Source organism: Ambystoma mexicanum, chromosome 5q (genome assembly GCF_040938575.1).
Source record: "Ambystoma mexicanum isolate Mex_15411 chromosome 5q, UKY_AmexF1_1, whole genome shotgun sequence".
Lineage (NCBI taxonomy): Eukaryota > Metazoa > Chordata > Amphibia > Caudata > Ambystomatidae > Ambystoma > Ambystoma mexicanum.
This window is the reverse complement of record NC_090933.1, coordinates 590339567-591492999: the sequence shown is the minus strand read 5'-3', so window position 1 is coordinate 591492999 and position 1153433 is coordinate 590339567. Positions and strand designations below refer to the sequence as shown.

The window sequence follows — 1153433 nt, the reverse complement described above, 5'->3', positions numbered from 1 at the left end:
GACTGTGTCCAAAGGGCCCCAGTTTGGGCACGCTGGCACTCCCCTGGGGGAAATGATGCCTGCCTCTGGGGTTGCTGGGTCGGACCTGGCTCCTTGGAGGTAGGCATCATGACAGTTTATAAGATTTTCTGGTAATCTTTGCTTTAGAGTAATGGTACTATCATTACATTCGAACCATCCGCAATTCTTTTTTATATATGCAGTGTAGTGACCTGCATTGGTTGTGGCTCCTGCATGGTAGATTATACTTATTGCTGTGAAGGTTTTCTTACCAAGTGATACTTGACCATGTGTGAATCCAGTCAGCTTGCAGTTGTTTTTGGTACCATCTGCATTTAACGTAAAAGCATTAGTACTATGTATTTACTATGTGTTTGTATTTGTAAGGTGGAGCGATTATCTGAATTGCAGGTAGTGCATAATCTGCCATGATTTGCATTTTGTACAAGTTGCTGAAATGGAACAGATACACAGTTAGGTATGGATACATACACAAAACGTTCATTAGGGATTTGTTCCTGTGCCATATTGTTGCACAGAGTGCATGTACGTTTCCAAATGTATGAAATCTGGAAGATTTCATTTATAGGTATGTTTCTGTTTTCCAGTACTTGTAGTAAGTACATTAGACATTTTTGTGGATCTTCATGTGAGTTTATAGTGAATTTCACCATTCGAGCACAGTAGTCCAATTCTTGTCTTATTCCATGAAGACTATGTTGTCAGGATTGTTGCTTGCATTTCTATGAAGGACTTACATTTGCAAACACAATTGGTCTGTATTGTAAATGTTGTCAACAATTGTTGGCAATTGAAATAGAATATTTATTGCTACATTTGCTTAGCAATTTACACCAGTTATATTAGAAAATTTGAATGGACCAGATAGTTCTGTGTCCAAGTCATTTCTTCCGAGTGTGTGTTGCTTCTTTGAAGAAGTACCTGAGTTACTTTGAGTGATGGGTTCTTCTTTGGTTGTGGTAATTGATGAAGTATTAGCTTCTTTTATTCTCTTTGGAGGATTTGCAGTGAGATCCTGTTGCATTTCTGTTTGAAGTAGTTTTCTTTTACAACGTTTTGCTCTTTGTGGAACAGGATAGGTTTATAGATGGGGGTGTATAGTGAACGTAGTCTATTGTATTCTAAAATGCAAGGAATATCAGCGTTTACTTTACTTGCATCAAAGTTGATTAGCAATAGACCGTCAAGTGTACGTAAGTGTGATAGTGCTACGTAGCTCATGCCTTCTTTAGAGACTGTGTTCCCAATACCTAACAAAGATTTATCTAGGATAAGACCATGTGATTTGAACTTGTTCTCTGCGTACATACATGTCTTTGAAAAGAAGGAATCGAGCTGTTGAGCATCCTATTATTTTTACTTCTGATAGTTTGTCAAAGAGAATATTGACAAACTGAATGTTGTTGTTACGTGGGTATGTTTCAAAGCCAACAACTGTACCAAGTTCTCCATTAACTAGTCCTTGCACCACATCAAGGTTTCGTTTAAGCATTACTCTACAGTTTAAAGATAATTTTAATATTTTCTCCAAACCAGCTGTGTTGGAGATAGAGTTTTCTAAGGTATTTAGGCTTTTTGTGGCTTGTTGACACATGGGTAGTGTCATACCATGTATGTCCAGTGTGTCTGTGGAGCAAATTTCAATTATTGGTTGCATTTCTTTTTTCAACATTGTTTCTTGAATTTGGAACAGCAAGAGTTGGCATCAAGGACATAGAATTAACATTTTTGTGTGCTAATTGTTCCATGACATCGGTAGCACATGAGTTATGGCCATAAAGTGCATGAATGTGCTGGGTTTTTAATATTGCTTGTGCTTCTTGAGATACACCAACTCTAATACTTTTTAAAATGTTGGCGTAGGTGAGATCTGCGACTGGTACATGTTTTCTGTTAATTCTCTGTATTGGAAATGTTGCCAAAGGTTAACATTTCCTATGCTGCCAACAGTTTTACGGCAGAGTTTGTGTCCTAAAGTTTTAAAAATAGGTTCACCTTTCACTGGTGTTAATTGAAGAAGATCTCTGAAAACAATAATGTGTTTTCCTCCAAAGAGCTCTTCGTAGTTTGCTTTGAGTACTTCTTGTAATCTGAGGTGAATCAAAGCCGACATTAGGTTGGAAACCATGCTCGCTTCATCTGTTAGTAGCATTTTCATTTGTTTTAGCACGCTGCATAGTTCCATTGCAGCTTCTGTAGAAAGTTTGTAATATTCTAATTTGGTGTTCTACTGGCAGGCGTAGTAATCAGTGTAAAGTGACACCGCCTATGTTGTAGGCAGCGCTAAACCTGTGGGGGAAGTTACAACAGCTGACAGTTTGTTGTTGGTCAATTGTTGAAGTAACTTGCTGATGATTTTGATTAAGAATGTTTTGCCTGAACCAGCTTCCCCACTGACGTATAGTAGTATAGGGTTGTAATTTTGGCAGGTACATTCTTTATTTTCATGGTATACGCCATGTACAATTTCTTTTTGTTACTTCTTGAAAAATGGTACGCTGCGGTTTGTTCAGTTTTGATTGTAGTACAGTTAAGTCTTCTGTATCTTCTTCATAGTTATGTATAAATGGGTGATCCCTATTTTTTGTTTACGGGGGGTCAAAACTGTAAGAAGGGATTCTCTATGACGGAAAAGTTTATGAAAAAACAGATCGACTACCCCTCTCTTTAAGTCCTGTATGGGTTACAGGTGAAGATAAAGGTTAACCTGTACACTTTGTTAGTAAGGTAATCGCCTTTTTGGGAAAAATTACAAAGAGATGCAACTAAGTACCAAAAAATTCTATCTTTTTAATGGTCATAAGAATACCTAAAAAACATTACAAACTTGACCAAACGTAGCAAACTTAATACATTTTCAATCAAAACATTTAGTCATCATTCATCTATTCTAACAGGGGAATACTACAACTTAAACAGCTTTGTGCATAACAGTAAATCAAGATATGCATGAGTGACAGGGGAAAAAACCTTTAGCAGTGCTAAAGGGAAAATCTAATGGTTTTTTCCCCTGTCACTCATGCATATCTTGATTTACTGTTATGCACAAAGCTGTTTAAGTTGTAGTATTCCCCTGTTAGAATAGATGAATGATGACTAAATGTTTTGATTGAAAATGTATTAAGTTTGCTACGTTTGGTCAAGTTTGTAATGTTTTTTAGGTATTCTTATGACCATTAAAAAGATAGAATTTTTTGGTACTTAGTTGCATCTCTTTGTAATTTTTCCCAAAAAGGCGATTACCTTACTAACAAAGTGTACAGGTTAACCTTTATCTTCACCTGTGACCCATACAGGACTTAAAGAGAGGGGTAGTCGATCTTCTTCATAGTGACACATGGTGTTTTCTACTTCTGTCATAACTAATTCTGCCTCATTTGCTATTAGTGATTGTCCCAGTGGTTCTTGGCTTCCTGTTACAGAAGGTTGACTACTGTCGGGAGTGTCCTTATCTAGTTGGGCCTGGAGTTCTTCTTCGTGTTGCTGTTTATTGTGCAACATTGTTTTGTACTGTATAAAGTTTAAAATCAATTATAGTGCTTTCATTTGCTTTGAAAGCGTCTTCATAGGAGTCATAGATATCTAGTATATCTTCTTCTTTTCTCCATGGTTTAAAAAGTTGTAGCAGGGACATGTTATATAGTTCTTTATGTTGAGGAGTTTTTAATGACAATTTGATATGATTAATTAAGCATCGTTTGGTAAGTTTCACTAAGCTACCTTCACAATGTGTCACTCTGTTTCTACCTTTATTTTCATCGGGTTTTATATTTGTTTTTGTATGTGAAGTTTTGGGCTATGTGGTATAGACACATGGCTTCCAAAGTGGTACTCCTGTTTGGGTAGTATGTATCTAGTAAATTGTATTTCAAAATGTCTTGGCTGTTGAGATCATTTTTGGCTATTGTTTCTATGTCATCGTATGATTTGAGAACTGTTTTGCTAGATTTAGCAGGACCAAGACTTAGTCATACTATATTTTCAGATTTTCCATACAAAGCAGTACCGGTTAAACAATCTACAGCTTCATGGCAGCCACATTCTCTATGTTAGAGCATTTCTATGCCTAAGCTGTACAATTTCTGAGACAGTGTTTTGTCCGATGATAGGGCATTCCAGAGGTCTTGAAGCTCTGTTTTTTCTGCTTTGGTTAAGTAGGCTGTAACATATCGTGCAACTGCAGTGGAATTGTCTACAATGTACTGCACATCTACCTGTTTCTGTAACTGGTCTAGGGAAACCAAATCGGCATTTAGTGTAGTATTTCCCTTTGTTTTTCTATTTGCGACGACAATATTTCCCACATTTGTGTCTTTGAAATTGTACAATTTGTGCATGAAGATCATTATTTGTTGCTTCTGATGGAATTTCACAAGTGACATATTTTTCGATAAACTGTAAAACAGTGGCATCACTGTTTTGATCAAATTTAGGAGCATCTTTAATCCATAAAAGCATGTGGATATGTGGTGCTCCTCTGGCTTGGTATTCTTTTCTCCAAAAGAAGCTTTGCACTTCTCTGAGGGGAGGAACAATTTTATTACAAATAAAGTGTAGCACAGCAATGAAGCGATGATGGAAATATCTTGAAACATTAACAGGATCTAGAGAGCAAAGTTCTCCAGGTGTTAGTATATCTATGTTTGTATTGTTTTTGTTTGATATGCGTAGGAAATTATGTCAATTTTCCCATGCATATTCTGCACAACTTAATGTAACAAACCAAGTGGGTGGGCCAAAGGTTTCTTATCATACAACGTACATCTACGTGACGTCGGAACCAGTACTCTTTAGTACCATGCATGTTTGCTAACAGATTTGTAATGTTTGATTGTAAAACCTCATCTTTTTCTTGCACTTTTTGTAGTAATTGCGTAGCTGACATATTTTGAAAGTGGGTACCTGATTTCAATGTGTGTGCAACTTCGTAACATAGAATTGCTAGTTCACTTTCAAAGAGTAGGTTGAATATGTATTCTACATTTTGTCTAAATCTGGGATCTTCAGAATACATTTGTAACAAGCAGTATTCTGATGCTGTTATCTGAATGGGTCTATCATCGTACCTTCCTCCTTTCCCAGTAGGAAAGAGTAGAGAAAAAGCATGTGCTTTTATACTTTTTTCCCATATGCTGATTGGTGATCCTTTGGTTTGTCGCATTTGGTACGTTTCTAGTGCATCATCTATGGTGTCATTAGAGTGTAATGGATGAATTGTGTAATAGTCTAAAATATTGGATACTGTAGCAGGATCTAGATGTTGAAATTGACCAGTTTCTGGTGACTCTTGAATTATTTCAGTGGTTTCCCTCAAGTTTTCTTCAATATTCATTTCTTTGTAGTATTCATTATTGTCTTTTAGATATTTCAAGGCTTGTCTAACTTTACGTAAGTCTACGAGTTGTTGTCAATTTTTTTGTCTTTTGTAGGTACACCATTTGCTAAGACAATTAAAGATTGCTCTGTTGGACGTTGCACTCCCAGAGTGTGCACATTTTCTTTCAGATCTAATGGTAAATAAACTACTTTGCCACAAATGCCTTTCACTAATTCAGAGGGAGGTAATTTTGCTGTTTTTGGTTGAAGGTGTATTATTGCTTGAAATGAGTGCACTGTTTGAATTAAGATGCTCTCATATGAATTGAGTTGTTGCAGGGGTTTTGGTAGTGGGAATAATTTCAAGTTATTTGTGATAGTACGTGAAGGAGTTTGGTTGTTGTCAAGTTTTGTAGTGCAGTAACTGCAAAGTATTAATGGGTCAGTTATTTCCTATTTGTTTTCTGCTATAAGGTAGAGAGCTAATTCAAACCATTTGGAATCTTCATTGTCTTCTATTTTGTATGTTACATCTACAGTTTTTGTGTTACTCTTATAAAAAGTTCTGCGGCAACACACACACACATGGTTTGTTACTTCAGCGGATGTACTTTTAAATTTTAGTTTATCTTTTTTGTATGTGTGTAGTAGAAGGTTGCCATCTGTACAATTGTTGCTGGTCTGTTATAAAGCTATTGCATTTTGTAAGTGGCTTTCACTTCCAAAATATTTTCTCTGGATATGCTCTATTTTTTTGAGTAGGTCTTTAGCTGTACCATGTAGAAGATTGTTATTTAAATTGGCTAGTGCTAAAGCAGGACTTTTAGTATCATACAGTTTATAGACTAGATTTCTTATTGTTGAATGATGTGTTGATATCATTTTGATATGATGGAAGGTGCTTTTGCAAATAGGTCCTGAAATGCAGGCTAATGAATGTCCTTGTAGTCCTGTGTATTTGCGCACTGGACAGGTATCCATATTTTGTAGTGGTTTCATTTTGATTTTGTCTTTGCCTTTCACATACTGATTGAGGAACTGGTGTAAAGATTTGAAAGATTTTTTGGCAATGTTACACATTGACGTGCATGGCCATTTGTATACTGGACGTTCTGCTTCAGTCGAATGGGGAGGTGATACTAAATTTTCTTGGGATATTTTTTTAAGCAGTATTTCTTGTTGCATTATGGTATTATTACGTTTTTCATACCCTTCTCCACTGCTATGTATGGCAATTGTGTTTGTTTGCTTTTGTTTGTATGCTTCTTCTGTGACTCCATTCACCTCCACAGATATTTAAGAAGTTATTTTTGTTGACATTCTGTTTATTGAGAAGTCTTTTTTGTAATTTAGTAGTCAGTTTTGTTAGTGGTTTCATTCTGTTTAACACTAAAATAAATAAATTCCTTTTGAGAAGGATTGCACTGTCTATCAAAGCTTCTAAGATTAATTTTCTACGGTAGGTTTTAAGGGTTGTGCATGATTTGTCTCCTGCTTTTATAAGATTCTGAAGGACTCTGTGGCGGAACATTTTTGCTAAAATACTTTTTTGGTATGGTTACTTGCCATTACATCAAGATTCATAGGAGCAGTGTTAGCAATTCTTGTTAATCACTTTCTGTTTCGTTTTACATTTTGATAGAGTAGGCAAAGTTTCTGTACTGGAAGCTTGTTTTGTTTCGCTTAATGACTGTATTAGCTGTTTTGTTTGAACTTTTTGCACACATTCTGCTAGAGATGGATGCTTATTCTGGGCACTTTTATTTTCATTTGCTCTACTTCTGCATTGCTTTCTACGGACTTGCTTTTTGGTAGGCATTCTTTGGGGTTTGTTGAAAAAAAGGAAGGTTTGGGTTGGGCTGTTCTGCAATATATGTGTGCCCTGTGCATGAGTGTCTGAGTAGGATGGTAAGGATGTATGTAGTGGTGTGTGATTGTCTATTGGGCAGCTACTACTAGTTGGGAAGGCTATTCTTGTATTTGTGTGTTACTATACTGTGGTTCAGATGACAGTAGACAGTGAGCTAGTGGTGAGGAGAAGCACTAATACTAAATCTAATGGTATAGAATTAAAACAGTTCTTTGTTCTGCAATACTAACATTCTAGGGGCTGATGTATGGAATTTGTGCGCTGAAAAACAGGGATTTGTGTGCCAATCTGCCTATAAATCCCTGTTTAACAAATGGGGATTTGTGGGCAGAATGGTGCACAAATCCCCATTTTTCGGTGCACAAATTCCATGAATCAACCCCACAGCGTGTTTCAGTAACAGTAAGAAATGTATGGTAGTATTGTACTTACTTTTTTTGTTTGGAATGAGCAGGTTTCTTCTGAGTTGTTGTTTGTACTTCAGATGCTGCTGCTTTTCAGGAGAGTGGTCTTCACTGCAATTGTAAAAGTAAGAAGTTAGAAATTTTGTGTGTTTATAGCACTGATGTTAATTTAGACGTTGATTTTTATGTTTTTGTTGTAGTATTGTTGTTTGATAACTGAACATAGTGTGTGCATGCAGTTTCCTTTGACTATGTGCAGCCTTTATATTTTACTTACAATATGTTAGTTCAACATGCTTTGCAAATGAGTAGACTACTAAGTGTATGAAACTCACTTGGTTTCTTAAGGCTGTGTTATTGCATGCTAGGAGATACTAACATTCTAGGGGCTGAGTTATGTCATTTGTGTGCCGAAAAATTGGGTTTTGTGCACCATTCTGCCTACTAGTCCCTGTTTAACAAATGTGGATTTGTGGGCAGAATGGTGCACAAACCTCTGTTTTTTGGTGCACAAATTCCATGAATCAACCCCACAGTGTGTTTGAGTAACAGTAAGAATATTACGGTAGTATTGTACTTACTCTTTTTGTGTGGAATGAGCAGGTTTTTTCTGAGTTGTTTGTACTTCAGATGCTGCTGCTTTTCAGGAGAGTGGTCTTCACTGCAATTGTAAAAGTAAGAAGTTAGTAATGTAATTTTGTGTGTTTATAGCACTGATGTTAATTTAGATGTTGATTTTTATGTTTTTGTCGTAGTATCGCTGTTTGATAACTGAACATAGTGTGTGCATGCAGTTTCCTTTGACTATGTGCAGCCTTTATATTTTACTTACAATATGTTAGTTCAACATGCTTTGCAAATGAGTAGAATACTAAGTGTATGAAACATACTTGGTTTCTTAATGCTGTGTTATTGCATGCTAGGAGATAGAAGAAATAATGAGATGCTTGTTTTGCAATATTTATAAGGTAAATGGCAGAAACTGTACAGAAAAGCATAGAATGTACGCGTTTGTGAAGGTGTGGTTAATAAAGCAGAAGGATGTGATGTACAGGCAGTGGTGTTATTTCAGCTGGGAGCTTTTCAATGATAGTGCCTATCTGTGTGAGTGCATAAAGATGCCTGAACTTATCCTGGCTGTGTGTAATTTTATAATACACTACTAAGTTTTTTTCTACAATTATACTGTTATTTCTCCCATCTTTTAATATTATAATTTTTTAGATAGTTGTGTGTGTAAAAAAAGAATTTAGATAGCAGACAGGTTTGGAAGTGACAGTTGATTATAGCAGATGGGAAAAATAATAGTAAGTTCATTTTATAGGTTATACAGGTTAAGTGGCAGTTACTCTGTTTATATGCATTTATAAGAGTTGTACATATACTCTGCATAAAATATGCATACCTGTACTTTGTATTCATGCATGTGGATATGCATGCAGCTGCAAGTAAAAATCTTGGAGACGTGTGCAGTACTGTTTGTAGTAGGTGCTTTCCAATGATATGAGACTTGTACTCAAAATGATCAACAGTACATTTGAAGTGCTGAACTCTGATGATGGAGTTAGATTAGAGGTCTTGGATGTGATTGGTGGATGGTTGTGTGACTGCTTAGCTGTATCCAATGAGGGAATGACACGGAGAGTGAAGTGGAAAGGGTAGAAGGGCTGTCTAAGGGTTACGTGCTCCGCGGACACCGTGGCTCCCTGTGGACAGGGCGTGCCACATCCGAGGTTTTCCAGCAAATCCAGCATGGAAAGGGGATTGTAGGGATTAGTCAATCAGGTGTTCAGGTTGTGGATTTGTGTTGAAAGAGGCTGTGCGTAGTGAAGATGGCAGAGGTGGAGAAAGTCAGGGTATTGGTGCTTGGAGAGATATGTTTGTGTATGGTTTACAGCAGGATGCTCAATGCAGGCATGTGACAAACAATTTTGATGTTAAAAGAGTGGAGGTGGTGTGGAGCACTGTGCCAGATTGCAATGTACAGGGAATTGTACAAGTTTGTGAAGATATGGGCAGGATGAACAGTCCCCATGTGGTAGTTTTGCACTGTGGGGCTTTCCATTTGGGCTATGTCAGTGCCCCTACTTTGTTGGCAGATTTGGAACACTTGGTTAAAGCAGTAATGAACATCCTGCCAAAGTAATTCATTCGTGATTAGTACCTAAAGCAATATGGGACAATAGTTCTGTTTTTTGATCTCACCAAAACATTGCTAGGTGTGCTTTCATGCTTAGAGTTGGTATGTTCTTCTGTAATAATGAGAATATTGATTCCATTAATGCTGTTTATTTTAAAGAAGATAGCATTTCTTTATCTTTTATGGGAAATGCCATGCTGTCTTGGAATGTAAGGGTTGCTTTGGAGAAGGTTATGTGAAGATTTTAGGAGTAAAGTAAGAAAAATAAAAACCAAAAAACAAATACAAAATAACAGGTTTCCGTCAAGCATATGCAAAACCCCCCCCAAAAAACAGCTCTTTTCAGAGCCAACCTCAAATGGGAAATGGGGTACACTATTTAAATTTACATACACTACGCTCAGATTTTCGATATGTCCATGGACATGGCTGTCGTCCGCGGATAGCACGTATTACATATGTGGATTTTGGGGTGGAGAGGCATGCAAATGAGAATGAGTCGAGTAAGGGATTGGTCAGTAAAATTTACTGGGCGTGTTGTGTAAGGAGAGAGTTTGTCAGAAAGTCTTTTTCCTGAGAGAAGAACAGATAGCTATGGTTGTGTGGTTCAGAAAACAGATTATCTGGATTTTGGGAGACTCATGGATACATTAGTTGGAGGTGCATGCAGAACGCTGTGGAGTAGCTGCAGATCTTGGATTCCCTCATGTGGAAGTGCACTGGCATGGAGTGCGTGGAATGAAGTGGCTTGACTTGGTACCTCTCTGTGCTACTTTGGAGACACTGCATCCTCCAGAGATAATTATAATTCATTGTGGAGGGAACAGTTTAGGACATGTGTCTGGAATTGCTTTGCAATTTGCAATGAAAGAAGGACTTGGGAAGGTCATGGACAAGTTTCCAAATTCCCAAGTAATTTTTTCTCGTATTGCGCAGAGACAAATGTGGCTTCGTTCTTCTTCATTTGGTCCACAAATGGAGAAAGCGAGGCGCAATGTCAATAAGGCTGTTTGTGCTTTTCTAAGAGATGTTGGCATGTCCTCTTTTCACAATGAAAATATTATGTTTCGTAGCACATACATTTTTCGCAGAGATGGAGTCTCTTACTTATGCTGGCAATCAGATTTTTCAGATAAATGTACAAAATGCATTGCAACCTTTTTTGGAATTACAGCTATCCATTTTGCAGTAGATGTTGACCATTTCAAGTTTTTCAAACACAAAAAACACCACCAAAAGGCTCTTTTCAGAGCCACCACTTCCTCCCAGAGAAAAGTGCAATGGTTTTTCTAGGGCAGCACCCCAACATTTTAGATGTCCATGGACTGTCCATGGACTTCTAAAAACTGCATAGGGCCCTGCACCATTTATTTGCCACTTCTATTTTTAAACTGTGAAAGGCGGCTCTGAAAAGAGCCTTTTTTTCTTGGTTTTTATTGTTTTATTTTTTTTGTTTTTTGCACACAACACACAAGGAAAGGAGGGGAAAGGAGGGTAAGGAAGGGACACCAACCACGGGGATAAGAAAGGGCAGGTGGAGAGAGGAATATGTAGGGTGGGCCTTACTTAGGTAGGTAGCAGGTCTTCCGGTGCTCCGTGACCGCAGACTCGAAAGCACTTCGAAGATTCTCCCCCTGCAGAGTACTGCATCGCAGTACATACACAACATTGTGACCCTCAAAAGGTAAGGGTCAACAGCATCATGGATGGCCTGTGAGGCAGCTGGAGGGATGCGCTGTCCCACAGGAGTGTCTCTTGTGGTGACAGGAGTGGAAACTGAGGATGTTGTAGAGAAACTCAACCTACTACGTTTATCACAAGGTACAACCTTGCGAATAGCCCCACCGTGGAACGACCTTAGGTGTCGCTTCATGGATGTCGTACCAAAGCTGTACGAACCAGGCCTCCCACGACTCAGCACCATTTTGCACTGGTTGCAGGTGACATTGTTCGCATGTGCATTTGGTACATCACCATGAATGGTAAACAACCACCACACCCAAGACTCACGGCGAGTGCTGGTAGTAGGGACTTCCACTACCTCATCCTCTTCATCCTCCTCCTCTACATCCTCATGCCTCTTCCCCTCTGCAGGCCCTTGGGGAGGTGGTGTGGTGGTGGAGGGGTTAGGGGTGGTGCTGAGGCAGAATTAGCACCAACTGGAGCAGCAGCAACCATAGATGCCATAAGGTTTGATGATGGAAAGCAGCAAGAGCAGCAAGAACAGCAAAAGCCGAAATAGACAATGCTCTGTCAGGTAGCCAGAAGCACAATGAGGATTAGCTCTGGGGTGTGGCCTTTTATAGGGGTGCTGGTGTGCGCTCCGCGGATAGCCACACTGTCCACGGACAGATCGAACACTCCAAAAAGGCTCAAAAAGTTCTAAAAAGTATGTAGAATGGCAGGATCATTATCTGGGACATGTGCACTGGTAAATTTCTACTTTAAAATACTTTGGATTGCCCAAAAAAGTACTTTTAAAATGTTCAGGGACCCGGACTGTGTCCGCAAATCAGGACACACATTCAACGTGGGTGCGGTTACATGATGACATCACGAACACGTCCGCAAATGGGACAGGTGTCCTCAGGACACCAAATGCACAGGAACGTTCATGCGCATGTGCGCGGGTGGACGGTGTTCGGGTCCTCAAGCTAATTAAAAGTGCGACACACATGAGACGGACAGTTACGGACAGGCGCGATGTTCGTAGGACTTATGGGTGTGGTGCGCATGTGTGTAGATGTTCTACGGACAGTATGGACAGTTATAGAGTCCTTAGGACACCTCCATTTTGGTTAATTGCGGACATTCCGGACACCAAGTGTGTTCTAAGATCAGTTCCATCTTACTTGCGGATAGTACGGACAGGTATAGTGTCCTTAGGACACCTACATTTTGGTTTATTGCGGACATTCCAGACACTGATTGTGTTCTGAGAATAGTTCCATCTTGCTTGCGAATAGTACAGACAGGTATAGTGTCCTTAGGACACCTCCATTTTGGTTAATTACAGACATTCCGGACACCGATTGTGTTCTAAGAACAGTTCCATCTTGCTTGCGGACAGTACGGGCAGGTATAGTGTCCTTAGGACACCTCCATTTTGGGTAATTGCGGACATTCCGGACACCAAGTGTGTGCTAAGAACAGTTCCATCTTGCTTGCGGATAATATGGACAGTTATAATGTCCTTAGGACACCTCCATTTTGGTTATTTGCAGACATTCAGGACACCGAGTGTGTTCTAAGGACAGTTCCATCTTGCTTGCGAATAGTACGGACAGATATAATGTCCTTAGGACACCACCAGTTTGGTTAATTGCAGACATCCCAACACCTGAGCTGTCCGCAGACGCCCTAAATGCCTTTTTAAACAAAATAAGACACAAAGGACTGAATTAAAACACACTGGGCCTCATTAAGACCCAGGCGGTAAGGGGTTTACGGCGGCGTAAACAGCGCCAACCCTTACCGCCTGATTCCGAGGTCCCTTAGCGCCATGGAGGATTTAACACCTGCTTTTAGCAGGTGTTAAAATCCATGGCGCTAAGGGACCTTGTTGTTAATTACGCCACCGTAATTTACGGTGGCGTAATTAACGCCTTCCCCACTCCCATTATGCCCTATGGGGCAAAAATGGGAATGGGGAAGGGTAAATGGGGATTGGGGATTTACCGCCCCGCCAACCTCGGAATGGGGCGGTAAGTCCGCCAACCACCATGGCGTAAACGTAGTTTACGCCATGGTGGTAAAGGTACGACCCAGGCGGTAACTTACCGCCTGGGTCGTAATGAGGCCCACTGTTACGCTCACCTGGCTCCCACAGGGGCGTCGATCTGAACTGGACAGCTGCGGCCTCCACCAATGTGACGCGTAGTGCCGAGATGACGGACTGGACTGGCCCACCTAGCTTCATTTGCTTGGTCCATAGGAATATTCTTCTGCAAATGGAGAAAGGGAATTAACCACCCGTGGAGTTGAGCGTTAACCCTCCCCCACTCCCGCTGTTCTCCCCACTGATCACCTTTGATGTCCCCTCTTATAGTCTCACCTGATGGTTTGGAAAGATGAGCTCTCCATCCTGCATGAGCGCAGGGGCACGTTGATGACCAGTTGCTTCACTGGCTCGAAGGAATTGGTGAGTTCTAGAACAACATTGACTCTGAGATTCCCGCAAGACGCCGTAAGTATGTAGTTTGTAAGAGTTCAAATGTCTGACTTTCACTCTTTTCCGATTCCTTGCAGGTTGCAGCTTGACCCTAGCGAAGAGTTCCTCATGGCAACCGGTAATATTCAGGTAAGGATTTGTAGTATTAGATATTGTTGTATTATCCAACACAGTTCGTTAAAATAATGTCAATATGTAACCTGTTGCTTTCTCCCTTATTCAGGCGCTGAGAGAAAATATGAAGTCTCGGGGAATAATGCCTCCGGCGGTAAAATCAGGTAAGTCTATGGTGGTGAGGAGGTTTCCCCTTGTTTGTCCCTTTGTTTCACCTTGCTGTCCTTCCCATTAGGGGCCGGGGTTCGGCGAGGATGCAGTGGAAGCTGCGCCGACCCGTGAAGAGGAATAGTACCCCCGGTGGTAAAATCAGGTAAGTCTATGCGGGATAGCTAAGATTGCCTCTGTGTATTACCTTGGCTCACCTTGCTGTTCTTGTCTTCCCCTTAGGTGCCGGAGTGCGGCGGGAGCATGCAGAAGGATGCGGTGGAATGTGAAGATGCTGCGACCGCCGGTGAGTTCAGCGCTGCGCTGCTACAGGCGAGGTGACGCGCATAAAATAAAAAGGCACGATGGATCAGGAATTCAGGTAAGGATCAAAGGTATTGCTCTTGTTCTAACCTTTTCTCCTTCTCTCCCCTTTTTCTAGGGGCTCCGGACTCGAGGCAGGTGTGGCAGAAGACTGGATGCCGACTTGCAGGCACGGTGAACGCTACGCTGCTGGATGCAGAATAACGCAAAGCGTATGCTGCTCTTCGGGTGTGGTTTAAATAGCCTCCAAAGTAGTCCCAGGTAAGTATTCCTCCCCAGCCCCACCCGAGTAAAAAAATAGTCCCTTAGGTAAAGTAGTCCCTTCTAAGCCTCCTTTGGCTTGGAGCTCTTGCAGCATGGTCTGCATCAGTTGAGTTTGCAGCATGGTCTGCATCAGGTAAGTTTAAATCTATGAGCCTGGCGCCATAGGCGCCAGGACTGACTCTCCATATGAGCCTGGCGCCATAGGCGCCAGGACTGCACCCAAATAGCCCCTAGCTGGGGTTGTTGGGTTTGCTTAGTATAACTTGATGCCTGCTTCCAGGGTTGCTGGATTTGGTCTGGGTCCCCGGGGGTAGGCATCATGACACACACATAATATTTTTTCTTATTATATACAGATATAACATTTAGGAAAGAGATGGGGAAGCAGAAATTGACACAAATACATGGGAATTAGGGGTTTGGAGAGGATGGATGGGAGGGGATGAAGGGATGGAAGTCTCATCATAACGTTTTTCTTGGTGGTGAGGGTTTGGGGATAGTTGACTGGGACATGGAGAGGGGGAGCAGGTGCATGTGGGACAATGATATTTAATTTTTTCTTTTATGTGGTCCTCCACACAATGTTTTAAAAGATTGAAATTTTCCATAAGCATATCCATTTTTTTGTTCCATGCGCTGCAGAGTATTTTGTAATGTCTCTTTTGGTATATTATTTTCAATGTTTGTATGGTCTGTTAAAAAATATATATATGTTAAGTACACATAAAGTAATGATTATTAATTTGCTTATATAGAGAAGTGTCTACCATTAGTATCACTGGGCCTCATTACGACCCAGGCGGTAAGGGGTTTACGGCAGCGTAAACAGCGCCGACCCTTACCGCCTGAGTACGAGGTCCCTTAGCGCCATGGAGCTTTTAACACCTGCTTTTAGCAGGTGTTAAAATCCATGGCGCTAAGGGACCATGGAGTTAATTACGCCACCGTAATTTACGGTGGCGTAATTAACGCCTTCCCCACTCCCATTATGCCCTATGGGGCAAAAATGGGAATGGGGAAGGGTAAATGGGGATTGGGGACTTACCGCCCCGCCAAGGTCGGAATGGGGCGGTAAGTCCGCCAACCACCATGGCGTAAACTTACCGCCTGGGTCGTAATGAGGCCCACTGTCTCAGTCATTTCCTCACGTGGGAAATTTTCTTCAACTCATTCCAAAGTACTGGACATTTTAGTGTACCTAATATAGAAAGTTTAGAAATATATAAGAAAAATGAAGTGTACTTACTAGTTTCTAGTAAGTTTTGTTGTTACTGTTGTGTAGATCTGCTGTTACTTCTTGCTGTGAGGTAATTATGTTGGAGGCATATCTTTTTGTTTTGGTATATTCCATTTTAGTACATATGCTATTTAAATGGATGGTTGATGTTTTACATATATAGGTTCCACTTCTTATTTATTATTACATATAATGTGTTTATGTGCTGCTTTTTGAACTTGTTCAGTGTTTATATGGCATGGTAGAACAATTTAAGATACCCCCTGGGTTTTTGGATAGTGTTGATGTTGTCCACGTCCGTCTGCGGACACATGCACAGTCCGCGGACATCAAAATCACTAGCTGGGGGTTCAGTAGGTTCTATGTTACATGTATATAAAGTAAGGGAATCTTAGTAAACATGTATCAAATTCACACTATGAATATGTATATTCAGTAAAAAAAACTTTCATAAAGGGAGGTTATGGTTAAGTTGCGCTATTAAAAACCTATGAAATTCAGTTAAAAAAACTTTGTTAAAGGGACGTTATGGTTAAGTTGTGCTACTAAAAACCTATGAAATTCAGTAAAAAAATGTTTACTGTAAGAACATATTTGAAGTATACGTCTACAAATATAGTACTTTTTGATTTCTTTATTCCTAAGTAATACTGGCTAAGATATATCACTAAAGGAAAAAAGAGGGAGCCAGACATGTGATGTCATCAATGATGTCATCAATGACATTTGTGATGTCATCTTTGATGTCGTGGGTGTTAGTCTTAGCAATGCACGTTGGTGGCGCGAGTTATGGTTGCTTAGCTTACCATGACTAGCGAATTTCAGGGGTTTTTCGGTTTTACTTTGAACCATAACGTCCCTTTAACAAAGTTTTTTACTGAATTTCATAGGTTTTTAGTAGCGCAACTTAACCATAAGGTCCCTTTAACAAAGTTTTTTTACTGAATATATATATATATATATATATAAATTTCTGAGGCTTGTGGAATCTGCTTAGATCACATGCTGTGCATAGGCCGACATCTAGTGGAAGCTGCGAAGTATTACAGTTGTTTTCGAAACTCAAAAAGGGACGTTGAATAGGGCGTAGCAGTAATACTATCCCTAGTGTGACGTCCCCTGTACCCATGATCCCTCATGCGTGTAGGTTCCGCTGATTGTTTTTTTCCGCCATACTAGTTGGACGCATGTGTGTGAAGTTCCTTTCGGCATAAAGCCTTATCTATATTTCAATTACTGTTAGAACTCTTCCTATCCTTTGTTCACTGAACTCCGAATAACGACACTGGTGACAATTGGAGAGACTTCCGTCGAAGATTGCTGTGACGGACCCCAGGCCTTGGAAGGCCACCTCAGGTCTCGGCCCAGTCAGTAGGGAGAGTGGGGTGCGGTCATACATATATATATATTTACCATTTCCTACATATATTCGCCCTGCTGCCATACCTTGATCTTATGGAGAGTACTATGTTTACATTTTGCCCCAAATGTAACAAGAAGTTTCCCTGGGTAGATAGACATACTGTTTGCAATTTGTTTCTCCCTCGGGACCACTTTGAGGCATCTTGTAAGGCCTGTAGGCTCTTCAAGCCTAAAACCCTAAAGGAACGCTCCACAAAGTGCTGGGCCCACTATGCCAGGCAGCTCGAGGCCATGGACGTAGAGGGCGCTTTCAACGATGGCAGCAATACCACCGAATCGGATGGTGAGGGCGACAGGGCGGCTTCAGCTACCCAGACGCAGACCCCAGACCCGGTAGGACTGGGTGGCGGCCATGTTGTGGGACAACACCCGGCTGGCAAAAGCGCAACACAAACATCCACCACCAAGCACATTAGCCCCAGCCGAGACTCGACATGCCTGTCGAGCAATCAGCAACAGTCGGCACCTAGAGAGCGGTCCACCGAATCCTTGTCCTCTGGGCATTTCCGATCATGGTCACCTCACGACACGGTGCACCCGTCCTCGGATGGAAAAGGTGACGTCCATCAAACTGCCACCGAGAGCCGGTCGTCCGACGACAACACTATGTCTCGACCCTCTACCAAAACTAGACGCTCCGCGTCTAACCCTACACCAGAAATTCAACGCTCCTCATCAAATCACACCGCCGAAAGTCGATGCAATGCATCGGACCAATCGGTAGGCCCCAAAAAGTCTAGTAAGACCACTTCTAGCCATGGGGGAGGGGGTAAAAACCTTAAAAAGTCATCTAAAGATACCCACACATCTAAAGAGAAGCATAGGGAGGACAAGGCTGCTAAAAAATCAAAAGAACCTCAGTCAGCCCCCAAGACCAAAGTTCTACCTCCCACAGATGAGGACATGGGCCTTACCCCTCAGTCTGTGATTATACCAAGCTCCAAGGAATGGATCTCTCAGGACATAGACAGGGTAATGAAAAGGATGACCTTTATGGCAAATTTTTATGGAAAAGATCCTAACTATTTTCAGAGTCATAGGAACACCCCTCCCACCTCAGCTCCTTCTGGTTCCAGGGTCACTCCTGTGCCTCCTCAACCCCCTCCTAAGAGGGCTCGTTCTGACACTCCCTTTCAGGACTTAGTAATAGACCCCTTTGTAGTGGAGCCTTATGATCCAACTTCTTACCATGAAGAACCTGACCCTCAATTCGAGGAGGGACAGGCTGCAGACCCTTACTACGACAGGGATGTTGAGGACCAGGAGGCTGAAGATGAGGCTGAAGCTTACACTTTAGACTCCCCAATTCCTAAGGGCCCTCCTGTTAATGATTCTCCAGTCGATAACCAGCCTCTCCTTAATGAGGTGTTGGCTAAGGCTGCTGAACACTTCATGATAGATACACAGGAAGTTCAGGAGGACGGAGATTTTGCAGAGCAAATCCTGGGAGACAAAAGGGCAGTAACTCAGTCCATCCCTTTACTAAAATCAGTCCAGCGCAGAATTCTGCCTTCCTTTCAGACACCTAACCTCACACGTGCAGTAAATCCACGTGATGAAAAGTTATTTTGCGCTGCTCCCTCTGACCCTTTATATATCAGGGGACAACTAAAGCCAGGTTACCTGGTCGTTACCACCACTAGAAAGAGAGCGGGAACCCCACTTGCTTCCTGGGAGGCACCTCTAGATAAGGAAAGCAAAAGAATCTATGGTCTAGGGAGGAAAGTCGCTTCATCTGCGACTTATCAGGCTAGGATAGCCAACAGTGCCACCCTCTTAGCAAGTTATAATTGCCATAAGTGGGAGGAAGTATCTGCTTTGCTTTCCTCAGCACCTGAACCCTTAAAGTCCCAGTTAGCGCAAGTAGTAGCTGAAGGGAGGGCAGTGTCGGGCTGTCTTCTGAAGAGCAACTTCAACGCAACTGATAATGCCGGTAGAATAATCACTGAAGGTACGATCATTAAGAGGCATGCATGGTTAAGACAGTCAGGATTCTAGACGGAAACTCAGGTGACCCTGACAGACATGCCGGTCGAGCTTAATGTATTGTTCAGCAAAGCCGTCGAAGATGCACTCAAAACGGCAAAAGAGTACGACACATTAAGATCCCTTGGTCAACTCACCAACAAACCCTTTGGACAGAGGGGAAATGGTAATTTTCGCCGCTTTTGAGACCAAAATTCCCAAAGAGGGTCAAACTATAGCCAAAACCAGGGCTCATTGTGGGGGAATTACCAGTCACAATCTTCCCAGGGCTACCCAAGAGGGCAGCGCAAAGATTGTGGGCTGGGAAGAGGCAGCCCCGCTAGAGGTGGTACGCCACCTACCAAACAGTGACGTTCCGCTCCAGGTCCCTTCCCATGAATCCCCAGTAGGGGGGCGCATTACCAACTTCACCCACACATGGGAGGGGATCTCCTCGGACAGATGGGTGATGTCCACAGTGTCCGGAGGCTACTGCATCGAGTTGCTACAGCGCCCCCGCGACCATCCTCCACGACAGAAAGTACACTCGCAGGAACATCAGAAAATCCTCCTTGAAGAGATTGCAACTCTGCTATCAAAGGACGCCATAGAGGTTGGCCTGGCATATCAGGTAAATGAGGGTATTTATTCAACCTGCTTCCTTGTGTCAAAGAAAGATCTCACAATGCGCCCAGTATTAGATTTGTGCCCTGCAAACAAGTATGTCAAGCCACAAAAGTTCTGCATGACTACACTACAAGAGGTAATCCACCTACTAAAAAAGGGGGATTACATGGCAACACTGGATATGAAAGGTGCCTATTTTCATATTTCAATGTTCCCAGCGCACAGAAGATTCTTGCATTTCAAGATAGCGAACCAACACTACCAATTCAAGGTGCTGCCCTTTGGAATAGCCTTGGCTCCAAGTGTGTTCACCAATATACTGGCGGTGGTGGTAGTGCACCTGCGCAGGGAGGCCATCCCAGTGTACCCTTACCTGGATGACTGGCTCATTACAGGGGAGTCCCCCCTAATTTGCAGACAAAACATCCAAAGAACCATCAATCTCCTCTTTCAATTGGGTTTCTCCATCAACAAGAAAAAGTCAAAGTCAAGCCTTGTGCCAAGCATCTGTTCCTATGAGCTGTCTTAAATACTCAAGAGGACCAAATATGAGGTCAGACTTCAGCCGGGCATAGGAGACCAATTCCTAACGTCTCCTCCATTTGCATTTGCATTCTGTGTTTTCAATATTCATTGGCATGGAACATTTTTTCTTACAAACAAAATTGCGAGTCAAAATGTACAAATGAATGTTTGAATTACCATGCCTTTGGTCTTTGCACTTTTGTCATAGTGAATGTTTAACTATGTTTGTGTATTCCACAATGGACATTATAAATTGTCAGATACAAAAATTTACTAAAATGTTTTGCACAAAGAAAATAAGCATCAGCTAACTAATTAAAATTGTAATTTTGTCCAAAAGAAATTGAAATTATGTACATGAATTCTGTATGAGAGATATCTGTTTGACAGCAGCAAGTATGCTGTTCCTTTCAACGGTTGCCCAAATTACATTTGCACCCGTGAGGGTCTAAAATCAGTGCGCACTGAATCTTCCCTGCACACCCCCGAGATCCATAGAGGGTAGGACAACCCCCCTTGTTACAGCTTAAATACTCAAGAGGGCTTGGCCTTTCCATCAGAGGAAAGAATTTGAAATTTGCTGCTGCAAATTCCTCAATACCAAGCCGGTCGCCAAATAGATGTGCGCAAAGCTATGTGTTTGCTAGACATGATGGCGTCTTGCATTTACCTGGTTCCCCACGCACGCCTGCCTGCACATGCGACCCATGCAGGAGTGGTTGGCGAAACAGTGGTCTCAGGCAAGTGGTCAGTGGGACGATCTAGTGGTCGTTTCGCCAACACTAGTTCAGAATCTTCGCTGGTGGACAAGAGAGAATCTAATGAGAGGAAAACCCTTCAACGACCCAGAGGTTCAGGCCGTCGTCACAACAAACGCCTCCTTAATAGGGTGGGGAGCTCACTACCTCCACCACACAGCTCACAACCCCTCTTGTCTTGTCGAACCAGTCAGTGCAGGTCCTTACAGACAGCACAACTGCCATGTTTTACATAAACAAACAGGGGGGCACTCATTCTCAAAATCTGTCCAAGCTTGCCCAACAAACTGGGAAATGGGTGCTCAAACAGAAGATTTACCTGTCAGCCCAACATGTTCCAGAGGAACTCAACTCGCAAGCAGACTCTCTGAGCAGAGATCCCCCTCCAGAACAACACGAATGGTGACTACACGTAGACGTTGTAGAACACCTCTTCTCTCAGTGGGGTTTCCCCACAAAAGACCTATTCGCCACAAGCAAAAATAGTCAATGCCCAGACTTCACCTCCAGCTTCCCCCAGCCAGGCTTCAAGGGGAACGCCCTATGGATGAACTGGTCAGGGATATTTGGCTATGCTTTTCCACCAACCCCTCTAATGAGGAAGGTGGTGAACAAGATACACAAGGAACCAATGACGCTTATCCTACTTGCTCTTATGTGGGCGAGACAACCATGGTATCCACATCTGGGCAGACTGGCGATGTGCGATCCCATCAAACTCCCGTGCCAGTAGAACCTACTCACCCAGCACTGGGGGCTAACAGTGTTCCCACAGCCGCACTCAATGAACTTGGCAGCATGGCTCCTGAGGTCATAGAGTTCGGACATCTCAACCTGCCACAGAGATGTATGGATATCTTGAAAGAATCAAGAAAACTAAACACTAGGCACTGTTACTTTGACAAATGGAGAAGATTTGTAATTTTGTGACAGACTAAACAAATCAACCCTATAGAATGTACTCCATCACACATTCTAACTTATATGCTCCATTTTGTAGATGCAGGGTTAGTATTAAACTCCCTGAAGGTCCACCTGGAGGCTTTGTCAGCCTGCACGACCTCTCACAATAAGGTCTCATGGTGGAAAGTACCAGTCATCAAAGCTTTTATGGATGGGGTAAAGAAACTCCACCCTCCAATTTCTAAAACACTGCCAGGGTGGGACCTCAATGTGGTACTCGCTAAGTTAATGGGACCTCCTTTTGAGCCTATGCACAAGTCTAGTCTCAAACACCTGACTTATAAAACTGCCTTCTTAGTGGCTATCACTTCCATAAGAAGGGTCAGTGAAATTCAAGCTTTGTCAGTGTAGTTTCCTTTCTCTGTTGTACACAAAGACAAGCTGGTTTTACGTACTCACCCTAGGTTCTCACCTAAATTCCTTTCCAAATTTCATGTAAATCAGTCAATTGAGCTACCGCTTTCTTCCAGGAATCCAAAAGCTCAGCTGAGGTAAAACTCCACACACTAGATCTGAGGAGAGCGGTCCTCTACTACGTAGACAAGACCAGACCGCTAAGAACTGTTTGTCTCCATAGCGCCAGGCAGAGAAGGTGACCGCATCTCTAAGAATGCCATCTCTAGGTGGATAGTCAGATGTATCCAACTGTGCTATTCCCTATCAGAAAAAAACACTGCCTTTTACACCCAGGGCTCACTCCACAAGAGGTACTGGAGCCACTCTGGCTTTCATTGCAAATTTCTCTTTAGACAGTATTTGCAAGGCAGCTATATGGAGCTCTATACATACTTTCACTCAGCACTACTGCATTGACACCCATTCCAAGACAGATACACAAGTGGGACAAGCGGTTCTAAGACATTTATTCGCTCATGAACCTTCTCAGTTCCCACCTCCTTCTTCTTCCACTGCTCGCTAATCTATGCACAGCATGTGATCTAAGCAGATTCCACAAGCCTCAGAAGGGATACATTACTCACCGTAATCGTATTTCTGATGCTTGTATCTGCTTAGATTCACATGCGACCCACCCTTCCTCCCCTCGGAGAGAAGGCGCATTGATGCTTATGAGCTTGTCTGATACGTATCTGCTTGAACACAACTGTACTCACGCTACGCCTCATGCTACCCAATGGCAGAAAAATACAATCTGAGGGACCTACACACGTGAGGGATCAGGGGTAAAGGGGACGTCATACTAGGGATAGTATTACTGGCACGCCCTATTTGATGTCCCTTTTCGAGTTTCGAGAACAACAACTGTAATACTCTGCAGCTTCTACTAGATGTCGGTCTATGCATAGCATGTGAATCTAAGCAGATACAAGCATCATAAATACATTTACAGTGAGTAATGTATACCATATATATATTAAACGGCCCGGGGTAGCGGGCGTGTAGTTATGCTTAAGTTGCTAAAGTCATAGGAAGAGCACTTTTTCGTCGGCTTATAACTTTGCTCCCCATGGATGAATCCGCATCAAACTTTGCAAAAAAAGTATATGGGCGGCTTTGAATTTTTTTCTCCAAGTTTGCTGAGGTGTGGGGGGAGAGGCAACGTTATAGGGGGTCCCACATTTTTTTTCCCATAGAGTGAATGGGGAAAAACTTTGCGCACAGCTACAGGCCGAACGGCTGGATGGATTTTCAGCAGATTTGCGACAGGAGCGGGGGCTAGGGTCAGAAAGCGTGCTTTTGTGTGTTTGGTGGAAATCCGACCAGTACTTTTTGGGGAAATTACAGAAATGTACATCCCAAAAAATTAGTGAAATATGGGTCCGCTCCGCGGTCCCATTTCCCTGTTCGCTCCACGGACCGTATTGTCATTGGCCTGCGGTACTCCATGATGTCAGCGAAAGTTGGCCGGTGGTTGGCTGGAGGGAAACGTGCTCTGCGTCAAAGTTTTTGGGAAACGCCACCATGTGTATCGGAGGACAGTGCGGTGGCGGAAGGGTGTGGAAAATGGACTGCACGGAACAGGTGGGGGAGTGAAAAGTGGGTTTTGTGAAATATGTGTATAGGTGGAAGAAGACGGAGGAGTGCCTGTACTGTTGGCGCATACTGCATGAACTAACGGGTACCTACGTAGGCGAGTACTTGGTGTGGTGATTGGAGGTAGGTGGCACAACAGCCCCATACATTGTGCCACCACTTGATGGTGCCCATTTATTTCTGATGCGGATGGAATGCGGCAGTTGGCCACATGGTGGTATGCATGGGTTGAGGAAATTGCGTTGGGTTAGTGGAAGGATTACAATATTGGCTGCATGGAGTAAAGACGTAGACCGTAGGGCATGGGGTGAAGAGCATAGGCCTTTACCATATGAAACGCAGTAGCGCGGCAAGTGTGGGTGTACATCCGGTGCAGGGTTTTGTTTGCATCGTGCGGTGTGTGTTAATTCATTAGAGTAGGATAGTGTTGCAAACAGAATGTGGGTACTTTGGCGGTGGCACTATAGTTTAGGAATGGAAGTGGGGACGGGCATAGTATGTGAAGGAAAGTGCACAGGGGTGAAGGAGAGTGTGTTTTTTTTGTAAATTGTGCTAAGTGGTGCAATTTGTTGCTGTGTAGCTAAATGCTAGTGCGCAGGTTGGGTAGTAGTGTTGGTGGTAGTGCTGTGTATGTGGATAGGTGAAGTTGGTCACATGGTCAAAAGTATGGTGCAATTATGTAGCAGTCATAGTGTTGAATGTGTACACTCTTGGCTGCATGGCCGAAGGCCGTAGGCCATAGGTCATGCACTACAGAGGCTAGGACTGAAGGACACACACGCCACTAATACATTTCGGAATGTGCAGCACTTACAGGCTGGTGAATGGATGGTTCCATTATGTACAAGTGAGACTGTTGAAGGCCTAGACTGTTGGGTGCATGGCCGAAGGCCGTAGGCTAGGACTTTAGGACAGACCTGGTACTAATACATCTTGGAATTTGCAGTACGTAGAGGCTGGTGACCTGTTAGAAAAAAGGGTGTGGAGCACATTTGAAACGCAATAGAGCAGAACAAGTGATCTGCCATGCCTGTATGTTTGGTTTTGCTGGTGAGGACACTGGTACAACATGGTAAAGTATTTGAATGTACTTGGAGATGGTGATGTGAAAAGTGATGTAGTGTGCAAACTGGGTGCTGGGTTTGGATACTGTTATGGCAGTGGCACTACAGTTTAGGAATGGAAGTGGGGACGGCTATAGTATGTGAATGGAAGTGCGCAGGGGTGCAGGAAAGAGTGTTTTCTTTCTACAATATGGTAAGTGGTGCTATTTGCTGCTGTATAGGTACATGGCGGTGGGCAGGTTGGGTAGTAGTGCTGGTGGTAGTGCTGTGTATGTGGATAGGCCATGCACTCAAGAGGCTAGGACTTTAGGACAGACACGGTACTAATGCATTTTGAAATTTGCAGCACGTAGAGGGTGGTGACCTGTAAATAAAGAGTCTGGAGCACATTTGAAAGGCAATAGAGCAGAACAAGTGAGCTGCCAAATATTTCATGTGTACTTGGAGATGGTGATATGAAAGTGATGCAGTGTGGGAACTGGGTGCTGGGTTTGCATACTGTTACTATGGTAGAGGATATGGTAGAAGTGCACCTTAATTGTGATTGGTAACTATGCTGAGTGATGAATTGTGGCAATAGGGCCAATGTTGTACAACAGTTGTGGTTAGGTTGGTAGTGATACCATACTTTGCTATTGGGTCTGGGTAGGGTTGGTGGAGGCTGTGGTATGTTTGTGCATTTTGGTTATAGTGACCTGTTTTAGTGAATGGGTGGAATGCAGTGGTTCTGTATGTGATTGGCGGATGCGTGTGCAGGTGACCTGTTTGCAGCCACCTCTTTCTGTGCTAAGTGGTGGCAGGTACAGTGTAGAATGGTAATGAATTGCACATGAAATAGGTTGGGTGGGAGCGCGGGTGGCTGTGTCGTGCGGATGGAATGCGTTACTTGGGCACATGGTGGCATTCATGGGTTAAGGAGCTGCGTTGGGTTTGTGGAAGGATTATAATATTGGCTGCATGGACGAAGGCCGTAGACCATAGGGCATGCAGTGAAGAGCGTAGGCCTTTACCATATCTACCGTAGTAATGCAAGTGTGGGTGCACATGTGGTGCAGGATGGTGCTTGCATAGTGCGATGTGTGCAGTGCGATGTGTGCACATGTATTGCAGTAGGCTACTGTTGTGAACTGAATGTGGCTATTTAGGCAGTGGCACTATAGTTTGGGAATGGGAATGGGGACAGCCATAGTATGTGAATGAAAGTGCACAGGGGTGTAGGAGAGAGTGTTTTCTTTCTACATTATGGTAAGTGGTGCACATTGTTGCTCTATAGGTCCATGGCGGTGCACAGGTTGGGTAGTAGTGCTGGTGGTACTGCTGTGTATGTGGATAGGCGAAGTTGGTGAAATGGATGATCCTATTACGTAGCAGTGACAGTCTTGAAGGCCCAGACTGTTGGGTCCATGGCTGAAGGCCGTAGACCATGCACTGAAGAGGCTAGGACTTTAGGACGCACACAGTAGTAAGGCATTTCAGATTCAGCAGCAGGCAGAGGGTTGTGACCTGTAAATAATGGGTGTGGAGCACATTAGAGCAGTACAAATGAGCTGCCATGACTGATTGTGTGGTTTTGCTGGTGAGGACACTATTACAACATGGTACAGTTTTTTATGTGTACTTGGAGATGGTGCTGTGAAAAGTGATGCAGTGTATCCACTGGGGGCTGGGCTTGCATAATGTCACTATGGAGCTGCGGTGCCTGTGTTGAAGGTGTAGCCTATTGGGTGTATGGCCAAAGGTGGTAGGTTGGAGGCCATAGATTGAGGAGCCTAGGACTTGGGGACACCCACGCCACTAATGCAATGTTGACTGTGCATCTGGTAGACGGTAATGACCTGCAAAGAATGGGTGTGCAGTACGTTGCAGATAACATAGAGCAGTACAAATGAGCTGGCAGGTGTGTATGTTTGGTTCTGCAGGTGAGGTGGATGGTAGAATATGGGAAGTATGGCACAGGGTATGGTTGAAGTGCGGCTTATATGGGTTCTTTCCTATGATGTATGCTGAATTGTTGAGGTAGGGGAAATGTTGTGACAAAGTTGTGGCTAGGTTGCTAGTGAAACAATACTTTCTTCATGGTAGTGGGTAGGGGCGATGGAGGCTATGGTATGTTTGCAGATCGTGGTAATTACGATCTGTTTTCGACAATGGGTGCTTTATGGAGTTAGGGAGTTGGGTTGAAGTGCCGCTATGTATATACGTGTGTGTACTATGTTAGCTGCGTACATGATCGTATGCATGCATTCATAGTGTTGTTGTGGGTGTGCGCAAGGGTAGAGTGTTGTGTGCATGGGAAAAGGTGTGCTGGGTGCGCCGGCAGATTGTTGTGTTTTCAGAAATAGGGCATTCTGTAGGAAAAGTTTCTGGTGGAGGGGCTTAGGAAGCAAAGGGAACGTGTTCTCAGACTGTTAAAGGGGTCATATGGAGTTGTGTATAGAAATGAAAGTGTGCAATGCAGAGTTTAAGTATGTGATTGGTGCAGGCATTTTGGAAAATGTGATAGTTGTTACTAGGCGGCACTAAGGGACTGTTGGAGAAATCGAGTACAAAGGGAAGAAGTATTGTGTCTGCTTTATTGGGTGGTGGCCTTAGCTGTAGCTGGGAAAGTTCACATGCCACATCATGGCTTTATGAGCATGGCGCCTTAGCAAATGGAATTGTGGGGATTCTCCAATGAGGATTGGAGGGTGTGGTTTAACAGAAGGGGCAGTGACATATTTACTGATAGGTAGATGTATTGAGGTTGGCGGACATGGGAGACGGCGAGTGCTTGTTACCGGTGATAGCTTTGTGCACGATCTGTACACGTATGCCGTGGAAAGAGGCTCTGATACTGATTTTCAGTTAGAAGGAGTGCAGGCTTTTTGGGCCACCGTTTATGAGGGGGGTTTTGGCTGCATGGATCTTCTTTGCAAATATGTGGCCTCTATTGGTGCTGTATTTTAGAGGACTACATTTGGGGCACATGTGATTATGTTTGCTCGTTTATTTAAAGAGGTTGATGAGAGCTGTGATGCAGATATTTCCTACTGCAAAGGTGATTTTCTCATCGATGACACCAAGTGGAAAATGGGAGCATGCCGGTGTCAGTTGTCCACAGATAGAGGTTGAGAGACGTTGGATAAACCGAAGCATGTGCGACTGTATGCCCAGTGTTGGGATGTTGTGCACGGTCTATGACAGTATTAATAACCAGCGAGAGTTCCAGTGGTTCCAGGGAAATGGCATTTTTTGACTTACATTGGCAATGCTGTTGTGTTTGCCACTGTGCACGAAGCTCTGCAGTCAATCCTGTAGAAATGTAAGATAGCGGTTAATCTTCAGTGGAGACAAATGTCAGGTGGAGAAGAAAACAGACAGTGAGCAAAAGACCGAAGAAGAAGAAAATAAAATGTATGAATGCATGTATGGAATAAAAACATGACAAAAAGTACAAAAAAATATGTTTTTGTGGGGATTCCTCCTTGCGTGATCTAGCGAGAATTAAGGAGCGTGAAGAGCGCAAAGAGAACAGAACGCCAGACCTCAGTGGGAAGATGACCAAGGCAGTCAGCCCCGGCCCTCCTCCTGAGAAGGAGCTTCATAAGTGACAGGGCTCATCTGACAGAGGCCCAGCCAGCAGAGCGTACTACCAAGGCTGAGGACAGCTTACTGGGAGCTCTTGCTGGCTAAGTGTGTCTCATTCCATGACACCTTGGATGTAGTGAAGTTAACTGCATCATTAGACAGCGCAACAGCCCTGCTCTGGACCATACCCAACCCCCCGACATTGTTATTGTGCTGGTGTCTAAATAAACATCCACTGATACAGCGTCCTGTCATCCTTCTAGGCCACTACAGTGGTCTTACACACCATCCTAAAGACACAATCCCACCCCTTTAGTTCGCACCCCACCACCCCTAACACCCTCTCAACCCCCCTTCTAGTGTATAGCACGGTAATGCCGCGCAATCCACAGTACTGTGAGGATTCCATGTGGCACATCCGGTTGTTTTTAGGATGGCAGCTATAGCATTGCCACTGAGGAGGCAAAGCAATTGGGCAATGTGCTTACTGGTTGTGGTGTGTACACAAAGACTGTGAGAGAAGGTTTGTTTGTACACATGAATATAGGAGGCTATGGTGAAAGTGTGCAAGGTTAGGGACATACATCATGTTTGCATGCATGGACTGAACGCACTTGCGTAACGTTGCTTCTGTACATTCCCTGCTGCTTTTGTGGGATCACTTTTCCGACATTTGTAGTACATGCATTACAATGAAATACCATATTGTGAAGTGTATAAAGTACGTGCCAGTCATGATGTTGTTATGCATGCAGTGTGTGCATTATATATGATCACCTTGCCAACGACTTTAAGAAAGTCATCACCCAGGCTGTCGACCTGGTGGCACCTCTCACCCTCAAAAAAGTTAAGAAATCCAAACACTCCAATGCCTGGTTCACATAGGACCTCCTAAAATTGTGTGGCGAAAAAAGGACTGCTCTCACTACCTAGATCAACAACCCCACCAAAGACACCAGAATCGCCTTCACATCCATCTGGAAACAATATAAAACTGCCACCACCAACACTAAAGCCTCATCATACAATACCAGGATAGCTAATGCTAAATTTGGAAGTAGAGAAATATTTGCCATTTTCCGAGAACTAGAGACTCTCACCTCTCCCCCTTCACCCATTGAGAAGGACGAAGCCTGGTGTAACTCCATTCAGTCTGCCATACTAAACAAACTGGAAACGCTGCATGCCAAAATCCTCTCACACCAACATGAGCTCACTAAATTGATCTCCAGCACTAAAAGTGACCTCACGCCAGGAGATAAGCCCACCCTCTCCCCGTGTTCGACTTCAAGGATATGAGTGAGAAGGAGGTCACCTCACTTCTCCAATCCATCAATCCTCCAATTGCAAGGGTGACGCCTGCCCCGCACAAGTCAACAAGGACTGTGCCCCCTCCCTAGCCCCCATAATTACAGCATTCACCAATGCTTCTTTCCGCTCTGGCTACGTCCCAATGGGACTTAAGGAAGCGTGGGTTCGTCCGCTCCTAAAAAAGCCCTCCATTGACTCCTCCAACCCAGGGAACTACAGGCCAATCACCACCATTCCCTTCCTATTGAAAATTATGGATAAAGCAGCCTACCTGCAAATTCAGAAATTCCTAGAAGACAACCACCTCCTAGGACTCAGGCAATCAGGATTCAGACCTCGTCATGGGACTGAAACAGCTCCCCTTGACCTCAAAAACCAAATCGACGATCTCAGTGACATAGGCAAACCTGCACTCCTCCTACAGCTGGACCTTTCAGCAGCATTCGATCTGGTCGACCACAAAACCCTTTGCCAGCACCTCTTGTCAGTAGCCAATTTCTCTGACAGGACTTGCAAATGGATCGACTCATTTCTAAAGGACAGGGCAATGAAAGTCTTCTCGGACTCATCATGCGCGAACCCCAGCACCATCAAATGCGGGGTCCCGCAAGGCTCCTGCAAGGCCCCCACCCTATACAACCTCTTCACAAAGCCACTGTTCATAATCCTGGACTCCCTGGGCATCTCATACACAAACTATGCAGATGACACCCAGGTACTCATCCCCCTCTCGGGTGATTACCAGGCCGACCAGAACACCCTAAACTCCATCGACACAACAATCCAATCCTGGATGGCAGACAACTGGCTATGTCTCAACAGTGAGAAAACCAAACTCCTGCTAGTTGGTTCCCCCTCCACCTTGAGCAAACTGCATAACCAATATTCCACCATATCTATTGACAACATCCCCATCACCATGTCACTTTCCATCAAAACACTAGGTGTCTACATCGAACCTAAATTGACTATGGACAGGCAGGTCAACGCCGTAGCCTCCTCATCTGCCTATCATTCTAAACTCATCAACGCAGTCAGACCGTTCCTGCCCCAGCAAAACTGCCTCACCATTGCCAGGGCCATAATTGGCTCCAGACTTGAGTACTGTAATGCACTACTCATCAGCACTTCTGCCAAGAATGTCGCCAAACTTCAAATCATTCAAAATAACGCGCTCAGAGCCGCCACCGGCCTCGCACATAGAGAACACATCTCGGAACTCAAGACAGGTCCACTGGCTCCCAGTCAAGGAGAGGATCACATTCAAAGCCCTCGCCTTGACTCACAAGTGCCTCCACAACCTGGCCCCCCACCCCCATACTTGGCATGCAGAATCATCAAACCCGCCACCCTCAGACCTTCCAGATCCCCTTACTCCAACCTCCTATCTGTTCCTAGAACCCGTAAGGTCCAGGTGGGCGGCTCCAGCTTCCTCACTGTCGCCCTCCTACTCTGGAACTCCTTACCACCTCACATCAGGATCATTGAATCCCACTCAGCCTTTCGCAAAGCCATCAAAACTAACCTCTTTGACTGTTTCCACATGGATTTTATGACAACATGCACTAGCATGTATTCTGTGATACTATGTAAACACTTTTTCTGAACTGTAAACAAGTACTCTTGGGCGGCTTCCTTGTAACCCCTGATCAAGCCTTCTTAAGCTCTGATATAGCGCATCGATGCCTGCGGGCTGTAGTGCGCTCTACAAATCTGAATAAATAAATATCATATGATGTGCAAGGGTACTTTCTGCTGTTTATATTGCACATAGATACAAGTGTGTGAAGGAGCGCTGAGGAAAGGGACGCAGAACGGAGGCCATACAGAGATATTGATTCCTCTAGGCCAGCTGACATTGACATGCGCAAGTGAATGGGAAGGGGGAGGGCAAAGTGCAGTATATGGGAACAATAAGAAACAGAAATACATGCAACTATGTCCGGTGCTGGCAAGTGGAAGGATAAGTGTTGACATAAAGTGATGTGAGCACTGTTAGGGTTCAAGAAAGCAGTACGCATGTGCGGGGGTTGGCTGAAAGCTAGTGCAGGGGTGGAAGTGTAGGGAGGGAAGTGGAATGGGACACTGATAGGTTGGGTAAGAAACGAGTGCACAATACTTTTTAGACAGGAAGTCAGCAGGGGACAGGAGGAGAAAAAGAAGTACATGGAAAGGTTTTCAGGTGCTTTGAGAGCCTACCATTATTCTCCTCAAGGTGCAGGGAGACAGAGAGTGTGTTGCACGGGAGGCTGCAGCAGAAGAAAGACATGTACCATCATCTGATAGCGTGTATAAGCAACTGACCTGGACTGAGTAGGAGGTTGATGACGGTAAAGGTGGAGCAAGCAAATATGTAGGAAGTGAGAGTGGAAGGTATTGAGGTCCCAGGGACCAGATGTCATTCTGCATAATGCACAGGGCTTTTATTTTATTGTTCGCAGTTAGTGGGAAGTAGTGCACACATTTTACTAAAGCAGAGGTAGGATACCTGCCGTGCAGGCGAAGGACATGTTGCGCACTCTTTCATGCATGAGTTGGTGAGGACAGAAAGAGGAGGTGGGCAAATTTAAAAAGAGCCTGGGGCAACAATGTAGCGTACAAAGCACCACACTCGTACAGACACTGACCTTTTGGAAAGTGATTTAGGTTCCTAAAATGCATTCAGTGGTGCATTTAGTGCCTTATGTAGTAGGTGGGTTAGTGGGGAACACATTTGGTATCAATGTGGGAAGACAAGAACAGAGTTACCTATTAGCTAATATAGTGTATGATATGGGTAAATAAAAATGTTGGAGGCATATACCAACAAATTGCCACTTCATGGTGGCAGATGGGTGGAACATTAGTATGTTTAGTGGATGCTTATAAGCAGATTTTGTGTGCACAGGTACTTCTAACAGAGTTGTGCACCAACTGCTAAAAAATGTCCATCACTTTCTTTTGTGGTGATGGGTACTTATGTGCATGCATAATCACTGCAATGTTTCACTGAAGTTTTAACTTGAAGTGCTTCCCAATAACAGCACACGTGCAGCCTAAAGTTGTAACGGTACATATGAACTGTTGTGGAGAAGTGACATTGTAGGATGCTGAAGTCTTGAAGGCCATTGGTGGATGCGTGTGTCAGTACTTACAAATACCTAATCAGGGCATGGTGGGAAGAGGATAGTGGGAAGGTAAGAAGGACTGTAAATGAATTGTTGGGGTGCGGCTCCAATGGTACGTTGGGAGGAGCACGTGCTATATTCTGTGCCTTTGAACATGCTCGCCAATGGAAATGCGATTGTTGCAATTGTCCAATGAGGTGCTTAGATTGTGCATCGCAGGAGAAGGCGGCCATATTTTGTTTAATTCCTGTGTGTAGTGAGACGGGCAGAGATGGCAAAACACAAAGTTTTGATAGCGGGTGATCGCTTCAGTATGCCGTTGAAAGAGGCCTTAATAGCAATTTGAATTTGGACAAAGTGGAGACTTTGTGGTGCGATGTCCCTGTCCGTAGTTTCCACTATTTGGTTGAAGAATGTCGACGAGTGGCCACTTTAGGTACTGTACACGTAGTGATAGTCCATTATGGAGCATTGCTTTTGGGTTCAATAAAACATGATGAAAGAAGTGAAGCGCATTTTTGCCATTGCGAAGGTGATATTCTCATGTATACCACCAAGTCCAGTGTATAACTATTAAAATAAATGTTGTCGGCAGCCAGAGGTGGGAAGGCGTCTTATCAACAGAAGTATGTGCAACTTTTTGTTGCTGCCGGGATGTATTCCTGTAAGAATGAGAACATTGGTCATCAATATCTGCACCTTCTCAATGGAAATGGCATTTCATTGTCGCAGAGTGACAATGATATTTGGTTTTCGAATCTACAGGCTGCAGTGAAGACGCTATTGTAAGAATGTGAGGCACAGAGCAACAAATAAAAAGCATTATCAAACCCAGACAAAGGAGTTGTAACTGTGGAAGATGTTTTTTGTTTGTTTAAAAACTTATTTTTTTAAAAGTCACCACTACAAAGCACATCCCCTACCTTGGTTGACATTTATTCCCCTACTCCTGCACGTCTACATCTGCAAAAAATCACAGACATCGCCACGTGGCAGGGTTGTAAGTGTAACATATGGCGATTTTGCAAATGCACATATTCTGTTTGGGATTGTAGAGGAGACAGGATTACGCAATGAGCTTTGTGGGTGTGCAATGCACCCACAGAATTTGCTATATGATATATTTGTTCACCTTAATGCAGAGGGTGAGCTTATAGCTGTGTGTTGTATGTGCCACAGCATATGCTCTGTGGGTTATTTGCACATACATTTCTTGAATGAAAAAGTGCATCGGATGGGAGTTGTGTGCAGTGTATCATGTGGGTTTGTACGCGTATGGAGCACCTACACTGAAGTGATTCCTTTCGATTTCTTTGTGTCAGACTTTGGTGATGCTAGATCCAGAGGACATTATTGTTGTTGCTTGTATAGGGAGAAAGGCACACCATGTAACACAATGTTTAGTGGCGTTTGTGCTGAGGTAGGTAGTAGGGCAGGCAATGATTCTTTTTCCAATCTCCTGCATAATTCTGTTTTCCAATATGCAGCCACCCATGTAGGGACATTATTTTTCATTTGGTCCGGAAATGGAGATAGCGCGGTATATTTTGAAGAAGTGTATTTGTGTCTTTTTACAACTTGTGCCATTGTCCTACTATACAAATGGGAATCTATCTTTTGCCAGCACGAGCATTTTTTCCCCCCACAAATAGCGTTCTTTTTCCTATTACTGCATTTTCCTTTTGTGCTCGCTGTACACTCATTGCTTTGGTGCGCTTTTTGGAAGTACACGAAAAATGTTTCTCTTTGCTGTTGTGCACTTGCGCCCTTGAAAATGCACTGTAACACACACAACTATCTCTTTCATCAGGTTCCCATTTCTACCTGTTTTCAACACTACCACTGTTCCTTCCATTTAGCAAACGATTGTGTGGCGGGTATACGATGCGCGTCGCACTTACTCCCTTCATTGCCACTTAATTTTTGACACTGTAAAAGGAGCTTTTTGTGATAATCACATACAGAAACCATTCCTAAAGGGATGCTAAGATACAGGTGCGCTATTACAAACATAGCATCATTTCCAAATACAGTATGCTAAAGCAAAATTATGTTTACAGTGCTGTAATAAAAACCTATGAAATTCACTAAGAAAAAACGTTGTTGAAAGACCGTTATGGTTAAGTTGTACTACTACAAATCTTTTGCCTTTCCTGCAAAAACCGACCCTAAAGCAACATTCTATGACAAGAAGGAGGCAAGCATTATGCTTTAACTTCTTTAATTACTGCTCCCACAGCAATTCAACAAAATAACATTTTTTTTTTTTTAACTTGATAACACTGTTGTACACTTCCAGACTCTCTGGAAGCTTCCCATAAACATAGGGGTATCACAGTTAGAAAAAACAAACCACAGTCCTTCTGAACTACCAAATACCCACAATCCTGTGTGTCTAAGTAGTCCTGTAAGCCTCTCCTTTGTCCAATCAGGACCAAGCCAGGGCTATAAGAGGAGACCCAAACTGTCCCCAAATCCTCTTTCTTTGTTGCTGCTCCCATGAGATAATTACACATCATGATGCAGCGTTCTTTGTTATTTCTATAAGTTTATAATACTTTATACCTTAAGCGCGTTTAGCCTGCTTATATGTTTAGTTACATGTGGTAACTTAATGGTGCCGAGGGCGCGAGAAAGGCTGCCCGCCGTGTAAGCTTTGCGTGAGAACGTTCGGTTCTCACAACATCACCGCCGCAGCCCGAGAATTTCCTTTTTTCTCGTTGTTACATTGGAGGAGCCGGGGCCGGAGTCGGGAACGAACGCGCTCGCACAAGGCCCCCGGCCCCGCCTCCTCATAGGCAGCATATACGGGCGCTCGTCGAGCGTCCCGTCCCGCGGTCTCTAGGACCCAGCGGGAGCTTTCGAGCGGGCAGGCACGCTCCCCAGCAGCCTCCGCGAGTGGCGCGAAGCTTCGTATTACGGGTAGAAGCTCAGGAGGAGTATGCACATTCACAGTGGACAGAGTTTCTTAAGAGTTGCTTAAGGAAACTGAAATTTAGAATGGAAAGTTCCAGGGGAGTCGTTTGGGCATATTGGAGTGTCGTTTTTGCTGGACATTGAAGAAGAAAAAAAAGAATTTTGTTAAACAGGCTCATTCAACAAAAAAAAAATCGATACAGGGAGTATAGAGGCCTTGAGGTCCCATTGGCATTATTAAGGCACACTTTAAGGAGCCCAGATCCAGATCTACATCACCACAGTGGTCCTCAGAGGAATGGGTGAAGGAGAACATTCAAAAGGATCAGGACCTTAGTCTGAGTTTTAAAAGGGTTCTAGGGGATTTGTTATCCCAGGCGGTCTCGGAGGGGGTTCTCCCTCTCTCTCAGAGACTTGATCAATTGGAGGCTATGCTGAACAAGCAAAGAGCCGAGCAAGACCAGTCCAGGAAGAGAAGGGCTCTGAGCCCTGGCGAGGGGACCTCAAGGAGACACCCCAGTCCTGGGGTTGATCAGAAGGGCTGTAAGAAGGCTCGGCAGAGCAGAGACTCTGTGACGCCCCCGAGCAGACCAGAAGAGGTAGGCTTGATACCTCAAGAGCCAGTTGACCCAGTCAGTAGACTGAATGAGGCTTTTCTTAAAAGGTCAACAGTGCCAGGCTCTCGACCCCCAGCCCCAGGGGTGTACACTCTAGGGGACAAGGAGGATGCCGGATGCACTCCAGACGACGAGAGCGGGGATGAGGAGATCACCCCTTGTCAGCCCGGACCTCAGGATCAGCTCCCAGAAGAGGAACCCTTGGGGGACATGTTCGATCCAGAAGCGATAAGGCATCCTAGGTCTACAGACTGGGTTCCATCACCCAGAGTCGCCCAGTATATGACTCTCTACATCAGAAAACCTCTTGACCGAGAGGTAAGATCAAAAGTGTGGGCAGAGTGTCGCAGACCAGAATTGCCAGGCAAAGTCACTGATACACCGGAAACTCGACCCAAAAATGGTTACTTTCGTAACAAAAACTGCAAAGGATGTCAGAAAAGGGGTGGACAGAGCATGGCGAGGTTGCCAGGATAAGTTGCTGGACCTCTCCGGGCCCCTCGCAAAGATCATGTACTTGGACGAAAAAGCCATGGACACAGGCACTCCGGTGGATCCCCAGATCCTAGCCAGCTGGGCTCAATGCGCGGTCTGTTTGCTAGGTAACGCAAACTGCGCTCTCTCTTCAGAGAGGAGGCGCGGAGTTCTATTAAAAATCAACAGTAAGTTGAGTGACCTGGCTTCTAACGAAGCAGGAGAAGGGGCGAAGGGTATGTTGTTTGGGGACACGTTAGCGAAAAAAATGAACCAATTCGTAGGTACATACTCAGCCCTTGAGAAGGTGCAAAACTCCATCAAGAGGATCTTTCCTCGGCGTGTTTTTGCCGGGACCGGGCGCCAGAGAGGTCGAGCGTCCGGTCGTTTCCCCTCCAACAGAAGACCTCAGAACCAAAGGTTGCAGTACTGGGAATCGCGGTAGCAAGACAGTTTCTTCCCAGCGAGGAGTCGCTTCCCGAGAAGCAGGAGAGGGAGAGGAGCATACAGACAGCAGGGAGCCCCGAGTGGTGAGTTTTACATCAGTTTCCGTCAGAATAAGGGGCAGGACAGCCGAGTTTTGGCAAGCGTGGCGCGCGCTATCCAGCGATGCGTGGGTTCTCCAGACAGTATTGGGCATGCACCTAGAGTTTGTAGGAACTCCCTCTCAAGTGCAAGCTCCAATTCCTATGTTCAAGTCCCAGAGCGAAGAGGCTCAGCTCTTCAGCGAATTGCACATCCTAGCGGCCAAAGGGGCTATAGAAAGAGAGCTACAGGTAGGAGGGGGCTTTGTCAGCAACATGTTTCTCGTGCGCAGAGGAGAAAAGGTCAGGCCTGTGATAAATTTGAAAAGTCTAAACGAATGGGTTTTATACAGACATTTCAAGATGGAGGGTATTCATCTCCTTTGAGATCTTCTCAGAGCGGGAGATTGGCTCGTTCGGCTAGATCTCAAAGACGCCTACCTGACAGTGCCGATTGCAGAGCATCATCGGTGCTATCTACGCTTTCGGTGGGGAGCCGAAGTGTGGAAATTCACCTGCCTACCATTCGGTCTTGCGTCCGCCCCGTGGGCCTTCACCAAGCTTATGCGCCCGGTAGCAGCAGCCACCCGCGAAAGGGGCATAAGAATTATTATCTACCTAGACGAAATAGTGATTCTGGGTCAGAGTGCCGCACAACTACAAGTCCAAGCAGAGTGGGTATGCACCCTAGTGACATCCCTCGGCTTCATCGTCAATTCCGAGAAGTCAGATCTCCGCCCCGCTCAGAGAATAGAATTCCTGGGTTTCGTGATAGATACCAAGAAAGCAGTCCTGGAATTACCATTGCAAAAAGTGCGAGCGATCCGGAAGGAACTGAAAGGGGTTATAGCGAAGAAAATTATTTCGCTTCGCAATCTAGCTCGCATGGTGGGTCTGCTAGCAGCCTGGATCCAAGCCATATTTCCAGGTCCCTTACACTACAGGGCCCTTCAACATCTAAAAATCAGGCACCTTAGGGGAGGGTTAGGCTATCATCAGCTAGTGTCACTAGACCAAGAAGCCATGACAGAACTCCAGTGGTGGTTGCAGAACGTGGAAGCCTGGAACGGCAGAGCGATCTTCGGAGATACCCCAGATTTAGTAGTAGAGTCAGACGCCAGCAGAGCAGGCTGGGGAGCCCGCTGCGGAGACCTCCAGACGGGAGGGAAATGGTCTCAAGAAGAGCTGAAGCTCCACATCAACTGTCTGGAACTTTTGGCAGGTTCGTTTGCAGTGAAAGCGTTTACCAGAGACTGAGTCAACTGCTGTGTCCTTCTCAAGATGGACAACATTTCGGCGGTTCGGTATATAAACAAGTTGGGCGGAACATCTTCCAGAGTGTTAGCGGAGTTAGCAAAGGATTTTTGGCATCACTGCTTACTCCAGCAGATATCGATATCAGCAGAATACTTACCAGTGGCTCAGAACATTGTAGCGGACTGGAATTCACGATATCTGGTAGACTCCAGCGATTGGAGGTTACTCCCATCCATCTTCGACAGGCTTCAGCGCCTGTGGTGTCCGCTGAGCCTAGACCTGTTTGCATCCAGGCTCAACACGCAATTACCCAAGTTCTACAGCTGGAGGATAGAACCGGAAGCAGTAGGAACGGACGCCTTCCTCCAGCAATGGACGGGAGGAGTCCTTTACGCCTTTCCCCCATTTATCATGCTGACGAGAGTGTTAGCGAAGGTGAGGAGAGATCAAGCAGAGCTGGTTCTAGTAGTCCCAATGTGGAAATCTCAGCTGTGGTTTCCAGCAGTGATGGAACTTTCTACGGATTTTCCGAGAGTGATTCCACACAGTGCGAACCTACTGCAGAGCCCCGACGATCAGTCTGACCCGCTCGTAGCGGACGGTACACTGACGCTACTGGCGTGCAGAGTTTGAGGCGACGTTGGGAGTTGCCAAGCATTTCGCAGTGTACTGCAGATTGTATCAGGAGCTCATGGGCGCCTTCTACCATTAGGAGCTATGGTTCCGCTTGGGATCGATGGTCGGCGTACTGCTCATGCTGAACTTTCTAGCTCAGAAGTTCAGCGAGGGCTGTGCTTACAGGACATTAGGAGTGCTCAGGTCCGCCATATCAGCGGGTCATGATAAGGTTGAAGGACACCCGATAGGGGAACACCCCGCAGCGATTAGGCTCTTGAAGGTAGTGAGGCTAAAGAAGCCACCAGAACCTAAATACTCAGTTTTATGGGATGTATGTGCTGTATTTCTATTATTTACGTCCTGGCCAGATAATAGGGATCTGTCTCGTTCTCAATTGTCAGGGAAGCTAGCCATGCTTCTATGTCTCATAGCGTGTAGACGAGTTTCAGGCGTGAAAGCCTTGGAGATAGATAGAAAGATCTTCTACCCCGACGGAGTGGCTTTCAGCATAGCAAATAGAACGAAGTCAGTCTCTTCCATTATTTCATATGCCTATTTTCCTAATAATGCTAAGCTTTGCGTAGCGCAGTGCATCAAAGACTATGAATCAGCTACAGCAGCTCTGAGGCCTAGAGGAGTGACGCAGTTACTGATTGCGCGTAGAAAGCCTTTCCACTCAGTAGCGACAGCCACAATTGCGAGATGGGTTAGAGAAGTTATGCAATGGGCCGGAATAGATTTGTCGCAGTTTGGCGCGCATTCAGCGAGAGACGCTATGGCATCCAACGCATTTGCAGCAGGTGTATCCTTGCAGGACATTATGAAGTCAGCCGATTGGTCTAATGAACACACTTTTAAGCCCGTATCAGAGATTGCTAATAGAGTAATGAACGACTTTGAACAAGCATAATGCTCGCCTCCGTCTTGTCATAGAATGAAGATTTTCCAGGCTTAACAGCTCAGGCAGTCTTGATTCTATTAAAGACAAGGAGGTGAGCATTATATCCCACCCCGTGGGTCATGACAGGGCATGAACTGTTATATGATCTTGTGTTGAGTAAGAACCTCCCCTTTATGATCTCGTCTCCTATTGATTGCAGGGGAAAACCAGAAGCAGACATGAATACAGTTTGTGGTTCGAGAAGAATAAAGTTTGTGAGTGAAAATTGTGCAGCATCGTCTCTGCGCCAGAGGTTCGGCGAGAGGAAGGATTGCAGCCGCACTATTTGTTGAGTTCGCATTGACAGTGAAGTTTGGACTAAAAGACTGGTTGCCAGCCAAAGAAAGAGGATTTGGGGACAGTCTGGGTCTCCTCTTATAGCCCTGGGTTAGTCCTGATTGGACAAAGGAGAGGCTTACAGGACTACTTAGACACACAGGATTGTGGGTATTTGGTAGTTCAGAAGGACTGTGTTTTTTTTTCTAACTGTGATGCCCCTACGTTTATGGGAAGCTTCCAGAGAGTCTGGAAGTGTACAACAGTGTTATCAAGTTAACAAAAAAAAATGTTATTTTGTTGAATTGCTGTGGGAGCAGTAATTAAAGAAGTTAAAGCATAATGCTCGCCTCCGAGTCTTTAATAGAATGAAGACTGCCTGAGCTGTTAAGCCTGGACAAACTTCATTCTCCTTACAGTGCCCTACTGAAAACCTATGAAATTCACTAACATTGCTCTACTAAATACCTTCTGCCTTTACTGCAAAGAATGACCCTAAAGCAACATTATGGTTAAAGTGCTGCACTAAAAACCTATGAAATTCACTAACATAAAACATGTTAAAGAGACGTTGTGGTTAAGTTGTGCTACTACAACCATTTGTGCTTTATTTACAAAACTAGCCTAAAGCATTGTTATGGTTACAGTGCACTATTAAAAACATATGCAATTGACTCACAAACAGCGTTGTTAAAGTTACGTTATGGTTAAGTTGCGCTACTAAAACCATTTCCACTTTATTGCAAAAAACTTCCCTAGAGCATTGTTATGGTTACAGTGCACTATTAAACACCTATGAAATTCACTAACAAAAAACCTTGTTAAAGGTACGTTAAGTTAAGTTGCACCACTACAAAACCTATGAAATTCAATGGGAAAATGTTGCTACAGGGACGTTATGGTTACAGGTAAAACCTAAAAACCCCAGAAATTTGCAAGTTATGATACGCTGCGCAACCATAACTCACACCACCACTGTGCACTGCAAGGACTAACAACCATGAGATCAAAGATGACATCACAAATGTCATTGATGACATCACTGATGACATTGCATGTATATGTAGTTGTCATGCAAAGCCTCCAGAAGGGATTGTCTTTGTTATATTGCCATAAAACTATTAGAGATCATGGGGAGAACTATCAGTGCATAAGTAGGTAATTACACAAGGCATTGCTATGAACAGTATTTCATTACACATTTCTGACCACTCCCCTTCCAGCACCTCTATTCCATACAGCACCAGCCAGGGGTGCAGACGCCTCACTATCCCATCAAGGGACTTTATCCACCCCAGGATCTCTTTCCAGTAACTTTTCACCTCTGCACATTTCCACCACATATGCCAGAAGTCTGCCCTCTGGCCACAACACCTCCAACAGTTAGGGTCCACTCCGGCATACATCTTGGACAATCAAACTGTGTACCATTGCCACCTATACAACAACTTGCTACCATGTAGCTTAGGGATGCAAGGGATGTTCTATGAGTGTTTTTACACAGCATTGTCCACTGCTCTGCAGTCATATCTTCCCTCATATCTTTTTCCCACCTCGTACATTTCTATGTCGCCAACCTGGACCATTAACAGGGCCCGGTATAACTTGGAAATCAAGCCTTTTGTGGAAACATCAGTGCTCAAAATCACCTCAGTGGCCGTCAACTCTCTTTGTGGGGAATTCTTCCATTCCAGCGACATTAGGGCACCCTTAAGTTGGTGATACTTAAATACCTGTAATGATCCCATCTCCAATCCCTCTACCAGCTCGGCATGTCCACAAACCTTTCGACCTTCACCACCTGTCCCACCCTTTTCAGCCCTGTCTCATACCAATCTTGAAGCTGGGCATGTTCTGGGATATTATCGCTGATCGGGGGAGCCCATGTGTGGCTTAGAGGGGATGACCATGTTGTGAATCCTGTCATTTCTTTTCCCCAGAACTTCCACAGTGGTCCCAAGACACAGTGCACCCAAACTATCCTCAGTATCGCCTTTTGGGGCACCCATAGCCACTCTCCAATTGTCACTGGCCTGAGCAAGTGGTTCCCCCTCTGCACCCATTGTTTCTGCCTATCTACTCTTAGGTGCGGCATCAGGGCCCTAAATTGTGCAGCCCAGTAATATAAGCGCATGTCAGGAAGCCCACCCCTCCTCTCTCAGATGGGTTGAATTAACACCCTGTAAGGTACCCTCTGTTTCTGTCCTTGCTACATAAATGTGGTGAGTAAGCGCTTTATCTCTATAAAGTGTGCATCTGGCATCTCAACTGGCAGGGCCTGATAAATAATATAGCAACTTTGGCAGGAAGGTCATTTTGACTGCATTCAGCCTGCCCATCCAGGGCAGGGTGAGTCTAAACCATCTTACCAAATCATCAAAAAGCGTGTTCAGCAGAGGGGGGTAGTTGTCTACATACAAGTCGCTCAAATCTTTTGATATCCGTATTTCCAAGTACTTTATATTGTTTTTCTCAATCAGGATGCCAAACTCACTCCAGCTTTCCTCCTCTCCCTGTGCCCCCCACCCCAGGGGAAAAAGGACTGACTCATCCAAATTGACTTTAAAACCCGACACCTGGCCAACTCGTGTAGCAGATGGTTTACCCCTCTAATTGACATCCCCACGTTGGATAAATGAAGGAGGATGTTATCTGCATAAAGACTGAGCCTATACTCCACTGCCTCTACTTTGATCCCAGACACCTGCCCATTTCGCCTCAGTTTTATACTGAGTGGCTCTATGTAGAGTGCGAAGAGCAGGGGGGACAAGGGGCATCCCTGCCTAATGCCCCTACTGAGACGAAAGGGACGGGACGTCTTTCCATTGACCACCTCCCATGCATTTGGCGCCATATACATTGCGCCTATTGCTTGCTGCATTTGTGCCCTAAACCCCAACTTGCCTAGTACCGCAATAAGGAATAGGCACTCCATGCAATTAAATGCCCTTTCTGCATCAAGGCTGAGTAATGCGTAACCCTCAAAGTTTGCGGAGATGGGTTCCATAGGATCTATTGTTTTCCTAACAGCATCTGTTCCCTGTATACCTGCAATAAAGCCCGCCTGGTCAGAGTGTGTCAGCCAGGGCATCAAACCCTCCAACCGTAAGGCCAATATGCATGTGAATATTTTTTCAAAAACATTTTGTAATGATATGGGTCGATATGAGGGGCATCTTGTCGGGTCCCTCCCTTCCCTGGGTATTAATGTTACAAGGGCATTACTAAAGGATGCCGGGGTGGTCTCTGTCTCGATTATATTGTTATACATCCTGGTCATATGCTTCAGAAGGACCCCCTCAAATTGTTTATTCAAGCCTGTTATATATCCATCCTTGCTCCAGGGTCTTTCCGTTGGGGAGTCGCCAAATCGCTACCCCCACTTCCTCCTCCGTTATAGGGTTCTGAGTTTTGCCATTTCCACATCTCAGAGGTAATGCTCTGAGGAGGTTCATGACCCCGGACACTCTGTTGCATTTAGGCCTTCATAGTACAGTGCAAACCTTTTAGCAATCTCTGCAAGTGCCTCCACCCATTGTCCTCCAAATACTTCCTTTCTAATCTTCATTTCTTTTCTATACATTTAATTATTAGTAACTAATTTGTTCTGTATTTTAACCAAATTCTGAATACATAGATTCTCTGCTATTAGAATACACACAGTCCCGTACTTTCTTTTATATGAGATTCTTTTTTTTATAAAACTACTCATCTACAAAAAAATGGGTTCATGTAATGTTATTATGGTAAGGAGAGTTGTGCCTAAGTTGTTTCTTGTTTGGTCCAAATCTGCACACCAGTATTTGCTCTTCGGCTTTCCCGAAATTTGACTTGTTTGCTATGGGAAAAAGAAAGGGAGTAGGCTAAAAATAGTGTTTTTTTGCTTTCTTAATACCATTTTCATTTTTAAGGAATCAACCCCAAAATGCCCAGCTTGGGGATGTGGTGGGGTGGGCATGACAAACGCGTTGTTTGGAAAATTTCATCCAAGTCCATCCATTAAGTCAAAGGTTATTAGCATTAGAATTTTCAGATACCCTATGGCTCATACGTATCACCTTAACTATAGGGTGGCGACTGCCACTGATAATATATCCCAGTCTTTTTGAATCTTAGAAGTAAACACATGGCCAGAATTGACTCACAGAAAAACAAGTGGGAGTTACTAAATGCCTCAAGTGCAAGGCATGTCAGTATGGTATGAATGTTAAAGAATATAAGAACCCACGCACTGGCTCCATTGTAAAAATTAAAATACGATTAATATGTGAAAGTAAATTTGTCATATATGTACTCTGCTGTGATTGTAAAGTATGATACATAGTAAGTAATAAGCATGAATCCAAGACTCGGGTCTTACAACATATCAGGGTCATTAAAAATAAAGATTGTATCCGCTGGCCAAACATTTTGAGGAAATCCATCATGGTGATATGTCGTCCCTCAAATATTTTGTCATTGAATCCATCAAAGCCAAAATTTGAGGGGGGAACAAAGAAGAAAGATTGAGGCAAGCTGAAGCATGATATATTATTGAATATGATACCAACACTCCAAATGGACATAATAAAGATGAAGAACTGTTTAGGGGTTATTAGGAGTATGGCGGGGCAGGAAAAGTGCTGGTAAAAGTGGCAATTCCTTTACCACCACTTTTCCCGCATTGCTGCCAGTTTACAAGTGCCTGAGTGATGGTGTTCTTGCCTATTCATGGAGTCCAATAGGACTCCATGAAGGGATTTGCCATCATAGCTGGCACCTGCAATACTGGTGCTGATAATGGCGGCTTATTTTGCCAGTAGGGTGCCTGCCTTACCTCCAGCTCTAAGCTGGAGGTAACACAGATGCACCACCGGTAAACTTGTGGACTGGCCGACTTATAATCAGGTTGTATATGGTCAAAATGTGGACTATGTAATTGAATATGTGAATTCTATCTTGGATGTATATGTAATTTACTAACTCATTTGCCTTTTCACTGGTGTTTTTGATAGTTTCACTTAGTATCAGTACCCCGATAGGGATTTCTTGGCCATGGTTTTTAGATCTACATATCCTTCTGAAATTTCAATATTTTAGTACTCATCTCCTGGAATTTTTTAGATATCGATGCACCTGGGTGTTTGTAATCAGGACGTTTTCTAGATAGAAACACAGGTGCATTATGTGAGCTTTGTAGATTTGTGTTTTTTTTCTTCTACTTATGGTTATTGTCACGATGCCTGCCCCCGGAAAGCCAGACCAGGCCCAGCAACCCCAGAAGCAGGCATCATGCCACTTGAATCATGCCCAAAACCCCCAGTTAGGGGCTCTTTGGCTACAGTCCTGGCGCCTATGGCGCCAGGCTCATAAAAATAAAGTCAGTCTCATTACAGAAATCTTACCTGTTGCAGACCATGCTGCATACCTACCTGATGCAGACCATGCTGCACGAAGCCACAAGCCAAATGAGGCTTAAAGGGACTACTTTACCACAGGGACTCCTTTCATCTCGGGTGGGGCTGTGGAAGAATACTTACCTGGGACTTCTTGCAAGGCTATTTAAGCCACACCCGGACAGCCACACGTGCTTCGCGTTATTCTGCTTGCTGCAGCGTAACGCTCACCGTGTCTTCAGCAGCTCCAGTCTTCAGCCACGCCCGCTTCAGCCCTGGAACACCTGAAACAAGAAAAGGAGAAGGAGAAGAGGTCAGAACAAAACCCTTACCTGAATCCTTGATCCAGCACATCGTCGATCTGGAAGAGAGAGGCCTTCGCAGGTGCATTGCCACGCACCTCGCAGAGCCGCGCTGAACTCACCAACCGAGGCTGCATTCCTTTACTCCATCGCGAATCCAGCATCTCCAGGCCATTCTTCAACACCTGGGGGAGACAAGAACAGATAGGTGAGCAAGGGCAATACAAACCACCCCCAAAGACTTACCTGATTTACCATAGGGGGGTACTCACCTCATCTCGGGTCGGCGTAGTCAATTCTGCATCACTGCTGCACCCCGGCCCCTAAGGGGAAAAAACAAGGACAATACAACCTAACCCCAAAGACTTACCTGATTTACCACAGGGGGGTACTCACCTCATTTCGGGTCGGCGCAGTTAATTCTGCATCATCGCTGTACCCCGGCCCCAAAGGGGAGAACCACAATAGACTTACCAGGATCTTACCAATTGCCACTTGGAACTCTTCTGGTGGTTTAAATCCGCAACCTGCAAGGAATCTGGCAGAGTGAAGATCAGACTTTTGAACTCTTACGAACAATTGGACTTAGAGTCAATACTGGAACTCACCAATTCCTCCACGCCAGTGAAGTAACTGGTCGTCTACGCGCCCCTGCGCTCGACGCAGGATGGAGAGCTCATCTTTCCAAATCTTCAGGTGAGGTTAAGAGGGAACTTCAGGAGTGTTCTGTGGGCAGACAAGGGGAGTGGGAAGGCGGGTTAATGCTCAGATTACGGGAGGTTAATTCCCTTTCTCCATTGCAGAAAGATATTCGTACAAGTCCAACAAACGAAGCTAAGTGGGTCTGTCCAGTCTGTCATCTCGGCTCTACGTGTTACTCTGGTGGAAGCAACAGCGGGCCAGTCCAGATCGACGCCCACGTGGGAATCAGGTGAGCGTAACAGTTATCAAAAGTAACATTTTTAGACTGACCATGCATCGCAAGGTTATTCTATCCGCTATACCATAATGATGTCAACCTGTGGATCTCATTGTAATGTAAATATTTGCACAATAGTGTATCCCATAGATTTGTATGTCTATGTATCTATTCGGGATATTGATGCTCCTGTGGTTTTTGCATATAAAATGATGAGCCTGTGATGATTATCGAAGTTATGGCAACAGCATGTGTACCTTCCTAGCCATTAGCTGCAGACTTGATGGTGGGGCACGCAGAAACATGCACATTGTACTAAGTGGAACGTATTTTAGAAAATGGAATTATGTACAAGCACTTGCACTTTAGTTTCCCATTTCTAAATGCTGAATGATGTATATCTGGGTGCCAACATAATGGACACTAGTGTGTGGTCCAGTGCTACATGCAGTAGTCTACAAGTTTTTGAGTATGGATATGTATTGCACATAAGCATTTGCAATTTGTTGTGTTTATCTGAATACACGAGCACTTGCACTTTAGTACTTAATGGTTGCACATCAATATGTATGATGGTGCTAATTAATGCGTTATTCCGTCATGAATTTGTGTATATTTAATCCATGGCCGAGTTTAATATTGACATGTTCCCTTAGATAGATTTATATACATCTATACCTAATTATGTGTTTTTCTCAGGGGATATATGTTCATTAGTCTACTACTACTGAAAGCAGCGAGATAATTTCATGGTCTGTTGTCAATTAAAACTAAATCTAATTTTACATATGTACGCTTTAGTAGTTTACAGATATAGTATCATCAGATTTGCTACATGTATCAGCATTATGTCATTTATATTATGCACTATCACTTGATTGTTCTATACTATGATTAAGAAATATGAGTTATTTATATTGTTGAATAATTTTGAGTATTTTACTAAAACACTGTATTAAGACACCAAACATGAGGTCCCATTTGCCTCTAGCCCTAAGGAGGGTATTGCAGAGCGGGCTCACCTCCCTAGACCCCAGGGCTCCGCCTTGGGGAGAAGGGACGAATGCCTTTGATTCGTCAAAACACATACATTTGTAACTGGTCGCAAAGGCAGGCCAAACAAGTATTGGCCTGCATGTGCACATCTTAGTAAGAAACAATGCACACGTGCAGTGACACAATAGATCAATCAATTGGATTTCTGAGTCTAATTCCAATAGGACAATGTAAATTCTCTACAACACAGTCTAGGGCCATAATTACAACACCACTTACCAGCCAATGTACTCAACATCTTCACATACCAATGTAAAACACTTTGGGCCTCATTACGAGTTTTGTGGTAATTTGGTGGTAAATCTTTTGAATTACTGCTAAACTCAATTACCATTACTGCACTTGGGCCCATGGATTTATCGTGGGATTATACAAGTGGTAGTAGGGAGGTGTTAATCCCCATTTTTGGAGGATCTAGGACTCCATGGGGATTTCCGAGAAACTACCACTGGCAGTAATTCCGGCAGTAATTCTGCTGATTTTGCCAATTTAGGGTGGAAAGGGCAAGGATTTACCTCCATCATGTTGCTGGAGGTAAATCCTCTACCTTACCACCAACCAATGGTTGCATAGAAAACCAACATTAATGTAAAATACATCGAAATTAATTCCCTGTTTGTGTAGATGTGGTGCTGTGTATTTCAAGCATATGCATGGAAGTTGAATGCAAGCTGTGTTGAGTTGCATCAGACTCTCTGGGCATGTGTTTAGAGACACTGTTCTGTCAATTTAGAATGCACAGTGTAGGATTTCATCCACTCAACAGTAGAATATTGTTTTATGATTTTCTGATAAAGGAATAATTGCCCCTCCCATAGATCGGGTCCAACTAGGGCAGAGTCCTCCCCCCACTGTCTAATGTTATGAGCGAGAGATTAATGTGATTTACTATGGCATTATTGTTTTGGGAAATTGAAGTGACTCAGCTAAGCAATCTTTCCTCCCAATCTGCCTTTTTAAATATCTATGGCTTTCAGAGGTCCCAAATTATTAATCAATCATGGAGATGTAGAAATGTATACATTTCCACATATCTGGTGTCAAACTGCACCTGTGAAAGCCCACAGGGTTTCATTTGATTGGCTCTGGATTTACAAAGAGCTGCACTTCATCATCACAGAAATGCTATCTTTTCCCATGTAAATCAAATCTGTCTAATTTCATTGGGGAATTTATTTCCATACTCACTTTTGAATAACTATTTATGGCATAGAACCAGCAATGACCCTCAAATGTTTCCAGGGAATTTCCAGCTGCCTCCTATATAAGACCTCTTTAATTGCTAGATATTATTCAAGATCAGCACTCATCTATTTGGAGCAGGGGTTCCCCTTCTTGCCAGTTTTCACAGTCCCAGCTCTTTCATATTCCCTGTGTGTTTCTACTTTATACAATGGGGAATTATTCCCAGACTATTGTGACCTCACACATTGTGATTGGTTACATTTTTAAATTGGCTTGTGTGACCCGCCACTTGTCCCCAAAGGGAAGCCCTTCCCTGTGGGGCTAGGAAGGTGAGCTCACTACGCAACATTACTCCTAGGGGTTGTGGTAAGTGGGACCTCACAGGGAGAGGGACAAGGACTCCTGTTCCGTCAAGGAACTCCCTAAATACCTCTATGAAGAACCATTGAAACCATCAAGGCTTCAGGAGAAACATCCTCCACAAGTCAATGTTTTTTTTGTAATGTCACGCCAACTTACCATCAGACAAACATACATACTGAGAAGAAGAAAAGTATACCAGAAATAAAAATTAACCAGTGGTTGACAGCCAACCATACAGTGACTAAGAAGATTGAGTGAGTGAAAAAGAGTGCTCATGAGAGAGGGAGAGAGAGAGACAAAGGGCTATGGTTTTATTCTGGGGAGGGACCAGGACTTTCCCTTAAAACAGAAGACTGGCCAGCATATGTTGTTGGTGGAACCCAGGAGGTTCAAAGCAGGTGACAGTGAGAGATCAAATGGCCATGCGAGGTCCTCACCCGAGAGGACACCATCAGCCATGAGGCATAAGAAGCACATAGAGGGCAGAGAACCAAACTGTGTATGCCCAAGAACGAGAATAGAGGCAATGGCATGACCCTGAAGAGGTGGACCGACTGGTCCTCAAACAATACAGAGACTGCAACTAGAAAGACTCTGCAGAGCCACATACTGGAGCTGGATGAGAGAAGATGTGCTAGAAGCTCATGAGATAAGAGAGGCAGCCCAACCCCACGGGAAGATACAGTGATGCCAATCTATCAGAATAGAGCTAACAGGAGCGGTGGGAAAGCCGGGACAGGAATACGTCAGGAAGAGTCTCGGGAGATTAATCATACTCATCCAAGTGGTTGTGAATGCCTTACAGAAAGTAAAGCGCACACAGGGACTCCTCATACTAGTACATATGTAAATACCTTAGAGAAAGTAAAGAATATAAAGGAACTCAGTCTACTCATCCCAGTGGTTGTGAATACCTCAATGAAAGGGAAGCATGCTCTGGTTAAGCCCTTTAACCCCAATGGCAGGCAAATGGTGCTGCGACACAGAGCATGAGTATTGCAGATTGTTGTCAGCTCACTTTAGGCCTTGTGATATTTGGGATCTTGTCTGTGTGCTTTTACTGGTCAGAGAGAGGGATGGTAATGGTGCGTCCGGGGTGGGGAACACAGATGGGACTGAGTTGAACTAACAAGACATCATTAATGTAGACTTACCTGGACCAAAGACTCTGGGCATAATTGCAAGACCTGGCCATGGTGTGTTTTTGCTATAATCGGCTGGGCAGAAGTGTATGTAGTAGTTGTCCCGCAAAACCGGGATGACCCGTGAATTATTCTTCTTATGTCTACTCTGGAGCACGTGGCCTGATCTGTTTATTTGTTTTTATGTGTTTTCATTTATGGCCCTGTGTGCTCTTCACTGATAATCTGTAATGTGAACCAGCTCATAAATAAAGTTTTAAAAAAAAGAAAGTAAAGAATATAAGGGGACTCATAGTATTTACCCCTGTGGTTGTGAATACCTTAAAGAAAGTAAAGAGTATAAAAGGACTCATCATATTTGTCCCAGTGGGTGCGAATACCTTAAAGAAGGTGAAGGACAGTTAATTGACTCCACAGAGTGTTTGAAGTGTAATCCAAAGATAGAAAGACATCTAGAGACAATGCAAGAACCTGAAAGGGATAATGGTCAAAACCCTAATGTGAGAAACCAAGAAACTGTAGTGGATGTCTTAAAGGGGAAGCAGAAAAGGTGGAAACATCCCCTATAAGAATTAACTAATTTGAATCACATGGTTACCAAGAACTCCTTGGAAACAGACTATTAAGGTTGGAAGAAGCCTGTTCAGGAGAAGGGAGTCATTCTCCTGAACCCTTTCTTTTCCTTTGATATTTAACTGGTGATAGGGTTAGAACAGGATAGCTGTTGGATGGAGGATGGATCTTTACTTTGGACTGCCATACTGATGACAAGCCCCATAATTTGTTTGTGTTAGGTAGGGCAAAGCTTTGTGATAGGGACAGAAAGGCCTTTTTCTTATTATTTTAATAAAGAGATAATTGTAAGAACACCATTTGGTCTGCCTCCTTCTTCTGACCTAGCTCACTTACTTAACAAGCAGACACTTCCAGAGAATACAACCCCTAATTTTCATAGTTTGATCACGTTTATAAACATGTGACATGGATGGGGCTGCACACTCTGGACAATTTGAAGCTCAAAATCCCATGTGTTCTATATCACAATATAGAAACATGACAAATGAATGAGATATACATTTGTGGTTTCCCATGGTTCCCACGAACATAGGGAAATGTGACAAGAATGTGTGTGATTATATTTAATGTAATTATTAATATTTAAATTGTGATCAATTATTAATAATTAGCAGTATGTCATATTTGGTCTCATGTTGTAAAGGAGAATCCTATGGTTGTGGAATGTTTTTTTAATTCTAAGTCATACAGTTGTGGAGTTATGTCGAAAATTATTTCTGATGCTAATTCAAAATGAGTTTCATTCCCTTTAACTATAATACATTGTGCTAGCATCATGAGTCATGTACACAGCTCTCTGAGGCCCCTTGTATGGATATTCCATTGACTATGCAGCTGGTGAACTTTATTATATAGCAGATGTCAAGAGGTGACACTCTAAGTACATTTCGCCCCTTTGAAGCTGGGTCTGGTGTTCACAGGCCAGGCTACCATGTAAACAGTTCAGATGGTATCATACCATTGCAAGGCCTATGATTTTGAATTTCATTTCACCTATTCTACTGCATTTGGGTGATGCTTTGAACAGATGGTGTTATTGGTATAGGAACTTTGAAGAGTTTCTTTGATGACTTTTAATTATATAGGTCTGTTTTCTCCTGATCTCTAAATAGCTGCCGCAAATTTCTTTTTCTAAAGAATGATCATGCTCATCCATATTCAATGATTGTTCCTGTACATGCCCAGTTTATTCCTAATATAAATAAACCCATTGGATACCGGAACATCTACGTCACACGTGCATGCGCGTGATGACGTCACACTCGAGCATCAACGTCAGACGCGCATGCGCGTGATGACGTCATGACCCAATTACACGTAAATTCCGATTGTTCAAACAACATGGAGTCCAGCTATCCCGAGGGATCCTGACTCCATGGGACTGAACTACGGATTGAAGGTAAGAGTACAGCCATTAGATTAAGGTAGAACCACCCTCTTGTGGAATCAATCCCCATGATTTCCACATTAGATTAACTACAGCCCTTATTATTGTTTTTATTGTCTTTTACCTCAGACCGGGTCGGCACTCACGGAGACCTTACAGCCTGACCCCCTTGATTTATCCGCTGCCTCTTCTCAAGGAGTGAACACCCGGACTTCTATGTAAGTCCTTTTAATGTACTTAATAGAAGGTATCCCATTTAGTCCATGGATTAATGACCAAGTCCTTATTTGGCCTTATTTAACAGATATCACTGGGAAGTAGAAGCCCTAATAAAACCCCCTGCCGTTCTTAGCGGACTAAATTTGTAATTTCCAATCCTGAGGACTCTCTCATCCCGAAATCAGCTTACTGACAACGCTCTTTAAAGAATATAAAAACACAAGGTCAGAATCTTGTTCTATATTTTCCTCCAGTTGAGTTATTTTCACACTTTAAAGTTCGTGTCATTAGTCACTTGACTATCACAGTTAGGAATATTTATTCACCTATTATTATTTTTTTGTAAATATTATATTTCAGATCTGCCTTCAGAAAACTTGTACAAAATTAATAGCAGTGAGATTTCTACCACTAATATATCTAAATGGTCACAGTGAATGTTCAAAGATGTGAATAGTGGTAACTAGAAATACCAAGATGATGCTAAGGCACTTATATGAAACAAATATATTCAACAGATATTGTCAAAATTGTTTACAATATTATGTCAAAACATTAATGTAAGCACAATTGTAATTTCTCTTTAGAAATCACTTATTGCCCCTGATGAAGAGTGTGATGCACTCGAAACGCGTTGGGCCCCTCCTGACTTCGACATCATGAATAAAAGGAAGATGGTTTCTTGTGACCCAAAATTGTTTGTTTGAGAAATTTTGTTTTAAGAATATTCTGTTTCCAATTTTATATAAATTGATTTAATGTCATGTTTGAATACTCTTAATTATTGGTCTGACTTACCAGACAAAATATAGTGTGCAGGGGACGTAAGTTCCTGACTAGGGAACTTTGTTGTATTTTTTGTATATCACGCAACCTAGGTGTCAAGGTTGCATCCTTCTCCTCTGCACCTTTAATCACATCCTTAGATACACTTATTTTCTAATTACATATCAATCATACCGAATTCATCTCGACATAGGGTGTACTTGTGGTGTCAGTTGTTCTTCTCCTGATGTACCCAGGGCCTTAGGACCAGCCCCTTCAATCAGTTCAGCTTGTGACCAGGCTAACTGAGAAATCCACATAAATTTAACAATAGCAAAATCACATAAGAATACCATATCTTACCATACCGATTTAGATAATAGTGTATTCCATGTCTTCAGTCTATAATGTAATATGATGCTTCATTTGTAATTACATGGCAACACTTTATTAAATTAAAGGGTTGTGCACTATGATGCTTCATCTAAAACACACACCAACATTTTGGTTTATAAAATTGCAGGTGAATACATTAAGCTCTATTGAAAATGTAACAACATTTTCCAGGTAATATAGGAACTGGTGCCATGTTTTCTTTTGTGCTTGGTTGCATTTCTGACACAATATATAGAAACCGGCATTGGTCCTTACCTTTCGCTCATTTCTGCTCTCCATTTTTTGTATGAAATGGCATTATTATTGATAGGATGCAGTGTGGATTTGCACTTCATGCTCTCCACGTTTCTTCATGTGTTGAGTTCTGTAGAGTACCTTATCTCAGTGCACCAAATTACCATTTCTGGGATGAAAGTTGGACATTTTATTTTACACATTGGGCTCTCAGCATTTCTTGATGTGAGTTTAAAGTTGGTTAGAAGCCAGTCCTTGGTCCTTAAGTACATTTTAGCCTATGCAGTTTGTAGGAAGGTTCAGTTTGTGGTGAAATCCACGCCGTATGTTGGGTGCTATCCCTCAGTTGAGCAGGTAAGTGCCTGAATCTCACTGGTGCAACCTTTTCACGATAGTTGAAGAAAAAAATTACAGGTGAATGAAGCAAGGGTGTATTATGCTGTCTCCCACATTTGATACATCCAATCCTCATTTTCCTTGTCAGTTCTAGTGTTAATAGTATACACACTTGCAATTAAAGCATGCTGACTTCATAACAATGATGAGCCCCAAAAAAGGGCAAAAACATACCCGAGATTGCCAAACATCTTTGATCGTTGTATGCCTTTAAGTGAAACAGTCCCAATCAAAGTGACACGCGTTTGATTGTGACATTGTTCTACACTTTTGCTTGGCATAAGTGAAGTGGCTGTTGCCCAGTAAAAATGTACATACACACATTATTTACTTTGTATAGAGGCTTAAATTTCATCAACTGTGTTACAGGGTGAAACGCTTTGCATGCACAGCCCAGGCCACTCAAAAACAGATTACCTCTGCCTCATCTGTCTCATTCGTTCAATCATGCTTCTGTTTCCTGCTCCCCTTCCTTAGGTGTCCATGCTGACAACTGCATGGGTGGCCTTTAAATATTTATTCATTTTCATTCTCCCTTATTATCCCTCTCCATCCCCCCCTTCCTATCCACCTATCCCTTCCCTACATCTCTTCTTACCCATCCCTCTTTCACTCTCTAAATATATATCCCCCCTCTGCCTCTCTTTTTTCCTACATCACTAAGCCAAGATTCAGAGCATAAATAATGAGATGAAGTATTCTAAAATGATGTGACCACCAGTAAAAATAATCCTACTCCAAAAGGTTACATTGGTAATGTTTATTGCCCAGACCTTTGTAACTGATATACTGCAGGTCTACAGTCTGTTGCTACACATCGTTTTCTCAACGAGAATTAACTGATTAACTAAAATGTGTTGAGGTCTAACCCGAGGGGAGTGACCAATCTTATTCAATTGCCAATATGTCTTCCTTGGATTATACAGTGCTCTGCAAACCGGATATACTATAAAATGCAATAAAATATGATGAATGACCCCTTGCCTCCATCACCTCAGATGACAACGTATTACAGATGAATGCATCATGCAACTGTATGCATTACGCAACTCAGAATGCATTTGGATCCTTGATCCTTCTTGAGCAAACAGATAGGTATTTAAAATGGATTGTTTTCCTGCTGATTAAATGTATAACAAGTTTTGTTTAAACATAGCTTTTGGCACAAAAAAAAGTATTTCTTTACCTGCAGCTAACAAGGAATTTGCTGGATTTTCTTACATGAGGCCGGTATTTATTTGATCTTTATTGTAAGAGACTGATGTTCGGGCTGGATATAACATAGTCCTAGTGTTTGTCTTACCTACACATGCATTTTGATAAAACAATGCAAAAATCTGGAGATGCTAATTTAATGTGATCATGTAAATGTGTGTATTTATTTATGTCTTGCTTGGTGTCTACTGTGTGCAGAGCCACTTTGTGGCACCTTCACAGCAAGGAGAAAGGTTCGGTCAACTGATCTTTCATAGGTTTACAAAGTATGTAGGCCAGTAAAGTGTGAGGGTGCAATATTAAGAATTAGAGTGCAAGAAATAATAGAAAGCGGAATGGGCCTGGACAATAAAGTGCACCAATGCAGTGATGTTGAAATTGGATTTAGATCAATACATGACTATCCACTATCGATACTGGTCCCCATAGAGGATGTGGAAAAGTAAGCTTCTACCTCTGGATGAATCCTGATCTTGCAAGGAAGCTGGGGAATCAACAGTGCATACGTTTTGGGGCCGTGGGAAGGTATAGCCATTCTTTGAAGAGGTCATTGTGTGGATGGAGCTAGTTGTGGGCAGATTGTTGGAAGAATCACCAGGGTTCTGCAGTTCGGTTACCAGCCAGACTCTTCTTATTCAGTGCCCTTTAAAATGAACCTTCTGGGCCCCGATTATTGAGAGCAAACTAGTTTTGAAGCAATGGAAAAGCATGGACAGCTAAAACCTGACTTGACACGGGGCCTGGTTTCCTTATCAGCTGGTGACGAGATCTTATTGAAGAAAGATGGGTGATTACGATCTAGTGTTGGGGTTGATTGACACATCACATGTATAGTGTGGGCTCATTCCCTTCCACGCTTTATCCTCACTGCCTCCCCGTCAGTGTTTTTTTCATGTTTGTGGTTGCATTTATACATATGATATGCTAAGCATTGGGTGATAATTGTCTTTCACAACTAGGGCTGATACTTGTACTGGTTCATATTAGCATAAATTATTTGTAGTGTACTTCATATTTATAGTTGGTCATGTATTTTCAATCCAATTATGTACTTCTAGATAACTATTCACTAAACTATTGAAAAAGCATACAGTAAACAGTAAATCCATAAAAGAGCATGAGAAGTTCTTATATACCTAATGCAAAATGTTTGCAGAAGCGGGAAGGTGGGAAAATGGAAGAGATGTGGAGCGGGATGCAGTCAGATCTACATATAAATCCAAATTTGGTAGAAAATGGCAGCAGATACTATAGACCGATGTATTTCTTTACAGCTGTACAGAAACAGACTGAGCAACTGGCAGAGTATCCCCGTCCTCAATAACTGCCCCCAAGCCCAGATATATCTACGGTTTTATAGTGTTTTACGCAATGAAACTAATATGTTAGACACTAAGGTACATTTAGGGGCCGATTCATGGAACAAATGTGTGCCAAAATTTGTGGCGCAACCTGGCGCAAGTGTAAAAAAGCATGCACATGCGTGCGATTCATGGAAGGCCCTGCACGTGTTTTCCCCGGGATGTGTGTCAAATCCGCGGGTGGCGCACACGGGCGCACACGTCACTGCAACATCCCAAATGCTGTGCGCGACACGCACAGCGAAAGCGCACGACGTGTAGCGCACACACCACAAAGGGGGCAGAACACGCGGAATGGGGAACAACGCGTGAAAAAGAAGGCGTAACTGGGGAAGTACTACTGGGAAATACACAGAACGCCCACACGCACGTGAACAACACGTATTCATGGAATCGAATACGGGAAACCCACGCACGCCAGAAGACACACACAGGTGTAAACACGTCTGCCACACGAAGGCAGGCGGAAGTGTTCCCGCGCAGTATAAAAGTGCACGCAAACAACAAACACGTATATATAGCTACGATGAATGTCCCATTTCTCGCAGCACTGATCGTGGGACACCGCAGGAGGAGGAGAATAGCAGGACCCTGCAGATTTTTGCAAAGGACCAGCCTTTTTGGGATGCCTGATGACGAGGTCTATGGCAGGTATAGGTTTCCACCTCGTATCATCCTAGACCTGGTCACTGAGTGGGAGGATGACCTCACATCACCCACCTTGTGCTCCCAAGCACTGAGCCCCTTGGAAAAGGTGCTCAATGTCCTGCATTTTTTGGCCACTGGGTCATTTCAGCGGACAACTGCCATAGTGGGGGGTGTCTCACAGGCCATGCAGTCACGCTGCCTACACCAGGTGTTGGCAATCATGACTGCGCACCCCTCAGTCCGCAGGCACATATACATGCCCAGAACACCCGCAGAAAGGCAGGCCATGGTCCAGGACTTTTACAGGGTGGCACACTTCCCCAAAGTGCTTGGTGCCATAGATTACACCCATGTGGCCCTACGTCCACCTAGGGCCACTGAGCACATCTATCGAAACCGCAAGCACTGGCATTCCATCAACGTACAGGTTGTATGCGATGCCCATGGAATCATCACCTCTGTCTATGCAAACTATCCTTGGTCTACCCATGACAGTTTCATATACAGAATGTCCGCCCTGAGCTGGGACCTGGAAGCTGGGAAGCATGGCGACACATGGCTCATTGGTGAGTACAAATGTCTGTGCACATGCATGCATGTCACACACAAACAAATACACAAACCCAACAAATGACAACCATCCTCACCTCCCCAGGGGACAGTGCCTACCCTCTGAGCAACCACATGATGATGCCAATACGGAACCCCACCACACCACCCCAGGTAAGATTCAACGATGCCCATATTGCAACCAGGGGCATAGTGGAGTGCACATTCAGAGTGCTCAAGTCACACTTCCGTTCCCTTGACCGCTCTGGCGGGCAGCTACTATATGCACCCCAAGTAGTGTGCAGGATCATTGTGGCAGCATGTGTCCTGCACAATGCTGCAACACGGTGGTGCGTACCGGTGGACATGGTGGTGCCCCCACATCTCCAACCACACGCACAGGCGCTGCTCATGAGAGGGGAAAGAGCAAGTGGTGAAGCAGCCCGGACTCAGCTTGTGGCCACATTTTTCACCTAAACTCCTACCCCTGCGGAGTGCACACAGGCCTGGCACATACCAGGTGACAATCGATGATGACAAAGAACCTTACCCCCCTGAGAATGTTGCCACTGAAGTGCTACATTGTGTGCATCCCTAGCTACTTAAACATAACCAATCCTGTGTGACCAAAAGGAACACATGCAAGGTGTATATCACACCATCCCCTCCAAAACAGGCCATGACAATCAGTCGTATGTCACCCAAACTCTCCCAACCCACATCACCCTTGTTGGCCACAACATGACATGGCATGCAACACATGACCAATTAGATATAAAGAGACACGTGATAAATGGAAAGAGGCCTGAGACAATCACACCTGACATGGAATCAGATGAAATGACTGACCAACAAACTCCCACATATGCAAAGTCATACACAAATGCATGCCACCAGCGGTACCATCAAAAAAAGACAGAATGCCTGTTGGCATGCACATTGGCCAATCCAAATCCGCAAATCACAAACCCGCGTGCTGTGTGTGTCTCCTGCAATACACCACTCAGCACACAGCACAGTGAGCGGCCATTGTGTTGGTGATACACCTTGAGCATTATATAAAAAGGACAAGTAACAAAAATAACCTACTGACGCATGTAAACAATGCCCAAATGGTAAGTAATCATGCGCTGCAGGGACATAGCATGCCAGAGAAGGCAATCTGTGTGCACGTGTGGGCATGGAAGGGTGGTTGTATGTGTGGTGGAGCATTGTATAAGTGTGTGTGTCAGTAGGGACATGCAATCAATACATGCATGTGAAATCAAGTGACCCTCAGTGTCCTGTACACATCACATGTGAACATTGGCCATGTGTACACCCCAGTATGTCAAACCACAACAATCCCTTGACACCTGAAAAGTAAACCCAACACAGGAACAGCCATTGACCAGCAGAACACATCATGTACATAGTACCCCACAATAAGAATATCAGATAGTGCCCAAACACTGTAGCCCAAGCGTACTGTCCGACAACAAAAGACCCTTCCTCATTTACTCATCACCATGACCTTCAGAAGAACTGTGTCTGGGGTCCGTTGGCTTTTTCCTTCTAGTCTACCTGACTTCAGGATCCCCCTACCCCTTGCTTTCGTTGTTCTACCTTTCGTGTCGAGGTGGAAAAGAGAGGTGGAAGTCCCCAGACAGCAGATGAGGTGGTCACAGAGCAGAACAGGCAATGGGGGAACAGTAGGCAATCCAAGGCAGTGCTGGTGGGCAGCAGACACTCACAAACACCAGGCAGCAGCAGATGTGGAATATGGAGGCAATACAGGGCAGGAGGAGGCAAAATAATGGCATGGAGGCAGGTGGAAAAAACCTGTGTCATTGACTTACGAGGCAGCGTAGAGATGAGAGTAAAGGGCCCCAGTGCATGGGTTACATGCTAGGTACTGCACGCAGCACACCTCTGCGGTCTGCAGCAGTGACGGTGAGATTTATGAGGTGCAACGCGTATTCCCAGTTATGTGCAAGAAGTTATGGAGGTGGAGGATTTGCTATAGTTGACATGCATTGTGGGTGCTTTGCAAGCCATTGCTTTCTCAAGCCATTGCTGCATTGTTTTAGTTGGGGGTGCCTATACGACATCGCGTATGCATTTGTTTGGTTGGGGATGAAGATACGCATCGCATACCACATTTTCTTTTTTTTCTGGGTGCCTCGCGGAGCCCCCTACACATCACGTACCGCATTTTCTTCTTCTGATTGCCTTGTGGTGCCCCCATTGCATTGTATACCGCATTTACTTTTTTCTGGGTGCCTTACGGAGCCCCCTATATATTGCGTACCACATTTTCTTTTTCTGGGTGCCTTGCAGAGCCCCATTTCATCACATACGCATGTGTTTGTGGGTGCTTTTATGTTTGCTTGCACCATGAGTGGGAAGGCTCCAAAAGGGAGATGACAAGGATGTGGTGAGGACACAAGTGCCCCAGCAGGATGTGGTGGGCCTCACCCTACAGGTAACCCTGCACCAGGACGAGGACATGGTCAGAGGCCCACAGGTGGCCTGACAACACCAAGGGCCTCTAGTTCAAGTGGGGACACCCTGCAGTGCATGAAGAGGGACTGGAAATCGTCATGGAGTAAGCACTGGAACACCATGGGGACCTCTATCCCTACTCCCACTAAGCGACAGAGGATGTGGCTGGAGCTCACAGACCTCATTAATGCTTGTTGTGTTGAGAGGCACACTGCTAAACAGGTCCACAAGCGGATGGATGACCTCATTCGAAGGACAAAGGAGAAGCTCAGTAACAACCTGGCCTCTGTTCAGGCCACTGGAGGGTATCCACCAAAGGAGGAGGAGGTGACTCCGTTTGAAGAGGGCTGATCAGCAGTGACCAGTTGCTTGGTGTGGGAGGCATGGATGCCTATTTCGACAAATCGGGTGAGTGACATTCGTGCATATCTTATATTTTGTTAATTTGATATATGTGTTGGAGTACAGTTGGCTGCATAAATACTACTGTGTACACTTCTATCACATGACCTGCATTCAGGCAGGTGGTTGCATGGTGTCTGTGTTTGGTACGTGTTGTTGTCACAGTACACATCACTATCTGCTGGGATGCACTGCTGTGCCAGTACTCGTATGTGTGGCAATGGCATGGAACACACATGTCATTGGACACATTTACAGTGTCATGCATGCATATAGTATATTGTGAATGCTAATCATATCTCACTGTATATCACAGCAATGTGTGCATGATGTCACAGTCATCCATTTCGTGGGCCTGGCTGCCAGTGAACAGGGATGAGCAACAATGTCTGTACAAAGACGTATGAGGGTGTCTTCCAGATGATACAAAGTGTGGATGGGTCATAGATATTTCACTGTAGTACATTCCATATTTGGAGTGTCAATGGAGCAGTGGCCCTGTGAGCACGCCTTGGTAATTTCCATGTCGCACTCTCCTCACACATGGTTGAGATGCATGTGATCTGGACCAAACACATATCTTGTGGGATGCCATGTTGCAATGGTGGTTGGGGAGATCATTGCAATACATATGCCTGCATGCAATTTTGGATCAGACGATGCACAGGTCAGACATCCACATGTTATCAATAAGAAATGGTCGAAGTAGAGTATGGGCTCACTGATGATGCACAGACCTCCATTCTTCCACTCATGGGAATCACTCTCAATGATGTCTGTGTGTATGTATGTACTCTTGATCCCACAAATCAGCCTGATGTGCCCTGCCATGATTGCACAGGCCACTGAATGCCATTTGTCTGTGCCATACAGTTACAATGTGTGATGTATGTGTGGCTGGCCATTTCGTGTCAGTATGCATTGTTATGCATCCATGCATGTTCTGCCAGGTATTCATACCTCGGAATGCTATTGTCTGTCTTTGTGCAGGTGATGATGCAGCAGATGCAGGGGTGGAGGAGGAAGAGGAGGGGGACACAGGATAGACTACCAGTTGCGGCCGGGGTGTTGTGTTCCAAGAGAATCCCCAGGTGCTGCAGGCACTCCTTGGTAGGGTTGCAGACTCTTCTGACTCTTCATACTCTTGACATGAAGCTGCTGAATCAGTTGTGGAGGACACACTGAGGGACATGGAGGGTGCCCCAATGGGCAGTCTGGATGGGGCAGTTTAGTCCAAGGAGGTAAGCCAGGAGGCTTGGATCCGGTCAGTGGGAAGCCTTATGTCTGCGGTGGTTACAGCTGCAAGATCCCCTTCACCTGTGTTGGAAACAGCAGCAGGGGCTGTTGGCCAATGGAGGGTTGCAGACCTGCAGCCAATGATAGAGGTCCCACTGCGACGGACCTGGACCCTGGCATCCAACTGCATTGTTCCCACACACGTGGTGAATGCGTGCATGATTGACAGTTGGAGTGGGAGCAGCAGATGCGTGCGACCATCGACATGGCGAGGCCCTGCAGGAATAGGCCAGGGACATCCATCACCTGTATGCGAACATCTCCTCACAAGCTGCACGGGATGCACAGCTCTTGGCCTCTCAAGACCATCAGCAGCGCCAATGGGTCGCCTGACGAGGACACTACATACTAAGATGCAGTCCTCAAGGCTCTCACACAGACTCAGCATTGAGGCCAACATCAAAAGCCAGCAGGCTGATCTGGCATCACTGTAGGATTCCCTGTATCATGATGCAGTGGCACAGAAAAAAAGCCTGCTTCTGGAAATGTTGGTGTCTTGAACCTTCCATCGCCATAACACAGAGATTTTGAGGTTTCACTGCATGATGAGCTTTTGGCTACAAGGTCCCATCTCCACCTGGAGATGGACATCTTGAGGCAGATGTTCTCTGAGCACTCTGATGCAACAGGAGTGAGCGAACATGCAGACTCTGTGGCCACTCAGGAGGAAATTTATTGTGACCTCTCTGCTATTGGGTTACTCATCCATGCATCTATATCATGGGTGGCCCTAACCAATGAAGACCAGGCTTTGGAACAGAGTGGACAGGATGCACCACCAGCTGAGGATCCACCACAGGATGTCAGTCCCAGACCACCCACGCCATCTCTCCCACCTGTGCTACGATGTCCATGAGCACATGGAGGAGTTATGATTTTGTTGTTTTTCTGTTTACTTTTTGTGTTCACTTGAGTGGATACCCTCTTGCCCTCGCCAGGGTGGACATATTTATTTTCACCCCGTCCAAGATGGACACTTTTTCTTCGATCTTTTTTTCACCTTGAGTGATGTGCCATTGCCCTCTAGAGGCCTTCCTGAGTGTACTACTGGACATGCAGCCATGCTCATTGGAGTCCACTGCCATGGTTAGGTGGACTGCAACAGCCTCACACATACAGGTGCAGATTGTAATCTATATTGATGTATGCATGTGCAGTCCACATGATTGACTCTTTTAGCTGGCCAATCCATGTCCTATGTTGTTACAGGTATATTGTCTCATCTAGTACCTGCACTCCCTGAGAGGTCCACCCAGCACCCTTTTTCCACCTTAGTGTGAATACCCTCTGAAGGACACCCTTCCCTCAGTTCCACTCAAATTGTAGGTACCTCTTTCTCTGTCAAGGCTCCCACACTCTGAAACTTCCTCCCACTCAGCATCCGCCAAGTGAAGGATCACCTTTCTTTATGGAAGGCACTCATAGGCTGTCTCTTTCCTTCCCCAAGCTGGACAAAGGCCACACTCTAGGCAATGTCCCAACACAGATTACCCTGCTGGCGGTACCCTTATGGCACATGGCAATGTTGGACTGCAAGTCATGCCTGTGTTGGTTTTCAGGAGTCCAGCATTTTTTGGCCAGCAGGGTGCCTGGCAAAAGGCGTACATCAGCTGACTTGCACACCGATGGCAGGGCAGCCTGCCCATATGTCTCCCTGTATGCCACAGAACTGATTTAGTGCACTTGGACCATCTAGATTTGGATTGTTTGGCACATGTGGTGCCATGACAGCCTTTACCTGTGTTCCACATACAAGCCACTTGTTGTTTAATGTTGGTTTTCTGTATATTTTCTCATCTTCAATGTATTACATGACTTTTCTTTTCAAAATGGTTGTTCAAATCTTGCACTGTGAGTGAATGCACTGTATGTGACTGTATACTATCCCCCCACAGCATTTGTTTATCTGTTGTTCCTGCAAGTGTTTGCACTATAACCTATGATTCCGACCCCCTTCCTGGGAACAGTGTGGGATCTGTTTGAGGGGGAAGCGACTGCTGGGGAATGATAACCTCCATGGACTATTGTATCCAAAAGGGTGGGTAGGTGGGTGGGGTGGAGTCTGGAGTGGGGTGCTAAATCCTTATATGCGTGGGGATTGAGGAGCTTGGTCTCTTTCTGGGTTGCCTCCCATGCCGTGGTGACCATGTGGGTTGGGGACTAAGAATCTGAGGAGTCCCCTTTAGCAGGTGCCCTTTTCCCCTGTCTGCATTCACCCTCTCCCCCTATTATACTTCTTTACCCCCAAGCTGCACTATTTTTCTATCAATTTGCTTCCTGGTCTCTTTGCTCCTGCTTCCTTCTTTTCCTCTCCTTCTATCTCTGTCTTCCACTCTTCCCCCCTTCTCTCATCCCTCACCCACTCTAACCACCCTGTCTCTCCCCTCATCTCCCCACCAGCAAATATCCTCCTTGCTCGTACTCCTACTCTGTCTTTCTGCTCTCCATCTGCCCATTTTTCTCTCTGTCTCCTCCCAGTCCCTCTTGCCTTCTTTCCTCCTTGAACCTTCACTCTCCAGCCCTTCCCCTCCTCCCTTGGTGTCCCTTTCCCTCCCCTTCATCTAGGGGTACCCCATAAGTCCCCAGGCAACCTGACAGTGGGTGTGCCAGACATGTATGCCTACCATCAATGCCCGCCTTGTGCCCGCTGCCCAGGGAAAACTAACCCCTGTGTCCAGAGTGCCTAATGTACTCTGGTGGCAAAGTGTTTACTTCACTGCCAGTGATTACTCTGTTCCTGAGTTCTGATTTTGGTGTATTATTTGGTGTTCACACTCTTTCATGTTACCTGCCTATTGTTGCCAGAAGTGGGATCCAGTCCATCTGTGCATGCAAAGCAGCCTCATCAGGTTTGTTGATCACTCGTTCTGAACTGTGACTCTGCCTGGGGTCACCCACACAGCCTTCCCCATTCTGGCGTGCCTCCCACATTCATCGGCAAAGTTTTAGAAAATGGATTCCACCCGCCTTGGGACTGTGTCAGGAGTATGCCCCCTCGGGCGGGCCCCCTTAAATAGGTATGTTCCCCAGTACAGGCAGAGCAGATGCTGAGCATCCTGGAAACTCACTAGTGGCCAGTTCAGAGTGAACAGGGTTGGGTAATGTTCACCCCAGTGTGGGACCTCTTTGCCATGCTGATCAGCATTCACCACCAAGCACAATGTGCTGCAGTTCAGAAGAAGCGTTCTATGGGGCGCCAACCCCCACTGTCACCACACTGGTGGTGGCACATGGAGTGACCCCTCCCACTTTCAGTTGTGCCTGAGGCTAGTCTCTCCCCTTGCACCACCACCCCCAGTGCAGGCTGGACTGCTGGTGCATGTGAGGTTGGCCTGTCAAACCCCCAGGGGCTAGGGCTTTGCATGCTCTATTGCTTCTATCACGCAGATGTCCCCTAGGGTGTGCAGATCAGCCCGAGGTGGGATCAAGACACCCCATTGCTATGCTCAGGCAGGATGGGCCTTTAATCACCTTAACCCAAACAGGCCCACCACGTAAGAAGTGAGTACATGGTTTTACATAAAGCAGGTTTATTGTACAATTCTCTGTGAGCAGTTAGATGGTGTTGGAGGACCAAACTAACCGAAGCCTCAACAAAACACATCAGTTCAAATCTTTTATACAGTTTTGCAACAGTTAAACCACTCCCAAATACTTTATTGCAATCCAACCTCCAAGCATGATTGGACAAACCCCCTTCAAAGATATCCCATCTTTTCCCAATTCCTCCATTTTCATTGGCCAGTTGTATCTTAATAGTCATCTTCAGATCACCTCTTCTTAGGATTTGTCTGTAGTAGTTCATGATGTCAGCAAATGCTTAAGCATTGGTATTGAAGCACTTAATTACTAGTAATAACTGGGCTCAGCCGTTTAGATCCTAACTCTTGATTTGCACATGGCTCGCATTAATATTCCCTGCAATATGAGGAAGGCTGGGTGAATGATTTCTCTTTGAGTTTAGTGAATTTATCTTATTCCCCAGGTCACTGTTCCATTGAAACTTTCCAATCTACAAAACTCCCACTTCATCCCACATTTGAAACTCTTGAATAGCCTTAGGGACTGCCTTACCCCACATTTTCCACTGACCAAAATAAATAACAAAACTCATTCTGTCACGCTCTTGGACATCAGGAGATTACATCTACCATCTTCAATACTTATCAGACCATAAAAACTCATGGCTATTTTCTACAGCTGTACTGACCCCGAATGTTGAAGTAATTCATTTCCTGTCTTGTGAAAACCTGGCAAAGTCAGTTTAAAAGTCAAAGTACATTTTGCAAGAAGGGTCACAACTACTGTGTTTCTGATTTATTCGTGAGATTCATGAAATCCCCTTGTATTTTTATTATTGTATATGTATGTTTTTACATTTGGTGGGTTTAATAATGCTAATATGTATCAATTTCTAGACCAACAGGAATACTAAAGTAACATACCCCATCCATAATTAACTACACTTTGATACCTATGATATTGCAAAATGGCGCCCAGCTCCCCGCCACCCCCAGTTGGCAATACGGTGTGCGCAACATGAACCCCTCATAATGACAGAGACCTTTCCTGACCACTCCAACAACAGTGACAGAGCAAAGTGCTCATTGAGTTAGTGATTTACCATTGGCTGGCTCTTTTGCGTTGATTTCCGTGGTGGATGTACAGCTAATACATGGCAGCAATAGTTGACCTACTGGGATACAAGCATTAACAATATGGCCTATCATGGCTGCTTTGGTGACTGTAGCTACACTTGGTCAGTTTGTACCTACCCACGATGACAAACATACATAGTGATGTCTGGCCTGTCAACATACTGTGCCTACCATGGTTCTGACAGGTAAGGGTGAATCATGTTTCAATTCCAGTGAGTGAACTTGACAAATAGCCACCACATCCAAGGAAAGCAGCAAGCATGCTAATTGGCCACATCCAGTTTAGGTAGGTGGTGACTTGAATCGATGTTACATGATTATTTTGAGTCCCTGTGAATGGAATGTGTTCATTTCACATCCTTCAACTGAGAATAATTGGAGGGCAAGTCTGGTGGCAGCAGCCATAGTCAGTCCAGGTCCTCATGTGTATGTTACAGTTACTGCACTTATAATTGCCCCTAGTTGGTTCTTGTGATCGGGCTGGTAGTCTTGCACAAGGCACACATATGCCTGTCCCAGCCCTGGCCACTGTCACCATGTGAAGAGCCGCCATGCTGCCACAATGGACAGCAAACCAAAATAGAGAGCAGAGCACTGGGAACACATTTGTTGTGTTCCACATGGTCTTGTTGGACTCCCAAGTGCGGATGCTGAAAGAGCATGGGTCTGTCTCGCCATACGTGCAGGACGGCTGGTGCTGCCTCCCCGTCCTCTCTTGCACCAGCAGGATCTGTTCAACATCTGGATGGATGAAAGTTTTCTGTGACTCTTGTTCGTGGATCACTCAGCTCACACATCAATGAAGAATGCAGCTAGCTGCAATTTGAATGTGTGATCTGTAGGACATTAATCATTGCCACCTCAATCTGACCTAGCAGCTCCATGTTCTTCCTGACGCTCTGCCTGTCTGAGGGTCACTTTTACGTTGATTGCCACAGGGCCCTCCCCGATGGCCAACTGTGGCTGTCACAGGGTCCCCGTTAACATTATGCCCATAAGCTCAGACCCAGATCAGCACCCTCACTCGATCCATGGACCTGGTTCAGTTACTTGTGAATGGGACTTCCTGGCCTCCCAATTTAATACCTGGTGGGGTCAGGTGAGGCACACCCAGAGCATGCACTTGGTATTGGTGGTGGTGGGCTGAACCCCAACACTCATTCCCCTACCAAAAGGCAGCTGGTTGTGCCACATGCGGCTGTCTGTGGTGTTCCACAGCTGCCAGCATGGCATGGGTGTGGGGAACATCCACATCCATCAGGTAAGCACTCCCCAGGTGGTGTTTGTTGCAGATCAGGACAGCACACACTTGACAATGCAAGAGGTACCATGCTGGGGCAACACCCCAACAGGGGCGGATGCAAGCCCAGCCACCCAGGTTTCTGCTCACCCATTATGGCCTCAGAACAGATGTGGGGAGACACTGAATGTGACCATCTCGCTAAGCAGAGATGAAGTTACTGACCAGAATTCCCTCAGTAACAGCACATTGGGAGGAAGAGGCCAGCACTGTATAAATGTCTCACGGTGTGTGCAGGAAATGTGCTGTACAGAAGATCAACTCCACAGTATCACTCAGGAGACCCAAGTCCTTCTGTTCAGGGCACACCACCTGGATGGTCTTAGGCTAGTAGCATCCACCGGTACAGTGGTTTCACCACAAAGCACAGGTGGATCAGCGAGAACCAAGTGGGGCACAGACAGGTCCCTTACACACTGTGTACAGTAATACATAGGAAGGTGACTGAGCTTTCTTGTATTATCTGTAACCTGGGTGACAGAGGGGGAGTTCTGGACATAAGTGTCCTGCCTCCTTCTGGACTCAACTGCAAATTGTATTTTTAAATTGACATCCATCCGGACTTCCAGAGGAGGCCGGCTATCTGGTGGCTATTTGGTAGTGCTATGCACTCCAATTCTGGCCAAAGCATAGCAGGACCCGCTGGTCAGGGGCCATAGCAGACCCATATGCGATCCAGGCTCGCAAGGGTTAGGGGTGAGGCGGGGCGGTAGTGGTGGTCTGACCAGGGTGCATTTGTGCTTTTCCCTCCAGGGAGGGACAGGGACCCCAGCAGGATGATCGAGTCCACTGCTGGCCAGGAAAACAGTCTACCCATGTTCGAGACAGGTGCTAATGGGAGGAGGAAGCACTCCCAGGCATCATGGAGCTCAGACCAGGGCACGAGATAACTCTTCCAATGGGCCTGATAAGCAGGCACAGCCTCTGGCCTCCTGGTCCAGAACAACCCCCTCTGCATGGCCCCAAGAGTGAAAGCCCAGGTGATTTTATGTTGCAAGGGTGGTGGCTTTGGGTACCTTGGGAGGGCAGGCAGCTGCTAAATGAATTGGAGCTTTGCAGGGACAGAGGCCCACCCCAAGCACACGGAGGGCACTGCTCAGTAAACCATGGTTGTCAAGTTTCACAGTTTGTTTGTTTGTTTTGTTTGTTTATTTGTTTTGTTTAGTTGCATGCAGGATTCATTGACTACGTTCTTATTTTATTCCACAATGCATTCATAGGCAAGCCAGCAAGGAGGCTTGACAAGCCCTGCCCAGACCTCCCCAGAGGAGATGGCTCAGAGGTGTCCCAGCCAGTGCCCTTACCATCCAGGAATGTTAAAATAGCCATTGTGCACCTGCCTCTGATACAGCGTGCCAGCCATGTTACTCTGCAGAGTTCCTCAAAGGGGACCCAGCCCACTCTGGAGGGCAAAGCTCAAAGGCATCGCCGGCAGGTCCCTGGATGGACAGGGGTGCTAACCAACCCTTTTGTGCCACTGAGTAGACCATAGCTGGCAAGTTATCTTGTTCAATACGGGACACCCTAAGACTGTCCTGTTGGTTTTCTTTCATGCACTGCATGCATGCAAGCTGAGAAGGTGATTTGTGGTGAAATGCTATGGATGGGAGCCAGGTGTGTACTTTATGCAGGTTGGTTCATGGCACTCAGGGGAGCACAGGGTATGGTGACATTGGTGGCAGGGATGTGTTCACTGTGTGGGATGTTTTTCACTGCATTGGCCTGAGGTGAGCCGGTCCACCTGCATGGGTGCAGAGGGAGACATGGAGATGGGAGGCTGGCAAGTCATTGATTGCAGTTGTTGCATGGCATTCAGGGGGGCACGCAGTGGTGCTGTTGTGGGCGGGGATGCTGTCACTGTGTGTGGTGTTTTTAAGTGCGTTGGCCTGAGGTGAGCAGATCCAGCTGCATGGGTGCAGAGGGAGACATAGAGATGGGAGGCTCCCGAGTCATTGATTGCAGATCTTGTCTGGCACTCAGGGGGGCACACAGTGGTGCTGTTGTGGGCGGGGATGCTGTCACTATGTGGGGTGCTTTTCAGTGCATTCGCCTGAGTTGAGTAGGTCTAGCTGCATGGGTGCAGAGGGAGACATGGAGATGGGAGACTGGTGAGTCAGTGATTGCCGTTGTTGCATTGCACTAATGTGGGCACAGGGTAGTGTCATTGGATGCAGGGACGTGATACCTTCTTTGACCTTTTGTTTTCCTTTCTTCTGTGACATTCTGCTAGGGGAGACTGTTGCTGATATGCAAGGATACAGGGCAGTGGAATGCCTACATGCCACACCTCAGAAGTCTAGGCAGGTTTTGGTACCTACAGATAAGTGCATTGTTACAAGACAGGACAGCTGGAGCAGACTCTCAAGGGAAAAGATGACATGAGATGAACATCTTTCTTGAACTGAACTTGTGCTATTCTCAGTCTGTATGGCTATTTATATGGAGATGTGTTTTATGAGCTGTATTGTTGGTAGGGAATGGAGTAGCTACTCCACCTGTATATTAGGGCGAGACACGCCTAGTATTTCCCGTACAGTCCTCACAAGTGTTTGTTCCTGCTTAGATTATATGCTGTGCTTTTCAACTTGTGGTCTCCTGTGTGTTGTTGGGTGTCTGACTGCACAATATTTGGTGGTGAGCATGTGAAAGGGTAGCAGATTTCATTGATTGTGTTGTGTGCTTTTGTGTGAGGGACAAGGATACTGTTGTTTGCAGTTGCTATGACTGCGTCAGTGGTTTGTGCACTTGATTTGATGAATATGGACACACACAGTTTGCCTCTCCCAGACACAAATGTGCAGGGTGTTGTTATGGGCAAGGTGGATTAGCCCAAATTCATCAATGAAGGGCACCAGGTTTGTATGCCACACCATGTAGCAATATTGTGCAGGACAGAAAATGCCATGATGATCTTGCACACTGCTTGTGGGGCATGTAGCAATGGTTGTTGTTAGCATTGATTGTCACGTGCTGTTATTCTGTGTGTCGTGTGACAGCTTGCATGTGTGTGATAGTTGATAGCCACAGATGAGACAGGTGTTGCCAAAGGTTACCGATGCCAGGGCTTGGTATAATGGAGAACGGCGGTAAATTACGTTATCATGTGTGCTTTTGGGGAAATTTGCATTCACATGCATGATAACTCCCTTTGCATCGCAGATGATCTGTGTATTGATTGAATACCAATTCTTCTGGTTTCGGTACATGTGCTCGCTCTCTCAGGTGGGCTCTAGTGAAGCACGCGTACTATCAATGGCGCACAGTACCCATGGGAAGTGTTATATGGCGTAAAACTCCTGGCAAACTCTCTGCCTTGACTACAGTGTGCGTGGCATGCATTTCTGTCTACGCACATGTGATGTTATGCAGTGCAGTACCTGGTCTAGCCACCAGGAATCTGTGACCTGCGAAATGCCCCCAACACTGGCAGATGTGTGCTAGAATGAGCCTGTAGCCAAATATTGTAGGGCTGGCAGCCCCTTCTCCAGTGGTTTGTGAGTGCATGGAAGCAGATGGTGGGGGATGCAAGGTCCTCCTCTCACACCCTGACCAGGTCTAGGATGACATGGGAAGGGAATCTGTACCTTGAATACACCTCATCATCTGGCATGCCAAAAGCATTGTGTGAGGATGAAAATTCTGTCCCTCACCAACCTACTCCTCCTCCTTCTTCCATGAACATATAATTTTGTAACGGTGTTCATTGCATGCTTTTATACATGGCCTTTGCGCTTTGTACGTTGTGTTGCATATCATGTGGTGGTCAGATCAGGAGGTTTGAGTCTGCCTTTCCACTCTGCAAAGATGCGGTTAGGAATCCATGAATTGGGTTATGCTTGTGCTTGACTTGGCGTGTTCCTTTTTTACGTGGCGCATCCCACACCATGCCCAAGTTATTCCTCGTTCCTCCTCATTTTGCACAAAGAATGGGGAATATGCATGTTCCTCCCCCCTATTTGTTTCTTTGCTCTGACCTTTCTGCACGTTGCATTGTGTGTCATGCAAAGCATTAAGCAACACGCAAGGTAGGTAAGGGCCCACACAAAGTGAGTGCAGACCCATGCAAAGTCCGATCTATGAATCAGCAACATGAGTTTTGCATTCCACAAAGTGCGCTTTTTTAGTGCAAAGTGCCTTTGCTGCGCACAAAACATTCTATGAATCGGGCCCTAAATCTCCATATTGCAGCTGAAAACCCCAGAGAAGAGATGTTAACACATACCAGTACCGGCTAGAGCTGGGAAGATGTGCAAATCTGCAAGTGCCTAAATTGCAAACTGGGCTGGAATTGTCTCCTCCCAATTTAACAAAAAGATGTGATACTAATGTATTCCTGGACCTTTGCTACCAAAATAGGGTGTCTCTTAGAAGTTTTTCAAGTCCCAGTATGCATTATTAACAAAAAGCCTGAATTATAGTTTACTGCAGCACAGTTATTGACAAAGGCACAAATTGAATCTGGAAAGTCAAAATGCTTTCTTTGCTGCCAAAAAGTCAGCATACAAATCAACATTGAAACCCCTGTGTATGAGCGCGATATAAATAATCTATCATATCATATCATTTGTTGCTTCCAAGTGTGTGGGTCTCCCCGAAGATTTTGGTTATAAGTGCTGCTTCTGATTGCTAAGAGGAATTTCAGTAAACTAAATCCTATTAAAAAGTATTCACAGTCTTTAATTGCTGAAGAGGAGTTACTGGCAGTAGTTGTACATTCAATTGCGAGCAAAATCAGCAAAATAATAGATTATGCAACAGCAATAAGGAGATTTGCAGCAGCAAAATTTAGATTGTGTATTAGACAATGAACGTGCAAAAGTGATCATGAAAGTGAATTCTTTTTTTGCAATATTATGTACTTTGCAGTGCCTTCCTATTACTTTTAATTGATTCAATTACACGTTAATAAATATCCCCCTCCTCAATTTTCTGAATTCTGTACAGTCCTGGTCACAGCCGTTGTCTGCATTGCTCTGTTTATGGGCCATTGCTGTGATGAAATATATAACTGTTGAAGTGAAAGTACTGCACTGATTGATACTGCCATGTTTTTTACCCCTTGTTGTAATGTCAAACACTCAATTAAGAAAGTAAAAAAAAAAATGAGTCTTTGTTTAAATTGCAATATATGTGGAGTCCGCCTTTCAGGGGACCCCCCTGAGGGAGACCGTAGCCTGCACGGCACCTGGAAGAAAGACACGAACACCAGCACACCGAGAGGCACACCTTTACTTCACAGTTGCCTTCTCCACTCTGTCTTCCTTTTCCCCCAGGTCACTTCCTTTCCCACCCCGCTCCCCAGGCCCGCCCATGCACTCAACAGTAAGCAGTTCATACCAATGCCACAATTCCCCCAAATTAAACAACATGTTTGTCACTTTAACCCATTTCTTCAATAAGTCTCCTCTGGCTCATCCTGGCCCTTTGGGGTCTTTCGTATCTGATCCTTGGTTGTTCAGATCTGTCCATTGGCTCAGATTCAGCCCTCTCAGCCCAGTCTAACTCCTCTCCATCTCTTTGAAAGGACTCATCAGATGTATAGGGATCCTCCTCCCCTCTTCTGTCCCTTCTCTGCTTCCAGCCTGCAATTGGCAATTTCCTGAAGGGAGAAGAGTTCAGTCATATGTCTCTGATCCCATTCTGCGGTTATCTTGGAACCCTTCCACCACGTTATTATTAATGGATACTCATAAAACGTGGCAGTGTGCTTGCTGGTTCGAGGTTGCTTCACTACCACCACGTTTCCTAGGTCTAGTTGACATTCCTATGCACCCCGCTTGAAGTCAATGTTCCGTTTCATCTTGTCTTTTGCAGCTTCATCATGGGCTTTCATGGTGCCATCCTCCGTGTGCTTCTCAGAGTCACTAGGCAGATGTGGTATCCGAGTGTGGATGTTTCTGCCAAACATTACTTCCGTTGGACATTTTCCGGTGGAGCTGTGGGGCGTGCTCCGATAGTCCTGTAACAGCTGATGTAGCACCTGCCCATAGGGTTGTCCTGTCAGATGAGATACCTGGAGTGCCCTTTTCAGATTATCCATGAATCGTTTGATGGTCCCAATGGCCTGAGGCCATAGCTGGCTCACTTTTCTGTGCAGGAATCCCATATATTCTGCAAATGTCCTGAAGTCTTGGCTTGTAAAGGGAGGCCCATTGTCTGACTTCACCTTCTTGGGAATGCCATAAGCAGTGAATATTCTGTCCAGGACTGGTATCACATGATGTCCTGCCCTGGACGTCACAATCTGAGCTTCCAGGAACCGTGAATACTCGTCATTCATGGCCACTACATATTTTCCCCCTTCAGAGGGCCCAAAGAAGAAGTCAATGCCACTTCCTCCCACAACCTTGCCAGTGGCTCTGTCATTTGGAGCAGTGTAGGGTGTCTCGCTAGAGTCATAAACCAGCATGTGGGGCATTCCTTGAATAGCTTCTCAACCAATGCATCCAGTCTCAGAAACCAGACCTGTTGCTGCAGTATTCTCTTAGTTGACACAATCTCTCTGTGTCCCTCATGAGCCAATTCTACAACTTGTCTCCTCAATGACGTAGGCACTACTAACTTGTTGTCCTTCAGTAGGAGTCTCTCATCCGCTACAGCCAATTCACCCTTCACTAGAAAAATGTTGCCCACTTTGGACTTTACCTCCTCTGATTCTTGCAACCCCTCCCCTTTGGCATTTTCGCTTGAGGGTTTCATTATAGAAACAGCATTGCCTGGTGGTCTATGACAATGGTAAAAGGCTTCCCATACAGAAACAAGTGAAAGTGCTCACAGGCCCAGACTACCGCCAGACTCTCTTTCTCAGCCTGGGAGTATGCTTGTTCTGTTTCTGACAGGCTTTTACTGGCATGGGAGAAGATGTCTCGTTGCTGAGTGTAGTCATCCGCTGTTTGTGCTAGGATGGCACTGAGTCCCACTGGACTTGCATCCACAGTTAGTTCCATGTCTCTTGTGACATCAAAGAAGGCCATGTTCTCTGCCTCCGATATGCGATCACGTATGGTGGTGAACGCCCTCTGATATGAAATGGCACATGTTGCTTCGTGAGTGCCCTCAATGGTTCACTAATCATGGCACAATCATTGAATGTCATGTGCAGTAACTTGCAAGCCCTAAGAAAGATCAGAGCGCTGACACATTTATTGGCGGGGGTGTCTCGTTTAGGGCCGCTACCTTCTCAGGATCTGGTGTCATTCCTTTTTCTGAAAAGATGTGTCCCAAGAATCGTAGGGTGCTTTCCTGAATTCACACTTGTCTTTGTTGAGGGTGAGGTTTGCTGCCTCTAATGCCATGCATAGAGTGTCGTCATGTTTCTCCATGCTGGCGCCAAAGACTAAAATGTCATCGCTATAATTAATGCAATTCGGAATATGCTTGATGATGTTATGTATTTCAGTTTGAACTATTTGCACTGCTGAAGAGACGCCAAAACTCAAACGCTTGTACCTAAAGAGACCATGGTGAGTCACAAAGGTTGTGAGATAGCAGCTTTCCGGGCTTAGGACCAGCTGATGATAGCCCTTGTTGAGGTCGAGTTTGGAAAATACAGTGGCACCATTTAATAAGTGTATCATATCAGTGATACTGGGGGCCAAATAGCGTTCCGTCTTTATGGCCTAGTTTGGTTACCTCATATCTGCACATAATCGTATAGCGTCCAATCCCTTTTTTGGCACTGGCACGATGGGTGACACCCATGGAATGGGTCCTCTCTCTGTCGCTGTATATTGACGGGAATGCCTTGGTAATGCTGGGCTACTGGTGGGACCTTTTCATCGATGTGCAGTCTGATCTGTTTGTTTTTATGTTTCCCTATTGCTTTAAATAAGGCCAGGAACAGCCGGTCTGTTTTTTTCTGTGTGTGCATATACTTATTGAGCATCAACCTGTATAAGATATGTATCTGTCCAATGTCAATGGCGGTTTTAAAACTTAGAATGCACCCACACTCAAAGTATGCTATACAGGGTAGCAGGGACTAAGACTCATAAATGTCAATGTCTGACGGGCTAAGCCTGGGAATTTGTGGGAGAGTTCGGTATACATGCTCAGTGATGACATTAACCATGGCCACCAGGTCTACTTAAGCAATAGAACCCGAGCGTTGGGGGCATTAACGTCTCAGGTAATGCCCCGGGGCCCATAGGTAAGGACCTGAGCGAAGTGAGGGCCTTACTGAAGGCCCCGGGGCATTACCTGAGACAGTAATGCCCCCGACGCGAGGGTTCTATTGCTATTAGTACCCCGGCCTGCAAAAATTGCGTGACTGGGGCACTAAAAGCTTTTTTTTTTGTCCTGAAACGCTGCGGCCTTTCGGCGCTGCAGCGTTTCAGGAGAAAAAAAAATGACCAAGAAAATGGCCGCCGCCATGGAAAGGGAAAACGGAGTCCGTTTTCCCTTTCCATGGCGGGCATCGGGAGGGGACGCGCTGGGAACACAATTGTTCCCAGCGCGTCCGCTCCCGAAAAAGGATCACCAATAAGGTAAGTGGGGTTGGGAGGGCGGGCGGGGGAGAAAAAAAAAAAAATGTACCTGCGTCCCCGGCGGGGGATGAGGGAAGCCTCCAGCCGTGTGGAGGCGCGGAGCGGGAATGGCCCCGCTCCGAGTCTCCACACGGCTGTAGGCTTTCCTCGTCCCCCGCCGGGGACGCAGGAACAAGAAGGTAACGGGGGGGTTTACAAAAAAAAAATCCTTACCCGAGTCCCCGGCGGGGGGCGAAGGCAGTCTCTCAGCCGCGGGGAGGCTCGGAGCGGGGATGGCCCTGCTTTGAGCCTCCTCATTGGCTGAGGGGCTGCCACGCCCCCCGCCGGGAACATAGGCTGTGGAATCCCGATGAAGGGATTCCCGGCCGGGTAGGGACCTGGCGAGAGCCAATCAGAATGGCTCTTGCCTTCTGATTGTCTCTCGCCGGGTTACTAATAAGAATTCCATCTGCCTCTCATTAAGGTGGTCTACTAAGAATTCCATCTGCCTCTCATTTAGGTGCATGATCAATGTGGGACTGTGTTCAGTGTCATGTTTGTTTCCCAACGCATATACTCTCTACTCTTCTCCCATCTAAGTTCAATTGTACCAATGACTGCCCCCCAAAAGTCCTTCCAACCTTGTTCACTAACATCCGCCCGATGAAACAAGTGCCTGCCGCTACCTTTTCCTCCACCTTCAACCTCCTTCTCATCCCCCCACCTCTGAATGTTCGTCTGACTCTGCCCCAGCAACCTCCATCTTTCTATCACCAACACTCTTGACATGCTTGCCCCAGTAATGAAGATCTGTCTAAAACCTGCCTCAAAGCATAACACTTGGTACAACACCAAACTTGTGGCCCTGAAACAAAAGTGCAGGGCAACAGAAGGGAAGTGGCTGACCTCAGGCTCATCCTCTGACAAACTGGCCTGCTGCCTGCTCCAAAGGCAATACAGACTCACCATCCATGCAAAGAAAAGAGCCCATATTCAGGCACGTGTCTCTGGCACATCCAATAACACGGCAGAACTTTTATAAATGTGCAGCGAACTACCCAACCCCTCTACAGTCTCCTCCCCCCCTTCTCCTTCCCAGGCCCTCTGTAATGCACTGGCCTCACACATTGCCACACAAACTCAGGACATTCTGACCACCCTGTCTACACTCCCTTACAACCCATCCCACATCCCACCTTCTCCTTCCTCCTTCTCCTCCTTCTCTCCTCTCACACCTGAAGAAGTTACCATAGTTGTCCACACCATGAAGGTCTCTTCTAGACAGGTCTCCCCTATCTCATCCAGGACTATCAAGGATAACATTGTATCTCTTGCCCCTGCTCTCGCTGATTTCTGCAATCACTCTTTTGTCACTGGATCTTTCCCCTCCCCCCTTCAGCACTCCCTTGTGTCCCCACTCCTGAAGAAAACACCCTCTGACCCTACCTGCCCTGCCATCTATCACCCTATCTGCATCACCCCCTTCCTGGGAAGCTGCTTGAGAATCTGGCCTTGCCCCAACTCAACTCTCACACTGAACTTGTTGATGGCCTCCGTGACCATCAAACTGGATTCCAAGTATCCAGAGGCACGGAAACTGCTCTTCTGAACACCTGTGAAGAACTGCTTGAATCTCTGGACTCCAACTCCCCAGCTGTCCTTATCCTTCTCAATCTCTCATCTGCATTTGACACAGTTACCCATTCCATCCTCATACAAAGGCTCCATGATACACTTGGTATCTTGGATGGGGCACTGTATTGGTTGTCATCTTTCCTCACTAACCGCTCTTCCCAAGTCACCGTGTGCCCTTTCTCCTCTTCTACTTCCATCTCCACCTGTGTTGTCCCACAGGGCTCTATACTCTCTCCCTGGCTCTTTAACATCTACCTTGCTCGACTCATTTCCTCTTTCTTCTCCAATTTACAGTGTTACACAGACAACACACAGCTCTTCTTCAGACTCCCTGCTGACCCCCTTGCACCCTCCATCAATCCTGACTACCTATCTGCCATCCAGTCCCGGTGCGCCTCCAATGATCTCTGCCTCAACATCTGTAAAACCGAGATTCCTACATATTGGGACTCCTTATCCCTCCTTCTTCCCCTCACTATGGCCTTCCTCCTCGGGCTCTCCTCCTGCACCTTCAATTGAAGCCAGAAACCTTGGGGTCATCTTCGACTCCTCTCTCTCCTTCCTCCATCACACTCAGGACATTGACAAGAAGTCCAACTATCAGCTCTTCCTTCTCAAAGGAATTTTACCTTTTCTCACTTTCCCTCAGAGGCTCAATGTGACTCAAGCCCAGGTTCTTTCCAGACTTGACTACTGTAATAGCCTACTCCTGAATCTTCCTTCTTCCACTCTGCGACCCCTCCAGCTTAGCCAGATTAGGGACGCAAGACTTATCTTTGGCCTTAAATCCAGCGACCGCATCTCTTCTGCACTAAAAAGTCTTCACTGGCTGCCGGTTGCTGCACGCAGGGGTGGACTGGGAACTAAAAGAGGCCCTGGAAATAATTACTGGGGACCAAAAGAGGCCCTGGATATAATGTTCAAAGTGGCCCTCTGCATCAACTACAATGCTGTCTGGGCCCGGGGACCACACTACCTTCAACTTTATCTCATGAAATACTCTCCCTCTAGACCACTTTGTTCCTCTGGCTACCAACTCTTTGTGTCAAAAGCGTTTTGCTAAACAGAAGGCAGGGGGTCGCTCACTTTCCTCAGCGGGCTCCCTCCTTTGGAATAGCCTCCCCCTCCCCCTGTGCCTTGAGCAGGATCTTCTCAAATTCGGGAAAACTCCTTAAGACTTTCCTCTTTTCCTCCTCCTTCCCTCCTACTCTCCTCTGCTAATCCCACAGTTGCTTAATTGGTGTCCTTGGCCCTTATGCATCCTCAGGGCCTTGATCTCCCACACCAATTCTTCCCAGCTGCTGTCTATCCACAGCACTTTGAATTTCGACACCCTCCACCATGGAGGCTTGCACTTACACCTCCCGCAGCCCAGTCTGTGTACCATTCTACATTCCTAGCACTTCGTCTATGGCTCACCCATGAGCTTGGACTCCCCAGCACTTACTCCCTCTTCCCTCTTCCGTTCTGCATTTGCACGTTCTCAATACTCACAAGGTATAGTAGGTTTGCCCCCCCCCCGCTCTGTGCTTAAATATTTGTGTTGTAATGTATTTCCCACCTTCGCTCTCTCCCTGCCCTGTGGGCACTTTGAAACAGTGTTGTCTTATTGTATAAGCGCCTGACAAGCAAACAATAAATACAAATAAATAAATAAGGTACCCTTTTCGTCTTTTCTCTCCTTCCGATGAGCTTAGTTCAGTTTCCAACAGGGACTGCTCCACCTGATACCTGATATTGTGCCTGGATCTTCTTATTGGTCGTGCTGTCAAGGTGCGATATCGCCTGCGGTCCTTCATCCTCCTCTCTTCCCCCGAATCGTCCTCCCGTCGTTCACCTTCTCTGTATTTGCCATATGTCTGTGCTGCCATTTGCACCACCTTTGATGCTGTGGTTGTTTTGCGCTATTTGCTTCTTCCTGATCCACTGCTGTCAGTTTCGCCCTTTGCTGGGTTTCTGGACATCCTGCATACCGACTTGAAGTGGTTCTCACTCAACACAAACAGAGCAGCACTGCCCTAGTGCTGAGTAGGTGCCTTCATGTGGGATCCATACCCAGCCATGGAGCATAATGTCTCTCAATGAGTCTTGGATGGCGCGGCCACCCTTTTGTATATCATCTCAGAGGTTGGTGTAGAGACTTTTGCATTGTCCATGACTTCCACCTTCGACTCTACTGCCATTTCTGCTCTTGCCAGGATCAGGATTTCCTCCAGAGTTCTTGGTTTCTGAAGCAGTTTCCTCTGAAATTTCTGCGACTCACACCCTGTAATTACCTGGGAGCATAGTGCTTGAGTGTTTGAATAGTTGTTGAAATCACAATGTTTGAGCTTGATTCTCAGTCTCATCACAAAAGCGTCCATGGTGTCACCCTTTTGCTGTATGGTGGAATGAAGCACATGCCGCTCATAGTCCACATTTGTGTGTGGCGTGAAATCATTGGTGAGGGCTGCTTTCAGCCCTTGGATCATGTCTTAGGAGTCGCTTGGCAATTCATCAAATATGTCTCTGGTGGCTAGCCCTACCATCAGCTTCAACAGGCATTGTTGCCAGTGATCATCCATGGGCCCCATGTCTCCCACTTAGAAGTCAAAATCTCTAGCCCATCTGGCCCATCTGTGTCCCATGTTGCTGGTGTCAGCAACATCAAAATCCCCAGGTTATTGTAACGCCAAGGACTCCAGGGCTCTCTGCTCTGCCTGTACAGGCAGTGTGACTGGTACCGTGGAAGGGATGTCGTGATCCGACAGGATGTTTTACGTGTCCAATTGGCCCTGCGGTGTGTGGTAAGCCTGCGTGGCACTGTGTTCCTGAATGTGCAGGGTGGACAGTACCTGTGCTATGTGCAGGGTGTACAGTATCCGTGTTAGATCCAGGACTCTAGCACGGCTCCTGAATGCCCTCTGCTCTCATGGCCTTCACCAGGAATACGCCTTGCCGCCTGTGGATTCTTGTGCACTTCAAAATTGAAACTGCATTGTCGGCACATGCACTGCCCTGTTCCTCACTGCTGCTGCAGCCACTTGCCTTTTGTTTGTTGATTGTTGGCTTTCTCGTGCCTCCCTTGTCGACACAGGGAGTATTTCAGGCTCCCGCCTCACTGCCATAGGCCGCTGCCTGCACCTTTACTGTTGCAGTCTGGCAGTGCAAAGTCACTGCCTCACCAGCGGTGCGTAATCACTTTCCCGGCAGCCCTGCAGGGGTTCCGCCGGGTCCACACAATGCACGGGCTTGCCTGCTCCATCACCAATGTGGAATCTGCCCTCCACTCTGAGGAAGACCGTGAGGCCTGCACCGCCCCTGGAAGAAAGACGCAGACACTAGCTCATCCAGAGGCACACCTGTACTAAACAGTTGCCTTCTCCACTCTGGCTTCCGTTTCCCCCACTTCACTTCCCTTCCCAACCCCCAATCCTGCCCCCAACACTAGACACTTCACACCCAATGCCACAGTATGTTTTATAATGCTGTGGATAGGTTGCATTCTCTGGTTCCAAGTATCGTGTTGCATTCAACTGTTCTCTCCCTGGGTGCCATGTTGTCTAGAAACTGCCCTACAGACACTCCTCCCAGTTAAAAGATTCCCCAGTGGTGGCACTTGAACTGCTAAATCCATGAAAAGTCCCTGAAAACAAGGAAAAGGGTACCTTTTTGAAGTGTAAAACACAGAGGTCTGTCTCCGTGAAATGCTAACAAATGTTTTTTTTTCTATAAGCATACTGGCGCCTTTCAAGGGCTGATGCTGAAGTCATAGCGGGCTTCACGGGCCATTCACCAGGTCTGTTTCTTTCAAGACTTTCCTTTTATTGCTGGAATGGGCAGACACAAGTGTTAAAGGAGAGTGCCAATGCCCCCTTCTCTATGAGGCCACATCTCACAGGGAACGGGCTAGTGGAATCCCAAAGCCCCGCATCCTGTTTATACTCCACAGTGAATACCTTCCCCATATAAACACTTTTTTTTAAAACTTACAAATGCTGACTAGTCTGTGATGTGTCTAATTTGTTGGCATGTAAACCGTTAAAAATCTATGGTCGCCGGTCAAGTGGCACAGCGATTAGAGCGCTCGCTTTGACATCCGTGCAGAGCCTGTTAACGTAGGTTCGAAACTCATCCTTCAGAGGTCGATAAATGAGTACCACACACCGTGGGTAATAATAAGCAGCGCTCAGATACCTGAGGGTTCGTAGCGCTATATAAATGCCTAATTATTATTATTTTTATATTGCATACTTTTGTATTTTACTCACAAGTGAAACATGACTTTTGTGTTGTGACTACAAAAAGGCAGTATACAGAGATGTCTGGTTGTTTCTTGGAAAGTAAGACACTGGCGTCTGGGTTCTGTATGGGTTTTACTGACTCCTTGATTGTGGGAATAAGGGGTGTTTAAAATGAATGTTGAAAACAAACAAAGGGGGTGTTTTATAAACATGGAGGCGAGCATTGGTACACTTTTAGACTGAGAGTGCCACCACCTGGAAGATTCCCTACTTGGATGGCATATTTCACTGAAAACCTAAAAGGACTTATTCTTAGAGAGGAAATATGCATTGCAGAGACAGGCTTTCTTATCAATGGTGCTTTTGAGATTGTGACGAAAGAGTTACTGGACGGCAACCAGATAGGTTTGCATGAAGACAGAGCGTGATGGATGTTGCAAGCAAAGAGACATTTTAAGTTTACTGTCTGTACAAAAGGGAAATAGCTGTCCCGTTACATAATTCTATTGGCCCTTTCAGATTTGAGATGTATGGCATTTTCGCTTCCTCTTTTGTCCTTCCTTTTAAACTTAAATGGAAAATAATTCTATATGCAGCATAGTTGTGTGCCACAGAGAATGACAGTAGACTTTTTAGTTAGTCTAAGGAAAGATATGTAATGAATTGAACGCGACTTCAATGGCAGAAAATGGCACAGGCATGTCTCAAACAAAATTGTGACTGCAAGTAAAAAATAAAAAGCAAAGCAGTGAAATGCTTTTTTTTCCAGGAGGACCTTCTATGGTAATGGGGCCGAGGGGTGGTGCAAATTAATCTTTTGCTCCATGGTTTATCTGGCACGTGTTCCTTGTTAATTATCAGCACTATATCCCACCCCGCGACATTTTGCCCATGCAGTTTGCAAAATGTCCATTAAAAGGCACTTGTGCACCGTATTTTTTCAAAATATGGTATGAGAGGAAGCCCTGCTTTAATTGTGTTTGGTGACACCACTGGCAAACACCCCCACTCTGCACAGCTTAAAACTACAGCAAACTCCAGTGCCACATTTTCTGTTTCGGCCACTAGTGAGTTAAACTTCATCTGAGTTCTGCGGGTGACTTGGGAACATGGGAGTTCAACCTGAGTGGATTGTGTCAGTGAACTGAAACTAATTGCAAATGAAAGCGCGGCAGGCTCCCCACTAATGGACTTCCCAGCACCGTTTTGCCCTTTTCGGGTCTTCGGCCAGTCAATTTAAATACCAGCGAACATTGATTTAAATTAATGCTTGCTTTTCCCTTACTGGGGAGGAGGGCTATTGTAGCAGGGCCCGTATCTAATTAATCACAGGCAGGTTACATGCAGTAGAAATACAGAATTGGTGGAAATTGCCATATTATTTAGCTTTCTATTGCTAAGAAATAGCCACTATGCCACGGCCTCTTTGTCCTCATCCATCTGTGGGGCTGCACATTCTCCACTCCCTCATCACTGAGAGGGTGGGATTCTCTGGCATGTCATGAATTGGTTTAGCTACTACCTCTCAAGCAGACACCATGCACAGCGCTCCGGGCTAGGTCCACGCTTTAAAAAATAAAATAAATAAAAAGCTGTTTTGATGTTGCCAAGACTTTGGAAAGAAAAGAGCCAAAGAAATGCAGTGCCCAAGAAAAGACAATTGCTATTAGCAGAGGCAATAAAACAGATATGCTAGAGGGGTGTGTCCAATGAGACTGAATTAAGGATTTGAATACCTGGGCAAGGGTGTATCTCTGGAGTGACAGTGGAGGAGCCTGAGAACACTGGAGCCCACTCCCCGACACATTTTAGACTCCAATGCACCCGTCACCAACAAAATACTCGATTTTATTGTCCCGTGCCCCATGAGGAGCCCTTCACCTATCTAGTGCCAAAATCTGCCTCTGCCACTGGTAAGGTGCGATCGGCACATGGGAGACCCCAAGAAACAGTAGCCCTGTTCCCAGCAGCATTTCTTTTCTCCCCACCTGTATTGATATCTCATTTTTGCCTCACACCTCCATTCCTCTTTCTACTCTCCCCATTCTTTATTTTCCCTCCTTTTTCATTCTTCCCACTATATCATTAGTTGTAGCTTCCGTTATAGCTCCTTCTTTTCTACTCCCCATCTTTTCATCAATTGTACTTTTTATATTCAGTTCTATTGTGAAGCCTTCTCCTTTTCGACCTTACCTGTTTTCCTACTTTTTCCTTCCCAATCTCATCCATCCTTCCAGTCTCTTATTTCTACCCTACCACTCTCTTTCCCTGTCCCTCCGATACCCATCTATTTTGCCAACTTGTACTGTGGAATTAGAAAATACAATATTAAGGCTTTTACACCATGCAAAGAGAAATACACCAACACAGGCTTGTAAAGATTCCCAGAATCTTTATTGCATCACTGAACAGTTTACAAAACAAAGTACACAAATAGCTATTTGGCCGTCAGTACTTCACAGAGACCACCAGCAGGTTCAATGTGAGCAGTGAACAGGAATTGCTAGCTGGACATCAGCATATTTATACAGTTTCTTTGTAACAATGTCCAGCCTCTTACGAGTTAATCATGTACTGGGCTTGGGTTCGCGCCAGGTTCATTCCTAATTTACATATCTCGTGCATGTTGTTTACTTCTTAATACATTTACTAACAAGTACTATTATTCTCTGGATATGACTTTACACTCTTTACACATTTGCTTCAATGCAGGTCAAACAGATGTTTTGCATATCATGTTTAAATGGCATTATTGTTCTTGTATACATGTTGGTTAACATCACCGATTCAAGTAATCCCCTGATCCCTAGGTCAAGAAAGGACAAGGTCTACATGACCCTTACATATAGCCTGCAGGCAGATTGGACATTAACTCGCCTACAGAGGTTGAAGAGGTTAAAGTGAAAACAAGAGGACACAGGTCGGCCATTTTAGGCCACAGGGTGACTTTGCACGATAAACCAAAATGGCGGTCTAACCTAAAATGGAGGCTTGATTAACTTAAGGTCACGACCTTGAAATACGGATTTCCTCGCAAAGTGACTGGGCATAGGCCAACATATACAATGAAGACGAAACAATATTATATCAGTTTCGACAAACCCTCCTTTTGGCCTATGCCAAGCTCTAAATTTCCTTCGGTCACTTTACGACTAACTCCACATTTCAACGTCTATACACCCCGAATCATTATCAGACATATCTATTGCCATTAGATCAGACACTAGATTTCTTTCAACATGTACTCCTTGGAAACCTTATCTGGGGCGTATATGTTATGTCCTAATACACTTGTTGCTTGCGCGCAACATCCCCCTAATACCTAACATATACCAGGGAGACACTGTATACAACAACAAAGGAACAGTAAAATACCCAAGATAATCAGCAGGGCCGAAAGCAACTTCCATCCCCACGACCGTAGGAGATCCCAAAACCATGCGCTAAGTTACCAGTTTCCCTCAGGAACATGCACTTCCGAACTAAGAACATGCAGATTTTGGATTGCCCTAAAGATCGTTGGAGAGGAGTCTGGTACGTAAACGCAGCAAGCGGATCCCACTAATTTACATACTCCTCCACGCTCAGCCAGAATGACATCTAATGCCATCCGGTTCTGAAGAGCTACTAATCTTATCGCTTTCTGTTCTAACGTCATATTATAGAGTATGTCAGTGGTCCGGTTGATGGTTCCCTCCAGTACTCTTGCTAGTCCCCTGATATCTTCTGAATTCATAATTTGCCCAAAAAATGGCACAAAGGATTTCATTATGTCCCCTAGAATTTGTGCTGGAGTATCCCCCTTCACATCTCGCCGTGGACGGGTCTTCGAGATTTCTGCAGTACTGGCAATAAAAACCCCAGGTAATAGGATCCCTAAATAGCAAGTTCCTTGCCACTCCCTAGGCAACCATGGAAATGCCACATTACCACAAACAAAATAGACAGGTTCACCTACATACAGAGGTCTGTTCTCACTAGTCAAGTTCGCAACGTTCGCGCAATTTCTAAAATCGCCCATTGACCGTGTTCCATTCCTCTGTATGCAGAAGGAAACTGAGTTGGGGCTATGGTTAATAGAATAAGATGGAGGCATGGCATCCTTATTGCCTATAGGAGCAATTTTGTAAGAGATCAAAGATTGAAAGGGACAAGACAATCTATCAGAGGGTCTAACAGAAGCAACGTTTGGCTTACTCCTATTTGCAAAAAGCGAGCATCCCAGGGGCATCAAAATACGTTTTTCAAAACTATTGAAATTTGTACCATCAAAGTTCCCTGAGATGCTGTCATTCCAACGCTCAAAGAATAGTGCTCTAAGAAAAGCGTAACAAGCAGTTGTCAAAGGTAAAGGATGAATGTACCAACCTAGCCCCTTATCCCCATGTTGCGGCAAATGCGAGCAGATCCAGCAGTTGGTCTTATTGAAAATTGCATGAGTGGCATTCATTATTAACAAAAGAGTATTATTCTGATAGTTCCATCTATGCGAAGAATCTCTAGGCGACAAGGTATGCAATTGCACGGAAGGAGTGGGTATAACAGATACATTTTCAACAGGTAAAAAGTCCTCTAGCGGATATGCTTCCTCCAGGTACCACAACCCAAAACCAGTAGTTACTAAAAACCCAGTTATTATTACAAAAAGACAACAATACGTTTTCGGGGTCCCCTTAGATGTTTGCTCAATGTCTCTGCTAGTCACATATTTATCTAAAGGTTCGGTATGAGCGGTAGCGGGTGCAGGCATCGTAGTCTTCAATCGAAAAAACACCAATTGCTCGTTTGCTGGTGACTCCAGTCGTGCGTCTTCTTAATGTCTTTCCCACAACCCTTAGCCAACAGAATCCTTTCGTACAGTCGGGCCAAAAGGCAAGCCCTCAAATGATTTCTCCAATCGCACAGAAAAACCGTGCCGTACGTCTATTTTCTAGGACGTAAACTATATTTCACAATTTCCGGTGCTGAAGGATCAGAAAGCAAGATGTCGTCACTTCCCACTGGAGGTGGCGAGTGAACGGAAATGGGATCAGAAAATGGATGATCCGGAAGTACCACTGTTGGAGAGTGCAGAGACAAGATGGCCGTTTTGTCTGGCCTTAAGAATTCTGGAACGGTCTCCGATACTCTCTTGTTGGTTGTTGCTGTTTTGGGCACGTTGGTTACAGCATTGGAAAGGGATTCTGTGTCTTCTGTATCGTATGGCATAGGCTGCGGGATCCGTTTGGTGTGCGTTGCATGTATCCAATTCTTCCACCCGCTACCCGCACCGCAGTCTGGGTGACTAGCAGGACCTGGTAGGGACCCCTCCACCGAGGTGCAAGGCAAGACGACCTTTCAAAAACTTTTGTGAGGATCCAGTCTCCTGGTCGTAGACTGTGACCGGGACCCTCGTATCGTACAGGTAATGCCTCTTGCTGGTGATACATTGAAAATAGATTTTTAGTCAACTGGTTACAGTAGTCTGAAAGAAGCACATTCTCGACATCCCGCAATGAGCAACTCTTTGGCATACCCCAAATATTAGCAGGCCTCCCCATCACCACCTCAAAGGGAGAGAGCCCAGTCTTAGTTTGAGGGGTTGTTCTCATCGACAGCAACACGATCGGTAAGGCGTCCGGCCATTTTAACTTGGTACCACGTCTTAGCGAGCTTGTTCTTTATAATGCCGTTATGTCTTTCCACTAATCCGGCACTTTGGGCATGCCTGGCCGAATTGAACCGTTTGTCAATCTGCAATCCTTCACATATTTGTAGGATTACAGCAGCGATAAAGTGTGGCCCGTTATCCGACCAGATGACTCTCGGCAGCCCGAACCTAGGAAAGAACTCTTTCAACAGAGTCTTTGCCGTGGTTATGGCCGGCACATCTCTAACAGGGAAGGCCTCAACCCACTTGCTAAATGCAAAAATGACGACCAACACGTATTTAAGATTGTTGCAACATTCCATCTCAATAAAATCAAAGTGGATGACCTCAAATGGAACAGGAGGTGGAGCGAAACTTCCTCTAGGAGTCGAGGTACCTTTTCCTACATTGTGCTGCAAGCAAACCATGCACCCTTGGACAAAGCGCTCCGCAATTTTGAAAATGTTATCATTGGCCCATACACTGTGTAACATTTTAGTCAATTTACACGCACAGACATGGGTCGGACCATGAGCCATAATGACCATCATTGTAATATAGGCGTCAGGGAGTAACCATTTTCCTTCAACATTGTCCACCCAACACCCATCACCATCCAATCTCCCTGCATCCTCGACCCATTTCTTGGTCTCCTCTACAGTAGCATCTGCTTGAATGTCTTTTTCAGAATCAGTACTTTCACCAAAAGTGCAAACATTTACAGTTTCCCTTACAGCATACATTTCTGAACTAAAATCAGTTGCAGTTTGTTTAGCTATCTGATCAGCGAAAGCATTCCCTTTTCCTATATCATCTGTAACCTTCTGATGTGCTGTACATTTTACAATGGCTAACTGAACAGGGAGTGCGAGCGCTGAAAGTAATCGCAATATTAAAGTGCCATGCTGTATTTTTGTGCCATGTGAGGTCAAGAAACCTCGTTCTTTCCAGAGTCTACCGAAGTTGTGAACCACCCCAAAGGCATACTGGCTGTCGGTATATATATTTACTGTAAGCCCTTCAGAAAGTTCACAAGCTCGAGTTAATGCTATAATTTCTGCAGCCTGCGGAATTATGCATGATTCTTTTGGTTTCCACAATCGTGCTCAAGGTAGTGACGGCATAAGCAGCCGTGGATGTACCATTCGGAAGTTTTAAACAAGAGCCATCACAAAATAGCTCTCCTTGTGGGCTATTCAAAGGCGTATCTTTCAAATCGATTCTACCTTTAGTCTCTTGTTCTGTAGTGTAAAGGCAATCGTGTGACGTTTCGTCACCATCAACAGTATCTTGCGGGACAGGTAAAAGTTCAGCCGGATTTAATACACAACACCTCTGAATTTGAATGTGGGGAGCAAACAAGATCAATTTGTATCTTGTGTCATGATCTCTGCTTCCAAAAGGTCAGGGTTTTCCCAACTCCCTTGGAAGCAGATCCATAACCCAGGTTCCGAGTGCCAACCAGTCCCAATTGGGACCTTTTGGACCCAGTCCTGGCGCCAGTGGCACCAGGCTCATAAATATGCCCAGTCCCAGCGCTGGAAGCGCCGGGCTCATAATGCTTGGGTGGACTTACCTGCAGCAGACCATGCTGCTTACTTGCCTGCCAGTTGAGCCTCTGATCCTCTTCTGTTTGGAACTACTTTTCCTGTTGGGTGGGGCAGGAACCACTCCCTAGATTCAGAACACTGGAACTCTTCTGGAAAGCAGGAACTCTTTTCTTACCTAGGCGTGGCTGTGGAAGGAGACACCTAAGCACTACAGGAGGCTATTTAAACTACACCCGATGGATGAATCTTGCTTTGCGTTATTCTGCATCCTCTGCAGCAGAACGCTCATCGTGTCTTCTGCATCTGATCCTCGGCCTAAGGAAAAAGGCTTACCATCCTGAATCCAGTCTTCAGCAACACCTATAAAGACAAGAAAGAACAGGTTAGCATTACGGTCTTCAGTGACAGCTCTTCACTTACCTGGTCCATCGGCTGTCACCAACGCCTCGCGCTGCATTCCGGCATCTGAAAGACAAAGGCTTACCTACTCTTCGTGCGCTCCGGAGGTCTTCACACTGCATTCCGGCATCTGAAAGACAAAAGCTTACCAACTCTTCGCACGCTCCGGAGGCCTTCGGCGCTGCATCCCGCATCTGAAAGACAAAACAAGGTGCGTTTAAAGACATTGGGGAACTTTAATACTCACGTGCCATTACTCCTTTCCACATCTAACCCAGTGGGTATTCCGGCACCCTGCAGCCGCTCCGAACTTGTACCTGCAAAATAAAAAGACAGTTAGAGCGCATCGTGAAGCAGGCAAAAAGCGCTTACTTACGTGCTTCCAGGCGCTTCTATTCATCACACGGGCTCCATCTTCAACTCACTTCAGCCCGTCATCCGCCATCGCCGGAACCCTGCAAAACAAGAAACATCATTACTAAAGACTTTAAAGACATTAGAATTACTCGAAACTTACCGTTCGTGCAGTAAACGACGGACAGCAGTCCTCTGAAGTCAAGAGGCCTGCTCCCCTTATCCAGTGAAGAAACTGGTTACAGCACCCTGCCCCGAGGCAGATGGAGAGCACGGCGTTCACTTACCTAAGGTGAGAGCGTTACCCTTTGGGGTTCTACAGGAGAAGAGAAAGGGAAGAAGAGAGAGACATTCAATAACCCAGTTCCTTAATCCCATATTTTCTATCTGCAGACATCTTACCCTTCGAGTCAGACATACAGTGCACAGAGGTCCAGCCCAAAGAGCCAGCCGTGTGTTACACATCACCTTTGAAGATACGGTATACGCCCAGTCAAGACCGGCGCCTCTACGGGAATCAGGTGAGCGTTACATCTTGTCAATCGTGCAGAAGTAAGGTGTTGCGTTTGAGTTTTATTTAATAGATCATCTACAGAGTGAGGTACCATTAGGGTTAACACATGACCCAGGACCATTCCCTCACTCTGTTTTACAGACGCAGCAGCAGCAGAGACAGCTCTCAAACATCTTGGCAAAGCGCATGCAACAGGATCAGGGATGGATGAGAAATAGCCACATGGCCTATTCTTCCCTCCATGTTCCTGCGTTAACACAGCCAAAGCACATCCATCACGTTCATGCACATACAACACAAAGGCCTTTTCATAATTTGGAGTTCCTAAAACCGGTGCCGAACACAGCGCGGTTTTGAGTAAATCAAATGCTTTCTGGTGTTCCAAAGTCCATGGCAATGGCAAAGAAATGCCCTTCTTTGTCAAAGCCAGCATTGGTTTAATCGTTAACGAAAAGTTAGGGAGCCACAATCTACAGTAAGAAGCCATACCTATCAGGGCTCTAACTTCCTTCTGCGTATTTGGGACAGATATGCCAGAAATAGTTTTTATTCGTTCAGGTGTCAATCTTCTTCCCTCCTTTGACAGGCGATAGCCTAAATAGGCGACCTCCTGGCAACAATATTGGAATTTTTGAGTGAAGCTTTATGGCCATGTTTTGCTAGATGACAAAGCAACAACATGGTGCCTTCTTTACAGGCACTCTCAGAATCAGCAGCCAAGAGGAGATCATCTACATACTGTAGTAACGTACAAGTAGTAGGCAACTCGAGAGTATCGAGTTGCTCTTTCAATGCTCTACTATAAATGCTTGGACTCTCAGTGTACCCTTGTGGTGCACGAGTGAATGTGAACGAGTGTCCACCTAGGGTAAACGCAAACAAATACCTACTATCCTTGTGTATAGGAGTAATGAAAAACGCATTTTTGAGGTCCACAGCACTAAAGTGAGTGGCAGAAGCCGGAATCATAGTTAGTATCGTTGTTACATCAGTTACAATGGGAAACTGAGGAGCCACAATTTTGTTAATAGCACGCAAATCAATTATAAACCGAAAAGGAATCGCATTATCACCTTTTTTGTACACCGGCAAAATCGGGCTGTTACACAAACTACTTGTAATTTCCTCAATTACTCCACAATGTACAAAATCAGAAACTATACATTTCAAAGCCTGTTCGCCTTCCACTGAGATCTTATATTGTGCAATGCGAGGCAGTTTTACTCCATGTTTCAGAATAATTTTAACAGGTTCAATTTGAAGAATGCCCACATCATTATCATCAATTGCCCATAAGCATCCCGGAATGTTTACTGAATTCTGGCGGTAAAGGTCGAGTCAAAAACTGAGAGGTGAGTGATTGCTGAGGTGAAATTGTTAACCGAACCGCGTCTGAGGAGCAATGTATTACTGCATTCAATTCCTTCAACAAATTTAACCCCAGCAAATTCTTCCCACAGTTTGTAGTAAGTAGAAATGGCCACTGCTCCTTGAAGGGACCCACTGTTATCGGTACCGGCAAAGAGACTGGACAAACTACAGGTGTGCCTGAAAACCCTACGGAAACGTTGGATTGCCCTGACAGGGGAATGTTTGGAACCCGTGAATGGTCAATGGAACACTTTTGTGCTCCCATATCTACTAAAAATAGATGCTTCCTATTTCCCACCACCATCTCAACGTAGGGACCTTTCTGATGAACGGGAATAGGCGTTGGTTCCAAATCCTGCTTCGGGCAATCCTAACGAAACAGAATGCCATCAAAAAGAAGTTCCTCAGAGAGGTATGCAGCAGAAGGATGATCAAAAATGTTTCTATTATCCACACTCAATACTCGTTTATCCTGTGAAAACGGTTGCTGTGATTCTGGCGTAAACTGACCTGTAACAGGGCCCCCTACACCTGGGCGACCTCTGGATCGTCTACCCATGTTCTCAAATGACCTTTGCTGCAAGGTCGGGCATTGTACGCGCCAGTGACCTTCCTGTCGACAATAGGCACACTGGTTAATGGTTACCGGAGCCAGGGGCATACTTCCCTTTGGAACGTATTGACCTCTAAATTGCGTACTACCCCCTCTAGGGCTCTTAACAATCTGTTGTAATAGTACTTTTGTTTTCAGGTCACCCTTTCTTTTTTCAAGTTTTTCTTTTTCATTATTCACACGATTTTCATAGTACTGAGCCGTGTGCAGTACTTCTGATTGAAACTTCGCCTGCCAAGCGCTTTCGGAGGACATAATCTGCAACTGGATGTCAGGCAGCAATCTACGTACAAATTTGTTGACTTTTCCCTGACTCTGCCTAAATCTTGTCTACTGAAATCCGAAAACACTTGTTCGAACCGATTAAAGAACTCGGTAGCACCTTCGGACTTTCCTTGGACACAGGCCGTAAGCTTGTCCCAAATGATTCTTTTTTCAAGAATTATGGTTTTTAATTTTACAATAATCCTATCAGGCAAAGTTAATATCACTTGAGGCGGTCTCTCGCCAGCTGGTCTTTCTCTGTCGAGCCTAACCATATTATCCCATGTATCTCCTAACCCAGGTACATCATCTACAGTCCTAATCTGTTTTCACAAATCAACTGGCAGGAGTACGGGAAATAATAAATCAATATCACTTATGGTGAATACCGATGATTGTAAGACTGACTCTATTTCTTTATAGAACCCAGTTGGATTCTTTCTTATATCAGGAATAGATTGCTTTATGGTGTTCACTTCCTGTCTCGAGAACGGGATGTGAACAAACTGCTATACATAATGTGCAGGAATGTCCACAGCGACTATACCTCGTGCAGCATAGGCCGCAATCTCAACCTTTGGGACAAATGTCGGAGGGACCTCTCGCATAGGCAACTGAGAAGTAGGTAGCTCCGAATGCTTACTGAGCAACAGAGCCAAATCAAGTGCTAAGGCAGTCAAAGAGGTATCAATCGAAAAGGCTCTCTTATAAACACCCAACAATTATACGGGACAGCAAATCTTTCTTTTTACACACTCATCCTGCAGGTATTCTACCATAACCTGTATCACTTTCTTTTGCATTTCTAACGTATACTGACTATACGTGTCATATACTTCGGCTGGAGTTATCGACATATCCGAAATCCATCTTATCGCATCCTTTGTACAAATTCGCACTTCCTCACCTATCAATTCACGGTGAGGAGAAAACCGTTTCTGTAAGAATACAGTGCCTAAACTATCACGATCTGCTTCTCCATTCTGTAACTCTTCCAACTCCTTCCTATACACAAAAATCCTCTTGACATGCTCATATACTTTCTCCGCAGTATCTCTGGACAACGATAAGGTGTTCAAATCCCGTAACCCTTGTGGGAGATCTACACCATTTAATCTATTCCACAGTATGCTCAAATGAATTCCTAGTCCTTCAATAAAAACATTTTTCTCAGTGATACTTTTTAGATTTTCGAGTGTGGAAAAAACATCAGCTTGTTCACCCCTCTCCATAAAATGTTTAGCCCAAGCAATCAATTCATTCTTTTTATCTGGGGACACAGTATTACGAGTCACAACCCTTGATCCCGTTCCCTGGTCTACTACAAACAATACGGAATCACTTGGAAGAGGGAGAGTAGGCACATTCTGAATATCAATAAGTGGAGGCAAGGGAGCAGGCAAAGGAGCGACGGCTGGAGGAACAACAGGAAGAACAATAGGAAGGACCGGGGGAACTATAGGAGGAGGAATAGCGACAGAAAGTGGCAAAGCACCGGGAGGAGGAATATCCGGGGTGGCGCAGAGGCATCAGGCCTTCGTTCATGCAAAAGTTTGTTAATCAATTCATCAGACGTATGAAAATCTTTTGAAGAGTACATTTTCTGAATGCCTAATTGAAATGCTCTATCCGTGTTCCTAACTGATTCCAATTCTTTATTTCGATCTTATAACAGTGCCTTTTCGGCATTCGTCATATGTCGACGCATATGTTTTTCTCTACTCTTTTGTAGTTGCAAAGCTTTAGTTTTCCAACTGTGCAATGCGTCAAATGCTGCAGGTCTATCCTGTTTATTTATCAATACAGACTCTAAATATTCTAACCGAGGGATTTCAAAGCTACCATTGGTTGGCCACCGAAGATTAGAGTTATGTCTGGTCTGTCTGTGCCAAATATCATTAAATGCTATACTACCAAAGCCTTTCTTACAGTACATAGTACATGCCGACAACCCCTCCTGTGATGCGGGACGGCTAACTTCCAAAGATTTATCTGTCACTGCAGAATAATGCCCTGAAGCAGGCAGACAATTTCCCAGGCATATCAGAATTCTGGTGTTACCTAGTAAAATAATTGTGCTCGCGAGTACAATGCGCCAAATTCAAATTGTCAGGGTTAAATTAAGAATCAGGTCAAGATTCACCTGACCAAAGGACTGGGAGGCCCGATTGGGTTACTAAGGACAATCTAAGGACCCACGTGTCAGGTGATTTCGGCAAATTTACCCACCTCGATATATGGACCCTCGTCAAGACGTCGTCTCGGGCTACAGCTCACCGTTCAGGGATCGGATCGTGCTGTTCTGTCGTGGAATTCGCTTCTCGTCCAGAGGGGCCTTTTTGTTGACACTGTCCGATCCCGGTCCGATAGCTGAGCCAACCTTCAACGAAACAAAGTCAATCTTGAGGTTCCCTATTCGGGCGCCATCTGTGGAATCAGAAAATACAATATTAAGGCTTTTACACCATGCAAAGAGAAATACACCAACACGGGCTTGTAAAGATTCCCAGACTCTTTATTGCAACACTGATCAGTTTACAAAACAAAGTACACAAATAGCTATTTAGCCGTCAATACTTCACAGAGACCACCAGCAGGTTCAATGTGAGCAGTGAACAGGAATTGCTAGCTGGACATCAGCATATTTATACAGTTTTTTCGTAACGATGTCCAGCCTCTTACGAGTTAATCATGTACTGGGCTAGGGTTCGCGCCAGGTTCATTCCTAATTTACATATCTCGTGCATGTGGTTTACTTCTTAATACATTTACTAACAAGTATTATTATTCTCTGGATATGACTTTACACTCTTTACACTTTTGCTTCAATGCAGGTCAAATAGATGTTTCACATATCATGTTTAAATGGCATTATTGTTCTTGTATACTTGTAGGTTAACATCACCGATTCAAGTAATCCCCTGATCCCTAGGTCAAGAAAGGACAAGGTCTACATGACCCTAACATATAGCCTGCAGGCAGATTGAACATTAACTCACCTACAGAGGTTGAAGAGGTTAAAGTGAAAACAAGAGGACACAGGTCGGCCATTTTAGGCCACAGAGTGACTTTGCACGATAAACCAAAATGGCGGTCTAACCTAAAATGGAGGCTTGATTAACTTAAGTTCACAACCGTGCAATACGGATTTCCTCGTAAAGCGACTGGGCATAGGCCAACATATACAATGAAGACGAAACAATATTATATCAGTTTCGACAGTACTTTACATGTATTTTTCGGCATCATGTTCATATTTCTTGATTTGCTCCCACAATTTTGCCACTAATCCCAAAACCCAGTACGCAGTGACAATTGTCTTTTATATAACACACTCGCTCACATGTCCATAATGCAGTGCAATTTGTCCGCTACTAATTCCTGCAAAACATTCTGCACATGTTTGACAATCTGCTACTACAGGCAAGGTATTGCAGTTCTTAAAAATAATGAAATCTTGATATCTTTCAATCTGGTGCCACATATGCCATCAACGCCACTATACACTAGTTTGCATAATGAAAATTGTAATAGTACATAGCAAGAATCTTTGCTATCTTAGCCTCCACTTGGTAAGCATGTGTAAGCATCTGTTCATATGTGGTTTGGTTTTCATGGCCTCAATCGGGGTGGCCTGCCACACAGTGGCGTATTTAGGCGTTTGGCTGCCTTAGGCCCAAATAAGTGCATGCGCCCCCCAAACTTTACTCCACCTCTGCCAGACTCTGCACCTTTACCAGATTCCACCCCTTCAACAAGCTCTATCCGTGTTGTCCAAACTATGCCCCTTTAGCCCCCATTTTTTCCTCATTTTGGCTCCATTACATTATAAGGACGTTTTAAAGGTTGCAGGGTTTAGCAAGTTATTGCTTCCTCTCTATTAATTCAAACCTGTCATCTTCTATGTTATGTTAGTTGAAAGAGGGTTTTCAGATCTCTGCTACCCAAGATTTGGAGAAAGCAGTGTGTTCTACAGTTGATTGCACTACAGGTAATTGCTACGGCTGATTGTATACTTTCGGTTAAGTCTGAAAACAATCTTTTAGAGGAAGTGATAAGATCATAAGTGATAACCAGAGGTTAAATGCCAAATAGCCCGCTAACTGGTAAGAAAAAGACAACACAGAGTGATTGTGGTATGCCAAATGCAATGTAACCTAGTTTTAATTGCAATATAAACTGGGGGAAAAGCAAGATTAACAGCCAAGCTCTCACTCAAGTATTTCTCCACAACTCAAAAGGAAACAAATGGTTTTATAGCCATTATGATGCCACAGTTATGAAAACCTATTGCTCCTGGTCATTGGCTCCCTTTACTAAGCTACATATATAATTCTATATGTTCAATAAAAATGATTGGACAATTCTTATCTAAGATCCCACCCATAAACCATCCCATAAAAATGTGCTACCTCCCATGCTTAAATATTATTAGTATGTCCTAAATTACTTCTGTGGTGAAAAAAGACATGTGGTCATCGGTTAGCATACGGTCACACACTCCATTAACTGGCTGCACGATGACATGTTTTTATGTAGATGGGAGGAGAAGACAAGAGTATCGCCTTTGTTCTTTATTTAAATAAAACAGCTCATATTATTATGAATCATTCTGCTTTCACCAAATGTGCAGTAATTCCTTGTCTTTTTAGTTGCATCACGTTTCTCTGTTACACCTAGCTGATCGCAGAGACATTAATCTGCCAACTACTTATGATCTTCCTGCAATGTACCGTCCATCCCATAGACTTGAAATGGTCTGCCGTGTTATCATAACTTAATTTACCTTGACAGCTGGATGCACACAATTGTATCTTGTTCCGCCATGTAACCCTCCCCTATGAAGCCTTGGATTTTCACATTCCTTGGAAGCAGCTATGTCCAGCTACTACAGCATTTCCCTGAATTAAATGTATTTGTTCAAGCATGCTTACCTGGGGCCTTTTCTTAAACCTGCAAAGCTCAATTCTCTGCTGTGCTGGTGCAATTTAAAATGGCAGCTGCCTGTCACTGTATTTTCCTCTGCAGGACACATTTGCTTGCTATCTACCGAGTACCTGGCACATGATATCTCTGCCTATTGTTAGCAGCAACTGTATCTGCCTACAGGCATTCTGCCCTACTTGTATAGTGAGTCCCTATCTTGGGGACACACCTTCCTGACACCTAATCTATTCTATTTTAAAACACACTAATTGTGTAAGCTAATGCCTTATCTGTCCCCTACTTGTGTAGAGAAACTAACTATTCTTTGTGCAAGCTGCTTTTCCAGGAGAATTAAAAGTGCAATTTCAAATGTGTCGTTTCTTATCTTAACATTTTGTTTCTTCTGAGGGATGCAGGGCCAGAGCCTGATCATGCTCTCTAGTCAATAATTGCCACACTACATTCCCTCCTCTGGTCGAGTCATCAACCACTCCTTCAATTTGTCTTATCATATTATAGCCATCCTTGGGCAGCCACACTCTGGTGACCCCCCTCCCCCTCAAGTTACCTCCTTGTGCTATGTTTTCTGCTGGACTGCATGTCATATGCCAGCACTCCCCATTGTTGTCACATTTCATACCATGCTCATTGTAGTTATGGGCATGTAAACAATGCTCCAGGGTGTCCAGCTGGCTGACCCAATGGGTACATGGGACAGTAAACGTCATCCTCAGTTTGAGTGCGCTGATGTACGTGTCAGCCACATTAACCATTACAGTCATTTGGAGTGCCTTCTTGCCAGTCTTTTTACATTGGCGTATTGCTATTCTCAAGATGCAAAAAGCCATTAGGACCAGTAACAGAATTGCAAACAGGAATTTGAATGCATCTGTCTGCCAGGTAGGCATCCAGAGGAATAGATAACTGAACTAGCTATCATCCTCAAAGTCACCCACTTCCTCCTCCATTTATCATGCAACTCTTTCAGGGTGTATATGGCCTCTGTCAAAGTCCCATTCTCCTCATCATGTGCAGGTATTAATGTGTAGCAACTTGGCACTATAATTGCACACACTCCTCCCTCCATGGCTGTGAGGAGGTCCAGAACATACCTGTTCTGTAGGGTCATCAATCTGACCGCCCTTAACTCCTTCTTGATGGCATTAAAGCCTTGTATTGTGGCATTAATAGTTTGTATCAGTTCCCACCTACTTATCTGGGTCCAATGTGCATTTGCTGCTGCTTGCAGGCCAGGCATTAGAAAGGATGTGAAGAAAGTTGTTGTTTTACCAAACAACATATGACTTTCTGGATTTCACTGAATGCAGCATTGACTTCTTTGAAAAAATAGTTAGTTCTTTTTGTGCGTTTTAGCCTTAGGGATATTGTCATCCAGTTTTGTGTCATTGAAGGAAAAGTCCCAATGTCAACCTCACTTTGTGGTATTACTAATGCTGATGCATTTAGTAGCATGATTGTACATATGCCACCCCAATTGGGTGGAAGCTGCATATAAGCTCTTGTACTGCAGGCCCAGTAATGGTCCATTGGTACAGCTGTGCCAACGTTCATAACTGGTAAATCCATAATGTGTTTGGACCCCTCATTGTCAACAAGCATTACTAAACCATTATTTCACATGGCACACTCTGTGTGTATTTTCTATCACTTCTATTGGTGCAGTTCATATTGCCTCTGATTTGCATCCCATTATTTCATCCCATTATTCCATCAACCTATCCTCCTAAGGAATATACTTTCCCCTTTATTTGCAATTGTGGTCTGTCAGCACAATGAGGTATTACATTAAACTGGGCATCTGTACACCTTAACATTTGGTGATCCACTACTTCAACATCTCCTCTTTTTGGACCTGATAGTATGTACTTGAGTACCTTACTTGTCATTCTTATATTCTCCATCATGTATGCCTCTTTTACATAGTTGTCTATGTATGGGGATTCTGATCCTGTGAGATACTTCATCATGGCCGATTGTCCCTGAAATTGTCCTCTGGTCTGGCATACTTCGAGATGTACCATGTGTGCTCTGTACCTACGTACTTCTTGAGTTATAAATACTCAAGAGGCTGTCTTGGCATAGGGGACAAGTGAGCAAACAAAGCTGTTTTCCCTTGATCTCCCTCTTCCCACCTTCTCCATTGACCTATACTATGGGGGTCATTACAACCTGGGCACAAAGGGATACCGGGCACCGGTCATGACACCGGTGCCGCTAATCCCTTTGCGCCCTATTCCGAGGTCCCTTTGCGGGTCCTCCCTTAACACCTGGTTTTACCAGGCATTATGGACGGGACCCGCAAAGGGATACCGGGGTCAATAACGGTACTGCAATTTGCGGTACCATTATTGCCGCCTTCCCCCTTGCCATTGAGCCCTATGGGGGCTCAAATGGGAATGGAAAATGGCTCTGGTGAATGGGGAATTACCGGTCCCGCTGACCTCGAACTGGACTGGTAATTACTCCCTTCACCAGACCGGAGTCGGACCGATTTCGGAGGCAGCCATGGCGCTAATAGCGCCATAGCTACCTCTAAACTCGGAATGAGGGCCTATGAGTTTCGTTCAATATTTATCTAATTATTAAAATACCTGCCCATGTAATATTCATCATCTGCAGTACTTCTCCTAGTCCTTACTGTCTCCACAACTGAGCGCAAAACCATTTCCTGCTCTAACTGGAAATCTACTTGTTTTTTAACTTTTTCACTAACATTATGCCATAGGGACACATATATCTTATCATAATCAGTTAAATGCAGTTTGTGACAAAATAAGAAATAAAAACAACAAAAGAGAAAGGAAAACAGAAGGGTCGCAGTAGCCATAATGTCTGTGGTGTGTAAATGTGTCCTCCAGAGTATTGATCAGGGTATTATGAAGATATCAGGAACCTAAGGATCTAAAAACATTCATACAATTTAGTTAGTACCGGGCAATAGTAGGTTCTTATTTTTCAATGGTGAGTGAGGTGAGCTGTATATAACTTTTTCAAAACATTTTACAGCCACATATAATGACAACCATAAAATATTTGATTGATGATTTTCAAACCACTACCACTATTATGTGGTTCATTGAAAAATATAAAAATATAAAAATGGTGCTGATAAAAAAAATAAAAATATGAAAATGTGGAAGATAGATATAGTCCCAATAAAAATGTAAAGATGGAAAAGTAGAAAAATAATCTGTTATAGATGTATGCTCTTGTGAAAAATAGTATAAAAAATAGTTCCAATAAAATGTAAAGATAAAAAAGTAGAAAAATAGTCTGTTATAGATGTATGTTCTTGTAAAAAATAGTATACAAAATAGTCCCAATAAAATGTAAAGATAAAAAAGTAGAAAAATAGTCTGTTGTAGATGTATGTTCTTGTGAAAAATAGTACTCAACATCAACAGAAATACTGTGCTGATGATGTATTTAAAAAGTCCTCAGCATCAACTCCTTTCTTACTGTTCCAGTGATAGTTAAGCATCAGTGTTCCTCAAGTGGTGCAATGTGATTTATATCTTCTTTATTCTCAAATTCCTTATTCTTTTTATCTTCTTTCTCAGCATGCACTTGGGCACTTGTCCTGGGTCTGTTTTCATTTTATCTTCCTTGGGATTCTGGTAGTTGGGCAGGGAGGAGGCACTCTTGTATGGTTTTACATCGGTAAGGTGGACCCACACCTTCTTGTCCTGCAATTTTACTGATGTATGGGGTACAATAGGTCACAATATGGGGACCGTGAACCTTGGGTGGTGCCACTTTCATAAATTGCTATGGCACAGAACGAGGACCACAGGTAACAGTTGGAGAGGTGGAATAACCCTGGTAGTGTCCAATTCTGTCTCGTCTTTTTCTGTGCCTTTTGCGATACCTCCCTTCCTTCCCGTTACCTGTCGAGAAATGAAAGAGAGAGATTTAGTCATGGACATCAAATAGTCATGTAACTCATTTCCTAATACAGTCACAGTGTTTTGGGCATCTGTCTGCGCATGTGTGGGTGGGGTAATGGGCACATGCATCCTGTGACCTGTCACCAACTCATGAGGCGTCAGGTGATGATCTGAGCTTGGCTGATTGCGTAGGGTAAAGAGAGCCAGCGGAAGGCAATACATCTAGTTATTATGCAGTATGTCACGCAATCTTACTATGCAGTCTTTCAGGAGGCCATTTAGGTGCTCCACAATGCCATTCGCTTGTGGGTGGTAGTCCGAACAGAGTTAAAGCCTAATGCCTAATAGTGATGTGTTTTTTGCCAAAAGCTCATTTGCAAAATGACGTCCATTATCGGATCTCAGCACCTCACGCACTCCCCATCGGTGGAACACTTTGCGTGCAAGGCATTTCACTGCTGACATAGCATCTGGGTGGGTACATTGTCCTGCTTCTATCCATTTTGAGAAGGGGCACACCACCACTATTACATATTTGTATCTTCTGCATGTTTGGGCCATATCAATATAATCCACATGCAGGTGTATGAATGGGCCAGTTGAGTGGGGTATTGTTCCTCTCAGGGTCCTAAGTGTATGGCCTACTGTATACTTCTGACAAGTTGTACAATTGATGATAAAGTTTGTCACGTGTTCATGCAGGTTGGGCACAAACCACTCACTGGAAATCTGCACTGCAATACACTATTTGGGAATATGTGCTGTGTAGTATAACTGTTCGAATGCTACTGTGAGTATTTCTAGTGGCATTACAGGCTTTCCTGTGCTTCCCTGTCACCACAGAAGGTCTGTGGGGCACAATGAACAGCCTCTTTTTTCCCGCAACTTCTGCTCTTCTGGTAATGCCCACCCTTGTATCTCTATTAACTGTGGTATTGGCAGTACATTGTAACTTTCAGTCACTGCCATCATTTTTGCATGTGATTACATGGACATTAGTACCTCCACTCTGTCTGTCAAATATGCTGCTTGTTTGGCCTCGGTATCTGCTGCTGCATTTCCACAGGAAATTAAATCTGAGCCTCTGGTATGTGCTAAGTATTTCACCACGGCAATCTCTCATGGTTTGGATAATACAGAAATCTGTTTTTATTATAGTGCAGCATGCTGTACGGGTTTGCCGTCAGCACGCTGGAAACCCCTCCTTGTCCGCCGTGACAGTCCAGAATGCACTGTGGATGTCACATAGGCGGAATCAGAGTACACCGTAACTTCCTCATCTTAATGTCTCTCTAGTGTCATAATCATTGCCCCTAATGCTGCTGTTTGTGCTGAAGAGTTTGCAGGTAGTCTTATGCTTTCAACAGTCTCAAACTCTCCATTTTCTTTTGCTTGTACTACTGCAGTTCCCTTCATTCTTGTCCTTGAATATGTGTATATTGTTGAACTGCCATCAACAAACACTTTTACTCCTGTCTCTAAGGCCATCTCCTTGGCGTGGGGTATCTCATCATAATAATCTGTGTTTGTTGTGCAGTCATGGACATAATCATCTTCCTGCACTGGATCTGGTATGTATTTTGCTGGATTTATCACACATGACATCTAAAAATGTTAATAGATGGATTTGTTACAACAACCTCATATCCTGAGGCCCTCTGTGTAGTCAATGTGCTTTTAGACTTCTTAATTATTGAAAAAAGTGCATGTTCCACATATAATGTTAACGAGCATCCCATCAGCTTAGTGGAATATTTCTCAACTGCGGATACTGCTGCAGCCAAAGCTTGTTCACATGGGCAATGCCCTTTCATTACTGGGACTAACAACCTGCTGTAATATGTCAAAGGTTTATGTCCCATTGAAGTCTTCTGGGTGAGGACAGTCATCATCACTACTCTATTCCAATGGAAGAAATTAAAGAATTCTGCTTTGTAATCTGGGATTCCTAACACAGGTTCTATACTTATGGCCTTTTTTAGTTCATTAAATGCGCTGTCATTACTCTTGTCCATTGTATGTGATCCTTGTTTTTCTGTGCTCCCTTTAACCTTTTTAACTGTGGTCGGATCTATGACCAGTAGTGAAATATCCATAATCTACAATAATTGCATAATACCAAGAACTGTTGCAACTCCTTCACTGTGTTTGGACGAGGTGAATTACTGATTATCTCTGCTCTTTCAGGTGTCATCCTCCTCCCTTCTTTCGAGGTTATTTGGCCCAAATAAAGTGACAATATTGAATTTTTGGTTTGTCAACTTTGTACCCTTTCTCAGTTCGCAATGTTAGTAGCTGCACTGAGTCATTACTGCACTGTTCCGGATAGTCGCTGCATACAAGCAAGTCATCTGCATATTGTATGCTGGCACTGGAAGTTTGTATGCTTCCCAAATCCAACTGCAACACCCTGGGGGATTCACAGTACCCCTGTGGGCGATGACAATGTTCCAGTCTTACTCCTCTGTAGGTGAATGTTGTTAAATACCCTCAATCTTCATGAAGGGGTATACTGAAATATACATTTTTCAGATCAATCACTGTGAAATGTGTGGCCATGGGAGATATATTACACAATACCGTGGCAGGATTAGGTACCACTGGAAATTCAGGCTCAACAATGTTATTCAAGGGGCATACATTTTGTATGAATCTCCAGGACCCACTCTAAGAATTTTTCACTGGGTATACAGCAGTGTTGCAAGGAGACTCTGATGGCACTTTCACTACCTGCTTCACAAGTGCATTTATTGTTTCATAAATGCCCTCATCTGCTTCTTTGGACATTGGATACAATTTTAATTGAGGTAAAATTGTTCTTTTCTTTAATTTTATTTTAACTGCTGCAACTCCACATCACATGAACTTGTTGTCCATAGTGTACCGGGTACCCCTGCCAAAACATCTTGCACAAATGATGGTACTTTTGTAGCTAGCATTATTTGTTGTGGAACCTCTGTATACCCTATTCTCAATTGAAATCTATATTTATCTCAAACAATACCTCATCATCAGAGTCACTGTAGTCAAACAACTCATCATCTGTCAACTGGGTCAGTCTGTGTGATGGGTCAAGTGCTATTAGTGTTCGCCAACTCACCCCTTGCTCATCAGTGCCATGTAAAATCACTCTATCCGCCCTCACTGCAGCCATCTCTAGCTCAATTGTAACCAGATCCTCTTCATTTACATCTGTAGGTATCTGTGTTCTGAATGAAAGGTCTGTGGGTAGTCTCAATAACTGTCTCTCAATGTGGGGAAGCCATGCTAACATTAATTGTACTCCATAGAAAAATATTTCGGCATCCACTGGTACTCCACCATGTACTTTCTGCCCATGAAAGGCTTCTATTTAGTCTTTTGCTGTCTGGAAATATATGCCTGCTATGGAGCATATTATGCCGTCCTCTGTGAATGATATTGATATATTGAGTTTGGCCATAAGATCTCTTCCCAATATGTTAACAGGTGTCTTGCTTTAATACAGGAATGGAATAGCTACTGTCTGATCTCCTACTGTCACAGGATGTTGCTGTCCCAGTGTCAACTAAGAAAGAAAGAGTCTGGTCACTTATAGATACCTCCACCCTCGGTTCCTGTTCAGGGTCTGTGGGCACATGAAGCTATTCTGTGGGCTGTCCTATTGGGGGTACCTGTTCAGTCCTGTCCCTGTAAAAGGTTTCCCCCCAACCACTGTCACTCCTCCTATCCATGGTGTTTGTGTCTGTGGCAGAATATTGGTATCCCACGGTGCCACTGCTTGTGATTGCACTGCACTCTGTGGCTGATGTGTCAATGTCTGCTGTGATTGTTGTGGTGTTATCTGTGGTTGTATCTGTGGCCCTTGGGGTTGCTGCACCTGCTGTGCTTGTGTCTGATGTGGTGAATATTGTGTATAGTCATAATACCCATAGTTTTGCTTTGGTGCACCATATGGTGCTAGATGTGCCATCTACCCTCTTGGCCCATACTGCATTGCACATTGCTCCTCTTCTTCTACACACTCATGAAATGTGTCCTACTTTCGCACATGTCCAACATACTGCTCCAGTGCCCCCAGGTCCTCCAAAGCGAGGCTGTCCCCCACCAAACCCACATCCTCTCCCTCTGTGAACAGATCCTCTTCCTCCTCTGGGGTAAAAACTACTCTCCCCTCTTCCTGCAAAATACCCACCCATGCCCTGCTGTGGCATGACAACTCCCTGTCCATTATTCCTATCTCCTGTATTTATCAATACTGCGCCTTCTACCGCCATTTTGGATAATTTATTCTGTACCAATTTTGCCTCTTCCTTTTGCCTTTCCTCTATTTTCTTTTGATCTTTCTCCTGCTTAAATTTACAGTAATGTACGATAGTTCATTGTATCTCTGGCTATGATTAAAGACTGGTATATTTTTATCCCAATGGTCTTTAGTTTCCAAATGCCAACGTTCCTTAATGTTTTGAATATAGGCAATGGGGTCATCTGTAGGCCCCATCTTCCTCGTCATTATGGCGCTCATGTAAGACTGATCTGGGAATAGCACCCTCAGTGCCTTCCAAACATTAGCTGTACAATTATTAAATGGCGACACGTCATATTTAGTGTTGTTATGTTCTGTCACTGCAAAATAGCCTGCTTGCTTCCACATCTCCTCTGCCTGGTCACCCAATATGGATGTAATTTGGATTTTCATGTCACCTATAGCTAATGCTATCCCAGCTGTCTCTCGCTCTAGCTTTTAGATTCACCAGCCTGCCCCTGCTGTCAGTGATGGCACCTTATCCATCAGGTTACTTTTGTCTGTCTGATTCCATGGAGTCTAGTGTGGTTGCCCTAATCCCTCGTGGAGCAGTGGGAATTGTGTTACCCCTTTCTTGAGCAAAGGTGATGCTGTGAGAGTTTTCCTTTTCAATGTCTCAGCTACACAGTGTTGCTGATGTTCTGGCAAGTTTCTTAAGAAATATGGTCAGTTATGGTCTTGATTTATGGCCAGTACTGATGTGAGGGGTGGAAATAGGCTTATGCTTGACCCCAGCAAATCTATCTCTCCTATGACTGGTCCTATGGTATTAATTTGTGGGGCTTGCGCTGCCTCCTCTCCCCCTCTTCATCACCAATGTCTACCCAATCTGTCTCTCTGTCACTTTCTCCACTGTTGTCATCCTCAAGTATGAGATCAAAACTCACTCCCTTAACAGGCTCCCTCAGATATGTTCCACTCATTATCTCTGGCAACACATCTCTGCCCCTGATCTCTGGGGTTATTGTCCCACTCCCTTCTCCCCACATCTCTGGTATCATATTTCTCCTTCTTAATTTTTTTAATTTCTTCCTTTTCTCTTACCAATCACCTGTTCTCATTTAGCCACTTTACATACTCATCCCTTTCTCCTACCTGCCTTTTCCTTCTTTGTCTTTCCTGTTCCTCACTCTGCACCTTCTCTGCTGCTTCTCTCTGTTTCTTCTCTTTCTCCCTTTGTGCATTTTTCTCTATCCCTGTGTCTCCCTCCTGACTTCCTCGCTGGCCGCTTCCTTCATTTCTGCCTACTCAACTACCTTCACATCATTATTTTCTGCGCCGTTCCCATCGAATTTAAACAATATGTGTCCTCCTACCCATTTCTCTGGTTCCATCATAGTCTCTCCACTCTCTCCATTACCTATGGGCACGCTTCTTGTCCTGTGACCATCTATCAGCATACCTCACACCCTCCAGAGCTCTTCCTTAGCTGCTTTTCTAAGCTGTATTGCCATCTATACTCTTCCTCATCTCTTAACTGTGTCTCTGAGTCGCGCCATGCTTCATTCTCCATTTGCACTAATGGGGCCTTTCCTTTTACCAATTTCGCCCTCCTACTATCATCACTTTCCTCATCAAGGGATTCATACCTGTGATTACTATACCCTACATCTGCTGCTTGTTCTGGATATATTCCTGGGATAGTCGAGGCTGGTGCTCTCCTCATACGGAGGCGCTACTGTGTACTGTGAATTGTGTTTGGATGTCTGCCTCAGCTGGTGATGGCGGAGCTGTTGGCTGTGTGTAAGCAATTTCCTCAGAGGGTGCAGGCAGCGGCGCTGCGGGCTGGTCACGCTCCCCTGACACATATTAAACATACATTCCTCCTTAGGCCCCTCTGTTTCTTCCTCAAAGGCCATCCAAAGTTCTAAATCACCTAGCTTGTTCTTGAGCTTCCTGCCCTTGTGTGTGGCGTGTGTGTACATGTGTTGGAGTACATTTTTACAGTGAGTGCCCTCTTGTGGCCACGACAGGTACATCTTGCCAGCAGTTCCTTTCAACTACTCAGCATGATACTTAATGATTTTGGCACTATATCTAGGGAATGCTTTGCATGGGGGAATTATTGGGGTATCTGACATGGTGACAACATTTAAGCAGCGCGCATCTTGGCACTTACACAGAATAAACAATGCAAAATAGTGGTAAGCTTACCAATAATTAGAACATAAATAGTTTTTGCAATTCTCTCACACATTTCCCTTACTCACACCGCCTCCCTACTTCAAATATACACCACCAATTAAATTGGTCTTTATTGTCTACGGCCACGCCCCAATATCCAAATCCTACCTCTGGGTCACAACAACACAATCTGCTCCCAAGCTGAACTTTCACACTTACCCCATCAACCTCTATCAAACAATAGTATCTGCTACTCTCACAACACATATGGAAAAACCACCTCTACAAGACCTGTCTCACAACACAATGCCGGCAATAAACAATTTAATCAAAATGCCACACAACACAATAAAATACACCTGTCTTCTGGTTTCTTTCTTTTGCCCCAGGGTATCCTTGTCTCCCTGTCTCTATAATACTACCCTCAAAAGAAGGTTGGGCCCTCAGGGGCTCAACTGTGCAGTCTTCCAATAGCTTGTCTAGGGTTATCCTTAATGAACTTCAGTTTCTTACATATCATTCAATACATTTCCCACCCCCCAGTTGTTACCATGCATGTAGCATACTCACTTTTCCATGGACCTGTAAGGGTTGTGGGTCCTGGGGTACCCTCAGTTTGCCAGCTCCTCCTATTGCTTCCAGTGGGCGGTGGGAGATGAGCCAGGGTTCCACTCCAAAGCAGGCCCCTGCTATCCTTTCTGTTAAGGTGTGCACAACCAAAAAAGAAAATCTGCTCTGCTGACTGACCCGCAGTCCAAAAAGGAGGGTGGCAGGGCACCCCAATGTCCACAAACTCCAACCATCCTCTGCTACCAGATGATAAGCAAAGGTCAAAAGCCAAATAGCCCTATAACTGGTATTTGCCAAAAAAGAGCCCCTGAAAGGCTGCCCCCCCATGCTGGCAGTTGGGCCCAAAGTAAGTGAAAAGCTCTACCCACAGGATGCAGAAACTTTTCAGCTACGTAGGGTGCCACTGGAGCGCAAGCATGGGGGAGCTGTTTATTTTACAAAGGGTGCCGCGGCCACGCCAGCACAAAGGATCTTTTTAAAGGCTTCTCCATGCTGGTTTGACAGAGGCTATGGTACCCCACGTAAATGGTGTTAGTTTGGCGGCCTGGGCGACCGCCCATGTCGCCCACGCCTAAGGTAGGCCCTGACATGTAGGCCAGTCTAGCCAAATCATGTTTCCTTTATCCTTAATGAGCAGTAACTGTGCATCATGGGTAAAGCAAATGTAAGTGTTATTAAATGGAGAGACTGGCCTATATTCAATGCAGGCCAGCCTATCCACATAGTAACACTTCACCCAACATTGTTGCTTTACCCTGGATAAAGCCCCCACCCCTTAATTTAGAGGCCCCGCTCATACAACTGAAATACTTTGGCCTGCACATTTATACACCATTCACACAGAACAAACACCAAAATACATACATGTATGCATATAATGCATACATACACCTTCAATTAAAATAAATGCACTCACCTTACCTATATGCATCCACACATTCCCGCGCAGCCACATGGGGGAATGGATGGTCCTCCCCTCCTCTGGGGACGTAGATATGCTGTCTGACAAGAGAGGATGCCTCTCCTGTCAGTCAGCATGTTCACATTACGGGTCTCCACAATGTGAACATGCTGATTGACAGGAGAGGCATCATCCCCTGTCAGGCAACGTGTCTATGCTGCCTGCATAATAATGAGGGCTGGTGGGGCGTGTTTTCTGACATCCCGCTGGCTCCCATTATTTGCAATACATTTGTCGCAGAGCCAAAAGTATCTGCAACAAACAAACACAACAATTGTGTAAAGAGGGGCAGAGAGGCAGGCAGTACAGTCCACGTGAGAGGAAAAAGGAAACGCAGGTGAGGTGGCAGCCTGCTGCCCGCAGTGGCGGCTGCCACTGGTCCCAGGGTTTGCAGTTATTGGTAGTGCACAGGCCTGAACGTATCTTCAAAAGCTGCCATGCACAGTCTCAGTACCAGCCAGGGCTGTAGGCTGGCTCCCAGCCACTGGCAACAGTATACTGCTAATGCTAGTGTTCGTATCCACACCAAGAGCTTGCTATGCTTTCTCGACACCGAACTTGTCCTCTGTAGCAGTGAAGAAGATCAGATGTCCCTCTAGTAGCGAAGAGGGAAAACATTTTCAAAGAGAACAAGTTAGCTGTTTTTCCATAAGGCTTTCCTGGCTGGATTCGGGGGTCTGTGGGAGTATTTCTGTTTGCCATGTGCTGTTGTCTTCTTCCATGGTTCATGCGCCACTGGCAGAGAAAATGTTGGATAAAACAAAAGGCAGCAGGCGCTCTGTACATGCTGGCATAATGCACGGTGATGCTCTGCTACAGCTCCAGGCCAGTGTCAAAGGAATCCACAAAAAAGGTTACGTAATCAAGTTGATGACCTGAGGCACGGATATTGAAAAATAACATGTAAAATAAACATATTTAAATGTGCAGCATAAGCGCATTTCTGTTTGGGTTTTGCCAGTGTGGTGCCTGACTTACCCCCAGCTTATGCCTGGAGGTAAATCAGGTCCCCCACCGGCAAACTTGTAGTTTGCCGGTGTGATGAAATGTGCCGGTAAACATTGCTAACGGCACATTATTTCCGTGCTGGTAAACATGTAATGACGCCTCTATTTAAGCACAAATACAGAGAGCAAAGAAATCCCTTTAAAGAGTTCTTCGCATTCCTAGAAAATGATGAGTGAGTAGGATATGATCTAGTTGGTGGCACGTGAGGATACAGGCGAGACTCTTGATCCAACTCGATCATCATTATTTGGAGATCTAAAAGATCTAAAAGTAGTTCTAGCTCATAATTTCAATAAACCGCCATTGACTTGATTTTGCAGAAGTCTGTGATAATATTCTGGTTTATATTCAGTCTGACAAAGCAAAGTTACATGACCCAGGGAAAGCATGTTCCAGGGAAAGCATATAAGAAATTGAAGTTGGTAAAATTGTGTAGGGATCATGATAGGTTAGCAAAATACAAATTGTGTGTGGAAATAGCTAGACATCATAGACAATATAATAGTATGCTAGAATTTGTCTATGGATTTCCTAATCCAAAATACTGGCATTTTCATAGGCGTTTTCGGCTTCATTTGTTAGGCGCACTACAAAGGTGGGGGCCTATTAGAAGCCTAGAGAGTAATGAAAGAACTTCCCGTCTTTGTAAAACCAGCATAGACGCAGAGACGTTGAAGCATTGGTTAATTTGCTATCCAGAGACATTTAAACTTAGGAAATCAAAATTTGAGTAGTGTGTATCAAAGGAGGAGAGCCTGGTCAGTGATTGGTTCTGGGACAGACTGATGAGTGATCAGTCTCCTTCACTTTCTATTGCATTGGTGCAGGGTTTAATAACAATGTATCATTGTTTAGGGGAAAATGTGTGTATGGAGTGATTGTGTTTTATGTAAAACGATCGAATTTTATGAAAATACTGATATGCACATGTTTGATATTTTAAGAATGACTTCAATATTTTGTAGATGAATAGTTGTGTTGACTTTTTCATGAACTGGAAACACACAAAAAGATACAGGTGAAAATACAGACTGGGGAAATCAGGGGACAGATTACAGAAACGTTGCACCATTGCAAGGGCAATTCTGCAAGTATTAGCACCAGGCTAAAGTTTGCCCTAGTGCAAAAAACATTTGGGTTATATTAGAAAAACTTTGTACTATTACCAGGGCAATTTTTTATGGGCAAAAACCTCTTCTTTCAATGCCTTTTTGCACCAGGGCAAAGTTTGACCTGGTGCTAATAAGCAATGCTATTAGCTCTAGCGCAAAGTTTGATCTGGTGAAAAAAATGCATTGAAAGGCAGCTTTTGTCCTAGTGCTAATACCATGCAAAATTGCACTTGCCTTGTTGCAAAGATTTTCTAATATGGTCCCACTGTTTTTTGCACTAGGGCAGGGCAAACTTTGCCCTTGTGCTAATACTGTGTAAAATTGCACTTGCACCTGCGCAAAGTCTCTGCAATCTTGTCCCAGAATGGCAATTTGCTATATTTATGCTCAATTGATCCATCTATTCACACTCATGAACCCAGGATAATGAGGTTGGAGATGCAGGGGGGGGCACAATGCCACTGTAGGCCTCAAGGTTCTCTTTTCTGGATAGGAGATACTTTTTGAGAGATGTCTTGAAGGATAAAAATTGTTTGTGTTCTTACTATCTGGGTTAGGGAGTTTTAGTGGTAGAGAGCAGGAAGCGTGAAGGAGCATAAGCCAGAGTGAGCACACGGGGTATGGTGCATTGACAGATTGATCAGGGTTTGGCATTGTAGGGTGCAAGTTGGGGAGTAAAGGGAAACAGATTTAGCTTGTTGGGGGAGGGGGCAGACTTTCAATCGATTTGAACATAAGAGGGGGAATTTCTTAAATGGTGACCAACCCATGTGAAGCAGGGGGAGAGGCTATAAAGAATAAAGTAGCATCTTCCAGAGGGTGGGGGGGAAAGAGTAGGCATGAATGCCAGGGATGAGTCAAGAGCAGTTGCCAATCCAGCTTCAGATAAGAGTGAAAATCCAGATTTTCCCAGAAAGTTAGGTGAGGAATGAACATATTTTGCTTATTTTCGGGTTGTGTTAGTACACTTTCAAAGGTTGTGAGCTATGGGACATGGGGTGTGATGGTCAGAGGGAAAGGCTAATGGGAGGGGAGAATAGGTGGGGTTTTGGAATCTAGGAGGAAGTTCATTTTCATTATTAATAGGGTTATCAGATGTCCTGGTTTTGCTGGGACCGCCCTGGAATTATGCCCTTTTGTCCCCATCCCAACAGTTTATTTATTTTAAAATGCTGTCCTCATTTTGCGGGGAGGGAAGGATAGCATCTAGAAGAATCGTAGCTGTGACTGCAAGCAGAGTATAAATCAAATATCTCCATGCGCAACGCTATCGTATTTTACATTAACATTTGAGAATTTGGGCCACATTATGGGTCCGGCGGTAACCCTGATGGTCCCACTGGCAGGTTGCCGCCAGACCTTTAAAAATGTACCGCTGCCTGACTTCCAAGTGCCACCGGCTCATTATGAGTCTGGTGGCCTGGGAAGTCTGGTGCCAGTAAATTGTAAGTCCCCATTCCCATAAAGTCCTATGGGACTCTATGGGAGTGGGGACACAGAAGCACGTGCACCGTTGCTAATAGTGCCGGTGCTTCCGTGAAGGGTTTGTCTACTGTGACCGATGTGCCCAGCAGGGTCAGACCTGTCGGGCACATTGGCCACGGCAGGCAAACACATAGTTTGCTGGTCCAGAAACAAGGGTGCCAGTGAGCTTACCGGCACCCTTGTTTCCAGACCGGAAAACTTAGAATGAGGCCCTTAGTGTTTGCCGTGGGTGGGCTCGAACCCCCAATATTTCATTTATTAAACACATGCATTATCTGACTGTGCCACAGAAACTGTTTGGGAATCAGTTTCATAGCAGGCCAGCAATAGCAATCAGAGCAAAAGCTTCTTTGTTTTTAACTTGCTTAGAGTCACAGCCAAAACACTCAATTTATATCCATGGGAAGGGATGGGATCGCCCCCTCCTCTGTTTTCACAGTACTGTAGTGTATTTATTATAGTCACTGTCAAACAGACTTTTAATTTGGTGGCCTGTCCTGTTTTTTTTATTTAGAAAATCTGGTCATCCTAATTATTAAAGCAGTTGAACATTAGGTAATGAAGTAAGGCGGCCATCTTGAAGCACTTTTCCGCCCACAGAAACCCCCAGGAGGCTTGCAAAGTGGCCTACAATCTGCAGTGCAGAGACGATCAGGCCCCAGGAGAATTTGTACAGGAGCTAAAATGTGCCTTTTCGCGAACCACTAGGGAATTTATAACCACCTATTTTCGTGCGCTCCCAAAATATATAATGACACAGCTGGTAAGGGATTTTCATGACAACAGGACCCTGGACTGGGTAATAGATCAGGCTACCCGGAACTACGAGGTCCAAAAACCTGCAGAAAGCAAAAACCAAACAAAAAACCCCAAACCAACCAACACCCCCGCTGCTGCTAAGGTGGCAGAGGTGAAGGTTGCCCCCATTTTGGACCTAGAAATGGGGGGGCTTAAAAACACATCTTCCCAAAACCAGCCAAATCAGATACAAAGAAGGTCTTCTGATCAGTCAGCAGCAGGTGGTAGTCAGGTAGGTAATCCCACCAATGTGACCGCTAACTCTGCTTATTATATTAGCCCCAGGTATAAGGGCAACAGATCTATCTTGGGGTATGTATGGACTCCCCCGGCTCAAGGGGGGATCGAACCAGGTGAGTACTGCCCTAGGAAACTTCCCTCCCAACTTCCCTCGGGAGGGCAGTAATCGTCCAAATCCTGGTCTACGTTTCTTCCCCAGGTACCTTCCAAATCCCAACCTGCAAGATAACCTTCCTTTCTCTCCCCGCTTTCAGGAGTCCAGACCACCCAATCTGGGAGAGGGGAGGCCAAGGGTGGAGGGTTACCAAGGGAATCCTCAGTACCCTGGGTACTCCGGGAGAAGGGATAGTTACCCTTCCCGAGAACAACCTAGGTTTGACCAAAGACCACCGTACCAGCCAAAGCGGGTGTCCCAATTGGAGCACCAGGTCCAGAACCTCAGGATCTGAGTCGCATGTTGAGGGCTCAGCAGAATCCTTAGATGAACACAGCGGCTCAGAACCCCTCCAACCAAGTGTCTGGCCCCCCGGAACAATGACGGGGAGAGAACCCCGACAATCCACCGGTTACAGAGGAGGAGGCATGGGAGGAAGGGGGGTGCAAAGCCCTAGAGGAAGTTTCCTTCCTCACCTGTGAAAAGCCCCTGGACACCCCGGAACTGGAACTTAAATCTCTTACCGCCGAAAATCTGCAACCCAGGGAACAGAGGGTGGGTAGGAGAAACCAAGAAACAAAAAGACCCATTTTATGGAGGTGGTCAGGGTCCTCCACTTTGAAGGGGAAGAACCCTTGGAGGATTCTTGGAAGAAAATCTCCTTCAGGGATAGGGGAAATCCTCCCAAAGAAAAATGGGTCCCAAGAGACCAGAACTTAGACTGGGTAGGTGTGGGGACTGATTCCGAATCGCCCATCCCTGAACCCCGGAATGGTCATCCAGAGAACAAAATATTGATGGCTGGATCCTCCCCACAAACTGTTTCTAGTGGCTGTCACCAGGTAAAAGGGGGCAGCACAGAGCTAAGGGAAAAGGGGGATTCCGAAATCCCACCTATTTTAGGATGCCACATTTTTGTTACAGATTCCCAGACTCCGGCACAGAAAACTTTCCAAAACTCCACAGTGTCGGAGTCCAAAATAAAGAAATTGACCGCCCATCTTTCCCAAAATGCCCATTACCTTTTCCCATTGGAGGAGAAAGAAGGTAGATTCTATGCCCCCGTCCGAGTGCAAGGGCAATGTGCATTTTTAGCACTGGTGGACACTGGATCCCAAGCCACTCTTCTGTTCAAAATGGCCTTTGAGCAGCTAAATTCAGGAAGGGGGGAGAGATACTAGATCCCTCTCACCCCTCTTCCTGCACAACTCCAGAACTTCGACGGGAATGAAATTCCCATCAAGGGGACTGCGGAACCGGAAATTTAAATTGGGTGATATAAGGTATTGCACCCGGTCATAGTCGTGACTCCAAAGGGAACCCCATGTCTATTAGGTAATGACCTCCTTCGCAGGTTGTCTCCCCCTGATAGACTGCATAAATCAGGTCCTCTGGACTCAGACTAACTAGCCAATAAAATTAAAACAAAGTGTCAACCATGCCAGTTTAAATGGCACATGTCACATGGTTGAACAGAAATCTGATCAAATTGAGTTTCATTTCCAAAATAATCAAATAACTGACATTACAATAATTGTTGTGGGACAACAAACTGGTGATGGGAACTCCTCTCCATTCTTGAAAATCAACCTTCCTTCCAGTATTAAGTGGCATTACACACTGGAAGGAAATACTTTGAAATGTTATATACCAACTCCCTATCTGATAATCCAAAATCCTATGGTCAAAAGTGATGAAAAACCAGCTCAAAGTTTAGCTGACATTCAGCAATTTAGAGAACAGCTGTTCCTCCCTATTCAGTTAAATGAGGGGAAGGAGCCTGTTCTCCCCAGAGTGTGCCTGAACAACGGAAAGAGCTTCATCAGTGAAGCCATGTTCAGGAAACTCCCAAAAGATCCAACCATTCCCACATTTAAATTGATTGATAAATGGGAAATGGGTCTGGAAACGCCCAACTCTAAACATCTCCTGCCCAGCAGGTGTATTCTCAAAATGTCCATAGGTGACAAATGCATAGAGAATAATTGTTGGGTTGTGCGAGATGTCCCTGCTGCGTTCTATTTAGGCAGTCACATTCTCAATCGGTTTGCAATTAATTTGGACTTCATAAATTACAAGGCCTGGTCCCTACTGGGGGGCAATCCCATGGCCTTTGATGATTCTGAAAAAGCATTTCGGTCAGTCCAATTGCTGCCGTATGTGGTTGAAATTCCAATTTGAGAGGAGGTCACCACCCCAGGATGGACCCAACAATTCCCACTTGACTTAAAGATTAAAAGAGGACAGAAACTACATAATCCAGGCAGCTCAATGCCCATCTCCAACAGCAAGGGTTGGGGTTAAACCCAACACCATTAGTCAATGTTGAACACAACACCATTCCAATAGTGGTGTATAACAGCGACCTTAGGAGTATCACTCTGGGCGCAGGCACCATTATTGGAATGGTGGTTGATGACCAGCATTTTTCCATGGACTTAGTAAATGAACTGATAGGACCAATCCCCAATGATTGCTATGACAATGATAATGACGATGACATACTGCCAGAAAGGATCTTCACCCGGCAAGGGGGTAATTTCCTGGTGTACTCTTCCTGCCCTTACCGGGGGGAAGAGGTGACCTGTGACATCAGGAAGGATGAGGTGATCTTCCAGGTCCACAATGACTGCCTCTCCTACCTCAAACCTCCTCTTCAGGTCAACACCCTAACCAGAGACCTCTCAACACAGCTGGAGGGGGCCACTGAGATTGCAAAATCCGAAGCCTTTCCAGGCTTCACGCAGATGGTGGAAGAGCGGGTCAACCTCACTGATGCCTGTGAGACTGAGGAACAAAAGCAAAAGTTGAAACAGGTGTTCTTAGATTTTCAAGATTTCTTTGCTGTGGACGTCGTATGACTGTGGTCGCACTGTGATACATACTACCTCAATTGCCATGGACCTTGGAATGACTCCTGTATTCGTGAAGCAAAATTGCTTGCCACTCGCATCTATGGAGTCCCTGACAGAAATAATGAAAAACCTAGAGTCCTGTGGGATAATTCGTCCAGTCCACAGCACCCTTAATAATCTGGTGCTGGGGATTTTAAAACCAAATGGCCAATGGAGAATTTGCGCAGACCTTAGGGAGCTGAACAAATGGGTCCACATGTCCCGATGGCCTCTTCCCTACATTGACCAAGGGCTGGCACAGATCCAGTGGTCAAATGTGTACACCGCCATTGACCTGACACATGGATACAGGACCATGCCCGTTAGTAGGGAGGACCAGTACAAGCTGGCCTTTACCTTCGGGGGCAGCAGTACACATCTTCCTACACAAGGCTGTGCCCGATTTGGGTGAAAGGGGTAACCTGGCCTATGTGGATGATGTCCTGATTAAAAGCTCAACTGTCAAGGAAAACATAGTGGAAATCCGCTATGTTCTGACCCAGTTGAAGGTTGCCAGAGCAAAACTGTCCTTCCAGAAGGCACAGTGGTGCAGGACCCATGTCAACTTCTTGGGACATGAAATAGCCCCTGAGGGTCCCTGTTCCCAGGCGAAGAAAGTGGAAGCACTACTAAAACTGAAAGACCCCACAACTCTGCATGAGCTAAGAATCCCTCTTGGACTGACTAATTACAGTAGGAAGTTAATTGAGGATTACACAGAGGTCACAAGACCCCTGGTCCATCTGTTGAAGGGGGGGTCAAGTGGGAGTGGGGTCCAGAATAAGCCGAGGCAGTAAAACAACTCAAAAGAAGTCTCTCACAAGCGCCTTGTCTAGATTACCCTGTCAAAAACCAGGAGTTCTTCTTAGAGATGGTTTCTCGAATACATGCTTGACAGCAGTATTATACCAAAAGCATGACAAGGTCAATAAAGTCATCTCCTATGCCAGCAAGACTATATCCTCTGTGGAGGAAAAATTCAAAGATTGTGAGAAGGCACTCCTGGCAATGGCGTGGGCATTGAAAAATTACCACCTGTTCATCCAAGGGGAGCACATCATAGTGGAGACTCCACACCAGCCTTTGCAACACCTCCAAAGTGTCATAATACGGGCCGAAAATGTGAGTAATTCCAGAATTACTTCCTGGATTCTGTCCATGCAAGGCTTTCCTGTGGAGGTCAGATATGGCCAAAACAAGAAGAGTCCCCTCGCGCAAGGTCTGGTTGACTTGCACGATTGTGCCAGAGAAAACTGTCTCGAGGAGGAAAGTTTCAAAACCCAGGACAACATGGAGGCATACCTGAATTCCCCGCACAAAGTCTATGAAGAAGACAAGTGCGAGGGGATGCCCACAGTTTATGTGGACGGGTGCGCCTACCATGTTGATAACAACAGGGAAAAGGAATTGGCGGCTGGCGTTGGGAATACCTAGGTGAATGATGCCCCGGAACCCTTCGCTGGGTAAAAAATCGGTCCCTGAAGTAGTCAGGTGGCGGAGTTGATGGCAGTTCACCAGGCCATCCTCACTGCCATGCAACACCGACTCCACAAACTGGTCATAATCACTGATTAAGATTATGTCCGGAACGGGTTCGTGGAGCACCTGATCAATTGGAGAACCAGAGCCATTCTGTGTGCAAATAACAAACCACTTAAGCATGGCAAGCTCATACAAAATATTGATGATCTGGTCACCTCTAATGGGATGACCATCTATTGAAAAAAGATTAAGGGTCATTCCAGTATAGAGGGGCCAGACAAATCTGGAAATGACCTGGCTGATCAGTTGGCCAAAACCGGGGACAACCAGGGGGATCTCCTTGAGATCGAGTCCCTGTTGGGGGAAATACAGGTCACTGCTGTTACCAGGTCCCAGACAAAAGCTCACAATGAACTCTCAACTGCCCAGTGGAATAAGGAGACCCCAGATGCTGATTTAAACACGACACAAAAAGGGGTTATGATTATTGGGAAATGTTACCAACACTTTGAGGACCCTGTAAACTTTCCTCTGACGGAAACCGATTACACTGGGAAAGAGCACCTCAGGGTGTTGATGAAGTGTCCCAAAATGTTCAGAATCCAAGACGGTTTGTTGGTAAGGAGATCCATCTCTGGATGTGACCAGCAGGTGGTCCCTACCTCATTCTGAAGCCTGATGCTAAGTCACGGTCATCAGGGGGTTTCATACTACTCTAGAAATCTTGCGGGAGGTTGCATACTGGCCATACATGGGGCAGGATCTCGACCAATATTTGAAGGGGTGTCTTGTGTGTGCACAATTTCAGCCAAGTTCACTCACACACCGAGCTCCCCTCCTGAAGAGGGGGATGACACTACCTTGGTCAGATTTACAAGTAGATTTCATCAGGCCAGTGATTCTTTCCTTTAGGGGGAACAGGTACATGTTAACAGTAACATGCTTGTTTACCAAATGGGTGGAATGTCTCTCGGTCCAAATTACAAGGCAGAAACAGCAGCTGCCCTGATGATCAACCACATCTTCTCGTGTTTTGGCCTTCCCCAAAGGATTGAGTCAGACTGAGGCAGTCACTTCACCAGCAAAGTGATGACAAACATGTGGGAGATACTTGGGGTAAAAAGGAAACTTCATATTGCATACCGGAGATCCTCTAGTGGGTGAGTTGAGAGGTACAATAAAACCATTGTGAGCATTCTAAAAAGTTTGTGGCAGATTCTGGGCCAAGTTGGGACATCCGATTACCGCTTGTCCTTATGGCCATCAGATCTACACCATCTTCTGTGACCAAAATATCTTCATTTGAGATAATGACTGGACAAAGTATGGTGCTACCTCAGCATCTGCTCTATAGAACACAAGAGCAGACACTGATAAACGCCTCCACAACACATGAATATGTTGAGAATCTAAGAAATCACCTTCAGCATGCTTTTGCGTATGCTCAGCGGAATCTGGAGAAATAGGCACAGGGAATGAAAACTCAATATGATTTAAAAACAACCAAAAAGGAATACCAAGTAGGAGACAGGATCCACTTGTACAATTTTCAGAGGAACCAGACTAAGGAGTAGAAATGTCTCCCCTCCTGGCACGGTCCCTTTGAAATTGTAGACAGAATTTCACCTGTCGCCTACAGAATCCGCATCCCCAAAGGAGAGCTATCAGATGAGAAATGGGTCCACATTAATCAGTTAAAAGGTTATCACCCCAGACACACTTTGCAGCTGATTGAGGAGCCAAGGGAAAATCAAGTAGAGGAGACACTCAGAGAATGAGAAGCAAGAAAAAGAAAAAGTAGAAGGGAATAGGTAGGTCCCTAGGTATATGTATGTAACAGGGAGTACTTTTCATTATTGTTATTGCAAATATGTAATGAAACTATGGTGTAAAAGTTCAATCATGTCTTTGCATTGTTGGGTAATTTGTTTGCTGATATTGTTCAAGTACCGTGATAAATGTAAATCTATGCCTTGTTCCACTGATGTCAACCTTCTGGGAAGACTGTCAGTGTAGGATTCTAAAACCTGTCTTTATCTATCTCCTATTAAAGTACTAATTCCATTCCCACCTAGACCGATGAGGACCTCCTCGGGGACTTGGAAAGGGAAGGAAGGAAATGGGGTGTATCTCCATACTCTCCAACGAAAGACAGAAGGATGATCTTGGCGTGCCGCTCCCAGATGAAAGAAGAACTCCACTAGATGAACCCCACTTTGCCCTACTCTCCCTCAACAAGAGGTCGTGGCAGAGTTGGGGGGACATGTGGGGAACATTTGCCAGCCCCCAAAGAAACCCCCTACAGCAAAAAACACATTTCCCATTTCACCCAAAAGCAGCTGCGATTTCTTTCCCTGGCGCATGAGTGGCAGGCTTTCAGCCATACCACCACAAAGAATGGCTGCATTTGCTTCTGTTATCTAAAATCAAGCTGAAAATGACCTCTGCTCAGAATGCCATCACTTTTTTCTGTTCTGTCCTGTTGAAATTCTAAAACTGCACACATGACACCCAAGACGGCTTTGAAATGTGCTCTTGATTCATTTCCACAAAGATTGTGCCCTTCAAGGAAACCTCTCCTGGCAAGTTTCATTTCTGCTGAGTAGCAAGGGATGAGGCAAAAGCATTCCCAGAGCAGCTGATGTGCTGGGAAACCACTTCAAAGGCCAAGAATTCAGATTTCTACTGAAACACGACTGGAAGTGACTTTTGGAAACGAAAAGAAGCTCTCTCTCTCACTTGTCATGTGTCAGTCTCAAAGAACCCATTTGCTAAGCATATCGGTGTGTACAGAAACTGACCAGAGCTATAAAAAGCTTTCAGAACCACTAGTGCCAAAGAAAATGCGTGCTACAGAAACCGCATTGGGAATCTCAAAATGAACTGAAATAAACACACGTGTAAAAACCTGCTCTTGCAAAAGCAAGAAAACTACTCTTTTTAAAAGCTAAAATGTTAATTCATCCCAATATTCATTTTGTGTGGGGCTGGGGTTTGGTTTAAATGTATAATATAGTTATTTACAAAAAGATTGGCTTTTGTGAAAGAAAGACATTTTTTGTTTTTAAAGCTGTTTGAAAGCAGCAGATCCAGTTGCCTGGGCAGGCACTTCAAAGATATCCATCCCCTTGGGAAAGAAAGTCCCTTTACAACATGAAAGGCCCAGGGGAGTGGGAAGTGGCAACTTCGTCAGACTGACCGGCATTGCTACAGCATGGGACAATGGACAGCCCTGTCACTGAAGTGTGAATTCCTTTGACACCTCTCCTCAGCTTCAACTGCCTAGGATCAAAGGGGAGCCATAGCAATGTCTGGACAAAGCTGACCAGAGCAAGACATTTGGCTGGGGGGCTGGAAAGACTGGCCACTTTTGGGAACAAAGCTGGCCCATGTGAATCAAAAGACTTTTTGCATTAAAACATTTATTTCAGTGACATGAATAAGCAGTAATGTGAAATTATGATGGGTTAAATGTGATTTTGGTAGCAGCAAGATAAGGCCATGCAGGGCTTCCTGACATGTAGTGGGCACAAATGGCACGACAGAGGCATTTCTGAAGAAAGTGTACATGATATAGTTATGAAACTTGATGGAAATATGGCCGACATTGTTAGGTTCATGTGTATCCATTTGTAGAATTCTAGGTGAAATGTTGTCCATAGAAAAGGCAAAAGATTGCCAGAAGGACAAAACAGCATCACACAAACTTGGGAGTAGGAACGGCATATTCCTTGTAAAATATGGGGTCTGCCCATCCGATTTTCAGGAGGCGAGCAATTTTAAATGTAAGTTTTGTTTCATAACTGATTTTGGCAAAAGTAACTGTGGTTGAACAAAGCACCTCACAAAAACACCCACACTAAAACTGATGTCACTTCCCTGGGTCCAATCTACTTACAGGGTGGCAGCGACATCCTCAGCCTGACCTATCCGATCTTAGCGGTATGTCTAGCTTAGTTCTGCCCACAGAGTAAACATTCCTCTGATGTCATCCGGTTTCATAAAAGGAGAAAGCTTAGGGAGAATCAGGATTTCAAGAATCAGACCTTCAAGAATCATTCATTCACAAATCAACATCCAGAGATTCAGGCATCCCACATTCACCCTGCAAGATTCCAGACTCCAGTGCCAGGCCAGGTGTAGCTGATCCAGATCTTTGCAGTACCTCCTACCCAGGCTGAACCACCTCCAGAACTAAACCCTAAGAAAATACCAGTAATTCAGGGGGAAAGGCTGCTGACCCAGTGGAAAAATCCGTGACCAGACTTGTCCTTGCCCAGCTGATGCACCCCTCTGTCCACTGACACCAGACCCCGGTTGCCTCACTGTGTCTCTAGAAGAGAGCCGCTGCTGCACAGTGACCAGACTCTTGACCTGCTGTCCAGAGTGCCAGCTGGCTGTCCAAAATACTCAATTCCAGTGCTTCTTGTAACTATCACCCCTCCCCAATATCAAAAAGCTGCATCCTTTGCTCTGTTACCTTGCCATTTGTCAAACCCTATAAGAAACCCTATAAGAAATCCTATAAGTATCCAAGTAACTTCTTAAAAAATTGTTAGAATCCTCTGTGCATCCTGTCTTTAGAAATATCTGAGTTAGTCTTCATGTGTTAGCACAATTCTTTCTAGTCATTTCAGTCCTTGTGTAAGTCTGTAGTACTGTTTTGAATAATGTAATTAATTTCCCATAGAAAGGAATGCTGCGTGGATAGGTTAACCTTGCAAGTAACCTCCTTGCGTACCATATCTTTCTTTAAATACCTAGCCACTAAAATATGGTAGCAGTAGAATAAATCCTTTTTTTAACAAAACCGAGTTGCCTGTGAAAGAGTTTCCCGTGTAAAAATCCAATTTTTCCTTTCCTTAAAGAATCCCATTCTCTCACGCATCCAGAGTCATCCTTCCACTTTAGTATTTTACCTGTTATGCACCTTTGTACCTTAGCATTAAAACGGACTTCCGATTTTGATTGTTTACCCCAATTCCTAAGTTGTTAGCTATTTTTATACCTGTGAAAACTAAGCTATTGCAATTTTGCCACATGTGATACCGGCTGCACTGTTTTTCCTCCCGAAGTCGATTTTCTAAACTGTATGCCCTGCCTTGTAGCTTCTGACTTTTCTTGCTTCTTTGATACAGCCACACACAGTCTTGCCTTATCTGTTCAACCGCACATGTAAAATCACCATTCAGTAATTTGAAGTACCATTTTGCTCATTTTTCAAGGGAGCACAAACCGATTTTGGCCCCTCATTCCAGGGTGTTAGGTCGGATTTTCATTCTGATTTTTGCCTAGTATGCCTGTCTCTTTGCTACTCCTCTTCACCCACAGAAAACCTGGTTAACAGTGGTTTGGGGGAGTGTTTCAGGGGGAATGCCTAACTGTGGTGCTATTTGAAAATACTACCCGAAAATTAATCTGGCTTTCATTCATTTGTGCATTGTGTATTTGATGTTAGAATGTTAAACTAAGTGTATCCTATCATTTTACTGTAATTATCACCACACTGGTGATTGCTGCCCTATATTGAACGTGTTTGATTTATATTAAAAATTAAAAATAAATAAATATTTCATTGATTAGACACCGGCCTGTTTCATGGTCCATTATGACATGGGGTGTACGTTCAAGGGGGTGTGAGACGTGTTGGCTGCCTTCTCAAAAACTGAATCTAAATGTAATAAACTTAAAAGGGTTTTATTTTGCGCCACATCCCTGGACAGTAGAAAGAGACCTGGTCTGGAGTGTGCCGCATTTTTAAAATCGCTAACAAGGGGAAATCTTTCAAGGGAAGCAGGACACTGGTGCATGTGATCCCGAGGGGAGAAGTGTTCCTAGACAGACAAAGAAGTGGGACGGTCGTACCTAGACCTACCTAAACCAAGGACACCAGAGCCTCTGGTGTGGTCAAGACCGACCTAAAAAGGCAACCTTTTAGTAAAGAGGGGGGACAGCACACCCCCTAGTATATAGCTCACAGGTCATGGAAGGGTTTTCTGTCCAGGATCAGATATTATATTAGACATGGGCGCTGAGAAATGCAAACAGGCACGGCAACCAGGAAAGGTGCACAACCGATTTACTGCAAAGGGCAATTGTAGTGAACCCCATGCAGATTCGATAAATATGTAAACACAAGATAAATATTGACACCCATGATAGAAGTTATCATTATGAAAGGAAGGAATCCTTTTATAGGAACAGGTGTATGCGTGCACCCACAGTAGGGCAGCTCACAAGGCAATTTGATATATTCAGAATTATTAGTGGCACTAGGCCTCAAGGAGTGCCGAGAATTAATATGGCAAAGGGAGAACAAGTTTTGTTCTAGTGGTAGATATTGGGACTGTATGTTCATGCAGTGAAGACAGAAAAGGCATTTAATGATTATTAGAAGATTGAGGTTTTTTGCAACTATAAATGGATTGTCTTTGTTGATGAGTTATCAGTCTCTGAAGGAGAGTGTGTTATGGCTGATCTTTGTTATATTAGTGGCAGGTATTTGTCAAAGATTTAAGAAGGGAGTGGATAACAAGGTTTAACATGATGATTTTTTCATGAGGATGTGTTCCACTTTTTAGAATGCAGCATATGAATGTGGGTGAATTCATAGTGACATGCACAGGGCAAGAGGCCCTACGAGATGTTTCTGGTAGAACCAAAGGTTTTTATTGTTGTAATCAAAGCACAGTGCTTCAGATGGCTATGTGACCTAGTGGAAAAGTGTTGAGAATATATGATGGATTTTAGTCTCAGACCACAGATATTTATGAACAAAGAAGGGGACAGATGACCCCCATAAAATTAGAAACAGCCATAGATTAAGAAGAAATGGCTAATTATCAAGGAAATGGACAAAAAAGGATGGACCATGGAGGACAGTAATGGTGCTCATGAAATAATCTAGTTTGATTGATGTCACTGATGACAACATATATAGATAAGGCTTAATAAAGGATGAAGTGGTGTTTCTTTAGGAACATCACACAATAAAAAAGAGGAAAGAGAAAGATCTTATTGCATGTGGCAATAATGGGGCAGTATTCAGTATAATTTCAGGGAGGCTTAGAGAGAGAAAAATGTTTGGTGAACTACAGGCCTTTTGGCATGGGTCCAGAAAAATGAATTAGGAGAAGATGAAAAATAAATAATGAACTTTACACAGTATAGGAATAAGAAGCTCAGTTTAAAAAAAATTACGTAATTTGGGTGAAATAAATAAACAAAAAATGAAGGAATGGAAAAATGAATGAAGACATAATTGGATTAATGAATTAATGGCTATTAAAATAATAAAAGCATAAAATAAGTAAAAAGTCCAAATTTGAAAGAAATAAATAGCACAGGTTAAGGTTGCTGGCCATAAATGAAAAACTTGGTGTACTATGACTAAAAAAGCTAACTGGAATTATGAAGGGCCACAGGAGTATGATGGGCCAAGGTCATTTTGATTATAGGGAAAATAACTATAGTAGAACTGCACAAAATAACATAGAAGGGTAAGTAAATTAATGTTATTTGAATGTATTTGAGGGTGTTGGTTTATATTTTCTAGCCGGAGATTGTTGATCTTTCTTGAACACAGGAGGAATGTCTACATGGCTTTAATAGGGGAAGAGACAGTATACCACGACAAAGGTAAGTGCTAGTGAATAGTGAGAGAAGAAAAGAGGTGAGTACTGGTTTACGCCTCAGTGCGAGAACAAGTGTGGATCCTTATTAAAAGTAACAAGACCCAGGTGAGTACAGAAAGAAAAAAGGGAGTTAGGGATACAGTGTTTCAATTATGTAGCCTACTTTCCCGAGATAGGTGCAAACAGGTATAAGCATAGAGTAGCATATAGATGCAAGCATGGCCACCTCAGACAACGTAGGACAAAGAAGACGTCAAATAAAAGGTGGGTAACCTTTTTTAATTTTTTGATAGTGGCAGGATGCCAAAAAGGGAAGATTTGGCAGACGTATAGGAAATGTTTAGAATAGTCAAACAATGAGTGTCTTTTGTCAAAAGTTTGAAGGCATGTAGTAAGGATCAGTGCCAGATTCTAGAAAAAGAAGGGTACTGTCATGACTACTGTGAGGGCGCACAAGTTGTGCCACAAGCAGGCTCCCACCAGAACCTTGAGGGCCTTAAAACCACTGCAAAAGGGCTCCTGGAGCCAGTCCTGGTGCCTTTGGCACCATGCTCATATGTAGGAAGGAAGGGCTGTTCAAACTAGCTCCCATATTTTATTAGTTGCACGTGGAGGTATGACATGGGTACTTGGTGAATGACAGTTCAGTCAACCAACCCTAGAAGGGGAAAGGGCTTGTCTTTTAGTGTCTAAACCAATAAGAGTTAACTGCATCATGAAATAGAAAATGGTGCCAACTGCAACTGAATATAATGGGGCAGAATTCAGAGCTTATTTAATAACTCTTGCAGTTCCTGCTCTTTGCTGCCTGCCTTGCTGTACCCTGAAGAATAAAGATGCCTTTTAAATTCAGCCTGAGGCTTTGTCTGCCTCCCTGTTTGGTGTCCAGCATGCCTTCCCTGGTCCAGAGATGTCAAGGCCTTAGTGAGGGCATTGGGCTCTCCTGTACAATTTTCTCTGGCCTTGACCTGAATAAGGGCTACCACCAGATAGAACTCAGCAAGGAATCACCATACATCACAACTTTCACCACCCACCTGGGATTATTCCACTCCAAACATCTATGTTTTGGTATATCTTCAGCGGCAGAGGTATTCCAAGAAGAGATCCATAAGATCTGCTGAAAGTTTGTGCAGCCCTCAACAATGCGACCCTAACATTGAATAAGGACAAGTGTGCCTTCAACAAGACCACACTCACATTTTTTGGTCACATATTCGCAGAAAAGGATATTCAACCAGATGCAGACAAGATCAGAGCACTAACGGAAGCCCCTCGCCCCACCTCCACAAGTGCTCATTTGCGGTCCTTGATGAAACAAGACCAACCTTTGAGTGGGGTACTGCACAGCAGAAGGCCTTTGAGAGGATTAGAAAGGGCATAGCGGTGGCCATTTACATGTTGTATTTTGACCACCATGCACACAGAGGTGATAGAGGATGCAAGCCCTGTGGGTCTCGGTGCAATTCTCACTCAATACTCAGGCAATGCACATTCACAGAGGAGAATTGTTTCCTACGCCACCAAGAGCCTCTCAAAGACAAAACAACACTACTCACAGGCAGAGAAGGAGGCCCTGGCAGTTGTTTCGGCGTGTAAACATTTCCATCTATTTTTGTATGGCAAGCCGTTCAACATCTTCACGGTCCCCCAGGTTCTCAACACCATTTATGGAAAACCAACAGCGCAGATGCCGCCGAAGATAGCAAGATGGGACTCTGTTTCCAAGAATACAAATTCATCATCACGCACAAACCTGGAAAAGAGGTGAAACCGGCTGATTTTCCTTCACGGCATCCCCTTGACGGACCCAGAAGCGATGAACAACAGGTACATCTACTACGTCGTCCATCACGTGGTGCCACAATCCATTGTAATGGCTGAACTTACGAGGGCAACAGCGGAGGATGCGACATTGGCTCTCGCGACCTTTGCATCCTCAATGGAGGGTGGAACTCCGCAGAGGCATCGGTAGGGAGCAACCAAGCACTGGATAGGGCACACTTTAAAGCTCTTGCGAGGTCAAAGGATGAACTGTTACTGTCTCCCTCATCGCTTGAAACTCAAAGGGGAATGGATCATGATACCCTCTCCCCTCCACCAATGGGTAATAGAAATAGCACAGAAAAACCACAGGGGCATTGTGTCCACAAAACGTATGCTGCGGAGGAAGGTCTGGTTCCCCTACATGGACAAAATAGTTGAGTTAATGTTGAAATCATGTTGTATATGCCTCAGTCTGCAATTGTAACGCTTACCTGGACTCCTCGGGAGCGCAATGCCTTCCCAGCCTGTTGACCTGGTACCTTGGCACTAGGATTCTCCTTCTGTTAAACAACAATGACAACAATTAAAATGCTATAACATCTACTAATGGAGATTGTACTGCATGAGATGTATATTCCTTAAATCCCACCCTTCTCACCTGTGTTTTTTTATTGTGGAGCCCTCCATCCTGCTTTTCTACAGGGGCTTGTTCGGATGAAGAAACAATGGTAACGTGGGTAGCTGATTTATTCTATGGCTTCTTGCCTTGAAATGTCTCTATTTTTCAAGAATGAATCTTTGGGTAAGTAAGTTGGTGAAAATGTTTTAATCCTTAAGGGCTCGAATAATTTCCTACGTTGGAGAGATCTCTCTTTCTAATAATTTGCTCTTTCTTTATCTTTTTTCAGGTTCTCAGGAGTTGGGATAAGAATTATGACTGCAGATGGCCACGGGGTTACTCAGGATGTGAAAACGTTTTAAAACGTAAGTTCGTCTATACGGAGTAACTGCAGCCTTCAAGAAAGAGCATGGAAATAACTTTGAGGTGAAAACGTGAAGAACCTTCAATACCTTTTGTGTTGTTTGCAGATTTTCAGAAAGCTGGCAAAAATACCTTTGGTGAATGCTGTGGCTGTGGAAGAAACTTCTAACTGAAGATGTTGCAGTTTCGAACAAAATCTGCTGAATGAAGATGCTGCGGCTGTGTATGAACTTTCTGATGGAGCATGCTGCGGCTGTGAGTGAAACTTCTGCTGAAAATGCTGCGGCTAAGAATGACAACTGCTGACGGAAGATGCTGTGGCTGTGAGTGAAAGTTACTGTTAAACATTACTAGAGTCTAAGGAAGCATATGCTGAGAATGGTGTAAATGCCATATGTGCCAAGCTAACACACACCCTTGGCCTGCTGTCTGATATAAGGTTCGGTGTCTGGCCTGAATGCCTGACTGGTGGCTATGCTCACTGACTGGGATCATGACAGCAATCCCCCTTGTTCCCAAACCACTGCAAGTGATGTCACTCCCAGAGGAAGTATGGGAAGAGGTTGCTATTGCCTTTTATGGCCCACTGAGATCTGGTGAATATGTACTAGTAGTACTTGACGAGCACTCAAGTTACCCAGAAATAGAAAAAGTGCCTTCCACAGCCACGACAACCGTGATCCAGGCACTCAACAGAATATTCTCAGCATACGGGGTGCCAAAAGTGGTGAAGTCTGACAATGGGCCTCCATTCACTGCTCCCCTGGTTACAAGGGGTTCTACCACAGGAAGGTTATGCCACTACGGCCCCAGGCGAATGGGGCGGTGGAACGATTTATGGCAAATATTAAAAGGGCCATCAGGATAGTAAACATCACTCACCTGCCCATTGAAAAATCATTGTACCAGCTACTGCGCGACTACAGGAATACACCCCACGACTCCACAGGAGCATGCCTGACATAGTTAATGTTTTGGCAGGACCCTACGCTCAAGGTTACCTCACGAGAACCAGCAGAAAGAGATGAGTACACAAGAGCAGAGCATAAGGAGCAAGGACTACAGGTCCAAAGGTAAGATGAAGGAATACGCTGACTGCAAGAAGCTAGCTCGGGAAGCAAACTTAAGTATAGGGAATCATGTCCTCATACAGCAGACACAATCCCACAAGGACACCCCGTCATTTGACCCCATACCATTGACAATCAGAGACATGAAGGGATTGATGGTCACTGCCGAAAGAGCAGGTTGGACAGTGACAAGAAACAGTTAATTCTGCGGGAGAGTGGCTTATGGGGCACCTTAGGTTGATCAAGTTGGAAGTGAATACGAATTGCGATTGCGAGATACAGCTGAATACTCAGGTGATGAAGAGGAGTCTGTAGAGGAGGAGTCAAATACCCCCACCAAAAGCTCCGCCCCATGTTGCCTATATGTTGGGAACTGAAAATTGCAACACGTGCAGTACCAGTGAGAATGCTTCAAGCGCAAAGAACCTTGAAACAAGGTATCCATTGAGAAAATGGATATGCATGCACCAAGAAATAACGTTCTTCTGGAAGACATCCGGGAAGAAAGAAGTGTGCAAATGAGTGAGGAGGATGACTGGTGACATCACGCAAAGCAGGACTGACGCACCCGGACAAGATATGTAAAACGAAAGAACATAAAATTCTCTCAAATCTGAAGAGGAGGTGGCGAAGATGAGCAACATTTCGGGCTCGAGATGAAGATGCTCATGCAAAGAAATGCTGAAGAAAATGTAAAAGATGCACTTTGCAAGGCTTAAAGCCCCGTGATTGAAAAGGGTTGTTAGTGTGACGCAGTTGGAAAACAGCTAATGGCGAAGGAGAAATTCAAGCAAGGCTTGACTGGCCCAGCACCAAGAATTGAGGCCACCGTGAGCCTGGTTGTCTGTCAAGTAGGTACATGAACGTGAGAAAGAAAAAACTTCTGTTTGAGGTGCAAAGAGCTCGAAAACGTGGTCTCCAATCACATGGGCAGGTGAAATAGACAATGGGTTGAGCTATGTCGAATCCAGAAGTTAAGACCATGCCATACTCCCTTTAACTCTCCTGCACATAGAGCCTCTGCAAGGCCAAGTTCAAAGCCTTAATTGAATGGCAACCGGCAAGAGTGATGAGAGATGTTGGGCTAATTGGGTGGGAAGGCATGACCACGTCGATCCTCCCTGCACCTGGAGTGGTAGCCTGCGTACTGTTAACGTGTGGCATATACAAGCGTGTCAACCAACTGTAGAGGGCCACGTATTAAGAGAGCCCTATAGTTTGTGTAACCAATGAATCATCATGTATTTTATGACGATGAAGATGACTTGTATTAGAGGAGGGCTTAGTTGTCCACCTGATGTTAGAGACCCAATCACTACCCGCGTTAGTATGGAGCGTATAATTAGATTTTCCCTGAAAGTCTATCACACCCCCAAGTAGGTTTTTGTAGTTTGCTACTTAGTGTGATGTCGTTAATGACATATTTTGACTATAAAAGTTATGTTTTTAATGAAATGTATTGAGAGCGCGAGCAATTGTCGGATGATGGCCATTGTAACTTCCCTGTTTTAGACAATTGCAAATAAAACAGACAAAGTTTTGCCAACATCCTGAGTCGGTTTTGATTATTGATGTTTGAGTAAATTATGCATCCCCATCCCTCTTTAAGCAATGCTTCCTCATCTTAAAGGGCCCTAGGTCTATGGGTTCACGTGGTAGCAGAGAGAGGATTGTTCAATATCCGTCGACCCAGTAAGCTTTTAAGGGTCTCGGAAATATCGGATGTCCTCTGCCATTTAGCTGGAGGACCGTGAGGCTTCCTCTGGAAAGCGGCTGAAACAAGATCTTGCAAGACAACGAGACAGGTGGGACTGCTCCCTCTTTCATGGAATTCCCCTCCCTGTTTCTACAGGCTTTTGAGCGGACCAAAGGCTAAGGTGGCCGATTGAGGAGGAGACGATCCAGAAGGTCAGGAGCTGAAAAGCGAATGGTGAGTAGCAAAAATAATTGTATGTTAAATGGGGAAAATGATAATAAGAAGAAAGTAATGGAGGGTTGGTGGGGTATTTGAGTTAATGACGAAGAGCGTCAAGTAAATATATATGGACGAGGAGCGATCCATAAAATAAGCCCAGAATCCTACGTTTAGGAATGTCTAGAAGGAGTTGTTTCAGAATCGAAGTGGATATTTAGGCTACAGACAGATAGATCTGTTAAAGGAAATAATTCACACTCCCCATCAGGAGTCATTTTAGGGGCGAGAGTAGCCACGAGGAGCGTTGGCAGAGAGATATATGTGGGGCCAGCCAGTCTATCTATTTGTGTATGGAATATGTGGTATGTATTAAGGAAATTATGAGATGTCGAAGAGCGACACATTATAGATTATGGCAAAAAGGCTGAAAGTAAATTTATTTATGTATTTAGTCATTGAGAGTATTGATTGAATAGATAGATTGAAGTAAAGTGAGATATAGAGGTTTGGAGCGGCGACAATCGGTTCACGCTCATATTGTATTGTTTTTCTGAAAAGTATTTTTTGTGTAAAATAACGGTTAGAATTGACAGTTGATTGTGACTTGTCAGAATGGAGGATGTTACTCCGCTCATGCACCTGTGCAAACAGCTGCCGAAACACGTACCGAAGCTTAAACACTATAGTGCAGAATCGGTTAAGGGTACGGTAGATAAGATGTTCATGCCGTGGCTAGAAGGGGGATCGTTTTCAAAAGCAGTTTTGCAACACCTGACTACGTATTTGCACGCTGCGTACACGGGAAAAAAAATTGGAAAAAGAGGTAGCTAGTTCAGAGCATTGGAAGATGTAACAGGAAGAACGGGAAGACCCGCCTCCTGAAGACTGGATGCTTAACGAGTGTAAAGAGGGAGGTGCTGAGCATTCTGGTCCCACCACAGCGCCTGAAGTAAATGGCAATAGTATGAAAGACGAAGGAGTGTATCCATTAAGGGAGCTTAAAGCAGCAGCAGGATACAGTAATCCGACGCATGAGCCGCCTGTGTATAGCAGTGACGATAGTCCGGAAAAAACTCCAGAAAGGGATGTGATCTCGAAACTCTTATGGGACAAAGAGAGAAGTGAACAACCGAGTATGACTCTAGATATAGAACGAGAAATTAAGAGATATAAGGGAGAAAAGGATAAAGCTGACAAGATAGCGCTCATACAGAATCAATGGATAGGCGGTCAGATAGTGCTGAAACTTGATGGGAAGAGCATCAAGGAATTACGGCAAGGGGAAGATCAAGAAGAGCAAGAAAAAAAGGCAGGGAACGAGAGAAGCAATTGAAAGAAGACAAGTCTAAAAGAAAGAGTAGACAAAGACGAGCGCAAATGTATCAGGAAGAGCAGTTAAGAAAGGAAGATAGAGTGGAAGATCAAGGAAAATATGACAATAGGCAGAGAGCAATCGAAGAACGAGACAGGTTGGAAAAGAAAAGAGAAGAAGAGGAAGAACAGAAATTAAGAGATAAAAGAATACAAAGATGTAGAGATGACAAGGTGCATAGGGCGAATGAGAGAAGAGTAGCGAAAAGACAGGAAGAGGAAAGGATTAGGGAGGAAGCGATAAACAAAGAGAATTAGATGAGGAACTGGAACGAAAGAGAAGGCAGAGGGCACGCAACATTGATGGCATCGAGAAAGAGCTAATGGAACCAAATCCAGAAGCGGCATGGAAGGACATACAGGAGTTGCTCCCATCACAAGAACCTATGCCAGGACCCTCTCGAGTACATCTAGAAAAGGATTTTGAGATAGGAAGAATTGGAGACAGAATCAAAAAAGCCTATCAGGCGATGAGAAAAAAAAGTGAATCAAGAAATAAAGGAAAAGAAGATCGATATGAAAGTGCCCAGTCATGAGGCAAGGAGGGAGGCCTGTTTAGCCTCGAGCATAGAGTCCTGTCTTTGGACAGGCTAACTTTAAAGAGAGGTGGGAATGAGGACAGTCATATAAGTTGGGGGCAAGATATGTCAGATGAAGACAGAGAAACCTTCCGTGGGCAGGAGAGAGCTAGTGCATGCAGTCCAGAGAGATGCTTTCAGACAGACAAGGAAGTGAGATGGTCAGATTTGGACCTGCACAAAGAAAGGACGCCAAAGTCCATGGTGCGCCCAGAACGATCTAAAAGACGACCTCCTAGTGAGATGGGGGAATCGCCAGCATATGTAAACAGACTGAGGTAATTACCAGAAGAAGACGATCAGGAACCATTGTCCCCACTATGGATAGGCAGATGATCGAAGCTGATTACGATTTTGGGATTTCAGAGTCTCCCTTGTTAGAAAAAGGAGGGGCCAGACCACAGTATATCCAGTGGCCCTAGATGGATAAGGATAATTTAAGATGTAAGCTCCTGAGGTTAACTTTGGGTGCTGTGAAATGGATCTATGAATTGGAGAAAATGACAGTAGGAAACATGTTAGCTATAGGGGACATTAAGGGTCTTCTAGCAGCTATCCTTGGGGAAAGGGCTGACGACATTTGGATGAGAGCAGGATACGCAGGTGTCGCAGCACAGAATGCAGCGCGTGATGGCGCGACGTTTAATAATTGCAGAGCCGCAGTCTGGAAAGCGCTTACAGTACAATATCCTGATACATCAGATATGGGTGCAATAATGGAATGAAAGATGCAGGAAGGAGAAGATATGCTTGCTTACATTCCGAATTTTCAAGAGCAGTGGTCTTTGGAAACTCGATAGCTGTGGGAGAAACGGATAACTGTATTTTATCATATTTTGTGTCAGAGTTTGCCAGAACAGGTACAGAGACAGCTCAGGAAGCTGGTGGGTATGGAGGCAAGGCCATGGCCAAAAATACAGTTGACCATTGCTTACCCTTGCCAATTGTTGCAAGAGAATAATCGAAAGAGAGACAATGATAGGAAGCTTGAGGAAGCTAAACTAGTGTAGAAGAAACTGTCAAGATATGCTATATAAAGTGCAATGTTGACCATTGGGGAAGGGCTAGGATCTCAGCAGATAACAAGTATGCCACAGGTGAATAACCAACGGCAGTCGGATCAAGGAGGGAACAGATTTATGCCGAGAGGCAGAGGAGGCTTCTGCGGAGGAAGTGGAGGCTTTCAGAGTAATCAGGGAAACTTTCAGAATAACCAAGGCGGCTTTCAGAACAACCAAGATGGTAATCCAGACATGCAGAAAGGGCAGGTTAGGAGATTGCCTCCTGTATGTTGGACATGTGGAATGACAGGACATATTGCACGAACATGTGGAAGCCAAGGGTATGTGCAAAATGGGCAAGTCTCAAGAAGGGGGACATCTTATCCTCCAGCGCATAGCCCACAGAGTAGGGATGGGATCGCCCAAGATCAGACAGTGTATCAAGCACAAGCACTGCAAACGAACAGGCTTTACAACCACAGCAAGTACCATTGAATCCACCACAAGGGCAGTCACAGCACGCATTCCCTGCAGATACAGCAGAGTCCAAACACCGGACAGTTACTGACTCCTAGAGTAGGGGGTGTCACTGTTGCGGAAGGGAATCCTGTTAGAGGTACGGGAATAAGTATGTACCCACAATAGAACAGCTCACAGGGTGACTTGATGTGTTCAGTACTATCAGTGATGCCCAAACCTCAAGAGGAAATGAGGGTTGATGTTAGCATAGGAGGCAAATCCTTTTCTTTTTTAGTAGACACAGGGGCAACTCGCTCAAGTATACGAGAGGGAACATTTTCGTTATCGGGAAAATTCCATGAATTCTCAGGGGTTCTCTGGAGCTACAAGTAGAGTTCCTTTTACTGAAAAATTGCCAGTCTCTATAGGAGAATGCAATATGTCTGTCCCATTGTATTCAAGACAGACACCAGTTAATATACTGGGCTGAGAGTTCATGACAAAGTTAAATATGATGATTTCTTTCACTGATGAAAGCATAGAGTGTTCAACGTCAGGAATACATTATTTAAACGTGGGTGAATTTATTATGGCATTTACAGTGCAAATATCTCTGCAGGGAACACTGTTGGAGGCCAAAGTATAGCTACCCGGTTTAGTGGGCAAGATTATGAGAATACCTAATGAATTTCTGTACATGGCACAGATACCCATGGACGAAGAAGTAGGAGGATTTTCCCCTTGGAGTTACAGGCAGCCATAATACGAGTGGAATTGGCCGTGCTTGAAGGATGGGATAAGGGCAGGACATGGAGAACAGTGATTACTATTGGGGAAGGATGTAGATTGACTGATGTCACTGACAAGGATAAGTTTAGAGATGACCCGTTTGATGTTGAAGTAGTTTTCAAAATGAGCATTACATATTGGATCAGGACAGAAAGACGAGATGTCCCACAGAAAATGATGATAATACAGCAGCGTCCTGCATTTTTTGATGAAGACATGGAGAAAGTGCCAGTTTCTCTATGGACTACGGGCCCCTATGACATAGGTCTGTTAGAAGAAGTGGGAGAAGTTAAGATTAATCTGAAACCAGGAGAAATTTTACCTTGAGCAAGACACTATCCCATGTCTCAAGAGGCAGACAAAGGTATTTTCAAGACTATGGGCCTCATCACGACTTCGGCGGTAACGCTTAAATCTGGCGGTAGGGCTATTACCGCCGGATTTAAGGGTCCGGCGAATCAGGGCTTCGGTGGATTTCGCCCCAGCTCTGAGCTGGGGGGAATCTGCTGAAAATTCAGGCTATTACCGCCGGCGGGAAATCCGCCGGCGGTATTAGCGTGAAAATTCCCCATTGAGCCCAATGGGGAAAGGGGCATTCCAAATGGGCTCAGTGGGGAATGGGCCTTACATTACCGCCGAACTCGTGATCCAGCGCTATTAGCGCCTGGGAGTTCGGCGGTAGGGCTAATACCGCCCGCGCTAATAGCGTTACCGTTACCGCCCAAGTCGTGATGAGGCCCTATATCAGCCATGATGAATCAAGATATCTTAGTGACATCAGACTCACCATGTAATACCGTAGTGTATCCTATCAAGAAATCAAAGGGTGGGTCGAGGTGTTTAATTCAAGACATGCGGCCGATTAACCAGATTGTAGAGGCAGAGTTTCCTCTAGTTCTGAATCCTGTTGAGGTGCAATATTTCACAGTGATTGACTTGAAAAATGCATTTTTCTCAATCCCGTTGCATAAAGATTCCCAAGATCTTAAGTCATTTACATTTCGTCAGACTAAGCTGAAAAGTACACGTTTGCCCCAGGGGTACTCTGAGTCCTCTTCGATTTTCAATAGGGTCATGCAGACAGACCTGAGCAATATTGATTTGCCCAGTGATGTGCTGCAATACGTAAATGATATTTTGGTCTGCAGCACATCAGAAGAAGATTGCAGACGAAACTCGATTCAGCTAATGATTATTTTAGTAGACAAAGGATATAAAGGAGATAAAGAGAAACTGCAGTATTGTCAGGAAGAGGTGTTCTACATAGATCAGCTAATTTTGCATGAAGGAAAGAAGGTTACATCTGAAAGGGCTGAGGCAATCGTGAAAATGTCAAAACCACACACGATGAACCAAATGCAACAGTTTTTAGGACTATGGGCCTCATTACGAGGTGGGCGCAAAGGGATACCGGGCACCGTTAGAGACATCGGTGCCGGTAATCCCTTTGCGCCCTATTCCGAGGTCCCTTAGCGGGTCCCTTCCTTAACGCCTGGTTTTACCAGGCATTATGGACGGGGCCCATTAAGGGACTTCAGACCTAATAACGGCACCGCAATTTGTGGTACCATTATTAGCACCTTCCCATTGAGCCCTATGAGGGCTGAAATGGGAATGGGGAATGGCTTTTTCAATGGGGACTTACCGGTCCGACAAAGGTCGTAATAGACCGGTAAGTCCCCATTGAATGAGGGCGGACTCGGTACCGGTATTGGAGGTAGTCATGGCGCTAATAGCGCCATGACTACCTCCAACCTCGGAATGAGGCCCTATGTAATTATGTTAGAGCATGGGTATTTGATTATAGTTCATACACAAGATCCTTGTGGCAGGCCCTGAAAAAGGCACAGGTGAAACAGGAAAAAATGGACTGAGGAAAGTGCTTTTTATTTTTGAACATGAATGGAACAGTCATGACAGCAGTGCTCACACAGAGAACTACATTGGGATATAAGCCCTTAGCATATTACAGTGGGATTTTGGATCCAGTAATGAGGGGTCACTACCCTTGTGAACAATCATTGGCAGCGGCCACGTTCGCTATAGAGAAATCTGCAAGCATAGTGATGGGGTGTTCCCTGACTTTATTTGTCGAGCATGCTTTGTTTGCTCTTTTGGAGAAACCTAAGGGTACGCTGAAGCCTCAAAGAGCTTCCGCTTATGAGGTGGTCATATTGAATCCAGTGATCAAAATAGTCATGTGTAAAATGATGAACCCTGCAATGTTCGTAGCTGAACCACTGGCAGAGGATGAGCAAGTACACGATTGCTCAAACTATGAGGAATTCTATGACGAGATCCGAAGAGTGAAGGAAAATGCTCTAGCAGCTGGGGAGGTTCTCTTTATTGATGGTTCTTCAAGGATCAATCAAGCTGATGGAGAAAGGCATTCAGGCTCAGCTGTGGCAAAACACAGAGCCAATGGGGAATTTGAAGTAGTAGCAAGTGCAAGACTACCGTCTCGTTTTTCAGCACAGGCTGCAGAATTGGTTACGCTTATTGTCACGCTTGAGAATCACGCAGACCAGGAAGTAAGAGTGTACAGTGACTCCACCTATATGATGTCAACCGTGCATGCAAGATTAGCATGTTGGAAAAGGATGGGCTACCTGCGAGCGGACGGCACTGCAGTGCAACACACCGCATTATTGAATAGGCTTATTAAAGCACTACAACTCCCATAAGCCCTTGCCATAGTTAAATGCGCAACTGACTTTATTTCACAAAGAAACGAAGCCACAGATGAAAAGGCAAATAGGGTTGCATGTTCACCTGATATAATGGGCCTCATTATGACCCTGCGCTAATGGGTTAACGGCGCCATAAAAGGCTGTGGCGCCGTTAACCTATTAGCGCCTAATTACGAGGTCCCTTTGCGGGACCCGACCTTAACGGCTGGTGTAGACCAGCCGTTAAAGTATGGACCCGTAAAGGGACCTTGGTGCTAATTACGGTGCCGCAATTTGCGGCACCGTACTTAGCGACTTCCCCATTCCCATTGAGCCCTATGGGGGAAAAAGGGGAATGGGGAAGGGCCATGGAGGAAGGGGGAATTACCATGCCGCCAACCTTGTAATGGGGTGGTAATTCCCCCTTTCTCCATGGCGCAGTCGGTAACTTACCAGCATGGACCATGGTGCTAGTAGCACCATGGTCTTCCGCCAGGGTCGTAATGAGGCCCATTGAGTTTTGATGTTCCTGATGTGAAAGAGAAAATGGTTGTGAATGAAAGCTTTAATCACTTATCACAAAGACAGCTAATGGAAATTCAAGGTGGAGCTCCACAGGAAGAGAAAGAACTGTGGACACGGAGGGGGTGTTCTTTATCCCCTTCCGAAACATTGTGGTGACAAGACAGCACTGGTAAACCGCAGATGCCTGTAGCCTTATTAAGGGTGGTGTTAGAACAGCTACACTACCCTGTGCATGTCACTAGAGAGAGCCGCATCACTAGGGAGAGCCTCGCAGCAACCATTGCGGAGGACTGGTTTGTACCGAACCTGTTAGAACACGTTGATTTTTATGTAGTAAATTGCATCATATGTCAAATGTTTACTGCTGGGCACATGCTGCAAACAGTCAGAAGAGTAATTCCTCAACCAAATGGTCCTTTTCAACATTTTCATACCGATTATCTTGATATGCTGTAGGTCTGGAATGGATAAAGGTATATGATAGTGGTAGTGTACCCCTTCTCAAGGGTGACTGAAGCTGGTCCATGCACACCCCCTGATGCCACTTGCACTGCAATGTTTTTAGTCTGAGAAGTATTTCCTATATGGGGAGTAGGTGAGATGTTGAGATCAGATAATGGCCCCCATTTAGTGAATGAAGTATTTGAACAGATTAGCGTATTGCCTAGCGTTAAACACAAGTTTTCTTCTGCTTATCACCCGCAAGTGAACAGGATATGTGAGAGACACAATGGTCTGCTCAAGGAGAGAATAGCTGAGTTGAAACTGACATCGAAACAGGGGTGGCTGCATTGCCTGCCCCTTGCATTATATGCATTTAGAAATCAGCCCGGCTCTGACCACCACCTAACACCCCACAAACTGGTTACAGGTATGCAAATGAGAACGCCTCTGACTCCTCCATTGAGGACTAGAAGTGATCCCCAGACAACTTCAGAATTGTTAGGAGATGACCTATGTGCATACTTAACATGCATGACGGCTTATATCTCTGTCATTTCAGATCAAGTCAAGCAGACGGGAGGATGCTGTGTCAGTCTCAGAACACAGATGAGGACCATACAGCAACCAGAGCTAAAGAACTATGTTTACCAAAATTATTTGCTGGAGATAAGGTTTTAATCAGGAATTTCACAAGAAAGTGGCTCGAGCCCCGTTTCAGCAGCCCTTTCATTGTGGAGGATATAACTCCGTCAGCAGCCAAAGTTGTAGGGAGACGAGCTAACAATGAGCCAAGAACTAGGCCCGGTGTATGGGAAATACTTTGGTATTTATTTAAATTATCGGTAATAGAAATTAGCACAAATATATTGAAAACAACCCTTTATTGATGGCACAACACAATCAACTTTTCTCAGCATAAATAAATCAGAAAGGTGAGTTAAAAGGAACACCAACACAATTCTTACTTTCTGCAAATTTCACTTCACAAAATAATTACACTGATCAATAACAAAGGCAATTATGTAATGTTGTGCGATTTTTATTTTCCTGCAGGTTTAAAAGGGTAGAAGTAGGATTTAAAGATTTGTAAAAAATGTACATATGGCAATTACAATTTCACCCACACTTTAGGTTTAAAATAAACAGAGGGTGATTTATCGGTTCGTTTTTCACCCCGCCCCTTGCTTGGTCTATGTTGGGAAGTCAGACAGAAGAATTGGAATACTTTGGGGAATTATGGATTTCAGACCCCCTTTACTGAAAGGCCTGTGTGGGGGACGCTGGATAAAAAGGTTGGACTGATTTAAGAACAAAGACACCCCTCTTCCTTAAAGAAATCAGCTGGACAACAAGGATTACCCAATTAAATTATAGGCTAGAGTTTTCAGCGTACACTGGGAAATGAGCTTCGTTAATTTTTAATTTTAACAAAATTCACTGCGTTGTGTTCTGCTCAATGGGAAATTAATTAGTTGCATAGGCTAAGGATCTAAACTGTTTTGCACCCCTGACCCCCAATATAAAGGGAAAGGATTCAAAGCAAGCAGACTCTCCCGTGTTTTGGTTTCCCAGGCCTCAGTTCTACTTACATAGCAAGCCTCTGTTTAAGGTTCAGGAAAACCAGCTGCATCTCAGGACATTCTGGAAAGATAGGTCACTCCACTCGCAAAGATGGCCCCCCGCTCTCCATCGTAGGACCCAGTCAGCTTTTAGGCCTTCCTAGAAATAGACATCTCCTCACAGATGCACTCTCACCAATCTCCTCCGGTGTCTGCTTACAGCTATCAGATGGTACGTTTCAGCAGCCTTCCTGATGGTCTGTCTTTCTCTTTTTTCTCTGGCTCTCTGTCCTAGTGCAGTCCCCCTTATATAGCAGCGATGACACCACCAATTTTACAATCTTGGGGAATACCCTGCAATAATCCCTGCCACTAGGATTGGACAGTTAACCTTCTCTCTCCACCCAAATCCAGCCTCCAAGTCAGGATTGGTTTAGGGGTCTGGAGCAACCTCTGCCAATTCCCATATGCCACCATCCTTTGTTCTCCTTTCAACTTTTTGGCTAACTAGTTATGTATCACAACTTCATAATTTTACTAGCAACTGCCAAACTAAACATATTTTCTGTTTCAGCTAATCACACGGAATTAGATAAGCTGACCACCAAATCTGTATCATGTAGCACGGCCATGTGGTGCCTTTCTGCTGTGTCCATAAAAAGCACAACAGTTATGAATATGTAAGTTATTAAGCATATCCCTAACTTCAGTTTCCACCCGCTCACCAACCCTCACATTTGGAACAGGTTCAGATCATCCAGAAACCTAGTTTATCTGGCCATTCAAGTTTCCCAGAGTCAGAGGAAGATGAATTTTATATCCCCAAAATCGCCTGGAAATTACATAGAAAATGGTACATAGATAAAAATCCATCTGCCTTATAATGGCTGAGAAAAAGGCTTAAATGATAAGAGTCCTTTTAAATTAGAGTTTTCCGTCAGTTTATTCTTGATTATATTCCTGTCCGCCTTGTCTACGGATCCCACTGGTTTCCACAGCAGTTTTAGTGGACAATTACGCAAATGATGACCGGCTGATCCACAATAGAGGCATAAATTCTGTTGTCTTCTTTTATCTCTTTCTTCTTTAGAAATGGGAGCCGAACACCTCCTAACTCCATTTGCTCAGAGTGACTTTCAGTCACTTGATGAGTTCCACTATCTCTTGAACAAACATAGAGTGATCTAGTCTCTGATCTGGCCCGATCAGAACGCCGGTCCTGCAGTCGATGATACAATTGTATAGTTAGGTCAATGAATTCAGCACAACCTGTAGGAGGGTTCACTACTTGTGCCAATATTTCTTTGAGTTCCCCTCGTATCCTCGATAGAAAAGTGTTGTTCTCTTCTCCTCAGGCCAATTAGTCTCTGCTACTAGTCGACTAAAGGACGCTATGTAAGTTAACAATTCTTAGTTACCCTGTGTAAAGAGAGCAGCTCATTATCTAAGGCCTGTCCCTGAGGATGATGAGCAAAGAGTTTCTCTAACTCCTGCCGAAAACCAGGGAAGTTTCTTAATAGTGGGTCATCTCAATTGACTAAGGGTATGGACCAGTCAGCAGCATGTCCACCCAGATATGATAACACAAATTCCACCTTAGCCTGATATGAAGGAAAGAGAGAAAGTGCAAATTACATTGGTTCATAAAAACTGCAAAGTGCCTTGGATCCCCCGTAAACCTTTCTGGGGCTGCTAATGGAATGTTCCCCGGTAGAAACCACCTGTAGAGGAGGATTGGGAGCGGATGTTTGGCCCTGTGAGACAACACTTGGAAGTGGTGCTTGTCCTGCTTGGGACTGTAGTAATTACGACCCAATTCCACGGTGTGTTCTCTGTTAACCACCAACTCTCTCTTAAGAGAATTGGTTTCCGACATAGCTGCATGGACTTCTGCCCTTAACTCTCCCAAAATCTGGAATAAATTGTCTATTTCTGTGTTTTCCATTACGCTCAGGTGGAGTATGTTAAGTACGGCTTCGCGTCCTTTAAGGCTTACCTGGACTCCTCGGGAGCATAATGCCTTCCCAGCCTATTGACCTGGTACCTTGGCACTAGGATTCTCCTTTTGTTAAACAACAATGACAACAATTGAAATGCTATAACATCTACTAATGGAGATTGTACTGCATGAGATGTATATTCCTTAAATCCCTCCCTTCTCACCTGTGTTTTTGTATTGTGGAGCTCTACATCCTGCTTTTCTATAGGGGCTTGTTCGGATGAAGAAACAATGGTGACGTGGGTAGCTGATTTATTCTATTGCTTCTTGCCTTGAAATGTCTCTATTTTTCAAGAATGCGTCTTTGGGTAAGTAAGTTGGTGAAAATGTTTTAATCCTTAAGGGCTCGAATAATTTCCTACGTTGGAGAGATCTCTCTTTCTAATAATTTGCTCTTTCTTTATCTTTTTGCAGGTTCTCAGGAGTTGGGACAAGAATTATGACTGCAGATGGCCACGGGGTTACTCAGGATGTGAAAACGTTTTAAAATGTAAGTTCGTCTATACGGAGTAACTGCAGCCTTCAAGGAAGAGCACGGAAATAACTTTGAGGTGAAAACGTGAAGAACCTTAAATACCTTTTGTGTTGTTTGCAGGTTTTCGGAAAGCTGGGGAAAATACCTTTGGTGAATGCTGTGGCTGTGGAATAAACTTCTAACTGAAGATGTTGCGGCTTCGAACGAAATCTGCTGAATGAAGATGCTGCGGCTGTCTATGAACTTTCTGATGGAGCATGCTGCGGCTGTGAGTGAAACTTCTGCTGAAAATGCTGCAGCTAAGAATGACAACTGCTGACGGAAGATGCTGTGGCTGTGAGTGAAAGTTACTGTTAAACATTACTAGAGTCTAAGGAAGCATGTGCTGAGAATGGTGTAAATGCCATATGTGCCAGGCTAACGCACAACCCTTGGCCTGCTGTCTGATATAAGGGTCCCTGTCTGGCCTGAATGCCTGACTGATTGCTATGCTCACTGACTGGGATCATGACTGCAATCCCCATTGTTCCCAAACCACTGCAAGTGATGTTACTCCCAGAGGAAGTATGGAAAGAGGTTGCTATTGACTTTTATGGCCCACTGAGATCTGGTGAATACGTACTAGTAGTACTTGACGAGCACTCAAGTTACCCAGAAATAGAAAAAGTGCCTTCCACAGCCACGACAACCGTGATCCCGGTACTCAACAGAATATTCTCAGCATACGGGGTGCCGAAAGTGGTGACGTCTGACAATGGGCCTCCATTCACTGGAAAAGACTTTCTCAGCTCCCCTGGTTACATGGGTTCCACCACAGGAAGGTTATGCCACTACGGCCCCAGGCGAATGGGGCGGTGGAACAATTCATGGCAAATATTAAAAGGGCCATCAGGATAGTAAACATCACTCACCTGCCCATTGAAAAACCATTGTACCAGCTACTGCGCGACTACAGGAATACACCCCATGACTCCACAGGAGCATGCCCGACATAGTTAATGTTTTGGTAGGACCCTACGCTCAAGGTTACCTCACGAGAACCAGCAGAAAGAGATGAGTACACAAGAGCAGGGCATAAGGAGCAAGGACTACAGGTCCAAAGGCAAGATGAAGGAATACGCTGACTGCAAGAACCTAGCTCGGGAAGCAAACTTAAGTATAGGGAATCAAGTCCTCGTACAGCTGACACAGTCCCACAAGGACACCGTGTCATTTGACCCCATACCATTGACAATCAGAGACATGAAGGGATTGATGGTCACTGCCGAAAGAGCAGGTTGGACAGTGACAAGAAACAGTTAATTCTTCGGGAGAGTGGCTTATGGGACACCTTAGGTTGATCAAGTTGGAAGTGAATACGAATTGCGATTGCGAGATACAGCTGGATACTCAGGTGATGAAGAGGAGTCTGTAGAGGAGGAGTCAAATACCCCCACCAGAAGCTCCGCCCCATGTTGCCTATATGTAGGGAACCAAAAATTGCAGCACGTGCAGTACCAGTGAGAATGCTTCAAGCGCAAAGAATCTTGAAACAAGTTATCCATTGAGAAAATCCGATATGCATGCACCAAGAAATAAGGTTCTTCTGGAAGACGTCCGGGAAGAAAGAAGTATGAAAATGAGTGAGGAAGACGACTGGTGACATCACGCGAAGCAGGACTGACGCACCCTGACAAGATATGTAAAACAAAAGAACATAAAATTCTCTAAAATCTGAAGAGGAGGTGGCGAAGATGTGCAACATTTCGGGCTTGAGATGAAGATGCTCATGCAAAGAAATGCTGAAAAAAATGCAAAATCAGTTTACACTTGTACAGATGCAGTAACGCAAGTAGACAAAGTGATCTTAAGGCTGGCTAGGTAGTGAATCATTTGCAGTGATGCGCCAATGTATATTCATAGGAATGTATAGAACTTGGATGTTCCACGATGCACTTTGGCAAGGCTTGAAGCCCTGTGATTGAAAAGGGTTTTTAGTGTGGCGCAGTTGGAAAACAGCTAATGGTGAAGGAGAAATTCAAGCAAGGCTTGACCACCCTCAGCACCAAGAATTGAGGCCACCGTGAGCCTGGTTGCCTGTCAAGTAGTTACATGAACGTGAGAAAGAAACAAACTTCTGTTTGAGGTGCAAAGAGCTCGAAAACGTGGTCTCCAATCACATGGTCAGATGAAATAGACATTGGGTTGAGCTACGTCGAATCCAGAAGTTAAGACCATGCCATACTCCCTTTAACTCTCAGGCACATAGAGCCTCTGCAAGGCCAAGTTCAAAGCCTTAATTGAATGGCAACCGGTAAGAGTGATGAGAGATGTTGGGCTAATTGGGTGGGAAGGCATGACCACGTCGATCCTCCCTGCACCTGGAGTGGTAGCCTGCGTGCTGTTAGCGTGTGGCATATACAAGCGTGCCAACCAATTGAAGAGGGCCACGTATTAAGAGAGCCCTATAGTTTGTGTAACCAATGAATCGTCATGTATTTTATGACGATGAAGATGACTTGTATTAGAGGAGGGCTTAGTTGTCCACCTGATGTTAGAGACCCAATCACTACCCGCGTTAGTATGGAGCGTATACTTAGATTTTCCCTGAAAGCCTATCACACCACAAGTAGGTTTTTGTAGTTTGCCACTTAGTGTGTTGTCATTAATGACATATTTTTACTATAATTTTATGTTTTTTATGAAATGTATTGAGAGCTCGAGCTCGAGCTCATGTCGGATGATGGCCATTGTAACTTCCCTGTTTTAGACAATTGCAAATAAAACAGACAAAGTTTTGCCAACTTCCTGAGTCGGTTTTGATTATTGATGTTTGAGTAAATTCTGCATCCCCATCCCTCTCTAAGCAATGCTCCCTCATCTTAAAGGGCCCTAGATCTATGGGTTCACGTGGTAGCAGAGAGAGGATGGTTCAATATCCGTCGACCCAGTAAGCGTTTAAGGGTCTCGGAAATATCGGATGTCCTCTGCCATTTAGCTGGAGGACCGTGAGGCTTCCTCTGGATAGCGGCTGAAACAAGATCTTGCAAGACAACGAGACAGGTGGGACAGCTCCCTCTTTCATGGAATTCCCCTCCCTGTTTCTACAGGCTTCTGAGTGGACCGAAGACTAAGGTGGCCGGTTGAGGAGGAGACGATCCCGAGGGTCAGGGGCTGAAAAGTGAATGGTGAGTAGCAAAAATAATTGTATATTAAATGGGGAAAATGATAATAAGAAGAAAGTAATGGAGGGTTGGTGGGGTATTTGAGTTAATGACAAAGAGCGTCAAGTAAAGATATATGGACGAGGAGCAATCCATAAAAAAAGCCCAGAATCCTACATCCAGGAATGTCTAGAAGGATTTGTTTCAGAATTGAAGTGGATATTTAGGCTACAGACAGATAGATCTGTTAAAGGAAATAATTCACACTCCCCATCAGGAGTCATTTTAGGGGCGAGAGTAGCCAAGAGTAGCGTTGGCAGAGAGATATATGTGGGGCCAGCCAGTCTCTCTATTTGTGTATTGAATATGTTGTCTGTATTAAGGAAATTATGAGATGTTGAAGAGCGACACATTATAGATTATGGCAAAAAGGCTGAAAGTAAATTTATTTATGTATTTAGTCATTGAGAGTATTGATTGAATAGATAGATTGAAGTAAAGTGAGATATAGAGGTTTGGAGCGTCGACAATCGGTTCATGCTCATATTGTATTGTTTTTCTGAAAAGTATTTTTTGTGTAAAATAACGGTTAGTATTGACAGTTGATTGTGACTTGTCAGAATGGAGGATGTTACTCCACTCATGCACCTGTGCAAACAGCTGCCAAAACATGTACCGAAGCTTAAACAATATAGTGCAGAATCGGTTAAGGGTACAGTAGATAAGATGTTCATGCCGTGGCTAAAAGGGGGATCGCTGTCAAAAGCAGTTTTGCAACACATGACTACGTATTTGCACGCTGCGTACACGGGAAAAAAATTGAAAAAAAGGTAGCTAGTTTAGAGCATTGGAAGATGTACCAGGAAGAACGCGAAGACCCGCCTCCTGAAGACTGGATGCTTAACCAGTGTAAAGAGGGGGGTGCTGAGAATTCTGGTCCCACCAGAGCACCTGAAGTAAATGGCAATAGTATGAAAGACGAAGGAGTGTATCCATTAAGGGAGCTTAAAGCAGCAGCAGGATACAGTAATCCGACGCATGAGCCGCCTGCGTATAGCAGTGACGATAGTCCGGAAAAAACTCCAGAAAGGGATGTGATCTCGAAACTCTTATGGGACAAAGAGAGAAGTGAACAACCGAGTATGACTCTAGATATAGAACGAGAAATTAAGAGATATAAGGGAGAAAAGGATAAAGCTGACAAGATAGCGCTCATACAGTATGAATGGATGGGCGGTCAGATAGTGCTCAAATTTGATGGGAAGAGCATCGAGGAAGTACGGCAAGGGGAAGATCAAGAAGAGCAAGAAAAAAAGGCAGGGAACGAGAGAAGCAATTGAAAGAAGACGAGTCTAAAAGAAAGAGTAGACAAAGATGAGTGCAAATGTATCAGGAAGAGCAGTTAAGAAAGGAAGACAGAGCGGAAGAGCAAAGAAAATATGACAATAGGCAGAGAGCAATTGAAGAACGAGACAGGTTAGAAAAGAAAAGAGAAGAAGAGGAAGAACAGAAATTAAGAGATAAAAGAATACAAAGACGTAGAGATGACGAGGTGCGTAGGGCGAATGAGAGAAGAGAAGCGAAAAGACAGGAAGAGGAAAGGATTAGGGAGGAAGTGATAAACAAAGAGAATTAGATGAGGAACTGGAACGAAAGAGAAGGCAGAGGGCACGCAACATTGATGGCATCGAGAAAGAGCTATTGGAACAAAATCCAGAAGTGGCATGGAAGGACTTACAGGAGTTACTCCCATCACAAGAACCTATGCCAGGACCCTCTCGAGTACATCTAGAGAAGGATTTTGAGATAGGAAGAATTGGAGACAGAATCAAAAAAGCCTATCAAGCGATGAGAAAAAAAGTGAATCAAGAAATAAAGGGAAAGAAGATCGATTTGAAAGTGCCCAGTCATGAGGCAAGGAGGGAGGCCTGTTTAGCCTCGAGCATAGAGTCCTGCCTTTGGACAGGCTAACTTTAAACAGAGGTGGGAATGAGAACAGCCATATAAATTGGGGGAAAGATATGTCAGATGTAGACAGAGAAACCTTCAGTGGGGCGGAGAGAGCTAGTGCATGCAGTCCCGAGATATGCTTTCAGACAGACACGGAAGTGAGATGGTCAGATTTGCACCTGCACAAAGAAAGGACGCCAAAGTCCATGGTGCGCTCAGAATGATCTAAAAGGCAACCTCTTAGTGAGAGGGAGGAATCACCAGCATATGTAAACAGACTGAGGTAATTACCAGAAGAAGACGATCAGGAACCATTGTCCCCACTATGGATAGGCAGACGATGGAAGCTGATTACGGTTTTGGGATTTCAGAGTCACTCTTGTTAGAAAAAGGAGGGGCCAGACCACAGTATATGCAGTGGTCCTAGATGGATAAGGATAATTTAAGATGTAAGCTCTTGAGGTTAACTTTGGGCGCTGTGAAATGGATCTATGAATTGGAGAAAATGACAGGAGGAAACACGTTAGCTATAGGGGAAATTAAGGGTCTTCTAGCAGCTATCCTTGGGGAAAGGGCTGACGACATTTGGACGAGAGCAGGATACGCAAGTATCACAGCACAGAATGCAGCGCATGATGGCGCGACGTTTAATAATTGCAGAGCCGCAGTCTGGAAAGCGCTTACATACAATATCCTGATACGTCAGATATGGGTGCAATAATGGCACGAAAGATGCAGGAAGGAGAAGATCTGCTTGCTTACATTCCGAATTTTCAAGAGCAGTGGTCTTTGGAAACTCGATAGCTGTGGGGGAAACAGATAACTGTATTTTATCATATTTTATGTCAGAGTTTGCCAGAACAGGTACAGAGACAATTCAGGAAGCTGGTGGGTATGGAGGCAAGGCCATGGCCAAAAATACAGTTGACCATTGCTTACCCTTGCCAATTGTTGCAAGAGAATAATCGAAAGAGAGACGATGATAGGAAGCTTGAGGAAGCTAAACTAGTGTAGAAGAAACTGTCAAGATATGCTATATAAAGTGCAATGTTGACCATTGGGGAAGGGCTAGGATCTCAGCAGATAACAAGTATGCCACAGGTGAATAACCAACGGCAGTCGGATCAAGGAGGGAACAGATTTATGCCGAGAGGCAGAGGAGGCTTCTGCGGAGGAAGTGGAGGCTTTCAGAGTAATCAGGGAAACTTTCAGAATAACCAAGGCGGCTTTCAGAACAACCAAGATGGTAATCCAGACATGCAGAAAGGGCAGGTTAGGAGATTGCCTCCTGTATGTTGGACATGTGGAATGACAGGACATATTGCACGAACATGTGGAAGCCAAGGGTATGTGCAAAATGGGCAAGTCTCAAGAAGGGGGACATCTTATCCTCCAGCGCATAGCCCACAGAGTAGGGATGGGATCGCCCAAGATCAGACAGTGTATCAAGCACAAGCACTGCAAACGAACAGGCTTTACAACCACAGCAAGTACCATTGAATCCACCACAAGGGCAGTCACAGCACGCATTCCCTGCAGATACAGCAGAGTCCAAACACCGGACAGTTACTGACTCCTAGAGTAGGGGGTGTCACTGTTGCGGAAGGGAATCCTGTTAGAGGTACGGGAATAAGTATGTACCCACAATAGAACAGCTCACAGGGTGACTTGATGTGTTCAGTACTATCAGTGATGCCCAAACCTCAAGAGGAAATGAGGGTTGATGTTAGCATAGGAGGCAAATCCTTTTCTTTTTTAGTAGACACAGGGGCAACTCGCTCAAGTATACGAGAGGGAACATTTTCGTTATCGGGAAAATTCCATGAATTCTCAGGGGTTCTCTGGAGCTACAAGTAGAGTTCCTTTTACTGAAAAATTGCCAGTCTCTATAGGAGAATGCAATATGTCTGTCCCATTGTATTCAAGACAGACACCAGTTAATATACTGGGCTGAGAGTTCATGACAAAGTTAAATATGATGATTTCTTTCACTGATGAAAGCATAGAGTGTTCAACGTCAGGAATACATTATTTAAACGTGGGTGAATTTATTATGGCATTTTCAGGGCAAATATATCTGCAGGGAACACTGTTGGAGCCCAACGTTTTTCACTATGTGGTATGCATTTTGTTGATATAGCTACCCGGTTTAGTGGGCAAGATTATGAGAATACCTAATGAATTTCTGTACATGGCGCAGATACCCATGGACGAAGAAGGGGGACGGATTTTCCCCTTGGAGTTAGAGGCAGCCATAATACGAGTGTAATTGGCCGTACTAAAAGGTTGGGATAAGGGCGGGACATGGAGAACAGTGATTACTATTGGGGTAGGATGTAGATTGACTGATGTCACTGACAAGGATATGTTTAGAGATGACCCGTTTGATGATGAAGTAGTTTTCAAAATGAGCATTACATATTGGATCAGGACAGAAAGACGAGAGGTCCCACAGAAAATGATGATAGTACGGCAGCGTCCCGCATTTTTTGATGTAGAAAAAGTGCCAATTTCTCTATGGACTCGGGCCCCTATGACATAGACCTGTTAGAAGAAGTGGGAGAAGTTAAGATTAATCTGAAACCAGGAGCAATTTTACCTTGAGCAAGACACTATCCCATGTCTCAAGAGGCAGACAAAGGTATTTTCAAGACTGTATCAGCTATGATGAATCAAGACATCTTAGGGACGTCAGAGTCACCATGTAATACCGTAGTGTATCCTATCAAGAAATCAAAGGGTGGGTCGAGGTGTTTAATTCAAGACATGGGGCCGATTAACCAGATTGTAGAGGCAGAGTTTCCTCTAGTTCAGAATCCTGTTGAGGTGCAATATTTCACAGTGATTGACTTGAAAAATGCATTTTTCTCAATCCCATTGCATAAAGATTCCCAAGATCTTAAGTCATTTACGTTTCGTCAGACTAAGCTGAAAAGTACACGTTTGCCCCAGGGGTACTCTGAGTCCACTTCGATTTTCAATAGGGTCATGCAGACAGACCTGAGCAATATTGATTTGCCCAGTGTTGTGCTGCAATACGTAAATAATATTTTGGTCTGCAGCACATCAGAAGAAGAGTGCAGACGAAACTCAATTCAGCTAATGATTATTTTAGTAAACAAAGGATATGAAGGAGATAAAGAGAAACTGCAGTATTTTCAGGAAGAGGTGTTCTACATAGGTCAGCTAATCTCGCATGAAGTAAGAATTGTTACATCTGAAAGGGCTGAGGCAATCGTGAAAATGTCAAAACCACACACGATGAACCAAATGCAACAGTTTTTAGGACTATGGGCCTCATTACGAGGTGGACACAAAGGGATACCGGGCACCGTTAAGGACATTGGTGCCGGTAATCCCTTTGCGCCCTATTCCAAGATCCCTTAGTGGGTCCCTTCCTTAGCGGCTGGTTTTACCAGGCATTATGGACGAGGCCCGTTAAGGGACTTCAGAGTTAATAACGGTACCGCAATTTGCGGTACCGTTATTAGCGCCTTCCCATTGAGCCCTATGGGGGCTGAAATGGGAATGGGGAATGACTTTTTTCAATGGGGACTTACCGGTCCCGCAAACGTCGGAATAGACCGGTAAGTCCCCATTGAACGAGGGCAGACTCGTTACCGGTATTGGAGGTAGTCATGGCGCTAATAGTGCCATGACTATCTCCAACCTCGGAATGAGGCCCTATGTAATTATGTTAGAGCATGGGTATTTGATTATAGTTCATACACAAGACCCTTGTTGCAGGCCCAGAAAAAGGCACAGGTGAAACAGGAACAAATGGACTGAGGAAAGTCCTTTTTATTTTTTAACACGAATGGAACAGTCATGACAGCAGTGCTCACACATTGAACTACATTGGGATAGAAGCCCTTAGCATATTACAGTGGGATTTTGGATCCAGTAATGAGGGGTCACTACCCTTGTGAACAATCATTGGCAGCGGCCGCGTTCGCTATAGAGAAATCTGCAAGCATAGTGATGGGGTGTTCCCTGACTTTATTTGTCGAGCATGCTTTGTTTGCTCTTTTGGAGAAACCTAAGGGTACGCTGATGTCTCAAAGAGCTTCCGCTTATGAGGTGGCCATATCGAATCCAGCGATCAAAATATTCAGGTGTAAAATGATGAACCCTCCAATGTTTGTAGCTGAACCACTGGCAGAGGATGAGCAAGTACACGATTGCTCAAACTATGAGGAATTCTATGACGAGATCCCAAGAGTGAAGAAAAATGCTCTAGCAGCTGGGGAGGTTCTCTTTATTGATGGTTCTTCAAGGATCGATCAAGCTATTGGAGAAAGGCATTCAGGCTCAGCTGTGGTAAAACACAGAGCCAATGGGGAATTTGAAGTAGTAGCTAGTGCAAGACTACTGTCTCATTTTTCAGCACAGGCTGCAGAATGGGTGATGCTTATTGTCACACTCGAGAATCACGCGGACCAGGAAGTAACAGTGTACAGTGACTCCACCTATATGATGTCAACCGTGCACGCAAGATTAGCATGTTGGAAAAGGATGGGCTACCTGCGAGCGGACGACATTCCAGTGCAACACACCGCATTATTCAATAGGCTTATTAAAGCACTACAACTCCCAGTAGCCCTCGCCATAGATAAATGCGCTGCACATACTAAGAGAACTGACTTTATTTCACAAAGAAACCAAGCCACAGACGAAAAGGCAAATAGGGTTGCATGTTCACCTGATATAATGAGTTTTGATGTTCCTGATGTGAAAGAGAAAATGGTTGTGAATGAAAGCTTTAATCACTTATCACAAACACAGCTAATGGAAATTCAAGGTGGAGCTCCACAGGAAGGGAAAGAACTGTGGACACGGAGGGGGTGTTCTTTATCCCCTTCCGAAACATTGTGGCGACTGGCCAGCACTGGTAAACCGCCGATGCCTGTAGCCTTATTAAGGGTGGTGTTAGAACAGCTACACTACCCTGCGCATGTCACTAGAGAGAGCCGCGTCACTAGGGAGAGCCTTGCAGCAACCATTGCGGAGGACTGGTTTGTACCGAACCTGTTAGAACACGTTGATTTTTATGTAGTAAATTGCATTGTATGTCAAACGTTTACTGCTGGGAACACACTGCGAACAGTCAGAAGAGTAATTCCTCGACCAAATGGTCCTTTTCAACATTTTCATATCAATTATGTTGATATGCTGTAGGTCTGCAATGCATAAAGGTATATGATAATGGTAGTGTACCCCTTCTCAAGGTGGATTGAAGCTGGTCCATGCACACACCCTGATGCCACTTGCACTGCAATGTTTTTAGTCTGAGAAGTATTTCCTATATGGGGAGTAGGTGAGGTGTTGAGATCAGATAATGGCCCCCATTTTGTGAATGAGGTATTTGAACAGATTAGCATATTGCTAAACACAAGTTTTCTTCTGCTTATCACCCACAAGTGAACAGGGTATGTGAGAGACACAATGGTCTGCTCAAGGAGAGAATAGCTGAGTTGAAACTGACATCGAAACAGGGGTGGCTGCATTGCCTGCCCCTTGCATTGTATCATATTAAATCAGCCCGGCTCTGACCACCACCTAACACCCCACAAACTGGTTACAGGGAGGCAAATGAGAACGCCTCTGACTCCTCCATTGAGGACTAGAAGTGATGCCCAGACAACTGCAGAATTGTTAGGAGATGGCCTATGTGCATACTTAACATGTATGCCAGCTAGTATCTCTGTCATTTCAGATCAAGTCAAGCGGACGGGAGGACGTTGTGTCAGTCTCAGAACACAGATGAAGACCATACAGCAACCAGAGCTAAAGAACTATGTTTACCAATATTATTTGCTGGAGATAAGGTTTTAATCAGGAATTTCACAAGAAAGTGGCTCGAGCTCCGTGTCAGCAGCCCTTTCATTGTGGAGGATATAACTCAGTCAGCAGCCAAAGTCCTAGGGAGACGAGCTAACAATGAGCCAAGAACTAGGCCCGGTGTATGGGAAATACTTTGGTATTTATTTAAATTAACAGTAATAGAAATTAGCACAAAAATATCAAAAACAACCCTTTATCGATGGCACAACACAATCAACTTTTCTCAGCATAAATAAATCAGAAAGGTGAGTTAAAAAGAACACCAACACAATTCTTACTTTCTGCAAATTTCACTTCACAAAATAATTACACTGATCAATAACAAAGGCAATTATGTAATGTTGTGCGATTTTTATTTTTCTGCAGGTTTAAAAGGGTAGAAGTAGGATTTAAAGATTTGTAAAGAAATGTACATATGGCAATTCCAATTTCACCCACACTTTAGGTTTAAAATAAACAGAGGGTGATGTATCGGTTTGTTTTTCACCCCACCCCTTGCTTTGGTCTATGATGGGAGGTCAGACAGAAGAATTGGAATACTTTGGGGAATTCTGGATTTCAGACCCCCTTTACTGAAAGGCCTGTGTGGGGGACGCTGGATAAAAAGGTTGGTCTGATTTAAGAACAAAGACACCCCTCTTCCTTAAAGAAGTCAGCTGGACAACAAGGATTACCCAATTAAATTATAGGCTATAGTTTTCAGCATACATTGGGAAATGAGCTTTGTTAATTTTTAATTTTAACAAAATTCACTGCGTAGTGTTCTGCTCAATGGGGAATTAATTAAATTAATAGTTGCATAGGCTAAGGATCTAAACTGTTTTGCACCCCCCGACCCCCAATATAAAGGGAAAGGATTCAAGGCAAGCAGACTCTCCCGTGTTTTGGTTTCCCAGGCCTCAGTTCTACTTACAAAGCAAGCCTCTGTTTAAGGTTCAGGGAAGCCAGCTGCATCTCAGGACATTCTGGAAAGATAGGGTAGGGGTCTGGTCACTCCACTCGCAAAGATGGCCCCCCGCTCTCCATCATAGGACCCAGTCAGCTTTTAGGCCTTCTTAGAAATAGACATCTCCTCCCAGATGCACTCTCAGCAATCTCCTCTGGTGTCTGCTTACAGCTGTCAGATGGTACGTTTCAGCAGCCTTCCTGATGGTCTGTCTTTCTCTTTTTTCTCTGGCTCTCTCTCCTAGTACAGTCCCCCTTATATGGCATCGATGACACCACCAATTTTACAATCTTGGGGAATACCTTGCAATAATCCCTGCCACTAGGATTGGACAGTTACCCTTCTCTCTCCGCCCAAATCCAGCCTCCAAGTCAGGATTGGTTTAGGGGTCTGGAGCAACATCTGCCAATTCCCATATGTCACCATCATTTGTTCTCCTTTCAACTTTTTGGCAAACTAGTTATGTATCACAACTTCATAATTTTACTAGCAACTGCCAAACTAAACATATTTTCTGTTTCAGCTAATCACATGGAATTAGATAAGCTGAGCACCAAATCTGTATCATGTAGCACGGCCATGTGGTGCCTTTCTGCCGTTTCCATAAAAAGCACAACAGTTATGAATATGTAAGTTATTAAGCATATCCCTAACTTCATTTTCCACCCGCTCACTAACCCTCACATTTGGAATAGGTTCAGATCAGCCAGAAACCTAGTTTAACTGGCCATTCAAGTTTCCCAGAATCAGAGGAAGATAAACTTTATATCCCCAAAATCACCTGGAAAGTACATAGCAAATGGTACATAGATAAAATCCATCTACCTTATAATGGCTGAGAAAAAGGCTTAACTGATAAGAGTCCTTTTAAATTAATTGTGAATCTTAATGTGGGACAAATGGTCCTGCCTCCTGCCTTCAAGCCATTTGTTTGCCTTGGGTCAGCCTGTGCCTTTATCAGTCTCCTTTGTGTTGAAAGCTTGCTCTTTGAAGTGGGTGCCCCCAATTTCACACATATTAGTCGTGGTCCAGCCAAGGATGACTTTCCTTGAAGTCCTTGCTTTCAGAGCCAACAGGTCTGGAGAACACTGAATTTTGATGCCTTTGGCAGGGAATATTTATTGCAGTTGGTCATTAGATGGGAGATGTGAATTCCAGGCTGGAAGTGGGAGATGTCCTTGTGATGTTTTGCCCACAGCCAGTGAAAGGGTCTGCCTTGGGCTGACATTTTTTCATGAAGGAAATGTGGCTCTACAAATATCACTGGAGTTTTGTTGGTGAAACATAACATACATTGATCTTTGTCTACCCACATATTATGTTTTGTTTTCCTGTTATTTTTCGGTGAGCCGTGATATTTCTTTCACTTTTACTTTTTATTTGCACACACATGTGCAGGCCATTTTTGTTTTCAATGTTTAAAAATCCGGTTTTCCATGTGACAGTGATCTTTGATTCCTCCTTATTTTGTAAATTAAAATGCTGCTTGTCCATTGGTAAGGGCAGGTAGGCCCCTTTCCACATGGCTCTTTAATTTTACTTGAAAAACAAAAACAAATGCCAGGCCGTTTTGGTTTCAGTGTTTAAAATCTTGCTATTCATGTGAAAGGGACTTCTGTTTGGGGCCATTAAATGCACCCCACAAGTAGGCGTAATCAGGAGGCATGGAGAGAGCAGATGGCCGAGCCTTGCAGTGTCTGAAAGCCCTGAGGGAAGGAGGTCTGAGTGAGAAATGGTGTGACCTATGGGAGATGCAATGCTGAGACTGCTGTAGTGTCAGCTTGGCAGAGCTGCGAGGAAGAACCAAGAAGATTTGGAGTGAATGCAGGAGCTGTTCTCACTCCGAGTGTGACCCCAATCCTGGAGAAAGACCCAGTGAGGCTAGCCTGTGCGAAAGGAAGTAATGGGCGAGGTGGGAGACCCGGGAGGGATCTGGGAGATCAATAGCACACTCAGCCTACTTGTCCCACTGAATGGACAAGTATCCAGAAGAGTGAGAATAACTACAGGACTGAGTCTACTCGTCCGAATGCATGGACAAATACCCATAAGAGTAAGAGTACCTACAGGATTCAGTCTACTCGTCCCAGTGAATGGACACATGTCAATAAGAGTGAGAATAATTTCCGTACTCTGCCTACTCATCCCAGTTAATGGACAAGTATCCACCTGAGTGAGAATAACTTTGGGACTCAGTTTACTCATCTCAGTGAATACCCATAAGAAGGGGAATCCTCAGTGGAACATGTATTACTCATTACAACAAGACAGGAACTGAGCAATGGAACAAGCACCATTGGTTGGGCTGCTATTATCATCCCAAACAGAAAGTCAGTTTATTAAATCAAGAAAACTTTTATATGAAACATGTTGTTCAAGAGGAAGTAAGGAACCAGAGGAATACAGAGAACCAAGGTCAAGTATAGAGGAATTTCATTTTCCAGAAAGTATTGGAGAAAGGGAACTTTAAAGAGACACTTCAAGAAATCAAAGTATGAACGGATCAAAACCCAAACACAGCGTGGAGACGAAGTTTCTCTACAGAAGGAAAAGGGGTGGCAGAAAGGTGGAAATGTCCCTGAGAGGAACTGAACAAGTTAATCCAAGATATAGCCAAGAACTATTTAAAACTCATCTACTAGGGCTGAAAAAGCCTATCCAGGAGAAGGGAGTCATACTCCCATGTTTCTTGTTGTTTTCTCGTAGTGGTAGGTCCAGTATAGATTTGTTTTGAGATGGAGGACAAACTGTTTCTTTTTTTAACTTCACTACTGATGACAAGCCCCCTAGTTAGTTTTGTTAGGTAGGGAAAGCCATAGAATAGGGACACAAAGGCTATTTTCTCATACTTCAATTAATCACATGACAAAAACTGGTCCTTCTCTTTCTTCTGATCTACCACAAAAGCCAAATAGTGTATTCTACTTCTAATTCAGAGTTTCAGAGCATCTTCGGTTTGCATACTTCTTTGTGTTTGTTTGGACAACTTGCAAACTCTCCATAGTTTGGCTTTGATTTTTTTGTAGCTCTTCCAAAGATGATACTGCACTACTGAAGGGATATGGAAGTCTGGAGACTGGAATCCATATGAACAGTGAAATGCACTCGTATCAGTAGGGGAGTGTTTGGAAAAGAGATGCTCACTTGTTCCATGCTGCAGTGATAAAGCATCAAAGAAATTGTTTGGGTATCTGGTTGATGCACTATGTATGTTCATTGCTCTCTGGGTGATATTCAGACAATAGAGCAGTAGAGTTACCTAAGACCTTACAGCGTGCTACATAGAATTGTGAGGTTTACTGGGTTCCTCTATCAGATATAATAGTCTCTGGAATGCCATATAAAGAACTATTTGCAGATGTTATCTTTTATAGAGGGTAAAGTGGGCCATCTTAATTAACATGTCCACAGTGACTATTGTTGAGTTTTATCCTTCTGAACTAGGTAGATCCACTATGTGATCAGTGGAAATAACTTGCCAGGGTCTAATAGGTAGTGCAGGCTGTATAATCATTTGCAAATCGGATGATGGCAAGGAGTTTTGCTTGCATGCAAACAGAACATGAGGTGACATAATCTGTCATTTGATCATGTATGGTTTTCCACTAGATGTGCCTCATAATGGAATCTTTAGTTGTCACAATTCCATGATGATCTTTCAGTGGGGAGACATGGAATATTAGCAAAACCTTTTGTTGAAGAGATTCTTTCGGCATTACCAGTCTCTTGGCGTTGGAATTCAGTCCATCCTGACAGGACCAATAGCCTCCATTCTTCCTCCGATGGAGTAGAGGCTTCCCGTGCTCCTTGCACCTGCTTCAAGAAGAACTCAACCACCAATACGAAGGCTTTAGCAGTGAACATCTTCTCTGGATTGGTGAGGTTTTTGTAGGTCTCCTGACCCTGGTGGGACAAGACTCTACCACAATGTTACAGGAGCTTGGTATTTAAGTGAGACAGAAGTTGTATTACTAGAAGAAATTTGCCCATTAGTCCTGTCTGCTGTTTCAGCAGTCAAAATTCTGGAGGAGTTGTAAATTCCAATGGTCTGTGTGGATTTCTGTGGGAACACGTATGCCCAATAAGAAATGCCTCCTTTCTTGACATGCTAATTTAACCACCAACAGTTCTTTCTCCAGAACCAGATAGATGTTCTTGATCTGCGATAAGCCATATGATGTTCCTCTTGGTCGTCTTGAATTTGCTCCAACGCCACTACTTCTGCTACATCCAATGCACCTGCTTACGAAATAAGGGCTTTGGGGACATTAGGTTACATTTTAGGATTCTTTGGAGGATATCACTCAAAGAACAGTATTTGTAGGGTGAGTGCTCAAGAGCTTCCTAATCTTACAGCCTATCCTCTGGTGGGTGTGCCTCCATGGAACCTGACCTTACAACCCACCCCTTTTAACCATTGAAGTCCACTGAGTAAAAACCCTCAACTCTAAAAACTGTTTTTTTTGTCCCAATTACATTGGCTTGTAGGCCATGGCAAATATGGCGCTTGATAGCTAACCCCCTTTCCCTCGCGGATCTTCCAGAATCAAAAATATTTTTAGAAAGTGACCCTTCCTTTCTCCCAAAGGTGTTATCTAGGTTTCTCCCAAAATTGTTATCTAGGTTTTGCCAGTCTCAATATATAATCCTTTCAACGTTTTTAAGATGCCTTCATCACTAGGGAAAGAATTATGGATCACTTGGATATTCAGTGAACAGTTCTAACTTATTTGGAAAGAAACTCAACTGTACGATATTCTGACATTCTCCTTGAAAAGAAACGGGAACTGCTCTGCAGGCTTATAAGAATAAACCACCTACTCTGGCCCATACTTCTATTAAACTAGCACTGATACCAATTATAAAAGTAAAACAGGCAAAGCCTGAAAGGTATTCCTACGTTGCCTCTTCTGGTAACATGGGCTGCGGGCATGCTACATCTTCACGAGGGGTATGCGCTGATAATAGTGGCAACCCAAACAATTTAGGAACAATAGTTCCAAAATAAAGAATGTCCAGTGAAGGTTCTGTAAGAAATATAGACAATTAAAAAATAATCAACTAACTAGAAAACACTAGAAAACCCCATCCCTGCAAAAAAAACACAGGGAATGCAGACTTTTGTGAAAGGGCAATCTGGGTAGATGAGCAGAGGCGTTTAGGCAATCAGATTGGGCAAAAGAAAATCAATATTCAAAGTTATGTTCTTGAAGAAAAAGGTATAGGTGGGGCTTAAATGTCACTATGGTCCTTAAAGTGGACCTGGAGACAGGACCTCTTGTATTACTTATATTATGGTCTTCGGGACCTCGACAGCATTGAGCTGAGCTTCTAGATGATTTTGCCACTGGTCGAGCTGGTGTCGATACATTCGAGTCAATGCGATCACACTGGGGCTTGGCGTCGAGTCGGGAGCCAGCACCTCTGAACTGATTTGCTGATGCAGTTTTCAAGAGGATGGCTTCCAATCAGTTTGGGGCAGTGGTCGAGTCGGTGGCAGGATCAGGGCTCTGCTGGGTCAAGTCTGCGTTTGACACGGATGAGTTTGATGGCTTCCAGCAGCCGAGTCGATGCTCAAGTCAGTTGCTCCCACAATGTCGAGTGTGTGATTGGGTAGAGATGAGTCAGTTCATTTCGTTCGGTTAAGCCAGTGTCTGGATGGCTTGGGATGCAGCCTGAGGTTTGAAGTACACTTATGGTGCCAAAAGCAGCACCACATGTCATGTGGTGACTTGAAGGCAGTGAGCATGGTTGATCCAGCTTGAAGAAGTCTCCAGGCAGCGAAACAGGATTCCAGTTGCATCTGGGCTTCTGGGAGTCCCAATCCAGGGGTTCTAGGACAAGGTGAGTATTTCTGTTCTATACCCCCACTCCAGGGAGCTTGGCTGGCATTAACAGGGAATACATCACCTCCAGTGAACAGGAGCCTGGTTCAAGTGCGGCCAGCAGAGAGGTCTTGGTCCAGCAACAATTCACCTCATTGTTCCTCGGGCATGATTAGGGGACAGAGATTTCCTCTGCCTTGGAGGCCTTCTATCTTCACCTCGCTGGTGGAGGATTTTGGAATGGACTTCCCTCCCAACAGAGGTCCAAAAGTGTATCCTTCTTGGTGGTCCAAAGATTGATCCAAGAATGAGGGAGTGCCCTCTCCTTAAAAAGGCAAAATTACACTCTGGATCTCTCCAAAGCAAGCCTGCTTTAAGATGTCCACTCCTGGTTCTCTTAACAAGTGCTCATTGCATTTTGACATTATAACCAGAGTACCTTGACGGTAGGAATTGGAGGGGGAAAGGACAAGGGACAGGGCCCTAACAGACACCAAGGAGTGGGACAGTTCTCTTAGCCCACCTCTCCTCTCTGGCTATTGTAACTGCACCCCTTCCAATGCCTGCAGACATCAAAGGTACTGCAGTGGTCAGCATCCTGGTCTGAGAGTGGTTTTGTACCAATGCTGTCTTTGAAGCAACGGTTCCCAGGAGACCTCCTGAGGGAAGTTTCTGTGCCCTGAGCAAAGGTGTTGCTCTTCCTGCACTGGGTTTAAAGAGGCATCATCTTGGACATAGCTCCACATAGCAGCTGTGGGGAAAGTCAAGACAGGCACCAATATATATCAGTCTTTTCATAGCTGAACTTTCCTCATGGTGATACCAAACTGCTTTGGCTGTACAATTATATGCTCTGTTACCATGCAACAACCAGGCATGGCTTAAATATACAGATTTGTGTGCCACCAGACTGACTAAAGAATGCAATTATTATTTATTTAAGAGATGCAGAAAATTAAAAAGTAACCTCTACGTGCAAAAAAATGTGTGTTATGGCAGTTGTCAGTAAGGCACATCAGACCTTTAAACCTGCCATATGTCACTGCAGAGATGGGCCTGAGCGTCTCTTTAGGTTATCTCAACAAAAGCACACATTTGCACTTTAAGTTTAGCATGGCGCATTTGTGAAAGGAGGGTCTGTTTGGCAGACCTGCCTTTCAGAAATAGAATTACCTGCAATTTAAAAAAACATGCTTGGGCTATTTCACTCTCACCAGATGACATTCTTGTAGTATTCTGTATTCTGTGTAGAATGTTGGCTCCCCGCCTGCCTCGTCTGAGAATGTTTGTGTATGAAATGGGCGGTTGAGGACAGAGTGAGCCATGGTTGCAGACGGTCACAGGACGGGGCGCCGGTGCTGTAGAAACTTAATAAAAGCTTTCTTACACGTACTGATTGACTTCTGTGAATACCTCATTTGGCGACGAGGATCCGGCGTCCCACGAATCCACGCTGGACTTTACAGGAGAGAGCTGGAGCTTCGAACGAACGCGGCCCCGTATTTGTTTGTGCGGATCATACGAAACTGATTGGGCCCTTGTCTAAGGCGAGCGGGTTCATTACACACATCCATTGATCGCGCTGGTGAGTGACTTCTCATAACTTCCCGGCATCCAAGCATAACAGCGTAGCATCGCGCATTATTAGAATAAAGGACTCTCCAGCGCTCACGTGATCGCGCACTTTGTGGGACCAGGAAGTCTGGGGAGGATGAGGATTAGGCATATTCATCCTCGTCCCAGTACTTCAAAAAATAAATAAAAAATTAAAAAAAGGAAAAGGAAAATATTTTTTTCTTCCCTCTTCACCCTACATGAAGATTGACTTTTGACATGCCTGGATGCCCACATAAAGATTATTATGGAATTTAAGTCCAGTTATGATCAGATGCCATTTGTGTTCTGAATTACTCAACGACTTCAGGACAGTGTCATAGTAACTCTAAATCTCCACACTTGCACAACAGTGGAGAGGCCTTTTGGGTTACAAGAATGCAGGGCATAAGTATTCAGCCTCCAGCAAGTTTTTTGCCCACTCCAGGACAACCATCAGTTGTCTGGTCAGAGTGGAAGGAGTTTTGGTTAAACTATATTCAAGCTGTGGAACATGAAGAACTCACATCCCGGAAGAAGAAGCTGCTTTTGTTGCATGTCCTTGGATTAGAGGGTCAGAGGAAGTTTAGAGAACTTCCAGAATTGACGAGAGATGAAGCTGGAGATGCTGACGAACATGACAGGGCCATAAAACAATTGGACAAGTAATATGCTCCGGAAACTAATGTGGCTATAAATAGATATACATTTTACACCAGAGTGCAAAAAGAAAACGAGAGCATTGAGGAACATGTTTCAGCATTGAGGGTCTTAACGCGGACCTGTCAGTTAGGCAATGGCATCACCCTTGATGAATTAATACGAGATCAGATAATTATTCACTCAAAAGATAATATAGTTCAAGACAGACTGTGGATGGTTGGCAATCCATCACTACCGGAGACTATAGCCATTGCTAAGCGGGTGGAGCATAGTCAATTATGCTCCAAGGAGATGAAAGACAAGAAAGAAGAAGCTGTACAGAGCATGCAACGTCACACTACCAAGGTAGTACGGGAACAAGAGGAACAAGGCCAGGTTAATGCACCGCGATCCAAAGACAAGACTGAAGCCACTCCAGGAAAGAGCAATAAAGCAAAAAATCCAGAGTACAGAGGAAGTTCAAATAAAGTTCAAGGAAGAAATTGGACAAAGAATGAACCTCGTACACAATATGATCAAAGATTTCAGAATGCCCAACCAAGAGATGGAACCAGGTGTTATAACTGTGGCAGAATTGGTCATTATGCGAATGCAAAACAGTGTCCGACACTGGGACAGAAATGTGGAAATTGTGGCATAAAAGGTCATTTTGCAGTTGTATGTAGAAAGAAGAAGAAAGTTTCTGTCATCATGGATGAAGAGGAAGAGTCAGAGGAAGAAAGGGTGTTCTTCATACATGAACCTCCGGAAGGAGAATTTAAGTGCCCGAGTTGCGAGGTGGTTCTAGATAATTGGAAGCTTAGAATGAAGGTGGCTAGTTGTTCACCATGGACAATTATTACTAAGAAAACATGGCAGAACCTTATGACATGTGGTCTCAAAAGTGAGTTGATTTCACCAGACATTAGAAATCCGGGTGTATTTGAACGGTCAAAGATCAAAATGATTGGGTGGTTTTCTTGTATCATTCAATTTAAAGACAGACGAGCCCAGGTTAAAGTTTATGTGGCAGAAAAAGGTGTGAACATCATAGGATGGAGAGACCAAGCTGGTTTGAGAATCAGGTTAGATCCATGTACGGAAGAACAGATTCTGCTCGTTAATAGTAGTCAACAACGAAGAAAGGAAGTGTCAGCGGAGAAAAATGAAGTTAAGTCAGAGTTGGGCTTATTAAAGGATTTTGCGCACAGAATTCGCCTCAAGAAAGGAGCTGTACCTGTTAGACACATGAAATCTATACCGGTTCCATTTGCCATTGCTGACAAAGTTGAGCAGGAGTTGATATCATTGGAATCTGAAGGTGTTATAGAAAAAATTGAGTCTTCTGAATGGGTGAGCCCCATTGTTGTGGCACTAAAGAAAAATGGCAAACTCAGGATTTCAACAAGAACATAATAACTGATATTTTCCCTCTTCCCATTATTTCTGAAATGTTGAATTGTATTGGAAATGCGGATGTGTTTTCTACGTTAGATCTCTCAAAAGCCTATCATCAAATTTCAGTTACTGATGGTCTGTATAGCTATAAACGCATGCCGTTTGGTTTAGCGTCCGTGGCAGCTGTATTTCAAAGGGTTATGATGCATGTTCTTAAAGGTTTAAGTGGGATCTTTGTGTATCAAGATGATATTATTGTGTTTGGAAAAGGAATTGAGGAACATGATAACAGGTTGAAAGATGTGTTGAAAAGATTAGAAGATGTTGGTTTGAAAATTGAACAAAGCAAGTGTAAAATTGGAGTTGATGAAGTAGAATATTCAGGACATACTGTAAATGGCAAAGGGTACAAACCAAAAAGGGATGCCATGGAAGCAATTGAGGAGTCTCCTAATCATAAGAACAAAGATGAGTTGAGATCATTTTTGGGGTTATGTGAGTATTATAATAGGTTTGTTAAAAACTTTGCGAGTGTCACAGAGCCTTTGAGAAAATTGTTGAAACAGGATGCTAAATTTGTATGGAGTGATGATTGCGATAAGGCGGTAGGTTGCATAAAAACAGAAATATGTAACTCTTTGGAGTTGGGAGGGTTTGAGTTTGGTAGAATGACTAGGATCACAGTGGATGCCAGTGGGAATGGTTTGGGAGCAGTTTTATCACAGATAGATGAAGATGTCAATGAGAGAATAATCAGTCATGCCTCAAGAGCCATTTCAGATGCAGAGAGTAGATATTCAGTAATTGAAAAGGAATTACTGGCTTGTTCTTGGCTGGTGAATTATTTCAGGAAATATTTGTGGGGAACAAAATTTGTGATTCAGACGGACCATAAGCCATTGATTGAAGTCCTTACAGTCAAAGGAATGTGCAAAGCCTCGCCGAGATTAGCAAGACTTAGTCTTAAACTGCAAGATTATAATTTTGTAGTGAAGTACGTGCCTGGAAAAAGGAATGTTGTTGCTGATTTTCTATCTAGATTACTGTTGGGAAGTAGGCAGACACATGGTGGAGATGGATGATGAGATGGTGGCTGTTGTGTTTGAGGTTACGTCCAGGGATACCTGAATTGAGGAGTTGGGAAAAGATATTGAACTGTTACAAATCAATGAATACACGAAATCTGGATGGCCTGAAAAGAAGGCAAGTTAGCGAAGCATGTTTGAGATTCTGGGAGGTGAGGGGTGAATTGTCAATAGAGGATGGATTTCTAGTGAGGGGGACAAACTGATTCCCCCACGTAAGTTATATGATGAACTTATTGAAAAAGCACACCATGGTCATCCTGGCATTACGGGCACAAAGAACAATGTGAGATTGAAATACTGGTGGCCAGGTATGGATCTGAAAAGTTGATTGGTGAGAAGAAATTCTTAATAGTTTTGGTTGATTACTATTCAGGGTGGCTTGAAGTAAAAGCAGTGAGTAGAATTGATAGTCACAAGATTATGAAATTCATAATGCAGATTTGCAGAAGGGAAGGATTTCCCAAAATAATAATGAGTGACAATGGAGTTCAATTCAAAAGTAAAGAGATGAGAGAGTTTGCTAAGAGATCGGGAATTGAGTGGAGTTTTTCAGCTTTATATCATCCCCAAACTAATGGATTAGTGGAGAGGTGCAACCGCGTAATAGTAGAAGCTGTGGAGTTGGCCTTAAGTAACAATTTGTCTGTGGATGAGGTTCTCAAGGAGAGGGTGTGGTGTAGTGGGATGTCTGCTAAGAGAGGAATGGATATTTCTCCTTTTGAATTAATAAGGGGAAGAGCTCCCAATACTTTGCTTAATCCAGAATGGGTTACTAGTAGGAGAGTTGTACATGATGAAGGACAAAGTATAGATAAACATAAAATTGAGAATAGTGTGTTTATTAGAGAGCCCAAATTGAGAATTGTACCAGGAGATTATGTGCGGATTAAGATTAGACGCAATGTGAGGAAAGGTGACTCTAAATATAGTAGTCCAGTTAAGGTCATACAAGTGTTCAGGAGAGCAGTTAGAGTCACTGGTGGAGCGATATGGAATTTGGATAGGGTCAGTAAATGGAGATGGGAAGGTAAACCTGAGAGAAGTAGACGATTTGTTAAAGAAAGAAGAGTGACTGATTTGTTTGGAGATAATGAATTGTTTGGAGATGGTTATGGTGTGGAGAATGTTAATAGGGATTTAGTCAAACAAGGTGCGGAAGTAAACATGAGACAAAGTAATGATGATTCTGGACGCACATTTGTGCGCAGTTCAAGAGAAAGAATATTGCCATGTTGGTCCAGGGATTATGTCATGCAAAATTAGTTTTATGTGTTATTTTCATGGGGTTTTTTTAGATTCAGAATTGTCATTTATATATGCTTCAAGATCCTTATAATATGTGTATTTTTCATGTTTATATCTTACCAATTTTTGGAATGTATTTACATAATATTGCATAATATTGAAAGGGGGGGGATGGTGTAGTATTCTGTATTCTGTGTAGAATGTTGGCTCCCTGCATGTGTCGTCTGAGAATGTTTGTGTATGAAATGGGCGGTTGAGGACAGAGTGAGCCGTGGTTGCAGGCGGTCACAGGACAGGGCGCCGGTGCTGTAGAAACTTAATAAAAGCTTTCTTACACGTACTGATTGACTTCCGTGAATACCTCAATTCTGTCACACTCTTTTTCATGTTTGGGACAGCTGGTGCAGATAAAAATGCATTGTCAATATCACACAGCAGATGTATCTCATCGACCACTGCTCTGGCTATCAAAGTAGCCGGGCTTCTTCTCCCGGCAAGTATACAGTGCCGCGATACGTGGGGAATGACGGCTTCTTGGATGGATGCACATGAGGGTTCATCTATTCGATATTTGCAGAGTGGCCACCTAGTTGAATTTGAACACATGTATTAGGTATTACAGAGGGGGGCCTCAGTCACAAAGCTGTTTTCAATGGGATTGCGCCATTGTAAAAGGCTTTTGTAATTCAGGCCCTAAATATAGTCTGTCAGGCATCCTGTCTATTTAAAATGAGCGCCTGGAGAATAGACTCCCTCTGAGGCAGAGGCGTTGCTGGGAGGGGGCTGAGGGGGCTATTGCCCCGGGTCTTTGGGTTGTAGCCCCGGATAGAATCTCAGGTGCTACAACCAAAATGCTAGCTAGCCTGAGTCCCGCCAGTCCCGATATTAGCTTAGCCCCTGATCTTTTCCAGACCTAGCAACACCCCTGCTCTGAGGAAATGCGGAGCTCAGTCATGGATTCGAATAAATTGTGTTGGCGGGTGCAGCAGCCTTCAAGGAAGTCTGGATTAATTATAGGCCTCTTCCATCACTAACTTTGGTATGTCTCATGTGTAGGTACTGGGCCGAGGAAGAGGGACATGGAAATAATGCATCAATTACTCACTGATAATCTTTATTACCCCTGGTCCTACTTTTTCTGAGCACTGGCATCCCAACTCTCCCCATCCTCGGGCAGGCAAATATCCACAGTTGGAATCTGGGGGTTTACACTTCATGTAAGAAGGAAGGGCAGGGCTAAAGAAATTAACAAGTGGTCACGGGAGTGTTGGGACTCGCCGCAAAGGTAAGCACTGTGACGAAGATGAATAGGAGTGATTAGAATCACCGGTAAGTGAGCAACGTCGAAATTCACAAAGACCTTTACGAAAAGTTAACACATGTCCTCATTTGATCGAAAAGGAACAGCAATACAAAGCTTAGAATGTGTGTTTCCTTTGTAGCTTACCAGATTTCATGGGTGCCGGGTGTTTAGTATATGCCTGGGACTTTAGTGGGAGGAGTTGTTTTTCCAGATCAGTCTCGAATCGGGACTAGAGCCGGAGCTAGCCAAGGCCTGCCAGCTATGCCACATTCTGTTACAACAGTAAGAATGATGGTCGTATAAACAGCAGGAAACTGTATTACCGCCATCTGAAGGGGTCTGCTCAAATAGCACATTACAAGTCCCTGCTGCCTTTTACTTTAATGCAGGGTATTTTCCAGCTTGCTCAGACCTTGTAGACTGATTTTTCTTCTGATTCTGTCAATGGCAAAATGACTTCCAAAATAAAAACTCAAGAAGACGGGTGAAATGGCCACAGCGTACTTTATTTAATGATTTTGGTACCTTGTGTTGCAATGAAATAAAATAAAAAATGTACAAAATCTAATTATATAAAAAATGTCAAGTTTTCCTGGACGCTTTACAAGAAAAATCAAGTTAATAAACCGAGGAAAGTTGTCATGAATTACGACTTCCAATTCATTTCATCACAAATTGCAACACACTTTAACAGACCAAAATAACCATGGTACTGCAGTACATCAAATACTTCACGCACACGCACGGGTGTTCTTTGCTACTGCACATGTAGCCGCCACCCTCACGGGGGCAGCAGAGCCTAGCCAATAAAGACACGCTTCACAATCTGCACTCTAAAGGAATGTATTACATGGCATATGAATATATATTTACAGGGAGGGGATTTGTTTTTCCCTCAGTTACTATAGTTCTCTTTTTGTCCTATAATCATTTGAAATAAAATATCAAATACATTCTCTGTACAATGTTTACAATTCAAAACACAATAACTGCCAAGATAATATTCCAGTGTGCTTGAATGCTCTGTAATGTCACGAGGGGAGTTGGGTGCGGGAGGGAGGTGAATGGCAGTCCGGGAGCAGGTGGTGCAAGGGGGTAGCTGGTGACAGGGGAAGGGTTAAAAGTACATGTATGTTTTCAATAGCACAGCCAGTGGTACACTGCGATAACTGATCGATCTCCCGTGGCTGCAGTTGGTGCCATCCACTTTGAGCCAATCAATGCCAGTTCCATGCTGTGACTTACATGGCAACATTCGAAATAAAGTCGCGATTTTAAATTACAAAGGTGAATTTTTGTCCCCTTTATTTTGTATTCGACTTTTTAGGGATACATTGAAAAAAGACAAAAACAGCAACATTTTAGAACAACAAATCGGTAGCCTCGGACCTAACTAGGGAGGGTTGGCGCGTTCGGTTTTTGTGAAACCATATACGTCCCACGCTGCAAAGTGCTGCAGTCACGCATGACGCGAGGCCACTGACAGACTATACGCTCATTTCAGGTGTCTGCGTGTGAGAGTGGAAATCGTTTAAGCTGCTAGAATAACAAGGTGAATTTTGAAGGCAAAAATGGAACCCGATTCGAGTACTGGGTGCTAAGACGTCTCGCGCGTCCACCCGCTTAGGACCAGCTACTGTGGGTAAACCGTTCAACCGCTCCGTAAATGCGCCCCAGACTAGACCCGACAGATGCGGCGGTTACAAAGGAAAACAACGAAAAGGTGGCCAAAACAACGTGAAGCATCTGAGGTAGTTCAATGATAGGTGCACTTTGGGGCATGATGAAAATATGTATCTTCCTAGCCGCCCCAATGCACCATGTGACAAGGGTTGCCTTTTTTTTGTTTGTTTACAGTATTGGTATTTTAGACACACTTTGAATTATGGGACTTGCGGTTAGGCATGTTACCATTATAAACATTGGCTTATAGGCCAATATTGCAAGGTGATGCAAACCCAGGTGCCATGGGGCAAGTTCGCGTTTATCACTCCTAAAATTATGTGGCAGTGCTTACTGGACACATGTTGTGTTCTGTCCTCTGTTCAAAATATCGAGAGGACGCGTCTACGCCTGGCCCACAAAAATCCCCCTCAGTCCTGCCCAAACTCAGCAAGCAGATTTTGAACTCGCATCCATTTTCTCTCGATTACTGGGCAGCCTTTTTAGAGGTGTATGTTGTTATTTAAACGCATCAGGTTGGTTATTGGAAATATGCAAACACGTGGCTTTGTTCCATTTCTGTAAAGAATGCTGGCTTTGCAGTTTCCCTACCTTTCAAATGGGAAATTAAAAACTACAAGTCCCAGAATACAAAGTGTGAAAAAAGAGAAGTTGATGGCCTTCTAGCGCATGGCCACGGGAAACTTGAGAGCTCTAAAAATTAGCACCAAGTCGAAAGCGCATAGGATGTCTAGAAGCCAGGACATTCATTAATTTACACCATCTCTCCTTTCAATCTGCTTTAATGATGATGGATTATCAATCATTCAATCCTGTGAAGTGATTCTTTTCAGTTTATTTTTCCATTTTCATCAAAGACTGCGGGCGAGGCACTAATTTGGCCGGCTTTAGCACTATCTGTTAATCAGACCTCCACTTTTGTAGATTTGTAAGAAATGCGTATTTAGAATCCAAAGCATTCAATGTCCATATGTCTGCAGGCCCAGAACTATTTTCACAATACCCACATTTGCTCTGGCATCAATTTTTGCGGGTCTCTCCTATAGGGCAAGAGCTGGCACCTCTGGCACATTTAATGGCACCTGATGCCCCAAAATGGTTCAAGAGGTTAAACACATGCAAGGAGTCACAGGCTTGAATGGTGCACAACACACTCGTTCTCCCTTCGGAGATTGCTAAAGAGTAGCTCTCAGCTGGGAAATCATAGTTTAGATACTATTTTTGCCCAAAGAGACACCTTTATTTGTGATGGGTGTTAATGATAATCCACAATGTGTAGCCAGATGTGAGGCAAGCTGCTTTGGCTCTATCCTGGACATCATGCCACTCAATCCTGCTTCTGCGGTGTCACTTTGACTTATGGGTGGGCGTTCCAAATACACGTCAACAAATCCCATTAATCGAATGCGGTTTCCTGAAGAAAACGGCTCCTAAAAAGAAACTCTACAAGTCCCTTTTGAATTGAAGCACTGCTGATAGCCACAAGCTCAGATCTGCAAAGGATGGTGTGAGGGGTTTCAACATTTCGCCTAGTCCTGGGCCTTCCAAGGAAGCAGAGCAAAGGCCCTCTCCAGATAGGTGGGCATGGGGATAGACTGGTCCATTAGCATGGTGGACAGAAAAAAGTCTGCAATTCAAGGGTGCTGATCAGTATTTGTGCCTTCCAATGAAAGATCTCAGATGCCTTCAGTTTCGGCCATTTCCGTCCACAAGTCTTCATCGGGAAGGCAGGCACAGATCTGCTGGATTTTGAAGATGCAAGTGTCATAATTTGGCAAATCGCACGTGATGGTTGGGTCAAGGCTGGGTATTTTCTTTCTTATCCTGTGGACCAAAAACTTATTTAAAGCCAGACCAGTTGAGGCCTTTAGAAGAATGTCTGAACTCCAGAAGCATTTAACATGGCCCTGTCGCACACGGCTGCAATGTTGATCAGTTAGCACAGCTTTTTCCCTGGTGAGAAGGTGGAGGCCGGTGGTTATCAATTTGTTCAATTTTGCAACCCTTCACCTAGTCCGAGTGTTTCATCGAGCTTCGTTAAACAAATGCTGACTAAGAGAGTTAGTCTAGGTACACATAAAACGCAAACATTTGATTGGTTGTTCTTTAGAAACGTTTGCTCCCTTTATCCTCTTCTCCCTCGAATATTAAAGAAGGCTTGCGTTTTTTCTTCGAGTCAGGAAAGGAACTTTTTTCCAGGAAAAATATTTTCTTTCCATCTCATTGCCATCAAACGTAGAACTTGGGAAAAGCAGACAGGACAAGAATCTTCAAATTCAAGTAAAAAATGTGTTTGTTTTTCACGAAATTGGAAAATTTTGTTAGATTGACCAGGGGCCGGTTTGCAATACAACTAGGACAACAAACCAATTGTAAATGGCCTCCAAAGCAACTGTTCATCATATACACTTCTGGGGAAATGGATGCATTGTGTCAGTTAATTTGGCCGAATAGTTTCTGGCACAACGTATGATGAGCCCCCAACCGCGACTCGTAGCAGCGCCCAGTAACCGTTGAGAGTTTGTTTGGACGGCACTGCTAAGAAAGCAAGCCCCCTGTGATATTGCGTTATCTACCGAAAGACGTTAGTCTAAAGTGGCCACGGACATAACAAAAAAAAGACTTGCAGCTCTTTCCAAGGTCTGTTTCTGAATTAAGAGCACCTTGCAAATGGCGGAAAAGCGAGCACTGAGGGGCTTCCCACTTTCATGTCCATGATGTTTGCCAAATCCCTTCTGGGTTCATTTCCGGAATCACAAGTGATGTCAATGCTGCAGTTTCTAGAGCTGAGAACAGTACTGTTGTGTTATGTCACTAACCGTGGTCAAGGTCCTCTCTTGCCAAAAGCTGCGTTAAATTCTGTGGCAATAATAGAGAAGGAATTATGGTTCCATTACGCTTGTCTCTGGGCCCACTAACAACTCATTTTGTAGAGTCTGGGATGATTAGTGATCCGGGTGGGAGGAAAGGTCTAAGGCTACATGACAAGAACATTCATGAAAACGGAGGGGAGATGCATGGTAGTGAAGAGGACGCCATTTTAGTGACGTCAGTCATAGGAGGCAGGATTAGCAAAATGGAGCTGAAGGAAAAAAACAGTAGTATTAGGAACTCCCTAGAAAAAGTGAGATTTAAGGACCAGGAGGAGCAACAAAACGGGCGAGTGGTTAATACAATGAAAATAATTGGGAGGATCATTTGAAAGTTTAGAGACAAAAATGATGGGGCGGGACATGCTTGGTTCACCACAGATGACCCAACTGATGATGGCAAAAGGCTGACGTGTGAGTTGAACAGAATGTCAGGATTAGGAGCTGTGCCGTTTGCACATAAATACTGTTCTTACACACGGGCATTCAAATGGACCTCTTTCTTTCTTAACGTGGTTGAATTCAACGTGAGATGGACGGGGTTTTCCATGTTGCACAGTTTAGAGACATTCACTTCATTCTCAGGATTGGACGCAGGTCTATCTGTTGCTCACAATGTACCCGCCAGGTTGCTAGGCAACTGTGAGCGCTCCTTTCAGTTTCCAGCATGCAGTGTTGGTGGGTCTCTTACTGCACAGTGTTGAATGTTTGCTACTGTGTTCTTTTGCTATAGTTGTGCTTCTGGCGTTCACTCCATGTTCCAAAATGCAATGCAGGCGCTTCTTTCTTCTGCCTACTGTTTCGGATGTTTGTTCACTTACAAACCCTCCCTCTGGGTTCCAGGATGCGCTGCAAGTTTGTATATTTCCCGCTTCAGGTGAACCCCCCCCCGCCCCCTGCCAGAATATAGAGGCTCTTGCTCGCTCTTCTGCTCATGCGCATTTGCTAGCATTGGGCGCGTGTACACCTGTCCTCTTGGTTCCATGGTGAAAAGGGGTTCTGCCGCTTTGGCCCTTACTGTGAACCCCTCTCCACGTTTCTGCACGCAGAGTCACTTACTCTGCTGTCTCAGAGTGTTCCGTTTGCTACTGTCCCTCCCTGTTACCAAAGAAGTGAGAGAGGGTCTCGTTCTCTGTACACACTCCAAGTTGAGGAATGCAGAGGGTCTTGCCCCCTTTTCTGACAACCTTCATTTGCTAGCCTTGTGCCCTTGTTACCCCTCTGTCTCCCCAGCCCCCCAATTTCCTTTCATTGTTGCACACGTGGAAACTTTTATTGCAAGTTCTGGGATGTAGCAAGTTTGGTTTCTTCTCGCATTTCTTACTGTTGTTGTCATGTGCTTGGGCACTTGTTGTGCGTTCCAGAAAGCAGCAGGTTTGATCCCTTTTCCTCACAATCCCGACTAAGTGTTGCGATTCGATTGGGGACTTCTCAACAACTTAAAGAAAGCAGGCTGTGGTATCTTCTCCATACGATTCCCACTGGTTCTTGTCATGCAGTTTCGCTTCCCCTTTGTACTCGGTGTACACTATGGCCGGACATATATCACTCAACTGAAGTTGTTCTCTCTGAGAGAAAAGGCGCCAGAAAGAAAGAGCCACAGAGAGAGTGAAAATGCTTCCTTCTTTCATCTCTGTGCCAGCGAACTGCCAAGGCCTGTACAAACACACTGCACATGTGTGAGTCCGCCCATTTCCTTATTGGTCCAATTTGCATGTGACGAGGTCATCATCAAACCCTTTATCTGGGATTCAGCCAAGTGATTGGGATCAAGTTTGGAGTCCGATTTCCTCCATTGCCTGGGGCAAACGAGAACTTGTTTGCAACATTGATGGTTTTGCATTTTGTCTCCCATGGGCGTATTTCTTCATGTCTTGTTTTCTCGGAAGCCTCTGTACACTTCAGATTCGTGGTATTGTTTCCTTGAGAGTCCCTACTGTGGGGGAAGTCTTGTTTTCACCTTCCTTCCGAACACTCTGAATGACATCTCTCTGTTGTTAGATGTGATGAGTTTCTGTAGTCCCTGAGCATGTCACATACGGCCAGGGGAGTTGCTAGGTCTGGAAAAGACCCGGGGCTAAACTGATCTCGGAACTGTTGGGACTGGGGGCTAGCTAGTCTTTTGGCTGTAGCTCCTGAGATTCTATCCCGGGCTACAACCAAAAGATCAGGGGCTATAGCCCCCTTAGCCGCCCCCTAGCAACGCCCCTGTATACGGCTTCATTCAATGACATTGGGCTCAGTTCGTTTTCTTGGCGCACTTTCTTGAGAATCCCCATAAACTTCCCTATTATGCGAATTACTTGAGGCCATAAGGGTCTGATCGTTCTGTGATGTATGCACATGTAACTCATAAACCGGGCGAATTCCAGACTGCTGAAGGGCGGCCCATTATCTGATTTTAATTCCTGTGGAATGCCACATGCTGAGAACATGCTATCCAATTCCGGGATGACGGTGCTAGCTGCCGTAGTGGAAATCATCTGTACGAGAGTGAACCGCGAATATTCATCCGTTACAACCATCTAAAATTTACCACCACCAAATGGTCTGAAGAAATCGATGGCTACATGCGTCCAGGGTGCTTTTGGCATGGCTGACATCCTGAGTGTTTCTGGGTTGTTGGGTTTGGATGTGCACTGACACAAGAGACACAGGTGTACTGAGTTTTCCATCATCAAATCAATTCCTGGAACCACATGGTGTCCCTTATTTTAAATTTGCAACTTCAGTGGGTAAAACTATGCTGCCACCTCGCATGACAAGCCCTTCTGCCGTTATTGACAGTTCATCCTTTACCTGCTTAAATGCGTGTTTTTTTTGCTTGAATACTCCTTGAGTGTCTCACGTCTGTCTCATCTAGCCCTACTTCTCTCCACATTCAGGATGCTCTTACTTTCCTTAGTATACTGTCTTTCAGGCTATGTGCTTGGACTATGTACGTCGTGAGTGGTTTCAGGGGTCCCCGCTGCGTGAGAAAGTTAATGTATTGTTCTGCTATTGATGGTTGTGTTACGTGATCCGGAAGTGGGTGCCAAGACATTGGGCGTCATTACACGGTAGGCGGTGGACCAAGGTGCTATTTGCACCTTGGTCCATGCCGGTAAAATACCAGCACCGCCTTGGAGGAAAGGGGAAATACCGCCCTATTCCAAGGTTGGCGGGGCGGTAATTCCCCCTTCCCCCATTGCCCTTCCCCATTCCCATTTTTGCCCCATAGGGCATAATGGGAATGGGGAAGGTGCTAATTACTGTACCGCAAATTGCGGTACCGTAATTAGCACCCTGGTCCCTTTGCGGGTTGGTTTTTAACGCCTGCTAAAAAGTAGGCGTTAAAAAAGTACCAACCCGCAAAAGGGACCTCGTAGTAAGGCGGTAAGGGTTAATGGTCACCGGTACCATTACCAGTGACCGTTAACCCTTACCGCCTTCCGTGCAATGAGGCCCATTAAGTTTGCTGGGTGGTACATTTTTCCTGGCTTGTGATATTATTGTGAAATTAAAGTCTTGCAGCCTCAGCCCCCAGCTCTCAAATCTGGGCAGCATTTTGCACAGAGGGTTTCCGTATATGGTGACTAGAGCCTGATGGTCCGTCACAATGGTGAATGGTTTTCTCAGCAGAAACATTTGAAAATGCTTGCAGGCCCACACTACAGCCAGACCATCCTTTTCCGGCTGGGAGTATCTTCTTTCTACGTCTGATTGGCTTAGAGAAGCATATGCAACAATGGTTCTTGGAGTTTCTCTCCCTGGTCGTGGTTGAGCCAAAATGGCACCCAGACCCAGGGGGCTGGCATCCACATCATTCATCATGTATGCATAGTCAGGTTGACTTTGTGATGGGGATCATCCTGTGATGTGCCTGACATGGTTCACAAAATCGCTTCTAGCAGTGGGGTCTCTTCTTGGAATTGAGGTGCGTGCGTTGTTCTCTGGCCTGGCGACAGTCCCGCTGTTTTCTAATGTTTGATTCAGCGGCGCATTGCATACTCTCACCCGCCACTGGACTCTCGTGCAGGGATCACATCTTTGAGCTTAGAAGACAAGTCCACTGGCTACCAGTCAAAGAAAGGATCATCTTTAAAACCCTTGCCCTTAGGCACAAGTGTCTTCACAGCCAGGCCATCCCTACCTGGTCCAAAGGATCTCAAAACCTCTTGCCTCCAGTCCTACTAGAACTCCCTACTCCAACATGATTATTGTTCCTAGGGCACGCAAAGCCCGTGCTCGCAGCGCCAGTTTCCCAACACTGGCAGCCACCCACTGGAACGCCCTCCCCCCTCATATTAGGACAATTGACTCCCATGCGGCCTTCCGCAAGGCCATCAAAACTAGTCTCTTTGAATGAACTAGCATAGTCCTAAATACCCCTGCTGTACCTGTTACCTATCAACTGGTTGTTCCCCCTTCTCTGTATTCTGCAACCGCGTGCCATGCAATGTACCATGCTCTAAGTCTGTGTGTAACCTTGTACTATGCACTGTACCTTTCTCTAAGTTTATCTACCTGGGCGGCTTCACTGTAACCCTTAATCAAGCCTTCTTAAGCACTGTTATAGCGCCTCGATGCCTGTGGGCTGTAGTGCACTCTACAAATACAAATAAATAAAAATGTGATTTTCTCTCCCACAATTGTTGCACACTTGTATCCGATTTTCGGGCATCTTACTCCTTCCCTGCGTGGAAATGGTAGGACTCACTGGAAGTAGCTTCCTGTCGAAGCGTACCTTCTTGAGGGAGTGCTGATTTTTTTTCTCTTCCGCCTTTAGTAATTTGGTATGCTTGCTCCCTCATGGGCCCCTTGTGTGTTTCCATCTTTGATGATTGCGAGACTGCTCTGGCTTCTATCCTGGCCATCTGCAGGATGGTGGTGAGAGGGAGAGGCTCACGGAACAATTGTTTTCTGAATGCAGACGACAAACAGCCTCTAATAATTCTTAGTCTGATGGTCTCCATGTTTGTCAACTTGCAACTCGCAGTGGGCTACTGTTTTGCATAGAAGTCGCAGAAGCATCCATGGACTCTCCCATCATCTGACATGCTGTATTGAAGGTATGTCTCTTGTGATGCACATTGCGCGTTGGTCAAAATAGGTACTCAGTGCTTCTTTGAGCCCCTCATATGTCTGTACCTTATCACGGAAGGTAGGGAGGAGGTCCTCGACTTCTCCTCCTACTAGATTTATTAACAGCTAACTGGTAAATGTATCTGGATCACGTTCATCATATGCTGACATGGAATTCTCAAATCAGCAGAGCCACCGTTCCCATCGCTGGCCAAAAGCCTGCTGATCTCCTGGGTCAAATGGAGGTGGTCAGCGGTACACAGCTACACTGGGGACTTCCCCCTCTGGTCCCTCACTTCTAGACATCTCAGAGGCAGAGTAGTATCAGGAAAAAGGACAGTACTGAGTGAAATACCGCCAAATGGATGTGCTGTGTGGTTGCTGTGAGGAGCAAGGGTTGTTCATCCCATCCTCATTGCCATTTTGTGTCCCTTTTGTACTCAGTCAGTATATATTATGGCCAGACATATATCACTGAACTAAATTTGATCTCTCTGAGAGAAAAGGTGCCAGAAAGAAAGAGACATGAAGACAGTGGAAATGCTTCCTTAGTTAATTTCAGTGCTGGCAAATTGCAGAGCGCGGTAAAAACATACTGCGGATGCGTGAGTCTGTGCATTTCCATATTGGTCCAATTTGCATGTGACAAGGTCTTTTCATCACCCATGATTAACTGTGTCCTTCCCGGACACGACATGTACTCTGGAACTTCAATACATATTAGTCCTTTGTTCCTCAGTGGCTGTGGGGGATGTGGTCCTCACCTCCTCTCCTGGACAGTCACATAAAAGTGGCCTTCTCACCCTTTGACTGCATGGTGACACATGTCCACACTTCTTCCTTGCCAGTGTCTACTCACTACTCGCTTTAGGTTCTCATTTGAGGCCACTGCTGACAGCCTCAGTTTTAGACATCCACTGATGGTTTGGTGGCATCAATACTGGATTCTTCTGTCTGAGTTCACATTCACAAACTATCCCTTGGTAGCTTGGATGGGATTTTGCCTCCACATCTCTCTCCTCCTCTGCAGTGGCTGTGAGGAATTAGATCATCCGCACGGCAGGTGTGCGCTCGCCTGGGCTTTTTAAAAAACATTATAGGAAATTTTAAATGAAATTAAATGATGGTAGATCAACCTCTGGAAAATGTGTGGGGCTAATGCGCACACATTTTTCTATGCTCACCGCACGACATACACATAGAACTGTGTACTCTTGGTCTGGTAGTCACCCCCTGTCATATTTAGTTGGGATTTGACAGGTGGAGTACACTATCCATCTCCAGAAGGGGGAGAGCCAAACCTTCCCCCTGCTATGGCCAGCCTAATTAACTAAAAAAGGCTCCACTGATCCGTCCTTTAATTGAGCCATGTAGCTGATGGCAGCATTCACATACTAATCAGAGTTAATTCAAAGAGGCTCACATGGGGCCTGGCTGCAAAGGCTAACAAAGGAGACAGGAAACCCCAACATCCTTTCATATGCACTGTGTCAACCTGAAGCCAACTCCCACCCTCATTATTGATTAACAGTGAAATGTCATGTCTGGGACTGTGTGTATTACAGTAGCCATCCCTGCAGGGGGACCACATTCAGAAGGTACAGGAATGTGGTTTGGGGGAGGCAGAGAGCCTGGTATCGCCACAGCTTCAAGGGAGACCTGCTACTTTAATCAGGAACCACAGAGACCCTTTGATCCACAACAAACTGGAAGATGGGTGGAACTTAGTAGTACATGTTTTCACCCCTTTTACCTTTTCTCTTGCAAAGCACCCTGGTTATGACCTCATGCATGCAGGAGATTGTAGGTGGAGATCCAGGATTGGTTCATTAAGGTAGGCTTGGCCTACACCAATCACGGTGGTCCATTTGGCCTTAAAGAGGGTCAGGACCCTCTTTTGGCAGATCATCTGAAGAAGAACTCATCATTGGATCCTGGCTGAAGGTATAGTCTGCCTCAGATCTTCTGTCAGTGAAGGAAGGCCAGGACCTCCAAGTAGGAAGCAAGATCCCTCCCTAAACATCTCCCGGGGAAGAGAGGGAGATACTGAATCCAGAGGACCCTCCAGCAGCACCAGAACTGGTTCCCAGCCAGCACACACCGTGCCCTGTTAAACTCTGCAGCAAGTTTCCTAGGTGGGAAGTGCCAGAGAGTCTCTGAACCAAACTAAGGACATGACGGCTGCCTGCAACACTCTTCTTCGCTTTGGGCCATCCGCCTTAAAGAATGACAAAAGCCCAGTGAAGAAGCTAGGAGGAGTGCATCGAAAAGCATATACCGACATCCACCTTAAAGGATATTTTCAAGCCATTCGAGCCCCTCGACCTGCAAGTCCAAGACACCTAGACCTGTGCTTCCGAACCACTGACAAGCACTGAGATGATTCCTGACTCCGCGCCACTGTGTCGGCTTCCTGCAGCCGTCCGTCCAGCCTCACATGCCGAATTGCCTGCCACCTGATATCTGCAGCTGTCTTCCTTCTTGAACTCTGTCGCAGAAGCTGCAAAGCGCCCTGAAACCAACTTGACCCTGTCGAGCATCAGGAACTCCTACAGCACAAGGTACATTGTGGTTCTGTCCCCCTGGTCCTTTTCCAAAGGCCCCAAGAGACATTCTAAAACCCATTGCTCCCTTTGTGCTGAAACCAAGTATCCTTGAACTGTTGCAATTGTTTACTATACTGACTACCTTCCTGTCAGTATCCAGAGTGCATCCCTTTTCCTTCTTTGAAACTGTCTGCCCTTTGCATTCCTTTACAAGGTGGGTTGTATTTTGTAGTGTGCTAGAACTGTCTGTTGTGGTAATAATAAAGTAGATCATTTTATACAATCTTGACTGGACAGTCCTTTTTATCATTGGGAAACAATTGTATTTTTGCTGTGTTGCAACTAATCAACAATCAATGACCTTTTGCCGTTCAATCCACATTACCAAAATTGGACAAGTAGGTTTATAATTTGCTTGTTTTTCCAATCTATGCAGATCCCTTCTGGTGTACTAGAGGTGTGGCACTGATTGATGGTTTAGAAACCAACATTAATGCCTGGACCACTGGTGCCTCGGAAGATGATTCACCACAGTGGTTTTGGCTCTGATCACTTTTCCTTCAATGCTGATTGTCAGTCATTCACCTAAGCTTCTGCGAGGGGATGGCTCATATCATTCAGCATTGCTTCTGAAGCCTTCTCCTCAGCTCCTGGTGGGTCATGTCACTGGTCGGCCAGCACTGCTTCTCTGGCCTTCCGCTCAGCTTCAGCATGGTCACGTCACCAGTTGGGTTGCACTGCTCATCAGGTTTCCTGCTGATCTCTCTCAGGGACTCTCGCAGTGGCTCTACAGTGTTCGTTAGCATGGGCTACTACAACCATAGGTTCCGAATCATATTGTCCTTCTTTTGTTCTACTTTCAGTACTACTGGTCCGCCCAGTGATCTTAAACTCGGTGAACAGATTTAGAGTACTCGCTGCTTCGATCAACAAGAAAGCTACATCGCCACTGTGTAGAAGATGTAAGCTGCTGGTATATGGTTTGGTAGGACACCTGGAACGGTAGCAGGGAGGGCAGTAGAATTTTTTCATGCAAAGAAATTTTAATTGCATCCCCGCATTTCGAAGTATTCTTCATGTGCAGTTAGCTACATGGAGGAGAGGTAAACACTGATTCATTTAAATCAAATTGCCACAGCGTCGGGACCTGACATGTGTACTTAATCAAATACTTGCTTTTGAAGGGATGATCTATGGAACACATCTTCTATAGATCATGTATTTCCTAGAACAGAGATGTGGAAGACCGTATCTGTAGACCATATCTTCTGTGATACACATTCTCATAGAACTAAATATTCACCAGATTGCTTTACCTAGATCAGAGCTTCTATGTATCATGTCCTTACCAGACCATATCCGATGTTGATAAAATGCCAAAAACTATTCTACAGCCTGTCTTACCTAGAGAATAACTTCTTGAGAACATAATTAGTCTCGACTACATATTCTCTAGAAAATATCTTCTCTATACCTTTTTTTGCATAGCAACACAATTTCACAGGACCATGGGCCTCATCATGAGGAAGGCGGTAGGGGGTTAACAGGGCTGGTAGAGCTGCCGGCCCTGTTAACCCCCTACCGCCTCATTACGAGGTCCGCTCACGGGACCCGCTAAGGACGCCTGGTCATTAACGGGCCCGTTTTTAGCATTCTCCCCATTCCCATTGAGCCCTATTGGGCTCCAATGGGAATGGGGATGGACTGGGTCCGGGTTCCCTGAATGGGGAAATACCGGGCCCTCCAAGGTCGGAATGGCCCAGTATTTCCCCATTCAAGGAACCCAGACCCGGTACCCGGAATGGGGGTAGCCATGCCACAAAAAGCGGCATGGTTACCTCCTTCCTCGTAATGAGGCCCCATGTCTTCTTTTGAATAAATCTCCCCTTAGCCATATTTTCTCTAAACATATCTTCTCCAGCCTGCATAGTTTCAAGAGCATATCTTTTAGAGACTATGCAATTTCGACACTGTATTTCTGAAGACAATATCTTGTTTTGGTTCCTGAAAAGAACTTTTCTTTTCAAGAACAAATGTTTTGTAGACCAAATTTTCTCTAGAACGTAACCTTCCTGGACCACAGATCTTCACGTAGAACATAGACTCTCTACACAATACCATCTTGAGAATGTATTTGATCTGGATCCTGCATTTTCAAAAATGTCTATTTTCGAACATACATTCGCTAGAACATATGTTTTGTATACACCTCTTTCCTAGAGCACATCTTTTTTTAGATGGTTTCATCTCTAGAGTATCTGTTAATTGAACTATATATTTCTGGAACACATATTTTGTGGAGCATAAATTTGGCAGAACGTATCTTCCGGAGAGCATATCCTCTATGGACCGCACCTTCTCTAGAATAGTTCTTCTCTGGATGATAACATCCCTAGGCTATGTCTTTGTTAAGCCACCAATTCTCGAAACAGTATATTGTACAAACATATCTTCTTTAGACTGCATAATTCACAGATGTTATCCTTAAAATACTATTTTTATTCTGCAGAGCAACTCTGCAAAAGAGCCATACCTTCTTAAAATGTTGATGACAAGACAAGCAAAGATTGGAATTTATGCCATTTACAGTCATACTAGGTACATTCTGAACTGAGTCATGTGACAAAAGATCACAGACTGTCAGATTTTCACCAAAGCCACCATTTTATTGTTCACTTCTTGCCTGCCTGCTAAGAAAAAAAGAACAAGACCACAATTAGGGGAACATAACAGTCCCTGCGAAACCTCTTTCTGAAAAGAGACATACTTTAGTCTTCAGAACAGTGTTGTTTATCCCCCGGCAACACACAGTTGCACTCTTTCCCAGGCGGAGCTATGGTTATGCTTGTGAATTGTCTTGCTCGACTGACTTGCACTTTTGCGAAACATCTTTTGCGGTCTTCTACATTATTGATAAGACCAACGGCATTTTGATGCACAACTTCTGCAAACATGATTCACCAAAGAGGCGTTATCAAGTCGTCCGTCTTCCATCTTTACTGGTGTAAGGATTCAGTCAGTGTAGCAATGACTATCTGTTGCATTTTTAGGTCGTTTTTGCAAATGTTTTCGTGTTAAGTTATACTTCTTATATCGCAGGTGGTGTAGGCAGGGCTCAAGTCGAGGCTACACGCGGGGGGACGGAGTCCCCCCCCTTTTTAAGAGGGTGGACTCAGTCCCCCCCAGCTAAAATGCAGAACATTGAAAGTCTTCGGGGATCAAATTGAAGTCGTCAGGTTTGCAGGCCAGACACTTCACCACTGCACTATCCCACCATCAGTAACCTGCTGAAAAATAGCAAACAACTAAAGGTGAAATGTCGCATTTTGGTTCTGCATGTATCAGGAAAAACATTTGTATTGGTTTGTGGAGTTCCTCATCACTTGCACACCTTTTTAACGGTTTCAGAAACACTTTTAGAAGTAATATTCTCTCTTAGTTTTGTCTGTGTGTTGATTTTATGAAAGGCAAATGCCATTCGCCCTGTGCAATTTGGGTGGTTATGCAAAGCCAATTTACTTAAATGTGCGTATTTCACCGCTAATTTCTGACGAGGACACATCCCATTGCATTTTTTGATGAGTCCCCCACTTATATTTTTAGGACTTGACCCCTGGGTGTAGTGACGTTATGCATCACATATAACTGAGGTTAATGTGTGCATTCTCAATCTCCAAAGTGCAGCACTTAAACGTCTTTGACCTGGTCAATCACGACATTCTAGGCACGCAACTTTAAAACGAAGCATACTTCTCGCCAGAAGCCATCTCCTGGGTCAAATCATTCCTCGAGGGTCGACTTATGAAAGTCTTTTCTGACTCTGCGAGCGCTACCCCTACCACTATCTACTGCGGCATCCCTCAAGGGTCCTGCACTGCCCCCACCTATGAACTAGACGCGGCAGCTTTAACCAAGATCTATACAACCATCTAAACCTGGATGGCAGCCAAAGGCCTCTGCTTAAACGGGGACAAAACAGATCCTACTAGTTGGCACCAAAGAAACACTAAACAAACTCCCACCGCGGTACACATCCTTTAACATAGATAACTCCACCATCACAGTCTCCACTGCAGTAAAAACGCAAGGAGTATACCTTGACTCCACTCTTTCCATGACACGGCAAGTAAATGCCATAGCCTCCTCTGCTGCACTTACCACTAAGGTAATCAACGCCGTTAAACCCTTCCTATCCACTAAAAACTGCCTGGCCGTAGCCAGAGCCACAGTAGGCACCAAACTGGACTACTGCAATGCTCTCTTCTTGGGCACGTCGACACAAAACCTAAAAAAAATGCAAGTCACACAGAACAATGCTCTAAGAGCAGCACTAAGCATCCCTAAAAGGGAGCACGTCTCCCAAGCCAGAAAAGAAGCCCACTGGCTACCAATAAAAGAACGTATACTATTCAAATCCATGGCCATCACCCACAGATGCCTCTCCGCCAAGGCTCTGCCCTATCTCTCTGAAAGAATCACCCTCAATACATCCACTAGACCCACTAGGTCACACATGACTAACTAGGCCTATGTACCCACATTCAATAGAAGCAAAGCCGGAGGGTCTAGCTTTCAACACTTAGCACCCAAAAACTGGAACGCACTCCCCACCGCTTTAAGGAACGAAAATTCTTACCATGCCTTTCGCAGATTACTCAAAACCACATTGTTTAACTAACCTCTCCTCCCCACCCCTCCTATCCTACTGTATTGCCACAAATGTATGTAAATTAGCACAACTGTATGCAAATATGCAATTATGATCTGCATTGTATCTATATATACACCATGTTTGCCTGTAACAAGTAAGATTGCTTTCAGCGCCACGATGCCCCAGGGCAGATGTGCGCTATACAAATTCAAATAAATAAATAAAATAAACGCACTTACATTTTCAACTTAGTCATTTTTCTTGCTTTAACAGGTGTGTTTATTCTCAAATCAGACAGTGGCCAGCATTGATCTGTGCGCGTGCGCAGTTGACTGTGCATACTCCTTGCAGGAAGGCGTCGTTATCTGATCTGTGCGTTTGCACTCGCAGCAGGGAACTGTTCGTTTGTATGCACTCAACCAATGCTGATTCATAGAATTATTTGCACTGAAAAACGGGGATTTGTGTGCCATTCTGCCCGCAAATCCATGTTTAACAAATGGGGATTTGCGGGCAGAATGGCGCACAAATCCCCGTTTTTTGGCGCAAATAATTCTATGAATCAGCAAAGTTGTGTATGTGTGACGCAGTTGCTATGGGGAAGGACAGATGAGATCTGGGATGAGGCTGAGTCCAGGCCTGTGCTCCAGCCATAGTGCAGAAAAGAAGTCTTCTTAGAAGGAACAACGTTCCCCACAATGATCTTTTTAGCCGTGCAGTTAACCACATGTTTTCTTGGCTGTTTTAAGTGAGCAATATATTACTTCAATAATATGGTTTATTTATTTATTTTGGCATTTTTATAGTGCACACACAGCCCAAGGGCATCGCGGCGCTGTTACTTGTGGCAGGCTTAGTTGCATAATTACAGGGAATGCAGTACATAGGCATAGCATACTTGAACATAGCACGAGACAGGGTACATGAAGTCTGACATCCTTCATATATGTATAGGGATTAGTGCAATTGTTTAATTGTTTAATTCATGCAGCGATTCACTGGTTGATTGCACAGATCAGTGCATTTCGGCCAATGTTTGTATTAATGTATATAAGGTTAGCAACCTCGCCTTCATTAACCTGTGCCCCTTTTTTCCCCAACCTAAGTGTGGGGATATCACTCGATCGCTGGAGCGTGTTCTTGCGATATCGCACTTAACGAGATCTCGCGAGGCCACGCTCTGCGGGAAAACGTTTCCCGCTTGAGAGCTGGCAGCCCGCCAGATGAAGCGGTCGCACCAGAGCGCTGCTCCTGATGAGGAGCCGAGAAGGCAAGAACTTCCAGCAGCCGTACAGCCCAGCTTCTAGGGTGTAACACCACAGCCACGGGCGGTTACCTGGGGGCCCTAGAAACTTACAGCGTGCCACCCTAGTGCACCCACTTCCCTCAGTGACTCAACTGAGGAAGTCCTGAACTTAACTGAACTGTAAGTACGTGCTTGGTGAGAACTTGGACATATACCAGTCCACCCCAGTTGTTATTTAATAAAGTAGAGTAGATTCACTACAGCGTCCTGTCGTCCTTCAAGGCCACAACATAATTGGCGACGAGGATACCAAGACCCCACGGCCTCACCATGCAAGGCACCACGCCGCCCCCTGCCTTTCTCCCATCACCGGGGACACCAGCAATTCCATGGATGCAGTGGGAGCCCCTGTTCTCCACCTATCTGGAAGCGATAGGCGGCACGCGGTATGCCCCCGTGAGGAAGAAGGCAATGCTGTTAAATGCGTTGGGGGTTGAAGGACAGCGCATTTTTGCTGGGTTGAAGGAGATACCTGTGGCCGATGATGACGACAACGACGACGTCTACAAGGAAGCAACCCGTCGCATTGTCAAGAGGTTCACCAATATGGAGAACGTTGTACTGCACAGACTGAGGTTCTACACCCGCAAACAAGAAGGGAGCGAACCCGTGGACGACTACATCACCAGGATGAGGGAGCTGGCCTCTCTTTGCGCCTTTGGCGAAAACGCAGAACAGGTCATCTGCGACATGCTCGTCGTTCACACCAACTCTAGGAAAGTGCAGGACAAGTTCATACAAGAAAAGGAGGTCACCCTTGACAAGGCCATCCAAATTGCTAGGGCGTAAGAGGAAACCTCCAGCAGACGCAAAGAGGCGGGAAGTCACCTGCCCGCGCCCGAACTTGCGGCACTACAATGGAGAGGGCGCAGAGACAAGCAGTCCCGCGACGGCCCCAGAGACAAAGGTCCCAGGCAAAAGGAGGCACCCAAATGCTATAGATGCGCCAGCACCAAGAACATGGCGAATGATCGCGACTGCCCCGCCAGGAATAAGGAGTGCTCTAAGTGCGGACGCATCGGCCACGTGGCTCAGGCATACACGTGGCGGGAGAAGACGGTTTCCCGTGTCGATGGTGACTGCGTTTCAAGCGACGATGACGACCAGCAGGACAGACCCATGGTGGTCATGGTCAACGCCCCCCAGGCCAGGAGGGAAAAGCCCCACTGCACCATTAAAGTTGACGGAATGGAAACGCGCGTCATGGCAGACTCGGGATCCGACCTCACAATCCTCCCCATCAACACGTACAAGGAGATGATGGGTCGAGCGCAAGTAGAGATCAGAACGACCAGGCAAAAGCCGACGGTGTTCGGTGATGCAACTGTCAACCTTTTAGGCTACATCAAAGCCCGGATCGAATTCAAAGGGAGGTCCACCACCACCAAAGTGTATTTTTCACCCAAAGGCCCAGCTGTACTGGGATGGGACGATCAACACAAACTCAGCATGAAACTGGATCCCAGCACTCCGGAACAGGTTCTCATGGTCTCCTCAGGAGCAGCGCTAAACTTCAAGGAGATGTTCCCGGACCTGATCTCCGAGAACCCAGGGAAGGTGAGAAACTATGTCCACAGGATTCACCTAAAACCCAACGCCATACCGGTGAAACACAAAGTCAGGGCAGTTCCTGCCACAGCGAGGCCCGCATTGGAGGCCCACCTTCGGAAGATGGTCGAAGAAGGAACCATCGAGACCGTGGAATCCTCACAGTGGTTGAGTCCAGTAGTTTTGATCAAAAAGAAATCCAGCAATGACCTTAGGATCTGCATCGACCTAAGAAGCCTCAAACTAGAGGTGATCACAGATGGCTTTCCACTCCCCAGTATCAATGAGATCGTCCTCATGATGAAAGAGGCGGCAATCTTCACTAAGCTGGACATGCGTGATGCCTATCACCAGATTCCCCTGCACAAAGCCTCTCGCCCCCTTACAGCGTTCATCATGCCCTTCGGCACCTTTCAATATACCCGCATGCCATTCGGGTTGTCATCGGCGGCATCCGCATTTCAGAGAATGATGAACTCCTTACTCAAGAGACTCACAAATGTTTCCTTCTTTCAAGATGATATCCTTGTGTATGCCAGAGACAACGAGACCCATGAAAAGGCACTCAAGGCTGTCTTGAGCAGGCTTCAAGAGGAGGGCATTCACCTATGCCATGAAAAGTGCGTCTTTGGAGTGAACAAGGTAGAATACCTTGGGTACTGCATTTCAAGTGACGGCGTTAGTCCCAAGAAGGACCTCATGCAGGCCATAACAGAAGCCCCGGCTCCGGTGTCCAAAGAGGAGCTACGCTCATTCCTGGGCCTAGCGGAATACTATGCCAAATTCGTCCCCAGATTCTCCGAGACCACGTCTCCCATGAGGGAGCTCCTGAAGAAGGGGGCAGCCTACTTGTGGGGTCCGGAACAGAACGAGGCGTTCCGGGAAATCAAAAAGAGAATCCTACACGCGCCGTGCCTGAAACCATACAACCCTGAATGGGACACCTGCATTACCACAGACGCCAGCGCGTATGGCCTGGGGGCCACCCTGACCCAGAAGAAGGGAGACGCTGAGAACATTGTGGCATTTGCATCCAACGCTTTATCCGCATCGGAGAAGAATTACTCCACGGTCGAGAAGGAAATGTTGGCATGTGCATGGGCCGTCGACTACTTCAGATCGTACGTATGGGAGACGAGATTCAAGCTGGTCACCGACCACAAACCCCTCATCCACATGCTGAGCCCGGGCGGCACCAAGACGGCCACCCCGAGGCTGGCCAGGATCGCCGCAAAGCTTCAAGAATACACGTACGAAATAGCACACATTGCGGGGTGGAAAAATGCACAAGCGGACTGCATGTCCAGACTCCTGAGCCAAAGAGCCCCCGACACCACCTTCCTGGAGGATGAGTGTGTCGTAGCCTCCATCAGTGACTTGAGGAACGGCGAATACATGGACCTGAGTGAGCGCCACTGGCGGGAGGAGTTCGAACAGGACGAGGCCCTACGGCACGTCAGCACCTGGGTTCGCGAGGGATGGCCCAACGAGAGAGCGATCCCCGAAGGCCTCCGTCCCTACTGGAAAGTGAACGAGGAAATCTCCACCATGAACGGTCTCATCCTCAGAGGCGATCAAATCATCCCGCCCAGCGGCATCCGCAAAGTGATAATGTGCAGGGCACATTCAGGCCACCTGGGGTGCAACATGACCAGACGCAGGATACGCGATGCCTACTGGTGGCCAGGCATGGACCAGGACATAAGACAAATGGTCGAAAGGTGCCACGAGTGCACCAACAGTGACAAGCGCCTAACCGTGAGGCAAGCCCCCATGCTGCCCACCGAAGTGCCCAAAGGGGTGTGGCGAAAGCTAGGTTTGGATTTCATTGGGCCCCTGGACAACATGCCCCCAGAGCACAGATATATGGATAGTCATGGTTGATTACTTCTCCAAATGGGTAGAAGCTGACTTCACGTCAGACATCACCACAAGCACAGTCATTGAAACACTCACCGCCGTATTCCAGCGGGAAGGTCTACCAGAAGAACAGACAACGGAGTCCAGTTAGTCTCCCGAGAAATGGAGAAGTTTCTCAAGCTCAACAACATTCGTCAACGGAGAGCAAGCCTGTACCACCCACAGGCCAATGGCCTGGTTGAGCGAGCAAGCCGCTTCATCAAAGGGGCACTACAACTGGCTCATGCCTCGGGCTCTGACCCGTACAAGACGGTCAAGGAAGCAGTAGCGGCACACCGCCTCACCCCCAACGCCGTCACTGGCTTCTCCCCATTCCATCTGCTGAGGGGGAGAAGGGCCGCATCTTCACTGGTACCACCCTGGCTCCATCAAGTGAGGGCTGACGAAGACGTGAACATGGACGACGTAGCGTTTCGCATGCGGCGCAACAAAGAAGCCATGAAGGCCCAAGGGGACTTGCGTCGAGCCGCTCGACACACAGCAATTAACAGAGGTGACCTGGTGAAAATACGCCTTCCCCACAAAGACAATGAGACCGGCTCCAAGTACAGCAGTCCCATAGAAGTCATGCAGAGAGGGTCAAACCACATCTGCACCAGCGATGGAAGGAAATGGAATCTGGAGAGGGTGGACATGTACCGCAGGAGGGAAGATGTGGAACAACCACACTGGGACACCGGAGAAGATCAAGACCGCCAAGGGACATCCGAAAACCCTCGCCGCTCAGAAAGAGGTGTCTTGGAGCCACAATAGGGCAACGAGTTCTCAAGCCCCGACTCTCCAACTACACCCAGGGAGTCACAGCGAAGAGCAAGGGAAGAAGAACTTGAATCACCCGCATCTTCTCAAGGGCACTCCAGCAATCCTGCCCCATATACAGATCTAAGCAGACCTCAGAGAGAGAGAAGAAAACCCAGCAAGTTTGCAGACTTTGTCATGGAATGACCATGCATCCTTTTTCTCAGCAAAGGAGGTGTGTGGGGATATCACTCGATCGCTGGAGCGTGTTCTCACGAGATCGCACTTAACGAGATCCCGCGAGCCCATGCTCCGCGGGAAAACGTTTCCCGCTTGAGAGCTGGCAGCCCGTCAGATGAAGCGGTCGCACCAGAGCGCTGCTCCTGATGAGGAGCCGAGAAGGCAAGAACTTCCAGCAGCCGTACAGCCCAGCTTCTAGGGTGTAACACCACAGCCACAGGAGGTTACCTGGGGGCCCTAGAAGCTTACAGCGTGCCACCCTAGTGCACCCACTTCCCTCAGTGACTCAACTGAGGAAGTCCTGAACTTAACTGAACTGTAAGTACGTGCTTGGTGAGAACTTGGACATATACCAGTCCACCCCAGTTGTTATTTAATAAAGTAGAGTAGATTCACTACAGCGTCCTGTCATCCTTCAAGGCCACAACACTAAGCTTTATGGCCGGGGGTCATCCAGCTCCCCTAAATGGTGCACTCCATATCACCTTTCTCGGCACCCCGTCATTTTCTTTTTTTGGGGCGAATTCAGTTTTCGTGGACGGAAGAATACAGCATCCCGATCACAGTGCTTAGCTGCCCCAAGGTCTATGCGCTTGGAGCCTATCAAGCAACCCTACTTGTGTGCTAATGCTTATACAACCTTGACACATATTAAAGGCGCAGCGGTGGCGATGGAGCGTGCACGCCACATTCCGTCGCCTAAGGGCTCGGTAGCCGACCAAAAGCACACCTTTGTGTTGCATGCTCCGCTTTCTTGCTACGTTCTGTTAGGGTTCCTGGATTTTGCACGCAACATAAGGAATTCTCCCTTGTGAAGACCCTAAATAGTCCTAAGTAATAAGCTTTAGGGCGGGGAACAATACCGTTCTCTAAGGCTCACCCTCAAGGTCAGCTCATGAAAGCGAGACCTTACGGCAGGTATGAGGAGAAATGAGACCGCGCAGGCCTGGCCTCTCTGCAGCCCCAGGGCCAATTGTGACATTAAGCTGAATCCGCTGTCCTACATGCCTGCTTGATTAATGTTTGCCTGCAGTTCCCGATTGCAACATTGTATGTCACACATTTTGAGTTCATTATCAGCAAATCTCCTCTGCTTGTGGATGGGTGGTATTCAATGGTAGCCACAAATGCATCGCTTGGTGGCAAGCAAGTTTGAGGGTGCGTGCCCGGTGCTGGAGAACGCTTTCTTGCCTCTTGCTTTTGCAACTGTGTCGCCTTTGCTCACACACTAACGTTTCCTTTTTGGAAACCGACACAACTTTTGGTTGAAATCCACACCTTTGAGCTCACAGATGCAGAGCCTTTCTCAAAGCCATTGGTCTCTGACTTTCTTGTGTGGCATTTGCTGCATTGGGGGTCATGCTTAGGGTGGGGCTAGCGGCTGGTGTGATCTATTGGCTGTCTACTCTAATGGCTAGATATTTGGAAAATGGTTACATTGTGCCTCCTTTTTGCTAATCTCCAGCCATGGGATATACTGGCATGCCAATTCAAAAAATGTGTAGGTTAATGAGGCAAATGCCCGGAATGCCCACCGCAGCAGCCGTTGTGTTGCTTTTGAGATATTTCATCCATTTGGCTTCTTTGAGTCTCATTTTCACTTTTGTAAAATGCTTATCTGCCCTCTTATGCGACCCTCGATTTGGAGTGCGGGGTGCTCTGCCTTTCATGTGGCCACTCACCCTTGAGTGGATCACCGTTCATGTTTTTCTCAACTGTGGCCTTTCTTCAGAAGTAGCTCTGAAGGGAAGAAAGCAGAGCTCTCTTGAGAGACAGCACAGCTGCACTGATATTTGACTGTTGACAATGGGAGCGCCCTGTGATCCGATACTTTTATGTTTTAACAATGTTTTGTGTGCTGGTTCAGGGTAAATGATCTAATGGACATGGATTTCGGATGTAGAAATATCACTTGCGCCTTTAAATTCTCCTTACCTTAGGATATTGACCATATTGAGTACAGTTGATGATATGGGCATGGTAATGGCATTTGGTCCTTTCGCCAATCAGAATATGAGACTGTCGTTTCACTGTCAAAGTTGGTACAGGTTTACATTGAACTGTTAAGGCTTGGATGGAAAAAGAGACGTGTATAGAAGCTATGGGTGTATGCTCGGTCTGTTACAGGATGTTAATTGTCTTTACTCTTTGGACTTTTACTTGTGTTTGTGTTCTATTTCCAATGTAGCATGCATAGATCTTACATTTTGACTTTCAATCGTTTCACGTACATTGTTTTACAATTCTGAATTATCATTTCAATATTTTCATAGATTTATTTAGGACTGCCATTTCAAATGTGACTGTTCAGTCTTTATGTAAGAATCCTTTATTTGGCATTTCATCTCCTGAAACTGCTCTTGACTGACCCCAACCCCACTCACTGCCCTGTTGTGTGCAGTGACTTTTACTAAGTCTCTGAGTATTCTTATTTAGCTGATCTGATTGGCTGGATGCGCGCCTGGGGCAGCTCAATTCCTGTGCCAAGTACATTGGCGTCAAAGCCGTGCCACTGCTGCAGAAGCCTGCAGCCAGTCCTGGTCCACAGCACCTCAGCCGCCCGTATATGGAGTTAGAGTTTCCCAGCATCAATACATACACGCGGGGTGGAGGCAGTGTAGCTGATTTCTCTGTCCAATGAGCAGAATGTCCCCCTTTCAGTGCTCAGCCTTTCAACAAGGCCACCTCAGTATGCGATGTAAATGAACGCATGCCAGTTTAGAAGGAATGGAAATCTCTGCCTGTGCTTTCATTCTTCAAAGTGCACTCTACAGCTATAGAGCGTTTCGATAATTGTATTACAATATGTATTTCATGTATGCAAAGCGGATTTCCCATTTAAAAATAAAATGCAGGCGCCTGCCCCCGCACGTGCCATCCGTGGGTCCTTCTGGTTCGCTGCTTTAGTTCCCGGGGTTGAAGAAATGTACCTGGTCTGTGAACAGCCTAATCCCAGTCTCAGGAGAGTCCCCAATGCTTAATGCTGTGCCAAGCAAGGTGGGCGTAGAGGGGGGCACAGTCTCCTCTTCCCCACATACATCGCTCCATCAGCAACTGTTCACTACCAACCGCAAAGTTAAGTACTGGACTTCTATTTCATTGCATTGCAAGTTCCCCTTTACAGCATAACTGAGTGTGTCTATTTCATTGTTGGAAGTTCCCTTACTGCATAAGTCAGTGTGTCTATTTAATTGTTGGAAGTTCCCTTACCGCATAACTCAATGTGTCAATGTGTCTATTTCATTGTTGGAAGTTTCCCTTTACTGCATAACACAGTGTGTCTATTTCATTGTTGGAAGTTCCCTTATGGCATAACTCGGTGTGTCTATTTCATTGTTGGAAGTTCCCTTACTGGATAACAAAGTGTGTCTATTTCATTGTTGGAAGTTCCCTTACTGCATAACACAGTGTGTCTGTTTCATTGTTGGAAGATTTCTTGCTGCATAACTCAGTGTGTCTATTTCATTTTAGTGGAAGTTACCATTTACTGCACAAGTCAGTGTGTCAGCTTCATTGTGTTAGGGAGAATTCTCTCTTTAGGCTGAATTTCCTAACCTAGTGAGTCCCCCAGCAGCTTTGCTGGATTTCTGGAGTTTGTTTTTTTCTCCTGGCAAGAGTGAGACTCTTTTTCTCCCACTCTTGGAAATGATTTATGGTGTTCCTTTGACTGTTAATGTGTTTTATGGGCTATGGGGTCCTTTACTCCATAGGGTCTCATATGTTTTTACTATGTGTGTTACACAGCACCCTCCGTGCAGTAACACATGGGTGTCATAGTGACCCCCCACCATAGACTCCATACCCTGGGACTGACTACTGTCTCCAAGGGCATGTAAAGTCACCATTGGCTTTACTAGTCCCAAATTATTAACAGAAACCAGTACAAACCATCATATTGTGGACGTACTGGTCGGGGCAATTCGATTGCCCCGAGGTCTGTTAGTCGAGGGGGCACGTCTCCGTCCCCCCTGATCGAGTTTTGGCTGGTGGCAGTGGATACTACTTTTTATATTCGACCGCAAATATTTCCCTATGGGATTTTCCCATTGTTCGAGGCTATCAACTTTAATTATTTAATTCTCATAGCCTCGGACATACCGCCGGTTTATCTAATTAATATTAATTCGCCGGTTGGTATTTTTTACCAGGACTCGATTCTAAAATGGCGTTTGTATTCTCTTCTGTGACTCCAACCCAAGTCGAGCACTTTGTTCCACTTTTTGGCGGGCTTCTCCACAGAAGCCTCCAAAAGTGGTGCCACTCTGTCTGGGTACCACAGGGGGTGTGGGAGGGGGTTTAGGCACCCTGGACTGAGTTACCTTGGTAACTCAAGTCACACTCTTGTGTGATTGGCCCAAGTGGTGAGCCGGCCGGCTCACCACTTAGCATGTTTGATTGACAGCTAGGCTGAGTGAATGGGGGTATGCTGCATAAAAGCAGGGCTTTGGGGACTGGAACTTCAGAAGTCGCCACAGGACCTGAGAATCCGACGAGGGAGAAGCGGAGCCGACCTACCACGACAACACCACCGGTGGAGCCCTTCGGAACCGACTCACCACTTCCCGACGACAGAGAAGATCTCCCGGCTGGAGAGGCTTCTTCCCCTGACTAGTGGGCACAACCAGTTTACCTTCTTCTCTTCGCAACCCAGACTGGTCTGTGGTCGAATTGCCCGTGCCAAGCACCCCAGCAGCCGGATAGCCACTTACCACTGGACCGCGAACCAACGGACCGCTCCTTGTACCTGAGAAACTCTGCGGCTGGTTTCTTCCCTGGCAGTGCAACGGACTCCTGTCTTCCTCCCCGATGAGATCCTCTCTTCCCCCAGACGAAGCACCGACTTGCATCCGCTGCCAGGAACAACTGCCCCTGCTGGAGTATTCTCACCACTTTAAGGTACCGTGTCCGCCAGGCCTCCCTTTCTAAAGATTGCTACAAGGTAATAATAACCCCTTAACCTTCTGGACTGGGCTGGCCGTCTTGACCCTCTAACTGGTCCCTTTCTTTGGTCCAACTCCTTTTTGCACCGTTACAAGACTTTTGTGCACTGCAACCGTGTGACCTTGGACACATTTTGCTTTGATCCTCTTAAAGCGGGTCTGGCCTACTGACTCTGAATTCACGGTGTTACTTTGCCTTCCTCTCTTGTTGTGTTCATGAAAAAGTGTTGGTATCTGTTTCATTTTGATTCTCTGCTTTTCTCTCCCTTTTTAAAACAAATTATTAGAGTGCCATCTACGTTAAGCGCTCACCGCTGTCTGAAAATAAGTGGGGCTTTACTTAAGACTTGTCTAATATTCTTTTAAGGGAGTGTATATCTTTTAGTGACCGTGTTTTTGAATTGCTTACTATTAGTGCCTGTTGTTTTTCTAGATGTGGTTTTAAATAAATAATTATATCACTTTTACACCAAGCTCTGGTCAGTGTTTACTTGTTCTACTGTGTTCTTTTGACCTATTGTGAATACTCTGTATACTGCCTAACTCTTCTTGAGGGAAGTCTGACTGCTCAGCCACAGCTACCAAGTGAATCTGTGTGGTACAGACTGATACCAAGTGGGTTTACTGCCAAACACCTGTAGTCCTAAATCTTCTGCAGTGGTCCCAGAGGGAACTGCACAGGTTTCTGCCTAACACGTTGATACCTTGATTTGATCAATAATTTGTTATTCTATGCTTGCCGTACTGTTGCTTACTTGTCTCTGCTTTGTATGACCCCATGCAGCTTCTAAACTAAGAATTGTTTTGTGCTTGCATTGTTTTGAATCCCTTGGCCTGTACTGTATAGCATATGTTTCAAATGTTTAACTACCTCTTTCCCCTGCCCACTATTCACAGGTGCATAGCAATATCACAGAGCTTCTGAAACACGTGAGTGCGGACCAGGTTGCAGGTAAGGCTGTGCTTGGGTCTGCAATCCTTGGCTTTACAGATTTATTTTACTACAGCTCCCATGATGCTTCACCATTAAATGTGCTGAAGAGGTCCACTGGGAGTTGTAGTCCAAAACATCTGGCGAGACAAATGTTGCAGATTTCTGAATCAATTCTAAGGTGTAACTTAATTTAGTAATAGTAACACTGGAAATAACAGGGTGACACATTATCACTGACGAAAGACGATGTCATATCAATGGAGAGTTTGGTTAAACCTGCCTTAAGATCATTTCCTGAACAGAAAAGCCTACAGTTCTCTAAAACATGCCTCCATTGCTTTGAGGAACACGACCTTCTAATGCCCACATCCATATTCAAATACTGTGCTTCTTGGCAGACATATGCGCTCAGCATCTTGCAAAGCTCCATCTGTCGATCTGCTCATATTGTTACAAATGCATTTGAACGCTCAGGCTTCTGGGATTGGTACATTTAAAGGTGAGCATTTATAACATTCCAATAAATCAAGACTGACCACAGAATAAAAGGCTGTGCTCAGAACGGCAGACATTTCCCCTCTGCGATGGTGGGCGGAGAATGGCTGGGGATAAGTTTGCTTTCACTTTGTTCCTAAAAAGTGTGAAGCTGGTAGAAATAATATCAATCTTACCTGGAAAAAGGAAAACATGAAATGGGAAGCAATTAAAATATTCCTTTTGAGGAATGTTTGATTCTAGATCAGACTTCATACCGCACTGAGTGTCATTGTCATGAAGTATCCCCAAATTACTTAGAAGAAGCCTATGGGAAATCCAGTGGGAGATCTGTGACACTGTGATCTTGTAGGATCCGCTAGGATACTTCTAAAGAGAACAACCTTCACCCCAACAGGGTATCTTGGCCCTGGGTCTACTGAACTGGGCCCATCAGCCAGGGGAGTTGATAGGGTTAGAACTAGCGTGGGCAGAGGACATTGTGTAATTATTTTGAAAAGAAATGTGTCTGATCTTTAGAGGTAGCGGGTTCCAGAGTTAAGAGGCATGCGCGGAAAAGATCTGCCATCCCTAGAGGATAACGAAACTCAGGGACTGAAAGCTCCCTCCCGAGAGAGATCTCAAGGATCAGCCTGGTAAATAAAATGCGAATTTATCTTGAGGACATCGCGGGCCACGTGTGTGCAAGGCCTTATGGACTGGGCAAAAGTCGCTTAACCATTACTCTTCCCTTCCTTGGCAGCCAGTGCAGGGAGCAGAGGGCCAGATAAATGTATTCTCTGCGACCCACTTTCAACAGAAGGAGGGCAGTCAGATTGGGAATATTCCGCAGTTTATGCAGAGTAGATGTTGAGTGGCAAGGCAGATGGAATTGCAGGAATCCAAATACACCGCGAGGGGGGGGGGCATTTACCAAATGCACTTTGTGGAGATAAGAAAAACATCAAGAAACTGGCAAATAGTTCGTTCATGAAAAAACAGGAGCGGGAGAACTCACTAACATGTTGGTGAAAGGTTAAACCAGAGTCAATGAAAACCTCGAAGTCACGCACCTGATAAACTGCCAACGGGCAGGCACCCAGAGACGGGGCTCAGGAGTGAGCAAACGAGATAGGCACGCAGTGAGTTGGGAAAGATTTGGCTTGGGGTTGCCACGCAGGAACACCTCGAATTTGTGAGGATTTCCTTTGAAGTGATGTCAGCTCATCCAGACCCCCAGCCTCCCGTGCAGAGAATAGCCCATAGGCTCGCGCCCATCAGCATACTTTAGGTGGTGAGGGGAGCGCATCAGATCGACCACGGGTCTTAGGTGGACATTAGAATGCCGAGAGCTAAGAAACGAGCCCTGGGGAATGGCACAGTGGACAGACATACACTTAGATGCCAAAGAGGGAATAGCCACAGTTTGAATGTGGGCAAATAAGAAGGAGTGCATTCATGACAATGCGTTCTCCGTAATGCCAAGTCTGAATAGATAACCCAGAAGCCTTGCTCTTCTATTGGAGAACTCCATGACAACCGGCCAGATCTTTAGTGGTGGGGGCAATTTATTCCCTGTAATACACACTGTTCTAAACGTTGTCTTGGATCCGTGTCCTGCTCTGGGTGTGCATGAACTGCCCCGAGTTTTGAGCTTGATTACCTCTGAAGTGTTAAACATTGAAGCTATGCCTGATGGTTCAGGGATCCATCCCCTCAATACAAATACTTTATGTAGTTCTATTGCTGCAGGGACACTACTATGTACAATAATGGTATTTTATATGTTTCCTGTTGAAATTGCAACCCCACTCTCTTTTGCATTGTGTGTGTGTGAGTATACGTTTGTTGTGACTACGTGATTACAGTTACTTCGACCTCTGGTAAAATCCTTCTGACTGCACAAAATTTGTTTTTTGAAAAAGGGGAAAGGGTGGGATCCCTGTACCCCAATTCACACATAAATATGGGAATTGAGGTACGGTTATGATTTGTATACAAACCAACAATGTATTTGTGGATTTCACACTGGACCAGGAAGACGGCATAAGCTATGTGTAGGTGTGGCGTAAATATACACTGCATAGTGTCTGTACTGGTTAATCTCTGGTGTTGCGAGGAGCGGACAGTAATGGCACCTACCCCCAACTGCTACCATGACGTTCATGCTGCACCTCACGGAATAATGCACCCTTTCACGTCTATCTTACATTCACAGTTCTAGCGGATTCTTGTTCTTAAACTTAGCCATGGCATAGCATGGTGTCGTCTTTCTCTGAAGCTAGGGTGGGTGGGCTGTCGTCTATGTTTAAGCAGCGTGGCCATTAACACACAGCCCCATGGTCTAAAATGGTCTAAAATGGACTACGCAAAGTTGGCGCAGTGGCCGCGAGGGCCAATATGGCATTCTCTGTGCATCTGGAAAACTAATGGGACGAGGATTGTATACGTGTCATTTTTTGGTCTACGCAAGAACACTTCCTCCACGAGGCAACAAGCTCAAGGCGGAAGTGAGTCGGGGTTTTTAAATAGTGCCTTGACCGGAAAAAGCCTGATATTTCGCAGGGCTTACCCCATTCTGAGCCCGTGCAAGGAAACATCCTTAGGGTTCCATGGCAGCTGTTCTTTTACCTGCTGCCTGTGCATGAGCTGCCCGGAGTTTTGAGGCTTACTTCTTATGGGCCGAACACTGGGATTGTGAAACAGGCATGGATACAATATTTCCTAACACATTCTGATGCATAGAAAGAGGTGTTGCGTTTGGGAAGCACACCTTTGTCAAATATGGTTTGATAGTGTGCTTTGAGCACTGATTCATTTACTCTTATGCACGCTAATTGATTCCTACTGTTTATGAACACTGATTCTGTTACTATTTATGAACACAGATTGAATGTTACTGTTTATGAGCGCTGATTTGCATTCTGATTCATTATATTGTTGACTGTCCCATGTAAAGCGCTTTGGACAAAGGCGCGATATAAAACACAATAAATACAAACACACATATTTATATGCATTCCTAAAACTACTGTGCAAGCAAAATTAAGCGAGCACTCATTTTAAAATTGTGGCGATGTTTGCTTGCGTTCACATTTGTTGAAATCACAGCCTTGGACCCTCTGGAGTGTGTCTGCCACTTAGTTTGCATCTTATTTTTGGGTAAATGTGTTTGCAAGTCAATGTTTAACTTGATATTGCGTTAATCTGGCATCGTTGTATAGGTAAGAACACACATTTTAACAGCCAATAGACATGGCGGATTTCCTGCCTCATTCACATCTTTAAGTCTAAGACCCAGCAGGGGGGAGGGTATTGGGATGCCTGGAGGGAATGAATCACAAGCAGTCTGTAAATGTGACTTCCTGTAACTACGTCAGTGGTGGGCAAGCTGCTGCTTTGCAGACGTTTGGCCTACAACTCCCATCATCCCTATCCAGCATACTCCACGGTCCGAGAACATGGGATTTGTAGGCCAACACACCTGGAAGGTTGCAGCTTGCCCAGCGCTTAACTAGGCCATCCGACACACCGACCGTGGCAACATACGATTTGCATGAACTTTTGTCGTAGATAAAATTATGTTGTTAAGGTGCACTGGTAGTTTATTTGTCTGATAAGTTGATAATGGAAGTGTGGTCTCTCAGACCCAGCGCTGGTGTGGACTTCGATCAGATCTGAAGTCACCTTGCACCACACTCATTTGTTTTTACTGAGCTGCACAAAAAGCCAACGTAGCAGACTGGTGTTATGGACTGTGTCGTCACATTCAAAATACCGAATGTGTTACAATGGCCGCGTTAAAAGCTGTAAGTAAAAAAAACGATGGACTGTAAAACGTGTAAGCTATAGCGCTCCTGTGTTTTAGGCGCTCGGAGACCGAACACGCCTGGCAGAGTAAAGGAGGAGGGGGGGGGCGTAACGGAGCGGGGACACAATGCCGTTCCCGAACAAGCAATTGAGGGTGGAGGTTGAAAGATGGCGCTCCTGGTGTCTGAAGAGCTGCCTGGCACACACTCCACTTCAGTCTCTGCTGAGAGTGGGCTTTGTCTGAGCTAGCTTAATTGCTCCAATTAGCAAAATTAACTGCTTCATTGTCTTTTTTCTTTTTACAGTTCCGCCCACATTCTGTGCAGTTGCGCCGTTGAATTGGTAATTACAGCTCGGTGCCCTCTAAATGATGGTCTTTCAACTCGGATCATTAAAGGCAGGCTTTCCCTTGCTTTACACCAAGGACGCCATTTTAGATGATGCCTGCTTCCATGTGTAGCTAAGCGGCAAAGCACACCAACCTTCCTTGGGTTTGGCGGTCAGTGCCCGAGACTGAAGAAGCTTCACCTTGGATGGAACTGAGGATTGTGGGTGGCATCCCAGGAGAATTCCTTCAAAAAGAGCAGAGGAAAATGGCATGCATTAAAGCATCAGTGAACTTTAATTTGCCTTTTGATTCACATAATCCACCTGCCTGAGTTTCGTTCACCGCGTTGGTTTTGAGTTTCTAGGACATGTCTGAGCACATTGGTTGCTCCCTGCATCCTTCAATGCCACCTTTCCCATTATGCTATCAATCCTGCCGCAGTCTCTACATCAATCCCAGTGGTTGGCCATTATTTATGATGGAGTCTTGCGACACTACAAGCTGATTGGCAAGAGTATCTGGCTGCCCACATGGGTGCACATCTTTAATTTCTGAAATGGGAAGCACCATTTAATATTGGCTGAGATCTTCAGACGTTTGGAAATCCAACCATGTTAATGAGCTCGGAAATAAAGTTTACAAATAAGGACGAGGAAAGAACGTATCCCTGGACCTACTTGTCGATTCAGCTGTGCAGTCATCAGAGAACGGGGACTATACAGGAACGGTTGGACCACTTTATGGTGAAACACAGAATATACAATTTAGGAACAATAGATCTCCAAAAACATGAAATAAAAATATCAGTTTCCAATGAAACCATGGTCAGAATCTGCATGCACTGACAATGGAGCCATTTGGGGGTGCAGAATGTCTTAAGCTGCTGTCTTTCTGTATAGACATTTAATGTCCGTAAAGCTATGAAAACCATCCTCTTCACATAAGGTCCCTCGTATCAGCATGAATACTATACATATGACCCATTCATAAGCTGTAATGATAGAATTATGTCTGTAGTATTTATAATGTATCAACGACTGCTACCATTCCTGTACCTCTATACTAAGCTCTTACGAGTAACAGTGCCTCAATGCCCCTGGGCTGTCTGCACGCTATATAAATAAATACATAAATAAATAAATAAATGTTTCTTTGTTTCCACAAGTGAGCTGGCTGTTCCACATTTCTATTTGTCTGTTCCATCTATTCTAGCTTTGGTCTCCCTTAATTGCTTTTTCTGTCTTTGTATTAATCCATTCATCCATTTGTCCTCCCTCTCTCACTCTGTTATTACAGGGATGGGAATGAAACTCTTTTGTTATTATTGGTGTATGTTGTATTTTTGGATGTGTTGAATTCTAGGGGTGCCATTTCTACCAAAAATGACCAACAGAGGATAAAAAAACAGATGACTGTGGCAGTCCCTGTGTAGGGTGCCTCTACTGTAGGGGTAGATGTCTGACTGAGAATAAACCAGTTGACGAAGCTGTAGTATTACGAGACACAGACTAGGGGCAGATGTAAATAAGACATATATTTAAGGGCTAGAGCCAGAGGGGATAAACAGTTGACATATTTACAGACACGCAGAGCATCCGTGAAGTGACTTTATACAGCACACCTCACCAAATCTTTGACTCCAATGAGGGGGACGGCTGGCTATAGCATTATCCATATCATATCATGCTTTTTTCAAAGGAAAGCTCCAACCTACTTATTGATAAACTATAGAAAAAACCCATTTGGGTAATGCAGAGAGATACCCATTTCACAATAAACTGGAATACCAAGCAGTTGAACACTTTGGGACACTTTGTATCTGGACAATTATTGTGAACGTTACTGACCAAGCTCGGAGCGCAAGTGTTTTTTTCACCTTTGACTATTTACATTATGTGTCTGCGGATTTGACATTTTCCGGAGGGGTAGTCTAGGATCATCCAGTGAGCCTAGTGAGGTTGTGGGCGAAATCCCTTACCTAGCTAACTTGAAGAACTTAAGTCTGGTGTTCGGCAATTCCATTCATGGATTAGTGTTAAGGTCGGGGTGAGGAGATTCCATTGGAGAAGGGCAAGTTGTGACAAGGTGTGGTAACAGGAAGAGGCAATAGCGGGACAGGGGGCGGAAAGGTTGAGGGAAGAGGAGGATCACAGAATTTGAGGGGGAGGATAGAGCGAAAGGCAGTGGGGTTCAAGATCATGGTGGGCTTGGTGATAAGGAGTAGGGACTTGTAGAGAGAAATTTTGCATGAAGAGCCATCCAGCATGGTGTTAGTGTGTGGAGATGGGGAGGGTCTAGTTAGGGTGTAGATTGTGTGTTTAGTGAAGTTGGGGGAGAGAATCAGTAGATGGGAGAGCAAGAAATGGGCTTGAAAGTAGTCCAATTTGTGGTGCACAAGTGAGGAGATCAGAGTTTTGGCAGAGTGGTGGTTGAGATGAGGGTGGATTTTCCTTGTATTGAGAAGGTTAATTCTGGAAGTAGTGGCAGTTACCATGATGAACTGCAGATGACTTAGGTTACTGCCAAAGATGACCCGTGGCTGCGAGCCTTGCTTAATGGATTAAGGTGGTTAGGAGACAAGGAGATAGTAGATGGGACAGTTGGGTTAGCATTAGAGGCAGGGGGAAAGATGATCTCTACCTAGGAGAAGTTTAACATCAAGCAGTGCAAGACCACCCAGTTATGAATGGCTGTGAGGCATTCAGCAGTGGTAGTGATGGGAGGGGGAGAAAGGAAGAAAATATGTGGGTTTAATTGGCGAAGAAGTAATCATGAATATCAAAGGATGAGGTGAGTTTGCCCGGGCGGAGATATAGAGAGTAAAGAGGAGTGGCCGATGTCTGAACCTTGGGGGACAACCACAGGAAGGGTTGTGAGAGAATCTGTGTTAGAGTTCCAAGAGATGGAGAAGGAGCTTTTGGAGAGGTAAGAGGCCTACAAATTAAGCGCTGTATCCATTACTTAAAGGGAGGAGAGTGTTTGTAGGAGGATGGGATGTTTTGCTACATTAAAGGCTGTAGAGAGATCAAGTAGGATGAGCCCGAGGAGAGGTGAGAGTGGGGAGCAGTGGTTGAAATGTTGGAGATGCGGGTGAGAGTGTTTTCTCTGTAAACACCTGATTTGAGGGGGTGCAGAGTTAAACACTTTCAAGGTAGTTGGCAACACACTTAAATTGTGGTCCTCTTTAAAGACTCAATTTGGTGGCTACTGCCTCTGGGGAAATCTGTGGCTCTAATAGTCACAGCTACCCTGTGTGAGTGACGCCCCAAGACCTTTGTAGAGCTTGGGCTCCTGGACAAAGCTTGCTACTCCTGCTTCACTAAAACCATGGTTCAGAGAATTGGAGAACCAATATTGGCCTTCCAAAGCGGGGGATGCATCCACTCACCTACTTGGGCCTACACCCAGAGTTACACAGAAACAACATTTGAATGATTCCCAAGTAGCAACAATTATCTCAGTAATCCAAAGAGGTTGTGTAGTAAGTGGCCTTGCTGTCAAATTAGTGTGAGCGGGAATGCCAATTAATTCAGAAGCATAATGCAAGCATAAGCATTGAGGAGAGTTTTTTCTTCTGAGGCGATTTAGTTTTCTTAAGAACAACAGACCAGAAATACTGGGGATTTAGACTGGTGGTGGTCCCATTGGGGGCACTGTACAAAGGCAAACCGTGTGATCAAAGTAATCAACTCAGAGCTTTCGAAACCAAACTAAATACCAACTCCAAATAGAGAGCAACAACTTGATTTCTAGATGGGATCAAACGGTCTCCCATGTAGAAAGACTTTTATTTTGCAATGAGTATATCAGGTTTTTTTAGACGTGTAGATGCATTCAAATGTGGCTTGTTGACCACATGGTATCGGGCGTTTGTGTACCGGAGCCAAAGTTAGAAGGAGGGAACCTTAGCAAATGTGATTGGGAATAGAGAATAGGAAAAATACAACACGTGAAAAGAGAAAGTCACAGCCTATGTTGCTTTCCGTAAATTCCTGACTTTCCCAGAAAGCTCCGAAGGATGTATGTGATTGTATTAAAGATGCAGAGGCTTAGAACCCTCCACCACCCTGACCCCCTGTCTAACGAATATCATATTTTCAGCCCATTTCTTTCAAACTACATAGCGGGCTAATTCCAGCGACCACCCAACGCTCCGAGATACAGCATGGATGCTTGTGTTTTGGACATGATTCCACCTTATTCAAGAGTTATGTAGAAGAATTCCACGCGCCCGATTTTTCAGTAGCTCGTACGTTCTCCCTTTCAATCTCTTTGGTTCTCAAGTCATTGGGAAATTAGAATGTCAGTCATGGCTCAGAGAAAGAGGAAGGTCCTATCAAGTCAAAACAATGACATTCTGCATCCTTATTGGTTGCAGTATGAAAGGCAGGTTGTTTAACCATTTAGGTCAAAGTAAATCTATATTTTAAACCTGTTTTCTCTGTTCTATAATTGAAGGCATGGCGCTAGCTGTAAATAAAGAATGGTAAATGCAGTATCATATTTTGATGATCATTTCGAGGGAGCTCTTTTTTGCTTTGCTTCTGGATTGAAATCCATTTTACTTGAGCGGGATTGTCCTGAAAATGCAACCACTCCTGCGCCACATTGGAACACCACTTGAACATGTTGGTGCGCATGCAGTGTTTGCTCCAGGTGTTTTTCACCCAGTGGTGGGAAGCAACTATACCTTCATCCAATCTTTCTTTCATTTTCTTTTTTTTGGATTTGGATTTTGTGGAGATCCTTTTTTCATTTTGAAGCAAGATTGGAAGGACATTCAGTAAGACTATATATCAGGCAGTGTGAATGGGACCTGTTATAATTTAAAGGCACCCCTTGCCAAATGGCCCTTTACATTTGTATAGAGACTAGATTATCCAACACTTTGGTATCTAGTTTTGGCTGCTAAAAAGCTTTCTCCAGAACGGATCCCAATCGGTAGTGGTGGACTCCTGTGAATTACCATCTTCAAAGATTGCATGTGGCGTCCCTCAAGGAACCACAATCTCTCTTCTTAATTGGTAACTTCAACTTCTGACAAAACTCTTTCACAACTTTGTGATGCACTTTTACTTGTATGCAGACGACACCCGGATGCTGTTGCATTTAGGTGGGTGTGCAGTCTTCCGATTAAGGCTTTTTTTGTGTCTGTCTGCTGTAAGAGCCTGGATGGACAGAAATTGCTTACAATTCTATGGAAGTTAAGCAGAATTTCTCATATGTGGTCCTATTCAGTGGCCTGGAACCCAACCTTTGGCCAGCTGCACTTTGAACTGCATCACATCTGGTATCTAAAGTTCAAAACCAAGGTATTGCCACCGATAGCCAAGTTCCCACTCCACCCAGGTCAACAGGATACCTAGCATTTGTTTAAGCCAAATATGCCAAATAAAGAAGCCCCCCATTCTCTTTCATCAAGTCCAACTGATGATCACTTTTGTAACGTTCTGACTTGATTATTGTATCTCAGTTTACTAAGGTCTTCCAATACACTCACATCTGCAACTCAAAAGAATTCGAAATATGCTGCCAGAAGCTGGCGCACACTTCCTACAAAGTTACTTGTATCAGCTGCAATTGCTGAAAGAATGCAGTTTAAACCCCTATTGCATAACTCCCTCCATCATACAGGTCCTGTCGTCCTTAAAAGAAAATAAAAAATAAATTAAATTTCATTCTCTCTGATTTACGAATGCAAATCTATTATTTCCCCGTAAGTGTCGGATAATGAAACTGGGATGATGATCTTTCTCGACTGTCGGTCCTCCTGTGGAACTCACTATCTGACTCCCTCTGGAAGGAAGACAATCGCTTCTTTTGGAAAGAAGCTTAAAAAATTCCTTTTCCAGAAATAAGCATACATTTCTCTGTATTGATAACATCTCACCACTACCTTTCTTGATTAGAGCTGTATCCTGTTAAAATCGCGTCAAGATCCAAGGTGACCCATCAGGCTTAAGCTGCACTATATATGTACATGTACAACTAAAACTAAACTTCAATTTTGAAGGATTGGGGAAATGTTTCCACTTCACCAGTAATGGGAATGGAGCCTGCGCTTTAGTCACCTTCCTTGTTATTGCTTCACAGGCTGTAAAGTGATGACAACAAGAAACATCTGTAAAGACTAGTGATAATGTCATAGCATGACTATTTACAATGTACATAAAACCAAAATCGCCATAAAGTCACCACTGGTGCCCCTCCACCCCAGTAGTAATCCTTTACTTCCCTGGAGGGTATTCATTGTATTATAGTATCTTGTGACCCCATGTAAGTGTTCACACTATGAAGCTACTTCCCACACCACTCAATGGCTGTGGTTCTAATTTCAGCTACCACAATCATTGCCTCAGTTTACCCTGTGGGTAACAGCCCGCTGCCCAAGTTAAGTGTCTGAGCAAAGCGAGGATCCCTTAACAAGGGGTATAGGCCGTTACCCACAAGGTGGACCCAACCACCGAGGGGCATATCACCATTAGCACCCGTGTAGCACAGGTGCTAATGTTTTTTTCACAGAGAAAAAATGCTGTACCAACATGGCGGCCAGATCGGGGACAGTAGAAGCACCAGCTGCGGCGGTGGGACTCGCTGCCACAGCTAACAGGTAAGTGAAATTGGTGGAGGGATTAAAAAAAGGGTCGGTGGGCGGAAGATGGCGGGTGGGGGAGTTGGCCATCAGGCAGACAGAATGCAGGATTTCACTGGTAGTGTCAGCCTGCATTCTTAGCCACCTGATTGGCAGGCTCCCCTGCCCAGGGTGCTAATTAATCACATCAACTCCGGTTCATGCCCATAAAAGCTTGTATATGAGTACGTAAGAGCAAATATTAAAACATAAAAGAATTGAACTATCTGCCTGCTAGTTACCTGAGTAAATCGCACACAAGGGAAAGAAACAACAATCACTGCTTGCATGTGTCATATCTAGTCTTCCTTTCCCCTCATTTCTCCTGATATGCAAAGTCTCCTTTCTATGACCATGGATGAGGAACAGTGCAGCACAAGCAACCAGTGATTAAAGAAGGAAAGAAAACATTAATAAGTTCACACAGGAGAGGGAATAGGGCAACCTGGGCGTTGGAGTGGCACTGGGGAGGGGGGGGGGGGATAGACAGAGAGCCATAAAGAGCAGGCCAGTAATGTGAGCAAGAAGAAGAAATTTAGGGTACGGCTCAGGTGCAGTGGGGTACTTACAGCCACATCTGGCACTGGGGAGGTGATCACCCTAAGCGTCATCACATGGGACTTATAGCCCCATTCCAAGGAAGCTGATTGGCTACTTTGCACTCCCATAGCACCCGCAGCTTTCTCAGATTAGAGTTTTAGCCCCCATTTCAAGGAAGATGATTGGCTGCCGTGTATCCAGAGTTCCATCGCAGTGCTAATATCTCTGGTATTGCTATAAAAGACAGTGTACACAGAAACCTTGAACATACAGTAGCACTGACATTTCTGCAGGAACACGTAATCCGTATTTCATTATGAATGATAGTGTTGTCTTTTAGGTAAAACCCATGAATTTCCATGGCTGCAACAGAACAAGTGAATCCACCTATCCTGTGTGTATGAACACTGTGGCCAGCAGGGGCTCAGAAAAATGGAATGGACCCTTCCATTTTCAGTTCATAATTGGCCTTACCTCTACAATGACAGTACTTACACATTGTTGTGTATTTTTGGACCGTTTTGTCATTTTTGTTCAAATGAAACATGGAACGACAATTCATTTTGTCCACCTTTTTTTGTTACTTCTTTCAGAGGTGTTCTTTTGACTCCCCCTGTGCTGCAATTTAGTCCTTCTATCTTGAACATCCTCCTGATATGATATAAGTCATTTATAACATGCCTGTACACAAGTGTTTCTAGGCGCGACAAGACAAGGTAGGGAGACATAGGGAGGACAAGACAAACGATCTTACTAGGCCTTGTCTCACTGAAATTGCGCAAGTGCGAGCAGTTTCCTCTGCATCTTCCTGTCCCATCTGAAGGATCTTGCGTGCCCTGGTGCAAGGAAGCATAAGCACATTCAGTGTTTAGGCTTTCGCAGCCTAGCCCTCTCATACTTTTACTTACTCCCTTACCCACTAACTTACTTATTTAAAAGTGCGTGCTGTCATTCGGATGTTAGTGAAGGCTCTTAGCATGACTTATATTGTATCACGCTTATCCTTCCTTCTGCCTTTTCCTTCTTATAGTTTATTCCTTAACATTCCCTTTTCCGAGTGCTATATTGCTTTAATTTTTTGCATCATGTTAGTTTCTTATTCTCTTACCAGGTGCAAAGTCTTTGGCCGAAAAGGATTCAATAAAGCATTGAATCTATCTGTGCCTTGCTTAGTCATTTGGTAGTCCCTCAAAAAGCCACGGACTGGTATGCCATATCTGCAAGAAGATATCAATGGTGTGTTTGGATGGTGGGAAGGGGCGTGCTATCCAGCATCGCTTGGTAAACCCTTAAGAGTCTGCATGATTTGCACTAGCAGTTTTTCGGATCACGGCCTACAGACCACCGCACCCCAACGCCAAAGACATCTGCTGAGTTGGTCACTAGCTTGGCGCCAGATGAAGCAGCTCCAATCGAAGTTGCTTCCTTGCCTATTGATATGGTGGGCAGGTTATTTTGTGTGTGTTAGGGATTGTATGATTTTTTTGGGTTAGTCTGATTTTTGGATCGGTATGATTTTTGGATCAGTAGGGGGCGCATGAGCGGATGAAGGTGAATGGTCTTCAGGTACCTGAGACCGCTGTGTTCTCAGATTAAACATACTCCGTTAGCAAATTCTGAAAGGTGCTTTCTCAACATAATCCACTCCTATGATAAGGTAACTTTCATTGGCGTGCCAAGCAGTCATTCCAAATGAACATCTGCAAACAGAAAGGTAGCAAAATGAAGATCAAGGGAACATTTCAATTCTTCCTCTCCCCAACACCCCGGTTGGATCCCATGCAGTGTCTGTGTAAGCTTTCTCGCAGGGCAGCCCCATCCTCGGCCTTTCTTCAGGGGTAGTCAGCTAGCTCCAGTTGTGATTGTGGAGTCATAGAGCCAGCCGACATGCCCAGACAGCGGCCAATGTGTCGAGGGCACCCGGCTGATTTCACTTGCATTAGGCCGGAATTCCACGGCTACTCAACAATGACTTGGTTCCACTGGGAACCGCAGAATGTGGATTTGCGGGCCGATTCCAAATAAAAACACTCTGGAGAGAAAGTCCAACATAGCCACTAATGTTTACTGCCACATTTACCAACCACTTAAAAAGACATAAATGATCCAGGTGAATTTCTGCCACCTGCAATGTCCCCGCTACCGCACAAATCAGCTGTGTCCAAAACAATATACATTCTAGAGACATCCGGCATTGCAAGCTGAGCATACGTAACACAAGGAGAGGAGACATGTCTTAAAACGCTCACTGTTTAAAAACATCACTTGGAGAACAATATTTCCAGCTAACCTCTGGTATTGTACATTATTACACTTTGTGACATAAATGACCAGGTTCACTAGCAGCATATAGTAACCCACGTTACTTTGAGTACCTGACAGTAAAGGTCAAAATGGCACATCACAAAATCTTGCCCGACTTGACATGGAAAGATTACAAGCAACCATGGCTGATTGTGGCCCGTATTGTTCAACTCTTCTGCATCAGACATCTCTTTCGCTGAGATTTTTGGTGTGTTTCTTTTGCAATTTGTCCAAATGGCCCAGATGAGGTTGTTGGATTTGTTTTGCAACAGGAAATGATAAAAAAACAGTTCTTTTGTCTGCCTAGATTTTATAAATATCTCTTCATTAGATGTTTACTCCAAACATGTCTACCATTAATGGGAGCAAGAAAAAGCTATCATTTCTTAAAACAGATGGAAGCAGCGTTCATTTGCTGTGAAGGAGGACGCACGCGAGCGCCTAGGTGTAGGTGAGCTCAGGCTAGCACAGTGGGCCTGATCAATGCTGAGCTGACGTCTGCAAAAGTTATAGCAAGGCAAGATAAACCAACAACACTGATGCCTAGAAGGCCAGCATTGCTGTACTTTGCAGTTAGCAGAAGCCCCCCACCCCAGCATTAACATTTCCTGGGACCTTTCCAGCTGTGTTGCAGTGATGAAGCTTTCTTCACTAAAAAAGCAAACATTTAACATGGTAGGTAGACATTGTACACACCCATTTCAGGTGTATTCGCGGACAAATCAATTGCGGATGCAACGTTTGAAATTATTTCTGTTCTTTCTCGATGTATAGTACTTGTATCCCAAAATGCCACTACAATTGTTTTATAGTGACAAGCTCCAATTATAATTGTTTATCTTGTGATAGTGGGTTCAGTTGTGTTGGTACAGTAGGGCTGGTAGAAATAGTGGACTTATTTATGCTAGAGGTGCTTACACATTTAAATGGCAGACATGTTGGTTCTTTACATACCAATCACGAATTAACCCCTGCAGTGTACGTGTACAAGCTATGTGTGGTCTCTGTCTCCCTGACACACACCCCTAAACCCAAACACACACACCGCTTTTAAAATCAGAAGCTTGGAATTGGACATCATGTTGAAATTGTGCTCACAAAAGATTCTGAACCGAACCAGCCATTTTAAAACAGTGTTTTTTTCAGATCTACTGCGTAGCTCGGAGAGCCCCTTAACAGACTTTGTTGGAAGGGCAAAGGAGAGCAGGGCCTTTATAGATTTCCTGCGATCGGCACTTGCAGTCGCAGTGCCCTCGGCTCGTTACAATTACTTTTGAATCTTCTGCTTCATGTACAAAAATCTGGACCCGTCTGCCATGTTGGCCAAGAATTGGGAGAAGGAAGAGCACTGTCCAGGGCAGATTCCCCTAGATTCAGAGGTGAATTGGGGCGAGCAAGCCACTCGTATAACCACAGGATAACGTATTATCTGGAAACCACATTTAAAATTGGCAACTGTCTTGATATTAATGTTTAAGTGGCCCATGGATGTGTCCACAAAGACGCAAACGGCAACATAAATGTGTTTCGTGTGAGGTGTGTGTCCTCGGCCATTAGCAGGGTGTTTTGCTCGTATAATAAACTTGGAGACGCCTATTACAATGTACCCAAGAGAATGAGCGGAGGTGTAAGGTATAATGTCTATAAAAAGTAATACCTTTGTAAACCATATTTTACTTTACAAAAATATTAAAATGACCCATGAGTTCATTCCACTCTGTATCGGCTTAAAAAAAATTCTATCGACTGTGAACTTGCACCATTAATGCAAATGAAAGCACCGTCAGGAGATACTTTTAACATATACCGGGATAACATTAACTAGATCTAGTCAGGTACATTTTAAACCCAGAACGTTTGTCAAAAATGACAACTGTTGTACGCCTGGTTATTCGTTGCTCTCCAGAGCACTGGGAATAAAGTTTTGTTCATAGTCGATGGATGCTATTCCGCATACATTGCCGCTCCTGTTGTGTTCGAAAGGCTGATAAGATGGCGGCCGACCTCCCAAGAAGCATGCTGCTTGGCTTTGCATTAGGGCCACAGCGACCCCTGTCTGTCCGTATTGAGAGCTCAGCGGGTCTACCCTTCTGGCAACAGGAGCGCTCCTTTGCGCTACTCAATGTTTGGCACTGGAAAGGTACAGCATCTTGCGTTTGCAATCCTCGCCGTCGCGCATGGTCATGTGGAGTCAATGCATTCCAAGTCCTGCCACAGACCCCAAGCGTCCATCCCCAGGCATGCCCCCCGTAAACTGCAGCCTGGATATTTTCTTTGCTGCCTTTTTTTCAACTGAATTTTTCATCATGATTATCATTTCATTCGGATCCCTTGCTTTTTCAGAAGGTCTGGGTAATTTGGGAAGTTGTGTCGTCTAATCGTTTCTTTTACTACAAATGTAGTCACCTGCATAGTAAAATGTATCTCATGCATTGTATGTGTGCATCTATTAACTTGTCCCTGCCGGGAACAGTTGTGAAAGAGGACAGTTCCCGCATACTACCACATCCGAACAGAGGCAGATACAGAGCCATTTTCTCAGTACCCATCCTAAATTGCACGTGAACATGGATAGCTTTGTCTAATGCAAACACGCTGACAAAGATGATCTTTTGTTTTATGGCTCCAACATCTGTTTTTTTTTTTAAATCAGTTCCGAGAGTGCGTCTATCGCCATTTTATAGACCAGCCACTTGTCCAAAAGGGCAGCAATTTCGAAAGAAACTTACGAGTTTCCATAACAGTATCATTGCCAGGTGTGAGAAAATAAATATTAGGACATGTACGCGTGTGTACTTATTGACAGACCCGCCCGCCAAAATGCCCACCATTCCTGTGAATATACTTAAAGATGTGATTACTGAAAATTAAGATGTGTGTCGGATAGGTAACGGCTAGCTAGCCGCAGCCATATTGTGGTAATGGTGTCATTTTCTATATTGCAATTCGTACTTCCCTGGTAGGGATTCATTTAGGCAGCTACCTTTTCTGCTGTAAAATGACCTTGATGTATGGATCAAATGATAATCATGATTACGAGTCAGGTAAAACACGTGGACAAGGCTTGGTGACCCCCTATTGGCTACGAACGCCAGCACTTGATGTCCCAATCTTGAATGAAGCATAGTTATTGCCACAGTCTTGCTGAAAACCCCCATTTCAGATGGTTGCCTAACGTGGCTGAGCCCTGACACTTGTAATGCTTGAGCTGTTTGCTATTGTTTTACAATGTGGTTTCATATTCTAAGCGCTCCTGAATGAGGGCATCGTCTTTGTACTGTAGCCGAGGAGGAGCAGGCGAACATTCAAAGGCTAGAATGGCCTTCCGTAGGCTTCTGTCCAACACGTGTCTCTCCCAGGCCGGGTACCTGTTCCTAAACAGGTCAATTTTAATGACAGACTCTTCAATCCGAGGGGGCCGGGAAGATGGGGTTGAGGGAGCAGTCGGTCTCACTTGAAAGACCGGTGCACAGCCATCCCGTTCAGTATACTTCTGATCGCGGTCACCGGCCATGCTGCGGTTGTTTGACATTGACCTCAAAGTGTTTGAGGCCACTTCTGGGGGCAAAGGGAAGGCAGAGATTGGGTCCTCACAAGCACAGCTTGGCGATTGCCCAAACCTTGGTCCATTGGGATGAAAGAAGGCATAGTACATCAGCATGAAAACAATGCCGGTTAAAAAGCTGCTGAATACCACGCACAGTGCCGAGATGGCAAACGCGTCTGCAATTTGCGGGTTCTTGTAAAGGTACCACAGGGCACTCAAGGCAGTGTTTTCCAAAAGGATGACTAAATAGTAGATGAAGAGTCTGCACCGTGTCCTTCCTTCCTTTACATTGAACCAGCTGAAGATATAGATGATCCCAACCACCATGTCGAAAACAATCTCCTCCCACTTGGTGATGCAGAATTCCGTCTCGCAATGAACGATACAGAAGGTCATGATGCACCAGTGGAGGACGATGAAGACTCCAAAGTAGAGCTGGAAAACGGAGGCAAAGAGAGCAAAGGTGATCACCCTGGCCGCAATGGTGAAGAAATGCCAGCAAAATTGGATGATCACTGCCATGTAACTGATGGGCTTCTTGTCATCTCGGGAGTCACGGAGGGCTTTCTGGTACGATGCTAAAGCCCATGCCAAGGACACCAGAGAGGCCGCAGCTGTGAGACCTGAAACAAGTAGAGAGGGCTACAGTCAAACGATGGAAAAGATCATTCAGAACAGTTAACACACGATCAATGTGGCTGCAGAGTACACAACAAGCAATTTGCCAAGATGAAAAGATAAGACAAGACTTTTAGCAGTCGTTAAATATTAAATGCCTAAAGACACACCTAAATCTCCTACCCCATGCAAGAGGCAACCACAAACCTATCACCTGATTCAACATTATTTTTAAAGACATGTAATAGCTTAAAGACCTGTGTTGCTAAGGATTTGGATCCTGAGATTTCTTAAAGGGGAATGCAAAGAGGCTCATCTTTTCATCCTGAATTTATTATGTTTTTAGGACACCCACCAACATGACCATGGTTTAAAGAACATTAACAAGACATTGGGAAACTCTGTAACATCAATACTTTGAAACATCTAAAAGTTCCTTTCCTGTTATGCAGCATCTCATTTGATGTGGTTTCTTTTTACAGACTCATGTCTTGCAAAACAGCACAACCTCTATTCATTGGCTGAATTCACAGAAAGTGTCAGATGGCAACCAGAAGAAATCATTGCGCGCTCTTGTAGGCAACCCATTGCAGAAATTATCATAAAGTATTGCCATCAACTTGCATTTCCTCTCCATCTTGAGAATTATTGATTCTCTTCACAGAAACACTTGGTGACCTTTGCGTAATTAGATGTATTTTCTCCAGCAATGTACAAAGTTATCGGAGACCTGGTATACCGTCTACTGAGGGTAGGCTGTGGTATGTAACAATGCCATTGACTAATTCTGATTTAAGTGCTTAAGTGTTCGTCAAGCAAAGGTGGTCCATAGTTGCCACCTGTGCCAGCCATATGCCTTCCTCTAAGCTGCAAGTCTAGGCCAGGAAATGTATTTCCACCACTGAAAAGACCTTGCATCATCTGCTTTTTGGACAATATTTGTAAGTCCTTTTTCTCTGAATGATCTCTTTCCCATATGATATGATATGATAGCTTATTTATAACACGCTTAACACCGAGAGGTTTCTAAATGCGGACTTGGGGATCGAACCTGTGGTGCTCCGTGTTGTCTTACATTCAAGGCGAGCATGTTGCCCCTGAGCTATCCTCCCGAGACAGTATATTCCCCTTTAGGGATCTGCAAACGTGAGTAAAGCTAAATATGCATGCTTTATTGAGAAGTGGACCTCTTATGAACAAAGGGGTTTTGACATTTTAATTCAGTGATTTTTTAGGCACCACATGACACTCAAAGGCCATTTTAGGGCACCACGTGGTGATGGGTGGAGCACAGAAGGAAGTGGAGCAGTGCTGCAGAATGAATACAGTGCTTCTTGTGAGTGCAGGTGCCGATGTCCTGTGGTACTTGGCTTTTAGGGCATACATAGATGACAGAAGACAATGTTTGGGATGCTTTCAACCTCCCCGCTGACCCTCAGAGGGCTCAGTACAAGCTGCTGTGCCGGGATCAGTTTGCTCCACATCTTGGGGCAATTCAGCCATAGCTAGGCTTTCTAAGGGCATTGACTGCAGCAAAAGATCAAAGAGGGTTTGCAGTAGTTTGGGATTCCCTAACATCTGTCAGTGCAAACATCTGGAAAAAGGGGATTCCTGCAGGTAGTTAACCAGTTGCCACATAGCTAAAAGGAGAAGTGATAATGGCGGGGGAAATTATGCGACACTGGATTGCTGCATGTCTTGTGGGAGAGAAACAAGATAAACTGATCAACGAGGCACTGTGCTGTGTTACGAAGAGGGGATCCAATGGGCAACCAGACGCACAGGCAGTGGGGACATGGCTACACTTTGAGGAACCTTCATGAAGAATTAGACCATAGATAGTGCCCTGCCCTGTCATTAATGGGACGAACATGATCACAGAAGGGATACCACCATCTCCGACGGGAACTGGAGGATAACTACGACAAACACAGAGGGATGATCCCATCCGGAATTATTTCCGGCCAATGTTGCTTACTTGCTCGAATGGGCCGAAACATCATACATCACAGTAATAGCAGCTCTGCTGATTAAGAAATAATGAATACTTCTTCATGCACGTATGAGAGAAGCCACTTCATTTAGTGCTTGATTCGACATGCATTTCTACTTAATACCTGATTTGAAATGTGTTTACACAAATACAAAAAACATCATTAAATAACGCATTCGAAGCAGTTAAGCACGCAAAATAAGGGAAAACACAATGAATGTACGTATTTACAATGATAAAAAAAAACAGAAATGCAAAGAAAGACATCCAGGTACTCAATGTCATGAAGCTACACCGGGCTTCCATAGCCCCCCTTGTCACTAATTTCTTTCCCTTGAAAATAAACAAAGGGCGAGGGCAACTATTCTGTATCTATTCTAGGGGGTAGGGACACATCAAGGGACGAAGACGGTGTATGTATATGATGCAAAGAGATGACTTCACATGCAGGAAGTACACCTTTTCATTGCAAGGTGGGGACAGTATCTGAGGGGTTTGGGGGTTACAGTCTGGAAGAAACCTATGAATGTGGCTTTAAGCTCCTGTTCCAAGGGCTGGTACGGGGGGACAGCCTGGTAGCACAAATTAATGCCCCAAGCGAAGCGAGGGCCATGAACGAGAGCTCCCGCCAATTGGCCCCAAATCAAACACTTGGAACTGGGTCTTAAGGCAATTAGCACCCAGGGGCTACCAGAGCGGTAACCAGGGGGGCTAAAAAAAAAAGTATTTCAGTCATTGAATGGGACGCCTGGCGCATCCCAATTAATGACTGAAAATACTGTCCAAAGATGGCCACCATGGAAAGGCAAGGTGGGGCTCCGTACGGAGCCCCTCTTCCCTTTCCATAATGGCCGTCAGGAGCAGAGTGGACGGTGCCAGTGCAGTCTCAGCCAAAATAAGGTAGGGGGGAGGGGAAATATAAACAAATTATAATAAGGGGGCGGAGGGTGGGGGAAAAATGGAGCCGGCTGGCAGGTGGGTTGGAATCCAGGCTTTCACCGGTGGTTCAAGGACCCGTACCTAGCCACCTGAGTGGCTGGCTGCCTTCACCAGGGTGCTAATTGTGACTATTTATGTGGCACACATCTCAAACTGAAATGTCACTTGCCACTTAAGAAATTAAAATGGGAATACTCAAATGGTACTCATTCTCTAAATCTTAGAGTAATGACATTTGTCTGATCGGCTGGGATGGGAATCTGTGACCCCAAAGATAACTGTTCCTGCAGCAGACTCTCAACTCATGGAACTATCTGACCAGAGGAATGCAAATTCTGTTTTTACGATTCACCTTGAATTCAGCAACCACACCAAAAGAAGGCGAGGCTGGTGATTTAACCTTAATCTTCTGCCTGATCTCGTTGTATGGGACATTCTATGTCCCTAACATATTATGATGTGTAAGTACGGCATCCTTATCAATATTTAGCGAATATTTCACATGCAGGCAGTATGGGCCCATTAAACCTACAAGCCAAAGGAGTAAACCACAGACTACTCACATATGGAGGTACCCTCTGTAATTTACCCCAGAACACGTATAAATTATGAAGTTTTTGGAATGGAAATAATGATTTTATTCAAACATACATCATAACATTTACAATATTACACTAATCCTGGACTGCAATATGTTAGAACATATATCGATTTTGCATAACCTGGATTGCAAACAGCCTGCAGTACAGGCGAATCCCTTGTTATGTCACATGCTATGCTACAGAATGTGTTATGGGGTATTGGAACATGATGGAGTTTTACATGGAGGTGAGAGTGTGAGGTGTGTTTTGAAGCCAGTTTCTCGAAGCACTCAAGTGTGCATTTTGTTTGCTTGCCATCCTTTCTAGGGCACTTGTAGCAGCACTCTTCTATTTTTTTACTCTTGTGCCAGGCGCTGGTCGACAGCCCAGACTCGACAGATTTTTCTGAATCACCCGGGCATTCACTGTCCTTCATGTGATACAGCGATCAATCAATTCCTCTGCCCATGTTAGTACTGCAAATCCAGTTTCCCCGTCCCCTGCTGACCAGGCCTCAATTCTGGGCTCTACAGGGCTCTTTCCCAGCTGCAGTCTTTCTCCTTCCATCCCTAAACTGCAGACCTCCCTCCTCCAAAAGTTTCATTTTTAGACACCCTTCCTCCAAACTCCCTTCTTTCACCTGTTGGACGTCATCCTTTTAAGTGCAGAACCCAGCTGCGATTTGAATGCACGAGTGCCTTGTTTGTGAACCTCAGAATGTAACTGCTCGGCTATTATACATTTCTATCAAATAAGACGAACATAGTCGTCCTCAGTGCATAACAGGTGCACAACAACCTCTTTCAAGTGTTGAAGCACTAAAAACGCCCCCTATCGTCCATTAATTAGTAAATGTCAGGTTCAGCGTAGCATTGAAAGGAGAGGGACTGGGAGTAAGTGTACATTCCATCTCCATCTCCTCCCCACAACACTAAATAACTCATTTTCCATTGCTACTGTGAGTTCCTCTGTCATACCCAGCACCTAGAACCCTAATTCCCTCAATGCGCTGCTACGGCATCTAATACTGCAGTGACCAGATGATTCTATGTCACTGTTCAACAAATCATTAGTATTGGTTACTTATTTCTTTATTGGAAGTTTACAAAGACTACAATTTCCTGAATGCCCTCGTTTGTTAAATGAAAGTTCCGGACTGACAAAGTGCTTTATCAGTGACATGGAGCTATACGGCCATCCTACTTACGGTGAACTGTGGGAGAAGTGCTGTTTCCTTGGGTCCATGAAAGGTTACGCTGATTACATTTTAGTACGTGGCCGGGGGTGGGGGGGAGGTGTGAGACGGCCTCCCAGCAAATGAGCAGGCTCAGAACAGGGTCTTTACCACATGGAAAATACTCTGTTCTGAGCCTCCACAGAACGGGAGGCCACTATCTTCCCTCGCCGAGAATCAGGTAAAAGTGCACCTTCGTGTCCACTACCCCTTCCTCCTTTTCAACATCTCCAAGCCCCCCCAAACCCACTTACTTTGGACTGCTATGTCCCTCATAGGCACTGAGAACACTAGTGTTCCCAGGGCAGCCCTAAAATGGCCGCCAAGGAAAGCAAGAAGGGACCACATGTAGTTTGCTTCGTCCCTATCTATGGCAGACATCTTGATTTGTAGTTTTTATCTCGAGCTGAGAAATGGCAAACACGCTGTTTCTCAACTTGAGATAAAAACACTATTAGCACCGGGGTACAACGTGCTGGGGTACAAATAGCAATCTAACGCTGGCAATGGGGCACTGAAGGCTAGGTAATGCCCCAAGGTGTACGTTAAAGTCCTCGCTTTGCTCAGGCTTCTAACTGATGCCCCGTTGCTCAGGTTATATTGCTTTAATAGATCATCGGGGGTGGAATGATCTGACCGACTGGTGTTGGGAAAGATATTGGAATTCCCGAGAACCAACATAAAAAAGCTAAATACATGCTTTTATTGATAGCTTCATGCAAATAGATGTATAGTTTAACAAACACATATATCTATCGTTTGAATCCTTTAGCCCTAGCGTGAATACGAAAAGGCCCTTTTCCCCCTTGAGCGTGCTTCATGCCTAATCGGCCCTTTTGTAGAATCATCAGGAACAGGATGCATTCCTGGAAGCAAGAGGGGACGCTAGCTGCCAGTGCTTGCTTTCTCCTTGATGTAAGGCACTTGTGTCAATTTAACTTAAGTAATGAGCATCTCAGAAAAATGCTGCAGCACACAGGTTTCCAGACAAGCTACTTAGTACTGCCAAGAGATATTTACATCCAGGCTGGCTGACTGAAATGCTGCATACAAACATTAGCAGCCCATGCTTTAGCAGCAGAGCTCTCCAACTCTCTGCTTCGGGACCTGAGCCATGTATTTGTTGTGTAGCTTTTAACTCTTGCAATTCGGGTTTGTGTACACTACATGAAGTATGAGAAAGTCACTTGGTGTAGTGACTACTGTACTCCTAGTCCATAATCTCATTTCCCCCATATACCCTCCCACCATCCCTTCAGAATATAGCCACGTGAGAGAAACAGCTAGGCAAATGGAAAGTGAATGACAGGATAAGCTGATGGATTGGGCCAGGGTGGGCTCGACCTGTGTTGCAGTTGCACCCTGACCCTCCCTCCCCTCTATCCTGGTAGCATGAAGTACAGTTTCCCCAAAATTGATGTTTATTAATCTGGAACGGATCCAGTCCTTTCCCCATAGAGAAACATCCCAAAGGTATGGAAGAAATGGGATGGGGCATAGGAGTGCTTATTTTAACATTCATAGAAGTCACCCTTCTTCCACTTTCAAGTCCATTCATTGTTAGATTTCATGGATGCAGCTGATACCAAATCCTATCCCAAACCTTTCCATGGCAGTCGAAGATTACATTGTAGATTGTGCTTTCGTAATTTACTCCTGGAGGAGATAATGGGTTAAATACAGAATGATGTGCCAATCATCAGTGTCGGTCACCACCACTGGTTGGTAACTGCACATCGGACCTGCCTTCCAAGCACATGTCCAAGATGCAGTATGCATGCCTCCGCTGCAGCAATACCCCTCTTCCACACCCTCCGCTCCTCCGAATCCTATGGTACTCATAGCTACATGAGCGATTCCTGACGTCACTGTTCTTGTTACCACTGCCTCCTTTTACCTGCATTGTCCTGTTCTCGTTTGGCTCATTTCCATTGTACTTGGCATGTCGGTAATCAAATTGGTCACCAAGCCTTTTTCTTTTTCGCACATCTGCGGTACCCCCATCTTTTTCCTTCTCTTTAAAACCTGCAAGTCCTCACGTGCTATGGATTCTGCTGTAAAGCTCCCCACTGAACACCTAAACTCTTTGCATGCATTCTCCTATTCACAAATATGTTGCTTGCATGCATCATTTTGTCCCTCATTACGAGTTGGCCGGTAACTGGGAAAACAGTTGGTAGTGGAATTGGTGCCTATTTTCTTAATGCACCTGATTTTGAGTTGGGAACTCATTTGAGGAAATACCTCCATCACTTGCATGGAGGTAGTCTCTCCAGAAAAAGGGTGGAATTACTCCCGGCAGAATTACCACTGCCGATAATTCCTCCAATGCCCAATGAAGCCCATCAAGTCCTGAGGGATTCTGAATGTTAAGGTATCCTGCGTTTGTATAACACCTACTGCCGAAGATGACGGTGTGAATGTGCTTTGCATGTCTGAGAGGCTAAAAGAGGAGTAATATAAAGCATTCAAAGTAGTAGGGAGCAGCAAAATCTGTGCATATACTTGATTACACTTGATTGGAAGGTTCGATGTGAGTGTCTGGGATGTGTGAGATGGAAATGCTTTGCGTACAGTTGGACTGAATGTATTGTGGGACGCAGCTGTATTCTATTGGGCACAGTGCATGAAAGGAGAGATGCTAGGAGAGCAGTTTAGCTGTTCTTCAGGAATCTGTCTGGATATGTTCACTCCGTAAAGCATCCATGTGGCGAGCGCCCAGGGGCTGTGAGCTAGCGGTGAGGTAGCTCAACTGAAATTATGAGGGGCCCTTTCGCGAGTCAAGAATGGAGCGTGGGATGGGTAAGCTCGAAGGGAGTTTGAATCCTGGATCCTCACATGCACAGTAAGGCTGTGCATTGCCCCTCATGTAGCATGCCAGCGTAACGGAACTTAAGCATGCGCGTGTGGAATAATGGGGTGAATCCAGATGACTGTGTAGAGCCCATACTGCGGCATACATGTGCAAAGAGACAAGTGGATGCGCCTGCGGGTTAATGCATGTGGACATGAATCACTGTGGAGTTGTTACTGGAAACACCTGCACAGAGCACGGCACATGCAGGGTCCCAAGAAGGGAGACTCATACAATGGCCCTCATTAGGACTCCGGCGGTAAACCATGGTGTTATTAGCACCATGGTCGATGCCGGAGTCCGCCATGGCGGAATGGGGAATTACCACCCCATTCCAAGGTTGGCGGGGCGGTAATTCCCCATGCCGCCATGGCCCTTCCCCATTCCCATTTTTGCCCCATAGGGCTCAATGGGAATGGGGAAGGCGCTAATTACGGTACCGCAATTGCGGTACCGTAATTAGCATCAAGGTCCCTTTGCGGGTCCCTACTTTAACGGCTGGTAAAACCAGCCGTTAAGGTCGGATCCTGCAAAGGGACCTCGTAATTAGGCGCTAGGTGTTTAACGGCACCACAGCCTTTTACGGCGCCGTTAAACACTTAGCGCTTGGGTAATAATGAGGTCCAATATAGCATGGAGTAATAATAATAATTGTTCTTTTATAATGCACTTAATACCGGAGACCGGTTTCTAAGTGCGAGACCGGGATTAAAACCTGTGTTGCTATGCATTGTCTTGCTTCCAAGACAAACGCGCTGCCCCTGACCTGTCCTCCCGGCCTCCAGTATAGCATAGAATTATTGGAAGAGAGCACTAGAATGAAATGGATGAAGTGGAATTGAATTGTCTTACCTGTATTTCAATGGGCCTCATTATAAGTTTGGCGGGGCAGGACAAAAGTGCAGTAGGAACAAGTTACTTACCTGTAACTGTTGTTCTCCAGCATGGGTCTGGCATGGATTCACATGCTCATGAATATTCCCGGTCATCAGACTGGGAATCCTCGGTACAGAAAAAATCAGTATCAGTTTCGTTTCTGATCTGTCTTTCCTAGTAGTAACCAATCACTGATCTCTGGGTCATACTGCCCACACCCAATGATTGCCCTCTCCATAAGCCCCGCCTCCGGCAGCCATCCTCAGATTTGGTAGCACGTAAAGTGGCAGTATGACCAAGTGAAGAGTCGCAGAGGGGTAGGCGGGAGGGTTCGCATGTGAATCCATGCCAGTCCCATGCTGGAGAACAACAGTTACAGGTAAGTAACTTGTTCCTTCTCCAGCATGGGGTCTGGCATGGAGTCACATGCTCATGAATATAAGATTACATAGCAGTACACACATGCACAACCACGGGAGGTGGCAAAAGGCTCAACATTAAGCAATACATAAACTCAACATTAAGCAACTCTTACCTCCTCACCAGGCCCTTCAGGGGAACAGGTTGCACAGCACTGCTTGGCCGACCCTGGACTCCTCCCTGGAATCCCGATCGACGCAGTAGAATTTCGTGAAGGTGTGCGTCGACCTCCACGTAGCAGCCCTGCAGATGTCCAGCAGGGGCACACCAGACAAGAACGCCATGGTAGCAGCGATCGGTCTGGTCAAATGGGCTCTCGGACGGCCGGGCAGTGGCCGGTTTGCCAACCGGTGACAGTGCATGATACAGCCGGAGAGCCATCTGGAAATGGAAGCCTTCGAGAGAGCCTTCCCTTGATTCACAGGTCCAAAGTTCACAAAAAGCTGTGACGTCTTCCGAAAACTCTTTGTGCGGTCCACGTAGAACTTCAGCGCTCTAGCTACATCCAGCGAGTGCAAAAACCTCTCGGCCGGCGACAAAGGTGACGGGAAGAAAACTGGTAACACCAAGGGCTCGTTGAGGTGGAAGTCCGGCGGCACCTTGGGTATGGAGGCTTGCAAGATAGGGCCTGAATCTCTCCCACGCGCCGTGCAGAGGTGATGGCCACAAGAAAAGCTGTTTTCCACGATAGGAACTTCAACGGTGCCGTATGCATAGGCTCGAAAGGGGCCCCCATGAGCCTAGTCAGCACCACGTTGAGCTCCCACGCCGGGGCTGGGGCCTTCACCGGCGGGAACGAGCGGAATAGTCCCTTCATAAATTCCTTCACCAGGCGATGAGACCACAAGGACACCCGTCCTGTTGTCCTGGTGTATTTGGAGATGGCAGCCAGATGTATCTTGATGGAGGCGTGAGCTAGACCAGCCTTGGCCAACGACAGTGGGTACGGCAGTACTTGAGGGGCCGTAATCCGTAGAGGGTTAATCTTCTGTGCCCGGCACTAGACAGAGAACCTCTTCTATTTGTGTCTGTAACACTTGAGGGTTGAGGACGCCCTGGCCTTTGCAAGAACCTCTCTGCAGTCTGCCGGTATATCGTATCCTCCAAACTCTAGTGCTGCAAGAGCCAGGCCTGCAAGTTCAGCGACTTCGGTTCGTGATGAAGAATGGCGCCTCCTTCTCTGGAGAGAAGATCCGCGTCCACGGGCAGTTTGACTGGTGGGGACACCGATAAGTCCAGAAGGTCTGGGAACCAGATCTGTCTCGGCCAAGCCGGTGCAACGAGGATCATCCTGCACCGGGACCCCTTGAGCTGGTTGACGAGCCGGAGTAGCAGTGGCAACAGCGGGAAAGCATAGAGGAACAGGTTGTCCCAGGGGAACGAGAAAGCATCGCCCATGCTCCTCGGTTGGGGGAACCTGCTGGCGAACCTCTGGCACTTGGAGTTTGTCGCCGTCGCGAAGAGATCGACCTGGGGGTCTGCCCCACAGCCTGAAGAGTCGTTTCACTTGATCCTGTCGTAGCTCCCACTCGTGGCACGAGCGCAGCTCCCTGCTGAATGAGTCGGCGATGGTGTTCTTTATCCCTGCCAGATGAAAAGGTACCAGAAACATCCCCTGGTCGACGGCCCAGTGCCACAGATCCTGGGCTTCCTTGGACAGGGCTGGGGATCTGGTTCCACCCTGCTTCCTGATGTAGAACATTGTGGTGGTTTTATCGGTGAAGATCCTCACCACCTTGCCCTTAAGGGATGGAAGAAAGGACCTGAGGACCCAAACCACTGCGCGGAGCTCCATAATGTTGATATGAAGCTGTTTTTCCTCCGTGAGCCAAAGGCCTCTCACGTGGAGATCTCCGGTATGCGCTCCCCACCCTTCCAGGGAGGCATCCGTCGTCACTGTTACCTGGTGAGCTGGGGTCTGAGAGTCTGCGCCCGCCATCAGATGAGTGTGGGTGCCCCACCACCGATCGCTCGTCGGAAGGTCTCGTTGAGCGGTATCCTGTCCTCGAAGCTGCCTGTCGCCTGGATCCAGCGTGCGTCGAGGAACTCTTGCAGTGGACGCATTCGAAGTCTGCACAGGCGTACCAGATTGATGCAGGAGGACATCATCCCGAGAAGGGATTTGATGGATCTTACCCATGCTACGTCTGTGGCTAACAGGCGTTGCACCTTGCCCTGGATGGCTTTCGTCCTTTCGTCGGACGGCGAGGCCAGCCGTGCCACTGTGTCGAGCTTGGCTCCCAGAAACAGGGCGACCTGCGAAAGGACCAGGTGGGATTCGGGGAAGTTGATGGAGAACCCCAGGTCCGTGTGTAGCTGGACGGTCTTTGCTGTGTGTTCTACGGCGAGCTCCCTTGTCCTTGCTCGGATGAGCCAGTCGTCCAGGTAGGGATGGACGTGGATCCCTTGTAGGCATAGCCACACCGCCACCAGTGCTAGGCACTTGGTGAATACCCTCAGTGCTGACTTTAATCCGAACTGGTAGTGCCATCCTTGGACCACGAACCGGAGGAACTTCCGGTGTCCTTTTAGAATGGGGATGTGGAAGTAGGCATGCTCCAAGTCCAATGATGACAGGAAATCATCCTCCTCCAGCTGTCCCAGCACGTGCTGGAGAGTGACCATCCAGAACTTCTGAGCCTTGATGTACTTGATGTACTTGTTCAGTCGCCGCAGGTCCAGGATGGGACGCCAACCTCCTGTCTTCTTCTTTACGAGAAAGTATCTTGAGTAGACCCCGGAGCCCCGAAGTCTCTTTGGGACGAGCTTGATGGCACCCTTCTTGAGCATCGCCCTTACCTCCAGGAGAAGCTGGGGTACGTGGTTTTCCTTCCTGGCCACGGGTGGCACGTGAGGGCACTTCTTTAGAAACTCAAGGGCATGCCCCTGGGCCAGGGTTTCCAGCACCCAACGGTCAGTGGAGATGGATTCCCACACGCTGATGAACTTCGCCAGTCGGCCTCCCACCGGGGTGCTTCGGTGGGGGCCCGACGCCACGGTCGGTTCATTCCTGTTTCGAGGACGCCTTGCCGCCTTGACCTCCCTGGCGACGATGGCGGAAACCTCCAGACTTGCACCGCCCTCTATAGGCCTCCTGCTATGAGGAACGCTTGACGGTAGGTAGAGGAGCCGCTGCCGGAAACTTTGAGGCCCCTTGCTTGCCTCCGGGGTTCCGAAAGGACGGCCGTCGTTGCTGGAGAACTCCCAGGGCCCGGGCTGTCTCTGTGTCCGTTTTGATGGCTTGTAGGGACTCATCGACTGTCTTCCCAAACAGGTTGTTCCCGTCGAAGGGCATGTCCAATGCTTTGGCTTGTACGTCCTGGCGGAAATCTGTCGCCTTAAGCCATCTGCGCCGTCTGAGGCAAACACCGTTGCCCAACTTGCAGAAACCGGTGTCAGTAATGTCCGTCGCCACCGTTATGGCGTGGTCCGACGCCACCTCGCCTTCTTGCAAAATTTCCAGGGCTTCTGCCCTCTTGTCGTCCGGCAGGAATTCCAACAAGGGAGCGATTTCATACCAAAGTTCCCTGTCGTAACGGGCAACGATAGCCAGGGCGTTGGCCGCCTTAATCGTCGTCGCCGCCGACATGATGACTCGTCGTCCCATCGCGTCGAGCTTCTTTCCCTCGCCGTCCGGCGGTGAAGTCGATGTTGATGCCGATGCCCCCCCGCCTCCTTCCTGGCCGCCGCTGAGACGACTGAATCCAGGGTCGGCTGTGCTCTAAGGCATATAGGGGCCGCGTCGGGGACCCGGTACTTCTTTTCGTATCGGTCTCTTTTTGCCGGCGTCATGGATGGGTTCTTGATTAGGGAGAGCCCCTCATCCCTGATGTCATCCAGTAGAGGTACCGCGAGGACCGACTTCCTCTTGGTCTCTCAACATTGATAGAGGAACCCCTCCTTCTTCTTTTCTTTGGGGCAGAGCTGGAAAAGCTCGGATGCCCTGGAGATCATCGCATGGAAGGATCCAATCTCATTGGGCGGGGAAGCCCGGGGAGGGGGGGACGACGGGAGGGCCACCCCGTCGTCGCCGCCCTCGTCGTCCGTGCCCTTCGTGGTCGTGTCCGTGCCCGTGTCATCCCCGCGGACCGTGGACGGGGAGGAGGGTTGAGCAGGCCTCGAGGGCTGGAAGGGTGTAGGAGGATGTGTTCTTCTCCTCTTGGGTGGTGGACTTCCCGACGGGCCTGCCCCTGGCTCCTCCATCCGGGCCTGGCTCCAGCTCCTCCGTCGGGGGTAATGGCAATCTAGTCCTTATTTCAGAGCATAAGGATTGAATTGCCATCAAAATGGCCGCCGAGTTGTCCAGTGGCACTGGCTGCGACAGGCGTGACGGTTGGTCTGGGGTCCCGTCGGCGCCGCCATCGTTTCCATCGTCCCCCTCGTCGGGATGCCTCTCGACGGGCTGGTGCTCCTCCATGCCCGTATCGTGGCTCTCAGGGACTTCGCATACAACAATAAGACTTCAAGTTCATCTTCCAGGCCAACAAACTGTGTATTTCATCAATGATAACATACAATTAGCCGCAGAAGAGGCCCAAGACAGGAACACCACTTTACAGGATACTTCAAGTTGCATACACTAAGAAAATATATACATTTAAAAAAACATACAAACAGAAATTCATTTGCTTCAGCACCATTTCTCTAACAAAAGAAATTACTTTTTTTCAATGGACTTATGTATTACGTAATTGATCATTGTAATATTTCTTGCTATGCATTATTACATCTATATTCTTCATGTACGTTTTAAACTTTATCTGACTTCATATGTATTTACTTACACCTTGAAAATGTCTTCCTTTACGCACATTAGTCCATGTACACTGGTGTTTCTACTAGTATCAAATAAAAATACACTAAGATACACTCAGATGAAGGATTGTCCTGTGTCCAATTCAGTTCCAGTGTCCCGCCCCATGCAATGTCTGTGTAACAGACTATGGTCTTTGTGCCCTCAACAATAGGCAGGGTGAGGGTGGAGGCTCTTAGAAATTTGGCAGAACAACGTCAATGTGAACAATTCTGCTAGTGAAAATGATGCATAATCAAGGAAGGCATCTTTGTGCAGAGAATGTAGAGGTATGCTGTAGAAGGAAATCCTTTATAGATGTGTTAATTAAGGTTTTAAAACGAATAACATGTTCATACATAGTAGTGACACATTTGAAGCGTGATTGCCATGGTCGATATTTGAGCATCAATAAATTGGGCATTCAAAATACCCATTATTGTAGCACTTGGAAGTGGTAGGTATCTACTGTGAGGCACTGCATACAAATGCGACATTATCAGAAGTATTATTATTTTTACTGCCACGTGGTACTAGTGATAATAAATACAATAAACTCTACAATATGCAGTCATTCACATCCCTTAAAATATAAGATGATTCCGAATTTAAAACGAGTGAAGACATTGGAAAAAATATAGGATATAAGGACCGAACTTTGTGGTAAATTCAGCAGCCAGTCAGGGACATAGTCCCCGCGAGCTCACTGAATACCCATTGTAAAGCAGAATTACATGCTGTAACTGGTACAGTAGAAGCAGAAGCAGCGTCAGACATTGCAAGCTGATGCAAAGTGTGCTGACATGTCAATGGTGTAGCTATGCATTAAGCCCTGGGTGGCTAGCTGCACACAGGACGTAACAAGAGAGTAGCAATAATGAGGTAGTTGCACACCCATGCACTATGCACAGCAAACTCTCAATCGTGCGTTTCACACCTTCAAAAAGATTAAATGAAATGTATAAACTTGCGGACATGGAAAGAACTATCTTCAGGAGATTTGCAAAGCTGCTGATTTTTGATAAAATCTGAGGGAAATTTTTGGATTTATACTAGTTCCATGAACTTTCGACTTGTTTTGTGCGGGAGGGGCTAGGAGGAGGAGGGAGTTTGAAAATGATGTGTACTGGTGCTGTGTTTCTTCACTTTTGTTGACAGATACCCTTGTTTCAGTTCTTTACTATCGATAATATGCTGTATGTTGTATATTTGGAATATAAATAAAGAATACAAAAAAAGAGGCCTCCAGAAACTAAAGAACTCACCTCGTCCAAAGAAACTAAACCAAAATAGGGCCAAACATTATGCTGAAACTCCTCTTGCACAATGCATTCACTCAGTTACCCAGATTCACCATCCAGGGCAGTAATCGAGGGCATCCCAGGGAATCCGAAACATAATAATCAAACTCTTGCCAACCTTTTTTTAACTACTATTTGTATTTTATCACCATCTTATCACCATTACAATTGTACAACAAGCAAAGGAAAGTCGGATGAGCAGTACGGCTTCTGCACGTGCTTCATCGTGATTTAGGCACATTTGCACATAAATCACTGGATAGACTTCATAGGAAAGGGGTAGGGCAACCGGGTACGGCCATAAAGATCCAGGTGGCACAGCCCTCCTGGAGACGATATCACTGCTTATTATATAATGATGTCCAGTACATTATTGCTTCTATTGTTGTACACCGCCACATCAAGTGGAAGCTTCTGTAGCAAAATATTCCCTCAGACTACCCATATGTCTTTGGTCTACCAGCTGGTGGTGGAGTGTTGCATGCGTTTTAGACTGTTCATGACAACACATTCAATCTTTCATCCAGGTTGGTAGGTTTTGGCACCGTTTGACCACCCCAGTGCATGGTCACACAGCACCGAGCCACAACTATTGCTAAGTTCCTAACCCTCAGCTCTTTAATAGACTGACTAGGCCTCGTAGCTAGAGCTTGGGATCAAATCTAGACCCATATTTGTACACATTTTATCTCTGATCTCTCTCTACACAAGGACTGTGTAGGTGCACAGCCCCATCCAGGTGGATGAAGTCGGCTTGGCCGTGGCCGCATCTGGCGCATTTATGTCTGCTATTTCTGGGATATGAGTGTGGAGCTCATGTGCTGAGTAATACGATTGATGTAAGTACTTAGCTCAACCTGTGCTTCTGGTTTTGTGATATTTCACATGTCTGTTGACATGGCCATTCCTATCCTTTATCCGTTAGGGGATGCCCGAATACTGTGTCCCATCTCGCTCTGGCTGGTAGGGAAGGAGGGCCTGATTCCTGGGAAAGCCACTTTCTGCTGCACAAATGCACGTTGCACCGCTCTGCGAATCATGGTGTTTGTTGGCAGTGCAAAGTGACTGCACCAGTGCAAAGTCGCCATGCACTGCGCTACACATTCCAAGAATAAGGCCCAAATAATGTTTTCCATGTTTGCATCCTGCGCTAAAGGTTCCAAATGAGAGGCGTGCCGATTGATCTGGTCGCGAGAGAGTGTGTAATCACTGAGCTTTTCATCTCAGTAGAGAAGCTTGCAAAATGTGCTTTTTAGGGCAGGCTTCATTTTGTAGTATTGGAACATAGTTAAGCTACTCACTACACCTTTCTCTCAGAGCTGGTCGAGTTTCATGAACCTACCTTCCAGAAGAAGACCCCCGTCGTTCTGATGCCCAGATTCTCAAACTGCAGTTGTACCTTCCTCTCAAAAGCGATGGGGACCCTTGGGCTGTTGACACGTGGGCGTGTCGTTGTATAAGGTGCACTGTTACTGACTGTCCATTCCAACTGCCGAAATGCTCTTAACTGTCCCAAGAATCAGGGCAGCTAACGAGGATGGCTTGCATGAGTCCTGCACAGTCAGCAACTGTGGTATTTCGGTGTGCACCGCTGGCCTCCATAATGCAAATTGTGCCTGTGCTGTTGGGTAATGCAATTCTGTATACATTGTGCATAGTAAAATGTGGTGGATCTTACTTGCGTACGTCTGTTTAAGGATCATGTGGGTGGAGGTACAGGCACGTTCTGGTGTATGTACAGGAGCTTTGGCACGATCACCATTTTAATAAGAGAGTCTGTACTCATGAGGGAGATGGGGAGTTGCAGCCACCTCTTAATTTTACACTAGAGGTTTGCTAGTGATTTTGCAGTCTTGTCAAATGAACCCTAGCATCTCCTCGATTCTCAACACGCTGGGAGTCCGGGGTAGCAATTCCGATTTCCTCCAGTTTCATTTTAGTCCTGATGGTTTGACAAACGCGTCAATTTCTTCAATAACTAGTACCAGGTTTTCTTTTGGGTGCATTCTATAAAGCAGCATGTCATCTGCGTACAATGAGAGAATTGTAGTTACATCATGAAATTGAATACCTCTTTGGCAAAGAGTCTGGTGTAGAGGACAAGCCAACCGCTCAATTTGCCAGTGCAAAAAGGAACGGGGATAGTGGCCAGCCCTGGCACATGCCCCTCTGTAAGATAAATGGTGGAGATGGGGTGTTGTTTGAGTGGATCATGGCCTTGGGGTGCAGTTAAGTAGCTTGATCATATTTGCATATCCCGTACCCAGTCCCATTTGGTGCAATACCTCAAAGAACGGCCACTTGAAGTGGCAAGGACTGATGGAACCCTACGGTCAATATTATAGGACAGAGCTGCAAATAGCCTGCTCGGGCTGTTCGTTGTGGATCGCCAAGGAGTGAATCCTGCTTGGTTGGGCCTAACGAGATGGGAAATATGAAGTATAATCTGATTGGTGAGCATTTCCGTCAATATTTTGTTCTCTGAGTTAAGTGCTAAGTGGTCTGTAAGATGAGCATTGGTAATTAGGCTTACCAGGCTATAGTATTAGGATGATTAGATCTGGCCTGGCAGTTTCTGGCAATAGCCCGGATTACAAGGAGGTCTGATAGACTTTTAAAAAAAAATAAGGAGCAAGTTTTCTGTGTAGGCCTTGTACATCTCTGTCATAAGGCCATAAGTGCGTGGGGCTTTCCCATCAGGAAGATTCTTGACTGTTTCTATGAGTTCACCAACCATGATTTCTGCGTTCAGATTTTCCGCAAGGTCTTGTTCCCGGTGCCACAGATTCACCCTGTTTAAGAATTCAGTTATTTCACCTTGGGAAGATTGTGCCTTCGAAGTGTATATGTTCTTCCAATATTCTGAAAACGCATTGTTAATACCGCTCTCATTAAGACACCTGCCCCAGTCTGATTTGTGACTGCTGTAATGGCGTGTTACTCCTTCTCTTGTGGTATAAGCCACGCTAGCATGTGACCTGGCCAATATCCCACTCCCCATATCTCCCGGCCTGCATATTACCATCCAGGTATCCTCCTTCCCTAGCTACTATTTCATCAAACATTGGGGGCTGTGATTTCATTTCCCCAAGCGTTTCCTTCTTCTGAGTCTAGCCTTTTAATTTTTCCCTCGCATTCATCAAGTTCCATGTAATTTTCCCAAAGTGCCTGCCTCCCACAAAATACACGTGTCCCTAATGAATCATTCGAATGCTTCCCATAACGTAGACTCTTTAATTTGATGGGGTAACCCCAAATACAAAAAGGTGTGGTGACAATGCCTACTTTCAGGGTAATTACCCCATAACGTAGAAACATAGCACATGGACGTTGCATTGTTCTCAAAATATGTAATTGCTTATGCAACCCCTTGCTTACATCCTTCCTCGAGTAACGCATCTCTCTTCAACCTCCAGGGCCTTGAGTGTGCAGGCCAAGTGTGTAAACTGTATTCCATAACTAGTGGGGCAGGACCAGTGTTCTTGAGAGGACCTCACAGGAGGCTAGTGCACTAGGTTCCTGTGTGGAAATCCTAATATTATCTCTGCGTGTGATCGCATTGAGAATGGTGGAATAATATGTATATTAACTTTTTAAAAGACTGCAGTGTCTCCATGCATGACTAAAACTGCACAATGTCTATCCAGGTGTGTGCAGCTCACGCCAGAGGCCTAGTTTTTATCGGGGATAGGTCTAATACTAATGATCATGTTGAAATCTCCCATCCACATGTCTAGACCACCATTGTACTCATGTAGTCTGTGGCTGCATCCTCAAAAAAAGGCAGGTCGTCCATGTTAGGTGTATATACATTCAGGATGACTATCTGGCTCCAGTTTACTTCACCCATTAGCAAGGCAACCTGTCTACTGTGTCAGATGCAGTTGCCTGTAGTCTTTAGAAAGTGGCCCACAGTTGCAAATGGTAATTCATGCCTTTTGTGACAGGCTGTTTGAGTAGTAACCAAAGGGGAGGAGTTTTTTTGTTAAGACGTGATGCAAATTGTGCATTAAAAAAAATATTTATTCAGTAGCAATTGTCAAAACGACTAACCTTCTGGTGAAGTAAATCATCAAACTGGCCCACATTCGCCAAAAAAAAATTGCCCACTTTGACCCAAAAAACTGGTCCACACTAGCATTTTGCGTGTTTGGTTCTGGCATTGCACTATTGCGTCATAGGCCAGTCCGAGCCGGTCTGACATATTGCCCCTCATTATGAGTTTGGCAGTGTTGGCATTACTAAGAACGCCAAACGGATTTACTGTTACCGCCGTAGGTAACGACAGCAAATCTACCATATTAGGAGTTTCGGCTACTCTCCGCTTTGAAGTCCCATCAGACTTCAGCAGGGTTTGGAGGAATTGCCACTGATGGCAATTACACTAGTGGTAATTCTGCAGTTTTTCTGGAGGAAATGCCTCCTTGCCAGTGCTGAGGTATTTCCTCCTGGTGGGATACTCACTCATAGTGTGGCGGGCTGAAAAAAGACCAGGCATGAATTTAGTTACCACTTGTTACTCCAGTGCCCAGATGCCCCCGGGTTCGGTGCGCTTAACAAATGCCTCAATAAATAAATAACTACTTACCGCCAAATTCGTAATGAGGGCCAATAGACTCCACATAGGGTACTTTGAGGACATTATTGAGGAGTGAATGACAATAAACTTTTTGGTATTCTGTGGGCGCCATTTAAAAACAAGGTCATAAATCGCACCTTCACTTCATTAAAATTCATTCTGCGCTGTGAAATATATTATGTATGCAAGGCAAATTGCATGACAAAGAGATTATGCGTAATTTGTACTTTGCATTAATGCACATAAACATATTTGTTATTTCTGTACCTTATCATTTCAGTGAAAGGGCACTTTGTTTTGATTTCAGCAGCAGAGCGGGCTGGAAAGGAGGGGGGCGGGGGAGGGATGTTCCTGTGAATGTTTCAGCCCTTGCTTTGCTGAGTATCTTTATCGGGGGAGGTGGAGAGGGGGAGGGTGGTCTTCAGGTGGAAGGAGGTGCCACCTTCTATACCATCTTAACAAACTATATAGTGGCCTATCCCTGCTGCTGGGTTATTGCAAACCTGTCTCGGGGGGATAGCTCTGTGGCAACGTGCTCGCCTTGGAAGCAAGACAACGCAGAGCCGCACAGGTTCGATCCCCGGGTCTGCGCCTAGAAACCTCTGGGTATTAAGTGCGTTATAAATAACCTATCATATCATTTCATATCATATCATATCATATCATAACCTAAGGGAACCCGCAGAAGGGTCTGTTGTGTAAAGGGGGCTACTAGAGAGGGGGTGGGGGGTGCTGCATTGAGCACGGTATTACAAAGCTCTTGGTTCGGGAACTGATATTTGGACGATTGTTTGTGGCTTGGCTGCTCTCGGTTCAATATAACCATACCTGGTATGTGCAAAACAGTTATAAAGGTAAATATAAAGGCAGTGGTTATCAGCTAGTGTCGTGGGGCACCAAGGTGGAGCCAGATACCCCGTTGAATGGGTTCCAATAAATATGGAGTAAGAAAACCAAGGCCAAGATCTACAACAAGAGGAGAACAGGCAGGGACGTCATTGCACCAAAATGCCAGGGGGAGAGCAAGTGACATCACACAACCCTTGACCTCTGATGACATCACAGGACGCAATGCCATTTGACCCCACCCCAAAATGACATAACGGGAAGCGATGGAACACGACCTTTCACCCCTTGACAAAACAGGAAGTGGTATCATATAGCATTGTTGCTAAGTACACTACGAAAATTACAGTTACAATATCAATGTAAAGTGATATACATTTCATACAAGAATGGATCACCATATGTATCGTTAATATCATTGCGTATAGGCCCATATTACCAAACTACTGTGAATGCACGCAGACGTCCAAGACCAAATGTTAATGATGTGTTATTATATAACACGTACACTTAATCGCTTTATATAGAACAAATATACATATGATATCACCCAACGAGTGTTGGTACTCATTTATTGATCTCAGAAGGATGAAAGGCTGAGTTGAGGTGTTTAAGAACAGAAAAAATCAGTAACTCAACCCCCCAAAGTGTGTCTGAAATAAACCTTTAATGAGTCTAGCAATTATTGTATAGAATTCCAGAAAGACAACACTGCTCAAAGTGTTACACTTGTGGAAACCCCACTTTTTTAAAGAGACCTGAGCAAGAAAGCCAGCCACTCCAGAAACAAAGAGCTGCATGGCGCTTCCCCCAGACCAGGAGCTTACATTTAAAAATAAAACCCAAAGCACTGTTTTTTTAGGGCTAGTAAGAGAGACCACAGTGGTAGCAAGGGAGTCCTCTGAGACCCCTGGCGACCCACAAATGACATCCCTGAGAACAGGTTAAAAGAATATAAAATAACCAGCCAAACCAACATAAAGGAGAACAAATGCAAATGTTGAGTGAAACATTTTTGCCTAGATTTGGTGCTGCATGCAAAAGTGCTGGTGTCTCCGATGCACACATGAAATATGTTCTGTCAGATGGCACCTGAATATCCTGTGTCAAAGCCTGGTTTTGGAAATGGCGGTCATCTGAACTGTTGGCAAACACGTTATTTGGTTGTTGTATGTGGTTTCTGTCTACTTGACTGTCCACGTCTTTACCTGGCACATAGAAAGATATCCTCAGTGCCCCAGTGAAAGCAATGTCTCATAACAGGCGAAACCGATTCTTTTTAAACCTAACATAGAATAACTGCTTACACACATACAGGAAACAGACCAATTACCAGAGTCCTTATTGAATGAAGGGCTCTACCCTTAGCCAATTTCAAATGCCTCATCCCTTTCCATTATGATGTATACCTCTCCTCTCTCCTTGCCTACTTCCTGTTTTTTCTGCTGTGCACCAAGAAGCAATAGGTGTTGCAGCGGTTTTGCAGGTAGCGTGAGAAAGCCAGGCTCCTGGGGTGATGCCATTGTGGTCATCAGTGAGTACGGATCCTCGGAACAGGGGGGTCTCATGGGTAGTGGCATCGCAAGGGGAGGGCCCTGTGTCCCCCTCTGAAATCCTATCCCCGTTTGTGCCCCCCTACCTAAGGCGAGCAGTGACCGTGTTCCCTGTTCACTGTGTTATTTGTGACACTCACTAAGGCAAATGTCTGCATATCACATGGCAAACACTCTCTGTTTGTCTCAAAGCTAGCTGTGATCTTGATATGTATTCTCGCATTGGAATGAACATGAGCACGAGCCACTTCTCAGGTGCTCCTGCCCGGCTTCTGCACAGCGACCTCCATAGTGTGCAGAACAGCTTGCAGCCCCTCCCACCAGAATGTAACACACAAAACTGCTAATGATGGGCCATTAGTCACTGAATAGTTTTGTGCCTGCATTCTGATGTGAGGGGAAGTGCAGTGGGATATGTGTAATTGGTGTGCACAAAAACCTCTCTGCAGGAGTGCTTGTGTCGTCACCCATTACCTTTCATAGGCAGCCCCCCACTTTTGTCTGTGCCCCCCCCTACTTTTGTCTTTGGCACCCTCTGTGCCCCTTCTAAATTTGATTCCTGGCAATGCCACTGCTCATGGGTGGTGGCGCTGTTGCAGGCTAGAAGGTGCCATGGACTCTGCAACAGCCAATTGTGGGTGCTGTTGTGGCCCGGCCACGTCCGCAGGCTACTCTGATGGTCAGGCAGTTGCGGGCGGATCCACATGGATGCCGCTTACTCTCACCCATGTGGTGACAATCGAGCAGTTGCATATTGAAAGGAGAGCTGGGGCAACCAGTGTCAAAGAGGCCCTGTGGCACTGTTGCAGAAAAGTCTCCTAGGGGGAACCTAGAGGGTGCATGCTTGCAGCGTGTTGCATTCTAACATTGCGATAGTAATCGGTATGGGCTAGATCCGTCTGGTCCATCCTGAATTGGGTATATCAAGGCAGCAGGGAGAACTCGTACAACTAGTTGTTGGGAAGGAAGGCAGAGCGTGTTCATACAAGTGCAAGCACACAGAGTCTTCCTCCTCGTCCCACTCCACTAGGAAGGAAAAGGGACACACTCAGCAGCACACCAGAAGACACATGTGCGAAGAAGGGATGGTGTCATTAGTGCAAATGTCAGTGTCTGATGCCATTAAGGCCATGCTCCCTTGTACCAGCCCAGGGCTCAGGCACTGGGTATACTCTCTACCTCACGGGTAACCTTAGTTGGCGATCAAGAGGGAGATGCTGGGACTGATTCCCAGGGAGAAGAATAGCACATCCCTGTTGATGTATCTATCGAGGCGGTGGCTATTTTCTCAGGAAATGGTGGCTCATATGAGGGCAAATTTGGAGTTTCCAGCCCCATCAGTGGCAACTGAGTAGAAGTGGTTCAACAATCTAAAGGGGCGCCTAGTGCTGCTTTTCCCCTTCATGAGGACATTGGATAACTGTTACTGAAGAAGTGGGAGAATACTGAGACACCCTCTTTTGCATTATAGATGATATCCTTGGATGTCCCTGGAAAGGGTTTGATGACACATTTCTAGGGAATGTGAAAGCTGACCCACAGTTGGGGAGCTGGTCAGTCAAAATAATGCTTCCCCCGAAGTGCCAATGCCAGTGCCATTGGAAAAGGTGGACAAGTGTTTCCAGTTCCACATGACAAGATGGAGGCGGGGGAACAAAGAAGGAAAGTAGATCAACAAAAAACAGTTATATTGGCGTCGTGACAATACTACAGTGCAAGTGCAAAACAAGTTGGTAAGTACAGAGGGGTAGCGGGAGAAGTGCAAGAGTGGGGCACCCAAAGGGACGGGGTGGGCAAGTGCTGGGAGGGCCAGGAGACCAAGTGCCAGTGCAGAGAGAGGGGGAAGGGAGGATGAGTGCGATGGACAGGGTGGCCAGGTTTAGGGCTAGTCCAGTGAAGGAAGCCCCGAGGCAAGTGCTGGCGAGGAATGCTAGAGGGACTGTTAGAGGGGTGGTCTGGTCTCTATGTGACTCTGAAGGGACCAGGCCCCAGTCACAGCAGCAGAGAGAAAGATTAGCAAGGAAAGTAGAGAGGGAAGGAAGAGGAGAAAAGGAAAGTCTTGCGAAGTTTCCAGAACTTAAGAAGATCTGGTTTAGAGCAGGGCATATTCTACCAATGCTGATCAGTCGCTTATTATTGATTTTCAGAGCCGACAATCAGCATACCAAGAGGGTGAGGATTTTAGAGAGGTTATGCACATGACTGACATCACGGCCAATATTTGTTTGACATAAATAATGACATACTAATGGCCGCAGCCTCATCAGGGAGTTCCGCAGTGGCATGCAGGCAGGCATCAGCCACGGTTACTGTCCTGGAAGGCAGAGCCCACCAGGAAAGTGTCAGTGAAAAGATACTGTTCGTTGGGCCATACCTGTCTGGACCACAATTGGATAATTCTGTAGAAAAGTCTTTCAATGACCAGCCACAGTGCCTCAGTTCCCGCCCCAAAAGTTCAGGGGACTGCCTTTTGATGCAGATCAAGACGTTTTCAGGCAGTGCTCGTCACCATACCAACACAGGTAATCCCGGCATGAGAGTGACTCCCTTACCGCGGGATGCCATAAAGTAGGTGGCATTACTGCAGGGAGTCTACTGCTTGCAGCAGGCAAGAGCTATATCAATGGTCCTGAAAGCAGACAAACGTAAGAGGTTTTTTCTATATATTATTCCTAGGAAAGAAAGCAATGGGGTTGGGGGTTTAGTCCTGTTATGGTTCTATAGACCCTCAACAAGTTCATCCGGACCACGCATTTCAAGATGAAAAACCGCACACCATATCATTTCCTTCATTTAGTTCAAAGATTGGTTAATATCGGTGGATTTGGAGCATGCATACCTCCAGACCCCCAACCTCAGGAATCATCGTCGATTTCTCTGCTTCAGGGTGGTGGAAGGGTTCTTCCCTTTGTGCTATCCACCGCCCCCCTGGGGGTCTTTACCAAGACTGTGGCACTCATTTTGAGAGTCCTCCACGCGAATGATGCAATGGTCCACCCTTATTTGGACGACCTATTGGTTCAAGCAGCTTCTAGGGAAGAAGCAATGGACAGTGGTTTTCAACACAATGAGACATCATATATTACTGATAAATACCAGAAAACCTCATCTCCAACCATCCCAGGATGTGGTGATCTTCACTGTAGTTTAGTTCAGGACACCTCTGAACAAAGCTTGCCTCTTTTGCTTAATATAACGTCCCTCCAGACACAGTATGGAACTTGTTAGGGTGCAGCTTAGCATTGGCATACCTATGACTTCGATCTCACCGGGACATGACAGCAACTACATGTGTAGTACCCTGGGCTAGGCTGCACATGTGTCCCCTTGTTGCTCACAGGAATGTCTTCTGGTCCCCAGCAAGTGCATACCCCAGTGCTAACTCACCAATTGCAGTGGAAGATCAAAATCTCTTGGAAGGGGTGGACCTGGAGGTCCCATCACAAGTGGTGATCATGCCAGATGCCAACCAAGTGGGCTGCGGAGCAACTCTGCAGGACAGAACACAATAGAGGAAATGGTCTTCTCCTCAGGCTCGCCAATACTGAAACTGGAGGCAACGATCGTCGAACAATATGCACAGGCTGGTGTACCTTTACCTGGGCTTGGGCAAGTAGACATGGTAGTATCATGGGGAGAGGCTCATGGGATCGCCATGGTGGACATTTGTGATGCAGCAGCGTGCTCATCTCCATGGTTCTCTGCCAGCAGCCTTCAGGCCTTTTGTTCTGGTAAATGCAGTGTTGCTATTGGTGTACCCATCGCAAATAAACTATGCTGGCAGTAGTCATCTGGAAGGGTTGTTTGTTGTGGTATCCAGGTTGCTTCTGCATATGGCTTCATTGATGGTGAGAGGGGATGAGAACTCATCTCTTGTTATATGTGCTAATGTCCATTACTCCTTCCCATTCACCACAGTCCTTAAGGCCTCTGCCATCCAGCCCTCGGACTGGTGTTCTTGGCATTAGCTGATGAATTTAGGTAAGTGAGTAAGGAGGGAGGGGACTTATGTACATGACAGGAAAGGGAAGAGGGATTATGAATCAGCTAAGGTAGGAGGCTATTGGTGGGGAGAGGCGGTCATTGAGTAAGGACTGTGATGATTCAGGAGGATTAAGGAGTAATAAACATTACCATATGTCAAAGGACGTTAATTCACAAAGAGTGATGGGATGCAGTGCCATTTGCTACTAGCTCTGGGTGACATGGCCAGATGTTCGGCACACCGACACAATGATTTGTTTTTCTTCGTTTTGTGTAGTGTCAGCTGTAAGAAGTCAACTTTGTATGAAACCTAGCGATGAATGTTTGTACGAAGATTACAAGTCCCGTCTACGCAGGGCTCTCCAGTTTCTGAGAAAGTCATCCAGTCCTGCTTTTTTTCTGGGAATTCAGGGACTTGTAGTTTTCCTAAATTTAAAATAGGACAGCAAAAACGACAAGTCCCAGAATTTAAACAGGGGAAATACTGGATGACCCTTCTATGGCATGGCAATGGAAAAAGTGAGAGCACTGTATTTGTAATTGGACGGCCCTTATATTGGGGCTTCAGTTTTCTGCAGCTGAAGGCTCTTTTCAGAATGGACGCAGCACTGTCTTGGTGCTGCTGATGAGGCTGTGCTTAAGCCCAGCCTGTCCCAAAGCAAGGCGGAAGTGAACCTGACGAGGCCCCTTCCGTGCTGCACCGGTCAAGCAGGGAAAGGATTACATCACAACCAGTCATCCCAACCATTAACACATCCATCAAGCCTCCCTTGCATGAAACAGCCTCCTTCACGTTCACGAATTCTGCTAAGGCTCACGCGTAGCGCCAATTTTAACAATTGTGACTTTCTTAATCTGTTGTTAACAGTGCAGGAGTGTGTGTGTGTGCTTGCAGTTTAGTGTTCCTCCTTCCTTTGTTCTCAGAGCGAGTGCGTGCCACATCTAGGGTCGTCATTTCAACAAAATGCCAGGGGTAGCGGAAGTGACATCACACGACCCTTGACCTCTTTCTTTACTTTACTTTAATTAACTTGTATTGCACGGCAATGGCCCCGGAGGCATGATGGCACAGAAGTAAACAAAGAGACAGACAATGCGCATATGCGGATGTCAGGCCCGAAGGGAAAAGAGATACGAACGGCGGGAGATTAGTCAAATAGCAAGGTTTTTAGCTTTTTCTTAAAAGGCTTGAGTTTCGATTCAAGCCTTGGATCCAGAAGCAGACCGTTCCAGGGAGTCGGTGCTGTTGTTGCAAAGGCTCCCTTTTCTGCCTTTTTTGATTTGCTTCTGGGGATAGCTACCATTTTCATTTCATTTGATCTAAGTGTCCGTGAGGTAGACTTAATCATAATGAATTCTTTAAGGTACCGGGGCATGGTACAAGTTCTTGTACCATATACACACAAGCTCATGGGGCAAGCTCTTAAAGGTGTAGCCAGTGCAGGGTTCTTCTGGCTGACCGATGGTCACGTCTTGCGAGGCCTATTACTATCCTCACAGCCTCATTTTGAATCACCTCGAGACGGCTAAGCTCCGTTTTACTGATGCCTTTCAGAAGACTGCAGCAGTAGTCAATGTTTGCGCCTATGCTGGCTCTTGCTAACGTTGCAGCTTTGGTCTGGGAGATTAAGGGCCGCAGGTGCGTAAAGAGTCTTAGATAGTATGCTGCACCCGAGACCACACTCCCCGCGTGGGCTTTCATTGAGAGGTGCTGGTCTAAAATATAACTCCAAGAGATTTTACTTTCTTCAGAGTATTGATCTTCACATCAACAAGTTGGAAACTTTTATACAAAGAATCCATCTTGGAGATCATAGAAGGAGACCCCAAAATCATGAGTTCCATCTTGGATCTGTTCAGGGCCAATCCATTCATGACCATCCAATTTTTCAATGCAAGAGTAGGCTTTGTTTAGCCTAGCTTCATCTAGAGCGTGGGAGCCGGACAGAGGGATGACACACTGGGTATCATCCGCAAAATGAGTAAACCAGATGCCTTCTTGCTCCAACATACTAATAAATGGAGCTGTGAAGATGTCATAAAAGCACATGTTATAGGAAGTTATAACATGTTATAGGAAGTGATGCCATTTGACCCCTCCCCGAAGCGAGATCGCGGGAAGCGATGGAACACAACCTTTGACCCCTTGACAAAACAGAGAGTGGCATCACATAGCATTATTCCTAAGTACACTACGAAAAATATGGTTACGATATCACTATAACGTGATATACATTTCATACAAGAATGGATTGCCATGTACATCATTAAGATCAGTGTGTATAGGTCCATATTACCAAATTACTGTGAATTCAAGCAGACGTCCATGGACAAATGATAATGATGTGTTATTATACAGCACTGACGCTTCAGCGCTTTATATAGACAATATATGCATACAATATCACCCGACCTGTGTTGGTACTCATTTAGAGACCTCAGAAGGATGAAAGTCTGAGTTGAGGTGTTTGAGAACAGACCAAATCAGTGACTCACCCCCTGAAGTGTGCCTGAAATAAACCTTTAATGAGTCTAGAGATTATAGTATAGAAATCCGAGAAAGACACATTATTTATTATTCCTATTCTTTCTTATTTATGGTCACTGCAGAAAGTGTTAGACATGTGGAACCCCTGTTCATTATTTTTAAGAGGCCTGAACAAGAAAAAATAGCCACTCCAGAAGCAAAGAGCCACATGGGGTTGGCCACAGCCCAGGAGCTTGCATTAAAAACATTTTTTAAAACGTTTTTAAAACATGTTTTTTGTAGGGATAGCAAGGGAGACCTCAGGGGACGCACTTGCGACCCCTGGCGCCCCCTAAATGACGTCAGTGGCCACGTCCTTATTTGGAGCTCAGATCAATGGATGGGGCAGAGGAAGGCGAGTGGATGAGTATGCTTGTATGCTGCAGAGATGTAGATATTAGGGGGCGGGGTAAAATGACACACTGTATTCAACCCAAGGAATTCGATATTAAACAAAGTGAGGAGCACAGACAAGCACATGTCAACACATAATGTATTTTTAGTTTTTCTTTAAAATGATTTGCAGTTTGTATGGCATGAACTGCAGACACAGCCACTTTGTGGTTCCTCCGAGGTAAGTGAAGGGGTACAGACAGGAGAGATAGGACGTGAAGAGGGGGACACAGCCTGTGGGCTGTTGCTTGCTTATTTACCCATCCACTTACTGACAATAGCCCTGCTATTCCCTGTGGCCATTCCATCACTACTTGCAACTCCCGCCCAAAACACATCCTCCTGGGATCTCTTTCAGTCCGTTAGGTTTTTTCCTAGGAGCCTGAAAGGCAATGGTTTAATTGCAGCTATAAACCATATTCTGTAAAACGTCCTAAATGCATCTTTGGCCACTTGACTTATAAGCAATATAAATGTGTGCCCTTGCATCTGTTCCTTGCACTAGATTCCTGCTCAAACAAGAATTGGAAAAACCAACAGTTGTGGCTCTTGTATAGGTATTTGTCATGCACTACACTATTATGCCCAGGAACACGATTTGCCAGCTGTGACCATTTTATGGCCTGGTAGTACCATTATGGCAGTGCCTGGAAAATGCTGATCTCATGCCTGCCCAATAGACAAAGCTGTTGCCTTTACTCATGCGTGTTTGTTTGGTCCACGAGTTTGCTGTTTCATGCAGTCTGCTTTGAAACCCCTGCTCCTAAATAGTGCAGCAGTGACATTGGCCCATTTGGGAATCCAATAAATAATTAAACCAATGGGATGGTAGTGTGTTCGTTTTCTGAAGGCTGGTGCTCCAGTGCGTTTTATGGCTTTCACAACCAAGCTTCTTGTCTCTTAGTAAATGACCTTCGACCCCAGTCATAAATAGCCAACACCATGCCTTCTAATGGACACATAAAGAAGACCATGTCAAATAGCACAGTATTGACCTCTTGCAAGTTGACGGAGGGCAATCTTGTGCCATCCAGACGAGTCGGCATTGGTACAGTAACAGAACACCTCCTATCAGAAGGTTAGAAAGTGAGTTGAAAAGAGGGCATTTGTTATGTTGCGTGTTCTTTGCAGCCAAATAATGCGAGTGCAGTCCCCTAACGAAAACTGGGAAATTACCACATCTGGGTAATTACCGTATCTGGGGTTGGTCCTATGTATAAAAGAACAATTACACAAAGCTTATGGCAGAGAAATGTGGTTCAGTAAATTAGGTAGTACGCCACACAGTCTACAATAGGTTTTGTAGGGCAAGACATCAAAAACGCCCATTAGATGCCAAGTCACCAACAATGAACATGAGCATTTTCCAATGCATTTTCTTAATTATTTTGCCGACTATATGCCAGTATTCTGCAAGTGTAAAAAACATGTTCATACTGATTTGATCCACACATTTCCATTCAGGTGCACCACCCTCTATATGTCAGTATTCCCATAGAAGAACATGCTCATGTTTGCTTTGCCCATAACACCTGTCATATTACTATAGCAAAACATGGTCATATTGCCTCTGCCAATATATGCCAGTATTCCCACGTAAGAACATACTCCTGTTGGCTTTGACTTAATGGCAGTAAAATTAAACTATGGCACGGTAAGAAAACATGCCCTTGCTGGCTACACAAATACCCTCCATATAAGAACACTCATCATGTTGCATTTGCCCCTAACGCCAGTAATAAATGTCATGCCACAGTAAGAACACATTGCCTTGAGGGTTGCACACATATGATATGATATGGCATTTGTAACACGCCTATACACAAGTGTTCACCTCCATGTAAGAACACTCCATATCCACCCACCTCCATGTAAGAACACTTTTCATGTTGCCTTTGACCTTAACACAAGTAAATCCATGCCATGCCACAGTAAGGAAACATGCCACCCCTACCCATGTAAGAACCCTCATGTTGTCTTTCCTCGTAAAAAGCGAGTATAAAATCCCATGCCACAGCGGTACAGCCAGTCCCCATAGTAGTACCCTCCTAAAACATGCCATGCCCTTGTTAAAAGAATTCATGCTCCGCCAATGCCAAAGCCTTGCATAAACTGATACACGTGCACACACGTGCACAGATTCACATTCACGCATACACACACATACACACATTTATACACACAGACACACATATATACACACACGCACACACACACACACATACACACACGGCGATCCACAGAGACACACACCCACCCACAAAGATAAATACACAGAGACACACACACAGATACATACACACATACCGATATACAGACACACAGACGGAGGCACACACACCCACATAAATACACAGAGATACACACACACAGATATTCACACAAACAGATGCACAAACATCCACAAGATATACACATGAACACATAAACAATGACATACAGAATATCTGTTATCTTCTTTTGATCCCATTTCCAAGTCAGTTGTCAGTAATGAGGGCCCATCACCCGCATGGGTCCCCATTTGACTCCTGCCTGGCAGGGATACTACAAAAATGTGAGAACATTGATAGCAGGGATCTTTGTTTGCTGATAAATTGCTCTTTTAAAGCCGGAGTAGTGCCGTAATGCCTAAAGAAAGCAGCAGTGACCCCACTTCACAAAAAACCTTCTGTGGACCCGGCCCAACTATCTATTGCCTGATTTCTCTACTTCTGTACCCAAGTAAGTTGATGGAGGTGATTGCAGTGGCACAACTACGATCATCTGTGAGAACTCAAGTCCTACTAGATCAGGCACAGGTCGGCTTTACACCATGATGCAGCAATTCATTGGCAGTGGTGGCATCTATTGATGCTCTTCTGTGCCTTGTTGACAGTGGGGGGCTTGATGTCCTGATATTATTGAAACTCTCCACCGCCTTTGATATAGTCGTTCATTCAACTTTGCTACCATGTCTCTTTGCTGCTGGTATTAGAGACAAAGTGCTTGCAAATGCGGACCTCCTTCCTTGGTGATAGAGTTTAGACAGTAGTTCTTCCTCCTTTTGAGTTGGCAGCTAAATCTATCCCTTGTGGTGTTCCCATAGGGTCAGCCGTTATCCCTGTTTTATTCAATCTCTATATGAAACCTTCGGTGGACCTAATTAGGACTTTTGGAGCTAAGTTCTATGTCTATTCCAACGATACCCAACTACATCTTTTATGTCGGAGAGCCAATGGGTGATTCCTCAAGCGGTATGAAGGCCTGCTTGGAATAGATAGTTGCGTGTATGAATGCCAGTCGACTGAAGTTTAATGTAAAAAAACTGAAATTCTGGGGTGCTCTCATCCTGCGTTAGACCAGTCGAGTGGTAAATTGGAAGGAGACATTGGTTCAGAGCCCTATGTAGCTCTGTTTTGGCTGAAGCGGCTGGCAGGGTGCCCAAATCCTGCGTCAAAGGTCAGGAGCCTCAGTGTTTGGCTTGATACTCCCCTTTCTTTAGAGAGACAGATTGCTGTGGTAGCCCGTTCTTGCTTCTATCATCTGCACTCACTCAAGGGATTCTTGGATTACTTCACATTTTCTCATAAGATAAAACTGTGCAATGCTTTTACATCCAGCAAGCTAGATTACTGTAATGTGATTTACCTGGACCTGCCCCTACAGGCTCTCCATAGATTCCAGATTATACAGAATGCGACTGCAAGACTTCGTTTCCATTTGAGATGCAGAGATCAGATCTCCTCCTCCTTGTGGACATTGCATTGGCTCCTTGTTCCTCAATGGCTAACGTTGAAGACACTTTGCCTAATGCAAAAGGTATTTTATAATACTGCCCCCCTTTTTTTTAGGGCCAGATTGCACCATTACACTCTTTCCAGGGTGCTGTAGTCAACTTCTACAGGACTTTTTGTGAAGCCCACATTCAGATATGAAAAATGAGGTGTCTAATCTTTTTCTGTCCATGCAACTAAACTTTGGAATGGACTGCCTATTTCTTTCCAACTTATTGTTGATCACCTGAAATGTAGACAGGGTGTAAAGACCTTCCCACTGCCCCAGTAACTTTCTGTTCAGGGGGGCACTCTGGGTCAGCTCTTGGCTTTGAGTGGGATTCTTCAGCACCTTGGTACCTTTTCATGGTGTATGTTGCACTTTATAAGTCTGTACCATACCATGTACACAGGGATATACACACACGCACACACACAGGTACACACACACACACACACACACACACACACACACACACACACACAAACATACACATGCACACATTCATACACATTCACCCACCAGCCACACACACATACACCTTCTCTGTCATTTACACGAGCACCCAGAACATTCACATGGTGTGCAGTCATAATGTCGAAAAAATAATGTCGAATTACAAAAATGTCTAAAACATAATGTTGAAATAAAATGTCGATTTTTTATATTTTTTATTTATATGGTTTTTTTGGGTTCCGGGGGTAAACAAAAGGGGTAAAACAAAAAAAATTACAAAAAAAGGGGGGTTGGAGGGAATCCCCCCATTTCGAACAAAAAGCAACCAAAAAAAGAAATTCGACATTTTTTTTTTCGACTTTATTTTTTAGACATTTTGACTTTCGACATTATGACATTCGACCTTATGACTATAAACCCATTCACACTGCATTCACACATGAGCTTGCACACATATACACCATTCACACTGCATTGATTCATATGCATGCACTTAAAGACCCACCCTCGCATACATACAAACATACATTAATGCCCTTACACCCATGCACGCATACATTTCTACATACATACAATCCTCATACACAACACACGGGCACACGCAAACACATTGCTTTTTTCCCCCTTACCTGCTGTTGCCTGCTACCCTCGCTGACACCTCCACACCTGCTCCATAGGCCTCCAGCGAATGCACACCACACAGACAGGAAGCAGGAGAGCCTCCTGGTTCCTTACATACACGGAGCGTGGGAGCCAGAGAGCAACCCTTGCGGCTTAGACTGCAGGGTGAAATCTGTAAATGATCAGACAGCGCTGTATTTACAGATTTTGGGTGTGCCTGGCCCGCTTAGGCCCTACCCTGTCCATGCCGCTGGTTAGTTAGAAAGCTGAGCATTACATACAAATATCAATTCAACATCAACCCTCCAGATAAAAAAGCATTATGTGGGAGTGCGTAGGAATCCTTGATGTTATCTTGGCTGGCATCTGCAACCCCTTCTTCAAACCCCTGGTCCTTTTCCATGCACCCCTCCGAAACCCATAAATGAAATATCATGAACAAAATACTTCCAACCAGGTGTGCATAGACAGCATGTGTGCCAAGTCAGCTCATATGTATGTGGCTATATGAAGGCACTTGGCCAGTAACTCCATGATGTGCTCGCACAGTCTTCTGGGATTTGCCATTTCTGTGTGACATGATCTTGTGCGCAAGAGGTCCCTCTTAGCAGCAGTGAAGAACACACCAACATCAACTTTGAATCCTTGAATGATAGCAGATTATATCCGAGTCCATAATGAGAAGAAATTGGGTTTCTTTCTCCTGCAGCTCAGAATGTTCGCTGTGGAACATGGTAAAATGCTTATGAAAGCCTGCACGGCTCTGGTCAAGCCCAGAAAACACATGCCTTCTTTTCTAGTGTTTTAAGACACGGTTAGAGCTGTAAAAACTGCTCGAATGCAGATTTAAGTTCCGAGCAAGGAGTGGATAAATAACAAGTAAAACTGGCCGATTCTACCCCATCGGTGTCACCCAACCAAGAAAAACAATGTGGGTGGCGGTGACAATGCGGCAGCAAAAACAAATGGATGAGGAAAAATGAAAAAAAAAACATGAGCACCTTCAAAAGAAAGTGTCTGGGGTCTCCTTTCGCTTTCCATGAAAAAGAAGGTGGAGTGGGGAAAGCAGGAAAGCAAATAATCCAGCGAGCGCGACGCAATGGCGCCAGGACAAGCGGCTATGCATCAGGCCTGCTGGCACCGAAGGCGGGGGCAAGCAAATGACGTGCTGCAGAGGGCACTGCCAGTGTCAAAGCAAAGACATATTTGGCAGAGCAGGAGCGTATCTTGGGCATGGGAAAGCAGATCCAAATACTAGTACTTAGTGGCCCCTGATTGACTGAGACGCAGCATACATTCCATTAAGGATGCTCATTGTCATTAAAGCGGTATGATTGTGAGCCCTTGACTGCCTTGTGTGAGCCTTCGCCGATAGGCACCCATTGGGGTTCTGGATTGTGCCACTGTGGCATATCTCCTAAAACCTGGAGAGGTAGTGACCTTTTGGCGCCGGTAGGAGGAGAAGGAGAGCCCTGCTGTAAAACAGTTGTTCAGTAGCCATCTTGCCTACAGGAGAAATCAAAGAGGTGAACCAAGTGGACCGAAACTAAGTCAGAGGAGACTCGACAGATGGCAACTCTGTAGTGAAAAGTGGGAGCGCACCAGGGAAAGCAAAGATAGCTATTGGGACTCATTACGAGGTTGGCAGAATGGTGCCGGTGCCGGTAAACCCATTCCGCCCTATTACGAGGTTCCCTTGCGGGACCCGCTCAGACGTCCTTTGCGGGTCCCGCAAGGGGACCAGGGAGCTAATAACGGACCCGGTAGGGCCCGTTATTAGCTGCAACCCCATTCCCATTGAGCCCTATGGGGGCTCAAATGGGAATGGGGATTGGTTTTTTGAATGAGGAATTACCGAGTCCTCCAAGGTTGGAATGACCCGGTAATTCCTCATTCAAGGAACCCGGACCCAGACACGATTTTGCTGGCACCATGGCTGCCTCCAAACTCATAATGAGGCCCATTGTCTAGAAAGAGAGACTTCCACGTACACCAATCCTCTGGCTTTTTGCTGCTAGAAAAGGAATCCAAGAGACACGGTCATTCAATTCCCTTCTCATTCCTAATAGTCTACTCAGTGTGACTGCATAGTCCAGTGTACCCAATAGTGTAGATTAAGGCAGATCGGTAGTGTCCTGCAGCTTCCACCCACATGCCAGAGCAAACCATTTTACACCTCGAGAGCAGTCATGGTGTCCCAACGATGCGTCAGTCCAGACTGCAACCCGCTCATACAACTATTAATTATTAGTGGCATTAAAACATTATTTGAGAATGTATTTATACAATCTTTGCTAAAATGCACGTTTGGGAGATTGGCCTCTAAAGTTTTTGCTCTATATGCAACTTCTTCACAAAAATGTCTAGGTTTTGAATATCTGCCAAACCTACTAAGATCCCTAACAGCGATCGGGATCAGTGATGTGTAATAAGGTGACATACACTGCAGTTGAGTGAAGATCCTTTATTGGTAACCAGCCTGGGCCAGCAGTAGTCAGCCTACACAGCACCTCTTCACTGCAGCTTCTAACGGCCCTTAATGGAATCTCCCCTCTGAACAGAAGTAAACATGACATCAGAGAAAGAGTGGAATCCTACGAGGTAGAATTCCACTCAAGAGCAAAAGACACTTTACAACATGATGCTTACAGAGGAACATAGGAACGAGCGAGTCTTGAAGGAGGACAATGACTGGACGAATTGATGAGGCTAATGGATTTTGCAAAAAGGAAACCGATGTATGAGTAAATTGGAGAGTGGCAGGGAACCCACATTGAGAAATATGGTTTTCAGGTGAAGTATTCAGCTAGTGTAGTTACTAAAGCATTTTGTTAACTGATTAATCTTAGGCCAGTGCCTATCAGGAAGGCTTTGCTCTTTGCAGTACTGAAACTGATGGGTGCACTAATCAAAAATAGTTTGCATGGTTTCTAACTGTTTTGAATACGTCTTTCAAAAACATTTAGTGGTATTCATTCTTTTGTTAAAACGACTGCTTTTAGAGTGCATAAATCATTCAAATACATTATTGCACATTTTTTAGGTACCATTCTCCTTTACATTCTTGCTGCAATGGGGTTTAGAGGCATTTTGTACCCAACACTCCTCCAATGGATTGACTACAGATAAGCGCTATGTTGGAAACCAGGGCAAGGTATATTGCATTGAGTGGTGTTCTCCATACTTTATTAGGGAAAGACTTTTCCTTCATTTCCACACCCTAAAAGATTAGGATTTGAGACACCCCGAGATTTGCTTTTGTGGCTATGTTATATTGGCTGTGAACGGATGTGACTAAGGTGGGAGGTCGATTTTGCCTATCAACGAATGCAGATCTGCACTCCAGCAGGCAGCTTCTTTTGAAATATATACTTTTCAAACATAAGTGTTCTGAAACATGTTCTCAGCTGCTTACAAGTAGTTAAGGGATACTCTAAGGCCACAATGCAATGCTATTTGTATTTAATTGGAAGAAATGTTGGAGACCCTGAGAAAAAAAGACCCTCACTTGAGGCCCTACGTTTATGTAAAGATCCCTGAGACTCGGGCGCAAATTCTGAGTGTTGCCAGGTATTCTGGTTGTTAGGTTTGAAGGTGGTACGCCCAAACACCAATATCAGGATAATGAAGGGCACCGGTCTCAAGGATTGATTGAAGAAACCAATCTAAAATGGCAGTCACAAATGGGAAGCCCATATTAGGTACACAATGTACAATCTTATTGGATTGCATTTGTTAAAGGTGGAAAGTGTATACAATGAGTCTTTGATTAGTTGGCGGAACATGGAAGGTGAAAGAAGGGTGGCCCGATCAACGTAGGACCGTGAAGTGTTGTCATGATTCAGTGCTCAGGCAACAGTCACCTCATTGACAGTCCTCCCAGTCTTGTTAATCATATAAGTAGGATGCTGGCGATATAGTCGTGATGGGGAATGAGTTTACAAATCATGGGGTAGAAAATATATTCTTGAGGGAGGCAGGTAGGTGGTAGCGACTACATGGTAGGTAACTGGAAGCACAGAAGAGGACATTAACACACATGGTGACATCAGTAGGGTGTACTCGCTCTGTACTCTCTATTCCCAAAGAGCACGTAGATAGATGCCGATCAGTCGTTGAAGGCTCCCTTGTGTTAATATTTGGCGTCTGTTATAGCTCGGACACAGTCGAAGAAGCACTGAAGCACTTTACAGAGAACAGGAATTGCAGAAGGACTATGCAGCGCTATAGATTCATCCAACCATTTTAGCTCATCCATTCCAGTGTAAGGCCATGCCACCATTAAATGTAAAACTCAATGAAGTTTGAAAAATAAAAAGTAAAACAAGTATCTTAAAATGAAAAATCAAATACCAATAATAAGCATTGCAGGATAATGCAGCCTACAAAAAGAGAAAAACAAGAAGGAATAAAGGAACCCAATACATAGGACTGGAGTAAGGTGGATGGTGCCAGCATCTTGCCACAATGAAAAGAGGCCTAAAGCCAAAAATGAAAATCACAAACTCCAAATTCAGTGGCGTGGACTGAGGTGAAATGGCCACAAAAAAAAAAACAATTTCATGGACATGTCTTCCAGGGACATGGATGCATTGGGTTGGGCTTGCGGTGTGATGGCTTTCATTGGACTGTCCTAGATTCGGGCATGGAACAGGGGTCTGCTTCAGACCAGGTTACATAAACTAGGAGGTGATGTGTTGGGTATATAGAAATATGTAACTGCCCCAGAACTAGAAAGTGCACCATATATATTTATAATTATATGCACAGAGACATCAACTGATGTCACGAGAACAGCACAGGTGTTTTGATCAAGAGTCAAAGCAAGGGTTAGAGCCAGATCTCCAGGCTGCAGCTTCAACAATGAAGCCACTAGACCCCATCTCCTTCTGGGACTCCCTACACAAAACGGAGAGATAGATGAAGATGAATTGAAATGTAAACGGTCAAATAAGCACAAAGTAAAATGTGTGTGTTATATTTCTAATGTGTGCAGTGCTAGGGCCTTTCACGTTGTGTTCTCGTGTCCATTTACGCAGTCCGACTCCTCTGAAAAAAATAAGGTAGGGGCTGTGGTTTTGTGATATCACTGCTGACATCTAAGTCCCAGATGCCCCATTCTTAGGGTATAGCCAGAGAGTCGGGCGGGTGAACTGGCTTGTACTTTGCACAAAACCTTGGAGCCTGCCTCATGTGCAGAATGGAATTACCATCATAAATGACCTCAGACCCAAATAAGCGGACAGACTCAGAATATGGCAAAGTACTACTTTATGGTCAGCTCAAATAAAGTAGGGCAATCTGGCAAGCAGAACAAGTAGCCGGGTACCCACTCTAGGTTACTTTCCTCTTACACAAATACTTTATACTTTATGTCAGCTATGATGTCATCCTACGTGGCAAACAGTAAAACCTATTGAGGGGAGGGATTGGTCAGGGGGAACATATATACCGATAGTATCTATAAGTGTTAATAACATGAGTGGCTGCCCCTTATCTAGCAGGCACACCTCAAAATGGGTATAATATGGATTACAAAAATAATAACAGCGGATTGGCTTCTGCTACATTGCATATCATGTTGCTACATAGCAACTCATGATTGGTTGGCACACTCTGCCAACCATGGACATTAGGCTCGCTAGCAGCACGTGCAGAACGAAACCCATTGGTCAATTAGCCTACCATCTCTCATCACCATAGCCAGTCCGATAGCACAGCGAGTAGAGTGCTCGCTTTGACATCTGTGCAGAGCCTGCTGACGCAGGTTCGAATACCGGCAGGGCCAATCTCAGCCTGTCATCCTTCTGAGGTCGATAAATGAGCACCACACGACGTGGGTAATAAGCAACGCTCAGAAACCTGAGGGTTCATAGCGTTATATAAATGCTAAATTATTATTATTATCAGTTAGACCATGAGCCAAGGCTTCCCCTTTGTAGTTGGCCTTGCTGATTGTTTTCTTCTCTGGGATTTTTAAGGGAGCCAGGGTACACCACTATCTTTGTCTGAGGCTTAATGAATAGACTTTGTTTTCGAATCTTGCACCACGTGTCAATAGACTAGGAATTTGTCAATTTCGACCTGTTGTTTACTGTTATTTGATACAATTGTGCTGGGTGCTATTACTTATCTTGTCCTCTGGAGACTTGGTTGCTCCATTTTACTTGTGCTTTCCGCACTCTTGATTGTCCAATACTTGGCACTTGCAGTTGTTTTCACTTCTGCTTAATCTTAGAGAAATGTGTGCTTCGTTCAGAGCTTATCCTGGTTAACTCCCTTTGTAATTTCCAATTATGTCTTGCTGTGCCACCCTTAGTCTTAGTAAAACAGATCTTCTTTGTTCCTCGCAGGAAGCTGTTTTCTGCAGCATTTCTGATCTGCGGCCATGGTTTGTCTCTGAGGTAGTTTTGACACAATCTGCCATCCATCTTTTCATCATGGCCGCTTTACTCATGTTAAATTTTCTACTGTAGTAAGCTTCTAGGCAACTCACCTACCTTGCATTTCTGCATATATACATTTGTTGAGCTTCATAACACTTGTCTTCTCGGCATAGATGATTTCTTCATCTGTTTATGCTGGATTACACCTTCATTCTTTAAATATTCTTATATTGTTTCTGTGCGTCATCATGTCTTCCCTTTATGACGTCACTTTAGTCTCTGTTTGCACTTACAGCTCTTCTATGTCTAATGGTGTATGCCGACATCCTTCCATCACTTCAGTGCAAGGGTACATTCGATGCGGTTGTCTGAGTGCATAACGTCTCTCAAAACTTCTTTGTGGTATTGGGACAATACCTGGTGCCATGCACAGAGTCTTCCTGTTTTGCTTTCAGTATGATGGAGGGGAGGCAGCGGGCACTAGAGATGACATGATCTGCTCCTCTAACCAAGTTAATAAACTATTTCTTTTTTTTCTCTCATTGCATTGCATAGATTTTGTGAGTAATTATATGCATGCTAGTTCTTCCCACAGCCCGGGAGAGGTGGCTTTTCAGCACAGCACTAATTAGAAGCTAAATGCATAAAATAGCGGTTGTCCAGATCTTTACACCTCCGAGATAGTGAATCAGACAGATGATCAAACACTGCGTGACATTTTTGTTGCACCAATTAGGATTCCCAGGGTTCTAACATGGTTGATATTAAAACGTTGCTTTGATGCTGTTGATTATAATCATAAAAGGGGTCAGCCATCGCTGTCTGTGTGCCATGTACAAACATGGCAAACCCAGCCAAATTGTACTACTTCCTAATCAGTAAGAATGAATAGAAAGGCACTCCGTCATTCAGTTTATAAGCAACAGTTTTAGGCATAGCCCATGAAACATTCTCTATGGGCAGAAGGGAGTCAGATTTCTAAGAGGTGTTTTAGGGCAAGATCAGTTTTCCCTCAAACAAATTCTCATTCGCAGAAGCAACATAAATTTGTTCATAAATATGAGAAAATGTGCAAGAAACATTGGTAAAAATGTACATAAACCTTTCTGAATTTGATTTTAAAAAATGAAGAAACAAAGCCTTCCCTTGTCTTCCCTTGCCTTCCCTTGCCTTCCCTTGCCTTCCCTTCCCCTCGCCCTCCCCTTCCCTTCCCTTCCCTTCCCTTCCCTTCCCTTCCCTTCCCTTCCCTTCCCTTCCGTTCCCTTCCCTTCCCTTCCCTTCTCTTCCCTTCCCTTCCCCTCCCCTCCCTTCCCTTCCCTTCCTTTCCCTTCCCTTCCCCTCCCTCCCTGCCTCCCTCCCTCACTCCCTCCTTTTGCATGGCCAGAACTCCACTGTTGATCCCTATAGCAGCGGTGGTCAATTGGCCTCCATCAATCAGGTTGTTTCTTTGCCCTAAATTCGTCAGACATTTGTTAACAGTTGCTGTGTTCATCCTGTCACCAATTAAGAGAACATGCAACATGTTTAGGGAGGTCTGTCTGCTTTCCTTATCCTACACCAGCCAAGCAGTGGCATCTCCTCCCCTTATTTATAGTGTCCTCACAGCTGTTGCTTTGGCTGCTTTGCCTCTGCATGCCACTGAATTCAACACATTAGACAGTGGTATTCAAATGATTTCATACTCAGTCCCCCTCTCTGCCACTTGGATAAAAAATAAAATTCCGGGCTGTGGCGGGTCAGAAGAAGAACACAGACTCTGATTTTCCATCTCACTGCTGTTACTTATTGAATGAAATGTGAGATCTACTGTCTTTTCCTACGCTGAGGGTGTTCCCTACCTAACAAAAGTAACTAAGGCGCTTGTCAGTCAGTGAGAGTCCAAATCAAGATCAGTCCACTGTCCAAACTAACCTAACCAAACCCTACCACTATCAGAACAACAAAAGCACAGGAGAACGGCTCCCTTCTCCTGTAAACTGGTTCTACGCCAAGTTCAATTAAAAAAGTATTCGTAGGTAGTTCTTGGTAACTACTTTTATTAAGTCACATAGTTCTGATACTGGGTTTTTCAAGGTTTTAACCGTCTTTCACTCGATGACATATAAGAAGGTATATCTCTTAAACATTGAACCCTTAGACCTCTAAGACCAGGTAGCAATACTTAGAGAGGGATAGGGATGCAGAACTTACTCATACATCAATAAGCAAACTAACTCAGGAGGTTGGCAAAATATAGTGGTGTTTTATTTGCAATTGTCTAAAACAGGGAGTTACAACGGACATCAACAGACATCGCAAAGCACGTTCTTGGTGAATTTCATAAAAACACAACTCTTATAGTCAGAATTCATCATCAGTGACATCACACTACGTGGCAAAATACAAAAACCTACTTGGGGATGTGATAGGCTTACAGGGAACATCTAGGTATATGTTCTATACTAAAAGGGGTTGTGATTGGGTCTCTAACATCAGGTGGACAACTATGTCCTCCTTGAGTGCAAGTCATATTCATCATCACACAATATACGATGATCCATTGGTTACACAAACTATAGGGCTCTCTGTTACATGGCCCTCTACAATTGGTTGGCACGCTTGCACCTCTCTGGAATATTCCACACGCTAGCAGCACGCAGGCTGGTACCCCAGGTGCCTGTGGGCTGGTCTTGACCATAGCTTCTCACCTAATAAGCCTGGCATCTATCATCACTCTGCGGTCTGCCATTCAATTAAGGCTTTGAACTTAGCCTTGCAGAAGCTCTCTGTGCCTAACAATAAAAGGGAGCGTGGCATGGTTTTATCTTCTGGTTTCGGTGTAGCTCGACCCAAAGTCTATTTCAATCTGACCATGTGACTGGAGACCACATTTTCGAGCTCTTTGCTGCATATAATATTATTAAATGATGAACTCTTGCCGAATTCAGTGTTTTTTCATTCCACCTCAAACAGACGTCTGTTTCTTTCTCACTACGTGATAGACAGCCAGGCTCACTGTTGCCTCGACTCTTGGCGCTGGGCCAGCCAAGCCTTTCTTGATTTCTCCTTCGCCATCAGCTATTTTCCAACTGCGCCACACTGAAGCCCTTTTCATTCACGGAGTTCAAGTCTTGCTAAAGTGCATCGTGTAACATCCAGGTTCTACAGCTAACTAGAGCTATGCAGTCCTCTTTTTAGGGGCTGTGTGGGTGAGGACAAATATATGTAAAGAAAGCAATATCCCACAGACCAGCTTCCTTCCTTTCTGTTATTAGTGAGTTCTCAAATGCCCTTTGAGATAGTCATGCCATACCCTTTCATCATAAATGAAGGCAAGTAACCATGGATTATCACAAAATATACTCATGTTTTAATATTTATCGAAATTACAAAAATCAATAGTACATATTGGATTCACATTCATCGTGAGACATCCCAAGATTTTGCCATCTTTCCGACATTTCTACAAAAACAAACAGAAGGAATCATTTATTTCTATCGTCATTGATACTTGTAGGGGACCATTTCCCTTAGTTTTCTCAATTTCCAAATCTTTCATTATATATAGTATCAATGACGATGAAAATAAACGATTCCTTCTGTTTAAAATTATTTAAAGGTGAAGACGTGAAAGATGCCCAAAGAGTATTTCTGTGACATGTCAAAAATCATAGCAACCATGGTATTAAGATTTGTTTTATGTTTGTTTTTGTAGAAATGTCGGAAAGATGGCAGAATCTTGTGATGTCTCACGATGATTGTGAATCCATGAAAATCAGAATAAGTGCCCTGAGGGCAGCACCAATAGGGAATGCAATGTGAATTGACTAGTGGGCATTTTCCAGAAAATAGTATTGGTGCTAGAAACACAGTGTTTGAAGTGTAGTATAAGTGCGTATGTTCATGCAAAAATGAATTATGACTATGTCATTGTGTTTTTAAATATATGTACTATTGATTTTTGTAATTTTGATAAATATTAAAACATGAGTATATTTTGTGATAATCCATGGTTACTTGCCCTCATTTATGATGAAAGGGTATGACATGACTATCTCAAAGGGCATTTGAGAACGCACTAATAACAGAAAGGAAGGAAGCACATCCAGCTTCTATACATTCCTATGTATATACGTTGGTGCATCACCGCAATCTATTCACCGACGTAGCCAGCCTCAAGATCACTGTGTCTTCTTGCGTTACTGCATCTGTGCAATCGTAAAATGACTTTGCATTTTTTTTAGCATTTCTTTGCATGAGCATCTTCATTCCGAGCCAGAAATGTTGCTCATCTTTGACACCTCCTCTTCAGATCTTATAGAATGTCTATGTTCTATGTTAAAGGCGGGAAAAATGTACCACACTGAAAAATAGATAGTAAAAACACATAGAACGAAGCCAGACCTGTGGTGCAGTTCATTTCCACTTGTACATCTTGACATGGTTCTGGCAGTTGGCAGAGCTGTGCTAATGTAGCTCTAGCATATGTTTAGTGGAATTTCATCTGACTTGTAGAAAACCCTGTACTGTGTTCACCAAGAGAGTGCCAAACACAGCTGGCGCTCCCTGTCTACTGGTATCGTGGAGCAGAGGCGTAGCCAGGATTGTCTAACAAGTGGGGCCTGAAGTTAATTTTGTTGGACCCACCACAGTGACATTAACATCTGTAAATGCCTACACAGTGCTGCTGAGTGGGCATTTGCAGATTTTGTTTGGGCCATGCCCGCTCAGGCCCTGCCCTGTCTACGCCTCTGTCGTGGAGAGAAACTGAATCAAAGCTGCATCAGAGACGTGCATGGCCCCTACTAGGTCCGCGCATCACGGTAGGAGCTGTGTGTGAAGAGTGATGCCAACTTTGCCACCCGCCAGCCTCGAGGAACAGGCACCGATTGGAGGGAAGGGAATGCGGAGGAGGCTCCCCTTCTCTTACTGGTGCTGCTGGGAGGTACAGCAGGAGAGTCCGGAGCGGGACTCCACCTCTCCCTATCCTTCACCTCTTCCCTGGCCTCTTTCTTTCATCTGCCCTTGCCACACTGATTGTGCCAGGGGCTGAAATAAAGAAAGGGGGTAGCGGTGAGTAAGCAGCCCGACTCCTGCTGCAATGGAATGATCGTTGCAGCCCCCTGCCGGGGTAAGTGATCTGGCTGGGGTGCTAAAGCGATTGAAATATGGGTCTTGCAGAATATTGCAATATCGCAGGCAGGGGGTTATATCTGAGATTACAGCCCAGTGCAAATGGAGACCTGAGCATGCCAATATTGTATTACTGTATAAAGAACTCCTGTAAATTATGGCATCTGTGACTTTTACCTGGCTGACTTGCTGCCTTTGCTTCCTCCTCCAAATCTTCCAACATTCTGTGAGTTTAATTGTTCTCTGTAAAGTTCTGAATAAAGGGAACTTTACACTGACCATTTTCGCTGTTTATTTCCCCTCTGCTACACCAAGAAATGTCAAGCGTGTTTGCGTTCCGTCTCATAAATATTCGAAAATACTACGTTTTATTGAATAAAGTCAGTGCTGTGTTTAATTAGTAAAATAAAAAAAAAACACAGGATAGAACAGATTATACAACAAGGAGCCCATCAGTATTTTATTTGCACTGATTCATTTTGGCTATTAGGTGGCGCTTAAGCACTACATATAATCCAAAACTGTTGCATTGTACCGCTAGGGAGAAATGGCATATCAGGAGGGAGACGATGCGTGTAGGTGTTATTTGGCTATTTACCCGCCCATTGGCTGCCCATGGCCATACTAATCCCTATTGCCATTCCTACACGCTTCCTGCCCTTCCCCGTCCAAAACACATCCTCCAGGGATCTCTGTGAGCAAGCTTTTTCAAGCCTTACCGTCAAATTTTGGGCACAACTTAATTGAAGATGTAAATGCACTACTGGTGTAATAATGATGTCTTGACCAGGTCTGCCTTCAGCCACTCAATTTCTAAGCACTATGCGTGTGCTGCATGGAAGGCCTGTTAAAAACAAGCATTGGCAAAGCCAACAGTTGTGGTTTATGATTAAGTATTAGGCATTTGCCAGGCACTGCTATAATTTGCCTGGGTACTTGCACCATTTTGCAGCTGCTACCAGTCATGGAAAGTTCACACCACTACAGCAGTGCCTGGCAAATGCCTCTGCCATGCTTTCACAAAAGCCAACACTATTGGAATTGCCAATGCTTGTTTTTCTCTTTGTGGTAGAATGCAGGCTATGGCATTTTACCGTAAACTGCCTTATATATTTATTGGATTTTTATACAGAGTCTTGTGCAGCGAATGTTGTCTCAGAGCGCCATCTTATTGCCTAGATTTGCTATGCTTATCCATCAAATATATCACAGCGTGTATGTTTGTGGCACCAATATGGCTGACGATGTTTTGCAGAACACTAAAAAAGTAGGGTACAAGACAATAGAGCACATTTCAAAATGAAGAAACGACCATACCCTTGACCTGCTTCATAAACCTGATGGGCATTTTCACGGTGTGAAGCGTTTTAAACAGCGGCTGAACCGAGACCATCCATCATGTTGAGTGGCGGACAAGGGTAATTTACCTTCTGACTGACGTCCTGCACGCCGTGTGCTGCAGAGCCATCGAGTGGCGCGCTCACAGGCCACGCTGCCTGCTGCAGTCATGGGGGAGAAGTGACGGAAACGGTAGCGCAGGCAGCTTTCGGTGCGAGGGGTGGGATTAATGGGGGAGGGGCGGATAATAGGCCACCAGCGGGAGGCGGCGGGGTGCACTGGGCAGCAGAGAGGGGGAGCAAAGGGGGGCGGCCACCACATGCCAACCACTGGCTCTGTCACGGGATGGAAAGCGACCCTGCAGCACGCTTACTGTCAGGGTTCGCTCATTTGTGTTAAATATGCACGCTCCTAAAAAGCCAAATTCAGCTTTAATACTGCAATCTGGGATTTGAATCCTGGCAAGGCCAACTCAGACCTTCACGTATACGAGGTTCATACATTCATTACAGTGAATTTGAGTAATATTATCACCTGTGGATATATTTTAAAGTGGGAGCAATCTGTCATTACATGCTTTAATAAAACAAGTATGTTGTTGTTTGACATTAAATACACCACTACAAATAGTGAGCCGTTTAAGGCGCGTTTCGAATTGACCTATTTGCCAGAAAGCTACCCAATGCCAAGGTTACCGTTCCTTGGAGACCAAGGTCACTGAAACACAAAACATGAGCATGTAATACTTGGCCACTGCTAGTACCACCGTTTACTAAAAATACTGCCTAAGCATTACTACTCCAGCCGATCAATTTACCAGTGTGTTGGGCAGTTTGTTGCAAACTCACCAGCCCCATTGTTACAGACATTGCTACCACACAGCACCATTTAATGTCAGTTGATTGCTGGACATACACAAATGGCTGTTCGGTGGTGCGTATAGCAGCTAGTTTCAGAATGGGTGCTCTCCTTAGCAACATCGATTTTAGGCAGAGAAGCACAAGCATTCACAAAGTCAAAAGGCCTGTCTTTTTTCAATGTGACTTGCAACCTTTGAGTCAGACTTGTAATAATAATATCAAATTAGCATACAGTGCTTTATGATGGATTCCTCCCACTTCTAACAACTGTAATGAAAGCCTTTCCTCTCAATATATGCCAGTATTCTGGTAGTGTGAAACAGAATTTTCTTGCTGGCTGTGCCTAAACAAGTCCATGCCATGCTGGCTGCACCAGTTTAGGCCCAGTATGCTCACAAAAGAAGACGCACCATGTTGGCCTTGCCCAAGTGAAACTGGAACACTCTAAACCTGGAGGAACTCAGAAATCTTATGGAAGAGATCAAGCCCAACCCCTGATGAGTTCCTATTACTGCCACGAATGTTAGAGCTTCAAGAAAGCTGGATAACCAAACCACTAGACATCCTCGCCTCATTGAAGCGCAACATCCTCTCATTAAAAATGACTTCAACAAGATGGCTCAATCCCCACCCAAAAAGAAATTGAATACTTGAAAAAACAACATGTGGAAGACAGTACATCCCACAAGACAAGGTTGCCTGTCAAGGACAGACCCGCCATTGCAAAGCAGACATCTGTAAAAACGAAACACAGTATTATTCCAAGTGAATCAACAATGCAACTCATAAGGAAAAATAACTATGATGACAAACCCTGCTTCCTACAGCAAAGTACCTTCACCTACCCAACATCTATGCAATGATATCGCCAACCATTTCAGAAGCGAAGTGTTAAACATGAAGCAAGCCATCAATGCAGCAATAATAAATGGACTTGGGAGCAACATTCAAACAACAGCTTCATAACTCGGGTGGTGCTAGCTTCCCTGTACAAGCCTCTAAATTATGGAACACAATACCTGCGCTTTTGCGAGCAGAACCTTCATTTAACCTATTTAAACATAACACAAAGTGTTGGCTTCACAACATGGACTCTATGACACCCTAACCGCCTGATCCCAGCATGATCGACTGTCACTGGCACACTTTTGTAACTAATGTACTTATACTAGACTATCTATATATGCATTTGCATGACTAAGTTTGTACCCACCTGTAACTGCAATGTAACGTAACCCTTATTGACTGCTTTCTATTGAAACTGTAACCAGATCTAACTTATGCGCCCGTATGCCCCTGGGCCTGGCTGCGCTTTATAAATAAAATAAATACAAATACAAATTTAAAACAATATCCTAACTTGAATATTTGGGAAATTTAGCAACAAAGCTGACTCTCAGATTGACCCCGCCCTCTGAATATCTCCAAACATATCCTTAACAAGGAAACACTAGCTTTCTACTTTCACAAATTAATGAACTGCTCTCTTGAAACAAGAATTGTATCAAATGTTTTCAAGACTGCTTCCGTCAAACCACTTTAAAAAGACTCTGCTGGAGACCCAGAAGACAGGAGGGGGAGACATAGCACTGGCTCTCAGAACACTCCACTGACTACCAATCCAAACAAGGATCAGATACTCATCCAAACAACCAGAGATCTAAGATCGAGAAACAACATTCTTTCAGAAACCAGATTTTGCAGAGAAAGGCACGAATGCTCCGCTTTTACCACTATGGTGGTCAAACAGCGTAACCAAGATAAATCCGCACCTTAAAGAACCACTTGAAATTCAAGAGAAGTCTAAAAACCTGGCTCTTCAAAGCTTAACAGAACAAAAGCTTTACCTGCTCCCATCAAGCAGCAAAAACAACACTTCTCAATAGTTCGACTTTCATGCCCAGACATAATACCATACCGGCCCCCAAACGTCCGCCTAGAATGCAACACACAGCAGCCAGGAAACTAAAATGACTAAAAGACATCACATCAAGGCACTGGAAAATTTTCAGAGAACACCTTACCTGTCACCTAGATTATGTTAACTGCAACACATGGCATCTTCATGCATTAACCACTAAAGCCACACATCTCTCACCCTAAAGCAACCTTTGAAATAACACAGCAAGACCAATAGTTTCAAAGTTCAATGTAAACCCTGAGAACACTTCAAATCGTTAGACTAACCCAAAATATCTTTACTCCTTACCCACGACACACAAACACAAAACAGCCACTTGCAATTTTACTTCATTTAAAAAAAAAAAAGAGACCCTGTCCCCAGATGCCAAATACCACAAACACACTCCTCTAACTACAACTGACATACTCCATCCCCGGCCAACAAATGCCCACACTAGAGGCATGATGCCGACCCTATAGACAAAAGCCTTTCACTGCCTCCTACACTTCACAACTACAAAACTTACAAGCACACATAGTTGAGGGTACTTCCGATCTGCATCCTCAACACACAGCACTGCAATCTTGCATTTTCTTCCCTCAAAGAATCAAACTCACCCACTCTCTTCCAGATAACGCCAGGGCACCTAAGACAATGCAAATGACAGCGGTGAGAAGTACAAATCCTAATCACATAACATTGAATATGGACAGTACAATTGTTATACCACTTACACCTGTTATGCCATTGCAATACTCGCTACGTCGATGTAGGCCAGAATCCCCAACACATAAAAACACTTAAGTTGGTTTTGTCCACAATAGCTGTAAAAATAACATGCCATTCTAAACACAATTCCCATACTGGCTGCACCAATGTAGGCCAGCATTCCTCTGTTAGAACACTCATTATTTATTTGTATTGATTTATTTGTACTTGTTTGAAGAACAGTGATGATAGTTTTGATCAGGAATCACATAATACATATACAGATGGTGGAGGTGTTACTATTTAGGGTGCCTTTGCAATAGCACAAAGATGAGAAGTGGTGAGCCACTTTATGAGGGTATAAAAAAGTAGGACATATATCAGGGACAAAATAAAATGGAAAAAAAGAAAGTATACTGCATTTATTTTCTTTTGCACTTGTGAAATGGATTAAATTAAACATTTTCAATAATTGCGCTTTCTGTGGCCTCAACATGCCAAACGTGCAGAGGATTTTTGTGCGGCTCTTTGGGAGTGCAAATCCCGAGTGTACATTGTTACCCTTTTCTTCTGTTTAAAAAAAAAGAATATATATATATATATATATTTATATATATATATATATATATATATATATATATATATATATATATATATATATATATATATATATACACAAGTTGCCCTTACTTTAGAGTGCCTGTATGTGCCTCTGATTTTTATGCAGTGTGGGTCTTCATATGTATTGTTTGTACTGACACAATTTTGTAGTAAATCCTGAATTATTAGCTAGTTATTACATGTTTAACATTACTCCAAACTCTGATAAGGTAGCATTCATTATTTTACTATCCAAAATTACCAGATAAAAAATATTGTACTTCTATGGTACATGCTGAAGCCATTGCCTATCTGTATGTACGATAAGGTTCCTGCATTAAAAACAAACACTCCAATATAATGTTTTGTTTAGATGAGTACATTCTTTAATACATTAAGTAGATCATGATAGGTCTCCTGATCACCCCTGACATCTTGTTACCAACATTTGAAACACAACCCCTTGTAGGAACTTTTCATCAAAATGAATGTCATATGTGATGTCATCAGTGATGTCATCAATGGCATTTGTGATGTCATCTTTGATGTCTTGGGTGTTAGTGTTAGCAGTGCACGGTGGTGGTGCGAGTTATGGTTGCTTAGCTTACCATAACTGGCAAATTTCTGGGGGTTTTCAGTTTTATTTGTAACCATAACATCCCTTTAACAACGTTTGTTCACTGAATTCGATAGGTTTTTATTAGTACAAAATCATAACGTCCCTTTAACAAAGTTTTTTCACTGAATTTCATAGGTTTTTATTAGTGCAACTTAACCATAACGTCCTGTTAACATTTGTTCTGTGAATTTCATAGGTTTTTATGAGTGAAAATGTTTCATGATGTTACATCACTGCATATACGTTATTAATAACTCCTCTTTTAACATACATGAAAGAACTGTAAACCTCCTTTAAGAAACATATTTTTTTGCAACGCATACTGATGCGTGTCATTATCAGCAGCGCATACTGGGGATGCAAGTCACGGTTGAATTGTTTAGGGCATGAGGCTCGACCATGACCCCAGCTCCACCAAACCACCCCCATTATCCACTGAACACACCCTGCATCCTAGTTCAGTGTCCACTTTACCATCATAATGTGACAAATGGCCAGTGCTCATGGCTTGCATGGCCAGTCGCCACAATCCATGGGGCATGGGCTTTCCCCAATAGGAAAATCAGAGTATGCATTCGTCCTTACCAAGGGCCAGGCCCACTGTCCATGCACCAAAGTTTTATCACTATTAATTGTACATACATTTGGACACTTTAGAAAAATAAAACACAAGACAGATTTGGAAAAGCATGCCTCCAGGTCCCTGCTGATGCTCCTTGTGGAGTGAAGAAAGCCAACACTCCGAATGGTAAGTTTAACACTTTATTGTGTGGACCCCGTAGGCAAGCAGCCGCCACCGGAGAGCTCAACGATCAACTGGCCCATGTGGAATGTTGATAGCTGAAAGCAGATCAACATTCCACACGCGCCACCAATACATTACAACATATCCTCTTCCCTTACATAACCAAGTAATACCATACAACAATTGGATGTGTAAATAATGCAATACATAACTCCTATATAAAATATTGGAAGAAATTAGAATTAACATAGAACTTTGAAGTTTTGATCTGAGGCAAAATCCAGCAAGCTGCTGGTAGTAGTATCAGTTTTTTAAGCACATGTTAACAGACATAATCCTTAAGCTTCACAGGCGGCCCACAATGTCTACATGGGCGCCCCACACTTACTTCATGCCCCTCACCAGCTTCAACCTGTTCAGCTCTCGGTGCTGTTTGAGTTTCTCTATCCGGACCATGAACAGTGCCACCTTCATCTCCGCACACCTCCACACAGGATCTCACAGGATCAAAATCCAATGCAACATCCTCTTCTGTTTGCGTCACACAAGGATTACAATCTCCCCCTATTGCCACACGTCTTTTGCTCCATACAGAACCATCCTCCAATTGCACATAACCCTTTCCAGTTCTTATCACCCTCTTGGCAGGCAAAAATGCACTGGAACCTTTCTGCACAAATCTAGGATTCTTAATGCACACCGTATCACCTATCGCAACTTGCAATTCTTTCCTATTCACTTGAGAAAAACCCATGGCCTCCTGGCGTACTAGGATATTGCGATTAATATGCTCCAAGTCCAAATCACAAGGACCACCACCACCCAAAGCCAATGTCCTAAGAGTGGTACCCGCCTTCCTACCTCTCATGAGCTCAAACGACGACCTACCCGTGATAACCTATGGGGTCCTACGATACGCCGCCAAATACTGTGACACAACTTCCTGCCAGTCCAGACCATTTGCCAAAGCCAACTGTATGGCAGCCTTGATGGTGCCACATGCCCTTTCCACAAGGCCATTGGCGCTAGGATTATACAAGGCTGTGCGATGATGAACTATTGCACATTGCCTTAAAACTCTTTCATGGCCTTGGAGGTGAACTGGACACCATTGTCGGTGACTAAACTAGCAGGTATCCCCTCGCTGTCAAACACTTTCTTCAAAAAGGCAATCACTGAATCAGTGGTAACACTTCCAAACGCAGCCACCTCAATCCACCTAGAGGTATAATCCACTAGAACTAGTAGAAACCTACATTCTGGCTGCAGACACTCAAAGTGACCCATAATATCTAGAGCCAACTTGGACCAAACCTGCTTAGGAATTTCTACAGGGTTTACAGGTTGGGGATGCACCACCTTGCTCTTGTCACTGACCGCGCAGGCTTGACATTCCTTCACTGCTGCCTCAACATCCCTATCCATGGACGGCCACCAGTATTCTTCCCGGAGTCTCTTTTTAGTCAATGAACGACCCAAATGTCCCAAATGAGCTAACTCCATAATCTTACCTCTGAGACTGACCGGGGGTACCAACCTGACTCCTCTAGACACACCCCAGGGGCCCTCAGCTAACTCATGCAAGACCTGAGAATAACCCTTCCCTTCAGGCCTATCCTTGACAGCCTCCCAACCTTTGTTGAGACCTTCTCTGATCCATTTAAGTTTAATATCTGTTTCGCTTTCACTATCCCAGACAGACTTATCCACAGCAGACGTGACATTGGCAATTTGACACTCTTATAAATCCCCTTCCTTCTCCAGCTTACTGTCATAGCCCTTACAGCACTCCACAATGGGCAAGCGTGACAAACAGTCCGCTACCACATTCCGTTTCCCTGGAACATACTGCATAGTGAAATTGTAATCTTGTAATTCAACCGACCACCTTGCAATCCTTGGCGATACTGCTGCTACACCTCTCGAGGATAATACCTGTACTGTAAACCAGTAAGTATACAACAGGACGATAGGTGAGTGGATAACCTGTACCAACACCCTAACGTCTTCACACAAAAGGTATACAGGCATAGTAAATTACTAATTTAGTCAATAAGTACAACCTAAATTGCCCTCCAACCATACTAACTGTGCCCTAGTGTGTTGTGACCTGTCCCTAGATGCTGGTGATGTACCGCCTATTTAGGGTGAGGGGACAGTTAGAGGCCTACCCTGCTGCTACAGGAGATGGTAAACCCAATTAGAGCCAAAACACCCCCAAAGTGAGGCTAAAAGCACTATTGGGACACTTTGTGCTGTGCCCAAAAGTGTTAGAGATCTAGCAGGAGTTTTAGTTACTTAAATTAACCTGATTTATTAACTCTGAAATGACTTAAAATCAAAATAAAATAATAAAAAACAACTCTGAATTCTAAGAGCTGAACTACATGAGTACTAATTGTGAGGATCCCTAGTTATTGGGAACTCCTCGAAGGAGATGTCCGACCGGTTTCAGTGGTGTATATAAGTGCAACCACTTTCTTCAGGGCCTATGGTGCCAAAATTGGCACCACGTTGAACTGCTGGGTGGGGCTTGGTGACTGCACCCTAGTGTGTAGCCCAAATTTGTCCCTGAGCACAGTTGGGGTCTTTTCTCTTCAGAGATATGGACTCTTGAGTAATCCAAAAGACCATCAAAAGGTTGTGTGTATCCCATCCACATCACCTCTCACCTTCACAGTTATTGTTTCATTAGTTTGACAAGTGCAATGTTGTGGTTTTTAATATGTTTTAAACGGGCGCTGTCCGCGAATCCAACATGGCGTCCATTTAAAACAATCTGATGCACCTCATGTTTTTACTTGACCAATCAGCGGGCGCGTACAATGTGATTGGCCCAAGAAGGTGTCCACGGACTGAATAGGGAAGTGAGTCCACGGACCGGTCCCAGATATCACAAATTTATTTTTACCTATTTTTTGGCCGTTTAAAAAAAAATACTGGACACATTTACACCAAATTTACAATAGGACGGTTTAGGGACCAAGCTGCCGCTCCTAGCCCAAATATGGTGAAAATCTGTCCAGCAATTAAGGCTGTAGGTGTGAGCATAATTTTTTTCCATTGCATCTATGAGGAAAACCACACATTTTGGGACCCTCCTATAACTTTGGCCCCCAGATCTAATTGTCCAGGGAGGGCACAGTTATAAGCTGCCCAAAAAGTGCTCCTCCTATGTGTTGTGCAACAATAATGGAGGCCGTGTAATATTGTTTTTCAATATTGTTCACTTGGAGGAATTACAATTGGAATTTCCAATCTGGACATTAGTCCAAGATGGCAACTCTGTTAGTGCTAACATAGCAGGAAGACACGTGCCATATGACACTCAGTGACTCAGAAGGGAACTAGAGGGTCCTGTTTTCTATTTATGTACTGAGCTCAAACATGTACTGTCAAATGGCCTGACAAAGTCCTGTTGAGGACAGAACGCATGGCAAAGTCATAAAACCTCTTTAGAGGTTTTTTCTTCTGTCCATGGTAGCAAGAATCTTGATGCTGTACTTTTATTATTGTGTCCAATTTTTACACAGTAGCACTTTACTTGAAAATGTTCCCGACATATTATATGATTCAATTATTGCTGTTGAGATTGACTTCCACTTTTTGGGTTTTGATTTTTCATTTACATTTGGAGCGGCTTTTATTCCAGTACGGAGGCACCCAATGCATGAAATAAGGCTGAGCCCATTTTGGAAAGCAACCTTTGGAACAAATATATATTATACTGTGATGGTCGCCTAACTATAGCTAAGTTGCATGTTGAGTACCATAGGAAATAAAAACAAATAATTGCTAATAACATTTGACCCGTATGACGAATTTAGCAGAGATTCTCCAGAGATAGTTGTATGCAAACCCCGCCGGGGCCCCTCAACCCCGCACCCCTTTCCCCCCCCCAGACTGCTGGACATTTTGTGAAAGATCCCTTAAAAAATAAAAAGGCTACTAAGAAATCAAAAATCGCATTGTTGGCCCAGTCCTCCTTCATTTTCCGATAGACAAGAAAGGTACATTTTTGCTCAAGCGTGCAGTGAAAAATGCTGGACAGAATTGGACCAGGTACAAAACAACTATGGCACGAAGCGTTGATTATCGAATCCTTTGTGGGTGTGGGGTTCTTGCATCCAGTACTTTTTTAAATATTTAACGGAGAAGGGGGTGCGCCCTTGTCCCAAAATTATAGAGATATCTCCCATGGTGCATTGCAGCAGAGGGCTTTTTTACAATGTGAGGGAAAATCTCAGGTATACCCACGGTTAACCGGAAAACAAAAAGGCAGAAAAATGCCATTGGGAGGTGGGAAAATTGTGAAATTGTATCAGGCTAGAGGTGGAGGGTGGGGAGCGCTATTTCAAAGTTGGGAGTTGGAAGTGGGCTAGGGACCAAGTTAAGCGCACAAATGATTTTCCATAGCTGTGGTTATAGGGAAGGATAACCACGACTACATAAGAAAATACGAGCGGGAATGAAACTGCATCACACGGAAACAACGCGTTGGGGAGAATGGGAGAGGACTAGGGGTTTGGCAGTCTTTGAGGAGAGTTGGGGGAGCACGGACAGATGGGAGACACTTGGCGAGGGCCTGGGAGTGCAGGATGCATTTTCTTTTCGCTTTTCTCAAGACCCGTGGGTATCTAACAATTACAAATAAGCGCAGATATCTGTAGTACATTGTTAATATACCCGTGTTTATGGGAAAAAAGTGATCAAAGAAAAGATGCACATATTTTTACAGCTACAGTGAGGTAGGGAGTGAAAAATCACTATCTATTGGCCAAAGGTCAATGCTAGTGGCCTGGTAGTGTTGTAAAATATACAGTGGGCATGACCTAAGGCCATGACTAGTTACTTGGTAATGTCGTAAAATATACATTGGGCACGGCCGAAGGTTGTGGCTACTGGCCATGGCAATGTTGTAAAATATACAGTGGGCACAGCCAAAAGCCGTGCTCACTAGCCAGGGTGGAAGGTCCTGCGTAGTGGGCTGATACAAATGTATAGTGCCCACGGCTCAAGGTCAGGCTCAAGGTAAGGCCAGTGGCTTGGTAATGTTGTAAAATATATAGTGGGCGTGGCCAAAAGCCATATCTAGTGGCTTCGTAGTGTTGTAAAATATACGTAAGCTTGATACCAGGTGTTTCGATACATTGAAAGATGGCCACCGTAGTAATATTGGATCCAGTGCCTGTTAAAATCAGTCATGTGACATGCCTCAAGTAGTGCAATGGTCACCTGATGATCCGACATTAGTAATTTATGCCGATGCAGGACGGGAGGCTGTTTTCACAGCCGTCTCCCAATTCCTGCCTCATGCATATCTTTAGAGGTAAATAACTGTGATTTGTATCCCGAGAAGGCTAATTATATGAGAGATTTAGCATTTACAATCAGGCTCATAGGACATATGTGTTTTCTGAACCCACTGAACACGTTATTGAGACTGTGAGCGTTGGTTACTATCTACAAGTAAGTGAAATTCCGAGTTGGATTTATGCGGAAGAGTTTGAGTATACAATTTGATGCAGTAATATAGATTGATTGTGACATTGTGCTCTCTTGTTTGTTTGTAGCATTGATTGTTGCAATGGACTGGAGAGGAAAAAGGTTCGTGGGATTGGATAACGTTGTTCCCCATATTAGGAATAAGGTTGCAGATTAATTGGTTGATTTATGAGATTACTCCCGTTGTTTGTTGTTGTTTTTTGACAGCTCTCTAGTTGATATGAATTTCGATAGCACGAGAACACTCAGTTTAGTGGTAGCTATGCAGTTTTATAATCTCATTTGATTATGTACATAAATTACAGATGTACTTAAGGGCATTACCCTAAACTCATCCTCTTTCTATTTTATTAGATTTGTTGGCAAAGATAACCCTTTCACCTGATGATGGGGCCTGGATTACCGAAACGTGTAGTGAATATGTGAACATTCAAATGAGATATCATCTTGATTGATGTTCGATTGTTCCATATAAGATTGTTATCTGGGAATAATGATGTGAATATTCTTAAATACGTATCATGCTCTTCTTCTTCTTCTGTTATATGAAGATATGTGTATGAAATGCTTTATGAACACTGTTAGTGAAATATGATTTGAATTGCTCACTATAATTTCATGTAATTGGCTATGCATTTTTTATGATAGTTGAATTTTTGGATTATAAGAAATTGTTTCATTAAATGAGTATATGAGAACGAATAGAGGGAATCTATTTTTACAATAAGAGTGACAGGGTTACCTCATCAAGTGTTTGATGGGCTATTACATATATTTCTTGTCATTAAAATATACAATGGCCATGGCCAAAGGCCATGTCTAGTGGCCTGGTTAGGTTTTGAAATATACAGAGGACATGACTGAAGGCTGTGGCCACTGCCCATGGCCATGGTTGCAACAAACAATGAGAATCTAGTGGCTTTGTAGTGTTATAAAATATACAGTAGGCACGGCCAAAGACATGGCTAGTGGGCCCGATACACATAGGTGCTGTAGCACCTTGAAGCGTCTTTTGTGCTAGATGGAATTACACATAAGTGGACAGACTCAAAGAATATGGCAAAACCCTACTTTATTCTCAGTTCATAAAGTAGGGAAATCTGACAAACATCGGACTGATACATCTACACTCACATAGCAGCTTTATTACAAAGCGGTCTTATACCACAATATGCGTCATCAATGATGTCATCCCAGGAGGCAAGATACAAAACCTATCGAGAGAAGGTATTGGTTAAGGGAACATATCTACTTATAGAATATATAAGGATTAGTGCATCATTGGCTACCTATTATTTGTAGGACATGCCTTCAACTACCTCTAAACACGTCCAGTACTGATTATAATGGATACATTATTAGTAGATTGGTCTATGAAACATTGTATGTTAGGTTGTCCCTCAAACCCACTGATTGGTTGCCATGCTATCCCAACCTTGGACTTTTGACTCTTTAGCAGCACGTCAGTGAAACGAAACGTAGGTGTTTGATTCCCGTCAGACTACTCCCCGTTTTCCCAATTAGTCCATCAACTCTCATCGGTAGGTCATAAGCCAAAGTCTTCATACATCTTCTCTATGACATCACTCTGCCCTCATTGGATTTCACTTAACGCTCCATGATCCTCATAGGTGCATGCTGATATAATTTCATGCAGCATCCTACCACTGGCTACCAATTAGACCATCAACTCTCATCGCTAGGCCATAAGCCAAAGTCTTCCTTCTGTAGTTGACCTTGTTGGCTGCTCACTGTCCTGGAACATTCTAGGGAGTGTAAGCACACCAGTATCTTTGTCTGGGGCGTAATGAATTGCTGTTGTTCTCTTCAATGAAATCACGTATTAGAAGACCGCAAATTTGTCAATTTCAAACTTGTATTTTCTGCTATTTGATTTAATTATGCTAGATGAACTTGCTCCTCTTGGCCTATAGAGACTTGCTCACTCTATCTCATATGAACTTTGTACACTTTCAATTGACCAACAGTTGGCTCTTGTAGATGTTTTCTTCTTCTTCAATCTATGAGGAATGTCCCACATTCAGAGCTTTCTTTGTGTAACTTCCTTTGTGCTCTTTGCCTATTCCTTAAAATAGCATCCTCCATTCTGGGCCAACCTTGACTCATCGGCGGTTCTGCACATGGAACTGTTCTTCTGCATCTCATGAATTCTACAGCCTTAGTCTATTTCTGAGGTAGCTTGGTTTAATCAGACATGAATCGTCTTCTATTTTCCTATCACGACCGTCCTAGCCACATTATATATACCTTTGTAGCAAGCTTCTATATGCTTCCTTTCTACCTTGCGTTACTGCACGTTTACAGTTATTATAGTTCATACATCTTCTCTATGACATCACTCTGCCCTCATTGGATTTCATTTAACGCTCCATGATCCTCATAGGTGCATGCTGATATAATTTCATGCAGCATCCTTCCACGGGCTCAACATGAGGGTACATGCTGTATGGCTATCTGAGTGCATAACGTCTCTCATATGCTCAATGTGGTATGGAAACAACACAGGGGGTCCCATTTACTGCTCTTCTCCGACTATTCCAGTATGATGGTGGTGAGGACACAGGAATTAGTGAGAAAGCGGCTACCTGCTCCTCTACACATGTATAGTGGCCACGGCTCAAGGTCACGGCAATTGGCCATGGCCAAAGGCGTTAGCTAGTGGCCTGGTAGTGTTGTAAAATATACAGTGGCCATAGCTAGTGACTTGCGAATGTTGTAGAATATACAGTGGGCATGGAGAAAGGGTGTGCTCACTGGCCAGGGCCGAAGGCCCAGGGTAGCGGACTGATACAAATGTATAGTGTCCACACCTCAAGGTCAGGCTAGTGGCTTGGAAATGTTGTAAAATATATAGTGGGTATGGCCGAAGACCATAACTAGAAAAGCCATTCATGACCTTCCCAAATGTGCTGAATTTCAGGTTTTTTTTTGTGATACATATGGCCAACGTAACTGAACTTTAACTCAAGTTTGGCCACTGTATATTTTACAACTTCCAATGAGCGGGATCTGATTTAAAAACCCACCTCCCCTGCAATATTTGCACATTTAATTATTTTAAGTCCTTTTTACAAACACAGTGTTACGCAGTCTATTTGTTTTTCCAGGATGGCGCAATCCACCGTGTCCAATGCAGAGTATAAAAGCTGCCGAATGGAGTCGGTAAGTGCGTCGCAACACAGGTACTTAGCCTACAAGTGATCTCTGTTGTTTCTTGCCCATTCCTTCCTGATTCCTGTTGTTCTCTGCACCCCTGCCTGACTCTTCGAGGTCACAGCTTTCTACAGTCTTCTACTCAATGATCTAATCTTCTGTCATCCGGCTCCTTCACGCCCAGGCCTCCCTTGGAGTATCAGAGAGTTTTTTGATTCCTGCCCTTTCCCTCTGGGACATTGTAGTCGGGCTTACTCGTGATTGTAGCTATATTTGAGGATGCACAGGGCCTCATTACGAGTTCAGTGGTGTGGCCAAAAATGATGATATTGCAGTGGTAACAGAGTTACTACTGAATTACCACACTGCCAAACAGTAAGGTTTGGAGGTAAAGCAGAGGAAAAACCTCCTGCAGAATGCTGAAGGTAATTCCCCTTCCTCACAGCCCAAAAATTGGCAAATAGACAGAAATATTGCAGTTGCTAATTACGCCAAAATCCCCATGGCGTCCTATGGACTTGAATAAATGCGGACTAACACCACCTGCCACCACTTGTAATCTGGCGGTAGTTCCGTCTGACCTAGTGACAGTAACTGAAAGTCTGTTTGGTGGAATGTCAGTGGATTCACTGCCGAAATATCCCCAAACTTGTAAAGATACCCACAATCATGGTGGCGTACTACTATGATCACCCCTACCTCTTCCACAAGCGCTTGACATCACAAAAGGGGGTAAGTGGGGAATTGGGGCAGATTCAGACATCTGGTGTCCAAACTCCCTCCAGAGTTGACACCATGGCCACGCCTGGTTATACTGAATCTGTTGTGGGTATCACATTCCTTTCCAATAATAACAGTGTGAATTCCCATATTTCCAGAAGGGTTGAGGCTATTGGTGCTTATTTATGTGTTACCTCAGGTTTTTTGAATGGCAAATTAAAAAAGAATTTGGTGAATTTCTGTTGATGCGTACTCTAGTATATATCTGTATACATGGAGGCGGTGTAACATTGTTGTAATGGAGCCAAGGAAAGTCTTGATACTAACTCCTTGACCTCTTGAGTATTTACTTTCTACCATTGTAGAGAAATTGATTATCACACTTGTCTGTGTCTTGATTATTACTTAATGCCTTCATTCTGAATTGTGAGTGGGTTACACTCAATTGTTGTCGGTTCTTGCGGTTTTTTCTGATCATTTATTCATTTGGTCTCGGGAGGATATCTCCAGGGCAACATGCTCGTCTTCAAAGCAAGACAGCGTGGAACACCACAGGTTCGATCCCCGGGTCCGTGCTTGTAAACCTCTGGGTATCAAGCGTGTTATAAATGACCTATCATATCATTCCCTCCTCTCCATATTTTAGTTTTGGATCCTCCCTTGTATTGGTAATAGGCTCCTTATGGAATGTCACCGCTGTTGTTAAAGAAGTTCTGGTCTCTTTGCACACCCTTTTCCTTTTTCCTAAAGAAAGCGCGTGACATATTTATGACACCACACGATGATGTGCTTCCAGATGTTGTGCGCCCTTTCCTCTAGGTTCTGGATCCGAGCGAGCATGTGATGACCTTGGCGCGCTGTTTCTGATCCTTCTTTGCAATACATGCTGGTTTTAAACCTTTATGTTCTGCCCTGCGTATAATGATGTTCATCTGTATTATGTAATTGAGTGGGAAATGGTTGTTCAAATATTAGGAGTGTGTCTAGAAATGGGCCTGCTGAGAGAATGCAGCTGCTTTATGAGATCCCTGAAGGTAGAGGGCAAAGCAATATCTGGCAAACAATGCATGTTTACTGCAGGCTCATGAGAACACTGTGATGGCTGGGGTATATGCCAGCTAAAAAGGATAGGTGATAAGAATACGCGAATGACAGGCACAAAGAGAGAACAATTGCACCAATGCAAGGGCAAAGTTGCACGGTATTAGCACTAGGGCAAAGTTTGCCCTATTTTTAAAAACAGTGGCACACACTAGAAAACTACTGCATCATGACAAGGGCAGTTTGGCATATTAAAAGCATCAGGCCAAACATTGCCCTAGTGCAAAAAAGATACATTTCTACTGCATTTTTGCACCAGGGCAAAGTTTGCACTAGTGCTAATACGGAACGGTATTAGCACTAGGGCAAACTTTGCCCTGATGCAAAAATGCATCAAAATGTTTTGCCCTGGTGCTTTTAATATGCCAAACTTCATTTGTCATGGTGCATTCGTTTTCAAATGTGTCCCAGTGTATTTAGAAATAGGGCAGACTTTGCCCTAGTGCTAATACCGTGCAACTTTGCACTTGCACCGGTGCAAAGTTTCTGTAATCTGGCCCCAGGTCCGTGTTTTTCTCCTTTATTTTTTAGTAATTTAATTTTTATGTTTTTATTAACGAGATTTAATGGCCTCAGCAATTTTTACAAGATAGTTGTGCAGAAAAGAAAAGAAGGTGAATAATCAAAAGTGTGGCAGGAGAGAAAGAGAAGTTATTAGAGTTGAACTAGTCCACTCGATTTAATATGATTGCATTTTTAGGTGTTCCTTTCCCTTTTAAAAGTATTGTAAAGACTACGCGTCATTTACAACTTGAATGAAATAAGTAGTTAGTAAAAAAGATATCAAGTTTGCTTGCTGTCACCCCTACTCTTCCCTCATGACCAAATCACACCACAGCTCTATACTGATTGCACTGCACATGACAGTAACATGTACTACCTGAAATGATGAGCACACTTCTACACAGAGTACTGTGCGTGCACTGTTTGACATGGAGGCCATTAAGTGGCAACACGCTGCATTAGGCCTAACAAACCACAGTTTAATTAAAGGAGCCTTGGGTCATTTGATGTGGTTTCAAAGAGCACCCCTGTGTGGAAGAACGAAAAGGTTGCTATGATAGATATCGAATTACAGGATCGATTTCTATTCACATACACACACACATACACAGATGTAAGACCCTGATTGCAGTTGGGGTACTGGATGCTGCACTGTATGCGAGTCATAGTGATTGTATGCACTTTATAGACCTTAATCCAGGACGATATCCGACAGTGTATCTTTTGATCTCAGTCAGTTTTTTTTCTAATGGTCTTGTTGACAAATTAGCTATAACAGGCACCAGACCACACGTGTGTAAACTATTAAAAACAAATCTCCAGAACTCCATTAAATTATTTGCATGCCGTGAATGCTTACGTGTAATGATGGCTGTGTGATATTCTCAAGACACCATACCTGCTTACATTTGCTAAAGAAAAACCCAGAGGATGACATAATCGGACGCTCCACCCCTTTTCCCCAAGACTCCGCCCACCCATTTCACCCATATTTAAAAGAAACCCAAAAATCAACATCAAATGACTCCAATCTTTAGCGAGATGTATGCTCATCTGTCCATACCTCAATGTTGTTGGCTACTATTCGTCTGTTTGTAGCCAATCACATCGAGGTGTGGGCAGAGTTACTGGAAGGGCCGGAAATCCCGGAGACTCCACGCTCTTCCCGGAGACCCAGAGAAGAGCCTAAAATCCCACAACCTCTGGGATAAACCCAGAGACTAGACCGGTATGCAAGAGACCTTATAACAGTTGCTAGAGTCCTTACAACAAAGGGACTTTGGAAAGGACTCACACACAGCATAGTACGAGCATACAGTATCTTGATTGCTCTATGTTAAAACAATATAGCAACCCCGCTGATTCCTAGTTATAGTTTCGACAAAGTTTCGAATGCCAATAGTTCCGACACAAAAGTGCAGGGAAAAAGTTTTGATTTTTTTTTTTTGGGGGGTTTCCCCTCAAACCCCTGTTTTTTTTAAAAACACTTCTTTTACAATACGAAATGAAAAAAATTACTTTAATATAAAAAAATACATTTGAAACTTTTTTTCCGGCACTTTTGTGTCGAAACTTTTGGCATTGGAAACTATTGTTTCGAAACTCTGACTGGACACCCTAATACGCACAGAAGCTTTATGTTCAACCACCGCCAGCTTCCTATCGTTGTTTGAACCAGGATCAAAATCCTAAACCTGCTCCAAAAAGAAAGCTGTTAGAAACATTTATCGCTTCCATCTTTGATGTAAACTAAGTAAACACTGAGATCACGTTGTAGTCCAGCAGCACTAAACCATCTCAGTAACGAGGCAAGCAAAGGCAAAACTAGTGCGATAGCTTAAAGCAGTTAGATGCAGGAATGAGAGTTTCAGAACAATATATAAATGCAACTGTGAGAAGGCATGCAGGTTATATCCTTCACCTCACACACCTCATGTAAGCCAGCATCATGTGCATCACACTTCACACACATCTTCCCAGCCCAATCATCATCTGCACATGCAAACACTTCAAACCCACAGAACCTAAGCCACATGTCTCATATCACCACCTGCAAAACACCCATGCAACCTCCTGCTCATCAATTCTCACTCTGCAGTACTGCATGCAGCAGACATTGCCTACCTCATCACCACTCAGAAAAAAGATGAACACTTTATCACACAGACATGACTCACCCCCACCTCCACACACATCCTTGATGTCCTCGGTCCAACAGGCCATAGCATCCAACAGAAGGACTGCAAAAGTTAGACAGGTGGAGGGCGGCTCACTATTATCCACACAACCTCATGGACATATAGCTTCCTGTAGTATGTGACAAGGCCAGGGTGCTGGCATTGTTAAAGGGGGACAGGAACCCCTCTGAGCTGGGTGTGGGAGGCCCACCAGGGAGGAATCCAGAGCCAGTCCTACCACTGAGGTGGATGGTGGTGGCAGAGGAGGCCTCAATTCTTGCCCGCCACCTTGTACCAGCATGCTTGTTTACAGATCCTTATCTCAGCCATGCCTGGTACTGACCAGGATTTGTTTTTGCATTCAGAGGGCCCCATACTGATGCAAAACGCCACCAGAGAAAGCCAAGCAAGGGAACCAACAGCGCCCCACACAATGAACAAAAAGGAAGAGCCCTGGAGAACAGCCAAAATCCTGCCGAGACCCGGTCCCAGCAGCGCATCTCCATGCACACGCAAGAGAGAGACACTGGCCCTCATTACAACCTTGGCGGAGGACCATGATGCTACTAGCACTATGGTCCATGCCACTAAGGTTGCGATTCCGCCATGGTGGATGGCGGAATTACCGCCCCATTCCAAGGTGAGTGGGGAGGTAATTCCCCATTCACCAATGGCCCCTTCCCCATTCCCATTTTTGCCCCATAGGGCATAATGGGAATGGGGAAAAGCGATATTTACGGCACCGTGAATTACGGTGCCGTAATTATCGCCAAGGTCCCTTTGCGGCATGGCTTTTAACGGCTGCAAAAAGCAGCCGTTAAACAGCCATCCCGCAAAGGGAACCATGTAATCAGGCGTAAAGGGTCGGCGACGTTTACGGCGCCGTAAACCCCTTAACTCCTGAGTCGGAATGAGGCCCACTGGCTGCAACCACGCTTAGATAATGCACAAAGACCTGCCTCGCAGAACCAGCATTGTCCGCCTGCAACCTCACACAGTCAATAGGCAGTCCTCTAGGCCACCAGAGACAAATTGGGGGAAAGGGATCATCCATCCCCAATTTTAATGGAATAACCCACGGGAATGGGCCCTAAACTTGAACACTGGACACCCAATGCCATCATCTTTGCTATGCGGCAAGCCCATGTTGAGGAATTGGGTGGTGATTATCCCCCTTTTCAATACTTTCCCTTGCACATACATGCCCCCGGGTGGGAAAGTTGTCTAATCCTTACAGGGGAAGGGACTTTTAAGCAGCGGACAGGAAGCAGGAAGTGTGAGTTTTTCGGTTGCAGTCAGAAGCAGAGGTCAAGGACGACCAAGAAACCAGAAGGAGGAAGGAGGGAGTGGGGGCTTGTGGAAAGGATTCATGGAGCTGGTGTGGCATTGGCTTTGGAGTGATAGTGGTTCTTTAATGTGAGTGTGTAGAGAGGTTCTATTAATGAGTGAATGTGAAACGTCTGGTACAGGGTTAAATCAGAGTGTCCAAGTAGAGTAGTGAGTGGAGGAGAGCAGCAGTGGGCAGAGGAGACCAGTACTGAGTGGAGGGGGAGAGTAGTGCACAGGGGAGGAGCGTCCGAGAGGATGAGCAGTGGAATGGAGTGGTGAAGAAGAAACATCATAGGGTGTAGTCAAGAAGTAGGAGGAATGAAACATCAGAGTGACTAAAGAATTGTGTAAGGTGTAAGTCGGAGAGGCATGGTAGTAAGTGTCGAAGGGCAGAAGTGAGCATAGGTGTGAGTCAACTGCCTGAATCCCACAGAGTAAGAGCAAGTCCAACTTACCATTAGAACAATTAAACTTGGATAGTGTAGGGAGAGTTAGGAGTCCATGAGGGAGTGTATATAGCTGACATGTAGGGAACCATCTTTAGAATAAGCTAGCTACTAGATAGTAGGGGTTACGGATCCCTGGGTTAGGGAGGAGATCCTGAGGGTGACAAGAGGGAGGGGGTGATCATAGGGCTAACACAAATCAAAATAAAAACCCTTCAACCATCCTCAAGACTCAGGGTGATTCTCTGACAAGTATCACACATATGCATCTATGGAACCGCTCACTTGCCACTCCCCAATCACCCACACTCATACAGCTCCCTTCCACCTGATGTACCAAACACACTAAAATAACAAGGCCTATCTCAGCAAAATCACAGATCTCCTCACAATAGCATCTGCCAACTACACAACTGACATCCTCCTTGGGGGCCTCAAAATGCAGAGGAGCCGCACAACGAAGAAAATCAGAGAGACACTACTGGAAGAGTTTGAAATCTTGGACATCAAGCAGCTCATCACAGAACCAATCCACAACAAAGGCAATACACTGAATCTAGTATTCAGCACCTCTCTTGCCATTCTATGTCTTCATCTCCTACCTTTCAACTGGAGAGACCATGCAGCCATTCCCATTCTTTTCTACCACACATCACTCTCCCACCGAGGCCAATCCAAACCAAAAGCAATGCCTCACTGCTCTTTCAAGAACTTTTCCATGAATGCACTGGAAGGAAACCTGATCACCCTGGCCTCAACTGACCCCTCAGAAAATCTCAACACCCAGCTCAGTGCACTGAACCTAACTGAGACTACCAACATACATGCACCACTGTAACATTGACCTGACAAGAATAAGCCCATCATGCCTTTGTACTCACAGGAACTCAGTAGGAGCAAGCGCAGAGCAAGTCCTTGAAAAAATCCCACCATGTGGAAGTCCTCATCACTCAGAAACTCCCCAGTTCAACATGCAGGGCGCACTTTACCCCAGCTAAAACAAGCTATTAGACAAGACCAAAACAATCTTCCAAGCTATGAAGCACTGCATCGACTCCCCCCATGCCCCACAATACAGCAATCCTCAGACAAATGCAACACCATAAACACGTTCTTCACAGACAAGATACACAAGCACCACACTGACAGCTCCAAACCCACCATGGTCTTCCCATCAAAACCAGCCTGCAACATTTCAAGATGGACCGAATTCAGGACAATTACTCTAATGCAGTCCTCAGTATTTCTTACTGGTGTGTATACAACCAAAGTTATTGTACATTTCGAATTGGCCTTTTTTTGGACTACAAATGGGGATCCCGTTAAAAGGAAACTAGCAATTTTCAATATACATGTAGATCCCCTAGGCATGATGGCAATTTCATTCATAAGACACATTATCCATATCTGGTTTGCCACTGTGGTCTATGGGAATATACAACTGGCCAAAAGCTTTAGATATCACTTTACTGTTAGCCTGTTTTCCAGCGACTGTCAGGACATTTTGGGTATCAGCTGCCTGGGGCTGGATTTCACACATAGCAAACCATTTGGGTGCATCCCCATGAACTACAGCTTGTTCTCTCTGTCCTTGTCACCTTTCCAGGAGGACAGAATAACAGCAGGATACCAGTTGGGAACCAGTATTTAAAAGCCAGAATAATGAAATGAAATGATATTTTATTTATATCGCGCTCGTACACAAGTGTTTCTGAGCGTGAAATGGAGAGCCCACATCAGGGTGGTAATTGTTGGAGTCCCTTTGATGCAGGGCAAATAGAGGATAGGGTAGAGTTAGAAGATTCCAGGAGAGTAGAGTAGCTGCAGCTAATAGAGGAGTTGAACTATCTTTGGATTTCTTAGGTCCCTCACGTTTCCTTATCCCACTCCCCACTTCCTGCAGACACATCACTCTGGGAATGGCATCGCCATGCAAAGACTTTTCTAACTGCAACCAGGTTTGGACAATTACAGAAGGATTGGAACTGGAAAATCTGAAATCTAGCAAATTGGCTATATAAAGGGGTAACTCCATCCTTAGTTGAATCATCTTTGGACATTAGAAGGATTACACTGGAGCCTTATTTGGGCATCAGTCTGCTCAATGTTCTCAGCTGTTGAGGTGAAGAAACAGACCTCACGGGAATTAGCAAGACCTTTCTCTCACCAATACAGAGGACCATTTGAGGTGACCTGCTGCTTGTATAAGGCCTGCCTTCTGACAGCCCCTCCAAGTTCTTTCTGGCACCCTTCCTGGATTGGAAAGGCACAACAATGACTCCCGTTTCATTGGAGATCCTGGTTTGGATCCGCCAGCAACCTAAGAACAAAGTAACTGATAAGGGCTTTGGTTCCCACTTGGAATTGCTTGTGAGTTACCTGGACATTGACTGCCTGTGCCAAGTGCTGCTTGTTGAACAGCACCATGCTCAGTTCAGTCGACCCAACACAAAAACCAGATGGTGAATCGCCACCTCCGTTCTCAGACTCCTGGATCGATGCTGTTGAGCCCAAAGAACAAGAGTGAAAGTTATATGTAGGGGTTCTGTCCTGCTGGGGCATTATTGATAGTTAAGACCCCACTCTTTACCCTTATAAATTCATATCCTGTGTACTTGAACTTTGCAGCAGAGACTATTGTCTGGCTGCCACTGTCTTCAGACCCAGAGAGCCCCGTTCATGCAGAAATGTGCATATTCTATGCCTTTGTTTACAGAGGTGGCTATTAGTGTTTTTATTAGGATGTTTATATTTTTAGTTTAACTGAAGACTAACCATGTTTAAAGAACCTTGATTCGCCATTTCCTTTATTTTGGTAACAAAGTACTATTACTGTTTTGGAGGTTTCATGGATGATTCGTATCCCTCTTGACGAGTACAGCCTGCCCTCGGCCCGTGCTACCGTAAAGAGCCAATGGAGATGTACCGTTCATGTTGTGCCTGTTTCACCTTTACGATTGAGGTCCAGTTGGTTTAGTAGTGTTGTGGGGCTGAGTAGGAAGTTTATCCACTACTCATCCCTGTACTCCTAAGGAGCAGCAGTCATTTTGTCACAGTTACAGCCTATTGAAATCCCTAACTACACAACTACAATATATTGCTGCATTCCAGCCTCAACGTGTCTTTTCGTCACAGAGTCCCTTCAAAGTGCAATTAAAGTGTATCAAGGGGAGAATGAGAGTGGGGGCTAAAGAGTGGGCACACCTTCCATGCAATGTAAACGTGTGTTGTGCCTTCTGAAAGTCAGACCTTGAATAATAACCCTGCAAGGGTGTTAGAAGACTTGCTCAGAGCAGGAAGCTGAGCATGCCATAGTGGCAGGTGTGCTGCTGTCTTGTCTCTCTCGGGTCTTCAAAGGACTTTAAGTATGAAGCTAAAAGGTATGTTTGTCACTTTCAAACATAATTTGCAGAATTGAATAGGCCATTTCAGTTAAAAAATCATGAATGTCACAGCGCCCCCTTGCAGCCATCCCCTGGAGTTCATCGCCAGTTTGGTATCAAAGAGCAAAACACCATGCAGCCATCAAAAGACAAGCTTGCACGTTTGAATACAATTAAACCAATGTCATAGTTTTATAGGGCAGCCCTATTTTATTCTAAGCTTTTTCAGCCCAAGACCGACAGCTCTCCTGTAAAAACAAATTGAGCCATGAATGAATACTAAAGGTATTTGAACTAATATGATGCATACACCTATAGTTAGGTTTAGCTATCAAATAAACTAGAGCTACTACAGGATAAGAATGCATTACTATAATGTTTACCTTGTTGGATTCCTAAGAACTGTTTGGCCTTGAAAAGAAACTGCACAATAAAGCATCCCAAAAGTTAAATGAGTACCATATTACTTGGTGAGCCCTCTGATAGCACCTACATTGTTGTTAAGCACACAACTCTTGCGAACTAGTCTTGTGTAGAGTTGATCTCAGCTAGACCTATCACAATTTGCACTTCATCTGTCAAGTGCTTCCTAAAAGCCTCTGCATGTGGACGCCCAACACACAAAGGCGCTCTTTCCGAGAGTAGCGTGTTCCTGTGGTAGGGGGTCTGAAACCTTTAGCTGACCAGGTGCTTTGTACTACAGCTCCAATCAGCCATAGCCAGCAAAGTCTTAGTTGAGGCAGCATTTGGCGTTTCTGCTCTAAGTCGCCTTTATTTGGATAAGACGCCAGCTGGTGCCCAAAAAAGTAAAGTAACTGTGTTTTGTTGCATATCATAAATTATGTTATGCACAGTAGCAAAGAATGCTCTTGTGGCAGGCATGGACTGAGGGGAATCTGAGGGCACTTCTTCATTGAGATTTCAAGTGGGAAGATTCAGATCCTAGGGCTCTACTCAAAGACGGTATCATTTTCATTGACGTGAGGTTCAAGGTGGAGGGAGTCCTGAACATCATGAGAAGTAAAGGAATGCATTTCTAATAGAGTTCTTCTGCCACTTTTGACGGCCTTGCTGTGTGGTTTTAGTCCCAGCTAAAATCCTTGAAGTCAATGATCGTCTGTGATCAAATGCCAACACTGGTCTTTACGAGGTGGCAGGAGGAGGGCATTGGTGCCAGGCAACCAAAAAGAGAGGAATGCTGCAAGGTTTACGAATGATACGGGCAGCCAACCGGTGTCCTAGTCTTACCTGGAATTAACTTGAGGTTTTTGCCAGCAGATCCAAGTGAGCGTGGGAGATTGAAATCTGTGAGAGGTTGAGTTTGGGAAGGTGGACTGTTTGACAGCAGTGATTGGTTTCACTGTATTATAAAAAGTCGTACCATATAACCTCACTAGAGAAGCCAAACTAGTCAGAAAAACATTGAGCAGAAGAGGGGTGAGGTCGAAACCTGGGTTCACCACAGCAGATTTCTGATTGACAGAGGATGTCAAACTAGAAATTATATCGTGCCTCCTATTGCTATGAATATATGTATATTGGCCTACGCCAAGCTGCTAACAAGCTGCTTATATACTACATGTGAATAAACTCGCATTGCAAGGTCCTGACCTTAGAAACCATGTAAACTGTCATTTTGGGTCAAGCCGCCATTTTAGGTTTTCTTGCTCTATAAAGTCACCATGTGAGCTAAAATGGTAGCCTATGTTATTCAGAACAAAACTTGATTGTCATGACCTCTGTACAGCTAATGTATAACTTGCCTGCAGGCCACTTGTTAGGGTCATGAGCTGAGACCTTGTCCTTCTGCTGACCTGTGTGCAATGGATTACCTGTATCACCGAAACTGATCTATAATTGAATGAGAACACCTGCTTAACTATATTGTATAAATTAAGTCCTGCATTGTAATGTTAGGCCTAGAGCATACATTATTACCATTTCTTCTTGTTAATGTATAAACCTAAGATGAACTAGATTTGACCTGGCAGGGGACCCTAGAGCAGTAACTTATTTATGGAATGGTTAACCTGCAGAAAGGCTGGACAACAGGCTGGTGAAATGTATAAAAGCCTGACTGTTTCAATGAATATTTGCACTCACTGAGCACACCGAACCACGCCGGAGTTCGCTGTGTTGTACTGAGGGTCGATAGCTATCTGAATTTTGTTCTGTTCTTTTGTAACTGGATTCAGTATAAAATAAAGTACTTTGTATGTTCCTTTGTAAACTGTGTTTGGTGTGTTTCCTTTTTGGTTACCCTGCCTCATATTATTTCCTTGTTTTCACAAGGAAGTAAATACGTAAACAAGAAGAACAAATTCACAACTAACGTCCATCATTTCCCACACAAAGGTCATGGGATGAGTATTCCATGAATGATTTTGACTTTTACTCAGTTATGACTTTCAACATCAGTTCAGGCATATTTTAATATGTATACACAATCATATAAAAGACCACATGTAACAAAACTATGAGGATAATCAGCTAAAACAAACAGACAAAATGCCTGTTCAAAGCCAATACAACAAATGGCGTTTTCATGAAGAGAGTTGAACCAAATGCAATACTCAAACAACATGTAGAGATAATCTTCACAGCTGCAGGCAGTGAAGTAGATCTGCATACAGTTTTTTTAGTATTCAACAAAGTGTGATGTTAGTAACACTTGTGATTTTCAATAGTTGCTATTTATCATGACGCATAAATAGCAACTGATACATGACCATACATGACGCGTCATGATAAATATGGAGAAAGACACCATGACTCTCCTTTGTCTGGCAGACTCAAGCTGTTGCTTTAGCACATTTGATGAGTTTTGCAGGGTAGGACGTTCTAGGGACAGATCTGGATCTGGCTGGGGGAATAGGATCCACTGACTATTTTCTTTATGAGTGAGCAACAGCCCTTTTTAAAAGAGATGGGAACTTCATCTAATGATTGCAAGGGGATTCATTAATTTAATTCGTCTTTTACAACAAGGTAAACACCAGACACCAGTCGCCAAGCTGGACCGGGATACGAACCTGTGTTGCTCTGCATTGTCTTGCTTCCAAGACAAACGTGTTGCCCCTGAGCTATCCGCTGACCCTTAATATAATAATGGATAATTATATGGAGAACATATGAAATCTGTTTGATAGGTAGCAAGGGTTACAAATAAGGCAGGCAGACACATTTCCAGAGTAGATCCTGGACACCTGTTAGCACTGACCATTTAAGTGAACTGACTTGGTGGGTGCGGGAGGAGGGGGACTGAGAGCGTGGAAGAGTGGCGCCCAGACATGGAAAAGGGTGGTGGATTGCCTATGACTTGAGGTGCAACCTTCAGGGGTCAGAAGATGTCAAGCAGTGATCTCGTGCTGAAGGTCATTGATGTGTGTGGTAAATAACACTGCACGCTTGTTGTAGAGCTGAACTAATCTGAGATTGTAAACATTCAGTTTTTATAAGAATTAAATATTGTAAAATAATTTATTTGGTGGGGACCGTCCAGTCAAGAAGTGTCCCATTGGGCTTTGTTACGACACTCAAGAGCTAACAGTATAGCAGAATGTAACATATCCTGAGGGAAAACAACGCAACCCCGGGGAACAGGACCACGTGCAACACGACATCAGGAAGCAAGCTTATTCTAAGCTTGATTCCGCAAAGCTTGGAGATGCAAGAAGACCGATCTGGAAATAGTTAGCGATAAGCAACCGCGATGTGGAACTCGGAAAGGCACTGCATGCATAAGACGATGACTCAACCCAGACACGTTCACAGCTTTTAGGTGCGTCTGCCAAGGACGCAGCTGGCATAGGAGCGACCATGGAGGTGATAATGCTTCAATTACCACACGCTCATTCACAGTTCATCAGTAGCCCAGAAAACCGCAGATTTATTTGGCAAAAAAGAATTTACGGCATTTTTCAAAACAATAATGAGTGAACTTTGTTAGTTGCCAGCAGTCATGGGGAGTTTATGTGGGCACGTTCAACACGTCTGCTGGAATTTTAGCGAGGAGGAGATCTTATCGCACGTAAAGTGATCGAAGTGGGCGGGAGCGCTTGGGAGCGCGGCTCCTCGACTTTTTTTAATTCATTTTTTTACAGTTCCTATAATTTTATTTTTAAAAAAGAAACTGTTCCGGAATGGTTTCATTTGAAAATTAAAGTGTAGGAAGAAATGGTACTTTCAGTGCACTGCACTTAACGTTCCCTTAAACGGCAGGCGCATGTGTTTGTGCGTGGGAGGGGGCGTGACGATGTAGACTGTGGCCGGCAGGGAACATAGGTCCACTAGTTCTTTTTGTACACTTTGACCACTGAGCACGTGTATACAATACCTCAAGGTAAACGGGGAAGGGGGTTGTATGAGAGCACGCTATTTGTATGTGGATAGAGCTAGGAGCAGTACAGACAAGACTCGTCTCTGTGGGCAGGGCATCACTTGCTGAAGGAATCTATGTTTAAGTAGCGTGCATAAGTGGCGTGTCTTCTGCATACACTTGCACGGCATCCCCAACATAGGATCCAGGGTAGGCTACTAATACGTCCATGAATTCACTGCTGCTATGTAAGTAACTGAAGTCTCATTTTTGTCTTAATACATTTATGAATTGCCAAATGATTCCATCTGCTGTTTTCAAGATACGTGCAGCGCAAACTTGTTTAATTAAAGCTATGATTTTTACTCAAAGACCACAACTTTAAGTCAGTGGCGTGTCCAGACTCTTTTGACTGGGGTGACCCAAGTAGGGGAACTTATTTATGCAGTGGTGGCATGAAGTACGAGCCCGTACAGGCACACACACGCGCGCACACACGCGCGCACAAAGTGGCACCTAAGCTGACCTATCAAACGGCAGGGGTAGCACGTGCCACCCCTGGAAACTCCTATGCTTTAAGTGAACACCTTTACATCGCCAAATGCCTCACAAAGGACTTCAGAGTCATGCTAGCAATGTTCCCACAAAAGCAGGAAACACAAAATCTGACTGGCAGTGTACCACTGCAGACTACACTCGCCGCAAGCCCAGTCCCATGTACACAGTATGCTGTATATATTGTGCAGGATGTTCAATTCAGCATCACGTCCAATAGAAAGGCTGTTAAGGGAAATCAGACTCGCTCATCTAACTAATTATGCAACAACTCAGCACCTCCCACTTAGGCTTACCGAGGATTTCAGCCTAGCCCATTCACAGGGCCCGGGGTGTTGCTAGGTCTGGAAAAGATCAGGGGCTAAGCTAATGTCGGGACTGGTGGGACTCGGGGCTAGATAGCCTTTTGGTTGTAGCCCCTGAGATTCTATCCGGGGCTACAGCCAAAAGACCTGGGGCTATAGCCCCCTAAACCACCCTAGCTACGCCTCTGGGTCCAACCAACTATGCGTGGTCAGCGAGATTCAAGGATAACCGTAGGGCTCCACCCTTAGAAAATAAGATGGAATGGACAGGGTAATTGCGAAAACAGCCAGATTAGAAGAATTTAACCCGATGGTAAAACATTATATCAACCTGCCTTACCATAAGACCCTATTATTGACTAGGAGCCAATAAAGGGATCGAATGGTCAGTACAACACAAAGGAATGTAGGTTTCATTTTCAGTAACGCGCTGCCATGCAACTGCATAATTACTATCCATTTTTAGATAAAAGATATTTATGGCCGGTACAAAAGATAAGCCAAAGACATGTTTTCCACAAATTCCAATGCTTTCTCGAAACTGGCACAGTTGCAATATGTGTCCCTGACCTCCAGCAAGTGTGTGATGTTGAGCTGAATCGGTGGGTTTCTGGTTGCAGCAGTGGGCTTGCTTGTCGACCAGAGGATTGTGGACTGGATATTCGAGGCTACCTCTTGATAGACTCCCAAAATTGGCCCACATGGGTGGAGGATATTGAGCAATTCTCTAAAAGAGCGGGGAGCAACAAACTACAGGTTCAGTCTGTGCAAGTGGGTCCCCACCTGAGGAAGAGGAGGAGGAGCTGGGGGGCACTTGAGAGGAAGATGTAGCGGAGAGCCGAGGTTCTCAGTAAACGGAGCTCACCAGAGGAAAACCTGATGGTTTCAGGAAGAAGATGGCAGCCACCTCAGAGGGAACACTCACCTGCTTCACGGAGGTGGGTAGGAACTCTTCGGCGGTTGCTGCGCCAGGATCTAGATGGACGCAATCTGGGGCATGCAGGTGAAGTACAGTCGAGAGAAAATTAAAAAACGTGGCATAGAGGTGAAGATTTCTGCGCTCTTGTTGGTGGTTTCACAGCACTGTTTGGTACTTGTGAATGCAAGAACCACTGGTCTTTAAGCTTCTACGGAATTTTCAGTGACGGCTGACAATGACCCGCAAGAGTTGGGCCACATGGAGGCAGGCAGGATGGAAGAAAATTCCACAATGCGACATGGAGGTCCATTGGGGTGCCCTGGCCTGATTTCATGGGACTTTGAAAGTGTAATAACAAATGAAATCATAATACGGCAAAAGACGACCATTGGATTTGATTTTTCTACCAACTCCTTTGAGGAAGTGCATCTTGGGACCAACCCCAGAGCACTAAATATCTGTGAAACGGGGAAAGAATTGGCAGAAGTACAAGAGAATGGTTTCTTGTGTGCTAGTTAATACTAAGCTGGTTATCTTGTGGTGCAACCGTCCCTTCCTGTGCCACATCCCCGTAATCATCATTCTCCTGCTAGCCTCCATCCTGCTTGTGTGGACATGCTCTTCACCTCTCTTCTACAGTTTACTGGGCCAGGCGAATGAGGTGCTGACGTACCAGATGTATTTACACAGGAAGGTGTTCCCGCCATTCTTTTGAGCAATACCACTGGGCCGGTGGGAAGGTGAGGTTTAGTGTGCTAAGCTAAAAGCCACCATGGCAACATTATTCCAAATGATGACTGAGGTGGTTGCAGAAGCAGTACTTGCAACCAAAAAGAAACACTCTGTGATGTTGTGGTTCTCCCATTGCCAGGGGGGAAGTAATAGATTTCAGATGCCACAGCACATCCGTGACTGCTCCACTGATGGTAGCCTCCACAAAGAAGAGAGAGATTTTCAAACGGTACTAGGTCAAGAGACCTTTTTAAAAAAGGTGGGAAATAAACAATTTAGAAGGACCACTCTGTGACAGAGCGGTCTTTCTAAATCGAACGGTTAGCCCCCGCGATGTCCACAAGTGCGCGCAGGGGTTGACAGGTACGCTAGGACCTAGAAGCGGCCTCGATGGAGAACCGGTAAGTTGATATGTCTGTGTGTGTTTGTGTGTGTGTTGGGTGTGTCTGTGTGTGTGTTTATGTGCGTTTTGGTGGGGGAGAGTCTTGGGAGGGAAAGGAGACAGTGGGGGCAGAAGGAGAGTGGTTCGGGGGTTGAAATCACACTGATTCTGAATACATCCCAAAGGTGAAGGAGAGTTTGAGGGGGGGTGCGAAGAAATGCCATTACTACGATTTTAGTATGCAGCCTAAAATCGACTGAACAAAATCTGTCTTTTGGTTAGGCGACCTAAAAAAATTGAAATAATGATATCGAACCATGAAAACATATGTCCACCCATGGATCAGGCCATCATAGACATCTGTTCAGTATGCACACACCTAGATTAGAAATACCATGTAGCTCCTGATTCATGAAGTTGTGTTCATTAGAGTACATTTTAGACTCTTGTCTCCAAAACATGCAAGAGGGTGAGCAAGATTGGCAAGTTTAGGATCTGCACAGTAGAAGATGGCATTTCAATCCGCAGCTGTAAGCTGTTGTGTACCTTCATCATATAATCTGGATACCTTGAATAATACTCTGAGGCCGGTTATACATCTATACTCCTTTATTGTTCCATCTTAACTGCCTGCCCTTCACTCCTTTTCCTTGCATACCCATTCTAGTTCTATTCCCTCTTCATTCCACATTCCGCAAGCCACAACATCCCCCCTTGCTTATCAAATAAGTTAACTCCGCATCTGTCCAGAGAGATCACCTCTACATCTGCTCAATCAGATGTACAGGTTTATGACTATTTCTTTTGGGTGAATATTGACTGTCCCCTGATTTCCCTCACCAGCCACACATGGTGGAGAATGTCCACAGTCTTTAAGTGACATGGCATCAACAGGTTCTTCATTTCCCCATTCCTCATACACATCTTCATTCCTTCCCTCCTCATATGCTTCTTCCCCACCTGAATCATCTTGAAACAATGCATGAAAAAACGGATCCACTTCATCTCTCCTGGCAATGACCACGGGCCCTTTAACATCGGTCACAAAGAGAGGCTCTGACTCATCATTACCATTAAGGTCCATCTTCTTGACCATCTTCCTTCTCTGCCTTTGACCCCATTGCATGCTCTCATCCCCATCCATCAAATGTTCCTCATGTTCCTCAACTTTCCTCTTACCAGTTGTCCAAACTCTGTCCCACTTTACTACCTGCCTTTCATTGTCACCATCCTCCTCTCCTTTTATGCACTTATAATTTTCACACCCTGGGAAAGAGTCTTTTCCCTGGTAGCTGACCATTCTTTCACTGAGAACACATCCTGTCGCTTCATGGGAAATCCTTTGGTGACTTCTTAGGGTCTCTTCCTGAGATAGCCACTTTCTTCCAACCATTAGTCCTCGATCTGGGCTGGCCACATCACATTGCCCCCCTTGTTTCCTCCTGCTCATCTCCTGATTCTCAGAACGCTCCACCACTATGCATTGTTTCCCATTCAATATTGGCTGGGCATCAGTTCCACAGGTCGACAATAGAGATGTTCCCTCTTTACACATGACCAAAAAGTGATTTCTTTGACCACATCCCACATATCTCCGACCAATGGCCAGGCATCGATCTTTGTGTGGAAACCTAAATTCACATCTAGAACACAGCCTTCCCAGACCACTTCCATTGATACCATTCCATGTGCCTTGAGAGAACATCCTGCTCGAGTATCGGGACTGTTTTTGCACATTGCAACTGAAGCCAGCCAGTGTCTCCAACTTCCCTTCACTTTCCATATCTGCTGCTTGTTTCTCAATTCTTTCATACATTCTCGCCAATTCCAGAATGTCTTTCAATGAGAGGGGCACCCTTAGAAGATGTCTCTGCAACTCTGACGATGTGCAGCTTTCAATTATTCTTAACCTAATAGCTTCTTCATCATCAACTGTGCAATTGTCTCCTGTGGTCTCTGTTGCATTGTCACAGAAAAATAAGGATGGGGAATTGAGAATGATTTTGATACTATAGCGTGGCCAGAGATGGTCTTTCTGCAGAAAAATAAGGATGGGGAATCTGACAATAATTTTGATGCTATAGTGTGGCCAGAGATGTTCTTTTCGCAGAAAAATAAGGATGGGGAATTTGAGAATGATTTTGATGCTATAGTGTGGCCAGAGATGGTCTTTTCGCAGAAAAATAAGGATGGGGAATCTGCCAATGATTTTGATGCTATAGTGTGGCCAGAGATGGTCTTTTTCGCAGAAAAATAAATATGGGAATCTGTGAATGATTTTGATGCTATAGTGTGGCCAGAGATGGTCTTTTCACAGAAAAATAAGGATGGGGAATCTGAGAATGATTTTGATGCCATAGTGTGGCCAGAGATGGTCTTTTCACAGAAAAATAAGGATGGGGGATCTGAGAATGATTATGATGCTATAGTGTGGCCAGAGATTGTCTTTTCGCAGAAAAATAAGGATGGGGGATCTGAGAATGATTATGATGCTATAGTGTGGCCAGAGATGGTCTTTTCGCAGAAAAACAAGGATAGAGAATCTGCCAATGATTTTGATGCTATAGTGTGGCCAGAGATGGTCTTTTCGCAGAAAAACAAGGATGGAGAATCTGCCAATGATTTTGATGCTATACGGACAGAAGTGCACTCAGGGGAGGACCTTGTTTCATGGTTGATCCTGAGGAGTTCTGTTCTATTGTTGGTTTGTGAAAGGCAGCCAAGGATGGAGGTTCTTTCTTCCTTGCATAAACACTTGTAATCGTCTCAGCAATGCTTCTTTCATCGACATTCTGCTACCAAGAGCTTGCAAAGCGCACAGAAAGGGGATTGCTCCACCCTCTTGGATTTCTCTCTGACCGTGTTCTAAGCATAATTTTGCCTCAAATACATAAATATGAACTTCTTGCATAATGATTGCATTGAACTTGGGCCTCCAAACGGCAGCGTGCTTAACATCATTTGTGCACTTTCAATGTGGTCATTGTTAGGCCATGTTACCCAAAAGAAGCAGTGGACATACATTAATTGGAAGCAGAGCTGATATAATGAGTGATGTGTTCAATTAATGGAGCTTTATTGGGATTTAGATATAGTGTTTCATGTGTAGCCACGGCTGAGCTTGTCATGAAGAACTGGTGTGTTGGGCCTGGCATGAATTCCAGGATGCCGATCAGAGCCTATAGGATGGTATCTTCCTTGTCTACCAGCCTGGTACCATCTCAAGTTAGGGGGATGTGGTCCATGTGTTGGCCGAAATATGGATGAAAAACACATAGAACTTAATTAATGCCTTCGCCATTCAGCTTAAAAGTGAGCATTGGCTGAACTTTCTAATCTTTCAATATGAAGAAACAAGCCAAGCAAACAGGAAAACACATCTCATCACTTGATGCGCTTAATTGCTGCAAAAGTGAAGGACTCTTTTAATTAGAATACTTTCTAAAGGTCACATAACTTTGATATTAATTCGATCGTCGCTCATCTTCCCCAGCATTCCGCGCGCGGACCGTGGCAGTACTCGAGTTCTCGGCCCATGTAGACGCTTCGAAGATTTAACCCGAGTTCACTTCCTTATTGCTAACCAAGGAGCGCTAGGAGAAGGCAAACCTGCATTTTAATTAAAAGCGAACCAACTTTTCCAGACCACAACTAAGCGTGTCCTCGTTGCACTCACTTCCAGCGTGGTGGGCCCACTGCCGAGATGCTTGCGCGAAACATGTCTCGTTGATGCTCAAGCGTTAAGTGGTCCAAGCAAGATTCCACCCAAGAACTGAAGTCCAGATACATAATTGGGTAGGGTGTATTAATTACATTTTTATCTGATTCGATCTTGCACTTTGCAATGGAAAGATTTGGTTCAAACGGTGTACAATAGTGCATTTTATATTTCTGCTTATGATTTTATGGTAAAACAGCCTGAAACTAAACAAACTATTGCAGAAACCTTGAACCAGTGCAAGTACAACTAGCACTTGGGAAAAGATTGCTCTTGTGCAAAAAAAACCTTTAAAGCAATTTTCCGCAAGGGTGATTTTTTCCTTATGGCAATTACTTTTCACTGGTGTAAAAATGCATCGAAATATTTGTTTTGCACTTGGGGAATTCTTTCCCTAGTACAATACTGACTGGAACCAGTTCAAAGTGTCTATAATACCACCCATTCTTTTACTGCATTTTTGCACCAGGACGATTTCTGCCCTAGTCCTAGAACTTTACCCTAGTGAAGTAATGCATCGAAACAATGTTTTTATGCACCAGGGCAATTTTACACTAATGCAATTTGCACTTGCATCCCTTCAAAGTTTCTGTAATATCATTCCATGGGCCCCTTTAATAGACAATTGCAAATAATCAATTGATTTTTTGTGGACTGCTTGGTGTTATGCATTGAAGTATTAGCAATATCCAGCTCTTGCAAACTTGGCATCCTAGTTATTCAAAATGAATATTGTTTTTGTGTCTAAAGACAAGGGGTCTCCTTAATAGTTTGCCGGTTTAACTGCAACACCGAATTTAGAATATTGAAGAACGCTTGGTTTTGTGTTTGAAGAAATGTCCTCTAGACAAAACCATCTGCTCATGTGCTATTACTGCATGTGGTAGTTACTGCATACCGTAACGCGCAATCCCTCATGAAGCCCTATGGGACTCCAAAATGGGAAATAAACGAAAGGGCGGCACGACTCTAACATAGCCTTCCTGTTAATGCATGCTTAATGCATACGGTAACAGTAGAAGTGTTTGTCATGATCACCCCCAAACTCTTAAGGAGGCCCACATTTCTCATTGGTTCCCGGTGCATTCTCCAGATGAGACACGCTGAGATCAAATGAACATTGAAGCAGCATGACCCAGCACCACTAACAACATGGCCTCTGGACTATCAGCCAGGAGACTGCAATGATTATCTCAGGCTAGGCCTTCACACAACCCCCCTACTCAAGGGCAGGAATTGGATTAGGCTGGGTGCGGTGTGCTGGTGATCATTGCAATCAAATTCAGAGAATGGAGAAATTTGTGAAATCTGACTTCTGTGAAGACGCAGAGGGAAGAATGCTCTGGTAACTGATTGGGTGATGATACAAATTCAACATGATCAATTTCCTTAATGCAATAAAATTGTGCCCCGTACCATGCCACATGATACCTTAAGTGACATCTACCCAATCAATTTCAGAAAACCCCATCATTTGTCATGAAGCTGCCTCTTCTTTGTGCTTTTTTCAGATGCCTGGTTGTTAGCATTTAGCTCAAGAGCTTGTGGGGGTGCAGATGCATAAACAATTCCGGTGCCTAAACAAGGTCTATAACCAAAAAAGTGATGGGTGGAAGGTTTTGAAATAATCTGAACCACTGGCACTGCTCCGGGCAATCTTCCACACCACTGTTTTTAGCCTATCTGTGCCCTTGCAAAAGGGGTCCAGCCATATGCAAATCAGTCAGGTACTGCCACCAATGGGAACAGCCTTTCCCAAACTGCTAGGCAAGGTCCTGTCTGCATGGAGACACAAGCAACCCCAGACATGTTTCGGCCTTGTTGGGCCTCATCAGTGAGATGGGGCTTGGTTCCCTATGTTGCAGCGAGCAAGGGACCCACATCTGGGCGACAAATAGGGAGACAAATTGAAACCAAAAAAGTGATGGGTGTAAGCGTTTGAATTAATCTGAGCCACTGGCACTGCTCTGGGCAACCTTCCACACCACTGTTTTTTTAGCCCTTCCGCACCATTGCAAAAAGGGTGTAGCCATATGTAAATCAGTCAGGTACTGCACCAATGGGAGCAGCCTAAACAAGGTAAGCCGCAGAGTGCCCACTATGCTTTGGAAGGGCAGCAAGGTTTAAAGACAAGCCCCACATTTGCAAGATGCGGCCTCGAATCGAGTTAATGTGACCTTACTAAATACCCTTTCTTGCTAAGTCCGCAGAGTCCTTGGGAAGCTCTGCCTACGAGCTCCCCTGCGTGTGTCCCTGCAAGGGGTTAACTTTTCAGTCCGGCGAAGGAGGAGGCGGGCCTTCAGGCACGAAAACCCTCGGAAGCGCGGAGCGCGCGGAGTCCGCAGAGTCCTTGGTGCTTGGGAAGCTCTGCCTACGAGCTCCCCTGCGTGTGTACCTGCAAGGGGTTAACTTTTCAGCCCGGCGAAGGAGGAGGCGGGCCTTCAGGCACGAAAACCTTCGGAAGCGCGGAGCGCGCGGAGTCCGCAGAGTCCTTGGTGTCCTTTGTGGCATATTGTGGGGGAAGCAGTCTACTTTTGCTGCCGGCGCTGCCCTGGACTGTTTTGCCGACTTCAGCCCTCAGCTCACGACATTATTCAAACCTGTATGCACGCAAGGTATGGTGTCTGCTGCAGGCGTCTGCTGTTAATTTTGTGTTTTTACTTGTCCTTTATCTAAGGCTTGCTGGAGGGGCGGGGGGGAGAGATGGACTACGGCAGCTCCTTGAGCTGTCGGGCGTTCCCCGCCCTCCAGCCCCTGTGACTTTTGTCTAGTGCACCTGTGAGCTTCCCGGACCTTGGACCGGCTTTATAACCCCTGCCTTTGCATTCACAAGCTTTGTTTACATATATTTACATATATTTTTGGAAACTTTATTTATTTCTGACTCTGTTTCTGACTTGGAGAAGGAAGGAGGAAGAAAAAGTTGGGTCATAACCGCCTGCCATTGACTGCCATTGATTCATGTAAGGGTGGTCCTTACATACCCCTATCCCTAGCAGTGTATGGTTCTCTTACTACTCACCGCCCTTATACCTATTAATTGTGAACCCCCGTGCTCTAGTTAGCAGGATTTTAATTTTTATTCCATGGTTTTAATGTCTGTATAATATTTGCTGTATTTAACCCATTTTACATTCACATATATACATATATACATATTTTATATGGGGCTTTTTATTAGAGTGTAATTTCCTTTTAACATTATATAGTATTTAGTCTTAATTTTGAAGAGAGTGTGAGGGGGCTGCAAGTTTTCTTTCTTCTCTCCCCCTCTTCTCCTACCGTTACCCTATTTTCGGCTTATACAGGCTTGTCCGGTTTTCTTTGTTTCCCGCTTAATATTACCCATTTAAGTATCTAATCTATGGGGAAGAGAAAAGCTGGAGAGGGAGGGGTTGGGGTTGGTGCTGGGGTGGTTAGTAAAAGGGTGAAAAAACTTAAAAATGTCACTTCTACGCATTCCACCAAACCCCCTAAAGTAGTAACTAAAGCTAAAACCCTTCCGAAAGTTGGTGTAACACCATCCCAGAGATCGTTGGACTTTTATATGGATACCATGGCAAATAAAATAGTTAACTGTATGAACGCGGTTGAACCTGCCTCTAGAGAGGTTGTTCCCCGGGGTGAGGGATTGGGTTTGGCGGATATGCAGGAACAGGGGATTGTAGATAGGGGTGTTGTGTCTAGGGGGGATGCGTCAGTCTTTGGTTTGGTGACGCCTCCTCATTTATTGTCGCAACCGACGCACCCTGTGGAGGGGGCACCCAGTATTAATGGTAGGATTTTGGCTGAAAGGGAATCTGGGTTACTAGACTGTTCTGCCGCCAGTGAGAGCGACAAAGAATGGTTGGAGGCCTTACTGGAGGAGAAGCTTAAGCCATTACAGTTGATGTTAAATTCTTTAAAGGGGCTTAAAGAGGGGGTTTTGACCACCTTGGCTATCATGGATGACTCCATTAGGGCAATATCTCTTAAATTGTCTGACCTGGCCGTTATTGTTGAGGAAAGGGGCCCAGAGGACTGGCGGTGTAAGTGTCCACCAACCACCCCCTTACCTAGGAAAACCGCTTCTAATGGTAAGAAAGATATACCTCCGCAAGGGTGCAGTCAGGAGGTGGTGATCATTGAAGATCAGGACGATATACCAGGGGCCAACAAGAAATCAAATGGGCCTGTGAGGGATAGGGAGTGTGACGAACATGGAAAAACAGAAAGTGAAAAGGGGTCGGGGAGTGGGTCAGGGACCAATACAATCCTGAACCTACCCCCGGAAGCGGTCCCCTTTGTGGGGATTATTACTGGTCTGCCCGGGCTGCCAACTGGAAGTTTTGAATCCACTCTTTCCCTGAGTAATAAGGCCTCGCACTGGGTCAACTCGAATCTGATGGGACCTAAGATCGACCCCAAAATGATTCGTATGGCCAGGCGTGTGGGATGGGTGGGAAATAGACCTAAGAATCTAAGGGGAGACTGTGTGGTAATCACCTTTTCTGATGCTCAGATCACGGATTATCTTTTGAATACCAACCTAGCCCGGGGCCTTAAGCCCAATGGTACTAAACTGTCCAGTAAATTACTCCCTCTGGATTATTTCTATATCCCTGGCGGGGGAAGGAAGTTGCCGACCCTAATATCAGGAAGCAGGCAAGTTGGAGGTTTTGGAAATCCTAATATTAACCTGGATAGAATGTTACCGATCAATAGCCCCCTGGTCGGTTGGAGTACAACTGTATCCAAAAAGGGTCAGCGTAATGCCCCGGCAGAAAATGTTCCGACACCCTTGCCTCTGGAAAACCATTTCGAGACCTTGACGTCCTGTGAGGATGTGGATTGACAAGAGGCTGTAATCGAGGCTGGGGCAATGGTGTCGACCCCTCTAGTTTCCCATAGGAGTCTGGCCATAGATAATCTGCAATTGCGCCTGCTTTCTTGGAATATAGCAGGCGCAACGAGGAAATTAAAGCTGGGTCCAGTGATGGAACTTCTTCAAGCTAACTCTATAGTCTTACTTCAAGAAACTTGGGCCCTAGAACCCCCACACTTAGATGGTTTTATTTCGTTTGATATCCCAGCCAACAAAAAACCGAGAGGTAGACTCTTTGGTGGTTTGTGCATTTTGATTAAGGGTGCTCTGGAATGTGGGATTGAGTTGATCACAACAGGGCTGGATTTTTTGCAGGTTGCATCTCTAACAACTAGGATGGGGAAGGTAATCTGCATCATCAATTTTTATAATAGCCCTCACTTTTCTGATTTGGAGAGACTGTCCAAGGTCAAAGGGTTCATTGAGAACCTCTTGTCCAAGGAAGGCAGGAAGTTCACCTCCTGCATCTGGGGTGGGGATTTCAATCTAAAAATGGGGGGGGGGCTGGATCTGGGTGCTCTTGACCCCCTTGAGGATCTGGTAGAGAACATCCCGCCTAGGTGTATGAGAGATGCGAGAGTTTGCCCGAAGGGTCTTCAGTTTAACTCCTGGCTGCTGGAATGGGGGTTCCGTATTGTTAATGGCCGAAAGGCCCCAGACATCCCAGGGGAGGGAACGTTTAAGAACCACCAAGGCTGTTCAACTATTGATTACTTTTGCATTTCAGTAAACCTCTGGGAATGTGTTGTGAGTTTTGAGGTGCAGGCAGATACTCATAGTGACCATTTGCCCATCTGTCTTACGCTAAAGGGTTTGTTGGGGGAACGGGAATCTCTGGCCATAGCCCCTAGCCCTCGGCTGGGGGTACTCTCAGGTTCCAGAAGAATCAAATGGGGTACCATCTTAGAGGAGGGGCTACACCTTTTTTCCTTAAGGGAGAATAACTCGCTTGTGCTGGATATATTGGGCAATCATCAATCTGCACATATAATTGTAGAGAAATTTGTAGAATTATTGGCTGCATTAACTTCAAAATTCTCTAAAACTACTTAGTCCAATGGTAAAGTATTAAAGAGAGGATGGTTTGATGAGGCCTGCAAAAATGCAAAGAAATCGCTGATGAGAACAGAACCCTTAAGGACCCAACTAGTTCTAGATCGAAGATTGCACAAGATAGGAAAACCTACCAACAGGAGTTAAAGAGAAGGAAAATGGAGATAGAACAGGGAGCCTGGGAAGGTTTTTTGAATGCCGCCATGAAGAGGGACCAGAAGGCTTTTTGGGCATTTGTAAAAAGTGGTCCGGAGGGATGTTGGTCCAACATGGGGAGTGGCACCCATGTGGAAGAAGGGGCATGGTTGGCGCACTTTGGTAGCCTATTTGGATCTGAACATTCAGAGGTCGAGTCAGATTTTAGCGGCCCCTGCCTGACGTTTGAAGTGGAGGAGATTGCTAAGGCAATCAGGCTTCAAGCACACAACCGCGCCCCTGGCCCGGATATGATACCCTCAGATTTGTTCCAGGACCTAGTTGATTTGTGGGCCCCACTTCTGACTGTGGCATTTAACGCTTGTCTAAAATCGAGGAAATATCCTTCCTCGTGGAAGAGGGCAATAATATTCCCTATTTTTAAAAAGGGAGACATGTCTAGCCCAGGTGCATATAGGCCAATTTCCCTACTAGACTCATCGTTTAAAATTTTTGGGAGAATACTGCTGGCCCGTGTAGAATCCTGGCTCAGGGCACAGTCAGTTCTTTCTGACATTCAATTTGGGTTTTGTCCTGGAGTGGGCACCACAGAACAGAGTCTTAATTTGTATTTGCTGGTGGCTAATTCTGTGTTTTGTAGGGGCGAGGCTGTTTATCTAGCTTTTATGGACCTAAGCACCGCCTTTGATAAAGTAGATAGAGCTAAGCTTGCTTTCAGGTGGGGTGTGGTGTGAGGCAGGGTTGTGTACTGGCCCCCATCTGCTTCTGCCTCTACATTAATGGCCTTTCACAGGACCTGACTGGAGTATTGGCCGATTTTCTAGTTTTGGGAGGAAGGGGGTTTCCAGTATTGGCCTATGCTGATGACACTGTCCTTCTCGCAAGAACACCTAGGGCCCTACAGATATTGATCAATGCTTATTCAAGGTTCATGGATAATCTGGGCTTAAAAATTAATTCTAAGAAATCTGCAGTAATGGCATGCGTTGGTAGAAAACGTCCTGTGCCCATGAAACCCATGTTATGTGCTGATGAAATTATCCCCAGAGTTAGGACTTTTGATTACCTTGGAATACGTTTTTCGGAGGCCTTAAATGGTAAAGACCACGTGGCCAAACAATCTGTTAAGATGAACCAACAGATAGGTGGAATCTTTAGATTTATGTCGAAGTGTAGGGGCCGGCCTTTGGATGTGATCCTTAAGATCTATGGTACCCAAACTGTGGCCTCCACTCTGTATGGCGCAGCTATCTGGGGTTTCCAGAATACAGTGGAAATACAGAGTAAGGAGAGTACATTTTTTAAAAACCTGCTTGGGCTCCCGTCCAGTGTATCTGGAATAGCCGTCCATAGGGAGTTGGGTGTGGAGTTTTGGGAAGATCAGTGGGCGTTGGCCCCTCTTTTATTTTGGGTCATGCTGTGGGCTAATGAGCATGCTTCCTTGTGCCATACTATTATTCGTACTGTGTTGGGTAAATGTGGCTGGAAAAAAATTCCATGGCTAGCGTATTTTTTTTCAATTCTGGGTGAAGCCAATTTAGGCGCCCTTTTTCCGCCTGATATTATTTTGACCAAAAGTGAGGGGTCTGTTTACAAAGCCATGCTGGGTGAATTCATAGCAAGTAAAAGAACTTTGCTAGAGCGTGGCCATAGCAATGGTGAATTTCATTCAAGCATTAGCTGCTTAACGGGAATCCAACCTTACTTGCTTTGGAGTACGTTAAAAAAGGACAGGTGGCTGATTACGAGGGCACGGTTCGATTGCCTTCGGTTGCAAGGCAACACCTATAAATGGAAGGGTTTTCCCGACTCAGCTGGTTGCCCGGTTTGTGGACACGGTAGAGAGGATCTCTCTCATTTGTTATTCTTCTGTATAGGGTATGCAGGTATACGTAAAGTGTCCCTGATTCCTGCCCTTAAGAAGTCGATGATCCGCACACACAGGGCTGCTCTTGTGTTTCTCCTGAGCGCCGAATCAGTTTACACCGCTTGGGCTCTTTTGACGTTCCTGAAAAGAGCGATGTATTTTAGAAATCGTATTTTGAAACTGCAAGGTGGTGAGGGCCCGCAAGAAAACTTTGTAGCACTCGTAATGGGTTAAAGCATTTTGTATTGTCTTTTAAATGAATCATTACTAAAATATCCTTTAATGTAGTTCATGACGAGGCAACCATCCGATTGCCAAATGTATTTGTATGCTGCCTTCGGCAATGTTCTTTAAACTCTATTTTTTATGGAAGTGTAATTTTAAGATTTTGTAATTTGAATCAGTGTAATAATTGTGTTTATTTGTCGTTTAATGGTTGCTTTATACAACCGAATAAACTTGTTTGACTGACTGGCTAAGTCCTCCATGCACTTACATTACGGGTCCACCACAACCAGTCAGATTGATTAGAAAACAGAAATAACTAAAACTGGAGTAAAGAAGTCCTAAAATAAAGCTTTGCTACATGCTGGAAGTTATACATGTGGCCAGTGCTTTACATGGGTAGGTACTTGCCACTCCCAAGTACCTGCCCTTTTATTTGGAAGACATAGGATAGGCACATCTCAGCAGGAAGCAAATACTTAATGGAGGAGTACTGGTACTTCTGAACTGTAAGCAGGCACCCTGGCATAGTGATTACCTGCACTTCTGTGTTTCCATTTCAAGCATTTGCAGTGGCTCAAAAGAAACCGCAAAGCGCAGAGTCGCATTGCATCATAAATGGAGCCTCAGGGAAGTGCCTATTAGCAACAAATGCAGCACGTGAGGAGCATGCTAGCCCGAAACACAGAGGTGTGCGAGGAGGAGGCGCTAAAGTGCTCGCCACGACTTTGCATGCTGAATACTTAACAGCAATATACAATATATTGGGCCTGATTCATGGAATATTTTGCGTGGTGCAAAGTACTGTTCACTGGTGCAAAGTCACTTTGCACGGCCAACAAATACATTTATTATACATTGCTCTGAAGTATCCCTCATGCAAAGTCGTGGCGTGCGCGAGTCTGGACATGGCCGCCATTAGGCATAGTCAGGAGGCCAAGCGTGATGTCCAAGGAATCCACATTATCATATGGAGTGCAATATTATCAACAGTGAAGCCTCTCTTTGTATTGCCCTTTCGTGCCCCTGGGCACTTTCAGAGCATTGCAGCTTTCCCAGCCCGCCATTCCATGCATCTTCACACACATGTTCGGTGTGATGCTGGAGAGAGCAGATATCACAGCAGTTGTAAATTCTCTGACTTTCTTGTGCACGTTCTTCTCACTCACACACTGTGCTAGATGTGCTGGTTTTCACTCCGCGTGACAGTTTCTCAAGTCTTCCCACATGAACGGGACTCCTCACTTTCCCTACCCAGGAGGCCAGTGTGAAAAGAGTCCTTCTGCCTCCACCTAGCACTGCACTCCCTTCTCTGTTCTGAAAGATTGGAGCTGGGAAGGCTTTTGCAATGTCTTTGAGAAAATCTGGGCTCGTGCCAGAGGCTGGGGCTGCAGGGATTTCTGTCACTGCGTTTGCCGTAGTCAATATGTGCTTCTGCGGGGTTGAGATCGCCAGAGGCGCACGCCAATGCGGAGACATCTGAAGTTGCGGCTTCCATTATTCCTTCCAAAGTTCAAATTTGTCATATCTACATTTTCGCAGAGACTTGCTCGCGTACTACATTTTTGCTGAGATCTACGTGTGCACTGTTAACTAAAGAAAGAGGGGGTCTTTCTCCCCACGGGGTTCCTCTATGGCATAACAAGAGGTGCTGCTGAGAGGGTCAGGGGGCTGAGGGGGCTATAGCCCCGGGTCTTTTGGTTCTAGCCCCGGATAGAAGCTCAGGTGCTACAACCAAAATGCTAGCTAGCCCTGAGTCCCAACAGTCCCGACATTAGCTTAGCCCCTGATCTTTTCCAGACCTAGCAACACCCCTGATTGCCACTAGAGAGATGGAAGTGTTATGCTGTAGGCATATAAACACCCACTGCAAGGGGGGCCTTCACGATGCATTGCATGCACTTTGAGTTCACCCTGAGGAAGCAGACCATATTTCAAAGTGTCGCTGAAACTAGTTGGTGTTGTACTGTATGAGGATCAGTGTATTAAAGCCTGGACATTGAGGGCTGTTACATTATATATTTTGTCATTGTTTGTATAACATTTGTTGTACATTTTGAGTCCCTGTTTTGTACTTTGTGGAGGTTTACAACAGTCACGTTGGCGATTTTGCATAATTGCGTTTGCTTTGTTTGTTGATATATTTATTCTGTAAAGTTCTTCAATAAGTTGATTATTTTCATCAAACATTTCATGCTTATGCATCTCATAGTATTGGCATAGCTTGTTCTTATATACTTAGAATTTTTGACCCTGTAGGGCAACGTTTATTGACCATAGAATTGATATAATATTTTTCTGACTCAAGAGTATCAATCCTTGTTGACAGTTTTCTGATTTACCCTTGACACTAAGGTTACTTTTGGGGTTGCCCTTTCTAGTATATGCTTCTGCAGCATTTTCTTGGTCCGGCCTGTCTGCTAACTGGCAGAACAGCTTTCCCGCCTTGCCACAATCTTCTCCAACAACAACTCTATCTCTCAGTCCAAAAAATCCTCATTAGTTTTGGACTTTGTCTGAAACCACCATGCAACCCACACTAACGCATTATCGTGAATTGCAAAGGACACCGGGGTGAATGTCTGAAACTAAACCAACCACTCTGCTTCAAACAACACAGGCATTACCACCCAGTTCTTCTTTTTAGTTTTTATTCTTAGGTAGCACAAGAGCTGTCTATAAACAAAAACTATTGGCTTGGGGAGTGAAGAGAGATGTGAAGTGAGAACGGACACACACTGCTGAATTCATGGCATTTTTTCTGCACGGTTCAAAGTGGCTTTGCACTGCTGAAAAGTAACTTTTCAGCAGTGCAAAACATTCCTTAAATCGGACCCATAGCCTGTAGATGCTTGGCTTTTTACCCACACATTGTTCATCCATGGACTTGCCAGACCCATTGGCCATTCCTGCCCACTACCTGCCCTTCCAACCCGCACTCCCCCAACTCCTGCTCGCAGTCTCTAAGCCAGCCATGTGCCTTTAAGTGGATGCCAATGCTATTTCTAAGCAGTCTTTTGAAAGCCAGTGGTTTGATTGCAACTGTAAATCAAATCCTTGAGTAACAAAAATGTCTAAAACAAGTGTCCCCTCAGATACTTGATTTATAAGCAAATTGTTTATCTCCGCTTCTCTTCCTTTTATTGAATTCCTTTTGAAAACAGGCACTAACAAAGCCACATGTTTTGGCTCTTGAATAGGCATTAAGTATGCTTTTGCCAGCCTCTCCCATTTTACACCCAGGTACTAACACAATGTGCCAGCTGTTGCCATCTTGTAGTTAGGGAGTGCACTTAAGGCAGTGCCTGGAAAAGGCGTATACCCTGCCTCTACAAAAGCCAAAACTGTTGGCTTTTCCAATGGTTGTTTACGCTTAGTTCAGGCCCGACTTTCCTGGGACCGATGCATTTTTCCTTTGACTTTTTAGTTGTACCAAACTCGGGTGTTGGTTGTACTGTGGTGGCATTTAGGTCTCAATTCTATTTTTGGTGCTATCTCCAAAGAGATAACTTCTGGTGCTGCATGCTCCAGTGCTATCATTTCCACCTGTCTTGTGCAACACTATTTGTGACAGCAACAGCATCAGTCCTTGTTACATACCATTGGCCCATATGAAATATGCCTTCCTTATTGAATCAGTGTCAGGCATTATTTGGCTCGCCAGTCCCACCAATTGTGGGCATAATTTATGCCTGTCAGCAAATAAGGCTGATAGGTCTGGGCAGCGTTTCTTAAGTGGTTGAGGAAATGTTGCACACGGTTTAAAGCATTTATCGGTACAAAATGGCAGCCAGAATCAAATTCGGTTTAGCAGAAAAAGTAGGCAGCTGTCCTGCCACCCCTGAATGACGGCACCCAGGGATACATGTGAGCATGAATTCAGCAAGACAGAAGTTCACCTCAATTCAGAAATATCATCATGCAACCTCATAATGCATATACTCCAATGGGAAATAGATCATAACATTAGCACCCTCGGCAGGTATGACAGCCAATCAGGTTGCTCCAAACCTGGACCCGATCTACCCATGCAAACCCGGGTTTGGAGCAACCCGGATGGTCCAGCCCCTCCACACCGCACCCCCCCCCCCCAAATCCAACACTTCTTATCTCAGGGGCACCTACTGGCCAAGCCGGATGGCTTCCAGGTCCATTGCCACTGAAATGGAAGAGGGGCCCCGAGTAGAAACCCACCTTCCATTTCCATGTCAACCCTGACTCTCCCCGGCCGCTGCTGCGAACAAAGCAGCGTGGGCATTTTTTTTTCTATCGCTATTAGAAATATTCTTTTTTCTATTGCACCTGAAGGAGTCCAAAGCTCTTCACATATTTACATACATTCTTATTTATTGTTATTATTATTTATTAGCACCCTGAAGCCTGGGTCCAAAAGAGTCCTCCTTCTTACTCTTAGCAGGATTCCTGTCTCCCTCAAATAACATACTTCTGAGGGAAGTATGTGATTTGAGGGAGACAGGAAGCCTGCTCTCATCACAAACTTCAAGGGAGACCTGCACTTTAATCAAGAGTCACAGAGGGCTCAGTTAACCAGAGAGACACTTTGATCTACAACAGGCAGGAAGATGGGTGGGACTTACATATGCTGTCACCCCTTACCTTTCCTGTTGCAGACCACTCTGGTCCTGACCTCATGTGTAACAGAAGATTGTTGGTGGGGTCCCAGGATTGGTTCTTATGGTAGGCTTAGCCTGCACCAATCACTGGGGCCCATTTGACTTTAAAAGAGGGCTGAACCTCTCACTTAGCAGATCATTTGCAACTATGAAAGGAGTAAGAAGGAGGACTCTTTTGGACCCACGCTGAAGGTACAGTCTACCTTACATCTTCCGCCAGTGAAGAAAGGCCAGGAGTTCCAAGAGGGAAGCAGCATCCTTCCCCTAAACATCTCCCATGGAACATAGGGAGATACAGGACTCAAATGACCCGTGCAGCAGCACCAGAACAGCCAACAACATGCCCTGCCAGGTTCTGACAGCAAGCTTCCTAGGTGGGAAGTGCTGGAGAGTATCTGAACTAAGGACAAGGCTGTTGCCTGCAAACACTCTCTTAAGCTTTGGGTTTACACAAGCCCTGCGAAGAAGGTAGGAGGAGTGCCACACAAGCATCAAACAGTGTCCATCTTTTTAAGAACATTTTCGAGACAGTCACATCTTTGAACTGCAACCGGCTGCACTGCTGACTGTTGTCACGCCGCAGTCGTCAGAGCCGTCCGAGATGCCTCGACCAGTGTTCCCAATCAGACAACTAGCACATAGACAGCGATTCTTGTCTCTGAGCTGTCGTGAAGGCCATCCTACAGCCGTCTGTCCAGCCTCGTTTGCAGAACTGTCTGCTTCCTGATACCCGCAGCTGTCTCCCGCCTAGAACTCTGTCCCAGGAGCTGCAGAGCACCCTGGAACCGCCTCGACTCTGTCGAGCATCAAGAAATTCCTAAGAACAAGGTACATTGTGGTTCATCCCTCCTGGTCCTTCTCCGAAGGACCCTACAGACAGTTATGACCTTTTGCCCCTTGGCGCTGAACCAAAATAACCTTGAACAGTATGACTGATTACATTACCAACTACCCTCCTGTCAGTATCCAGAGTTCATCCCTTTCCATTGTGAAACTGTCTGTCCTCTGTATTGCTTTACAGGGTGGGTTGTATTTGTAGTGTGCTAGAACTGTCTGTTCTGATAATAATAAAGTAGATATTTGTATACAACCTTGGCTGGACAGTCCTTTTTATCATTGGGTAATAATTGTATTTTTGCTGTGCTGCAACTAACCAACGATCCACGACCTTGCGGAGATAAGCCTGCCGTTCGGTCCAAGTTACCAAAATTGGACAAGGAGGTTTATAATTGACTTGTGTCTCAAATCTAATCGGATCTCTTCTGGTGTACTAGAGGTGTGGGGCTGATTGATGCCCCCACGCACCCAGTGATAAACTGACGTCCCCCCTAAAACACCTAAACGCGCACATCACCTTCAATTCAACACTCAAACCCAAATAGCCTTCAACACTCAAGAACACAATGGGCCTCATTACACTCATTGGTGGATAGCGGAATTACCACCCTACTCCAAGGTGAGCGGGGGCGGTAATTCCCCATTCACCAAGGCCCTTCCCCATACCCATTTTTGCCCCCGTAGGGCATAATGGGAATGGGGAAGGTGCTAATTACGGTACCGCAAATTGCGGTACCGTAATTAGCACCAAGGTCCCTTTGCCGGTTTGGTTTTTAACGCCTACTTAAAGCAGGCGTTAAAGTACCAACCCGCAAAGGGACCGCGTAATAAGGCGGTAAGGGTTAACGGTCACTGGTACCCTTACCGGTGACCCTTAACCCTTACCGCCTACCGTGTAATGAGGCCCAATCACTGGACACCACCCCTCCGGAAAGGAACATCCAGTATATAAAGCATCACACTTCCAGAAAGCACACACACACACACACACCAGTTACTCCTGGTCCTACTCGCACCTACAGATGAGCACCACACCGGTCTCATTCCTCTCTTCCTCACCAACCAACCCACCTCACTTCCCTTTACAGAGCCACAAAAGCGCATGGAGGCCATGGAAACGGCAGCTGTGCGGGGTATAAATCAATTTAACATAACATAACATAACATAACACGATGGCATGAGTGATATGATGGCAGTGCCTGCACATGTGAGGCTGCACTTTAGCCTATGGTGACGACAGCATTCATCAGAGGGCATTATTTGGACATTTGAAGCTGCACTTCACTTGTGACAGCTAAAGCCTACTGGCTTTGCCAATGCCTCTTTACATTGGGGCTCACTCGAAACTGTTTCAGCGGTTAAATGGAAAGCCTTAAAATAAGTGAAACATTTGTTGCATCATATGTTTTTGCAGACCCCTTCTTTACGTTACTTTGGTAAAACCTCATTTTTGTTATTCACTTTCTTATGTTCTTATTTTCCCGTAATTTGCAAGTCTGTTGTAAGCACATTTAACTTTGGAGTAAACGGGTGTCGGATCTACAGACCTATGCAAACACGGTGCAAGGGATGGCCGCAAAGGCTTCCATGGCGCAGGCTTGCCCAGAGGCTTTGGTGCTTAGAGTATGCAGTGCATGCGCCTGTAGACTTGACCGAGTGCAATGTGCAACATGCACTCAAAAGAACATTCTAAGTCACACCCTAAGGCCCAGCGGAACAAGGAGTGGCAAGTCCATTTACTTGACAACAAATTGTCTCGCAACACAACCAGGCCCGCTTTCAATTGGACCTTTTGCTGCCAACGTGTTACTACATTAAGTTGCACAACTTTTGCGCTTGCATGTTATTTGTGTTTAATGGGTATGAAGTGTAAAATCAATGTTTGCACCACCTTTGCATCATTGCACAATGGTGGCATTTCAGCAAAGCCTGTCTTAGTGATAGGCTGTGTCGTATTTATCAAAGGAATGCTGTATGTTTTTATTATGAGTAGCATACAAGCGGCTCAATCTGCGCGTTTGACATGTGGTGGTGAGTGGGGTGCTGCTGCGTGAGCTGTGATGGGGGAAACTGGACACCCTGTGACAGCAGCGATTGCTGCTGAAAAATCTCTGTCTACGCAGAAACACCAATCACCTAAACACCTTACTGTCCCTCTTCTGTTTCCATAGCACTGGAAGCTCCTCCTCAGTAGAGGAAACATCTGAAGGTCAAAGCTGCAGCAACAGAGAAAGCATGAACACATGCGTTTGGGAGCACTTTACTTGTATTTATTGCGGAAACAAGGGTTTTCAATCAGAAACACAACAGTAACATTAAACGGGTTAATCCTAAATTAGGTGGGAACGATAAAGACCAACTGATTGGTTGGTGTTGGGTAATTCATGATACATACACCAACAACCGGGCAAGACACATGACAAACAGGTTGAACGGACTGGACATGTACAGTGCTCTATATACACTTAAGCTAGTGCCAGAGTAGTCCTGGATCGGGACTAAGTAGCGGGAAATGGCGGGTGTATCCTCCAAGCTCAGAAGGTGGATCTTCAGGGAAGGTCTAAATAAATTGATGGAAGCAGTGTTTTCGGGATGGATGGTAGTGTGTTTCAGTGGTGAGGGGCACGGAGTTAGAAGGAGCCAAAGTCAGAGAATGCACAAGGTGGCTGAGGCGCGGAGGAATTAAGGCAGCTGACAGAGGAGGTTGAACGAAGGAGGGCAGTAGGCAATAGTTTCAGCCTGGACTTGCATACAAGCTGTACAAATCTTAAAGGAGATTTTTCTAAGAGAGATAACCAGCATGAATATAGTGTGGGGAAGTGGGAGAAGAGCGGGGAAGATAATAGGTCATGCGCGTGATGAAGTCGAGTATTTTGTCAAGTGGGGAGTGGAGGAGGAGTAGAGGGGGTGGGGGGAGACTAGCACAGTAGCCAAGCAGCCACTCTGAATGAGTACCAGAGTTAGGATGAGTGTTTTGGAGGAACAGTAGGTGAAGGGTGTGTGGGTTCTCAGTTAATATAGGCTGTGGTAGAGGAAGCAGTAATAGATTGAAATCGCTTTCAAAAAGCACCCAAGAGTTTGGTGCCTTAGGGGAGAGCAGGTTAGGGTAAGATAGATAAGAGTAGGAATAGTGACGCTTTGGAGGCTGGTCAGTACATTACTTTGGTCTTTGACGAGCTCAGGATAAGACATCAAATTGCCATCCAGTGACGGCAAACAGAAATGCGAGCAAGGAGATCAAGTGTGAGAGTAAGGAAGGAGAAAAGGAGTTGCCCGTCAAGAGATGATGGGAGAACTCTAAGAAGGCGCTAAATTGTCTGAATTGGAGGTGTAAAATGTGAAGAAAAAGTGGCCAAGGATTGAGCATTGGGGAACCCCAACAGGGAGAAAGATCAGATCAAAAGTGACTGGGTTCCATAAGGTGAATAAGGAATGATGAGAAAGTTAGAAAGCAACCCAGTCAAGAACAGTGTCCTGGATGGCAAGTGCTGCAAAGGTTCCAGGGAAAGACGGATGGTAAACAATACCAAAGGCAGCAGAGAGGACCTGACGGATCAACATAAAATAGGGAGTTTGCAATGCCGAGAAGAGGGCAAACCAATTGGAGGCAGGGGTGGAATGGGAACCAAAAGAGGCCCTGGAAATAATTCTCAACGTGGCTCCATATCACACTTCTACAACAAGCCCAACCCCTTCCCCGTGAGATAATGTGGAAATGCCACACAAAAGAGTCCCAGGTTGCAGAGGCCTACCAGGAAATTACCAGATGTTACTATAGGCCAGTCAGCCCCTGATGTTTTCAATAGATTGCTAGCTGTGGAAAGCGGTCTTGAAGGTATCAGGTAATATTATCCCCACCAATAATATCGCCATATATATGGTTGTGGGGTAAGGCCATAGGTGATATCATTAGTGGGGATAATTGATGAGGTTATTGGGACTGTGGTTTGCGGGGGTGACCCCGCTCCATTAAAACAATGATGGAGGTTGCAGGGGTGTCCACCACAGGTTCCATGGCTTAATATCGGCACAAAAATATGGCAATATTTTTGTATGGCGATATGTTTGCAGGGATATTAACACATGGAACCATCTTGATGGAGTTACAAGGGTTGCTAGTGTCAAGGCAGGTGAAGATTCTATTAAAGACCAGCCTCTGTTGGAATGTTGGTTCTTTGCCACTCCTGGAACTGGCATAGGTGCATTGATGCTGTTTTCAAACCAACAACAAAAATCTTTAAAGAATGCCGAGTTAGTGCAGCGCTTCTGTGAAACACCCTCTCACAACCCCTAGTTATCGAAGCTTCAGTGAGCTAAATGTGAATCATTGTTATTCCCTTAAATAAACCGCCTCTCAATGGCCCAAAGAAAAGGGCCTACACATTATCGGTTACTCAGTGTTAAAGTGCACAAGCCAACATGTGGCTCTTTTAGCCACTTGGTACTCTCTGTGTCCCACCCGACTGCTGCCAGCCCTCCCTCTGGTGGGACAGGTCTTTCCCACCAAGTAGAGGGAAAATGGCAATTCAATTTATTTATTTATTTATTTTATTTGCATTTTTAAAGCACTCACACAGCCCCCAGGGGCATCGAGGCGCTGTTACAGGAATATGTCTCTTAGTTGCGTATTTATAACGCACTTAATTCCCAGAGGTTTTTAAGCGCAGACCTGGGGATCGAACCTGTGTTGCTTCATGTCGTCTTGTTTCCAAGGCGAGCACGTTGCCGCTGAGCTTCTAGTATCTTCGTGCTGATTGATGAATCCATAATATGAAAACACATGAATTCTTGAGCTCTAAATCAGGAGTGCCAATGCAACTAAGCTATTCTAGTGCACCCCGAACATTTGAGAAGGTTGACTGTAGCTGAGTTCTTAGATATGTCATTCCCATAAAAATAGTTATCTAATTTTACGTTTGTAGTCATCAATTTTGTTTAGGTCATTCCTAGCTCCCGCCCCCTCACCTCCATCATATTGGAATAGTAGGAGAAGAGCCCTATGCGGGTCACCTGTAAAAACCCAATACTGCATCGAGTGTATGAGAGATGATAACCACTCAGACAACTGTATTGAATGTACCCTCGCACTGAAAGGGTGGAAGGGTGTCTGTACACACCATTGTACATCGAAGAGCTGTAAGTGAAACGGGACAAGGGCACAGTGACGTCATGAAGGAAAGACACACTAAAACAATATACAAATAATTAAGAATCAAGATGTTACTGGAGTAATAGAGAAACAAGTAATCGAATATGAATTTGCAAATTCATAATTGCGAATGCCCGCAAATAACTGAGGTTATTCGTAGAAAGCGTGCAAAATCATAAACTCTTCACTGCCCTCCCAGGCACTCACCAACTGCACTCTTCTCTTGCCATGTTGCCCCCACTTCCCCTAGCCCTCTCCCATTCCCCAACACACTTCCTTTCGCGTGACGTGCTTTCATTCCCGATCTCGTTTTCTACTATAACTGCAGTTATCCCAGGTATAACCCAGTTATAGGAACACATTTGAGCTCTGAACTTGGTCCCCAGCCCCCCAACTCCCTAATTTCTCATGGTGTCCTCTTTCTCCCTCCCCACCTCTGGCCTAATGCCATTTCCTCCTTTTCTTTTTCCTCCCTCAAATGGCTTTTCTCCACTTTTTCTTTTCTGCTAACCCTGTTTATAACAGTTCTAACTGTTGTAATCTCTCATATAGAACAACAAAATGACAGCTTTTTCATTTCCGAAAAGCCTCTCTGTTGCAAAGCATCATGGAAGATACAGCAATAATTTTGAGAGAAGGGGGCACCCCTTCTACGTCAAATATTTTAACCACTACTGGACAGAATAACCCAGACCCCACCCGGAATTCGAGTCAACGCTTCGTGCCCACGTTGTTTGGTACCTATCCAATTCTGTCTAGCGGTTTTTATTGTGCGCTGTGCTGAAATTTTGACTTTTTCACTATGGGGAAATGAATGGGAGTCGGCCGAAAACTGCGTTTGTTTGCTTTCTCAGTAAAATTTTCATTTTTTAACAAATCTTTCCCAAAATGTCCAGTCTGGGGGCGCCCCTGTGACAAACTTTACATTTGCAAAATGTGAGCCGAATCCATCTTGCAAATCAAAACGTTATTAACAATTCAATTTCGGGTTTCCTATTGGACTTGATACTCAACTTAACTATAGTGCGGCAACCGCTGCACTGCAACGTATGTAATTATAGTACACATATATTTACATAGGTTTTAAGTAAAAAGATCTTTTATTGAGCAAGTTCTCTCTAAGCATAGAATTCAATCTTGTAGATAGACGCCTTTATCACATGGTTTATTTATGAACAATGACTCTCTTCCTCATTATTTTTTGAAGCACTGTAATTTGAACATGTAAGAGGCATTGCCGAAGGCTCCTGTGATAATGCAGATAATGATGTGATTAGCAATGTTCTTTGTGGATATATTTAGACATTCAAGGGCCACTACGAGCATTAACTGCCCTGAAGACGGCCCACTTCACAGTGGCTCATTAACCTGAATGGATTCCGCATCTAGGACTGCCGCACTTCTCCTGCTGTTATGCTACTGCTCCTCGAAACATCCATAACACTCAGCCATTCAGCTGTAGTAGCTGTGTCGTTGGTAGCATGGGGCATCAGCTGCATTGGTACATGTAATAAAGCCCGATATCACTCTTCTCTCTCACTCTTTTACTCTTGGTACTCGTGGCCATCTTCTTTCACACGCACCCTGAATCAGGTCTGGTCTAGTTTAGTACTTGCAGAACCTGGCGTTAGTTGGTGAGAGTAAAATCCATCGGATAGGGAGGTTTCATCGCAGGAGATTTGGTCGAAGCCAAATCCATTGAATTGTTTCAGCTGAATGTGGCTGCAAATATATGTGGAGGGTGGGTAAAGGTAATACTTAATGTGGGGGGGGAACAAGAGGGGGCTGCGGGTGGTCTGCCCTGCATATATTTGCAGCCAAATGGCTTAAAAGAAATACAAATTTGATGGATTTCGATTCGACCAAATCTCCTCAATGAAATACCATAGAATCAAAACCATCTCTTTGGCCCAAAGATTTTCTCAACACTCAATTTTACAAGCTAGGACATGAGCTTTGTTCCACTACTGGCACTATCAACAGTTAAAGGTGGAGGTCTGCAACTTTGGTCGCTTCAGGTCTTTTGGACATCAACTCCCAACAGTCCCTAGTCATCATAGGCAATGGTGAGGGATCATTGGAGTCGTAGACCCAACATCTGGAAAGCCACAGGTTATATATCTCTGCACCTATGGGGTGGACAGAGAGGTGATCTGTCATGAGCAGCACTGAGGAAGGTGATGCTGCAGCACAGCGGGTAAACCCTTAGGGCCTGATTCACAGAGCGTATTCCTATGGGATTGCATCATTATAAAATGCTTTTCAGATTCACTTAATAAGGTCAAAGAATAGGCTCCACGAAGCAGTCTGGCGTGTACATTTAGCTCAATCACAATAAGCACATTAACACTGAAGAAAACAAATTGCTGAATTAGCCGATCTTCCTCTAAAACAGATGTTGATGAGCATGCTTGCAAGGCGTGGGAAGTAATACAGTCCCTGATCGAATTCCAGTTGATCATCATTTGCTCGCGTTTTTTTACTGGCTATTTGTATCGGCAAACAGCTTTGGAAAGGCTGCAGGTGACCCTACAGTGCAACAACATTTAGGCTTGCCGCAGAGATGAATACTTGCCCAGTCTGCAGCAGTAGAGGAGGCTGCGATGCAGCTGTAGGTGTGCAGACTGCGCTACTGTGGCCATTGGCGTGAAGGAGTGTGGGGCGGTCTTCTGAGCAGACCAAGAGGCAAAGTGAGCCTCAGAAAAGAAGTAAGAAAATGACCATTGCGGTGAAGAGAGACGTGCTATAGAAATGAAAACACAAGAAGCAATCTTTGGTTGGAAGTGCTTGTGATACTGAGGGCTTGACTCATGGAATGCTTAAAGTCACTTTGCACCGTGCTAGAAATTCCATGAATCAGGCTGGACGTGTTATAATAAAGAACAGTGCCAGCAGTATTTGATATAGAGCTGAGAATCGTGCTGCACTCCACAATCTTATGATAGAGCCAGTGATTTGCGTCTTCTGTCCTTTCTTCTTCAAACTTTCTCAGGCTTGGCAGAGCCAACATGTGCCAAGATGCTGCATAGGAGTAGACGGTACAATCAATATGAAAACAGAAAATGAGAAAACACATGATAACATCCAGATTACGAATCAGTCGATAGAAGATATCTGAGGACGGTCTTGATAGATTGAAAAATGTACATGTCCTATCTGTGATTGTTGAATTAGTCTCCCAAAAATAAAATAAAAGCAAACGTGGGAATTTCATGAAGATATGACATTGGAAAATAAAGAATAAACCCACAACCAAAAAAGCATATTACAAAATCATAAACCGTGTAAAATATTTTTTTTCAACAAATGGGTGTTTTACCCTGGTAGTTATATTGTCTCATTGGACGGCAAGCCCTTTGATGTTCATTCTATAATAAATACTTTTCCAGTGTGTACATATATTGAGGGCCTTTTCTATGGCTGGGCGAAGCGGACGGCTACCCAGGACTCAGAGTGGTGAGGGGGCACTGCAGGGGCGGGTGGGAATCCATCCCTCACATCAGGGACAGGTAAATAACGATTGATGCTCCATCTAATTGACATCCAGGCCAGGAGCACTCCTGGGATAGGACAGAAGCCTGTAGTGTCTCTTTACCGCCCCCCCCACCCCCACATGCAATTAGCACCTCTTTGACATCCTAAATGCCTTAACATTCTGGGGCACAGCCAGCCTAGGACACGTTGTGACCATTATCCCCCACAGGGAGGGAATTGCCAGGTCTGAGGGTGCCACAAAGCCAAGTAAACCTAAAGAGAGAGGCAGGGTGAGTGTGAGAGGTGAGGTGGGCAGCTGAGTTACTGGAGAAGCTTAGAGGTAAAGGGTGAGGTTGGTCTATGTAAAAGGGCAAATAGCATGAACACAGGAAACAAAGGAGAAAACACAAAGAACATGAGCAAGAATGCTAGCATTAATGAAAAGAGAAGGGGAAGCAAGAAAGTGAAAGTTGTATTGAAAGAAAAGGCAAATAACGAGAAAGTGCAAAGCAAGTGTCACGTAAGGAAGGTATGAGAGGGGGCAGAGGGTAAAAGATCAAAAGAGATCAGGTGATGGAACGAATAACAAGAGGAACGCAGAGTGGAATAAAGAAATAGGAGAAAATAAGAAAAAGCAGTCGAGGGGGATCAGGAAATAGTGGGCAGTAGACATAGAAAAGGGGAGAGCAATGAAGGTAAGGACATGTGAAGCATGGAAAGCACAGATCTGTTGTAAATGAAAACAAGAGAAGAATTCGAAGGAGTGAAGGGTTGACACAGATGAGAGAGACATAGTAACAGGAAAACCACTAAAAAATAGAGTTAGAGAGATGGGGAAAGTGATGAAATGCACACACTAACGAGGATGGAAAGTGGAGGGAGCTTCTGGAAATAGATGTAGCTGAAAGATAAACAGAGTGATAGAGGTTGGAGGGAAACTAAGACAATATCGTAAGGGAACGAGAGGATAGAAGATGGTGTGTGTGAAACAAGACGAGTTGCAGAGGTGATGCTGCAGGAACGAAGGTGAGAGTGTGATGCATACTGTCCTTTCATCAAAGTAAATTACCTCATGGTAATTGACTTCGACAACATTATATCATAGCGTTGAAAAGGTATGCATGTTTATGAAGGAGTAAGAGGTATGCGCTATCGGGAGTGTGAAGGGTAGGTGGAGGAGTTGGTGAGGAGCGATTGGGAGTTTGGAGTGGGATCCTTATTGATAAAAAATAAATATGAAAGGCCACTGTGTAATTTTGTTGAAATAAATTACCACAAGGTAACTGATCCGATGAAAGGACCTAGAACTGGATCTGACGGGTGTCAGAGGGAAGCTGGCAGAGATAAAGGTGATGGCGGCTTTGATTGAGGCCAGGATGGGGGACAGACCTGCAGAAATGAGTGACGTGGAAACTTAGAAAGAGAGAGATACAAGTGAGAGTAGGACAGCAGTGAAGGTGGAAACGAAAGGGATAGATTAAAGAGAGAGATGCATGGGGTGGGAAGACTGGGGGGGTGGAGGTGAGACAGGTGCAGAGGTGCTAGAGGTTTATTGGAGAAGAAGCCAGGAGGAGGCATTGATGTTAGTGAGAACATGAGAGCCAATGAGAGTGGAACTGGAACAGATAGTCGAGAGGGCTGGTCACAGGCTTAATGAGAGTGTTGGGTGCAAGAGAGAGCTGTGTGATGGTGATGTTGATAGGTATGCAAGTGACAGGAGGGTTAGAGAGCTGTGTGCAACAGAGAAGGGCAATGGAAGATGGAGGGGGAGCACCAGAGTGAATGGGAATGGGCAGTGAAGGATGAGGTGAAACACTCTGCTCATCCTTCACCACCTTTTCTCTTCTCCAGGACAGGAGGATACATAGAGAGCAGGTTAATAAGAGACACAGATAGGTCTCAGAGGCAAGCATGAGAATGGAGAGCAGGAAAGGAAAATGAGAACAGGAACGGAAGTTGAGACTGGAAAGACCGGTGGAAACAAAGTAGAGAGGAGTGCAAGTGAGTGAATGGGGGAGTGTTGAGGACATGGTAAGGGAAGAACGAAACTGCTGTAAGTGAAAGGACATGCCTGGAGACATTGGTATGGGCAAGTAATTCATTACAGAAGTCAAGTGCCTCTTTTTTGGGGTTTAACATTTTCAATGTGGCTACTATGGTCTCATAACCATAATTCCCAGTAAAGTCTAGGAATGCTCTCAACTCTCTCTGGATATTAGCTGCCTTCTGCTCCACATGAGGGTGGATCTTTGCCTGGATATCTTGTATCTTACCTACTTGGTGGTAGTTGCCCAGGATAGTGTTACTGGTATTAGTATTTATGTTCTCAACAGTTCCCAGAAAATCACACCAAATTCATCTATTCATGTGGCTAGCTAACCTCTGGAAAATGTTATGAACCCACAATAAATCATCCTGCCCTACAGAAATAAACCTGCCCATGCATGCTGTTATGGTCTGCACTATTTTTCATACATAATGCTGATCATTTGCGTGGTGCGCACCACAGGCAGAATTGTCCTTTGTCTCACTCATAGCATCATCCATGCAGGCTGTCATCCTTTCCTAACAGACGGGTGAGGCCTACCTCTCAACTCACGCCTTGGTCTACTGTCACCCGCCATGGAGTCAGTTCATTAACATGGTTAGCCCGATAGTCGTCAATAGATTTCAATGGGCTCTCTCTCTTCAGCTGAATCTGATTTAATGCGCCATGGCGGTTCAAAAAGGATGAGATGTGTGGATGTGCTGAACAATGTGCTGCAGTGCTTTGGCATGGGCATGGCCTTTAACTGGGTGGGGAGTGTGCCTGCCGATTTGCTTTTGCCAACCCGAGGTCTTTGGACCCGTGGCTGTGGAAAGTACACATGCTACCATGGTTGCGCCCGCAGGAACAGGGGCCCTCCTGATGTTGGGCATGGTGCTGGGGAGTGGTTGCATGCAAAGGCAGGTTTGCGGCATGGGAAGGAGCCATGCACACAGTGGGGGACCCATTTTAGCTGTTTGTACTGGGCACCATATTGCTTAGAAACGGATTTGGTTTGGGATCACCAGCCAAATCAGCCGAGTTCACTGTATTCGCATGTAAACAGAAACATGAGGGTTTATGATGGGGAAATGGAAGACAGCGTCCGCTTTGGTGCAGCCATTTCGTTTAAAGAACAGATGAGTAGAATGAATGCCCAAAAACAAAGCATGTGCTTACTACTGTTTTGCAAACAGGGCCGGCCTTAGGGCAGGGTGCCCGGGGCACCATGCCCGGCGCCATAAGCCCCCTGCCACGCCAGCTCGGGGGATTCCCCCGAGCTGGCGTAGTGGGAGAAGGTGTGGCAGGTGCCCTTTTGTTATTAAATGCGCCCGCGGTGGTGGGGTGCTTTTAATAACAATAGGGTGCATTCACATGATTACCTCCTCGCTCCGACGCGGGTCCTTGGCGGTTGCATTGGAATAGGGCGCTCATGCGCTGCATGACCGCCCTAATCCAGTGATTTAACCCCCTGTGAGGCGCCGGAGCGAGGAGGGTAAAAAATGTGCACGACATCCCGTGCACACATTAACGCTGCCAGAAAGAAACACTTGCCCCTTCGGTAGGACTTCACTGTGCGAAACTGACTGGGCAAAGCTCATTCGTCCATGATTCAGACTGTGTGAACTTCCTTGGTGTCAGCTCTGCTCTACATTTTATTGAATGATAAACCAAAGCGTTCCTTCAAATAGTAATTGTTTTAAGTTTCTTCTTGCTGGCCGCCCCTAAGCACTGCCTAGGTGGCGCGAGTAAAGCTGTGGGTTTATAAATGTAACAGATTTGACTGACTGGTAGCAGGCGTTACTGTATGTGAGACCCTCTCCTTCTCTTTAGGCTGCTTTGAAGTTGTCACCTGCCCTGGGCTCATTTCAGGCTCACGGCATAATTATAATATTATTTTTTTATTTTTCTTTTTTTTTGAACGAATGCGCTCTTGCTGGCCAAATTAAAAAAGCATCGAAGGTCACCCACTTTGGGCGTCCCAATAGATTGAGCGGTACGAAAACACTGCACTGCGTTTTAAAAGCCTGTTTTCCCATTTTTCATTTTGATGGCTCTGTGGCCACCCTTGCAGTATTTAGTGGTTAATACAATCTTTACGACTTGATTGCATCTGGGGAAGGACAGGCAGACCCCCACCCACCCCACCATTCTGGGAGTGCAGACTAGTGTTATGTTAAACCACGTCACTGCGCAGAACGGGATATGAAATAAACGCTGTGACGTCTTTCTCCCTCGGGGGGAGGGATCAGTTTCGAGCGAACTGACACAGGGCCTGCATACCTATCATTTATGCTGCGCTACGCAGGCCTCCTCACCCCAGGACCCCCGTGCATACTGGCCATAACAGGCAGGCCTGCACTTAAGAACAGAACACTGGTGACGAGGCGGCATGGCCCCACGCAGCAGTGGAAAGCCAAAGCTGCACAGGCCCAGCTGTATGGAAGGTACAAGGGAAAAAAGCACATGCGCACCACGGCAGCCAGACAGCAAGGAGGCTGTTGCAACAGTGGATGAAAGCAGTTTTGGAATGCCAGAAGCAAGTGGGAACATACCCCACTTCACTGCCAAGAGTGGCTAAAATAGTTGCCCCACACTCCTGAAGACTGGAAGATGGCAACCACGCCAGGCCCTTCCACACCAGCCAGGCTAGCACCCACATTCTGCCCCAACCCCTCAGTGCATGGACAGAGCTGGTTGGGTATGGTGATGGCCCCGTTTGACCCATATACGGACCCATCATCTGTTGGGCCCAGGTGGGTAGGCGCTGTGGATCCAGAAATTTGAGATGCAGAGATGTAGCCACGCAGTGGAAAATGCAATCCCACCTACTACTGAAGGTGGGGGATGACACACTACATATTTTCAACTCTCTACCAAGCGCACAAGTTGATGATGAGTACAAAGCAGCTAAAGACGCCCTTACCAACCACTTTATGCCCCAGCTCAACCCGGACTAGACCGTCAGTACAGAACAAATCTGAAACCATTGACCCATATCACACACAACTGCGTCGGCTAGCCCTGTCCTGCAAATTCAAGGACATCGACAAGGGAATCAGGTGCCAGATCATCAATGGCATGCACTCCGAGAAGCTACGGAGAATCATTCTGAGTGAAAAAGGTATCCCTCTATCCTGCATAATGCAATATGGTTGTCAGAGAGAGCTTGCGCATGCCAGTGCAAGGTGGTCAAGCTGCACATTGACACAGCCATACAACCCCAGGAGGTGAGACACCGGAGGACGACTTTCCACATGAGCAACTTGGTGGCAAAATAACTGTGCGAATTAGAAAAGGCCGGAATAATTGGTCTCCCCTATGGGCGTGACCAAGAAGTCCAAGCAACCAGGGAATATCTGGATTTGCATTGACATGTGCCTCCCGAATGCTGCCATTATCATGTAGAGACACATGACCCCAAGGTTGGATGAGATCATTGAAAACTTCACAGGGTCCAAAGTCTTCTCAAAGATAGATCTAAACACAGGCTACCATCAGCTCAAACTACACAAGGACTCAAGGTGCATCACAACATTCGCGTCGCACCTGGGAGATATAAAAGACTACATTTTGGCATCTCCTCTGCGACTGAAATCTTCAAGCAGACAATGCAGACAGTCCTACAGGGTCTCCAGGAGTCCTACATTCCAGTGATGACATCTTCATCCATGCAGAGGATAAGACGGAGCACATGCGCCGGTTAACAGCAGTCCTCAACCTATTAGACACAGCTTGTCTAACCATTCATAAGGACAAGTGCACATTTCTCAAGGAGGAGCTGACCTTTTCTGGCTATGTGTTCAACAGCAACAGTGTATCACCAGACCCTCTAAAGGTTGCCAACATCAACAGAGCAACACCCCCCACCACATCCAAAGAGGTGTGCAGTTTCTTGGGGATGGCACCATACTGCAGGAGGTTCATTAACAACCTGCCCATGATCTCAGAATCACTGCAGGCCTTGACCAAGTCGGCCACCAAATGGGAGTGGAGTAAGCCCTGTAAAGAAGCATTTGATTGCATCAAAGAATCCCTGTCGGCCAGCACCACCATGGCATATTATGACACCCACCTACAAACTGAGCTCTACGTGGACGCAAGCCCAGTTGGATTGGGAGCCATCCTAGTACAAAACTCCCATAGAGGAGAGATTCACCTGGTGGCATATGCTTCCCGCGCACTGACCCCATAGAACAACGCTACTCTCACATCAAAAAGGAGGCCATCACTGTTCTGTGGGGGTGCCAGAACTTCCACCTGTACCTGTACGGATGGAAATTCAGGACATACACATATCACAAGCAGCTAAATCCCAATTTTCACTGGCTCTGCTCCTCACCACCCTGGCAAGAATTGGGAAGTGGCTGCTAAAGCTACAACAGCATGACTTTTACCTCATATACCGGACAGAATCAGACAATCCCACTGATATCCTGTCCAGGCATCCTCACGCCACTGCAGCGACTGAAATAACGGAGTTCATTGAGACAGAGGAACACATCTGCCTCATACTTCAGGCCATGAAACCCAAGGCAGTCAGTCTGTCGGACATGGTGAAAGCCACAAACAGCGACGCATGCTGCGACCTGGTAAAGAACGTCATCCTGGCAGGAGGGTGGAATTATTTTCTACAAAACAACTGCAATTGCACCACAGCAGCCAAAGACTTTCTAGCTGGGGTGTTCACAGTCCATCACAAACTGCCCATCCCAAGAGAAGGACTCCTACTGAGGGGCACATACCTTCTGGTGCTGCTCAGTTTACAGCACAGGATTGTCATTCTCGCGCATGAGGGTCATTAGGGCATCATCAGGAAAAAGGCATGAATACGGGACCAGGTATGGTTCCCACAGGTGGATGCCAAAGTGGAAGCTGTCATTTAATCATGTCTCCCATGCCATGCCACGGGCACACCATGAGACCTGAACCGTTTAAATTCACCCCAAAGGGCACCTCATGATGGGAAGCAGTAAGCTTGGATTTTTGCACAGTACAGGAAGGGACCTACCACCTCGTTGCTGTCAACAAGTACTGCAGTTACCCAGAAGTGGAAGTAGTCCCCTCAACGGCGGCCAAGGCAGTGTTGCCGGAACTGGAGAAGATATTTGAGACACAAGGGTTACCCAAATCCATAAAGAGTGACATTGGGCACCCATTCTAAGGCAGACAATTCACAAGATATCTGCATGACCTCCACATACACCACCACCTCATCACACCTCGATGGCCCCAGGCAAACAGGGACGCTGAGTGTTTCAAGAGGACAGTCACATCCTCAGGATCGTGAAAGCGCAGAACGCCCCATGGAAATTGGAACTGTACGATTTCCTCAGAAACTATCCCACGCATCAATCGGCACACCCCGGCAGACCTCATGTTTGGGATGGTGGTATCTCATCCATATTGCACCACCATTGCAAACAGGCAGAGAGACTGGACAGCTGGCGCACTCACACAAAGAGAGTCCAATCAAATAAACAGAGGAGCGACAAACGTTGGGTCAAGAGGGCCCACCACAAGGTCGGGGATCAGGTGGTGCTAATCGAGAATGTGCCAAGAGCCAAACTATCGAGCCCTTTTGACATTACCCCCTGGATGGTGACGTGACGGAAAGGGACCATGATAATGGCTGGACGGGGCAGCAAATCGATAACAAGGATTGCCTTGTGGTTCAAGAGGATTCCAGCGATGGTGCGCAGAGAAACCAGAACCAACCCGAATGGAGGGCGTGCAAAGCAAAGAAACAATCCAAGAAGGTCAAGAGGAAGCTTGGGGGCGCACCCCCGGCCCAGAAGGCTGGGAGGAAGGAGCAGAGAGATGTGTCCTGCCTCCACAATAAGCCGAGATGATCAGCACTTCCTCAGAGATGGTGGCTCAGCAGCACAACAGGTACCACTTGAGGGCAGCGCCGAGGCCCCCAGGAAAGCTAAGTGACTTTGTGTGTTAATCTGGGAATGCGAAAGACGTTGACTCATGCTTATTTTGTATATAGTTATTATGGGGAAAGAAGAGGGAGGTTATGTTTAAACCACCTCACCACGCAGAGCGGGGCGTGAAATAAATGCTTTGACATCTCTCTCCCTCGGGGGAAGAGATCCCTTACAAGCATACCGACACAGGGTCTGGAGGCCTGTCATTTATGCCACGCACCGCAGCCCTGCTCACCCCAATCCCCTTATGCACACGGGCCTTCACAGGCAGGCCTGCTCTTAAGAACAGAACAACCAGATGGCTAACACTGGCTGCTACCTCCCCTCTTGGTATTTAAACAGCATTGGAATCATTTTATGCTGCCTTTGTAACATTTTGAAAGGTCCATAAAACAGCTTTTTATCTCAGGCCGCACACTTTGGAGAAATGTGGGAAACAGATGGTTATTAATCGTGAATTTGCTAATGTAGAAGTGCCTACGAGGGAGCACAGCAGTGAAACAGCAGTGAAACAGCAGGCCAATCAGCTCAGCTATGAGCTCTGGGGCGTACCTTGCTTTTCAGAAATAAGAGTGGTTTGGCTGTTGAAGTGACTGCACATAACAATACCTTTCCCGGAACAAAAAACAACAGATGTGCAATTTAAACCGAAATCGCCATGAGCTATAGTGTTCACACATCATTGCATAAGAGTGCTGAAACAGTGGCGCCAAATACCAGTGGACTAAAGATCGATCACAAATACATAGCACGAGGCCGTGCACACGGGAACATCTAAGCTGGTCCTTGTTGCCTGGGAGGCCATGCTGAGGAGCACCGATCCAGGGGCTCATTTGGAGCTTCTCCGGAGCGTTAAGGAGCGTGGCACACTAGCCTTCATAACTCCCAGCCAGCTCATTATACATATGATTCAATCATGGCTGTGTCAGAGCTTGTCCCCGCCTGTCTTCTGTAGCTGGCAAATAGGGTTGGCACTCCATTTGACAAACTCATAGGCATGTACAGGGCTATTTTATCTAACTATGTGAATTTGGAGAAAGGGCTAGTAGTACCTGTTGGAAGTTAATGTTTTTTTTTAAAAATTAAAAACCACTGTGCCCATACCCAGCACTATACAGGGTCTGGTAAAGATTAGGTCTACAGAATAGTTGAGAGCTTTGTTATGTTACAGTTGCATGGCCTTGTTGCCTTATGCAAGAATGTATAGAACCATTGCTCCAGCAATCATAATTAAGTTCTGACACATTACTAAGTGATCTCCAACATCACCCCTTTTGTTATTTAAGAAACACGCGTTCCCTACTTTGACCACCATATCCTCTCCCACTCATCCCAATAGTTGTCCCTCTCTCATTTTGCTCATTCTAAGGTCTAATTTCTATTTCCTATTTACTCCTCCCCAACACTACCCTTCCTTCCCACAGACTAAGTTTGGCGTCATCCTGGCAGGGTCACAATATGCCACCCTTCAGTCAAAGGCAGGTGCCGTCACAACACTACGCTGGTAATGGCACTGTATAAATATTAGACAACATAGGTTCGGAGTCTCTAGTTCGGGTGCACAAAAGCCCCACCCACACCAGGTTTGCAGCATAACCACTGCCTGTGTAAATAACTACCATTTGGACTCAACTGGACATGGGCACATCTGTTTATAAAGCCTTAAAAACAGAGAGAGGGGTCATTATCATGAGATAGTGGACTACTTCTTCGCATCGGGCCATAAATTGGAGAAGTGTCACTATCCCAACCAATAATGACCCCTTTCAAGGTCTATACAGATATCATCACATAGTGGGAATAGCAATATTGGTTCTGGGCTTGTGGTGGCAAAATAAAGAAACATTATTAGTGAGTAATGTAAACACAGAAACATAGTTGTCAATTAAGTGTGGTTTTATTATGAACTATTCAAATAACATGGCTGTATTTATAGGGAAAGCCTTTTAATTGTAAACTGGGCGGAGCAGTTTTTCCATGAGTGTGCATTAGCTGTATTGTAAAAGGGAATGTCTTCCCATTGTAAAAGGGAATGTCTTCCCTATTTTAACATGAAAGCAGTGTTCCATGTTTTATCTTTCAATTTGATGATAAGCATAATGCTAGCCTCTGGTCTTTGTCATCTTTCAATTTGGTGTAGTAAAGTGCAGCGCCTTGTACAAAGAAACCTTGCCGGGAAATGGCATTGCTGTTTCTTGAATGTAGAGAAACACTTTGCTGTTTCCCTGTCTGCTTCTGCAGTAACAGTGCTTGGGATTAAATCAATACCAATAGTTATTGACTGCATTCTGAACATTCGGATTGGCTGAGAGGAGATCAATCACAACCTCCATGTGCCAATAAGTACTGGAAACACTGTCGTCATCCTGCTGGGATATGTTTTTACCAGTGGTGTCTTTGACATTACCAAAACTGGTGTTGAGATTCTGAATTGAAACAAGAGCTGTGTTGTTGGCAATTTGTTGCTAGCCATGAACAATGCAGCTTTTCTATCTGTTTTATGTTGGATTTGTTAGCAGTCTGGACCAATCAATGTTGGCGACGGGTGATTTCTCAGGAAGCAACCAATTACTGGATCCTGCCCAAGCAGTTTCAGACTGGTCAAAAAGCACCCAACTAGTCAGAATGGCCATCTTTAGGGTGACAAAGTGTGTCAATTGTGCATATTCATGAATTATTTTTCACTCTATTAATGAATACATTATCTGTCACATAGACAGCTGTTAGTAGCTATTCAACTTATTCTTCTTGAACTGTTGTGCCCTTCGTGGTTTTATACTTTCATGCATAATTGTATGCAGGCACTGGCAAAAATGATTCATTTGAGCATTTTCTACTTTTTGAACTGCCCTGAAGACACTCAATTGATCTTCAACAAGCTTACGGATTGCTGTGATTCCATGATCATCAGATTTAGGAATGCTTGCCGGTTATCAAGGATTTGATATCTAACACTAAATTAAAAGTACACCCAGGGAAAATCTAGGATCTGGCATGTGGTCCCTTCTGGTACTCACTGTAAGGAACGTTGAAAGTATTATTTATTGTGAATTACCTCTGATTACATTCCCGTTCATTTTCATTCATTCAGTTTCATCATTTGTATAGCGCCTATCACCATGGATACTGCCCCAATGCGCTGTAGGTTGAACGCCCTTGATTAACAGTCAGCAGATACATTGGTAGTGCTTATGGTACAACGTATGATCTTCTCATAGACGACCAATCGGGAAAATCAGCCATTAGGTGGGGTTCAATAAGAAGGGATGTAGGGGCCTTCTACGGTGTCAAAGCCTGATGTTTAAGGGATTCTAATGATCGCTGCTTCAACAAGAAGCAAGATATGGGGTACTCAGAAGGACGCCAATTCTTGGTCAGTCACCATGTCACCATGGTGACAGTCCCTTTAGGTATATTACATTTATAATAGTTTTAGTTCTTTGGACTTTTGGCAAAAAAGTACAGTGCTAGAGTGACATAATTGCAAGAGCTACTCCACCATGACACACTCTTTTGAATGTGGTAAGAGTATGGCAGTTCTCTCCTACCAACCTGTGGCTCCCAGTTGGTTAGTAGACTTTGAAGACGGCTGTTAGGTAGTCCGGACCCTGGTATTGTAGGTTCCCATGGATCAGGAACAGAGATTTGGATATGATTCTGTGTACCGTAGGTAACCAGTAGAGGGTAATTCTGACCACTTGGTTTCGGATGAGTCTAGTTGCCACATCTGTTCAGTCCTATGTGCAGGGGTGTTGCTAAATCTGGAAAAGACCTGGGGCTACGCTAATGTCGGAACTGTTGAGACTGGGGGCTAGCTAGCCTTTTGGTTGTAGCTCCTGAGATTCTATCTAGCAACGCCTCTCCCCATATGCATGCTTTTGCAGTACTCTGGACCAGAGCGACAGTAGCAGAACTCTGGTCAGATCAATCTTCTGTGGCATCGCAAGACAAAGTGTGATTTCCTGCATCACGTGTCGCTGAAAATTTGTCTTACGGTTCACCTCCTGGATTTGGGGGAGAAAGACATGCCACGTGTGAAATGTGAAGCTAGTGTTTTTAAAGTTCTTAACAGATGTGTGTAGGGGCCCTCGGGGCTCTAGTCACTCGAAAGGATGGATCGTGGCTGCAGCGGCCCCACATTTCAAGATTTTCATTTTATTGGAGTTGAAGCAAAGATTGCCTGTCATCCAATCCTCCACTGCCTGTGGGCACTTGGGAAATGGCTCCTCTAAAAAGAAAAGGGTTTAGGTTTTTACCCCTAACACTACTCCATGCAATTTTAATGAACCTAAATGTTTAACATCCGCTGATTATTTATAGTAGACATAGTGACGTACCACACACACACCATGTGATGTAAGTACATTTAATACAGAACAATCATTGCAATTGGAAAGCACATTACTATTTTTGCATGAATTATTGCACGACTGAATTTGTTATTGCATGCATTCTCTCAATTAGAGTACACGTGCACCAAACATAATCAATGGTAAAGACCCCAGTGGCACCTTCAAATCACATCTCTGGCCATTGCACATAACCTCACGTTAACCAATTGCCTAGGACATATGCGAACAATAGACCTGAGACTACTCGTATTTACTACCAATCTGGCATGCACTGCCTTACTACTGCTTGCACTATGTTGGCAATTGACCTATTCTACCACTGCACATGCATACACCAGCTGTAACAGTAAAGGCCACAGCTATGTATTCCATTGAAGCCCATCTATAGTCCTCTCACATACATTATTTTATTAAATGCCCCCAAAAGTCATGTACTGGAACCATGCACACATACACAGCGTGTGTGCACACACTCACACACACACACAGACACACACACCCACCCGCATACTCAACCACCTATGCAACCACACAGAGGTGTCTTAATCGGTGGGCAAACTGAGCACATGCCCCTGGCTCCAGCTTGGAAGGGGCCCCCACCAAGCTGCCGGATGGAAAGAAGTCAGAGCACAGTTGTTACAAAATTTACACAGCACATACCCTGATTTAGAGACCCTCCAATTTATAGAATTTGAAGATCGACTAGGGTGAAATGTATATTCCCTTGTCATTTGATGTCATTTTATTGTTAACGAGGTGAACAGTGACTGGTACAGTGTGTATTCAGCTTTCTGGGCTGATGTACTCACAACAACCATGTGGGTCCAGTCCAGGAAGCACTCTCTTTGATCCCCCTGAGAAGTGTTGTCACCTTTCTCCAGGCGACAGGAACACCCCCGGAGAACCGGTGCTTTAAAGAGAGTCCTAGCATTCCAATGAGCACATCACACAAGCGTGCTGGTTACTGGAGAGACTTTGATGCACGCAGACACAGGGCGTGGCAAAGTAAGTGTAGCTCAGAGGAGAGCTACACTTGACAGATGCGTCTCACTATCTTGGATTTTGCTAGTGCTCCCAAACATCCTGCCCCTCCCCACTTTCTGCAGACAAAGCACTATGATATGACATCAGTAGGAACAGGATGCTTGCTGCAGCAGCCAGGATTTGATCCTTAGCAGGCTCGCCGTGGAAAAAATCCACTGTCGAATTTTGCCTATATATTTGGGGAAGAGCCTCCCCTTAGTTTATTCATCTTTTTGGTGTCCATGCATCTCCAAACTGCGACGATGCCCATTTGGGCACCTTTGATGATGTCAAAGCTGCTGCAAGGAAACCAGCGGGAGTCATCTTCAGCCTCAGTGCGCTCTACCGCCTCCACATCAATGAGTTTCACTCAATGCTGAAGCTCTGCTGTCTATGCATCTGAGACCTGCTGAGTCTTCTAGTCTCCCTGGTTACAAGGTTCTTTAAGCTCTAAGTTGTCGCTGCTGCAGTACCACAATGCTGTATTGAGCCAGTCAAGCCCACTCTGTGCCGAAGGCAAGTTTCCACTTCTCCATGCCCAAGGCTGCTGAGTCTTCCACCGCCACTGCCCAAACACTGCCTGCCAGGGGTCAAATCCTAAAAATTAAAGTGGGGGACTCATCAACAAATGCAATGGGATGTGTTGTTGCCAGAAATTAGCATATCGAGGTGAAATATGCAAATTTCATTAAAATGGCTTTGCTTAACCACCCAAATTTCACAGGACGAATGGCATTTACCTGTCATAAAATCAACACAGGCACAAAACCAAGAGAGGATATTTTCTTCTAATAGTGTTTTTGAAAACGTTAAAAGGTGTGCATGTTTTAAACTCCAAGAACCAATACAAATGGGACATTGCTCCTTTAGTTTGTTATTTTTCATCAGATTATACAGTGCAGTGGTGAAGTGTCCGGCCTGCAAACCTGATGGATCCGGTTCGATCCCTGAGGTTGGCTTTAATTTTTTTATTCTAAGAGGACAGTCAATGTTTCTCATTTTAGCTGGGGAGGGCTCAGACCACCCTCGGAAATTAGTGGGTGGACTTCGTCCACCCGTGTGTAACCGCGACTTGAGCCCTGCTGCCTGCCATTTGCAGCGTCTTCCACCCAAAAGCCATCTCCGCTGCTGAATGTCACCCCATCTTTGGAACCCGTCACCACTGTCCCTGTCACAGATGGCATCAATAACACACAAACTCCCAAAGACAGCTCAAGGATTTTTATTGATTTTATAAAACAAGCTCTAAGGCCCCTTCCTCTGTCTTTCTTCTAGAGACCACAAAACCCACCCTAAACTTGGCGTCTCGACTCCAGGTTATTGTGTACTGAATATTAACCCCTCCTATCTAGATTCTGACTGTCTGGTCATGAAGGACTAAAGGCAACTTTTTTCTCTATTTAATTCTTTCTGGGACTTCCTAGGGGTCACCATCTCTACTCCTCGGTTGGTTCTAGGGGCCATCTTCCAGACACGCAAGTTTTCACCCTTTCTTGCCCCAATGTTCCTGTCCTTGTATCTCTCTGTCACTCTCCCTTTCACCACCTACTCTCCTCTCTCCAACCCCACCTTCTGTCTCACCCCTTGCTCCCTGCATCTTCCTCATCTGTCTCTCTGATGTGTGTCTCTCTCACTCTACAATCTACCTCAACCCTCCTATCATGCTCTTTCCTACTCTCTCTCCTGCTACTCTCCCCTCCCCACAATACAAAAATTCTCACCTCTCCACATTACCACTCTTCCACCCCACCTTCGATATAGCCACTTCCTTCATGCCATCAGTCACCTACCACTCACTCCAAACTCTTTCACTACTATGTTCACTAACACAGTTTACACACACACTCAAAACATAGTACCACTTTCACCCACCAACAAATATCTCAACTTTTTTTAAAAACGCCTCCACAGTCCTGTTTACTGTCTTTTCTCCTTCTGGATTCTTGGTCTGCCACCTCCTCCTCCTTTGGCCTCACTTAAACACCCAACACCTTCCTGATTCCTGTCGCCAGCTGTATCCCCCCTGCTTCTCCCATTAGTCCTCCCACACTGGTTCCCCAGGCCAACCTTGCCTGCTCTTCCCTGCCCGGGAGGTGTTACAGGTAAGAGAACAAATAAAAAGAGGGCCAAGCGTTGTCCCTTAATGCTTTGCAAATCCGCGGTGTCTGGGCAATGGCAGCTGGCATTGAATAATTTGTCCAGTTCATGTCAGGGAGCTGCACTGTAGCTGAATTCCAGGCAAGCATTTTGTTAGTCTGTGTCAGAGAGCTGCGCTGTGGCTACGCTATCCATGCATGCATTGGTGTTGGCTGGTGGCGTTTAGAATTCTTTGCTTCCTTGCATTGCCACTGCCATGCTACGTAGCTGGTTTAGTAGTAGTGTGGAGCTGAGTAGGCACTTTGGACACTTTTAATCCCTGTACTCCTGCAGAGCAGTAGTCATTTTGTCACAGAAGCAACGCTACCTGAACTTAAAGCATGCATTGTTTTGTTGGTGTGAATGCTGCTGCCTTTTATATTTCCTACACTGCTTGGCCTCCTACGCCAATGTAACTGTGTTGCCAGCATTTCTATTTCTTTTTTAGTTTGGGCTACTATGTGGCACTGCCACCTACAATCTGAAACTATTGCATTTGAATACAGATAGGGAGAAATGGCATCTGAGGAGGGACACAAAGCTTGATGGTGTTGTTGGTTACATGCCCACCCATTGACTGCCCATGACCATGATATTCCCTATTGCCACTCCCACCTAGTTCCTGCCCCTCCCTGCCCAAAACACCTCCTCGTGGTAACTCTTTGAGCTTGCTTTACTCAAGCCTTACCATCAAACTTTGCACTCGAAGTGCCTGCCTGTGTTCCCCCCTCCCCCTCCCGGACTCCATTACTTTCTCTCTGCACTGTATGTACTGGTTCTCCTTTGAAACTCGTTTACTCTTTAACTTTCTTGGTATTGTTTTTAAGTGTCTCTGTGACCTCGCCCCTCCTTATCTATCTTCTTTAACCACTTCCTACTTCCCTTCCCGTTCGCTCCTTTCCCAATCCCTTTTTCTCTTAATTGTCCCCCGTTCCTCCTGTGCGCCTTTCCGTTTCCGCTCCTTTTGCTCTGCTTGTACCAAAAAAGTGGAACTCTCACTACATTGCATATTTTATTTTCCCATTTTTAAGACCCGCCTTGAAGCTCCTCTCCTCTCTCTCTTTGATCTGCTCATTTTTGTTAGGCTCCAAGCCCAATAAACATTCAATAAAATGCAAATACAGTATTACAGCATGGGCATTTTGACTTTCAGTAGCGCTCAAACAAGTTTTTGTTTCATAGCATGTTTTTATAAATGATCTTGACTTAAACTAGATGTTGAAGGACATCAGTTGAATGCCATTTTTTGTGTGTTCTTATTTGACGGTTTGTACGGGGTAAATATGCATCTTTGAATCGCTTTTGCAAAAATGATAAAACTAAGATTTGTGCTGCAATTAATGTCCACTTCTTTTGTTAAAATGTTGGTGTAGCTGGGAAAATCACATGCACAAAAAATGAACTTTTACTTTCATACTAATTCTTATAAATAATGGACGAATGATGAGTTTACATTACTGGTATGAGACGCAATAGATGTGAGGGAACTTTGTATGAAGTAGGTAACTTTATTTAGCTCACAGCTTCAAATCCTCCCAAAAATGATAATTAGGAAAACATTTATTGTATTGTGCATATTGAATTGCAAGAAAGAGTTTTGACAAAAGACTCCCGAGTACATATAGGCACGTGTAGTCACGTGGTAGGGTGCCCTAACACATTTCAGGATGATGTCTGACTAAACAGAAACTTGTTGTGGTTGTGATACAGAAAGGAGGTTCTAAAAACAGACAAGACATTATGTACATGGGGGAATGTGTGCAAGCGAGTAATAATAATATATTTCTTTGTATAGCGTTACACACCCATAGGCCTCAGTCAGATCTCTGAAATAACACAAGACATTATTATCCCACACAGTGGTACTCAATTTATCGCTCTCGGAAGGATGAAAGGCTGAGTTGCCCTGACAGGATTTCAACCTGCCACATCAGGCTGCACACAGATATCAGAGGGGGGGGGGGAATTTAGCTCACTGCGCTATCAGACCGGCTGTGGAGTATGCACCATTAATACAGTAAATGTTACATACAGAACAACAAAGTGGGCAGTTTTGGGAGTGAGAAAGGGTGAGGGATGGGGAGGAGTGGAGCAGATGAGGGGCTGCACACTCAAAGGAAAATGTGCTTTTTTGGGGGCCATCTTGAAGGCAAGCAATTTAGGGATGGATTTAATGTTCATTGGCAGAGAGTTCCAGCGGTGAGGAGCAAGTAGGGAAAAGCACAGAGGCGTGAGGGGGAGAACTGCAGAGAGGTTGTGGATAGCTGCAGATCATTGAGTGGGAGCGTTGCCAAGTTGTGCATGGATTTTTAAACATGTAGACAGAGTTTTAAGAGGGCGCGGTTGCACATGGATAGCTAGCCGCGCTAGCTACTTGTATTTGTATTTATTTCACTTGTAAAGCATAGCCAGGCCCAAGGGCATCCGGGCGCATAGTAATGCATACACAGTTACAGTACATTACAGTAAGGGTCAGTGACAAGAGGTTAAAGCTCCCCCAATTTACAGGAAGATGCGGGGGAGCGGAATTCTCATAGAGGAGTCATGAATACAAAAATGTAGAGGCAAAGGCAATAGAGATAAGCAGGTATCTGTACCAGATATATAGACATAATCAATAAAGTAAGCAGGTAAGTAGGCAACATGTACAAAAAAGCAGGGCGACCCTGAGGTAGGCCAGGCTTTGTGTGAAGTGCTTCATGCGTTCTGCGTGAGCAGCCAGGATTTGGTTTTCTTCTTGAAGGTATGAAAAGAGGGCTCAGTTCTGATGGGAACAGGCAGGGAGTTCCAAAGCTTAGAGGCTAGGACAGGGAAACTCACGCCTCCGGCTTTTTGAGGCTGTGAATTTGTGGAGTTCTGGTGGGACGTGTGGAGGTATGGAGAGTGAGACGGGTGGAGAGGTACGGCGGGGCTTTGTTGTCCAGACATTTATGAGTCAAGGCTAGTGTTATCAAGGCTATTCTTTGTTTTACTGGGAGCCAGTGAAGATCGGATCTGACGTTGGAAATATGGGAGCGCCTAGGGATGTTGAGAGCCGCCCTGATGGCATTGTTCTGGATTGTTTGCAGTTTGTTGAGGTTGGACTGACTAGTCCCCAGGTAGAGGGCACTACAGTAGTCGATTTTAGACATAATGAGTGTTCTTGCCAGGGTAATGCAGTTGTGGGGGGTTCAGAAAAGGTCTGCCGGCCGTGATGAGTTTGCAGGTATAGGCCGATGCCGACCTTAATGCATTTGTTTGTCTGTTCAGTGAGAGAGCAGAGTCCAGATATACACCTAGAGTTTTAGTGTCCTTAGAGACCTTAATATCATTGCCATCGATGTTGAAAGACTTGAAGGCTTGGTCTAGTTTAATGAGGCGTTGAGGTGAGCCTAGTAATAGGAGCTCCGTCTTGTCGTCATTGAGGCATAGTTCGTGTTGTGCCATCCAGGCCTGAATAACCAGATAGACGTCATTCAAGGATTTGGTATCGGCTATGTGATCACCAGTGATGGGGATGAGTATCTGGGTGTCATCCACATAGTTAGTGTAGGAGACACCCAGATAATCAAGCACATCGAAGAGGGGTTTGGTGAACACGTTATAAAGAGTAGGCGATACACAAGAACCTTGTGGGACACCACAGTGTATCGGAGAGGGGTCCGCGGAGGCTGTGGGAGAGAAGAACCACATGGATCTGTTACTTAGGAAGGAGTGGATTCACGCATTGGCGGAGTCCGAAAAATGGGCAGCAGATTTAAGATGTTGGCAGAGTATTTGGTGGTTGACCAGATCGAATGCCGCAGAGAGATCAAGAAGTAGGAGTAATGCTAGCTTCCCATTATCTTTTAGAATCTCCATTTGGGTTTTCAGATCGGTCAAGGCTGTTTCAGTTCCGTGTTTAGGGCGGAAGCCGGATTGTCTTAGCCAAAGGAGATTGTTAGATTCAAGATATTCTTGGATCTGTAGATAGGCTGCGCGATCTAGTATCTTGAGCAGGAAAGGGACCGTAGTGATACGTCTAAAGTTAGTCGGTATGTTAGGGTCAAGGGATGGTTTTTTAAGTAGTGGGATCACCCAGGCGTTCTTGAGGTTGTCAGGGACTATGCCTGTTTTGAGGTAGGCGTTTATGAAGGCCGTGATAAAGGGGGCTAGGTCGTGAGAGGCTTCCTTGATGATAGGGGCCGGGCACGGGCCACCTCGACAGTTGGATGGCTTGAGGTTGTTTATGATCCCTTCTACTTCAGGAATAGTAAGAGGGGAGAAGGCAAACGGTTTACAGTTCAGTTTGGCTTGACCGGTAATAGACATGGGAATGGTCAGAGGTTGGTCAGACTGTAGGTAGTTTTGTTTACCTCTAATTTTAGATTGGAAGGATGCAATTTTTCCCAGAAGTGCTGTAGTATGTTGGTACACCAGTTACTGTCTTTGGTACAGGAGTCCGGAGGTACTGCAGGAGTCTCAAATTCCTTGAGAATTTGGAATCATTTCTTAGTATTGGATTGCACTGACAAGATGCGATTATTGTAGGACTCTTTTTTTGGCCTGGAATATGGCTTCTTTGTAGTTGAGAGTAGCTATGAAGAGATCATCCTTGTGGTCCTTGGACGAGTGACTTTTCCAGCGTGATTCTGAGCTACGTTTCTCTTTATGAAGCACTCTAAACTGTGGTGTGAACCACGAGTTGAGGTGCGCATGCTGTTTGGGTCTCCTGAGTTTGAGCGGGGCGATAGACTTTATAGCTGAGAGGCTACAGGTACAGGCTGAAGGTATCAGCGACTGCCAGGAGAGTGAATGTCAAAAAATAAGGATTTAGAATGTGCCTTGTTTTTCGCTTGGGTATATATCTGTGGGATTAATCCTCATCTTTTTATAAAAATAGTTGAAGCAGGAGACAGCCATGACATATTTGTTTTGGGTACTGCCTGAAGTAGGACCTCTTGTGTTTGATTGCAATCAGTCCAAAATATTACCATTGATTGATATGTCTTTCACTGGCTGTGAAAGGCTGTGTGATGGATTTGATTGAGATGCCCTAGACCTATAGGTAATACGTGCAGGATACCCATCCAGCCTTCCAAGTCAGTTTGCTGCTGCCTGCGCTATATATTCTCCCTTCTTTAGTGGCTAGTTCCCAGCTTTCCCCTTTTTTGTCCCTTCCGTCTTCCCCCCTTCTCCTTAGCTCACATTTCTGTGTTATTTGTCCTTTTTTATTCCATCTTGTTTTCCTGCTTTTTTATGCCATGTCCGCCTTACTACCTAAAAATGTGCATTTAATTTTGAATTTATTTTTGCTCTTTTCACTTTGGTGAGTGTTACTTTAAACCCAGCATGTGCTTTAATCAGCTAGATTACATTGCCGTGAAATTTGAATTCATGGAAATGTGATGCATTGGACTGGATTCCCTTTACCTGGATGCAGTGTGATTGGTGGATCCCATGACCTCGTGACATACAGCCTTGAAAAGACTTGAAGGGCCCAGTTACAGGTTTGCCAGTATTCCGGTGATAAAACCGCTGGAATAACAGCAAACGGAATTGCCGTTACCGGCACTTAGTCTTTCAGAATTACCGGCAGATTACAAGTGCTGGTAAGGGCGGTAAATTCCCATTCCATGGAGTCCCACAGGACCCATGGGGGATTTTGCTGCAATTACCGCCCGTGCCAATAATGAAGGCAGTTTTTTGTTACTAACTAGGGGGCAGATTTACCTTTACCAAATCCTTAACCCCTGCCGACAAAGCTGTAGTTGGCCAGTCCGGTAACAGTGCCGGTAAACGTTATTACCAGCACTTTATTTTATTTATTTATTGTGTAAATCAGTTAAAGCAAACTTACACAATCAATCGAAATACAGAGTAAAAAAAAAACATATCTAACACAAATTAGTTTACCAGCACTTTTACTGTGTACCGGCCAATGCAACACGGTTCCAGAATACCTGCTGCACTCTTGTAAATTGAGAAACGTCCAGCTGGCACTGGGCATATAGTAGTCTGCCTCATGAAAATCTGCATTATTTATCCCAAATGTCCCCATAGATGGCGAGTACCATTGAAGAAATTAAATCGAGAGTAAATTAGTTAACAATGTACTTTTCTGTCTTCAGTAATTTTCTCGAAAATCAGCAAAGCGTGCCAAATGCTTGCGCATGATAACATTACATGTTACTTAGCATTGCTGAGCGTTCAGCGCTGGGAATGCCAAGGCAATTACCCGGGGCGAATGCAGTTTTTAGTCACATTCATCTCCTGATAACTGTCCTTCAGCGCGGGGGCCATTATAGCAGATTACATTGTTATCGGACTCCAACACGAGGCAGGCTCCGCCAGTGACTTTAATTATTTTCTCATCAGAGCCATGTTGGACACCCGCACATCCATTCCGCCACCGCCTCTGAGGGCATCGGGAAGGACAAATGATTTTTCCATCATGCTCATCAAAGATGGCAGAAAGTCATTCTCTTTAGCCAGTGACCAGTTCCCCCCACTGTTCCGTTTCTGGGAACTGGGCAGTCTAGATTTTGACAGTCATTATCCTCTTTCTAGGTTACGCTTCTCCACCTCCGCCAGAGACGCGGCGGATCGCTTATTATCTCACAGCCTTCCTGATGCCGCAGCTTCCACCGAGCCCTATTAAAATGCAACGCTATGCAAGGATTGGCGTACTGAAAAGGTCAGAAGGTTTGCCGGACATGTCATGCATCACAATTCTACAGGGTGTACTCTCCGTTTTAATTGGACTATGGAAGAGAATGCATGTAAATCAGGGACTAGACCCCACCCTTGGGTGGACAGCCCTTTCTCCGTTTTAATTGGACTATGGAAGAGAATGCATGTAAATCAGGGACTAGACCCCACTCTTGGATGGACAGCCCTTTCTCCGTTTTAATTGGACTATGGAAGAGAATGCATGTAAGTCAGGGACTAGACCTCACCCTTGGATGGACAGCCCTTTCTCCCTTTTAATTGGACTATGGAAGAGAATGCATGTAAGTCAGGGACTAGACCTCACCCTTGGATGGACAGCCCTTTCTCCCTTTTAATTGGACTATGGAAGAGAATGCTTGTAAGTCAGGGACTAGACCTCACCCTTGGATGGACAGCCCTTTCTCCGTTTTAATTGGACTATGGAAGAGAATGCATGTAAGTCAGGGAACAGACCCCACCCTTGGATGGACAGCCCTTTCTCCGTTTTAATTGGACTATGGAAGATAATGCATGTAAGTCAGGGACTAGACCCCACCCTTGGATGGACCGCCCTTATTGAATTGAGGAATTAAGCACGGGTGTGCTTGCCTTGGTCCTATTATTTAGCTGTGGCAAAAATTAGGATATACCCGGAGACCCTTCCGCCTTCCCCCAACTAACCAACTCCACTACACACACAAACCCCCCACAGACGGTCACCACCGTCAGTGCCAGCAGTCAAATAACTTCACTGGAAACATGGTGCCACCAATGTGATGATCCTCTGCAGAGAGTCCATCCTGGCAGAGTCATGAGTGTCAAACCTGTTCTGCAGAAGGACTGTGCCCACGATCTCTGTGCCCAAGGTTTCTTAGGCACAGACAACTTGCCTCGTCTATGAACAGGAACGAATTCCATCTATCATAAAAAGCTGTTTTTCATCAAGTCATCAAGGTGACTGCTGACGAATGTTTAGTCCCCAAAACCTCCAACGCATTGCTCCGAGCTGCCCCTGCACTCCAGAGTTTCGTCTACAGGTTCCCTCTCCCAATAACTGAAGCCCGGGCTATGGCAGCTGATGAGGTGGAGGGGTGGAGAGGGGGGGTGAAATACATATTGAAAAGTAGTGGGCCACACTGTGCCCAGAGGAAAAATGCTCTGAAGGGGGTCATCCCAGATGCACCCATTATCACTCCCCATGGGGGCCACCTGCAGCTTTTTTTACCCTAAAGTGAAATGATGAGCTATTGAATCCCTTCACACCTCAGGACTCCATGATTCGGTGGATGCTATTTCAAATACTGCCTATATCTACCACTAATGCCTGATGAATAATGACACCTTAACTATGCTCTGATGTGTGAGTGATGGAACTTCATGCTTTTGTTTTCTTCACATGCGGAAACGACACCTTTCCCCGTGGATATTACCGGGCTGTACATTCTGACTCAGTAGAACAACTCTAGATATCAGTTTGAATACTGTGATATCTCAAAATATTTCCCAATATCTACCATTAACAGCCCTCTTATTTCAAGAGACATTTCTTGTTGTTTAATGGCCACCTAGGTAATGGCATGGAGTGGATCCAGTACTAAAACAAGCATTGGCAATGCCAAAGGTTTGGGTTTTTGTGTAGGCATGGGTAAGGCACTTGTCCGGCACTGCCATAGTGGTATTAACTGTCCATTGAAGGTAGCCGGCGAGAAGTTGGTTTGGGTACCTGGGCCTCTAATAGCAGTGAGTGGCAACTGTGCAATATGTAAGAACAAGTGAAAACAGTTGGCTTTGCCAATGCTTATTTTTAACAGGACTTCAGTGAAGGACAGCATAGTACATGTAAATCCAGTGGCTGAAGGCAGACGTGGTTGAGACATTTTTATTACACCATTAACATATTTACAGCTTGAATTAAGTCGCTAACTCTCAGAAGACTGCTTTGAAAAAACATTGTCAGGCACTTCCTGGTAAGGCTTGATTAAATTGAGCTCAAAGAGTTGCCATGAGGTGGCATTTTGGGTGGGGAGGGGAAGGAACTGGCTGGGAATGGCCATAGGGATTAGCATGGACATGGGCAGTCAATGGGTGGGCAAATAACCAAACAACACCTACAAGTTGTGTGTCCCTCCTCATATGCTATTTCTGGCTATCTGTTCTCTAGTGCAATGGTTTTGGCTTATAATAACCCAAACTAACTACTGTGAGATCGGTCAGGGATTGTGGGGACAAAGGGACCATTAAATGATAATGAAATTGAATTCCTTCCCAAAGTTCATGATAACATGGATAGCTTTATAACCCTTTATGGTAGCGGTATAGTGCATTTCTTTTGACATATTGTAATATTTTATTAGCAAGCATCTATTTGCATGTTATGTAGCTCGAACATTAATTCATTTGTAGGCCTCACATCAAAATCCAACTGAAAATCTAAGAAAATACTTTTTTAAAATACTTAAGCAAAGTTAAAGCGCCATCACTCTTATGGTTAATGCACTTTTATTTGGGTAAAATATTCCGAATATAGAGCATTCCTCTAAAGACATTTGCGCTCAGCCTGCAGTCGTAGGTTTGAAGCACGACAGAGTCGAGCCAGCCCTTCCTCCTTCCCCGGCTCATACTTTGAGATTCACTGAATTGGGTAATAATAACAGGTTTATTACAGCAGGACTTAGGAGGAATGGCGCATGAAGCAGGATGATAGTAATAGTTCTACACGTGAGATTGCACAGCATGTAAAGCAGCCTTTAAAATCTGAGCCCAGGAGTTAATGTGTTCCTAATGTTCAGTAGGTCAACGGCAAGGAGAGTATTTCCCCACCAGAGGTAAACACTGAGCCAAGACTTCGATAATATGGAATAGACGAAGTGTGTTTTCCCTGATGCATAATATCTAAAACATTGCCAGGAGCGCAAAAATGGATGACACTGTGGGCCTGATTCATGGAATATTTTGCCTGGTGCAAAGTACAGTGTAAAGTACTTTTCACTGGTGCCAACATACACCCTGATTCATGGAACAGTGCAAAGTGTCATTTTGCCATGCAAAGTGACTTTTTGCACAGTGCAAAACATTCCATGAATCAGGCCGAGTTTTTACTATGTTTGCCGCATAACATAAAAAACACATTTACTACATTTCTATTTATGTTACACACCAAACTTATTGCAAACAATTGTCTCATTAATTTTTGCCCTAATGCAAACACTTTTAGATACTTCAAATTGGAGCAAAACCTGTCTGCTCCATTCCCAATTATACAAGCAGCAACATGGTTGTTGAATTTGTTAGTTCTATTCTTTTGTGCAAGGGCACATTTGAGTTGGTCTGGCTCTCATTGTTTGTATAATTCTGTATAATAATGTATAATTGCTAAATACCAATGACGTTTCTAAGCGCGGACCCGGGATTCGAACCTGTGCTGCTGTGCTCGTCTTGCTTCCAAGACGAGCGCTTTGCTACTGAACTTTACTACCCGTGCTAGGTCTGTGTGCCTAAAACATGTGCATAAGTAGCTGGTTCCACTGGGATTTGCAGACTGGTACAATGCTGGCCTGATAAGGCTCGAACTACCTCGACATTCCAAATGTGCTCCCTCTTGAACAGACAGGAGCAATCATACAGGACAACCTGCCATCTGTGAAGGAATACTTGCCATTCGCACCCACGTCAGGGCAATTGACCCATCAGATGGCTGGAACAGAGGGTGAGAATATACATTTGCTTTGCTTGGGCCTACCATGGATGGGGATGGCTGGCTGTTACCGGCCAAGTCTGCCACTCCGGCGGGGGCGTGAAAGCCATATTCACGCCCGGTAAAGGGTGCTCTGAAAATCTGGTGGTTGGAACGGCGGGCAAGAATACACATACCTCACCTGCTGTCTCAGCGACACAATCCCCTTTCCCACCCCCTCTCACCATCCTACTTAGCTGGGAAACCGGAGCTCTGTGCTCCGGTCCCAACGCCCCTCCCATCTCCCGGCCGCTATAGACATGGAAAAGGGACTTTGTCCCCTTCCTTATGCCCGCCATCTTTTTCTTCTTTTTTCTTTCTTTTCTTTTTTTTCTCAGGAGATCAGGTGTGCAAGCACAGCACATCATCAGAGGAAAGAGAATGAAAGCCATTTGCACCCCAGATTTACAACCCTGTGGTGCAAATGGTTCTCATGCCCACTCAGGAGGGCAGCTATGGCTCGTAACAGCCGACAACCCGAGCTGAAACCATCGCTTCAGTCGAGCCTGCCTTAACTCGGGATGGCAGGCCGTTGCTGGCCATGTCCACCTTCCTGTGTGGGCATAAATGCCATAATCACAGCATCACATGAGCCTTTGTGATACTTACATTCAATGACGGTCCTAAAGCACAAGCATTTACAGGCATGATTAAGACTGCACACTCTCCCTCTGAAGACTGGGACTGGGAGTTAGGCCAACACGGGGGAGAGGCTGACGCATTTAGTTTGTATGGTGGAGGTGCGGAAGAACCCTTTCTATTATATAATCCCATGCGGGGGACTACCTTAAAATTCCCCAAGTGATGGGCTATCGCGATGGGGTATACACGCCCTTAGCACTTGTGGGTTATGACCCATTTTGCGGGATCAGACTTCAGAGAGTGTGGTCTGGCCGTGTTTAACATCCCGCTGTTTAAAGGCATATCAGTGTGTTCTGCTAAGGGGACATTTCCAATAAATGCACTGACTCTAGGCTAAGTACTGTGGCAGGAAGGAGTTGGTGCCCCTTGAACCCAGGCGGCTAAAATCTGACTGTCAACAGAATAGGTGTTGAGACGGATGTAAAGCAATGCATTGTCTACGTTGGAGGTTCAGTACTTTTTAAACAATTACATTTTGGACTTTTAAAGTAATTTTCCTTGTGAATTGAAGTTTTTATTTTTTTCTAAAACAGGACCATTTGTTTATTTGCAGTAATTGACTATTTTTTTTCTTTTGTTTTAGAAAGAAGGCAATACATTGTAAATGAATTATGATTTTAGGGTATCGGGTAATGTTATCCCCATAAATCATGTTGCCATGCATAGAGTCACCAGGAAACAGCATAGGCAACATTATTTATGGGGTAAATGGAATATATGGGGTTTGCGGGGGTGTCCCCCGCAGGTTCCATGGAGTAATATTGCAGCAAAAAAAGGCACCATTCTTGTATGGCGACATCTTAGCGGGGATATTATCACATGGAACCGATTTTAGCTGGTATGCAAAGTTTATGGGACACGTGTTATTTCTCGAATTAACATGTTAATGGAAAATATTGTGGCTAGTGAGGATTGTCCTTTCCGAACGTGTTGTTTTTGCCAGACAGACATCCCAGCCGCTTAAAGACTCCCGACCCCCTCCGCTTTCCGTTCAGCCAGCAGTCACACCTAATTATTCTGAGGTTGAGAAATGGAGTAGCATTAAATGGGGTTATAATAATGACAATAGCTTTGATTACAGCACTTCCATGCCAGGAGAATGAGGCCTAAAGCACAACAATATATGGGATAAAGTACGAATATCCGTGATTTCACCGAATCCACTCCACACAAAGGAGACATCATCGATTCTTTTTCTTCAAATGTTTTGTATTATGTGGGGGAGACAATGCTTCCCCCAACCTTATCCTATCCCCTTACCACACCCCATCTATGTTTTTGAATGTACCCACTTACCTAACCAATTTGAAGAATAAAAGGTTTGGTGATTTCTGACTAGGTGAAATTGGATTAGGTGAAGTCTACGGTATGGTAAAAGTACCCCCTACCATACATTATGGGGATATTGCAAGCCACTCAGCATTCCATGTTCATATTGTGGAACGAGGCCAAAGGTAACGGGCAATATCCTTTTTTTGGCCATTCAGTGCCGTGCTCGAGTAGAATGTGTTTGGATTGTAAAAAGAAATGTGCAGCTTCTAATGTATCTGAAAACGGTTTCGTTTTGCATTTTAAAATAAGTAACAGGCAGTATGTTTCTCTAATGTGTTTAGCTCCATCAGTTCAGGAAACAAGCATACTACCATTAACTGTTCCTTTTCAGTTACCAAAACCATGAACCAGAGTCCAATCTATGGACTCTCCCGTCCTCTGCACACTGTCTGAGCTGAAAAACAGCCAAATATTTATGAGAAAAGCAAAATAACTTTAAGAATGTTCAGACAAACAGTACAAAACAAAGCAGTAAAAATAATGACAATATTTATTGACATCAATGTCTTCTGGAGGTCAGACAATCTGACTTTGGCTCGACGAGTTTCTATCTTATCGTTGATTTATATGTGTTTTCAGACTCTGTTAGTTTGTTTTGCTATTTCCTTGCAGTTTGATTTGCTCTTGAAGAAAGGGTTTGGACCCCGAAACGCGTCGAGCCAAAGTCAGATTGTCTGACCTCCAGAAGACATTGATGTCAATAAATATTATCATTATTTTTACTGCTATGTTTTATACTGTTTGTCCAAACCTTCTTCAAGTTATTTTACTTCTGTCATAAATATGTGGCTGTTTTTCAGCTCAGACAGTGTGCAGGGGACGCGAGAGTCCATAGATTGGACTCTCGTTCATGGTTTTGTTTATGTTGTGATCTTGTTGCAGGGTCACTTTTCTTCCCCCACACCTGCAATCTTATCAAGAATTGTTAATTTGCATAGATCATTGTATTAAAGTTAGGTGTGCACTCACAACCCGGTCCATTTCCTTATCAGTTACTGCCTGTAAAGGGTCACAGGAACATTTGAAAAGCTTGTCTTGGGTGCAGGGATAGCTGGAATTCTGCTCTGTGCTGGCTGAAGAAGCAGGCATTGTGATGTCACATCGCAACTGCAATAATTGATTACAGAGCGTTGGTGGCGCAATTTTCCTATTACAGGTCAAAATGCGCAGGCCTTTATGCAGGCGTTGCAGGCTGTTATGTATAAGAATAATATTACAGAGAAGATTGCATAACAAATGACGCAGTGCTTACAATCTGAATTCATGAACAAAAATATTCCTAACATTACATTGTTCAACCAAAAGGACGGTATTGTTTCACACACCAGGGTCTTATAATTGTGCAGCTCGGTGTGATAAGACGCCTGCTGCAGACTACGCAGCTCCAAAACCCAACTGGCTACCTCTCCATGCCTAACTTTTGAAGTCGATGCAATGAGCCTCAGTAAACCGTCCTAAGCTGAGTCTGGAGCGGACCGTGAAAACCAAGGAAAACGCAAATAGAAAATGCAAATAGCGCAAGAGCGCAGTTAGTGATTTGTGCAAAAAAAGCATCAGCTTTAGCCGATGAGTAATTAGTCCATGCTGGATATTTCTAAACCATGAATCCACTCCAGATAAACTTGAAATGTGCTAAAAGAAATGGCATCGGTTAACAGCTCACTGTTTTGCATGTTTTTTTCTCTGCAAATCACAGCATCGGTTTTGGCATTTTCTTGGTTCATGTGACAGCTTTTTTATTAGCAAATCACCGAGAACGAATAATAGAAAATGGGCAATAGCAACACTTTTCCATGCACTGTTAAAAAACTGGAAAGCACTAGTGCCAAGCGTTAGATATGTATAAAAAACTTTAAGAACCTTTTTTTCAGAACTTATTTCAGGAAATAAAATCAGCTTCCAGCTTCTTTTTCTGAAGGTTTTGCTTCTGTACCTTCCTCTGTAATTGCCACTGTGTATTGCGCAGCCCCTGCCACTTATTTTCTATCAGACAAGAGCGCCACACATGTTAAGATGACACCACAAAGTAGACCAGCCGCCGTGCATTACAAGACAGGGCTCATATAGGCCTTTCTATAAAAATAGCACCAGTAACTAAGATTCGCATTTCGCCAAATCAGGGTCACATCTCTGAAATATGTCAGGATGCGAGGAAGTCACCCGGGAGGGTCCCCGTGACAGCGTGACAGCAACGCGGAGAAACTAGCACTGTGTCCAATCAACATATACCCTGGATCCCGTGAATGATAAAGAAGAAAGAACACTGGTAGCAGATACGTGCACTCATTGGTAGAAAAATAGGGATGTTGCAAGGTGTGCAAGAATCCATAGCTATCATTACTGGGTCCCAGGGATGCAGATTATTCCCACGGCATAAGCGTGGGAAATTATTTGAAACCTTACACCATGCACAATTTGATAAGACTATTGCATTTGCATGATATGTTTTTAATTGTTTTCTGTGAGTATTTATTTATTCATGGGATGTGTGTTTGGATACTCCATGTATAATCATTGCATAGCGTCACTTTCCACACTAGTGCCACTGTCACAGGGAAGGCATCCTAGGCATTTGTGCTCAGGGTAAAGCTGGGCATTCGAGCTGGCAGCCTGATGGGTAGTGTTTGACAGTAGTAGTAGTTGAACGGGATTCTGTCAAGGAATAATGTGTGGCAAGGTGGAAGTTCTTCATGCCGGCATCACTGGGCTCGTGGAGAAGCAGCACCTGGGTGGGAGCTTTGTACTGCTTAGGTGGGGTTCAAGGCAATGCCGCGTGGCATTTCAGATGGGCAGGCATGAACACAAGCCAGACGAGGGGTGTACGTGGGAGGGTATCAACCTCTGGGGAATGCATTGATGGTCTTTCAAAAGGAGATTGAGGTGCAGTAGGACCTGATGTGGGCAGAGAGTGATGCGCTGCCCACAGACCCGAGCCATAGGGTTGCGTGCTTGAAATCCTGAGGGGAGTGGATCAGGGGGGTCTGTCAAGGAGGAACAGGAAGGCCTGAAGGAGGAGGGCCTGGCGACACCGAATCTGATGACTCCAGGCTTGGAAAGGAAGGCGCTATCGTTATGTGTTGCTGGGGGTTGGAGAGGGAGGACTAGAAGAACTTCCCGGAGGGACCAGAGACACTGGCCAGATCCTCCATAATGTCCAGGTGGATGCTGCAGGGATGTTCATGGTCATGGATATTAAACTGCTATTAGACAGGATGTCCGGATCTTAAATGAAGGATGGGAAGAAGGGGAGGAAGGATAGCCCCGCGGCAACACGTTTGTCTTGGAAGCAAGGCAACGCAGCGCAACACAGGTTCACCTCCCGATCCGCGCTCAGAAACCACTCGCTGGTATTAAGTGCGTTATAAATGAGCAATAAAATAAAAAATAAATAAGATAGTCAGGCATGTGGTTTTATTCCAGGAGTGGCTGCAGCTTTGTGCTAGACGAGTGCTGGGAGGCCACCGATAAGGCCGCATTACTCGAGCCTGGCGACATATGATGCATGCGAGAAGCAGGGCTTTGGTGTAAGGAGAGTTACCTCAGTGCATCTGGAATGCATAGCTACTAGACGCTGTAGACGATGCCCACTTACTTTGTGACCACATTGCTTCTCCTCCACGTTCACCCTTGGTGCTGGAAGTGGCTTTCGTATGCATGTTGTGCCTTACAAAAAAGCAAACGAACAAATCAAATGAGCGGGAGGTAAAAGGGCTTTGAACAGAAGAATTGTGAGCTTTGTGGGTTGAGTGAGAAGGAGTGCACTGGGCAGGTTTTGTTTTTCTGGTTGTGAGTGTTTTCATGTATATATTTTGCTAGGTTTATGAAATTGTGTTTGGTTAAGGGACTGTGTGGGGCGGAAGTAATTACTCAATATTGGGTTTCAAGAAGCTCTGGAAGGTGTGGATGCCACATTTAGTTTTGTTAAGTGCATGCTAGTTTTTGGAGGCAAGGGAGTCTTGAGTATTTCCCAGTATGTGGTCTTGGCTAGTTTGAGGGTGATTGGTCCTGTTAAGACCTGGATTTCTAGCAGGCTCCCTAGAGTTGGCAAAAGGACATTTTGAGTTGAGCTCACTCGAGTTGCAGCTAGAATGGGTCTATCTACAGTGTGGGTGTTGTAGCAAGAGGGCCAGTGGCCTTTCTGATGGCCACATTGTGAGTGGTGACTGCATGTCACATGAGGTGGGGGTCAGGTGGTTAGTAAAGGAGTAAAGCTCTTACAGGTTTTTAAGAAGAATGTATCTCTGGTCCCAAAAGTAGTGTGCTCACTCAGTCTTTCCTGGTTTGGCAGGGAGTGGGGACCAGGAACAGAAAGGCTCATGGTTGGTTTAGGCTCTTAGGGTGGAGTTCGGGTGTTGGATAACCTGGCTTTTGATGTTCTGGGAGGAAGACAGAGTAATGAGTAATTACGGTGTTACAGAACTTGAGGGTGAAGTGGGAGTGAGAGAGCACCGCCTATCAGTTGTATTCTGTTGGTAGAGGAGACGCCCATTGAAAATGCCCAGGTGGTAAAATAATATTAGGACGGATCTGTAGTTCCCACGGGGGTGATAGCAAAGGCAAGTTTGGATAAATTAGAGTTAAATGTTGTGAGTGAATGGCTGGGGGAAAGAGAGAGTAGTTAAGAGATGGGTTTCTAAGGAGGAATGGTATATCCTATTTGTTGGCAGAGGACCCGTTCACCATTTGAACCCGTAGTTCTTCAGAGGTGCACGTGGGGGAGGGGGTTGGGTTGAGACCATGGGTGAGATCGGTCTGTATTAGAAACTTTCACAAAAGGTTACCCTCAGAGATCCAGGGACCAATGAGAGGCTGTGAAGTGCAGTCAGCCATGCATTGAAGAGGGTACACGGCTCACAAAAGAAGTTTGTTTAGCAAATGGGGTGTGACCGGAATTGGATGAAGGCTTTGCACCTGGTTACAGCTAACACTCAATTAGTCCCTTGGAATCCATCACACAGCGTCAACATGGCTACACCAAAGATACCATTAGGAAACATTCTTTCCTCTTCAACGTACAAAATATTTGGAGTTCCCATTGGCTCGTCCTTATCCCTCGTCTCCATTTAACGTATACATGTTCCCCTTCGATATCAAGCAGGAGCCTTTCTCCGATAGTTACCAAATTGACTTTAATGATACCCAATGGTCTATGTCTATGATAACCAAACAAACAATGCGCCCATCTGACAATGTCTAACATCCATCCATGATTTGATTTTCAGTAAAGAAACTCTGTTTCAACCCAACAAAACCAGAAATTAACAACATTGGCCAAACTCTGACCCAACAATTACCTTTATGGTTTCCATTTAACTGAGGCCCACCTGCTGCCCTATCGCAGGAGGTGAATATAATGGCGATCCTGTTGAAATCAAGCATGGTTTACACCTCACAGATGAATACTTCAACTAAAGAGGCTGCCTTATAACTAAACTTTTAAAATAGACCACCTTCTCCTGTCTAGAAACTGTAAAGAGGAATTGATCAAAGCCATAGTGGTAAGTAGACAACTGCGGCAGCCTATACTTAGGCCGTGCTGAACATTTGACAAACAAACTCCGGTCATGCACCCTGCAGCAAAACTTCTTTTTCAGCCTCAAGAAATACAACTGCATCTCAGCAACTCGTCATTATTTCAAAAGACTCCCCATTACCGAGAGAATCCATCTAAAAACATTGACGGTACTTGAAAAGCCGTACTGGTCAAATTGGCCACGACCAATTGATCCATAGAATCACCCACTAACAACCAAGGAAACTCCTACAATCTGCCTAATCCATGAAAGTCATGGCTGGAGGGCCAAAGAAGGGCAAGTGGGCAACTGACTACTATCAATTTGATGTATAATGCTACAGAACAACCTCTCAGCAAGCATCAAAGCAGAACACAACCAAAGAACAACAACCAAATGCTCAGAACAATACTTCGCAACAACGGGCCTCATACCGAGGCTGGCGGTAAGGGTTAACGGTCACCGTTAACCCTTACCACCATATTCCGAGTTCCCTTTGCGCCCTCGCCCTTAACGCCTGCTTTGAGCAGGTGTTAAAGTCGAGGGCGCAAAGGGGCCTCCAAGCCAATAACGGTGACCGTAATGAACGGTCACCGTTATTTGCATCTTCCCCATTCCCATTGAGCCCTATGGGGGCTCATTTGGGAATGGGGAAGAGCCTTGGTGAATGGGGAATTACCGCCCCGCCAACCTTGGAATGGGGCGGTAATTCCGCCATCCACCAAGGCGCTGCCGGTCCGGGTACGGCGTCAACCAAGGCGTTAATAGCGCCATTGGTTAGCGCCGTACTCGGAATGAGGCCCAACGTCTTTCACTCCTAATCCTCCTGGGCTTTTTATCTAATGAATCCGATTCGTCCTTAATGAGAAGCAACATTAGAAATTCCCCTGGAAAACACCCATTGTGTTGTGTCTCGGAATTATTTTTTCTCCCCCTACAAAGTACATGAATAGGCTAATAATCTGTGCACTGCTGGCATGTTTCACTTCAGACATATGATGGCTACACAGTGCAAATAGGATCTCAGTAAATGGCCAAACGTGAAACAGAGAAACCATGAGGCTGAAGTGAAGAATACATGTGCTAGCAGAGGTTGACCTCAATAAGAACAACCCAGGCTGGGATATGTTTGGAGTAGGTTACTCTCTATCACTAGGCTATGGAAGGATTTGGATTAAGCACTCACACCTTGTGTTTAAGACTAGTGCCAGCCAGCCAGGAGGCCAGGAACCTGGGTTGAATCTGGCCATGAAACGCGGCATTTTAAAGCTGGCCTCTGTCGTCTGTACCACACGCTGTAATCCGCCAATTGTCCTCATAGGCACCGTCTTCCACTTTTCCTCACTTCTGAATCCGCCACCTTCACCATCCACCCACCCCGCAGCACCACTTATTTGCACTCCGATGATCAACACTCCCGTTGCTCCACCATCGTATCATCCGCCCTAGTGATAATGTAAATAGACAATGGACACAATTCTGACCTCCCATTACTATGTTCAGTGGCGGCCATCTTCGTAGCTGTCATGCAAAACTGATATGACCTAAAAGAAATGGTAATACCACCCCAGATTTTTGCCTGGGGTACCAATTCCAGTGGTGGGTGGGCTAGCCAATAATGGCCCGGCCTAAACCCTTGCACTAATGGGCCATTACCATCCAGCAAAGCCGCACTGTGCCACCGTTAACGTTATATTGAGTGGGGTGGGGGCAGTCTGAAGTGTGGTTGTAGAAGTGTGGAATAGGGATTAATTATCAAATAGTATCAGCAAATCTCCTGCCGCAAAAATAGGTAACAGAAGGTGTCCAGGACCCTGCTGCACTGTGGCATGTTGCATTGGTTGCTTGAAAAAAACCACTACAACTTGATTAATCTGTGGGGAAGGACCTGAGGCGCAGAACAACCATGCAGAGAGTGAGGGTTGGGCAGAAATGAAGGGTGGGATTACAGAAAACCTTCACCAGCGCAAGTGCAATTTCAAGGGTAATTAATGTTAAGGCAAATTCTGTTGTGTGCAAACAAACGATGTATTGTTTCAATGCATTCTTGCAACAGAGCAAAGGATTATAAACATGGAAAAACACTGCCCGGAGCAGGGGAGTTGCTAGGTCTGGAAAAGACCCGAGGCTATGCTGATGTCGGAACTGTTGGGACTGGGGGCTAGCTAGTCTTTTGGCTGTAGCTCCTGAGATTCTATCCGGGGCTACAACCAAAAGATCAGGGGCTATAGCCCCCTTAGCCCCCCCCCCTAGCAACGCCCCTGGCCCGGAGACAAACATGCATGCAAAGAATATGATTTTTGGACAAGACCAATTTATTTCCTAGTGTCAATTGTACTGGCACTGGTGCAAGGTTTTTGTAATACTGCCAAGCCCTTTGTGTTTTGAAATGTTAATGTGAGAGTCAATATTTCCCACGGATGCTCTTTTTTATGTGCCATCCTCTGTTGATAGCATAACGCATGCCAACATTTTATGATTTACAGAGTTCTGTTTGCGAGTTTCTTTTTGTTATATGAAAATGTGTTAATATGAGAAAAGAGACTCAACTGAGTTGGTATAAAGCAACAGAAAATCTTCCATGGCTTGTAATGAACCTCTCATTTTAACCCCATCGTCTCCTTTTCATCTCTTCCTTCCTTTTAATCTTTGCTACTCGTCCAAGATCCTAAAAATGCATTCAAGTTAATGTGTCTTCATTTCAAATCACCCACTTCTACTTGCATCCTTGCCCACAACAAGGACAAACCCCAAAGCGAACATTATAGGGTCAAAACCCAAACTACTTTTCTGCCCGTAACCACATTTTAGCTTCTTCCCGTCTCTTCTTCTCACCTTTGGCTTCAAACTCTACCCTCTGTGACGAAGTTCCCTGTATGAATCTACTTCTGCTAACAACAAGCAGGGCGACTGAAGGAGCTGGGTACCTAGCCAAGCCAATTAAAGGAAATACATTTCCCATAATTCCCCCCAGTAACAGAAACAAAACCCAGACCAGATCCAGGAAGTGGAATTAAGGACCGGGAGAGGGTGAACCTGACAAAATACCCACTCCCAGAGCCCAAACATGACAAAATCGTACAGGCAAACTACCCTCAGATGGTCTACATCTCCCACAATGTCCTGCTCTTCCAACCTGAAAACCTCCAATGGATCAGGCAAATTAAATTATCCCTCCAAGGACAGGGAAACCATAGCAAGATCCTTCAAGGCAGGAATACCCTGGGGGAAATCTAAACACCCATAGAGCCCCCCTAACAAACATGTCTTCCAAACAGCAGGCTAGCCGCATATCCTCAACACAGGTAGCTTGTTCAGCCTCTCCATGCACACAGAGTTTTAATATGGACAACAGAACTCTTATATATTTAGCCCAGCCCTCCCACCCTCACTGTGACATCCAGGAGGTAAGAGATCCAAGACAATGCCTACCCTAACACTCCTGAAATCTGCAGACCATCAGCCCTAATTCCACTCAGGGGCAGGGGCCATGTTACTGTATAAGCCAGGCAGTCCAGGGTGGTGGCTTACAGGAGCTGGTGGCTCTAGTTTGGAGAAAGCTGGAAAGGGAGGGCTTCTCGTGTGGAGAGGTGCTACAGAGACTTTGGGAGAAGATAGCACAATGCTGCAGATGAAAGCTGGAGGTACGTTTATTCATAACCTGTTTTTTTTCGTGGCGCTTTCCCCCGATATATTTCGACTGAAATAAATCTCACAGAAAAATATAGGGGTGGGGGAGGGTTTGGCAACAAGCTCAGAGAAAAACAAAAACGGGGATGAATGAACATAGAACCAAGCTGGCAAGGTGGCAGCAGGAGACAGGAGGAGGACCCCTCAACAGGACATGAGAAAATGGTGAGAGGCTAGGGGGTGAGACAGGTGGGAGCAAAAATCGCTCAGAAGAGGGAGGATGTAAAATCAGCAGTGGAGTGAAAGGCGGTAATAGGAACAGAGAAAACGAGGGAGCACATAAAAGCAGCAGTAGAGTTGCAGGAGGAGACAAGAGCAGATGGAAGGAGGGAGGAAATAAAACCTGGAGTGGAGTTGAATGAAGGAGTAACATTAAAAGCCTGCATGGAGGATGTAAGACCTATAGTAGAGTAGAAGGTGACAACAATAACTAGTGACATTGATTTGATAGGTGATAGGCGACATGGACATGGAGAAGGTGGTTGAGGAGGAGATTAGACTAAAGGGATGTAAGATTAAGAGAAAAGAAGGAGAGGGTGGGAATAGGCACAGATTGTAGTAAGGAGACAAGTACAGATCAGGAGAAGGAGGTAGGTGAGAGAGAGAGGAGACTGGGGAGACTGGGGATGAGGCTTCTTCAGACAAGGAGACTGAGGGTGACGTGGCAGGGGTTGACGAGGGGTGGAAGAGAAAACTAAAAGCAACAGAGAAAAGAGATTGTAACTTTATCAAGGTATTTGAAAAGAGAGGGGGAGGGCCAGAAGGAAGTTAGGCAGCTAGTGGCAGGAGCTACCAGATGGCCTGGCCAGGCCCCAGCAGGTCTGTTAGGAAGAGGTTCCAGTTAGTGTCAGGGAACCTAGTGAGAGTTTACAGATGTGGTGGGGAACAGAGACACGAAGGAAGGGTACTAGGCATTGGTTCTTCTACCTCTTTCTTGGCTGACCCTGACACCGTTTGTAAGAGAACTCTCTGGGTCCTGCAGCACATCAAAGACTGGCTTACTCTTGGGGTATGGGCCCCAGAAAGCCCACCCCTAGCCACAATGGAGCAGAAGAAGGGCTCAGGATATCCTAAGCTGGTATCATTCAAGAGTATTGAGGTTACTTCTCTGCAACTTTGGAATGATGATGGATGGGACTCGAAAGCCTGACCACTCACCCCAAGAATGGGAAAGGCGGCGCAAGAGACACTTGTGGGAGAAGGCCATCCTATGTTTCAATATTTCTTTTGCGAAGATCCTCTTTATTTTTAAGTTGACTCATCCCTGTATAGATGCCTTGATACAAATCTTGAACTTTGAGCACCTGGTCTTGGAGTACTTTCTGGTTCCAAATATCTCATCTTTGACACCTCTTTCCCGAGCCCAGCTTCCTAATGTTATACAAATGTAAAATAATCTTTGTGGCCAATTAAGTAATTCTTCATGGACTTCTACTTTGAATATTAAACAACCTGTTTACACTTTCACTGAAACTGCACCTGATGCCTGCCTTAGTTAATAAGGTGTTAAAGATTGCCAAAGCGATGTAAGACCTTTTGAAACTAATGGGTGTCAATTGTTGAATGGGGTTGAAAGGCCTGGCACGTTTCTGGGAGCTTAAGTAATTGCTTTTTGTATTTTGCTGATTCATCTTTGTGAACTCTACCATTGAAGTCAAAGGGACACATCTTATGTTTGCAGATACAACAAAGTTGAGATATCGAAAGTCACCTGAGATATGTGCACCAATTCTCACTGTTCCACATGTGCACCAATTCACACTATTCTGTGTGAGCACCAATTTACGCTTCTCCAATTTCTGTGCCCCAATTAACAAACAAACAATGTGAGCCTATGTATTATTGTTCTGTCTTCATTAGAGCTGAACAATATATATCTAAGTATATGCATAGATATATGGACGTTAATGACTAGATGTTTCCAGGACACGGTGTGATTTAATTTGCTGAAGAAATCAGCGCTTATTTTCTATCTCATCCTAAATCACAAAGTGGTGTTACGTTTGAAACTAGAGTGTCTATGGAAATAGGTACATAGATTCGCTTATGGATAATTGCAGTAAAGACTCATTACAAATGGTGACAAATATGAATATTGTGACGTGGTATAGACCACTGCAAAGGAATCACCTAGTTCTCTTTCTGGAATGTTCATAACACATCAAGCATGGGGCTGTAGATGGCAACAGAGCCCCACCAGCTGAATGAAGCATCCTGCTGTATGAAAAGCTACATGTGAGCTGCCATATTCCTGATACCGTAGATCATGTAAAGCCAGCTTGGGATTTCATATACCAGCACATTATTAATCCCAAAGGATGAGCCAATGTTTGTCTCATACACAGACATCTTAAAAGGTTGCATTATGCATCGTGTACAGTTCGAAATGAGAACTGTGTGCTTAGATTACCATATACTTGCACTACAACTTGTCATGTTATATGTGTGATATATCAGGGATTTATATCATTTTCATGAGGTATTGCAGGCCGCTGGTACAATTTGATAAGTGCAAAATAGAATTAATTTCCCTGTATTATCAAACGGTTCCTTCTGAGATTTTAGATTATAATTTTGAGCATCTACATATAAAGATCTCATTTTTCTATTGAATGGTCATGTATATTTGTTTATATATACACACACACATGGCTATTGATGTGATTAGGCAAAAAAGTTGGATATTGCATTTTTAATACAAACATACATGAGACGACATTGAGCAGTTTGCATTCTATTTTCTGTAGACAAATTGCCTTTATTAAATATCTTGATTCCTTTTTTTAAATAAAACATATTATCCAGATTAGAAACATTCTGTTTCTTGTCTCAGATTCTGGGGTGGGATTGTCATGGATGGGGGTAATAGATCAGGGATATTTCTTCATCAAACGAATCACCAGAAAACTAAATATATTCCAAAGATGAAAATCAATACAGGATATGGAAGGTAGAGTCCTGATAAATGGGGCAACAGGTCTTCTTTAGTTCTTTTACAACAACTGCATGATTGCGGCCTCCTGGGGATTGGGTGAAGATTTCAAGGACTGAGTTGATCGGGGGATGTGTAAAACTGCAGTGGAGGTATATTATTCTGGAGTCGCATTACATCTACCTGCATACTGGGTGTAGGTCCTATTATTTTTTGTTGGTTATATGATGCTTCATGCTGACTCATCCAGTTCCTAAGCGCTTGGAACTCATATTGCACAGTAGTGTCCCTTTCCCATGGCGAGCATGTTGAGCTTTCTTCCCGAAAGTCGTATGCTTTGTGTAAGGTTGTATTTAGGGATTTGTGCACCACTGGTGTTGGCTGAGAGAGTTTCCAGGCTCTGTTTACCAAGTTCTTTGTTTTGATGAGTGAGTACTGGGTAAGGGGAATTGTGCTGGGCAGGTGTTGGTAGAGATACATGTCTGACACCTATTATTATATGACTCTGCCATTGCTCTGCAAAGTGGAAGAGTGTGCAATCTGGTTAGTCAGTGGGTTTGAAACGCCATGCCTTTAAGACCAATCTGAAGTCCCTCTGACATGTGTGGAACATAGTTCTGGATAAACATGAGTCTATCTGAAGTACAGCATTGCGGTAGGCAGGGAAATCAAGGATTTGCATATTGGTGTAGTCCGGGAATGATAGGACCAGGTAATGTTGTTGGTCAGAAGAAGGAGTCAGACTCTTTAAGGCCATTCTAATTCACTTCTATTTAAATTAGGAGAAAAAGGCTAATCATTCTCTATTTCTAGTGGGAGTTCCCTACCTATCTAAAGAAACTAAAGGTGTTTGTCTGTTGTCAGAAAGTCCCAAAGGGAGAAAAATCCTCAGTCTCAATCTAATTCTGTCTGTCTCTACCACTAAAATAACTAACTTAAACAAGTCTAGAAGATTGTCTTGATTCTTCTGGTGTACCAATATCTTCTGACAGTCTTTTCTTTACCAATGTCTCTATTCCTTGGGCTGCTTGTCTAGCACAATATTCTGTAACAGTCTCTCTTTATCCCTTGGATTAACTCTTGTAGTTCTTCTACAAGAGTCTTGGGGTTTGTGCTCCCTTTAGTGTTGTATCTGTGACACCTTTCCTGGCTACACTTTCTCAGCTTCTTGTTGGAGGTTTTAGACCTCTCACAATCTATTGATCCAGGCTTTCTTAGCTGGCTGTGGTTTCTTCCCACTTGGTGTTTCCCCTCTCTTGGGTTCTCTCTTTGAAACTATCTCGTTCATTTGATAATTTTCTCTGCCCTTCTTTATTACAAGACTTTATGCCACAGTTTCTCCCCTTTTCATCTTGGGGTTCATATAATAATTTCTCTCCTTTATCAGGTATTTGTTCGTAGTCTTCATATACTTCCCACACAGGGTTATTCAATCTCCTCCTCATCAGCTTTACACAGTTCTAATTACACAGGCTTATATTAAGTAACATGACATGAACACTGGGATGAGTTTCTCTTCCTGTATTTGGCTGCCACAGCAGCCTCCCGCTTCTCCTGTTCTCCCGTTACTTCTCTATATGTAAGGGAACATGCGGGCCATGGCATTTGCTCGGATGATCCTTTGTGATACTGCCTTTCTTGCTCCTTGGGTTCATCACAATCCCATTCTCAGCTTCCCTTCTTCCATTTACAGAGATTGACGGTGGGAAGCTATTCGCATTCCCAGTTGCCTTCTCGTTGTGCGTTTTCGCTGGTCTCCCATTCTCGGCTCCTCTTCTGCAATATATGGGGACTAACATTAGGAAGCTGTTCATTTTCCCACTTGCCTTCTCTGATGTTCTCAGCGTGATTCGTTGGGCGTCCTGCCCACCACGCTATGGATGTGGTCTCACCATCACCTGCCAGCAGACTCTGCTTTCCTGTTTCATAGCGGCTCCTCGGTTGTTGAGTACAGTGGGCCTCCAGCATCTCACTCTGGCATTCTGCAGCACCTTACAAACCATCAGCTCTGCGGTTTGTCTCAAGTCCGCCTCTCCCAGGCGTGCTCAAGTCAGGGTGCTTCCCCGGCATAGGATACTCTCTGCTTCTCCATGTTCCTCCACTCAACCCAGTTACGTATGCATCTTCTCTTACAGAGACATTCTCCTTTCCTTCTCCATGCTGGTTTCCAGCAATACCTTCAGCTAAAAATGTATATGTTATATTAGTCTTTGTAGCAGATAGTCCTATGCATGCTACTATGCTGTGTGGTCTAGGGAGTTCCTCACACAAATGGGAGTCCTTGTCCCCTAAAGGGGGAAACCCTTGCCCAGACCCCTATGCAGGGTCTTGCAGAGCGGGCTCACCTACCTAAGCTTCAAAGTGGGTGGCTCCCCCTTGATGAGAAGGGACGAATACTTTCGAGTTGCCACAGTAATCACAGTCTGTATTGGTTGCTGGAAATGCAAGAGGTGCTTTGATGTGGCAAAGTGCGTGTATATAGAAGAACATTCTGCCTACACTGCCTGACTATTGGGTCTAAAGAAAATCTGGAGTTAATGATGTTCTCAGGTTTTAACAGCAATGGGCAAATTGGGCTACGGATTCAGATTAGCTGGACAGTGCGCAATGTTGAACAGGCTTTTGCATATCAGAATATTATTTTTTGTCAGAGTTTTGTCCAAGGTATTTCTTGATCAGTCTGAAAGTGACCTAGATGTCATAGGCCTGGTTTTAACAGGCTAGGCACAAGCACTAGCTAATTGTGGTCTTCAGAGCCGATATCAATCATTGCAGTGGAAGCAAAAGAGTGTGACGTCTACTGGGACCCCTCATTATGGGCATTCATTCTTGGAGGAGAAGGGCGTCAGGTGTACAGGCGCGGGTGGAGTCTAGAATTCCTTAAGGACACGTTGTTGAACATGTCAAATGCTTCACATAGATCAAGGTGGATTGGGATCCCTGTACCATTGTAGACAGGACAGGATTCAGATAATACCAGACGTATCCTACATCTGTATCAGAGACACATACATCTGTATCAGAGACAGAGATTAGTGCTGATTCAATGCCTCGGATCAGTTGAAAGCCCCCTTGTGTTGCATCAATTGCAGTAGAGAGAGAGTGTTAAAGTTGTATAGGAATTACCAGTAGATGACGCGTTTGAGGCACTTCACTGGAATTTGGATGTGGGGGGTATGGCGCTAGCTATCTAGACCATGTGCTTCGTGCGATGCGGCTTTTGAGGAGCAGTTAGACTTTGCAGTTTTTCATTCATCTGTCTGGAGTGATGTCGGTAGATGGGAAAGAAACTGGTGGATGATGAAGGCAATGCGATTGTGCCTTGGAGGATAGCCACAGCTCGCTTGCGACAATTCGCCATATTCTAGTAGTGATTGATTAAAGGGAGTTTAGAGTTTGGCTCACATGGCTCTGGGAGCAGGATTGAGACTTGCCGATATACAGAGATCATCTGGGATTACAGCACTTTTAGGGGGCGGGGCCTGTGGTTCTCCAGTGGAGCTAGTTCATCCAACGCCTCCATTAGACGATAGTTTGTAGGCTGCTTGATGGAGAGTTAGGGTCTGGTGACGTGGGGGTGTCATAGTTGAGTAGAATGGTTAGGCCAATGAGGATGAGGCTTTTGCACGTGGTAGTTCAGAAATGTGTGGGAGCGTGATATGTGGCATTTGGGATTACATAAAAAGGACACGCAGATGTTACCAAGCAGATGTTACCAAGGCCGGGTTAGGGAAGAAGTAGGGTTTACAAGAATAGCTTTTATAAGTTAAACGTTGCATCCTGAGTGCGGTTCACTGAGCACCTGGGTCCTTTGTCTACTTCCTTCAGATGTAATGTTCTCAGGTTTTTAATCAGAAGGTGTGTGGTGGGCTTTTATGGGAGGTCCAACTCTTATGTTGAAGTTTCCCACGTCTGTGATGTGTGGGCACCCTGGGATAATGTCAGTCACCAAGCCAGTATGTGCAAACATGGGTTAATAGCAACTGCATAGTGAATGAAAGGTGGCAAAGCATTCCCTGGCATTCCATCACAGTGACAATGCCACAGAATTGGTTAAAGGTGCGTGCGCACACTCTCCACCAGCTCCCACACACGGCCTGACCAAGGACTTCGGTGGATCGATTTGTCAAAGTGCTATCCACCAGTAACAAAGACTGCTGCTAATTGGGATACCGAGAAGGATGGGGCTGGCTGGATTAAGGCATTCACCTCTTGCTGTGAAAAGATGTAAAGTTTCAGCATTCTTTGTACTTTGTGCCCATGCGTTACGCCTCCAGTTCTTCGGCTTGCCCTTCATTCTTCAGTCTGCACGGGGCTGCAAAGAGCAGTCCACCTTTTCATGGAAGGCGAACTCATTTAAAGGAGCCGAAATGGATGCTTCTCGGCAGCTGCCTGCCAGCGGGATGAGCTTAACGCAGCTTTTTCTTAGGATTCGTGACTAGGTCCCTTTGAAAATGCTGTATAGACCTTTAAAAACACAAAAAGGCGCACCATGTGAAAGAGGGGCAGGTCATTTGTGAGAAAAATGTGTCAGTCAGCGTGTCTTCAAAACTAGGAAAAGGTGGCTTTATCACCAACTTCAGCAGAGTGACAATAGCACATCAGAAAAAGACATGCGCAAAGTTTTAAAACTTGAATAATTCAATCAGCAGCGGATATTGGACGAGGACCACACAATGCATTAGTCATCTGAGAGTCGGCTGAATTGGCAGTCAGTGTTCAGTCTGTCTACTGAATGTCTACATGGCCCCTCAAGCCCACAAGATCTCAACCTTCACCTCTAACTGTCAGTGCTATGCAGATAACAGGCAGCTCTCTTTCAGCATAACCTCGGCCTCTTCTTCTTCCTCGCTCATGTCTGACTGTCTGTCTACAATTCAGTCTTGCTGTGCTGCTAATGATCTCTGCCTCAATGCCAGTAAGAAAGAGATCATCCTCATTGGGACCCTTGCTCCCGCTTTCCCAATTTCTCACTGGCTGCCTCCCTTAGCCCTGCGCCCCCACCTGATAGTGCGGCAAAAAGTTTGGGGGGAATTTTCCACTCCACTCTCTCCTTCTCTTCTCACAACTCGGACATCTCCAAAACGTTCCACTACCAGCTGCACCTCCTCAGAGATATTCTACCTTTTCTCACTTTCCCCCAAAGGTTCACCATCTCCAGAGCCCTGGTTCTCTCTAGGCCGGAATACTGCAACAGCCTCTGGTTCCATGTGTTAATTCTGTTGCAAAAATATTGCCATATTTTTGAAACGAAATTCACACATGGACCCTGCAGGGGACACCCCCGCAATCCCCATCATATTTTAATGTGCGGGGGACACCCCCCGCAACCCCTGCTCCGACATAATATCCCCCAAAAAATATCACCTATGGCCAAGCAAACGGCCATATCTACGGCAATATTTTTGGTGGGGATATTATGTAGTGATACCCAGCCTCTTTCTCAATCTTCCTACTTCTACCCTCCGTCCGCTATAACTCATCCAGAACAGAACTGCAATACTTATCCTTGGCCTCAAGCCCAGGGACTGCATCTCTCCGTCGCTCAAATCCCTCCACTGGCTGCCTGTGGCTGCTAGGTCCAAGTTCAAGACCCTCTGCATAGTCCACAAGGCTTTCTAGGGCCGCGCCTGCACTATCTCCAATGCTCTATTCCTAAATACTGTCCTCCTAGAGCCCTCTGCTCATCCTCCTCCAACTCTTTGCGGGTGAGCCATTTTTCCAAGCAGAGATTTGGGGGTAGCTCTTTATCCTCTGCAGATGCCTCCCTCTCGAACAGGCTCCCTGCCTCTCTATGCCTTGAGCCAGAGCTCCTTAGGTTCCGAAAACTCCTCAAGACCTTCCTTTTCTCTTCCTCTTTCTCTGTCACTCCCCCTGCTAACCTACTCTCTTTTTCTCTCCTGCCTCACTCCTCCTTCTCTTCCCTAAATCTGTTCAGTTTTTGATGACTGGTGACCTGGTTCACCTTCAGAGCCTCATAGGTCCCAGGCTCCCTCGCCAGTCTTTATACTTGCCTCAGGGCCTCTGCACTATGTTTAGAACTACTACACTTTCAGCATACGTTCCATGAGAGGGCCAAACTCGCTGCTCCACTTAACCAAGGGCCCTGCTGAATTGGGTGCACTTGTCCCCCCCACACTTCCTTCTGTACACTTGCACAACCTGAATTTACTAGGCTAGTAAGTTCTGCCCTTTCACCCCTTTGCCTCCCCTCCCTAGTTTAGTTGCACCTGAAACACTGCACTTGCACTAGGAGAAATGCTGTCCGGCCTAGTACGCTAGTTACTTTTTGTTAGACTATTCGGAAACTTCAGGACTAAGAATGACTACTTTATCCCCTTGCTCAATTCCCGCCCTGAATCACTTTGAAGCACTTCACGTGTTTATAAGCGATGTACAAATAAACAAGAGGGTGCCATAAATGGGCTTACCATGTTATACAGTAGCGCATCACTGTTAGTGGCGGGAGAGACACATTTCCATTCATCCGGCAGGTATTGTTGAAAAAGCCACGTTTTATTGTTTTGCAGAACTGGAGGATGATGGGGGCACTTCGAGCCTCTACTGGGATTGAGTTCCAGGTAGTCGTGACCTGGCAGGAGAAGGACTGCTTGAGAGCCTTCTTATCCCGGGATAGCGTCGACTCCAACCTTTTGATAGTTTTGCTATGTGAGGCGTGAGAGTCTCCAGAGGAGTGGATTTTAGTCACCAAGCATGTTGGTGTTCCGTTTGAGACTGCTTTGTAGGTGATAAATGCAGGGCGAGGCAACGAAGCAGTGTCTTTAATAGTGTGGTTGTATTTTTAGTTTAATTGAAGACTCCCTTTTTTTTTTTTAGAGAACTTTGATCGGACATTTCCTTTATTTTGAATCACAGTACTATTATTGTGTGGATGATTCTCTGATAGCTCACGGCCCTCATGAAGAGTATAGCATACCCTGGCTCACGAAAGAGGTGTACCATTCATGTTGGGCCTGTTTCACCTTTCTGATTAGGATCACTACTGGTTTTGCAGCCGTGTGGGCTGAGCATGACTTTAGAAATCACTACTCATCCCTGCACTCCCGCAGAGAAGAAGTAATTTTGTCACACTCACCACACAGGTGACAATACTATAAGGGCATAGTATTCAACATAATAAGGACATATCTGAGTGTGCTTCTTAGGCTTCTGGCCAATGCTCTCTTTATGGGTATTCAGTAGGCACAAAAAGGCACCCAGTCGATTCAGAGCTATGTTACTGAGAAAGATCATAAAAACAGCACATCACACCCAACATATGTCTAGATGTTGCAGCATGGTTTGCATAACATGGTCTGAGCAACTTCAGACTGACTTCATAATAATGGAACACATCTTTCACTGCAAGGAAGCTACTGAACGAAACACATTGACAATAACACATTTTTATAAAACTAAAGCACATTTCTTATATTAATTAAATTGGCCACAGAAGCCTTATGCCCCTCTTCAAAAAAACGTGATCTCAACAAACAGTTAGGCGATAATGCTATTCCTACCAATCTAATCCAAATGCCATCTTCTTTGGGCTGTCATGAGGGAACAGGCACCCAGATTGATTTACTCCAAGATAGTTTCATGCATAGTCCTTGAAACACAACTGGTTGCCACTGAGTCCAACTCGGACGGTGCCAAAGTGGGACAACATAAACCTAGCAGCTGCATCTATATGCACCATCTCCCTGAACCAAGTCCTGAGGAATCTCTCTCTTTGCTGAAACACAGGTTGGCTCTGAGTCTGCCGCCAAGACTCGCACCCTCTGCTCAATCACACCAGGTCTGTAAGACTTATGCTCACCTGATAAAAAGAACAAAGATCTGCAACTAATACTCATGCTGTTGGGAGGGTTACGCCAGGTCTGCAACCAAGACTCATTTCTGCTTGGTGTACAAATAAATGGAGTGCAGCCCCACCTTATCACCAAGATACCTCTCATTACTATTTGTTTTTATTCATGTGGGGATGTGAACCTATTCATTGTCTCGGGAGGATAGCTTAGGGTCAACGCGAAAGACGACGCAGAGCAACACAGGTTCAATCCCCGGGTCCGTGCTTAGAAACAAGTCGGTATTAAGCACGTTATAAATAACCAATCATATCATATCATATCATATCAATCTCTCAATCTGCACCCTTTATTAAATATTTGTGTAAGCAATGTCTACCATTTCTTTTGGGCAAATATTAAAGTATTTATATTTCAACACAATCAACGTTAATTAATTTTGTATATATATATACATATATATATATATATATATTAGTGTTTTCTTTGGCGCTGCATGAACAAAAGAAAAGTACTGTATGATGATTTTCCTCTGATGAACTCCATCCCTTCTTCACCCCCCCAGCATTTCCCAGAAAGTCTGGTAATACAAGACAACTGACCCACATGCAGAACTTGTGGAATGCTGCCTACAGACCTACTGTTCCTCCTCCATGACTCTTATGTGTAGATTGGTAAGGAGATCATGGGCCTCATTACGACCCTGGCGGTAAGGGGTTAACGCCAGTGTTAGCTGCGCCGACCCCTTACCGCCAATTACGAGGTCCCTTAGCGCCATGGCGCTTTTAACACCTGCTTTTAGCAGGTGTTAAAATCCATGGCGCTAAGGGACCATGGAGTTAATTACGCCACCGTAATTTACGGTGGCGTAATTAACGCCTTCCCCACTCCCATTATGCCCTATGGGGCAAAAATGGGAATGGGGAAGGGTAAATGGGGATTGGGGACTTACCGCCCCGCCGACCTCGGAATGGGGCGATAAGTCCGCCAACCACCATGGCGTAAACGTAGTTTACGCCATGGTGGTAAAGTCACGGCCCAGGCGGTAACTTACCGCCTGGGTCGTAATGAGGCCCCATGAACGCTAAATCTTCATAATTTGGTAAAATTGACAAGAACAACTAATATTTCAGCACTAGGTGTGAAAAGAATTGATCCAACACAATGCCAGCTTGAAGTGGTCTTGTTGCAGAATTATTGCGAACAAATTGGGAACACACACATTTTTTTTTTAATCTAAAAGACCTTCATATACATTTTCAAACATACCACGGCTTTTCCGTTTTAGATTTTTCACAAAGTATCAGAAAGTGATCATCATTGTTATTATAAATGCTAGAAAAAGTTTACAAGTATCCATCGTGACTTTGAGTCTGTGAAACTTCTTTCGCTCTTGACTAATGGGGTCCACCGGAACCCTGTAAGGAGAAATTGGCCAAAGCAACATCAGGCTCAACAACAGAATGGGGCCATGCTCCTAGCTTTCCTACAACAAATTGCACCAGTGATGTCATCAATGAAATTTGTGATGTCATCTTAGCGGTGCACGGTGGTGACGCGAGTCACGGTTGCTTAGCTTACCATAACTAGCTAATTTCTGAGGTTTTTCGGTTTTATTTGTAACCATAACGTCCCTTTAACAACATTTTTTCATATATATATATATATATATTAAAAAAATATAAATATATATATATATATATTCAGCGAAAAAACTTTGGTAAAGGGACATTATGGTTAAGTTGTGCTACTAAAAACCTATGCAATTCAGTGAAAAAACTTTGTTAAAGGGACGTTATGGTTAAGTTTTGCTACTAAAAACCTATGAAATTTAGTGAAAAAACTTTTTGAACCCTTTTTTGTGTTCGATCTGTCCGCGGACAGCGCGCATGTCCATGAACCGCGTACAAGCACCCCTATAAAAGACCACGCCCTAGAGCTTATTCTCATTGTGTTTCTGGCTATTCTTCAGAGCACAGCTATTTCTCCAGCAACTTGCTGATTCCACCATCGAGATGGCATCCCTGGCTGCAGAACTGCCACCTGGTGCTGCACCTGCTTCAGCACCACCCCCACCCCCTCCACCACCACCACCTTCCCAAGGACCTGAAGAGGGGAACAGGAGTGAGGATGCAGAGGAGGAAGAAGAGGATGATGAGAATGAGGTAGAGGAAATCCCTACTACCCACACTAGACGTGAGTCTTGGGTGTGGCGGTTATTTTCCATTTATGGGAATGGTCCTAAGGCTCGTGCGAACCGTGTTATCTGCAATGAGTGCAAAATGATACTCAGTCGCGGGAAGCACGGTTCGTAGAGCTTTGGGACCACGACCATGAAGCGACACCTGAAGTCATTTCACTCTGGGGCTATTCGCAAGGTTGTACCTTGCGAAGAACGTAGTAGGTTGATTTCCTCTACTTCATCCTCTGTTTCTGATCCTGTCACCACAAGGACCACCTCTGTGGGACAGTGTCTTCCTCCAGCTGCCTCACAGGCCATACAGAATTCTGATGACCCTTACCTTTCGAGGGTCACAGTTGTATGTATGTACTGTGACACAGTACTCTGCAGGGGGGAGCAACTTCGGAGTGCTTTTGAGACTATTGTCTCAGAGCACGAGAAGACCTGCTCACCAAATAAAACCCACTCTACATCTTCCTCTCTCAGCTCGCCCTTTGTTATCCCTGTGGTTGGTGTCCCCCCCTTTACCCTCCTTTCCCCTCCTCTTCTAGTGTGTCGTGTCTAAAGAACCAAAAAAATATATAAAATTACAAAAATCACAAAAAAATAAGGCTCTTTTCAGAGCCACCTTTCACAGTTAAAAAATAGAAGTGAAGATAAATAAAGCAGGGCCCTTTGTATTTCTTAAAAGTCAGCGGACAGTTCGCGGACAATAAAAAAATTGGGGTGCTACCCTATTGTTACCATTGCATTTTTCTCTGGGAGGCAGTGGTGGCTCTGAAAAGAGCCTTTGGGAGTTGTTTGTATGTCAAAAATTATAAATACTTAAGACCTACTTCAAAATGGATGCTGTATTTCTAAAAAAGGTCGCAGTGCATGTTGTACATTTCTCAGAAAAATCTGATTGCCAGCATAAGTAAGATGGACTCCATCACTGCGAAAAATGTATGTACTACGAAACATAATATTTTCATTGTGAAAAGAGGACATGCCAAAATCTCTTAAAAATGCACAAACAGCCTTATTAACATTGCGCCTTACTTTTTCCATTTGTGGACCAAATGAAGAAGAACGAAGCCACATTTGTCTCTGCGCAATCCGTGAAAATATTATTTGAGAATTAGGAAACATGTCCATGACTTTCCCAACTCCTTCTTTCATAGCAAATTGCAAAGAAATTCCAGACACATGTCCTAAACTGTTCCCTCCACAATGAATTACAATTATGTCTGGATGTTGCTTTGTTTCCAAAGTAGCAGAGAGAGGTAGCAAGTCCAACCACTTCATTCCAAGATCTACAGCTACTCCACAGCTTTGTGCATGCACCTTCAACCAATGTATCCACGAATCTCCCAAAATCCAAACAATCTGTTTTCTGAAACACACAGCCATAGCTATCTGTTGTTCTCTCAGCAAAAAGAGTATCTGAGAAACTCTCTCCTGGCACAACACACCCACTAAACTTTCCTGACCAATCCCTTTCACTGCTCATTCTCATTTGCATGACTTCTGAACCCAAAAATCCCCGGATGTAACTCCCGATGTCCGAGAACTACCGCCATGTCCGCGAACATATCGTAACATGAACAGCCCTTCTACCATTTCCACTTCACTCTCTGTGCCATTCCCTCATTGGATGTAGCTAAGAAATCACATGACCATGCACCAATCACATTCAAGACCTCTACATCTAACTGCATCATCGTAGATCAGCACTGCAAATGTACTGTGAATCTCTCTGAGTACAAGTGTCATATCATTGGCAAGCACCATCTACAAGAAATACTGCACAAGTCCCCAAGATTTCTACTTGCAGCTCCATGCATATCCATATGCATGAACACAAACTACAGGTATGCATATTTTCTGTACAGTACATGAACACATTTTCAAACTGACTTTTAGCTTGTGTAATCTGTAAAATGAATGTACTGTCTTTTTTCCAATTTCCTAAAATCAACTATCACTTATAAACCTTTATACTATTTACTTTCTTAATACACACACTATCAAATCATGGTAAACTAACATTTTTAAATGAAATTTATAGACTACAAATATTGAAACAAAATTGCATGCATGCCCACTCTATGTTCCAATCTCAAAAAATAATACTTATACAATTACATTTATTTATTTATTTATTTGATTACTTTAATTTAAGCATGACATTAAGGAATTATTACCTAGAAAAGCTTACTTACAGAAATGGTGGTATTCAGTGGTACATTATGAATTTCTCAAGACATACTAAAGATATGTTGTTTGTTACAGTTACTCATTGCAATACCATTTGTTCATTAAGAACATATCATATGTATTGAACTGGTGCGACGTATCCTATGTGATTAAGATAGTTTTAATGGTTTTAAGCAAGGCGCTGAGGATTTCAATTTTAAAAAATCCATATCTAAATTAAAAACAATGCCATATACAAACAAAATTACTAATTTGTTTCTTTTACAATTGCAGTGAAGACCATTCTCCTGAAAAGAAGCATATTAATTGAAGAATACACATCCCTACTAATTGTAGTTCCCAATGCACAATCAGACACCATTACACAGCACATATACATTGCAGAACACCCAAACCCATACCTTCTATATTTTTGTTCAACAGACCCTAAAGAATGCCTACCAAAAGTCAAGTCTGTAGAAAGCAACACAGAAGTAGAGCAAATGAAAATAAAAGTGTCCAACATAAGCATCCATCTCTAGCAGAATTTGTAAAAAAAAGTTGAAACAAAACAGCTAATACAGTCATTTAGTGAAACACAAGAAGTTTCAAGTACAAAAACTTTGCCTTCTCTATCAAAATGTAAAACAAACCAAAAAACAATTGACAAAAAATCAGCTATCACTACAGATAAAACTACTTCTTTAAATGTTAATATAGTGCAAAGTAAGCATACCAAGAAAAGTATTTTAGCCACAAAGTCCTTCAAAATCTTATAAAAATAGGAGAGAAATCAGGTTCAATGCTTAAAACTTATCGTAGGAAATTAATTTTAGAAGCGTTGATAGATAGTGCAATTCTTCTCAAACGAAAGTTATTTATTTTATTGTTAAATAAAATGAAACCACTAACAAAACTAATAACTAAATTACAAAAAAGACTTCTCAATAAACGAAATGTCAACAGAGGTTAAGTATCTGCGGAGGTGAATGGAGTCACACTACGAGCACAGAACCATACTTTAATGAAGAAGCATACAAACAAAAACAAACAAATACAATTGCTATACATAGCAGTGGTCGAGGTTATGAGAAAGTTAATAATAAAATAATGGAACAAGAAGTACTCCTTAAAAAAATATGCCCTGAAAACGTAGAATTACCCCTCCATTCAACTGAATCAGAACGTCTAGTGTACAAATGGCCATGCACGTCAATATGTAAGATTCCTAAACAATTTTTCAAGTCTTTACGCCAATTCCTCAATCAATATGTAAAAAGCAAAGACAAAATCAACATTAAACTACTGCAAAATATGGATACCTGTCCAGTGCGCAAATACACAGGACTACAAGGACATTCATTGGCCTGCATTACAGGACCTACTTGTAAAACCACCTTCCATGATATCAAAAGAATATCAACACATCATTCAACTATAAGAAATCTAGTCTATAAACTGTACAATGCTAAAAGTCCTGCTTTAGCACTAGCAAATTTAACATTCTTCTACATGGCACAGCAAAAGACCTACTTCAAAAAATTGACTATATCCAGAAAAAATATTTTGGAAGTGAAAGCCATTTACAGAATGAAATAGCTTTAAACCAAATTAGCAACAATTCTACACAAGGCAACCTTTTGCTAAACACATACCAAAAAGAAATACTAAAATTTAAAAGTACATCAGCTGAAGTACCAAACCATGTATGTGTATGTTGCCGCAGAACTTTTTATAAACGTAACACGAAAACTGTAGACCTATCATATAAAATAGAAGACAATGAAGATTCTAAATGGTTTGAATTAGCTCTCTACCTTGTAGCAGAATACAAATACGAAATAAGTGACCCCTTAATACTTTGCAGTTACTGCACTAAAAAACTTGACAACAACCAAACTCCTTCACATGCTATCACAAATAATTTGGAATTATACCCACTACCAAAACCCCTACAACAACTTAATTTATTTGAGAGCATCATAATTCAAACAGTACACCCATTTCAAGCAATAATACGCCTTTAATCAAAAACAGTAAAATTACCTCCCTCTGAATTGGTAAAAGGCATTCGTGGAAAAGTAGTTTATTTACCATTAGATCTAAAAGAATATGTGCATACTCTAGGAGTGCAACGTCCAATGCAGCAATCTTGAATTATCTTAGTAAATGGAGTACATACAAAAGACAAAAAATATGGCAACAGCTGGTAGATTTACATAAAGTTAGACAAGCCTTACAATATCTTAAAGAGAATAATGAATATTACAAAGAAATTAATATTGAAGAAAACTTGAAAGATACAACTGAAATAATTCAAGAAACACAAGAAGCTGGTCTTTGAGCTACTAGATCCTGCTACAATATCAAATACTTTAGACCATTATACAATTCATCTTTTGCACTCTAATGACACCATAGAAGATGCACTGGAAACATACCAAATGCGTCAAACAAAAGGATCACCAATCAGCATATGGGAAAAAAGTATAGAGGCACATGTTTTTCCTCTACTCTTTCCTACTGGCAAAGGAGGAAGGTATGATGATAGACCTATTCAAATATCAGCTTCAGAATACCGCTCATTACGGATGTATTTTGAAGATCCCAAATTTAGACAAAATGTGGAAAACATATTCCACCTACTCTTTGAAAGTGAACTAGCAACTTTATGTTACGGAGTTGCACACATATTAAAATCAGGATCCCACTTTCAAAATAGGACAGCTACACAATTATTACAAAAAGTGCAACAAAAGGATGAGGTTTTACAATCAAATATTACAAATCTATTAGCAAATATGTGTGGTACTAAAGAGTACTGGTTTCGACATCACGGAGATGTACGTTGTATGATCAGAAACCTTGGCCCACCCACTTGCTTTGTTACATTAAGTTTTGCAGAATATGCATGGAAAGATTTACACGATTTCCAACGCATATCAAATAAAAACAAAGCAAACATAGATAAACTAACGCCAGGAGAACTTTGTTCTTTGGATCCTGTTAATGTTTCAAGATATTTTCACCATCGCTTTATTGCTATGCTACATTTTATTTGTAATAAAACTGTTCCTCCCCTTGGAGAAGTGCAACACTTCTTTTGGAGAAAAGAATACCAAGCCAGAGGAGCACCACATGTCCACATGCTTTTATGGATTAAAGATGCTCATAAATTTGGTCAAGACAGTGATGCCACTGTTTTACAGTTTATTGAAAAATATGTCACTTGTGAAATTCCATCAGAATCCACAAATAGTGATCTTCATGCACAAATTCTACAATTTCAAAGACATAAATGGCAAATATTGTCGTCGCAAATACAAAAACAAAGGGAAATACTACACCAAATGCTGATTTGGTTTCCCTTGACCAGTTACAAATACAGGCCAAGTGAACAACCTCATGTCTTCAGTTAGACATAGTGTTAAAGGTAAGTCACCTAAAAATACATATTACATAAAAAGAAAAGAAGAAGAAAAATATATCAATGATTATAATGCAATCATTGCCCACTTATGGAATGCAAACATAGATGTGCAGTACGTTGCAGACAATTCTACTGCAGTTGCACAATATGTCACAGCATACTTAACCAAAGCAGAAAAGACAGAGCTCCAAGACCTCTGGAATGACCTGTCATCAGATAAAACAGTGTCTCAGAAATTATACAGCTTGGGCATAAAAATGCTCTCCCATAGAGAATGTGGATCATTTGAAGCAGCTGATCGTTTAACTGGTACTGCATTGCATGGTAAATCTGAAAATATAGTATGGCTAAGTCTTGGTCCAGCTAAATCTAGAAAAAGAGTTCTAAAAACATACGAAGATATAGAAGCAATAGCCAAACATGATCCCAACAGCCAAGACATTTTAAAAAACAATTTATTGGACACATACTACCCAAACAGAAGTAATACTTTGGAAACCATGTGCCTATACCACATAGCCCAAAACTACACATACAAAAATAATATAAAACCTGATGAAAAAAAAGGTAAATACAGAGTGACAAACTGTGAAGGCAGCTTAGTTAGACTCACTAAACCACATTTAATTAATCATATCAAATTGTCATTGAAGACTCCTCAACATAAAGAAATATATTACATGTCCATGCTACAACTCTTTAAACCATGGAGAAAAGAAGAAGAAATACTAGAAAACTATGACTCATATGAAGATGCTTTCAAAGCAAATGAAATCACTATAACTGATGTAAACTTTCCACAATACAAAACAATGTTGCACAATGAACAGCAACACGAAGAAGAACTCCAGGCCCAACTAGATAAAGACACTCCTGACGGTAGTCAACCTTCTGTAACAGGAAGCCAAGAACCACTGGGAGAACCACTAATAATAAATGAGGCAGAATTAGCTATGATAGAAGTAGAAAACACCATGTGTCAGTATGAAGATAAAGAAGACTTAACTACACTACAATCAAAACTGAAACGTAACCTTGACGTGGACCAAGGACTAGTTAATGGAGCACTGGGTACAGTTATTGGCTTTCAAACATACCCACGTGACAACAAAATTCAGTTTGTCAATATACTCTTTGACAAACTTTCAGAAGTTAAAAGGATAGGACGCTCAAGAGCTCGATTCCTTCTCTTCAAAGACATGTATGTACGCAGAGAACAATTTTCTCTAACTCTTGCATACGCAGTCACGATTCATACATCATAAGGTCTTACCCTAGACAAAGCAATGATAGATATTGGTAACACAGTCATTAAAGAAGGCATGAGCTACGTAGCACTATCACGCTTACGTACACTTGACGGTCTTTTTCTAATCAACTTTGATGCAAGTAAAATAAACTCTGATATTCCTTGCATTTTAGAATACAATAGACTTCCCTCACTATACAATCCCCATCTAAACACATATTCTGTTCCACAAAAAGTAAAACATTATAAAAGAAAAATAAATCAAACAGAAAAGCAACAGGATGTCACTGCAAATCCTCCAAAGAGAGTAAAAGAAAGTAATACTTCATCAAGTACCACAATCAAAAAAGAATCAATTAGGGAAAGTAAACCAGGTACTTCTTCAAAGAAGGAAGACAAACTCCAAAAAAAGCAGTCAGATACAGAACTACCTGGTCCATTTAAACTCTCAAATATAGTTGGTGTAAGTTGCTACGCAAATGTAGCAATTAATATTATATTTCAATTACCACCAATTGTTGAGAACATTTACTTACACAGTACAGACCCATTGTGTTTGCAAATGTTAGTACTTCACAGAAATGCAGCAAACAATCCTGACAACACGTATAGTGTTTATGGAATAAGACAACAATTGGACTACTGTGCTGGAATGGTGAAATTCACTATAAACTCACAGGAAGATCCACAAGAATTTCTAATGTACTTACTACAAGTACTTGAAAACAAAAACATACCTATAAATGAAATCTTCCAGATTTCATACATGTGGAAACATACATGCAATCTCTGCAACAATGTGGCACAAGAAGAAATCCCCAATGAACGCTTCATATATATATCAATACCTAATTGTGAATGCATTCCATTTCAGCAACTTATACAAAATGCAAACCATGGTAGATTATGTTCTACCTGCAATTCAGCTAATCGCTCCACGTTAGTAATACAAACACATAGTAAATACGTAATACTAATGCTTCTACGTTACAATGCAGATGGTACCAAAAACAACTGCAAGCTGACTGGATTCACACATGGTCAAATATCACTTGGTAAGAAAACCTTCACAACAATAGGTATAATCTACCACGCAGGAGCCACAACCAATTCAGGGCACTACACTGCATATATAAAAAAGAAATGTGGATGGTTTCAATGTAATTATAGTACCATTATTCTAAAGCAGAGATTACCAGCTAATCTTACAAACGCTTATTTAATGTTCTTAAAACAGAAATTTGATAGCTAAACTGTACTTGAACCTCAAGTAAACTTGTATTAAAAAATATAAACTGTTAGAATATTCCAAAAGCTATCTAACTGCCCAAAGATTCTACAACCATTAATCACATAAATGAATACCACTAAATTAGAGCAAAAAATAGACAATTAGAATACGCCAATTGGTATCTAAGTGCCCCAAAATTTAACAATATACAAACAGATAAATCAATACCACTAAAATATATAAAAATAGACAGTTAGAATACACCAATTGGTATCTAACTGTCCCAAAATTTAACAATATCCAAACAGATAAATCAATACCACTAAAATATATCAAAAAATAGACAGAATACGCCTACTGGTATCTAACTGCTCCAAAATTTCATAATATCCAAACAAATAAATAATATGTTACTGCTCCAAAAAAAAAATGCAACAACCCAATGAATAAAGCATTTGCCAAAAACAACAAGTGAACACTGAAAACAAACAAACAAATAAACTGCAGCATAACAGAAAAGGGTTTTTTTTTAAATCCAACATGGATTTTTTTTTCTCCCACAGACCCAATGATTTTAGCAATGAACACAGAAACTGAGCAAATTGCACAGTACTCGGGTTTGTAATCTACTAAATATGAGGGTCCAAAAAAAAAATATGTTGATTATACAATGTGAAAAGTCATTACAAAATACTAATACTAAAATGCTATTTTCTTTTATCACAGAAATTAACAAGAAATACATGTACTCCAGTTACTAAACCAAACAGTAAGTATATTATACACTCTATGCCCTGGCCACAACCATCACAGCATATCACACCCATAGTATCTTATAACTTTGTTCCTTATAAATTTGTTTTTGACCCAAAGTTATAAGCTACTATATGTGTGATATGCTGCAGTGGTTGTGGCATATCACACCCATAGAGTAAAACATTTCAACTGTGGCCTATGGAAACTTTTAATGTCCGCGGACATTACCAGTGTTGTTAGAACACTTTCGATTTGCCAGCGAACAATACGGACAGAGTCTTCAGAACACCCCCTACGAACATTTCAGGACAACGCGTGTGTTCTTAGAACACACCCCCATTTTGTTTATTTGCGAACATTTCAGGACACCGAAACAGTTCTTAGAACACTTTCAACTTGCCATCGAACAATACGGATGGCGTTTTCAGGACAACCCCTACGAACATTTCAGGACAATGCGTGAGTTCTTAGAACATACCCCCATTTTGTTTATTTACGAACATTTCAGGACACCAAGACAGTTCTTAGAACACTTTCAACTTGCCATTGAACAATACGGACAGTGTCTTCAGGACACCCCCTACGAACATTTCAGGACAACGCGAGAGTTCTTAGAACACTTTCAACTTCACAACGAACAATACGGACAGCGTCCTCAGAACACCCCCATTTTGTTTATTTGCGAACATTTCAGGACACCCTGAGTGTTCTTAGAACACTTTCAACTTGCCATCGAACAATACGGACAGCGTCTTCAGGACACCCCCTGCGAACATTTCAGGACACCAAGACAGTTCTTAGAACACTTTCAACTTGCCATCGAACAATACAGACAGCGTCTTCAGGACACCCCCTTACGAACATTTCAGGACAACGCGAGAGTTCTTAGAATACTTTCAACTTGACAACGAACAATACGGACAGCGTCATCAGAACACCCCCATTTTGTTTATTTCCGAACATTTCAGGACACCCCGAGTGTTCTTAGAACACATTCAACTTGCCACAGAACAATATGGACAGCGTCCCCAGAACATCCCCATTTTGTTTATTTGGGAACATTTCAGGACACCCCGAGTGTTCTTAGAACACATTCAACTTGCCACAGAACAATACGGACAGCGTCCCCAGAACACCCCCATTTTGTTTATTTGCGAACATTTCAGGACACCCCGAGTGTTCTTAGAACACATTCAACTTGCCACAGAACAATACGGACAGCGTCCCCAGAACACCCCCATTTTGTTTATTTGCAAACATTTCAGGACACCCCGAGTGTTCTTAGAACAGTTTCAGCTTACTTGCGAACAAAACGGACACATATTGAGTCCTCAGAACACCCCCATTCAGTTTATTTAGAACATTTCAGAACACCTGTGATGTCCGCAGACAAATCGAACACAAAAAGAACGTCTACCACATAAAAAAGCACAACATTTCACCTATCTCATACCCTTCCATCCTCCCCAAACACTCCTACACACCAACACACTCTACTAAATACACATTTAGAACAAACTTTCACCGCGCTGTCCGTGGACATCCGCGAATCCAAGATGGCGGGCGCTACCGAAAATCTGACGCGCTTCACGCTTAACACCATCCAATCAGCGAACATGTTGCATGTCTGCAGACATCACGCAAGTCGATTGGCCAATCAGGACGCTGTCCGCGGAGTGAACAGGGAAGTGTGTACACGGACTGAACACAGATATCACTAATTGTTTTTTACTACTTTTTGGTCATTTTAAAAAAAACTACTGGATGGATTTTCACCGAATTTGCAAAAGCACGCTTTCGGGACCAAGCCGCTGCTCCTGGTCCAAATTTGGTGAAAATCCGTCCAGCGGTTTGGGCTGTAGGCTTGAGCAAAGTTTTTTTCCCATTCAGTCTATGGGGAAAAAAAAGTTTTGGGACCCCCCTATAACTTTCCCCCCCTGGACGAATCCCCACCAAACTTTGCAAAAAAATTCAGAGTGGCCCATATACTTTTTTTTGCAAAGTTTGGTGAGGATTCGTCCAGAGGGAGTGAAGTTATAAGCCGCCCAAAAAGTGCTCTTCCTATGGAAACAGCAACTTAACCATAACTACATGGCCACTACCGTGGCTATGTAATATATAGTGTGAAAGTGGTTAATGTCTGATTTCCCATCCCCAGGCTAATCAGGAACTGTGCCTAAGAAACTGAACAGTTCAGTCATCACATCACTCTCAAGGAACTTCAAGGCAGACCCAGAGAATCTAGACAAGTACCAACCTATATCAGATCATACGCCACTTAGTTCATTAGCAGACAACTTGTGGAAGCCCTCCGTAGTACTCTGTGACATCCAGTGTCCACGTCTGCGGGGGATCTTACATGTCTTTGCTTTCATACTTCGATCTCCTTTCCTAGTAGCTGCTTCCTCGGGGTCTTTGCTCCCCCTGGGCTACTGCACTCTTGCATCTGTGTCGGCTCTCCCTTCAGACTGCACTTGCGTTTGCTGCGTGCATTCCCTCCGCCTTCATCTCAGCGGACTGCATTTCTGGTACTTCGCTTCCTGCTTTTTTCCGCTGTGCTCCTGCTTGCTCAAGCCGCTGAGCTTGCCCGGTTGGTTTCCATACTCGCCGGCATGCCCTCCATCCTATGCGCTGTAGCTGCCATTCCTGCTCTCTGCCCTGAGTCACACAAAAGCAGGCCCATGTCATGCCTGCCTACAGGGTCCTACAACATGTAGTGCTCCGGGCAAGGTTCTGTGTTAATACATATACACAAGGGTTTAGGGAAACGAATTCAGTGTATTGCCTACAATGGACGGAGGGTGAGTGGCACCAGGGACACATCATCAGTGGGGTTCTGCCCATCATGCTAGTGGTGATGGTGGGATAATTTGCTCACTGGCAGGCAGAGTTTTATTTATTTATTTTAGCATTTATTTACAGCGCACATAACCCGTAGGTATCTAGGCGCTAGTTTCTTTGGAGGATTATTTATAACGCGCTCTGGAATTAGAACCTGCGTTTGCTCAGCGTGGTCTTGCTTCCAAGACCTGCGCATTGCCACAGAGCTATCCTCCCGCCGGAGTTCAAGCACTATAGAAGAGTGATGGAAGCAAGCACTTGCTTTCAACTGTACAATTGGAGCCGTCCCTTGTCTTTTCCCTTGCTGGTTTTCATGACCATGCTGTGGTGGTTCCTTGGTTTTGCTGTTGAAATCTGCCACCATTCTACTAATAGTTTTTTTTTCAGCCCACAGCAGAGCCTATACTGGGTGCTTTGCTTTGGGAGCACAATCACTGCTCATCCTTACCACAGACCACCACAATCCTGAACTGGGAGGCAATGAAGGGGGGACTTAAGTGGCTTTGGTGGTGGGGGGGTGAAATATGGTTAGTCATGCCGCCACATTCTAAACGATCAGACAACAGTGAATCAAATAAAAAGGTAGACCTCAATAAAGGAAATCCGATAAACCATGGGTACAAGCTCTTGAAGAGCGTGAGGGAGAAATCCAGTTTTGGCCCTAAAGTATATTGTCTGGTACACATACGTGTCCATGATGACGCAGGAAACGCTGTTCATTGAAATGTAAACCCAGGAGGTCTGCTTCAGTAAAATCCTAATAAGGTTTGGCATTTTTTGTTTGCTGCAGGCTGGCCCTAATCATGGCATTTGACATAATGCTACGGCAAGTCATTGGCTTTACAGGCAGCCCCAGCCCATTCCCGTCTGTTTCTTTTAAGTCTTAACTTTTATTAGTACCCGGCGAGAGTCAAGCAGAATGCAACACGCATTCTGATTGGCTCTCGCCGGGTCCTTACCCGGCCGAGAATCCTTCGATTCTCGGCCAGGACTCCAGCTGCCTTGTCCTCAGCGGGGGGGCGTGGCAGCCCCTCAGCCAATGAGGAGGCTCGAAGCGGGGCCATCCCCGCTCCGAGCCTCCCCACGGCTGAGAGGCTGCCTCGGCCCCCCACTGGGGCCTCAGGTAAGCTTTTGTTTGGTTTTTCCCTTCCCTTCCCTCTCTCCTCCCTACTCCACCCCACTTACCTTCTTGCTCCTGCGTCCCTGGTGGGGGACAATGGCAGCTTCCAGCAGTGTGGAGACTCCGCGCCGCCACACAGCTGGAGGCTTCCATCGTCCCCTGGCAGGGATGAAGGTACGTTTTTTTTTTCTCCCCCTTTCCCCTCCCTCCCGCCCTCCCAACCCCACTTACCTTCTGCTTCTTTTTTTTTCGGGAGCGGACGCGTTGGGAACACTTGTGTTCCCAGCGCGTCCGCTCCCGAAGGCCGCCATGGAAAGAGAAAACGGACTCCTGTTTTCCCTTTCCCGGCGGCCATTTTCTTGGTCGTTTTATTTTTTTTTTCTGTCCCGAAACGCTGCGGCTTTCAGGACAGAAAAAATGCTTTTAGTGCCCCAGTCACGCATATAATGCGGGCCGGGGTACTAATAGCAAAATGACCCGAGCGGCAGGGGCATTACCGACTCAGGTAAGGCCCCGGGGCCTTCGTTAACTATTACCTGAGTCGGTAATGCCCCCGCCGCTCGGGTCATATTGCTTAATTAGTACCCGGTGAGGGTCAACCAGAATGAAACAAACATACTGATTGGCCCTCGCCAGGTCCATACCTCTGGGAATCCCTCGGCCGGGATTCCACTGCTTTGTTCCCACCGGGAGGTGTGGCAGCCTCTCAGCCAATGAGGAGGCTCAAAGCAGGGCCGTCCCTGCTCCGATCCTCCACACGGCTGGAGGCCGCCTTCGTCCCCCACCAGGGATTCAGGTATGTGGTTTTTTTTCCTCCCCCCTCCCCGCCCTCCCATCCCAACTTACCTTCAGATTTTTCCTTTTTCGGGAGCAAACGCGCTGGGAACACTTCTGTTTCCAGCGCGTCCGCTCCCGATGGCTGCCATGGAAAGGGAAAATTGACTCTGTTTTTCCTTTCCCGGTAGCCATTTCCTTGGACTTTTTTTTTTTCATCTTTTCTGTTCTAAAACGCCTCAGTGTTTCGGAACAGAAAAGAATGCTATAATACCCGGTCTTGCGGGCCGGGGTGCTAATAGCAATATGCTCCTCACAGCGGGGGCATTACCGAGTCTGGTAATGCCCCCGGGCCTTTGTTATGTTCCTCGCTTAACTTGGGTTTATAACTATGGGCCCCAGGGCATTAACTGACTTGGTAATGCCCCAGCGGCTCATGGGCATATTGCTTAATTACTGGGCTGGGGTGAACACAAGTGTGAAATGGGGAGTGGCAGTGGCCCCTTTCTCTGTCAAGTCACTGCTCACTGGGAAGGGTCCATTAGTCTGTCCTAGCTCCTCGCAAGGGTGGACTGGGAACCAGAAGAGGTCCAAGGAACATTTTTCGAAGTGGCCCCATGTTACACATTTTCAGCAAGCCCAACCCTTTTCCTATTAGAAAATATGGAAATAAAATAGGTTATCTCACAAACGAGGCCCAGGGCGCAGAAGCCTACTGGGAAATCTCCAGAGTTCCCTATAGGCCAGTCCACCCCTCGCTACTCGTTCTGTGCATACGCCACAGTAAATTCCTGCATCACATGTACCTGCTATTTTAACTTACCAACGTGGACTAGTCTGTGATGCTTCCATTCTGTTAATATGTAAACAGTGTGTTAAGAAGGCATGCATGCGTGCGCATTTTATTCACAAGATGCTTGTGTAAAACCATGTCTTCTGTAGTGAGAACACAAGAGGGCCAGAATACAGAGATGTCTCGTTGTCTCGTGCAAGGTAAGAAATGATCAGACAGCCCTGGCTTTCAGGCTCTCGTCAAATTGCATTAGGGAACTTGCGTTCCTGCACCTGCAAAGAAACTGAACATTGGAGGATGAAAGGAAACAGAATGAGCTCTGTCCTAAGCTAAACCATTCATAAGAAAGAAGAAATACTCTTAGAGACATGTTGATTTCGGGAATAAGGGGTGTTTAAAATGGTATCCAGTCATTTTACCGAAACAAGTTCATAGTGGTCAGTTTTACCGAAATACGAAATAACGAAAACGTTAAGTAATTATATATATGGTAGAGGGGTAAGAGGTTAAAATGGGAGGGGATGGGGTTAAAAGGGTAGGAAAACAGGGGGTTTGTGGGTCACCCCCAAATAAAAATAATGAATTCTGTTTTGTTTCGCTAGTTTTTACCTCAGTAAAACCACTCTGAATTTTACTTTGGTAAAATCACATATAACCGTTTAAAATGAATCTTGGAGAGAAAGAAAGAGGGTGTTTTAAATGTACGTGGACGAGTATGAGAACAATTTTAGAGTGAGAGTGCGATCACTGGGGGGGGAGAGCCAGAGGTGTAGGGCCTGAGCGGGCACGGCCCACCCAGAATCCGTAAATGCCCACTCAACAGCGCTGTAGGGGCATTTACAGATGTTCATGTCTCTGAGGTGCACCCAACTACATTCGCCTCATGCCCCGCTTGTTAGACGATCCAGGCCATGCCGAAAAAAACATAAAAATCAGCAGCTGGACACAGCATGGATCTGCGGTTTAAAATAAAGGTCCTAATAGAAACAAAAGCCCAGGTTCTCTCCAGATAAAACTGGACAGGGGAGTGCGTCGCATTTTGGTGGCCAGAACTGTGTGCCCAAAAGCTTGGCCCTGCCCATAGTGCCCCACATTCCATCTTCTCAGCTAAAGTTTGAGCCTCTGGAAGTCAGTGAGCATTATTTATGCTCTGCGACGAGGATCACCCCTGTCCCCAATCCCTTGAACACCTCCGAGAATCCAGAAGGCTGGATATCAAGTGTTGGCCGCCCACACAGTTAGATATTGATTTCCCTGAGGAATGTAATGACAGATCCAAGACAGCAAGCTGCCTGGCCCATGTTCAACAATGGATATACTATTTGTTTATTTATTTATTTTTTATTTGCATTTTTAAAGCACTCACACAGCCCCGGGGCCTCGAGGCACTGTTACAGAATTTTTTGTTGTTGTCCTAGTTGCATATTTATAATGCGCTTAAATACCCAGAGGTTTCAAAGCGCGGACCCGTGGACCGAGCCTGTGTTGCTTTGTGTCGTCTTGCTTCCAAGGCGAGCACGTTGCCACTGAGCTATCCTCCCAGGACCGCGCTTAGAAACCTCTGGGTATTTAAGCTGCAGCATCATCTTCAGATTGAGATGCTCGGACCACATCAACCCACTCATAGCATTGGCTGCCAAACAGGGAAGAACATCAAAGAGTATGTGAACTCCTCTATAACGCCTTCTGCCCGCCTGGGGCCAGCATGCCTGAAGCTGGCTGATGTTCAACCCGATGGAACTCCAGAATTCGGGCCACACAGACCTACCCGTGGAAACCTGTTTCCTCTCCTTTCACAGCTGATTACTCATTCGCCTATACATCAATGCCCGCGGCCCACGGTGCCTGAATTCTTGTTATGAATTATTTTCTAATGCCATCAGGCAAACAAGCATAAGAGTGGAGTCTCAGGTAAACCTTGTCTCATATACAAGGTGTAGCATCCTATGCCTAGGTGCTGCCATTATATGTCAGGTTCAGTCTCAAACGCATACATACTGCCATTTCACGGCAGGAGAAAACTCCAACGCTAGGTAGAGCCATCATTTGCACGGCACAGTCGCAAAGGCCCGAATGCTGCAGTTATATGTCAAGTGCTCCCTCAAATTCCCAAGTAATTCTGTCTTATGCCAGGTGTGACTCATAGGCGTTTACTGTCTTCATATGTAGGATATACCCTCTGCGACTCGGGTGATGTCATCATGTGCCAAATGCAGCCTCAAATGTCCATTTACTGCCATCGTATGCCAGGGGAAGCTTTGTATGACAAGTGCAGTGATCAAAGGCATAGTACACGTTTACATGCTACGTTGTAGCCATCATATGCCACATGCAACTTTAAATGCCCATATACACCTTCCTGCCATCATTACAAATTACATGCCAGGTAGTGCCACCATGGGAACAGGTCTCTTATACCAAGAACTAATATATAGATGAACAGTCTGCTACAAAAGGAGTACATTGAGATTTGTGACTATGGGCAACTCTCTCTTTGGTGTCAGAGCAAATGTTATGCTCCAGTCTGCCCCGGCCTCTGAGGGAGGGGCAGACTGGGGGATAGGATTTGGTAGGATGCTAGGATGGTAGGATTTGCAAAGATGATAACAGGGGCAGCAGTTACTACCCCTGGCAACCCCAAAATGTAGTCCATGCTTTATTTTAAACTAGAAATACAACGCTACCCTGGCATCATGGATAACTGTGCCCACAGACAGCGCGTATTAGTGACCAGTTACAGAACTTCAGATCTGCTTTTAAGGTTAGCAAAAACACAGATTTCAGTACAAGTGCTTTCACAACCAAGAGGGCGCTCCTGCCATTGTATTGGTGTTTTGTTATACGCAGTGCCCACCAAAGCGCACTTTGCAATCCATAACGAGGCGTTGTTCAGGGCCCACTGCAGGCAGACGGTTCTCAGCCCTAATGCGGTCTTTAATTAGAGATTAGAGATTTTGCTTCCATTTATCTGCTCGCTTTGCCAAATGTGTGCTCTTCTTTGCAGGCAGCGATTAATGCCGGCAGTCCTATCTGGGTTGGGCATCTTCACATATTCCAATACAATAATCTTGCCTCGTCCTCTGCATCATTTAAATGAAAGGGAGAGGTGTATGTTTTGAAATGCCCCTATGAAAGTTAAACCGTAATGTCCTTGGCTCCATGTATTGACCTTTGTTATTCTTCGAAACTCCGAGCTAAAATATAAAGGTACAGTCTCCATTGAAGAATGGAAGGAACCAGTCCTATCCATGTAGCTGAATTACGCCATTTCCTACTCCCACGTGTGATTTCATACATCCTAGTGCCCGATTTTGAAGTGCATGCAAAAATAGCAAACTGTTATTCCATGAAGGAAGCACACTTTCCTTAAAAGCACCTTCTGCAGGGCTTTTCATGTGCCTGATTTGCGGCCTGAGAACGTCCCTGGTAACCACCAGGAATGCAAGACAGGAACTGCAAGGGGCTTCTCCTGGCAGAACCCTGATTTTGCATGTCAACAAACTGAATTTAAAATATGACTCCTGTTAATTGTGAAGGGAGGATAGCACATGGGCAACGCTGGTCTTGGAAGCAAGACCATGCAGAGCAACAGAGGTTTGAATCCTGGATCCGTGCTTTGAAACCAACTCAGGTATGAAGTACGTTATAAAAAAAACTATTACATAAATACATAAAAAGAAAGTGTCACCTCCACTGCACGTTTTCCCTTTCTAAAAATAGCATTTCCCACATTCCAGCACCACTTTTCTAAATTGCTGAAAACGTAAGGACACTTTTACAAATTAGAAAAGTGGCAGTCTTTAGAGAAATGCTCCTAGTGCCACTGGTGCGCATGTTTCCCCCACAAGATGTTTTAGCAGCTTCTGCTGCAGGAAAGCACGATATCACCCCTCCAATCCTTCCACCCACCTCAGAATGGTGGTGCTAGCAACGAGAGGGGAGAATGTCTGCTTTCCACAGGTATAAACAACCAGGGCCCACAACAAACTACCTGCTAATGTCGTAATTGGCAGTAAAATTAGCTTCGTACCTATAACAGAAAGGAGGTGGGACATTGTCTTATCAAACATATATATAGACAATGGGGTCGGAAAAATATCAAAAAATATATCCGTTTTTATTTTTTAGCACATGATAAAACAAGGACATGAAAAGTAATGTCCATACAAATAATGCATATATATGTATATAAAACAATACAACCAAGTAGACGATCTGGTATTTTATGCCATCAAAAAAGAAAACTTATCCTATATCTACAATGTGATGTTAGTATTAACAATAGGCTCATTACTTGAGCCCCTATCAATATATGCAGATGTTTTTTTGAGACCTTTTGTTCAGAAAATGAAGTCATTTGTACAAGATTCCACATCTATGATTAAAATCCTAGATGCATTGACTAGTGAGACTGAAGATATCCTTGTCACACTTGATATAGTTTCCTTGTACACGAACATTCCCCAGATGAAATGCACTAATGTAATGCTGGAATTGTTGAAAACTAGAGATCAAAAAAATCCTCTCTCAGCATTCATTGCAGAATGTATTCACCTGGCTCTCACTAAAAAACGTTTAATTTATAATAACTCCTATTTCCAGCAACTTTACGGCACAAGTATGGGGGCGACATTTGCTCCAGACTTAGCTAACCTATACATGGATTCCTTTGAAAATCACCATGTATATGCGAATAAGAATCCATATTTGGCAAACATCCAAGCCTGGTATTGTTATATAGACGACATCTTTATGATCTGGCGAGGTACTTGTGAAGATCTAAAAGCTTTCAATATGTGGCTGAATAATCAGGAGCCAACCATCAACTTCACCTGTGAGGCACACACTGAAAAAATTGCTTTTTTAGATCTCCTTATCTATCGTATAACAAACAAATCTATTGGCACTACTCTTTTCAAGAAACCCACGCAAAAAACACTCTTTTGCAATTTAATAGATGGCACCCATAAGCACTAAGAGAAAATCTGCCCTTTGGACAGTTCTTGTGTATCAGGCGCAATTGCACCGACATACAAGACTACAAATTACACAGTGACTCTCTAAAACAGGATTTGAAAGATAGAGGTTATCCATCACACATTATAAGAAGAGCCTATAAAAAGGCTAAACATATACAGAGAGGAGAATGCCTTCAAAAACAAACAAAAATTGCTCTCGACAAAATCACATGTGTCTCGTCTTTCACTCCCATCAGTAATGACTTGAGGAAGTCTAGTCCAAAAAATTGGAAGACGATCAACACCGAATCTTTCAATATACTTCCTCCTCGCTTCGCCTTCAAAAGATTACCAAACCTTGGTGACAAACTGGTTCACACATACCTGCAAAAACGGGACGCGATGAACACACAATCCACGTTATGGGATCTCCCACCAGTCACAGGTCACTTCAGACATGGTAAATGTCTAATGTGCTAATCTACAAAAGATCTAAAATCAATTGACCTCAAGGGCAAATATGGCAGCTAAAATCTTTTACCAATTGTGCTACCAAATGGGTGATCTATTGTGTTATTTGCCCATGTGGCCTCTGGTATATTTGAAAAACTAAAAGAGCTATCCAAACCAGGATAGGAGAACAAAGATCCTGTATTAAAAATGGCACTGCAGATAACCCCTTGGTGGAACATTACAAAAAAATGAAACACAGCCATGATGACCTTTTTTGGTGTGTGCTACAAACTTTGGGTCCACATCCCCGTGGCGGTGATAGAGACTTAAAGCTTCGTAGACTAGAACAAAAATGGATTTATAATATGGATTCAGTAAATAAGGGTCTCAATCTGTACATCGAATGGAACCTGTTCTTGCGTAAATAAAGTCCCGACTTCTCAGACCTATCATCTGCATAGAGACTATGCACCAATCATATTGGTAGATAATTCAATTTAATTCTGGTCAGCATCAGACCATAGGCAATCATTAAGATCGTTGCCTATCTTTAGAATGCAAAAAACACTCCTACATATGGCCATTCTGGTATATGTATTCTCCCTCTGTACACCTTTATCAGGTCATTTAGTGTAGAGTGATATGTTTTTCTCAGGTCATTCTTAATACCAATTGTTACCAAAATGTTGTATTGACACGCCAGCGACTGCCTTAATGTCAAGATAGGGTGGCCACTCCCTTTTAAATTTAGGATAGTTTTAGCAGCGATCCCAGCCCCCTGAACAACTGGAATGTAACCACGCAGTAGGCGTACATGCAACCAGCATCTGAATACTAAATCATGTGACGTCTGTGCCGACGTACGCTTAATCACTCGCGATGGAGAACAATTGGAACGTAATCACGTAGTATGTGCACACGTGATTAGTAGCTGAATACTAGATCATGTGACGCCAACGCCGACGAATGCTGAATCACTTGCGACATAGATGCCGAAAAATAAACGTCTTTCTCCTGTGACTACCGCTTTTTGACTACTCAAGTAAGTCCTGAAACTGGTACTTGCGCTACACGTGCTTAGACAGCCACTAATCTTTAGTCTCTTCACTGCAAGTAAGATGTCCCAATAGGATTTTTTAAATTTGTTTTTCCCTAGGGTTACTGAGAAACCTCTTTACACCTCTATCTCCCGCGATAGACTATCTCTCCACCTTTGGTTCTGAATTATCAAGGACTCAAGCCCTGGGAATGCTGCTACATCCCATTTGAAATACAGCATTGACCTGCCTGTCTTTATTATAGATAGGCCTCTTAACCATTGAATAAACAGAATCATAAGATCAAAAGCAAATTGAGGCCAAAAATTGTAAAAGGGCTATATCTGCTTTTTAATTCTAGCCAAATGCACAGAAGACCTAGGTGTTGGTTACTGGCTGGTACATATGACCTTTATAAGCAAAAGAAATGTGATTGCTGACAAGAGGTAGCACAGAAAGGTACAGTCTCATTCTGTAAATACCTACACAGATCTGACATACATAGGAGTTTTGAAGTCACTCAATTCCTTTTTCTCTTTTTCCCTCTTCCCCAACCCCCCCTCCTCCCGTTCCAGATTTGGGCACAATTTGTCAAAATGCAATGATCTGTTTGAAAATGAAATGAAATTTGGTGATAAATGATGATTCCCAGATGAATTGAACTCAGTTTCTTAAGCTTGTTTATAAATAAATTAGCAAGTTGATGCGTAAAAAGATCTTATTCTTTGGCTGTTTTAAAATATAGATTGTCACCTATACATGATAGGACAATTTTTGTGAAAACATTTATTTGGGAAATGGTCGGTGAAATTATTTTTCATGTGTTTATCTCAGTATTGCTGGTCAGAAATGAATATAGCTCATCTATACGACATCCAAAAAACGTCCTTTTCTGGATCACAAGTGTCCTGATGAAAGCCTTAGCGGATAATACACACATCTACTCTCAACCTTGAACTGTGGGGCATCAGTAGTTACAGTATAAAGGCTGGAAACAGATTTTGCTGCTGTCAACACTTTTCCAAAATCGCTTGACACCTTTCTAAAGCCGCTTGGTGTTAAGAAATGTGAAAAAATTCACTTACTAGTTACTAACATCACATTGTAGATATAGAATACGTTTTCTTTTTTGATGGCATGAAATACCACATTGTCTACTTGGTTGTATTGTTTTATATATATATGCATTATTTGTATGGACATTACTTTTCATGTCCTTGTTTTATCATGTGCTAAAAAATAAAAACTGATATATTTTTTGATATTTTTCCGACCCCATTGTCTATATATATGTTTGATAAGACAATGTCCCACCTCCTTTCTGTTATAGGTATGAAGCTAATTTTACAGCCAATTACGACATTAGCAGGTAGTTTGTTGTAGGCCCTGTTTGTTTATACTTGTTTGTAAGTTCTCACCCAACAAGCCCCTAAAAGAAGAGGACATTTTGATTGCTCGTTTTATGATTACACTGGTTTAGGACAACCCACATGGTTGGTTGAGCATTGTTTCCAAATTTAAAAATGGAAAGTGTCAATATCGTGTCTTTCGGTGAAGACATTTACAAAAGATGCCTAGATATGCCTTCAATCCTTAGCACTCCCATCGCGGGACCATCTGCCACACCTCAGCTTAACACCAATGATCTGGACCTCCTCACACAAAAAAACTAAAAAATTGATTAGGACCCAATCCCATGGGCAACTGATGATTGAATATCTAAAAAATTGAGTCATCCCCGAAGGTCTCCAGATTAAAAATGTTCCCAGAGTGTTTCTTGAAAATCCCAAATTCATGAAACGTTTTAGCAGTGTTGGCAATAAATGTTCCCGCAATTGGATTATTCTCATTATTGAGATAGTAGAGCAAGAAGGCAAAAAACAACAAGAAGAATTAGATACACTTGAAAAAAAGATGAAGGATGAATCAATAATCCCAGATTTAAAATCTGCTTTACAAAAAATGAATGAGGAAATGTCAAAATTTAAAACTTTCACTCTAGACAAAATAATCTGGAAGTTGAAAAAAGACATCTCAAATTATAAAGAAGAAACCACGTATCCATATTTGGTACCCGTCTTTTTTCAATCATACAACAACAACCAAACAGGCTGGAAAGGACAGACCAATCCTAAACCCCAGAAGAACAAAAAGTTTGTCACTTTTTCAAATTCCTCGACTAGTAGTGACTCTGACACTACTACCCCGAATAACCCCCCTCAAAGAAGACAGTTTTTTCAACGGCCAGGGAATTGGGGCAGGAACAGACAGTGGGGCAACCACCCAATGTGGACCCGACAATGGATCCCTCCGCAGCAGTGGTAAAAGCAGTTAACCCCATTTTCAACCTTAGCATGCATGTGCTATCAAAAATTGAGGAAACTGTCCTAACAAAATGTTTATCCTTTATTCCAGTATGTAGAGCTGATGTCTTCAAGACAGAAATTGAAATGCGGAACTTTTTCCGCCTAATCAGGCTTAAATATTTCTTCCATGACAAAGACAATCCAAAAACTGTGGATGACAACTTGTCAGGGAAAAAAAACCCTCTTCTTTTACACCAATGCAATCGATGGTATCCCCAGAAATGTTGGCATTTGAAAATAAAATTCTGAGAGATATGAAATATCTATGTACCAATAAAAACAGGTACAAAGACAATCTCTCAAAAGCAGAATGCCTAGCCCTAAAAAACTTGGAGAACAATCACCTTTATGTTATAAAACCAGCTGACAAGGGTGGGGGCATTGTTCTATGGGATTCACTATTGTATAAAACTGAAGTTGAAAAACAACTGTTAAATACAAATGTATACAAACAAATCCACTCTGACCCAACTCCTAAAATCATGGAAGAAATAATAAGCCTTATGACACATGCACATGAAGAGGGATGGATCAACGATGAGGAAAAACTCTTTTTGATCAACACACAACCAGTGACACCGGCATTCTATTGCCTCCCCAAAATTCATAAAAACTCCACCATACCCCCAGGACACCCCATTGTGTCAGCAATAGGCTCATTACTTGAGCCCCTATCAATATATGCAGATGTTTTTTTGAGACCTTTTGTTCAGAAAATGAAGTCATTTGTACAAGATTCCACATCTATGATTAAAATCCTAGATGCATTGACTATTGAGACTGAAGATATCCTTGTCACACTTGATGTAGTTTCCTTGTACACGAACATTCCCCAGATGAAATGCACTAATGTAATGCTGGAATTGTTGGAAACTAGAGATAAAAAAAATCCTCCCTCAGCATTCGTTGCAGAATGCATTCACCTGGCTCTCACTAAAAACCTTTTAATTTATAATAACACCTATTTCCAGCAACTTTACGGCACAAGTATGGGGGCGACATTTGCTCCGGACTTAGCTAACCTATACATGGATTCCTTTGAAAATCACCATGTATATGCGAATAAGAATCCATATTTGGCAAACATCCAAGCCTGGTATCGTTATATAGACGACATCTTTATGATCTGGCGAGGTACTTGTGAAGATCTAAAAGCTTTCAATATGTGGCTGAATAATCAGGAGCCAACCATCAACTTCACCTGTGAGGAACACACTGAAAAAATTGCTTTTTTAGATCTCCTTATCTATTGTATGCCAAACAAATCTATTGGCACTAGTCTTTTCAAGAAACCCATGCAAAAAAACACTCTTTTGCAATTTAATAGCTGGCACCCGCACGCACTAAGAGACAATCTGCCCTTTGCACAGTTCTTGCGTATCAGGCGCAATTGCACCGACACACAAGACTACAAATTACACAGTGACTTTCTAAAACAGGATTTGAAAGATAGAGGTTATCCATCACACATTATAAGAAGAGCCTATAAAAAGGCTAAAAATATACAGAGAGGAGAATGCCTTCAAAAACAAACAAAAACTGCTCTCGACAAAATCACATATGTCTCGTCTTTCACTCCCATCAGTAATGACTTGAGGAAGTCTATTCTAAAAAATTGGAAGACGATCAACACCGAATCTTTCAATATACTTCCTCCCCGCTTCGCCTTCAAAAGATTACCAAACCTTGGTGACAAACTGGTTCACACATACCCGCAAAAATGGGACGCGATGAACACACAATCCACGTTATGGGATCTCCCACCAGTCACAGGTCACTTCAGATGTGGTGTCTAATGTGCAAATTTACAAAAGATCTAAAATCAATTGACCTCAAGGGCAAAATATGGCAGCTAAAATCTTTTACCAATTGTGCTACCAAATGGGTGATCTATTGTATCATTTGCCCATGTGGCCTCTGGTATATTGGAAAAACTAAAAGAGCTATCCGAACCAGGATAGGAGAACACCCATCCTGTATTAAAAATGGCACTGCAGATAAACCCTTGGTGGAACATTACAAAAAAATGAAACACAGCCATGATGACCTTTTTTGGTGTGTGCTACAAACTTTGGGTCCACATCCCTGTGGCGGTGATAGAGACTTGAAGCTTCGTAGACTAGAACAAAAATGGATTTATAATATGGATTCAGTAAATAAGGGTCTCAATCTGTACATCGAATGGAACCTGTTCTTGCGTAAATAAAGTCCCGACTTCTCAGACCTATCATCTGCATAGAGACTATGCACCCATCATATTGGTAGATAATTCAATTTAATTCTGGTCAGCATCAGACCATAGGCAATCATTAAGATTGTTGCCTATCTTTAGAATGCAAAAAACACTCCTACATATGGCCATTCTGGTATATGTATTCTCCCTCTGTACACCTTTATCAGGTCATTTAGCGTAGAGTGATATGTTTTTCTCAGGTCATTCTTAATACCAATTGTTACCAAAATGTTGTATTGACACGCCAGCGACTCCCTTAATGTCAAGATAGGGTGGCTGCCCCCTTTTAAATTTAGGATAGTTTTAGCGGCGATCCCAGCTCCCTGAACAACTGGAAAGTAACTACGCAGTAGGCGTACACTCGACCAGCATCTGAATACTAAATCATGTGACTTCAGTGCCGACGTACGCTTAATCACTCGCGATGGAGAACAATTGGAACGTAATCACGTAGTATGCGCACACGTGATAAGTACCTGAATACTAGATCATGTGACACCAACGCCGACGAACGCTGAATCACTCGCGACATAGATGCTGAAAAATAAACGGCTTTCTCCTGTGACTACCGCTTTTTGACTACTCAAGTAAGTCCTGAAACTGGTACTTGCGCTACACGTGCTTAGACAGACACTCATCTTTGGTCTCTTCCACGCAAGCAAGATGTCCCAATAGGATTTTTTAAATTTGTTTTTCCCTAGGGTTACTGAGAAACCTCTTTACACCACGGCAGTGCACGCGGCTCTATCTCCCGCGATAGACTATCCCTCCACCTTTGGTTCTGAATTATCAAGGACTCAAGCCCTGGGAATGCTGCTACATCCCATTTGAAATACAGCATTGACCTGCCTGTCTTTATTATAGGTAGGCCTCTTAACCATTGAATAAACAGAATCATAAGATCAAAAGCAAATTGAGGCCAAAAATTGTAAAAGGGCTTCATCTGCTTTTTAATTCTAGCCAAATGCACAGAAGACCTAGGTGATGGGTACTGGCCGGTACATATGACCTTTATAAGCAATAGAAATGTGATTGCTGATAAGAGGTTGCACAGAAAGGTACAGTCTCATTCTATGAATACCTACACAGATCTGACATACATAGGAGTTTTGAAGTCACTCAATTCCCTTTTCTCTTTTTCCCTCTTCCCCAACCCCCCCTGCCTCCCCTTCCAGATTTGGGCACAATTTGTCAAAATGCAATAATCTGTTTGAAAATGAAATGAAATTTGATGATAAATGATGATTCCCAGATGAATTGAACTCAGTTTTCTTAAGCTTGTTTATAAATAAATTAGCAAGTTGATGTGTAAAAAGATCTTATTCTTTGGCTGTTTTAAAATATAGAGTGTCACCTATACATGATAGGACAATTTTTGTGAAATTTTTTTGGGGGGAAATGGTCAGTGAAATTATTTTGTATGTGTTTTTCTCAGAATTGCTGGTCAGAAATGAATATAGCTCATCTACACGACATCTAAAAAACGTCCTTTTCTGGATTACAAGTGTCCTGATGAAAGCCTTAACGGATAATACACACATCTACTCTCAACCTTGAACTGTGGGGCATCAGTAGTTACTGTATAAAGGCTGGAAACAGATTTTGCTACTGTCGACACTTTTCCAAAATCGCTTGACACCTTTCTAAAGCCGCTTGGTGTTAAGAAATGTGAAAAAATGCACTTACTAGTTACTAACATCACATTGTAGATATAGGATAAGTTTTCTTTTTTGATGACATAAAATACCAGATCGTCTACTTGGTTGTATTGCTTTATATATATGCATTATTTGTATGGACATTACTTTTCATGCCTTTGTTTTATCATGCTAAAAAATAAAAACTGATATATTTTTTGATATTTTTCCGACCCATTGTCTATATATATGTTTGATAAGACAATGTCCCACCTCCTTTCTGTTATAGCTACAAAGCTAATTTTACAGCCAATTACGACATTAGCAGGTCGTTTGTTGTCGGCCCTGGTTGTTTATAAGTCCTCACCCAACAAGCCCCTAAAAAAAGAGAACATTTTGATTGCTCGTTTTATGATTACACTGCTTTCCACAGGACCTATATCACAAGCTCAGCACCAGGACACCAGTCTTTTTGTGACTTTCTTCTTTACCAAAGTCTATCATTTTCTTGTGAGCGCTTGCCAATCATAATCCTCCATTCACAAAAGATATTTCTGGCAGTAATATGAATATTCAGCCAGACATAATATGCCCGATACACAGTTACACTGAAGTCCATGTGTGACCAAACACAGGGTAAAAATGGATACCTGCGACTGAAAGGGTCGGGGGGGCTGCATTTTCAAATTTCCCACATTTGTATATGTAAAATCGCTGTTTCTGGGTAAGTGGCCGTGGTCGGGCAAACCAAACGAGGGTCACAACACTGTAAAGTTGCACCAGCTAAAATAAGGGCACAAACCACGGTGCACAAAGAAACCAGATGTATTGATATATTCGGCCGAGGCAAGGTCCACAGACTTTCTCAGCTACTTCCTGGTTGCCCAGGGATTATAAACTGAACAAATTACATCGTCATATTCATAAAAAACAAAGTTTACAAGTTGCCATTGGCTGCCAGAATAAAGTGACATATCTGAGGTGTACATTTCTCGCTTCAATTGATTGGGCAATCATTAACTTTGGGTCCACCCAGGGTTCCTCCCACTATGCGTGATGCCATGTCTTGGACATCATCGGACCATGCTTCAGTTGGTTGGCACCATAACTTGCTACCTTGCTGACAACATTAAAATACTGGTGCTTGTTGCTGGTGTGGCCTTGGATGTTACACTTATCCACAACAGTCCAATTACCTTCTGGTGCGATGTATTTGTGCTATTATAAAACCAGTAGCTCCGTATTGGTTTATATCACCCATGTGGAAATGTAGCATGAGCAATGCATGAAAGACCATGTGAAAAATAGCTGCAATGTCCAATAAGCGCGAGGAACGTGGTGGCATGGACTGGATATGCTTTTGTACACCCCTGAAGAGAAAAACTAGAAAAATCAAAATGAACAATAGCACACTCTGATTGGAATGTTATTTTTCATTGGTCATTAAACGTAATGACATTCAATACATATAGCATAAGTATGAGCAGTGGTCGAAGTGAGCGGGAGCGGTTGGGAGCGGTGCTCCTCTACTTTTTAAAAATATTGTTACAGCTCCTATACTTTTATTTTAAAAAGAAACTGTTCCGGAATGGTTTTGTTTTAAAATAAAAGTGTAGGAAGATGTTGCAGCTTGTATTTTCAGTGCACTGCACTGAACGTTCCCTTAAACAGCAGGTGGAAGTGTTTGGGGGTTTGTATTTTGTGTGGAAGGGAGCATGGTGATGAGGTTTGTGGTGAGTGGGTGCAGGCCACTACTTCTTTTCGTACACTTCGACCACTGAGTATGATTGAGAGCCACAGGCTAAACCACATCTTCCAAATGAGGTTTATAGTCTGAGGGTACCTCCACCCTCTATACGGATCTTTTCACTTAATAACACAACTCAATAACTTAGTTAATGACTCACACATGCACCATTATTATAGGTGATCTCTGGTGTGATTGCCTGGCAGTCATTTGATTTGTAGAAGGAATGGTGGGCTTCACATGCTTAGAAGTCTAGATAGGCCCCATTGTATGGCTTTTGTGAAGAATCTTATTGGTGTGGGGTGCATTCAAAGGCCCCAAACTGAAGTCCTGTTCATATGAACAGCAGGATTTTAAACACTGAACCAAAAATTGAAGAGCTATGTTTAAAAGGGGCCTACCCGTCATTACGAAAGGAAAAGCAGCATTTTAATTCACAAAAGAAGGAGGAATCAAAGATCCCTTTTACATGGAAAACAGGTTCTTTAAACAGTGACACAAAAAACGGCTTGGATAGGTGTGTGCAAGTAAAAGCAGTTTAAATTTGAAAATGTATGACTGCTCACAGACAAAACTTCAGAGAAAAAAACATGATGTGCGGGTTGACAAAAAGCAATGTATATTATGTTTCACATACAAAACACCAGAGACATTTGAAAAGCCACTTTGTTTTAATGGAAACATTTCAGACCAAGACCAATCCTTTTGCTGGCTGTGGGAAACTTCACAAGGAAATCTCCCACTGCCAGTCTGGATGTTACATCTCCCACCAAATTAGCAACTGTAATACAGTGTCCTGCTAAAGGTGTCGAAATGCAGTGTTCCCCAGACTGGCAGGCTCTGAAGGCAGGGACTGCAGGAGAAGATCCCTTTGACTGGAGCATGACCAATATGTGTGAAAATGGGGGCAACAACTTCAAAGAGCAAACTTCCAACACAAAGAGTCTGATGAATACAACTCTGGGTACAGGCTGCCCCAGTGAAAACAAATGGCTGGAAGGCAGGAGAATGGCCATTTGTCCCACATGAAGATTCACAATTAATTTAAAAGCACTCTTATCATTTAGGCCTTTTTCTCAGCCATCATAAGGCAATGTTTCTTCATTTATCTAGCATGTTTTTGGTAATTTCCAGGTGATTTTGGAGATATAAAATTAATCCACCTGCGAATCCGGGAACTGTAATGGCTATCTACGAAGTGTTTCTGGCTGATCCGAACATGTTGCAAATGTGAGAGGGGGTGAGCGGGTGGAGAATAAAATTAGGGATATGGTTAATAACTTACATATTCATAACTGTTATGCTTTTTATGGAGATGGCAGAAAGGTGCCACATGGCCGTGCAACATGGTACGGACCTGGTGGTCGGCTTACCTAATTCTCATGATTAGCTGAATCAGAAAATATGTATATTATGTCAGTCACTAGTAAAATTAAGAAGTTGTGATACACAACTAGTTTTTGCCAGAAATTTGAAAGGAGAACAAATGGCGATCACAAATCTGAATTACCGTATGTTGCTCCAGACCCGAAAATAATCCTGACTTGGAGGCTGGGTTTGGGAGGAGAGAGAAGGGTAACTGTCCAATCCTAGTTGCGGGAATTATTTCAGGGCACTTCCCCAAGATTGTGAAATTGGTGGTGACATTGCTGCTATATAAGGGAGACACACAGGAACAGAGAGACAGAAAGAGAGACCGAGAGGGCTGCTGAACCTTACCATATGACAGCTGGAAGGGAACACCAGAGGGGATTGCTGAGCGTGCATCTGCATTGAGCTGTCTATTTCTAGGAAGGCCTCAAAGCTGACTGGGTCCTATGGTGGAGAGCGGGAGACCATCTATGAGAGTGGAGTGACCAGACCCCCGTCCTATCTTTCCAGAGTGTCCTGAGATGCAGCTGAATTTTCTGAACTTTAAAGAGAGGCTTTCTATGTAAGTAGAACTGAGCCCTGAGAGAACAAACAGTGGGGGAGTCTGCTTGCCTTGAATCCTTTCCCTTTATAGTGGGCGGGGGAGGTGTGGGTGGGGAAACTGTAGCTCCTTAGCCTATTTAACAAAAAATATAAATGTTATTAATTCCCCATTTTGCAGAGGGTGAATTCCCCTGTGTGCGCTGAAAACTATAGCCTACAATTTAATTGGGTAATCCTTTTTGTCCTGCTGACCCCGACTTCTTTAAGGAAGAGGGGTGTCTTTGTTCGTCAATCAGTCCAACATTTTTATCCAGCTTCCCCAACACAGGCTGTTCAATGGAGGGGGGTCTGAAATCCCAAATTTCCCAAATCATTCCAATTTTTCTGTCCGACTTCCCCAACACAGACCAAAGTAGGGGGTGTCTGAAAAATGAACCCCTAAATCTCCCTGTGTTTATTTTAAACAAAAAGTGTGGGCAACATCATAATTGCTATATTTATTTGTACTAATCAGGAAATTCCACTGCTAGCCTTAAAAACACGCAGGAAAATCAAACTTGCACAACACATTTATAATTGTTTTAATATTGATCAGTTTAATTATTTCTTGAAGTGAAATTGGTAGAAAGTAAGGAAGTGTGATTTGTGTTTTTTCATAACTAATTCGTGTAATTGATTTTAGTAACAAGAAGTTAATGGTGAGCCACTGATAAAGTGGGGTTTGACATTTTCATGCAAATTTCTATTACTTTTAATTTAAATAAATACAAATATTTTTCCTGTACACCGGCCCTGTTCTGGCTCATTATTAGCTCAGGGCAGAGGGATCCAAGGGGCATTATATGTGTCTGAGACAGGAATACATGAAAGAATCTGTTAAACAGTGTGTTGCGTCAGAGGGGAAGGAAGGAACTCCACGTGTTGTGGTCTCTCAATAAACCATTACATTGGGTAGCTATGTTCATAAAGAGCTTGCAGTTCGACTTCTTCTGATCTATAGCATTCCAGCGGCCTGAGGTCAGTGTTGTGTTTGGAGAAAGCGGGAGCACACCTAGGAAGAGAAAATCATTCCTAATTGACTGTTTTATTATTTTATAAATGCATTTCAGCCATAAGATAATATAGGTGCATTTCATATGTGTTGGTCCTGCCGAAACCAGGCATAGATTTTCCGGTTCAATGCAATCAGCTGAGCTAGTAATGGGATCCGAATTGTTTCCAATTAAAATGTACAGGAAAAACAAATGATTGCATTACTTTTGAATTAGAATGGCTACATATATAAAACAGCTGCCACTTGATAGAGAAACATGTCAAATGACTGGAAAACCATGTTCTAGAAGTGTGACAAATTCGGAGCATGGAGAAAAATAGTTTTTCAATAAATGGCATAGAAATTACATCAGTGAGGGCACTAAAGGTAGCTGCTTGAAGTGAAGCTTCACAACAGTGTCCATTTGAGGTAGGTCATGAGGGACACACTAGAAAATGAGATATGCCAAGCCTACTCTTTAAAGATATAATTACTCACGCCATTAAGCCAATACGTGCACTAGAAATTAATTTCCGAAATGTCCCCTGATGAATCATGGTGCAGAATAAATACAATGTTGCGAAAGTATTCTGTGGATCGATGGCTTTATCACAACTCACTGATGGGAAGGGATTTGTTCAACAGAAAGCTGAGAGGTACCAGCCGTTGCCTAAAACACACTGTACATTTTCTCATGCTCTTCATTTGTGCACTCAGTCCACACAGAGGTTCGGCAGAGTGACATCACTCTGGTGGTATTCCAATCAAACAAACATTTGCAAATACAAGTGAACAGAAAAGAAACGTGGGTCTACAGAATAAAAAGCAAAACAGGGAACATGTAGCGTTGGGCAGAACACATAGAAACTCAAGGAAAGCAAGGGGGCATTGGTGTAAGACACATCTACTATGAAAGCCACAATGTGCTGCAAAATGACTATGTACTGACTTTGCACGGACTTTGCACTGCATATGTACACTTTGCACAGTTCCATGAATCAGGGTTGTGTCGGCAGTGCAAAGTCACTTTGAACCATACAAAAAATGTCATGTATCGGGCACTGGGAGTGTAGGTCCATGTGCGTTCACGCAGTCTTTCTCTCTGGCTCTCTCTCTCTATTGCCCCCTTTTGTCTCTCTCGTCTCCCAAGCAGACAGTAGCAGGGGTGAGGAAATGGCAGGTGAAGGGCAGGGTGGCTGCCAGATTTACCTTAGTACCTTGCTAGGGTCTCCTGGGCTCCCATGGACATGACCAACACAGGCCCCTTTTCTCCTTTCATAGAGTGCAGGGTGCAGTGGGGTGAAATCTGATGCCTCACACTGCCTACTCCCTGTAGGAACTCATTGGTCTTTAGCATCTCTTGTGCAGCATGGAATGTATCCTCATCCCTCCTTTAAAACTGTTTTCTTGCTGGTTGTTTGTACAATTCCCAATGCGTTTAAAATTATTATGCATAGACCAAAACTAAATACAGCATAATTGCCTTGGATACTTTGCCTTATCGGGGAAATGTCCAATTGGTGGTTCTGTAAAATGAAACCGGTTTTTGCAAACTTAGGGCCTGATTCATGGATTTTTTTTTTGCATGGTGCAAAGTAACTTTTCAATGGTGCAAAGTGACTTTGCACTGCCAACAAACACCCTGATTCATGGAACAATGCAGTTTCTTTTTGCTGTGCAAAGTCACTTTGCACTGTACAAAAAATTCCACGAATCAGGCCCTAAATACTTTATTCACAGTCCTTGAGCTTTTTCTGTCCATGGCAACTACACTCTTATCATGTAGCCGAATGCAATCCTTACACCATTAGTTTTGTGCAAATATGTTTCACTAAGTGAATGCGCTTAAAGTCTGATTAGCGTGTACCTTCGGTGGTTCCTGCATGACTTTCTGTGTGCTTCCTCATTTTATCACTTCATCGATGGATTGATTGTGCTTTTGTACTCTGAAATCCACTTTGTGCTCGGGGCTCAAAGTGCACTTTACTTGTAAATCTGTTCCTCGCTCTTTTCTTCTCCCTCTCTCTCTAATATTTTCCATTCACTCACTAATTGATTGATGGCCTTTTCAGGCAGCTTTGATAAATGCATGCAGACCTCTGAGAAAGTCATCATGTTAAAGGTTGCAATAAATCGCTAATATTTGTTAGCTAAAATTCATAGAGAAATTGGGGCTAATAATTGACACAGATGAGCCATTCCTACTTTATTATTTTTGCGCCATGGTCATTTTATTGGCCATGACAAAACCTGCCCTTCACACATCTGTCAAGAGACAGCTGCACAGATCCGTTCCACTGAAGTAGGCGAGCCTGATCTCGTGCTGCACAGCAAGCCCCGCGTAGTAACATGGCCGCAGCGAGATTGAGACATGCTACGTTAATCCCGCCGAAATGTCACAACGCAATCTATCAGAGCCCTCCCCCTTAATAAAAATTACGCATATGTTCTCATTGTGGCTTGCTACACGCTAGCCCGAGGATTGCTGATAATATCTGGCATAAGAGTCCTCTTTTGGAGTGCAAATTGAACAACCATTCTGCATGAATTGTAGATAAATGTAATTAAAGAAATAATTATTAGTCCGCAGGGCTGCAATGCTGGTTTACAGAGACATTCAGCAGTGTTGGTGTAATGAAAATATGGCGGCCAGGAGCATCATCCGTTGAGTGGAGCTAAATCAGGACGTGCCCAAATATTTCAGGACGATCAACCTGCTGTTTCATGGTCCTGTCAACCATCCCTGCACCCCCAGTAAACCAAAACCGAAACTGAGAATATTCTGGGGGAAATGTCCATCTTCACTCTTGGGGGAGCACAAGGGCGGGAGGCAACCCCCTCCCCAGACTCTATATGTCAGTTTGGTGTAAGAGGAGCAGCAGTAGCAGAGGAGTTGCCGGCATGATCCGTGGAAAACAAAGAGGTGATGGCTGGAAGTTTTAGAATTAATCTTAAACCTCTGGCAATTGCTCTGGGCAACCCTCCAGACCATCATTCTTCACCTGCCAAGCCATCACAGAAAGGGGAAAGACGATATGCAAATCAGGCTTAGGATCACCCCCAAAGGGGCAGTCCAACCCAAACTGCTAGGTCACATCCCTTTTGCATGCGTCCACAAGCATCCGCAGACAGGTTTCTGCCTCATGATCTGTGGATGCTGGGCATGGTATCCATAGGGAAGCAGAGATGCACAACGCCGCGTTTGGTTGCATCCCCTTTAGGGGTGAGTAGATTCCCACAGGTAGCAGTAGCAGCTCAGTAAGGAACATTATGAATGCCACAGGGGCATGGTATATGTGCGCAGAATCACCCGCCGGAGGTCGTGTAGCACAATGTGGCCCCCCACTGCGAATCCTGCTGAGAGGGCCCCCTCCTAAGCTCTGCAACAAAGCATGGGTAGCACCACTCTCCTTGCCAGCCTTGAACACCACACATGCGCAAAACAAATGATGATCATACTGCTGCAGGGGCATGACGTACATTGTACCTGGAGAAAGATATAAATATGTGTTTTAATCAAACGTTAAATCTTTCACCTAGCGTAGAAACAAGGGGGCTGGGCTTGGCTCCGGGCACCCAAATGTAGCAGCCAACTCTGTGCAAGGACAGTAATATTACATAAAATAATGATGTGATAAAACATGTTCATTCTAGCTCTGCAGCATTCTCATGTTGGCTTTGCCCTTAATGACAGCAAAAATCCCCTGGCACAGGAAGAAAACATGTTATTACTGCTGACACAAATGCCTGCCTACAAAGACTATTGGATGCTTGTGTAACTATGCTAATAATAATGACCATGTTATCAATATTAAAACAATGTGATGTGGTGTTCTATGACATTGTTTTTGAGCATGCATTGTTTGCTGTTTTGGAGAAACCTAAGGGTACATTGACATCTCAGAGGGCTTCTGCATATGAGGTAGTTATATCAAATCCAGCAAAGTAGTCAGATGTAAAATAGTGAACCCTGCCACATTTGTCGCTGAGCCTGTGGCAGAGGGCGAGCATGTGCTTGATGGCTCGAACTACAAGGAGTTCTATGATGATATCCCAATAATAAAGGTGAATGCACTAGCAGGAAGGCAGGTTCTCTTTATTAATGGGTCTTCAAAAATGTATCAAACTGATGGGGAAAGGCATTCAGATTCAGCTGTGGTAAGTCACAGGGCTAATGGGGAATTTGAAGTGGTAGCAAGTGCAAGACTACCGTCTCACTTTTTGGCACAATCAGCAGAATTAGTTGTGCTTGATGTCACGCTCGAGAATCATTCAGGGCAGGAAGTGACAGTGTACAGTGATTGTTTGTAAGGAAAGTGTCCTCTCATAAACTGATCTAAAATCCCACTGTAATATGCCAGAGGATTGTACCCTTGTGTAAACCTCTGTGTAAGCACCGCTGTCATAACTGTCCCATTTGTGTGCAAAAAAAAGAAAAACTCCAAGACTAGTTGGGAATTCCTAAAACTGGAGCAGTACAAATTGCTTTCTTTAATTCTTCAAACCCTTCATCCATTTCCTCAGTCCATTCTATTTTTTCCTTATTCACATGTTCTTTCTTCAGAGCCTGCAAAAGAGGTATTGTGTATGAACTATAATGAAATACCCATGCTCAAACATAGTTGCACAATTGCAAAAACCGCTGCATTTGTTTTATCGTGTGCGGTTTTGCTGTTTTTGTAATCACCTCAGCTCTTTCAGGCATAACAATATTGCAACTTCTCCTTGTCTACTTTATATCCCTTGTCTGCTAGAATAATCATTAGCTGAATCGAGTCTTCCCTGCACTCATCTTATGTCGTGCTACAAACTAAAATGTCATCTACATACTGTAGCACAACACTACTTTCCAATACATTATTGCCTAAGTCCATCAGCAGGAACCTATTAAAGATCGATGGAGATTCACAGTACCCTTGGGGCAGACTAGTGCTCTTCAGCTTAGTCTGATGAAACGTAAATGACATAAGGTCTTGGGAGTCCTTATGCAATGTGATTGAGAAAAAAGCATTTTTTAAGTCAATCACCGTGACATATTGTGCCTCTGTGGGGATACTACATAGTATTGTTGCAGGATTCGTAACTAAAGGAAACTCTGCCTCTACAATCTGGTTAATTGGTCTCATGTCCTGAATTAATCTCCATGACCCCCCTTTCGATTGTTTCACAAGTAACACTGCGGTATTGCAAAGTGACTCTGACATCACTAAGATACCCTGTTCCATTAGTCCTGAATTAGTCTTAAAAAAACCCTCATCCGCCTCTCAAGACATGGGCTACTGTCTTGCTCGAGGTAAAATTGCTTGTGTTTTCAGCTTAATCTTAACCTTCCCTACCCCTTTCAGCATGCCTACGTCAAAGGGGCCTGTAGTCTATAAAGAGGTTGGCACTTTTTCCAAGTCCTCATCAAAAACTGCTGGACGTTGGCGCACTATCATCATTTGCCGTGGGATCTCTCTTTTCTCTATTCTGATCCAATATGTAATACTCATCTCGAATATTACTTCGTCATCTGACGGATCATCTCTAAACATATCCTCATCAGTGACGTCAGACAATCTATACCCTTCCCCAGTGAAAATCACTGTCCTCCACGGCCTGCCCTCATCATCGGTTGCTTCGAGCATGGCCAATTCCCCTTGCACTATGGCTGCAACTAACTCTAGGGAAATAGTTTGTCCCCCCTCTTCGTCCTTTGGTATCTGTGGCCTGAACAAGAACTCATCAGCTATTCTCATAATCTTTCCCACTAAACTGGGCATCCATGTCAACAAAATGCGTACCACATAAAGAAAGACTTCTGGCTCTAACGGCACTCCTTGCAGAGCCATTTGTCCTGCAAACGCCAATATGAATTTGCCCACGTTCAGATAATGTATCACTGGAGTGGAACACACTATGCCTTCATCAGTGAAAGATATTTTTTATATTTAGCTTCATCATTAAATCTTGGCCCAGAATATTAACCAGTGTCTGCCTTGAATACAATAATGGAACAGACATGTCACATTCTCCTATGGAGACTGGTAATTCATTAGTAAAAGGAACTCTGCTTGTAGCTCCAGAGAAGACTTGCACACTCATGGCATTTCCCGATAATGGATATTTTCCCTCTCGTGTACATGAGCGAGTTGTACTTGTGTCTACTAAAAAAGAAAAAGATTGGTCTCGTATGGTAAAACCAACCCTTGGTTCCTCTTGGGGGTCTGGTGTTACCGATAGTACTGAACACATCAAGTCGCCCTGTGAGCTGTCCTATTGTGGGTACATGCTTATCCGTGTACCTGTAAAAGGACTTCACCCCACTACAGTGACAGCCCCTACTCTAAGTGTCAATAACTGTTCCGTGTTTGCATTCTGCTGTATCTGCTTGGCTGCATGCTGTGACTGCCCTTGCAGCAGATTCAGTGGTGCATGCTGTGGTTGTAATGACCTTTGCATTTGCAGTGCTTGTGCTTGATACACTGTCTGATCTTGAGCAAACCCATCCCTATTTTGTGAGCTATATACTGGAGGATAAGCTGTTCCCCCTCTTGAGAATTGCCCATTCTGTACATACCCTTGGCTCCCACATGTTCGTGCAATGTGCCCTGCATTCCACACGCCCAACATATAGGAGGAGCTCTTCTGATTAGCCCTCCTTGATTGAAAACTCCTTGCACATTCTTATTATCATTCTGCATATTCTGAAACCTGCCTAGGTTATTTTGAAAACCAGCCTGATTATTTTGAAGGAAACATCTTCCTAAGTAACTATCCCTCTGCCTCTCGGCGTGCACCCATTCCATCCTTGGTCCATCTGGCATGGATGATTCACCTGTGATGCACCCACTGCTTGCTACATTCCCAGCCCCTCTCCGCTTATCAGTACCGCCCCTTCGATGGTGTACTTTGACAATTTCTTCTCAACTAACTTGGCTTCCTCAAGTTTTCTAGCATCTTCTTTCTTCTTATTTTTCTCTTGTAGCAGCTGGCAATGATGCACAATAGTTAACTGTATCTCTGCCCATCGCTTCGCTTCCATTCCCACTAGATTCTTCAGCTGTCGCTGTACCTGTTCTGGCAATCCCTGACACAAAATGTGGTAAAACACTGGCACTGATGTCCCCCACGGCTCCCTCGTTTCCAAAAAACACTGTTCTTGAATACTTTGAATATAAGCAAGTAGATCTTTGTCATCTTTGTCCTCCCCACAGAAGGTTTCTCTCTCTTTGTCTGACATATCTAGTCCCCAACTAGTATGGCTTTCTGTCTAAGATTAGCCTGTCTAAAGACAAGGCTCTATGCTCGAGGCTAAACAGGCTTCTTTCTTCACCTTGTGATTGAGCGAATATAGATTGATCTTCTTTCCCTCTGCTTGCCCTCAAATCCTGATAGGCTCTATCGATCCTATCCCCAATGCTCCCTATCTCGAAATTCTTACCTAATGTTAATTTTGATAGCCCTGATGTTGCTCCTTGGGACGGGAATAACTCCTCTAGGTTTATCCTAAGTGGTCTTGTTGTTGCTTCCTGCGACGGAAGGAACTTCTCTATATGGCTCCATGATATTTCTGGACTCGAGTCCAGTAAACCTTTATGAATGCGATCAATATTGCATTCCCTTTGTGTCCTTTTTCGCTCCATTTCTTCATCTAATTCTCTTCGCTTTCTTGCTTCCTGTCGAACTCTTTCCTCTTTTTGTCTTTTCTCTTCCCTCCTTTCAGTCTCTCTACGCTCTCCTTCTTCCCTTCGTCTTTGCATTATTTTATCCCTTAATTTCTGCGCTTCCTCCTGTTGTCTCTTCTTCTCTTGCCTGTCTCTTTCTTCAATTTCTCTCTGCCTGTTGTCATACTTTCTTTTTTCCTCTGCCCTTTCTTCTTTCTTTTGCTGCTCCTCTTGATACACCTGCTCATGCCTTTGCCTATTCTTTCTCTTATATTCATCCTCCTTCAGTCACGTTTCTCATTCCCTGTCTTTTCTATCTTGTTCGTCTTGATCTTCCCGCTGCCTAACTTCTTTGATACTTTTCCCATCGAGCTTGAGCAATATCTGTCCACCCATCCATTCGTTCTGTACGATCTTACCTCGTCAGCTTTATCCTTTTCTCCTTTCCATCTCTTAATCTCTCGTTCTATGTCTGTGGTCATATTTGGTAGTTCGCTTTTCTCCTCTTTGTCTTGTAAGACCTTAAAGATCTCCTCCTTTCCTTATGTCTCCTTTGGACTATCATCACTGCTATAAGCCGGAGGTTCATATATCAGATTACTATATACCATTGCTGCCTTCGGTTCCCTCAACGCATACAATCCTTCATCTTTTGTACTATCGCTGTTTAATTCCGGAGAGGTAAGGTGAGCAGAAGGCTCAGCACCTTCCTCCCTACACTGGTTAAGCATCCAATCCTCAGAAGGCGGGTCTTCCCGCTCCTCTTGGTACATCTTTAGGCTTCTAAAATAGCTAACCTTTTTTCCAATTTCTTCCCTGTGTACACAGCGTGCAAGTATTGGTCATGTGTTGAAAAACCGTCTTTGACAGCGATCCCCCTTGTGGCCATGGCCTGAACATTTTCTCTGCTGGTCCCTTGACCCACTCTGCACTATACTGTTTGAGCTTAGGTGCGTGTTTGGGCAGTGTCTTGCACATGTGCATCAGTGGAGTAACATCCCCCATTGTGACAAGTCTCAATTGACTGTCAATACTTACCGTTGATTTACACAGAATACATTTCATAAAAGTAACAAATATGAGCGTGCACCACCGTCACTGCTCAAAGGGGATCATCCAACCCTGGCGGTAGGGGGTTAATGGCACCGGTAAGGATGCCGGTGCCGTTAACCCCCTACCGCCCTATTACGAGGTCCCTTAGCGGGTCCCACCAGGACCGGCTGGTTTTACCAGCCGGAGTTGGGGGACCCGTTAATGGACCATGGACCTAATAACGGGGCCGCAATTTGTGGGCCCTTTATTAGCTCCTTCACCATTCCCATTGAGCCCTAAGCGGGCTCAGATGGGAATGGGGAATGGTTTTCGAAATGGGGACTTACTGGGTCCGCATAGGTCGGAATGACCCGGTAAGTCCCCATTCCGACACCACGGACCTGGACCCGAGTTTGGAGGCAGCCATGGTGCTAATTGCACCATGGCTGCCTCCAAACTCAGAATGACCCCCAAAGTCTCTATTTCTCAATTTATCTCAATCTGCCCTGCGGTCGGCACCAACAATGACCCAGGATAGGTAATAACCTTTTGTCTCTACTTAACACAGCCTATCTTTGTTGCTCTTTCGACACTTCTCTTTTTCAATACACAAAATTCACAAACAGACAAACTAGTCGACTTTACATATATCTCATCATAATACTCCTTTTCTCTCAGCCCCTAAAATACCCCGATTGGAGTTTGAGTTATTCCCTCTCATAGACCTGTCTATGTGCCGCCTAAGTACCCACTTGGGTTTTGAAATAACTCCTTCTAAAGCTCCTTGAGCTAGGACACTGGGCTTTTGGGCTTACTGCACAAAAATACCCATACTCACTTTTAAGTGGAAAAGGTCGCTTTAATGTGACAGGCACAGCTCACAAAAAACACTAACCTGGCTCCCTGGCCTTACAGACTAACATATGTTTTAACAAAATTTCCAAACAATAAAATAAATAAACAATTTACATTCCCCCACAATTAGATAATGAAAGCATTTCAAATTCCTCTCTTCCTATCCCTTACTCCCTTCGGTCTCCTTAAAATCCTCTCAACCTTCATTCCCGTTTTCTCCCATCTTCTCCCAGAGGCCAAGTCCCTCCTTCAATACCTCTTTCCCCTCTTTGTACCCCCGGTTATCCTGTTTGTGCAAACAGCACCACCCCCGTCCTCTACCGTGCTAGTACCCCATTGTGCTGCCCCCACCGCTCCTCCAAAGGGCCATGTCCGCGGCACCAGGAACACCCTCCCCTGTGGTGTTCTTTCTGCCCCACTCTCTCCTACCCTAGGCTTTCCTCTATTTCCAACTCTTTTTTATGTCTTCCACCGCCAACCTAACATCCACTAGGTAAAAACTGTTTTCGTATACCGAGAGATTCCTTTGTACAATTATTCCCTACGGAACCCCATGGAGCTCCCTTAATCCCGCTATCATGGGCAGCAATTGGTCCCACCTAAACCCCCCTACCCACGACCATCTCAATAAGGCAATGTTGTAGCTGCAACCCAGTTGTGTTCCAAAAATCTTTTTCCCACCTCCTTCCCTGCCCATTTTATAATTGAATGTTCACAAATCCATATCTACGGCAATTCACCACTGCAAAATAAAACATTTTGTGAGTTTCTCTCCACCATTTCCAAACCCCTCCCGCCCCCTGTTCTTGTGGATGTTCCTAACCGTCCCCTTTTCCAAACTCTCTGATGTATCCCTTATACTTTCCCGACCTCCAGGGCCCAAAGTTTAACCTTCTTCTCTAATATCCCCATCCTGTTACCCTCCGATGCCGCCCCCATCCTGAAAGAATGAGTTCCAAAAACCTTTGCTCTCTCCCCCCCAAGGCCACCGAAGCCCTCCTAATCACGCCCAAAACTTGTGCTGCCGCCACTGCTGACCCATCCTCGTGCTGAACAACTAACCCTCCTCTTCCCTCGCATGTCTCCCTCCAAGCCAATCCCTTCCTCACTGGGCACAAATCCTTACTTCCCTTATCCAGAAGCAGCCAACAGCACTTTCCTTTCTGGTCCATCTTTGATTAACAGATTTTAATATCCATACCTAACTCTGAGAAATGAACATCTCCCCACCTTAGAACTCCTTCCCCTCTCCCCCCCCAACCAGCTCAGACACCCTAAATGCCCCAAAGAACAACCAAGTGAAACATGTTGAAAACATGTCCCTCTGCCATGCTGACCAGCAAACCCCCTTCAAAGTCTTACATAACCTCACCAACAGGGCCACTGAGATTGGTCTCCTGTTATCCTTTTCCCTCCTGTTCTCTCTTGCCCAACCTTCCAACATTCTACATGCCATCTCTCTGCCACTTGGCTGAAAGCCCCAAAACCATTTCCCGTAAAAAGCAATGCCTGCCTGTTTACCCAATATTGTTGCCCTCTAACAGCCCTTGTCCATACACTCCAGTATAAAGTTAATCACATCATCCCTTCTTCTCTCCTCCGTGTCCTCTCTGACCTTCCAGCTGCATGCGCCCCCATTGCAAATTCCGACCATGCCCTCTTGTATGCTTTCCTAGACGCCGGGCTAGCGAACCCTAGCGAACCCTCCACTAAGGACAGCTCCTTCGGGATCCGATGCCCGCTCCAGTCTGCTTTTGGTGCATTCCATGGAATCTCTGAAACAGAAAACGAGATAATGCATCAGCGATGCCATTATCCTTCCCTGGCACATGCGTTGCTCTAAACACTACATTCCACTTCATACAACGCAGTACACATTCTTTCATTAATCTAGCCACCCTCTGGTCTTTTGCCGACTACCTGTTAACCACGTTAACCATTGCTTTGCTATTGATACTGAAATTGACTTTCTTGTTCCTCAACTCACCGCCCCACAACTCCATTGCCACCAACAAAGGGAAACATTCCAAAAAGGCTATGCTTCTACCTCCTCTCTGCCACTGCTCCGGCCACCTTTCTGCACACCACTTACCCCCCCAGAACACTCCCAAAACCTCCAAAACCTCCAGAGCCTGCTGCGTCCGAAAAAACATGGACTTCCCCCGAAACTGGATAATTCTGTAGTCACATGGACACCCCACTGAACTCTTACAAAAATCGTAGCCAAATCCTGCAGTCCTCCCTAACCGCTCCAGACAACCTCACCCTGTGATGTGGGCACTTAGCCCCCCCCATAGACCATGCCATGTTTCTACAGAAAGTGCACCCAGGGTCTACTACTGTACACGCAAAATTGAGATGCCCCACTAACCTCTGCATGTCCACAATGTCATTTTACACGCTGCTATTGCCCTCTCCAGCAAACCTACCAGCCTGCTCACCTTGTCGTGCAGCAATCGTAAGGTCATGGCCACCGAATCCAACTCTATCCCTAGAAAGGTCAACACCACTGCCGGCCCCTCAGTTTTGTCCTCCGCCATTGGCACTCCCAACTCCTGCATCAGTGTCTGAAGCATCCGCAGCATCCTTCGACATTCTTGTTCTTTGCCCGCCCCACTGATAAACAGAAAATCATCTAAATAATGTAACACTTCTTCAGATCCCGAACTGTATGTAAAAACCCACTGCAGAAGGGAAGTAAGACGCTCAAACAAGGTATATGAAATTGCGCAGCTCATAGGCAAATCTTTGTCTATATAAATGTGTCCTTCAAACTGCATCCCCAGCAGCAAGAAATCTTCTGGATGCACTGGCAACAATCGGAACGCTGCCTTGATGTCACACTTGGCCATGAACGCCCCACAACCTTCCTTCCTCACCAAACCCACCGCCTGGTCCACACTAGTATAGGGCACCCGCAATCTTCCGGTGAAATAAAATCATTGGCTGACATACCCTCCGGCCATGATAAATGGTGTATTAGTCTAAATTCCCCCGCAACCTTGTTAGGCATGACCCCCAACGGGGACACCACCAAGTCTATGTCAAATCTATAAATGGCCCTACCACTCTCCCCGCTGTGACCTCCTTGTGCAGTTTCGCCCTCACCAATTCAACATTTTCCCGTGCTGACTTCGAATTTTCCACCCACTGCTGCAACCTTGGACCCTGATAACCGAACCTAAAACCCTGGCGAAAATCTTACCCCAAAATGTTGGCCCCTTCTCTGTCCGGGTAAAAGATGAGCCACTACTGCAAGACCGCAACTCTAACTGGAGAATAGGCCTATCCCCACAACTCCTCATCCTGCACCTCGCCCTCTCCCTCTGTCCCCTGATTGGAAACATTGCGTAACCGGATGCCATCAGGCGCATCTGCTGCACTCGTGCTTAAATTTGCACAACGTCCTCATGCAGCCTTCTTTATTGAAAGCCCAACATGCTGCTGAGGGCTGACCCCTGCCTCCTCCCACCACCCCCTCTGAGGCGGGGCGACCATGAAAGGGCCGGTAAGGCACAGGTAAACCGCTCGCTGTATGCAGCGTTGGTGCTGGCGGCATAGGCGCAATCCATTGTAGCCAAAGATCCATGTCAATCTCTCCCCACACTGCCTGGCTACCCTATGCCATCCTCGCCCTAAACTCTTCATCGTATCTCACCCATGCGAAACCCCCAAAACTCATAAACGCCTTCCTTATTACATCCATGTATTTCAATAACGCTACACACCTCTCTGGAAACTTCTCGCAGTAAACACTTGCATATATAATAAAAGCTGACGTCCAATTGTCAATCGTGACCGGCACCTTTGGTCTTGTGGCCAAATCCCTCTCCTCCTCCTTAGACCCTTCTTTCGCTCTCACTTCCCTGTGCAGGGCTTTAAAAACATCCATCAACTCCCCTGCCCATATATTTTCTTTTGTCGCCCCCATCAAATGCGTGCCTAGCAGCTTTGTCATGCCCATATAAGGCATGCTTTTGTTCTTCCCTGCACCTTCCACAGTCCTCTCCTTCAGAACCTCACTTACCCCTTGAGCCACAGGCTCTGCCACCTTGTCAGTTTGTACTTCCACAGAGGATACACTTTTCCCCCTCTCCCTCACCAAGGCCCCCGTAGTCCGAGACTCCATTTCCCCTCCTATCCCCTAGGTCCCAGCTCCCTCCCTGCATGTCCCCCACCTCATTCCCAACCTGTGCCATGCCGTCACCTAGCCGTGGCATCCTGTCCTCCACTCTGACACTCCTTTATTTTCTTACCGGGCTAATGCTGCGGGGACAAAAAACATCAGCATACCCCCTAACCAATTATCCAGGCGTCCTGTTGCACTTCTGCCCCCCCCCAACCTGACCTTCCCCTTCAAACCTAAAACCCCTTCTCACCCTTTCCCTCCCCCATAAACCATATTGCTCCTCATCCTCCCACTGTTCAACATTCTCCTCTTCCCATTCATCATCCCCAATGAAATACCCTTGTTGTTGCTCGAGCCGGGCAGCTCCTCTTTGGGTGAGCCTGGGGCGTCCGCCCCACCACTCCATTGACGTCTTCACGGTGGGGCCATGTCAACCCCTACCTCCTCCTCTCTTCTTGGTTCTCTCCTGCACCCTTTGCTCCTCCGTGCTAGGGGCCATGCTGCACCCTCTAGTCTGATCTCGGCAGTCTGTCAGAGAGGCCGTTTTCAAGCCCTCTCCTACCTCACGTAGTACTATGCCCTCCGTCTAACACTCTACTAGGCAGAACCACTGCAATCTTTTGCAGGTATTTCCCTCCTCTGTCCCACTGCACAGCCGCTACTCTTGGGTCCGAGCTGCCACTTTCCTCGCCCCTAGCCTGCCTCGTGCCCACCTCTAACTGAGCTCTGCTAGAGGTCTCACCCGGCCCTTTAGCTCCCAACCCACTACCCGACCCTTGACCGTCTGCTCCCCCACTCCTGGCCGTTATCCTAGGTATCTCTCTCCTGCTCCTCCTGACCCCTTTGTCTCATACCCCACACTTCCCGTTGACGGGCTGCAAGCCACCACCACTGCGAAGGCCCCATCCGATGCTGCTCTGCGCTGTGGCCTACCCTCCCTTGCCCCTCTGTCCCCCATAACTTCCCCCACTGCCCCTTGCAGCTGGGCTTTAGATGCCCTCCTAATAATACTCAGGGCCTCCCTCAATGCCTGTGCGTCCAGCACACCCTGAAGTCCAGAGCCCTGTCCTGCTATCCTCCTACAATCAAAATGGATTCAAATAAGTGACAACTGTCCTGACGCCCAACCAAAATAGCTGGCTCCCGGGCCTGAACAATAACTCCCTGCAGGGCCTACTTTGGGTATATGTGTGGGAAGCAATACCAGGCCTCCCGCCTGAAAAAACCTATAAATCCCCCTGGTATTATAATATCACCAGATGGCAGGCCAGCACTAACCCCTTGGAGAAAAAAAAAAACAGGGAAATGCTCCCTACAGCAGGGAAGTGGCTGTGAAATGTGACCCCTGCACTTATATTACTAACTCCTTACCAGTGAAATTTTAAACAAACTTTAAAAAAAAATATTCTTGAGCTTATTACGTGCAAATCACGCTATTTATCTCCCTGAGATGTAAAAAGAAACAGATGTCCCCTAACTGGGTCCCTGATAATGTGGCTTCTTAGCCCGTACCAATCACAGCAAAATATGCGCTGCCCCTTTAAGGGCTCTACACCACCCCTGGTGGAGGAAAGCCAGCACCGCACTATCGTGCGCATGTAGTCGAGAAAACAGCCTGGGGACAGGCAAGCTGACAAAACTCTCCTTTACTGTATTCCGTTCACCCGTATCCCGCACCTTCTCACAGGCGGAAACTACGCAGGGGAGACCTAACACACGGGCCCAACAGTGACATGCAGACGTGACGAGCGAACTGAGCCCATCGCCGCAGCACTGTCCACAGACAACCAGCAAGCTGCAACGGCACACCCCGGTGTGTGAAAGGTAAGGAGGGAGGTGCTTTATCTACACCGCCCTTGGACAGTCTTTATTATGCTCTGGGACTTACCAATGCAGCTCTCTATGTGCCTGATTCATGGAAGTGTTTTTATAATGGTGCAATCCCATAGGAAAACGTTCTGTGAATCAGGCCCAAAATCCATTCAGCTAGTAAAAACACTTTGAATGAAGCCCAGGGAAGACCCACTGCATCACAACATGCTTCCTTGAACCGGAAGATAGCCTGCAAATGGCATAGCAGGTACATTTATTGCATAGCTTGATTATAAACCGTCCTCAAACCAGCAATTAGAGCATACAACCTGCACCGAATGTCGAGGCAGCAGGTCATTAAGCGCACACAGGCATTCTCAGCTCGAATGCACCCTGCCCATTAGCTGCTGGAGTAGGACAAAGAAGGTTGTAATCAGTGCTTTGTGAGGTGTGTTAATCATCTGCCAGAGAAAAGCAGCTGCACCGTACCATCAGCGCTGAAACTCCCTTCTCTGGGACCACTGGGTCTCCTTCGCCTGGGAGGTGGTACATTTAGCGGGAAACACAGGGGAGTCACGGAAGAGCGTACGCGTCATGTCTGGTGAACCGTGTAATGAAGCAGTGATGCAACACGCTTCCTTGTACGGTTTCTGGTGGGTCCTCCCCAGGCATTTGAAGACACAGCTAGGTTTCACATGCTAAAGTGGCTGGATGTGACCCGGTGATGAACCCATCCACAGCTTAGTGCATGGCTAAAATGTAGAGAACAACATTGTGTCCACTAACACGGCAGCGTGCAGCTTTTCAATGTATAGCAAGAGTACACATTGTCAGGAGTACTCCATGCAATACAGGAGCAGATGCTGTCTGCCTTTCTCGTGGTAGCATGTGCAGATCCACTACTACACAAGTCTAATATCCTTTCTCCTTTCACATCCTTGGAGGTTAAACATTACTCTACAGGCCATGTCTCTCCTGACCCCCCCTACCCCCCATGAAAAACAGTCCTTATCCTCCTTTCTCTCTGCTGACGACTTTATGTTCTATTACCCCTCCAAAATGACCAAAAGACAAGACACCTTGTCTACCCTTCAAGCCCTCCGCCTTCCCTCTCTCCAGCTCCATCACCCCAACTGCCATATTCATCTCCGCCCATCCAACCCATCTTGGTCCCATTCAGCTCTTAGCACCATAAATAAGCAAAGAACTTTCACCTTTTTCGTCTCCTCGTTTACACTTTGTTTTATCAGCAACTTCCCTGCCTGCTATAACACATCCACTGTCATGCCCACAGTAAAGAAACCCAATGCAGATTCTAACCATCCTTCATTCTATAGACCTGACCCGCTATTGCCCCAACACTCAAAAATCCTTGAGAGAGTTGTCTGTAATAACACTGTTGACTGCCTGGACGTTCGCATACTATGCAAATTCATCCAATCAGGATTTGAGGTTAAACACGCCACTGACACTGCTCCCACCCATGCCTCCAACTTCCTGACCATTGCTCATCACTCTCACCTCTTCTAAATCCTCATTCTACTTGATCTCTCTGTAGCCTTCAAAAGTTTATTTATTTTACTTATTATTGTTTTTCATTTGTATAGCACACACCCTCAGGCATCAGGGCACTAGAGAGATCTAGTTACATAAAGCCCGGAAGCAAGGTCGATAGCCTGCAGAGTGGTTGCATTCAAGGTACAACACATCACATCAAATGACAAATTGAACAGGTTAGTCAAACAGCCATGTTGTAGGGCTCTACGGAAGGCACAGTAGGATTCTGCTGCTCTTAGTGCGTGCAGGAAGGAATTCCATTGCTTTGCGGCAATGACTGGGAAGATTGACCTGCCTGCTTTCATACGTTTAAACGTAGATTGAACCAGTCTGTGAGTGTATGGGGTTCTGGTATGCCTGGTCGACTGAGACTTGCTGATTATTTGCATCAGGTAGGGTGGGGCAGATTTGGAGATACATTTGTGGGTGATTGAGAGAGTCTTGAATGAGATTCTTTCTCGGATGGGTAGCCAGTGTACTGCTCTGCAGGCAGCTGAGATGTGTTCTGAGTTGGGAATGTTCAAGGCTGTATGTAGGGCATTGTTTTGGATAGTCTGGAGTTTCTTTATGTTTTGGGCCGATGTACTGGCGAATAGTACATTACAATAATCTAATCTAGCACCCACCACTGCTCAGGTGATCGTCAGGCAGCTGTCACTAGTGAGGAACGGTCTGGCGGCGTTTACAATTTTAGTTGAGTAGACTGCTGAGGAAGATATGGCGTTTACTTAGTGGGTTAGGGAGAGAGTGGTGTCAAGGTAAACTCCAAGTGTTTTAAGAGTTGGAGAGACTGGGATCCGTGAGCCATTGATATTAAAGGCTGAGTGTTGTAGGTCCAGTTTTTCAGCACAGATGCTGTACCGAAGATGAGAATTTTATTTTTTTCATCGTTGAGGCAGAGGACATGGGTCGCCATCCAGGCTTGGATGGTGGCATAAGTGGAGCTCAGCGTGGCAGCATAGTCGAGGCAGGAGCCAGTGAGAGGAAGGAGAATTTGCGTTTCATTGGCATAGATTGTGTAGGCTATGCCAAGAGCGTCCAGGTGGTTGAAGAGGGGCTTAGTGAATATGTTGTAGAGAGAAGGTGAGATGCAAGACCCTTGGGGTACACTGGAGGTGATGGGGGAAGGTGCTGCGCATTGTTCTTGGCAAGTACTTTCATTACTCTTCTTCAAGCAAGGAGGCGATACAAGATGCTGCTTCTTCAAAGAAGAACACTGAAGATGTAAGGTGGCAGCATAGTATGTTGTGCTTGACTAATTCGAAGGCTGCCAACAAGTCTAGGTTTCCCTTTGTCTCTGATCTCATCTTACTGGTTTTTCAAGTTTAAGAGTGCTAACTCTGTACCATGCTCTGGGCGGAGGGCAGATTGGCGAGTTCCAAGAATTTGGTTTGTTTCTAGATGGTGTTGAATTTGAATGCGGATAATCACAACCACCTCTGAAGCTTCCCCTCCCTTCAAAGAAACTGTGCTTAAAAGGGAGGCTTCCTATCTCTCTAATCACCTCTTATCCATTTCTCAGAATTCCAACTCCTCCTGCCTGACATTCATTCCAGCAGGTGTCCACCATGTTTCACTCCTGGTCCCACATCTCTTCTCTCTTGACCCTTGCTCCCTTGGTGAACACATCTCACCCTTCGGTTTCCACTACCGCTTCCTTGCTGGTGATACCCAGATCATTTTGTTCTTTTTCCTCCTTCTCAGAACACATCACAAGCTGTGGGACTGATATGAATGCTGTTTGATGTTAAACTTCAAGATGGAAGTTCTCTTCCTCCATGCCTCCAATGCTGACCTCATTCTCCCAACTCCTATCTAATTTTCTCCAGACGTTCTTACTCCGCTGCCTATGGCTCACAACATTCTAGTTCTCTTCGAAAGTGACCTCAAACTCGATCAGCCATCAGTTTACCACAACTAGGACAGACCCTCTCAACATCAGGAATATCCACCCACACCTCACTAGATCTTAGATTTAGTCTCACAGATACCCTGTTGCAGGCATAGTTCCTTCTGTCCATGGAACCAGCGGCTGGTTGGGTTAGTTTCTAGCCTTGCCTCTCTTTCACATAGAATGCTTTTTAACCTCACTAATGCTGTAGTGTTGGATGGGTCTCCTTGGTGTCAGCTATCCCCCACGACAGGGCAGGGGTCTCTTTGGTCTCACTGACCTATAGGCACTTATAAATGTGGGGCACTGCATCAACACTTATGAGTGCATCCAGGGTTGTGAGATTTGTAATTCACTATTTGTTCTATCACAAGCATCGATTAAGTCAGTTGTACTTGGTTGTTGTGGGTATTTTTAGCAAATAACTTTTTTTATTAAAACTTTTTCATTTTCATTGTTTATTGCTTTTTGTATTCATGTCAATTTGTGTATACTTTGCTTTAGTATACAATTTGGATTCCCTGATGAAGACGTGGATTAAATCATTCCAACACGTCGAAACCGGTTGGAAACTGAAGACTGTTGGAGATGTGATCAAGCAAACTGCAAAAATTACTATCAAGATCATCCCAATATTTGACATGTTCTTACATTTTTGAATTATTATGACATTTTCTTCATGTTGCCAATTTAATGCCTTTTTATTTAGAAACACATTTTTGTGAATGCACTTTTGTATGAAGATGTGTGTATGAGTATGTTTCTTAATGAATGATTGAATTGTTTATTGCAGAAATGAGTTTGGTTATCTGCAATGTTTTAAATTCTGTCTTTCCTGCAACTTAAATGTGAATTCCAGTGGTGATTTATACATGATTAATTAATGTTTCACATTTTGATACGTTATAACTGAATAGAGTCCTCTGGATAATTTTTCAGTAAACACTGGCATGGTAATACACTGGTCCAGAGTGTAGGGTTTTCCTGCATTTTTTAGCACAGTAATGTACGCAAGTGCACTGGCAAATGCTGCAGCAATCACATCTATTGCAAGCAACTGTGTCGTATTCATGCTACACTCACCATATGCAAGGCACAATCTCACATGTCCAGTTGCTGTGATCATGTGCCAAGTGCAGCCTCAATGACATCATTATATAACAGACAATACTTCACACTAATAACACCAGGGTTTAATATAGCATTTCAACAGTTCCTCATGGTTCTATGTACTGTTTGATATAATTACCTAATATAATGGTACTGAATTTATCAGAAGGATACAGGTTTGAGAAACGCCTACCTTATGAGGTGTGGGCTGGACCAATGTCAGAGGAAAATAATTAGCTCATTGAGCTCTCCACCCTGACTGTAATGATTATAAAGTCTCCAAAAGAAGTGAGGCACAGCCTCGTATGTCCAGTTACTATCATCATATGCCGAGCAAAGCTTCACATGCCCCACACAAATATATTACCAAATTAGCACATCACATGTAATTATTTTGCTAATATATAAATTTGCAGATTGCCAGAGATTGTATACTTCAGTTTACAATTCATCGCATGTGTGATGCTTGTTGCACGTTGTTGGCAAATGAAACTAAATGGAGTAACTCAGCAGTTATCTTTAGCTGGTTTACGTCCCAACGTTACATGTCTTTCCTGTGACTTCCTTTGCGGTGTGCGTCTCTAGCACGATGGGTTTGCTGTGTTGTGTCTTTACTGTGAGGTGGTCATGTGACCAGAGACAACGGCATAACGACGAGCGTCATGCCGTGCGTGGGGACAGTCAAGAAATAAAGGTGAAAGCCTGCCAACAGGGCATTTATGTACTCACCATGAGTATAGGTATCCATGTACTATTTGCACCAGGTCTGGCACCCTCAGGCCCTCACAGAGATACATAAAATTGGCGACGAGGACGGTGGTCCTGGACCCCATCACCAGCAACAGATAGTGTTCTGCTCCCAGCTGCGCATGTGTCAGTTGCAGTGTGACGCTGAGAGGCGTGCTGCCTCCTACAGCTATACAAAGAAGGTGGTAGACGGGCATAATCTGCGGCAACAGGTCGTATTGCCACTCCAGACAACACTAACGAAATGGCACAAAGTACATGCACCACACTGATAGCGGCCCCTGCGCAGTGGCGCGGGGACCTACACAGGCAACTCTCCCATCAGGAGTGCGAGTGCCAAAGCACTCGAAGTGCTGATGAGATAAGGGGCAGTAGGAACAGTGCCCATCCCCGATGACCGAAGACAACAGCGGAATGCATGAAAGTATGAATATGTTTCCTGTGTCAGCTTCTCCTTAAAACACATACGCCCACGGCTGAAGGAAAAAAATATATACACTACGCAAAGGACAATTGGGACAATCGTCCACACAAGAACAGATCACAACACAGCTCCTGTAAAGCCACAGTTTATCCTGGTAGCATCAGGCGTCACCTGGACCGTGCCTGGAGACATCAAGCACTGGCCTGAGCAGGAAACACACCCTGGAGAGTAGAAACAGATGCATTAGCAGCGCTACTGCCACAGGTTCAAACGATCCACAAATCCCACCACAACACGGCAGGTAGCCACCCTGAAGACCACCTACCTGCAAGCAGCAAAGAGGTGTGCACAACCCTATGTCATGGCGGCAGACCCAGCAGCATCCCCTGCAAGGGCAGGAGGCCAAGGACAACACCCCAGTCACAGCACATGGTTAGACATAGCACAAGGGACATTAATGAAGACTTTTGAACCATATGGACCCAGAGCTGCCCTCAGATGGGAATTATGGATAAAACAATTTGAACTGAACCTGAAGTCGTGCAGAATCCTAGACCCCGTAGAAAGGCGGACACTCCTAATGCTCAACCTGGGGACTCTTGAGCTAAGACTCTTTAACGCCTTACCAAATAGAGGTACTGGAGACGACTATGACACGGCCAACCTAGTGTTAACACGAAAATTCAAACCGCAGCTCAACCCTGACTTCGAATGGTTTGAGATGAGCCAAGCACGCCAACGACGCAACAAATACATGGATGACTTCCACAGCCGATTTAGTGTGACTTCACAGCTGAAGAGTTTGCCGTTCGGAGGAAAGTCATACATGGCCTTTCCTCGGACAACCTCTGCAGGACAATTCTGTCAGAAACAAACAGGCCGCTAGAACAGATCCTCGTCATGAGTGTCACGGGAATGAACAGATGCCCATGTGGCGGAGATGGAGTCCATGTTCATTAGCTTGCCTCTGGACATAGCGAATCCAGAAAATAGCCTGGTGGTCATAAAAGCACTCCGACAAGGGAGACACAAGCCAGGCCAAAAGCAAAAATGACTCAGAAAGAGAATCGTCCTCAGACAGGCCCTCCCGCCCACGGAGGCCAAGGAAACAGAGGGTGCACATGATTTCAGCCATGAAACTGCGCCAGGACAGGAGGATACGAGGAATCAACACCCATCCCACGTGCAAGATCCTGGCTGACGGCACTCCCATGAGAATGATAATCAACACAGGTGCTACCTTCAATGTGATGCCCGTCAGCAGATATGAATAACTCTGCCCACGCCCGGCTCTGCAACACAAAATCTGTATAACTATTTGCGCATGGGGGTAAGAAACCCCTACTGGTTAGAGACTCTTTCAAAATATAGTTGTCCTATGGAGGGGAGAGCTGTAGGTCACGCGTATACGTAGTCGACACCTGCATCAAAACACTCCTCAGCTGCAGGACAGCTGAAAAATGAAGCTAATTCACTTTGCATTTGAAGTGTGCACTGAAGGGATTGATCGCCTACTGGAAAAACACGTAAAGTTGTTCAGGGCATTGGCTGTTTGAAGAACTGAGCAGTGATACAGCCTATACACCTCATAGTAGAGCCAATGGCCATCAGACACGGATGGGCCACTTTCCACATGAGGTCCGCAGTGGAAACTTGAAGACCTCCACATCATTGAAAAAACAACCAGATTGACACTGTGTGTCTCACCCATATCGTGGTCACCGCAAAGCCCAAGCAGCCCCAATCCACGCGGATCTGCATAGACATGCGACTGACAAATGTGGCTATCAGACATCAGGAGAGAAAGACACATAAAACCGGCCATTTATTAACTCATTGTAGACCTCACAGGGGCAAACAAGTTCACAAAACTAGACCTACGCTCTGTATACCATCAGATCCGACTAGCCAAAGAGTCCAGATACATCACTACACTTTCATCCCACCGGGGGCTGCGGGGATATCGATGGGTCAACTTTGGGATCTCCTCCGCAGCTGAGGTATTCCAGCATGAGATGAGGAAGGTGCTACAAGATCTCCCCGAAGTAACAAATGTTAGCGACGACATCCTGGTCTATGGGAGAACAGATGAAGAACACGACTCCCGATTAGCAGTGGTGCTCTAATGACTAGAAGACTCCGGACTAACACTACACGCAGAATTTGGGAAGGAAATGTTCAGTTTCCTTGATTATGTATTCAATGAGAAAGGTGTGTCTCCAGATCCGAGCAAAGTGGCAGGCATCAGGGAACGCTAAAGCCCCCACAAATACCTCCGAAGTTTGCAGTTTCCTCAGGATGGCCACTTACTGCAGAAGATTTATCCCCAACCTAGCCACCACTGCAATGTTGCTGCGAGAGCTTACCAACACCATCTGGGAGTGGGGAGACACCCAGGAAGCTGCATTCCAACAAATAAAGGACTCCCCATCAAGGGATGTAACTACGGCCTTCTTTGACACTGCCCGCAAAACGGAACTGCTGCTTGATGTCAGCCCCGTGGGACTCAGTGCCGTCCTGACCCAGAAGTATCGGGAGGGGACAACACACCCCATAGCATCTGCCAGTAGGGCCCTAAGCCCCATGGAGAAAAACTATGCACACATCGAAAAAGAAGCACTGGTAATCCTGTGGGGATTCAGACACTTCCATGTGTACATTGTAACCAACCCAGTCAAAGTCTTCACTGACCACAAGCCAATAGTGCCAATATTTAAAGGGTCTTCCCCTTACCCTCCCACGCGAATAGAGCATTGGATGCAACAGCTACAACAATGTGACGATGAAGTCCAATACAGTGCGGAGCCAACAATCCTGCAGACTTTCTGTCACAACACCCAAGGCCAGCGAGCCCAAGAGAGTGCAAGGCAGCTCTAGAAGCAGATGAACATGTCTGCCATGTCGTAGTGTGTGCCCGGCCAAAGACAATGCGGCTGCACGAGATGGTAGAAGAAACTGACAACATTACTTGCCTCCAGCTCACCAAAGAAGAAATTCTAATGGGCGAATGGAAGAATTACCTGACAGCCTTTACTCATTGCACAGCCCAAGCCCAAGAAATGCTACAAAGCCTATTTGGTATACCCCACGAACCGTCAGTGTCCCCAGAGGGGCTTGTGCTAGAATGGCACCAGATTATACCATTGATGAGTTTGGAAGAAAGAGAGCTTTGCCTGGCCTGTGGCGGGCATCACGGAGTGGCCAAAACACAAGCGTGCCTAAAGTCAAGGCTATCGATGCCATGGATACAACAGAAAGTGTTGGCGCTGGTATAGACGTGCGCATCATGCAAAGCATCCTGTGGCCTGGGACCCAAGAGCCGATCGCCAGCCCTCCTCGCAGCCAACAGAGATGAGACGTAGTGTGCATGGATTTCTGCACCATTGCCAATAAAACATATCTACTAGTGGCAGTGGACAAATTCACCAGACTCCCTGAAGTGGAGCCGGTACGCTCCTCTGATGCCATAACAGTAATCACGGACCTAGAGAAGATGTTTGCCATCCACGGCCTCCCATCTACAATCAAAAGCGACCATGGACTGCCTTTCAAAAGCAGAGACCTACAACTATTCCTCGACAGCCTAGGAATTGAACACCATCGAATCACGTCATACTGGCCGCAAGCCAATGGGAATGCCGAAAGGTACATGGCATGCATCAACAAAGTGATGTGAATCGCCAAAGACAAGAACAGACCATGGCTCCCGCAGCTGTTTCGATTCCTACGGCCATACCGCTAAACTCCACACACCTCGACACAAGTGAGCCCAGCATCACCCATGTTTGGAGTCCCCATCCAAGTAGGGCTTCCACTCCATCCTACCTGGAGTCCACCACCGAATGACATGAAGAGGGTGGAACAACACTGCCAAGTGCACAACAGAAATGAGAGACAGGTGCGGCAGTCTACCCCTAGCACCCCCCAGATAGGAGACACAGCTATGGTGAAGAACAGGGCACCACCAAGGAAGCTGGCCCTCGCCTACGTCACATCCATGGATGGTAGTAGACAAGAATCATGACATGGTGATGTCATCCCGGGGGAACGAAACTGTGACCCAGAACTCATCCCATTTTTGAAGAGTACTGATGACCATATGGCAAGAAACATTCAGGAGCCACTGCTGAGAACAGCGACCAGACCGTGCCAGAGACAGAAGTGCCACAAAGAACCACTGAAGGATTGCAGAGTGCCACCGAATGCTAGCTGCCTGGGGAAAGTGAGGAACCAGTCAGTCCCAGCATAAGTGCCACCCTGAGAATGGAGAGCGGTCATCGCTACTCTCTCTGGCAGCAACCAGCCCTGTCCACCCGGCTCAGAGGTTTCGTTCTGCATGGGATTTATCGGCGAGATGATGAGCGGGTCAACCGTGAGACTGTAGAAAGTAGATTTTTGTGTTTATAACTGAGGTCATGTTGCTATCCAATTTGGGGAGGGATGTGAGGTGGACATTTGACCAGAGACAACAGCAGCATGACAAGGAGCGTCATGCCATACATGGGGAGAGTCAATAAATAAGGAAGAAAGCCCACCAACGGGGCATTTGTGTACCTGTCAGTACTAAAGGTGTCCGTGTATTATTTGCACCAGGCCTGGCGCCCACAGGCTCTCACACGGGTACATAACATTTACCATGCAGCAAAGAACTGCATGCGAGCGGATGTATGTCTCGGTCGGAGGGAGAAGGTGTGAGAAGGGGGGTGTAATTAACAGGAATAAATGGGTGCATGAACACAGACAGTGGGAATGTGGGTAGAGGGAGTGGACACTGCCAGTAACTGGGGAAAAATCAGCATTCACAACAGTGGATGAAGGCAGGGCCTTCAAGAGAACAAAGCATAAAGGTAGATGTACCTCCCCTTGGTCCAAAGGTATCAGAGCAATACAGGATTCTCAGCAAGGTAGACGTGCTACCCATCCATGCCACCCAGATGTGGGAAAGACATGGTACTTTGTCAGAATGAAAGCAAGAAAAGAAATCAACCTCTAAATGATCTTCACTTATATAGAAGCAGCATTAATAGAGCAAATTGGGATTGCAGGAACTTAACACCCGGCAGTCCTGTTCAGATCTGATAAGGAGGCCTGGCCAGCACTAAAGGGATGCATGGTGCAGCGCACAGCACAGAATCTGTGCTTTATTAAAACCAGAAACTTCTCACGAAGCCTCATAATTCCAAAGCAATCAATGAGTACATTATAGTCCTATCTGCTTTCTGTGTTTGCTCGCCCATGGCTCGGCGAGGCAATGCACCACCCAGACTGCACGTTTTGGACCTCTCAACCACTCCTCTCTCCGGGACATTGGGTTTTGCGAATCTGCTCTCACCTGGATTGCCACATATCTGTATGTTCTCTACTTAAACATCTCCTGGAACTTGCAAACCTCTGACCTCAGCGCTCTCCTTGTTGGTGTCTCCAAAGAATCTGTTCTTGAAACTATACATCTGCCCTAGGAAAACTTCTTGTCTTTTGGCTTTCACTATTACTTCTTTGCTAACAGCACTGAAATCATGTTCTGCTTTTCCTTCTTCACCCCAGCCATCTCAGAACGGATTACCAACTCTCTCATTGCAAGTCGTCCTTTGATGGCTCTCTGCTGCCTCATGCTGAACCCTTCAAAAACCAAAGTCATCTTTCTCCAACACCATTTCTCCTCTCCCTTCTGATATCTCTTTCCCGCCAGAGCGTCTTACTCTCTTATCCAGGGTTTACAACCTTCGGGTCCTCTATGAAAGTGACCTCCATCTGCAACAATTTATCACTACCACAGCCCGTGGTGTTCGTACTAACCTTCTCCACATTTGAAAATTTCATTAATTTCTTATTCAACACTCTAAGAAAAATCAAATCTCCACTCTCATGCTGAGTAAACCACTACTGCTCATGCCTACTCCTTGGCTTTCCTCACTGCTCCTTCCTGCCTGTGGACAAAGTCCTCAACTTTGCCACCTACACTTTATGAAACCTACCCAGATCCTCTTCCACTTCTACCTATCAAAACCATGCTTTTGGCTCACCATGTTCTACCGTCCCCTTTTCAAGTTTCCTCTCCTAGTCTACAAGCTTTCCAAGGTCTTTCTATCCAGTATCTATCCAACTGTATCGCTGTCTACTCACTATCTCAATCCCTACCATCCTCTGCATTCAATCTCACTCTCCAATGCCCCCATGTCTCCTCTTCCTTCTGCTCTTTCTCCCTACTCCCCCTGCACCATTAGAACCCACAAACCATCACAATCAAAGCTAGGATGGCTGTGGATCTCTTCAAAGCTTAGCTTAAAACTCACTTGATTGCTCCCTCTGCCTTTTTCCCCCATCCTCCCTACCTGACCCCACCCTTCACTCCAGTGCAGTGTAGTAATGTAATTATGTATAGTGCTTTATTTTGAAGTACTTGCCGCCTTGTGTAAATATTATCTTTGTAAGTCACCTGCTTCTTATATTTTCATTTTTTGTTTTGTTTTGTGTTGTCCCTGATTTATGTCCCACATTGTTCACACCCTCGTAAACAGGCTCACCACGTGTGCTCATCTTTGTGCTAGTATTCAAGCTCCCTCCTGGGAAATACATCTGCCATCTGTAAGTGTGCTATTGTAAGTCATTGTTTATATAAATTAACATCCCTGTTCTTCAAATAAATACAAACAGAAAAACACAACTACAATGCCAGTGGCCAAAGGAAACACCAGGGGTAGCTGTTGCTATCACTATCTACTCCTAAATGATGTCCCTAAATCACTTGAAAACGTGTAAATACCGTACTTTTCTACATTTAAACCTAGCCCAAGTCAGGGGACTCTCACTCGGCGCCAAGAGACCTCAGGTTGGACACATTAGGCCCTGGGCGGGTAGCTCAGGACCTCTCAATAAAGGAGTCGAGTTGTCGGTGGTGCTAAGCTGGGAGGGACTGCCCTTCAGCGGGAAGCCCTCCCCTTTTATTAACCATGGTGCGTGGGATCACCCCACATGGTGCCACAATACACCATAACATCCCTTTCAAACTCTTTTCCAAACAAGAACATGTAACAGTAACACATATGGCAGAACATAGTCACTCAGTATACTTGCGATTCACAGCAGCCTACTCCACCACATAGTCTCTCAGCCTTACAGGGAGTCCGTGGCCAGCCACTGGTGGTATTTCGGTGGGCTTGGTGTCTCATGGCCGTCCTGGTCTGCCGGGGTGCTGTGTCGCTCTGGTCATCACAAGCCTTGGCTGTTTTTCCTCTGGGTCTCTGGGTCGCTGGCTGGGGTATCCCGTTCTTGTGAATGCCCCTTGTCGGTGTGCCCCTGATGCGAGAAAACCAGCTGCAGTTCTGCGTGAGGGACAAACCTTTACAGGTCGCTGTGACCATCGTTCCTCCAAGCACCCCGGCAGGGCCGCTTGCGGTGATGCAGGTGGAGCGTTGCTGGTACCCACTTCCTAACTGTGTATCCTCTGACCTTCTCTGTACATGGTGGTGCTGAGGTGCAGGGTCTACTTCATGTCAGACCTTATGTAAGTGTCTTTGGGCCTCCCCAGCCCTTTACTGCGCACAGTGCATACTTCTTTTTATTTTTTCACCAGCCTGGGGCCCTGGTCAGCTGTAGATTCTTCCCCGTGGAGCCCTGCGCTCCGGGCACACTTACCCGAGCACACAATGTGTGCAAGGGACAGCAGGGGCCTTGTTGCTGGAAGGCCCACCCAGTGCCGACCTGCGTGCTGTCTTCTGCATTGCAGCCGGGCGTAGGGGAGAGCAAGAGGCCACCTGGTAGCTTGCCCAGAGGGACGAATGGTGCCGGAGCTCCCGCTCTGGACTGCACGCCCACCTCGCCGCCAGTTGCTATAGGCCCGGGCCGAGTAGCTCCGGGCTTCTCAATAAAGAAGCCCAGGCATCAGTGGTGCTTAATTGGGAGGGACTGCCCTTAGGTGGGAAGCCCTCCCCTTTTATTAATCACGGTGCGGTGCCCACACGCACTGTAACAATATTTAACAGAAAAGGGAAAAATAGAAAGTACCCAAAAGTACAAGTCCATCATGTACGATCTATTAGAGGTGATTTGGAGAGCGATAGACTACAATCTAACAAATACTCATGGGTTCTGATAGGAGCCTAACACATATGGAAGGCTTACCTTGCGGTAGTGTGTACTGTACCGTGCCTGCCATGAGTATATGCTAACTTCGTTCAGTAACCTCTATGTGCTCCTATACATGTCGTCCAGCGAGGTACTTCAGGGCTTACGGCTTTCCAAAGAGGCCAGACTGTTTCAGACAAATTGCTGTGATCTGTTCAAGAATGCAGCATATTTTCACTTTCTTTCTAGGTTATATTATGCAGCAGGGGTCAAGTCCTAAACATTAAAGTGGGGGGACTCCTCGACAAACGCAACGGGATGTGACGTCGCCAGAAATTAGCATATGAAGGTGAAATATGCACATTTCATTAAATTGGCTTTGCATAACAACCCAAATTGTACAGGACGAATGGCATTTGCCTTTCATAAAATCAACACACACAAAACCAAGACAGGATATTTTCTTCTAATAGAGTTTTTGAAAACGATAAAAGGTGTGCATGTTTTAAACTCCAAGAACCAATACAAATGGTTTCCCTGGGACTTGCAGTACCGAAATGGGACAATTCACCTTTCATTGTTTATTTTTCATCAGGTTATGTAGTGCAGTGGTCAAGTGTCCGGCCTGCAAACCTGATGACTGCGTATTGATCCCTGAGGTCATCTTTAATTCATAAATTCAAAGAGGACATTCAACGTTTCTCAGTTTAGCTGGGGGGGACATAATCCACCCTCTGAATAAAGTGGGGGGACTACGTCCCCCCGCATGTACCCTCGACTTGAGCCCTGTTATGCAGCCTTTTTATCTACAGGCCACTGTGTGCTGTACCCAGAGTCTTATAGAGAAATTGTCAAATTTGCTAGCAGATACCGTAATGAAATGTTTAAATGGCGCATTGAGCATATGCCCGCCGAGTCTCCAGGAAAGATTCACGTGACTCATTGCTGCTTAGAAAGATATTTCTGATTTGCCTCCATTTAGAAAACATTTAAAACACATCTATTCCTTGAAGTATTTGCATGTAATAAGATGCAATTGTGCCTGCTGCTGTTACTGTTGCGCATCGCCGCTGCATCAGTGTCAAATTGAGCCGTGCCTGTTGTGCACTGTCTGCAAATATTCATGTTTGTTTATTGTTTTTTTTATGGCTTGGAATTTTTTTCAAATGTCTTCCTTTGCAGGAGCTAAAGAATTGAGTGCTTTCGAATGAATTATTTCTAGCGGCATTCAGAATGCTCACTGAGAGCATTTGTGGCCAGGAATTTACACAAGGGAAAACCAGGTGTCAGACACACCATCAATAAAGGTAGGGTTTGCGGCAGCGACAATGGTTTCTAATCAAAATACCCGGTGGAAGCAACAAAACTCGCCTAATAAGAGTTCAGACTGCTCTGGGCAATCCAAAAGGGGGGAATCGGATTGCGGGAATGCCGTGTGGGATTCCCTGCAGGAACTGGTGGTGCCAAGGATGGCCAAGGTGGGCGGGCAGCTTGGGTTTGAAGCACCAGGCCAGTTTTCTTTCGAGTTCCAGTGGGGTTGGGTCAAAAAGTAACGCATCGCTGGGATACGCCAAGCAATGTAGCCTCAGTTGACCCCACCTCCCTGGGAGAACATTGGAATTAGTCCACAGTGAATCAATATCCGATAGGATGATGTTAAACAGGAGGGCGGGGGGGGGGCGTATAAACTACCTTGTCTTAATCCCAAGGAAGTATCAATTGGCCTTGTAAGGTGCCCCTCCGCCGAAAAGGACACTCTTATTTTTGTCTGCGAGTTAAACAATAACACTAAAGATCAGTTCTTCTGGAAGACCCAAACAATGCATTTTCCACCATGGTCTCTGTCTGTCTACTCTATCGAATGCTTTGGAGAGGTCTATACTGGCGATACAAATTGAAAGAGCACCTGTTCTTTTTGCTTGTATACTCAGATGGGATACTATAATGACATTTTGGCTAGTACAATAACCCCTACGAAATGCTACCTGGAGTTTTGAAATAATGTTTAATCGAGTCACCCAAATGTTGAGTTCCTGCAATAATATTGATACAAAAACTTTATTGGGCGCAGCTAAAATTGCAATGGGGCGATAATTTTCTGGGGATGTACAATCCCCGTTTTTATATATCGGAATGATATATGCTTCATTCAATGCAGGGTTAGTATGTGTCTTTCAATTGTCTCCTGAAATAGCGTATGTAATAATTGTGCCCAGAAAATGCAATTAGATTTCATAGTAATGGGGGCCAATCTATCTGGCTCTTCAGGCATAGTTGGCTTCAATTTGGCAATTGAATTCTTTATAATGGCAATTGAAAATATATCTTCCCAATCAAAAATATGCCCCCAGCCGCAACTGTAATCATAGTTCAACGATGAGTGTTGCCTGAATGTTCTATTATAATGGGCCACCCAGGTTTCCTCCGCAATCACATTTGCCTGTACTTTGTATTGTATGGTTTCTGAATTTGTCATATCTCAAAATGTTTGCTTATTATTTGCAGTAATGGCCTCTAACATCTTTTGAGTGTCCTTTTGATAAGTCTCAGCTTTTAAACAGTTTAGGTAATTTTTATTGGTTTGTTCGATTTTTTTCTTTCCCTTTCTTTTCAGTTTGATATACTTCTAAAGACCCGGTACATTTCTTCCCTAAGTGTCTGATCAGAAACCTTTTTTCGCTTTTTGCTCTATTTTATAATTTTAAGTATGTTTAGTTCGTAGTTGAATATTTATTTTCTCTTTTCTAAAAATCAAAGGCAGGGCCTGATTTACCAACGCTGAACACCCATCGATATTGAAAACCATGTATCCCATCTGTTGCTTCGTCCTTCTCCAATGCTTCCAATCTGATCAAAAAGCCCTGTATCAGTTTCGGAATCCATCTTACCGTTCGAGAGAGAGAGAGAAAGAGAGAGAGTGAGAGAGAGAGGGAGAGAGAGAGAGAGACAGAGAGAGAGAGAGAGAGAGAGAGAGAGAGAGAGAGAGAGAGAGAGAGCGAGAGAGACGGTCTTACTCCATGGAGAATGTATGCAAGTGGGAGAAGTTGACATGTTATTCCAAAATTGCATGATGACTTATCCCCTGAAAATATATGTCGGCATTCGAACAGAATGGAAGAACATGTAAAGGGACAAATATATGGGGCCTCATTCCAAATGTGGCAGTCTGGAAACAAGGGTGCTGGTAAGCTTGCCGGCATCCTTGTTTCCAGAACGCCACACTACTAGTCAGCCTGCACGGGCCATTGCGCCTCGCAGGGTCAGACTTGCCGGGCCCAACGCCCCCTGCAGGATGACTTTTCACGGAAGCACCAGCACTACTAGCAACGATGCCGGTGCTTCCGTCTCCGCACTCCCGTGGAGTCCTGTGGGACTCCACGGGAATGGGGAGTAACCAAACCTGCCGCCCCAACTTCCCACGCTGCCAGCACTTGTAATATCGATGGGGGTACAGGAAAGTCGGGTGGCGGATCCAGTGTTTCCGGGTTGGCGGCAACCTACCGGTGGCACTGTGGGTTACCGCCGACCTCAGAATGAGGGCTATGGTCTATCCATGAAGAAAATTGACCTCCATGACACTATTCTCTCACCATGCGATTGATTATCAGGAAATAATAAATCAAAACCCCAATCTTCCATAAACGTACTCCACAGTAGAGCATTATTTTCTTGGTGCCCTGAATTATGACCATTGTAAATGGGAAACATTTTGTGTTCGTGAGCCAAATCAGCACAGGAGCAATTAAAATCCCTTATAATAAAAATATTATTTTGATGACCTTCATCTAGCCATGTACATATAATATTGCCAATCTGTTTATGAAGAAGACTGATATCAGCTTTTGATTAATTAAAATATACATTCGCAATTAACATCTTCCTTAAATTCAAAGTATTGCCTTCTGTTAAGCCCACAGCCAATATGTTATTATCATGGGAAGCCACTAATTAAGAGCTACAGTTTAAGTTCAAATTTATCACTACCACTATGCCATCCTGTGGGCGTCCTAGGGGACTTCTTGAAGCCCTCGAATAGAATAGCTTGTAGCACTCTAGCTCAAAATTATTAGTAAGCATAGTCTCCTGGAATAAGATGCCATCTTGGATTCACCTTCAAGTCTTGCTTCATCATCTATAAGGCAGTTGCCCTCAAGTCAGCCAGCTACCTACTGGAGAAACTCAGCATCTCCGGCAGACAGTGCACCACCAGAAGCGAGGACATGTGCAGACTTGAAATCTGCTGCTGCAAAAGCAAAGGACCAGAAAATAATCCTTCTCTGTCTACAGACCAAGACTATGGAACTTTCTCCCTGTCAGCATCAGACTTGCCCCCACGCTCCTACAATTCAGAAAAGAACTCAAGACCCACCTCTTCAAGGGGTCTGTACTCCTCAACACCTAGGCCATCACGTCACCCCCATGCCACCTGACCTGCTAGACGCTATCTGCCCCTCTCCTTCCCACTACCCTGTACAGCTGTACCCCTCTTCTGTGTCCCACTGTATCCCACCCCCCGCTGTATATCTGTTTTGTTGCTGTCTCTTAAAAGTGCTCCGTTAGGTATCTGCACTGTTGTCTACCTCTTTAAAGTGCTCCGTTGCTTCTCAAGGCTAGGTCTGCGCTCAAAAAATACCATAATAATAATAATCTATGTCAAAATGATAGCCAACATTTTTAAGATTTAAAATATTATTGAACCCACAACAATTACAGGAGGTTATTTGTGAAGGTTGCACACTAAAGACACTGTTCTGGTCCAGATAGACCCAGTTTCTCAACCAGGGCTTTCATTAGCCAGGACCAGTCCTCCTGTTTTCCTAAACATAGTACACAGTCCTTATGCAAGGTCTTCCTTAAGGTAATAGCGTTACTCACTTTTTTAGTATGGTCCAAAAATGGGTCCTCAAAAAACGTTTTCAATGACTGAGGGCCTCAATATGAGTGTGCCGCTCCAGTAACAACGGTGCCCGTAAGCCTACCGGCACCGTTGGTACCGATCGGCACACTCCGAGTCTGCGGGTGGCTGCCGTCCCGCCTGCCAGGCCTGACCTGGTGGGTGGGACGGCAGCGACCCGCAGACTTTTTGGGAAGCACCAGCACCGTTATCAATGGTGCCGGTGCTTCCATCATCCCCATTCCCATTGAGTCCAGCAGGATTCAATGGGAATGGGGATTAACATGTTTCCAGCGCATGGCTTCCAGGAACACCAGAGTTGTAACACCCTGGTGTTTCCGTGGAGCCAAGCGCCGGAAAAATGCACAAGTCCGGCGGTAGCCTGCTGGTTTTACTGGCACGGCTAACCCCGGACTCGTAATGGGTCCCTGAGAATTGGCAAAAGATATAACGTCCAGTCCCATTGTCCTCAGGTCATCTTGATGACTCTGCGCCATTCCTCCCACAATATTAGAATAAAGGTGAGCTACAATACGGGCACTCCCATCTTCTGGCAGAGTGACCCAGTCTATGTCCCCCGACTTTATTAATCTCAGAGCAGGTAGTGATGAGAATATGTGCAACAGAACTGCCCGTTTAAAAAGAATACTATAATTAACAGATCTTAGGTTCTCAAAACCAATAATGTTATCATCCATCATAGAATCGTACTTCGTGACTGTATTAGTCAATGTATGCTGATTTATAGGATTATGATTAGAAACGAAAGACACTGGCTTAGCTAGATATGCCATAACTGAGTTGGTTTGACGAAGTTCAGATCGAGTAGTACTATGATTGTCTTCCAACAATATCACTTCCTCTGCAGAGTTTATAGTATGGAAGTCTTCCGTGTTCTCATCTATTGTAAATTGATGAACATGGGCTCATTGTTCTTCTCGCTACTGAGGATCGGTGGAATAGGGGCTTTATTTGATGCGAAAAAAGTATTCATTTTCCCCATAACACGCTTTTTTTTCTGCTGTAGCCTTCATCCGTTTATTCTTGTTGGGAAGGAATGTATCCGTGTTCGTTTCTCTCAAACTCTCCGTTGCGTCCACAGTAATCTGATGTTCTTGATTAACAGGCTTACCCGATCGACCAGCAGATTCTCCTCATTTAAATGTATGATCTGACCTGTAAACGGGCCAAGATCATAAAAAATGTCTAGAGCAGGTTCGACTTGGATGTTTAGTTTTTGTAAAGTTTTTTTATTTCTTAATTAGCTTCATCCTCAACTTCTTTGCCTGTTGTCTCCCCTTCTTCACAGGGCATTCTAGAAACACATCAGTAATGGGAGATTCCTCCAATTGTAGTGTCAATTGAATTCACCAATCCAAAGGGGAATCCACAGTAACAAACAAATCAGGGGAAGCACTCAACGTTCCCATGAAGTGTAATTGCTCCTCAGACGGAGGTGTATTGTATGGACATTGAGCCTCCAGATTGCTTAGGAGTGATTCAACTAGGTTGAAAACTGGACCTCTTGAAGTATTCATATTAACTCTCTTACAAAATGTTGGCTCTTGATCCAATTTGTTTGTTCACGGCAAGCTGTCTCGCGTTATCCTGAACCGTATCTTTAATGTTATTGTACAACCTCAATAACGACTGCAATACCAAATGTAAGGCCGAAATTGACGCAGGCCCTGAGGTCTCAATAGTTACATTTTGTAGATCCTGGAATCTTGTACCTTCCTTGTAGCCATTACCCAAGTCTACATCTGCATCTCCAGCCATGAAAAGTGAAGAGGGCTGATGCAACAGGGTTTTAAAGCCCTTACTTGTCGTATTATTAAGGTCAGCATCTTGGCCATCCTCCCCACCCGTATTTTTAGTATTAGAGAGTGGACTGCATCATGTGCTTGCCACATCCTAATAAAGTATTCATCCACAATGACCAAGTCCCCAAGGGAAGGTTTGACAAAATTCATGCATAATTGAACATCTCACTGCGATTGATATCCACAGTTTTCACCTTTAAAGATCCATGAAGTGGCTTGACACCCTCTAATACTTCTGTACTGTGAGACAACTGTTGAGGTGCACTTGATTCCATTGGCTTCTCCAGAGGCAGTGAAGCATTAGTCACATCTACTGCATAAACCACCGCCTCAACATTTGTCGTATGGCTCCTTGAATTATACATTTTGGAAGTTTGTAACTTTAGTCGAACAGTTAGGGAACTACCCTATTAAGACAGGGCTTACCAAGCTTAAGAATCTAGCAGTCTGGCATTATTAAGCTGTACCAATCACACACGCTAAAATAATTCGTGGATGGGTCAAGGGGAAACGTCCCCCACAGCCAATGGCCATGGTAAGAGTTTGTCCAGTTGAGATAAATCTGGAAAAGCTTGGAAATTGATGTTATTAATTGAGCCCATCTGTGGCCAGCTCAGAGGGCAAACTGCCCCACAGACACTGCCCATACCCCTAACTCAGCAACCTTCCACAATCGGCTACTCAATTTGTGAACACCCATCTGTGGTAATAGGTTATGCCAGGGTGTAAAACCACAAAGGATTTCTCTGGTGAAATGAGGCAGCCATAAACGCACCACAGCCACTTACCGCTGACTAGAACAGGAGTAGGAGAGCTTGTTGACCCCAAGACTGGAGCGGCAAAGCTCACCCTTGCCAGTGTCACTGTCTCACTGCTCCCGTACCATAGTAATGAATTACGGTTGGAAGAGAAAAGTCACAGTCCCTTCCAGTTTCCCGCTGCTTCCAGCAGCTCTAACCAGCATGGCATGGCTCAGAGGCTAGAGAAAAGCACATATGAAGAGCATCAATGTCAAGCCGCACTGACCACAGTCAAACACGGCTCATCCACTTCTGCCGTGACAGCTTTGGAATACAGTGTGATGAATTGCCATCTGGCCAGGGCGTGAAAGCCCTAGCTTTTTTGATTTTTATTAAGTAATACCGTGATACTAGTAATTCCATCTCTAAAAGGGAAATCAGATTCCCCTGTCATAAGCGCCACGCCAAAAGCACAGTGTCTACTTGTGCCCTGATGTGTCAGTATCCTGATTTGCAGCACCTGCTCTAACAGTGGCGCAGAGCAGAATCAGATGTCAAAGTAGCCCTCTTGACAGCTGCAGTGACATCTACATTTCTGCAGCACAGGGGCTGCATTAAAACATCCAACCCTGGTTCAAGAACCCTATAATTGTGGGTCTACCTCCTAGTGTCAGAATACTCTTCAAACAAAAGCCATACATGAGTTAGGGTATGGTGGATGGTATTCTCATAATGATTACAGCCGCATTCAATTTAATTTTGCACATGTGTCGACCATGTGGGCCAGTTCAGCACTGGAGGGATTATGTGTATTCTTCCCAGACAAGGTCAGCTCCTGTCCACTGACAGGACTGTAGCCTTGGGGGGGATTGCTTCTCTTTGTTCAGGCAGGTAACACCCCTTCCCCCATGATATGATAATGATGTAATATGACAGCCACTCCACAGGACGCTGGCCTGGGAACAGAAATCAAATGGGACACCCATTCAGAAGGAGCCAAGCCTCACACCAGGGGTCTGCATTTCTAAAGGTCTTTGTTTCTATTGAGAAGGAAAGGGGCAGAGTTAGTATAGCCAGGGAGAGCTCTGTATAGTTTTGGGAGGATTCTGCTGTTTTGTTTCTCTCTGCCAGTCTTTCTCTTTCCTGTCCCATCGACTTCCTGTAGCACCAAGCACTTTGGGTGTCATGTCAGAAGGGCAAAGTCCACTAATTTCAAGAGCGGGGATTGGACCCCAAAAGTGGGCTAGCTTTAGTCCAATCACCTGGGGACTTTTGCCTATAGAAGAAGGGGTCTCCTACCACTTGGTTGAAATCATCTTGGGAATCATCTTTGGAATCATTTTGAAGCCTATTTGGGTCATCATTTGAGAAGATTTCACTGGATTTCACTGACCCTGCTGAGAGAGCAATTCTTTCTTGTCCTCCAGTTGTGAGGCGAAGGCAGGGTTACAAGGCAGAGACCAGTTTTGTCCCTTATCCATCCCCAGGGACCATTGGGGGTGCTCTGCCAGCCACAGCGGTACCTAGGACCTCACCATGTTAGAGTACCCCTGCAACTGTCTGCCAGCCTACCCTGTGTTTGGGAGCATGAGAAAAGGAATCATCTTGTCCTTGTGCCCCTGGGCACAGTACCATGAGAGGCAAGACAGCCGGAATCCTAGTGGTTTTGCCATTGAACTGCTTGGAGAGTGTTTCAAGAACTGTTCCACACAGTTGAACCAGCAGGACCCTCCATTGCTGCCTTTTGCTCTCTCCTGATTTTCATACACTGCCAAGAAGTCTGGTTTGGTACTGCTGAACCACCAAGAATGGCAAAGGAGGTACTGACTGCCACCTGCCCTTTGGCCCGTTTTTGGGACCTAGAGACTGGTTAGGTCACTTTGATCCCTTTTTTGCTCACAAGTGCATATCCCTTTTCAAGAACATTTTTGCTTAAGCGTGCCTTTCAACTCTGATTCATTACCCAAAGTGCTTCATCTACTATATTTGCTTATTCTGTGTTCTTTCCTCAGGGGTGGGTTTTGTGTAGTGTGTTTCTAGTTAGTTATTATTGTACTTGTTGTGTATAATTAAGTGTATATATTTGAATAGAACCTTGATTGGACATTCCTTTATTTTGGACTGTTATACTTCGCTGTTTGGGTTGCTACTGAACCACATTCATACCCTTTTAAGAGTATAGCCTTCCCTCGCCCCACGTTACCACAAAAGGCGAAGGAGGTATATCTCTTGACTGTGCCTGTTTTACCTTTATGATTGTGTTGGCTCTTGGTTTGTAAAAGTGTGCGGGCTGAGTGGGTGTTTTGGCCTCTACTCGTCCTTGTACCCCTGCAGAGCAGAAGTCAATTTGTCACAGGTTGTACAGAGGTTAATGGAGGAAGGGGGTCCTAGAGGTGTGTGGGAAAAGGAGTTGTGGTGGAAGGGTCATTAATTGTTGCAGGGCATTTAAAGAGAGTTTTCTGAATAATGGCAGCTTAAGCAGAAGGTGGATTGCCATGTTATGGAGGAGTGCGCTGCCCCATTATGTGTGATGATAACACAGTATGCTGTGGGCATAGGAAGCATCCTAGAGAGAGGCAAAATGGTGGCCATTGCGGAGAAGATGAGCAAGTGTTTGCTTTTAAGCCCAGGCTCTGAAATATGATGAACGTATATTCATGCATAGCCCAGTAGTAACAAGGGTGGTTGCTTCAAAGGGTAAGCATTAACTGCCAGTAGTATTAATTGTTGGTTAGGTCGATGTGTGGAGAACTTAAGGCCTATGAGTCCCATCTCTCGTCAGCAGGCCTGCTTCACTTTCAATTTCACAATACATTCACTTCTCTGAAAGATTGGTTTACTTGTAAGTGGCGGTCTGGAATTTCCCAGCAGGTCTGCTCTTCATTTAATCTTAACGTGTTGGCGTTTTTGAGTAGGCCGCAAATAAGTTTGACGGGGCAGCGCCAGCACTTCTTAGTAGGTCTGCTTCATTTCTGATATGTCATTATCAGCACATGTAAGCAGTCCCATGACCGCGCTAGATGGGCAACAGTAGCATATATTTCTTATTTTGGGCCTTTACCAGCAATGAACAGAAACACGGCTATCGTCTGAATGGCAGAGTACCAGCAACATGTAGGCACTTAGCTTCCCTTTTAAAACCATACTGCTTTTGTTTACTTTTAACATTTTTCCCATGACCCAACTACAGAAGTTGATTTGCTGTTGCCTGAACTGTATTTGTTCCATGTATTTATTTTATTTCTAGTTCATTTATAAGAAGCTTTCTGTGAACACGGCCACCATGTGGCCCAAAATGTAGTCTGTGTTCTGGATGACAGTGTAATCTATCCAACTGAGCCTGGAGTAGGATTGGAGGTTCATTGGCCTACATGAGACAGCTGATTCCAAAGGAATGGGTGATTTCAAGGTGTGCCCCATGTATTCCAGAATGACGTTGTTAAGCATGTAACGGTTGCGGAACGTCTGTTGCGCAATACAAGGCAGCGAAAGGGGACAGGACGGCCGGGCCAGCCACAGAGGAGGAGCGGCCTAGGGGGAGTGCTAGGTGGTCTGTCGGGAAGGGTGGAAAGCATAAGCTGGGGAACAGAGATGGCAACCAATTGTACTTCCCTGCACACCCACCCCTTTGGGTTTGCCCACAGATGACTGAGACATTGGATTTAGTGTTGGCAATAAAAAGGCTGTGGATTTTATTGCACATACATAAATCATAAAACATATTTAATAAAAAAGTCTCATCTCTCGTTGCACTTATAGTCACATGGGCCAGAGGGTGTCCTCCTGGCCGGTGCTGCCATCTTCTTCCCACAACTTTGCGAACGTTTGTTGTCCTTTCTATCTCTGCTTCTTCCTTTCTCATTCTTCTCCTTCTTTCTGGGTGGGTGGGTTCTGGGAAAAGACATGTAGTCTCTTGCATGCACAGGATGACTTTTGGTGCTCCGTTAGGAGTACCAAGAAGGTCTGGAGTTTCCCTCCAGTTGCCTCTCCTTATATTCGTACAACATATTCTGAATCTATGAAATTTGTCCTTTGTCTGGGTTCTTGGATGTACGCCTGGCCGGCTGGTGCGGACGGCCCTCCACACTTCGGTGTGAAAGGCTTTTCTTCCTTTGTTGCTGTTGTCCCTTCCTCCCTGCCTCACCCTGTTCTTAGATCCTAGTCACCTAGCTGCTATTAGCACCCTGGTGTGCCTCCCATCCTGTCTGCTGTTGGTGACATTGGGCCATGTGTGATGGCGGGCGAATGTGGCAGGGAGTGCTGACAATTGTTGTTGCTTATGTCACTTGTTATATTTATGTCCTATTGTATTGCCCCTTAGCCCCCTGCTTATTCCCCCATTCCCTGTAGCTCCATGTGTTCCCCATTCCGTGGCACTAGCCACAAGCTGGGGAGCAGAGTTGGCAACCAATTGTACTTCCTTGCAAACCCACCCCTTTGGGTTTGCCCACAGATGACAGAGATTGGATTTAGTGTTGGCAATAAAAAGGCTGTGGATTGTATTGCACATACATAAATCGTAAAACAGATTTCTAATTTATTTATTTATTTATTTATAAATTACACTCATAATAAAAAAATCTCATCTCTCGTTGCACTTTTGGGCACCTGGGCCAGAGGGGGTCCTCCTGGCCCGTGCCGCCACACCTGGATGGGTCACCGGCCATCCAGGTTCCCCCCAAAAGTCCTTACTTATCTATCCCCTTTATCAGCTAGTCCAACCTTGGCCTTGTGCCAAGGTTCCGTGCCTTCCCACCATTGGGCTACGTCTGCAATGTTTGGGGCTCCTTGCTGCTGAGCAAATTCTCAATTTTCTGTTCCTTTCTCACTCTACCACGTCTATAGTTTTATCGGAGGCTGGTTTCTTTCCAGGTAGCCAGGTTCTCTGCTATTGCTGTCTAGGCAAGCATAGTGATTTAAAATCCTTTACCACCTTAGCCAGGTTACCGTGGATGCGTGGTGCCCCGCATTAGTTGCTTCTTACCCAGGAAAACTAGATCAAGCCTCACGAGGTTTGATCCATGATCCCTAGCACCATGTAACACACCTTTTCTCAAATTGTATTCAAAGAAAACCCACTCAAATTTTTATAGTAGTACCAACCTTAATGTTGTAGGGGCCCCACTACCCAGCATAATGATTTTGCTGCTTATGTTTGCTTGTCTTTATTGTCGAGCTCCCTCCAAGCTCCAATGTGTGTGAAAACAGGATTGCTGTTGTACATTCTGTTTACCCTCGGCCTTTTGGTGTTGAGTAAATACCCGTTTTCTTTTAAACTGAACCCCACCCGACCCCACCGTTCGGCGTTGAGTCACTGGCTCCTTTCATTTTTACCCCCAGCTGTTCAGCATTGGGTAAATGGTGACTTTTAACTCCTCGCCAATTGAGGGACTTGTTGGAGCCCTTTCTTTCCACCCCTCTGTTCGGTCTCTTAATGGCTAATGTCTCGGGTCTTGTGGGATGCGGTCCTGTGTCCTGCTGGTTCCCAATCTTTTGCCCTTCCTTTGTGAATCACTACCCACTCATGCTCCTGGTGCCGCGCCAGGATGCAATGATGTTTCTGACTGGCCATTGTTCCCTTACTTTGTCGACCTGAGAGGGGGTTTCTTTGTTTGTCACCATCATTTTGTTTGTATTATGTCAGACCTTATGCTTTTTACTAGCAGTCTACCCAAACATCTGATCTGTTTTTACCTTTTTCAGTGCTGCTGTTGCTGCTCCTGTCTTGCACATGTGCTGCGTGTTTGGTCTACTTCTCTCTGTGATTTCACCAGGGAGGCTGGTGCTGCTGATGCCTGCTAGCATGGCCTTTCACACTTCCTTGTATAGGTCCATTCTGCCATGCCTTTGGCGGTGCGGCAACTTTTCATTATGCAGCCCATCACTCTATGGCAATCTTATGTGGGAGATTTCCAGCAGCTTACTGCTTCTGGTCTACACGTATCCCTGCCACACTTTTGGCCATTGGCCACTGCAGTGACTTTCCCAAGTGTCTGACCCATAGCTTTAACGCATCCTTGCGGCCCCTCTTCCCTGTATGTTGGGATCTTCGCTCGTTTTCTGTTTTTGTTGGCATGCGCCATCCTCGTTGCTTTCTTTATAAGGTGTATGAGCCTTGTTTATCAACTAAATTGTCCTTGTCAGAAAGAGATTGTACTTATAAGTGTGTAGGTATTACCCTTCTTGCTGTTTTTAGGACGCTGCCTTCTTTAGGCCAAATCACAAATATCTTGCCTTAACATACATGCCACGCTGTGACCTCACTGTAAGCCACTTTGGTACCTAGAGACAACCTTTGCTTGGATGGGTTAAGGTACTGGTGCCTTAGGTGTTTACATTATGTACATATTTGGATCTTCTAACTTCTCGCCATGCGTTATGCTGGTCGCTGTGTTTTGAATTTGTTCTTACCGCCTGTGACTTGTAATTCCCAGGACCCTATTAAACCTACCGTAATGTCAGTTACGTACCTGCATGTTGGTGCTGCATAATCTGTGCACTGGATGCTCCTCCTTTCCACCGCCCCTTTCTAGCTCACTGTTATTCCTGATGCTCAAGCGTTTGATTATTGCCCCTTATTCTGTATTTCAACTGCCAGCACATCTCTTGAAATGTTTGGGGGCTTTTGTGTAGTTCACCTTGACTATCCCAGTTATACTGTATGTACCCAAATCTTCAAGGCAGACCTTGTTGCCCTTTGCCTCCTTCCTTCTCCCAGGCGCTGGTCCCCCCTCTAACATTTTCACGCTGGGGAGCCAGACTGCGGCTGACAATTTGCAACATTGCTATGTGCTCGTTCATCTGTGCCATCAGTACTACCCACCAACTTTCTGCTACCTTTATCTGGATTGGGCCTTTGCATAACAACCCTTTTTGTTTCCTTGCTACAAAGCCCAATTTATGTGTGCATTTTGCAGTGGCAAAAGATTCCCCTTGAGCTGTTTCATTAAGTGGCTGGACTAAGCAATTTATTTTTGTCCCTGTTGTCATCTGAGGTATTGTTTGCCCCAATCTTCCTTTGATATCCCTTGTAATCGCTGCCTGAGCCACTTCGGCTGGCAATGATATCGGTCAGGCGCTATGTAACTTATATCTGTGCAATTATTTTGTTTATTTACTGAACTCTCTTCCCTGGCCCTGACCCAGTCAGTCACATTTGTGATGGGTGTGTTGCACTCCCAATTTGAACCCCTGCTATACTTACCTACTTTGCTTGCTACCGCCTTGTGACTGCCGTCTATCGATTTTTTTGTGCGCCCTTGCCAGGTTTGTACCAGCACCGTGCAGTGCTCTAATTGCTGTATTATAAGCAGAATACTTCTGTTATGCTCCATTCGGAGTGTTGTGCAAGCTGGAGACCCCTTCTTCGGGTTCTTCTTGATTGAAACAGCACTGTGCGGCGCTCTTCTTCTTTTATTTGCAGTATTCTGCATAAGCAGAATAATTCCGTTGTGCTCGTTCGGAGTATTGTGCGAACTGGAGACCTCTTCTTTCAGGTTTTTCTTTTATTCCCAATATATTGTCTGGTTCTTTGTCAATCTCACTTTTACTCTTCTCCTCTCAATTGCTCTTATGTTTTCTTACTGGGTGGCTTGCTGCTTCCTTTCATTCTGCTGTTGTCATCCATTTTCTTCCTGTGCTGCCTTTCTCTTTTGTTGCAGTTATCGAATAATAATTTGGATTGATATAGCACTACAACCCTCAGGTATCTGAGCACTGCTTATTATTACCCATGGTTGAGCTCTTTTCTTCACGAGGCACCATGCAGTGCTCTTGTCGCTGTTCGAATTGTGCTTCTTTCTTCTTGTGGCTTCTGCTGGCTGTTTCATTTCCCTCTCATTCCAGACTCTTGGTTTCATCCCGGGTTTCCTTCTTTGATTCTTTCCTTAGGTGCATGACTCTGTATGGTGCATGCCGTGTACAGTCAGTTGAAAGTGAAATTGCTTGCTGACCCACCTTTTGCGCCAAGTCTGTCCTGCACCACTGCAGCCCACCTTGCTCCTTTTATTCTCAGTGCATAGTGCGGTGCTCTTCTAGTAGTTAGTGAATAATGATTTGGATTTATAAATTTGATGTCAAGCGCTATATATAAGGCATATTTACCTCACTGTCTCCCAAGCTCTGGTTCTCTCTAAGCTGGACTATTGCAACAGCTTCTTTCTTAATCTACCTGCCTCTACTCTCCGCCCTTTACAATTTATCCAGAACAGGACTGCGAGATTTGTCCTTGGCCTCAAGCCATGGGATTGTATCTCTCCAGCTCTGAAATCTCTCCATTGGCTCCCTGTGGATGCAAAGATTAAATTCAAAACCCTCTGCATTGTCCACAAGGCTGGGTCCAACATACCTTCAGCTATCCCTCCGCAAATACCTCCCATCTCGAGCACTCCGCTCCTCTACCTCTAACTCCCTCAGGGTCAGTCGTTTCTCAAAGAAACGAGATGGGGGTAGATCTCTGTCTTCGGCTGGGGCCTCCCTCTGGAACAGCCTCCCTGCCACTCTAAAACTTGAGGAGAACCTTCTCCGGTTCCGGAAGCACCTCAAAACCTTCCTCTTTGCTTCTGCCTTCTCCTCCCCTGTCCCCTGTTGATTTTGCTCTCCCTCGGCACCATGCAGCTGGCCACCCTCTGTCCTCTGGGCCCAGGTACCTGTTCATCTGGCCACCCTCACGTACTGCCTCTGGGCCACCCCCTGCACTGGGGTCTGTATCTGTACCCATACAGCCCTCCCCTTTTCTTCCTGCTGCCATAAACCCAGCACTTGCCACTTGCTGGCTGCACTCCCATTGTTTGTTGCCTTTTTATTTTTTATTTCTCGCTCCGCACTCTCCTTTTGTTCCCCCTTCCATGCCCTCTCCCCCTTCTCCCTCTACCCTGCACTTGCACGTTCTCAATGTCACTGGGCCTAGTAAGATCATTGTTTTGTTCTCCCCTGTTCCCTTTTCCTGCCTGGTCGCGCTCTGTAACACTTGTGTATAATCGCGATAGAAATAAAATATCAATCAATCAATTACTATTATTCCCCCAATTAAATTGTAACTACTTTCTTGATAACTCCTTTCCCTGAGATAGAAAGTTTGGCGGGCTCTGCTCGGCTCATGTGTTTAAGTCCTCTTTTATTTGCTATGTTGTAACATAGGTTTTTGCTCTGTAAATTGGTTATTGCAACCTATCTATTTGAATGTCATGCATTTCTGCTTAATTTTACTAAAAAACACCTGTAAAGCTGTGCCGGGCCATGCTTAACCTGGCTGGTCGCACAAACCTGGCTTCGTCCCTTGGCTAAAGTGTATGACCCTAACCAGATTGTTTTCTCGTTGAGATGCTCTTTACCTCTCCAATTTTAACATGCTCCCAACAGTGGCCCAACTTTCAAAACCGGACCATGGCCAAACTTGTTTGCTCTACACTGTCCTGCTTCCAAGGTAAGCACCTTGCCCCTGTGCTAACCTCTCAGCTGCAACTGCTATTTTGCAAAAGCGAGCCACTGCCCTAAACGTGACTGTTGATTGTGTCCCTCCCATAAATCGGTAATGTTCCCAAACAATCAGCACGTTTCTTGTGTCTGCTGCGACTGCACCGTGCAGTGCTCTTGTTGCTGCTAAACCTGAACTGTTGCATGCGCCGCGCTGCGATAATATGTTTCGATTCCGAGGAAACTGACCACGTTACTGCTGCGTGTATGGTTAGACCGCCCACTTCACCGGCAGTGTTTTAAAAAAAAAACGCTCTTATGCGCCGGGTGCCGTGAATCAGCCCTCTTGGTTGCTGTGTAACCCTCGCCGGGCTCCCTTTTTGTGTCCGTCCTGCCAGGCGTTCACTTCCCCCTTTGCTGCGTAGTGTTCAGCTGCAATGTTTCAGCCTAGATGATCTACCTCTCGCACTGCGTGCGCAGTTCTGTGATATTCCTAATGGTTTCTCTGATGCAACTGACTGCGTTCCTGCTATGTGTTGGATTACTTAGTCATCCTTGTCTGTGAAGCCTGAAACAACCCCCGGCGCCTGCCGATCCCTTCCGACAAACTGATCCTCCGCCTTAGATCTTAGTCACCTAGCTGCTATTAGCACCCTGGTGTGCTTCCCTTCCTGTCTGGTGTTGGTGATGGCGGGCGAATGTGGCAGGAATTGCTGACAATTGTTGTTGCTTATGTCACTTGTTATATTTCTTATGTCCTATGGTATTGCCCCTTAGCCCCATGCGTTTTCCCCCGTGCCCTGTACCTCCATGTGTCCCTCATTCCGCGGCACTGGCCAGACTAGGGAGAGGTGGGGAAGCAGGAAGGTGAAAGGGGAGTGGGGCGAGAGGAAAGGGTGCCGGTGATGTCCCTTGGAAAATGAGAGCATGTCGTTTTCTGTAGCAATTTTCAGACCCAGCGATTTGTAAAGAATAGAACAGTACGTTGACCTTGGACATTGACAAGACAAAAACAAGAGAAGTGCACGTAGTCAATAGGGGATGCAGCGAAGGCGATCTGACGTTCAATCTGAGTATCTGGAAAAGCAGCGCTTCAGAAATAATCTTTTAGGTGCTTCATAATGTTAACGTGTTAGAAAGAAGACTATTCAATGGCCGGGCATTTCATAACTTAGGTGCCAACAATTTAAAAGAACTAAAACGAGAGGAAGCACAGAGGGGAAGCTGCCCAGACAATGAAGCTTCAGCGGATGAGCGTACCTGCCCGGGTGGCCATAATGAGGCCAACGCGCTATGAAGGAGCACAAGAGTCAGGTCACTTAAAGGTAATACAAGCATATGAAACTCAAATCTAGTAGAAATGGGAATCCAACTAAGATCTGACGAACCGTGAGATGACAACTCTATTTTTAAAAGAATGTGGACAGCAGGACGTAGAATTGACTCAAAGGGAAGACGACTGAATTTTACAAGGCCTACATATAGTGCACAGGGATACTTTTGTCAAGAAACTAAAGTTTGTGATAACAGATCATTACTAGAAAAAGTTAAAATAAATAACAAATGTCCCTGATGCCTTCCTTACACCTGGAAACGAAAAGACTGAGTTGCAAGAAAGTTAGAAAAAGTCTAAGGGCCTCATTACACGGTAGGCGGTAAGGGTTTACCGGTACCGGTATTTTACCAGTACCGGTAAATCCTTACCGCCTTACTACGAGGTCCCTTTGCGGGTTGGGGATTTTAACGCCTGCTTTTTGCAGGCGTTAAAAACCAACCCGCAAAGGGACCCAGGGAGCTAATTACAGTACTGCAATTTGCGGTGCCGTAAATAGCACCTTCCCCATTCCCATTATGCCCTATGGGGCAAAAATGGGAATGGGGAAGGGCAATGGTGGAAGGGGGAATTACCGCCCCTCCAACCTTGGAATGGGGCGGTAATTCCCCTTTCCACCAAGGCAGTGCCGGTATTTTACCGGCATGAACCATGGCGCTAATTGCGCCATGGTTCTCTGCCTACCGTGTAATGAGGCCCATATCCTAAATAATGGTCTGACAAGGCAATACGAACCTGCAAAGGAGGGAACGAGATCAACGAAGGACTAGGAGCAGAGTTCACATTGAATCCGTCACACACACACCTGTGATCGGTTTAAACCAGTACATATGGCAGTGATTCACTGCATCCACAACCCGTAATTGGTCATGATAACACGCACGATAATTCCACCTCCATGAGTAGGTTGGCACAATGTTGGATGGACTTATTGGTCAAGAGTCCCAAAAATGAGCGCAAATGAAAAAAAGCACAGAGGACACACTTTTTTCAGTTGCGCTCATTGTAGAATTGTGCAGGTTACCTTATTCTCAAAGATGACCAGTGCATTTCAGGGAGGGTGGGGGTGTTGGACAGTAGTGAAAAGATGCACTGTCCAGCCCCCTGTCATACATTAGTTTCAGGACTGCACTACCAACCCCAATGTAAGTGTCATGATTCCTGCCTCTCGTGTCCCCAGCCCTCCAAGATGTCAGGCTGCAGCCAGGCCATGATCACCTACATAGCCCTCAAGGGCCTCTCCATCCCTCCAAAGACCCACTTGGAGTCAGTCTTGACGCTTGTGGCACCAGACTCACTCACTCCCATAAGATAACATTGGGAATTGGACTTGTAGTGCATTGATGGGGACAAGATGGATGCCCCCACATATTTCGGTTCCCAGAACTGCATGTGCAGTCTAGTCGTTTGGGTGTGGTTCAGGCCAGAGACACCTGGGATACCCAGAGACTATTTAAGCCACGCCCAGGCTGAGAAACATACTTTGTGTTTTCTGCACCTGCAGCGTGACACTCACCGTGTTTGGATCGGTCTCCTTTAGGCCTGCATCTTTCTTCTGCGCTCAGCTCCTGCAAGAACAAGAACACTGTTAGGAACAGCCTTACCTTGCGGCGCTTCTGCCCATCATTCATCGCTTCTTCTGTTCTGCGGGCATCTTCGACGGTGTCATTCCCATCTCGGCACGCCGCTTCCTAAGGAAAAGGGAAAAGAACAGAAAAAAGGCATTAGTAAGCATTCAGCAAATCTTTGCTTATTTTTAAAGACTGTACAAGCTTCAAACGCTTACCTGAACCCCAGTCGCTCTGGGGAACTCTGTCTCCGGAACTTCTCATCCATCTGCAAGCGGGAAAAGACAAACCAGGTTAGCATGGAAACATCTAGAGGCGCCGCATACCGCGCTTACTCACCGCATTTCTTCTTCATAACCGGCATCCACGCTGAAAACGTCACGGCACCTAAAAGACACAGAAAAATAACTCAGTTCAATACAAATACGAAAGGGTTGCATCGCCCTCTCACTCACCTTCAGCGCTACTCATCTCAGCAGCACGTTGCCATCCCCGTACGCCGGCCATCATCTAAGGAAGGAAAGGAATGAAGTTAGAGAACTGTTCAAAAGACTCATTATACTTACCTGTCAGACTCTTGCCAGTGAAGTAACTAGGCAGCAACGAGCCTGCATCAATCAACGCGCACCTGCGCTGAAAGTAGGACGGAGAGCACACTTTCCAAGAAAACAAGGCCCAGTTTCCAGTAGAGTAGACTCCAGGGAAGGTTTCGAGGTTGTAAGAGGTCAGAACAGGCTGAGTGAGGTCCCCGTGGATACCAGGTGAGCGTTACAGTAAGACTGGCTCCGGGAACGCATGTCAGAAAGACAGGCACTTGAAAGGCCTGTCTCTGTGAAACGCGAGAAAGAAACTCACATTTCCCTCCCTGTTTGGGGCGGGGGTTAGGGGGATGAATGCGAGTGTGGCAGCTGCAGCACAGGGATGTCATTTAGGGGTCACCAGAGGTCGCAACTGTGACCTCTGAGGTCTCCCTTGCGACCTCTGCGGTCACCCTTGCGACCTCTAGGAAAAAAATTAAAAAATACATTTTTTTTTTTGTAATGCAAGCTCATGGGATGTGCCCATGTGGCTCTTTAGTTCTAGAATGGCTGGCTTTCTTGTTAAAGCCCCTTAAAAAAAAGAAGAAAGGGAGTGACACAAGTCTAACACTTTCAGCACTGACCCTAAATAAGAAAAATTAGGAATACCAAATAATGTGTCTTTCTGGAATTCTATACAATAATTGCTAGACTCATTAAAGTTTTATTTCAGGCACACTTCAGGGGGTGTGTCACTGATTTAATCTGTTTTTAAATGCCTCAACTCAGCCTTTCATCCTTCTGAGGTCGATAAATGAGTACCAACGCAGGTTGGGTGATATTGGGTGTATATTTTTTCTATATAAAGCGCTTAAGCGTAAGTGAATATAATAACACATCATTATCATTTGGTCATGGACGTCTGCTTGCATTCACAGTAATTTGGTAATATGGGCCTATGCACACTGATCTTAACGAAACATATGGTGATCCATTCTTGTATGAAATGTACATCACATTATAGCGATATCGTAACCTTATTTTTTGTAGTGTACAATGCTATGTGATAGCACTTCCTGTTTTGTCAACGGGTGAAAGGTTACGTTCCATCGCATCCCGCGATATCACTTTGGGGTGGGGTCAAATGACATCACTTCCTGTGATGTTGGGGTCAAGAGTCGTGTGATGTCACTTCCGCTACCCCTGGCATTTTGGTGAAATGAAGTCCCGGCTGCAGAGGTTGTCACACTTCAAGAAAAATGTATGACAGGGACAGATATGATCCTGCCACAATTTGCATACCCACCTACACCTGTTCCCAACAGGGTACAGGGGAATGTGCCTCATTCCTACGCATCCTTCTTGTGAAATTAGGATGGGCTTTTAAATGCAGCATAAATTCACCCTTTTTTTGAGGGACAATATCCTAACTACTCCAGAGGTGGAGATAGAAATTGCAAAATGTCCTCATAAATGTTTATCCCATGCAGGAAGCAAGTGCACACTTCCCTTCATTACAGGGAAGCATCTATTTGAAGGGGCTCATTGGAAGGGATTGAAAAGATGATGAACACCATTTTACCACATTTCCATGCAAAGCATGAAAGGGGCTGGATGGACACTGTTGTGCATTAAAAAAATGTGCACTAGTGGTATGAACGTCTACTGTATAATATTAATTTCCACCCTCAAAATGAGGGTGAATAGGGATACGAAAACAAAAAGCAATAGCAAGTGTTTTTTCTAAATATCTCAGGCGGTATTGCAGAAATGCCATTGTTACATTATATTGCCACCAGTAATATTCTGGTCTAAAGACCCGTCAAATCTGTAATGCAGCCCTTATTCTAGCTGCCCTCTTCTCTCCCATGCAGGCATTATTTTTCTCGTTCACTCTTCTTTTGTGCATTTTCCTGCTCACCTTCTTGCTTCTTAAACGTCCCTCTTTTTCAAGCCTTGTTAAATTCATAAATGCATAGAGGGCTGCACCTGAGGGTGGGCGATGGACGTCACTGTGGGAGGGGCTGCATTGATGAGGTGGCCATTTAGGTCTATCAGTTTTATATTTTTTCACTGACACATCTTCATGGACGGGGTCTGCGCTGAAGGTGTGGAGGCAGCATATGCAAGATTGCTGAGGTGTGTTATGTTTAACCTGTATCTTTGTTTCTGTGATACCAGTTCTTCCCCTCGTGGCCCTCTCTCTCTCTCACAGTCTTCTTACTCTTTCCCTATATGTCTTTGTCTCTCTTTTGCCCAAACCATTTCTTTTCTCCCTGTCTCGATCATACTCACTCCATTACTCTCTCTTGTGCCTAAGCCCTCACTTTCTCACTTTCGATCTCTCCATATTTACCATCTTTAAATATATGAGGACATCTTTTATTTCATTTTGGAATTCAGATATAAAATAAAAGAAACATCGACTTTGGAAAGCAAATGAATCATATGTGCTGGAGCTACACCGAGTATTTCTGATTTACACCTGGCAAGATCTATACTATTCACAAAAGAGGTTACATTGAGTAACTCTGATTTACACCTGGCAAGATCCATACCAACCAGATAAAATATTAAACTGAGTAACCCTGACTTACACCTGGAAAGATATATACCATTCAGTAAGGAAGTTACACTGAGTAACTCTGACTTACACCTGGAAATATATATACCATTCAGTAAGGAAGTTACACTGAGTAACTCTGACTTACACCTGGAAAGATATATATAACTCTGTAAGGAAGTTACACTGAGTAACTCTGACTTACACCTGGAAAGATATATACAACTCTGTAAGGAAGTTACACTGAGCAACTCTGACTTGCACATGGCAAGATTCACACTATTCACAAAAGACGTTACACCGAATCACTCTGGCTTACACATGGCAAGATCTATACTATTCACAAAAGAGGTTACATTGAGTAACTCTGACTTACACCTGGCAAGAGCTATACTATTCACAAAAGGGGTTACATTGAGTAACTCTGACTTACACCTGGCAAGAGCTATACTATTCACAAAAGGGGTTACATTGAGTAACTCTGACTTACACCTGGCAAGAGCTATACTATTCACAAAAGGGGTTACATTGAGTAACTCTGACTTACACCTGGCAAGAGCTATACTATTCACAAAAGGGGTTACATTGAGTAACTCTGACTTACACCTGGAAAGAGCTATACTATTCACAAAAGGGGTTACATTGAGTAACTCTGACTTACACCTGGCAAGAGCTATACTATTCACAAAAGGGGTTACATTGAGTAACTCTGACTTACACCTGGCAAGAGCTATACTATTCACAAAAGGGGTTACATTGAGTAACTCTGACTTACACCTGGCAAGAGTTATACTATTCACAAAAGAGGTTACATTGAGTAACTCTGATTTACACCTGGCAAGATCCATACCAACCAGATAAAATATTAAACTAAGTAACCCTGACTTACACCTGGAAAGATATATACCATTCACTAAGGAAGTTACACTGAGTAACTCTGACTTACACCTGGAAAGATATATACCATTCAGTAAGGAAGTTACACTGAGTAACTCTGACTTGCACATGGCAAGATTCACACTATTCACAAAAGACGTTACACCGAATCACTCTGGCTTACACATGGCAAGATCTATACTATTCACAAAAGAGGTTACATTGAGTAACTCTGACTTACACCTGGCAAGAGCTATACTATTCACAAAAGGGGTTACATTGAGTAACTCTGACTTACACCTGGCAAGAGCTATACTATTCACAAAAGGGGTTACATTGAGTAACTCTGACTTACACCTGGCAAGAGCTATACTATTCACAAAAGGGGTTACATTGAGTAACTCTGACTTACACCTGGCAAGAGCTATACTATTCACAAAAGGGGTTACATTGAGTAACTCTGACTTACACCTGGCAAGAGCTATACTATTCACAAAAGGGGTTACATTGAGTAACTCTGATTTACACCTGGCCAGAGCTATACTATTAACTAAGGGAGTTACACCGAGCAACTCTGATTGACACCTGGCAAGATCTACACCATCCACAAAAGACGTTACACTGAGTAACTCTGGATTACACCTGGAAAGATCTATACTGTTCACAAATAAAGTTTCACAGGCTACCTTTGACTTACTGAGAGGTAGGTGAGGTGTAAGTCAGAGTCACTCCATGCAACTGCTTTATGAATGTGGGCATAATTGCATGAAAGTTCACTCAAAGAGGTAGAGAAAACCTCTGGAAAGATGTGCACTGTGGAGGGAACTCATCAGAATGAACCAGTGCAAATTCAATAAGCCTTGCAGCAAATATAAAAAGTGGCAAAGCAACCGGTCCTTCAATCAATCTCATAGGTACAGGTTACCAAAGGTTGGGCAGAGCACCTGACATACCCGAAAACAACAACTCAATCATCCAGCAGGGTTTTTTCTTTTTTTTCATAAAAATGACAAACTGGAACTTCATCAATAAACAATCACAGCCAGCACTCCGGATCAACTGCAAGCGGCTGACTTGTGACATATGATTTGTATTCGTGATAAAGCCGCAAACGTGATTGGTGCCATGGCAACCTGTTGCCTGGGGCGCCAGAGCTCTCACAGTCAAACACGGCTTCTCCTTTTAGACACGTTGGGAGATGTGCGATCTCCTTCCAGAACCCACCGAGTAGAGCGTCCGGGGAACGGCGTAATTAGCTGCGCGCGGCGCGGGTCTCAAAGCATCAGTGTGCGCCGACATAACGTGAGGTCACAGGTCAGGCGCTGGGTGAGAACTTGCTTGCTGTTTCTGAGCGGCTAGCAGCCAAGGCGTCTCGCTTGTGACAAAACAAGCCCTCCGTGAACACTGCAGCTCATTTCCAACGGCTCTTGGGCTCAGGAAAATTAGGACATTAGCTGTCAAAGCTTTGCTTACTATCTGCACAGACCAGGCACAGGCAAGGGAACGGTGGCAGGCACTGCGAAAGAAAGTCTTTGTTGGCTGAATTGTCTGCTGGAATATGTTCTTTGAGATGGGAAGAAATAGAGGACCCCTGATGAGTTGTCAAACACGGCCAAATAATTGCAAATAGCTAAGGACCATTTAAAAGATGGGTGATCTACGTAACTAAAGGGGTGGGCCGCGTTTGGGTTTATGTAATTGGCATGAAAGGAAGTACAATTTATTTTAAGACGAGTTAAATATGGGATAGCTAATAAGGAGTCTAAAAATTGATAGACAACATTCAAATATAGATATCAAATCAAAATACATTAGTGTAGGTTTCAATCCCTTAGTTATTTTTTTTATGAAATCCATGATTATTACTTATTAAACATCATTCTAATGACAAGATTCTAATATGATAACTTGACCAAATCAAACACTGTCTGGTCTCCAATATATTTTTCCTTCACAGTTTTACAAAACAATCGAACTCAAAATGTCTAAAACAGATGATGTGTACGCAAACATGGCGAGAGTGGCATCTGTCATCATTTGATTGACTTTCATGTGAGAAAACCGCACCAGGGAGCCCGGCAGAAGACCAGTTTTGGGGCTCTGCCGCAACCCACACACAACCCTTGTTGGAATTATAAATAGGTATTTTCACTGGCTAGCTAGTATGTGCCCAGGTATTTCCAAAGCAGCTCACACTATGTTGACATTTGACGGGATTCTCTAGATGCAGTTTTGCCTCCCTATTTTGTTAGTGACTTATTGGCTTTACCATTTATCTGCCACAATATAGCCCACACATTTTTTCCCCAGGTCCATCTTAGTGACATGGACAGTGGCAGCACAGACATTAGTGAATAAAATTGTGGTTGTACGAGTACAAATGAGCACTTGGAAATGTGTCGCATAACAGACAATGGAAAGTGGCGTCATCCCAGTATTCTCCACTTTGTTCGACTAACCAACAAGTCAAATGACATTTTGCAACATTTTTTGTAATCTTTCTTTACTGAAAAACAGACTGATGGTGGGTTGGTGTTAGTTATATAGGAAGTGGGGGTGGGTGATAGGTGCAGAGGGAGTGGGTGGGCACCCTCTCATTTTGCATTAAAAATAATTTGGAGTGCACGGTTCCTCAAGCTGCCCTCCAGTCTCCTCAGTCCTTCCCTGCTAATATGCTAATACTACCAACACAGGAAGTCGCCGATTTCTTACAGTTGTGATACTGGTTTAATGTGAAATCGACCCTTATGATATCATTTTACAAATAAATGACCAGGTCTTAATGACAATTCATTGCTACTGACTCGGAACAGATTTATATTAGCAACCCATTGCTTGAAGGTCCTTTATTCCTTCACTAATGAGCGAAACACAACATTTGAATAGGACTGTGTTGTAATCTGAAAGAGGAGTGGTGTTTCTACAACAAAGACCAGCCGTGATCTTCTTTGTATGGAAGTCCATATTGCTTTATTGCAAATGGTTACAAGTTTCAGGTTACAAGCTGTAAAAACATTGGGTGTCCACTTGGATGCCAGCCTCTCTCTTACCAAACAAGTGAATGCGACTGCCTCCACATCTGCCTACACAGCTAAACTTATCAATGTAGCCAGACATTTCCTCTCACCGTACAGCTGTCTGACCTTTGCCAAAGCAATCTTCAGAGCGAGACTGGATTACTGTTATGTACTCTTTGCAGGAACTTCTTAACAAAACCTTAACAAATGACAGATAATGCAAAACAATGCTCCCGAGCAGTGCTGAACATTCCGAAAAGAAACCACCTCTCAGCTGTTAGGAAGAACGTTCACTGGTTACCAATTTGGGAAAGGATTCTCTTCAAAACTCTGTCCATTACCCACAAATACCTATCCAATACGGTATTCAATACTTGTCCCAGGAAATCATGAGAGCCAAGTCTACCAGACTAGTAAAATCCATGCATGCACATTGCATGGCCCTACCTAAGGTGAAAAGAGCGAGAGGAGGGGGGTCCAGTTTCCCCACAGTGGCAGCGAACCATTGGAATGCCCTCCCGCCTGACCTAAGGGCAGAAGCTTCCTATTGGCCTTTCCGAAAGGCGCTAAAAACCTGGCTATTTGCCTCGGGTGGTCTAAATGGAGCTGCTAAGTAACATGCATAGTTTATGGTTATGCTTGTATGAAATCACACCGCCAGTTAGTAGGTACGTTTTTTGCATGTAACTGGATTGCAACAGCGCCCTGATGACTGTGGGCTTAGGCGCTTTACAAATGAAATAATAAAAGTTCCAGTTGCTATAGGTACAGTTACACATTGACCACACCGAGCCATCCCCATCAGATCATGCCACCAAATAGAACTCTCAGGACAGTCACTCAAATATTTCCCAAACCTTCTGCTGAGCTGTCAATCATACCCATGCACCAACATTCCGACTGCACTTGTGGATGGCCAGCAGGACACACATATACATCGAAACATATGATACAACAACTCCCTTCCACGCGCATGCAAATGACAACCACAATGAATTGCATCCCAGAATATTTAAACCACTTTCACAACAGCTTTCTCCATAGAGACATAGACCGCCCCCCCACCCATACGCACAGACAGTAACCCAAAAGGCACACATTCCACATGGAAGTAAGTATGCACCAAGCCCACGAGTGCAGCATGTGAACATGCTGTGCACTACGCCCAAACAACATTACACAAATGGCAGAGTGCTGTTGTCCTACAAGCACAACGTAAGGTCTGCAGACACCACTCTGGTACGAACAGAAATCCAAACTTCCAAAATAGTACAACCTCCCCGCCTGACAATTACACACCAGGTGCTTAGTACAAGTACATAGCCGGTCAAGTGGCACAGCGAGTAGAGCGCTCGCTATCGCAGGTTTGAATCCCGGCAGGGCCAAACTCAGCCTTTCATCCTTCCGAGGTTGATAAATGAGCACCACACACCGTGGGTAATAATAAGCAGCGCTCAGATACCTGAGGGTTTGTAGCAGTATATAAATGCCAAATTATTATTATTATTAAGTACATATCCACCAGAATCACACCCAACCCACATGCAGACACCAAATGCGAACCATTCCAAGACAACAGGAATACATGAAAGTAGGCACGCACTGAAGACCATATACATCTATAGCCCTCATTACAAGTCAGGCGTTAAGGGTTTAATGGCGCAGTTAACCTTTAACGCCTGATTCACACTTTAACGCCTGCTTTTTGCAGGCGTTAAAGTCCAAGGCGCTAAGCGACCTTGGTGCTAATTACGGCACCGTAATTTACGGTGCCGTAATTAGCTCCTTCCCCATCCCCATTATGCCCTATGGGGCAAAAATGGGAATGGGGAAGGGCAAATGGCGAATGGGGAATTACCGCCCCACTCACCTTGGAATGGGGTGGTAATTCCGCCATCCACCATGGCGGAATCCGGCATGGACCATGGTGCTAATAGCACCATGGTCCACCGTCTGACTTGTAATGAGGGCCTATGTACTAAGCACTCAGGCTCACCAGACCGACCACCATAGCATACATCAAACACCATATACACTTGTGTCACCAGACACACCCACAACTCATGAACGACAAAAAATGTTATTCTACCTCCTGAAGTGGTACATATCAGCATGTAATTCCAACATGGATCCAAATAATTAAACTACTTTATCCTATACCACAGGCTATCAATAAGTCCTGGCATTAAAACATAAATATGAATCACCTGCGAGGTTCCCGAGAAGCCACAAGAATGAACATAACCCTATCCACCTACTCAAAACAATGACTTGAAACACATAGCATGTCAGCAAAGAACAACCTAAATGTCATCAACCCATCCTGAGCTTAAACTACCTAACGTATGGTAACATCCCATAGCCGAAGGAATACCGAACATTGCACCAGATCACACAGACACAAACTACACCTTCCACAAGAGGTCCGGAGCATTTGCTGTGTGGAATTAGTCAGCCAGCTTGTATTGCACCAACTGGCCTACAAAGTATTCCACCATCGTTTTAGTGCACATCCATCCCAGAATCTCTGGGTGCACAATATTGTCTTGGGAACATGGACCCCAAAGTGCCTGCCTCCAAGTCTTGGCTGCACTCCCCTCAGGAAAGAAATAACAACATGAAGAATGTCTCGCCAAACATGTGACCTGCACTATGTTATTTTAATATGCGTTTGAGCTATGCTGAATTGCCACTCTAGTACTTTCAAAGCACTGATCCTTGTCTGAGGCATAGTGTGCCCCTGTCAAAGGTCATCAGACCTTATTCTGCTAGGAAGGAGAGAAGGAGTGAAGTAAGTAGGGGAAGAGAAGAAGGAGGTTTGAGACTCAAGGAGGGAGTCAAGCAGGCTTGAAATGAAATGCTTTACTTTAGTCTCTATGACTTTATATGGATGTTAGGTGACTGTATAGGGATGATCTTCTATTGAGATGTGACACAGAAACGTATGTGTTGCATTAATATATGCAAAAGGATTCCAAGGTAGTTTTGGAAGAACTACAGGTTAGAGATGGCATAGTTTTGAGTTTGTGAGGGGCTAGAGAGCATGCCTGCGCAATCCTGGCAGATATTTAGACTTACATGCCCTGCAGTGTCTCTTTATGATATGACAGATGAGTTGCAGAATGGTAATTCTGGGACTGCCAAGTCCACTCCAGAAGGTGGCCTGGTCTAAGATTAGGACCCGTGAGAAAGGGAATATTACTGGTAACGAAAGGGAGGGGAGTGGGATAGACAGGATTATTAAAGTTAAGTGTAATTCTCCTGGCCCCTAGATTTATGAGGTAATAATGATTGAATGCATAGGGTCAAAATGTCGATGGGATGTGCAGCCTCTGGCTTGCATGCTGTCTATTATCGAGTGATGTGGTTAATAGTGACACTTAAGGGAATCGAATCTGAGGCAAGCTAATGATAACCAGGGGCCTCATTACAACTCAGGCGTTAAGGGTTAACGCCGTCGTTAACCCTTAACGCCTGATTCCGATTTTAACGGCTGCTTTTAGCAGCCGTTAAAATCCATGGCGCTAAACCGCCTTGGTGCTAATTACGCCACCGTAATTTACGGTGGCGTAATTAGCGCCTTCCCCACTCCCATTATGCCCTATGGGGCAAAAATGGGAATGGGGAAGGGCAAAATGGGAAATGGGGATTTACCGCCCCACTCACCTTGGAATGGGGCGGTAAATCCGCCATCCATCATGGTGTAAACATAGTTTACACCATGGTGGTAAAGTTGGCGTACTTACCGCCTGGGTCGTAATGACCCCCCATGTGTCTTATTTACATTGCTGTCTGCGTGTTCACTTCCCAGGGGCATAGGATGCTCTTCTAGAGTGAGACACCATGGTGGTAAAGTTGGGGTACTTACCGCCTGGGTCTTAATGACCCCCCATGTGTCTTATTTACATTGCTGTCTGCGTGTTCACTTCCCAGGGGCATAGGATGCTCTTCTAGAGTGAGACACCATGGTGGTAAAGTTGGCGTACTTACCGCCTAGGTCGTAATGACCCCCCATGTGTCTTATTTACATTGCTGTCTGCGTGTTCACTTCCCAGGGGCACAGGATGCTCTTCTAGAGTGAGGCACCATGGTGGTAAAGTTGGCGTACTTACCGCCTGGGTCGTAATGACCCCCCATGTGTCTTATTCACATTGCTGTCTGCGTGTTCACTTCCCAGGGGCATAGGATGCTCTTCTAGAGTGAGGCACCATGGTGGTAAAGTTGGCGTACTTACCGCCTGGGTCGTAATGACCCCCCATGTGTCTTATTTACATTGCTGTCTGCGTGTTCACTTCCCAGGGGCACAGGATGCTCTTCTAGAGTGAGCCACCATGGTGGTAAAGTTGGCGTACTTACCGCCTGGGTCGTAATGACCCCCCATGTGTCTTATTTACATTGCTGTCTGCGTGTTCACTTCCCAGGGGCACAGGATGCTCTTTTAGAGTGAGACACCATGGTGGTAAAGTTGGCATACTTACCGCCTGGGTCGTAATGACCCCCCATGTGTCTTATTTACATTGCTGTCTGCGTGTTCACTTCCCAGGGGCATAGGATACTCTTCTAGAGTGAGGCAGCAAACCTAGTTTAAAAAACAGTATCCTGAGCAATGTTATTCTTTGGCCCAATTCTATAAAATGAGCAGACAATGCCCCACAGTCCTGTCTGATTTGCTATCTATTGCATTAGTTTGATGTGAGAATCAGACACCATGATAGTATGGACACTGAAAAGAGGTCTGACTTCAATGTCTGACAATGTCCTCTGCTCGGTCCTGAAACTGTGTGTGATGGTACTTCAGGGGGCCGACCCATGGCCCATTACATTATATGGTGCCCTGGGAAGGTATGCAGAGGACCCCCTGGTCTATCCCACAACACTGTAGGTCTGGGGCAAGGTGCCACTGCATCGCTAAGGCTTCTGCTACTGGCCCTTAAAGAAAGCAGAGTATTATTTTGAAATCCACGGACTGTGCAAGCCTGGAACCATGGTGCTTGGCCTGTTTTGAACTCACTCTGATGCTTAACAAAGAAGAGTATTTCAGGCTTGTCGCTAATGCAGAGAAAGAGCAGTGGACTGCAGACTAGATAGGGGCGATGCTAGCTCTGCTTGCAAAGATCAGAAAGTGCGCCCTGGCACAATGTTTCATTTTTCCCTATCCAAGATGGCATACCAACCTTTTAGAGGCTTGGTCCTGGTTAGTGAAAAAGCTGCTTCAATCATATTAGATACACCCAGGTGTATCAAGCCAGGCTAGTGAAACTAATTTCTAAATAGGCAAGATAAGCACTTTGGATTAAAGCACTATATAAACACAATAAATACAATACATACAAATACAAAAAATACAAATGATCAAACACAGCTGCAAGCCCTTGCCACCTGCCTCGCACAGGGTGGCCAAGAGCCACAACAAAAAGCCTTGCTGGGAAAAGGAAGATTGCAATAGTTTCAAGTAATGGAGCGGTACCTGGAGGCGTGGAGGTGTTCGAGGTACAGGAAGAGTTGGGGGTGGAGGAGGAGTTGGAGGGGTAATAGTTGGAGGAAGGCAGGGACCAGGAGATGATGAACTAGTTTCAAGCGTTGAAAAGGAAGCATAAAAGGTTGGAGAAGGTGAAGAAAGGGGGAAAGTAGAGAAGTATCAGAAGATTGGATTTTGGAGAAGCTGGAAAGTGGAAGCAGAGGCAGTTGAAGAGGAGAGGAAACGGGAAGTGAGAATGAAGGACAATGGGAAGTGCCTTCGAGGCTCAGGCAGAGCTTCAGACAGAGAGTAAGGCAACACTAGCCAATTTGCTGTCTGGGAGAAGTGAGAGGAGAAAAAAGCACATGGTGAAACCTCAAGGAGGTTAGAGAGGGTTAGAAACAAGATCTGGTGCCGGGCCTTAGATATGAGTGAGCATTGGCTCAGTGAAGAGGAGAGCATAACACGGTTTGAAGTTCATAGATTCAGGACCCTAAGGAAGAGAGGTGAACCAGAACTGACTTAGATACCTAGACACCCTGCAGGCGTACCTCACCTTTGGCAGATGCTTCTAAATACTCTTAAGAAAAACCTAGTGTGGCAACAGGAATCCATGCAGCAGCTTGGTGAGGTTGTCCACTTTGTGGTCACTCACCTACCAGGAACACATCCAAGAGACTGGGTGTTACACTGTTGAGGGACCCAGAGGGATAGTTTTGGTGAACCTTTTTAAATTAATAAGACTTTTCGCCATTGGGACAGTTTTTGAGTTGCCAAACAACGCACATAGTTGCAAGTAAACCTTGCGAAATGAAACATGAATTGTGTCTTTTGTGGTATCCACTTGGTTTCACAAACCCTTGCACTTTACCTTAAGAGGGAAACCGCACCCTGCCGGGCCCAGGACTGGGCTGTAGCCCCTCCCACCAATCTTCATTATCTCGTTGAGGAACCTGGCATGTGACAATCAGGAAGTACTCACCTGCATAGGCGCTGATTGACACCCTAAGAATGCAGGCTTGGTGCTCGTTCTACTGGTCTTCTTGCCGCTCGCGCCACTGGGCCCAGAACGGGGCTGTAGCTCCTCCCACTCACCTTCATCATCTTGAGGAACCTGGCATCTGAGAACCAGGAAGTTCTCACCTTAATGGGTGATGCTGCCATGCTGTGGACACTTGCTGAGCGCCCGCTCTACCAGTCTTCTCCACGTCCTGTCCACTGTGCTCAGGATAGGCCTGTAACCCCTCCCACCCACCTTCATCATCTTTGTGAGGACAACCAGGGAGCACTCACCCGTGGAGGTGCTGCCTCCCACGCTATGGCTGTGGGTAAGGTATTTGCGCTTCCATTTTTCTTGCTGCCCCTCCACTGAGCCCAGGACCTGTTTATAGCTTCTGCCACCCACCTTCATCCGTGCACATGTAACTGACGACCCTGGTGCTATTTGTCCCCTTCTCCCAGGGTGTGCCTTGCCCTTGGCATCCTCTCCTACGGAGGCAGCTCCAAAGAGCATTTTTCTATGTTGTATCTTGCCCTGTTTATTCCTGTTTTCGACTGTTGGACTGCCATGTTTTTCTGCCCTTTTCCTTGACATCTTGACACTGTATGTTTGCACTTGTTGCCCATCGACCCCCTGTGCCGCTTGCCTTTTCATTCTCAGCTGTACCATACACTGCGCCTCCTAATTCACTCCATTTCCATTTTTCTCAGGCTTCTTCTTCCTCTTTTACTTCTTTCTTATCATAAATATCTGTATTACTAGCCTACTATCTTCCCTTCCCACTTCTTCCTGTCATCCCTGTACTCATAAACCAAACAACCATTTTATCAACTTGCCTACTGTTGCTCCTCCGTCTCTTTCCATTGGCCTTATTGTCACGTGCGTTTGCACCCACCCGCCTCCACTTACCAGTCCGCGCCTGGACCCACACACCATCTGTGCACGCCTCCAACATTCAGTTCACACTCAATCACATACACCCACACTTACCTTTGTGGCAATGCAGTCCCTGCCGCCTGTATCCCCGCTGGAAATTGGGGAGCCAGCAACGTTGCATTGCAGGCCGCCCTGTCTAAACAATGGGTGCCGCCATCTTGTCTGTATTGCGCATGCTTGGCTTGGGAGATCGGCATTCGGTCTCTGCACATGCGTGATGAGAAGGGCACCTTGGGAAGCCATGGCAATGATGCAGGATGTGATGCTCGGTTTCCCCAACTGTTTTCAGTATTTACTTGGTCCTCTCATCTTAACGCTCCCTTGCAGATAGTGTTATTCTACCTGCGCTCCAGTGTCAACCCAGTTTCCTTGCCTGCCAGTTCCTACATGTGCCCAGCCTTTCAGTTAACTTGATTCCTTGCCTGCCAGTTCCTGTGCTTGCCTACTTGTCAGTTCCCTTTCCATCTTGTCCACGAGTCCCTCTACCTGCCATGTCTTCTAGTCCCTTTGTTTTTGATTTGATTTAGTTTTTGTAACGGGCTAAATCATCATGGGCCTCGAAGTGCACAGAAGACGAACGAGACGGAAAAACAGGAAAGAAAAACCCTGAAAGGGTGGAAACGGAGAGCCATGATAAGAATTAGTTGGGATCATGCTTGAATAAGTGGGTTTTTACTCCCTTCTTGAAGTCGGAAATTGAATTGGCCCGTCTCGAGTGGATCGGGAGCTCATTCCAAGCTATGGGAGCCTGAATGTCAAACATAGTGCCACCGAACCCAGTGAGTTTGAATCTAGGTTTTGCAAGTTTAGAAGGGTCATAGGAACGCAGTGAGCGGCCCACTCTACAAGCGGATAGCTGATCGGACAAATACTGGGGCGCACCGGAATTGCGACATTTGTAAGTCAATGAAAGAATTTTGTGTGTAATACCCTGTTTCACTGGAAGCCAATGAAGATTATGTCTGGCCTCTGAGACATGATCTCTAAGAGACAGACCGAATATGGCTCTTACAGCGTTGTTTTGTATAATTTGCCACGTATGCACATTTGTCTTTGTAGTACCGGCCAGAAGACTATTTCCGTAATAGAGGCATGAATTAACCAATGCCGTAGTGAGCAACAACCTATTTTGTATGGAGATATATGGTCGAATGTGATTGAGAAGTTTAGTCACATAGCTACATGTGGCTTTGACCTGAGCAACCTGTGATTTCATGGTAAATTTGGCATCAATTGTGATACCCAAGGTCTTAACTGTTCTGGCTACTTTTATGGTATTATCAGCTATGATAATACTATCATAGTCGGAGTGCAGTTCTTTGATTTATTTTCTTGGAAGCAATAATCAAAAGCTCTGTTTTTTTGGCATTAAGGGCAAGTGAATTAGTAGCCATCCAAGCCTGACTGGTTTGATAGATGGAGTTTCTGGTTTTGGTGTCACTGAGATGGTTTCCTGATAGTTCAATTATGACCTGAGAGTCATCAGCATAATTAGAAAACTGGACACCCAGGTGTTCAAGTAGAATAAGAAGTGGGTGAAATACAAGAACCCTGCAGTACCCCACAGGTAACAAGTGCAGGGATGGAGCAAACAGTATCCACTACTACTCGTGCATATCTAGGCCCAAGAAAGGATGCAATCTATTATGGGATCAGCAGGCAAAAATGTGCCTGATCAACCTGTCTAGTAACCAGTTGAGAGTGATCGCTCAAGTCAAACGCTGCGGACAAGTGGAGTAACATAAGGAGCGCTGGTTTACCCTTATCGACATGCCCACACCGTTTGACTTGAGATCCAATAGTGCCGTCTCTGTGCCATATTTGGCCATGAAAACAGACTGCCTGACCTTAAGGAGGCAATTGCTTTCTAGATGGTACTGCAGCTGTAAATATGCTACCATATCTAGGATCTTCAACATGAAAGGCCCATTTGTGATGGGCCAGTCATTTCTAGGGTTATGCAGATCCAGAGTACTCTTTTTCAAAATCGGAGTTACCCATGATTCCTAGAGAGCCAATGGCACATTGGCTTCTTCAAATGACATATTAACAAGATGAACAACCGATGGAGCCAAAGTTTCAATACGGTCCTTAAAGAGGCTAGATGGACAATAGTCGGCCAGAGAGGAAGTAGATTCCATGTTAGATAGGATTTTACATGTTTGGTACTCAGTTGTGGGCTAAAAGTAGAAAGGCATCTGTGTTGGACCCCTGCTAGGTAACTGCATAGGTATTTTGGAACCGTTAGACTGACCAGACGTTGTGTGTAAGGTTTGTTCTACTTGGGCATCAATGGATTTTTTATGTCCCAGGATTTTTTGATTACATTTAATGTGTATCGACTGACACCAATCAGCATCCTTTTCACATAGTGATGCTTGATTGAGATTTGCTTTAACATTCCTTCTCCTTGCCTCCTGCCAGCCTGTTCCATTGGGTCCCCCGCCTTGTCTTCCAGTTTTGTGTCTCTCTCTTGGCTTCTCACAGCCTACCTGTTTACCCAGAAGTCCTGCTGTCTCCATTTGATCATCACCCAGTCATCCTATCCAATCTGTCGAAAGAACAAGCTTCCCTTGCTGATGCTTGCACTGTCCATGTACCACGCAAATCAAGGGAAAGCTCAACTGTGGTGCAGTGGTCAGTCCAGCATACCCAGGTCATCACCTCCTGTGTCCGTAGGGTTGGTTTGCGGTTTCGGCATAGCAGCTGAACTGTTTTTCAAGTAGTTGCAACATGACACAGCCATGAGAAGAGTCGGGTATGCACAGCGTAACATAGTGCCTGACACTTATCAATGCCTACTCTGTTTGCACTCTCTTCTTGACACCTTTTTACATCTTAACCTTCAATTTCTCTGTTACCAAAACATGGATCCATTCATCTGATATTGTTAACCCTGTTTCTTTCTTTTCCTCCTTCGCTCACTTCTCCCATTGCGCCCGTCCCTGCTGTACCTGTGGTGACACTGGCATCCTCTTTCATTCTTTTTTTCCACTTTTTTGATTACCTTGATTCCCTTCATTCTCTCCTTCTGCCTCTTACCATTCTTTCTCCTTGGTGACTTTAATCTTCATCTTTACTCCTCGGAGGTTCCCTGTCCCATTATTCCGCTTTTTCTTACAATCTCACTTACTACTCCTCTCACTCTTCTCATATCTCTGATTCTTCCCTTGACCTCATTCTCAACTTCCTCTGTTATTTCTGCTTCATCCATTAACTCCTCTGACCATGCTCTTCTTATTTTTTCCTTTACTTTTCCCCAATCCCTTATTTTCCTTCCCCTTCTTCTCGTTCCCCAATCTTTAAATGTCACAATCCTAAGAACGTTGATGCTCCTTCCTTTCTTTCTTCTCTCTCTACCTCCTTCCCTTCTATTCCCTCTTTCTTCCTCCTACCCCATAATGAGGCCTTCCCCTCTTAATTCTTTGCTTATCTCTCCTCTTGGTTCTTCAGTCTTTCTCAACCTCCCATAAACCCCTTTGGCCTTAGCTTTCTCCACAGATCTGCTCTTTGCACCCCTCTCTTTTTCGCGCTGAGCAACATTGTAGAAATCTTAATAGGCATTGAATCTTTCTCCTCACATGTCTTCATTCCTCCTATGAAACGGTTCTGCATGCTGCCAAAAACCTCTATTTATTTAACCTCATCCAATCTTATTCTTCTCATTCTCGTAAGCATTTGAATGATCCCCCTCTACTCATTCCTATATTTCCCTGTCTTCTATCCTCTCATGTCTAAAGTTCTATCTTCTTTCCTCTTTCCTCTCCCGCATAGAGTACAGGCATAATTACATACTGTCACTTAATATTTATATTTTGTACAGCCCTCGGGTGTAACTGCTTTATAAATAAATTAAACTACACATACAATTGACATATATACATTTTTACAAGTTCCAGTTATTTTAGTTACAGATATTCAGAGACTCGCCACCTGCCATCCTCATCATCTCCAGCTCAGGTGCCCAATTGAAACTCTCTGAACAGCCACTGAAGCATTCCTACGCATGCTCCTTAGCTGTCAATCATACCCTGGCACCAACAATCTACCTGCACTCATGTGTAGAGCCAGCAGGACAAGCACATACATCCAAACCCTACATACAGCAAATTGCATATTTTTTGGTGACCTTGAAGCATTATCTACGGTGTTATTGATTTTGCTTCGCAGTGAGAGCACAGACCAGAGCGGTGATGACAAGCCTACTACAGGAAATGAAGGGCTGCCCCCCCTGCATGTGAAGACCCTCCTCGACAGCTTAACCGAATACAGGCCATTGACTCAATCTGCAGCGGCATATAAGTGATATACGGTGGGCAAATCACAGTGGCTGGCATGTCTTTGTTTCCAGAGCGGTGGAGTGGTATTTTACTCTGTCCACTTGAACATTTGACTGCTTCTTTGAGTAGGCCATATTTTGATCTGTCTACCAGGGGTGTTGCTCGGTCTGGAAAAGACTCGGGGCTACGCTGATGTCGGAACTGTCAGGACTGGGGGCTAGCTAGTCTTTTGGCTGTAGCTCCTGAGATTCTATCCGGGGCTACAACCAAAAGACCAGGGGCTATAGCCCCCTTAGCCCCCCCTAGCAACGCCTCTGCTGTCTACTGCAGATGCCCAGAAAAGTAAACTGCTGCATATGAACTAGCAGTCATAGATTAGGGGCTGAAGTGGGAAAAGGGACCTGGTGCCTTTAAAATTAGCAATATTATGCCCCACCCAGGACTCTAGTTGGGAGCAAAAACCTTGTTTGACATCAATAAATCTCCTTATTGCCTGATTTGTCCTGTATCTCGATAGTGATTAATTACCTTACATACGTGTTTCAGCCATGCAATGAGGACACCGTTGCCGAGTCACCTTTTATGCACCTCATGTCATTTGCACTTGAACTAGTGCTTGATGGTTATACTTCAGACATCGCAACACAATCTTGAGGCCACCTTTGGTGTCTGATGTGAGCATGCCGCGGGTTTTAGAACATACTGTTGATTTTACAATGTGATAATTACTGTATAATAAAATTCACTCTCCAGAAAATGAAATAACATTTCATCATGTTTTAAACATTGGGCCTCATTACGAGTTTGGAGGCAGCCAAACTCGGGTCCGGGTCCGGATTCCCTGAATGGGGAAATACCAGGCCATTCTGACCTTGGAGGGCCCGGTATTTCTCCATTCAGGTAACCTTGACCCGGACCATCCCCATTCTCATTCGATCCCCCATAGGGCTCAATGGGAATAGGGAGGGAGCCAACAACGGGCCCGTTAATAACGGGCCCGTTGTTAGCTCCCTGGTCCCCTCGCAGGACCCGCAAAGGATGTCTGGTCTGACCAGACGTCCAGAGCGGGTCCCGCGAGGGAACCTCATAATAGGGCGGTATGGGTTTAACGGCGCCGGCACCTTTAACGGCGCCGTTAAACCCATACCGCCAGAGTCCTAACGAGGCCCATTGTCTAAATTCGTAACAGTATCGTAGAGTAATACTAAACAAGTGTCTGGGAAGGATTGCCATATGGTAAGGGTGTTAAAGCCTAGCTTTTTTTATTTTTATTAATAATAAAATGATGCAGGTAATCTATCTCAGAAATGGAGGTCTGCTAACCAGACCCCCTTTTCAGTACACTTCCTGTCAAAAACCTAGTGTACCCCTGTGCCCTGCTGCATCAGCATCCTGATCTGCACCACCTGCTCCCGAGTTGCACAGAGCAGATTCAGAGATCAAGGGATCCCTGTTTGACAGCTGATGTGACAGCCAAGTAATTGCATTGGAGAGGGTGCATTTAAATCTACATCTCAGTTCCCAAACTATCATAATTATGATAAGCCACCAACCTGGTGGCCCAATAATCTGAAAATGCCATATGAAAGCCATACCTATTTAAGTATGGTGGTTGGTAGTTGACATAATTATTAAATCCACATTTCTAGCATTCCAGTGTGATACCTGTGAGCTTAGACTGCTATGGGGGGATATGTGGATTTCAGGGACCTTCCTGTCTGCACTCCAGGGAATCAGACAATAAGAAGGATGCATACATTGTTGACTCTCTGGGAGTGATGGTGACACCGCCCTTGCCAAGCCTGCTGCTTCCCAGCTGCAGACACCCAAAGAGCCTTGCTACCAGGAGCCTATTCCATTACAAAGACCTGCCTTACACCACAGGAGCTACACGCCTCAGAGACTTTGAAGCTGCAGACTAGGAAAGGAGCACAGTAAGGACAGTTGGGAAATCACCAGTTGATTTGAGAAAAGGGCTCTTCAATTTTACTTTTCTGTGGGATTGTCTCTCTTTCCTGTCCCAGGCACTCTGGGTATGACATCAGAATCCAACCGAGGCCTTGTGCCACAAATACTGAGCTCTTTTTGGAGCATGTCTTTCTAAATGGGACCCAAGCCCCAGCACAATGTGATACTGCTGCTGGTATCACTGATGTTGGATATTGCATGAGGATCAGATCAGGGATGGTTCAGACAAGTTAGTAAGGGGGGTTGATGGTGATACCAGATGCCCACTGGCCGTTGTGGAGTTCAGCTGTAGAGGTGAAACTTCTCAGCACTACACCACTGTCAAGGTCGCAATTCCGGGGTTTGTCTGCTAGGGAAGGACCTGCCCGATGAAGAAATAGTTGGAGTGGTTACTAGATGTAGGGCCAAGGAAGCTGCACTTGAGAACATGGACTCAGGAGCTTTTTCAGAGGAAGTTATTGAGAGACTGTCACCACAGGTACTGCGCAGTTGAGATCCCAAATCAACAGAGGCACCTTCTGCTGACGGAGGGGGCATAGTGACCACAAAGGAACCAGAATATGTGATCTCAGGGTTGCCTGCAGGTGTAGAACCATAACCTGAAATGGAGGACACAGTGGCTTCACACCTCAAGGGCTTGCCAGAACTGAGTGACTTGTCCTTAGCTGGAGACCCAACTCAGGCTGACTTTTGCCAAGTGCGGCAAGACTGCCCCACTCTGGCTGAGCTTGGTGAACAGGCAGAAAAACAATCTCAAGCAGAACCTCCTGGGATGTTCAGGTCGTACTGGAAGAATAGTCTCCTGTAAATTGAGCCCAAGAATTCTGAGACAGGGACCAACCATAGTGTGGTTATGAGCCAATGTCTCAGGAGGTTCCTACCTGACTTGGCTCATGATATTCCTTTGGCAAGTCACTTAGAAGTGTCCAAGACAAGTGACAAGCTGTCCACTCATTTTTACTGGCCCATGATAGGAGTAAAAGTTAAATAATTTGTCAGGTCCTGCCCCACTTGTCAAGAATCTGGTAAGTTTGGAAATGACACAAAGGCCCCCTCATTCTACTACCAGTGGTTGGAAGGCCTTTTGAGAGAATAGGCATGGACATTGTGGTTCCTTTGGATCCTTAAACCTCTTCAGGGAACCATGTACCTTGTGGTACCCAGGGGCAGTACCTCTATGGAAAATCAAAGCCCCTGGGGTGGCGAAGGCTCTGATAGGGATATTATCTCGTGTATGGTTCCCAAAGAAGTTATTTCAAACAGGGGATCCAACTTTCTATCTAAATATATGATCGCCATGTGGCATGAATATGTGATAACTTGCAAGTTGTAAACAACCTTTCACTCTTACCAATGGACTTCTTTAGTGGATTAACAGGACCCTGAAAGGCTTGATAAGTGGCTTTGAAACCCCCTGAGGAGAGAAGTGGATAGTCTATTACTAGGCCTTCTGTTTGCCTACTGTGTAGTGCCACAAAGCAGTGTAGGGTTCAGTCCCTTCAAGCTCCTGTTTGTTCAGGCCTGTTAGGGGTCCCCAAAGTCTAGTGCAGGAAAGATTGCATGACAATCCCCAAACTCCTTCCCCCGACATAGTGGACTGTGTGCTTGGCCTCAGATCCAAGATGTCCAAGTAGAGATAACAGTTTACCAAAAATGTGAAGGTCAGTCAGGAGCTCATGAAGTACTGGAATGGCTATAATGCCACAATGACTGAGTATACTTTAAGCCAGATGGTATGGATCAAGAAACCAATCAAGTTTGGTACCCTTCATGACAAGTGGATTTGGACATATGTGATACTGGAGAAAACCAGTGAGGTTAACAATCTCATTAATACCAAGGCCCAAGCAGGTCCATCAGGTCTTCCATGTCAACTGGCTGAAAACTCATTACAGGCGAGATAACATAATGATGTCTCTGCAGACTGATTATGAGACTGAGGAGGAGACCGGTCCCCTCCAGACTTGTTGCACACTGAGTTTACTTGTTGGGTTGTTAGAGGGGGTGCAGAGCACCTCAGACTTTAATGACCATCAATTGAAACCCTGCCTGCAGATGCTGGGCCAGTTCGCGGGTCTGTTTCCTATTACTCCAGGTATGATTGATTGGTGCATCCATGATATTGATGCTGAAGACAGTGAGCCGGTGAGGAGTAAGATTCACCACAAGAGTAGTGTTGTGACGAGGTCAAGGACACCATAAAGGAGGAGGTCTCCAAGATGTTGGACATGGGGTTATTGAGGAGCCTTCCCACAGCCCAAATGCTAGTCCTCTGGTACTGGTACCTAAAAAGTACAGTCGTGGGAAAACTGAAGTCCTCTTGTGTATGGACTACATAGGGCTCAATTCCATTAACAAGACAGATGCACACCCCATATCTAGAGCAGGCGAGCTGATTGAGAGATTAGGTGTTTCCAATTCCGTGATTACCTTTGATCGGCCTAACTGACAGCAAGAAAGAGAGATAGCATTTTCCACTCCAGAGGGACACTGCCTATTTGCTGTTATTCCTTTGGGTTACAAAAAATGTCATCTGGTAAAGGTGTAAAATCCCTAGATTTTTAAAATTTGTATTCATAATTATAAAATGGTTAGGGTAATTCATCCCAGAAAGGCTGGTCTGCTGACCAGACCACCCGTTCAGTACACTTCAAGCGAGAAGAATAGTGTGCACCTGTGCCCTACTGCATCAGTATCCACAGGGTGTGGTGGCCTTATTGCCGGCACAAGCTCATAGAAACCCAAGAACTCAAAAGTGAATGGTTTGGAGGGAAAAAAAGTTAATAGTAAATATAATGTAAAACAAAGACAAAGAAATGCGTGTTATAAAACCATTATTCCCATATTCGTATCCTGGATACCTCGCTATTGTTTGTTTTTACACAACGGATTTTCCACGCAGTTTCTTGTTTAGTGATCATACCAATTGGTTTTATTCATCAATCTGTTTATTTCGTGGGCTCGTAGTCCTATTGGTGGTCAGCCGACACGTGTTTCAACCAAATTATGAAGTGTCATTCTATTGAGCCTTTGCGCTTACATTTTTCAGCGTCCCCACTGTTTTCTAATTCATGCAATTAATTGTGAGGTACGCATTTGTTAGTGTCTAAACATAGGTTGAATATTTTATTTCATATAGTTTTAATTTCACGTATTCCACATAAATTAATTCACTTTATGCTTACTTGATTTTGTTTCACAGGTATCACTATTACAAAAGTTCATTCACTTCGTGTAATTAATCGTGACATAAATTGTGACTTTTCTGGTGATTGGTGCGATAATCCTTGGTTCATATACAAAAAACATGTGTGCCAACATTACTCTGCACGTGCTGCTGTTTCGCCCTTACTTGGGCTTTCTCAAGGCACATTCTTTACGTTTTGTGTCAGTCTTGTGTTTACACTTCACATTTCTGTGCATACCTTTCGAATTTCACACTTGAAAAGAAAAGGAACAAGGAACTAATGGAAATAACCAAACATATATGTCTACCAACCTATGTATTTTTTGACGTGTGTCACTAAATTCGAAATGTATGCACAGAAATTTGAAGTGTAAACACAAGACTGACACACAATGTAAAGTAAAGAATGTGCCTTGAGAAAGCCCAAGCAAGGGCGAAACAACAGCACGTGCAGAGAAATGTTGGCAGAAATGTTTTTTGTCAATGAACCAAGGATTATCGCACCAATCACCAGAAAAGTCACAATTTATGTCAAAATTAATTACACAAAGTGAATTAACTTTTGTAATAGTCATACCTGTGAAACAAAATCAAATAAGCATAAGGTGAATTAATTTAAGTGGAATACGTGAAATAAAAAACATCTGAAATTAAATATGCAACTTATGTTTAGACACTAACAAATGTGTACATCACAATTAATTGCATGAATTAGAAAACTGTGGGGATGCTGAACAACTTAAGCGCAAAGGCTCAATAGACTAAAGCTTCATCCTTTGTAACAATCAGACCGATTGGTGAATATCGGTCCCTATTGAGCCATCCAGTCAGTGACCCCCAACTAAATGTGGACTGGTCAGTTATAAAAAGTACTGAACTAACTAAAGCAGGGGTTGAGTGCACAGACTGGTATTACTCACCCAAAGCATGAAACCGTCAACCAAATTAGTCACTCGTTTGGTTGTTAAATCATATATTAGTATCACATGTTATCACTTTATTTTGTTTGTTATGTTCGTAATTTGACATATATAACACTTTGTTGGTGGTTGGTTGTTAACATAATTATTAATGCCATATAGGATTTGTAGCATACCATTGTTGTCCATCTGAGATCAGGCAGCTATGTGAGGATATGTGGATTTCAGGCACCTACCTTTCTCCATTCCAGAGAATCAGACAAAAAGCAGGATGCATGCCTCTATTGGCTCTCTGGGAGGGAAGGTTACACCACCCCAACCATGCCTGTGATCTCCCAGCTGGAGATGCCTAGCAAGCCTAGCTTCAAAGAGCCAATACTATAACAAAGTATTGCCTCACAAAGATCCTTTGAAGCTACTGGCTGGGAAAGAGTAGTGTTAGGAGTGATGAGGAAAGAACCTGTGGATTTGAGGAAGTCTTACTCCATTTTACTTTTCTGTGGCCTTTTCTCTCCTTTCTGTCCCCTCCACTTCCTGCGGAACAAGCCACTCTAGATATGACAACTGAAGGCCAGGGGCACTTGTCACAAGGAAAAGGATAGGACCCCTTAGAACAGGCTTGCCTTCCCCCAGACCCATGTGGCATTTCCCTATAAAAGAGGGGGTCTCCACCCCATTTTGATTGACATTTGGTACATCCAGGAAATAATTCATTTGGACCTCTTTTGGGAGAGTTGATTTTTCCTAAGCCATCAGCCACTGAGGTGATGAAGGAGTGCTTCCCAGGTAGAAGAAAGCGCTGCTCTATACCCACTCACAGGGCACATTGGGAGTGAGTCTTGCTGAGAAAAAAGGCCTACTACTCTGCTAGCAAACCTCTGTAAGCTAAAGCAGGGACTAAAAAGGACGTGCCTCGTCCTATGGAACCCTGCAGTGGGTCTCACAGATCGAACTGCATTCTTACCATTTTCACCTCATTAGAACCCGAAGGACTTGACAGTGCTGCCTTCAACACTCACTTTAACTCTGAACCACTGCTGCTCGCATCATGGAATAGCTCCACACTGCATCACCCCAGCAGAGTCTCATCGCCTGATTATCACAACTATCTCAAGCATCAGCGCATTGTGCAGATGGCTTCAAACTGCCATATCGAACCAAGCATCGAACCGCCAGTACTTTACGTCGAAGTACGACTAGAATCTTTGACAACTGTGTCATTTGTGGAGCCGAACCAGAAGTATTCCTCATTCCGAACCAAGTTTGATCTTTGAACCGCTCCTGGTGATCCATCCAACCTGCATCAATCAGCGCCACCTCAAACCACATAGAGCATCTGTTCGAACCAGACTTGACACTATCGCTGTCTGGAACCAGTGTGACTCGTCACCTTCAAGCCTGGTTTGGCACGCAAGCACAACCCTCCAAAGCCTGGTTCAGCCCACTCAAACCACCTAACATTGGAATAAGGTACTTTCAAGTGACCCTATCCCCCTTGTCCACATTATGGAGCTCTAGTAACTGGTTAAGTTGTTTTGCACCTTTTTCCAACAAGACATATACATTTGAACACATTGTTGCATTTCTTTCCTGTTGTCCTCCCTGTCAAAGTATTCTGAATACTTATACATTTGTGTTCTGAATCTTCTCTGTAGGGTTGCTCTTATTAATGTTGTCAATAGTTGTACAATTGACATATTCAGTTAAAGCATACTTTTTTTTTATAGAACCTTCATTGGACTTTCCTTTTATTTTGAACGGTTTGGGTTGCTATGGGCTCACATTCACAAACCTTCCGAGAGTATAGCCTTCCCTAGGCCCACCATACCAGATAAGGTGAAGGTGGCATATCTCATGGCTGTGCCGATTCTACTTTTATGGTTGGGATCACTGTCAGCTTATACGAGTGTGGGGGCTGAGAAGGTAGGTTAGCCGCTATTCATCCTTATACTCCGGTAGAGCAGAAGTCATGTCATCAGTGTCTGGACCACATCATTTTAAAAACGTATATCTACAAAACACATAATGCGGGTAGGTAATGAAAGATGCGATTATGGTGATGATGATGTTGTTGATTTACGACGGGAGATAAGTTGTAAATGTGAAAACAAATCGAACTGTAGGGAGTGATTTTTCAAGATAATTGTGCTGGTTTTTTACTCTTAGGCCAATACTGATATTCTCCATTAAAAAAGGGAAATCTACAGAAAAAGCAAACTTGGTGGCATTGCTGCAAATACTGCCTTATGCAGCGTCTGTTCAGAGTCGCAGGAAGAGCTAGTCAGAGACAGCCTTACTCAGTTCATTAACTTACACCGGGGACATGACCTCTTGAAGAGGTGGACAGCGAATCAATCCAACAATCAACCAATTGGAGAAACTTCAGAACCTTTCCCGCGTCTTGATGAAAACTTCACTTCATCGGGGAGCAATTAATGTTGTGTTTGAGGGGGGTACCCTGTAGATGTTTGGACTTTTAGGAAAAAGAACAAGAATTGAATGGGATCTTACAGAAGCCCCGCTAGTAGAAAGTACATCAAAAGTGGGCCATTCTAATAGGCAAAATACAGAGGGAAAATGGGAAGGAGGAGTTAGTTGCAAAGAAAGTTAATGGGCCTCATTCCGAGTATGCCGGTAAGGGATAGCGGCCACCGGTAACGAGACCGGTGGCGGTGATCCCTTACCGCCATACTCCGAGTTCCCTTTGCGCCCTTGCCCTTAACTCCTGCTTTGAGCAGGTGTTAAAGTCGAGGGCGCAAAGGGGCCTCCAAGTCAATAACGGTGACTGTAACGAACGGTCACCGTTATTTGCATCTTCCCCATTTCCATTGAGCCCTATGGGGGCTCATTTGGGAATGGGGAAGAGCCTTGGTGAATGGGGAATTACCGCCCCGCCAACCTTGGAATGGGGCGGTAATTCCGCCATCCACCAAGGCGCTGCCGGTCCGGGTACGGTGTCAACCAAGGCGTTAATAGCGCCATTGGTTAGCGCCTTACTCGGAATGAGGCCCAATGTATTTCCACGGACTTATAAGTAAAGAACCTATCAGCGGTACAAATCTATCAGTGATTGCCACTACCTCTCTACACACTCTCATAGAGGGCCTGATTTATACTTTTGCAAATAACGCCCAGAGTCTAGTAAAAGAAAATTTAGCATCTAAAACATTTGGCCTTTAGACAGTAAACTCCCAACCGCCTGAATTCATTAGCTCCTTCTTGTGTTGGGAATACTGAGGCACTTTGTCTAGAGCAAACCCTGTGTATGGACCCAAGTCATTTTCTGTACATAAATTCAAGGAGTAAAACCAGATTAAAATGATCTATCGTATAATCTCTCAAGGTGGTGGTTCAGTGCTGCTCACCTTTTAAATATAGTTTCCCTTGGGGGAATGCCTAAGAAATACTCCCCCCCACTGAGAGGAAGTGAGCTGCTGTCACCTGCACCATTTTTTCATTTCGTGCGAAGAGATCAATTCAGTGGGGTCAAAGGCCATTGCATTATCATGTTGTGTAGGCTTCTGGACAGAGTTTGAAATAGGTCTACGAGAGCCTCCTGAAAAGGCACCTGTGAATATTTGCTTGGTCCGGCCCTCAAAGCTTAGTGGCCTCTGAATATTCGTAGGTGTGTGGGGCTCCTCAGGTTTTCAGAAATATCCACCCAAACTTAATTGTTTGTTATATAAACGCTGTGAGGAGAGGTCAGGCACCCCACAATGCAGTGCATCATTTTATATCCATAAACCCACTAACCCATAATGCTTATTTTTTTAAACTGCATACATCAGGGCCCATTCACTGCCACCATCTTTGAGTAAACATAGAAGAAGGACTCCCTCTTCTCAGTAAACATTGAAGAATGACAACCTTCTTGTAGTACATAACAGGAGCAAGACTTTCTTCTATGTTTAACATTCATATCACATCAGAAGCTGGGACCCTCATCTATGTCATTTGGGCAGAACTGCCCTCAGCAAACATGGTTATTTTGGAAAAAATTACAAATTGCTTTCCCTGAACTTTGTGGGAGTTCAGGGAATCCGCTGTACCACCTCACAATCTGGGTGCTTCGAGATTTAGCCGAGTACATTTTAAACAGGTTTACTTCAAATATGTTGACCACAATATTTGGCAGAAAAACCTATATGGTGGTGAAGTCCTTCAAAATTACTGAATCATACAATCCAATTGCATACAGTTTCAGATAGACTATAGGGCTAAGGTGGGACAAGAGTTGAATTCCACATAATGGAGCAAGGCTGTTTCCGGGCTCCCTTTCTCTTTAACATATGCATTACCTATATGCCTAATGCCGGAAATCGAGCCAAAAGATCGCCACCCAAAAGAGGATTGCTTCCCATTGACATGCTGGTCCTTGCAGATACTGGCAGATGGTACAGTTCCTATTGAGCAATTAGAACATTAGGAATCTAAAACTGAATTTTTCTACAACAAAGTGGATGACATTTGGGAAGATCAAATGCAAACATAACTGAGTGGCTCACAAATTCTCAGTTGATGTATCGATAGCATTTTATAAGAAAGTATCTTGACAACTCCACACCAAACGTTACAAACAGCATTAAAAAGAATTCTGTACTATTATCTATATTTTAGAAGACACCCAGCAAAAAGCGTGGCTTGCTTACGCAGGGGCAAGTAAGACAAGCTCTGGGAGATAGTGGTCTGCTGGTGGAAGGACTTGAGCTATTCCCCATAAAGAGCTTCATTTTTAATTCTAAAAGAAAAAATAAATTAGCTTAATTCTTCCATGGTTATAGCTAACAGGTGGAAAAGAAAGTACATTTAATGGGACACCCACAATCTGTGTTTAATATCCAGGACAACCTTACTCCAACGGCCATTCTTAAAACACTCGCACACTCTAACCCTCTGGTTCCTTGCAATAATGTTTTTGTGTTAAATCGCCGCAGCCCTTCCCTGAGAGTGATTTCCTAACTGCTTTTACATTGGTGGTCTATTTGTATTGCTGACTCCCTTTGCTTTAAAGAGGAAACCCCCCCCCCCTCCGCCCCCAGTGGTCCTCTGTCTTCCGTGGCACTCTCCTCTTAGAACACAGCAATGTGCAGCATCCAATTGGCCCCTTCTCCTTCGCAGGCATTCTTGATCTAGTCCAGAATCCTGTCGCTGTGCAGGTGATCCATAATTAACCCTACTACTTGCACTTCCTTGCACCCAATCACCCACTGTTCCCCTCTTGGCTCCCTTTTAACATTCCTCATCCCCACCACTCCAGCACTGCAGTCTAACCTGCCCTTTGCCCCGTCCCAATCACTTTGACTCCAGTTTGACTGGGCTGCATTACCAATCCCAGTCCTTCGTCCCTCCCGGTTTTCTGCAGAACATCTCGTTACGCCACCACTACATGCTCAGTGTGTTGTTACCACTATGCGCATCCTCATCTACCCTAGTCTCTTCCGGACCACCCTTGTTCCTGGCAGCCCATTGCATTTGGTCGCATACGATGCCTATTGTGTGCTGCTCTTGTGCCGACAACTCCACATACTGTTGTTTCCTCAGCGATGGGAAGACATGCCGTTCACCCTCCGCTAACGCATCAAACATCCAGCATTCTCCACTCAGTCATCCAAGACAGATAGCGCACACCTCCCTGAATTCAAGCACATCAAACGTGTGTCTGCTTTCCAAGATCCAAGTCCAACACCATACACTTCTATCTTCTTTTCAAACACCACAAATGGCACAATAGGCAGTAAAGGAAAGGGTTATATGTGATTTTACTGACGGAAAATTCAGAGTGGTACATTTCATCGCAGCCAACTTACTGAAAAACACAGAATTTTTCTTTTTTTAATTTGGGGGTTCCCCCCCCAATCTCCTCAATAGTTTATACTTATAATACCACCCCAACCCCATCCAGACACATTTTAACCTTTTATCCCACTACGCTATATATATTTATTTAATATTTTCAGTGTTTTTCTGTATTATTGTTCGCGATGAAATGTAACACTCTGAAATGTTTTCGGTGATTTCACTCGGTACTAAGGAAAGTCCCTAACAGGACAGTAGAAGGAACGCTCAGAGATGAATTATCCTGCGAAGAAAAGAGTAGCATACAGACTCACTGGCAGCAGAGAGGAGGTGTCAAAGGATTCCTTGCAAATACAAAATAATGAAGCAGACCCTGCCCATCCATCTTGCCACTGAACCAGTCCGAGTGGAATATGTAATTCTTTGTAATTTTAGTAAATCCCAGAGAAACCTTTGTTCTTCCTCCTGATGTAGCAAGACATCATTTCAGGTATATCACTTTGGTAGCTTGCACTGTTGTAGGTTCAAGGTGCCTGGGTCAGCCTTCAGGTGCAGGAGAGTCACGCATGAAACAGAAAATCATATTCTATCAACCTGTTGGGGTATTATTTGCGCAGATTTACAGATTTTTTAAACAAACTATTCTTGGCAAATGGGATTTTTACTGCTGACCAACCTGTTAATATAGTGATGCGAGCAGAGAAAGAGTGAATGTTTAGCTATTCATTTTGCTTTTATATAGTACTTTGTCTAAAAGCGACGTACGTTACTCCGAACTCGAAAGAAACCCTAACAAATTAATGCCCTATGAAAAGGTATCCATAGAAACAATGTAACACGGAAATGCCTAAGAAGAAATGACCGAATTTTTGTTGGTCGAATTTGTTGTGATTTGTGTACGTTTTTATTAAAAGAAAATAGGTGGGGGTGGGGTAAGGGTGTAAGTAAAGGTAGGGAGAGTGGGGGCAAAAAACCCCAAAGTTATTTTCTTTTTTGACCAAAAGAAATGTAGTCATTTCTCATCAGGTATTTTTTTCTCAGTTATTTCATGGACAACCCTATAAAAACAAATCAGTGAACCGCAATACCAGACGCTAGCTAGCAAAACAATGGACAACCCTATACAAACACATCAGTGACCGCAATACCAGACGCTAGCTAGCAACACAATGGACAACCCTATACAAACACATCAGTGAACCGCAATACCAGACGCTAGCTAGCAACACAATGGACAACCCTATACAAACAAATCAGTGAACCGCAATACCATACGCTAGCTAGCAAAACAATGGACAACCCTATACAAACACATCAGTGACCGCAATACCAGACGCTAGCTAGCAACACAATGGACAACCCTATACAAACACATCAGTGAACCGCAATACCAGAGGCTAGCTAGCAAAACAATGGACAACCCTATACAAACACATCAGTGAACCGCAATACCAGAGGCTAGCTGGCAAAACAACTGCATGACCGTTCTAGGAGGGGAAATCAGGAGAAAGGCGATGAGGTTCAGATAAATACATTTGGGTGGGTGGGGTTGAAGGGAGGTCCGCAATGTTTTGACCATTAGTGTGAAAGACTGAATGCAGCATGGAGACAGGCAACAGGAGACCTTTGAGGACCAAGAAAGGCAACACATGGAGCACAAGGAGGTTGCTAGTTATTACTAATATGTGACAAGCAGGGGTAAACAAGAGTATGCAACACTTTAAAGATGATAATGAGAAATTATGTATAACAGAGACTTTAATCTGACCGTCTTTTGAAAGTACGCCCCAGTTTCCAATCATTAAAACTAATTCTATATCCTGTGTGGTGCGTTACTGTGCAAATGAATGGTGCAACCTGGCTGGTTACCAAGATATTGGATCCCGGGGATGCCCCTGCAATCCCCGCCATGAGTAAGTGAGGGCTGTCCGTGAATGATTGCCCAATTACCCATATCTCTGCATGACGCCTTACCAAAAAGACATTAGCTGTCCACCTGAGCTACCGCAGAAATCCCTTTAATGTGTGCGGGACCATCTAAAGTTATATCTGGCAATCTGCTAAAAGACAAAGCAATGGCTCTGGGTGTGGAAAGAAAACAAAGACCAGAATGAATGTATTCTTAAAAAAGAGAGATTGCATTAGAAACAGGTTCGGGTTAAGATTTGTGAGCAGTCCCATACACATTGGACCAGAGTCTCTCATCTTTTCTGAAGCGAGTGATGAGATGAGCCAGAGGCGTAGGCAGGGTAGGGCCTGAGGGGCAAGGCCCACCCAAGATCTGTAAATGCCCACTCAGCAGCGCTGTGTGGGCATGTACAGATATCTTTGTCAGTGCAGTGGGCCCAACTACATTAGCATCAGGCCCCATTTGCTAGACAATCCTGGCTACGCCTCTGATGTGCTACTGTGCATTGTGCCCAAAAAAGTACAGCCCAATCCGCAATTATCAAATGTATGCGTGCACACATGCTTGGGCATTTACACAAACAAGTGAGACAATTCTCCCCATTGCATACCGCATCCGGAATCCACGAATGGAATGAGCTTTAAAATGCACAGAAAATATTGATCGTTTCAGGTGTGGGTGTGGCGGGGCGGCGGGGGGGGGGTGCGGTCGTGCAAGTCATGACAGAGTCATTTCTGCCCTTCTGATGTATTTTTGTTTTTAAAGTGTGACAGCGGTGGCTTGAACCTCTACTGGCAAACTTGTAATCCTATCTCTCTTTTCAGCCAACCACAGAAATGTGCTGGCCACCTCTGAGAATAAGTTGACATGCACATTTCTCAAACAATCGCAAATAAAAAAGGTTCATCCTCTGTTTTTTTTTTTATTTGCTCTTCTTTAATAGAATGTGGCTTTTTAGCTTTAGTCCTCTACTAGAAAAAAGTAAACTTTCCCTAGTATCTTGGGTGTAAACTGACCCTCGATTTTGATGATTTTTACTGATATAAAGGAAAAAGAGAGGAAGGGCTCCTGTTCAATTCTTTCAGTCTTCTGCCCATAACCTCCTCAAACTTTCCACATGAAGCTGTGAACATCAAGGGCCACTATGTTCTAATTGTATTCTCTATGTCCCCCAAGTCTATTTCACAAACACAAGCAGTTTAAAAATATTAATTTTGAAGGTGGGATGTCCAAGCCAATAAAATAAATGCCACCAACAACGGTCGGTTGTCTCACTCTTGCATTCGTCCAGGCCAGTATCTCTTAGTGAATGGATACACACTAATCAAACATCACACATGGCTTCCGTGAATAGAATCACTCAATGGGCCTCATTACGAGTCCGGCGGTAACCGAGCCAGAAAAACCGTCAGGTTACCGGCGGACTCGTATTACCATTCCGCCTCCGTGATTCCCGGAATTACTGGGGCATTATGACCCCGGTGACCCGGGAATTCCGGAGGCGTAATTCGGTAAATCCCCATTCCCATTGAGTCCAATAGGACTCAATGGGAATGGGGAAGTGGAAACACCGGCACCATCTCGTGATGGTGCTGGTGTTTCCACGTCCGCCTGCAGGCGGGTGGTGTTGAAGTGGAATGACACCTCCCGCCTGCAGAACTCGAGATCACCCGGTCCGGAAACAACGGTGGCGGCGGGTTTACCGCCACTGTTATTTCCAGACCGGGTGACTCGTAATGAGGCCAAATGTGTTAGTGCAAAAGTCCTGTTGATTTCCTTTCAGTAAACAAGACACCTGGAACATTAGAGGTAATAGAGGAAATGAGTGCAATCTTGCTGCTTGATTCAGTTTTAAAAATGTATGTCAAGTTGTTGCTTGTTTATTAGGAGTCCTGGCATGAAGAGGATAGTAATTAGTCCTGGCATGAAGAGGATAGTAATTTAACTAATATACAGACCGTTTTTCAGTGGATAATCTCTGCTGCAGACTAGTAGCCTGATTCATGCAAGTGTTTTAGTGGCGCAATCCCATAGGAAAACGTTCCATGAATCAGGACCTAGGTGTTCTGCTTGAATGGCTACTTCATAAATATGTGATCCTCGGCAGCCAGGCTGTAAAGGACCGGTGGGGGGTGTCTGTACTTCTGCTCTCTATATGGTACAAGAGAGGCACAGAAGACCCCAGCCAAGATTCTCTATTACGGTAGCAATGGACGAGCAATCAAGGCCTAGCTTCTCAGGAGGTGATGCAGGCTGGTTCTTAAGTACAGTGTAGTCCCCAAGCCCCCACAAAGGAATGTCCACACACTGTATTGGTTAGAACACAGTCTTTATATAATCAATATTCAAGGTTATGTACACTTATCATAATAACTCACTTTGTACTTAGGAAAATCAACAATGGCAAATATATACAATTCTAAAGTGGTACCACCCTTTGTATTAGATCTCATTAAAGTGCATCAACAATACTGTAACAATGTCACACAGATCAATAGAGTGAAACCAGCAATAGAGAGAGGAGAGAAAATAAGATGGTTGAGCAATAGGCAGAATACTGGCCCCTACCACTAGACACAGTTCTGTGTGGAGATCCCCCCACCTGGGCAACCTGTAAAATAAAGATATAGCACAAGCCCAGTCCATATATTGTTCTGCAAGTCTTATTCCCTCCTATAATGTTTTTACCCCCCCAATGTACCTGGTGGAGTCGAGTTCTTCGAAGAGACGAGTCGACAGATCCTTATTGAGCGACCCCCTTTCAAGCGGGAGTCACGGATCGTCGAGAGGCGTCGAGAAGCGTCGAGGAACTCGGCGTTTGGCGGCGGGGAATCGACGGCCCTTCTTGAATGCCTTCCCTTTCAAGCGGGAGACACGGGGCGTCAAACGTCCGTCGAGGAACTTGGCGTTCGGCGTCGGGGAATCGACGGCCCTTCTTGAATGCCTTCCCTTTCAAGCGGGAGACACGGGGCGTCGAACGTCCGACAACAAACAGGGTAGAACGGCGTCGATGAGGCGGCAGCTTCGTCCGAGCAGTGCTCGTCGGCGTCGGAGCGTCGGCGTCCTGCAAGGCAGAGGCGTGCGGGGCACCTCGGTGACAATAGTTCTGGACCGCAAAGATTGTGGAGACGGAGGCCCAGCAAGGGCGTCGAGTCGTTCGAGTCTTTGTGGTCTTCGGGTGGCGGGAAACCCACCAGTAGGTTTCTCCTCGGCGCGTTGGTCGTCCTTGACTTTCTCCGGCAGGATAAAGCGGTCGACGGTGCGGACGAGGGAGTCCTTCGATTCAAATGTTCTTAGGCAAGGAGCGGACGGCTCCGGTCGTCGGCGGCACGGCGTCAAGTGGTTCCCACGGCTGGGCAACACAACTTCGACGGGCCTCCAGCGGTTACACAAACCTGCAAACCCTTGTCGACGGCAATGGACTTCGACGGCGGCGATGTCCGGGTGCTTCACTTCGATCTCCTCGGCGGTCCCGTCTCGGGTCGGCAGCCTTTCGAGGGTCTGACTTCCAGGGCGCTTCGGCGAAGATGGAGCGGTGCTCGATGGTCCCTCGGAGCACAGGAAGAGGGCGCCTTACCAGGTCCTCTCTCGGGTCAGTCTTCGACGATTTCGGCAGCCTTCGGATCGGTCGAAGCAAATGCAACAGCAAGTCTTCTTCTTCCAGCTGGATGTCGAGGATCAGCAGTTCCAGTTACTCTTAGAGTGGAGACTTAACTCCAGAACGCTTCTGAACAATTACCAGTGGTGATAGGTCCCCAGATATACTATTCTGTCTCTCATCCACACTGCTGGCACACACTCAGCAGCCAATCATACAGAAGGGCATTCATGCAGTCAGTCAGCCAATCAGGCACACAGTGCATTCAGGCCACACTCCTCCCTTTCAGACACTCACAACAAGGAATGTGGATTGGGACAAGTACCCAGCCATTCAACACTACACACTGCATTCAGGCCAGTTTCGGGCAGGGCTGTCTCAGTCTTTGTCTCTCATGCCAGAAACCAGACAACCACAACAAGGAGTGGATATTGGTCACACACTCCATTCACCCAGGTCCCACCCACAGGAGGTACCCGCAACATACAGTCACTGGGAAGGCTCCAGTCAGTCTAGCTGGGCCTTCACAACAACACCATATATGGAACTTCCACCCAACAGCCAGTCAGGGGGAAGGGACAGAGTCAGGGCTTCCCAGGACTTTGGGAAAACAAGGTAACAGGCAATAGAAAGCAAGAGGCCACAGGGGCCATCTTGTTTCCTATCAGGAATCAACTGATCCCAATGGCAGGGCCTGGGTATTCCAAAATGGAGGACACCCAGAGCACCTGTCAAATTCAGCATGGAGCTGCCACCAGCCCATACCCTGCTCTGTGGGCCACCCACAGGTGCCCAAAAACATACACTAGGGGCACAGGGTTGTACCCCTACCCATGGGTGCCATAAGGGTATCCCATGGGTCTGTTCACCAAACCAAAAGAGAGAGCTGCACTGCCAGGAGTCCCACATGGACTCCTGGGCAGAAAACACGACAGAACACACAATAAACAGCAGTAAAGGACAAGGATTCAGAGGCCCTGTCCCTCTGATGCATTTCCAGCATCACACAGGCATTGTACCTTGTCTTTGTGGATATACAATCTGCTTTTGACACTGTTCCTTGCTCACAACTTTGGGAAATTTAGAAAGTGTACTGCCCCCAGGGCCCAATGCACATGCTAGCAAGGAAAACAGCTCTATGCTGATAACTTTGGTGGTGCAATAGGGTTTAGGTGGGAAACAGATAAGAAGAAAAAAATAACTTTTCGGCGAACAACGGTGTGAGACAGGGACGTGTCCTAGACCCAGTTCTTTTGCCCATATATGTAAATGATATTGCAATTCCAAATCCATCTTTGAGTTCTGAAAGTTTAGACACATTGCTTTCAGCGAACAATGCAATATTACTGTCATTTCAAAACATATCCGGCGTTGCAGTGTCAATTGTACATGTTCCTTCAAAGGGCTTGCAAATTAATTTGAGCAAAACAAAGTGTATGCCATGCGATCTCTGTGAAAATGTAAGCTGCTCTTTGATTTGGCAGTGACAGTAATGGAACAATCCAACCACTTTGGTTTCCTGGGTGAAGGAATCCATTAGACTGTTGGATGGAATGCATAAGCAGTCAGAAGTGTGATGATGCTCACCATGCATGGTGGTATTCTTGGGGAGTTTTCCAACCTGCTTTGGAGGACAGGCCATCAAGATATATAGATCTCAAGCAATTGCCAGAGCTACCATTGGATTAGAGGTTTGGGCCTAGGTTATGAAAAGGAGCTGGTTACTAAGTTACTAAAGAAAACGTGCTGTTAAGGAAACTCCTATGACTACAAATCTTTTTTTTTTCTTTTTTTATTGTGCAATAGCCAACATTTGACTTTTAACACATTTACAACAATACAAAATAAAAGTAAAATTCTTCAAGCAATTTACAAAATCCACATCAATAAAATCTTCATCTTAAAAAAAAATGGAATAACAAACTGAACACACACTAGCAAAAAAATTAAGAAGCAGACTGTTCTCCCAGAGAAATCAATCAATCTGAGGATCCAAGTTTCACAGAAGAGAGTTCTCCAATATAAAAAGCAAGTTAACTACACAGAATCCATTAAGGACCCTCCATAAAAGATTTGCCCAGAATGACACTAGTTGCTAGGATCTTAATTCATACGTAGGCGAGACTGGATCACCGATTAAATTAATTTCTCTTAGAGCTCTAACATGTTCCATAGAGAGAGCAGATTCATGGCAGGAGGATAATCTCCCCCAGAACGCATCAGAATCAAGCCAGGATAAGTGGCCCTCATATTCCAAGTGCCCTGACAGGTAGATAATAGATGCTTTAAGGACTGGAAGACCTTGATTGAGCACTTGTCACAATGTGGGTCAATTTTCCCTTCTCTATCTCTAGAGGCAAAATCTCTTGAGTAGGAAGTAGATTTAGACGAAATCTAAGAAGAGATAATCCAAAGCTCAGATCAGGTGTTATTTTTAGATAAGCGGGAACCAAAGAGAGAGGCTTATCGGCCACAGAAAACGAGGCAGATCTTTTCGTCCTCTTCATACTGTCAATCGTATCATTCCAGTCTCTTTGTTTCATGTTTCATTTTACTCTGTCTGGATTTTGGAGCAATAAGGTCGAATCACAATCCGCTCTCTCTAAAATTTCCAGGCATCATTGGTTGAACTTAATCAAGAATAGATTTTTACCCTGATTTAATTCACCTGCAATTTCCTCAAAAAGTGAATTTTTAATAGCATCTAGAGCTGATCTATATAGAGTTAGCCACTTCCATTGAAGCCGTGATCTAAGAGACAGCAGCCCCAATTCGTAACGAAGAGATACTATTGGAATGCAGTACGGGAGTCTCAGGGTATGTTTCCATAACCTGGCTTCCCAGGGATCCCACTCGAGGTCCATTGCTAAGATGTTATAGTCAAGGCTAAACAGAAGAATCGAGATAACTTTCCCTATATAAAATTTCATCAAGGGGAGAATAGAACATTTGCAAAACTGGGATTTGATTTTTCTCATTTGTGCTCCCAATTTTACAACTTTCAATTCCATCAAGTGCACCAAGTTGCCTTTCGTTGGAAAGGAGCTGATTGAAGCTCCCAAGTACATTAACTCCGAAACTACCTCAATTGTAAGTTGATCCAGGGTCCAGACATACTGCTTAGTTATCTTTTTCGGATGTTTAAATCTGATTATCTTGGACTTAAGTCGATTAATAATGAGGTTATTATTTTGGGCATAGTTTTCTAAGGCAAACAAAAGGCGCTGGAGTCCTACTTGGGAGTGATCAAGTACTACAACATCATCCGCATATGCCAACCAATTAATTTTTGTTTTTCCTAGTAGCAGAGATATTAGACCTATTCCCTTCATTGCCTCAGCCAAATCTGCCATAAACAAGATAAACAATAGGGGAGCTAGAAGACAACCTTGTCGGACCACTCTCTTTACACCAATCGGATTTGTCAAAAGGCCTGATCTACCAAGCCTCACCTGCATGGAATTGTTGTGATGTAATTCTCTCAGAATTGACAGGAGAGTAGGAGGCAAACCCCATTCATCTAGTTTTTTCCAAAGAAGATCCCTGTCTATCGTATCAAAGGCTTGGGAGAGATCTAACCAAGCACCAAAAAGTGGTGGGTCCCCTCCTTGGACAGACGGGGAGATCAGGGTACTCAGAACCAGCCCATTTAGGGAAGTAGATAAACCCTTCCTGAAACCTGATTGTTGTCTTGGGATGACACCCATTTTGTTTGCCCATGATTCCAATTCCCCTAAGATGAGCCCTGTAAAGATCTTACTGTCTGCATCTAAGAGGGAAATTGGACGACAATTGGCAGCTAGCAATCTATCCCCCTTTTTATAGATTGGTATAACTAGGGAATTTTTCCATGAATCCAGGAAGCTCTTCTGATAAATTATATTATCAAAGAGTTTCTTTCGGATCTCAGCCCATAGGGAGGGGTCTTTTTTAAGGATTGACTTACTCAATCCATTCGGTCCTCCCGCTCTGGAAGTTGATGATTTATTTATCAACATTTCCAGATCCATGTCTGTAAAGTCTAGGGACCACTTAATCAATGTGTTCCTCTCCCCGGTTATGACATTAGATGAGTCATAAAGATTGGCAAAATGCTCAGACCAGGCTTGTTCTTGAATAATGACATCAATTTTTTGATTCCTGTTTACCTCGCCTCCCCCTACCATTGTCCAAAAATTTCCTGAATTTCCCCTCGAGAGAGCAGATAACATTCTTTCTCCATCTTGTTGCCATATAAGGTACCTATGAGCCCTGTACCAATTTCTATAGTTGTTCCTAAGAATTCTCATACCCTCCTTAAGTTGAACCAGATCTATACAGGAACTCTTTATCTTCGTTCTTTGCTGTCTAAGCTCCTTCTTCCTTTTTACAATTTCAGCATTAGGAGTATGCTTGTGAATCCTATGAGGTCTCTGCACGTTGGAATTGACAGGAGCTAAATTAGAAAGAAAGAGAGAAAAGTCATCCGGATTACAGAAATTTGACAGTTGTTGGTCTGATGATTGGTTGACCCAGCCCCGCAATTCAGAATTTAAATCAACCCTCCCCTATGAAACCTCCTAACAACATTTCCTACTCTATTCGTTGTAAGGGCCTACTCACAAAATAGTACCTCCTGAACCCCTTCAAACAATAAAAGTGCTCTCAGGATTTGATGGTCATTTATATTCCCTTCCCCCACTTTAAAACTTGAGCAAGACTCAAAAAATACATTGCGAGGCAAAGAGATAATCGATGGTCGAGAAAGCAGAACCTCTGTTCCACGAAGGGGCACTGGGGATGTCCCCCCCTTACATTACCATAAAACATTTCAAGGCCCATTCATGCATAAAGTCTGTCCAAATCTTCCCATTTGAGGTCTTCTGGCAGATTTTTCCTGAAATAGGGTCGGTTGTGGAAACACACTGGGAATTAAAGTCATCAGCAATAATAAGATCATCGGCAGGATATTGCTGCAAACAGTCTACCAAAGCGTTCAAGAGATTAAGCAAAAAATCTGGGAGAGGGATGGCTCTGGGGTTCCAGTAAACATTTACAATAAGCCAAGTATTCCCCTTGATAATCCCTCTCCACTTCACTCTTACCAGAAGGATGCCATCTCTATTGTTCCATACAGTCTTTGAATTCTCAAAAATCTCATTGCTACTTGCCACAAGCAAACCTCCTATGGGCCTACCCCCTTCTGACCCTCGAGCCAGTTGCTGAAAAATGGAGAAACCATCCAACCCAACTACACCAGTTAACCAAGTATCTTGAAATAGTATTAGTTCAGCTGATTTGAATATTTGGGATTTCCTTGGTTCCTGGGAAAAAAATCCGAACATCTGCAATACCTTTATTCATGGAAATGGATTATCTGAGCATCGCCTACACCCTCATGATCAACATATTGCTGCATTGGTTACAAATCTGGTCCTCCCGTTTTCTTTTAGGAGGGTGCTCGAAAACACCCTAAGAGTCTGTGGAGCCAACTCTTTTTTTGGGTCCGTTGTGTGCAGGAATTTCTTAGGAACCAGCATCTGTAACACTTCCGAATTACCTTAAGTTGATCAACAAGAGTACCAACACAGGGGTAAAATCCTCAGTCAATGAGCGGAGTGATGCCTGATTTTACATGATGGATAGGATGGCCTACTCTTGCAATACCCAGCTATGAAAGACAATGCTTAATTTGATATTTGGATAACATTACACCCATATTTCTGAGGACCCTGTTCACCGAGCTAAGTTTTAGCATATTGCAAGTGCCAATTATTTACCTCTTGCTGATCAAATGGTGTTGACCTTAAAATTCTCGCCGCTTTAGAAATCTCCTACACGTTTTGAAATATTTGGTTGGTTTCCGTAGATTTCCTCTCTGTAACTAGAGAATTTTCAAATCCACTGACATATTTAAACTATTTCTGCAGATTTTCACAAAGTTTGCCATAGATTTGGCCTGCCTCTGTCATGTTGTGTATCTTCATTTGCTGTCATTTGCTATTATGATCTACTGGCTGCAGGAACTCATAATATTTGTTTTTGGCCAGTAGCTCATAACTTGAAATCGTGTATGCTTGTCTGCACTGTTGCCTCCCTCTGGGTCTGGATTGCCAATATCTGAAGGGTGAGCAAACTTCCATCACTAATCTGTTTTCTACCCACATCATAACATGCTAATCACATGTAGTGCTTTAAAGCAGGCTCTGCATCCTTAATGGTACCTGTTGTTCATTATTCTCGCACAAAACATGGTGGCCTAGCCTTGTGTGTTTCCTCAGCGCAGCCTATTAATTTTTGGAAAAATCTTTTTCAGGAGGTTCTCCACTGCCTTTAAGCCGTAACTGACTTAAAAATGTAATCTGTTTTTCTACAGCGCTATAATAAGTAATTGGAATTGGATTGTGGGTTTGAGTTGGGGGGAAGTGGGTACACAGGGAGGATAGTGGCATACCTGTGGATGAGGGTTGGTTCAGTGTGGAGGTGTTGATGGGTGATGATGTGAAGTGGGAGGAATATTGAGATTGAGAGTGTGGCCATAGAAAAGGAGTGAGTGTTGTTATGACCAAACCACATCCAAGTGAGTTCGATCCTAGCAGTGGTTGACAGTTCTGATGTTGTAGTTCACATGCAGCAGAAGGAGCAAGATCGAGGGAGAAAAACTTTTTCAGGAACTATACTAAAGGCCATTTTTTGACCGCATCAGCAGTATAGGAAGATAATGCACTGCTTGGCAGGGGATGGAGTCAGATAGTGATGTTCTCAAAGAAGATTAGTTGAATCAAGTGCAAGGGCTGAGGAGGATGATATTGATGTGTGCTCCAGCATCTTGAAGCGTCTTTTGTGCTAAATGGAATTATAATAGTGATCTCAGACCAAATAATCAGACAGCCTAAAAAAATATGGCAAAGTACTACTTTATTATCAATTTAATAAAGCAGGGTCAACAACAAGCAGACATCAGACAGATGCACAAACTCTCACAAAGATATTTGATTGCATGGGGGTCTTATACCCCAATATGCATCATCTATGATGTCATTCTATGTGACAAAATACAAAACTTATCAAGGGTAGGATTGCTGAAGGGAATTTATCCACTTATGGAACCTATAGGGACTAGTGCATCATTGGTTACCCCTTATCTGTAGGGCACGCCTTGAACTACCTCTAAATGCGTATAGTACTGATTATAGTGGACATAACAACAGTGGATTGGCTTCTGCAAGATTGTGTGTTAGGTTGTCTCCAACCCCACTAATTGGATGGCATACTATCCCAACCTTGGACTTTTGACTCCTTAGCAGCACGTACGTGAAACGAAACCTAGGTGTTTGAATCCCATCAGGCTACTCCCCATTTTCCCAATAAATCCATCATCTCTCATCGGTAGGCCACAAGCCAAAGTCTTCCATTTGGAGTTGACCTTGTTGATTGCTCAATGTCCTGCAACATTCAAGGGAGTGTGAGCATACTACTATCTTAGCTTAGGTTTCTAATGAATAGCCTTTGTTTTAGACTTCTGAGTCACATGTGAAGAGACCACAAATGTATCAATTTCATCCTTCCATTTACTGCTATTTCATCAAATTATTCAGGGTGCTGTTGCTCCACTTCACCTTTAGAGACTTGCTCACTCTATCTCATATGAAATTTGTATGCTTTTAATTGACCAATAGTTTGGCTCTTACAGATGTTTTTGTCTTCTTCCATCTATGAAGAATGTCCCACATTCAGGGTTTATCCATGTACTCTTGTTAATCTCTGTGCTTATCCTTTGAAAATATCAATGTTAACTTGAGGCCAACCTACCCTCATTGTTGGCTCTGCACTGAAAACTGTTTTCCTGTGTCTGCTGAACCTACAGCCTCAGCCTGTCTCTGAGGTAGCTTGTTTAAGTACAACGTGAGACAGTCCATTTTCCTACTATGGCTGTCCTTGCCACGTTATATAGCCCTCTATAGCAAGCTTCTATGCATTTTCTTTCTACCTTGAGTTACTGCATATTTACAGGTATTGGTTAGTAAGTTACTTCATCTTCTTTAGATCCATGAATACTTTAGCTTTAGGTACATGTTACTCTTAGTGCTTCAGTTACATCATTACTTTTCATATTGTTTCAGCATAGGTTCATATATCTTCTTTGTGATATCACTGTGTCCTTTAACGTTCATCCATAGTATTCATTGATGCATTCTGATATCTTGGCGGGTGACATCCTTCCATGTAGCTTTCTTCCATATGACATCCTTCCACACCTTTAGTGCAAGAGTACAATCTGTATGGCTGCCTGAGTGTACAATGTCTCTCATACACTCGATGTCGTATGAGAACTATACAGGGGGTCCCATTTATTGCTTTTCTACGACTGTTCCAATATGACAGCAGTGAGGGGGAGAAAACTAGTCTACCTGCTCCTTTACATTTGTGTTCAGTATGAGACTATCCGCACAATTGTTGCTTTGTCTCTGATTGCAGGCAGCATTGTCCAAGTACAGAGTTGCTGGTGTAGCTGAGTATTATGGATGAATGAAGGATTCTGTCACAGAGATTAAGTGGAAAGAAGTAGTTTGCAATTACAATTGATTGGTGAAAATGTTTTGTAGTGGGTGTTTCTGGTAGTCAAGTGACAGGAGGCGTTGGGGAGGGGTGAATGATGCCATTCATTAGATAGTGCTTTTAGGGATAGTGATTTTTGTTGGTGGGGTGAGGAGGTGGAGTGTGGTGTAGTTTGCTGGTGGATGGAGGGTAGGAACAGGTAGAGTCGATGGGAAGAGCACCGTACTGTAGCAAAGGCACATGGAGAGAATGACGTGAGAGGCACAGGAGTGTGCAGTGGCTTGAGTAATATTTGGGAGTATTGGGGGAGGAACTTCGTTTGGAGGTCTGGAATTCCTTGGCTGCGGCATAAGGGAAAGATGAGATGAGTCCTTGATAGAAGAGGCACAGGTATTTAGTTACAGGCAAGTGTTGGTTCTTCAAAGGGGGACTGGGGAGATGGGAGTGCACGAGGGGTAAGACAGAGAGAGCTATGAGAGGTAACAGTAAGCTCAGAGGTCTAGCTCTCCCAATGGTTGAGCATTTGCAGGGGGTGAATGCGGAAAATGCGAGCAGTATAGCAAATGGTAGTGGAAGTATGGGTCTGGAGGTCTAGCCAAGACTGCAGACATAATGCCCAGTCACAAAACATGCACGGCTCATGCATGGTACCTGCTTGGACCTACAATAACAGCACGTTGCCTTTGTTTCTTAGAGCTGAGGTGTAGTGGCCATCTTTTAAAATGTATTTGCTATTTAACTATTTTTTCAGCCGAGAAAATATTTAGCTAGGTTTACAGACTAGCCCTTATAGCACACCAATCTGGGTCACACTTGCGGTGCCTGCCTCCTGGTCAGCGTAACCAGAAGTTGGGAGGAAAAATTGAATGCATCCACCTGTGTAATTGTATCTACATAGCAGTCATTACTACACTTCCTGCTATATTGCTCTTTTTGTATCAGAAATTTCGGACCCACAAATAAATGACTACGCTTAGACATGGAGGGATCACCCAGTGTAATCATCTTCCACACTGGTAAGGGTTAATCAGAGGGGCATTGACCATCAGGAAAACAAACTCTTGATTTCAAGCGCACATCAGCAGAACTGGACTTATTAGGTCTGCAAGCAGAGCCACACTAATGTGGTAGTATTCGTTGTCTGCACTGACATGATTTCCGCTTGTGACAGGATCTTGTGCTGTGGACAATGCAATAATGCAATAGTTGTGTCTTTCTGACTGTTTTACTAAATGGTTTTAGCTGCGTTTCTAACAGGGAAGAATTAAATGGGTGGGCATACTCCAACTCTCTAATATGATTGTACTTTATGAGGTTCACTTTCTTATTTGGAGTCATATTGTTTAAAGAGTGTCATTGATTTCAGGAGAAATCATTTTCTTGAAATAAATCTTGTTCGGCTCGCAGCAAATGGGGCTTGGCTTCGTGGACTAATCCTCCATCACCACTTTCAGAAAGAGTCTCAAAACATACATCTTTCCTCACACATAACCCCGCCCTTCTCCAATGCTATCACCAGTCGATCCTAATCTTCCTATCCTTTCAACGCCCACCTTTTCAAACTTTGAACCGTGTAAAGTGCTCCGAGATCCTCTGGGTATAGCCAGCGCTAAACAAAAATTCAAATAAAATAAAATAATCCACTTGCAGTGTTCTGAGATCCTGGGAGGGGAATAGAGCAGTGGCCAGTCACTCTTTGGATGCAGCAATGAAGGGATCCGGAGGACACTGGGTGGAATCTTTGCTGTGGAGGGGCTCGCTAGAAGGCAGGGACAGCCTCATGTAGCTGCCATCAGGCACCGGTGGGAACTGAGGTCAGGCCGCTCAAGCCACTTTTTTGCTCTTGCTTCTCCAAAAGGCCTCCTGCCAATCAGGGGGATATTGAGTGCTAGGTGAATGTGTCCTGGTGATAAAAGGAAAAAAGAAAGCTGAGATCATAGTCTCGGTGGAAGTGCTGTAGAAAAGCCAAATGTGGGATTAATTGCTGACTAAAGAGGAACCAACGCAGTGTTGCAAACAAGAAACTCCAAAGCATACTGACCTGCACATCTATCATTGCTGCTGCTAATTTGGGAACATTTAGGAGATAACGAGCATGCTTTGATTGATAATACGGGTTAAAATGCACCCCAGATGGCAAGCAATGACACCTGGCAGTGTAATAGCTTTTGTTAAATAAAGGAAGAGACCTATTGTTTATATGATCTTTTCAAAGTGCGTTTACAATGTTTTTGATTGCACTGTATCTAGGCAACAAGGCAAGGACTTTTCAATATTTGCATATGTGAACATGTCATTAGGCATGGGAGTTGTGTCCTTTCTTATATGAATAGTACACGAACTGGAAAGTGTGTTTATCTGTCAGAACAATATCCGAATGAGCAGCGTCATAGTGAATGCTACTCCCTCGACGAGGGGACGCAACATCACATTTCCTTGATGACATCAATAGTATGTCTTCTGGACTCAGCCTGCATTGAAAGCTTGAGGTTGCTGCTGGCTCCTAGAAGCTATTCAAACTTTCAGAAGCTCAAGGTACGCTCACATTTTGAAGATCAGCTATCAGATGAGAGGCCGCTGTACTTTCCAGGTGTTTTAGACTACGACTCCCATGATCCCTTATCGTTGACTATGCTGGCTAGGCCTGATGCGACATGTGGTTCAAAATATCTGAAACACCAAAGGCTGCTGACCCCAGAGCTAAGGCTTATGGGCGTCCAAAGTTGTTTGAAATTGTTGCTCCTGCAGCTTCAACTATATGTTGCAAGTATTTCAGGAATAGCCAATGTTTTCGACCGCTGCAAAACATTTGAAAGCTTATACGCAATTCTGTCTCCGCAAATATTTGGCTCCTGCTGTCTTGAATCCGTGAGTGGGTTTGGCCTTTACATGGCACCCCATGTCCCAAGGAGTTCAGCGTACTTGGGTCCTTCCTCCAAAGCTCAGAGGAAATGGAAGATCCGCGTCAGTGATGCGCGTGCCTCTGCATTGGAATTATTTTGATCATTGAGCCTGTGATGAATGTACTTTCTTATTGTGCGGTTTGCTGCCAGTAAGCTAATACGTTACCACGCTGATTCCATTGGCTAATGTGCTAATCTCCCGCTTCACATCTGATTTGGGGTATTGTTGATATATAAGATACCAATCTTTCATTTATTGACTTTCTTTAGAGCTGCATATTTGGCTTCTCTATGGTGGGTTTGCCGTGCAGTGTTTGCACGAGGTCCACATTCCTGAAAGTTCAAACTCATCCCTGCACCACACTTTGCCTTACCACCAATTAACACCTCTTGCTGTTGCCGGGAGGACTCCATTTCAGTCAATTATTTCGAGCGCCATAGCCTTCATGATTCACAGAAAGGCTGGCACTGGTAAATGATCCAATGTCTTTCACATTATTCGATTATGGGCACTGGCTGGGAGGACACGAACCACTTTAAGTGAAAGTGCAATTCTCTTCAAAAAACCTTTACGCACAGTGGTGGTCGCACGGTGCAGCACGCTCAGTGGTTCCCATGAGGTTTGAAAGAACTAATGCCCTTGAGAGCCAGAACTAATCCACCCTGCAGTAGCACGGGAGTAGGAATTGGTACCCTCACAGTGGGCCTCATTATAACCCTGCCAGTATCCTTGTGGTAAACCTGCCAGGATACCAGCAAAGGCACTCGGTCTGGCGGCATTGCAGCCGGATTCTGAGTGACAGAGTGATGGTGTTAATCCCCATTCATGGAGTCCCATAGGAATCTACGAGGGGATTTGCAGTCATTACCGGCACCGGCAGCACCGGTGAAGGTAATGATGGCTTTTTTTGCTGGTAGGACACCTGCTTTATGTACAGCTCTTAGCTGGAGGTAACTCAGGTGACCCATTGGCAAACCTGTAGTCGACCGGTCAGGTAAAGTGCCAGTATCCATGAATACCGGCCCTTTAATACTCAACTGGCCGACTTAGAATGAGGCTCAGTGATCGTTGCTCAAGTGTGTTCTCACAATGGGACGTGATACAGGAGTTAACGAGGAGCCGTGGTGTCAGGAAAAATGGAAACCGACTCTGATTCATGTGGTTCAATTTGCCTCAGCTGTAGCTCCGGAAATAGCACCCAAACATATTTGATGTCCATATTTCATGAAACGGGCACACATTTGTTAGGAAAACAATACATTGGGCCTCATTACAGTTTTGGAGGTATCCCGCCGGTGAATCCAGTGGGATGCCACCAAAACAGTAATGCCGTTTATGCCACTTGGAATGCCCGGAATTACCAGCATATTCCAAGTGGCGGAAACGTTGTTAAATCTCCATTCCCTCCATGAACGTGATTGCCGGAATTACCAGTGCCTGTAATTCCAGCATTTTTTTGCCAGTGAGGGCCAGATTTACCTCCAGTTCTTGGCTGGAGGTAAATCATTGCCCCCACTGGACAACTTATGTTTTGCCGGTATGGTAGAAGTGCTGGTGCCACAATTACCGGCACTTTTACTGCACCTGTAAACTTTAATGACCCCCATTATGTTGTGGGGTGATAACATATGGCTGACATGCTTCACCTTTACTTGCCACAAAAGCCAGCTCCTTCTAAACCTTTTTTGACAGCTTTACCAACTTTGCCACCCCCACCTCGGCCACCCTTGCATAAAGTGCACCATGGGGTGCAAATTGCCATGTCCGACAGGTTTCCCACTCTGACTGGCGGTGACACCAGGTTCAAGGCACTCCTGTAAATCCATTTTGCAGATCCAGAAACCGCTCTCAGAAACTTGTGATCCTAGACACAATGGTCAAGAAAATATGTGGGGGGCAGAGATGAGATGTCACTTTCCCTCCGGCCTCTGTTCCCACAGATGTCACCTTGCAAGCCCGATACATGAAGGAGGCTTGTAAGGTAAAAGAGGGGCTGGATGCAGGCACTAAGGATCTATGCTGCAACCAGCCGGTCATTCCTTTCACCCTGTCAAGGGAGATTGGGGAGTTGAGGGGGATCCCTGTCCCCGTCTCCCCGGTATATCTGGAGGCGTGTATGACAATTGGTGCCCTTTTCTCCGGCTCAATGCTTATCAGCCTCTGTCCTGACCAGGTCTCTGTTTATATTCTTTCAGATAATATAGTGACCAGAATGTACAAGACTCTGCGGAAACCTGGCATGGACCATTGATCCAGGATACAATACAAAGTAAAGGAAAGCTGGGCCTGCAAGTACTACAATGCACCTGGACCCAACAGACAAGCGCGGCCTGGATCAGGAAGAATTGTATCATGGGCCTTATCGGAATGGTCTAGGCTTTTCACTTCAGAAGCTGAATGGAACACCAAACACCCACCCCACCAATCCCAGATGAACTACAGGGGAGCAGTGGGGCAGTACAAAAAATGGAACTGGTAAGCAACTACATGGGAACAGGGAAGCCATAAGAACACCCCCCATACCAGGCTTCAACAGAGATTCACCAAGAAAAGGGGAAAAGAGGGCAAATATCCAATCTGACCATATAGCTGGCTAGATGAAAATGGAGACTGAAAAATGGGTGCAAATCGAGGTCTCTCTAGCGGCTTCCATGGGAAGTTTAGCTCCTTAAGTATATACCTCATTTAGAGATTGGTCCAGGGGAGCAGCTGAACCAGGGAACCAATGGGGGACAGGGGTGAGCTTCCAAGCAGGAAGAGGAGGGCTATAAAAAGCCAGCAGATTCAGTTGAGGGTGAAAGCTGTGTTGGTGAGGTCGGAAGCGGAGGAGGTGGACCTAACGACCACAGAGGTGGGTGTAGCAGATGGTGGTGGAGTTTGAGTGAACTCCTCGAATGTGTGAGGCGTGCTTTGAGAGAATGAAGGCAAGGTGTTGGGACTGAGAGTGTGGTACCAATCTAGTTGTATATGAGAGAGTCCGTGACTGAAGGCATTTTTGGCGCAAGAATAGAAGGTGGGGCTAAGAGTAGATGTGGGAGAGGGTGGGTGTGTGTGTGAGAGAGAAGGGGAAGTGAGAGGCAGGAGGGTATATGCGAGTGGTGGTGGGCTAGTGTTCAGAGTGGGCAGCTTTGAAGGAGGGTGAGACCAGAAGGCAGTTGCAGGGCAGAGACAGGAGACAAGAGAGAGGGAGAAAGAGAGAGAGCAAGAGGGAGAGAGAGGGAAAGAGAAATAGATAGCTGTAGACCATGTGTTGGCATTTGGTGGAAGAGAAAGAGGGAGACAGAGAGAGAGAGAGGGATAGAGAGAGAGAGGGAGGCAGAGACAGAGAGCGAGAGACAGAGAGACAGAGAGACAGAAAGAGAGAGAGAGAGAGAGAGAGAGAGCCCTGAAAATTGAGTATATGGAGAGGGGATAGATCAGTTGGAGCATAGAGATGTGAGAAAGGTGGAGAGCGTTAAGGCCAGAGGACAGAGTGTAGACAGAGAGATAGAGAGAGATGAGGAGGGGGGGAGACGAGAAGAGACAGGTGAGTCAGGAGAAGGTTCAGAGACGGCCACCAGAACAACCAGACTGCCCCACTAGGTCAAGTAGGACGTCCCAGAGGGAGTCAGCTAGCTAGATAAAGCTATGACCCTTAGGACAAGGGTGATAATTAGACAGTAGGGGTACCTTGGCTGTAGTCAACCAATCTTGGAACAAGAAGGGGTTCAATCGGGAGCCTGGTAGACAAGTGGGAGCCTTGCCGGATAACTTGATGACCCATGGTGTTCCTCGTCTCCTTCAGCACATTGACAGCCTTTGCCTTTCCGGTCAGGGTTTCTTCCAGTACGGGGATGTTTTTATATCATATCATGAGTCGCACCAAGTGCTTGTCCATGTCAATTGTTCACCCCATGTTCTAGATAGTTACAGAGTCTGTCCTGTCTCTTGACTGTCGGGCTATGAGGACACCGTTGCCATGCTGCTTCCACCTGGGATGGACCCACCCCTTCTCTCTTGCAGGAAGCCACACAACCCTTGTACAGCTCTGCCACTCTCCATATCGGTCCCTGAGGCTATATCCCTGGCGAGGATTGGCACTGAAACTTTGACACCCGCTGACTTTGTCCTGAAGGTGGGCAGCACCGGGGACAATGTTGCGGAGGCCGACTGGTCCTGGGTGACTACCTTCGGAACATCTACTTTACGCCAGGAGAGAACGTGGCATCCTCTTTGCTCTGTGTGCTTTGATTGCGCAAATAAGATGAGCCTCTGGTTTTGCCATAAAAATAAAATGTTCTTATTGATATATGACTGGAAAATAGCATAGCCAAGCTACAATATCAATGATGTGGAAGGATCATGCTAGTGGTTATGATTATTTTAAAACCTCCCTTCCATCTCGTTTTAGTTTTTTTGAAAGCACGGTGTCCTTCAAAAAACAAGACCCAGTGCGTCGCCAAGGGCACATGTCTGTGATATCACTCCCTGTAATATGACTTAACATGGCATCACCTGGGTCAAAGGTTGTGCTATGAGGTTCAGCCCCACAGTAAAATAAAAGTTGTCACTCCTGGTGCTCCTCACTGCCCGTTCAGAGAGTACATAGGCATTGATTAATGATTGTTGTTGGATTTATTTTTCACTCGGGTTTGTCTTTTCATCACCACCTCTGGGAGGTGTTGCTGAGACACTATGATTGTGGGGGTAAGAGAGGGTCCAGTCATGAAGGCAATGCATTTCTAGTTGCATTGCGGCATTCCGTTGGTCGCGCGCAGAGAGTGAGATTCCGAGGGCGGGAACTGGTGGCTTGATACTTCTTGATCCTTTTCTGTACCTTGGAAGATGAGGTGAGACACTTACTTTCCGAGATACAAAGAGGTCACTTTTGTGTGCAGGCTCTTCCCCTCCTTCATCTTTTCCACAGGCTATAGCAGTGTCATAGATCTTAACCCAGCACACAATGCAGCCAGCGTTCAGCTCATGCAGGGCTCGGGAGCTCAATTTCACAGGTGACGCAGCTCTGCAGCATCTCAGGGCAGGGGGAGTTGAATTCTACTCCAGGGGCAGAACAAGTCTGTGTATGCGCACTTCCTCCCGGGACCTGCAGCCACCCCACGCCCACATCACTGAGCTGAGCTGCGCCTGCGTTGCAGGGGCGGCACAGTTCTGCAGTCCCTGCTAGTTCCTTAAGGGAATCCTAAGCTCACTGTTCAGGATCTCTAGTGGGTGGAGTCAGCATGCTCTTAACGAACGAGCTGCAGGCCCGGCTCCAGGAATTTTCATCTAGGTTGGCCAGGCTTGTCATCAGGGGGGCCCACATCCCATTGGGCGTGGGTCTAGGAGTACCCTAAACAAAGTGCTGGCCTTGATCCAGATTTCCCAAAACCATGATCCAGCAAAACATTTCTTCCCAGGACTGCAAAAATACATTTGCACCCCTCTATAAAAAAATGTACAGAGCAAAAGAGAAGCAAGGAAAATAGTGTTGCAACATCAATCTACCGATCTTCCCTTCCCATCTGCTCTCCCCTTTCTGTTATATCTGATCCTCCTCCACCTTTCACCGTCCAGTCACCTTCCTTCAGCTTCCCTAACCACCATTACCCTTGACCTACCCTGCCACCTATTCACCCCAGCACCCAGCATGCCTTTCCTGGACTGGCTTGTGAGAATTGAGGGTGATGCCTCCTCTTCTGAGAGGGCTGAGCAGTGAGGCCCCCAGTCTTTGTACCATCTCACATGGTGTCCACCCAACAATACCTTCCTGAGCACTGTGGCTACTTACAGCAGGCCCCTGAGGAGATGCTTGTGCTCCCCCCATCTTGTTGTGAAAGATAGACCCCCCCACCCAGAATACTGAAGCAAGGAATATGAGATTTTGTTTCCTACAAAATGATATATTTTTCAAACTTCTTTAAATTTCAAGAACAGTACATAGCATGTCCAATCAATACAGGCATTCTTGTTCATCTTAGCAATATTTCGAGCACAACAACATATCCTCCAATAACATACACATGTATACAATCCTCCCTTATCCCACCCATTCCACAACCTCCCCATCCCTCCTTTCCTAATGAACCCCTACAGTAGTCCTATGCATGTCTCCCATCAATGGTTCATGTCCAAAATTACATTTGAAACACAAAATGTTGTTTTTTGTTGCATTTTTGCTGCACATTTTAATTGAGTTGAGAGTGCTAGGGCTGTAAGGGCTGCATTAGGAGGCAGACAGTGCTGGTTGAGGGGTTTGCGGCCTTCTGGCATCGCTTCTGGTGGGGCGTGCCCCTGTACATCATTGTCTGGTGCATGCTGTTTACATACTGGTTATAATATGCAATCGTCCATGATGACTCTTTGTTTGATGTGTTTACTTTGATTTACTATTGAATGTCACAACTGTGTCCAATAAACGTGGCCTGGATATTTTCAAAGTTAGATGTGTGTGTGTCCTAATCCTGGTGCTGGCCATCTATTAAACCATGAGTGAGGCTTTTTGGAATAGCTTATACTACAAACTGAATCACTTCTAGGAGCACCTAATTTTAACAGTTAAAGCATAGTGAAGTTAGAAAATATGCCAAGATCACACACTTTGGTCAAGTGGTAAAGCCATAATTTGAGCCTAGCTTGAACTGTATATACTGGACCACACATCTTACAAGCTCAAGTTGGTACAAGTATGTGTTGAAGTTTGGCCTTGAATACCTAAAATAATACTAAATTGTATAGAGATTACTTTAAAAATGCACAAGTCACATGATAAACCAACCTGATGATGTATTCATCATTGTACAAACATGTTGATGAAAAGATTAAGGGGGCATTTTGTTTTGAATCCTAAATTGCACAGATTGGAATTCTCCTATTTGCACTTTTTTTGCAAAAGGGGCCATTCATTAATTTTAATTGTTTCCACCAAGTACTGGAAAAGTAAAGAGTAAAACACAGGCAAAAATCGCCTTTGCTCTTTACTTTACCACTACGTGTCTGGAAAAGTGTAAATCACTTCCACAATTAACGGTTGTGGGAACCATCCACAATGGATTCCTTTGGACTCTGTCCACTTTTTCAAGGTGTAAAAGTTAGGCAGGTCCCATAGGAATCTATTAGTTTTCCGCCAACGTAAAAATACATGCTGTGGAATACCAATCGGATTTGGCAGGGGACCAACTTCACCTGTCAAATCATACAAAATCCTGCAGCTCATAAAAAGTGGATCTACGTGCATTTAGTGCCACATATTTCACTCCGCTTGACCTGGAAAATGAACCCCTATGACTGTAGCTTTATTTTCCCCATCCAGAATGGAAGCCTACAAGCTCCAGCATAGCAATGAATGAGGACTTACAATAAATCTCATACAGGCACAAAGTGAAATGAAATGCATGGATATTGATATTGATATTTTATTTGTATCACACCCGTACACAAGTGTTTCAGAGTGTGACAAGGCAAGGGAGGGGAACAAGGGAGAACACAAACTATCTTAGAAGGCCCATGACATTGAGAATGCACAAGTGCATGATAAGTGCATAACAAGGTTACTGTTTCACACAGCTTGTTCTGTACCCCTTTACTTACTAATCACGCAACAATCACACTTAAACAGCTTCTTAAAACCCTATATATATATTTTTCTATAAGTGTCACAGCAATGGTCACCTCCTTTTTACCTTTTCTCATCCCTAATCACTACTTGTTGTAAATAATCTGCCTTTGAGACATGTTAAAAAGACAAGATCTCACCTATCAGCCCTTCTGTTTGTATTTGAGGGGAGAGAGTAGAGCAGGGGGGCGGGGCATTGGCATTTGCCCTTGTCCAAATGTTAAATCCACCTCTGATTGCACTCTTTAGAAAATATTGAAATACAGCTTTTTAGTTATAAAAGATGTACCCCTTTTATACTTTGCCTGCAGTATTATAGAAAATGCTCTTCTTTTTTGTTATTTTACGTGTGTTTATGTTTCACTTCCAGCACTGCCTAAACACCGAGCACCCAGGATTTAGATCATACTTTCCAAACAAATCCCACAACACACATGACATATTCTGTTTACATGCAAACTCTATAAAGTTACTCAAACAGAATGAGGTTATCAAGTCAGTACTTATCAGTTTGAATCATGAAACATTCTGACAGAGTAGACAAGGCTTCCAAGCAAATATACATTCTATTTAGGTCGGAGCCAAACTGGTAAGTATGCATGAGAAGATCTGAAACTGGTCAATACTTGCCAACCTAGCCTTATAATTATCAGGTAGGGCCTTGTTGGACCAGCTCTTTGAGGTGCAGCTTGATTCCCTAGGAGTAGCAAGAAGGATACCCACATCGGGGCATATACACATTCACTTAAGGAGACAAATGGAAGCCAAAATGCATTGGCAAAGCTAACAGCTTGGGTTTTCCATTAGGCATGGATAGGCATTTGCCAGGCACTGCCATAAGGCCATCACATGCCATAAAATGGGAACAGCTGGAAAATGGTGCTAGTAATTGGGCGTATGATGGCATTGCCTGGAAAATGTCTGCTAAAACTTATGCGCAAGCCAAAACCACTGGCTTTGTGATTGCTTGTTTAAGGCAGGACTTCAGTGCAAGTCACATAGGCATTGACAAATATATTGCTTATATAATCAACTGGCTGAAGACACACATTAAGAGAATTGTACTACACTAGGAGCTCAGCTACAGAGGCAATTGAGTAATTAAACACTCAAAAGAATGCTAGATATAACACTGGCAGGTCCTATTCAGCAACACGTTTGGTGTTACTTTGTGATAGAATTTGCTCAAAGAGTTCTAGAAAGGTTAGGTTTTGGTGGTGAGACATTGGGCCTCATTACACGTTAGGCGGTAGGGATTTACCGTTACTGGTAAGGGATTACCGGTATCGGTAAATCCCCTCCCCAATTACGACCCGGACATACCGCTATTAGCGGCACCACTAAGTACGGTGGCACTATTAGCGGCAAGTCCGTGAGCGCGCGCCCCCTCAGTACGGAAATAGCGGCATAGCACTAATAGCACGCCATCACGAGCCATGCTGACATGGCAATACCAGCATGTAGTAGACCCAAAAACCCCTTGCCGGCAAGGCGCTAATACCGGCATCGCGAACCACACGTTAAAAGAGCACAGCAGTGTTCCTACCTGCCACAGGTTGACAAAATCAGCACAGGTGGAGGCAATGGAGACTGGCAGCACAAAAGAGCACACCACACCCCTTTCCACACCCATTCCCACACTAAGATGGATGCAATACTAGCAGCATTACATGGGCTAGAGGACATGATTGCAGTGCAGCAGCTACAACAACAGGCAGCACAGAGGAGACGCAGGAGGAGGAGGAGGAGGAGGAGGGCAAGACAGGCGCAGCAAGCACCACCAGTGCACCTAGTGATACCACAGAGGCAGCCACCAATTCCCAGGATCAGAGCCAGTCCATTCAACCTAACCCCTGAACAGATACACACCCTGTACCGTCTGGACCGGGATACCATCACCACCATTGTAGACATGATATACAACGACATTGTGAGTCTCATTGACATCCGTACTGCCATCCCCCCTCTACTGAAGGTGGTAACTGTGCTCCACTTCTTGGCCACAGGCACCTACCAGCATACAGTAGGTCAGATGCATGGCATATCACAACCAGTATTCTCACGCACACTGAACCAGGTGCTCGATGCCCTCCTGAAGCACACAAGTCAACACATATACATGCCACGGACTGCCCAGGAGATCTCCAACACCAAAGTTGGCTTCCATTCACTGGCAGGCATCCCAAGTTGCATCGGGGCCATCGACTGTACCCATGTTGAACTGGTGGTCCCTCATGCCAATGAGGTAGTGTACCGTAACAGAAAGCAATACCACTCCATCAACGTCCAAATGGTATGTGACTCCAACAAGATCATCACACATTGCTGTGCCCGATATCCCGGTTCAACCCATGATGCAATGGTCCTGCGGAACTCGACAATACCACGATACATGGAGCGACATGCTGGACAGCGTTCGTGGCTACTTGGTGAGTAGCAGGCCAACCACATGGCAGTGTGATGTGGATTGTGAGTGGGGGGGTAGATGCATACTCCAACTGGGCGTGATTGGGGGGGGGAGATGCATACTCCAACTGGGCGTGATTGGGGGGGGAGATGCATACTCCAACTGGGCGTGAACTGGTGTCAGGAGAAGAATGGACATACATATTTGCATCACTGTACAGTGAGGCAGACCACAATGGACCAGACACAAAACCACATGCTAGAAGTGAGTGCCACGACAAACATATCAATCCATTACGCCAAACAGGCCATTCCAAACAACATGCACACCGCACAACATACCATTCCCCCCATTACACAAATCAGCAACATGCATGTAAAAATCACATCTGAAATGTACGCTGAACAACATCAGAAATGATCCGCGCACATGAGTGCATACAAATGGATCTCCTGTAGCCATTGTAGTGAGCCACACCCGTACCCCACCACTGAATTGCCATTGAACAGCATGGGGACATCAACTAAGGAATGGCAGTATACTAGCAGTGTGGCACTAACGTTGCCAGGGCCAGGAAACACAAATTACTTAAACTCAGGCGGGACATGGCAATCCCTGCCGTATGCATGCATGGTGCATGTCCACTCGCAAGGACCACCTCACCTTCCCACATTGCAGTTACCCTGATTGCCATGCGTGCTTGGATCACTGGATGTCGTTGAAAATGCTATGTTTGTTTGTGTGATATGTGCAGGCTCCACTTTATGTAGACATTTACACATACCCATTGTTGCACCCATGCAGGTGATGCAGGTTATCCCCTGAAGAGGTGGCTCCTTACCCCTGTGCGGAACCCACAGAACAGGCACGAAGAGGACTACAATCATGCACACACCCGTACCCGCGTGGTGATCGAGCAGACATTCGGCCTATTGAAGGAACGCTTCCGGTGCCTCAGCAGGTCGGGCGGGGCACTCCTGTACGGGCATGAGAAGGTGGCCAAGATCACCATGGCATGTGTCATGCTGCACAATATGTGTATCAGACGGAATGTGCCAATGCCCCCTGACATTGAACTGCAACCACCGTCTGAGGATGATGACGGGGATGAGGATGGAGGAGAGGGGGCTGCAGGTCATGCAGGTGGCGATGCCCATGAGGGACGTGCTGTGCGGCAGCACCTGATAGACCATTGTTTCTGATGCACATGGATTAGGAGGGTGCAATTGATGTGGAGCTCAGGGCACGGGGTGTATGGAGGACATTAACACAGTGCACCCTTCAACAATAAAGCACACATACACAATAATCAATGTCCAGTCATGTGATTATCCATGCCATTACGTGTGTATTGAGCATTATGTCATTCAAACGTGCATGTACCCTCCACCCCAAACACCCTCACCCCCCTCCCCCCACAACTCCACCAAACACCCTCACCCCCCTCCCCCCACAACTCCACCAAACACCCTCACCCCCCACCCCCCACAACTCCACCAAACACCCTCACCCCCCTCCCCCCACAACTCCACCAAACACCCTCCACCCCTTCCCCCCACAACTCCTCCAAACACGGTGTGCACATCAGTGCTGCATTAGTCTCCAAGTGTCAACAGTGACAGGCTGGCCCTACTTCCCTCCTCCACTACCACCATTGGGGGGTTGTGAGTCTGACCGCCGCAAGGACCGGCTGGACCTGCGCAGGATGGTTGTTTGGTCGGAGCTAGTAGACGAGGGGGTGGCTGGTTGATCTGCTCCCTGTGTGTGACGCATGCTCTCCATCGCCTCAGCAATGCGCGTTAGGACCTGCCTCACAGCGGCCATCTCGTCACATAGGCGCGTTGTGTTGCTGTCCAAGGCAGCTTTCATGTCCCTTGATAACCCCTGGATCTCCTCCCTGGTCGAGGCAGCCTCGCTCACTTGCCGGGCAACCAGGGCATTGAGCTCCTCCTGGCGCTGTCGTATCAGGCTCATGCTGTCGTCTGCGGCCCTGACCCTGTTACTCCTCGGCGCAGCTTGCTGCATGTGGCCGACATCAGGTGAGCTCGCCACGGGACTGAATGACCCATCCATTGAATCTCCGGCATGCACCTCATGGATGCTGCCATTGGATGTGTTGCATGGGCTGTGGTGTGGGGACAGCTGGGTGCTGGGTGTACGCTGCCCTTCCGGTGTCGGACATGGGTCGTCCACATCACTCATGGGTGCCGTGGCTGCTGCTTCCCCGACGGAGCTGTTGGGTGCGGACGGCGTGCCTTCTGGCACTGGCTCCTGAGTGGTGGGGGTGGGTGGTGTGGGTGCTACCACAGTGTCGGATGGCATTTCGACCCTTGGTGTGGTCGGTGCGTGTGTGGCTTGTGAACGCTGGGCCACTCCAGATTTCCCAGTGCCCCTCGATGTACTGGGCCTGGTGCCTGCATCCTTTCCCTTGGCCTGCTTTTTGGGTGGTGGGGCCTGCGTTGCAGAGTCCAGCTCCTCACTGTCAGAATGTGACCCTGTGGGGGAGCAAGACAGGGATAGCATCAGTGATGGGTCAACGTGCATCATGCATATGTTGTTGTTGCTGCAGTTCTTTGGATTTGGACATCTAGTTTGGACATGCAGGTTGTTGGCCAGATGGGTGGGTCATCCGGACATGAGTCAGGGTGACACGTGTGTGAGGTGCTGCATGCATGTGGTTGTGTGGGGATGTGCACGGCATATATGCAGGGTTGTGTACATGTGTGTGTGTGATGACCCCATCCATTAGCTAATTCCTGTTTCACATTTGGGGGAGGAACTCATGCTTTGCATTGCAGTGTTTTGCGTGGACACTCACCTCCGTCTGATGTTGTTGCCACACCGCACTCCATTCGGCCCACTCCCTCGATGGTTTCAATGCCAATGGTGCTGGCACATGTCTCCTCCCACTCCTGCATCTTCATCGGGGATCCTCCTCCGCCTCCTGTACCCATGGCCAGATTCCTGGCATTGTTTGTTATTGTGGGAAGTGGTTTTGCCAGTTGTGGTGTTGCTGCAGGTCCTGAGTGCAGGGGATGGCAATGGATTGTGTTTTTAAAGATGGCAGCCGGGCTCTTTCCCGTTCCTGTGCGATAACGCTATTTCCGGTTCCGGTGTTTTACGGTGACCGCTAATAGCAGTGACCGCTAATAGCGGTGACCGCTAATAGCATGCATCATGAGGGCGGAGGTGCTATCAGCACTTTGGTCGGAGCCGGAAAGGTGCTTTTGCGCCATGGCGGTAGGGTCATTTACCGGCATGGCCCTATGCGCGTGTCCGCTTACTCGTAATGGAACGCTATTAGCGGTCTCCTGCGAGGGCGGACGCGCTAATAGCGCCATGCCGGTAAATCGCATTTTTTACCGCCTAACGTGTAATGAGGCCCATTGACATAGCCATGGCTAGTCGTTAGGTGGGTAAATTACCAGACACACCCATATGATGTGTGTTTCTACTCACATTTTATTGCCATCCTATCTGTGCTCCACAGCATGCGTTCTGGTTGTACCTAATAGGTACAAAGTCTCTCAATCAATTGGAACCACTGTCATTGCTCTGGCCAGCCTTCCATACCATTGTTTGCATATCAGCCTTGGCCCTGTCACTAATGTCAGAAGCCCTTCCCTAACTGCTAGACCACAGGGCCTAATAATTCATATGGTTGCTTGTGCTCCAGTGCAGATGGAAAACTGAGAATTAACTGCACCTTTTGGCGGCAGCACCAAATGTCATTTGTTAATAGCTTGGCCGCTTCTCTAATCGCACAGACATACTACAGAATGTTGGCATGGAATGTTGCGCAGAGAAACGGTAGTGGTACTGTTTAATTCAAAGCCTTGCATTTATCACTTTTTGATTTGACTAGACTCTCCCCTCCAGAATTACATTTTTGTTACTACCAACCATATCTTTTCACTTATACTCAAGTAGTTAATGCATTAGAATATATACTTTGAATGTAATTTGGGCCCGCAGTCAGTTGACGCACCTTCTGCAGAAATCTGTGTTCAAGCAACTTTACCTGTCATTTATTGTTTGATATAGTTAAACATTTTATTAAGCATGATGTGAAAAACCACTATATTCCCACACATAATAAACATACTTTAAATTAAAGAAACCAGAATTGTGATTTTAGATTTGATAAAATAGTTGTAGGCAGCCTGCTTGAATAAGTGCTACCTCACTAGGAGGTGTGAATCGTCCTCCATCTCCCTAGTCATTTGTACTTTTATGGCTGTGGGGCATAAATCATTGTCTAGGGCAAGAAAACAAATCCTGGCTAGGCCTCCTGCAATTCAGCCTCTTAGAATGCTATCTTGGAGGTTGCTGCAGAATGTTTACAGTGACAAGCTGTGGGTGGGCCTGCCCCCACTGCTGGAGCCAGGCCTGACGAGCTGGCCCTGCCATGCGCCCATCAAGGCTATCCCCTTACAGCTAAATATTTGCTCTTTTTTTAAAATAAATTCGGCCCATTCATGTTTAATGGAGGCATGACTCCACAATGGGTATTGGGCCAGTCATTTCGTTTTGGCATTGTTTTTGCATCTTTCTGAACCTCGTAGGGGGAGGAGAGCTATTGGGCCTGCTAAATGTATTTCTCTGGCGACAGTTTGGTTTGGAGGTGGTGGGAAGTTGATGCTTTGCAAGTCGTTGCTTACATTTAAGCTTATTTCTAAAGGCATCCAAGTCTGGGATAAAGCACAGGCAACCGAGAAGACGATGTGAACTTTAGTTGAATAACCATAAAAGAATACTAGAGCCTGTTAACCTTTGGAGTTTCCATGGTAATTATTTTGTTTCAGATTGGCTTGGATTTCCTCATAGGTACATTTTGTAGGGGACAATTTGTAAAAATAGCTCTGTATCTTAAGTAGACGCATCAGCAATGATGCCCACACCGTTGATGGGGACTTAGAGACATCAGGAGCAAGTTGGTGCTCAGAACAAACCGTGGCTATTCGACGGGGTAAAGGGACACAGGTGCATTTCAAGGCCTTGACCATGACCAGTTGCTTGCTCTGTCTCACGGAGAAGATCAACAGTCTGTGAAATCGCCACCATTGTCCATTGACACTATCAGGACACCAATAGGAATTCTACATCTGTACTGCAGATGGTGTGTTTCAGGATTTGTTTTCATCTTTGCTCCACCTCAGATTGTATCCTTCCCTTCCATGGTCCATATTTAACATAACCCAGATTCTACTCCCTCCCCGCCCCCCCTCTGGTATACATTTAGAAAGCACCTGGAGTTTAAGAGTGGTGATGAGAAGTGGTCAAAGTGCCTAGACCCTCGGGGTGGTGCCGAAAAGTGTGAGATACACCTAGAATGGCAGAGGGGCATTCATAGGTTGTAGAAAGCACCCATCACTGGAGAAAGGCACTGAGTAGCCTGGGAGAGGTCTGTAGCCACAGGGGGCACTGAGAAGCTTGAAAAATGTGCTGCGAAACCTAGAAATACACAAACCTGAGAAGGACTGAGAATTGTGAATGACTTGGAGAGAGGTTGGGAATCTAATTAGATGCTGCACTATCAATAAAAGAGTAAAGTTGTGAAACAACAGACTCTAAGTGAGTTAGTAATCTTGACAAAGTGAGGTGAAACTTATCTATGCAAGAAAATGTGTAGATAAAAAAAATGCATATAAAAAAGAAACGATTTGTGACTTAGTAACAATGCCCTTGTGTTGTGTTAATTCCACTCTGCCTTTTATGGTATCAGACGGTGGATATTAAGGACCTGTCTGGAAGCCCAGACCCCACATCCAAAGAAAATGTGTACTCAAGATAAACATTGAATGATCAATGTTCACACAGAGGAGTTGGAAACTCAGTTAAAATTATTCAAACTGTCTCTCCTACCATCCGCAATAACAAAGAATTCCACTAGGTCGGTGGGGTACGAATCTTAAAATGCCTACTTTTTCTACAACAGCTATACAAAACTAAATACATCTATTAGGGCTTACAGGATAGGCCCTCCCTGGTCATGGACATATAAAGCTGCCCAAACCCCTTAGAAATACCCATTTTAAGAACCTGCATGAGGCCTACAAGTAAAGCCTTGTAGTAGTTTAATCGCAAAAGTTTGTCAACTTGGAAACTCGGCCTGAAAGTATAATGGCAGGATTTCTGGTATTTGACCATTTTTTCCAAGAGTCCAGGCAGCCACTCTGAGATAAAGAGCAGGAGGCATATGACAGCACTTAACTCTGTATGGCCCAGGATGTAAAACTCATGGCATACTAAACCAGTAAACCTGGATTTGTGGACTTATTGACCGTTGAGTGAACTAATCTTCAAGTGGAAAAATAATACCCATTAAGCAGAAGACTCAGCTTGAACACACAAAAAGACAGAGACAAGTCTCACCCACCTGCCATGAATTGTACATTAGAATTGGTTGGTACCTACAACAAAGTACTGAACAGAAGGACAAAGTTCAAGATGTGCTGGATGGCAGAAATAACTGTGAACTGAGTGATTCTACCTTGAGAGCCCTGTATATAAACAGAGAAAGCCTGGTACGGCCTAGAAAAACTCAGACGTCAGCCAACCTCAACAAGCAATATGATGGCACTATACAAGACTGGGGAAACCGAGAGACAGCGATCCAAGAATAAAATAGACATTCTGAGAACAGAAGGGAAGAAACTGGAAATGTCTACTTAAGGGAATTGACATCCGAGAAGGGAGGAACATGAGAATTGATACACGAGGTGGTTGTATGACCATCGTGAGCCAGATAGAGACTCATTTATGAAAGATTCCTGTCCACATTAGAACATTAATCACTACAATGGAGACTTCTGAGGACTGCACCTTGGAAGGCTTCACCTCTCCATTCGTAATCAACTTGGAGCTGATAAAGCTCAGGGTGGGGGAATGTGGCAAAGGTCCCATAACCCCAGAAGGGCAAATGGTGGTTTACATTTTCACCACACAAAGTAACTGCTCCATGTGGTGACTTCACCAAACACACAGAAAGAATTACTGACAAAATCCAAAAGGCCTGACAGGGTTTATATCAGCCACAGGTTCCTGGTCATGTGATAGGAGTCAGAAACCCAAGCATGCTGGAAAAAGAGGACAAAGCTAAAACGCTCATTGCCGTTGGAAGTTAAAAGAAAAGGGAGGGAGGATCCCTGCATATATGGTCACAAGAGGAGGAGTATACGAAGTGAAGCATTGTGAAGGACAGCGGTTCATTGCTTGGAGGTGGAGTAATCTCCAAACTGCTGTGCTGAGTGGATGAAGGAGGTAGGCTTGAAGTCTCGGGAACCTGCAAGCCATGTGGAAAGGCTGATTCTTGAGGAACCTCCTGAGAACCTTAAGTGCCTAAACCATGTAAGGCTTTGAGGACCCTGCCAGGCTGAAGGATAACCAATAGCCTGGGAGGGGTGCTGAGTAGCATAAGAAGGACCAAGAGCGCGAGAGGGGAACTAACAAGTGTGAAAAAACAACTTGAATGCTCAGAGTGTGAGAAGGGTGCCAAGAAGTTAGAATAAAGCCCCCGGCCTGAGAGGGACATTGAGAAGTTCAAAAAGGATATAAAGTTCCAGAAGGACTCTGAGAAGCCTGAACGATGCATAGAGCCTAAAAGTGGTGTGGCGAAAGCACCTGGAGCCTGATGTGAGCACTGAGAAGCCTGAATGATGCATAGAGCCTAAAAATGACATGTCGAAAGCACCTGGAGCCTGATGTGAGCACTGAGAATCCAGAACGATGCATAGAGCCTAAAAGTGGTGTGGCGAAAGCACCTGGAGCCTGATGTGAGCACTGAGAAGCCTGAACGATGCATAGAGCCTAAAGGTGGTGTGGCGAAAGCAACTCAAGCCTGATGTGAGCATCGAGAAGCCTGAAAGCTACAGAGCCTAAAAGTGGTGTAGTGAAAGCACCTGGAGCCTGATGTGAACCCTGAGAAGCCTGAATGATGCATAGAGCCTAAACGTGGTGTGGAGAAAGAAAGCACCTGGAGCCTGATGTGAGCACTGAGAAGCCTGAACGATGCATAGAGCCTAAAAGTGGTGTGTCAAAATCACCTGGAGCCTGATGTGAGCACTGAGAAGCCTGAACGATGCATAGAGCCTAAAGGTGGTGTGGCGAAAGCACCTCGAGCCTGATGTGAGCACTGCGAAGCCTGAAAGATATAAAGCCTAACAGGGGTGTAGTGAAAGCACCTGGAGCCTGATGTGAGCACTGACAAGCCTGAAAGAATAGAGCCTAAAAGTGGTGTGGAGAAAGCACTTAGAGCCTGATGTGAGCACTGAGAAGCCTAAAATATATACAGCCTAAAAGTGGTGTAGTGGAAGCACCTGGAGCCTGATATGAGCACTGAGAAGTCTGAAAGATATAGAGCCTTAAAGTGGTGTGGCAAAAGCACCTAGAGCCTGATGTGAGCACTGAGAAGACTGAAAGATTAGAGCCTAAAAGTGGTGTGGAGAAATCACCTGGAGAATGATGTGAGCACTGAGAAGCCTGAAAGATATACAGCCTAAAAGTGGTGTAGTGAAAGCACCTGGAGCCTGATGTGAGCACTGCGAAGCCAGAACGATGCATAGAGCCTAAAGGTGGTGTGGCAAAAGCACCTAAAGCCTGATGTGTGCACTGAGAAGCCTGAAAGGTTTAGAGCCTAAAAGTTACATGTCGAAAGCACCTGGAGCCTGATGTGAACACTGAGAAGCCTGAACGATGCATAGAGCCTATAAGTGGTGTGGCGAAAGCACCTGGAGCCTGATGTGAGCACCGGGAAGCCTGAACGATGCATAGAGCCTAAAGGTGGTGTGGCAAAAGCAACTCGAGCCTGATGTGAGCACCAAGAAGCCTGAAAGATACAGAGCCTAAAAGTGGTGTGGCGAAAGCACCTGGAGCCTGAAGTGAGCACTGAGAAGCCTGAATGCTATGCAGCCTAAAAGTGGTGTGGCGAAAGCACCTGGAGCCTGATGTGAGCACCGAGAAGCCTGAAAGATATATAGTGTAAAAGTGGTGTAGTGAAAGCACCTGGAGCCTGATGTGAGCACTGAGAAGCCTGAAAGATATAGAGCCTACAAATGGTGTGGCGAAAGCACCTGGAGTCTGATGTGAGCACTGAGAAGCCTGAAAGATATACAGCCTAAAAGTGGTGTGGTGAAAACACCTGGAGCCTGATGTGAGCACTGAGAAGCCTGAACAATGCATAGAGCAAGAAAGTAGTGTAGTGAAAGCACCTGGAGCCAGATGTGAGCACTGAGAAGCCTGAAAGCTATAGAGCCTAAGATTGGTGTGGCAAAAGCACCTCGAGCCTGATGTGAACCCTGAGAAGCCTGAAAGACATAGGGCCTCATTACACGGTAGGCGGTAAGGGTTTACCGGTACCGGTATTTTACCGGTACCGGTAAATCCTTACCGCCTTACTACGAGGTCCCTTTGCGGGTTGGGGATTTTAACGCCTGCTTTTTTCAGGCATTAAAAATCCAACCCGCAAAGGGACCAGGGTGCTAATTTACCGTACCGCAATTTGCGGTACCGTAATTAGCGCCTTCCCCATTGCCATTATGCCCTATGGGCCGAAAATTGGAATGGGGAAGGGCAATGGGGGAAGAGGGAATTACCGCCCCGCCAACTTTGGAATAGGGCGGTAATTCCCCTTTCCTCCAAGGCGGTACCGGTAAATTACCGGCATGAACCATGGCGCTAATAGCGCCATGGTTTACCGCCTACCGTGTAATGAGGCCCATAGAGCCTAAAAGGAACCTGATGTGAGCACCGAGAAGCCTAAACTAGATACAGCCTAAAAATGGTGTAGCAAAAGCACCTGGAGCCTGATGTGAGCACTGAGAAGCCGGAACGATGCATATAGCTTACAAGTGGTGTGGTGAAAGAACCTGGAGCCTGATGTGAGCACTGAGAAGCCTGAAAGATGCATAGAGCCTAAAAGTGGTGTGGCAAAAGCACCTGAAGCCTGGTGTGAGCAAGGAGAAGCCTGAACGATGCATAGAGCCTACACGTGGTGTGGCAAAAGCACCTGGAGCCTGATGTGAGCACTGAGAGGCCTGAATGATGCATAGAGCCTAAAAGTGGTGTGGCAAAAGCACCTGGAGCCTGGTGTGAGCACTGAGAAGCCCGAAAGACATAGGGCCTCATTACACTGTAGGCGGTAAGGGTTTACCGGTACCAGTAAGGGCACCGGTACAGTAAACCCTTACCGCCTTACTACGAGGTCCCTTTGCGGGACCCGACCTTAACAGCTGGTGTAGACCAGCCTTTAAAGTTGGGACCCGCAAAGGGACCTTGGTGCTAATTACGATACCGCAATTTGCGGTACCGTAATTAGCTCCTTCCCCATTCCCATTATGCCCTATGGGGCAAAAATGGGAATGGGGAAGGGCCATGGAGGAAGGGGGAATTACCGCCCCGCCAACCTTGGAATGGGGTGGTAATTCCCCTTTCCTCCATGGTGGTACCGGTATGGTACCCGCGGCAACCATGGTGCTAATAGCACCATGGTTTACCGCCTTCCGTGTAATGAGGCCCATAGAGCCTAAAAGTGGTGTGGCAAAAGCACCTGGAGCCTGATGTGAGCACTGAGAAACCTGACCGATACCTAGAGCCGAAGGGGGGCATTGAATAGATTAAAAAGAGTGCCAAGAAAATCGAAAGTATGTGCAAATTAGATGTTTTGAGAATTGGAAAAGACTTGGAAAGATATTGAGAAATCAACCTAGAAAAGAAATATTGGCAAGAGAGTAAATATTTGGAGGCTGAGACCCTGAGATAGTAATCCTGACAGAATGTGGAGAACCGTAACCATATGCGAGAAACGTTGCCTTCTAGAAAAATAAAGAAGAACATTTTGAGGCAAAATATGCCCGCCTTTTTTTTTTAACAATGATCCTCTTTCACAAACCTCTTCTGCAGTTTGCAGTTCTGCAGAACCCTTCCTGTCTCTAGTGATTCTGGGTCAGGGCTGGTAATATCGTCGCCACCTGCTCTCTAAATTCATTAAGTTGGATGCAGCACAGCTGGCCCCATTGCTGCATTAAACTTCCATTATAAATGCTCTTGCAGCCCTATTCATTCTGTAAAGCGGCCATTATCCACACTTTCACCATTTCCTCTACGGGAACTCGTCTCTGATCACCCATCAATACTCACAATATACCTTTTATCGTGACTATTAGACAAACATATTCAAAAACGCTTTTTTCCTAATCACGTTCGACGTATTTGTCCCTTTCGCGCTTCACGTCCCCTTTTTGGAACAGGTTTTGTTTACTTACTTTGGGGATTTAGTAATGTTGCCATGTTTGAAGAACCACATAAGCAGCATCTGTGCTCATTGGACACCCTACAAAGGGTTCCGCAAGTTTCGGAAATTCTTCATTCAGATGCACCTGTGCAAAGGTCCACTTCAATTATGCACATTGGAGTGAAATTCTTATATTTTTTCGATGGGGCGACCAGGAGCTTTAATCCTCCCTCAGGTCTTGCACAACTGTAGTTTCGACAGTCTCACTCTAATAAAGAGTATATCTCTTCCAGTGTCCATCTACCACATACCTTCTGAAGAGAACTTACCATGATAGGGCTGGACTGTGCCTTAATCATCATTTTGCTCGACCAGGTGTGAGGAATTCGACCATCTGCACAGGGAGAGTGCCCTCGCCTGGGCTTTTTGATTTTTGTTTATTTAAAAAAAATGAATGATGGGAGATCAACCTCCGGAAAATATGTGGGGCCATTACTGCACGTTTTCCACGCTCACCGCACAGCAGAAAAATAGTCATGTACTCTGGGAGGGCACAGCTTACCAGTGCCTCCCTACCCTGTTATGTGTAGCTGACACCTGACAGCTTTGGGTACATCAAAAGCCTCTGGCCGGGCGCAATCTGATTAGCATTTCAAGGCCCCATGGATTGGCATCTCCATTGTTACACCTTGCTGATGGTGGCAAATACTGAAGAATGTTAATTAGCAAGCCGCAGGGAGGCCTGGGTGCAGGAAGTGACAATGGAGAACAGAGACCAACGCCTCTTTGTAATGCAATGTGTCAACTTGGTACTACCTCCCCTCCTTGGTATGAAAGGGCAGTGAATATCCTGTCTGGAACCACTCCTTTCGGAGTAGGAAAGTATGCAAATTGTAGGAGATGAAAGTCTGCCTGTAACCCCCTACTTTGAAGGAGGCCCCTGTTTTGACCAAGCGTCACATAGGGCTGTTAATTAGGGAGACACTTTGATGTGCAGCAGACAGGAAGATGGGTGGGACTTATAAGTATATGTTGTCATCCTTCCCCTGTCAGTTGGCAAGCGCTCTAATTCTGACCTGAAGCATCACTGAAGATTGTTGGTGGGGACCCAGGATTGGTTAAGGTGGGCTTAGCCTGCACCAATCACTGGGGCCTGTTTGGCTTTAAAAGAGGGCTGAGCCCCTCACTGATCAGATCATCTGAAGACTTCGAAAGGAGTAAGAAGAAGGACTCACTTGGACCCAAGCTGAAGGTACAGTCTACCTTACTTCTTCTGCCAGTGAAGGAAAGCCAGGAGTTCCAAGAAGGAAGCATGATCCCTCCCCTAAGCATCTCCAAGGGAACAGAGGGAGATACCAGACTCAGATGATCCATCCAGCAGCTCCACGGTACTCTGCCAGCACACATCATGCACTGCTAGGTTTTGACAGCAAGCTTCCTAGGTGGGAAGAGCCTGAAAGTCTCTGGACAAAAGGACAAGGCTGTTGCCTGCTAACACCCTCCTGAGCTTTGGGCCGTCCTCCATGAAAGGACACGAGCCCTGCAAAGAAGTTAAGAAGAGTGGCACACAAGCATCATCCAGCATCCATCTTTTTAAGAACAATGTTGAGACAATTGAGTCCTCGAACTGCATCTGGCTGCACCGATGACTGTTGTCACACTGCAGTCACCAGAGCCATCCGAGGCACCTCGACCAGCATTCCAGACAGCCTGCATATGTATGTCGAGCCTTGCTTGCCGGACTGCCTGCCACCTGGTACCCGCAGCTGTCTCACGCCACTATCTCTGTCTCACGGGCTGCAGAGCACCCTGGAACCACCTCGATGCTGTCGAGCACCAAGAACTTCTCAGTACCAGGTACATTTTTGTTCTGCCCCCCTGATCTCCGAAGGCCCCTAGAGACAGTAACAACCTTTTGCCCCTTTGGAGATGAAACCTAATAATCTTGAACTATAAGACTGATTACTTTTCCAACTACCTTTCTGTCATTATCCAGAGTGCATTCCTTTCCTTTGTGAAACTGCCTATCCTCTGTGTTCCTTTACAGTGTGGGTTGTAATTGTAGTGTGCTAGAACTGTCTGTTGTAGTAATAATAAAGTAGATATTTGTATACAACCTTGACAGGACAGTCCCTTTTATTGGGCAATAATTGTATTTTTGCTGTGTTGCAACTAACCAACGATCCACGACCTTGCGGAGATAAGCCTGCTGTTCCGACCACAGTACCAAAATTGGACAAGGAGGTCTTATAATTTACTTGTATTCCATTCTGTATGGATCCCTTGTGGTGTACATGAGGTGTGAGGTTGATGGATGGTTTAGAAACTGATATTCATTCCCGGAAGTTGATTTGTCAAACCAGGTCAGTGTCTTCCATTGAAGTCCTGCCAACCTAGAGTGCCATGATTAATATGCAGGTCAGTGTCTTCCATTCAAGTCCTGCCAAACTAGAGTACCGTGATTAACATGCAGGTCAGTGTCTTCCGTCAGCATTCCAGATCCTCCAACCAGCACAGAGACAATGATTCTTGGCCCCAAGCTGCTGTGCCGGACAGCCTGCATATGTCTGTTGAGCCTTGCTTGCCGAGCTGCCTGCCACCTGGTACCCGCAGCTGTCTCCCGCCACTAACTCTGTCTCACGGGCTGCAGAGCACCCTGGAACCACCTCAATGCTGTCAAGCACCAAGAACTTCTTCAGCACCAGGTACATTTTTGATCTGCCCCCCCTGATCCTTCTCCGAAGGCCCCTAGAGACAGTTACAACCCTTTGCCCCTTTGGAGATGAAACCAAATAATCTTGAACTATAAGACTGATTACTTTTCCAACTACTCTTCTGTCAGTATCCCGAGTGCATCCCCTTCCATTGTGAAACTGCCTGTCCTCTGTGTGTTCCTTTACAGTGTGGGTTGTATTTGTAGTGCGCTAGAACTGTCTGTTGTATTAATAATAAAGTAGATATTTGTATACAACCTTGACAAGACAGTCCCGTTTATTGGGCAATAATTGTATCTTTGCTGTGTTGCAACTAACCAACGATCCACGGCCTTGCAAGATAATCCTGCTGTTCCATCCACATTACCAAAATTGGATAAGGAGGTCTTATAATTTACTTGTATTCAATTCTGTATGGATCCCTTGTGGTGTACTTGAGGTGTGGGGTTGATTAATGGTTTAGAAACCGAATTTCATCTCCGGGAGTTGGTTTTTCAAACCAGGTCAGTGTCCTCCATTCAAGTCCTGCCAACCTAGTGTGCCATGATTAACATGCAGGTCAGTGTCTTCCCCCAAGTCCTGCCAACCTAGAGTACCATGATTAAAAAGCAGGTCAGTGTCTTCCCCCAAGTCCTGCCAACCTAGAGTACCATGATTAACATGCAGGTCAGTGTCTTCCCCCAAGTCCTGCCAACCGAGAGTCCTATGATTAACATGCAGGTCTGTGTCTTCCCCCAAACCCTGCCTAACTAGAGTCCTTTGTTTAACATGAATGTCAGTATCTTCCATCCAAGTTCTGCCAACCTAGAGTACGATGATTAATATGCTGCTCAGTGTCTTCCGTCCAAGTCCTACCAAACTGGAGTACCGTGATTAACTTGCAGGTCAGTGTCTTCCGCCAAGTCCTGCCAACCTAGAGTACCATGATTAACTTGCAGGTCAGTGTCTTCCCCCAAGTCCTGCCAACCTAGAGTACCATGATTAATATGCATGTAAGTGTCGTCCCCCAAGTCCTGCCAACCTAGAGTACCATGATTAACATGCAGTTCAGTGTCATCCCCCAAGTCCTCCCAACCTAGAGTTCTATGATTAACATGCAGGTCAGTGTCTTCCCCAAGTCCTGCCAACCTAGCATCCTTTGATAAACATGCAGGCCAGTGTCTTCCGTAAAGTCCTGCCAACCTAGAGTACAATAATTAACATGCAGGTCAGTGTCTTCCGCCAAGTCTTGCCAACCTAGAGTACCAAGATTAACACGCAGGTCAGTGTCTTCCCCCAAGTCCTGCCAACCTAGAGTACCATGATTAACATGCAGGTCAGTGTCTTCCCCCATGTCCTGCCAACCAAGAGTACCATGATTAACATGCATGTCAATGTCTTCGCCCAAGTCCTGCCAATCTAGTACCATGATTAACACACAAGTCAGTGGGCCTCATTACGACCCAGGCGGTAGGGGGTTAACAGCGCTGGTAGAGCTGCCGGCGCTGTTAACCCCCTACTGCCTCGTTACGAGGTCTGCTCACGGGACCCGCTAAGGATGCCTGGTAAAACCAGGCATCTTTAGCGGGTCCCGCGAACAGACCAGGATGCTAACAAGGGGCCCGTCATTAACGGCCCATTGTTAGCATCCTCCCCATTCCCATTGAGCCCTATGGGGGCTCAAATGGGAATGGGGAAGTACGGGGTCCAGGTTCCTTGAATCGGCAAATACCGGGCCCTCCAAGGTCGAAATGGCTAGGTATTTCCCCATTCGAGGAACACGGACGTGGTACCCGGTATGGGGGTAGCCATGCCACAAAATGCGGCATGGCTACGTCTTACTCGGAATGAGGCCCAGTGTCTCCCCCCATGTCCTGCCAACCTAGAGTCTCATGATTAACATGCACGTCAGTGTCTTCCCCAAGGTCCTGCCTACCTAGAGTCCCATGATTAACATGCAGGCCAGTGTCTCCCCCAAGTCCTGCCAACCTAGAGTCCCATGATTAACATGCAGATCAGTGTCTTCCCCAAAGTCCTGCTAACCTAGAGTACCATGATTTGCATGCAGGTCAGTGTCTTCCCCCATGTCCTGTCAAAATAGAGTACCATGATTAACATGCAGGTCAGTGTCGTCCCCCAAGTCCTGCCTTCCTAGAGTCCTATGATTAACATGCAGGTCAGTGTCTTCCCCCAAGTTCTGCCACTTAGAGTACCATGATTAACATGCACGTCAGTATCTTACCTCACGTCCTGCCAACCTAGGGTCCTATGATTAACATTCAGGTCAGTATCTTCCTCCAAGTCCTGTCAACCTAGAATCCCATGATTAACATGCAGGTCACTGTCTTCGGCCAAGCCTGCCAGCCTTGAGTACCATGATTAACATGCAGGTCAGTGTCTTCCCCCAATTCTGCCAACTTAGAGTCCTATGATTAACATGCAGGTCAGTGTTGTCCCCCAAGTCCTGCCAAACTAGAGTACCATGATTAACTTGCAGGTCAGTGTTTTACGCCAAGTCCTGCCAACCTGGAGTACCATGATTAACTTGCAGGTCAGTGTCTTCCCCCAAGTCCTGCCAACCTAGAGTACCATGATTAATATGCAGGTAAGTGTCTTCCCCCAAGTCCTGCCAACCTAGAGTACCATGATTAACATGCCGGTCAGTGTCTTCCCCCAAGTCCTGCCAACCGAGAGTCCTATGATTAACATGCAGGTCCGTGTCTTCCCCCAAACCCTGCCAACCTAGAGTCCTTTGATTAACATGAATGTCAGTATCTTCCGTCCAAGTTCTGCCAACCTAGAGTACGATGATTAATATGCTGCTCAGTGTCTTCCGTCCAAGTCCTACCAAACTGGAGTACCGTGATTAACTTGCAGGCCAGTGTCTCCCCCAAGTCCTGCCAACCTAGAGTCCCATGATTAACATGCAGATCAGTGTCTTCCCCAAAGTCCTGCTAACCTAGAGTACCATGATTTGCATGCAGGTCAGTGTCTTCCCCCATGTCCTGTCAAAATAGAGTACCATGATTAACATGCAGGTCAGTGTCGTCCCCCAAGTCCTGCCTTCTGGGAGTCCTATGATTAACATGCAGGTCAGTGTCTTCCCCCAAGTTCTGCCACTTAGAGTACCATGATTAACAAGCACGTCAGTATCTTCCCTCACGTCCTGCCAACCTAGAGTCCTATGATTAACATGCAGGTCAGTATCTTCCTCCAAGTCCTGCCAACCTAGAGTCCTATGATTAACATGCAGGTCAGTGTCTTCCACCAAACACTGCCAACCTTGAGTACTATGATTAACATGCAGGTCAGTGTCTTCCCCCAATTCTGCCAATTTAGAATCCTATGATTAACAAGCAGGTCAGTGTCTTCCCCCAAGTCAATGGCCTTCATCAGGACCCTGGCGTTAAGGGGTTAACGGCCCCGTAAAAGATGTCGGCGCCGTTAAACCCTTAACGCCTGATTACGAGGTCCCTTTGCTGCTCCCGAACTTAACGGCTGGTTTGGACCAGCCGTTAAAGTAGGGACCCGCAAAGGGACTTTCGAGGTAATTACGGTACCGCAATTTGCGGTACTGTAATTACCGCCTTCCCCAGTCCCATTGAGCCCTATGGGGCAAAAATGGGAATGGGGAAGAGCCAATGGTAAATGGGGAATTACCGCCCCCCAACCTTGTAATGGGACGGTATTTCCCCATTTACCATTGGCAGACTCGTTACAATACCGGCAGCAACCATGGTGCTAATAGCGCCATTGATTACCGCCGGTGTTGTAATGAGGGCCAATGTTTCCCCCCAAGTCCTGCCAACCTAGAGTCCTATGATTAACATGCAGGTTAGTGTCTTCCGCTAGGTCCTGCCAACCTACAGTACCATGATTAACATGCAGGTATGTGTCTTCCTTCAAGTCTTGCAAACCTAGAGTCCTATGGTCCTATGATTAACGTGTAGGTCAGTGTCTTCCCCCAAGTCCTTCCAACCTAGACTCCTATGTTTAACATGCATGTCAGTATCTTCCGTCCAAGTTCAGCCAACCTAGAGTACGATGATTAATATGCTGCTCAGTGTCTTCCGTCCAAGTCCTGCCAAACTAGAGTATCGTGATTAACTTGCAGGTCAGTGTCTTCAGTCAAGTTCTGCCAACCTAGAGTACCATGATTAACTTGCAGGTCAGTGTCTTCCCCCAAGTCCTGCCAACCTAGAGTACCATGATTAATATGCAGGTAAGTGTCTTCCCCCAAGTCCTGCCAACCTAGAGTACCATGATTAACATGCAGGTCAGTGTCTTCCCCTAAGTCCTGGAAATCTAGAGTACCATGATTAACATGCCTGTCAGTGTCTTCTCCCAAGTCCTGCCAACCCAGTGTCCTATGATTAACATGCAGGTCAGTGTCATCACCCAAGTCCTGCCAACCTAGAGTAAGATGATTAACATGCAGTTCAGTGTCATCCCCCAAGTCTTGCCAAACTAGAGTTCTATGATTAACATGCAGGTCAGTGTCTTCCCCAAGTCCTGCCAACCTAGCATCCTTTGATTAACATGCAGGCCAGTGTCTTCCGTAACGTCCTGCCAACCTAGAGTACAAAGATTAACATGCAGGTCAGTGTCTTCCGCCAAGTCCTGCCAACCTAGAGTACCAAGATTAACACCCAGGTCAGTGTCTTCCCCCAAGTCCTGCCAACCTAGAGTACCATGATTAACATGCAGGTCAGTGTCTTCCCCCATGTCCTGCCAACCTAGAGTACCATGATTAACATGCAGGTCAATGTCTTCGCCCAAGTCCTGCCAATCTATTACCATGATTAACATAGAAGTCAGTGGGCCTCATTACGACCCAGGCGGTAGGGGGTTAACGGCGCTGGTAGAGATGCCGGCGCCGTTAACCCCCTACCGCCTCGTTACGAGGTCTGCTCACGGGACCCGCTAAGGACACCTGGTAAAACCAGGCATCCTTAGCGGGTCCTGCGAGCAGACCAGGATGCTAACAACAGGCCCGTCAATAACTGCCCGTTCTTAACATCTTCCCCATTCCCATTCAGCCCTATTGGGGCTCAAATGGGAATGGGGAAGTACGGGGTCCAGGTTCCTTGAATAAGCAAATACCGGGCCCTCCAAGGTTGGTATGGCTAGGTATTTCCCCATTCAAGGAACCCGGATCCGGTATCTGGTATGGGGGTAGCCATGCAGCTAAAAGCGGCATGGCTACCTCCATACTCGGAATGAGGCCCAGTGTGTCACCCCATGTCCTGCCAACCTAGAGTCCCATGATTAACATGCACGTCAGTGTCTTCCCCAAGGCCCTGCCAACCTAGAGTCCCATGATTACCATGCAGGCCAGTGTCTCCTCCACGTCCTGCCAACCTAGAATCCCTTGATTACCATGCAGATCACTGTCTTCCCCAAAGTCCTGCCAACCTAGGGTAACATGATTAACATGTAGTTCAGTGTCTTCCATCAAGTCCTGCCAACCTAGAGTATCATGATTAACATCCAGTTCAGTGTCTTTCCCCAAGTCCTGGCAACCTAGAATCCTATGATTAACATGCAAGTCAGTGTCTTCTCCCATGTCCTGCCAATCTAGAGTACCATGATTAACATGCAGGTCAGTGTCTTCCCCCATGTCCTGCCAATCTAGAGTACCACGATTAACATGCAGGTCAGTGTCTTCTGTCCGTGTCCTACCAACCTAGAGTACCATGATTAACATGCAAGTCAGTGTCTTCCCCCAAATCCTGCCAACCAGGAGTATCATGATTAACATGCAGGTCAGTGTCTTCCCCCAAGTCCTGCCAACCTAGAGTCCTATGATAAACATGCAGGGCAGTGTCTTCCTCCAAGTCCTGCCAACCTAGAGTCCTATGATAAACATGCAGGTCAGTGTCTTCCCCCAAGTCCTGCCAACCTAGAGTCCTATGATAAACATGCAGGTCAGTGTCTTCCCCCAATTCTGCCAACTTAGAGTCCTATGATTAACAAGCAGGTCAGTGTCTTCCCCCAACGTCAATGGCCCTCATTAGGACCCTGGCGTTAAGGGGTTAACGGCGCCGTAAAAGGTGTCGGCGCCGTTAAACCCTTAACGCCTGATTACGAGGTCCCTTTGCGGCTCCCGACCTTAACGGCTGGTTTGGACCAACCGTTAAAGTAGGGACCCGCAAAAGGGACTTTCGAGGTAATTACGGTACCGCAATTTGCGGTACTGTAATTACTGCCTTCCCCAGTCCCATTGAGCCCTATGGGGCAAAAATGGGAATGGGGAAGGGCCAATGGTAAATGGGGAATTACCACCCCCCAACCTTGTAATGGGGCGGTATTTCCCCATTTACCATTGGCGGACTCGTTACAATACCGGCAGCAACCATGGTGCTAATAGCGCCACTGATTACCGCCGGTGTTGTAATGAGGGCCAATGTTTCCCCCCAAGTCCTGCCAACCTAGAGTCCTATGATTAACATGCAGGTTAGTGTCTTCCACTAGGTCCTGTCAACCTACAGTACCATGATTAACATGCAGGTATGTGTCTTCCGTCAAGTCTTGCAAACCTAGAGTCCTATGGTCCTATGATTAACGTGCAGGTCAGTGTCTTCCCCCAAGTCCTTCCAACCTAGACTCCTATGTTTAACATGCATGTCAGTATCTTCCGTCCAAGTTCAGCCAAACTAGAGTACCGTGATTAACTTGCAGGTCAGTGTCTTCCGCCAAGTCCTGCCAACTTAGAGTACCATGATTAACTTGCAGGTCAGTGTCTTCCGCCAAGTCCTGCCAACTTAGAGTACCATGATTAACTTGCAGGTCAGTGTCTTCCCCCAAGTCCTGCCAACCTAGAGTACCATGATTAAAATGCAGGTAAGTGTCTTCCCCCAAGTCCTGCCAACCTAGAGTACCATGATTGACATGCAGGTCAGTGTCTTCCCCTAAGTCCTGGAAATCTAGAGTACCATGATTAACATGCATGTCAGTGTTTTCTCCCAAGTCCTGCCAACCCAGTGTCCTATGATTAACATGCAGGTCAGTGTCATCACCCAAGTCCTGCCAACCTAGAGTAAGATGATTAACATGCAGTTCAGTGTATCCCCCAAGTCTTGCCAAACTAGAGTTCTATGATTAACATGCAGGTCAGTGTCTTCCCCAAGTCCTGCCAACCTAGCATCCTTTGATTAACATGCAGGCCAGTGTCTTCCGTAACGTCCTGCCAACCTAGAGTACAAAGATTAACATGCAGGTCAGTGTCTTCCGCCAAGTCCTGCCAACCTAGAGTACCAAGATTAACACCGAGGTCAGTGTCTTCCCCCAAGTCCTGGCAACCTAGAATCCTATGATTAACATGCAAGTCAGTGTCTTCTCCCTCGTCCTGCCAATCTAGAGTACCATGATTAACATGCAGGTCAGTGTCTTCCCCCATGTCCTGCCAATCTAGAGTACCACGATTAACATGCAGGTCAGTGTCTTCTGTCCGCGTCCTACCAACCTAGAGTACCATGATTAACATGCAAGTCAGTGTCTTCCCCCAAATCCTGCCAACCAGGAGTATCATGATTAACATGCAGGTCAGTGTCTTCCCCCAAGTCCTACCAACCTAGAGTCCTATGATAAACATGCAGGGCAGTGTCTTCCCCCTAGTCCTGCCAACCTAGAGTCCTATGATAAACATGCAGGTCAGTGTCTTCCCCCAAGTCCTGCCAACCTAGAGTCCTATGATAAACATGCAGGTCAGTATCTTCCCCCAAATCCTGCCAACCAGGAGTACCATGATTAAAATTCAGGTCAGTGTCTTCCACCAAGTCCTGCCAACCTAGAGCCCTTTCATTAACATGCAGGTCAGTGTCTTCCGCTAGGTCCTGCTAACCTAGAGTACCATGATTAACATGCAGGTATGTGTCTTCCGTCAAGTCTTGCCAACATAGAGTCCTATGGTCCTATGATTAACGTGCAGGTCAGTGTCTTCCCCCAATTCCTGCCAACCTAGAGTCCTATGATAAACATGCAGGTCAGTGTCTTCCTCCAAATCCTGCCAACCAGGAGTACCATGATTAACATGCAGGTCAGTGTCTTCCATCAAGTCCCACCCACCTAGTGTCCTATGATTAACATGCAGGTCAGTGTCTTTCACCAAGTCCTGCAAACATAGAGTACCATGATTAACATGCAAGTCAGTGTCTTCCACCAAGTCAGTGTCTTCCCCCAAGTCCTGCCAACCTAGAGTCCTATGATTAACATGCAGGTCAGTGTCTTCCCCCAAGTCTTGCCAACCTAGAGTCCTATGATGAACATGCAAGTCAGTGTCTTCCCCCATGTCCTGCCAATCTAGAGTACCATGATTAACATGCAGGTCAGTGTCTTCCCCCATGTACTGCCAATCTAGAGTACCACGATTAACATGCAGGTCAGTGTCTTCTGTCCATGTCCTGCCAACCGAGAGTCCTATGATTAACATGCAGGTAAGTGTCTTCCCCCAAGTCCTGCCAACCTGGAGTACCATGATTAACATGCAAGTCAGTGTCTTCCCCCAAATCCTGCCAACCAGAAGTATCATGATTAACATGCAGGTCAGTGTCTTCCCCCAAGTCCTGCCAACCTAGAGTCCTATGATAAACATGCAGGGCAGTGTCTTCCCCCAGGTCCTGCCAACCTAGAGTCCTATGATAAACATGCAGGGCAGTGTCTTCCCCCAAATCCTGCCAATCTAGTGTCCTATGATTAATATGCAGGTCAGTGTCTTCCACCAAGTCCTGCCAACATAGAATACCATGATTAACATGCAAGTCAGTGTCTTCCACCAAGTCCTGCTAACCTAGAGTACCATGATTAACATGCAAGTCAGTGTCTTCCACCAAGTCCTGCCAACCTAGAGTCCTATGATTAACATGCAGGTCAGTGTCTTCCGCCATGTACTGCTAACCTAGAGTACCATGATTAACATGCAAGTCAGTGTCTTCCACCAAGTCCTGCCAACCTAGAGTCCTATGATTAAAATGCAGGTCAGTGTCTTCCCCCAATTCTGCCAACTTAGAGTCCTCTGATTAACAAGCAGGTCAGTGTCTTCCCCCAAGTCAGTGTCTTCCCCCAAGTCCTGCAACCTAGAGTCCTATGATTAACGAGCAGGTCAGTGTCTTCCCCCAGGTTCTTCCATCCTAGAGTCCTTTGATTAACATGCATGACAGTATCTTCCGTCCAAGTTCTGGCAACCTAGAGTACGATGATTAATATGCTGCTCAGTGTCTTCCGTCTAAGTCCTGCCAAACTAGAGTACCATGATTAACTTGCAGGTCAGTGTCTTCCGCCAAGTCCTGCCAACCTGGAGTACCATGATTAACTTGCAGGTCAGTGTCTTCCCCCAAGTCCTGCCAACCTAGAGTACCATGATTAATATGCAGGTAAGCGTCTTCCCCCAAGTCCTGCCAACCTAGAGTACCATGATTAACATGCAGGTCAGTGTCTTCCGCCAAGTCCTGCCAACCGAGAGTCCTATGATTAACATGCATTTCAGTATCTTCCGTCCAAGTTCTGCCATCCTAGAGTACGATGATTAATATGCTGTTCAGTGTCTTCCGTCCAAGTCCTACCAAACTAGAGTACCGTGATTAACTTGCAGGTCAGTGTCTTCCGCCAAGTCCTGTCAACCTAGAGTACCATGATTAACTTGCAGGTCAGTGTCTTCCCCCAAGTCCTGCCAACCTAGAGTACCATGATTAATATGCAGGTAAGTGTCTTCCCCCAAGTCCTGCCAACCTAGAGTACCATGATTAACATGCAGGTCAGTGTCTTCCCCTAAATCCTGGAAATCTAGAGTACCATGATTAACATGCATGTAAGTGTCTTCTCCCAAGTCCTGCCAACCCAGTGTCCTATGATTAACATGCAGGTCAGTGTCATCACCCAAGCCCTGCCAACCTAGAGTAAGATGATTAACATGCAGTTCAGTGTCATACCCCAAGTCTTGCCAAACTAGAGTTCTATGATTAACATGCAGGTCAGTGTCTTCCCCAAGTCCTGCCAACCTAGCATCCTTTGATTAACATGCAGTCCAGTGTCTTCCGTAACGTCCTGCCAACCTAGAGTACAAAGATTAACATGCAGGTCAGTGACTTCCGCTAAGTCCTGCCAACCTAGAGTACCATGATTAACATGCAGGTTAGTGTCTTCCCCCATGTCCTGCCAACCTAGAGTACCATGATTAACATGCAGGTCAATGTCTTCGCCCAAGTCCTGCCAATCTATTACCATGATTAACATAGAAGTCAGTGGGCCTCATTATGACCCAGGCGGTAGGGGGTTAACGGCGCTGGTAGAGATGCCGGCGCCGTTAACCCCCTACCGCCTCGTTACGAGGTCTGCTCACGGGACCCGCTAAGGACACCTGGTAAAACCAGGCATCCTTAGCGGGTCCTGCGAGCAGACCAGGATGCTAACAACAGGCCCGTCAATAACTGCCCGTTCTTAGCATCTTCCCCATTCCCATTCAGCCCTATTGGGGCTCAAATGGGAATGGGGAAGTACGGGGTCCAGGTTCCTTGAATAAGCAAATACGGGCCCTCCAAGGTTGGTATGGCTAGGTATTTCCCCATTCAAGGAACCCGGATCCGGTACCTGGTATGGGGGTAGCCATGCAGCTAAAAGCGGCATGGCTACCTCCATACTCGGAATGAGGCCCAGTGTGTCACCCCATGTCCTGCCAACCTAGAGTCCCATGATTAACATGCACGTCAGTGTCTTCCCCAAGGCCCTGCCAACCTAGAGTCCCATGATTACCATGCAGGCCAGTGTCTCCTCCACGTCCTGCCAACCTAGAATCCCATGATTACCATGCAGATCAGTGTCTTCCCCAAAGTCCTGCCAACCTAGGGTAACATGATTAACATGTAGTTCAGTGTCTTCCATCAAGTCCTGCCAACCTAGAGTATCATGATTAACATCCAGTTCAGTGTCTTTCCCCAAGTCCTGGCAACCTAGAATCCTATGATTAACATGCAAGTCAGTGTCTTCTCCCATGTCCTGCCAATCTAGAGTACCATGATTAACATGCAGGTCAGTGTCTTCCCCCATGTCCTGCCAATCTAGAGTACCACGATTAACATGCAGTTCAGTGTCTTCTGTCCGCGTCCTACCAACCTAGAGTACCATGATTAACATGCAAGTCAGTGTCTTCCCCCAAATCCTGCCAACCAGGAGTATCATGATTAACATGCAGGTCAGTGTCTTCCCCCAAGTCCTGCCAACCTAGAGTCCTATGATAAACATGCAGGGCAGTGTCTTCCCCCAGGTCCTGCCAACCTAGAGTCCTATGATAAACATGCAGGTCAGTGTCTTCCCCCAAGTCCTGCCAACCTAGAGTCCTATGATAAACATGCAGGTCAGTATCTTCCCCCAAATCCTGCCAACCAGGAGTACCATGATTAAAATTCAGGTCAGTGTCTTCCACCAAGTCCTGCCAACCTAGAGCCCTTTCATTAACATGCAGGTCAGTGTCTTCCGCTAGATCCTGCTAACCTAGAGTACCATGATTAACATGCAGGTATGTGTCTTCCGTCAAGTCTTGCCAACATAGAGTCCTATGGTCCTATGATTAACGTGCAGGTCAGTGTCTTCCCCCAATTCCTGCCAACCTAGAGTCCTATGATAAACATGCAGGTCAGTGTCTTCCTCCAAATCCTGCCAACCAGGAGTACCATGATTAACATGCAGGTCAGTGTCTTCCATCAAGTCCCACCCACCTAGTGTCCTATGATTAACATGCAGGTCAGTGTCTTTCACCAAGTCCTGCAAACATAGAGTACCATGATTAACATGCAAGTCAGTGTCTTCCACCAAGTCAGTGTCTTCCCCCAAGTCCTGCCAACCTAGAGTCCTATGATTAACATGCAGGTCAGTGTCTTCCCCCAAGTCTTGCCAACCTAGAGTCCTATGATGAACATGCAAGTCAGTGTCTTCCCCCATGTCCTGCCAATCTAGAGTACCATGATTAACATGCAGGTCAGTGTCTTCCCCCATGTACTGCCAATCTAGAGTACCACGATTAACATGCAGGTCAGTGTCTTCTGTCCATGTCCTGCCAACCGAGAGTCCTATGATTAACATGCAGGTAAGTGTCTTCCCCCAAGTCCTGCCAACCTGGAGTACCATGATTAACATGCAAGTCAGTGTCTTCCCCCAAATCCTGCCAACCAGAAGTATCATGATTAACATGCAGGTCAGTGTCTTCCCCCAAGTCCTGCCAACCTAGAGTCCTATGATAAACATGCAGGGCAGTGTCTTCCCCCAGGTCCTGCCAACCTAGAGTCCTATGATAAACATGCAGGGCAGTGTCTTCCCCCAAATCCTGCCAATCTAGTGTCCTATGATTAATATGCAGGTCAGTGTCTTCCACCAAGTCCTGCCAACATAGAATACCATGATTAACATGCAAGTCAGTGTCTTCCACCAAGTCCTGCTAACCTAGAGTACCATGATTAACATGCAAGTCAGTGTCTTCCACCAAGTCCTGCCAACCTAGAGTCCTATGATTAACATGCAGGTCAGTGTCTTCCGCCATGTACTGCTAACCTAGAGTACCATGATTAACATGCAAGTCAGTGTCTTCCACCAAGTCCTGCCAACCTAGAGTCCTATGATTAAAATGCAGGTCAGTGTCTTCCCCCAATTCTGCCAACTTAGAGTCCTCTGATTAACAAGCAGGTCAGTGTCTTCCCCCAAGTCAGTGTCTTCCCCCAAGTCCTGCAACCTAGAGTCCTATGATTAACGAGCAGGTCAGTGTCTTCCCCCAGGTTCTTCCATCCTAGAGTCCTTTGATTAACATGCATGTCAGTATCTTCCGTCCAAGTTCTGGCAACCTAGAGTACGATGATTAATATGCTGCTCAGTGTCTTCCGTCTAAGTCCTGCCAAACTAGAGTACCATGATTAACTTGCAGGTCAGTGTCTTCCGCCAAGTCCTGCCAACCTGGAGTACCATGATTAACTTGCAGGTCAGTGTCTTCCCCCAAGTCCTGCCAACCTAGAGTACCATGATTAATATGCAGGTAAGCGTCTTCCCCCAAGTCCTGCCAACCTAGAGTACCATGATTAACATGCAGGTCAGTGTCTTCCGCCAAGTCCTGCCAACCGAGAGTCCTATGATTAACATGCATTTCAGTATCTTCCGTCCAAGTTCTGCCATCCTAGAGTACGATGATTAATATGCTGTTCAGTGTCTTCCGTCCAAGTCCTACCAAACTAGAGTACCGTGATTAACTTGCAGGTCAGTGTCTTCCGCCAAGTCCTGTCAACCTAGAGTACCATGATTAACTTGCAGGTCAGTGTCTTCCCCCAAGTCCTGCCAACCTAGAGTACCATGATTAATATGCAGGTAAGTGTCTTCCCCCAAGTCCTGCCAACCTAGAGTACCATGATTAACATGCAGGTCAGTGTCTTCCCCTAAATCCTGGAAATCTAGAGTACCATGATTAACATGCATGTCAGTGTCTTCTCCCAAGTCCTGCCAACCCAGTGTCCTATGATTAACATGCAGGTCAGTGTCATCACCCAAGCCCTGCCAACCTAGAGTAAGATGATTAACATGCAGTTCAGTGTCATACCCCAAGTCTTGCCAAACTAGAGTTCTATGATTAACATGCAGGTCAGTGTCTTCCCCAAGTCCTGCCAACCTAGCATCCTTTGATTAACATGCAGTCCAGTGTCTTCCGTAACGTCCTGCCAACCTAGAGTACAAAGATTAACATGCAGGTCAGTGACTTCCGCTAAGTCCTGCCAACCTAGAGTACCAAGATTAACACCCAGGTCAGTGTCTTCCCCCAAGTCCTGCCAACCTAGAGTACCATGATTAACATGCAGGTTAGTGTCTTCCCCCATGTCCTGCCAACCTAGAGTACCATGATTAACATGCAGGTCAATGTCTTCGCCCAAGTCCTGCCAATCTATTACCATGATTAACATAGAAGTCAGTGGGCCTCATTACGACCCAGGCGGTAGGGGGTTAACGGCGCTGGTAGAGATGCCGGCGCCGTTAACCCCCTACCGCCTCGTTACGAGGTCTGCTCACGGGACCCGCTAAGGACACCTGGTAAAACCAGGCATCCTTAGCGGGTCCTGCGAGCAGACCAGGATGCTAACAACAGGCCCGTCAATAACTGCCCGTTCTTAGCATCTTCCCCATTCCCATTCAGCCCTATTGGGGCTCAAATGGGAATGGGGAAGTACGGGGTCCAGGTTCCTTGAATAAGCAAATACCGGGCCCTCCAAGGTTGGTATGGCTAGGTATTTCCCCATTCAAGGAACCCGGATCCGGTACCTGGTATGGGGGTAGCCATGCAGCTAAAAGCGGCATGGCTACCTCCATACTCGGAATGAGGCCCAGTGTGTCACCCCATGTCCTGCCAACCTAGAGTCCCATGATTAACATGCACGTCAGTGTCTTCCCCAAGGCCCTGCCAACCTAGAGTCCCATGATTACCATGCAGGCCAGTGTCTCCTCCACGTCCTGCCAACCTAGAATCCCATGATTACCATGCAGATCAGTGTCTTCCCCAAAGTCCTGCCAACCTAGGGTAACATGATTAACATGTAGTTCAGTGTCTTCCATCAAGTCCTGCCAACCTAGAGTATCATGATTAACATCCAGTTCAGTGTCTTTCCCCAAGTCCTGGCAACCTAGAATCCTATGATTAACATGCAAGTCAGTGTCTTCTCCCATGTCCTGCCAATCTAGAGTACCATGATTAACATGCAGGTCAGTGTCTTCCCCCATGTCCTGCCAATCTAGAGTACCACGATTAACATGCAGGTCAGTGTCTTCTGTCCGCGTCCTACCAACCTAGAGTACCATGATTAACATGCAAGTCAGTGTCTTCCCCCAAATCCTGCCAACCAGGAGTATCATGATTAACATGCAGGTCAGTGTCTTCCCCCAAGTCCTGCCAACCTAGAGTCCTATGATAAACATGCAGGGCAGTGTCTTCCCCCAAGTCCTGCCAACCTAGAGTCCTATGATAAACATGCAGGTCAGTGTCTTCCCCCAAGTCCTGCCAACCTAGAGTCCTATGATAAACATGCAGGTCAGTGTCTTCCGCCAAGCACTGCGTCCTGCCAACCTAGAGTCCTATGATAAACATGCAGGTCAGTGTCTTCCCCCAATTCTGCCAACTTAGAGTCCTATGATTAACAAGCAGGTCAGTGTCTTCCCCCACGTCAATGGCCCTCATTAGGACCCTGGTGTTAAGGGGTTAACGGCGCCGTAAAAGGTGTCGGTGCCGTTAAACCCTTAACGCCTGATTACGAGGTCCATTTGCGGCTCCCGACCTTAACGGCTGGTTTGGACCAGCCGTTAAAGTAGGGACCCGCAAAAGGGACTTTCGAGGTAATTACGGTACCGCAATTTGCGGTACTGTAATTACTGCCTTCCCCAGTCCCATTGAGCCCTATGGGGCAAAAATGGGAATGGGGAAGGGCCAATGGTAAATGGGGAATTACCACCCCCCAACCTTGTAATGGGGCGGTATTTCCCCATTTACCATTGGCGGACTCGTTACAATACCGGCAGCAACCATGGTGCTAATAGCGCCACTGATTACCGCCGGTGTTGTAATGAGGGCCAATGTTTCCCCCCAAGTCCTGCCAACCTAGAGTCCTATGATTAACATGCAGGTTAGTGTCTTCCACTAGGTCCTGTCAACCTACAGTACCATGATTAACATGCAGGTATGTGTCTTCCGTCAAGTCTTGCAAACCTAGAGTCCTATGGTCCTATGATTACCGTGCAGGTCAGTGTCTTCCCCCAAGTCCTTCCAACCTAGACTCCTATGTTTAACATGCATGTCAGTATCTTCCGTCCAAGTTCAGCCAACCTAGAGTATGATGATTAATATGCTGCTCAGTGTCTTCCGTCCAAGTCCTGCCAAACTAGAGTACCGTGATTAACTTGCAGGTCAGTGTCTTCCGCCAAGTCCTGCCAACTTAGAGTACCATGATTAACTTGCAGGTCAGTGTCTTCCCCCAAGTCCTGCCAACCTAGAGTACCATGATTAATATGCAGGTAAGTGTCTTCCCCCAAGTCCTGCCAACCTAGAGTACCATTATTGACATGCAGGTCAGTGTCTTCCCCTAAGTCCTGGAAATCTAGAGTACCATGATTAACATGCATGTCAGTGTCTTCTCCCAAGTCCTGCCAACCCAGTGTCCTATGATTAACATGCAGGTCAGTGTCATCACCCAAGTCCTGCCAACCTAGAGTAAGATGATTAACATGCAGTTCAGTGTCATCCCCCAAGTCTTGCCAAACTAGAGTTCTATGATTAACATGCAGGTCAGTGTCTTCCCCAAGTCCTGCCAACCTAGCATCCTTTGATTAACATGCAGGCCAGTGTCTTCCGTAACGTCCTGCCAACCTAGAGTACAAAGATTAACATGCAGGTCAGTGTCTTCCGCCAAGTCCTGCCAACCTAGAGTACCAAGATTAACACCGAGGTCAGTGTCTTCCCCCAAGTCCTGGCAACCTAGAATCCTATGATTAACATGCAAGTCAGTGTCTTCTCCCATGTCCTGCCAATCTAGAGTACCACAATTAACATGCAGGTCAGTGTCTTCTGTCCGCGTCCTACCAACCTAGAGTACCATGATTAACATGCAGGTCAGTGTCTTCCCCCATGTCCTGCCAATCTAGAGTACCACAATTAACATGCAGGTCAGTGTCTTCTGTCCGCGTCCTACCAACCTAGAGTACCATGATTAACATGCAAGTCAGTGTCTTCCCCCAAATCCTGCCAACCAGGAGTATCATGATTAACATGCAGGTCAGTGTCTTCCCCCAAGTCCTACCAACCTAGAGTCCTATGATAAACATGCAGGGCAGTGTCTTCCCCCTAGTCCTGCCAACCTAGAGTCCTATGATAAACATGCAGGTCAGTGTCTTCCCCCAAGTCCTGCCAACCTAGAGTCCTATGATAAACATGCAGGTCAGTATCTTCCCCCAAATCCTGCCAACCAGGAGTACCATGATTAAAATTCAGGTCAGTGTCTTCCACCAAGTCCTGCCAACCTAGAGCCCTTTCATTAACATGCAGGTCAGTGTCTTCCGCTAGGTCCTGCTAACCTAGAGTACCATGATTAACATGCAGGTATGTGTCTTCCGTCAAGTCTTGCCAACATAGAGTCCTATGGTCCTATGATTAACGTGCAGGTCAGTGTCTTCCCCCAATTCCTGCCAACCTAGAGTCCTATGATAAACATGCAGGTCAGTGTCTTCCTCCAAATCCTGCCAACCAGGAGTACCATGATTAACATGCAGGTCAGTTTCTTCCATCAAGTCCCACCCACCTAGTGTCCTATGATTAACATGCAGGTCAGTGTCTTCCACCAAGTCCTGCAAACATAGAGTACCATGATTAACATGCAAGTCAGTGTCTTCCACCAAGTCAGTGTCTTCCCCCAAGTCCTGCCAACCTAGAGTCCTATGATTAAATGCAGGTCAGTGTCTTCCCCCAAGTCTTGCCAACCTAGAGTCCTATGATGAACATGCAAGTCAGTGTCTTCCCCCATGTCCTGCCAATCTAGAGTACCATGATTAACATGCAGGTCAGTGTCTTCCCCCATGTACTGCCAATCTAGAGTACCACGATTAACATGCAGGTCAGTGTCTTCTGTCCATGTCCTGCCAACCGAGAGTCCTATGATTAACATGCAGGTAAGTGTCTTCCCCCAAGTCCTGCCAACCTGGAGTACCATGATTAACATGCAAGTCAGTGTCTTCCCCCAAATCCTGCCAACCAGAAGTATCATGATTAACATGCAGGTCAGTGTCTTCCCCCAAGTCCTGCCAACCTAGAGTCCTATGATAAACATGCAGGGCAGTGTCTTCCCCCAGGTCCTGCCAACCTAGAGTCCTATGATAAACATGCAGGTCAGTGTCTTCCCCCAAGCCCAAGTCCTGCCAACCTAGAGTCCTATGATAAACATGCAGGTCAGTGTCTTCCCCCAAATCCTGCCAATCTAGTGTCCTATGATTAATATGCAGGTCAGTGTTTTCCACCAAATCCTGCCAACATAGAATACCATGATTAACATGCAAGTCAGTGTCTTCCACCAAGTCCTGCTAACCTAGAGTACCATGATTAACATGCAAGTCAGTGTCTTCCACCAAGTCCTGCCAACCTAGAGTACCATGATTAAAATGCAGGTCAGTGTCTTCCCCCAATTCTGCCAACTTAGAGTCCTCTGATTAACAAGCAGGTCAGTGTCTTCCCCCAAGTCAGTGTCTTCCCCCAAGTCCTGCAACCTAGAGTCCTATGATTAACGTGCAGGTCAGTGTCTTCCCCCAGGTTCTTCCATCCTAGAGTCCTTTGATTAACATGCATGTCAGTATCTTCCGTCCAAGTTCTGGCAACCTAGAGTACGATGATTAATATGCTGCTCAGTGTCTTCCGTCTAAGTCCTGCCAAACTAGAGTACCATGATTAACTTGCAGGTCAGTGTCTTCCGCCAAGTCCTGCCAACCTGGAGTACCATGATTAACTTGCAGGTCAGTGTCTTCCCCCAAGTCCTGCCAACCTAGAGTACCATGATTAATTTGCAGGTAAGCGTCTTCCCCCAAGTCCTGCCAACCTAGAGTACCATGATTAACCTGCAGGTCAGTGTCTTCCGCCAAGTCCTGCCAACCGAGAGTCCTATGATTAACATGCATGTCAGTATCTTCCGTCCAAGTTCTGCCAACCTAGAGTACGATGATTAATATGCTGCTCAGTGTCTTCCGTCCAAGTCCTACCAAACTAGAGTACCGTGATTAACTTGCAGGTCAGTGTCTTCCGCCAAGTCCTGTCAACCTAGAGTACCATGATTAACTTGCAGGTCAGTGTCTTCCCCCAAGTCCTGCCAACCTAGAGTATCGTGATTAACATGCAGTTCAGTGTCGTCCCCCAAGTCTTGCCAACCTAGAGTTCTATGATTAACATGCAGGTCAGTGTCTTCCCCACGTCCTGCCAACCTAGCATCCTTTGATAAACATGCAGGCCAGTGTCTTCCGTAAAGTCCTGCAATAATTAACATGCAGGTCAGTGTCTTCCGCCAATTTTTGCCAACCTAGAGTACCAAGATTAACACGCAGGTCAGTGTCTTCCCCCAAGTCCTGCCAACCTAGAGTACCATGATTAACATGCAGGTCAGTGTCTTCCCCCATGTCCTGCCAACCTAGAGTACCATGATTAACATGCATGTCAATGTCTTCGCCCAAGTCCTGCCAATCTAGTACCATGATTAACATACAAGTCAGTGAGCCTCATTACGACCCAGGCGGTAGGGGGTTAACAGCGCTGGTAGAGCTAACGGCGCTGTTAACCCCCCACTGCCTCGTTATGAGGTCTGCTTACGGGACCCGCTAAGGATGCCTGGTAAAACCAGGTATCTTTAGTGTGTCCCGCGAACAGACCAGGATGCTAACAACGGGCCCGTCATTAACGGCCCATTGTTAGCATCCTCCCCATTCCCATTGAGCCCTATGGGGGCTCAAATGGGAAAGGGGAAGTACGGGGTCCAGGTTCCTTGAATCAGCAAATACCGGGCCCTCCAAGGTCGGAATGGCTAGGTATTTCCCCATTCAAGGAACCCGGACGTGGTACCCGGTATGGGGGTAGCCATGCCACAAAATGCGGCGTGGCTACCTCATACTCGGAATGAGGCCCAGTGTCTCCCCCCATGTCCTGCCAACCTAGAGTCTCATGATTAACATGCACGTCATTGTCTTCCCCAAGGTCCTGCCACCCTAGAGTCCCATGATTAACATGCAGGCCAGTGTCTCCCCCAAGTCCTGCCAACCTAGAGTCCCATGATTAACATGCAGATCAGTGTCTTCCCCAAAGTCCTGCTAACCTGGAGTACCATGATTTGCATGCAGGTCAGTGTCTTCCCCCATGTCCTGTCAATATAGAGTACCATGATTAACATGCAGGTCAGTGTCTTCCCCCAAGTTCTGCCACTTAGAGTACCATGATTAACATGCACGTCAGTATCTTCCCTCACGTCCTGCCAACCTAGAATCCTATGATTAACATGCAGGTCAGTATCTTCCTCCAAGTCCTGCCAACCTAGAGTACCATGATTACCACCGTAAAAGGTGTTGGCGCCGTTAAACCCTTAGCGCCTGATTACGAGGTACCTTTGTGGCTCCCGACCTTAACGGCTGGTTTTCGACCAGCCGTTAAAGTAGGGACCCGCAAAGGGACTTTCGAGGTAATTACGGTACCGCAATTTGCAGTACTGTAATTACCACCTTCCCCAGTCCCGTTGAGCCCTATGGGGCAAAAATGGGAATGGAGAAGGGCCAATGGTAAATGGGGAATTACCGCCCGCCAACCTTGTAATGGGGCGGTATTTCCCCATTTACCATTGGCGGACTCGTTACAATACCGGCAGCAACCATGGTGCTAATAGCGCCATTGATTACCGCCGGTGTTGTAATGAGGGCCAATGTTTCCCCCATGTCCTGTCAACCTATAGTCCTATGATTAACGTGTAGGTCAGTGTCTTCCCCCAAGTCCTTCCAACCTAGACTCCTATGTGTAACCTGCATGTCAGTATCTTCTGTCCAAGTTCTGCCAACCTAGAGTATGATGATTAATATGCTGCTCAGTGTCTTCCGTCCAAGTCCTGCCAAACAAGAGTGCCGTGATTAACTTGCAGGTCAGTGTCTTCCGCCAAGTCCTGCCAACCTAGAGTACCATGATTAACTTGCAGTTCAGTGTCTTCCCCTAAATCCTGCCAACCTAGAGTACCATGATTAATATGCAGGTAAGTGTCTTCCCCCAAGTCCTGCCAACCTAGAGTACCATGATTAACATGCAGGTCAGTGTCTTCCCCTAAATCCTGGAAATCTAGAGTACCATGATTAACATGCATGTCAGTGTCTTCTCCCAAGTCCTGCCAACCCAGTGTCCTATGATGAACATGCAGGTCAGTGTCTTCACCCAAGTCCTGCCAACCTAGAGTAAGATGATTAACATGCAGTTCAGTGTCGTCCCCCAAGTCTTGCCAAACTAGAGTTCTATGATTAACATGCAGGTCAGTGTCTTCCCCAAGTCCTGCCAACCTAGCATCCTTTGATTAAGATGCAGGCCAGTGTCTTCCGTAACGTCCTGCCAACCTAGAGTACCATGATTAACATGCAAGTTAGTGTCTTCCACCAAGTCAGTGTCTTCCCCCAAGTCCTGCCAACCTAGATTCCTATGATGAACATGCAGGTCAGTGTCTTCCCCCAAGTCTTGCCAACCTAGAGTCCTATGATTAAAATGCAAGTCAGTGTCTTCCCCCATGTCCTGCCAATCTAGAGTACCATTATTAACATGCAGGTCAGTGTCTTCCCCCATGTCCTGCCAATCTAGAGTACCATGATTAACTTGCAGGTCAGTGTCTTCCCCCAAGTCCTGCCAACCTAGAGTACCATGATTAACATGCAGATCAGTGTCTTCCCCAAAGTCCTGCTAACCTAGAGTACCATGATTTGCATGCAGGTCAGTGTCTTCCCCCATGTCCTGTCAAAAGAGAGTGCCGTGATTAACTTGCAGGTCAGTGTCTTCCGCCAAGTCCTGCCAACCTAGAGTACCATGATTAACTTGCAGTTCAGTGTCTTCCCCTAAGTCCTGCCAACCTAGAGTACCATGATTAATATGCAGGTAAGTGTCTTCCCCCAAGTCCTGCCAACCTAGAGTACCATGATTAACATGCAGGTCAGTGTCTTCCCCTAAGTCCTGCCAACCTAGAGTAAGATGATTAACATGCAGTTCAGCGTCGTCCCCCAAGTCTTGCCAAACTAGAGTTCTATGATTAACATGCAGGTCAGTGTCTTCCCCAAGTCCTAGCATCCTTTGATTAAGATGCAGGCCAGTGTCTTCCGTAACGTCCTGCCAACCTAGAGTACCATGATTAACATGCAAGTTAGTGTCTTCCACCAAGTCAGTGTCTTCCCCCAAGTCCTGCCAACCTAGAGTCCTATGATGAACATGCAGGTCAGTGTCTCCCCCCAAGTCTTGCCAACCTAGAGTCCTATGATTAAAATGCAAGTCAGTGTCTTCCCCCATGTCCTGCCAATCTAGAGTACCATGATTAACATGCAGGTCAGTGTCTTCCCCCATGTCCTGCCAATCTAGAGTACCACAATTAACATGCAGGTCAGTGTCTTCTGTCCATGTCCTGCCAACCGAGAGTCCTATGATTAACATGCAGGTAAGTGTCTTCCCCCAAGTCCTGCCAACCTAGAGTACCATGATTAACATGCAAGTCAGTGTCTTCCCCCAAATCCTGCCAACCAGAAGTATCATGGATATCATGCAGGTCGGTGTCTTCCCCCAAGTCCTGCCAACCTAGAGTCCTATGATAAACATGCAGGGCAGTGTCTTCCCCCAGGTCCTGCCAACCTAGAGTCCTATGATAAACATGCAGGTCAGTGTCTTCCCCCAAGTCCTGCCAACCTAGAGTCCTATGATAAACATGCAGGTCAGTGTCTTCCCCCAAATCCTGCCAACCTAGTGTCCTATGATTAACATGCAGGTCAGTGTCTTCCACCAAGTCCTGTCAACATAGAATACCATGATTAACATGCAAGTCAGTGTCTTCCACCAAGTCCTGCTAACCTAGAGTACCATGATTAACATGCAAGTCAGTGTCTTCCACCAAGTCCTGCGAACCTAGAGTCCTATGATTAACATGCAGGTCAGTGTCTTCCGCCAAGTACTGCCAACCTTGAGTACCATGATTAACATGCAGGTCAGCGTCTTCCCCCAATTCTGCCAACTTAGAATCCTATGATTAACAAGCAGGTCAGTGTCTTCCCCCAAGTCAGTGTTTTCCCCCAAGTCATGCCAACCTAGGGTCCTATGATTAACGTGCAGGTCAGTGTCTTCCCACAGGTTCTTCCATCCTAGAGTCCTTTGATTAACATGCATTTCAGTATCTTCCGTCCAAGTTCTGCCAACCTAGAGTACGATTATTAATATGCTGCTCAGTGTCTTCCATCTAAGTCCTGCCAAACTAGAGTACCATGATTAACTTGCAGGTCAGTGTCTTCCGCCAAGTCCTGCCAACCTGGAGTACCATGATTAACATGCAGATCAGTGTCTTCCCCAAAGTCCTGCTAACCTAGAGTACCATGATTTGCATGCAGGTCAGTGTCTTCCCCCATGTCCTGTCAAAAGAGAGTACCATGATTAACATGCAGGTCAGTGTCGTCCCCCAAGTCCTGCATTCCTAGAGTCCTATGATTAACATGCAGGTCAGTGTCTTCCCCCAAGTTCTGCAACTTAGAGTACCATGATTAACATGCACGTCAGTATCTTCCCTCACGTCCTGCCAACCTAGAGTCCTATGATTAACATGCAGGTCAGTATCTTCCTCCAAGTCCTGCCAACCTAGAGTACCATGATTAACATGCAGGTCAGTGTCTTCCCCCAATTCTGCCAACCTTGAGTACCATGATTAACATGCAGGTCAGTGTCTTCCCCAATTCTGCCAACTTAGAGTCCTATGATTAACAAGCAGGTCAGTGTCTTCCCCCAAGTCAATGGCCCTCATTAGGACCCTGGCATTAAGGGGTTAACGGCGCCGTAAAAGGTGTCAGCGCCGTTAAACCCTTAACGCCTGATTACGAGGTCCCTTTGCGGCTCCCGACCTTAACGGCTGGTTTTGGACCAGCCGTTAAAGTAGGGACCCGCAAAGGGACTTTCGAGGTAATTACGGTACCGCAATTTGCGGTACTGTAATTACCGCATTCCCCAGTCCCGTTGAGCCCTGTGGGGCAAAAATGGGAATTGAGAAGGGCCAATGGTAAATGGGGAATTACCGCCACGCCAACCTTGTAATGGGGCGGTATTTCCCCATTTACCATTGGAGGACTCGTTACAATACCGGCAGCAACCATGGTTCTAATAGCGGCATTGATTACCGCCGGTGTTGTAATGAGGGCCAATGTTTCCCCCAAGTCCTGCCAACCTAGAGTATCATGATTAACATGCAGGTATGTGTCTTCCGTCAAGTCTTGCAAACCTAGAGTCCTATGGTCCTATGATTAACGTGCAGGTCAGTGTCTTCCCACAGGTGCTTCCATCCTAGAGTCCTTTGATTAACATGCATGTCAGTATCTTCCGTCCAAGTTCTGCCAACCTAGAGTACGATTATTAATATGCTGCTCAGTGTCTTCCGTCTAAGTCCTGCCAAACTAGAGTACCATGATTAACTTGCAGGTCAATGTCTTCCGCCAAGTCCTGCCAACCTGGAGTACCATGATTAACTTGCAGGTCAGTGTCTTCCCCCAAGTCCTGCCAACCTAGAGTACCATGATTAACATGCAGATCAGTGTCCTCCCCCAAGTCCTGGAAATCTAGAGTACCATGATTAACATGCATGTCAGTGTCTTCTCCCAAGTCCTGCCAACCCAGTGTCCTATGATTAATATGCAGGTCAGTGTCTTCACCCAAGTCCTGCCAACCTAGAGTAAGATGATTAACATGCAGTTCAGTGTCGTCCCCCAAGTCTTGCCAAACTAGAGTTCTATGATTAACATGCAGGTCTTTATCTTCCCCAAGTCCTGCCAACCTAGCATCCTTTGATTAACATGCAGGCCAGTGTCTTCCGTAACGTCCTGCCAACCTAGAGTACAATGATTAACATGAAGGTCAGTGTCTTCCGCCAAGTCCTGCCAACCTAGAGTACCAAGATTAACACACAGGTCAGTGTCTTCCCCCAAGTCTTGCCAACCTAGAGTACCATGATGAACATGCAGGTCAGTGTCTTTCCCCATGTCCTGCCAACCTAGAGTACCATGATTAACATGCAGGTCAATACCTTCGCCCAAGTCCTGCCAATCTAGTACCACGATTAACATACAAGTCAGTGGGCCTCATTACGACCCAGGCGGTAGGGGGTTAACGGCGCTGGTAGAACTGCCGGCGCCGTTAACCCCCTACCGCCTCGTTACAGGGTCTGCTCACGGGACCCGCTAAGGACACCTGGTAAAACCAGGCATCCTTAGTGGACCCTGCGAGCAGACCAGGATGCTAACAACAGGCCCGTCAATAACAGCCCGTTGTTAGCATCCTCCCCATTCCCATTCAGCCCTATTGGGGCTCAAATGGGAATGGGGAAGTACGGGGTCCAGGTTCCTTGAATCGGCAAATACCGGGCCCTCCAAGGTTGGTATGGCTAGGTATTTCCCCATTCAAGGAACCCGGATCCGGTACCTGGTACGGGGGTAGCCATGCCGCTAAAAGCGGCATGGCTACCTCCATACTCGGAATGAGGCCCAGTGTGTCACCCCATGTCCTGCCAACCTAGAGTCCCATGATTAACATGCACGTCAGTGTCTTCCCCAAGGCCCTGCCAACCTAGAGTCCCAGGATTACCATGCAGGCCAGTGTCTCCCCCACGTCCTGCCAACCTAGAATCCCATGATTACCATGCAGATCACTGTCTTCCCCAAAGTCCTGCCAACCTAGGGTATCATGATTAACATGTAGTTCAGTGTCTTCCATCAAGTCCTGCCAACCTTAAGTACCATGATTAACATGCAGGTCAGTGTCTTCCCCAAAGTCCTGCCAACCTAGAGTCCTATGATAAACATGCGGGGCAGTGTCTTCCCCCAAGTCCTGCCAACCAGGAGTACCATGATTAAAATGCAGGTCAGTGTCTTCCACCAAGTCCTGCCAACCTAGAGCCCTTTGATTAACATGCAGGTCAGTGTCTTCCGCTAGGTCCTGCCAACTTAGAGTCCCATGATTAACATGCAGGTATGTGTCTTCCGTCAAGTCGTGCCAACCTAGAGTCCTATGGTCCTATGATTAACGTGCAGGTCAGTGTCTTCCCCCAAGTCCTGCCAACCTAGAGTCCTATGATAAACATGCAGGTCAGTGTCTTCCTCCAAATCCTGCCAACCAGGAGTACCATGATTAACATGCAAGTCAGTGTCTTCCATCAAATCCCACCAACCTAGTGTCCGATGATTAACATGCAGGTCAGTGTCTTCCACCAAGTCCTGCAAACATAGAGTACCATGATTAACATGCAAGTCAGTGTCTTCCACCAAGTCAGTGTCTTCCCCCAAGTCCTACCAACCTAGAGTCCTATGATTAACATGCAGGTCAGTGTCTTCCCCCACATCTTGCCAGCCTAGAGTCCTATGATTAACATGCAGGTCAGTGTCTTCCGCTAGGTCCTGCCAACCTAGAGTACCATGATTAACATGCAGGTATATGTCTTCCGTCAAGTCTTGCAAACCTAGAGTCCTATGGTCCTATGATTAACGTGCAGGTCATTGTCTTCCCCAAGTCCTTCCAACCTAAAGTCCTATGATTAACATGCATGTCAGTATCTTCCGTCCAAGTTCTGCCAACCTAGAGTACGATGTTTAAAATGCTGCTCAGTGTCTTCCGTCCAAGTCCTGCCAAACTAGAGTACCATGATTAACTTGCAGGTCGGTGTCTTCCGCCAAGTCCTGCCAACCTAGAGTACTATTATTAACTTGCAGGTCGGTGTCTTCCCGCAAGTCCTGCCAACCTAGAGTACCATGATTAATATGCAGGTAAGTTTCTTCCCCCAAGTCCTGCCAACCTAGAGTACCATGATTAACATGCAGGTCAGTGTCTTCCCCCAAGTCCTGCCAACCTAGAATCCTATGATTGACATGCAAGTCAGTGTCTTCCCCCTTGTCCTGCCAATCTAGAGTACCATGATTAACATGCAGGTCAGTGTCTTCCCCCATGTCCTGCCAATCTAGAGTACCACAATTAATATGCAGGTCAGTGTCCTCTGTCCACGTCCTGCCAACCGAGAGTCCTATGATAAACATGCAGGTCAGTGTCTTCCCCTAAGTCCTGCCAACCTAGAGTCCTATGATCAACATGCAGGTCAGTGTCTTCCACCAAGTCCTGCCAACATAGAATACCATGATTAACATGCAAGTCAGTGTCTTCCACCAAGTCCTTCCAGCATAGAGTACCATGATTAACATGTAAGTCAGTGTCTTCCACCAAGTCCTGCCAACCTAGAGTACCATGATTAACCTGCAAGTCAGTGTCTTCCACCAAGTCCTTCCAGCATAGAGTACCATGATTAACATGTAAGTCAGTGTCTTCCACCAAGTGCTGCCAACCTAGAGTACCATGATTAACATGCGTGACTTTTAAGGATATGCCACTCCGCACCCATCTTTTTTTGTTTTCTTCATTCACTTCTCCCCTCGGTCTTTTTTTAAGAATGTCGGTTCTTTTTTCATTTCCCTTTATCTGGCGATGATTGTGTTAAAGAGTAACTTCCATTGAGCAGACGGCCTACTTTTGAACTTGAGTGCATTTTAGTCCCCTCTGTACCATGTTCATCTTGTGCATTATGAAGTGTACAAAATTTATTAAAACAGTTGAAATCACCATAACATCTTTCTGCACACTTGGTGATGCAAAAAGTGCGAACGCTGCCTTTCTTTTGCGCATGCTAGTAAGCGTTTACAATGCAATGGATTCCTATGGAATCCACATGATTTTAGCAGGAACCCAGTGCATTTACGCCAGCAGCATGAAAATGACGTGCTGGAATAAGTGCATTTGTTTTTTTGCAGGTGTAGCCAGAATTATATGATATGATAAGACATTTATAACGCGCCTAAAGACAAGTGTTTCAAGGCGCGACGAGGCAAGGGAGGGGGAACAGAGGGAAGACAGACAACGATCATACTAGGCCAGTTGTCAATCAGATCGCGGCAAATTCACGGCAGGAGTAAATAATCCGGCACCATGATCCAAATCTGCCTGCAAACATTTGGATTCTGTGCTAGGCCAGACTGAACACTTTTTCTTACGCTCTGGGATACTGTACAGTCAACCCCAGAGAAATGCCATCTTATGCTCTGAATTATAACCTCCAACAACACGCCTCAGATCTCCAGCGGTGCTCAGATTGCACACATCTTCTCTGCAATGAAAGAAAGAGTTTCTTAATGACTACCATTGAGGGGTCTTGCCCATGGTATGCTTTCAGCATTTTTCCAGCACCCACTGGCTGTTTAATGACTTGTACTTATCAAACCACTTCCAGAGTTTCATCCTAATCCCTTCTCCTTATTAGCATGGCCCCAATTCCCCTCCTCAGTCTTTACCAAGTTAATCTTTGAATACTCCGGCTGGATAGCTCATGAGTTAAGCGCTCGCCTCAGACATGATGCCAGCCTGCACTTTGTGAGCTTGAATCCCGTAGCAAGGGACAACTCATAACTTCATCCTTCTGAGGCCGAGGCCACTGAGTGCCACTGAAATGGGTAATGATAACACTTGAAATGATAGCGCCTTAAGTGGGGAGAATCTGACATGAAGCACCATATAAGACCACATTATTATTGCTGCCCTTTCCATCCTGTTCTATCGCTCTAATTTTCCTCTGAGTCTTTCTGAAGGATGCCCTAATTCTAGCCCTTCGCCACCTCCAACATAAGTTTGCCTTGATTTGTGTGTCACTTTCGTGCTTTGGATTTTTATTTTCTTTATTTGTAATTGATGTGTTGTCAAAGCTTACAAAAACACTTTTCACACAAAAAAGAACAAAATGATGTTGTCAACCTGGCACAATACACAATACAATTCTTCACTTTAAAACCAGTTTTACAAAAAAATAAAACAGCAATACATCGTGGACGTCATTTGGGGGACGCCAGGGGTCACAACTGTGACACCTGCAGTCTCACTTGCTACCCCTGTGGTCTCCTTTGCTACCCCTAAAAATATAAAAAAATATATATCATTATATATGTACATATTTTATTTTTAATGGAACTCCTAGGCTGTGGCCAGCACCATGTGGATTTTATTTTCTGGAGTGGCTGGCTTTCTTGATCAGGCCTCTTAAAAAAATCAGGGGGTTCCACAAGTGTAACACTTTGAGCAGTGATCCTAAATAAGAAAGAATAGGAATAACAAATAGTCTTTCTGGAATTCTATACAGTAATCGCTAGACTCATTAAAGGTTTATTTTAGGCACACGTCAGGGGGTGAGTCACTGATTTAGTCTTATTTAGTCTGTCCGTAAGCACCTCAAATTCATAATGCAGATAAAAACTATATGCATTTTGCTTTTCACAAGTTGCAGTTATAGCATGTTTTTTTCTGCCATAGTCTCTGTTAAAATCATCACAAGAAATTCCATCTCGGTGTCCTCAGTCACTTGACAAAATCCTTGTGCCTAAAAGCTTGTGTAAAGTGTAGAAATGTTTGACCATAGCACATAAAGTGGCCCTTGATTTCATTGTGCCATAATTAATGCTTTGTTGTAATGTGTCTATCTTTCCTATCTCCCTGGCATGCTGTTTAGGATGTTTGTTTGCATGTCTGATGTAATGAGTGCCCAGAGTACGGGATGCCATGTGAGTGCGCTGCTTTCCCTGTGCTACTCTAAATTCTTTAATACACAGTTATGAACACTCCCAATGGTATGTATTTTGCCAACCTCTGGAGCCTAAAAAGTAGATTGACGCAGGCTTGACATGTGCCCAACTGTGCACCAGACCTGCAGATGAACTGGCCTGCTGTTAAATCTCAGTCACCAGTTTATTGGTATCCACTAAACAGTGTAATTTGCTGACTTTGAGAACATTCAGACATGTAATTGCTCATTTTCTACTTGCCGGTAAGATAGCTATAGCTGGTAAAATAGCTCAGTGGGTTGATCGCTCGCTGCTGCGATGTGTGTGTGAACTGCATTTTACAGGTTTGAATCCCGGCAAGGCCAATTCAGCCTTTCATCCTTCTGAGGTCCATAAATGAGTACCAACACAATTTGGGTGATATTGTATGTATATTTATTCTATATAAAGCACTTAAGTGTAAGTTCTGTAAAATAACACATCGTTATAATTTGACCTTGGATTTCTGCTTGCATTCTAATTTGGTAATATGGGCCTTTACACACTGATATTAATGATACATATGGTGATTAATTCTTGGATGAAATGTATAGCACATTACAGTGATATCGTAACCATATTTATCATAGTGTACTTTGGCACAATGCTATGTGATGCCACTTCCTGTTTTGTCAAGGGGTGAAAGGTTGTGTTCCATCGCTTCCTGTGGGGTCACTTGGTCGTGGGGTCAAATGACATAACTTCCTGTGATGCCATCAGAGGTCAAGGGTCGTGTGATGTCACTTCGCTACATCTGGCGTTTTAGAACAGGTCAGGTGATGTCATTTCATGATGGTACACAATTCTGCTCCGTAACTGAGAGCGCTGGGCTGCTAATGCCAAACAACCACTGAAGAAGTGCATTAAGGTCTGCAACGAACAATCACGACAAAATCTTTCAGCTCTTGTAATGCCGCTCCTTGCCCCAGAAACTTCCCTTGTTAAAAATAAGTTCCATTTCAATCTTAGAAAATGGTTTATAAAATCACGAGATGGATGTTTTAATAAATAACAGGGGACCATATTAAAAGCTTTACTTTCCATCCTAAAATGATAACATCAGTGGTTCCTCATAATCAGGGCCGTTGCTAGGGGGGGTAAGGGGGCTATAGCCCCTGATCTTTTGGTTGTAGCCCCGGATAGAATCTCAGGAGCTACAGCCAAAAGACTAGCTAGCCCCCAGTCCCAACAGTTCCGACATCAGCGTAGCCCCGGGTCTTTTCCAGACCTAGCAACTCCCCTGCTCATAATCAAGTCTCTATTCGTGATCCAGTCACACTCAGACAACGTCTTTTCATCCTTGTCAGGGTGCGTCTTCAGCTCCTCCTTGGTAGCATTCACTGCAGATAATTTATCATTATATAGATGATTATCAGATTATATCAATATATGATCAAATCAAGGAATTAGAAATCCTTTGTTTCTGGATTTTTTGAGCTACTAAAAACACATACTAGCATTACAGAGAAGTCCGACAGTGAGGCCCACCCCCAAACGAAACAACTGGCGGCCAAGGCAAAAGAAACCCAAGCGGAAACCGCGGTCCTTTGCTCTAATGTCTACACGTTCTTAGAAAGGCAAGCAGAGGCCTTTTGGCTCACCTCGGGAAGGTGTGTTCCAAAGTCGCTCTGTGGGGCCCTTGTCTTGCCACACACAACCTCATGGCTACGCGAATTTTCAGGTTTTCTTAGCTCTGCAGTTAAACATATTTTGGATAATTTTGCAAATAATTAAGGTGAATTTGCACTGTCAACAAACTCTCTGATTCATGGAACAGTGCAAAGGGTATTTTTGCAGAGCAAAGCCACTTTGCACTGCAAAAATACATTTTGCACTGCTCCGTGAATCAGTGTTTTTGTTGGCAGTGCAAAGTCACTTTGCACCAGTGGAAAGTCACTTTGAACTGTGTAAAAAAATCCACGAATCAGGCCCTAAATGTCTGCAGTCAAAGCCTGAAATATTATTTGCCGAGTGGTAAGAGAAAACACCTCTGTCCCCCAGAGGCGTTTAGCCGAGCATATGTTGCCATCTGGCATGGGACGTCATTTCACAAAATGCCAGGGGTAGCGCGAGTGACATCACGCGACCATTGACCTCTGATGACATCACAGGAAGTGATGTCATCCAACCCCACCCTGAAGTGACATCCATATTACGAATGGAAACATACGTCCAAGGCCCAACGATAATGATGTGTTATATATTGCACATGCACTTAATATAGAAAAACTATACATACAATATCACCGAACATGTGTGGGTACTCATTTATCAATCTCAGCAGGAAGAAAGGCTGAGTTGGTCTTGCTGGGATTCGAACCTGCTATGCAGACCACACATGCATCAAAGCAGCAAGCGCTCAACCCACTGAGCTATCTTACTGGCTATAGCTGTTTTACCGGCTATAGCTACCAGAAAACCAGTCACTCCAGAAACAAAGAGCCACATGCTGCTGGCCACAGACGAGGAGCCTCAATGAAGAGGGTAGCAAGGGAGACCACAGGAGTAGCAAGGGAGACTACCTCTAAATGACGTCCCTGCATCTGACTCCCTTTCAGCATAACAGTAAAAGGGATTTCTAGCAGTATGCGCCGTGGAGTCAGGTGGAAGTAAAGAGCTCCACCTGTTTCTTAGCTCTTTCCATAACTCCAGCTCTAGTTTCATGCTTGTCATAAAATTGTCATTTAAGGGCATCACAAAAAAAAAGATAAGGCACACAGACTAATAATTTGTCAGATGAACGACAAAAAGTGTAAGCAAACACAAATGTCAAATAATTTCCACCTGCACTGAGGTGATGTCACCTACAATTGTTCATCAGCTGTAGCCTGTGATGTTTTGGACTAAGACTCCCATGATCCCTCGCCATTGACTATGCTGGCTTGCACAGTTGGAAGTTGTAGTCCAAAATGTTTGGGGAGCCTAAGGTTGCAGCCGCCTGCACTACAGGTATCTAGAGGGGAGACTTGTCTTGAAATGGAAAGCCCCTCTGCCCTGAGCAACAGTGCCCTCGTGGGTGAGAAGAAGAGACACCCTCTGCCCTATCCTGTACACCAGAGCTGCACCCTGGCCAGGGTTGGGTGGGGTTGGGAGTGAGGTCGCTCACTTTACATTGAAGGAACATCTGGTATGAAGAGGATGCAAGCCACAGTAGCAAAGTCACGTCCGTCTGTCCCTTTTTCAGATTCATTACAGAAACTATTTCGTCAACAAACTGCTCACAAAGACAATCTGGCAGCAATTAGTCAAGAACAAGAGCAGTCAAATGAAGACCCCTCACAAGTGTCTGTGCAATCATTGCACATTGTGACAATCTTGATTTTGAATGCAACTGTGATTTCAGGCAAGCATATTTCTCTTTTACAGCTGTTGCATTTCAATTTAGTCAGAACCCTTTCAAATACCCACCTGGCACCACATTCGCCTCGATATGCACTGTACATTTCAGGGAGGGCCAAACGTGTTGAATGTTGCTTTGTGTGACAGAGTTGCAATTCATGTCTGGTTTCTCAAGTTTTCAACTTAAGATATAAGTGCCTAAGCAATATAGGTATTTCATTAAATATTTGAAAAGGAAGGGTCCTTTAATTGCTCTTTGCAAAAATATGACCTCCGTCACCAGTGAAGGATTGCGAATTTTTTAACTTGAGTTGTGTAAACATTTCCGGGTAATGAGTGAAAGTGTCTGTGCATAGTAAGAGAGCTGGAACAAACCTTCCCCCAAGAAACTATTTAAAGTAATGAGTTAAAATGGTGCATTTTGCAGCACACTATTTTTAAAAAAATGTGTAAAAATCAATACAACTCATAGTCTGTTTTGTGGCATAATACGTGAAGAAATCTATAGATTCAAGGTCACCAAGAGTGCACAAATATTTTTCAGCGCATTCAGTGGTTCCTACACCCACAATATATGCCAGCGGTGTCTCTGTAAAACCCATCACGAGACTTGTGCTCACAGCATATGCCATTATTGTGGCACTGTAGATAGCACTACAAGCACATGTTCATGATGCCTGTGCCTACACTATATATCAGACCTGTTATTGTAAAACCCTTTCACGATACCTCTGCACACAGTACATGTCAGCACTGTCACTGTAAAATGGTATGTTAATGCTTGCCAGGCAACTAAGAGCCAGCATTGGCATTGTTACATCATACTCACTTTGAGTGTGCCTATTAATGCCACTATTCCAACTGTAAGAAGAATTTTATAATGCTGGCTGTGTCAATTAATCCCACTACTGACACTGTATGTCTAGATGTGTTTATCCCAGTAATGCCACTTTAAGAACTCAATCATGTTGGATGTGCCTAATAATGGCACTAATGCTACAGCAAGAAGCCATTTTCATACTGCTTTGTGCCACTATGTGCCAGAGGTGACACTGTAAGAGCATACTCACTTTTGCGGTGCCCATTAATGCCAGTATTGCCAGTTGCCTCGTAATACTTTATCTTGCAGTCAGTGATCACAAATAAGGCAGGATTACAACTAAAATAGGATTTCTGGCACCTGCATGGTCCCTGATCCCTCCTCCTTGGTGATCCTCTCCACCCCACCCTGCTCCATCCACTCAATCACCAGCTCTGGTCCGCCCTCCCCAAAAAAAGCACAAACATTCTGTTCAAACTCACCTACGTACACATTCAAACTCGCATGCAAACACACCCCAATGCCCACACACATGTGCATACAAACACAAAAACAGACACAGACACACAAGACCTCATATTCATGCATACATTTATAAACATACACAAACTCAAAGGTTTTTTTTCAGTTACACACTCCATCAACTCGCACCATGCTTTAATTCAGGGGGATTATTGGTGGAGTGGAAACTGAGGATAACAGAATAAATGTTGGGACATCTGTTGTGATCACATCTACTAGAAAAGGGGAAATGGGTCTTTGTGCCAGTGGCCTTGGTCAGTAGGCCCCAAAGAAACCTATTCCTGCAGCTTGGAAGAAACCCAGTGTACTAAAATATACAGTCGGCCGTGCCCACTGGCCATCGCTAGTGGGACCCAAGAAAATGTATAGGTGTGTCATGTACAGTGCCCACGGCCGAAGGCCATGGTTAGTGGGCACGAAAGAAACCTATTGGTGCAACATGTACAGTGGCCATGGCCGAAGGCCATGGTTAGTGGGCACTAAAGAAACCTATTGGTGCAACATGTACAGTGCCCACGGCCGAAGGCCATGGTTAGTGGGCACGAAAGAAACCTATTGGTGCAACATGTACAGTGGCCATGGCCGAAGGCCATGGCTAGTAGCCCTTGAATAAACAATGGTGTACCAAAACCCTTGAAATTCCTTGAAAATACTTTAGTTAATGGACAGTTAGGGTGATCAGATTTAACAGAACAAAACCCTGGATATTCAGTGAATGTTCGAAGTGATGATCATCAGAGTTCCGCATGTGGCAAAGTGCATGACCACATACATAACAGATGGGATTCACAATGACAAACAAACTTCAAAACCAGCAAGATGGCTCAGTGGGTTGAACACTCACTGCTGCGATCTGTGTGTGATCTCTGGTCGCAGGTTCAAATCCCTGCAGGGCCAGCTCTGCCGTTTATCTTTCAGAGGTCGATAAATGAGTACCAACTCCAGCTGTGTGATATTGTATGCATGTGTGTTCTATGTAAAGCTCTTATGCGTACGTTTTTCCAATGAATATATAAATATATATCAAAACACGCATGAGGGTAGGGATTCAGCAGGACTTGTGACATTATTTTGACCAATAGGGTGGACTTCTGTCAGTGTGGTACGATGTCCAAGTCATCAGCCACAGCTAGTCACACCATTTTCTGAACATTGTTCTTCAAAAGTATCAGTAGTGCATCCCATAGTGCAAGCATAACTTGGGCTTGAGTGGTCGCACTAAACATAGTATAAAAAACTCCAGTGTGCCATAGCACTTTACTAAAAATGCAGAAACTGACACTTATCATCACGTAGATCCTCTCATGACATCTCCGGTCAGCATGAAACTGTACATATTCATGCAGCATCCATTATATTCCAGCCAACAAGTCAGGATAATATATGCACAAACCACGCACCTCTTTTGTTTCTTTTTCTTATAAGTCAAGCACTTCACCCTGGACCAATACATTCATTGTTGCCCGAGCAACCCAAACCCTGATAAATAATCAAAACAGAACATGTGATTGGCTCTCCATGTAAACAGCTCTCCGCGGCTGCACATTGTGAGCCGGGCATTGCAAGGCGCACCGGAGACATTTCTCTTTCTGTACTTGGCAGCCTACAAGGAGAGAACAAGTCATACCAACGCACAAGTATAACAATTTCCATTGCTGGCTGTTCAGTTCAGGGCAAAGCTGTGAAAAGCAAGATCTCCTGCAAAAGGAAATTCTCCCAGAAACGGCAGTTTAGAAAAGACAAAAACAATCTTAATCAGAACAGCACACATGGAGTACAGCCTACATATTTTATTTCTAGTGTCTACCAAACAGGATACGCAAGGTTTCGACTTTCCTCTTCCAACAACATTGCCCTGTTTCAAAAATATGCATACATTTTGCATGCCAAAAGGAAGCAAACTGAACCATGTGCTACAAACTGCCATTGCCACACTCTTGCCACACTCATTGATCGTTGTCAATGGCAAATCAATAATGGCACACAATACATAGTTACATACTACTTTCTTTGCAGAATCTTTCCCGCTATTTGGGATTTCAAGCTTTGGGAATCCAATATACTTGGTATATGTACCTGATGCTAGACTATTGCTTTGCAAGACTTACTTTAACTGGAGTAGTGCGCTGTAGCTAATAGTTACAGGGGGTGGTGTAACGTTGTGAGCTGTGAGTGAAGCTATGCTTTGTAGTAGGGTGGACTTTGTTTATATTTTGGAGATAGTTAGCTTAGATTTTCAAAGTCGTGTTAACTTTTGCATTTCTAATGTATGTTGACTTTAGTTTTTATAGGTAGCAATTATGACTATGCAAAAGTAAACACATATCTTCTGCTTATGGAAAAATAAACTACATATGTTTTTGCATGATCTATGTCATTTCAACGGAAATGATTACTTCGTTGGAATTTACATTATATACATTACTTCGATTTTTACTTCGATTTTGGGGGGGCGGGGAGTGGTCCCCCATGCCCGTTTTTCCCCTTCACTACCACCCCCACTCCAAGCCCCTCTCGACCCCCCCTTTTCCCCTTAACCAACAAATACCTAAATAAATTCGATGTAATTCGAAGATACATAAACAAAGTACATTTTCAACGAAGTGATTTACTTTGTGGAAAGAGAGGTTGACCGTTTTTGCAGCGATGCACCATGAACATGATTTCCTGCACCCATTCCCTCACTCTATTGCCAGAAGTTAGAAGCGGACGAGGGCCACCATCAGAAATCACTGCCGCGCCCAGGGCAAGTTGAGTCCAGAGCGAATTTCCAGACCCTGAATCAATTTTAAAGGATCGGTTCCTTTGCCCCTACTTTTAATGGGCAATCCTGCAGCACCTAGCACACATACTCAATCACCATTAAAGGTAATGGGAGTAGATCAATAATCCCATTACTTTCAAGATCCCTTCTGCATTGGTGGTCACTCAGTCTTTAATACAGCGCGCCAGAGCAAGAGCCGGGTCGGCAGCAAACTGTGTTCAGCCGGACGCCGCAGCTTGGAAACTGTTTCTTCGAATGATTAAGCCTAGCAAGCTCTTTATGCGACATGCTATTTATCATATAGATTAAGCGCCCCAGTGGACAGTTCATTTGTTTGTATTCTGTATCCGAGCAACAGAAAAGGTCAGGGCATCTACTTATGGAAGGGGCTCAACATAATCCCACATTCCTAGACTGAACCCTAGAATTGGGACACATTTCAATGTGAGGATAGAGTGCAAGAAGGTATCCCCCAACCTCAGACATTTTCAGAACCAAGTCTGACCAATCGCCCATCAAAGGACACCACACGAACATGTCTTTAAGCACAAGAACATTGCTTTGGCACATTTCAGCTAGAAATGGAGCTCAGTGGGTAAAGCGCTGACTGCGAGATCAATGTGCAGTCCCCAATCACAGGTTTAAATTCCAGCAGATCTCACGCAGCCCATCCACCTTCCAAGGTTGATAAATGTATGACTGTTGAGCCAGGCAATAAGAAAATTATGTATTATAGCAGTTAGAAGTGGGAGGAATGCTTCAAAAAGTGCAATATAAAAATGCAGTATTTCCATGGTATGATGTGATTTGATAATGTATTTATAGCGCACCTATGTACAAGCGTTTCAAGGCGCGAAGGCAGTACATGGTAGGCAGTACTTCTAAATCACAGTGCTCCACATTTAAGGTGCCCGAGCGGATGCAGCGTGTTCTGAAAGATCCAGAGGGTAGGAGCTAAGTTGCCGCTTCCCTGATTCAGTAGAGTAGTAAACGAAGGGCGAGTGTTGGCCTGGGGATCAGTGTTACTGTGAACTTTCTCTTCAGAGCAGTTAGATTTTGAAACCTTCTCTGCCCTTTGAGTGTTCTGTTATGTGCCAAATCGGGGAGGGGGTGCATGTTTTTCTGGATGTGCTCGCTCCTCTACACCCCAGGGCAGGGATCTGCAACCTTTGGCTCTCCAGATGTTTCAGACTACAATGCCCATGATATCTGGCTACTGACTATGCTGGTTAGGGATGATGGGCGTTGTAGTCCAAAACATCGAGAGCCAAAGGTTGCAGACCCCTGCCCTAGACTGATTTGTGAAGATAGCGTCTTGGCTCTGGCTGATCAGGCTTGAAACGCCTTCCCTGACAAATGGCTGTTAATTTTAGTGTGTGCTTAAGATTGCACGAGATTCAGAACATCTTCAACTTTGGAGTGTGATAATGTGTCTAGGAGGTGTGCACGTGTGTGTGTGTGTTTCTCTGATGTCCTAGGTATTTCCAGTGGCCAGTTGTATGTTAAGTTATGTTATGTTATTTTGCATTTATATAGCACCTTATATACCATTGGTATGGTCTGAAGGCGCTGGTAGGTTGAACGCCCTTGGGAACCGAAGTTCAGGTCAGTAGAGAGAGTAGGGAGATAGGTAGATGCGCTGGGGCTGAGTGAGAGAAGGTGTGAGTGGCAGGGGAGAATGGAGTAGTGAGCCTGTGTGTGGAGGCTAATGTGTTAGATGCAATGAGAGGATGAGTCTGGGTGTGTGTGAGAGGCCTGGGAGAGATGGGTGAGGCGTGGGGGAGGGCTGTGCTAGAAATGAGTATCAATCAGAGATACACATTAATTGAATGGCCAATTAGATGATATCCCAAAGGAAAGAGACTGAGGAATGAATGGATAGAATACTGTATTGGAACGCGTAACCACCGTGCAGGATTCGATGAGCCCGCGTCAAGCAGCACATGAAGCCTACATGCTGAGGTGCTAAAAAATAAAATGAAGTATTACAACATAAAAACAAATAAAACAATAGCTCCGGGCAATTCCGAGAGTTCGACCAAAAAGATTTGAGAGACACAAGCTGCTGCTATAAGGCGAAGTGAATAAAGATAGTTGGGGGACAGTGTGGGCATGTGCATACATAAGCTTGAACGTGGCCTTGGATGCATGCATTTGTCTTTTACAAGAGGTTTGTGAGCAATGCGAGTTGTGCTCCTCTGGCCAGAAAGATCTCATGTACATTGGATGATTCCTGAATAAGCTGTTTTGCGAAACAACGTTGAACGTGGGGGGTTTATATTCCGCACTCTGACCTGTGTTGTTTGCCTGTAGGACCCCCGGCGAGGGTTTGCATGCCGAATGCCATCTGCGGCATGACCCTCGCCTTGAGAGTATCGCTCACTAGGCTTGCATGCCAAGGGGTCCTGCAAGACTGCAACAATCCGTGCCTGGGACTAGTACTAATGACAATAATATTACATGTCTATATAGGGCTCCCTGCCAGATTCCTCCCCCTTCTAAGCGCTGAAGTAATAGCTGTTATTTTTAATAGTATCAATTTATCCACCGTGGAAGAATTCAGGGTACACACTTCTAAGGTGCAGGCGTACCACGTGCCAGACATGAGCACGGAGCCCGGGAGCTATCCACCCAGGAAAGCAAAGGGCAGTGGTGAATGATGGAGCTCGGCAAGCATGATTTCAAGACATGCAGCGGCTCAAAGTAAGCACCTTACGTGCATAAGTTGCCACCAGAATGCCTGCAACAATCCTGTATTCTGGTGGCGGTACTCACGGGCTAGCAGATCAATAAGCTGGCATGCTTGCGATTATCCACAGGTTTTTCTTACATTTGATGATTTTCTCTGTGGTAACTCTTTTTCTAGAATGTTCAACTTTTTAGTTCAAAGCTTTGCCTTCTCTTGGTGTTCCACAGTGGTGGCTTTCCTTTGAGCTCCCTGAAATATAGCTGAATGTCAAGCTGTATTAGTATCGCTAAGTATTGTCGAATTTCTCATTGTTCAAATTGATTTTCAGTGTTCTGATGCCCAACATGTATCACTGTACTTAACAATTACAGACTTCATCCTGCAGGTTGTTATTTTTGATCCTGGCTAGCTAGGAATGCTTTCATTGGGGTAGCTTCTGGATGTAACAGTATATGAATAATGTTAGATGTTAGTAGACATAGCTTCAAACAACAAAAACAAAAGTCATAGCTTCAGAGGACACTAAAGACAATGTTTTATAAACCATCACCCTACTTTTCTATTGAAAAAAAAACACATTTCATTCCAAGAAACTTGAAAAAGAAACACCATGACATGTGCAACCTTTGGCTCTCCAGATATTTTGGACTACGACTCGCATCAGCCCTAGCAAGCATAATCAATAGTAAAGAATCATAAGAATTGCAGTGAAATATATTTGATTGCAGCCCCATGCATGACTTTAAATACATATATACATATTATATCAAGCCACTGTAGTCCTTAGTTTGCATGCCACGCAGACAAAGGTGGCAACACCAAAGACCACTCGTGGTGTTGTTGTGTTTCTTTATCAGCTGGAAATGCAACATCACCAAGTTATTATTAGAGAAAGACAAACGGCAGAATACAGTAATACAGAATAACAAGTGACATGTGTAATCAGTTGTCAGACGGAGAGCTCTCTGCCGGTGTTAGGTCAGAGCGTTTCTTATATAGCATGGCAAGCTTCCATGACATTTGCTAATAATAGGAAGCAGACATTTGTGAAGAAGCCTTGCGGTTAAATGCAGGATACATTGCGTAGCAAGATCAGTACGCAACTTTGGAGTACACAACTGAATACTCATTATAAGGTGGTATTTGTACACAGCCATGGAAAGGTACTGGGAGCTGGTGTCTCGTGGGTCCCGAGTGCAGCATTAGGTCATGGCCTGCCGAGCCAAGGTGGGGTGTGGGCATAGCAGGAGAGCTGTGTGTAGCAAGAGGCCTCAGGCTAAGCCATGGTGAAGGGTCTGGAGCCTAGCAGGGCTAGCAGCAATAGTATCAGGACAATCCTGCACATCACAGCCTATGCCAGAGTGTCCTATACTGCCCAGACGCCAGCAGAGCCCTGCATTGTTTTAATCCATGCAGCCCTTAATTCACCGTCCATGCCAGCATTTGCGTTAAGAAGAGCACAGTGATAGAAGATGGGCAAGGGTCTCCTGTCATGAACTTCAGATCACGCCCCTTTTGGACCTCCTGGTCCTTGTCTCAACGGGGCTTACATTCCGTACTACTTCCAACATGGCCGTCCAGAGCTGAAGCCCTTGCTCGCTCCATGCGCTGAACGCAGCGTGATCTATTTATAGACCACGCCTTCCACAGCTCCGCGCGTCTCAATGCTATTGCAAAGTAGCCCTCAGACGTGTGTTCGTAGCTCACGGTATTGTTTCCTTTGTCCCAGTTGTATTACCCACTCCTGACCCTTTCCCCCTTCCTGATTCCGAGCCTTACTAGCATTTCCCAGACTCCTGGATTCCTGGACTCCGCGTTCCCGGAACTAAACGCAACCTGGACCAGACGAGACTCGAGCAGCACTGTTCAAGACCAGGTCCGTTCGCAAGAAGGCAGCGATCGAAGACACCGGCAAGCAACGGACCCAGGTGAGAAGGGGGGAACTCCTTGACATCTCCAGCATTATCCCATTACTAGGACAGCAGCGCTTGAATACAATTATCTGCAATATCTCTAAGGGGCAGTGCTCCGATGTGAAGGTTTGCAGAGACACATCAAACAGAAGCAGTGCACATTTTTTCTAAGGATTCCTTCATACCTCTTTGGGGCTTCACGCAGAGTATGATGCAAGCCTGGGTAAGCGCTATAATCCTGGAACGAAGATTTAGCTCTTGTTATGTATATAAATAACACATCTTGTTATGCTCTCTGGAGAGAAACATATGTCTTCCAGATGTAAAGTCTCCCCCCATTTCTTCATGCGCTGGTGCCAACGCTCTAAGCATCCATACCACCCAGGTGCTCCTTGAAAACAGAAGGACTGGTTCCCAAATAAACTTTACTTCAACAGCATATCTGTGAGGATTGGCCCAAAGCCCAACTCTCCATGGATCAGGACTGCGATGGGCTCTCTAGGGAGTGCACGTGGTTTATTAGATAATTACTGCACAGCTGTCCAACAGGGCATGAAACATTATGGTTGCCTAAAGGTGTAGAAACCAAAATGCCTCACATACAGATCCCTTAAACCTGTCTCAGCAGCACGGGGGCTTTGCCGCCTAAGGAGCCACGGTCAAGTCAATGTTAACCGATCCCCTGTAATCACAGCTTCCCGACTTTGATGTGGCTGCCCCTGAATAAACCTCTGAATTAGGCGTTTTGAGAAACCTAAGGCATCATTTTCAGCTTGTCTGCATTGCTTACTAAAGTTTTGAGAGGTGTTATGATGCCTGATGCCTATGGCTTTAAGTGATTTCAAGGGCAGAGCTTCAATAAACTACATTACAAGAAACATATGCTAGCACGTGACTTTGTTTGAAATCAAATAAACTGATGGATTGGTTCACCTCACCGTGGGTCACCTAACTGCGGCATAACATTCTATGGGTCAGACTACCTGTGACCGCACCACAGGCCTACCAGATCTCAGTCTTGTGCTCCAGTCTACTTGCAGCCATGCACAGGACCTCCTCCCACCTATGCTTGTACATTCATTCTCTCTTCCAGGCGATCCCATTTCCTCTCCACTTTTATGTGTATTGTCCTCTCAAGTTCATCCTGGTGAATTTGGGGCCCAGGCTAGGCTGTAGCAGCCTTTACCGTAGTATCTTGATCCCTATGGGCTGTTAGTGCACTCTACAAATTCAAATAAATAAATACATTTAAATATCTTTTCTCTCTCCCAAACTAAAGGATCGTGCTGGAATGAGAGAAGTGAAATGGCACTGAAAATACCTAGCTCATGAAACAGTCACATCAAGAGCTAAGCTTATGATCACCAAAGAATCCATCATGTAGATAAATGTACAGCACCAAGACTCTTCTTGCGCGGCCAAAAGACCGAAATATGTTATGTATGTCACATAACAAGCAAACAAATGAATAAACAATAGAAATGACTGGCTTCTTAAAAAGCCTGTTTAACTGCAGCACTTAACATCATAACTTTGTTGTATATGGCTCCATTGAAGCCTATTAAACAATACACTTAAACACAAAAGTCATAACTCCCGGCTCTGACATCACCGCAGTGAAATATGCACAGCGTCCCCAGGCCGTACCGAAACAGGAAGTGATAGCCCTGCTAGAGGAAAGGACCATACCTTTCCTCTACGAGGGTCAAACTGGTTGAAAGACACCCATACACAATATGAAATTTTATCAGGGTGAATATCAACCAAGTGGAAATATCCCACCTTGGGGTTCAGAATATTTCGCATTGTTGATGGTAGCCATCTGTCTACAATTCTATATATATAATCAAATATTATTAGAAAATTGCAATCCATGCGATGAAAAAGGTTAGCAAACAAAGCATCTAACTCAACAATCTATGGAGAAGTCGCGGTCAGAGGTTTCAATCCTGTAAGAGCCGACTGTGCAGCCCTTCAAGCTTAAGAGTTGATAAGTCGAATACTGTTAAATTATGCGATAATATGACCGGTTACTGCTATAGCATTTAGAAGTGGGAGAAATACAACATGTAGTGCTTTCTAAAAACGTGATCCTATTTTTAGTATATATTATCAGACTCCGATAATAAGTCTGTGAATCAAACCTCTGCTTTGAAAGCTTGCAGAGAATGTATAATTTTTCTGATCTTTTAAGCTATAACTTTCGCTTACTACTCGCAGATTTTCTTAATTTTGCTATCGCTGCAAAAGTGAGAAAGGTTGCAACGGAAATGACATAAAATCACAATTGTATCTCTAAGAGAAATCACTGCATCCACAAGTTTGCTAAGGATAACATAGCCATACTGGCAAGTCTTAGGGTCTTGTTTTTCCTTCCTTGTCCCTTCATTCCTCTCCCAAAATACATTGCAACTGATGTGCTAGCCAATTGAGCTATCATGTAAGACTTCCTTATGCAGGATAGCCTATGGTGAGGCCCAAAACGGGCTGCGTGTACCAAAGCTTAACATGGCGGAGGGGCCGAGACCACTGCCCCGCCTTCTGCTACAGAGAGAAGGCACAGGAAGTAGGGGGTCACCAAGATGGTGACTCCCAGGAAGGGGAAGTAGAGTAATAAATGGTAGCCTCTATATGTGGTGCCTGTGCAGGGGAAGTGGTCTCTTTACACGCTCGCTCCCCCTGCAGCAGGAGCAACTTTGTCACCTAGGTCAGCAGCAAGGAGCGGTCTAAACAGATTGGCGCAGGCACAGAGCCATTGCAGAGAAACTTACTGTTGGTGGATTGTCCACGCGTGGCAGAGGAGGCCCTTCCAGGAGAAAAGTGCCCATGTGCCCATGCACTGCGGAGGTGAGGACCTTCCAGGAACAAAGCGCTCGTGTGCATTGGGGGCGTTGAAGAAGATCAATGCGGGGAGAATTACTGGTGGTGTCACGGAGCTCAACCGTGGCAGGAAAATGCTGGTGGGATGCTTTGATTGGAGAGTCAGTCACAGCCGTGAAGACCTGCACCGCAACGAGAGGGATATGCAACAGGCAGCATCAGCCGGCATGCAATAGAGCACAGACCCCCCATGACAGGTTAGAAGAAAGGATTTAAAGGTGCGCTGTAGCATGACAGCCATTTTGAATTGTTATGGGAACATATTAACAATGAGGCCACACATGGGGATACCGGAACAAAGAGGTGTAGTGCACTGTAGGAGCAGCGGTCTGCAGTGCAGGAGGCCCCCTGTCACAAGCTAAGGGGCCCTTAATGGTATAAGGGGAGCGATCCATTCCTTAGGCCCTGGCATCAAGGATTGATCAAGTCCGATGAAGGACCACCCAGGGCAGCAAAGTAATCTTTCCTGGCGCAGAAGCAGCGGGAGCAAGCAGGAGAAGATATTGGAGCCAAAGCAGTGGCAGTGCAGTAAAAGCAGTAGGAGGGCCCAGCCCAGCAACAGGGACAAATTGACAGAAGGTGAAAAGCACATTAAACTGTCCCAGCAGGGCAAGCTCCCTCATCGCAGTGTGTTGCCAGCTTGGAGTAACAGAAGGGGCAAGCAGGTGAAGACAGACGGGCCAAAGAATTGGTTCTAATTGGTGAGCGGCAGACAAGAAATCCAGAATGAGCACAGAGGATCCAGATGAGATGGTGGCGTTGTTGAGGTGGGTCATGGTGGCCACTAGGGAGAAAGGCATGGACTGGCTTATAGCTCAAGCCACGACTAAGGAAGAGAAGGAGCAAGAAGGTGTTTTGGTGCTGGAAGATATGATATGGCATTTATGATGCGCCTATACACAAGTGTTTCAAGGCGCAACAAGGCAAGGGAGGGGAAACAGAAGGAGGACAAAAACAACAATCTTACTAGGCTTAGTGACATTCAGATTGCACAAGTGCAGGGAAGCGGAGAGGGGAGAAGTGTCCCTGGATGGACAATTGCAGGACAAGGAATCCGGAAACAACAAGTAGTGCAGCAAATGGGTGCCAAGTGCTAGTATTGGAAGTGCAGAAAACTAGTGTCTTATAAGTGCAGGAGAGGGGACTGTAGGGTTACAGAAACAGGCCACAAGTGCAGGGGGTGCCAAGAGGCAGTGCAGGTTTCTTGCTCTGTTAACTGGTTTGTTGCTCACAACTACATGACTGCTCTTCTTTTCTGTCTCATCAAGCCCATTGTGAATTGAAATTAATTTGTTCTTGTGTTGTTCTTGTCTCATCTGCTTGCACTCCTCTTGTGCCCACCCCTAGTGTCTCCTTCCCTCACCTTTGTTTCCCTCCTCACACTCCCCCCATTCTCCCAATCCATTTCCTCTGCATCCTCTGTGGTGCTCCCTGTCTCTCCTATCTTCTCTTCTCTATTGACTATCCTGTTCAAAAGGGATATCCTGGTCTCCAACCCAGACCTTCCTATTGCTGATACCTACACCAGCGCTTCCTCCAGACAAACCCTCACCGACATCCTCTTTGTCGTTCCTTCGCCAGACCTGTGGACTCCACATATGGTCTCTGTGTTCTCTCCTTTTTCTTACTCTCCCATTAATGGTGGCTTCCGGTGGGAGGCCCCCCTGGCTCCCATCCACTCCTCCAAGACCATTATTAATGTTTACCTAAATGGCACTGCCTTGGTCCAAGGCCCTCGGGCCAACCTCCTCCTTTTTGATAGACGCTTCCTGTGCCTCATCAACTTCCTGTCTGCCTCCACCCTCTGCCACTTTTTTGGCTTCCTCTACTTCTTCTCTGGCTGCCCTGTTGCCTACCTCCTCTGCCACCTCTCTGGTGTCTTCATCCTCCTCCTTGGCTACCTTGTCCTCTCCTCCTTCCTCCTCTGCCCACCCTCTGGCTTCTTCTACACCACCACAGGGCGTACCTCTGACCTGCACCACTACACAGAATTCTTTCAAGGGTTGTAACCTTCTGCATATTGGCCCTGTCAACTCTCGCTCAGCTGTCAAACACTCCTCCGACATCTGCCACTTCCTGGAAGAACTCGACCTTCATGTTCTCGATATGACCGAGACGTGGTTTACGGCCAGATCTGTCACAAGTTTTGACACTCTCCTCCCTGATGGCTACAACATCCTCTCCACACCCAGATCCAACTGTCCCGGTGGGGCTGTAGACTGGATCTTCCCAGAGTGGATCCCTGCCTCTATCATTCATATGTAGGTCTACATTAGATGATGAAAATGCTGTCGCAAACAATGCGACAGCATTTTCATCATCTAATATAATTTATTATTATATAGATGGTCATGCATTATTTCAATTAGCAATAGGAGGGTACTTGAAAAGGCTCCTTAATATTTTTGAAACAACTATTTTGCATTACTATTGAATTAAATGATTTTTAAGGATGTTATTGTGTGAATGCATTATGGATTTTTATATTATTATAATGTTTTTGATCAATATTAAAATATGTAATTATAATTCTGACTGAGCCTCTCCTCTCTCCACATCTACTCGAATCTATGAGTACTTAAATAACGTTTGTACTTATCCATGTGACTTTCTTCTTTGGTTTCCTATGTAGATTGGTCCCCTGGTCCATGGTATAGGGGACACCCATCCAACTTTTTTTGTCTAGCCCAACAACAAACCTGACATTCCTCGGTATCGAAATCAACACCATTGAAGGTTTCTGCAGGCTCCCTGTGGAGAAGGTAAAGCAGTTTAAGAAGGCTGTGCAGGATATGAGGAAGAAATAGAAAGTAACCTTATCAGAACTAGAGAAACTGATGGAGCCACTTAATTTTGCAGGGAGGGTCATCGCGGCTGGCAGGGTATTTTTGAGAAGGCTTAACCGAAAAACAGTGGGATTGGCACTGGCGCATCACCACGTGCGCCTGGGCACAGGGGCGAAGAGAGACCACCAGGTATGGGAAAGTTTCCTGGAATCCTTTAATGAGGTGTTAGTCTGGAGGGTTCCACGGCAGTCTAGAGAAGATGTAGACCTTTTCACAGATGCTTCAGGAGGTGTGGGATTTGGAGCGTTTCTGTCAGGAAGCTAGTGTGCGAGCGCATGGCCAGGGCATGAAAGAAGGAGAGGCTAACGGGGAACATAATGTTCCTGGAGATGTTTCCCATTGCAGTTAGCTTGTACATCTGGCAGGAAAGGTTGGCCAATAAGAAGACCACGCTGTGGTGCGATAACTAAGCAGTAGTGCAGGTGGGAATAGCACCGCAGCGAATTGCCCAGTGGTGGTTGCCCTGCTGTGTTTTTTTACACCTGGCTGAGACTGAACACAGACATTATGGCAATGCATATTCCAGCTGTGCAGAACAGCATAGTTGACGCTTTGTCTTGTTTGCAGTGGCAGAGATTCAGGCAGCTCACACCGGGGGCAGAAGAGGAAATGTCAATAAGGCCGAAGTGGCTCTGCGGGATAGTGAACATTCACTAATGATACTCGTGGACAATTCGGTGCCACAGCTACGTTGCAGTGTTACAAGGGGCACATTGATAGCTTCCTGGCAATAACAAAGCCAAGTGGAATAATTGAACAGCAGGACATGGATACATTCATAAAGGAGGCCTGCAAGGCAAAGAAGAGCAGGGCATGGGTTTCAACTACTTTAGCAGCAGTGGCATTCCTCAGCAGGACCAGAGAAGTTAAAGACCCCACAAAAAGCGAGGTTATAAGGACAGCCACGAATGTTTGGGTGAGACTGGAAGGCAGGGAGCCCGATCAGAGGTGCTGTCACGCTCACCTGGTCTCCACGGAGTGCTCGTGTTCGAAGGATGATGTCTGCACTGGTGTTGCTCTGCTTAACTGAGGGTGCTAGCTTGCGTCTTCCCTTCGTTCTTGCCTCAGGAGATGTTCGTCTGCAACTCGAAACAAGATATTAGCCAATTGAATGGAGCTGGTTTTGGTTTTCCTCTCCTTCCGATTTTCCCTTCTCTTCCTCTGGCTCACCTTGGTTTTTTAATGGGCGAGCTCTCCAACCTGCACACTCTGCAGGGGTGCGGATTCACAGTCTTTCCAGGATCTAGTTACTTCACTTATCCGATGGAGATTGCTGAAGTGGAAAGGCCGGAGTAAGCAGGTAAGTCTCTATTCCAATAACTCCTTGAAATAGCTGCCTTAAGTCTTTCTGCTCAAGATATCTAATGTTCGTTCTTGTCTTTCAGGTGCGGCTTTAAGCAGCTTTCGGATGATGGATGACTCTCCTGACGATGATGAGCAGGATTCCAGCTGGTAAGTATAGCGCTGTGCGGGGCGCGCTAATTGTTCGCTGTATTCAGCTTTACTTGCTGTGTGCGACTAACCTGCTTTGTCTGTTCTGTTCGGCAGGTGCGGCGCAGTTCCAGGAAGAAGATGGAAGAGCCGCTTGACGGGTTGAGGTGCGGCGCGATGCTGGAATGATGAAGAACTGCTCGATGGAGTTCCTAGAGGTGGCCGATTTCAGGTGAGTAGCTACCCGAGAGGGTACCTTCAGTTCTGCTCTTCTACAGATGCGGCGGTCCGTGGGTAAGCAGAAGGCGAGATCAGGATGTTCTGCAGGTAAGGCCTTCAATGCGTTTCTAACTCCTGTTCTTCTCTTTTCTCAGGTGCTGATGGACAGAAGACTCTGGATGGGCTGGCAGAAGGGAAGCAAGAGCTGAGCTGACACAGTGAGAGTTACGCTGCAGGAGTGCATAATAACGCGAAGCGTGTTCAGTTTGCAGGGTGCGGTTTAAATAGCCTTGCAAGTAGTCCCAGGAAAATAGTCCCCCTTAACCGTATCCTGTCTCCAGGTAAAGTAGTCCCAAGCCACACCCTGTACTGAATGGCTCAGCATCTCAGAGCAAAGTATATGGCCCATGTATTTAGCACCTACCATGGCACCAGCGGCGCCAGGACTGAGTCCAGGTGAGCCTAGCTGGGGCCTGGGAAGTCCCCAAGGAAGCCAAAGTCAGGGATGGGCTCACCAGTTTCAGGGTTTTGGGAGCATGCACCATGAAAGGTGCCATACTCTTTTCCAGGATCTGGCAGGTATGATGAGCAAGACCACACTCGTACGCAAAGGTGAATACGAGACAAACTGTTCAGAGCAGCGTTCAGCTTAGCATTTTTTGGGGCCTTTAGGGTTTAGTGAGCTTGCTCCGGCAAACAAGACAGGGGATGGACAAGGGGGCCTCAGGGAGGCTGACGTAGATGTGCAGGATCTGGAGATTGCCATTTTATTGAGAAGGTCAAAGATTGGTCAGGCAGAAAAAGGGCAATGGGTCCTGCTGCGCTGCATAATAGATAGCAGCTGCTGCTCAGGTATGTCTGCTAAGCAATTTTCTGTCATTTAGACTCAGGGGTGCAAGGAACCTATTGGTCTACATTAAACGGGCTGCCTCTAACAGTATTTCAGTTCCGGACAGTGATGGGCATGGTGTTGACAAGAGTGGGTAGGGACCCTAAGCAGTACGGCACCCACTCTTTCAGAATAGGAGCATCCACCATGGCAGCGACAGCAGGGGCAGGCATCCAGGGGATTAAGGAGATTGGGCAATGGAAATCAGGGGGCTATAGAAAGTACATTAGGGCCAATAAGATGTAGAACACCCAATGATAGGTGTATATATTTGTCTCCCCCTATGCTAGAGGATGCCACGTGAAGGAGGAAGGTAGCATGGGTGATTGGCCACTCATTCGTAGTGAGAGCAGTAGAATGGGCGAACCTCAGGAGGATTGGAAGAAAGAGGACATTGATTAAGACCGACATTCTTTGCCTTGGTAACAAAGGAATGAGATGGGATGAACTCGAGAGAATGATGGGGAGATTGACCAAGGGGAAAGCTCCCCTGGCAAAGTAATAATTTATCTAGGTGGGAACGACTTGGCCCAACTGGGCAGAGGGCAAATGCTGAACGAAATGCGCTGCACATTGTGGGCATTGAGCAAGGACCTGGGGGCTTGCAAGTTGATTTGGCCTGAGATGATTCCTAGGTTTGCTTTCAAAGGGGGAAATTCAAACTCAGCAGTGGAGAAGTCGAGGAAGAAGTTGAATATGGAAATGGTAACATTTTCCAGGGGGGCAGGTTTTTCAACTGTCAGTTAGGGGCTGATAAACGTAGGTGTGCAAGGGTATTATGAGGACGGGGTTCACCTGGTAAGAATCTCTTTTTGACGAACCTGGAGGCTGTGAATACTAAGCAATTTTTGCACTGATGGGGCAGCAAAGTGCCGAAAAAAAACAATTTTGCTGTGGCAGTCACTCAGGCAATCGAGCAGTGCCAAAATGAACCTCCTGGTGGAGGGTAGAGAGGACCAAGAGTAAATTGCCCCCTATTAGCCTAGCACCGTGGGGAGGTGGCAAGGTCAAAAAGGGGTGCACCCCCCCCCCAAGGTCATCAGCTTCCAATCTGTACTAGTGGAAAGGAAAGCATAACGGCGCTCCCAGCAGCCCATCAGCGGCGTCTGCCAATGTGTTTTGCACAGAGCGGGAGGCTCAGGGAGGTTTGGGGAGGGGGACCTAAGTATGCTGGAAAGAGAATGGATAAGGAGAAAAAGAGAGAGGATTATAAATAAACAAAGAGATGAAAGGAAAAAGGGCAGCTGATGAGGAAGAAGAACAAACAAACATGTGCTGCCGATCGTCTGGGGTTATTAAAGTTATGATTGTTTTAGTTTGAATTTATGGTGTGAAATATGTAAGAATAAACTGCAGCCTTGTTGTGCCACAATACGAAGAGCTGGTCAGTTATTTTAGCCTAAGTGTGCTACAGTGGGATTGTATATACCTTGCTGGGTTGGGGGCGAAAGGTACCTGACTGCCTATGTTAGCAGTCCTCTCCTAAAAGAATTGCTTTTTTATTTTATTTATTTATTTATTGTGCAATAGCCAGCATTTGACTTTTAGAGCAATACAAAAGATAAAATTTAAAATAAAATTCTTCAATCATTTTCCAAAATCCACATCAATAAAATCTTCATCATACAAAGAAAAAAATAAATAACAGAATAAACACACAATAAGAAAAAAAAAGAATAAGAAACAAACTGTTTTCCCAAAGAGATCCATCAAACTGAAGATCCAAGTTTCACAAAGGAGAGTTCTCCAATATAATAAGCATGTTAATTATCCATAATCCATTAAGGACCCTCCATAGTAAGATTGGCCAGAATGACACCAGTTACTAGGATCTTAATTCCTGTGTAAGCGAAACTGAATCACTGATAAAATTAATTTCTCTTAGAGCTCTAACAAGTTCCATAGAGAGAGCAGATTCATGGCAGGAGGATAATCGCCCCCAGAACGCATCATTATCAAGCCTGGATGGGGGATGGACAAACCTGCTAAATCTTCTGACCCTCATAGTCCAAGTACCCTGGCAGCTAGATCGTAGATGCTTTAGCGACTGAGAGACCATGATTGAACACTTATCACAGTATGGATCAATTTTCCCTTCTCTATCTCTAGAGGCCAAAATCTCTTGAGCAGGAAGTAGATTTAAACGAAATCTAAGAAAAGATGATCCAAAACTCAGGTCAAGGGTTATTTTTAGATAAGTGGGAACCACAGAGAGGGGCTTATCGACCACAGAAAACGAAGCAGATCTTTTCGTTCTCTTCATGCTGTCAACCGTATCAATCCAGTCTCTTTGTTTCATCTTTCGTTTTACTCTTTCTGGATTTTGGAGCAATAGGGTCGAATCACAATCCGCTCTCTCTAAGATTTCCAAGCATCTTTGCTTGAACTTAGTCAAGAATAGATTTTTTCCCTGATTTAATTCATCTGCAATTTCCTCAAAAAGTGAGCTTTTAGGAGCATCTAAAACTGATCTATATAGAGCTAGCCATTTCCATTGAAGCCATGATCTAAGGGAAAGCAAACCCAATTCGTAACAGAGAGAGAGACTATTGGAACGCAGTCCGGGAGCCCCAGAGTACGTTTCCATAATCTGGCTTCCCAAGGATCCCATTCGAGGTCCATTGCTAGGATGTTATAATCAAGACCAAACAAAAGAATCGGGATAACTTTCCCTATATAGAATTTCAGCAAGGGGAGAATAGAGAATTTGCAAAACTGAGATTTGATTTTTCTCATTTGTGCTCCCAATTTTACAACTTTCAAGCGCATCAAGTTACCTTTCTTTGGAAAGGAGCTAACTGATGCTCCCAAGTACGTTAATTCCGAAACTACCTCAATTGGAAGTTGATCCAGGGTCCAGACATACTGTTTAATTATCTTTTTCGGATGTTTAAATCTGATAACCTGGACTTAAGTGGATTAATAGTAAGGTTATTATTTTGGGCATAGTTTTCTAAGGCAAACAAAAGGCGCTGGAGTCCTACTTGGGAGCGATCAAGAACTACGACATCATCCGCATATGCCAACCAATTAATTTTTGTTTTTCCTAGTAGCAGAGATATTAGACCTATTCCCTTCATTGCCTCAGCCAAATCTGCCATAAACAAGATAAACAAAAGGGGAGCTAGAAGACAACCTTGACGGACCCGTTGGGATCGAAGTCGGCACCTCACTGCACCTCACCGCACCTCACAGCACAGCCGCTGCAGCTACTGCAGTCGTTACCGCAAAGAGTTGCTTTGATTTCTCAATGCCACACCCTAACTAGTCCAAAAATGTCTGGCTCAGGGAAATCAACTGTTCGTCATTTCACAGTACAGTGGCTCCGAGGCAGAGTTTGCAGAAATTGACACAGTGATCAATCTGCTTGTCAAGGTGGTAGGCAAAGCTAAGAAGCTTCGGGTTGATACATCATCACTGACACGCTTTTCAGGATGAGACAAGACATATGCAGCACTTAAGAGTGGACATGTTTTGTTTGATGTAAGCACGAGATTGTTTGGTATGGAGCGCAGAAAAAAGAGGACTTCATTCCACCTCACTCAATTCGCCAACGGCTCACTAGAACAAAGGCTACTCCCAAAACTACTGGCACGTGCCCGGTTCAATCTTGCCAGGTAGAAAGCAAAATGCTACCGTGGCCATCTTGACTGGTTTCCATTACCTTTCAACAGTAAATTCAAATCCAAAGTTGCTGATGGACTGGACGTTGAACAGCACTAGAAATCGTAACATCCCAGAGAAGTAGCACTGTGGCTCCCAGGTTTGAATAAATACACATGGCCTGAGCACTTAAGGGGTTAGGACCCATAAGAAATCCACTTTTGGATTGTTTTTGGATTGCTTTTGTCTTGTTCTCAAGCTTGAGATGTTTTTACCTTTATTTAGGATTTTGGATTTTTTCCAACCAAGGATTTATTTGTCTTGGGTTGGAGGATTTATTTTGGATTTTTATCAACATGTTTCTCACTAAAAACAGTCCAGTAACACAAATTGCAAGGCACACGTTTTTACTGGATTTATTTTAGATTTTTTTTCAAGCACGGATTGTTTGGTTTTAAATTGGAGCATTTATTTTGGAATTATTTCAACTTGTTTCTCAATTAAAACAATCCAGTAACACCACACAAGGACTCCCGACAGGGTAAAATGGAGGGCAGCCAGCCAGTCGTCTGACACTTCTTTGTTTGTCAGCCTTTTTTGATACTGTGGGCTATGAAGGGCTGCTATAGCGATTAGACATGGAGATGGGAGTCACTTGGGTTTGGCCTTGAGCTGGGATAGTTTCTTTTTACAAATAATCCACTGCAACAAATTCAAGGGGGAAACGTGACCTCACGCGTTGCACACTTAGGTTGTGAAGAGTCACAGGGAACCGCTTGGGTGCTCATCCTCTTAATTCTTTGCATGGCCCTTTGAGCTAGAATCACTTGACAACACATGACACAGCAACACATATGGGTGATTTCGAGCTACTTAAACTGGTAGGAGATGATCTTACTCGACAGCTCACAGTCCATGAGTGCCGTGTGATAATGATGTGTTATTTATATAGTGCTTATGGCTAAACGCTTTACAGGGAACATATGTACATCCAATAACACCCATTCGAAGTTTGTGCTCATTTATCAACCTCAGAACGATAAAAGGTTGAGTTGGGCTTGCCGAGGTTCGAAACCTGCAAATAACACACAAGCAGTGAGTGCTCAACTTACTGAGCTATCATACCGGCTATGTAAAAGTGCAAAACTGGATGATGGACAGCTACCACACTCTAAAGCAACATACCCAGAATATTGCCACTTTGTGATGCACACTCAGTGCCTCTACCTCAGATAGTTGTCTTGGGATACGAATATTACTGTGGCATCTATAGCATACCTTTTATAACGCCTTGCACTTTACTTGACAAGTCAACAATGTGAGAGAATTGATCAGTTTCAAGGATGAAAATAGCTAGAGACGTTTCCCCAATCGCCAGGGTGGTCACACACACAGACACACTAGTCAGTGCATTGATCCATCACTATGAGCAGCAATACTACTCGTTCAACGTATTTCAAGAACCTCTTTTTTGACTCTGCATACTACAGCCTAAATGTCTGCATGGATGCACCTCTACTCCTCATGTGAAGGATGAGCTCAAAAGTCAATGCAAAATCATCCTCACCCGGTTCAAGCTCAGCCATGCATAGCGAAAAGGCTGTTTGGCACAGGCCCCTATGTTATGCTATGCGCAAAGTCCCAGAAAGTCCTTCTTAGAACAGCGTTGTTCCGTTCAGCCTGTCGCGAGGCGTCCAGCGTGCATCTGCTACTTGGTAAAACACCTTTCATTTTCACTTCGCTGAAGCAGCCATGAGCAGCTTGTAGCTCCCTATAACACTCATTATAAAGTCGTAAATCTATAACACAAACAGCCCACTGTAAATGTCAAAAGAAATGCAAAATCTGACATTTCAGGGAAAGTAACTTGTGGCAAGAGTTAATTAATGCCCCCTCCATTGCACGTGTTACACAGGGACTACATAAAAAGCTCAATCATTCCTTTTTCTCCAGACTGAAGCCTATTCAAGTTTTCAACACGAGTGTCTGGTCGATGCACGTGACAAGCGAGCGTGGCTGCAAATCTGTCCATGTGAGTGGGTCTCTGCCTGTGCAGGCAGCCATCTTGGAAGCAAGCATTCCCTATTGCTTTCTGACGCTGCTTCGCCTCTTTCGCCTCACCAGGGATCTCCTTCAGTGGGGTGATCATCAGCTCCTCTCGTCCATTCACAGCCTCCCTCGCCAGATATTCTGCCTCTGGCCTCAAAATCTCCCCTGAGAACTGGGCCTCTGGGCTTCTCTTTGCGCATGGGATCATCTGATAGGGTTGATCTCCTGCTTCATCACCCAGCATGGCTATCTTGAGCACATCCAGTTAACTGAGTAGTCCCAGGTGATATTGTGCTACTAAATTAATCATTTTAGTGAATATTTGAAAATGATATTTTGATGTCAATTTAAAAAGCTTCATTGAATATTACAGGCTTATTCAAGCCAGATGATGTTCATGGCTTACCTGCAGCCACCTGTAGGTGACCTGTCAGTCACAGTTTCGAATTTGACCAGATGAGATTGAGCCTATCACTTTGGCTAATAGGCGTCCTTTATCTCAAGTGTCAATGCACTTAAGCAAAGTACAGAATATTGAAAATTCAACCCTATTGCATAGTGACAGCCAGTGAAGTTTCCTACTTTTTTCAGAAATACGGTCATGTTTCTCTGATCAGTGGTCCGGCCGTGCTTGCATTTCGGGCTCAATGTAGACTTTTGATTCCTTTCGTTGCCATTGCAATAATCAAGTGAATTTGTTCATCAGATCTCCAACAACAATCTATGTTTCCTGGAAAAACTGGCACATTTTCCTTACCAATTTCCTTATGGAACGAGCAGCTGTTAGATAGTTCCTTCAGGGTTAGGAAATCTATAAGGACACCGTAGAGATGGAAGAGTAAGGTTTATTGTCAGCACCCACGGCCACTTGCTCCAGCCCTGACTCAACTGCCAGCTCTGGAACACAGCAACCACAGTACAACACTCACGCACAACACAGTTTATTGTTTAAAAAAAAAAATGTATTGTGTTATTCAGTTTACAATAACTTTAGCACATATAAGAGAATTATAGAATGTTACAAAACACAAAATCACACATGTTCATGTAATAATTTGTGTCCTTAAAATAATCTATTCTATTACATTAAAAACTGCTAGAAACCTATGTCTGTGAACAAACACTGGAACACGTAGAAACACACCAACTGTTGGACCAGGTACAAATCGGCTTCAGACACATGAGAGGGATGGAGATGGCACTTCTCTCTATCTGGGATGACCTAAAGACCAATGCAGACTCTAATACAAACGTTGCATTGATACTACTTGACCCCTACGCAGTGTTCGACACAGACATCCACAACATTCTAATCAGAAGACTAGGAGAAATGGGGATCACCAACACGGCACTCACCTGGATTAAATCCTTTGTATCTGAAAGAACTGAAACAGTTTGGATAAAGCCATTTAAATCAGCGCTGCGAGATACCACCTGTGGAGTACTGCAAGGATCCTCCCTATCCCCACTACTCTTCAACATCTAATTGACCTCACTAATCAACCTCATCAAAAGATATGTCCACACCTGCTCTGGAGCCTTTTCCCGCTAAACCCTACTAGCTTACCCTACCCACTTGCTTTTCAGATCTGCCAGAGCGCCAGTAGATCACTCTGGTGGTGATAGAGCGCGGTATAAATATCCTTCAACATAACATTCATAGATAGACTTTTTCCCCCAACTTGGAATAAATACTTCTTAAACATTTTACAAGGGCAAGTACAATTTACACCTTTCTCACTTCCATTTATTAATTTCAGCAAAGGTTAACATTACAATGCATATTAATGACAAGGTAAACACTCCTGGCGGCATGATAACAGTTTAAATGCAAACTTAACATAACACTGTGGGATGGCTTCATTAGACCACAATACAATACACTCCTCAAATAGTACAACTGGCAGTGACTCCAATTCCAACAATGCAGGGACGTCATCTGCATCAGGAGGGTCTACTGATCAGCAGCCCCAGTTTTTTCGGGGGAGAGGGAAATGGGACTGCAACAAACAACAGGGCCCCCAAGGATGCGTACCTGACAGTGGTACAACGGACAACAACAAGGCTGGTAATACCAATATTTAATCTTACAGACTAAGGGTTTCATTACGAGTTTGAAGGTAGCCATGCCTCCAAACTCCAGTCCGGGTTCCCTGAATGGGGAAATACCGGGCCATTCCGACTTTGGAGGGCCCAGTATTTCCGCGTTCAGGGAACCCAGACCTGGTACATCCCCATTTCCATTTGAGCCCCCATAGGGCTCAATGGGAATGGGGAGCATGCTAACATCAGGCCCGTTAATGACGGGTGAAACCAGGTGTCCAGTGCGGGTCCCGCGAGCGGACCTCGTAATGCAGCGGTATGGGGTTAACGGCGCCGGCAGCTCTACCAGCGCCGTTAACATCAGACCGCCAGGGTCCTAATGAGGCCCCATGGATTATCAGAGTATGAAACAAAGGTCCTTATTAAGGGACTTCGTTTTGTACCAACCACGAGGGCAAAACATTTTCAGACCGAGGTAGAACTACAGAGGTTCTTCATGCTAGTGCGCCTAAAATATTTCTTTCGTGGCTCGACATCAGCCACCTCAAAAGAACAGAATACCACTGGCCTTAGACCACCATCCTCTTTTGTTCCTCCTTCCAGCATGATAAGCCCAGCCATTGTCGCCTTTGAGAACAAAGTGACAAGTGAGACTAGATCCCTCTTAAAGTCCAAAAACAACCGTTGAGACAACCTAGACTAAAACGAAATAGAAGCCCTAAATAACCTACAGAGCAATTCCACCTTCACAATCGAGCCTGCAGACACGGGAGGTGGTATTGTACTGTGGTTTAATGAAGCTTACAGAGAAGAAGTATTGAAACATCTGCACAATCCCCTTTTTTATAAGAAAGTAGCTGTGGATCCCACACAAAGACTGGAAGAGGAAATTACCAGCCTTGCTGCACATGCCTTTCCTGAAGGCTGGATAGACACTGACAAACAGACCTTTCTTATAAGAACTAATCCAATCATTCTGGCTTTTAACATCTTGCCAAAAATCCACAAAAACAATACATCACCTCCAGGGAGACCAATTGTGTCAGCCATAGGTTCTACAATGGAACCACTATCCATCTATGCCGATTTATTTCTGAGACCATTCGTGCGCGAGATGCGGTAATTTATAAAAGACACTACACAAACGACTAACACCTTAGCTTGCATAAAATTTGAGCAGGATGACTTATTAGGCTCCTTAGATGTGGAAGCGCTTTACACTAGCATTCCACAAATGGATAGTGTCATGGTCATAAAGAAGTACTGAGATAAGCCGACCACAACATTAAACAAAGCTCCAACAATGTTTGTGTTAGAATGTATCAGGAGTGCACTCAAAGAAAATTACTTCTTATTTGATGGAGAGTTCTATAATCAGAAGAATGGCACAAGTATGGGTGCCACCTTTGCCTCAGACATTGCCATCCTGTATATAGATAAGCTGACCATATTAGACAAAGTTCCAACAACGTTTGTGTTAGAATGTATCAGGATCGCACTCACAGAAAAATACTTCTTATTTGAGGGAGAGTTCTACAATCAGAGGCATTGCACAAGTATGGGTTCCACCTTTGCCCCAGACATTGCCAACCTGTATAGTATATGGACCACCGCGAGGAAAACTCATTATATCTCGAGGACAATCCCTGTAGCCAGAGGATAGATGGCTGGTATTGTTACATTGATGATGTGTTTATGGTATGGAAAGGCTCTATTGCAGAATTAGAGCTTTTTTTGATCTGGCTGTACAATCAGGACCAATTTATAAAATTCACCATGGCATATGACCGTGAGAAAATTTTGCTTTTAGATCTACTGATCTATAAAACAGAGAGTGGTACCCTAGAGACAACACTCTTTAGGAAACCAACCGAGAAGAACAACCTCCTCAAATATGACAGTTTCACCTACTGAGTTTGAGAAACAGTCTTCCTATTGGTCAATTTTTGAGAATGCATAGGAATTGTACACAACTCACAGAGTTTGAAAAACACAGTAAAGACTTAAAAACACGGTTAAAACATTGAGGATATCCCCCTAAAGTAGTCCGAACTGTGTACAAAAGGGCCCAACATGCCAACTGCGATATTTGTCTAAATCCCCTTCAAAAGATCAATTTGGAAAAAATAACCTGCGTAACGACATTCAATCCGATTAGCAACGATCTCAGAAGGATGATTTTAAAGAACTGGCATATAATACACAAGCCAGACTTTACACCAGTAATACCAAGGTTTGCCTTTAAAAGACAGAGGAATCTGAAAGACACATTGGTCCACACCTATCCAGCCCCACTGAACACACAACCTAGGAAGACTACACTATGGGGGTTGCTTCCTGTTGTTGGTCATTTCAGATGTGGAAAATGTTCGGTTTTCCCCCTCACAAAGGATATACAATTCATAGAACTGAAAGGCAAAAACTGGGCACTAAAATCTTTCACAAACTGTCTAACGCAATGGGCTATTTATGGAATAAAATACCCTTGCAATTTGATCTATATCGGAAAAACAAAGAGACAAGTGAGACAACGAATTTGTGAGCATCGATCATGTGTTAGAAACAAGGTAGATAACCAACCTCTGGTGGCACACTTTATGCAACACAAACACAAACAGTCAGATACGTTTTGGTTCCTAATACAAGTCATTGCGGAACCAGTCAGAGGGGGAGATCATAACCTACGTCTGAGAAAAGCAGAACAGCATTGGATTTATAAACTTGACACAGTACAGAATGGTCTGAATTCCTGTGTGCAATGGGGTCTATTTATGTAAGGAGGCTTCTTGTGAAATCATATACCCTCCCTCCCAAGGGCCAATACTTAATGACAGGTCTTCTGTTTTTGTTCTATTTTTGAAGAATTTGTTTTCATGTCTGCATTTTAAACTAAGAATTGAATAAAATATTTGTATTGAGAAAAAGTGCATGGTTGAATATAGTGTTAAGAAATAAAACACAGTATAGAAATGTCCGTCCGTACCAGTGATGTGGACATAAGGGAGGGGTAACCGGTTTACACTTTTGTTATTCACTTTAAATCACGTGCCTGAAGGAAGCTGCAGCCACACCCTATATATGCGAGAAATTATGCCAGCAATACTGGCATAGATATGTGTGGCAACAGCTTCATGCATGTGATTTAAGATAAATGGTCAGTTTAAATCACATGCTTGAAACTGCTGTCACAACTTATCTATGCCAGAAATTATACTAGCAATACTGCCATAGATAGGTGTGGCAGCAGATTCATGTATGTCATTTTAAAGTAACCATTAATTTTAAATCACATGCATGACGTTGCTGCCACAACCTATCTATGCTGTTTTTGCTCTAATATTGTGCTGCAAAATGCATAGTTTGAGCACATTATCCTTAAAACAATTCTCAGAGGCAAAACCCCTATCTAACCCACCCCCTTCGTTATTTTTGGCTCCCTCACTGCACTCGGTCCTTTGTGCTTATTTGAGGACGTATTTAGGTTCCTCTACTTAAAATATTCACCAGGCATGACTGCCAATGAAGTAAATTGTATCACGCTTTATCTCGATTTTCTCATACATTGTGCTGCAAAATGCATAATTTCAGCACACATATTTTAAAACATGTTTTGGTGGGAAGAGGTACCCCAGAGACACTCTTTATTCACTATGCTCCACCACTCACGCTAATTTGACTAAACACTTAGGACCCTCCACAGAAAACATTTACCACCCCGTGGGAGGCTTACCCATGAATCTATTCGAACTTCAGGAGTTATCCGCCCACAGCCCGGTACCAAAAGCTGCCTCTGCCACTACTCAAGGTACACAAGGGGATTGTCCTGACCACTGTATTTGCGTGGTCTACTTTCTAATTACTGTAAACCCCAAATTTGTTCTGTCATATAACACATTTAAATGTATTTAGTATGTAGTAGTACTCAACCCATCAATTGATAATACAGGCAAAGTTTGAAACTAGGTACAGCTTTCATTTATTTAGCTGTTCATGCATTTTGTAGTCATGCATTTAAAAGTTTTTTTGATCGAACGTGGTTTGTTTTTTTACATTTACAAATCCTTTAGTGGCAACTGAATAATGAAACACAATTTCATTTGTACAAATCTAGAATAGATTTGTGTTTTAGAATTTTTGTGTATATCCACCACCTTTAGTGACAAGTGATGGCTAAAGATACTTAGTACAACCATATCAAAGAAACAAAGTCACAATTGGTTGTTTTTAGCCAGGCTAGAGGGTGACCTAACACATGGTCGACGTCTGGGTATAAGTCAGGTAGTTGGAAGGGCCAGATAGTGCACACTGGGGTGCTGGTCCTCAGATGTTTCGGCAAGGTGCCTTCATCTAGGGCCTGGAATAGGTCTCCCTAAAAAGAAAAAAAGTGGAGGGGACTCTATTAGTGCCTGCAATGGTGGGAAGCTACTGAGCATGACAGTTAAAACAAAATCCATAATTATGGTACACCAATGGTAAAATTAAAAATAAAAATAAAAATGCACAGGAAGGCATGGGACTGACCTTAGGGTTAGTAACGCTGTGGATCCTGCAATGGGTGGTCCATCAGTATCAAGAATGGAGTGAATGGTCCATAATTGTTCAAAAGATATTCAGTACAGCATCAGGCTGCTGTTGGATAAATAAGATCCAAGGGGTTCTATTAGAACGCTGTGTTTCTAAGTAGCCCACATTTTCATATAAAGAGAGGAAGTGCAGAGGACCTACAAAACCACACAGAAACGCTCACCTTGTATAGCGTAGCTGTGAGGAGCTGGTAGTAATTAGGAGCTGGTAGTAGTGTGGATCACCCCAGTAACAAAGCTGGAAAGTTTTGAAAATGTAGAAATTCCAGTGATATGGGAGCTTTAGTATCCCAAAAATGGACGCTGTCCTGAGGGGTGGATACAGAAAAAGAGAGAGACAAGAGCAGGCCTGACTATAGGAGCTGTAATCACGACAGTGGTTAGTGAATGGTGCCTTATTCATGGAGTTGCTACGATCTGTACCTGTTATGTGCCAGCGGTCTGCATCCTAAACGCGGCTGTGGTGTAATGGATCAGCTAGGGAGCTGTCTATATTAAGCAAGGAGCTGGACGGGTCCGTGTGCAACGCGCGTGCGCCTGGGGGGCAGTGTTTGGCAAGTACCAGTGCGCATGTGCAGTGCAGGGCTAGACTAGTCCCTACATATTGCGCATGCGCCTGGGGAGCAGTGCGGTGCAAGTACCCCGTGCGCATGCACAATGGGGCCGTGGGTCCAAAGAGCGTCCCGTAGTCCAGGGAACGCGCATCTTTGTATACGGGAATAGAGCTGGCAATCTTTGTATACGGGGGATAGAGCTGGCCATCTTTGTATATGGGGAATAGAGCTGGCAATTTTAGTGTGAAAATGAGTCGGGAGAGCCGTTCATTTTGAAATTGGATGGTATTATAGTATGGCTGGACTCACGGTATGTAATTGCAAGTCATGGATGATTAGGGGGTAAAAAGTGGTGTGCTAATGGGCGTAAGTTGTTATAGCCTGGATGGCACACATGAAAGCTGCTCTGGCCGTTGCTATGATTAACATCAGAATTGGAGGTACAAAAGTGAAGAGCTACCTAGTAGAGCCCTTGGGTCAAGTGTATCCTTTCATTGAGGTTGAGTGCGCACCAAACAAGGGGGAGGGATTCACACAGTGGATGCACTTAAGCAGGGTTGCAGGGTTGTAGTGGCAACAAATTAGTGGCTGTTAGGTGCCTAAATGTAGGACTCCCATAAAGCTATACTGTGGAGCTGTGAATTGGTGGCCTATATAAATCAGTAGAGAGCCCATTGTCCTAGGGGAAGTCCCAAGGATGGTGCCGGGTGGAGGGGACCAATTAGCTTCGGAAGCCAGTAGGTTCAGCCTCATTAAGCCCATTGGTGATGCTTTTAAATTTGAAAATCCACCAAGCCTCCTTGTGATTTAATGAGTTACTGGCTCCACTGGTGTTAGGAACTGAATCTGTAATCCACCAAAAGATGTCATCAGGTCCATAGTGATGTTGTATATAGTGTTGGGCCAATGGAGATGTTAAGGATTTACATCTGATGCGGGATCGATATTCTCCTATTCTTTTGTAAATTTGGCGAGTGGTTTTGCCAACATAGTTAAGCCCACAGGGGCACTCTATTATGTAAATTACATTGGCCGTTTTGCAGTTCGTGAATTGTCTGAGTTGCCAATCCCTTTCACCGATCTTAAATGAGTTCATTTTCTTCGAAAACCTGCACACTGTGCATGTGCCACATGGGTGGTGGCCTCTTATCTCACGCATATTCCAGATAGTTGATCTTTGGGTCTTGTTATGAAGTCTGGCATGTGTTAGAATGTCCTTGAGGTTTTTGGATCTTTTCAATGCCATCCTAGGCACTTTTTCTTCTGGTAGGCTCAGCTGAACTAAGGGCCATAATTTTCTCACTATTCCTTTGAGTTTGGTGGTATCTGGCCCAAAGGTAGACACAAAAGTAAGAGTGTCATCGCTATTGGGGCTGGCCAGTTTGGGTGTTAGTAGGCTTTCTCTAGGCGTATATTTGGCTCTTTTCGTACATTATTTTATGAGCTTTTTCGGGTACCCTCTTTCTTGTAGTTTGTTTTAGAGAACTTTTGCATGTTTGTTATATTGGTCTATTTCAGTGCAGTTCCATCTTAACCTCAGGAATTGGCCATAAGGAAGATTGTCACGCAGACTTTTCGGGTGGTGGCTGTTGTAATGAAGCAAAGTATTCTGTCCGTCTCTTTGGTAAAGAAATTGCACATCAGGGTTCCATTTTTGACTGAAATGGATAGGTCCAGGAAGTTGATTGTTGCGTTGCTGCATAGCATGGTGAATTTTATTTCTTGGGTCTTGGTGTTGAGCCAGTTGAAGAAGTCGACAAGGCTGTTTTCATCTCCTTTCCATATTAGGATGATGTCGTCTATGTACCTATACCATGAAGTGATTTTGTCCTGATAAGGGTTGGACACGTTGTGGACATAGAGGCGCTCGAATTCTGCCATAAAGATGACCACTAAACTAGGTGCAAAAGCTGCTCCCATGGCCGTCTTGCTTGTTTGGAGGTAGAAAGTGTCATTGAACGAGAAAAAGTTATTGGTCAATGCAAGTTCCAGCAGCTCCACTATAAAGTTAGTGGGGACTCTTTTTTGTAGCATGAAGTGAGTCAGATGATTTCTAATGCACTCCACAGCTGCTTCTTGCGGAATGCTAGTATACAGACTAACAATATCCATGGTGACTAAGAGTTCTTGTTCTTTGTTGAATGTAAGCCCTTCAAATTTAGTTATGGTAGACATGGTGTCTCTTAAGTATGTAGGCGTTTTCTGGCTGAGTGGCTTGAGGAAATGGTCTATGAACTTACAAACTGGTTCAAGTATTGAGCCACATCCTGACACAATTGGTCTGCCTGGAGGAGTTTGCTTATTTTTGTGAATTTTGGGCAGGGCATATAGTGCGGGGGTCCTGTTTTCTGAAATGTTGAGAAATGTTTCTTCTTTCTCTGTGATCCAGAGCTCTAGTGCGTATCTTGTCACTTCCTGGGTTCTGGTCTTAATTTCTGCTGTTGGATCCTTCCTGAGTTTTTTATAGTTTCCTTGTTCAATTAGGAAGAGCATAACCATCTTTTTATATTGTGTGACATTTTAGATGACAATGCCTCCCCCTTTGTCCGCTGCTTTAATAATTAGTTGTTTGTTCTCAGCTAGGGTTGTTAGTGCCTTGCGTTTCCCTAGTGTTAGGTTGTTCCTTTGTGTTGGGGTTTGTCCTGTAGTTTTTTGATTTCTTTAGTGATGCATTTCTTAAAGACTATCAGGGACCCAGGTACATCATTTTCAGTTGGGTTGAATGTGGATTTGACTCTAAGACCCGAGTCATCTATATCTGGGCTGTAGTCTTGATCTTTGAAAAACACCTTTCTTCTAAATAAAATGAAGACTTCCATGTCCAATGTTAACCAATCCGTTTGGTTAGTAGGTACAAACGATAGGCCTTTGATGAGGATGGAAATTTCTTCTTTGGACAGTTTCATTCCTGATAGGTTGAATATAGGAATTTCTTTCAGTGTCTCCAGTTGGTCCATCTCCTGTTAAGCGACTTCAATTCAGCACTTCAACTAAGTCAATGCTGAGTCTGGGATGCCCAAGGGAAGCTCTTATTTATATATTTTTATGACAAGTTCACAGATCTGGATGATAAACCCTTGTATAACGCCCCTCTCTTTGAATCCCCCTGACCTCACTGAGCCAAGAAGTAGGTTTGTTTTGCAAATTAAAAGATTTATTGAAAAATTAAACAAGATATATATATCACACTTTTATAAATAAATTAATATTTGAGAGCACACTTAAGAATATGACAGTGATCAACAATGGATAATATTACAATGGTACGAGCTTTTAATCACTTAGGAGTTGGTATAGAAAGGATAAGGTAGCAGAGAATACTTTTATGGTTTCAAGGAAATGCAAAGATGGAAAAGAATGCAGCGCAGGAATAAACTGATATGGTTTCAACAGGAGATAATATGATCACTTTTTCTTTTGACAATTCACTCCCCCCTATGCAATATAAGGAGATGGAAGGTGAGCACACAATTTTCAGGAATACAATCAAATGCAATACCAATTCAGTTCCACCCTAGCAAGCTTAGAGCAACAGGGATGATTTTAAAACACAGGCAAAAATACTTTAAATGTGATTTGCAAAGAAGTGAAAATATGCTAAAAATGATTTTAATTCCCTATAGGAGATTCAGGGTAGGTGACAGCTACTTTGAATGAGTTCAGGTCAACACTATCAATGATTCATGAGGGATTATCAAGTTGAAAACGAATTTCAGCAATGCAAAGCAAAAGACAGCTATTTTTGACAGGTGAAGAAGTTTGAGCTAGTTTTCAATTCGCAGCACTTTTTCCGAGTGCGTCGAGTGCGAGTATGGAAAAACTATAAGGAGTGGAAATTAGCTTTAAGATGAAAGTTAAATCTCGTTCCTAGCATGTATGGTTCAAAAGATACGGACGATTTTGTGGAGGTAGATTTTCAGAAATGAAATAATGATTCAGAATGACAAATGACACTTTCGCAGCTTTAAAATCACAGAATGGACACACGATTTCTATGATGCAGTTCTAGGTAGGCGAAATTGGATGGGATAAGCTTATTTTAAACTAATAGATGACTATGCACCGTTCTGGCTGGGTACTCACACTATAGATTTGAAATAGGCCGTCAAGATCTGGTCAACAGGTTTAGCTGCGGTTCTCTCTGCTCTGCTGGTCTGGATCTCTGGTTCTGGCAAAAGTTCTGGCACTGCACAGCGGTCTGGTCTGGGTCTGGTCTTCTATCAGCACTGCACGGCGGTCTGGATACAGCTCTGCTTTCTGGTTTCTGGCACAGGGTTCTAGCCACAATCAAACAGATCGCCCGGCTGTTGAATAGTTTGGTTAGGTTGCTGGATTCTGAGGCATGCTGAGAAGGATTCAGCTTTTGGACTAGGCCTCTCCACTGCAAGTTCTGAAGTCTGGATTCTAAATTCAGGTTCTGGAGTCTTCTGGATATTGTCTGGTCCGGCAAAGTGCTTCGCAAGAATTCAGTTTGAAGTGAGAAGTGAATGTCCCTTCCTGGGTCTCAGTGGCTCTTTTTATGTCTTTTAAAAATGGGTGTGTGCGTGGGCATAACTAAGCCTGCCCCTCACAACTTATCATTGGCCAGGTTCTCCTCTCTCCCTTGATTGGGGGAAAGAAATGGAGTGTCATCAGGCATCAATTGTATGGCATACAGAAAGAACACCCCCCTTGTCACTTTGCACACAAATCTATTTTTGATCCAAATGCATATTTATCTATGTACAGTTTTTCTAATATTATATGTGCAGTTAACATATTTTCTGTAGCACCAAACCATCCGATCCCTGTCTTTGTAAGATGTCGTGTCCACTTCTGACGGAATTCTGCCCTTTTCATCAAGAACACAACCTCTAAACCTTTCCAGAATTTACACAACTGTGTGCAAGGAATATGGGCATCAAATGATGAAGTGTCAGATTTTTAACCTACAGACGTTTGGAGTAATACCTTATTTTCTGCTACTACACCCCAGAACATACCATAGAGTCCTAACACCTCTTAATATGTGCACAGAAAAATCACAGGAATGATGATATTATTTATATAATTTTGACAGTTATGTACTATGAATTATCCATCTTTTTAAAATTATGCTCTAGCCCAGATGGGTGTGGTTTAGGTTCCTAAGCACATGGGGGAATTTCTGTCTGTCCCCGCCTCCAGCTCAGGTGGCTCCCAGAGGCAATGCTCCTCCCAGTTTCTTCCAAGAGGAAGCCATTTACGACCCCTGATTTAGCATTTGCCTGGAGCAAAGGGAAGTTCATTGTTCTGTTTCCCTGCTCCCAGGTGCTCCTCCCCTGATTCAATCAGAGAGGTGTAATCTCCTTTTGGTGGGAACAGCAGAAGGCAGCCAGGCCTGTGAATGCAGTTGCTGGGCAAGTTTCAACTCCTGTCGGGTGTAGTTGCCGGGCAGAATTCAATCTCTTCAAGCCAGGCTTCAGCTAAATGTCACGTTTGTTCCCATTTTTCTTCATTCAAATAAAACTTACAATTTTGACACACACAGCTAGAATGCTGATTCTTAGTTCAGAACTATGACATTCAAACAGGTGCAACCTATGTGACACTCAAAAGTAGGTCCCTCATTTATTTTAAACATTTCCATTTTAGTGGTTTTAAATCCAATTTCACTTAAACTGCTGACATCCACAGGTCAGCCAGTTTTGTTATAAACATTGCTTTAGGCTCTTCATCTTTCTGGATTTTGTATGCACACAAGAGAACATTCTGCCAAATGTCTGCTGGTGTTCAGTGAGAATTTTGAATATCTTGCAATGTTTAAAATAGGCATTTTAGCTTGCATTTCAGAGAAACAAATGTGACTTCAAAGCGCTTTTTGAGCTAACAGGCACTGCTGTTTTTCCTTTGGCACCATGTTTCACTCATGGCGCTTCTGGCCCATCACGCTCGCACTGGTGGGTGGCAGGTCAGGTGACCATTTGGTGTGCACAAAACTTAGCGGTTTTCCTGGATTCTGGCGCAAATGTGGGCTTTTCAGCCATCATGGATTTTCTAAGCCCACAGCACCAAATGTTGTAGGATAATAGTTCAAACGTGGGTCAAGACACCTGACACTCCGCTGGTTGCGTTGTCCCCACTGTGGGTAATTCAGGAACTGCATTGCCTGTGGATGAGGTGGTGGCCCCCAGTAGGCTCCTCTGGGGGCCATTTGCCCTAAAAAAAGGCATTTGATGAGGCAATTGGTGTTGGCCTTGTTGTATGTTTCTGTTCCTGGCTTGGTTGGGGTCTCCTGATGAGGAATCCGAGCTTGAGGTATCCGAAAATGAGACCCATTTGTGCCTATTTCGGGTGACGGATGTTTGATTGGCCAGTCTTTCTTTGTCTTTCTTATCTTTGTATTCCGCTGAGAGGTATGGATAGACAAGTTCAATTTTAAAGTTGGCAATATCTTTTGCCAGTTTTTTATGTTTCTTCTCTAAAGTAGTTGCTACAAATTGTTCTAAAGCTTTGTCGATTTCTTTTAGTTTCTCTCTAGCATTGGTAAGGCTGTCATCATTCAGGAATTTAGACTCTTCTTCCTTGAGATCTTGTTGTATTTTCAAGTGAATGCATTTATCTGTTGTGATAGTTAATCCCTACTACATTTAGTTGAAATCTTGCTAATCCCCAGCATATAGTCTTTGTCTTCTAAAAAGAGTGCCGGTTCGTTTCTCACTATTAGCCCCATTGGTACAAGATTGACTCTGAGGTACTCCCATAAAAAGTGGCTGTCCGGAAACATTTTTTCTTTAGATTTAGTAATACGTCCCCTGAGGCTGTGGACGCTATATGTTGCTGAGCTCCTGCCATATTGAAGAGGGATGCCACTAGTCCAGACGACATCTAAACATAGGTTGGTGACTTGGTGGGATCTAAGGCTTTGGTCAGGTTTTACATGAGGTCAAGAAAGACTTTATATCTCTGCTGGTGTATGCGGGGATCAGAGGGAGAGGTAAGCACAAGGAAAATGCACTCACCTAGGGAAATAAAAGGAAGTTGTGCAGCATTGGATAAATTCCCATTCTGGCACTTTGAAGCTTGAGGTCATTAACCACAATGTAAATCGCCAATACAATAACGATATGGTTCTTAGCTCTCTGCATTTGTTATTGTACCCTGGCAATCCTCTCCACCTGGCACACCAATCTGCCACTAGAGCCTCTTTGGCTGGCCAACGACAGAGCTGCCATATTGGAAAAGGTCATGGGTCGGTTTACCCGTGCCTTTTTGTTATAATGTTGACAGGCACGCAGAGCTTCTTCTCGTGCGCTGTCTTTGTGCAACGATTTGCCCTCCATCTCCGAGCTATAACGAGCTATCATTTTAATGACAGGCATAACGCAGAACATTGCACTGTCGCTAAACCCCTGGCAGGACAGTGATTGTGTTTCACTGCACCGCGTTTATGTACCTCAGCAGTGTGACACTCCCTCTATCAGTCAGCGATAGCCTACACTACACACCTCTAAAGCCTTGATCTGAATCTATGCCATTAACACAGGGAGAGAATACTTCAAGGTCCTTGGAATGGCTGCTTATAAAACTACAACTTGGATAATGAAATTCGGGTATCAATTAATAATAGAGATACAATTATAGAGAATGTTATAACAGAGAAAAAACATCGAATATTTTTTAAAATAGTTATGGGGTGGGGTAAGGGAGTACCACGGGTGGGAATGGGGTTGGTTTAAGCACATAGAGAAACAAAGGGTTTGGGGAGCCCAAAACAAAAAAAATAGATATTTTTTCACTGTTTTTATTTTCTCTGAGAAAGCATTCTCTGTTAAGTATTCTCTGTAATCACATAAATCCAAAATGTGTTCACCACTTTCATCCTGCACAAGAAAGAAGCAGCGAAAAAGGGATCCAGAGGTCTGCAACTAACTACAACTTCCATCAGACCTACCCAGCATACTCAATGGGGAGGGATCATGGGTATCATAGTCCAAAACATCTGGAGATTCACAGGTTGTAGACCCCCTGTTTCAGGCACTGCCTTTGTCCAATAAAAAATATCAAACTGCAAGGCTATGACACATCTCCAATTAAAGAGTAAATGCAGGTTCTGTTTTGTTTTGAGCAGCAACTGATAACTGAATGGGAAAATTGAAACAATGCCATGAAGAGCCAGGGCACCGAGCAGATAAATAATTGTCCCCTGGTGGCGATATGTCAGGACAAGGCAGAGCTATCTTCATCTCCATCCTCCAAGGAGTGCAGAGGCTGCCTCTTGACTGCTGGCAGTGCAGCAAAAACAACCCAACCGTGGTCAGATGGAAATTACATTTTTTAAATGCCACCTTCGTGATGTAATTTTCTTGCTATGTTGGGTGAGCAGAGCTCTGCTAGGAGACACAAGGGCACGGGCTTTGCTACGTGTGTGTGCGTGCCCTCTGCTGCTGTACTCCCCATATGGCCGCTAATGGCCCCTGGGCTTGGAGTCACAATCCATACTTGTCGAATGAATGGCAGTCATTCGGCACGACCTCTTTTACTTCTGCTGAAGTATTAGACTGGAAGTAATCATCAGGCTTTGTGCACATCACAACCTCAAAATCCACACCCCACCCCTGTGTTTCCATTATATTCACACATAGGTGGAAGGCTTCACCACGCTAGATTTGCAAATGTACGTTCCACTCCATAGTTTCAGCTGTCAATGTTAATCACTGCCCACCCCTCATTAAAGTGGCGAACTCTGGTGGAGATGCCTAGGTGCCCTATTGTGTGGTTAAAGGTAACACTGAGGCACACCGGTTTGAGGGCAGAGCGTGTCCTGTTAGACTTAAGACAAGCAGCATGTGCTTTGTCCATTCGACAAGTCCAACCGGAAATAGAGAATTGATGCTGTAGGAAGACCTTTAGAACCTCGATATGTAAATAGAAACAAAGACTTGCCGGGATTCACGAGCACTACCACTCAAGCAATCAAGAGGAATGTTTTACTGGGGAAGCACACGCTAAAATCCAGTCCTTTGAATGAAAAGGTCATGTAGGCCTGTGTGACTGAGGTTAGAGCTCATGGCATCCACCATGGAATCAAAATGAGGCATCTCTGGGTAAACGGTCATTAGTGATGATCAGGTAAGGTATTCAGTCATGGTGGCGGGGTTGGGCAGCTGGGTTGAGGTAATGGTTAATGCGGAGGTAGGTTGAGGAAGAAAAGGAGGATATCTAAGGCAGGAGTCTGCAACCTTTGACTCTCCAGATGTTTTGAACTACAAAGGTACCAAGATCAGGCATCCATCTTGCCTGCGCCCCCTAGCGGACTCCCCGCAGTGTTTAAAAAAAAGAATTAAATGTCTGACAAACGCAATGCATCTGGAGCTCCATGCTGAGGACTGCTGATGAACAGGCCTGAGGAAAGACCAAGGGGTCAAGGTGCTGTTAGATTTCCTGGACTTGTAAAATGGATTATGTTACTGAAATGCTTGATAGCTTATCATAATGTTGAGGAGGTGTGAGGCCTACCCGAGTGGTCCACATTGGGTCGATGATGTTTGCAGGTTGAGGAGAGCAGGGAGCATAGCTCTGCACTCCTTTAACCAACTCTGGAACACTCTGCAACACATGGTGAGTGCAGGATTGAATGGAGCCCGCCATTGGGTGTGGACCGAACAGTTGCCAAGAGTGGTGTCTGTGTTGGGAGGGTGCAGGTGCTGTTGGGGCAGAGGTGCCAATGATGTGGTATGGGTTGGCTTGTTGGTGCTCTTGTAAATAATAGAGAACTTGGACTATTCACCATTTGTTCTGGTAAAAGAGCAGAGATTCTGCAGGATTTACTCTTCGTTCTAGTCAATAGTAGAGATTCTGCACTATTTAGCCTTTGTCCTGGGAGATAGTAGAGATTCTGCACTTTTTACACTTTGTGCTTGTGAATAGCAGAAATTCTACAAATATTAAATATTTTGCACAATGTACCCTGTGCCCTGGTCAATAGCAGAGATTCTGCACACTGTACTTTTCCTACTGGTAAACAGCAGAGATTATGTAATATATACCCTTCGTCCTTGTAAACAGCAGAGATTCTGCAGAATGTACCCTTTGTCTATGCAAATAGTGGAGATTCTGCACTATTTACCCTTCACCCTTGTAAACAGCAGAGATTCTGCACTATTTACACTTCGTCCTTGCCCTTGGTCCATGTTAACAGCAGCGATTATGCACTATTTACACTTTGTCCTTGTAATAGACAGATGTTCTGCACTATTTACCCTTTGTCCTTGTAAATAGTAGAGATTCTGCAATATTTGCCCTGCGTCCTTGTAAACAGCAGAGATTCTGCACTACTTACTCTTCATCCTTGACAATAGTAGAGATTCTGTACTATTTACCCTTTGTCATAGTTAACAGCTGAGATTCTGCACTATTTACCTTTCATCCTTGTGCCTATCCTTGTAAACAGCAAAGATTATATCCTATTTATCCTTCGTCCTTGTAAACAGCAGAGATTCTGCACTATTTATCCTTTGTCCTTTTAAATAGTAGAGATTCTGGAGATTCTGCACTATTTACCCTTTGTCATTGTAATCAGCAGATATTCTGCAATATTTACTCTTCATCCTTGACAATAGTAGAGATTCTGTACTATTTACCCATCGTCCTTGTAAACAGAAGAGATTCGGCACTATTTACTCTTTGTCCTTGAAAATAGTAGAGATTCTGCACTATTCACCCTTTGTCCTAGTTAACAGCAGATATTCTGCACTATTTACCCTTCGTCCTTGTAAATAGTAGCGATTCTGCAATATTTGCCCTCAGTGGGCAAAGTGTACAAAAAGAAGTAGTGGAGCTATGGTCCCTGCCTGTCTGCCCCACTCTCCACAAACCCCATTGCGGTGCCCCCTCCCACGCACAACAAAAACCCCCAAACAAACACACCTATTATTTAAGGGAATGTTCAGTGCAGTGCACTGAAGTGCAAGCTTTAACTTCTTCCTACACTTTTATTTTAAAACTAAACCATTCCAGAACTGTTTCTTTTAAAAATAAAAGTATAGGAACAGTGAAACTGAAAAATAAAAAGTACAGGAGCACCGCTCCTGACTGCTTCTGCCCACTTCGACCTCTGTTTGCCCTTAGTTCTTGTAAACAGCAGGGATTCTGCACTATTTACTCTTTTTCCTTGACAATAGTAGAGATTCTGTACTATTTACCCTTTGTCCTAGTTAACAGCAGAGATTCTGCACTATTTACCCTTCATCCTTGTTCTTATCCTTGTAAACAGCAAAGATTATATCCTATTCATCCTTTGTCCTTGTAAACAGCAGAGATTCTGCACAATTTACTCTTTGTCCTTGAAAATAGTAGAGATTCTGCACTATTTACCGTTTTTCCTAGTTAACAGCAGAGATTCTGCACTATTTACCCTTTGTCATTGTAATCAGCAGATATTCTGCACTATTTTCTCTTTGTCCTTTACAATAGTAGAGATTCTGGACTATTTACCCTTCTGTCCTTGGAAACAGCAGATATTCTGCACTATTTACCCTTCGTCCTTGTAAATAGTAGAGATTCTGCAATATTTGCCGTTCGTCCTTGTAAACAGCAGAGATTCTGCACTATTCACTCTTCGTCCTTGACAATAGTAGAGATTCTGTACTATTTACCCTTTGTCCTAGTTAACAGCAGAGATTCTGCACTGTTTACCCATCATCCTTGTGCTTATCCTTCTAAACAACAAAGATGATATCCTATTTATCCTTCGTCCTTGTATACAGCAGAGATTCTGCACTATTTACCCTTTGTCCTTTTAAATAGTAGAGATTCTGCACTATTTACCCTTTGTCATTGTAATCAGCAGATATTCTGCACTATTTACTCTTCACTCTTGACAATAGCAGAGATTCTATACTATTTACCCTTCGTCCTTGTAAACAGCAGAGATTCTGCACTATTTACTCTTCATCCTTGTAAACAGCAGAGATTCTGCACTATTTACTGTTTGTCCTTGAAAATAGTAGAGATTCTGCACTATTTACCCTTTGTCCTAGTTAACAGCAGAGATTCTGCACTATTTACCCTTTATCATTGTAATCAGCAGATATTCTGCACTATTTTCTCTTTGTCCTTGACAATAGTAGAGATTCTGCACTATTTATCCTCTGTCCTCTTATATAGTAGAGATTCTGCACTATTTACTCTTCGTCCTTGTAAACAGCAGAGATTCTGCACTATTTACTCTTCGTCCTTGACAATAGTAGAGATTATGTACTATTTACCCTTTGTCCTAGTTAACAGCAGAGATTCTGCACTATTTACCCTTCATTCTTGTGCTTATCCTTGTAAACAGCAAAGATTATATCCTATTTATCCTTTCATCCTTGTAAACAGCAGAGATTCTGCACTATTTATCCTTTGTCCTTTTAAATAGTAGAGATTCTGCACTATTTACCCTTTGTCATTGTAATCAGCAGATATTCTGCACTATTTACTCTTCACCCTTGACAATAGTAGAGATTCTGTACTATTTACCCTTCGTCCTTGTAAACAAAAGAGATTCTGCACTATTTACTCTTCGTCCTTGTAAACAGCAGAAATTCTGGAGTATTTACTCTTTGTCCTTGAAAATACTAGAGATTCTGCACTGTTTACCCTTTGTCCTAGTTAACAGCAGAGATTCTGCACTGTTTACCCTTCATCCTTGTGCTTATCCTTGTAAACAGCAAAGATGATATCCTATTTATCCTTCGTCCTTGTAAACAGCAGACATTCTGCACTATTTATCCTTTTTCCTTTTAAATAGTAGAGATTCTGCACTATTTACCCTTTGTCATTGTAATCAGCAGGTATTCTGCACTATTTACTCTTCACCCTTGACAATAGTAGAGATTCAATACTATTTACCCTTTGTCCTTGTAAACAGAAGAGATTCTGCACTATTTACTCTTGGTCCTTGTAAACAGCAGAGATTCTGCACTATTTACTCTTTGTCCTTAAAAATAGTACAGATTCGGCACTATTTACCCTTTGTCCTAGTTAACAGCAGAGATTCTGCACTATGTACCCTTTATAATTGTAATCAGCAGATATTCTGCACTATTTTCTCTTTGTCCTTGACAATAGTAGAGATTCTGAACTATTTATCCTTTGTCCTTTTAAATAGTAGAGATTCTGCACTATTTACTCTTCGTCTTTGTAAACAGAAGAGATTTTGCACTATTTACTCTTCGTCCTTGACAATAGTAGAGATTCTGTACTATTTACCCTTTGTCCTAGTTAACAGCAGAGATTCTACACTATTTACCCTTCATCCTTGTAAACAGCAAAGATTATATCCTATTTAACTTTCGTCCTTGTAAACAGCAGAGATTCTGCACTATTTATCTTTTGTCCTTTTAAATAGTAGAGATTCTGCACTATTTACCCTTTGTCATTGTAATCAGCAGATATTCTGGACTATTTACTCTCCACCCTTGACAATAGCAGAGATTCTATACTATTTACCCTTCGTCCTAGTAAACAGAAGAGATTCTGCACTATTTACTCTTTGTCCTTGTAAACAGCAGAGATTCTGCACTATTTACTCTTTGTCCTTGAAAATAGTAGAGATTATGCACTATTTACCCTTTGTCCTAGTTAACAGCAGAGATTCTGCACTATTTATCCTTTATCATTGTAATCAGCAGATATTCCAAACTATTTTCTCTTTGTCCTTGGCAATAGTAGAGATTCTGCACTATGTATCCTCTGTCCTCTTAAATAGTAGAGATTCTGCACTATTTACTCTTCGTCCTTGTAAACAGCAGAGATTCTGCACCATTTACTCTTCGTCCTTGACAATAGTAGAGATTCAGTGCTATTTACCCTTTGTCCTAGTTAACAGCAGAGATTCTGCACTATTTACCCTTCATTATTGTGCTTATCCTTGTAAGCAGCAAAGATTATATCCTATTTATCCTTTCATCCTTGTAAACAGCAGAGATTCTGCCCTATTTATCCTTTGTCCTTTTAAATAGTGGAGATTCTGCACTATTTACCCTTTGTCATTGTAATCAGCAGATATTCTGCACTATTTACTCTTCACCCTTGACAATAGTAGTATTCTGTACCATTTACCCTTCGTCCTTGTAAACAGAAGAGATTCTGCACTATTTACTCTTCGTCCTTGTAAACAGCAGAAATTCTGCACTATTTACTCTTTGTCCTTGAAAATAGTAGAGATTCTGCACTGTTTACCCTTTGTCCTAGTTAACAGCAGAGATTCTGCACTATTTACCCTTTATCATTGTAATCAGCAGATATTCTGCACTATTTTCTCTTTGTCCTTGACAATAGTAGAGATTCTGAACTATTTATCCTTTGTCCTTTTAAATAGTAGAGATTCTGCACTATTTACTCTTCGTCTTTGTAAACAGAAGAGATTTTGCACTATTTACTCTTCGTCCTTGACAATAGTAGAGATTCTGTACTATTTACCCTTTGTCCTAGTTAACAGCAGAGATTCTACACTATTTACCCTTCATCCTTGTAAACAGCAAAGATTATATCTTATTTATCCTTTCGTCTTTGTAAACAGCAGAGATTCTGCACTATTTATCCTTTGTCCTTTTAAATAGTAGAGATTCTGCACTATTTACCCTTTGTCATTGTAATGAGCAGATATTCTGCACTATTTACTCTTCACCCTTGACAATAGCAGAGATTCTATACTATTTACCCTTCGTCCTTGTAAACAGCAGAGATGCTGCACTATTTACTCTTTGTCCTTGAAAATAGTAGAGATTCTGCACTTTTTACCCTTTGTCCTAGTTAACAGCAGAGATGCTGCACTATTTACCCTTTATCATTGTAATGAACAAATATTCCGAACTATTTACTCTTTGTCCTTGGCAATAGTAGAGATTCTGCACTATTTATCCTCTGTCCTCTTAAATAGTAGAGATTCTGCACTATTTACTCTTCGTCCTTGTAAACAGCAGAGATTCTGCACTATTTACTCTTCGTCCTTGACAATAGTAGAGATTCTGTACTATTTACCCTTTGTCCTAGTTAAAAGCAGAGATGCTGCACTATTTACCCTTCATTCTTGTGCTTATCCTTGTAAACAGCAAAGATTATATCCTACTTATCCTTTCATCCTTGTAAACAGCAGAGATTCTGCACTATTTATCCTTTGTCCTTTTAAATAGTAGAGATTCTGCACTATTTACCCTTTGTCATTGTAATCAGCAGATATTCTGCACTATTTACTCTTCACCCTTGACAATAGTAGAGATTCTATACTATTTACCCATCGTCCTTGTAAACAGAAGAGATTCTGCACTATTTACTCTTCGTCCTTGTAAACAGCATAAATTCTGCACTATTTACTTTGTCCTTGAAAATAGTAGAGATTCTGCACTGTTTACCCTTTGTCCTAGTTAACAGCAGAGATTCTGCACTATTTACCCTTTATCATTGTAATCAGCAGATATTCTGCACTACTTTCTCTTTGTCCTTGACAATATTAGAGATTCTGCACTATTTATCTTTCATCCTTTTAAATAGTAGAGATTCTGCACTATTTACCCTTTGTCCTTGTAAACAGAAGAGAATCTGCACTATTTACTCTTCGTCCTTGTAAACAGCAGGGATTCTGCACTATGTATCCTTTGTCCTTTTAAATAGTAGAAATTCTGCACTGTTTACCCTTTGTCCTTGCGAATAGACACTACCATAGTAGAAATGTTCCAATATGACCAATAAGCCAAGAGCGATGGACCACAGATGTGTGAAATACATAAACTAGTTGTCCCTCGATTTTGGTCCAATCATTGAAATTGGAAAAAGGCACAACATACCTGCTTCTATTTTGTAAGTAGCAAAAAGGTTGTACAGTCAAAACCATCAATTTGGTCTGGGAATATGTAATTTGGCCAGCCAGCAAAACCAATGTGTTCCATTCTTTTTATTGAAGCAAACCAATGGCCAAAAATGTAATTTATGGTTTATAGTTTTGTGCACTAGAAAGATTATATTATAAAGGTAACTTTATAACTCCGGTGCAACAGGGGAAGAGATCAACCAAAAAGTACTAGATCCTGTATTAGGTGCCTGCCACACACATGAAGGAAACACAATACCTCCAAGAACATTGCACACCTGCTTACCTTTGAAAATCAAACCCCCTGGAATTACTAGATTTCTGCCGTTCGAGCTGAATTATACAGAATTAAAAATAACCACATCCACACACATTTGTTCTGGTTAATTATTATATCATTCTCTGTGGGGGAAAAAAAACTAAAGCTTATCTAGCTAGTATTAGAACTTCCACAGAGAAGGCACAGGAAGAAAAATGTTCGAGGATCAAACATCTTAATTAAGTGGTGAAGCCGAGATTTGAGACTAGTCTGCAATTTAGACACTTGACTGCATATTTCTCAGATCTAGTTGATAGAAAGGCATTCAATGTTTACATTTCAAGAATAGTCTGGGCCAAAACGATCACTTGAAAAGTTCACAAATTATAATAATTCAACTTGACAAATATATAACCCCCCCATAGAAACATGTTAAGCGGAAAGAGTATAAATGTAACTTTCTTTCTTTTGCCCATCTTTATTTGGGGATCTACGACTACCAGAATGCAAAGTAATGTGTGTCGGGTAACCTGCCTAGTACAGTCACAGGCATCCTCTGAACGCTGCTCTTCTGAGCAAGCAATGGTGGTGATGTCCAGGTGATTACACAGCTTCCCGTTTAAGGTGTGCACTATCCACAGAACCTCTGTACCGCTGTTTGAAGTGGTACAGCAGTGACCGGTAAGGTGGTGGTCAAGTCAAGAGACACAAAACAACTGAAAGGCTATAGCGGAACATCGCTCAGGCACGTGAATTCTCCATGACGCCGTGGTACCCAGCGGACACGTTCGAATCCCAAGCACGAATATTTCTCCCCGTCCTCTGCCACCACAAACCTTTTTTCAGCCGAGCAGCCGAGGCGGAGTTGTGATTGAGGAAAGGGGGAGACTCAGTGGGCCCGATTCATGGAATATTTGCCTGTTTCAAAGTGAATTTGCACTGCTGAAAAGTGACTTTGCACTGCAGACACAAACCCTGAATCTTGGATCCGTGCAAAGTGTATTTTGGCAGTGCAAAGTCCGGGCAAAGTCAGCACATAGGCATTTTGGCGCATAGTCATTTTTGCAGTTGAAAATGACCTTGCCTGGACTTTGCACTGCAAAAATACACTTTCCAGAGTTCCATGAATCAGGGTTTGTGTCGTCAGTGCAAAGTCACTTTTCAGCAGTGCAAATTCACTTCGGACCGGGCAAATATTTCATGAATCGGGCCCAGTATGTTTCACTCCAGCAACGGGTGACGGGACAGGTGGGCACTCCAATCACAGACTCAGAGGGCACACCAGAAATCCAAGAGGTCACCTGCTGTCCCTGGAAAAAAGGCTCAAACCCCAGAGTCTACAACACGATCTCTGAGGTTATGCAGCTCTGCAAAATGATCAATGTTCATAGATTTGAATACAAAATGTCTTTAATGGCTGTCAACTGCAGAATGCTCTTTATACTTTATTAATCATGAATGTTCAAGTAACAATATATATACTTGTATGCAGTGCTTCATTTGTGAGAAAAAAGCTCACAATTATAATGGTGATTGTGAAGCTGCCAACCCCTACCCCCTGTAGAACCGGCCACTGCCACTGCTCGTGCCACCCATTATTAATGCCGGTGGATCACAATGCTGCTGCCAGCTACTGCCACCCCCAGGCCTCATCACTGCATGGACCCTTACCTCTGCGCCTCAGAGGTCTGTTGGGTGCATCAATAAATGCCTGGGCGAGAATTTTCCTATGCAGAAAAATATCTCAACCAAAGGATGCTTACAGCAAATGGCAGGTTCACAATAACTGTGCACCTGGGAACCACTCCAAAGTAAAGCTGAACGAAACAGCCCAAGCCGAAGATGGCGGAAGGGAAACTGTGAATATGATGGCCTTCTTGTGGCATGGTGCTGTGCTTCTTCTGACTGGGCACTGTAAGGTGTGCCACAGAGCCCTCTATTTGAAAGGACAGATCACATGGAATTGCCCAACATTGAAAATATTGCACCCCAAGCATGTGGTATACTGCCCCATGAAAGTATTATGCAATGTGACTAAATCGCATACAGCTCCAGGTGTGGGGGCTGCGTAGCATGACAAATAGCAGACAGTTTAAAAGAAAAAAACACACACCATGGCATCTGCACAATAATCCTTGCCTTTGCACATACTCGAGCTCATCAGTCACTATGCACACAATGATTGATGGCCTGGCATTGCCTCAGTAAGCAGCCCAACAATGTCCCCCGTGCTTTCACCGGATCCAGTCTTACTCGCTGCTTTTACATATTTTGGCACCTGCAAAAAGTGCATCCTACGCGAATGAACAGATGTGAATGCTACACATTAAGGGCCCGATTCATGGAATATTTGCCCAGTTCAAAGTGAAGTTGCACTGCTGAAAAGTGACTTTGCACTGCCGACACGAACCCTGATTCATGGAACTGTGCAAAGTGCAAAGCCCGGGCAAAGTCATTTTGTACTGCAACAATGACTATGTGCTGACTTTTCCCGGGCTCACTAGTTTCCGAGTAAAGCGTCATCATGGAGCATGAAGCCCTGCGCAGTTAAAGGGCTTTATGCTGCGTGATGACTCATTACTCAGAAACAAAGGAAGAGCTGGGCAGTCCAGCTCTCCTCCTGTCTCATGAGTACAGGGACATGATGAAGCCCTTCCACGGAAGGAGTCACCTGGTTAAAGGCAGAGGCGTTGCTGGGGGGGGGGGCGGATAAGGGGGTATAGGCGCGGGTCTTTTGTTTGTAGCCCAGCCCCATATATAAGTTCAGGTACTATAACAAAAATGCTAGCTAGCCTCGAGTCCTGCCAGTCCCGACATTAGCTCAGCCCCTGATCTTTTCCAGACCTAGCAACACCCCTGGTTAAAGGGTTGCCTGCCGGGCTACGCAGGCAACCCTTCAACCATGCAGCTTCTTGAATGAAAGGGCTGCCTCCTGCGTGTGAGAGCCAGGGCACACTGGTGTCACACCTTTGGTGCGCCCAGCCAATCCTTTTTGTTTAAAAGGAGGGGCCTGGTGCACAAAAGGTAATAATACCAGTGCGCCCAGCCTGCCTTGTTTAAGGCAAGGGGGGGCTCTCATTAGGAGGCATGGCATAGGTACACTCACACTTAGGCCACACCCCCTAACAGAAGCCCCCCTCGATTGAGCAACCCTCCTAAAGCACTGGGGGGAACACACCTTACTGTCTCTAAACATATGGGCGTGTGCTTTGCAGTTTATTATGAGTATGGCATCAAGTAGCCCAGTTAGTGAGATTTCTTATTTATTTATGGAAAGACTGTATGAAGAGGCGCTGCTCAATCCCGCTACCAGAATATGTTCCTGCCTTGCGCACCGCCAAGCAAGAGCCCAAATGAAGCACTGCACTTCTCATGCTAAGCGTTTCTGCCGTCCGCAGCAAGGGCTTCAGCCAGAGGCATTGCTAGGGGGGGCTGAGGGGGCTATAGCCCCTGATCTTTTGGTTGTAGCCCCGGATAGAATCTCAGGAGCTACAGCCAAAAGACTAGCTAGCCCCCAGTCCCAACAGTTCCGACATCAGCGTAGCCCCTGGTCTTTTCCAGACCTAGCGACTCCCCTGGCTTCAGCCAATCAACGCTCCTATGACGGCTCCTGTGGAAGGACAAGGGCCTACGTGTTTGGCTTTCCTGAAAGTGTTTGAGTTAAACAACCTATGGACAGCTTTACTAGCCGCAGTCCTGCACAGTAGTAAACGCACCTCTCGGGTGCCCGTCACCAGGCGCACTCTGCCAGCGCGACACAAACCTGTGGAGCCGGAACCAACCACAAACACATCCAAGTCTCACACAGGCCCCACTAACGGCCTGCGTCGGGGCTGGCCAAGTATGGCAATCCCGCAGACATTCAAGTAGGCAGGCATGTGATGACGTCGTAATAATAACACACATATCCATCATTCATCGTTCCATCGATGCTTCTAGATTAGAGGAGAGTGGTTTCTCATGCCACACGACGGCCATATCGAGCTCCATCAACAATGCATAGCAAGAAAGTACTTCCATTTTGTTTCTGTCAAAACACGTTTAAACGAGCACCGTGAAGTGAGGAGATAATAGAAGACTGTATCGGCAATATACGCAACAGAATTATGTAAATTCCATGAGACTATGAGCACAAATTGCTGCCATATGGTAGTTGGCAATAGGTGCCGCCCTATGACGCTTCTAGGGCGCCAGCACGCACGCGCAGAAGGGAAGGATTGCTGGAGGAGTGAGAATACACAGCCTTACCTTGCAGGGGCTGAATGCCGTGCGTCTGCACCACAATGCACAGCTGCAGGACAAGCTGAGGGGCGCTCTCCAGGAAGGTGGCCAGCAGGTGCAGCATGCTGACGTCGGCATACTCGTAGACCATCTTCCAATAGAAGCGCCACCGGTCGCTCTCCCCGCTGCGACGGCTTCGGATGCCCAGATAAATGGTGTGGAAATACCTAGGACACAAGAGAGAGCGTTTAACGCGCGTGCACTCTACGAGGGTTACTCAGAGAAAGACTTCTGTCAGACATCCCATCGTTCTGTCCATGAGAGTGGACGCCGTCTTGCCATTCCTTGCAATGCGTTGCATTCCCTATGCGGATGCGCGGCTGGTCCCGCCTGACGGCTTGCCAGAATGCTGGTGGAGTGGGGGATTGGCGGCTCAGTAATACTGGGCGAACGATAACACGCTATGTGCCCTGATGCCTGTGAACTAAGAGTAACTGGACCCCTAACTATGTGGATAAAGGTGCACTTTTCTATAATGCAGCGCTGCGCCATCTGTCCTGGGGCCAGATCACAGGATATTTGCACCAGTGCAAGTGCAAAGATTGCACGGTATGAGCACTAGGGCAAAGGTTGCCCTATTTTCAAAAACACTTGCAAATATTAGAAAACCATTTCACCATGACAAGTGCAGTTTGGCATGTTATAAGCAATAGTGCAAAAATTGCTGTAGTCTAAAAAAGATACATTTTCGATGCATATTTGCACCAGGGCAAGGTTTGCCCTATTGCTAATACCATTCCGTATTAGCACTAGGGCACACTTTGCCTTAGTGCAAAAATACAGTGAACATTTATCTTTTTTGCACTAGAGCAGTTTTTGCCCTATTGCTTATAACATGCCAGACTGCACTTCTCATGGTGCAATGGTTTTCTAATATGTTCGAGTGTTTTTAGAAATACTGCCAATACCGTGCAGACTTCGCACTTGCACCAGTGCAACGTTTGTGTAATCTCGACACAGGTGTCATACCGAGAAACCTGCTTTGTAATGCGGATAAGACCAGGTATAGGTAAAGATGGTTGTCGATTATGGACTCAAAATGTCAGCTACACCTTAGTACAAGCAGCAATTATAAAATGCGCACTATTACTAAAATGCACTTTTCAGGACCCACTTAAAATATAATAGAGGCTTACAATATCTTTTAATTACATGCATTTAGCGTTGTCAAGCCTTTTGCACTACACATACTTTTTTTTAACACATTTATACAAAAAAATCAATTTACAAACAATTCACTCAATCATATGATAACAAATAAAATAAAATACGAGAATCCATTTGTAGTTTAAAATACATCCCAGTCTAAAACCTTCTTAATAGCAACAACTTGATGAAATAACTCTCAAAGCTGACTTAGTGATTATATATGGGGACCAATTTGGTTAGTGCAATTTTCCATGCATAATAAACTGCTCCTGAAATCACAGCGGAATCAGCCGAATATGGACTTTGACCAAAATTGGCCGCTACTAATATTTTCTAAATTGCGACGAAAAGGTCCATACCCTCGTATATATTGATTACTGAGTTTAGGACAGTTTGTTAGAATGTGTCGAGTAGATTCAATACATGTGTTACATAAACAGCACTTTCTTTCAGCCAATGGTATATTAAGCCGTGCTCCTGTGTACCCATATACAGGTCAGACGTTTAATCGCAAATAAAGTATGAACCGGGTAACAGATCGGTTGTCAAGTTTCAGTAAGTATCTTGAATCTAAATGCATCAAAAAGAGACCATTGCAAGAGGAATGGGAAGCAGCAACAGTAGGTCCCGAAGGGTAATCATTACATTGTTAATAACATCCGGGAAGGGTGCTGAACAAATCACATGGCTGGGAACATAGGGCGGAGTCGGCCAGTGACGTCCTACGTTCTCCCAGCCACACGATCACCTCCCTGTGTGTTGTCTTTTTTTACCCTTAGGGCAGCCCTGCACGTCCTTGCCCTCATGACCTGTGTGTTTCCTGCAACATCTCGTCCCTCCCCACCCAACCCCACTTACCTGCTCCTCACCACTGATCATACATTGTCTCAACCATTGTCTGCCATGGAAATAGAAGAGGGACTTTGCATTGGCAAGGGCCAGTTTTATTTTATTTCCCCACAGGAGACTGGCCATACACCATTTACACAGGGCTCCTCTGCGGTGTAAAGAAAATACTTTAAAACTATTAGCCTTACCGAAGAGACCCCAGTAGCTAATAGAGATAGCTACTGTATGAGGGGCGGGCACATGCGCTCGGGCCTAATCTGCTCGGGCTGGCGGCCGGTTACTGTCCCGGCCCACCCCCCATAATGATAGTTCTTACAGCTGTGATTTGATCTAAGAATTAAAGGGCCACTCTTGCACACGCCTATTCTTTTCTAAGGACACTCCAACTCGCACCTGGCATGTTTTGCAACCTTTCTTTTAATATTGTTTTTGTTCCACAGAGAGAGGTGAAGCATTTTGTAAACAATGGCAGTGATTGCTCCTCCAGTTCCTGCCCCAGGAGTGGCAGGAGAACCAACCTTCCCAGAAAATCAATGCACCATTCCGATGCCTACACCCATGCTAGGGGGCGGGCTCAGGGACAGGTCACTGCCACTGCTCTCTGAATCTCACCATTAACCCCTTAAGTGCCAAGAACGAGCATGCTCATCCTTTTTGCATAGACTTAAACTGGCTAATGACACCACCTATTATTACAGAGCTTAGAACTGAAAGGAATTTGCCATGAATCCCTAGAAAAAGTAATTATTATTACAAAAATGATTAATACTGCTACCAATAGTACTAGAAATATTGCTATGATTAGTTCTATGAATACCACTGATAATACAAATACCACTACTACTCCCACTACTACTAATAATAATGACAAGCAATATAATCACATTTTAAAATGAAATTAAAAAGCACCACAAATGTTGATAAATACATTGGGCCTCATTACGAGTTTGGAGGTAGCCATGCCCTTAATAAGGACATGGCTGCCTCCAAACTCGGGCCCAGGTTCCTTGAATGAGGAATTACTGGGCAATTCCAACCTTGGAGGACCAGGTAATTCCTCATTCAATTTACCCATCCCCAGTCCCATTTGAGCCCTCGTAGGGCTCAATGGGAATGGGGAGGGAGCTAACAATGGGCCCGTTATTAACGGGGCCGTTAATAACAGGCCCGTTGTTAGCTCCCTGGTCCCCTCGCGGAACACGTAAAGGACGTCTGGTCTGACCACACGTCCAGAGCGGGTCCCGTAAGGGGACCTCGTAATAGGGAGGAATGCGTTTAACGGCTCTGGCACCTTTACCGGCATCGTTAAACCCATTCCACCAGGGTCGTAATGAGGCCCTCAGTCTCTGGTTGCATGTTCCAGGGAAGTGAGTTTATAACAGCTAAGGCTGCCATCTTGAATCTCACAACTATTTCTCTCTGGAGCAGGCTGGTTAAAGATGAGTGATCCCTGTTCTCCTGTTGCATAAATGGTAACTGGCTGTTTCACCGCCTCCACTAGGACTTTATGTTCCCCCTTGCTTGTATTTGTGATGTTTATGGAGTTTATGTGTGTTTGTGATACCATCAGAGTTGCTTTGTCACATAAGAGATGCTTACAAAGTATGAATCAAGAGTAACTAGATATCACATATAAGAATCCCACAGTAAACTGGGTTCAAATAATTGTATTACAGCAGGTCATGATTTGTTGGTATTACCCAATTTGCTCACAGCAAATTTCATCAATTTCCCCGAATCTATTTGCCACTTTTTACTGCAAAAATGTAGGTGGGGTTTGGGGTTAGGTATCTCGAAAGGTGGGAGGGGTGGGGAGGGATTGAGGGAGATGTGCCCCCCCACACTCATGTTTGCTGTAAAAAGCAGTACAAACAATGCGAGGAAACAGGATTCACAGAAATGGACTGTGAGTAAATGTCAAAGCCCTGATTTGTTTACTTTAGGAATACTGAAAAAGGAATTGAACATCTTGGTGAAAACAAAACTGCTGTTATTAGATTGATCTTGGCCATGACTTCAAGTTGACCTTCCCTTCCCCCTCAGGGGTCGGGCACTGGAAAGGTTTCAAATTTGGCATTCAGACGGCCTGCGAGGGCTCACGAACACTGGCATTTTCTCCCACTTCTCCTGACATGCTCCTGCTTCTGTGTGTCAGTGCTGACTCTTCAATGCATGTCGTGCGAATTAACTCCTTTTGAGTGTCAATGCATGCAGGTATTGCGGGCTGCAGCCAGGGGTGTTGGAAGGTCGGGAAAATATCTGGGGCTACGCTAATGTCGGGACTGTCGGGACTCTACGCAAGCTAGCCTTTTGGTTGTCACCCCCGAGCTTCTCTCCGAGGCTACTACCAAAAGACCTGGGACTATAGCCTCCTCAGCCCCCCTTAGCAAATGCCTCTGCCTACAGCCCACCACAGCAGAGGAGGCAGCGGCATGTCAAGAGAGGGTAGGGCGAGTGCCTGTGCTGGAGGGCTGAGTCCATGCTGGGATTGGATCTTACACTGAGCTACTTTTCTGTCACTGCTTTTTTATTTTAATGTTTTTTTCTAAGTAGCTTTGCTTGAATATTGCTTAATACATCACATTCAAAAGACCTGCTTGTTTATAGGGTTCTCCCCCTTTCCAGCAGGTGTTTTTTGCACTAGATCAAAAAACTGAACTATATCTGTTAGGCCTCTCCCAAAATTGCACAGGCCATGGTTTTTTAGATACTTTCGCTTCATCACGAGTTGGGCGGTATCCCAACTGGGATACCGCCCAACTTTATTTGCATTAACGCCCACCCGTCCGGCGGTATTACCGCTGCATCACATTCAAAAGACCTGCTTGTTTATAGGGTTCTCCCCCTTTCCAGCAGGTGTTTTTTGCACTAGATCAAAAAACTGAACTATATCTGTTAGGCCTCTCCCAAAATTGCACAGGCCATGGTTTTTTAGATACTTTCGCTTCATCACGAGTTGGGCGGTATCCCAACTGGGATACCGCCCAACTTTATTTGCATTAACGCCCACCCGTCCGGCGGTATTACCGCTGCATCACTGGTTGGGTGCTAAACATTACTTCTCATTCCCCATTGGTTCCATTGGACCCGAGACCATGAAAGACACATCCACAAATCCATCCACAACTCCATCCCCCAAAATATTGTTTCTTGACTGCTAGGACCACCACTCAGTTTCGCATCCCACTTAAAGCACTAGAGAATGGGAATTCATCGTCATAGAGTGCTGACTTGCAAGTTAGCGGGGGCCATTTGCAGCAAGCAATAAAGAACTGCGTTTTTCACGCAACCCGGGCACTCAGTAACCAGCGTATGTCCGGCTGGGCTTGATTATAAAAGGTCACAAGCAATATATGGCCTCCTTAATGAAGGGCATCAGGAGTTACAATGGGATATTTCCAAGGAGCACGGTGATTGGCTGGGTTAGACCTACACATATGTGGATCATTATCTAAAAGAGACCACGGGTCTGATGTATAGCGTGTCAAAACTACGTGCGACACACAAAACACTTTTCAGTAAAGAGAAGGCGGCCTAGGCCAGATCAACTCCTCCATGCAGTGATCTGCCCAGTGCCCAAGCCTCAGGGTTTGGGTCCACCCCTCTAAACACATGGCCGCCGTTCTCGTCACAGGGTTAAAACACCTGGGCCCCAGATTTTTTGACTGAAATCCCCTAGAAAACATGAGATTCTGTTATTGGAACGACTTCAGATTGCCTAATTATGCCAATACGCCATCCCACCAACTGCTGTGGAGACAAAGCGATCTCTCGTTATAGAGCTGTTTCTATTCGTAGCCGCCAGGCTTGAGATCTCTATTTTACAAGAGAGACGAATACGTTGTTTGTGTGTTTACACGTATTTTATCTACAGCAGATGTAACAAGAAGCAATTGCAGACGAAAAAAAAAAAAAAGGCATGGCATTTACGAATTACAAAGACAAGGACTAAAATGGATGCACAAAGGGCATGCAAATATAAATACATTGGAGATTTCACCGCCTTTAGAATCATAGGCAGGAAAGGATAGAACAATGTGAATTGCTACTCATTTTTAATCTGCTACTGTAATTTCACTTACAATTGCTAAGCAACACAATGTCTACATGTTTTAAATAAATAAAAGGTTTTTGAAATAAAGTAAAGCAGCACAATATTGTCTTTGCTAGGGTGGATCTATATCCCAATTACAGAAGCAGTGAACAGAAAATGAATATCGCTATGGTGGCCAAACACTAGAATGCTCTACCAAGGGACATCCTCACCCTTCAAGACCACCTGAAATTCAGGAAAAGCCTAACAACCTGGCTGCTCAATGCTTAACAGGCAGAACGTTTATCCTGCACCCATCAAGAAGTGGAAATTACATTCCTCAACAGTTCCACTTTCATGCACAGACAACTGAAGCGAACACAATACAGTCTCCTGACCATCCTAGAACACAACACTCAGGCACCTATAATGACTAGAAGACATCACATCGAGACAATGTCAAAACCATAAGAGAACGCCGCCCAGGTTTCCCAGAATATCTAAACTTCCACACAGTCCCTTTTCATGCATCAACCATTAAGGTCAAGCATTTCTTCCCATTATGCAACTGACAGCAAGACCAATCATTTGAAAGCACTACGGGAACCCCACGAACATTCCCTACGTTGACTTATTTATTTTAATTTTGTTTATTGCATATTAATAAGGCGCCTATACACAAGTGTTGCCAGGTGCCACAAGACAAAAAGGGGTGGGGTGGCACAAGGAGATAAAAAACAATAACGGTCCTACTAGGCCTTGTGACATTCGGATCGTGCAAGGGCAGCAGCAAGAAGTGTAAGGGTGTAGGGGGAGCAGGGGGGCAGTGGGAAGGAGGACCCAGGCATGGGCAAGTACTAAGGGGAGTCCAGGAGGGCAAGTGCCAGGGGATGAGAAACACTGTCAAGTGCGGGGGAGTGGGTGGACTGGACTTGTGAGGGGCGCCATACTCAGGCTGGTCAGGAAGGGGACCTGGAAAGGGCACTACTAGTTGTTAGGTTGGGCCAGTGCTGAGATTGACTGGAGAAGTGGGGCCTGCATCCCTGTAAGACTCATAAGGGAGCAGGCCGCCAGTCACAGCAGACAGAGGGGGCATTAGCAAGGGAGGGCGAGAGGGAAGGAAGAAGAGAAAAGGAGGGTCTTTGGCTGCTTCCAGAACTTAAGGAGATCCGGCTCAAGTCCGAGGGAGGCAGGGAGGCTATCCCAGAGAGAAGCCCCTGCCAAAGATAGAGATCCAACCCCCACTCTCTGCTTGGAGAAACGTCAAATCTACAGACAGTTGGAGCTAGGGGACCAAAGTGCTCTAGCCAAGAGGTATTTAGGGAGCGAGAGTTGGATGAAGCAGACTTACCCTTAATTACTCACCACCTTACTCACCACAGGCAAAGGCAAACCAGCCAATCAAACACGGCCTTAAAAAAAACCTCTCCTCCAACTTTGAACATCACAAACTTACACCTGTAACTGCAACCAACAAATTCATCCCCTGGCCAACACATGCCCACACTATGAGACACAAAGCCTTCTATGCCTCCTACATTTCTCACCTAGAAAGCAGACACACACGCAGAGCTCAGGTAACTTCCGATCTGCAACCTCAACAGAAAGCCCTGCAATCTTACCTTTCCCTCCCCTCCCAACCGACCACGTCCACCCATTCTCTTCCAGATCCACTGGAGTGCCTGGAGACCATGCAAATGACAGTGTTGCGATGTACAAATCCTAATGACATAACAACAAAAAGCAATTAGTGCAGGGTGAGTTATAGACATGAATGTCTAGACAGAATTGTATAAACATGTATAGACAGAATTGATACATGTGAAAGTTACATAAATTTCACAACCAATGAGAGCAGACTGCTTAAAATGTGGCAGCTCAGGGCCAGGTAGGAAAGATAAGGCTCAGAAGGACATTCGTTCAACGTCAGAAATCGAGAGAACCTCAGAAAAGAAACTGCCAGAAAACAATTAACACATTGGAAAACTTTGTATCACCACAACAAAGCCAACACGAGGAGCCCTGAAGTCAGAACCAGCAGAAATTAAGGAAAGCTGTGAGAAAAGGAAGGGACCCATGATGTGGTCATTATTCATTCTTAGTAAACAGAGAGTGTAGGAGCGAAGAAGAAATCTATCTGTGAGATAACTATAAACTCAATCATTGATCACTCTTGATTCAAATCATATAAGAAAGCACCAGAAGGTCTGATAAAAGTCATGGTGGGCTACAAATATTATTCCCGATGAGCTGCATCCCATCACTCTTCCAACGAGCCTTTATGAGGCAGGATTAGCCAGATCCCAACCAAAAAGGAGCCTTCTGGCCTGAACCATAAGAACCTGTCTACTCTACACGCAGCAGCACGCAACCTAGAAGCATTTCTGTGCACAGGACTCATGTCAATTAAAGTTACAATTCAGAGTCACAAATGCTGCCACCTGCGGCTCTCCAGAGGTTTTGTCCCATGAAACCTACCCATTGACTATTCTGGAATGGACTGATGAGAGTTTTAGTCCATCACATCTGGACAGCCAAAGGCTGTAGACCTATAATCAATACAGAAGAAAAACCCATGAAACTGACCATGAGTCATGACGATTTCAAGAAGGAAACACCATGGGGGTCATTACGAGCCTGGAGGTAGCCATAGTTTAGTTTAGTTTATTCATTTATATGGTCCGCGCCGGACACAAGGGTAACAGGGCGCAAGTAGTACAGATAATGTGAAGCATATTAGCATGTTACATAGTTATGCACAGTAATGAGAAGGTAATTACATAATTATGCCTAGTGGAGATAAACAGTACAGAAATAGGTATCAAGCATAGGCCTTGAGAGTTAACACAAGTAAACTATACAGATATGCAAAAGGACAATATAGATCACATGTACAAAAAAACAGCCTGGTAAGTACCTAGTCAATTAGTTGTCATTCGACTTGAGCCAGCTGATGTAATTGAGTCTGAGCTTAGGGTATGATTGATCTGCCCTGATGTGGTGAGGAAGGGAGTTCCAAAGTTGGGCAGCCTTGACCTGAAAGCTGTTACCATCTATCTTGGTAAGTCTGAATCTTGGAGTGACTATACAGTTAGAGTTGATAAGTCCATGCTATTTGCGGCATGGCTACCCCCATTCCGGGTACCAGGTCCGGGTTCCTGGAGTGGAGAAATCCCAGGCCATTCCGACCTTCAAGGGCCTGATATTTCCCCATTCCAGGAACCCGTCCCCATTCCCATTCGAGCCCCCATAGGGCTCAATGGGAATGGGGAGCATGTTAACAATGGGCCCGTTAATGATGGGCCCGTTGTTAGCATGCTGGTCTGCTCGCGGGATCCGCTAAAGACACCTGGTAAAACCAGGCATCCTTAGCGAGTCCCGCGAGGAGACCTCATAATGAGGCGGTAGGGGGTTAATGGGGCCGGCAGTTCTACCGGCCCCGTTAACCCCCTACCGCCAGGGTCGTAATGACCCCCCATAAATTGACTAATTGTTTGATGTGATCAATAGAATACTACACAAATAACGGTATGTATTGTTAGTCTAAGTTTCACCCAGAATAGTAACAAGAAATCAATTCACTGAGAATGTATGAGGTGCCAAAGGGAGAGACTTTACATAGAAAATAACACTGGCCTTGAAGGTTTCGGCCACAAATACTTCATTAAGGATCTTGTACAAACATGGACAATTTATATACAGTATCACGGGCCTCGGCCCCATTTAAGGCACCAACATAATCTGGAGCAAACTGACTGCAAAAAGAATAGAGGCACTATGGACAAAGGACACAGGCATTAACTACGCTATCAGCTAAGTTAACCGCAAAATCCTGAACCAAGGTGTAACCAAGGATTATTCATTATTTACTCATGTGAAAATGCAAAGATAGCGTGTTTGGGTGCATGTGTGCATGGCTGTGCTTATGTATGGTTGTGTGATAAACGAAATACCCTTTGACACGGACGTGTAAAGGTACAAGAAACTCTATTGAAACTTTTAAATTTGGTTAGACACAAATAGAAAATGGAAGCCCCGATTTCCTGAGTAGTGAAGAATCGATAAAGACAATAATGTAGCTTTGCATAGGGAAAGAAATGTCATTGTTGGGGCAAAGGACGCATAGGGAACCATTGGAGCCTAGTGGAAGTAACACTGGCAGTACCATAGGCCAGCAACACAGCCTGGACGCAGTAGACACAGACATTAGTGGTAAAGGGAGGAAGGACACAGTGGGGGAGGACATGGGCTATATGCTAATAAGATAAATGCGCTGCCAGCACTTATTGTGCGTCCCAATGCTTCCAACAGCACCCCGTAAAGCAGAATGACATGCTGAAAATGTGATGCTGTTACCAAATGCTGTCACCAGTCTGAAAATTGCAGCACTTGCAAACGCAACAGTTGGCTCCTAGGGGGCTAAGTCAGTTTACAGAACCCATTATAAGAAATAGAAAAACGACAATTTGACCAATGTTTCCCTGACGACCTGCCTAGATGACTGTAATCAAAAGGGGTCACAGAAAGGTCAGCAGAAAAAAGAAAAAAAAGGTAAAGAAAAAAGATGTAAAAATATTGGGGAAAGTAAAGCAGGGGAGAGTTGGAAGTCAGGGGTGGAGAAAGGAATGCAGGCAATAAAAAGAATAAACAGAAAAAATCCCAGCAAATTTGCCAAACACAAAAATCGGGAACAGGGAGTTGTCCCTCAACAAAAATGTCTTCCAACATAGATTCAGCTCCTAGTGGTGTCTGTGTGGAACTGAGAGGCAAAACTAGCAAGCAGTGGCAAAGCCAGCAGTTTTGGCTTTTGTGTAGGCATGGGATAGGTATTTTCCAAGCCCTTCCATCAGGAAGCAACAGCTGGCAAACAGTGTTAGTACCCGGGCACATTGTGGCAGCGGGGGGCAAATGCCTATCTAATGTCTACACAAGAGCAAACAAGGTTGGCATTGCCAGTGCTTGTTTTCAACAGGAACTCTGTGCAAGGAACAGATTCAATGACATAAATATTGCTTATACGACAATTTAATGGGAGCACATGGTTTATAGTTTTTGTAACGAAAACAATCCATTGAAAAAAAATCCATCGAAGTAAAAGCACCAAAAATAAATGCATCGAAATGCTATCTTTTCCATTTAAAAGTACATATCCATCGAAACTTGTCCATCGAATATAGGAATGGACAAGTTTCGATGGATATGTACTTTTAAATGGAAAATATATTTCGGCACTGTCCAGCTTCTTGTAACATTTTACTGTTTATTATTTAGTGGGGGGGTTGCTCATCAAGCCCCAAGGGCACACCCCTAACCCTAACCCTCACCCTAATCGAAATCCAACAAAACGTATTTAATGAAAGTGCATTTCTATGGAAATGGCTTTCCATTAATACATTTCGTTGGATTTCAATTTGATGAATGAATATTCGATGGATAGACTAGATACCGAGCACACTTGATATTTAAACTACACCAGGAGATTTACTGCTGCAATTAAGTCATTAGCTTTCAAAATACTTCTTGGAATGGCAATGCATTCCCTTAACAGCAAAGAGATAGCTCAGAGGGCATGCTTTGGGTGGGGGGCAGTTAGTGGGTAGGATTGGCTACAGGGATTAGCATGGCTATATGTGTTCAAGATGTGGGTGAAAAAGCTAACAACACTCAGAGGCTGTGTCCATATTGTAACTCCATCTCTCTACTGCCTACACTTCCTATGACAATAGTTTTGGCTTATGGGAGACCATTACCGCACCACCCAATAGCCGAAACTAAAAAGGAGCCTGTTGAAAAATAGCATCCCAAAAAGAATGTGTTTTCATAATTGGAGTGTTTACTTGTTGGGCTCGAGCCCTGAATATAAAAGTGGGGGGTTGGTGGTGACGGATGCATTGGGAAGGGATGTCAGAAGAAGGGAACACAGGAGACAGGCCTCATTATGAGTGTTGTGCTACCGGCCCCGTTGTTACCTCGCCGCAACATTCTGAGTTCTGCTCGCGGGGCCGCTCTGTACGCCTGGTCAGACCAGACGTGCAGAGCGGCACCCGCTAGCAGAACAGGATGGTAGCAACGGTCCTGTTATTAACGGGACCGTTGTTACCGCCCTCCCCATTCCCATTTGAGCCCTATAGGGGCTCAATGGGAATGGGGACGTACCGGGTCCGGGTCCCACGAATGGGAATTACCGGGCCCGCAAAGGTCAGAATGACTCGGTAATTCCCATTTTTCGGGACCCGGACCCGAGTTTGGGGGTAGTCATGCAGTTAAAAATACCATGGCTACCTCCAAACTCGTAATGAGGCCCATTAAACTGTGTTTTGCTACAGACTTCATCTGGGGTTGTGACTAAGCATGTCACCTTTCAATCGAGCAACCCGAGTCCCTGCCGCGTAGCTGCACACTTCAAGTGTGTGCACAAAAAATATATATATATTTCCTTAAAAACGGCAGGCGACGGTGGCAGTGAGCGGACGCCGTCCACCCGCCTGGTCCCTCCACTTGAGCCCTGCTGTGCTAATATTTCGCTCTTCATTTCGTCGCACGCGTCTCCACCCCCTGCCACATTGCTCTTGCAGTCCATGAGAACCACCACATGGGTATCACACAGCTGCATGCAAATGTGCTTTGCCGCTGCGGTGGACCACCAACCAGATCATGCCACAGCCAATTACGCGCGCTTCCCGTTTTCGCTTGTTATTGTATGTCCGTCAAATGAATCCTCGAATTAATACTGCGCAAAATTGAATTAAAATATCCATCCGTCACAGTTCCAGACAGAAGTTGCTTCTTCATTGTTCTGCATCTAATTTTGCGTGTAGCAGGCGCCAGTCAGACTTGGCGGCTCTTTTGTAATCTGCCGGCAGAAGGACAGCTAGGAGGCGGGCGCGGATTCGCAGCAAAAGCCAGGCTATTAAACAAGACGACATGACACCGCAAATTGAAAAAAAGGCAGGCGCTGTTGTACAATATTACCCCTTGTTTTAATTTCAGTATCTCATAAACACATCTGTGTCTATTTGGCTGAATGGAGTGGCAGGTGATGACTGAACAGAAACACGTAATCTAACACACAAAAAACGCAATCTCGCTGTCCAAAGAATGAGCGAGTGTGTCCAAGTAGCTCAGCGTGAGCAGTAAAGTCGAGGCGATGTTCTCAGGTGCTCCCAATATATAGATGCATAACAAAAGAACAACGAGGAGCTCAGTCAGTGGAGCAACTTTGCTGAAAATGTTGGGGGGACACGTAGGGTGACCAGATTAAAAAAGTAAAAAAGTAGGATACCTCTTGACAGTGACTGTCAAGGCACTGCACTTCAGTAGCGGTTGGAGGAGAAGGCGGTTTAATGACAATGATGATAATGATGTGTTATTTTTATAGCGCTTTCGCCTAAGCGCTTTACATAGAACATGTATACATACAATAAGTGTTCCTGTTGGATTAAACACGTGTTAAGATATGATATCACATGGCATTTATAATGCGCCTATACTCAAGTGTTTCCAGGCGCGACGAGGCCTGGGAGGGGGAACAAAGGGAAGACAAATAGAACGATCCTACTATGCCAGGTGAAATTGAGATCGCGCAAGTGCAGGGGAGGGGGGAAAGGGGAAACGTGCGGCGGGAAAGGGGAGGGGATAGTGCAGTATATAGGATAACAGTAAGATAAAGTCAATAAATAAATCAATAAATAAGACACTAAATAAATAAATATTAGAAATTCACTTATCAACAAATAACACTATCTTAATTCATAAAATGCAGCATTTCTCCTGCCTGCCAGCTATGAAGACCTACTACCAAAAACCAGGAGCACTGCGTTTTCCAATGCAACAATAATCTTGAGAAAGGTGTACAGAGAACCCTATTCCGGGACAGTCCCGGCAAAACCGGGTCGTCTGGTCCCCCTAGGGACATGACATCTAAACGAAAGGGGCCCCTGCCAAATGAGTGGGACAAAATGGTGTGTCACAAAAGGTGGGGGAAACACACACCCTTGCCCCCACCTAAAATGTCACCCATGAGCTCAGTGCAAAACCAGGCATCCTAACACCAAGACGAGCCAGTGGCAGAATTGCGACTCCTTATGTAGCGCGCCGTTTCGCTGCTTCTCTCATCTGGCAACAGATTCAATGGCCTGCTTGAAAATGCAATCAAAGCCCCCTGCTGGAAGCAACATCACCGTACTCTAGATGTGGCCAGTAAATCAGGGCCAGCGCAAGGATCTGCATCTCCCTGGGCAGGTAAATCAGGGCCAGCGCAAGGATCTGCATCTCCCTGGGCAGGTAAATCAGGGCCAGCGCAAGAATCTGCATCTCCCTGGGCAGGTAAATCAGGGCCAGCGCAAGGATCTGCATCTCCCTGGGCAGGTAAGTCAGGGCCAGCGCAAAGATCTGCATCTCCCTGGGCAGGTAAATCAGGGCCAGCGCAAGGGTCTGCATATCCCTGGGCAGGTACGTCACGGCCAGCGCAAGGATCTGCATCTCCCTCGGCAGGTAAGTCAGGGCCAGCACAAGGATCTGCATCTCCCTGGGCAGGTAAGTCAGTGCCAGCGCAAGGATCTGCATCTCCCTCGGCAGGTCAATCAGGGCCAGCGCAAAGATCTGCATTTCCCTGGGCAGGTAAGTCAGGGCCAGCGCAAGGATCTGCATCTCCCTCGGCAGGTAAATCAGGGCCAGCGCAAGGGTCTGCATCTCCCTGGGCAGGTACGTCACGGCCAGCACAAGGATCTGCATCTCCCTCGGCAGGTAAGTCAGGGCCAGCACAAGGATCTGCATCTCCCTGGGCAGGTAAGTCAGGGCCAGTGCAAGGATCTGCATCTCCCTCGGCAGGTAAATGAGGGCCAGTGCAAGGATCTGCATCTCCCTCGGCAGGTAAATCAGGGCCAGCGCAAGGATCTGCATCTCCCTCGGCAGGTAAGTCAGGGCCAGCGCAAGGATCTGCATCTCCCTCGGCAGGTAAATCAGGGCCAGCGCAAGGATCTGTATCTCCCTCGGCAGGTAAATCAGGGCCAGCGCAAGGATCTGCATCTCCCTCGGCAGATAAGTCAGGGCCAGCGCAAGGATCTGCATCTCCCTGGGCAGGTAAGTCAGTGCCAGCGCAAGGATCTGCATCTCCCTGGGCAGAATGCCATTTTGGTGCTACCTTTCACTTTCCAGGCCTGTTTTGTAGTTGTACGACCAACATGGCGGCTCTGTGTGTTCCACTGCTGTTTGGACTTAAGGCTGCCCCTATGGACTGGTTTATGGTAGTAGTGATGCTAAATGGATAGACTGACCCTCCCATTATTTGGGGATTAGGAGTAGTTAGTTGAAGGTGGGCTACAGCTGCGTTCACCGCTGCAGGGCAACGCGGTCAGAACGTCACTAATAGTGTAGTAGGGATACTTGTCTATTCTAATGTAGCAATGATACGTAAAGAACGGACCTACTCTTGTGACAATTGTCTGTGGTGTAAATCCCAGAAATTACACCCAAGGTGACAGTTAAATAACAAGCAGTGCTTCCGGCTGGCAAGTTAAGTCTTTGCTCCAAACATGGCATGATGGTTTTTGCCAACTGGTAACTGTTACTATGATGTAACTATGAATGTTGCCACTACTGCCTCTGCAAACCGTCTCCTTGTGGGTAAAGGCTCCAGATGCAATGCACCACAGTGCCTTTTTGCCATGATGTGGCTGGCAAAATGAGGATGTGTGACTGAGCCTTAAAACCTATCACCTTCCAGAATTAACAGCATACACACTAGGGTGAACGGTTTGATATACTGCGTACCGAATTAGTTAATTGCATGCCGATGCCAACTCAGAGGATGTAAATGCTGATTTATCGAGAATAAAGCTTATTTCTAAGGGTTAGAGAAATTCCACATGCATATTCCCTAAATTCTAAATAGCATGCCAAGCTTCTATAGACCATAGACAACGTTTGAGTGTATGAGGTAATACGTGAGGGAGTGGTAGAGGGGGCGAGGGGCTTCCATGTAAACTGGTTTCACATAGGGCAGTAAAGCTTCCCCTTTGCTGCTCTTGCAGCAGCACCATGGGTAGCACGAGTCACAGTATGCTGCTAATCCAAAAACCTAATGGAATATATTTTGGAACTCATAATTGAAACAGTGAAGTAATGAACACAGTGAGTACTAATTTAAGATAGTCATGTTTGTCTATTGTGGGTCCACACGTGGTGAATGAACACTATGTTGACAGGCAGATAAATTTGTCATTCATAGCTACAGACCCACCCCACCCCAAATCGCAAAGGTGAGAAATGCTACTCAGTACAGTCACCTACCGGCCTTATACCAGACAGATACAGGAGGAAATGTGCCTGATGTAACTCAAGATGGAGAGAATAAGTAAACTCACTGTTAACAGACACACACACGCATGCAATAGAGAGGATGCAAATTTGCACTCACCATGAAGAAACACAGACACTAGGTTAAACATGCATTTATACATGAAGAATATTGCTTGTAATCATAGACATTGAAGAACATATCATAAGCAATGTATAAGCTGAAATGAAACACGAACGATGCACGTATATAGCTCACTAACATAGAAACATGACAATAATGAGCAGACATCTTTTTCAAAATAGAAGCAGCTGAATGCATTGAAATGAATGTAAGGCGACAAGGCTTCATAGGAACTTGAACTGCTGAATTTACTGAAATACAGACCAGTATAGGGCACTGACAAGTAGCTGCGTGGAACCGGCCAAGGTTACTGAGAAATTAGGGAGAGTTTGAACGGCTCAGAAGAGAACGCACAATAATAATTCCTATGGCACAAGATATATTTCTCTAAGATTAATCAAAGAATAACCAGCCTTTGAAGGCCATGTGAAGAGTAATTATACGCTAAAACCTTCATAAGGAACAGATCGACTAAGTCTCCAGTACCGGAAAGGTAATAATACTCACACTCATATTAGCTACAATCTTGATAAATGCAGGGCAAAATAATTCATAACATGGTCCACTCCCACTTGACCCATAATTCAAGAACACTGTCTATTCATTAGCCCCATACACAGATAGGCACCTGCCTCGAATCCCCACTTATTCTCAGAAACAAGGTGCCTTGCAAGGTTGACTACAAAGGATTCGTCCAGGGGGGGGAAAGTTATAAGCCGTCCAAAAAGTGCTCTTCCAATGGGTTGAGCAACTTAACCATAACTACACGCCCGCTACCGCAGGCCGTGTAAATATATATATATATATAGTTGATTCCCATAACCAATCCGTTGACCCCAGAGGTTTTTGCAACTGAGATAGTACTATGACATCAGTGATGATGAAATCCTGCCTTATAACCCATTGTTTAGTATGGGGATATTTGAGAGCTGCGACTCAATTGTTTGTTTGCTATCCCTGCTTTTTGTTGGATTGTTAATGAAGCAGGTTTTGCCTTTCACTTTGACTATTTTCATTATTGAGTGCAGGATTTCCCAGTCTCTCCTTTCTGCTTATACTGGTTGTTTCCTGGCCACTTTTACATCTGGTAGCAGAGGATGGTTCTAGCCAGAGAACTCAGATTGTCGAAGTTCCCTGCCATGGGCCGAAGACTGTGAGGTGACCTGTGGAGATGGGTATCACGCGTGAACCGAGAAAGGTTGACAGGAGCCCCCTTGGAGAAATTCCTGTCCGATCCCGTGGGACGCCCCGTAGGGCAGAAGGCGGTTGGCTGATTGGGGGAAGTTTGATACCGTAGGCCCTCGGCTGATCCTCAGATGTAAGTATATATCATCAACTTGGCAAAATGGGGGAGCAAAGTGTTTGTATACTGAGGAACTGTGAGATGATGAAGGATTGATTAGGAAGGAATACCTGTGTCAAGGTCACAGAGGACAACGCACTAAATCTCGTATGAGTTATTAAACGTGGTGAAATTTCCCAGGGCAAGGTCTCGGAAGAGTGCATTGTAAACCCCCTTCTGAGGTACGATAAAAAGAGAAGGTTTTGATGGGAAGATGTCCGTATTCTATTTGTAGTATATTAATTAGTAAACTGATTGCTGGCGCCAGCCAAAGGTTGTTAGATGGTTTAGTTTTGTGAATATTGTGGAGGGCGTAAAGCTGTTGTTTTTACCAAAGGATATGGTCCATAGTGTGGGCAGCATTTGTGGTGCCTGCCCGGGTAGATGTTGTGATGTAGAAGGCGTGGTGTTGGAGGGAGATGTAGAAGTGTTGGAAGTAAAGCAAAATATTGTTGGGGGAAGACTGTGAAGGAGGGGTGAACAGCGAGTAAGCGGAACTGAAATCGAGATTTGGTAAGTATTGGCAGACTAAATTGTGACGTGCTATCAATGGAGCCACTCCCCTTATGCATTTATGTAAAGGATTACACTGGTACGGGGACAACATTGCCAAGTACCATGCACAGTGGGTGAAGGGCACCGCGGGCAAGATGTTTATGCCTGGGCCACAGGAAGGCATTCTTTCAAGCTCAGTACTGCAACACATGACAACATATTTACATGCCGGATACAAAGGGAAGAAGTTAAAAAAATGAATAGCAATTCTAGAACTGTGGAAATGTATGGGGAAGAGACAGAAGAGCCAACTGGGAGAGAGTGGATGCTTAGAGCTGAGGTACTTTAAAGCATCCACACTGTGATCAAATAGATTAAGGTTATGCAAAGTGGGTTTAGGGGAGCAGCGTGAGAAGATCGTTAAATTAGCCACAATCTGTCACTTTTTGCAACATAAACTGCACTGCAGAAGTACCCTCAGTAATACCAGACACACCAGTGGAGAGTTTCCTGTGGTGCATTGTAAGAGCAATGTTCCAACATTTGCATGCACAGATTCCCAATACAAGTGAGGAAAGTCCCAACCTGTTACTTTAGCCAGATTGGGGGTCAAGATTCCATGAAATACATTTCTGTAGAACATGACCCTGCACACACTGTCCCCACTCCCCTGGCCTCCTGATAATTTCAATTGGGTCCTCTCAGCCCTTGCTGTAATATATTCCCCTTTACCTGTATTCCTATTAACCCAATTGTTGAACAGTACTCTGCTACTTTCGAAGCTATGTCCATGCTCAATACATACCCAAAATAAACAATAAATAGACAAAGATAAAGGTAGGCACAGATTTGAGACCTCACTGTCAGTGGATAATCTTTGGATCTCCCACTTATGAATGGGAGGACTTTGTGAGTGGATAAGGTGTGATTCAGTGACAGAGTGGATCCGCCTTGGGCAGATATTCCTGACCTCTCCAAAACCATGCTGAGTAATATCCACACAGAAGTACGCTTTGAGCTTTACTGAGCAGTCAACATTATGCATGTGCAAAAAAACCCTGGCATCTCAAGGTGGGGGGGGGTACATGTCTGAGCAGCATGGTGGGTACAGTCACTGGTCTTTCAAGAGGGAGACTGAGTGCACCCACTGAGGGGTGGGTGCAGTAACTGACAAGAAGAGCAAGTTGTTCCCTAGCACAATCTGACAGAGCAGTGGGCCAAAACCTGGCTCTGTAATGGTGCGGCCGGTGCTCTGCATGACCTATGCAAGTGTGACAGCGCTGCACAAATATCCAACCAATTGTTTTAGAAATGAAAAAGCACCTCAGGTGCATGATCTGAATGAATAGTTTCTTTTGCTTGTCATAGGAGATACAGAAAAGCAAGAAGACTCTTTGTATGAAACCAAGTATTATCCCAATACTGTATCAAAGATATGAGAGACGTTATGCACTGAGACAACTGTATTGAATGTACCCTCACACCGATGTGGTGGAAGGTTGTCGGCATACACCATTGGACATACACGAGCTGTAAATGAAGTCAGACCACAGTAAAGTGACGTCATGAATAGAAGATATTAAGATGTACTGAAACTATATGGGAATGATTAAAGACTGATAATGTAACTGAAGTAACAACAGAAACATGTATGCAGAAACAAAGAAACCATATATACAAAGACGATAAGTAACCAGACGAGTAGTAAATGTATATGTGCAGAAACGCAAGGTAGCTGAGTTTAATAGAAGCTTGCTGCAGTAGAAACTATAATGTGAGTAAAGCAGCCATTATGGAAACATGGATGTCGGATCGTGTCAAAACTACCTCCAAGACAAACCAGGGCAGTAGATCAGAAATGCTGCAGTAAACAGCTTCATGCAAGAAACAAAGAATATCTGTTTTGCTGACCCTAACGATGATAAAGCCAGACACCATTGGAAAGTACAAAGGGAGTCAACAAGGATAAGCTGTGAACGAAGGGCACATTTCTCTTAGATTAAGCAGAAGCGAAAACATCTGCATGTGCCAAGTATTGGACAGTCAAGAATGAAGAAAGCACATGTAAGATGGAGAAACCAAGTCTCCAGAGGCCAAGAGGAGTAATAGCAGCGAGGACAGCAGTAAATAGCAGGTTGAAATTGACAAAATCGTGGTCTACTGACACTTGGTGCAAGGCTCGAGACAGCGTCTATTCAATAAACCTCAGACGAAGATAGTGATGTACCTACACTCCCTTAAAAGTCCCAGAGAACAAAACAGTCATCAAGGTCAACTACAAAGGAGAAGCCTCGGCTCATGGTCTAACTGATGAGAGATGGTAGGCTAATTGACCAATGTGGGCAGTGGTCTGATGTAGTTCTCTGCACCTGGGTTTCGTTCTTTTCCCGTGCTGCTTGCGAGCCGAATGTCCAAGGTTGGGAGAGTATGCCAGCCAATCATGAGTGGCTATGTAGCGGCATGCTATACAGTGCTGCAATGCCAATCTCCTGTTATTATTTTTTATAGCCAGTGTTATACGTATTTAGAGGTAGTTTGAGGCATGCATACCAGATAAGGGCAGCCAATAAGGTTATTAACACATATACATACTATAGGTATATATGGTCCCCTAACCAATCCCTCCCCTCGATAGGTTTTACTGTTTTCCACGTACGATGGCGTCATAGCTGACGTACATCGAAGTATAAAGACTTTGTGTAACCAAAACCTAAATGAGAGTGAGTGAGCTGCATTTTCTATGGTCACTGGATGTCCCTACTTTGTTTGAGCTCACAATAAAGTAGTACTTTGCCATATTCTTTGAGTCTGTCCGGTTATTTTAGTCCGAGGTCATTTAATATGGTAAATCCATTCTGCACATGAGATACGCTCCAACCCTTGCTGACCTGTATCTCAGCCTTCATTGCTTGGTTGTCTTTGTTCTATTTCTAGAGGTTCAGTGGCATTATTTGAGTACTTTGTTTGGGTTATGCTGATGCCCCACCCCCAACAAAATTGCAACAGGGTTCTAAAAGCACAGAACACTGCCAATGTTTTGCTGCAAAGGACAACGACACAGTGTTTATGCCAAAAGGCTGCATGGAGAGAGGCGTGTCTGTGTTGGGCAAGGGAGCTGTGTAATGCTCTATCCTGTTGGGGGTGTGGATGGCGAAGGGGCAATAGGACCCCACAAAAGAAGATGAATTGTTTGGGAAAGAAATGCCAGGACAGAAGAGGAAGGGAAATTGCATGAAAGCGTGCGTAGCAATGTGGTGATGGAGCAGGGTTCCTCAGAAGCGTGTAAACACATAACAATGGTGCAGTAAAATAGGGGAGAAGTGTGATGCCTGATCAGAGATTTCTTTTTGAGTTGTAATGAGGAGTCATTCCTTTGGCGACCTTCTGGTGTATCATTTGTAAATCCACTAAGTATCATGGTCCAACATGTTTATTAGGAGGCAGTCTGGCATCACACAATGTAACCACCAATTGTGGTCGCAAGGTCTGTGTGAGACACTCTACAATATGTTTTTATCCTGGCATCTTGTGGTTATCATCAAGTATGCAGTGTACTAAATCCCTCAATTCCCTTAATGTGTTTTACATGCCTCCTCCTGATCCCTAAAGTCTTGACCTATAACTTTGCCTATGCTTCTCTCCCTTCGTCTCCCTCTCAGAGTACCTAACCCTGCTCTCACGAATTCTCTTTCTTCTACTCAGCCAATTTCTACTACTTAAATCCCCGGATACCAGACTCGCACCTACCTAAAAATCCAATAAAGCATAGTTTGTAGGACCACTGGCGACATTTCTTTATTTACAAAATACATTTTGGGTGCACCCACTTTGTAGTTAGGGAACTGCATGAAATAAATGCCTCTGAAATTGATGGGTACGCTTTAGAGAGAGTCAACATTCTCTGCAGGTAACTGGTTAAGAACTCTGTCATGGTTTCTAGGAGCAGTGTCAGTCCAACACCACTTCCCAGAGCAAAACCATAAATGACCTCAAACTCTGTCATGTGATTTTCTGCCCAGACCTGAAAAACGTAGTTTAAAAAAAGAGGCGGGAACGTACTGTACAGTGTTTTAGAGAGGTGAGAGGTATGTGCCTTAAGGGAGGCTACCCTCACCGGACCTACAGGGCACTGCTCTAGATGTGGTATGTGGCAGGAACCTTCTGACGATCCCCTCCATGGCTGTCGATTCAGAAATTCAGAAGACCACTTTTGCTTGCCATGGGATGCTACTGGAAATTCATAATATGCAAAAGTAGTGGACAAATCAAGCATGGAAAATGTGATAAGGAAATGCAATCTACAAAGTGCTGGGTGCTGGTATGGTAATCCAGGGACCTCATAGGGCAGGGTCTGCAAACTTTGGCTCTCCAGATGTTTTGGACTACAACTCCCATCAACCCTAGCTAGCATAATTAATGGTATGGGATCTTGAGAGTCATAGTCCAAAACATCTGGAAAGACTCAGGTTGCAGACCCCTGCAGGCACTGTTGTTGTTCCAAGTACTCAGAAAATATGTCATATGTAGGGCATATGGCACGACCATACATCTGACATCCCTGTCGTGTTATCTCCTCACTGCTATCCTGAGACCATTGCATGGCATGGAAGAGTCATTCTGCCTTAGTGAATGTTGTGGGGAGTGTCTTGCATTGGCACAGAGATTGGGTAGAATAACCATTTTAGCTTAATCACAAGCTTATTGCTCCCTTGCATCGCAGGGAATGGAGAAGGAGCATCCACCATAATAGCTTCCCTACCCCACACCGTCCAAGCAGCCACATAGTTTAGGGCTGCATCATTGTGTTTCCCTTCTCTATTCAGCCTTACCTGCATCCTCAATTCGAAACCATTCCATCACAATTCCTTCTGGGTACCGAAGATGATCTTGAAAAAGGGAGCAGCCCTATTGGCCGCACCTGAACTTGCTATATGCTTGTATGCGGCCTTGAATGAGGGGTTGGAGTCGCCAAACATTTTCAACAAACTCTTGCCTGACACTGCCTGCAACCACAATACAGTTCCTTATGACGGGTATCCACCGCCATCACAGTCCCCCTAGATCCCCTTGATACCCTTGAACTTGGAAAAAAAAGTCAACCATCTTGGAATGGGTTGGCCCATCTGCACTGGACATTGTCACAGTCTTCTGTCACCTGGACTATTGGATGGAAGGGGTGGAGAAAGCCAGTATAACATGTGTTAGAACACTAGGTGATACAACTGGAGTCGACTGATTGTAATACACATAATGTGACTCACAAAGAACAGAGGAAAAGGGATAAACTTATGGGAAAGGAGACTGTAGAAGCTTAGCTTCGGGGATTTGGTACAAATCAGATCCATCCAATGTTTGGTTTGAAACAACATTAAATCTTTGGGAAAAAAAGGCACTGATAAGTTGGTGGCCTTGATCAAGTAGTTAGCTGTGGTGCAAAATTGAGATCTGAATTGAATATCAAATATTGTGCCGGATATGATGTTCTCTTTAAGTAGACACAAGAAACACACATATTTGAGAGCATATCTTCATCATTGGCACCGAATAAAAGACAAAACAATAGAAACTACACCATCATCATCATCTGTCGTGAGAATAGCGCCTTTCACCATAGGTACGGTCCCAATGTGCTGTAGGTTGAATGCCCTTGGAGACCGAAATCCAGGTATGGGAAATTGGTCAGAGAGATATAGAATGCGTGTGGGTATTTTATCCAATACGAATATAGGAAGGGGTGGCCAAGTTCCTTCTAGACACCCATGTCGAGCTGACATGTGAATGGGTGCTGAGAGGTAGTCTGGAAGTATTCAAGAGCAGGAGAGTCAGTATGTGCGCAGCTAGACCGAATTGTATGATATGAAATGATATGGCATTTATAACGCGCCTGTACACAAGTGTTTCTAGGCGCAACAAGACGCGGAGGGGGAATCAGAGGGAGGACAAAACAACGATCTTATTCGGCCTTGTGTTATTCAGATTGTGCAAGTGCAGGGAAGGGGCGAAGTGCAAAGGAGGGGGGGTGAGAAGTGCAGGTGATTCAAAAAGTGCAGCCAACAGGTGGCTCAGTGAAGGTAACTCAATAGGTGCAGCCAGCGGGTGGCTCAGTGCAGGTTACTCAATAAGTGCAGGTGGCGCATAAGTGCAGAGAGAAGGGACTGTAGGGTTGCAGATACAGCACCCAAGTGCAGGGGGAGCCGGGAGACAGTGCGAAGTGCAACTGGACATGCAGGACCTGGACCCAGGTTCAGAGGGTAGCCAGGTGACCAGTGCATGGAGCAGTCGGGACATCAGCAGGGGAGAGGAAGAGAGAAAGGAGAAGAGAAAGGTCTTGAGCTGCTTCTGGAACCGGCGGTGGTTCTGCTGAAGTTTGAGAGAGGCAGGAGGCAGTTCCAGACGGAGGCCCAAGTTAAAAGTAGCAATAATAATTGGGTATAGCTGCATTCTTATGGCAGAGGGATTGTGCAATGTGTCTTAGAGTAGAGCATGCAGTGGACGCATGCTGAAAAGTAGTCTGGAGAGTGTGTGAGAGTAGGGGGAACACTATCTGTGCATCTACACCAGTTAAAGGGCAGGGGAGGGTGTCATTGTTTGTATTGATAACATATGTACCTTTGTGCTGGGGGATTTCGAACACCCACGTAAATATAGGTTTAAGTCTACATAATCATACTGCACAAACGCATGCTTGGTTTTGCTTTGCTTTTTGGGAAGTTCTGTTGTGCAGAAGCTGTCTCTGTCTGTGCTGTACACTGGAGATGTCTCTCTGAATGGCAAGCTACACATGATTAAGCTCGGAGCATGTTTTTTCTATCTTCTAACAATCACACAATGAAATATGTTTAATGTAATCAGGGCTCCTGTTGTAAATGAGTGCGTACTCTGTAGTAAACCAGAGATTTTCAAGGTCACCTTGTGCCATTAGCAGGCACTGGGGAATGTCGCAGAACTCTTTGAGGCTGTTTTAACAGTCTTTGCCTGTACAGCTGAGAGGACACTGTTCCTATTGCTACCTTACCTATATTTTAATGGCAGCAGATTGGAAGGATAGTTTGGTTGTGGTTGATAGGAAACCTGAACCAGAAGCCATCATTGGAAGGAAATGCACTGGCACTGATGCACCCTTATTTGCTGAATGGCTTGTCTGCGGCAGGAAGTCCAGCCCTCGTGTGGTTGTATTAAATGTTAAATGTTAAATGTTAAAGGTATTTGTACCGTGCACCGTCACCAACGGAATTGGTCCCCAGGCGCTTTGGCGGATCTGTAAATGATAAGGTGGGGGGGTGTTCTGTTGGCAGCTTCAACTTGGTATACACCAGATGCAGAGCTTTGGTGCGGGTATTGGATCGGTGACAGGCCGCGTGTGCTGTTGGCCCGGTTTATGTGTTGTTGCAGTGTTGTGAAGTGTGTGCGGCTTGTTGTGTGAGAGATGGTTGTGTGAGTTTTTTGAGTGAGATAAGTATGCAGAGTTTGAGCTTATATTGGTTAGTGGGTTACCTGACCTTTGGTATGCTAGCATTTGCGGCTCTGTCCCAGTGTGGCGCCAGTTGACCCCCACAACTCTTTAGCGCATATTATAACATATTAGCGCATGACACTATGACACTGGTATGCAGGGGTATGGATTATGAGGATTTGGGCGTATTAGTGGCCCGCGGCTTGTCAGGGGGCGCTTGTGGGAATGAAGTCTCCAGTGGCCGGTCATACCGGGATGATAACTGTCACACACCCCTCATTACAGGCCCTCGCTCCACATGGTCCTGCTACTTCGGAGGTAGCCATTACAGCCAGTGCTACCCGCCATTTAAGTCATTATTGACTAAATGACAACCCAGCACTGATTCCTTATCAGCCCATCCCAAGCATTTCACCCACATCTCTTAAAGCCACATCCAATAGAAACAATCTCTCCTCCAAAGGCCCACCCTCACCCACTACAACAGAATACAAACAATACATCAAAACCACAAACATGACAGATCCAAGCAAACAGTAATCCTCTTCCCACCAGCCCCATGGATAAAGCAAGCCTAATGGAATTGGCCCACACAAACAAGAATGAACTTGGGTCCCAGTTGATAGTATCAGCGTGTGATGGAAGGGGACTTGGTAGTCCTGTCTACAAGTTGTGTGTCCGTCCTGATGTCCCCACCTGATAACCTCCTCCTAAACTCTGTCACATGCAGACTGCACTTTCCAGTGAAGTGAGAATGGGATGGCTGCCCCAGTACTCCACTTGGGCATTCTCAGGAACAACACTGCGGTGGGAGAGTGGAAGGGACTATTTCAATAAGCCTACTGGCACAGCTGTTCAGATGCTTTCGTCGCTGCTGACCACTCAGTGACATATAATGCGCCATCAAGTGTGGAGAGATTTTGTTCCTTAACTTAGACTCTGGAGTGTTGGAAAGCATTCGTACTGTGGCCTTCATGCCGGTGAGCAGGTCTTGGCGTTGCCAACGTGCCTCAATCATCTCAGCTACTCATACCATTCCAGGCGACAAGCCGTGTCTCCTGAGAAGAAGTAGCCGGGGACACGCTATCTGGCAGAATCTACCCAGAGGTTGCTGGTGCTGAAGAAGGGGCTGGGAGAAAGACTGGCAGAAAGAGAGAACACTAGGACGTCTCCAGAGTCCTCCCTTACACATGATTGTGCCCACAATCTCCACGGTGTGCTCATCATATAGGGAAGCTAGACTCTTTCCCGATTACAGTTTCCTCAGCATCCTCACATTTGCCGATATAGAGGGATGCCTGACTAATTGCTCTTGGGAATAGCCACCCGCATGCCGGATTCTCTCTTGGACATATCAGGCTCTTGTGGACACTACAGCCATGCAGGTGGGCTGGTCTCTAACAGTTCCAGAGAATTAACTGCTTGCTCTTAGAAAACTACAAGTGTGAATCTGCAGCTCTGTGCTAAATTGCTTGGTGTTTCTATAGTAGAGCTGGCAGTCAAGCCGCGTCTAGAACAAACTGAGCGACTCTGCAGCATACGTCCACCTAAGTGGCCGCCATAGCCCCATCTCACTCCAATGTGATATTTAGGGAAACTGGGCTAGCAGCAAAAGTAGTTAGTTTGCAATATTCACTTTGTCAGGTGATGAAACTCTACTGAGTGCCCGGGACCCCTCAGAATAATGATGATTCCTTACCCCCTCAGAAAATGTTTAATCATCATCCAGCATAGTCAGTCATGAAGGATCATTGGCGGCTTAGTCCAACACATCTGGAGGGCCAAGTAATGAGTTACCATACCCTAGAAGTGTTAATTCCCCAGCTCTCTACTGGGGAATTAACATTTTATTGTGTGGGACCTTTGATTAAGAGCTCATGGATTCCTAGAAAGGACTGCATCATCCTTTGGGGCTCTGTGGTCATTGCCCCATCCTCCCAAATTCATTGGACCTCTCTCCTGCCCTACACGGAGCAGTGAAACAGGGAGGTCACCCCGCCTTCTGACTTCCTTAATCTGGTTGCTGGTGTAGGAACTGCACTCAACTGCAAATACTGTACTAGCTGATGCCCATTTGCATGCTGGTTAGTTACAAATCATGGTCAAAGGGGGCATCACTTTGGGCCAGGCGAGTAACCCAAGTGCCCTGGCAATGGCTCTGCCCAATGTGTGTATCCCACCTCATCAGATGAGAGCCCCACAAGGCAAGAGCATTCTCTGCCTGTCCCATGCCCCAAATTCTCCAGAGAATGTCAAAACAGAAGGTTGCGCGGTCCTTTGCAGGCCTATTTTTGCTCATTGACCTCTTTGGGGGGCAGACTCAGTTCAGACTGAGTGGGGATCTTAACAACTAATGTCACAGAACTATAGCATGCATGCAGGTGCCCTCCATGGCACCATAATCGCTGTGGGGAGACTGACCGGGAAGAGCCAAAGCTCCCTTGCTTCTGAAACGGGGTACCACATCTAACTCTGAATGTGGGGGCTACGGCGAAGAGTTGGCCAAGGGGCTGGAAATGCAGGGCCCAGTAGGGCATGGGGGTCTTGATTGCAAGGGGAGGGGGGAAGAAGAGAAAAGGACAGAATCGACATTTGAAAAAGTAGCTGATACCCTGACGCAAAGTAACAATTATATCCAACTACCCCACACGTGATCTGCAGAGGTTGTGTTTGCGCTCTTTGCTGTTATGACTGTTGTATCGCATTTGTGATGTTTTAACGCACTTGCAAATCTATCTTTGTGATCGGTTTGTGCTACACATCCCAGATCTATCTGCTGTATGTTTGTATCTGTTTATATATTGATTTTTCTGTTTTAATTCGTTTTCAGCTGTTCCGCTGTTATTATTGCTGTGCAGCGCTCTGTATGCCCGCGTGCGATGTTGGTTCTATATCAAACATCTTCAATACAATTAATAAATAACACGCCGTGGGGATGATTCACAGAAGCATTTTATAATGGCGCAATCCCATAGGAAAACTTTCTGTGAATCAGGTCTTACGTATGTAACATGAAATAAGCAAATAGCCCATTCCGCTGGCCAATTCCACCCCTCTTGTGGGCCACCATCACTGGTAGCCACCCTTCATTCCTCTATTTCTCTACATTCATAATTCAGTAGCCTATCGCCAAAGGCTTCCGTCGTTAAAAAGATGCTTGCACCAAAAACGAATTGGTACATAAAAATGAAGACTTCTTTCGTAAAACAATCCACCCGCATGAAGTAATTTTGATGAAACTTGATTTAGTAAATGAAGTAACATGCATTCATATGAAATGTAATTCGCCTTAACAATGGCACTCGAGTGTAAACTAATTCATCATGTGAGCCGTTCCTAAACACAGCCACAGAACTCCACAGAATGTCTTTCACGCATAAACGTAAAGTATGCCTGGCGCGCGGGCAGGCACTAGCCAGGCAGATAAAGTTCTCCAGAAAGACATGAAAAAGCCACGCAATCATTAAACACCTCGTCAGCGCATATCAATAACAGTTTATTTAAACCTACAATAGCTTGTCAGCACACAAACAAGTCATTGGTTTATGCAAAGTCGTCTATTCATCCCACTTAAGTGTTTAGATGTGTTCATACCACAGTGTCATTCTTTCACGTAAAAAAGAACACTACTGCTGCAAATACATCTATTAATGCAAGCTGGGAAGTCATTTAGGGGTGGCCAGGGGTCGCAGCTGCACCCTCTGAGGTCTCCCTTGCTACCCCTGTGGTCTGCCTTGCAATCCCTAAAAAAAAGTTTTTTTTTTAATGCAAGCTCCTGGGCTGTGGCCAGCGGCATGTGGATCTTTGCTTCTGGAGTGGCTGGCTTTCTTGTTCAGGTCTCTTACAAGCACAAACAAAAGAAACAGGGGTCCATAAGTCTTTCAGCAGTGAGTCTAAATAAGAAAGAATAGGAATACCAACTAATGTGTCTTTCTGGAATTCTATACAATAATTGCTGGACTTTCAGGTTTATTTCAGGCACACTTCGGTGTGAGTCACTGATTTTGTCTGTTCTTAAACACCTCAACTCAGCCTTTCATCCGTCTGAGGTCGATAAATGAGCACCAACACAGGTTGGGTGATATTGTATGTTTATATTTTCTATATAAAGCGCTTCAGCGTAAGTGCTATATAATAACACATCATTATCATTTGGCCATGGAAGTCTGCTTGATTTCACGGTAATTTGGTATTATGGGCCTATACACACTGATCTTAACGATACATATGGCGATCCAGTCTTGTATGAAATGTATATCACATTATAGTGATAACGTAACCATATATTTCGTAGTGTTCTTAGGAACAATGCTATGTGATGCCACTTCCTGTTTTGTGAAGGCGTGAAAGGTTGTGTTCCATCGCTTCCCGCGATATCAATTCAGGGCGGGATCAAATGAAATCACTTCCTGTGATGTCATCAGAGGTCAAGGGTTGTGTGGTGTCACTTCTGCTACCCCTGGCATTTTGGCGAAATGACGTCCCTTCATGCAAATATGATAGATCGAGAATTCATATTAAAAATACATGGATTCATGGAGAATGTGCTTGTTGACGGGGTCTGGGAATGACGCCTGGAGGCTCTGCACTGCCACAGCGCACTCACCCGCCCGAGGCTGCAGCGCCTTCCTGCACAAGATGCCAGAGTGCTGGGATGCTGCGCGCAGTGTCCACGCGGCAGGAAGTGGCGTCTGCTGTTGACACGTGGTGGAATCGGTCCTGGGACCTGTTTGTGGGCGCTGTGACTGGAAATGCTGTGTTAGTGTTGTTCCAAAACGTGTCTGTGCGGACGGTGAAAACTATTCAGTGATCTCAATTAAGCAACACAAAGGCTGTGGAGCAAAGACGTGACATCGCGTCTAACAGTGCCCTCAAAGGAAGTCACGTCAGATGGCGTTTGCTACAGGAAGAGATCTCATGGTATGTGCCATTTGGCCCTGATGGCATAATTAAAGTAGCAACAACTGCAGGGTAATAAATGCGCCTTGGAGATGCTTGTTGGTTATTGTGTGCGTAATATGTTTTAAGACATGAAATGAAATGAAGATAACTATGTTACTAAAGCAGCAGAGAAGGATATGTTAGTTACTTACGATATGCCACCCCTCTCCGCCACGCCTACTGCCGCAGCATAGCCATTATATGCATGGGGCACTGCCATCATATTTCACGACAGTCTCATCGGACCAGTTATGGCATCTTATTTCTGGACCTTAGACCGGCAAGACATCCCTCCACAATATACACATGCTGGCAGAATAGCTGCCTTTATGACACCAAGTGAATGATGCTCCCTTTATTGCTCGCGGAAGGCTGAAAGGGCTGCTGGGATCTCAACATTCAAAGTGCAGGCTTTCAGCATGTCCGCGAAGAGTGCTTAACCCAAACATGCAGCCTCTCATGTAAGGAATAGTCATCACATACAAGGTACGGTTTAACATGCTAATGTACTGACATTGAATACCAAGTGCAGACTTATAATACAAGATACTATTATGCTATTTCAAGTAAAGCCTTATATGTCAGATACAGAAATTAAGTAAAAGGTACCGGCTCAAATTCACAGTTGCTGCCATACAGCCTTGTATTGTCAGATAGAATCATGGTTAAAGGGCTGCCTGGGGGAGGAGGGATGTTGCTGAACCCTGCAAGCAGCCCTTTAAACAAGCAATGCCTTTAGTGAAAGGGCTGACTGTTGGGTTCCGGCTCATTACTCAGAAATAGAAAGAGGGTTGGGTTGCCCGGCCACTCCTTTTGTTTCTGAGTAAAGAACAAACACCCAGTAGGCGGCTCGTTTCGAAACAAAAGGAGAGGCCAGGCAATCCGGGCGGTTTCTGAGTAAATAGCCAACACCCAGCAGGCAGCCCATTGAGCCAAAGCACTGCACAGTAAAATAGGGCTGCCTGCAAGTGTCAGCTTTTCGGATTATAAAAAGGAAGAGGCATCAACGCCTCTTCTTTATTCTAATCCGAAGTGCTGACACCTGCAGGCAGCCCTTCGACCATCCAACACTTCAGCTAAACGGGTTGCCTGAAGGGTCAGCATAGCTTGGGCTAGTTGAGGGAGAACCCCGGCAGGGCCCCCATTCGGGAGACCCTTATGGAGACTTCCGGAGCTTTTCCCTGGTTAGCCCCGGTCCACTTAAAGCCTTGAATCCAATTATAGGCCAGGGCTTCATTTGTACAGTTCAGCTCATATGTCAAGTTATTGCTTCATAGGCCCCATCCAGCCTCTATTGTGCCTGACTCTGACCTTAGTGATCTGATAGTGGCTGGACAGTAAGAAGGAGCGGGTGCTTGTGGCTGATGGTAGATGCTGGCTGCACAGTACTGTTGATGCACAGAAAAGCAGGGCCTCAACTTTCAAACATCCTGCTCAGTGGAGGGAGGCACAGAGGAAGTCAATGGGTTCCCCAGTACCACCCATACGAGAAAGGAGGTGGGAGACACTGCACCAATGGGACAGGGAACACATTAATGTAGTTACTCTCCCACTGTCATAGCTGCGGCAGGAAATGCTCCAATGCTAGGCCTCACAGGAAGACCTACCTTGACACACACAGACATCTGGATATATTGTTATTGGTTTAGCTGTATCAAGTGAAACCCTAGCTGCACATGGGGGCATAAGTGCTCTTTACATCATACTTCTCCGGTTAAATAAGACATTTAGTATATTGACATGGAGCAGATGTGTCTTATTCAATGTCATTACCCAGACTGATTCTTTCCCCAGCAACCTGGAGGGTAGGTGTTCTGGCAAGTTTCTGACTATTCCTGACAGGACATACATACAATGTGTAAAGTCAGATGATCCAGCCATCGTCACTACTCTTTGGGGTTCCCTCCTGGCTTGCTTTTCCATTGCTCCCTTTGATGGCTAGAATGTGTTCCCTTACTAGCACACATGGACAGAGGGTGGGCATGTTGAGGAAGGCACTGGCTGCTTGTTTCTTTGAGGGAGTCAGACACCTGGACCTATTTTGGGATAATAATCGCAGGATGGGTTGGTCTTACATGTAGGCTGACTCAGCTTGGGTTTAGTGAAGTAGAATTGCAACAGAATATGAGGGGCGTCGAGAGAGGTGATCGGAGGACCTCCTCTGCGAGGAATTTCTCCATATCCCAAGACGTACATTGCATGGACTTCCTGTTCTCTTGCTAGGTGGATCTCTCTTACACACACACCCAAATACACACGTGTGCACATTACACCTTACACCCATCTCATGGCCTTTGTGTAGGTAGGGTAGGTAAAGGCCTAATGACCCTAAATCAGGATTAATCTCTGCAAGTGGTATGGTTAGGGTTCAAAAGGTTCTCAGTAAGTAGTCTGAATCAGGCTCTGCGATTAGCTTCATGACTTTACACCCTCCCTGCGGGAAATTCCTTTAATAGTAGAGTTTTAAGTTATTTTCAAGCACATCCGGGCAAAGGCACTACGTCACTCGGGAAAACGTGAGCTTCATCTTCCTGGGGGCATCCCTGGCAGGATTGATTTGGTGTTTGAGTTCTAATGAGCATCGTGCTATCCAATCAGAAGGCTTCTTTGCTGTGTGTGGCTATGGATCAGCCAGAGATTTCAGAATTCTTCTTAGCTTTGTTGATGATGCAAATAATGCCAAGGAAGAGGAGAAGGAAGGAATGAAATACAGGAAGGAGGAAGGAAACAAAGGGAAACGAGAAAGAGAAGTAGTATTACAATACACAATTGTGAACAAAGGCAAAAAGGCATGAAGTTTCTGCTCAGAAACTATATTTCAGTGAAATACATCTTGAGGGCTTGTGGCGGGTACTGTACAGCAGAGGAACCGGCTCTATTTCCCTAGGCAACCTGCACACCTGAGCGCCATCCAGATTCAATTATTTGCAAGAACAACAATAGCTTCTCAGAAGTGGTTCCTGGGCAGTGCCTGCTGCTGCCTGGTTAATCCGAGCCTTTTTTCTCCCAAAGAGCTGCTTTTTACATGCCCTGCCTAACTCCACAGCGAAAAAGGGATCGGTATCGCATATCGGTATCGTTAGGTCATAACGGAGGCAATGGCCACCTCAGGCACTCCTCGCACTCCCTTCTCCCGCTGGAGATCTTTCGAAGCCTCCTCCTTTCCAGCAGGAGGGATAGGTGTTTATTAAAATCACTCCGGTCACCAATCATTTAAGGGAAATACATTCCCCTAAAGATTTGACGCGTACGAGGCTTCTCGGAAGAACGATTGCAGCAGTAATCTGCGCTGCGTATTCAATTTGCACAAGAGGAATTAATTAGTTAGGCCCGCTTTCTCCCTGGCTTGGTTTCCTTTCATTCTGTCCAAACTGCCATTGCTTTTAGTTAACAGCGTTGGCTTCTTCCCAATAAAATGCATTCTGTTTACAAAAAAGTACAAAACGCTCCAAATGTATTCTCAGAACAACATTTCTCAACTGCATCCTGGGCTTCTCCGTCTCTTTATTAGAGCAAATTTGCAAATCCATGGAGATCTGCTATTATTTTTAGGTACCTAAATAATTACGACGGCATGAGAACGACAAAAGCAGACAGAAGGTGGTCCATTGACCGGTCTTCAGAACGGCGTCAGGTGTAAACTATATGTACTGTTTGGGGAGTCACGTGCATTGGGCAGATTTACTTTAGAGGAGCAGAAAGACGGGGAAGCTTTATAGAGACAAACACAGTTTTAAAGGGTTCAATACAAGGTAAGAAGCAAACATGGTTCAGGTCAAGATAACTAGAGGTGATGATATCAGGTAGAAGGAAGCTGGGGGGGGTGTGCAGGAAACATATTGAAACATACCTTTCCTCTGGAGGTCATTGATGATGCATTGATCATCATCTGAGCAGCACATTCAAAACAAATAAAAAGAGGATGTGGGATCACAACCCAACATGCTAAACTAAGCACGGGTGCATGGTATAACGTCCTTTCATCGCAGGATGTTTTTTCGTGGTTTTTTTACAGCAAATTTGTTATGAAAAAAACTAATCTAATTTTTTAGGGGGTTTGGAATAATATATATTTGGAGTGTGGGTGTTCGGGATCATAGAAAAAAATAAAAGTGGAATGAGGGTTTTAGGGGGGAACCCCCCCAAAATAAAAAATTTGATGAATTTTTCAGTTGAAAAATCTGCTGTAAAAAAAAACCAGCGAAAAAACATCCCGCAATGAAATGACATAGAACTTGCGCTTATGAAAACAGATAGGGTCTGACTGGCATGGGTAGGTAGAACACGACAGTTCTTGGTCCACACCAACGTTCAATTCTTCTAGAAATGATCATGACCATTTTCAAGCCATGACTTTCGCTTGTGATCATCGAGCAAATATCGAAAACTCGGATTGCTTATTAGAGGCTGCAGAAAAGATGTGTTCAGCAAGTACAAGGAGAAGTGGATGCAAACACAGCTGATGGTTGTGCGTGCAAGGTGACAAATGTTGGGTAATCATGGGCCAATCCCTGACAAAGAAGTCTCCAACTCTCACACGATGGATATAACAAGCAGCTGCGCATTCTCAAACTTTATTCCAGTTCTAGGGCAGACAGCCAGTGCATGGTGGCTCACGATCGTATTGCTCCTTGGGCTGAAGGTGGGATGACCCTCAAGTGGGCCTCCGAGTTCATAGAGAACGAAAACATAAGACCCAAGTCTTCTGCAGACCAACAAAGTGCTGTGATGCTTGTCAGGAGTCTGTACTGGCAACCTGAAAGCCACAAAGTACCCATGAAAACACTCATGTTAATATAGAATGCACTCAGGGTGGTGGGCCCAGTGTAAAGGACAGAATGCCCTTTGAAATCTAAAGTAAAATGGGTTCCATGTTATTTCGCCGACAGCAATTACTTTGTGGTAATTTATCACAAAGTAATTACTTCAAACTTTTTCGTCAAAATAGCTTTTTTAATTTCGGGGGGGTGGGGGGCGCCTTCATGCCTGCCTCCCATCTCCTTCATTACTGCCCCTGCCCAAACCCCTCCCTGCACCCTCTTTACCCCCTAACTCACAAATATATATATTGTTCGACAACATTTCGAAGTAATTACGTCGCAGTAAAATGTATACATGCCAACATTAATAGTTTTCCATAGATTAACTCTAGAAGGGCACTTAAATATCTTGAATGTTTGGAATGTTACTATTAAAAACATACTCCTGCGCTTCTTATTAGTGGGTAGGCATGGGCATGCTGGACCCATGAGATGAGCTGTCAGCTGTCCTTGGCCTCAAGATGTGCCTGCAGGCCTGCTCAGTTCCCACACTATATCCAAATTGCCTATCACTCGTTCCTGTTGCAGCATGGGAAAAGTCCCTGAGGTTGGAGTGTGTGCACATACATTGTCACCTGTACAACATTCCGTGTTACATGTGAAATGTTTTCAAAGTATCCCAAAAGTGTTGTTATATAAAATGTTTGTGTGTTCAGGCAGCTTGTTTATAGATGGAATATGTCTACCCGAGACCCAGCTCCAGGTCTGGAAGACCAGAGGAATTGGCTTAGACTGAGAGACAGCCTTTGAGCTCCCAAGAGGCCAAGAAATGTACCCTTCTGGGAGCATCCCTTTGGTAGGCAAGAACTTTGGAGGCTCACTAATTCCTTGCTTTTGAATCTCTGTAGGTGAGACCTTGTTTTACTTCTTATTGGGATGGGGTGATGTAAACTACCCTACATTCCCCAAGATGCACAGCGGGTGACATTTCTCCACTCAGGTAAACAGGTGGTAGAATATGTTGAATGGAAACCATTTGGCCCTCACTCTGCACGCAGCAAGTGCCTGGGGCCTGTGTGGCACATCCTAGCCCTTCGAGCTACCCGCCCAATACATTAAACTATCCAGGACACTTAAGGAAAAGGAAGTGGGAAGGAAAGATGTTGACAATACACAAACATCTGTCTAGGACTGTATCCTTCGCAGAATAGTTTACACAGAGATCGGCGAGAAACTAAGCCTGAAAAATAAGCTTCTTTCACCGGTGTTGTTGGCCTGCCTCTAGCCCAGCTAGTGCTCCGTGACTCACCCATCAGCTTACCAAAAGACTCACTCAGGAATGAGGCCTCTGTTATCGCAATGATCAAGAATCCACTTTCTGCTTCAGAAAGATTCTGGGTCTGTGAGGACAATTTGAATGTGTGAACTAAGAGCCTGTCCTGGAGCCCAGCCAGGGACATTAGGATTTCAGTAGACGCCCAACTACAGCAGAAGCCCATTTAGATATTTAATCGTTTGTTGGTGTTGGGCATTCAAGCTCCCCTGAACTCACTGTAGAGTTGGTTGCACCTTCGCAGGTATGTCACGGCACTCCTCTGAAACAGGAGATTGGTTCCCAGCAAGATTGCCACACCGGTTATGTGGATGTGCATGTCTCAGCATAATGCATGGCATGGAGAGTTGCTCGCGTTGTGGATTTGCTGAGCATGCGTCTTTGGTAGGGTAGACAGCTATGGCCTTTCCATTCATTTAGGAGGAGAAATCCCAGCAGCGAACTCCACGTTACTATCTATTCTGCAGTCCATGGCTCCCTCCGTAGAAAAGATGCTGCGTACTCCGCCCCGTTCCTGGTCTCTCGCCGTTGCCTTTCACGCATACCGAGCCTCTGAAGAGCTCAAGGACTCACCTTGAAACCTTCTGTGGCTTGCGTAGGTGCTGCCGGCTACCAGTCTAAAAGCTGCATCATGCTTCATTTCGGATACTGATTGCTGCTACCTGCAGGACCTTTCACTCAAGGACTTCTTTTTGCTTTGTTTACCTCGAAATCCTGCTGAAAAACATTACTGAGCAAACATCTATCTCTCGTCCCAGAACTTCGCTGGTATCCTGCCCACATTACGCGAGGAACAGAGGATCACGAAGGGATGGAAGTGCCAGGAGACATTTCACCATAGCATTTCCCTCACCTCAAGGCGTCTTCAATGCCGGCTATCCTGAACGTAGGACATCAAGGCTTCTCTTGCTTACAGCCTCTGATCAGTTCTTTCTTGAGAGAGCTTTGACCCCCCACAAAAAAAAAGAACAAAAACAACTAAGGCCTTAAATATATTTGATTAATGGGCAATCTCACAACCATATGCCTCATAGGTCTCCCGTTCCCCTGCCATGAGACCAACACCTAAACCATTTTCACTGCTGGGCTATTTCGCAGATTATTTTTCTATCGCCTCCAACCGTTGGCAGCCATTATGATAACGTTTTACTTTAGGCCCCTAATTCTAATCCCCTATTAGAATGCTAATTATATTTAATGATGGTAGGGAAAATAGCATTGCTGTTCACACCTTTAAAGTTTTTTAAGTTTGCTTTAAAATAAAGTGTGGCATTTATAGTATGCCATTGCGTGATTTTTTGGTTCTATGTTCTTAGATCGCCTGTTTTTTCTTTTGTGCAGTATTTAGCAGAAAATATTTTGCTGAAAAAAACTCATAAAATGTATTTTCAAATTTGAGGGGTTCCCCCCCCAAACTGCCCTTCCCTGTTATCTAGTCCCTATTCCCCACACACACACCGACCGCTTGTATCCCCTTACCCACCCACCCCCCCCATATTTTTGGATATGTTTTTCAGCCAAAGATTTTCAGCAAAAAACTGCGGAAAAAATCCTGGCGAGGTAATAACGTCTTACCGATTTTTGGGGGTCTTTCGTTTGAACGTGTTTTGAATCACGCATGGGCTGAGGTTTTTTTCATCTCTTAGAAAGGCAACAGCTACTGAACCTGTTCACATTTCCCCAGTCAGTGATAGTGGTCAGTAGTTTTGTTACATCGTATTCGACTTCAGGGATAGCATCCATTTGGGGTTCAGTGCTAACGTCATTGCACGTGTGCAGCAGGCATCAGTCAGCTTATTGGTGGGCTTCTGAAAGATTAACCGTGTAGCTTTGGCTATTGATGTCATACAGAGTGAAATTGACATCGCTGTGCAACACACACCCCTACCACGACCCCCGCCCCCTTTCTTCTCCTCCTTCTCCTCCTCAGAAATATGTTTCTGGAAGAGTCTCAGACAATCTTTATGTCACAGGTTTCAACGACAGCAGCCAGCAGCTTTCTCTGGCACTTGACTTCTCTTCATGTTTTCACGTTTTTCTTTAAAATATTGATCTATCTATATTTTGTTCCATTTACAATCTGTGGCTGATGCATTTTGGGGAGCTGCCAACACTAAACATTTCAACGTTCTTCATGACTTTTTCATGCGTGGCACAGATAAAACCCATTATGGGTTTTCAAGTTCTTTGCATCAGGTGTTCTCCATTAAATACCCATCGCAGCAGTACACTGAGTTTGATTCTTTCCATCGATCCATTCATCAAAATTGGAAAATGTGGTACAACTTTTGAAATGCTGCCATACAGGTTTCTGAGGATTTCGTTCTCTAGAAAAGTCTATTTGTATGAATCCATTGATGTGTGTTTTGATCAGACGAGATGTACCTATTTACTGCGGAATCCGTATATTTGTTTGAATAAAAAAAAAAAGAATGGTATTCGAAAATCGGCTGTCAGAAAATTACGACAGCCGAATTTGTTGATTTAAAATCCCCCATTCAGTGTCATTATAGTGAAAAAGGGCCGTGGGGGCTGCGGCTTAAGTGAAGGGAACCAGTGTCGCAGAGGGATGCAGGAGACGGTGGCACACAAGGAGGTGTGCCGCCAACTGGTAAGTAAGGGGGTGGGTTGTCAGAAATGTTCGGGGGAGCGAAACCCGAAAGTCATTTTCGTTCAAATGACTTTCGGTATCTTCTCCCTCAAACATTTCTAATTCAGTAAATTCACGGTAATCCATTTACTGCAGATGTGCAATATAACTGAATGCTGTGATATAAGGCAAGTACCTGGTGATAAGTGTTGGAGGTTGAACCCCATAAGTGATAATATAGGCAGGCAGGCAAAGGGATTGCTGCAATATGCAGAAGTCTCGATATACAGGAAGTGGCCATAGAATGGCACATTCAAGCTTGGCATGGCATTACATCACTGCCAAAGCATCCGCACGCCTTTCAATCTCTGCAAAAAGCAAGTTATTAAAAGCGCTGAATTATTTCTTGGCGCCTTAAAAATATAACACACTGTGCCTCATTACAAGGTTGGAGGTAGCTTTGCCGGTAAAACTAGCAAGGCTTCCTCCAAACCGGCAAGAAAATCCGGCACCCGCGAATGTGCAATTACCAGGGTATTCTGGGCCCACACTGCCCAGTAATTGCCCTTTTGTGGGTGCCAGAATAGGGTGATACCCATTCCCATTTGTGCCCCATAGGGTTCAGCCTGTAGCACCGCATGGTTCATTACCGTGTTGGTGCTACAGGCTTGCTGTGCTCGCGGGTGCCTTTCATTCTGCCAGGTCAAACCTGGCAGAATGAAAGGTACCCGTGGCACAACTCGGAGTTTGCCGGTCCAGATACAACGGTACCGGTAAGCTTACCGGTACCGTTGTATCTGGACCGACAACCTTGTAATGAGGCCCACTTATGAAAAGTGAAAGGGAGAATAGAATATGTAAAAAGACTGCACAAGAAACTGCTTAGCAAAAGAAAGGACCCTCAAAAACTTAGTTCTGAAAAGTTGAAAAGTCAATGAAATGATAGCAGAAAAATACCTAGAAAGCATTATAAAGGCCGCTGTTCTTAACGCGGGGTAGGTCGTTGGCTTCCAAGTGGTCAGGATAAGGAGGGCGGGGATTGGGCTAAGGAGGTTTGGGACAGCAAGGAGGTCTTAGGTAAGGAAGCACATGACGTGAGTTGTGTCTTTGCAGTAGACAGTTTTATAAAAGATGGCAAGGATTGCAATCAGAAATTTGGGAACAGTGTTGGGCAAAGAAACATTTCGCCATTAAGGTGTGTCATTTAGTGGAGGTAGGGTGTGGCTTGGGAGAGGATAGCTTTATACACAAGGGCGAGGAATTTGTTGTGTACTCTATGTTGCACACTGACCCAGCCTACCTGCTCTCTACAGTGGGTTGTGGGTGTCGTTCTGTGTAAGTGAAGTAGATTTGTGGAAGGGGCACGAATGAGCACAATGAGGCTCAAATAATAAGGTTATTTCAATAGTCAATTTTGGCCGAATGGACTAGGAGGTGGGGATGGATAGCCGAAGAGTGTGGTATTGGACTGGGTGCCAGTTGTGATGATAAGGGTGAGTGTTGCTTTGTGCTGTTTTACCGACCTACCATGCTCCAGACTGAGGGGGCGGCGGGGATGGTTGGCTTTTGGTTAGGCAGAAGGAGATATGAAAGTGGTTAGTGCTATGGGTATTGAAGGAGGGGACCACGTGATTTCAGTTTAATTTGATTTTACATTATATAGCACGTTCCCATACAATGGTATTGTGGATTGTTGCCAGCCAGTCAGCAACACACTCAAACTACGGGCGGGGTGACATAAACTATTTGTGTTGGTTCTATATGTTTTGATTGGTCATAAATTAAAAACAGGTACACATTTTGAACCGTAACACATGGCGTTTATATTACACTGCTTTTATTTTGCACAGATTTTGTTTTATATTAGAAAGACACAAACCTCCATTTGACCCACCACTGTGTCACGGGTGGTAGCGGAACTTAGACCGCAGACCTAGTCCCTGACGCTGAACCTTTGGCAACCATCTTCCTTTCTTTTCCCTTTGGGCTGGACGCTACAGAAGCAGCCCGGACTCGCATGCAGTGGAAAGGGTCGCTTTCATGTGACAGGCCCAAGTTTGAAAACAACTGCTGATCTGGCTCGTTATCCTTGCAAACTAAACCAAATCCCTTAAAAGTAGATCTTCCAAAACCCTAATCCCTCCCTCTTCAAACCTCCCATCTTTCCCTCCCCAACAGTTTATTAACCTAGGCCTGTCACATCAACCTAACCCCTGCTCTCCCAATTAGAATCTAAAAGTCCCGCGCTCACTGCCACCAACCCAACCCATGCCCAAAATCCACGCTTGAAGAGCGGGAACTGGGTGTTTACCGAACCGTCGGCCCCCTATATGTACATGAAAGACACCTGTCTGTCCCCACCATCTTGCCGGGCTGGAAATACCACGCCCATACTCACCCAGGGGGAAACTCGTCCTTCGTTCCGGCTGGGCCCCACCTTTTATTAGGAGTGCAGGTGGGTGGAACCCCTTTGCGTGTTTAAATCATTTCGATCAAACCGTCCATCCAATCCAACCCAACCTGCCCGCTGCCGCCTGTCCCCTCTTCGCTGCCAGAGAACCACAGAAGTGAGCAAAGGCTCTTTGACGGGGCATATGTTGTTTATGTGCCCTGCTGGTGAGTGTGTTATTAGTGCCGTAACCCACTAATTTATCTGTCTCTTCACGGTGGCAGCCTGGAGACCGTCCCTAGCCAATCTCTGCCACTTTATGATACATCGAACATGTTGATCCACCAGCAAGCTTGGCTGAGCAATTCCCCTGTTGGCATTCAGACCAAATCCCAAAATAGCTATCTTTTCCATCCTGACCAATTCGCTCTTTCATTTTCCATGAGATTTGCTAAACTGGCGCGCTCTTTCACACTAATATATGGTACGCCTTGTGAGAAGCAGTTTGACTGCATTTAATTACACGCACGTTGCCTAGTCTCAAGGAACCTGCGGTGAGGTGTGCGTCTTACTCATAAAAATGCTGACATTAGTCTTGTCCCTGAATTCTCATCAGATTTCCCATATTTCGTTCGTGAGGACCGCGGCCGACCTTAAGCAGCGGTAGCCGCGTCTGCGACGCCATCTCAGAAAATGCTGCTTCTGCCTTTTCAGCTCATCGGGAGCTCAGCTGCGACCTTTTACTTATGCATCCCTTTTTCATTACCTTTCATTAACTATGAGCACGGTCTCTGAAACAGGCCCTCAAATGCTGTGCTCTCTGCGGTGCATCTCCACGCTCTGCCCGTCCAATAGAAGATGCTTAAGCGCCATGTCGAGAACAGATGCGTGCTTAATAGAACTGTTCCACTTTGTGTTGGGCTTTCAGCGAGGGAGTCTTATTAAAACAGCATGATAACACGAAGATTAGAAGGGCTCTCTGCTTGTGCGCATGGTCTTCACTGCACCACACTGGTGTAGTGAGACCACTATTCAACACTCACAAGTGTTCTGCGTTTCAGTCTCGGGCAGATTACTCTGATATGTAATGTTATTCCAAAGTACAGAGCAAATGTTGGACACCAGTCACATAGGACACCTCTAGACATTGGGCCTCATTACAAGTGAGGCGCAACGGGTTAATGGGACCCGCTAAAGGAAGCGGACCTGTTAAACCCGTTCCGCCTCATTACAAGCTCCCCTCGCGGGACCCGGCAAGTAACGCCTGGTCAAACCAGGCGTGCTTACCGGGTCCCGCGAGAGGAAGAGGGAGCAAACAACGGGCCGCTCGTAATCGGCCCGTTTGCTCCCTCCATATTCCCGTTCAGCCCGATGGGGGCTGAAATTGGAATGGGGAAGGTCCGGGCCCGGGTTCCTGGAGGGAGAAATTACCGGGCCCTCCGAACTCGGAATGGCCCGGTAACGCCCCATTCTGGGAACCCGGACCCGGACCCGATTTTGGCGGCAAAATCGTAATGAGGCCCATTGTCTTCTGGGAGGCTGTAGCCACCATGTTCCCCAGGGTAGCCTAATACAACGGCGCTTACATTTATCTTCTGGGTTATAGCTGTAGAGTGTCGTAGCTTCGAAAGGAAGAAGGCATCTTACTTCACGGTCTCACCAGATGGTACAATACAACCTACTCCTGCCTTTGGGCTCCTGCATTGGCTCCTTGTTACTTAGAGGGTCTTGTTTGAAAGTGATCTGTGCTATTCACCTAACTGACAGACCCTCACAAGCTGCCTAGGAGACACTCGTCAGTCTTCGGTGAAGGCCCTTACTTTAACTTCAGTCAGTGTGGCAGGGGCTTCTCCATTGCTGGTGTGGATGCGGCCTACATAGGACAATAGGTCACGACATTTCTGAAATTAAACTGTTTCTGTTATCTTTTGACTTTGGCTACGTTCACCTTTGTGATGAATTAAGTGATTGTATATTTCCTGTCCTAACATCCATAAGAGGAAACATTAATTGCACTCCTCCACTTCGTCAACCCCCTGGTCAAAGCTTTGTGCCTAAACCTCTCAAACCGGCACGAAACGCCCCCTAACGAAGGTGATACTCAAGCATGATGACCTAACAAACCAAATCCCCATCACCCATCACTGGGAAGAACATTGAGAATATCAACACCCTACAACCAAACAAACAGATAATCAAACACCATCAAATCCAAGATTATCAGTAGGGTTTATGATCCAGATGAAGCGCTGAGACCTTAATCATCACATTTGAAGGAGATGTGCAGCCTTCTGGACCTGCATCACCTCTCAATTGCATTCAACACAATTGACCACAAAGTGCTACTCGAAGCCTTTATAGCCCACACATGATTCGACAAACCAGTTCTTCACTGGCTCGGCTCCTATGCCACCAGTTTATCCATAATAGCACTTGCAAAACCTACAATGTCTAGCAATCCATGCAGTGCCTCAAGGATTCTTCTTCCCCATGTTCATCTTCAAACTCTTCATGAAGTCACTGAGTGCATTCCTTGCCAACTCAACAACAAAATCCAGCAGTGTGCTGAGGGCACACAGCAGTACCTGAAAGCCAACTCTGTTGACAGCATTCACCATATGATATATGCCTCTCCCTCAATCAAAATTGGAGGTTGAGTGCCAAGCTGAAACACAACCCTGTAAAGACAGACTTCAGCCTCGTTAAACGCGCCAGCAAATACAACCAAGACCAGAACTGAATGATAGACATTGAACTCAATGAATCTTCCCCGCAACTCAACCTCACACAAAGACCCTCGGCTTCACCATCAACTGTGAACTCTCATTCAGAACACTCATTGCAAATATGACACACCCAGCCTTGCACAAGCTCAGCCTCTTCTGCAGAAGCAAGCCCTTCTCGACTCCTCTGATTTCAGCTCTATAGTCCAAGCCCTGCTGTTCTCCCAACTAGACTGCTTCAATGCTGTCTGCGTGGGTGTTCCAGTCACAATCCTGCCCACCCCAAAATCTGTCCAGCACTCACCCGGCCCACCACATTGCAGGACTGAAAAGATTTGACTACATACCATCCACAACCGAGGAACTTCCCTGATTACCCCGCTTACCCACATCACAATATGGTCTGCATCTCCTACAAAACACTCATGACCAAGACACTACTTTTTCTGGCCACGAAACTCGATGCAGGTTATAAAGCCATACCACAGCCAAGAGATCTCTTGATTATCTTCTCAGGGGTAGAAGAAGGATATAAGTAGAAAGTAAGTATATTTGTACTCCTCTCCCACACTTTGAAACCACATACCTACAAACATAACGTTGTCTCCATCCTCCCACTCGTCCGTAATGAACTGAAGACTGTACACTGACGGATGATGACAGGCTACTGATGATGGCACCCATTCCCTACCCTGACTCCTCCCTCTATTGTACTATCTAACCCTCCCTTATCTTCACCCCTTAATTGCACTTAGTAAAACTGCAGAATCGCTGTCAGGCCTATTTGCTCTGTCTCAACTGTTAAATGTATTATATGCACTTACTCTGCCTGTGCAGCCTATTATCATCTCAGAATTTCAAGGGCCCTGAGCGACTGCTGATTTTCCCCAGAGTTCCCACCCTCATTGAGCGGTTTGAAACACTTGCCTGTTTATAGGCGCTTTATAAATAAACATTACCATACCATACCGCCCTTCACTTGTACAGCGATCTGCTGCTTCCTAGTTAGGTTCTGATTTTATAAATCACCTACGTAGATAAGAGGTTTTTGTATTATGTTTATGTTTATTGAATTTATATAGCACTTTAAGCCAAAGCGCTCTACAATATAACAACAGGTACAAAAGTGAGAGAAGCATATTTACAAACATGAACAGGTCATTAGAACAATAAGTAGAACTATTTACAAGGGCGGGGAGAGGGTAGGGGGAGGTTAGAGGAGGGGGTAGGTGAAGGGAGTTACGGTGTAGGATTTGAGGTAGGTGGAGGGGAAGGGAAAGGGGGGGTGATCTGGTGTCCTCATTGCCCTTAAGTAGTATTTGTTACCAATTTAAGGTCAGAGGGGAAATTGGTAAATCATCCATCTTTTTTGCCTATTTCACAAAGACCTGCTTTGGCAAAAACAGTTTTTCATCAACCCTCTCCTCCAGAGTTGATTCACCTTGTATGTAAATTTGAAAAAAATGTGTAGCACACATCAAATTGTTAAGCGTTGCCAAAAAGTAGGGTCTGTCCCTAATAACCAGTGCACGTCTTCACGTTTCACTCTTGAAGAAGTACATCAAGGCCCGTCTTTATATATAAACCACTACAGCAACAACAAAAAAGGCGCGAAAAGAGAATCATCACCTGTCTGGTGGCTAGGCAGCCACAAGGAAAAATACATTATTGTTTATTTATAGCACAAACAGAGATTTTCATTGCTTTTGTTCTAATGGGCATTTCTAGGGAATCCCATTTAGGCTGCGTCAAAAGGTAAACACCGCCCTAAAACGGGGCAGAATGGCAAAGCATGTGAGGCAAAGGCCACGTGCATTCCTAAAAGTGCAAAGCGCGCTGCAGTCTCCGACTTGAAAGAGAAGAAGGACATATTTGCACTCAGGCCAAACAGCTTTTAGAAATCGGAGAACAGGAGAGTGGTGCTGACCTGCTTGGACATCCTCGACGAGGCTGAGACTGGGAGCCACAGTTTGAAAGAGTTTGATGTACATGTCTTGCCTGGCTTTGGGCAGAGGACAAAGGTTTTAAAGCCACTCAGGCAGGGCTGAAGTGGGAGCTAAAAAAGGCTCTGGAAAATAATTACTGGGAACCAAAAGAATCCCTGGAAATAATGTTCATAGTGGCCCCATATTACACATGTTCCGAAAGTCCAGCCCTTTTCCTATGGAATAATGCGGAAAAACCACACAAAAGAGGCCCATGGTGCAGCGGCCTACCGGGAAATCTCCAGAGTTCCCTATAGGCCAGTCCACCCCTGCAGTCAGGCAGTCACATTCTGCACTGGCTGTAGTCCGGCCAGAAAGGCGCATTACTGTTGCATAAGACATATCGTTTGGAGAATGATGGCCGCCAAATGTAGGCGCATGGGCGGAGCAACACACATGAGCAGCCACACCAACTCACTTTCGCAGCACTGTTTTCATTACATTGTTTTAAACTTTTTTAAATTCAGAGACTATAAAAGCAGGAAAGCTTGGACACAGCTATTTTACAAAGCGCAGCATGTTTTGCGAAATATGGGTTTCATTACGGAAACGTTTGCCATCGGCAGCAATGCCGTTCGTCCATTCAAAATACGTAAAACCCAAAATCGTCTATTTTCAACAGGAATTTTAAACAAGCAGAGCACAGGCGGAATACTTACTATTTTCCTTGACCCCTCCACACACCTGACATATAGTATAGAATTAAGGTGTAAATGGAATACTGAACAATTTCCTTGAATTCTCCCCCCTTGTGTAGTCTAGGCTTAAGCTGCAGATGGAATACTAAACAATTGCCTTGAATCCTTCCCCCTTGTGTAGTCTTGACTTAAGGTGTAGATGGAATACTAAATAATTGCCTTGAATCCTCCCCCCTTGTGTGGTCTAGGCTTAAGCTGTAGATGGAATACTAAACAATTGCCAATAATCCTCTCCCCTTGTGTACTCTAGACTTAAGATGTTGATGGAATACTAAAGAATTGCCTTGAATCCTCCCCCATTGTGTGGTCTAGCCTTAAGCTGTAGATGGAATACTAAACAATGTCCTTGAATCCTCTCCCCTTGTGCACTCTAGACTTAAGATGTTGATGGAATACTAAAGAATTGCCTTGAATCCTCCCCCCTTGTGTAGTCTAGACTTAAGTTGTAGATGGAATACTAAAGAATTGCCTTGAATCCTCCCCCCTTGTGTGGTCTAGGCTTAAGCTGTAGATGGAATATTAAACAATGTCCTTGAATCCTCTCCCCTTGTGTACTTTAGACTTAAGATGTTGATGGAATACTGTGTGTGGTCTAGGCTTAAGCTGTAGATGGAATACTAAACAATTTCCTTGAATCTTCTCCCCTTGTGTTGTCTTCCCTTAAACTGCAGATGGAATACTAAACAATTGCCTTGAATCATCCCCCCTTGTGTAGTCTAGACTTAAGGTGTAGATGGAATACTAAACAATGTCCTTGAATCCTCTCTCCTTGTGTACTCTAGACTTAAGATGTTGATGCAATACATAACGATTTCATTGACACCTCTCCCCTTGTATAGTCTTGCTCTAAGGTAACATATGTTAAAGGTTTCAATGCAGAATATGTATATCTAATTATGTGACTGTGTGCACATTAAATACATTTATTTGCGAATCTTATCATCTCAGCAAATGTATATGTAACCTCTGCCTACAAATGGGGGTTGCCAAAAAGGACATGAGTAAATGCATGCTAGATCAATAATTAGCGTTAAGCATGAACATGTTTTCTGCTACATCCTAGCCCCTTCAACCCCCATGTTGTACCCAATGAGTTACCCCCATGGCTCGTGGGCCAGTCATACATTCTTTCAAATGAAAACTTTGACAGCTTGGTAGAACTGGTGAACCTGAGTGCCTTTAGGGCAGTTGCTAGCTGACCCTCCATCCTGGACGGCCAATCCGCAAGGAGCCCTCCACCTTTGAGAGACCCCACCCAGTACAGGACTCAGTTGTGCATGAATTACCTGTGTGAACTTGCCTCTACCTCTTTCTCTTGCAGCACTCACTGTGCCTGTGGGCATGCCACAGTAAGTCACCTTCTCGGCCCGTATTTGGTCCTCTGCTGCTCTTCACCTGGACTGCCTTTGCAGAACCCGGTCAGGGAATTCACTTTGCTGACTCTGCCCCTTGCTCTCCTGTATTCAACAAGGTTGCTTGCGAACCGCAGTATGCACAGACCTCCTCCACATGCTAGCATTGCCACAACACATCCCGGGCCTCTTCTGGCATGCATGGCATGGGTTTTTTAAAACTTCCTGCCGTCCCCCTGAAGCTCCTCCTACTACAGGTGCACATGCTTTGCTTGAGTCATACAGGCTTCCTGCTGGAGGTCAAAACAGCAAATTGGAGGCCGGAAACTCCACATCCACTCCTTCAGCACTTCCTGCACTGGAAGGCCGCCTCAGGGACAGGGCAGGGCGTCCAGCACTAGAGACAATGTCGGAGTCATTTAAAAAAGAACACCTGGACAACAAGCCGCCTTTGACAGACAGCCAACAATAAAATACGGCAAGGCAACATTTTAGTAACATTAATATTTTAAATGGTACACTATGTATATTTGCAGCCGCTTAGGAAGATTTAGTTGGTATATATTGTATATTATAGTGTGGCGGTCGACGGACTAAAGCTAAGGTGAGTAACATGATCCATAGGAAAGCCAAACATTCAATTGCTGATAACTTTTGGCTCGCATGATGGATTTGGCTGATATTTTGCAAACAAAAAGTTTGTCATGGGATCCCCAGACTGGAAATTTTGGAAACCTTTGTTAAGAAATGAAAAAGTTATTAAGAAAGCAAAAAAACGCTGTTTTCGGCCTGTGCCATTCATGTTCCCAAAGAGAAAAAGTTAAAATGTCTGCGCATTGCAGGGCAAAAACCGCTGGATGGAATGGGACCAAATAAGAAACAACCTGGAGTCGAAGCATTGACTCGATTTGTGGGAGAGATTAGGGGTTATTTCATCCAGTAGTTTTTAAAATATTCGACTGGGAATCGTGTGATTCCTTCCCCCCAAAAAATAGCTGCATTTTTCCCTTGGTGCTTTCCAGCAGAGGCTTTTCAGAATTGAAAAAGCCGCTATTTTTTTTCTTTGCTCGATGCGATCGATTATTGAGATAATTACTGTGATGATGCAAAAATGAAAAGTGAAAAAAAAGCTATTTGGAGGTGGAAAAGGATGAAATCACACCAGGCCAGAGGTGTGGAAGGGGAAAGAGGACATCATGTGAAGTTGGAGAGTCAGGGGTGATCTGGGAAGCCAGTCATGGCTTGAACGTTTTTTCCATTACCGCGGTAACACCCCGATAAATACAGCGATAATAACAGGGGGAAAAATGCATCACAGGTAAACATTGGCATTATTGCAGTAATGACAGCGCGATTACCATGATAATTACTTTGGTAATATTCAGAGGAATGGAAACTGAGGAACAAAAAATAAATGCAAGGGCCATCTGTTGTGATCACTTCTACTGGGCAGTGGAAATGGGTGTTTGTGCCAGTGGCCCGGGCCAGTAGGCCGTAAAGAAACCTATTGGTGCAACATGTGCAGCGGCCATGGCAGAAGGCCAGGGCGAGTGGGCTTGAAAGTGGGCTTGAAAGAAACTTGCTGTTTTCAAATATACAGGAACTTTTTGATGTTCTGGGTGTTATTCATGTGTTTTTGATGTCCTGGGTGTTATTATTAGGAATGCATGGTGGTGGCGCGAGTTGTGGTGTTTAGTATCTTTACAAGACTCACCCGCATCTTGGAGCTCATTTTCCATTGTGGTGCAACGTGAATGAAAAGTGTAAAAACCTTTAGTAAGGCTTTTATGCCTTTCATTGACGTCATGCCACATTTTCAATCATTTGTATAATGGAGGGGGTGGAACGCAACTTGCGTTTCTACCGCCTTCCTTCCTCTCCATCTTACAAATGCTCCAGCATTTGTGCCGGCATGAATTTTCATGCCGGCGCATATTCTGGCGTTCCCTTTGGGGTCACCGGCTTCATGCACCATCATAAATCAGGCGGACCCCATAGGGATCCATTGTACATACTGTCTGGCATGCTTGCATGGTAGGCAGCATGTACAATTACAATTAAACCCTGCCCGACATGCTTGCCTGTTGGTTGGGCAGCATTTATTTCTAATTATGAACGCTGCTTACCAGCGTTCACACGTAAACATTAAATGCTGCCCAGCATGTGAGCATGTCAGGCAATGTTTAATTGTAATTGGGAATGCTGCCTGGCACGCGAGCAAGGCTGGCAGCGTTTGCTCACTTTGCATAGTGGAGTGCAATAGTGCAGGGAAATATGGGGCGCACACAGGTGTAAGCCGCCTTTTGATCTGCACATTTGCTCTCTGCTGTTCAAATTAGGAAAAATTGGTGGCAGGGACTTGGCTACATCTGAGTGGAAATGTACCAGGTCCCCGCCGTCAAATTGCGATTCAGAGCAAAATGAGATCCTTTGTGTTCCCCCAGGCTCTGGCTGCCTGCACATGCCTTGATGATGCCCTGGGCTGCACTGAATGTTAGGTCACATCGCCTAGACCACGCATTCAGCTTTCTTGCTGGTTCCCCGCCCTCCTGGGTAGCAAGCCTCTAACTGTGTGTAGTGTCGTTTTCAAACATCAGCAGTGAGTTTTGCTGTAAATTGACTCGTGAATGGATTCTTTATAATGCACTCAGTTCACCGGTCTCAGCACGCACCAGAGACCGGAAGTAAGGGCCCCTACTTAAGTAAGGGCACCTACTTCATGCACTTCTGAGCTCGAATTGTTCATGCGATTACACATCAGAGCAAGTGTTTGCCCAGCTTCATCTTTTAGAATTGAGTTAAGCAAACCTGATACGTCTGCGCTCGTTGGCGTACACGCGATCTGGTGGATGCAATGTTAAGTCCAACCAAAGTGCAAAAGCCTTTCAACATGTCACAGGCCTGACTGGTTTGACATTTACTAAGTGAACTCGGGTCCCTGCAGGTTTCCCGCCCTTGCATACACTGCTGATTGTTGATAAATGTCACGCTTTGTTCCTGAGCAGCTTTGGGACTTTCCATTTAAAAACATAATTGACTGCCCAGAGGCAGACTACTTTCCAGCAGTCTTGGAAACCATTAATGCGGGCTCGAGAATTGATGCAGGAAAGAATTGGAGGAAGAAGTGTATACAGTGAAGGCCTGACTCGCACCAAACAGAAAAGTGTTTGAAGTTATACACCAGGAGGTGGTGGGTGAAGAGTCTTCTGTCGTGCCACAGAAGTGGCCTACGTTGTGATACAAGCCCTTTGGACTTTCGCAGCTAGTCTTTGGGATAGCGACACACAGCGAGAGAGACCTTACAACACAGATGCTTCACGTCACCTCATACAGTGGCCGAGGCAGGTTTTGTTGCCGGGGGTCAGGGGGAAGGGGGATAATGGAGCGCCAGCAGGAGGCTGGGGGGTGCACTGGGCTCCAAGGGGGAGGAATGGGGGCGGCCACCCCCATAACCCTCTGACCCCGCCACTGCCCTGCTTCACCAAACCTGGCCCCATACGCATTTCACTGTCTCTCTGTTTTTGAAAACCATCTATTCTGAGAAAAGGGATACACTCCAGGCATATCTACCCTTAAAATGGCCTTCTTTATATAAAGTGAAGCTCCTGGGACGCCCCTTGCACCTCCCGACTTCCCCTTATTCGCAGTTTAATCATGAACAAGCCCCCTGCTTTTGTAGTATTTCTTTTTTCAACGTCTCTGCCTGTTTTTATCCATATTTATCTTTTAGTCCATGTATCTGCATGCATCCACATTTGTATTTGCTCTGTAAAAAAATAATGCGCAACTAGTGCTTTCCCGCATTCATTGAAATTAAAAAGGTAGTGCCTTGATGCATGAAATGGAAAGCTCATAGAGCTGGGCGCTTGCACTTCAAGTTCCACATTCTTGAATTGCTTTGATGTACCTGTGGCTGTCACATTCCATCTGAACATGACAGGGCAGGACGGCGCCTGTAAGCTGTGTCCTCCCGGAGTACACGTGACTATGTGTTGATTGCAGTGAGCAGAGAAAATGTGTGCGGAATGGCCTCACACATTTTCGGACGTTGATCTCCCATCATTCCTTTTCATTATCCAAAAATCAAAGAAGCCCAGATGAGCGCACACTCCCCGTGTGGATGGTTGAATTCCTCACACACACACAACTTGTAGGTGATGTTTAGCTATTTACCCACCCCTTGACTGCCCTTGGTCATGCTACTCCCTATATCCATTCCCACCCACATCTATCTGCTCCCTGCCTCACCGCTCCTGGAGCACATCCTCCTGTGATGTCTTTCAGCTTACTTTTTCAAGCCTTACCATCAAAATGTGTGCATAAAGTGCCTGCCAGTGTTTTTTTTTTTTTAAGAAATCTTCTGAGTTAATGATTTAAACCGGAGCTGTAAATGAGTTACTGCTGCAATGAAAATTTCTTGAATAAGTCAGTCTTCAGGAAACTACATTTATAAGCACTTTGCATGTCCCTCACAGACGTTGTGTTAAAAACAAGCATTGGCAAAGCCAACAGCTTTGTCATGTGTCTTAAGTATAAGGCATTTGCAAGGCACTGATAATAAATGCCCAGGTACGTTCACTATTTTGCAGAAGCTACCTGTGGGGACATCACGTGATCGCGGGAGCGTGGTCTCGCGAGATCTCGGCATAATGAGATCTCGCGAACCCGCGCTCCACGAGAGACCATTCCCACAGTGTTGGCGAAGCGCCAGACCAAGCGGTCTATCCACAGCGCAAAATTTCAAGGAGATTTTCCCGAGCCTGTTTTCCGAGAACCCAGGGAAAGTGAGAGACTTTGTCCACAAGATTCGCCTGAAACCCAATGCGGTCCCTGTGAAACACAAAGTCAGGGCAGTACCTGCCACGGTGAGACCTGCATTGGAGGCTCACCTTCGGAAGATGGTCGAAGACGGAACCATCGAGACCGTGGAATCCTCAGAGTGGCTAAGTCCAGTGGTGTTAGTCAAAAAGAAATCCAGCAACGACCTCAGGATATGCATCGACCTGAGAAGCCTGAATCTAGAGGTTGTTACGGATAGCTTTCCGCTCCCGAGCATTAGCGAAATTGTCCTCATGATGAAAGAGGCGGCAATCTTCTCAAAGCTGGACATGCATGATGCCTATCACCAGATTCCTCTACACAAATCTTCACGCTCCCTGACAGTGTTCATCACTCCTTTCGGCACCTTTCAATATACCCGCATGCCATTTGGGCTGTCGTCGGCAGCGTCCGCATTCCAGAGGATGATGAACTCTCTACTTAAAGGACTCACAAATGTTTCATTCTTTCAAGACGACATTCTCGTGTATGCCAAGGACAACGAGACCCATGACAAAGCACTTAGGGCAGTCCTGAGCAAGCTTCAAGAGGCGGGCGTTCATCTACGCCACAAAAAATGCGTTTTTGGAGTGAGCAAGGTAGAATACCTTGGGTACTGCATCTCAAGCGAAGGGGTCAGGCCCAAGAAGAACCTCATGGAGGCCGTAACAGATGCCCCGGCCCCGATGTCCAGAGAAGAACTACGATCGTTCCTGGGCCTAGCCGAGTACTATGCCAAATTCGTCCCAAGGTTCTCTGAAACCACGTCCCCCATGAGGGAGCTTCTGAAGAAGGGGGCAGCCTACTCCTGGGGCCCAGAGCAAAATGAAGCTTTCGGTGAAATCAAAAGGAGAATTCTACACGCACCATGCCTGAAACCGTTCAACCCTGAATGGGACACCTGCATTTCTACAGACGCCAGCGCATACGGGCTGGGGGCCACCCTGATCCAGAAGAAGGGAGACACTGAAAATATCGTGGCATTTGCATCAAAAGCCCTATCATCATCGGAGAAGAATTACTCCACCGTTGAGAAAGAAATGTTGACATGTGCCTGAGCCGTCGACTACTTCAGATCTTATGTTTGGGGTACGAAATTCAGGCTGGTCACCGACCACAAACCCCTCATTCACATGTTGAGCCCGGGCGGCACCAAGACTGCCACCCCGGGACTGGCCAGGATCACCGCAAAGCTTCAAGAATATACATACGAGATAGCCCACATTGCGGGCTGGAAAAACGCACAAGCGGACTGCATGTCCAGGCTCCTGAACCAAAGGACCCCTGGTACCACATTCTTGGAAGATGAATGTGTCGTAGCATCCATCAGTGACTTGAGGAACGGCGAATACATGGAGCTGAGTGAGCGCCACAGGCAGGAGGAGTTCGAGCAGGACGATGCCCTACGGCGCGTAGCAGCCTGGGTCAGTGGAGGGTGGCCCGACGAAAGAGCGATCCCTGAAGGCCTTCGTCCTTACTGGAAGGTAAACGAGGAAATCACCACCATAGCGGTCTCATTCTCAGAGGCGACCAAGTTATCCCACCCAGCGGAATTCGCAAATTGATACTGTGCAGAGCACACTCAGGCCATATGGGATGCAACATGACCAGACGCAGGATACGCGACGCCTACTGGTGGCCAGGCATGGACCAGGACATACGACAAATGGTCGAAAGGTGCCATGAATGCACCAACAGTGACAAGCGCCTAGCCGTGAGGCAAGCCCACATGCTGCCCACAGAAGTCCCCAAAGGGGTGTGGCACAAACTAGGGTTGGATTTCATTGGGCCTCTGGACAGCATGCCCCCAGAACACAAATACGGGATAGTCACGGTCGACTATTTCTCCAAATGAGTCGAAGTTGACTTCACTTCAGACATCACCACAAGCACAGCCATCGAAGCACTTACCGCCATATTCCAGTGGGAAGGCCTCCCAGAAGAAATTGTCACGGACAACAGAGTCCAGCTGGTCTCTCGAGAAATGGAGAAATTCCTCAAACTCTACAACATTCGTCAGCGGAGAGCAAGTCTCTACCACCCATAGGCCAACGGCTTGGTCGAGCAGGCAAACCACTTCATCAAAGGGGTGCTGCAACTGGCGCATGCCTTGGGCCTAGACCCGTACAAGGCAGTCAAGGAAGCCGTTGCAGCCCACCGCATCACCCCCAACGCCGTCACCAGTGTTTCACCATTCCATCTGCTAAGAGGGAGAAGGGCAGCATCCACACTGGTACCACCTTGGCTCCATCAAGTGAGAGCTGACGAAGACGTGGACATGGAAGACGTAGTTTTCCGCAAGCAGCGTAACAAAGATGCCATGAAGGCTCAAGGGGACTTGCGTCGAGCCGCTCGCCACACAGCAGTTAACAAAGGCGACCTAGTAAAGATACGCCTCCCCCACAAAGACACTTCGACTGGCTCCAGATACAGCAGTCCCATAGAAGTCCTGGAGAAAGGGTCAAACCACATTTGCACCAGCGACGGAAGGAAATGGAATCTATAAAGGGTGGCCATGTACCGCAGGAAAGTATCTATTGAACATCCACATTGGGAAACCGGAGAAGATCCAGGCCACCAGGAGACATCCGAAAACCCTAGCCTGTCAGAAAGTGATGCCTCGGAGTCACACTACGGCAACAAGTCCTCAAGCCCCAACTCTCCAACTCCACTCAGGGGGTCACAGCGAAGAGCAAGACAAGGAGAACCCGAATCACCCGCATCTCCCCAAGAGTGTTCCCACAGTCCTGCCCCATGTCCAGATCTAAGTAGACCTCAGAGAGAGAGAAGGAAGCCCAGCAAATTTGCAGACTTTGTCATGGAATGACCATTCATCCTTTTTCCAGCAAAGGAGGTGTGAGGGGACATCACGCTCCGCGAGAGACCATTCCCACGGTGTTGGAAAAGCGCCAGACCAAGCGGTCTATCCACAGCGCTGCTCCTGATAAGGAGCCATCAAAACTGAGGCCCTGAAGAGCCTGATGACCCAGCTTCCAGGGAATAAGTCCAAAGCCATAGGAGGCCACATGGGGGCCCTGGAAGCTTGCAGCGTGCCATCCTTGTGCACACCCTGCCCCCAGTGAAGCAACTGGGAGGCCCTGAACTGAACTGTGAGTAACTCCCCCACCTGCATGAGGACAAGTTTATGTTCACCTGTTTGTCTTGCAATAAAGACAGTTAGAACCCACTGAAGCATCCTGTCGTCTTTAGAGGCCACAACACTACCACTGAAGGCCAGTTAATACCCAAATGGCAATGCCTCACAAATGCCTTTCCCATGCCTACACAAAAGCCAAAACTGTTGACATTTCCAATGCATGTTGGCGCAAGCTATGTGGTTGCATGCATATTGTTTTATCATATTGCATGTTTACGTTTTGTATACAACGTACATTTCTGTTAAATGTGTCCAAAGGTAAGGTACAGTCCGAAACACTTTTTACCTAAAACACACAGTCCATCCCACAACAGTTTGTACTTCAACTCTCACTGTGCAGCTGCGTCACAAGACTAACTTTAACTACTTACTGTTTAAAAAGAGTGTTTTGAAGTAGATGTGCCATGCCTGAGGAACGTCTACGCTTTAGGGTACCCACTAGGCATGGTCTGGGGACCCAGCCAGTGACCATGTTGTGCACTCAGGTTCTCTAGTGTGCCCCCTGTGGATGCCCTGTTGCAATGCCCTATGGCCCCTTTGACTGGGGCATGGCCTGTGCAATCACTGCTCCTCAGGGCACTTTTATTTTTCTTATTAAAAAATGCAATTAAACATCTACCTTTCCTTTTGTGTTTTCCTTTCTGCACTTGGGCCATGACAGTCATAGTTCCCACTACATTGCAATGAAGAGGAAAGAGGGACTCATGCAGTAAAGAAGAAAGACTATATGGGAGGAAAAGTATGTTTTAAACAAATATGTTAATGTCATACGAGCACACAGGCGGATGGTGAGTACATGCTGCTATAAGTGGGTTTTAATAGTGGCAAACACTTCCTTGTGGGCTGAACTGTCCAGAAACAGCTGCGGAAGCCCTGGCTAAATGCCCTTGCTCTGCACGGCCTTTAACCTGGCCAGCCTAGCCATGACTGGCAGTTATAGCCTGGCAGGCAAATGGTTGTCACTATAAAATAGAAACGCACAATTATAGTTTAAAAGGAATGCTGAGAAAATATGTGGCAAGTGTGAGATGAAAGAGTTACATGTGAAACATGTATTTTGCAATTTAGCAGAGTAAAAAGGTTACTGGGAAAAGGGAAAGTCTCAAAGGGTTAAAAAAATAAAAGAAATGTCAGAGAAGGTCCGTGGGTAGGAAGGGGGAAAGCAGTGGTGTATTGGAGGGAAACGCAAAAGGGAAATAAACACATTGCAAAAAAATGACCTTTTTAGGTCGACCTTATAACCAAATACGTTTTTCAAGACGATGGGCCTCATTCCGAGTATGGAGGTAATCATGGCGCTATTAGCGCCATGACTACCTCCAATACCGGTACCGAGTCCGCCCTCGTTCAATGGGGACTTACCGGTCTATTCCGACCTTTGCGGGACAGGTAATTCCCCATTGAAAAAGCCATTCCCCATTCCCATTTGAGCCCCCATAGGGCTCAATGGGAAGGCGCTAATAATGGTATCGCAAATTGCAGTGGCGTTATTAGCTCTAAAGTCCCTTAACGAGTCCCGTCCTTAACGCCTGGTAAAACCATGTGTTAAGGAAGGTACCCGCTAAGGGAACTCGGAATAGGGCGCAAAGGGATTACCGGCACTGGTGTCCTTACCGGTGCCCAGTATCACTTTGCGCCCAACTCATAATGAGGCACAATGTTTTCACAAGGCACCACATAGTGAGCACAATGCAATCAACATCTAATCAACGAGCATTAGGGGAATCTACAGAGGCAGATTTCAAACTGATGGCAGAATCCTGAAGCAGATGCTGAGGGTGAACTGAAGGTGATGGAGTTCTGAAGACCTGGGTGCCCTCGCCGGGCCACCACAGCGTGCGCTCGCTAAGTGATACTTAATTCTGCCAGGCATTCCCGTGGTGGATGTTACCATGCACAAAGGGAGGAGACATTTCACAAGGTCAAGTTTCCAATATGCCCACAGCCGCGTGCGCGCCCTTTCACTGACCTTTCGTGAACAATCAGCCCTAGCACGACAGCCTCATTAATGCGAACAAACAGACAACAGGTGCACGAGCAAGAGAGGTTGCTTCACTGAACCAAGTCCGGTCACCACCCATCAGCGACTTCCCAAATCACCAGAAAAGTTCATGAAATAGTTGAGACAGGGCGTGCTCGACATCCTGCATGATTGGAGGAGCTGCAGATCTCCTTTTGCTGGTGTTTTAACGTACTCACTATCAAGTGTGCTGTTCCATGCACATAACTGTTGGACCCATATGCAGGCAGGCTTACATTTGTTGAGTTGGGGTGTGTGTGTCATGTCTTACGGCCCTTTTCCTCCCCATGAAATATTACACCACAACAATTTGGTCAAGGGTTGGCAATAAAAGGCCTTAGGTTTTTATTGTTACCGATATGGTCATGGAACATAAGCAATAATCGCATGCCGTAATAATATAGTACTTTTGGGCACTGGGTCCTGAGGTTACCCCCTCTGGCCCGTGCCGCCTTTCTTGTCCTATGACTTGTTGTGGGCACCGTACAGTGTCCTGAGTTTCTTTCCGTTGTTCTTCTTCCCTTTTTCTAGGGTGGGAGGGTTTGTGGAAAAGAAAAATAGCAGGAAGACGCTGAGTACACAGCAAACTTCCCTAAAGTGTTTGGGTCCCCGTGATGGGTCCACAAACAGTTTGTGCTTTTCGGAGCCGCAAGCAGCTCATTATAGGCTTCCATGGGTCTTTGTAGTACATCTGTCGGGGCTCTGAACCAGCCCCCAGGCCAGCCATGCAGATGACTATCTGTGCCCCCGGGAGGGGAGCATCCCTTTGTACTTTCCCTGCCTGGGTGTTCCTGCTTCCCCTGGGTGCAGTGCACCCATATATTTTCTTGGAAGGGTGAGGTATTTTTATTACCTCACCTTGCCTGCACTTTGACGCACCAGAGACTGCTGTCGCCCTTATCCGTCAGAGGAGAGGGGAGCTGACCCTGGGGGAGGGCTGCTGCCCCTCTCCTGACCCTGCTGCCATGGGACAGCAGTTAACTGGCCTCGCCTGGGGCGGCCCGGCAGCGTTGCCCAGAATGGCTATACCGTCTCCCCCATGCATGTAGTCAACCCCACACCATTCTATGAAGAGATTCACATAAAAAAATGATCCTCCTGAATCCCCCAATTATTTATTATCCCAAACCCACCCCACACATATATAAAAGAACTAAAATACAGATAAAGGTCAATTGTGCAGAATGTCAATTATTACGTCATTTAGGACAAAAGATCAATTTGAAAAGGTCAATTTGGGTAATACCACATGGAGAAGGGCTATTTCTACAAACATACCAATACACGTGTTTTGTTTCCAAGCTCGTTGAGGGCACTCAGCAACTCTGCTCATCAGGAGCGCATCTGCCGTTCGTTCTTTGAATGCACATAAACACATGACTAACTAGTGCAATCGTGGAAAGTAGGCACCGGGCACACACACACCCGCCCCTACCCCACTGCTTACCCAACATGAAGAGTGGGATGGCACATTGCCCCTAACCTATGGAACCACAGTGTTGGCAATATAATGGATTGAATATATAACCAGGAGTGGACTGGAAACTAAAAGAGGCCCTGGAAATAAATACTGGGGACCAAAAGAGGCCGAGGAAATAATGTTTTAAAGTGGTCCCATATGACATATTTTCAGCAAGCCCAATGCTTTTCCTATGCGAAAATTTGGAAATGCCACACAAAAGAGGCCCAGGGTGTAGAGGTCTGCAAGGGAATCTCCAGAGTTCCCTTAAGGTCAGCCCACTCCTATATATAACCTGTTACAAATAGAGATTTTTTTTTTAACCACAGTCTCAAAGCTAGTGTAGAAGGAGCTGTACCAGGCTAGCCCCTCTCCAATTCAAATGTATGGCCTTGTATTCCTTTCCCTCCTCTCAATAGCCCCTCATTCCCTCTATTCACCTGCCCCCACGCTGGGCTTCTTTCTAAAACCAACCCAATCCCAGACCCACCTCCTCTCTCTGGGCGGCATTTGTTTGCTATTTCTGTGACTGGAGAACTTCCACTTATTTCTCTGCACCTTGTAATATAAATGTGAGTTGAGTGCGGGGGATGAATAGACTGTGGGGGAAGGCATACCTCTATGTGGTGCCACAGGGAACAACATATACATCTATAGAAATATGCTGAACCAAGTTGCCCATTTTTATATTTGTATGTTCGACTTGCTGAATGAATCTGGCTAAAATGTGCAATAACCAATGTCTAGCATGGCACCCCTCTGGAAACATTTGGTCAAATTCATTAAGTGGTTCAAAAGTCATTAAGCAAAGAGAAAAACTGCTGTTTTCAGCCTGGTCCCATGTATTTAGCCACCGGGAAAAGATGCTCCCATTGAACAAGCGCACATCGAAAAGTGATTCCTTTCTTTTGGTTTAGTGTAAAGCCGTCCAGCAGTATTTAAAAATAAAAATATAGCGAAGAAGAGAATGCCTTGAACCCTAAATAAGTTTATATATTTCCCATGGTGGAGTGCAGCACTGAGGCTTTTCAGAGATGAAAAGCTACTATTTTCTTTTTGCTTAATGAAAGTTAGTACCATGGTAATCAGAAAAATAAAGAGGTGCAAAATGATGTTTGGAAATGGGAAAGAGCTGGTTTCACAACAGCGGGCCTCATTATAAGTCTGCCGGTCTGGAAAATAAGGGTGCCCATAGCAACGTACCGGCACCCTTTGCGGACCGGCAGGCTACAACGGTTGTATACGAATTGTTCGTTTTACAACTGTTCGAATGACAATTGATCTTTTCACAATTGACCGAATTGTGAAGGTCAATTGTACCATATATGTGGGGGGAAACCCCCCACAACCCCCCACCCAACGCCAAACCCCCCAACACTCCTATATATATATATATATATATATATTCGGTCAATTGTGAAAAGGTCAATTGTGACCCTTTAAATTCGGTCAATTGTTCATTCGAACAATTGTAAACGAACAATTTGGGTAATACCGCTACAACTCTACTTTCATGAAAGCAGCATTGTGGCAGAAGCACTGGCACTGTCAGCAACGGTGTAGGTGCTTCCAAGTCCCCATATTCGTGGAGTCCTACAGGACTTCATGGGAATGTAGACTAACATTTTCTGCCATATGATATCCAGGATGCCAGGACTTGTAATGTCCCGGTGGCACCAGGATATCAGGCGGCAAAAACACTGTTTCAGTCCGGCGGCAACTCCTTGTAGCAACGTTGGGTTACCCCTGGATTTATAATGAGGCCCACTTGGGCTGGGGAGGTGGAGAGAGGACTAAAGACATAGGTGGCCACTTTGAGGAGGGCTGCTGATCCTGTTATGAGTCAGATAATTTTTGTCTTACCATGGAAATTCCACAGGATTCCTGTGGGGACATCGAAAGACAGAGTTAGAAGAAAAGTGCATCTCGGGAAAGAGCACAGGAAAACGGACAAGATGAGCGGGTCATTAGGGATGTCCATAGTGAGGGAGGTGGTGGAGGGAACTAAAAAGTAGGAGGGGTGTACACGGAGAGTGGCAATGGGGGTGGGGAAGGCTTTTTTATTTTTGTGTGTTTTAGGCTTATTATGAAAATTGGAACATGCTGTGTGACTACAGGAATGATTATTACAGAAACACAGGGTGCCGTCATGGTGATCGAGGGCATATTACCACAGTCAATTGCAGGGGGAAACGATCAAAGAAATGAAAGAACAGGGGAAAAAGAGGGTCTTGGGCCACAGGGCTAGTATATTAGCATAATTGTGGCCACTGGCCATGGCACATGGGATCTGGTTATTTACTAGTGAGGGGCATATATGATCCACGGCTAAGGCCTGGTTTTAAGCTTTATTGTGGCAATGTGGACAGTGGCCACAGTAATAGGCCATTGTTGGTGGGATAAGGTTAATTACTTGTGAGAGGAAAGGCTCCATAGCTGAAGGCATTGACCGGTGGGTCACAGTCTTTTATACTTATTGTTGCAGAGTGGATAGTGTCCACCGCCAAAGGCCATGGCAGGTTGGCCATGAAGATATAACCTAACAAAACCAGGTATCCAGTGAATGTCTCATCAAAGAAAAGGCTACCAGGGGGTTGGGCAACATCACCCTAAATATGCATCCTCAATAAAATCAAACACTTTCCCCAAATATTCTAGGTTTGGAGTATATAATTGTAAATGATGCCCCTCCTAGAATATGTGGGGAAAGCAATTTAGGGCTCATAAAAAGAAATTGACCCCCTGATGATATTGTTCAGGCACCATATTCACATGGAACCCAAACCATTGAAATTCAGTGAAAACCTTTAGTTAAGAAAAAGTTAAGATGTGCCAACATAGTGTTTGTGAGCACTTCCCACACCTGCCAAATCTCATAGGTTTAGTTACAATACACGGGTTCATTTTATGTTAATCAAGGGGCAAATATTCATAAACGTATTGTGAGGAATTTGACCATCCGCATGGGAAGAGTGTGCTGGCTGGGGATTTTTGATTTTTTGATAATTGAAAATGAATGATGGGAGATCAACCTCCGAGGACGGTGTGAGGCCATTGCACACACAGTTCATCTGCTTCCTGCACAAAACGCATAGTCACATGTACTCCGGGAAGACACAGCCTTCAGTCTCCATCTTCCCCTGTCATATTCAGCTGGAATGTGACAGCCCAGGGTACAGCAAAGCATCTCAAGGAGGGGGCAGACACACCTTCCTTCAGCATGGTCACCCTAATTTAAATATCAAAGGCTCCACGGATCTGCTTTCCTTTGTCCTCCGGCTGGTGGCAGTGCATACTAATGAGAGATAATTTAAGCAAGCCTGAAGGGGCTTGGTTGCCGGAATATACAACAGGAAAGGCGGGGCTAACACCCCTTTGGTATGCAATGTGTCAACTTGAAGATAGATCCCACCCCTCTGTATGAAAGGCAGTGAAATGCATGCCTGGTTCCACTATTTACCATAGGCAAACCCCTGCAGAGCAGACCCCTTTCAGAGGGGAGAAGTATGTGGTTGGGGGGAGACAGCAAGGCTGCTCCCAGCACAAACATCAAGGGAACCATGTGCTTTAATCAAGAGTTAATCAGAGGCCTCAGTTAACCAGAGAGACACTTTGATCTACAACAGACAGGTGGATGGGTGGGAGTTAGGTATATGTTGTCACCCCCTTGTCTGTCCTGTTGCAGAGCACTCTGGTCCTGACCTCATGACTAACAGAAGATTGTTAGTGGGGACCCAGAATTGGTTCATTAAGGTCGGCTTAGCCTGCACCAATCACTGGGGCCCAAATGGCTTTAAAAGAGGGCTGAACCCTTCACTTAGCAGATCATCTGAAGACTTAGAAAATAGTAGGACGAAGAACTAACTTGGACCCGAGCTGAAGGTGCAGTCTATCTACATCTTCCGCCGCCAGTGAAGGAAGGCCAGATGTTCCAAGAGGGAAGCAAGATCCCTCCCCTAAACATCTCCCAGGCAACAGAGGGAGATACCGGACTCGTCGAGCAGCTGCATAATCGGAACCCAGCTAGTACACAGCGTGCCCTGCTAGGTTCTGCCAGCAATCTTCCTTGTTTGGAAGTGCCAGAGAGTCTCTGGACAAAGGACAAGGCCATGCCCTGCAATCACTCTCACGAGCTTTGGGCCATCTGCCTTGAATGGACATGAGCCCTGCGAAGAAGCTAGGAGGAGTGCCACACAAACGTCATCCTGCGTCCATCCAGTCGAATCCTGTGACCACATTCGGCTGCACTGCTGATGGTTGTCACACAGTAGTCACAAGAGCTGTCCGAGCTGCCTCAACCAGCATTCCAGATCTTCCAACCAGCACAGAGACAACAATTCTTGGACCGGAGCCGCCGAGCCGTTGCGCCGGACAGCCTGCAGACATCTGTCCAGCCTTGCTTGCCGAACTGCTTGCTGCCTGGTACCCACAGTTCTCTCCCGCCACTAATTCTGTCTTAGGGGCTGTGAAGCACCCAGGAACAGCCTCAATGCTTTTGTGCACCAAGAACTTCTTCAGCAACAGGTACATAGTGGTTCTGCTCCCCTGGTCCTTCTCCGAAGGCCCCTAAAGACAGTTACGACCCATTGCCCCCTTGGTACTGAAACCGAATTACCTTGAACTGTAAGACTGATTAGTTTACCAACTATCCTTCTGTCAGTATCCAGAGTACATCCCTTTTCCTTCATGCAACTGTCTGTCCTCTGTGTTACTTTACAGGGTGTGTTGTATTTTGTAGTGTGCTAGAACTGTCCGTTGTAGTAATAATAAAGTAGATATTTTTAGACAACCTTGACTGGACAGTCCCTTGCATCCTCGGGTAATAATTGTATTTTCGCTGTGTTGCAGCTAACCAATGATCCACGACCTTGCAGAGATAAGCCTGCTGTTCTGTCCATGTTACCAAAGTTTGACAAACAGGTCTTATAATTCACTTGTATTCCAATCTGCTTGTATCCCTTATGGTGTACTAGAGGTGTTGGGTTGATTGATGGTTTAGAAACCGATATTCATCCCTGGACCACTGGTGCCCTGGAAGATGATTGGTCACAAGTATAGCACAAGTTAATGTAAGAAATAATATTAACAAATATATTTTGAAAAAAGACAGAGGTTTCACTGATTACCATAGCTTAAAAATGGCAGATGAACTGAAACCATAGGGAGCAACACTTTAAAAAGGCTAATAGCCAGTCACAGTAGACAATACTGTATTTTGTACGGATTAAATATATATTCCAGATTCAAAAATCAATTATATAAAACAATTCCATAAACAGCATGTACTGACTAGCACAACTTTCAAATGTGCAAGCAAACATGCAGTGGTTTTCATTGTCTGTACTAAAGTCTCAGTGCAGATAATCGTTTTCAAAATACTGCTAACTTAATCCAATGGCCATACAAAAATAATATAAATATAACCTGAATTTAACAAACTATTCCAAACACCAAAAGTTACAGAACCTGTTATGAATATTTCACCCACGTTTAACCATCTCATTAGAAATGTGTAACATGTGAACAGAGATAGAGTCAAAGATTTCTCTAACCAGGCATGTTTGGGTAAATTCATATAACGTGTAAATATGGACATTGACACAATATTGCCCACGAATACGGAACCATATAGATTATAAATGCCCACAATCACGCATATGAAAAAAGATTCAGAACGTAATTAGTGAAACACTCTGTAAAGGAATCAATGATGTCCTTGATTGGAGTTTAGACCGGCAGGTGATTTACTCTGAACCCTTATGATATTCCCGCTTCCAGTTACCGTTGTAGCACTCCCAGTTGCCTTACCTAAAATGTGGGTTTGCTGTGCTTAGGCCAATCAATTTTAAATCACTTTGATCACCATTATGACCGTGAATAATATGCTGCCCAACAGGGTAATTGGCATTACTATTTTTTATTATTGTCCTATGGTGTTTCCAAATGTAACTTTCTTGATGGTACTACCCATATATAATTAGGGGCAAGTGTAAATTAGACCATAGATCATAGATCACAAACTCAGTATTACAGTAGTTAATGTGGTCTCTAAAACAGTGTCGCCAATGGTTGTCTTGCCACTCAAAAACAGAAGTTCTTAGTACACAACCAAATATACCGCAGTTAACATAGGTATCTAGTGTTTCCATCGAAAAGGTTTATGTGATGGGTAAAGGGTCAATTTTCGTGGGTGTGGGTTTTTAAGGGTAAAAAACAGGGGGTCGGGGGGAACCCCTCCCAATAAATACAAAGAAATGCATTCAATGCAAATATTTTCAACGGTTCGGTTTTCGATGCAAAATATTTTTGGGATGAAAAGACCATAAACCGTTAACATATGCAACACAGCCTGCTGATATTAAGACACATCGTAGTAGTGAAACAACTGGATACGAGGAGGTCATTTGCATGTTTGCCTGTTCTGAAACTTACACTGAGCTTATAATTATTTCTTGTTGAACGTTTCATCCTTTCCAAGCATAGGCCTGTGTTTATACAGAATTCCCAATATCAAAAAGATTGGTTGCCATAGGTGGAAATAAAGTGGATATGCCTTTCTGGATTCTACCTTTTCCTGTTAAGGTTCAGAATTGGCACTCTAAAAGTCATTTCTGCTAGTCATGAAGTCTTTTTTATGCCTCATCAAGTGGGGATTGTTTATACTTTATTTTGAAAACCTGCGTTTCATATCTCTTCTGACCCTACAAAGCTCCTCCACACTATAGCATTTATGTCTGGTCTGCAAGAATTCCAAATAAGGAACAAATGTGAGCATTTTATCACTGACCGCTGTGTTTCAAATCTAGGTGACATTGCATTTACTGTTAAGTCCCAAATGTGGATGTTCGCCCATTATAAGGACTGGAGAGTAGTCCAGACCAGGGTGGAGGGCTGAGAGGATGAGAGATGTCCAAATAGGAGGGAGATTTAGTTGTACCCTTACCTACAAGGTGTAAAACAGGAAAAAGGGGAGAAAGATGGGCCTGATCCAATTGTACCACGGACATAGGGCCTTAGAGGAAAATGGGGAGAGGGAGGCATCCCGATCTCGGAACTGATGGACCGCGGGGCAAAGGGAGCGTATTCCCCCCTAGAGCAGCCGGTGGGGGTGGTGGTTGCTGCACACCAGGGTGTGATAAGGGGGAAGGGTTATGGGCAGCACTTGGTCTGCACGCTGTGGACGGAAAGGTACCACCACTGAATAGCCCATTGAGGACCCACACTTCCGCACACAACATAGGACTTGGAAGTGTAGCACTCCAGAATATACAAGAGTGGAGGGGACACGGGTCACAGTCAATTAAAACAGTGAGGGTAGAATAGGGTACCACCACTAACCAACCCTACTAAATAAGTTCACTCTTCTGCACACACCTCACAAACCCTGAACTAAACCCAACCATACCTCTACAGCACAACAAAGAGCACACACTTCACTACACCACAACGAAATAAGCCATGCATAGCCTCGCGCAACAGCACGTGACGGCTATCAAACAAAAATCACACCTACTCTCAGCAAACGGTGGAAACCGAACTGAAGCTGCAAACAGCACATCACAGCTCCCTTGCTCTTTTCTCCCACTCAGTCCTACTAACTTATGCCCCCCTTAGCCTCTTGCTTTACAATTCCCCCACAGCGCCAAGGGACCACTGGTGACAGTGCGTGGTATAAGGACCTTTCACATAACATAACATACCATTTGTTATATTTTTCGAGGGATGAGCAGAGCAGTTTCCTGCTGTGGTTTTTCTAGTCATGGTGGTCTGAATTAAATTATCTTCAAAAAGCACCCTTAAACAGTGGTCAAATGGGCAGGAGCAGTTGGGAGCAGTGCTCCTCTACTTTTTAAATTAAGATTTACTGTTCCTCTACTTATATTTTAATAAAACAAACCGTTCCAGAATGGTTTCGTTTTAAAATAAAAGTGTAGGAAGATGTTGAAACTTGCACTTTCAGTGCACTGTGCTGAATGTTCCCTTAAACAGCAGGTGCATGTGTTTGGGTGTTTGTAGTGGGTGTGGGAGGGGTCATGGCAATGGGGTTTGTGGGGAGCGGGGTCAGACAAGTAGGGAACATAGTTCCACTACTTCTTTTCGTACACTTCGACCACTGCCCTTACATCCAAAAAAACAATAGCAGAGTCACTGTAAATAGGGGTAAATGGATATTTACGTCATTTTTATGGATAAAATGCACACGTGAAATGGTCTATTCTCTTCATATCCATCAAATAAATAAATCAGCATGCCTGAGCTACGTGATGATATTTTAAGTCCACACATTGTCAGAATTATGTAGAAAGTCCTTATCTTCCCAAAGACCCATCATTTATATAAAAGCATTGCGTCAAACGTAGTCATCAGACCCTGACCTGGGAGATGACACGCATACACACGCTCTAAACCACAACATATCAGGTGACTGTGCTAGTAACCTATCACATCTTCATGGCTGGTGACAGCTGAGCTAACGGGATTGTTGCTTGAAATATGATTGGCGAGGAACTCCCCATGGCACGAGTACAGAACACTGAGAAAAGCCACCTAGACAGGGGTTATGTCACTACATGTTTTTCTTTCATTGTAAGAGTGAAAAAGGGCACCCGCAGGTGATGGGAGGCCATTTAACTTGAATGTGTGTGTTCGAAGGGGGCCAAAAGCAAGCTCTGACCCATTGCAACTCCAGCCCTTGATTCGTGAACGGCTTAGCCCAATCCCTGCGCTTGTATCTGCACAGTTCCGCCTCCTTGGCAGATCTCTCCTCCCATCGAAGGAGGTGCCATATATCTGGCTTCACCGAGGTAGCAATCCTCAACTGAGGGTAGACACTTGTCTCTGCAATATGACCGTATCAGATGCTTTATCACCCAGAAGGGTGAGGGTCAGCAGGCATTTATTTATTGAATGCATACCACCTGACATGGTCAGATCTCGGGAGAATAGCTCAGGGGCAACATGCTCCACGGAGCACCACAGGTTCGATCCCCGGGTCCGCACTTAGAAACCTCTGGGTATTAAGCGCGTTATAAATAACCTATAATATAATATCATATCATACCTCTCTACATTAGTAAAAGGCTGTTCACATTGGTTATTGTCCTCCAAATCCTCCACGTTAGTGGGGAAATGAAAAGGGATGATCTTAAGGGCATCCCGTTAGGGGTAAGCGTACTACCCAGATCACCTGGGACTGGCACGTCCGGTAACTTTGTTGGTTGTGCAGATAGGGTATCTTCCTCCCAAAGATCCTTACTCCCTCCACCAGCAGCAGGTAACACTCCAAACCTGTCCTACTGACACAGAGATCCAGCGCAGTAGAAGCGACATTTGTGATCAGCTACAACCAGTTGAGCCATAGCCTTTAGTACACCACTGATGCCATAACAACAGATAGATGACTACCACACAGCACATATTAAAATGTACACTCGCTCTACACGTGCACTGTCTGCAATAATCCATCACCCCTCATCCAGTGCTGGAAATGGACAAAATGCACTGTGGGAACTCCCCACTCAACTCCCTTCCTAAAGCGGTGGTTGAGGCAGGTTTGTCAGGGTGATATGGGAATGGGCCGAGGGGAGGTGCTAGCTGCAGAATAATGTGAGACACCCTCATTGTCAGGTGCTGTCTGCTTTGCATGAAATCAAAGTACATTTCGGGAACATAAAAATAACCCAAAATGTAACAAATATGCCCGTGATAGTAATTCAAGAATGCACTGCTTCTGAGCAAGGAATGAACACTGGTTGTGGTGATTACTTCCTCTGCCACAATTAGTATCCTAATAGTGAGATGTATGCAAATGATGAGCCTTGTATACTCGTTTGGGCCATTTCCCCATTCAGGCTTTGGCTGTCCTGGTGAGCAAAGGACCCCTTATTACCGAGGCTTGTAAATAAATTGCATAACTCTGCATACCGACTATCCCAAAAAGCACGTTCGAATAGCACTCAGGATAAATTGCAGTTATGGGCAACCAGCTTCCTCAACATGGGGGTTCTTTGGTTCTCAGGCCTCCAGAGAACAGTGCTCCAGCAAGACAGTTTCTGTCAGAGCGCAGCGCCATCTTGTTCCAACCCAATTCCTCCTCTGCCCTCATCCTGTCGCCCCATATATACAAGACGTCCAATGGGCCAGCCAACTGTGCCCACTGGGTGCGCACCAGGATGTGCGACCGTGTGAGGGGGTCACTGAGCTATTTGAGTCAAGGCAGAACATTGCATGCATTAATAGATTTGCCAAGAGCATCCTATGATTAAAGTGCACATACACCAAGCATCCTATGATTAAAGTGCACATACACCAAGCATCCTATGATTAAAGTGCACATACACCAAGCTATAATTGATATTGTTGCATATTGTTTTAGATTTCTGGATTTGCTGATACAAGAACAGAAGGGTCTATTCCGGCTCAATGTGGTGTTCTTAAAGGTGCCCTGCAAAAACCAAGGACGAGTAGGCTCGACCTTTTTGCATAGACTTGCATAATAGCCTGGCACTTAAGGGGCACACCAGGGGCTAGGCATTTGTTATGATCACATTCTTCCACCTAAGTGCATGCCAGCCGGTCTAGTTTGAATGGCAAGAAGACAAGAGAAAGGCTCATTTTCTTCACAAAGACCTTCATAAGTGAGAGAGTCACAGCTAAAACACAGTCAGTTGCCCTGGAGTTGGCCCACCAAAGTGGCAAACATACCATTATATGAGATGAACTAGTGAAGCCCTTAGCAGTGTGCAGTGCATATAGAGTCCTCATTCTATTTTCGAAATGTCCAGCTGACAGATCATAATCCTACTGCTGGGCCTTCTGCACCTAGGAGAGGGGGAAGCAGAGCTGTGCAGCGGAGACTGGGCCTTTTAGGTTAGAGTAGTAATATCTACTTCTGAAACCGATGTTACAGGTAGTGAACCCATGGCACGTTTAAAAGTTTTAGAGGAACAGCATCTGCTCTGCAAGGATGGCAGAGCCAAAAAACAATCAAGAGGACGAAATTACACATGAGGAAAAGGGAGAGGGGGAGAGGAAAACGAGGAGGGGGCAGAGGGGCAGGAAGTACGATCAACAATGTCACAGGCAGGTCCTTGAACTCTGGTAAATAGACAATAAGATCATTGAAGAGAGTATCAAAATTCAATCTATCGGACCAAACCCTGACTGATGATCAGCTTAAAGTATTCAGTTTAGGACTGAATTTCTGTCCCACTGCCTCGGACGACTTTGTGCAAACGTGCATAGAATTTGGCCATTTTATATGCAAAATAAGGCGAAAAATGTTTTTTGCCACAAATTCTTATTCTAGACCTCCTATGTTATCTCAAGATGGTAGAACCGATATCACTATTGTAGAATTAAGTGTTTTTCTTCTTTAGTACATCTAGAGAAAGATTTTGAAGTGGATATTGATGAGCCTATTTACTTTGAAGAAATGGGTATTAATGTAGAATGGCAAAATAAAAGCGGTCTGAAAACTAAATCTAAATGTAATCCATCCATAATGTCTGGCAGCAACATTGAAGTCTTTCAAAATTTGGACATCGAAGAACTGAAAACCATTAGAAAGCGAAATAAAATGTCAAGACAGGTGTTTCAAGAGTTTGGCTGTTGGTGGCAGAACCTTTGATGTTTGGAGGTTGATTCTGCGCAAACACCGCTCACAAATCCAGTGAAGAGGGAAGACCACATGTAAGCCAAAAAAGGCTGCAGCCCAGTATGTGGAAGGCCATCTAGAAGTATGTTTTTTTAAAATCCAATTTGGATTTATTTTTCCCAATGATTAGTATGTGCCAAGAGAACAACAACTCTGCACCAAAATTGTATCTTGTATTGTGTATACATTGCACTATACATGAGGGTCTAAACATTTATTTAATTGTTTTTCATCTAGTGTGTTCTTTAAATAATTGTGTTTTCTTTTTTTTACAGATAGAAGGATACTAATATATATTAACTTGTTTGCATGCAGCCATGTTAACCCCATGTTCTATATCCTAACTACTATAACTCCATGAGCAGTCATTTACTATAGTGACATCTTTTAACTACCATTGTATCACTACTAATTCTTTCATCATTCTTATTTCATACTCAGATATAAAAATAAATCTTATAACCATTGTTATACAAAAAAGGGAGAGATTGGTGTATTGAGGATTGCGCTGAGACACAGCAACGGCTGATGTGTTTGCCTGTGGCTACTCAGCACCAACCGAGTGTGCAGCATTGCTACCCGTGGGTAAAAGTGATACCCTGTGCAGCCGCGGCTACACACCAGCAAATGGCACGTTGAGTGTGTGTGGGCTTGTCTTTGCTGCGGTTAATAGCAGAACCGGCGAGGCTCCTCTATAACCACGACTATAACAAGCATGTGTGTGGGCGCATCTATGCCTTTTGCCATTTCATTGGTAGTTGTCGTAGGCACAGCTATTCTTATAGCCTTGTCTATTGGACCATGGATTTTCTGTGCAATACACATATTTCTATGTGGATGATATAGGTATGTATCTGTGTTTGTTATAGTATGTGCTTAGGTGTTCCCTTGTCTCATTTGAAATTTTAAAGGTTGGCTAAGTTTGATTTTATAGCCGCGCTGAATAGCTGCAGCTACGAGAGACGTTGGGCAGGGTTTTGCATGTGTTTTGGTGTTTGTAACTGGTTGCTGTTAATCTTGTAAATGTGTACTTCTTTGTGACTGTGTTGGCCATTTTATTAGTTTTACTTTTGCTTTTGGAAAGTATAAAACCCACCATTTTGTCTACTTTTCTCCTTTTAACTAAAGAACTCACATTGTGTTCATGGTTCAGGTTTGTTGAAGGTTTTATTTGACAATATGTTGATAATGGAGCTTTGTGTTTTTTTGTATCTTAGTTTATGTGTTAACACTGAAGTGGTACTGCTGTACATGCAGCAAATGGGTGGGAACAATATTTGGAAGTTCTTCATTAGGACAGAAAATATATTTCAGTGAGGTGCATGATAAAGAATCACAAAGTATACTTCCTGCACTCAAAATAAAAGAATGATCACAGAGCAGTAGACACGCAATTTTATTTACAATGCTTTTCTAATCTCTTATGGCGTTTATTAAAGAGTTTTTTGGGCTGATCTGAAAACGTGTCTTCTTTAAAAAGAGGTTTTATGCTGGAGTGTGTTACTGTGTGGTAATCTATAAGAGAAAATATATTGTCTTCATTTGTTTCTTGTTTTGTGAAACCTAGTGTTTAATTCCATGAAAAATATTTTATACACTCATAAACAATATAGGAATGGTATTAGTTGTGCAAATTCCTATTATGTGAAAAAGAAATAGAATGTGCAAATTGCCCAAATAAATACAGGTGCACTATGTACGTCAGCAATGCAATTTCAGTCCACAATTAATATTTTAAGTATGAGTTTGTTGTGCCTACTCTTTTCATGAGTTGTTTGCTGTTTTTATTTTTGTAAATTAAGGGGATTCAAAAAATTGCCACTGAAGAAAATGTATCGATATTTGTAGTGGCAGCTATTTTTTGGATGTTCCAAAATAGCTCTTCTGTAACCATGTAGGGTGTGATCTCACACCATGATGCTGTTATCATATTTTAAACACATTTCATAGCAGTAATGCAGATTGGGTATAGGTAGGATGGGAGGAGGTCGGGTGGAGGTGGCTGGAACAGAGGAAGCAATAGAAGTGGAAGAGAGTGACACAGACGTGCTTTTCTACAGCAGATACCTGTGCGCAGATTACAGGTCAGGGGTTTGTACATTTTGATGGAAATTAGCCTTCCTATAGGCTTCCCCTATACTGTCGTAATGGAACTGGATTTGGTGCTTAATCAAATTAGATGTTGCAAAACTTTGGGTTGGTTTATTGGAAGCAACTATCTGCAATAGCTTACAATAGGAAACACAATGAACTTTTTTAATATCCTTCTTACTCCATTGCTACTTGACACAGAAATGCTGCCAGTTGTCAGTGACAGTTTTCTGGGCACACTGGTTCTTCCATGGATTTACAGTGAATATTTAGCATACCCATAGACATCTTCATAACTTTATTTCGTTGCTTTATCCTCTCTGTGCAGAGCAGGTTCCCTGTAAGTTTTGAGCAAGCGATTTGCAAATTCCCCAAGATAGTGACAATGTCCAATGCAACTTAGACATGTCCTTGATGTTTATTTTATTCATATGTTGAATTATGTTTACAGCATATGTAGTAATATATTTTTAAGCTAGTGATTTATATAAAAATTAAACAAAACCGAACAAGTAACAAATGTTTATTTTCACCAAACTGGTGTTTCCTAAATAGTGGAATGAATAAAACTGAACATTTATTTAGGGGGTTCCTTGATGAACAAGTTGCCAAATAATTTCCCCTTGGTTGCTGCTGCCGTCCATGTTGCTAGCTCACTCAATTAAGGATCCATTTTTACTATGATGAACCTTTTCCTTTCTGTTGTGATTGTACTGTTGGCATTATGCAATAGGCATATGGCTTTCGGGGCCCATCTCTTCAGAACCATAGGGTCTATGCTCCCCCATTCTCTTTCGCTTTATCAGCCAGGTAGAGTATCTTTGTAATTGATCCCAACACAGCCAGTAGTTTATCTTGGCATGATTTCCAAGATACATAAAGCCATTTCTTGATGTGTTTAGTATATTTGCTCATACAAGTGAGCATTATTTTGTCTATTTCAGGTGTTTCAGCAATTCCTTCTGGCAGATGTGGTCTGGAACACTGAGTCCATAGTTTGTTTCTGGCTTTTTTGGCCAGTGGTGTTCTCAAACTACTCATCAGGTCCGCCGCTATTTTCATTGGCGGCTCTCTTTTTGATGACCAGGGATAAATGAGAGTGTCTGAATCATAGTTGTCTCCATTCTCCTTCTGATTTTACTTGGTCTTCCTTTTCTTGAGAGCTCTTTTTTCTTTATCGTCACTGGAACATAACCACATTTCCGCTTCCTCTTCACTGGACTGCTCCTGCCAGCTTTCGTTTTCCTCAACCTCAGTGCTTTTATCTTGCAACCTTTCTCCTTCAGTGGCCTACTCAGAGGTTTGTGGCCATCATTTGCCCTCCAGGCTTTCTTTCGTCCCTCTTTTTCTGTTCCAGGCTCGCCTGTACTTTTGATCTTGTCCATGCCTTGGTAGAACAATTTTACATGAATGATAGATGCTGTGAACGATGTCTCAAACTAGCACCTAACGCCTTCTGGACGGTCTGCCCCATATTGGGCTGCAGCCTTTTTTGGTTTACATGTGGTCTTACCTCTTCATTGGAACTGTGAGCGGTGGTTGTGCAGAATCAACCTCCACCCATTAAAGGTGCTGCCAGCAACAGCCAGAGTTTTGAAACACCTGCAGCAGTGAAGCACTCCATTCGAAGAGCCATTAGAAATGCTATAGAGGTTCAGAGAAGAGGCTTTTGATGAAGTGTCTCCAGAAGTGCTGCTCCCATCTCCAGCAGTACCACTTGGATGAGCCAGGGGCCTTCCCATGATCTTTTCTTTCTGATGACAACGCATCTGCCTTAAGGCTTCCTCCCAATTTTGTGTATCAAAGTTTGTTTTTTATTAGGTCACCAAATTAATTTTGCTGATTTATGTGTAAAGGTTTAAGCAAAATCTCCCTCAATTCATGAGAAAGCACTCAACCTCTTGAGAGCCAACAAACTTCTGTGTGCAGTAGAAGCTTTATAAACTTTGCCCACTTTTATTCACAAATAGGAGCAAATAATCATGATTGAAGAGGTCTACTTTTAATGTAATTGACCATTTGAATCACTTTGTCCAAACAGGGTACGCAGCAGTAAGTAACCACGAATAATCTCCCTACCCACAACAAAAATAAGTATGTATATTGATCATTGCTAGTAGAGCTTGAAAGGTTTACCAAGTAACTGCATGACATTTTGGTGTTTTAACCCTTTAATTGTTCCTCTTTTTTACCACTTTTACCCTAATCTTCTTTTCCCTTGATTTGTCATTTGTTCAGTTTGCCTATTTTTTGTTTTACTTTTGTTTAATTTTTCTAAACATTTCAATTGTTTGTGTCATTGTCCTTTTAGTGTTCACATTTTTCTCACCAGTTGGACATTTCAACATGTCTAACCATGAGAACAGCAGCAGCAGCTATGATGATGTCATCTGGGTCCCCAATCCATCACCACCCAGGAAGAAACACACTGGAATAAAAATCCCTGCAGACAGTTGGAGATATTTCAAGGTCAAAGAACACTGCTCTAAAAAGGGGGGAGAGGATGTTCAGTGCACATTTTGCCTGAAGATTCTAAGACATGGTCCATGAAAAGTGCTGTTGCAAAGCCTTGGAATATATATGATGCTCAATCATATGGTGAGAGCGCATTGCGATGTTGTGGATGACACATATCATAAATCGCACAAACACCGCAAAACTAAAATGCATGGAGCTCATGCATTTCAAACACGGACATTGGCACCACGTCCAGCATCTGATTCCACCAGTGCGACGCCACCAACATTGAATGAACCCTCAACTTCGGCAGCAGTGTCAACTCCACTTGTTCCAATTTTACCGGCTACCAATGTCTAAGTTATGAGAGTCTTGTGTGATCTGGGCCACCAATGGGTAGCTGTGGGAGGTGCCGCAACGAAGGATTGGGACAAGTGAATAGCTAAATACCAGATTAATTGTCATCTTTAGTTTTTTTAAAGTGGCAATTCCCCCCTTCTTTTTGAAGAAAACAAAAAGAGAAAAAACATACCACATTCAAATAAAATAATTCTTCTTAAGACTAAAAAAAAAGACATGCAAAATAAAACCTTACAATAAAAGTATAGGGGTAATAAGTGTTTTATTTAAAGTACAAGATAGATTGTTACTATGATGTATTTTAAAATTAGTATGAAAGAAATATAGAGATTACATTCTGAAGATTACATAAATTAGAATAAAACAGCATTCTGCAATCTTCTACTTCTGTTTTACTGCGTAAAACAGTGTATATTTTAATATGTACAAGTGTTCTCTATAGGTACTAGGTTATATAAGTGGTTAATGTAGATTATTTTGAGTGTAGAGTGTATCCCTAGAATGAATGTATGCCTAGAGTGTAGAAGTTCATGACTGTTTACATATAAAGCAAGTAAACAGTAGGATGTAGATAGAAACAAAATGAAGTACAATGTTCCTAAAATAAATATCTTACAACTAATAAGAGTTTAGAGAAGGCTTTAGATATATTGGGCCTGATTCATGAAGTGGGGTGCAGAAATGACGCAAGGTCCGCATGCCGAGAAGGACCCTGTGCGAGCCGTGGCACAGAAAAGCTATTGCGTGCCATGCGTATTCATGGATTTCAACACGCATTACTAACCGTCGCGCCAGTAAAAACGGGCTGCATGAGGAATGCCCACAACACGCCCCCAAGCACACCAAAAAGTAAGCAAAAAGACAAACACTGCCCAAGCCTCTGTGCCACCCCTGGCCCACCATACAGTACCCCTGTGAGAAGGTGTACCTCACCTCGCAAGTGCAGGCTGCACCCCTGCAAAATCGTGCGTCTCACCTCGTAAGCCCAGGCTGCATCCCAGCGAAAAGGCATACCTTCGCTCACAAGGCCAGGCTGCACCCCAGCGAAATTGCGCACCTCACCTCGCAATCCAAGGCCACACCCCAGTCAAATTGCGTGCCTCACCTCGCAAGCCCAGGCCGCACCCCAGAAAAAACGTGTGCCCTCCCTTGCAAGGCCAGACGGCACCCTCTAGACTGGACAACCCCCAGGCAGCCCATTCCAGACTGGACAACCCCCAGACAGCCCACTCCACACTGTACACCCCCCCTGCAGCATCCCACTCAGACTGGATACCCCCCAGGCATCCCACTCCATACTGGATACCTCCTCCAGACTGGACACCCCCCAGGAAGGCCCCTCCAGACTGGACACCCCCCAGGCATCCCACTTCAGACTGGATACCTCCTACAGTCTGGACACCCCCCCAGGCAGCCCCCTCCAGACTGGACACCCCCCAGGCATTCCACTCCAGACTAGACACCCCCTCCAGACTGGACACCCTCCCCCCAGGCAGCCCCCTACAGACTGGACACCCCTGCCCCCAGGCAACTGACTCCACACTGGACATCCCCCAGGCATCCCACTCCAGACTGGACACCCCCTCCAGACTGGACACCCACCAGGCAGCCCCAGCCCACTCCACACTGGACCCCCCCTAGGCATCCCACTCCAGACTGGACACCCCCCCAAGGCATCCTACTCCAGACTGGAAACCCCCAAGTCATCCCACTCCTGACTGGACACACCCCAGGCCACCCCCTCCAGACTGGACAGCCCCCCAGGCAGCCCCCTCCAAACTGGACCCCTCCAGGCATCCCACTCCAGACTGTACACCCCTGCAGATGGGAACCCACCCACAGGCATCCCACTCCAGACTGTACACCCCCCTCCAGGTGGGAACCCCCCCACAGGCAGCCCCCTCCAGACTGCCCTCCCCCTGGCAGCCCCCTCCAGACTGGACATCCCCCAGGCAGCCCACTCTACACTGGATACCCTGCCCCAGGCATCCCACTCCAGACTGAACCCCCCCAGGCATCCCACTCCAGACTGGACAACCCCCCCAGGCATGGCATCCCACTCCAGACTGGACACCCCCCGCAACCCTCCAGGCATCCCATTCCAGACTGGACACCCCCTCCAGACTGTAATCCCCCTACCTCCCAGGCAGCCCACTCCCCTCTCCAGACTGGACACACCCTCCCAGGCAGCGCCCTCCAGACTGGACGCCCCCCAGGCATCCCACTCCAGACTGGACCCCCAATGTCTCCCACTCCAGACTTGTCCTCCCCCAGGCATCCCACTCCAGACTGGACACCCACTCCAGACTGGTCAACATCCCCCCCGCCCTAGGCAGTCTCCCACAATACCAGTGCAATGCATGTCTGCAGCTTACCTGAACCTTCTGCAACAATGGGCCTCATTAGGGGCCTCATTCTGAGTTTGGCGGCAGCCATGGAGCTATTAGCTCCATGGCTGCTGCCAAACCGGGCTCCTTTACCTGGGTTCCCGGAATGGGGAATTACTGGGCCATTCCGAGTTCGGAGGGCCCGGTAATTCCTCCCTCAGGTAACCCGGGCCCGGACCTTCCACATTCCCATTTGAGCCCCCATAGGGCTCAATGGGAATCGGAGAGGGACAGCTAACAACAGGCCCCCCACAACGATGCCTGGTTTTGCCAGGCGTCCTTACCGGGTCCCGCAAGGGGACCTCGTAATCGTGCGGAATGGTGTTAACAGAACCTGTTAACCCCTTCCGCATGGGTCGTAATGAGGCCCTAGGAGTTTGGAGGTAGTCTTGACATTCTTACCAGCATGGCTACCCCCAAACCGGGTACCGGGTCTGGGTCCCAAAAATAGGGAATTACCACGCCATGCCGACTTTAGCGGGCCCGGTAATGCCCATTCTCGGGACCCGGACCCGGTACCTCCCCATTCCCATTGAGTTCCCATAGGGCTCAATCGGAATGGAGTGGATGCTAACAACGTACCCGTTAATGACGGGTCTGTTGTTAGCATCCTGGTTTTTTCGCGGGTGGCCGTATGCACGTCTGGTCTGGACCAGACGTGCATTCCAACACCCGCGAGGAAACCCGTAATGTGGCGGCCCGGAATGAACGGTGTCGGTACCTTACCGGCACCGTTCATTTCGCGGCCCCGAGCCTCCTAATGAGGCCCAATGACTTTGAACTGACTTTGCAGTGCAAAAATACACTGTGCACAGTTCCATGAATTAGGGTATGTTTCGGCAGTGCAAAGTTACTTTTCAGCAGTGAAAAGTCGCTGCACTGTGCAAAAAATTCCATGAATCGGGCCCTTCCTTTCTGCTTGTTAACATGGCGTTCCAACACTTTCTCTGCCCGATTTTTGATACCCACTTGCAGTACACATATGCATAAGGCAGGTGCACTCAGAGAAAGCTACGCATACATGCAGCAAGCTACGTAAGCGCATCTCCCACATTTGATGTGTCACGCAGATTTCATGCCTGCGCCTGTTACTTTTGTTATGGAAGCAAGCTGTCTGCAACCACAAAACAAATGACAGTGTTGACAGTTTATTAGTCGTATTTTAATCTGATAAGTAAAATAAATAATACGTGATATCAACTTTTTACATAGCGCTTTTCGCCAGACACCTGCAGCTTCTAAGGGCTGTGACAGTAGTTGTTGTTATTACCCAATTTGATGGTACTCACGTTATCAAAGACTCAGCCCTTCGCTCTTAGGAATGAAGTTCTGAGCCAGCCCTGCCGTGATTTGAACTTTGAACTTGCTCAATGCACGCTAGCCGTATTTCTGAGGCCTGCCCTTTATTCGTGGGCATTCCTCGACTGCTGGATGCATTGTGGTAGTCTTACCATTGCACAAACAGGTTAATATACAATAAGGAAATTAGGTCGTTGTTTGTTTCCTTGTTGCAGATCAGAAGAATTGAAGGTCTTGGGAGGATAGCTCAGGGGCAACGTGCTTGACTTGGAAGCAAGACGACATAAAACAAAACAGGTTTGATCCCCGAGGCTGGGTATTAAGCGCGTTATAAATAACCTATCATATCATCATACCAAACGCTCACATCAAATAGGGAGCAATTAGTCATATGTTTTGCGTTACAAATTCACAATCTAAGAATTGGTCACTGAAGATGAAACAGAACTCCACACGATCAGGAAGGCCTGGCAAAAAAAATGGACCATTTTGAAGATGGAAATCAGCTGAAAGGCGCAAATACTTGAGTGTAAAAGAGCAGGCTTTTTGCAGTGAACCATATGAAGAAGCCGCGTGGATCGCCTACTTGGCTCGATCAGCCGCATTGGCAATTGGGGATTTCCCACTGTTGTCAGCATTTTGCAGTATATCAAGGTCGCAAATGAAGTGCATGCAAGGGGAGGCTTAATGTATATCTATAGATTAAGGGCCGGGTAATTCAATATGTGTACGAAGCAGGAGCACAATGGCACTTCTGGGATTTCCGGAAGTTGGCGGCTCGTGCTTGCGTTGCTCGTCCCATTGAGAACCTCTAATGCTTTCTGCAGAAGTCACAACGTTGAAAACAAACTCCAGAACAATTGCTTTAGGTGATGAACACGCTGAAGCTGGCGTGGCCGGCCATGTTGAGCTCCTCCCAACTCTCAACGTTCGACAATGGTTCCCGCTTCCCCTCTCAGCACTACAGTCAGCGCCTCTGACCCAGATTAGTCTGGATCAATCGGGGATTAAATAACATCTCCACAAGGGACCGACCCAAAGCCGTGAAAGCCTGTTTCCTGTTCAGTTATTTATGTATCCTCTGCCATTTATAATGTACTTTTAATAGAGTACTATGCAGAGATTAGTGAGCGGTGGGAGGGACATGACCTGGTGAGGGGAACCCGGTCAGTGGAGGAATCTGAGAGATGAGGATCCCCGGCAAATTCAACAGCCCTGAAAGGAAGGAATCCTCCCGGGAATCGGGATAATTGAGGAGAACGGCCTTCGCTTCTGAATGTGGAATGGAATAATGTGGGGGAAGGTACCAGGCAAAGAAGCATTAGCTGGGTGTCTGATAGATGCCGGCCATTGCTGACACGGAGAATAGAGATTAAGAGAATGGAGAAAACCATTAGGATGACCGCTGTCATCTTCAGAGCGCCGTGGACTCTAATTTCCTCTTTCCCGTATGGCCGCACAAATCTCTCTATGCGATTGACTCCAAAATCCTAGACCCAAGCAGATGCACAATCAGAATCTTTCCAACCCTCTCAAATTAAATGTGGGCGTTCCTCAGCCTTCTTTTGGGTGAAGGGGCTGCATGACTTGACTGGCTCAAGCTAGTACTGAACCAATGCCCTCAATGTCTGTCACTCCCTTCACCAATCCTCAAGCTAATGGGTCCTCTGTTAACCTCTCTCCACTGTGGATCTGGCCTCCTACGGAACATTGTATGTCAGCAGGTTACTCCTGCTATTAAGCAGTCCATTATTTCTGCATCAGCATGTTACCCAAAAATGGTAATGAGTTGGCTTGGAAAATCTGCGCTACGTTCTTTGGGTGCAACTCAAACGCGTTGAATCTGCTTTCAAGGGCCAACAAAGCACACAAATAGGAATAATGCACACAATTTGTATGACCGTTGATTTCCAAAATGAAAGATACACAAATGACTTTGCACAGGCCATTTGGCGTTCACTCAACGCCAATGGTGTCAAATGTGCATCCCAGAATGCACCTTGTTTATTTATTTATTCATATTTGTTGAGCGCACAACAGCCCTTAGGCATCGTGGCACCCCTTGCATTCACGAAAGTATGCAACATGGCATGCGTTGTCTCTAGGGCTTCAGTCCGCAATGCCGAGTCTACCCTGCCATTGGCCCAGCACAGATGGAGAGACGAGGAGGAGATAGCAGAAGAGAAAGCGAAAAAGGGAAAAGAATAAGATAGAGAGAGTCAAAGAGGGAGAGACAGAGTTCAGTGATGTGAAAGAGATGCCAAGAGAAAGAGAACGCAGTTTAGGAAAGAACTGAAGATCTGGCTCCCTCAACAGCACTTTGGTGTAAAGTAGATTGCGGCCATCTTGTGCATTCCCCGAAACTTTTATTATACTGTGATAACTATAACTAATGTTTACGCAATGACTTGTCAAATTCTCGCTACCAATGTTTTGCTGTACGACCTGTACAGTGCTCTATTGCCGCAGAGCTAGGATAGCGCTATAACAATTATATTTGAATAATAAACGGCAAGAGATAGAGATAGAAAGACAGGGATGCAGTGGGAGCAACAGAGTGAAGAGGAAAAGATGGTAAGGCTATAGAAAGAGAGGAGGGGATGAATAATATAGAGCAATGAAGAGAGACTGAGATAAAGGGAGGGAAACGCAATTTCCAATTGAGCCCATAGCTATGTAAAGCATCAGCATGGCTGCCTCAATGGTATGTTTCCCAACAAAAACTACCCTCCCTGGATTCCCAGTTCTAGTGAACCTTTCTTTATTTATGTTCTGGTGGTTTATTAGATGCCCATAGCTGATGAGCTGCTTCAAGGGGGATGGGCGGGAGTGGTGGTAAAGCTGAGACTTAGTAAAAAATATATATATACCAAAAACAAATATAATTACATTTCAAAATCTTTACATCTTAGATAATAGCTACAAATGGAGGGGGTCCAGTGTAGCTCGGGGAGGGGTGAAGGAAGGTAGTGCAAGTGAAGAGAGTGAACCCAGGCTAAACATTATAAGTAATGACTTCCCTTCTAGGTTAGCTAAGTCCAAGGTGCAACAAAAGAGCAATGAGAGCTAAGTGCCAGATGTGGATGAGCTACAAGTGGGACCACCGACTCTTTCATTGGTCAATTTCAAGTGCTTTCTTGAGGTTTGTATTGCCTTCCCCTGATCTCAGAAGCTTGTACTAATGGGAGGGCGCCATGATTCCTGGAGATCTTTTGCCATCTCATTGCCTTTTGAATGAGCCTGTGCAGAATCTGTTGTGTTTAGTAGATCGCATATTCCTCGTAGGATTGCTTCTCCTTATCATCTGGTGCCTGTATTTTTTTCCTCTGATCCCGAGAGCTCAGTGGATGATGCAGAGAAATTGTTATGTGATTCCCAGACTGAACAGAAGGCGGTGGAGGTCTGTAAAACCTGGGGTTTTGGGATAGTCTACCTTGACACCTAGTATGAGTCTAGCTACCTTGTTAACAAGTAATTGGACTTGGTGGCTGTTTTCCTTGGGAAGGGTGACGTAGAGACTCTTGCAGTAATCTAGCAGAGGTATTAGCAGAGCTATGGTTACATCCACTCTATGGGTTGAGCCAAGTAGCGAATTGATATGGAGGGGATAGTGGGAAGTTCTGGACCCACCGTTGATGTAGGCATTGAGTGTCATTTAGACTCTCAGATGAATCTGGCTTGATTGTGGAAGGGGGCATTCATGAAGTGAAGTCATAAGAATGCTAAGTGTAGGGAGTTGCTGATCCTACATTGATGATTTCACTTGTAGTTGCATTCAGACAAAGGCCATTGTCTATAATCAAATCATGAATCTCCGAGAGATAGTTTGTTGTAGCCTATTGACCATTTATTTATTTATTTTTTACATTTATAAAGTGCAAAAGCAGCCCTTGGGCATTGTGGCGCTGTTAAGGCAGGACTTGCTTGGTTACAGGCAGAAATGAATACAGGAAACAACAATAAAGACAAAAAGACAGTCTGTGGTTCTCGGTTACAATGAAACCATATTCCAGACAGTTGGCAGTTGAGAAGGTGAGATTTACATAGAGGGAGAAGGGGGGGCGAGAACTGGCATGGGATTGGTTCGACTCAATTGAAGAGCATAGTTTTAAGGGCTCTCCTGAAGGATAAGTGAGAGATCTCGGTCCCGAGGCTGTTTGGGAGCGCATTCCACTGTTTGGGAGCAAGGTAGGGGAAGCTGGTGCAGCCTGCCTTGATCCTTTTGATGGTGGGGATGTTCAGTTGACTCGAATAGTGAGATCGCTTGGGTCTGGAAGAGGTGGTTCTTACAATTTTTTCGGAGAGCTAGGACAGGGCCGTGCCGGTTAGGTATTTATGCGTTATGGCTAGCATCTTAAAGATGATGATATTTCCAATTCTGAAGTCCCGATAGCAGACATGGGCATACATCTGGAATGAGGATGAAAATGGTCTTCTGATGCCCACCAAATGTCTGATGAACATTTTGAAAAGCCATGGTGATAGGGCTGAGACTTGTGGAACTCCACATCTGTTAGTTGTAATCGCTGAGAGGCAGTTGACCAATCACAATTGGGATGTGCGACCACAGGTGAAGGATGCAGGCCATTTCAAAGCAGAACCTTCAATTCACATGGGCTGGTTAAGATGGTGTGTGAGTTTAAGGAGGTTTACTGTATCCAGGCAGAACATAGATCCAGTGGTGTTAAGAACGCCTGAGAGTTCTGGTTCAAAGACTGCAGGTGTTCCTAGTGCATGCCATGTACTGCAGAGAGGATTTTACGCATCTGGCTGCTCTGAACACTGGTGCTCTTGAAACCCAGTGCTTTGTTCACTGTATTTTTGCCGTTGCATGGTTTTCCAGTATTTTCCCCAGAAACAGACAGTTTGGTTAGGAAGCTGCCGAGGATAGATTGGTCAGAGTTAAGTTTATTTAGGATCACATTGATGTTGTTTCCAATAGGCCTTGAAATGAGGTCCATCTTGAAGGATCTATCACTCTGTCAGCATTCTTGCCACAGCATTTATGTTTTCCCGAATGGTGGTGACCGGCCCAGGCTAGCATTTTTCTAATGGAGCTTTTAACATTTGAAAGATTTGTATAATATCCTTCTTGTGTTTGGGATTAAATGAACTGAATTATTTTGTGTTTATTTCTTGCACAGGGTTGGTGTAACTGATCCCACTTGATTGAGTCTTGAATTGTATGTATTGTCTCCTTGAGTAATGTAGCTAGCTTGCTGCCCTCCTCTTTGGAGGCGATGGCTTTGCTAGTGGTTGGGATGGCTTTCCTTAGTTCTTTGTCGATTTTGGGAACGCCAGATATTGTATTGGTCCCTTCCAATATGCGGTTCTAATAGCCAGTTTGTTTCTTTATTAGTCCGTGGTAACCCCATTTGTCTATTTTGTCAGTTGTTAAGCGTTTGGGTTCTCTGTTTGTATGCCACTGATGTTCCAATTTTCAGTACTGACGTTTCGATGTGGTTAGATCCCAGTTGAGTTATTTGTTGCTATTTGTGGTATATAGTGGTCCTATTGTGTGAATGAAAACCTGCAATTTGGCCGGTGTACAAAGTCCTGTACATTAGTTGTTTTATAATTTCATAGTGTAAACCTGACTCGGGAGCAACAGAGTGCAGTAGAGGTCATAGAGCAAAACATCGATAGTGAGAATTTAACAACTTATAAAGATAACATTTGTAATAAATATCAATGTTTAATATACGGATGGGGTGTGTGCACAGGTTAGACGGAATCTAGGTTACACCACGTGTTGTTGGAAGATCCAGCTCTTGAGTTCTTTCTTAAACTGAAGGAAGAATGCTGTAATTTGATGTCTTGGGTATGTATCATTTTGTATTTAAAGTGGCAATCTTCCATTAAGAACAACTATGGAAAGCTCATTTCCGGCCAAAGCACATCTCACCAGGGGCAGAAACACTTGACTGCAACCATTTAACTGCAATTGACGACACAGGCACATTCTGAGCTTTTACACTTCGAGAGGGTTGCGCTCAATCTCAACCCCTGGCATTAGAGTATGCTGGCCCATTGTGGCTGCGCGTTCGCAGTTTAGGGTATGTTTACTACCACTGGGCCTCGAAGGGTGACTTGCAGTGAGACAAGGACACAATTGAAAAATATGTAGAACCGGCACGCACTGCGATCTGAATCCTGGAAAATTAAGCCACCGTCCACACACAGCACGCAATGTTGATTAATCTTTTAGCAGGGCCGCCCAGCCCCTGATTCCACTAGGAGGACCATTTGCTATTTTAAATGCGAAAATTGAATTACATTACCATGAAAATTGTTTGTGACATCTGTGATCGTGGTGCAAATTGAATTGCTGGGATCCGATTTTATGAATAGTTGCGGCTAGAAAATGCCAAACAGGGAGCGGAGAATAACTGGACATGATAATCTCGCATAAAAAGCAATTATCTGCTGTAGAAGCCTCATCACTGATGAACACCCTGCTCGTTGTGACACTTTTAATATTAGCCCTTCCACTAAATGAAAGCGCAGCGCTGTGATTTATCCAGCTTTTTTTTCCCCCATTCATTTCAGTCCGGCCAAGTCTATAATGCACTTCCTACAATGATGGCAAAATCAATAGACTCGTACACAATTCCAGCGATGACTTTCTGTAATTATAGATCGCGCATTCGTTTAAGCGGGTAACATCTGTTGAGGGTCAGAGCGGAGTGGCTCTGATACCATTTCCCCTTGCTTCCCATCAACGATTCCCTAGGCTGCTCACATGAAGGGCTCCATGGCATGGACTGGGGGAGGGTAAGCAGTCTGCTCCTATTACATGCTAAAAAAGCTACTTCAGTTCAGCTTAAAGATAGGGGAGTCAGAGATTCAATGCAAAGAGTCTGCTGATCAACTCTGCAGACGTAGTGTCGACAATGGTGTCCACCCCAGTGAGGTTGGTCTACAAATTGTGTCTGCAAAGGTATTCTGCAGGACATGACTTCCATAAGAAGACTAGATCCAGAAAAAAAACATGTGGTTATAAATGAAGGCTATTAGAAACATCAACATTAGAATTACAGTGAAAAGGTGATGCAACACATTTGTAATGCCTTTCACGGTTCCCCTTGACACATGTTTATGCTGCATCCACATATAAAGTAGATAAAGCAGGTTTAGAAGTGTGATTTGTCTCAGATATGTGAGGTGTAATCAAAGGCCACAAACCAATGGAACTGAAGGGCCATGTGAAAAAGGCCTACCTGTCATTACCAAAGGAAAATCCGCATTTTCATTCACAAAGGAAGAAAAAAAGGATTTTTAAACACTGACACCAAAACAGCTTTGCATGTGTGTTTGCAAGTTAAAGCAAGACATGAGAAAACTGTCCCCCTGCCAACATAAGGATGTCAGGGAAAAGACATGGGGCCTCATTACACGGACAGCGGTGGACTAAGGTGCTATTAGCACCTTGGTCCATGCCGGTAAAATACCGGCACCGCCTTGGTGGAAAGGGGAATTACCGCCCTATTCCAAGGTTGGTGGGGCGTTAATTCCCCCTTCCCCCATTGCCATTCCCCATTCCCATTTTTGCCCCATAGGGCATAATGGGAATGGGGAAGGTGCTAATTACGGCACCGCAAATTGCTGTACCGTAATTAGCTCCCTGGTCCCTTTGCGGGTTGTTTTTTAAGCCTGCAAAAAGCAGGCGTTAAATTCTCCAACCCGTAAAGGGACGTCGTAGTAAGGCGGTAAGGGTTTACCGGTACCGGTAAAATACTGGTACCGGTAAACCCTTACCGCCTACCGTGTAATGAGGCCCATGGTGTGTGTGTTGAAAAAAAGTAAGGTAGATTATGCTTTACATGCAAAATACCAGCAACATTTTTTAAAAGAACAAGCTTGCTTGGTTGTCATGAAAAGTTCCTGTAGGCCTATTTAGGCAGACTACGCTGGTGTATTTTTGCAAGGGAAACTCAGAGAAGGCTAAAACAAAAATGTAATCCAAGTGCAGATTGGAAAAGCACTTCGCATTGCGTGCTGTTTTCACTATTTCACTAAAACTGCCACCCATCAAAAGGTGGTGCACTGTGACAGTTCAGACTCACTTTTCAGCTGGAAAATAGACAGCAAATAATTAAAAGTGTATTTTATTAATGAAAGAAACGGCCCTGTACTTTTAGCGAAAAAGCAAAGTGGACCCTGAAAACACACCCTATGACAATGAATTAAGGCTGATGTTAGAAACTGCAATATGTGAGTCCATTTCAGCCAAAGACAAATGGTGAGCCTCTGGGCAAAATTCACAAAGAGCTCTGCCACTGCCAGCCTGGTTTGTGCATCCCAACTGTTCGTGCACGACTGCAATAAATTGTGTCCTGCTAAGAGGTGTTGGATACAGACTTTCACTAGTCCTATTGTCTCTGAGGGCAGTCCTGAGTAGGACAAATCATCTGGCTGGTGCATGGCCAAAATAGGGGGAGGTGTGAACACAGGGGCTATAATTAAGGCTGATCTCTGAAGGAAAAAATACATTAAAATATAAGCTTTTCAGGTAAGAGGGCAGGATGCCCGATCTCTGCAGTCAAGGATCTCTGTGTAGCAAATGCATCCCCCATTTACAATCTGCACCCTCACCTCAAACAGCAAAGAGGCTCATCAAACAGGCTAGCCAAGAAAGACAAATGGTCTGGAGGAAGGGAACCTCATATTCACACATATGAAGATTCTGTTTGTTTAAATGGACTGTCACAATTTTGGCTTTTCCTCAGAAACTACAAATCACACTGTATTTATGTATTTTTTTATTTTGTAGATAATTTCAAGGCTATTTTGGTGATATAAAATGTCTCAATCTGCTACGTAAGTAATTGTAAGGGCAAGTTAACCTGTGTTCCTGGCTGCGTTTAACATGTCCTTAATGCGAGAGTTGGTGTGCTGGCGGAGGGTACACTTGGTAATATGGGTAATAAATGTCATGTTCCTAACTGTTATGCATTTTGTAAAAATTGCCAAACGGCTGTGCAGCATGGTGCGGACTCGGCTGTTGTTTTATTAAATTCCCCCTGATTAGATGAATCGGAATATATATATATGTCATGTCAGTTGGAAGTAAAATTATGAAGTTTTGCCACATAATTAGTTTTTGCCAAAAAGTGGACATGATTACAAAGAGGATTGCAAATAGGAATTGACATATGTCTGCTCCATACTCATAAACCAATCCTTAGAGAGGGGCTGGAGTTAGGAGGAGAGAGAAGGCTAACTGACCAATCCTATTTGCGAGAACTCTTGTAAGGTACTTCCAAGATTGTAAACTTAATGGTGTCATTGCTGCTATATTAGGTGGATGCTCTATGAGGAAGGGACAGAGCTGCTGAAATTTACCATCAGAGAGAACTGCTGAAACATACCATCTGACAGCTGCCAGGAAACACCAAATGGAGACTTTGCAGTGATTGCCTGTGGTGGAGCTGTCTATTTCTTGGAAGGCCTAAAAGCCGATTTGGTCCTATGGTGGAGAGCTGGAGGCCATCCTTGAGAGTGGAGTGACCAGACCCCTGCCCTGTCCTTTCAGAGGGCCCTGGCATGCAGCTGGTTTTCCTGACTTTAAACAGAGGGTTTCTATGTAAGTGGAATTGAACACTGGGAGACCAAAACGTGGGGGAATCAGCTTGCCTTAAGTCCTTTCCCTTTAAAGTGGGGGGCGGGGCAAACTGTGTAGATGCTTGGCCTATTTAACTACAAATATTAATTTAATGAATTCCCCTTGGCAGTATCCCACCTGGTGAATTTTGTTAAAATTCGAAATTAACCAAGCTCATTCCCAGTGTTCATGGAAAACTATGGACTGTAATTTAATTGGGTCATCTTTCTGTCCAGCTTCCGCAACACAGGCCTTTAAGTCAAGGGGGGTTTGAAACCCAAAATTTGCAAATCATTGCACTTTTTACCAACCAGCTTCCCCAACACAGGCCTTTAGGTGGATGGGGGTCTAACATCTAAAATTCTCAAATCATCCCAAGTTTTATAATCCAGCTTCCCCAACACAGGCCTTTAAGTGGAGGGGGGTCTAAAATCCAAAATTGTCAAAAAGTCTGAATTTTACCACCCAGCTTCCCCAACATGGGCCTTTAAGTGGAGGGGGTAACAGATCAGACAAGGTGGTGGGGCTGTGCAAGAACAAACCCAAATAACACAAACAGGGATTTGTGAAGCAATGGTATTAGTTAATGTCCCTATGACACAGGGTGCACTCACGCTGGCCACCCTGCACTGTCACTTATATGACACAGAGAACTATTGATAATACCTGGACAGGATCTTTCATTCTTCTTACGAAAAGCCATGAGGTAAGCTCTAGGATTGACATGAAAGCCCCAAATCCTCCATACAAGGTTTACCATTTAGACGGGTTCAGTACGTGGGTGCCAACTTCACAGAATTATTATTGAGGCCCATGCAGTGAAGTGAAATCACTAACATGGAAGGGAGTGCCTTCATGTGCTATATGCACCAATATAATCATCTCCAGCCAATCACCTTTGCATGAACAGAGGCTTTATTCACAGATGCAAGCCCATGTTTGAAACTGCTGGCCAGCACCTCATCCCTCAGTGCCCGTTTTTCAGCCTGCCTCAGACTCTATCCCCTCTTCCTCATTCCTTGCCACTGCCCACCCTCTCCCCTGCACCACATTACCTATTCCTCACAATACTCTCTGCATGCTGTGTCCTAAACACCGTCCTCCTGTCTCTCACCCATGTCCAATGCCCATCCATGGAAACAGTAGAAGGGCTCCACTCAGAGATCTGGCATCCATTAACGTGATTGACATATTTATTTGTTTCACATACAGAATCCAAATTTCATGAGTTTGCCACATCCTGAGTTTTCCTTGTTACTTCACCCTTAGCACCCTGGGGTATTTGCCTGCCATGATAATAGCCATAATGCCCCATTCTTTGGGCCATACCAGGTGGTAACGACATGCGTTAAAGACCATTGCTTCACTCGGGCCAATTCACTTGGGATGTGGGACATTACCTCCCAGTACGACCCTCGGTACACAGCATTATTGCTTGAATAGACCACTTTCCACTCTCCTTTGTTGCTTGTATATCCTGATTCCATGGAGATTTCTGGGCCATATAGCGACAATGGCAAAACTCTTATTAACATGTATTTAACTTGTAGTTAATCTACTAGAAAGTGATATGTAGAACAGCAAAGGTGAAAATATTGCACAAAAGAAATAACCTTCATTATTTCAAATATATGTTCATTGATTAACTCATAATGGCCTAGATGTTTGTAGTCGTGAAAATGTCAGTTGCTACTACGTTATCTATTTCTTTAAATAATTTTGCTCTCAATCGATAGAATAACTAGAGCCTCGTTTTTAATTTACTAGGACTGCTCTTAACTGGGTCGGACTTTAAGAAAGGCCGACCCACAATCAGTGCTGAACTGCCCTTGTGGGTGGGACAAAGACTGATATGCGCATGGATATTTCTCCTTTGTGAAGGGTGCTGTGAGCTAAAATGTGGTTGTAATAATAATAATTTAGCATTTATATAGCACTACAAACCATCAGGTATCTGAGTGCTGATTTTTATTACCCATGGTGTGTGGTGCTCATTTATCGATCTCGGAAGGATGAAAGGCTGAATTTGGCCCTGTCGGGATTTGAACCTGTGTCAGCAGACTCTGCACAGATGTCAAAGCGAGCACTCTACTCACTGTGCTATCAGACCAGCATGCACTTCTCATAAGGAAGACAGTCCTGAGTGGGAGACGTTCCATAGAACAGGGTATTTGACCCATGTTTGTTCTCAGGAGAGGGGCTCCCACACCCGTGTTTATTATGCTTGAGAGGAGCTTGCTTGTGCGGCTTTAAGCCAATGGTGGCCCTCATAGTATAAAGTGGCATTAACACCACCCTCCTGTACAGGTTTCTGACATGAATGCCCCCATCCGAAGCAGATGAGTCGGTAATGTCCATTACACCACACACATATTTAAAAATGTAAAACGGCCAACTAATACCATTGCTTCACAAATCCCTGTTTTTGTTATTTGGGTTTGTTCTTGCACAGCCCCACCACCTTGTCTGATCTGTTACCCCCTCCACTTAAAGGCCCATGTTGGGGAAGCTGGGTGGTAAAATACAGACTTTTTGAGAATTTTGTATTTTAGACCCCCCTCCACTTAAAGGCCTGTGTTGGGGAATGGGGCCAAGTTGTGGGCAGATTCCTTAATGATAGGAGCAGGGCACGGGTCGCCTTGGCAGTTTGAAGGTTTGATTCTCCTGATGATGTCTTCTACCTCAGCAGTAGTGAGTGGGGAGAAGGCAAAAGGTTTAATATTTGGAGAATCTAAAGAAGCGACCCCTACAGGAGTAGGTGGACGGATGCCCAACTTTAGACTGTCTTGTTTGTCTTTAATTTTAGATTGTAGGGTAGAGATTTTATTCAGTAGAGCGGACTGGATGTTAGCGCACCATTTACTGTCTTTAGTGCAAGTGTCGGGGGGTGGTTGGAGATTCAAGTTCTTTTAGGATCTTAAAAAGTTATTTTGTGTTCGAGTCTGCTTGTAAGATACGGTTATTAAGTGACTCCTTTTTAGCAGTGATAATGGCCTCTTTGTAGGTGAGGGAAGCAAAGAAGAAACCGTCTTTATGCTCATCAGAGGGGTGACTTTTCCAGCGATTTTCAGTGCAGCGTTTAGCTTTGCTGAGCACTCTAAAATGTGGTATAAATCAAGAGTTGAGATGTGCACGTGGTTTAGACTTCCTAAGTTTGATAGGGGCGATAGAATTTATAGCCTATTTATAAACTATATATCAATTCCACTTTAAAACACTTCCATGGCACTGGTGATGAGTTACTTCATTATGCTGAAAATAATTTTGAGCAGTTTTGCTGAGTAAATATTCTTTAAGCCACGACCTGGTTTATTTATTTATTTATGCAATGTTTGTCGGGTACATGGACATGGATAATTTATTTATTTATGCAATGTATGTCAGATACCTGTATCTGAAAAACATTGCATAAATAAATAAATAAATACATATACAGGTACCCGACAAACATTGCATGAATAAATAAATAAACCGGGTCCATGCATCCTTATAACAAGTCAACAGTCAAACTTTGCTGTATCAAAGCATACACTTCATTCACATTCAAATAATGCTAAAGTGATTGTTTTTTGGACTCAGGTGTCTCTTTGTCATTGCCCTTTTGGGTTAGGTTGCTACCAAACCCCCTTCAGCATCTTGTGTTCTTTGTTGGTTGTATATACTGCATCCTATGCCATATTCATGGTCTCTTGGTGTGCCCAGTCCCCATTATCTGCAGCCTATGTGGGACTGGGGCATAAAATTGTCTTGGGCACCAATGAAAAAGTGGCCCACCGTTGCAAATGGCAATTCATTCCTTGTGTGACGGACTGTTTGACTTTGGGTAGGAGTCCCTTAACTGTGTAGTTTAGGAGTGGTGCACGGGGTGCAGTGGGTTTGGCGTGCGGGATGCAGTGGGCTTTTGGCTTGCGGGATGGCATATGGGGGGGGGGGGCACGCATTCCTAGTGTTTCTCCCTGGGCACTAAATGAACTGGAAACTGCTCTGCTGAGGTAGAAAAGGGGATAATGAAGGGGGCAGCGCAGGGGCGTTGCTACGGGGGGGCTAAGGGGGCTATAGCCCCTGATCTTTTGGTTGTAGCCCCAGATTGAATCTCAAGAGCTACAGCCAAAAGACTAGCTAGCCCCAAGTCCCAACAGTTCCGACATCAGCATAGCCCCGGGTCTTTTCCAGACCTAGCGACTCCCCTGCGGCAGGTCATGTTACGGGCGGGAGGAGGAAGGGGCGAGTGAGAACTGTATTCAGCTTGCTCAGAACGTGGGTTTGGATCATAAGAAACAAAAAGAGCGCAGACGTCGTTCACCTTAAAAAAGTCATATAGAAAAAGAGTAAAAGAAGGAACAGACTTTTTTAGAGAATGTAAAAATCTAATCCGTGCCGGCAGCAGGTGTGGCCGCACTGTGCGTCCCGACTCATACCCTTATCTATAGCTTGTAAGACATTTCCCCAAGAGCACACTTTCTGGAAAGATAGCAAGAATCCAGTTGCATATACTCTGATAATTGGATACATAAATGTCAAATAGTGAACACCTGGGCAATAACCTCTGTCACATTCCTGTTTGCTGTGGTCGAAGTGGTCAGGAACTCAAGGACACGAGGCTCTTTTACTTTTCTGCAATATCACCCATTGTTCCCTCACCTTTTTCTGGAGGGTGGGATGGGAGTAGGTCACTTTGATTTGTAAAGGCCCCTTCCTGGGATTTTGTGTCATAAAGGTAAGGCATTGATGTTATAACTTGTGAGCTGTCTTGCTGAGACATCTTTGCTTTTGTTTTGAGGGGCGACAGAGCCCCCTGGGAAATGAAACAAAAATGTGGCACTGCCCCCAACCCCCTTCAATGCTGAGGCCTAGGGTCTGAGGGTGGGGGGGGGTTGAGGTGTGACACATTTCTGTTTAACTCCCTTCTCCCGTGGTGGTGCAGTAAGCTGATCACTGCAAATGTCACTTCAATAGGGCGCCATGAAATGCGCGCCGCTCCCGTGCTGGAATGCTCAGTGCCAGCATGAGAGCAGGGTGTCTTTCATTACAATAGGACGCCTGCCGTGCCTTCTCCCACCACGGCAGCTCGGGGGAGCCCTTGAAAGACTCCCCTGAGCTGGCGTGGTGGGGGGCTATTGTAGTGCCCTGGGCAGTCGCCCTGACCTCCCGGGCCTAAATCCGACCCTGCTTGGCACACATGCTCCCCTTCCTTGTTTACACACACACACACCTATTTAACAATAGTGTTCTTTTCAAATAACATTCACAGTAATACGCATACGCCAAAAAATACGGAACACCTATTTGTGCCGAACACAGGCGATCACTGCAATCCATAAGTGAGAACGTTTGGCTTTGCTAACAGGTGTTGTGCGTAGGTACCTCCAGCGTACTTCTGTGTGGCGCTGGAGACGGTATCGATATTGCAATGATGTGCTGGGGGTTCTCAGGCAACACTAATTATGCAGAATGCGGCCTTGAAAGCATTGCATATCTGCGGCCCTGCGCATTTTGCGTGTAAATCAATCGGACTCTGTTGTGCGATAATAAATCAGCGCTCGTTTGCACACTCTGGACGGCCGGCACAGTTTATGAATGGGCCCTGTTTTACGAGTGATTTCTCGCATTCTGTCTCAACGGGGAAAAACATGTTGAAAATAGGGCCCAGAGGCGCAGGCAGCGATAAATAAGAGCGCCGCGGCCCACGCTCCCATTCCCGCATGTCCTAGTCATTTTAATGCTTCGGTTTGCATTAGCATTCTGGCACGCGCTGCCCGAGCCTGATCAGCTGTCAGGAGAGCGGAAGCACCGTTTTATGGTCTGGACCCAGCCAGATCAATAATGCTACTCGACCTTAAGAGGGCGCCCAAGAGGACGCCCATCCGTCTGAATGGGTTGCAAGGGCAGGAGCGCTGCAGTGGAGCCTGGCAGTCATCACCTCTGATGTTCAGGAAGCTGCATTTAAGAGGATATCTCCTCATGTCATCCAATCCGGAAGAAAGCTAGAAAATGCAGGCACCTGTCGGCTAAAGCACACCCATGTGTAACTAAGTAGTAGTATTACAAGTCTCTGAGGAAGACCAGGCCAAGTGCCTCTTTAAAGTCATGGCTCTACAAGGTGACTTCAAATAGGAGCTATAGACGGACATTATGTGGACCTTCGGGTCTGAGACAAAGACAGGGGAAACTTGCACCATTGAAGAAAAAATGAGTTTGGCGAAGGGTTGTGGGTGCTGGGAGGGTGAAGGGGAGGGGACGAGGAGGGGGTGGGGAATTGGGTGAGCTAGATTGTTTATGTCAAAGTGGGTTGCACTAGCAATTGTTGGTTATATTGAAAATGTCTGGTTCTCTTTACAAATGCTAATAAAATCAAGTTTTAAAAAAAATTCCTAGTTTCATACATTGTGGGATATTGTATAATACATGCCCTTAAAGAAAAATATGTTTTCCCAACTATGCCCAACAAATGCCAGTTAGTGATTTTATATGCCCATGTACTCCAGGACAAGGCAGCTATTGCTGTCATGCACCGAGATACCATTTCTGGCAGATGCCAGGTGCAGCCACCACTTGTGAATTAGTGCAATTACAACTTCAGAAAGGACTCATTTTCAGCCGGTCATGTGTTTCGGGGTCAGCGTCATTATTAATCTCTGAGGTCAGGGGCGACACATTTGTCCTCAAATTGAAGGTTTAGCAATCCAAGTCAGATTTTCTTTGCAAAACGCGGCCTGTTTTCAGAGGCAAATAATGTTTAATTGAGGGATCTGCACCTCTCTTGCGTCCCTAGTATTACATATACAGTGTAGAAATATATGTGCCACAGCTTTTGTGTTCATTTTAGAAGCAATACTCTGCTTTAGTATGCTTGAATAACCTACACATCTGAGTCATTCTCTTACAAATGCAAACAACCACTAAACATTCAAACATCCGATGACGGTAGGTCTCATCCAATGGTGTGAGTTAGACTGCGCTGCTTGTTTTTTCATTTGCAAAACCAATAGTTCAGTTGGTTCAGTTTAATTACAACAGATACAAAAGGGGGTCCAGTTTCAAGTGCATCAGCAAAATGGGCGAGAGGTGTGGAGGAGAGGTTATGATCTAAAGAATTTGTGCAGTTTTTTCAGTGTTTAGTTAGGTAGAATTGATGCTAACACTAACAGGCCGATTCATGGAATAATTAGCGCGGCGCAAGTGGGCAAAAACGTGCGATTTGCAGTGCAATAGCGAAAATCGCAGTGCAAGTGCGAAAATCACACGAAAAGCAGCGCACATCGATTCATGGAAGTCCGTGCGCGAGAAAACCAGCGGATGTGCGATAAAAAAGTGCGCGGCGCACGTTGGCGCACAGGCCATCAAACAGCGTGCGCCAGGTCACAGCGAAAATCGCACAGGCCAGAGCAAAAATCGCACATAGCGCGGCGCACGCAACAAAAGTAGGCGGAACACGGGGCGTACCACTCGGAATGGGGAACAACTTGCCAAAATGTGGGCGTCACGGGGGAAGCACAGGGTACAAGTGCGCGGAACGCCCACACGCTCGCCTACAACACGTATTCATGGAATAGAATAGGGCAAAAAAGCGCACGCTCAAACCAGCGCACAGGCACAAACACGACCGCCACAAGAAAGCAGGCGGTAGCGTCTCTGCGCCTGGAAGAAATGTGCGCCAAAAGGTGCGCCAACAAATAGCACCTATATACAGCCATGATGAATGCCCAATACTGTGGCCCTCCAGGACAAATGACGTGCAAAGGGGTACCCACAAACACAGACACGCGCTGACAGAAAAAAAACGTGTGCGTGTATACCGGGGTGCGCGGGAAGTCTCACACGCGAATTGGCCGGGTACGTGGATTACAGGGGTGCGCGGGAAGTTCAACACGCGATTTGTCAGGGTACGTGGATTTCAGGGGTGCGCGGGAAGTTCCACACGCGATTTGGCTGGGTACGTGGATTTCAGGGGTGCGTGGGAAGTTCCACACGCGATTTGGCCGGGTACGTGGATTTCAGGGGTGCGCGGGAAGTTCCACACGCGATTAGGCAGGGTACGTGGATTGCAGGGGTGCGCGGGAAGTTCCACACGCGATTAGGCAGGGTATGTGGATTTCAGGGGTGCGCGGGAAGTTCCACATGCGATTTGGCCGGGTACGTGGATTTCAGGGGTGCGCGGGAAGTTCCACACGCGAATTGGCCGTGTACGTGGATTTCAGGGGTGCGCGGGAAGTACCACACGCGATTTGTCAGGGTACGTGGATTTCAGGGGTGCGCGGGAAGTTCCACACGCGATTTGGCCGGGTACGTGGATTTCAGGGGTGCGGGGGAAGTTCCACACGCGAATTGGCCGTGTACGGGGATTTCAGGGGTGCGCGGGAAGTACCACACGCGATTTGTCAGGGTACGTGGATTTCAGGGGTGCACGGGAAGTTCCACACGCGATTTGGCCGGGTACGTGGATTTCAGGGGTGCGCGGGAAGTTCCACACGCGAATTGCCCGTGTACGTGGATTTCAGGGGTGCGCGGGAAGTACCACACGCGATTTGTCAGGGTACGTGGATTTCAGGGGTGCGCGGGAAGTTCCACACGCGATTTGGCCGGGTACGTGGATTTCAGGGGTGCGCGGGAAGTTCCACACGCGATTAGGCAGGGTACGTGGATTACAGGGGTGCGCGGGAAGTTCCACACGCGATTTGGCCGGGTACGTGGATTTCAGGGGTGCGCGGGAAGTTCCACACGCGATTAGGCAGGGTACGTGGATTGCAGGGGTGCGCGGGAAGTACCACACGCGATTTGTCAGGGTACGTGGATTTCAGGGGTGCGCGGGAAGTACCACACGCGATTTGTCAGGGTACGTGGATTTCAGTGGTGCGCGGGAAGTTCCACACGCGATTTGGCCGGGTACGTGGATTTCAGGGGTGCGCGGGAAGTTCCACACGCGATTAGGCAGGGTACGTGGATTACAGGGGTGCGCGGGAAGTTCCACATGCGATTTGGCCGGGTACGTGGATTTCAGGGGTGCGTGGGAAGTTCCACACGCGATTAGGCAGGGTACGTGGATTGCAGGGGTGCGCGGGAAGTACCACACGCGATTTGTCAGGGTACGTGGATTTCAGGGGTGCGCGGGAAGTTCCACCCGCGATTTGGCCGTGTACGTGGATTCCAGGGGTGCGCGGGAAGTACCACATGCGATTTGTCAGGGTACGTGGATTTCAGGGGTGCGCGGGAAGTTCCACACGCGATTTGGCCGTGTACGTGGATTTCAGGGGTGCGCGGGAAGTTCCACACGCGATTTGGCCGGGTACGTGGATTTCAGGGGTGCGCGGGAAGTTCCACACGCGATTAGGCAGGGTACGTGGATTGCAGGGGTGCGCGGGAAGTTCCACACACGATTTGGCTGTGTGCTCCCAGGTATTACCTGTACACCCTCCACGGCCCCTGCAGGCAGCACACACCACAGGGGACTACCCTGCACACCTGCTCATGTCACCCACCACCCCCACCCCCCAGCAGTGCAGGGGCAGCCTCCACCAGGCCCCCACCCATGTCACCCACCACCCCCACCCCCCAGCCACCAGGGGCAGCCTCCACCAGGCCCCCACCCATGTCTCCCACCACCCCACCCCCCCAGCCACCAGGGGCAGCCTCCACCAGGCCCCCACCCATGTCCAACCCATGTCTCCCACCACCCCCACCCCCCAGCCACCAGGGGCACCCTCCACCAGGCCCCCACCCATGTCTCCCACCACCCCCACCCCCCAGCAGTGCAGGGGCAGCCTCCACCAGGCCCCCACCCATGTCTCCCACCACCCCCACCCCCCCAGCCACCAGGGGCACCCTCCACCAGGCCCCCACCCATGTCTCCCACCACCCCCACCCCCCAGCCACCAGGGGCACCCTCCACCAGGCCCCCACCCATGTCTCCCACCACCCCCACCCCCCAGCCACCAGGGGCACCCTCCACCAGGCCCCCACTCATGTCTCCCACCACCCCCACCCCCCAGCAGTGCAGGGGCACCCTCCACCAGGCCCCCACTCATGTCTACCACCACCCCCACCCCCCCAGCCACCAGGGGCACCCTCCACCAGGCCCCCACCCATGTCTCCCACCACCCCCACCCCCCAGCCACCAGGGGCACCCTCCACCAGGCCCCCACCCATGTCTCCCACCACCCCCACCCCCAGCAGTGCAGGGGCATCCTCCACCAGGCCCCCACTCATGTCTCCCACCACCCCCACCCCCCAGCCACCAGGGGCACCCTCCACCAGGCCCCCACTCATGTCTCCCACCACCCCCACCCCCCAGCAGTGCAGGGGCACCCTCCACCAGGCCCCCACTCATGTCTACCACCACCCCCACCCCCCCAGCCACCAGGGGCACCCTCCACCAGGCCCCCACCCATGTCTCCCACCACCCCCACCCCCCCAGCCACCAGGGGCACCCTCCACCAGGCCCCCACCCATGTCTCCCACCACCCCCACCCCCCCAGCCACCAGGGGCAGCCTCCACCAGGCCCCCACCCATGTCCAACCCATGTCTCCCACCACCCCCACCCCCCAGCAGTGCAGGGGCATCCTCCACCAGGCCCCCACTCATGTCTCCCACCACCCCCACCCCCCAACCACCAGGGGCACCCTCCACCAGGCACCCACCCATGTCTCCCACCACCCCCACCCCCCAGCCACCAGGGGCACCCTCCACCAGGCCCCCACTCATGTCTACCACCACCCCCACCCCCCCAGCCACCAGGGGCACCCTCCACCAGGCCCCCACCCATGTCTCCCACCACCCCCACCCCCCAGCCACCAGGGGCACCCTCCACCAGGCACCCACACATGTCCCCCTGCCCCCAGGTCCTGACGATACTCAATCATGGCAGTAATGGGCAGCATACCCAGCACAAACACCCAGGCAAGGATTGCATCCACCCACATAGTGAATGCAATTACATGATACAACCCCAATGGCAAGTCTGTAAATGAACACATGTCCGTCACACACACATACACAATGGGTGCAAGTGAATGTCAAAACCCATATCATGACATGTATGAAACCAATGAGAAAATACCACAAGTGAAAGTTAAAAAAACATGTATTAAAGATGAAAAATAAGTAAACAAATCAAACATACAACAATGGGGATAACAAAATAAATGGTCCATGTCCGAGAACAAATGTAAAAATAAAAAAAACAAAGTAATCCAAAAACAAATGTTGTCCAAAGCAAAATCATGTGGAAGGAAAATAATGAAAAACCATTTCCTCATGGTGAACACAATAATTAATAAAAAAAATGTTTCTTCAAAAAGCAAACTATATACACGAAAATTCCAGGGTCCATGAGCCCAACACCATAAATGAAACCTACTACTACCTAATGAAAATAATATATACTAAAAAGTGGCCATTGTCCGAGCGGTCCAAAAAAATAAAAATTAATAAAGGAAACCTAACACTAACTAACTAACTAAATAACTATATACAAAGGCAGCGGGCAAGTCCTGCGGCTCACTCGGTGATGTTGCTGGCCAGGGCATCATCGAACTCCATGTCGATGTCCTGGAGGCGGGACTCTGTCCTGGCCCCGAGGTCTCGCAGGGATAACCCCATGTCCAGCTCAAACTCCCTGCGAGCTTCCTCGAGGCACTCAGCCCGCCTCAACGCCCGACGCATGGAGAACTCCGCCCTGACCATGGTGAGCCGCTCCTCTTCCGCCCGCTGCCGCTCCGCACCTATCCGCTGGACCAACTGCTCCCACACGGAAGACACCACCATCCCAGGGTTGCCCTGCCCTCCGGCCGATGCCTGCCCCTCTGATCTTGAAGGCCCCGAGCCATGATGCCTCCCACGTCGAGCCTGCTGCTGCCTCCGATGCCACTGCCTCTGCCAGCACAACGGCATCCAGGCTGATGGAAACCACCGACGCCGTCGTGCACGTGCCCTGCCTGATGATGCTGTCACATCTTCCATCTGCTGGGGTCCAGTTGCTGTGTTGTCCACCCCTGCTGGACCTCCGACTCCCAACTGTGGCAGGGATGGGATCCCCACCGAGCTGGCTGCATTGGTCGGGGCAGGTCCACAGGGGGCCCTGGTGGCATCTGGGCCGGAAGACGGCAAGGAGAACGACTGGTGTATAGCCTGCACAGAGGAGGAGAGGGCCGCCAGATTGGACAACACATGCAGGAAACCCCCGAACATGGCCGATCCCAATTGGGCCACGTCGGCACGGTGCACTTCGTGATGACGTGCGTGCTCCTCCCGGGAAGCACGCACGGCATCACGAATCACAGCCATGCGCATCGCGACCCCAATCAGGACCTTCTCCACACGGCCAGGGGTTCCCACGTCCGCAGGTGGAGGGGAGTCAGGTGACATGGACATCCCCTCTACCTGCGGACGGGCCTGGGACGGGGCATCCCTGCTGGTGCATGGTGGTGCACTCACAGGGTCAGGGAGAGCGACATGCACAGGCCCCTCCACGGTGACCTGTGCTGCCTCCTGCCCCTGGCCCTGGACTGCACCACTTGCACCAGCAGGGATGCCCCCACCAGGCCCCATGTGTGCCCCAGTGGCGGCCTCCTCCTCCTCTGTGCAAATCACCAACCTGGATGGCTCCTCACCGTCTCCCACCGTAGCAGGCCCCTGTGGGGGCTCACCCACCCCTTCCGCTGCAGCCGTGGGGGCATCCCCGCCGCCTTGCTCCACAGCGCCGTCTCCGCCCTCTTCTTCACTAGCCGCTGCGTAGAGGGAGACAAAGAACACAAGCATCAGGGCACTGTACAATGGTCCCCTAGACAGGAAGCAATAGCAGATGAGCACCACTGTCAAGGTACACTTCCATCATGTCCCTCCACAACACATGGGTCAGTCCAGGCAAGACACACACAGTAACAGGCATGGTGCATGCCATGGACATTTCCATGCATGTCCAATGGACTCTTGAAACATTCAATGATATGTAACTCACATGCATCATGGCTCATGCCTATCACATGCACACACTTCACCTCAGTCACATCCATCTGGCCCCAAACACACCAAACACAGCGGATACAAGGGTAATTTGGCTGCTTCACTGAATCTGTGCATTGTCACACACATGTGCCATGCATCCATGGCATGCACAAGTCACAGACACGCAGGTCAGGCACACAGACATGGCTACCATATATGTACCTGGCATCAGCACCCATCCCTCACCCCCACCCATGTCCAGGTACAGAGACTGGCATGCTCTCATGTTCAAAATCTGCATAGGGCTCCCCATGCGGCATTTGAACACATGCAACAACCATGTGGGTCACACATCACTGGTCGCACATGCATTACCATGATGTCCCTGCACACATACATGCATACATGGCCTATGGCACACATACAGGCAAGTATCATAGAACCAGCACACCGCAACATGCCCTGTCTCACACAGTAATGCTTGGACACTTACCGCTCAACTCCAGACGGGCCTCCCTCTCAAGGATCTGGGCGTGGAGCGCTGGGCGTACGCGTTCCAGGACCCTCATCTGGATGGAACTCATGCGGCCCCGGCCCCCCTCCACGAGACGCCGGGCCTTCACAAGGGTCCTGGACCTCAAGTCCTCCCAGCGCTTCTTGATCTTCAGGACGTTGCGGGTTGCCACCCCCTCCGCGTTGATGGCAACCACACAGTCGGCCCAGATCCTCTCCCGTCCTTCCTTGCTGGCGCGGGACGATCCAAAGAGGGCATCATACTGCCCCAGGACATGCTCCACCAGGACACCAACTTCGGTGTCAGTGAAGCTGGTGCCCCTCTGCCCCTCTGGCCTGGGGTTGCCACTGGTGCCAGATGTGGAAGTGCCCGACATGGCAACCCCAGAGGCAGGTGTGGGTGGGCAACTGGGTCCTGGGGCTGGGCTGTGGAGCGATGTAATCCCAGTCGGGAGTCTTCAGTTCCAGCAGGGGTGGACACAGCAACTGGACCCCTGCAGATGGCTGATGTGCAGGCACCAAATGGCAGGGCACGGTGGCAGCAGGCAGGCAGGCAGCAGCAGATGGCACGTGGGAGGCTGCTCGGGGCACTGGGGGGCAGTAACTCGGCCTTCTGGGCAGGAGCGTGGTCTTCCGTGTGTTTTCGTGTGGCCAGCTTGATACGGAGTGATTTGGCACGTGAAAATCCTGCACGTCAGCGTGAAATCCGAGGAAAGGCCCTTAGCGCGTAAGCGCGTCAGCACGCATACGCGATTCTATTGGACCAGAGTCCCTCAGCGCGTAAGCGCGTCTGTGACGTGACCCGCACGGGTGTTCCCCACTCAGCACGTGATGACGGAGCACACGTGGAAATACTGCACGTCAGAGTGTCATCACGTGTAATTGGACAAAAGTGCGCGTACACGCGATTGGCCTATGTACGTGTATTTCATGGGTGCGCGGGCACTTACACACGCAAGTACGTCAGCGAACCTGTATCCCGTGGTGCGTGTGAATTTCCACACGCTATTGGACTGGGAACTGGATTCCAGGGGTGCGCGGGTCACACGCTCGCCTAGAACACGCGCAAAGCATAAATTTGCGCACTTTAACGATAACAAGCTCAGACGCCAGGATGAACATACCGTTCCTAGCAGCAGTGGCAGTGGGCTACCAAAGGAGGAGGAGGAGGATAGTCAGGGCCAGAATATTCACACCCAGAACCAGCCTTTTCGGGATGCCTGATGACCAGGTGTATGGGAGGTACAGGTTTCCACCACACATAATACTGGACCTGGTGAGTGAGTGGGAGGATGACCTCACATCACCCACCCTGTGCTCCCAAGCACTCAGCCCCCTGGAGAAGGTCCTCAATGTACTGCACTTCTTAGCCACTGGATCATTTCAGCGGACAAGTGCCATAGTGGGTGGGGTGTCACAGGCCACCCAGTCACGCTGCCTACACCAGGTCTTGAACATCATCACTGCACGCCCATCAGTCCGCAGGCACATATACCTGCCCAGAACACCTGCAGAAAGGCATGCTGCCGCCCTGGATTTTTACGGTGTGGCACGATTCCCCAAAGTGCTAGGTGCCATCGACTGCACCCATGTGGCTCTACGTCCCCCCAGGGCATCTGAGCACATCTATAGGAACCGCAAGCACTGGCATTCCATCAACGTGCAGGTAGCATGTAATGCCAAGGGAATCATCACCTCAGTATATGCCAACTATCCCGGGTCCACCCACGACAGCTTCATTTACCGAATGTCCACCCTAAGCCGGGACCTAGAAGCTGGGCGGCATGGCGATACATGGCTGCTTGGTGAGTATGTATGCCACTGCACATGCATGCATGTTGGATACTGAGCAAGGTCACAACCCCACCAATGATACCAATCACCACCTCCACAGGGGACAGTGCCTACCCTCTCAGCCCCCACATGATGACGCCAATTCGGAACCCCACCACGCCACCCGAGGTAAGATATAACACAGCCCACATTACGACCCGGGGCATAGTGGAGCGCACATTCGGAGTGCTAAAGTCACGCTTTCGCTCTCTTGACCGTTCTGGCGGGCAGCTGTTATACGCTCCCCCAGTAGTGTGCAGGATCATAGTGGCAGCATGTGTCCTGCACAACGTTGCAACACGCCGGGGCCTGGCCGTGGACATGGTGGTGGCCCCACATCCCCAACCACATGCACAGCCGCTGCACATGGGAAGGGAAAGGGCACAGGGGGAGGCAGCCCGTACACAGCTAGTGGCTAATTACTTCACATAGAAATCACACCCCTGTGGAGTGCACACTGCCCTGGCACATTTCATCTGACGATCAATGATGACTCAACCTGACACTGATCCTGAATGTCTGGAGAATGAACCGTGAATACCATATCAGCCTGAGATTGTTCACCTGGAAGTGTCACAATGTGTGCATCCCTACCCACACAGACACCACCAATGCAGTTTTGTGAAGTTACACATTCAAGCAGCTAAAATGAATACCCACTTGCAAAATGCAACAAGAGGACAGTGCCATGTCAGCCAACCCAACCCCAGCACCGCCACACGACACACCGTGCCATGTCATGCTAATTGCAGGTAAACAAAGTAATCCCCACAACATGACACTAGTGTCACTATGTACAGTGTCCCTATTAGAAACCTGCAACACCTGAAATGCTCACAGCAATGCCGGACCAACAACATACTTGAGCACGTACTACCATTAACATGACATCACAAATGTTACATATTAGTAGTCTCACCACCTGGAAATGCCTGCACTCCCACCACTACCAACTGTGCAGTGTTGGCGCCATGTAGAGTTGTAGGTGCACTGCTGCCAACATGGACCCCATCTCCAGACTAGAGGTCCTTGTGTAGACATGAGGAAGGGACCTGCAAATTGGGAGGTAGACACAGAAGATGAGTTACACATCAATGCAACATGCAGTGTACAACACAACAGCAATATGCACTAGGAATGTATACACAGTATTGACTACAGACTGCCCACACAGCTCATGGGAGTCCAACGTCACTGTGTAATTCACTGTCACTTGGGCACACCCTTTGCAAGCCCATGGAAACGGGAAGCAGGAGGGGTGTGTGTGACTCAAACCCAAGCATCTGAACCAAATACATTACAAGCCTGCATGTGCCCAGCCACAATGCAGCGTATGCCCACAGGAACCACGGAAGCCAACAAATCGTCCCAAAAAAATAGGGAATAAAATAAATAAAAATAAAAATAAAAATAAGAAACAATCAAAAATGGCCATTGATGGGCCCGGGGGGGTTGGGGAGGCCACCCAGGAGGTCCGAGGACAGGATGCACACCAGAACCCACCTGCGTGGATCCTGGGAAAATAAAACACCTCCATGGGCTCATGGCCCACACGGCTACCCTGTTGTGGGAGTATCACTGCTGTCGCTATTATCACCCTGTGCAGCTGCATCCGGAGGTGGTTGCACTATGGGAGGCAGCCCACGCAAGGCCCTAGTCTGCTCCTCCATGGCTGCAAGCATGCGGGTGTGGTAGGTCTGGTTCTGGAGGATGAGTGTGCGGAGGTCCCCATGCAACAACTCACGGGATGCCCGGACCTCCGCCCTCGTTGCCTGCATCTCAGCTGAGAGCGTACGGGTGAGACGCTCCAGCTGCTGTTCTGTCCTTTGGTGTGTTGAAGCCTCAAGCTCAACAAGAGTCGTCCTGAGGTGAAGGAGCTCCTGCCTCAGGGCTTCCCTGTGGCCCTGGGACTCAATGGAGATGGCCTCCTGCAGAGTCGCCAGTGCCGCCCGCCTGTCCCTGTTGGACCCCAACATGTCCTCCCTGTGTGACTGGCAGATGGAGTCGGTTGCCTGCTCTAGTCGCTCCATCAGCCTTTCTGGGGGGACAATGGAAGTGGCCACCCTATCCTTGGCCTGAGCCATCATCTCGGATGATGCAGCCTGTTGGGTTGCCATACCGTAAATGGATTGCTCCCATGCGGTATTGCCAGGTGGCGTACGGCCACCACGTCGGCGGGCACCACACCTGTCTGGGGCAAGGCGAACTGCGCCTTGCTGTGCCGGCACTGCCTGAGGCTGCAGGACTGCATTCCCCCTCTGATCTGCTGGCCCAGGAACAGGATCAGATGTCGTGGAGTGTGACCCTGCATCCGTAACCACCAAAGGCGTAGCTGCCAACACTGACATCCCCATGGAGGGTTCTGACCCTTGTGCAGGTGGGTGAGACAGAACAGAATCCCTCCCTGGAACACTCACCTGCGACGGCACGTAGGTCTCATCCGAATCAACACCTGAGTACAGCTCGGGGGAGGTGCAGCCAGAGACACCCCTTGAGAGCACGACCTGCAGCACTTGTGGGTTCTCCCCCACCACCACACCACGTCCCTCACTGGTGGTTGGTCGGCCCTCGGACCCCTCCTGGGTCTGCACCATCTCCACAACCCCAGCAGTATCAGGTGCGTCTTCCCCTGCAAAGACATGAAAACAAAGAAATGGAAACAGGCATTAGCACCATGGCACACAATGAGGGCTGAGAAGCAAGAGAACCAGTACTTGATTGACACATGTCCCACATGACTAAAACCCTCCCATGCATGCACCCTCACTGCGTATGAAGTGCAGGCAAATGGCACACACTGATGACACCAAGATGGAAGATGAACACATTTTCTGCATGCTGCCTGGCAGTGGCATCACACATTGGCCTGTGATTGCCAGGTGAAACACACATGCCATCACACAGATGGCATGTACCATTGCTATTGAGTGAAGATGGAGAGGAGGGCAGCACCTATTCATTCAGTCCAGTTCCCGCATGTAATCGCTTTTCTAATTCTAACAGGTCAGATTTTTCACCTGGAGCTGCCAGTCTGAAATGGTCCAATTGCACAGGGACATGTGTGTACAAATGATATCCAGGTAACAAAGTCACTCCACTTTACCATAGCCATGTCAGACATGTGACTAGTGGACAGCGACATGCCTAGTAAAAGTGGTGGAATGCAAACAATCTGACTGAATGAACAGTGAAAAATAAGCAACTATGTTGTGGCAAGGTGACACTTCAAGGGCAACTGGCGTGCAGTTGGGCTAGATGTCTACTGTTGGCAGAAGGGATACTGCTATGGCCAAATGCAGCTGCGCAGGAAGTATTGCATGAAGCACATGGCTGACCCATAAGACTCAGGCGCACACACTCTCACCTGGCACACAAACAGAAGCCCTCACACACACACCATGCACATGGATGACACACACATGCATGTGCACTCACCGGACAATGCCTCGTAATCAGCCAGATCTCCCACGCCTTGGATCTGTTCCTCCGTGACGTAGGTCCCAGCGACTGACTCATGTGGAGTGAGTTCCATGTCTACTACTGGAGACCCACCTCCAGTCACTAGAGTTGCGGCATGACTTGAGGCCAGCTTACTCTTTGCCCTGCGCTTTAGGTCATTCCAGCGCTTATAGCAATCATTGGCTGTGCGCCTCACGATTCCAAGGGCACTTACGATGTCCGCAACGGTCTGCCAGTGTGCCTGGCGTTGTGCAGGTGTGGTCTTGGATCCTACAACAATGACCATCTCGTTGTCATGTCCGGACACATACTCGACAAGTGCATTCAGTTCGTCATCCGTGAAGCTGGGCTTCCTGGACGGGCCGGACTGTGTAGCCGTGTCTGGGGCATCAGCCTGTGCCGGACGAGCACTCTTCCTCTTCCGCTTGGAAGGTGGTGGTGATCCTGAGTGTCCTGCACCGCTCTGGACACTAGGGGCAGGAGCCCTGGTGGACTCTGTATCAGGAGTGTGGGATTGCACACTCAGCATGGGAGTTGGTGCAGGCATTGGCTCTAGTGTGATGGTGTCAGGGGGAATGTCAGCAGCATGGACTAGGACCGACACTGTCCTGGCTGGGTGTGTGAGGGCTGGGGTGGATGGAGCCGCAGCTGCCCCTGCAGCCTCTCCGCCCTGCCTCCTTGGTGCAGCAGATGACCTTGCTGGCCCAGATGCACGTGGCATGGTGACATCAACGTGCACCAGCGCACGTGTCATAGGCCTGCTGACCTGGAAGTCAGCCATGGAGTCAGCCAGATCTGGTGCCACAATGGGCTGGTCCAACAAGGGCTGAGCATGGATAGTGTCAGCCACATCAGCCTCAACGGGAGGGGGGGGGATTATGGGTGCCCTTGACTGGTCCTCCACACATGGGGGGCCAGGCTCACCCTGCAAGTAACAACCACGTCCCCTACCGGATCCACCACGGCCACCACTTGTGGCTCTTCCACCTTTGCCACCCTTACGGAATCCTCGCCTCCCAGCCATGGCACTGATGTAAATGTGCGTATGGGAGTGGCTGTAAACTATTGTCCTGGGCAATTGGGGGTCAAAGGGGTTGGGTACCAGATGGTAATTGTACCCTAGTGCTCTTGCAAGGCTGATTGTAACCCCTGGGGAAAGATGACGGGTCACGCTACGCACAGGAGCCCCAAAAAAGGGAGATGACGTGCACGCAACCCCTCCTAGACCACGTGTGCAGAAAGTAAAACCTGCACTACGCTGTGGCACCCAGTAACACAAGAATGAACGTATGCGTATCACACGCAGCCTAGAATGACCTCTGAAGGGGTAGGCTACACACGGGGCAAGCACAGATGTTAGATACGTGCGTGACTCACCGTCTGCCTGGTAAACGAGCGTGTAAAAGGAGCACGTTTGGTTGGCAACACCCCCGCCAAAAGAAGATTTGTACGCTGTCTGAGGAGACAGGACAACAGTAGAAGGGAACACTGTTTGAGGGAACAGGCCCAGGTAAACCTGTAAAAGCGAATAAAGAGAAAAAGCTGTCAGAGGTAACAGGGAATACGAACTTGAAACGCCGTGAAGTAAATCGCGTGTGAAACGACAAGAAGTACAGAATTCACCCACTCGCTCTCCACGAAAAGCACGTACAAGGAAAACGTGTTCTACACGTACCTTTTATACAGGGCCACACGTCCAGCGTCACTTACGCGGCATGTACGCGCTAGGGCCATTTCCACCAATTACATGCTTTGTCACTTCTGCGTGTAGGGCCATTTCCACCAATTACACGCTTTGTCACTTCTGCGTGTAGGGCCATTTCCACCAATCACACGCTTTGTCACTTCTGCGTGTAGGGCCATTTCCACCAATCACACGCTTTGTCACTTCTGCGTGTAGGGCCATTTCCACCAATCACACGCGATTACACTGTGACGTGCAGTCTTTCCACGTGTGCTCTGTCATCACGTGCTGTGTGGGAAACACCCGTGCGGGTCACGTCACAGACGCGCTTACGCGCTGAGGGCCTTTCCTCGGTTTTCACGCTGACGTGCAGGATTTTCACGTGCCAAATCACTCCGTACCAAGATGGCCACGCGTACGCACACGGAATACCACGCTCCTGCCCGGAAGGCCGAACTACTGCCCCCCAGAGCCCCGAGCACGCTCCCACCTGCTGCTGCCTGACTGCCTGCTGCCCCTGCACTGCTGGGGGGTGGGGGTGGTGGGAGACATGGATGGGGGCCTTGTGAAGGGTGCCCCTGCACTGCTGGGGGGTGGGGGTGGTGGGAGACATGGGTGGGGGCCTGGTGGAGGGTGCCCCTGGATGCTGGGGGGTGGGGTGGTGGGAGACATGAGTGGGGGCCTGGTGGAGGCTGCCCCTGCACTGCTGGGGGGTGGGGGTGGTGGGAGACATGAGTGGGGGCCTGGTGGAGGGTGCCCCTGCACTGCTGGGGGGTGGGGGTGTTGGGAGACATGGGTGGGGGCCTGGTGGAGGCTGCCCCTGCACTGTTGGGGGGTGGGGGTGCAGGGGGACATGAGCAGGTGTGCAGGGTAGTCCCCTGTTTTGTGGGCTGCCTGCAGGGGCCGTGGAGGGTGTACAGGGAACACCTGTGAGGAACCACCCAGCCTAATTGCGTGTGATAATTCCCGCACACCCCTGTAATACACGTACCTGGCCAAATCGCATGTGAGAATTCCCGCGCACCCCTGTAATACACGTACCCAGCCGAATCGCGTGTAGAACTTCCCGTGTACCCCTGTAATACACGTACCCAGTCAAATCGCGTGTGATAATTCCCACGTACCCCTGTAATACACGTACCCTGGCCAATCGCGTGTAGAACTTCCCACGCACCCCTGTAATACACGTACCAAGCCAAATCGCGTGTGATAATTCCCGCGCACCCCTGTAATACACGTACATGGCCAAATCGCATGTGAGAATTCCTGCGCACCCCTGTAATACACGTACCCAGCCGAATCGCGTATAGAACTTCCCGTGTACCCCTGTAATACACGTACCCAGCCAAATCGCGTGTGATTATTCCTGCGTACCCCTGTGATACACGTGCCCTGGCTAATCGCGTGTAAAACTTCACGCGTACCCCTGTAATACACGTACCCTGGCCAATCGCGTGTAGAACTTCCCGCGTACCCCTGTAATACACGTACCCTGGCTAATCGCGTGTATAACTTCACGCGTACCCCTGATATGCACGCTACCCGCTTTGTGTTCCTTGTTTGGCAGCCCTGTAGACTGGTCCAGGGTTAGCGCAGCCCTTTGCGATGATTTAGCGATTTTGATGGCTTTTCCTTGCGCGAGGGCGTTCTTGGGGGCGTTACTGGCGCTGCTGCAGGGTCGCTGCGATACTCTGCGCCATGGCTGGTTTGGGAGCCTAAAATCCATGAATACGCTGTGCGCGGAAATCGGTTTTAGCGCACGTGCCTGGCGCAGACAATCGCACGGGGACACTCTGCGCCAGCCGCTTGCGACACTTTTCTGCGAAATTCTATGAATTACCCTGTTAGTATTGGGGATGACAAGGGGGCTAGCATTGGGTATTAACACTTAGTGTTGATAGATAGAGTGGGCTAGATTTATTAGGCCACATGCTGCAAAAGCACTGGCATAGCGGCAGGCACACTAAAATTGACAGTTTCTGAAAATAATGCAAAATTGAAAGCTGAGCATGCAGTTTAACAGCGCGACAGGCCCTGAAAATAAACATGCATTGTGCAGAGCAGGAAGAGAGGAAGGAAGGATAAAATGCAACATTATTGGGAGGTTGTGTTATGCAGAATACTTAAACCAGGGGCTGGACAATTACACAGAGTCAGAGGGGGCAGGATGGGTGCTGGAAGGTTCTGGCATGTGGTGTGACAGTTGACACCATAGAAGAGGCCGGGAAATGGTAAAGAAAATGCACAGAGATATAGGAAAGGAGGCGGTTTTCACTGAGCAGTTGAAAAAAGAGGGAGAAAGGATTTTTTTTTGTATGCTTCCTAGTGAGAGGGAGGTGCTGCTGCTGGCTGGCTGGACTGTCCAAAGTAGCTGTCTCTGGTGAGGTTTCTCAGGTCTTGGTTGGAGAATAGTGCATCTCCAGAGGGAGTTCCTTGAAGGCCGCAATTTGAATCCGGGGCAGTGTCCTGGCAGAAACGCCCTGAGTCGTACTTATCTGCAAGAAGTGCCTGGTGAGTCAAGGGGGAGGCCATCATTCCGAAAGGCAGAGTGCTCTGCGTAGACATTCAATTAGAACCCCCTTCTGCACAGTATTTTAATTGGCAAGGTGACAAAGTGGACACAGAACCCAGAATGTCTTTAATCCTTCTGGTACCAAAGTATCAACAAAGTAGCCAGAATCCAAAGTATTAGCTGCATTTTTTTGTTCATTCACATAGAAGGGGTCATAATCTCCTAATCTTATAATTTCATAGGGGCACATTACGAGGGCCCCAGCCCCAGTCTGGTAAAAATGCTGGGAAAATTGCTCGTAATACCGGTAACAGCCTTTTTACCGGACCAGGGAAACTAGAGTTTGCTGGTAGGGGCCACGGATCCCCAGGCAGGCCTGACCTGCTGGGAAATCAGGACCCTACTGGCAAAGAAATGCCAGAATCACCAGCACTGGTAATACCGGTGCCGGTGATTCAGGCAATCCCATGGAGTCCTATGGGAACTTACCATCATCTCTGCTGCCTGTAATATCCGGGTAATACCTGGGTATTGTGCGGTGAAGATGGTAAGGCAGGTTTGCCGGTAATTTTGGCGGGATACTGGCAAACCTATAATGGGGGCCAAAGTGTTGCTACCAATCCTCTGTTAGGCAAGGGTAGGAGAGTAAGTGAGAGCTGAAACTGTATTCATAGTGCATTGCTTTCATCACCAAAGAGTGTCAGCTACGATGCCTCAGGTTAGAGGGAAAAGCACATACATTTGAATTGCTATGATGACACAACGCAAAGTGATTATTAATATAAAGGGTGTTTTCCTTTATTCTCACATGTGCCCACTGCAAATGCTTACTACAAATGTTTCCATGTTTACCAAATATGAACTGGTTTGATTTTCTATCTGTTCCTTCTGATGTACTTGAATATAAAAGTGCATAACTGTGAAAGTGTGTGTGTGGTTTGTTTTTATATTGTGTCTAGAGGCTTTCCTATTTCTAGCATCTGGAGATAAATGGGCCTTACAGTATGGCTGGCACAGTACAAAGTCTGGAAATGCCTAGCCAAGATACTGTGGTGTAAATAAAAGTGGCAAAGGGAAACATCAGGACTCCCTTGGTCCTACAGGGGCCCTGAGAAAGGCTAAACAGAGTCAGCAAAAAGTGTTTTTCTGGTTCTGCAAAGGCAGGCCTTCTGTGTATCCCGATACTTCTGCTCCACAGTAAGCTACTGGGATCAATTTTGCTTGCTAAATATGTTGTGCATAGGGTTCGAATGGAAAACCACATAACTTTCTGTGAGATCTTAATAGAGCACCTGGCCCAGCTTTCTTGTTAATGTTAATGTTAAAGGATATTTGTACCGCACACTATCACCACCAGAGTGGTCCCCTGGAAAAAAGGGAAAACCGGGATTGGGGTTGAGTTAGTGGGAATTAGCTGGAAAAGTGCAAGAGAGCAGTGATGTGCGGTTGGGGGCCTCGGCCCGGTTGGTCCATTGGCTGGGCTTGGGGTATTTTACGGTCGGTAGTCATCGTGTGCTGTTGCGCGAGTCTATGGGGGTCATTATGAGTTGGGCGGTAAGGGGTTACCGGCACCGGTAAGGAGACCGGTGCCGGTAACCCCTACCGCCCAATTCCGAGGTCCCTTAGCGGGAACCGTAAAGGACGTGTGGTCTGACCACACGTCTTTTACAGGTCCCGCAATGGGACCAGGGCGCTAATAACGGGCCTGCTATTCACGAGCCTGTTATTAGCGCCCTTCCCATTCCCTTTGAGCCCTATGGGGGCTCAAATGGGAATGGGGAATGGTTTGTTCAATGGGGACTTACCGGTCCCTCCAGGGTCGGAATGCACCAGTAAATCCCCATTGAACAAGACCGGTGCCGGACCCTGTATTGGAGGTAGCCATGGCTTGGAGGCAGCCATGGCGCAAATAGCGCCATGGCTACCTCCAATCTCGGAATAAGGCCCTTTGAGCAGCCACTCTGCTCTGTTATGTGGCAATGGAGACTTTGAATTTGATTGGCTGTAAGACCGGCCTAGACACTGTTACAATAGTCAAGGTTAGCGTTAGCCCGAGTCCTATCTACTTTACCATACTTTATTTTATTTTAATGTTATTATTTAAAGCACAGGTCTAGCTCAAGAACAGCAGAGTGCTGTACATAGTCTGACGGAGGTAAACAGCTGATGATTTTCCAGAGTATGAAAATAAACCCCCCTTGAGGTGGATGAATTTCAAGTTTGACTTGAGCTTTTCCCTGGAATATGTATGACGGGTAGCATGACACAGGGATTCAACTTGCTTCAGGCCAGTACTGGAGCACCATAAACCAGCCTGGTTTTAAATGGCACATATATGAGAACCTCTCCACTCTGAACGGCCAAGCGCTGCCGTGGCATTAATATGGCACAGAATATCATGCACAGTAGGAGAAAACACACTGCTTGTCCTCGTCACCACTTAACCATATATATATATATATATTTAAAACAACACACACAGTCTCCCACACAAGTGCAGGCAATAGCCTCACAAGCCACAAAGGTAAACAAACATGAGCCCGAACACTCGTAGCACGTACAGCCATGGCCGTGGCCCTAGACTTTGACCGTGGCCACTCTACATGTTGCACTAAAAGGCCACTGTACATGTTGCCGCAATAGGTTTCCTTGGGGCCCACTAGCCATGGGCTTGGAGCTTGGCCAGCCAGGGAGAACGGCCTTTGGCCATGCACACAGTGGCCCTCATTACGACCCTGGCGGATTTTTTCCGCCATCGACGGACTTTCCGGCCATGGCGTAAAGTCCGTTTACGCCATGGCGGATGGTGGACTTACCGCCCCATTCCGAGGTCGGCGGGGCGGTAAGTCCCCATTGACCCATTTACCCTTCCCCATTCCCATTTCGGCCCCATAGGGTATAATGGGAGTGGGGAAGGAGTTAATTACGCCACCGTAAATTACGGTGGCGTAATTAACACCAAGGTCCCATAGCGCCATGGATTTTTACGCCCGCAAAAAGCGGGCGGAAAAATGACCATGGCGCTATGGGAACTCGTAGTTGGCGGTAAGGGGTCGGCGCAGCTAACGCTGGCGCAAACCCCTTACCGCCAGGGTCGTAATGAGGGCCAGTATATTTTAAAACACTACGTTTCTTTGTAGCCCACTAGTTATGACCTTTGGCCATGACCAGTGACCACGCCAAACATATTGCACCTATAGGTTTCTTGGGGGCCCACTAGCCAGGCCATTGACTCAAAGACTCATTTACTGCATAGTAGATGTGATCACAACAGAATCCCCCATTTATTTTCCTCAGTTTTCATTCCCCACACAATTACTGTTATCTTATGTTATGTTATCACTACTTATATTGCACACGGTCGCCCGAAGGCATCATGGCGCTTAAGGAGAGAGAGAGAAAGCACCTAGGAGAGTTAGAAAAAGTGGGCTTTGATCCTCTTTCTGAACTGAAGATAACTAGAGGTTTGTTTGATAGCCAGTGGAAGTTTATTCCACAGGGATGCTGCGGCAATCGAGAAGGCTTGACCGCCTACACGGCAGCGGCGGAACAAAGATTGCGGGTAGGACAATGGCGAGAAAATTTTGCTTGGAGATAATACGCTTCCTGGTTATGAAGGGCACGATGGACAATGCACAAGGCCTTAAACTCCACCCACTGGGCCACTGGGAGCCAGTGCAGAGTCCGAAGCACCGGCGAGATGTGAGCTCCGTAAGGATTATCAGTGGCCACCCTAGCGGCCAGGTTCTGTAAACGCTGCAATCGTTTTATCAGCTTCTTAGGTTGGGCCAGATATAAAGAATTACAGTAATCTATCCGCGATAGTACCAAGGCTGCAACTACCGGGGGACGAAGTGGGGCCGGGATCAGAGGCAGAACCTTCCTAAGAGTTTTTAGGAGGACCCCCTTCCCCACTGAGGCTGCAAGCATGGGAGGAGCGTTGCAGCAGTGTCCTCCACCTTGAGGGCATCCATGGGATCAGGGAGGCTGAGGCAGGAGTGAGCCCACCTGCAGATGCTGGTAAGTGTGCAAACATGAATGCCATATGAGTATATGTTGAGGGCATGACTGGGCCAAAGGACCCATTAACAACCCCCCCCAGGCAGTGCATGACTGGGCCAAAGGACCCATTAACAACCCCCCACAGGCAGTGCATGACTGGGCCACAGGACCCATTAACAAGCCCCCCCAGGCAGTGCATGACTGGGTCAAGGAACCCATTAACAACCCCCCAGCCCCCAAGGCAGTGGCAGTGCATGACTGGGCCAAAGGACCCATTAACAACCCCACCCCCCCCCCCCAGGCAATGCATGACTGGGCCAAAGGACCCATTAACAACCACTTCCCCCAGGCAGTGCATGACAGGGCCAAAGGACCCATCATGAGACATTTGGTGACCAATATGTCTACAATGTATTTATCCCAACAAGCAGATGCATGTAAATGGCACTATTAAATGATCAACCTGCATGATGCATGTGATGCGCCCATCAGGCACCACCACATAACTAATTGCATGCCCTCTGTGTCCCCACAGCCGTATCAAGTGACAGTGATATGCACAACAGCCCAGGCAATCAGCTCCGGCACGGGTCCAAGCCAGCGCCCCTGCACAGGAGGATGCTGCCAGCAGTTCGGCATCTCTGCCCCCAGTAGCAACTGCAACATATGTGCCGGCCACCATCAGCAACATCCCCACTGTCTCCACGCTGCCTGATGCAACACAGGTGCCACGGGCACCCATAATGCCCACCCATCCCACCACAGAAAGCAGCTGCACTGCAGAGGAGGCAGCATGTAGTGACAACAGTGCCCCGGCAGTGCAGTCTGATACAGGGCCACAGGGGGAGATGCCCACATTGGATGACTTGGAATCCTTCCATCAGCTGAAGTTCAGCCCCACATCACTCCGAAGTCCCATGAGGTCACCTACCCCCTCAATGGCAGAGCTAAATTCCCGCAAGCAGCGGATGGAGGAGCAGCAGGCTACCCTCACCCAGCTGGTGGAGAGGCAGCTCGAGGAATCTAGACTGCAGAGGGAGTGCTACAGCACATCAGTACGTTGCCTCTCAAAGTCCATTGGACGCTTTGCCAGCACTATAGTCACCCTGGCACGCCATGTGCGGGAGGGCCATGACAACACCTCCAGGCTCATTGAGTCCATGTTGATTGGCCAACAGGCAACTCTTGCACATATGCCACCTATTCCTGATTCTGTGCCATCCAATACCACCACCCCATCCAGCTCCACCACTGCCAGTCCACGAAGGCGCTCGAATCGGCTAACAGGGCTCTCGGGCAAGGATGCACAAGCACAGAAGCGCACACGGAAGTGATGGCATGTGTGTCAGGCACTGCAGGACACATGTGGACTTGAAGGGTGTGAGGGGTGGATACGTTTGGGTGGTGGGGGAGGTCAATTAGGGGATTTGAATATTGGGGCCTGGTTGGGGGTGGGTACGTGTGGGTGGTGGGTGGGCACGGGTGTACAGCTTCCTTAACCATTGCACCTCCTTCCCTGTTGTTAATTCATCAATATATCATCATTTCAAAAAAACATACATGAGTGGACATCCATCATTTCATTTGCAGTACAACAATTCATCTATTGGCATCACCAAATCCATGCAATGCTGTGAATGTGCTGTCTCTCAAAAGTAAATGTGAATCAGTTCATCCTGTGCTCGTTGTCCATCTAGTGGACCCCAGAGGAGGAGGTTGTGCCATCCCATCCCCATCCCCATCTCCATCCTCATCTTCATCATCTGCGTCTTGGGGCATTGGAATGTTCCTGCGCAGGCACAGATTGTGCAGCATGGCACAAACGAGCCTGATTTTACCCGTCTTCACTGGGCTGTACAGCAGTGATCCGCCAGATCTGCTTAAACAGCGGAACCGGGCCTTCAGCAGTCCGAGTGTCCTCTCAATCATGCCACATGTGCGGACATGTGCCCTGTTGTACACCTCTTCATGCCTGTTCCTTGGCCTCCGTACAGGCGTCATCATCCATGGCGTGAGTGCATATCCAGCATCACCTACATGGGATGTAGATGGGGGGGACATGTCAGTGTTTGTGGTATCATGTCTTCATCAGATGCAGTGCAATCTTGTGTCATTGTTCATTCATGCATATGTGGCATGCAGTGGTTGGATCGGTGGGTGGTTATGTTCTTTGGCCATCGTAGAGGACGTTGGCAACTGGACATTGACCAACGCATTGGTGTGCATGTGTACTCTGCCCTGCGGGTGAGATTGGCTTGTGAGTATGGCATTGTGCAGTGATGTGCACACATGGCAGAGTAACTCCACTGTGATGAAGTAGTCGATGCAGGACGTCTCATGTACAGGCATCATGTGCATTGGGAGGGCAGTGTTGCATATTGTGGGTGGGTGTTTGCAGTGGCTCCAGGTGTACGAAACAGTGATAGTATCGGCTGTGTGTGTCATGTGGCAGTTTGTGTATGGGTACACTGTGGTAACCTGTCATGTGTTGCTTTGTGATGTTTAGGTTCTGCTGTCTATTCAGTTGATGGCCGGGGGGGGTGATGCATGTGCAGTCACAGCAGCACACTCACATTGCCCTGGACACACACACACCACTTCCACAGGGTCGGTGCATTGACAGCTGTACTCACCCAATAGCCATGTGCTTTGTCCGGCATAGCGTTCCATGTACCGTGGCAATGTGGAATTCCGCAGTACCATTGAGTCACGGGTTGAGCCTGGGAAACGTGCGCAGCAATGTGTTATCAGTTGCGTGGCATCACATACCATCTATGCATTCAGTGAGTGGTACTGTTTCCTATTGCGGAACACCATCTCAATTGCACGTGGTACTGTCAGCTCAATGTGGGTGCAGTCGACTGCACCTATGCAATTTGGCATGCCTTCTATGGCATGGAAGGCCAGCTTGGTGGCAATGACCTCGGGGAGGGTACGGGGTAGGGCTATCTGTTCCGACGCATGGAGCAACAGGGCATCCAGTACCTGTACCAGGATTTTGGAGAAACAGGGTTGTGATAGGCCATGCAGCTCACCAACTGTGTGTTGATAGGTGCCGGTGCCAAGGAAATGCAGAACAGACACAACCTTCAGGAGGGGGGATGGCGGTGGGGGTGTCTATGTGGCTACTGATGTCGTCCTCTATCATGGCGGTGATGTACAGGATTGTTGGACGGTCCAGCCGGTATAATGTGTGGATCTGTCCTGGGGAAATGTTCCAGGGTGAGGCCCTGATGCGTGGTATTGCAGGCTGCCTGCGGGGTGGTGCCGGCTGGACAATGGGGTTTGCCATAGGTACAGGGTTAGCTGGTTGCGGCCTGCGCCTCCTACGCCTCCGCCTCCTCCTCTGCACCATTATTGCCATCATGTGCAGTGCTGCCTGTTGGTTGAGTAGACCCAGTCCCAATGCTACTAGAGCTGCTGCCTACATGGTTCTGTTTTGTGTTGGGCTGGGTGTGGCCCTTTTGTAGGCTCCCAGTGAACGGCTGGGTCCAGCTTAGCCGATTTGGTGCACCTGTGCCCTGATTCAGGTCAGCAGGCACTGTTTAACGTCATGTTCGCAGTGGCGGCGGTGCTGCCACCATGATCATGGTTTTAACGCCATTTTTCAGGCAGTGTTTCCATGTCCGCGCTAGTTGTGATGCTCGCGGTGTTTTGTATAGCCGGTAACGGAGGGGTTTCCGTGCAGGCGGAGTTTACGGGAGCCTAAACTCTGCGGTGGCGGTTGGAGGTGGTGATATTTCCGGGTCCGCAGCTCATGATTGGGCGGACGCGGAAACGGTGCCGGTATGGTAATACCGGCGGCGTTAAGTCCGGACCGATGTACTTGTAATGAGGCCCATAGTTATATTTTTGAGAGAAGGGGCACCCATTGCCCCATCAAACATTAAAAAAAACTACTGGATTGCATAATCCCAAACCTGTCCTGGAATTTAAATCAATGCTTCTTGCCCAAGTTGTTTATTATTTGGTCCAATTCCCTTACTTTTTTTCTACAGGAAAATGAATGGGAATAGGACAAAAACAGCCTTTTATTGCTTTCTTATTAAAAATGTTCATTTTTTAAGGAATCTTCGCCATCATTTCCAGTCTGGGGGTGGGGAAGGGCTGTGATAAACGTTTTGTTTGGAAAATGTCAGCCAACCCCTTCATGCAAGTCAAAAGTTATTAGCAATAGAATTTTCGGATTTCCTATGACTCATGCTACACACCTTAACTATAGAGTGGCAATCGCCGCACTATAGTTGAGCATTGAATTCCGTAGGCAACTCGAAAAATGAATTGCTAATAACTTTTGACAAGTATGACGGATTTAGCTGAAATTTTGTAAACAAAATTGTACTCCGTTTTTTCAATTTATATGCACATATACCATGACTACGCTGTGGTTAGCATCGAAACGACGGTCATTCTTTCACCGATAATATACTTTTAATGACTGAAACGTTGCTTAGAGTTCTTTTCTCACTGCCTGTGCCCGTCCTCTAATTAGAGACGTTAGTGGTGTGCAGTGCCAGCCCGAATGCGTCGCAATGGCTGCATCTCGGTATTTCCATATATACATGCATGCATGTGTAATAGTCCTTGCGCACGCCTTCCCGTTTCATTGCACTACATGAGGTAAGCTGTCTTTTGTGACACTGTGAAAGCACTGCATTAAACATGCACCGGCCGCCGCGCTCTCCTGGTAGCTTTCGGGAGCCAATCCGCGGGGGTTTGTATTCCTCCAGCTAAAGAATCGTCAAGCCATTCATGTCACATGTTATTTCAATTAATCTATCCAAAGCTGCAGAGCGCAGCTGGATTTGTCATTGGATATTAAAAGTACAAAAGGGAAACCCAGGGCTGCGTTAGAGAAAACGCAGCGTGTTGAGGCTTTAAGTAAGACAGCTCGCACGCCGAATCCCGTCACTTTACAGAAGCCTAGTTGTGTGGCGCGTGTTATTATTACGCGTGATAGCACCCTCATTACGAAGGACATTCTGTCCCTTTATACGATTTGCGGTAAAATCTGATACCCAAAGGAAATGATCATCAAATCGAGAGCCCGAGGTCCACGGCCGGAGTGCAAGGGACGTCACATGACCCTTGACCCCACAAGGACATCACAGGAAGTATCATCACATGATCTTTCAACTCAATGTTTCTTTTGAAGCATCTTTGTTGAATACACGTGGCAGCAGACTATTACCATGCATGAAAAGTGTATTTTTGCCGTGCAAAGTCTGCTCAGTCATTTTGTACTGCAAAAAAAGACTATGCGCTGACTTTGCCCAGACTTTGCACTGCAAAAATACACTTTGCACAGTTCCATGAATCAGGGTTCGTGTCGTCAGTGCAAAGTCACTTTTCAGCATGGCAAATTCACTTTGAACCAGGCAAATATTCCCTAAAACTAGCAAAAGCTATACAACCGCTAAGTTTAAAAGATTATTAGCAACGCTGGTGAATTGTTTACGTTCTAAAGTCATTAGAAACAAATGGACACTTGAGCCAGGTTTACAAAAATGATGTTCCTTCTTCATTCGTCAGTTGAAAGCTGCTGTTCATAGGCAGGTAAGCCATTGCATATATTGAAATACCTATCAGACCATCAGCTCATAACGGACACTCTCTGGACATTCACCCATAAGCCATTTGCCAACTCTGTAGTTAAGCACTGACCTCACGTATGTAGCCAGCCTGCACTTAGCAAGTTCAAATCCTCAGGCAGGGTCAACTCAGCCCTTCATCCTTCTAGATCGAGAAATCAAGAACCAATACATTGGGTAACACCTGCTACTACAGTGCTCAGAAGCAAGAGGAATCTGCCATGAAGTACTAAAAAGAACCCACATTGTAACATTCCAACAGCATACATCAACCCAAGCAAGAGATACAATACTACACATCTCCCTTCTTTACATTACAACAACAAACACCTTTCATGAATGGTGTGCCGCCAATTATGTCTGCCTTAATGCCAGAAAGACTGAGATCCTCCTCATTGGGACACCCACTCCCTCCTTTCCTCTCTCTCTCCCTGGCCGCCTACTCTGGGCCCTCTTCCTGCTCCTTCCTGTGAGGCTCAGAAACTCGGTGTCATCTTCGACCTTTACAACCTATCCAGAACTGGACTGCAAGACTTGTCCTGGGCCTCAAACCCAGGGACTGTATCTCTCCAGCTCTGAAATCTCTTCACTGGCTCCCTGTGACTGCAAGGATCAAGTTCAAGACCCTCTGCATTGTCCACAAGCTTTTCTGGGGCCTGGGACCGCTCTACGAGCAACCTGCTCTTCCAAAATATCTACCTTCTCAAGCTCTCCGCTCATCCACCTCCAACTCTCTGAGGGTCAGACGCTTCTCCAAACAGAGAGTTGGGGGCAGATCTATCTCTGCGGCTGGGGCCTCCCTCTGGAAGAGCTTCCCTGTCTCTCTCAAACTTGAGCAGCAACACCTCCAGTTCCGGAAGCACTCAAGACCTTCCTTTTTGCATCCGCTTTCTCTGTTACTCGCCCCTGCTGATGCACCTGACTACTCCACACACTGGTCACACTCTGAACTCGAGCCCAGGCTCCTGCATGTCCAGTTGCCCTTTAACTGCCTCCGGAAGCCCCAGCACTTAAGGGTCTGTATCTGCAACCCTTCACTCTGCACTTATGAGCCACCCGCTGGCTGCACTTGTGAGTTAACTGCATTTCTCCGTCCCCTCCCCCATAGCACTTCTCCCCTTCCCCCTTCCCTGCACTTGTGCTATCTGAATGACACAGGGTCTAGTAAGATCGTTATTTTGTCCTCCCTTTGTTTCCCCCTCCTTGCCTTGTCGCGCCTAGAAACACTTGTGTACAGGCGCGTTATAAATGCCACATCATATCATATCATTAACCATGACATGGGACAAGCTACAACAAAGTGATGTAGAGGAACAGATGATGTAATCTCTAGTGCCCACCCCCTCACCTCGTCATACTGGCAGCAAAACAGGAAGACTCTGCATGGCACCGGGTATCGTCCAAATACCACAACGAAGATATGAGAGACGTTACGCACTCAGACAACTGTATTGAATGTACCCTTGCACTGAAGTGGTGGAAGGATGTTGGCATACACCATTAGACATAGAAGAGCTGTAAGTGGGAACAGATGAGAGTAAAGCGATGTCATAAAGGGAAGACACAATGATGCACAGAAACAATATAATACTTAAAGAATGAAGGTGTAATCCAAGTAACAAAGTAAACAAGTAAAAAGAGATGATGAAATCATCTTTGCCAAGAAGACAAGTGAGATGAAGCTGAACTAATGAATATACGCAGAGACGCAAGTTAGATGAGTTACATAGAAGCTTGATGTAGTAGAAACTATAACGTGAGTGAAGCGGCCAGGATGGAAAGATGGATGCCGGATCATGTCAAAACTATCTCAGAGGCAAACCCGTGACGCAGATCATGAATGCTGCAGAAAACAGCTTCATGCAAGAAACAAAGAATGTGGTTTTGCCAAGACTAGGGATGACACAGCAAGACATTGGAAAGTACAAAGGAAGTTAACCAGGATAAGCTATGAACGAAGGGCACATTTCTCTTAGATTAAGCAGAAGCAAAATCATCTGCAAGTGCAAAGTATTGGACAATCAAGAGTGCAGAAAACACAAGAAAGACGGAGGAACAAAGTCTCCAGAGGCCAAGAGGAGTAATAGCACCAAGCATAATTATATCAAATAGCAGTAAATAACAGGTGGAACTTGACACATTTGGGGTCTACTGACACATGATGCAGGACTCGAAAACAAGGTCTATTTATTAAGCCTCAGATGAAGATAGCGGTGTACCCTGACTCCCTTAAAAATCACAGAGATGAAAACAGACAGCAAGGCCAACTACAAAGGAGAATCCTTGGCTCATGGTCTAACTGATGAGAGATGGTAGGCTAATTGACCAAAGTGGGCAGTGGTCTGGCATGGTTTCTGCACCTGGATTTCATTCTGTTCACGTGCTGCTAGCGAGCCGAATGTCCATGGTTGGGAGAGTATGCCAACCAATCATGTGTGGCTATGTAGCGACATACTATACAATGTTGCAGAAGCCAATCCGCTGTTATTATTTTTATAATTAGTATTATACATATTTGGAGGTAGTTTGAGGCGTGCTTAACAGATAAGGGGCAGCCAATGGTGTTATTCACACTTATACATACTATAGGTATGTATGTTCCCCTAACCAATCTCACCCCTCAATTGATTTTACTGTTGCCCATGTATGATGATGTCATAACTGACATACATCGAAATATAAAGTCTTTGTGTAAGAGAAAAGTAACCGAGAGTGCTTGAGCTGCATTTTGTGTGGTCACCAGAGGTCCCTACTTTTTATTTGAGCTGACAATAAAGTACTACTTTCCTATATTCTTTGAGTCTTTCCGGTTATTTGGGTCCGAGGTAATTTATTATGGTAATTCCATTCTGTGCATGAGACACGCTCCAAGGCGCTAGTGCACAGTCATGTCCCTTGGAAAACATTCTAATGATTGATGTAAACAGACTGGTTGGCGGTCTCTGTATACATGAACTGTGGCTGTGGACCACATGAGGAAATCCATAATGGCAATGGTGAACAGCTGCACATATGTTTCAGCTATCTTGTGAAGTAACCATTGGTTGCTCACCATAGATCTACAGGGGCTGTGAGCAATAGCAAAGAGAAGCAATCCTTGAGTGAGGCCAGTAATGGAAGACATGGAAAGTATAAGCAATGACGAGAAATTCCACCTTAAAAGCATGCATGATATTCTCTAGCTTGGGCTTGAGTGGGCAGACATACTTAAGACTCACCATGACGGAGTAGTTACTAGGCCCTACGCCTAGAGAACAGCTTGGGGTGAAAGTGCAGAGCACACCTTCTTTGTACTTGCCCCAGTCGGGAGAATTGAATCCTTGAATAGCTCTTTAAAGGGGATTTTGAAATTGTAACATATGTTGTACCTCTAGCATTGTCACTTCATCCAGTTCTCCTTTCTTAATCATTTGGACTAAAACTTCCTTTTTAGTGGGACAGTGGGGTAGTTTCAGTAAAGAGATAAGCAGTCATATTTTTAAGGGGTGTTACATTGGATTAGGGGAGAAGATCCCGAAACACCCCCTTCTTCCTCTTTTTTTCCTTTTTTCTTCTTTTGTTGTATTTATCTTTTTTGTTGTTTCTTTGACATATTTGTTAAAATGTCTCTTTACTTCTACCCATTTGTGTATTATCATATTTCATTTAGTTTTATTGAGTTCATGTTTTGTAGATTGCACTTGTATATAACTGTACAGAAAGTAGGTCTGTGTGACTGTGGATTGGAAAGTTTTTTTATAACCGTTCACAATTAAAATAAAGAAAATCCTTGTATATCAGTTAAAGCAATGGTCACAGAGATCATTTCCATCAATGGCCAGGTGGATCGTTCAATGGCAACGTGCTCGCCCTGGGACACGACAATGCCCTATGACACGTGTTGGATACCCTGGTCAGGGTTCCTCAGCCCCTCATCGTCCCGAGGTTGATACATGGAAACATCCAGTAGGAAGTGCTAGAAGGTCTCAACATTATATTATTGTTATTATATCATGGAAAAGACTGGCCACTTCAACAGATCGATTCGTGGTTTTGTGTCTTGAAAAATAGGATCTGGAACTTTGTGATTCGAAGGCAGATCATTCTACAACGGGAAAACACAACTTTGTGCTTATCAAGATACAAAAGCACCTTCTATGTTGCTCAGGTTTGGAGTGAGGGACTGATACCTTGTGTGAGCACTCCAATAGTTACAAGTCTGTTCGTTACACAAATAATAAAGTTTCCGTCACTCACTTATTTCATTGCTTCCCAAATAAAAGGAGAATAGCATTGTCCAACTTCAGAAAGTGCGATCATTTCTTTGGATTTGAACTGCCACAGTGCATAGTGCAGACGTGACCTAGACTGATTCTGAAAGCATTCAATGTTAAAGAACACGCATGCCCTGTTTTGCAACTGCAGCTCATCATGTAACTTGTATCTACATCACTGAAAAGGCGCCTTCCCGTTTCAGTGCCATATGGTCAGACTACTGACAGCCATACTCAAGAAATCTGACGAAACAGCCAACTAGTCTATGCGGCCTGACAGACACATACAGGCTTCAAGAAGGCACTAATAAACAGTGGCGTAACACAAAATGTGGGGCCCCCTTGCAAGCCCTGCTCAGGGCTCCCCCGACCGCCAAGCTTCTCAAAGAAGCAAAGGGCATGCCACCATGGGGCTGCGGTGGCCCCCATTACGCCAGTGCTAATAGAGTGTGTTAATACCGTTCTGTAACTTAGATGTTAATGGCTTCTGTTCCACACTCTCTAGGTACAACAAAGTGGAAACCTGTCTGCTTGAGAATAACAGAGACATTATTTAATAGATGACCACTAAGTTTAATTCTTATCTTGAAACAAGTGCATCTTTGTCCTAATGAAGGATTATTTGGAATGAGACTGTTAATATTTCCTGTTAGCACCTCGGAGGTGGCTAAATGGAACCTCCCAGCCAATCAAAGAGCTCGGGAGGTGGGCTTTACCTCACAGTAATGCTGGCATTATGAGACCCTCTGAACAGTGGGAGGCTGCCATCTAGCATCCAAGGGTGTCGGCACCTGCCATTTTGACTCCTGGAATTCCAGGTCCTGCGTCCCCCTGCCTCTAGTCTCCACATGCCGCTCACCGCCACCCTGCTACTGACCCCCACATCTCATCCCCAGGCCCTGAACTAAACTGTCTGGCTTCGCAAGAAGCTGTGGCTTGCCCACTCAATTACTTTTCCTGTGACTGCCATAAAGAACTAGACGAAATTCCCTTCTCCTGTTTCCATGGCAGCCATCTTGCTTTCTAGACTTTATAACTTGAGAAATGGGCCCCGTGCCGTTTCACAACTTAAAACAAAAATATTAGCACCCAGTAAATGACATGGGAGTGCTAATAGCTACCGCCCCACCGCCCCCGGTGGCTGGAATTTCCGGTCTTGTAATTGCACTGGGACCTTCGTTAAGACCCTTGCTTCACTAAGGGCTGTAACTGGGCTATTACCAGACCAGTAATTCCCTCACCGCATGAGTCGGCATGCTTTGTACTGTCATGTACACAAACATGAAAAGGTTTTGGGTGGCTAGGTGAAACAACATGCTGGGGCTACATGCACTAGGTGGTGAGAACATCTTTATATTGGGACTGGGGCTTGGACTCCCTGGTGACATGTGAATAGCAATTAGACTTTTGTCCTTTTAACTCACCTATCCTTTAATTTCACCATTTGCTTCAACTCTCGGCCTATTAGTTGTGCACACTCTGGGCCTCATTCCGAGTTTGGCGCAAAGGGAAACCGGGCACCGGTAAGGACACTGGTGCCGGTAATCCCTTTGAGCCATATTCTGAGTTCCCTTAGCGGGTCCCTTCCTTAATGCCTGGTTTTACGGGACGGGACCCGTTAAGGGACTTTAGAGCTAATAACGGTACCGCAATTTGCGATACCATTATTAGCGCCTTCCCATTGAGCCCTATGGGGGCTCAAATGGGAATGGGGAATGGCTTTTTCAATGGGGACTTACCGGTCCCGCAAAGGTCGGAATAGACCGGTAAGTCCCCATTGAACGGACTCGGTACCGGTATTGGAGGTAGTCATGGCGCTAATAGCGCCATGATTACCTCCAAACTCGGAATGAGGCCCTGTGTCTTTTCCATTTGCTTTTTAATAACACTGACATCATGAACAGTTTTATCCAGTAAGTTGGGTGCTTGGCTACCAGTCCATCTGTAGGGGAAGCATCCAGGTCTACCCTGTTGACTCAACCATACTCTCATCAATACGGAACCACATTATCCCTCAGAAAATAAGGATGGAAAAAGCAAAGCAAAAGCATGTATTTCAAAATTCCCCACTTCACTAGGAAAGGAGTATAACTAACAAAAAAGGCCAAACTCCCTCCTTGCGGTTCATCCACATATGATCCACATGTGATCCTAGTTATCCTGCCATGGGAAAGCACAGGAGTATCCTTGTGTTTTTGTGATAACAGTGGTTGTGCAGCATAAGCATGGATGATACAAACACCCATCCTCTGTGTCCATGTCAAATGGAGGCGAACGGAACAGCTTGAATCCGAGACAGGCTTTTCTAAAAAATGGGGATTACATCAGCTCGAAAGATTCAAACGTATTGGGACTGGAACACTGGATGGTTTGAAGAATCTAAGCCCTGCATTGGAAAGCCCAGAGATAAGAGTACTCATTTGTTCACACTTGCATGAACTGTTGGCTCAAACAGAATTCCGAAATATCTACGTCTGTACCTAGTGGTGGAAGAGTGGTTACAATTTGCAACCAAAGGAGAACGGAAGTATGTCATCTTACAGCTGTGCACTGAATCAAGTAGATTGACCTCAGTGTGGACCAAGTAGTCCCTCTGAATCAATCCAGCTTGATCGGATTCCAATCCCATAGCGACAGAACATGGCATTTTGAGGCTCAGTCAGACCCTACCGCCGAATCAACTCTTGACTGATTGAAATGGATCCCAGTCACTACTGCCATGCTCCGCTCGATGATTAGGTCAAGCGCTTCAAGGCACGGTGGCACCTAACATCAAAGCGGCCGGCTGATCAGAACGGAAAAAGCTGCCGGCTGCGGTTCGTCCCTTTGCCAATGAGTCAAACCCACCCCATCGCTGCGGTATTTATCCGAAGGAGCGGGGTTCAGTGTCGCCTTATTTATGCTCCTAATCATATGGCGCTGTAAAAGTGTCACTGGAATGGAGTGTGGCGTGATAATGGCATCCCACTTTGAAAATAAACATCTTGCCTTCACCTTACAATTTACTTCCCCGGCTTCTGTGTGGCATTTATATTGTTGCAAAGGACTGCCGCGAAGCCACAGCTGCCTAGTCACTTGGCCATAAATCCCAATTATATTGTGCACTATAAACCAAATAATCTTTCTTCCTATTATCATACATTATACATATAAGTTGAGATAATCAACATTTTGCATCAGTGCTACTGGGTATATAGTTCAGAGCCGTAATTCAGGTAACATTGTGTAGTTTATTGGTGTTTCTTTTAGTATTATCAAGAAAAATGCACCCATTGGGAGAGGAGGCGCCATGCTAAATGCGGTGGTATTAAAGTGGCTGCAGCTACAAGGTACCCTCTTCCCAGATGCCAAACACAACCATTATGGGCAGGATCGACAGTGGTTTATTAGTGAAGGAGGCTTGGGGGGAGCAGGCAAGAATGAGTGCAGACTCTTTTGTTTTTATGAAACCAGGCACAAACATATCCATGTGCGGTGCAATTTTTCATACTGCAAAAGAGGTAAAAGAAGCGCGCGAGGCGCGCATTTGCATTAGTGCATTTTTACATGGGGCAGTCCCCAATTCAATCAGGTTGAGAAAACGAGGGCCAACAAATGAGGAGCGACCATTGGCCACACGCTGATTTCGTATTTATATTTGTATTGGTTTCATATAACACAAACCTAGGAAGCAACAGGGCGTCAGTCATGTCCTTGAGGGTAAGAAATGAGATAAGGGGGTGGGTGGTGGTTGGGAGTCGGTGAATATTTCAATTGGAGGGGAGTACATATTTGCCCCAAATATGGCTGAGTGGCCGAGAGTAGCGAGGGAGCCTGAGCCAACAAAGATGGGTCATGAAGGGTTCTCCCCCAAGAACATTTTTAGAATAAGGGGTTAATATTGTGCATTGTACGACGCACTTTAAGTGACAAATTGAGCAAAAAGCCAGACAGTTTCTAATAGGTTTTTTAGCCGAACGCATGAAAAAAGCCAATCGATGCAAGTCACCTACAGTGCACAGGAGCATTTCCCAATGCACTTTCATAATGCCTTACCCAAAATATATGACCGTATAAAAGTATAAAATATAAAATATTTTTAGACTGTAAAATATTTTCACACTGGCTATGCCCAAACATTTCCATGCTGTTTGCACCGATGTATGCCAGTATTCCCATATAGGAACAAACTCGTGTTTGTCGCGCACAGAAGGCCACTATTGATAATACAAGAAAGCATGTTGACGCTGATTCTGCCAATATATGGCAGTATCCGCACATAAGAACACGCTCCATTTGGCTTTGCCATTAAAAATGCCATGCCACAAGTCCAAACAGGCCCCACTAAATGCAGGTCTAGCCACATAATACCACATCATGCTCGCTTTATAACAGATGCTCCAAAAAAAACACTATCTCAAAGAAATAGATAGATTGGCAGCACCAAAGTGCCAGTCTAGCCAGGTAATAACCCTTATCATGCTTTGTTTATTAAAGATGCCCACTAAAAAATGTCATGCCACAGTAATAAATGGTCAGACTGGCTGCACCAAAATGCTATTTTATCCACATATCACCCATCTTCCTTGCTTTATCATAAATGCCCAGCACAAAAATGCCATGCAAAACAGATAGCTAGAAAGGCTTCACGTAAATTTCAGTATTGCCACGTAATAACACTTGCCATGCTGGCTTTATTAGGGATGCACATTAAAAAAAATGCAATGCCAAAGAAATAGCTAAAATGGCTGCACCGAAACACCAGTCTAGCCAGGTAATAACACTTATCATGCCATCTTTATCAAAAGATGGGCAGTTAAAAATGTCATGCCACATTAAAACATGTCTAGATTGCACAAACATGCCAGTCTAGGCATCAAGTAACACTTCCAATGCCTGCTTTATCAAAAGATGGGCTGCAAAAAATGTCATGCCACGTTAGAAAATGGCATACACACACACACACACACACACACACGCGCGCTACGCCAATGTCGGGACTGTCGGGACTCGGGGCTAGCTAGCCTTCTTGTTGTCACTCCTGAGATTCTATCCGGGGCTTCAACCAAAAGACCAGGGGCGTTAGCCCTCTTAGCCCCCCTAGCAACGCCTCTGCACACACACACACCATTCACATACTCATTCACTTGTTCATTCACTTAGGGGAACTAAGGGATTCTAAGGATCCTTAAGGACACTTCCAATTTAGGGAGCATACCAGGGACTGCATCATGCGCATGAGCTCCATCTGACCATTTGAGAAAGGTGTCTCTCGGAGAATTGTAAAATGAAGCTGGCCTGAGTTTTTGCACCATGAACAAACCACCACTTGTGCTCATTCTGAGTATGTGTGAACATCCAGATGATCCAGGCAGAATAAATTGAATACTTCTTTGAAATATAATGCAATGTAATGTTAGGGGACTTCAATAGCGCCCTTCTGGTGCTTTGTGCACAATTCTGTCTGTGCGTTTGCTGTGCACAAAGTATGTTTTGTGGTTCTCTTTGTTGACATTGAATGCACAGTTGTTCCAAATTGGCTTGGGGCAAGGATAGTTTAATGTTGTTTTGGTAGGCTTTTAGCGTATTAATAAATTACATGTATTATTTATTTTTAATGTTTCATAAAGAATGGCCCCTCATTAACAATACATTAAATCAACCACAAGGAATAAAACATCCGCATTAGATCAACGTGAAAAAAGAAAATGCAATTAAATAAACAAAAACAAGGGAAAAAGAAAATGAAATACATTCAGGCGATCAATTTTCATAAAAAAACATAGATGGAAACATTATTTGTTAGGAGCAAGTGAAAAAAGATGGCAGCAAGAGGGATGGCACATGGCAAATAATTCCAGGCAGGAGGACATTGAAGTGATATGCCTAATCAGATGTCCTCAAACTGTTACATTTGGGAATAACAAGTCTGCGGATATCCACACTGCAAGTAGTACTCTGAACCCAGGAAAAATGCCACTTGGCAGCCCAGCATTTAGGCCAGGGATGTGCAACCTCTTGCTCTCCAGGTGTTTTGTACTACATGTCCCATCATCCCTCACCATTGACTATGCTAGATAGGGATGAAGGGAGCTGTAGTCCAAAACATCTGGAGAGCCAAAGGTGGCAGACCCCTGGTATAAAATCACTCAGTACAATTTACTTGAAAGTAACTCAAAAAAGGTAGCAGGTGCTCCTCTCCAGAAAGAACATGGCATGATAACATGTTCTGAGATGAGCGTTTGCAGCACACGCTTTTATCATGCCGTATTCTTTCGAGAGAGGGGTGCCTGCTACCTTTTTTGACTTGAAAGTAACACATCAGTCCCTGAAGAAGATAGAAAAGCGGAGAGGTGAAAGAGAAGTGAGAAGAGGGTTCATATGAAGAAACCTGCAGGCCCTGTTTATCGGCTGGGGAGAAGAACAGAGAGTGGGGCGGAGAGTGGGTGATGGAGAGGCAGGAGGTCCAGACAGACCTCATGACTGAATGGCGGCTGACGCTCTGCAGGGGACAGACAAGCTTTGACTGTTCCTAGTAAGAGATGGTGCAAAGACGAGGATTTCACATTTCCAGACCTGTGATGATGAAAGTTAAGGTTTGAGTTCAAGATGCCATTACTTTGATAAGATATATTTCTGATCAATCCATCAAAGCAACAAATAGAATAAGTAACACATACATAAATGCTACATACCAATTGACAGCATCAAAGACAAAGTCAAAGCCGCAATGGAATTACTCAGTAACATGGAGGAAACTCCTGAAATATACACAAGAGCTGGACCCCACTGTCAAAGAAAACGCTTTGATACTGGAATTAAAGATGTTTCCCTTTTATTAGAGCACAATGTAGCGAAGAAAAGGAACCAGTCTCTTGTTGGTCTATACAAAATGGACAAAAAGCAGTTTCTTAAGTCTTTCGTATGGGAATTAAAGGCACTTTAGAGTTCAAGATTAACCACTGTGTGTGCGATAGGGACATCCAATGGAGATGAAACTTGAACAGATGTATGAGTGGAGGACGACACCAAAAGAAACCCCCCTTTGAAAGGGTTAATGGCCATGTACACCTCATTTTCTTGAAGCGGTTCTTGAAGCACATCACAACCGCCAGTGAGGTATAGTTGGGTGACATCAGCACCCTGGGCCTGAGAGCATGAGAAAGTCATCCAGTGCCCCCATGCAGGCGTTGCAAACGATAGGAGACGGGACTGGGCCCGGGGATGGAATGGTATGGCCAAAAGCCCCGATTTGGATCATCCCATCTGAACAAACCGTGTGATCCTGGAAGAAATATGCGAATCAATCCAGCACGGCTACCCCTAAACGCATGTGGCAAGCGAGATCCTAATCTAATCCACCTGGTTGACCAGAGCGGAGCGAGGAGCAGGACTGAACAGCCCCACCCCTTTATCCAGAATGTGCATGGTGTCACCCCCAAGCTGGAAGGGCTGCTGACTTAGAGCTACACCAAGGATGGAAACCAGATTGATGGGGCCGATGCGTATTGGTCGATTTGCTGCGCGCCCTGCACAGAGCTTGCCTAAGAAGAAGAGTCACGGGAAAGAAAATGTACAGAGCCCGCGAGGGGTGGAAAGATGCTTCCTTCGAGAATGGCAGAAATCGGCCACCTTTTAGCAAGCAACGAGAAAATACCCCACGAAAAGGAGGCATTCCTGATGGGAAGTCAACAGAGAGAACGAGCTGGAGTGCTGGGTTCGATCATGCGGGGTGGCACAGATATGTCTTCATGCTACGTCATGTTCATGTCATATGTTTATCATGGCGTCTCCTCTGCCACGAGCATGAGTGAGCTCAGTGTGGTGGACACTGGGCATCTGGAAGTGGGGGGCAGTCTCTCAAGCAGCAATGACCCTAGCCTGCACAGAAGGGAGACGCATTGGGCACCCCATTGCAGATAGGCTTTGTGATGGAATTATTTGTTAGAAACATACGGAAAATCCTTTCTACGTGAACAGAGCTGAAGTCAGGCATCTCAACTCCAGTGTGAAATGCAACAGTGACGTATGTATTTGTGGAAGTTGTACATCAACGGAAGATACGGAAACGTCCCCCTTGTGATATGCAATACGTTTACTTGACAGTAACTTATCGGAAACTCGCCTAAACCTTTTGAGAAAGATGGCTAATCAGGATGGAATATTTTAAGCAGCAATTGAAAGTGTGCAAACATAGGGAACGAAAGAGTGAGCAGAAAGGCCGTGGCAGAATCGCCTCACACATGAGAGCCACAATCTATTGGATTTGCCAATGCTTGCTTCCTGGATTGCTGAACAGCCAGCACAATGGGTCAATGCAATACTGCAAACACATAGACTGTGCTTATGGTCTCCACATCAGGTCAACGCAGTACTGCAAACACACAGACTGTGCCTGTGTCACCACGCCAGGTCAACACAGTACTGCAAACGCACAGACTGTGCCTGTTGTCACCACACCGGGTCAACGCAGTACTGCAAAGGCACAGACTATGTGTGCATGTGGTAAGCACACTGGGGCAATGCAATACTGGAAACACACATTGTGTGCTTATGGTCATCACACCAGGTCAATGCAGTACTGCAAACACACTGACTACGTGTACTTTATGTCAGCACTCTGAGTCAATGCAGTACTGCAAAGGCACAGACTATGTGTGCTTTGGGTCAGCAAACTGAGTCAATGTAATACTGCAAACACATGGACGCTGTGTGCCTGCAGTCAGCACACTGGGTCAATGCTTTACTGCAACACAATGATTCTTCGTGTCTGTTGTCAGCACACTGGATCAATGCAATACTGCAAACGCACAGACTCTGTGTGCCTGTGGTCAGCACACTGGGTCAATGAATTACTGCAAACACACAGACTTTGTGTACTTTGTGTCAGCACACTGGGTCAATGCAATACTGCAGAGACACAGACTCTCTGTGCCTGTGGTCAGCACACTGGGTCAATGCAGTACTGCAAACACACAGACTCTGTGTACTTTGTGTCAGCACACTGGGTCAATGCAATACTGCAGAGACACAGACTCTGTGCCTGTGGTCAGGACACTGGGTCGATGCTTTACTGCAGCACAATGTTTCTTCGTGGCTGTTGTCAGCACAAGGGGTCAATGCAATACTGCAAACACACAGACTCTGTGTACTTTGTGTCAGCACACTGGGTCAATGCAATACTGCAGAGAAACAGACTCTCTGTGTCTGTGGTCAGCACACTGGGTCAATGCATTCCTGCAAACACACAGACTCTGTGTACTTTGTGTCAGCACACTGGGTAATGCAATACTGCAGAGACACAGACTCTCTGTGCCTGTGGTCAGCACACTGGGTCAATGCAGTACTGCATACACATAGACGCTGTGTGCCTGCAGTCAGCACACTGGGTCAATGCTTTACTGCAACACAATGATTCTTCGTGCATGTTGTCAGCACACTGGATCAATGCAATACTGCAAACACACAGACTCTGTGTGCCTGTGGTCAGCACACTGGGTCAATGCATTACTGCAAACACACAGACTCTGTGTACTTTGTGTCAGCACACTGGGTCAATGCAATACTGCAGAGACACAGACTCTGTGCCTGTGGTCAGGACACTGGGTCAATGCTTTACTGCAAACACACAGACTCTGTGTACTTTGTGTCAGCACACTGGGTCAATGCAATACTGCAGAGACACAGACTCTCTGTGCCTGTGGTCAGCACACTGGGTCAATGCAGTACTGCAAACACATAGACGCTGTGTGCCTGCAGTCAGCACACTGGGTCAATGCTTTACTGCAACACAATGATTCTTCGTGTCTGTTGTCAGCACACTGGATCAATGCATTACTGCAAACACACAGACTCTGTGTGCCTGTGGTCAGCACACTGGGTCAATGCATTACTGCAAACACACAGACTTGTGTACTTTGTGTCAGCACACTGGGTCAATGAAATACTGCAGAGACACAGACTCTGTGCCTGTGGTCAGGACACTGGGTCAATGCTTTACTGCAGCACAATGTTTCTTCGTGGCTGTTGTCAGCACAAGGGGTCAATGCAATACTGCAAACACACAGACTCTGTGTACTTTGTGTCAGCACACTGGGTCAATGCAATACTGCAGAGAAACAGACTCTCTGTGCCTGTGGTCAGCACACTGGGTCAATGCATTCCTGCAAACACACAGACTCTGTGTACTTTGTGTCAGCACACTGGGTCAATGCAATACTGCAGAGACACAGACTCTCTGTGCCTGTGGTCAGCACACTGGGTCAATGCAGTACTGCAAACACATAGACGCTGTGTGCCTGCAGTCAGCACACTGGGTCAATGCTTTACTGCAACACAATGATTCTTCGTGTCTGTTGTCAGCACACTGGATCAATGCATTACTGCAAACACACAAACTCTGTGTGCCTGTGGTCAGCACACTGGGTCAATGCATTACTGCAAACACACGGACTCTGTGTACTTTGTGTCAGCACACTGGGTCAATGCAATACTGCAGAGACACAGACTCTGTGCCTGTGGTCAGGACACTGGGTCAATGCTTTACTGCAGCACAATGTTTCTTCGTGGCTGTTGTCAGCACAAGGGGTCAATGCAATACTGCAAACACACAGACTCTGTGTACTTTGTGTCAGCACACTGGGTCAATGCAATACTGCAGAGAAACAGACTCTCTGTGCCTGTGGTCAGCACACTGGGTCAATGCATTCCTGCAAACACACAGACTCTGTGTACTTTGTGTCAGCACACTGGGTCAATGCAATACTGCAGAGACACAGACTCTCTGTGCCTGTGGTCAGCACACTGGGTCAATGCAGTACTGCATACACATAGACGCTGTGTGCCTGCAGTCAGCACACTGGGTCAATGCTTTACTGCAACACAATGATTCTTCGTGTCTGTTGTCAGCACACTGGATCAATGCAATACTGCAAACACACAGACTCTGTGTGCCTGTGGTCAGCACACTGGGTCAATGCATTACTGCAAACACACAGACTCTGTGTACTTTGTGTCAGCACACTGGGTCAATGCAATACTGCAGAGACACAGACTCTGTGCCTGTGGTCAGGACACTGGGTCAATGCTTTACTGCAGCACAATGTTTCTTCGTGGCTGTTGTCAGCACAAGAGGTCAATGCAATACTGCAAACACACAGACTCTGTGTACTTTGTGTCAGCACACTGGGTCAATGCAATACTGCAGAGAAACAGACTCTCTGTGCCTGTGGTCAGCACACTGGGTCAATGCAGTACTGCAAACACACAGACTCTGTGTACTTTGTGTCAGCACACTGGGTCAATGCAATACTGCAGAGACACAGACTCTGTGCCTGTGGTCAGGACACTGGGTCGATGCTTTACTGCAGCACAATGTTTCTTCGTGGCTGTTGTCAGCACAAGGGGTCAATGCAATACTGCAAACACACAGACTCTGTGTACTTTGTGTCAGCACACTGGGTCAATGCAATACTGCAGAGAAACAGACTCTCTGTGCCTGTGGTCAGCACACTGGGTCAATGCATTCCTGCAAACACACAGACTCTGTGTACTTTGTGTCAGCACACTGGGTAATGCAATACTGCAGAGACACAGACTCTCTGTGCCTGTGGTCAGCACACTGGGTCAATGCAGTACTGCATACACATAGACGCTGTGTGCCTGCAGTCAGCACACTGGGTCAATGCTTTACTGCAACACAATGATTCTTCGTGTATGTTGTCAGCACACTGGATCAATGCAATACTGCAAACACACAGACTCTGTGTGCCTGTGGTCAGCACACTGGGTCAATGCATTACTGCAAACACACAGACTCTGTGTACTTTGTGTCAGCACACTGGGTCAATGCAATACTGCAGAGACACAGACTCTGTGCCTGTGGTCAGGACACTGGGTCAATGCTTTACTGCAGCACAATGTTTCTTCGTGGCTGTTGTCAGCACAAGGGGTCAATGCAATACTGCAAACACACAGACTCTGTGTACTTTGTGTCAGCACACTGGGTCAATGCAATACTGCAGAGAAACAGACTCTCTGTGCCTGTGGTCAGCACACTGGGTCAATGCATTCCTGCAAACACACAGACTCTGTGTACTTTGTGTCAGCACACTGGGTCAATGCAATACTGCAGAGACACAGACTCTCTGTGCCTGTGGTCAGCACACTGGGTCAATGCAGTACTGCAAACACATAGACGCTGTGTGCCTGCAGTCAGCACACTGGGTCAATGCTTTACTGCAACACAATGATTCTTCGTGTCTGTTGTCAGCACACTGGATCAATGCATTACTGCAAACACACAGACTCTGTGTGCCTGTGGTCAGCACACTGGGTCAATGCATTACTGCAAACACACAGACTCTGTGTACTTTGTGTCAGCACACTGGGTCAATGAAATACTGCAGAGACACAGACTCTGTGCCTGTGGTCAGGACACTGGGTCAATGCTTTACTGCAGCACAATGTTTCTTCGTGGCTGTTGTCAGCACAAGGGGTCAATGCAATACTGCAAACACACAGACTCTGTGTACTTTGTGTCAGCACACTGGGTCAATGCAATACTGCAGAGAAACAGACTCTCTGTGCCTGTGGTCAGCACACTGGGTCAATGCATTCCTGCAAACACACAGACTCTGTGTACTTTGTGTCAGCACACTGGGTCAATGCAATACTGCAGAGACACAGACTCTCTGTGCCTGTGGTCAGCACACTGGATCAATGCAGTACTGCAAACACATAGACGCTGTGTGCCTGCAGTCAGCACACTGGGTCAATGCTTTACTGCAACACAATGATTCTTCGTGTCTGTTGTCAGCACACTGGATCAATGCATTACTGCAAACACACAAACTCTGTGTGCCTGTGGTCAGCACACTGGGTCAATGCATTACTGCAAACACACGGACTCTGTGTACTTTGTGTCAGCACACTGGGTCAATGCAATACTGCAGAGACACAGACTCTGTGCCTGTGGTCAGGACACTGGGTCAATGCTTTACTGCAGCACAATGTTTCTTCGTGGCTGTTGTCAGCCCAAGGGGTCAATGCAATACTGCAAACACACAGACTCTGTGTACTTTGTGTCAGCACACTGGGTCAATGCAATACTGCAGAGAAACAGACTCTCTGTGCCTGTGGTCAGCACACTGGGTCAATGCATTCCTGCAAACACACAGACTCTGTGTACTTTGTGTCAGCACACTGGGTCAATGCAATACTGCAGAGACACAGACTCTCTGTGCCTGTGGTCAGCACACTGGGTCAATGCAGTACTGCATACACATAGACGCTGTGTGCCTGCAGTCAGCACACTGGGTCAATGCTTTACTGCAACACAATGATTCTTCGTGTCTGTTGTCAGCACACTGGATCAATGCAATACTGCAAACACACAGACTCTGTGTGCCTGTGGTCAGCACACTGGGTCAATGCATTACTGCAAACACACAGACTCTGTGTACTTTGTGTCAGCACACTGGGTCAATGAAATACTGCAGAGACACAGACTCTGTGCCTGTGGTCAGGACACTGGGTCAATGCTTTACTGCAGCACAATGTTTCTTCGTGGCTGTTGTCAGCACAAGAGGTCAATGCAATACTGCAAACACACAGACTCTGTGTACTTTGTGTCAGCACACTGGGTCAATGCAATACTGCAGAGAAACAGACTCTCTGTGCCTGTGGTCAGCACACTGGGTCAATGCATTCCTGCAAACACACAGACTCTGTGTACTTTGTGTCAGCACACTGGGTCAATGCAATACTGCAGAGACACAGACTCTCTGTGCCTGTGGTCAGCACACTGGGTCAATGCAGTACTGCAAACACATAGACGCTGTGTGCCTGCAGTCAGCACACTGGGTCAATGCTTTACTGCAACACAATGATTCTTCGTGTCTGTTGTCAGCACACTGGATCAATGCATTACTGCAAACACACAGACTCTGTGTGCCTGTGGTCAGCACACTGGGTCAATGCATTACTGCAAACACACAGACTCTGTGTACTTTGTGTCAGCACACTGGGTCAATGAAATACTGCAGAGACACAGACTCTGTGCCTGTGGTCAGGACACTGGGTCAATGCTTTACTGCAGCACAATGTTTCTTCGTGGCTGTTGTGAGCACAAGGGGTCAATGCAATACTGCAAACACACAGACTCTGTGTACTTTGTGTCAGCACACTGGGTCAATGCAATACTGCAGAGAAACAGACTCTCTGTGCCTGTGGTCAGCACACTGGGTCAATGCATTCCTGCAAACACACAGACTCTGTGTACTTTGTGTCAGCACACTGGGTCAATGCAATACTGCAGAGACACAGACTCTCTGTCCCTGTGGTCAGCACACTGGGTCAATGCAGTACTGCAAACACATAGACGCTGTGTGCCTGCAGTCAGCACACTGGGTCAATGCTTTACTGCAACACAATGATTCTTCGTGTCTGTTGTCAGCACACTGGATCAATGCATTACTGCAGACACACAGACTCTGTGTGCCTGTGGTCAGCACACTGGGTCAATGCATTACTGCAAACACACAGACTCTGTGTATTTTGTGTCAGCACACTGGGTCAATGAAATACTGCAGAGACACAGACTCTGTGCCTGTGGTCAGGACACTGGGTCAATGCTTTACTGCAGCACAATGTTTCTTCGTGGCTGTTGTCAGCACAAGGGGTCAATGCAATACTGCAAACACACAGACTCTGTGTACTTTGTGTCAGCACACTGGGTCAATGCAATACTGCAGAGAAACAGACTCTCTGTGCCTGTGGTCAGCACACTGGGTCAATGTATTCCTGCAAACACACAGACTCTGTGTACTTTGTGTCAGCACACTGGGTCAATGAAATACTGCAGAGACACAGACTCTGTGCCTGTGGTCAGGACACTGGGTCAATGCTTTACTGCAGCACAATGTTTCTTCGTGGCTGTTGTCAGCACAAGGGGTCAATGCAATACTGCAAACACACAGACTCTGTGTACTTTGTGTCAGCACACTGGGTCAATGCAATACTGCAGAGAAACAGACTCTCTGTGCCTGTGGTCAGCACACTGGGTCAATGCATTACTGCAAACACACAGACTCTGTGTACTTTGTGTCAGCACACTGGGTCAATGAAATACTGCAGAGACACAGACTCTGTGCCTGTGGTCAGGACACTGGGTCAATGCTTTACTGCAGCACAATGTTTCTTCGTGGCTGTTGTCAGCACAAGGGGTCAATGCAATACTGCAAACACACAGACTCTGTGTACTTTGTGTCAGGACACTGGGTCAATGCAATACTGCAGAGACACAGACTCTCTGTGCCTGTGGTCAGCACACTCGGTCAATGCAGTACTGCAAACACATAGACGCTGTGTGCCTGCAGTCAGCACACTGGGTCAATGCTTTACTGCAACACAATGATTCTTCGTGTCTGTTGTCAGCACACTGGATCAATGCAATACTGCAAACACACAGACTCTGTGTGCCTGTGGTCAGCACACTGGGTCAATGCATTACTGCAAACACACGGATTCTGTGTACTTTGTGTCAGCACACTGGGTCAATGCAATACTGCAGAGACACAGACTCTGTGCCTGTGGTCAGGACACTGGGTCAATGCTTTACTGCAGCACAATGTTTCTTCGTGGCTGTTGTCAGCACAAGGGGTCAATGCAATAGTGCAAACACACAGACCCTTTGTACTTTGGGTCAGCGCACTGGTTTAATGCATTACTGGAGTCTCCAGCAATATAAACAATCTTTCGTTTAAATATTTTAACACAGCACGGCTTACAAAGTGAATGGGATGATAATTGAATGAGAGAATTCTTGTTAGCGTGTACAACTGCAGGCAGACTTTAGATTCCCAGAGAGTCATAACTTTGAATAATGCAGTTTGCAATGTCTGTTATCACAGATCAATTATAAATAGTATCCTGTAAATAATGTACTTGAGCAATGAGTCTGTAAATTGTTGCCTTTGATGTATCCACTAAACATATTTGCATGCAGAGAACAAGTGCCCGCTACTGCATGCGGCTTCCCAAGTGTGCTCCAGAAGGACAGTGAGTGCAGGAAAGAGAAGGCCTGGCCTCCAGGAGTGTATGCTTCCTTCCTTATGCAGAATGTATCAATAATGCCATCTTCTGTGGCCAGGAGCATATGTGGCTTCAGTGATTTCGGTTCCCGCAAAGGAAGAACTATGCTGAGTCCATAAATAAAAGAGTTTGGAGCACTGCAAACAACAGGTTCCACAATTACCCAAATCATTGGTGGCAGTGACAACCTGCAGCATCCTTCCCCAGCCCCCTCATGGCAACCACAGAGAGGCATGGCAACAGGTGATGGGATAACAAGGCTGCAGGTTTTATCAGCTTACTCAGAGATAGTTTGCAGGTGATTAATACACAATCAGCATTAATGATTCAGGTGATTCTGCTAAAGAGGCCGTGTGCATCTTCTGACCGCCTCTAAAGGGGATCCCCTTTACCCACCCTCTTCCTGTGACCAGACCGGAAGGGGAGTTGCTTTGGAGGAGGGTGATGGAAGGCAGGGTGGGACTGCGGCCTGGGATCCTTGTTAAGGTGCCTATCCCCCTAAGCTTCCCCCTGCTGGAGAACAGGGATGTCTGCATTTCCTGACCTTGGCAGGATGACAGATTGAGTCGCAACTGTGACCTGCAAGTTAGGATAAATTGTTCATCGAGTGTATGTTTTCCAAAAGAGCCCCACTACATTGAATGCCTAAGAGAAGTCTCAGACTAGGAGGGCAACTCAACTTTGAAAGGCCTGTGCAGTATCTGTGGGGCTTGTTTCTACAATTTGCCACCCTACCAAACTTTAAATATATATTTTTGAAAAAACGAAAATACGCTCTTGGAGTAAAACATAACTGAAAGCTGGGTAGCACGACAGGAGAAAGCCTTGCTAGCAGTATCCATGTCACTGATCTTACTGACAACTACGTTTGCGGAAAGCTTGTCCATATGAAGCTGCAGGCATTTGATCTCAAGGAATATTGTTATAAAACCAAGAAAATGAAGGGCAACCCTTGGTTTTGCTACAATTCGTCTGATATCCATTATAGATGTTCTTAAGAATACATTCATACGTGCCTTTAAATGAACCAGAGTGTTTGCTCCCGAGCAACGGGAGTGAATGCTATTCTGTCATGGCTGAACAAGTCCGACTTCCTGGGCAGAATATTCAATAAGGCAAGATATCCCGAAAAAGCAGAGACGCACTCAGGATGCACCCTCACTTCCCTAGTGCCAGCCACGCTCGGTGTAGGAAGAAACATTGCTTCCATAAGCAGTCAAGCCGTTTCCACTTGCCTAATTGATTGCAAGCATACTAATCCCAAATGGGTTAGCATTTTGATAGGAGGCTTATAAGTCTCCCTTGAACAGAGGGGCTAAATAACAGGTTCTGAAATTTAATTGGGGAGCCAGTTGTTCAAAATTCCTGTAGAATCCACCCAAGTCCTCCCGACCTTGGTATGGTTGTAATATGCCATGGGGAACTGTACGTGGTGGAGGACTCGTTCTCACTTTTTCCAACCTTTCCTGGAGCCTTTGATCCGATGGGTTATCAAGTGCTTCAGGAGGGTTTCGAGGGAACTCATGGTGGGGCTGAAGTTAGCCAAAGACACTGAGGAGTCGGAACATTCACTTACCGCTTCTTCCCAGTCATCTATCTGATTTCTCAGAGATTTATGAGTTAGTCTCTATGTTTTGTTCCAGGTAGGAATCATCAGCTAGTTGAGTATTCAAGGGGGTAGGTGATACTCTTTCACCTGGGACATAGTATTTTGTTTCTCCTAAAGAAGGTTACCTAATCGTCCTATGGGTGAGAGACTATCAATAGGTGTTGTCATATACCCTTAGGAGACTGGAGTGTGTCTCTCTCCTGGGACATTAGCATCCCACTCTGACACTATATATGGTGAGTCAGAAGAAGGGCACAGACTCTCTGAGGACATTTTTGACATGTGCTTATTAAAGAATAAAAGAAGGCCTATCTTTCCCTATAACTATGGGGTGTTCCCCACCTACTTTACTAGCTAAGGTGCTTGTCAATCATGAATAAATGTCCAAAAAGAATCAGTCTGCTGTGGAAGGGTCCACGTGATTCGGAGTCATAAGGACTTTCCCTTTATCCCCCATTTTGGAGTCACATAGGGCTGCATGGGGGCAATGCATTCTTACCCCAGGCAGTGTTACCACATGCAACAATATGGCATCTGGCACTGATTTGCTGCAGAGTAACGTCCTCCACACAAAAGCAGGTGGCGTGCAAGAGTTTTAGTGCTGAAACTTAGAGGCTGGTGTCATGGTGGAACCTCAGGTTTTCTGACATATCAGACATATGACCACACTTTTGCCCCACTCGCAATGATGCCATTGTGACGGCAGGCTCTGAAGGTGAGGCCTTGCCTCTGTTTTGTGTTTTTCATGAGGCATATATCTACATTGACCTTTTCTACAAAAATAAGAGACCAGATCTCAGATTGCAGGCGGTCCACCTTCCGACGTAAACCAATGTAGCCAACTATGTCCTTGCGATGATATGGTTACATGTCTTTATATCTAAAATGTTATAGCGAAACACACACATATCGAGTATTTTATAACGAAAACCTGTATACCGAATGCATTTTTTAGTTTGTTTGTTTTTGTGGGGGGGAGCACCCCCACGAAACCCTGTTTACCACCCTTAAAATCCCACCCCAAACATTTCCCCCCAAAAATTATCCCTTTACCTCACCCAAAAATACATTCGGTATGCAGGTTTTCGTTATAAAATCCTCGATATATGTGTGTTTCTCTATGTACATTTTTGATATAAAGACTGGATACCGGATGATATCACTGCTTGTAATATATCCCGCTATCGTTACTGGAGAGTTGCGCACCGCACCCTGCAACGCATAAAGGAGTTGCTCTTTCGCCTTTTTACCTCAGCTCCCCGGGTGGTGGCAGACGCTACTGGAAAGGAAAAACTAGCATAATAAAGAGATGTATTAGTGATTCCTTAATTATCCAAAAATAAGCCTGATTAGAATTCCACCCCATTGCTTTAATTAAAGGATGTGAAGTGCAACACATTTTCACATGAAGATGAGGCAGAATCAAGGTGGCTGCTTGCTCCGTACCTCTGAAAATGAGGCATCCTCAAGGACACACGCCTCTCCGTTTCTGCGCTGTGGATGCGATTTCATTAGATCTTTAGCTTTCCATTCGCGCTTTTCTCCCTTTCTGCGCCCTGATGCCTTCGGGCTCCGCCGCGATATAATCCGACAAATAAATACATAAATACAGTTTAAGGTTTGAGAGGCGGTTCTTAGTCAATGTCAGCATGGCCCAAGGGAGTTAGGGCAGGATTGCTGGTGGCCCTTGCCTACCTGTTAGATCGTCAAGTATGACCTTGAGCAATCTAGCAATGAGTGAGATGACTTTGAGAAAGTGCATCATGAGCAAGTAAGTGTAAGGCGGTGTGAACTGGTGCAAGATGCAGATTGAGCACTATCCGTCATTCGCAAAACAGAGTGTTTGAAATGCACTGAATGCTACAGCTCAACAGCAGTAATGTGGTCGCCAAATGCACTCATGTTAGTACACAAATTGGGCCTGGACCAGGCCCACAAGAGCAGCTTAATCTTGAACAACGGCCAGTAAACAAGTTGCCCTTGGGCAAGAGGCACTCGAAACAATTATAGCAAGGCCAAGTGCCAGGTAGCAAATGGCACCTACATAGCTTGCTCGTGCCACATCTTGCCCATGAGCTGCCAGCTCTGGTGTTTGCAAACGGACAGTTAGGTAAGATTTCCACAGGGCTGGTAAATCTTCCTTGCCTGGTTCAACTCCAGAACTTTTTGCTTTTCTAGTGAGATATTTTCCATAATTACCTCAGTGAGTGGGAACCTTTTTCCACACTCACCTGTCTTTAACTCTTTTTATGGGTGTCATTTTTAAGACTCTCCATAGTGTCTTTTTAAAGTTATCATGTCTAACAACTTATTGGCAATAAGTGCCTGTTGTTGCTGGGTTGCCCTAGGGGCTCCCCCTTTAACTTTCTTGTGCTAACCTTGAGTGAACTATAGTTCCCAAGGGTAGAAAGGATCTTTGGATCCCTTTTACATTTCCTTCTGTGAAACCAGCACACCCCACCTTATGTGGAGTGCTGGGGAGATACAATGTATCCCCTTTCACATTTAAACTGTAACAATTCTGTTACAGTGACAAGCTTACCTTTAATGGCTGGTGGCAGTGATACCTTTTACTAATTTGGTGCACCTTTACCGCGTGCTGTAATCACAGCTGCAGTAAAGGCACCTAAGGGTGCTCATTTTTACCAAAATGGCCCCTGTCTTCTTTTTCTGCCATTTTAGTGTTTCTTGTCGTTTCTTGTTCCTTCCCCTGACATCCAGGGTGGGAAAATTCTTTGTTTGAGTTTTGTCTTTGGCGGGAGTCCCCTGGACACCCTGCCCAGGCTCCAGTCAGTCTGTAAGCACAGGAAGTGGGGGAGGGGTCCCAAACCTCCCCCTCCTTTGTCTTAGGTCTTCCTTCAACTGGGCCAAATCCCAGTGGGGGGTTGGCTGTCCTGATTGGACAGCCAAATGTCCCTTTCTTGTAAAATGCGGGGAGAGAATGCAGAGGTTGTGTTGCAGTTCCTGATAAATACTGGAAACCTGGAAGCTGAAGTCATGTCAACCACTGGAACCGAAAACTGAAGAGGATGACGAAGGAAAAGCGGCAGGAATGATTTCCAGCGGCCGGAGAGCCTGCTTTGTAACCGGAGCCTGCTGCTGCCCTTCCTTCCGATCGACCTGGCGTCTCCGAAAACGACGACCCAAACCCAGAGCCTAGTGAAACCCACTAGAATCAAGACGACCTGCATTTCAAGCCATCCCACGGGTTGCTGCGACCTTGCATTCTTGCAATACCCCAATACCCTGGGACCTCCAGCCACTGTGCGGTGCACGGTCTTCCGAATTTCCGAATCTCGCTGAAACTTCGTGGGCAACATGGTCTATCTCCAGAGACACGAATCGAGTCCAAAAAGTCCCCTCACAAGAGTGCTGGACCTTTTAAACGACAAGAATTCAACTGCGATTTTCTGTCTTCTTCTGTGCTCCTTGAAAAGGCGCCAAACCTGCAGAACCACATTCAGCCATGAGAGAAATCTTGCCTAGAGCCTTCTTCATTGATCCCTGCTGCAAAGTCCCTTCTGAGGTCTTGTGTTCAGTATCCAGGACAAGGAATCCAGTGACCGGGTATTTGGCTGCAGTCCCTGAAGTTCTCCTGCTGCAATCTCTTCTTCATTGCTGAGGTACTGTGTTGGCTTGGGTATATACTTACCTTAAGCCTGTTGGGATTTCTGTGTAGTCCTGGGGTGTTTTCTGTGATTGGGAGGTCCCTCGTCCAGTACATCCAATCCCACTGCTAGAATCCTGCTGGGGTGTCTTCTGTGAAGCCCCTGGGCCCTCTCCTAACCCTAGAAGTAAAAGTACTCACTTTTTTGCCAGTTTTTCTCAGGAAACTCTGACTTTTGCTACTAAAGAACTTATTCTAACACTGCCTGTTGGTCACTAGTCCTAGTGACCCCCCTTCTGCCACTGAGAACACTCATGCTCTAAGGGAAAATACTTTGAAGGGATTGGGACTTCTGCCTAGAAAAGAAATCAAGTGTTTTTACTTACTTGTAAAGAGTTGGTTGATAACTGTAATTCTAAGAGTGAACAGTTACAAAAGTTCTTACTGATCTTGGATGTGTGATGCACTATTCTTAAAAGTATGGTTAACATTGTTCCTTCCTTAGCCACTGTTTTGCCAGTCTAAAAGAAAGTAGATGTGAAGGTATTTTACTCTCCTGTGATTAGGTTGTGCCTCTTTACAAAAGTAATGTGTTGGTTTCACCAGATTATTCCTGAAGGGTAATTGTATGAGTGTCCTCCAACTGTTGGTATCACCAGGTTAGTCCTGTTAGGATAAATGTATTAGTGTCCCCCAACTGGGTCTTGCTTCCCCTGACTTGCTGCTAGCCTGTCTTTAATAAGTCTACATTAGGTTGTTGCCTACCTAGAATATCTATTCAGTAAAGTGTGACATTGGGTTTTACTTTCCCCTTCATTGTGAAGTTAAAGTAAGTGGGTTTTACTTACCTTGTGTTAGCTGTGTGCCATCCAAAACAAGTTACAAGCGTTATTGCTTACCTCAATCTGGGGTTCCCTGATTTCCAAAGCATCTGTAATTGTATATTACATCCATTAGGTTTTGCTCACCTGGTATAACTGTGTGTTATGACAAAAGTAGTTATAAGGTTTTTACTGCACCTAGAATAAGTGTTTCACTATTCACCAAAAGTATGTTGTCCAGTTGACTGTTTATGTGATTTGTTCCAAGAGTCACTGTACAACTGGAAGGGCCTACTGTCCTTGAATTACCAAAAGTAATCTAAAAGTAACCATTGGTCTTTTACTCCCAAAGAATAGGCTTGGCCTATACTAAATGTGTATAACAAGGTTTTGACTTCCCTAGAACTACTGTTAGGTGTTCCAAATAAGGTCTATACTTGGGTCTGTGTACTTTCAAGTATAGTGTTGTGTTTTATATTGTGATTTCATATAATGTTTCAGTATTTACCTAACCCCTAGATTTATCTGGGCCTACTTGTATTTAAATAAATCCTTTATTTTTATAATACATAGTGTTTCAGTGTTTCTTTGGATCATTTGTATTACAATTTTCAATTGTACTGTATCTACTGCCCTCTCTCCCTCCTAAAATAAGCCTGGCTGCTCTGCCTACGCTACCATGTACTCAGGTGGTACAGTCTTATACTAAGAGCGGAGTCTTGTACTGCCTCAGTTGAATGGTTTTACTAGGCCCTTAACTGGACTTCAGAAAAACTGTCCTAACACTGTTGGCATGCGCTGGGATCAAGGTGGATTGCATTACATTGATTATTGATATACTTTGTGTCCAAAGGAAACCATCCAGTAGGTTTGGTTTAGCCAAGGTAAAGTGTACTTATTGTATTTAACACAAGAACCAACACCATGGCCTGCTTTAGGCCTGAGGACTCCTCTTATGCTGCAATAGAACATTTGGTCATAATGTGTATAGAGAAGGGGCTCAATTGTGAAGGAAGTAAGCTTGAATTATTACAAAGGTTAGGGGACCATATGCCTGATTCCAGTGAACCTGTGTCCACTTCTTACAATATTGCTGGGAGTGAGGATGATGAGGGTTCAGACAGCTGTACAAACTCCTCAGAGGAGGAACATGAGGGTTCTGATGAGGAGGATGTTAGTTCACCCCCCTCTCCTTCTCCTGCCTCTACCTTACTGCCTAACATGTGCTCTGAGATATCTAAGGAACTGAATATAAGGAAATTCCTGTGGGAAAACAATATGAAGATGTGGGAATATGAGAAAAAGTATAACAGGTCTGTAGAAGACAATTTTCTGCACCCCTCTTCTTTTTCCAGGTCCTCTGTGTCTACAGCTTCCAGGTTGCCAGAATTGGTGAGTCAGTATGATCTGAAGTGTGACATTGTTGTATGGCTGAAAACATTTGACCTCACTTGTAAAAGGTTTGGTCTGTGTGAGAGTGATAGAATACCCTGGGTTCTTTTTAGACTTCCCAAGAGGGACTACCATGTGCTCTTGGATTTACCTGAAGTAGAAATAGGTAACTGGGATAGGGTAAAAACAGCTCTCATAGATAGATATAAGAAAAAAGCTTCTACATATCTATACTCCTTAAGGGACTCTGAGCATAGATGTAGGTCAAAAAGTGCTGTCTCCTCATCCCTTAAGAAATCTGTCAATACTGAGTATAGCAGAAAAGCTGTGGTCTTAGACTCAGCTGAGCCCCCTTGTAAAAAGGCTGAGGCTCTTAACCTTGAAGTAAGAGAGGTCCTCTTAGGAGACCCCTCTTTAGAGATAAAAGGCATTAACTGCCACTCTGAAGGGCACTTGGGTGTAGCACCCATAACTTCAAATAGGGACCAAGCCCCTAGGCCCACAAAGCTAGAGGTCACTCCTGTGACCCCACCTTTAGCTGCTGCTAAGGTGATAGAGCCTCTTGAAAAAACACATGTAGTGGAAGTGGTTCAACTAGTTCCCAGAAACTTAGAAACTTCTGTCCTAGTACCCATATGGTATAATACCATTAACCAGGTCACTTTTGTGACCCCACCTTCAGTTAACACTGAGTTTATAGAACCTCTTGAAAACCCACCTAGAGTGGAAGTGGTTCGCCCTGTGGATAGAAACTTATATATATTCCTGTCCAATCTATAACACTGTGTAAAACCTTTGTTGAACCTGACAAGAACCTTAGTGTTCATGTCACACACCCTGTGTTGTGTATGTCCTTTAGAATAAAGGCTCCTTCAGTTAAACCTGTAGTGGCTGAAACATTTGAAAACCCACTTACAGTGGAAATAGTTCCAAAAACTCTAAACATTGATACACCTGAAAACCCACTTACAGTGGAGGTGATCCAGATGGATGTCCAAAGCTTGGGTGTTTTTAACAACCCTAAGAGGGCAAGGAGTTTCCTTGACCCCAAGGTAGGAATTGAGTTTTCTCCTTTAGTTCAGAATGCCCAGAATGTAACTTCTAGGCCTGAAAGACTGAACACCAAAAAGAGTTATAAGAAACCTAAGAATAGCTTTCTTACTAGGCCTTCTAATAAAAAGCCTGTGACTCCAACTACTCCTACAGGAGAGATGGATAGGTGTTCTGACAAGGCTAGGGTCTCTGTTTCAAGAGACCACTCTAAACCAGTAGGATCCTAGATAGCAAATCCTACTGTAAGTCCTAATGTTAGCAGGGCAACCTCTAACAAAGGCAAATCAAAATCTAGAAAATTAGGGAAATGGGAGCACAAATCATGCTCTGCCATTTCAGTTCCAATTCTACAGTCTTTGACCCACACTGCTTCTGAGGAAGGGGTGGATAGACAAGATGGAAACCTAACTAGGCCTTTGAGGACTGGTAAACCTCAAAGCTGGTGGAAATCCAGAAAAGATATGTCTAAGGCTAAACCCCTTGACATTGTGGGCTCTTCTGCTGAAGACCCCCTTGTAAATCCTAGAGTTAGAAGGGAAAACCCTAACCAAGGTCAAAACAGATCTAAGAGGAAGTGGAAGGATGTACAATGCTTTGCCACAACCCCTCCAACTAGGATACCTGAGACCCAACCTGCTCATGTGAGAGAGGTGGTGAGGAATCATGGAGACCCCTCTAGGTCTAAGGGATTTCTTTATAAGAACCCTTTTAAAAAGCTTATTTTAGGTTCAGAGGTTGTCACAACTTCTGAGGGACTGTTTAAACAGATCCCCTATACATTAGACAAGAGTAAAGTGCCCAACACTACTTGTAGGTCATATAGTTTGCAAATGATAACTAATATAAGAAAAAGTATCACAGCAAGGGTTACAAAAAGATTGCTAGTTGACTCAGCAAACAGTTTAACCGACTAGAACCAAGAGATCTATCCAGGTGAGGATTAGCTTCCCCTGTTCCTTAGTCTGGGGGGACGAGTGTTAGGTAAGATTTCCACAGGGCTGGTAAATCTTCCTTGCCTGGTTCAACTCCAGAACTTTTTGCTTTTCTAGTGAGATATTTTCCATAATTACCTCAGTGAGTGGGAACCTTTTTCCACACTCACCTGCCTTTAACTCTTTTTATGGGTGTCTTTTTTAAGAATCTCCATAGTGTCTTTTTAAAGTTATCATGTCTAACAACTTATTGGCAATAAGTGCCTGTTGTTGCTGGGTTGCCCTAGGGGCTCCCCCTTTAACTTTCTTGTGCTAACCTTGAGTGAACTACAGTTCCCAAGGGTAGAAAGGATCTTTGGATCCCTTTTACATTTCCTTCTGTGAAACCAGCACACCCCACCTTATGTTGAGTGCTGGGGAGATACAATGTATCCCCTTTCACATTTAAACTGTAACAATTCTGTTACAGTGACAAGCTTACCTTTAATGGCTGCTGGCAGTGATACCTTTTACTAATTTGGTGCACCTTTACCGCGTGCTGTAATCACAGCTGCAGTAAAGGCACCTAAGGGTGCTCATTTTTACCAAAATGGCCCTTGTCTTCTTTTTCTGCCATTTTAGTGTTTCTTGTCGTTTCTTGTTCCTTCCCCTGAGATCCAGGGTGGAAAAATCCTTTGTTTGAGTTTTGTCTTTGGCGGGAGTCCCCTGGACACCCCGCCCAGGCTCCAGTCAGTCTGTAAGCACAGGAAGTGGGGGAGGGGTCCCAAACTTCCCCCTGCTTTGTCTTAGGTCTTCCTTCAACTGGGCCAAATCCCAGTGGGGGGTTGGCTGTCCTGATTGGACAGCCAAACGCCCCTTTCTTGTAAAATGCGGGGAGAGAATGCAGAGGTTGTGTTGCAGTTCCTGATAAATACTGGAAACCTGGAAGCTGAAGTCATGTCGACCACTGGATCCAAAAACCAAAGAGGATGACGAAGGAAAAGTGGCAGGAATGATTTCCACCGGCCGGAGAGCCTGCTTTGTAACCGGAGCCTGCTGCAGCCCTTCCTTCCGATCGACCTGGGGTCTCCGAAAATGACGACCTGAACCCACAGCCTGGTGAGACCCACTAGATTCAAGATGACCTGCGTTTTGAGCCATCCCACGGGTTGCTGCAACCTTGCGTTCTTGCAATACCCCAATACCCTGGGACCTCCAGCCCCTGTGCGGTGCACGGTCTTCCGAATTCCAAATCTCGCTGAAACTTCGTGGGCATCCTGGTCTATCTCCAGAGACACGAATTGAGTCCAAAAAGTCCCCTCCCAAGAGTGCTGGACCTTTTAAACGACGAGAATTCAACCGCGATTTTCTGTCTTCTTCTGTGCTCCTTGAAAAGGCGCCAAACCCGCAGAACCGCATTCAGCTGCAAGAGAAATCTTGCCTAGAGCCTTCTTCATCGATCCCTGCTGCAAAGTCCCTTCTGCGGTCTTGTGTTCAGTCTCCAGGACAAGGAATCCAGTGACCGGGTATTTGGCTGCAGTCCCTGAAGTTCTCCTGCTGCAATCTCTTCTTCATTGCTGAGGTACTGTGTTGGCTCGGGTATATACTTACCTTAAGCCTGTTGGGATTTCTGTGTAGTCCTGGGGTGTTTTCTGTGATTGGGAGGTCCCTTGTCCAGTACACCCATTCCCACTGCTAGAATCCTGCTGGGGTGTCTTCTGTGAAGCCCCTGGACCCTCTCCTAACCCTAGAAGTAAAAGTACTCACTTGTTTGCCAGTTTTCCTCAGGAAACTCTGACTTTTGCTACTAAAGAACTTATTCTAACACTGCCTGTTGGTCACTAGTCCTAGTGACCCCCCTTCTGCCACTGAGAACACTCATGCTCTAAGGGAAAAGACTTTGAAGGGATTGGGACTTCTGCCTAGAAAAGAAATCAAGTGTTTTTACTTACTTGTAAAGAGTTGGTTGGTAACTGTAATTCTAAGAGTGAACAGTTACAAAAGTTCTTACTGATCTTGGATGTGTGATGCACTATTCTTAAAAGTATGGTTAACATCGTTCCTTCCTTAGCCACTGTTTTGCCAGTCTAAAAGAAAGTAGATGTGAAGGTATTTTACTCTCCTGTGATTAGGTTGTGCCTCTTTACAAAAGTAATGTGTTGGTTTCACCAGACTTTTCCTGAAGGGTAATTGTATGAGTGTCCTCCAACTGTTGGTATCACCAGGTTAGTCCTGTTAGGATAACTGTATGAGTGTCCCCCAACTGGGTCTTGCTTCCCCTGACTTGCTGCTAGCCTGTCTTTAATAAGTCTACATTAGGTTGTTGCCTACCTAGAATATCTATTCAGTAAAGTGTGACATTGGGTTTTACTTTCCCATTCATTGTGAAGTTAAAGTAAGAGGGTTTTACTTACCTTGTGTTAGCTGTGTGCCATCCAAAACAAGTTACAAGAGTTATTGCTTACCTCAATCTGGGGTTCCCTGATTTCCAAAGCATCTGTAATTGTATATTACATCCATTAGGTTTTGCTCACCTGGTATAACTGTGTGTTATGACAAAAGTAGTTATAAGGTTTTTACTGCACCTAGAATTAGTGTGTCACTATTCACCAAAAGTATATTGTCCAGTTGACTGTTTATGTGATTTGTTCCAAGAGTCACTGTACAACTGGAAGGGCCTACTGTCCTTGAATTACCAAAAGTAATCTAAAAGTAACCATTGGTCTTTTACTCCCAAAGAATAGGCTTGGCCTATACTAAATGTGTATAACAAGGTTTTGACTTCCCTAGAACTACTGTTAGGTGTTCCAAATAAGGTCTATACTTGGGTCTGTGTACTTTCAAGTATAGTGTTGTGTTTTATATTGTGATTTCATATAATGTTTCAGTATTTACTTAACCCCTAGATTTATCTGGGCCTACTTGTATTTAAATAAATGCTTTATTTTTATAATACATAGTGTTTCAGTGTTTCTTTGGATCATTTGTATTACAATTTTCACTTGTACTGTATCTACTGCCCTCTCTCCCTCCTAAGATAAGCCTGGCTGCTCTGCCTACGCTACCATGTACTCAGGTGGTACAGTCTTATACTAAGAGTGGAGTCTTGTACTCCCTGAGTTGAATGGTTTTACTAGGCCCTTAACTGGACTTCAGAAAAACTGTCTTAACACGGACAATATGTGCACATTGCACACTCTGCATATATGAGATGTTGTGCATTACATTGTTGACAATTTATCTCAGGAGGATAGCTTGGGGACAACGTGCTTGCCTTGGAAGCAAGACGACGCTTAGCAACATGGGTTAGATGCCCGGGTCTGTGCTTAGAAACCTCTGGGTATTAAGCGTGTTATAAATAACCTATCATATCATATCATATCATATCAATTGTGAATACAGCACGGCTCCAAACGTGCTTTTATCTAGTGATTGCTGAAATGGATGAGATGTGTTCCCCTTACTGTAAATAACATTATCACACTGTAGGCAATATTATCACACCTAGGCCCTCGTCATGAGATCAAAGATAATGGTAAAAACAGGTGCCTTTGCAAATACCGCAATTTGTACCAGCTTTATCATTATGGATTTGGTACAAAATGACTACTGCATATCTCACATTTTAGTACCAGTTTTTACGCCAAGCAGCGCTGGAGGTAAACATTGCAAAATCTCCCCCCAAGTTAAGATTTTCTCACCACTGTGATATGATATGATAGTCTATTTATATAGCGCCTATACACAATGTGTTTCAAAGAGCTTCAAGGCAAGGGAGGGAACAAGGGAAAATACAATGCTATTCTTACAGGCCATGAACAGTAAGGACGTGAAATTAACTATCTACTCGGCCTGATGATATTTCAGATAGTGCAAGAGCTCCGACATAGTTAAGGAAGGGAGGGGGAGAGTGGGAAGGAAATGGAAATAGACATGCGACTCCCATACTAGGCCTGACGATATTTCAGATAGTGCAAGTGCTAAGACATAGATAAGGAAGGAAGGGGGAGAGTGGGAAGGAAATGGAAACGGACAGGCGACTACTGTGCTAGGCCTGACGATATTTCAGATAGTGCTGGATGGGGGGGAATAGTTAGGGGAGGGGGAGGAGACAGACGAGGTTGCTATCATACTAGGTCCAGTGACAAGTCTGATAGAGTAAGTGCACAGAAGAAAGTACGGGGAGGAGGGGAGAAGATAGGAAAAGGGAGAAAGGGAGAAGAGGAGAGAACAGAGAGTAAGCAGTCAGAAAGAGTGGAGAAGCAAGAGGGGAGAGCGAATACAATCGCAGAAGTCAGTTGTAACACATAATGTTGCCAATGAATGCAGAAAGGGGTCAGAATTCAGACTTCTGCACAGCTAAGCATAGTTCTGTCACTGTCTGACCCGCTACTGTACGCATTCCATTTCCATCTTCAAAGTGATGGCGGAAATGGATAGACATAGAGTAGACATATAGGGCCTGATTCATGGAATTTTTTGCACAGTGCAAAGTGACTTTTCAAAGTTGCAAACTGACTTTGCACTGCCAACACACAGCCTGATTCATGGAACAGTGCAAAGTGTCTTTTTGCCGTGCAGCGTCACTTTGCGCTGCAGTAATACACTTTGCACGGTTCCATGAATCAGGGTGGAACAGTGCAAAGTGTATTTTGCAGTGCAAATTGACTTTGCGCGGCAAAACGACACTTTGTACGGTTACAAGAATCCGAGTATTTGTTGGCAGTGCAAAGTATTTGTATTTATATTTTATTTATTTGTAACACGCACCACCAGGCCCAAAGGCATCAGGGCCCGAAAACTTGAAGGCAGTTACATAAATTTACAATAGACGTGAGATGAGGTCACGCTATAGCAGTTACAAGTACATACAAACTGTGTGAATTTGAATTATACCGTGAAAATGAGCAGAGGCAAGTTATCATGGCGGCAGCATAAATTAAGCAAAGCATTATTTATAATAAGTTAGAAGAATCAAAGGGCTAAACAAGTGACAGCATAACTTTGGGGCGCTTACTGAAATCAAGGACTAAGACAGATATGAGCAAAGAGCCATGATTTCGTTTTCTGTTTGAAGGAATTAATTGAAGCCTCGGATGTGATGGCAGTGGGGAGAGAGTTCCACAGCTTAGAAGCTAAGACAGGGAAGCTTGTACCCCCAGCTTTTTACAGTTTAAATCTGGGTATCAATAGGCTGTGTGTCTGGGCAATTCTTTGAGGTCGGGTGCATGTGTGGAGAGAAAGACGGTTAGATAGGTAGGGGGGGCCTTGTTGGCCAAACATTTGTGGGTAAGGGCAAGTGTTTTTAAAGAAATTCTCTGCTTGACAGGGAGCCAATGTAAGTTAGTTTTGAATTCAGAGATGTGTTGGTTTCTAGGAATGTTTAATGCCGCTCTGATGCATTGTTCTGAGTGATTTGCAGTTTATTCAGGTTCACCTGGCTAGTCCCTAAATAGAGGGCACTACAATAGTCAATTTTAGACATGATGAGCGTTCTGGCTAAAGTGATGCTATTAGGTGTAGTCAGAAAAGGTCTGCAGGCTGCAATATGTTTGCAGGTATATGCCGATGCTGATCTAACTGCGTTGGTTTGTCATGACGAGGACAGGGTGGCGTCTAGATAGATACCTAATGTTTTCATGTCCTTGGCGACCTTAATGACGTTGCCATCTATGATGAACGACTGATAGGAGTGATCTAATTTTTGAAGCCGTTGAGAGGAGCCCAGGGTAAGGAGCTCCTTATTATCAACGCTTGAGGCACAATTCGTGTTGGGCCATCCAGGCCTGCATGACCAGATATACGTTGTTCAAGGCCTTAGAGTCAACTGTGTAGTCACCTGTGATGGGTATGAGTATCTGGGTGTCATCAGCATAATTAGTGTAAGAGACACCCAGATAATCCAGCACATCAAAGAGCTGTTTAGTGAAGATATTGTAAAGTGTAGGTGACACGCAAGATCCTTGAGGGACACCGCAGTGAATCGGAGCAGGGTCAGCGGCTGCAGAGGGGGAGAAGACCCTCATGGATCTGTTACTAAGAAAGGAACTGACCAATGCAGTGGCTGAGTCAGAGAAGTGGGCAGCAGAGCGGAGGTGCTGGCACAAGATTTGGTGATTGACCAAATCAAAGGCCGCGGACAGGTCTAGGATTAGTAGCAAGGCTAATTTTCTGTTGTCTTTCAAGACCTCAATTTGTGTTTTCAAATCTATCAGAGCCGTTTCGGTCCCATGCCTGGGACAGAAGCTGGATTGTCGTAGACCTAGGAGATTGTTGGATTCCAAGTAGTCTTGTATCTGCAAGTATGCAGCACAGTCTAGTATTTTAAGCAAAAATGGGACGGTGGTGATAGGTCTGTAGTTTGTAGGTATACTTGGGTCTAAGGATGGTTTTTTAAGCAATGGGATCACCCATGCGTCCTTGAGGTTGTCTGGGACAATACCTGTTTTAAAGGAGGAGTTAATAAAGTCTGTGATGAATGGGGCCAGGTCATGAGCAGATCCCTTAATAATGGGAGCAGGGCAAGAATCGCCTTGACAGTTAGAAGGTTTAATTCTATTGATGATGTCTTCCACCTCAGATATAGCAAGGGGCGAGAAGACAAAAGGTTTGAGGTTGGGTGGAGCCAAGTGGACGGCCCTTAATGTTTTGTTTGTCTTTGATTTTGGATTGAAGGGATGAGATTTTATTCAGTAGTGCTGACTGAATGTTTGCACACCATTTGCTATCTTAAATACAGGTGTCAGGGTGGGTTGCGGGAGATTCAAGTTCCTTTAGGATCTTGAAAAGTTCTTTAGTATTAGAGTCTGCTTGCATGATGCGATTGTTGAAGGACTCCTTTTTGGCATGGAAGATGGCATCTTTATAATTAAGGGAGGCTAGAATAAGACCGTCCTTGTGCACATGCGACGGATGACTTTTCCAGCGATTTTCGGCACACTGTTTAGCTTTGCGGAGCACTCCTAGCTGAGGTGTAAACCAGGAGTTGAGATGTGCAGATGGTTTGGGCTTCCTGAGTTTGATAGGGGCGATTGAATTTAGAGCTGTGAGCATAATGCGATTGTATGTGTCTGCTAAGGTTGTAAGTCAATTTGCACCGGTGAAAAGACACTTTGCAGTGTGCAAAAAATTTCATGAATCAGGCCTGCTTGCGAATTACCAAAAGTACTGCATGCAGTACTCTTGGAAAACCACACCCGTTACCGTCACCCTGGCAGATTGTTCATAATAAGTGGATGTACAGATAAGCTTCGCGCGGTAACGTTAATTCTCCTATGCAGCATTTCTATTCAGTTTGCACAAAACTTACAATGAGACACTGAATGGCGCTCAGGTTTTCAAGCTCTGAGTAATAAACAGCCAGTCAGTCACCAGCAGCAAGGCTCATTGAGGCTTTTGTGACAGCTGGATTTACAAATGCACTTTGAAAGCGTGTTCTATTAATCAGTCACAGAAGTGCTCTCCACAGGGTACAACTTAAAGGTGCCTGGACGCAATGCATTAAAGACCCCAGCCATCATCCTTAGCAGGTTCAATGGCCTTCCTGGATCCTCTTGGAGGTCACTACGTCATTGCCGTCCATACAATACGTTTGGAAACATGTCTTGAGAGTTTCCAAAGCTTGTTCTTGAAGATATATTAGGCCTGATTCATGGAATGTTTTGCTGGTCACTTTGTAATTGGTTATTTATAACGCGCTCAATACCCAGAGGTTTCTAAGTGCGGTCACATGGATGGAACCTGTGTTGCTCCACGTCGTCTTGCTCCCAAGGTGAGCATGTTGCCCTTGAGCTATTCTCCCACTGCCAACAAGCGCCCTGATTCACAGAGCGGTGCAAAGCGTATGTTTGCGGTGCAAAGCGTATGTTTGCTGTGCAAAGTCTGACTTTGCACCGTGAATTAGGCCAAATTAGAATGATTCAAAGAGTAGCTCAAAATACACTTTGCACCGCTCTGTGAATCAGGGCGTTCGTTGGTAGTGCAAAGTCACTTTGCACCGTGCAAAGAAATTCCATGAATCAAGCCCTTAGTGTCACAAGCTAACAAAGGTATACACCTGGACACATACACACTTGGGTATAATATGCAAGCAGCACTATTACAAGAGGGGTGTCACAGGGCCAGAGGCACCGGGAACAGGAGCGGTGAACACTCTCCAGATGTTTGCGTGGAGGGTATAGATATAGTTATGAGGCCCTCGATGCAGCTCGTCTTCCAGTGGCATGTAGGTTAATGAACCATGACTCTATCATGTACACTCAGTCAGATGGCATCTGTGCACATTGCTGCTAATGCGACCTGCAGGGTGACATTTCCATCACAATGCCGCTCCCACAAGCCGTCCCTATTTCATGTGTGTGTTTTGCTTTCTCTGGTGTGCTATATTTGCAAAGGTACAACTGGAGAGACGTGTGTATCTATTTAGGCCAGGCAGACTGGATGCTACAGATCCAGGGCTTCTTATTTAGAGTCCTCTTGCTTGACTCCTATCCTTTTGTGCAAATATGTGACACACTTTGATGTTACTGTTGCCTAGATTTTCCCGTATCTGCTTAGTATCCGATAGTTAGTATCACAGCATAGTTTATGCATTGTACTTCATGTCTGATTCCTTCTGCTTCTGAGCACTGTACACATAGGCGTTATGGCGTCCAAATGCAGGGGCGTTGCTAGGGGGGGGCTAAGGGGGCTATAGCCGCTGATCTTTTGGTTGTAGCCACGGATAGAATCTCAGGAGCTACAGCCAAAAGACTAGCTAGCCCCCAGTCCCAACAGTTCCGACATCAGCTTAGCCCCGGGTCTTTTCCAGACCTAGCAACTCCCCTGTCCAAATGTAATAGTAATTCATTCAGCAACCTCAGAATGATGAAGGGCTGATTCGGCCCTGCTGAAATATGAACTTGGCACATGATGGCTGAGCTGTTCAGTTGCAACACTGTATGCTGTTTAATCAACTATGCAGTTAAAATAAATATTTATTAGAATACCTACCCACTACACTTTCCTGTTCCCTCCAGTCCTTTTAAAAAAAATATATATCACACCACAATTATGACGTTTACTAGTGCAATATAACATATTCATCCTGCTTCTAAGCACTTTAATAATACATGTCATATTGATCAGAAATTTAACTCCCAGAGCCAATGCATTTCCAAATGCTGTAGTATGCACATTTATGGAGAAATAGCTGGTAAAAAAAGCTCAATTTTGCGATCTTTATATATTCTGAACGTCATGGGTTTGCATCTTATCATTGTCTACTCAACCTTTTATCCTTCCGACGTCGACAACTTAATTTCGGTTGCCCAGTAAGAATCATTGTATATGAATGCTTTATGTAAAATGCTTTGGCGAAAGCGTTACATAAGTAATGGATTATTACAAATGCCTAAAGGATAGCATCAATAGATCCAAGCATAGGCTCAGAGTAATGTTATATTCTTAAATTAGTGTCACTTTAAGGGTGTCTTCGGTGACTCTTATTCACCGTAACACATGCCTGTATAGAAATCACATGCAAGTGCTTCTTTGCTTGCATGAGATATGTGTGAATCTTAGGTTATGCTGGCATGCCTGAAACAGAATGAAACAGAGTTAGGAATGCATTGGGAGAGTGATGATGGCGCTTCACAGACCGGTGACTGGCAACCAAAATCAGGATGATACCAATCTATAAATGCTATTATAACTCCTGGACGCACCACTCTTCTGTCCCCCTACCCATCTGGTGGCAATGAACCACCTGAGAAAAACATACCTAAAGACTAACTCTCCTGTGCACCATTTGCCCTGAAAACTGGAAGAGGCAGTTGAGGTGGTCGAGGTTTGGGGCAGTAATAAGGTCAGAGATCATGCAGGAAGCTTGCCATCACGGTCGTTTTAGAAAGCTGCGCAGAGTCCAGGTGGCAGGTTGGTGATCTCTGTGAAATGGGTACAATAGGAGCTGCAGTCACGGTCATTGTGTAGCTGGCCTGCACCCTGCCACGACACCGTTGGAGGTTAAGTAGAGGTGTTAATGGCCAAAGAGTGGACACCAGCCCGATGGCACCGGCAAGTTAACACCTACCTTTGAATGCATCTGAGCAAAGGCGCGAGCAAAGGCGAGGTAGGTGTTAACCAAAGCTCTTTACTGGCAAGGAGGTGACGATAGAGCCCCCACTGCCAACAGAAAGCAAAGCCTTGGCCAGTTTCGCCCCATGAGCTTCTCGTGCGCACCCTGATTTCAAATGTAATTAGATCGAAGTTAAAAGAAAAAGAAAAAGAGAAACTTGAATAATGTTGAAAATATGTGTTCTCCAGAGCAGCAGTATTGCAACTGGGCTGCTAACTATGTGCATGAAACTCAACTCTCTTCAATCAGTGGTCGATGGAGCAGTATCAATAATTGGGCAATAGTGGACTGTAGGGGCCAATTCACAGAGATTTGAGCAGATCCATGATCCGCTCATATCTGGGCTGTTAGAAGGTGGTAGGTATGCCACCTAAACGGGGTGAGTATTTGCAGGACACACGGGACGGGGCATATGACAATAGCCCTGAGAATGCGTTGGAAATTGTGGACAACCTTGACGTTCAATTTGGGACGTTACTGCTCATGTGACCTTTCATTCGGATCATAAACTCATACGCCACCGACAACAAAATGCCTTGTATTAGCTAAGAACAAGAAGCACAAGGGCCCCCGAAGCATAACCGCTCCCAGCTCTTTCTGTGAGTTCCGAGTGCGGAGCTCTGAGGGCCGCTGTATCGCCTCTTTCTGATTGTTCTTTTCCACAGAGGTGCCACTACTGCTTTCTTAGTGCTTTGTGGTTCATGCTTTTACTTCTACCAATTCTGACTTGCTGGTTTGGAAAGCCTCCCACCCATGGTAGTGCAATATTTGCTGCACACCCCTTTGTGAATCAGGCCACATCTGGAGACATTAAACATTTTGCGCATGTGAAAATAGACCCCCCCTATCAAGCAAACGTGGCACACAGCTGCTTGCCTCTCCGCCCCTCAATTTCCTTGTCCTTCATCCAAATCCTTACTGGCCATATTTTGATGCTATTGTATACCATTGTGTCTCACATACTCATATTCAATTCCAAAACTCAAGCATACCACCTTCATTCCTAGCAGTACCATTGGATCCTTAATCTTTTAAGGGCCTTCATGTATATTATGTGATTACTTTAACAGTCATCAACTTTTCTGATGGGATGGGTGCTCTCTGGCTGTACTGCTCCCTAGGTGAATCTGCAGAGCCTGGGAGTAGATGGAGTCACGCCTCTCATGGTTCCAGCAGCAGATCTTCTCTTGGGGCCTGGGACTGGGCCTCCGTGTTTCCATTTCATGGAGCCATGTTACCCTTCAAGCCCCCAGGTCCATGGATTCTCAAGACCACCTCCTCAATTTTCCCAATATGTTGTTTGCTTTCTCATGAGCCCATGGCATATTTGCTGAGAATCCCATAAGCTTCAAGGGATAGCCTCTCCCATACTATGTATTTTAGCTGGCAAGGAACTCTGTAGCTGGGCTGTTTGTTTCTTCTGCTCAAGGCTATCCGAGCCAGGGTTTTGAAAAAGTGGATCTTGAAACCATTATCATATAAAGACTGGTTCCCCTGACCTTAGCTAAATCTCAATTTTCTTTGGATACAATAATAGCGCACTCTTGTCCATGCACCTTGACGAAGGCCACCTTTCTTATATAAATGCTCAGTGAGATCTATCAAGGTAGAAACCCGTCCTGTTTCATTCCTTCAAAATGTCCTTGAAGAGATCCTATAGGCAGTTGTCCGGGTTCCCATTTCATCTCCATATGGAATTTCTTGGACTCGCAGGTTGTTATGTCTTTTCTGACTCTCCTGATACTCCTGTATTTCTCTGAGGGCCTGGATCTCCTCCTCCATGCTATGAATTGTATCTATTATCACTACCAGGTCTCTGATGTCTCCTATCACCAGTTACGCCTCTGCTACCCGATCCCCAATATTCTGTACATCCGTCTTCACTTCCAATATAGTTCCTTTAAGTAAAGTTCCAAAGTGCAAATTGCCAGTTTCATGACTGCCCGGACCAGCTTTAGGTTCCGTTTGGTGGCAGGGGCTGACTCCTTACTTCCTTTTTCCAGTGATACTCAGACAACTTTATTCTGTTTGCTGTGACCCCTTGGCACCCTTCTCTGCAGGTCCTGCAGTTGGTATATATTTTTCAGATGTTTTCATTCTTACTCTTAGCTACTCTGTTGTTTAGCATGTTGCCCCACTCCTGTAGCATCTCTACTAAATGGCATGGTGTAATATGTGCTAATTCACCATTGCTCCTATATCTGAGCCAATGGTGTCACTATTACCAAAGTGCCAGAAAGGCAATGATGTGTCATTGTTAATATTCTCTCATCCCAGAATCTTGACTCAACTCAGACTTATGCCTGGTGTGTCTTCAGTAGGGAAACTCAGCCTTCAGCCTCCTCAGTCTAATCCTTGATGGCTTTCAAATGCTCAGAGGCTGTCCTCTTTCTATACCCATGAACAGAGCACCCGGCCTGCCCCAAACATAGAGATCCCTTGCTGTAGGATTGAGGTCATTCTGTCCTAGTATGACTCCTGGACGGGATTAAGGAGAGTGGTGCACGAAGCAAGGCACCGCACCGTATAGAAGACGGTGCAGACCCCACTTGCCCCCTCTCTAATTCTGCTCTCTTCTTCCGTGCCAGCTTCAACACATAGCTTTTTCAGTCAGGCCTGATTCGCCCCTTCAACCCTGCAATCTATGCTTCTAGGACAGAGCCCAACAACAGTCTTCATGCAGATGTTTCACATCCTCTGACCAGCGCATTTCAGGCACAACAGCAAACTTTGTTATCGCTGCCGGTCGCCCTGTGACAAGGGCCATGGTAATATCAAAGCTCGCCCCTGCTGTATCTTTTCAACATGTGGCACGTGCCACCGTCTTGTGATTCCATACCAGAAGGCCACTAGGAGGGTAAAGGTTGCTGTTTATTTGGCTCATTGCAGAGGCTTTTAAAATATCACCCTCTGCTTCTTGGTTAAAAGGAGAAAGGGAAGGAAGGGAAGGGAAGGGTGTTAATGCACTTTTTTTGGGGTTGGACAGGGAAAAGCCGAACCGCATATCGAAGCTGCGTTCTCCTTTGTCAGGGCCCCCAAGAATGAGTGATTCCTAGAAACAACTGAATACCTTTGTCTTATGTTGTTACAAATGTACTAACCTAATCTTATCCCAATTGAGCAAGAGAGAAAGGGCATCCATAACAGGAAATACCATTATGCCATACATGAGTGGTATTATGTACTGACAGAACACGATTATCCAAAGGCGCCCCACGCTATTAGCAGGTGTGTGTAAAGTGACCAGTATAACCCGTCGGACCATCATCCTAGAGAGCCTGTGGGCCTTCCTGCCAGTAGCAGGGCTTCTAGATTAGGACTTACATGGTTTCAGCCAGGTTCCTAAGATTGCTTTTGCATCTTCTGTGGTCCAGTGGCGACCAGCACACAATTAGGCAAGACCTGATTGAGCCTTCCAACTGGACATGGCTTGCAGGGATTCCTTCCTTTAATTGGGGGCAGAGAGCAGCACAGCTTGCTCAAATCTGAGCGACCTTCAAACCCTATCCATTGGGGCACGAGGCAGACCGACAGACTTCTGAGGGTCTTAGTTCCCGTACAATGCTCCGCCCCTAGAGTTCTGGTGCCGGTGGTAGTGGAAGCCCGGTCTAGTGGAGGCCCGGTCTAGTGGAGGCCCGGTCTAGTGGAGGCCTGGTTCATGCTCATGCTGAGAACATATAAGAATGACGGTGCCCTCTGCCCCGGCGAAAGCTGCCAATGCAGCAGGGCTTGATTTCAGCACCCATCTCTGACTACTGCCTCTTTCATGAAGGGCCTCCAGTTTTCATTAGTGTTCAAGGTGCCGACACATGTTTCGACCCCACAAGGGTCTTTATCAAGGCAATTTATATGGTCAGGTAGGCTTTGTAAGTATGATGAGTGCCCTGTGAAGAGCTTCTGATAGTTGTTTTGCTGAATAGCACGCTAAAGTACCCGGTGGCCTCTGCAGTCAGGGTGGGCGGTCACAGTGATCGTACCCATGTCTGACTATTGTCTCTTTCATACAGGGGCGCCGGTTTCTCGCTCACAAATGATGTGTTAATGGTTTCCAAGTAAGTCGAATAATATGTAAATTGAGAATTTCGAAACTCTCCAAAATGTAAACAGGACATAGTGATTTCTTAATGCACACACAGTGGTCTCAATGAAAATGTAATTCCTCTGACCGTAAAACAACATTAACTGGTGTTAAACTTATGAAGAGGTAAAACTCAACCCAACATATTGAATTATTTTGGGACACTTTGGAAAGGGCCACACATCAACAAGCGGTGATGAAGGTGGCAATTAGATATTATATAGTTACTCCCTTGCTCCCAGGTAACACCAAAAGCTAGCTATGTAGAAGTCACAAGAAAAGTTAGGAAACAATATATGTGTCCTGCTGATGGCGATATGAAGAGAGTAAAGTAAAAGGCTAAAAGATGCAAGCATTCATGTCAACCCAACCCTAAAGCATGTTTTGAAACATGTATGTTTCATCTAAAAAAGCAAACCCTGCTTAGCTTACCGCAGCACCAAATATAAGCCAACATGATTAACGCTAGCAGAGCCTAGACCATATATAAATAAATATATTGATCAGGGGAGTGCAACATTTCCATCTGCGGATGGTTTGGGCTACAACTCCCATGAGATCCATCCAGAATAGTCAATGGTTCAAGATCATGGGAGTCGTAGTCCAAAACAGCTGAAGAGGCACAGGGTGTAAACCCTTGTTGTACATCACGATTGCAAAATACTTCAATATTTTGTCTGGAAATCAGAACAACCAACACAATTCTAATCCGATGGTATGGAAGCAGATAGTGAGTATCAGCAACCTCTGCACTGCTTTGCCCAAGTAGGAGAGGGCCTTTACTGCCCCCCCTTACCTCCCGCCCCCGTCCGTGCTGAATGAACTCTCACTGATCCATTTCACTATCAGACAAGATCAGGGTCACTGCAATCAATTTTAAACAATGGTGGCGCCTGGACCCTTACATTCCCAAATTCCCCTGCCATTTCCACCGCCCTGGCCAATGTTATGTGCTGACCACAGTAGGAAAGTACTGTATCCATCTTCCAGTGGGTAACATTAGTCCATGTTTCAGTTTCTACTGTTTCCTACGTATAAATAGAGACAGAAATGAGTCTGTTTCCTGTCAGTCTGCATTTGTAAGAAACGGATAAAAACTGAAATGACGGCGCCTTCCTTTCCTTGGAGCGCCAAGCTGCCCATCATGCCCAGCAGGCCCACCAGTGGTTAATGAAAATTAAAATAGTGGAGATAACACATAAAGGAGTTTATTTTCTTTTGAAGTTGTCTAAATAGCTGCAGTGACAGTCTCCACCCCAGCAGCAACAACAGGGGCAGCAGATAATGTTAAGGTACCATTGGGGATTGGTTTTTATGTATCTATCGCCAATAGGCGTTTTTTTCATTTGAATAAATGTGGAAAAGTACCAGCTGTGATTCATATGTTCACAGAGAAAAACATTATTGTGAATAAATACTGATAAAATTAATAGGAATGCATGCAGACTGTAACGTCTCAGAAATAACTAGCATAGAAGCAGACGCAAGGGAACATTTTCCACACATAGCTCTCAACATTCTGTGCCCCTAAGGCGGGTGAGAGCCCATTGAAGTGTATAGGGCTTTGCAGGTGACTAAATTGATTACAGGGAGGGTGTCACCCGCCAAAAGTGAATGAGTTCAGCGGTAACATAACAGGTGCAAGGAAGAAACCGCAGTGGAAAAACAAAATACATCGCAATGGATAACTTGCTCCGAGCAGGCTATTCTGGAAAAGATCTACAAGTTAAACAACTCTCGTGCACCCGGCCCAGATGGAATATCCAACATTCATCTAAAACAGGACGCAAAAGCCTGGGCACCGCTAATAACAGAGATCTTCCGAAGATGCAGGAACACAAGACAAATTCCTGACACGTGGAGAACAGCAAACATCGTTCCTATTTACAAGAAGGGCCTGAGAGATGACCCGAAAAACTACAGGCCGATAGCACTTTTAGATGTGCTTGGAAAACTCTTCGGCTCCTTGGTGCTAGACGAATTTCAGACATGGCAAAAGGAGGCAAAAACAGCGGACCCATTTCAATCGGGTTTCGAAAAGAACCTAGGTACCTCCGTCAATATTATGCTGATCAGCATCCTGAAGTCCAAAGTCCTCGAAGGCCAGCCGAAAATCTTCATTGCTACGATCGATCTGGTCCAGGCCTTCGACCGTGTCAACAGAGGTAAACTATGGACGAAACTCGAAAAACAAAACTGCCCACTATCCATCCTGGAACCAATGAAGGCCTTGCATAGCGACACCTCCGTCAGAGTCCGGCTTAATGCAGCAGGCTCGTTGTCTACAATCATAAAGACAGCGAGAGGAGTCAAACAAGGGTGCCCTCTGGCACCAGCATTGTATAAAGCATACATGGCGGATATAGTGGACGCAGAAAACGACACCCGATCATTTCCTCCTCAAATAGGTAAGCAGAAAGTGACACGTCTGCTCTACGCGGACGACATTCTCTTATTTGACCAAACGCCCATTGGGCTCCAGAGACAACTGGATAGCCTATCCTGCTACCTAAAGAAAAATGATCTGGAACTTAACACCTCGAAGACCAAAATAATGATCATGGAAAAAGGATCTAAACAGAGTAAACGCCCCCAGTGGTTTGCAAACTCAGAAAAACTGGATACAGTAAAGAGTTTCACATACCTGGGGGTTAAACTATCGTGCAGCAGAATCGAAATAACAATGCAAGAACATCTATTCTCCAAGGCTAAAACACTAGCAGCACAAGCCGTATCCTTGGAACGTAAATTCGGCAAATTCTCAATCCTACCAATAATAAGATTCTTCACAGCAAAAGCCACTCCAGCTCTAACCTACGGAGCAGAGGCAATGCCTTATCTTCCCGAAAACACTGTGGGCAAAACTGGAAGGAACATTTTGGCAGAGAGTGCTCCGGTTGCCAAACTCCACCCCGGTAGCAAACTTTCGACAGGAATTAAGTTTGCAATCATTGAAATCAGTGGTGGAGAGAAATAGCTTACTGTTCCTGGGAAAGATTCTAAGGCTCCCACAACCAAAAATCATGGAAATCATTTTTGCAGAAATAAAGAGCGGCCAAAACCCCATGCTAACAACATGGTATAACAACCTTCTAGATCAAGCTGCAAATATTGGTTGTTCTGAATGGGAAATCGAACGCATTCCTGGAAAAATAAAGAAAAAACTAAAGTTACAAGATTGGATCGAAACACTTGAAATAGCTGATGAACATACAACTTCGGCCCATCACACAACCAATACACAAAAGCTGGACGATGTAAGAAACTACTTAAAAAAGTTCCCAGATAAAAGACTGCGTACAATCTTTCTGAGAGCACGCTTGAACATCCTGAAGACAAATGAGATCCTTTACACCAGGAAACAATCAGTGACCAACAAGTGCCGTTTTTGTGTAAATGGGGTCACCGAAACTCTTAGACATCTACTCCTTCACTGTCCTGGTACAAGCAACACAGGACAAACCTATCTTCATCCACACGGATCAAAGTTCCAGATCATAAGGGAAGAGGATTGGTGGAACAAGCTTATGAGCGGGGATTCAATTTCTCTGACTACAGCGACTGCAAAATTTCTGGACAGTTTGAAATTAGAAGAAAAGGACTCTCGCGATCAAATAGGAAACAGCTTCTCCTAATCTAGAAGAAACAGAATCCTAAAGAATATCATAAAGAACTAACAGAATAAATAACGATCTTAGGAAGCATCCCAAAACAGAGTGAAGGAAAAGATCTTGTAAAAATTGAAATACAATTAAAATACAAGTAAAAAAAAATAATAAAAAACAAAATAACAGGTGCAATTGTATAGCACACATTCACCTCTAGAGAGGGTGTTATTGACAGAGAACAGATGTTAATTGTTACCTAACAGTACTCATTTTATTTATCTTGGAAGGATTAAGGGCTGAATGGACCTTCTGGGATTCGAACCTGTGGCTATGAAGTCAAACACAGGGTTCTTTAGTGTATGCATTAGCCCGCTGCACCACAGACCCCACTCATAGTGTAGTACAAGTTGTACAAGTTATGCAAGTTGGTGTTCTGTGTTGATGTACTTTATATACGAGTACGGTTCATAAACCTTTACAATCTTCCTCATATTTTCACAAAATATGTTTGAAAAATCAACGATGAAACACATGGCGAGTGCCATGTCTGCAGTCATTCACATTGTACCTGTTAACTTTTTTATTTTTCATTATTAAAAGTTTTATTGGTTTCAAAATAGTACAACAAAGTAACAAAAAAGAAACTTTTAACAGTTTTAAAATCCCAACAATCGTCCAAAACAACAGGTTTCCGATATTTAAGAAACAGAATATCAGAGGAGATGCACAAGTTCTTTCCTTAGCACATCGAGGGCAAAAATCAAAAGGCCAAACTTCAGCAGTGTCCCACCCACCGCAACCAGTCTATCCAACTGCCCCGGTTTTAGCAGTCTCCCCTTCCAAGGGTTCCATCTTATTGCCCAACGTGTAGATAGAGTCAGCGTTATGGCCAACTATTCAGTTCACAAATGTAAGCATTCCCAAGGTCCGGCCTATTTTTTGCCCCATTAACAGCCAGTCCCAGCATTCTTCCATAGATAGAGAGCCTGTCTTCCCCAGATGTTCTCCCATGCATTGGGATCTAAGCTCAGTTGATGCCTGCAATTCCATTACAATGTGGAAGAATGATTCTACCTGTTGCCCACTCTCACAGAATCTACAAAAGCTGTTTTCTACCCCAGTCCTGTTGCCTTTCTTGAACACTGGGACAACCCAGGCCTCCCGCCATGACTCAGGAACCTGTCTATTCAACATCACCTGTGTAAATAGCGACACAGAAAACTTGGCCGGCATCCGGGTTGCTCTTCAATACAGAATTATGTACGCCATCAGGCCCTGCTGCTCGGGAGGAGTGCAACCCTTTTCTCTCTTGGGTCGAAGGTTTGGCATTCACTCTCGCAAATAACTTAGAGTAATGGCTAACTCAACCCACTTCAGCTCCACCCCCCACCATGTGATCCTTCCTAAGGTTAGCGCCATTATTAATGAGTTCCTACATATTGCGGGAACTTTTCCCACAAACTGCCAGAAGCATCCTTTCCGCATCATTCTGGGCAAGTGTGGCTCTATTTGCTTTTGCCCAGTTCTTATAGGCCTGTCTGCGCTTCTTAACTTGAAATTCGATTATATTGTGTTTATACGCCTTAGTTTTTTTTACAACCGCCCTGCATACCCTACGGGCTCTTACTAGGTCGATGTTACAAGTATGTTTAGGGTATGATGGATTTGACCCCTTCTACCTGCTCTCTAGTACCCGTTAAAAAAATGTGCGCAGCGCCCCCGAGAGTTGATTTCCCCTTTCCCATTTATCCAAGTCCTGCGCCGTGGTGGGGGGCTGGGGTCGGGCAGATGCTTCGGCTACGTACCGTGCGAGGGTGAACCGGTGTTTTGCGACCCCCATGGAAAAGACTGGCATTAAGGCTGAGTAAAAGTGCAATATATGCAGATGGTCGTCATATTTAATAACTACTGCAGACTTTGCATTCGGTTCACCCATTTCACGCCCTCCTATTGACACACAGATGATCCACTGAAAAAGCTACGCTGTTCAGCTGAATCAGGGGGAGTGGAGGCTGGCCAAGCACTGCAGGGAGAACAAGCGCCATGATGACAAGTGACACCGGATGCATATGTTCCGCAGACCAATTACTGTGCATTCAGGCACATCTGATAGATGTACAAATTCAGATTCCGGGATGTTTAGCTTTTCATGCTTTTCAGTTGACTCAGCGCCGCGCCGCTGCCTTTCAAAGCACATTTCCCTCTCGCAACGTCAACAGACGCCAATCTTCTAAATAGGAGCATCCTGTCGCAGAGCTGATGACATCATTGTGTGCGGCAGGTGCATTACTGTAAAGGAGACCAACAACGTCGGATGTCATCCTCGATGCGACAATATGCGCTGATTTTCATTGTAGGCTGAACATTCCAATGTGTCCTGGGGGGAGGAGGGTGCACAGAGAAGCACTGCAGTTTATTTAATACGGTTCCATTGGCCTGCCTTTTCTAACGAGACAGCTGGCAGTCTTGCCCACTATGGGTGAAACAATGCCAAGGAGCTGCCAAATTATTATGATATAGGCTTTAATTTATTTTCTCTTGAGGACAAATCAAAGGCCTTGTTACGGAAAAGTGTATCAGGGCTGTTATTACAGAAACTCGGCCCTCGCTCTTCCAGTTCAGGAAGGAGCTGAAGATAGGGGCGTTGCTAGGTCTGGAAAAGATCCTGGGCTATGCAAATTTTGGGACTGTCAGGACCAGGGGCTAGCTAGCCTTTTTGGTTGTAACCCCAGAGCTTCTATCCGGGCTACAACCAAAAAACCCGGGGCTATAGCCCCCTCAGCCACCCGCTAGCACCGCCTCTGGCTGAACACCCTCCTCTTCAAGGAATGACTCCTCGAGTGGCGGAGCCAGGGTGCGGGCAGCCGCCTCCCAGCTCCCCCCCTGGTGCCTAGTGCTTGCGCAGTGCCCCCCCAGCCTCCCGCTGGTGCCCTATTATCTGCCCCCCGCTGGCACCAAAAGCTACCTCTGCTATACGGCTCCTCTCTAACACCTAGGTCCACACACCCTCGACTCCCCTCCCCACCTGAGGCTGGGTGATCTGCTCTCCACTGTTCTCTACCCTGGTTGCTTGTGGATCCCTTGCTGACAAAATGCCCGCCATCCCCACCCATGTTGTTAGCTCCCCACGTCATGTTTCTCACTGTGTTCTTCCCCCTATTATTGTAAAGGGCTACGTTGCTTCCCGAAGATAGGTTCATTCTCAATTAATATAATAATAATAATAATAATAATAATAATAATAATAATAATTATTATTATTATTATCATTATAACTTTGTACTGGTGCAAAGCTATTTTCCACAGTATTTGCACTGGGGGCAAAAAAGCCTCAGTTTACAAATACACTGAAACAATACGTTTTTGCACTTGGGCAGTTTTTACCCAGGTGCAAATGCAATGCAAAATGACACTTACTGCAAAGCCTCTGCAACAAGGTCTCCAGTGTGTAACTAGTACATTGCTATTTGGTTCACCAATGCGTGTGTGCCGATGCCCATCGGTATCACCACCTGTGCACAGCGAGTCTCCTCCTGTACGGCCGGTGCATGTTCATTGGCCAGGGAAAGACTGCATTTGGGATCATTTGCCATTACCCATCTTGCCCCCTGTGTTCTGGTTCATGGTAAAACCCTACTTTCTGTTGAATCATATCAGGACTTGCGCGGAGGCCATGTTTTATATATTGAGCTGTGAAGATCAGGCTTTTATTTATAATGTGTTTGAATATGTTAAGGCCGCCCTCTAATTGCGGACCCGTTCTGTTTGAATTTAATGTAGTTTATGATATAATCTGTAATTATTTGTTTAAATTGTTGATGTGGAATTCTGATTAAATAAATCATAGGGCTCTGCTGCCGGGGGAAACCCCGGACTGGATCACAATCACTTTATCTGCACTTGGATGCGACCAGGATCAACATTTTGTGTTTGAGTGTATGTGGTCAGAAATTGGTGAGGCGGATTAACCATTGCCATGGCTCCTCTGGCTGTACTTCACATCATGCTTAAATCAACTGTCTCGAAAGACCGAGCAAAACAATAGAAAACATTAAAAACGGAAATTGATTCAAGTCAACTTCTTCATGCAATGTCTTAAATAAGGCCTAGAGACGTCTATTTGGGTATGAGGCTGAAACGTTCCAGACCCTGCAAACACATTTTGCGCATCACTGCATGGTTCTGTATTTTGTGCGCCTGACTGCAGCCTCTTAGCTGAGACCCCCCGCCCCTCACGCGCTCCTGGCCGCATGGCTGACATGAATACACAGCCATGACCTGAGCCTATCCGCAGGTCACTGCTTGCAATTCAAGAAGCAGTGTAACTGGTTCTGGATGGTGGATCAATTTCTTTCCTCCCAAACTACAATACCGTGCGGTCTGAGGGTCCGCATTGCACATGCACACCCTGCACATTTCCCACAAACACTATGAAAGCATTGATTATTGCGAGCATCACTTTTCGCACCAATTCCTCCCCTGCACAGCAATGTATTGGTGAATCCTTTGCTATTTTCTGATTGCCCTGTCCATCTGTTGTTCTTCTTGCATGGCTTTTCAGTTTCCTATTTTCTGTGTGGTTCTCGATTCAATTCGATCCTTGCCTTCTGTAGTCTGCATGGAACCGTGACCTGGACTTCCTTTGCATTTATTGAGACCCTACTTTGGTTGTGCGTGACCTGGACTTCTATTGCATTTATTGAGACTCTGCTTTGGTTGTCTGCGACCTGGACTTCCGTTGCATGTATTCAGACCCTGCTTTGGTTGTTCGCGATCTGGACTTCCATTGCATTTATTGAGACCCTGCTTTGGTTGTCCGTGACCTGGACTTCACTTGCATTTATTGAGACCCTGCTTCGGTTGTGCGTGACCCGGACTTCCGTTGCATTTATTGAGACCCTGCTTTGGTTGTCAGCGACCTGGACTTCCATTGCATTTATTGAGACCCTGCTTTGGTTGTATGCGACCTGTACTTCCGTTGCATTTCTTGAGACCCTGCTTTGGTTGTCCGCGACCTGGACTTCCATTGCATTTATTGAGACTCTGCTTTGGTTGTCAGCACCCTGGACTTCGATTGGATTTATTGAGACCCTGCTTCGGTTGTCTGCGACCTGGACGTCCTATGCATTCATTGAGACCCGGCTTTGGTTGTCCGTGACCTGGACTTCCTTTCCATTTATTGCATCCCTGCTTTGGTTGTCCGCACATCCTTTGTATTTATTGAGACCCGGCTTTGGTTGTCTGCGACCTGGACTTACTTTGCATTTATTGAGACGCTGCTTTGGTTGTCTGCGACCTGTAATAACATTGCATTTATTGAGACCCAGCTTTGGTTGTCTGCGACGTGAACTTCCTTTCCATTTATTGCATTCCTGCTTTGTTTGTCCTCACATCCTTTGCATTTATTGAGACCCGGCTTTGGTTGTCGGCGACCTGGACTTACTTTGTATTTATTGAGACCCTGCTTTGCTTGTCTGCGACCTGGACTAACATTGCATTTATTGAGACCCGCTTTTGGTTGTCTGTGGACTTCCTTTCCATTTATTGCATCCCTGGTTTATTTGTCCGCACATCCTTTGCATTTATTGAGATCCGGCTTTGGTTGTCTGCGACCTGGACTTCCTTTGCATTTATTGCATCCCTGCTTTCGTTGTCCACACATCCTTTGCATTTATTGAGACCCTGCTTTGCTTCTCTGCGACCTGGACTAACGTTGCATTTATTGAGACCCAGCTTTGGTTGTCTGCGACGTGAACTTCTTTTCCATTTATTGCATCCCTGGTTTGTTTGTCCACACCTCCTTTGCATTTATTGAGACCCGGCTTTGGTTGTCCGCACATCCTTTGCATTTATTGAGACTCTGCTTTGCTTGTCTGCGACTTGGACTAACATTGCATTTATTGAGACCCGCTTTTGGTTGTCTTTGATGTGGACTTACTTTCCATTTATTGCATCCCTGGTTTGTTTGTCCACACCTCCTTTGCATTTATTGAGACCCGGCTTTGGTTATCCGCACATCCTTTGCATTTATTGAGACCCTGCTTTGCTTGTCTGCGACCTGGACACACATTGCATTTATTGAGACCCGCTTTTGGTTGTCTTTGATGTGGACTTCCTTTCCATTTATTGCATCCCTGGTCTGGTTGTCCGCACATCCTTTGCATTTATTGGGACCAGGCTTTGGTTGTCTGCGACCTGGACTTCCTTTGGTTTATTGCGTCCCTCCTTTGCATTTATTGAGACTCTGCTTTGCTTGTCTGTGACCTGGACTAACATTGCATTTATTGAGACCCGCTTTTGGTTGTCTTTGATGTGGACTTCCTTTCCATTTATTGCATCCCTGGTTTGGTTGTCCGCACATCCTTTGCATTTATTGGGACCAGGCTTTGGTTGTCTGCGACCTGGACTTCCTTTAGTTTATTGCGTCCCTGCTTTCGTTGTCTGCACATCCTTTGCATTTATTGAGACTCTGCTTTGCTTGTGTGCGACCTGGACTAACATTGCATTTATTGAGACCCGCTTTTGGTTGTCTTTGATGTGGACTTCCTTTCCATTTATTGCATCCCTGGTTTGGTTGTCCGCACATCCTTTGCATTTATTGGGACCAGGCTTTGGTTGTCTGCGACCTGGACTTCCTTTAGTTTATTGCGTCCCTGCTTTCGTTGTCTGCACATCCTTTGCATTTATTGAGACTCTGCTTTGCTTGTCTGCGACCTGGACTAACATTGCATTTATTGAGACCCGCTTTTGGTTGTCTTTGATGTGGACTTCCTTTCCATTTATTGCATCCCTGGTTTGGTTGTCCGCACCTCCTTTGCATTTATTGGGACCTGGCTTTGGTTGTCTGCGACCTGGACTTCCTTCCGTTTATTGCTTCCCGGCTTTGGTTGTCGTGTGCATTGGACATGCTCACCATTTTGTCCTGTTGTTTGGAGTCTCCTTCTTTGTTGCCTTCACTGTTTTCGGGTTCAGAAGAGTCACTTGGAGACCTGTTTTTCTCCTGGCTGTCTTGATTTTACATCTTGGGGCTATTTATTGGAGGGGAGTTTTAGAATTTTTCATTTCTATAAATTCTCGCTGGTCTGACTTTGCAGCTTGGTCACGTACACTCTTGACATCGTTTCTCCTCATCTTTGATCCAATCCTCTGACTCCTCCTTATTCAGCCATTCGGCAAAGAGATGTTGAGGTTTGCCTATATGGGTTGTGGTACCTTGACAATAGACAGAAACAATCAGGTGAGAATCACCTAATTACGTCTGATGCTCTCAATTTGCTCACTTTATGAGATAAATAATTCCTTTATATTTCAAAGAAAACCACAAAACAGGTGTGGTTATTATTCCACTTTTCAGCTTTTTTAATTTTTCATAAACTCATGTTTTCCTAGATATTCCACAATGTTCAGTCCATCACTCCATGGCCGGAGCTACAACCGACTGCTGTAACGTTCTGTCAGAGCATTACAGCAGGCGGTTGCAGCTCTGGCAACCTCGCTACATACGAGATGCCGACCACGGCAAAACTGCACATGTAGAACCCCAGACTTGAGACTCGGACACAAAGCCCTGATGATGGTCTTGTACACCGAAATGCATTGGCTGAAATGTGTCATATAGAGACCAAAGAGTCTTATTGCCTCAAAAAGTCTGTCAATTAAACCCCTATTTGCGTCTTTTTTTAAACTAAGGAGTTCTTCCGTTTTTTGTGATGGACTGAATATTTTGAATAGCTAGGAAAGTATGAGTTTTTGAAAAATTAAGAAAGCTGAAAAGTGGAACAATACCCGAACCTGTTTTGTGGTTTTCTTTGAAATATAAAGGAATTAATTAGCTCATAAACTGAGCAAATTGAGAGCATCAGACGTAATTAGGTGATTCTCACCTGATTTTCTCTGTCTATTGTCTGTTGTGGTTCTTGTGTCATAGGACCACATATGTCTGATAGCTTCTAGTACCTCTTTAGTGGAATAGAGAGTGTGAAATACAGAAACATTACATTTCTCAGAATACGAAGAAGTAATACCCACCTTTACCCCTCATTTTTCGTTTGTGGTATCCTGACCCCATACACCAGAATAAACGAAGACATAAAGTAACATTTATATTGCGTTCTAGTTAAAAAGTAAATAGAGAGGACACGTTGTCGACAGAATCAGAAGCAGGACCCTCAGGGCATGGGCAAGAGGCGATGGGTTCTGCATCCCTGGACTTTGGGAAGGAAGACACAATCGTTGTTCCTTCAGGTGTGATCTGTGTGAGTGAAGGGAAGTGCCATGAAGAAAGGGGAGACATGTGTGAAACAGTGCTCCTGGATCCAGGGCTTTGAAATAATAACATGTGCTCATGCTTTGATGAAGGAGGACAGGCACCGTCGCAAGGATAGCGTGATGTCGCCCACCCTGGGCTTGCAAACGGATGTGGTCATCACCTACGGGGCGGTGGAAGAGATGGAGATGTGCACAATGCTGTGTGTGAAGATACGTATAAGAGGGACACATATGTATAATTACCTCCAACATATTATACATTGCATGCATAGCACTAGAAGTAAAAGCTCACATTAAAATAATCCTGAAATGGATCTTTTCCTAAGCCTCATTTCTGTCTCTTCCACTGTTGTGGCATTTCAGTTTGCAGTGCCACAGCTTATGTTGTAATTCATGTATTCTTTCAGCCATGCATTATTTTTCATAGGTACTCACGTCCTCTCATCAGTGGTCAAAGTGTAGGAAAACAAGTAGTGGGACTATGTTCCCTGCTGGCCTGCCCTGGTTCCCCACACACCCCATTGCCACGCCCTCTCCCGCGCACAATCCAAACCCCAAAACATACACACCTGCTGTTTCAGAGAATGTTCAGTGAACTGCACTGCAGTGAAAGTTTCAACGTCTTCCTACACTTTCATTGTAAAATGAAACCATTCCGGAACGGTTTCATTTTGAAAATAAAAGTATGGCAACAGTCAAACTTAATTGAAAAAAGTAGAGGAGCACCGCTCCCAACTGCCCCCGCCCACTTCGACCAGTGCCGCTCGTGTGCTGCCTTGGCATTCTGAGAAGTGTATGGGTTAGTCCAAATAGATTATTTTGAGAGAAAAGGAGCCACTGAGAGCTTAGTCATACTAAGGTATTGCGAAATTGAAAAGTCTGGTTAAAAGTCTTTGCAAGAATATCTTGAAAGGGGTAGTAGTGCCCTCCCCGTTGTCAGGAGTCTATAAACTAATTCCTCGACACCGGGCTGGGGGTGTTAGCTAAAGAGTAAAGCTGTCGGGAGCATAGCTCAGGGCAATGCGTCTGTCTTGGAAGCAAGACAATGCAGAGCAACACAGAATGCTGGTCCTGTTCTTACAGACTGCTCTCTGGTATTAAGTGTGTTATAAAAGATCTGGTGCTAAATTTGAAAATACATATTTGAAAAAAAAACATTAAAACCTCCAAGTTTAAAATTGAAGGAACATTTTTAAAAGTAAAAAAAAAAGTCGAGCACTAAAATGATGCAATGCCCCCATTCACACCCACAATAAAATAATACTGCGAGCGCTTTTGAAAAAGGGTGATCGTGGCTGTATGCAAAGGAGGAGGGTGTGTTGGGCGGGTGGGAACTGCAATGTGGAGTGTGTCTTCGTGATAATGTGTGCAAGAAAAGAATCTCTAAAGAATGGGGAGAATACTGGGGATGGTGGGGCAGTCAGATGCGAGAAGGGCAGCAGAGGGACACTCCATGTAAACACAACATGAACCGCTCAAACAGTACCAAAAGAAATATGTTCACATGGGAAATGACAGCATTTGTAATGTAACTTAACTTTTTTACACAGATTTTAGTAATTTATTTATTTAAGCGTTCTAGTTTACAAGATTCTTTCAAAATGTACACATATTTTCAAACACATGTTAAGAATAAAATCGCTGATACATTATTATATGTAAACATCACAATTCTGCAAGCTAGAGCATTACACCTGTACATTTCTACACTGGGCAATGGGATCATGCTGCATACTCGCCCATTTAATTGTGATATGGAGGCAGAACTCTATAACTTGGGCGCTTCATCCTTAAAATACCAATTGGCCACACCCATGAACTTAGTGGCCTTGATTCCTCTTCAGTGCAACATACACTAATGAAATCCCCCATTGATTAGGAAACCCACCTCCAAATCCCAATTGACTGTTAGGGTGAAACTGTAGCAACATTATTAATCCAAACTAGTCAGATGCCCAAAACCAGCCTTGCATCACCCCTCCCCAATAACAGAGGAGCCTTGATGATAGCCAGTGCCAGGTATTTAGCCTCTATTCACTGTCTTCTGGTAGGCTCTGCACAGGGCATATGCCTGATGCGCTTGTGATCACTCCCTGACCCATTACCCACTGGTGGAGGCTTTATTGTTCAACATGGAGACAAGTCGCACGTTAAGAGAGCAGGTATATCCAGAGAGCACTATGTCTCTGATGAAGCATATGCAGAGTCAGAAATGGGCCGGGTGCCTGCATGGAGCACATTCAAGCTTGAGGGGAAAGAGCAAGGGAATTGTGGGCCTTCCCTGTTGGCTCTTCAAATTCAACTCCTTGTTGAAAGCAACAACTGAAACTAAACGGAAGCCAATTCAACACATTTTAAAACATTTTTGGTTTGTTCGTTTGTTTTTTATATTTTCTTACTTCCCGTCTTTTGAATTATTTTAAACTTTTTTTGTAAAAGAAAGTAACAATTATCAACAACAACAACAGCACTTCCGAAAACAAAATGAACTGTTGGCAGCTCCCACCTCCTTGGCAAGAATACTTTCAGCCAACTATAGGAGATAACAACCCTCATATCACTGAACTCGTCCAGGAAGTCCAAGATTGGACCGCTGATAATAACCTCTGTAGGCGATAACAACCCTCATAGCACTGAACTCGTCCAGGAAATCCAAGAATGGACCGCTGATAATAACCTCTGTAGGCGATAACAACCCTCATAGGACTGAACTCGTCCAGGAAATCCAAGATTGGACCGCTGATAATAACCTGTATAGGCAATAACAACCCTCATATCACTGAACTCGTCCAGGAAGTCCAAGATTGGACCGCTGATAATAACCTCTGTAGGCAATAACAACCCTCATATCACTGAACTCGTCCAGGAAATCCAAGAATGGACCGCTGATAATAACCTCTGTAGGCGATAACAACCCTCATATCACTGAACTCATCCAGGAAATCCAAGATTGGACCGCTGATAATAACCTGTATAGGCAATAACAACCCTCATATCACTGAACTCGTCCAGGAAGTCCAAGATTGGACCGCTGATAATAATCTCTGTAGGCGATAACAACCCTCATATCACTGAACTCGTCCAGGAAATCCAAGATTGGACCGCTGATAATAACCTGTATGGGCAATAACAACCCTCATATCACTGAACTCGTCCAGGAAGTCCAAGATTGGACCGCTAATAATAACCTCTGTAGGCAATAACAACCCTCATATCACTGAACTCGTCCAGGAAATCCAAGAATGGACCGCTGATAATAACCTCTGTAGGCGATAACAACCCTCATATCACTGAACTCGTCCAGGAAATCCAAGATTGGACCGCTGATGATAACCTGTATAGGCAATAACAACCCTCATATCACTGAACTCGTCCAGGAAGTCCAAGATTGGACCGCTGATAATAACCTCTGTAGGCGATAACAACCCTCATATCACTGAACTCGTCCAGGAAATCCAAGATTGGACCGTTGATAATAACCGCTGCCTTAATGCCTCTACGACAGAGGTTATCATTTTTGGGAACCCTTTCATCAATACACTGCTGTTCAAATGGCCTGGGTATAGTGCCAATCCCTTCGATCCGGTCAAGAACCTAGGTCTCATTTTCAATGCCAAACTCTCACTGAAATGCCAAATGCACCTTTTGATCCACAAATCACACTTCCAGCTCCACATCCTAAGGAGAACTGCCCCTACTTGAAAACGCCACAACAAATTGACGTAAGCAGAGCACTTGACGTCTGACAACTAAATGATTGTGTATAAATAAAAATCAACTACGTCAACATATCCAACATAAAGCAACAAGACTTCTTCAGGGACTCAACCTAACATGGTCATTAAGATCATCCCAGGGTAACAATTTAACAGGTCCCAGGTTCAACATAAAGGGAAAGCTGGAGTGGTGCTCCAGCTCTGAAACTCTGCAAGAACTTCCCTTTACCCATAGAAACAGAACAAGACCTCCAACGTGTCAAGACAAACGTGAAACACTGACTCTTCAAACCGAATAGCTAATTAACAAAATCATCACAAACATGGAGCGACTAGCTTTTCTCCCTCCTTTCCTCACTGGTCACCCTGCAGCATGTACCTGTAACTACGAGCACTCCCACACTATGGCCACACTTAGCCATTAGAACCTGCCTGCCTTGGGCCTGTGAAAGGTTACCAGAGCTGTGCCACTGTCTACTTACTTATGATATATTGTACCGTGTATACCCCAAAAACACTAGAACCCTGTACCTCATGAGGCTGCAAAAACATCACTGGCATTGAGAATGCCACCCTACCAATGTTGATCTCAGCTACCACGGTACTTACACAAACTACTTGGGCTTGTAACGCTATCCCATGCTAGGAATCCTCGAAAATGTATTTTATTGGACATTTGTATGGCGCCTATACACAAGAAGGGGGGGGGCATGGAATATCATAAGAAAAAAACAGCAACAGGAAAACAAAGAGATGGTTATATTGGCCTTGTGATAATCCTACTGTTCAAGTGCTTCAGGAGATATGTGCAATTGGGCGGGGTTAGAGAGAGAAGTGCAATAGAGGGGGGACCCCCAAGGGGGAGGGCAATTGCTGTGCAGGCCAAGGTGGCAAGTGCCAGGGGAAGAGGGAGAGGGGAGGCAAAGTGCAGTGGGCAGACGGACAGGGTAGAGATAGTCCGGGAAAAGGAGCTCAAGGGCAAGTGCTGGCGAAGAATGCTGGGAGGGACTGGTAGCGGGGGTCGTTTGGTTCCTGTATGACTCAGAAGGGACCAGGCCCCAGCCACAGCGGAAGGTGGAGAGCTTAGCAAGGGAGGGGCAGATGGAAGGCAGCCGAGAAAAGGAAGGTCTTGAGAAGTTTCCGGAACGTAATAAGATCCGGCTCACGTCTGATGGGGAGAGGGAAGCTGTTCCGGAGGGGGGCGCCAGCCGAGGAGGGGGCTCTACCTCCAACTCTCTGCTTAGAGAAACATTTGCCCTGCAGAGAGTTGGAGCCAGAGGGCCAAAGTGTTCTGGCTGGGAGGTATTTAGGGATGGAAAGCTGGATGTAGAGAGGTCCCAGACCCCAGACAGCCTTGTGGGTGATGCAGAGGGATTTGAATTTGCTCCTTGCAGTCACCGGGAACCAGGGTAGAGACTTTAGGGCTGGAGAGATGCAGTACCTTTGCTTGAGGCAAAGGATAAGTCTTGCAGCCCTGTTCTGGATTAGTTGGAGGGGGTGGAGGGAGTAAAGAGGAAGGTTGAGGAAGAGGCTGTTGCAGTAGTCAAGCTCAGAGAGAATCAGGGCTCTGGAGACATTGAACATCTGGGGGAAGGTGAGGAAAGTAGAATGCCCATGAGGAGATAGAGTTGAAAATTGGGCTTCTTGGCAAGGTCCGTGAGGTGTATAGAGAAGGAGAGAAAGGAGTCAAAGATGATTTTAAGGATGTTTGCCTCACAAGTGGGTGAGGCGAGGTGAACCAAGGAGTCTGACCAGAGAGTGAGCTGGAAGCTGGGAGCAGGCGTCCTAATGAGAAGATTCCAGTCTTCATGGCATTGAGGCAGAGATCATTGGCAGAGCACCAAGCCTCAATAGCAGTCAGGCAATCAGGTATAAGGCAGGAAGAGGAAGAGGTAGGTGAAGGCTGCCGGAAAGAGAGTTGTGTGTCATCTGCGTAACAGTGGAAGTGAGGGGAGTAGGTGGAGATCAGGTGGGCCAGCAGCAGGGTGCTTGGGACAAGGCAATATGGAATGGGAACAGGGAGATGGGTAGAGAGTTGGTGGCAAGAGTAGTGGGTGAAGTGAGTGGGGGTGTGCGTCTGGTCTCCCCATGCATTTTTGCACACAAAATTTGTTAAAAAAGATGGAAAGAAATACTGCAGATAAAAAAACACAATTAAAAACACCTAGAACCATATATTCTATGATACAAAAAATCACAAGCTATCAGTATGCACAACACATAATACAGTCAGCGGATAATTCTTAATGGGGATGAGGCGGAAAACTGATCTGAGTTTTTGTTATAAACGTTTCAATTTCTCTGTTCAATTTTAGAACTGTTTAAATAGAGCATAATATTTAATGTGTATGTATATTCCACCTTTATTCCATCTGGTCACTCACAATGTCCTGTGCCCGTCACAAGTTGACACATTCATGTCATACCACTGTTTTCAACCTATGGCTTAACGTTTGCTCCCACTCATTTCCTCCTTACAAAACTCAAAATAAATACAATTTTTAGTCGAGGGGAAGAAGTGGAAAATGCTCTGAGTCATAAGCCAGCCTCACCAGTTCCTCTAATTCTCCCAGGCCAATTACACGGCCACAGACCAGGAAGTATGGCCTTTAAAGCCAGGCAAGGCTGAGGATATGCTTGCTCTCCTGGGCACTCTGCCTCCAGACCCCAGTCTTAGAATGTTTGCTAAGCCTTGGTTTGAGCCTCCTGTGTGTGTGGACAGCACAATCACTGCTTGCACATTACTTGTTAAGGCAGTGAAGCATCGCAGGTATGGTTATATAATAAACTAGCTTTAAAAAAAAACTTCAGCTGAAGGAACATTATTGTTACAATGCTAGTTGTAAAAAATAAAAAAGTGACTGATGGTTACCAAGGCAACAATAACTTATTCCCTGCCATGCATTGCTCATGATGTTAAATATGGTATTGCAGATGACATCACAAATTAGATCAACATTGACATCACTGAAGAGCTAACCATGACATTATTATTATTATTATTATTATTATTATTATTATTATTATTATTATTATTATTATTACACATTTCTAATTCCATGCAACATGCTCATAGGCCTCAGTGTGTGCAAAAAGACAAACGAATCAGAGGATGAACAAATCAGAGGATATCAGGGACAGAAACCAAACAGCACTGTGTGCAAAAGTAACCCAATCCTTAGAATTGAAAAAAACAAGTCATTATGGCCTTCTTAAATCTGGTGAGACATGAAATTTCACGTAAACTGGACAGAGAAGATGTCCATAGGCCTAGTGCACATACATCAAAACTGGTGCCATCAACATTTTTCAGCTTGTATCGAGGGGAGACTAATTTGTTTGTTAGTGGAGAATTTGTATGACTGAAGCCTTATGCAACTGTTTCAGCAAATAATCATGCACTTTATCAGAGAGACACTTGTGGGTGAGAGCAAGAATTTTGTGAGATACACGATGATGGACTGGCAGCAATGCAAGGATCTCCTTGCCTTGGTGGTGTGATCAGTTCTGTTCAGCCCACATAATGCTCTCACTGCACTGTTTTGAGCTACCTGAAGGGTTTTTAAATTGCCTTTAGAGGTACCAGTCAGTAAACTGTTACAATAGTCAATTCTAGTGTCTACCAATGCAGAAGGCACTGATGATATATTAGCAGTTGACAAGTATGGCTTGATTTGCCTTATCAGTTTAGTAATATAGGCACAGAAATATTTCACGTGCATAACATGCTTCTTCACAGTGAGACCACAGTCAAGATAGACCCCTAGGGTCTTCACAAAAGAACTAACCTGGATGGTTCAGTCCGAGTTTCTAAAGTGGCTATACTTGGCCGCAAGCTTTTTTATACATTGGTCCAAACCCACAATCCTCAGTTCGGTTTTAATATTATTGAGAGCTAATGAGTTGGTGATCCTCCAGTCCTGGATTAAATCATATGTCTGTTTGATTATAGCCATGTCCAAATCATAATTCCCAGTCAGCTGGAAGACCAACTGGATGTTGTGGTATATTTAATACCAACACCATCCAGCAGGTCAAAGACTGGACAGTTGTATATGTTGAATAAGGTTGGTGAGAGACACACACCCTGGAGGACACTTCAGGACAACAGCTCAGGACTTCATCAAAAACATAACTATAATAGGCTACGTGGGTACTAGGCAAAAGTTATGACATGCAACCACGCAGCACATACCATATCCCTGCCCACAGGACAAGCATCCACTGGACTCATTCAACACCGCATGACTGGGATGATATATTTAGTGACCAACAGAACTCACAACGTTTGATATGGGTAAAAAATATTGTATTCTTGCCCATTTGGGTAATGAGATAAATGTCCATGGGTTCTAAAGGATTCTAAAACAGAAAGGAGTGGTTTGTGTTTTGTCTAATAAGGACACTAGCCTACCTTCAGTTCTGTCTAATTTCCCCCTCTCTTTCTTGCTCCCTCTTCCTCTACCTTTCTCTCTCTCCCAGTTCCAGAATGTACCAATTGGCAAGCTGTGGTTTAGAATGCCCAGCATTATTCTTTTGTAGCCTGAACAAATTCTCAAGACTATAGTTCCCAGCATGCTTTCTTCATACCCTAAACACAGTCCCAAAATTACAGCACCTGTCATTCTGCTTTGATAGCCTAAGTGCAGTCTCAGGATAATGGTACCCAGCATGTTCCTGGGCATCCTACACAGAGGCTCAGGGTTACAGCACCAATCACACTTCTTTGTGTGGGGTGCCTTCAAAGGCCCCAAACTTAGATCCCTTTCACATGAAAAGCGGGCTTTGTCAACACTGACACAAAAACAGCTATGCGGTTTCAATGTGAAAATGTACCAATGCTCAAAGAAAAATGTCAGGGAAAAGACACGGTGCGTGTTGACAAAAAGAAATGTATATTATGTTTTGCATACAAAATACCATTTACATTTGAAGAGCCACTTTGTTTTCTATGGAAAAATGTCAGCCCAAAGACAAACCCTTTTTGCTGGCTGTGGGACACTTCACAAAGAAATCCCCCACTACCAGTCTGGATTTTACATCCCCCAGCTAATTAAAAACTGCAGTGTAAAAAACTCAGTGTTCCCCAGACCTGCTGGCTCTGAAGGCAGTTACTGCAGGAAAAGTTCTTCTTGGCTGCAGCATGACTAAAAGGTGTGACGGTTGGGGGTTACAACTTCAAACAGGCAACCAACTTCAAAGAGCAAGCTGCAAGCAACAATTAAATCTCAGGTTTCAGGCTGTCCCAGTGCGACCATATGGCCTGAAGGCAAGAAAATTGCCATGTGTCTCATATGTTAATGTTAATGTTAAAGGACATTTGTACCGCACACTATCACCACCCGAGTGGTCCCTTGGCGCTCTGGCGGCTCTGAAAGAGGAGGGGAGTTTGAGTTAGTGGGAGGAAGCAGGAAAAGTGCACAAGAGCAGTGATGTGCTGTTGGCGGCCTCAGCCCGGTGGGTCCGTTGGCTGGGCCTGGGGTGTTTGCGGCCGGTAGTCGTCGTGTACCGTTGTGCAAGGCTATGTGTGTTTTTTGTTTTGTTGTTGCAGTGTAGTGAAGTTTGTGCGGTTTGTTGTGCTGTAGGTTTTGGTTGTGTTTGGTTTGGAGTTTGAGAGGTGTATGCAGAAAGGGAAATTGTTAGTAGGGGTTGGTTAGTTTGCGTCTCTATCCTGAATAGAAGCGCTCAGCTTGCTTAGTCACCCCTGTTGCGGCTCTGTCCTGATCTGAGTCTGACTGGCATACAGGTTCCTTACTCCTCTAGCCCCCGCCTCTAACATGCTTTCTCATTGCTCCCCTTATCTTCCATTCATACTCCTGTGGCCATTGCACCTGCCAATGACAACCTCTCAGATGGTGGGGTGATTGCCAATATCTCGATAATTCCACACCCATGTGGTACTTGGTAGTAATTAATTAAGGGGCGGGCGAAGGTGTTGGTGGGATTATTTGGGGTAGTTGACTCAGTCTCCGTGCGTACCGCCTGCGTTCGAGTCTATCCGGTGTCCCGGTCCAGGTGTCGTGGGCGTTGCTCTCTCGGGTCTGGGATGTCCGTGTCTTTTTGGTTTAGCCATCCTTTTCCAGTTTTTGGTTTCCTGGTTTAGTTTGTGTTGTTGTAGAGCCAGATTTTTAGCATGAATAACATGAAGATTTACTATTAATTTTAAAAGGACTTTTATCATTTAGGCCTTTTTCCCAGCAACCATAAGGCAGACTTTCTTCATTTATGTACCATTTGTTAGGTAATTTCCAGGCGATTTTGGAGATATTAAATTCATTCACCTACAAGTTCGTGAACTGTAATGACCAGTTAAACTAGATTTCTGGCTGATATGAACATGTTCCAAATGTGAGAGTTGGTGAACAGGTGGAGGATAAAATTTGAAATATTGGTAACAAATTACATATTCATAACTGTTATGCTTTTGCAGAAACAGCAGAAAATTGCCACAATGGCCGTTCAACGTATTGCGGACCTGGCTGTAATCTTATTTAATTCCCCGTGGTTAGCTGAATCAGAAAAATATGTATATCATAACAGTTATAAGTACAATTATGAAGTTTTGCCACATAACAACTTTTTGCCAAAAATGTGACATGAGAACAAATGGGGCTTGCAAATTAAGTTGCTACATGTCTGCTCCAGACTTTGACACCAATCCGTAGAGAGGGGCTGGAATGGGCAGGAGAGAGAAGGGTAACTGTCCATTCCTCTTTGCATAACCACTTGCAGGGCACTGCCCCCAAGATTGTAAAGTTGGTGTTGTCATTGCTGCTACATAAGGGGGACTGCACTAGGAGGAAGAGACAGAGCTGCTGAAATTGACCATCGAAGAGTAGTGATAAAACCTAACATCTGAAAACTGCAAGGAATCACCAGAGGAGATTGCTGAGAGTGCATCTGGGTGGAGCTGTCTAATTCCAGGAAGGCCTAAGAGCTGACTGGGTCCTATGGTGGAGAGTGGTAGGCCATCCTTGAGAGTTGGGTGACCAGGCCCCTGCCACATCTTTCCAGAGAAGCCTGACATGCAGCTGGCTGCCCTGAACTTTAAACAGATGCTTTCTCTTTATAGTGGGTGGCAGGGGGGGGCAAAGCGGTGTAGATCCTCAACTTATTTAACTAAAAAAGAGGAATTTCATGAATTCCCCATTTGGTGGAACACTACAAGGTGATTTTTGTTAAAATTCGAAATTAACAAACTTCATTTCCCAGTGCGTGCAGAAAAACTATAGCCTACAATTTAATTGAGTAATCCTTTTTGTCCCGTTGCCCCTGATTTCTTTAAGGAAGAGGGGTGTCTTTGTTCTTAAATCAGTCCAATCTTTCTGTCTAACTTTCCCCTAACCCATGCTTTTAATTGGGGTGGGGATGAAAATCCTAAATTCTCAACTCATCCCAATGTTTACCATCCAGCTTCTCCAACACAGGTCTTTAAGTGGTGGGGGGTCTAAAATCCAAAATTCCAAAATCATTCCAATTTTACTGTCTGACCTCCCCAGCCCAGACCATAGTAAGGGGGGGCTGAATAACAAACCTCAAAAAATCACCCTGTGTTTATTTTAAACCAAAAGTGTGGGTGAAATCATAATTGCCACATGTATTTGTACCAATCTTGAAATAATAATAATATTTTAGCATTTATATAGCGCTACGAACCCTCAGGTATTTGAGCACTGTTTATTATTACCGACGGTGTGTGGTGCTCATTTATCAATCTCGGAAGGATGAAAGGCTGAGTTTGGCCCTGCCGGGATTTGAACCTGCATCAGCAGGCTCTGCACAGATGTCAAAGCAAGTGCTCTACTTGCTCTGCTATCGGACCAGCATATCCTACTGCTAGCCTTTTAAGCGCGCAGGGAAATCAAAATTGCACAACACTGCATTCATAATTGTTTTGGTTATTGATCAGTTTAATTATTTCTTGAAGTGAAATTTGTAAAATGTAAATAACTGTGATTTGTGTTTTTTTTAAAATAATTTGACAAAGATGATGCATGTAGTTCATTGTGATTTCTATTACTTTTAATTTAAATACATACAAATATATTTCCTGTACACTGGCCTGGTTCTTGGCTCATTGGTAGCTCAGGGGGGGGGGCAAGGATCCAAGGGTCATGATATGTGTCTGAAGTAGGGCTAAAGAAAATAATCTGTTAAACAGTTTGTTGCGTAATACCTGGAGTGGGGAGGGAAGGAACTCCCTGTGTTCAGGGTGGCTTCTCAATAAACTGTTACATGTGGTATCCAACAGACGATTTCAGTGTTGTAATGGCCAACTCACTCGTTCAGAAAATCCCAGGCTTTCCTTCAACTGTGTTTGGCTCTGGGCAAGACTCCAGTCTGCAACCTCTCTTCAAGCAACCCAAATCCAATCTCTTATGTTCCAGTGTTTTGGTTGGACCTCGAGGCCCCTGTGAGGTCTCTAGGTGTCTCCAACGCTTTTGGCATCTCAGCTTTTACAGATAGCTAATCTACTGCAGCCTGCACAGAACATCTCTCTCCCTCCCCTCCTAGAAACTGGTGCACATCAGGATTTTTTTGAGTCTGCCATGTGTCCCACATGAAGATTTACTATTAATTTAAAAAGGACTATTATCATTTATGCCTTTTTCCCAGCAACCACAAGACAGACTTTCTTCATTTATGTATCATTTGTTAGGTAATTTCCAGGCGATTTTGGAGAAATGAAATTCATTCACCTACGAGTTAGGGAACTGCAATGACCAGTTAAACCTCTTATAGAGATGTGTGTGCTAGAATTTCATCAAACATCTAGTATTTGTTATCTTTATTCCCATTTTCCTGGAGCTACTTTGATTGTCCTTCCAAATAGACAATTTCTGCCTGCCAGGCTGGAGTATGCCACTGTGGCATTTCTGGGACAGGTGAAAGTACTGCATCTTCTGGGCAGTTCCATGTTCTTGCCCTGTATTATCTAGGCATACCAGGTGTCCAGAAACTCTCAGATTAAGGCTTCTGTGACAACTTTGTGGGAAGTCTCACTGAGGGTTATGCTGGGTTCGAGTCCAGGCCTGCTGTTGATGGAGGATTGTCATGCGGAGCCCAGGCTCTGCAGTGGTGAGAACCCGCAGTTTTGCCTATCATGCATGTCTAACCATGCACGGCTTTCTCTGTGGGACTAAGGGGCAAGGTAGGCGGCAGCCGGACTAGGAAAGATGTGGATCAGCCTTGTTTAGGCAGCATGTCTGCCATACCTAATAGAGTGAGTAAAGTGGGTAGCTGGAGTGCAGTGGGGGACATGTCCTCCTCCAAGCATCTCATAGTACTGGACCGAAGGCCCTTGCCAGAGTACTTTCGTGCTTCTCATAGTCACCACTAGGTCTTGGAATAGGATCCGGGCCCTGACTCCATTACCAATAGTTATGATAACTGGTGAATTTATATTGTTTTTAGGGTTTGTATAGTTACTGTGATGTATGTTTAACTGAAAATTTTGTCTGAGAATTCATATGCATTTAAATGTGCATAATTATATTACTATCCTAGAGTTCTTAGTTCTTGATACATATATTTAGATTAAGCGGCCAGCTGAGCCGTGAAACGCATTAACGTCCTCAACGCGCACTTTTACTATGCACTTTGGGAGTGCCATATTTTGATGGCTTTTTTTACTTCTTTGCCAAGTTGTAAGGCACCAATAAAGATGATACATTTTTTACAATAACTATCTTCTGGTCTCCGGATTTCGTTATTCCTGGATGTGGAGAGTGCTACTCGCTTTGCCTGATGCTCATCGGTGCCTTAAAGATATATACATATATATATATATATATATATATATATATATATATATATATATATATATATTCAGTAAAAAAAATTGTTAAAGGGACGTTATGGTTAAGTTGTGGTACTAAAAACCTATGAAATTCAGTAAAAAAAACTTTGTTAAAGGGACGTTATGGTTAAGTTGCGCTACTAAAAACCTATGAAATTCAGTGAAAAGACTTTGTTAAAGGAACGTTATGGTTCAAAGTAAAACCGAAAAACCCCTGAAATTCGGCAGTTATGGTAAGATAAGCAACCATAACTCGCGCCACCGTGCACTGCTAACACTAACACCCAGGACATTAAAGATGACATCACTGATGACATCACATTGCTGGCTCTCCCTTTTTTTCCTTTACTGACATATCTAAGCCACATAGTTTTCTTCAGTAACAGTCAGGAAGTAAAAATTGAAAAGGTACTATATTTGTAGACTTAGGGTCAAGTCATATCATATGAAACATATATATAGCGAAAGACACAGGCTTGAAAGAGAGCAATCCTTTCTGTGCATGAAGATAATCATTAGAGTTATCAGCACTTTCTCATAGTTTTATTTTTATTACCATACCTTCCCTGTATATGCTCATATTTGTATACATTGTACTCACACTCCTTTCCTTAGGGTTCACTGACATCATTTGATACACATACATACAGTAAGTAGCAGCTTTGAAACAGAGCAATAATTTCTCTGCATAAAGATAATAAGTTAGGTTATGAACTTTTTCTGCTACTACTTCTGCTGTTTTCTTTACTTCACTGTCCCTGTATATAGTCATATTTGTATGTGTTGTTGTTCTTTGTGTTTTGTCTGTAATAATTATGTATTAAGTGGGTTTTATTATCTACTTATTACATGTTTCACAGTACGCAAAACTCTAATAAGAAAGCAGTTATCATTTCACCATTCAACATGGCAAGATTATGAATATGGCACCTTCATCATGTATGCTGCACACACTGCCTATATTTCTGCATAAATAGCTTAGTATACTGGATAGAACTTCATAATAGAATGCTATTTATATCAATGCATTGCTTAATGCACTAATTCGCTCATGATATTTATCCCAATGATCCTTGACAGTTTTTGGTCAGCATTATAAGAATCCCTTGTACAGAGTTTTTATGAAAAGTAAATGCATATGTGATCTCATCAGTGATGTCATCAATGACATTTGTGATGTCATCTTTGATGTCCTGGTTGTTAGTGTTAGCAGTGCACGGTGGCGCGAGTTATGGTTGCTTATCCTACCATAACTGCCGAATTTCAGGGGTTTTTCGGTTTTAATTTGAACCATAATGTCCCTTTAACAAAGTTTTTTTACAGAATTTCATAGGTTTTTAGTGGCACAACCTAACCATAACGTCCCTTTAACAATTTTTTTTTACTGAATTTCATAGGTTTTTAGTAGCACAACTTAACCATAATATCCCTGACTTTAAATACATGTAACATAGAACATACTGAATCCCTAGCTAGTGATTTCGATGTACGCGGACTACCGCCATGTCCGCGGACATATCGAAAATCTGAGCATGGTGAATGTAAATTTAAAAAGTGTGCCCCATTTCGCCTTTGAGGTTGGCTCTGAAAAGAGACGTTTTTTTGTTTTTTTTGCAGATGCTTGACAGACACCTGTTATTTTGTATTTTTTTTCTTCTTTTTTTCTTACTTTACTCCTAAAATCTTCACATAACCTTCTCCAAAGCAACCCTTACATTCCAAAACAGCATGGCATTTCCCATAAAAGATAAGGAAATGCCATCTTCTTTAAAATAAACAGCATTACTGGAATCAATATTCTCATTATTACAGAAGAACATACCAGCTCTAAGCAAGAAGGCACACATGCCTCGGTTGATTACACACCTAGCATTGTTTTGCTGAGGACAAAAAACGGAACTATTGTCGCATATTGCCCTAGGTAGTAATCCAGAAAAAATTAGTTTGGCATTTGGAAGGATGTTCATTACTGCTTGAACCAAGTGTTCCAAATGTGCCAACAAAGTAGGGGCACTGACATAGCCCAAACGGAAAGCACCATAGTGCAAAACTACCACATGGGGACTGTTGATCCTGCCCATATCTTCACAAACTTGTACAATTCCCTGTACATTGCAATCAGGCACAGTGCTCCACACGACCTCCACTCCTTTAACATCGAAATTCTTTGCAACATGCCTGCATTGAGCATACTGTTGTAAACCATGCACAACCATATCTCCGAGCACCAACACCCTGACTTTCTCCACTTCTGCCATCTTCACTACACGCAGTCTCTTTCAACACAAATCCACAACCTCAACATCTGATTGGCTGATCCCTACAGTCTTCTTTCCATGCTGGATTTGCTGGAAAACCCCGGATGTAGCACGCCCTGTCCATGGACAGCCGTGGTGTCCGCGGACCGCGTAACTCTTGGACAGCCCTTCTACCATTTCCACTTCACTCTCTCTGCCATTCCCTCATTGCATACAGCTAAGCAGTCACACAATTCGGAGAACGTCCTCAGAACACCCCCATTTTGTTTATTTTCGAACATTTCAGGACACCGCGAGTGTTCTTATAACACATGCAACTTGCCAGCGAACAATACGGACAACGTCCTCAGAACACCCCCATTTTCTTTATGTACAAACATTTCAGGCCACCGCGAGTGTTCTTCTGGCTCACTCTTTTTTCTTTTGCTGACATATCTAGACCACATGGTTTTCTTCAGTAACAGTCAGAAACTAAAAATTGTATTTTATTTGTAGACGTATCCTACAAGTAGGTTCTTATAGTAATTCCCTTAGAGTCCAGTCACATCATATGAAACATATACATAGGGGAAGACACAAGCTTTAAAGACAGCATTATTTTCAAGCAAATAAATGATGATTTCTCTGTTTCAAAGCTGCTATTTACCCCATGTATATGTATATTGGTATGTGTTCTTGTCTCTTTCTGTTTTCTCTATAGTAATGCAATTATGTAATTCATGGGTTTTATTAGCTACTTATTACATATTTCACAGTACACAAAAATCTATTAAGAAAACAATTATCATTTCATTATTCAACATATGAACATTACGAATATTATACCTTCATCTTGTACGCTGCACACAATGCTATGTTTCTGCATTAGTAGCTTAGTATACTAGATAGAACCCCATAACAGAATGCTATTTGTATCAATGCATCGTTCAAAGCACTAATTAGGATATGATATTTATTGCAATGATCCTTGACACTTTTTCACAACATTATAATAAGAATCCCTTGTACACATATTTCATGAAAAGTACATACACATGTGATGTCATCAGTGATGTCATCAATCACATTTGTGATGTCATCTTTGATGTCCTGGGTGTTAGTCTTAGCAGTGCACGGTGGTGGCGCGAGTTATGGTTGCTTAGCTTACCATAACTTGGGAATTTCAGGGGTTTTTCGGTTTTACTTGGAACCATAACGTCCCTTTAACAAAGTTTTTTTTATTAGCACGCAAACAATATACAAAGATGGAGTGTAAAAAGCAATTTCTCAGAGATGGCTGTACACAGAATGTTGCAAACTAAGAATTTATGGTCGTTTACAGTGAAGGTCAGCTGCTTCCATTTTTTGCTCGCATGCCGGAGAGGCCCACGACTCGCACTATTAGTTTCTATTGTTTTTTTACCTTGACAGACAGGGATCGTGCTAAAAGACTTCTTTTGAAGGAGTGTTGCAAAAACATAAGACACGATAAGGATGAAATTTCTGAAACGAAACCACTTTTATATATTATATCACTATGAGGAAGATCGTTGGCACAGACGGAGTCGTATTTTGGGACTGCACTATGCTTAGACGATGGAAAATGCCAATATAATGTAAGTAACCCTTTAGATTATTTCATACCGGAATATAATAACAATAGCGTGGCGTTAAAGCCTGGTTAAATTGTACTTGTTCCTTCAATGTGGCATAGAGTTTTCTACCACGCACTATCACCGCCGAATTGGTCCCCTGTCGCTTAGAGGGCTCTGAAAAAGGCAGAGGACAGAGGGTGGGTTAATGGGAATAGGTTAACATACTCCGTTGCAGTATCCTCGCTAGCAAATAGTTTCACGCCCTAATAAATAAAATTAACATTTTAATGAAGATCGGCTGGTGAGACTAATTTATGTTTTTTAAAACAGGTATGTCCTCCCATACTGTGAATGCCACGATTTTCATACCCCGGCCGACGGATTTTTTAACTGCCAGGTGCAGCTACTTCTAAACAACTTCATGACCCTCACCTTTTTATGGGACAATCGCCAAGGACCCTTACGCAGTACTAGCGGCTAGAAGCAACATACCAACCATTATGGTGGTCTAATGCCTTGTTGTTGGAACAGCCTTCCGATTATCAGTGCCACCATAGTGCTTATTTTATCATAAACCAACACCCTGTGTACCGCAAAGGAACAGCGTGTGACTCAAGAGGAACTTCTGCGGATCGACAGCAAAGACAAATGCAAATCGCTGAATGTTCTCTAAACATGTGATGTAAAATAAAAGTACTTTACGAAATGTACAATCTTGCTGTTTGCTTTTAAATCACAGTTTCATATTCCGAATTGGGGCATGCTGTGTTGTGAGATGATCTGTGTTGTTTTCCGGGTTCTGTGTAAAGGCGCGTAGGAACCGCAAAGGAACAGCGCGTGACTCAAGATGAACTTTTGCGTATCGACAGCAAAGACAAATGCAAATCGCTGAATATTCTCTAAACATTTGATGTCAAATAAAAGTACTTTACGAAATGTACAATCTTGCTGTTTGCTTTTAAATCACAGTTTCATATTTCGAATTGTTGCGCGCTGTGTTGTGAGATGATCTGTGTTGTTTTCCGGGGTCTGTGTAAAGTCGCTTAGGACTGGAGACGACTGAGCGCGTTTGGCTACGCACCCTGTACCGTCACGGAGAGAGACAGGGAACATGAATGCTTTGATAATGTCAGGCGTAGGGGCGGGAGATATGATTTAGTGTCGCAAAAGCAGGTCAGCCAGGTCGATGGGGCAAGTGATAGGATTATCACATGTCGACGCACACCAGCCTGATTTATCGTTTGTTTAGTGAACAAAAAGTCGGGTAAGGCCTATAGGAAATTGTAATGTCAAGGGACATAAGGAGGGTTCTTAGAACACTTTCAACCTGACAACGAACAATACGAACAGCGTTCTCAGAACACCCCCATTTTGTTTAATTGCAAACATTACCTCCATGTCCACTCTTCCTCGTCCCAGTACTTACTTCATGAGCCCCCTGCCTCCGACACAGGACCTTCTTCTATTTCTTTAAAGTCCTATAACTCCTCCCCCACATCCAGATCACTCAGATTCATATTACCAAGCCGGAGCATGGGACCTTCCCCGCAGGGAGGGTGAGGAGGGTCGTCAGTACTGTGAGGAGGAAGAGTAGGACTAGGGGTAATGAAGATTACCGGTACGTAATCAGAGCATTTCAGGACACCGCGAGTGTTCTTAGAACACATTCAACTTGCCAGAGTGCAATACGGACAGCGTACTCAGGACACCCCCATTTTGTTTATGTACTAACATTTAAGGACACCGCAAGTGTTCTTAGCTCAATTTTAGCTTGCTTGCGAACAAAACGGACACATACTCCGTCCTCAGAACACGCCACCATTTAGTTTATATAGAACGTTTCAGAACAGCCGTGTTGTCCGCAGACAAATCGAACACAACAAAAGTGTCTAGCATATAAAAAAACAGAACATTGAACCTATCTCATACTCCCCCACCCTCCCCAAACACTCTTACACACCAACACGCTCCACTAAATACAATTTTTAATCCAAGTTTCACCACACTGTCCGCGGTTGTCCGCGAATGCAAGATGGCGGGCGCCACAGAAAATCTGACGTGCTTCACGCACCACGCCGTCCAATCAGCGAACACATCGGGTGTCCGTGGACATCGCGCAAGCCGCTCGGCCAATCAGGGCACTGTCCGCGGAGCGAACAGGGAAGTCCGTCCGCAAAGCGAACAGAGATATCACTAATTTTTTTGCCTTACATTTTGGTCATTTTAAAAAAAAACTACTGGACGGATTTACACCAAATTTGCAAAAGCACGCTTTCGGGACCAAGCCCCCGCTCCTGCCACAAATTTGGTGTAAATCCGTCCAGCGGTTTGGGCTGTAGGCGGGCGCAATTTTTTTTCCTATTATGTCTATGGGAAAAAACAAAAGTTTTGGGACCCCACCTATAACTTTGCCCCCCCTGGACCAAACCTCTCCAAACTTTGCAAAATTCAGAGTGGGCCATATACTTTTTTTGCAAAGTGTGGTGAGGATTCGTCCAGAGGGCGCGAAGTTATAAGCCACCCAAAAGATGCTCTTCCTATGGAAACACCAACTTAACCATAACTACATGGTCGCTACCGTGTCCATGTAATATATATATATACTAGTTGGAAAGCCTGTGTACGCAGGCCAAAGTGTGTAAAGAAATATATTTTCACAGTGTTAATATATTATGTGGTATAGCTGATTGTAATTGATTGTAATTCATGTTAATAGAAAACAAAATTTTTTAGGTTTTCATTAACACAGTAGGACCACTATATATCAATCATGATGCAACAGCTCCCTCTAGCGGTGACAACAGACGAAGCAATCAGTCTCTACTGCGCATGACTTAATCGGACAAACATATTATATAGGATATGTATATACATACTATAGGTTGACGCGACTCGGTGAAACCTATCAAGTTGTTTTTCGTATGAAGTTGGACTTGTTTTGAACTCGTCACGCATACTTTCTCTGTTTTCATTGTCTAGGCAAAAGTAACTTAGTTTAGTTACCACAAAGGCTGCACCACACGCAGTGGTGCACCTGATCAGTTTCCCCGGGCTTTCATTTAAATTGATAACGCCCAGAAGAAGGATTCTTCCCCTAATCTGAAACCATGCTTGGTGAAACGGTGGTGCCCTCTCTTTGTTTGCCTTTCACGACATGTGTGTGTCTTCTTGCAAGACGTTTATTATGCCAAGGCTGCTACTAAATGTGTGTGTTCAATTCCCGACTGTTTTGTGGCTTCTTGCGTACAGTTCTTCATTATTTAATTCAGAGGCAGATATTTGGTTATGTCTCTTCAGCTTACAGCACCCTATTTTTTTTTAACCAACAATTACACATTATATGTTTTTCTTTTCTGCCCTGTTATGTGACTGGCCATAATGCTTTCATTGGTTAACATCCTAGCTACAGAACAAATAGGCACCAGCCAAAAGGTCAACCAGTGACAGGCTAATCTGTGGACATGTGCCATGCAGGCAATTGCAAGGACTGTAGTGATTTACACTAAGAGTAGACATGTAAGATTAAGGCCAATGACATCACTTGTAGATGACTTTATACTTGCGACTCTGGAAAATACATACAGAAACTATGGAAAACAAGAATACATACTGATCAATAGATGTTTCATGGAATTAAAGTTGCAATCCAAAAGTTGTGATGGGAATTCTTGCAACGCTGCCTTCAAAACTACTGGGGTGTACTGACTGAACGGCAATTCATTACGTATTGTACCCTACGCTCTGCCCTCCCACGAGTGGGCAACTCACGCGCAAATGAGTCTGACCACACGTAAAGAGAAGGAGTGTAGCCACACCTGCAAGGACTATGGGGGCCTCTCTGTGGATCAACAGACGCTTCTACCTGTCTGGGCTTTGTCAGGACAACATGTTGTGGAAATCTGTTCCCCCTAGGCAGATGTAAGTAACTATTGGAGCAACCAATGAACGTAACGTGACCAAGAATCCAGGAGTAGATTTCTTGACACACCATCTTTCTTGTATTGTCCCAATGCAATCAGCTGACTCCGATCAATTGTATTAATGACCTTACTAATGGCCCCACTGAGGTCGAGGCTCGGAGCTGAGAGAGCGCACAAAGGCGCCATTTTAAGGGCGCCATTTAAAGACCTGCGCGAGCAGAGCCAGCGCCGCTCATGCTAGTGCCCACTCGCATTATAACTCTTGTGTTGCTTCAAGAACTTCCTCTAACTGCCAAGAACAGTGTTTAATTTTACAATTAATCATTCAGCAAGAAGGCAGCCACTTCTCCGTGATGATCAACATGAATTATTTGCATCCCAGAGCTGAAATGACACCTTTTGTTCCTTCATTACATTTACATTAGACAGCAAATCATTTGGAGTCAGGGCAATGCATTAATTTATTAAACAGCAGCCGTCCAATTATGGCCTGAAAAATTAGCTTAGTGGGCAGAAGGAAGTCCTTTCTGATAACATCTGTATCTCTCCATCCTCGAGATGTGTGCAGAGAGAAGAGGGGTGAGGGGTATTTGCTCATCTGTTCCCTCCTCTGTGAATTATTATTCACCAGCTGGCTGCATGACTCACTCCGCACTGATCTGATTCTGCAATCTTTTTTCGAAAGTGTGCCTTAGATTTCACCTCCTACGTTGCAAGAGGAGCGCATGTTTGACTTGTAAATTGATTGTTCCGGCTCCTCTCTGCTCTGGAGAGTTCTGCTCATCGACACTTCGAGGCGCGGGGTGCCTGCTGCTATCCTTTTCTGTCTTCTTTGCTGCCACAGGAATACCACGAGATTCAAGCTCTCATTAAAGGTTTGGGGGATTTTGACTTGCCATTACCGCATGCGGTAATGTTGGAGATCGGCCTAGTTACGATAAATCTCTGCTGGGGTGGTGGTAACGGATGTAGATTTCCAGAAATACTGCATTCCCCCCCCCCCCCAAATCATTGGAATCCATTTGCCCCCTCATTTTTAGTGTGGGAATCGGTTCTTTACAGTAGCGAATTTACTGCTATGGTACCGTTACTTTATAATGCAGGAAAAGAGCCCTGTGCGCGCCTTCTCTGAATTACATTGGAAAGGGGCACAAAGGGGGACGTCAGGGATACCCAGACATTCATGCAGTAAAAAAAGGCACTTGCTCTTCTTTCATTCACTACAGCCAGCCAAATATAAAAAGCATCATTGGAAGTTTTTACAGTTTGTATCTCCACTCACTCGGTGGTAAACGTTGGAGGTATCATTATGCAGTATTTCACTTCGAAATCAGCCTCTCCTTACAGCATTTGCTATTTACTGAAATGCTGCATGCAGTTGATAACCCCAGCTTCATATTTAGACCGGTGGGGAATACAGGCAGCATTTGCACCTAGTACCTGTTTTTACAGTTACCGCCAAACTCCCAGTGAGAGCCTAAGCGAGCCTTTCTCTGGAAAGGGAACTGAGGTGCATGGAAGAGTTCCCCCCTGCATTACCAAAGACCTATCCTGGCTATCTATAGAGCAGAACAAGAATAGGAGAAGTGGAATGAGTGCTTCATTACAATGTGACGCCTCTGCTGGGCGAAATTGCCCTCTGCATGGCCACTAGCCAAGCACATCTGTCCCATAAGGGCGGTCCACTCCCTCGTGCATTATGGGATTACAGGATGCCAATCAATGTCACCCTTCATATTCGAAAGAATGTGTCCGTAGGCCCAACACAATGCCAGCATATACACAAGTTATGGCATGTCTTGAGGATGTGTAACTTGGCACATGACACGTATGATCTATGCCAGGTCAATACAATAAACAAGCATTGGCAATGCCAACAGTTTGGGCTTTTGTGTAGGCGTGGGAGAAGCACTTGTCAGACACTGCCGTCATGGTATTAAATGGCCATTGATGGTAGCAGGTGGAAAATGGTGCGGGTACCTGGGCATCTAATGGAAGTGCCTGGCAAATGCCTGATGCTCATACAAAAGACAAAACTGTTGGCTTTGTCAAAGCTTGTTTTCAACAGTACTTCAGTGAAGGACATCCATAGTGCTTATAAATCGATTGGCTGAAGGCACACCTGGTTAGGACATTTGTATTACACCAGTAGCGAGTTTACAGCTCCAATTAAGTCCTTAACTCTCAGAAGACTGCTTTGGAAAAACACTGGCAGGCACTCTGAGTACAACATCTGATGGTAAGGCTTGATTAAAGTGAGCTCAAAGAGTTCCCATGAGGGGTAGGAACTGGGTAGGAATGGCCACAGGTATTAGTATGATCACGGGCAGTCAATGGGTGGGCAAATAACCAAACAACATTTACAAGCTGTGTGTCACTCCTCACATGCCATTTCTCCCTATCTGTATTCTAATGCAATCGTTTAATCTTAAAGGGTGTGCAAGCACTACCTAATGGCCCAAACTAAAAAGGGTGCCTGGTCTTTCCCTCTGTGCAGTTTCTCACTGTGCACATTTAACATTTTCCTTTTACTTGTTTGACTGCGTCTTTGACTGCGTCTTTTTTTTACTACAGTATATATCTATTGCAACGTTTTACTGACTATTTGCCACGAAAACGCAGGGGGGCACAGGGGATGAGGCAATATGGTATGGCTAGAGGGTGATGGGTAGAGAGTTGGGAGGAGGGTGGTGGGTGATGTGTGTGGGGGATGCGGGCGGTCTCCCCGACCATTTCTGCACACAAGAAAATTGTTAAAAAGGTGGTAAAAGATACTACAGTAAGAAATCAGAAGTAAAAACACATAGAGGCAGATATTCTATGATAAAAAAAACAACACAAACCGTCACAATGCACAACACATAATACGTTTAGCAGATAATACTTAATGGGGCTGGGGCAGAAAACTACTATTTCTTTTATACATGCTTACATTTTTCAGTTTAATCTTAGAACTGATTAATTAAATCAATATAGCTGTTCAGACTATATTTATATGCAACACACTATTTAATGTGCATGCATTTATTCAACCTTTACTTCATCTGGTCCCTCACAATGTGCTGTACCCTTCACAGGTTGAGGTATTCATGAACCACAGCTTTATTTGCAATCACGTGCTGTGGTTCCCAAGGGGAGATGTGTGTGGCTGGCTTTGCATATGCTAATGTTGGTGAGCGCCTGACACTCAGACGTACCTTATCCCTTAGCACCCACGTGTGAGTGTGATACACAATTCATCCCAACTCCAATGTAAACATATAAAACCTTTATCGAAACACTGATGCTCGGCATGAGCATTTCTATAATGAGCCCTGCACTGCCTGGCAGACAGGGATTTGGGACTGCTTCAATATGCTTTGCAACTTCTCCTTAATCTATCTTGCAACAGGGCAAATCAGGTATGGGGAAGGTGTGAAGGTGCAGCAAGGGGCATGCAACCCAGCGCACACCTCTTTGTTGCTCATCAATGCCATCTTCGCCTACACATTTTGCATTTCTGTACAAGCAGATAAAAATGGCAACAATGTTTGTACAGGGCGCGAATGGCATTAATGTCTGGATTTACAAGACAGTAAGTGCCTAATTCACGGAAGCGTTTTATAATGGTGCAATCCCATAGGAAAACAGTCTCTGAATCAGGCTTTCAATGCGCCTAAACCCTTGATGAAGGTTCTCGCATCACACACTCCTTTCACCTTGGCACAGCGGGCCATTACTGGCCTGATAATCCCACCTCCTGGCCATTAACGTTGCAGTGGCAGGGAGTCATTAGGGCTGCCGCAATTTTAGGTTGCTTACATTTGACTCTGACATGTGGCTGTGTGCTTATGTATAATATTTCCATGTCTTCAATCAGACACTTTGAATGACAATTCACATCGATTTGAGCAAGAACATTTCTGTGCAGCATTGGCAATTATCTCTGTTATTGCTTGATGCTGCCAGTGCAATGATCTATGAAAGAAACTAGCATGGATGCATTCTCATATGTGTGCAGCAGAGGCAATTCTTTAAGAAGCCTTTAAGCTTTAGTGGCCCTCCTGTCCCCCAACCCCAATCCTAAGAAGGGGCTGCAGATGCGACAGTGTGGGCAGAGCCATCTCACGCAGAAAGGGTCTTGGAAGGGCCAGAGCAGCGGAGGGGCACAGATAATGAGGGTGCTATTATCAACTGGGCTGGTCAGAATTGACAATTTCCGTACACATAATGGCTAATAGGGCACAGAATGTCCAGAAAATCCTCAATTCTAATTGGACGAGCCAATCAGAATGCTCTCTCACAGGTGCCAATAGGCCAAAATACTCTTAAACCCGTGATCTGTGCTATACAAATGACCTAATTCATTGCTCCACAGCAGGAATTCTGTCAAATGAAGTTTCCAACACAGGGGAAGAAGGCATCAACAGTTTAGGGGCATTTCGATGTAAAAATGTCATCATGAATATATTATTTGTTTATTTTACTGGGCATTTGTAAGATGCTTGTACATCAAAAAAGTATGTTTCAAAGCACCCACAGGGCAAAGGGAAGGGAACAAGGGAACAGCAAGACAATGGAATATGGTAACAGTGATGATCAAAATACAATAGCGGTCCTACTAGGCCTTGTGAACATTTAGAGTGTGCAAGTGCAGAGAGAGAGAAGGGATAGGGGACGGGGTAAGTGCAAGAGGTTTCACAGAGGGGGGGAAGCACCGGAGAGACAGTTGCAAAGGCAACAGGTAAGTGCCAGGCAGTGACCACTTGGTGTAAGAGGGGTCACCAGCCAATACAATAGTTGGTGCCTGAAGGCAAGTGCAGGGGGAGTGCTGATGCTGTGGGCGATTGGAAGAAGGCCAGGACCCAGAAGTACACAAAAGGTCCTAGGCCACCAATCACAGCGACTGAGGGGGTTTAGCACGGGAGGGTGAGAGGGAAAGAGGAGAAGAGGAAAGTCTTGAGGTGCTTGTGGAACTTGAGGAGATCCAGCTCAAGATTAGAGAGAGAAAAGGGGTGGTTGTTCCTGAGGCGGGAGCCAACCGAGGAAAGAGAACGCCCCCTTGCTCGCTGCTTAGAGAAGGGCTTGACAAGCAGAGAGTTGGAGCCGGAGGATCGGAGGGATCTGTAAGGAGAGTATTTGGTGAGCGCAGGAAACAGATAGTGTGGTGCAGATAGCGTGGTCCCTGGCCCCTGACAGCCTTATGGATGATGCAGAGGGATTTAAATTTAATCCTTGCAGCAACTGGGAACCAGTGGAAAGATTTCAGGACTGGGGAGATACGGTACAAGGGCTTAAAGCCAAGGATAAGTCTTGCAGCCCTATTCTGGATTAGCTGGAGGGCGCAGAGAGAATAAGAGGAAGAGGCTGTTACAGTAGTCCAACTGGATAGTACCAGCGCTTTGGAGACATTACGTTTCAGGGGAAAAGTGAGGAAAGGGAGGTTGATTCTGAGGAGGTAGATTTGGAAATGGGCCTTCTTGGTGAGGTCCAAGATGTGAGGAATGAAAAAGAGAGAGGAGTCAAAGATAACTCCCAGGTTTCTGGTTTCAGAGAAAGGGCAGGGGGCAGAGCCCATAGAGGGTCGCCAGAGTGAAGGGAGAAAAGAGGGAATAGGAGTCCCGATAGGAAGAATCCTTGTCTTGCTGGCATTGAGACCGAGATCATTGGAAGTGCACCAAGCCTGGATGGCGGACGGGCAATAAAGAATGACAGAGAAAGTGGGAAGAGAGGCAGAGTGTAGTCTGAAGAAGAGGTTGGTGTCATCTACATAACACTGGAAGTGCAGGGAGAAAGTGGAGATAAAGTGATCAAGATGTGAGGGATAGATGGTAAAGAGCCAAGGCGAAAGGATAGAGCCCTGGGGAATGCCACGGGTGGAGATAGAAGTGGGCGAGGAGATAGAACCCAGGATCACCTGGGAGGGACGGTCAGGGAGGAAGGAGGTCAGCCAGTACAGTGCCCGCTCTGAGATACCAAGGGTATAATGGAGCTGCTTTATGAAGATGGAGTGGTTGACTGTGTCAAAAGCAGAGAAAAGATCGAGTAGAATGAGAACATCGGGTGAGTTGGAGTCAAGAAATGCGAGCAATTCTTCATGGGTGTTCAGGAGTGCAGTTTCCATGCCACTGGATGCTTGAAATGCATATTGATGGTTGTGCAGGCAAGCAACAACCTCAGTATGCTCGGTCATTGGGGAAAGCATCAAACAAAAATAGGGACCCCAGGTTCAATCAAAGCCCAACCATACCTGGAAAGCAATCATATATAGATAAACTATGAGGTCGGGATTCAAATGCTTCAATTCAGGTGTAAAGCAGTGCAGAAAGAAGGTAATTATTACATACTAACACCAACAAATGGTCAAACCATACATCTCACACCCGGAAGAGAAAGAATTCAATCCACTTCCATATACATATTGTAAGAATAATTTTATTTAACATTCTTCATAAAAATTCCCATATGGATAATAAAATCTATTAACAAATGTGAAATTGGAGAAAATTATTAGAAAAACATAGACATCATAAATACACAATTCAGTCATATTCCTATTTACAGTGCACAACAGAACAAGCCCAAAGAAAAACACTGATACCACCAAAACACTCCATCCATACTGCACTCAATCAACATCATACTATCCATCCAAAACAATCAACAAAAAATGTTTAGAACAAACCTACAACAACTTAATCCCCCAAAGTAATAAACTCATGAATAATAAACAAAACATACTATAACCAGTGGCACAAAGTAACAACACTTAAATATGGTGTTCTTATTGACTGGAACACTTATTCACAACTAATTACATTAGTCTGTCCATATCATGACTAAAAGGAGTGAGAGAGACCCGACATGTTTCTTTCCATATTAATTATTAAGTTGGTTTTGTGGAAATTCATCAGAGGTTCTGAAGTCTGATGTATTTGGAGGAGAGTGACATCAGGCTGTTAAAATACACCAATAGCTGCTGCCTTGTCCTTACACCTAAACAGAGAAGTGAAATTTACTGATCTCATACACAAATGCCTTAATTGAGATCAGTGTGCATACATATGGCTCTGTAATTGAGTCACTGGCAGACGGCTTTATTGCCCATAAATACCTAAATATGGTTGCTAAATTAATTAGACTAACCATATAAACAGAAAACTACTTACATTTCGTTTCTGCTTTGTACACTGTAGATAAGAGTGAGGAAAACAAAACCCAAGAAATGGCACCACACTACCTGTTCAAAATGTTGTTATATATACTATGTTGTGGCCAGTTTGTACCACTCTGAATTTTTTCAACCTAGAGACAGTGAAGCAATTCTGGCAACACGCTGAACAATGACACGTGTGCTTCCCATAACCCAAACTCTTTCGGGATAAGAGAACTCTTCAAGAAGACACACTCACGTATTTTGTAATTGGATTCTCAAAGCCCGGCTGTTGATAATTGTGTAGGACGAAAAACACCCTCAGCAACTTTCAATTTTCATGGTAAAAATGCACCCTTTAGCAGGTAAAGCAGTGCAAGAAAGGGCCACCAACATTAGACACTATGGTATCCAAAACAATGTTAATAGCCACTGCTGCACTAGCCATGTAATTGCACACAGAAGGGTAAAAAAGAGAAAAAGAGGACGAAGAAAGGGAAAAGAATCAACTCCAACACTTACTTGTCTGAATGATCTTTATCAGACAACAGCATTCTTTATTGCAGTCGCCCCGTGTCGTGTGAAGAGCTTATAAAAGCCACAGTCAGCAGATTACGTCCCCATGTTTACTCGAAACTCGCAACTATTACGGATTAAACAAACAGTGAACGGTGAGTCACTAATAATAGTAAAACAGCTCAACATCCATCCTATGGCTCTCAATTATAAACATAAAAACAAGCCTGGGAGAGCAGGATGCACGCGATCGTGATATTGCAAAACTAGAATCGTTCTACTGCATCTATTAATGCAATCTAATGTACAATGTTTTCAAAAGTAAAACAACAGCGAGACCCGTGGGAACATCCCAGCGCTTTAACTGTATAACCACAGAAAACATAATTACACGGCTCGCTCAGGTCTGACTCCCCAAGTCCACACAATCAAGATTAGACAGCCAGAACTCACCAGACAATGGGCCTCTTTACGAGTTTGGAGGTAGCCATGGCGCCATTAACGCCATGGCTGCCTCCAAAATCGTACCGACTCCGGTCTGGTGGATGGGGCAATTACCGGTCCATTCTGAGGTCGGAGGGACCGGTAATTCCCCAATTCACCAGAGCCATTCCCCTTTCCCATTTGAGCCCCCATACGGCTCAATGGGAAGGGGGAAGGCGACAATAACGGTACCGCAAATTGCGGGTCCCGTCCTTAACTCCTGGTAATACCAGGCGTTAGGGAAGGACCCGCAAGGGAACTCGTAGTAGGGCGGTAATGGATTACCGGCACCGGTGCCTTTACCGGTGCGGTAATCCCTTACCGCCCACCTCGTAATGAGGCCCAATGTTCAAAGTAACCACATACGTTCATGGAGACCCACGCGCATCCAACGAAATGGTAGATGGACTGGACTTAAACTGTACATGTCCCTTTATTTGTAGTCCATTTCAAGCACCCGCCGAAAAATGGATCAGCTGTTTGTTAGCTCGCGCAGACTGCCATCGTGACGTATGTGCGGTAACTCATTTGCGCGCTATAAACAGGGTAAACAGACTACTAAGAGAAAAATGAGGCCCTGAGAAAAACAAAGTATATACATGTCCATTGTGTAAATAGAAGCAACATATTCATCCTGACTTCTATCAAATGAATCTATTGGACCAGATAATAAACCACAACAACAATTAGTGGGTCATATGTCCAACCAAGGTGAGTGTAGACAAATAACTCAGCCTCTTGAGAGGTATTTATAGAACTAGATCTAATTGTTCATTAAGGCCATTTTGATCACTTTTAGTTAGGAATATTAACCTTATTTCTTCTCTCACTAAAGTCGACTTCTCTGTATTGCAACCATTGAAGGTGCATACTTTTTTCAGCACAGAGCACCTCAAATATTCACAGTCATGATTGCAAGCTAAAACATTTCCAGCCATGGGAGCTGTCAAATTTTTGTTCTGAATACAGCTCTTATGCTCACTAATTCATATTTTAACTTTTCGTTCGGTCTGTCCGATGTACAATTTTGGACATGCACACCAAACTGCATATACAACACTGCTGGTGTTGCAATTAGTGAGTGATTTTTGATACCATGGTCTAGTTAAACTGATATCTACACAGGTACTCCGTTTCGTAGAGGCACAACACTTACACATGCCACATGGAGCATGGCCACTAGGTGTTTCCATTCCCCATTGTTCAGTATTGGTCGGTTGTGAATTTGACTGGTCACCAATGTCATTCCTGGTTATCAGTTCTTTAAGATTGCATCCCCGTTTGAACGCACATCTAGGAGCTTCAATCAGCCGATTGCCTTTGGACAAGATATGTCAATTCTTCCTGATAATTCTTACAATTTTGTGTGATAGAGGATTGTAAGTACTCACAAAAACTAGCCCGTCCTGGTCAGATGTAGGCAATTTTGTCTTATACTCCAATAATGCTTCTCGATGGTTATTTGAAGCCCTCTTAAAGGATTGTTTGACAAATTCACGTGGATAACCTCTCCGGATCAAATTGTGACTGAGAACTTTAGCTTCCTCTTTAAACACAGCCGGATCCATGCTGTTGCGCTTCAACCTCAAAAACTACCCAAAGGGCAAGTTATCTCGTAGTGTGAGGTGGAAGTTGTCATATCGTAGCATAGAATTCCAATCTGTGGATTTGTGGAAGGGCTTCACTTCTAGTGTCTTATTACTAGAATTAGCAAAGATGGTGAGGTCTAGAAAATTAATCTTGTTCCTGTCATAACGAATGGTAAATATTAGAAACGGATTCACACCATTAAGCCAGGCAAAAAATGCTAGTAGTTGTTCCTCATCTCCGTGACAAATCATGAGCACATCATCAATGTACCTCCTCCACAGAGTCTGATGATGACGAAAAACATTGGCCTCATTATAGATACACTGATGTTCCACAAAATCTACATAAAGGTTGGCCAAAGTTGGAGCCACATCCGACCCCATGGAAGTGCCATGGATCTGTTGGAAATAATCGTTGTTGAATTTGAAATAGTTCTCTGTTAAAGCGAGAGAGGTACATCAAAGTATGAAAGAGTTTGGAGTAATACCAGTGTTCTTTTAGCAAGAAATAGTTCTTCAATCATGTCAAGAGTGGCCATCTGTGGGATTTTCGTATAAAAAGATACGTTGTCCAAAGTAACCAGGATATCTTTATTACTGTCAAACAGAAAATGTGTCGATAACACTCACAGAATCCTGTATAAATGATTTCATCTCTTTCACAGAACCGTTCAAAAAGGAGCACTTCGAACTTTGCCAGAGGTTCCAATAAAGAATTGGTCCCAGACACTATTGGTCTCCCCGGAGGGTTGACCAGTGTCTTGTGTACCTTTGGCAAAAATATAAAATTGAGGTACACTGGGGTCTTGTTTCACCAAATATTCTGCTTCTTTTTTGGTAATCCATTTTCTGTCTTTTGCCTTTTCAACCTTAAAGGTGATGAGAGATTTTAATCTGGCAGTGGGATCAGTCGTGAGTGGTTTATAAAAACTTGTATCTGCCAACTGTCTATTGCATTCCGAGATATAGTCATTGCGATCTAGCAAAACAATTGCCCCGCCTTTATCTGCATTTCAAATTACAATTGACTTGTTATTCTTTAGTGCAATAATAGCTTGATGTTGCAAATTTGAACAATTTTGAAAAGTTTGTGCTAGTTCAGAGCCCTCTAAGCGATCCAGTTCGGATAGCTCTCTCCGTTCAAAAAGTATGGATTCTGGATTATGGCTGGTGGTCGGAGGACAAAAATTAGAAGGATTATGTAAGCAACTGTCCATTTGTTCCATCTCAAATGGGTTCTCCTTGAAATATTGTTTCAAATGGATTTTTCTGAACAGACATTGTATTTCAAGGCGTTGGGGGAAGACCAACTTCTCCAGAAGATTCCCAAGGAAGGGAGTGATACAGATGGGGTGGTAGTTAGCCGGACACAAAGGATCGGCAGAAGGCTTTTTCAGGAGGGGGCACACAACGGATGGCTTGAGGGAAGAGAGAAAAGACCCAGAGGCAGGAGAGTGATTATAGAAATCAGTGAGTGCAGGGGCAAGGGAGCCAATGTTTCCCTTAATAGTCCTGGAAGAACAGGGGGAGACCTGTTTGGAAGAGACCTTCACAGAGCAGACAAATCTAGTGACCTCATCTGCTGTGATAGGAGAGACAGAGGAAAGAGTGGATGAGGGAGTGGGAGGAGCCGAGGGTGGCAGGGGAGCTGGGGCGGATAGAGAACTCAAGATGTCCTGTGTTTTAACAGTGAAATGGGTGGCCGGTGCAGTGCAGAGGTCCTGGGAGGGAAGAGGGGAGGTAGAGACTGCCACCGTATTGGCTAGTTCCTTGCAGATTTTAAAGAGTTCAGCCGTGGTGTTAGAAGCTCCTGAGATGCTGGCCTGGATGTGTGCCCACTTCTTTGAGTGAATGGAGAGACGATATTTCCTTTGGAGAAGGCGACAGGCTAGTTTATCAGAGGATGAGCTTGAGGTCTGTCACTTCCGTTCAGCAGCTCTATACTTGCGTTTTAGGACTGCTAGATCAGAATCGTACCAAGTGTTACGCTTGGTGACAGGTTTCAGATGGATTCTCATGATAGGGACAAGAATGTGGAGAGTGTTAGTGATAGCAAGATGGAAATTGCTGAGAGCAGAGTCAATAGTTGAGTTGGTAGTGGGATGAGGGGGGGAGATGAAGGTGATAGTGAAAGCAGCAACTGACACTCGTTTCATCGGACAGATGTCAGCAAATAAGGCTGGAAGAGCTAGGGGAGGTTTGGTCAGAGGGCTGAGAGGTCCCAGGTGGGAGGAGAGGAGGGAGTGGTCAGACCATGAGGGAGGGATGGCGAGAGGGGCAGAGAGAAAGAGATCAGTATGGATGAAAGATAGATTACTGGGCCTCAGGGTTTTGGCGGTACCCTTGCCGGTAAAACCGGCAAGCTGCTGCCAAACTTCTGAAAATTTCCAGCGCCCGCGAATGGGCAATTACCAGGTCATCACGGCCCTGCCAGACCAGGTAATTGCCCATTTGCAGGCGCCGGAACGGAATGCTCCCCATTCCCATTGAGCCCCATAGGGCTCAATGGGAATGGGGAGGTTGGATGCACTGGCACTGTTATAAACGGTGCCGGTGCATCCGACATGCTGTGCTTGTGGGTGCCACTCTGCCTGGCAGGTGAGACATGGTGGGCAGAAAGGCACCCGCGAGCACAACTCAAAGTTTGGCGGTCCAGGAACTACGGTACCAGCAAGCTTTTCGGTACCGTAGTTCCCAGACCGGCAAACTTATAATGAGGCCCAGTGTGTCCAGATGAGTGGATAGGACCAGAAGAGAGACTAGAGAGGGAGAGAGAGGTACAGAGGTCACGGAAGAGAGTATAGGCCATTATTGAAGAATCAAGGTGGATGTTAAAGTCACCCAGAAGGAGGATTTCAGAGGTGGAAGTCAAGAGAGAGCAGGTGAAATTGGCCCATTCTGAGAGGAAAGTGGAGATAGGGCCCAGGAGCCTGTAAATAGTGGCAATGTTCATAGAGTAAGTAGGAGAGATGCCAATTTTGCAGACCAGGCTGTCAAAGAAAGAGAAGGGCTGGGTGGGTATGAGGGAAGAAGGAACCCACTCAGGGAAGATCAAGGCTACTCCACCACCAGCACAGTTGGGACAAGGCTTCAAGATGATTTTGTAGCCATCCGGGAGAAGGAAGTCAAAAGCATTGACTGAACTGGCATTGAACCACATCTCAGTGAGAGCAAGGACGTCGAGATCAAAGTCTTTAAGGAGGAGGCAGATGACGGAAGAATGTTTGATAGCGGAACGAGCATTAAGTGTGGCTAAGTGAAGCCAGTCACCACCCTTCAAGGTTTTCTGAGATGAGGTACAGGAGGGTGGAACACCTGTCAGAGGTGGTGAAGGATGTGCTGAGAGAGAGGAGGAGGGATAGCAGGAGATGGAAGGAGGTTGATGAGAGATGGCAGGCACCAGTCAAGGAGGAGGAGATTGGGTTGAGGAACCTGAGCCATGATGGTGCCATCGTGATGTTCATTAATGAAGCTTCTTGAGGATGAGAAGCCTGCCAAGAGAACTTCCCATCAAGTGCCACCATTAATGGATGAGTAAGAGGAAGGGGCTAGAGTGGAGATCAGATGCAGAGTCCAAAGTTCTGGAGAGGAGACCGAAAAAGAGGATATCAGTGACAACGTGTCTAGAAGTAGCGCTGACATAGGGAAAGAGATCTTTCTTGAACCTTTTTATTCCAGACTTCGTGAGAGAAGGAGGACAAGTAATACAATAACAGATAGAGTAGATAGGAGAAATGGAGAGAGCCATGGAGTGGAAGAGAGGAGAGTAAAGAGATAGGCAGAGATAGTGCACAGGCACGAGCGGCTCACCAGGCGGCGTAGTAGCCGAAGGTAGTGGATAATTTAAAAAGCACACCTAGATTCAATTTTACAACACAGCACTAATACAGCACAACATGTGGGGTGCAACAAAAGCACACATAGAATTGATTTTACCACAAAGCACTAATACAGCACGAAATGGGTGGTGCATCAATTTTAAAATGCACACCTAAAATGTATTTTACCACAAAGCACTAATACAGCATGAAATGGGGGGCAACCGTTTTTAAAAAGCACACCTAGAACTGATTTTACCACAAAGCACTAATACAGCACAAAATGGGGGTACAACAATTTAAAAAGCACACCTAGAATTGATTTGACCACAAACTATTAATACAGCATGAAATGGCGGGTGCAGGTGTTAAGGCGCTCTTAAGGGTGAAAATGTGTTTGGTGCTAAAAGGTAGCAGAAATCAGGCTTTGGGTGAGAATTACAGCTGAGACACGTGATTGGAGGATGAAGTATGCAGTTAGCAGCCAGGTAGAGTATTGTGGTCCAGGGGCAGGTGATACAGTGGGTTACCAGTGCAATGCACCTGTACACTTTCCTTAGTCTCGAAGTGTAGGGAAGCATAACGTTTGGCCTGCTATAGCTGTAGGGATCAACAGCACGGTAGATATTGGAAGTCTGCTGCTGATTCGGTGAATAACAGTGAGGCAGCACGCCACTAAGAACAAGATGCATGCCATGGTCAGGACAACAATATGGGGGGGCTGGCGGGACACAGAAAGTATAAGGGCTTACCCATTGAGGAGCACTACAGGGATGGGTGATGCAGCGTAGGTGGAGGCCCCTTTTATTGGCCCTGACAGGCCCGGACAGGGCCAGACAGGAAGGGGACTTGGCCCTTAGAAGCAGGCCTTTCGAGGGGGGCGGCGATTGCCTGCCCGCTCTTCCGTGCGGGCCAGCCAATCAGGCGATAGTACCCAGGAAGCAGGATCAGCTGCTCCGGGGACCATGAGGAGCAGCAATGTTTGAAGGTCCTCGTTGGGCCGAAGAAATGCAGGGAAGTTTATGAGTCCATCACAAGTGGAGGTGGGGGCAGGTGCCTCCATGCACACAGCCAGGAACAAAAAGGAAAGGTCAAAATTGGACAATGCTGTTGAAATGATAGAATTGAAAAAAATACAAACAGAATATTTAGAATTAGTATCACCAGGGTCCAGAATCCCCTTTGCAAATTAGTCCAGCATTTCTACTTATTATGTTAGCCAAGCCTACAAAAACAATTGTACTTCATTAGGCTCGCAGCTGCTAGTGTTCCCAAGCCTGCCATGCACCGCTCCAAGGTCTGGGGACACCAGATGACTGTGCCACCTGAACACCGCTTTTCCAGCCCTGCTGGCAGGTACATACATACAATGTGTTCAACTGATATTATTCAAGTCTGTATCTCCAAGAATGCAACAGTTACGTGACGGACAAGGACTGCAAAGGAAGTGTCCCAGTGACATGGAGTTGCATCGTCGCCATTCCATTGCCCCCAGCAAACTCCATCCTGCCAAATGGAACCTGCAGAGCTGAAAAGAAACATTTCAGCAGTCGAACGGCAAATGCATGGTTAGAAATAATGAAATCGGGGGATCATCCGTGTCTTCGCCTAAATGCTACTGATTGCTATTTACTGTTGTTTGATTGCTGCTGTGGGGCTCTCTTGTCAACGGAGGCAATGGGGCAGTTTGCTGCCTCTCTTTTACTGCCTCCCCTCAGGCTTCTCCCAACCCGTCTGACCCGCCACATACTTCTACCTTTGCGGGCTTCCCGGGCTCAGACTCATGCACCCTGGTAACACTGCATGGGGTGCTATGAAGCCAAGCCAGCACCTCGACGACATTGCGCAGGGTCCCCGTAATTGTTACTGGCACCCCAACAGCATGCGTACCATTTACCGTAACTCTGGTCACTCTGCGTGTGAACCCCTGTAAACCATTCCTGCACCCCGCTGCACTGCATACGTGCACCACTAAGTTAGATCAGAACCCCATCTGCGTGCACGTACCACTAAATCCAACATGCAATCTCACCTCTGTGCAGTGATTCCTATGCGCAAGTGTCTGTACCCATGCGTTCAGGTGGCAGATAGATTGAGACCCTTGCTTGGGCAAGAGGTTGCACGGTCAGATCCATGAATAGGCTTTGTGGTGGGCATTTGTGGGCGTGTGATGGACTGCCTGCGGGTCGTCCCTCACAACGCCCACATTTTCCCTTGTTCTTCCTCATTTTGCATGCTCCGCCCCCTACTCTCGTCCTGCGCAATCGATTACATGAATCGACAAAAGGTGTTTTGCATGCGGTTTGGTGTGCAAAGTCTCTATTTACTGCGTCATGAATTCCATGAATCTGGCCCATGGTCATCAGAGCGCTGATCCAGGACAGTGAGCCTCGATTTAGATGGGCAAAATAAACTTCCACATACTAATTTTTCAGCAAACCTGAGGTGCATTGAAAAAGGACACAACCTGTTGTAGAGAATGCAATTAAGGAAATAGACCAATAGACATCTGCTCTTTTTGTCACTTCCAACAGTACATGTTAATAATAAAGACCTCTGGTTTTCCCACGTTTCCCACGTTCGCTCAGTAATTCATCTACTCGTGGATCTTTCCTGGCACTGTGAAAGTTTTGTTAATATTTTCCCTTTTCATAAACAGGACTACAAGGCCCAGCATGAAGCGTTAAAACAAACCAATTTGAGATAGACAAACTACATTTTTTATTTTATGTTTTATGTTTTTAAAGTTAAACCTTTTACAATCCGACATATATACAAAAACAAAAATAGAGATAAATGAATTCACATAGTTGCAAAAATGTTCTATTAGAAGTTTCAGGCAAAAGAAAAGAGAAAATAAAATCATATATACATAATATGTAAAATTGTTTGTAGGATTATTAATTTGCCTAATTTGCATTTACAGTGAGTTGGTCTTCAAGAACAGAGCAGGGCCTAAGGAATTTCTTCAATTCTCCTGAATGTCTGTACCAGAAAGCCACTTAGGGCAAGTATAAGCGAAACACCGTCGCCCCACATAAAGCAAGCCCAAATGATCTCCCCCAGACTGTTGAGATCTTTGGGCACTGCAGATCTGAGATGTTTTAGTCTAATGTCCTTTAACTTACTACAATCTAAGATCAAATGCTTCAAAGTCACTGGAGTGGACATACAATTGCACAGTCTGCAAAGTAGCCTTGACGCAGCATCAGAGTTCCAGCTGCCCTCCTGTTCCAGTATGGGGAGCTGGTTAATTCGGAAGCGCAGATACAGGGCTCGATTTGTACTGCAAGGAAACAGCTCATGCCTGATGATTCCATTTGGGACTGATTTCAAGAGGCCTAAGGTCTCTTTCTAGACTACGCCCTGAAAGTTGTTTAGGTATATACTGAGATCAAGGGTAGTCATGTCTAAACCATACAAGATTGGGGGTTCCACTTTATGTTATGTTATGTTATGTTATGTTATTTGGCATTTATATAGCGCCTTATGTATCAATGGTATGATCTCAAAGCGCTGGTAGGTTGAACGCCCTCCGGAACCATAGTTGAAGTCAGTAGAGAGAGAGAGAGAGAGTCATAGGGTGTGTGGGTGCACCAGATATGTGTGCAGCCGGTGTGGCAGTTGCATGATAGCTGCTTCTTAGCGGTAGGTTTGGTGGTGGGGCGGTCAGTTGTATAAGTTCAATTCTGGAGGGTGGACACCCAGATTGATTTCTGGCTGTGTTAGCCCTGAGGAGACGCATAAGCTAGCGGTGTGTGCTAACTGTGTTTAATTAGGATGATGAGGAATATGTGGCGGGTCTTAGTATGAGAACAGCTATAACAAATGTGTCATAGTATCGCTGTGTTCTAGTTGAGTGGAGGCATATAGTAAAGAGTAAGCGTGGCAGTGTGATATGGTGGTTATCAGTAAAGCGCTTGAGATCGAGTACGCCATCTATTCTATCCATTTTATTTACTCTGTCTGTTCATTCCACTTCGTCAGTTCATCCATTTCGTCTGTTACATCTATTTAATCTAATAGTCCATTCTATCCCTTCCACCCACTCGAACCATCATCCATATGGTCTATTTCATCCATTCCGTAGACACATTTCATCCGTTTAGTGTGTTCTATCCATTCTATCCTTCCTATTCATTCGATCCGCTCTATGTGTTCCATTCGCTCTATGTGTTCCATCCGCTCCATCCGTTCCATCCATTCCATCCCCTCCATCCGTTCCATCCATTCCATCCGCTCTATCCGTTCAATCCACTCTATCCATTCAATCCGCTCTATCTGTTCCATCCACTCTATCCGTTCCATCGATTCGATGTGTTCCATCCACTCCGTCTGTTCCATCTTCCACTTTAGCTCGATAATATTTGATTACAGGAAGGAGACAATTTACAGAGATGTAAGATTAACCTTTTGATCTGACAGATCAAAGGTCTAGATGTCTCTCTAAGGCTGTTCTTACATGCTGTCAGTAGATGGGTGTAAGTTAAACAGTTTTTGAATTTTCCTGTCCATCCCTGAAATTTGAAGGGAGTTGTCCTGGACCGATTCCTTAATGTTGTCTTAGAGCTGGAGTAAAGACTACAGCACCAAATGAGGAGCGGAAATTGATGCCATCCAAAGAGTCTAAATCCGTTAAGATGTTGGACTCACACCTGTTTTGGATACTTAGTGGTCTAAAAAATCATGTGGATTTGATCCGTTGGTGATGTATGAGTAAGTTTAGGTTGCACATGGCAGACTGTGTTGGATTTTGCGCCGAAACAGTTGATTTGTTTGTGATGTTAGCCAGCCCACTGGAGTCATTGTCTTTCAGGTCGCCCATATCCCTACACAATCGTAGGAAAAATGTGTTCAAAATAATCGAGTCCTGAAGTTCATGAGTGTAGGTTTGTAAGCATGGTGCACTCAGAACAATCCCGCCTCTAGATTGCCCCATATTGGAGTCCTCAGCCGCATGCACATTGACAGAAGTGATGGAAAAAACGGTAGGTTGGTCTGAAACCAAGTGTAAACCATTTGTCATCTGCCCCTATCCTCAGATAGATATGGTACATCTGGCTGCCCTACACCTGTTCAATTGGACAAACCTGGATGATCTTAACCTGGTAGATCTGAAGGTGGCATGGTACAAACTTGCCTTAATGCAGAAAGGTTTTCCGTCGTTTTGGCTGCAAATGTGATTTTGGATTGTTTCGTTTGTATTGGGGTTTTCTTTGTAGTTGATTGAGGATGGACAAGTGATGGCAGACAGATGTCCGCTTTTCCAATGTTTTAAATTAAGTTACTGGCCAATATTTGGGCAGTCAGAGCCATTTACAAAGGTAATAGTCCTACGTTAGCGGGCACCATTAGGGGCTGCCTCATGGGCCACAGCGGCAGCATTTGTCCCCAAGGGAATAGTTTTGGAGTAGGGGTGCTCGACAGGCGCAGCGAGGAAAGAGGAAGAGGCGCCAAGGCCAACCCAATTTTAAAGGGTGGCCACTGGATCCCAGGTACGTCCACCTTTTCTCGCTATGCCTCCTGAAGCACCCCTAGCGCAAAAGCATTTAATTGGGGAAAAGGCAGCCTCCATGGCACATGAGGCAGCCCCTTACGGCGCCTGCTCTTGTAGGGCCATGGTGGCACCCCCAGGACTTATCCATCTGCAGAGATTTGCAACACCCGCACCCCAATGCACTTCGGAGCACTGTTCAAAACTGACCTATTCAAAATTATGCCCTACTGAACCACCCACCCCCAACATCAGATCAACAAGGTGGCCCTCCACCACTCTTCAACTTTGCTACCTCTATATAGAAGATTTATATTTATAATTTCCCCTGCCCCAATTACACACTTCTGCAATGCAAATAATACTATTATTTGGTCTATGGAATATGTAAACTCTCATCAAGTGCCAAGAAGCCATTAGGATGGAGAATTCTTTATAGTTAAAAGAATTATTCTGCATGGATCATGCACTTCCACGATCCAAATGCAATGTGCCCGAAGATTGTCTGTTCTCCCCTGTCTTCTCCCCTTTTGTACTGTTAAAACTGCAGAATTGCTGTCAGGCCTATTTGCTGTGCCTCAAATGTAAAATGCATTTTACGCACTTGCTCTGCCTGTGCAGACTATTATCGTCTCAGAATATCAAGGGCTCTGAGCGACTGTTGATTTTCCCCCTTGTTCCCACCCTCCTTGAGCGTGCCTGAAAAAAGAAAAAAAGGGCCACCAAGGAAGGGGAAATGAAGCCTGTTCTCACTTTCCACGCCGGCCATTGAAAATAGTTTAAAAAAGTAAACAAACAAAATGCCCGCCATGGAACGAGATAAGGGACTACATGTAGTCCCGTCTCCATTTCCATGGCAGCCATTTTAAAAAAATAGGAAAAAAGTAAACAATAAAAATGGCCCCATGGAAATGAAAGAAGGGACTAGAGATAGTCCCTTCTCTCCTTTCCATGGTGGCTTGTCGCAGAGCGGAAGCAAACGCGCTGTGGTCAGAAGTGTTACCAGCGCACCCGCTGCCCCAAAAAGGATAACAAAATAAGGTAATTGGTGGGGAAGTCTGTGGATGGGGGAGGGAGGGGAGCACTTACCTTGTTCCCTGGTGAGGATGATGGCAGCCTCCAGCCCTGAGGAGGTTCGGAGCAGGGGGATTATGTACGGTAATGCCCCCGTTGCGAGCCTCCTCATCAGCTGGGAGGCTGCCACCCCCTGGCTCCCCACCTGCATACTAATTTTCTTTAACAAGCAAGCTTTATTACTACCCTGTATTATCATACAAAGAAAGATATCCTCCTAATAAAGCTTCTGCTCCTATTCCAGGTACAACAGATGACCAACTAGGTAAACACATAGCAGAGCGTCGCATTATTTTGTATGAGGAGCAAGGGGGCAGGGAGGAGGTAACAGAGGGCTGTAATTTATTATCAGTATAAGTGTTCCTGAAAGGACCGCCCCACTAGCTTTGAAAAGGTCAAAATGCCCAGGCCTGTATAAGTAGGCTGCTATTTAATGGGAGAGGAGAAAGGCATTTGACAGGGTTAGCTGGGATGTTGTGAAACCTATTTATAAGCATTTGGGTTCACAGGCAATTTGTGAGACTGTTAAATAAAGCAATAAAATAAATACAGAAATGCATCAAAGGTGTTACCCATAGTTGCATGACATTGGCGCATGAAATTGGCCCAGTTAATGGTGATGACATGATTTTGTTCCTGTCAATCTCAGTAAACACAATGGAAGAAGCACTTAAACAGAATTGCGCAAATTCACTATGTTTTTTAAGGTGTATCTTTGACGCAGTTCTATGCTTTTTATCAATGAATCTTTTTCTTAATGATAAAACATTTGCATAGATTTTGTGAAGATACTTTTACAGAATATGAGGAGCACACATGGGGCAAGAACGCTACATAAGGATCAGAGAGGTGAAGGAGTGGACCGGGACCAAGACTTTAGGAGGAAGGAATCTTGGGAACTCTGCCTCTAGGTTGTGGTATCCTTCTGTGCCTCTGTCTAATGCAAGGGAACTAGCTACTTGGAGCAATCGAGATGCCTGATGGGGAGGGTAACCGTTTCCAGGGGTGGCATCCACTGGTTGGCTCTAGGTTCATCTCTAGCAGAAGTTCCAGCTCTACCACTCACTCCTTGATGCGACATCACGATGTCTGCAAGAGTGGGATGCATAACTGGGGAGAAACTAAAAGGGAGGGTGTGGGGAAACCCTTGGCACTGGAAAGATTCAGAGGCTAGGTATTGAAAAATCTGCAGTTGGCGAGATAAGGGAAAAAGGGTGAGGGAGCCTCTTTGAACCTGTGAGTCTAGCTTGCTGATTTGACGTTGAGCTGCCAGAGGAGATCCAGCCTCTTAATTCACTGGGAACTGGGCGAACTGCTGATCTAAACAGGCCCACGAGGGACATTTCATTTCACTGGGTTATCCTGAAGCACTATCAAGACATTGGAGAGTAAACATCCTGCCACTTGTAGTTCAAGCAGACCCATTCTGTTTATTTTGCACTTTCTGTGTTAATGTATTCCTCATTAAATCCTGAGATAGACTAGATTTCTGATCTGGCTGGTTGGCTGATTCCTGTCCCTACGTAACAGGATCCATCATCTGCAGAGAAGAGGGATATATGGAGGAGAGGCGATACATTGCCTCTTTGGTTTCCAAGCACAGTGAGGTAGGGTGATGTCACAGTACAATTGAGTCACATTACATTCAGAGAACTAGAGAACATGTGTTTGGATCTAGGAGATTTCACTTCTGAAGAATGATACATGTCAACCTTTTCCCCTGTAACCCGAATGTATAGATCATGCCCTCCTTTTCTCTTACCCACTCAGAGGTTTTAGGATATATGTGGGCATGTTGGTCATGACGTCTGAGTCCAGGGCCATTATTAATCATTGCATAGGCATGCTGTCTCAATTGCGAAATTAAGAATGTGTCTCGTGACCTTTTTGGAGACCAACATTCGTGCCTATTGTGGTCCTCCGAAAGTAACAAATAAGCTGTAAAGTAGCAACAAAGGATGCTGAGGATCATCGGGCGAGCAGAAAAAGGCAGGGCGCAGGCAGAATGTTGGGTGTCTCCTTATCTTCCCGCCACTTGGAATGGTTTGGGGTCCTGAGGTTAGTCTGACCCTCACGCCCAACAGTTATCCCAGCTGCTGACACTAAATCCATGAGAGTGACATGTACTGCACAGCCTAAAGCGAACCAAACTCTTAAAGCTTTTAAAAAGTTGAATCATGTAACACAATCTATGCACACTCTATTTGTATTAAAGTGTAGGCATGTGCAAAATGTGTTTACAGGCCTCTTTGAGTCAGAGGACCTCTGTGTAGATTCTGCTGAATCGGGGTGTGGTGAGTGCGTCCTGCAGGTTCTGTGAGTTGGCACCACTGTGGGAGTTTTCTCACGCCATTCTGCGCAATTTGTGTCATTAAAACTGACAGTTAAGCAGCGACTACGGCGGTTCATGCTGGTTCTAGATGCGTAAAAAGCACTCCTGTCCCTCCTGATCCGATGCCTATTCGCAATCAATGCAGGATAAATCTTCTTCTGAGATTCCTAGGAGCTCACTGTATAATGTGGGCCATCATTTTGACAAGAAAGCATTGATTTGAGTCATTGCTGAAAAATCTGGACAGTTGTGGGTGCATGTAAATGACACTTAATGCAAGACTGATACTGTTTCAGCTGGATCTGCTCCACTCCTGAGAATGGCCCCTGGGAAAGTTAGGCGGGGGTCAAGAAGACTAGACGATGAAGGTTAGTCAAGGCAAGATAGGAAGGTCTTAAGACTTATAGAATGTCTTTCTTTACTTTCTGGCTGGTCTTCCTGAAGGAGCTTGCCATCCTCGAGTACACTATATATACACACCTCTGTATATTTGTTCCTGTTACTGGGGCACAGTGGGTGCAGAGCTGGCCGTCTTGTGGTTCTTTGCATGGTCTTTTTGTGCAGATGGCGAGGAAAGACTATTCTTCCACACATTTTGAAATACAATGGGCCTCATTACACGGAAGGCGGTAAGGGTGAACGGTCACCAGTAATGGTACCGGTGACCGTTAACCCTTACCGCCTTACTACGAGGTCCCTTTGCGGGTTGGTACTTTAACGCCTGCTTTTCAGCAGGCGTTAAAAACCAACCCGTAAAGGGACCAGGGTGCTAATTACGGTACCGCAATTTGCGGTACCGTAATTAGCACCTTCCCCATTCCCATTATGCCCTATGGGGCAAAAATGGGAATGGGGAAGGGCAATGGGGGAAGGGGGAATTACCGCCCCGCCAACCTTGGAATAGGGCGGTAATTCCCCTTTCCTCCAAGGCGGTGCCGGTATTTTATCGGCATGGACCAAGGTGCTAATAGCACCTTGGTCCATCGCCTACCGTGTAATGAGGCCCCATTTCGAACAAAAATCAATGTGAAAAAAAATGCAATTTATTTTTTTTCGATTTTTTTTTTTCGACATTAGGACTTTCGACATAATGTCATTCGATTTTATGACTATAAACCTGTAGAGCTGTTGATAATTGGGTACTTATCCAGTGTTGGTAATCAGTATGGGGCAAATTATTTAAGTCACGATTAATTACATGGAGATGCTCGCAAACGTGTGCACATCTGTGAAGGCAGTCCTCTCCATTCAATTTCAAATCGTTTTAGACAAGGGTGTGCATGCAAGACACAAATCAGTGGGGAACTGTGCTTCAGTGTTCTAGTGATAGCCTTGTCAAAAATGATTCGGGTATGGCTCCTGCCATGTACGTGCAGTTAAAAAATGCTGGAGGAGTTCACCAGAATCCAGAGCATCTCCCCCAGCATCAAAGTCCAAGTTGAGCAAAGATGCACCTGTATTTGACAGTCAGAGTAGACGGGAGAGGCAGGATTGTAAAGTTCGATCCATGACCTGGCTCCGATTTCATCAAGGATTCTCTGGTGCAACTGATTTGGTTAAGGTTTAGATCGGAAATCTTCAGTGGCGGCTGGTAAAAGTTTTAATTGCGGGGGCGTTAACATTCCCCATGAATATCCCAAGAGTGAATGAGTATAGCAGGAGCACTGAACCAACCAATGGGAGTTGGGAGGGGTATTACTATCCCGAGAACTTTTTTTAAATAATGGCTTAAAAAGTGCCTATTATAGCAGATTTTTATGTGAAAAAGTGGGTAAAAAGCCATTCAGATTACAATAAGTTTTGTAGGGTAAAACATGAAGAAATCCAGTAGGTGCCAAGTCACCAACAGTGCCCAAGAGCATTTTCCAATGCATTTTCATGATTCCTGTACCCACTACATACTGGTATTCTGCAAGTGTAAAAAATATTTTCATGATGACTGTGCCAATAGACATCCATGCTGGATGAACCAATATATGCCAATATTCCCACATAAGAATATATTCCTGATGGCGTTGCCCTTAATGCCATACTACAGTATGAACATATGTCAGGACTGCCTGCACCACTGTAGGCCATTATGGCCACATAAGAACACTCATGTAGGCTTTGCCCTTAATGCCAATATAAAATGACATGCCACAGTAAGGAAACATGCCCTTGTTGGGTGCACAAATGCCCCTCCCCCATGTGTAAGAATACTCATGATGCTAGCTTTGTCCTTAATGCCAGCATACAAAAGGCATGCTGCAGTAAGAAAACATATATTTGCTGGAAGCACTAATGCTCTGCCCTCATATGCCAGAAAACCCATCATGGTGGCCTGCCTTAATGCCATTATATAATGCTGTGCCGCAGTAAGAAAATGTGTCTTTGCCAGCAACATAAACGTGCCCCCCCTTGTAAGAAGACTCATCATGTTGTGTTTTGCCACCAGTATAAAATGCCATGCACATGCTGACTGCAAGAACTCCCCCCTCCCACCATATGTAAGACTACTAATCTTGTTGCATTTGCCCTTAAAATCAGTGTAAAATGCCATGGCACAGTAAGAAAACATGTATTTGCTGGCTGCACAAATGTCTGCCCCGCCCCGATGTGAGAACACTCATCATGTTGACTTTGCACTTAATTCAAGTATAAAATGTCCGGCCACAGTAAAAAAAAAAAAAACATCCTTTGCTGTCTGCAGAAATCCTCCCCAAATGTAAGAACACTCCTCATGTTGTGTGACGAATCTGTATAATTTGTCCCTTCTCCCCAGAGGGGAGCCACCGCCTTTTAGGCTAGGGAGGTGAATCTGCGACACAATACCCTTCCTAGGATTCTGGGCAAGTGCGACCTCACTGGGAGTGACTCCCTCTTGGGGACAAGGACTCTCATTCCACATCAGAACTTCCAGTCCAAACCACAGTGTCTGCATACATGGATGCGGAAAAGACTCTAATATCTCCTACAACTACTATATGACACAAAGATCCTTCTTTTCATGTATTGGCTACAGGCAATGCTGAACACAGCCTGACCGCCATAGTCAGCAAAGAAGGACACTATACTGTAAATTCCTGTGATATGCATTAGAGAGGAAACTCCTACGGTGGAAAGGGAACCGCTATGCAGAGGCGAGCCTCTGCATTGTTGCTGTCCTGCAGGGGTGGAGCCACACTGGAACGTGGAACAAGTGGTAGGGAGAAAGGCGAGCAAGCTGTGAGCTGAATGCCTGAGGATTTGCATTCTACCTGACAGATGAACCGAGGTCGGAGAGGGAGCACAGACGGGAAGACCCATGTCTCATCTGTGGCACGACCACAAACAAGTTGTGGTGGGCCTGTAGGCAGGAAATGGATGCCGAGACCAGAGCAAATGAGTGAGCCCAAGTCCCCGAACTCCACACACATCGGACTGTAGCTACATAAGGCAAGTAGCTGTGGGGAAAGCGGTTGAGGTTTCGGGAACCTCAGAAACCCGACAGAGAGCCTACCATTACAAGGTACAAACATTGTGCTTAACTGCTACGGTATCCTGAGAAATGCAAGTGTGCAAATATGCTATGAAATGGGGATCGAGAAAGAGACACAAACACTTTGAATTAAGGCTGAGAAAGCAACAGAAAGTACAGAACTCAATGATAGGATAGAGTGGACCCCCTCCCCCGCCACCCTATCTGAAACAGCTTCGGTAAAAAGAAAATAACCTGTATGAGAATCACAGGATTTTAGGAAAACCCAACTCCTCGAAGGAAGAAGTGATTTTTTTGGTTTGTTTACCAGAAACCCTGGAGGAAGGGAAACATTCACAACAAGAGACAGTTTTCTTTGTTAACAGAAAAAAGTGAAACTCTAACTTGATACAAAGCCTGGGAAGAATATCCTGTGGTGGAATAGGGAACTTTGAAACCTAAGAACAAACCACATATAAATTGGGCCATGCAGACGTTCTGCTGACGCTATGCTACAAAGCCTCCCATTTACCTTTTAGTTAGATGTTTGTTTTGTAAAGTGGTAGGGCCAGTTAGTTGGCTAGGATTCAGGACAAAGCACTTTATTTTGGGCTTTAAAGCACAACCCTTAGCTTTAGTTTTGTTAGGCGGGGAACTTCCCTCAAAGCGATAGGGCTAGTTAGGCATTTCTGATTCTTTTATTTTAATAAAACCTCTTGAGAATGACCCTTAATTATCGGAGTCCTTCTTCTGGTTCACCATAGTTGGCTTTGCCCTTAAATTCTTTTAAAATGCTATGCTAGAGTGAGAAAATATGTTTGCTGGCTACACAAATGCCTCCCCCACATTTTTAAGAACACCCATCCTGTTGACAATGCCCTTAACACTAGTATACAACTTCGTATCACAGTAGGAAAATATGTCCTTGCTGGCTGTAGAAATGCCTTCTTCAGCCCCAATCTAACAGTACTCATCATGTTGACTTTGCCCTCACCGACCTTCATTCATACATGTTCACGCAAACAATCATGAACCCATACAACTTCTATCAATTAATCATTCAAATGTGAACCTGGGAACATTCACACTGCATTGTAATTCAAATGAACACTCCCACCCATGTACATCATTCACAGTGTGCTCTCACATCTACACAGACAACCACCCAAATGCACAAATACCTTCAAACATATATACATACACATCTGCTATCTTTGCACGCATACATACAAACATATTTTTTCCTAACCAGTTTCACTCCATCTTTGGACTCGTCAAGTCTCTCCAGTCCGGGTCTCCAGCTCCCACGCGCTACACAGACAGGAAGCAGGAAGAGCTTCATCGTTCCTGATATGCCCGGTAGAGCCAGAGCACCGCTTTTTGGCTGCCCAGATAGACCTGAATGTGCAGAGCACATTTAGGCCTGCACCCTCAATGAGTCATGCCATGCTGGGGAAACAAAACGCCCGGCCTTTGATGGCCCATTGGGTATGAATGCTGGGGAACTGAAGGTTAAAGGGAAACTACGTTTCCCTGTACATTTTTGGTTTCTCTTCTGTAATGGGTGACAGGTCAGTGCCCTGTCGTCCATAAGGAGCCTCCACTGGAAATCTCAAGTGCACCTTTGATATTCTGATACTGTGCAAACTCACTTTGCATGATAGCTGTGTGGAGCGTATGGAGTGAAATTTTAATTTGAAAAAAACGTAGAAAAAAACCATTGGTTTAGAAAGACTGCTCAATGACCGCTCCGAGCAGTCTTTCCAAATTGAACTGTCAGCTCTTGTGATGCACACGAGTGAGCGCAGGGGCTGAAAAGCGCATCCGGGGCAAAAAAAGGAGAGATGTGGGTGCCTGATGTAAGTGTTTTTAGTGTCTGAGAGTGTGAGTGAGTGTCTGCGTGTGTCTATGGGGGAAGGAGAGGAATTTCTGTGGCTCGTGGGAGGGAAGGGGAGCAGGTTCACATCAGTGTGCATGCATGTTTGTGTGTACGGGTCTGTGTATGGGGTGGGGGTTGCCAAGGGTACGGCTTCCAAGGGGGTCTAGGGTTGAATTCCACCACTGGCGTGCTACTTCCGCTTTTAAAGGTTGCACACAAAATGCCCCAAATAAATCAGTCTTTTGGATGTGCAGGATTTATAAAGCCGAAATATCACACAGAATCGTGTAGATTGGTAATCTCATATTTCCAGTAAACGATTGAAACATCTTGAAGTCTTATTTACTGTGCACACTAGTGAGCCATGCCACTGGCTTGTTAAGGCCATATTTTATACAATCACGGCTGTGTCAGCTGCCTCTTCTGGCAGAACATCACACAATGGGGGTTATTACGAGTTTGGAGGTAGCCATGGTGCTATTAGCGCCATGGCTGCCGCCAAACTCGTGTTCGGGTCCGGGTTCCTTGAATGGGGATTTACCGGGTATTTCCAACCCTGGAGGACCCGGTAAGTCCCCATTGAAAACACCCATTCCCATTCAAGCCCCCATAGGGCTCAATGAGAATGGGGAGGGAGATAAGAACGGGCCCGGTATTATCTCCCTGGCCCCTTAGTGGCTCCCGCTAAGGGCGGCTGGCAAAACCAGCCGTCCTTACCGGGACCCGCTCAGGGACCTCGTAATGCAGCGGTAAGGGGTTAACGCAGCGGCATCCTTACCAGCGCCGTTAACCCCTTACCGCCGCACTCATAATGACCCATGTCTTTGCAAGTCTCAACAGATGATGTCATGTGATGGAATTTTAAGTGCTTCACATACTCGCCACCTGCCATAGTAAAGTTTTTCAGCCAGCTGCCTCGCACTTTCAGCACAATGCAAATACAGGGCTACCAATGGGGGAACAGCGACATGTTTTAATTGTGTATGGAGGCGGCGCGGTACAATACTTTTTAAATGCGGTGTCAAAATCTGACAACACCTGCCTGGTTTGTGTAAAGTGTGCTTTGTCGTGCCTGTGCTTCAAACAAGTGTCTATTGTAATGAACGCATTTTCCGTGTTTCCAAGCTGTGAGCGGCCACCTGAGCATGTAAAGAATAGGAAAACATGTTCATTTTCTTTCCTTTTTTTAAATCTTTGTGTGTTTGGGGAGAAAGCACCATGTTACATATGTAGCAATCAACAATAATACACAAGGGACAAGCGTATAGTACATAGCTCTCACATCTTATAGAGAAGTTTATTAATTGAAATTAGTACCCAGCGAGGGTAAGCGAGCTTGTAAAAAGCAAGCTCATTGGCCCTCGCCTGGGCCATAACTGCCCGACAAGCCTCTGAGTCCTGCTGCGTCCTGGAGGTCTCTCTGCGAGTGGCCGCCAGGTAAAGGGAGAAGGACGACGTGTAGTCCCTTCGCTCCTTCCATGGCGAACATTTTTTTTGTTTACTTTTTTTACATTTGTTTTAATGGCCACTATGGAAAGGGTGAAGGGACTACACGTAGTCCCTTCTGCCCGATCCCTGGCAGGCATTTTCGTTTGCTTTTTTTTCTAGAGTCGAGAAATGGTTGCAGCACCGTTTCTCAACTCGAGAATAATTGCAATTAGTACCCAGGTACGATGTGCCGGCGTACTAATGGCAATATGACCCTTGGAGGGGACATTACAAGTCGGGTAATGCCCCTGTGACCCCGTTAAAGCCCTTCTGCCCGATCCCTGGCAGGCATTTTCGTTTGCTTTTTTTTCTAGAGTCGAGAAATGGTTGCAGCACCGTTTCTCAACTCGAGAATAATTGCAATTAGTACCCAGGTACGATGTGCCGGCGTACTAATGGCAATATGACCCTTGGAGGGGACATTACAAGTCGGGTAATGCCCCTGTGACCCCGTTAAAGCCCTTCTGCCCGATCCCTGGCAGGCATTTTCGTTTGCTTTTTTTTCTAGAGTCGAGAAATGGTTGCAGCACCGTTTCTCAACTAGAGAATAATTGCAATTAGTACCCAGGTACGATGTGCCGGCGTACTAATGGCAATATGACCCTTGGAGGGGACATTACAAGTCGGGTAATGCCCCTGTGACCCCGTTAAAGCCCTTCTGCCCGATCCCTGGCAGGCATTTTCGTTTGCTTTTTTTTCTAGAGTCGAGAAATGGTTGCAGCACCGTTTCTCAACTCGAGAATAATTGCAATTAGTACCCAGGTACGATGTGCCGGCGTACTAATGGCAATATGACCCTTGGAGGGGACATTACAAGTCGGGTAATGCCCCTGTGACCCCGTTAAAGCCCTTGCTTCACTCGGGCTTCTAACTATGGCCCCAGGGGCATTACCCAACCAGTAATGCCCCCCTCTGCGGGTCACATTGCCTAAATAAAGAACTAGATTGGTGTAAAGATGGGGATAAGGTATGAAAAAGGAACGGGTGGGTAAAGAATATCCCTTGACAAGTAAAGTTTGCATACCCTGCATGTTACAGTGATCTTTGTTTACCACATAAGCGTAGTGGGTGCTGTATATGAAGTGTACACATGTAAACTATGCATAGTCACCTCAATCCCTGTAAGTCCCTCGTTCGGTGTGTGTGATTCTGTTGAACATCTCTTGCGTGGAAGGTACCCTGCAAGGGACTCTGGTGAATGGCCATGTTTGTTTGTTTATTCATTTATAGTACGTACCAGACCCAAGGGTATCAGGGCGCAACAGTTACAGGAAAGTAACTGTTTACCAGATGTCCAAACAAAGTTAGTTTGGAGGCAGATTTGTATCTCTAGTTGAGCCTCTGATCATTGTCATGCTTAATTGTTTACTTATATTGTAGTATAGCCCCACAGCATCATAACTAATGTAAGGACGCTAGCAATCATCACACAGGTGTGCAGAATTAGTTAATGGACATAAACATCCACTGAAATAAGTCATTTTGTTTTCACTTAAAGCTCTTATTCGTTTGGTCATCTCACAGTTAAAAGAGATCAATGTTTTCACAAACACCAGGAGCCTTGCAAAGGAGGGTTGCATGTGTATCTTCAATTTAAGGGCACATGAAATGTTGTGAATGTGCAAAATCGTCCAGGTAACTCATACATCTGTGTGTTCCCTTTACATTTGAATTTGGCTTCTTTGTATCTTTTTGTAACACTCGCAGCAGAGTACTTTCAGATTGTTGAGGACAGGGGGTGGAAGTGACACCAAATGTTTGTACCTTTTGTCATGGAGGGGCCTCCTAACAGACTCATGACATTAGAGAGAGGATGATTGCACAGGAAGAAAGGTTTCTAGGTTTCTTCCATAATGTGTCTGAGGGCAAGTGTAGCATGAGGCTCAAGATTTGGTCCATGTGTCTGACGCTGCGGAAACAGAGGGTGGTACAAGCCTATGTTTAACCTTTCCGACCTGATAACTAAGTATTGGAAGACCTTGTCCCAACTTGCTAAGAGTTCTGCAAAGACTATAGATAATCAGCTGGGGCTGGCTGGGCAAATGACCTTGGCTTTTTCTCAGAACCAGTGGGAACAATTTCGCCTTACATGAAGTACCATGACGGTGCATCCTTCTAGACATCGACCAGTACCATCTCCCATCATGTCTTGATCTCCTCTGGCCTCCTGGAGTGATCACTGCCTCCTATTCTCTCATCTTTCTATCTACTCCCCTCAAGCCAAGCCTACCCCAAGATTGCCACCCACCTTCTCGGACATCCGGCCCATGAAGCATGTGTCAATCGGGGCTTCGCTGCCACCTTCTTCCCCCTTCTCCAATCCAGGCTGACTCGCACCCTAACACAGCCCTGTCTCTGCTCTACTCCTCTATTTCTGCTACTCTTGATGCTCTTGCCCTGTCATAAGGATCCGTTTGAAGTCCAAAGCCAAGTGCAATTCTTGGTATGACTCAGACCTAGCTACACTTAAACGTAAGTGTAGAACGGCTGAGAGGAAATGGAGGGCTTCTTTCACATCCTCTGACAAACTGGCCTGCCGTCTGCTCCAAAGGCAATACCGACTCTCTGTACGCACTAAGAAGTGAGTCCACATTCAAGCCCGTGTCTCTGCGGCATCTAACAACTCGGCCGAACTCTTTAAAATCTACAAGGAGCTGGCTAATCCTGCTGCAGTCTCCACCCCTCCTCTCTCCTCCCAGGCTCTTTGCAATGCCCTTGCCTCACACTTCTCTCTAAAACCCAGGATATCCTGTCCACCCTCTCCTCCACTTCCCCTTCTCCCCCCTCTCCTTTTCTGCTTGCTGACCCACCTTCAGCTACCCCCTCCCTCTTTCTCCTCCTTTCCTCTTTTTTCCCCTGATGAGGTCGCTAGACAAGTCCGATCTATTAAAGCCTCATCAAAACAGGTCCATCCCTGTTCCTCTAAAATCATTAAAGACCACATCAGTACCCTCGCTCTGGCCATTGCCGACTTATGCAACCTCTCCTTTGCCTCTGGATCTTTCCCCTCCTCTCTGAAGCACTCCCTTGTGCATCCTCTCCTCAAGAAACCCAGAGCGGATCCTTCTTGTCTGGCTAACTATCGCCCAATTTCCATGACTCCCTTTTTGGGTAAGCTGCTGGAAAAGCTTGCCATCTCTCAGCTTAACCTTCATTCTGACTCTGTTGGCTCTCTGCATGACCACCAATCTGGCTTCCCAGCTGCAAGAAATGCGAAAAACTGCTCTCCTGAACATCTTTGAAGACCTGCTCTCCAACCTTGATTTTAACATTCCCTCTGTCCTCATCCTACTTGATCTCTCCTCTGCTTTCGACATGGTCAACCATACCACCCTGCTCAATCGTCTCTGTGACAACCTGGGTATCACCGGCCAGGCTCTGGCCTGGCTGACCTCTTTCCTCTCTGATTGACCCTCTGAGGTACAACTTGGGTCCTTCCTATCTTCTATCTCCCTCTCTACTTGTGGTGTTCCCCAGGGGTCTAACCTCTCGTCCTGGATTTTCAACCAATACCTGGCAACTCTCGCCTACTGCATTTCCATTTTCTGCTTAAATTTCCAGTGCTATGCTCATTTTCAGGCTTCCTTCAGTCACCTCCTCTCCTTCCGTCATCTCTGACTGCCTCATCGCCATTCATAATTGGTGTGCTGTCAATGATTTTATTTTACATGCCAACAAGACCGAGATCCTCGTCATTGATACACCTTCTCCATCCTTTCCTCTGCCGGCCCTCCTCCTGCCCCTACCTGCGAGGCTAAGAACCTCAGGGTCATCTTTGACTGCACACTTTCCTTCTCCGCACACATCTCTGACGTCGCTAAAAAGGCAAACTTCTTACCGTATCTCCCTAGAGGTCTCTTCCTTTCCTCTTCTTCCCTCAGAAGCTCACTGTTTCCCAAGCTCTGATTCTCTCTAGGTTGGACTACTGTAACAGCCTCTTTCTAAATCTACCCGCCTCCACTCTCCACCCTTTACAACTAATCCAGAACAGGACTGTGAGACTTGTCCTTGGCCTCAAGCCCTGGGATCATATCTCTCCAGCTCTAAAATTCCTTCATTGGCTCCCAGTGGATGCAAGGATTAAATTTAAAACCCTCTGCATTGTCCACAAGGTTTTCTGGGGCCTGGGTCCACAATACTTTCAACTATCCCTCCGTAAGTACTTCCCCTCTCAAGCCCTTAGCTCCTCTACCTCTAACTCCCTCAGGGTCAGTCATTTTTCAAAGCAACGAGCTGGGGGTAAATCTCTGTCTTTGACTGGGGCCTCCCTTTGGAACTGCCTCCCTGCCACCTTGAAACTTGAGGAGAATTATCTACAGTTCCGAAAGCTCCTCAAGACCTTCCTCTTCGCTTCTGCCTTTGCCCTCTTCTCCCATGCTGATCTGCTTTATCTCTCAGCACTGTGCACCTGGCCTCCCTCTGTCCTTCAGGCCCAGTTACCTGCTCACCCTGCCACCCTCCTTCACTGCCTCCGGGCCACCCCTTGCACTGGGGCCTGCATCTGTACCCATACAGTCCCCCCCCACTCTTCTTCTGCACTCATCAGGTTATCTCCTATGCTCCACACTTTCCAATTTCTCCCCCTTCCATGCACTTTCCATCTTTTCCCTTACCCTGTACTTGCAAGTTCTCAATGTCACTGGGCCTATTAAGATCGTTGTTTTTGTTTCTCCCCTGTTCCCCTCCCTTTGCCTGGTCACGCTCTGAAACACCTTTGTACGAGCGCAATATAAATAAAATATCATATCATGCAAAGCTATTCTAGGGCTGCAAAGGCTTTACAATGCAGACTCCGGTGATTCTGATTCAGTTTCATGCAGTCGCCTCCCAAGAAACTGCTTGTTGTCTGAGTCTGCAGAGAATCTCTGAGTTCCATCATCAGTGACCTCAGGGAACCGGCTGAGAAATGTCAGCACTTGCATCACGTTTTTTTGTATCTTGCCTCCAGAATTGATTCTCGCCACTGCATCCTTATCTATGCCCATAGTTAGACATGATGGAGGCATCTCGCGGGTCCAGACGAATCCTCAGGAGCCCCCTTCAACTTTTCTCAATGACCAACCCTCACTGTCCTGATTCATGACCACAAATTATACAGAAGGTATAATTCCTTACAAGCGCTACCCACAACGCCAGGCTTGCATAATCCATTTCACAGGTGTGCAAAGGCATTTGGCTCATACGTGCACATGTGTTAGCTCTTGTTCAAACGGATTTAGCACTAATGCTATGGTGCATGCGCAAATGCATTTATACTTCCACAATTGTATGCTAATCTGTCACCTGGTCATGCTCCAAATCAAAGGGTCATTGTGGGCGCTTTAGAAGATGCCCTGAAATGCTTCCATTTCTTGTAGATTTAGAAAGCCCCCCCCCATTGGCTTGAATTATAACAATTGTCCTCAGTGCCTGTATTTTTAAATGGTTCAGTATATCTGACCTCACTATTTCACCAGCTTTGATCATAAAGATGTTCTGCTTCATTTCATAATACAATTATAGTATCTGAATTTAAAGCATAAGGAGTCATAAATAATGGACACAATGAAATGTTTGCATATAATGTGGAGGTTTCCCAGTGGTAGCTCCTGAACAGTCGTTAATGCTTGATACATAAGAGCCGCTTTTCGCTCCTGCTTATGAAATCCTAATTTCAAGCCCTGGGTACGGTCTTGTGGCACATTCCATAATACCAAAGAGAGGCTCCTGGTCGGCAAATGGCACTGAGGGTCGTTTGCAGAGGTGTCAATCACTTTTCCAAGTTGGTTCAATACGTACTGTTAAATAGATACATAGTAAGTGTGAGGAATTCGACCATCCGCACGGGGGAGTGTGCTCGCCTGGGCTTTATGATTGTTTGAGGTTGATCTCCCATCATTCATATTCATTTATCAGAGGACTGTGTGAGGCCATTCTGCACACAGTCCATCTGCTTCCCGCACAAAATGCATAGTCACATGTACTCTGGAAAGACACAGCCTACAGGCGCTGTCTTCACCTATCATATTCAGCTGGAATGTGACAGCCCCGGGTACATGAAAGCATCTCCAGGACGGGGGAAGGCACACCTTTGTCATACATAGACAGCCTCATTTAAATATCAAAGGCTCCATGGATCTGCTTTGCTTTGTCCTCCGGTTGGTGGCAGTGCATACAAAGGAGAGATAACTGCAGCAAGCCTGAAGGGGCTTGGTTGCCGGAATAAACAACAGGAAAGGTTGGGCTAACACCCCTTTGGTATGCAATGTGTCATCTTGAAGCTAATTCCCACTCCTCTGTAAGAAAGGCAGTGAAATGCGAACCCCTGCAGAGCTGACACATTTCAGAGGGGAGAAGTCTGTGGCTTGGGGGAGACAGGAAGTCTGCTCCCAGCACAGACTTCAAGGAAACCCTGCACTTTAATCAAGCGTCACAGAGGGCTCAGTTAACCTTAGAGGCACTTTGATCTACAACAGACATGGAGATGGGTGGGACTTAGGTATATGTTGTCACCTCATTGTCTGTCCTGTTGCAGAGCACTCTGGTCCTGACCTCGTGCATAGCAGAATATTGTTGGTGGGGATCCAGGATTGGATATTTAAGGTGGCCTTAACCTGCACCAATCACTGGGGCCCAATTGGCTTTAAAAGAGGGCTGCACCCCTCCCTTAGCAGATCATCTGAAGACTTCGAAAGGAGTAAGAAGAAGGACTCATTTGGACCTGAGCTGAAGGTACAGTCTACCTTACATCTTCCGCCAGTGAAGGAAGGCCAGGAGTTCCAAGAGGGAGGCAAGATCCCTCCCCTAAACATCTCCCAGGGAACAGAAAGAGATACCTGACTCAGAGGACCTGTCCAACAGCTCCAGAGCTGGTATCCAGTCAGCGCACAGCACCAACTGCTAGGTTTTGCCAGCAAGCTTCATAGGTGGGACGTGCCGGACAGTATCTGGACTAAGGACAAGGCAGTGGCCTGCAAACACTCTCCTGAGCTTTGGGCTGGCCGACTTGAAAGGACACAAGCCCTGCGAAGAAGCTAGGAGGAGTGCCAAACAAACATAATCCAACGTCCATCTTTTAAGGACATTTCCGAGACAGTCGAGTCCGCAAACCGCATCTGGCTGCACTGCTGATTGTTGTCACGCCGCAGTCACCAGAGCTGTCCGAGACACCTCAACCAGCATTACAGATCCGCCAACCAGCACATAGACAACGATTCTTGGCCCTGAGTTATAGCGCCAGACAGCCTGCAGACGTCTGTCCAGCCTCGCTTGCCGAATTGCCTGCCGCCTGGTTAGCACAGCTGTCTCCCGCCACTAACTCTGTCTCAAGGGCAGAGATAAGCCTGCCTGTCTCAAGGGCTGAGAAGCACCCTGGAACTGCCTTGACGCTGTTGAGCACCAAGAACTTCTTCAACACCAGGTACATTGTGATTCTGCCCCCGTGGTCCTTCTTCGAAGGCCCCGACAGACAGTTATAACCATTTGCCCCCTTGGTGCTGAAACCAAATACCCTTGAACAGTAAGACTGATTACTTTACCAACTACCATCCTTTTAGTATCCAGAGTACTTCCCTTTCACACGTGAAACTCTCTGTCCTCTGTGTTCCTTTACAGGGTAGGTTTTATTTTGTAGTGTACTAGAACTGTCTGTTGTAATAATAATAAAGTAGATATTTTTATACAATCTTGACAGGACAGTCCCTTTTATCATTAGGTAATAATTGTATTTTCGCTGTATTGCAACTAACCAACGATCCACGACCTTGCAGAGATAAGCCTGCCGTTCCGTCCATGTTACTAAAATTGGACAAGGAGGTCTTATAATTCACTTATATTCCAATCTGTTCGGATAACTTCTGGTGTACAAGAGGTGTGAGGTTGATTGATGGTTTAGAAACCGATATTCATCCCTGGACCACTGGTGCCCTGGAAGTTGATTCGTCACAGTATGTCCATTAAGAATTCTCTCCAGGAGAGTGAGACTCTGCAAGGTAATTCCAGAATTAGAATGGAGAAGAAAACATTGCTATTTAAATATGCCCTTCTGAAAACACAGGCCTCTCTTGGAGTGAGAAGGGATGCCCACCCAGAAAAGCAATGAATAAAGCGGTTTCAGGCTTCAGCCGTGCCTCCCATACGAAAATCCAATTTGATTCAGGCTGCACATAGCGTAATGAAAACGACATACAACTTTTGTAAATAGGCTGTAAAGACTGTTTCATTGGATTTGCTTTCCCCATTAACTTGCTTTATCCAGGAAAATGCTAATTAGAAATCTATTATCTGGATTCCTGTTAAATATTTTACAGTAATTAGAGTCACGTGGCACCGCATTGTATCGCATAATGGTTGAAATAGAATAGACTGTATCACAGCACGTCCTTATTATGCAGGGAGGGGGTTATTACAGTGTTCAGAAATCGGCAGTGGGTGCTGTGGAACATTCGAAGCACAATTAAGGAGGGGGCTTTACCCGCTTGACTAGAATCGCTACTCGCCACAATCGCCACCACTCCCCGGCTCTTCTCTCAAGAGATCATCATCCGTCTATTGGATGAATGCTAGGGCTTTCAAGAAATCATCTCTGTCTATTGGACGAAAGCTAGGGATCTCAAGAGATCATCTCTCCCGCAAGTCTGGCTCACCTTCCTATGAACATTCTCTAGTGGATTCCATTATGAAAATATGTTGCCCAGTTGTTAAACGGCTCATTATAATTACCTAAAAATATAATGTATAGAGTGATGCCGGTCTAGAAAAGCATGCACAAATTCGGTTGTCAGCATGGACTTACTCCATTTATGGACTTACAGTTAACCGGGTCATCTTATTGTTTCCAGCTTCATGGTTAATTCTTTGTCTTGTTGTCTTTTCTTAGTTCTATATTTGTAATTGTATTGTTCATCATTTCTTAACTTGTACCACCTTATTAATTATGTACATCACTTTGGCTTAAAGTGCTTTTGAAATGTAATAAACAAACAAACTTCCCAATTCTAGGTCCTGCTTGTAAAGCTCTCTCCATGTTACACCTGCTTGCCCTGCTAGTTGCCCACTCCCCGGTTCCCTGCCAGTTCTATTCTTTTTGTTGGTTGTAACTTTAAAACTATCATGTATTTTCAGTTAGCGCAGAGGGATCCAATTTGTCCTCCCATCATCAGCAATCATCATTTAGTCAGGGACTGTGTTCTATAAAATCTGAAGGGATTGGATTACAAAGGGCATCTATTGTGGTGACACATATTAATAGCATAAAGTTCCAGTGATGTTCCATGGGCCGCTTATGCAGTGGCGTAACACACAATTTGGGGAACCCAGTTTGAGCTATGCTGAGGGCCCCCCTAACTCAGCAACAAATCACAGGTCGCGCCCCTGCCTGGGCCGGCCTATATGACCACGCTTGCACAATACGCACAAACATGCTGCTCCAAAGGTGCGTCACACACTGCACTAAGAAGCAATATAAATATGTGTTGTAAAGCATTATACAGCACAGTTTCTGGGGAAAATTGGCTAAAAGGCCAGAGTGTTTGCACTTGTTTTGTTGGGTAACACCAATTCAAAAATCCAATACATGCACGTCACCAACAGTACACAGGAACATTAATGTTTTAATTAATATAATGCTTTGCTATTAAAAATGCCATACCACAATGAAAACATGTCCAACTGGCTGCACAATGTAGACCATTCTAGACACGTAATAACATATTACAGTAAAGCATTCCAGGCCACATTTAGACATACCTAGACTGGTTTCACCAAAATGCCAGTTTAAGCAATAACACTTCTCATGATTATTTTATCACAGATGACCAGAAAAATATACAATGCTGCAGTAAGAAACGGTTAGACTAGCAGCTCCGGAATGCAGTCTTAGCAGGACTGCTTTATCAGAGATTCCCAGTTAAAAAAAATTCAAACCAAACTAAGAAATGACTAGACTGGCTGCATCAAAATGCCTCTCTAGCCACTACTACCACATATCTGCCTGCTTAGCCTGGACAAGGCTGGCCATTATGATTTATCACACAATTCCCCCAGCCCACACACATTGCCTCTCGGTCCCACAGCCCTTGCCCCAACCCCCAAAATCAGCTTATTGGCCCAGAATGACCTCCATGTCCATATTCCTTGCCCCAGTGCTTACGTATGAGGCTACTTGGCTCATTGGCAAGTACTGGGATGAGGAAGAGTGGGTCTAGGAGTAATGAATATTACAGGTAACTAAGCCAGGCATTACCTCCATGTCCCACTACTTCATCTCAGTACTTGTGTATGAGTCAAAGTGCCTCATACACAAGTACTGGGATGAGGAAGAAAAGGGCTATGAGTAATGAAGATTACCAATAAGTAACGAAGGGATTAAACACAAGTAGTGGCACAACACCATTGAGCTGACTGGCTTCAGCCCCCCCGCCCCTGGCCACCCTTGAAACTTTGGGCTATGTTGACTCAACCTGCCTGACCTACAGAGCCGTTGCCGGACAGAACAGGACACAGATGCTAAATGGCACCTGGGTTTCACTGTTAACAAAGGCCCAGCAAATACTAACGTAAAGCATTTCACTGTTAGCAGCTGCATTCAAATGCCTAATTATTTAGGCAATTAAAATCTTGATGTGGGTTCAGAACTTGCATGTTAGGGAAGTGATTGGAAGGGTAAAGAGGGGGACAGGAGGCCTCTTATTCTCACCACAGTCCATAAGTGGGTGCTTTCAGACTTAAATGAGAGAGTTAAATGCTTGTAACATTTAAGCTGCACTAGAATAGTCTCATTTGAATGCAAAAAGAAGTTAGATGCCCCACACAAATAATTCTGACCCTCCCCCACCACCCGTGAAGTAAGCACCTCTCCCAGCATTTGATGGGTTAACACCCCCAACCCACCGAAATGTAGGCTTTGTTGCACCCTGAACACAAGCACACACACCATTCACCATACACACACACACAGAAACACCTAGTCACTCATACATTTAAGTATGTACTCTTTCACTAGACAGACACACCTAGACAGCCACACATACATTTATGTGCGCACCCTTTCACCATCCAGGCACAACTAGGCAGCCACCTATACATTTAAGTGTGCACCCTTTCATCATACATGCACTCCCAGGCAGCCACCCATACATTTAAGTGTGCACCCTTTCACCATTAACTCAACACTCACACCCAGCAACCCATACATGTAACTGTGTACCCTTTCACCATACACTCACACAGGCAGCCACCCATACATTTAAGTGTGCACCCTTTCACCATTAACTCAACACTCACACCCAGCAACCCATACATGTAACTGTGTACCCTTTCACCATACACTCACACAGGCAGCCACCCATACATTTAAGTGTGCACCCTTTCACCATTAACTCAACACTCACACCCAGCAACCCATACATGTAACTGTGTACCCTTTCACCATACACTCACACAGGCAGCCACCCATACATTTAAGTGTGCACCCTTTCACCATTAACTCAACACTCAAACCCAGCAACCCATACATGTAACTGTGTACCCTTTCACCATACACTCACACAGGCAGCCACTTATACATTTAAGTGTGCACCCTTTCACCATAAACTCACACACACACACACACACGTCATGGGATTTAGGGGAGTCCTGTTTCTTCAAAAAGAAATGGTTTCTTTTTGAAGTCACTCCGACTTCATAAAGAAATAATTTCCGTTAAGGACTGAATAATTTTTTTATGAAGGCAGAGTGACTTCAAAAATAAACTATTTCTTTTTGAAGTCACAGAGCTCTCTCACCCCATGACATGGAGGCCTCCAGCCTGGGAGGAGGCCTCCAGCCTGGGAGGAGCCCTCAGACTTCAAAGAGAAATAGTTTATTTTCGTAGTCACTCTGCCTTCTTTAAGAAATTATTTCTGTAAAACTTTTTTTTTTCTCTGAGGGGGCCCCCCTTCCAGGACATGTGATGGCAGGACCCCCCGCACCGCAGGGGCTGAGGGGGCCCCTGTTACATCAGTGCACATACGTGTATTCATGCTGTGATGAAGTCACTGTACACAGACCGACCAAAGCAAGCGGGGGAATGCTGTGTGATGCGACCCTTGGATCTGAGAGGCCAAAGAGACCTAGAGCACAAGTGTTTCCAATGGATAGTCATGAGAGGGCTCGGTGCCTCAAGACCCGAAGAAGGCCTGGATAACGCAGATCCTGAAAAAACCTGGGTTACCTATTGATTGCCCTCTCAATTACAGGCCTATCACCAACACGCCTTTTCTATTAAAAATCTTAGACCCTTTGGCGTACATTCAAATTGCAGCACACCTCAACAAATTTCCCATCCTCAACAATCACCAATCTGGTTTCAGACAAGGGTTTGGGACTGAGACCACGCTCCTTGAGCTTAAAGCTAAGATATGGACCAGATGGACAGAAGTGAAGCTTCTTTACTGATGCTTTTGGACTTGTCGGTGGCCTTCAACCTGGTGGACCATTCCATCTTGTTCACCAGGTTGAGGGACGTTGCCAATTTGTCGCCGGCAGTGGTCCAGTTGACATCATCCTTCCTTAGCAACCGTGAGAGTAGGGTTTGCTCAGAGGAGGCAGTGGCCCAGCCACCAGTTGAAATACAGAGTCCCCCAGGGGGCCTGTGTTTCTCCTTGTTTGTATAATATCTTCACTGGTCCATTTTCTGATCTTCTGGTTCAAGAAGGGGCGATGTTTACAAACTATGCCGACGACACGCAATGTGTCATTCCCATCTCTGGGATTCATCAGATTGATGAAGCACAGCTCAGTAGGATCTATGCCATCATTAAAAGGTGGATGGTCCTTAATAATCTGGCCTTGAATAGGAACAAGACCAAGCTAATTATGGTTGGAAATCCTAATACGATAAAAAAATGTGGTCTTGGATATGAAAGCTTTTACATTGGCGATTCTAAAACCCTTCTACAGAAGAAGCTCAAGATGTTAAGAGTCATTTTCATTGGGGAGCTTGGTATCCTCGTCTGCCAACTATATCAAGCTCCTTTCTCATCTGCGTCCTTTCATCATCAAATCCAATGCAGCAACTATCGCAAGCCATTTTGGGGGCTAAATTGGATTACTGTGGTAGTTTACTTGTTGGTATTAATAAAAAAGATTGCAATACACTACAGGTTGTCCAGAACGGGGCAGTGCAAGTGGTAGTTGTTCTCGGAAAAAGAGACCACGTCTCAGCAGAGAGACGCGCTCTGCATTGGCTCCCTGTGGAGTCAAGAATCCAATTTCGATTTCTCACTATCACACTTAAATGTAGACTGGGTCTTATGCCGGCTTACCTACAGGAGCTCCTAACTGAAAAAACACAAAGGAGAGCACTGAGATCTAATAACCAAGAGCAATTGAACATTCCGAAATGGAGGAATATGAGAGCCTCAAAGGGCGCTTTTCACCTTGCAGCACCTAAACCCTGGAATGATTTACCAATGGAACTCAGGTGTCTTAAATCAACGGATCCCTTCAAGAGTAAAGCAAAACTTTACCTGTTTGCCTAAACCCGCCTACGCAAAAAACAAGGGGGGTGCTGGGAGTCCCTCTGCCGGACATTAGTCCCGGTTACGAGGGGGTTACACAGATTCTTTAGCTCACTATCTTTCACAGAGGAGAAATATCCAAAGCATATCAGTCTTTGTCCTGCCATGGGACAGTCCAGCACTGAAATGCTAGGCAATTCTCCTCTGAACAAGAGTACCAACAGTAACCCTTGACACGCCTTTCGGTCGGTTGGACCTCATCCGTAGGGTGTAGCTATGCTTCTCTAAGAATAGTGAGCAAGGGGTCGAAGTCTGGATTCCCCTAGTAACTTAGGGTGAGATCCAAAGTTACTTAAATTATGCAAAAAACAAGGGGGGTGCTGGTAGTCCCTCTGCCTGGCATTACTCCTGGGTATGAGGGCCTTACTCAGATTCTTTAGCTCACTATTTTTCACAGAATCTGGGTAAGGATCTCATAATCAGGACTAATGTCTGGCAGAGGGACTCCCAGGACCCACCTTGTTAGTTTGCTAAACCCGCCTACTACATCTTTGAGACTCACCCCTTAATTCCAGTCCATTTTGTTGTCTGTTTGTCTTTATGTTTGTTACGCCCTCAAGCCTACTGGTCTATGGCCGTGCAATATAAATCCAAAGTAAAGTAAAGTAAAATCCATTCATTCCACGGAGTTAGGAATCAGATATTCACACTGGAAGCACAATAACAAACACCAGCGTTCAATTGAAAATCCACAAACAGATATGGGAGAGCCAGTTCCCCATCAACATTCCAGGCAGGCCACCAGGTCAGGAAGAAGCCAGGACACTGCTGTCTGACACTATCATGGTGGGCACACAAACTAAACCAGAAGAAAACATCCCCATCATGGAGTTAAGGCAGGTGAGGGTTTACCCACAAGAGAAAGAAGTGGGCACATAAGGCCAGGGACAGTCAGGGCCAGGGAAAACCAGGAAGGAGGGGCCAGCCAATCAGAGACCTTATTGCCATGTTGGCCCAATCAATCTATTTCACACAGAATTAAAGGCAGTCAGTCTCCACTAGTTTTGTGGGGGGCAGCATTCCTGAAATTGGCGTTACTAAAAGAGAGGAGAGATGGGGAGAGTTTGGAGGAGGGGGAAGGGGCAAGAACAAGGAGGTGGTAAAATGAGGGGTTGGAAAAGAAGGGATAATAAGAGCAGGAGGAGGGGCAGAAATTAGGACTGGAGGCGGAGGAGAAGTAAAGGCTGAAGCATGAGGCAGTGTAGGATAAGGAATCGGAGTAGCAGGGCAAGCGCTCCAGTGCAAGGTCTCAGAGAGTCACTTGGGGCAGAACCAGTGGCCAGGAGACGGTCAGCTACAGGGGGTCAAACGGGGCAGAATCTATCCCAAGGTAAAGGGCCTCCCGAGCACCTGGGGGCATAGGCTTGTAGAGACCAGTCAGTGGTTACTAGGAAGTTTGCGGAAGTGAGTAAGGGCACTATTTCCTCTTCATCAATGCTACCAGAAAGATAGAGTGGATTGAGGCTAGTGCGACAGTGAAGAAATCGACAGCACAAGTCTGAGACCCTAGAGTTTGTACCAATTAAGAGGGAGAGAAACCCCTAACCAGGCAACCCCAACTAAGGGAGGGGTGCCTATCTACATTGTCCCAGGCTGGGACAGCCAATCCAAGAAGAAAGCCTAGGGCGGGGGGAGAACTACGCACCTGCCAGTTACATACCCTAAAGAGACATGAGGGATACAACAACCAGCAGAGGCCAGCTGTTTGTCCCAGGAGGCAACACAGTGGAGGCACTGACAATAAACCACAACCAGGGACCAACAAATACAGACTGAATGATTTTACTCAACACTGTCCATAGGGACTCAGGACCTTTATATTTAGAGCAGGGCATGAACCTTTGCACCTGGGGTCTTTCTAGAGCAGGATCTGTCCCTATGATTTCCATCACCCTGAACCTTTGTTTTAATCAAAGAGGTCTCCTTCATTCTGTTGTATAAGAAACTCCTGGGTCCTACCAACGTTCTTGTGATCTGGGCCTTTCGGTTATCAGGAGACAGACACTTTTTCAGGGAAAATGTGAGGTGAATTGAACCTTTTGAAGTGTACTCCTCTCTTACTCAGAGACTTTTTCATTTTCGTTAATCCCTAAGGGGTGCCCCGTCCTTGTGTATAAAAATAAAAAATAATTTACAAACACAACATCCTAGTCACTAGTGCTTCTGTTCTTCCTTCTTTTTGACAATTGATTTCAGGCTAAAGAGAGGCTGGAGTGCCTCCATATCTCAAAGTTGAGGCAGGTTTCCCTTGCACACAACCAGGTAGTGTGGCCAGGTGAGTGCAGCCTTGCTGGACACTAGAGAACCAGGCATCCACACTTCAAAGGGGCTGGGCCTGTGAGCCCTCAAAGCCCTCAACATGACCAGTGCAGTGAGGAAGAGGAGCCTTCCATATGAGCATCATCTGTCTGCTTCCGTCAAAGTTCTGGGGACCATGCAATCAATCAGTCAAGATGCATGGACCACTCTGCAAATGCAACACAGCCGCAAGTGAGGATGTATTTCAGATTTTCTATTATTCCACAGGTGCCAGGGAATCACACCCTGGGCATCTATCACACACCAGCCCTGAGTCACAGAGTTCTGCAGGCCAACTGTTGAAAGGCAAAGGAATCTCATGTTAACTATTAACAGTCTTATTATGTGCTCATTGAGGATACTGTGTTCTAGCTATTGGACCAAATGACCTTCATTACTCTACATATTCTCCATTTAAACCTTAAATCAGGACAAACATTTGGATGACATCTCTTAGTGTGACACAATTATGAAGAGAAGGTGTAGGAAAGTCTTCTGGCTCTTTCTAACGCAGTGGTGGGTTCCTCCTTACCTTAGACTGTGTTCTACATCTCAGGGCCTACATGGTCACACAGACAGGACGAGGAAAAAATTCTTTGATTGGCTGTATATCATTGCCCTAACTAGAAACTAGAAAGGATTCTGAGACATTTGGGTTAATAAAGCACATACTTGGAAATCCCAATGCCCTTACACCATTCATGTCAGTAATAAGGTGCTCGAGTCATCACCACGAGAGATTTTTTCCCTCTCTAAGCAACTTAGTACCTGTTTGGTGGTTGCCATTTGGCAGAACATCTCCCGATCTAGCGTCCATTTTGGACTTCCCAAACTCTAGTTTCTAGTTAGGGCAATGATATACAGCCAATCAAAGAATTTTTTCTCCGTCTAACTGTCCTTTGTGTACCATTATACCGCTACGGTTAGGGATGACAACAACAATTTTTTCTATGGCTTAATTAAGCCTCAATTTGCCCTGTTGTTTTTTCCCACACGGACAGGACAACAGATCTTAGGCTTGAAAGAAGCTCGAGTGCCCAGACTTTGCAGACCTCAGGTTCCTGGAAAGGGCTAGAGTCGGGAAAGGTCTGTCATGATTTTGGGATCTGTACCCCAGAAAGCTGGTCCAGAGATTCCTCATCTTCACCCACTGCCTGATAACTAGTCGTAATGATTTTAGAGCTCGTGTCACATGACCACCTCACTTTAAACCAGCGACTATCCCAACTTTTCCTAAACCTTTTTATTCACAAGTCGGTGGAGTTACATCTGGAATGTTTAACCTATCCTGCTAAATATTTGGAAAATTGTGAAGAATATGTGTTTTCCATTCAGCCTGTAAGTACCTATTGTAGTTGGGAGCGGGAAATGAATTATTAATAAACAGATTTTCAGCACGCACTGTGCCATATGCTGATAAATATAGAGAATTTCACCGCAGCAATGACCAATCCTTCAATTCATATTAGATAAACCACTCATTGGTGTTGATTGCATGGAAATACGTTTCTTTTGCTCTGTTCCTGTTGCCAGTGTGCAGGCTGGAATGTGAACATGTTTCGTTAAATACATTGGTTTATTGGTTTGGTACCACACTGCTAGGGGACATGCATATTGTGTGTGACAGCACCAACAACTCTTTGAATCAGGAGATTACACTCTGTTATACCAGATGATGTGTTCAATATACAGATAACCAACCACAAAGTTGGAATCCTCACGCTTCTGTCAATAGAGGGGCCTGAATAATCCCAATGTGTAAACCCGCATTACAACAAACTGCTTGATTGTAAAATCTAATTTAGTTAAATGTGCATAAGCAAACTATGAATGTCCACCGTTTCCCCCTCAGCCAATCAGCTTTGTGGAATGCCAGCCAATACCGTTATAGCATTTTACAGTGTTCCTTGAACATGTCAGGGACAGGGCTTCTCTGTTTTATTTACTGTTCCTCAGTTCTCTTGATGGCAGTGCAACCATTTCCCCACTTGCTTAATTATTCAGTTTCTCTTTTTAACTGCTAATTAATCATGCCAAAAGAACACATTTGATTTCCATTTCTGTGTAACATATATATTTATTTCATTTGGACAAATCTGGCCCTTAAAGATATTCTAATTATTTCATGTTTATACACAGTACTTTTTTTTTCCAAGCGAGCTTTCATTGGTTTTAAACACAATACACTCCCATTTTAAACAAATCATGAATTTTACTATGGAACATATTTTTCCTTTTTACAAAACATAACAGATTACATTTTTTTTTACAAGATATTATTAGTGCAGCACTTTTGGAGCAATATATTGGCAGTGATAATGAGCGCTATGTCACATTAGCGTGCTGTGACACCAGTACGAGACTTGATGAGTGTAAAGTTTGTGTTTTTCTTCTAAATTATCTAAAGTAGGTCAGTGGTCCTGTTGCCAACAAGCCTCACATGCTCAGTGAGGTATGGTAATACTGATAGACAAATGGATCCTCGGTATGATATCCTAGGAAGTTGGAAGGACCGTGTTTGAAATTCAACAAATATTATTACTACAAATTAAATTCCTATATTGTAACAATTCTTTTCAATTTTCCAAACATTTCATATATTCAATCTTCTTGACAACTGTTGTGTAACTCAAAAAAAGATTTTTATTTCCAGAGACAGATGTGGGTCATAGTTTGTCCAGTGCATTTCGGTCTTTTGACTATCTTCAGGGATTCAATTCTCCAAAAATAAAAAATAAGATCATCTCTATAACTCTGTGTTGCAAAAATAATAGCATATCTAGATTACAGTTTAATTTCTGTATTATTTGAAATGTCAACGTTTTTTACCTGACCACTGTGTTATGGTAAACATTGAGTTGTTTGTCCTCTGGAGTTCTGGTAAGCATGCAGCTTACTTGGTGAGGGTCCTTAATTTTGATCCTAGAATGATAGTGAAAATGTATTCTTCTAAGTATACTTTTCCTTCTCTAGTAGTGTTTGTGCAAAAAAAGAACAACATAGAAAATCATTGTAGAAGGTTCCCTACCTGTTCTTGGTCTATGGAGTGTTATCTCCTATGTATGGTGGTTCTGGGCTGTAATAAGATTGTTTTGTTAATAAGAGAAAGGGGCTCATTTGGTAAGTTTCATGGACTATATACTGTGTCAGTATGGATTTATACTTTTGAAAATGGCACCGGCTACATCAACGCGATGATGTCATCAGCATGATGACGTCATCACGTGCCGGCCGCCATTTTAGATTGTTGTAAACACTGAAAACGTCATACGGTTTAAACAGTTCACATAAATTGCGTATCCATTTGAATACAAGTGCTTTACACTGGTTATGTGTACATACATCCATATGCAAGTGTCTATGTGTAAAAATGTGTCAATTGTCATTCTACAACAATTAATATTATAGTCACAATACGCACATAACTTTATTCCCTTATCATGTGACGGAAGATATATTTTATGTTGTAATTTGTTTAGTATTCAATGTATGTCCACAATACTGATACCACATGATTGATTTGCACACAATGTTCCTGTTTCAATAACATGACAGGACATGGCCTTCAAGTTATAATCAGTTCAACGTTCTATTTACATCCAAACATTAACCTGATCAGAGACACAGGTTTAACAAATATCACCACAGATCCTAACACTAAAATTAAGAACTTAGAACATTTGATATCAAAGAGATTAATAGAAAACTCCATGCAATAACCCTTACCAAGTACTGTCGCGCACAAAGCATACCAAGAGGACTATGCATCCCATTACGTCCCACACTGAGTAATGAAAGTAGGGAATTTGATCGTAAATGGGAACTAATACTCAATAAATGTTCCCTAGACTTAATATTGTTAACAGTGAAAGAACTTTCAAAAGAGCTACAGTGTCAAAGTAAATAAATCTCTGAAATAAAATTAGAATTAACTAATGCCCTATGAGCTACTGGACTAGGGACCATCCTAGATGACATCTACAAAAACTTGGCAGAGTATCATACTGAATTAGAGGAGAAAAGAATTAGAAAATCCAAAAGAAATACTTTTGATGTAGTATACACTTGGATGGATAGATACAAACATATCCCACCTAGACGGAATAACGCAAACACAAGCTCCTCTGACCCAGCCAGCACAGACTCAGAGTCAACCAGCAACAAACAGAGTAGAGCATTTATAGCTGGAAAGAGTAGGGAACATACCAACATGGAGTGAACAAGCAATACTGCAGCACTTTTTTAAGGAAGAGCAGGGGGAGGCAAAGGTACCGCAGGGGGCACAGAAAGAAACCAGTCCCGACCAGCAATGTGACAATACTTCAAAAAAACCTAGTCATCAAACTGTCCAGTAGAATGTTAACAGACATAGAGCTCAATTTATTACAGAAAGGTCTCAATTTTGTACCTACCAATAGCTCCAACCTTTTTGACAGCAATGTCAATCTATTCAAGTTTAATAGAAAATTAAGATTGAAAGCATTCTTTGCCCAAACAAATATGGAAGATTCAAATGAGCCACCAGAGGAAGTAGAGTACACAGCGTTCAGACCACAAAGCATGTTCATACCACCGACACCCTGTCCAATTATGGACCTGTTCCACAGAATGGTCATTGAAGATTAACAGAAACTACCTTATAATTACCCAAAACGCAGCAACTTTAGCCGACAGGAATCAGACATTGTTAAATCGCTATTTAGCGATACATCCCTCCCTTTCAAACCTGCCGATAAAGGTGGAGGACTAGTAATAATGAACATTGAGAATTATGAAAAAGAATGTATGAACCAACTACAGGAAAGAACCATCTATGTTCCTATAGACATGGACCCCACGAATGAGATAAGAGAGAGTCTAGAAAATATACTTACTAAAGTAGAAGACAGAGGCTGGATCTCTGACAGAACTAGAAACTACCTCTCATCAGCACATCCCAGGACACCCATCTTTTACACATCACAGAACCACCAGGACGCCCACTATTGTCTGCCACCAACAGTATTCAACAACCATTACGGACATATTTAGACTCATTATTACAACCACTAATTCAACAAACAGAAACCTATATCAAAGACACTACACATTTCCTCAACAATGTAGGAGCCCAAGACATACAAACCACAACATACTATTTACAGCAGATGTACACAGTCTATATACTTCCATTCTGCATAACCTTGGCCAAGAAGCAGTTGAATGGCTTCTATTGTAAAAGAACAATATTAGTGCCTCCAAAGAATTCCTAATGATGTTGTTAGAATTTATAGTGCAGAATTCATACTTTCGTATATGCAAATTGTTATATATACACATTTTAAAGCGATCACATCTTACACCACCAAGTTTGGCACAACAACGTCAATTATTGGGGGAGGTACATAGATGACATTTTTGGAATTTGAACTGGTACACTAGAAGAATTCAGTCAATTTTGTACCTACATGAACAGGAACTTACCATATGGTCAATTGTTGAGAATAAAGAAAATTGTACAAGACTAAACAGGCTGTACCACTAAACTAAAAGAAATGTCAGATAGGTTCAGAGAAAGAGGGTATCAAGAAACAGAAATCACAAATTCATTAGATAAAGTACAGCAGATTCTGCGAGAGACAGTCCTCAACAAAGTATCGAACAAGAAACAACCTCAGCTGATTTATGTACCAAAATCAAGAAAATCCTTCAAATGCATTGGCACTACCTAGCACGACACATTACGAGAACCAAATAAAGACCCTCCGGTATTCACGTACAGCAGAAGCAGGAACCTTAAAGACATGCTAGTGAGAAGTGACACCATTAGGCCACCAGAGAAAACCAAAATGATATGGAACCTTCCCATGCTTACATGCTCTAACTGCAGCCTTGTACTTAAAGGCAACTTAGTATTTCTCTCCAACTCAGATAGAAAAATGTACTTGAAATCTTTTGGAACATGCAACAGTAGAAATATTGTCTACAGTAACAAATGCCCCTGTGGCAAGTACTATGTAGGACAATCGTACGAAAAGCTGAAATACACTGGAATGAACATTGCTCCAACATTCGCACTAGCAATATCCAATCACCAGTGACTCGCACTTCCAGGAAACCAAACACTAGATATCACAGGTGAGATTTCAGATCTTAGAAGTAATCGATTGGAAACCTGGAGAATGCAATTTTTCGAAATTGTTAGATCAACGGGAGATATACTGGATAGACACATTGAAATCATTACATCCGAATGGCATGAATGAGGAAAGTCATTTTGCATGCTTTATTTAAAGAAGAAATACTTAATGAAATATGTTATATTATCACCTGGAACATGGTGACCACTGTGATCAAGAAATATCCCCCACAAGATTACCAACCTTGAACCCTATGGTGAAAAAGATATAACACACAATATACATGAACCTTTGAACTGTACAATATCATGTGTAATTAATGTCTGGATGTAAATAGAAGGTTCAACTGATTGTAACTTGAAGGTCCTGTCCTGTCACATTATTGAAACAGGAATGTTGTTTGTAAATCAATCATGTGGTATCAGTATTCTGGACATAAAATGAATACTAGACACATTACAACATAAAATATATCTTCTCTCACATGATAAGAGGCTATCGTTATGTGCGAATTGTAACTATGATATTAAGAAATATGTTGTGGAATGACAATTTACTAATTTTTACACAGACAACTGCATAGACACTTGCATATTGATATATGTACACACAACCAGTGTAAAGTGCTCGGATTCAAATGGATACAAAATGTGTGTGAACTGTTCAAACCATATGAAGTTTTCAGTGTTTAGAACAAACCAAAATGGCGGCCGGCATGCAGTGACGTTCATCACACTTATGATGTCATCGTGTTGCGTAGCCGGTGCCATTTTCAAAAGTATAAAGTCATATTGACACAGAGGATCAGCTTGCGCAAGCTATCTCTCCGATGTCAGGTGGCTGCACAAAGGCATTGTGGTAAGTGAGGAGGACACAGATTGCAGGAAAGAGTTCACGTGACTTACCAAATGAGGCCCTTTCTTTCATTAACAAAACAATCTTATTACAGGCCAGAATCACCATATATAGGAGAGAACACTCCATAGACCAAGAAAAGGTAAGGAACCTTCGACAATGATTTTCTATGTTTTTCTTTTCTTTGTTTGCATAATCACGTTTAGAGAAGGAAAAGTATACTTAGAAGAATACATTTTCACTATTATTCTAGGATAAAAATTAAGGATCCCCACCAAGTAAGCTGCATGCTTACAAGAATTTCAGAGGTCAAACAACTCCATTTTTACCATGACACAGTGATCAGGTAAAAAAACTTTGAAATTTCAAGTAAAACAGAGATCTAGCTATGATATTATTTCTGCAACACAGAGTTATAGAGATGGTCTTATTTATTTATTTTTGTAGAATTGAATCCCTGAAGATGGCCAAAAGACTGAAATGCATTGGACAAGCTATGACCCACATCTGTCTCTGGAAATAAAAAACTTCTTTTGAGTTAAACAACAGTCGTCAAGAAGATTGAATATATGAAATGTTTGGAAAATTGAAATTAATTGTTACAATATATGAATTTAATGTATAGGAATATAATGTGTTGAATTTCATGCAAGGTCCTACCAACCAGTGATTTTTAAAATACACAACACTCCAGAACATCCTGAGATCATCATCTTTCTAAACAAAATAAAGCATTGTGTCAATTTTTTGGTTCAGTTTTTTGGATCTATACTCAGTGAATGACGATTGACCTATTGAAATGTAAGAGTTTGTTATCCACAGTTTGAGTGTTGGATTTACATTGGAATATTTTGTTCATTTCATCTCAAAAAATTTGAAAATGTAAAATCTTGTTAATCAACATGAGACCTTTGATTGGTCATCCGGATAATTATGAAGCGTGGAACATTCTGATATTCACCAAATGCCAAACTTTCTGGAGGGCAATGTTGTTCTTGCGTGTATGAGGGCGTCCTGAATTCAGCAAAATGAGGGAAATTTATGCAAGCAAGCAGTTCCTTCCTCTGACCCAAATTGTATGTACAAAATGTGCTAGTACACATGCTAGCACACAATGGGTGGCAATTAATTCGGATACACAAGGCAGCAATGCATGATGCACCAGAATATGGGCTAACAAGAGGTTTTGCTGAAGCCAGTGACCAACATGATGCTTTTGAGACAGGCCTGATGCCCGGCAAAGGAACAGAATTTGTTTTTGAGGCCAGTTTTGGATGCCTTTCATTGGGATGTATTGTGCCCAGGTGGCACAGCGTCATACTCTATGCTTTGCCTTGGTGGAGTGAAACATTTGATGCCTGACAACCTCATGAAATTAAAACCAAATCTTAATCAGCAATGATACATGTGACATGTCAAATTCCAGTGTCTGGCCAGCACAGATAAGTACTTTTACTTATCAGGTGTTACTCACGTGGAACCACAGAAACCTTGTTGACAACCAACTCCTCCCTCCACAATTGCATCCGCTCAATCACTTCCTTTTGTTTCGTCAGTTTAGGACCTCTCTGTTTATGAGCTCCAAAGACTCTAATTTCCTCATGAAATGTCTATGGTTAATCCATCAATTTCTTTAGCACCTATTTACAGGATTAGCCTTCTCTCTGCACTGGAAAAACATAGAGTCTCTGGGTTCCGAGAGTTTTGAATGTTAGAGCCAGATTTTAGTTTAGGCTAAACAGAGGCGCACATGCTCCAACAGCTTATCCATAAGATATCAGTGACCAAGATCATGACACTGAAGGGCCTCTGTCTGAATGACACTCTGCGCATTGTAGGCCTCTCAGACCTCTTCCATCTCTGATCATTTCACTCATAATTCCCAGGAGGTTGTCTTGGTTCTTCCAAACATTCTTTTCTCATGCTCCTTTGCTATCCATATCTTCAACAACAGAAGACCATTTTGGTACAGGCCTCATTTTCATGGAATTCAATTCCCAACAAATTGTGCAAGAAATTAAGTGACCTGTTCTTCAGAAAGTCTACCTCGATCCGGGTAACACGTCAGCATTAAACCCGAGCAGTTTCTGTGACCACTTCTTGTATCTGCTACATCATCAAGATGTCAAATGAGAAATGATATCGTGCCTCCTATTGCAACGAATATGTGTATATTGGCCTATGCCAAGCTGCTTATAAGCCACTTGCGAAGAAATCCGTGTTGCAAGGTCCTGACCTTAGAATCAATGTAAGTCACCATTTTAGGTCAATCTGCCATTTTAGGTTCTCTTTGTAAAGTCACCCTGTGAGTTAAAATGGTGGACGAGGTCATTCCGAAATACAATATGGCCGTCTTGACCTCTGTGTGTAATTAATATGTAACTTGCCTGCAGGCCACTTGTTGAGGTCGTGAACTGAGACCTTGTCCTTCGTTGACCTGTGTGTAAAGGATTACTCGTGCAATGAAACTAATCCGTGATCATATGTTAAGAACAATGTATTCAAATACTGAACTAAGAACACTTGTTTAATTACATTGTATTCATGTTTGAGAAGATCTGTATGTGAAGTCCCAAAATACACAGTTGCTGTGTAGGCTTGTTGACGTATGTATTAAAGGCAAACTAGTTGCATGTGGATATGCGAACTCGGCATGAACCCTAGATCAGTAATGTATTAGAGGAATATTATCCCGAAGTAGGGTTGGACATCATGTTCGCAAATGGTATAAAAGAGCAACGAATTGTAATGTACAGCGTCTCTCACTGAACCACGCTGGAGTTCACTGTGTTGTACTGAGGGCCGATAGCTATTTGATTTTGTTTTGTTCTTTGTAACTGATTCCGTATAAATTAAAGATCTTTGTATGTTCCTTTGTAACCCGTGTTCGGTGTATTTCCTTTTGGGCTACTCAGCCTCGATATTTTGATTTTGTTTTCACAGTTGGCGCCCGAATAGGGACCCTCAAGATTGATGCCGGATTATCGAAGGTTGACCCTCGCTATCGGACCGGGATCGGACGGTTTGACAAAAAGGGGCCCCCACTGAACGAGACGCGACACCTCAGCAGCGCTGCACAACCCGATCCCTCGACGATTGGCTTGCGGTCCGAGACGGCATCTTGACGAGGGTCCACTTATCGAGACAGGCAGATTTGCCAAAATCAACAAACATGAGGTAAGATTAGTTAGGGAAGATTCTTTGAAATCCGATCGGACCTCCTTAGGAATCGATCAGGTGAGTCGTGACCTGACTCTTAAATAATCCTGATAATTTGATTTTGGCCTTTGTATCTGCAGACACAATTATTGACCAGGTAACACCAATAATTTGATATGCCTGGGAAATTGTCTACCTGCTTCAGGGCGTTGTTCCACAGCGATAGACAATCTTTGCAATTTAGCCATCCAGCACCACAGGAGGGGTTGCCGGAGTGTACTATGTACTGTAAGCATGGCATTGGAAGTATAGTGTTTAATGATATTTGGCACAGACAAACCAGACATGCCTCTGAACTTCAGTGGCCAATCAATGGTAGTTTTGAAATCCTTCGTATTGAGTATTTAGAGTTGATTCTATTAAAGAAAAAGGCTAGACCTGCAGCATTTTATGTTTTGCAGAATTGGAAAAAAGAAGCGTTGCAGCAATTTAAGAGTAGAGAAAAACATGCGCGCTGTCATAAAACAAAGGCCGAAAAAGCATTATTGTACGACCAAGATAAACATTCTGAGTCAACTAGGAATATGGATAGGGCTTTCTCACTTGGAATTCAGAAAATCTATCCTTCTAAAGACCTTCATGTTTCCGATGAATTCATAGACAAATTGTTAAATGAACGAAGGCCCGGTGCCTCTGCTCCACCTCTGTATGTTCCTCTTCCTGCTGCTTTGCCTATTCCTCCTGTTATTCCTGCTCTTCCTGCTGTTGTTCCTTTTGTTCCTGCTCCTCCTAATGTTCCTCCTCCTCCAGTTACTGTTCCTCCACCTATTCCTCCACCCCTTCCAATTGCACCAGTAACAGTACCTCCATTGAATTTGCCTGCTCCCTCTCTTCCAAGTGGTCTTGTGCCGCTTGTAGCCGATCAGGGTGCGGGGTCAAGGGTTGTCACCCGCAATACTGTACCGCCAGAGAAGGAACAGGATTTGATTGCATGGGCTAAGCATTGTATGGAGAGAGATGATCAAGCTAATGTTTTTGCCACACTTTTTAATATGGATAATTTTCCTGAGAAAAATGTTTTTATTGAAGGTTTAGGGATTCATTTATGTGTAATGTGTGGCAAATTAAATAATACAGATCTCCCGCAAGAGCTAAGGGATCTAAACACTTTAGTGTTTTCAAGAGACACTGTGGAGAAAGTTAATGTGCATGTCGAGAGGTTATTTGAGTATAGAAAGGAGTTGGAAAGGTTACAGAATGAGGATGACGAGAGGGAAAGTATGTATGTACAGAAACGGTTCCTTTCTTGTCGTAAATCGATATCTGAGGAAGCACGAATTTGTACGAAAGATGCGCTTAAATGGATTTCAGATATGTCGATAAATCCAGTTGAGGTATATGACACATACAGTCAGTATACGCCAGAAATGCAGAGGAAAGTGATACAGGTAATGATAGAGTACATACAGGATGATGGTGTAAAGAGAAAAATGAGTTGCCCCAGAGAGTTATTGAGTATTTATAAGAGAGGTTTTTCACTTGACACTTCTTCGACTGCTTTAGCGCTCGATTTAGCTCTGTTGCTTAGCAAGCGTTCAGAGTTGCCTACTTCTCAGTTGCCTATGAGAGCGGTTCCTCCGACATTTGTCCCGAAGGTTGAGATTGCGGCTGATCCTGCAACAAATGCAGTTGCTGTGAGCATTCCTGCACATTATGTATCACAGTTTGTTCACGTCCCGTTCTCAAGACAGGAAGTGAATACTATTAGAAAATCTATTCCTGATATTAAGAAAAATCCGACAGGATTCTATAAAGAAATAAAGTCTGTCTTGCAGTCCTCAGTGTTCACCCTAGGTGATATTGATTTGTTATTTCCTGTACTTCTGCCCGTAGATTTGTGGAAACAAGTTAGGACTGTAGACGACGTACCAGGGTTGGGAGATACATGGGCAAACATAACTAGACTCGATGGAGAAAGGCCAGCTGGTGAAAGACCGCCTCAGGTGATACTAACTTTGCCTGATAGAATTATTACAAAATTGAAAACCATAATTCCTGAGAAAATAATTATTTGGGACAAACTTACGGCCTGTGTCCAAGGGAAGTCTGAGGGCACTACATTGTTCTTTAATCGTTTCAAACAGGTATTCTCGGATTTCAGCGGACAAGACTTAGGCACAGAGTCTGGGAAAAGGTTATTTGTGGACAGATTTGTGCGTGGATTGCTGCCTGACATCCAGTCACAAATTATGTATTTTGAGAGCGCTTGGCAGGCGAAGTCCCAATCAGAAGTACTGCACATGGCTCAGTACTATGAGAATCATGTCAATAATGAAAAAGATAGAGTTGAGAAGCGAAAAGGTGATTTAAAGACTAAAGTACTATTACAGCAAATTGTTAGAGGCCCCAGAGGGGGTAGTTCACAGATTAGAGGTCAGTATGTTCCGCAAGGGAATGTGCCCTTGGGTCCTGTGAACATTAACCAGTGTGCCTATTGTTGACAAGAGGGTCATTGGCGTGCACAATGCCCCGTCCTTCGACAGAGGTCAAATAACACATTTGGCAATATGGGCACATGATCCAGAGGTCGCCCGGGTGTAGGGGGCCCTGGTAGAGGCCAGTTTGCACAGGATCCTCAGCAACCTTTTTCACAGGATAATCAGACTCCGATGTGGATACTAGGAACATATTTGATCATCCTTCTGCTGCATATCTATCTGAAGAGCTTTCTTTTGATGATATTCTGTTTCGTTAGGATTGCCCGAAGCAGGGTTTGGAACCTACACCTATTCCCGTCAATCAGAAAGGTCCCTACGTTGAAATGGTAGTGGGAAATAGGAAACATCTGTTTTTAATAGATACTGGAGCACAGAAGTGTTCCATTGATCATTCTCGGGTTCCAAACATTCCAATGTCAGGGCAAACCAATGTTTCTGTAGGGTTTTCTGGCACACCAGTTGTTTGTCCAGTTTCTTATCCGGTATCTATTTCTTTGGGTCCCTTTACGGACCACTCTCCATTCCTTTTAACTTCAAATTGTGGAGAGAATTTGCTGGGTTTAAATCTATTGAAAGAATTAAATGCAATAATTTATTGTTCTTCCGATGGAGTGCGCTTGACGAATTCACCACAGCAAATTTCTGTCTCTCAATTCTTAACTAGACCTTTGCCGCCAGAATTCAGTGATGTACCAGAGTGCTTATGGGCTGTTGACGACAATGATGTCAGTGTTTTGTAGATTGAGCCTGTTAAGATGGTCTTGAAACATGTAATTGAGCTGCCACGCATTCCCCAGTATGAGATTTCAGTTGAGGGCGAGCGAGCTTTGAAATGCATTGTTTCCGATTTTGTGCATCGCGGGGTGATTGAGGAAATTTCAAGAAGTTTGTGCAATAGTCCGATTTTATCCGTGTACAAAAAAGGTGATAATGCAATTCCATTCCGTTTCATAATTGATCTACGTGCCATTAATAAAGTCGTCGCTCCACAATTTCCAATTGTGCCTGATGTGATGACAATATTGACCATGATTCCAGCTACAGCTACTTACTTTAGTGTTGTGGATCTAAAGAATGCTTTCTTTAGTATTCCTATTCACAAGGATAGTAGATACTTGTTCGCGTTCACCTTAGGGGGACACTCATTCACATTTACTCGTGCACCTCAAGGGTACACAGAGAGTCCTAGCATCTGCAGTAGGGCTTTGAAATAACAGCTTGATACTCTTGAATTGCCCTCTACTTGTACATTGCTTCAGTATGTTGATGACTTGCTTTTAGCTGCTGATTCTGAGAGCGCCTGTAAGGAGGGCACTGTGTTGTTGCTTATACATCTAGCTAACATGGTCACAAAGCTTTGCTTAAAAAGTTTCAATGTAGTTGCCAGGAGGTTGCCTATTTAGGCTATCTCCTGTCAAAGGAGGGAAGAAGATTGACACCTGAAAGAATAAAACACATTTCTGGCATGTCTGTCCCAAATACACAGAAGGAAGTTAGAGCCTTGATAGGTATGGCTTCTTACTGTAGGTTGTGGATCCCAAATTTTTCACTAGTGATCAAACCGATGTTGGCTTTGACAAAGAAGGGCATTTCTTCGCCATTGCCATGGAACGTGGAACACCAGCAATCGTTTGATTTGCTCAAGACTGCATTATGCTCGGCACCAGTTTTGGGCACACCAAACTATGAAAAGGCCTTTGTGTTGTTTGTGCATGAATGTGATGGATGTGCTTGGGCTGTATTAATGCAGGAACATAGAGGGAAGAATAGGCCGTGCGGTTACTTTTCTTCCGCCCTTGATCCTGTAGCATGCGCTTTGCCAAGATGTTTGTGAGCTGTCGCTGCTGCGTCTGTAAAACAGAGTGAGGGAATGGTCTTAGGCCATGATCTAACCCTGATGGTGCCTCACTCTGTAGATGTTCTACTGAACCGAACCCAAATGCAGCACCTCACTTCCGCACGGTTGACGAGATATGAATTGATCTTGTTTGCTCCTCACATCCAAATTAAGAGGTGTTGTGTTCTTAATCCGGCAGAACTCCTACCTTTCCCGCAAGGTACTGCTTGCGGCGATGAAGAGTCACATGACTGTCTGTATACTACCGAACAAGAGACAAAGGGTAGAATTGATTTGAAAGACACTCCTTTGAATAATCCGCAAGGAGAGCTCTTTTGTGATGGCTCTTGCTTCAAACTTCCGGATGGTACATCCACAGTTGCTTATGCAATCACCACATTAAGCACGGTCGTGGAAACCAAGGGAATCGCCCATAACTCCGCGCAGGCAGCAGAGATTATATGATTGACCCGAGCTTGTGAACTTTCCGAAGGGCTTGCAGTAAACATATATACTGATAGTCAGTATGCCTTTGGGGTGGTACACAACTTTGGGAGATTTTGGTCAGAGAGAGGGTTCTTAACTTCACATGGCAACAAGATCCAACATGGCTCCCTAATAGTACAACTGCTCTCAGCGCTTGCGCTCCTTATTCAGTTAGCCGTTATGAAATGTGCAGCACATCGAAAGATTACAGATGACATAGGAAAAGGGAATGCTTTCGCTGATCAGATCGCTAGACAAACTGCTACTGATCTCCGTACGGAGATGTATGTTTCAAGGGAGACTGTAAATGCTTATGCAATGGACGAGGGTGTGGGTCTGTACGGGATTTCCAAGCTGATGCCATGTTAGAAGAATCCAAGAGGTGGGCTGAAGGCTTGGGGAAATTTGATGATGACGGGTGTTGGGTGGACATAGTTGAAGGGAAATGGCTACTCCCTGGCGCTTATGTAATGATGATGGTCATCATGGCCCATGGTCCTACGCATATATCTGCCCAGAAAGTCACGAAAATGTTAGAGAAAGTTTGGGCAAATGACAAAATTTTGAAAATGCCAAGCGCTATGTTCAGGACTGCATGATTTGCCTACAACATAATGTGGGAAAGGGGACAGCAACTCCAAGGGGAAGTCATCCACTTTGATTTTATTGAAATGGAACGCTGTAATAATATGAATTACGTATCAGTGGTCATCTGTGCTTTTAGTAATTGGGTTGAGGCTTTCCCGTCAAAGATGCTACAGCCATGACTACTGCGAAAACCATGTTAAAAGAATACTTCCCGCGGTTCGGGCTAACAAGAGTCATCTGGTCAGACAATGGTCCACATTTTGTCGCTGCTGTAATTCTGCAGATATGTGCGGCATTTCAGATCGACAAACGGTTCCACTCAGTCAGACACGCTCAGAGCACCGGACTAGTAGAAAGACACAATGGTAGCATCAAGAACAAGCTCACTAAGACGTGTGCCGGCCCTAAATTAAAATGGCTGGACGCCTTAACGATCGTGTTATTAGCCATGCGTACAAGCCCTCAAACTAAGACTGAGCTCTCTCCATTTGAGGTGGTAATGGGGAGAACTGCCAATATCTGGAACCTTCCTAAATGTAGATCTTTGAGAAATGTTGAAAATGTATTACTTTCAGATTATTGCAGCCAGTTGACTGAAAACCTGTATTTGATTTATCACCAGGTGCGAGATGCTTTACCTGTGCGATACGAGGGCCTGGGCCACAGTATATGGCCTGGGAGCTGGGTGCTCATCAAGGCATTTGAGCGGTCTTCCTGCCTTGCACCTCGCTGGCGGGGCCCATTCCAGGTCCTGTTGGTCACACAGGCGGCTTTGCGGGTTTCTGGAAGAAAGAACTGGATCCACGCATCGCACGTCAAGAAACTTCCTCACCTAGTGCCACACGATACAGAAGAAACAGAACCCCTCACTAACGCTGCAACCAACAATCCCAAAGCAGTAGATAGCGCTGGGAGTGTATCGGAGAATCTTTCAGAGCCCGTGAGGCTTGGGAAACAAGCCATTTTGTCTCCACACTCTCCAAAGGTTTTGCATCCGGAAATTGCTGTTTCAAATTCAGCATCTTCACTTGTTTCTGATACGTTGCTTCCAACGGGAAGTGATGACACATTGTTTCCAGATCAATCAGTACCGGGAAAAGCAAGGTACAATCTGCGTCCAAGAAGATAGACTTACGGCACGGTTTTGCTGTGCATCTGATAGACTTATGGCACGGTTCGGCTGTGCATTCAGAGAAGGAAAGGATCATCGAGGGCTTGTTTTTGCCCAAATTTGAGAAAGGGGATTCTGTTGGCTAGGGTTGTGGAAAGACTAAGAAGTTGCGCGGCCGGGAGGTCGCCAGCTAATAATAACACTGGGGTTTGTCGTTTGAAGACTACAATGTCTGCCACAGCTACCGCTCGTATGGGACTTGTAAATGATTGTGTGACCAACTAGGATAATGGACATAGAGCTTGGGCTCCAAAAACGTATTGCTGTGTTTTTATAATAATATTTGGTTTTATAATAGTCACTGTCTTAGGCTTATGGTACCTCGAGGAAACTCATCCTTTAGAGTCCTTGTTACCGACTGAAAATGTACCTACTGTTCCTACTCCCTTTGTACATTCACATACTCTGTCCCCTAGGGACTCCCAGTATAGACAAAGGTACCACAATAATACTCTGCTACTCATCATGAATGCTACGCATGCCATTTTTAATAAGTCCAACTGTTGGGTCTGCTCACATTTACTGCAACACGGGGATAAAGGGCTAGGTTGGTATATTCATCCTTTACCTTTGACAACTGCTTTTTATGCTTCTCTTAGAGCACTGTTCTTTGGCCATTGGAACAATAGCATCTCGGGGAACTTTGATGGCACTAATTTGAATAGCTTTGAGAAACGTGTTCTGACTCCCCTAGGATGCTCGCTGTTCGCAAATAGGAGTAAGCTTAACGTTGTTTCTATTAGGCCTTCTGATAGACTGTCTCGTCCTTTCCAATCTTTGATTTCCTTTAAGATGGCTCTGATAGGCAATAAGGATGCCATGCCTCCTTCTTACACTGTTAACCATAGCCCCGATTCAGTTTCTTTTTGCATACAGAGGAATGGTACTCAGTCAATGGGAGATTTTAAAGGTTGTGCCAACGTTGCAAATTTGACTGGGGAAGACCTTTGTATGTAGGCGAACCTGTCTACTTTGTTTGCAGTAATGTAGCATTTCCATGGTTGCCCAGGGATTGGCAGGGAACCTGTTATTTAGGGATCATGTTACCTGGGGTGTTTAAAACTAGTACAGTAGAGGTTTCAAAGACTTGTCCACGGCGGGACGAGAATGGTGACACTCCAGCACAGGTCTTGGGAGATATAGCAAAACCAGTTGTGCCATTTTGGGGGCAGATAGCAAATTCCAAAGATATCAGAAGACTAGCGAGAGTACTGGAGAGAACCATCAACCGGACCACGGACATTCTCTATAATATGACATTAGAACAGAAAGCGATAAGACTACTAGCGCTTCAGAACCGGATGGCATTAGATGTCATTTTGGCTGAACGTGGTGGAGTGTGTAAATTAGTGGGGTCCGCTTGCTTTGTTTTCGTGCCAGATTTCTCCCCAACTATCTTCAAGGCAATACAGAATCTGCACGTCCTTAGTTCAGAAGTGCATGTTCCCGAGGGAAATTGGGATCTTAGCGCTTGGTTCTGGGACTTCTCACGATCTTGGGGTTGGAAGGTACTTTCGGTCTTACTGATCATTTTGGGAATTCTGTTGTTCCTTTGTTGTTGTATCCAGTGTCTACCTAGTATATGTTCGATGCTACGGGGATGTTGCGCACAAGCGATAGGGACGATAGGACATAAAGTGTATGCCCCGGATAAAACCTCCAAGGAATACGTGTTAAAGGAAATTTTAGCGAATGACCTAATGGCAATAGATATTTCTGACAGCGATTTAGGGTGCATGGACGATGATGCATGGAGTTATTTGCAAGAAGATAAGAAGTAGTTTAGCACTTGGCATAGGCCAAAAGGAGGGTTTGTCAAACGAGAAATTATATCGTGCCTCCTATTGCAACAAATATGTGTATATTGGTCAACGCCAAGCTGCTTATAAGCCACTTGCGAAGAAATCCGTGTTGCAAGGTCCTGACCTTAGAATCAATGTAAGTCGCCATTTTAGTTTATCTTTGTAAAGTCATCCTGTGAGTTAAAATGGTGGACGATGTCATTCCGAAATACAACATGGCTGTCTTGACCTCTGTGTGTAATTAATATGTAACTTGCCTGCAGACCACTTGTTGAGGTCGTGATCTGAGACCTTGTCCTTCGTTGACCTGTGTGTAAAGGATTACTCGTGCAATGAAACTAATCCGCAAGCATATGTTAAGAACAATGTATTCAAATACTGAACTAAGAACACTTGTTTAATTACATTGTATTAATGTTTGAGAAGATCTGTACGTGAAGTCCCAAAATACACAGTTGCCGTGTAGGCTTGTTGAGGTATGTATTAAAGGCAAACTAGATGCATGTGGATATGCAAACTCGGCATGAACCCTAGATCAGTAATGTATTAGAGGAATATTAACCCGAAGTAGGGTTGGACATCATGTTCGCATATGGTATAAAAGAGCGACAAATTCTAATGTACAGCGTCTCTCACTGAACACACTGAACCACGCTGGAGTTTGCTGTCTTGTACTGAGGGCCGATAGCTATCTGATTTTGTTTTGTTCTTTGTAACTGATTCAGTATAAATTAAAGATCTTTGTATGATCCTTTGTAACCCGTGTTCGGTGTATTTCCTTTTGGGGTACCCAGCCTCGATATTTTGATTTTGTTTTATGCTGCTTCAGGGTGAAAGGTGTGTTTGGAAAATATCACAGCATGAACGGTCACTTCAGCCTTCAGTCCACAACACGTTTTGATTATAAATCCAAACGCTGCAACAAGTAAGACAATGGTCCTTGTTAGGAGTTTGGCAGATTTTCAAGTGGTAAATAGGCCAACGTCATTTACCATTGCTGCAGGCAAGTCCTTCGGATTCCAAAGTGGTACTATTTCCAGTCATGGATAGGAATCCATTGGGATTTGGAGCGAAAGAGGGGGAAACCCCTGCTGGAGGTGTTATCGCCACTTTCCCACCTCTATGTTGGAGTGGTAAAGATGGCAGTAATTGCATTGCTGCCATTTTCAAACAACACTGCAATATTTGCAATGAGGCCCAAAATACGGAATCCACCTAATAAACCAACTATGATTTTCAACATTGGTATCGATTGAAACAGCTGCAGACCCACTTATGATGCTGGATGAACCCCGACTAAAGTGACTTGTGTATATTTGCAGATCACAGGGTGAAATGTTCAGTAACCACAACTATTTGCATGTTGCTTTTTGGCTGGAAAACAGCCAATGCCCCTGTGAAAGCACAGGGAAGTCATTCCAGCAAAATGCCAGGGGTAGTGGAAGTGACATCACATGACCCTTGACCTCGGATGACATCACAGGAAGTGATGTCATTTGACCCCACCCCTAAGAGTTATCACAGGAAGTGATAGAACACGACCTTTCACCCCTTGACAAAACAGGAAGTGGCATCACATAGCATTGTTCCTAAGTACACTATGAAAAATATGGTTACGATATCACTATAATGTGATATACATTTGATACAAAAATGGATCACCATATGTATCGTTCAGATTAGTGTGTATAGGCCCATACTACCAAATGACTGTGAATGCAAGAAGACATCCATGGTCAAATGAGAATGATGTCTTATTATGTAGTACTTATGCTTAAGCGCCTTATATAGAACAAATATACATGCAATATCACCCAAGCTGTGTTTGTACTCATTTATCGACCTCAGAAGGATGAAAGGCTGAGTTGAAGTGTTTAAGAACAGAGTAAATCAGTGACTCACACCCTGAAGTCTACCTGAAATAAACCTTTAATGAGTCTAGCAATTATTGTATAGAATTCCAGAAAGACAAATGATTTGTAATTCCTATTCTTTCTTATTTAGGGTCACTGCTGAAAGTGTTAGACTTGTGGAACCCCATTTCTTTTGAAAGAGGCCTGAACAAGAAAGTGAGCCACTCTAGAAGCAAATAGCCACATGGCGCTGGTCACACTGTTGTCATTTTTTTCCAGGGGTAGCAAGGGAGACCACAGGGGTAGCAGGGCAGACCTCAGGGGTCACAGTTCCGACCCCTGGCAACCCCTAAATGACGTCCCTACGAAAGCAACTCTAGCCCCTCCTCCCCCACTCCGTTCCGGCCGTTCCACCCCATCTCGCAGCACCGCGTGTCACGAAAAATGTGTTTTCTGTGTGCAGCATTAGAGCACTGTCAGTAGAAAAAAGTTGAACATGCCTCACTGCCCTGCAGGGACCTGCCCAGGGTTACAGTGTGGCGTGCTATAAGGCCATGTAGGAGATGGCAGAAACCTGCCCTCCATAGGGCTCTCCCTATGGACAATCGGGTAAACTTGAGCTTTTGTAGACTCATATCCAGAAAAATGAAACGCCTGCATCCCGAAAATTCTGGTGGTTCGAGATGTCCCCATGTAATTCAGCCAGGCGTACCAACTGCCTGCCAGTGTGTTTTCTTCTGATGTTGGGTCTCTCAGAGTTGGCCTCTTTCATTAGCTCTGCCTAACAAGCCCCAACAATGTGTCCTAAGCGACAAATCGCGAATGCCCACTGGAAGCAGCTGCTCTGAGGGGCAGAGAGGAAATGGGCGCCAAGCACGAAGGTCTGCCCAGAATGATGAACGTTAAAGGAGGGATTTAACATCTTTTTTCCAACTGAAAGACTTATCTGCAGTTCTTTGGAGCCTATGAGCGCACACGCACAGACTGAAAATACAGTTGGAAAGATCCGCTGAGGGCATGTGGGGTGATTTAGGAGTGTGCTGAGTGCACGCAGCCAAGATGAGTCCGAATTTCGCGAATTATAGGCATACATTTTTATCAAGATAAATACAAGGTGCTGCGTAATTACAGGAAGGGGTTTCTGAGCAAGTCATTTGGAGAGGAGCAGGCATTGAAGGATGCTCGTCAAGTCAGTTTCAACCAACACCAGTTTACGATGTAATTAAAGCGGCTTCACAGCAGCCATTGGGTTCTCTGGGTGCTGGTTTATTTCCCCAGCTTTGGGGGTGCTACTCTCATGGGAAGCAGTAACAAAGAAACATATACAAATGTCCAGTCCAGAAATCAATTGGGCTTGTTTTCTCTTGCTCCCCCTCAGACTGCCCGGTTCGCTCCCAGGGCATGATAAAGTCAATAGCCCACAAAGATAAAACAAGTCTCTTACAAGTGTCTCTGGTTGGCACCCGACATACACTGCAGTACCCTGATCTTTGTCTTTGGGGGTTGTGTGGTTCCAGTGGTCTCTGAACCCACTTCCCACTTACGCCAGCTCGGGGAGCCCTTGAAAGACTCCCCCGAGCTGGCGTGGTGGGGGGCTAATGGCACCTTTTGTTATTAAAAGCGCCCGCAGCGGAGCGTCGCATTTAATGACAATAGGGTGCTGACAACAGCACCCTATTATCATTAAAGGCGCCTTCCGCTGTGGGCGCATTTACTAGCAAAATCCCAGCTGCCGCGCCTTCTCCCACCACACCAGCTCGGGGGAGCCCTTGAAAGACTCCCCCAAGCTGGCGTGGTGGGGGCTAATGGCGCCCTAGGGGGTGTGGCGCCCCGGCGGGTCGCCCGGCTCACCCCATCTAAGGCCGGCTCTGGTCGTGCCCACTCTTTGGGAAGGACACAGGACACACAACAGCAAGGGTGCACCGCCCATCCTGACCTACGTTTTTTAGCAAATGATAAAGAGAAAAAGGCAATGCTCTTCCACTTTCGAGAAATAATTGTGTTGTGTAACAATGGCAAATGTGTCAGATGCATTACAGGATCATATGGAAATTCCTATAACATTTTTAAATAATATGAAGGCTAATCGCAATATGGTGCGTAGGTAGGAAGAGAAATTATTGGAGAAGTGCTTTATCCCAGAACGAGGACAGGTTTGCAATTAAACGAGCCCGGTCACAAAGACAGCAGAATGCAGATGAGACACCTCATTATCTCTTCTCGATATTAATGGTGACATTAATGGTAATATAGTCCTCCTCATGCAGAATACCCTTCACTGGGTGTTTCATCATGGCATTGTCAATGCGCGGTTAAGTCTTAAGGATGCGCGGGTGAGCTTCAGAGGCCAAGGCCTTCTGACTGTGAACAAGAACATTAAACCTGACTTGTGGAAGATTCTTGGCAGGGACTTGAGGCAACAGAACAGTTGCTCTGCAGACCGTTTAAGGCTGTCCCCTGAATCTAAACTCTATTAGCCCTTTATAAGCCTGTGCCCGTTCCTAAACTTGCAGTCACACGCTTAAGGAATTTCAGCCGAATCTATCATGTTCATTGATATCTACTGTTATGCTTGGGTTTTGGCTCTTGCATAGCAGTCCTTCTTCCATGTTCATGACCTCTTGGTGCTCATTGCAGCTGTCTGCCATATAGATGCCTTGGCGTACAGACCCCTACCTGTGACAACAGTTCTGAATCTCTCTGGGTCTAGCATATCTTTAGTAGCATGACTAACTAAGACTGACTAAGTGTGGGGTTATCCAGTGATATTACCGAATAGGTAATAACGAAAAACATGTTTAACAAATCATGATTACCAAAAAAATACAGCATTTAAAGTAAATATATATATATATGGAAGTGGGGTAGGGTAAGGGATTAAAACGATAGAGAGGGGGTGGAGTGCGGTTGTAAACAAAGGTAACCAGGAGGCTTAGGGGGAACCCTCAAATATAATAAAGTATTCCGTATTTATTTTGTAAAAATGTTAGTTAAACATGTTTTCATTCTTTTTGAATTCACTAACATCACAAGTGTAGTAGGAAGACGATGAGACACCATGAGTGGGTGGCCATATTACACCGTGAACATCTGGGGTGCTGTCAAATATCACAGGATGATCAGTTCGCGTTATTAATGAGTGTGCCAGAGGTAGGCCAGGATGGGTGCCAGGAAGGGGAGAGATGCCAGGCACACTGCACCGGCGCTCCCTCACGGCAAACCAGGTGCTTCTTGCGAGCAGGTGGCGGCAGGGGCGAGATGTGTTGTTGCCCAATGTCTGTGAGCCAGGGGCAGCTCAGCTATCTTCAGTGGCTGGAGGAATCGCAAGAGGCACCATGCATTCTGCAGATGTGGGACACAAGATAGTTCTTAAGGAGGATTATTTAGGAGCGACTTTGTTTGCGTTTTTTAGGGTGCAGAAGTCACCAGAAATACATTTGGGGGTGGATCTTGGTGCAAGATTTGTGAGGTATTCTTGTGTACCCACATACGATGAACCTGTTTTTAAAACAGCCTGCTGAATTACAAACAACATAAGTGTTGAGTAATGACGGGTGCAGGTCCTGGCCTCCTTTATATAACTTACAATTCTGTAGCACTGAATTATACCATCAGGAAAGTAGCGGGAAGCAGAGCAGGTCATACTGTGCTGACCACGATGTTACATTGGCACTAGTCCATTTTTACTGCCCAGGAACAGGAGTGCAGCCAGGGTGTCTGCAGAGGCTCCGGGGGAATAGCTATGAAGGGCATAGAATGGCAGGTGAGCGTTCTGATTGAGGGCATCATGTATCTTCCTGATATTGCGTCTGGGCGGCTAGCTACCACTGCAAGGGATCCTAATGCTCCCCAGGTGCCTGACATCTACGCCGCCATATTAAACAACAGCAAAATGTGGGCTGTACAACTAGTGGTATTACACAATCTCCACTGATTCTATAATACTCTGCACGAGGTGGGAGTGTGCATGACAACCCATGCAGCAAGTTTTCACTCTCAGCGCTGTTGACATCACAGTAGGAATCAGGGTGCCAATGTATGCAACATCTTGACACCTACTACCAATTGCCGAATATGCTGCAGCACACTACTCATTCCATGAGGGCGGCTCAAGCCATTTCACAGTGAGGGCGGACTTCGATATGGGTGCACAAGTAGCAGAGACACCAACAAAGTGGTTCTAGGTGCGATGAACCACTTTCAAAATGGTGTGGATGAGGACAAGCCTAGAGGACATTTCTTAAAGATATCTCTGTGGGTTTTCATGCATAAGCACTACTAAATGAAAGTGGCACCTCTAGTTTTATATATTCTAACAATAATCTGGCCTCGTTTGCGCATCCATCAGGCATGTTTTTGTTACACACTAGGAGCTACTTCTTCAGGTTTGCTGATGACTGTTTTCTGGAATGCATAGGATTTAGATTTCAGAGGCACACAGGCTCTGATAAGTCTTGGTGCATCCAAGATAAGTCATTACTAGATGGTTGTAGTAATGGGATCTGCAGTATGTAAACCACTTCACTTTGAACAATCTGATGTATGAATGACCCACATCCTGTAAGATTCAGATCATAAAGGCTTTGTGGGAGCCATTCACAAGCTGACGTGCCACCTTGTCACAGTTTATTAGGTGGTCACACTCAACTAAGGGAGTTCCCCCCTACACCCGCCTCCCAAGCAAAGTGGCGCACAATAAAGCACTTTTTATTACAAGTTCACTTTGGTGAGGCCTCCAACCCATCTTGCACCCACCCCAACCAATACCATGTGTATCCAATGGGCTAAGAACCAGGCCTGTGCATAGCAAGAATATGTATTTATTTATTTATTTAAGGTTTAACAAGAAAGACTAGCAGGCAATATCAGCCATGTGGCAACACCCAATATTACAACAATATATCAGTTATTAAAAAAAACACAAGTACAATTTTGAAACATGCAGTCACAATTTAGGAAACATTTTATTTCAATTTAACCATCAATAAAACACATTCACAATACAATGGAAAACTAGTTTTACAACACACATTCAAAGAACAGGCAGTGATTTCGGATTCTGGTTTGGGGGGCAAGGGAATCAATGGGGAATTTGGTTTTAAACTTACATTTGAAAGGCAGAGTTGGGAAAAGGGACTCACATGGGGAAATTGTTTTCCACACACATTCAAATGAGAAGCAATGCCTGAAATTTCTGGTCAGAGAAAATGAGAACAAAGGGGAAATTTCGTTTTACAACACACATACAGATGAGATTCAATGCTTTGTAATTCTGATTTAAAAGGAATGGGGTAGTAGGGCAAATGTTTTCTGCACTTTCCACACTGACTTGAAAGGCAGTGTTTTATGGATTACTTCAGGGCCAACCCCCCCCCCTCCTTCCCAAACTTTAATGAAAAGGATGAAGGTGGGCTGTTCCCAACACAATTCACTTTCAACAGAGATGGTGGTTTTCTATAGAGAAATAATTTGAATGAGATTTAACACATTGAGCGAAGGACCTACCCAGTTTCAACACAACTCCCACTTTTTACCCACTAACGGAAAGGGATAGAGGCAGATGGCTCCCCACACAAATGATGGCTTTCGGATATCACCTTACATGGTAGCTCTCTGCTCTTTGCTCAGGAGGTCAGTCAGATTCTTAGGACCCTCTTTTGGTAGGCAACTCACACCAGCCCTCTCCCACAGCATGGTCCCTCGAGATAGGTCTCTCTCAGATAGGACTCACATGTTTCCAGGCATGGTTTTCCCTGATGGCCTTGGTGGCTCTCCTTGCCTCTTTGCAAGTTGTCCCTTGCAAGTTGGTACAGCAGCAGGCTATCTCCCAGAATAAAGTCAAAAAGCCCTGTTCTGATGCAAACATACCCTCTTATAGGGCTGATGACACTCCAACATGTTCATAATTCCCACGATCAGGATTGGCTAACTTGCTCTCTTCCACTCCCCTTACCGCACCCCCTGCCTGCTGATAGGACCACGAATTGAGAGAAGTGTATGATGAGGCTGAGGAAGGGGAAAAGATACATCATTTCAAAATGACAGGAAGTTTTACATTTTGTGTTCTGAAAAATCTCATAATGTGACAACTCCCTCAATCTTTCAGATAATCACACGAATATAGATCATTTTGAGTTCTATACTTTATGGTGAGTCGGACAATACTAATTTTATTTTGGCAGACCCTCCCTGGGCAGAGATACAATTTTTTGCGGTTTGCTGCTGCGCCAAAATAGCAACAAATGGGTCCATTTCCAATTTAAACCTTACTTTCATGTTCTATCTCTTTGCCAACTTTCCCATTTATCAGGTGTATGAAAATGGCAGAATCATACTTTTCGCCATAACTGAGTTTGTGTACATCACACAAATGTTGTTTTTACAGGGTCCCAATGGGCTTTCTATTCTGTTTAATATACGCCCGATTGAGGTCTGTGGAACACCCACTGCACTTTTTATTTAAGAAAACTGTGTTCAATGTTTAATCAATGGAAGGGCTTAACATGGCCCCCCAGTTTCCATTTCTCTTAAACATGTTACCAGCCATCTGGTTTATCCATGTTTATCTTACACTTTTCCCTCCTTGGCTTCAAAGGGTTACTGCTTGGAGCTTAATGCACTGTTTATGGGAAGGCCTGACCCTAAGGTTACATCTGCAAGACATGTTATCAGCAACTCCCATAATTTCAATCTGGTTCTTTTTACATTTTATCATTTAAATTGACAGCCAGACCTGTTTCCTTGGTGGTCCCAGCCAAAGGTCTTGAGTTCAGGTTTTCAAAGGGTCTTTGTTCAGAGGTAATGCACTTTTTATGTGAAACTTGACCTTAAAGATCATTTCAGTTGGTCATGTTATCAGCAGTTCACCACAATTCTGATCTCTTCCTCTGTATATTTAAGCATTTATTTGAAACTAGTCCTGCATCCCTGGTATGCATCACACCAATGGGATGCAAGGTCAGGATCCAGATACAGTATCCAGTTCACAGTTCAGTGGGGGATTTCAGCTCAAAGAGAACAAAACATTCCAGGTTACCATTCTGAAAGGCTAGCATATTACATTTACCCACCGTCTATCTGTAACTTTCAACGCTGCACCAAGGCCTGTTGTCCATAAATACAATCTTTCTTTACATACTGAATAAACAGAATAAGTTCACTCTTTCCACACAGATAGCCCATAGTTACATAAGGAAGCAGTATTAAAATCTACACCAAACGAAATAGGCATCTCTTACAAATGTCCTTTGCTGGGCTGGAATCAAGTCTCTTATTACTGGATAAAAGCAGTTTGCGATTCGATTTTATTTCTGAATTGAAAAGGCATTAGTCTTCCATTTTAGCTTCCAAATGCACAACTATTTCTTTGCATTCGATGTGCATGGCTGCAGTTTTTTAAAATCTGTCCATGTGAAATGTATTTCTTTAATATAACAGTTGAAATGATATGAGTATCCCTTCGGTATTGTCCACGCATAGGCCATTATTTACCATTGGAATTCGATGTCCCCTTTAATACTCTAAGTAGGCCTTTCCATTTAAATGTCAGTTAATTTGTGAAAAATAAGTGTCTTTCTCCACTTGCGCACTTGTCCATTTTAGTAGAATTGGACTAGGCCCATTTCTTTCCCTGTCACTTGGCCTTAAATTGGAAAAATAAGTGTTTTGGACTGGTCTGCATTTTCCAATGGATAGCACCAGCCAGCTTCACTCTTAAATCCTGTCCTTTTTATTTCCAACATTCAGGGGCTTTATTTTACCCCAAAACCTCACTACACAGATACTCTCTCAGTCACGCTTCAAACATCTATTTGCATCGGTGGAAGGGCCCTCAGCCAATCAGGTGGCTGGAAATGTGGAAAGGAATACACAGTGTACAACCCGCGCTTTCCAGCCACCCAGGGCCCTCCCCATGTGGTGACATCTTTATTGCGGGGAGGCAACAGGCTCTCCCTGTCACATCCCCACATTAACACCCTCCACCCACCCTCTGCCTATCCCCATAGACATCCTGGTCCCTTTACCTGCCCCCTCCCGCCTTCCACACTTACCTGCTGGACCAGAATTTTGTGCTCTGATCCTGGTGCTCCTTCCACCCATCGCCACCACCATGGAAATATAAAAGAGACTAAGTGCCTTCTCCTATGGCGGTCGCCATCTTTATTTTTGTACGACAGATTGGGCTTTCAAAATGCACATAGTGCCCTCTCCTGTAAAAAGCAAAAATGTAACTATATGTACCTCAGGCAAATCTCAGGGTCTGAATAGATATCACCCCCTTGTTGGGGAGTCGGGGGACGTACATGGCTGGTAATGGCCCCCAATCTCACCTGCCTTTGGCTTGTGGACCATTACCAGCCATGTGCGCCCCTCACACGGGGGTGAGTGCTATAATCTTCTTAATCTTATAACAATGCACTTTTATAAATTGTTCTTATTGGGTACATTCTCATGATGTTTGAGATCTTGATAATTTTACCCCAGTCAGAGGATGCTTCAATGCTGCAAGTGGCTTCAGACTATGATCTTTCCCAGGTAAGTGCTATTTTTTCTTCTTCTGCAATACGTGACATATTACTATTCCTATATACTGGGAAAGGAGTGTGGTGCCAGCTGTGGGTCTGTTTTTCACAGAAAACAGATGAGAATCCCCTAGGGTGTTGTGAGTGCAGAGTGGGTGGAGTATGATATGATATGATATGATGTGGCATTTATAACGCCACAAGTGTTTCAGTACCACTCTCACAGACTTCTTTGGCACCACAGTGACACTGGTGTCTGCATCTTAGGTGGTAAGTAGGCTTGGGTGCCTTGTCTTTTTAATGAATAAAAAAAGAGCAAATTGTTTTTAATGAATTTAAAATAATGAAAAATATCGATTTCTTGTCTTCAATTTGGGGGGGTCTCACCAAACCCCCATTTACCTCGCTTTATTACCCCAACCCAATCCCCTCCCCACCCATTTTAATCCCTTACCCCACCCCTTATATATTTTTACTAAACAATTCTAAATTTATGTTATTTTAATTTCATTTAAAAGGTTTTAGTTATTTCCTATTAGTTATTTTCACTGTATACCGTCTCAACGTGGTTCGTTCTGTCTGCGGTTGCATCTGTATCGGAGAAATGTTTCTTTCTTTCACAGTGTGATTTGCAGGAATTCAATGGAGGTGAGCACACGTGACTTATTGGTTTCCAAATCTGGTGTAGAAACTCAGGATTGTTCATGATGAACATGTTGTCCTGGGGGATGATGGCCGGTTCCATTCTTCCCTGGAGACCTTGATTTTAGATCCCACTTCAGGCATCTGATATATGTGTAGGCAGTGTAGGTTTACATGAGCCGTCTTTCACTTGTGCCATACTTGATAGCCTGATAGCAGTGCAATACAGTTCTGTAACTATGTTAGGACATCTGGAATTAACATTTTCGTTGTCATGTTTGTCATCTTCTATTCCAATGTTTTCCCAGGTTGTGGTGGGATTCACGTGGGTTTTGGTAGTGTCTGCCCTTCTGCTTATGGGTCTAGTTTCTGGTAGCTTTGGCCCTTATGGTATGGGTGTTTGTCCCAGGGGTTGCTGTACCAGATGCAGAAGGTCTTCTCTGCGGGTTTAGGTCGGTTGTTTGGTTTTGTACGGTCCTCACTCCCTCCAGTTTCTCCACATATTGGGACTGATTGGGCATGGATCTGTTTGCTCCTTTTAGTATGCGGGTCAGTGTATGCTTGCCTTTCCTTGGTTTGTTCATGAGATTTGTATTTGAGCAGCGTGCTGGTTGTGCTAGGGATTCTCTTTGCTGCAGGATATGATTACTTGACTAATCCATTTTTGTGTCCTGTGGGCTTTGTTCTGTGAGCTTTATATGCCTCTCTTTAGTTTGCTGGTCTCCCATAGTAGGCTTGTTTTCCGGGGTCACGCACCTTTCATAGTAACGAGGCTTTGTGCCAGCCTGTTTGGTGTGTGTGTATGTATGTGTCTTTCCATCTCGTCCCAGTTTCGTCTGGATGGTCCCTGGCTCTATGAACAATACACATAGGGCCTCATTACGAGTTTGGCGGTAGTCATGCCCTTATTAAGGGCATGGGTACCGCCAAACTTGCTACCGGCACCGCCTCCCACGAATGGGCCATTACCGGCCTATTACGAGATGAATGGGCTGGTAATTGCCCATTCGCGGGTGCCGGTGTGGGCGGGCTCCTGATCCCCATTCTGCCCCATAAGGCAGAATGGGGGTGGGGAGCATGGTTCCACCAGCACCATTCATAACGGTGCCGGTGCAATCACGAGTTCTGCTCGCGGGTGACGCTCTGCACGCCTGGTCCGACCAGGCGTCAGAGCGACACCCACGAGCAGAACTCGTAATGTGGCGGTACGGTAACAACGGCGCCGGTAGCACTACTGGCGCCGTTGTTGCCTTACCGCCACATGAGGCCCATAGTTTTATTGTGCTTTTTCACACCCCTTAAAACCCCTTAAGTCCAATGACCATTTCATAAAGAGGTTTAATTCAGAAATCTGTTAAGATTCAAAGTTCATACATAGATTTACAACTGAATAGATACTTGTAAAGGCTTTATCTGAACTTGTTATTGAAAACGTCTAGCAAATGTATGGAGGTTTCCCTGTGAATGACTGTGCTCTATTGGGTCCCAAATAGATGATATTTTTGAGTGGTTTGATACATTTCCCCTGTTGAAGTTCTTAGTGTTCAGTTTCTAGGTAGTTTATTTGGTGTCTACATTTGTCTTTAGTTGGGAAAAGTTTAACATTGTGGACGGCTATTATTGCGCGAAACTAGGTTGATAAGTGAGAAAAAGGTTACTTGTTTTATTGTAAAAAGCAATTTCAAAGTTTATTTAAATATATTTCAAATAGTGTAAATGTTTGTACTGGCTTTGGGTTTACAGAAAGATATACTTTCATTCCTTGATCCTCTACACGTGTTTCACCAGTGGTTAAGCTACTGATCAGGAGGAAATTGATGGATGATATGATAGTTTATAGTAATATTGCATTTTTAGATTGTTGGCATTTTCCAAAAGGTGCCAAAGAGTATAGAATTGTTCCCTTAATCCGCAATATATGCACTTTAAGGGTCTTTGTGTTGACTGGTAGGAATGCTCATATCTGGGCTCCAATTGTAATTTACAGGTCTATCCTGCTTGTTAATGAGGGTGACCTTATGGGCGCTATGACATTTCTGGCAAGAACGCTGTCTCTAACCTCCCATACGAGGTAAATGATGTCCAAGAAGGTGGTGGCATGTTTGCATAGCCTTGTCTTTACTTGGTGTTACTGTTCCATTGCAGATGCATTGTCCTTGCTATGTTGCAGTATTTCTATGTCCCGTGGCTGTTGGATGAAAAAGCATTGTGAGCCGGCAGCACTCTACTTACCAGTGACCTTCATTACTCTATGAGTGAGTCTTTAAAGGCACCGTCCTGGATGACCTTCCTTGCACCCATATCTGTGACCTTTGCCATCGGGGTCCTGCCTGGGTAAACTGAATTAAGGATTACTGGTCAGGAGATGTATACCGTGGATAGGGTTTAATGATAATCTTATTAAATTTGAAGAACTGGTCCTGTTACCAGATTCCCGGACTTCACTCACCCTCATATTATGACTACTGTGATGACAAAGAGTAGCCCTCAATGCACTGAAGCAATTCAGAGCATTCCTTTTTGTGGTGATGAATTGTCACCCCTTTATCGCCCCAAATGTACCCCTCATGCATTTGTTGTTGACCCGCTTGCTTTCAGAATTGCTGGTGACACTACCATCTCATCTTCATCATCATCAGTGTACACACTTCCAGATCTGAAGATGCAGCCAACTCATGGTCTGGGTCATGCTAGAATCATTCTTGAGACATGTGCTCCCTTGAATGCTAGACCTGTGCTTAAGCTACTGTCCCTCTCCAACCTCATCACATATTGCATAGTTGTTTTTATAAGTGTAACACAGAGGTCTGCAACCTGTGGCTCTCCAAATGTTTCGGACCACGTCTCACATGTTCCCTTTCCATTGACTAACATTATTAAGGCTGATACAAATTGTAGTCCAAAACATTTGCAGAGCCAATGGTTGTTGACCCCTGATTTAGCTTACTCCTAATAGGCTCAGTGGTGCCCCTGGTTCAAACCTGTGTCTCTTAATTTCCCTCAACATTGTGTGGCGACTATCTACATTTCCTTGCATTACTGCAGCTCCAACATCCAAGTGCAGCCCAAATGCACAATTCTAATGCACGATTTCAACAGCAACATGCAACTGCCTCAGCATGTAAATGTGACCATGTGGTTGGTACATGTGTTAATGGGTTGGGGAAAAAGCGGCAGATTGTAGTTTGCTGGTGAGATTGTGCATTTAGATTTGGGCTACACTGTGATGTTCCAGCCCAGTCCTGTCTGTGCTTGTCATCTGCGTACGGTCCCAAAATGGGTTCAGCCGATTCCAAGGATTTCTCAAAGTTTAAATAAAGCTTGACTTTAGACTGGATCTGGATTCACTAAAACATCTCCCCCGCTGCAATTGCCAGCGGTGGATGAATTATGCAAGTTACAGCCCTTTAATTATAATTGAAATCAATAAAGCGATTTGTTACTCAACGCGGAATTCATTACTGAAAATGCAGGAGAACCCAGTGCAAGAGATTTGATCAAGAGATACCAAAAATATGTTCCCGTGCATTGGCTTTGCTTCTGCAGCAATGCTTGAATAGTCACGAATTCGACGGAAATGACTACCATGTACCAAGCGATGAATGGATAGACACACAGACACAGTGGTAGACCTACATACTCCACCCATTGATTTGCACACATGGACGTAACTTAGAAACGAATGACATAGTATTTTATAGCCAAGTGGCATTTTGTTTAGACAACACAGGCATCCTTAAAGTAAACCTTTAGCAAAATCGAGAGGACTATATGCCCGAATAACTAACATAATACCTCTACATCGCATATATTTATATCTCATGACCGAATCATGGTTGTAGATCAGTTTGATTCAACGTAATGGTTTAGCGAAAAAACGTTTTGAAATCCCTAATTATCCATGAAAACTGAAAACCCATATCTCCATGGTATCTCTAAGCCCATGCACACACTTTTCAAGGATTCTGACATATACGTTTGAAAAGCATGAATTACCAGTCTGCCCGGCGCACTAGTAAATCAGATAGTCCAGAGCCCGTCCATGAGTCTAGCGGTCCAAGCCTGCATTCCGAGCTGGCTGATGGACACACTCTCTTGCTTCTTCCTCCTCCATGATGCTCAATTCCCCTTCTGATCAGCAATAAAATACAAAATAAAGCTTACCTGCTTCAGCCGTGATCCTTTGCTCCGCTCGCATCCTGACTGTGCATGTTCCTTGGGGTTATATGTTACCATGGAAACAGAGGGGGTTTGTCTCTGTCAAACAAGTTTCTTTAATTGTTTTCTGTTTTGGTAGGTTATTTTTTGGTTGTGCGGGTTTGCGCTACTTGCGCAAGCCCATTCACCATAAAGAAACGTTGTATCACCCATTGATAAAGGGGATAACAGATGCTGCATTAGCCATATTGGCCAGCAATGGTGCTTCCAGCTCATGGTAAAAGCCTTTGCTGCACTTGGACGTATTGTCTTGGGCTGGTGGTCCGTTCCCAGATGTGTCTGCCCGCTGGAGCCTTTATTGTCAAGCTGTGCACTTCAGAACACAAACCTATACGCATAAGTGGTCAGCCATCTAATGCAGCCTTGTTAGCATTTGCATATCCAACAGTCTTAAAACACAATGTATTGTTTTGATAAGTTAATGGAACCCTTAGTTCATTATGATCCAGGACGTGCACATCGGCAGAGTGTTTCAGGTCTACTTCCTCTTCATCAGGCATAAAAAATCATCAATGCAAAAGACAGCCTTTAAAGAAGGACGCATCACTGTTTACAGCATACCCACACGCAGTGTTGATACGGTCTAAAAAATATGCAAGGTGGCAGGAGATGCAGAACACACAGATCCTAATGAAATTACCAATTTTAATGCTTGTTAGTTACTCTTTTAAAAAGGTGGGCCAACTATGCTTGTTCCTAGTTAATAGTCGCAATAAATACTGTCAGCCCTGAAGAAGGTGTGGCCAGCAAATAGGGCCGCTTACGCTGAAATGTACACATCCACTAAAATAGTCAACTGGACCATATGAAACAGCTGGCCATGACCGCGCATCTGTTCATTATTTAGCACCAGTATAAAATAAATATGGTCAGCATGAGTTCAGATAAAAATAATCGATTGCGGTTAATTAACTCATAATACAGTTGAAATTAGGGGTGTACCGAATAGTGAAATTACTATTCGGCCGAATACCGAATAGTTAGCCAAAATAATCGGCCAAAGCCGAATAGTGTGCCGAATAGTTGGTTTTCTAAATACATTAACCAGCACATGAGAAATACTGCTTTGCAAGACAGTAAAGAACATGTGAATGCACACATCATGGATGCACACATTCAGATGCCCTTTTCAACCCCATTTCAACATTTGCACACATAAGCGGGCCTTTCTACACATTTCTACACATTGTCCTGGCAGAGGGAGACCTCCCCCGTTTAGAACCCTCATTGACAATGAAGGTGCCAAATGGGAAAGTTGTCCTACTGCCAGGACAATGAGACTGCTGAGCAGGAACACTGTGCTGCGCTGCACCCTCATTGCACCCTCATTGTCCGGCACCGAACAGGAGTGGTGTCCCGCTGCCAAATGTCCCAGTCTGGCTATTGAAAGAGACACTGACGGGGCAAGCTGCCCCCCCCCACCTGAACCTGCGCTCTGTACGCCACTGCTTATAACTGAAGATTGTTCAAGCTCCAGATCAGTGTGCATCTCTCCAAAGCAGGACGTTTGTGCCATGTTGCATGTGACTGACAATTCAAGTTGTAGTTATTTGTTTACTAAGGGCCTGATTAACAGAGTGCTTTCCTATGGGATTAAGCCAATGTATAACGCTTCTGTGAATCAATCCCTAAATTGGGAGATTTCATTTAGCATTATACTATTGAAATAAGCAAGTCTTTTATTACGGCCGGAGCGTTTATGCTGAATAAAGTACGTGTGCGTTGCTGAGTGGCATTTTAACCTCGAGGCCTGCTTGAAACAACCCCTTCCCCACGAGACCCACTGTGTGAGTGCCCCTTAAAATAAACAACTTGGAGTGCCGCAATGACATTGGCCTCAGTGTTCCTTCTGTGCATAAAAGATGCGTTTAATCCTAGCCTTCCCTGCATGTTTTAGCCTCTCATTTGAGAGGCGGCATTTATTTTCCTAGCGTATTCTAAGGAATGTGTGGTATCGTGTATTTATTTTCAGAATGTGGAAGGATGGGACATAATGCTCGGTATTTAAAACATTTCTCCAAGCCCGGTTTATGTGCTGTCTATAAGTGAAGTATGTTCAGATACTTGGAACGGTATACCTCCTGTGTTTATTGGCGTAATCGTTCCACTTCAAGTCCACTCAGAACCGCAACGGTTTTGGGAAGGGATTTTCAACGAGTATGCATTGATCATCCTACATTTCTGTGTGTACAATGTCCTAGTGCTTGGTAAAGCTCGAAAGCAGCATGGCCAAAGGATGAGTAATGTGTTATGATTGACCTTGCCGGTAGAGAAATGCGCATTTTACATTTCTTCCTCGGGAAGAAACCCATAGAAATCATGTGTCTGTATCAGTAATAAAACAAACCAAAGAGGGTGTGCATATACGATGTCGTAACTTACATCGACGTCTGTCTTCCCTAGGGCATGATCTTCGGTCGTCTTCTTCCAGTCTCGCCTTCGGTGCACTGACGGTATTTTTCCTGGTGTTGCTTGCAGGAGCCAGTAAGCTAGCAGTTTACTCGCTCCTGCTGCTTTCCCACTGTCCTACTTTCTAGGATTGACGATTGCTAATCATAGAAAGAGGACTTTAAAAAAAATATATATACTTTTATTTGTTACTTCAGCTTCGAGCAGGTTTTCCAGGAACATTCGGCCGAAGCAGAATAACTGGTTTTTAGCCGAAATTCAGCTGAAGTCTTACTCGAAGCCAAAGTTCGGTACACCCCTAGTTATAATGTATGTGTACACTTTTGTATCCTTATTTTTCACCATGTGTTTTTGTTACACTTTGAATTGGTACATATATTTGGAGCATACACCATTTCTTGATTTATACATGTCTTTATATTATCAATTGACACCTTGCAAGATTAGAGGGGAGGTTTGACAGAATTGACAATGACATTATACACAGATTGAAATTCTACAATAGCAAAGGGGCCGGAGAAGAGTCGATTGTTTGCCACTGGTCTAAGAGAATTGACTGTCTCATGTAACTTCGTGGCAGCCACAGACAGCATGGTACAAGGTATTCTGATCATACCCTGCTGAGGCTTGCGGATTCAAGAAGAAATACTAATGGTGAAAGATCCCACGTTACAAGCAGCTCTGGTAATTGCAAAGACAACTGAGGATAATGTGGACAAAGCGTGCAGGTTATAGAAGTGAACACAATGGCACGGAATTCCAAAAGGAAGTAGGCCAAAAGGTCAACCAGCAAGATACAGGTGGGTGAAAGCATAAGGCACAGCAGTCATAGACACACATGCTACCGATGTGAAGTCTTCTATTACACAGGGCAAATGAGATTTCCTTTCTGGCCAGTGAAAATGCTTGTAAAGTGTTAACATCACCAAATGTTGAAAAACACAAGTGTGCAATACACTAGTGGTTTTCGAGAGACGTCATCAGACAGTGACAGGGCAGAGCAACAACATGCAGAAGTGGTTTATGCTGGGGATCAAGTGGATGGGCACACGTGTATGAAACCACATTATAGAGTGAAAATGAATGGTCGAAAAGTTAAAGTCCTGGCTGATACGGGATCAGAACTTACATTACCATTGCCAACTCCCAAAGAACTCTTAAAACAAGACACAATTAGATTAAGGAAGTGAGGCGGGTGTGCTACACCAAATACCACACATGCTTCAAGGGACACTTGACCAGGATGGCATGAGCAGAAGGCACTAAGAATTGAAATTGCCCACGTGGAGAACATCAGGTATAAACAGTGACTGCAGATGACTGGTCTTCGATTGTTAACCATATTGCAGCTGTGTTCAGCAATTAACTGGGTATTGACCATGGCTACATACATACACTGCCTTAAATTGAAATCTGACAAACAGGCGAGACCTGCTCCAATTACTGCTAGCAAGGACTTGTAAAACTCGTCCGATAAGATAAAAACTAAAACCAGTGAAACAGAGAAAGCCACCAAAGGTCCCTGCCCTGTGGTAATAATGACTAAATGTAAGGTAGGTCCTATATAACACAACATGTGATGTTGCTACCTAATAGAGATAGATAGAATTCAAGGAATAGACATTTGTCAAGCATTGCCATAATAATCGACCTGGCCTGGTATTAGTCTGTATGTTTATGTGTATATATATATATATATATATATATATATATATATATATATATATATATATATATATAGTCAGTGAAAAAATGTTGTTAAAGGGACAATATGGTTAAGTTGCGCTACTAAAAACCTATGAAATTCAGTGAAAAAGCGTTGTTAAAGGGACGTTATGGTTCCAAGTAAAACCGAAAAACTCCTGAAATCCGCCAGTTATGGTAAACTAAGCAACCATAACTCGCGCCACCACTGTGAACTGCTAAGACTAACACCCACGACATAAAAGATGACATCACAAATGTCATTGATGACATCACATATCTGTCTCCCTCTTTTATCCTTTACTGACATATGTAGGCCACATGGTTTTCTTCAGTAACAGTCATGAACTAAAAATTGTAAACATACTATATTTGTAGACTTATCCTTCAAGTATTTTCTTACAGTAATTCCCTTAGGGTCCAGTCATATCATATGAAACATATACATATGAGAAGACACAAGCTTGAAAATCAGCAATTCCTTCTGTGCATGAAGATAATCAGTAGAGTTATCAGCACTTTCTGATAGTTCTATTGTTTTTTTTATTACTGTATTTTCCCTGTATATGCTCATATTTGTATACATTGTACTCACACTACTTTCTTTAGGGTCCAGTCACATCATGTAATACATTTACAGGATAAATAGCAGCTTTGAAACAGAGCAATCATTTATTTACATAAATATAATCAGTTAGGTTATGAATTATTTCACTACTACTTCTGTATTTTTTGCTTACTTCACTTTCCCTGTATATACCCACTTTTGTATGTGTTATTGTCTCTTTGTGTTTTGTTTGTAATAATGCAATTATGTAATACGTGGGTTTTATTAGCTACTTATTACATATTTCACAGTACGCAAAACTCTAATAAGAAAACAGTAATCATTTCATTATTCAACATATCAACATTATGAATATTGTAGCTTCATCATATATGCTGCACACAATGCCTATGTTTCTGCTTGAGTAGCTTAGTATACTGGATAGAACTTCATAATAGAATGCTATTTACATCAATGTATTGCTTAATGCACTAATTAGCTCATGATATTTTTTCCAATGATCCTTGACAGTTTTTTCTCAACATTATAATAAGAATCCCTTGTACACACATTTCATGAAAAGTAAATACACATGTGATGTCATCAATGACATTTGTGATGTCATCTTTGATGTCGTGGGTGTTAGTCTTAGCAGTGCACAGTGGTGGCGCGAGTTATGGTTGCTTAGTATACCATAACTGGCGAATTTCAGGGGTTTTTCAGTTTTACTTGGAACCATAACGTCCCTTTAACAAAGTTTTTTCACTGAATTTCAAAGGTTTTTAGTAGCGCAATTTACCCAGAACGTCCCTTTAACAAGGTTTTTTCACAGAATTTCATAGGTTTTTAGTAGCGCAACTTAACAATAATAACTCTGACTTTATGTACATTTAATATGGAACATACTGAACTCCCTCTACTGAATTTGATGTCTGCAAACACTTTTAATGTCCGCGGACATGTTCGGACAACAGAACCTCTACCCAAAAAGTCTGGGGTGGTATGTTTAATTGGTATGTCATAACATATGAACATTTTACAAATTCACAAACCAGCACACATACACATTATATTTAGTAATAAATAAGAAGTGTAACCCATATATGTAACACACTAACCATTCTTTTAAATACAATATTTTCAAAAATGGAATTTACCAAAACAAGAAAGATAGGCTTCCAACATGATTACCTCACAGAAACTCCACAACTAAGAACAACAGCAGATCTACAGACCACTCACAACACACCTTACCTGAAATAGTAAGTGTACTGCATTTTATTCATATATTTATAAACTTTCTGTATTAGATACAAAAAAGAATGATATTATGTTTTTTTTCTCACAGAAATGTCTAGTACTCTGGAGTGGCTAGAGGAGCATTTCCCACGTGAGGAAATGTCAGAAGATAGTGAATCTAATGGTAGACACTTTACTATATAAACCAATTAAGTAATATTATATTATATACATTTAACATATATATATTTTTTTGTACAAACCATACAAAAATTGAAAATACTAATGCAAAAGCTGTATTGGATAAGACTCTTCAGCACATAGAAGAAAAAATGGACCTACTCTTGGCATATTTTTATAATTTGAAAAACTTTGTGGAGGATCACTTCAAAAAACAACTACATACCATTGTCCCACATGTACCTGTCCCCCCTCACCATATCCCAGTCAATTATCCCCAAACCCCTCCATGAACCAAAATGTTTTGATGAGACTTCCATCCCTTCTTCACCTCATATAAATCCTATTGAAACCCCTAAGTCTCCTGTTTTTGTTTCAGTTTCTGCCTCACCTTCTCTGTCATAAATTTGACATATATGAAAATAAAGTACAATTATTATATTGTGTCCTAATTCATTTCTTGTTTTTTTTTAAAAAAATCAATTCAGGTGTCCGCGGACAGCACGGGTGTCCGGAATGTCCATAAAGGAATGAAGATGGAGGTGTCCTAAGAACACTATATCTGTCTGTACTGTTTGCTAGCAAGTTAAAAGTGTTCGAAGAACACATGCGGTGTCCTGAAATGTTCGTCAATGGACGAAATGTGGGTGTCCTGACGACGCTGTCCGTATTGTTCGCTGGCAAGAAAAAAGTGTTCTTAGAACATATTATGTGTCCTGGGATGTTCGTAAATAAACAAAATGGGGGTGTCCTGAGGACGCTATGCCTGTCCATATTGTTTGCAAGCAAGTTGAAATTGTTCTAAGAACACAGGCTGTGCCCTAAAATGTTCGCAAAGAAACAAAATGGGAGTGTCCTTAGGCTTAGGACGCTCTGCCTGTCCGTATTGTTCGCTGGCAAGTTGAAACTGTTCTAAGAACACACCCGATGTCCTGTAATGTTCGTCAACGGACGAAATGTGGGTGTCTTGAGGACGCTGTCTGTATTGTTCGCTTGCAATATAAAAGTGTTCTTAGAACATATTATGTGTCCTGGGATGTTCGTAAATAAACAAAATGGGTGTTTTCTGAGGACGCTATCCCTGTCCGTATTGTTCGCAGGCAAGTTGAAATTGTTCTAAGAACACATGCTGCGTCCTAAAATGTTTGTAAAGAAACAAAATGTGAGTGTCCTGAGGACGCAATGCCTGTCCGTATTGTTCGCAGACAAGTTGAAACTGTTCTAAGAACAAAGGCTGTGTCCTAAAATGTTCGTAAAGAAACAAAATGGGAGTGTCCCGAGGATGCAATGCCTGTCCGTATTGTTCGCAGGCAAGTTGAAACTGTTCTAAGAACACAGGCTGTGTCCTAAAATGTTCGTAAAGAAACAAAATGGGAGTGTCCCGAGGATGCAATGCCTGTCCATAATGTTCGCAGGCAAGTTGAAACTGTTCATAGAACACACGTGGTGTCCTGAAATGTTCGTCAATGGACGAAATGTGTGTGTCCTGACGACGCTGTCCGTATTGTTCGCTGGCAAAATGAAAGTGTTCTTAGAACATATTATGTGTCCTGGGGTGTTCGTAAATAAACAAAATGGGGGTGTCCTGAGGATGCTCTGCCTGTCCGTACTGTTCGTAGGCAGATTGAAACTGTTCTCAGAACACATCAAGTGTCCGGGAATGTTCGTAAATAAACAAAATGGGGGTGTCCTAAGGACGCTATGCCTGTCTGTATTGTTCTCAGACAAGTTGAAGCTGGTCTAAGAACAAACGCCTGTCTGTAAATGTTTGTTTCACTTGTGATGCACTTTTAATCACTCCAGCACCCGAACATTGTCCGTAGAACACCAACGCGCATGCGCAAAATAGTTTCAATGCATTTGGTGTCCTGCGGACACCCGCTCCCTTCGCGGACATGTTTGCGAAGCTATCGTGTGACCGTGCCCACGATCAGCGTATGTTCTGATTACGAACACTGTTTGTGTCCCCGAATAATTTAAAACTACATTTTCAAGTAATCTATAATATTTTCCAACAAAAACCCACCATAGAACAAGTCCCACATAGTAATCCTGAGTTTCTACATACTTTTTGTGACTTTTTGAAACCTTTTTTCTGTTCAATCTGTCCGCGGACAGTGCGCATGTCCATGAACCGTGCACAAGCACCCCTATAAAAGACCACGCCCTAGAGCTCATTCTCATTGTGTTTCTGGCTATCCTACAGAGCACAGCGAATTTTACTGCCAATTTGCAGATTTTCAATGCAAAGCTGATGGCTTCCGTGGCTCCACTACTGCCACCTGGTGCTGCATCTGCGTCAGCACTACCCCCACCCCCTCCACCACCTCCCCAAGGTCCTGAAGAGGGGAACAGGAGTGAGGATGCACAGGAGGAAGAAGAGGATGATGAGAATGAGGTAGTGGAAGTCCCTACTACCAGCACTCGGCGTGAGTCTTGGGTGTGGTGGTTATTTACCATTCGTGGTAATGGTCCTAAGGCGCGTGTGAACCAATTCACCTGCAATGAGTGCAAAATGGTACTCAGTCGTGGGAGGCATGGTTCATACAGCTTTGGGACAACTACCATTAAGCGACACCTAAAGTCATTCCACTCGGGGGCCGTTCGCAAAGTTGTACCTTGCGAGGAGCGTAGCATGTTGATTTCCTCTACTTCATCCTCTGTTTCTGATCCTGTCACCACAAGGAACACTCCTGTGGGACAGCGTATTCCTCAAGCTGCCTCACAGGCCATACGCAATGCTGATGACCATTACCTTTCGAGGGTCACAGTTGTGTGTATGTACTGCGACGCAGTACTGTGCAGGGGGAGAGACTTTGTAGTGCTTTTGAGGCTATCGTTTCAGAGCACGAATCAGTCCGCGGACATCTAAAATTTTGGGGTGCTACCCTATCATAACCATTGCAGTTTTATCTAGCAGTAAGTGGTGCTCTGAAAAGAGCCTTTTGGTGGTGTTTATTTGTGTTTGAAAAATTTGAAATGCTCAACACCTACTGTAGAATGGATGCTGTAATTCCAAAAAAGGTCGAAATGCATTTTGTACATTTCTCCAAAAAATCTGATTGCCAGCATAAGTAAGATGGACTCCGGCGGGGCTCGCCGCGGAGGGACGAGCAACAGCGTTAAGGTGTGAGGAGCAGGGCCAGGGAACAAGTGGGAATAAAGAGACGAGGCGCAGGGTGAAAGAAAGGAGAGCACCCATTGAGGAAAAGAACGTATGCACAGGAGTTCTCGGTGCAGAACAAAAAATGCAAGTGACAGTGAGGCGGGTGTTAAAGGCAGCAGAGTGATCTGTAAAAAGCATACTCTGGTAAGCAGAGGCGATAGCCTACGGGGGTATGAGGGGAAGAACATGACGGGAAGTGCAGACGCAGGAGGACCGAGAGTGACGAGCTGAGGTAAATATCGAGGAGCATTACCTTGACGTGAGGAGCCGAGCTATTGAATGAGGAACAGAGTTAGAGCGGCACATGCAAAGCTCGCGGGGCAGTAACGGGGAGAGAGCGGCATTGCGGCCAACAGGCTCAGCGGGAACCCCGCGCGCTGCAGGAATCTCCGGACTTTGCAAGAACCTGAGGCTCAGCAAGAAACCTGGGACGCTGCAGGAACTCCCGCACTTTGCAGGGTCCACTGGGGCTGCAGGAGGTTTCTTTGGCTCCAGGCTAATACACTCAACCCAGTCAAATTAAGGATGGCTGTGGGCTTCGTGCGATCCACGCGAAAGCTCAAGCAGTGGATGATTGACCAGGTGGACAGTGACAAGTATCCGGGCCTCGTCTGGGATGACACAAATCACACCAGTTTCCGCATTCCCTGGAAGCATGGTGGAAAACAGGACTTCCGCCAAGATGAGGACGCCGCCATCTTCAAGGCCTGGGCGATTTACAAGGGCAAGTACAAGGAGGGACAGAAGGTGGAGGCTGCCATGTGGAAGACTCGGCTACGCTGTGCCCTCAACAAGAGTCCAGAGTTCGCAGAGGTGCCAGAGCGCTCTCAGCTGGATATCTCAGAGCCATACAAGGTGTACCGCCTGGTCCCACCAGAGGAGCAGAATGAAAAAGTGGTCTCCAGCAGCAGGAAGCGGAAGATGAAGGAGGAGGTCCGAGATCTGTCTTCAGAGGATGAGATGACATCTAATATCACTGGCAAAATAAGAGTCTCTGTTCTTGTGCCTGTGAATGAGCCGCAGGTTGAAGAGGATTGTGGGCCTCGATGCTGTAACTCCGTTTACCCAGAGGACTCTGGGGTTGGAAGCAGCTCTGACAGCCCAGAGAGGAGCACAAGCAGCCCACAGGGGAGTTTGGATAACGTACAGATGAACTTAGACAGCCCACAGAAGAGCCCTGACAGTCTTCAAGATGTCCCCCTTTACTTAATTGCTGAGGAAGTTGTTGACATGTCCCCTGTGTTGGAAGCCGGTATATACTCCATGCGGGTCACCATCTTCTATGGAGGGCAGCAGGTGCTTCAGGAGATTGTACAAAGTGGTGACTGTAAGATTGCCCCATCTCCTTTGGAGGGGCGTTCGATCCATAGCATGCTACCTATCAATGGAATGGAACGCCTATACCTGCCAGCGACTTGTACCATTGAGGACCCTGTCAAACGCCAAAACACACAGGACCTGCTATCCTTCCTGGAGAAGGGAATCATGTTGGCCAGCACCCCCCAGGGTATCTTTCTCCAGCGCTTCTGTCAAGCACGGGTCTTCTGGACCAGCCCCTATTCCCCGCAGCCTGGAGTGTGCAACAAGTTGGAGAAAGACAATCATGTTAAAGTCTTTGACACCATTCAGTTCCTAAATGATCTCCACCGTTACCAACGATTCCAGGGTGCAGTCCCCAGGTACCAGGTGATTCTTTGCTTTGGTGAAGAGATATCGGATACCGACCAGAAAGAGGATAAGCTTGTAACTGTGCAGGTGGAACAGATGTTGGCCATACAGCTGCTTACGCAGGATTTGTCTGACACCAGTAACAACACCCTCACTCCCATCAAAGACCCGGCTCCTGAACATTTTCTCGTCTAAGCCAAGACAAGTCCGGAATGTTAATCCTGTCCGGAACTAGGACACAAGGAAGCTGGGATGGATGAGGCAAAGCGCAATTTATACTCTTCATGTAGAGGGCCCATTTCATGTGCTCAGCAACCATGCAACTTGTAGGAACATATCTGACTTGCGAGCAGACAGCACAAGACTACAAGGGATACTGCCACTGAGCCTGTGGGTACTATACTTTTAGGTTCCCCTTTTTTCCTGAGGAGGCAGCAGGATGTGCAGAAGTTGGCACCTAATCTTCAATCCGAACCATATGTCTACACCCCGGACCATTTGAGCTTTCTTTTCCAAACCTTCTGTCCCACCGGTTAGTTTGTGCTCCACATACATGTATATATATTTGTACATACCAATTTGACAGACAATGATTCCCACCTTTAGCACCATGTGACATATCTTTAAAGCACATCAAGTGGCTCACTTAGCAGAGACCTTCACCTAACCTTTCAGTACTCTAATTAATTACTGCTTTTGTCCTCTCCTCCCTTTCACCTTGCTGTATTTCTGAATCGCATCAGAATGATGAAGACTTTCTGGCAGCAAGCATTCTGAGCAGTATCCAGAATGTAGTCTGAGTACATTTCCTGCTCTGACAAAAGTGTTGTGACTTGGGGTGCAGCCGCCTGTCATAGTGTTCATGGAAGGGGATGCCAGGTACCAATGCAGCGGAGCCACCTGTCAACTACTGAAAGCATCAATGATGGCACAGACCGTGAAACAACTAATCAAATGAAACTACTATCCATTGCCAAAAGGCTCTGTTACAGTTTGATTCATTAAGCTGTGTGAATTCTTCCCCTTGTTCCCCTTTTAAATATCCCTGCTGTTCAATGGAAAAAAAAAAAAAAAAAAAAAAAAGTAAGATGGACTCCATCTCTGCGAAAAATGTATGTACTACGAAACATAATATTTTCATTGTGAAAAGAGGACATGCCAAAATCTCTTAGAAAGGCACAAACAGCCTTTTTGACATTGCGCCTTGCTTTCTCCATTTGTGGACCAAATGAAGAAGAACAAAGCTGCATTTGTCTCTGCGCAATCCGTGAAAAAACTACTTGAGAATTTGGAAACATGTCCATGACCTTCCCAAGTCCTTCTTTCATTGCAAATTGAAATGAAATTCCAGACACATGTCCTAAACTGTTCCCTCCACAATGAATTACAGTTATGTCTGGATGTTGCTCTGTCTCCAAAGTAGCATGTCCAACCACTTCATTCCACGTACTCCATGCCAGTGCACTTCCATATGTGGGAATCCAAGATCTACAGCTACTCCACAGCTTTCTGCATGCACTTTCAACCAATGTATCCACGAGTCTCCCAAAATACAAACAATCAGTTTTATGAAACACACAGCCATAGCTATCTCTTCGTCTCTCAGCAAAAAGAGTATCTGAGAAACTCTCTCCTGGTACAACACACCCACTACACTTTCCTGACCAATCCCTTTCTCTGCTCATTCTCATTTGCATGGCTCCCCAACCCAAAAATCCCTGGATGTAACACCCGATGTCCGCGAACTACCGGCATGTCTGCGGACATATCGTAACATGAACAGTCCTTCTACCATTTCCTTTTCACTTTCTGTGCCATTCCCTCATTGGATATAGCTAAGAAGTCACATGAATATCCACCAATCACATCCAAGACCTCTACATCTAACTGCATCATCATAGATCACCACTTTAAATGAACTGTTAATCTCTCTGTGTACAAGTGTCATATCATTGGAAAGCACCTTCTACAAGAAATACTGTACAAGTCTCCAAGATTTCTACTTGCAGCTGTATGCCTATCCATATGCATGAACACAAACTACAGGTATACATATTTTCTATACAGTAAATGTACAATTATTATAGGTTCATATAAACAGATTAACTGACTTTTAGCTTGTATAATCTATAAAATGAATTTACTGTCATTTTTTCCATCTCCTAAAATCAACTGTCACTTCCAAACCTATCTGCTATTTAATTTCTTTTTACACACACATTTTCAAAGCATGTTGAACTAACATATTTAAAGTACAATATGAAGAGTAAACATACTCAAACAAAAGTGCATGCACACCGTATGTTCAAAAATCAAACATTACTTGTACAAAAATGTAAACATTTATTTACTTATATTTATATACTGCGCAAGCAGCCCATGGAATTGAGGCGCTGTTACTTACAAGAACTTAGTTACAGAAATAGTGGTATTCAGTGGTACATTATGAATTCCAGAAGGCATACAAATTATATTTTGGTTGGTACAGTTGGTCATTACAATACATTTTATGCATTAAGAACATATGATTTGTATTCAACTGGTGCAAGCATCTTATGTGAATAAGATAATTTTCATGATTTTGAGGAAGGCGCTGAGGGTCAATGTCAATTAAAAAAATCAATGTCTAAATTAAAAACAATGCTATATACAAACAAAATTCCTTATTTGTTTCCTTTACAATTGCAGTGAAGACCATTCTCCTGCAAAGAAGCAGCCGAATTTGAAGTACAAAGAACAACTAAGAAGAAACCTGCACTTTTAAAAAAAAAAGTAAGTTGAATGCCACCTTATTATTTATACTATTATTCAAACACACTGTAATGTTAATTCATGCTATTTCTGTGTATAAAAATAGAGATTGTGCACCATTCTGTCTACAAATCCCCATTTCTTAAACAAAGATTTACAGGCAGAATGATGCACAATCTCTTAGTTTTCAACACACAAATAACCCAACTCAACCCCTAGAATGTTCATATTATAGAACAAACAACTGTTAATGGTATACCATTAGATTTACTATTTCTACTTCTCCACACAACCAGCTTACTTTCTACTATCATCTGAACCCCAGTTTAGTAGCACATAAATTCAAGAATAGCCATCCCAACTAGTTGTAGTTGCCAAATGCACAATCACACACCATTACATACATCTTTATTATCTTACTCACATACTCATGCAAACAGCACACATAAATTAAGAACACCCCAATCCATAACTTCTTTATTTTTTCAACAGACCCTAAAGAATGCCTACCAAAAATTAAGTCCGTAGAAAGCAACGCAGAAACAGAGCAAATAAAAATAGAAGTGTCCAAAACAAGCATCCATCTCTAGCAGAATTTGTAAAAAAAGTTAAAACAAAACAGCTAATACAGTCATTTAGCAAAACAAAACAAGCTTCAAGTACAGAAACTTTGCTTCCTCTATCAAAATGTAAAACAAACCACAAAACAATTAACAAAAAATCAGCTACCACTACAGATGAAACTGCTCCTATAAATCTTGATATAGTGCAAACTAAGCATACCAAAAAAGTATTTGAGCAAAAATGTTCCGTCACAGAGTCCTGCAAAGTCTTATAAAAACAGGAGAGAAATCAAACTCAACCCTTAAAACCTATCGTAGGAAATTAATCTTAGAAGCATTGATAGACAGTGCAATCCTTCTCAAAAGAAACTTATTTATTTTAGTGTTAAACAAAATGAAACCACTAACAAAACTAATGACTAACTTACAAAAAAGACTTCTCAATAAACGAAATGTCAACAGAAATAACTTCTTAAGTATCTGTGGAGGTGAATGGAGTCACACTACGAGCACAGAACCATACTTTAATGAAGAAGCATACAAACAAAAGCAAACAAATACAATTGCCATACATAGCAGTGGACGAGGTTATGAAAAAGTTAATAATACCATAGTGGAACAAGAAATACTACTTACAAAAATATCCCCAGAAAACTTAGAATTACCTCTCCATTCAACTGAATCAGAATGTCTAGTATACAAATGGCCATGCATGTCAATGTGTAACATTCCCAAATAATCTTTCAAGTCTTTACGCCAATTCCTCATTCAATATGTGGAAGGCAAAGACAAAATGAAAATTAAACTACTGCAAAATATGGATACCTATCCAGTGTGCAAGTACACAGGACTACAAGGACATTCATTGGCCTGCATTTCAGGACCTACTTGCAAAACCACCTTCCATTATATCAATATGATATCAACACATCATTCAACTATAAGAAATGTAGTCTATAAACTGTACTATGCTAAAAGTCCTGCTTTAGCACTAGCCAATTTTAATAACATTCTTCTACATGGTACAGCAAAAGACCTACTTGAAGAAATCGACTATATCCAGAAAAAATATTTTGCAAGTGAAAGCCACTTACAGAATGAAATAGCTTTAAAGCAAATTAGCAACAATTCTATGCATGGCAACCTTCTCCTTCTACTACACACATACAAAAAAGAAATACTGAAATTTAAAAGTACATCTGCTGAAATACCAAACCATGTGTGTGTATGTTGCCGTAGAACTTTCTATAAAAGTAACACAAAAACTGTAGACCTAACATATAAAATAGAAAACAATGAAGATTGTAAATGGTTTAAATGGTTAGAATTAGCTCTCTACCTTATAGCAGAAAACAAATATGAAATAACTGACCCCTTAATACTTTGCAGTTACTGCACTACAAAACTTGACAACAACCAAACTCCTACACGTGCTATCACAAATAATTTGGAATTATAGCCACTACTATAACCCCTACAACAATTCAATTTATATGAGAGCATCATAATTCAAACAGTGCACCCCTTTCAAGCAATAATACACCTTCAGCCAAAAACAGCAATATTACCTCCCTCTGAATTAGTGAATGGTATTCGTGGAAAAGTAGTGTATTTACCATTAGATCTAAAAGAAAATGTGCACACTCTAGAAGTGCAACGTCCAATGGAGCAATCTTTAATTATCTTAGTAAATGGTGTACCTACAAAAGACAAACAAATTTGGCAACAACTGGTAGATTTACATAAAGTTAGACAAGCTTTGCAATATCTAAAAGACAATAATGATTACTACAAAGAAATTAATATTGAAGAAAACTTGAAGGATACCACTGAAATAATTCAAGAGACAAAAGAAGCTGGTCAATTTGAGCTCCTAGATCCTGCTACAATATCCAATACTTTAGACCCATTATACAATTCACCCATTGCATTCTAATGACACCGTAAAAGATGCACTAGAAACGTACCAACTGCGTCAAACAAAAGGATTAACAATCAGCATATGGGAAAAAAGTATAGAAGCACGTGCTTTTCCTCTACTTTTTCCTACTGGCAAAGGAGGAAGGTACGATGATAGACCTATTCAAATAACAGCATCAGAATATCGCTCATTACGGATGTATTCTGAAGATCCCAGATTTAGACAAAATGTGGAATACATATTCCACCTACTCTTTGAAAGTGAACTAGCAACTTTATGTTACGGAGTTGCACACACATTGAAATCAGGATCCCACTTTCAAAATATGTCAGCTACACAAATATTACAAAAAGTGCAACAAAAAGATGAGGTTTTAAAATCAAATATTACAAATCTATTAGCAAATATGCGTGGTACTAAAGAATACCGGTTTCGACGTCACAGAGATGAACGTTGTATGATAAGAAACCTTGGCCCACCCACTTGGATTGTTACATTAAGTTGTGCAGAATATGCATGGGAAGATTTACATGATTTCCAACGCATATCAAACAAAAACAAAAAAAAAAAAGATATACTAACACCTGGAGAATTTTGTTCTCTAAATCCTGTTAATGTTTCAAGATATTTTCACCATCGCTTCATTGTTATGCTACACTTTATTTATAATAAAACTGCTCCTCCCCTTAGAGAAGTGCAACACTTCTTTTGGAGAAAAGAATACCAAGCCAGAGGAACGCCACATATCCACATGCTTTTATGGATTAAAGATGCTCCTAAATTTGGTCAAGACAGTGACACCACTGTTTTACAGTTTATTGAAAAATATGTCACTTGTCAAATTCCATCAGAAGCAACAAATAGTGATCTCCAAGCACAAATTTTACAATTTGAAAGACACAAATGTGGCAAATATTGTCATCGCAAATACAAAAACAAAGGGAAATACTACACCAAATGACGCTTTGGTTTCCCTAGACCGGTTACAAAAACAGGTCAAGTGAACGGCTTCATGTCTTCAGTTAGACATAGTGTTGAAGGCAAATCACCTAAAAATACATATTGCATAAAAAGAACAGAAGAAGAAAAATATATCAATGATTACAATGCAATCATTGCCCACTTATGGAATGCAAACATAGATGTGTAGTACATTGCAAACAATTACACTGCAGTTGCACGATATGTTACAGCATACTTAACCAAAGCAGAAAAAACAGAGCTGCAAGACCTCTGGAATGACCTGTCATTAGGCAAAACACTGTCTCAGAAATTATACAGCTTGGGCATACAATTGCTCTCCCATAGAGAATGTGGCTCCTATGAAGCAGTAGATTGTTTAACTGGTACTGCTTTATATGGAAAATCTGAAAATATAGTATGGCTAAGTCTTGGTCCTGCTAAATCTAGAAAAAGAGTTCTAAAATCATATGAAAATATAGAAACAATAGCTAAACATGATCCCAACGGCCAAGACATTTTAGAAACAATTTGCTGGACACATACTACCCAAACAGAAGTACCACTTTGGAAACCATGTGTCTATACCGCATAGCCCAAAACTTCACATACAAAAATAATATAAAACTTGATGAAAAAAAGGTAAATACAGAGTGTCAAATTGTGAAGGCAGCTTAGTAAAATTCACCAAACCAAATTTAATTAATCATATCAAATTGTCATTAAAGACTCCTCAACATAAAGAACTAAATTACATGTCCCTGCTACAACTCTTTAAACCATGGAGAAAAGAAGAAGAAATACTAGATAACTATGACTCCTATGAAGACGCTTTCAAAGCAAATGAAAGCACTATAACTGATGTAAACTTTACACAGTACAAAACAATGTTGCACAATGAACAGCAACACGAAGAAGAACTGCAGGCCCAACTAGATAAGGACACTCCTGACAGTAGTCAACCTTCTGTAACAGGAAGCCAAGAACCACTTGGACAGCCACTAATAGCAAATGAGGCAGAATTAGCTATGACAGAAGTAGAAAACACCATGTGTCAGTATGAAGATAAAGAAGATTTAACTATACTACAATCAAAACTAAACAATGAACAACGTAGCATTTTTGAAGAAGTAACAAAAGAAATTGCATATGGTGTACAACATGAAAACCAAGAATGCACCTGCCAAAATTACAAACCTATACTACTGTACGTCAGTGGTGAAGCTGGTTCTGACAAAACATTCTTAATCAAAATCATCAGTAAATAATTCCTTCAACAATTGACAGACAACAAACTGTCAGCTGTTGTCACTGCCCCCACAGGTTTAGCTGCCTACAGCATAGGCGGTGTCACTTTACATCGATTACTACTCCTGCCAGTAGAACACCAAAACAAATTAGACTATTACAAACTTTCTACAGAAGCTGCAATTGAACTTCGCAGAGTATTAAAACAAATGAAAATGCAACTAATAGATGAAGTGAGCATGGTCTCCAACCTAATGTTGACCTTGATTCACCTCATATTACAAGAAGTACTCAAAACAAACTACGAAGAGCTGTTTGGAGGAAAACACATTATTGTTTTCGGAGACCTTCTTCAATAAAACCAGTGAAAGGTGAGCCTATTTTTAAAACCTTAGGACACAAACTCTGCCGTAAAACTGTTGGCAGCATTGGAAATGTCAACCTTTGGCAACATTTCCAATACAGAGACTTAACAGAAAATATGCAGCAATCTGCAGATCTCCCTTATGCCAACATTTTAAAAAGCATTCGAGTTGGTGTATTATCTCAAGAAGCACAAACAATATTGAAAGCCAGGCACATTCATGCACTTTATGGCCATAATGCATGTGCTACGGATGTTATGGAACAATTATCCCACAAAAATGTAAATTGTATGGCCTTAATGGCAACTCTTGCAAGCTGTTTCAAATTCAATGAAACAATGTTAAAAAAAGAAATGCAACCAATAATTGAAATTAGCACCACAGACAAACTAGACATACATGGTATGACACTACCCATGTGTGAACAAGCCACAACAAGACTAAATAGTTTAGAAAATTCAATCTCCAACACAGCTGGATTGGAAAAAATATTAAAAATATCCTTAAATTGCAGAGTAATGCTTACACGTAACCTTGACGTGGATCAAGGACTAGTTAATGGAGCACTGGGTACAGTTGTTGGCTTTCAAACATACCCACGTGACAACAACATTCAGTTTGTCAATATTCTCTTTAACTTTCAGAAGTGAAAAGGATTGGACGCTCAACAGCTCAATTCCTTCTCTTCAAAGACATGTATGTACGAAGAGAACAATTTTCTCTAACTCTTGCATACGCAGTCACCATTCATAAATCACAAGGTCTTACCCTAGACAAAGCATTGATAGACATTGGTAACACAGTCTTTAAAGACGGCATGAGCTACGTAGCACTATCACACTTACGTACACTTGATGGTCTATTTCTAATCAACTTTGATGCAAGTAAAGTAAATGCTGATATTCCTTGCATTTTAGAATACAATAGACTGCGTTCACTATACACCCCCCCCATCTAAAACATATTCTATTCCACAAAAAGTCAAATGTTCGAAAAGAAAACTAAATCAAACAGAAATGCAACAGGATGTCACTGCAAATCCTCCAAAGAGATTAAAAGAAATGAATACTTCATCAAGTACCACAATCAAAAAAGAACCTAGTAGGGAAAGTAAACCAGGTACTTCTTCAAAAAAGGAAGACAAACTCCAAAAAAAGCACTCAGATACAGAACTACCTGGTCCATTTAAACTTTCAAATGTAAATGGTGTAAGTTGCTACGCAAATGTAGCAATGAATATTCTATTTCAATTACCACCAATAGTTGACAACATTTACTTACACAGTACAGACCAATTCTGTTTGCAAATGTTAGTACTTCATAGAAACGCACAAACAATCCTGATAACACGTATAGTGTTTATGGAATAAGACAACAATTGGAATACTGTGCTGGAATGGTGAAATTCACTATAAACTCACAGGAAGATCCACAAGAATGTTTAATGTACTTACTACAAGTACTGGAAAACAAAAACATACCTATACATGAAATCTTCCAGATTTCATACATGTGGAAACATACACGCACTCTGTGCAACAATGTGACACAAGAACAAATACCCAATGAGCGCTTTGTGTATGTATCAATACCTAACTGTGAATCCGTTCCATTTCAGCAACTTGTACAAAATGCGAACCCTGGTAGATTATGTACTACCTGCAATTCAGATAATCGCTCCACCTTACTAATACAAACACATAGTAAATACGTATTACTAATGCTTCTACGTTACAATGCAAATGGTACCAAAAACAACTGCAAGCTGACTGGATTCACACATAGTCAAGTATCACTTGGTAAAAAAACCTTCACAACAATAGGTATAATCTACCACGCAGGATCCACAAGCAGTGCAGGTCACTATACTGCATATATAAAAAAGAATTGTGGATGGTTTGAATGTAATGATAGTACCATTACTCTAAAGCAGAGATTACCTGCAAATCTTACAAACGCTTATTTAATCTTCTTAAAACCAAAATTTATTAACTAAACTGTACTTAAACATTAACTAAACTTTTATTAGAAAACTATAAACTGTTACAATATGCCAACAGCTATATACCTGCCCCAAGATTCTACAACAACTAAACAGATAAATAAATACCACTAAATTATATAAAAAAATAAACAGTTAGAATACGTCAACTGGTATCTAACTACCCCAAAATTTTCAATAACCAAACAGATAAATCAATACCACTACATTATAACAATAAATAGACAGTTAGAATACGCCAAATGGTATCTAACTACCCAAAATTTTACAATATCCAAATAGATAAATCAATACCACTTCATTGTAACAATAAATAAACTGTTACAATATGTTAACAGGTATCTAACTGCTCCAAAAATCTGCAACAAGCCAATATATAAAGCATTAGACAGAAACAACAAGTGAACACTGAAAACAAACAAACAGACTGTAGCATACCAAAAAAAGGTTTTTTTTTAATCCAACATGGATTGTTTTTTCCCGCAGACCCAATGATTTTAGCAACAAACACAGAACTGAACGAATTGCACAGTACACTGGTTTGTAATCTACTAAATATGAGGGTAAAAAAAAAACAATGTTGATTATTCAATGTTATAAGTTGTTACAAAATACCAATACTAACATGATCTTTTCTTTTATCACAGAAATAAACAAGAAATACATGTACTACAGTTACTAAAGCAAACAGTAAGTATATTATATTAAGTACAACCATCACAGCAAATCACACCCATAGTGACTTATAACTTTGCTGCCTTTAAATTTGATCTTGTCCATGCACCCAAGACTATAGACCCTGCCCACAACCACCAAAGCATATCACACCAATATTGGCTTATAACTTTGCTGCTTATAAATTTGTTCTTGGATCCAAAAGTTATAAGCCACTATGGGTGTGATATGCTGCGGTGGTTGTGGCCAGGGCATAGAGTCTTGGGTGCATGGCCTTATGGTCAATACATCTTTGAAGTGGACAGCCATAGGATAGGAGGGGTCTGAGTTTTTTATGGCTCGCATGTGTTGTAAAATTCTCAGCTTCAATTTGCCGATAGTGCTTCCAATGTACCAGAGGTTACATGGGCATAAGAGTCCATAGACCACAAACACCGTATTACATGTGATGTAATTTTGCAATTCAATTAGTTGTCTCGTAACTGGATGCGTGTAGTTTGTTCTATTTAGGGCATACTTACAGGCTTTGCATTTAGTGCATTTGTAAAATCCTGTTGGATTTGCATTTAACCAAGAACTGTTCGATATTTTCTCCACGGGGGGCAAGAAACGGCTGACTAATGAGTCTTTGATTGATGGAGATTTTCTGAAAGTGATATTAATAAGATCTTTAAGGATGGTAGAACGTACTTCATCAGATTGCAAAATATGCCAATGTCGATGAAAGATTTGACAAATCATATTGGCGTGAGTTCCAAACGTCAAAATAAGCCTTGTTTCGTCATCCTGTTTGTCTTTCTCAGGAGTACGATTGGAAGAGAGCAAGGTATTTCTGTTAAAATTACGAGCTTTCAAATAGGCTCTCTCCAAAACTGATTTTGGATACCGCTGTTTGGCGAAATTTGCAGCAGTGAATCGACACTCCTGATCAAATTTTTCTATTGTGCTGCAATTGCGTCGTATTCTGACGAATTTTCCATAGGGAATACTCCACTTTAAAGACACCGGATGGTTGCTGGTTGCGAAAAGGGGCATATTGGAATTTGTCGGTTTCCGATACAATTCAGTTAAAACTTCCTTCTGATTCGTTTACACTAACACATCCAAAAAGACCAACTGGTCTCGACTATGGGTTTCTGTAAATTTCAAATTGATGTTATTCATATTCAATATTTTGACGAATTCCAGCCAATCACTCTCATCTCCATTCCAAAGGATGAAGAGATCATCAATAAACCTAAGCCACAGGACCACTTGATTTGTGTATTTGATGTTACATGCAGTCCATACTATAAACTTCTCCCACCATCCCATGGTTAAATTTGCATAGGATGGTGCAAATCTTATACCCATAGCAGTTCCTCTGATTTGGTTGTAAAATTCATTATTAAACAAAAAGACGTTGTTGGTGAGGCACATCTCTATCATTTCAACTATCATTTCACCATGTGAAAGATAGTTGAGAGATCTTGTGTTTAAAAAATATTTACAAGCCATTTTACCATTCTCATGCTGTATAGAAGTGTATAATGAGACAACATCTAATGTTGCAAACATGTAATTTTCTTCCCATGCTATTCCTATATATATATATTATATGTCTATACACAGGCCACTGAGACTAAAGGAGCTCTGACAACAACATTCTACAACCCTAGTCCCAGCTGACACAATAGCGTACATTTACAGAAAGGCTGATCCTATCCAAACAAATGGTGATTTGCTCAATTTTCGGGGACCTACAACCTTCTTTGTGTTGCATGTGCATATGCATGCATTGGTCTATACATTGGGCAGGGTAGACTAAAAGAGCTCTACCACCCTAGACTCAGTTTACAGAGTAGCCCAGGCATTTACATGATCGTATCCACACAGATGCCATTTTGCATAATTTGCAGGGACCTATAATCTTCTTTCTTGTGTCGTGCGTCCCCTATAAATATTTCTCATCTGGTTCAACATGAGACCGAGGGGAGGGCACAGAGGACACACATAGTAGCTGCCCAGTTAAGGAGTGTGAATAGGGTACCTCTGCTGCATTCTCTGATCATTTCCGATGACATCTTCCCAACTTGTGTAAAAGTTGTAAATGTAAGAGCACAGATCAGACAGACAGCCCAACAACCTCTCTCGTTCTTCTTCTCTTCTGTAGTGTAGACATCTGCTAATCGGTAAGTCAGTACCTTCCCTGGCTCCAGGCGATGACTACTTTTGAGGAACAGTTCACACCTTATGCATTTGCTAATCTAATCCCTGGCAGCCCCTCCTTACCCTTGGAAGGACAACCCTTGAAATCTGGATGAATAAAGCATAGCTGTTTTTGCCCTGGGCCCATCTTTCAGCTGTGGCACAAGTAAGGATATTGTCCCGGGACCCTTTGTTAGCAAGGGGCCAGGGAGACTGAAAACTCAAGTCCATCATATCCCCAGCCCCAAAGGCCCTGTCTGCCACTGCCAAGATATTACTCTTCACAATCCTGCAGCCATCCACCTCCCCATTCCCTTTTTAAAGCCGAGGTGCTATATACCGTTTTTTTTAGGAATCTACAATTCAACCTCCATCTTTCCTGCACCTTGTTTCATCATGAAGTATCCACTGTAGGTTTGCAACATCACTCTGATACCGAAAGCATGATGACACTTCAAAACCTGGTGAGTTGTGTCGGTTGGTGGAGGGGGGGTCATATTGGACTGTGTGAGAAGAATTTGTGGCTTGTGTGAGATAGCAGGGTAGACCTCTGGTTGAAATGAGCAGGGATTCCGGCCCACAAACCTACCAATGCCTGATGAATGTCTTGCCCTGTCTCGATCGACACTGCCCTCGGCAGGCAAAGGTCCCAGAAGGCCACTGAGCGTGGCACATGAGAATTATAGAGTGAGGTTTCAGGTATCTGTCAGCCTGCTAACGAACATGCTAAGGAAGGAGAAATGGTTGACTATGGTCCTCAAATTTAAAGCTGCCCTTTCACTGAACCATAACTTGTTGCCTCTCATAAGCCTCAGCAGGTTATAGTAATATTTGAGTTTCCAGACCCCCCTTTTCCCTCATCTGCTAGCTACTAGAATATTGTTTTGTTCCTCAAGGTATCTATTTGTCAGAGAGAGAGAGAAAGAGAGAGAGAGAGAGAGAGAGAGAGAAAGAGAGAGAGATAGAGAGAGAGAGAGAGAGAGAGAGAGAGAGAGAGAGAGAAAGAAAGGTGTCATTGGGAAGTAGAGAAATCGGACCTTCTGCAAATGGCCTTGGGTAGGAATGCAGTGTTGCAGGCCTATTCCCGCCTTACACCTTACACCACTCTCACAAACTCTGCACAGAAGGCCACCAGAGGCCTAGCCTTTGGCACATCAGCACTAACCAACCCACAACTAAGCTTTCCTCTTTAGCCCTGTCGCACTCTACTACATCAGCGGTTAACCAGCCATAAAGGTGCTGTAGTCCATCACATCTTGGATTCTTCCCTATGCATAACATACTCCCAAGTTTCTCGGCCAAACTCATAGAAATCTAGAGAAAGCAGATTGGCTCATGAACTGGGTACTTCCGAACTGCACCCATCAACACCACAGTTTTCGCATCTGCCTTTTCCACTGTTCCACTAATGAACCCCACTCCTCTTTTTTCTTACAGAGCCGAGTGCAGCAAGGCCACCAGTAATTGCAGATGGGTGCTATACAAGACCATTTACATTGCATTATGTGTTATGAAAAAAGACAGAGGCAGTTTACGCTTGAGTACTGACCTCAACAAGGCCACAACATATCTGAAGTAATCATAGTGTTGGCACGGAAAATCATTTGAATAAACCGGATGTGCAAAATGCTTATCATCAGGGAAATCGGCCTCAAAATCCCTCACAGCTTTCATAACTCTGATGGGAGTTCAACAGTTGGCCATATGGTCTTGCTTTAGCCACTTCAGTATTTTAATGAATGCAGTGGTAGAAGTGTACCAACAAAAGTAGTGGACCTCTGCCCTGAGTGGGGCATGGGGAGGAGGGGGCATAGTGCAACACATGTCGATGATTTGGGGCTGGGGCAGGTTGATAGTCAACTGGGTGGAATGGGTGGAAGAAGTCAGTTCCCCTACATTTCATTCTTGGCTCTGTCTGATAGTCAACTTCAGCATTTTGATATTGCCTCTACTCTCGAGTCTGAGGTCCACTACACCTACCTGAACAGAGGCTGCTTCAACAGGGTCTAAAACTAGAAACACCTGCTCTCTCATAAATAGAATTTGATAATGTAATCAACAGTCTGGGTAACAAGAGTGAACGTCTTCAGTTTGGAGGCACCTGGAGTCTTCTAATACATGCCATTGAAACATCCCTCCAGGAGTGCATTACAATAGCCTAAATGACTAGTCACTAAGACTCATACAACTTCAAACGTTGCCGCGGGCATGAAGTGACGAATCCCATATAGCCACCTTGGTTTGGGTCTATTTGACCTAAAACATTTGACCTAATCACATTTGATCAAATTTATAGACCTACCCACAAACCCGCTCACTTCCTCTACACATAATATATACCCTTTCCCACCCCCATATATGTATTTAATTAAATTTGACTGAAAAAAAGGTCAAGATAATTCGATCAAATGTTTTAGGTCAAATGTTTTAGGTCAACTATGCTAACACTGCCACCTTATATGAAAATAGCTTCCCTTTTGAATGACCTGGACCTCTACCAGCTCTAAGGGCCTGATTCACAGAAGCGTTTTATCATGTCGAGAATCAGGCCCTAAGTATTTAACCTGGGATTAGGACTTGACAAGTTTTTTAAAAATAAGGGGGCGATGAGGTGTGAGGAGAGACTCCTTGTTAGAGTTAGCAGGCCCTCCTCCATCTCCGCATGGCTAAAATGAAGCCAGCTGTACTCGATTCAGGCAGGCATGTAATCAACGCTTCATAACTATACAATCAAACCGATTTTAGTTTAGCTGTAACTGCTCTAGGGAGGTCAAATGAGGAGGTTGGCTTCAGGTAAAAAAAATACAGGTCCAAAATGGTGACAATGTTTGTAAAAAGTAGTGCAACTGGTAACAGTAAAAAATGAAGGTAGTGAAATTGCCCTCCTGATAGTTCCCACTTACTTGGACCTGTGAATTAAGAAAACAATTCTTGGGATGGTCTTGTAGAGCACGTGTTGCGCACGTGCATGTGACTTCCCAGTTTGTCCTTGTTTCAGGCCACGATGTTGAAATTAGGGTTTCACAGGAGGCAGCTGAGGGGCAGAGTGCTTGGGTAGTTGCAAGAGACTGTAATGTGAGCCAATCAGAAAAGGGTAGTATCATGATGGCAAACATTGGCGCTCTGCAAATCGAATGAGGCCGTTATATAAGAAATGTTTCATAATATTTGACACCCTTCGGGCCCAATGGCAAATAGAGAATGGGCTCTTTCATGCATACGTTGGCTTTGTGTCATCTGATTTTAATGAGACAAGCCCAATTCCATAAAGAAACAAACATAAACTATCATAGAATTGGGATGGGCACGCGAATCACTGAAATTTGCAGGGTATCCATAACCAAGATGGCCTAGAAGCTGGAAGGGGATTTAGGCCAGTCACACACAGACACAGAGAACAAGCTCCTCTTAGAAGATAAAACCTGTTTTGTGCAACTAACTTTACACTGAAACTAAAGCATATGCTTGATAAATTGTTGAGTGAAGACCCTTGGGCTAGGGGATACATCATTTGCTTATACGTTTGTGGAGACGTTGCGGTATGACAAGGGACGTTTGCGTGGAAATACCACGCAAACTTCCCAGTGCAGAGAGGTTGCCTCCTTTAATCAAACTACGCCTAATGAGATTACACTCAATGAAGAAAACAAATACGATGACCGTTCCATCGCTGCCACGGGGGACTGGGATTAAATAGAAGTCCTGTAATCTGTGCCCCAGAAGCTCTATAATTGCGTACAAGACATGAAGACATTGGCCATTGCAGAGATGGGCTTGAGAATGCAAAGCAAAAAGTGCTAGTGAGGGACACGGCTCATCAATTCTCGGACATGTCGTTTCCTTTCCTTTAGTTTTAATATTACCTTTATGATCTCACGGCATAAATCATATCAGCACTCAGGTGGTTTAACGCCATGGGAATATTAAGCACCCATTCTGTTTCGTTTTCAGTTGACATACCACCCTTTACCGCTCAAATCCTTGGAAAAGGGATGTGCACGTGCTGTGGAAAGACAATCAAAATAACAAGCTGCGCCCTGTCCCATGCATGCCATATCCATCTCAAAATTGCACTAGCCTGGGCTCACCTTTGGTGGTGCTAAAGTGCCAACCAAGAGTTCAAACTAAACAAAGGCACTGTTTCAGAAACATGACACATATTTAGCACTGATCGCACCAAACAATAAATCAGTGCTGAATGGGATTGCGCATGCTCCAAGTGAAACTGTGCATTTAATCACAATCAAAATAATCTTTTATTGTGAGGGTGAGGGTTAGGACGACGACAATCATTCGATTAAAATACCACACTGCAATAATCACATTTTGTGAGGACTACTAAAAGGTTGGAAGAAATGTTGGCAGTCTGCCCATGTGAGCCCAGTTTCTTCGACACGCCTTAACAGATCATGTTCCGAACTCGTCCCCTCTGCATATCACCTGCGTGGGATCTTCACAGCACTGATGCAGCGATACAGGCTTCTCGATCGTTCTTTCCGGAAAAATCAAACCCGACAGCTGTATACTGCTTCGCCTCCGCCTTTCTCATAAATAAACACGCTAATATGGCATCTCTCCGAAGAGGCTCACACAAAAGGGTAAAATGCCAGAGGATACAGCAAAAAGTTCAGTTTGGAGGCTGGTGAGAATCCCACGGGCAGCAGACCTTCATTTTGCATTTATTTGACTGCTGGCGAGCGCTATTTCTGATACCGGATTTCTAAGGGTGAAATTGTTCCTACGAGGCTTGATATTTCCTTTCCCGCCTTTTTGTGGCAGAACGTCAGTCATCGGGAGGGACGAGTTGATCGCTAGGCCGTTGTCATGCCCGCGCCGCTGGCGCACGCATTGGCAACCATCATGGACTACTTGGTACTCATTTATCCTCCTAATACTCCTTGAACAACTCCTTTTCACGCCTTGGTCTTTTATTTCCATTTGCTCAACTTTGGTTCTTTGTTATTTTATTCAATTAACTACATTTACCATAATGCACCTGGCTGCAGTCCTCAATTCCTGGCTATTCCCATTCATCGTTATTGGGACCACAATCCCCAGAAGCCCTAGCGGCCAGTGCTGCTTCCACCTGCTCAGGACCAGAGAGGGAGGAGGCAGATTGTCTTCAGGTGTGCTGCTACAGGTGCTGTCAATTAGCCTGCCTCAGAACAGGGCATGGCTGTATATAAGCAGCTGCCTGCAGGATGACAGTGTCTTGCATCTTGAGTTCTCCCCGCTCCTGTTTGCCTTGACCCTTTACTTTGGATGCTGTTCCTGTTGCTGCATTATCCTGTTTTGTTCCAGTGCCCTTTCTGGGCTCCCTGCCTTGCAGCCGATCACGCTCCGCTGCCTTCTACCTACAGCCCTTGTCCTCTGGGCTTCCTGCCTTGCAGCCTATTACAGTCCTCTGCAGCCCTCTACTGTCAGCGGCCCTGCTCCTCTGGGCTCACTCTTTGCTGCCCTGCTCCTCTGGGCTCCTTGCCCTGCAGCCTACCTCACTCCGGCTACCTACAGTGCTAGTCCTCTGCAGTCCGCCTTGCAGCCTGCCTCACTCCGGCTGTCTCCAATCCTTGTCCTCTGGGCTCCCTGCCCTGCAGCCTACCTCACTCCGGCTGCCTACCGTCCTTGTCCTCTGGGCTCCCTGCTCTGCAGCCTGCTTCACTCCGGCTGCCTACAGTCCTAGTCCTCTGCTGCCCGCCTTGCAGCCTGCGTCACTCCGGCTGCCTACAATCCTTGTCCTTTGGGCTCCCTGCCCTGCAGCCTGCCTCACTCTGGCTGCCTACCGTCCTTGTCCTCTGGGCTCCCTACCGTGCAGCTTGCAACCTTCTGCTGTCTCCAAGCCCTTGTTCCCTGGGCTCCCTACCTTGCAGCCTGCACCTCTTCGCTGCCTATAGCCCTGCTCCTCTGGGCTCCCTACCTAGCGGCCCTATTCTTTTGGGATCTCTGTCTGTCACCTACTACTAATCTCTCTCTGTCCTCTTCTTCTGGACTCCCTGCCTTTCAGCCTACTACAGTCCTCCGCAGCCCAATACAGTTTGCCTGCACCTAGTGCCACTCTTGACTGCAGACCTGCTTCCTACTTTGCAGCCTTCTGTTTTCCTGACTGCTGCTCCTTGTTCTCTTTCTTGAGTCCTCTGTACACCTTAGGTTATCTATTTCAGTCTAACTGCCTTTCCTTCATTTCCTTCTGCTAGATTGCTAATTGACTTCCTTTTTGCTGGATATTTCTGTTCTTGTCTTCTCATGTGTCTTATGTAATCCCTTTGTACAGAGCTTGCCTGTTGGTTTCTGGCAGGCAACCTCTGCCCCTTCCTTTGTCGCGTTTTCAGTGTTACAGACACCCACTGCTGTTGTTCCCAGCCATGAGCATACAGCGTGGGCCTCTGTTATAGCAATCTGTGCAGAAGGCTGGAGTTTCCTAAGGTTCGTGGAACACTCTTTCCCATTTCAGCATACACCCCAAGAGGGAATCCAGTTTGTTTGTACCTTTTTATCTTTTGCCCCTTTTGGCTCACAGCTACTGTTTCCTACTCTTCTTTCTTGTTGAACTTCCTGCTGTGTGTGCTTATCTGCTACCTTACCTCAGCACAGCGACCCAAACCCTACTTGGGTACCCTGTGCCACTCTTGACAGAGTGCCATTCTTGACAGCCGTGGCATATTGTTAACCAATTGTGTTTATGGTTTGCAACACAGAAGCAACAGAACAGGAAGTGCTCTTCCAAGATGTTGTCACTTTGATCTAGCAAGGCTTATACTTGTCATGAAACCTTCATCCCTTTAGCCTCTCACTTCTAACTCAGAATACTGAAATAGATGTTAGTCTCATTCCAAGACATTCCTATCGAAGCACAATACAATTTAGAGCGCTGCATTAGTCCAGATTCTTGTACCATCATCATCATTTACTTAATTTCAGGCTGTGGACATAAAAGTACAACATTATACATATAAATATCAAGTAAGCTAAGGTTCGGTGAGTATACATAATGCATTCCCTCCATATTAACTAAGCAGCAACAGTGTTCCTGGCGCCCGCCCTTCTATACTTCAGCAACACACTTCCCAGTGGGTGCTTCTTCACGAGTTCCCAGAAGCAACTATTTCAACAGTTGTGCCTATGGCATGAGTGCTTCAGCCACGGAAGGTTGCCCATTGACCTTATCCCCGGAGGGATTACATTTGCACCAGGGAGCACAGGCCGCGATGGCGTACGATATGGGAAGGTGTCGATATTGTATGGGGCTAAGCACTGATTTCTATCGCACTATTGGCTAGTGATTGGCATCTCTTGTCAAAGCCCAGTATAGCATTAGCTACTATTGCCTTCTACTCGTATAGAGTCATGAGCTCCTCCCCACCCCCCCAGGAGCGCAACCTAGTGCACTTTAACATATCCCCCCGGGTTACAAAGACGCACCCACTTACAGCTTGGAGCCAATGGGAACATTTATTCAAGAGAGCTACCCTGAGTTCATGACAGATTCATTCCAATTTTGGGACCTTATGTAGGTAAAGTACCCCCTCTTCGCATGCCACTTCCGTCATGCAGGTTTTGTTGGATTTGTTGTGGAAAGTCGGAGATACATTTCTAGAATTAATGAACATCTTCCCTGTGTTGGCGGTGGCACATAGTATGCCTTGTGCCCCCCGTGCCCCCATTCCGGGTTGGCCTGATAGCGGTAAGGGGTGTTGGATCTGAGTAGGGCCTTTATCAGTGGGACCCAATGAACCGTTGTCGGGCGACGCTCTTTCAAGGTCAAAAGACTATCTAGTGCCATTAGTGAATCCTGGCCTGCCCGGATTATTTCTGGATGGATCTGGGCGCGCAGATAGGAACTGATGGCCATGGAAGATTTGAGACCCACTTGTTTCCCTCAGTTCTGGTGGATGTATTCCCCATTGGAGCCCCTTTGCCCCACCCTTCCCATGTACATCTAGGAGCTGTAGGAGTAACTTCTTCCCTATCGCCAATTCGGTCAAAACAGAACTACGACACACGGTGGCCGCTAATGTCCCCATACAGGCACGGTCAGTGGTGGGCATTGCAACTGTATCTGGATGGGTAGGTGGGCAGGGGGAACTGAAATATGGCTTAATACCACTTATAATGCAACTGATCCTGTTACTGTGGCCTGTAGCGGCATAGTGACATTACCACAGACAGACTACCTCCTTACTGGGCTTGCTCTCCAATGTCTCCCCGTCCTCTGATCTCTTGATTTGTGGAGAGGTAAAGGGGAGTTTCCCCATGGTGACCATCATTGATGCGACAATGCCTCCCCCCAGGTTCATTTCATCAGTGTTGGCTGTATCAGGGGTATCAGAATTCTCCAGCAGGCACTGGCTGGGGGTTGTCATGTCAAGCAATGGGACGCTTAATGTAATCAGGAGGGGGAGGTTATCAATATCATTAGTGCCTCTGTAGCCTTGCAGGAACCAGCAGGAAACATGTGTAGGCTCCTCTGCGACCGCTTAGCCCCCATCTTTAGTGCTATTAGTAGGCAGGGGGTGACATCAACTGTAGCATCTACATCTACATCCACATCCCGGGGCTGTAGGGTTGCTGGCAACAACACTCATGGAACCTTTATCCTCCTTATTGGCCTTGAGATCTTCATTTTGCCTAGGCCTGTGCTGACCCGGGGGTCCGGCCATCTGTTAATAGCTGTGGCAGGTGCATCAATTTTACCCAGGAAGTGGTGCACCTCATCAATCAGAGCCCTGCCTCCCCCACAAGTTCCATAGGGCTGCTTGATCTATCATTTGCTGCACTGTATGAGATGGAAGCTGATGGACTCATTCTCCTCACTGTTAGGATTTTCTGTTTTTTGAACATCAATTCTCTTAGCAGGTGAAGTAGCTGGTGGGGTGGCTGCTCTTTCACTTATCTCAATGTCACAATTGTTGGCCATTTTCGATCCTTGTTGATTGAAGGTCAGGGTGAAATTGCAAAAATAAAGCCCTGGTGTCGAGATACACTCCATAGCCTTGCCCACTCCTCGCCTGTGCAGGCATTGGTTCCACAAGTACTCCACAAATTTGGGTGGCTTCCGTCCACCTACAGGGTGCCAAACACCCACGCCCTTTCCCCCCACGAGATTCGCCTTGTGGGTGAGGATCACAAGCTTTTCACTCCTTTGAGGGGGCGTGGCCAGCAGCTACGACGGCTCCCCAGGGACACCCCAACTTGGCACAAGATACCAAACACCTGCACCCTTTCCCCTGCGGGTTTGTCCCATGGGTGAAGATCACCAGCTTTTCACTTCTTTGAGGGGGTGTGTCCAGCAGCTACGGTGGCTCTCCTGGGACACCCCAACTGGGTGCCGGATACCAAACATCCACACCCTTTCCCCTGCTGAATTATTGTAGTAGATGGGGCCAGACACACACTTATTTATTTATTTGTGATTCATTCCAGCTTCTAACTGCCGAACTGGGGCTCAAATCCATGTTGCACAGCATCGTCTTGTGAGGGCATTGCCTGAACTATCCACACAACCTAATCTATGTGTGTCCAGGGCAAGTTGGACCCAAACTATTCAGGAAGGGCTCCCATTGAGGGCCTCTGCTACCACAGGTGGGGTTTTTGATCTAAGGCCGTACCTCTGGCTACCTTGTAGCATGAGCCATCACCAGTGCTAAGTTATAGACCATGGGACTGTTGCTCCTTAACTTGCCTTGATGCTTCACTTCGGTGAGCTGATCCTTCCTCAAAGTCAGGATTCCCTGATGGAAAGGAAACATATATAGATTGACAGAAGCTAGTCAATGGCTGATTTAGTCTATATTGTATGGCATGGTTAAATATGTTTTTAAATGATTAGATGTTTTATTGGGTGGGAATGTGTTAGGTTTTTATTCTGTTAAGTAATGTCTTTTAAATGGTGCCTTTTTTCTTTAAATGTTAATCTATGTATTGTTATGTGTCGACAAAACGATTTCTGCATGAACATGAATACATTTAAATATTTAAAACAAAAATTATTCAAAAATAAATCTTGTTTGAGAATATATGTTTTTGCAATAGGTGGTATTTTATGTTGCATGGGTAAAATATGTTTTGGCGAAATCATGTGAATGTATTTAGTGAATCTTTGAATAGCATCCTTCTAAGGATATCATATAAAATCTTGTACAACCAAAACCTTGACCTGGAGGGTCTATGTTAGTGAAAACCCTCTAACTTTTTGGAAGATGATCTAATGGAGCAGGGCAGTGTGAGCTTAGAGGTAGTTTTCCAAAAGATCAGAGGAGAAACCCACCCCTAAATCTGTGGCTGCTGAAGGTCAAGCTGGTCCAGAGGACGATCACACAGTAATCACACCATGGCTTAACACTAGTGGCAGCACACTAGGTGGCTGGGGGCATCAGCACAGCAAGAGGATGTCAGAAACCATTGGAAAGGCTAGCAAGGCAAAGGGCAAAATGCACAGGGAAGATACAACGAGAATGGAGGCAGGTACAAAAACCATGAAGCAGCAGACAGACGCAAAGAAGAGAAGGTAAGGGCAGTATAAACAACATAAAATGATTCAGCGACTCAGGTGAGCAGACACAGACCGCTCCGACACTCCTTGTTAAATCATGCTGTTATTTTATCCTGGAGTTGGATGGCGTCTTCAACCGAGAAGCTGAAGCTGACGTGGCCGCCATGTGATCACTGGACCACTCCCATCATTACTATGAAGCAGACACTCGTCTTCCACATCCAAGAAGTCTCCTTCTGACAAATGTGAGGAACCGAGTGGAGAGCTAATGCTCTGAGGTATGAGTGGTAGTTTGGATGGGAGCAAGCCCACAGAGTCGACAGAAAAAAGCATGAGTAAGATAAGTAAAAGAGGTAAGCCACCAGTCCCCCGTCATACGAGACTAGAGACCCCATCGGCTTGCTGCATGACAATCGCAGATATGCTTTTTGGGACCACCTTCTGAATCAATTTCTGGCATATCTCCTAGTCTAGCATATTTAGCTTTCTTCCCCGCCACTAGTTCTTTTCGTGGAAGTGGACTACTAGCAAAATTCAATGATTTTTCAAATCATTTCTCAATTACTTTTTTTTTTTTTAAGTTCCTTGAAGTACATTTATTCTTAGCCAAATATGAGTTTATGCAACACATACAAGAGTGTCAGCTAAACCGTTCTTATGTTCAAGGCACAAAAAAAAGTTTGATGTGAAAAATTGCCTTTCATTCAAACCAACTTTATTTGTCAAATAATGTAGATTTAAATTTTATCACACCTTTTCGCATTAGGAGACCCCAGGGTCTCTTTTCAGGAGAAACAAAGTATCGCCCACTATTGTGTCAAACGTTGCAACAATCTCACTTTTCAAAAGGAAATGCTGTGGGCCTGCCAATCACTGACATACCACTGCAATATTAGGGAGAACGCTCAACAGCAGAGTTCTGCAACCTTTGGCTCTCCAGATGTTTCATACTGCAATTCCCATGATATCTGGCTATTGGCAATGCTGGTTAGGGACGATGGGCGATGTAGTCCTAAACATTTGGAGAGCCAAAGGTTGCAGACCCCTGAGCTAAGGAAGTGATGGGCTAATATTAAACTGGTGTTTGATTACGATCAAGGGATCTTCACATTCCAATGCCCATCATCAACACCAGGGTCCTCTTGTGTTCATCATTGCAACCTCAAAATGGATATACATGCTGATTTCTATCAGGAAATTTAAACTGTTCTGATCACAGCCCTCTGACTAATCAACTTCCGAAGCACCAAAGGTCTAGGGATGAATATCGGTTTCTAAACCATCAATCAGCGCCACACCTCTTGTACACCAGAAAGGATCTGAACAGATTGAAAACACAAGCAAATGATAAACCTCCTTGTCCAATTTTGGTAAAATGAATGGAACGGCAGGCTTATCTCTGCAAGGTTGTGGATCATTGGTTAGTTGCAACACAGCGAAAATACAATTATTACCCAATGATAAAAGGGACTGTCCCGTCAAGGTTGTATACAAATATCTACTTTATTATTATTCAACAGACAGTTCTAGAACACTACAAAATACAACCCACCCTGTAAAGGAATGCAGTGGACAGACAGTGTTAAGTAGAAAAAGGGATGCACTGTGGATACTGATAGGAGGGTATTTGGTAAAGTAATTAATCGCAATTGTTCAAGGATAGTTGGTTTCAGCACAAAGGGAGCAATGGGCCATTACATGTAACTAAGAGACTTAAGAGAAGGACCAGGGGGACAGAACCACAATTTACCTTGTGCTTGTAGAGGTTCTTGGTGTTCAACAGGGTCGAGTCGTTTCAGGGTGCTTTGCAGCTCTGGTGACAGAGTTCAAGATGGGAGACAGCTGCGTGTATTAGGCGGCCGGCAGTTCGGCAGGCAAGGCTGAATGGACAGTTGCAGGCTGGCCTTACCAGCCGCTCGGGGTCAGGAATCGCCTCAGTGCTGGTTGGCAATCTGAAGCGCTGGTCGAGGCATCTCAGACAACATTAACGACTGTAGCGTGACAACACTCAGTGGTGCAGTCGATTGCAGCTCGAGGGGCTCGATTGGCTTGAAAATGTCCTTTAAGGGCACGCTGGTTGATTTTTGTCAATGCACTCCTTCTTCACTGGGCCTGTGCCATCCTTTAAGTCGGATGGCGCAAAGCCGAGGAGAGTGTTGCAGGCAACAGCCTTGTCCTTGGTTTGGTTCAGAGACTCAGTGGCACTTTCCACCTAGTAAGCTTGCTTGCAGAGCCTAGCTGGGCACACTGTGTGCTGGCTGGGTACTGTTTCTGGAGCTGCTGGAGGGTCCTTCTGTTCCCTGTGAGATGTTTAGGGGAGGGATCTTGCTTCCCTCTTTGGAAATCCTGGCCTTCCTTCAATGGCGGAAGCTGTAATGCAGACTGCACCTTCAGCCAAGGTCAAAATAAGTCCTTCTTGTTACTCCTTGCAAAGTCTTCAGATTATCTGCCCAAAAGAGGGGCTCAGTCCTCTTCTATATATATATATATATATATATATATATATATATATATATATATATATCGCTACAAGCCCGCAGGCATCTACGAGCTGAGATAACAGTTGATATTATTATCCCACTGTGTGGTACTCGATTTATCAATCTCAGAAGGTTGAAAGGCTGAGTAGGCCCTGCCGGGATTCAAACCTGCATCAGCAGGCTGCACAAAGATGTCAGAATTGAGCGCTCAGGTCGCTGTGCTATCTGACCAAATGGGTCACAGTGATTGGTGCAGGCTAAGCCTACCTTAATGAACCAATCCTGGGTCCCCACCAACAATCTCATGTATGCCTGAGGTCATGACCATAGTGCTTTGAAACAGAAAAGGTAAAGGGGTAAAAACATGTAATACTAAGTCCCACCCGTCTTTCTGTCTGTTGTGGATGAAAGGGTCTCTCTGGTGAATTTATCTCTGTGTGGTTCCGGATTAAAGCGGCAGGTCTCCCTTGAAGATGTGACAAGAACAGACTGTCTGTCTCCTGCAATCCACATACTCATACCTTCTGAATTGGGTCTCCCTGCGGGGGCTGCCTACTGTAAACACATAGTCCCAGACATGACAGGTCACTGCCCTTGATGCTGAGAGGCGGGAGCTGGGTTTAGGCTGACACAGTGCATATCAAAGGTTGCTGTTTTTTTTCCTGTCTTTTGGTTAGCCTCTGCAGCCAGGCCTTATGTGTTAGACGCTCCTCTGCACACCAGAACACTGCTAACATCTCCACGACACCTTCCCCGGGTTCCCACACTACTCCCTCCAGGGTTCGAGACTCACGTGATGTGGTTACCCCAAAGGACCGAAAGCTCCGTACCAGGTACAATGTACGTGCCCGGTTGCAGCCCTTCTTGCATTGGCAGTTGCCATGGAGAACATACAGCAGAAGGGGCGGCGGAACAACTCCGCATAGATCATTCATCTGCTCACGTGATTCAGAGCAGCGTTTCCCACGTGACCATGATGGACGTCACATGACCCAGAAGCGCACAGTATATAAAGCTTGATGCACGGAGCTCTCACCGCTTCTCAGCTGTCCTTCGACTCTGTTTGGCGCTATGTTTGATATACTCTGTTGGTTTACCTTGATCTTGGATCTTTCTTCTGGACTCCTTCGGATTACCCTTTTGTACTGTTGCTTGGAACTGTTTACCCATTGCTTAACCTCGACCCGTCCCTCACCTGTCTTTGGATCATCCCTTGGTACTTTGTTGGACTTCTACGCAATTGCCCTTTGGGAACTCTAGCTACGTCTTCAGCTCTACAGGTGGGCTATCCTGTGTCCACGCTTGACTCTGTTCCCTGTTGTTCTGGGGACCACCTCTCATCTGAGTCTCGAACCTCCTTCACTAGGTTTCCTGGGTTTTCCAATCACCGGATAGGTAAGATTATTCAGATTTTCTGATTCTTGTGTTATATTGTACTTGCCTGGTACTTAACCCAGTGGTCGAAGTGGGCGGGAGCGGTCGGGAGCGGTGCTCCTCTACTTCTTTTAAATAGGTTTTACCGTTCCTATACTTTTATTTTAAAAAGAAACCGTTCCAGAATGGTTTCGTTTTAAAATAAAGGTGTAGGAACACGTTGAAACTTGCACTTTCAGTGCACTGCACTGGATGTTCCCTTAAACATCAGGCGCATGTGCTTTGGGGTTTGTATTGTGCATGGGACGGGGTGCATCAATGGGGTTTGTGGGGAGCGGTGCAGGCCAGTAGGGAACATAGCTCCACTACTTCTTTTCATACACTTCGACCACTGACTTAACCTCGTTCTTTCTGCAGCAGCATCGGTGTTCCAGAGGTTCCGTGGATCCGGGAAGTAACATCTCCCACCTGTGGCTCCAAAGGTCGCACAGCGGGGTTCTTTTGGTTCCCCTGTGCGTCACTTGGGAACGGAGGTCTCAACGGTCTACACGACACTCAAGTCAGAACATTATGTATAGTATATTAGTATGCTAATTATGTTAATTGTGGCCACCATCTGCAGTAGTTACACAAAAGGACAGGGTGGATCAATGGAGCCTTTGATAGTCAATTAGGCTGGCCATGACAGAAGTAAGGTTTTGCCTTCCCCCTTCTGAGATGCCTTGACGTACTCTTCACTGTCATATTCCAACTAAATATGACAGGGGGGATGGTACCAGTAGGCTGTGTCCTCCCAGAGTACACAGGCCTGTGTGTATGTCATGCGGAGAGCATAGGAAAATGTGTGCGAATTAGCCCCACACATTTTCCAGAGGTTGAACTACCATCATTCAATTTCATATCAATTATTTTTAAAAGCCCAGGTGAGCGCACACCCACTATGCGGATGGTCAAATTCCTCACAAGCCCACTGTGTAATTTCCACCGTGAATTTAAAAAAAATCTGGTCTCTTTCAGGGATTCAACATCATCACTTCTACTCAAGCATCATGATTGCAGTCCACATTGGAGCACTGCTTGGAACAATTTCCAGGTTACAATTATCACATCTTCCCTGCACAACCCTTCGCGTATCTCTATATCTCCATGGCTGTCTTCACAATTCCTCCACTCTTCACCTCTTGAATAGACTATAAGCCTCCCTTGCACTCTTAGAGGTCCCATGTGGCACTTTCTAAATACTAACAAAAAACAGTCTCTTCTGTTAGTCGTCAAATCCGCACATATCTTACTTTATGAAAATGTGCAATTAACTGGTTTTCGGCTTTACACCTAAGAACTATGAGAAGCTTATCTAGGCATTCGTGTCGGTACCCGCCAAACTTAAAGAGGCCCCTTCAACGCATTTGGGGTAGGGCCATTTTACTACATTTTTGCAGCATTTTTAGGGAAGGATGCAAAGCAAAGGGATCTTTTTAAGGAATATTTAATGGGGGTGGGGCGAAAGAGGTTATGGGTGGTTGCCCCCCCATAAAAAAGTCACAATAAATGTGGTGGAATGTCCACCGCAATGAGTTTTACTAGATCCGTTTGTGTCCTACTCTGCCCACTTAGTGCATGGTTGTATCACCCTTTCTTTGTAGTAAAGTGATAGGGAATTGCCCTCCTTAAACCATCTTCACCTTTGTGTAGTGAGATTGTCTGCCTGTATTCTGTGTCAAAATCAATTGCGTGTTCCGTCTCCCAAAACTGCCAATCCTATGAGGTAAATGGGACCTCCACGTCGGTAGAGTCAACCATTACCAGCCTCGAAGCATACAAGGATCATAACCAGATTGCGGCGGGGGCTTTCTCAGAGTGACGAAGGCAAGTGACTTCATAGGAAAGAGTGACCAGCAAGTGTAAGCCCATCCTTCTTTGCATTGAATAGTGCAGTATAATAGGAGAAACATTCCCAGACAACTAACTGGAGATGTATCTATGAGTCTAACTTCTGATGTGTCAAGTGCAGGTCAGAGGTTAATTTCATTAGATTTTGGCCTATAGTTATCACTTTAGCAACATCTAGTGAAGTTAATACCATTGGTATGGATAGTCGTTGGCAAGTGTGAAGCAATAGGCATACTCCTTACTGGTGTGGCATTATTTCCTTCTGACACTTGTATGTGCAATAGGTTGCAAGTTTTTCCAGATTAACCTGGATAGGCAGAACGGTTTTTGTTTTCTCCCACTTTGTTGCTTGTAAGTGTTTGCCTGCTTAGAGCCAAGTACTTCAATGAGTGGTGTCACTTGCAAACTTTATAGCCCACCTTTAGTCATGGCATCAAATGTACTGGGGAATTTGAGGCTGCACTAGACACTTAGCAGCTAAAACCTATTAGCTTTGTCAATGCCTGTTGTTATTTGACCATGGAGTGCGACCATCTGGATGGTAACACTGTGATTAACCTATTTACTTGAGCTTATGATTCATTGACAAACATTTCACCGAATATACCTGAGGCGTCCACTCTACAATCAATAACTACCAAGAACATTCAATCGATAAGGATTCACATGAACTCGGCTCACACACTCAGCAGGATGCCCTTTTGTAAAAGTCAATGTCTTGAAATAATATGAGTTCAAAATCATGGGATGTTCCACTCTCAACACATCTGGTGTCACCTTCAACAATGTGTTATGGGCAAGTAGTTACTAGCCAGCTGCCAGAGGTGTCAAGGACATTGGGCATCATACTAGGAATATGGGCAGCATTTTCCGCCCTAACAAGGGTATGGTGTCACATTATTACCACACCTACGAAGCAAAATTCCTCAGTCTTCTCCATTTTACTGGGCCACTCCTGGGGTTCACAGCAGTGATGTGTTTCAATTAGCTGCTCAAACGACAATCCTTCACTAAAGGGAAGAGTGTTGCCATGGACGTATTTTGTCTTGCTCTGCCCCCACAGATGGATACCCTAACCTATGACTGATGCCTTTCCCCTGGTTTTAGTATGGTTAAAAAGACTAATGGCCTTCCTTCCGCGGTACAGTCAATCAATGAAAGTAGCTCCGTGGACGTCAGACATTCCTTCTGGTGCAGATCGAATAGCTTAACCACAACAAATCCCATTGTTATGGACATTTGACAGCAGTTTCTGCCATCCAATACAGGAAGAAGAGGCGGTAGGCCAAGGGGTGACACAAAATGGAAGTCTAGAGAGGTGAATCAGAGGACCTCAAGGGTTGGAGGGTGAATCAAGGCGCTAGACACATCCATTGGCCAACTTGAGCAAACCTGTGACTCCATGCAAAAGGTGCAGGGCATGTCTGGAGAATTCCAGCAAGGTACACGAGGCACTACAATCTACCTGCAGACAAAGCTGGAAAGGTTGAGCAACAGTGAACTATGAGTGATGGGGTTCTCAGTGCAGGCACCTGAGAAGAATCTGCTGGACATCAAAGAAGACTTTCCGAGCCAAAGCCCATGGCATGTGGACGAAGAAGGGGGGTGACATGCACCGAGCGGCCTATAGGGCAATAGAGCAATGCCCAAGGGCCAACCCAACTTGCTAGTGTTGGCCATTTATATTGGCCAAAGGGGGCCACTGGTATGAATTACTGCACTGTAAAGTAGGGAGCAATCACCAATGTTACTTACCATATAAATACCATATCATATCATGTCATGTCATGTCATGTCATGTCATGTCATATCATATATTCTTTGAAATGTACTATTTTCAAGCAGCAGTTTATCCCAAAGAGTAATGAATTTCCATTTCCGATTATGGGCCATTTTTTCAATAGTGTCCGGGCCCATTTTATGTTTCAGTCTGAACCTGGGCGCTGTAATTGTAATAGGATGGGAGCTTCTGACCCGTGTATAGAGTCACGAGAAGGGTTCACTTTAGATTAGGACTGGGCTGGTCAACCTGCAAGACGCTCAACCTGGGTGGAGCCCTTAAAACTGAGCGCTATAAAGACAAGATATTTCCTTGAGGGACGAGGTGATGATTCTATTCAGTGATATGATATGATATGGCATTTATAACGCACCTATACACAAGTGTTTCAAGGCGCGACAAGGCAAGGGAGGGGGAACAGAGGGAAGACAGACAACGATCCTACTAGGCCAGGTGTCATTCAGATCGCGCAAGTGCAAGGGAAGGGGGAAAGGAAAGTGCAGGGGGAGGGGAAAAGTGCAGAACATGAGATAATCAATAACACGATAAATAGAGGGCGGACAGCAGGTAGCAAGTGCAGGGTGAGTGCAGACATAAGTGCTGGTGGGGGGACTGTAGGGATGCAGAAAACAGTCCCCAGGTGCTGTGCTAGCCGGGGAGGCAGTGCAGGCGTGCAACTGGTGGGGCTGGGCCGGAGATCAGATGGGTGGCCAGGTAACCAGTGCAGTATAGTATCAGACAGGTCGAAGATGGTTCTCCTCAAGTTTCAGGGAGCCAGGTAGGCTGTTCCAGAGGGAGGTCCCGGCCGAACAGAGAGATCTACCACCAACTCGTTGCTTGGAGAAGCGACTGACCCTGAGGGAGTTGGAGGCGGATGAGCGAAGAGCTTGAGAGGGAAGATATTTAGGAAGAGAGAGTTGAAGGTATTGAGGCCCCAGACCACAGAAGGCCTTGTGGATGATGCAGAGGGTTTTGAACTTAATCCTCACAGCCACTGGGAGCCAGTGCAGAGATTTCAGTTCTGGAGAGATACGATCCCTGGCTTGAGGCCAAGGACAAGTCTTGCAGTCCTGTTCTGGATGAGTTGCAGAGGGCGGAGAGTGGAAACGGGAAGATTTAGAAAGAAGCTGTTGCAATAGTTCAGCCTAGAGAGAACCAGAGCTCTGGAGACAGTGAGCTTCTGGGGGAAGGAGAGTAAGCGAGGAATACCTCTGAGGAGGTGCAGATGGTAGTGTGACTTCTTGGAGACGTCAGAGATGTGAGGAGAGAAAGAGAGTGTGGAGTCGAGCCTTCAAATCGGGCGGCAAAGCAGTCAACTGCAGGAAGTCAGGAAGCAACTGCTCGTCCTTGATATAAGAATCTGCCTTCTGGTAGCCTTCAGGGCCTCAGCTACAGGCTGAGGACAAGACCCAGGGGTTTACTAACACTGCAAACGTCCTCAACTTCTTAGGACGGTTTTGTAACAAGACCAGCGACAGAACACCATTGGGCCCTTTGCTCATGACCAGTATGTGTGCTCAGCTGCAAACGTTGGTGCAGATGGGATAGATGCTGTTTGCACCCTTTCATATGGGTCCGGTGGACAGAGGACGCGCTCCTCCTCTTCCTCCTGGCATGTGTGCTACCACCTGACACCCACGAAACGTGCTTCCTCTGTTTCCGGTCATGTGTCTCCTTTCTGCGTCTCTTTCGAAGGGTTCAAGTTTAATTTTATGGGGGCATTCTCAGATGGGCACTATTTGTGCCTACTGTAACTGCTCCCCCATGTTTGTGCCTCAGGCAGCACTTAGCAAATTCAGGGAGAAAGTAAAGGAATCGATCATTTGCATGTTTCTAGTGTTGCTCGTGTTACCTATGGTTTCCACGAGGAGCATTATTTTGTGCTGCTTTGCTTGGATCTGTAAGATGCACACGTTTGTCGTATACTATGCCATGCAAATCAAGCGCAGATCTTATTTCGCCCCAGACCACTTCAGTGGACTCCTTGTTTCGAGGTGCTGCAGTAGATTGACTCTAAAGACACAAATGCCCCCTATACCAACCCCTTTGACAATCCAACACACTTTTTATACATCGTGATCGTATAGGATTCTATACAAGTTCTATACAACAGCTCACTTTCGCCCAGCCCCTAGTTACCGCCAGGTACCACAGTGGTGTGGAATTGTCGAGATATTGAAAATCACCACACTACCTGAGAGGTTGACATTGGCAGGTGCACTGGCCACAGGAGTATGAAGGGAGGACAAGGGGAGCTATAAGAGAACATGTTAGAGGTGGGGGCCAGAGGAGTAAGGAACCTGTATGCCAGTCAGACCCAGATCAGGACAGAGCCGCATCAGGGGACACTACGCAAGCCGAGCGCCTCAATTCATGATAGAGACACAAACTAACCAACCCTACTAACAATTTCCCTTTCTGCATACACCTCTCAAACTCCAAACCAAACACAACCAAAACCTACAGCACAACAAACCGCACAAACTTCACTTCATTGCAACATCAAAACAAAAACACACATAGTCTTGCACAACAGTACACGACTACCGGCCGCAAACACCCCAGGCCCAGCCAACGGACCCACCGGGCTGAGGCCGCCAACAGCACATCACTGCTCTCTTGCACTTTTCCTGCTTCCTCCCATTAACTCAGCCTCCCCTCCTCTTTCAGAGCCGCCAGAGCGCCAGGGGACCACTCCGGTGGTGATAGTGCGCGGTACAAATGTCTGTTAACATTAACATTAACATTAATGGTCAGGTTATGTGGTGGTGCATTTCTACGCACTTGGAGAGTTCATCAAATGGTGTGATTGTTCTGGAGTGGATGAAGGTCCTTTACCTCTACATAATATGACTTAATGCCTATATGGGGCAGGGTGTTTTCCATGTTGAAGTTCCTACATGAGGCCTTTTTGCTCCTTCAATATGGCGTCTTTGTTACCTTATACTTCCCGGCATCCCCAGGACCATTAGACGATGAATAACAGTGGTCTGGTGTGCAGTAAAATGCGCATGCTTTCAATTAAACTTGAATGCATGCACATGTCTTTCCACTCAGTGTAGGAGCCATTATCATAGGTATTCACAGACAGTTTTAAATTACCTTTGACAGGATGCGGTTTTGTATTAGTGGAAATTAGAGTGTTTAACCGCCATGTAAATTACCGTCAAATTACTTTCATATCCTTTCATGGTTTCGTAGTACTGGTTTTCATGTTATGATAAGCACAGCATTGATCCTCATTCCTGAAATACTGCCAGTGTTGACAAAACGAACTACTGCGCCCATGCCAATCCACTGCAGATAAGGCAAGATAAATACGGTATTTTGGAACACTGTCTGTGGAATGCAATTAACACCGCGTTAAAACGGTTATCCATAGCATATGTGGTCCTTACTGCCAGGGGTAAATATACCGTTGGTGGAACACACGTTTTCACAGCTCTATGAATTCAAAAGGGGATACAAATGTCTGATGGGTTTTTATAATGTTCGATCGGTGCCAAAATTGGTCGTAGAGTACCACCTGCAAGAACGCATGTTAATTTCTGGGTTTGGGGTATGGCTAATGCAGAAAGCACTGCCTCCAGATTACAAGTGTTTTATGTACCTACTCATGACACATAATTCGCACTTTTTAAGACTAGCTATGCGCTGATATTATCATTGCTGGTAATTGCAATGGTTTTTAGATGCCATACTTTAATAACGCAATATGTTATTTTAAAGAACTATGGATTTCTGGTGGAACTGCTTTTCTGCCAGTGGTAATTTTACCACAAGTGGTTATTCAGGAATACATCAGAAGTAAAACAGAGGCTTGTTTTTCAGGTCTGGTTTAGCGATGTTTGGCCTTCTGGAATTTGGGCTAGTCTGCCATCAGCGCTATTTAGCACTTGCCTTCAGTGCAACCACCCGCTCAGGAAGGAACCCTACCGTATTTAATCGAGCTATTGCCATTTCCTCTAGTGTTTTCAAGATGGATGAAATGCTTTGACAGCAGGAGAAATGGTTCGCCAGGTTCACTGTGTTCACTTCATAAAATGCCGCTAAAAAAGATTGACATGCATGCAGACTTATGTATTTATCATTTTATATCACTTTATCTTATCTGCCATTAAAAAAGGTAAACATTCACTTTGGCATTTTTATTAGGCAGGTAGATTTTTTTTCTGTCTGCCATTTTTCCATTTTTCGTAGACACCATTGAACAAATGTATGTATGTCCGGAAGAGAGCCCACTTGGTGATATAAGAAATGCCAAAGCAGTAAATAAAAACATACGGTTATCCATGAGATTATTTTGCCGTTACACATCACCCATTTTAAACCAGAACTGTGTACTAATGCAATAGAAAAGCAAGTGGTTTGCGTTACCAAGGTAACCAATCAATGCAAAGGTACCTTGTCTAGGGAAAATGCTGCTCAGTAAACACACCGAGTGTTGACTGCGCAGTTGGTATTTTCAGCTTTGTGCAAATCTGCCAATTACTTTAGTGAATTGACCTTTGTGATGGGTGGATTAATAAACTGCAGCACCTAAACGTAATGGAGGCACATCCCTTTGTGATGCCTGAGTTACATGGTTGGCATTTCATGCAAACACCTGTGAGGAATTCGACCATCCGCACAGGGCGTGTGCGCTCGCCTGGGTTTTTTGAAGTTTTGTAATTAAAATTAATGATGGGAGATCAACCTCAGAAAATGTTTGGGTCTAATCCGCACACATTTTCCTATGCTTGCCGTACAGCAAACACATAGTCAAGTGCACTCTGGAGGGGACACAGCCTACAGGCACAGCCTTCCCTGTCACATTTAGCTGGAATGTGACAGTCACAGGTACATCAAAGCATCTCAGGAAGTGGGAAGGAAACACCTTCCTACTGCCATGTCAAGCCTAATTAAATATCAAAGGCTTCATGGCTCTGCCCTGTTCTATTGTCAAACATCTGTTTGGTGGCAGCGCATACTGATGAGAGTTAAATGAAAGCGGCCTGTGAAGGGCCCTGGTCACAGAACTAACACAAGCAACAGGAACATAACACTCCTTTGATATGCAATGTGTCAACTTGAAGCTAACTCCCACTCCTCTGTATGAAGGGCAGTGAGTGTCATGTCTGGGACAACTGTTTACAGTAGACAATCCCTGCAGGGAACCCCTTTTCAGTGATTTGATGCAGACAGAAAGTCTGCTCTCGCCACAAACTTCAAGGAAGACCTGCGCTTTGATCAAGAGTCACAGAGAGCTCAATTGACAAGAGTGATACTTTGATCCACAGCAGAAAGGAAGATGAGTGGGACTTAGTAGTAAATGGTGTTACCCCTTACCTTTCATGTTGCAAAGCATTCTTGTTATGACCTCACACATAACAGAAGATTGTTGGTGGGGACTCAAGATTGTTTCATTAAGGTAGGCTTAGCTTGCACCTATCACTCTGGCCCATTTGGCTTTAAAAGAGGGCTGAGCCCCTCACTTAGCAGATCATCGGACAACTTTCAAAGGAGTAAGAAGGACTAATTTGGACCCTGGCTGAAGGTACAGTCTACCTTACAGCTTCCAATAGTGAAGGAAGGCTGGGATTTCCAAGAGGGAAGCAAGATCCCTCCACTAAACATCTCCCATTGAAGAGAGGGAGATACTGGACTCAGAGGACCCGTACAGCAGCTCCAGACTCTGCTAAGTTTTACCAGCAAGCTTCCTATGTGGAAAGTGCCAGAGAGTCTCTGAACAAAGGACAAGGCTGCTGCCTAAAAGCACTCTCCTCATCTTTGGGCCGTCAGCCTTAAAGGACGACACATGCCTAGTGAAGAAGCTAGGAGCAGTGCCACAACAAGCATCAACGAGCGATCATCTTTTAAGGACATTTTCGAGGCAGTCAAGCCCTCGAAACACGACCGGCTGCACCACTGACTGTTCTCACACTGCAGTCACTAAAGCCGTTCCAGACGCCTTGATCAGCGTTCAAGATCTGGCAACCAGTACAGAGCCAATCATTCTTGACCCGAGCCGCGGTGTAGGCTAGCCTGCAGCCATCTGTCCAGACTTGCTTGCCGAACTGCCTGCCTCCTGATACCAGCAGCTGTCGCCCGTCTTGAACTCTGTCGCAGGAGCTGCAAAGCATCCTGGAACTGACTTGACGCTGTTGAGCATAAAGATAATTTCAAGCACCAGGTACATTATGGTTCTTTCCCCCTGGTCTTTCTCCGAAAGCCCCAGTGCCATTTACGACCCCTTGCTCCCTTGGTGCTGAAACCAAGTAACCTTGAACAGTAAAGACTGATTGCTTTACCAACTACCCTCCTGTCAGTATCCAGAGTGCATTCCTTTCCTTCGTGAAACTGTCTGTCCTCTGTGTTCCTTTACATGGTGGGCTGTAATTAGTAGTATGGTAGGCTGTCTGTTGTAATAATAATGAAGTTTATATTTTTATAGAACCTTGAATGGACAGTCCCTTTCATCATTGGGTAATAATTGTATTTTCGCTGTGTTGCAACTAACCATCGATCCAGAGCCTTGCAGATATGAGCCTGCCGTTCTGTCCACTTTACCCAAATTGGACAAGGAGGTTTATAATTGACTTGTGTTTCCAATCTGTTCGGATCCCTTCTGGTGTACTAGAGGTGTGGGGCTAATCAATGGTTTAGAAACTGATATTCATCCCTAGACCACTGGTGCCCCAGAAGTTGATTTGTCACAGCACCACTGTGTAGGAGTTAGTAAAACTAAAAATACAAGTCACCAGAACAAAATAAGGAGCACCTGGACTCCCTGTGCAGAGGCATTGCTAGGGGATTGGGGAGAAAGGGAACTATAGTCCTGGGTCTTCTGGTTGTATCCCTGGATAGAAGCTCAGAGGCTACAACCAAAAGGCTAGCAGCTAACCGTGAGTCCCGACAGTCTTGACATCAGCGTAGTCCGGGATTTTTTTCAGACCTAGCAACACCCTTGCCCCTGTGTATGTCGAGTGGTTATGAAACACAGTGGATTCCAGTGGAAGCAAGTAAAAACTGCACAATATTAATTCTGCTTCTCAAAAATTACGAACATTTACATCTTCTGTACAGGACACGTGTTTCAGAAAAGATGCTAATGATAAAGGTGGGTGGGATGGGTAGGGACTGTGTTGGTTCAGTTCAAGTGGCAGGCTCGAGCTCAACTAACGTCTTAAGCCACCTCCCGACCAACAATAACCTGAGCTGATCCCCACCTGTATTTTGTATTTTTGTATTTTATTTGTAGTTTATAAAGCGACTTAATCCAAAGCGTTTTATGTGATAAAAGAATGTGAAGTACAATAAATGTGCTTAAGCAATTAAGTTGTCAAGTCCAGGCCACATACAATCAGGGATATTGAAGAAGATACTTTTTCAGGGAAGTAGACAGAAGTGAGAGAGGAAGAGAGTTCCAATGAAGAGGTGCAAGAAGTTGAAAAGAACAAAAGTGGGACTGAGCACATGGAAGACGAGGGACCACGAGTCTGAAAAGAGAAGAAGACCGAAGAGAACGAGTAGGAATATAGAAGGATACAAAGACAGCAAGGTATCTAGGGGCAAGTCCGTATAGAGATTTGAAGACGAGGCAGAGAAAGTGAAATTTGATTTCTGAGTGAAATGGGAGCCAGCCAAGTGTAGCAAAGAGGATGAAATATAGTCACAATAGGGGAGAAGACATAATAAACGAATAAAAGAATTAAAGACTGATTTGAGATGGGCAAAATGAGATCTTGGGAGGCCAAAGAGAGTAGTGGAACAATAGAAAAGCCGCGAGAAGTTCAGTGAGGATATTAACATTTGCTGCTCAACTCACCAGAGAAAAAACCATAAAGAGTAAAATCATAAGGGAAACAAGTGCCTTGACTGAGTCCAGCAGTATTTCCATGGCATCATGTCCCACCCCCGCCATGCAACCTCAATACTGCTCGCATCCAGTGTCATCATCAAACCGTGAATTGCAAGTGGTGCCCTTTTCCACACATCTCATTATTATCAGCAATGGGAAGGTCTTCAAGTGAGTGCAAGGTGGCAGATGCAGGGCAATGGTTCATTGTCTGCAACCGGCTTCCGTGTGCGAAAGCTGGGTGATACGGAATGGGTGGGCATATTTGTACCTGATAGCCACCCCCCACAGCTGTATATGTTCATTCCCATGATGCCTTCCTGATTGACACAGAAAAATAGGGTTGCTTTTTGTGGTTTTCTGCTCATCATGTATAACAAGCTGCAGGCCTGTGTCGGAAAAGAATGAGCAAAAACAGGTGAACTTGTCACAAAGGTTTGTTATTGTGTGTGTCTTTAACTCTTTACAGTACAGTTGCAAAACCCAGAGGAGATTATTTCAACAAAAGTTACAATCATTCTCCTTTTTGCTGAAGCTGAAGATTGATGCGATTGTCAGTTTAGGTTGATGTTTGTACATTCCAAGTTATCACAATAACACCGGATATTATTTTAGCTCTTTCAATCATACATGAACACGTATGTATCAGCTAGAGCTGAGACGATAGGAGGTATGATTGAAACACTTGTGTATAGGCACGTTATAAATGCCATATCATATATGTGTCAAAAAGTGCAGAATGGGCTCAAATCCCGTCTTCAACTCTTAACTAAAGTGTGTGGTTTTGGACCAGTTATTTTATTTCACTGTGAGGTATCTGCCAGGTCTGGATTTTGTGTTGTGGAGGATGGGGCGGTAGGACGCTAGATATGGATTGTGTCGTTGGCACGCATGTTAGCAGGAAGGGCGGTACCAGGGGAACGCAAAGCATTTCCCCCCGGGGTGTTTTGGGCACTGCACAGGCCAGCTGGCCTGCGCATAGCACGGCGACAAGAGTATTTAAGGGGGTGGAGAAGGTTCGGGAGCAGGCGACTGTTAGGACGAGCATTTGTCTAGGTTACCTGCTCTCGAGCCTTCCCTGTGTGGGCCTAGTTAGACTTGGTGTTCTTGGAGGTGAGGCAGGCTAGGGTGATTAGGTAGCGGATTGTGGGCTTTTGGTTAGTGTGAGAGGCAGTATTTTTGTTACAGGGTGTTATAGAGCGGATTTGGGTGTGCTGTAAATAAAGCCGCCCCTTACCATGGTGGGTAGCGAGTCCCAGGCAGTCTGCTTCGCGGAGCCATGCGGCGTCGGGTGCCTTTAGGGCTATCGATTTCCTGGTAGAGGAGGTTTCCCGTGGGGTGGAGTGGGTCCCTTTCTGGAGTCGGAGTGGGCCGAGTTCTGAGCGGGCCGTAGCTACGTTGTGGGAGTTGACTGGGGGTCGAAGTTGCACAACATTAGGGCCATTTTTGGGGGGAATATTTCCGTGGGAGGTTTTTTCCGAAATCAGGAGCTTAAGGTGGTTTTTCTTCCCGCTAGGTGGGCGTCCAGGGTTTTGTGCTGTTGTGCACAGTGTCGCGCTGAGGACACTAGGGGGCGGTGCAGAGCCCTTAAAGGGGACGCACACGCTAGTACAGAGGAAGGAGGAGTGGAATAAGTTGTTTTAGGTATAAATGGTGCGGTCAGCTGGGGCTTCCCAGTGGGGTGCCCCCAACACACCGGCAGGTGGCGGTATTGTTCTGCCTTTTTCCTTGGTGCTGTTAGCAGGGGCAGCCATGCGGTTTTGGGATTGCTAATTGTTGGTTGCAGGAGTGCCAGCCCAAATAGATCAATAGGTACGGGTGGGATTACAGGGGGTATTCTGGGGAATTGGTCAGGAGATAGGGAAATATAAAAAAATATATATATAATAATAATAATAATTAAATATATATAAGCAATACAGGGAATAAATAAAAGGGAGTGATTTAATTTTTTGGGGATTTAGGTCAGCTAGCCACTGTGATTTATACAGCAGATAGTGGACTAGAGCAAAAATGTTGTGTGTAGGGGCATTGCCATTGTCCTGCCCCCTCCCCCCCTTTTTCATAGGTTAGATCACGTCAGGGGACATTTGTTTGGCTCAGGGGTCTTTTTATAAAAGGCATTGCGGCACAAGTGAGCAGTTGTGCGGCTTGTTTTTAGGGCAGGAGCGGCAGGGATATTTATATTGCACCCAGTTACAGCATTATTGGGCGCCATGGTGGGGCAGGGAGCAAAAAAAAGGGACTGGTGGATGCCAAGTCCCTGAGGGAAGCCTTAGAGATCATTAGCAGGGCATCCAAAACCCAGCTTGAGGGGATTGTGGGGGAGTTTACGGGCGAAGGGGAGGACGGTGGAGGAAGGTCGCAGCGGAGAGCAGCGGCAGATGGGGCTCTCGCGGCAGTGGTGGCTTGTAGCCCCGCAGCAGGTAGAGGGGAGGTCTGGAAGTCGAGGGGTAGGAAGATGAGTAGGGAGATTGACAGGAGAGCGTCCATGGGGGGAGTGCAATTAGGAGAGGGTTCAAGAAGGGGATTGTGGGAAAATTACCAGGTGGATGAAGGGGACGGTAGGAGTTTGTGAAAAGGTGCAGGGAGGGTGGGGGTGAATGTGGGGGTGACGGGGTGCAGAGAGGAGCGACAGGGCAGAGGGGTAAAGGAGGAAATTACCTGCAGAAGAGTGCAGGTGGGAGGAGGAGAGAGTGGTCCCCTTCGATTAGTGAGGTAAGGTAGGGGCGCGCAATGCCCCCCCCCCCCCCGGCTAGGAGGATTTTTGAGCGGAGGGCACAGAGCAGCCCCTGCTATTTCACAGGTGGAATATGAAGAGGGTTTAAGAACGGCCCCTACACAAAATTTGCGAGGACAGTCTGGAGGGCACAGCACGGCCCCTAATGAGGAGGACCACAGGGTGGAGGAGAGGACCCCTCACCCGAGAGAAGAGGACCAGGAAGGGGTTTCTGCGGCCCGCCAAGAAGGCGCTGATGGAGTGGCGGGGGCAGATGCCGCGGGCTCACAAGAGGAGGATCTGTCCGAGCATGAGCTCACAACAGCAATGGTATTACAAGGGTGATGATGAAGGGATGGAAGAATATGTGAGGCAGTGGGAGGATGAAGGGTACAGTGCTGTAAGGAGGAGGGGGGCGAGAAGTGGCCTAAGATGGGAAGGGGAAATACAGGAGCAAGGGGGCTGGGGTCAAGAGGTCGGGGGGATAACTGGCTGGGTGAGACTGTTGACATGTTTTGTCCCCGCAGCAGGAGACCAGTAAGAAAGGAGATGAGGAGCATCGGAGTGGAGGCCAGGCTGCAGACGGGCGATGGCAGGGCAGAAAGAGGTTAGCGGGAAGGGGACTGGTCAGCGGCATGGCAGAGGGGGGACACAAGGTTGGGGCCAAGAAGGGAAGGGTCACGGTTGCAAGGGGTGAGAAGAGAGATTGGTGTGCAGGCTATGGGAGCCTTGGTGGGGGAGAAGGAGATTTATTCGGTGGAGGTGCAGACAGATAGGGTGATTGAGCCCTTGGCACCCGAGGTACAGGTTACAAAGAAGAAAGATGTACAAGGAAAGGGCAAGGAGAAAAAGCTGCCATGGGCATTACGAAACCCCTGGGAGCACATTTCATGACAACGACAAAGGATAAGACATGGGCAGGGGAATTTGTGGACGTATTCAAGCTGCTTCATAGGGAGATGAGAGCCAAAGAGGGTTCTAAATAGGAGGAGAGGGAGCTGGCCTCGTGTCCTAAGGTACCGGTGACGATCGAGAATTGGACGTCAGCTTTTATTGTCTATGCGAGTGTCTATTGTGAGAAATTTCCAGAGAGATGTGTGACTCTGTTGAAGTACATGGACGTGATTAGAAAGGCATTCACGAGTTTTGGGGGCTTTGCATGGGTGTGTTATGTTGAAGAATTTAGGGCGAGGATGGCAGAGGACAGCCAGGCGGTCTTTTGTGAGATATATATGGATCTCTGACTGCAGTGGATGGCACCGACGAGGCCAGCTCCGACATTGCACACAGCAAATGGTTTGCCTGTGCCTTTCAGGCCGTTTCTTGGTCACCCCACCCACGAGGGGGCGCAGTGAGGAGGCAGAGGGCAGCCCTCAGCGGCATGCTGGGCCTTTAATAAGGACGGCTACACAAGGACAGTATGTAGGTTTAGACATGCATGCAGTAGGTGTGCAGGGAGACACCCAATCACGCAGTGTTTTCAGCAGGGAGACAGGGGGAGAGGGCGAGGACAGGCAGGGGGGTTGCGGGGAAAGGCTTTTACTCCAATTAAAGTGGAGGTGTTGGAAAGTGGCTTGAATTTTATCCAGACAGGGAGGGGTCAGAGATCTTGGGAGAAGGTTTTCGTTATGGCTTTAGGTTGGATTATCAGGGTCCAAGGGTGCTGTGTTGGGCGGAGAATTTAAAGTCCGCCAGGGAAAATGTGGAAGTGGTAAGAGAGAAATTGGGCAAGGAGATAGCAGCGGGTAGGGTGGTAGGGCCATTTGCTGATCTGCCAGTGGATTTAGTGGTATCCCCACTGGGTGTTGTACCGAAAAAGGTCACGGGGAATTTAGGTTAGTACACCATTTGCCATGGCCAGAGGGCATGTCATTAAATGATTTTATTGGTCCGGAGGAGTGTAGGGATGCATACGCAAGTGTGGATCAGTCGGTGGGTCTGGTGAGGAAGGCGGGGCGAGGGGCCTTCATGGCCAAGTGTGACATTAAGGCGGCTTTCAGGTTTTTGGTTGCTGGGAATGCAATTTGAGGACTGCTTTTACATAGACAAGGCCTTGCTGATGGGGTGAGCAATTTCTTGCACCTTGTTCGAGCGTTTGAGTTCATTTTTGCAGTGGGTTTTTTCATGTAGTTCGGGATCGGAAGGTGTATTGCATTACATAGATGATTTTCTATTCATTAGTGGGACGGGCAAAGAAAAGGAATGCGGGAGATGCTAGGGATGTTTCAGGAGCTGATGGGAGAGTTGGGGGTGCCGTTGGCAGAAGCCAAAAGGGAGGGGCCGGCAGTGGTGTTGACCTTTTTAGGAATCGAATTGGACTCAGTGCCATGACCTCACGCTTGCCGCACGTCAAGGTGAGCAGACTGGTAGTTTTGCTGGAAAAAGCAGTGGGAGCTCGGAAGATGACACTAGTGGAGATGCAGAGGATGGTGGGGTATTTGAATTTTGCATGCAAGGTGGTGGCCCCAGGGCAGACTTTTTGTAGGAACATGGCACGGTCTATGGCAGGAGCAAAGCACCCACACCATCGGGTAAAGGTGTCAGGGGCTCTTCGGGAAGACTGTAGGATTTAGTTGCGTTTTCTGGAGAGCTTTAACGGGGTGTCCATGTGGCTGCAAGCGGATCCTGTGTCATGGGACATGCAGATATTCTCAGAGGCTGCTGGTGTGGGGGGGGGGGTTTGGAGTGTTCTGGGGATCTGGGGAGGAAGTTGGTGCGTCGAGAAGTGGCCATCGCGTTGGTTGAAGGAGGGGAGAAGCATAGCATTTCTGGAATTTTTTCCTTTGTTGGTTGCAATGGAACTGTGGGGGAAGGAGTTGCAGAACAGGAAAGTGAACTTCAACATTGACAATGAATGTGTGGTTCATGTAGTGAACAGGCAGTTGGCAAGGGATCAGAGGGTGGCGAGGTTAATGAGGGAGTTTGTTTTGCGTTGCATGGAATGGAATGTGGTGTTTAGGGCAACACATGTGCCAGGGAAGGATAATGGCATCGCTGATGCATTATCTCATTTTCAATGGCAGAGATTCCGTGGATTGGCACCAGGAGCGGGACAGGAGGGGCAGCGGATCCCGGAGGAGCTGTGGAAGATAGAAAGTTGAGAGCGCTGTCCTTAGTGGAGGGTTCGCTTGCTCCAGCATCTAGGGAGGCATACAGGAGAGCATGGGAGGATTTCATAAAAGGGGGAGCTCGTAGTTGGAAGGGTAGGGGGGGATGCAGAAGAGCAGAGAAGGGATGATGTGGTCAATTTCCTCTTGAGGTGCATGGATAAGGGTTGGTCTAAAGCAACTATAGCTGGGAAGAAGGGAGGGGTTGCTTTCTATGGGAAATGGTTTTGGGGTTTCCAGCGGAGCGGTGGGGAAATGGCGAGCAGGATGTTAGAGGGATGGGCAAGGGAGAATAAGAGGGGGAAGGATAGTAGGAGACCAGTATCGGCGGCTCTGTTGGTCAGTTTGTGCCGGGCTTTGGAGGGGGTCTGCTGGTCGGCTTGGAAGGGAGTGATGTTTGCGACTTGCTTTACATGGTTGTTTTTTGGGGCCTTCAGGGTGTCTGAGCTGGTAGGGGGAAAAAGAAGTGTAGATGGCCTGCTCTGGGAAGATATTTATTTTTCGGAGTTGGGTCTGGACATCAGGATTAAGAGGTCAAAGACGGATCAAAAAGGAAAGGGCTGTTGGGTGTTGCTGGGTTGGGGCAGTAAGGAGTTCTGCCCTGTGAGGACAGGTCTGGCTTGGAAGGAATTATGTAGGGGAAGATCGGGTTTGGCTTTTCGGCATGAGGATGGGGCGGCAGTATCGGCAGCCCAAGTTTTGGGAGTTCTAAGGAAGGTGTTTGTAGTAGTTGGGGAAAAGGCAGAGGAGTTTGGAACACATTCGTTTAGGATGGGTGTGGCATCTGAAGGTAGTCGGTTGGGCTTATTTGAGGATAAGATGAAAAGTTTGGGATGGTGGAGCTCTGGGAAGTACAAAGGATATATTAGGGACTTGGGTAAAGGGGCTGTTTGAAATATGGACGGGGGCGCAGGGGAGGGCTGATTGTTGTGGGGGGGTCATGACTGGAAAGTGACATTGTAATTTCTTTTTCAGATGCAGTGTGGAGGCCGGGGGAGATGCTGCAGATTTGGATTGTGGGCCACTCTATTGTTAAGTGGGTGGGGAAGGAGGCAGAGAAAAGGGTTTTGGCACCCAATTGGGGTGCAGCTACAAAGTGGCACGCACTGGTAAGGTGGTCAGGTTTAGGGGGGCTTCGCTGGGATCAGCTGCTGCCTATGTTGGCGGGGTTGAAGGAGCGCTATGGATCTCCATAGGGGGTGATAATTCATGCAGGGGAGAATGACCTAGTAAGAGACACAGGTGTGTCTCTGCTGAGAAAAATGAAAAGGGTGTGGGTCCGGGAGATGTGGTCCAAGGCACGTGTAGTGTGGATTAAGCTGTTGCCGCAGAGAGTATGGAGGGGAGCGAGAAGTGAGGGAGCAATAGAGCGTACGATGAAGGGAATAAATAGAGAGATGGTAAAATGTTGTGGCTTGTCGGCAGTCGAGGTTTTGGAGCACAAAGAAATAGTATATGAGGGGTTCAAGATTTTCCGGAAGGACGGCGTTCACCTGTCAATTTATGGGAACAGTTATTACCTTTTTTGCAGGTGCAAGAGATAATAAGGAGTTTATTTATTTATTTATTTATTTATTTATTTATTTATTTTATTTATAAAGCGCAGCCAGGCCCAAAGGCATACGGGCGCGTAAGTTAGATCTTGGAAGTAGAAGTAGAAGTAAGTTGGTAGGGGTGGGGCAGAGAGAATACCTCAGTGGATGGTTTTTCTTTTGTGGCCCCTTTAGATGAAGGGGAACTGAAGGGGGGATGAAGCACTATGGGGGAATAGCACGGGAAATCATAGGTGTGCTGCTGTTTTCACAAATGTGCTACCCCGGGAGAACAGGTATTGAAGATGGAGGGGCATGGCCCCAGGGAGAAAGCGGGACACCTTGAGAAGATAAAGGCGACGTTAGGGACCAAGGGATAGGTAGGGTGGAAGTGGAACTGATTTAATTGTTGGGGGGAACTGAAAGTGTTTAATTATTAAATTGGGTTGGTTGTTAAAACATGTTGTGTTAGTCTGTAAGGCCAGGGAGCCAGGTTAGAGGTTATTTGTGAGCTTTGGCCTGTCACATTAAAGCGACCTTTTCCACTGCAAGCAAGTCTGGGTCTTTTGTCAGTTTGGATTGTTTCGGTCTCTTACAGTGATCGAAGGGAGAGGGAACGGTCAGGAGCGGTGCTCCACTTCTTTCTTTTTTTCTGCTTATCATTCCTCGACTTTTTACGACTATATTCACCATCCTATACAGAGGATTTGTCCACTCATGTCCCTGTGCTAGTGTAAATTTGTAATAGGAGCCTTAGTTACTAGTCACATAGACTATTGCAATGCCCCGGCCGCAACACCTTGTCGTATGTTGCACTATGCTTCCGCCTTCCGTCTCCCCTGCCGAGACCACAGTGCCACTACTTTTTTTGGGACACTTGTACCACTGGTCGCGTATAGAAAAGCCAGACCTCACATCCCTGTCCCGCTGGCTGGGCTATGGTGCAGCTCTACCCATGATTTCCCTGGTTCCTCCGTCTCTAGCTAGCAGTTATTGGCATCGGGAGAAAGGTCCATGCAACTTCATTCCAGAAATGTCTTTTGGCTTCTCACACCTTGAGGCAATGAGTAGAGCAACAGAGGGGTGTGTGCCTGCAGAAATGGGACTAGGGGGGTTATGTGTAGACTCAGTGCTGCAGGGCTTGCGTGTGAGCCACCGTTCGTCAGACGCATTGAAAAGGGGGGGAAGGGATGATCGCGCTGGAAACAGGCACTGCCCTTGCAGGAGAGCGAGAGGCACGAGGATTAATGGGCGATGCAATTAATCCACTGGGCACCAGAAAATCTTCTCTGGTTCAGCGATCTTTGAATGCTCTGCAAAAACGGACCCCCCCCACGCCCCTTATGCACGCTGAGCCAACCTGTCACAATCCCAGCAGGCGCACGCGCGTGCCGTTTGCATAAGTGTGGCGCCCCTCACGCATGCAGCAAAGGGAACGAGGGCAGGCAGGGAAAGGATCGGCGCTGCACAGCTCAACGGGGCAGATTGCAATGGGCAACAGGTCCCTCGCCTCTAGTAACATTCGGGAATCGGAGATTTTGCCGCAGTATTTTAGATCGAAATAGAATTCATCCAATTTGTTTATACCAGAGTTTGCAGCAAATTTATGTGGGGGTGGGGGGGGGGGGGTTTAGGTGAATAATTTAATGGAGCAGGGTTAAGGGGAGACGGGCTGCGGGCAAAGTCGGACTGGGGCATAAAATTGTCTCGGGCACCAACGAAAAAGTGCCCCACAGTTGCAAAAGGGAATTTGTTCCTTTTGTGAGGTTGTTTGAACAGTGTCCAAGGGGGAGGTTTTTGAAAACATTTGATGCAAATTGTACATTTTAAAGTAAATGTATTCAGCAATTCTGGTCAAAACTATTAGCTACATAGAAGTAACTCTTCAAACTGGCCCACATTGGCCAAAAAAAGTGCCCCACTTTGTCCCAAACAACTGGCCCACACAAGCATTTTGCGTTTTTGATGCGGCCATGGGCCTAGTGCCCTATAGGCCAGTACAAGCCTGGCTGCGGGGGGTGTGGTGCGGGGGGGAGGGGCTGCCTCCTCATATACTTGCGGCATAATCATCCCGTAAACAAAAATACATTTGATGACTTCTACTTGGATAAAAATACTCGACCAAATCACGTAGAACCTACAATTCTGGGTACATACCATGCACAGGGAAAGAACGCGCTGCTATGATTGGAAAAGACATGAGCAGGGGTACAAGAAAAAAGGGTCTGACCATTTTCTATCTATGGAAGCCGGCCTACAATGTAAAAAAAATACACCATGGACAAAACTAATAAGACAGTCTTGGTTATAAAATACAACTACAGCAAATACAATTGGCGTGTGTGCAATACTTATTTGCACATGGGCACAAATATCCCTTTAATTCATTATTTTTTGGGCTTTGTAGAGTGCTGAGCATGGTACGCTTAAGGGTGCTTTGACTGAGGTCTCTAACTGGTGCATTGGTGTGCAGGCCTATCTTGGCCTTGGCTTCTACCAATGCGGGATCGCCTCGGCCAGACCACTGCTGAGTGGTGCAGTACAAAGCCCTGGTTGGTCACCCGAGGTGTGACTCCAGTGGCAAAACCACAGGGTGGGACTGCGGCATAAAATTGTCTCGGACAGCAATGAAAGAGGAGCCCACTGTCGCAAATGGCAATGTGTTCCTTTGGGACAGACAGAGTAGTACACAAGGGGAAGTTAATTTGTAAAATATGTTGCAAAGAGTGCATTTCAAATAATTGGTTCAGTGACACTGCTCAAAACTACTAGCTACACAGTGAAGTAACTGATACAACTCACCCACTATGGCCACAAAAACGGTCCCAATTTAACCCAAAAAACTGGCGCACACTAGCATGTTTGGCCTGCACTTCAGCATTGCCCCATTGCCCTTTAGGCAATAATGATCAATAAGGATCAGTTCTTGCCATAAGGATGTGCCTAAGTTGCTTCAGACCAAAGGCAAGACCGCAGAAGCCTTCTTCAATCTTTCTTACTTGCAAAGGGCCTTCCCTTCCTCTCTTGGGTCCAGGGTCGGACTGGTGCATAGAATTGGCCCCGGCGCCAATGACAAAGTGGTCCACAGCTGAAAATGGCAATTCATTCCTTTTGTGATAGACTGAGTAGTACCCAGGTTTTTTTTGTGGATAAAATGTGATGAATATTGTGCATTTTAAAGAATATGTGTTCAGCAACACTGGTCAAAACTACTAGCTGCATGGTGAAGTAACTTATCAAACTGGCTCACATGTGCCAAAAAAGTGGTCCACTTTGATCCAAAAAACGTGCCCACACTAGCATTTTGCATTTTTAATTCGGGCATTGCCCTGTTGGCCTATAGGCCAGCCCGAGCCTGCTTGGGTCTGAATACATGGACGGAAAAATCTGCTTTTCGAGCCTCTCCTAACACTTGCAGTAATCGAGGCATAACCCTATGCTCTTGATAGTACATTGTACACTAACTGGACCCTCTCATAGTATGGGTTCAAGCAACCAGTGTAAGTACAATTGCACAGTATATGAGGGGACTGTGACACGGGTGAGGGCCGTTCACACTTGACCCTCATGTGCTATGTATTAAAATGCAGTCAGGATGAAGTGCTATGCGCCTTGGACTGGTGCGTATTGTCCTACTGTTGTATGAACCAATTCCTGAAGAGAGACCTCGCGCCTTGTGCCGCCTCAGTTTTTCATTATGCAGCTGGAAGAATGGGACCTGCTGATACTGTTCTAGCCTTTTTCTTGCACGGTTACTTCCGTGCGGTTGAAACAGCCTCATCAGGACACACACCTAAGACTCTCCAGTGGGTGCAGACTTTCTCACACACTTGAATGCATGCTTGTCCTTCGTGAGCTGCAACACTGCGCAGTTCATTAGATTTCTGCAGCCATACACTCTCTGTGATGAAGTCTTGAGAGGGAACATATTTGGTTGGCTTGTGATTGATAGTGTCAGATCTAATAACTCAACATATCATGCATTATTTGTTGGACGGTGCCTAGGTCGCGTATTTCTGGTAGTTCATTGTGCATGTTGCTCGATATACTGGCGAGAGCACACAGAACCCTGTGTTGTGTTTCACTGATCGCCTCATCACTTGTGTGCCCAGAGTTCAAAATCAGGGATCCACACGCACTGTGTTGAGCTCATATCATCAGGCATGTCAAGTCACCTTCATAATGCAGGTAGCAGGCTGTTGTGGTCATATTCACCCACTTCTCCACCGATCCTGTGCACAGACTGAATCACAGCGGTGTTATCCCTTTCTGCAATTCATAATCAGCTGAACAGCCCCATTATTGGATGTTCTAGATATCTGACCTTCCAGCCATCACCTCTTGTGTTTTGCTATAGCCACCCTGAGTGGGAGGAGTATGCCCAGATGTGGGTCCCGTGCCTGCTGGGCCTAGGGACCAAAGCTGCTCCTCACTGATGAGGCCCAGCAAGGCCGAAACATGTCTGGGGATGCTTGTGGTCTCCTGCTCCTCCTGGTCCACAAGAACAACCAGCAATGCCAGAGGCTCTGGCAGAGGCAGCCGCGCCCAAGCTTTGCAATGCACTGGCCACAACTCCATCACAAGCTGCACCCAACAAGGGGCATTACTGTATCTGTGATGGTGACTGGTGAAAGCCATACTCCAGCAGTGACGGAAGAAGCACCATTTCATGCAATGGATGGAAGGCACTATATCAAAAAATGGAAACATTTCAAATAGGTTCAATATTTTACCAGAGATCTTTTTATAATATTTTGCATTATTTGATAGTTAAGATTAGTCATGATCATTATGTTTCTGACGGTTTGTCATGTTGGGCTAAATGGGCTCTTCAGCATAAAAACAGGACCTCATTAAATCACTGTCGCTCCTGCTGGAAAATCGAGTACTCTCGCAGCCGGGGCATTGCAGAGGAAAACAAAGGTAGAACTATTCCAGTTATGGTGACAATCCATGTCAGGTGGTGGGAAACAGTGACGTTGTGTGCAAACTCCAGTTCCATATTTACAGAAATGAGTGATATCGGAACGAGGCGACTAAAACTTTTTTGTTCTGAGAGTCATCTGAGGCTCAGAGGGAGCACCCAAGGGGACACCTGCCCCATTCAGACCTATTTTATCCTTTTCAGATCGGGCTCCGGCAAATCATATTGCAAAGCAAACGTCAACCCTACTCTCTACATTCAGCGTGATGCTGCCGAACGGTGTGTCACGTATAGGACATATACGCACTACAACTTCACTCAAAAGATACTACCTCAGATATACGTGGATTGTACTGCTTTGCATGATGCAAGAATAATAATTTGTATCTAAAATGTCAAACGTAAAATTGATATGTATATGTCTGCCTGGTCAGCGTTCCTTCAGCACACCCAGCGACCGTGTTTCATAAGATTTTATGAATGAACTCACTCAGAGATTGGTTCACCTGCAGGCTAGCCCTAGAATTGCGCAATGCCATCCACTGGATTTCTGATGGAACAGTGAGAGTTATTGTTGTTCAAATGTCTTGAGCAGATGGAAATAGCAACAAATGCTGTCTCCTCATGGGACGGTACACAAGCTATGGCTAACTTTGAATCACAGTGTTGCGCACGCAAACAGGTATTTCCAAGTAGCTCTACTGGCTAGGAAACATACACAGAGTATCCTGATAGCTACACGGGCAAGCACATGTCATTTGCATCTAGAGCGGAGGTGCTCTAGCATGGACATTAGTCATAACTGCTGGACCCATATGCATGCAAGTTCCACGTCCGACCCACCCTCCCTGGAGAAAGAAGAGTTGGACCACACAGATTACAAGTGTTGGCAATAAAAGGCCGTAGGATTACAGAATAACAATAATCACATATCCATCTGATATCAGACTTTTGGGCACCGCGTCCCAAGGTAACCCCCTCTGGCCAGTGCCGCTTTTCGTGTCCCACGACTTGTTGTGGTCACCGTACAGTGGCCTGTTCTTCTCTTCCTTTGGTCTTCTCCCTTCTTTTCTAGGGTAGGAGGGTTTTGTGGAAAAGGAGGAGAAGTGGAGGACACTGAGATAACAGTGAACCTCCTGCCTGTTTGGGTCCCCGTTCAGGTCGCCAAACAGTTTGTGTTACTGTTGAGCTGTGCAGCTCTTTTTATAAGACCCAGGGCAAACCCTGGGTCTTGGAAGTGTGTCTGTGGGCGCTGCCGCCCAGCCCCCAGGCCATCAGTAGCCGACTGTGTGGCCCCCCCAGATGGGGGGGCATGTCATTTGCTCTCCCTGCCTGCCTGTTAGTTTCCTCTGGGTGCTTAGCACCCTGCTGCTTTGTGGAAGGGTGAGGTGATTTTCACACCTCGCCCTTCATTTGCTTTGTAGCGGCCGAGACTGCTGTCTCTTGTGTAAGTGGAGGAGAGGAGCCAGGTTTTGGGGGGCAGAGCTGCCCCTCTCCTGTGTCTGCTGGATGGTACCAGCAGTTACCCTGCCTCGCTTTGGGAGGCCCTACAGCATTGCCCATTACAAAGCCGCTGTGTCAGTCCCTTATGCCCTTACATACATTGTTTGAACTCGGTTACACCTCTGGATGCATCATACCAGACTTGCTTAAATAAAAGAACCCTTCTATTTGGTAATTCTGGCACTGAACACAATTCTTAATGCTGTGCTGAAAATAATAATGCTGTCACCTTATAATTCGGCATAGGGAGGTTACATCGTGGAAGAATTTGCAGAATAAGAATTCAACACATTATTGTAATCAAATTTGGTCAAAAATATATGTGGGGGTGCAGGGGAATCATGATAATTAAGATAGTGGTATTGGGGGGCCTGCAGGAGGTTTCCTCCACATATATTTGCAGTCAAATTGAATTAAAGAAAAATAAATTAGACGAAATTGTATTTGTTGATTTGTTTTCGATGTAATCACATATAACCTATATTTCACCTCTGAGGGAACTCCCATTTTTAGGTGCTTCCAATTTGAGTAATTGAAGTACAGGGGCAGAAAGGGAGTTTGCCACCATCACATTGATTGGGAGAACAAGCAGTGCGCACATAATCAAGCATTTCATCATTGGTTTGCTAAAACCGCATATCATTTGTTTGATGCCTCGATTAGGAGGGGTATTTCAAAGGTTGTCTGGTGGGAACCACAGCCACAAACACTTTAGTCACCTTGCCCCGCTCCATTAAATTTTGAAGGCATGAAAATCCAGGCAGCTGTGATTGTCTGTGCCTTTTTTTACCCTCATTACTTTAAACAATTGTTAATGTCGCCCCCCCATGTATGTACCCGAGGGCAGCATTGACATGAATCCCTATGAATTCTGCCTGGTTGTTGCAGATTTTAAAAACAGAATGAATCCATGTTATGTAAGTATATTAATAAAGCGCAAACCAAGGCAATGAGGCATCTGGGCACAAGGAAGCAACAAATGAAAACACCTCAATGACAACCATAACCAAAACAAAACCGTTTTGAGAGTTTTACGGAAGTGCAAATGGTCAGAAATCTGTCGCAAGTGACAGGGGAGAGAGTTCCACAGTGTCATGCCAAGGACCGAAAATGATCGCCCTCCAGCTTGTGCCTTGTGAAATTTTTGTCCTTTCAAAAGACTTTGAGAGGCCGAGCGCAAAGCTCTCGATGGGGCATAGTGGGTTAGTTTAGATTTAAGATCCAGCAATTTCCTCCCTGCACTAAAGTTCTAAGAAGGCAGAGATGCAGATGGATTTGCAGCACAGGACTGCTGGAGGGGGCAGGAGCAGACCTTGTTCCTCTATTCCCGAAAAAAGTGCTGTGAATCCACGAGCATGGTAAGTATCACAATTTACTGGCAAAGATACTGGGCCTCATTACGAGTCCGCTGGTAGCCGTGGTGGTAAAACCGGCAGGCTGTCGCCAGACTCGTGATGATTTACTGCCGCCTGAATTCCCGGAAACACTGGGGCATTACAGCCCCGGCGGTCCAGAAGTCAAGCCACAATAATTGCTTTTCCCCATTCCCATTGAGTCCTAACAAAGTTAGTAACGGTGCCGGGGCTTCGTGAAAGTGTGCGGGCAGGTGCCGTTCCAGCCGCCACGGCAGACCTGGCAGGCGGAAAGGCAACGCGCCCGCAGACTTGTAATTTGCTGGTTCGGAAACAACAGTGCCGGTAAGTTTGGTTGTAATGAGGGCCACTGTCCATTAATGTCTGTATATTAATAGACTGTATAATCCAGCAGTACTGAATGCTGAGTTCACTTTGGAAACTGTCAAAATGTAACTTTCAGATCAATGCCCTTTGGAAACCTGAATTTTGTAAAATATTAGAAACTGGCAACATCTGCTTACTGTGGCATTGTGGAAACTGGTAATACCTGCCAACTGGCATACTGTTAAAATGGCTTACCTGTGTACATTTGCAATGTTGTCATCTTTCTCTTTATTTTTAAGGGAATAACACAGATTCCTGCATCCTTTGCAGTGCAGGGGACCCTTTCGCAGCTTAGATTATGGTAGATAAAGTCGAATTTATACATACATCCAAAAATCTACCCTCTATGCCAGGGGCACCTCGTCCATAATGGGTGAGGGGGCATCGACCCACTGGGTCTTGGCCCCCTCTCCCCATAGCGGAGGAGTCAACCCAGTGAAATACGAACACAACCTCTGCTGTTTTCAGCTGAGGGACCGCTCTTAACTGTCAAAGGGAAACACTTTCCCCCTTTGACAGTTACAGTTCCCTAGCTGTGCAAGCTCAATGGGCCATGCAAGGCTGGGGGCATTTTGCTTCACCAGCCTAGCATGTTTCATTGGAAATGCTGACTGGGGAACAGCATATCTGTATGTGCACATATAGACAGAGCAGGCTGGAGTGGGTCGTCTCGTCACCCACACTCAGGCCCTTGCATGCATGTGTAGAATCCAGGAAGCTTCCTGAGTCTGGCATTTAGTATGCAACCAGTCTAGCCATTTCTTAATGAGGCATGACATTTTTATTGGGCATCTTTTATAAAGCAAGCAGGGTCAGTGGTATTATTCTTACTGTGGCATGACATGTTGTATTAGTTATATTTGGTAAAACAAGCACAAGTGTTATTATGTAGCTAGACTGGCATTTCAATGCAGCCAGTCTAGTCATTTCTTATTGTGGTATGATATTTTTTATTGGGTATCTTTGGTAAAGCAAGCATGATAAGTGTTAGTATGTAGCTCGACTGGAATTCTAGTGCAGCCAGTTTGGACATGTTTTCATACTTTGGCATGCATGTTTAATGGTAATGCCAACTGGAGTATATTCTTACGTGGGGATACTGCCATATATTGGCAGAATAAACATGGACATGCTTTCTTATGGTATTATTACTGGCAGTATGCACAAAGAAAACATGAGTATGTTCTTATATGGGAATACTTGGGTATAATGGTGCAGCTAGCATGAAGCATGTAAATGTATGGGCACAGCCAGTGTGAAAATGTTTTATACTGGCAGATTTTATGCGAAAATGCATCATGAAAATGAGTTGCAGAAATGCTCCTGTGCACCTTTGGTGACTTACATATATTAGATTTTTTCATGAGTTACCCTACAAAACCAATTGCAAACTGTTTGGCTTTTTACCCAATTTTTCTAAAAAGTGTGCTCTAAAGTGCACCTTTTGAACCCATTATTTAAACAAAATTATGTGGGAGAGAACCCCCCCCCCCGAAACCTCCATTGTTGGGGCAGGCTCCCTCGCTATGCTCGGTCGCTATGGCATATCTGGGACATATATGTACGCCCCTCCAGTTCAAAAATTCTGGGGAAAAAATCCCCCTAATGGTATCCCTATTTTGCAATACATCTCAGCACCTCTTAGTTCCTAGAAGAAGCATCTGCATGGCTCCTGGAAGACCCACCTCATCTCTATGGCTAGTAGCTCACGTTCACTCTCTAGAGAGCCCATAAAAAACCTGAGGGCATTTCCATGAACATGTTTTTCCATCCTGATCAATCAATATGCTGGCAGAAATTCTTTTGAAAAACAATAATTTAACACACCCTGATTTACTGAAGGCAACTGCATGTGCAGCATTCACATTTAGGGCTTGTTCAATTTGTGGCTGTATTGGCGGAGCCAAGTGGTTGGCAAAAGACTATTTTTTATTTTCAAGGTGCCGGGTAGACCCAGCTGCAAGGGAAGGCACATCACCGACAGGGGCACTTTCTGATTGCTGTTTGAGAGTGGACATTTAGCACACCAGCAAATGAGCCCTTTACGGCTCGTCCTTGGTAATGCGTGCAGTCTGCCAGCATGTATGAAGAACTAGGAACATGCTAGGGCTGTTCGAACCTATGTGCATAACTATGTTTTAACGCGCAGCAAATAATATCAGGTATGCAACAGTGGCAGACTAGGTGAGAGGTAAGGGGATCAACTCCCCCCTTACCCCCGGTCCACCCTCGGGCCTAGTGCGCCCGCCAGCCTCCCATTGGCACTCTTTTATCCGCCAGCACTTTGACACCAAAAGCTGCCACTGCTATGCTGTCCGTCTGGTGCCTGTTTCATCCATTAGTTAGTCACACTCCTAATCTTTTCGGCAAGGCCGGCCTTAGGGCAGGGCGGGCCGGGTGACCACCAAGGGCGCCATGCCCCCAGGGCGCCATTAACCCCCTGCCACGCCAGTTTGGGGGAGTCTTTAAAGGGCTCCCCCGAGCTGGCATAGTGGGAGAAGGCGCAGCAGGCGTCCTTTTGCTATTAAATGCCTCTGTGGAAAGCTAGGTGGTTTGCACCGAAGTTTGGAAAAAATGTGGTGCATCCTGCCCCCCCTCCCTCTGTTGACCAGGGGTGCGCGGGTGTGCCAATTCGCCCAGGGCGCTGCTGCCACTAAGGCCGGCCCTGCCTTTTCGGTGTGGCGTAGTTTAAAACGTGTGTGTGGGCAACACGTCTCCCTCCATCCCTATCACTTCTCATTTCAGAGTGGTGAATTAGGATGTGGCCCGCCTTACTGTGCATCAAAATGCAGTTTTGAGATCTGATCGCTTATTTCATGTTGGGAAGTATTTGGGAAAGCTATCATTCACGAGATTGATGTCATCCCCTCAAATAGCGTCCCCTAATTTACGCTGATTGTGTCATAGTCGTGACAGGTTTTGAAATTCAGTCCTATTGGTTGGGAGCATGTGATCGGTTACCTACATTCCCTCCATAACATCATTATTTCCCCCCTTAAGAATTGCAGTTACTAATCCTAAAAATGTCTTCAACCCATTCCCTTCCCTCCTCATGTACTACTAATAAACAACCGGCCATTATTTCAAAAGATAAATCTCTGTCAAGACTAGTTTATGTCATGGAGTGTATTATTAAACGTGCGTCACACGCAGTACACTACGGTATTGCTCTCCTGCGTCCGTGTCCCTCGAGAAGTTTGAACTATACCTGACAATGACGTCCCCTGTTTATTCGTCAGAGACCTCTGGGAGAGAGGGGAGTTTTTTTCACAAAATGCGGCAGTTTTCCCTTCGGAAGGATGAGCTCATGCCTTATTCTCTTCAGGAAACGCCGGGCTGCTGCTCCCGCGCTTCGAGAAGAAAGCACTGCCATTTAGAGGCCAGAGAACAGCGCTTCACAGAAAATACACTGACTAAAGCAGCCGTCGAGAATGTTCGGTGTGCGTAGATGTAATTAATAGAGACATGCCATATTTGAAAAAACACAACTTGCAGGTGTGAGCGAGTACTACACAGGTCCCCGCCATGGACCCGTAAAGCATTGTTCTGTTGAATCTAGGAGCGGGAGGGGCTGCAAGCTGGGATGACAACACATGAAAGGCTTCCGATGTCAGTCTCCGGCAGCTATTTTTAAATTGGCAATTTACGACCTATCTATACGAACATGCTAAAATATAATTAGAGAGGTTTAAGCAGGAGTGCATACACTTTGAACATCTCCTTGATTTCATGGAAGTAATATTGGGCCTCCAAGTAAAGGCCCCACTGTGTGTTGTTTAAAGTTAATTAGCTGCATTTGCTCTGTACTGGAGTGACAGTCGACATATTGTTGCCATGGTAATGTTTGCTGCCCCACGCAGTTCTATGAGGAGCGCAGTTGCTCCGCGCGTGCGCTTTCTTCCTCTGTATCATATAGGCCGTCTACCTCTTTGACTTCGGAGTTGCGGTACCAAAATGCAGATGATACGACCTATGACGTCCCACCAGGCTAGAGAGCCAGCATAAAAAGCCAGTATAAAAGGCACACAGCTTCATTGTCCTCAGCGTTTTTTTTTTATTGCAGGCTGCAACCCTCTGGCTTTTACAGGTGTTCACATGCCCTCAATATCATTATATAGCTATAATGGTCAGCAAATATTTCTGAAATCACTCGTGCTTTTAAGGACCCGGAAAAGGCAACTAGATTATCCCTTCTCCGAAGGATATGGTTGGAGGGTCAACATATATCTGAATTTCCCACTGGGATATCTATGGAGATCTGCAGACATAGAAATTGCCCCCGGCTCAGGGCCGTAGAAGACTTCGGGCCCACAGAATGCTCGGTTCTTCTAAAGTGGTCCTTTCTCTCTGTCCACCTGTTGATTCATCATCTTGACCTTCCTGGGCTCCTTTTGGAGTATTTCTGCAGCGAGGGGCTAAACATCCTCTGCCCTCTTCATTGGGGATCATTTTGGTCTTTGTTTTAAAAAGAAATATGCATTCTTTAAAGCACGGACACAGCTAGGGAGCAGCGGATTGGAATTAGTCCTTGGTCAGAACTAATTGTACTGCTCAGCCTCACACTTGGCTGGTGATATCTGTCGCTGTCAGGATCAACCATGGACTTCTGTTTCAGTCTTTCACCTTGGTCTTTGATTTATAGTTTTTATCGGGCCTCCTAAACATTATATTAGCTTCTCAGGATCTCTGTGCATTGTGGAAATGAGAATGTGCACCGCCTCCCTCACTCTGAGACTGGCCTCAAATTCTGTACAGAAAAAGGAAACATTATCGGATTGGTCTTCAGACACCAATGAACTGAGAAATGTTGCAGCCATTTCATCCTTAAATTCAAACCCTAAAGCTGGCCAAATCATTATATATACCTTATTGTTACAAATATTTTAATGGTAGGGTGAGTGGTGCAAACAATTAAATGAACACCAAACCCAAGATGCATTATGAATTAGTGAATCAAGCATGCAACCCTTTATCATAGACATATGTGTAAACTATAAACTCTTGCAGTCAATGTTGTGCTCCCAAAGTGCTGTTTGATTTTATGCAAAACATGCTGCAATCGTCACTGGTGTTTTTGTCCCCTTCTAATGGCAGTATTTGGAAAGAGTACACCAGGAGTATACCAGGCTGTCCATCTTGTAATGATAATCTTCTATTAGAAAATAAAGTATATGAATATTTTAGGTATTGATAAAGGGCTTTGCTCAGCAAGATAAGAGTAACATTCTTACTATGCCTACATGGCATACTGGAGGTGATCATTAGAAATAAACATTGTTTGAAATGAGTCTGTTTACAATGCTAGTACAATTCAACTATTTCCCTTTTTGTTTTTTTTAATAACTGCTTTTGCAACAATTCACACACACCCCTCTCTCATGGCATCTGCTTTTTCGCATTGGTTGCACAGCTGTCAGCAACGGCTGGGGTTGCTCTAGCATGCGTGCACCTGACAACATGACTCTCACCCTCATGGAAAGAAACATAGAGCTACAGACATGTAGAGGGAGATGACAGAAAGAGGGCACAGGTGTGCACTAGATCAGCGCTTGATATCCCGAGTACAGGTAGGTTTCTAAAGAATGTGTTTTTTGTACTTTCTCGGTCCAGCAAATACCTCCTTGTTGCGAATGGGGAATACATACTTATATACAGTCATTCCCCACTCTGTGAATCTCTCATTGTAATGGAAGGCTTTCATTATTTTTAATTCATGTGTGCCCTTTAGAGTAAGAGGATCACAGCTTACATCATGTTTTTGCATAGTAATTAGTACATGATTTTAAATACAATTTCATGTTGCTTATGGAAGGTTTACAACCACAATCAGCTGGTAAGACAGAAAGAACTAGTGTGATGCTTCAGCAGTAATTGGACTTGTTTGTGTATGGCACAGATCCCCTATAACAATGATGTTCATATCACGCATGGAGTGATATGAATTTCCATATGAAATGATTATGGTGGGTTTAGGGAGAAGGCTTGCAACCCTTAATCTACCACCAGCTCTAAATATAGTAGTAAATTCAATTAATAAGGGTGTGCTCAAATGAATCCCGAAGAGGCAACAGGCATCACCACATTTGGTCCAGCAAAAATCTTGGTGACCACAAGCTACTCCCTGATAACCCTAGCACCTTTGGAAGCCTACGATCCACCAGAAGTAAGGACATGTGCAGGCTTGGACTCTGCCAGTGCAGAAAGGAAAGAACAAGACAGGCCATCTCTGTGCATGCCCCAAGACTCTGAAACTTCCCCCGTCAACATCAGATTTACCCCGTCGCCTTTACACTTCAGAGAGGAGCTTAAGACCCACCTCTTCAAGGAATGCCTCCCCCACAACACCTAGGTCCACTTCCTCCACTGCCCACCCTACCTGAGACTCGGCGATCTGCTGCCCCCCCTCTTTTCTTGTAGATCCCTTGCTGCCAATATGCCCCCCTCCCCTGTAGTTAGATCACACTGTTTCTCTGCCTCCTTCACCATATTCTTCCTCCTGTGATTGTAAAGAGCTCTGTTGCTTCCTAAAGCCCGGTCTGTGCTAAAGAAATATCCTAACAATAATAATAATAATAATAATAATAATAATAATAATAATAATAGTAATAGTATTGCAGCCCCAGGGGACGTGTGTATCTGCGAGATACCTCAGGTATCTTTTAATTCACACCAGCACAATTCTTACCGAGGGTCTTCATCAATTCCATCTTTGACTTTTGATTGCCACTACTACCACTACATGGTTCCTGTCCAACGCAACTTTGAATTCATTTCTTCCACATTGACTTATAGCCTTTTGCGAGGGGGCTATATCTTTTTTGCAAACTCTCTTATTTCGCATTAGACTGATGCAAAACGTATGTCCCATGCCTCATTCTTTGTTGTTGCCTTGGCAGGCATCAGGGAGCCCTCGCGCGTTTATGATATTGCGTTCTAATGTTAGGACATATCCAGTCCTCTAGGGAAGCGAGACACGTAACTTGATACGCAAGTGAGAGCTGCCACTCAACCCAGGTGGAAGGTGGACTGCTTTAAATGCTGTCAGTATTTAGAATCTCTTCCCCATTCGTACGATTCCCCCTCTCACTTAGATCCTATGTCATTGGGGTGGATGAGTTGGAAACCCTTCTTTTGTGCTTTTCAACCCATCCATCCTATTCTGATTACGCAGTACAGGATCCCCACAGGGAATCTTTCACCCCGGGCTTCCCACGCTTTGTTCCCGCACCAAGTAGGACGTTCTCGTACTGCTAGGGGGAGCCATTGCCCTGATCCCTGCCCCTTGATCCCATTCCAGTGAGCTGTGTTTCCTGCTCCGATATAAGTATAAATAAGTCTGGCACAGTGTATTGCATGTCGCTGCAAAGGTTACTACTGGCTGCACGCTGTCGCGAATGCCACAAGACGCGGTGAAGATGCAGGTTCCCGTGCATTTCATTTTCTTTTTTTAATTATTAAGTATTTATGGTTTATAACAAGCCTTAATACATCTTTTCATCAACATCTCCATTAACTAATATCAAAACAATCACAGCAATCAACATATAGCTTATTCCATTTACTTTAAAATGCCATTAATAAAACTTCCCTAAGAAAGGAACATACAATGCACAGTACAATTCAATTCACGCTGCGATTAAGACAAGCATTTACCTTGTGATTGTCATACACATTAAATAAATCACATTTATCTAAAAAGCGTCAATTGCAAACTTCTAACATTTGATCTACACCCTTAATACCGCTTACTAGTATAATGATGACTTGTTTTCTATTACCTACAAACAACGAAGCCCATTAAAAGTCTGCATGATCAACTACTTTATCATCTGTAAATCTTTTCAGCCATCGGTCTCTAACCACACCTGTTTCCTGACACTCATTGATTAGATGCTTCCAAAACTCGATACCAGTCTTGCAAATGTGACACCGCCTGTCCTCAGGAGACAAACCACGCCTGGATCCCCCAGCATCCAGAGTGCATAAAATATTAAGCCGGAACCTCATCTACGCAGCTCTCACTTTGCGGTCTGCAAATAATATTAAGTAACCTGGCAATTTAATAAATTCCCTTTTGACATATGTGCAGTGCTCATATGCTTAGTATCTCTGTATGGTATCCCATTGCCTACACCAATCCCACCCTTTAAAGGGTATTTTTATTGAGTTAGGGTTAGTCATTAAAACTTCAAATGTAGCCCCAATGTTGCCCAATGCCAGTGATCATTCCAGATATGAGTTATTCAGTGCACTCCATATGCCTGCTTGACGTATGTTGCCCAAATCTTCACATAAAGATTGCTTAATTGGACTCAAGCGCTTGCTAAATATCATTAGCTTTTTATAAGTAATCCAATGCATTCCACTGCGGCATGCAGTGAGTCATCAGAATCTGGGTGAAGACGCCCGACGGCATGGAATGAGGTCCCATTTCTCCCTTTTGAGTTTCTCCCAAAAAATGTCAAGACGTGACAAGGGAGAAACACTCTGTTCTAGAGCTATAACTAATCATGCATGTACTTCTGAATGACATAGTGAATTTCATGCCCACTTGTGGGTGGCGGACATGGCCTTTAATGGCCCGCCAGCCCGAACCATAGTGGGCCCAAGCGAAGCGAGGGCCTCCGCTCAGGTTGTGGGCCGCTAAAGGCCATGCCCACCCCACACAGCGGGCATGAAAGCCATTTTTACCCCAGGGTTCATCCTGGGTGCAAATGACTTTCTTTTTTTTCATTGGGAGATTTCCTCTGCTTGTGCAGCTGATTTTCCAAGGAAAAAAAAAAGAAAAAATGATGGCTGCTGCCATATGGAAAATGGACTCAGTAACTTTTCCATTTCCATGGTGGTGACCAGAAGGGACGAGCGCAATGCTCTGCGCCACATCAGGTATGTGGGGAAGGAGGGAGTGGGTGGGTAGGGGTTGGATTGTTTTGGGGGGTTGAGGGGAGGGAAGGCAACAGAGAGAGGCTCCCTGTTGCCTACCCAAGTAAAAAAATTAAGAAAATGCCAACATCTGGGAAAGGGCCTCAGGTGGCTGGAAGAGAGGGTGGGGATTATGTATTCTCGCCTGCTGTTCCAGCCACCTGATTGGCCGATGGTCCTTCCCCGGGTGTAACTGTTCAATTTTTACGTACATAAATGACACCTTGCAGGTCAAGGATTACGTGGGCCAAAGCAGTGATGTTCTTTATTTCTCTACTATGAAACAGAAAGGCTACTATCCACCTGCAAAGTTACACAATGGATGTCTTTGCAGATCTTAAATTAAGTATAAGAGAGAAAATCCCCATTTTTAAAGCTCTCGATTCAGGTGTGAGCGAATCTGGGATCGGGCTGCCTTGCAGGCCCGAGCATTATGCAGTTTCATTTCTCTAGGTTTTATAATGCAGAGCATGTCCTTTAGGCCGGCTCAAAGAAAATGCAGCTCTAAACCCCGATCGCTATCACGACCTGCAGCTTAGTCCTGTGAAGCACTGACCTTTAAAATAATTGAGGATCACAGGGAATGGCGCTGCTCTTTTACATCTGGAACATAAATCAGAACCTGTCCTGAACCCCTTACATAATGAATGTTAATCATGGCCTAGAACTCGAGGCGCAGGAGCAACAGTAAAACACTCACGCCACAGGACGCCGCGAAGGTTATGCAAACCCCAACTCACGCGTCGAGGTGTGTCCTCGGGTACACTGAAGCCTCTGCTACCGCTGCACAAGATTACGCTCTTCTGGTCTGTGCTGGGGACCGGGCAGAAGGAGAAGGAACCAGGGGGCTGGGAATCCCACACATGAGGGAGCTCTAAAAGGGCCCGCTGGTAGCAGGTGCTCCTGACTCAGGGAAATTGCCAGTTTTTGGGAACTGTTATCCAAAGGCGCGCTTCCGTGATCCCTTATATTTCCAGGTTCAGAACATTAAACCCAGATGCAGCTCTCCTGTACTTGGTCAGGGGTGGCTAATCCATAAAGGCTGAGAGGGCGCTGACCCACCAGCACGCTCATCCATTATGGAGTAGTGTACTGACAAAGGGGAAAACGTGGATTTCCTTCCCCAGCACACACGTCCAATGTGCCCCGGCAGGGATTGCCTCCCGAGCCGGCATGGCCATTTGGGGATGCAGGCTGAGGACTGCCCCTCTGAATGTGCGTAGGGGGTGCTCCTCCCCCTCCTAGAATATATATGAAGAGAACACAAGAACAGTTTAATTCCCTTCATATCTAAGAGAGGCACCATGCTGGGTCAGGAGATCTACACAATGAACACAAAGCTGCACAGTCCCTTAGGTGAGTGTGGGAAGGTCCTCTGATCTTCCTTTATAATGGACAGCATGACACAGCGATCCAGCAGGACAACTGCACAAAGGATGTGCAGCTCAGTCACCTGCTCATTTCATTTATTTCATCAAAGTGTTTTTCTGAAAAGACAGATTGATATGTTTTAACTGGCAATGTTCATCGAAAAGGCATAAATACAGCCACGGCCATTTTGTGCCAATACGCATCCCTGGGAGGAGCGTGGCATCCTCTGTTATCTGTCATCATATTTCTCCATTTTATTTTTGTCAGGATTATATTATATAATTATAATAATTGATTATTTAATAATGTGCTTATTACCGAAGAGTTTTCTAATCGCAGACCCGGGATTTGAACCTGTGTTGCTCTGCGTCGTCTTGCTTTTAAAACGAGCGTTGGCACTGAGCTATCCTACCAGTAAGGGGCTTTCTCTTGCCACCTTTGCCACGGCTGTCCGCCGAGCATTCTGATAGGACAACCAGCCCTTATTGATAGCGTCAGACTCAGACACATAATTGCCCTGGGCAGAAGAAAAGGTGGCCCACATTAACGAATCACAATTGATGTTTCTTATGACAAACTATTTGATTAGTATAGGGGGCGGGGGGGGCATTTTTAGAAATATTTGTGAAAAAGTGTGCATGTTAATCTAATTTGGTCTAGAACCATAGTTAAAAATGATCAGCTGTGGAGTGCACTAACTAACTGTCCCACATAGATCCAGAAACGTGGCACTGACCTATCCAGACAGCCAATCAGGCAGCGCCCCATTTCCCTATGGGCCAGTCCGAGGCTTCTTATTCATTCAGATGTGCAACTGTTTTGTACTTTTATATGTATAATGTGTATAGTACTGCAGTGATCTACAAGGTTCTTATTGCAAAATGGTTTGCTTTCAGTTCCATCTGTTGCAATGGCCTGGGCAATTTGCAGTGCCCCCTTGCAGAGATTCTTCTGTGAAATTCCCAAGGATGGCTCACTGTGGTCTAGACAGACCTCATAGTCCTGAGTCATATGTGATGTGACTCATGTCACCAGAATCCATAGCTTTATATGCCGTCTCAAGACATGAGCGTGCAATGTATTATTTCAAAAGGTACGGGTAATACCGACAGTCTTGTTTGCTTGATTCTGCCCCTTTGTTTTGATTGCAATGATGATACGAGGTTGCCATCACTTTCTTTCTGTGATTGTGAAAGCAATACATGTACAATGTTGCAATGTACACCAATTATTGAACTATTGCCCATGACCATCATCTCTGCTCCGCTCTCATAATTCTATATTCTTCAGCTGATGCTGTGGATCAGCCTTTTGTCCTTCAAACGCTTTGCCTCCTTAGCTTCAAAGAGAAAGTACTCAACTCAGTGTCGTCCTATCTCTCAGACCTCCTCCTTCTCAAGGAACTAGCACCTCCTCCCCAAAACCCCTTTGCGTGGACTCCACTCAAGGAGCAGGCCTGGACCCACGTCTCTTCACCCTATATGCCTCCTCCCATGGCTAACTTATTTCTGTTTTTGGATTTAAATAGCACCTGTTCACTGTCGATAAATAGATGTACTTCTTCCACTCCTTCACCCCTGAAATCTCCAAATGTACAAGTAACTTCCTAACTGCCATCCGCCACTGGATGACTCTACGCTCACTCTCGCTAAACTCTTCAAAGATGGCAGTCATCATTCTTTCTGAGCCAATTGCCCTCCCCAATCTCCACTCTCCCATCTCTTTCTGCCCTGACATCCTCAGACCCCTCACCCATGGTTCGCAACCTTAGGATACTCTTTGATCATGACCTGAAACTGTACCAGTTCATCAAGCCCACTGCCTCAGCAGCTGGACCCAACCGCCAACAAATTAGAAAAATCCACCCACCCCTCACACATCACTCAACCAAAACGCTTATCCCTGTTCACATGCGCAGCAAACCGGACTACTGCTCGAGCCTTCTTCTTGTCCTACACCTCTACTCTTTGGTTTTCTTCAACAAAGTCCTCAACTTTGCAACACACACCCTTTTCAACCAAGTCAGATACCTTTCTAGCTCTACCTAGCGTCACACACTGGTTAGCTCCCCATGCAAAACTGGTCCCTTTAAATTCCTCCTACCCGTCTATAAATCCTTCCATGGGCTTGCCCCACTGACTCACTGAATGCTTCTCACTGCACTGTACTCTCCCTCACAAACTCTCGGCTCCTTCAAGCTTCACAACTTATTAATCGCCCATCCTCCTGTCCCTCCTTCCACTTTTGCTCCTTTTCCTTACTTGCCTCATCCCACTGAACCCCTTTCCCAGGCTATCCAAGCCATCAAACTCTTCAAAACGAGGCTCAAACACCACCTGCTAGCAATGGAAGCAGCCCCCGAACCCTTCCACCTGCCTGTGCAAATAAACCGCCCCAAAGCAAGTCTCCGGTATTTTTCCCCAAGACTACTTCTACTTAATGTAATGCGTAAATATCTTCATACTTGACTCATGATTTCACTGTTAAAAGTATTCCTCCAGTTCCTGTCCCAAGTTTATGTTCTTATTCCTTCCCCTTCACCACCCGGGATACGTCATTCAATACAACAATGCTCTTATGTAAAGCCACCCTACCATAGGACTGCCTTTCCCTTCTTCTGGTGCCTCCCTTGTAAGTCATTTCTGGTGAAAATGACACCATGCCCTTTAAAACATATAAATACAGATATCATTAAGACAATGTCACCCAATGAAATCTAATTAGTCACACACTACTTGTGAATGGCAAAATCCCCTAAAAGATAACATTTTGTGTATTTTCCCCATTGCATTCCTGAACTTCTTACAGAGCTATGTTGACAAATGCAGGGAATAGCTAATCCGCTCTTTGGAAAGATGTAGACCATTGCACAAATAAGAGAGAAGTCTATCCCAAGGCCCACTTTATTGCCATGTTCCGGCGTTTGATGTGGTTACCAACCAGCATGGTAAAGGCAGTCATTTTGTAAAGCAACAGAGTGGTCTTTAGGAAGTAAGCAATAGGTGACAATAGATTCCTTGTAAATGTAGGTGGATTTGTAGTTATGATGCCAACCTCAATGGAGGGAATGAAATGACTTTGGAGTAAATATAGTCCATGTACTAAACTAAGGGGGGGAAGTCGTACCTGCCAAGGTGGGATGCACCCCCTCTGGGAGAAAAAACACATGGCACTGTTGCTCGAGTAATCTGACCATGCCGACCCAGAGGACTTGGGGTTTATGGTAAAAAAGCAGTATTTGCAATATTTCATTGTGTTGCAGGCATGAGTTTTCAAAACAGACCCAGGTTACAGCAAGGGGGCAGTGTTCAGACAGTAGTTTGCAGTAGTGTGTAGTTTGCTCTTTCTGCAGAGTTTCCATTGCTGCTGTCCCCTATTCACGTTCTCCTAAGTAACCACAAGCTGCTTTACGCATCTTCTGGGAGTTTTAACTGTATAGTAAGCCCTAGCGCTGGGGTCTGCAACCTTTGCCGCGCCAGTTGATTTGGACTACAACTTCCATCAGCCCTAGTCAGGGTTAAGGGATCATGGGAGTTAGAGTCAAACTGCCCTAGGGAAACCTCTTATGTAGCAGTGTCATAGTATATGGGCAATGCTGTAGGGCCTCCCAAAGTGAGGCAGGTTAACTGCTGGTACCATCCAGCAGGCCCAGGAGAGGGCCAGCTCCCCCCATCCAGAACTGCCCCCTCTCCACCATTTAGACAGGAGACAGCTGTCTCCCTCTTCACAAAGCTAAGGAAGGGTGAGGTGAGAAAATCACCTCACCCTTCCACAAAGCAGCAGGGTGCTAAGTGCCCAAAGGAAACTAACAGGCAGGCAGGGAGAGCAATAACACCCCCCCTCCCCTTCCTGGGGTGCCAGACAGTCAGCTCTGCTGGCCTGTGGGCTAAGTCACAGCCCCCAACAGACACACTTCAAAGACCCAGGGCCTTCCCTGGGTCTTATAAAAGAGCTACCAGCTCCACAGAAAACACAATCTGTTTGTAGGCCCTGAACAGGGACTCAAACAGGCAGGAGGTTCACTGTTAACTCAGTGTCCTCCACTTTTCCTCCTTTTCAGAAGTTTGCTTTTAACTTGGCATCTTCCTGTGGCTTTATTCTCTTTCTATACAAAGTTCACCGCACTCGTGGTGTCTTTTTCATTCCTTTTCTCTGAACATTGCACTGTTCAAACTACATTTTTGCAGAGCGAGTTGCAGAAGCCGGGGAGCTCCAGCGATGTTCCGCGGCGCAAATCAATCAGGAGAAAACAACAGAGCAGCCCGGCACAGGCAGCATTTTCCTTCACCTTACCAAGTAAGTGAGCCCCAGCCCCGGGTTGCGTGGCAACAGGCTTCAAGCCGTTCGTTGCACGATTTCAACAAACAAAGCCGAACACAGAGCAGAGTGCCCGAGTAGCGCACGGATATGTTAAACCTCCCCAAACTACGTGTTGTTTAAAAAGACAAAGATAGATCACGTACTTTAACGAAAAGCAGCAAGCGGATCCCTCACAGAATAGACAATACCTTTTGGAAGCCAGCTGACACAGAGCAGCGTGACAGAAAGTGCGCGCACAAGTAAAAGTTACATTTTTAAAAGAAATGACTTTGTAAATTCTACTTTAACTAATGATACTAATGCAGGGGAAATATTTACAAGCCACTTTTTCCAAACTGCACAAAGCACAGACCGCACTCAGTTAAATCGAGTACAGTGCCAAGCGTCTCTTCCCAACAGGCGTAAAAAACAACATTTGTTTTCTCTACTATAAATCAATAGCAACATGTCCGACTTGGAAGCAAGACGACACAAAGCAACACAGTTTGCATCCCGGGAGCCGCGTTAGCGAAACCTGGTTCTTTTAAAAAAAAGCACAATGCAAAACGAATTTTCACCAGCAAGGAGGGGTGGCAAAGCCTTTTTAACAAAACATAACTCCATCCCTAAAGAACATTTTAGCAACACGCTGTTCTTCAACAAGAAACCCAGCACAATTGCATAGAAAGAAGTCACCAGTTTCTAAAGTTTTTTACACAAAATAAAACGTTGTTTCCTCCACAAACAGGCAGATGGCTCCCAAACGAAAAGCACAGGGAACTGCAAGCTCACCACCAAAAGCCAAATCACCCCACCTACTCACAGCAATTGAGGCAGCTGAACACTACGGTTGGGGCTGGGTCAGGGAAAACCTATATGGCCTACCAAAAGAAGGGATGCCCATGCCACCTGGGTTGGGAGACACCCGACCTCCCTCAAAGAAGAAGAAGTCCAGCAAAGGAACAGACAAAGGTAACAAAAGTAATATTTTGTCAAAATTGTGTGAGAACATGAGGGACATACAGCAAATGATGCTAGAATTTAGAAACAAGCAACAACTCTCCACAAGCACAAATGACATAAGTAACCATAGCACCCCCCTGGAACCCTCAGTTATCAAATTCCTCCCCCCAACCCCCTGCCCACACCAACACCAACAACAGTGGACCAGGCAACACCAACAACTACCCCACCACCCGCCAACATAGCAGCCACAAGCCCAAGTAGGCATAAAGCAACAACTACGACATCTGATCGAGAGGGTGCATTAAAGGCATGGGCAACCCCCAACGTCAGCATATCGGGGCAAACAGAGACCTGCAAAAGCAGCGGAGCTGAGATGGTAATGATTAGCAGTGCTCAACTAGACCAAAAGTTCAAATCATTCAAACACAAATTCTGAATAGATACAAAAGATGTCTAGCATGGAACATAGACACCACAATTAAAGAAGCCATATGGGCCAAGGAATTTATGGAAATCTTTTCACTGATAGAAGCCCAACTAAAGGGAAGAGACGCTTTTAGGGATCCCAAGAAAATAGAAGAAAAAGGCAATATATAGGAACGCTCAGGTAGAACAGAACTGGGAGAACTGGTTAAAATCTTTCGCCATTTTAGCAACCATATATTTGGAAAAAGTCCCCAGCAATGGGGCCAACCTATGGGCCTACATGGATAAAGTCAGGGAGGTAAAAATTGCCCAAAAAGGCAAAATCTGGTTGGTTTACGACATCAGATTTAGACAGAGTATGTCAGAGAGGCCAGCCATAGAATGGGATGAGGTACAAAATGACTTATACATATTAAACGCCAAGCTTCCATCAGAGGAAGAAGTCGCACAACCAGCAACCAAAGCCAGCAAAAATTCTCAGGGCACCAGAGGCACCGACAATGAGAAAAACAAGAAAGGGGAGCAGCCCTTTCGAAAAAACCAGCCCTGGGCAGCTAAGTCTAATGCCTATGGACAGAACAAAAACCACCACGGTCCCAAAGCCAATATTCCATGCAGGACTTTTGCAAAAAACTCATGCACATGGGGCAAGGAGTGTTGGTACAAGCACAGCTGTACAAATTGCAGCGGCGACCACCCGGTCAGCAATTGCACCAGACTCCCGGCCAAAAATACAAAAGAGTAACAACCAATCAGGCCCACCAAAAGAGCAAACAGTTTTAGAAACAAGCAGAACACCCATCAACCCCAGCAATTACAGCAAAGCACTACGGGACTACCCAGACAGTGAAACCAGCACGGCAATCCTACAAGGTTTCAAAGCAGGGTTTATCATACCATTTAAGGGAACAGGGTTCCCCCAACATCCCAGGGAATTTAAAATCTGCCGGGGACAACCCAGACATGGTGAAAGGCAAATTAGAGAAAGAGCAAAGCCTGGGCAGGATAGCAGGCCCCTGGAATGCCATGCCTTTCCCTAACTACCTAGTATCGCCGCTAGGCCTGGTTCCCAAAAAGGAACCTGGAAAAATGAGGCTAATTCGCCACCTGTCCTACCCAAAAGGCCAATCGCTGAATGACAGAATTCTGCACAATGAATCAGCAGTTTCATATACTCAATTCCAAGAAGCAGTAAGACTTATACAAGAATGCGGCAAGAATGCACTAATGGCCAAACTAGACATCGAATCTGCTTTCAGACTGTTGCCGGTGCATACTGATTCACAACAATGGTTAGGACTTACCTTTGAAAACAAATTTACGTTGATAGATGCCTCCCCATGGGATGCACAGTCTCCTGAGCCCTCTTTGAGCAATTCAGCTCTTTTTTCCAATGGGCCTTCCAGAAACAACGATCAGGGATAAAAGTAGTACACTACCTAGACGACTTCATGGTCATGGGGCCTTCAGAGTCAGGAGAATGCAGAAGGGCGTTAGCAGAGCTAGAAAAGATGGCTACACTATGGGGCATCCCCTTGGCCATAGAGAAGACAACCAAACCATCCATTAACATAATCTTCCTGGGTATTGAGATAGACTCGGCAAAGGGCATTTGCAGAATTCCCAGCACAAAGATAGCGGAACTATTTGAAAAAATACAAACCATAAGTATAAAAAATCAGGGTAGTGTAAAAGAGCTTCAATCATTGGCGGGCAGCCTCAATTTCGCAGCCTGAATCATTCCACAAGGGAAGGTTTTTTCTAGAATCTAGAGTTCAAAACCAAATCCTGCACCAAACCCTATCTACACATCCGGCTAGGCAAAGAAGTGAAAGAAGATCTAAAAGTCTGGGAGACCTTCCTCAAATATTTTAACGGGAGCATCCTATGGCGTATGACAATGAATGCATGGGCCAAAAGGGTCCTTTTCACAGATGCAGCGGGGAGCAAGGATTTTGGAGCCATTCTAGGCACAGAATGGGTGGCCGGGTACTGGCCAAAATCATGGCAAACCGCAGGATTGACAAAAAACATCACACTTTTAGAAATATTTCCCATCTGGCTAACAATACTCATCTGGGGCAGGCAGCTAGCTAACACAGAACTCTTGATTTGGTGTGACAACATGGCAGTGGTAGGCTCCATAAACAGAAGAACCACCAAATGCCATCTAGAGCTAAAAGTCCTAAGAGCCCTTACCACAGTCACGCTACAAGAGAACATTGTGGTGAAAGCCAAGCACATCACTGGAACAGATAATAACATTGCAGATGCTTTATCTCGCTTTCAGTGGACAAGGTTCCGGGAGTTAGCACCACACGCCCAAGAAACTATGATGTTAATACCAGCGGACTGCTGGGAAATAATGAGAAAATAAAAGAAATTACATCAACACCGCCGCCAGAGAGCCAAGGCCGGGATGTACAACGAAAAACAGGCACCTCAAATACGGGTGCCAACAACACTCTACCCATAGAGATCAGGAACCCTGGCACGGGGTTCCTCACAGAGATGGCAGAGAAAGCGCTGGCTAACACTACCACGGCACAGTACAGTAAGTGCTTACAAAATGTTTTTAAAATGACAGGTTTAAACCACGTTGAATTAATAACAGTAAAAGAGATAGACATTTTTTAAAATGGGCACATGATCAAGGTTACAAGAGGGATTGGGTGAAAAGACACCTAGTGACAATATCATACTACTCCAAACTCTGGGGGGCGCAGACCCCACCGAAAGTGCACTTATCACTTATGCCATGAAGGGGTGGGGCAAAATAGAGAGACACCAGGTAGATCCGCTTGATTTTGACAAACTAGTAACAATTACAAGCCAACTTGAAAGCATATGCCACCATCCATACGAGGGCCTCTTATTCAAAGCAGCATTTTTCTTGGCATATTTTGGGGCTTTCCGTATTGGAGAGCTCATCGCCTCCACCACCAAAGCCAACAATGGTTTAGGCATCATGGAAAGCAGGGTTAGACAGGACAGTGTCACCATAGACATACAACAGTCCAAAACGGGGGCAAAAAGAACCATAAACATTTGCTGCATCGATGATGCAACAAACTGCCCAGTATGCATCACCAACCTATATTATGCACAAAGGCCCAAGGTAGGGGGGAGATTCCTAATTCACAGAGATGCCTCAGCACTAAGCCGCTATCAATTCAAAGGGGTGCTGTCCAAAGCCATCAGCAAAGCAGGTTGGGACCCCAAAGAATTCAGCACCCATTCCTTCAGAATCGGGACCGCAACATCAGCTTGGCAAGGAGGACTCGGCTCTCAACAAGTAGAAAATATAGGGGGTTGGAAGTCAGATTGGTACAAAAGATACATCAGAGCAGAACGTACATAGTTTCCACCCCCTCCCCTTTTTTCTCCCGCCAGAACCTCCAGCTGGGTGGACCACCCCCTTCCGATCAGCGTGGACAGTCGGCTACTCGTTTATTTTCAGGACAGGGCGCTGGGCAGAAGAAACCCGGTCAGATAGCACAGCGAGTAGAGTGCTTGCTTTAACATCCGTGCGGAGCCTGCTGACGCAGGTTCGAATCCCCGCAGGGCCAAACTCAGATTTTCATCCTCCCGAGGTCGATAAATGAGCACCACACACCGTGGGAAATAAGCAGCGCTCAGATACCTCAGGGTTCGTAGAGCTATAAAAAAATGCACAAACAAACCAAGGAGGGCCGACCTTTTAAGAATACCATTGCATCATGGTGGGGTTACAGAGGCCTCCTCTGGGCAGACATACACGACAAGCTAGCGGACCTGGTCGCATACAGGGACCCGCCAGAATTCTTGATAATACACCTAGGTGGCAACGACCTGGTGTCCACAGGACGACACAGTTTACTCGAAGAAATGTGCACCTCATTAGCAGGCATCTCCCACAGTTGGAGAGATACCCAAATCTATTTTTCTGCCATCCTGCCCAGAAGAAAATGGCAGGGGGCCACCTGCTAGAAATCTTTAGACATTTCCAGAAGGAAACTCAACAGAGGGATAAAAATGTTTTGCACAGCCAGGGGCATAGGGTTCATAAAACACCTGGGCCTTAACATTAGGAGATCCCGAGCTGTTTCTCAAAGATAGCACACACCTATCAGGACCAAGCATGGAACATTTCTTTTGAGAAATCTCCTCCACCTTGGCCACCAGGGGCTGCAGATAATCACTTTTGGGGGAACACGGACAGCCGATAACCTGCCCGTGTGTGACGGCACGGGCCAGAGGGGGCTACCTCTGGACCCGGTGCCCAAAAGTATGATATCATATGGATATGTGATTATTGTTATTGTTTCCATAACCATATCTGTAACAATAAAATCCTATGGCCTTTTATTGCCAACACTTGCACCTGTGTGGTCGAACTCACTTATTAGAGAGTGGGTGGTTCGGATATGGAACTTGCATGCATATGGGTCTAGCAGTTATGGGCAATGCTATAGGGCCTCCCAAAGCGAGGCAGGGTAACTGCTGTTACCATCCAGCAAGTCCGAGAGAGGGCCAGCTCCCCACACTATCCAGAACTGGCCCCTCTCCACTCAACCACTTAGACAGGAGACAGCAGTCTCCCTCCATCACAAAGCAAAAGAAGGGTGAGGTGAGAAAATCACCTCATCCTTCCACGAAGCAGCAGGGTGCTAAGCGCCGTAAGGAACTAACAAGGCAGGCAGAGAGAGCAAGAACACCCCCCTCCTGCCTGGGGGGCCAGACAGTTGGCTCTGCCAGACTGGGGGCTGGGTCACAGCCCCCAACAGACATACTTCTAGGTCTTATAAAAGAGCTACCGGCTCCACAGAAAACACAATCTGTTTGTAGACCCTGAATAGGGACTGAAACAGGCAGGAGGTTCAATGTTAACTCAGTGTCCTCCACTTTTCCTCCTTTTCCGCAAAACCCTCCCACCCTAGAAAAGAAGGAAGAAGACCAAAGAAAGAGAAGAACAAGACACTGTACGGTGACCACAACAAGTCATGGGACACGAAAGGCGGCACGGCCAGAGGGGGTTACCTTGGGACCCGGTGCCCAAAAGTCTGATATCATATGGATATGTGATTATTGTTATTGTTTCCATAACCATATCTGTAACAATAAAATCGTACAGCCTTTTATTGCCAACACTTGCACCTGTGTGGTCGAACTCACTTATTACAGGGTGGGTGGGTCGGATATGGAACTTGCATGCATATGGGTCCAGCAGTTATGGAAACAGCTAATATGCAGTGCTGAAAGCTGCTAAACAAACACTATTAATTGACCAGTAAATAGCAGCATGTGAGGCTCTTTCTAAACTGCAATTCGGTCATTTACATGCCAAGGAAGCCTAATGTCCAGAAATGAGGACAAAGTGAGAAAATGCTCGTATCCGCCAGGAATAGTTTCACGTCTTTATTATTGTGTGCATTTGCATAGCCTGAACAGAATCCTGGGAAGCAATGTAGTGCCGTGAATGGCCAGGGGCTGCAGACATGCATTAGATAGTCCCATGGGAGGGCGCGGGGGAGGAATAGGGGGGTAGCATAATCCACAAACATAAGGACACTTTAGGACTTCTGGTCAATCTGCACATCCAGAAGAAAAAGCACTCCTATAACCTTAGCCTTGGAGCCAACACAGGGCCCTTTTCCTGCACTAGCACTTTTGAGGAGTCGTGCAGCACCGCGCCGAACGGCTATCAGCTTCTAAAATAACCCATCAATGCGCGCACATAACACCCGGGAAGATGTTCACAATCTCGCTCCATTTATTCAGTTCTGTGACTGAGCGGAAGTGACGCGGACCGCCCTTGGAAACGGGCGTCTTGCGTGCATTATACAAGCAATGCGCTACGCTTGGAATCCCAGTTCTTCCGCTTACTTTCCATGGGCCTCATTACAACTCAGGCGGAAAGGGTTTTACGGTGGCGTAAACAGCGCCGACCCTTACCGCCTGAGTACGAGGTCCCTTAGCGCCATGGCGGCTTAACACCTGCTTTTAGCAGGTGTTAAAATCCATGGCGCTAAGGGACCATGGAGTTAATTACGCCACCGTAATTTACGGTGGCGTAATTAACGCCTTCCCCACTCCCATTATGCCCTATGGGGCAAAATGGGAATGGGGAAGGGTAAATGGGAAAATGGGGATTTACCGCCCCGCCAAGGTTGGAATGGGGCGGTAAATCCGCCAACCACCATGGCGTAAACGTAGTTTACGCCATGGTGGTAAAGTCACGGCCCAGGCGGTAACTTACCGCCTGGGTCGTAATGAGGCCCCATGTCTTCGCTTATCTACGAGTAGAGCACGAGCTGCAGAAACCCTCCACATGTTTACTTTAATGTCCAGGGAAGGCAGACTTCCGTGCACGCCGTTCTTTCAGGCCAGCTTTGCCCAGGCTTTGGTAAGGATGGAAGAGATGTCAGTCAAGGCAGAATCCTGCAAATGCATTTCTTTCAGGCCAGCATTACCCAGCTTTTGGAAAGGGTGGAAGAGATGTCATGTCAGTCAAGGCAGAATCCTGTGCACGCCTTTCTTTCAGGCCAGCATTACCCAAGTTTTGGAAAGGGTGGAAGAGATGTCAGTCAAGGCAGATTCCTGCTCATACCTTCCTTTCAGGCCAGCATTACCCAAGTTTTGGAAAGGGTGGTAGAGATGTCAGTCAAGGCAGACTCATGTGCACACCTTTCCTTTAGGCCAGCATTACCCAGGTTTTGGAAAGGGTGGAAGAGATGTCAGTCAAGGCAGACTCCTGTGCACACCTTTCCTTTAGGCCAGCATTACCCAGGTTTTGGAAAGGGTGCAAGAGATGTCAGTCAAGGCAGAATCCTGCACATGCCTTTCTTTCAGGCCAGCATTACCCACACTTTAGAAAGGATGGAAGAGATGTCAGTCAAGGCAGAATCCTGCACAATCATTTCTTTCAGGCCAGCATTAACCAAGCTTTGGAAAGGGTGGAAGAGATGTCAGTCAAGGCAGAATCCTGCACAAGCCTTTCTTTCAGGCCAGTATTACCCATGTTTTGAAAGGTGTGGACGAGATGTCAGCAAGGCAGAATCCTGCACAAGCCTTTCTTTCTGGCCAGTATTACCCAGGCTTTGGAAAGGCTGGGAGAGATGTCAGTCAAGGCAGAATCCTGCAAAAGCCTTTATTTCAGGCCAGCATTACCCAGGTTTTGGAAAGGGTGGAAGAGATGTCAGTCAAGGCAGAATCATGCACACGACTTTCTTTCAGGCCAGCATTGTGCAGGTTTTGGAAAGGGTGGAAGAGAAGTCAGACAAGGCAGAATCCTGCACAAGCCTTTCTTTCAGGCCAGTATTACCCAGGTTTTGGAAAGGGTGGAAGAGATGTCAGTCAAGGCAGAATCCTGCACAATCATTTCTTTCAGGCCAGCATTACACAGGCTTTGGAAGAGGTGGAAGAGATGTCAGTCAAGGCAGAATCCTGCACATGCCTTTCTTTCAGGCCAGCATTACCCACACTTTGGAAAGGATGGAAGAGATGTCAGTCAAAACAGAATCCTGCACAATCATTTCTTTCAGGCCAGTATTACCCATGTTTTGAAAGATGTGGACGAGATGTCAGCAAGGCAGAATCCTGCACAAGCCTTTCTTTCCGGCCAGTATTACCGAGGCTTTGGAAAGGCTGGAAGAGATGTCAGTCAAGGCAGAATCCTGCAAAAGCCTTTATTTCAGGCCAGTATTACCCAAGTTTTGAAAAGGGTGGAAGAGATGTCAGACAAGGCAGAATCCTGCACAAGCCTTGCTTTCAGGCCAGTATTACCCAGGTTTTGGAAAGGGTGGAAGAGATGTCAGTCAAGGCAGAATCCTGCACAATCATTTCTTTCAGGCCAGCATTACACAGGCTTTGGAAGAGGTGGAAGAGATGTCAGTCAAGGCAGAATCCTGCACATGCCTTTCTTTCAGGCCAGCATTACCCAGGTTTTGGAAAGGGTGGAAGGGATGTCAGTCAAGGCAGAATCATGCACACGACTTTCTTTCAGGCCAGCATTACACAGGCTTTGGAAGAGGTGGAAGAGATGTCAGTCAAGGCAGAATCATGCACATGCCTTTCATTCAGGCCAGCATTACCCAGCTTTTGGAAAGGGTGGAAGAGATGTCAGTCAAGGCAGAATCCTGCACATGCCTTTCTTTCAGGCCAGCATTACCCACACTTTGGAAAGGATGGAAGAGATGTCAGTCAAGGCAGAATCCTGCACAATAATTATTTCAGACCAGCATTAACCAAGCTTTGGAAAGGGTGGAAGAGATGTCAGTCAAGGCAGAATCCTGCACAAGCCTTTCTTTCAGGCCAGTATTACCCATGTTTCGAAAGATGTGGACGAGATGTCAGCAAGGCAGAATCCTGCACAAGCCTTTCTTTCCGGCCAGTATTACCCAGGCTTTGGAAAGGCTGGAAGAGATGTCAGTCAAGGCAGAATCCTGCAAAAGCCTTTATTTCAGGCCAGTATTACCCAAGTTTTGAAAAGGGTGGAAGAGATGTCAGACAAGGCAGAATCCTGCACAAGCCTTGCTTTCAGGCCAGTATTACCCAGGTTTTGGAAAGGGTGGAAGAGATGTCAGTCAAGGCAGAATCCTGCACAATCATTTCTTTCAGGCCAGCATTACACAGGCTTTGGAAGAGGTGGAAGAGATGTCAGTCAAGGCAGAATCCTGCACATGCCTTTCTTTCAGGCCAGCATTACCCAGGTTTTGGAAAGGGTGGAAGGGATGTCAGTCAAGGCAGAATCATGCACACGACTTTCTTTCAGGCCAGCATTGTGCAGGTTTTGGAAAGGGTGGAAGAGAATTCAGTCAAGGCTCAATCCTCTGCATGCCTTTCTTTCAGTGATACACAAAAGAGGGTTATGCGGGGAAGTTAGTATCCATTGGGGTGAATTGCCCCCATTGCTTCGTCTGATTCCAAAGGTCCAAACCAAAGGACGCTGGATTTCTAGTATGTTCTGTAAAAAGGCAATCACCCGTTAGGTCATAGATTGCTACGAGAGGGAAAAAAATTCTCGTCGTGATGTCACTGGCGTCTTGTGGCTGGCATGAAGGGTTTTAGGAACATTGGGATTTGTTGTATTTTCCTTTATTGACCCAAATGTCTAAAGGTCAATTTCATGCGGGTGATAGTCTTGCTAAAATGAGGGTTAAGAAACAAGGTGATATGGATCATCACATTGAAGATTTTATCAGAAGCTCAACAATGCTTATTGTGCACTTGAGGTGCTAAAAAACCCATTGGTGACTGGGTTGCGGTCTTTGATATTTGGATAACTCCTCCTTGTTAGGGAGATATCTTGTGAAGTTGTGGAAAAACCACAACTGTCGGGTCGACCGGTTTCCATGGTTAAATATTATTGCGAACCATCTTCATCAGGACACAACTATAGTTTCTGTGGTGGCGGAGTCACCTGCTGTCCTCATGTATAGGGCAGCGTGTACAAGCCTCAGCAGGCTGCAACAGAACCTGCAGAAGGAGACACAATGGAACATTGCACAAGGGGACATGAAATACCTCAACTTGAAATGTTGTTTCGTATATTCTAACAGAAGAAATGGTATCCATTCTCCAAAGTAATCATTACTTAGTGCAGGTGCTCATTTGAATGATTGAGCATAGCCGCTACTAAGCGGCTAGGGTGAACCTATAGGACTCTGAATCCCAAGTGAAAGGTGAAGTGCAAAGTGCAGGGTCATCACCTGAAAGGTGCCAGGGAATACATGTGGTTGTGTACCGCACGGGGGGCCATTGTGTATGCGGTCATGGCTGTGCCTGCTTAGAGCCAAGTGTGACCCGTGCAGTGGAAAAAGAACTCAGAGGACAGTGACCAGGAAATAAGGGGTGATCCTACCTGTAGTCACAAGTTCCTCAGCGTGTAGTCAGTAGCAGTGGTTTCCACAGACTGGGTGCTGCAACTGCTGAGGGGTAGTGACTAAAAAGAGAAAAACCTCTGAGTTAGGGAACCGCATGGGTCCTTAAATTAAGATAGAAAAGATGGCTCGTGTAGGTGGGCCATCTACAGAGTGGTGGCTAGCGTGGCCGTAGGCCACGGGGTAAGAAAGCACGCTTACCGGGTGATTCTTTTCAGGAGCAGCAGAGGCTGTCTCTGGCGCGTCGTTCGTGCCGCTCGGCCTGGGGGCCTGGGGGTGTGAGCACGCAAGGGGGTGTGTGCGTGCGTCACACGCAGCCGCATCCAATGTCTGTGGATGCGGCCGCAGGTGTGCGAGCGCGATGTGGTCTCACGGGGGCGTGCCCTGTCACGCAAGTGAAGGAACGGCATTGCCTAATTGTGCGGAGCCGAGCCGTAAGAAGAAGGCATCTGTCAGAGGGAGGGCGCTCGAAGGCGCCCGGAACAAAAACATCTGCTAATGTGACGGGAGAGAGACCAGAGGGTGAGATAGGCAGTGGGAGTCCCTATCTAAGGGTGACGGGGAGCAAATAGCAATATGATGGGATATTGCACAGGAGATGTGATTGAAAATACTGTGTCAAACTGCCCGGAAACTGAGAATGGGCATGGAAGGCCCGAGAGGGAAAGAATCGAAAATGAGACCACGTGAGGAAAACACGGGGTCCTGCCCAGTCAAGGGGTTCTGAAGAGCAGTGAGAGTCCCTGTCCAAGGGTGACGGGGAGCAAATGTCAATGTGATGGGATATTGCACAGGAGATGTGATAGAAAGCACTATGTCAAGCTGCCCGGAAACTGAGAATGGTCATGGGAATAGCATGGAAGTCTCGAGTGGGAAAAGGATCGAAAGTAAGACCATGTGAGGAAAACACGGGGTCCTGCCCAGTCAAGGGATTCTGAAGAGCGAGATCCGGTGCGGGAGACAGAGAAGAGGGTAAGAAAAAGAAGCGAAAAGCCTGAGAAAACAACTGGAAAATTTGTGATATGGGCAACTGGGTTGCAAGACCATTCCAACTCTATGGACAACAGGATTGTTACTATTCAAGTTACTGTCCTACAAAGCAATGAGGGAGATTTAATGTTGTAATACTGCAAGTTCCTGCCATTGCATGGCTTCATTTAGACCTCGGTTGCATGTATTGAGGCGAAAAATCCACTTCTGTTCTTGCGTAAACAACATGGCATGGTAATTTCCTCCCCTGTTTGGTCGTTTGATTTTTTCAAGAATGGTCCATTGGAATGACTCAGATGTATGGCCTTCTGCCAGGAAGTGAGGAACCATTGGTGCTGTAATTTTCTTGGTTCTAATATATGACTTGTGTTCTATTATTCTTTTCTTTACTTCCCGAGCTGTCATTTCAATGTATCTAAGTTTGCATGGACACGTAATCATGTATACCACCCCTCTTGTGTTGCAATTCGTGAAGTTTCTCTGAACCCAAGGATAGTCCAGCCAATGTCGATAGTGGTACTTCGGACAGTTTGAGTACACATGGAACATTGTCCACATGGACTGTGTCCCATCGACTAGTCTTGATTCCACAGGACATTTTGCGTAGTATGAGCTGTGATGGCTTCTGGGCGAAATTTATTCACAAGTGTGTCTCTCAAATTGCAATTCCTTTTGAGTGCAAACGGTGGGAATGCCATATCTGATGTGCCTGTGTTCAATGTAGGCCATATGGATTTTATTCCTTTCTTTAGTTTGTTGATGACTGGATAGTAACTGAATACTGCTGTGATAATTTGTCTTTCTTCGGATGGTTTTTGATGTTGCTCGAGTGTGCACGAGCACGGAATGTGTTTGGCCCTTTTGTACGTATCGTGTATGATCTTCTTAGGATACCCACGTTGTACTAGTTGGTTCTTCAAGGTTTAAGCCTGATGAATATATTAATCTGTTCTGCTACATAGAGCCTATAGCGTAAAAATTGTCCAAAGGGAAGATTGTCTTTCAGAGATTGGGGATGGTAGCTGGAATATGTCAATAGGGCATTCTTGTCTGTCTCTTTTCGATACACTTTAGAAATTAGTCCTCCTTCTGAGGCTTCGATGAATAAATCGAGAAAATGGGTCTGTAGCCTGTTCTTCTCCATGGTGAACCGTAAGTGTAAGTTCTGTCTATTGATCCAGTCATGAAAAGCCTTGACATCATCTTCTGTGCCTCTAAAGATAATGAAGATGTCGTCTATGTAGCGACGCCAGGTAAGAAGATTTTCTTGAAAAGGATTGGTGGCTAGATAGATGTATCTGTTTTCAAAAAAATCAACATATAAATTTGCCAGACTCGGTGCGAATGTTGCACCCATTGCTGTGCCCGTGTTTTGTTGGAAAAATGAATCATTGAACAGCAAAAAGTTCCTTGTTAATGCTATCTCGGCCAGTGATAGTATGAAGTTTGATGGTATGCCATGGAGGTTGATTCCCGAGTCTAGAAGGACTTTCAGCATTTCCAGAGTATCTTGTTGCAGAATTCTGGTATACAAGGATTCTATGTCGATGGTAATTAGCCAGTTTTGTTCAGGGTTGAAGGGCAGAGACGCAGGGAGGATGAGCATAGCTGTGGAATCCTTCACATACGATTTCATTTTTGGAATCCCGTCTTTAATAAAAAAATCTACATATTGGCTGAGTGGTTCTAAGATGGATTGTATGCCTGAGACAATAGGGCGGCCAGGAGTTGGAAACGTGCCTTTATGTATATTAGGTAGGGCATATAGGACCGGGGTCCTAGGGTGTTTTGGTGTCAGAAAATCAGCTTCCTTGGAGCTAACATACCCTTCTGCTTCTCCTTCTTCAATGAGAGGTGCTATTAGGGCCTTTAAGGAGGCCGTGGGATCGTTGCGAAGGGGGTAGTAGCCGAGGTTGTCACTGATTAATGCTTCAACCATCTTGTTGTAGTCTTCAGTGTTTTGAATGACGATCGCACCTCCCTTGTCCGCAGGTTTGAAGGTCATTTTGTCATTTTTTGCCAATGTTGTCAATGCATGTAGCTGGAGTTTTGTGCAGTTGTTGTGTATGAACGGAATGTTCGCTTCTATTTCTGCAAGTTTATTCATTAATGCTTGTTCGAATGTGATGGATTCTGCCGTGTAGGAACTGGAGGGTACGCAGAATTGTGATGGCGGTCTTAGGCCTGTGGTACCCTTTTTTGGATTTGTCTTCAAAGAATTGTTGTAAATGTATCTTCCTCATCATCTGTGTGCACTCGATCCGAGTTTGGAACGGATCATACCTAGCTGTCGGTATGAATGAAAGGCCCTTTTGCAACACTTCTTCTTCAGCTACTGAAAGTTGATAGTCGGATTGGTTGACAATCAAGGTAGTGAAGGCATTGTGCTTTGTCCTCTGCTGCGAGTCATTATTGTGGGTTGTTGCAGAGTTTGCCATCTGGGCCTGCGTTGCCCTCTGCCTCGTTGGCCTAAAAAAGGAACTGCAGAGTTGTTGAGTGGTGCCGGTCTGCTGAATTGCACTCTTTGTCCCTGTCGGCCATAACCTCCTGAGCTATGGCTAGAGTTTGTACTTGAATTAGACCATGATCTATTCTGACCTCGTTGTGAATTCTGGAACCTAAGTTGGGCTGCGTTTCGTCTTGCTTGTCTGGCCTCATCTGTGAAGTATTCTTCAGTGACGTATGGATAGATCTTCACATGCGTGAAGTTTTGTAGATCCTTTTTTAGTTTGAAGATTTTTTTGTTTAGATTGGTATCCTTAAATTCTTTCAGATTGGTTTCCAATAGAGCCAATTTCGTTGTGTATGTCTCTATATATGTCTCTATAGGGATCTTGGTCTTGCGGATGTCGCTTTTTTGTGTAAGTTCAACAATTAGTTTGTCGGTCACTGCCTTGGCTGTGTTGATAATTAAAATGAGCCAGTCGCGAGTGCATTTGTTTGCAATGAAAGACCAATCTTTTCTGAATTGGATATTATCTAGAAAGATGCGAGGTTCGATCCGAATTATTAGCCCATTGAGGGCAGCATGGGCTCGCAAGTACTCGGTCATTAGTGCCCCATGGAGCTCTGATCTGATGATCTTCTTTTTGAGAATTTCTAGCTCATTCCACTCATCTGTATTGGCGATGGTGTTCGGTGTTAGGTCAATCCCGAGTAGGGATGGATTGGCCAAAATCCCATCCACAAGCTCTTCTGCAAATGCTAAATAGTGGCCTTCTGCCATATTGCCTTTGATCAGCGATGTACTCGTCATTGAGGTCCACGTGTGATAGGCCAAGAAAAAGTGGGTGAAAACAGTGCTGAGTGTCATGGGAAACACAAGGTTCTATAGGTAGTTGATTGCAGTTCAATTGTCGAAAGGCAGGTCTGGGCCTGCCCGTTCTATTTCTTAAGTGAATCAAGCCCAACAACTGGTAACAGTTGTGCGAAAAATGAAGATATACAACAGGGTAAATTGCGGTCTCTTCTGACCGTAAAAAGTTAGTGCCATCCCTAACCGTAGGGTTGTGCATTCCCACGGTTTGCACTCAAAAGGAGACGCAATTTGAGAGACACACTTGTGAATACATTTCGCCCAGAAGCCATCACAGCTCATACTACGCAAAATGTCCTGTGGAATCAAGACCAGCCGATGGGACACAGTCCGTGTGGACAATGTTCCATGTGTACTCACACTGTCTGAAGTACCACTATCGACATTGGCTGGACTACCCCTTGGGTTCAGAGAAACTTCACGAATTGCAACACAAGAGGGGTGGTATACATGATTACGTGTCCATGCAAACTTAGATACATTGGAATGACAGCTCTGGAAGTAAAGAAAAGAATGATAGAACACAAATCATGTATTAGAACCAAGGAAGTTACAGCACCAATGGTTCCTCACTTCCTGGCAGAAGGCCATACATCTGAGTCATTCCAATGGACCATTCTTGAAAAAATCACACGACCAAACAGGGGAGGAAATTACCATGCCATGTTGTTTACGCAAGAACAGAAGCGGATTTTTCACCTCAATACATGCAACCGAGGTCTAAATGAAGCCATGCAATGGCAGGAACTTGCAGTATTACAACATTAAATCTCCCTCATTGCTTTGTAGGACAGTAACTTGAATAGTAAAAATCCTGTTGTCCATAGAGTTGGAATGGTCCTGCAACCCAGTTGCCCGTATCACACATTTTCCAGTTGTTTTCTCAGGCTTTTCTCTTCTTTTTCTTACCCTCTTCTCTGTCTCCCGCACCGGATCTCGGCTCTTCAGAATCCCTTGACTGGGCAGGACCCCGTGTTTTCCTCACATGGTCTTACTTTCGATCCTTTTCCCACTCGAGACTTCCATGCTATTCCCATGACGATTCTCAGTTTCCGGGCAGCTTGACATAGTGCTTTCAATGACATCTCCTGTGCAATATCCCATCAAATTGCCATTTGCTCCCCATCACCCTTGGACAGGGACTCTCACCGCTCTTCAGAACCCCTTGACTAGGCAGGACCCCTTGTTTTCCTCACATGGTCTCATTTTCGATTCTTTTCCCTCTCGGGCCTTCCATGCCCATTCTCAGTTTCCGGGCAGTTTGACACAGTATTTTCAATCACATCTCCTGTGCAATATCCCATCAGATTGCTATTTGCTCCCGTCACCCTTAGATAGGGACTCCCACTGCCTATCTCACCCTCTGGTCTCTCTCCCGTCACATTAGCAGATGTTTTTGTTCCGGGCGCCTTCGAGCGCCCTCCCTCTGACAGATGCCTTCTTCTTACAGCTCGGCTCCGCACAATAAGGCAATGCCCTTCCTTCACTTGCGTGACAGGGCACGCCCCGCGAGACCACGTCACGCTCACACACCCACGGCCACATCCACAGACATTGTATGCGGCTGCGTGTGATGCACACACACACCCCCTTGCGTGCTCACGCCCCCAGGCCGACGCGTACACACGGAAGTGGTTAATACCACTTCCGTTCCATCTGCTCGGCACGAACGACGCGCCAGAGACAGCCTCCGCTGCTCCTGAAAAGAATCACCCGGTAAGCGTGCTTTCTTACCCCATGGCCTCCGGCCACGCTAGCCACCACTCTGTAGATGGCCCACCTCTTAGATGGCCCACCTACACGAGCCATCTTTTCTATCTTAATTTAAGGAGCCATGCGGTTCTCTAACTCAGAGGTTTTTCTCTTTTTAGTCATTACCCCTCAGCAGTTGCAGCACCCAGTCTGTGGATACCACTGCTACTGACTACACGCTGAGGAACTTGTGACTACAGGTAGGATCACCCCGTATTTCCTGGTCACTGTCCTCGGAGTTCTTATTCCACTGCACGGGTCGCACTTGGCTCTAAGCAGGCACAGGCATGACCGCATACACGAAGGCCCCCCGTGCGGTGCACAACCACATGTATTCCCTGGCACCTTTCAGGTGATGACCCTGTACTTTGCACTTCACCTTTCACTTGGGATTCAGAGTCCTATAGATTCACACTAGCCGCTTAGTAGCGGCTATGCTCAATCATTCAAATGAGCACCTGCACTCAGTAATGATTACTTTGGAGACTGGATACCATTTGTTCTTTTAGAATATATGAAACAACATTGCAAGTTGAGGTATTTCATGTCCCCTTGTGCAATGTTCCATTGTGTCTCCCTCTGCAGGCTCTGTTGCAGCCTGCTGAGGCTTGTACACGCTGCCCTATCCATGAGGACAGCAGGTGACTCCGCCACCACAGAAACTATGGTTGTGTCCTGATGAAGATGGTTCTCAATAAAATGTAACCATCGAAACCGGTCGACCCGACAGTTGTGGTTTTTCCACAACTTCACAAGATATCTCCCTAACAAGGAGGAGTTATCCAAATATCAAAGACCGCAACCCAGTCACCAATGGGTTTTTTAGCACCTCAAGTGCACAATAAGCATTGTTGAGCTTCTGATAAAATCTTCAATGTGATGATCCATATCACCTTGTTTCTTAACACTCATTTTAGCAAGACTATCACCCGCATGAAATTGACCTTTAGACATTTGGGTCAATAAAGGAAAATACAACAAATCCCAATGTTCCTAAAACCCTTCATGCCAGCCACAAGACGCCAGTGACATCACGACGAGAATTTTTTTCACTCTCGTAGCAATCTATGACCTAACGGGTGATTGCCTTTTTACAGAACATACTAGAAATCCAGCGTCCTTTGGTTTGGACCTTTGGAATCAGACGAAGCAATGGGGGCAATTCACCCCAATGGATACTAACTTCTCTGCATAACCGTCTTTTGTGTATCACTACAACCCTACGGTTAGGGATGGCACTAACTTTTTACTGTCAGAAGAGACCGCAATTTGCCCTGTTGTATATCTTTGACTTTCTTTCAGGCCAGCATTACCCAGGTTTTGGGAAGGGTGGAAGAGAAGTCAGTCAAGGCAGAATCCTGCGTATGCCTTTCTTTCAGGCCAGCATTACCCAGGTTTTGGGAAGGGTGGAAGAGAAGTCAGTCAAGGCAGAATCCTGCGTATGCCTTTCTTTCAGGCCAGCATTACCCAGGTTTTGGGAAGGGTGGAAGAGAAGTCAGTCAAGGCAGAATCCTGCGTATGCCTTTCTTTCAGGCCAGCATTACCCAGGTTTTGGAAAGGGTGGAAGAGAAGTCAGTCAAGGCAGAATCCTGCGCGTGCCTTTCTTTCAGACCAGAATTTCCCAGGTTTTGGCCTGGGGAAAGAGCTGAGGTGGGGGTCGGATTAGGAGATATGGGAACATATGGTGTGAGGTCACTGAGAGGGCAACAGACTGCATACATGTGTTACTTTTAAATTCAGTGCACAAGTAAGAGATCTGGATATGCGGCCGCTCAACTGTCAAATGATCGGGAAACCAGGCTGGGAAAAGGCCGTATTGGAGACAGCCGGCACACTCATGCAGCAGGATGGCGATGGCATGGTAAAGGGTTGGGCTGTGAGATGGGGTCAACTACTGCCAATGCCTTTTGAGCTTGGAGGAAAGAGAAAAGGGGTGGACGTGATAACCATCCACCCCACGGAGCATGATTGTGTTCAGAGTTGAATAAGACCATGTAGAAGGAGTTGGAGGTAATACGCCAGTTATGGCCATACATGCGAGCGATGAGGACCCTTGCAGAGAGCATGGAAAGAGGCCCACAAACTGTCAGCGATTGTGAAGGATACAACGGAAACTAGCAGAGAAATAACAGGTCTTTGCAAAGTGAGTGTTATATGACATGAAGCCATAACATTCAGAAGGCCGGCCTGTTTTTGACGGGGTGAGGCCCAACTGTCATTCCTTGGAACAGAGAGCTATTTGATTGGCTTGATGGATATGGTGGGTTGGTTCTTGAAAGGGGAATGAAGGCGAAAAGTGGGGCAGCAGAACACCATCTCGGGAGAGTTAAGCTGGGTGGCGTATGAAAAACAATAAATAAAAGTTATGGAATAAAATAAGGCACGTTAAGAAGGAGGAACGGAAAGAAAGAATGATCACAGAAAGGGCCAATTATTGGGCCAGTTATTGGGGGGAGGGCGGACAGTAGAAATACGCTGTTAAAAACTAGCTGGGGGAAGGCGAGGCAGCAATGCATTTAGGGAGGGGTTTAGAGGTGAGGTGGGACGAGTTAAGACATGGGTTATTGAAATGGGCTAGGCAAATGAAATATATAAATTGGACAATGGATGTTTGTATGTTGCAAACGGACCTACATTGAAATTAAGTGACTAATCATCAAACCTTCAATCAATGGTAATGGCATCATAAGAAGAGGGCTACCCAAGCGTATCTTCCAGGAGGTATTTACAGTTTTTGCACTGTGAAGCGTGCAGTAGAAATGACATAAATTGCACTGAGGGGACAGATTTGAAGGAAAGTGCACATGTAGGCGGTACCCTCCGTGCAATGTACTCCTTGACTTTAAAATGGACACCCATGTTGGAACCTGATTTGATGCCCTGGAGAGCAAAGGCGCCTAAGAGATTAATGTTGCCACTTCGTTAGAAACGTTCTCTCCAGCATGAATTGCCAATCTCCACGAATACATGGGCTGCGTCCTCTCTGCAAAAGGCACTTCTTAAATACATATTGAGGCGCTGCCTACTCCATGCCAAATGCCATATATTTTAGCAGTATTAATGATGCAGTGAACGTCAATCAAATGCCAACTTTTGCAAGTAACTTTAGAAAATATTCATGTTAATGGTTCTAGGTTTTGTCATGCGCCATTTTATTTATTTATTTTTTGTGCATTTGTACAGTGCTTATGCATCAACCAAGTTGTGTTTCAAAGCACCTACATGGCAAAGGGGAGGGAACGGGGGAAAAAGGCAAATAACACTGATGAACAAAGACAGATGCGGTCCTACTAGGCCTTGTGAGCATTCGGATTGTGCAAGTGCAGAGAGAGAGAAGGGACAAGCAACGGTAAGTTTCTGGTAGAGATCACTTGAGGGTGGTCACTACCAATGAATAAGTGCAGGTCTGTAGGGTAACACAGGCTAGTGCGTGCTCAAAGGCAAGTGCTGAGGAAGGGGGTGGGGCAGAACCTGTGATGATTGGATGGAAGGCCAAGACCCAGATGGACGCATAAGGGCTCAGGCCACCGGTCTTAGCGACTGTGGGGTTTAGCACAGAGGGGTAGGGGGAAGGAGGAGGTGAAGAGCATAATCTTGAGGAGTTTCTGGAATTTGAGGAGATCCAGCTCAAGACGGAGAGGAAAGGGGAGGCTGTTCCAGAGGAGGGAGCATGTCAATGATAGAGATCGGCCACCAGCTCGCTGCTTAGCAAAGCACTTGACATGGAGGTATTTGGAGCCGGAAGAACGTAAAGATCTGGAGGGAGAGTATTTGGTGAGAGCAAGTTGAAGATAGCGTGGTCCCAGCCCCAGACAGCCTTATGGATTATGCAGAAGGATTTCAGTTTGTTCCTTGCAGCAACCGGGATCGAGTGGACAGATTTTAGGGCTGGAGAGATACGGTCAGTGGGCTTGAGGCAAAGGATAAGTCTCGCAGTCTGATTCTGGATGAGATTGAAGGGGCAGAGAGAGAAAGAGGGCAGATTAAGGAAGAGGCTGTTGCAGTAGTCCAGCCTCTAGAGTACCAGAGCTCTGGCTACATTGAGCTTCTGGGGAAAAGTGAGGAAAGGAAAAATACCTCTGAGGAGGGGGAGTTGAAAGTGGGCCTTCTTGTCAAGGTCCAGGATAGAAGGGAGGACGGAGAGAGAGGAGTCGAAGATGACTCTGAGGTTTCTGGCTTCAGATGAGGGAGAAGCGAGAGAGCCCATAGAGGGTGGCCAGAGTGAGGGGAACAGAGAGGGACTAAGAAACAATTGCTACATGAATAACATTTGTTTCCAGTTGTTGTGATGGGCGGCAGGCGCGTAATAAGCAATGGCATATGCCAGAAAGAAGCTGAACCAATCACAGCAGGGGACAGATGAGGAGAACATTCTGGGGAGAATGCTAGCCCAGGGGCAGTGCGTTCGCCTTGGAAGCAAGACGACAAGGAGCAACACAGGTTTGATCCCCAGGTCCGCACTTAGAAACCTCTGGGTATTAAGCGCGTTACAAATAACCAATAATAATAAAAATAAAGGCTGCTGCCGGGTACCTAGAACTGCATACGATTCCTAGAAGACTGGGAATGAAGACTTCCACTAGCAGTGTTTGGTCCATCCGACACTGACATATTTCACAGAAACTGACCCGCTGAGCATCATCTGTTCTGTGATGAGAGATTGATACTTGCACCCCCCCCTCTTCCCCACCAGGCTAGTGTCCTTCAAAATAAGTGCATGATTACACCACTTGATGTCAATGGGGTTCAGACCCACCCGCCCGCTCTGTCGTGTGCTTCCTTCTCTTGCCAGAAGCTGGCCTCCTTACAGCACTTATGATGCATCACTGTTTTAGGTAGTCTTACCTAGAACGAGTGCTAATTTAAACTGGGAAACACATTTCATAGTGCTGCCTCCCTGTGTTCAGTAATGTGCAGGCAGCAGTCTGCCCCCGCTCTGATAGTCAAAGAGTCACTTGCCAGCCCATTTCACACTGAGTTTAGTGTACTTTCTATTTACGCTTTTCTATTCTATTCTAAATAATCCTAAATATATTATCCATCAATGTCTGTGTATGATTGAGCTATGAACATCTCACCTGCAGGCAGTGGCAAAACACAAAATCTGGGGGTCCCCCTATGAGCCTTGCTGAGGCTCTTCCATGCTCAGCAATAAAAGATGGGTTGCACCACACTCTGGGCTGACCTAGGCTACCACCCCAACAGCCAAAATCAGTCCCTGGCCCAGAATTACCTCCTGGTCCCTCTTTCTCATCCCAGTACATACCTATGAGGCATCTTGCCTCATAGGTAAGTACTGGGATGAGGAAGATTGAAATTAGGAGTAGTGAAGATTACAGGTAAGTAAACCAGGCATTACATCCACGCCCCTCTACTTTGTTCCAGTGCTCATACACAAGTACGGTGATGAGGAAGAGTAGGACTAGGAGTAATGAAGATTACCGGTAAGTCATCAGAGCATTCACCATACACTGACATATGCACACCCAGTCACCCATACATTTACATGTGCATCCCTACACCATACACTCACACATGCACACCCAGTCACCCATACATTTACATGTGCATCCTTACACCATACACTCACACATGCACACTCAGTCACCCATACATATATCATGCACTCACTCATTCATATATCCACATGCACGCACATGCATTTACACAAAATACATGTTCTTACCTTTGAATCCGTTGATCCAGGACAGGGAACGAGGCCTCCAGTACAACAGGGACACGTGTTCCTGCCATGAAGCGGGCAGCCTCCATGTCACGGTGTGGGGTGCACTCCTATGACTTTAAAAGAAAGCGTTTCTTTTTTAAGTCATTCTGCATTCATAAAAAATGATTTGCATTACGGCAGCAATCACCATAACGGAAATAATTTCTTTATGAAGGCAGAAGGACTTCAAAAATAAACTATTTACTTGTCAAGCCTCCATGTCACGGGGTTAGGGGAAAAAAAAAAGCTTCTCCCTTCATAAAGAAATTATTTCTGCTATAGAACCGTACCAGAAATAATTTCTTTATGAAGTCAGAGTGACTTCAAAAGGAAAAATTGTCTTTTTAAAGTCCGAGGGGGCCCCCACCAGGACATATGGCAACAACGCCATTGCATGGAGGTCAAATCAAAAACGATGGATGTCTGCTGGTATTACTTCATGCAGCTGCCGGTCATGCAGAAATAACATTCCATGAATGTCAAATATCACGTCGACATAGCTGCCTGATGGCTACAGCTGGACAAACCCTCAGCCTTCCCTACGCACGGGTCGAAATGAAAACCAGGGCAGGATTTGCTGGTCCTGGGAGATCATCCTGGATCTCCCCGGAAGCCCTAAACAGCCCTCAAGCTCACACAACGTGTTGGGGCATGATGGTGTTACAGCACTACAGACTCTCACAGTGAGTTTGGATTGGCTCTGAGCGGCTGGGGGCCTTATATAAAGAAGAGCCCACTTTAATTTTCTCTATGTAGGTTTTAATTGGCTATATGAGCAAGTATGTACAGAGCAGGCCCAGAACTTACTTGTATCTTAGAGGAGGTTTTTTTGGAATTTGGGGTAGATTACCGATTTTCTTTTCCCAGTCCCTTTTCTTTTTCCTTTTCCCCTTTCTGCCACCCCACAAAGTTTGCAGAAGCCAAACAACTGATTTCTCTTTCATTCTTTCCTAATCCCAATTGGCTTGATGTTTATCCTACTAGCCTTTATATGAAATACTCTATTAATTTCACTTGCCTTGCATTTTACTCCCCACCCAAAAAATAAAAATAAACTGTGTCCTTTGGTATTGTTGCTTGTTTGAAACCCAAAACACCTTCTCATGTGTGTGCGAACCAGAGTATCCTTTCTCCGTTTAAGTCACATCCCTTGACTTTGCATGGGCTGGTTGTAGCCCAGGACATACAGCTTCCTTATGAGTTGGGCGGTGAAGGTTAAATGCGATGGCATTACTGTTTACCGCTGCATTAATCTGCCAACTTTCTGTAGAATTTCAGGGGAAATACCGCCGTACACCAGTTATCTGTAGCTGAAGGTCCAGCTGCTGAATGCAACATTGATGACTTCAAATTACCACACAAACATCTGCCATCCCTGATGCACTCAGCAAGTGCTGTGGCTGATCTAAAATTCTTTCAGGCCACATGCCTCCTTTGTTGCTGCAAACATGCTGCCACTCAAAATGGCTACTTTTTTGAAGCCACAGGAAGATGGCAGATGTCTTCGTCTCTGGTTTACAGCCACTGAATATGATCTCCACCTGCCACCAAATAATTCTAAGACTCAATTCTCAACTACTATATAAACATGTTCCAAAAAATGGCACACCTAGTTAAAGCCAGTGAATGCACTCTACTACCAGCTAATAATTCTAAGAATGTTCCTTCACAAACAACTACTATTTCATCTCATCACAAAAAGGTGGAAAACTGAGTTACAGCCACTGAATATAATCTGCTCATGCCTCCAAAGAATTCTAAGACTCTTACTCTACAACCACGGAATGTACTCTCCTGACTCCAAAGAATCAAAAGTATCCTTATTCACAACTTCTGCACTGTTTTGTCACAAATATATGGCATAACAAAAAGATAAAATACAGCCACCGTATTATTCTGAGAAGTTATTTTTGCAAGTACTATTTTCTCTTGCCACAAAAGGATGGCACTCCCAGGTACAACCACTGAATGACCTCTCCGACCACCAAAGGTTTCACAGAATTTGCATTTACTAGCAACTAGTGTACTACATTGTCTCATCACAAAAAGATGACACACTGATTTATAAGACTTTTTTCTCTGTCACTTCTACTTTGTCTAGTCAGAGAAAGGTGGCTCAACTAAAGCCTATGCCTTCTACTTCTCGAGCAACCTCCTGCCTCTGCCTTGCCCTAACAAGACCGATCCCAAAATGCAACCACTCATGCCCTGTTAATACCATGTTATATCGAACCACCTAAAACAGTACGCGCAAACCCCCAATTCAATTCTGGAAAGATAATTCCACAGAAGCGCCCAATATTTAAGTGTTGTGGCTACACGGCAGAATTATGGCAGTTTGCCCAGGCTTACTGGCAACATTTAAATGGCTCCATTGAACTTTGATTGCTATTCTGATGCAGCAAATTTAAAAAGGATGTGGGGAAAAAAGTGAGAATGTAGAAACACAGTCAACAATCCAATCACTTTGACACACGTTTTCTTATTGGTGATCAACTGATAACCAAGGAACCTTCCTGTTGGAGTTAACAGTGTCTTTTTCACTGCAGAGGCTTTGGGGTCTTTCGAGAGCCTTTGTAATTCATGTACCCAGAAGTCGGCAGAGACCAAACATCTTCCCAAATTTGGAAGAATAATCACATTTCATGGATGTACTGCGTTCACTGCTGAGACCCCAGGAAGCCTTATTGATGTGTTGACTGTGCATGGCTTCACGCTTGCTACGCGCTTGCTACGCGCTCGCTGCAATCTCCGGGGAAACCCACAGAGAATTTTTCAGTTCTGGCCAAATGATCACTGTCATAGACGATGCTAAAGTGCGAAACATGCTATTACCTAGTTAATCGGCTTTATGCATTGGAGAAAAGGAATGGTCTGCTTTTTGAACATTTGCATACAGTGATTTTGACAGTAAAATTGCTTTCGTGCATTAAGGTCAAGAGTTGATGTTATTTAGGGCCAGGAAGAGCGCATTTAATGATGTAAGCAGCCAAAGTGTAGCAGAGGAATATTACACAGAGGAAATCACTCCATCTCCTCAATTAACGATACCTACGGACAGCTGAACAACAAAGTGTGATTTATAATGTGGCCGGGTGAATATGATACAAACCTGCTGCTGGGAGAAAGGACCTGGGTGGTGGCTTGAAAATAATGTCCTGCTAACTTTCAGGCTGGCCCTATAATCATAGGACAAAAAGGCTCATTAGCTGTTCTGTGCAGCGCACGTATCTGGTGGGGACAGTGCGGGCGTGTCTCATGAAAGTCGCTTTCACACAGATGAACCATCACTGCCCAGGATGTCTTAAGCAAGGAATTGTATCGAGTTCTATTGGTAGAACTGATTCTCTGTTTTTTCTGAAAATATTTTAATTAGCATATTGTAAATAAAATTACACTATCTGGCAGAGATGCCACTCTGTCAGTATATATCTGAAAAGTTACTTCATGAAACTTAAATACGTACTTTGGGTGATACATTGAGAAAACGGATAAAAAGAAAGGCAAAAATAGAAATGTATCTTCATGTGCTGCACTTCACTTACAAAGGTTTTTTGTGAGTAGTTAATGGGCCTCATTACGAGTCAGGCGGAATGGGTTAACGGGGTCCGTTTATGGATGTGGACCCGTTATTCCCATTCCGCCTGATTACGAGGCCCCCTCGAGGGACCCAGTAAGAATGCCTGGTAAAACCAGGCGTCATTACCGGGTCCCGCGAGATGACCAGGGAGCTAACAACAGGCCGGCCGTAATCAGCCCGTTGTTAGCTCCCTGCACCCATTCGCATTGAGCCCTATGGGGGCTTGAATGGGAATGGGGAAGGTCCGGGCCCGGCTTCCCTGAGGGAGAAATTACCTGGCCTTCCTAACTCAGAATGGCCCGGTAATTCCCCATTCAGGGAACCCAGACTCGGACCCGGTTTTGGAGGCAGCCATGCCACCAATAGCGGCATTGCTACCGCCAAAGCCGTAATGAGGACCAATATGTTTTGTTCTTTCTGTCAACAATTTGCACTTCTTTGCTGTGACATTCCCTCGAGTTCTCTTTTCGGTACGAAGTTCATTCATCGACAGAGGTTTTTTCAATGGTTTTTTTGGCCTAATTTTTCTCTCTCAAAAAAACTCATTAAAAATATAGGGGGTTGTGGGTAAAGGTTTGTAAGAGGTCAGGGGGGGTCAGGAATAGTTAACATTACTAGGGAGTTGGGTTGGGGGAGCCCGCAAACATAAAAATAAACATGTTAAATGAGTTAAAAAAAGATTTTGTCAAAAAACCCATCGAAAGAGGTTCCATGTCTTAAAATCGTGGCAAAAATGGCAGTGAATACAAAATAACCCGGCAAAAATGCTGTGGTTTTTTGCGCCACAATCATGTAAAGAATGCGGGAGACACCCCCGCAACCCCTGGACCCATTATACCATTTAAGGGGAGTGAGGGACACCCCCACAACCCCTGCTCCCCTTAAATGGTATAATGGGGTACACCTTTACCGGGTCAAACCACGGCGCCGCGATTTATTTTACTAGCGACATTTTTGCTGCAATTTTATTACCTGATACCATGAACAAAAACACTATTGATGAATGAACATAAAACCCTCTTTTCACTCATTCCACTGCTTAGCCTCCAAAGTACAGTAGAAAAGCACCATGTTCATTTTGTGCATAATGTTCAATGCTATCGCACCATGCTTTGGAACGTTACTGGAGATTAAAGGAATTGTCAGCATTGACTAGCTGCAAGGTATAAAACATCTATGTTTTGATATTTGTCTTCCATCAATTTGGGGGCACCCAGAGAAATGTTAATGAAGCATTCATTACATTTATATTTTACTATAGTAAAACGGGGTTTGAAACAGGCGCTCACATAAGGGTCTCTTGGTAGAGGGGCAGTGAGGTGTATAGAGAATAGTTGACTAGATTTGGAAAGGAAAAAGGTGGACTTTCAGGTTTTGTCTGAACCCCAAGTGGTTTTGTATTTCCAATCATAGGGAGAATTAAAGGCAAATGAAGACTGCCCGAATTCTAAGTGAGAGGTGCTAGAATAGTGTGTTCTCCTGCGTCTCTTATATCTTTCTTCAATTTCTACTAATCAAGTGTACCTCTGGGATGCAGGAACCATATGGGGCCTTGAGGACATTTTGCCACAATACTAACTTTGTTGGTATACCCGAAAAATGATGGTGCATTCAGCAGCATTATGAGGGTGATTAGCCCCCACTTTATCTTATTTTCACATGCCTAGAAGTATGAATATCTAATGACAATTCAGGGGTGTAGTGTATGGGAGTGTCTGGTGTCTGATTATTAAACAAGCCAATGGAAAGTCTTGTCCAATCAGAAAAATGTGATGTCACACCGGAATAGGAGAGATTACATGAGGCAGATTGAATTATGATTAACAGCAAGCTGCCTGCCCAACTAGAGGGGTATCTGGAGATGAGAGAGATTGAAGAAAGTGGTGGCAGGTTTGCTCTCTGTCTAGCGGAAAAGGGACCAGTGGCCTAACTGATGCTTGTTCCATTAACTATAAGAATGGACACAAAGTGCCTATGGAAATCTCCTAAAGTAAATCAGATTTGCCTTTCCCAGGAGTGGATGGTGTGGACGTGCTAGAAGATGCTGGTCCCCAATAGAATGTGGGAGCATAAAAATGTGAAATGCAATTTGCTTCTCACTATATTTAAATGCAAAGTGAGATTTCCTTTCAAGAAAACCAACTGCATTTTTGTTCTTTTTGCACAGTGTCAAACTGAGAACACTTCTGGGCAAACAAAGCCTTATTTAATGAATCAAGCCAATCAAATTAATCCCTGCATTTTTCTACAGATGTAGATTGTAGATCAGACTATGAACCGAGCGCTCGTACTTCATAGCCTGACATTGAATGCATTAATAATTCCATCCTGTGGATGACATGGACATTTGAAAAGCTATTTAGAGATATAATGGCGCTTAGAGGAGTCCTTTCTAGTCCCATACAAATAGTGCAAATGTAATCCCATGCAACCCCACATTCTGAAATTGTAGTGTGAGATTTATATGTGGGGTGAAATGGATGGGTACTTATGCCTGTTCAATGTAATCTTTCTTTTGTCCGTGTGCAAAAAACAGACTGGTTCTCATTAGAAATGCAAGTTCGTGGGGGGGCCTCACGTGGCTTGGAGCCATGGTGGTCGGAACAGCTCTCTGAGAGCTCCCGGCTGGTGCCATGCCTCCATCAATAATGCTCCAGTAAAACTTCACTAACAACATCCAAAGACAGCGCGTTAGGAAGCTGCCGAGCTGCTGCAGATGTTGACCTCCACGACTTGGGGATCAGGAGTTCTCTTGCCCGAAGCTTCATGGTAATTCAGAGATATATCTAGCAGCAAAATGGCAGCTGCCTACCCGAGCTGGCGTTGCCTACTGCCCCAACCACTTTCACGAAGCCGGGCAGTCTAGAGTTGACCTAGCAGGGACCTCTGACCACCCCCTCCTGGAGATGCCCCAATCTCGATCTCCGGACCAGAGCACCCCCATCACTTTATTTGGCATAGCCGAGAGCTCGCGCGCACAGCGCCTTCTCACACCACCCCCTCGCCAGCCGCCTACGCCTGCAGTGGATTGGACAACACCAACCACCCCCCCCCAGTGAGGCGACGCAGAATACTGCAGCAAGTCCACCATGGGGCATCGTTGTCTTTCCAAATGCGCATTCCCCGAAGAAGAACACTACGGGCAGCGCTGACACTATAGCAGGAGCGGAGCCCGCCAGACTTTTCATCCCTCCTTCTCCACTCCCCGTCCAAGAGCACAAAGCCACAGCAGCAGCGAGCAGCCAGCCAGAAAAGGTGAGGGTGCATGCAACACACCCCTGCTGCACTGCAAGGCTGTACCCAACCCCCTGGACTCAAGCGCTGCTCACCATAATCCTAGCACATGAACTGCGTTCTCCTGAGCCCCCGGCCTGGGGGTGCATCGTAGAGAGCTGTGTACCCATCAGCCTGCATGGGGGGCTGTAATGCTGTGGCCCTCCGTGACAAGTATTACACACGCCTGGAGCTATGCGGCAACCGGCACCAGAGTTCTCGATCCTGTGTGCTGCTAAACCTCTTTCATCACAGAGTCCCTCGGCGTGCCTCACAGGGCTTGTAGTAGCGCGGCCCTCTGTGTCTTACACCACCCAAGCCTAGACTGACAAAGGTGACTGCACCTGCCACCAAGGAGCCCTCTCCTGAGACCTGCCATTCTTCGTTCAGCACACGAGCCCCCGGAATGCCCTGCAGAACCCCTTGACCGCAATACAAATCTTCGGGGTGTCAGATCCACGGGTGACTAGCAGAAGCTGCCTCTACTCACAGGGCGCTGCCGGCCTCCACTGCAATACCCAGCAGACTGCCACCCAGGCATTTGGTCAAAGGTAAGGCAGAACCTGCCATACTACACAGGGGGCCCATTCACATAGCCCCACAACTCGCAGCACTCCCCCACTACACCGTCTCGGCGCCAGGGGCCCAGGAGGCACAACCACTGGAAACCCCACTCTCCCAAGAACACTCTGTAGCCAGGGGAGCAACGGCGACTATAATCATAGCCCGTACCCACCTTCACGCACCAACACTTGATCATAACCCGCAACCCGGCGACCCAAAAACCAGCAGACTGATCATATTTTAAGCCACACATTTACCCACAGGGCCTGAGGGGCAACAATCCTAAAGGGCGGAACTAGCCGCCTGTCCAAGTCTCCACCTGCCTGAACTCACAACTGAGGCCCAATCTGTCAGAGGGAACTGCAGCACCCCTGCGGGTGCACACACCTGCTGTCACACCATGCTCAGCTGCAGGACCATCAGGGGCGGCACCTTCCCCCATGAGAGTAACCACTGCAGGCAAATTGAACTTGAGCACAGCACCCAATATCACTGAACACCAAAGCACAGAACAGGGGCTCAATCAGCACAGGACCAGCCCACTAGCATAGGGGCAACCAAAGCACAATGGCGAAGAACCCCAAGACAATGAAGCAAACAAACATTGCTGCACGACTGACGACCCCCATGGTGGAGAAGACAAGACGAGGGGATTGCACCGAAACCATGGCCCCAAGTAGGCATTCAGAAATAACGCCTGACCAAGCACCACAAGCGGTCACGAAATCTGACCTCCAAGAACTGTTATCAGCCATCACCAAGGAATATCAGAAGGGGACTGAACAGGTGATGAACAAGATCTCAACACTGAATAAGCGAGTGGGGGGAATAGAAACCAGAACAGCGGAATTGAAATCACACTCTACGAACAAAATGTCAAAATTGGAGAGAGAGCCAATAGAATTGCAGCGCTTGAAGCCAGGTCTGAAGCACTCACATCCACACAGGAAGACGCAGAAAACCGATCTAGGCGCAACAACATCCGCCTGCGATGAATCCCACCTTCAGTCTCGGATGAGAAACTGGGGTTTTACGTAAGCAACCTATTCCGCTTTATCCTCACCCTCCCAGATGAATCCCCCCAAAAACTTGACAGAGTGCGTAGAACAAGAACAAAGCAGAGCACCTGCACCTCAACCGACATAGTAGCAAGAGTACACTTCTATAAAGTAAAGGAAGAGATAATGCGGGAAGCCGAAGTTCAGCCCGCATACACTTTAGGGACGCCCCAATCTCTCTGTACCAGGACCTAGCAGCTGTCACACTGTCAACGAGGAAAGCCCTGAAGCCCATCATAGCATGGCTCCATGAGAGGAAGGTTCCATACAGCTGGATTTTCCCCACTGCTCTTGCCTTTACCTGGGAGGGCAAGTCCTAGCACATCTTCTCCCCAAAGGAAGCAGAGAGGTTCCTGAACCCAGAAGTCGATGAGGACGAGCCCGGTAAGAGAGCTTCTGCCACAGAAGGCGCATAAAGGGATTCCCTGAGGTCCTGGTCCCGAGTGGAGGGGCAACGCATAATTAGAGGCCCTCCATCCAAGAATAAAAAGAACAACAACCGCTGAATGCGGAGTCTCCCCTTCTTCTGCGGCCCGACAGCAGCTTGATACCGCTACGACGCAGGGCCACAATGGGCCGTGTGCAGCTGCTACGACCTTGGAAGGAATGCCCAAGATGCACAGCTGAATTTCCAGGCTGCAGTACCACCCTGCCCCCTCAGGACTCAATGGGCAACATGGCTCCCACAGGGACATGGGAGCTAAATTTCTGGCAGCAGCAAACACAACCAGATAAACTCACGAAACGCCAATTACCTGATCACCAAACTTTACCGAAGTCATAAGAGACATGGTTGCCTCCATCCGAGTTGGATGCCTCGGCCCAGCTGGATGCCCCGTTGGTTGAAGACTGGCCCTGACAACCTGTTTTTTCCTTTGGGGGAGAAGGCAGGGGTGGGGGAGGGTTGGGAGTCGGGTGAGACGAACGGAGAAGAGAACATTCTAAAGGGAGCAAACTATGCTGAAAGACAATCCATATTACAGGGGAATTCCACCAATGGGATCTAAATCAGCCCACAAGCTGACATGAAGTTTCCCACAGGAGTCATCAGAGAGAACTAAGCAAGGCAACTAGTCACTACCCAAATGACCACCACTGACAAGGAACTCACTATGACAACATGGAATGTACAGGGCCTTAATGCCCTGGTAAAAAGGAAATCAGTAGAACGCAGGCTCTCCCAGATTGCAGCAGACTCGCCTCATGAATGCCGATGAAATGCAAATCAATTTCCAGCTGTTCCCGAAATGCTACTTCGCTTCTTCAGGACATAAAAAGAGAGGTGTGGCCCGACTGATCAGCCGTTACATCCCGCTAACACAAGCTACAGTCAAAAGGGACCCGGAGGGGAGATATCTCCTACTGAAGGGCCTTCTGGTCGAGCTGCCGATCACCCTAGCAGTAATATATTGCCCAAACACCACACAAGACCACTTTCTTCGCAACATGATACCAACCACATCCACTTTCACCAAGGGTCATTTACTAATCATGGTGACTTCAACCTAACCCTGGATCCAAATATTGACAAAACACTATCCCCACCCATGGAGGACTTCGCCAAAGCACTGGGAATGTCAGAATTCCCAAGGGAAACAAAAACTATCGACATCTGGATACTAAGCAACAAGGGGTTCTGGGACTAAACGTTTTTCTCGCACGTACACAAAGGGTATTCAAGGATCGGCCTTCTAGTAACATCCAGCACTCTCTTCCTATGCATAGAGGACATTCAGATTGGGCACAGGATAATATCAGACCATGCTCCTGTGATGATGCGCCTGTGAGTGCAGGGGTTGCCAAACCCCCTGCACAGTTTCTGGAAGCTGCAGGACCATATCCTGGCAGACATTGCAATCAGCATGGAACTAGCGGAGACCCTCACTAACTACTTCAAGGAAAACACTACCAGCAAAACCTCAGAAGCTATCGTCTGACGCAATGAAGCCAGTATTCAGAGGAGCGGCGATCAACTGCACGGCATGTCACAGACGGCGGCACCAACTACAGCAAGCTAAGTTGGAGGAAAATGTTGCAGAGTTGGAAGTCAACTTCAAGAGACAAGAAACCACGAAACTAGACAGGGAAATCAAGAAAGCAAATGCGGCATTGGAAATGCACTAAGCGGACCGATCAGCCAGAGCCCTGGCATACAACAAACAGTACTACTACTTAAATAGTAATAAAGCAAACCACCAGCTGGCGCACAAGCTCAAAAAACTGCACTCACGAAACATCCAGAGCCTGCTAGACCCGAATGGCAAACTCTACTATGGGGACTCAGGGAAACTGGGAATAATGATCGAGAACCACAAGAACATCTTGGCAGGCGTACCAACGAAAAAGGCAGCGCAACTTCAATTTCTATCTATCGCCCAAAAAAGAACATTGCACCCCCAACTGGAATCCTAGAACTCCCGATCACGGCCCAAGAAGTAGGGGATACCATCCAGTCCCTGAAAAACACGGCTCCAAGTCTGGACGGGTTAACAACCCAATTGTATAAGAAATTTGCCCACATTTTAGCCCCTCAACTGGCAAACCTATACAATTCATTTCTCACAACTGGACCCACTACCCGGTCATTGGAGGAGTTTATGACAGTTCTAATACTGAAGCCTGGGAAAAGCCCAGACCAATGCTCATCATACAGACACATCACATCAATGAACAATGGTGCGAAAGTGTTCTTGAAAATCCTGACGCGGAGACTGGCACGATTCCTCACAGACATAATACACCCGGATCAGACAGGGTTCATCACGGGCCGTAACACACAGGACAACACCAGGTGCACCATAAACATAATAGAATCAGCTAACAGGGCTGGGTTGGACCGGTATTACCCAAATTGACCTTTTATAATTGACCTTTTGCACAATTGACCTGATTATAGTGGTCCTAAATGACTTTCTGCTCAATTGACCTTTATATTATTTTTGTTATTTTATATATGTATTGTGTTGGTTTTGGATTAAAAATAATATAAGGGGATTGGGTGGCGGATTGCAGGGTGTTTTGGATTAGGTGGGGGGATTGGGCGGGTTTCGCCCCTCATATATGTCCTAATTGACCTTCTAAATTAGGTAAATTCTCCTGAGGTCAATTCTCCCGAGGTCAATTGTGAAAAGGTCAATTAGTATACAACCGTTGGAACTAGCAGTCATATCCCTCGATGCACATAAAGAATTTGACATGCTGGACTGGGGCTACATCAGGGAGACCCTTCACCACTATGGATTCGGCACGATTTTCTTTAAATGGACCAATGATCAACGCCCTCCATGGCACTCAGATTGAACAGCGCCAGAACAGCCAAAATTGCCATAACCAGGGGCACCCGATAGGGGTGCCCCCGTCACTGCTCATCTTCGCGCTCTCCATGGAACACTTTGCCAGCAGGATCCGACAAAACCCATCCATAAACGGGCTGGAACTCAAAGAGGAATCCTATAAAGCAGCCCTATATGTGGACGATGTCCTGTTGACTTTTACCAGAACCGAAACATCCATGAAGGCGCTGTGGCAAGAACTAGAAGCATTCGGGGAAGCCTCTGGATTCAGGGTAAATTTTGCAAAATCTACAGCACTGGGCATCAACATGCCTAGAAAGCTCAAGGAATCTCTAGCAAGCAGCTACCCAATCCCATGGGCGAAGTCACAAATTAGCTACCTGGGAGTCCAGATACCAAGCAAAACCAAAAGAACATACAAAGTAAACTTCCCCCCAGTGTTTAAAGAGTTACACAACAACCTAGCACGCTGGCAGAAGCAAGAAGTGTCGTGGCTCGGAAGGGTCGCTGCGCTCAAGATGAACCTAGTTCCGAGACTGATCTACTACTGCTTGGCCCTCCCAGTTGCCATCCCGAAGAAAGCCATCCAGAAACTACAAACAAGCGTCTTGAAGAACGCCTGGAAAGGAAAGAAGCCACAGATATCTAAGCGAATCATGCTTCGAGGCTATATGGGGGGCAGTTTAGGGGTTCCGGCGTGGACAGGTACTGTCTTGCGGCACAACTCTCACAGGCCGTCACATGGAAATTAAACGCCAACCAACCCCGCTGGATGAAACTGGAGGAAGGCTGGTGTCAGAACCCTCTGGAATCGCTTCTGTATATGGCAAGACCCCAGAACCCTCCCAACTCAGGCCCCCTAATAGCAACAAACAACACATTTGAGTGCTGGAAGAGGGCTGCCCGCCAATGGAACTGCAGAAGCATTGTGGACCCCCTCTCCCCGATCTGGGACAACCCAGACTTCACACGGGGAATCACACCAAACCACTTTGATAAATGGAAGCACGGCAGGATGAAGACCATAGAGGATTTCCTCAAGAATGGCGCCCTGCTAACTTTTGAAACCTGCAAGTTCAAATTCCAAATCCCAGAAACTGAAAGATTCCGGTATACGCAGCTGAGACACTGGCTGTCCCAGGATGTGATATAGAAAAACGGAATCAGAGACCTAACAGCCCTAGAGCGAACACTCACAGCACACCCCCCTTAGGCAAAATATCTGCCCTGTACAGGCTTCTAGACAGATCAGACCCCAGCAAAAAAGAGGCCAAGATGCTGAAATGGGAAAAGGACATCGGCAGAGCTATCAAGCCTGAGGAATGGGGCCGCATCTGGGCACGAGCACAGAGAAGTTCAAAGTGTGTCACCAATAAAGAAGGCGCAATTACATTTTGCTACAGGTGGTACCCAATGCCGGACATACTTAATAAATGCAACCCAACAATCCCACCAAGATGCTGGAGAGGATGCTTAGAGACAGACACCCTGTTCCACCTCCTGTGGTCATGTCCCAAAGCCACACAGTTCTGGAAAGAAGTCCTTGAAAAAAAATCAAATCGATCACTGGTCTCATGATCCCATGGGACCCAGGGATAGTCCTGCTAGGAGCCATGGCCAATTGCAATTACCACTAACCGGTCATATAGCAGACCTGTGCTCGCACCTACTCATGGCAGCGAAAATCTCAATCGCAAGGCTATGGAAACATCCTGAAGGCCCGGCAATTCCAATGTGGTGGTCCAAGTGTTGGGACATAGTGGCGGCAGATAAAGTTACAGTATTCTGTCTGGAAACAGGAGCAAGTTCTTCAACACCTTGGCGTCCTTTCTGGACTACACTCAGCAATTCCCAGGAGTGACAAGAAACCCCCCAACCCTTCGTTGGATGGCAAAGCTGGACTAAAGAGCCAGAGGAGGGCAACAAGGGTACACCAAGGGGCCTTGCGCTGGGCTAGGGCCTTAAGAAGAAACCAGACCCCGGACCCAAGTGTCGTACTAGCCTCTACCAAAGGGGCATTGCAACTGGACCCTAAGATGTAACAGCTCTAACTCACATAGCACTATGTGCAGTCAGCTGTCTCCCTGCTCCCCCTCCGATTCCACCCCCCTCCAACCCAAGGACTTTTATTGTTATGGTTAATTGTTTGTTTTCATTGTTTCTTGATTTCTCAACTAATCATTGCGCATTTTAACCGATGTCTGACAATATGCTTGTACCTTGCCCTTATAAAATCAATAAAAAAGAATATATGAAAAAAAAAGAAATGCAAGTTCGTAGATTTCTAGGAAACGTCAGATTAAAAGTATTTTTCCAAGACCTGCCCAATACTGATAAAGAACTAGACTCGGGTCTACACATGCCATCCACCTTTTCCCCACAGGGCAACCATATCCCATGGGATTTAATCACATTTGAAAAATGTGTTCTGAAAGATCTGAACGGCCTAAAAACCAACAAAACGTTTCCTATGTACAATCTCTCCAGAGAGGAAAATGTGTCTTTAACCAATTTATCCAAGAATACCGATATAGTCATAGAACCAGCCGAAAAGGGTGGCAGGATTGTTATTATGGCAACTGCATGGTATCAGGAGATGGTACATAATCTGTTAGTAGATACTGACAACTATAAAATCTTGAAAAAAGACCCCACAAAAGACACTAGAATGACCAATGAAGAAACTGTAAAATTCGGGCTTGAACGTGGTTGGATCACCAAAAAAGAATCTGAGTTTCTTACCACAAGTCAACGCCGTATACCTACCATCTATGCCCTACCCAAAATCCACAAGGACCCTGTAACCCCACCTGGCAGATCAATAGTTTCTGGTTGCGATTCCATTTTGGAACCTCTGTGTAAATTTGTAGACACCTTACTCAAACCTATGAGCATACTGACACCCACATACCTGAGGGACACCACTCACACAATCACGATTTTTGAGAATCTTGAATTTGATCAATCGAGTAATTTGTTGGTACCATGGAAATAAAATCACTCTATACGATTATACCACAAGGACAGGCGATTCAATGCATGAGGGAACATCTGGCACAGCACAGTCTACAGTATCGAGTGCCTGACAATTTCATTATAGAACTAGTGACTCTGGCACTGTGTAAAAACTACTTTGAATTCAAGAATATTTAATAAAACCAACTTCACCTTTCAAGTTTTTCACACTACAAAAGGATATGCGAATGTATTTTTGACTAGGTTAGACCTGGCGTGATATCTTTATAGATACGCACCCTCTGCAAATTAGCTTCTGAATTACATTAGAATTATTTTCCAACTGCCAGGGCTATATATACATATTTGTGACTACTTGACCCCCACCACCGCTGTTCTTAGGGGCACCCCTCAGAGTTTAGTACAATGTCATCTGAAAATCATTCTCTCTGGTTGGGTCGGCTTGCTGAAATTGTGTGATTTCTAAATCAGTGATACTGCTTCCTTAACCTGAAACCTGCCGGAGTCTGATGCTATTCACTATGAGCATATTTTAAATGAGACATGCATACTAGCAAACCTCAGCACCATATTCACATGCGGGGAATAGGTTGCATGCAGCAGATTGCTGAGGACAGCACTTGCTGGTATTATCGGGGGAAGCAAATGTCCTGTGTATTATATGGAAGTGTAACTTCATGTGAAGTTTAAAGATGCTAGCATATTGGAGAAACTGAAATGTTTTGAAGAATCATGTTACTTACTGTCATGAACTATCTGCCGTATTGATTGCTATGCTGCACATTTAAACCCAATGGCCAGTAAGCAGCAGATTTAGAACCTTTTTGTTATTCAGACCTCTATATGTACACACAATTGATTATGGAAATGAATGTTTGTGTGTGAGAAATAGTGAGGTAAATGAAGACAAGTCAATTTTGTTTTTGTAGACAAGCTGCCTGTGATTATGTTTACATTTGTGGTGACTTCCCCTACATAATGGTGGGGACCACCTTTGCCTTGATTTCACCTTCAATAATAAAATTAAATATTGACTCTGAGATTAGCCTGTTTCTTGTCCCCGGAATTGTGGGGTAGGATTGTAGGCTGGAGGGTATAATATATGGTGTGTCCCCTTGATGAAGTAGCCGTATATTAACACCGTTTTATTGGATTTCTGGTTTTGTTTTTGAATTTATAATCATTTTTTTTATTTCGAAAAGAGTTTATACCTTTTTTGCTCTGTATTGTGCATGCCTCGGGTCACGATGATCTTGTGCTCACAACTAATACAGTGTAAAAATGCAAGTAAGTTCAAATCAAATTCCCTGAAGAATCAGTGGTATCGGTGAAAGACATGTTGGGTCAAAACTGTAATGGAATATAATAAAAATATTGTAAAATTAAAACCAATACTAAGTCTTTGGAGTAAGCAAACGTGAAACATATAAATATGTTTACATGGTCCAAGAAAGCCCAGCAGTAGAGCTAGTATATGTTTAATGTAGCTAATTCGTTACACAATATAATAGTAAGTTGCAGGTCAGAGAAGCTCTTTTTTCTGCATGTGGAAATAGAGTTGTTTATCCTGCCACCAAAATGAACTAAAGTTGAAGCAAACGAGAATTTCTTGGTCCTTTGCAAGCTGTATCAACACATCTCAAACCCATTATGTTTTCCTATCAGGTGCAAGATATCACTGCTGATATGTGACTATTTAATACAATAGAGGCCCTAGTGGTCAAAGTAAGAACTTCTGGCATGGAAATCCAAGTGTTTAATTATGCAATACAAACCGAGCAGGGGGCATAAGTTAAAAGCCCGAGCAAAGTGGGCAGGTAAAGTTATCCCCGAGGCATAACCAGATTGGTAATGCCCCCCCTGTGAGGGTTGCATTCATATTAGTACCCCGGCACGTTGTACCGGGGTACTAATAGAGTTTTTTTCTCAAGTTGAGAAATGGCGTGCCTGCCGTTTCTCAACTTGAGAAAAAATGACAAAATAAGATGGCCACCATGGATCGGGGAGGCGGGAACTACATATAGTTCCTTTTCCCTTTCCATAGGGACCCTTTCAGGGAAGGAGATGTGTCAGGAACACTGACTGATCCCTGGGCCGGCAAAGGACAGAGGAGCGCAAGTTAAGTGGGGAGGGGCGGTCGCGGGTTGGGGTGTGAAAATTGGGATTAGGGTTCTAACAAATTACACGATGCACTTAAGTCATTATGCGTCCATCTTGTTACCTACCATACCAGACAGTAACTGATCTGCCTTTGTCTTATTAAAACATGTATTTAAAACATAACATCGGCCAAGAAAGGGTGAGGTGCAGAAAGTTCACAGCCATTCCTCTCTAGTGGAGCAGATTCTTAGGAGAGAAGCTGCCACTCACCTCTGTGCAGATATAAGGGATTTCACTAGACGGCGGGAGGCGCGAAAAAACAAGTACATTTGTTTGCTGTTGACCCTGCTACTAAAACGAGTCAAATCACGCAGCCACCACAAAGCAGACATAAAGAGCAAACCAGAGAGGCATATCAACAGAGTCGAGCAGGCTTTACTCATGGAGTGCTGGGGGAACCACCTACCTGCATATCATGGTCTGAAAAGCAATAAACAGACAGGCCAAGTGCCAGTTTTTCCTCAGGAGTTGAGTGAGGCTCAATCAGTAGGTCAGCTGGCTACTTACCTGCGTGGCCAGACAGATGTCGGCTCGAGTCGTCTTCCTGTTGCACATGCAGTCAGATGACGTGAAAGGCCCAGGCCTGGTGCTTGTGTCAGCCCCACTCCTGCACAGCACACATTTACAATCCAGTGGCTCAAAATAACAGCCAATGGACTTTTGAATGTGTGCATGAGATACATCAGATCCTGCCCTCAGACTGGCCATAGGTGCTGTCAGTCACAGTCTTGGGCACAAGTTACGCAGTCTGCGTATTATTAGAGGCTGCAGCGCCAGGCCGTCTATGCGTCACCACACTCCAATGTTATAAAACAACGGCATCTGCGTGGTCTATGCAGAAATAGTGGGAAAGTCAGCTTGAAGAGGGACGCGCGCCTGCACACACAGGCTGTATCCGTGCCAGGCCGTTTCGTTACTCCACCACCCATTTGCTTTATAGAATGGATCATTGCCACTGCCTGACACACGGGAATAAACAGAATGCTGGAAACCCATGCGAGGGGAAAGTTGCAAGTTCGTTTTTGTTCTAAATGTACATTTTTCACCTAGCATGTTGCCCCTACGCCCATCCATAGGAGCCGCCACTGATCACATGCCAGAGCCATGCCTGTGACTGACCCAACCAAACTCTGATAAGCACTGATCTGTTCGACGACTTCTTTGATTGAGAAACTATCTAAAGAGGCTACCGGCTACATCTTTGTTGTCGGGAATGCTCACAGGTGCCTTGCCAAATCTGAGAGGATGCGGGGGAGTGCCGTGGTGTGGCGATGGGAGGATTGTTAGCCTTTATCTGTGATCTGTGCTCTCCGATAACCTCGCACATCCACTCTGAGCCAGGACACGGTTCATTCATGGCTACTCATTACGCGCCACGTCAGATGTTTTGGACTACAACCCCCATAATCTTTCAGCATGGACTATGCTGGCTAAGGATCATGGAAGATGAAGTGCAGAACATCTGGTGGGCAATAGAAAGAGTAGCCATGGTGAAAACGTAAATACGACGAAAGCATCGTGTATATGCACCTTGGCAGGAGCACCTTCATCATTGTTGCCTTATGTTTGCCCCATGCCTTATTTCTTACTTCCTATCTCATCTGTTTGAATATACCGAAGATGTCTAAAGCTGAATGACAGGTTGCCTAATCTTACTGCTATTATCATCTCTATTATTGCCATTACTTATTATTGTTTATTGTTTATTTTCTCATGCTTCTTAAAAGAGCGACTGTTCTTGTATTATAAGTATAATGTAATACGTTTTTATCTTTTGTATGATGGTATTTTATATGTGTAAAGTTTGTTAAACTAGAACACATTAGATAAATAAATAAGTAAATGCGATTAACGATATAAGATTAAACACAGAAAATAATCATTGTAAACTAATTTATGTTCATTAGAGGCCAGTGAAATAAATGCGTCCTTTGATGCAAGTGCGCCTTGGAATACTAGTGGACCTGCTTTTGTTGCATGGCCTTCCTACTAGGTTTGCCCTTCTCCTCTAGCACCTGATGCCCACAATGGGGCTTCAGTGAGCAGTCCGTGCAGGAGTGACCACTCATCCTCCTTGCCTTTCTTCACCTATTCCTCACTACCCCTGCCTCTCCCGGCATGCCCCCTCCAATTATTCCGCCCTCTGCCTGCGCGTGTGTGCGCGTGTGCGATCATATAAAAGCTTTTACGACTACAAAGGCAACAACAAATGGCTTTTCAAATGCTTGCACGGGTTTGGTGCCCATCAATTGGCAAGTACCTCCTCAATGGATGGGGAGGCTGGCGCCAGCGGACCAAGGTATAACCACTGCATGTATTGAATGCCCCTCCAATTAGTTTGTTTCACCTGGCACAGAACCTACTGGTACATTTCCTGGTACTAGAAAGTGAGAACTGAGTAATGTATGAGTCTGTGGCGTGATCTATAAGACGCTGGCATCCATTGGGCAGACTAGACGATTACGCGAGGCTGCCCAGGAACGGATGTGAAAATAACAGCAACATAAGGTCTTAACATTGTGACAGTTCCTCCTAAAGGGATGTTGTTAGGTACTTATCCAACAAGGTTAAGATATGCCCACACATTCTCGGGCAAGCCTTTGCGCCCGGTCTTTGCCTTTTTACATGGCATGTTTATGTCCTTGACCTTTTATATGGTTATGTGGCATAATCCTCTCATGACAGCATGGGCACATTTGTCAGGTTAACAATTCTCTCAGAACGGAAGTATCGATCTACACTTTAATTAATCTATCGACACAGGAAGAAGAGGAAGAAGAAAGGGATGCTTTTCAAGAGCCTGCAAAACCACCCCACAAATGCATTAAAGAACGCAGTGTTTGGCGTTTTAAAGAGAGGAGGGAAGATATGTGGGGCACCTAATCGATAACCCTGTCCATTCCGGACGATTCACGAGGTCAACAATCAAGCTGGAGCTTTATGCACATTTAGCAGCAATCAATTGTTGACTCGGGCCCAGGGTCATGATTTGCAATCACTTTCTGGGTTAGGTAAGCATGCAGCTTTGTGCACTGCCAGCAGACCTAAAGTAACAGAGTCACCCGCCACACGGATGAGCCTCACACATTACTTTGCAGAAGCGTCTGTCCGTACCAACAGTCGCTAGGTGCGGTGGGCATTGTGATTTTAGCTACCCTGTGGACAATCTGTAATTAATGTTGAGCACATTAACATACACTTTATGCAATACGCTTCTTAGCAATATGAGAGATGCCTCCAGAAAGGAAATGAACACTCCTATACAGAGTTAATCCTCTTGGTTTGAAATACCTTACTATTATGTCATGTCAATCATTCTACGGCAAATGTAATTACCGTTTGCATTCTTGAACACCACAGATCAAGGAACAACCCTTTTGTTTGGGGAGCTTTGACTTTTGACTTTTAAAGTATTGGTAGGTAGGGCTGGTACGCAGATTTTTATGTCACCTTTGGTAATGCATCCGATGTTAAGAAACTGCATTCCTTACTCTTAATGTTTTTGTAGGGAGGGAAGAATGTGAGGGTATCATGGGCCAAGTTGATGACGAGCAAAAGAAATAGGCAATGGTCTTTGCCAAACTTTAAGATCTGCTATTGGGCAGCAGCCAAAACGAGGCTATCGTCAGAACCAGAGTTGGAAAGAGATGATCTTTTCCCAATACTAGAAGTATGGAAACATCTCAAACAGTGATCAGTGATTTATGGATATATTCAGTCCCCCAAGAAATTTGATTTAAGGAATACAAGAAGCTGAGATGTTGGCTGACTACCTAGGAGAGATTAAATGGTTCTTGGGTGTCAAGGAGTTGGTTAAATTCACACCACAAATGGGCAACCTAAGTATGGCCGACGTATTTGTTGAATGAAACCTTGGATAGGGGAGCGAGGTTGCTGCTTTTAAGGTTGCAAATTTAGTAGTTAAAGAGAAACTTGTGAAGTTGGAGGAATGTTGCACAAGTTAGCTCCACTGAGGATCAACAAGGCCTATTGGAATGCATGTCACCAGGAATTCAAAATGAAGCGAAATGAGGAGACAGGGGATCTAATCCATTATGAACTACTGAAAGAGAAGTATTTTGAACATATATGCAATAATATGTTTAGAGTACTGTTGTACTGATAACCCAATGTTGGATCAATGAAGAAAGGAGACTATGTGTGTTGCTTTTGACAGAGTAATGTGGGTTAAAACATTAAAATGAGCACATGATATTCTGATGTAACCTAGGAAAGGTGGTCTTGTTACAGGAATAGTAAACACGTTTGCATGATACAAAACCGAAATCATAATCCTAACAGGGGGACTGGAAGCAAATATTTTTTCCGCAGAATGAAAAAAGCACGCCCGTTTGCGTACAATCCTGCGCGGCTGTATTTGTGATCTAAGCGGCTTTGCTGAGTGGAAGTCGAGAGTTGCTTTGCAACTACCTCGTGCAATGCTCTGCATCTGATTCTTGCAAAGACTGACAGACGATGCCACGCAGCAAGGGCTGGCGTGAGCCTGTCAGATTGGGTTAGGCCTCGCACAAGTCAGGCCGCCATTTTATGCAATGCCTGCGTGGGCTGAGGGAGGCAAGAGGGTGGCCCGCGGGGCAAAGCATTAATGCATACTGACAAGTTATGTTACTGCTGCAAAAGTAACAGGAACTAACACGATTTAATAAAACATTATTCATGCGTCACAGTAGAACAGAGGTTTGGGAAAGACATTTGTTGATTTACTGCCCTTGGGAAAAGCGTTTTTTTATTTAGCGGCCTTTTAGAAAAGGCATTTTTTGATGTACCAGCCCAATTCTACAGAATTACAAACTGGAATCTGGTGCGGCTTTGTCCTTTTAATTTACTGACCTAACTGGAATTCTCCATAATGCCTTCAGAAGAGCACAGGTAATGGCCCGTTATCGCCCATTAGGTATGGATTTTGTCCATATTTGCATTTTCGTGAAATCCACTGCAATGTCCTATTTGTAGCCACTAAATCGCATACTGTTTTCCAGGGAAACGTCTGATCTGGTGATTTCAATCGGCCAAGTTTTGGCCAAATTATCAACTTCAGTGTTGTGCAAACAGGATGATTTTTAATAAAGTAAAAATGACATGAAATGAATAAAAACAGTAAATGCTACAGAAAATGCACACAGAGACGAGTATTTGGGATTACATGCCAGAAAGACATAGGGGAAGCTTTTGGAAAGGTGGGAAGCCAATATAGGCGGCTTGATAGTCATTTAGATTTTGTTTTCCAGGTGTTCATTCATTTCCTAGGTGTCAACATGGTTTTCCGGTTGTCAGGAGAACATGCACAGAGGGCAGCACTCTGCAGGGAATTTACAAATAATAGCCCGCCCTCACCTGAAAGTGTCCCGAAGGCAGGGCCGGACGGGGCAATAACATTGTCTCGGGTACCAATGAAAAAGTGGCCCACAGTTGAAAATGGCTATTCATTCCTTTTGTGACATTGTTTGAATAATGCCCAAGGGGACGTTCTTTGATCAAATGTGATGCAAACTGTGCATTTTAAAGAATATTTATTCTGCAACACTGGTCAAAACTACTACCCTTATAGAGAAGTGACTCATCAAACTGTGCAACATTGGACAACAAAGTGTCCTACTTTGACCCAAACAAGCAGCCTTTTGCGTTTTTGGTTCGGCCATGGGCCTATTGCCCTATGGGACGGTCCCAGCCTGCCCGAGGGTCACCCAGATATTCGGCTTCTAGAGAAGGTTGTTCCAGGCATTGGGACCCTACTGGGTCTGGACCACAAAGCACATCATCTACTTGCACTTGGGGTCGCCTCCTTTAAAGCAGTTCACTGACCCCCACCTTTCTTTGCAGCCTTGAAACATGCTACTGTTTCCGAGAGCCCACAGAAGCATCCAAATAGAGCATCGTTGCTGCGTCTTAAATCTCGGAGGTGACGTCCACCTATCTCGTTCATTTGCTACAGCATGGCCATTTGCAGCCACACAAGTTTGCGACGTCTTGCCTGAAGAATTTAGAAGCAACCCCACAGTCTATTTTATTCTCTGGAATGGTTGCTTAATTCACTCACCTGTTCACATGTTGCATCTAGATGTTTACACACTACTCCACTGCTTCTTTCGCAGACCAGAACCCCACAGATGAGTCGGTTTGCTGATGGGGGGCAAGCAGATTTGGCATGCAACTTTAATTGCACTACGCCTCTTCATACTTGCCTTTCCCTCTTCCTCGCGGAACACTCGTTCCACTCTCCACTCTGAATGGCTAATGCTTGGCAGACCCAGGGTTAACCTACTGGGGTTAAATTTTCGGGGTAATATGTGTTCCAGTAACCAAATAAGCCTACAAGCCTTTTAAGAAATGTGTGTGCCATCACACTACCCAACACCTACTGTGGATAATTGGTATCTGAGTACCAATATTCTGCCAACCAGCCACAGTCTCCCTTAGCGTTTTGCAGTCTTGCTTCTCCTCCTCTGCCACATGGCTAGGGCCAGCACAGCACATTTGAGTCCGAAGACATTCAAGTCTAATTAAACACTCTTTTTGTCCCTGCCTACACTAGGAGGATTCATCAATAATGTATGTTCACTTTGTGTGTAGCGGCTCCCGCTTGGCCTGCCTGCTTCTCCCTTCCAGGCTCCTCTCTTCCTGAGACTCCGGCATGAAGACCTCAGACAGGGCCACACATTGCTACCTTGCAGGCAGTACTTAGCGTCCACAGACCAATACTAGGGTCAACAGTGCAGCATAAAAGACTATCTGCCTCGTTACGTGTTTGGTGGTAAGTTGTCTGTAAATCTACCGAATTACCATCAAACTCATTTACCGTTACCGCCACTTGGTTGCGTAGGTTTAGCATGGGATTACGAGTGGTGCAAGAGTGATGTTAATCCCCCATAGGACTCCACAGGCATTATGGCGGAATTAAAGGAAGTGGTCATTCTGTCACAGTAATTCCTACATTTGTAACTTAAAGTGGAGGATTTACCTCCAGAATGATGCTGTTTTTAAGGTGAAACTAAGGATTTGGCAGTGGGGTAAAACAGCAGTAATTCTGTTACAACAAGTGGTGGTAACAGAATTACCACAATTTTATTACAGCAACACCAAACTTGTTATACGGCTGTATGCACATTATTTTCCATTTCAAACTGCAAGTTTTTTCCCCATTCATCGCTAAACTGGATCGGAGTGCAGGTGTGCTACCCCGGATCACCTTTACCTCATCACATTCTACGTTGAGACAGAGGACGGCTTTGTGATATTGCCGTGTGTTAGGCAGAATCCAGTGCAGTTCCCTTAGGGAGCACTACACCAGATTAGGACTATAGTTGAGAGCAATAAATCCCCTTTGGTATCAGTCTGTACCACATGTAGTTGGTAGCTGTGGCTGAGCAGTCAGACGTATAAGAGGGAAATGAGCAGTATTCAGGGTTTACACAATAGGTAGTACAGTACTATGGAGCAAGGAAACACTGACCAAAGCTTTGTATTAAAAAGAGAATATACATTTATTTTATACACTTCAAAGTCAACACATACTCACAATTGGTAAAGTAAGTTAAAATTCAGTCAAGGAAGAGTAAATACAACTCCCTATTCAATTGTAGACAAGTTTGCGGTAGAGTGAAAACTGAGCAAAATGGCACAGTGCAAACCAACTACAAATGGCACTCTAGCAATTCAACGAAAGGGAGGGAAAGCACAAGTCAAACCGAAATATCTTCATACACCCCATAGCAACACTTCCCTGAAGTTTTGTGAACAAGTAGTGCACAGTAACACTTTAGCCAAAAGATAAGTGAATGAAAACTGAGCAACATAGCACTCCAAAAGTTAAAACAGTAGGAAGAAAGAGGGGTTAAGAAGATTTAGGTGCATCAACACATTTCTCATTGAAAACCAATCTAGTGAGAGCAGATCTAACAAATCAGCCAGAGTCAATAGGCCTGAGCCAGAGACAGTGGTACAGGACCAAGAGCTTAGGAGCAAAAATGTTCTTGTAGCTGCAGTCAAGTCTTTAGTAGAAAAATATTGAAGAGGTAGATGCGAGGCGAAAGACAATGTTAAGAGAGAGGGCGGCCGACCCCACAAGTAGTTAAAGGATTTAAAACACCTTTAGGGCTACCACGGAAAAAGGGCGGCCTGGCGGAACAATGTACCTTAAACGTGAAGAAGTGGCTCCTGCGGTGGCGGTTGTTCCTGGTAGTTGCTGCAGGTCGAGGGATCCAACAGAGGAAGAGAGGCTCTCTTCGTGGAGGAAGGTTCGAGTCGCTGCACTACCCAGGGATGAAGCCATTCGCAGTGCTGCCAAACCCTCCAGCCTATCAGGTTAGAGTGCGACTTGAGTTGCTGTGGCACTCTGTCAAAGGGTTCTACTCCCCCTCCAAACAACAGACCCACCCAGACTCAGAGGCGCCGAAAGGAGGGCTTCTTGGCAGAAGCCCGCCAAAAGAGTGAACAAAGTATCCCCGACCTCGGTTAGGAGTTTAGAGTAAGACACCAGAAAGAAATTATATCACAGTTCTGGCAAATAAAACCTACCGGAGTAAAGTTAATAATAAAATAAACCGGCGGTATGTCAGAGGCTGTCAGTAAACGTATTAGCCTCGAACAATGGGGAAATCCCATAGGAAAATATTTGCGGTCGAATATAAAAGGTAGTAACCACTGCCACCAGCCAGAAACGTTGTAGAGGGGGACTTTAAGGTACCCTCTCGAAAATTAACATAGGGGAAAAACTATTAACCCCTTCCAGTACTTCCATATTAAGATGGGGTGTACTGGTTTAGTTCATAGAGATTGACTAGTAAAGTCAATGGGGACTTTACATGCCCTGGGAGACAGTAGTCAGCCCCAGGGCATGGAGTCTATGTTTGGGGGTCGCTACGACACCCCTGTGTCACTGCACGGAGGGTGCTGTGTAACACATGTGCATAAAGATGGTTCCTATGGGTGAGAGAAAAGATCCCATAGGCATTAAACACAAAAATAGCCTAGAACACACATAGCAAAGATTCCTAAGAGTGGGAAAAAGAGTCTCACTCTTAGCAGGTAGAAAGAAATAAACCCTTCAAATCCAGCAAAGCTGCTGGGGGACTCTATAGGTAAGAGAAATTAGCCATAAGTGAGAATTCTCCCTAACACTCACCCCTCCCCCCCGTCCAGACTAAGGGACAGGAGGATCTAATCCACTCCTGGATGAGTCTCATACTTCTAGTCAGTTACAAACATCCTAGAGAGACCATCAGCATTTTGTGGTGACATCTTGACCTGTGCTCAATGGTAAAATCAAAGGTTTTCATTTGTAAGCTATATGACCTACAAGCCCTTTTAGGAACATCTTTCTTTTTAAATCTATAGGGGATCTGGTTGACCAGTCCCTCAGAAGTTGGTACAACTCCTGAACCCGTGTTAGGCTTTTTCAAGGGGTCCTTATAAAGGATTCCCTTAGATCTAGAGGGGACTCCCGGGTTCCTCACCACCTCTCTGTTGGGAGCAGGTTGGGTCTTAGGCCTCTTGGGTGGAGGGGTTGGGGTTGGGCAAGGTACCTGTTTCCCATTCCTCTTAGATCTAACCTTACCTAATTTAGGAGTTTCCCTCCTAATCCTAGGATTTGAGTTGGAGTCTTCAGTAGAAGGTCCAACAGTCTGAAGGTTTTTGGCCTTAGACTTTTCTTTTCTAGTTTTCCACCAGCACTGAGAATTACCAGTTCTCTTAGAGGGGTCCAGTTGGTCTATCCACCTCTTCCTCAGAAGCAGGGAGAGTCAGAGACTCTAAAACTGGGGGAACAATGATGTAGCTTGGTTGGGGCTTCCATTTCCCTAACATACTAGCCTGAAATGTGCCTGGGTTTGAGGTCAACTTACTAACACCAGGGCTTGTAGTGGGGTTCTCTGTAGAGGTTCCCACAGGCTTAGAGTGGTCCCTTAAGGTGGCCTCTCTAGCCAATATGGTTTGGCTCTGCTTCTCCATACTGGGAGGCCTGGGGGTACTGGATACTACTCCTAGAGTTTTTAGATCATTCCCCAACAGGACTCTCCCAGGCACCTCAGTCTGAACACTGAACACTGACAGGAATCCTCACTGTCATGTTATCACACTGAAGGAGGGCTGGTAAAATAGGAACCAACTGGGCAGGACCACCAGAAAATGTAGTGGGATCTTTGGGTGCCTTAGCAACATCCCCAGGCTTGAAAAAGCTTTCATCCAATACTGTTCTGCTGGCCCCAGTGTCTCTCCTGGCAGGAGTATCCTGGCCCTTGACAAGAACACTGTCCATGTAATATACTTTAAAGTTTTCTGGAAGGGAGTCATACACACCCCTATTCTGTTTGCTAACCAGACCCATGGACTCTAAGGATACAGTTGCTTGAAGACTCAAGGTTTCTTCAGCAAAAAATTCAAAGTGCGCACTAGCCATTTGTACTTCCTCCTCAGCAGTGAAGGCTAAGGAGACTGTGCTGATCCCTGCAGGTTTACCCTTACACCTGGGATCTCCTTTGATATGGTCAGTTGACCCACACACATAGCATGTTCCAAATGCTCTCTGGAATGGGGGTTTCTGCTGACCTTTTTCTGGTTGAACACCAGAGGACTCACTAGCCCTATTTGGTTTCCCTTGGGGCTTACCCTGGATATTTTGTTGTTTGTGGCCCTCTTTGGAATGGGAAGTATTAGAATTCTCTTGGCTCTCCTTTTGTGGCTGCTTTCTCTCATCCTTTTTCTGAGTGACCCCTGAATCCTTGTGAGTAGCCCTGTTGGCAACCCACAAGTCACCAGCCTTGCCTAACTTTCTAGGATCCATTTCCTTTGAATCAGCCAAGTGCTGTCTGAGCTCAGGAGAGCAGGCATCATAGATAGACTCCATCATAACAAGATTTCTCATTCCTTCATAAGTGTTAACTCTATAACCCTTAATCCATCCCTCTAAGTTCTTCAAACATTCATTCACCCAAGTAGCCCTAGGGGTACTATCATGCTTTTTGAGGGTCCTAAACCTCTTGAGGTACTGGGAAGGAGTCTTCCCAAATCTAGCTATTAAGGCTAGCTTTACGCATTCTCAATCCATCCAATCCACCTCCCCCAACTCCATTACCACATCAGATGCAACAGGAGGGAGCCTAGAGAATAACCAGGGGATCAACTGATTCCCTGTGATATCCTGGAGCCCATGATTGTATTCAAACATAGCAAGCCAATCTAATACATCCAACTTAGGTTCATACATACCCACAATCTCTTTAGGCATCCAAGGTCTTTTTGGACTGGAAGATCTAGAGGATTCGGGGAGAGAAGCATTTTCCAAAGACAATTTCTTCATCTCTAGCTCATGGTTGAGCTACATTTCTTTGAGCCTTAGTTCTTGATGTTTCTGTTCAGTTTGGGCACTAATTCCTTTGAATTCAAGTTCAAGTCTCATTTTTTCTAGGGATATAAATTCAGGACTTAATGTGGGACCTGGTAAGGGTCCAGTAGCTACAGGTTGAGGTCCTTGAGCAGGCAGAGGACCAGAGGGGGTGACATTGTTATCCTCAACTTCTTCATCTGACTCAACAATAACATTTTCAACATTATCCTCATTACTGTTTGCCACATTTGCTGGAGTAGGAGGGCCTACAGCACCACTATCCAGACTTTGTTTCTCTAACAGTCTATCAATAATTTCTGTTTTCTTGCCTTTGACAGGAAGACCTTTCTGTCTGCACAAATCTTTAAGATAATCAGCAGCTTTTACAAGGAGGGTCTCCTGACTATAATTTTCCATACTTGATTTTGTAAAAAATACTTTTTGTGATTGTTAACCTTGTGGTTAGTTGCACCAAGGTACTTGTAACACACTAAAATGTAAATCCAATACTTTCATCCACACCGCTGTACACCAGTGTTAGGCAGAATCCAGTGCAGTTCCCTTAGGGAGCACTACACCAGATTAGGACTACAGGTGAGAGCAATAAACCCCCTTTGTTATCAGTCTGTACCACAAAGATTTAGTTGGTAGCTGTGGCTGAGCAGTCAGACTTGTCTCAAGAGGGAGATGAGCAGTATTCAGAGTTTACACAATAGGTAGTACAGTAATATGGAGCAAGGAAACACTGATCAAAGCTTTGTAATAAAAAGAGAATATATATTTATTTTATACACTTCTAAGTGAACACATACTCACAATTGGTAAAGTAAGTTAAAAGTCAGTCAAGGAAGAGTAAATACAACTCCCTATTCAATTGTAGACAAGTTTGCGGTAGAGTGAAAACTGAGCAAAACGGCACAGTGAAAACCAACTACAAAGGGCACTCTAGCAATTCAACGAAAGGGAGGGATAGCACAAGTCAAACCGAAATATCTTCAGACACCCCCTAGCAACACTTCCCTGACGTTTTGTGAACAAGTAATACACAGTAACACGTTAGCCAAAAGATAAGTGAATGAAAACTGAGCAAAATGGCACTCCACAAGTTAAAACAGTAGGAAGGAAGAGGGGTTTAGAAGATTTTGGTACATCAACACATTTCTCATTGAAAACCAATCTAGTGAGAGCAGATCTAACAAATCAGCCAGAGTCAATAGGCCTGAGCTAGAGTCAGTGGTACAGGACCAAGAGCTTAGGAGCAAAAATGTTCTTGTAGCTGCAGTCAAGTCTTTAGTAGAAAAATATTGAAGAGGTAGATGCGAGGCGAAAGACAAAGTTAAGAGAGAGAGCGGCCGACCCCACAAGTAGTTAAAGGATTTAAAACACCTTTAGGGCTACCACGGAAAAAGGGCGGCCTGGCGGAACAATGTACCTTAAGCATGAAGAAGTGGCTCCTGCGGTGGCGGTTGTTCCTCGTAGTTCCTGCAGGTCGAAGGATCCAACAGAGGAAGAGAGGCTCTCGTCGTGGAGGAAGGTTCGAGTCGCTGCACAATCCAGGGATGAAGCCAGCCGCGGTGCTGCCAAACAAAGTTTAAAAGGTACGCTCCTTTTAATCGCGGTCCAGGTCGATTTCTGCCTGGTTATCCGGTCTCCAAGTGTGGGGCACTGTCGATTCGACCAAGGCAGGTCCGAGGAAGCGATAGGTGAACTGGTTGACCCCACCAGCTCAAGGGAAGGAGGCTCTTTCGCTGAAGATCTCCTCTCATAGTGTGGAAGAAAAGTGGTAAGACGATCCAGCAGGGCTTCACCGGTGGTGTAGATACTGAAGATGTCTGTGGCTTCTGTGCCCTTCGATTCCGTAGTTCCAGTGGCGACGTCTTGCCCTTCCAGTCCTCAGGACCCTGCTTTTATGCAGAAAGAGACCCATTCATACAGCCTAGCTGTCACTCACACATTGGAGTGGTCTTCTTGGCGGGAGCCTATCAGGTTAGAGTGCGACCTGAGTTGCTGTGGCAACTCTGTCCAGGGGTTCTACTCCCCCTCCCAAACAACTGGCCCACCCCAGACTCAGAGGCGCCGAAAGGAGGGCTTCTTGGCAGAAGCCCTCCAAAATAGCGAACAAAGGATCCCCGACCTGCGTTAGGACTAAGACACGAGAAAGAAATGATATCAAAGTTCTGGCAAATAAAACCTACCGGAGTAAAGTTAATAATAAAATAAACTGGCGGTATGTCACAGGCTGTCAGTAAAAGTATTAGCCTCGAACAATGGGAATATCCCATAGGAAAATATTCGCGGTCGAATATAAAAGGTAGTAACCACTGCCACCAGCCAGAAACTTTGTAGAGGGGGACTTTAAGTACCCTCTGGAAAATGAACACAGGGGAAAAACTATTAATCCCTTCCAGTACTTCCATATTAAGATGGAGTGTACTGGTTTAGTTCATAGAGATTGACTAGTAAAGTGGACAGTAGTCAGCCCCAGGGTATGGAGTCTATGTTTGGGGGTCGCTACGACACCTGTGTCACTGCACGGAGGGTGCTGTGTAACACATGTGCATAAAGATGGTTCCTATGGGTGAGAGAAAAGATCCCACAGGCATTAAACACAAAAATAGCCTAGAACACACATAGCAAAGATGCCTAAGAGTGGGAAAAAAGAGTCTCACTCTTAGCAGGTAAAAAGAAATAAACCCTTCAAATCCAGCAAAGCTGCTGGGGGACTCTATAGGTAAGGGAAATTAGCCATAAGTGAGAATTCTCCCTAACACAGTGGCACATGAATGATACTGTGTCCATAGAGCGGGCCAGAACGGTGGTTTATTTTCTTTTTTTTTAAATAAAATTTCACACTGCTTTCGCCTAGCAGGCTTACATACATGTAAATCAGTGCTGTGATGTCCTGTCAGGGATTTTTTTGCTGACTTTAAATACTTTAAAAAGTTACGTGTTCAGGGTGGGGAGGAGATTCAGAATCCCATTCTGAGGGCGTGATTCGGTTATGAACCTTATTCAACCTTTCACTACCCACTAATCACCATGAATCTCACCGCAAGTTAGTTTATTTTCAGCGGGGGTGGGGGGAGGGATTCCTGGGAAAATCACACCTTTCGACAGTTGAGTGCCGAAACCACTCCTAAGGTTGATCTGTTTTCAATGACCTTAAGCTTAGTTTACAGTTTTCCTTAAGCTGTTGCTTGCCTATCTAAACTGCTGAGTGTGTGATCATTAGCTGAACTCTACTCAAGATCATGAGAAATACAACCATGCCTTGATGTATTTTTCACCATAGAGGGTAGCCAAAGTTGAAGTAGCCTTGCTTTGGCATGCTCATAGTGCAGAACACAGGGTCTGATTAAAAACTATGTAGGTTAGACCACTAGTCATAGTGCTGGTTAGCAGCCTATATCATAAATTGACCTGTGTACATTAAAAGGCATTTATTCATATTTTGGCCTAACTATGAGGGTCTATCGTTGCCTGGAAGTAGAACTAGCTACTCAGGAATTCTTCGTGGTTCTTTGGGGCCTACGGGCAGGAGTAGACGTGTAATGGTGCAGACAATAACGTTACAGAGGAAATTGCTAACAACTGAGATAGTCTCATTTGAACTTTCCCAGGATTAGAGTCAGGTATGGATTAGAGGATGATTTCATGCACATTTTAGCGTCCAATCATATCTGATTCTGGTAAATCCAGCAATTGTTCTATGAGGCAGCAAGAAATTATTTGCCGGAAATAGCAACATCAGTGTCGAATTGACTCGCACAGATATATACAGTGGTCCCAGGTAAGGAAAAACCCAGGTAGAGCAGACTGTATGACACCAGAATCATACACAAGGTGTTGCCACCAACCAGTGGATCCCCCCGCAGCCATCTGAGCCCACGGACTCACAGAGGGTAACGTTTGGGAACCCTGACTGTGTAGGGTGTAAGAACCTGCAGTTTCACATTCAGAGTTGCATCCATGTAAATACATCAATCAATCAATCATAAAAGTAGTTTTTTCTGGCCAAACAGCAGTATACAAAATGCAAAAAATGAAAAATATAAACCAGGCAGCTGCAATCAGCCAACGGAAAAATGGTCATAGGATGAATATCGGTTTCTAAACCATCAATCAACCCCACACCTCTAGTACACCAGAAGAGATCCAAACAGATTGGAATACAAGTGAATTATAAGACCTCCTTGTCCAATTTTTGTAACGTGAACAGAACGGCAGGCTTATCTCCACAAGGTCTTGGATCATTGGTTAGTTGCAACACAGCAAAAATACAGTTATTACCCAATGATGCAAGGGACTGTCCAGTCAAGGTTGTATAAAAATATGTACTTTATTATTACTACTACTACAACAGACAGTTCTAGCACACTACAAAATACAACCCACCCTATAAAGGAACAGAGAGGACAGACAGTTTTACAAAGGAAAGGGATGTACTCTGTATACTGACAGAAGGGTGGTTGGTAAAGTAATCAGTCTTTTTGTTCAAGGTCATTTGGTTTCAACACCAAAGGGGCAAAGGGTCGCAACTGTCTCTAGGGGCCTTCAGAGAATTGCCAGGGGGGCATAACCACAATGTACCTGTTGCTGAAGAAGTTCTTGGTGCTCAACAGCGTCATGTCGGTTCCAGGGTGCTTCGCAGCCCATGAGACAGAGTTAGTGGCGGGAGACAGCTGTGGGTACAAGGTGGCAGGCAGTTCAGCAAGCAAGACTGGATGGACATCTGCAGGCTGTCTGGTGCGGCAGCTCGAGGCCAAGCATCATTGTCTCTGTGCTAGTTGGCAGATCTGGAATGCTGGTCGAAGCGTCTCGGGCGGCTCTGGCAACTGCAGCGTGACAACAGTTAGCCTTGCAGCCGGATGCGGTTCGAGGACTCGACTGTCTCGAAATTGGCCTTAATAAGATGGATGTTGGTTGATGCTTGTGTGGCACTTCTCCCAGCTTCTTCACAGGGTTGTGTCCTTTCAAGGCTGATGGCCCAAAGCTTAGGAGGGTGTTAGCAGGCGATGCCCTTGTCCTTTGTCCAGAGACTCTCCAGCACTTTCCACCTAGGAAGCTTGCTGTCAGAACCTAGCAGGGCACGCTGTGTGTTGGCTCAGTACCAGTTCTGGAGCTGCTCTGTTCCCTGGGAGATGTTTAGGGGAGGGGTCTTGCTTCCCTCTTGGAACTCTTGTCCTTCCTTCACTGGCGGAAGATGTAAAGTAGACTGTACCTGCAGCTCGGGTCCAAATGAGTCCTTCTTCTTACTCCTTGCAAAGTCTTCAGATGATCTGATCATTGAGGGGTTCAGCCCTCTTTTAAAGTCAAATGGGCCCAAGTGATTGGTGTAGGGTAAGCCCACCTTAATGGACCAATCCTGGTTCCCCACCAACAATCTTCAGTGATGCTTGAGGTCAGAACCACAGCGCTTGGCAACAGACAGGGGAAGGATGGCAACATATACTTCTAAGTCCCACCCATCTTCCTGTCTGCTGTACATCAAAGTGTCTCCCTAATTAACTGATCCCTATGCAGTGCTTGATCACAACATGGGCCTCCTTTGAAGTAGGGGGTTGCAGGCAGACCTTCGTCTCCTACAATTCACATTCTTCCCTGTTCTAAAAGGAGTGGTTCCAAACAGGAAACTCACTGCCCTTTCATATGAATGAGGGGTGTTAGTACCAAGTTGACACATTGCATTACAAAGAGATGTTGGTCTCCGATCTCCATTGTTACTTCCTGCACCCAGACCTTCCCTGAGGCCTGCTAATTAACATTTGTCGGTTTTCACCAACGGCAAGGTGTAACAATGGAGATGCAAATCCATGGGGCTTTGAAATGCTAATCAGGCTGCCCATATCCAGAGCCTTTTGATGTACCCACAGCTGTTAGGTTTCAGCTACACATGACAGGGAAGGGTGGCACTGGTAAGCTGTGTCCTCCCAGAGTACATGACTATTTTTTTGCTGTGCGGTGAACGTGGAAAATATGTGCAGGAATGGCCTCACATATTTTCCAGAGTTTGATCTGCCATCATTCATTCTTTTTAAGTAAACAAAAAATCAAAAAGCCCAGGTGAGCACACTCTGCATGTGCTGATGATCGAATTCCTCAGAGGGGCCCCAGGAAAATAATGGCCAGTTCACTGATGTTTCCAGTGACAATCTGTGTACCTTATTTCCTGTAGTGGAATTGTCCCCATAGTATCTTAGCTCTCGTCACCTCCATTGGTCTGAACATATGCAGTCATTTGCTAGCTGTTACCTTCTGACGCAACCGCAGTAACAGGTGTGCCGACAGTGCCGAGCCTCTTTGTCCTTCCTCAAAATGGACTGAGTGTCCATGTGGTCATGTTCCAGCTGATCTGCTGGCGTAGTTCTGAGCAAGAAGAGAACCCACAAGCCAGGGAATAAGGCATAACAGATCCCAATACATAATGCTAATTTCTCTGCCTACTAGCGCAACGACAAGTAAAGTAAATACAAAGTAATCTCTGTGGGACAGCATCTTTTTCAGATTCATTGTTTATAGCACACATAAAACTGGAGGCCAGTCTCTAAGTGCTGGACTGGGATTCAAGCCTGTATTACTCTGTGTTGTCTTGCTTTCAAGACAAACGTGTTGCCCCTGAGTTATACTCCCAGCCCAGAGTGAGACTCATATTAAGAAGGATTGGCTTTTACAGAAGCCACCAATGAGGGCTGTAGAGCTCTTGAGTTCACTAATGGATTTTGAAATTGGGAACCAAACACAGACCCTCACAGCTCGCTCTACCCTCTGTCTGAGTGGCTCTCTCATGCCACCAGCTCAAAATCTTACTGTGGATTAACTTACTCCAAGAACCCACAATTTCACTGCATCCTAGTAGGATACTACCGGAATTCCTGAAGAATATGAATGGAATGGTCCATAACACAACCAGCACATACTTTAATATAAATATACGTTTTAGGACAAGGTCAAAGAAGCATGCCTACCCAGATCTCATAGTCATGAGCTGAATCTGAAAAGCTAGTGGGTTGCGGAGGGCTGATATTTTATAAGTTATTTCAGGCGAATGTTTAATGAAATTAATGGAGCTCCGGGAAGAAGATACAACACTGCAATGATGTGTTACTTATATAGTGTTTTCCCCAAAGCGCTTTACAGAGAACATATTTACATACAATATCATCCAACCGAAGTTGGTCCGCATTTATCAACCTCAGAAGGATGAAAGGCTGAGTTAGCATTGCCAGGATTAGAACCTGCAACCTGCAGATCACTCTCTGATCGCAGCAGCAAGTGCTCAATCCAGTGAGCTATAATACTAGTTTACTCTTTTCAGCCCTTGGAGGTGCCATATAATAATTCCTGTTAAACTCGGCTGTTCCTGTCTCAGGTAAATAATAGGTCAAAGGTATAATGTTAAATGTTAATGTTAAAGGTATTTGTACCCTGCACTGTCACCACCAGAGTGGTCCCCAGGTGCTCTAGATGATCTCAAAAGGGAGGAGGGCAGGAAGGTTAATAGGATTGAACAGGAGAAAGGCAAGTGAGCAGTGATGTGCTGTTGGCAGCCTCAGTTCTGTTTGCACCATTCGCTGAGCTTAGGTGTGCTTTTCGGTTGGGAGCCATTGTGTGCTGTTGTGTGAGGCTATGTGTAGTGTATTTTATTGTTGCAGTGTGGTGAAGTGTGTGCGATTTGTTGTGCATTAGAGGTACGTTTGTTTTTAGTTTGAGATGTGTATCCAGAGGAGTGAAATTGTATAGTGGGATTGGTTAGTGGCATCGCTGTTTAGAAGTGACACATGCTAATCTTCACAATCTTGTCCAGATTTGGCGCAATGCTAATCTTTACAGTTCTATCTAGATGTGATGCAAGCTTACTTCACAAATCTGTCTAGATGCGATGCAAGCTAATCTTTACAATCCTGTATAGGTGTGGTGAAAGCTGACATTCACAATTCTGTCTAGATGTGACGCAAGCTAATATTTACAATCCTGTTTGGGTGTCATGCAAGCTGACATTCACAATTCTGTTTAGATGTGACGCAAGCTAATTTTCACTATTCCGTCTACATATGACGCAAACTAATCTTTACATTCCTGTCTAGGTGTGGTGCAAGCTAATCTTCACAGTTCTATCTAGATGTGATGCAAACTTACTTCATAGATGTGACGCAAGCTAATCTTTACAATCCTCTCTAGGTGTGGTGAAAGCTGACATTCACAATTCTGTCTAGACGTGAGGAAAGCTAATCTTTACAATCCTGTCTAGGTGTGGCGCAAGCTAATCTTCACAATTCTGTCTAGATATGACACAAGCTAGTATTGCAATTCTGTCTAGATTATGACCTAATGCTAATCTTCACAATTCTGTCTATATGTGATGGAGGCTAATCTTCACAATTCTGTCTAGATATGAAGCAAGCTAATCTTCACAATTCTGTCCAGTATTGCAGTTCTAGCTAGCGATGACATAATACAGCATAATAAAAGCAACACTAGCACAACAATGCACAGTTGTTATTGGATAGGACTCAATGGTGAAAGCTTATTCATTAGATCTGATTGGGTTTCACAAGTTACCCTACCAACATCTAAGAAAGAATTGTTCAACATGTTGAAAAACTGGTTCTCAAGTAGCCGTGCTTTGAACATTATCAACAGAAGAGACATATAAATGGTACAGATGTCCACACATTCTGACACAATGTTCCCAAGGAACCATGATCAGTTCATCTCATCATTAAGGGCAACTATGCAATATGGTGTCATTATTACTCAAACAAAGGACAACGTACCTGTATGTTGTTTACATAAATAGCTGGAAATAAATAACATATTATATTGTTGTCTATGCTGTCAGAAATGGAGGGCGGTGGGGTTATTTCGAATGCTTCTCTCTAAACTGCAGTATTTCACAAACCCTGGAGCTTAGCCGGCACCTAGCCAAGCAGGAATCTTGCTCATTCTCGCAGTTGAAGGGGGTCGGGAGAGAGAGTCTTTTCCTGGGCATATGAGGCTAAAACCAGACATAGGAGGCCGACGCTGAGCGTTGAGGATGCCACTAGCATGTGAGGTTGAATGTTACCAAATGAAGTTGAAACTGGACATAAACGTTTGAACCCTGTCCTCCAGAACTTCACTTTCATAATAGACTCAAGCTGAGCATAGAGGCAGCCCCTGTGCATATAAATTGGAACCTTTGCAATGGACGCTGCATCCAACTGCACCTCGCCATAGAGGAAGTTACAGGGAAAAAGAGGCATGACCTGGCATATGCAAGGCATAAGGATATGAAATTGGTCATAGAGGGGATATTGGCTTTATCACCTTTGCCTGTGGCCTTTTTTTCTGCATCCCCTTTTCACGGGTCACTTTTCAGAGATAACGTCCTGCTTGCTTGCTTGCCTGCTTGCTTGCTTGCGCCTTTTAGTTCCCTGTTGCTGTTGGTGATGTCTTACCCACTTCCAATGATGCTGTGTGCTGTCTAATGTGGGGGATATCCCTGAAATCCCCATTTCTTCAGCTAGCACCCATCACATCCCCATCTTTTTTCTCTCTCTCTCGTTCTTTCTCTCCCACTATATGTGTGCAGGGGATACCCATGTTCCCTGACTCCAATCTGTTTGAAGCAAACAGTCTTTGTCTTCGATCCCCACCCCCAGAACCACATCCTGAGTCACCCTGCTCAACTTGTAGGCACCCTGTCCCTTGCTGGCTGGGGTGACCAGATTTATAAAGTAAAAAAACTGGGACAGGACAACTAACATAAAAGTAGGACTAACTCTTAAAAGTGGCTGTCAAGGCACTACACTTCAGTAGCATTTGGAGAAGAAGGGGGTTTAAGTGTTGCTGTTTAAATAAACACATAGTATAATTAATTTATCACAAAAAAACACTATCTTAAGTTGTAAAATGCAAAATTTCTTCTGTGCGAGACTGTGCATTCCTGCCTACCAGCTATGAAGACCTACTACAAAAAAACGGGACCACTGCAGCTTCCAATGGGAACATAATCTTGAGAAAGGGGGACAGAGCAGCAAAAACCAGGACAGTCCCAACAAAACCGGGATGTCTGGTCACCCTATTGCTGGCACACCATCTCTCTCTGCTTCTCTCACTTCCACATGAAGCCCACTCCTGCTTTGGCTGTCGGAGATCCACTCCCTTTTGGTGTACGTCACAGGGTGTCGATGTGCGAAGAGTGTTCATGTCTCGTTTGTAGAAAATATACTTGCATGAAACGCCACTTAGTAAAACGGTGCTGAGCAGGCATTTTAACTAAATGTGGCCATAAAGTCAGGCCTTGAGCATACGAGGCCGACGTTGGGCATTTGAGGTTTACTCTGAGCATATCAAACAAAACTTAATCAGGGACAATATGCATGATTCAGGAATGTAAGAGACTGAACAAGGTCATAGAGGCACCCCCGGTTCTAATGAGGCAGAACCGGGATATGAGGCTTACTCTGTACACACATAGGCGTAGACAGCATAGGACCAGAGCGGGCATGGCTCAACCAAAATCTGTAAATGCCCCCTCAGCAGCCCTGTGTGGGCATTTACAAATGTTAATGTCATTGCAGCGGGTCCAACTACATTAGCTTCAGGCCCCACTTGTTAGACAATCCTGGCTACCGCTCTGTGTACACAGGTGGTTGAACCTGGCAATAGGTGTTGGATATTTTGACCCACTCAGATGTGCTATGTTACACCACTTCTCTGCATTGATGCCAGAAACAGCACAAAATGGATGTGCTGACTCCTGTGCACGCCAAGATCACTAAACTGCGCTTTGCAATAACTAGAAAATGGCTGCACCTCCCTGCCAACACACATTTCAGGTCAGGTGGAACAGAGTACAGACTGCAGGAGTATGCCAGTGTGCTCTGCAACATTTTACATGGAGCAAAGGAAAGAAGCAGCATTACTTTGCTTTAAACCCAAAATGCCTCTTTAAAATGTCATCTTTTCAACCTTAAAAAGTGCTGTTTTGGCGCTAAATCAATTAATTTCTTATGAACCACTGTGATTAAAGGGCCCTGTAATGCCCAGGATCAGTCTTGAGTCTCATAGGAACCGGGCCACATTTGAATGACAGCTCATATCAAAAGTATCTTTGAAAAAGCAATCCAGGGACTTTGTTTTTCATTTTCCACGGGAAACGCGGCTATTTCTTTGCAACAAGTATCAAGAATCAGCTGTCCAGGGAAAAATTGTAAACAGATGCTTGATACATTTATCCATGCTGCAAACAATTCCAGCACTCAAGGAAAGGACTAGAGCTGCCTAAAATGTGTATTTGCTGCAGATGAAAACCGCATTTAAAGAAATCATTCTAATGTTCTTTTTCCTGAATGAAGAGCAAAATTGCCTATTTTTAAAGTAGATTATTGTGTAAAGGCTTGATTATTTAAGAAAATGTTAAAGGATTTGCTACTGTTAAAAATCCACCTATAAACTGTTTTAATTCTATAGGTTTAAAGTCAAGATTTAAAATGTGAAAATCAAAGCTAAACCCAGGATAAGTTGGTAAACTATATTTAAAAGAAAAAGAATATGCTCTGCCAAGTGCTAGCCCTGAGAAAGGGTGACACCTCAACTGCGGGAACAGGAAAAGGCTAATTGCTAGATTGGAGGCTTTGAATCCCCAGGACAATGGGACCTTTCAAGTCACATTAGAAATTTGTCTTTGCCCCAGGTTAAGACAATAGCAGGCTAAGACACTCATCTTTCCAGTGGGAGGGGCAGGAAGCTTCACCCACAAGGGAGAGGCCCCTCATTTTACTTCAATGGGATTGACATTTGCTTACACTTAGGAAAAAAAGAAAAAGAACTGACAAGTGACATTTGGTGTTTAAAAAGCCTATTTTGAAACTGAACTTTAAAAACATTTAACTTTGCCACAAGAATGAGGAAAAATCTGAAAGTAGGTAGTTTGAAATATAATTTTATGCTGTTCATTTGAGGACTTGGTAGGACTCAGTACTGCATAAGGAACAGAAGTTATGAAGAATGACCGATTGTGCAGAAAGTATTATTGTTGCAAACATAACATTGTTTACACATATCCCAGGGATAATTGCGCATCTATGTACAAAATTGGGAAATGTTACGCCAAATCTTTCATGGTTAAAATTGCCAAAATGTCACAGAAAGAATAAACCAGGTCCCACAGATTTGGGATTTGGATTTGGATTGAAATGTAACCCACACAATATGTAACCTGTGTGTCTGATTTTCTTAGAGGTCATAACTACATAAATATGTATTTGTGGGAATGTTAGATTTTGGTCCTAATAGCTATGGGAGGTTTCAGGACATTGTAAAAATCATCCCATAAGAATGACATCCTTTTATGTCATCCAATCAGTGAAAAGCAAGGCTTGCTTTTGGCCAATCCTAGCATTAGGGGTGTGGACAGTTAGACTGCCCCTGACATATACTTTAGTGATGTCATTTGGCATGATAAATAAGGGAACCTCACAGCATACAGACACACTGATTCCTGACTTCTTCCTGATTTTATGCGTGGCACCCTGTTCCTGAATTCTATATCCTTGTTCCTGATTTTCCTTACAAAGCCAAGGCCTCAGCATTGCTGAACTCCTTTCCAGCTAGGCCTCAAAATTCTGAAACAAATCCCAAAACCCAAGGGAAGTATTTTGATCCAGTCTTGCTTGCCACTACTAAATGCATGCCTGCTGCAAACTCACCATCCAACTGATCTCCAGTCTCCAGTAACCAGTGCAGTCAAGTGCAGTCTCCAGTCCAGAGAGGTCCGGTGACCGGAACCGCCCACCAGATCCTGTTCCGCCCGAGTTGCCCAGCTGTCCTTAATGGTCCAAAATGCTAAATTAAAGTGAACTGTAAGTATTAATAGGAAGCATAGAAAATCATAGTATACCTTGCCTTGTTTTGTTCCATCCCAATTGCTAAGTCATCCTATCCTTACCCTAAGAACTTGTAACATTGTCAGGACCATTCTTGAAACCTTGCCTTTGATTTTTTGCGCTAGTGCTAACTTCTTTAAATAATTGTGTCTTCTGAAATCCTAAACCCTCAATCCTCGTTCGGGTAATTGGATTGGGTCTGCCAGGGTGGGCACGGTGGTGCTGGTGTTGGTTCTGGGGATCAACTCTAGAGCTTACTGTGTTTCAATCTGCTAACCTAGCCTGAGTACCCTAGTGTAAAATAAAACTGTCATTGTAAAAATGGATTTCTGTTTTCTTTTTCACGCCATTATTTTCTAAAAACGCCTCTCATTCAACATTACATAACTCACTCCGTTTAATAGCTAGAGACTTAATTTCAACCCTGGATAATACCTAAATCCCATAGTAATACCATAAAACCCATCAAATCAGTATATTTCACTTGTTTTTCTTAAAAATCATTCGGTTAATTTTAGACGGGAATCCGCATTTCTACAAAGTTTTACATGTGTGATTTTCAATTTCAATTATTTCCAAGCTTCCATTAAGATTCAAAGTGTTTAATTTTGCTCAAACTATAGCTCATGATTGTTAGCATCTTTCCAATGTTGCGCCCATAGAAATGTATACTGAGTTAAGGATTTTTGCAGACTTTTCATTGTTTTGCTAAGCCATTTTCAAATGTCATTTTAAAAAACCCATGTCCTCTCTTGTTTCAGGAGGGTAGGTGGTATTTAAATTCTGTTTACTGTTCTTTATTCCTGAATACCTGCTGCTTCCTTATATCTATTCAGAATTGTTTATTGGTGGGTTGAGGAATATTGCAGGGGGAAATCCTAACTTAAGTGCTATCCTTCCAAACAAGCCAAAAGTGTTCTTTTCTCTGATATTTTATATTTTGTGTTGCTAAAAGTGAATTTAACTGCCTTACATACCTTCGTACCTATTATTGTCATCACATTGGTGATTGCTGCTCCCTATTACAAAGTATATGTTTAATTTCAGTTTAAAATAAATAAATAAATATTACCTTTACCAACCAGCCTGATTCCTGGTCCATTGTGACCTGGGGGTATTTTGTTTGTTTGTTTATTCATTTGTATTGCGCACCAGACCCAAGGGTATGAGGGCGCAGGAGCAAACAAGGTTATTCACAGCTTGGTTACAAGTTACAATGCATTACAATAATTACAATGGGACACTGGATGGTAGAAGCAGTCACGAAAAGGCAGTAGTTTGCAAATTTACAAGGTGAGGTGGGTTGGATAGTATTAGTGGTCATTGTTCTTTGAGAAGGGGTGTGATATGAGTGGTATATCATTCAGAATATTGAACCTATTGACATAATAAAATAAGCATTTCAGCTGTGCGCTGCGTATTAGGCTGAGACCAGGGTGTATCACCTGATTGAAATACTTAACATAGGGACAGTACACGGGCCTACGAAACAAAATCTACGATTGTGAGGCCAAATCTGGACATTGGGTGCTGAGACAAGTGATAGTGATAGGGGCTGTCCGACGGCATTTCTATATCTTATCATTTGATACTTCATCTAGCCACTGAGACTATGCTAGGACATAGAGGAAGTTGCTGTGCAAATGAGTCCAAATGAGTCCAAATTTAGCCACATGAGTCTCACACTAGGCAATTGATGCTTGACCATGTCCGTGCATAAAACCGTGCATAAAACCATTCTATTTCTTCGAGGCAGCTCCATTTTGTGGGACACTGAATATAAAATAAATCTAGACGTAAGCCTATGAGGCTGCACAGAAGGTGTGAGGAAGGACCTGCCATCTGGTGCAGGAATAAATAAGGGTACCAAATGAGAAGGACATGCTTATGGTTGAGTATACATCTGTTTATTCACTGAACATTAAACGTTGTGGGGACAAAATCAATGTATTTTCTGAATTTGGTAAACTGATGTTTGGGGACAAAATTAGTGTAAAACCTGTCTTGTATTTGGGGACAAAAAGTGAATTTTTATAAATATTCAGAAAGTACACGCCTAGGTTTGAGGACAAAACCTACATGCTTGCAAAAAATGAAAAATATATTTGAGGACTAATCCCATTATTTTCGGCATGTGGAAAGCTGAGGTCTGGGGGTAAAATTACCTCATTTATTAAAGAGAAAATGCTGCTATTTTGCGAACAATTCATATATTTAGCGAAAACAAAATTTGGGGGGGGGGACTGCATTTCCAAAATATTTCAAAGAAATATTTGAGTAACAGTTCATGATAATTTGAGGCGACCCGGTAGAGCATGTGGCATAATTCGCTTAGTTGGTTATTTCTTGACTCATCTGAGGGATTTTGTGAGCTTGATAGACTTTTTTGACTTCATTATAACTAGGTAAAGCTTTGATGTCTGAGGCTCGAGTCTGTATGGTAAGTGTAATCCAAGGGCTATGTCCATTGTTTGAAACTATAAGATCCTTGTAACTGGGGTTCCTCTTCTATCTGAGCCTATCAGCTTTGTCCATCCAGAGGGCTATCTCTGCTGCCCGAGGACTGACAGTGGAAGATCTACTGAACTTTTCAATGACCAATCCTTCTAATTCTGAGTCTGTTCTCATTGGATGAAACTGATATTGTACCTGAGACAGCGTTATTTGAAAATGAAAGGTGGCGGGAGGTAGAGTGAAGGAAGATAGCACAAGGGCAACGGGCTGGTCTTGGAAGCAAGACCAGAATCCCAGATCTGCGCTTAGAAACCTACCTCGGGTAAGCACGTTATAAAAAAAAACAATTACAATGAAATTAAAGATGCCTTGTACCATTTGGAATCATAGCGTAAGTTGGGTAAGACCTATAGTGATACAATAAAGAGTGTACATTGTTAGATATGTTCATATACTGAGCAAACTCCCTGAACGCAAATTAGGGGAAGCGGTCACACCGTCTTCACTGCACCCTTGCGTGTCGTGAATACGGGGATATTAATAAAGATTATAAACACCAACCAGGGCCCTAAGAGGAATGTAGTTATGTTTGAACCTGGAGTGAAAGTGGGGATAGTCCTGAACTCCCCTACAGTTAACTGAAAAACGCAATACGGGTCTTGATTATACCACTGTTAATTCATAGAGAAGCTGTTAGATGAAATAATACAAAACAAACAACTCCAGGAAAGTGGGTAAAAACCCTGAAAGACAGGTTTGCCTTTTTTTTATAAATATTAAATAAATAAATATTTGCCTTTACATTAATGGCTGCCTACCCAATGCATAAACATCAGGTCCCAGCCTGACATACATAAGTTAAGGAATAAACAAAAGTACAATGGTGTAACAGGATTCCCGCCAGAAATTCAAAGGTTCAAAGTAAGAACGGAATCTGCAGTGCTGTGTCGTAACAGGTTTTCGATCAGCAATACATTGGTTCTGAGTAAGTACGGAATCAGCAACGCAATGCCTTAACAGGTTTTCAGGCTACAATACATTGGACCTACGTAAGAACAAAATGAGCAGTGTATTGGTTTCACAGGATTTCAACCAGGAATTCATTGGTTCTAATTAAGAATTAAATTAGCAATGCATTTGGTTGACAGGTTTTCAACCAGGAATACATTGGTCTTAATTAAGAACTAAATCAGCAGTGCATTTGGTTAATAGGCTTTCAACCATGAATGCATTGGTTCCAAATAAGAATGAAATGAGTCGTACATTGAGTTACCAGGTGTCGCGGTTTATTATGCGGTCACACTCAACTCAGGGAGATCCTTTACCCCCCAAGCAAGGTGGCGCACAATAAAGCACTTTTCATTCAGGTTAGCTTTGGTGAGGCCTCCAACCCGTCTCGCACCCAACCCCAACAAATACCCTGTGTCACCAACGGACTAGAAACCAGGCCGGTATATAGTAAGAATACATATGTATTTATTTATTTCATATTTGACACAATGCTAACATCAGCCACCAATGCTGTGGCAACACCCAAGATCACAACAATAACTCTATTCAAACAACACAGATGAAATTTTGAAACATGAAATAAGAATTTACAACAGATTTAATTTCAATTTAACCAATGGAAACCATTCACAATACAATGCAGTGTCCACCGCAATGACTTAATTTGAAACAATACTTTTCTCCCAGCAACCCCACCCTCCAGACCTCCATTAAATATGACCCCTTTAATTGAAAGACAAGGTGCAGGGAGTGAGAGTACACTGGAAAAATAGTTTTGGCTGCTGATTTAAAAAGACAATGTTTGGGAATGGAATTCAATGGGAAAAATTGTTTCGGGCTTGTTACTAGAAGTCCAATATTAGGGAAGGGAATACAATGGGAAATATTGTTTTGTGCTTGTTACTGGAAATGCAGAATACAATGGGAAACTCGTTTTTCAGCTTTTATTTAAAAGGCAAGGTTGGGAAACAGGAACTCACATGAAAATCGTTTTTCAACACGCATGAAAATAAAATGCAGGACTTGATAACTTGGGGTAAGCGATACATGGGAACCAAAAGGGAAATTTCATTGTGTACCCACATACAAATGAGGTGCAATACTTTGTAATTCTGCTTTAAAATGCATGGGGAATTTTGTTTTGCAACACACACACAGATGAGATGCAATACTTTGTAATTCTGATTTAAAATGAATGGGAATGAAAGGCAAATTTCATTTTTTTGCACTCTCAACACTGACTTGAAAGGTGGTGTTTTGTGGATTACTTCTTTTTGGGATTAGGGACACCCCCCTTTCTATGTGGAAGTCAAGGATTTCAGGAACAGTCCCCCAAGTCTTTATGGGCTATACCGGCTGGAACACACTAGGTATGAATTTTCTTTGTTTCGAATTCTAACAACACTCCACCTGTGATTTTCTAAATGGGAATTAATTGATTTACTTTAATCCAATGTGCTAAGGATCTACACAGTTCCCCCCTCTCTACACTTTAATTATCAGGTTTAAGGGTGGCTGCTCCCAACACAATGCAATTTCAAAAGAGGGATTGTTTTCTATGGGGAAATAAGTTTGAGCGAGATTTAGTAAATTGTGCAAAGGGCCTGTCTAGTTTAACCCCCCGCTTTGACCCACTAGTGGAAAGGGGTAAAGGCAGGTGGCTCACCACACAATTGATGGCACTGGGATATCTACTAACATGGGAGGCTTTCATCAGGGAATACAGTAGGGCTCCTCTGAGGACTGCACAGGTCTGGTCAAGGGCTTTCAGTCAAGGATTTCCCTCCTGCACCCAGACTCCTTCTGCTCCTCTGTTTTGGGTCCCAGCTAACTTCTCTATGTTCCAACCACTGTCTCCAATGCAAGGATTGAGGTCTGCCTGCTAGTTGTTCCTTGCAAGAGTCCAGAAGCAGCTCTCTCCCAGAATAATTCACAAAAAGCCGAGGTCTGATGCTAACCTGCCCTTTTTTAGGGCTAGTGACACCGCAACCCTGTCATAATTCCCGTCGTCAGGATTGGCTAGCATGTTCCCTTCACCTCCACCAAGTCACCCACTGGCTGTTAATAGAACCAGAAGTTGGGAGATATCTATGATGTAGGCTGATGGAGGAGAATAGATACATAATTTCAAATTGTCAAGGATTTGTGCATTTCTTTTCCCTGAAATATCTCATACTGTAATAACTCCCATGGTCTTTTAAAAAAACCCATGATGATATATGTATATATATATATATATATATGGGTTCTATATCAGACCATACTAATTTTACTTTGGCACCCCCTTCCTGAGGGGAGCTACCATTTTTCCCAGTTTTCTGCTGTGCCGTAATAGCTCAAATTGGGACCATTTCCAATTTAAACCTTATTTTCATGATCTACTCATGTGTCAACATTCCCATTTCCCAGGTGTATGAAAATGGCAAATTACATTTTTACAGGGCTAAAATGGGTGTTTTCTCCTGTTTAATTTGAACCTGGGGTGGGCTCTAAAGGACCCCTACTGCTCCTTTTATTAAGGAAAAACTGTATTCAATGTTTAATTAATCAATGGCAGGGCATAACAGTAAGTTTAATTTCTCTCAAGACATGTGAGCAGTCATCTGGTTTATCTGTGTGTATCTTAATATGTTCTTCTGCTGTGCTTTAATGCCTTGCTCAGTGCTTAATGTACAGTTTATGCGAAGCTTGACCTCAAGGTTACTTCTGCAGGACATGTTATCAGCAACTAATTGACAAACAGACATTTTTCTTGGTGGGGCCAGCCCCAACATGTCTGGAGTTCAGATTTCAAAGGGTCTTTGTTCAGAAATAAATGCACTTTTTATGGGGAAACTGACCTTAAAAGTCGTGTCTGTTAGTTGTGTTATCAGCAATTCATCAGAAATTCGATCTCTAGCTTTGTATTTCTTTATATTTTACTGAACTTACAGTCCTGTTGCCTTGGTGAACCCAGCCCCCAAAGGTCAGGGTCACATTTCCAGATACACAGCAGCTCAGTGGAGGAAAACAGCAGCCAGTTACCTGCATGGTCCTAAAGGAATAACATTTCCCATTGGCACTGTATGTTTAACATGTTGCATTTCAGATTACATTTAGGCCTGATTTTCATAAACGCCATTTTTCTTTACATACTGTATAAACAGAAATAAGTTCACTCTCTACACACAGATAGTCCATAGTTATATAAGGAGGCAGTATTCAAATCTACACCAAACACAACAGGCCCTTCTTTATTCATGCTGTCATTTTATATGATGGAAGTTATGTGTTTTTCTTCCTGATGAATGTAGTCTGTCCTGCATTTTATTTCTTAAATGTCAGGTATCATTCCTAATTTTTAGCTTCCGAATGCATGACTATTTATTTTCCTCCCATGTGTACTGACACAGTTTTTAATCTTTCCATGTGTAATGTCTTTCTTTAATATAACAGTTGAAATAACATGAGTATCCCAATGCTCCAAGTAGGCATTTCTCAACTTGGGCACTTGTCAATTTTAATAGAGTGTAACTTGGCCCATTTCTTTCCATGTCACTTGGCCTTAAGTGAGAGAAAGAAGTGTTTTGGTACTGGCCTGCATTTTCCAATGGATAGCCCCAGTCAGCTTCACTCTTAAATACTGGCCTGACCTATTTATTTCTGACATTCAGGGGCTATATTTTACCCCACACAGGCTTTCAACCAGGAATACATTGTTCTAATTAAAGAACTAAATAGCAGTGCATTTGGTTAACAGTCTTTCAACCAAGAATACATTGGTTCTAAATAAGAATTAAATGAGCCGTTCATTGAGTGACCAGGCTTTCAACCAGGAATATATTATTTCTAATTTAAGAACTAAATTAGCAGTGCATTTGGTTAACAGGTTTTCAATCAGGAATAGATTTGTTCTAATCAAGAACTAAAAAGCAGTGGATTTGGTTACCAGGTTTTCAATCTGTGCCATCGAATGACCCACTAGCATACCCTTTACTTAGGACTTCTTTTAACTGCTGGAGGAATAAGCGCTTTGAAACACATTGTGTATAGGCGCTATATAAATAAACGATCATATCATATCATATCATATCATATCATATCATATCATAAAGGCCCAGTGATATTTCACGCAATAGCTTTGTAAAATAGTAAATCCCAAGTTAGCTGCAGTCTACCACTCAACACAGAGGGACGAACACACACAAAGAGGCACAGTGACCACGAACCTGACCCTCCTAGCTGGTAAATATGCATTGGAAATAAAGGCAGCACCGTAGTGTAGAGCGCACGATTTCTCACTTGATATGTTTTATTTTTATTTTCTCTTTTGTAAGACTGAAATGTAGCCCAAGTTCGTTCTATGCCAGCTCTGCTAGATGCAGCAAACCGGTAAGCTCAGGTCACATACACCTAAGAGGACCAAGGCTTAGTATACGAGACAGAGGGCCTCATTACGACTCAGGCGGTAAGTTACCGCCTGGGTCGTACCCTTACCACCATGGTGTAAACTCTGTTTACACCATGGTGGATGGCGGATTTACCGCCCCATTCCAAGGTGAGTGGGGCGGTAAATCCCCATTTCCCATTTACCCTTCCCCATTTCCATTTTTGCCCCATAGGGCATAATGGGAGTGGGGAAGGCGCTAATTATGCCACCGTAAATTACGGTGGCGTAATTAGCACCATGGTCCCTTAGCACCATGGATTTTAACGCCTGCAAAAAGCAGGCGTTAAACGCACCATGGCGCGAAAGGACCTCGGAATCAGGCGTTAAGGGTCGGTGCCGTTTACGGCACCGTTAACCCCTTAACTCCTGACTCGTAATGAGGCCCAGAGAGAATAATTTGGCAGGGTGGGGAGATAGAAAAGAAAAGGAAAACGGACCATGTAGACAGTAAATACTGCCACAAAATAGGCAATTGTTCTTTCCATCTTTTTTCTTTTTATGCTGCCAGGATGGCGAACAGAAATAGCTGAGTAGCTAAAAGGTGAAAGGTGACACTAACTGTGAACTCAAAATCAGTGAATTCACATGTCAGTTTCACTGTGCTGCACAATATCAGTTTGTTAAACTGCCAATGCTCTGAAATGCCTCTAAGCAGTTCTAGCTCATTTTCTTCATCTTTGACAGGGGATAGAGAAAAAATAAATAATTCCTAGGAGCAAGGATGCAAGTAAAACTTGAGCCAGGAAACACAACACATCCTGTAATTCACACTCTCACACAGTTTTCAGAGAAAAACCACAAACGGGCTCTGCCTTGCTATCTAGAAGAAGACACAACTTGCTTACTCAGACATAATACTAATTGTTCCCTCTATATCTACCTCTGCCACACAATACCCAAAAAACAAGAACAATTCTTATTTCCCTTCAATTAGACATACAGAAACCACGTACAACTTCCACACCTCATAAGCCTGAAGTTATATGAGCATTAAGCGTAACTGTCATTTTCACATGATTTCATATGATGTCATTTATAACACGCCTGTACAAAAGTGTTTCTATGCGCAACAAGACAAGGATGAGTAGACAGAGGGAGGACAAAACAAACGATGTTGCTAGGCCTTGCGTCATTCAGATTGTGCAAGTGTGAGGGGAAGGGAAGAGGAGAAGTGGCATGGGGAAGGGGGAGAGTGCAATGGCAAGACACAGTATGTACTGCCAGGGTGATGGCTCAAGTGAATACAGAGACAGAGGACTGTAGGGTTGCAGATACAGTGCCTTAGTAGGTAGGAGGCCCGGGGGCAGTGCAAGGGGCTACTGGTTGTGCAGGAGCCTGGTGCCCGTGAGGTCCAGTGGGTGGCCAGGTAACCAGGTAGCACAGCAGACAGGACCATCAGCAGGGTAGAGAGAGTGAAAGTAGAAGCGAAAAGGAAGGTCTTAAGTTGCTTCCCGAACCTTAGGTGGTCCTGCTCAAGTTTGAGAGAGGCTGGGAGGCAGTTCCAGAGGAAGGCACCAGCCGAGAAGAGAGATCTATCTCCCACTCTCTGCTTGGAGAAGCGTCTGACCCTCAGAGAGTTAGAGGTGCAGTCCTGTTCTGGATTAGTTGCAAAGGGCGAAGAGTAGAGGCAGACATATTTAGAAAGAGACTGTTGCAATAGTCCAGCGTAGAGAGAACCAGGACTCTGGAGACAGTGAGCTTCTGGGGGAAAGTGAGAAAAGGAAGAATATTTTGGGGGATGTGCAGCTGGTAGTGTGACTTCTTAGAGATGTCAGAGATGTGAGGAGAGAAGGAGAGGGTGGAGTTGAATATTACACCAAGGTTCTTTGCCTCACCAGAAAGTCAGGGTGGAGGGCCCAGGGTGGGTGGCCAAAGAGCAAGAGGGAAAGCGGCAGCAGGGGTCCCAATGAAAAGGATCTCAGTCTTACTGGAATTAAGGCAGAGATCGTTGGAGGCACACCATGCCTGAATCGCGGAGAGACAGTTAGGAATGAATGAGAGATCAGAGGAGGCTTAGGGGAGCCTGTAGGAGAGCTGCGAGTCATCCACATAACACTGAATGTTAGAACAGAAGGTAGAGATGCGGTGGGCCATAGGAGCCAAGTATTGGTTGAAAAGCCAGGGTGACAGGTTAGAACACTGGGGAACACCACATGTAGAGAGAAAGGTGGGAGAAAAGACCCATGGTGGACCTGGGAGTGTTGATTGGATAGAAAGGAGGTCAACCAGGTTAGGGCATGACCTTTGATCCCCAGGTTGTCACAGAGACAATTAATCAGGATGGCATGGTTGACCATATTGAAAGCAGAGGATAGATCAAGAACGATGAGGACAGAAGGAAGGTTAGAGTTGGGATTAGAGCAGGTCTTCACGGGTGTTCAGGAGGGCAGTTTCCATGCTTCTGGCTGCTCTAAAGCCAGACTGGTGGTCATGGGGACAACCAACATATTCAGTATGGAGAGTAAGTTGGGAGATGTTCAGATTTTCCAGGAGTTTGCCCAGGAAAGGAGTGCTAGAGATCGGGAGGTAGTTTGCCAGAGAGGAGGCATCGGCAGAGGGCATCTTGAGAAGGGGGTGCACAAGGGCGTGCTTTAGGGGGGAAGGGAAGGTTCTAGTGGCAAGAAAGAGTGATTGGAGAAATCGACCAAGGCTGGAGCGAGAGTGTCGATGTGGTCCTTCATGGTTCTAGAGGAGCTGGGGAAGACCTGCTTTGATGAGACTTTCATAGATTACACTTGTCTAGAAACATTGTCGGGAGTGAACATGGGGAAGGAGGAGAAAAGAGGAGGAGAGACAGCCGGAGAGGGGCCGGGAGTGGTAGTGGGAGAGGACAGGATGTCCTGAGTTTTAGTGGTGAAGTGAGAAGCCAGAGCCATGCAAAGTGCCTGGGGGGAACAGGGGAGGCGGAGACTGCAGCAGGATTGGCCAGCTCCTTGCAGATTTGGAAGAATTTGGCTGAGTTGTTCGAGGCTGCAGAGATGCAGGATTAGATGCAGGCTCTCTTCTTGGTGAGGACAGATAGTCTATATTGCCTTTGGAGCAGACAGCAGACCAGTTTGTCAGGGGATGAGCCTGATGCCCTCCACTTCCTCTCAGCCACCCTCCACTTGTGTTTAAGGGTGGCGAGGTCAGAATCATGCAAGGAATTGCACTTGGATGTGGGCTTCAGACGGATCCTCATGACAGGGGCAAGGACATCAAGAGTGTTAGAGATTGAGAGATGCAGGTTGGAGAGGGCTGTGTCAGAGTGTGAGTCAGCCGTAGGCGAAGGAGGAGGAGAGAAAGTAGCAGCAAAGGCCTCCACTGACACACTTCATGGGCCGGATGACAGAGAAGGTGGGTGGCTGTGCTGTGGTCGGTTTTGCCTGGGGGACAGAGAGGAACAGGTAAGAGGAGAGAGAAAGTGGTCAATCCAAGAGAGAGTAGTGGTTAGATGGTTGGAGAGGGAGGTGTCTGACGAGATAAGAACATACAGGGTGTGCCAGGCAGAGTGTCTCAGGTAAGAGGGAAGGAGAGAGAGAGAGAGAGTCAAAGACATTGTGAAAAAGCCCAGAGGGGTGGCTAGAGGCATCCAAGTGGATTTTGAGGTTTGCGAGGAGAAGAAGTTGAGAGGTAGAGGCAAGGAGAGAGGAGGACAGGTCGGCCCACTCGGAGAGGAAGAGGGTGTCCTGGCCAGGTGGCCTGTGGATGGTGGCCACACTAATATAGAGGGCAGGAGAGATAGAGAGCTTGCAGACCAGGCATTCAAAGGATGGGTAGGCCTGCATGGGAATAACAGAAGCAGGAATCCATTCCAGGAAGATCAGGGCTACTCCACCTCCTGGACGGTTGGTTCTGGGTTCAGAGAGGATCTTGTAGCCATCAGGGGGAAGAGTGTCAAAAGTTGTGACAGGATTGGCTGTGAACCATGTCTCGGTGAGACCAAGGACATCCAGATCAAGTTCTTCGAGAAGTCGGCAGATGCCATAGGAGTGTTTGAAAGCAGAGCAGAGTTGAGGGTAGTTACGTGGAGCAGATTGCCACATTTGAAAGACTTCCATGGAGGGGTACATGCATGAGGTATGCCCTGCAGAGGTGCTAGAGATGCTTTAGAGTGGGCAGAGGAGGAAGAAGGAGATGGCAAAGTAGTCAGAGAGGAAGGAAGGAAAGGGTGCCAGAGGGGTGGCAGAGGGAGGAGGAGGCAGAGCAGCCAGAGAAGCAGAGGAGGGTGCCAAAGAGGTGGTAGAAGAGGAAGGTGGCAGAGGAGCCAGAGAGCTATAGGAAGGAGTAGGAAGGAAGTTGATAAGACACGGGAAGCGTCTACAGAAAAGAAGGAGATTGGGCTGAGTGCTCTGGACCAAGATGGTGCCATTCAGATAGACATTAATGATGGTCTTGGAGGAATGGAAGGGGGCCAGGAGGACCTCCCATTGAGTGCCACCATTAATGGGAGAGGAGAAAGAAGAGCAAACAGAGACCATATGTGTGGTCCATAGGCCTGAGAGGGAGCGAGCCAGAATATATCCTGAATGAGAATCCGGTCTCCTACAAAATTACCCCACTCCTATGTCAATGCCGAGACAGGCACAGGGGGAAAGAAAGGGAACACCCACGGCCGAGAAAGCAGGGTCGGGCCGAAACAGCCCCCCCAAGGTGGCGTTCCCATGCTCATTCACCGCCACTGTTACTTGTGCCCTGCTCGACTCGATCTTCTCTGACACAGAGGGTCACAGTAATAGGCCGGTAGGGTCTGCTGGATTTCGGTTGGCACCTATCCAGAAGGCACCATGCCCTGCGGTCATTTCTCTCACCTCCGTCTCTTACTCTCCTCAGGTTCCCAGGCTTTTTTCCTTCTCTCGGCCATACCAACGCTAAACCCCCAGGAGTGGGAGTAGCTATAAGAAATTTCAACTTTACCTTAGAGGATCAATTGTTCCACCTGTCCGCGGAAAATACAACTGTCCTCCATTTCACGACCCGGGCAAATCCAATACCTCGACACCCAATTTAATAAAATGGATGAAAAGGTGAGGAGAAAAGAAACACAATGTGATCGCTCCCACAACATATGAACACACATATATATATATATATAATCTATACACTGTTGGCATGCAAACACCAAGAACAGCAAACTGCGCATATAAGTGCACACAGGTTTTATACATTTTTTCTCATACATATTACTAAAGCATGGTTCAAATTACAGTCAGCATTGCATTTCTTATTTTTTTTTCTCGATGTAATAAACTGAATCCTTGCCATGCAATTCCAACAGCCTTTTAGCCAATATGTTTGGGAAATTGTAATGTGACATGCACTGGTTAGACCCGGTTGTCGAAATACACACTATTTAGTTAACTATTGATGTCTTGTTCATATTTACCTATGAGGTGAATATGAGTTGCATTGTGACGTGTGCCCGTTTAAGGGTCACAATGCAGCCACAATGTGAAGACAGGAATCTCGGCCAGAGCCAGAGTATCCAAACATTTGCACCGGTGCTACAAACGGAGCAGGTGCACTTAGCACCTTTTGTGTTACGGGTGTAATACAGAATGGGGCACGCACATTTGGCCCTAATCTGGATAAAGCAGGATTTAGAGGTGGAACAAAACAGACCTCCAATGTGTTCACTACTGTGCACAATGATATACACACACACACACTCAGGAGCTACTCATACATTTCTTGGGGTGATATGTGTGCGCCTCGTGACACGAAGCCTTCTTGACCTGTGCATGAGAAGCACACCATGTGCAGGTTAAAGGTATGTGCATGTCAGAGCGATGGGTAAAACAACAATGCAGCCTGTAGTATCTTACTCCCTAGCAAGCAGGGGCGTTGCTGGGGGGGTAAGGGGGCTATAGCCCCTGATCTTTTGGTATAGCCCATGATAGAACTTCAGGAGCTACAGCCAAAAGACTAGCTGGCCCCAACCCCAACCGTTCCGACATCAGCTTAGCCCCGGGTCTTTTCCAGACCTAGCAACTCCCCTGCTAGCAAGATATGCCTGGATCAGAGATGACATGGAGCAGGAACCAGGCTGACCCAGGTAATTACAAACAGAAGATGCTTTATTGTTCTTGGTTACATAGATGCAGATCATGAAAGGTAGGAGAGAAGGTTGCAAGCATCTGTCCTGATTCCCTGCCATACTCCCAGTCCCCTAACAGTCACTCTCTGGAACCCCCAAGCCTCCAACAACCCAAGATCCACCTCACCATTCTATGAAGCCCTGCACTCACTCAGACAGTCACACTAATCATCCAGGATACAACACAACTCCCTCCTTAAAAAAAACCACAAGAAACAGATCACACTCACAATTATGCTAGGACAAACAATCACAACAACCATAACTCCTTCTACCCCGGCCTACCACACCAGGGTCTCGGTGCTGCCAAGTGCATACCTTGCCACATAGACAATAAAAACCAAACTACAATCAGAAACTCTCTTCCAGCCTACCTCCTTCTGCCAGGACTGCCACCACTGGCCTCGGGCCTGTCACACCTGAGCACTAACCGTGCCTCCAAATGAGACAAAACACAACTTCCAAAATAGTGTAGCCCCGATATTTTAAACATACACAATGGCCTAAACAATTGTCCTAACATGCCAAAAAACACATACAATGTATCCAGAAACAAACCATGCCTCATAGCCTTATCCCTTCTCCCTAAAGAAAAACATGAAAACGGATGAAAAATATAGCAAAATGACTCACTACACAAAGACCAGACAAATCACAAAAACGCAACCACAGAAATAAAGGATGTGGTGCGTAAAGCTATGCACGGTAACAACCATGCGACAAAACTGTCCATAACCGCCACAAAAATGGAAATTAGCGGTATGCATTGATATACCCAATGCAAAAAAATAAATTCCCAATAGCACAACCAAGAATGAAAAATGTCATACTATTCCCAAAACTCAGTGTAAAAATGTAATTTGTTTAGATTGTTAAAAATCATTCACTATTTCAACTTGCCAGTGTGTGGTTCACCTGGTCCTCTAATGACAACTTCAACCATTAAACCACACTCAACAAAAACACTGGCCTAAAATCTGTGTGCCACTCCAAAACAATATGAAATAAAATCAACTGGCGTGCTACACTACTATACTTCCCCTACCATGCACCACCTGGCACCACAGAACAACTACTAGGAGTCTGAACCTTACTCCTAAAAAGACACCAAACTCAAAACTACATCACAGGAGATGATGTGCGGTCACCCACAACGCACAAACCTATAATATGGGTCCCTTGCCCAAAACTCACATGCACAACTGCATTGAAATGACCTCCAAACTACATAACGGGGCCCTTGCCCTGGTGTCTACACAACTACCCTTCTCTAAGGGTTAACCTCAACAGAACACTCCTACTACAAGTGTCCAACATCTCTAAATATGAGGTTCCTACGAAGGTTTTCCAATATTTAGGCAAACACACCCGGCCGGCGTGTGGAAGCCACCCCAACAAACATGCATGCAACTCCAAAACATGTGTACAACTCCACTACAGCGTGCTACCACTCACACGTACACAACTGCTACACAAACATGCTACCTCATGTGCGCACACATACATCACATACGCTCACAACTGCTACACAAACATGCTACCTCATGTGCGCACCCATACGTCACATACGCTCACAACTGCTACACTTTGCGCTCACAAATGCAAACTGTAACTACTACTGATTGCGCTCACAAACGCAAACTCCAAACTCACTTTCCACACAACACATACTCACTACACACACATGCGCATTTTAAAAATATACATTTCCTAAAATAGGGATGTGCTGCACCACCAGCTGTGGTGGTGATCAGACACCATGCTGGGAGGCACATAAAAATCACCATAAACATCCTAAGTGGTTTCTAAATGAACTCGTCATAGAGGTACGTTCCACAATTAAACATCCCTGCACAAATGCATAAACTACACAAGGACTCTGTGGACATTTCAGCTTTAAAAACTGTTCCTTCCCATTATTTTTCAAATCCTGCGCAGGATCATCTAAATATATCACTTCTCCCATGCCGTACTGCATGTTACATATCAAATAAACTTTATACTGTCTATCAACATTATCATTCAACAGCACTCAGGGTAATTCACTAACTCTACAGTTCACTCGCTGCGCACACCTAAACATGACCTCAATTTGCTTATTTTTTTCTTAAGGAATGTCTCCTTTTGCCTCGCAATGCTGATCAACAACAGCCCTCGACAGCTGTGAAAACATTCCAAAAATTAACACCATTATTGGAAACGTGCGGCCTGACCCATCCATGGTCATAGAACATAACATGCGAGAAAAAAAAATGTACTTCTGTTCAGTGCCGTGATGCATCGATAGTCGAACGGCTTTAAAAGAACAATAACACCTTTCCTCGGAACTGCTCCTGGCACCAACAACCTTTAATCAAACGACTCACTTCTCCGATACTCTTAGTGCCCATAAGCTTCAGTTAATGTAAGTAAAATAACATTTGTATTTCCTGCTCCTTCACCCTGTGTCGTACATCATTCCAATATAGCAGTACCTGTTTTCAACATCCACTCCTAATGCCGAAATCCTCACACGCGTAGATGCAGTCTTTGACCCGTGGATAGAAACTGTCACTATTGCATGCCTGATTAATATTCGCTTAAACGTTCTGAACTACTTGTCTTCAACAGCCGCATACTCCATGTGCTTCATAGCGCATCACGTTGCTCTTCAACTTGGCAGTGGGTACCTCAGCGGCGCAGCTGAAAAATGTCCACAACATACTACTCAGGAAATTAATGCTTGGAATTTCGAAGGACGTCATCGCGCAACGTGGCAGAGCTCAAGGGCCTTTCAAGGGTTGTGTATGTTTACAATATTGCCCATCTCCCAGTCCCAACCATCACTCTCTGGAACCCGCAAGCCTCCAACAACCCAAGAGCCACCTCACCATTCTATAAAGGCCTGCATTCACTCAGACAGTCACACTAATCATCCAGGATACAACACAGCCCTGCTATGTGGACAGCCGCCGTGCGCGCAGACTAAGTTGAATGGCACTCTGCATCTTAGAAGATGCAGTAATTGCAGCTTCCATTAGAATATGGCCAATTATACTATCCGTGCTATCGATATTGTCCCAATAACGGTTTTAACCTTGACATGTCTGGCATTTTTCGCTTGTAACAGCTGTGATTAATTCCCGACAGCCTCTCATTCTCTCTCTCCTCACAGCCACCGATTACTAAGCAACTCCAACGACGCCGTCTTTAAGCAAATTATGCAAGTAATGCAGAGCAATTGTGCACGTGATGCCTGGACATTACAAATCGCCTATTGATATCGTCAGGGGTATTTGGCGAGGATTGCTGCTCTCTGTCCTGATTCGCTATTCAGAGAAGGCAAATGTAAGGTACTTTAGGCTCCAGTGTCACCTGACCCTTGGGATGCAGAGCAAATCTAAATAATGTCTACCTCATGTAACCGGACTGGGATGAGCATACACGAGACTGCTGCAGCTCAGATATCACCAAGCGTTCGTGGGTGACAAGAGCAGATCAAATCACACCACACAAAACACGTGTTGCTGTGCCTTTAGGTATTGCAGCCCATGCCCGTTCTGTTTAATGCGATAACTCTCTGTGGCTTTCATATGATCGCGACACACAGTACAAGTAGAGTGGACAGACACCATGTTACCGGGACACCACTTTGCCGGTCTGAGGTTTTCATATCACAAGCTAATGCATTGTGGGGTTTGAAGTCTTGCAAAGTTTCAACTGAACAAATTGGACTTACACAACTGATGCCAAGGAGTCACTCATTAATAATATCAGTGGCGGCTGGTGAATCTTTCAATTGGAGGGGCGTAAATGGTTACAAGGAAGAGAGAAGCAACAAGAGTGGTTCGGGTTCCTCCTCATCCCCAGGGAAAATTGTACACATAATTGCTTATTATTGTGTATTTCACAAACCACTTTCTGTAAAAATGTGTAATAAAAGACACATAGTTTTCAATTGGTTTTGTACAGTAATGCATAAAATCATCCAAAGAATACCACAGGTGAATTTTCCAACGCATTTTAATGATGCCTTTGCCCAAAACCTATACCAGCATAAAACATTGTCATATTGGCTATGCCCATACATGAAATTGCTAGCTGCCCATATATGCCAGAATTCATATATATAAACATAGTCATGTTTGCTTTGCGCATAATGCCAGTAATGATTCAGTATGAAAATATGCCCATGATGGTTCTGCAAATTTCTCCATGTAAAACATGCTCCTTTTTGCCTTTAACACCAACTAATGTCATACCACAGTAGGAAAACATGTATAGATTGACTGCACCAAATGTAGGTCAATACGGTCACGTATAAACACTCGCCACATTGGCTTAAGCCTTGATGCTTCAGTAGAAAATGCCATGGCACAGTAAGAAAATAAGTGCAGACTACCTACACCAATGTAGGCCAATATGGCCATGTAAGAACACTCATCAGGTTGGCTTTAAACTTGATGCCATTACAAATGTTATGCCACAAATAAATGCCATGCCACAGTATACAATCATGTCCAGACTGGCTGCACCAATCTAGGCCAGTTTTGCCACATAAGAACACTCATCATGTTTGCTTCACCCTTAACGTGCATACAAAATCCCATGCCACAGTAGGAAAACTTGTCCAGACTGGCTGAACCAATCTAGGCCACTAAGGCCATGTAAGAACACTCGTAATGTTGGCTTCAGCCTAGTTGCTACTGACTTCCAGTGGGAGCTACACTCAACAATATTGTGCTCCCTACCTAGCTTTCTGTATCTTCAAAATATACTAGTAAATATGTTTATTTTGGTTTTAGTGAGTAAAACATCATCATGAATAAGAAACATCCACAAAAATAAAGTATACATTGAAAGGAATGCGTCAGTAAACACTTAGCACAGAGTCAGTGAAAATAGCCGTTGATCCTAAATGCAATCGTCCTTATAACAATTAAAATCTATCTATACAACTCTTCAAACTATCATGCAAGGGTTTCAAGGTTGCAGTTTTGCTCAAGGTTCAATACATTTTGTGAATAACATAACATTTATATCATAAATAACTTAAGTATTCCTATGCCTGACTTGTACAGATAGAAACATATTATACCATAGTAATGGCTAAAGGCCCAATCTTAGACGGCTACTAAGTGGCCACATTTAGGGCCTCATTACACGGATGGCGGTGAACCATGGCGCTATTAGCGCCATGGTTCAGGCCAGTAAAATACCGGCACCGCCTTGGTGGAAAGGGGAATTACTGCCCTATTCCAAGGTTGGCGAGGCGGTAAGTCCCCCTTCCACCATTGCCCTTCCCCATTCCCATTTTTGCCCCATAGGGCTCTATGGGAATGGGGAAGGCGCTAATTACGGTACCGCAAATTGCGGTACCGTAATTAGCTCCCTGGTCCCTTTGCGGGTTGGTTTTTAACGCCTGCAAAAAGCAGGTGTTAAATTCCCCAACCCGCAAAGGGACCTCGTAGTAAGGCGGTAAGGATTTACCGGTACTGGTAAAATACCAGTACCAGTAAATCCTTACCGCCATCCGTGTAATGAGGCCCTTAATCTTCTCTTATTTTTGAAGCCAATGGAACACAGGTTGTAATTTATGCAGGTTTTCCTCATGTTCTAAAAGCAGGAGCTACCCTATTGCATGGATATAACTTCCATGATGGAGTGCTCTTCAGATGGGTAATAGCTGCCTCTTCCGAGTCTTAGTAAATCACTTGTCAAACAGAATAGAAGTATGTTCTGTCTTCCCTTAAGTTCAGGCCACAATCACAGAAAACACCTCTGGTAGTAGGACACTGCTACTTCACCACAGTGGCCTTCAGCAGTAATTGATGTAGTAGCCGGAATCTAGGGATCAGGTCTTTGGCTTCAGGAATATTATTGAGGTAAAGTAAAGCAGTACTGATTTATGTGATCTCTAGATGGTGTCTAATGATTCACTACAACGATCTGTGGACCGCAAATCGCATTCAATAGCCTCTCCTACCCATCCTCTAACCTGGAACTTAGTTTTTCCTATTCTAGAATGAGACAGGGGAATATTTACCATTCCCAAAGTACTCTGTACAAGGTTGGTGAGCCAGCGTTTGGGCTGGCATCCTTTAACAGTAGAGCATTGCTGTGAGTTGCATTCTGTGCATCCATTGGGATTAGTCCTTGGTCTGGTGCTGTTGAAAACAGACACGTTCTTAGGGATTTGGTAAATTGGAGAATTTTAGGGGCGTTCCGAGTCGATACTGAGATTGAGTTCCAGAGGGTGTGTGCTTGGCAAGACAAGGAATGTGGGTCCTGTCTTTGTGGACTAGTTGTGATTCGAGCCAGTTTGCTCGATTTTCTGTGCAAGGAGCATGTGCCACCAGACATCTAGAGATTAGCTGCCAGGTATACTGGTGCTTTGTACATAAATACAGTCTTGAAGAGTATCCTGGCCTGGTGAGGAATACCAATGCAGTTTGAGAAAGACCCCCGTCTTACGGGGGATTCGATCTAATGTATTACTGCGCACCCATAACAAGACGTGCTGCAGTTACCTTGCTCATACAACTGTCATCAATGGAATATGGGGGACATTCTGTAGAATCAAATATTGAATACACTCTCCTGTAACAGAGCAGTTTAGGGGCTCGCGCAACAAGAGCGCAGACAAAATTGCTTAACAAATAATTCCTTTCACAATATTGAGCCATCCGAAGAGGTATCGTTGAAAATGACTTAAAAGGATGCCATAGCGCTCGAGCTGTCATTGCTCAAGCACTGAGAGCAGAACACTTTGCGAGCATTCCCGAGATCCACCGCTGCATCGTGTCTCGCGCCTTCATGAAATCATTCCTTTTCACAGCCTGTGTAGCTTTTGTTGCGTGTCACACAAAAGCTGTTCTTTCCGGAACGCTGGCAGGAGGATGCTGTGGGGGCACTGCGAGTGTTCCCCAGGAGACCGGACGCCTTTGTGTAAAATCCCAAGGGGATGTGACAGTCTAGAAAACAGAATGAAAACCTATGACGGCGCTCTGGAAGGAGGCGTTTTTCTGCAGTTGCGCAGCTGGGAATTCCCTCGTTTCTGAAGAGTGGCATCACACTATTTGACCAGCAAACAATGCGTTTACATTTCCAAACAAACACGAACGGAGGACGCCTAGTTTAATGACGTGATTCATTTTATTTTTATTTGGGCTTTGTATATTGCGTGGAGGACGCTTCGAAGCTGCCCGTAACATGAATCAGCGCTCAGTAATTAAAGACACATTTTAAAACAGGCAAGGCCATTTGAAAAGCAGTCTCACAAACACATTAAAAATTACACACACACAGTATGCTGCTATGTGTCATGAGTACCAGGCTAAACATTACCTGGCAGGTCTCAGTGCCCTGTGCCAGCCTTCAAAATTTTGGAATCGCAGGGGTTAAGATTTGGAATCTATTTTCAATTATGTCACTTTCCCTGGTCGCCATAGTAACCCCGGGAAGACCAACGGGATTTCGCGCGCTGCTCATATTTTCTTCTTTCACCCTGGGCAGTTAACTCTGAGAACGACAGAGGAAGTGGGAAGCTCATAAAATGAACAAAACCATGTATATTCCCAGGTATATATGCAAAGTCTTATTTGTAAAAGCATCAGAATGCTGCGGTGGGTCTGGCGAGCCCTGGTCCAAACAGCACCACCATTTTCAATGTAGTGTGAGCGATGTCAAGTAAAGGATGTACTGAATGTGGGGTGCTACATATGCATGAAACATATATTGGCAGGAGTGGAATGGCCTAAGGGACCCTGCAGATTCCCCGGTGGGCCTCTGAAGCCTGGGCCTCTTTTTTGTGGAACCCATCTTATATTCCAAGTGTTCTCACAGGAAAAGTGTTGCGCCTGCTGAAAATATGTCATATGCGGCCATATTGAAAACTCTTTCCAGCTCCTCTTTGGTTCCCAGTCCACCCCAGTATATTGCCTACTTAAACATATGTTTCAGCAGGAAGTGGACATGCATGTGCTTTAATGATGCTTAGTCGATGTGGCATCTGTGGATGGTCTGACCGCTTATTCAGTGTGGCAGCTGTGGGAAGTAACATGTATGGGCGCCATTTTATCAGGAAGCCACTGGATTTAATAGTTTACAGTGTATCATGTCTTCTGTTTATTATCGAGTCTTCAAGCAAAGCGTGCCGGCATATGCTACCTCTCTTTCTACAACAAGTTAACGATTGAGATGGCTATTTAAGACATTTGAACTTTGTTTTCTGAAAGGTCCTGCAGTCTCCTACACTCCCACACAGTTTTTCCAAACCTCAAATAACATGGTGTTCTACACATGCATGCCACCCCTTTTCCCTCCAGCCTCTTTTCTTTTGCAGTGGTGAGCCGGTGCAAGTAGATCTAGGTCACTTTTCCTAAGCCCCGCCCACCTGCTTAGGCCCTGCCACTTCCAATCCTTTTTTAACTGTTAGAGAAAGGGGCTCTTTCACCGGGGCATCCAAAGTGAAGTGCAGATGAACAAAAGGGCAATTCCTGTTTAGACCTGTTTCAACCGATAATACCCAGGACCAGAAACCTTGCTCCTCTAACATCAGGTAAGCTCCCTTAAATATGCGTTTATCCCTTCTCTTCCAGCAGCTCATCTCCCCATCACCACTCATCGCCAATCACGGCACTCACCAGCAACACCATCAACACCAAATTGCAGTAACCTCTCCCGCGTCACTATAGACTCCATCAGCATTCCATCATCCAGCACTAACCAAAAAAAATAATTCTGGCCAAAGTACACTCAGCAATCAACCACATAGCAGGCGTCACCATAATCATCACACGACTTGGAGGCCTTCTTTATTAGTGAAACCTGGATGACAATAACCTCCACATCCTAGATGTCCTCATCCCCAATGGCTACAGAGTTGTGCAATGAAACCATCCAAACAAGATGGGTGCAGGCCCACCATCATTCACACGGCATCATGACCATGCGCTACACTGGACGTCACCACCATTGGTTCTTTAAAAAACCTCCCCTGCTACTTCCCTCTATCCACAAAGGACACAGTCACTTTTCACCTCATTTACAGACCACCAAAGCCCAACATCTCCTTCATCGAAGACTTCACATACTTGGTAACCGCCATATATAAACACAAGGCAACAACAGCTTGCTCAGCGACTTCAATGTCCCTGGCAAGCCAGCAACTATGTCAATGAAGTAAGTTTTCCACTGTCTTCTCAACACTCTTAACCTCATATAGCACATGATCGACCCAACTTACTGAAAAGGTAATATCCTCAAGGCCATCATCACTGTACTGCCCACCTGCAATCACAGCTCTATAATCCCTCTCGACTAGTCGGATCATCTGGCAATCCTCTTTGACATTAGTCACACTACCCCAGTCAAGTACACCCTTTGGAAACCCAGCAACCATGCCCTCAGACCATCCAAAACTTCCCAGTGAAGGCTCTCACGGATGACCTTCCCAGCCTTCATCACACACGGGATGATCTAACTTAGAAAAACCTGGACTCCGATTCTATTCTCCAAGAACTCAACACCACCTTCGCAACCAACTTCTTCCAAAATGCCCCAGTGAAACAATGCACACACTCAAGCCTAGACCTTTTGCACCCTGGTGCGCTCAAGAACTCAAATTCATCGAACGAACCATCAGAAAATAAGAAAAGACTTGGCAAAAATCCTGAAGCACATCCAACCTCAACCTGCTCAAGGAAATCTGTGCTACACGCAGACAACTGATGACCACTGCTAAAACCAACTACTACCAAAGCACCATATTCAAGGTAAACGCTGTAAGCAGAGGCATCTTCAAAGCCACAAACCAATGCATCAACCCATTGCCGGATCCAACCCTACCATACTCCATTGAAAAATCCACTGCCATCAACTCTTTCTTTATCAGCAAGGTAAGTATGATCTGCCAATACATAGACACCAATGCCACAGCTGACAGCACACTACACAACCCATCTTTCAAAACTACAACTACCTGTACAACTTTCAGGACACTCACTGTAGAAGGTGTTGCTGCCACCCTAGCATCCCTCATGGCCACATTGTATATGGACAACATCCTCCCTGCCTCTCTACTCATGACCCTTTTGAATGAAGCACTCCTCCCTTACTTGACAATCATCAACAGCTCTCTAGTTCTGGGCATCTTCCCCTCGACCCTCAGAAACAGACACATATTACTGCTTCTCATGAAACCAACACTATATCCCGGCACGCTCATCATCTACCACCCATTCACCCATCTTCCCTTCCTAGCTAACATCCTTGAGAAAGAAGTAGCCATGCAACTCCTCCAACACATCTAAGCCAACAACCTCATTCAGTCCTACCTATCTGACTTCAGACCCAGATGCCATCACCTCTTTTGTTTTGCTATTGTCATCCCGAGAGGGATGGGAATGCCCAGACGTCGGTCCTGTGCCTGCTGGGCCTAGATACCCAAGTTACCCCTCAATGATGACTCCCAATGAGGCTGAAACATGTCTGGGGATGCTTGTGGTCTCGTGCAGAAGGAATGTGATCTAGCAGTTCGGGATGGACTGCCCTTCTCGGGGTGGGACCAAGCCTGATGTGCATATGGTCTTTCCCCTTTTGTTATGACTTATCAGGTGAAGGACAATGGTCCAGAGGGTTGCCCAGAGCAATGCCAGAGGTTAATATTTATTCTAAACCTTCCGCCCATAAACTATTTTGTCTTGCATAAAAATGGCTTCCATCAAGAGGATCAGTGATCCCCTTAAAATCTTCGTTGAGCGTTGAGGGCCATCATTGCCTACTAGTTCTCCTTGACCAATGAGCAGCATTCGACACAGTAGACCACCATACAACCACTGACATTCTACATCACTGCATGGGGATCAGCAAGATCACCCTCAGCTTGTTCAAAAGCCACCCTTCCAATGGCTACCAGTTTGTCCGAATGGATGCCTCCAGACAACTAAATCTACCCATCACGTGTGGAGTCTCGCAAGGAGCCATCCTCTCTCCCAAGATTCTCAATATTTTCCAAGAACTGCTCAGTACCTTCCTGGCACCACACAACATCCACATCCACCAAAATGCACATAACATGCAGCTCTACCTCTATAAATCCTTCATTGAAGACATCTGCATGCTAAAAGCCGGCCTCACATTGATCCAGTCCTGGATATCCAGTGCTTACATGAGGCTCAACCCCCCAAGACAAATTCCTACTGCTAACCAACAACTCTGAACACCCTGATATCCATATCTGGCTCTCTGTTATGAATCATGAGGGCATCACACCCTAAATGGCCACCTGGGCCAAGTCTCTTGTGTTTGACATTGTATTCCTTGCTATGTGCTATTTGAATAAGGTGTCTGTCAAACTGCTTGGTACCAGCTTTAGATCTGCTGTTCAAGCCTTGGTTCTCTCCACCTCGATGGGGGCAATGCCCTTTTGGAAGGCCTTCTATTGACTACCGTGGCACCCCTGATATGTGTCTGATGTACCGCAGCATGACTCATCAAAGTTGTCTGAAAATTCAAACATATCACCTTGTCCCTCATTGAACTGCATTGACTCCCACTGCAAACACATATCTTTCAAATCCTGCTGCATAATATACAAGGCGACCGTCATGACGTCCCAAATCTACCTCACTGACAAACTCAGCATCTCTGGAGACCATTGACCCACCAGAAATAAGGACATGTGCAGACTTGAACCGGAAGACAGGTCTTCCCTGTCTAGTCCCCCAGACTCTGGACCCTCTTCCCTGTCAACACTAGATGTGCCCCTCACTTCTGCATTTCAGGAAGGAGCTCAAGACCCTCCTCTTCAAGAAATATCTACTTGCTAACACCTAGGTCCACACTCACTACAATTCCCACCTAACTTGTGACTGGGTGATCTGCTCCCTTCTGTTTTCTCCCCATGTTAATTGTAGATCCCTTGCTGCCAAACTGCACTCCATCCCCCTCCCCAGTTATTAGGTCCTCACTCCCTTGTATCTCTGCTTACCACACCATTTCCTTCCCTCATTGATTTATAAAGCCCTCCATTGCTTACTGAAGCTAGGTCTATGCTCAATAAATATTGTTGTAATACTATTAAAAGGAGAGGCCTAGACTAAAGACTAAGGAAAACAGCTGTGGATCTAATTTACAATCTAAAAGGTTTAAAGGTGTGTGTCGTAAGATGAAGATGACTGACTAGTAGTGTTCAAGATGGCAAAAAGCCAAGTTCAATAAAAACGGCCACACCACACTGAATACGGCCACACCACACTGAAAGCGCCTGATCTCGTCTGATCTCAGACGCTAAGCAGTGTCGGCCTAGTTAGTACCTGGATGGGAGACCGCCTGGGAATACCAGGTGCTGTAGGCTAAAAATAAAAAAAAATAAAACAGCTGTGATAAAGGCCAATGCAACATACGTTTGAAACATTGAACTTTAACCAACTCAAAGAACATATCCTCTTCAAATGTCCAACTTATCCTTAGGCTTCACGAAAATCATCAGCTCTCATTTTGAGTTTAGCATTTAAAGTCACCAGGTGTGGCAGTGCAGTTATGCCATATGGAGTTATTGCTGGCAATACATTTGCTAGGTTTTAATTACAGCCTTATGTAAAACACCACCAATTGACCAGACCACTGAGGATTCGATTCATAAGTTACTGTGTTTGTCCCCAGTTGCTTGTTGATGTAAAGGGTTCCCTACTGGTGGAAGTAAGGTGTGTACAGTAGGTTTGCTGTTAGGGACTATATAAAAGTGTATATAACTTTGGCCAATTTGTGACTTTTCAAGATAGATATTATAAATTATATCTTTCTGCAATAGATGTTAGTTATGGAGGAATATTCCACTCTCAGTTATGGTGAAGAACAGATATTGGCAATTATTAGCGATCCCTCCCTCTATAACCTTAGTGGGCATGAGTAGAACAAAGCCACCCAGTTTTCAGGAGATTGTTTATTATGACGTAAGAAAAAAGTCTTTAGAAAGGAACTGCCGGGTCATTTCTTAAGAGAATACCTGAAGGCGAATATCACCCTATTGGGTCTGGTGGTTCGTAATGACCCCTGTTTGTTTCTTGCTGATACCGTATGCTACTAAGTGCAGTAGAGATTTGATGTTATTCACTATTACCACTACACAACACATTAGTGCCAAGTTACAAAAAGAACTAGATGAAGCAGAAAAGACATTTTTAGACAATTCAGTCATTCAGAATTCATTAACAACTACAATATATTAATACAAAATAGGAGGATTTTCATACTGCAACAATTAGCAAAAAGACTAATAAGTTAGCCACAGACATTAAGGAATTTAAGGCAGAAACCATCTACCTTGAAAGAAGACTATTTAGAAGTACACATCTGGAACAGAGGAACAAGATGTATGAACCCATGTTCGCTGAACTTTTTCTACATGAAAATGTTTGACTTTCTCATATACATCCAGCAATCAATCAGTTCCAGAGGGATTCCAAGAGAGAAATAACTTGCACTGTTCCTCCTTATTTTTTAGGCAGTGGTCAGACGAGAAGCAGGTTCATAGATGCATTTATTCATGAATTCCCAAATCAAGGCTTGCTAGGAATGTTCAGAACAGAGGTGAGTTTATCAACAGTAACAAATGTTAATCAAAATGTAATTCCTCAGTCTGGACAGAATCTAATAGACCCCAGATTATCCCTTTTGGGAAAAGGGTTATCATGCGTTCCTACCAATTGGATCAGGGATTCTTTTAGAAAAATCAGACTGAAAGCCTTTTTCAAAGAGCATCAGACAATGGAAACAATAGAAGACACCAGTTTGAAATATCAATAGTCTTTTACTCCCCATGGTGGACTTATACAGATGGAACAAGTAACTTTTGAAAGGTGTGTCTTGAAAGACATAATTTGTCCTCAAGAAAAAAAAAGAAAAAATGTAATTCTAATTTAAAGTTTTCATAAAGGGATATTTTAAAACCTATAAGTAAGAATTTGAAACTTATAATCAAACCAGCAGGCAATGCTGAGGAGATTGGAGTTATTAATACCATCCACTGTGGGGAGATCTTGTTGGTTCTGCTTAGAGAAATTAAGAATGATAAGATTCTGAGAAAATATCCATCAAAGAAAATGCAACAGAAAATATATGACATAACTATTTTAGCATTACTGAGTGTCTGGATTTTACATGATGAGTTTGCATTTTTAACCGTTAGTAATTCTACGATTCATAATTTGTATGCCCTCCCTAAAACCTATAAAGGCAGCATTAAACCACATAGGAATCCCAATGTTTCAAGATGTGGTTCAGTGGATCATTTCCTTTAAGTCAACAAAACAGATCATATATAAACGACATTACATTAGCCATACAAATGTTTGTGAACATGCCATTTGATCCAAATTGTGATCTTTTGGTTACTATGGATATTCACCAATCTTACAAGTATTCCACACAATGAGGCAATTGTGTACACAACAATCTTCTTTTGAGCCAATGAGAAGAGACATGCCCTTCAAAATGTATAATAGAACATTTAACACATGCATTAGAGGAAAAATATGTTCAATTTGATAACATGTTCTATTTACAATTAAATGGAACTGCAATGGGGGCTAATTTTGCACCTAGGCTAGCAATTCTTTTCATGTCTGATTTTGAGGATGAACGCATTTTTTCTGATACCAGATTAGACTTTGAAATTGCAATATGGATGATGTGTTTCTAAAATTGCATAGACATTATGATACTCTTGAATCCTGTATCAGTTGGCTAATTACATGTAATTACAATATTCCATTCTGCAAAGATTCATCAACTTCAAAATTTTCTTTTTCGATCTCTCTAGGTTCAATCAGAAAGGAAAATTGGATGGCTCGCTCTATAGGAATCCTATGGATAGGATAATATGTATCCACTTTCTAATTTATCATCCTATTAGGTTGAAAGAAAGCCTCCCCTTTGACCAGTGTTTAAGAATACAATAAACTTTACTCATTCACATGATTTTTATCATCATGCTGAAATCCTGGAATCACATTTGAGAATGCATGACTATCCAAAGAAGCTTTTGACAATGCCAAAAAAAACAAGCTAAGACTATTCCATGAGAAACTCTTTTTGATTGTGAACTAAAATGACCTGACAATAATAAAAAGTTATTTTGTGTAACTGTCTTTTATGCCATTGGTCATTAGTACAACTATGGGCCTCATTATACGGTAGGCGGTAAGGGTTTACCGGTACCGGTATTTTACCGGTACCGGTAAATCCTTACCGCCTTACTACGAGGTCCCTTTGCGGGTTGGGGAATTTAACGCCTGCTTTTTGCAGGCGTTAAAAACCAACCCGCAAAGGGACCAGGGAGCTAATTACGGTACCGCAATTTGCGGTGCCGTAATTAGCACCTTCCCCATTCCCATTATGCCCTATGGGGAAAAAATGGGGAAGGGCAATGGGGGAAGGGGGAATTACCACCCCACCAACCTTGGAATAGGGCAGTAATTCCCCTTTCCACCAAGGCAGTGCCAGTATTTTACCGGCATGGAGCAAGGTGCTAATAGCACCTTAGTCCACCGCCATCCATGTAATGAGGCCCTATGTATCCTGCAGGAACAAGTTCCTATGTTTGCCCACAGATGAGGGAAGTATATAACAGATAAGCAGATACAGTCTACGTATAGCATACTGAATTTACAGGAAATGATCTGGAATTCGGAACCTTTGGTGGGACATTTCCCCTGTGGTATGTGCACAGTTTGTAAATTCTCTCAGAAAAAAACACATTTCAGAGTACAGAACAAATGATGGCAGCCAACACCTACGATAAACTGTAAAAGTGTGAAAATTGCAGAGGCGCATATTACATTGAGTGTCCATGCTGACTCAGGCACATTGGCAAAACAGCCAGAGCAATCCATAATAGGATTTTGCAACTTTGCTAACATACCTATTGTAGGTATAAAAATACATCTCTGGTGCATTCTCTCTGGCTGTCAACAATCATATAACAGATTCAATATTTTGGTGGGTGATTGAAGTGGTCCACTCAAGTAGAAGTCTAGATAGGAATCTGCCCTGTAAAGAGGCACAATGGATCCACAGGATGAAAAAACACATTGAAGGTCTCAATGATCTTTTTGTATTCCCTGTTTTTTAGTGTATTTTTTTGCATCATAAAGATAAACACAGTTTCTTGACTGCATATAGTTAATCTTTTCACATTCTGTGGCATTAAGTTGCTTTAAACCAGAAGAACATAAATGTATTACTTACAGAACTGAAGCGAATGAATATGCAACAACACGTGGAATAATATTAGTACTGATTATTCATACTAATAATATGACAGCTGTATGCAATGATGCCATCACACCCAAGACACAGCCAGGATTTAGTGCCAGCCTGGTAGGAAGATGGCGTTCACCTTGCTTCACGAATGCCATCTTGAGATGATGTGCTGACTTGGAGTAGTGCTTTAGGGTTGGTGATTTTAAAACTATGACTATTTAGCCGCTGGTTAGCAACATTAGGTTTATTTGGCACAGTTTGTTCTATAATAGAACTGATTTAGCCCTACTTCTTTGATCAATAGACAGTAAGCAATCCTAACATATGGAAGCAATGGAGTCTGACCTTTTCCTGAATAAGACATCAAAGAGGACGTTCCCACTTTATGAAATAACAGTGTTTTGTGTACTGTCCAACAATGATGAGAAAATATTTTTTTTTTAACGTTATGGCCTAAGATTCAATTTCAAAGAATCTAAGTCTTTATTACGATTATCTTGCCTTTCACTAATGCTTATTGAAAGTAGGATAACAACTATTCACACATATATGTGACACAAGGCAGAAGCATATCTTTTCATGAATGTTCATTAAACCTCAATCCAGGTTTTGGTGAGTATCATTAGATTTGTTTCTCACAATGTACCCATGATCTTTGTTCAGAATTACTTTTTGCATATTAATTTACTAGATAACTACATTCATCGTTTGTTATTTTCTTTGATAAATCCTTGGTTGTTTTAAATTGTAAACTATCATTTATTAGGTATGTTTGAACAGATGCACTTTTATATATTATCATTTAGCAATGTTTTTTATAATATTCAAATACATTTGATTGATTCATAAGACAATAGAAACCTTTCAGTACAGTTGGCATTACCAAATGATTTTGAATTAAATCACTTTAATTGCCCGTTTAAAGAGTTTTTCTGGAATGGTGATCTTATTAATGTACAGCAGGAACAATGTTCACTGTATATGGTATATGCTTCAAGTACCTTGTTGATAGAAGCAGTTCACCACTGGTGGAAATAAGAAATGATGTAGACATGACTTGATTGCTCTGCGCAGATTAATGCTCTGCTGGGTGTAAATCTTGGCAGTGCTCCTGCTATGTACCCCAAGCAGCAATATTGAAAGACCATTGGCGTAATTTACTGCAATTGGTCATTAAGGGTAGGTTATAGAAATACATACCTTTCAGCATTTCCAGAAGCTAAACTAATATAGTGAGCAGAGAGGAGGGAGCTAAAAAATGTACAGCAGAGGGGGTGAAACATACCACCATAGATAACACATATTGCAGACAAAAAAAGCCCCCTCCAGCACACATCACTCTTTCTTCTTTAGCTGGGTCTTTAGTGATCACACAAAACAAACACTTGCACAGTGTGGTTGCAGGTAAGATGTGCTATGCATTTTAAGATCAGCTTTGAGTTGATACATTATAGGGTGCATTTTCCATCATTTTCAGGCTTTACTTGTTCCTGTAATTGGGATTAAGAACATTTCCACACTTTCATTGCTGGTTGTAACAATTGTCACTAGCAGTAATCCCTAATAAAACCGTCAGTCTTCGTATCACCCATTGTATAATGATCACTTTAATATAATAGCAGCTGTACTGATGTAGTGCTCGTTCTGCCCCTGTCACTCACTTTCTGTCTCACTCTCTTTTCTCTCTTTCTCCTTTGTCCATCTCTGTCTCCCTCTTCCTTCCTCTCTTTCCATCACCCTCTCTTTTTCTGCCACTGACTCACTATGTCTTTGTCTTTTTCTATAGCGGGAGAGTTGCATAGTCAAGTATGTGTTTGCTACAGCCATCCCGGCCGTTGTTAACACTTTCGAGCCCAGGGGAAAAAATATATACATCTTGGTGAGGAGGGCTATGATTGTTTTGCAAAACCAGGTACTAAGTAATTGATATTTAATTACAGTAAGATTCTAAGGGGGCTCTTTTTACATTTTACAGTGTTTATTTCTAATGATCAAGCTCAGTATATATTGTAGCCATAATAAGAATGTTACTACTGAACAAAGCAAATGATCAAAACCTATTGTAGCTATGTTCATTATTTACTGATAGATGGTATCTCGCTTGGAGTCAAAAACTTTAAAAAATGCACTAATCCAAATTTCCGGACCCAAGGTCTGATGAATTTCTATCCTGACCAGTGTTTACATGGTTGGCATAGAAAGTTAAGTAAAAGTGTGAAGAAAGGGAAAAAAGAAAGGAAAGGGGTGAGAAAATTGAGAAGACAAATGAGGGTGCAGGGGAGGGAGTTGGAGCAAAGGGGTTTAAGGTGTTCGGAACCTGCAAAACAATGCACAGGCAACAGAAAAAGGAAAGTCTAAAAGTTTGTTGATTTTTCAGGGAGTCACGGAAAGTGGGCAATTCACACTTTTAACATACTACCAGGTTATCATTCCAAGATGGACAGTTTGGTACACTCATATGGTACTCTTTATAAATATGCCTATGAGCAGGGGGAAGGGGACATGGAGCACCAGTGGGGATTACAGCTTTCTCTGTATGCAAAGAAAGAGCATTTTGGGAGCCTAAGAATGATCACGCATCTTTACATTTGACAAACATGTGTGGTAAAAGTGTTGTATGCTTGAATCGCTCAGTATATAATGCTCACTGGGCTTGGTGCTCATCTCATTCCTTCACAGCACTCACCCTAATGTTAACATGTTTGTAACATTGAAGCATATGCACTGATTCAGACAGCGACAGGATTTGGATATGAAGATAAAATGGCTGTAGCATAATTCACACCATTGGAGTCCTTCGGCGCAGAATGTTAGCTCAGTATCTGATTAAAGATATATGCGAACATAATCAGTTTCCAATGCACAGATATGCTAAGATAATTTTACATATAGGATGTTAATAACACTCTGCAAGGCTCTTTCATTCAAGGGACATTTTCTGGAATATTGCGATCTCTCTATTTAATAGGCAAATACATAACCTAATCTGGATCACTTTCTTCAGGTTACATCCAGGGAACTAGTGACTTTCTGTTATCTACTTGGCTTCTTGGACCTGATGTGATGGTTTCTCCATTTGAGCATAGTGCTACGCATGCATTTCTTATTGGAAGGGTGTTAACATACATGTGAGTGAGCAACTGAACATAGTATGGATCCCCAATCAACCAGGGAGGATTTGTGTGGTTTGTTTACCCCATATAAATGATTTAAAGAAATGAGTTACAATGGTGCATTTTACAGGACACCTTTCATTACAAATAGGTAAAGCACACTCAGCAGTATGAATTCTGGAGGGTAACACATGTAAACATTCATAGATATCAAGCCAAAAACAGTGCAAGGTTCCATGTGTTAATATCTCAGCAAAAATATTGCGATACAAAAATATCGACATATTTCTGCAGCGATATTGAGGCATGGAACCTGCAGGAGTCACCCCCGCAACCCCTGCTTAATTTTTAAATGTGCGTGGGATACCTCCGCAACCCCTGCTCCCACAAATTATCCCCCCCAAAAAATATCACCCATGGCGTTCCCGACAACCATATATATGGCGATATTTTTGGTGGGGATAATATTTCCTGATACCCAGTGCAAAGGAGTATTTTCCAGCACATTGTTTTTTTTTTTATCTTTGACCACAATATATGCAAGTATTCTGCCAGTGAGAAAAATATGTTGATGGAAGTGATTCCCAAACAGATCAATGCTAGCTGCTCCAATATGTGGCAGTATCGCCATGTAAAAAAAAAAAACTCATGTTTGTTTTGCAATTAATGCTAATAATAATGTCCTACCACCGTAAGAAATCTTGTTTATACTGACGGCATAAATATAAACCATTATCTTCTTGTAAGAACCATCATCGGGTTGGAATTGCCCATAATGCCAGTAAAAATGGCATGCAACTCTAAAAAACATGTTCATGTCGTCTGCAGCAATGAAGGCCTGTATTCTGACACTTGGACACTCATAGTGTTGGCATTGTGCAAAATGCCAGTAAAATGTCCCCACATAAGAATACTCATCATGATGGCCTTGTCCATAATTCCATAATGTGCAGAGTCCTAGGGGAATCCCACCCCATTAATTAGCAACCTCCCCCCTCCCAGAGTGAACACACATGTGTGTGCAGCAAGATACAGACTGCATTTTCATGCACACATGTTCAAATCTGTACTTAGCCAAACACAACCCCTCGCATGCACGCATGTATACATACATACAATTGTATTTGTTCTTACCTGCACGAAGCCCTACCTCCTCCACAGCTTGGGACTCTTGCCACCAGTACACATGCTGCTGTGGATGAAATTCGGGCTACCCTGCACCATGCAGGCAGTAACTAGGAAGCAGGGCACGGTGCCAATCAAGCACCACACCGTTCCTGGGTACTGACACTTGTGATGGAGCTCGAGAGCCATTAACTCACTGCCTTCGGCCTCTGGCCACACACACTTCTCCAGATAGCCCTGTGGTTCCCTTGCATGCTGCAGGCTGGAACTAGGACGCAGGGTGAGATGTCAGTTAAAGACCTCCCCCTTCATGGTACCTGATATGTGTGATGGAGTCAGAACCTAAGGCACTGCAGACACATGGGGATGCAGAGGTGCACCCTCTAGGAACTTTTCATCTTGCAGTACCCCAGCCGGCAAGCTCAATGGGCTATACAAGGCTGGGGAACTAAAATGCCCCTGGTGTTGCATGGCCGATAGAGCATGCGCAGGTGAGCCATGGGAATCCAGATTTCTCCAACAACAAAGTTAGTCCAGAAGCACATCCTGAGCTGTAGGAGCACTCCAGGTTTTCACTGGGCCGGTTTGCCTCTGCCGTAACTACCACTGGCCTAGTGACTAAATCAAGAAAGCCTTGTTCACATGGATTTGCTGTGAAGGTCCATAACAACCTTGTCTTCCTTACTTTGTTTTGACTCTATGCACAGAATTTGGAGTGGAGGATGGGTTTAAGCATGGTTGGTCTTTTGTTAGAACCTGAAATTACTAACACTCGCATCGTTTATGCTTTGACAGGCTGGCGATGGGCCTGAGTTATACACAGTGCAGATAAGGAGAGAAAGAGGGAAAGGACTGTGTCCCTCTGCATTGCACCAGACACAGGACGGAGCAGATTGGAATCAGATCTTGCGTATGTAGGACTCCATTTTGGTTTCCAATAGGTTGGATATATTCCAGTATTACATACCTATTTTGAAGTTATCATAGCAGTGAATAACTATAAGGCAGATATACCTTTCAGCCAGTGGCCTACCGTCTTCTCAAATGCGGACTTTCTGTGAAACAGTCCTGGAACAGATTATGAATCTGCAATGAAGTCTCAGAAACCAATTGGTTCAAGGCTGTTGTAAGTTGTCCTATTGCACACACTAGAGGACAGTGACTTAAGATGGGTACAGAGTAAATGAAGCACCTTCTGCGAGAATTGTATAAGTTCACCCAGAAACAAAAATACAACTTTTCAATGACCCATTAATAACTCTGCACCTAATCAAAGAAAATGCCAGTATGCCATCAACCTCATTTTCCACAGTCCGTGGCCTACTGCAAATGTTACGGTTGTTAATTCAATTTAATTTCAGTGCTAAATCTAACTTACATTCCATCCTTAGTCATTCGGGTATAGAATGTAGAGCACAACAATTCCTTTATTTGGATTTCCATGTTCTACCCAATAGCAACTCCATTGACTTGGCAATAGCTGTAATCCTCTATGTTTAGGGGATTATCCAGTACACTTGCTGCGTGCTAGTTTTTAATTCAGTTTGGCACGCTTCCCTGAAATCCAATTAAATATATCTTAAACAGGATTCAGCCAAAAGGAGATAGAAATACTTTCTGGAATAAGAAACATCATTAGCATCGTGGGAGTAGATGCCACCCAATCAAATTGCTTGGAACGCCGGCTGATTCAATGATGTAAGACCAAGTTTCTCCCTGGTTGAGTCGTAGCTCCTCCTGCTACTTGCTCTAACCCAGCACTCCAGATTCTTTCTAAATAAAGAAAAATTAAAAACACCTTCCTTCATGTTTTGCCATCCCTCTGCACTGCGGTAGTTCTAGTCCATTTTCAGTCTTCATTGCATGGATGTAATGTACACAGAAGAGGGACTTCAACTGGCCGGATGAGGCAACAGAGAAAAAAAATGTAAAGCAGGTAGTTTGGTTTGTATAGTTGCATTAGCAACCATGGTTTTAACTGATGGGTGTTAGTGGTGATAAAACTGGTGCCCGTGGGCTTCGCTGGATGGTAACGATACCACCAGGCCCTTGTCAGGTTCTTGTACTTCACTTGGTGCTTTATTCAGGCAGCAGGTAAGTACCCACTGTGCCGGGGACCTCACTGGTCTTTTATCACCAAAATAAGAAATAATAGTGAACACTGCCACAAATTCATCTATACTTCTCTAGAAGGTTCTAATAAATTACTGCTCTATTAAGGCCCGTCCCTTAAACAGAGGCTCTCTTTAGACTACGTCTGCAGTGCACGTGAACGTTCTTCCTTTGATAGTTCTTTTTTGTGAATCTATCTGATGCTAGGGAAGGGAGAAGGCTGTGAGATAGATCCTATATTTATTATTAATAGCCTGATATGGAATATCATGTTTTCTTAGACAGGAAGAGACGGAATAACTACCAAGAGAATTCTTAGAATACCATCTTCATGTGGTAAAGATTAGAATTAAGAAGCCATGGGAAAGGCCAAGGGATTCTGCAACAAAGGCTCCTCTAAGAGGGACGCCCCCCACCAGATGAGTCGCAATGCAATGTACTGCAGCCCAGCAAGGTTGCATGTTGAGTACACTAGTTATAATGTTTTAATACTGCAAGATACTCTACAAAAGGCATCCATAAAGTGCTGCAGTTCACTGCATACATCATGTGGATACAGTACCCCTGCGCAAGGCCCTCAGGTCCCTATGAAGTGCCTTTACGAATGCCACTGATGGTATGCTAATGCACTACCAAGGTGCGTGGGGTAACACTACAATGCTTTTGAGGGAGAGTTCTAGGCTTCATAAATAGTGATGGACTGTCCCACTCTCTCATTAGCCCTTCACCTTCTGTAAACACGCGCCACAGCAATATACCGAAATTCAACCTTCACACCACCTCTACACAAAATGTTGACCACTGCGCCAGTCCTGTAACCAATGATGATGTTTCCTATATTGCTGTACAAGATGTCTGACATAATGTAGCACATGTCGACCACTGCGCCAGTCCTGTAACCAATGATGATGATTCCTATATTGCTGTACAAGATGTCTGACATAATGTAGCACATGTCGACCACTGCGCCAGCCCTGTAACCAATGATGATGATTCCTATATTGCTGTACAAGATGTCTGACATAATGTAGCACATGTCGACCACTGCGCCAGCCCTGTAACCAATGATGATGATTCCTATATTGCTGTACAAGATGTCTGACATAATGTAGCACATGTCGACCACTGCGCCAGCCCTGTAACCAATGATGATGATTCCTATATTGCTGTACAAGATGTCTGACATAATGTAGCACATGTTGACCACTGCGCCAGCCCTGTAACCAATGATGATGATTCCTATATTGCTGTACAAGATGTCTGACATAATGTAGCACATGTCGACCACTGCGCCAGTCCTGTAACCAATGATGATGATTCCTATATTGCTGCACAAGATGTTTGCTATAATACTGCACAAATTAGTTCTTCACCTATTGTAGACTCACACACTCTGACTTCCTTACCAAAAGCACTCCCATGGACTGAACCTAACACCCCTCCCGATCAGTAACTTAACAATATCGTCCCCACAACAAAGCTTCTGCCATAACCAAAACCAAGAGTAACAACCTGTCTGAAAGCACTCTCAAATTTGCTCTGATCAATGCTGGATCACTCCTGGCCCATGCCCTAGACTTACATGTCCTCCTAATGATCAATGACCTTGATGCCCTAGCTATAACCCAAGCATTGCTACACCCAGCCTCAGGCCCAGCCCTAGCCCTGGCTTTACCCCATGACTACACTATTTTTAGAAGTGATAGACCCATCACCAAAGGTGGAGAGACTGCCCTCATAGCAAAAAAAAAACATTTACACATTAGGCAACTTAAAACCTCCCTCAACAAACTTTGCAACACCCTTTCTTTAAAATTAACCATCTCCCCACTAACACCATTACTTTCCACATAATATACCGACCTCCCGGTGCCACTAAAACCTTCCAAGAAGACCTCCTCCACACTTTAAGTCATAAAAAGCTCTCTTCACAAGTAACCCTCTTAGGCAACTTTAACCAAGGACTCAGCAACCTCACTGACCTCCCAGTGCTTCTCTCACCAACTCGCTTCACACCCTAGGCTTCTGTCAATGTATCAACAACCCCACACACATCAAGGGTCACAAGCTAGACTGGCTAGTGGACCTCAACTGCAACAGCATTTTTATCCCTTTACCCTTTCCAATGCACGTGCGCGTTCTCAATTTCACTGGTCCTGGTAAAATTGTCTTTTTTGTTCTCCTCCTTTTTGCTTGGTTGCGTTCTGAAACACTTGTGTACAAGCGCGATATAAAAAAATATCATTTAATTTCATTTCATTTCAAGTCCAACACGCCATGCCCATGGTTGGACCACCATGTTATCACATTCTCTATTCCCGTGGCCAAACATACCGAACCCCCTACCAAACAGCTACCACCTTCATTGGCTTGCAACTCGAGAAAACTTACCAAAGATAACATCCTACCTCTTCTCAACTCACTCAGATTGGAAGTCACAGTACTCCGGATCCTCAAACCCTAGCCAACCTCTACACCAAAACCCTAACCGATGCTGTCAATACCATTGCACCCCTAACCCATAAAAAGCAAAGTCTATCTTGCATGTTAACTCCTGGTACTCCCAAGAACTAGCTGACCTCAAGTCTATGAAAAGAACCACAGAATCCTGCTGGAAGAACTTTCCCACTGACACCACCAAACAGGAGTTCATTAGCCTGGCCAAACAATACAAACAAGTCATCATCGAAGCCAAAGCCTCCACCTGCAACACAAGAATTGCCAATGCCAACCCTAATATGTGAGAGCTATTCACTATCCCTAGAGAGCTAGAATCGTTTATTCCCCAATGCTCCACGGAAGCAAAGATTTTGCATGGTGCACTTGCATACAAAACATTTTCATGAAAAAAATAGACACGCTACAAAGTAAAATAACTGCCAAACAATCCAATCACAAATTCGTCCCCCAGAATGTCCCTCCCAGCAACATTATCAAATGCGACACCCCCGGTTCAAATTTTGCTAAATAACCACACAGGACACACTACAGATCATGAAATGCCTTAAGCCTTCCAGATGCAAAGGAGTCGTTTGCCCAGCCCCACTTGTCAAAGATTGCACAGATGCTCTAGCACCAATCATCATAGCATTTATCAATGCTTCATTTACCACAGGCAAAGTGCCCTCACTGTTTAAAGAAGCAAGGGTCCTACCATTATTTTAAAAAAAACTTCCCTTGATCCTGCTATACCGAACTGATGAGAAGACCAAAATACCTTTGGTCGGACCTCACTTGGTACTAAAGAAACTTGAGCCAGAATACATTGCCTTCAACAAAGATGGCACTAAGATCACTGTATCACCTGCTGTTAAAACACTGTGTGTATACTTAGATGCCACCCTCTCTCTCTCTCTCCAAGTTAATGCATATCCTCTTCTGCAGCACACTCGACCAAGCGCCTCATTGCGGCCATCTTCTTATCGGAAGATAGCTGCCTTACCATTGCTAAGGCTGTTGTAGGTGCCGGATTGGACTACTGCAATGCCCTCTTCACAGGCACATCTTCACACAATTTACAAAAACTCCAGACTATTCAAAATAATGCCCTGTGAGCGGCTCCAAAGCTACATAGATATGATCACATATCAGATGCTAGGAAAGCGGTATTTCGTAAAGCCCTAAAAACTTGGCTATTCACCTAACCACCTGTCACTCGCAGACTTCCTGCGATGTTCTAATCTGCACCTTTTCTGCAACCTATGAAGAATTACTGGCATTGTGTTACATGCCTGCATTAACTTGTATCTCTGTTAAGGATTGATGAAATTGCTGGCCCACTGTCTCCATCCAACTGGTTTCAAGTGCCCTGATGCTTGAGGTTTTGTGTGCCAAGTTAAGGATTGATGAAATTGCTGGCCCACGGGCTCCATGTAACTGGTTTCAAGTGCCCTTATGCCTGAGGGTTTGTGTGCGTTATATAAATGTATAAATAAATAACAATAAATAAACTCTGGAGATTTCCTGGTGGGCCTCTTGTGTGTGGGTGAATTGTTTTTCTGTCCTCCTTACCTTCTCTCCCAGTTATCACATAACTCTCTCCTCACTCACCACATCATTTCGAAAAAAAGGAATTTGTTATAAAGCTTGCAGTATGCAATTCTTCACTCTTAATACATGTTTTATATCTGTATTTGTTATGTTCAATTTGTAATCCCACCTTGAGACGAATCTGCTTTACAAGTAATGTTTTTTAATTATTTGTTTAAAATGCCTTGTGTGGAGGAACCCCCCATGCCCCCAACACTCAACATAGAGGGGTTGGTCTTGCTTGCTACATTTTCTTTAATGGAGCAATATAGGGCCACTTTGAAAAACATTTCCTGGACCACTTTTGGATCCCAGTCCACACAAGGATGCTGTGAGTCAACATACCCCTCTGTTGGGAGTACGTAAGCTGTCGCGGATACCATCTTTGATGCTTTACAAAGTCCCCGTACAGAGTTTGATGCCCTTTTTCTAGTGACATCATGCATCAAAGCAAACACATATTCAATGGTTAGAGGTTTAAGAGTGTTATTTTGGAAGAAATCCTCATGTACAATCTTTGAATTAGATCATATAATATGTGACATTTCTAGAGGTCCAAATACAGCCTCTTCCTATCAGTAAAGTATACTTGTGAGAAATGACACCTTAGTAGTGTGTTTTGGGGAAGATAAGAGTTGAGTAACATAACGCAACTAGTGCACATAACTCTGTAAGTTGACATTTTGGTGGTCCAAAAGTAGTCACTATCAGCAAAGTATACTGATGAGGAAAGATATTTAAAAATTGTGATTTGATGAATTGTGAAATTTGCATAATTAACGAGGCAGAGTTATTTTAAAAAAATCTGCTTCCTCCAAACAGTTCAGACAACGTATTTTCTTTAAGAGAATGTAATGATGATTATGAAAATGCAAACCAAATTCTGCTGACATGTCAGGGACAGAGGTCATTTGCATAAATGGCATATATCACATAAATGTACATTTTCAATAAAATAATGTGACTGGGATTTTATATCCTGCTTCATGCCAGAGTCCAGCCTCTAAGCGCAGGACCAGGTAATAAATCCATACTTGCGTCTAAGACAAGCACATTGTCGAAGAGCTATTCTCCAAGCTTTACCAACTTGTTAAATGTACCGTCTCGTGTGGATCGTTCATATTTACTAATGCATAGCCTTATAGGTAATAATGCCTAATTACTTCGGGGAGAACTGTTGGCTAAACTGGTACATGCCAGGTTTTGGGGATAAATGAGTCTGCTCTGAAGTTGACGTAACACCCACAGGCGTTCTTCCTTATATCCCATAACCTCTTTTATACTTCTCATTTGTTTGAGGACTTATTTCCAATCTGAGCTCCATTGCACGTCTTATCCTTTGGATGTCTGTTAGTAAAGCATCATTCATACGGGGCATATTCTCTTACATAAATCCCTCAGCCTTTGGTAGTTTGTTCATCAGGTTCATTTAGAATTGAGAAAGTTCCACTATTGCTTTATTTGATTTTGAGAACTTCTCAGAATTAAGAGTTCCAGCTTTTTAACATTATTTGAATGTGTCCGTCAGACCGTACCTCACCTTCCCACCCTCTGTTATCCATAACCATTCACCTTACTACACTAGTCTTTAATAGGCCACACACTGCCCTCAGGATGTGCAGTCCCAGAAGGTAGATCTGTGCAAATAAGGCAAAACATCTTTAAGGATTGCCTAACCACATCACAAGACCTCATGCATCAAATATTACATAGTGTACTAATTTCCCAAACAAGGCTTGCAATGGTTAAACCGCATACTCAGCACCCACACCTCTACAAACCACCAGTGATCTCAATCATAAAGGTAAAACAGGGCCCACCAAAACATATAACTCCTTCACCTTTTGTGGTAGCAATAGCCAAGTGAAGGCAATACTCCCAGAATGTGACTATTGACACCCAAACAGCAATAGTACATAAGTTCCAAAATAAAAGAATGTCCAATCAAGGTTCTATAAAAATATATATATACTTTTATTAAATAACTCAATTATACAACTATTATAAACACCATAAAGACCCACCACTGTAAAAGATGACCGAAAATGCAGAATCGAAATTTATAAGCTCTATGGATATATTAATTGGGAGGAAAAAGGCAATAATTGCAATAGTGTCTCTCAAAGGATATGTTCTCAAAGAATAAGGTGTCCAACTAAATAACACCGTAGAGCAAAACATGATTTTAAACACATGAAGTGACCAGATAGGTCTAAATGATAATGTGGAATGGGAGACACTTAGAAGACTAGCAGCCCAGAGTACATGATTCATTTAGCAGAGATCACATAAAGGGGACATCAGACATTCAATTTAGGCCACTGAGAGGGGAGATATTCCCAGATGCATTTAAAAGGGATTAGATGGAGAAATCCATGTTTGAAAGTGTATACATAGCCTGCCACTGGGTCTGCAACCTTTGGCTCCCAGATGTGTTTGGACTACCATTCCCATCCGGCCTGTACAGCATAGTCAATGTCAGGAGATCATGGGAGTTGTAGTCCGAAACATCTGGAGAGCCACAGGTTGCAGACCCCTTATACCCACCAAACCCCCTCGTAGACCGCTTTCCCTTCCTTCCCCCACCTCTCCTCCCCTTCATGTACTTATCATCCAGACTGCATAATGCAGACCCCGCTAGAGTACATCCAAAATGGAAAAGAATTACCTAAAATGCAGGGTTCATCCCAGCACATAACCAGGAGACAAACTACAATGAGGAAGTGAGATCACGAAGGAGGCAAAGGTTGTGGCTATAAAAGGTGAACACCAGAGCAATTTCGGTATCGCCATGTTATTCAAGCAAGTGTGAAATAGTAGATTAAGATAGACCTCGTTTTTTAAATTTAGTAATACATTTTTTATTTTATCGCCGTCAGAGAAAGTACATATCCAAATTTAACATGGAGAATGATGTAGAACTTTGAAAAATTCCCAAGTCCAGAATGAAGAAAAGAGAAAAGGACAGGATTCAGGCATTTTAACAACAAATGTAACCTATGGTTTCCCAAGAGTTTTTATAAATGGAGGAGGACGGTTAGTAATGTTGCCTATTCTTGTTGTTTTTTGCCATTAGTGAAATAAATAAATAAATAAATAAGTAAACATGGCTGCACAAAGAATGGCAGACATAAGACACTGAGTACTGCATTGAGAGCTTGACACAGAGGGTTATTATAAATAAGGGTAGGTTTCCCTATTTTATTTAGTTAGTAAGAGGTAGCGATTTTGATGAAAAGTATTACCCAACCATGATATGACGCAGTGTTATGTATCCTTGCCGATCTGTGGTGATCAGAAATAACTTTCAGAAAATCAACCCCTCCCCGCCCCGAACTAAAAGCCAAGAAGACAAAAAAGGCCCTTACAGAATGTCTGTGCATTAAAGGCACAAATCAGACAGAAACATGTGCGTTTACGGCAAATAGAATAGGCTTCAAAATATGGCAAGAGTTGGCAAATATGTGCTATAGAATGTTCTAAGAAATTATATCAGCTGTAAAGTTCTAAATTTAGTATTGTATACAGGTTTGTAGGTAATTATGTAATGTTGATGTATGTATTGTGGGTACAAAATTACAGAATATTGCTATGCACTTTATACACTGTATGCACTTCATGTTCACATGACACTGTAGCACAGATGGACGTTTGGTAGGTTGATGTAACCGAAAGTTGTTTTAAAATGGTTTTGTAATAAACAAATGAAATTTGAGGATTAGTATTCTGATAATGATGCAATTAGAAATATATTAGGTACTATTGTGTTCTGTGGGATCATACACTGTGCATACAAATAAACACTTCAACCTGACGCATTTATTGTAAAGTTTAAGGTGCAACAAGGGCTTTAAGCAGTCACTAAAGACCCAAAATAGGGCAACTGGAAGAGGGTTCTTAATAGTACCTGATTCTATTTCTTAGGCAGTTCAATGGGGTTGAAGCAGGCTATGAAATGTGATGTTTGTGGGTTGAACCAGGTTTGAAGGTGGTGAGTCACATTGATGCCGGGCAGTGTGTCAATGCCTATTTAGGTTGGAGGAGTGCTTTGTGTAGTTCAACGGATGCATTGAGCAATGTAGGTCGCCAGATCACCAAGAGCGGTTTGGTGGACAAGCATGGTTTGAAATGAGAAATACCGCTGATTTGAGTCGATGAGTGGCATGATGCTCTAGCCGTTCGATATGAGCTGCAACGTAAAATCCTGGCACTTCAATGCTTGGTTCAATGATGCAGTGGTTGGAAATCGTTTGCACGGTTTTCTGGTGCTCGACATGTGACGAGGCACTACTAGAGTGATGTGGCATCAAACAGATTTGATGGATTCATGTGGTGGTCAGAAGTTAGAAGATTGAAGGTGAGTTCCAAAGCCAGCACTTCGGGCCCTGGTGGTTCGAATTCAGTTTGAGGTGACTCGAGCGATGAAAATAGGAGTGCTGGCTGATTTGGCTTCTCTCAATGCTATGAAACCTACTGCAGGGGGCTCAAGGACAGGTCTCTGTTTCTGTCTCTGCTCTTTCAGCCTAGAGAGTCTTGCAAGCAGAGTGGTAGGCCTTTATCCTCAGCAAAGTCACCCACAATGTGCCTGGCAATGGGTAGAGACAGGGCTTGCCTCTGCTTTGGAACATCAGTCTTCACCTCTGGCAGAGGGCTTTGGAAAGGGCAGCTATCCCAACAGCATCCAGGTGGATTTTTTCTGATGCCCTTGAAGGTCCATAAGTCAATCCAAGAAGGAGTGGGAGACAACCCCATTTATACATAAAAGCCACAGAGGATTGGATTAAAGAAAGCCAGGCTTTAATGGGTCCAACACCTGTACCAAAGACAAGTGACCATTGCCTCCCAATGTCATACCCAGAGAGCCCTGTTCCACAGGAAGTGGATGGGAAAGGAAGGAGAGAATAGCCCACAGAAAATCAAGATGGAGAAATCCTGTCTCAAGCTCCCTTGCTCTCTGAGACTGCCCTAAATCCACCCCTTTCTAAGCTTTTAAGTCTAACAGTTGTGCCACCCTAAATTCTTTGGCAAGCTTTTGATATGGAACTGTCTTTTTTTATCCAGGCTCTAAGGTGATCTCCTGGTAAGAGCCACTTGGCCTGGCAGGGAGGAGTTTCCCTTCCTCACAGAGGGTCAGAAAAGGCAGGTATCCTGTCTTTTGTCTCATTTAATGGGATACAGGCTTTCAGGCTGCCTAGAATCCACATAGTGTCTCACAGCTGGGTTGAGCTCACAGAGTTGAAACTGGTATGCTACAAATCAGATGAGGCTTTAATAATTATGTGAACTACAGCCACCATACCAAGACCTAACTATGGCTTTCTTTGTAAGATTACCCTGCTACCTGCTGGTAGTCTATCATACTTATTCGTAACCTCTCTCTGAATTGACTTTGCTGTCAGCTGCAGCTCTCAAACAGGCCACCTGTGACCTCTGAACATGCTGTGTGCCACTGGAGAGCAGGGGCTGCAAATCAGGGAGACAGATGCAGCATGTCCCAGTTGTACAGTAAGCTTTTTCATGGAGTTTTATGAAAGAGTGTTCTGATTAGCAGACCCCCCTTTCTGAAATGGAATTACCCACATAATTTTATTTTTATAAAAATTAAAAAAGCTGGGGCCTTTGCACCCTTACTAGATTGCATTTCCTCACACGGACACATTAGAATAAACACATCTTTTCTACATCATAAATTCTACAGGCCACCTGACAAACATTGTAGTGTGGAGCGGCAAAGGGGCATCCGTTATCACCAAGATTCTAGTTTGAGAACACTTGGTAACTGATTTTACTTATTAACATCATTATGAACCACAATGTGATTGGTACTCAATGTCTCGACTTGGGAATAGGGCGCTACCTGATTCAGGGTAGCGAAGCCATGTCGCATGGAATAGTTCTATTGCCAAGGTGAGCCTGTTGTGCTGGAGCTATTTTCCCTGCAATGGTGATGATTATCCTAATGAGAAAAAAGCATGGCTGGATTCTTACCATGTCCTGGCATGATGGTATTTGAGTTACATCCTGGGCCACAAAAAAAGCAGTGAAGTGCATGCAAAAGAAAAAGAAAAACATCCATTCAAAATCAATAAAAGTGTGATAGAGAAAGCTGACAGGACACTGAGGTTTCAATCACCGATCCGCTGGGTAAAACAAGCACACAGTTTGTGTGAATGACAGTTTCTTCAGGAGGTGACTGGAATAGCAGTGCCTGGCAATCACAAACGTAACATTTTGATGGTTTCCAATGATGCCAATGTCCATGGTCCTCTTGCGGGTGAATTGGGCTTATTGCAGATTTCCTGAGAACGTAAGAAAAGGGAATTACACAGACATGTGCAGGTGATTATAAGCAGGCCACAGTTAAGTTGATGCGAATGGCCCCCTGTGTGCTGTGTGCTAATTTCACCTTAAAAACATAGCTTGGGAATGCCTGGTGTCATAGATCGATGCCTTGACTGTCTTGTTATGCAAATCTGACTTGAGGCCTGTCCTGTAACTTTTCCTTTCACTGATAATTCACTGCGCCATGCGCATGCCCAACGATCTGTTCTGTAGAGTATGAGCTGTGATTGACAACTGAGGTTATCACCCTGAGTCTCAACTAACCCATTTGGGTGTCCAATTTAAGAAAATGAATGAAACTTAACAGAAGCGGTTGAAAAAGAGTTCATGAGTCCATCACAGTTTCTTTACTGTTGTTAATCGCTCACACCTTATCATTCAAACCCTTGCAAGCTTCTTGCATGGATTGCCTACTTGATTGGACAAATAGCCAACTGGCTCTAAGTCTAAAATTCTGGGCCAATGTATTTGCCTTTTCCGATTTCACATGCACCCTGATTGCGTCTGGTGTTTTTGGACATAGGTACATGGCATAAATGCCATTTATCGCATAGATTTACTTATTTCTTACCAAGTTCAGAAATACAGGAACTTTGCACTGCAAGTGTAAGTAACACCAGAGTAAACATTGCCCAGTGCAAAAAAAATAACGCTCTTTCAATGCACTGTTGTACAAGTGCGATGTTTGCCTTACCCACGGGCGGTTCGGCCATTTTATTTTACACTGCATTTATTAACAGGTTCACATCGCCTCAGCAACCCAAGCTTACAGTACAGAAATAGAAAAATAAAAAATAAATAAGTACGAGTCACAATCTTTTAACTAACAGCAGTCCACTGTCCTGGATGACACAAGCAGTCCCCTCCCCCATCCCTGGTCCCACCCGCCAATAGCCAGTTGGGAACCCACATTAACAACCATACAATAATTTCCAACAGACCCAAACAACACACAAAGATAGTCATCTCGAACTGCAAGAACCTTCTGGGCTTTCCTCTTCCCCATTGTCACTCTGTCAGGGCTGCACCTGATCCCCTGTCTTCCCCGCCCGATACCCCAGCATTGACAGTGTCCCTGGTTAACCAAAATGTAGGCACTGGGTCCCATATATCTCTGGGTTGAGAATTCCCAGGCATCAGATGACAATATTCATGCTCCATATTGCAGCACCATGCCAGGTCATGCAGCCACCTCACCAAAGTCGGTGCCACAGAGCTAGACCAGAGTCTCAATATGCATCTTTTATCTAGGATCATACCGATTGACAACAGTTTCCCCCCCATCTTTGGGAAGCCCCGGGAGACATCCAAACAGGGAGCAAGCAATATCCATCGGCACTGCATAATACACCATACATCCCATCAAATCCGCTACCTGCCGCCAAAATGACAGTAGAGATGGCCAATCCCACAAAACATGAATAAATACTGCGTTATCACCCTTACATCGCGGGCACCTGCCATCCACAGTGATATCAAATTTCTTCTGCACCCTAGGGGACATGTAGGCATGATGAAGTATTTTAAACTGTATCAATTTAAATTGAGCACTTACGCCACCCTCTTGGTGAATGTACACGTATAACGCCATCTACCATCCTCCAGGTCAGACTCAATATCCTCGGCCTGTTGCGATCTACATGCCAACGCCCCCCTGGGAGCCATGCTCTGAACCATGCGATAAATAGTAGAAACTACCCTGTTAGCATTAGCCGAGTTAAGTAAGTATTTTCAAAGCGCACATGGCTGCGGGTCAGCTGGGAATCCCGGAGACCATGCCCTAAAAGCATCTTGAATCCTAAAATATTGAAACACAAGCCCAACCCTCCCCCCACAGCTGAGCCTACACCTGTTCCCAGGTCACAAAGGTCCCATCTACGTAGAAATCAAACATAGTATTGATACCCAGACCGAACCACTCCCTCTTGAGGACCCCATCAAACGTCGGAGTGAGGCACTGCATATCCCAAACTGCCAGCTCTTGGGTGTACTGGCACAATTCCTGCATTCTTAAGCACAGTCTCCGCCACGCATGAACAGTACAGGAGATAAGATGAAAGAGGCACTTGTCAGAGATCTTCATGGACACCAAGGTGTCATGTAATGATTAATGATTGTCCGACTGCCTCTCAATACATACATGAGGGTATGGCTGCAAACCTGGCATCCAGTACCAGCCAAACAATACTTGAGCTGCTTAAAAATGAAGCTTCATATCAGGTACATTTAGTCCCTCCTGTTAGCATGTGCCGGTGAGTGCCTCCCACCAATTCCGGGGAGATTTAGGGCTCCACACCAACTTAATCAGTAGTGTTCACAATTGACTCAGGCCAAACTCAGTGTGATGAATCAATCTCTGGAGCACCAGTGGTCCAGGGATGAATATCGGTTTCTAAACCATCAATCAGCCCCACACCTCTAGTACACCAGAAGGGATTCAAACAGATTGGAAACACAAGTAAATAAAAAATACATTATCCAATTTTGGTAACGTGGACGGAACGGCAGGCTTATCTCTGCAAGGTCCTGGATCGTTGCTTAGTTGCAACACAGCAAAAATACAATTATTACCCAATGATAAAAGGGACTGCCCAGTCAAGGTTGTATACAAATATCTACTTTATTATTATTACAACAGACAGTTCTAGTACACTAGAAAATACAACCCACCCTGTAAAGGAATACAGAGCACAGACAGTTTCAAGAAGGAAAGGGGATGCACTCTGGACGCTGACAGGAGGGTAGTCGGTAAAGTAATTAATCACAATGTTCAAGGATACTTGGTCTCAGCACAAAGGGAGCAATGGGTCGTAAAATGTCACTAGGGGCCTTTGGAGAAGGACCAAGAGTACAAAACCACAATGTACTTGGTGCTTGGGATGATCTTGATGCTCGATAGGGTCGGGTCGGTTCCAGGATGCTTTTGCAGCACCTGTGACAGAGTTAAAGACAGGAGACAGCTGCGCGGCAGGCAGCTTGGCAGTGAGGCTGGACGGACGGCTGCAGCCTGGCTTACACAGCGTGTTGGGGTCAAGAATCATTGTCTCTGTGCTGGTTGGCGGACAGCTTTAGTGACTACAGAATAGCAACAGTCAGTGGTGCAGCCGGTCGCGGTTCGAGTGCTTGACTGCCTTGAAAATGTCCTTAAAAGATGGACGTGGGTTGGTGCTTGTCGTGACCCTCATCCTAGCTTCTTCACAGGGCTCGTGTCATCCTTTAAGGTGGACGGCCCAAAGCTGAGGAGAGTGTTAGCAGGCAACATAAACTCTCTGGCACTTACCACCTAGGAAGCTTGCCAGAAGAACCTAGCAGGGCACGCTGTGTGCTGGCTGGGTATTGGTTCTGGAGCTGCTGGATGGGTCCTCTGAGTTTGGTATCTCCCTCTGTTCCCTGGGAGATGTTTAGGGGAGGGATCTTGCTTCCCTCTTGGCAATCCTGGTCTTCCTTCATTGGCGGAAGCTGTAAGGCAGACTGTACCTTCAGCCAGAGTCTATATTAGACCTTCTTCTTACTCCTTTCGAAGTCGTGGATGGTCTGCCAAGAGAGAGGCTCAGCCCTCTTTTAAAACCAATTGGGCCCCAGTGATTGGTGCAGGCCAAGCCTACCTTAATGAACCAATCCTGGGTCCCCACCAACAATCTTCTGTTATCTGTAAGGTCATACCCAGAGTGCTTTGCAACAGGAAAGGTAAAGGGGTGACTACATGTACTACTAAATCCCACCCATCTTCCTGTCTGTTGTAGATCAAAGAGTCTCTCTGGTTAATTGAGCTCTCTGTGGTCCTCAATCAAATTGCAGGTCTCCCTTGAAGTTATAGTGAGAACAGACTTTCTGTCTCCATCAAATCACATTCTTCTTCCCTCTAAAAGGGGGTTCACCGGCAGGAGTTGCCTACTGTTAACAGTTGTCCCAGATATGACATTCACTGGTCTTCATACCAAGGGGTGGGAGCTGACTTCAGTTGATACAGATGCATATCAAAAAGGTGTTGGGTTTCCTGCATTTGTTAGTTCTTGACCAGGCCTCTTTGCAGGCCTGCTTCAATTAACTCTCATCAGCATGCACTGTCACCACACAGAACTGGCAATAAATAGGGCGGACCCATGAAGCCTTTGATATTTTAAATAGGCTGGCCATGGCAGGAGAAAGGTGCTTCCTTCCCTTTCCTGAGATGCTTTGATGTACCAGTGTCTGTCACATCCCGCTTGAGATGACAGGAGGACTGCACATGTGGGCTGTGTCCCCCAGAGTACACTCTACTATGTGTTTGTTGTGTGGCAGGCATAGGAAAATGTGTGCGGATTAGCCCCACACATTTTCCAGAAGTTGACCTCCAAACATTCCATTTCATGAAAAAAATTCAAAAAAGGCCAAACGAGCACACACTCCCTGTGTGGAAGGTCGAATTCCTCACACCCGGATGTCAAGGAACAAGTATAACACTTTAGGGAGGAACCCAATTTGTATAAAAAGACACCTTCCGCATAAAAGAAATAAGCAACCCTGCCCACTGCTCCATCTTCCACGGTAACATGTCCAGGTAAGCCCAGTGATTGTCCTTTAAAAGTTGTGTCCGAGTTCTACTCACCTCCACACATAAATACTTATTTATTTTATTTATTGGGTATTTATAATGCTCCTATACACAATGTGTTTCGAGGGGCAACAAGACAAGAGGGAGGGGGAACAGGGACGACAAACAAAACAATCCTACTAGGTTTTGTGACATTCAGAACGTACCAGTGCAGTAACAAGAAGTGTGGGTGACAGAGGAGGTGGAAGTGCCAGTCAGGGCGGAAGGGCCTGTGAGAAAGCGAGGGCCAGGGGAGGCCAGGTGGACAGGCCAGGGAAAAGAATGTCCACGAGCTAAGTGCAAAGTACAGGGCTAGAAGGGTGGCAAGGGTGACAAGGGTGCAGGTCCAGCCATGCTAGTGCAGGGGGGAGGGAGACAGAAAAGCAAGTGCAAGTTTAGTGGTGGGGTCAAGGGAATGGTAGAATGGACTAAGGCGGCTATTGCACTGTGAGACTATGTTAGGACAGACAGTGACATTAGCAGAGGAGGGGGAGAGGGAAAGTAGAAGAGAAAAGGAAGGTATTGAAAGGTTTCCAGAACTTTAAGAGCTACGGCTCAAGTTTGAGAGGTGCAGGGAGGCCATTCCAGAGGGAGGCACCTGTGGAGGAGAGAGATCTACCCCAACTTGCTGCTTGGAAAAGCACCTGACCTGCAGAGAGTTAGAGCTAGACCACCAAAAGGCACTAGTCGGGAGGTATTTAGGGAGAGAGAGTTGGATGTAGCGGGGTCCCAGGCCCCAGCACACCTTGTGGAAGAAGCAGAGGGGCTTGAACTTGATCCTCGCAACAACCGGGAGCCAGTGGAGAGATTTTAGGGCTGGAGACATGTGGTCCCTGGGTTTGAGGACAAGGATAAGTCTTGCAGTCCTGTTCTGGAATAGTTGAAGGGGCCGAAGGGAGGAGTTAGGCAGATTGAGAAGAGGCTGTTACAGTAGCGCAGTCTAGAGAGAACCAGAGTAATGGAGACATTGAGTTTCTCGGGGAAGGTGAGGAAAGGGAGAATGCCTCTGAGGAGGTGCAGTTGAAAGTGTGACACCTTCGCATCGACCATGATGTGAGGAGACAAGGAAAGAGAGGAATCGAAGATGACATCAAGGTTTTTTGCCTCACAGGAGGGTGAGAGAAGGGGGCCCATGGAGGGCAGCAAGAGTGTGGGAGGGAAAGAGGGAGCAGGGTACCCAATTAGAAGGATCTCTGTCTTACTGGCATTAAGGCAGAGTTTGGTAGCAGCACACCATGCCTGCATAGCAGACAGGCAGTCAGGAATGATAGAGGAAGAGGAAGAGGCTGAAAGGGAAGCTTGAAGGAGAGCTGTGTGCCATCAGCATAACACTGGAAGCTAGGAGAGAAGGTGGAATAAATATGCCGGAGGGGCCAGGTTGATGTTGAAAAGCGAGGGGATAGAGCCCTGAGGGACACCACAGGTGGAGATTGAGATGGTGGAGAGAAAAGGGCCCACTTGAAACTGGGCAGGTCAGTCCAAGAGGAAGGAGGGCAACCAGTCTAGAACCAGGTTCATGATGCCAAGGGTATCACAGAGCCGATTTATCAGGGTGGCATGATTGACTGTATGAAGGCAGAGGAAAGCTCAAGAAGGATGAAAAGGGAAGGAGAGCTGGAATCGAGATTAGAGGGCAAGTCTTCACAGGTGTTCTGGAGAGAAGCTTCCATGCCTCTGGTAGCTTTGAATCCAGACTGGTGGCCGTGGAAACAACCAATAGATTCAGTGTGGTGGATAAGCTGGGAGATGGCCAACGTTCCAAAGGTTTTCCCAGGAAGGGGATAATGGAGATCGGCGGTAGTATGCCAGACAGGAAGGGTTGGCAGAAGGCTTATTGAGGAGCGGGTGTACAAGGCAGTGCATGAGTAGTGATGGGAAGGAGTCAGTGGCAAAGTAGTGATTGCAGAAATCGGCCAAGGTTGAAGCAAGGGAGACAACATTGTCCTTGATAGTTCTTGAGGAGCAAGGGAACACCTCTTTGGATGAGACTTTCATAGAGCGGACTTGTCTAGAACGCTCATCAGGTGTTATGAGAGAAAACGAGGAAAGTAGGAGAGGAGGAGAGAGGGGGCCAAGGGAGGCCTGAGAGCATGTGAGGGTAAAGGGTGTGGAGTAGAGGAGAGTGCAGACAGGATGTCCTGAGTTTCAGAAATGAAGTGAGAGTCCAGAGAAGTGCAGAGGGCCAGGGAATGCAGAGGAGAAGTGGAGACTGCAGTAGGGTTGGTGAGTTCCTTGAGGTTTTCAAAAGTTCAGCCGTGTAGTTAGTGGCCACAGAGATGCAGGCTTGGATATTGGCCCTGTTCTTCGAGCAGATGGAGAGTTTGTATTCGCTTTGGAGCAGGCAGCAGGCCAGTTTGTCAGAGGATGTGCTCAGTGCCCACCATTTCTGCTCAGCTGTTCTGCACTTGTGTTTCAGAGCAGCCAGGCCAGAGTCATACCAGGAGTTGCACTTGTAGGCAGGCTTCATGAAGATCCTCATGACAGGGCCAAGGATGTCCAGAGTGTTGGAGATGGAGAGTTCGAGGTTAGCAAAGGGCTGTGTCAGAGTGTGAGTTAGTGGCAGGAGTAGGATGGCGAGTGAAGGTGGCAGTGAAAGCGGTAGCTGACAATCGCTTCATAGGTCGAATGACAGAGAAGGAGGCTGGCAGTGCAGGCAGGGGCTGAGCCGGGAATGGCTTCTATTATCAACAGAGAATACACAATCTGTGTACTGAATTTCTGAGCAGTAACATGTACCTGCTCCCAACGGAACCCCCCTACACCCAGCCGGTACCTGGTACCCTTCGTCAGTGGGAACAAAATAGATTTGGACCAATTGCCCCGTAGTCCGTAGATGACCCCAAAAGCTTCGACTTCCACCGACAAGAGTCCCATATTTCTCTCCTACACATACAGGATCACATCATCAGCACACAAATAAATCAATTCTATGACCCCACCAATGCCAGCCCTCTGTGTCTGTGCAGTGACGTTAGTCGAATCACGAGGCGTTCCATGGCGATCGCAAATAACAATGGGCACAGCAGGCACCCATGCCGTGTCCTACACCCCAATCTGAACGTAGCTGAAGGCATACCAAAGAGCCCAATCCATGCCATCACTCCCGAAAACAAGACCTTGACACACTTGATATAATGAGACGGAAGCCCAATCCTCCTCAACACCACAAACAAATAATTCCACGTGACAGAGCCAAAAGCCTTCTCCATATCCAGAAGGGCCCCCATTGCCGGCACCTCTGGATCAATCTGCGCCAGTACCGCAAACATTCTCCACAGATTCAGTGTCGTACAGAGTCCGGGAATAAATCCGGACTGATCCAGCTGCACCAAAAGTCAAAAGAAAATATCTTTGTATCCAGGTTGATCAAAGCAATTGGCCCATTGGAGGTAATAATACCCCCCCTGCATCGTCTGTGGCAAAACCTCCAACTGTAACGCCTCCTGCCACACCTGGAGAACATACCTTTACACATTTGGACCAAATTCCGTGTAAACCTCTGATGTAATGCTGTTGGAACATGGGGCCTTATAGGCTGGCAACACTTTGATCACCTCTAGAATCTCATCTATAGATGGTATATCCATTTGGCCCCTTTCTCCTCGCACCAGATGATTCAAGTACCTCCCAGGCCTGGCTTGCTCCCTGTAGCAACGTGCCAAGTGCAGAGCCACCGGGAACTGCACCTCCATCTCTGCCTCAACCCGAAAGCAATCAAGCCCCTCCAGGTGGCTCATCCAAAATGGGCGAGGGGCCGCCGACCCACCTGAAACCTAGTCCATTGGTCCATTGTGGACGAGCCGTGCCAGCCCAGTGTAATCACTGCGCACTCCCCAGCTGCCTGTTGCAGCTGAGGGAGCCCACCTGGGCTGGCTTAAACATAGTTTCTCTTTAGTAGTTTCATTTCCCACGATACATGCTCCATGAGTCATGCAAGGCCGAGGGGGGGGGGGGGGGGCTTGGCATTTTGCTTCCCAAGACTACCATGGCTGGGGAAATGCACATTTGTATTTTCTGGGGGTGGAGGGGCACTGCTATGTCGCCCTGCACATACAGATGGAACTGGGCACAGTGTCACAAACGTTCAGGCTCCTGCACGCATGTGTAGGAACCAGGAAACCCTTTATTTTAAACATAATTGTTCACAGAAAGTGGACTGTATAATGCATCATTTTAACTTAACCTATTATTTTAAAAAATGCATGGTGGGGGTGGAGGCCCCGCTTGCACCTCAAATGGTTGGTTTGGGGTTCCCTCGCTACGCTTGGTCGCTCTTGCAAATTTGTGGCAAATATTTACGTGGCACCAACTTAAAAAATCCCCAACTGCCACCGGCCCTGGCCCGAGTCCTCTGTCATAATGCAAACATGCATTGAAAAAATAGAAGCAAAAGAAAACACACTGAAAACTGACACCACTAATTAGAGGAAGAAGGCAACCACAATATTAATCGCAATTAGACATACCACACCAAAATATGTTGCCTCCGAAAAATCTGGCCGAGCTGAATCCACCGTACCAACACAGTGCAAAGAAAGAGCCCGCATTTCATTATCTAACGTAAATGCAAAACAACCTTATTATGTATTTCAAAAATGTGACTCAGATACGAGCCTGCTTGGCTAAGAAGGTAGAGGGGCAGTGCACGAGAACTGTCACCATTCATCTAAGCGGGAGTGTGCAACTGACAGCAGTTCCTCTCTCGAGGAACCCCATGGGTCATAACAGCACCAGAAGGCAAAGCATCAGACAGCCTGTCTCCCACACTGTGGAGCATGGAAATTAGACATGATATTTGAATGCAATAATAGTTGTTAAAATATTTAACCGTAAAGGCAATTCAATGCAATTACATGAATGACATAATAGGAACAAGCACTTGCTATTACAAGGAAAGCACAGAAAATCCGTGTGCTGAAAAATGCTCATTCCTTCTGCAGGCTACGCACGCCTATAAGTAGAGGCCCTATAGCTGCAATAACGCACCCAAAAGGCCGCCAGGACCTGGCTTTTCAGAAAGACCATGCCTTCTGCAGGCTGCGCGTGCCTATGAGTAGAGGCCCTATAGCTGCAATAAAACATCCAAAAGGCCGCCAGGACCTGGCTTTTCAGAAACACCATGCCTTCTGCTGGCTGCGCGTGCCTATGAGTAGAGGCACTAGAGCTGCAATATCACATCCAAAAAGCCGCCAGGACCTGGCTTTTCAGAAACACCATGCCTTCTGCTGGCTGAGTGCGCCCATGAGTAGAGGCACTATAGCTGAAATAATGCATCCAAAAGGCCGCCAGGACCTGGCTTTCCAGAAACATCATGCCTTCTCGGGCTACGCACGCCTATGAGTAGAGGCCCTATAGCTGCAATAACGCATCCAAAAGGCCGCCAGGACCTGGCTTTCCAGAAACATCATGCCTTCTGCTGGCTGCGCGTGCCTATGAGTAGAGGCACTAGAGCTGCAATAATGCATCCAAAAGATTCCAGGACCAGGCTTTCCAGAAACATCATGCCTTCTGCTGGCTGCACGTGCCTATAAGTAGAGGCACTAGAGCTGCAATAATGCATCCAAAAGGATGCCAGGACCAGGCTTTCCAGAAACATCATGCCTTCTGCGGGCTGCGCATGCCCATGAGTAGAGGCACTAGAGCTGCAATAATGCATCCAAAAGGATGCCAGGACCAGGCTTTCCAGAAACATCATGCCTTCTCGGGCTACGTACGCCTATGAGTAGAGGCCCTATAGCTGCAATAACGCATCCAAAAGGCCCTAGGACCTAGCTTTCCAGAAACATCATGCCTTCTGCTGGCTGCGCGTGCCTATGAGTAGAGGCACTAGAGCTGCAATAATGCATCCAAAAGGATGCCAGGACCAGGCTTTCCAGAAACATCATGCCTTCTGCTGGCTGCTCGTGCCTATGAGTAGAGGCACTAGAGCTGCAATAATGCATCCAAAAGGAAGCCAGGACCAGGCTTTCCAGAAACATCATGCCTTCTGCGGGCTGCGCATGCCCATGAGTAGAGGCACTACTGCTTCAGGAATGCTTCCAAAAGGCCGCCAGGACCTGGCTTTCCAGAAACATTATACCTTGTGCAGGCTTCGCACGTCCATGAGTAGAGGCACTAGAGCTGCAATAACGCATCCAAACGGCGGCCAGGACCTGGCTTTTCAGAAAGACCATGCCTTCTGCAGGCTCCCTGTGCCCATGAGTAGATACACTAGAGCTGCAATACTGCATCCAAAAGGTGGCCACGACCTGGCTTTCCAGAAAGATTATGCCTTCTGCAGGCTTCGCACGCCTATGAGTAGAGGCACTCGACCTGGAAAAACACATCAAAAAGGTGGCCAGGACCTAGCTTTTAAGAAAGACCATGCCTTCTGCAGGCTGTGCATGCCTATAAGTAGAGGCCCTACTGCTGCAATAATGCATCCAGAAGGAGGTCAGAACCTGGATTTCCAGAAACATAATTCCTTCTGCAGACTGCACGCACCTATGAGTAGAGGCACTAGACCTGAAATAAAGCATCCAAAAGGCTGCCATGACCTGGCTTTTCAGAAAGACCATGCCTTCTGCAGGCTGCGCGTGCCTATGAGTAGAGGCCCTATAGCTGCAATAACACATCCAAAAGGCCGCCTGGACCTGGCTTTTCAGAAACACCATGCCTTCTGCTGGCTGTGCGTGCCTATGAGTAGAGGCACTAGAGCTGCAATAACACATCCAAAAGGCCGCCAGGACCTGGCTTTTCAGAAACACCATGCCTTCTGCTGGCTGCGTGCGCCGATGAGTAGAGGCACTATAGCTGAAATAATGCATCCAAAAGGCCGCCAGGACCTGGCTTTCCAGAAACATCATGCCTTCTCGGGCTACGTACGCCTATGAGTAAAGGCCCTATAGCTGCAATAACGCATCCAAAAGGCCGCCAGGACCTGGCTTTCCAGAAACATCATGCCTTCTGCTGGCTGCGCGTGCCTATGAGTCGAGGCACTATAGCTGCAATAATGCATCCAAAAGGATGCCAGGACCAGGCTTTCCAGAAACATCATGCCTTCTGCTGGCTGCGCGTGCCTATGAGTAGAGGCACTACAGATGCAATAATGCATCCAAAAGGATGCCAGGACCAGGCTTTCCAGAAACATCATGCCTTCTGCGGGCTGCGCATGCCCATGGTTAGAGGCACTACTGCTTCAGGAATGCTTCCAAAAGGCCACCAGGACCTGGCTTTCCAGAAACATTATACCTTGTGTAGGCTTCGCACGTCCATGAGTAGAGGCACTAGAGCTGCAATAACGCATCCAAACGGCGGCCAGGACCTGGCTTTTCAGAAAGACCATGCCTTCTGCAGGCTCCCTGTGCCCATGAGTAGATACACTAGAGCTGCAATACTGCATCCAAAAGGCGGCCACGACCTGGCTTTCCAGAAAGATTATGCCTTCTGCAGGCTTCGCACGCCTATGAGTAGAGGCACTCGAGCTGGAAAAACACATCAAAAAGGTGGCCAGGACCTAGCTTTTCAGAAAGACCATGCCTTCTGCAGGCTGTGCATGCCTATAAGTAGAGGCCCTACTGCTGCAAAAATGCATCCAAAAGGAGGTCAGAACCTGGATTTCCAGAAACACCATGCCTTCTGGAGGCTGTGCGTGCCTATGCGTAGATGCATTAGAGCTGCAGTAACACGTCCAAAAGGCGGCCAGGACCTGGATTTTCAAAAACATTATGCCTTCTGCAGGCTCCGTGTGCCCATGAGTAGAGGCCCTAGAGCTGCAATAACACATCCAAAAGGTCGCCAGTACCTGGCTTTTCAGAAAGACCATGCCTTCTGCTGGCTGTGTGCGCCCATGAGTAGAGGCACTATGCTGAAATAATGCATCCAAAAGGAAGCCAGGACCTGGCTTTTCCAGAAACACCATGCCTTCTGCTGGCTGCGTGCGCCCATGAGTAGAGGCACTATAGCTGAAATAATGCATCCAAAAGGCCGCCAGTACCTGGCTTTCCAGAAACATCATGCCTTCTCGGGCTACGTACGCCTATGAGTAGAGGCCCTATAGCTGCAATAACGCATCCAAAAGGAAGCCAGGACCAGGCTTTCCAGAAACATCATGCCTTCTGCAGGCTGCGCGCGCCCATGGGTAGAGGCACTATGCTGAAATAATGCATCCAAAAGGAAGCCAGGACCTGGCTTTTCCAGAAACACCATGCCTTCTGCTGGCTGTGTGCGCCCATGAGTAGAGGCACTATGCTGAAATAATGCATCCAAAAGGAAGCCAGGACCTGGCTTTTCCAGAAACACCATGCCTTCTGCTGGCTGCGTGCGCCCATGAGTAGAGGCACTATAGCTGAAATAATGCATCCAAAAGGCCGCCAGGACCTGGCTTTCCAGAAACATCATGCCTTCTCGGGCTACGTACGCCTATGAGTAGAGGCCCTATAGCTGCAATAACGCATCCAAAAGGAAGCCAGGACCTGGCTTTTCCAGAAACACCATGCTTTCGGCAGGCTGCGCGCGCCCATGGGTAGAGGCACTACGCTGAAATAATGCATCCAAAAGGTAGCCACCACCTGGATTTCCAGAAACACCATGCCTTCTGCAGGCTGCGCACGCCCATGAGTAGAGGCACCGATGCCTTCTGCAGGCTGCGCGCGCCCATGAGTAGAGGCACTACGCTGAAATAATGCATCCAAAAGGCAGCCAGAACCTGGCTTTCCAGGAAAACCATGCCTTCTGCAGGCTGCGTATGCCTATGAGTAGAGGCACTACACTGAAATAATGCATCGAAAAGGAGGCCAGAACCTGGATTTTCAGAAACACCATGCCTTCTGCAGGCTGCGCGTGCCCATGAGTAGAGGCACTACGCTGAAATAATGCATCCGAAAGGAGGCCAGAACCTGGATTTTCAGAAACAATCAGCTGCTCATGGAAGTCTCTGCCGACGTTAACCCAGTTTATCTAAACCCTCGAAGACGAAGTGACATTTAATCTGCTATTTTGAGTTCTGAAGCAGAACATTCAGATGAAATCAGTGGACATGGTAGAATCAATCCTGTTTGTTAAAATAAAAAAGAAAGAAAGAAAAGGTCAGCGCGCACTCTAGTTCCCAGTCTTTTTAATCCTTAAACTAGTAATAACAGGGTTTGATCCCAGCAGTGTTCAGAAATAACAGGGCTAAATCCCAAATGTAAGTGGTAACAGGGTTGGATCCCACAAAATGTTAAAAAAAATATACCAGGGTTAAATCCCAACTGCCACAAAATGTTCAAAAAATATTCCAGGGTTAAATCCCAACTGCCAGTTCAAATGTACAGTAGCTCTGCTCGTCCAAGTACTTTTGAGTCTCCAACTCTCTTCAGGGAGGCTGTGTTTCTTTTCAGCTGTTGCCAATTGCTTTTTTAATTACAGTCTCAAGGAATTCTGGTCTTTGTAGTGATGGCATAATGTTTTGTTCCGGAGACCATGAACTAACTCCCCTCCAAACATACGCATCATACCCAAAACTGGTGGAGGGGGAAAACTATGATTATGGCTCTCCAAAGTGAGGGCATGACAACCCCCAGTGCTGCTGCCTCCAGGACCCAGACTTACTGCAACATTAAGTACCTTAACCACTCTGTTTGTTAAAATAACTACCTCAGTTGGGTGCCTTATTGTGTGATTGCAACCTATCAGGACAAGCACAATTGCCCTTCACTCACGTCGCTTAAGCAAAACAGGCTATTCATTCCAATCCCGGTCCTGTGTTTGGATGCTGGTCTCCGGCATTAAGCACAATATAAAACCACACATTTTTTTAACAGCTAATTACATGAAGGAGAAGAAGCAATCTATGCACAAATGATTGAAATGCAGTGAACAGCTGCAAAGAGACGGGAGCCTTCAGGTTTAGTGTCAAAGGGCCATTCACAGCGAAATGCTGCGGTCTGAGTCAGTTCTTGTTTTGACTATTAGGTGGTGCTTAGACATCACCTATAAGCCAAAACGATTGCATTGGAGTATGGATAGGAGAGAGACGACACGTGAAGAGAGACGCGTAGCTTGTGGGTGTTGTTTGATCATTTAACTGCCCATTGACTGCCCATGACCATGCTAATCCCTATGGCCATTCCCACCCACTACCCAACCCTCCAGTCCAAAATACAACCTCCTGGTATCTCTTTGTGATAGGTCTATCAAGATGTAACTGTTCTGTCAGTGGTATTTCTAAGCAGTCCTCTGAGAGTTAATGGCTAACTTGCAGATGTATGTAATGATATCTTACCAAGTGTGCCGTCAGTCACTTGATTTATATCTGCTACTTGCACTGAAGTCCTGTTAAAAACAAGCATTCATACGGCTAACAGTTTTGTCTTGTGTATATGGGTATTGCTGGGATGCATGTACAATACCCGAGCAGGGAAAAGAGGTTTACGCTACGGAAGTTGTAATAGTCTATGGTGTGGCTTGTTTAAACTTGATGTTGCAATCAATTTATGTTCTGTATAGTTAGAGGAATTGAAATAAGTGATACTTTGTGTTTAGTTTTTGGATACATTTTAGATTGCATCATGTAGCAACATAGGTGACAGTGTAAGCACAATGTTATCATGTGGAATGCAACTTAGTCACTTCGTAGTGCTTAGAGTCGGCTGGCGAGAAGCTACGTGCTTGCGAGAGAAAGGGGTCTGACAATAGAGAAAGCGATTGTAAAGGGATGCGGTAATCCCATGCAGTGAACATTTGGGGACATGATTTAGGTTGGAGATACTGTTAGAATATTAGGATGCTATGAGTTTTACTGCATACACATAAGAAATGTGAAGATTGCAGTCCTTTTGTATTGAGGGCCTGTGTAGGCCGCAGAATCTTTGGTTTGTAAAGGATGACTTTCTTTAGCTCTGGGAATTTGGATGACCGGTAAAAGGAGTGGGGGAAGAAGTGACCCACATTGGGTAGGTGGTGCTAGCAAGCAAATGGTCGCTCGAGGCGAGGATGGAATTATTTGTTATTAGATTGGGATTTTATGGCCAGTTGGGTATGTAGTTACAAGAGGAAATCTTCCTGAGAGCACAAAGTCCTGGTTAGGTTGCGAGCATTGAATTGGGGTTAGTCAATAAACACACAGAGTGGCTGCTTAAGGGAAGAGCTTGGCCAGTGTTTTATGGCTCCATCAGGAAGGTAAGCAGGACAATGTGGCAGAGGCCATATGATTTAAGATGAAATTCGCAATGAGGCGACATGAAGGAATGTGGAGGTAGCAATTTGGGACAGCAGTTTGTGTGGGGTGATATGGAGGTTCAAGGGAATGGTCACTGTCTTCTCTCCTCCCTCTAATTTAGTAAATCTTATTCAGGCTATGCACATCACATACTGGGTTACAGTTCATCTGACAAATGGGGAAGTTAAACGGTGAATTGTTTTGCGTTAATAAACAAATTATATTTCAGGATGTCATGACCGATTAGAATTAGACCACTTGGAAAGGAAATTGTGCTCAGTAAATATATCCAATGGGATTAGAGAAGGAAGGGGATGATTAGATTTCCTTGTGTAGGGTTAGCCAATGGGGATTGCAGGATGACGTCACTGGTATGTGTAATTATGTGAATTATCTAACTTTGTTCATAAAAAAATGTAACTTTGTTGAATATAGTAAGGAATTGCTAGTTTTTAGCTTCACAAGGCTGATATACCCCTTCCGGCCGTTTGAATGTAATGAAACTCGCTTTTCCAATAAAGTGCATTCACTCTATTTTTGGAGTTGTTTTTTATTTCAAGTTTTGGGTTTACACTTCTACAGCATTTGCCAAGCACACCAGTCATATGTCCCGGTAATCGTACCACTTCCCTTTGTTGGCATCTTATGGCTAGGTAGAACCAGTATGACAGTTCCTAGCAAATGACCATCCCATGCCTAGACAACATTCAAAACTATTGGCTTTTACACTGCTTATTAGCACATGTAGCATGCATGATATTTTGTGCTGAGCATTTTTTTTTTATGGTAGCCCGTGTACCAATGAATCCCAGATGGGTATTTCATTATGGTATTTTATTTTCTGGGCAGTCAGACACCCTTCTCCTTACATCAGGTGCAGCCCAGACCACCCAGGGAAATGTACATGTAATTATCTCATCCAAATGCTCCGAATTGTGCAGATGAGAAGGGAACTGGGGTACAAAGAGGGAACCTGATTTGCCCAGAATCACGCATTACGATCAAATGGGAAAGCCAGGGCGTGAACATGATAATGTATGCTATATTTTGTACATTATCAAAACAGGAACAAGCAAGCTACTTAATAATGCTGAATACATTGTTAAGCATGCATTGACAAAGTCAAACGTTTTGGCTGTTGTATAGTAAAATAATTTTCTGAGTTCATGTTCACAAACACATTTAAGCAGATGGGTGATATGATAAAGGGAAAGAAGACAGAATGGAGCGGGGGTGCGGGAGGGGGTGGATGAAAGACTACAAACGTGAGGTTTGATGATTGAATGAGGCAAGGCAGGGTGTGTGAAAAATTATAAGGATGGAAGAACGAGCAAGGGAAACGGTGCTGGAGGGATGGAGGAAAGGTTTTCAAGATGGAGGAATGGAGGTTTAAGGGCATCGATATTGTGAGGGTGTAAGGGTGGATGAATACACTCGCAGAGGGAAAGACAGTGCACAGAGGCAGGAGAGAGAGAGAGAGCAGAAAGGGGGAGCTAGATTAAGAGAGTGCAAGAGTTAAAGAGTTCGGAGAGAGCGAGAAAGTGAGAGAAAGAGAGAGAGTGCGAGCTGGAGGATGAGAGTGTGAGAAAGCATTACAGAGACAGAGAGAGAAAGCCCATATGGGGCAACAGACAGCACACATGGGAATAGAGAGTGTATACAGCAGGGAAAGTGAGCCCAAATGGTGGTGGGAGGAACTTGCAAATGCAGGTTCCTGGTATGCCAGGGTGATTGGACAGGTAAGCATTAAAGGGCAGGAAACTAGTTATTGGTAAGAGTGCACTTTAGGTAGCAAGACTAGATGCATGCATACCAGGAAGCAAAAAGAGAGCCAATTACAAATCCAAAGACCCACATTACGCAGCCATATTATTGACAGTTGGCTTTGCAGGTTTTCAGACAAAACTAAAAATATATTGTCATCATATTCCAAATGAACACCACCATAAACTGCATGGAATAGCCCTGATACCAACATGAAAGCACTATGGGTTTATCCATTGTTGTTTATGCAGAAAGGGATCATAGCTGCAGAACTGCAGTGGGATTTGCCCAGGATTACACAATGGGATCAGTTGTGAGGATCAGGATTCAACCATAGGCCAGTGTCAACAATTGCATCACTAGACTGCATCTCATACCAAGCACTGGAGGCTTGCTGTCCGCAAGAGAAAAGCAATACATTTCCCAGCAGCACAGTGTGTCTGTAAGGCGATGAGGGCTGTGACCGAGCGTGTTACACATGGTCTAATTGGCCTGCACCTGAAGGTGATGCAGGCCCCCAAACTTTCCATATGGTCTAGTCAGTTTCCACCTAAAAGAATGAACACCTGTGCAGAATGGCTAGTGGAACATCTCTGAGCAGGCACATTACCTAGGTATGTATATGGGTGCTACACGCAGCAGCAAGCTGTTTGACATGAACACAAGCAATACATGCACTCTTCACAATAAACAATTCTTTCTATTCCATGATGGGAAACTTAAAACATTACTGCTTATAACAGGATCAAGATCTTGATGTATGGCCTCTTATTTGTTTGTAATATTTACATTCTGGTATTTAGTCCATTTCAAAGTGTTACCAATTTGAAAGATAAGAGAAATAGGCGGGTGAGTTGGGGAGTCTGAAGGAAGTCGAGAGATTCGCCAAAGGTCACAAAGTGTGGTCCGGTTAGGAACCCGACTTAGAACAAGTGCTACCAGAGACTCCAGTCACCAACGTCTTCACTGGGCAATATGATGGCAATGCTCACCCACTGACGTGAGTACCTTGCTATCTGATGGTAGCATCTGCTTAATGATGTCAGTATGATGTCGTCTTGGGAGGATAGCTCGGGGGCAACACTCTTGACTTTGAAGCAAGACAATGCGGAGATCCCCGGGTTCGTGCTTAGAAACCTCTGGGTATTAAGCACATTATAAATAAACAATTACAATATACTATCTGCCATATGATGAGAGCACTTGAAATATCATGGAAACACATGATGGCAGCACTGAGGCATGTGATGGCATCACCTGACAAATGAAGTGAGTGCACAATTTGCGATGGCAATACCTGGCAACACCGACTACCTTAGACTGCAGGAGACCCAGCAAGCCTCCTTCATCCTGCTGGAGATGCCTGTACCATGTGCCGCAGAGATGCAGAGTGCTATTGGACACACATGCTGGACTGCAGCTGTCACTTTAAACAAGTCTAATGGGCTTCATGGATTCCTGCAACACGACATATGACATGGCTTTCCAAGACAGGGGCAAGTACTGTTATTATGCCTGCCTTGGAATTTCAGAATTTAAGAGAGAAAGGAAACCATTCCCATAGTAGTACATGAGTTAAAGTGATGTTAACTGTTAATACTTAACAACCACCTGTAAATACATCACTTCTTACCAACTCCAAATTAAGACCTGATACTAAATACAGGATACACGGGAAATCTAAAGCAGGTGCTGTAGAGAGGTGAGTGGAAAATGGGGTAATTCTACTGATATGATGGCTGCTCCCATTCTCTTGCTGCCTAGTGCAGGTAGCTAGTGATGTCCCAGTGCCTTACAGAATGTGTTCCTTTGCTGTTGATGGCTGCTAATGCAGCTCTCACCCACGACAAAAATTAGATCTAGTTGGGCACATACTGAGTCTACTACTCTTGCATACTCTCCTGCCAAATGCAAAGCACCCGTCCACCTGCCAGCTCGATATGGGTAGCTAACAGCGACATGGCCACCCCTACCCAACTTTGCATGGCGGAAACACACACACATTCTAAATTCCTCTGGTCAATTCTCCCAAACCTTGGACCATGGTTCCCAGAGGGCGTTCACCTACAGTGCTCCGAAGTCATACCAATGGGATAGAGGCGCTATACAAATGGCAAATTACTTACTTAAAAGCCAAAACCGAGGGGATTGGGTCCCATGTGATGCATTGAAAGCAGAGCCGGTAGAAAGTGCTGGAAATAATGCTCCTGGAGTTTGAATTTGGGAAGGCTGAGGTAGAGTCTGGCCAGCTCAGTGACCGAGGAAAATCCCCTTACTCTGTCATCCGACACACCATATAGTACTGGTAAAAGACAAGCCAGGAACCAATGGACCCACCCACCCCCACTACCACGTGACCAGCACCCACGGGAAAGGGCAACATATGCAACGCTACTTTGAAACTACGAATCTGTTCCTCTCTACCCAGGCTGGCATCCACCTGGGAGGAGGGGCTGCATCTGTTCTGGTATTGGCACCCAGCAGCACAATATTTCAGCTGGTTCGAGAAGCTCTTGGGTCCTTGATTGTATGTATACATTTCAAAATGAAATCAGTGCTCATTCTTCTCCATTTAACCACATTTTAAAGCTCTCAACCTTCAATGTAGCGCCTCGTTCACACATATGTGTGACGCGCCGAAAAGCTTTGTGCTTTCACCACTACTGATCATTATGTAGCCAGAGCGTCTGCATAGCTTTCTATGGTCATTTGGGCGCTTCTGTAATAACTATGAACATGATACTTCATATGAGACCCAATGACATCTACTCTCTGCACATATGGAGGTAATGCTTTTGATTACGGAAGACTCAAACCTAATACTGCTGAAATCGATGTGGAACCGGAAATTCTATCTCACCGTTCTAGATACCAAGCAAGTTGCAGAACCCCAGGTAAAATTGAGGGTGTCTTCATAGATGGTGAGAAGTAAAACGCCCCTGCGGGTGCTTCAGTTGTGGAAAATAGGATACTTGTTATCACATTGCATCCCCAGCACCACAAGCCCCCACTAAAGCTCAGGATGTGTGAGTCTTGCTACACCAAGACTGGATTATGACGTCAATCTGTCACTGCATCATCCTCATCAATACTTCTATGGACTTCGGGAAGCAGCTGCACGACTCCTCCTCTCTCTTTTTCTTTCTGTCCTGCCCTGATTTTTATAGTAGAGTTCCCCGCCCCTGTGTGGTGCTTAAAGATATTCAGGACACCTGTGCACAAATGGTTACGCTATCCTGGGATTGGACCATGTATTGGGGGAAAAGGTATAGCCTGAGGTGACATAAAGGCCAGCAACCATCTTGGAATGTAGTGAGGCTATGACCAGATGCAGGATCTCCTTCCCTCCCCTTGAAACTCTGCTGCCCTGGCATGAGTTCATTGGGGTCCCTCTGCTCTTTCAGCATGAGAATATTGAGTCAGAAAATACTCTGGTGAGTACTTGCAATTAATAATGCTTTATTTTGGTAATTGATACCATAAAGATTTCAAAAAGCATGCGTACACATTGTTGAATTACACATTAGTCATCATATTGGATCCAGAAGATAACACAGGATTTAACCACAAAAGCAGATATGCACAGATATAACGTGATCTACTTCACGTAAAATATCCTACCTCTCTCGCACTTATATCGAAGTCATCTTCTCTTACAGTCCTTGAATGTTTTTTTAATCATATTTAGTAACACAAGGAACCCTCAGGATCATATGTTCTGGAATCATTCTGTTTGCTAAAGTCGACAAACAAACTATTAATCCACATTTAACGAGGCAAATACCCCATTGATAAAATGGCATATTCTTGTTCCCGTTTTTTAACTATGTCTATGAGAAGCTGCCTGTTACTTTCCCAATGTCTTTGCCACAGGGAAGTTGCAACATTCGTGCTCTCTGCAATGCTAGTGAAGCTGGTAGAAGGGGGGTTGTTTCCTCTGCCAGTCACGTGGTCCGTGTGAATCAATTCTTCATTGTTTGGGAAAACCTTTATACGGCAGGACTTCTCCAGGACGCACGAGTGGGAGTCACTCTTTGAATTATTTCCGAGGACCTGGGTGTGGGTTTTTTGACAGGTTGCAATATTATTCCGTAAATGGAGAGACTTCAATATTGTAATTGGTCATTTATAACATGCTTAATGCCCAGAGGTTTCTAAGCGCGAACCCGGGGAATCGAACCTGTGTTGCTCTGCATTGTCTTGCATCCAAGGCGAGCGCTTTGCCCCTGAGCTATCCTCCTGAGTTGGATGTTTGGTTCTGGCCACAGTGATAGAATGGCTCTCTTAGTATGTAAACCTCATGCGAAGGAGTCTCCTTAAGTGGTTTGGGGCTCCCCTTTTCCTTGTGGTGGCCTCGGGCATGACTAGGTCGGTTGGGGATATATGAACACCTTACCCCTTTGGTAGTGTCATATTACTGTAGGGGTTGTAGGGATCGGTTCTCCGATAACTGCCCCTTAAGTGGTCCGGCATGTCTGTTGATGGGCTAACATGTACATTTTCCAGTACCTGCCCCTTTGCAGGTATTGGGTGTCTGTTGAGGGGCAAGGGAGCGAGCACCAGCCTGCCCTTATAGGGACTTGGATGTTAGACAGGGGGGTACCAGTTTAAGTATTCCTCTGACTGCCCAGTGACTTGGTTGTGATGGTCTAGGTATCACTCATGTAACCACATGGAACTACAGGATGGTATAAGGAACCTGGAAGAACCAACATACTACTAACCTATAAGAAGAATAGCACAATATAGACCTATAGCAATTATAGCATAACTATATTAGAGTTACATGAAGATACAGGCCTCAGAACGAAAGATGAAGCAAAGCAGAATTAGACTGCACAAAGCACCAGGCCAGGGCTCACAGCCAAGGTCAGAGATGAGCAGCACATTCCTAAGCTCTGAGACAAGGAGCCACCTGCACAACAGCAGAATAAATCCTCACTAATTGCAAACTAGAAAGCTAAATTTTACGGTCTTCACCCATGTGGTGCAGCCGAACCAAACAATGGCCATTTACCTATGATGAGAAGAGGAGCAGTTCCAGCAAAGCAGACACGAAATGATACATATGTTGTTTTACAATGTTGAAACCCTGCAGGCACTCTCAAATGCAAATTGGTAATACTGACGGCAACAATGGGAACACATAGGGCCTCATTACAAGTTTGCTGGTCCGGGAACTACGGTACCGGTAAGCTTGCCAGTACCGTAGTTCCCGGACTGGCAAACTACGAATTGTTCTTGTGGATGCCTTTCTGCCCTCAAGGTCTGACCTGGCGGGCAGAGTGGCACCCGCGAGCACAGCATGTCGGATACACCGGCACCGTTCATAACAGTGCCGGTGCATCCGGCTTCCCCATTCCCATTGAGCCCTATGCGGCTCAATGGGAGTGGGGAAGAATTTTTTCAGGCGCCCCGGGAATGGGCAAATACCGGGTCCGGCAAGGCCGTAATGATCCAGTAATTGCCAATTTCTGGGCGCCGGAAAGATAAAATTCCGGCGGCAGCCGTGCCTGTATTACAGGCACGGCAACCGCCAGCCTTGTAATGAGGCCCATAGTCTTTCTCATCACCTGGTGACGATGAACTGATTGCTGAGAACAGAGCTGTGTCCCATGCCTGGGGAGATCAGCTCCAGCCAATCAGGGAACACAAATCCAGGGGTGGATGGCAGAGGACAAAGGCCAGTGGTAATCCTGCGACCCTGCAACAATGTAATAAATAGTTTTTGAGGAAGGGTCACATATGGAATGCACTTCCTCAGCCCCATCATTAGAAGTGCCAAAATAAAGTGCGCTAGACAGATATATGCTAACTCTGCATGACCCAAGACACAGACCTCAACCAAGGCATTACCCCCTGCTTCACTCAGCAGCTCCATCATATATTACACCACATATTAGATGGCAACGAGAGCAGCCCAAATGGCAGCTGCAGAACACTGCACCGGCTAGTCATTCCTCCTGACAACCCACAGAAAGCACCAGCGTGTCATTCGCCATACCACTGTGTGTACAATGTGACAACTACGCCTCCATAGCGTTTCTCGCAGGTAGCTGCTCTGCAGCACAGCTGCCTTCAACATCAAGCAATGAACAGCCCTACTTCTTCCATGCACTTATCCAAAATGCATATCTATTTATGACAATTCTCGTAAAGCGTGAACCACACGCCTTTGTTGATCTTGAAGTGCTGTGCAGCCACAAGATGCAAATAATACATGCAAAACACGTATTTAAATGAATAGAGTGAACATGCCATGAAATCAATTCCTTTCAGCAAAAGAAAAGTGCACAACAAAAGCACTTCTTTTCTACATATTTGCAAAAATGTATTTTGTTTACATTGTGGACTAACATCACAATAATTTGCCTCTAAAAGGCGTCTGCAACCATTGACTCTCCACTTGTTTTGTGCTACAACTCCCTGTAGCCCTAGGAAGCATGGTCAATAGTGAGGGATCCTGGGAGTTGTAGTCCAAATCATCGAGCGAGCCACAGGTTGCAGACCTCTCTCCCCTTCACCTTCGTTTGTGTGATTATTATATGTATTTTATTGGTAGTTGTACAGCACCAGCGGCTGAACAGTTCATTGGCCGATTATTTGATAGAATACAAGTTATTCTTTGTTATGCAAGTTACTCTATTATCCTTTGAGGGTTGTGCACAATTCACAAATTCGAAATATGTTTTGCACCCAGGAAAGGTGCCCGCCTGCTCCCCCCTTTAATCTTCCTATCTCTCCTACACGCAGAGCAGGTACTCTGGGACGTGTGTAGGGAAGACCAACGGATTTTCTGCAGCCAGTTATGATGCCTACGCACCCCGAGAGGCAATGCTTAATTTGTGGGTGTGTGCGGAAGGGGTTGGCCCTTGCACTTATTTGGGAGCCCCGGCACTTAATGTCTCAGACTCACTTTAATTATGAAGTGGTGCTAGTCAGTGCATCCATCAATCACAATGAGCAGGTGCGAGCTGTAGTCTAACCCCAAATATGTCGACACTGTGGGCAACAGCTTTGGGTGGTGGCAGCAGTGGCGCCCACCCGCACCGTCACAGGAGTGCTCGAAAATATTTGTCCCTGGCACTTATTTCTTTACAAAGGGATGCGAGAGTGAGTCTTCTGTGCACTCGCGGAACTCTCAAGAAGCGCATGCACAGCATAGGAAGCTGCTGGCGCTAGCCTTTATTGATGATCGCGATAGTCACCATAACCCTTTGGTTGCTTCATAAATCTCTATCGTCGACCAGTAAGCGTCACAAGCAACAGCGAAGTGGCAAGCACAGAAAAACAAACAGCAGGGGAACAGGCTGGTGGGCACGGGAGAAGTGGAGCAGGTGCCAATGGGCAGGAAAAGGGAATGCATTGTTAGGCAGGATAGCGAAAAAAGACCTGTAGAAAACGTATTCATGAATTGGGAGATCACACGGGGGAATACATTAGAGCTGGGAGCATCTGCTGCCAGAAATCCACAGCTGTGGGGGAGGGTCGGGCTAGCAAACACGTATGCATGCTGGAAGAAGAGTCAATTACAGCCTAAGCGATACAGGAGCAACCGAAACAGTGCAGATAATGTAAGAAGTTATATGGCTACAAACACTGCAACAGCTTCATAAAATACCTGAGGAGTGGCGCCAGCCAATCAGGAGGTTACACATGTGCCGATCAAAGCCTCTGGTCCATTCAGCCCTCTTGTGCCACACCACTATTCTGACATTTCTTTTATGCAAGCCTGAGATACCATCCTGCTCCTCACCACCTTGATACCCCAAATGCTAACTGCCCCATTCCTCTCTGCCCAGCTTACCTGCCTGCTGCTTTGTCCGCTCCAACTCTGCATCCACGACAGTCTCTCCCTCGTAACAGACATAGAAAAGGACCAGCGTCACTTTACTATGTCCCCTGAGGCCATCTTGGGTTAATTTTATTTTAATAGGAAATTGGGTAGATGGGGAACATGCCATCCGGATTTATAGAAATACTCTGTTAGCTTTCTGGACAATGGCCCGGGTTGTTAATACTCTTAAGTGCTAACAGCGTAAACAACCAAAGCAACTGGCCTCCCAGAGGCCATCGCAAAACTTGCCTGGGCTTCAACGGTTAATGGCACATTGTAACAATGGATTGTTGGCGAGACACTTTAAACAATTGATGATCAGATGATCATAACCATAGTTCCAAAGCTTGATGTTTCTCTCCCAACATCTGCCTTGTTGTTCATTAGCATCTAGGGTGGGGGGAGCAACCAATCAAGTTGCTTGGATCGTAGGCTGAATTCCACGATCCAAGCCCACGTTCCAAGCAACCTGGCGGCTTATTCCCCTGCACTGCCATTCCCCCCACCCTCCATTTACTATGAATGTCCCCCTGATTACGGTGGTGGCGGCGCCAGCCGCCGTCTCTGCCACTCTGTCTCCCAGCCGATGGCAGTCAGGGAAATGGAAGAGGGACTCCATATGGAGACCCGAATTCCAGCTCTGTGACGCCCATCTTGTGTGAATATTTTCTTTCAATGAACGGGGCGCTACGAGGCATCCCGTTCATTGATACAAAATACTTTGCACTTAGAACTAACTCCAGGTTACCGGATTGGCAACCCGGGCGCTAATAGCAATAATCAGCTGTTCCATGGGTTGGAGCAGGTGATAACGACACCAGGGACCCTCGTTAAAGGATCTCGCTACACGCGAGACGTTTTAACTCTGGCCTCAGGCCGTTATCACCTTTTCCAGCCCGTGAAACGGTTGATTGTTGCTTTCCCTTAGCCAACATTCCACCACAACAATGCTCGCTGGAAAATTCTGAACACTTCTCCAACGGGTTTCTTTTGTTTCAAACCTGTTTTAACCTGTTTTGTAATGTGGGCATTTTGTATTGGCTTCACGTAAAAGCCCCGTGGGTGTAAGCTGTAAAAGGTGTTATCTGCCCTTACCCGCATTAAGCAGCTTCACCTCAGACCCAAAACTCAGGTCTGGGCTGATAACACCTGTTATAACCCTTTGTCCCTGGCCGGAAATGCCTCAAAATGAACCCTTACAAATCTATGTGTATAAATGCATTAAGTATTAGCAATTAACTATTGCAGTCATTACACACACATAAGAAGGAGCACATTTAAAAATGTCCTGGACCTTTCTGTAAAGCATGTTGTAACACAATGTGCCAGGTCGTTGTTGCTGGGAGATGTAGTCTTCTTCAGATAGACATACCTTTGCTTGTGAATGGGATTTTTTGTACCCCAGGTGCCACTCCATTATCCTAAACTATGATCATGTGTGCGCTCATACTTCATGAGTCCCCTACATAAGTCCATACCCCACTTGCGCCACTCCTGTCAAGAGAGTCTGGACACGCCGCAGCTTGATGCAGACGCTCACTTAGTTCATTGCCTATTTGAATGAGCCCTTTGATCTGATTTTGGGCCTCATTACGAGTTTGGAGGCAGCCATGCCCTTAAGAAGGGCATGGCTGCCTCCAAACTCGGGTCCGGATCCGTGGTCCCTGAATGGGGAAATACCGGGCCATTCCGACTTTGTAGAGCCCGGTATTTCCCCATTCAGGGAACCCGGACCCGGACCATCTCTATTCTGATTTGAGCCCCCATAGGGCTCAAATCAGAATGGGGATGACGTTAATGACGGGCCTGTTGTTAGCATGCTGGTCCCCTCACGGGACCCGCAAAGGACGTCTGGTCTGACCAGACGTCCAGAGCGGGTCCCGCGAGGGGACCTCGTAATCAGGCTGTACGGGGTTAACGGCACCAGCACATTTACCAGCGCTGTTAACCCCTTACCGCCTCACTTGTAATGAGGCCCTTTATGTCCTGGCGAACAGAGGACTCCCTTTTCTATCTGTTTGGCATGCAGAACACATGAATTGCTAATGCATTTAGAGAAATGTTCTCCATCCTAAGCCAGTTTCTAAGTACTTGGGTTCATAGGTTTATAGGTGGCTCATGCAAACATAGCGTGTTTGTTTCATGACTGCTTGGTCTGCCAAGTAGTTCAACATTAAGGGCCCGATTCATGTAAATGTGTGCAAAAATCCTGCAGCGGCCGCGTGCAGAGAAGGACACTGCACGAGCCTGCGGGCAGATTAAAAAAAGCTGCACCTGCGTATTCATGGACTTTACTGTACTAAGTAACCATGTTTGCAAATCACGCCCGGAACGCTTGGGCACATGCCTTCATGAAAAGCAAAAACAGCCAGGACAGCTACCTTTGTGTGCTGCCCTGGGCATGAATACACGCACCCTTCAAACAGTGCGTCATGTCCTCCGAAAGCAGGCCTGCATCTCGGGGACCCTGTGCAGGGTGCCCCATAACTGCTTCCGGCACCCTGAGAACATGCGTTTGAAAAATAATAACTCGGTTGAAATCTCGAAAAATCTGCATGCAAACCCCTGTAAACCGTTCCTTCACCCCGCTATACTGTGTATGTGTACCCTTAAATTGGATCAGAACCCTGGTTGTGTACACACACCCTGAAATCACATTCAAACCCACCTCTGCACTGGGATTTCTATGCACAACTGTACTTACGACCGCCTTCGGGTGGCAGATAGTATGAAGGACTCGAGTGACCATTTCCCACCGAGAGGTTGTGCAATCGAATCCATGAATATGTCTCGTGCTGCGCAATTGTGGTAGTGTGATGGACTGCCTGTAGGCTGTCCCTCGAACAGCCATTTTTTTGCAAGTTCTTCCACATTTTTGGTGTACTGCCCCCTTCCCAGCCCTCTGCGCAAGCCACGCCCATGCTCTGCTTGGTGTCTCACGCAAGGCGCTCAATGGCTCGCAGAGAAGTGCCAAGCCTGCGTGAACTCCACGCAAGTCAAGGAGAAGTCAAACGCATTTGATGATTTTCCCTGCAAATAATTCCATGAATCGGGCCTTGAATCAGTATTGACTCTCAACTCCTACTGAATACCTTAACTCCTACAACGTTCTTAGAGGCTTCTCTTCATATAGGTAACACATGCCGGCAGCCCTCTTTCTACTGGCACTAAGTTGTCCTCTTTCTACACCTATTGGCCGACGTGACCAATGTGCAAATTAATATATTTTTCATATTTCCTTGGATAAAATGTCACGTACATTGTATCCCAGATTGCTGGAGTCGCTTTTAAACCCTTACTCATAATACCCAAGGATGTAATTATTGCTATACCTGAGCACTATTTGTATTTTGAGGGCCATATCTGACGTTTCTTTACCTCCAATGCCAAAGCCCTTTCTTTGGCAGGGCAACTAGACACACACTTGCCTTTTGTCCAGAAGGAAGCGCATGCGCTACTCTATAAAAGTAATCTAAAAGAGGCGGATGGACTGTTTTCTCGCTGGGAACACCCATTGGACACAAGCAACGATTAAGTAAAAAAAGATGGGTGTCTAACATAAACAATGTTTATTGTGGATAGGCCCCCTTTTCCTGAGAAAAGAGAGTGCATGCATAGCCGCGCCTTGCCCAGCTTCCTGCAAGTAACATGAGATGCAGGGTCTGAACATCTATTTGAAGAAAAACAAAACACTAAGCTTTTCTTTCCACAGTGTGGACAGCTCCTGTTCTACTGCCTTTCAAAAATGAGCTTGCACTCGGCCATTCATTTTCACATCTTGAAGCCAAGACGCTGTTAAGATTCTGGCCTGGAAAGGGTTGGAGATAGTATGTTTCTGTTGCAGAGCCGATGCGTGACTGGCCCTCATGTGTACCATGCATGAGAGACAATTCTGGCCAGTACCGCAGTTGGTTCCATTGTTAATATCCCTGACAAAAATATCGCCATACAAAAATATTGCCATATTTATGCGGTGATATTAAGGCATGGAACCTGGGGGGACAGCCCTGCAACCCCTGTATTATTTTATAGGGAGCGGGGGACACCCCCCGCAACCCCTGCTCCCAAAAACCCAAAATATTATCCCCAATAAAAATATCACCTATGGCTGTTCCTGACGACCATATATAAAGCGGTATTTTGTTGGGGATATTATTACGTATTTTTATTTGTATTTGTTTATTTGTATTGCGCAACCTGCCCAAGGGCATCAGGGCGCATGTTTGGAAAGGTAGTTACAGAAAAGTGTTACATAGATAGGTACAAAAATGACATTATATAGACATATTTACAGCAAGAATAAGAACAAGGATCAGAGATAATGCACGGACTGGCAAAAAGGTCAAATATACTGTATGTACAGTGGGAGGCCTGTTTGCAGGTGACCGCTGCGTGAATTACAAGGCGGAGGTCAGTGCATCCTGTTCAAGAAGCCAACGTTTAGTTCTGTTTTTGAAGGATTGGGTGGCTGGCACGTTCCTGGGATCATTGGGTAGGGAATTCCACAATTTAGCAGCCAGGACTGGGAAACTCAAGCCCCTAGCTGTCTGAAGCTTGAAACTAGGGATAGTTAGTGTGTGCACCTGTGCTGATCTCAGTGGTCTAGATGCTGTATGTTGTGTGAAGCATGAGGACAAGTAAGCAGGTGCAGCATTGTTTTGTGCCTTGTGTGTTAGAACAAGTATTTTGAGTGCGATGCGGAGTGTAATGGGTAGCCAGTGTAGGTTGCACCTAGTGGAGGAGATGTGTGAGCGTCTAGGGATATTGAGGGCAGCCCTAAGGGCATTGTTTTGGGTGACCTGAAGTTTATCAAGGTTTCTTTGACTAGTCCCTAAATAAAGGGCGTTAGAATAGTCAATTTTCGACATGATGAGGGTTCTGGCTAGGATCAGGCAATTGTCAGTAGTAAGGAAGGGGCGACAAGCTGTGATGAGTTTACACGTGTACGATGAAGCTGAGGCTATTGAATCAGTCTGTCTGTTGAGAGAGAGAGTGGAGTCTAGGTAGATTCCAAGTGTTTTCGTGACGTTGGTGATTTTAATTACATTTCCATCAATAATGAAGGAGTTATATTTAGGGTCAAGTTTAGTGAGTTTGGACTAAGAGCCTAGGATGAGTAACTCACTTTTCTCGTCGTTAAGGCAGAGCCCGTGGTGTGCCATCCAGGCCTGGATGACTGAATAGACTGAGTTGAGTGCGTTGACATCGGTTACATAGTCGACAGTGATAGGGATGAGCATCTGGGTGTCGTCCGCATAATTTGTGTAAGAGACACCCAGATAGTCAAGAATATCAAAGAGCGGTTTAGTAAACACGCTGTACAACATGGGCGATACGCAGGAGCCTTGCGGGACTCCGCAAGGGACATGTGCTGGGTCGGCTGCGGCTGAGGCGGAAAAGACCCTCATAGATCTATTTGCCGTAAAGGAGCAGATCCAGGAAGAAGCTGCGTCACAGAAGTGGGCGGCTATCTTGAGGTGATGGCAAAGGATTTGGTGATCGACCAAGTCAAATGCGGCGGAGAGGTCAAGAAGGAGCAAGAGAGCTAGTTTGTCCTTGTCTTTCAAGTCCTAGATTTGTGTTTTTAAGTCGATCAGGGCTGTCTCTGTGCCATGTCTTGGATGGAAGCTGGATTGTCTAAGCCGTAATAAGTTTTTGGTCTCAAGGTAATCCTGGATTTGGAGATAGGCTGCACGATCCAGAATTTTGAGTAGGTAAGGCACTGTGGTGATCGGCCTGTAGTTGGTAGGATTACTGGGGTCAAGGTTGGGTTTTTTAATTAGGGGGATGACCCATGCATCCTTAAGGTTGCCGGGTACTGTGCCCGATTTGAATGAAGAATTGATAAAGGAGGTAATGAAAGATGCGAGTTCATGAGCTGCTTCCTTTACGACTGGCGCAGGGCAGTCGTCTCCTTGGCAGTTGGAAGGCTTAAGTTTCATGATGATTTTTTCAACTTCCTTGATGGAAAGGGGTGAGAAGCTGAAGGGTTTGAATGAATGCTTTGGATCGGGAGTATTGTAAAACTGGGGGTTACCCACTGAATTCGAAAGGAGGCTTTTTTTGCTATTAATTTTAGCTTGGAGCAAGGCAATTTTGTTTAGTAGTGCTTTTTGTATATTGGGAGACCATTCAGCGTCCGGGGTGCATGTCTCCAATGGGGCTACTGGGGACTCTAGTTCCTTAAGGATCTTGAAAAGTTCCTTGGTGTTAGATTGAGCTTGTGTGATCCTTATGTTGTACCCTTCTTTCTTGGCTGTTAGGATAGCTTCTTTTTAGGTGATGGAGGCAGTTATAAGGTTATTTCTATTGGCAGGAGTAGATGAGCTTTTCCAATGTGACTCAGCTTTTCTTTTTGCTTTGCGTAGTTCAAGTAGGTGAGTGGTGAACCATGAATTAAGATGTTTACAAGGTTTTTGTTTGCATAGTTTGAGAGGGGCAATAGCGTTAAGGGCTTTTAACATGGCGCGGTTGTAGGTGTCAACGAGGGCAGTAGGGTCCGAGCAAGTGGAGGAGGCCGGGTTCAGTAACGGGAGGATAAGGGGGAGTAGTTTCTCAAACGTAATATCCTTCTTGTTTCGCGTATAGGTTGGTGGTGCAATATTAGGATTGTCAAAGGGTGGGCTAGAGTTAATGGAAAATATTATTTTGTGGTGATCCGACCAAGCACAAGGTGTCACAGAGGTTACCTTTAGTGCACAGTTCATGTCTGAAACCCAATCAAGGGTGCGGCCCTTGATATGTGTGGGTTCATTCACGTGTTGGGTGAGACCAAAGTCAGACAGAACAGTGCCTATGTCATTGGCTTTGGTGTCATTCGTGTCCTTGTATCCCAAATTGAAGTCACCAAGTATGATAATTTACGATTTTGGCTTAATGCTGGAGGCAAAGATGGATGAGATGTCCTCAGAAAATGTGGAAGTGGGGCCGGGTGGCCTCTATATGAGAAGCACTGAGGCTGTGTGATTGGGAGAAATCGGTAGTTTAATAGAGAGTAGTTCAGCAGATGGCAGTTGCAGTGTGTTGGCCACTCTAAGATTGAGCGAGCTCTTAAAAATAAATGCTAATCCGCCCCCTTTAGTTTGATTGGTGTCCCTATCACATCTAGTAAGTGAGTAATTGTCAGGGATGGCTAAGGTCAGGGCAGGCCCCGAGGCCGCATGCAGCCAGGTTTCCGTGATAGCTAGAAAGTCAAGGTTTTCTGTCGCGATGAAATCTGCGATGTCTAAGGCGTGGGCAGGGACAGAACGTGCGTTAATAAGTGCACCTTTGAGTTTGGTCACGATGTTGGGATAGTTAACAGTGGGGGTTACGACAGTTATTGGTGCCGCAGGAGAAGTGGTGTTTTTGGTTTTTTCCATATTAGGGATGTTCATATGATAGGACCAGTGATGGCATCTGGAAGCTAATCTTTGCTTTCTAACTGAGGTGTCACAAGGTTGCTTCAGGAGGTTAGGTGATGTTAATCTAGTCGGGAGAGACAGTATATGTTTAGGCCTACCACTTGATTTGGTGCTATTGTAAAGGCGAGAGCCAAGCCTGGCATTCCTGCTGCTAGTGGGGCAGTGTTGGTTGGGGGTAGGTTTGGTGGTGAAGTGTTGTAGCCAAAGGGCAGGTGAATTTAGGTATGGATTAGGCGGAGTTGTGTCGCATGAAGGAGGTGCGCCCGGTAGGTTTGCAACCAATGTGGGCAGCATGGTTTTGTGCATTGTGGTTGAAGATGGTGTGTGTTGTCGGGCAGTAGTGTGGTAGAGCTGTGGGCCAAATAAGGCAAGGATGGTGAGCAATACGTAGGGGGCGTGTTGTAGGTTAGGCAGAGGTGTAAGCTTTAAGGCACAGGCGTGTGAGGCTAGGAAATGCAGGTGTGGTCTAAGGGCACAATACATTTTAGTCGAGGGAGTCAGCTAGTAATTGCGCTGGGCAAACCGGGAAAAAGTACAGCAGATAATACCTGGCAACCTAATGCGGCAAGATGAGTCTGTCAATGCCTATCACTGACTGAATGTGATCCGACATGTAATGGCCTAGGCCGGCACAGTGAGTACAGGTGCTTAGCAATGACCAAATGTGGTCACACATAAAATGACCTAAGCAGCATCATAGGTGCAAATGCTAAGCAGAGACTAAACGTTGTCAAACATAGAATTACCAGAGCAGGCACAATGGGTGCATATAGCTGACAATGACTGAATGTAGTTAGACAGGTGTGCAGGGGACGCATTAAGTATATGTATGTTGTACAGGCCAGAGTAACATGTACGTAATGACTAGGGCGTACAGTGATTGGGCAATGCAGTACATAGGGTTAGCACTCAATGGTGTACTGGGGGTGTACGGAGGATGGGCCCTGGTAAAAGTTCCGGGCCAGTGTACAAGAGGCATGATCAAAATTCATAGGCAAACAGTGAATTAGAGGTCCGTTTTACCAGTAGTGCATAGACATTTTTAGAAGACGCTTTTACATGCAGTGCATACAAAGCTGAGAGGCTATGTAATTGGTTTAAGAACGGTGGTTATTGCGCATAATAGTAGTGGCAAGCCAGAGGTAACAGTGAACATAGAAAATGCAAAGCGGCTACACTGAGCACGGAAAGCACAACGGTGCAAGTCAAATGAGAGTCAAATGTTCAGGACGGTCCAACGTAGGAGCGTACATGTAACAGGTAAGTGAAGTGCCTACAGAGCGCTTAGCAAACACTCACCCAGATACATACTGTGAGGGTATCTGGATACAAGGGCAGCGTCCGTGGCCACTGGCTCCGACAGCACATGACAGGCTTAGGACAGGCAGGATAGAAGCCTTGGTGTTGGTGTGCCTTTGTGTTGTGGGCCGACTAGAATCGCCTGCCAGCTCGCAATAGGTGCAACAAAAGCACCAGGCATCCAATCAGAGGCACATGGGAGGATCAGATTGAAGAAAGTGAAGAAGGTGTACCTCGCAGCAAGCGGGCGGCCATCTTCAAATTGCACACAAAGCTTGTGTCGAGTAATGGTGGCTACATACAATGCGGGTCAAAGCAGATGTAACTTGGCACTTGAGGCATGGCAAGTTAAAGACAAAAGGCAGAGGGTATATTCTGCATTTACACAGCGTTCCGTCGCCGATCGAGTGAAAGCTCCTGGAAATGCACTCCTATGCGCAAAGCAGCCTGGGGGCTTACCTTCCTGGAGGATTCAACGGAGCTGCTCCTGAAGTGTTGGGAGCTCCTTCGATGAGGGGATGAGAAGTACAGCTCCAGGTTTAGCACAGGCAGGATAGAAGCCTTGGTGTTGGTGTGCCTTTGTGTTGTGATACCCAGCCGTCAACAGTACATGCCAGGTCAAGTGATGCCCCCGGCCACCACTCCCAGTGCCATGCATTATTCACATCCTTTAAAGTAAGATAAGAGTATCAGAAATATTCATTTGGTGGTGGTGGTGGGGGGGTGTGGTGACCTACGAAAACATCATGAGGACAAGCAACTGACAAGACTGACGTCCAATGATCTTCAGGAAGACACTGGTCTGGTTTTGTTGCGTTCTGCACTTTGGTCTCTGACATGCATACATTTTAAAGTCGAGTGCTGTGATTTGATAAGCATATGCCAACCATATGCAGGGATTGATATTGCTGGGAGCGGGGAGCCATTTATCTACTATTTAAAGCATAAAAGAGCTTAGTTAGCATGATACTAAGGGTTTCCCCGCTCTACTTGAATCTGCGTTCTAACTGGTCCCAACAAACAAACCGATGAGACAGTGGCCCTCATTAGAACCCCGCCACTAAACCATGGCGCTATTAGCATCATGGTTGGTGCCGGTGTTGAAACAAGTCCGCCATGGTGGAATGGTTAAATACCGCCCCATTCCAAGGTTGGCGGGCGGTATTTCCCCATTTCACCATGGCCCTTCCCCATTCCCATTTTCGCCCCATAGGGCTCAATGGGACTGGGGAAGGCGCTAAATTCGGTACCGCAAATTGCGGTACCGTAATTAGCACCGAGGTCCCTTTGCGGCACCCTACTTTAACGGCTGGTAAAACCAGCCGTTAAGGTCGAGTCCCGCAAAGGGACCTCGTAATCAGGCGTTAAGGGTTTAACAGCGCTGACACCTTTTACGGCGCAGTTAAACCCTTAACGCCAGGGTCGTAATGACCCCCAGTGACTGTGCATGAAGGCACCTCTAGAGCATGAAGCATCATTTTTAGTAGACAAAGAGTTCTCATGTGGAAGTTGGAGTTGCAGCGAGCAGTGAATCAGCGGCTCATTCCATAGCGGTCGATCCTGCTCATTGGCTCATGGCTGATACCCAGGAGCTGCTTTTAGCTCACACTCGTCAAATCCTGTTTGTGGTCCCTGTACAGGAGTGCAGTGGCATATAGGGAACTCTGGAGGAGATTTCCCGGTAGGCTTCTGCCCCCTGGGCCTCTTTGGTGCAGTACCTATTTCATTTCCAGATAGGCAAAGGGTTGGGTTTGCAGAAAAGGTGTAATATGGGCCACTTTGAACATTATTTCCAAGGCCTCTTTTGGTTCGTAGACCACCCCTGTCACAGTATATGGCTAATGCTTTAACAGACGCACTATTTTGTTTATTTACAACAGTGGGTGACAGAAAGATGGCAGAGAACAGGGTATACATGAACAGGTATCCCAACAAACCTGCAACAGGATTTTTCCTTTTTCATGGCCGTGTCCATGCTGACGGCATCAATATGCTTCATCTGCAGCGTGAGGACACACGCCTCCTTGAAAATAGCCAGCCATCCAGCCACAAGATACCTTTTATGAAATGACCTCAACCAACCCCTGGAAACAGAACCTTTCTACTGAAAATTCAGGAAAGATCCATGTGCCTAGCACAGGGGTCTGCAACCTGAGGCTCTCCAGACGTTTTGGAACTACAACCAGTGGTCGAAGTGAGCGGGAGCAGTCGGGAGCGGTGCTCCTCTACTTTTTTAAATTACCTTTTACAGCTCCTATACTTTTATTTTAAAAAGAAACCGTTCCAGAATGGTTTCGCTTTAAAATAAAAGTGTAGGAAGAAGTTGAAACTTGTACTGTCAGTGCACTGCACTGAACGTTCCCTTAAACAGCAGGTGCAAGTGTTTGGGGGGGTGTATTGTGTGTGGGAAGTGGGTGAAGGTCAGCAGGGAACATAGTTCCACTACTTCTTTTCGTACACTTCGATCACTGACTACAACCATGATCTCTCATCACTGACTAGACTGGTTTGGGATGTTGGCAGTTGTAGTCCAAAACATCTGCAGAGCCAAAGGTTTAAGACCCCTGGACATAACAAAACCACCAAACCCCTACACAAGTGTTTGGGGAACATCGCCCTAATTGGGCCATCTTTGTTCCCAATTTGACACCCAACCTGGTGCATCAGAACTAACTGGCAACTATTGAGGTGCATGAATCAACCATCTCCTTGGAACCACCCGGACAGACCTCCCAGCAGAAAAGGAGCTTGCATCTTCCACAAGCAGGGAACCAATCAGAACGATCTCAGGCCACTTGACTACTCTGGCAGATGTCACCTGGGACTCAACAACCTGATATTCAAATTCCGTCATCACCACTGGCTCTGAAGCGGCAACAAGACAGCATGTTTGGTCTATAAGCAGCACTTGTATCCCGGTCCTCAGGTACCGAGGTCCTGTAGGGGATACGTACAAGGAGCCTGTCCAGAAAAGGTAAATGTGAAAGAATGTCCATGTGGAATGAAAACAGATATGTGGGGTAATTCATGTTCAGAATTAAAACGTTTGTCCTTTCAATGGGTTCTATTCCTTTCCAATTCACTCCAAGTAAGACTTCTGAATGGCTAGCAGTTTTCTCTTTCACTGTGCTATGCATTGTTATATTTGGCATGTAGATGTTCGCAGCACCTATGACCATAAAGACCTTATGCCGTCTAGTGGGGGCAGTGCCAGATGGAAGCATCAATACCACCTTTCCTTTATTCCGACCTGAATTTCACAAATGTAGGCCCGGATAATGAACACCCCTCCCACCCTTAGCTAAACGGTGAGAGCCCATATACCCTATTCTTTCACCGCTCCCTGCTCCTATGCAGCCATATGTCACAACCCGAAATGTGTTAATAACAAGAAAACGCATTGTGGGGAATATGTTCCTGAAAATGCAATTTGTGAAGATGTTGGCATGAAAAGTGCAGCATATCCAGTACCACAGGGTGCACAGGGCTTAATGAATGGACATCATCATTGACACCTAGTACCAGAGAATGGGCAGGTCCTTGACATATTTGTTAAATTAGCAACCAAAAGCTGCCAATGAAATTGATTAGGAATAGTTTGTGGGAAACATGTTGCTTTTCCAAGGCAAGTGAGTTTATGATAAAACAGCCCAACATGACGACCATCTCCCATGATGAGTGTGGCGACGATCTACCCCTGATGAGTTTGGCGACGATTTACCTCTGATGAGCGTGGCAATGATCTCTGCTGATGAGCGTGGCAACGATCTACCCCTGATGAGTGGGACAATGATCTCCCCTGATGAGCGTTGCGATGATCTACCTCTGATGAGCGTGGGGACGATCTACCCCTGATGAGTTTGGCGACGATTTACCTCTGATGAGCGTGGCAATGATCTCCGCTGACGAGCGTGGCAATGATCTCCGCTGACGAGCGTGGCAACGATCTACCCCTGATGAGTGGGACAATGATCTCCCCTGATGAGCGTTGCGATGATCTACCTCTGATGAGCGTGGGGACGATCTACCCCTGATGAGTTTGGCGACGATTTACCTCTGATGAGCGTGGCAATGATCTCCGCTGACGAGCGTGGCAATGATCTCCGCTGACGAGCGTGGCAACGATCTACCCCTGATGAGTGGGACAATGATCTCCCCTGATGAGCGTTGCGATGATCTACCTCTGATGAGCGTGGCGACGATCTACCCCTGATGAGTGTGGCAATACTATTTAGAACTTACGGAAGGATTGTTTTAGCACATTTAAAAGGATATCATAAGCAATAAAGAATTAAATGACGGCAGAACATTCGCCGGTGATGTTCTTTGCAGCTCCAAATCAAGAATGTGCCTCATAGTTATTATTATTTTCGTCAATACATTTTATTCTCAACCTACAGAGGACTCATGTTCTTTTGTGGCGTAACGTAAATTGGAAGGTGTTTAAGCCTTGAGCAAGGCTTTAATGCCTTCCACTGATACCACAGCACATTTTCAGTCGTTTGTATGGCAGGGAGGAGGGGCAGAATGCAACTTGCATTTCCACCACCTTCCTTCCTCTACACCATTCAAATGCACCAGCATGAATTTTCCTGCCAGCAAAAATGCTGGTGATCCCTATGGCTTCCCGCCTGCTTCATGCACCAGCATAAAGTAGGCATACCCCATAGGGTTCTAATGCACATGCTGCCTGCCATGCAAGCATGGTAAGCGGCGCTCACAGTCAAAAGTAAACGCTGCCTGGCATGTGCGCATGCCAAGCAGTCTTTACTCACTTTGCACAGCAGAGTGCAAAAGTACAGAGCAAAAGGCATCGTACACACCTGTACGCCGACTTTTGCCTTTCAAATTTGGCAGCAGGGACCTGGCTACACCTGAGTGCAAACGTGCCAGGTCCCCGCCGGCAACTTAGACTTGGGAGCAACATGAGCGCCATAGTGTTTTTCGGTGGAGTGGACACCCTGCTTATGAGCTGTTTACATAGACAAACAAATCTGATGAGAGAAGTAGATCCATGTCTTTCAGATGTATCCTAAAGACTTGGAGTCATTCCCTGAGCCTCCACCTGGACCGTACTCTAAACATGCCTCCCCATTCAGACATAAACCAATCCCTGAAGTGTGATGGGTACGTTCTGCTCCCACTTCTGCTTTTGCCCATCCCACTTTTTAGGCTTTGGGCAGTACTCTATAGGTTCTGATGGAGATGAGTGTTCGGGAGTCCCTGTGACGGTGCCATATTTTGGAAATTGTTTAGTAATTGACGACTAACTGCACCCTAACTCCAGAGACTTACTATTTAGGTAAATCAGGCCTGTCAGGCGTTGCAAGCTTAATTGTTTATGTTTAAGTTCTTTATTACATTCTAACGCTGGCCAAAGGCAACTAAAATCCTTTGTACAGTCAACTTAAAATATCTACAGATCAGGGTAATCACACTTGACCTCCTCGTTCTCTAGGTAGTCAGTTTTTGTGTTAATTCCTCGCAGCGATGAATTAGAACACACGATAGAGAGCACCTCTGGGTTTTAGTGGAACATCAAGAGAAGAACCTCTGCCTGACCTCTTGCCCTGGACCATTTTCTCTATGTAATAAATCACTACATTCTGACTCATTTCACAATGAAGTGGCCCCTACCAGCCTCTGGGCATGGGTGGAAGCATCCTATACGATATGTTGCAAGATGTAGCCCTCTTCCTCCATTCCCGGAAATGATATGTACAGCACTACTTTTTTTTCAAACACCTTGAAAGGACACTACATTTATCCAGCTAGTGCACAGTTGTGGTGGATGATTACCAAGACTTTGTAGGTCCCGTTCTCAGTAAGTGCTACAACTGCCAGGAGAAATAACTTCCATAGTCTTGGAAACTAGCAAAAGAAAATATGAACAAAGGAAAACATTGGATTATCCTGGGAGAATGAAGGGTTTACAGTGCAATTTTTTTTAAACAAAATCCTGTACATTGTAGATAGAGGAGCCTCAATTCAAAATGCAAACAGATAGTGATAAAGACATTATGGTAGTGAGGGAGGTCTTGTGTAGAATGATAGCAGCTAAAAGTATGAATGGTTACGATGTCAGATAGAGGTAAGCAAAGCGCACAGCCTGAGCAGTAGTCATGGGTTAAGTAAAGGAGGAATGCCTGGAAAGGACAGTGAAAGTAGACCACTGCTTGTTGGCTTACGGGCGGACAGGCTTCACCCCTCTTCGAATTCCCTGTATGCCCAACTGAACGTAGACAACAAAACATAGCAATTACTATGGGGGGTTTTAGAATTAGGGCTCCCAGTTTTCCTTTTGTACTGATTTTTACACATTGGTATAGACAGAAATCATTCTGTTTCCTTTCAGTATTTATTTGTAAAAAGTGGAAAAAATCGTAAAATTCATGCGCCTTGATTAGCTAATCAGGTTCTCACTTATGCGACCAATGCCTTTGCAAAGTGGCAGAATGAGGAGGCTAACGGAGTGATTTATTTCTCTTTCAAGTTGTTCAAAGGGCTACACTGATGTGTAACACTCAGCAGAGGGGGCAACTGTTTGCTCTTAAGGCTAAAATGGATCTGCGATTGGCGTGCAAGGACCCAGATATCTGAGCTTCATATTACAGGCTTCTAAGCACAAAATGTTTAATTTGAATACATGCAGAAAAAAAAACTAGTTGCAATTTTTTTCTTTTTTTTTTACAAAGGAAATTTGAATGCGGATGAATACAGATAACATGACTTACAAATAAATATGGATAGATACAGACAGAAACGTTGAAAAAATAAATACCATACAACCAGGGGCCTTAATTATAATCTAAGATGAAATAGGACTGGTTTCAGTAGTCAAAGGCATAGCATTTAACAATCATTTTGATGGACAATGGAGAGTAAATAAATGAAAAAGAGAATTGTAGTCGCTATGAATGATGGTGCTAGCATGTGTCTGCTCAATGCCACTTCACGGCAAACACCAAGAGACACCGTGCAATGCATTTTGACACAATGTTCTTGTATTGTAAAGAACAAAAATGAATGATTTGCAGGGCTTTATGTAAAGCATTGGTGAAAGCGCCTCTATTTTTGCAGTAAGTTGAAACGACCTGAAAAGGTATAATGAGTTGATGAGGTTTATCGGACTCTGTTCAAACGATGCTTTATAAGTAAAATGCCGAATACACACCAATTATGACATTAGCACAATATGTATCTTTTATAGAGACAGTGGCTAGGTATTAGTACACATTAAACTCTTGTGGTTGAAAGGTAACCGAGCAATGGTCAAGTGGGCTGAAGTAGAAGCGGATATAATGGTAACAGTGGTATGAAACAATGAGAATCAAGGCCTGAAGGAACATGGAGGGGACAGTGTAAGGGAACATCCAGGAAGACTACACATATATTAAACACCGGGAACGGAAATCATGCATCTGAGAGTTCTGCAGGAACTCGGCAAGACAGCAGCAGATCCTGGTATCTGTTTGCATCAGACTTCCTGATAAATAAAAAGGCACATCAATGCCAATAGCAGCGATTTTGGAAAAACCCAAGGATGGCGATAAAAGACATCGATAAATGTGGCATCGATTTTAAGAAAATAGCCAAATATGTGACCAGTCTGAGCATAAAACCGGGTAAAATAATAGAAACCGCCACTGGCAAGACAATCCAAAGAGGTACAGGAAGATAACTTTTCAAATATATTTCTAATATTTTCAAAATAAATATTTGTTATTTCTAAAAGGAAAAAGCTGTTCACAGGATGAACCTTAACTTAAGTGCTTTCTACTACACTGCTTCATGTGTCGCGAGGCCTAGGATGAATTTGTTGCCAACCCATAAGCCTCAAGAGTTGAGGATGAGGAAAGGGCTGTTCAGGGTGTTCCGTAGCTGTTGGAACACTGTGAGTGTTAGTGTCTCTTTGAGCAGAGCCACCATAAGAACACATCTTGCGGACGCAGAGATACAACGTTGATAGAAAGTACAGCTTCCAGACACAGATATACAAGATTGTTGGGCTTCAAGATCCACCAATATGTCAAATCAAGCATTTGGTTTTTTTTTATTCGGGAATTTGTAAAGTGCTACCATTCACCCAAGAGAGTCTTGGCTCTGTAGAATAGCAGAACTAGGGCAAGAGACAATTATGGTGGGCAGGAGAACCTAAACCTAACACCTTTCCCTATGTATTCAGTTTTTCCCTGATGCTCTGTAGATACCTTTGCAGGCACACCTGTGCTGGCAGAGTACTCCAGATTTTAGCGGAAAATGATCTTCCGCCCATTGTCTCGTCCTGAAATCTAGGGACCGTCGGTTTTTTCAGTCACTGACAGTGACTGACATGATGTTAATCACTTTAGTGGAATATACTGAGAGTGTGGAGTATAAACTGAGTACACCATTGCCAAGGTGTAGAGTCTAAATGAACATGGAAAATATTATACAGAAATAACTATGAGCTGGTGCCGTTACAGTGTTATCACAAGAGAAAAGCCTACACGTGTTTCGCAGCTGTGGACTTTTTCAATGCAAGTAGCGTATTACACCTTCTCATATAGAAAATGCAGTTTCTTTCATCAACTTCCAACACCCATTTTCAAGTTATTTCTGCATAGGATAGTTTTCATTAATCGCCATATTACTCATTCCAGATTACATCAATTTTTGGGGAGTTCTTATTCTCATTAAAATAGTTTTTGCAATAGATATTCTGATGTCTGATGTCTTAATTCTGAGAATTCAGCCAGAGTTCACAGCTATGTAAACTCTGGCCAAACACAGCCTGAATGAAGTTCATCTAAATAAATAAAGTAAACATCATAATGGATGCCAATCATTATTCTTAGAATTAAGAATAATACTATCACACTTGGTGAATCTTTACAAAACAGAAGTACATCTAAGAATATAACTTACACCTGTTATGTTATGTTATGTTAATTGAATATATTAAGCGCACATACGCTCAGAGGCATCATGGCGCTAGCTGCGTAAGAAGAAATTCCAGTAAAATATCAGAGCAATTAGAACAATAAAGTTTTCAGTAGCCGACGGAAAGTGAGGTGGTCAGCAGACCCCAGAAAAGCAAACGGGAGAGCATTCCAGGCTTTTGCCGCCATCACCGAAAAAGCTCACCCACCACTTTGTGACAGCCTGATCCGAGGAACCACAACCCGAAGAGCAGACTGAGAGCCAAGGGGGAGTGTAGGCACATAGTGCACAAATTATGCCTGCAAATATTCTGCCCCTAGGCCATAGGAGGCACAATGGACGATACATAAGTATGTGATTACACCTAATACAGTGCCATAGCTTAAGACCCTTACTTAAACCACTAATGCGTAATCTGAGAACATAACTGATGCGGTCCCATGATTCACTGCCCTTACACCACTATTTAAGCAATAAGCACCCGTTCCAATGGCTGGAATGGGTGATACAGCCCAGGGACAAGAGGGCCTTTAACCAGGGTCCCTGATGCTGTTATCACACATTCCAGCACTCCGAACGTGTGATTATTTCTATTACCACCCCGGGTTGCCAATCCAGTACCCCGAGGTGCTGAGTGCAAAGTATTTCATTTGAATGAGCGTCCCACTCATTCAAATGAAATACTCACTAAAGATGGCTGCCATGGATCAGGAAGACAGGGCTCCATATGGAGCCCCTCTTCCATTTCCATGCGGCCGGGAGGAGGCACGCTAATCAGATAAGTGGAGGTAGGGGGATGAAAATTAAAAAGGGAAGGGTGAGTGGGGGGAAGATGGCGGGCAGGGAAGCAGCCATCTGGCTGCTCGTAACGTGGGGTTGGATCGGCAGATTCACCCTGTGATATGAGCAACCTGATTGGTTGCTCCCCCGCCCTGGGTGCTAATTTACAATATACACTGTTTCTTCTATGCTGGTCTGCATGTTCTGAATTTATGTCATGTATTTTCTATTTCTGTGGATTCCAATGACGTAAAGTGCATAACAATAATATTTTGATTCTATAATAATAATGATGATGACAATGATGGTAGTAATAATAATAATAATAATAATAATAATAATAATAATAATAATAATAATAATAATAATAGTACTCGCTCTGAAAAGTGACCTCAGGGAGTTCTAGAAGAAACCAGAGTCACTGGATCCCTGCATAGGCATGCAGTGTGATTAGCAGCTTACCTGAGTTCTTTCTAGTGCACTAACTCACTAAACGTGGGTATGGCTACTCCTGTCCAAAACACTTCAATTCCATTTCCCATAAATTAATATATCTATAAAACCATTAGCTAGACAACACTAAAGTGTGTTAGAAAAAGCGTATCCCTCTGCGCTCAACACAAAGAAGGCCTCATCCGGCACGAACACCCTTTCGTTGGTTGCACCCTGGGAGTGGTTGGATCTATATTTCTTGATAGGGATTGACTGAATTAACCTGTGCTATAGTTAAGGGCCCGATTCATGGAAAGTAGCACATAAATCCTGCAAAGGTCACGTGCCAAGAATGACACTGCACGAACCTGCATGCTGAATAAAAAAGGGGTACCGCATATTCATGGAATTTTCAGTGCAGAGAAACCGTGTACGTCAGTCGCAGAAGACGGAATGCCCTCAACACACCCCCACACGAAGCAAAAAACAGCCAGTACAGCTTCCTTTGCGTTCTTCCCCAAGTGCGAAAACGCGCACCCATCAATCAGTGCGTGGGGTTCCCCTTTAGGGCCTGCATGTCGAGGACCCTGCACAGGGTTCCCCGTAACTGGTACCGGCTTCCCAACAATATGCATAAGATGTGTCGTAACTCGGGAGAAACTCAGAAAATCTGTGTGCGAACACCCGTAAACTATTTCTGCTCCACACTACACTGCGTACATGCACACCTAAGTCTGATTAGATCCCTGTCTACATACACACACCCCTAAATCTGACATGCACACCCACCTCCGCACAGCGAATGCTATCCGCAACTGTAGTTACGCCTGCTTTCTGGTGGCAATGACATCGTGGGATTTGCATGGGCATTTCGCAGGCGGGTAATTGCGCGGTCACCTACATGAATATGTTTTGTCATGTGCATTTGTGGGAGTGCTATGGACTGCCTGCAACTCTTCCCTCGTAACGCCCACTTTTTCCATTGTTCTTCCTCATTTTTCAAGTTCCGCCCCCTACTCCGCCCTCTACGCAGGCCTTGTGCAAGGCACTCGACCGCTGCCAGAGAAATGCCAAGCCTGTGTGAAGTCCACACAAGTTAGGAAAAAGTGCTTCGCAGTCGATTCCATGAATCGATGAACAGGGTTTTGCACGCTGAATGGCGTGCAATTGCCCGATTTTACACGCAAATAATTACATTAATTTGCCCTTTAATGTCTAATATGGAAGTGTGGTGGATTGTGAAGAACACTGGCTGATGTGCAGGGGGCAAGGTACCTGCTGGTAAAATCCTTAGAAAAAAACTCCTAAGGGATTGTGAATCCACAAAAAGGCCAACCCTTTGTGGGTGTGACCCTAATATGCATTCCTGTCCTTGGCCACTCCTTTCACACTCCCAGTTTTTTCCATTTAAATCCCTTGAGATGCCCATACATTTTTTATGAAAGTGTACATAACTTACTCTCACCAGATTTGTATTCATTGACATCAACCACTTAAATGATTATATAAATCAGGTGCATTGTTTATTTTATTTTTTTACATGCGTGTCTCTGTACAAAACGATGAACGTGTTTTTAATCATCCATGTTTGTCTCTTGTCAGTTAGTGTTATAAGGTGCAAGAGAGTAAGTCAACCCCTGTCTGCCCAACCTATCCCTCTAAACATTAAGATCTACGTATTTATTTATTTTATTTTTATTTATTTATAGAATTTGTTATACGCCCATGGGTATCAGGGCGTAGGTTACAGTAAAGCTTACATCTCTGGTTACAGCGAAGAAAGGGTTCTTTTACATAGCCATTAGGGTATGGTGCATTTGAGATCCCAGCAGGTTACAATGTGCTATCTACATATTCAGATACCGAATTTAGATCCAAATTTAGTCGAGTTCGGCCCTCGAGAGCCCCAACCACACCGGGTTTTCAGGAGAACTACTGACTAAGCACATAATCCCCCTTTCGGACTGTGGACATTTAAATGTATTTTTTCCAGAACTACTGACAACATGGAGTGGCTCTGCAATGCATCTTGATGGCACGACTAGGAGACTGTCTTCGAGTGCAGGTTTAAGCACCCAGAGTACACCGGGGAAGCTATGGCTCATGACCTGCAGAGCCTCTTTCCTTGGGGTTTAAAGTGGAGAATTGACCCATGCACTCAATCCCATAATTGAACTAGAGACGTAAAAGATTAACAGGCATGTTTGAGGCCAACACAAGAGTGCTACACCAGGCCGAGGTCGGCAGCAAATACCGCAATGCATGTTTTGCTACTGAACTCAATTAGTTTAACTTTAGCTGAACTCACTGCAGAGAGGGGAGGGACCCTGTAATATAACGTTGCGCTGCAAGAGGAACAGCACACAAAAGTAAAGCCAATGGTTTGGCTGTTGCATTCTGCAGACACTTATTTGCTCACACGCCCAGAGACAACACTGGAGCGGTGTCGGGTAAGTGGCCGACAACAGGCAACGGTTGTGGGCAAAATCCCACTGCAGTAGGAGGCAGAGAAGAAGAGCTGTTAACGAATTGGGGAGGGTGAATGTAATCTAAAAGGGACGCTGCAGCTCTGATCAGAGCGGTGGAGGTGGTGGAAATGTGGAGAGTGTGCAAGAAGGGCTGGAAGATCAATTGGGGAGCCGCTCTGAGGGGCGGCAAGGACCGAGAAAGGCAGTGGAGAGAATCGTTGAGATTAAGATGGGAGTAGAGCTGGGACATGGGCTGTGGAGTGTGTACGCAACCAAACTGGGAATAGACTGGGAGTGATGAGGGGTTGGGGGTGGGAAAGGAACTCTTAGAGGGGAAATTGGGTTCCACGTCTGCTGCAAACACTAAAGTGGAAGGTAGGAAAACTAAGTGAGGAGCAGCGAAAGGGAAGCCGGCAGAGTTTGCGCCAGACTACAGCGTTTTTGCCGAGCCGTCCACACCTCTGTTGGCCGCTTCCATGCTAGATTTGGTGGGAAATGCAAGAGAAGGGAGAATGGAGCGAGGCACGAGGGCATCACTCATCGCATCATTGTACAAGTACTTGGTGAATGATGCCGGGGATTCGAGCAGCAAAGGGGTTAAAAAAATACAAACATACTCCACAGAAAAAAAGAGATCGATCAAAAGGCCCAAGCTGCCAACCAAGGCACTCAAAAAAATCCCTGCAAAGGAACTTCTGATTTTATCCACAATACTAGACCCATCTGGTTTTCACATACTCTCCCTTCTTCTGACTTACCGCCTCTTTTGTTAACCCACTTCCCCTTGGCTAACCCTTCTTCCGTGACCTCTATCCATTTCCCTTTTCTCCACATCCCTGGTACTGCATTTTACCACTTCTTCTTCCCCGGATCCCTCTCATAAGGCCCCGCCACCCGGACTCATGCACAATTCAAATTTGTGGTACTTCTGATGCCAGCTTAAAAAATGTCAACACAAACAGCAAAAGCCCAATAGTGTGTTGCGAAAAGGAGATCTCCTGCCTCACTGTAGAGGTAAGGTGCAAAGGGGTTCAAAGAAGACAGCTCGACTGAGAGGGGTTAAAATGATGAGCTAGACACCAGCCATGCAGCAAAGACACATCCCTAGAAGATGGCGCCCGGCCACAGCTGTATCACCCCTTGCTATTAGTATATGCTTTGAGCTCCGAGACGTCAAGCCACAGCACACCAAGGTACTCTTTGAAACTCTGAGTTCCCACAACAGCATCGAAAATAGTATTCATTTGCTCTTCTATGTCGTTCACTCATCACCCATCAGACAAACCTAAACAGAAATTGAGCGTGGAAGGGAAGAAAAGAAGCAAAAACGGGTGGATTGGAGACGTCGGGAAAGATCCTTCGGGGTTATTGGTAATGCTCTGCAGTGGAGCTTGGGGGGAGGGTCTCTACCATATAATACAAGTTACAAAGTGGTTCAATAAAGAGAAGTCTGTTTGTTAGCCCGTTTCCATGTGCCTGACATGTATGTCAGCATTGTCACATCGAACCTGATGTAATATTTACTGAGTTGCCAGAGGTCAGAATATCCACCACATCAGTAGCAATGATTCTTGCGGGCTCTCCTGCCCATGCAATAGGCATTCTACAGAGGGGGGATAATACACTGTGGCTTTTTCCTCATGCCAGGTGCATAGCTATGAACTATTCAAGTCCTCTCCATATCGAGGGACCTCACCCATTCTTCCACCTGGTGCATCCCATGCTTGGGTGGTGAGAGATATGGACATGCAGTGGCGTTCCAATTGGAGCATCCCATGGTTGGATGGTGAGAGACGCAGGCATGCAGTGGTGTTCCACCTGGTGCATCCCATGCTTGGGTGGTGAGAGACACAGGCATGCTGTGGCTTACCACCTGGCGCACCCCATTCTTGGGTGGTGAGAGACACAGGCATGCAGTAGCATTCCACTTGGTGCATCCCGTGGTTGAGTGGTGAGAGATGCATGCATGCTCTGGTGTTCCACAGGGCACATCCCATGTTTGGGTCGTGAGAGATACAGGCATGCAGTGGCTTTCCACCTGGCGCATTCCATGCATGAGTGGTGAGAGACACAGTCATGCAGTGGCTTTCCACCTGGTGCATTAAATGCTTGGGTGGTGAGAGACACGGGCATGCAGTGGCATCATGTGACAACTTCCTTACTATAATTCTCGAGTATGAGCACACATGCCTCTTCTCCTTACAGCTACCACAAAGTATGTGTCCTACCACGAGAACAGCAATGTTCTTGTAGAGGATATCACAGGTGGCTCCCGAGGTGAAATAAGGGTAATTTGTTATTGAATTTGTTTTGGTATGTGTGCTGTCCTCAGCAGTGCTTGTCAGGGTAGACAAGGCTGCACAGCTACCTTAACTGATGCAATTGACACCTTTTAACATCCCATATGTATGCAGCACTTTCTAAAGGTCAATGAAAAGTGTTTTTCATTAGTTGTTTTACAAATTAAAACGTTTACATAGCCATTCACCAGGAAGTCTGTTTCTGGCATAAATTACTCCTTTCATAACGTATGCCTGTCTCTGGCTGTAACTCACACCTCGAAATGGTATTCATAAATAAATTAGAAGTAACTGATGTTCGCACCTCTTATGCAACACTTATGCTTAGAAAGGTCTGGTGTAATCTAAGCATGTTCACAAAAAGTTTGACAGTTCTATGAGCGTGTACTATTTTTCCCCTTTACCATTTTGACTCCACTCCATCCTTCCCCGCCACCCTTCGATACCCCCTGAGAAAGCCACAACTCCCTGACACGCAACTGAGAACAGCATATTTCACTGGTCAAGTTGGCAGCGAATTAAAAGCATAGAGTTAAGGCTTGTAAAATCTGCAGCCTGGGAAGTGAAGTGCCATAACGAGTTGGGGGGTCCTAAATAGTAGGTTTAAGTATTCTGCTGAATACCGAATAGTTTGACAAGTATTCGGCCGAATACGGAGCCGAATAGTTGCCTTCTTAACAAATGAAGTTATGTAGACAAGGAAAAACTCTTTGTAAATTAAAAACACACTTTAAATTATGTATATTCATTCTTTATTGCAATTCTTTTCTTTGTTGTTATTTGTGTGAACCATGAAAGGAATATATTATCAGAAAATAAGCTGTTCAACAACAGCACAGTTTATATTTTGGTGCATTCATAGGTGTTGCTTGTTGGGCAGAGTCCAAGTAAATAAGACTCCCCCAAAAATATAGTATGCATGCATGTATGCAATCACTGTGAAGGGAGACTGGGATGGGTCTACTTGTACTTTGAAATGTTCCTTTTGGATGTGCACATATTTAGCTTTCTGGCTCCAGCAAGGCACTGAAACACAAAAGGAGAGATTACATCAACTAGCACTCTGCTGACTGCTGAAGTGCCAATTTATACAAACCTTTTGGATGCTAAAGCCATACTTTCTACCTGTGGTACTGAGTGGGGATGACGAAAAATATCTTTTCATTAATAGACAGATTTTTTACTTCTTTTTCGGTTGGTGTATGTTTGTGGTGTATTATGGCATTTTAAAAGACACCAGACAAAAATATATCGGCAATGATGATTTCTCCATGGTACTCGGTTGAACCTATAGGGAAGGGACAGTGCTTATTTTCCAGATCTTTAATTGACATGTGCTGTTTATTTTACTTATTTGTTTCACTTGTACATATATGTGGTCCAATGTTTCTAAATTGTAAACTTGTATCTCCTCATCTTTATTACACCAATATCCCTCTTTTTTACTTCTGTAATGTATGGGAAGACAGGGACATTTTGGTAAAGAAATATAGCCATATTTTTGGTAACATCACTTTTACTCAATTCAAAGGGACTCATTTTAGCAACAAGAAAGTTAGAGGGCAGGAATTGTAACCTATGTTTCAATATCACAAGCACATATCTGCCGCAGGCACACTTCCCACTGAGCCATCTTATTTGCTTTATAACCTTGACCTGTAGGCTGGATACAGATCTTTGATGCAGACACACTACCCACTGAGCTATTTTATTGGGGTTTGGAACTTACTGGCATCTCTGCAACAGATACATTAATGCACTTAATTATATTATTTGGATTTGGTGGGATTGGAACCAGTAACTTTCTGATTTCTCTCAAAGATCATAAGCAAATCAATAAGCTCCTAAAGAAAATACCATTTTCCAATAGCGACTTTATAAACTATTGCTCCATGTCAATTGTTTTCAACTACTCAATCCAGAGGACACCAGAGATACATTGAAAATATTGAGAGTTTTCAGCTCACCCATCTCCAGCTCACCCATCGCCAGCTCACCCATCGCCAGCAAACTACCACATGAAAATCTGTCTGTCCAGCACATGACGGGCAGGGAATTTGCTTGCACTTCCACAACTCTGCTATGCATGTACTTAATCAAACAAGGGACAGCAGCATTTGTTTAATGATCATTTTGAAGAATAAACGTGGCATGCCTGAATGATTCCAGGCAGGTAATCAAAGCAGTGCTGGATGTATTTTGTAGGGGAAACTATTCGGTTTCGAGTGATTATTAAGTATTTGGCCAAGGCCAATTAGCTCATTTTCAGCCAGAATTCAGCCAAATACTTACACAAAGCTGAATTTTCGCTACTCCTCTATTAACAAGAGGCTTCTCAACACAGATCAGTGAAGTTTTTGTTCACTTTTCAGATAGCAAAATGGTAATTTTGCTCTCAGTACTTACATAGAGTCAGGTAACCAATTTTTAACTGAACTGATCCAAATTAATTCTGAGCAAAATGTACAGGAAATGCATTCATTCAGAAGTCAGGCTAACATTGGATCCAGGCTCGGTCCAAATATATGCGGATTCTCGGAATACTGCATCTATTCCTTGATCTGTTGCCCACACGGAGGCTTGGATTTTAAGCATCTTGTGGGCTGTTCCCGTGTAGGCTCGGGGGAGTATTCTAAGCCAATCAAAAACAGCAGACATCATTACCAATTTACTATCAATTTCAGTGCAATGCTGGCCACGGGGGCACTCCGGGGAGCAGGAAGCAATGCAGCTGCCCCCGGTCTCTTTTTGGGAGGGTGCGTGTATGTGGTTATTGCTTTCAGATGCAACGCACATCCCTTCGGGGTTTCCAGTCTCGGGAGGATAGCTCAGGTGCAACGTGCTTGGCTTGGAAGCAAGATGACATGTAGCAACACGGGTTCGATCCGCGTGCCTGTGCTTAGAAACCTCTGGGTATTAAGCGGGTTATAAATAAGCTATCATATCATATCAGGGTGGGGTTGAATTTTCAAAACACAAATACAGTGAGTCCCTGGCAGATAAACAGGCATCCTCAGAAAAGGGGCCTCGCTGGGCTGCAACATGGTGCCAAATAATTTGAGTCTATTTTTCAGAAACAGTGAGAGGGTAGAGCGGGCCTCCGCTGAAAAACATTCTTGTTTACCCCTCCCCTTTTCCCTTGTGACCCCATGAGTCTACCCCAGCCAAATCAGACACGCTGGAAAATAAGTGAGAAGATGATTTTATGGAACGCTTCTTGAGGACTTACACATTTTAGTAACAGGTACAGACATATGGATCATGTGGGTTGACATAGATGTTGCAATTCTACTTGTGTGTGTAGCTAAAGGCACCTTGGTGGGCAAGAGAACGAGAACGACTTAAGGAAATAGGGAAAGGTGGAGTCTAATGGGGACAGGCAGTGTTGTGCCAGAAGCCTGGTTGCCTTGCATTCTCCCGCTTTTAACACAATCTTGTTCAGGCTATGCATTCTTCTGCCTGCAGATGCAAAGCTCGCGTGTACCTGTGTAGGACACCTTGGGACCGCCTCAGGTAGAGGCTCCCTCACATTAGCAGGATCTGTGGAAAGATTGATTTGATTGATTGATAGAGCGCTTTACACCAAGGCGCTATCACCCCCAGACTGCCATTGCTGGACCTTAATCAAGCAAATGTGTAGGCGCGGTTTCCCGCTGAAGGACCCTCTGCGTAAAGGGCGGGCGTGCAATGGATGCCCTCTCATAGAGTTAGACATTATTAAACACATACTGTGCCCTATCTGGCACGGCACCCTTCTGTATCGACCACTGCGTGTGTCCCCTAAACATACATGATGCAGCAACAAGAACAACTGCAAACACTGTACTAAACAGTAGACGATTGAGAGAAGGGCGATGGAGTGCAGACGATTTGCCATTTCTAGATGTGCCATTAACGTGTAAAACGGGCAGACGGGGGGAGCAGTGCCAATAGCACGGGGCCGCCCCCAGAGCAACAATGAAACCAAAGCCAGGAGAACGAATGGAGCCCAGGTGCCAACAATCACCCGATACCGCAGGCGCCAGATCTAAGCCCGGCGCTGTCCAGTGGAAGCACATAGGTGTGAACTTACTATGGGCACGTGGTCACGTGGCAAGCTATGCCTTGCCACATGCTCACCTGGAGGCAGGCGCGTGTGCGGGTACTATAGACCGCCCCGTTGCTTGGACGTGATGTCCCAGGATGCGAGTGCAGACCAGTGCTATGTGCTTTACGCGAACCAGCCACGGTCCTACCTGCAGCTGTATGGCCAAGGCGAGCAGGGCGAGGGCACGTGGGTATACTGTGGGCACCAAAGAGTACTTAGCCAGGATCAACAAAAGCCATGCAGTATGCCGCAATTCACTACTAATGGAGACACGGGCACTGCCCTCGGTATCACGTATATGGCATGCACACATATTGTGGTCAGGGTCCTCTTCAAGAGGTAGACATAGTGGGGGCGGGTAGGGGGCCCTAGACAGGCGTATTACCTCCAGAGCTGGCCCAGCTGTAGGATGTGTATGAGGGACTGCAGCAGCCAGATGCAGAAGGCGCAGGAGCTGGAGCGCCCCCGGGCGTTGCCCCCCGCTGCTCCCAGGCCCGCGGGGGCGCTCTTGCTGGCGGTGGAGGCTTGCCGCTGCGGAGTGGCCGGCCGCACGGGCTCCTCCCCGGCGCCGGTCCCCGCCTTGGCCCCGTCCCCCGGCTGGGCCGGTTGCTGCGGCTGGCCGCTGTCCTCGGTGCTGAAGTCGCTGGCGAACCATCGGAAGCTGAAGAGCTGCACGGAGAGCGAGCCCAGCGCCACGAAGAAGAGGGTCAGCCCGAACCACCAGCGCTGTCCCCGCCGGTAGTAGTCCAGAGAGAGCCACACGTCCGTGCCCACGTCTGCCAGGTAGACGAGGGCGGCGGCCAGCACCCACAGGCAGTCCCAGGGCGAGTAGCGCCGCTGCCGACGGCCGCCCGGCCTCAAGCACAGGGAGGCTGAGGGCGCCGGACCGCGGCCGCCCTCCACCCCGGCCCCGCCACCACCGCAGCAGCCACCGCCGCCCTCTGAGCAGCCTGGGCTGGCTGCGCCCGCCTCGCCCCCGGGCAGAGTGGCACCCGCCAGGCCCTGCACGGAGCCCGAGTGCTCGGAGTTCTGCAGGGGCGTGAAAGCCACGTCGCTCTTCTTCATCTTCAGCAGCCCGTCTGACTTCGCGGCCATGATGAATCCTCTGCCCCCCTCCCTCCCCCCGAGCACGCGGAGAGAGCCTCCTCTATCGGGCCCCTCTCACTGACAGCGCCCGCCCCCCGCACCCTCTCTGCCGCCCGAGGCTGGCTGCTGCCGCCAGCTGGAGCGTCGCCCGCCGGACTGCAGCGCTCCGAAAGACCCCCTCCCCGGACCACATCACTCCCCGCGCTCCCCGCCGGCGGACGGGAGAAGGGATGACCTCATCCTCCGCTCGCTGCCTCTCCCCCCTCTCCAGTGCGGGAGGAGGAGCGGCGCGAGCAATCACAGCTCTAGGCGGAGGGCCGGCTCTCCATCACCGGTACCGGAGGCAGGGACCCCAAAGAGCAGCTACCCCTCAGCCCAATGCCCGCTGCCAGTGCTTGGCCGATGATGGCGATGCACCTCCACACCCGCCCTCACAAAAAACCGAGGCATGCCCGCGCTGCGCCTCTTCTGTGAAGCTGTGACCATGCACCAATTATTGAAATGCTCCCCTGTAGACTGGAGCAGCCAAGAAGACACGCCGACCAAAGCATGGGATATTTTATTAAGACCCTATAACAATATGCTGATAAAAAAAGACTGCATTTGGCAAAGGAGACTTGCATCCAGAGCCAGGGGTGGTTGCAAGGCTGCAGCGCTGCTTTCCTGCACACTGCCTGCTCTGCCTTGCACTGTGTGCACACACGATGCCGCCGTGAGTTCCTCGGATTTAACCACGTCGGCGACATTATTGGCCCCGGCTCCCGCGCGGCCCCATTGTTCTTTGAAGGGTGTGGGGAGATCATGTGGAGGCGTGCACCGGCGGCGCTGTTTATATAATACACTACACACGTCTCTGCTCACGCCTTATATGCAACCCTCAAACAGCAACACGCTCTACATTCGGCCTCTAAATGAAGACTTAAAACAATTAAAGAAACGAACCCCTGCTTTCGACCAGGTTCAGCTCTGTATAGTAGGCAGGGATCACGTGTCGTGTGGTTAGGTCATGGGGGGGGGGGGGGGGAGGTCAAATGTCTTTTCCCATGAATGCGATTCACACAGATAGGCGTGAAACTTTCCGCCCAAATACACACAAGGTTTTGTACCTTGATTAAAAGGAAATGCTTTTCAGATAGTGGCAGCCTGACAGTGTGGCGATGGGAAGGGTGAATTCATATATGTATGTTGAAGAGCTGATAGCTCTTGGATCTTTTGTCAAGATAACGTTGGACTCCCATGAGAAAAAACAATATTTAATCGTGACTGTTACTATGGCCCACGTTTAATAATCGCCACAAAACATGTCCATTAAAAGAAATCCAGCCCACAGTTAAGTGGCTGTCAGTACAGTGGAAACAGAGATATAGGATGAGTTTGGCCAAAGATTACACAATCCCAGTCAAATTTCCATAAATAATGTTTGCACACATATAGTATTAAACAGGACTAAAAGATTGACTCCAAACGTAGATGAAAAGTTGGGGTCTGGTCCATCTCATGACCTTGACTTGATTTGGTGAAACTCTGCCAACCAACGGGGGCGTGATTGGTGGATTCCGGACTGAACATGAGTTTTACAGCACACCTGGATGTGCACGTTTGGACCTGCGATTGTGAATTTGCTGCTGCTTAAACTTGTGAAAGAGGCATTTAGCAGCACCAAGGACCTTTCCTAACCACAGGGAGAGCAAATAAATGCCCCAAAGGAGTGGGATGTGTTCCCTTTAGGCAAAAAAGGGCACACATTGCTGAGTTTGCATCTGGGGACTGGAGGGACAGATCCGCAGTTCCAAGGGCCAGGTCGGGAACATCTTTGGACTTCCTTTTAAAGATAGGCTTATGTTTAGTGCCCATGGTTCTTACCCCCCAATGAATCTGGCACACAATAACTCACAATGATTTTGATTTGGTTCAGTTTGGTAAGGCCTCCAACTCTTCTCGCAACCAAACCCCAACAAGTACACAGTTCCACAATGGACAGGCCGGTGTGTAGTGAGAATACATTTATCCATTTATTTAAACCAAATTGGACAGACTAACATCCCCCACCAGTGCTGGGGCAACACAAGAACAAAAATTACTTTGGTAAAGGCACCAACACAGAGATGATTCTGAGATACGCAGTCACAATATATTTTCAAATCACCCACCAATACAGAAAAAGAACAATTCAAGACACACAGTGATTGCTGATTTGGTTATAATACTTTTCTCCTAGCACCTCCCGCCCTCCAACATCAATTAGACTTGACCCCTCAGAATTGAAGCCCAGTGGCAGAGAGTGGGAACACAATGGAAACATTGTTTTGAGATTAATTCTGATAAAATGCACTCTTTGGAAAAGGGATTCAAGGGGAACCATCATTTGTTCTACTTGTTACCACAGATGTAATATGAGGGACTGAAAATCAAGGGGAACATTCGTTTTGTGACACCTAAACAGAACAGGCAGTGCTTTGTGGTTTTGGTCAGAGCACAATGGGCACAAAGGGACAATTTCGTTTTGCACCCTGCACATGCAAAGGCACTACCAGGCTTCACACTTCTGATTTAAAACAAAGGGGGTCAATGGGTCACTTCATTTTGCACCCTGCACACTGAGTTGGAAACAGGGTTTTGGAAATTAATTCTTTTGGCACATCTTTATGTCTATACTGGCTCAAAAACACTGGGAAGAGCTTGTTGGTTTCGAATGTCAACAAAACACACCCCGTGATTTCTATAGGGGAATTAATTGATTTACTTTAATTAAATATGCTAAGGATCTACACAGAGAACATGATATTTTTCTACGGGGAAATAACCAGCACAATACTTGAAAATTGCAGCTTGTACACAATCTATGGCTTTGGGGGATAGTTTTACTTACAGGAGAGGCCTTGAAATGGGCATCAGGGAACAGCAGGGTACCTCTAGGACAGCAAGGGTGTCAGCCAAGGATCTCCTCTGACTCCTCCAAGGGGTCCCAGTCAGCTTCTCTGTCTCCTGGTTCCTGTCTCCAATACAAGATTTGGGCCTCTCTGCTTGGATGTTTCTCACAAGTGTTCAGCAGCAGGTTGCCTCCCGGAATAAGTGAAAAAGCCAACCCAGTTCTAATGCAAACTGGTTTACTTATAGGGCAAATGACATCACAACCTGTCATTATTCCCACAAAAGGGATTGGTTGGTTTTCTCTACCCACCTTGTAGGTAGGTGAGGTATACATTAGGGGCCCATTTTAAAGCCTTGCAGCCGCTATCTTGTACAAAATTGTTTTAAAATAGTTTTTTATGATATTCTAGGCAACGTGTGTCTACTCTCACGCTCTGAATTTGTTTTAATTACTGCTATTTGAACTTTAGTGCCTGCGTGCATATGTATTCACCACAGTCCTCTTTCTGTGTCTGTCAGGCCGAGTTCACCTGGCTCCCACGTGACACTCCCCAGGCATTTATGTGGCAGTGCTCCCGTCCGCGAGTGGTCGAAAGTGAGGTGTCCATTAGGGGCCATTTTAAATCCTTGCAGCCGCTATCTTGTACGAAATTGTTTTAAAACTGCTTTTTATGATATTCTAGGCACCGTGTCTACACTCACGCTCTGAATTTGTTTTAATTACTGCTATTTGAAATTTAGTGCCTGCGTTCATGTGTATTCACAGCAGTCCTCTTTCTGGTCTGTGATGCCGAGTTCCCCCGGCTCTCACGTGACACTCCCCAGGCATTTATTTGCCAGTGCTCCCGTCCGTGCATGGATCAGGCATGTCAACTTGGACGCAAAGACCTCTGAGCCAGGTGTACTTCAAGGAGCACCCATTATGACCCGCTCCCTGCTCCTTACTTTGGCACCCTCGGATAAACTGTGGCCAGTAAGATTTCTACCTTGTCTTCAGATCCAAACCACTGTCACTACCACTATGCCCAGTCTTTAATGTGGTATGTTGAACATACGTTCACTGGTAGCTCATGCTATGCACTGCCATGATCTGGTCTCCACATATCAGTTTGAAATTTTTCTACTCACAGAAACCTGGCTTCAGGAATCCTCGGGCCCTTCGGTAGTTCAGACTCTTCCTTTGGGTTAGAGTCTGATTCATGATGACCGTACTGCCACTCATCCTGGCGGAGGGGTCGCCATCTTGTATAAAGACATCTATATCGATCGGTGCACTTCACCTATCCATACTTTGAGAATGGAATGTCTCCTTGCTCATATGACCATTTGACCTCAATCCACTCAGACTATGCTGCTTGTTTACTGACCTCCTGGTGCTGACGCTAATTTTTGCACCGCATTCCCGGAACTGATATTGGAACTTATGACAGAATATCCCAGCCTCTGGGTTGCTGGCAATTTTAATTTGTCACCCAACACTTTCAATCCTAACCAGGTTTTGTCCTTTTTAGCATCTATGGACGACTTGGGGCTCCCACAATTGATCAGCCAACCTACCCACCAACTAGGCAACATTCTGGACTTCATATGTGCCCCTGTCTCCTCTATTGAAATCTTGTTGCTATGCCCTCTTCTTTGGTCAGATCATTTTCTTATTCAGTTCACTCTTCTGTATCTTTCCTCCAAGCCCTCAGTCACTAAACCTGCTGCCTTTAGACGTGACTGGCAGAAAATATCTCAACTTGAGCTCATTTCAGCCCAACATGAACACCTCTCCTCTGCTAACTGCCCTAGTCTTATGACAATTGAGAATGCCTTTCTGGAAGTGGCCGACCATATGGCCCCACTCAAACCTTCCAAAGGCATTAAGCATTTATCAGAGCCTTGGTTCTCTGACAAACTGAAATTAAAAAAGTTGTCCTGCAGACAAGCTGAAAGGAACTGGAGTCTGTGCTACTCCTCTATAGCTAAACTCACCTTTCGCAACCTGCTGTCTAACCACCATCAGGCTATTCTACTGACTAAAAAGACCTTCTTTGAGGCCAAGATTGAAGCAGCCATAATTAGACCTAAGGCCTTATTTGAATTGGTAAAATCCCCTTCTGCCCATACGAAAACTGATTCTGCTATTGTTCTCTCACAAGTTCTCTCTGACTCCCTTGCGGCTTTCTTCTCCTCTAAAATCGAATGCATACGTGCAGATATTGCTAAGGCTGCTTCCTCTACTACCGATTGCAGAGCCTTCCTCGGCTGGCAGCCCCTACGGCATCATGGTCGTCTTTTCCAGTGTTTTCTGCCTCCGAGATACTCAAAGCCATTCATGGCCTTAAATTGGCCTCTCCAGCAGACGCAATACCTCTGACACTGATTAAAGACACTGCTACTGAGCTACCCTCTTATATCACAACTGATATTAACAACTCACTTCAAACTTGTATAATCCCTAGCCAATTTAAACATGCACTGGTGCTTCCTCTTTTGAAGAAGCCCACCCTTGACCCTAAGGTAATGGCTACATTTAGGCCCATCTCCTTGCTTCTGTTCAATATGAAGCTGCTTGAGACCTTGGTCTCCCCCTCCTTTCTTCTTTTCTGGAATCCTCTGGCTTCTTCGACCCCTTCAGTCTGCTTTCACCCCAGAAGGGGAACTGAGTCTGTACTCAACCCTGTTATGGATGACCTTGCCCTGTTAGTTGATCAGGGTGGGGTGGGAGCGGTTCTTTTATTGGACTTATCCGACGCCTTTGATACGGTAGTTCACTCCACTCTTCTGGCATGGTTGTCCAATGCAGGAATCTGCGGACAGGTCTTTGACTGGTTCAAAGCTTTCCTGACCGACCGGACCCTGTTGGTGTCTCTGCCTCCTTTCCGTTCCCCTCCAGGACTGCTTCGTTCTGGCGTTCCACAGGGATCGGCTCCCCCATTCTTTTTAAAATGTACATCGGCCCTCTTCTAGTTCTTATGCTGTCGCATGGTTTCAGATATTACTCGTATGCCGATGATACACAGATCTTGGCTAGTCTTGATCTCACCAGGGCTGATACTGCGTCTCGGTTACAAAGCTGCCTGGAAGATCTTGGCGCCTGGATGGCGACCAATTGGCTAAAGCTCACTGGCTCAAAAATGGAGGTACTGATGGTGGGCACTTCTAACCCCCACTCCTTTTGGACCCCTGATTTCTGGCCCTCCTCACTAGGTACATGCCCTACACCCGCAACCTCAGTCAAGAATCTGGGTGTCCTGCTCTCTTCTTCCCTTTCCATGGCACCCCAGGTGGCATTTGTATGCACATCTGGGCATTTTAAACTGCAGATTTTGCATAAGGTGCTTCCCTTTATTTCTACTAAACATTGTGCTCCTGTGGTGGCTGCCCTGGTCCTGAGTACCACGGACTATTGTAACTCTCTTTATCTAGGTCAGCCGAGCCACCTTACTAAAGGCCTTCAACTGCTTCAAAACTCTGCTGCTAGGGTGGTTATCTGCCCACCTCCTTGTGCTCACATGACCCTACTGCTTAGACAACTACATTGGTTGTCGAGTGAAAAGCGCATTCCTGTGCCTGGTGTACCGCTCCTTCTACAATCAAGGTGCCAAATACATACAGGAAACATTTTCCCGTTATGTGCCATCTCGGCCCTTGCACTCTCAGTCGGACCTACTAATCTCTGTTCCTCGCATCAGGCTGTCCCGGATGGGTGGATGCGCTTTTTCTGTGAGGGCCGCTATTACCTGGAATAGCCTCCCCTTTCAGCTCCGTGCCAGCGAACATCATCTGGTCTTCTTTTTTTTTTCCTTTTCTTTACTCTGAATGCAACGTAAGCTTAAGTAACCTTGTACCCGCTGCGCCCGGCTACCCCTGGGTTTTGTGCGCATTATCAAATAATAAACAAACAAACAAACAAACAAACCTGAAGACCTATCTGTTCTAGTTCTTGCTGCTGCACCTCGCTGTCTATCCTAGCGCCAAGATGCCTTTGGGTGAACACTGCGCTTTAGAAATTTTCTAACACAACATAACATAACGTAACGTAACATAACATAACATAACATAACATAACATAACATAACATCTCCCACCTGTGTGCTAATAGGGCAAGGAGATGGGGGCTGTGAGTCAAGACAGCTGTGGGAGGAGAAAGCTTTGTCATCCCAAAATGACTTGTGGGCTCTTCATGGACAACACTCCAAAAATCTATCAACATGGCAAGTACCCTAAGTTTTCACATCTTTAAATGTATGAATATTTTTTTAAGAACTACATTCTAAGGCACATCAGATGATGGTAGTCTGAAGTCGTCACACCCTTCCTACGCAGAGATCCTGGTTTTCTTTCTTTACTCAGGAGCCATATAAGTGAAAAATATAGTTCCCTAGTTCCCATGTTAATTATTTCCTTTACCCTCACACCATTTTTCAAATCTATCGGAAACAAGGGAAGTCCCAAATCAAATTTATCACACAAAAATCATTTTAGCATTGTTCAAAGGTGGTTACTGTCACCTTTGATAAAAGTCGAGAATGACCTTTGTGGCACATACACCACCCTTATTATGTGATAATATGTGCTTTTCTATTAATTCAACTGCAGCCTTTTCCCTTTGTTCTCTTAAGTTGCATTTACCCTTAGCATGTGACCAGCCAGATGCTGGCTCATGTTTATGTTTGTCTCCCCTTCAAGGCCTGTGAGGCCTTGATGGCAACACTCTAATGGACATTTTATGGGACTTGTGACCTCAGGCTCACTTCTGCTGAAAGAATAGGCATGGCCTTATCTGTCCCCATCGTGGTTACAATTTAAGCGGTTTATTTCTTTCTATATTTTTAAGCAATGGCCCTAATTCATGGTTGACAACCAGACCCTTGTCCTCGGGACAGCAGAGGAACCAAGACCTCTTGGAGGTTAAGTTTCATCTTTGGAGAAATGACCGGCTCATGTGATACTGCAAGCAATGGCCTTTTAAACTCACCCACAATGCATTTTACATGACATTTTGTAAGGCACCTCGGCCTTATCCATATCGACTATACTTCTTTAATTTCACAGTTTAAAAATACATGAGTATCACTTCTGGATTGTCCATATGTACAGGGCAGTTATATGAAAAAAACATGTTCAAACTTTTGAAAGTCTCTTGAGCAATTCTCTCTGCATACTGCCATTTAAATGATGGAAAAACAAAAGGAATTATTCTATTTCTTGTAAATGCGAGATGCTTGGTTTCAATTTAGATGACTGGAGCACAATCTGATATTACATTGAAGATAATGTACGCACTGATGTCTCTTTAAGTAAAAGTGAATCTCTCCATAGATTGAGTCAAACAGTATTTCCAACTTCATGCCTTTCTTTTCCTTGCTGAAATGCATTGTGCATATCTTCGCCTTTTTGCGGTTCAAGCACACTTTCCTTCCTTTAGATTTTAGGCCTATTTTTGGTTCAATAGGCCTCATGTTTGACATCACCATTTCTGTGCTGGCCTTATACTTCAATGGGCATTACAAATAGCTCTGGCCTATTTATTTATGGCATTCAGGGGCTATATTTCACCCCACAGATGCCCCCTTCCTGGCTTTTTGATTTCAGTGAGGCAGAGAGAAGAGCAAGGAGAGAATGGGGTTTCTGTTTCTTTGTGGCCTGGGTTTATTCCAGGGTTCTCCGTTGGGGCATGTCCGCTCTTTTCCTTGTCCTGAGGGAGTAGCACTCTGGTCTGCTGTCCACTCTTTTTAGATTTTGGTTTTTGGTCCTGCACCCCTTCCTTTCCGGTAGCTCCACCTTCAGCCTGTACAGGCAAGGAGTTATTTAATCTGCCGAGAATAAAAGAGAGGTTAAGTATTTCATACAGTACTAATTTCCCTGGTATGAGTGGCGTGTGAATTGAAAAGAAAACAACGAGTTATACATTTGCTTTTCATTTGGCATCACAATTTCAGACATGCTTATTGCCTTTGGTACATTTCTGATAAGTATAAGTTGTTTCACTCCTTCTCCATCCAGGTTCCCATTCTTTACCTTTATTCTTCAGTAGATTCTGGGCTCTACCCTCACTAGGTTCTTCAATCAGTTGCAAGTTTTGTCTGGGAAACAGCTTTTCAACTGATTCCTATGAACCAATTTTTGTTCCGTCGCTTCTCCTTTAGGGATGCAGACCTTATAGGCAACAGGTGAGATTTTATCGATAATTTCAAAAGCACCGCGCCAAGAGGGGAGTAACATCTGTTGTTTCACCTAGTTCCTTTGGACATTTTACAGGTAGCCCCTGTCTCCTACTTCATACTCTTTCTTGGTGGTCTTTAAGTTGTAGTGGGTTTTCATCCCCTCTGTCGATTTTTTGAAATTTCGCTGGCCATAAGCAAAAGCGTGCTGAAGGTGTTTTAATAAATTCTCAATGTACTCATGGGTTGTGAAGGCCTTGATCAGGGTCTTCTCTTGAGTTCTGTAGAGCAGATGCTGAGGTAGCACAATTTTTCATCCAGTCATGATCTCAAATGGTGACATTTCTGTTGCAGAAGATGGACAAGCAGTAATCGGATGACTCAACTAGGTCCAGAGTCCGCCACAAACTTCTTCAAGATGTCCACAATCGATTTATTTTACCTTTCAACTCCCCTGCTCGAGGCTGGGTGGTAAGCAATGTGGAGTTTTCTCATTACTCCTTGTATCTCCCACATCTTTGTCATCACCTCACTGGTAAAATGACTTCCTTGGTCCAACTCAATTCTTTGGGGAAGGACGAAGCGAAAGAAGATTTGATTGATTATTAGGGCACCATCTTTCTCTGCCTTGTAATTTGGAGCCGGAAGACATTCCACCCACTTGGTAAACAAGCATTTCACCGTCAACATGTACTCGTTTCCTCTAGAGGGGTGAATCACTGGCCTAATGAAATCGACTTGCAAATCTAACCAAGGCAGGGTCAATCCCCTTTTCTGTAGGTGAGCTTTGTGTGTGAGGGAACTTGGCTGAAAATGAGCGCACACAAGACAACCCTTTAAGTATAGGCCGAGGTCCTGACCCAGGTGTGGCCAGTAGGCAACCTCTCGCAAGATTTCTAAGGTGGTATGAAACCCCCTATGACCGGCAGTGGCCATGTCATGGGTGTGATTTAACATCAGGCTTCAGAATGAGGTAGGTACCACCCACTGGTAACATCAAGCTATGGATCTCCGTACCAACAAACCGTCTTGGATTCTGAATATTTTGGAAAACTTCATCAACACCCAGAGATCCTCTTTCTCAATATAATGGAATTCTGTCACAGGAAATTTCATGGGGTCTTCAATATGTTGATAACATTTCCCAGTTAGCGGGTCCTCTTTGTGTGTCATAATCAAATCAACATCTGTGGTTTCTTTACTCCACTAGGCAGTTGAGAGTTAATTTGGGGCATGTGTTTGGGACCTGGTGACAGCAGTGACCTGCATTTCCCCCAACAGGGAATTGGTTTCAATGAGATCCCCGTGTATTGCTCTGGTTTTGGCTAACTGGTCAGGCAAGTCATTTCCAGTTTTGTTTGGTCCCTCTATTTTGGAGTGACCTCTGATTTTTTTCAAATGGATGGTTATCTCATTAGAGGTGACCATATCTTCAAATGCTAGGATTAACTTCCCATGCTGGAAGTGGTTTATTATTCGCACACAGCATGCCTCGATTTTTCCAATTAATCAGGTGCTCCATGAACCCATTCCTGAATCAGTTATTATGACCAGTTCTTTGAGTTGGTGTTGCATGACAGTGAGGATGGCTTGATGTACCTCCATCAACTCTGCCACCTGACTACTTTGGGGACCTATTTTGTACCCAGCAGAGGACTCTGGGGCATCAGTCACCCAGGAATTCCCAATGCCAGCCACTAGTTATTTTTCCCCGTGATCATCAACATCGTAGGAGCATTTATCCACATAAACAGTGGGTATCCCCTGGCACATGTCTTCCTCATAAACTTTGTGTGGGGTAGTAAGGTACACCTCTATATTATCTTTGGTCTTTAGACTTTTTTCCTGGAGACAGTTTTCTTGAGCACATTCATGCAAGTCAGCCAAACTTTGCGCTAGGGGACTCTTCTTGTTTTGGCCATATCTGACCTCCACAGGAAAGCCTTGCATGGACAGAATCCAGGAAGTAATTCTGGAATTACGTTCCCTGTTCGGATTCGGTCACTTTGGAGGTATTGCAAGGGCTGGTGAGGAGTCTAACAATGGTGACCCCGGAATCTTTTATCACCATCAACGTTTATTTGGATAAAAACAATCCATAAACCCACATACTAAACAGCATTACAACAGTACATCAATAATAATCAGCAAAGCAAATCAAATTACAATATAGTCAAATTTTAAAAACAGTAGAATTAAGTTAAAATACAGTTTCAAACTTTGCCCTCAAGCAGCTTTTTCCTTCAGTACTAGGATTTTCTGAGGAATTCTTAGCAGCCCCATGCGACTGGCATGGTTTCTGCCTGCGGCAAGAGTATCAAAGCAGTTTGGGCTTGAGTGAAACCAGCATTTCTGGGTGGGAGAATAGTCCTCTTTCTGATTTCGTGTTAAAGAGGGCAAAATAAAACAAAATGCAAAAGATCTTCTTCTGGCCCATTACACCCTGGACAAACTGTAGACTGCTGGTCACTCAGCCAGCTTTTAGTAATCACCATAAGGCAGAAAAACTTAAAACAAGCCCTAGTCAATGCCCAACGATCTATTGTCTTATTGCTGTAGATAAGGTTGGGTTGGATACCATAAACAGCTAAAACAAGCAGGTGTTTTCTATTTCATTCCACTGTGAGCCAAGATGTTTTCCTATTGGCCACAACAATGGGAAGAAACATCTGCTTGTATTTATTCGATATGGCTGGAGTTAGAAGGACAGACGGGCACTGCAAGCTTTGGCCATTCAGTTGTGACAAACACTTAGAGATTCAATTTAGCCAGGGTATTTTATGCCAGGACAAACTCTGTAGCAAGGTTTTGACAATCAAATGCATTAGGCTACCTCTTGGGTTAGACCAAAGTACCAACCAATGTGAAAGTGGGTCTGTGTGCCAGTCACCGGCTATATGCAGGATTCCCGAACTGGGGAGCCGAGTAACTTTTTACAAAAAGTGTTTTCTATTATTTCGATAGGTGTGATTTTCTTAATGCCCCAAAGGGCCGCACAGTAATTAGTTGCAGCCTTGGTCTGTGCTTTGTAAACTTCCAGGGTCAATTTAATAGGCTGGCCTTGGCACACATTCCTGAAATGAGACAGATACCCCCAGGGCCTGTTTTGTTTTGTGGCACTGCTTCTGTATATGTGAGGCCACCCACCAGTTTTCACTGAAAGTGACACCCAAATAGTGAATTCTTTCCACCTGTGGGTTGACTTCACCATTGCTCAAAATTCATTACATATTTACCCTTCTGCCTCCTCCACTTCAGCACACCATCACTGCTGATTTTTTAGAATTTACTGTTTGAGGCTAAGCATGAAGGCAGTGTAGGTGTCTATTAGCATTGTTTAGCATTTGGGGTACGAGCAATCACAACTGTATCATCTGCATAGGCTAATAGAGTGGGGGCAGTGCAGCCATCCCTAGAAAATCAGCTGATGTCTCAACCAGTGCCTTGTATAGGCCATTAATATATAAAGCAAACAACACAGGGGCTACCACACAACCTTGGTGCACTCCTGACGCTACCTCGAAGTGACCGTACATTGACCCTGTTCTCCAAATCTCACACAAGCTCTGGTACCCTCTTGAATAATCTGTAATACCTTCACAAGCTCAGCTGTGCACCCCATGGACCTGAGCACCCGCCACATTGTAGCTCTATCCACTCTATTCAATGCTGTGCTCAGGTCCATGAATGCCAAGTATCCTGGTATACCCCTAAAAAAAATAAAGGATGCTCCTGCCAAATACAAATTAAGGGCCTGGTCTCGCGTCCCCAGACCTGGCCGAAAACCATACTGAATATTTGAAAGGACCTCCCTATCAGAGATCCATTCTTCCAGGTGCTCCAAAACTGCACGTCCAACATTTTTAAAAGAGGTATACAGTAAAGAAATGGGCCTATACGATAGTGAACTTCCTGGATCCCCCTTTTTAAAGATTGGGTAAATTATTGCATTTTTCCAGACTGGGGGTATTCCCCCATTTCCAGGTAGGACTTAATAGAATTAGTCAATAATGGGGCCCACAGCTCCGATTCCCCCTTAAATAAGTCTGTGGGTATTTTATCAGGGCTGGGCGCCCGATTGTGCAATTGTTGACTAATTGTGGTTTGCTCTTCCATCATAGTTAGCCGGAGTTTAGAGCTATGCTCCCCCTCCTGAAATATAGCTATTGTACCTCTAAACAATGACTCAAAATGGTCTGACCAGGCCTTAGGGCTCACATGATTCTCTCTAACAGTCCTACCCCTTTTGAAAGCTGGGTCGCCCGCTACAAATTCCCAAAACCTTTTTGAGTCCCTGGTCGAAACTGCCAAAAGCAGTTCTTTCCACGGCTGCTCTTCTAGGCATTTATTTCTAAAAGGCAGGACATTTTATACTGTGCCCTAGCATTAGTTACCTCTCTCCCAGTGCTAGTCCTGTCACACAGGATCCAACTCAGATTTTTCTGTGCTTGCTTATATGTTTCATCAAACCAGCTTGTACAGAAGGAGCCAAGTACGCCCACCTCAATTGACCCGCCCCTTTTACTTGTATGCTGGAAACCAGAGTATGAGACATATACAGATACAGAACAGTTGAATCGGCAAAGAGCAGAATATGGACTCAGTCCAGTACCAATAAAAAGGCCAGTAACTAAGAGGATTTGGGGGCCAAGGTACCCATTGAGAAAACCTTATGTGCATACAAAGAAATATGATGGCCATCTGAACGAGATTCCTGAAGAAGCAGAACCAATTAACGGCAAAAATGAATGGTAGTATTACTAGCCATTTCCCAGTATATGTTATATGGAGCTGAAGATGAAGTACATAAAAGGATGCAGTGATCAGAGAGTGCGGATATTCTATAAGGCATCAACAAAGCAATAAGGATAAGTGACATCTTGAGCTCAAGGTGAAGAAACGTATGCCACAGAAACAGATGAAGATATTAAATCATTTTACACATGTACAGATGCAGAAAAACGCAAGCAGCAAACTAATCGTAAAGCTATCTCTAAGCTTATAGTAAAAAGGATTGCGGCAAGCAGCCAAGATGATTACACCTACAAATGGAGGCAGACTGTGCTGCTCACTCCCTAATTTTCTCAGAGCTAAGAACACTCTCAAGGACGAAGTTCAAAGGCCTAGTTGACGGGAGACCACTGAGGTGATGATGGATTGATATGCTAATTGGTGGGCAGCTAAAGTTAAGGCAACCTCACCAGCATCTGGACGGCCAGCCTGCAGGCTGCTAACATAGGTGGAAAAGTACTGAAGATGGACAGAGTGCCAACCAATTGTAGAAGAGCTGCGTATTCAGGGGTCCTATAGTGTGTAAACCACAGAATGTCATGTGTTTAGCGACGTTCATAGTGGTCGTTTTTACAGGAGGGCTTAGTTGTCCACCTGATGTTAAGTAACCAATCAGATAGTTTTACTTTTTTAGACTAGTATGGATCATATACTTAGATATTCACTTAGAGCCAATCACTCCCTCCGTTAGGTTTTTGTAGTTTGCCACGTAGGATGACGTTGGCAACACGTAGGTTACAAGTCATTAATGACACATTTTGCATTTAAAAATCCATTTTTTTCTTAAATGCTTTGAGTTTGAAGATCAAGCGTTTGCTTTGATGTTTGTTATGCTCCTTGTTTTAGATAATTAACATTGAAACAGTCTTCCTTTTGTCAATTTCGGAGTCGGCTCTATTATTTGGTGTATGTGTAAGATCTGCATCCCCATCCATTACAAGGATAATCGCTGCTCATCAAAGGAGCTGGACTATCCAGTTCAAGCTATACCTATTGTTTTTACCGGTTTTGAAATCATGTTGAAATAAATCTGTGAGGGATTTCCATATTTCTTGTGAGGCAAGTTTAATTGCCCTTAGATCTGTATCGTGAGATAACATGTGTTCAATAAGATCCAGGTTCTGATGGACTACCTTTAACTGTGTGGACACCGGGTCAATCTTAGCCCATTTTACCCTTTGCTTACATAGGGGGTTAATCTTGCAAAGGTTGAAGTGTGGGTGATTAGCTGTAAGGGTCCTGAGATATCCCACCCTCAGCACCAACTTCAAAGGGAAGTAGTCACTATAGATCTCATCTAAGACTTCAAAATCCACGATAAGGGGCCATTGTTGCACACACATGCAGAACTAATCAATTGTAGATGTGCCTTGGGTACTTCCAAATGTGATCTTCCCCGGTGTATCCAAACCTGTGCGTCCATTCAAAGATCGGATTTCCCAGTCCATGAACCAGGTATTAAGATGGAGACCCCTAGCACACATTCAATCGTCAGAGAGCTGGGGATTTAGTATCCCATAAGTAAAATCTTCACCTGGATTCACTGAGTCAGTAGGAGTCCCACTACCAAATTTAGCATTAAAATCTCCTCCCAAAACCATAATTGTGCTTTCATTCACCAAGGACAGATGTTCTGACTCAAAAAGTTCTTTCAATGCCCCTAAACAACCCTTATTTGAAACATGTGGGCTGTTATAAAAATTAATCAAAAGCAGCTTCTGGCCCTGCTCAGATGATAGTCTCACATACTGTGAACAAGATTGCCAAGGCCCCATGGCAACAGCCTCTTACACCCTTCGTCACCTGGGTACATACAGAAACATAACCATCCAAACACACAGGGTCTGTCGGCCATGTTTCTGGTAGGAAAATGATGTCATGAGACATCAAATATGTCAAGACATCTGTCCTCAATAGTTTTGTCCCCGCACCAACAATATTCTAGCAACGGAATGTCAGAGCAACAGCCAAAGGGGGCACCAGGTGCTCCATTGTAAGGCAGGGCCCTGCCTTTGGGGGTTCTGCAAGGTCCTCAGAAAGCAACATCCCCTCCCCCAGAGGAGCAAGTCAATCCAGCTCCTCAATACCTGGTAAAGCCTCAAAGTGGTTTGCTGTAACAATCACCCAACCCTTTTATGTTCTCCTCCCTGACCCCTACCCAACATCCCCCTCACCCCTTCTTAATTTAGGAACCTCCCACTCCTGTCATTGGGATAAAGGTGTGACACAGGGCAGATAAAAGGCAGCTAAGGGGAGTAATTCACTTTTGTGGGCACTGGCCAACTTGGTGCACCAAACAGGAATAAGTGTGGCGATAAAGTAGTCCATCATGGTCAGAGCTATCAATGAGACTACCACACAATCCTCCTCCATCCATTTAGTAGTTTTTCCTACCCAGGACACCCTTCTTGCCATCAGAATGCCCCTCGGATTGATCTTCATCCCTGGTAATCTAGAATTAATCCATTGGGAGTTTTTATTTGATAAGGGAGGTTGTTGTTTCTTCCACACCTTTTTCCAAACATGGCAATCCTGTTATGACTCCCACCAGGGGAGCTGCCTCTAGAGGGAGATCGTAACCACTTGTTTTGTATCCATAGTAATAGGTTTCCATATTTGATGTGGTTCAGGGCAGTATGTAACCTTGGCCCGTTATTAAATTTCATAGCAGGGCCTGCTAGGTCCTCCCCATGTTGATGAATATGGACAGGAACTACCGAGGGTTCAGGATTTTTAATTCCACACTTCACTTTCTCTTTCAGGATTTGTCTAGGGGTTTCATTCCCTATGGTTGAGCCAGGACCAGCAGAGATGGAAGCGTTTCTTAGCTCTATCATTCCCTTAAGCTCCCAAACATCACTCTTTAACCCCCTTATTAGGTCATCAATAATACAGAGAGATGTGCTCAAGGAGTTTTTAAGCAGGGTAATCCCTGAAAGGACAGGGGGCAGCTTTTTGTCCAGGACCTCTTCCAGTATTTTAAAGTCACTGGAGACTGAATCAATTGAATTATCAATAGAACTTGATGCTGGGGAATGCACCAATATCCCCCCCTGTCTTGTACCCCCAAATTCTGTTCAGCAAGCAGAGGTTACTGGTCCAAGGTGCCCGGCCCAGGCTCGGCTACCAACACCACTCGTTCATTAGCAATAAAACTATGATTGAGGCATTTGGTTAGGCTAGGGGGGCTGTTTGGTGAGGTGAGTTGCAACAATATGATCTCACAGTCACTTGTGGGAGAGATGGCAACCTCAAATGCCCTTTCTGTGCTCTGAATGAGTTCTTCTATTTTACCAGCCATCAGTTTCAGGTAGTCATTCAGAGTTGGTTGGCTGGAAGTCAGGCTCAGCCCAGAAGGGACCTGACTACTTTTGCACATCTTTGTATTGTTTGTGGCCACAGTTGAGTCCATCCTACCCATTACCTGGATGGGCACCTTGCTGGGCTTGCTTGTTTTGGTTTTATTCACAGCCAATGTAAAGTCTTTGGCTTTGCACTTAGACATAGTGTTGGCAAGTATGGAGTAGCTAGGGCAACTGTATAACTTATATGAACTAGGAAAGTGCTGAGTAAAGTGCCAGTGCAAGTGCAGGTGCAAAGAGGGGCGTCTTAAAAATTCATCATACACATGCATAAAAAACCACACAGTAAAATAATTAGCAAGATTAAAAGCATTGGTCCGGATAAGGGAATAAAATACGAAGAAAATAACACAGTTAATTGATGATGAGAGATCACAACAAACAAAGTTAAACAATCCGGGCGATAACCAAACAATAACCCAGGGTAGCCACAGGCACAAACTAGCAGTAGTTACCCGAAGGTTACAATACTTCAAAAATGTTTGCCAAGTCACGGTGTGGAGAACAAAGGTAGAAAATCAGAGTTTCAATAATCTCATTTGCTTGGGATCCACCAAAGAGCTGGTTTCCTATCTGCAGACCTAGTGAGGTTAGTAAACACCACTATCCACTATCTATAGTAGCCACTTGGCTGCCGGGAGGGAGAGAGTGCTCACGGGGCTCTCGCAGCCCCCTAGACAGACAGGCTCCTAGACAGACAGGCGATAATATGTGCATAAAAGTTGATCTCTCAATTATTATTCAATCCAGTCCAAATGTGTTTGCAGCATGTGTTTGTAGAAACTCGTGGGGGGGAGGGGAGGGCAGCACAGAGGTATAACCAGACACGTGGATCCAGAGGAGTGTTAAATGTGAGGAGTGACTCAGAGGGCAGGGCACGCCCGACGGTTTAAGGAGCCGCTTTAGTCTGTCTCTCCCCCCTGCCCTTGAGATTTAAGAGCTTAGCATTCACAATCAGCAACTGAAACAGAGATACTCGTTCCCATGGGCTCACTCACAGGCAGCTTGGTGCTGTATCCAGTTGTCCATATGCGGTGTGTTGTGCTGTAGTGGCCGGCTGGTCTAGTAACCATCGGTTCAAACGCAAGGAGGTGGGCTGCTTTGCTTTGCTTCCCGCACGGACTGCACTGAGCGCAGGAGACTCTGCCCCAGACTCTGCCATGCTCCGCTATGGAATGTGGTTTTGTATAAATGACCCCTCCTCCAGGAATGAAAGCAGCCAACAGACAGCAAACTTCAGGGGAGACGCTGAATGCAGGAGACTCTGCCCCAGACTCCCCCACGCTCCGCTATGGAAAGTGGTTTTGTATAAATGACCCCGCCTCCAGGAATGAACGTAGCTAACAGACTGCAAACTTCAGGGGACACGCTGACTGCAGGAGACTCTGCCCCAGACTCCACCACGCTCCGCTATGGAAAGCAGTTTTGTATAAATGAGACCACCTCCAGGAATGAAAGCAGCCATCAGACTGCAAACTTCAGGGGTCACGCTGACTGCAGGAGACTCTGCCCAAGACCCTGCCACGATCTGCTCTGGAAATCGGTTTTGTATAAATGATTCTGACTCCAGGAATGAAAGCAGCCAACAGACAGCGAACTTCAGGGGACACGCTGACTGCAGGAGACTCTGCCCCAGACTCTACCACGCTCCGCTATGGAAAGCGTTTTTTTTATAAATGAGGCCGCCTCCGGGAATGAAAGCAGCCAACAGACTGCACACTTCAGGGGACACGCTAACTGCAGGAGACCTGCCCCAGACTCTGCCACACTCCGCTGTGGAAAGTGGTTTTGTGTAAATGTCTCTGCCTACAGGAATGAAAGCAGCCAACAGACTGCAAACTTCAGGGGAGACGCTGACTGCAGGAAATTCTGCCCCAGACTCCGCCACGCTGCGCTCCGCTATGGGAATCGGTTTTGTATAAATGACCCCGCCTCCAGGAATGAAAGCATCCAACAGACTGCAAACTTCAGGTGACACGCTGACTGCAGAAGACTCTGCCTCAGACTCCCTTTAATAAATGGACCAAGGTTCGTGTCACCTTTTCGTAGTCTTCAATGAACTTCTGACTGTAATTAGTGAGCCCAAGTAATCTTTGTAGTTCTCGCAGAGTAGTAGTGTCTTTTAATTTCAATAATGCTTCCACCTTTTTCAACTGGGACTGAGAACCTCAGGGGTGATTTCATGTCCTCAGAAGTTCACACAGGTATTACACCACTGTGCCTTTTGAAAATATAGTTTTGCTCCAGCTTTCTGCAACTGGGTCAGAACATAGCATTTTTCAGTTATGTGTTCCTCCACAGTTGAGCTCTTGATTAAGACATCATATACATAGGCTAGGTTTCTCCTTCCACCCAAGTTGGGCATGACCTTATGTAGGAAGATATTACATTTATTGCCAGACATTATGTATCCAAACAGGGTTCGGGTCTAAGTGTACTGCTGCCCCCGAAGGTAAAGGCAAGCTTGTACTGGTCTTCCCTACTCACAGGTACGGTCCAGTAACCGTTGGTCAGGTCAGTGGCGGTATACACCTTTGGATCTGGGCCAGTCCCTGATCGATGTAAGGAAGGGGCCATCTTGACATGTGGACCCATTTATTTAACTCCCTAAGGTCTACGCATAGTCTCCAATGGCCATTGGGTTTGCGTATCCCCAGAATTGGGTTGTTAAAGGTACTGTGGACTGGACAAATCATCGTTTTTAATAATCTCTGTGAGTGACTCCATAGACGCGAGGGGCAACCGGTATTTATTCACAAATACGGGAGCCATATCAGGGTCCTTAGGTATGGAGGTTGAATGTATCTCTGTGTGCCCACAGTCGTACGAATCCACAGCTAAAATATCCTGAAAATCCAAAACACCTGTTTCAGCGTCTGCTTTTCCTCCTCGGTCTCACAGGCATCAGCGAGATTGAATCGTTCTTCGACCATCTTCTTAAAGCCTGGAAAGACATCAAGTTTGGCAATTTCTGTGATATCCTCCAGTTGGGTGGAGAAATCTCTTGTTATGGTGCTGGCCTGGACATGAGGTTTCAAGGATGAGAGGTAGTCACTGTTTACTTGAAATACCACCTCATCCTTCCTGATGTCACAGGTTACCTCTTCCCCACCATAAGGTCAGACCATAAGGGCAGGAAGAGTACACCAAGAAATCCGCCTGAGACCCTGTCGGGTGAAAATCTTTTCTGGAGGGATATTGTTTTCAAAATTGTAACAGTCATTTGGAATTGGTCCCATGATCTCATTATCTAAGTCAATAGAATAATGTTGGACATCAACCGCCATTCCAATACAGGTGTCTGCGCCCAGAGTAATACTTCTAGGGTCTCTTTTATCCACCAGTATTTGAATGGTGTCATGTTCTAGGTCAACCAGGGGTGTTGGATATAAATACACACCTTGCTGTTGGAGGTGATAATTAAAATTCATATAAGCATCCTTGTTTTTGAGGTTCTGTCATCGCTTAACTTTTAGGGGAATTGTAAATTGACGTACCTGTCCTGGGATGGTGACCTCTTCTCCATTTGAACTTCAACCACATACGGCAGCAAGTGAGCTGACCGAAATGCTTTCTCAGTGTTGTCAAAGCTCATGGGGTTACCCTCCAGTTGGGACCAGACTTTGTAATTAATTAAATCCAAATTAATTGCGAATCGATTGAGAATGTCACTGCCTATGTAAAAGACTTAAGGGACATCTCTCACAACCCAACAATTATGTTCTATGCTTTTGTCACCAATGGACATTTTTAGCATGCGCCTGCTAGGCAGGATATGTTTGGAATTTGGAGTTTCTAGGCCCATTTCCTACTTATCAATCAACTTAAATGTGGGAATGGTTTGAACTTTTGGGAGTTTCCTGAATAATGCTTTGCTGATGAAGCTTCTTCCATTATTCAGGCATACTCTGGCGGGAACAGGCTCCCACCCTCATTTACCTGAATGGGAAAAAACCACTGTCCACCCTTTCTCAGCATGCTGATCAAAGTTTGAGCTGGTTTTTCATCATCTTTTATCATGGGATTTGGGTTTTCTTCGAATTGTGGATTGGTATACAATTTCAGAGTATTTCCTTCCAGTGTGGAATGCCACAGAGAACTGGGAGAAAGGTTAATTTCCAAAAATGGAGAAGGGTCCCCATCATCAGTTTGTTCTCCTACAGAGATGACAGTTTTGTATGGGATATGATTGTTCCTAAAGTGAAATTCTATTTGGTCGGACCGTTGTTCAGTCATGTGGCATGTGCCATTTAAACGCACATAACTTGTACTTTGTTTTAATTTGATTGGCCAGTTAGTCTGAGTCCAGAGGACCTTGTTCACACAAAGGAGGTCATTCCCCAGTAGGCAAGGTGTGCCCTCTGGAGTGACGACTATCACCCGGTGTTTCACCCTATGTCGCCCAATTTTGATCTCCAGATCCACAGTCCCTTCGATGGAAATATCATTTCCATCAAAGTTTTGGAGTTGTCCAGGAAGAGGTGTGAGGGGAATTTGGTTACTCTCCCCCCTTCCTGAATTCATTTGGTCAAAGACCTTTTTGGACAGGAGGGTGACTTGGGATCCAGTATCCACCAGCGCTGATAATGCATATTGACCTTGTACCTTGACGGAGGCATACAATCTTCCTTCTCTCTCTTCAAGGGGACAAAGAAAATGTGCATTCTCTGCCAGCTTGGCAGGTAATTTTTTAAATTGAACTCTGACACTGTGTGATCTTGGACAGTTTTCTGCGTTGAAGTCCGGGGATCTGTAAAGAACATTTTGCACCAGATATCTCTGGGATTGGGAAGTCCCCTTTTTCCCTTGATTCTTTGCTGTCCCCCTTTCCTGGAGACAGTTTTCCAATCCTTTTTGAGGGGAGGATACCATCATTGCTTTCAGGGCCATCTGAGTGACATTGTTGGGGTTTAAGAATGTGTTGGTCTGGGTCGGTCTCCATACAACCCAGTCTAAATCAGGGTCTTTTGGGACTCATTTTTCCCTTTGGATTAATCCCTCAATCCCTGAAAGAGATGATTTTCTTCCCGGAATACTCCAGGGATTCTTCCCCTTCAAACGGGATGATGCGGACTTCCTCCACAAAGTGGGCTCTCTTTTACCCTTCATTTCTCCTCCTCCTCCTACTTACCCTCTGTTCCTTAGGTTCCAGCTTTTCAGGAGTAGAAGATTTGTGTTCAGGTTCAGAGGTTTCCAGGGTTTTTTTTCTGGTCAGAAAGGAAGCTTCCTCTAGGGCTTTGCATCTCCCTTCCCCGCGGGGTCCCTTCTCTGGAACCTGTTATTTGTTGGGGTTTTCTTCCCGTCATTGCTCTGGAGCCATTCTGGGCAGCAATTTTTATTTGAAGGCTCTGCTGAGCCCTCAACATGCGACTGAGGTCTTGTGTCAAATGTTGGACCTAGCGCTCCAGTTGAGACATCCTTTCTGATTGATAGGGGGGTCTGAATTCATACCTCTGGTGCTCCCAGAAAGGGTAGCTGTCCCTTGTCCCAGAGTATCTGGGGTGTTGAGAGTTTCTCTGATAACCCTCCTTCCTTGGCCTCGCTTCTCCCCGATTTGGGAATCTATTGTCCCGAAAGCAGGGAGAGAAAGGAGGATTATTTGTGAAATTGGGGTTTGAAGTGTATCTGGGAAAGAAACCTCAGTTGGGGGTGGAGTATTTCTTCCCTCCTGAGGGAAGTTCTGAGGGAAGTTTTGAGGGTGGTTTCTTGGAGCAGTATTGACCTGATTGGACCCCCCCTTGTGCGGGGGGGTCCATACATACCCCAAGATGGGTCTGTTACCCTTGTATCCAGGACTTATATAAGTGATAGGGTCTGCTGGAGCGTTAGTCAGATAGCTTGCCTGGCTAACACCCAAATGGGTTGGATCAGAGGGTCTCCTCTGCCTCTCATTATGCTTATTATTGTTATCAGGAGGAGTATTTTTAGCCCCCCTCATTTCCAAGTCCAATATAGGGGTATTTTTCACCTCTGCCACCTTTGCCGCAGCCAGGGATGTCATTTTACCCAAATGCCTGGGGTAGCAGAAGTGACATCATATGACCCTTGACCTCTAATGGCATCACATGATGTGATGTCATTTGACTCCACTCCGAAGTGACATCACGGAAAGCGATGAAACACAACCTTTTACCCCCTGACAAAACAGGAAGTGGCATCACATAACATCGTTCCTAAGTACAGTATGAAAAATATGATTACAAAATCCCTGTAACCTGATATATACATTTCATTCAAGAATGGATCACCATATGGATCAGCAGAAGAAAACATGCTATAACTGCAACTTGCTAAAAGCTAAAAAGAAAATACATAGGGCCTCATTACGAGTTGCCCGGTAAAACCGGGTTCATTACCGGCATGCCGGAATGAGTGGGTCCACACTCGTATGAACCCGCTAATAGCGGGTGATTACGAGTGCGCAAGCACGCGATTTACCCGATGCCAGTAGTGGCAAAACCGTCATGCCGGTAACGGGCCACCAACCCCCCTATACCGGCATTGCGGGTACCGCCCATTCCGTAACCGCGTCATAACAACCACTAACCACTGGCACGGTAATACCGGCACGGTATTACTGTGGTCGCAAAAAAGGAGCCGGAAATTACGTCATTGCGTCGGAACGGGAAATGAACCGGTGGCCATCTTTAAGAACACAATCCATTGCCATCCTCCATAACCACCACTACACTCGTGTTGTTGTGTGCCACAACTGAAGCAGGATATAGAAGGCCACCAGTAAATCCTCCCAAAGGAAGAGGAAGCAGCGTTTTTCTGATGCTGAACTGACTGCTTGCTAACATCCTCGAACAGCATGCAGACACAATCAGGAGCACAGACCTCAAGCATGTGGCACAAAACAGAAAAAAACAGGTCTGGCAGGAGGTCGCTCAGAGGGTGTCGGCAGTGGGGAGCACCCCAAGGAGTGTACGTGACTGCTGGAAGCGCTGGGACGACCTCCGCCTCCGGGTCAGGAAGATCCTGGCGGATAACAGGAGGGCTGCAATGGCGACAGGCGGTGGCCCACACTCCCCTGTGAAGCTCACCGCATGGGAGGAGACTGCAAGTGCATTCATTGACCCGGAATCTATAGAGGGAATAGGAGACCAGGAGTTCGGCGCTGCAACTACCACAGAGGAAGGTGAGTGAACCATCACATCCACGTATACCAAAACATGATGTGGCACAAGTGATGTGGAAGTTAGACTAGGCAAGGCAATGCATGTTCCAAGGCTATATAAACACATCCATAGAATAATGAGTGCCACACCCTGCACCACACGCATGCTGAGTTAAAATCCCAATCCCAACAGAGGTGCAACATGACCCAACCATGCCCATGGGACCCACCACACACACATCAAACCAATGCTATGCCACCAGCCATGCATTGATTGCCCACATGTCCCCTCAGTACACCAAATGCCACACACCAGAAATGAAATGATGCCTGAATGTATAAACATATTACACTGCAAAACATCATAGCTGCTATTTGACAACATCTCTGATGACATGCATCTCTTCTATCTCCCAGGCACCGATGAGGAAGTTGGAACAAAGGACAGGGGTGCGAGTACATCCAGTGCACGCAAAGGGACCAGAGCCACCGCCACCCCCCGTCCAAGAAAATGCCTACAGCAACACCCAGTGTGCCACGCAAGGCATCAACCCTGTAAGG

At 45.0% G+C, this 1153433-nt stretch overlaps 1 protein-coding gene and 2 pseudogenes across 1 annotated transcript; 2 read left to right on the top strand and 1 right to left on the bottom strand.

The window, feature by feature from the left end:
* Positions 1-212604: 212604 nt before the first annotated feature.
* XKR4 (XK related 4) lies at positions 212605-1128997 on the bottom strand. Its single transcript, XM_069621058.1, has 3 exons — positions 1127876-1128997; positions 605545-605744; positions 212605-217034 (listed from the first exon to the last, which is right to left on the bottom strand). Exons 1-3 carry the CDS (start codon positions 1128583-1128585, stop codon positions 216088-216090), a joined length of 1857 nt encoding a protein of 618 aa, XP_069477159.1. The 5' UTR covers positions 1128586-1128997; the 3' UTR covers positions 212605-216087.
* On the top strand, positions 892988-895782 carry LOC138497526 (interferon regulatory factor 9 pseudogene; annotated as a pseudogene).
* LOC138499156 (5S ribosomal RNA) lies at positions 1053700-1053817 on the top strand (annotated as a pseudogene).
* Positions 1128998-1153433: the final 24436 nt, after the last annotated feature.

Bases quoted from the DNA above. Each gene is read 5' to 3' on its own strand.
- XKR4 (XM_069621058.1), bottom strand. From the start codon at position 1,128,585: ATGGCCGCGAAGTCAGACGGGCTGCTGAAGATGAAGAAGAGCGACGTG. The intron at 605,745-1,127,875 runs GTAATACGCCTG...CTTGTGTCCTAG, and splicing joins CAGCTGGGCCAGCTCTGGAG to GTATTTCCACACCATTTATC. The intron at 217,035-605,544 runs GTAAGGCTGTGT...TACTTGTTTCAG, and splicing joins CGGCATTCAGCCCCTGCAAG to GTCTCACAGCTGCGGCCTCT.